The 1115645-nt window shown below is 39.2% G+C and overlaps 1 protein-coding gene and 2 pseudogenes across 4 annotated transcripts; all 3 read left to right on the forward strand.

Moving 5' to 3' along the window:
- The first annotated feature begins 672 nt into the window (after positions 1 to 672).
- On the forward strand, positions 673 to 54891 carry LOC122107903 (annotated as a pseudogene).
- Positions 54892 to 133117: 78226 nt separating this feature from the next.
- Erc2 (ELKS/RAB6-interacting/CAST family member 2) lies at positions 133118 to 922428 on the forward strand. 4 transcript variants are annotated; one of them, XM_042679900.1, is made up of 18 exons: positions 133118 to 133911; positions 288937 to 288960; positions 289607 to 290023; positions 405081 to 405155; positions 428716 to 428871; positions 447849 to 448016; positions 506008 to 506175; positions 574761 to 574898; positions 588799 to 588939; positions 590648 to 590788; positions 594925 to 594960; positions 604989 to 605182; positions 610542 to 610553; positions 651152 to 651287; positions 716456 to 716616; positions 869461 to 869608; positions 905950 to 906084; positions 922360 to 922428. In XM_042679900.1, exons 1-18 carry the CDS (start codon positions 133255 to 133257, stop codon positions 922384 to 922386), a joined length of 2934 nt encoding a protein of 977 aa, XP_042535834.1. In that variant the 5' UTR covers positions 133118 to 133254; the 3' UTR covers positions 922387 to 922428. The 4 variants fall into 4 exon arrangements, with proteins under 4 accessions (XP_042535834.1, XP_042535837.1, XP_042535835.1 ...); XM_042679901.1 differs by lacking the exon at positions 288937 to 288960 and having other exon boundaries at positions 133255 to 133911; positions 922360 to 922386; XM_042679902.1 differs by lacking the exons at positions 288937 to 288960; positions 594925 to 594960 and having other exon boundaries at positions 133255 to 133911; positions 922360 to 922386.
- Positions 734330 to 738031, forward strand: LOC122108240 (annotated as a pseudogene).
- Positions 922429 to 1115645: the final 193217 nt, after the last annotated feature.

Raw genomic sequence — 1115645 nt, forward strand, 5'->3', positions numbered from 1 at the left:
ATGCTTCTCAAATCTTGGCCACATAGATGCAGACTCCACAGACCCAACCACATGGACATAAGCCCTATAGTCACTGACCACATAGATATGGACTCCAGAAACTCTGACCACTTACTGAGGTCCCACAGAGGCTGACCATGTAGACAAGGACTCCACAGACACTGGCAAGATACTCACAAACTCCACATAACCCAGCCATGTAGGCAGAACCCACAGACTCCTGCAGAATCCTTAGACTCCTATGTGGTATCTCCAGTAAGCCAAACCAAGTAGACAGACTTGATAGACCAAGCCGCATGTACAAAAACACTATAGACCCAAATCACATATGTTCAGTCCCTACACATTCCAAATGCGTAGATTCAGGCCCTAGAGAACTGGCATAAATACAGACCATAAAGACCTGTAGGGTCATAAAAATGTGGTTTCCACATATCTCTGATATGTAAATATGGGCCCCACATACCTCACTGCTTAGCCTAGGCCAACAGAACTTGGCCATATGATGTAGGTCTCTCAGACCATGACTGTGTGTAGATATGGCCCCACAAACACAAAACCCATGGTCCTTTGTTGTGTAGATGAAGAGCCTATGACCCTACATATTTAGCCAGAGTTCCCACAGACCTTGTATACATAGACACAAATCCCACAGACCTCAATCACCTAGACATGGTCTCTATCATCTTCGGCCATGGAAACCCTGGCCATGAAGACGGCCTCCACATTCCTGGTCCCATAGACAGGAACTCTACAGAAGATGGCTGCATATACAGGGACTCATCAGACCAAGTTGTGTGGACATGGCTCTACAGATTCACCACAGCTGAACAGATACAGTTGTAAGACATTAGTTTCATATACCTGGCCCCACAAACTCTTTTTTTTTAATTTAATTTTTTTTTTTTTTTTTTTTGGGTCCGGTCGTGGGGCCTGAACTCTGGGCCTGGGAGCTGTCCCTCAGCTCTTCAGCTCAAGGCTCACGCTTGAGCCACAGCGCCACTTCTGGCTTTTTTCTTTTTGCTTATGTGGTGCCGAGGAATCGAACCCGGGGCCTCAGGAATGCAAGGCAAGCGCTTTACCACTGAGCCACCTTCCCAGCCCCCCCACAAACTCTTGTGTGACAAAGATGCATGTGCTATGGACCCTAGACTTGTAGACATGATTATACAGACTCTAAGCACATAGACATGTACCCACACGCCCCAGCTATGTAGACATGTAGACATGTAGACGCCCTGACCATGTAGATTGAGACAACTTGGGTGTATTTCCATTTGTGTAGACCCACACCATGTAGATGTGGCTCCACTGACTTTAATGGTCTAGATACAGCAAACCAGATCCTGGCTGTGGAAACAAGGCTCCCCATACTGGCTGTGGTCAATGTGGTTCCTTAGAAACTGGCCCCATAGACTTTGGCTCTAAAGACTTTGGCTATGTAGATAAGGACCCCACAGGTACCATCCATATAGTGGCAGTCCCACAGAACCCATTCATGAAGATTCAAACAGACACAGGCTGTGTAAATGCAGCTCCCAGACCATGGCTATTTACACAAGGCTCCATAGACCTAACCATGCAGCCCCAAAAACTTAGGTCAAATAGCTACTTAGACATGGGTCAACAAATCCCACTGCCAGTATAATGGCTCCACAGCCCTTGGTTGAGTAGATGCATGCCTCATATACACTAGCATGAAGATGTGGATCCACAGACACTGGCTGCTAGGTAGCCTCACAGGTGCTGCCACATAAACATGGATCCACAGGTCCCAGCCACTGACGTACAGCACCACAGGCTCAGTACCTATACATAGCACTCCATAGACTATGAGAAGGTAGCTCAACAGACTCCAGGGTGTAGACCTGACCTGCATCCATGTAGCTCTATAAGCCCTAGAATGGTGTGCTTGTTTCCAAAGACGCAAACTGTGTAGACATGGCTCCAGAGATCCTGTGCATGTAGATGTATTCCCTCAAACTTACACTGTGAAGATGAGGTTCCACAGACTCAGGCTACCAAGATGCTTCATCTCAGGTCCTGGCCACAAAGGCAAGGGTCACATTGTGAACTGTGGTATAGGGCTGGAGACCCCGACCACAGTGTTGTGGGTCCCACGGAAACTATCCACATAGATGTTGTTCCACAGAACCTATCTATTTAGACAAAGGCCCACAGACATAAGTATACTTGTAGCTCACAGACCATGGCCGTGAAGACATGACTTCATAGACCCTAGCCTATCATAGACAACAGCTCAACTGGCCTTGGCTGAGTAGATGCATGCCTTTTAAAACCTGGCCACTTAGACATGATGTCACAGACTGCCTGTGTGGATGCAGCCCTACGGATGCCAGCCACTAGGTGGATTCATAGAACCACCTTCACGGAGCATAGACACAGCTTCATAGAGAAATGCTGGCCAAATGGTAATGAGATCCTGTCTGCATGCCCCGAATAAGAGAATAACAGGTGAGTGAACAGCTGAGGATCTACGCACAATTTTTCATAACTCTATTATGGGACATCTGAAGCCTGTTCAGTGTATGTGGCTGCATTTTCTTTTAATAAAAAGTTCAAATTGTTATATCTTTTGCCTATGTAAGGCATATTGGAACACTATCTAATCTTTTTATATTTCACCTGTAATCTCTATTCCTAAGCATATCCTTATGTTTTTTTTAAATTTAATTTTAATTTTAATTTTTTGTGAACATACTGTACAGAGGGGTTACAATTACATGGGCAGGGTAATACGTACATTTCTTATCAAGCATTGCAGCCTCCTCCATATCCTTATGTTTTTGAAGACAAAATGTGTTTCATAATGAGTCATTATATGAATATATGCACAACCATTTATGTCTGTAACTAGAGCTATATGAAGTCCTCCCTGCCATTCTCTCCTAATTCCCCCTTAATTGTCTCTCAAAAACTACAGGTTCCAGCCTCTCCGTCAGTTACAACCAGGTGAAGTATGGTCACCCATAACCATTATATTTGTGATAATTCACTATATTATATAATGCATTAGAATTTTTTACTTATGGTTTATTTTAATGATTAGAGCTATGAAAATATGGGGAAAGATCTGTCAAAGCAAGTTTCTCAGGAATTCTTTTTTATTAATTTACTTTAGTGTTATTATAGAAGTGATACATATTTGTATACATCAGGCAATAGATAGATTTCCTTTTGTACAGTGTCATCTGTTCCCTTATTCTCTCCCATTCCCTCCCTCCCATCTTGACCCACGAGTTGCATAGTTCACTTTCGTTAATGTCCAGTGCGCTCCGCTGCTGCATGTTTCCATCTTTTCTGTGCCCTCCTCCCACCCTGAATATGAATATACTGTGTATAAGGTAAAGAATATACATGTGAATTACTTTATATAAGGTAAAGAATACAGAGTCATCAGCAAAAGAGAAAACAAATTAAGGACAGAGTCCTTTGTTTCCATACCTTTGGGGTTCATTGCAGCATGTATATTATTTTATATACATATGAAAGGAGTGGCCCTGTGGCTCAAGTGGTAGAGCACTAGCCTTGAGCTGAAGAGCTGAAGGACAGCACCCAGGCTCAGAGTTCAAGCTCCACAACTGACAAAAAAAAAATAAAACAACAAAAAACAAAACAACAACAAAAAAACCAGAGTGGTTATATATGAAGGGGAGCTTGAGTATTACATCTTTGTAATTCTCTCCTAAGATTGTCCTCTTTCGGTTTCACTGCATGTGAGTATGTAGATTCCTGTGTAATTTGTCATATCCCAGTGCATTTTAGATCTAACTTCTGAATATCAGAGAGAACATGTGTCATTTCTCTCTCTGGTCTTGCCTTACCTCATTTAACATGATTTGTTCTAGTTCTGTCCATTTCCCTGCAAATGACATTATGTTGTTCTTTCTGGTGACTGTGTAAAATTCCATTGTATATAGGTACTACATTTTGGGGATCCACATATCTACTGTGGGACATCTGGGTTGTTTCCATATCTTGGTTATTGTGAATAGTATGGCAGTGAACATGGATGTACAGGTGTCCCTATCATATCCTGGTTCATGATGTTCAGGGTAGTTGCCTGGGAATGGTATGGCTAGGCCATAGGGAAGGTTTATGTTTAGTTTTTTGAGGAACCTCTTGACTGCTTCCAGAGTGGCTGTACGAGTTTACATTCCCACCAGCTGTGCAGTAGGGTTTCTTTTTCTCCACATCCCCACCAGCACTTGTGTGAATTTAAAATGTTGGCCAATCTAATTGAGGTGTAATGGAATCCAGGGGTTGTTTTGATTTACATTTCCCTTATAGCCAGGGATGATGAGCATTTCCTCATGTGTTTCTTTGCCATTCTTACCTCTTCTTCTGAGAAGTCTCCTCTTAGCTCCCTTGCCCATTTAGTAATTGGTGTATTAGGTTTGGAAGGGGTTAGTTTCTTGAGCTCCTTGTATATTTTGGATATTAGGCCTTTGTCTGATGTATTGCAAGTAAAAAATGTTCCCAATTAGTTGGCTATCTTTCTAGTTTAGTAACTATGCCCTTAGCTGTGCAGAAACTTTTTATTTTAGTGTAGTCCCACTTGTCAAGTCTCCCTCCTATCTTTTGTGTCCCTGGGACTTCAACACCAGTTGTTGAACAGGCTATGCTTTTTTCCCATTGACAGTCTTTTGCTCCTTTGTCAAATATCAGATACTGTAAGCATGTGGTTTTATTTCTGGGTCTTCTAATCTCTTCCATTGGTTGTTGGGTCTATTTTTGCACCAATACCAAACTGTTTTTGTTATTATGGTTTTATAGTAGAGTTTGAAATCTGGTATTATGATATCGCCTGCATTGCTTCTTTTGCCTACAGTTGCTTTGGCTATTCTAGGTCTTTTGTTGCTCCATATGAATTTTTTAAATTGTTTCTTCCTCCTAGGTAAAGAACATCATTGGGATTTTGATAGACATTGTATTGAATTTGTATATAATTTTTGGCAGTATGGCCATTTCACAATATTGATTCTACTTATCCATGATCATGGAAGGTCTTTCCATTTCCCTTTGTCCTCTTTGATTTCTTTCTTTAGATTTTTATAGTTTTCACTAAATAGGTCCTTTACATCTTGGGTTAGGTTAATTACTAGATTTGTGTATGTGTGTGTGTGTGTGTGTGTGTGTGTGTGTGTGTGAGTTGCTATTGCAAATGGAGTTGTTTTCATGATTTCCTTTTCTGCTTGTACATTATTGGCATACAGAAAGGCTACTGATTTTTGTGGGTTAATTTTGTATCCTGCTGAAGTTGTTGATCAGCTCTAGGAGTTTGTGGGTGGAGTTTTTTGGGTCTTTTAGATACAAAGTTTGCAAATCAGGGTAGTTTAATTTCTTCTTTCCTTATGTGGATCCCTTTTATGTCATTTTCTTGCCTTACTATTCTGGCTAAGAATTCCAGAACTATATTGAAGAGGAGTGGAGAAAGTGGACATCCTTGCCTTGTTCCTGATTTTAGGGGAAATAGTTTTAGTTTTCCCCTATTTAATATGATGGTGGCTGTTGGTCTGTCATATATAGCCTTTATTATTTTAAGGAATGTTCCTTCTATTTTTTGTTTCACCAAAGCTTTTAATAGCTTTTGTATTTTGTCAAAACTTTTTTTCTGAATTGAGATGGTCATGTGATTCTTGACCTTGGCTCTGTTAACATGATGAGTTACATTTATTGATTGTGTATGCTGTGCATACACAATGCACCTGCCGTGCATCTGTGATGTACAGCCTACTTGCTCATAATGTTTGAGTTTTTTGTTTCTGGATTCTGTTTGTTAATATTTTATCGAGGAACTTTGTATCCATCAGAGAAATTTATGGTTCCCTTTTTTTGTTGTATACCTACTTGGTTTTGGGATGAGTGTTTTGGGATTGGCTTCATAGAATGCGTTTGGAATTGCTCCTTCTGTTGCTACGGAAAGGCTTGAGGATTATTCGTATTAGTTCATCTTCAAAAGTTCTAGAATTCAGTGGTGAATCCACCTGGGCCTGGGCTTTTCCTTATTGGAAGACTTCCTTTATCTCAAGTTATTGACTTGTTACCTGGTTTGTATCTTCTTGGTTCAGTTTAGGCAGTTTGTATGTTTCTGAAAATTCATCTACTTCTGCTATGTTTTCCTTCTTTTATGAGTTTAGGTTTTGAAACTAGTTCTTTTTAATCATTTGAATTTCCTGGATGTTTGTTGTAATGTTTTCTGTGGTATTTCTCATCTTATTGATTTGAGTCTTCTCTCTCTTTTTTTTTTGTTACACTTGTAAGTGTTCTACCAATTTTATTAATTTTTTCAAAAGACCAGCCTTTTGTTTTATTGATTTTATATATAATTTTTTTTTTTTTAGTTTTTATTTCACTGATTTCTGCCCTAATCTTTGCTTTCTCTCTCCATCTAGTCATTTTAGGTTTTATTTGTTCTTGTTTTTCTAGCAGTTTTAGTTGCATCACAACGTCATTTACTTGAGCTGTTTCGGTTTCTGTGCACTTAGAGCTATAAAATTTCCCCTCAGCACTGCTTTTGCTGTATTCCCGAGTTTCTATTGTGATGTGTTTTCATTTTCACAAATTGTAAGAACTTTCTAATTTCTTCTGTGATCCAGGTGTTATTCAGTAGTGTGTTATTAACTTTCCATGTGTTTGAGTGCTTTCTTTATACACACACACACACACACACACACATATAACTGTAAAAATACTGTACAGAGGGGTTACAGTTACATGAGTAAGGTAATGAGTACATTTCCTATCAAGCATTATTTCCTCCTCCTTTGTTTTTTCCCTACCATCCCTTCCGTCCCCACCTCCCCAACTCCTCCCTCCCCCCGCCAAGTTGTAAAGTTCATTTCAACATAATGTCTTGTACATCTTATTGCTACAATGGGTCAACCTCTATCCTTATTTCAGCATTTTGTTATTTCCCTTCCCTTCCCCAAATTAGAAAAAAATGTATATACAAGATGCAGGGCACCAAAATCAAATACAGTGGAAACAGGGGTTATATCACAGGGAAGGAACATACAAAAGAAACAAAAGTCCCCTCTGTATAATATTTTCACAGTAAAAAACTTATGTTAAAAAAAGAAACAAAGTAATCACATAGTACATTTTAAATACATTAAAAACAATAGCAAGAAAGAAAAAAACCACTTGTGTCCCTATCTTGGGGTTCATTTCATTTAGCATCATCTTATATGGTCAAATGTACATAGCTTTTGACCTTTTCTGCTTGTCCTAGACATATTGTTTGAGTGCTTTCTGCAGTATGTTTTGTTTTTGAGAACTAGTTTGATTCTACTGTTGTCAGGTAGGATGCAAGGAATTATGCCAATCTTCTTGTATTTGCTTAGGTTTTTTTGTGTGTCCTATGATATGGTCAGTTTTGGAGAATGTTCCATGGGCTGCTGAGAAGAATGTGGATTGGGTCGTTGTTGAGTAGAAAACTGTAGATGTCAGTTATGTCCATTTGGGATATGGTGTCATTTAGTTCAGAGGCTTCTTTATTTCTCTTTAGTTTGGCTGACCTGTCCTTTGGTGAGAGCAGGGTATTAAAATTTCCCATTATTATTGTGTTTGGGTCTATCCTGTCCTGTAAGTCCAAAAGTGTATGTTTAACATATTTTGGTGCTCCATTATTTAGTGCATAGATATTGACCACTGTGATTTCCTCTTCATGGATCATTCCCTTTATTAGTATGTAATGACCTCCCATGTGCTGATTTTAATGAAAGGTCTCTTGCTATTTAAGGCTAATGTTTTTACTATGATGTGTCTAGAAGTGTTTCTTCTTGGATCCTGTCTACTGGGAGTTCTATATGCTTCTGTTAGGTGATTGAGATTTTTTTCTTCTTAAGAGTGGGGAACTTCTCTTTTATTATTTTACTGAATAGGTTTTTCAGTGCCTTTTAATATTGAATTCTTCCTCCTTGTCAATCCCAATTTTTGTGTAAATCCAATTTCTTGGCTGAGTCTGCCAATTCTTGGATTTCCTTTTGGTAAGTTTTGAGTGTTCCATATCTTTGACTTTTTGTTCTAACTCCTGTTTTATCCTCAACTCCTGATATTCTTTTTTCCATTTCACTTATTCTGATACCTATGGATGCCACTGTGGATTGCACTGTGGAAAGTGAACCTTTTATGCTTCAGAGATCAGTTCTCATAGTGTTAATTTTGTCTTTTAATGAGGTATATAGCATTTCTATTTTTATCTCTGGAATCTTTCGGGAGCCCACTCTTCTCTCTCACTGGATTGTTGTTGGTGTTTTGATTTGGTTTGTTCGTGAGTTTTTTAATGTTTTGTTGTGATTTATACATTTGAGTTTAGGGATTGTTAGAGCATGGCCTGAACTTGGCTTGTTCATGACAGACAGGTGGCAGCTGGTGCTTGGCCTGGGACAGCTCACACTGGGTGGACTAGCCCATACTGTGTCCCTGGGCATGTGTTTGACCCTGGGCTAGCTGAGAGGAACTTGGTCCAGTCTACAGCGGTGGCTAGAAGGCTGGATTCGGGCTTCTGGAATGTCATGCACTTTGGAAGGTATGGGCTCTCACAGGTACACAGTAATTTGTCTGCACTTGGGCCCTGGGTTTGCCTCACAGGTGGTTGGCACTTGTCCATTGGCTTGTGAACATGCTTTTTGTTCACCCTGGGCCAGTGAGCTCTCTGTTGGCAGCCAGGCACTAGGTCCATTTGTGGGGTAGCTATGAAGGCTAACTTCAGGCCTACAAAATGAGTGAGTCTTCAGAGGGGGCAGGCGCCTGTTGTTATACAGGGTTTTGTCTGTTCTGTTTTCAGACAGGCCCAGTTTCCCTGCCCAATGCCAGGGGTGTGGAGGATTCAGGGTCCTAGTGCACACCCTGGAAGCCAACAGGTGGGGTGATTAAAAGAACAAAAAACAAACAAAAACTTCTCAATGTTTTTAATAAATTTTATCAGTTAGGAAGAGTTAGAAAGTTATAGAATCAGCAATGAAGTCAACAGTATCTCTATAAACCTCTCCTCCATTGTGATATAAAAGTGCAGAACTCTAAAAAGGGGAGGAAAGTGGATTCATGTGACCACATTGACAGATGGTTATGGATCCAAAGCTAGTCAGACAAGGTCTCATATACCTTGTTAGTAGAGGTGACTCTACTCTACATGAGGAATATCTTGCAGGAATATTTTCTACACACTAATAATGATCTACCTCAATATTTTTATCTCAGTATAAAATATAAGTAGGAAGTGGTGCTGTGGCTCAAGTGGTAGAGCACTAGCTTTGAGCTGAAGAGCTCAGGGATAGGTCCCAGGCCCAGAGTTCAAGCCCCATGACCAATAAAAAAGAAAGAAAGAAAAGAAAACTCCATGTATCAAAATACCTAACATGAAAATTCTCTAAATTTCATCCCAACTATAATCAGTAAGTTAAGTATTCTAAACACAGAGTATGTAATAATGATAACCCCTCATATATTATTAGCTGAGTTATAATCTTGTCCTACGATATATGGCTATTTTCAACTGTATATTACTTAATGGGTCAAAATAACATTTTTGTTTTATATATTAGCATGCTTTGAAATAAATAATAAACATATTTGTGTGAAGACAGGGAAGTTGAAATGATTCTTTTTACCTAAGTTAGAAGCTACTGTCAACTTACATAAATGTCAGCAGTAAATAAAACATAAAGAAGTTTCCTTGCCTTAAGTAAGTTATATCTAAAGAAATGTTAACTAGAGTGTAGTTATGGAGGTGGGAGGGAAGGAGTGGTAGAGGAAAAACAAAGGAGGAGATAACAATGCTTGATAGGAAATGTACTCATTACCTTGCTCATGTAACTGTAACCCCTCTGTACAGTATTTTTACAATACAAAAATGTATTAAAAATAAAAAAGAAAATGTTAACTGGACTACACTATCATTCACTAGTATACAGAGCAACCATAATGCATATGGAAATATCACTATTATGCACAGACAAATTCAATAACCTAGAAATAAATGTGTGAATTTATTTGATTCCATTGAAAATAGTTAAATGGTGAAGTTATTTGAGTAATTTTAAGTGCCACTTCCATTTCTGAAAAAAGTTGTGGTCATAATCATTAAAAAATTGAAAACCCAGGGGCTGGGAATGTGGCTCAATGGTAGAGTGATTGCCTAGAATTCATGAAGCCCTGAGTTCGATTCCTCAGTACCACATAAATAAAAAAGGTCAGAAGTGGTGCTGTGGCTCAAGTGGTAGATTACTAACCTTGAGCAAAAGAAGCTCAGGGACAGAGCCCCAGTCCTGAGTTCAAGCTCCAGGAATGGAAAAAAAAATTAAATCCCAAACTTCTGTAGAAAAATATTTGTTTTTTTAGAGGGTTGTTAATATACTTTCAACAGGAACTTCAGGTCTGCTACATGCATTGAAAAAAATGGGCTAGTCTCAGGTAACTTGGAAAATTAGATTCGACATCTTAAGTTGTTTATATTATCAGTATGATTTCTTAACACAATCACTGGGTTTGAGGTGCAGAGCAATATGAACCTCATGGCATATAACTAAGTTTGAGTTTTTAAAATTTATTTTCTCTCTCTTTTCTCTCTTTCTCTCTCTCTGTCTATCTCTGTCTCTGTCTCTCTCTGTCTCTCTCTCTCTCTTTTCTCTCTCTGATCCCTTGGAACTTAAGAGGCTGGGGTTCAGCTAACTGGGAAAATGAGCTTCTTATACCCTTGACTACTGATTTCAATGTGTCCAATGAAACCCCCAAACTCACTCAGTTTCAGATAAGGAGCAATGTGAAGTTCACAGTGTTTCACTGGGTTCAAGTATTTACAACAATTCTTTCAGAGAGTTTCCAACTCCAAGGGTCTATTGAAGCATTCAGGTAACAATAGCTTATAAATCCTAAATCATTGGTGTTCTCAAATGAACTCTTAAAATCACACTTGGTTTGAGGTGTTGAATTAATGACACTCACGCAGCTTATCTGGGTTGAAGTTTTCAGAATAGCTCTTTGGAGAGGCTTTGAATGCAGTGGCCCCTATGAAGCAAACAGACCATCAGGTTTTAAACCCTTACATGGTCATGTCAGCTGAATGAATTCTTGCTCAGTCACTTATTTTCAGGTGCTGAGCAGTGTGAACCTCACAGCTTTTCACTGGGTTGAAGTTTTCATAAGAGCTGTCTTGGAACATGTCCTCAAAGGGCTGGTTAAAGCTAGCTGGGACTATCAGCTTCTAAGGCCTCAACGGCCGTTTGGCGAATGCATTCTGTCCAAGTTACAATTTGAGGTGTTGAGCAATATGAACCTGACAGAGTTTCACTGGGTTGACATTTCAGAACAGCTCATTAGGACTGCCTTGATCTAAATGGGCCTGTTTCAGTGACCTCCCAGTGATCTCTCACCAATGGGGCTGGTTTTGGATAACTGGAAATATTAGCCTCAAAATCCTAAAGTCCTGATTTCAGCTCAGTGAAATCCAACAATTCAATCATAGGTGCAGAGCAATGCGAACTTCACAGTGTTTCACTGGACAGCTATTTTGCATGTACTGCTTTGTACTCAGTGGGCCAGTTTCAGGTAACTGGGAATAACATCTTCTATAGCCTAATAACCTGTTGCTATTAGGTGAAAGAATGCTCACTAACTCACAGTTTGAGGTGCTGAGCAATAGGAACCTGATAGGCTTTCAACAGGTTGAAATTTTTTTTTTTTTGGGTCAGTCATGGGGCTTGAACTCTGGGCCTGGGCACTGTCCCTCAGCTCTTAAGCTAAAGGTGAGCACACTACCACTTGAGCCACAGTGATACTTCCCATTTTCTGGTAGTTAATTGTAGGTAAGAGTCTCATGGACTTTGCTGCCTGGGCTGGCTTTGAAATGCGATCCTCAGATCTCAGCCTCCTGAATAGCTAGGGTTACAGGCATAAGCCACAGGCACCCGGCAAGCCTGATTGAAAATTTCAGAACAGCAGTTTAGGTTAAATGGGCTGATTTCAGTGAACATGGAATATCAGCTTAAATCTTGTAATCCTAGCTACTCAGGAGGTTGAGATCTGAGGATCGCGGTTCAAAGCCAGCCTGGGCAAGAAAGTCCATGAGACTCTTATCTCCAATAAACCACCAGAAAACCGGAAGTGGCACTGTAGCTCAAGTGGTAGAGCGCTAGCCTTGAGCTGAAGAGCTGAGGGACAGGGCCCAGGCCCAGAGTTCAAGCCCCACGACTGACAAAAAAAAAAAAAAGTTCAGAAAGGAAATACCTGTTTTACCACAAAATATTTTTCCTGGATAAAAAAAAAAGTACAGCTCTGTTATCAACTGTACCACCAGACTGTGCTTTCTTCTTCTTCTACCAGTAGAAGCAAGAGCCAGAGATAGCTCTTCAGTTTCTTATACTTACTGTTCCAAGTATGGAGAAGAAATCAGAATAGAAACTCTGCTGTATTAAATAAGAACAAACTTTTCTCTCTGAACACCTCAGCTGCTCATGCTGGGACACAACCACCTATTTATGTGAAGCAGGAACACAACATTACCCAGGCAAGGATGCCTGTACAAAAAAATAAAATAAGAGTCCGGGCGCTGGTGGCTCACGCCTGTAATCCTAGCTACCCAGGAGGCTGAGTCTGAGAATCACGGTTCAAAGCCAGCCCGGGCAGGAAAGTCCGTGAGACTCTTATCTCCAATTAACCACCAGAAAACAAAAAGTGGCACTGTGGCTCAAGTGGTAGACTGCTCAACTTAAGCTGAAGAGCTGAGGGACAGTGCCCATGCCCAGAGTTCAAACCCCCTGGCCTAAATAAATAAATAACGATCAAGCAGCCTCACTGCCATGAGTAAGAACAGTGAGCACTTTCCCTATTTTGCTGAAGCTGTCACACAGGAAGGCAGAAATATCTGGATACTTTAGGCACAGAGATGACTGCTCTCGTTTACTATCCAGTGAGGGTCATGGTTGGGCCGTAAACACATGTGAGGAGCCATTCCTACCAGCAGCATATGTCTTGGCCTCTTTTATGGAAATAAATAAATTCCAAAGGGACTCTGATCTTCCAAAGGGACTCTGATTTCCCTGACTGCCTCTGCAGGATTTCAAATAAATCCATGACTATCAGAGATGAAAGAAATTTCAGCTTACAAAATTGTCAGTATGAAATTTACTTTTAATAAGAGCTGGGTACATGGCTCAGACTGTAGTTTGTCTAGCAACTTCAAATTCCTGAGTTCAAACCCCAATACTTTCAAAAGTATTCATTTTTAAAATATTGTGAAAAAAGAAAAACTATGAGATGAATGTAAAGATTCAACTTCTCAAGAATGAAGGGAGAGCTGGAGGAACACCACATATGCAATGGAGCACATTATTCCATAACAGAAAAAATGTAAAATATCTCCTATATTTAAGAAATTTATCATGCAAGGGAACCATCTAACTTCAGGAAAAATACTGTCTTCCATGCAAATATAAGATGATGAATGCAACACAAGAGAGATTAAATGGATCCTGTCTAGTTATATTTCAATAAAAAAACAAGTATCAGCCATAACATTTCTGTGGAGGTATTCTAAGGTATTTAAAATTCTACCTCATATTTTATTCTTTATAGTCAGAAAAATCAAGCAAATGAAACAATAGACTTTCTATCAAGAAGATTATTTTCTGACATGGACACAAGATGTCTTTAGTAGGGGACAAAGCCTTTTCTAAGTTGAGTCCAGAGTCCTAGCAATTAATTAAGAAATCATTAACTCCCTGAGAGAGTTCATTCACAGTATCAATATTTTGGATCAATTTCAAGCTGATAGCCTTTCAGGATGTTCTATAAAGTTTTCATAGTAAAAGTTTAACACTGAAAAGAACTCATGTTAAAGAAATTAAAGTAATAAAGTGTGTCTGTAGCTGCAGATCAATTTTTTTTGTACAGGTATCCTTGCCTGGGTAATGTGTTTCTGCTTCACATAAATAGGTGGTTGTGTCCCAGCATGCGCAGCTGAGGTGTTCAGAGAGAAAAGTTTGTTCTTATTCAATACAGCAGAGTTTCTATTCTGATTTTTTCTCCATACTTGGAACAGTAAGTATAAGAAACTGAAGAGCTACCTCTGGCTCTTGCTTCTACTGGTAGAAGAAGAAGAAAGCACAGTCTGGTGGTACAGTTGATAACAGAGCTGTCGCCCTCCTGGACACACAGGAAAGATTGGATACTCCTATAGCTGCTCTCCTCTGCTCACACTTGTGCAAGAGGAAAAGTTGGATAAGGTCATCAGTCTTAGGCAGATTATGCATTTTTTTTTTTCTGGAATAGTTTCAGGCCATCTGGAATAGGCCAGTGTGTGCCTCAGATTTCTGGTGAATGTTACAGAATCCCTTTGTCCTAATTTAGAATTAAAATTATAGAATTTAATATATGCAATTTTATGTTTTTATAACACATTCATAGATTTGCATATATCAAACGTAGTCACATTTTTGTAATATAAAGTATTTTAGTATTACTCATTCCTCATATAATTTCCAATTCCTTTATCATCATATTTGCATTTCTCTTGCACTTGATTTCAGTCAACTTTTTCTTTTTTGGTATTTGGAATTTAGAGTGAAAGTTCTAATACAAATAAGTGATAGAGCTAGAACTCCAATCCAAGGAATTGGTGACAAGAATTTGGCCACACTGTTTCTCCTAAAGGAGATGTTGACAACCTTGAAAAATTCCAATCAGAGTTAAGCAAAAATACCAAGTAGTAGAGTTTTTGGTTACTAGTGGGAAGCACTTAATTCAGTCCACAGCACAACCACCACCAACAAAATTTAACCTACAAAGGGTAAGTTTCCTATCGTAGGTACTCAACCAGATTCATATGATGTGTAACATTTTGGAGACTGGAAGACACATTCTGCAATAATAGTCAAGATTATCCACAATTAAAACTAACAATATTCTTCTTGAGATATATTTTGCAATTTATATACCAGATTTGTTTTTAGTGGTAATGGAGTTTCAACTCAGGGCTGCACATTTATTAAGCAAGGCACTACCACTTAACCATATCTCTAGTCCTAATTCATGGTTAAATTTTTTTTTATTGCAAAGATACTGTATAGAGTGGTTATAGTTACATGAGTAAAGTAATGAGTACATTTCCTGTGGAGATTGTTACCCTCTCCTTTGCTTTCCCCTTAGTATCCCTTTCCTCCCCACCTCCCCAATACTCCCTGCCCCAAAGTTATAAAGTTCATTTTCAACATAGTGTCTTGTATGTCTCATTGTTACAATGGGTCAACCTGTATCCTTGTTTCAGCATTTTGTTATTTCCCTTCCCCTTCTCAAATTAGAAAAATGTATATACAAGATGTAGGGCACCAGAATCAAATACAGTGACAACAGGGATTATACCATGAGCAAAGGACATACAAAGAAACAAAAAATCACATAGTACATTAAAAAAACAGCAACAAAGAAAAAAACCTCTTGTATCCGTAGTTTTCTTGGGGTTCATTTTGCTTAGCATCATCTTATATGGTCATATGTACATAGCTTTTGACTTTTTCTGCTTGTCTGGTAAGATTATCCTAGACATATCCTAGACTAGTTATTGTAAATAAGGGAAACCATGGGACCTGTGTTTCTTTGGGCCTGGCTTACTTCACTGAATAAGATTTTTTCTAAGTCTTTCCATTTCCTAACAAATGGGGTGGTGTCATTTTTTTCTGATGGAAGCATACAGTTCATACAATTCATATAGGTATATGTGTATATATAAATATGTATGCGTATATCACATTTTCTTGATCCATTCATCTACTGAGGGACATCTGGGTTGGTTTGTATCTTAGCTATGGTGAATAATGCTGCGATAAACATAGTTTTTCTGGTAGCTTTAGTATGGCCTTGTTTGTGATCATTTGGGTAAATGCCCAGATTGCTGGGTTGTAGGGGAGCTCTGTGTAGTCATTTGAGGAACTTCCATACTGCTTTTCAGGGTGGTTGAACAAGTTTACAATCCCACCAACAGTGTAATAGGGTCCCTTTTGGCCATCATGGTTTTTATTTTTTTATTTTTTTACCCCCTCCATTGTTTTCCCCCTACCATCCCCTCCCTCCCTCCCTTCCCCGAGGTTCTTTTTTTTTTTTTTGATTGTGATTAAGTGATTACATAATTTCCAGAAATTCACAGTATTGTGGAATAATGATGCTCATTTAAAGTCACAAGTTCATTCTAACTTTCCTGGAGCAAATTGACTATCACAGTCTGTAATATATAATGGTGTTCACATGTTATATACCATATATGTGATCAGCAGCATGGGGATATTTAGTAGTGGTTTGACCAGATGAGTGGGAGTTCTTTGTTTCTTAAGTCCTGTTAGTTTTGTCATATCACCTAACATTTTGGATTTAGCATCCACTATGGTTTTTATTTTTAAAGATGGAGTCAGTTATTCTTTCTGCTTAGGCATATGACTGAATGCCAGTCTGCCTATATAAGTTATTATCACTAAAGAACTCCAAAAAGGACAAAATATTTCACTTGAACACTAGGTGGCAATACTTCAATTAAGAATTGTTTTCTATCTAGACTTAGAGGCTCTGCATCTCAAGGAAAGAAAACAGACAGTTTTCACAAGCTGGTGATATTTAATCACACATATTTAAAGTGAGGTCCTTCTCTGGCACAGCCAGAGAATCAGTGCAAAACATTGCATTTTTAATGTTTATGACTTCTTGGATATCATTTCTGAAGTGGCTAAGGAATTGTTCTTTTTATTGATGAATTATTTTTTTTATTTCACAAACTTCTTTATATATTCTGCTTTTCAGTCTTTTTTGTTTGTTTGTTTAGAAATATACATTACAGAGCCAGGTGGAAATATGGTTCCTGAAGTCTGAAAATCATTTGAGGCCAGAATTCAAGGATCAAGGATATAGCAATTCTCCATCTCTTAAAAGAAAGGAAATATACATCTGTACACACACACACACACACACACACACACACACACACACACACACACACACATTTCATGTAGATAAGTGATATTGGTGAATTTTCCACCTTCTAAAGAGAGATAAAATTTTCATTTTCTAGAGAGATTTTTCATAGTAGACTCTTGGTAAGTTATCCTTCCTGATGTCAGACTTACAAACTTTCCCCTCAGCCTTCCAAATAACTGGGACTACAGGCATGTACCCCTGGTGACTGCCTGGTTGAAGAGTAATTAACAGAGCCTACCTATCTGTTTGTCTGTCTGTCTGTCTATCTATCTATCTATCTCAAAGGAATTCAGTTTGGAGATTTTTTTCTTTAAACACTTTAAAATCACATTATTTATTGGCTTTGTTTCTAATGAGTAGTCAGACTTTAATTTTAAGGTTTTTCAAAAAAGAGCATATGCATGAACTTTGTTTGTTTGTTTGTTTGTTTATTTGTTTTGGGTCCGGTCGTGGGGCCTGATCTCTGGGCCTGGGCGCTGTCCCTCAGCTCTTCAGCTCAAGGCTAGCGCTCTACCACTTGAGCCACAGCGCCACTTCCGGCTTTTTTCTTTTTGCGTATGTGGTGCTGGGGAATCGAACCCAGGGCCTCAGGCATGCAAGGCAAGCGCTCTACCACTGAGCTACCTTCCCAGCCCTGCATGAACTTTCTTTGATGCTTGTGAAAATTTTGTTGATGGTGTTTTTCACTAAAACAAGTTCTCCAAATTTAGATTTTCCTGCCTTTTATACTGCCAAGATCAGAGTGGTAGATATACAGGATTGCTTATTTAATTTCATTGAATTCCATAATGCAGTTCTCCTAACTTGTTTTGTGGAAAATCAAATATATCAACAGGTAGAGGTACATTTTATGATCAAGAAGATTAGGATATAGGCCATAGAACAGATAATTACAAAAACTAGCTACTGAGAAAACTGAGATTGAAGGATCTCAATTAAAAGCCAACTTGTGTAGGAATGTACCTGAAACTTATCTCCAATTAAACAGTAAAAAAATCCAGAAGCAGAGCTGTGTCTCAAGGAGTAGAGCACCAGCCTTGAATAAAAAAGCTAGGATGTCAGTGCCAAAGTCCTGAGTTCAGGTCCCAGCACAGGCATTAAAAAACAAACAAACAAACAAACAACCTCCCCCCTCCAACAAAACAGCTAGCCAGGCACTGGTGGCTCATGCCTGTAGATAGTTAGGAAGCTGAGATCTGAGGATTGCAGTTCAAAGCCAGATCGTGGTTCAAAGCCAGCCTGGGCATAAAAGTCCCATGAGACTATCATCTCCAATTAACTGCTCAAAAACCAGAAGTGGCTCTCTGGCTCAAGTGGTAGAGCACTTACCTTGAGCAAGAAGAGCTCAAGGACAGTGCTCAGGGCCTGATTTCAAGCCTCACGACCAGCAAACAAAACAAAACAGAACAGAACTCAAACAGCTAAAGATAGTATAAAGGGCTTACAATTTACCATGTCCATGTTAAGTGTCCCTTGCTTCTAGATTAGAATCACCCCTTTTGTCACTACCCTCTAGCCTGTGGGTGCTCTCCCTCATACTTATTTCATTTCCTTTATCACATATGTACATTGAGTATTCTTGCTTAAACTTTTTGAACTATTAACAGATAGTATAATAAGATGACTATCAGGAAGCTTAAACATGAGTTGATGTTATACATCATTATATCCCAGTAAACTACAGGATTTCAATGGATAGTGTGAAACATCTAGAAGCGTCATGAACACATCCATTTGTTTGGAAAAGGAACTCGTCATCCTGTTTAGGGGAGAAGGTTAGAAAGTTAGTGCAAGAAGCATGTTTATATTAATGGCTTTCTTTGAATTTTGAGTGTGAACATCAGACAAGTTAACAAGCAGGTGTTGTAGTAGCTTTGAACTGTCTCTACCTATATTTCCTAGAACATGTTTTCCTGAGTTGTTCAGCTTAACCATAAAGGAAAGTGTACATGACTTAGAAGGTCAGTGTAATATAGTAATTAGGTCAAATATACTCTGTAAGATCCCTGTTCCACTAAGCAAAAGGAAAGAAATGTAAATATCATCTGAGGTAGAAGAAGTAATTGTATTGTCAAAGCTCATAGAATTCACAAACTTTTATAGACCATGATCACAAACTTTATAGATCATGATATTGACAATTTGTCTTGTGAAGGTTAAAATGTATGTGTGACTTTAAGTATCATTATTCCACAATACTGTAAAATATGTGAAATTTATGTAATCACCTAATCTCAATTTTAAAAAAAAGCAAAGAAAAGTGAGAGAAGGGATGGGTTAGGAGCGATGGGTGACAAAGTTGTCAGACACCTTGTATTCATATACTGTTTTGTAGAATGGGAACTTCTTTGTATGACTACTTAAAGATAATTTTTCTTAAAACGATCCCTGTTCGAGGCCTGGGCAGCTCCAAATTGTTGCTACTGATCTGCTAGCTGGTCTTGCATCCCAATTTCTTCACCTCCCACATCCCCTCCCCTTCACATTCATCTCAGTCTACATTACTCCATGTGGTTATGGTTTTCTCTTATTACCTGACAGAAAGCCTAAGGGGAAAGAATTAGGAAATGGTTTTCAATGCATGTCTAAATAAATGTACCCAGATACCCTGTGACCATCTTTCAGTAAAATTGACCCTTTAAATTATAGAGACTTTAGACAACTATCCATATGTTCTCTGTGATCTCCTTTTTACTAAAATAAGATAATGTTGTTCCTGATATCTGTGTCTAGATGTGGTGAAAGCAGCTTTTACTTAGAAATAAATCCTCTGATCTAGACCACAGATTAGGAAGCCACGACCAAGTCTATCTCCTCTGGATCTGTAGGTGGCCAGCTCAGCTGGCTCCTTCTGTGGGGAGTCATGCTAAGCCAGCTCCTGAGTTTTGTTCAGCTTTTCCTATCACCTCAAACACTGGATTCCTAAGAGCACAGAAGTACCTTACTGAATCTTCCAGCTGCAAGGCTGAGATGGTAAAGCCGATGGAGTTAGATAGTGATAGAGAAGTGACCACTGCTTGCATTCTAAATAGCAGACAGCTTACGAATAGGGAAGCTTATCTCTCCACTGGGAAGTTGCTTACACCAAAAAAGATAGTGTGAGCATCCATCAGTTTCACCCGAATAGTCTAGGAGGACTCCTTCCCCTTCTTTTTCTCCAAATAAAAAGAAAGATAAAACAAGCTGTCAAAGGTCTCTTTCAAAAGTAGTATGGAGGTTCCTCAAAAGATTCCACATAGAGCTCCCCTATGACCCAGCAATCCCACTTTTGGGCATTTACTCAAATGATCACAAACAAAACCACACTAAAGCTACCAGCACAACTATGTTTATTGCATCATTATTTACCATAGCTAAGATATGGAACCAACCCCAGATGCCCCTCAGTAGATGAATGGATCAAGAAAATGTGGTATATATACACAATGGAATTCTATGTCTCCATCAGAAAGAATGACATTTCCCCATTTGTTAGGAAATGGAAAGACTTGGAAAAAATTATATTAAGTGAAGTAAGCCAGGCCTAAAGAAACATAGGTCCCATGGTTTCTCTTATTTGCAATAACTAGTATATGTCTGAGACAAGCAGAAATGGTCAGATAAGTTGATGTTAAGTGAAATGAACTCCAAGATAAGGATTCAAATGTTTTTTCTTTCTTGCTATTGTTTCTAACATATTTATAAGATATTTCTTTGTTCCTTTGTATGTTCCTCCCTCATAGTATAACCCATTTTCACTGCATTTGATGTTGGTATAATTTGTTGAGGGGAAGGGAAAAAACATTGTTTAAATAGGGATATGGGTGGACCCATTGCAACAATGTGATGTACAAGATGTTATATCAGAAATGAACTTTACAACTTCGGTGTGGGGGAGGGGGAGGAGGAGGGGAAGTGGGGGGAGATGGGAAGGGATAGGAAGGGGAAACAAAGGAGGAGGCAACAATGCTTGATAAGAAATGCACTCATTACTTGCCCATGTAATTGTAACCCCTCTCTATGGTATTTTCACACACACACACGCACACACACACACACACACACGCGCACACACACACACACACACACACACACACACAAAGATGCCTTTCAATCCATGAGTGCATAGTTTAAATTTATTCTCAGCATTTGAAAATTTGTTTTGAGGTTCACAGATCTTTGAACAAGTCCAAAGTAATATCCACAAGGCTTCTCAACTACCAAAAGCTAACGAAGCTCCTCAAGGATAGCTCTGATGTGAAGACACCTGGCCCCTCTTGTCTTGCCACTACCTTTCCTGGGACCCCATCTGGAATAATAAATTCTGCTAGTATTTGGTCCCTGCATTCTCAATCTGCTTTTTTAAAGTTTGTTTCTTCTAGATTGGAGTCCCACAAACTACAAATAATCATAAAAACTGAGCCTCATGTAGACTGTCCTCTGGATTTTTACTCTGGTATTCTGTAACAGCATATAAACCACATCCTGTTCCTCTAATATCCTTGCAGGAGGATCTTCGATTTGCCACTCCCCCTCTTCCCCCAGCTTCTCCCTACCCCTAGTCCAGCAGGAACATCTGTGAACCTAAAGCTACCAATAAATAAAGCCTTTTTAAAAAAAAGTCTGTTTGTTTTTAAATCAATTGTCCTTGATATGAAATTCTATTGCCAGATTAGTGTGCAATGAGGTTCCAGGGAGAAGGTCTCTTGAAGGGAGGAGGCCTCTGCCTGCCCCCTTGATGTTGTCTTTAAAAAAAAAAAAGAAATTGAGGAAACATCAAGGTAGTTTATGAGGCTGGGCCCTGGTGGCTTATACCTGTAATCCTAGCTACTCAGGAGGCTGAAATTTGAAGATCCTGGTTTGAAGCCAGCCAGGCCATGAAAGTCTGTTAAGACTCTTATCTACAATTAACCATCAAAAAGACTACCAGAAGTGGAATTGTGGCTCAACGTGGTAGAGTGCTAGCCTTGAGCTAGAAAGCTCAGGGACAGTGCCCAGGCCTTAAGTTCAAGCCCCAAGATGGACCAAAAAGTAAAAAAAAGGAAAAGGAAAGAAAGAAAAGAAGGAAGGAAGGAAGGAAGGAAAAGAAGGAAGGAAGGAAAACACAAGGAAGAAAAAAGAAAAAAAAAAGCAAGTTTACGAGTAAAGCAAAGATAGAGAGGTAATACACACCTAGACTTGGGTATATGCATATCTGATCAGGTACAATGAGTGTTTAATATCTCTGGTATTTATGTTGAAAAAAAGTAGGTTGTAGTGTTGGTTCAACTTCACCCTAGGATAAATGTTTCCTTTTGTTCTCATACCTAGTACATTTATCAACTGAGATCAGAGACGTTAAGACTGAACAACTTGTTAAAACTTTGGTCATAGATGCCTGTACCTCTCTTAAAAAAAAAGTTATCTTCAAGACCAGTATCTGTCCTTGACATGAGTAAAACTTTTAAACAAATTTTGTGTCAAGAGGAGTCACTTCTCCAAGTGTTTGTCTTTCTAGAATGAGTATCTTCCTTTGTGATATCCTTGCTTATTTCAGACAAGCTGGCAAGGTCAGAGAGAGAGAGAGAGAGAGAGAGAGAGAGGAGAGAGCGAGCAGTTTTTTTTTTCTTTTTAGTTATACTGCAGCTTCTGAGGGAATTTTAAGACTAAAAGCAGTACTGGGAAGGTGGCTCAGTGGTAGAGTGCTTGCCTTGCATGCATAAGGCCCTGGGTTTGATTCCTCGGCACCACATAAGCAGAAAAAGGCTGAAGTGGTGCTGTGGCTCAAGTGGTAGAGCACTAGCCTTGAGCTGAAGAGCTGAGGGACAGTCCATGGCCAACAACAACAACAAAAAAGACTAAAAGCAAAGGAAATCGTGCTCTTGTGATTTTTCATAGCTCTACTAATACAATGTTGACCTCTGAATTCCTGGTTATTTCCCATGCTTCTTTTTTCCTGACCAACCCTGCCTCAGTTTGAAGGGCTTAACATGTTATGAAACCCATCCCAGACTTTTAAAGTTTACCTCCTACCTATACCCCCTTAATTATTTTATTTTATTTTTATTGTTTGATGGTTCTTGGGGGTAAACTCAGGGCCTTGTTCTTGCTTGCTAGGCATGTTGCTGAAGCTATGTATCTCTCCCTTTTAAACTTAATTTTAGGGATAGGGCCTTGTATTTTTGCCAGGGCTGTCCTGGATTGTAATACCCAGTCACTGAATGAGGGATAACTTTTTCAGGTTTTAACATAAAAATCACAGATATTTTAAATCTACACATGAAAATCAATTAAGATGTTCCTGTCCCCCTGCCCCCACACCCCCTCACCCCCAAAAAAAAAGAATCTCTCAAGTTTTAGCAAGGATTTATTTTAGTATAAAAAGAAATGGAAAAAGGGAGAATTATTCCTGCTCTCCACACAGGAAATAGAAGTCAAGATTCAAAATGGCTACTCTTATCTGTAGTTTTTACTATTTTCTTTTCTTTTTTTGTCGGTCGTGGGGCTTGAACTCTGGGACTGGCACTGTCCCTCAGCTCTTCAGCTCAAGGCGAGTGCTCTACCACTTGAGCCACGCCACAGTGCCACTTCTGGTTTTCTAGTGCTTTATTTGAGATGAGTCTCATGGACTTTCTTGCCTGGGCTGGCTTTGAACCAAGATCCTCAGATCTCAGCCTCCTGAGTAGCTAGGATTACAGGTGTGGGACACCGGCGCCGGGCAGTTTTTATTATATCTGAGGTGGGAAAACAAACATGATCAAGTCATCTAGCAGTCCCTAATCATTAGACAATCATTCTGGGTGGCTAAGATGGGTGCTGTTTGCTACCTGGGTGGCTAAGATGGTGCTGTTTGCTACCTGCTGCTTTGAAAGTCTGGTTTTTACTTCTTGGTTATGACCTTTAAGTCTGCCTGCCTGCCTGCCTGTCTGTCTGTCTGTCTGTCTGTCTGTCTCTCCCTCTTCCTCTCCCTCTCTCTCTTTCTCATCTCTTCCCAACTCCCCCGACTCCCCTTTGCCCTGCAATGGGTGTTATTAGGGATTGAACCTAGGGCCTCAAGCCCTCTCTTGCTCAGCTTTCTGCAGCTAGAATGCTATTGTTTGAGCCACACTCCAGTCTAACATTTGGCTAGTATATTGGAGTTGGCATCTCACAGCCTTTTCTGCTCAGGCTGGCTTAGAAGTTTCAGCCTCCAGGTTTCCACCTCCTGATAGCTAGAATGACAAGCATAAGCCTCTAGTGCCCAGCCCTTTTGATATTTAATTTTATTTTCCTTTCTCCTCATCTACCTATCCTACCTCACTCCTATTTAGTTTCCCACATAGGTGGGATGATAGGTGTGTACTTCCATGCTCAGCTATTGGATCTCCCAGAGTTTTTGCCAAGGCTGTCCTAGAACCATGATCCTCCCAATCTTTGTTCCCTGAATACCTGGGATTACAGGTGTGAGGCGCTGCTATCAGTTCTGATTTCTATTTCCTTTCATTCTTCCTCATGATGCTCCTTCACCTGAGTAACTTGTCCCCTGGGTCCTTGCTGAGATGTCACATTCTCCTGTGACTTCTCTTCTTCTGATGAGTTAGCAACCCTTTAGATTATATTCTCTACTGTACTTCCATCCAGAGAGTATTGCTTTGCAAATCCCCACAAAACCATGCTGTTCTTGTTCATTTCTTCTCAAAGACCTTGCCATTTCTTCAGACAAGTTAAAAGAAATATTTCTCCAGCCAAGCAGAGGCTCAAGTCTGTAACTCTAGCTACTTGGAAGGAAGGGATTATGGGATCAAGGTTTGAGGCCAGGAAAAGAGAAGAAAGTTCATGGCGTTCTACCTTAATCAGTGGCTGGGTATGGTGGCACACATCTGTTATCCCAGCTAGGAGAGAAGTGCAGTGTCTGGAGGCAGTGGCACCAGTCAAGCCCAGCAACATGGAGAAGCATAAGTAGGAGGATGGAAGTCCAATCCAGTCTAGGCATAAATAAAGATATTACCTTGAAAATAATCAATAGAAAAAGGGGCTGACAACATGGCTCAAAGCTCAAATAGTAGAGTGCCTTCACAGCAAGAGTGAGACTCAATCCCTAGTTTCAAATCCTTGAGTTTCAATCCCTAATGTCACCCCTCCCCACAAAAGAAGGCAAAGAGAGGAAAGAAGGAAGGAAAGGAGAAAGGAAGGAAGGAAGGAAAGGAGGGAGGGAGGGAGGGAGGGAGGGAGTAAGGAAGGAAGGAAGGAAGGAAGGAAGGAAGGAAGGAAGGAAGGAAGGAAGGAAGGAAGGGAGGGAGGGAGGGAGGGAGGGAGGGAGGGAGGGAGGGAGGAAGGAAGGAAGGAAGGAAAGAACTTACAAGCTGTTTTTTTCTAGGCTCATGAATTAACTAGTAACAGGATAAAGGCTAGGCATCCTAGAACTGCCCATTTTGTATGTACGTCCTTTGAGCCATACTCTCCTGGAAAGGACTTTCCTGCTAGTCTCAAAAGCACAAGGCCCTGAGTTCAAACTCTAGTACTTCAAAAAAAAGAAAAGAAAGAAAACAACAAAAATCCTTTCATAATGATATACACAAGCTTCAGAAAGGTAGCTTCCTTGAGCTGGGAGTAGAAGTGGTAAGAATGGGACAGGGGACAATCAGGAAGCATCAATGTCTTTTGTAATATTTTTCTCATAAAGGAAGTGAAGATATAAGTTTTGATATGTTATTCTCTATATGTTGTGCCCCTAAAATGTGTTAAGAAAAAAAATACCACACAACCAGGCACTGGTGGTTCACATCTATAGTCTTTTTTTTTTTTTTTTTTTTTTTTGGGTCCGGTCGTGGGGCCTGAACTCTGGGCCTGGACCCTGTCCTTCAGCTCTTCAGCTCAAGGCTAGTGCTCTACCACTTGAGCCACAGCGTCACTTCCAGCTTTTTTCTTTTTGCTTTATGTAGTGCTGAGGAATCGAACCCAGGGCCTTGAGCATGCAAGGCAAGCGCTTTACCACTGAGCCACCTTCCCAGCCCTCACATCTATAATCCTAATTTAGGAGGCTGACATTAAAAGATTGAGGATCTAAGGATTGAGGTTCAAATCTTATCTCTAAATATAACCACTAAAAGCCAGAGTGGAGGTGTGGCTCAAATGTTGCAATGATAGCCATAAGCAAAAAAGCCAAGCAAGCATGTGCCTATTATCCCAACAGTGGGGACACTAAGGTAAGGCTAGGGGACACTAAACCTTGAACTGCCTTGAGAAGTTTGAATGAAGTTAGCCAGGAATGTACATGTGTCTCAAACAAAAAACAAAGCTGTGTGCCAATGGTTCATGTCTATAATCCTAGTTACTCACAAGGCTGGGATCTGATCACAGTTCAAAGCCAGCTGGGGTAGAAAAGTCCATGAGATTCTTATCTCCAGTTAACTCGCAGAAAGCCAGGGGTGGAAGTATGGCTCAAATAGCAGAGCACCAATTCCGAGTAAAAAAGCTAAGGGACAGTGCATAGGCCTTGAGTTCAACCCCTAACACTGTTAAAACAAAACAATAAACCCCAAACACAATAACAAAAACAATAACATCAACAGAAGAAACAAATTCAGACACACACCATATTTCTTATACAAGTTGCAATATATAGCTGCAAGCATGTATTTTACCCAGCACTCATTTCCCACAAAGCAAAGCAAATAAATACATTTTGCATTCCACCAACCCAGTTAATGTGCTAATTTTGAACTTGATCTTGACACAGCAGGTGGCAGTGTCAGCCTAGTTTCCTGTGCAGAAATACTATATTGGACCAGTCACAGAAGAAGTTTATTTTAGCTGAAATATCATTACTGTATTTTAAATGGTTAACATAGAAAATAGATTATAGTAAATCTTGACTCTCTGGGGACATACTTTCTATTAAGCTAATTAAAAATGCTTCATTAAAAAAAACACACACTAATTCTTAAGCAGGGCTAAAAGTCACCATCTCTGAAGAGATAATGAGTGACTGTCATTTTCGTAAGACTTGAGTGTGTGAACTGACCTGTAACCCATACTTAAAAGATGGTTTTTCTGAAAAGCACTGACTCCTTATTTGGACCCATAAATTAACTGAAAACAAGAGAAAAACAACATTTTTGTCTGTCTCTATTCTGTATCTGTATCCTTGGCTATACGTCTCTCTGCTCTGCAATCATCTTGGAGTTCAGGAAGGACAAGACTGATAGACAACATCTTTACAAAGTAAACTACTTCCAAGAAAAGGAAAAACAGTCTCCTCAGGATAGACCGCCAGCAGAAAACAATAACTCTCTTAATATAAAAAGGCCAACCTGCCCCGTCCTAAGACAATGAGCAATCAGAAAATCCATGGGCTCCACATCTCACGGACAGCACACCTGGGACCTGGGTCCAACGCTAATAATAATATATATAGCTCTCTACTCCTACCCCTTGATTCTTACTCTATTTAGACCTGAAACTCTATAACATCAAAAGTGGGCTGGAGTGCTTACATTGCTTCTTCCCATGGTGTGTATCATTAATAAAGTCTCCTTTCTCTGCCTTTCACCATTACTTATCTCTTCATTTGGTGTTTTTATTTGGTTGCTGAACTCCACACATACCCCATCCCCAAGCTGGACTTTTGGCCTAAAACTCCAGTTTTCCATACTTGAAAATTTGACTTTGGCAAACAAAACCCTGTATATAAAATTACTTGAGCCAGGTGTCCGAGGCTCATGCCTGTAATCCTAGCTACTCAGGAGGCTGAGAGCTGAGGATTGTGGTTCAAAGCCAGCCCAGGCAGAAAAGTCCATGAGACTCTTATCTCCAATAAACCACCAGAAAACCGGAAATGGCGCTGTGGCTCAAGCGGTAGAGTGTTCATCTTAAGCTGAAGGGCTCAGAGACAGCACCCAAACCCAGAGTTCAAGCCCCATGACTGACAAAAACAAAAAACAAACAAACAAAAAAAGCCCCCCAAATTCCCACACAAGTAAAATTACTTGAGCTTCCTCATATTTGCTTACCGTGGCATACGATGCATTTTAGAAATAACTAGTTAATTTGTGTGTGTTCATATATATATATATATATATATATATATATACACATACATTTTATATATATATATACATATATATACATATATATATATATATATATATATATATATATATAAATTCATGATTATCACCCTACCAACACAGCTTTTTTTCTAAACTAGAAAGAAAATCTCTCAGGTTTTTCTGTCTAGCTGATTTCAAACTATGATCCTCAGACCTCAAGCCTCTTGAGTATATTGGATTACAGACATGAACTACTGATGCCCAGAGAAATAGTTAAATTTACATAGATTTGTACCTAAGAACTACAGGTATAAGAATTTTTTTTTTCTGGTTCTGAGGCTTGAACTCTGAGGCTTGAACAGCCTGGGTGCTGTCTCTGGGTCCTTTTGCTCAAGGCTAGCACTCTACCACTTGAGTCACAGCAAATTTCCAGCTTTTTCTGTGATTTAATTGGACCTAAGAGTGTCACAGACTTTGCTGTCCTGGCTGGCTTTGAACGATGATCCTCAGATTTCAGCCTCCTGAGTAGCTAGGATTACAGGCATGCACCACTGACACACAGCAGATATAAGATTTTGCCAGTATGTTTTTTTTCTCTTTTTTTTTTGCCAGGTACAGGGCCTGAACTCTGGGCCTGGGCGCTGTCCCTCAGCTCTTCAGCTCAAGGCTAGTGCTCTACCACTTGAGCCACAGCTCCACTTCCGGCTTTTTTCTTTTTGCTTATGTGGTGCTGAGGAATCGAACCCAGGGCCTCTGGCATGCAAGGCAAGTGCTCTACCACTGAGCCACCTTCCCAACCCCATTTAAAAATTTTTTTTGGGGGGGGCCCGGTCGTGGGGCCTGAACTCTAGGCCTGGGCACTGTCCTTCAGCTCTTCCGCTCAAGGCTGGCGCTCTACCACTTGAGCCCAAGCTCCACTTCCAGCCTTTTCTGCTTATGTGGTGTTGAGGAATTGAACCCAGGGCCTCATGCATGCAAGGCAAGCACTCTACCACCTTCCCAGCCCCTGCCAGTACATTTTTTTTTGTGTGTGTACCCCTGCCTCTGTTTCCCACACTTGCTTTCTTTTTGCTACCATGAGCTATAAAATGGAACTGTATGTAGACTCTGATTAAATACACTTAGATTTGAATTTCTTTTTGATCTTAACTTTGCTGGGTGATCTGGGGTACGTTAATTGGCCTCTCTTGAATCTGTTTCTTAGCCAGGTGCCAGTGGCTCACACCTGTAATCCTAGCTACTCAGGAGGCTGAGATCTGAGGATTGTAGTTCAAAGTCAGCCTAGGCAGGAAAGTCCAATTAACTACCAGAAAGCCAGAAGTGGTGTGGTGGCTCAAGTGGTAGAGCATTCAGGTTGAGCTGAAGAACTGAGGGACAGTGCCCAGGCCTAGAGTTCAAGCTCCATGACCTACCAAAAAAAAAAAAAAATCTGTTTTTTCCCCTCCAAAATGGAGAGATAATAGAAGTTAGCATTTAGACTTATTATTTCTTTGTTTTTGTCAGTGTTGGGAGCTGAATCCAGGGCCTGGCACATGGTAGACAGTGCTCTACCAGAAGTCATATCTCCAGATGGATGAAAAATTTTTAAGGATTAAATGTGAAATTGTATTTCCGTTGTTCCTGTTAACAGGTAATTTTGCTGAAAAGTACTGACTTTTTACTTGGTCCCACTAATTAATTAAAAGCCGAAGAAATCATTGGCACCCCAACTCTATTTTGTATTTGTCTTTTTCTAAGCCATTATTCTGCAGTCACTTAGCAAGCACCTTGGGTTCCAAGGACAGATAGATAACATCTGTATGACAAGGAACCAGAATTACCCCTAAGGAACATCAGAACCTCGCTGGGCAGGTCTCCCCCGACCCCCACTGATGCTCCACCTGGAACATAATCATTTCGTAGGGACCGAACTACTCCCCTCAAGTGATGACAGTAATAGCAGTGTCTCTGGAGGCTCAGAAAATCAGAACTACCTTAGAATTAAACACATTTGTACTTAGGACTGTTTATACATTCCTTTTGCCCATTGCCCATCCTTTTTTTTTTTTTTCCTATTTAAACATAAAGCATGTGCCTATGCTTCAAAAATGGCTGAAGATGAAATGAAGTATCATCTTCTCATGGCTTAATAATAAACCTCCTTTCTCTGTCCTTCACTATATCTATTTGGTGTATAGGAGTGAGTGGCTGTGCCTGACAAATGGAAACATAGGAATCTGGGATTAAAACTCCATTTTCAGCTTTGGCCACCTGGCCAGATGGAAATACATCTTTTAGCTGTTAGCATTCACAGCAAGTGTGGATCTGGACAGAGGTGAAAAGGTCAAGTAGTCCCACTCAACTGTTGGCATTATTTTTATTCCCGTGATTTTTTTCTCATCTTCATCCAGCACCAATTGCTTTTATGTACACTATTTGGGGAAGTGAAGAGATGATTGAATTTCTAGGATCCCTGGTAAATCCTGTCACATGGTGCACATGTGACCTTGGTTTACTCGTTGTTTGAACAGGCCATTTGTTTCAACAAGAAATTAGACATTCTGTGGCCATTGCTTTATTTCTCAGTCATTTGAGCTCTCTCTAGTTACTTGGGGCTCAGGCAATTTGTGTTTAGACAGAGAAACTTGAAATTCTGGGACCAAATAGGACCAAATAGTGAAAAGAAAATGCAGAGTATGGAACCAGAGTGTTTTTGGATATCTTGGTTGCAATTTGCTCAAGAATGAAAAGCATTAAGTTTATCCTGCCTCTTGGGGAGAATCTTAGGTGACTGACTAGTCTACTAAAAAAAAGAGAAAGAAGGAAAAAAGACAAAAGGATGATTTGTTTAAGAGTTTACTCTGGATTAATGTAACTGCATCATTTTGTGTGTCTATTAATCTATGTCTGTAAGAATTTAATTGATGGGAGCTAAAATTCTGGTGGCTGTGGCAACAGTTCTATTGGAGGTCAACTCAAAACTCTTCCTTAGTATTGACTTTTGCATCAGCTATCAAGCTTCACAAAATGAGTCTAAAGGAAAAGCATTTGGTCAGGCTTAATCTGCTCCTTAAATGGTTTTACTGAAATAGGAGATAGACCTTCCTCATTGGATACGCCATGATAATGGCATCACCTAAGAGCTTTCACATATTTTGTCTGAGCAAGTTTTGTGGGCCATCAAAAACAATCCTTGGATTGGTGAGTCTCTTTTTCTTTCCATATAGGGTCAAGGCACTATTAAAGGCAACTTAAAAGATGCTTTTTGCTGGGTCCTGTAGATTAACTAAAATCCCCAACTTTGTATCTGTGCCCCTGGATCTGAGCAATCAATCACCTATTTGCAGGAGGGAAGAGCAGATTCTGATGACAAACTGCTCCTCAAACAAATAGTCTTATTATTATTTTAATGAAAACAGCCCAAATTCAGGAGACTACTTATTCTGCTTCTGTTCCAGTAATAAAATAATAACTTCTATGGAACTCCTCCAAGGACAACAACTGAGCTAAAGGTCAACCAGGCCACACCTGTGACCTGAAACTGTTTTAACTATGCATACCTTTCTCACCTCCTACCTCCACTTCTCCCTATTTAACTTGAAGCCAAAGTTTGTACCTCTGTTAAGGATGTCTTCCCATGGCTACTATATAATAAATCTCCTTTCTCTAGGCTTCACCATATACTTACTTTGGCATATTGGGGCAAGTGATCAGATCTAACTTGAGATTCTTGGACTTTGGTCCTCAGTTTAAAAACGCAGTTTTAGCACCAAACCCTCTGGTGCCAGGTCTTCACTTCCTCACTCTATTGTCTTTGCTCAACATGCTTTTCTACCCTTCTGTGTCCTTTTAGCCCTGAGCTCCCATTTCATCACTCTGGAGTTTGGGGTTTATTATCTTAACTAGCCACCTGCAAGTTGTATAAGCTCAAATTCCCTGCCTGCCTATGCCTACACGCTAACTCCTGTCAGGACTGAAGAAAAAACTATTTTATACACAGAACTTTTGATGCCACTCTCTTGGATAATATAGTGAAAGGGTAAATTAGTTAAGACTTAGGAGCCCTGGACATCAACATGTCCTAGTAAGCAGAAACCAGATGCAAAAGCAACATGTTTTCCAAACATCCTCCTTCTGCCCCTCTCTAGCCTCTTTTAATTTCAGTTACCTTTCTGTGACCCTGGAAGAGAGGATTTGCAGAAGGGACCTGACGTGGTACTTGACCAATAGAGGGTCACCTTCCAGAACACCTAGTTATAATTGTATTTCTACAGTAAAAAAAAATATTAAAAAAAGAAACTTGTCATTAAACTGAATCAGTTTACATGTTATATGTGAGTCTTATAATTGTGGCAAAAACTGTTATATGGGAATTTGATCAGTGAGATACAAAGTCATACTTTAGGAGGTCAAATAAGCAGTCTTTATTATAATGCTGGCATCTGCAAGTAGACTCATGTCCCAAAAACCTTGCAGCCCCAAATGCAGCTAATATTACATGGAAATTCTGTTTTGAGATACAGAGAAACCACAGTCTGAAATGTCGAATCGGGATCTTTTTTTTTTTTTGTCGGTCGTGGGGCTTGAACTCTGGGCCTGGGTGCTGTCCCTGAGCTCTTCAGCTCAAGGCTAGTGTTTTACCACTTACACCACAGCACCACTTTGGGCTTTTTTTCTGCTTATGTGGTACTGAGGAATCGAACCCAGGGCCTCATGCATGCAAGGCAAGCGCTCTACCACTGAGCCACCTTCCCAGCCTCGGGAGTCTTTATTAGAAAATCAGCGACTGCAGGCAAGTACATGTTCCCCCAAAACTTGCAGCCTCAAATACACGTAAGAAACTGGGCCATGAGGATAGGAAAATAAAAAGAAGAGCAGAAAAATAATCTCAACAAACCAGATCAACTCTAATGGAGAGTTGAAGAGGGATGCCATGGCGAACTGAGGAGAGTCAGGAGACAGCAGGCAGGCGCAAAATGGCAGCTGAGCTGGCTGTGGCCAGGTCATGGTCAGGGCGCGAGGTCACAGGGAGCTTGACAGTCTCCTGAGTTCATGATACAGGTCTCTCAGGTCAAATAACCTATTGTCCAAGTATCTCCAATTAACCACTCAAAAAAGTGGAGCTGCTGTGGCTCAAAGCAGGAGAGCAGTAGCCTTGAGCAAAAGAGCTCAGGGACAGCACCCAGGCCCTGCATTCAAGCCCCACAACTGACCAAAAAATGAAAAAATAAGATACCCAGTGCAATTTATGTAATTGGTTGTCTTCTGACATTAACTCCTTCTCGTTTACTGCATTATAAAGTTTAGGCTTTTTAAGCCTGCCTGCTTGCTTGCTTGCTTTTCCTTCCTTCTTTCTTTCTTTCTTTCTTTCTTTCTTTCTTTCTTTCTTTCTTTCTTTCTTTCTTTCTTTCTTTCTTTCTTTCTTTCTTTCTTTCTTTCTTTCTTTCTTTCTTTCTTCCTCCTTTTCTTTCTTGTGGATTGTGGGGCTTGAACTCTGGGTCTGGGCACGGTCCCTGAGTTCTTCATCTCAAGGCAAGTGCTCTACCACTTGAGCCACAGCGTCACTTCTGGTTTTCTGGTGGTTAATTGGAGATAAGCATCTCACAGACTTTCTTGCCCTGGCTGGCTTTGAACCATGATCCTCAGATCTCAGCCTCCTTAGTAGCTAGGATTATAGGTGCGAGCCACCAGTGCCTATTAAGCCTGCTTTCTAAGGTATGCTTTTTAAGAAGTATTGTTTTTTTTGTTTTTTGGGTCCGGTTGTGGGGCCTGAACTCTGGGCCTGGGTGCTGTCCCTCAGCTCTTCAGCTCAGGGCTAGCGCTCTACCACTTGAGCCACAGCGCCACTTCCGGCTTTTTTCTTTTTGCTTATGTGGTGCTGAGGAATCGAACCCAGGGCCTCATGCATGCAAGGCAAGTGCTCTACCACTGAGCCACCTTCCCAGCCCTAGTTTAATATGTCTTATTTGACAGTTTATTTCTTCTCAGTGGGGGGAAATGTAACCATTAACTTTAGGCTTTCCAACTGAGGAGAAAAAGCAAAAAGGAAAAAAGTGCATAGCAAACGACCAGCAACGTAAGCTGGTTAAAATAAGTTCTTTCTTTTGTAGTCCTGATGATATGCCTTTCTTTCCATTCCCAAGGAAAAGGAGTTGTACTGATCTCGCTGTTTTTGGCCTTTAGTTAATTTGTGAGCTAGGGCAAAAAGCAGTGTGTAAGCATCTTTTACAAGGGTAGAGTCAAATTAGTCTAGATCTGAAATCTAAACCCAAGATACTCTTCTGTACAATATACTCATTATGAGGAAATATTCCTGATAAGATTAGACATAGATACTGACTCAAATTTACAGGATCTTTTAAAAGTATTATTTTATTTTTCTGTCATACTGGGGCTTGAACTCAGAGCCTCCCACTTGGGCTTGGGTATTTCAGTCCAGTTTGGAACTCTCATGGAAATGAATACTTCCAGAGGAATGCATAACAAAGAAGGATGGTATGAAAAGTTCTTCAGAAGAGATGTCTGAACTGAGCTTAGCAAATAAGACAAACTTTATGCGTAAAGGACCCGGACTAGAGTTAATCCAAAAAGCAGCTCATTCTCAAAGCAGGGTTTTTCTCCCACTTTCCTTACCTCCACCAACTCCCCTCCTACCCTCAAATGGTAAAATTCACTTCCAACATAGTGTCTGATGAGTATTGCTGTTCATTGGTTCACTCTTTGACTCACTGTTTCTCTGATTCTCCTTCCCTTCCCCAAATCAGATAAATTTAGATACAACACAAAGTATATGGAAATAAAAACAGTGACCACAGGGAATAAACTAAATGAGAAAGGGGGGTAACGAAAAGAAATGCACTCATTACCTTACTTATGTAACTGTAACCCTGCTGTACATCACCTTTACAAAAAAAAGCCCTGTTTTTTTTTAAAGATTACATTTAATTTAACTTTTTTTTATTGTAAAGGTGATATACAGAGGGGAGTAATTTCTTTTTGAACAGTGTCACCCCTCATTTTCTCCCAGTTTTTCCCCTTCCAACTCCCTCCCCCCTCAAGTTGTATAGTTCAGTTCCAACATAGTGCATAGTGAGTACCACTGTTAAATTGGTTCACCCTTTGTCCCACTGTTTTTGTGCTTTCCCTTCCCCTCCCCAAATCAGATAAACTTATATTTAAGACAAAGGGTACAGAAATATATAGCATCGACAAAAGGGAATAAACTGAAGGGGGAAAAGAACTGCAAACAGTATAATAAAAAAAACTTCCTGTTTCCATTTCTTGGAGTTCATTTCTATACACATCATTTTATATGATCATATGTACATAGCTATTGACCCCTTGTGATCCTCTCCTAAGAATATCCTCCTTTCGTCTCACCATATATGTTTAATCCTGTTTAATTAGTCAAGTCTAAGCGTAATTATTTGTCTTTTACTACCCATTGGATTTACCTGTAGATTTATAGGCACATTCTAATGACAACTGAGGGAAACCATGCAGCTTATGTTTCTTTGGGTCTGGCTTTCACTTAATATAAGTTTTTCCAAGTCTTTGCATGTGCTCACAAATGGGGTAATATCATTCTTTCTAATGGAAATATAGAATTCCTTTGTGTGTATATACCATATTTTCTTGATAGATTAGTCCACTGAGGGGCATCTGGGTTGATTCCATGTCTTAGCTATGGTAAACAATGCTGCAATAAATATGGTTGTGCTGGTGGCTTTAGTGAGGCCTGGCTTGTGGTCAATTGGATAAATGCCCAGGAGTGCGATTGCTGCTGGATCATAGAGAAGTTCTATGTTTAGTCTTTTGAGGAACCTCCATACTACTTTCCAGAGTGGTTGAACAAGTTCACATTCCCACCAACAGTGTAATAGCATTCCCTTTTGGCCACAATCCTGCCAGCATCAGTTATTGTTAGTTTTCTTGATAATGGCCATTCTGGGATGAGATGGAATTGAAATATTGTTTTGATTTGCATTTCTTTTATGACCAGAGATGTTGAACATTTCTTCATGTGTCTGTTGGCTGTTCTTACCTCTTCTGCTGAGTAGTCTCTTTAAGTCTTTAATCCATTCAGTAATAGGAGCTGTTGTTTCTTTGAGGATTAGTTTTTGGGGGTTTATTCCTCCAGCACTATTCTTCCTGATAAGGACTGTTTTTGCTATTTGGCGTCTTCTATTATTCCATATGAAATTTTAGATTGTTTCTTCTATATCATTAAAGAATGTTGTTGGGATTTTGATGGGTGTTGTATTGAATTTGTAGATAGCTTTGAGCAGTATTGCTATTTTCACAATGTTAATCCTTCCAATCTAGGAACATGGCACAATTTCCATTTCCTTAAATCTGCTTTAATTTCCTTTTTCAGGTTTTTAAACTTTTCATCATAGAGGTCCTTCACCTCTTTGGATAATTCTGAGTTGTTTTTTTTTTTTTTTTGAGGCTACAAATAGAGTTGCCTTCCTGATTTCAGCCTCACTCTTCTTATCACTGACGTACAGAAAAGCTACTGATTATTTTGCCCATTTCAGATCAGCTCAAGTAACCTGGGGAGGAGTTGATGGGGTTCTTTAAATACAGGATCATGTCATTTGTGAAGAGGGAGAGTTTTACTTCTTTCCTTATTTGGATCCCCTTTGTATTTGTCTCTTACCTCATTGCTCTTGGAATTCCAGTGCTATATTGAAGAGGAGAGGAGAGAGTGGATATCCTTGTTTGTCCCTCATTTTATAAGAAATAGGCTTTAACTTTTCACCATTAAGTATAATATTGACTCTAGGTTTGTCATATACAGCCTTTATTATATTGAGGAATGTTTCATGGATACCTAGTTCTACCAGAGATTTTATCATCAGGGGGTGTTGGATATTGTCAAGTGCTTTTTCTGCATCGTGTGGTTTTTGTCCTTGCTCCTGTTGATGTGTTGAATTATATTAATTGACTTGTGTATGTTGAACCAGCTTTGCAACTCTGGAATGAATTGTGTGTTATCATAATGTATGATTTTTTTTTTTGGTTCCTGAATTAGGTTGGCCAGAATTTTGTTGAGAAGTTTTGCATCAATATTCATCAAAGAGATGGGTCTATAGTTCTCTTTCTTTGATGAGTCCCTATCTGGTTTTGGGATGAAGGTTATGCTGGCCATAGAATGAATTTGGTAGTGATCTTTCCCCTTCAACTTCATTGGGATTTGAGGAGTATGGGAGTGAGTTCTCCTTTGAAGGACTTACAGCATTCGGCTGTGAATCCATCACTGCTGAGGGGCGGGGCTGCCTCCTCCTGGGTGGGCCTTCCTCCCCCTGGGCCAGTCTGTCTCCCCCTGTTCATGTCTTTTGTTTGCTGCCAGAGAGGGGTGGTGTGAGGGGATCAGAGTCCTTTGCCCTTTTCAAAAATGGCGCCGCTTCTCTAGCAAGTGTTTCAGGCCAGTTGCTCTGGCAGCCTCTTTGCCACTTTGACAAATGGTGGGGCAAGGTTCGCATCCAGATGCTGTTCTCTGGGCGGGACGGGAATGTCTTTTGTGAGTTTTTCGTTGATGCTTCAGACCATCCTCGATGTGATGAGTTGTCTGTCCCTGCCTGGGACTGGCTGGCTCAGCTGTGGCCTCAAGTTGTTTCCTGTTCTTTCAGCCATCTTCTTTCCACTGTCTATATATTTAATTCAAGATTTAGGCTGTTTTCCTGTTACATGTTCCTGGAACTGATTGTCTTCTAATTGGACAATACAAGATACATTTTTATCTAGTATTTTCTATGTTACCGAGGAGAAGCTATAAGTAGAAAATGGCAGCTGGGACTGCCTTCAACATGAAAGGAGAAATGACTCAGCAAGACACATGCACCCTTGGAATGATTCCCAAATAGGGCTTTTCTATCTCAGCATTCAGTTTACATAAGATAGGCTTATTGATGACTTCAGTCATTCCTATTTGTGACATCAGTACAATTCAATGAATGAAAGACAATTTAAAACTGTGTTAATGAAGTCACCAGTTCAAGGAAACAAACAGTAAGCTTTTTTTTGAATACAGTTGATACATACCTAGAGATTAAGTATAAATTCTGCAGCAAAAATTAAGTGAAATTTTATCCATCTGTAGCTTTCTTTAAAATAGTAAAGGGGCTGGGAAGGTGGCTCAGTGGTAGAGCGCTTGCCTTGCATGCTTGAGGCCCTGGGTTCGATTCCTCAGCACCACATAAGCAGAAAAGAAAAGCCGGAAGTGGCGCTGTGGCTCAAGTGGTAGAGCGCTAGCCTTGAGCTGAAGAGCTGAGGGACAGCGCCCAGGCCCAGAGTTCAGGCCCCACAACTGACTAAATAAATAAAATAGTAATAAACTTATGCAGGTTTTTTTTTCCTTCCAGTGTGTGTGTGTGTGTGTGTGTGTGTGTGTGTGTGTGTGTGTGTGTGTGTGTGTATTTGCTGGACCTGGGGCTTGAACTCAGGGCCTGGATGCTGACTCTAAGCTTTTTTGTTCAAGGCTAGTACTCTACCACTCAAACCATTCATCTACTTCTACCTTTTTGGTGGTTAATTGGAGATAAAATTCCTCCGGTAACTGGGATTACAGATGTGAGCCACTCACACCCTGCTACAAGTGTTTTTTTGTTGTTGTTTGTTGTGATGGTGGTGGTGCTGCTAAGGACTGAGGCTTTGCGTGTGTTAGGCAAGTGCTCTACCACTGAATCATGCTCCCAGCTCAATAAACTCAGGTTTGATGACTCACAGAAAGAAAAAAAATTCAAAGCAAATTTAAGAATTTTATTTTGAGTAAACTGTTCTCTGTGGAGAATAATTACATGGAATTACATGACTAAACTACAAGATCCAAGGCAGATGTTTTCATATCTCTGTGTGTAATCATTAATTAAATACAACACCTATGCCTTGTCTACTAAATAGAAAGATTTAAATATTTATCTTGTGCATGATAATTTGACTTGAGTTTCAAAAATTCTAGGAATATATGATTAACTATGAGATAAAATAATTACAGAAATACAGATTAATATTTGTAATTTGTTTTTGGGAAGTAGTTCTCACAAAAGTTGATACGATAAACATTTGTAATGTTAATACAAAGTTTAAATTTTTTTTTTTTTTGGTCCAGTCGTGGGGCCTGAACTCTGGGCCTGGGCGCTGTCCCTCAGCTCTTCAGCTCAAGGCTAGCGCTCTACCACTTGAGCCACAGTGCCACTTCCGGCTTTTTTCTTTTTGCTTATGTGGTGCTGAGGAATTGAACCCAGGGCCTCATGCATGCAAGGCAAGCGCTCTATCACTGAGCCACCTTCCCGCCCACAAAGTTTAAATATTATATTGGGTCTTACTCATAAATTCTTAAAATTTGAGGAAAATCCTTTAGAAAAATCCTTCATTACCACCGTCCAATTTTACAGCATTCCCATTATTCCAAAAAGTTCCCTTGAAAATCGATATGATTTGCTTTTAGAGAAACAACCATAATATGAATGGGAAAAAGTAATTATGTGAAAATGACTACCATATAAAATGTCAGATTATAACTAATCAAGCCAATTAACCTTAGAAGTCCAGTCTCAAAAGGAAGGAAATGGTTGAGCACGTGGCTCATGCCTGTAATCCTAGCAACTCAGGAGGCTGAGATCTGAAAATCACAGTTCAAAGCTAGCCCAGGTAGGAAAGTTTTCTTGGAACTGAGTGTTGGTACATCAAGGTGAACTGAAAAGACAGCCACTAGAAAGAAGACAGAGAAGTAAAAGGCTTCAATGGAGAAGATCATCTTTCTTCCTTTGTTCCTTAAGATGGCTAGCAAATGTGGTATCAGTCAGGTTTAAATGAGAAAACTCCTCCTACAATAGATAGAAACAAGTGTATTTAAATATTTGCTAAACCTTGCAACCTAACCTACTGTGGGATCCCAGGAGAGGATACTGAAGGCCCAGAGTTCAAACTCAGGGCCATTTGAACACAGGCAAAAGCCAGGTCTCAGAGTTCAGAGCCTCTCCATCCTCTCTGCCCCACCTTGCCCAGTGCTGGGATTGCAGGGTTAGCCAGACCACGTGAATGCCGAAGAACTCTGCCAATCCAAGCTAGAAATCAGTCAGGTTTGGGAGTCCAATCCAGTGCATGGAAGATGTGCGTGTGTGCAGAAGCTTAGCCCAATGGAATTTCATATGTCGATCTCCCCCAAATCTCTCCAGTGATCTGAGGCAAGCCACAACAGTGGGGACCTAGAGGAAAAGCCCCTGGTTTGCTCCCACCTCTCTCATCCACCTCCACAGCCCCACAACAAAAAGGGCTTCTAATCTCTCCTATCCCAGCTCCAAGCCGCCAATGCAACATTGTTACCACTGGGGGAAAAACATCTTTTTCTGTCAAACCAATACGAAGTCATCCCTTGCTATTTCATGGTTCACTTACTGAGGCTTCATAGAATCACAGGTTTAAAAAATATACATATCTAATTCTGTATGAAGTCTTTGCTATATCACCGGATTTTGCAGTATGTAGGTATTTATATAATATTTATGATGTTAATTATTTTTGCCTAAGAATTAAAACAATATAAAAATATTTAAAAAGTTAATTGAAACATATTAAAAGAATATTCAATTGAAATAGGATCATGCCAAGACTAAAGGTGGGACTCACCACATCTGGAAGCATTTGTGTAAGATTGGAATTATTCATTGAAAAATTTAAGATATATATGTTTTTCATACCTATAACCTTCAAAGATAGGTTTAGAGGTAGAGACATATGGAGCCTGACATTTCCAAAGTTGAATAATAAACTAGGATTAAAATAATTAGTGTTAACAATTCAGCCTTCCTACATGTATTCAGAACAAGTAACTAATGAGAGAAAAGAAAAAGCCATTATGAATTGTGAGAATCTTCTGTATCCCAAATGCTTCCTCGCTGAGCATTATACAGACAGGCATGACACAAATGAACTTCCATTGAAATGAGGAAAATCTTTATTTATAGAAGATAAGCTGGAGTTGATTGCTTCCTTTCTCAAGGAGGGTCTAGTGCACCCATAGCACAGCTTGAAGAGCTGTGATTCCTTGGAATCACAGAGTGACATTCTCAAGAGTCTCTAAGTCCCCTCCACTTCACACATTTTATTCACAAAGGCAGTGTTGATTGGCATCAAACAAATCCATGCAAAAAATTGTATACATTAAAAAGGAAAATAAATTTAGAATATCACTTTCTTCCCTTCTTAAACCCCCACCTCCAGATTCTTTTCTTAGGTAATAGAAGAGCAACTTGCAGCTCACTCCTCTTTCTAAACTGTCAGAAGAGCTTGAAATAAATTTAGCTGGGAAAGTAAAGTCTCCATAAAAAAATAATTAAGAAAAACTGGGTGCCAGTGGCTCATGCTTATAATTCTAGCTACTAAGAAGACTGAGATCAGAGGATTGAGATTGGAAGTCAGCCCAAGTAGAAAAACCCATGAGTCTCTTACTTCCAATCAACCAGCAAAAAGTCAGAAGTGGAGCTTTGGCTTAAGTGGTAGAGAACAAACCTTGAGCAAAAAAGCTAAGCGACAAAGCCTAGGCCCTGAATTCAAGCCCAGTACCTGCACACAGAAAAAATTAGTTGAGAAGCTTTCTGTTGTAGTTTTTTCTTTCTTTCTTTTTTTTTTTTTTTTTTTTAAGGGAGATGGCTCACTTTATTCTTTTGTGTGTGGGTGTGTGTGAGTCAAGAGGCTTGAACTCTGGGCCTGGGTGCTATCCCTGAGCTCTTCAGCTCAAGGTAAGCACTCGACCACAGCACCACTTTAATTTTTTTCTTATATAATTGTATCAATCTTTTTTTGTTGCACTGGATGGCATTATTAATCAACTTAATTTATATTAGGTTGAATTTATACTTAAATTTCATACTTTAATTTTATACTATTATTATACATTAGTTCTATGTCTTCCCAGTGGTCAAGGTAAATATCATTCCTATTTTACAAATGTCAGTTAAATTACCTCAGATCAATCACATATTTCTCAGTGGGAATCAGATTTAAGTCTTCTAATAGTGGTCTGGTTAAAATTACCATGCACCCTTATTTAAAAGAGTAGTAAGGGCTGGGAAGGTGGCTCAGTGGTAGAGCGCTTGCCTTGCATGCCTGAGGCCCTGGGTTCGATTCCTCAGCACCACATAAGCAAAAAAACAAAAAAACAAAAAAACAAACAAAAGAGTAGTAAGCAAGCTAAAAGCTGGTGGCTCACACCTGTAATCCTACCTCCTCAGAAGGCTGAGATCTCAGGATTGTAGTTTGAAGCCAGGCCTGGCAAGAAAGTCTGTGAGATCCCCTTTCTGATTAATCAGCAAAATGCTGAACTGGGGGCTTGATTCAACTGGTAGATCTCCAGCCAGGAGCAAAAAACTAGGTAGAGAGCATGAGGCCCTAAGTTATCCTGGTTTTAGAAAACACACACACACACACACACACACACACACACACACACACACACACACACACACACACTGAATAAAACAGGATGAAACGGCCTATCTTTCTTAATGGTGGATTAAATCTACTTTAATATTGTACTATTATTTGAAAAATTTGCAATATGTTGGATTTGCTTCATTTATTGTTTTGTTTTTTTTGATACTGGGGATTAAGCCCGAGGCTTCACACTTGCTAGAACTGTGCTTCACCATTTGAACTATATCTTCAGGCTCTAAATCAGTTTGTTTTTTTTTTTGGGTCCGGTTGTGGGGCCTGAACTCTGGGCCTGGGCGCTGTCCCTCAGCTCTTCAGCTCAAGGCTAGCGCTCTACCGTTTGAGCCACAGCGCCACTTCCGGCTTTTTCTGTTTATGTGGTGCTGAGGAATCGAACCCAGGGCCTCAGGCATGCAAGGCAAGCGCTCTACCACTGAGTCACCTTCCCAGCCCTCTAAATCAGTTTTAAATATTGGTTGTAGCTGAACTGTGTTCCCTCAATATACAATTGTTGAAACCCTGACCCTCATTTCCTCAGAAGGCACCCATATTTGTTGATAGGGCCTTCCCAGAGATGATCAAATTAACATGAGGCTCTGCTAGTGGGCTATAATCCAGCCTGAATGGTGTCCTTAGAGAAAGCAAAACTTTAAACACAAATGACATATGGGACAAACATTGTCAAAGAGAGTAGCTTCAGGAGAATCAACCCTGCCAACCCCTTGATCTTGCATTTCCAGATTCAAAAAGTGTGAGGAAATACATTCCTCTACTCAAGCTTCACAACCTGTGGCGTTTTGTTACAGCAGCTCTAACAAACTACTACAAGTCTTCACAAACATTGGATATGAGGAAGAGGAAGAGGAGGAGAAGCGGGGGAGAAAGGGAAGTGGGGAGGAGGAAGAGAAGCAGTTCCTTAATTATCAGAGAGAAGCATTCTCAGACTGTTTCCTAAGTCACTCCTTTGGGAAAGGAGTCTCCCTATAAACTAATATGCAATGATTGGCATTAAACTATAAATACTCAAAGAATCATTTCATGACTAGCTGTCACTGTTTTGGAGAAACAGTTCCCAACGAAGTTCTATTACCTACACTTGACAGATACACATGGTTCCGGAGACTGGCAGAGTCTGCAGAATTTGCAACTATCAATGAATTATAAACAGCTCTATATTCTTGTTCTGGGCTTCTTTTTCAGAAGGAATTATTTCATTTGGAATTGGTTTTTATATTGAAAGGAATGTTTAATAAGGTTATTTGAGGTGCTGTTTTCCTCTCCATAATTTATTGAGGTGAAACTCAGCACATAAAAATCAATGAGTTTAAGGTGAACAATTCAGAGGTATTAATTACATTCATGATGTTGCACAACCACTCCATCTAGTGAGAACACTTCTATTACTCCTGGGGAAAATTTGTTAATAATGAAGCCTTTTCTGCCACTAGCTATCTTTCCACAAGCCCTGACCACAATCAATCCTCATTCTGTGGCTATGGATCTATCTATCCTGAAAACTATATAGAAGTGGAATTATATAATGTTTTTCAATTTGTGTCTGATTTTTTTCCTTCTTCTTGAGTTTTCTAGGCACATGTGCTCTACCAGCGAGCTATGCCCTCAGCTCTGGCTTTTTTTTTTTAACCATAATGTTTTCGACCTCTGTTTGTATTACAGCATGTATCAGCATTTCAGTTCTTTCCATAGCTGTGTAATATTTCATTATATGTATATATTTTATTTTGCTTACCTATTCATTTGTTAATGGTATTTTTAGCTGTGTTCACCTTTTTTGGGTGTGTGTGTACCAGTTCTGGGCCTTGAACTCAGAGCCTGAGCACCATCCCTGAGCTTTTTTGCTCAAGGCTATAGTGCTCTACCACTTGATCCACAGTTCCACTTGCAGCTTTTTTGGTGTCTAATTGGTGATAAGAGTCTCATGGATGTTCCTTCCTGGGCTGGTGTCAAACTATGATTCTCAGATCTCAGCCTCATGAGTAGCTAAGATTATAGGTGTGAGCCCCCAGTTCCTAGGTATTATTCACATTTTGACTATTGTCAATAATGTGGTTTTGAATGTGTGTGGACATGTACTTGTCACAATCTTTATTTTCAGATTTTTTGGCATAAACCCAGGAATGGAATTGTGGCAAGGCTATTAACCAGATTTTCAGGTTCTTTTCCTACTCAATTGTTTGTAAACAACTAAACACCCCTGAGAGCAGGCAAAACACTTTGTTTAATGGCCAAAGAACAGAGAAAGCTCATGCTCATCCTCCAAAGTCATCTTCTCCTGATTCAATGTTTGCAAGGGTTTTCACTGCTTGTCAAAGTTTTGACCAAATTGGTACTGAGAGGATTCTTGTTTTTCTCTTCCTTCCTTCCTTCCTTCCTTCCTTCCTTCCTTCCTTCCTTCCTTCCTTCCTTCCTTCCTTCCTTCCTTCCTTCCTTCCTTCCTTCCTTCCTTCCTTCCTTCCCCTTCCCCTTCCCCTTCCCTTTCCCCTTCCCCTTCCCTTTTCCCTTCCCCTTCCCCTTCAGTTCCCACTTTCTTTTTTAGTATGTGTGCCAGAACTAGAGCTTGAACTCAAAGCTTTGACCCACACCTCCATTTCTGGCTTTTGCTTAGTCAGGAAAGCCCATGAGACTCATTCTCCAAGCACCAAGCCTCAAGCTAAAAGGCTAAAGGACAGCACCATCCCCTGAGTTCAAACCCCAGTAGTGGCACAAGAACAATGAATTGGTGAACATGAATTCTACAAGGTAATAGGCTTCGTTGTGCTATTTTCATATATATATATATATATACAATGTTTACCATATTTTCCCCATATTGTTTTCTCTTATTCCCTCATTCCTTCTGCTACCCCCCTCCTCTTCTCAATTAGTACCCTTCTACTTTTTCTAAAAAGACATTTAGATTCTGCATATGAGAGAAAGCATGCAATCTTTGTCTTTCTGAGCTTGGATTACTTTGCTTAACATTCCCAGATCCATCCATTTGCTCTCAAATGACACAATTTCATTTTTCTTTATAGTTAAAAAATACTTCATTGTGTATATGCACCGCATTTTCTTTGTTCATTAGTCAATGGGCACCTAGGCTTATTCCACAGCTTGGCTTCTGCGAACAGTGCTGCAGTAAGCATGAGAGTCTATTATATGCAGACTTCAATTCCTTGGGGTTAATACACTTAGGAGTAGTATATAGCTCAATCATATGGTAATTCTGCTTTTAGTAGGGTCTTATTTTTAAGAGTCTCAGGATTGATTTCCACAGTGGTTACACTGATAAGGGTGAGATGGTATCTCTATGTAGTTTTTGATTTGCATTTTCCTGATAGCTAAGGATGTTAAATGTTTTTTCATATATTTATTGGCTATTTGCATTTTTTTCATTAGAAATATACATTCAGTTCATTTTTCCACTTATTGTTTGGATTATCTAGGTTTTTTTGATGTTGAATATTTTGAATTTTCTATATATTCTGGACATTACTTGCTTGATGAATACCTGGCAAAGATTTTCTCCAATTCTGTAGGCTGGATTTTTCTCCCTTTTTTTAATGTGTGGAATTTATGCATGTCTCTGGGAAGCTCAATAATGCCCAAGGCAAATGCCTAGGATGCTACTTGCTATGTAATTTGATGTTCCTGTCAGTGCTTAGAGACCTAATGTCACCTAAGGAAACCTCCAATGCAGTCAAAAAGACACACAGAATAGCCTGCTGTTCGTGTTCTTGTCAAAGCCAACACTCATGTTGCTCTGTTGTTATGTGGCTGGGGCTGAGCTGCCTTCCAGAGTGGCTTTTGTTGCTGATATTTTTGCTACCCTCTCCCTCCCATGTCTCGATGGGAACATGCCTTTCCCATGGCATTATACGTTGCTTTGATCCTGGGGTATGGCTCATAGGTGCTCATAGTGCCAATTCCCATTGTCTGACATCCACCAATGGACCCTCAGGGAAGCTAATGGTTTGGGCTGCCATTGGGCTTGCTTTGCAGGTTTTTTCCAACTGACTTCTAGTGCAAAGTTCTGCACTTAAGACTTTTCCTATCTGCATAGTATCTCCTCCAGGATTCGCTCCGTTAGTCCCACCTTTATGGTTGATTTCAACCTTCCTTGAGATGGACTGGGCTACAAAAAGTAGAATGAAATTGGGTCTTGAAGAGAGAGATGTTTAGACTTAGTGTCAAAGGGACATTTTTTTCCTAACATTAATCAGCAATGTGGGAATCAGAGAGAAAATGTAGCGACTCACTGAGGCGCCCCTTTCTTGAAATGTTTGTATATATGTGCGTGTGTATATATACAGATATATATCACATTATCCTTGGTTGATGGACACCTAGGCTGGTTCCATATCTGTGAATAGTGCTGCTATAAACATGAGCATGCTGCTTTCTCTCTTGCGTGCTGACTGATGTTCCTTTGGATATATGCTTAGGAGAGACATAGGATCATGGGATACATTTATTTATTTAGTGTTTTTAGGTTTTTTATTATTATTATTGTAATGGTGATGTACAAAGAGGTTACAGTTACATAGGTCAGGTAATGATTACATTTCTTTTTGAACAGTGTTACCTCTTCTCTCATTTTCTCCCAGTTTTTCCATCTAGATCCCACCTCCTTCACAAGTTGTATAGTTCATTTTCAACATAGTGTCTACTATCACTGATCCAGTTATTCACCCTTTCTCCCTCCATTTCTTTGCTACCCTTTATACTCCCCGAACAGATAAACTTAACTACAAAATAAAAGGTACAGAAATAAAAAAAAAATAGTGATAAAGGAGAAAATAAAAGCAAAATTACAAAAACTCTCTTTTTTTGAGGATCTCTATTTTGATTTTCATGCACTAATTTACATCTCTACCAACAGTGCATACAGTTCTTTTTCCCCTGCAACCTTGCCAGCATCTGTCATCTGTTGTTGCGTGTTTTCTTGACGACAGCCAATCATGATGTTTTAATTACTACAGCAATTTGTTGTTTGATTTAAAATGAGGTAGTGTAATGACTCCTATTTTGTTCTTTCTGCCCTGAATTGCTTTGGCTTATTTGAGGATTTTATGGTTCTCTGAAAACATTGTTTTCTCTTTTTTTGTTTTGTCATCCTCAAACATTTGCCTTTCTGTTACCTGATTGCTCTGCCTAGAACTTCCAATACTATGTTGGCTATAAGGGGTAAAAATGGACACCCTCTTGTTCCATTTCTTAGGTTCTATTGTGCCTAAGATAAGTCTAATCATTCTCTAACCTTGAGCTACCAAAAACATGTCAGTAATTTTGAAGCTGAAAACAGTAGAGATTTTAGATTTAGTCTGAGGAGGATTTTCTAATTTTGAGCAATAACTACAGCTTATTCTGGCCAATCGCTGACCAAAATAGAAAACCAAAAAGAAAAGTAAGATTTACTTGAAAGAGATGAGGTAGCTCAAAGGATAATTGACATAGGTCCTGAAAGACTGTAGGCACTAATGGAGTGATCACATTTCAACATTTCTTTGACCTTGTATTTTATAGTTTAGGATTCAGACACTACAGGGAGAATGTCTGACTGATCTTGCTTGTTACACAAAAGCATTTTGGGATGTACCTGGGACTGACAGTCTACCAAGATACATGTTAAAGATACATTCATTTTATTTTGTTACTATTTATTTTTATTATCTTTAAGTAATTGTTCAAAGGGGGTTTCAATTAAAGAACTTTAAAAAAGGCTGTTTATAATAGGTCCTGCATATTTACAATAAAATCATGGTGCTTTTACCTACTAGAGCAAGAATGCTCAACAGGCAACAGATGTTCCACAGATGTCCATTTGTTGCCTGTCTTAGTTAGATTGGGCTGACAAAGTATAGAAGATTTGGTGGTAAAATTGGGAACTGATAAGCAACAGAAGTTTGTTTCTCACTGTTCTGGAAAGTCAGAGATCAAGATGCCAGCACCAGGAACTTCTGCAGAAGCCTTCTTCTAGATTGCAGACTCCCACTTTGCAGTGTATCTTTGCCTGATCTCTGATCTTTTCTTATAAAGACACTAATCACATTTATTAGGCCCCACTCTCATGACATAGCTAAGGGGTACTTCCACTCTATCACAACAAGGTTAGGATTTTGCTGTGTGAATTTGGGGGAGATACATTCAGTCCACCACAGGACCTGTGAAGCTATGAGTACAAATGGATGAGAAGGCAAAGGAGTTAACAAAATTATTTTATTAGCTGCTTTTTAGGTGTGTGTGTGTGTGTGTGTGTGTGTGTGTGCGTGTGTGTGTGTGTGTTCCTGGGGCTTGGATTCAGGGCCTGGGCACTATGCTTTAACTTTTTCACTCAAAGCTGGTACTACCAATTGAACCGCACCTCTACTTCTGGCTTTTTGTTGGTTTACTGGAGAGAACAGTGTCATGGATTTTCCTATCTTGGCCTGCATTGCCCTTTGATCATCAGCCTCCTGAGTAGCTAGTATTACAAGTGTGAGCCACTGTCACCTGGCTTGTTTTTAAATAATAAGGACAAAATGAGCACAATGACTGGACTCCATCTACCTTTAGATTAGAGTGTTGGATTTTATTTTAAAAATCTTGTTCTGTTATATTTTGACTACATTTTATAAACTTAACCTTTTATTTCATATTTTACTAAAATATAAACCAAAATGTAAAAATGTAGTTCTAGGTGACATTGTCCAAAAAAAATGTACTCACTACCTGACTTATGAAATGGTGCCCCTCTGTAATCAACTTTATTATAACAATTAAAAAACCAGATTAACAGTGTCTTTTGGCTGCTGATAAAGGTGAGTGGGTTGCACATGTCCTTCTTAATTTCCATCCACACTCCTCAAGCAAGGTCAGAAGTACCTCTTCTGAGACCAGAGACTAAATGCAGCCAAGATCACTAACATCCACCCATTTCCATTCTAAAGATTCTTCATTGGATGCCAAATGGCCTGGAATAAAATTGTTAAAGGAAAGATAATGATCTTAATCAACAGGATTTTTTTTAATTGTGAAAATATGTACAGAGGGGTTACAATTACATGGGCAAGGTAATGAGTACATTTCTTATCAAGCATTGTGGCCTCCTCCTTTGTTTCCCCTTCCCATCTCACCCCTCCTCCTTTCTCCCCGCTCCCCAGCCAAAGGTGTAAAGTTCGTTTTTCCACATAACGACTTGTACATCTCATTGTTGTAATGGGTCCACCTGTATCCCTATTTTTAAACAATTTGTTTTTTCCCTTTCCCTCCACAAATTATACCAACATCAAATACAGTGAAAACAGGGGTTATGCCATGGGGGAAGGATATACAAAGCAACAAAGAAATCATCTTATAAATATGTTAGAAACAATCAAAACATTTGAATCATTATCTTGGGGTTCATTTCGCCTAACATCAACTTATCTGACAGTTTCTGCTTGTCTCAGACATATACTAGTTATTGCAAATAAGGGAGACCATGGGACCTATATGTCTTTCTTTTTTTTTTTTTTTTTGGGTCCAGTCGTAGGGCCTGAACTCTGGGCCTGGGCGCTGTCCCTCAGCTCTTCAGCTCAAGGCTAGCGCTCTACCACTTGAGCCACAGCACCACTTCCGGCTTTTCTTTTCTGCTTATGTGGTGCTGAGGAATCGAACCCAGGGTCTCAGGCATGCAAGGCAAGTGCTCTACCACTGAGCCACCTTCCCAGCTCCTTATGTGTGTCTCTTTCTCTCTCTCTCTCTCTTTTTTTTTTTGTCAGTTGCACCACTTCCGGCTTTTTTCTTTTTGCTTACCTGGTGCTGAGGAATCGAACCCAGGGCCTCATGTATGCAAGGCAAGCGCTCTACCACTGAGCCACCTTCCCAGCCCCAAGGGACCTATGTTTCTTTGGGCCTGACTTACTTCACTTATTAGAATTTTTTCCAAGTCTTTCCATTTCCTAACAAATGGGGCAATGTCATTCTTTCTGGTGGAGGCATAGAATTCCATTGTGGTATATCCATTGATATATCACATTTTCTTGATCCATTCATCTACTGAGGGGCATCTGGGTTGGTTCCATATCTTAGCTATGGTAAATAATGCTGCAATAAGCATAGTTGTGCTGGTAGCTTTAGTATGGTCTTGTTTGTGAGCATTTGGGTAAATGCCCAAAAGTGGGATTGCTGGGTCATAGGGGAGCACTATGTGGAGTTTTTTGAGGAACCTCCATACTACTTTCCAAAGTGGTTGAACAAGTTTACACTCCCACCAACAATGCAGTAATGTTGCCTTCTGGCCATATCCCCTCCAGCATCTGTTGTTATTAGAGTCTTGATTATAGCCATTCTTACTGGGGTGAGGTGGTATCTCAATGTTGTTTTGATTTGCATTTCTTTTATGGCTAGGGAGGTTGCGCATTTCTTCATGTGTCTATTGGCCGTCCTTCTTTCCTCTTCAGAGAAGTTTCTCTTTAAATCTTTAGCCCACTCATTTATTGGGCAGTGTTTCTTTGAAGATTTGTTGTTGAGGGATTTAATTTTTTGAGTTCCAGGTATATTTTAGCTATGAGACCCTTGTCCATTGTATGGCTAGTGAAGAAGATCTTCTCCCAATCCCTTGGGTTTCTATTGATCTTGCTAGCTATGTCCTTTGCCATACAGAAGCTCTGCAATTTCATGCAATCCCTTTTGTCCAATCTTTCTTTGATTTGTTGTGTTTCTGGGTCTCTATTAAGAAAATTTCGGCCTGTGCCAAGGAGACCTAGGGTTTCTCCTATTCCATCCTGTAATGTTTTCAGAGTGTCTGCTTTGACTTCGAGGTCTTTGATCCATTTGGATCAACAGGAATTTTTTTAAGCCCATTTTCTCTGTCAATCCATATGAGAGGTAACCAGGAATTAAGGCAAATTACCAGTGGTTTCTGTTCATCTTTATCTTCAGACTTGAGAGAAGCCAATTATTGATGCTTGCTTGTATTGCCAGATTCAAATCACATTCACCACCTCTTGAGCTACCCTAGAGGAGGACAAACAAACAAAGGGAAATTCTATCAGAAGAACATTTGTCTAACACAGAAAACAGACAATCCTGGTTTCAGGCTCTTTGGTTTCAGGGAATGATGACATTTTCAGCATTCTCACACGTGAGTTTTGTAATTTTGACTGCTTGTAGAAACACATTTCTTTTCTTTTCTTTTTTTTGGGGGGTCCAGTCGTGGGGCCTGAACTCTGGGCTTGGGCACTGTCCCTCAGCTCTTCAGCTCAAGGCTAGCGCTCTATACTGGAGCCACAGTGCCACTTCCAGCTTTTTTTTTCTGCTTATGTGGTGCTGAGGAATCGAACCCAGGGCCTCATGCATGCAAGGCAAGTGCTCTCTCTCTCTCTCACACACACACACACCCACACACACAAATGCCTCATAACTCATAAAGGGGCTTGAGACATGGCTCAAGTGGAAGATTAGACATGATGGTTGGTAGGATCTTTTCCTGCAGTGTCCCCTATGGTGAAATGGGGCAAGGATACCTTTTTTTCTTTTTTTTTGGGTCCGGTCATGGGGCCTGAACTCTGGGCCTGGGCGCTGTCCCTCAGCTCTTCAGCTCAAGGCTAGCACTCTACCACTTGAGCCACAGCGCCACTTCCAGCTTTTTTCTTTTTGCTTATGTGGTGCTGAGGAATCAAACCCAGGGCCTCATGCATGCAAGGCAAGCGCTCTACCACTGAGCCATCTTCCCAGCCCAAGGATACCTTCTGTGGCTTCTTTTCTTTTCGTCAGTCATGGGGCTTGAACTCTGGGCCTGGGCCCTGTCCCTGAGCTCCTCAGCTCAAGGCGAGCTCTCTACCACTTGATCCAAGTGCTATTTCCAGTTTTCTGGTGGTAAATTGGAGATTAGAGTCTCATGGACTTTCCTGCCTGGACTGGCTTTGAACCATGATCCTTAGATCTCAGCCTCCTGGGTTGCTAGGATTACAGGTGTGAGCCACTGGCTCCTGGATCTGTGGCTTCTTTTCTAAGAGTACTAAAGCCACACACAGGTCTCTATCTAATGACCTAATCATTGTCCAAATACCCTGCTCCAAACTCTTCAACTTTGTGGGTTCGGATTTCAAATTCAAGTCCGAGGAAACATAAACATTCAATTCCAAGCACTACACAACACTCTAGCAGCTAATGTGTAATTTGCAGCAGTGAAAGCAATAGTTGTGAGTTACTGAAAACCTACACTTAGTCATTTCTTTCCTCTATGACTGTTATGATGCACAAACTTTTATTATCCCTACTTCACAGAAATGAGGCACACCAAGGCTAGTGATCTGCCTAAAATCAAATAAGTAGTGAAATCATAGCCAAGTCATTTTGATGTGCTATGCTCAGTGTCAGGCAGCCCTCTCTATAAGGTCATACAGAATAAGCAGGAAGTATGTGTACTGATATTTTAAGCGATCTCCTAAGGTCTAATGTATGCAATCCCAGCAATTGGGAGGCTGAGGTAAGAGAATTGTGAATTTGAGGCCCAGTCTGAGCTACATGGTAATATCCTGCCCAAATAATGCTCCCTAGGAATTTTATTAGCTGAAAATAAAAAGCAAAGAGAGCAAAGAAAGAATACATCACAAAAAAGATGTTGGAGAGTAGATACATGCCTTGTTGTGTTATAAGTATTGTCTATGAGGAGTGGATATGGTAATGAGAGCTTGTATATTTACTTTTTATGCTTTTCTTTTTTCTTTTTTTTATTGTGAAAATACTGTATAGAGGGGTTACAATTACATGGGCAAGATAATGAGTACATTTCTTATCAAGCATTGTAGCCTCCTTCTTTGTTTTCCCTTCCCATCCCTACCCATCTTCCCCCCATCCCCCCCAATCCTCAACCCCCGCCCCCCCCCCCCCCCCCCCCCCCCCCCCCCCCCCCCCCCCCCCGCCAAAGTTGTAAAGTTCGTTTTTTCCACATAACGACTTGTACATCTCATTGTTGCAATGGATCCACCTGTATCCCTATTTAAACTATTTGTTTTTTTCCCTTCCCCTCCACAAATTATACCAACCTCAAATACAGTGAAAGCAGGGGCTTTTATTTTTTCTAACAAGGTTTTCACAGGTAGTGTGAATGAGAGGGAGCTGTGGAACATTTAAAGCTACCACTAGAGGGCTCAATAAGTTGCTTGTTAAATTCTCCCTAGGCTATGCTAGGAGAGCTGTCCACGTGCTGAAATGTGTGACCTGGATAGCTAGTTCTCCGCAGTGCTTCTGTGAAACCTAGAAAGCCTCATGCAGCTTCCACTGGGAGCTCAGTGGCTGATTATCAGTTGGTGTTAAGTTCTGGAGTACAGGACTGCATGGAACTGTTTATTATCTCTGTCATTACATCACGAATCTGTTCTAGTATGTCAGGGAGGAGTAAGCAAATGCGTACAAGGTTTCTGTGTCTGGAAGTGGCGCTGTGGCTCAAGCAGTAGAGTGCTGGCCTTGAGCTGAAGAGCGCAGGGACAGTGCCCAGGCCCAGAGTTGAAGCCCCACAACTGAGAAAAAAAAAAGGCTTCTGTGTCATCAGATTTTGGAGATTATGGAAGCCAGGAAACTCAAGGTAGAAGAGCAAGCTAGCAACAGAGACTAGGAATATGACATGGTTCTCAAACATTGGGGAGATGATATGGCTTAGGAAAAGAAGGTTTTCATTTTTAAGAAAAGATTTTACTGCCTAAATTAACTTAAGAATCTAAATCCTGGATGTTGACAGGATCATAAGAAGGGACAAAGAAAGGAGACTATTGCCTCTTGGCCTAAATAAAAGTGATGCTGAGTCAGATTCTGAAGATGAAGCCATACCTGAGAACTCCAAAGTTAACTTACAAGAAGTGAAAGAGGATGGGACCAGTAAGAAATCAGATGCCTCAGATTTCCCAGAAGATGGACCAGAAACAGAGCCCAAGGTCCAGGCAAATGCCTATGAAGAGTGCCCTTCTTGAATTTCCATAGATATGTGGAACAAATGTGAAGAATTACATAAAAGAACATTCTGAGCAGAAAACTTGAACCTTGGGATTCAGAGGAAGAAAAAGAAAGTGCTCCAGCAAAGATAAATTGAAGAATGAAAAAGAATCTCATAGTGAACAGTCCTCAAATGAAGGCAAATGGAAGGAGCTTATTTAGTATTTTGGGGCCAGTGATAGATTTGAACTTCCTGTGAAAAAGAAAAAATGTTGAAAAGTCAGGTCTCGAAAAAAGGATAGACCAGGCTATGGAGGAGTAGGATGTTGAGAACAGCAAAGAACTCATCAACCAGCTAGCTATTTGAGAGCTTGGTGTAAAAATTGCCAAAGCAATTTACCTGCCCAAGTTTTCAGAAGCCCAAAAGGAAGCTGAAAATTCATAGGCTGCTCAAAAGAAGAAGAAGAAACGGACATGAGGGTTTGAAGCAAGGAAGAGATGGGAAACCAAAATGAACATGGGATTTTTATGTAACCCTGCAGAGCTTGGAACACTTAGAGACTCACATGCTCAAATTAACAAGACTCTGTTGCTTAAATATGTTAGAAATTGATAGAAGTAAGAAATTGATTGAAGTAGGAAACAAATGAGCCTACAACTTAGGAGCTGATTTCAATTCTTGAACTTTTTGTAAAAAGTTTAGTCTTGAAGTGATTTTTTTGTTATTTGTATAAGAAATATAAGCATACACAGAGGAAAAAAGAATGGATTTTTTTGTTACTTATTTATTTGCATAGACCTACAGCCTAAAATCCATATATTTGGTATAGGATATACCAAATATTTGGTATAGGATAGCCCATGAGGTTCTTGTACTTTCTTATCTGTTGTAGGCATGACTGCACTGTTTCTAGGATTGTGATTTTAAGATTGTGACAGTCTTTACAATAACTCAATGTCGCGAAAACAATTATTGATACTTGATTGGCAGTAGTAGAATTGATATTTTTATAGTCACATAGTAAAATAATTTTTGTATATCTTCAGATGAGATCATTATAAAATGGTGATAGAACGTAGTATGTCAAGGATGGTTTAGTTTTAGCTCTGCATAGAAATGTCCTTCTAACTACCTCAGCTGTGTTGTTCTTTTTTTTGGGGGGGGGAGGTCCGGTCATGGTGCCTGAACTCTGGGCCTGGACGCTGTCCCTCAGCTCTTCAGCTCAAGGCTAGCACTCTACCACTTGAGCCACAGCGCCACTTCTGGCCTTTTCTTTTTGTTTATGTGGTGCTGAGGAATCGAACCTAGGGCCTCATGTATGCAAGGCAAGCGCTCTACCACTGAGCCACCTTCCCAGCCCTCTGTTGTTCTTTAAATTATAAGATTGTATAGATATATTTGATGTGTATTTTATATTAGATGTATAGTTATATTAAACAGATAATTATAATTCCAATTTAAAGGAATGTAAACTCTTCCAGGTGCTGGTGGTTCATGCCTATAATCCTAGCTACTCAGGGAGCTGAGATCTTAGGATCGTAGATTGAAGCTAGCCCAGGCAGAAAAGTCTGTTAGACTCTTAACTCCAGTTTAGTGCTGGTGTGGCTCAAGTGGTAGAGGGCTAGCCTTGAACAAAAACAAAAGCCAAGTAAGAGTGCAAAGCCTTGAGTTCAAGCCCCAGTATCCATACAAACACACAAAAGAGAATCTAAACTCTAAAACCTGGTATTACATGGTTTGTAAACAATTCACATACCCTTTGTGTTTCTCTTTTATAGGAAATTTTAAGTGCCAGTGTGAAAATACAAAATCCAATAAATTCAATCTGAGTATATTGCTCAAAGAAGGCAGATTGGACAAGTTGTTATGGCTTTATGTTGTTCTTGAGAGGTTAAATTTTCCAAACTTTTAGAGGAATATTGATTAGAATCTATCAGATTATTAATAGATATTCTTTTGGAGCCAACAATTATTTTAGATACATGTTAGAAATTTAACCGTGAGAAATATTAGCCAGTATGCAGTGTCTTTATATTGACATCATGAATGCTATGGTGAAATACCAGAATAAACTGTAATATTACTTGTAGAAGATAAATTATGTTTCAGTAATTACTATGCAGTCACTAAAAAGGTTTATTTACATAAATAGACAAAGAGAAAAATATTGTTTTTGGATGATAAAATATAGGGTAGCGAACAGAATGCATAAATAAAGTATACTTGTATACTTGCATGGTAGATTTTATTTAGAAACTGAGATGCTAAGAGAAAAAGTAGGAACTTTTTGATCTTTTAGAAAGATGTCAAGCTGGGTGCCAGTGGTTCACACCTGTAATCCTAGCTACTTAGGAGGCTGAGATCTGAGAATTGTGATTCGAAGCTGGCCCATACAGGAAAGTCTGTGAGACTCTTATCTCCAATGCACTACAGAAGTGCCATTGTGGCTCACATGGTAGAGCACTCATCTAGAGATAAAAGAAGCTCAGGGATAGCGCCCAGGATCAGAGTTCAAGCCCCAGGACTGGTAAAAAGTCCTAGAGAGGGGCTGGGAAGATGGCTCAGTGGTAGAGCGCTTGTCTTGCATGCCTGAGGCCCTGGGTTCGATTCCTCAGTACCATATAAGCAAAAAAAGAAAAAAGCCGGAAGTGGCGCTGTGGCTCAAGTGGTAGAGCGCTAGCCTTGAGCTGAAGAGCTGAGGGACAGCGCCCAGGCCCAGAGTTCAGGCCCCAAGACCGGACCAAAAAAAAAAAAAAAAGTCCTAGAGACTAAACCTCCAATTAGCTAGCAAAAAGCTGGGCTAGATGCATGGTTCAACTGGTATAGCACAAGCCCAGCAAGCAAGCTGAATGAGCACAAGCCATCCTGGCACTGGCAAAAATAAATAAATTAATTATAAAAGAATTATAAGGTGGGTACCAGTGGCTTACCCCTGTGATCCTAGCTACTTAGAAGTCTTGAGATCTGAAGATCACAGTTCAAAGTCAGCCTGGGCAAGAAAGTCCATGCCACTCTTATCTCCAATAAACCACATAAGAAAGCTGGAAGTGGATCTGTGGCTCAAGTGGTAGAGCACTAGCCTTGAGTAGAAAACCTTAAGGACATCGCTTTGGCACTGAGTTCAAGCCCCAGGACTAGTACATATACAAAAAGGGAATTGTATAAACCAAAATATTAGATGTATATATTTATACTGTGTATTTAAAAATTATTGTTTTCAGTTTTGTAATCAATGCTACTAGGAAATTTAATTCTTTTTAGTTTTGTTTCTTTTGACCTTCAGACAAGGTCTTTACCTGAAGGATTTCTTTTAAAGTAAGACTAGAAGTAAGATCTAGAAATTTCTTATCCAGAATCAGATCACAGACAATTAAAATGCCTAAGCCACGTATCAAGAATTCTTGGTTCAGAGAAGTTTGCTTGGAGCAGACAGACAGTTTTCACTTAGAGAATCCAGATGGCTCCAGAGAGGAGGAATGTAGTTACAAGAGCAAGGATGAAGACAAGGGCTTATGGAACCTCTGATCCAGGACGGCTAGCCTTTAAGAGGGAACCTAGATGGCGTCCCTGGGACTCTGCCTGCGACTCACTGTCAAGGGGCGCCATCACTGTCGAAAGGCTGCCATCAGGAATGGAAGCGACTTAATGGACCCTCTGGAGAAGGCAAAACAAACAAAAACCCCAACAATCACGATGAAGTGGGTGGAGTTTCAGGACGCTAAGCAGATACTGCTTTCTGATTGGACACTAGGAATTGGTCAAGGGAGGGGCGAGTAGACAGTGGGAATAAAGCTTCAGAGGAGCCAGAGGAGAAGAGAATCCTTGTAAGTGGTGTCACTGCCTGTGCCTGCTGCCGTCAGAGAGCCCCGGGGTCCCAGTCCACATCTGGTCCATCCTGTTGACCACCATGCCTCCACGCATACCGCGACAACTGGCAATGCTGAGCCTGCCAGAGGATCAGGCCATCTCTGCTCTGGAGCTTCTTGCCTTGGATCTCTTCTCTACTCTGTTCATAGAGGTCGTTGTCAAGAGATGCATGGAGGTGCCAAAGACCATGGTGCAGGCCTGGCCCTTACCCGGCCTCCCTTTGGGGGCCCTGATGTTTCAAGTCACCCTGCAGGGACTTGATAGGCTGCTTGAGCAGAAAGTGCTGCCCAGTAGATGCAAACTGCAGGTGACAGATCTGTGGAATATATCCCTGAACATCTGGACCTTGAGGTACTTAGAAATGTCTCTAGCCTGGTCCGCAGTGGCCCTGACTGACAAGCCAGCAGCGAATCACTGTCCAGAGATGATGGAAGAACCACCTTTGAGAATATTCGTAGATATTGTTATCAGTGATGGCTGCCAGAATTTTGTCTAGCCTTACTTGCTTCACTGGGCTGAGACAAAAAAAGGCCAAGTTCAGCTCTGCTCTATGAAGCAGCAGATTCTGTCAGGCTCCACCTCTAAAATGCAAAGCATTCTGCTCTTGCTTCATCTAGACTCCATTTAGGGGCTGGAATCACAAAACAATGGAAAATATAGTTCTTTTATCTGGTCCAGATGAAGAACCTTTGCATCCTTTTTCTAAGATGAACATGAATGTACTTGGCTTTGAGAATTTTCACAAGTACTTGATCCAACTGCTGCAGCAGGAAAATCCCCAATATGTTTATGGGCATGAAGCTTTCTTCCTTTATGAAATGCCAGACAAGGTTCTCGGGATCCTGGAGCCCTTGAAGTCTGTCTTTGAGTTCACTTTCCTTTTGGACAGCAGACTTCAGGTATCTGTCCCAGTGTTCCTGCACCAGTCGGCTCAAGCACCTGCATCTCAGGAGTTTGTTCATGGGTAACTTCCGTCCTGAACCCTTCTGAGCTCTGCTGCAGAAAGTGGCGGGTACCCTGGAGACCCTGGCCTTAGAGCACTGTGAGATCATTGATGCCCTGCTTTCTGCCATCCTGCCCACATTGAGCCAGTGCTCCCAGCTCAGCTTGTTCAGATTCTATGGGAACCCCATCTCCATGTTCACCCTGCAGAACCTGCTGAGCCACACACCCAGGCTGAACCAGTTAAGCTGAGGGCTATATCCAGCCCCTGTGAAGACCTATGACCACCAATGTCTGTACAGGTGTGAAGTCAATAAGGAGAGATTTGCCCAGGTCTACGTGAGCTTGTTGCAGATCCTGAGGGACATAAAACCAGGACATAAGGTTCAGATCTGTACCTACTCCTGTATGAGCTGTAAAAAGTGCCAATTCTACAGCCTGGCACCCAGTGGCAACTGTCTAGTCACAGAGGAATATCCCTTTACAAGGAAGTTTAGTTACTGTGAGTTTTGTGCACTTCACTAGTTTATGCTGTTTTCTTGAGGTGTCTTGGAAATGAACATGAATGTCCCCTTTTGTACACTGGTACATCCTAGAGGGGACATAAGCCCATGCCATTTCCCAGAGGTAAAGAAAGGAGAGAACAGTTCCGTTACTTTCCAGTTTAAATGCCAGGAACATGATGTGGGGTGTTCTAGGCACTGTGGGTACGTGTGTCCTGTGGTTTCATCAACAGAATCTGGAATAGATTCACATTGGGAGGAATAAGAGGGAATTCCTGTTTCCTGAATGGTTCTATGGAAATGGCCACATCCTGATGAAGCTGCTTACTATGTTCATTTTACTTTATGACAATAAATAAATTATTGTTAAAAAAAGAATTCTTGTTTCAGCTGGTTGCCAATGGGTCACACCTGTAATCTTTACTACTTAGAAAGCTAAGATCAGATGATTGTAATTCAAAGCTAGTCCAGCCAGGAAAGTCTGTGACACTCTTATCTCCAATTAACCAGCAAAAAGTCAGAAGTAGCTCAATGGTAGAGTGCTAGCCTTAAGCAAAAAACAAACTGAGGACAGTGTCTAAGCTCAGAGTCCAAGCCCCAGTACCAGCACACACACACAACACACACACACACACACACACACACACACACACACACACATTCATGCGCCACCCATACAAGCATGCATGCTGAGTCCAAGCCCCAGTACCAGCACACACACACACACACACACACACACACACACACACACACACACACACACACACATTCATGCACCACCCATACAAGCATGCATGCTGAGTCCAAGCCCCAGTACCAGCACACACACACACACACACACACACACACACACACACACACACACATTCATGCACCACCCATACAAGCATGCATGCACACACAAAGAATTTTGGCTGGCCTTCTGAATCTAGGATTTGAGAAAACAATTTGGGGCTGTGATAATTTGCATGAGTCAAGTTTAAATTGTCTTTTACAAAATTCAATTAGCATTGATTACACTTTTGAGTTTGGAAGCAGTAGAGAGGTTTTGGGAAACCAAAAATGTGTTTTAACATGGGAAAGATTCCTGAACCAGCCACAAAAGGAATCCTTTGTGAAGATTCCAAATTAAATGCAATAGATTCTTAATAAACATAATCTATGTTTTACCAATGTTTGCAATGTTTACATGAAAATTCACCTGGCTTGTCAATCGGATAAAAGAATAAATCACCATAAAGGCTAAAATCCTAGAACAGATTACACCTCCATGTGCATGTGACAATTAGAAATTTTCTAAGATGTTAATATGGTTTTCTTTCTGTGCAATCTGTTCAGAATCATGTTTGGGATATTGGAATTTTTTAAAGTTAGAACAAAGCGGAAAAACAAGGCCTTTACTTCCTGGAATTGTTAAGTCCATCTTGGACATTTCTTCATTCTCACATTTAATATCTTTGGTTAAGAGAACATATTGTAGTTGAGATTTTGTATGCATCCAATTGCTGTTTATTCACAACAACTAACAGAACTAGAAAACATTTCTGAGGCAAAAAAATACATTCTGGAGTGACAGTGCAGAGAAAGGAGAACATTGGCTCCAACATTCATCTCTTCTAGCTGTAGAGATGTCTGGTTCATCTCAAAAGAAGACAAAGTGAAAGACAAAAGACATATACTTCTTTGTATACTGAAGAACTGAATTTAAGTGATTTTATGACTTCTAGGTGAAATATAGTTTTTCAAATGTGGCTTTAGAGCTGCGTAATGGTGATAATAGGTCTCTTTCAATGAATCCCTTACTATATGTCAGTTTGGTCTCATTCAATTCTCACTACAATCTCACCAGATAAATTGCTGAAAGATAAATTTCATGTTTACACATGTGAAAACTGAGGACTAATTTACTCAAGGTCACCGAACTGGAAACTACAGGAGTAGTTTAGTTACCACTTATTTCATTATTCAGGTTTATGGGTATGCCTAGAGTCTATACAGCTACCTTCTAGGAAGTTTCGAATAATAGGAGGCTTTAAAAAATGGTTTTTCTTATGAGACTTTAGTCAGCTTGCTGAAATAAACAGTTTAAAAGGTGAAAGGTTTCTTTTTGCTAAAACTTTTGGAGGTTTCAGTCCATGATCAGTTGAGGTATGCTCAGTCTGTGTTGAGGCAGTAATGGGACAGCAAAACTACTAATTTTGTGGACAGGAAGCAAAAATAAAAGGGAGGAAGGAGAATGAGCCAAGATTTTATTCTCCCAATTTTATTCACCTCCAATGACCTAAAGACCTCCCATTTGGCCCTGCCTCTTAAGGTTCAATCATTTCTAATAGTGACACCAGACCCAAGTTATAGCATTTGAGTTATTGATGAGCTTTAGGAAATAAGATATATTGACCAAACAATGTATGACCAAGGGTGTCTGACTAACAGGATAGAAAATAGACTAAATATGATATAAAGGCTAAAGTAGGATAGTATATAGGACCAAAGAAGCAGGCTTGATAGAAGGACTAAAAACTGTAGAAAATTATCTCAGTTAGCTTGGGCTGCCATAAAAACAATACCAAATATTGAGTGGCTTAAACAACAAGGAAGATTTCTCTCATAATTTTGGAGGCTAGAATTGGAAAATCAGCCTGTTGACTGTGTTAGCTTGATCTTACGAGTCCAGCTTTCAAAATTATGAGACAACTCTGTAAGCCACCCAATATTTCCAATATTTTGTGTTTCGTCAGGGCAGCTCAATCTGATCACACTCCTTTAACATTAAGTGAAGCTCAATGCACTTTTCAAGGATCTATTTTTAAATACAGTCACACTCGGGATTAGCATTTCAACATCTGAATGGGCAAGGGGCGCTGTTCCATCTAGAGTACAGACACTCATTGTGTACCTGTGGTTTCTGAAGAGAGTTAGGGGAGGTGGTGTAAGGTAGTGGCTGAATCTGCAAACTATCTCTCAGAATGTTGGAGAGAAAACCTTACACAGGGAAAGTATTGGAAAAGATAACCTTAAAAAAACCTACCTAAGGGCTGGGAAGGTGGCTCAGTGGTAGAGCACTTGCCTTGCATGCTTGAGGCCCTGGGTTCAATTCCTCAGCACCACATAAGAAAAAAGCCGGAAGTGGTGCTGTGGCTCAAGTGGTAGAGTGCTAGCCTTGAGCTGAAGAGCTGAAGAACAGCGCCCAGGCCCAGAGTTCAGGCCCCACGACTGGACCCCTCCCCCCCAAAAAAGGCAAAAAAAAAACCTGCCTAAGTGTAAGATTCTGTGAATTATGTAGGTCAGAGAATGCTCCATCTGGTAGAGACCTTTGGGGAAGAGTGCTTGATAAACACTCCTGACGATGTGCAATGAACTGATGATGCTAAATTGATCTTTAGTGTGCATAATAATCTCCTCTTCCCTGTTTATGTGCAGAGTAGAGTACACAAAGGATTTCCATAACACAAAAGATCAAGGGGTTTGTTTTCTTGGATTAGGAAGTTTATACCTTCTTTAGAGGGGCACCCGTTTTCAACTGTCTGACTTCAATTTCTTTTTTTTTTTTTTGGTCCAGTCATGGGGCCTGAACTCTGGGCCTGGGCACTGTCCCTCAGCTCTTCAGCTCAAGGCTAGTGCTCTACCACTTGAGCCACAGCGCCACTTCTGGCTTTTTTTCTTTTTGCTTATGTGGTGCTGGGGAATCGAACCCAGGGCCTCAGGCATGCAAGGCAAGCGCTCTACCACTGAGCCACCTTCCCAGCCCTCTGACTTCAATTTCTTGAAACTTTGAAACACAAGACACACTGGTAAGCTGGCATATAATTACTAACAATAATGAATTAACATGTCATCTTAACAAATATTTAATAATTTTTATTAAGTCAACTCTTATTTTTCCCCAATAAGCTTCTTATTTCATATAAAGAACAGCCAAGTGCTAGTGGTTCAAGCTTGTAAGCCCAGCTACTCAGGAAGCTGAGATCTGAGGAACATGGTTTCTCCAGGTAGGAGAAAGCTCATGAAACTCTTATCGCCAATAAACTACTCAGAAAAAACCAGAAGTGGTGCTGTGGCTCAAGTGGTAGGGTGCTAGCCTTGAGCAGAGGCTCAGGGACAGTACCTAGTTCCAGAGTTCAAGCCCCAGGACCAGCAAAAATAAATAAATAAGTAGAACAAGTATAGTGTGCCTTCTAGATGGCAAACATCAGATTGGTTTTTGTTGTGCTGTTCTGGGGCTTGAATTCAGGGCCTTGGTGTGGTCCTTGAGCTGGCACTCTACCAGGTGAGTTATAGCCCCAATTCTGACTTATTGTGGGGGCTGGGACTTGGGTGGGTAGTTTATTGAAGATCCTCAGATCTCAACCTCTTGAACGACTAGGATTATAGGCATGAGCTACTAGTGCCCAGCTCAAACATCAGATTAAATTTTCTTTTCAATATAAATATATTGTGACATGTTGGGTCTCCTCAAGATAAGTCCTACTATCCAAAAAAGACTAGGAACAAATATGGCTCTCATACAACCTCTTTCACATTCCATACTCTTTGCGGGATGTTATCCTTTGGTTGTGAATTTCTAAGGACAGTATACACTTCACTTCAACTGTAGTTCAAGGGCAAAAGAGACCATAAGGTCTGAATAAAAGAAAAAATTGGAGTCTTGCAACCTAAGAAAGCTGTTGTGTTGTACTAGCATATCATCAAGCCATAGCTGTGGAGGAAGCCAATTCCTGAGGTGAAAACCACAGGGAGTGAATTAAAGCAATTCCAAATTTCTTACTCAGCACATGCTGTTATTCATGCAGAAGCGGGGATATCACTAAGACTCAACATGCTGCCTCAGTGCCAGCCTGCAGTTCATATTATTGATAGAGAGATCCTTGAAAGGACTAACTGCTAAAAGATGAGACACCCAAATTGGGTTTGGCTGAGCATATCTACATGTGATTTTTGCTGTGGGCAATAGAAAGGGAATTTGTCCAACCAAAGGTGCAGCTGCAGTGGAGAGTAATACTTCCACTTGCAGGCTAGACAGAATCAGTGGAGCCCTTGAGGACAACACCTTCCAGCTGTGCCCTTGCGGAAAATGCTTACTAGCTCTTCTTCTCCTTCAGTTTATTTATCTGTGTAATGGGGAATAACTTGGAGGAATAAGCAATGCTTGCTTTGGGAGTGGCCTGCAGTTTTAAGGGTCCTAAGTAGGTAATGAGCTTGTCCTGATACCCCAACACTTCATGAGTCCTCAATAACTGTTAATAGTAATCCAGATGATAATTCAAGGTGTCTCGTTTCCATTGAGAACAGCACACATTACCAGTTGCTTGTAAGCATCTATGCATTAATTACCTTTGTATTGAAATGTATGACCGTAAAGATTGCTTTTAAAAAGAAGAAATGTAGAAAAAATACAAAGAGGGAATTCAGAACATTTATTGAAGCAACAGAATAGGAAGTTCCGCCCAGTATTCTGGAAAAAAAAGTACTACTTACTGTAGGATTGTAGAATTGAGGGAAATGATCTGTGTGTGTGTGTGTGTGTGTGTGTGTGTGTGTGTGTGTGTGTACTAGGGCTTGAACTCAGGGTTTGGTGCTCTTTCTTGTTTTTTATTTTTTTACCCTCAAGGCTAGCATTCTACCACACACCATAACCTCTTGTTTTTTGATGGTTAATTGAAGATTAGAGTCTTCAGATTTGTCTGCTCTAGCTGACTTCAAATTTTGATCCTCTGAGGAAGGTCTAAGATAGCAGAATAGTGATAGGGAATAAGCCTATCTCTCTGATCAGAGGGATAGGGCCTTACCACAAATCTTGAGCTTCAGATCTCAGCCTCCTGAGTAGCTAGGATTAGAAGTGCGTGACTTACTCTCAAATCTTAAAATTAATATCTAATTCTGAATCTATAGATGATAATAGTTGGTATACTTAATCGAAGCACCATAGGCAATCACTATGCTAAGGATTTTGCCTGAAATATTTCACTTAACCGTCCAAATAACATGTGAAACATGACATTATCCCCCTTTGAAGATTAGGAAACTAAAGATTTGAGAGATTAAACAAAGTTTTCTAAGGACCTATAGCTGGCACATTGATTATAGCAAGCAACTCTGAAACATGATGTCCTAAAACAGTAAAATGTTTCAGGACCAGAACTAGGGTAATGAATGATGCAGGCTCAACAAAGGCCTTGGATGATCCCACTGTAAGCTCTAAAATTGGCATTGCTTTGGCCAGGGGTCAGGCTGACACATACACATACAGATTTGTCAGCAGATATAAGCTTTCCCTACAGGGGTATTCTTTGGGCTGCATGCTCTCTTTAGACAGGAAATTCCCAGAGGAATCAGCTAAGTGCTGCTAGCCATCACCACTACTAGCAGGAGCCAAGGGACAGAATGTCTTAATCTTGCAGAGAGGTTGGTAACAGGTATTTGGATGACTTATTACAATACTCACCATACCCTCCCATCAATCCTCTCCTGGGCAGGTCTTCATTGAGTCATTGGAGAGCTGAGAGCTTCCCATCTGTGCAGCTTGGTCCATAATGTTCTCTTACTTTGCCCTTTACCTTTCCCACACCTTCAGTCTAAACCACCTTCCTCACAGTGCTATGATCCTGAATAGCTTTGCTTGCTTCATGTCAAAGCACATTCTAAAATGCAATGGCTTAAAACAAATATTTGTCAGCCTGTATCATTGTTTCAGCATTTTGTTATTTCCCTTCCCCTCCCCAAATTAGAAAAATGTATATACAAGATGCAGGATATTGGAATCAAATATAGTGAAAACAGGAGTTATACCAATAGGGAAGAACATACAAAAGAAACAAAAGAAATCACACAGTACATTGTAAGTACATTAAGAACAACAGCAACAAAGATAAACCCTCTTCTGTTGGGATGTACAAAACACGATGTTAAAAACAAACTACAACGTGGGGGCGGGTGGAAAAGGGAGGAGTTGGGTAGGTGAGGAGGGAAGGGAGAGCTGGGGAAAAACAAAGGAGGGGGCAACAATGCTCAAGAGGAAATGTACTCATTACCTTACTGATGTAACTGTAACCCTCTGTACAGCATCTTTACAATAAAAAAACCCAAACCCAAATATTTGTCATTTCTCACCATTCTGTTGATCTTTCTTGGGTCCACTTAAGTGTCTGCAGGCATCTGGAGAGTTGGCTGGGGGCTGGGTTGAGCTGGAGAAGAGAGTCTCTCTCCTTCCATGAGGGTCCTTCTTCCTAACTCATTTGTGAAGTGACACTATCATGTAAATAGGATCTGAAGGTGCCTATATTTTGCAACATGCATGACTTCTCACACACTCTTTCTCTTAATCTGTGAGAGGGTCTTATCTTGATTGGCTTTCAACTGGAATTTCTCCTGTTTCAGCCTTTCAAGTGCTAGAATTATAGGCAGGTGACACCATGCCTAGCTAACACAATCTATTGATCAAAGCCTGTCAGAAGGGCAGCCCTGATTCAGAAGACAGGAAAATGAACTGCCTCTTGATGGAGGAGCTATATTGAGTCGGTGACCATACTTAATCTATCAGACCAAGCTAAACTTAGTATCTATGGCAACTTCTGCTTAATTGTGCTTTACTTTTTCTTCTTAGTTCTTTTTACAATTTGCCATTATATTTATTTCTGTAGTCTGTTTCCCATTCTATGGGAGCTGAGAAGAAAGGTGTGATGCCAGCTTTTTCTCCACTTACCTCAACTGTCCACTGTAGCGTTTCACAAATAGAGGCCAATAAATATCAGCTGAATAAATGCAAAAGACAAATGAATGCAAGTTCCCTCTCACATCTAAAATTCCATGACTGCTCTGATACTTCTTAGCCCAGAGTTATCAAAATTAGTAGCAAAATTAGAGATGGTTTCATTCTCCATATCTCAAAGCAGGGGTTCTCCAAGCATGTTTCCTGCACATCATCATGAGCAGTAGCATCCCCTTGAAACTCATTTACAAATGTAAATTTCGGAGCTCCGTTCCAGACCTGCTGGACCAGAAACTCCAGGAGCAGGCCAAGAAATCTGTCATATCAAGTTTCCTAATAGATTCTGATGAACCATTGTCCCAAAGTGTGCACCTTGGTGGTGCTTAAGAGTTTAAGGGACCAATGACTGGGGAACTCAGTTAAACACAAGTAGGTTTCTGTACTACTGGGCTTCAATCACTTGGAAGCTATAATTTGCTAATAAAACTGTCATCTCTGAAAGGTTGATGGTGGCCAGCTGGTCTTCTAGAAGCAGCTCATGAGACTAGCAGTTCATAGAAAGCGTTTTGGCTCTTGGGGAAATCCAAATGGGGTTGAAGAATGCATACATTGTCAAAAAAGTTACAATAGAGTTTACAGATAATCCAGATTTCAAAGAGCTTTTAGATCCAAGTCAATACTCTGTATGACTTTGTGCAATTAGTTTGTTGACAAAACCATATATTGGTGATATTTTTAATGTTGTATTATTTTTTAAAAAGACCTTTGTTTTTTTCCTGTTATTTTTCTAATTTACAGATGAGGAAATCAAAGTTCAGAGGGAGCAAGAACTTGACTGAAATCATGAAGACTATGAATGCAAAAAAGGAATTTCAAATTATATGGCTGCAGAAAAGTGACTATTAGAAAAAAATAATAAAAATGATCGTGGTGTTAGTGGCTCACACCAGTAATACTAGCTACTCAAAAGGCTGAGGCTTGGAAGATAGCAGTTCAAAGACAGCTCAAGCAGAAAAGTCTGCAAGATCCCGTCTCCAATTAACCAGCAAAATGCCAGATTGAAAGCATGAATAGAGTAGTAATAGATCCAGCCTTGAGCATAAAGGCTGAATGAGCATGAAGCAACTGAGTTCAAGCCCCATACTGGTAAGAAAGAAGGGAGACAGTGAGGAAGGGAGGGAAAAAGAAGGAAAGAAAGTGGGAAAAAGAGGAATGAAGGAAGGAAACCTATGATGCAGGCAACACTTTTCTGTTTGGCTCTTTGGTGGGTATCAGCAAACCATGGAAAAGTTAGACATTTCAAATGACATTAAGTCCTCCTGACAGGCAGCTAGGCAGGTGCAGCTGATACTGTTTCTTCCTCCATAGTGATTATACTGAGAAATCAGAACGCTCCTGGAACTGTCTATTCCTCACCTTAAACATGGAACCCCTCTGTGTCAACATTTGGATGCCATTTAGTGAATGTTCCAATGTTATTTTCAGAAGTGCAGCAAAACTAGCATCCCTGCATTGTCCTCACCAAGTGCATCTGCATTCTCCAGGCTGGAAGAAAGCTAATGAACCACATCTTTCTACCCCACTGGTAGTGCTGCTCTGCTCTTCTGTTTATCGAGGAGAAACAACTATCCATGTATACATTCTCCAGAAAACTCTCCCTCAAATCATCACAAATCTTAAGTTTCTAGAAAAAGACAGCAACAAAAGGCTCATTGCTGGAGAGTGGCTATTAATGCAGGAGAGATGGAAAGTTATCATATGGACTCAAAGTATTTTGCTTATGACAGCATCTGTTCTATTAGTTCACATCTGTCCTGTTTATTATCAGCAAGATCATTATGTTAGTATGATGTGATAGTAGCCATCTCATCTGAGTGCCCATTATGTAACAAGCATTTAGCTGTGCTAAATGCTTTATGTATAATATCCCCATTTTACTGACGAGGAAACTGAGGCTTAGAAAGGCTCCTGTGCTTCAAAGCCAGCCAATATGTTTAACACTGAAGTACACCTTAGTAGCACTGGGAAATGTAGGAAACAATTTAAGTGTCCTTTAAAAACATTTGCATGATATTTACTTTTGGTTTTCCTAACCTTAAGATAATGGGTGATGGTGGCTGACGTCTGTAATCCTAGCTACTCAGGAAGCTGAGATCTGAAGATCACAGCTTGAAGCCAGCCTGGACAGGAAAGTCTGTAAGGCTGTTATCTCCACTACAACTACAAGAAAAGCCAGAAGTGGAGCTGTGTCTCAAATGATAGAGTGCTAGCCTTCAGCAAAAGAAGCTCAGGAACAGAGCTCGGGCTCTGAGTTTAAGCCCCAAGACCATTACACACACACACACACACACACACACACACACACACACACACACACACAAGATAATGTACTTTCTGGGTGTTGGGGATCAAACCCAGAGACTTGTGTAGGCTAAGCCATGCTTCCTGCTCAAGATCATATACTTTTAAGGTGCAGACTACTGAATTATTTTTAAGAAATTCTTTTCCTCACCCACATCCATTAATTACAAGAGTCAGCTGAGTGTTTTGGTGAACAATGTGGCTTTGATGTTAGGAATCCTCAGACATAATTTGTGGATGCAGTCTCATCTTGCAAATGGAGCATAGTATCTCTCAGAATGCCAGTGAGTGCAGAATGCACAGATGTATGTATATACAGTTCTTGGCTGTAAGTCGTGGTCATTTCTATTTTTATTATGGGAGGTCTTCAAGTTCAGCTCAAGAGTCCCTCCTGTGCTGAATTTTCCCCATCCTGGTTCTGGGTCTTCCATATATGCTTCCTGTTCTTTAAAGCTCAAATCACATCTACTTGCCAAGATGGTTCAAGACAAGTCCCCTAAGTCAACCTCTGTACACCCATTTGTTGACTATGATTTGTTGGAGAGCTCAGCAGTCACACTTCTGGTCCCAGCCAGGTCAACGAGGCAAGTTCTATGCCTCAGTTTCCTTGTTCGTCAAGTCAGGATACAGTGACACTCAGTTCCTCAAAGGGTTGTTAGGAGGATGAAATAAACAAATGGGAAGCTAACATGTGCTACCAGCAGTCATTAGGCTTGTAAATGCTGCAAAAGGGCACATTCTGTCAGAGAAAACAGCTTCAGACCACAACAAAACCCAGAAACAGTTTAAAGTCTTATCTGTTTGCTTTTCCCTCTTTCCCTATGGATGTCCAGTATGAGAAGGTCAGACAGCCTGTCTTCTATTCTCTTTAATGAACTCCCTGTGCTATAATTACTTGCCTATGGTCAAAAAGCAAGTCTTAAAGGCAAAGAACAACTAGAAATATCATTGCCTTCTCTTGTTTAATCATGACATGGAGCAACTTCAGCTCATGGAATGAAAGTACAGTGAATAGGGCTTTTTTTTTTTTTTTTCTGGAGGTGGGTGTTAGGGCTGGAACTCTTGTCTTGGGCATGCTAGGCAAGACCTCTCTAGTTCTGAGCTACAGCCTCAGCCCAAGGGCTATTTTAATGATGCACTTTCTCAAATTAATGTATCAAGGTAAGTTTAAAACATGGAGATACTCTAAAATATATTACATTTCAATTGTTGTTGACAACTTGTGAAAAGTTTCCATTAATAAGAAGCTAAGGTTCTTTGAAATTCCATGTTTTTAGAAGCTGGTCTTGTGGAAGAACTATGTTCTGGGTTGTGTGTGTGTGTGTGTGTGTGTGTGTGTGTGTGTGTGTGTGAGAGAGAGAGAGAGAGAGAGAGAGAGAGAGAGAGACAGACAGACAGACAGACAGACAGACAGACAGACAGACAGATGGAGACAGACAGAGTACTGGAAACTTGAACTCATAGCCTCTCTTTCTTGTTTGGTATTTTCTGCTCAAGGCTGATGCTCTACCACCTGAGCCACAGCTCCACTTCTGGCTTTTTCATGGTTAATCGGAGATAAGTGTCTCACAGACTTTTCTACTTGGACTAGCTTTGAACTTCAGTTCTCAGATCTCAGTCTCTTGAGTAGCTAAGACTATAGGTGTGAGCAACAGCATCTCACTAAGAAGTGTGCTCCTTTGTTACCAGCAGAGATCACTTCTGCTCCCGCCTAGTCCTATTCCCCTTCACAAGTTTTACATTGTTTTAATAGGCTGTTCGCTGTCTTTTCTCTGATAAAGTGGCTTGAATGGCCAAAACTTCTTGGGCACTGCTGTTGATGATTAAAATTGGAACACCCAACCACAGCCCACTCTGAGTAGGTTGGTACCAATTTATATCCTGTGGCTGTGTGGGCAGCACATTCTAAGGAGACAGCTGCTGGTTTGAAGACTGGGATGGGCATTCTGGAGTCTTGGGAACGTGTCAAATAGTGGGAGGCTCAGCTGTCTAGTAGCAAGTGAAGAACTTAGACAGGAAGTAGATGACCTAGTGAGAGCCTGGCTCCACTGTTGTCTAAGCTGTTTGTGTTTGGACAAGTCACTTCACTTCTCTGAGTTTCCTTCCTTCCTTCCCCCTTCCCTTCCCTTCCCTTCCCTTCCCTTCCCTTCCCTTCCCTTCCCTTCCCTTCCCTTCCCTTCCCTTCCCTTCCCTTCCCTTCCCTTCCCTTCATCCCTTCCCTTCCCTTCCCTTCTTCCCTTCCCTTCCCTTCCCTTCATCCCTCCCCTCCCCTCCCCTTCCCTCCCCTCCCCTCCCCTCCCTTCCCCTTCCCTTCCCTCCCCTTCCCTCCCCTCCCTTTCCCTCCCCTCCCCTCCCCTCCCCTCCCCTCCCTTCCCCTTCCCTTCCCTCCCCTTCCCTTCCCTTCCCTTCCTTCTGGTTCTAGGTCTTGAATTCAGGGCCTTGAACTTTCTTGTGGCTTTTTGTGCTCAAAACTGAAGTTCTACCAATGTGAGCTGTGCCTCCACTTTCAGTGTTTTACTAGTTAATTGGATATAAGAATCTCACCGTCTTTTCTGCCCAGGCTGGTTTTGAGCCTTGAGCCTTAGATTTCAGCCTCCTGACTTGCTAGGATGACAGGCCTTTACCCATCTCAATTTTAGCTTAATGCTAGTTAGTAAAACTCCTCTCATCTCTTGTTCAGCTCTCCCTCCCCCACCCCATGACATTCTCCAAACAGCTTCTACAAAATCTGAAGTTCCTTTGATGAAATTCATTCTTCTTTCTTTTATAGAGGATTCACCACTAGATTGACCCTTGATCAGCTAGAGTAGCTGGTGTCACAGCTGATGTAGAGATGGTCAAATCCTGGCTACACATTAGATTTGTTTAAGAAGGTGCTGCTAAGAAGTGGAGCTGTGCCTCAAGTGGTAGAGTACCAGCCAGCCTTGAGCAAAAAAGCCAAGCAAGAGTACCCTGCACCTTGTATATACATTTATCTAATTTGAGGAGGGGAAGGGCAATAACAAAATGCTGAAACAAGGACACAGGATGACCCATTGCAACAATGAGACTCACAAGACACTATACTAGAAATGAACTTTACAACTTGTAGGGGAGGAGGAGTTGGGAGAAGTAGGGAGGTGGGGAAGGGAAGGGATAGTAGGAGAAAAACAGAGGAGGTAACTGCTTGGCAAGAAATGTATTCTTTACCTTTCTCATGTAACTGTAACCCTTCTGTACAGCATCTTTACAAAAAAAATCCAAGCAAGAGCTTGAGTCCTTGAGTTCGAGCCCTGGTGTCAGAATAACAGGGCACTTCTAGAACATATAGATTCCCACTGTTGAATTAAATCTGTGGGGAGTAGTCCTGAATATCTGTGTAGCTAACATTACCAAATATTAGCTGTTTAAATATTGTATTAAGAGCTTGCTATAAATTAGCTCATGGGCCAGGAGCCAGCAACTTAGGCCTATAATCTTAGCTACTCAGGAATTGATACATTTTTTATTTCCAATAAGCCATCACAAGGTGAAGGTGAAGGTGTGACTCAAGAGGTAAAGTACCAGCCTTGAGCGATAAAGCCAACGAAGAATTTGAGGCCCTGAGTCAAGGCCCAGTACCAACACACACACACACACACACACACACACACACACACACACACACACACACACACACACAGTCACACTAATTAGTGCATTCATTACAAGCATAAAAGTATTCTTATACATATCCTACTTAGTAGATAACTGTGCTGCTCAGTATAATCAGAGGCTGAGAGGAGGGGCCTCTGTGAAACTTGGGTCTTTCTTAGACTCAACATTATAGTCTACTGATGTTCTATTTTCTCTCCAATTTGTTTCAAGAATGACTCAATGTCTGATCTTCCTTGATACTTTCACACACCCTGAAAAGAGCCTCTGGCTCACTGATGTTAGTGGATGTCTGATTTCAGTGTACAGTTAGAAGAGGAGGTGCTATTAAGGTGATACCCAATATTTTCACACCCTCACCCACACTTCTTCTGCAGTGACTGCAAGGTGAAGCAAGTGTTAGTCATGTGTGTGGAGATCCAGGATGCACTGGGCATTTACTCTGATTAGAAACAATTAGAGAATTACTCACCATTGCTGTATTTACTTGCCCAAAGAAGAAAGGTTTTGACAACATAAACAAAATATTTAACTCTCTCCTACATATGTCTTATATTAAAAATGAGTTGGGGCAGCTACTGGTGGCTCATGTCTGTAATCTTAGCAATTAAGGAGGCTGAGATCTGGGGATCATGGCTTGAAGCCAGCCTGGGCAGGAAAGTCTATGAGACTCTTAAACCCAGATAACACCAAAAGAGCCAGAAGTAGATCCTGTGGCTAATGTGGTAGAGTACTGAACTTGAGTATAAAAGCTCAGGAATAGCACCCAAGCCCTGCATTAAAGCCCCAGGTCAGGCACACAAACCAAACAAATAAAACCAAGGCAAAGATAGGCAACAGTGACTCACCTCTGTAATCCTAGCTACTCAGGAGACTGAGATTTGAGGACCAAAGTTTGAAGCCAGCCAGGGCAGGAAAATCTGTGAGACCCTTATCTCCAATTAGTCACTAAAGAGAGCTGGAAGTGGAACTCTGGCTCAAGTGGTAGAGTGTTAATCTTGAGCAAAGAAGCTTAGGGACAATTCCCAGGCTCTGAGTTCAAGCCCTAGGGTTAGCGCCCTCTGGAAAAAAGAAATAAATATAAAAAAAATAAATACCCAAGGCAAAAAGAATCTGGAGATGTGGTTTAAGTTATAAAGGGTCTCTATGGATCTGAGTTCAAGCCCCAGTACCATCATTATCTATCTATCTATCTATCTATCTATCTATCTATCTATCTATCTATCTATCTATCTATCTATCTATCTATCTATCATATATATCACATATGTGTGTGTGTGTGTGTGTGTGTGTGTGTGTGTCTATGAATATGAATATGGAATCAAGTCATGGCTCTTTAAACAAGTGTTCCAGAAAGTGTATCATATTATATTGGAAGCAAGTCTGTAATAAGAAATCATACGACTATTTTCTAAACCTTTTTATTTAAACAAATAGAAGAAATAAATTAAGTAGAGAAAGTCTGGGAGGTAGAGCAAAATCCACATTGAAACACCAGATAATTGGGCTATGTAATGGATAAAATTAAATCTAATAGATAAAATCTAATAATGAGTAATGTAGTCTCTGTATTTACTTTAACTCAGTCAGTTGCAGAGTAAGTAATAATAGCTTTGAAAGACATATGATCTTTTTTTGTAGGATTTATTTTTTTAATTATTTATTTTTTTGTTTATGGATTCTAAGGAATCAAACCCAGGGCCTTATGCATGTTAGGCAAGTACTCTACCACAAAACAACATTCCCAGACAATATACATATTCTTAAGTCCTCAGTCTTTTTTTTGGTGGGGGGGGGGGGGTGGGTCATGGCATTTGAACTCTGGATCTAGGTGCTGTTCCTGAGCAATTTTGCTCAAGTCTAGTGCTCTACCACTTTAGGCCACAGCACCACTTCCAGTTTTCTGGTGGCTAATTGAACATGAATCTTACAGACTTTCCTGCCTGGACTGGCTTTGAACTGTGATCCTCAGATCTCAGCCTCCTGAGTACCTAGTATTACAGGCATGAGCTACCAGCACCCTGCCTCAAACTTCATTTTTAAGAACATGGCCTAAAGAAATAATTATGGCCATTCTTATTTCCTCTTCAGAGAAGTTTTTCTTTAAGTCTTTAGCCCACTTATTTATCAGACAGTTGTTTCTTTGAGGATTTGTTGTTGGGGGATTTAATTTTTTGAGTTCTAAGTATATTTTATAGATGAGACCCTTGTCTGTTGTATGGCTAGTGAAGACCTTCTTCCAATCTGTGGGCTTTCTATTGCTCTTGCTAACTATGTTCTTTGCCATGCAGAAGCTCTGCAGCTTCATGCAATCCCACTTGTCCAACCTTTCTTTGATTTTTTGTGTTTCTGGGTCTCTATTAAGAAAATTTCAGCCTGTGCCAAGGAGACCTAGGGTTTCTCCTATTCCTTCCTGTAATGTTTTCAGGGTATCTGCTTTGACTCCAAGGTGTTTGATCCATTTGGAGTAGATTCTGGTGCAGGTTGATATATCAGGATCTAGCTTTAGTTTTCTACAGGTGTTTACCCACTTTTGCCAGCACCATTTATTGAAGAGGCTGTCTTTCTTCCATTCTATTTTTTTTAGCTCCCTCATTAAAGATTAGGTGGCTATAGATCTGTGGGTTCATTTCTGGGTTTTCAATTCTATTTCATTGGTCCTCAGGTCTGTTCTTGTGCCAGTACAAGCTGTTTTGATTACTATGGCTTTGTAGTAGAGTTTGAAATTTGGTATTGATATTCTTCCAGCACTGTTCTTTCTGTTAAGGATCATTTTTGCTATTCAGGTCTTTTATTGTTCCATATGAATTTTTGGATTGCTTCTTCTATTTCATTGAAGAATGAGGTTGGAATATTGATAGGTATCACATTGAATTTGTAGATAGCCTTTGGAAGTATTGCCATTTTCACGATGTTGATCCTTCCAATCCAGGAGCATGGGAGGTTTTTCCACTTCCTAAGTTCTGCTCTGATTTCCTTTTTCAGGTTTTTAAAGTTTTCATAAGAATGACCAATAGACACATGAAGAAATGCTCAACCTCTCTAGCCATAAAAGAAATGCAAATCAAAACAACATTGAGATTCCACCTCACCCAGTTAGAATTGCTATATTAAAGAAATCTAATAACAACAGATGCTGGAGGGGATGTGGACAGATGGGAACCCTACTGCATTGTTGGTGGGAGTGTAAACTTGTTCAACCACTTTGGAAAGTAGTATGGCGGTTCCTCATCCACATAGTGCTCCCCTTTGGCCCAGCCGTCCCACTTTTGGGCATTTATCCAAACAATTACAGACAAGGCCATACTAAGGCTACCAGCACACCTATATTTATTGCAGCATTATTTACTGTAGCTAAGATATGGAACCAACCCAGATGCCCCTCAGTAGATGAATGGATCAAGAAAATGTGGTATATATACACAATGGAATTCTATGCCTCCATCAGAAAGAATGGCATTGCCTCATTTGTTAGGAAATGGAAAGGCTTGGAAAAAAATTATATTAAGTAAAGTAAGCCAGGCCCAAAGAAACATAGGTCTCATGGTTTCCCTTATTTGTAATAGCTAGTACATGTGTAGGACAAGCAGAAAAGGCCAAAAGCTATGTACATATGACCATTTAAGATGATAGTAAGTGAAATGAATCCCAAGATAGAGACACAAATATCTTTTTTCTTTCTTGCTATTGTTTCTAACATATTTATAATGTACCATGTGATTTTTTGTTGCTTTGTAAGTTTCTCCCCCACAGTATAACCCCTCCCCCCCCCCTTTTTTTTTTTTTACTGTATTTGATGTCTTGTATATATACTTTCTAATTCGGGGATGGGAAGGGAAAAAACAAAATGCTTAAATAAGGATACAGGTTGGCCCATTGGAGCAATGAGATGTACTAAACACTATGGTGAAAACAAACTTTACAACCTTGTCGGGGGTGGGGGGGTGAGGGGAGCGTAGTTGTGGAGGTGGGAGGGAAGGGATGGTAGGGGGAAAACAAAGGAGGAGGCAACAATGCTCAATAGGAAATGTACTCATTACCTTGCTCATGTAACTGTAACCCCTCTTTACAGCATTTTTACAATAAAAAACATACAAAAAGAAGAAGAAAAAGAAACTTCTCTATGAGGTGTTCATCAAACCATTGTTATAATAGAGAAAAACTGGGAACAAATCAAATGTCAATCAAGAAGGGTACAGAAGACAGTGCAAGCTGTTCACACAATATCCATTCTCCCACACCCAGATAAAGGAAACTGTATTTTTTAGCTTTCCTTGCAGCTAGAGATGACATTGCTAAACAAAAATTGTTAGCAGTCAGAGGTCAACTTATATCTACATTATAGTATGATGGGACTGCTATCAGGGTTGAAATTCTTGGCTTTTGTATGAATAGAATTTTAGGGTCCTCAAATGGCAACGCCATGTCTTTTGTGAATGGGCTTAGAATGGGGTACTTTTCCTTCTGTAAACCAAGGTGTGGAGCTTGGTTCAGTTCTGGGGGTCCATTGTGACAGTGTCTAGCTGGCTATCACAGAGACATCACTGCTTCCTTAATGGTCAAATGTTTGCCATGTGGAAAAAAGAATAAGAGTTCACCTGTATCATTTTTTATGAGTAAGGCACTGGTTTAAGTGTTTCACATGCATGTGTCTTTTAATTTGGGTTACAGACTAAGTTTAAGTGACCAGAGTAAAGCAGTTTTCCCATGATCCCACAGCTGGTAAGGCTCAACCTTGAGTTTATTTTATTCTAGAGATGGTACTGTTAGCCTTAAGACATCAAGGAGTAGAATGTGTTTGAGGAGCGGAATGAGAGCTAAACACATTTTGGTCTTAATATGGGAAGAGGGCATATAATACTTTGAATCATTCAGTAGTGGACTGGACTGCTTTGTTGTATAAGAGAGCAATCTGTCACAGAAAGAATCCAATCAGAAGCTAGCTAGCCCTGGAAAGAGGAAGCTGTCTCAGAACATAGCAGTATCCTTAGTGACCCTCTGGTATACTCTTTCAGGTGACACTATGCAGATGGGCAAGGTATGGCTTTCAAGTCTCCTTTTATTTTAATCTCTTTCAAATCTTGTTCTCATCTAGCTAGTTACATTTCCAATTAGTGCTAATTGCTATCATTATCACTTTCTTTCCTAAAATTTAGATGATATGACATCAAATAGCTATAGTTTTTTGTTGTTGTTGCATGGAATTAAGACATTCTTTTGATCTTCATAAGGAAATCTCACTTAATAAATAAGTTACATGTTGACTTTCCAAAGCTTTTAGTCAAGATTTTTTTGACTCAAACAGATTTCTTCCCTCAAATTTGTAGATATTTATGTTCTCACTACAGTGGGTCTGGCATTGGGGTCAACATAATGAAGGTGACCTGGAACAGATAGGTATGTGGGTGAACACTGAGTCATGAGGCAGCTGTGCCAGTCTAATCCTGATAAGAGCCATGCTATAGAGGTACACTGTACTGTGGGATTTGATAGGATGGGCCTCTAGCAGAAGACTTGCAGAGAGCTTCTGGAGCCCAGGCCATCTGCATGATGGCTAAACAGAAGTTTTCTAGGCAGAGAAGTAGAAGAAGAGGACAGGAGACAATGTAAATGGCAAGAAGCAGCCTTATTCTTGGAAGATATGAATTCAGATCTCAGTTGAGCCTGCAACATTTCCTCTGGTGGATTTTCTATGAATAATTAGCCTGAATTTCTGAGGCCTCAGAAACACTGGGGGAAATGAATACTAGTAAATACTATTTACAAAGCTATTTGCTTTAAGGATTTGGTTGCTCTCTTTGCACCTTCTGAACTTTGCAGAGCATAATCCAAGGCAAGCCTGAGGTCTGTGCATGTGGTAGTCAAAGGTAGGAGCCCTTTCCTGTCTTCAGCCTCAAAATACCTGTTAGAAAAAAAAATCCCAGACACGCAGCGTATGTTCAGCATGTTCTGAGAAGGGCATCTGCCACTCGAAACAACATCTGACATGCATCATGCTCCAATAAACTTCACTTTGGAACAAGGTCACAGAAAGAATGAATTTCAATCTTTACTCACAGTATAATTTTGCTCTTAAAGAGAAACTCAACATTTAAAAAGTCATGCATCTTTTCCTTATTTTTAGGACTGCTTTTGCTTCCAAATGTTTCCTGGCTAGCACCCAGCTTTTTATGTGTGTTCCTGAAACTTTAGAAAGAACAGTTTCTGAAAGTCACATTGGCAGTTGAGAAATTTGGAAAGCTGAAACAGAATATAGTCTGACCACTGAATTTACTATGTATCCAGTAGATAATGGTAGCTTTCATTAATTGAGTATTTACTAGGGGTCAACCACAGTCATTGGAACTTTCAAGGCAAGTTCTTATTCAGTTGCTTCACATGTATGAGGTCAGCACTTGTAACCATTTCTCTTAAAATTTTTCTTCAAATGGGAAAATAGGTTTAAAAGCGCAAAGTGAATTGTCCACTGCCACACAGCTTGCAAATGGGAAAAACAGGACTTACTGTGTGACCATAAATTCCCAGTGTAACTTTTTATTACAGTTGTTCCCATAGCTTGAAAACTGCATGATGGAAACACTGGCCATAAGATCTTTAGACAGATTCATATTTGGTCCCCATTGTACTTATACTTCTAGGCTTCAACAATGCAGCCTCTTCTCAATTTCACTGTAAACATTCCATTAACAATTAGGTTTAAAGACTGTTGAATGAGCAAGATGAGTTCATAGTTACTAGGCTCTGTGTCCTGGGGAGCCTAGACTGCATAAAGCACAGTCTTTAGTCATTGAAAGAGGCAGCAGAGACCACCAGTTTTGTGGTATGAATACTGCCTGGGTGGTTGGGAAATTAGGACTACTTTAACTTCACCAGCGCTGGTCTCTAGTTTACATGACAATCATGCAGTATTTCTTTTTTTTTTTTTAATTTATTTTTTAATTTAATTTTATTTTTTTTTGTGAACATACTGTACAGAGGGGTTACAATTACATGGGCAGGATAATGCGGACATTGCCCCATTTGTTAGGAAATGGAAAAACTTGGAAAAAATTATATTAAGTGAAGTAAGCCAGGCCCAAAGAAACATAGGTCCCATGGTTTCCTTTATTTGCAATATCTAGTATATGTATGAGTCAAGCGGAAAAGGTCAGATAATCTGATGTTAGGAAAATGAACCCTTAGATATGTATTTTAATGCTTTTTTATTTCATGCATTTGTTTCTAATGCATTTATAAGATTATCTCTTTGTTACTTTGTATGTCCCTCCCCCACAGTATAACCCCTGCTTTCACTATATTTGAAACTTGTGGAGGAGATGGGGAAAAACAAGTCATTTAATCATTCAGTATTTCTGTAAGAATAGAGCCCTGGATGCTATCAACCATTTCCCCCTCCTCCCCAACCTGCTCCAGTCCTGGGGCTTGAATTCTGGGCCTGGGCACTGTCCCTGAGCCTCTTTGTGCTGAAGGCTAGATCTCTACCACTTGAACCACAGCATTACTTCTGGCTCTTTCTGAGTAGTTTAATTAGAGATAAGAGTATCATGGACTTTTCTGCCTGGGCTAGCTTTGAACCACAATCACTGGATCTCAGCCTCCTGAATAGCTAGGATTATAGGTGTGAGCCACCAATGCTTAGCTGTTTTTTTTTGTCATAGTGTTTGAACTGAGGGCCTAGGCACTGTCCCTGAGCTTTTTCACTCAAGGCTATCACTCTACCACTTTGAGCCACATCACCACTTTCACTATCAACCTTTTTAGTGAATTCTTACAGTTCCTTAACTGAAGAAGAACAGAGTCTTAGTAATTGAAAAACTCCTAGGGAGGATATTGATTGGCTTGGTATGCTTATATGTTTAATTCTTGGAGCAAATCACTGTGGCCAAAGATGAATTGTTTTCAAGGACTTCTGAAGCCAAGGGGTAATATCAGGATACACCAAGATAAAAGCTATAATTTGATATATATTTTTCCATAAAATAAATTCCACATATACATAAATATGTGTGTATATACGCTCTTGGAATATGTGTGTATGAGTACATGTGTGTATATACATGTTTGTGTGTGTGTGTCTATTTCAGTGGTAGAGGCCTGGTTTGCTCTCTCCACCAAGAAATTGAGAGGAAGTCATAGATCCAAAGGAATATACACTATGTCTTAATAAGAATTATCTCAGAGGGTAGATTTTCATTTTTTTTCTAGAAAAAGATTAGGTTTTATTTTATAAACATTCTTCCTGCTTTTGTAAGATGAAAAACACTTTAAAGATTTTTATTAAAAGGTTAAGTTAAAAAAAGTTCAAACTGGGGCTGAGAAGGTGGCTCAGTGGTAGAGCGCTTGCCTTGCATGCATGAGGCCCTGGGTTCGATTCCTCAGCACCACATAAGCAGAAAAAAAAAAGCCAGAAGTGGTACTATGGCTCAAGTGGTAGAGCGCTAGCCTTGAGCTGAAGAGCTGAGGGACAGCGCCCAGGCCCAGAGTTCAGGCCCCAAGACCCGACCCAAAAAAAAAAAAAAAAAATGTTCAAACTGATAAGCTCTTTGTTCATCTGATCGTGATTCTCACTTATCAAACCTGGGAGCAATCATTCTAAAGTTGTTGCCAATTGGGCACATATTTTTTTTATCATTTAAAATAATTTGTTTTCTTTCTTTAGTCTCCTTCAAGCAAATGAGTTCCCTTTCATTTAATTGTGTAGTTAAGGCTTTTGTTTAGAAAAGAACCATTTCTCAGAACTGATCCAAAACCTGTTTCAAGAAATGGATGAATTTTTGGCAACATAAGTTTTGAAGCTTTGTACTGTCTGTAACAATTGCTTAGTGCTAGAACATTCAGTAATCTGAGCCACTATTGTAGGTGGTAGGATATATGCTTAATGCTTGGAAGGAAAGCCAGTCCCATTTTCTGTCCTTGCCCAGTTCTGCCTTTATCTAGCATTGGCCCCTGTCCTAAGGCAGGTTGATTAATGGACCCATCACTTGTATCTTTGCAGTACAACTGCAGATTCCACTGTTCTAATTTCATTAATGATTCTCCTATTATTAAAAAATGGTTCATATTTATCCAGTACTCCTGGTATTTATGCAAACATCTATCTTACTGACTTTTTAAATGCATAGACCAAGGCAGGTATTTTGTAGATCTTGGGTTCTTGGTTAAAAGGAGTACAAAAAAATTAATAAATAAAAAATAAATAAAAAAAATCCATTTGGTTCCAAGAAACATTTGTAGGTGGTTTTTATCCTTTCTCTCACAAACAGAACCTATTCTTGGGCAAACATTTTTCTTCTACCCAGATGACTCCAAGATAATGGAAGCAGACATTCTGGGCAGCACAGGAAGTTAACACTAGGAAGTGAGCTATAAGTTAAAAGCCCAGTATAAAAAATTCTTCTGTAATCCTAGCTACTCCATAGGTTGAGATCTGAGGATCACTGTTCAAAACCAGTCTGGTCAGAAAAGTCCATGAGACTTTTATCTCCAATAAACCACTAGAAAACAGCACATGGTGTTGCAGTTCAAGTAGTAGAGCGCTCGCCTTGAGCTGAAGAGTGTAGGGACAGCGTTCAAACCCCAGGATTGACCCAAAATAAATAAATAAAAAAATAAAAATAAAATAAATTTTTCTTTGCAATCCCAGTGTACAAAATTCTTATCATTCAAGCCATAGCACTCTCTTTTTTTTCCTTGTTTACTCTGCTTCTCAAAACTTTTAACCAGGCGCTGGTGGCTCAGGCCTGCAATCCTAGCTACTCATGAGGCTGAGATCTGAGGATCGTGGTTCAAAGCCAGGTTGGGCCAGAAAGTCCGTGAGACTCTCATCTCTAATAAACCACCAGAAAACCATAAGTTGCACTGTGGCTTAAGTGGCAGAGCGCTCACCTTGAGCTGAAGAGCTGAGGGACAGTGCCCAGGACCAGAGTTCAAGCCCCATGACCGACAAAAACAAAACAAAAAACAAAACACAAGTTCCAGTAAAAGTTTAATAATAAAACAAGAAGCTAGTCACAGCTGTGATTTTCTAACTTGTTTTTCACAATTAAAATGTAATGCACCTAATCACTGAGATTTTGGTGCCCCCTTAAATTTTGCATGTAAGACCAGTGTTTTCTTGCCTTACCTCCTCATCTCTACTAATCCTGTTTTTTTTTTTTTTCTTTCTTGGTGCTGGTACTGGCCCTTGAACTCAGCACTCTGTCTCTCACTTGGGTTTTTTGGTCAAGGTTGGTTATCTGCCACTTGGGCCACACATTTGTCTCTGGATTGAGTAGCTAGCATTACAGGTATGAGTCAATGGTTCCCAGCAAAAGTTTTCTTCCTTCCTTCCGTATGAGTCAATGGTTCCCAGCAAAAGTTTTCTTCCTTCCTTCCTTCCTTCCTTCCTTTTCTCCTCTCTCTCTCCCCCCCTTCCTCTCCCCCCTCTCTCTTTAATACTAAGTATCATTTACTGAGCACTCTCATCATGAGCCAGGGACTGTGTTTAGCTTTGTCCAATACATGCTCCACAGTCTACTGCAATAGCCTTTATTATCAGTGCCATGTCTGTAAAATTATTGAGATTGTCTCACCCAATTTAGGCAATCATTCGTGGAAGAGCTTGGGTTAACATCTAGCTCTGGCAGTGCTATCTTTTCTTGCATACATGCATACATATGTGTACATGTGTGTGCCTCTGTGTGTGTGTGTGTGTGTGTGTGTGTGTGTGTGTGTGTGCTGGTCATGGGGCTTAAACTCAGATACTGGGTGCTTTCCTTGAAAGTAATGCCTCTAAAGACACAAAACTATTAAGTACAGAAATTTTGCCTTTTATAGAAGACAGAAAAAAGAGCTTTGTTATATAAATGATACTTGAAAGATGGTCATATTTTAATATCCTCCTTCCAGTTTTGTTATTTTGTTTTCTAATATGAAGAATTGTATTATTTTTGTTTGCTTAAAAGTTTTTTAAGGTTTTTTTTCAGCATCTGCGTGGATGGAAATGCAGTTAGGATTTAAGGTAAGAACCTTCATGGGTTTCTATCATAGCTCAGTTCTTCAGAAGGAAATAAATATGATGTTTGAACATAACTACTTTAGGAACAAAGTGGAGGAGTCAAGGAGCCAGGATTTGAGTAAGATCAATAAACGTGAGCACAAAGCATTAGGGAAAATTTAAAGCTTGTTTCTGTCTTTCCCCCCTCTTTTTGGAGTCTTCCAACAGGCCTGTTCTTGAAAAAAATGGCCACCTCCTAACTGTACAGCTTTTTATCATACTGTAAAATGTGCTAATGGACTACCTGTAAGAAGCCAAGAAAGGAAGAAGTCTAAGTGATTGGCAGCAGCTCACAGAAAAACACACACCATTTAGAATCAGCTACAGTAAGGATCAGAGTAGCTGGACCACCTGTGGCATCTTTCCAGAAGCAGAATGTAGAATCCCTAATGACTGTGATGACATGGACTTGTGAGGTTTTCCCCAGGCTTAAGGGCCATATTTGCTTATTGGATTATAGTGACCTGGGATGAAGTATTTGTGTAGGTATAAGGAAGCTGGCTTTTCACTTCAGACAACACTGTGGTTATATGGAAGAGCAACTTCCTCATGTTACCTGAGGAAGAAAAAAGAAAAGAAAAGATTTGGCAAATCAAGTATGAGGTGCTGGTGAGTTATCTACGTGGAGTAAGTTGTCAGGCAACTGTATTTGTTGATTCTAGAATCTCTTTTCAGTTCACATGACTATCGATTCTCTTCTCTAAGGACCAGTTATTTTCTGGGCAAGCTTGTTCTCTTCCCTCCCTTCCCTTTCCCTCCCCTCCCCCTTTTCCCTTCCCCTTTGCTCCCCTCCCTCCCCTCTCCTTCCCTCCTCTCTTCTCTCCTTTTCTTCTCTTCTCCTCTTCTCTTCCCTCTCCCCTCCCCTCCTTTCTCCCCTTCACTTCCCTTCTTTTCTCTTCCTTTCCCTTCTCTCCTCTCTCTATATCTACATATCTACACATCTGTATCTGAGAGAGAAACACACTGAGGGAGGGAGAAAGAGTGATTTTGCTATCTTTGCTCCATGGTTTGGGTGTCATAGTTCTGATCTGAGAACCATGATCTACAAGCTTACCATCTAGTGGCGGCAAACTGACTCATTTTAAACTCCATTTGAAGTACAGGGGAGAACGTCCATCATAGAGCATTCAGAGACTAGTGCCACCCCAGACCCCATCCATCAAGGCTGGGCTTCCAGCATTTGTGGGTGACCACTCCAGTCTGAGCACAGGTAGGGCAGCAAAGTGGATGAAACAGGCAAATTAACATTTTCATGGGAAGTCTTTTTTCCCCTGAACCCCTAGAAGGTGGCTGACAGATCTTTCTGCATGCTCTCACAGTTCTCTGAGCTTTGTGGTGTTGTAATTACTAGCTTCTCAGGTCTCTCCCTCAGTAAACTGTACAATTTTTAAGGCCTGGGGTGCTGTACCATAGGACCTAACAGGGAGAGCATGCTCAATAAATATTTGTTGAATGAATGAACTAGTGAGAAAAAAATCTGCCATAGAAGTGTGCTGGAGAAAGGTGTGCTACCATGAAGAAAGATGTGGAAACCCAACAAAATATAATGAAGCAAAACATAAAACAAAAAAAACCTGGGGCACATGGCCCCACGCCTGTAATCCTAGCTACTTAGGAGGCTGAGATCTGAAGATTGAAGTTCAAAGCCAGTTTGAGCAGACAAATCCCTGAGACTCTTATCTCTAATTAGTCAGCAAAAAGCTGGAGGAATAGTGGAAGTAGTGGAATGCCAGCCTTGAGCTGTAAAAAAGCTAAGCAAGGTCTTCAGGCCCTGAATTTAGACTCTGGTACCAGAAGACAAAATACAAATAAAAATAAACCTGGGGCAAAAGAGCAAGTTTTATAGAACACATTTTACAGTATTCACTGGGTGGAGGTGAATGAGATCTCAATACCTACTTAGGATTATTAGCATCTTGAGAAGGGTATTTGTGTATTTGTGTCTAGAGAAATATGTATATTTTAAAGTTTGGGAAAGTTAGCAGAGTGAGATTTTTTTTTTTGGTTGGTTGTGGGGCTTGAACTCTGGGCCTGGGTGCTGTCCTTGCGTTCTTCAGCTCAAGGCGAGCGCTCTACCACTTGAGCCACAGCGCCACTTCCAGTTTTCTAGTGGTTTATTGGAGATAAGAGTCTCACAGACTTTCCTGCCTGGGCTGGCTTTGAACCTCGATCCTCAGATCTCAGCCTCCTGAGTAGCTAGGATTACAGGCATGAGCCACTGGTGCCTGGCTCACTTCTGGTTTTCTAGTGGTTGACTGGAGAAAGGCATCTCATGGACTTTCCTGCCTGGGTTGGTTTTCAGCTATGATCCTCAGATCTCAGTCTCTGAGTAGTCAGCATTAGAGGTGTAAGCTACCAACACCTGGTGAGAGAGATTCTTTATCTTTTAAATTTTTTCAGGCTGGACACTAAGTTCCAGAGAAGGTAAATATGACTTGTTTAAGATCTCTTGATTTACTGCTGGAAGTTGCGCTTTTTTTTTTTTTTTTGTAATTTTTGTTGTAAAGGTGATATTTAGAGGGGTTATAGTTACATAAGTCAGGTAATGAGTACATCTCTTTTTGAACAGTGTCATCTCTTCCCTCTTCCCAGTTTTTTTCTCATAAACTCCTCCCTCACAAATGATAAAGGTCATTTTCAACATAGTATCAAGTGAGTATCACTGGTGCATTTGTTCACTTTTTTTTTTTTGGCTGGCTTTGTCTGTTTATGTGGTGCTGAGGAATCGAACCCAGGGCCTCAGGCATGCAAGGCATGCACTCTACTGCTGAGCCACCTTCCCAGCCCCCATTTGTTCACTTTTTGTTCCACCATTTCTATGCTCCCCCTAACCCTTCCCCAAACAGATAACTTATATACAAGACAAAAGGTACAGAAGCCAAAAAACATCAACAAAGGAGGGAAAAAAACACCTAAAAACAAAAAAGCAAACTCATAAAAAAACTCTCATTTCCATTTCTTGGAGTTCCTTTGAATAAACATCATTTTAATGCCTACAGTTATTGAGCCTTTGTGAGCCTCTCCTAAGAATATCCTCCGTTGGTCTCATTGTGTGAATGTCCAGAGTCCTGTTTAATGTATCATTTTTAAGTATAGGCTTTTGTCTTTTATCCTCTTTGTGTTTACTTGTAGATTTATAGGCACATTTTAATTACCACAAATGAGGGAAGCCAGGCAACCTATGTTTCTTTGGGTCTGACTTACTTCCCTTAACATAATTTTTTTCAAGTCTATTTACTTACAAATGAGGCAATGTCATTCTTTCTGATAGAAGCATAGAATTCCATTGTGTATATATACCGTATTTTCTCTATCCATTCATCCACTAAGGGGCATGTGGGTTGATTTGTATCTTGGCTATGGTAAACAATGCTGCAGTAAACATGGTTGTGCTTCTAGCTTTAGTGTGGCCTTGTTTATTGTGTATTGGCTAAATTGCTGGCTCATAGGGAAGCTCTATGTTTAGTCTTTTGAGGAACCTCCATACCACTTTCCAGAGTGGTTGAACAAGTTTACATTTCCTCCAACAGTATAGTAGTATCCCCTTTTGGCCACATCCATATATGTTATTCCATCTGTTATTATTAGTTCTTGATAATGGCCATTCTAACTGGGATGAGATGAAATGTCAATGTTGCTTTGATTCACATTTCTTTTATGGCCAGAGATATTGGACATTTCTTCACATGTCTATTGGCCATTCTTAATTCTTAGAAGTCTCTTTTTAAGCCTTTAACCCATTTATTAATTGTGTTGTTTCTTTGAGGGTTTATTAAGGGGGGTTAATTTTTGAGCTCTCAGTGTATTTTAGATATGAAGTCTTTGTCTGATGCATAGCTGATAAAAATCTTGTCCTATTCTGCGGGCTTTCTATTTACCTTGTTAGCTGTGTCCTTTGCCATGAAGAAGCTCTTCAGTTTTATGCAATCCCATTAATTCAGTCTTTCTTTGATTTGTTGTGATTCTGGATCTTAGGAAGTTTCAGTCTGTGCCTAGTCAATTTGTTGAAGAGGCTATCTTTCTTCCATACTGTGTTTTTGGCTCCCTTATCAAATAATAGATGGCGATAGGTCTGTGGATTAATTTCTATGTCTTCTATTCTATTCTGTTGGTCCTTAGGCCTATCCTTGTGCCAGTACCAAGCTGTTTTTTTTTTAATTACTGCTTTTTTACTTAAAGTAATTCTTCTTTTGTTTTGTTCCCCCCCCCAGCTGATCTGAGACTCATCATTAACCTGATGAGTGATTGAATTATAGCTGTTTGTTATCACATCCTGCTGAAGTGATTATTCTTAACTTTTTTACTAGGCCAAGGACTGAATTGGAAAGAAATCTGTTGCAAACCATAAACCCTGTGGGAAAAGAACATTTATGATATATAGTATATCTTTGATATTCATGTGTACATATTGTATGTAAATACATATATAACACACATATAATTCATATTTGTAGTATAATATATACTTATATAATTATATATGTGCATTTGTGTTATAACAACTCCAAAGCCTAAGTATTCCTTTTTTGAAACCATGGATCAAAAACAAAAGAGGCTAGGAGTAGTGGACATTGGACACTGTATTTAAATTTGTATCAGGGTCCCATTTAGGAATATTTGACTTTCCTGAAAGATAGTAAACATCTTACAGTTTTGGTTTTTTTTTTTTTTTTGTAAGAATAGTTGAGAAATGTAAGTGACTGCACATAGAAAGTACGCAAAAGTACATTTCAAATAGTATAGGATTTTAGGAATTGTCCAAAGATTCAGCAGGACTCACATAACAAGCTTTTTAAGCCCAGGCAGTCAAGGATATAGGACAAACTGAACTCAGTAGGTGTAGTTTGATTTGCCCCTGAAACATTAGGGTCAGGCGGAGTGCTGCTTGTTGGGTACAGACAGAAAGAAGAGGATGAGGGGCGGAGAAGGTTCAGAGGCCAGAGACTCTGTAAAACCTTAAATACCATTAGTGTAAGGAAGGCACCAGAACAGGTGTTTGGGCTGGAGAAGAAAGCCATCTTTGTCTCAGAATCCAATTCCCTAAGTAGAAATTGGTTACTATTTGAATTCTCTCCAAGGGAGGATGGAAGAAATCCCACAGATACCCGACTCATTCCACACCTCTACTCACCCAGACATCCCCTGGCTGAATCTACTTCATTTATCTGAGTTTCTGGCAGGAGACATTTAGGTCTGGCCACTCAAATTGCATGAAGCCGACTCATCAGGACAGAAAGGAAATCACTGCTTTCCGGATGTCAGCAAGAGACATCAAGTTTGTGTACACCTGTGTTTCCTGGTCCCCTTTCTAAAAGAAAATGGCAGTAGCAGGAGCTCGACTTGTTGAGTGGGCACTTTGTTTAATAAAAAAACTTCTCTAAATCCTCCTGTTCCTTACCTCAAAAAGGGGTGTGTGTGTGTGTGTGTGTGTGTGTAACTCAGGCACCATCTTTCTCTCTTAAATGTGACAAAGCATACACTAAGAGACACATATCAATAAAGAGTAGTTTTTGTTGTTGTTACTATGGTTATCTTCTTCATCCTGTCTCTCCTTGAGGTAACAAGAAGGTGACAACATTCTGGAATCTTTTCATCCTCCTAAGGATCATTAAGCTGGTGGGACAGCGCAGCGAATGGAAGCTCCTCCCCCTTCCCTAAAGCTTAACTTAAAAGGTAAGTGCTATCCTGGCTCCAGTCCCCAGCTGGAGCAAAACCACCTGACACGTCCCAGCTTTTCGAGACGGTCACCCGGGAAGGGGGCCGCCCGGGAAGAGGCCGGGCCTAGGACTGAAGATAGGAGTCAGGTGCTTCAGGACTGAGGCCTCCACGGAGCAGGCGCTTTGACGACCCCGCCGCCGCCACCCCCATTTCGCCCAGGCCTGGGCGCTCTCTGCTGCCCCCCGCGGAGGCGCTCCGCCCCCCTCCTCCTCTCGCCCCCTCCCCCTCCCCCCCAGCGGCTCCTCGGGAATGCTGGGAATGTGAGTCAGGGCCTCGGTGAGCTAGACAGCCCGAGAGCCAGAGAAGAGAGAGGGAGAGCGCGCGAGCGCGCGGCCGTGCGCGCGGGCCGGGCAGGCGGGGGCCTCCCGGAGCGCAGCGCCGGGCGGGCAGCGGCGCGAGCGCGCGGCTCGGGACTGCGGCGGGCGCCGCCCCCTCGGCTGCCGGCCCCGCCCGGCCCCACGCCTGGCCCGGCCCGGCCCTCGAGCCGCGTCCTCCTCCTCTCCTCTACCTCCTCCCTCCTGGCTCCGGAGCTCCCCGCCCCGCCGCGCTTCCACCACCCGCGCCGGGTTGCTCAGCTCGGGCGCCGGCTCCGGCTCCTCCCGGCTGCCCGGGGCCGAGGCGGCGAGAGGTTGTAAAAATCCATGTGGGACGGCCCCGGGGCGAGCATCGCAAAGGTGAGGCGCCGACGCCGGGCTGCCGGGGATCCGGCGCCCTCGGGGCTCCGCTGCCCGGCACTCCTCGCGCCGGGTCCCCTCGCTCGTGGGTAGCTGCAATGCGTTTATTAGGGGAAGCCGAGGGGCGAAGCAGCCACCAACACCGGCTTTCTTGCGCGGAGGAGGCGAGGGGCTGGGGCGGCCTAAGGGCGGATTTGCCTGGATGTATCCCCCCCCCCCCCAGCATTGGAACAAGTGCACGGCTTCTCCCTCGCCCCGGCGGCCGGGCCACCTCCCGCAGTCCCGCTTCCGCGGCCCCCTCACGGACATCGCCTGGCTTTTTCTCCAGATCCCCCCCCCCCTTTTGCCTGGCTTCCCCTCATGCCTGGAGGGGTGGGGTGCTAGCGAGGGCGGAGGTCTCTTTCTTGGAACCCCCAGCTGAATAAAGTGGAGCGAGGCAGAGTTCTAGCCCATGGGTGGGGTGCCTGGCTGTTTGGGTGGGCTCTGAGGGGAGCCGGTTTAAAAAAAAAAAGAAATCCCTGTCAGGGAGAATGAATCCGGATTTACGGGCGTGTGGTGACAAGAGGTGGTGGTGTATGGACAGAAAAACGATGTGAAATGTAACTGATCACCGTGGCCGCACTCCATCTCCTAAATGACCAGGGAAGCAGTCCTCATTAGGGTGTATCTTTTTTTTTTTTTCTTCTTAAAACACACACACACACACACACACACACACACACCCACCCACCCACACACACACACACCCCAATATTACTGTCCGAATCTTTGAAAGATCATTCTAGGACAGTGAAGATTAAGGGCTGCTTTAGTGCGGGATATGGCATTCGTAACTCTTTCGGCCCTGCCTTATTCATTTCGTCCTGGAGGGTCTCTCTCTTCTCGCCAGGGAGGAAGGGTCGGCTCTGTTAGGAGAAGATCGATTTTAGGCTGCTATCTGCCTTCGCTAGATCAAAGACAATTTACTCCCGGAGCGGGGAATTGTCAGGTTCCTCTGTGATTGACAGTCTCACCTGCCACTTATGTGGGTGGACCTGGGGCTGGGTGGAACCCCCAGAGCCAATCAATGCACGACAGAGGAGGGCTGCTCCCCCTTGTCATGGTTAGTTTCCTGGTTGGCTCTTTAAATCAGTGGTTTTACTTAACCATTGGTTTCCACCAGGTAAGGGGCTCCAGCTGTGGGAAGCAGACAAGGGAGAGAAGGCAACTCGAAAATGGACTCAGAAGCAAGTAGGTTTGACCTATGTTCCCTTGTCTTTTCCCCTTCCCATGTTTATTAGTTGTAGAAGTTGGGGATACTTGAGGGTATTGGCTTGGAAATGAATTTGAAATAAGTCTGTGTGAAAGAATGAGATGGGCACGGGGGGTGGGGTGGGGAGGGTGTTGTGGGTCATAGTTGCCCATGTTTTCCTCCAGAGTGGTAGGTCTTCTCCGTGAGGGACATCATTTACTGTTGAGATAGGTCGGAAAAGGGTGTGGCATAGTCTCCTATGGCCACTCTTGCCCTTGTAAAGTCACATTGCTTCTGAGGATCCATTACTTAGCTGTTGGCTCTCTTGGGTGGGTTTGTAAGGTATTTTGGAAGCAGGCAAATGAGTGCTTTCTTGGAATCATCATGAACAGAAGGGATTCTTTGTAGTTTTGACAGTGTAACTCAACTTGTGGAAGTTGTGGAAGGCCGCCTTGTTTCCTCTCAAGGTGCCAGTGGTGTGGGGTCAGTCGCTGCCAGTAGAAGAATTTGGCCTTTTCTTATGTGAACCATCTTGTCGCTTTGCTTCTGTGCTCCATCTGATAAAAGCCTTCCACACTCTTTTTTTTTTTCCTGTGGGAGAGGGAGGTAGGCTGGGTAGTGGCTTTCCTCAGGAAGACTTTCACTGGTAGATTAATCCAGGTGAAGGACTAGATTCTTTTCAACTCTCTAGGAGTGAAAGGCTGCTTTTTCAACACTCTTCTCTTTGAATTCATTAGAAAGATGACTAGTTTACCCAGAAAACTGTAGAAGCTGCACCTAGATGTAAGCATAGTGATGTGAATTTAGCATTTTATGGGTTGTGAGCCAGGACAAACTGATTAGGATGTTTTTCATGTAGAAATCAGTTTTTTAAAGGCATTATTATTATTATTATATTATTATTATTGCATTTACTAGTGTTTTACTGAGCTTATACATTATCATTTTCTAAACTCTGCATAGTAGATACTATTGTTATGCAATCTCAAACTATAGTTGCCACAGTTAAGTGTGAAAGCAAGAACATGAATCCATGACCCCATGATCTTGCCATTGCCTTGAATTCAAATTTTAATGTGTGGTCTGCCTGTGTCCTGTGGGCCCTCTCACCATATGTAGAGCCTGTGCTGTGAAAAGTCCACTGTCTGTTGATGGTCTTTACACCTGCTTGTTTGCTTTTCCATTTGAAGACAGTGCCTCCTGCCAGTTGGAAATTTTAACATTTTGATTTAGCATATGTCTTTCTAGTAGAGCATTTTTGGCCCAGTAGAAATTCAGTTCTAAACTTGATGATGACTTCAAAGAGGTAAAACAAAACAAAATCTACATTTATGTTTTTTTCTTGATGCCTTAAATTTTCAGTTGGAATTTAAATAGGTTGGCTCCCTTGACCAACCTCCCCCAAGGAATTAGAAATTCTAATCTTAACTTACAGAAAGATCCTTTTTCAGTAGTGATTAAGTATACTTACATTTAAAATAATTCTATGAAAATGATATGACTAATATTAGCAGTAGTTTTTTTTTTTTTTTGTCGGTCATGGGGCCTGTGCTCTCTCTGGGCCTGGGCACCGCTGTCCCTCAGCTCTTCAGCTGAAGGCTGGCACTCTACCACTTGAGCCACAGAGCCATTTCTGGCTTTTTCTGCTTATGTGGTGCTGAGGAATTGAATCCAGGGCCTCATGCATGCAAGGCAAGCATTCTTCCACCGAGCCATCTTCCCAGACCAAGCACTAGTATTTTTATTATATTGGAAAGGGCACAGAAGTAAGATTTACAATGGCATTCTCTTGGTGAAAAGTGGTGGAGGAGGTTTTCCAGAAGAGGCATCCTGGAAAATGAGGGAGGTAATAGTGTGGGAATATACAATTTCACCCTTCAACATATACTCTTGGTATGGTTTGGTGGAATTTTCTAGAATCCGCATTTTTGCCAGTTTTACTAGAATACACTTAAACTGTGTATATGTGTATAAGTGTACACCAGTACCAGTGCTGAGGCTTGAACTCAGGTCTTAGGTACTATCTCTTTCTCACTCCAGGCTAGTGCTCTACTGATTGAGCCATAGCTTCATTTTGGGCATTTTGCTTGTTAATTGGAGATAAGAGTCATATAGATTTTCCTGCCCAGGCTGACTTTGTACTGCAATTGTAAGATCTCATCTTCCTTAAGTAGTTGGGATTACAGGTGTGAGCCACTGCAACTTAACTACCCTTAACTTAAAAAAAAAAAAAAAGCTAACAAATTAACATTCTAGCTCTCATATGAGGGATCTACTTGCTAGCTAGTAGCTTGTGTTAGCAATGCTTGTACTATTCTTTGAGATTTTAATGCAATTTTCCTTATTTTAGAAGATACTAGAATACTAACATCAATGACAATGTAGGTATCATAAATTTAAAAGTTGATCCGTGTTGTCTAAGACTGGCCCTGGGTCACATCCAGGGTGATAATCTGTCCAAAAAAATTAACTAAAGCACAAAACAGTTAACCCAAAGATTGAAGTTGTTAGACATAGCAAAGGTGAAGATTTTCAGCTTGTACTTTCTTTTCTTTTTCTTTTTTTTCTTTTTTTTGTTGGTTGTGGAGCTTGAACTCTGGGCTTGGGTGTTGCCCCTCAGCTCTTCAGCTCAAGGTGAGTGCTCTATCACTTAAGCTACAGCACCACTTCCGGTTTTCTGGTGGTTTATTGGAGACAGGAGTCTCACGGTCTTTTCTGCCTGGGCTGGCTTTGAACCAAGATCCTCAGATCTTAGCCTCCTGAGTAGCTAGGATTACAGGCTTAAGCCACTGGTGCCCGGCTCAGCTTGTACTTTCTTAGGTGAAGAGAAGGAACAAAAATAAATGAACATGGGAGAAATGCTAAAATATTTCAAGTGATAAAGCTACATTAAGCAACTTTGGTTATAACAGAACTTTCCAATTTACAGCAACAGGTATTTGCTTCCATACTCAAGAGTATTCACATGTATTACTTAAATTATTAAGGCATTATTTATTAGAACCTACAGAATTTCCAGAGTTAATGTTTAATGAATGGTAAGCACAGAGGTTTAGCCTTATGAGAATCCTGTTGTCGTGGGATTTACCATTAGGAGTAGGAAGGAATTTTTGCATGAAATGGCATTTTCTTGGACTGTAATGTAGGGAGAGTGGTGGACATGCAGATGGCGAAGTGTACACATCATAAATATGAAGGGCATATGTGATACAAGGAGTTACTCCATTTAGCCAGAGAGTAAGAAGAAAGAAAATCAGCAACAGTAACAATTATAATAGCAGTGGTATTTATACCTTCACATTTTCTCTCTCTTTTTTGAAATACTGAGGTATTTGAAGTATTGAACCCAGGGCCTTGTGCATGGCAGGTAGGCAAGTACACTACTATTGAGCATTTCCATTTTCTTTTCCTACCCTCTTCTACCTTCTTATCTCCCATCCCCTGTTGTTCAACCTTATCTTTCTTCAACAAGATCTCTCTATATTGCCCAGGTTGGCCTTGGACTCCTAGTCCTTCAGCCTTCTGAGTTTGGGATTACAGGTGCATACCACCATGCTTAACTTTGTTGAGTAGTTAGCTGTGTGCTAGGCTCCGTGCTTAGTAGTTTTCCTAACACATCTTTCTTGATATTGGGTAGATATTGTTGATTGTCTACCCAATATTCTCTCATTTCTTAGTAGAACCTCAGTTGTCTGTGAGAAGAGAATATGCTTACCTTACCTTCCTAGAATCCATTGCAGCTTAGAATGACCATGACACTGAGGTCTGGCAGTGATCTCATGAAAGCTTAACAAGGAGAGTATGCTTCACTAGCTTTTGGCCCCTTCCTGCTTCTTGCTGCTTGGAACAAAGATGTAACACCTCAACTGACAGTAGCCAACTATGATAAAGAAGATAAAACCATGTGTTAAAAATGTGTCAAACTGGCTGGGTGCTGGTAGCTCACACTTGTAATCCTAGCTACTCAGGAGGCTGAGATCTGAGGATAATGGTCAGAAGCCACCTTGGGCAGGAAAGTCCATAAGACCCTTATCTCTAATAAACTTCTCAAAAGCTGGAAGTAGAGCTGTGTCTCAAATGGTATAATGCTAATCTTTAGCAAAAAAAGCTCAGGGACAGTGCCCAGGTCCTAATTTCAAGCCCCATTCCAGAAAAGGATAAAATGGAAAGTGGGGTTGTAGCTCAGTAGTAGCACATTAGAGGCCTTAACTTTACTTCCCAACACTACAAAAACATGACAAAACAAAATTAAACAAATGGTAAATCTGGGCCTGAAAAGACATGGTCTTAATGACATTTGTTTATTCAAAATACTAGCCTACATTGCTTTCCCTATACTTCTTTTTTTTTTTTTTGTCGGTCGTGGGGCTTGAACTCTGGGCCTGGGCGCTGTCCCTCAGCTCTTCAGCTCAAGGCGAGCGCTCTACCACTTGAGCTACAGTGCCACTTCCGGTTTTCTGGTGGTTTATTGGAGATAGGAGTCTCACAGTCTCTCCTGCCCGGGCTGGCTTTGAACCGCGATCCTCAGATCTCAGCCTCCTGAGTAGCTAGGATTACAGGCGTGAGCCACCAGCGCCCGTCTTGCTTTCCCTATACTTCTTATTGCATAAAACAAGCTTGTAAACCATAAGCCACTGTTTATTACTTTCAGCCAAAGGAAATTTTCACTGATAAATACTTTCTCAAGAGCTTTTCACAATAGATATTATCTATTTTGATAATATTAAAAGATGTTGGGCTGGGAAGGTGGCTCAGTGGTAGAGCACTTGCCTTGCATGCCTGAGGCCCTGGGTTCAATTCCTCAGCACCACATAAGCAAAAAAAAAAAAAAGAAAAGAAAAAAACCAGAAGTGGCGCTGTGGCTTAAGTGGTAGAGCGCTAGCCTTGAGCTGAAGAGCTGAGGACAGCGCCCAGGCCCAGAGTTCAGGCCCCATGACCGGACCAAAAAAAAAAAATATTGGGGCTTAAATACATGCCAGGTGGTATGAATGTGAATGAAGCAGAAGGGGAGCTGGGCACCAAGCAGACCTGGCAATGGAAGACTGAATGAAATTGGGTGAACACAAATCCAAATCATAGTTGGCTCTTAACCTGTAATCTGCTGAGAACAAGAGGTTAGTATTAGCTTCTACTGATGGCTTCACATTTTCCAGAAAATAGGGAGTGAGTAATGTACAGCATTGCTAACAGGATGTGAATCATTATTCAGAGCTCTTACATGAGGGTTTCTGTTCCTTGTCAGTTCAAATACTGAGCCCTTGTTGACCTTGGATGACCTGATTTTGGTCTGGGTCTGGCTCCACTGTGTCAGTTAAAGGTAGTGGAAGTAAAAGGAGGGCAAAGTCAAAGGATGCTTTGGTGGTCCACAGATTCTTTTTTTTTTTTTTTTTTTTTGGTCGGCCGTGGGGCTTGAACTCTGGGCCTGGGCGCTGTCCCTCAGCTCTTCAGCTCAAGGCGAGCGCCCTACCACTTGAGCTACAACGCCACTTCCTGTCCACAGATTCTTTTAATGGGCTCTTCCTCTTTTCTTTTCTTTCTTCTTCTTCCCCCTCCCCCCTCTTCCACTTCCTCCTCCTTTATTTTTGGGGAGGGGGGCTAGTCCTGGGGCTTGAACTCAGGGCCTGGGTGCTGTCCCTGAGCCTCTGTGCTCAAGGATAGTACTCTGTCAATTAAGCCACAGTGCCATTTCTGGCCTTTTCTGAATAGTTTATTGGAGATAAGTCTCATGGACTTTCTTACCCAGCTAGCTTCAAGCCTCCTGAGTAGGTAGGAGTACAGGTGTGAGCCACTGGCACCTGGCTGATTCTTGACGTTTTCATCTGCTAAACATTCTAGAGTGTTCATGGAGAGGGTGCATTTTAACTTCTGGGTTTCTCTCTGTCTCTGTGTCTGTGTCTCTGTGCCTCTCTCTCCTCTCCTGTCCTCTTTCCTTCCCTCCCCTCTGCTTTCAAAATCTATACAAGGATTTGCTTTACAGGTAGTGTTTTTTTCAAGTATTTTTTCATCTGTAGATTTGTGTGTGTATTTCCTAAATTAAAAAATTATCTGTTCCTTCAGTAGATTTGTAGAAAAAAAGCAAAGGTGCTCTGAAAATTTATAGTCAAGGTTTATGTTATGTGAGGTGTCTGTTATGTAAGGCCACTGCTCTAAAATGATCCTTATATATGCTCTCATGTGCAGGCTTACATGACCCTTATAGCTGTCCAGATGTTTTGAGCATCTTTTATTATTCCATAGCTTGTTGTGTCTTACTGTTATTGCTCCCCATAGCCACTTTCTTTGTCTTTCCAGGAATAGGCTGGAAGTGACTTGAATCATTTCTATGCTGGAACATTAATTTCTAGTATGAGGCCATCCAATGCTCTTTTTCACTGTTGTAACAATCATAGAAACACAGAGACTCCATCTGCCTAGGTCCTTGAGTCACTGAATGAACAAAGCTTCCAGTCAACTGGAATTGGATAATATAAAGTGATTGAGAAGCAAACCTTTGTTGTTTTAACCCAGGAAGATTTTATGATTGTTCCTACAGCACTTTTTTAGTGTATCTTTGCTGATACATCAAATTTTAGCATATCTGCTAAACTTTATTTAACTTTTTTGGTTGTCTTCTGGACTCATCTAATGCTTGACCAACTTGCCCTTACTTTGTGCTTAGGAAAGCAGTAGGCAGGCATTGGCATCTGCTATCCAGGCAGGTCTCTGTACCAATAGACTTTTGGAAGTGAGATATTAACATTTGTTTTCATGTTTAAAAAAAGTCTGAAGAAGCTGGGTGCAGTGGCCCATGCTTGTAATCATTGTTATTTGGGAGACTGATATCAGGAAGATCATGGTTCAAAGCTAGCCTGGGCAAAGAGTTCAAGCTTGGGCAATAGCACATACCTATCATCCTAGCTCTTCAGGTAGTATGAATAGGAGGATTATAGTCCAGACTGGCCCCTAGGCAGGAAACAAAACCCAATTTGAAAAGTTATGAAAATGAGGAGAGATGCAGGTGTGGCTCAAATGGTAGAGCATCTGCCTAGCAAGCACAAGATCTTCAGTTCAAATCCCAGTACTAGAAAAACACAGAAGATATATTGTGGAGTACACTTTTCCTTAAAAGAATCGGAAAGGTCTTAATGTCATATTGCTTCTGTAGGTTTTGGAAGCTCTGTGGCTTGGAGAGGACTAATGATTATCAGTTACCATAACAATGGTGCTCTTACTTCAGTGCATGCTTGTTGATCTGTGAAATATTTATTGAACACCTGCTTTGTGATAGGCGTTAGGGCACAAAAGTGAGCTATAGATACTTCTGCACTTGGAGTTTGTGCTATACTGGGTCATCATGGGTAAGTTTGCCCTCTTCAATGAACAGCATCAAATTTGAGCATTTATTATGCTTTCTAGTCACTTTATGTTACTTAGGTAGGTGTAATATCTCTATTTTACAGAAAAGAAAATTGAGGGTCAGAATGTATTAAGCTCCGTGAAAGCAAGAGCTTTTTCAATTATATTAAGTGAAGTAATCCAGGCCCAAAGAAACATAGGTCCCATGATTTCCCTTATTTGCAATAACTAGTATATGTTTGAGACAAGCAGAAAAGGTCAGATAAGTTGATGTTAGGCGAAATGAACCCCGAGATAAGGAAGGACTCAAGTGATTTTTCTTTCTTGCTATTGTTTCTAACATTTATAAGGTGATTTTTTTGTTGCTTTGTATGTTCCTCCTCTATGGTATAACCCCTGTTTTCACTATATTTAATGTTGGTATAATTTGGGGAAGGGAAGGGGAAAAACAAATTGTTTAAATAGGGATGCAGGTGGACCCATTGCAACAATGAAATGTACAAGATGGTATGTCCAAAACTGAACTTTTGTTGCAATCTCAGTATCTAGAAAAGTTTGTTTTGGACTCAAGTCTGGAGTCATATCTCCAGTTTACTAGAAGATTGTTTGATACATAGTAGATGTTCAATAAGGACTTGTTAACTAAAGGGACAGAAGAACTTGCCCAAGAAGCCATATTTGAATGCAATCTGCCTGCCTGTCAAAGCTGTTGAGGTGTAACAGGACTAAGAGCAGCATATGGTTCATGCAGCAACAGAAGCAACTGCCTATGGTGTCAATGCCAAGAGCACCAGGAGGAGCTAGGCTGTCTCACTTTCAAGCCAGAGCTGAGTCTTCTGTATGGTATTTTGCTTACTTGGTCTCAGGTGGGGAAGCCCAAGGTCATTTCTACCCCGACTTAATTAAAATGTAATTGTTACCCTTTTCCTGGACCAACTCAGTGTCTGCCCTAGTAGAATTTCCTCAGCACTTGGCTGGCGGACTCCTATTAACCTCTTGGGTGTTCCTTCTTCTTTTCTATCTCTGAGATTTGTTGTTTTCAAGTTCTTTCTGCTCTTGAACTTTTCTTGGCCAGGCAGAATTCGTTTTGGTCAGAGACCAGAAAATCTATGGTTGCTGGCACCTAGTGGGCACTCAACAAAATGAAAAAGAGTTGGAGAGCTGGCACTTCAGAAAGGAGTTAAGTAATTACTTTATTTTTCCTGGAAATTGCAGTTAGATTACAGTCCTGTTGCATGAGTTTGGTATGGGTTGAAAGGGCATCTCTGAGATACACCTGTAGAGTGAAGGCTAGTAGCAATTTAGAAAGGCCTTATACAAGTAGCCTTTCATTGCTATGTTTTGTTTTTCTGTATTTGGCTCATGTAATTATCTTTGATTCTGAGGTTTAAACTTGGAGCCTCAAGCTTGCTAGGCAGATTATTACTGAAGCCATATTTCCAATTCCTTTTTTCCTTTAGCTATTTGTTAGGATCTCCCATTGTTCAGGCTGATCTCAGACCCTGAACTTCTTACAGTCTACTGCAGAGGGATCCAAGTGGTATACTATTATACCTGGCTTTGTTTGCTGAAATGGGGTCCAGCCAGCTTTTTGCTGAGGCTAGCCTTGAACTAGTAGTCTCTGCTTCCCAAGTAGCTGGGCTCATTTAACTTTGGTAAATATTTGTGTGTGTGTGTGGGTGGGGGTGGGGAGGTTGTCTAGTGCCATTACTTTTGTTCCTGCCCTACTGCTCTCTGTCCTTAAAGGAAGTTGTCATTCTGTGATTTCAGGTATGAATGAGCTGCAGGCAGCTAAGTTCTTTCCCCCTAAAAGCATGAGAAACAAAGTTATTAATTCGAGACAACTTCTTAGTGGGTCAGAAGACAAGAGCTTGAATGGGAGCTGAGCAATGTGACTGTTCTGTAAGAATACTCTCAGCTTTTTATGCAAACTGTGAAAGACATTTCTGCTAAAATGGCATGACTAATTATAGCAAGGAAGAAGAATTTCAAAAGAAATTAAACCTTTCTGTGCACTGTAGTTACTAGTTATTAGGTAGTAGGTTTTTTTTTTTCTGTAGAAAGGTAAATGTGAGAGTCAACCTTTTGGAACCTACAGTAATCCAAGGTATTTTGGGGAATCTGGGAGCAGCTCTGCAGGCGAACTCTTATCTGAAGGTGGAGAGTTGAGTATCTCTTTGTAATGTGAGGCTGGGCTGTGATCCTCAGTTATTTTCCCAGTGATGCTGGTGGGCATCAAACTCTAAGATGGCTTTCTTGTATCTGGTTGAAGGGCACCTTAGCTAAGTTGCCTTCCTGACAGCTGGCTTCAGCTTCATCACTTTGAGGGTCAAGACCGTGGTTCAAGGGACAGGGTTCAAGTGAAGCAGAATTGTTAACTAATTTTCACATGTACCTCTCAGGAGACTATTTTTCACATCTTTCCTTCTGGCAATGTGTTTTTTTTTTTTTTTTCTTTCCTTCCTGGCTGTGAAGTTCTCTCAGATTCCTTCTTCATTTTCCACATGGGCTTGTTCTCAAAGCCTCTTCCTGGGGAGAAGCTAGAGGCGGGGTGGGGGGGTGGGGGAGTGAATGAAATGAGAGGTTGGTATAGTTGTGGATTTTGTGAAAATGGGTCCTGTTTGATGTTGAGTGGATACAAAGGTTAGTGGATTTCATTGGCTGCTATTCATCAGGCTTGCAAGCAGGGATCAGTTAGCAAGGGGAATTCTGTACTTTTTTTTGTTAAGGCTTAGAAAGAACTTTATTTTTATATATAGACTTCAAATATACTGACGGACCATCTTGACTTCACACCATGAATAGTTGTCAGAATAACTTTAGAGCCAGTTCTTTTAGATACAGAGAGATAGGGGTCAAGAGACCTGAGTTTTCCTCTTGGTGTTTGCCACTAGATTTCTCCTTATTTGGTATCTCTATTTCTCTAATATATAGGCCAACTTTACTCAAAAGCCGTTATGTATAGTGATATTTCTCACAGCAGTTTCTTCATGAAGAATTTCAACTTAGTAAGTGCCATTTGTTAGCTATTTTAACCTGGAAATTAAAAAGACTTTCATGGTGGACTTTATTAATAGGGAGTTAAACCATTTTTTAAAAATACAGATGCAGAAAAAAATTTTTCTACAGAAGTAAAGGACATGTTGGATTTGTCATTAATGACAATTGTTTTGGAGACTGAGAATTGAACCCGGGGCCTTGTACATGCTAAACACAAACTGAGCTACACCTCTTTAGTCCTCATTAGTGTTAGTTAAGAAAGCCCACCACTGCTAGTACAGTATTCCTTTAATTTGCTAATTGCCATAGGTAATTGTTTTGGTGAAAAATTCTCTGTGAGTACTGGCAAACAAGTAAAGAGAAACCAAACCAAATAAAATACTATTTGGAAAAGAATCTATCTCAATGGAATTTGTTATTCCATGATTTATTTGTTACCATGATGCACTGTGGAATTAGAAAAAGACTAAATGAATCCTAGTCTTTACCTTAGCCAAAAAGAGTAAAAATTTCAGTTTGTGTGTAGTAAACACAGCCTTCTAATGCTTTAGGTCAAGGTTTGTTGCTATTTAGGGAACTTAACTCACTTTTGTAGAGATCAGCTCCATTTAGGTAAAGGATTGAGTAGGTGGAAAATTCTAATTCTTTTTAGCAAGTTTCACATTATAGGACCATTAGAAATTTATTTCTTTCTAAGGCTAAATAATATCCCATTTAAGGTATATATCATGTTTTTTTTTTTACCTATTCAATGGCATTGGATATTTGGGTTGCCTATACCTTTTGAAATGTGAATCATGCTTCTGTAAACATCAGTGTCTATCAACTGCTTTTGAGTGTGGGTAATTCCATGACATTCCTGTCCTGTCCCCTATGAGAGAAAGTTAGCCTCCCAAAGTTCAAAAGAAGTCCTTAGGTAGAGATGCTGCTCTTGGCAAAAGACTAGAAATGTGACTGAAATAGTAGAATGCTTTCTTAGCAAGCTGGAGGCCTTGAATTCAATCTCCATTGCTGGCAAAGTTCTGTGGGGGCACTCTAACATGTTCAAGGACAATAGTAGGGCTCTTTTTTTGTGTGCTGGTTCTGGCGCTTGAACTCAGGGCCTGGGTGCTGTTCCTCAGCTTTCTTGCTCAGGGTGTTTGAATGTTTCATTCTGGCTTTTTGCTAGCTAATTGGAGGTAAAAGTCTCACAGACTTTCCTGTTTGGCTGGCTTTGAACCATAATCCTGACATCTCAGCCTCCTGAAGCATAAGCACCCAGCTAAGAGAGCTCTTACAGTGTATGCTCACAAGGTCCTACTCCAAGGATGATGAGAAATTGAGATTTTAATCTTTTATTCCTGGCTTCTGTAATGAGCTACCTACCTTTAATTACAACTATTCTGCTAAGATGTAAAGATGGGTGAGACCTGGTTCTTTCCTTCAAGGAACTGTCAGGGCTGAATAATATTATTAAAAGAATATAGTGGCATCATTTAGTACAACCAGAAATTCATGACCTTTATACCATGGGATTATAGATAGCAGGTGCCTTGGTCCTCTTTTTCTTGGCTTCTCATGGTGAGGAATGCAGAGCCAGGTACAGGTGATCTCTTCATGGGTCTGTGCTCCAGGACATGTACTTACACATGTGGTGACTATTAAGAGTCATGAACTTCAGCCTGTACTACATGCTATTTGCACTGTTTCACACCTTTTGTTACACCAAGCAAGGTGTATCCTCCTTTGAGCCTTTCAGTGATTGCATCAGGAGCAGTTATTTGTCAGGAAAGAAATAAGGTTTCAAAAATGATAAAGAAAAAATATATGGAACCAGTTGAAATGGCTGGTTCTATGTCTGTGTGTCTGGAATCAGATATCATTTACAAATGATTTGCATCTCTCTAGAGACTTAACAAGGGTTAATACTGTTCCTAAAAGGGTGACATTTTTTGATTGGTAATGCAGAATAAAGAAGGAAAAAGAGAGCAAAAGCAAGAGCAAGCTAGAGAGAGAGAGAGAGAGAGCAGTGAGAAAATGCTGTCCCACATTTTAACCCAAATGTTAAATATTCTGTTTTAGCAGTATATTTGTGGTAGCTGAATGTATTAGTCAGCTATTGCTAGGTTATGCTAAAATAATAAGTGACCTCCAAACCTCAGTGTCTTATTTCTCTCTTTTGGGTTGTTCCATGCTGTCTTTATTCTGGGACTTTGACTGGAGGAACCTTTCCTAGACAGGTCACCCTCATGGTGAAGATAAATATCCTGGTTTACCCACACAAGATAGCTTATAACTTTTTTCTTTTGGTAGTGCTAGGGGTTGAACTCAAGGCCTCTGGATTGCTAGGCAAGCATTCTATGACTTTAGTTACATCCTTGGTCTTGTTGATTTGTTTTTTGATAGTTGGGAAAATAGGCATGAGCCACAATGCCTGGCCTCTTCTATTTCCTTTTTGTCTGTTGCATGAATCATACCAGTTCATACTTCATTGACTAAAACAAATAATCTAGTCAAGCCAGATGTCAACATAGTTAGGAGTCTCTTCTTACAGGAGGGAGGCTGTAGGTGATGCCATTTACTGCATTAATTAAAATTTTAATTTCATGTACTAATTTTTTGCTAACTCCTAAATCGGCTAATCAGTTTTAGCCTATTAGAAGACATTTAGTACTGTAATTCCGATTTTATTCACAAGGAAGAAACATACTATAATAGTTTCTTTTAAGAAAGCAACTCAGTGTGTCTATGGTCAATGTTAATCATCACCATTGTACTGCCTGTTTATTAAACCTCAAGCGTTGTGTAAAGTGCTTATATATTCTCTGATTTAATCCTTACTTCAGTTTTGTAAAGAAGCCATTGTGACCACCTGAGGCTCAGAGAAGTTTATTAACTTGCTCAACATTAAACAGATAATGAATGTAAGATTCACCACTCAAATCCAATGTGTCCTCCATCACTCAACTGCGGTTTCTCAAAGTTGGGAACTTTTATTTTCACTGATCCCAGGGCTTGAAATCAGGCTTGGGCACTGTTGTGAGCTTTTTTGCTGAAGGCTAGTGCTGTACCACTTTACCCCCAGCACCACTTGCGGCTTTTTTGGTGCTTAATGGGAGATAAGAGTCTCACTGTCTGTCCTGCCTAGGCTGGCTTTGACTCTCCTTTCTCAGATCTCAGTATCTTGAGTAGCTAGGAGACTTATGCCTATGCATAAGTCACTGGCAACTGGTAAGAGATCCCTTTTAAAGAAAATTTCTCATAAACCCCAGGGTTGACTTAAATTATTGTTATTATAATGATACTTTGATTGTATAAACATTAAGCTGGTGAGTTTTTTTTAATAACTCTTATACCTTCATAAAGCCTAAATCAACTTAGAAACATACTGCTAATTCAAGTTAGCAACATTAATTTAACTGCATTAACTAAATTGCTGCTTGTAAATAGAATATGATGCTGATTATTCTGGGTGGGTTCTTTGGCAGTGAGCTGGTCTACCCTGCTGTGCACCAGCTGATGACTCAATTCTCCTACCACATCCAATATTCAACTTCTGTGAAACTTTCATTCATCCCTTATCCTTCACTCACTGGGAGCATATCATTTAGATTTCCAGCTCCACCTGCTTTTTCTTTCTCACTCCTCCACAATTTTGTGGGTATGAGGTGGTGCTCTAACTCAATGGACTTGTCTGTAGTGGTGACCAAGAAAATTCTTATTTTCAAATACTGGAAATAAAGAGATAGACCTTAAGTTTTCATGGGATTTGAAGCTGCTGCTGCTGCCTCCTCCTTCCTCCTCCTCCTCCTCCTCCTCCTTCTTCCTTTTTAATAAAACATGATTATGGATCTGTCCCATTTGCAATTCTTATGCAATTTACAAGGCTGAATTATTCTTTCAGTTTACTTTCTTTCCATTAGACTGTACTGTTATTGCTGTGGAACAGACCTCTACTTCCAGTGTTCAGAGTAGCTGGAAGCTGTGCCCAGCCACTAGAACTGTTAATAAAGGAGCTCTTTGGCCTCTGGTATGTCAGAAAGCATACTTCAGATTTTTTTTTTTCTGAAAAAGAAGTTTGTTGAATAGGTTTGAACAGGGTTCCTTAAATTCTCTTTTAACTTATTTTTCTGATAGATATGCTTGCTGCTGTCTATTCATGATGAGAGGTTTGCCTGTTACTTCATGACTTAAGACATTAACTCAGTCACTATTATTTCAGTCTTTAAAGAGATTTCTGAGTTCAGTTGAGCATTGTTGGTCTCCGATATGTCTCCTAAAAGTCTCAGCTATGCCTCCCCATGGTTATCAGTCATATTCTTGAGAGACCTCAGATAGGCAATGAAATTTATTTTGTCTCTTTCCATGATATATAGATGAATGCTTAGCTCTGAAATTTGCATATTTAAGCAATTTTCCTCCTCTTGCTGTTGATTGTGGTCTTTATTTTTTTAAATAGCTTATAATCATTGCTAAAATTTTACCTCGTATATGTGATTATGTGTATATTCTTTTCTAGTAAAAGGCTATTTACACCTAATCCTCATATGTTATTGTAAATGTAGAAAAATTGTGTGTGATTGGATTTTTTGGGGCAAAGGGATAGAGCTGTTTTTCTTTTACCTTTCTGTCATTTTCTCTGGAACATCTGTTAGTTGACAGATTGAGGATTTTTCAGTGTAAGACCCAATAATTCCTGAATATTCTTTTTTTCTGTAAGTATACTATAGCTAAAGCTTTACTAGTTGACATTTCATGTTTGCAGATTAAAGGAAGTGCACAGATGTTTTAAAAATGATTCTAAAAACCTTATCTGTGCAGTGCAACCAGTTTAATTTGTTCCGTTTATGAGACTTTATGAGACAATGAATAAATGTTATAATCAGCATATATTAACCATAACTGTTATTTTAATTTTTTTAGCATTAAACCTCAAGTTTTGTTTTGCTTTTGCTGTTTATTGTTTGGGTTTTGCTGTATTTTTAATTTGTGGAGTTAAATAATATTTTTCAGGCTTCTGATTTTGTGAAATGTAATACTTTGAAATAAATTGCTAGGATTTGAAATTTAAAAGCAATTGAACCTGCTAATGGAAAGAACAGTTAACAAATACTTGGGAGTACCTTGTAGCATGGAAGGTAGTCAGCCTCCTTAACCAACTTTGCTATAAAATATGAGCCAAGGCAACTGAACATGTAATCATGCTAAGTCTGTACATGGAAAACAGTAATTATAGAATGAATTTGAAAGAAATAAAGGAGAGAGTGGTACCGGTACATGTTTGAGCTATCTAGAACTTTTTGGAAATGATGGGATACCATTTTTGAAAATCTCTTCTATGTCAAATTGGATTTTTCCCCCTATTGCACATCTTGTGGCATTTAAACATTAAATAGTTCACCACTGGGACTATCATTATTTGCATGTACCTAAAATGTAGCCTAAAGATTGCTTTAGTCTCCACCCCCCCTTCAGTGCTAGGGTTTGAGCTCAGGGTGCCACACTTGCTAGGCAGGAACTCGTCACAGAGCCACTAACCATTTTTACAATAGTTTTGTTTATTTCATTTTATTTTTTTGCTGCAGGTAGTGGGGCTTGAACACAGGGTCTAGACACTATGCCTGATCTTTGTGCTCAAGGCTGACACTCTACCACTGGGCCAGCTTTGAATCAGATCCTAAGATTTCACCCTTCTGTACAGCTTAGATTATAGGTATGAGCTACTGGTGCTTGGCTGCACCAGTTATTTTTGAAGCAAGGTCTTGTTTCTTGCCTGGGCCTGTACCTATCTACCTATTGTATGCTTCTTATTGGTACTGGGATGATGGGCATATGTCACTATGTCCAGTTTCCTTTTATTGAGATGGGATCTCTTGGACTTTTTCTGCCTAAACTGATCTGGAATCATCATCATGCTCTCAATCTCATTTTCTCAAATTGTTAGACTTAACTGGTATGAGCCACTGGCATCTGGTCGATTTTTGTAGATTTATAAAAAATGGCTGATATCTTCAGCCATTTTGAGCAGCATGTTGTATCTGACTTAAGATAGCCTGACAAGGATAAGCTTATTAAACTGAAGGGATTTCAAGATAACTTGGAGGTTTTAAACCACTCCGTCATGTTGGGGTAGTCTTGAGCTTATCAAGGTTAGCATTTCTTGAGTATAGACTATATGCTGTGCATGTGCTAAGTGCTTTTCTTGTATAGTTTCATTTAATGTTTCTCAAATCTATGAAAAGTACTGCTGTTCCCCATTTTGCAGGTGAGGAAAGTGAAGTAATTTGTCTAAAGTTGTATGTCAGAAAGTTAGGTGGTTGGGGATAGGAGGTGTAAATTGGGAAAGAGCAAAGGAAAGGGTGACATTGTCCAAAATGAAATATGCTCTTTACCTGACTTACACAACTGTAACCCCTCTGTGCATCACCTTTATAATAATAATTTTAAAAATTAAAAACTTAGACATGTGACTCTAACAAGATTTGCTTTTTTTTTTTTTTTTTGAGGTCCTTTCTTTCCAAAAAGGCTGAATCTCTCCTCTCTTGGTATAATTAGAAAATTGTCACATAACTTCCAGAGTGATTTCAATGACATGAGGAAAATCATGGTACCAAAGTATCAGCTTCATTCTTTCAAATGTTCAAAAATTATTTTGCATTGCTTCTGTGTCCCTAAGCCTGTGCTAGAGGAACCAGAGAGGGTATGCTCTGGCCTTTCTGTGACTGGATCTTTCCTGTGAGGGAGGAATCCCTTGGGCCAAGTACAGATGGTTACCTGGGGCTTGTGGCCTGTCCCTCCTTGGCTAAATGACCCTAGTTATCTTCCAGAGTCTGTTTGAGAGTCTTTGCCAAGCCTGTTCTCCCAAGGGCAAACCCTGCTACCAGTGTGCATACCTCTGGGCCTAAGGCTACCAAAAAATATCCATTTGTGAGGTTAGAGACTAGATGTTATCAAATTGAAGTCTGTAGGTCAAATCTGACTATCCCTTGTTTATATCAAATCTTACGGGAACATGGCCATGTCCATTTGGTTATCTTCATCTGTGCTTGCTTTTCTGCTAAAATGACAGCTGTGACACACAACTGAATGGCTCACAAAGCCTGAAAGATAGTATCATTCAGCTTTTTACAGGAAAAGTTTGTTCAACTCTGGTAGAGCTGGAGATAGCCTAGAATAAACAACTAAATGCGTGTATGTGTCCCTTGGTTCTCTTCAGATGGGGTGCTGCCTGGAGGCAGGCCTTCCTCTACCCTTCAGAGTCTAAGAATTCTAGTTCAAAATTCAAACATCAACTTTCTCATTTTTACAGTTGCCAAGATAGGAAGATAGACTGACTCTAACTTTATTTACAAGTTTGTTAGCTCAATATATGTATTTAAAATATAGACATAATAGTCTTTGGGCCTATATTTGTACTCTTGCCTGAGATCCATGATGTTAAATACTGGGGTGCTCTGTAGGGGGTTTAGATAGGAGGGAAGAGAGAGCCTTCAACAAACAATCACACAATATTAAATCAGCAGGTATAGAAGAATTTTTGGATCACATACAGGTTACTGGATATGAGAGGTTTTTGAGTCATAGACAATATTTAAGTTCTGATTGTGGTGGTGGTAATACAGGTATGCTTTCAATAAAAATTCATCAAGCTATTAGTTCAGCTTTATATTTGTCATTGAAATGTTATATTTTAAAAGCTTATAAAATAAAATAAGAATATAATGATAAAAGAGGAAAAGCGATCAACCTCAAACTCTTGCTCTCAGCTTGTTTTCCAAATTAAAACCAAAATACTGGGACTCACCTGCCAATTTATCTAGAAGTTCCATATGTCTTCAGTATTCCCCTCTCTCTCATCGCAGCCCTTACATACACAGCCCTAAAGTGAGGGGGTTATAACAATAAAGTCCTACACCCAAAGCTGGGGATGGGTCTGTCTAATCAGCCCACCACAAGGCATTTCTGTTGAGGCTAATATTCCTTATATGTAAAGATGCTGCAGTTGCTGATATAGTCCTTCATGGAAAATGCCAATCCAACCTTTCAGTAGCCAGGCTTAGACACAAGTGTGACCTTATATGGTTGTAGAGGAGGCTAATGATGTCCCAATTACATCTTTGTGGCACTTATGGTCTTTGTTAATAGGTGTGCTTGTTGTAAAAACTGTGAACAGGAAGACATCTTCCCAGGTATAGCAGGTTGGAAGTGATAGAACAGCCCCAGCCAATGATGAATGAGTTCTTTGTCCTTCTGGAGGTGTGACCTTGAGGCAGATTTTACACTGTCTTTCAGAGCTCCTTCAACAAATCTGAATCCAGTTTCCAATAGTGGAAACTTTCTCAGAAAGGTATCTTCCTTTATTGGTTTTTGTTCATGTTAAATTATCATCTCAAAACTTCGTAAGACTGAGTGTCTGCTTATGGGGATTTCTACCCAGGATGAATGGATCCTCTCATGAGTTCCTGTCCATTGCCCAGCATTAGGCCCCACTGCCCAGGTTCCAGATAGCAAAATGGGTCTCCAAAAACTTCCAACCTGGTCCGCATGCTTTTTCTTATGGACCTCTCCATGGTTATATGGTCACTTGAGTCATGATCACCAGCTTTGATTCTTACCTTGAATAATTTTAATCTCTGGGAATCCTAGACTATATTTGTATCCATATTCATTCTTTCTCATAGATCTCACTCACTCTGAATCCTGGGCATTGGAGGCTGAATGTGAGTAACTTCTTTCTTCAGAGGGCTCCAAGATCATTATATGTATTGATTCTTTTCCTTTCTATTTTGCAAACTGGAGATCTGAATAGCTGAAGCTGTGAATGGATCAGAAAAGTGTTTTTTTTTTAACCTTCATTAGATGACTATGCTACCTAGCCAACCTGCTGTAGCCTAAACCAAGGCAAGAAGATAAAGTCAGTTTCTGTTATTAAAAAAAAAAAAAAATCTATACTATGGTACAAAACACTATGCTTCAGCCATGGGAAAGACATTGGATGGAGAACATAGGAAACTTGGAAGAGTTTTTAAGTGGGCAGGGAGATACTTTGTGATTACAATTCCATTTTAGCACAGTTTGGCTGATGTTTTGAAAATAGAGTAGGAAGTATTTAAATAAAGTGAAGTGTCAGGAGGTTTGGGGGTCGCTTAAGAGTCTCATGTTGCAAATAGAGTGAGATAAGTAAATGTTGAAGCAAAGACACAGACTCAAGAAAGGTTTTAGAGGTGTAATAGATAATTATTTTGTAATTTTTAATTGCTATTATAAAAACCTTAACCCTAACCTATGAAGGGTGATTACCGTTACATAAGTCAGATAAAGAGTACATTTTTTTAGTACAACTTTTTTTTTTGGGGGGGGGGGTCCTGACGGTCATGGGGCCTGAACTCTGGGCCTGGGCCCTGTCCCTCAGCTTTTCAGCTCAAGGCTAGTGCTCTGCCACTTGAGCCACAGCGCCACTTCTGGCTTTTTTCTTTTTGCTTATGTGGTGCTGAGGAATCGAACCCAGGGCCTCATGAATGCAAGGCAAGCACTCTACCACTGAGCCAACTTTCCAGCCCTAAGAGTACATTTGTTTTTAGACAATATCCCCCCTGCACTTGCACTCTTCCAGGTTTTCCTTCCCATCACCATGAATAGATAAAATTTGGTAATAAACTTGAACTGGGTGGAAGGGGAATGAGTTCTTTTTGTTTGTTTGTTTTTTTGGTCAGTCGTAGGGCTTGAACTTTGGGCCTGGGCACTGTCCCTCAGCTCTTCAGCTCAAGGCTAGGGCTCTACCAATTGAGCCACAGAGCCACTTCCAGTTTTCTGGTGGTTTATTGGAGATAAGAGTCTCACGGTCTTTCCTGCTGGGCTGGTTTTGAACCACAATCTTCAGATCTCAGCCTCCTGAGTAGTTAGGATTCTAGGCATGAGCCACTGATGCCTGGCTTGGAGAATGAGTTCTTATTTAATATTTTCTATGTGGGTAGAAGTGATAAAAAATTTAACTGCCTATGTGTACAAGCATGGAAAGAGTTTATCAGTCTGAATATAAGGTAATAGGGAGAGTAGTAGATTTGGACAGATTAGAGAGGGTGCATGCCCTGTCTTGAAATGGCTGTGCTGGTTGACTCCAACATGTCATTTTCCTTGGTGGAAAATGAATTTGATATGTTCAGATTTTTCAGGAGAAACTAGAATCTTTATTTGAATGTGACAAGCCTGTATTTTTTTATGTTGGCATCAAATCAGAATTCTAAATAACACTGTACTAGCCACACCAACACATCTGGAGGTAGTATCTGGCTCCTGAGCAGCCACTTCTTACTTGAGATCTATTCTACATCATATTTTCCTGTAGAAAGGTTTTTGGAATTAAGTATAATCTGAGACACAGTTTTTAAAAAGTTATGATGCTTGATCAGAAAAAAAGAGATATTTTAAGTTACCTAAATCTTGGAAGGTACTGATGCTCTCAGCTCACATGGTCTGTCACAGGGCTCAGGTGATGGGCTGAGGCTGAGATCTGTGGAATAAATTTAACCTAATTTAGAGCAGATAGCAGGAAATGCTTCCGTCTTAAAAATAGACCATTCCAGACCATGGCAGTCTGAGTTACTTGAGGTAGCTGGGAATCAAGGCTCTCCCCAGCCTTTTCCCCATGAGCTTCTATTTCAAGAGTCCTTAAAACCTTTTAAGAGAGTGAGTAGATGGTTATATTTTATTTATGAATCCATATGCCATTAGAGACAGCATCCTCATAGGTCCATAAAACCGCCTTTTATTTTATTGGAACCTTAAACAGAACATTCCCTTGGAATTCAAATTTTATTCATGGAGTGTTTTTAGAATGAAAGGTATTATGCAACCAGTTTTGTTGGTAGCATAATTTCTTTAATGTCAGCAACATTTTTTATGTGCATAGTTTGACTAATAATTTACCCTTCTTGGCATTGCACATCACACATACACACACAGCAAGTTTGTGTGTATGTATGTGTGTGTGTGTGTGTGTGTGTGTGTGTGTGTGTGTGTATGCTGGTATTTGGGCCTTGAACTCAGGGCCTTGCTTTCTACCTTAGCCTTTTCCACTCAACACTGGTACTCTACCATTTGAGCCACACCTCCACTTCCTACTTTTTGCTTGTTAATTGGAGATAAGAGTCTCAGGAAGTTTTCTACCTTGGTTGGCTTTGAACCTTGATCCTCAGGTCTCAGCCTCCTGAGTAGCTAAGATTACAAGTGTGACCCACTACTGCCCAGCTGTAATAGCAGGTATTTTAAAAGAGTTTATAAAAAAAAGTCCACTGTTGGAATTTTCTTGACTCCATAATAGCATTTAAGGCATTAAGGTCTTAACTGCTACCTTATTTCCTAAAATTCATTTATAGGTGGGTTGAAAAGCTCAAAAGTGATCTTGAAGTCAGTAATGGAAATATAGGCTATTATTCTATTATTGATTGTTGAATAAAGTTGATTATTTTGTCTTTTATCAGAAATTCATTTTAGAGAATTAAAAAAAATCAGAATAGATGAGAAATTAGGAAAAAACAATCCAAAAAAAGTACAAGTGTCAAAACAAGTTCCTTAAAATACATCAGGGAACTTAAACACAGCTGGAGGGAGGGGTGTTTGGGTGACTCAGAGGTGCAGGTAAGAATCATGTGGCTTAGGGGAACCTGACAGGCAAGGGAAATCTGCTCCTGGCTTACTTTGTACCTTACTTTGATTAATATATTTTAAATAAATTTGGTAGACTTATTCCCAAATAAAGTGGTTGGATTAGATTTGTAATTTAAATTATCGTTAAAAAGATATATGGCAATGAAGAAATTATTCTGTTATCATTTTTAGGCCCTTTTAATTTTCCTGTTTGATTTGATGAATTTTGTGGAATTGTATTTTCTCTTGTCCAGTGATCTTGATGATATAAAGATCAGCTTGTCAACTGGTTGTCATGGATTTCTGATGGCTGACTTGTGTTCCTTTTCATATTTATTGAGGTGTGCAAAATAGAGAATTATGTATTACTTTTTGGTTGTTTCATACATACATACACACATGCACACACATATACACATCCAGCATGTCAGTCCTGGGGCTTGAACTCTGGTCCCTGGGTGCTATCCCTTTTGTGCTCAAGGCTATTTATTGCTCTATCACTTGAGCCACAGCTCTACTTCTGGCTTTTCTGGTGGTTGATTGGCAATAACAGTCTCATGAACTTCCCTGTCCAGCTAGGATTTCAGGTGTGAGCCACTAAATGCCCAGCAAAATTTTTTTTTGTTCAGTCATGGGGCTTAAACTGAGGGTCTGGGCCTGTCCCTCAGCTCTTTTGCTCAAGGCTACCACCCTACCATTTTGAGCCACAGCTCCACTTCTGGTTTTTCAGTGGTTAGGAGACAAGAATCTCATAGGGGCTTTTCTGCCTGGGCTGGCTTCAAACTGAACTCCTCCGGTATCAGCCTCCTGAGTAGCTAGGATTATAGGTGTGAGCCACTGGTGCCGAGTGCAATTTTAATCTTTTTTATTTGAGTATATTACACACAACATGGGTTTTATTATTACATTCTCATACATGTAGATAATACACTTTAATATACTTTAATCTAGTCGTTATTTTTAACTTCTGTATTTCCCTGCTAGAGATCAATTTTGATATTTTTTAGGCAATTTAATTTCCCCATCTTAAAATAGTATTTAGTTCCTGTGACCACCTTCTCCCCAACCCCTGTTGGATATGAGGCAAAGAAAGCTCAGCTTGAGAAAGTCCACTGTTGGGAGTAAAGTTCTCACAGAAGGTATTCCTTGTCTCAATTACTGTTCTATCCTTAGTGTTCAGCACTGGGAATTGAGCTGATGCTTAAAAAATACTTATTGAATGAGTAACTCTAAATGGTTTGTGTAATTTTTTTTCCTGGTGTCCTGAAAGGAAATGTTTCTTGTCAAATAGAGTTAGGCAAAGGTACATCACATATTTGATTTTTGCACAGTTGCCAGAATACACTAGTGGCTATCTCTGATGTAAACATGTTGGTATCAAATCAAAATCCCATTACCATTATCAATCCAAACATTTGCCAAGCTGTTAAGGAAGTGTCAATGAAAGCAGAGATGGAAGGTACCATATTAGTACTTAATAATTATTTTTTAAAGATTTATTTACTAAACAGGCAGTGCTGAAATCCTGAGTTTGGTAATTGAGAGAGAATTTAGTAACTTTGAAAAGTGTTGGTGGCTTCTAGGATAGTTGAGAGTGAAAAGTATCAGCTATGGAGGACAAATAGTCAAGGGCAAAGATGTTTCATTTTGATGTTATCCAGCACAATCTTAATTAAATCTTTTTCAATGAAAATATTATAAAACATTATCAGTCACAATACTAATATTTCCACTTACAAAAAGGATAACCTTAAGCTGGGTGATGTTGGCTGATGCCTGTATTCCTAGGTACTCAGAGGCAGATCAGTTGGAGGTTACTCCATTTTAAACCAACAGCAGAAAACTTTCCCTTGAGGAAAAAAGTAAGGGACAGTGCCTAGGCCCCGAGTTCAAGCTCCAGTACAAACAACATGCCTTTTCCCCCCTCCCCTTTGTCTATTGTTGGTGCTAGCTGCTGGCTGGGATACTTTGGATCTTTTTCATGTGGTTTATCTCTTCTTCCAGAGCCTTTCTGTGTGGCTTCTCTTTGTATCAGGATAGCTTAGTTTTCTGTGTTAGTCACTTTGCATCACTGTGATTGAAATACCTAAAGAGCACACTGTGAGAGAGGTTTCAGTTATCATGGTGGGGTGAGCATGATGGAGCTGCCAACATCATGGTGGATAAGAAGAGAGAGTGTGTAACAAGAAGGGTCCAGAAATGATATATATGGCTCCTAAGGACTTGCTTTCAATAAAGTACTTCCTCTAACTAGCCCACTTTCCAGAGTTCCACCCCTTCAGAAAAATCTGTTCAGATTTTGAATCCATCAATGGATGAAACAATTCACTAAGTCAGAACCTCATGATCTAGTAGGGAAAACACCCTTATAGACATATTCAGAATTGTTCTGTGCCAATTTCATAGGCGTTTCTCAATCCAATCACATTGACAGTTATGATGAACCATCATAACATCAAGGCACCTGAATTTTAGGAAACAAAAGGGAAAGTCCCCAGCTTCTTTGGGCTAGAGGTGCCATATCTGCTCTATTTATTGGTCTGAGAAGCTCCCAAGTCTAGTCTTAATTTATAAAGAAAGGAAATAGAATCCATTTGTTGAGGCAAGGAAAGGAAGGAACTTTTGGTAGGCATTAAAAAATTCTTTTTTATAAAATATTTTATGGTGTTTAAGGTGCAAAAAGGAGAACATGTTAAGATAGAACATTGAGGCTAGTACCAGAGGATCTTGTTTTTGTGCTTCTCTCCCTCCCTTTCTCCTAATAAACGTGTGTGTGTGTGTGTGTGTGTGTGTGTGTGTGTGTGTGTGTGTGTGCTCACTAGGATTGAACTCAGGGGTTTTAACTCTTGTACCATTTGATCCACACCTCTACTTACAATATTTTTCTGGTTAATTGGAGAGGAGTCTCTCAGATTTGTCTGCCTGTACTGTTTTTGAGCTTGATCCTCAGATCTCAGCCTCCTGAGTAGCTAGGATTATAGGCATGAACTACCAGGCCTGGCTCTGATAACCTTAATTTTCCTACTTAGTTGTCTTAATGTTTTCCTTTAAAAATGAATGAAACATTGATTTTTGTCTAAAATTATGTATACATACTTAAAAGAAATTGGAAGCAGCATTAATTTGTTAATAGAGAATGTCTGTGAGTGACAAGACTGAATGTGTTCATTTACCTCTTTGATCTTATCTTTATTTTCCACAATGACCTATTAGTTGTTTAATAATTAAGGAAACCATTATGCCAATTAAAAAGTCTCTTGATAAATAAAAAAATAGAAAATGGATTATACTCTCTGATCTCAATGTCATTAAATTTGAACTATACAATGTTATTCCAAATTTCTGTCTGCTTTGACATGTTTTTATATTAATGTTGGTACTGGGACTTGAACTCATGGTTCAGATTTTTCACTCACAGCGGACATTCTACCACTTGAGCCATGCTTCCAGTTCTGGCTTTTGCTGGTTATGGAAATAAGAGTCTTTTGGATTTATCTGCCTGGGTTGGCTCTACACCTTGATCCTCAAGTCTTACTTCCTTGAGTAACTAAAATTATAGGTATGAGCCACAAGGCCTAGCTCCACTTTGATAATTTAAATATATTGTTTGAGATAACTACTGGGATAGAATAAAAGACTTCAAATGAAAAAACAGCAAACTATTTATAAGCTACAGTAAGAATTTTAGATACACAACCTTTGAATATGCAGAAGTGTATTTCCCTGTGTTTATTTATTTAAAATGTGACTGATGACAAATGATGATTTAATTTAAAAAGACAAAAATTAACACAAACATTAATTGTTGGGGACTTTAACACACCACTATCCCCACTAGATAGATCAACTCTGCAAAATCTCAACAGAGAAACTGCAGATCTAAACAACTGCATAGATCAAGTAGATTTAACAGACATCTACTGAATATTTTACCCAGCAGCATCAGAATACACATTCTTCTCAGCAGTACATGGAACATTTTCCAAAATAGATCACATTTTAGGTCACAAAGCAAACTTGTCCAAATTCAGAAACATTGAAGTTATACCTTGCATTCTCTCAGACCACAAGGGAATAAAATTAGAACTCAACACCAAAAGCCACCAAAGAAAGTCCTGTAACACATGGAGGCTGAACAACACACTGTTGAACCAACAGTGGGTCATGGAAGAGATTAGAGAGGAAATTCAAGTGTTCATGATATTCAACAAAAATGAATACACGAACTACCAGCTCCTCTGGGACACAGCAAAGGCAGTACTCAGAGGCAAGTTTATAGCTCTGAGTTCCTACATCAACAAATTGGAGAGATCTGAAACCAACAATTTAATGAGACAGCTGAGCCTCCTTGAAAAAGAGCAGCAAGATAAACCCCAATCCAGTAGATGGAAAGAAATAATCAAAATTAAATCAGAATTAAATGAATTAGAATCCAAAAAAACATAGAAAGAATCAACAAAACAAAGAGTTGGTTCTTTGAAAAAATTAACAAAATAGACAGACCCTTAGCAAATCTTACCAGAAAAAGAAGAGAACACACACAAATAAACTCAGAGATGAGAATGGAAACATCACCACAGAAACAACCAAGATTCAGAACATTATAAGGAATACTTCTCAAAAATTTATGCTAATAAGTTTGAGAACTTGGCAGAAATGGACCTTTTCCTAGCGAATATGGACATGCCGAAACTAAACCAAGATGAGTTAAACCATCTTAACAGGCCCATATCAAGCGTTGAAATAGAAACAGCAATAAGAGACCTCACATTTAAGAAAAGCCCAGGACCAGATGGCTTTACAGCAGAATTCTACAAGGTCTTCAAAGCAGAGCTCACACCAATACTCCTTCAACTCCTCAATGAAATTGAAAGAGAAAGTTCACTACTGAACTCATTCTATGAAGCCATAATAACCCTCATCCCAAAACCAGGCAGGGACTCATAAAGAAAGAGAACTATAGACCCATTTCTTTGATAAACATTGATGCAAAACTTCTCAACAAAATTCTGGCCAATTGACTTCAACAATTCATCCAAAAAAATCATACACCACGATCAAACAGGATTCATTTCAGGGATGCAAAGCTGGTTCAATATATGAAAATCAATTAACACTATTCATCACATCAACAAGAGCAAGGATAAGAACCACATGGTTATCTCAATAGATGCAGAAAAAGCATTTGACAAGATCCAACACTACTTTATGATGAAGGTTCTGGAAAAATCAGGAATCCATGGAGCATTCCTCAATACAATAAAGGCTGTGTATGACAAACCTACAGCCAGCATTATACTCAATGGTGAAAAACTAAAGCCATTTCCTCTAAACTCAGGAACGAGACAAGGATGTCCACTCTCTCCACTGCTCTTCAATCTAGTATTAGAATGCCTAGCTACAGCAATAAGACAAGATGCAAACATAAAGGGGATCCAAATAGGGAAAGAAATAGTAAAACTCTCCCTCTTTGCAAATGACATGATCTGATCTTGTATTTAAAGAATCCCATAGACTCCACTCCCAAATTACTCAAGCTGATTCAAAACTTTGGCAAAGTAGCAGGGTATAAAATTAACCCTCAAAAATCAATGGCTTTTCTGTATGCCAACAATGAGAAAAGTGTGGCTGAAATTAGGAAAGGAACTCCATTCATAATAGCCCCACAAAAAATAAAATACCTAGGAATTAACCAAAGAAGCGAAGGACCTCTATGATGAAAACTTTAAAAACTTGAAAAAGGAAATCAAAACAAAACTTAGAAAGTGGCAAAAACTCCCATGCTCCTGGATTAGAAAGATCAACATCATGAAAATGGCAATGCTTCCCAAGGCTATCTACAAATTCAATGTGATACCTATCAATATTCCAACCTCATTCTTCAAGGAAATAGAAGAGGCAATCTAAAAATTCATATGGAACAATAAAAGACCCCGAATAGCAAAAACGATCCTTAATGAACAGTGCTGGAGGAATATCAATACTAAATTTCAAACTCTACTATAAAGCCATAGTAATCAAAACAGCTTGGTACTGGCACAAGAACAGACCTTAGGGCAAATGGGATAGAATTGAAAACCCAGAAATGAACCTAAAGACCTATAGCCATCTAATCTTCAATAAGGGAGCTTAAAAAATAGAATGGAAGAAAGACAGCCTCTTCAGTAAATGGTGCTGGCAAAATTGGTTAACTACTTGTAGAAAACTAAAGCTAGATCCTTATATATCACCCTGCACTAGAATCAACTCCAAATGGATCAAAGACATCGGAGTCAAAGCAGACACTCTGAAAACCTTACAGGATGGAATAGGAGAAACCCTAGGTCTCCTTGGCACAGGCTGAAATTTTCTTAATAGAGACCCAGAAACACAACAAATCAAAGAAAGGTTGGACAAATGGGATTGCATGAAATTACAGAGCTTCTGCATGGCAAAGGACATAGCTCGCAAGATCAGTAGAAAGCCTACGGATTGGGAGAAGATCTTCAGTAGCCATACAATGGACAAGGGTCTCATATCTAAAATATAACTGGAACTCAAAAAATTAAATTCCCCCCCAAAACAAATCTTCAAAGAAACAACTGCCCAATGAATAAGTGGGCTAAAGACTTACAGAGAAACTTCTCTGAAGAGGAAAGTAGGATGGCCAATAGACACATGAAGAAATGTTCAACCTCCCTAGCCATAAAAGAAATGCAAATCAAAACAACATTGAGATGCCACCTCACCCCAGTTAGAATGGCTATAATCAAGAACCCTAATAACACAGATGCTGGAGGGGATGTGGACAGAAGGGAACCTTACTTCATTGTTGGTGGGAGTGTAAACTTGTTCAACCACTTTGGAAAGCAATATGGAGTTTCCTCAAAAGTCTCCACATAGGGGCTCCCCTATGACCCAGCAATCCCACTTTTGGGTATTTACCCAAATGATCACAAACAAGACCACACTAAAGCTACCAGCACAACTATGTTTATTGCAGCATTAGCTAAGATATGGAACCAACCCAGATGCCCCTCAGTAGATGAATGGATCAAGAAAATGTGGTATATATACACAATGGTATTCTATGCCTCCATCAGAAAGAATGACATTGCCCCATTTGTTAGGAAATGGAAAGACTTGGAAAAAATTATACTAAGTGAAGTAAGCCAGGCCCAAAGAAGCATAGGTCCCATGGTTTCCCTTATTTGCAACAACTAGTATATGTCTGAGTCAAGCAGAAATGGTCAGATAAGTTGATGTTAGGTGAAATGAACCCCAAGATAAGTATTCAAATTTTTTTTCTTTCATACAATTGTTTCTAACATATTTATAAGATTATTTCTTTGTTGCTTTGTGTGTCCCTCCCCCACGGTATAACCCCTGCTTTCACTGTATTTGATGTTGGTATAATTTATGGAGGGGAAGGGCAAAAACAAATTGTTTAACTAGGGATATAGGTGGACCCATTGCAACAATGAGATGTACAAGTCATTATGTCGAAAAACAAACTTTACAACTTTGGTGGAGGGAGGGAGGATTGCGTGCGGGGAGGTGGGGGAGTATGGGAAGGATGCGAAGGGGAAACAAAGAGGAGGCAACAATGCTTGATAAGAAATGTACTCGTTATCTTGCCCATGTAATTGTAACTCCTCTGTACAGTATTCTCACAATAAAAAAAGAAGAAAAAAATGAAAATAAAAAATTAACACAAATGAAGTAGAAATGAAGATAACCATATAGATAAGATGAAAAATAGGATATAATAAAATATATCAATGAACCTAAAAGCTGTGTACCTTTGAAACACAAAGAGGCAAACATTTGCCATTTTGTTTCCAGTAGAAAGGAAATGGGAATATAAGTGGAGGAGATGACTTATAAAAAACTAAGGGTAAGGTATATATGATGATATCAATAAGCTAGATAATTCTAGTTGGAACAGACTGAGTTTGAAGAAATATTGTTTTGATAATTGATATAAAATAAATAAGCAACCAAAGGTGTCAGTGAACATAGTAAAAAACAGAAAAGTGAATTTGCAACAGAGCCTTCTTAATTTTATGGGTTCTATTTTATCAAATGCTTCAGGAATAGTAAGAATTTATGTTGGTCATTCTAGAAAACATAAAAAATACATTCTATGTTACTATCATAATGCTAAATATAGACAAGGAAGGCAAACTGTGGCCCAATGCCAGTTGCTTATATTATATAATATTTTGAAACATGGTCTTGCTATGTAGTCCAGGCTAGCTTTGAACTTTAAAAAAAATAAATATAGGTGAACTAGAGATCTTTTACCTCTGCCTTGCAAGTGCTGGGGTTACAGGCTTGTAATAACATGTTTGGTTTTGCACATTTATTTAAACATTATCTCAAACAAGATAATATATCTATGCATTTTATATGTTATGTGTTTGTGTTCTGTATATTATTAAAAAAGGAACAAATTCACTTTTTGTTTGTTGGTTATGACCAGCTGATCTGGGAAAATCACTGAGGATTAAATATGTATATGTGAAAATTTGTGAGAGGGATCTCAAAACTTGCCCCCAAAATCAGAAATATCTGTTTCCATAAACAAGGGGATAAAATAATATAGGAAGGATTCAGATACCTGGATTCTAAGGATAGTAAAATAACAAATTTATTTTAGAAATTATATACCATCCCATTCTTACATATCTTTATTAGTAAAAACTTAGAACATGCAAAAAACAAAGGGAGAAAATGAAAACATCTTAGAGTCCTATCACTAATAATATTTTAATGTGTACCATTCCAGTCTCCAGAGCTAGTAATTGTGTGTGTGTATGTGTGTATCTACAGTAAATCACAATTTTTCTACTTTTATCCTTTCCTAATAGTATGTTATGAGCATCTTTCTATATAATCAAATACTTATGTTAAACTCTTACTATTCCATCATTTGGCTTTCTCATGATTTGTGCAATCAAATTCTTAAGATTGTTGATTCTTTTTTTTTTTTTTTTGGTGGAGGAAAGAAACACTCTATGCTTGGGACTTCTTTCTTTCTTTTTTTTTGCAATAGGGTTATTTTCTATTATAAGTTGGCTTGATGGCTTTTATGACATTCTTGATATTTTGTGCAAATGTCTGTATCTGGATTCTTTTATCTAAGATCAGAGATTGATATCATTTATTTATTTAATAAATGTGAAATAGAATATATCATAAGTAGTGAAAGTTTAATCCATTAAAAAATAACCCAAAACAGAATGCAAACTATGGATGGATCTTATTTATGATCCAATCTGCTATACTTCTTTTGATTGGAAAATTGAGCTCATTAATATTTAGGGTTGTTATAGAGAAATGTGTCATGATTCCTCTTTTAAAGACTAGATTATTTATGAAAAAATCTTAGATTATAAAATGATTTTCATTTTTTAAAGAGAAAACTGAGTTAATCTCATACTTTTTCCATATGGGTGTACTCAGAACTTCATCTTGATAGTAAATAAATCTAGCTGAAAAAGAGCTTATCTTTCCCAGTTGTTCTATCTAAAGTTATGATATGCAATCTTTTTAGATCAATATGAGTCTCATGCCTATCCCTGAACTAGCTGCTATGTCTGGTATGGAATAATATTGGACAGACTTGAATCTTGTTCTCCATCCAGGATGGAGTGAGGGAATTAGCCTTACTTAAATTTTATAAACTGTGAGTAAAGGTTTGGAGGCAATGCTTTTTTTTCTTTAGAAAATGAGGATTGTATTACTAGAAAGTTTTTGTGGAGGTAGGGAGAAGAGATGAATTTGATAGGCAAATAAATAAAAGATGCCCTGTATATTGTCTTTAATATATTGATCTCATGATGGCAATAACAATTTGAACTATTGAGTATTCTATGCTAGGAATCAAATTGAGTGTCTAGTTTAATCTTATTTCTAACCATGAGTTAGATGGTGTTACTTGGACTTTATCAATTGAAGAGTAGAAATTAAATAAACCTTTGCTCACTCAGCAAGTCCATGTAGAGTGGATATTTGAACTTCAGTTTGCCTTTCTTCAGGATATACTCTCATATTGTAAAGTTGAGGGAAAAAGTACATTAAAGACTCTTAAGAACAAGAGTAAAAGATGATAGTGCACTTCATTAAGGCTATTTGGGTGTTCATATTGAAAGGATAATTACAACTAGCTATATAAAATCAGTACTGATTATATGTGAGTCACCATGACAGGAAGCTTCTATATTTTTTCTTTAGAGGTTATGGGACCAAGAACTCTTACCACCTGTATTGGTGGGCAGAGGTTATTGTGAAAAGATTAACATGGAAGAGAATTCTCAAATGCTGAGTGCTGGTTGCTCATACCTGTAATGCTAGCTACTCAGGAGACTGAGATCTGAGGATCATAGTATGAAGCCAGCCTGGGCAGGCAAGTCCACAAAATAGCAAAACACCAGCAGTGGAACTGTGGCTGAAGTAGTAGAGTACTATTCCTGAGCAGAAAACAAACCGAAAACCCTTAAGAACAAAAATCTAAGGGACAGCTTTATGCTGAGTTGAGCATCATGACCTGCATACACAGCCTCCCCACCTACCAAAACAAAAACCAAAAACAAACAAAAAACAAATTAAAACAAAACAAAAAAAAACAAAGAAAAGAAATTCTCAATGACCAGCCTAGGAGATGCATGTGAAAGGGGAAAGGGTTGTTGTTTCCCCTGGTGATAGAGCATTACAAATCGGGTCAGATATGTAGATATCTTCAGTTGAACTACCTCTTTTTCTTCTAGCTCTAAGATTGACCAATAGGCTCCCAACTCAAGTGTCAGCGGTAGTGACTGGCAGGTAAGCCATCCAGAAGGCTGTGTTAAGAATTCCCAACCTATTAGAGAGAAGGATGGATAGGGATATCTGGAATAAATAGCATAGGGGAAAGTAACAATATGCTTATTAGATGTTTGAAATCCCAGGAAGCAGCAGCCACATGTGTATGATAGTCACACCCTTAAGTTTGGATTATGTTATTGCTAAAGTGTCTATGAAGGAGAAATTCCATGGTTAGAATTTCTCCAATTCTGATAGCACAAAAATGTTTTCTGAAGGATGAAACAGTTTCATTTTTGCTTTGAGAACTTTTTTTTTTTTTTTTTTTTTTTTTAATTTAATTTTATTTTATTTGAGAACATACTGTACAGAGGGGTTACAATTACATGGGCAGGATAATGCATACATTTCTTACCAAGCATTGCAGCCTCCTCCTTTGTTTACCCTTCACCTCCCTTCCCAGCCTCCCCCCTCCCTCCCACCCAATCATACCCCCCCTCCCCCCCCCCCCCCCCGACATTGTAAAGCTGGTTTTGACATGACATTTTGTACTTCTCATTGTTGCAACAGGTCCACCTGAATCCTTAAACAACTTGTTTGTCCCCATCTCCTCCACATGTTATACTGACATCAAATATAGTGAAAGCGGGGGTTACACTGTGGGGGAGGGACATACAAAGCAACAAAGAGATAATCTTATAAATGCGTTAGAAACACATGCATGAAAGAAACAAAAACATTAAAATACATATTTGAGGTTTCGTTTTCCTAACATCACATTATTTGACTTTTTCCGCTTGACTCATCCCTATACTAGATATTGCAAATAAGGGAAACCATGGGACCTATGTTTCTTTGGGCCTGGCTTACTTCACTTAATATAATTTTTTCCAAGCCTTTCCATTTCCTAACAAATGGGGAAATGTCATTCTTTCTGATGGAGGCATAGAATTCCATTGTGTATATATACCACATCTTCTTGATCCATTCATCTACTGATGGGCATCTGGGTTGGTTCCATGTCTTAGCTATGGTAAATAATGCTGCAATAAACATAGTTGTGCTGGTAGCTTTAGTGTGGCCTTGTTTGTGATCATTTGGGTAAATGCCCAAAAGTGGGATTGCTGGGTCATTGGGGAGCTCTATGTGGAGTCTTTTGAGGAACCTCCATACTGCTTTCCAAAGTGGTTGAACAAGTTTACATTCCCACCAACAATGAAGTAAGGTTCCTTTCTGTCCACATCCCCTCCAGCATCTGTTGTTGTTAGAGTTCTTGATTTTTGCTGTTCTAACTGGAGTGAGGTGATATCTCAATGTTGTTTTGATTTGCATTTCTTTTATGGCTAGGGATGTTGAACATTTCTTCATGTGTCTATTGGCCATCCTTCTTTCTTCTTCAGAGAAGCTTCTCTTTAAGTCTTTCGCCCACTTACTTATTGGGCAGTTGTTTCTTTGAGGATTTGTTGTTGGGTGGTTTAATTTTTTGAGTTCCAAGTATATTTTAGATATGAGACCCTTGTCCGTTGTATGGCTAGTAAAGATCTTCTCCCAGTCCGTGGGCTTTCTATTGATCTTGCTAGCTATGTCATTTGCCCTGCAGAAGCTCTGCAACCTTATACAATCCCATTTGTCCAGCCTTTCTTTGATTTGTTGTGTTTCCGGGTCTTTATTCAGAAAATTTCGGCCTGTGCCAAGGAGACCCAGGGTTTCTCCTATTCCATCCTGTAATGTTTTCAGAGTGTCTGCTTTGAGTTCAAGGTCTTTGATCCATTTGGAGTTGATTCTGGTGCAGGGTGATATATAAGGATCTAGCTTTAGTTTTCTACATGTAGTTAACCAGTTTTGCCAGCACCATTTACTGAAGAGGCTGTCTGTCTTCCATTCTATTGTTTTAGCTCCCTTATCGAAGATTAGATGGCTATAGGTCTGTAGGTTCATTTCTGGGTTTTCAATTCTATTCCATTGGTCCTGAGGTCTGTTCTTATGCCAATACCAAGCTGTTTTGATTACTATGGCTTTATAGTAGAGTTTGAAATTTGGTACTGATATTCCTCCAGCAGTGTTCTTTCCGTTGAGGAGCGTTTTTGCTATTCGGGGTCTTTTATTGTTCCATATGAATTTTTGGATTGCCTCTTCTATTTCCTTGAAGAATGAGGGTGGAATTTTGATAGGTATTGCGTTGAATTTGTAGATAGCCTTGGGAAGTATTGCCATTTTCACGATGTTAATCTTTCCAATCCAGGAGCATGGGAGGTTTTGCCATTTTTTAAGTTCTGTGTTGATTTCCTTTTTCAAGATTTTAAAGTTTTCATCATATAGGTCCTTCACTTCTTTAGTTAAGTTAATTCCTAGGTATTTTATTTTTTGTGGGGCTATTACAAATGGAGTTGCTTTCCTAATTTCAGCCACACTTTTCTCATTGTTGGCATACAGAAAAGCCATTGATTTTTGTGGGTTAATTTTATAACCTGCTACTTTGCCAAAGTTTTGAATCAGCTTGAGTAATTTGGGAGTGGAGTCTATGGGATTCTTTAAATACAAGATCATGTCATCTGCAAAGAGGGAGAGTTTTATTTCTTCTTTCCCTATTTGGATCCCCTTTATGTCTGCATCTTGTCTTATTGCTGTAGCTAGGCATTCTAATACTAGATTGAAGAGAAGTGGAGAGAGTGGGCATCCTTGTCTTGTTCCTGAGTTAAGAGGAAATGGCTTTAGTTTTTCACCATTGAGTATAATGCTGGCTGTAGGTTTGTCATATACAGCCTTTATTGTATTGAGGAATGTTCCATGGATTCCTAATTTTTTCAAAACCTTCATCATAAAGGGGTGTTGGATCTTGTCGAATGCTTTTTCTGCGTCTATTGAGATAACCATGTGGTTCTTATTCTTGCTCCTGTTGATGTGATGAATAATATTAATTGATTTGCGTATATTGAACCAGCTTTGCATCCCTGAAATGAATCCTGTTTGATCGTGGTGTATGATTTTTTGGATGAATTGTTGAAGTCGGTTGGCCAAAATTTTGTTGAGAAGTTTTGCATCAATGTTCATCAAAGAAATGGGTCTATAGTTCTCTTTCTTTGATGAGTCCCTGCCTGGTTTTGGGATGAGGGTTATGATGGCTTCATAGAATGTGTTCGGTAGTGAGCTTTCTCTTTCAATTTCATTGAAGAGTTGGAGGAGAATTGGTGTGAGCTCTGCTTTGAAGGCCTTGTAAAATTCCGCTGTAAAACCATCTGGTCCTGGACTTTTCTTAGCTGGGAGGTCTCTTATTGCTGTTTCTATTTCAATGCTTGATATGGGCCTGTTAAGATAGTTTGCCTCATCTTGGTTTAGTTTTGGCATGTCAATATTTGCTAGGAAGAGGTCCATTTCTGTCAAGTTCTCAAACTTATTAGCATAAAGTTTTGAGAAGTATTCCCTTATAATGTTCTGAATCTTGCTTGTTTCCGTGGTGATGTTTCCATTCTCATCTCTGAGTTTATTAATTTGGGTGTGTTCTCTTCTTTTTCTGATAAGATTTGCTAAGGGTCTGTCAATTTTGTTGAGTTTTTCGAAGAGCCAACTCTTTGTTTTGTTGATTCTTTCTATAGTTTTTTTGGATTCTAATTCATTTAATTCTGATTTAATTTTGATTATTTCTTTCCGTCTACTGGATTGGGGTTTATCTTGCTGCTCTTTTTCAAGGAGGTTTAGATGTGTCATTAAATTGTTAGTTTCAGATCTTTCCAATTTGTTGATGTAGGAGCTCAGAGCTATAAACTTGCCTCTGAGTACTGCCTTTGCTGTGTCCCAGAGGAGCTGGTATTTTGTGTGTTCATTTTTGTTGAATAGCATGAACATTTGAATTTCCTTTCTAATCTCTTCCATGACCCACTCATGATTCAGCAGTGTGTTGTTCAGCCTCCATGTGATACCGGACTTTCTTTGGTGGCTTTTGGTGTTGAGTTCTAACTTTATTCCCTTGTGGTCAGAGAGAATGCAAGGTATAACTTCAATGTTTCTGAATTTAGACAAGTTTGCTTTGTGGCCTAAAATGTGGTCTATTTTAGAAAACGTTCCATGTGCTGCTGAGAAAAACGTGTATTCTGATGCTGCTGGGTGAAATGTTCGGTAAATGTCTGTTAAGTCTAGTTGATCTATGCAGCTGTTTAGATCTGCGGTTTCTCTGTTGAGTTTTTGCCGAGTTGATCTATCTAGTGGGGAGAGTGGTGTGTTAAAATCCCCAACGATTAATGTCTTTGGATCTATATGGGATTTGAGGGAAAGTAGTGTTTCTTTGATAAATTTGGGTGCTCCATTGTTTGGTGAATAGATATTTAGAATTGTAATATCCTCCTGAAGGAGAGATCCTTTAATTAGTATGTAGCGACCTTCTTTATCTCTTTTCACGAATTTTAATTTGAAGTCTATTTTATCTGATATTAGGATTGCAACTCCCGCCTGTTTATGCGGTCCGTTTGCTTGGTAGATTTTGTTCCAGCCTTTAACATTGAAAATGTGTTTGTTTTTACGGGCAAGATGTGACTCCTGCAGGCAGCAGATAGAAGGGTCTTGTTTTTTAATCCAACTAGACAGTCTATGTCGCTTAATTGGAGAGTTCAGTCCGTTAACATTAAGAGATAGGACTGAGAGGTATTTGGGAGTTCCTGCCATGTTATCTACCTTCTTGGGGGCTCCGAAAACTGGGTTCTTCCTATGGTTCTTGGATTCTCAGTTTGGGTGCAGTTTCTTGGCCTTTATTGCGGTCTTGTTGGTTTTCTATGTGTAGGACATCTTTAAGAATCTTTTGTAGGGCTGGTTTGGTGGAGATGTATTGTTTCAATTTTTCTTTGCTATGGAAGGTTTTTATTTGGCCTTCAGTTATGAAGGAGAGTTTAGCTGGGTACAGTATTCTTGGTTGATAGTTGTTTGTTTTTAGGGCATGGCATACATCATTCCAGGCTCTTCTTGCTTTGATTGTCTCTGCTGAGAAATCTGAGGTGATTCTAATTGGTTTCCCTTTATAAGTGATTACCCTTTTCTCTCTGACAGCTTTAAGGATCTTTTCCTTGTTCTGAGTTGATCCTGTGTGGATTATTATGTGACGGTGGGATGTCCTATTCTGGTCTGGTCTATTTGGGGTTCTAAAGGCTTCTTGTATCTGGACAGGCCTATCTTTTTGCATGTTTGGGAAGTTCTCTGCTAGGATCCTGTTAAACAGATTTCCTAGACCATTAACTTCTGTTTCTAGGTGCTCCTCTACACCCATTATCCTTAGATTAGGCCTTCTGATGGTGTCTTCCAGGTGTTGGATAGATCTCTCATATTTCTTGGACTTGCCTTGGATGGTTGTATGTTCTTTCTCTATAATATCTAGGCTGTCTTCAATCCCTGAGATTCGATCTTCTGCATGGTCTAACCTGCTGTCAAGACTCTCTACTTTGTTTTTTATCTCTTTTCCTTCTAGTTGGTCAGCTTTGATGGCTTCAAGTTCTTTGTTGAAGCTCTGTTTTAGGTCTTGTATGAATTTCTTTACTTCCTTAATTTGGTGTTCAGTGTTTGTCCTCAAATCACTTAGTTGATTGGTTATGGTTTCTTTGGGCTCCCATTCCTTCTGTTGGGTTCCATTCAGCATTCCCTTTGTGGTCTCCCTGACTTCCTTCAGCTCTTTGTTAATGGATTCCATGAATGCCTTTAGTGATCTTTGTGTGTTCTCTACCTGGTCTCTCAATTCCTGTATTACTCTTTGATTAGCTTCCTCCCGTTCGCGGGATTCCTGCAGATCTCTTTGAGTGTTCTCAGCCTGCTCACGCCATTCCTCCCTTTCTCTTTGAGTATTCTCAAGTTGTTCACGCAAATCCTGTATCAGTTTTTGAGTAGCTTCCTCACGCTTATGATATTCCTGTATAAACTTCTGGGATGCCTCCTCTCTCTCCCTATCACGCTCATACAGAGTCCTTTGTACGTTGTCAAACTTTTCATTTATCATGTTTGCCACCAGTGTTTGTAGAGCTGTTTGGGAACTCTCCTCTGGATTATTCATTATCTGTTCTAACCCCTGATTATCAGGATTGGGAATTGAGATACCCGAATTTGCCATTTTTCTTGTGTTTTTCCGGCTTACTCTGCCCATTTGAGATGAAGATAGCACCAGTTTTGTGCTAGAACACTATCTTAAGGCAACCATCAACCAAAGTTTGCATTTGTACAGTCAATAGTCTACAGATACAATCTAGTTCAACAGATACATCTATTCGACATCAAACAACTATATGTTAAAGGACTTTGAACCGCAGAGAAGAATTTGGAAAACCAGAAATTATTAGGGTTAGGGAGAGATGTGGGTAAAAAATAGGAATAGATTGGTGTGGGAAGGCACAGGGAGAGTTAACTATGTCCTAACCACAATGCAGGAAATAGGTTGGGTAGGATGTAAGTAGAGAGAGAGAGAAAAGGGAAGAAAGGGAAAGGGGAATGAAAAGAGACCAGAAAAAAAATAGAGACGTAAAAATTAATGTTATTTTAGAGATTAAAAGACCTTCTATTTATAGAGGGATATGAATATGTTGAGAGAAAGGGAGGGACATAGAGGAGATGAGAAAAACTTTTAAAAAATGCTTAAAATATTATATAGGTATAAAGAGGTAGCACTGTTATTAGTGAATTTAAGTCTCAGAGGTTTTGAATTGAGTAATAAGTTTGTGGATTAAGTGTGTACAGAATGGGGGATAGGGTCTACTGGTTAACTACGGGTTTATCTGAGGATGTGCAGGACAAGAGTTAAGTCACATAAAGGTGAACAAAGAGGAAAAGTTGGAAAGGATAGGAAAGTGAGAAGAAAAGATCAGAAGTTCAGTAGAGCTAGAAAAAAAAACAAAAACAAAAAGATAATTAAGAATGAATGAAAAAGAGAAAGAAGACAAGAAAAGAAAAGAAAACACACATTCACGTATTCCTAAAATAAAAATTATAAGAGGAGAAAAAAAAATTAATGGAAAACAATTATTTTTTCAGAAGAGGCAAAAATTAAAGATTAATAAAAGTTTTAGAAAAGCAAAAAAAAAATGTTTTTATATATATATAAGGTAACAAAAAACGAAAAAAAAACAAAACAAGAAAAAGAAAAAAAGAAAAGAAGAAGAAGAAAAAAAAAAAAAAAAAAAAAAAGTTCTTTGATTTTTTTTTTTTTTTTTTGGGAGGGGTGGGAAGAGTCCTGTATCTCCCTTTTGTCTGTAACCAGAGTCTGGTTGGAGTCTCTGGTCAGCTTGAGGTCCTGTGGCTTGATTGGTTTCTAAAGTCAGTTTGTTGGAACAGGCAGAAAAATGCTCTGCTTTACCCAAGATTTTGAGATCCCCCTCCCAGGTTAGTTTACTGGGAGGGTGATCTGCTTTGAGAATCACAAAAGAGGGGGATGCAGTGATGAGGCTAGGTTCTGGGTAGAGTTGAGGTCTTTCAAGGAACAGTAGCTTTTCCCTGGGGCTATTTTGTGAAAAAAAAAAACTCACAGCACCCAGCCTGGAGCCATTCTCAGGGTTTCTGTTTTTCAATTGATTGTGGTGGCTGCTAGAGGGAGGGGCAGCCTCTGGCTCTGGCCACCCAGCGAGGAGAGCCACTCCAATGGCTGGTGCCTGAGTTGGGCGACCCCTCCCTGGATGGAACTGAGTCTGTTCCCCTGAACTGCCAAATGACTAGCTCTATTCCAAGGCCTGAGCTGGAGCTAGCCGCTCCTCCGAGCTTTGTCGGTATCCAAGATGGAGATCACCGGTGCTGGGGGGGGGAGGGGTGGCCTTCCCTCCTCTGCTCCCAGAGAAGGAGTGAGGAAGCGGGGCTTCTACTCACGGGGAGTCTTGGATCCCGGGTCGTCTCTGGTCTGCAAAGTGCAGGATGAAGTTGTCCGCTCCTTGTCGGTTCTTGCTGGTGTTGAGTAGAATCCGCTCGTCCGCTGCGTCTGGCTCCTTTGTCCCGGACTGTGTCTCAGGTATGCCTCCGCGGCGGTGGTCGCCGCTGCGACCCTGCCGCCGCAGCGGCAGCTGCTCAGATGTGTCTGCTTGGCTTCCCCTCTCTTGACTAACTCTCTGTTCTGTGATGGCACACTTGGTGTGATTCTCTGGCTTGGGACTGTTCACTGGAACTCTGAAACTGTTTTCTATGCAAGAGCTTGTTCAGATTCCAGCTTCTCCTCCGCCATCTTCCCGGAACTCCCCTGCTTTGAGAACTTTTGACCTGACTTGGGGCAAGAGAATTCATTTGAAAAGTTTACATGTTGTAAGTAGTGTTTGGGGTTACTTTCCTTATTAAATGAACATTATTGATGTCAATGACAATCTGGCTATTTATAGTCATTTATCATTTCTTCACTTATCTATCTTAAATATAATGCAGTTAGAGTTCTAAAGAAGTTTGTTTATAATTATCCTCCTTTTTTTCTTTCTCATTTTACAGATCTCTGATTGGAATCATCACCTGGTACAACCTAAAAAGAATGTAGTGACAGTTCTGGCCTAGAGTGAAATTAGTGGCTTAAACTCCAGCTTAAAATAGCATTCTTCTCTTCAGCAGCACTTCAAAAAAGAAGAAAAATGTATGGAAGTGCAAGAACAATCACTAATTTGGAGGGGAGCCCTTCCAGATCACCTCGTTTGCCAAGGTCTCCTCGTCTGGGCCATCGAAGAACGAGTAGTGGAGGTGGGGGAGGAACAGGCAAGACTCTGTCTATGGAAAATATCCAATCCCTTAATGCAGCCTATGCTACATCTGGCCCCATGTATCTGAGTGATCATGAAGGAGTAGCTTCAACAACTTACCCAAAGGGCACTATGACTCTGGGCAGGGCCACAAATCGAGCTGTTTATGGAGGTCGAGTCACAGCCATGGGAAGTAGTCCCAATATTGCCTCAGCTGGACTTTCCCACACAGATGTCCTTTCATATGCAGATCAACATGGTGGTCTGAGCAGCTCAGCCCATCATCACCATCACCAGGTCCCTTCTATGTTGAGGCAAGTAAGAGATAGCACCATGTTAGATCTTCAAGCCCAGCTCAAGGAACTCCAGAGAGAGAATGACCTCCTCCGGAAAGAGCTAGACATCAAGGACAGCAAGCTGGGATCCTCCATGAACAGCATAAAGACTTTCTGGAGTCCTGAGCTAAAGAAGGAGAGAGTCTTGAGGAAAGAAGAGGCAGCCCGGATGTCTGTGCTCAAGGAGCAGATGAGGGTTTCTCATGAAGAAAACCAGGTAGGTTATGACTCCCCACAGTGATTTTCAGCCTTGATGAGTAGTTGATGCTTTGCAGGTGCTTCCAGAACCTGTACAAAGGAAAGTTTGGCACCACCAAGAAGGCAGTAACTATATATATATATATATATATATATATATATATATATATATATATATATATATATAAATAACTTAGATGCTTGGGGAGAACACAAGGAATAGGATATCATACCTTGTGACCTCTTTATTTCCCAATAACTTTTTCACATAATTACAGAAGTGGGGGAGTACCTCTCCTTGCTAACTTTTATACTTGGTTAATTATGTTGTCTTTTTCAGCAGTTGCAGTAGCAATTCAGATGTTACTCCCACTGAATACAAGAAGAAAATGCTAACCACAAGAGTAAATACTTCACATTAAAGGGCCACATTTGACTGCAGAATTTGTTTCTCCTGAAGTACCCACAGTGTTATTTCTAAAATGAATGGAGTTACTTCTCGAAGTATCAAACTAAACAACAGGAGATGGGATTCACTAGAATGGGTTTGATACCTGGTACACAATCAACTTGAACTTAGTCTTTCTTTACCTATTCAATATTAAAGATCTGCCGTATGCAAGAGGCCTTCTTTCTCTTCTTTGATCCATCTTCTATGTTGCTGCAAGATTAGTAAGATTACTTTCCCAAAGTCTTCCTGTACTTAGCCTTCTCCCTTCTTTAAAGTCGTAAGTATTACTCATTTTCTCCAGAGTGAAGTCTATGGTCTTGACTTAGCTCACAGCATCTTCTACTGGAAGGCCTGGCCCAGCTTCGCCAGCCTAACATTGTATCCCCTCCTGCATCTGAACTATCTGTACCACAGGTTGGCAGTTCCTGAACAGGGTTTTCCACCCCAATGCCTTGGTTCATGCTGATCTATTTCACAATTAGCTACCTCAGCACCCCTTCTTCACTTCCCTTCCAGCTTAGCCTCCATTTTCAAGTTCTAGCTATTATGTAAGGCCTATCTTCTAGGTTGCTATTTTTATAAGGGCTTTCGAGTCTGACATGCCTGGTTTTAAGTCTCATCTTCACCTCTTACTAGTGGTGAGAGAAGGGCTAAAAGAAGGGGGAGCTACGTCATTTGGCTCAAGAATCCTCAGGTAGCATTTTATTTCCTCAGGTAGCATTTTATTTCCTATAGACATTTTAAGATGACTCCAGCATGACTTACCTAGCCATTGCCTAATGATGATCTCTGCTCTTTTTGGGGTTGTTATCCACTGGTTATCACTTCTTGGGAACCACATAGCTGTGGAAACATTGGCAACTTGTACAAAAATCTTCCCTTTGTGTGCACGAAGAGCAATCTCGATATCCTTTTGATGATCTGAAAATCAGTTTCTGGTTTTCACATGTGGAAATGTATTTTTTTTTAAGTTGGAACACAAAGTTTTGTTTTTTACTCATAAATAAAATTAACATTCTTTGCCACTATTTCTATAGTTTCCTGATATTTCTGGTTCATGTACTCTTTGTGACCCTGTCATTATGAGTTGCTTTCCCCTCTGTTCTATATTCTTTTCCTCTTGCTAGTTTCATGTTTGGAATAAAGCAGTTTAGCAAACATGAAAATAGTAACAAAAACGTTTGAGAGCTATTCTTTGAGCTATCAACTCCAAAATGACTTTTTTTTTGTTGGTTGTGTGGCTTGAACTCAGAGTTTGGGCAGTGTCCTTGGCTCAAGGCTCTACTACTTTGAGCCACAGCTCCACTTCAGGTTTTCTGGTGGTTAATTGGAGATAGCTGGCTTCAAACCACTATACTCAGATCTCAGCCTCCTGAATAGCTATGATTATAGGTGTGAGCCACCAGTGCTCAGCTTCCAAGACGACATTTTTTCTTATGCATTTATTATTGAATTTTTTTTTGTCAGTCATGGGGCCTGAACTCTGGACCTGGGTGCTGTTCTTTAGCTCTTCAGTTCAAGACTAATGCTCTGCCACTTGAGCCATATCACCACTTCTAGCTCTTTCTGCTTTTGTGGTGCTGAGGAATTGAACCCAGGGCCTCATGCATGCAAGGCAAACACTCTACTGCTGAGCCACTTTCCCAGCCCTATATGAATTTGTTTTTGAGCATAGAGCCCCAATTTTAAATGTATGTTTATTTAAAATATATATTATGTGCTGTAGTGTCTTCTATTGCAGTCACAAAAATATGGACACGATGAAGTAAGTATTACGTTGAAGTAAGTAAATTTTAATGATGTATATAACTTTTTTTTTTTTTACTTTTTTGCTTTTTTTTGTGATAGTAAGGGAATTTGAACTTGGGAACCTGTTTTTGCTGGGCAGGTACGCTGCCACTTGAGTTATGACCTTCATCCTTTTTGTTTGCTTTAGTTATGCTTTGGATGGGGTCTTGAATTGGTGTTTTGCCTGTGATTGTGTCTCTCTTACATGCTTCCCATGTAGCTGGGACCACAGGCATGTGCACCATCCTTGACTCCTTTTTGTTAACTCTTTGGCCTCAAACTGTAATCTTAATCTCTGCCTCTCAAGTAGCTAAGAGTACAAGTGTGAGCCACCACACCCAAACTCTTTTATGCCCTTAGTAATAATATTTCAAACCTCTGTTTTTATTTCATTCATGAGAATTGGGTAATAGCCACAGTTGCCCTAATAGTCTCATATGATCCGTTTGTTTGTTTTTTTTGGGGGGGGGTCTGGTCGTGGGGCCTGAAGTCTGGGCCTGGGCACCGTCCCTCAGCTCTTCAGCTCAAGGCTAGCGCTCTACCACTTGAGCCAAAATGCCACTTCCGGCTTTTTTCTTTTTGCTTATGTGGTGCTGAGGAATCGAACCCAGGGCCTCAGGCATGCAAGGCAAGCACTCTACCACTGAGCCACCTTCCCAGCCCCTCATATGATCCTTTTGTTCTCACCAGTACTGTGATCACAAAAAGCTTGGGTCTTGTGGGTGACAAGTGATTGTGACATTTAACAAGTGAAACCCTGCATTCTTTTTTTTTTTTAATTTCTTTTTTTTTATTGTGAAAATACTGTACAGAGGGGTTACAATTACATGGGCAAGATAATGAGTACATTTCTTTTTTTTTTAATAAAGATTTTTTTTTTATATTGTAAAGATACTATACAGAGGGTTACAGTTACATGAGTGAGGTAATGAGTACACTTCCTCTTGAACATTGTTACCCCCTCCATTGTTTTCCCCCTACCATCCCCTCCCAGCCTACCTTCCCCGAGGTTCCTTTTTTTTTTTTTGATTGTGATTAAGTGATTACATAATTTCTGGAATTTCACAGTATTGTGGAATAATGATGCTCATTTAAAGTCACAAGTTCATTCTAACTTTCCTGGAGCAAATTGTCTATCACAGTCTGTAACATGTAACGGTGTTCACATGTTATACACCATACATGTGATCAGCAGCATGGGGATATTTAGTAGTGGTTCGACCAGATGAGTGGGAAACCCTGCATTCTTAATCCGTGTACTGCATATAGGTAAAATATAATTATTTTCTTTTTTAGGTTAATATTAAAAAGAAAGCAGCATGGAGAGCTCAAAAAGTCAGTTTATTTGCAATATGATGTGATACCATATACAAAAAATAAAAGATCGATTAAAAGCAAGTATTTTTTTAAAATTGAAATGCTTTCCTTCTCAGTATTAAGGGTTCCTTTCAGAGAGGTGAGTGCATGCCTATTGTTCAGGATAGGATAGATTCTTCTGTGGTATACAACAAGCTTCAAATCTCAGTGGCTTACTCCATCAGATATTTTTTCTTTTAATTTATTTTACTACATATATTTTTACTACATATATTTTACATATATATTTTACTACATATATTTTACTACATATATTTTACTACATATATTTTTATTGACATCAATTAGTTGTACAATGGGATTACATTTAAAAATAAGAATGCAAGCAATTTGTTTGGGATATAACCATGTGCATCACTGATAAGAAGTTGGAGAAGTGAGTTTGGAAAGAGGAAAACTCCCCAAAATACACATTATTAAATAATATACAATTAGGGGAGAATAAATCACATTATGTGAAAAAAAGAGTTAATGTATGTACACAGTGCTTCTGGTTATGGCTACTCCTCTACAATTCTCATCTAAAGTATGGAGCTGGCCAAGTGATTTTCTTTTTTTTTTTTGGGTCCAGTCGTGGGGTCTGAACTCTGGGCCTGGGCGCTGTCCCTCCGCTCTTCAGCTCAAGGCTAGAGCTCTACCACTTGAGCCACAGTGCCACTTCCGACTTTTTTCTTTTTGCTTATGTGGTGCTGAGGAATCGAACCCAGGGCCTCAGGCATGCAAGGCAAGCGCTCTACCACTGAGCCACCTTCCCAGCCCGGCCAAGTGATTTTCTGTGCAGGGCTTTTCCATGCAGTGACACAGGATCCAGGGTTTGACACCTGTATGCCTGGCTTTCAAGGTGGCTACACCAAGAGAAGAGCATGCCTGGAGATGGCACATTGTTTCTTTTGTTCTTTGGATCAGAAGTGACATGTTAAAGGAACTAGGTTGTGTAGTATTCTGTGTTTGACAAATTGAGAAGAGACAGGAATGGGGGATAACTACCCCTATCTGTGCAGTTCTTAGGTTTGTCAAAAATGTGTAGTTGAAATAAAGTTAGAGAAACAATTTAGACTTCCTCTGTTATGGCTACTGCTACCAGCAGACATATGTTGAGGCTTTGTTATATGCTATATTACATTGTTTTGTGTTTGCAACAATCATCTGAGGTAAGTATTAGAAATGTCCTCAATTTATAGATAAAATGTAAATGTAGAGAAAAATAACTTATCCAAGTTTACACAACTTAGTCAATGATGGAGCTGGGTTTTTATGCTGACTGAACTGTCAACAGATTCTTGGCATTATTGGAAGATCATACTTCCTATATGTTAGATTAAAAGAATGACAAGTTTGGGGCTGGGACATGTTTCAAGTGGTAAAGCACATGCCTACTAAGCATGGGGCCCTGTGTTCAAACCCCAATACCACACAAAAAAAGTTTTGATTGAATGATTAAGAATGTCACTTAGTGTAACTAGAATTCTTATTCTTAATTAGGACCTATTTTTCTAAATATTAATAGTTTTTGTGCAATATAAGATTTCCACGTGTTTTAGCCAGCTTTCTATCACTAAAATAAAATGCCCAAGGTAATAGGTTTTGAAGAGAAAAGTTTTATTTTGGAGGGTCCAGTCCAAGATTGTATGGACCCATTGATTTCGGGCTTTGATGGGCATGCCAGATGGCAATAGTGGATAGTTAGTTGCATAAAGGAGAAAACTTCTTACCTGTGACCAGGAAGCAAAAGTAATGAGTCCAGGGTCCACAATCTCCTTTAAGGAAACACCTCCAGTGACCTCAGGACCTCCACTAAGGGCCCTCCTGCTAAGGCTTCCATTTTCTCCCAGAAGCATCACCCCATGGATGAAGTCTTTAACATGTGGATCTTTGGAGGGACACTTGCCTAAATTATAGTATAATTATTTTTCATGACTTTTTTTTTTTTTTTTTTGGTTGTGGGGCTTGAACTCTGGGCCTGAGGGCTGTCCCTGTGCTCTTCAGGTCAAGGCAAGCGCTCTACCACTTGAGCTACAGTGCCACTTCCGGTTTTCCAGTGGTTTATTGGAGATAAGAGTTTCACGGACTTTCCTGCCCGGGCTGGCTTTGAACCTTGATCCTCAGATCTCAGCCTCCAGAGTAGCTAGGATTACAGGTGTGAGCCACCGGCGACCGGCTTTTCATAACTTTTTAAAGACAAGAATATCGTAACCCCTTTTTCTATATGAAAGAAAAGAACATAAAATATTTAAAGAATATTTGATTGTGTGTGTGTGTGTTTGTGTGAGTGAGTGAGTGAGTGAGTGAGTGATTTGTGCTAATATTGGTGCTTGAACTCATGGCTTCAAGCTCTTGCTTGGCGTTTTTGCTCACAGCTGGTGCTGATACCTCTTGGGCCATGTCTTCAAGTTCCAAATTTTTGCTAGTTAATTGGAGGTTAGTGTCTTGAAGATTTGTCTTCTCGGGGCTGGGTTTGAAGCTCAGTCCTCAGCTCTCAGCTTCTTTAGTATCTAGGATTATAGACATGGACCATTGGTGACAGGCTTTAAAAAATTATCTTTTAATGCATAATAACCAGAGACTAGAACTACAAAGGTAATTCTTCTTGGTATAATTAAATAATTAGAATTTCACTAACATAAATTCAGATGATCTAAAACAATTTGAACTGTACTGGATGAGGTAAAATGGGGAGCAGGGTGGAGGCCAGGAAACACAATTCCTAGCTACTTTGGAGGCTGAAGTGTGAGAATTATTTTAACTCATGAGTTTGAGACCAGGCTGGGAAATCTACAAAGACTCTGCCTCAAAAAAACAAATAAACCAGGTGTGATGGCTCATGTCTCTAACTTTAGGTGTCTGGGAGACAGAAATCTAGAGGATCAGTTTGGTGCCAGCCCATGCAAAATGTTAATGAGACCTAATCTCAATAAAAACTTGGGCATGGTGGTCCATGCCTGTCATCACAGCTATACTAGAGGTGTATGTAGGTGACTGAGGCTCAAGCTGGCCTGAGGGACAAGGAAGACCCTGTCTGAAAAGGGGCTAGAAGTGTGGCTCAAGTGGTTGAGTACTGGCCTAAAAAGTAAAAGGCCCTGAGTTTAAAACCAATACTATAAAACTCTCCAAAATAAATAGAAAATTCTTAAGGATTTATATCGTGCAGTTTGGTTTATAGCAGTTACTGTGTTTTCATATTCCTGGACATTTTTTGCTATTATTATCTTTGTATTTCTAATGGCCTTTTTTCCAAGTTAGTTATACACAAAGCAATTTTTAGACATTTCCCCAGGTGTACGTATCTAGCCAAAGCTCTGCATGAATATAAATAGCATCACACACTAGGAGACTGTACTAGATCTAATATTTACTCATCTCGTGCAGAAGTGGGACAAGGTCATGGAGAAATGTAACCCAAGAAATGTAAGTAAACTTGTCTAGAGGAATGTTATAGCTTTTAAACAATGGTTATAGGATCATTTCTATTTCTGGCTTGACACAATAGGAAAAAATCTACTCTAATCAATATGATTCAACGTGCAATTTATTTTTTATAATGAGAAAATATTTTTATTTATTTTTTTATTATCGTTTAAGTAGTTGTACACAGGAGTTTCACATATCACTTTATGAGTACAATTCATCTGGATGCATTTCGCTCAACCCCATCCATCCCCCACTAAGTTGCGTAGTTTCTCTTTCACATATGTACATTAAATATTGTAGACAATGCCCAGCACAAAACGGACTCATCACCTTACTGATGTAACTGTAACCTCTCTGGATGGCATCTTTACAAGAAAATAAAATTTAAAAAATGCTGTAGTTGTATTTGCCCAGCCTCCTCTCCATTCATCTTGCCCCCTCTTCTCTTGATCTTCTCCCTTCTAACAAGACATGTTCCAGCTTCCTGGTATTCATTTTGTTAAACTTCGTTAGTTGTTCAAAAGAGTTAGACCACTGCGATCCTCCTGTGGGAATACCATACTTCAGACAGTATGTTTATGTATACATGCATATGATCCTGTATATGTTTTCATATCTCAACATATGATTTATTCTCCTTTTGAACACAGAACGTGAAAAAGTTGAGAAAGAGCTCACTTAGGTGTTACCTTTTCAAAAATTATTTATTTGTATACTTCAGGGCTTTTCTTTTTTACAAAAATTGACTAGCTGTACAAGGGGGTTTCATCATAAGAAGTGCATTTATATATACAGCGCTTCTTGGTCATAATAAACCATCTCTCACCCTTCCTTCTTGTTCCCAAACCATTCACATCAAGTCTGCAGGACCATTTTAGCAGGGTTGTTCAACTGTGTTCTGAAATAGTTATTTGGTGTTGAGTTGCGTTTGTACGATTTGCTGAGTTATACCAATTGGAGGTGAGTGTTAGGGTTTATTCCATCCCATTGAGGTGTCTGTGATGCCACTGTATCACAGTAGCTTGTCTGCTAACAGTGAGATGCATCTGCCTATCCCTTTGTGATGAGCCCAGGAGTTCTCAGTCTTATCATGTTTTTGGGTGGGCCTTGTTACATTTTAGACTGATTTCTTTTTCTTTCTTTCTTCTTTTTTTTTTTTTTACTCAGTAGATTGATTTCTTGTCTAAAGTTTTTTTCAAACTTTTTTTTTTTTTTTGCCAGTTGTGGGGGCTGAACTCTGGGCCTGGGCACTGTCCCTCAGCTCTTCAGCTCAAGGCTAGTGCCCTACCACTTGAGCCACAGCACTACTTCTGGCTTTTTTCTGCTTATGTGGTGCTGAGGAATCGAACACAGGGCCTCATGCATGCAAGGCAAGCACTCTACCACTGAGCCACTTTCCCAGCCCCTTGTCTAAAGTTTTATATGTTGGAAATTTTATCTGTAGTGCAACTGTGTTAGAGGTGGTGGAATCCTTAAGAGGTAATTAGGTAACGGGGGCTCTACCCTCATGAATGTATTCATATATTTAAAATATTTAATTTTATTATAAAGATACTCTACAGCATGGTACCAGTTACATGAGTAAAGTAATGAGTACATTTCTTGTCGAGCATTGTTACCCCCTTCTTTGTTGTTCTCCCACTATCCCCTCCCTCCCCCTCCTCTCACATTTGTATAGTTCATTTCCAACGTAGTGTCTTATGATATCATTGTTGCAATGGGACATCCCGTGTCCTTGTTTCAGCATTTTGTAATTCCCCTTCCCCTCTCAAAATTAGATAAATGTAAGTACAAGATGCAGGGTACCAAAATCAAATACAGTGACAACTGGGGATACATCATATGGGGAAGAATATACAAAAGAAACAAGTCATGTACATTAGAAACAACAAAAAGAAAAACCTCTTATGCCCATATCTTGGGGTTCATTTCATCTTATATTGTCATGTGTACAAAGCTTTTGAGCTTTTCTGCTCATCAGCTAAGGTAGCCTAGATGTATACTAATTATTGCAAATACGGGAAACCATGGGACCTATATTTCTTTGGTTCTGAATAACTTAATATGATTTTTTTCCAAGTCTTTCCATTTCCTAACAAATGGGGAGGTGTCATTCTTTCTGATGGAAGCCTAGATGGAAGCTGAATTGATCCATTCATCTACTGAGGGGCATCTTGATTGATTCCATATCTTAGCTATGACAAATAGTGCTGTGATAAACATAGTTGTGCTGGTAGCTTTGGTATGTCCTTGTTTTTGGTCATTTGGGTAAATGCCCAGAAGTGGGATTGCTGGATCATAGGGGAGCTCTATGTTTAGTGTTTTGAGGAACCTCCATACTGCTTTCCAGAGTGATTGAACAAGTTTACAATCCCACCAACAGTGCAATAGGGTTCCCTTTTGGCCACATCCCCTCCAGCATCTGTTATTAGATTTCTTGATTATAGCCATTCTAACTGGGGTGAGGTGGAATCTCCATGTTGTTTTGATTTACATTTCTTTTATGGCCAGAGAAGTTGAGCTTGTCTTCTTCATGTGTCTATTGGCCATTCTTATTTCCTCTTCAGGGAAGTCTATCTTTAAGTCTCTAGCCCACTTATTAATGGGGTGGTTGTTTCTTTGAGGATTTGTTTTTGGGGGATTTAATTTTTTGAGTTCTAAGTATCTTTTAGATATGAGGCTCTTGTCCATTGTATGGCTAATGAAGATCTCCCAATCCATGGGCTTTCTGTTGATCTTGCTAGTTATGTTCTTTACTGTGCAGAAGCTCTGCAGTTTCATGCAATCCCACTTGTCCTATCTTTCTTTGATTTGTTGTGTTTCTGGGTCTTTATTAAGAAATTTTTGGCCTGTGCCAAGGAGCCCTAGGGTTTCTCCAATTCTTTCCTATAATGTTTTCAGGGTGTCTGCTTTGACTTCGAGGTTATTGATCCATTTGGAGTTGATTCTGGTGCAGAGTGATATATAAGTATCTAACTTTAGTTTCTACAGGTGTTTACCCACTTTTGCCAGCACCATTTACTGAAAAGGCTGTCTTTCTTCCATTCTATTTTTTTTAAGCTCCCTTGTCGAAGATTAGGTGGCTATAAGTCTGCGGGTTCATTTCTGGGTTTTCAGTTCTGTTCCATTGGTCCTCAGGTCTGTTCTTGTGCCAGTACCAAGCTGTTTTGATTATTCTTTCTGCTAAGGATTGTTTTTGTTATTCGGGGTCTTTTATTGTTCTACCTGAATTTTTGGATTGTTTCTTCTATTTCATTGAAGAATGAGGTTGGGATGTTGAAGGATATTGCATTGAATTTGTAGATAGCCTTTGGCAGTATTGCCTATTTCCACGATGTTAATCCTCCCAATCCAGGAGCATGGGTGGTTTTTCCACTTCTTTAGTTCTGCTTTAATTTTCTTTTTCAGGTTTTTAAAGTTTTTGTCACACAGGTCCTTCATTTCTTTAGTTAATTCCTAAGTATTTTATTTTTTATGGGGCTATTTGCTTTACTGACTGGTTCTTCATCAATTTCTGCTGCTGCTGCCAGTTGGGCTTGTTGTGTGGTTGCTTGTGTGGAGTCTTGTTCCTCGAGCTCTGGTACTGATTCATCACTGTCAGATTCTGTTCTAGACCCCATCTCAGCCTGGGGCTGTGGCAATTCCTGCTCTGTAGCAGGGACGTTTTCTGTGGCTTCCCCGGGCATTTTGTGCAAAGGATGCGGAGCCAAGATGGCGGTAGAGGGAGAACTGGCGAGTAAATAAACAATTTTTTAAGGCACACCCAATTCCAGTATTTTATAATAGCAGCAGCAAATGGGCTAAGACAGCTATCCTCACTACTCAGATCCACCATCTACTAGGATCATTTCTTCCTATTACTACAGGTCAGAGAAACTATGGGTCCATTTTTCAAGGGCATTCAGGAAAATGAAACTTTCCAAAGGGGGTTTTCTGTTCAAGTAAATGGACACACATACTGGAAATGTGTATCCTGGAAATTCATGATGCATGTATTCTGGATTGAATTATCTCCCCTCCAGAAAACATGTCAGATTCCTAACTCCTAACATCTCAGAATGTGAACTTACATTGAGTTTTTTTTTTTTTTATAGGGATAAGCAAGTTAAAATGATTTCTTTAGCATGAGCCCTAATTGAGTTTGGTTTCTTTACAAAAAAGGGGAAATTTGGATGCAGATATAGACATACATTGGGAAGATGGAATGAAGCCACGAAAAGGTGACCTGTAATCAAACAGAGGAGAAAGTCCTGGGACACACCTTACCTGACAGCTTTTCAGACTTCTAGCCTCCCAAGTGTGAGGCTACAAGTCTATTGTTTAAACCAACAGTGGTAGTACTTTGCTATAGCAGACCTAACAAAGAATTATACCAGCCAGGCACAGGTGGCTCACACCTATAATCCTAGCTACTCAGGAGTCTGAGATCTGAGGATCCTGGTTCAAGGCCAGTGCAAGTAGGAAAGTCTGTGAGACTCATCTCCAATTAACCACCAGAAAGCCAGAAGTGGTTCTGTGGTGCAAAGTGGTAGAAAACTATCCTTCAGTGAGAAAGCTCAGGGACAGTGTCTAGGCCTCAAGTTCAAGCCCCACAACCACCATCACCAACAAAAGAATTCTACCATATCACCATGTGAAATGGTCAAACTCTTGTTATATGCTATTTGTTAAGTTTACTTAACTCAGCAATTTATCAATTTTATTTAGCCATGAAAAACTTTGTTTTAAGCCAAACATCAATGTATTAGGAAGCTATTGCTGCATTATTACCAAATCACTATTATTATAACTTCCCCTCTTCTTGTCTTGAATATTGATGTGAGTACTAGGGCTGTGCTAGCCATATTGTAGCCATGAAATTCACAGAGGCATCTGCCCTTCCATCTTTGAGCAGTTGGAACCAGTATTGGAAACAGCCTACCTCTAAACTTACAGATATATGAAAAAATAATTCACTAAGTTACTTTGGATCAGCATTCTTTTCAAAAAAATGTTGGACCTGTGTGTCAGTTTTTCATTTTAACTCTGAGTTGCAGTGTGATTGTGTGTGTTTCCCCTGATCTTACATAGGCATATGGATTTAGAAGTAGTTTAACACTAGGACATAACTTGGAATCTAAGTCTTACGAGGACAAAAATGTTCATTTTCTTTATCTGGAAGCAATCTTCCTTAACTCTTGAAATGTAGCTTGTGTGTGTGTGTGTGTGTGTATGTGTGTGTGTGCATGGCATGTGCATGCGCACGTGTGTGCTGCTTTGAACTCATGGCCTGGGTACTGTCTCTGAGCTTTTCTGCTAAAGGCTAGCACTCTACTACTTGAGCCAAAGTTCCACTCCTGGATTTTTTGGTGGTTAATTAAAGATAAGAGTCTCACAGACTTCCTTGCCCAGGCTGGCCTTGAACTGCAGTCCCCATATAGCAGCCTTCTGAGCAGCTAGGATTATAGACGTGAGCCACCTGCACCACCTGCACCTGGTGTTTTCTTTTTCCCTACCTTTTCAGAAAGATGGAAAAACTTTGGTCCAGATTTAGTTGATGACCTACTTAGAAGTACATTTTTAAATGTCTTCCATAGACAGGTGAGAACTTCTTTGGCTCTGAAGATCTATGAGATGGCACAGTGCCAATAGTTTTCTTTATTTGCTAGAATGGAGAATGATTTGAAATGAGCTATACATCTTTGTCACAGATGTCAGCGGGTTTTGCCTTAGTCTCTTGTAGTCAGTCCTAGAATCATCCATGTGTTCCATATTAGCAGTCTCACGTACTTTTTAAATTTAATTTTATTGTCAAGGTGATGTACAGAGGGGTCACAGTTACATACGTAAGGCAATGAGTACATTTCTTGTCGAACATTGTTCCTCCCTGCCTTGTTTTTCTCACATATTTTTGTTCTGAGTTTCTTCTGAAAGACCTGGCTCCTGGGAGAAGAGAAAACATTCTTATATGCTGGATCTTGGGAGATGTAAATGATTTCCTTCTTCCATTTTTCCTGGATCATGTTATTTGGACATTGGGATCACAACAGCACACAAGCAACCAGAGAAAACATTTAAAATCATTTATATCAAAAGATTAGTTTTACCTGTGCCAAAGATACCTATTGAGACCAAGTTTCAATAACAAGTTTCAAAACATGCCCTGCTTAATAAAATTCCTCATAGACAACATTTTCAGAATTTTGAGAGGCAAGTCTGTGTTGATTGGAGAAATGTAATGGTAATTTTTATCGGCCAACACAGATGGGGTGGGCTCTTCTCTGGCTAGAGTTCAAGTCCAGTTTCTATAATTAGTTTCAGGTGGAGCTCTTGTGCTGTTGTTGGGGTTCATTGACATCTGTGTGCAAACTCCTACCACTCCCACTTGGCATTTGGACTCAGTAAGTGGTGTGACTTTGCAGGAATATGGAAAATTATAAATCTCTCTCACACACATATCCCAGATAAAGCTGCAGCTCTAAAGGTCAGGTTTTGCAAGCTGTGGAAAGCATTTCAAAAGTTAGGGAAGTACATTTACAGCTGAATATGGGTGTACAGCCTGACAAACAATTCTGGCATGTGCACTTTTCTTCTGCGTCTCTTTGGAGCCAGCACTTGATTGTATTTTGGAAGTGACTGTAGCCATTTTTCTGTAGGTCTAGAGAAGAAGACTGAGGTAGCTTCTTCTCAATTTATAACCCATGCCTGGGCTCAAACTGCTGGGTTTATCTATATACAGTCATCAAGTTAATTGGATGGTTCTCAACTGGCAGTAGTTTGGAAATGCTTGGAGACAGTGTTAGCTGTTACATGTGTATGGGGGATGGAAGTTTGGCACTGGCATCCAGTGGGGTCAAGGCCAAGAATAATGTTAAACACCCTTCAGTGCATAGGGAAGGTGCCATCATTAACTGACCCATAATGTCAGTATATACAAGGTTGAGAAACTGAGCATACAAAATGGTTACTTCACCTGATGCCTTACTCAGTGCTTTTCCTTCACTTAGTGCAGTGATGATGGAGATACATAAAAGTAAAAAATGATTGATTCATTATTATGTGGGAAAGAATTGATTGCAATGTCTTTTTCTCACTCTCTTCCCTGATTTCCTATGTTGGTATGGATTGGTAATAAGGAATCTTCACATATCTTGAATTCTTTTTTTCTTTTGAATTCTTTTAAAAACTGGTATTTGTCAGATCGGTAGAACAGTTGTGAAGTTCATTAAGAAAATGAAGCTTCTTGAAAACTACAGTCTCTGCACATTTTGATGTTTTCTTACACTGATGTTGAGAGGGAGGTGGAACAAGAATTTTTGAGCACCAGGAATTTGCTGTTTTCTTACTGTGTGTGATGTGAACAGTTTTGCGAGAGGTGTATGGCCTGCATTTTATAGACAAGAAACAAAGCAAGGAGATTAAGTGGTCTGCTTGAGGCCTAACCATGAGATAGAGCTAGGAATTGATGATCTAAGATAGGTTTAACTGTAGAATTGTACTCTTCCCACTGTTATGACGAGGAATTCAACAGGTTTGCTTAACCACTTGAAGATTACTGTGCTGGAATGAGAGTTCTGATGAAGAGTAGGAGTAGCAGTGTGCACTATATAGAAAAGATGGGAAGCAAGAATGGGAAAGGGGAGTTAGTAGATGGAGGCTGCAGAAGAGACAGGGCAAGCAGAAGGTAAGTGGCCAATGATTTCCTGTCTAGTAAATGAGCACAGATTTCCTGTATTGGAAACCTGTCCAGAACGATGAGAGAAATCAACTCCAGGATGATGAAAAATGAAAAACACAGGGGTCAGAAGAAAGAGGTTATCTCTCTTGAGATTTACTTATGAACTGGAAGGTCCTTTTAGGTGTTTATCACTTTGATATCTCCCTATCCAATACTAGAGCTTCAGGGAAGAAGCAGTACTTCATTTTGGGCCACTGAAGATGATCTCATTAGTCTGGTTGGAACTCTTTTAGAGTTTGCCTCCATCTTCAGGAACTTGAATGTAACTTGTCTCTTGGCCTAGAAGATGTTTAGCCAACACTCTTCAGTTGGTAATTTATCTTATTGAGGTGATCACTCTACGCAGGCTTTGTCCTTTGGATGGTTCTGTATCTCTTGTACTCTTCCTCTCCCCTTTCTCCCCCACTTCCTTCCCCCACTGTGCTCTTTCCTCTTCCTGTTATTCCTTCGCCTCTCAATACTGTTTTTATATGTCCCTCTGAAAAATTATCATTCAAGAAAAGTATATATAGGTAGAGCGCTCTCCTTGAGCTGAAGAGCTGAGGGACAGTGCTCAGGCCCAGAGTTCAAGCCCCATGACTGACCAAAAGAAAAGCATATATGTCTTATCCAAACAAGTGCTCAACAGGAGCTGCCTGGAGTTGTTCTGTTGCAATTCCAGAGACCTTGTATCCAGCATCTATTCTGGGTCCAGTTAGCTGTGGCTAAGAGAGAAGATCTACAATACTTGGCAGAGCTTTGCAGTAGTCTCTGGTGGGGGCACAATAGGTAGATTGGGGAGTGTATGGGTAAGATGCTAGAGAGAAAATGACACCTGTTGTTGGGAAATAGGTTTGCAGAACACATTATTGAAAGATTTTTTTTTTTTTGATCCGGTCGTGGGGCCTGAACTCTGGGCCTGGGCGCTGTCCCTCAGCTCTTCAGCTCAAGGGTAGTGCTCTACCACTTGAACCACAGTGCCACTTCCGGCTTTTTTCTTTTTGCTTATGTGGTGCTGAGGAATCGAACCCAGGGCCTCATGCATGCAAGGCAAGCGCTCTACCACTGAGCTGCCTTCCCAGCCCATCATTGAAAGTTTTGGATATTAGGAAGATCAAGATCAATTAAGAGCTCAAGAGTCTGGAAATTCAATGTCTGTTGCTTCTGTTTATAACTAGTCATTCCAGCAACTTCACTGGCCTCCTGAAACCTCAAGACCTTTATACCTATCTTGTCATTCTCTACCTCTGATTGTACCTGTAAGGTACAATAAACAGGTAGGTTTCATTAGGTAGCTGGTGAAGAGAACACCACACTCTATTCAGGCAGGAAAAGAGGTTTATTTACCGAACTGCTGCCCCCACCATGCATGGTGGAGAGGCATGGCTGAAAAAGGAAGGGGCGACCCACCCCTGGGCCAGGACTTATCTAGGCCAGGGACAGGAAGAGGTGTGGCCAAGTGTGGGAAAGGTGTGGCCACACTGGATCTGGATGTGACCACAGGATCTGGGACCCTACTAAGGTCAGATGGGAGGCATGTGACCAGAGGTGGCCCAGGATGTGACCTAGCAAGAGGGGAAAGTGACTGCTTCCAGATGTGCCAGTTACCTAGGTAACAGATCAAATACTGGGTGGAAACTTAGCCAAGAAGTAGGGAAGTGCCCCTGTGCTGATCTTACAGTACTCACTGGAGAAATTCCAGATGGTGTATTGACTGACACCTGGATCAATTCCTGCCATCATATTTAGTGGACCCATATGGCTATTCTTATAATCTAATCTCAGATTCTATCCTTTATGATACATTCAGAAATTCTCTACTTCTGTAGGCTTATCTAGTTTGATGCAAAGTAATGTCCAAACTGGATGGGATTTTAGTGCTAGATACGATCTGCTAACTTTTAGAACTAGGTATATTCCAGTTGGGTGTTTTCTATTTTAAAGTTATAACAGCTTGAGTTCTCAAAGCTATCTTAAGAAATTGCTCTTGGAAAAGAGACAATGTATTACCTGAAAAAAGAATGGGAGGAAAAGAAAACTCACTGATTTGTTTGCTGGAAAACATTTCTGAAGTATCCATGTGAAGTAATATGTTCCCCAGGAATCCTGATATCAGTACAAATAAGCCCAGTGTATGGGATGGAAAGTTGGATACTGCAAAAGATGGCCTGATTTAGAAATTTCTCACATTTAGAAACATAGAAAATAATAAAACTGGCTTTGCTCATAAAGCTTAAATTTCTGCCTTTGCGTGTTTATTTTTGGTATTTTTGATGCAGGATCTTCCTATATAGTCCAGGGTAGACTTAACTTGTGATTCTCCTGTCTTTGCTTCCCAAGTACTGGGATTATTCATTCAGATCACCATATCTGACTCCCAGGATGTGTTTTTTAACTTTGGAAAGCTATGTATTTTTTGACCAAAAAAAGTCATAATTTTCCCTAGAAAAAATAAGCCTAACGTGAATTGTGCACAATAATTTGTTCTTTATCTCTCAATACCAGGGGTAGCTAAGGATATTTAGGTTAAAAACTTCTGTATAAGTATGAACATTTAATATTAAATATTGCAATATATCAGAAGTAAGTAGTTCCTTGTAATTAATTAAGTGAATGATAAGGAGGCAATGTAAGATAATCTTTTCAGCTCACAATTGTTCAATTTATCCTGAAAAGTAGAAAGGTATGATGTAGTATAATTTTCATGATAAAAAGAAAGGAGAGAAGAAAAAAGGAGATGGAGAAGACTCATGATTCACATTATTTTTCTGGTAGCCCATTACCATGCTTGCTGGAGGCAGGAGCCACAGCATTTTCCAGGAGAAATTGTTACAAGTAATTAGATTATAAGAGTAGCCATATGGGTCCACTAAATATGATGACAGGAATTGATCCAGGTATCAGTCAGTACACCATCTGGAATTTCTCCAGTGGGTACAATCAGAGGTAGAGAATGACAAGATGGGTATAAAGGTCTTGAGGTTCCAGGAGGCCAGTGAAGTTGCTGAAATGACTAGTTATAAACAGAAGCAACAGACATTAAATTTCCAGACTCTCGAGCTCTTAATTGATCTTGATCTTCCTAATATCCAAAATATTTCCATGGCAAAAGCTGGAAACTGCAAATGTCTCTGTTGTTATAGGGCATAATAAAGGTGACTTCTCAGTAGACACTACTGTCTGAATCCTCAGGAAAGGCAAACATTCAAGTTGTCCAAAGAAACATTACATGGCTTCCAGGTTTAATTAGCTGTACACATTAAACCAGTTGGCTGAAATTGTGATCATTCAGAGGTGGTGTTTGATGGGCTTTAGTAAAATTTGACCTGGTTTGCATATCATAGCCCAAATTCATCTTTTGTATATCTGATCGGCTAAATCTCTCACAGTGAGAATTTAGTGATTTACACCTAAGAAATGGTATCCAAATCACAATCTCCCCGGGAAGAGGTCAGAACAGGCCTAGATAAATACACATGAACAATTGTGAAATAGAAGTAACTTTTAACCTGAGGAGACTGATTAGTTTCACAAAAGGAGGAAGCCCAAATAAGGAGTTAATCTAAAGCAGGCTTTGATGCTTACCCAGATGTTAGGTTAACCAAATCATCTCTTTGGCCTGGGCCCCAGTCACCCCTGCTGCATCATCATACTGAATAAAATGATCTCAAAAGCCAATATTGGTTGGAATGTGCTATGATTCTAAGCAAAAAGTGTCAGAGAAGAGTTTTCTGGTAGCAAAAGGAAGTCAATGTTGTTATAATATGATTCATATGCAATTTGATGGGGGCCTAGGACTAGTGAGACAGGTGTGGTCAAAGCAGGTGAGGATGGACCTGTTGGCTCTCTTATCTGATTGCTTGTAGTTGTATTTACGAACTGCTGATGGAACAATCTGCTTGATATGGGGATGACTCAGCAAGCCCATTACCATGCTTGCTGGAGGCAGGAGCCACAGCATTTCCCCAGGAGAAATTGTTACAAGTAAAGGCTAATTTTACTTATGCTGTTGATGGCGTTTCTTAGCTATACTAATTACTGTCCTGATAGAAATGCTGCAGCAATATACTCAACGTTCCCAGAGTCTAGAAGTGAAAAGAGGTTATTCTTAAACAATCCAGGCAAGGGATTCACCCATGAATTCTAAAGCTGCTGCACTTCCTTAGTCATGACTTTCTGAAGTGTCAGACATTTTGGCTTAAATAGAATGTCTGTGTTTGCCTGTTGTTAACGTCTAGATTCCCTAATCCATTCTCTACCTCACTGAGTAGTGCATTCAGTTGCAAGTAAAATTATTTTAGAAAGGAAAATTATAAGTGTATGTTGTGCCTTGGGCTTTTAAAAAAGTATTCTTGGGCTTTTAAAAAAGTATTTTGTAAATCTGAGAATTATGTTTTGCTTTCTCCCTTAGGTCCTTAATCATATCTGACTATCTATCTGTTTTTTTTTTTTGGGGGGGGGGGGGAGGTCCAGTCATGGGGCCTAAACTCTGGGCCTGGGCACTGTCCCTCAGCTCTTCAGCTCAAGGCTAGCGCTCTACCACTTGAGCCACAGCGCCACTTCTGGCTTTTTTCTTTTTCGCTTATGTGGTGCTGAGGAATCGAACCCAGGGCCTCATGCATGCAAGGCAAGCGCTCTACCACTGAGCCACCTTCCCAGCCCCAAATCCAATTTTGCTTTTCTTTATTTTTTGTTTTTTTTTTGTCGGTCGTGGGGTTTGAACTCTGGGCTTGGGCGCTGTCCCTGCACTCTTCAGCTCAGCGAGCACTCTACCACTTGAGCCACAGCACCACTTCCTATCTATCTGTTGTCCATCCATTCATCTGTCCACCCATCCATCTGTTCATGTAACGTACTTGGTTAGTAAATAGTTTCTTTAAAAAAATGAAATGTACAAGTATATAGAGAGTCAAGGCATTGGTTAATTCTTAAAAGTCAAAGACAGATATTATGATGCCTCTACCATTGCTCTTTTTGCTCATGATTGCTCTATTTGAGGGCTTTTTATGTTCCCATATGAGATTTAAGATTTTTTTTTTTTTTTTACTTCTGTGAAGAATGGCAGTAGAATTTTGATGGGAATTGCATTAAATATATAGATTGCTTTTGGTTATATGGCCATTTCACAGAACTGATTCTGCTGATCCATGAGCATGGGAGGTCATTCTATCTTGATTTCTTTGAAGATTTCTTTCCTCAGAGCTTTATAATTTTCATTGAAGAGGTCTTTCACTTCCTTGTTTAAATTAATTCCTAGGTTTTTTTTTTTAAAGCTCTGGTGAATGGGATCATATGTTTGATTTATCTTCCAATCTGCTTATTGTTAGTATATAGAAAAACTAATTTTTGAATATTGATTTCATAGTTTGTCACTTTGCTGAAAGTGTTATCAGAATGAAGGTTTTTTTGGTGGCGTTTTTGGAGTCTTTTAGGTATAACATTTTATTTGTAAATAGTGATCATTTGAGTTCTTCTTTATTTGAATCTCTTATTTCTTCCTGTTGCATTATTGCTCTAGATAAGCATTTAAGCACTGTTTTGATTTCAGAGGAAATGGTTTTAGTTTTTCTCTGCACATGTGCAGCCTTTAGTATGTTGAGATATGTTTCTTTGATTCCTAGTTTTTTTCAGAGCTTTTATTATGAAAGGAAGTTGAATTTTGTCAAAAACTTTTCTGTGTCTATTGAAATGATAATATGATTTTTAGTCCCTGATTCTGTTTATATGCTATATTATGTAAATGATTTGTATATACCAAACCATCTTTGCATCCCTGAAATGAAAACCACTTGATTATGGTGTTGTATGATCTTTTTTACTGTGTTGTTGAATTTGTGTTGCAAGTATTTTATTGAGAATTTTTGCATCTGTGTTTATTTAGGAAATTGTCTTTACCTGCTTGGATGTTAGGATAATTAATACTGGCTTCGTAGAATTAGTTTGGCAGTATTCCTTCTGTGTTCATTTTCTGGAATAGTTGGAGGACAATTTGGCATGATTATGGATAAAGGAGGTAGTCTGGAGCCTGGCCTGGAGTGAAAGGGAACACATTTCCCAAATGAAAGGAACAATAGAAAAGGAGAACTATTTAAAGTTCCCTGTAATGAAGATATACTCTCTTATGCTAAGAGGGCAGATGCAGAAGCCCTTCTAGAGACTCCTTTGCAAAAGGTGTTGCCTTTGGTTGTTTTTCTGAAGACTTGGATTTCTAATAACTGCTCATGGTTCTTAAGCTTTCCCGGGGAAAAGTATAGGCAGATAAAATTGTGATGAGATCAACACCTCAGTCATGCCTTTCCCAATGACTATCAATTTCAAAAGGATTTAGCTTATTCCAATAGCTGCCTTCAGTTTTATATTGGGGTAGATGTGATTGAATAAGGATGTAATTTGTATTCAAGTGTGTTTATATGTGTGATATGTAGACCCAGTTACAGAAGAATAACCACTGCCCTGGATTGATGATTATTCAACTTGAGAGAGAAATTTCACCAAGTTTTGCATTTTCTTTGTACTCTCTGAAGTATCATTCCGATATCAGTAAGGAAAGTAAATGCGTCACAGGATACTTTAAACACTGTTCTTTGAAACAATATAGCTTATTATGTACCTTTTCCATCAGAAAGTAGTATGTTTGTTAGAACTTTATGTGGGGTATTTGAATGTTACAGGTCTTCACTGTCTCCCTAAGGTTTGACATTGGAAGCTATACATTTGAAGATCAAGAGTCAAAAGGGAGGCACATGGTTTTATTAATCCTGGATGATAGGCTCAGTATCTCTCCATGCAGGTATTCTTTGGTTAGGTAGGAGAGCTTTCTGTTTCCTCTGACCAACTTCCAATCTGGCCAAACTGAATCTGAATCCATGTAGTAAACACCACATCCAGAAATAATGTTAACAAGAAAAAGAGGCTTTGATATTTTACCACATGGATTTCCAGAAATGAAAGGTTAACAAAGAGGGCCAGTTTTAGGATGCAGGAGAATGGACTTGATGTATCTTTGAGTTTAGTGTTCAACAAACTACACTTTCTTTCTTCTTTTGCTGTGGCAATATATGATCATGGATCCTTGAGAAGAAAGGATTACAGTCAGGTAGTGGCTCAAGTCTTCTAGGCAGTTTGGCATAATGGTTAAGAAGATAGAATTGGAATTCTGAGTCCTGGTTTCAAGCTCTGACTGTTACTTACCCAGCCCCATGACTTTGTGAAAGTCAGTGAGTACTTCTGGGCCTCAGTTGCCTACATTTTAAAATGGGACTAATAGTAGTAACACCACTATGTAAATTGCTTAGAACAATGCTGTGTAGAGGTTAATACTATACTGCTATTATTTCCATTTAGAAATGAAGTTCATGTAGATGATTGTAATGGAGAAATGACTTCATTGAGGCACACATTTAAAACACAGCAATAAACAGCCCACAAGGATGCTATTTTTTCAACTATATTTTAAATTGGGATGTCCAAATGTGTCTGAAATGTGAGGATTTTACTTTCCGGGATGCTGAAATAATTTTTTGGCTCCATCTTTTTAAGCATGAGAATAAGCTGAATGTAGAGTGGATCTGCGCTCATGTTGGAGGAGGCAGACGAACAGATGGAAGGTGTTAGAGGGAGCATTTTGATGTGCTCATGGAGGAGGCGTTAATATTTCAACATCTTGTTATTTACAGATAATTTTTAGCAGAGATTTTCAGAGCTGCTCAGTTTTTTCCCCTTTCTTCTGAGTAGCACAGGATTGTCACAAATCAATGTGTTATTAAGAAGCTGAAAAACTTTAGAAATTGAGTTCAAGTTTGATAACAAAAGTAAGTTTTAGCTTTCTGGATTTTAATCTTTTTTTTTTTTTTTGAGGTAATTCACCAGCCTACAAAATTTACTCAACAGCCTAGACTCAGCAGAACTTGATTACTGACTTAGGTCTAGTGCTATAAATAGACCAGCTAGTTGATGTGTATTAATGTTGTATTCCTACTCTATCATGGGCAAGGAGGATAAAGAAGTGAACAGAAGAGACCATAAATTCTTTGAAAAAGGAAAAATAATGGAAGGTAGACCTTCAAATAAGCCATCATAAACATAGTGTGATTATTGCTTTTAAACAAGATACCTGGAGAGGTTAAGATTAAGAAACTCCTCCCTGTACAATGAATGTATGCTAATAAAAATATTTTTTAAGCATTTCTTCTGGAGGCAGACATAACTGCATTTAAAGTTTGCCTCTGGAACCAAAGCAAACAAAACAAATTATCTTTTACATCCTTTACAAATTATTGGCTTCTCAAGTTTCTGAACATACATCTGTAAACTGGGATTACTTTACTGTTTCCCCTGTAGTGGTGCTACAAGCACCAAACACATAGTAAGTGCTTATTAGCATAGAAATTAAGTACTATGAAATGAGTTCTTGGCAGAGTGATCTTGTTAAATTATTCTTGTAGGTTGGTATTTATGTACCACATTGTGTGAGATATTTAATCAGCGCATGCCTTATTCCTTATATTCAAATCTCTCACCAAAGTTCACTTAGTAGATTTATTTCCTATATTATAGCAGTGTACATTAAGATACATTTGTTCTATATATATTCTAAAACTTGACATTTTTGATAGAGCTTTGCATATAATTTTTAGAAAAAAGCTGGTCTCCATAATTTCAGGTGCTAATGCTTAAACACCAGAAACAAACTCACTCAAGCCAACTCCATTAGTGAAGCTAGGTTTTAAGAGAATAAGCAGCAAATAATTATAGTTAACCATACAGAACTTTATGGTTTCCTAGCTCGCTCACTGTAGCATTATGATGTCTTAGAGGTACTTCTTCAACTATAAAAAGGGGGATGATTCTTGTCCCAACACTTCAGTGAAGCAGATTTTTGAGATAACACAGAAAAAAACTCTCAGCACAAAAGCCCTAAGACAGTAAATGCTCAGTAGATGCCACTACCTGGTGTATCTGGGTGGAGGTCAGGAGTTGAGGATCCATGGCATCTCTAGCTGTTATACCTCTTAACTACAATTGCTTCTCTCCATTTTTCTCCTTGTCTTTGAAGTTTCTATTTTTTTTATATTGGGGTTTAAATTCCCGAAATTAGGCCTCTAACTAACAAGTACAGCCTTTTGTGAGCAGATTTCTTTTACCCCTGGCTTTAGTAAGGTAGTTTGCATCTAATTAATGAACACACTCTGCTGAGTTCGGATGAAGGAGTTACAGGGCAGTATAGGCAGGGGTCCTTATCCAAGGCGATGCCACAGGCTGAGGGGCAGGTTGATCCAAGGTCACGTGCCACCTCTGGGCCAATGGGTGAAGGGGAAGGGGTTTCACTGAGCAACAGAGGCCAAGCCACTTTTCTCTGATGGAGTAGAAGCAAGGATTCTTCTAGAGGTGGTAAGTATTTGTGTTCATGGAATTGGTGAAGCATGAGAACACCCCCCCTGGACATGGAGGTGTGGTTTTGAGGCAAGACACTCATTTGTGAGTGGATTCGAGCTCTGGGATCTTTGCACAGGCTGGCTTCTTAACGTGGCTACCTTCCAGGTGGACTGACAAGGCTTCGGGCCTTGGCTTGCTCTCCTGCCTCTGTCTGAACTTTCCAGCACTGACCTTCCAGCGCAGTTCTTTCCATGCCATTTCTGTGTATTGTGTTTGCTAAGCTTCTTAGACATGCAACTCTGATTCCTCCCCCTAACTTAGGGAATCAGAGCCTGCATTTTAACAAGATCCCCCCACATGTGCACATGTGCAGGGAAGTTCTAGTTTGAGCTTACTCATCGTAAGTCTCTAAAGAGAAGATTTCTGAGTTCTATCCTCAGAAATACTGATTTGGAAAGTTCAGCATGGTCCTAGAAATCAGTCTTCTGGGTCTAAAGTAGTTGGTCTGTGACCAGACTTAAGAGGATGTCTTTCAGAGTGTGGGGGTAGGAATTAGGGAGGTTGTGAAGAGGATGTGGACTTGGAAGTTAAACCTGGCCTATTGAGATCTGGACTTCTTTTCTGTGAATCCATCTGCAGAATTCCAATACTTCTTGATCCTTTCATCTTTAAATAAAACTTGGAGAAAGGACAGTGGCTACACTTGTAATACTATATACTTACAACTTTGAAATTTTGGAGTTGGTGAAAGTTGTAAGTAGCAAGTAAGTAGCAATCCACTGTTGTAGATTTCTCTGGACTAGTGTATCAGCCTCTGAGACCCAATTGTTTTATGTAGCAGAATAATAAAGAGACATCCTGTCTGTCTTAGTTCTCCAGATGGCCTCCAGGAAAATTTCCAAGCCGAAATTACATTTATTCGGTTCAAGAACCCACTGGGAAGATGATATAGTCATAGAAAAAGCCAAGTTTTTATTGACTTTGAACTTAGTGTTTTTCTAAATTATTAGCTCTCTAGGTTCTTACAACTTGGTTTACTTTTTTTCCTATGACTCCTCTATATCATTGTGACTTCCATTTGATTTATTTGTTCCTTTGGTCTGTGTAATGAAATTAAAAGGTAGTTTGATAATGGCTTTGGAAAAATGACATATCCTTTAAACATGCACTTAAGAAGTGCTTTGATTTTTCTCCTCCCTTTTTCCTATAAACACATCATATGTTTCTAGTCAGTGGAAGTTTTGAGTGACCCTAGTGTGCATCATAATCTTGTTAGCCACTTTGGAGTGTTAGCAGGCTTGGCTACCTAATTTTAGAGTTCATTGCAACATGGAAATGTAGAGCCTGTTAAAAATTACCAAGAATTTCAAGATGGTGATAGTAGGGCACAAGGCTCTTGTAATATCTGTGTGGCTCTATAGGTTATATTCTTGTAAACAGTCTGGGTGTAAGATTTCTGATGGTTAATGTAAGAGGGCAAAGTTTACTTTATCTTGGATGTCTTTCTGCATCTTCCTTGATCTATAACTCCTCTCTTTATAGTTCCTCACCCATTAGAAGAGGGGTGAAGTGTCTAGAAGCCCATATTCATTTGGGGAGATAGACCTAGCCATACAGGATCAACTCACATATACTTGTTGAAGGTTATAAAAGGGAACCTTCTTGTACTAAAATTGACAAATAGGTTTTAAGAGTCTTAAATATGTTCACTGGTTATTTCCTTCCTTTTCTTCTTTTTCTCCTTCCTTCCTTCATTTTTGTTTTTTGTGCTTGAGGACCTTGCACTCTTGTCTGGCTTTTTTGCTCATTGCTGTTTAATTGGAGATAAGCATCTCAGATTTGATTGTATAGATTGGCTTCAAACTGTAATCCTCAGATCCTAGGTAGCCAGGATTACAAGTGTGAGCCACTGGTGCTGGGCAATGTTTACTGTTTTATGAACCAGTTATTACTCTTTTAGGGGTTATATGTACATAAAGAAATATTTGCCAAAACATGAGAAATAACCTAAATATCTACTAATAAAACATGTTCACATTACATTATGAAATACTACCCAGGAATCTAGATTTTGAAGACTATTTAGTGACATTGGAATTCATCATCTATATTCTTATGAAAAATTAACCATTGATTCTTTTGGTCAACTCTCATAGAGGCTGAGATTGTGTGGACACTGACTTTGCTGTCTGGTGAGGTTCATCCATTCTCACCATCTTCAGATGTGTTCCCTCTTGTTTCCTAGCCATTTCTGTTTAGTTTCCCATCATATATTTTTACTTTGGCTGAACTAGACCCATTTGTATTTGTACCTCCCATGCTTTGAACTTTTACTGGTCTGCCAGGAGTAACCTTGTAATTTCCCTATACATATGTTGAAATTTGGTCAGTCTATTAAATGAGTACAAATGCTGACTCAACTGATATATTTTTCCCCATTCTGATTATCCCAAATTGTATACATTCTCCTTCAAAGATTTTATAGTACATTGATACTGTTATGTCATATTCTCCAGGTATACATAGAGTGGTGTGTGTGTCTGTGTGTGTGTGTGTGTGTATGTGCGCGCGCGCGCGTGTGTGGATGCATGCCAGTTGTGGGGCTTGAACTCAGAGCCTGGGTGCTGTCCCTGAGTTCTTTTTATGCAAGCTGGCACTCTACCACTGTGAGCTATAGTGCCACTTCTGGTTTTCTGGTGGTTAATTGGAGATACATGTTTCAATGGACCTTCCTGCCTGGGCTGACTTTGAACTGTGATCCTCACATCTCAGTCTCCAAATTGCTATGATTACAGATATGAGCCACCAGCACCTAGTGGGTGTGTGTTTTAATGTAGATATAAGTATTTTTAAAGTTATTTTTATTTATTTTTGTTTTTTTTATTGTGAAAATACTGTACAGAGGAGTTATAATTATATGAGCAAGACAATGAGTACATTTCTTATCAAGCGTTGGTAGCCTCCTCCTTTGTTTCCCCTTCCCATCCCCTCCCCCCATAAGTATCTTTTTTTTTTCTTTTTTCTTTTATTGTGAAAATACTATACAGAGGGGTTACATTTACATGGGCAAGGTAATGAGTACATTTCTTATCAAGCATTGCCTCCTCATTTGTTTCCCCTTACCATACCTTCCCATCTTCCCCTCCATCCCTCCCCCTCCACGCCAAAGTTGTAAAGTTCATTTTTCGACATAACATCTTGTACATTCATTGTTGCAATGAGTCCACCTGTATCCCTATTTAAACAATTTGTTTTTTTCCCTTCCCCTCCATAAATTATACCAACATCAAATACAGTGAAAACAGGGATATAAATATATATTACAGGTTTTTGCTGAAAACATTCTATTTCTGTAACAGTGCATTTAGGAGCAAGGAGATGTGTTATCATGTGGTTAATAACCAATTAGAACCACACTCTTGAATGTGAGTGGATTCATGTCAGGCAAAAGGAAGTGAACTCTGTGGGACTTTAGGTCTCTATCCTGGGCTTTCTTATGTTGAACATTTTTGTTTATTTGAAGGAAGACATTGGCATGGTTGTAAAAGTTATCAGTGTTGATTGGAAGAACCCAGATGCATTGAGAAGTTGTTGGATGAAAGTGAAACATAGAATCCAGCAACAGGTTAAATTTAATAAACTAGCTTCAGGTTAAATATTCCTTATCTAAAATGCACAAGACTGAAAGTGTTTCAGATTTCATATATTTTAGAATTTAAGATATTTGTGTTAGACTTTACCCAGTTGAGAACCCAAATCTGAAAATGCCAGATCTACAATGCTCCAAAGTCTGAATTTTTTTGAGTGCTGCCATGACACTTTAGAAGCTTTGAATTTGGAGTTTTAAGGATGCTCTACTGGTAATTGTACATTTCTGGAAGTCTGTTCAAATAATCACCCACAAGTCTATGGTACATGTGACTTAATTACAAAACTATGAAGAATGCTTAAGGAGCCTGCTGATCATAAGTTTATTATATGCCTCTAGTGTGATGTCACTGATAGGAAATTATAAAACAATTACAAAGCTAATTCACACAGAAATTATGTTGAAAGGGGTATGGGCAGTTAGCTCAAAGAAGATAATGGCCTCATATTTCAGACCTCATCTAAAGCTTCAATTTCCCATTCCCTTGTAAACTGGAGGACAGTGAAAGTCAGTGAGGAATTGATTAAGTGGACAGTCAGAAATCAGATCATGATGAAAGATTGAGGATATTAGTGTGGAGAAGAACAAACTTGTGGAGTGAGTGCAGTTTGACAACTGACATCAGTTATCTTCCTATTTTCAGTGCAGTGCTTTGCAAACTTCAAAGTATGTATGAATCACCTACGGTCTTAATAAAAAGGAATAGCCCAGTTTAGTGTGTTTGTCATGATTCTGTATTTCTAGCACTCTTTTAGGTGATGCTTCTGCTGGCCCATGGACCACACAGTAAATGGGAAGGCTCCAGAACAGCTCAGTCCACTTGGGTGATTTGTATGATGAGAACTTTCTATATGGAAAGATGTTGAAGATAGAGATAAGTGTTGATCAGGTTATTGAACAGTAACATGTTTAAAAAGATTGGTCCATTCCCATGCACTTACTTTTGGAGGAGAGGATAGGTGAATGTTGGAACTAGAACTTAAAGGATTTGGGTTTAGATTACCTATTTCTTGACTCAGTTTCACATTTGGCAAATCTGTTAATCTAGACAAAGGGCCTTCATTTGTAAAGTGAGTGTAACTCTTGCACAGTAGCTCATTTCACAAGATGCCTCGACCAAATCATAGTTTGCTGCTCAAAAGGCACTGTGCATTTTATATCGCCAGATTGTCATACTTCTAATTTAAAATTATTTGGGTATCTGTGATATATGGGGAACAGACTGTGAACTAATCTAGTTTCCCAAGGCACGATGTAGTTTCTATAACCTTTGGGCTTGGTTACTTCTCTCTTTCCATGTAGTTCCTAGAGGGAGAAAAGTCAAAGGAGGCTACAAGAGTGGAACAGCTTTTCTGTCAGATTATGGCTAATAACGATGTTAAAAATGGTTTTATAGTATGGTCTTAAGGTCTCTCAGTAGCAGCCATTTAGAAAAAGGCTTTGGAACATAATTTTCTTAGCTTCTATTAAAATGAGACTAAATTATTGTTTTCTTTTTACAGTTGATTGATGTTCCAGTTATATATCAGGCTAAAAGTTAGGCCACAGGATAATGAACATAGTAAAAACAGGTATTAGTAAAGTTATTCATTAACATTTTGTTTATAGTTTATTAGCAGGAAATAATAATTTGTTCTTAGAAGAGAGAATTCATAGAACTGGTTTATAGGAGAATAAATGTGTTTAGCATGTAGTAAGTAGTTCTCCTCATTTTAACTCATAGCAGGCAAGTCAGACCCCTTTCCTTTTGGAAAGTATTGAAGATCAGAGTTTTTATCTAAATTAGTGTATTATTCACAGTAGAATCTTCATTTGCTTGATTTTTTTTTAAATAATGAAATATTTCTGTACTTTAAATATTTATAACAATGCCATTTAGTTTAATTTTGGTAGGTGGTGTAAAAAATTTTATGGAGAATTTTGAACATGCATGAATGTAAATCAAAAAATAAAATGATTATCACGCTCCCATGTGTACCCATCACCTTTTCCATCCAGTCACCTGTGGTTACTCCTATCCCACATATCCTACCCATTTCTTCCTTTTCCTCTATTACTTTGAAGCAAATCCCAGGTATCCTAGCAATTTGTCCATAAATATTTTCTCTGTCTGAAAGATGAGGACCTTTAAGTTCTACATATCGTACAATTACCACATGTACTGAAAAGTTAGCAGAAATATATATGTGTATATATATATATTTAGCAGTAATATTTTCATAGCACCAAACATTCAGGTAGTGTTTAGACTTCCAAATATCTCCTAAGTGCCATGCTTTTTAAAAACAGTTTGGGTAAATGAGGATTCAAATAAGGACCACATGTTGTGATTGGTTTGTATTTTAAATTTCATTTGCATTTTTTAAAGTTATTGAAGTAGCCAGGTTGTTTGTCCTGAAGAGTTTTCTGAAGCCTGGATTTCATTGATTGCATCCCTGCAGAGAGCTTAGAATATTTGTGTTCTTTGTGTTTCTGGAAATTGGTAGTTGAATTGGCTGCTGGATAAGAATCACATTTTTTGTTTGTTTGTTTGTTTTGTCTTGTTTTTGGGGGGGAGGATGGATTGGGATAGAGAGTGTGCTAAATTTTGAAAAGTTCTTCAGATAGTTCTCTTTTAGAATAATGTACATTATTTAGAATGAAAGATTGGTTTATAGCTAAAGTTCTTGATTTCTTTGTTATGAATGTGAAATAATTTTATGTGAAACATCATATTCATAGTCAGGAAGAGGTTTATGAGAATGTGCTAATTTGTCAGTGAGGTTTACATTTTTTAAGCCATATGTAGAGAATATAATTATTGGTATAATTCAGATTTTCACTTTGGGTCCCCATCCCCAGACATTGCCACTCCTATGGAATGACTATGAATTTAAAATGTGTTCTGAAAGCTTTTGTTTTCTACTATATGTTCTATGCTTGCATTCTTCTCTACATATGTAATAAACCAGAATACTTGCAAGATTTGTCTACTTTAGTCCAGTGATCTTTCATTGTTTTAAAGCTAATGTTAATCTGAATATGAGTACATTTGCTCTACTGGCTCTAATGTTTTTGGATTGAAGCATTTACAGTAACCTCTGTGGAATGATTGTTTTGCCACTTGTATATCTATGACATAAACAGTTAAGCATCTGATATGAATACTATGATGTTTGAAACTTTGTAAATGTGAATCTGATGTGGGAAGGCATTTTGTTTTCCTATGGATTAATGATAAGCATTATGGCTCTACTTTGTATATTAATTGAAGGTCCACTTGACATGGCCGTATTGTACATTGTAAAAACTGGGATTAAAAGTTAAGAGCCACTGGGCACCAGTGGCTCATACCTGTAATCCTAGCTACTAGGAGGCTGAGATTTGATGAAAATGGCCTAGGCAGCAAAGTTCATGAGAGTCTTATCTCTAATTGACTACCAAAAGCAAGAAGTGGACTTGTGACTCAAGTGGTAGAGCACTAGCCTTGAGCAAAAAGCTCAGGGGATGGTGTCTGGTCTCTAAGTTCAGGCCCTAGGACTGGCACAAAAAACAAAAGTTAAAAGTTTTAACAGTGCTGGAGGAATATCAATACCAAATTTTAAACTCTACTACAAAGTCATAGTAATCAAAACAGCTTGGTACTGGCACAAGAACAGACCTCAGGACCAATGGAATAGAATTGAAAACCCAGAAATGAACCTAAAGACCTACAGCCATCTAATCTTCGATAAGGAAGCTAAAAAAATAGAATGGAAGAAAGACAGCCTCTTCAGTAAATGATGCTGGCAAAATTGGTTAACTACTTGTAGAAAACTAAAGCTAGATCCTTATATATCACCCTGCACCAGAATCAACTCCAAATGGATCAAAGACCTCAGAGTCAAAGCAGACACTCTGAAAACAGTACAGGATGGAATAGGAGAAACCCTAGGTTTCCTTGGCACAGGCTGAAATTTTCTTAATAGAGACCCAGAAACACAACAAATCAAAGAAAGGTTGGACAAATGGGATTGCATGAAATTACAGAGCTTCTTCATGGCAAACGACATAGCTAGCAAGATCAATAGAAAGCCCACGGATTGGGAGAAGATCTTCGCTAGCCATACAACGGACAAGGGTCTCATATCTAAAATATACCTGGAACTCAAAAAATTAAATCCCCCCCCAAAAAAATCTTCAAAGAAACAACTGCCCAATAAATAAGTGGGCCAAAGACTTAAAGAGAAACTTCTCTGAAGAGGAAAGAAGGATGGCCAATAGACACATGAAGAAATGTCCAGCTTCCCTAGGCATAAAAGAAATGCAAATCAAAAGAACATTGAGATACCACCTCACCCCAGTTAGAATGGCTATAATCAAGAACTCTAATAACAACAGATGCTGGAGGGGATGTGGACAGAAGGGAACTCTACTGCATTGTTGATGGGACTGTAAACTTGTTCAGCCACTTTGGAAAGTAGTATGGAGGCTCCTCAAAAGACTCTACATAGAGCTCCCCTATGACCCAGCAATCACACTTTTGGGCATTTACCCAAATGTTTACAAACAAGACCACACTAAAGCTACCAGCACAACTATGTTTAGTGCAGCATTGTTTACTGTAGCTAAGATATGGAACCAACCTAGATGCCTCTCAGTAGATGAGTGAATCAAGAAAATGTGGTATATATACACAATGTGGTATATATACACTATGCCTCCATCAGAAAGAATGACATTGCCCCATTTCTTAGGAAATGGAAAGACTTGGAAAAAATTATATTAAGTGAAGTAAGCCAGGCCCAAAGAAACATAGGTCCCATGGTTTCCCTTATTTTCAATAACTAGTATATGTCTGAGTCAAGCAGAAATGGTCAGATAAGTTGATGTTAGGGAAAAGAACCCTAAGATATGTATTCAAATGTTTTTTCTTTCATGAGATTGTTTCTAGCACATTTATAAGATGATTTCTTTGTTGCTTTGAATGTCCCTCCCCAACGGTATAACCCCTGCTTTCACTTTATTTGATGTTGTTATAATTTGTGGAGGGGAAGGGAAAAAACAAATAGTTAGGGATACAGGTGGACCCATTGCAACAATGAGATGTACAAGTCATTATGTCGAAAAACGAACTTTACAACTTTGGTGGGGGTGGGGAGGAGGGTTGGGTGGGGGGTTGGGTGGAGGATGGGATGGGAAGGGGAAACAAAAGAGGAGGCTACAATGCTTGATAAGAAATGTACTCATTATCTTGCTCATGTTATTGTAACTCCTCTGTACAGTATTTTCACAATTAAAAAAAAAGACAAAACAAAGTTTTAAATTCCAAACCTAGCTTTTCTGCGATACTGCTAGATTTAGAAAATCAAAGTATGGAAGTTTTAGTTGGATTTGAATTTCAGATAAATAAGGTATAGGCTTTCAGTATGTGCATGCTAGTCTTCCTAAACTGTGATTTCAGTTTCTACAGTTTCAGTTGTACTTGGTCAGCCATGGTACAAAAATATTTAACCAAAAATTGCAGAAATAAATAATTCATGTTTTAAAATTGTACGCCATTCTCAGTAACATGATAAAATATCTCCCTGCCCTGTCTTCTACTACCTGAGCTGTAAATCATCACTTTTTTCAACATGTCCACATGGTATATTCTGATGGTTTATGGTAATTACCTTGTAGCAATCTTGGTTATCAGTGTAACATACAAGGTTCAGACTATCCAGTTTAAGCCACCCACTGGGGATAGGATATGACACTAATAGTAATATATACATGCATTGAATTAAATTTTTATTTTTAACTTTATATTTTGAGACAGGATCTTGCTATATTACTCAGCCTAGCCTTGAACTCCTGAGTTCCAATGATCTTCCCTACTCTGCCTCTGGAGAAGCTGGAATTCCATTCATAATTCCATTCAAAATCCCATTCACCCCTTTATTTATTTATTTATTTATTTGTTTGTTTGATTGTTGTGGGGCTTGAACTCTAGGCCTGGGCACTGTCCCTGAGCCTCTTCCACTCTACCACTTGAGCCATAGTGCCCCTTCCAGTCTTTTCTGGAATCGAACCCAGGGCCTCTTGCATGCGAGGCAAGCACTCTACCACTGTGCCACCCTCCCAGCCCCCCATCACCCCTTTTTAAAGTATTGTTTATTTTGAACTGTTTGAACTATAAAATCAAAAATAAAATCTTTTTTAAAAAACTTGACCAGAGCTCTCCAGAGCACTTGTCCCATTTAGTCATTGTCCTTTATGTTGTAGAGATAACATAGCAGAATACCTTGCTCTGAGAAGAGAATAAAGACAGAATGAATCACCACTCACTAGTTTGCAGTAGGAAGTGGCCAAGTTAGATAAGAGAGAACGGAAACACTACAAGAGATGATGTGAGTTATGATTTCTACCTCTCTTTTTTTGTCTGCCTCCCTCCCCTTTCTTCAATGAGCCAAAGGGCAAATGTAAATCTTTTAAAAATCTTTATTAAGCGTTAGCCAGGCACTGGTGGCTCATGTCTGTAAATCCTAGCTACTCATACCTGTAAACCAATCTGAGGATTGTTCAAAGCCAGCCTGGGCAGAAACATCCATGGGACTCTTATCTCCAATTAACCACCAGAAAACTGGAAGTGGCGCTGTGGCTCAAGTGCTAGAGTACTTGCCTTGAGCTGAAGAGCTCAGGGACAGTGCCCAGGCCCAGAGTTCAAGACCCGCAACTGACACACACACACACACACACACACACACACACACACAAGTAATACTGTCTGTTTTAATAAATAAGCCTTCTATCCTAAAAAAAAAAGAATAATACTGTGTATAAGAACTTTAACATTGAAGGAAATATTTAATCTAGAAAATGGGAATCTTAATCCACTAACGTAACTATCATTAAATTTGGAATATATTCCTTCACTTTTTTCTGATGAATGTACTAAGAACATTGTAAATGTATGGCCATTTGCCTTTTTTGTTTAACAACATATTTTGAGCACTTTTCTATGGGACTACATGTCAAACCATCTTCTTTATTAACAAGTATTCTATTGAGTAGGCAGGTATATTTTAGTCCCTTACTGTGGACATATGGTTTGTTTCTAGTTTTTCAGTATTATAAATAATTACCCAGCTGAGCATGCATTCTGAAGAAGAAGCTAATAGGAGAGAATTTCTAGGTAAAAGGATATGAACTTGTAAAATTTTAATAGCTATTGACAAATTGCCCTTCAAATGACTATACAAGTTTCTAGTTCCAACAGAAGTGATGGTAAATTCTTCCTTAATGATGGATTTTCCAATCTTGGGCTTTTAATCAGTGTTATAAGAAAGCAAAATGAAATCTCACTTTAATTTTTGTTTAATTCTTGCAAGCTTCTTGTTTAGCATCTTTTTGAAGTGCTTCTTTGGTGAACTGTTTATATAAAATTTAACCCCACTGTTGCAGAGCACTTTTCTTAAGTACCTTATTCAAGGTAAAGCTGTTTTCAATTGAATAATTTTTTTCCGCCACAGAATTTTCAGTTTGTCTTTTAACAATTGAAAAGTGAATCCAAAGGCAATGCTAAAGGACTTCAGATTACAAATAAAATATTTAGATACATTTTTGTTTGTGTGTGTTTGGTTTCTTGTTGTTGAGATGGGGTTTTGCTATATATTCGAGGCTGCCTAGAACCTGCTATTATGTAGCCTAGGTTGGCCTTGAATTCATGATTTTTTTGCCACAGCTTCTCAAGCACTGGGATTACAGACATTTAATACAATGCCTGGCACTTTGATTTTTATAGCTTAAGAGTCTACAATTTGGTTAATAGTTTTATGAGAAATAATTCAATACCAAACAATGTACTAATTTATAGTGAATAAATCAATAATTTTTATTAAGATGATTGGTCTTTACCATAATTAATTTAAAAACATTTAATCACTTGAAAGAGAAACTCAGCTTGATTCTGGTTGTTGATGCCATAATCCAGCTACTCAGTTGGCTGAGATATAATGATTTTAGTTTGAAGCCAGCTAGAGCAGGAACGTTTGAGATTCTTGTCTTCAGTTACTATGTAAAAACTCTGGAAGTGGAGGTGTGGCTCAAGTGGAAGAGCACCAAACTTGAGTTTAAAAGCTAATAAGCGGGCTGGGAAGTTGGCTCAGTGGTAGAGCGCTTGCCTTGCATGCCTGAGGCCCTGGGTTCAATTCCTCAGCACCACATAAGTAAGAAGAAAAAAGCTGGAAGTGGCGCTGTGGCTCAAGTGGTAGAGCGCTAGCCTTGAGCTAAAGAGCTGAGGGACAGCGCTTAGGCCCAGAGTTCAGGCCCCACGACCGGAACCCTCCCCTCCAAAAAATAAAAAAATAAAAGCTAATAAGCAAGAGTGCAAGGCCCTGAGTTCAAGCCACAGAATTGGTGCTTATGCATGCACACATACACAAAACAAAGACTATTACTCATTAATAGACACTCTATTTGCCCTGAAATTTTCTGGCTCAGGCAACCACTACTTTCTGTATCTATAGACTTGTCTCATATAGACATTTCATATAGATTGGGGCATAAATAATGTAGTTTTTCGGTAAATCATTTCTTTCATTTAGCATGTTGTTTTCCTGTATACATACCTTATTCATTTCTTTTATTGCCTGATAGTCCATTTAAGAGATACACAAGGTTTTGTTTACTCATTTATCAATTGATTGATATTTGTATTATTTTTACTTTTTGTCTATTATAAATAATGCTTCCATAAATATTAGCATAGTGAAAATAGATCTGCTGCATTATGTGTTAAGATTATAGTTTACTGTTTTCCTTTCTGAGCTTCAACAGGTTGTGTAAGGTAATTACAATTTAACATGTCCATGTAAGTGTCCAGTGCTTCATTATCAAAGTTGCTTCTTCCATCATTCTCTCCATCCTATCTATTATCCCCGCTTAGACTCATTTCACATTTTCCACTTCATTTATCACATTTGTAAAGTCTTGTTGGTTAGAGAACTTTGTAGTTATTTAATTCAGTTTGTTTGTTCATTCTTGTACATTCATTCCATCCATTGTAATCTCCTACTATCTGCCAGAAACTTCCTTAATCAAAGGGGTCTGGAGTAAATATGACATATTTAATCCTTGCTTTTAAGAGTGAATAACTTGGCATTATAGTTCTAAATTAGTTACACAGAAGGAATTAAAAATTATTTTTCACAGAAGGAATTAAAAATTATTTTAAGTGCTGCGGAAAGAGATATTTGTGAAGGACTCAAATTCCCAAGGGGATAATATTTAGCTGTGATAAAAAAGGCTATCAAAAGTTGTAGGTTGGGAAGGTGGATGAGCATTGTAAGCTAAAGAAATAGTTGATATGAACTTTCTGAGGGTAGAAATATGAGTAGGCATTCTAAAAAAGAATTGTGGACCAGACAAAGCTGGGGAGAAGTAGTTTTGGTTCAGAACATGGAGGTGACCAAATCAAGTGGGACTTTCTATGTCATAGAGAGTTTGGATTTTATTCATTTGTCATAGTCTTTCAACAGCCAGTGAGGACAATGGAGAAAAGCATTGGAATTATGTGGCCCTTGTTTACTGACATCCTTTCACAGAACAGTATTGTATTTACTGGAAGCCATGTTTCACTGAATTTGTATAAAAGTCATGTTTCAAAATGGCACTTTAACTATTCAAGTATGTATTTATTTACCTGATACAGAGATAGCTATGTAACTATTCCCACTTCTGAAGATTGACTCTGAAAAAGGACTCATGTGGCAAATTCTATTACCGTGGATGAAGGAGGGTGTAGAATAAAGTTAGCGAGACCTAATACCTCAGTTTGGAAGTCAGTCTTAATCTTTTTTTTTTTTTTTAATCTCCCAATAGAAGCAGGAATATTTCAGTCACTGGGCATGAGCCTAGCACTTCCTCTGAAATGTCCTATAAAGTTTTCTCTGAAATGGGGCTGTTGGGTATAACTCAAGTGGTGGAGCTCTTGCCTTGAGTGTGTTAGGCCCTGGGTTCAGGCCCAGTACTACAAAACGTTAGAGAATACTTTTGTTGGGAGAAAATATAATACTAAAATAATTCTATGAAGCTGACTAAGATGGAGAGCCAGTGATATAAGTAAGATAATTTTATGGCTTAGGGCCAGAAAACATAGTAAAGGAAAAAAATTTCCAAGAGCATTCATATATGTACATACATATTTGCCTGAATAAAGCCACCTGTATCTCCCTAATTTTAATATTTCAGACATTTCATTAAAACTATTTCTTTACAATAACTATCTCTTTGAAGTACCTCTTCACCTCCACCTAGCAGAGAATAACATCTTTGCTATCATTTGTACTATAGGATTCTAATATGCTTACTTGAATACTCTGCACAATACTATACTATGCGCACGGTAAGCAGAAGGTATTTGAACTAACTTAAAGTTGAGTATCATATGTGGAGTGGCAAATTAATCTCCCATCAAATGGAATCTGGGATATAGAATACAGAAGGAGAATCCAGAAGGCAACATTTTAATTAATTTCTCAAATAAAAATTACCTTATTATAGGCACATATTCTCCTCCCTCCCCCAAGAGATGTCTTCATAATCTAATGAGTAACCTACTCTCATGTCTGGCTGCATTATTAGTATACTTCTCTTGTATGAAACCCTCCTTTCTATCCCTATAATTAATTGAAACACATTTTCTGTGATTCCTTCCTAAGTGATGACAGATCACTGGATCATCATGCAGTTGTTTGAGTTGTTAATAACTTCAGTGTAGATAGGACATGAAATTTGGAATCAAACTTCAGCCTCCTTCCTGTTTTCCAGTTTCTACTCTTATGACTGTTCTTCTCATTTTCCTAATTCCTCCAGTAGAAATGGTGGTACTACCTTATATGTAGTGGGAAGGTTTTCACTTGGTGAATGATTGATAAACTATAAAGTTGTAGACAAAATCAGTGCCATTACTTTTGTTTTGTCACTAATGTCTAATCAATGGTGCATACTGAAATTATGACCAGAGTGAGTGACATTGTAGCTTCAAGCCAAGGCACTTCAGGAAACCTATCCTCTGGCTCCTTATGGAAGTCTTTCAGTAGAGAATAGTTTGCAATGATAGTATAAGGAATCTCTCTCAGCATTTATTTTTGGAACACCTCCCATCTGTGAGATTGATATTGTTCAAGATATATTATACTCTGATGCTTTACCTGAGTTCTCATTTTAATCCTCCAAACATTCTTTTTGATGAATCCAAGAGCCATTATTCTCATTTGACTGATGAAGAAACTAAACTGTGTGGTCAGGCTGACATAGTATGAGTCACATTTGTAAATTGAAGCAGATGCTTGCTCTTCAGTGCATTTTCTGCACAGCATACTGCTCACAGCTCTCTTATGCTACTGTAGTCCAGCATTAAGTGGGTAATCTCCTTTAACCTTAAGTGGGTTTTTGTTAGTGCTGCGTGCTAGTAGACTTGGATATGACCTGGGCCTACACCATCAGTTTATTCCTTGGCATAATAATATGACACTCTCATTAGGCCAGGTGAGTTCTTGGTTATATGGCATAGGAATTACCTTATTCTTAGCAAAAAAAAAATTAAGAATTTTCATGTTACTGAAAAGGTCTCTCAATTCTATTGAAATTCTTACTCCCTTCTAGTTTGTTTATAGATCATTTCAATGACAAATAGCATAGATATTTTCTTTTTGGTTATGATGTTATTAGTCAGTTAAGACTTTCTTACTCAACCTAGTTTTACAATTCTTCATAGCTCAAGATGCCAAGAGTGTAGTCACAATCATTTGCTCTGCTTTATTCCCTGTCACTATTAATATAACTCATACATTCTTCTCACTAAGTCACTTAAGAGGAGGGTGGGGAAGAATGACCTAGAATTAGCATATTTAAGAAATAAGCTAAGAGGGCTGGAAAGGTGGCTCAGTGGTAGAGCACTTGCCTTGGATGCATGAGACCCTGGGTTCGATTCCTCAGTACCACATAAGCAAAAAGAAAAAAAGCCGGAAGTGGCGCTGTGGCTCAAGTGGTAGAGCGCTAGCCTTGAGCTGAAGAGCTGAAGGACAGTGCCCAGGCCCAGAGTTCAGGCCCCACAACAGGACCCTCCCCCCCAAAAAAAGAAATAAGCTAAGAGAAGAAAGTCATGAAGTTCTATCATGGGTATAGAAATAAGAACATTATTAGAAACCTGGTATTCAGTTGAGTGCAAACCCTCCCTCCCAAACTCAGTGGGAGGATTTCCACAAAGTTGAGTGATAGGTCTTTTGTGCAGTATAAAATATACTTGATGGAAAAGCAATTAAGAATGGTTACTCATCAGGGCATTTTATCCTGTTGAGAGAGCTTGTGAGAAAAGGATTATGTTTTCATTGTAAGAAGATAATATTATTCCATTCCTGAATTCACCATGGTTATTTATTTTGTTGTCTGTCGTAGGTTTAGAATTGAAAAAGAATTATTAACTGAAAATGATTTTTATTGTTAAAATTCAGCCCTATTTTGGGCTCTGTTTTAGAGTCAACTTTAGATTTAGCCACTAAAATTAAGCAATCATCATGAAGTTGGATTTATATAGTTGTCGCTAGTTGCTATTGTTAACTTTCTGTTCTTGGCCCCATCAAAATGGGCCTATCCTTCCTTGATTAAAGCAAGATAGGTTCCTGAAGGTTTCCGTGTTTTTCTTTTTTCAGCAAATGATACTTATACACCTACAGGTTTCAGCCTTAGTTTGTTGATTGTGGGGATTCTTTTCAAAGTACAAAGTGAAAGTACAGATGAAGTGAGATAATGGGATCAGACAATAAGGTGATTTTTTTTAATTGTAAAAATACCATACAGAGGGGTTACAATTACATGGGCAAGATAATGAGTACATTTCTTTTCTTTTTTTTTTTTTGGGTCTGGTCATGGGGCCTGAACTCTGGGCCTGGACACTGCCCCTCAGCTCTTCAGCTCAAGGCTAGCGCTCTACCCCTTGAGCCACAGGGCCACTTCCAGCTTTTTTTTTTTAATGTGGTGCTGAGGAATCGAACCCAGGGCCTCAGGCATGCAAGGCAAACACTCTACCACTGAGCCACCTTCCCAGCCCCAATAAGTACATTTCTTATCAAGCATTGTTGACTCCTCCTTTGTTTCTCCTTCTCATCTCCCCCCGCCCCCCCCCAGTAAAGTTGTAAAGTTCATTTTTCGACATAATGATTTGTACATCTCATTGTTGCAATGGGTCCACCTGTATCCCTATTTAAATGATTTGTTTTTCCCCTTCCCCTCCACAAATTATACCAACATCAAATACAGTGAAAGCAGGGGTTATACCATGGGGGAGGGACATACAAAGCAACATAGAAATCATCTTATGTTAGAAACAATTGCATGAAAGCAAAAACATTTGAATACTTATCTTGGGGTTCATTTCACCTAACATCAACTTATCTGACCATTTCTGCTTGTCTCAGACATATACTAGTAATTGCAAATAAGGGAAACCATGGGACCTATGTTTCTTTGGGCCTGGCTTACTTCACTTAATATAACTTTTTCCAAGTCTTTCCATTTCCTAGCAAATGGGGCAATGTCATTCTTTCTGATGGAGGCATAGAATTCCATTGTGCATATATACCACATTTTCTTGATTCATTAATCTACTGAGGGGCATCTGGGTTGGTTCCATATCTTAGCTCTGGTAAATAATGCTGCAATAAACATAGTTGTGCTGGTAGCTTTAGTGTGGTCTTGTTTGTGATCATTTGGGTAAATACCCAAAAGTGGGATTGCTGGGTCATAGGGGAGCTCTATGTGGAGTCTTTTGAGGAACCTCCATACTACTTTCCAAAGTGGTTGAACAAGTTTCCACTCCCACCAACAATACGGTAAGGTTCCCTTCTGTCCACCTCCCCTCCAGCATCTGTTGTTATTAGAGTTCTTGAGTGTAGCCATTCTAACTGGGGTGAGGTGGTATCTCAATGTTATTTTGATTTGCATTTCTTTTATGGCTAGAGAGGTTGAGCATTTCTTCATGTGTCTATTGGCCATCCTTCTTTCCTCTTCAGAGAAGTTTCTCCTTAAGTCTTTAGCCCACTTATTTATTGGGCAGTTGTTTCTTTGAGGATTTGTTTTTGGGGGATTTAATTTTTTGAGTTCCAGGTATTTTTTAGATATGAGACCCTTGTCTGTTGTATGGCTAGTGAAGATCTTCTCCCAATCCGTGGGCTTTCTATTGATCTTGCTAGCTAAGTCCTTTGCCATGCAGAAGCTCTGCAATTCAATGAGGTGACTTATTACCTCTGTCACCTCCAGCTGAAGTTAGTTGAAGAAGGAACAGATGAGTTCCCCCAAGAACACATGCTTGACCTAATGTCTGGGCTTCCTAGACAATATCTTTTCTGTGACAAGACACTTGACCACATGAGGACCTCACTGCTGTTTCATTTGTAGGTTGCTGCTTACATTCTTAGGCCATTACCATCAATTGGGATACCCTTGGCCTGATAATGATTATTATAGGTGTAGCTATGAAGATAGTGGGCTCTGTTCAGGTAGGTTTCTTCTATGCTCCTAAATCTTGTGTGTGAAAGATTGCAGATCATTCCACAGTAAGAACTGATTTGTTTCTGCATTTTTCTCTTTCTTTGTGAAGTCTAACTCTTGGTCTTTCTGATGGGCATAGTTTCCCCTAGATTTGTTATATTGTTCTCCCTTGTTATATTGCCTTCCTTTAATATATTGCCCTCTTCCCATCTAATAGATTCCTGCTGTCATTGATGCTTTCTACTTAAGCAATTCTTTCTATCTGTCCTTTTACTCATGGCTTTTTCCCATTTGGTCAGTCAGAAAGTGAGCTCTTCTTTGTTCATCTTTACAAGAATGAGTTCTTGCAAGATGAGTTCTCTTATATACATATATATGTTTTACTTATTTATTGAAACATGTATATGTTTCAATTGTATTAATTGCAACATATATACATACAATTAATACATTTCAATGTATTAATTGAAAACATGTATATGTTTTATTTATTTATTAATTGAAAAGGTGATGAGCTGGGGTTTCCTATAGGTAAGACAATAAGTACATTTGTTTTTGTTTGTTTTTTTTGGTGGTCGTGGGGCTTGAACTTTGGGCCTGAGTGCTGTCCCTCAGCTCTTCAGCTCAAGGTAAGCACTCTACCACTTGAGCTACAGTGCTACTTCCGGTTTTCTGGTGGTTTATTGGAGATAAGAGTTTCACAGACTTTCCTGCCTGGGCTGGCTTTGAACCGTGATCCTCAGATCCTAGCCTCCTGAGTAGCTAGGATTACAGGCATGAGCCACCAGCGCCCAGCTGTACATTTGTTTTTAATCACATTTCTCCATCCCTCTTTATCTCCTACTTATTCTTCCTATTCCCCCCATAACTTGTAATGTACATATATCCCACATAGTGTCAAGGGAGTGTCAGTGTTGTTGTGGTTCACCCATTTTTCTGCCAGTTCTGTGATTCCCTTTCACATATTGCATTGTCTGCAAAACACAAGGTTCAAAAAGCGAAGAGAAATGAAGAAACAACAATAGAGAATGATCTATATACAGGGTCTAATGAGAGTCTCTTGTTTCCGTAAGTTGGAGTTCATGTTAATATGCTTCATCATATCTAGTCCTTTGTACTAAGCATTTGGGTTGTTGAGATCTCCTGTTAAGATTATCTTCTACATATTCTAGTTCTTATAAATGAGGGAAATCATGCGACCTGTTTTTCTTTGGGTCTGGCTTACTTTACTTAATATAATTTTTTTCAAGTCTTTCCATTTCCTTATGAATAGAACGAAGTTACTCTTTCTGATGGAAGCATAGAATTCCATTTTGTATATATGCCACATGTTCTTGATCCATTCATCTACCGAGGGGTATTTGGATTGGTTCCATATCTTGGCTATGGTAAATAATACTGTGATGAACATCATTGTACTGGTGAGTTTAGTGTGGCCTTGTTTATGGACATTTGGGTAGATTCCCAGAAGTAGGATTGCTGGGTCATAGGAGAACTCTATGTGTAGTGTTTTGAGGAACCTCCACACTACTTTCCAGAGTGGTTGGACAAGTTTGCACTCCCACCAACGGTGTAGTAGTGTTCCCCTTTGGTCATATCCCCGCCAGCATCTGTTGTTGTTAGATTTCTTGATTATGGACATTCTAACTGGTATAAGGTGGAGTCTCAGTGTTGTTTGATTTGGATTTCTTTTATAGCCAGAAATGTTGAGCAGTTCTTCATGTGTCTCTTGGCTATTTGTATTTCCTCTTCAGAAAGGTCTCTCTTAGGTCTTTGGGTTATACCTTTTGTAATGTGTCTCCTAATACTCTGGATGCTCTAATGGTCTGTAAGTTTCATAAATTTATTTTCCTATTTGTATATTTCCTTTATAGATTCTGGAAATGTAATTAGTATTTGATTTTAGAGGTTGATATATTTCTGCTCCCCTTCGTATTTTATTCAGTTGGTAAATTTTTCAGAGGTGAGTTACCCACCAGTAGGCAAAGTATTGGTGAGGTGCTGTTTGAATTCTTGAGGACTTAAGTTTTTGGTGTGTGGATGCGAGATTAAATATGTATGTGATTGCCATACCAAGCAAGAAATGATATAGGAGAAAAGGACTTTGTGGGTAGAGTGCTGAGAGCTTGTGGAATAAGGAAGAAATTATAGAAGGTCTCCTGGAGGAGCAATTGGGAAGTCTAGGCTTTATGGCTTATGAACCTCCTTGGATACCACTATATGTACAATGTGGACACACTCCTTAACCCACATGGTACTCCATAAATATTCATAATAAAAAATGGGTTAGGATCTATACATGCAAAAAATAATACTAAGTAATAGAGTAATTATGGGGGAATATAGCTGAAGGTGAACATAGTAATCACCTATAAGAATTGAATCTCTTTACAAATGCATATGCATAAGTTAATTGCAAGTTTCCCTATTGATCAGATTATTCTAGTCACAGGCAATGACTCTTCATTGAAGGGTTTAGAGATGGTAATGTTGCACTTTTTCTGAACCTTTAGCCAATCATGTCTCTTTAGCATTGATGGGTGGGTCATGTACTTCTTGCAAGGACATTCTTGGAAAGAAAGAGGTAACAGAAGGGCAATGCTATTTTTCTTTGAGATGGAATTTGATTACCCTCACCACTGTTAAGGTGGCAAGGGAGCTCAACTAATGAGGATATAAAATCTCATCATTTCGAAGATAGTTTAAGGGCTTGGATGCATTACAAAAGGTGACAATGTTGTCATGGTGAAAAATATTGTCTTGCACCTGCCTGACCTCATCCCAGGTTTCACAGACAAAAACAGCAGAGACTCTGAATAGTCAAATAGATGAGGGAGGAGTAGTCTTTAGTCCCTTGGCTATATTCATGTTAGAGGATTTAAAAAAATCACTTTGCATAGCAAAGAAATAGAGACCACTCACAATATGATAGGAATTCTTGAGGATTATGCAGAATTAGACATGAGCCAAACAGCTGAATCTTTTAACAGAGGTTCTCTGTATATATATGGGGCTCTTTAATAGTAATATAAAAATTGGTTCAGCCCTTTCATAGTAATTATAAATGATTTCTGATCATGTTATTTTTTTGCATCTCAAAGTTATTCTAGCATTTCTAATGTCTCTATTTTACTACAGCTAAAATTTGAATATAACTTTGATTTTAATATATATTAACATTAGCTGGACACTGGTGACTCATACCTGTAATCCTAGCTACTGAGGAGGCTGAGATATGAAGATTGAGGTTTGAAGCCAGCCTGGGCAGGAAAGTCCGTGTGACTCTTATCTCTAATTAACCACTCCCAAACTGGAAGTGGTGGTGTGGCTCAAAGTGGTAGAGCACTAGCCTTGACCAAAAAAGCTTAGGGACAGTGCCCAAGACCCAAATTCAAGCCTCATGACTGAGTGTATATATATATATATATGTATATGCATAAGCATTTATGAATTAATGACTTTTCTGTGGTTTTGTTGTTGGTGGTGGTGGTTGTGAACTCTAGGCCTGGGCCCTACCCCTGAGTTCTTCAGCTCAAGGTGAGCACTCTACCACTTGAGCCATAGCACCACTTTTGATTTTCTGGTGGTTAATTGGAGATAAGAGTCTCACAGACCTTCTTGGCCAGGGTGGCTTTGAACCGTGATCCTCATATCTCAACCTCCTGAGTAGCTAGAATTACAGGAGTGAGCCACTGGTGCCTGGCTTTTCTGTGATTTCTATTTTACTCTGTCCTAGATTTGGTAACTTTGGATTGGTATATATTCATATATCTTAGTATGACTTAAATCTCATTATCTTTGGTCAAGACTTATCAAATTGTCTTGACCATGTAGAATCTCTCTCTACTCCTTCTCTAGTCCCTGATATGACTAGCATATTATGCTTGACTTATTTTAGTTCTTCAGAAACTTATGTAATTGAATAAAAAAGGAACATTATTTCTTTCGTCGTTGTGACATTTCTCAGGAAAGTTGTGGGAGACATTGTTTTCTGGGGGATAGTCTGTTACCCATCCTCTTTCTTGCTAATAGAACCTGATGTTATGAGGATCAGCAGTATCTGTAGCCACTGTAGGTATCTTTTGCTATTGAATCAAAATAGAGATGGTATAGGGAGGGGAAAATGTCTTTAGCAGATACTCTCATCATCTGAGAGAGCTCTGTGACGGGAGAACACCTGAAAAATTGTTTTAAGGTGACTACTAGAGAAAACCACACAAACACAAAATAAAGCCAAAAGGAAGTCTTTATTACCACCAGGGACTACACTGGGCAGTTGGGTGCCCAGAGTGCAGTGTCAAGCCTGTTCTTAGGGCTCCTTTTAAAGCAGAAAACTCATCTCCTTGTTTGCTCAGGGGTGGAAAGACCCTCTCAGTTCTTTCCTACAGGTGTAAACCAAACAGGAAGTTACAGAAGCCAAGCACATAACTGAGCAAGGGCAGCATGACTTGTTACTTAGTAACATAAACTAATCAATGGATACATATGTCTTTATATATTAAACCATAAGGGTCTCATGGGTGGGGATGTAGTCTTATCTTTAAGATGAAGTCCCAAAGGAAAATGGAGTTCTAGAAGCTAAGAGTAAACTCCAAGATGATGAAGTTTGATACACACGATCACAAAATCATGTGAGATACTTTCACAGGGTGTTTGCTATTTTCCAACCAAAGACTTCAGGTTTTGTTGGGACTGTTTTTATAGGCTTCTAATGTTGGAGAAAAGAACTTCTGTTGTAACATTGTTTTTGTAACATGGCTAAAATTTTACATCTAGTATTCTATTTGGCATTTGTGCTGTAATTGGTATTTTATTGTACACATTTCTCTATGCTGTTTGTATTCTAGCAGTGTAAAAGTAGAGCCTGACTTCCAGTGTCAGTGGTGTCCTTATTAATTTGCAGAGGCAACTCCAATATTTTTCCAGCATGGACAACCAATAGTGTAAGAATCTAGACCAGGAAATCTCAAGCTTAGTTAATCACTAGAATTGCCTGGAAAAAGTTAAAGGACAAAACACACACCAAATCAGAAAAATACTCAAAAATACTCAGAAAGCAAAACCCCACTACAGAGATAATGATTTACACTATCCAGAAGGAAGCCAGCCCATAGTTTCAGGCTTCTCTAGGGGATTTGATGAGTTATCAGCACTGGGAAGCTCCAGAGATAATTTCATAATCTTTCTATCAAAACAAACTGAGAAAAGTACAATTGGAGCCAAACTCTATCATCATTATGTTAAAATAATAATCTAATTTTAAATGTTTGGGTATTTCACTTTGGCTTAACTGTCACTAATATTTAATTTCATGTATAACATGATGAATTTGACATCTTTTTTTTTTTCTTTGTTGAATTTTGCCTCTTTTTTGACTTTGTCCTACCAAGTGATCTGGGGCTTCTCAGTGTAGCTATAAAACCTGTAAGTGTTTTTCTAATCATTTGTAGAGAGCTGAGTTGATTTTTGACAAGTATTTTGGGGTCATTTGTTTGTGTAAGCTAACCCTTTCCATCCTCTTTGCCAGTCTAGAACAGAGATAAATTAGCAGTTGTGTGTCATAAGTTCATGAGGTTTTCCCTTTGGAAAAAATACAAATTTATAGAAGGTCCTCCAGGAACCAGGCATGTCTCATATTCTTTCTTAATCTCATGGCCATTTAGCTGCAAATAGTTTTTATTTGATATACAGCTGTCTCATTCATAGTATTACACTGTCCCTGAAACTTTACTAAGTTTTCTTAGAGGAATCCAATGGTCTGGGCATTGGTAGCTCATGCCTGTAATCCTAACTATTCATGAGCATAAGATCTGAAGATCATGATTCAAATACCAGCCAGAACAGGAAAGTCTTTAAGACTGTTATCTCTAGTTAACCATCAAAAATCTAGAAGGAGAGCCATGGTTCAAGTGGTAGAGTCTTGTCTTTGTTCACAAAACCTTCAAGGACAATGTCTAGGTCTTAAATTCAAGCCTCATATATATTGAGTTCAAGCACAATATATGATCCAAATGTAATAAACCTAGTGAAGAAAGCATACCATTTAAAAAGCATGTATTTGTGTTTACAGGTCATTCTAATAAGCAAAGGTTTGAAAAAAATATAACGAGATTCTTCCCATCAGTGGAAGAAATGTTCACACATAGATCAAATGACCACATAAAGGTTTTTGGTAGCAATTGAAATTTCAATATTACAGAAACAGTTGGGCTGTATGATCTTTAAAGCTTTTTGAAAAGTCCACATGACATTTAGTTGGTACCTGCTGGTTGTTTGAATCTAGTGCATTTATGAGCTTGGGATGGAGAAATTATTCTTTGCTAATCATGACTTAAGGCCGTTTTTGTTGTTGCAGATAGGGCTACCTGAACTTCTTTGTTGAGGAGTCTGATAACATAACCATGCTTATTGGAAAGAGTGCTGTGATTGATTAGTGGAACATCTTGGGGGTTGTCAAATAGTTTTTTTTTTTTTTTTTTTTGCTGTGTCCTCATATGGTGAAGAGGTTTTGGCAGCTCTCTGGAATGTCTTTTCTAAGGGCACTAATCTCAATTATGAGAGCTCTCATCCTTTGATCTAATCACTTCTATTTTTTAAAAACTTTTGTTAAAAGTTTATTTTATTGTCAAGGTGAGGTACAGAGGGGTTACAGTTACATAAGTAAGGTAATAAGTTCATTTTTCTCCTACTTTCCCTCCCCCCAACTCTCCCCAAGTTGTACAGATTATTTCCTACATACTGTCTTATGAATATCGCTGTTGCCTTGGTTTCCCCCTTGTCCTTTGTCTCACCATTCTGTTGTTTCCCTTCCCTTCCCTAATTCAGATAACCATATACCAGGGTACCAGAATCAAATACAGTACAACAGGGGTTATACCATAGGTGGAAGTACATAGCAAGAAAACAAGAAATCATATAGAACATTAAAACAACAACAAAAAAGAAAAACCTCTTGTGTCCATGTCTTGGGGTTCATTTTGCTTAGCATCATCTTATATGGTCATATGTACATAGCTATTGAGCTATTCTGCTCGTTTGCTAAGATTATCCTAGAGGAATACTATTTATTGCAAATAGGGAAACCATGGGGCCTATGTTTCTTTAGGTCTGGCAAACTTCACTTAATATGATTTTTTTCCCCAAGTCTTTCCATTTCCTTACAAATGGGCCAATGTTATTCTTTCTGATAGAAAAGAATTCCATTACATATATCACTCTGTGTGTGTGTGTGTGTGTGTGTGTGTGTGTGTATCACATTTTCTTGGTCCATTCATCTACTGAGAGGCATCTGGGTTGGTTCCATATCTTAGCTATGGTGAATAATGCTACGATAAACATAGTTGTGCTGGTAGCTTTAGTATGGCTTTGTTGGTGGTCATTTGGGTAAATGCCCAGAAGTGGGATTGCTGGATCATAGGGGAGCTCTATGTTTAGTGTTTTGAGGAACCTCCACACTGCTTTCCAGAGTGGTTGGATAAGTTTACAGTTCCACCAACAGTGTAGTAGTGTTCCATTTTGGCCACATCCCTCCAGCATGTGTTGTTATTAGATTTCTTGATTATAGCCATTCTTCCTGGAGTGAGGTGGAATCTCTATGTTGTTTTGATTTACATTTCTTTTATGGTTAGAGAAGTTGAACATGTCTTCATGTGTCTATTGGCCATACTTATTTCCTCTTCAGGGAAGTCTGTCTTTAAGTCTCTAGCCCACTTATTAATGGGGTGGTTATTTCTTTGGGTATTTAACTTTATTTATTTCTTTATCATAAAGATACTGTAAGGAGGGGTTTCAGTTAAACAAGTAAGGTAATGAGTACATTTCCTATTGAGCATTATCACCCCTCCGTTGTTTTTCTCCTACTATCCCTTCCCTTCCCATCTCCACAACTCCTCTCTCCTCCCCGCCCAGATTTAATTTTTTGAATTCTAAGTATATTTTAGATGGCTGTGTAATTCTTCTCCCAATCTGTGGCCTTTCTATTGATCTTGCGAGTTATGTCCTTTGCCATGCAGAAGCTCTGCAGTTTCATGCAGTCCCATTTGTCCAACCTTTCTTTGATTTGTTGTGTTTCTGGGTCTTTATTAAAAAAATTTCGACCTGTGCCAAGGAGCCCTAGAGTTTCTCCTATTTCTTACTGTAATGTTTTCGTGGCTTTTACTTTGAGGTCTTTGATCCATTTGGAGTTGATTCTGGTGCAGGGTGATATATAAGGATCTAACTTCAGTTTTCTACAGGTGTTTAGCCAATTTTGCCAACACCATTTAATGAAAAGGCTGTCTTTCTTCCATTCTATTTTTTTTCTGCTCCCTTATTGAAGATTAGGTGGCTTTAGGTCTGTGGGTTCATTTCTGGGTCTTCAGTTCTATTCCATTGGTCCTCAGGTCTATTCTTGTGCCAATACCAACCTGTTTTGATTATTATGGCTTTGTAATAGAGTTTGAATTTTGGTATTGATATTCTTCTAGCATGGTTCTTTCTGCTCAGGATTGTTTTTTTACTATTCTTTTATTGTTCTATATGAATTTTTAGATTGCTGCTATCTCATTGAAGAATGAGATTAGGATATTAATGGGTATTGCATTGAATTTGTAGATAGCCTTTGACAGTATTGCCATTTTCACAATGTTAATCCTCCCAATCCAGGAGCATGGGACATTTTTCCACTTTCTTAGTTCTGCTTTAATTTCCATTTTCAGGTTTTTAAAGTTTTCATCATAGAGGTCTTTCACTTCTTTAGTTAATTCGTAGGTATTTTATTTTTTTGGGGGGGCTATTACAAAAGGAATTGCTTTCCTGATTTCAGCCACACTCTTCTCATTATTGGCATACAGAAAAGCCATTGATTTTTGAGGGTTAATTTTATACCTTGCTGCTTTGCCAAAGTTTGGTATCAGCTTGAGTAACTTGTGAGTGGAGTCCGTGGGATTCTTTAAATACAAGATCATGTCTTCTGCAAATAGGGAGAGTTTTACTTCATCTTTTCCTATTTATGTTTGCATCTTGCCTTACTGCTCTAGCTAGGCATTCTAATACTGTATTGAAGAGGAGTGGAGAGAGCGAACATCCTTGTCTCATTCCTGAATTTAGAGAAAATGGCTGTAGCTTTTTACCACTAAGTACAATGTTAGCTGTAGGTTTGTCATATACAGCCTTTACTTTTCATTTATTTATTTATTTATATTTGGTCAGTTGTGGGGCTTGAACTCTGGGCTTGGGTGCTGTCCCTCAGCTCTTCAGCTCAAGGCCAGTGCTCTACCACTTGAGCTACAACGCCACTTCCAGTTTTCTGGTGGTTTATTGGAGATAGGAGTCTCACGGTCTTTCCTGCCTCGGCTGGCTTTGAACCATGGTCCTCAGATATCAGCCTCCTGAGTAGCTCGGATTACAGGCATGAGTCAACGGCTCAGCCTTTTTTTATATTGAGGAATATTCCATGGATTCCTAGTTTCTCCAAAGCTTTCATCGTAAAGCGGTGTTGTATCTTGTCCAATGCTTTTTCTGCATCTATTGAGATAATCATCTGGTTCTTATCTTTCACTTATTAATGTGATGAATTATATTAATTGACTTAGGTATATTGAACGCTTAGCTTTGTGTCCCTGAAATGAATCCTGTTTGATCATAGTGTATGTTTTTTTTTTGATGAATTGTTGAAGTCGATTGGCCAGGATTTTGTTGAGAAATCTTGCACCAATGTTCATCAAAGAAATGGTTCTCTGGTTCTCTTTCTTTGATGAGACCCTGTCTGGTTCTGGGATGATGGTTATGCTGGTTTTATAGAATGAGTTTGGCAGTGAAGTTTCCCTTTCAATTAAATTGAAGAGTTTGAGGAGTATTAGTGTGAATTCTGCTTTGATGTTCTTGAAGAATTTAGCTGTGAATCCATCTGGTCCTGCTGTTTTCTTGGATGGGAGGTATCTTATTGCTGTTTCTATTTCAATGCTTGATATGGGTCTGTTTAGTTGGTTTAAATCTTCTTGGTTTAGTTTGGGCATATCAATATATGCTAGAAGTCCTTCCATTTCTTCCAGATTCTGAAATTTGTTAGCATAAAGGTTTGAGAAGTATTCCCTTATAATGTCTGAGTCTTGGTTGTTTCTGTGGTGATGTTTCCATTCTCTTCTGTATTGTCTAGCCTACTGTCAAGACTTTCTACTTTGTTTATTTCCTTCCTTCTAATGGGTCAGTTTTGATGGCTTCAATTTCTTTGTTGAACATTTTAGATCTTGTATGGACTTCTTTACCTCCTTGATTTTTCAGTTTTCACTCTGAAATCCCTTAGTTAGTGGACTAACTAAGGACTCACTGGACTCCCTTTCCTGTTGGAATTCATCCAGCTTTCTGTTGTGGATTCCATGAATTCCTCTATTAATCTTTGGTTAGCCTCATCATGCTCACACGTAGCCCTATCATGTTCAAACAGAGCCCTGCCCAGGTTTTCAATATTTTCATTCAGCATGTTTACCAATAGTGTTTGTAGAGCATTTTGAGAACTCTCCTTTGGATTTTTCATTAATTGCTCTGTTGCCTGTTTCTCTTGAGTGAGAATTGAGGTACAGAGGGGTTACAGTTACATGAGTAATGAGTACATTTCCTATCTAGCATTGTTACCTCCTCCTTTGTTTTTCCCCTACTATCCCTTCCCTCCCCACTTCCCCAACTCTTCCTTCCATGCCCCTCTCCCCCCCGCAGTTGTAAAGTTCATTTTCAATATAGTGTCTTGTACATCTCATTGTTACAATGGGTCAACCTGTATCCTTGTTTCATCATTTTGTTATTTCTCTTTCCCTCCCCAAATTAGAAAAATGTATATACAAGATGCAGGGCACCGGAATCAAATACAGTGTAAACAGAGGTTATACCATGTGGGAAGAACATACAAAAGAAACAAAAAAAACCCCTCACATAGTATATTTTTTTTTCTTTTTGTTGTTTGGGTTTTTTTTAACTGTATTTTTTTGTCTTTTCTTTTCTTTTTTTTTTTGGTACTGGGGATCGAACCCAGGACGTTGCACTTGCTAGGCAAGCGCTTTGCCACTGAGCTACATCCCAGCCCCCCTCACATAGTATATTATAAGTACATTAAAAACAACAGCAGTGAAGATAAAACCTCTTGTGTCCCTATCTTGCTGTTCATTTTGCCTAGCATCATCTTATATGGTCTTATATGTACATAGCTTTTGACCTTTTCTGCTTGTCCTAGACATATGATAGTTATTGCAAATAAGGGAAACCATGGGACCTATCTTTCTTTGGGCCTGGCTTATTTCACTTAATATAATTTTTGTCCATTTCCTAACCAATGGGGTGGTGTCATTCTGGGCGGTGCATGCCTGGAGGAGGAAGCCAGTGCCCTGAGCCTGGATGAGGACAGAGAGCATTCGTCTATGGTCCACTTCAGGGACTGAACTGGCCACAGTGCCTGCTGATGGCCACACACTGCTGCTATGAACCTGGGGCCAGGGAGAGGACGGCACAATCACACACTGGGACACACCCAAGCAGGGGCTCCTAACAATAGTCCACCTCCACTTTGGAGAAAACACGTTTCACCTCAGTGGCTTCTCATCCTGCTTATGGATTTTAGCTTTCCTATTATTCATTTTTTGCCAAAATGAATGGATTGATGAAGTCCCTGGAGTCTCCTGGCTTTGTGTGCATGCCTTGCCAAGCCAGTATGGAATGCTCCAGCCTCCCACTAGCTATTGCAGTGGTCAGCCTCAAGAGGCCATCCTTGGGAGGCCACAAAGGCAGGAGGAGAATGGGCCAGGGGCTTCCATGGGGACATGCAGGGGTCACCTGCTGGGGGCTGGCCTGGACGGTGGTCCTCTTGACCACCTGGACAATTTCTCTCTGCTGTATTTTGTTAATTAAATTCTTTTCAAGTTGAAAAAAGAAAGCTACCAGCACAACTATGTTTATCGCAGCATTATTCAGCGTAGCTAAGATATGGAACCGACCCAGATGCCTCTCAGTAGATGAATGGATCAAGAAAATGTGACACACACACACACACACACACACAATGGAATTCTATAACTTTATTGGAGCTTGAACTCAAGGTCTTAGTGCTCTCACTAAGCTTGACTGCTGCTGTAATTCTGCCACTTGCACCATGCCACTTCCAGCGTTTTGTTGGTTAATTGGAGATAATGAGTGTCTCAGATTTGTCTGGGATGGCTTTGAATCTTGGTTCACAGATCTTAGCCTTCTGAATAGCAAGGATTATAGGGGTTTGATCCTCCTGCCTCAGCCTACTGAAATCTGGGATTATAGGAGCAAAGATGGCCAACATCTAAAGGCTTATTTTAAGTGTGAGGCTCCTAGTACTTTCTTTCACGTACTCAAATCAAATGGTGCATAATATTCAGTGCTATTATTCGATATATAACATTCAATTGTGTTCATTTAAACTTATCTTCCCTGGTTTTGGCCTCAGAGACTAATGGGAAATGGAAGACAATGATTCAAATGGAAATGTTTTTCTTCTCTGGTTGTCCCAGTTCCTGGCTGGTTTCAGAGGAATTGTAGGTGTAAATTGGCCTAGTTTGATAGTCAATTATCATTTAAGATAATTTTGAATTGTTTAACAGGCAGATTATAAGTAATTTTCACATACTAAAATAGGACATAATAATTAGCTTCTGTTTCCCATGTGCTTAATATTTAAGAAACACATAAATTTAACTCCATTTGTAAAGTTTATATTTTAGCCACATTGATTTTGTATCAAAGGTTATGTTTTAATAACTTAATTTTCTTAAAAAATATGAACTTTACCTGGAATCACTTGGATGCTTATATTAAAGAGTGTGAGCACTCGTTCTCCAGATTCTGGCTTTGACCATACCATACCTATTTTCAAAGAGGTAACTAACCATGAAATGTGACTATCAAGCTAAAAGAGTATAAAGGCAGAAAGGCAAGATAAATGTAATGGTAGTGGGAGGGTCATTTAGCTGGGTACCACAGATAGATTGGGAAAACACAGAGATTCCTATATGAATTAAAATGAAGTAAGAACTTAGGTCGAGGACCAAGACATATAGTCTACAATCACAGAAACCTGGATTGCAGTTCTAACTCATTTATTTATTATCAGTGTGGCCTTGGGTTGTCTGCCCAACCAAACTTCAGGACTATTATACTGCTGCCTTGTGGTGCTGCCAAGAATGAATTAGAGGATGTAAGCGAATCATCTAGGATAGGGCTTCTCCAGTGGGACATTCATTTTTGACTGGGACATTTGATAATGGATTGAGACATTTTTGGTTGCTGTACTTCTTGAGGGGTGGTCATGACCATTATTTGAACACAAATGTCCATTGTGTTGAGTTTGAGAAACTTTGACTTTAGCACAATGTCTGGCTGGGAGCAAAGGCTCTGAAAATGTTAGTTATCATCATCATCATCATCATCATCATCATCATCATCATCAATTGTTGACATAAAACTGTTCAATTCATTACTCCCTTCTCTTCCTTACGTTGTAGGTGAGTTTTATCTATACACCTAAAGCCTAGACTTCTGTCCCTGCCTTTCAAATAGTTATCTGAATTTTCTCTTATATTCACACTCATGTGAAGCCAAGATTTCTTAACCATCTCTTTCCTGTTCTCTTCTTCCTCCTCCTCTATATGGTACTGGGGATTGAACTCAAGCCTTACATTTGCTAGGTAGACTACCACTTGAACCACATCTCCATCCCTCCTCTTTTTTTTTTTGCAAGGTGAGGTCTCACTTCATACCTGGACTCTTCTGAGCTTTGATCTTCCTACTTGTGCTTTCCGAGTCTACCATTACATTCAGCTACTGCACTTCCCCTGTGGCTAAGATAACAGGCCACACCACGATGCCTGGCCATTAGTTGAGATTGAATCTGATTTTTTTTTTCTTTTTTGCTTGAACTGGCCTTGAACTGATCTCCATGTCCCAATTAGCTAGGATTACAGGTTTGAGCCACCTCACTCAGCTCTTCTTTCATTTCTTTTATTGAATTAGAGTGCACTTTCTGGAGTCAAATTTCTTGGGTTGAAATACAAACACCATTATCTTCTTGCAGTATGATCTGATACATCTTAATTCATTTTCCACACCTTAGCTTTCTTATGTGTGAAATGGAGATTATACATGTACTCTGCTATAGAGTTGTGTACACTAAATGCAATTAGCTAGGCAAAGATCTTGACTCACTGGCTAGCACAACGGAGGTATTCAATAAGTACTATTTCATGTGTAAATAGAAGCTGTACCAGGTTATTTTCCTTTTATACCTCTAGTAATTGGGCTTTGACTTAAATCTATGAAAAATGAGCTATTTTGTTTCTTTTTTTTTTTTTTTGGGTCCGGTCATGGGGCCTGAACTCTGGGCCTGGGTGCTGTCCCTCAGCTCTTCAGCTCAAGGCTAGCGCTCTACCACTTGAGCCACAGCGCCACTTCCGGCTTTTTTTTTTTCTTTTTGCTTTATGTGGTGCTGAGGAATCGAACCCAGGGCCTCAGGCATGCAAGGCAAGCACTCTACCACTGAGCCAATTTCCCAGCCCAAAAATGAGCTATTTTGATATGTAATAACGCAAAAGTTCTTTCCTGAGCAAAAGTGAATTAACACTGCACTGTCAATAACTAGTCACAAGCCACAGATGGCTGTTAGACATCAGAGCTGTGGTCTGTGTGACTTGGTATGTGCTTTAATAAATAAGGATTAAAAACTGCCTTAGAATTGTTCGATATTTGTAATATTTGATGCCAGTCCTGAGGCCTGAACTCAGGGCTTGAGTGTTGTCATTGAGTTTTGTTTTTGTTTTTGTTTTGCTCAAGGCTAGCACTTCATTACTTGTGCTACAGCCCTATTTCTGGCTATTTTGGTGCTGAATTGGAGATAAGAGTATTGTGGACTTTCTTACCCAGGCTAGTTTTGTACTGTGATCCTCAGATCTCGGCCTCCTTGAGTTGGTAGAATTCCAGGCATGAGCTACTAGTGCCTAACTGAGATCATATTATTTTTATGTATTAAATAAATACATTGTTGAAATTAATTTTACCTATTTGTTTTAGTATATTTCAAATGTAGCTGCTATAACCTGTCATATTACACATATGCCTTGTGCTATATTTTATTGAACTGTGCAGGACTAACCTAAGATGCCCATCTGCTAGAATCAGTGTTCTTTAATTGTTTCTAACATACTGTGGATGCAGTCCTGACAAGGTAGGAATGGGAGTCTGTCTCAGAGCCCAACTTAATATGACTTTTTCTTGATGATATTCTAATAGGGCTCTTACTAATAAGGCCTAGATGCTCTGACATCAGTGACATTGATATTCTAGATGGAAACTTCCCCTCTCAAATGAGGCTTTACTGGTCCCCAAAGGATATCTTATTTATATCTAGAAAAAAATGAGGTAACAGAAGAAAGTCACTTTTTGGCAATGGGCTGAGTGGTGTAGATAAGGGAATTTTAGTAGAGTCAGAATGGCAAACAAAAAGGTACTCAATGCAGAAGTCAAAATCAACCTAAGAAAATAGAATTTGCAGCCAGGTGCCGGTGGCTCACGCCTGTAATCCTAGCTACTCAGGAAGCTGAGATCTGAGGATCGCAGTTCAAAGCCAGCCCAGGCAGGAAACTCCGTGAGACTCATCTCCAATAAACCACTAGAAAACTGGAAGTCACACTTTGCCTTGAACTGAAGAGCGCAGGGACAGTGTCCAGGCAAAGATTTCAAGCCCCATGACAAAAAAAAAAAAAAAAAGAATTTGCACCTATTTTTCCTTTCTGTATAGTTGAGTTTGAGTTTAAATCCAGGAGAGATGATCTTATGATGGCTTTGAGCTTTCTTGAGAACTTAGAATTCTATGGAAGGAACATCTGCATTATTCTAGTGTACCTCTGGAGAACTCATTTAGGTTGCTGCCTTTGTTCAAAATGGGAAGTATTGAGTTTCTGGCATAATTTTTCTTGTCTCTTACTTTTGTGATCTAGCCCAATGACTTAATGAAAATGTGATATTCTTACACAGGCATGCAAAATTACCTTCTAGTTAATTGACCATATTTTGGAGCAGACTTGTTTTCTTAGACAGATGCTCTGATGTATTTTGAAGACCAGGTAGAGGTAACTCTACTGCACACTCCAAAGACCTCATGTGGCTATTTTTAATATAATGTATTCTTCCCTTTGATACCTTTTGTGGGACCTGAGGTGTGAAGTGATGAATTCTATTTAAAGATAAAAATCAATAGTAACTGTTTGTATAATATTGCTCTGCAGGTGTTGATCTCTTACTTCATGTTACAGAGTTTTCCCATGGGTATATATTAGAATTCAGTTTCATTTTTACAAATTGACAGTTGAGAGGATAATCTATTTTGTAAGGAAGACTGAGCTTGGAAATTTAGGCCATCAAAGTCAAGATTATAAAGTTATAAAAATAAACTGTAGGAACCCCAATATTTGTTTTGTAGTGGTCTCTAGTATTTCTGTATATTAAAGATGTTGTGGAGACAAATCTATGTGTAGATATCAAAGAAAAATGAGTCATAACTCCAACTATTGGTCATTATTGTTTATATTACATTTATTCCTTTTTCTATGCATATTTCTTATAGAATTGAGATATATTAGTGATTTGTCTATGTATTGAGTTCTTACTGGGTGGCACCATTGTATTAGCAGCACAAAATATACTAGAAAAATTTCACTGATAACTGAAATTGACATTATATGCATATTACATCTGTAGATTATATCTCTGCTGTCTGTTTTATTTATTTATTTTATCTTTTTATTTTTTAATTTTAATTTTAATTTTTTGTGAACATACTGTACAGAGGGGTTACAATTACATAGGCAAGATAATGAGTACATTTCTTATCAAGCATTGCAGCCTCCTCCTTTGTTTACCCTTCACATCCCTTCCCAGACTCCCCCACCCCCCCCAATCTCCCCCCCCACGCCCTCCCCCCACACCAAAGTTGTAAAGTTCGTTTTTGACATGACAACTTGTACTTCTCATAGTTGCAACGGGTCCACCTGTATCCTTAAATGACTTGTTTTTCCCCATCTCCTCCACAAATTATACTGACATCAAATATAGTGAAAGCAGGGGTTATACTGTGGGGGAGGGACATACAAAGCAACAAAGAGATAATCTTATAAATGTGTTAGAAACACATGCATGAAAGAAAAAAAAACATTTAAATACATATCTAAGGGTTCAGTTTCCTAACATCACATTATCTGACCTTTTCTGCTTGACTCATACATATACTAGATATTGCAAATAAGGGAAACCATGGGAACCTATGTTTCTTTGGGCTTGGCTTACTTCACTTCATATAATTTTTTCCAAGCCTTTCCATTTCCTAACAAATGGGGAAATGTCATTCTTTTTGATGGAGGCATAGAATTCCATTGTGTATATATACCACATTTTCTTGATCCATTCATCTACTGAGGGGCATCTGGGTTGGTTCCATATCTTAGCAATGGTAAATAATGCTGCAATAAACATAGTCGTGCTGGTAGCTTTAGTGTGGTCTTGTTTGTAAACATTTGGGTAAATGCCCAAAAGTGGGATTGCTGGGTCATAGGGGAGCTCTATGTGAAGTCTTTTCAGGAACCTCCATACTGCTTTCCAAAGTGGTTAAACAAGTTTACACTCCCACCAACAATACAGTAAGGTTCCCTTCTGTCCACATCCCCTCCAGCATCTGTTGTTATTAGAGTTCTTGATTATAGCCATTCTAACTGGGGTGAGGTGGTATCTCAATGTTGTTTTGATTTGCATTTCTTTTATGGCTGGGGAGGTTGAGCATTTCTTCATGTGTCTATTGGCCATCCTTCTTTCTTCTTCAGAGAAGTTTCTCTTCAAATCTTTCACCCACTTATTTATTGGGCAGTTGTTTCTTTGAGGATTTGTTGTTGGGGGATTGTTTGTTTTATTTTATTTATTTATTTATTTTTTTGGGTCTGGTAGTGGGCCTGAACTCTGGGCCTGGGCGCTGTCCCTCAGCTCTTCAGCTCAAGGGTAGTGCTCTACCACCTGAGCCATAGTGCCACTTCTGGCTTTTTTCTTTTTGCTTATGTGGTGCTGAGGAATCGAACCCAGGGCCTCAGGCATGCAAAGCAAGCGCTCTACTACTGAGCCACCTTCCCAGCCCTGTCTGTTTGTTTTAAAGATTGGATGATGTCACAAAAAATTCCCTGTCTCTGCTTACCAAGTGCCAAGTTCTTTTTCTTGTTGTGTTTCTTGACTTAACCCAACAGAGAACCCTTGACTTTAGAATTTGTTCTACTTGTCCCAGACATATTTAGTTACTGCAAATAAGGGAAACCATGGGACCTATGTTTCTTTGGGCCTGGCTTACTTCACTTAATCTAATTTTTTCCAAGTCTTTCCATTTCCTAACAAATGGGGCAATGGTTTTTTCTTTCTTGCTATTGTTTCTAACATATTTATAAGGTGATTTTTTTTGTTGCTTTGTATGTCCCTTACCCACGTATATCCCCTGTTTTCACTGTATTTGATATTGGTATAATTTGGGTAGGGGAAGGGAAAAAAGAAATTGTTTAAATAGGGATATAAGTAGACCCATTGCGACAATGATATATACAAGATGCTATGTTGAAAAACGAACTTTACAGTCTAGATGGGAGTGGTAGGGGGGGTGTAGTTGTGGAGATGGGAGGGCAGGGATGGTAGGGGAAAAACAGAGGAGGAGGCAACAATGCTTGATAAGAAATGTACTCATTACCTTGCTCATGTTATTGTAACCCCTCTGTATGGTATTTTCACAATAAAAGACTTATTAAAGAAAGTATTTGTTCTGAACCTCTGTTCTTACCCGTGCTTTAAAGTCTAATATTTTGGGATCACCTTTGGCCCTAGAGCTTCCTGTATCAGGTTCCTGCGTATATTTTCCCGTTGCTCTACCTGCCCTTTCCTTAGCTTTATTTATACCTTGGTCTAAAGTCCTGGTCTCATTCCAGGAAGTGAAGGTTGAGGTCTCTTCTTAAATAAGAGACAACTATCTGAGTCTTGTCATTTTCTAAAGAAATGTGAAAATAGGAACTTTGCTTATTGTGTTAGTGTTGTGACTTCTGCTTTCTAATGTCACCTGTTGAATATTTGTCATATTAAGTTTCTTGGTTAATTTTACTCTTCTTTTTTGCCTCCTATCTTACAGAAGCCTTTTAAAGTAGGGATATAATAGAGGGTGTTAGTAGCAGAGATTGTGGTATTAGTATCAGACTGCTTAGAGTATTTTTTTCGTGATCTTGGGAAAGTTACTTAACTTCTCTAAGCTTCAGTTTTCTTAGACAGTGATGGAACCCATCTTTAGAGATGAGGGGAGAAAATGAACTGATACACGCAAACTACTTTCCATATGGCCAGTAAGCATCTAATATATGTTAGTTTGTGTATGTTATGTGGAAAGAAATACTGTATGTTCTTTCTACATGGGGGGTTGGGAGGGAGTGGAATGATCTTAAATGATCTTAACTGAGAATTTAAGTATAAAATCAAAAACAAAAATGGAGTGGCAACTTACAGATCAGGGGGGTGAGAAAACTAGAACCCAAAGATCAAATTAGAAGTTAGTTCCACCTCCTGTATTTTTAAAAATCTAAACTTCATTTTTTTAAATATACCAAAGAATTGAATCCAAGGCCTCATGCATGCTAGGTAAGCACTCTACCACTAAGCCAGATTCCCAGCCCCTCCTGTATTATTTTTATAACTCATAAGCAAAATGGATTTTACATTTTCATATGGTTGGAAGAACTCAGGTACTTCAGAGCAACTGAAATTTACATGAAATATAGATGTCTGTTTATAAATCAAGTTTTAAAAATAATCCAAAGTTAATGGATAAATAAAATGAAAAAGTTTATACTGTAGTCACATTTATTTTACTGTTTTTATGTCATAATGACAGAATTAAGTAATATTAACAGACTGAAGTATTCTGTTATATGAGCCTTTATTGAAAAATAGAAAAATATGCCAATTCTTGTATATTGTGATATTACATGTTTTAAGTATTAAGTTAGGAGTAGAGAGATTGGGAGAGTTGAAAAGCTCTCCAGCTAATCCCTATTGAGACTTAAATATGCTTTTATGATATAATAGTGTCTACATTATTCATATCCTATATTCAGATTTAAAAAGTTACATATCGTATGGTTGAGTAGAAGTGACTTTCAAATTTCTTTCTCATATAAGTTTATACAGATTGATTATATATGAAAGTTCAAGTTGGAAGTTGTGCTGTGGCTCAAGTAGTATAGCACTCACCTTGAGCTGACGAGATCAGAGACAGTGCCCAGGCCCACAACTGACCAAAAAAAAAAAAAGTTCAAGTTATTGAACCTACTTTGGAAAACACACATATATCAGGATAATTTCTAGCTATGTTGCTAATTTCATCTTTTGTGTAATTTTGTGAGATCATTATAACTAAAATATAGTAGTTAAAAATCCCCTTAATGTGCTGATGAAATGCTGGTTTGGTATGAAATGAGACTATTATAAAATATGAAAAAAAGCCGGAAGTGGCTCTGTGGCTCAAGTGGTAGAGTGCTAGCCTTGAGCTGAAGAGCTGAGGGACAGTGCCCAGGCCCAGAATTCAGGCCCCACGACCGGACCCCCCTACTCCCCCCCCAAAAAATGAAATTAGCTGGGTGCCGGTGGCTCACGCCTGTAATCCTAGCTACTGAGGAGGCTGAGGTCTGAGGATTGCAGTTCAAAGCCAGCCCGGGCAGGAAAGTCCGTGAAACTCTTTATCTCGAATAAACCACCAGAAAACTGGAAGTGGTGCTGTAGTTCAAGTGGTAGAGCACTCGCCTTGAGCTGAAGAGCGCAAAAACAGTGCCCAAGTCCAGAGTTCAAGCCCCACGATGGACAAAAAATAATAAAATAAAATAAAATATGAAATTGCTGCTTATTTTAAGTAATTTAGAAGACAATTGCTAATGCAAAGTTAATTTTAAACTCAGTAAACTGAAACACTAAGGACTCATTCTGTATCTGTCAAAGTGCAATTCAGATCTATTAAAGTGACAACAATATTAATAACTGAGTTTATATTAATAAAAATATAATTTTTAGTTCTTAAATAATGATGAATTTTAGCTCTTGTATATAATTGTTTGTCTTCAAATTAAGCTACTATGCTTGAATTATTAGCATGTGACCAGCTAAGTATAGGTTATATGTAGCACTGAATTTGAAATTACTAGCTTAGAGAATGAAATACTGGGCTCTAGTTTCTGATCTGGGTGTCCTTTATTAGCTTCAATTTCCTTATCTGTACAATAAGTTCATTAATAGAACTTGCATTGTAATGCTCTTATGAGGTTTAAGAGAAAACATGTGAAATACTTGCTTGGAATTGTTGCAAGCTCATCGAGTATTGGATGATATTTTATTACTATTATTCTAATTAGGCTTAGCAGTATTATTTCATGTTGTTAACATCAACACTAGATATACCATCACCCATGGGGATGTTTAATTATTCTGGATGTTATTTGTTAGGAGCTGTGGAGTACTCTGTAGATTTTACAGGTTCTAGAACTTGAAAGTGTAAAGTACATTGTATCACAGAGCACTCAAGCTCATTTCAATGGGACTCTTACCCATTGAACGCATCATATTCATGTGCCTCTCAATTGGATATCTTGTTTGAGACCCAAAGCCCAGACAACTTCCTTCTGAAGACAGAGGCTGCCATATGTCATAGAGAACCTAGCCTGGGACACATAGAGGCTTCTAGTACCCTCCCACCTTTTTAAGCCATGACATGCACAGAAAGTAGTAATACTTATATGTCAATCTAGGGTGGGCTGGAGATGCCTGGCTGGGGGTGATGGCGAGGGAATCATTGACTTCTCTGATGACTCATTGTGTTTCCGCCCTGGCATATGGTTGGGAACCTCTGAGTCTTGAGTAGAGTCTTAGTGAAGCAGTGTGATGATGGGCCATCCAAGGACAACAGATTGGTGTATGAGGGAAAGGGATATTTGTAGATGTGAGCCACCGAATCAGCCCTTAGAAGATGGGGCAGAGGTGAAAATGTGCTACCTCACTTGAGAGATGCCCTTCTTAATGTCTTGCACAGGGTGATGTAAGTTGCTATTCTTACTTCTACTTATTTATTTATTTATGTGTGTGTATTTATGAGTAGTGTGGAAATAAGTGAATATTATTAAATGAGAACTGTAGTCATTTATTCTGATCTTTATACAATAAGAGAGGCCGCAAGCATCACTTATGTTTGATAGAAACTCTCAGAGGTAGATGTTAGATTTAAAGAAGGGGACTTTTAGTTTAGTTTTGATCCTAGGAGGAAAATGCAGCTGTAAGTCTTTTAGGAACCTCTATACTGCTTTCCAGAGTGGTTGAACAAGTTTGCATTGCCACAAACAGTGTAATAAAGTTCCCTTTTGGCCACATCCCTACCTGCCTGTGTTATTGTTAGTTTTCCTGATACTGGCCATTTGAACTGGGCTGAGATGGACTCTCATGTTTTGATTTGCATGAAAGACATTTTTGTTTATACATTTCTTACCAATGGGAATTTTACTCTTGACTGTTTACATAAAGAGTGAGTCAGCAATTTCCACAGGTTTAGAACACCTGAATAAACAAGAATACCATTATTTTGGAACTCACATCCATTCTTGGTGATTTATAGAAATTGAGTATAGGTGCATGGACAATTCTTAAGATAATTATTAATAAAGCACATGAAGTATTAGTCTGAGGAACAGGGTCAGACATTTTGGTGACCGAAGAAGTTTATTTGTTTCAAGTCATTTGTTCACTAGGTCTAAGTAGAAATGCCATTGAGTAAAATTCCTTATGGCCTTGTTTCCTGAGACTATAATTGCCTAAAGAATTTTATTATGGTCATTTGGTGATTTTTTTACCCTGATTTTGTTTTTAAAACAACTTAAAAATATCCTAAATGAAGGTAATGAAGAGATTGTTTAAGAAGGTGGTGTGATAAGGGAGCTTCAACCTGTTAGTGATAGGACTAGGTTTGGTATGAGTTCTTTAAAATATTTTACCATATCTGGGTATAGTAGTAGAATGTAATTTTTGAAATGAAATACCATAAACACATGGGCCTTCCAGGTACACTTTCATAAGAAGACAGCCATAATGACTTGTGGAAATACAGTTGGCTAAGATGAAAGAGCCACTGTTAGGTCAATGCCTTTAGCTCCTGAATCTTGTTAAAAGTTATTTTCTAGTCTCTCCTTTAAAAAAAATGCCTCTTAGATGGGTATGACAGTAAAAAACTAGCATGGGAAAAAAATCTCTTCTTTCTTTTTTTTTTTTTCTGTTTGCATGATTGAATTATAGTCTGATTCACTTTTATTGAAAATGTTTGGGGTACAGATTTTAGAAGACGTTTTCCTACATAAGTATTTTCTCTTTCAACCCTCATACTTATTATGGAAAGAGAAATCTTGTAGATCTTTTTCTGGAATAGTACATAAATTTTGTTATTCAAGGTTCAATAGCTATGTGCATATGATCATATAAAATAATAATATGAAATAAACTCCAAGGAAAGGAAAGGAAATGAGACCTTTTAAAGTTGCTGTTGTTGCTGTTTTTGTTTTTCTTTTATCCTGTTTGTTAGTTTGTCTTTGGGAGGGTAAGGGGGACACAGAAAAGATAGGGCAAAAGGTGAACAAATATAGTAGTGGCACTCATTAGACACTATATAGAAAATAACTATATCTTGTGGGTGGGATCAGAGCGATAAACTGGGAGAGAGCGAGGGAAGGGAGACATGGTTCTGTAACATGTAACTGTAACCCCTCTGTATATTACCTCTACAATAACAATAAAATATTTTTAAAAAGCAAAAAAGACATACATGTCAGCTAACAAGCAGACTAATAGATTGTAGTAATCCTAGGTCATTTGCATTCAAAATAGTTGCACACTCTTCTATAAATAGTTACTGGTCTTGTCTGGTTTTGGAGAACCCTTAATTATGACTTTATGTTCTGCTTAAGTCTAACGTATATGCTATAGAATAGCTGTCTGAATATCTGGCTTGCCAGGAGCTGGTGGCTCACATGTGTAATCCTAGCTACTCGGGAGGCTGAGATCTGAGGATTGCAGTTCTAGGCCACCCTGGGGAGAAATGTTCCCATGAGACTCTTCTTTCCAATTAACCACTCAAAAACTGGTAGTGGAGCTGTGGCTCAAAGTGGTAGAGTGTAAGCCTTGAGCAAAAGAGCTCAGGGACAATGCCCAGGTCCTGAGTTCAAGCCCATGACTGACAAAAAAAGTCTGGCTTGTGGACAAATGCTTTGGAATTGTCAGTGTGCTGTTGGGTAAAGGAGGGGTTTAGACAGAGGGAAGAGGAGCTGATAGAGGTACAGAAGGAGGGAGATGAAAAGGCTAGGGAGGAAGAAGGAATGGTGGATGTAGGAGGCATCTTAGAGACAAGAGAAGGGTTTACTAGGAAAGTGAGTCTAGATTCTGTTACTTCAAACTGTCGCATCATTCTTCAGCATGGGCCAAATAACCTTTTAGCAGTTATAAAAACAGAATTTTGTTTGGAGGCCTCTGCATGCTAATAAAATTGATGACTACTGTGCCTAAGTAATTTTATTCATTTTTTTAAACCTAAGGCATCACAATTTTGTTTGTCATTTGTTCTCTAGAGTGTCCACTGAAGAAGGCCTTGGTGAAATTAGATGATACAATAATCAAGATTTCTGAGAGTACATATAAGTTACAAGAATGTTTTTCTAGTGAAGAGTAGAAATATCCTTAGAAGGCCCCCTGAGGGTTAGCAACAATTGGTTGAAAGTGATGTTTATGCATTTAGTGGCTTGACCTTCAAACTCCTGGTTGGTTGCCCTCATATACAGGAAATTGTAGTAGAATAAACCAGAATTGCTCTCAACCAGATATCTCAGGATAAAACACAGGGATAGAAAAAAATCTTACCCATTTCTCTTTGATGACCAACAAAACAGTTTGTCCATTTAGATGCTAATCTGAGAATTACAGAATCACTAGTTATGAAGTTTCATACCTCAAATAACAGGTATATATGTATATATATATATGTCTACATATATATATACATATATGTTGTGATTCTTTTGATTAGAAGCAACACTTTTAGGCAGTAGAACACAAAAATGGAGGGAAAAAAGAGAGCCAAGAGGGATAAAATAGGAAGCTTGCTTTCTTCAAACAAATGAAAACCAATAACAAAGCCCAGGGCCTAAGAAAGGGAGAATAAATACTCAAGGAACTCAATAGCAAAGGGAGTGGAATTAAGCTGAACAAAACACTACAGACTTGGCATCTTGTGAGTAACAAGGGACAAGAGGCCTTCCTGGGTACCACATGTGATTTCAAACTAGAATCCATGGCAGTCCTTGCAGACCATATCTCCATGTACCTCCAGGTTAACTGGAATCAACAACTGTTGTCTTAAACAAAGACCACCTGAAGGAAAACAAGCAGATGCTATTTATCCAGAGTGTGCTGAGGTGAGGGACCCCAGTACCATCCCTAGTGTTGGCAGAGACTCAAGGGCAGGGAGTGGAGTGGAAAAGCTTTACAGTTAGAAGAAGACTTCACATATACATGTTTTGATTGGAGGTCACTGTGAAGAGGAAGGCAGAGGCAGGCTTGCTAGAAATGAGGCATCTCAAATGATTGGCTTGGGTTGAAATATAAGCCTCTGATTTTTTCCCCCAGCCATTGAAAAATGTAAACAACATACTTGGCTTGTCAGCCATACAGAACTGGGGAGTGCATAGGATATGACCCTTGGGCCATAAATCTTTAGTAGGGGAATGTATGTCAGAGAATGCATTCTCACCAGAGAAGTATAGCAGATGCAACTATAAAAATAATAGCAGCAGATAGTTGACTAAATACTTTGGTCTAGGCACTGGATATTGGAGACTGGGTGTGTGCATGCGTGCATGTGCATATGAGCAGTGGAGCTTGAACTAGCGGTCTTGAGGTCTTGTTTGGCTTTTCCCCTTATGGCTGGCACTCTACCACTTGAGCTGTGCTTCTGGTCCTGGCTTTTTGCTAATTAACTGTAGATAAGAGTCTCTCAGATTTGTCTTCCTAGGCTTTGAACTTTGATCCTCAGATCTCAGCCTCCTGAGTAGCTAAGATTATAGGTGTAAGCTACCGGTACCTAGCCAGACATTGTTTTAAGTACTTCATATAAATTATTCCCTTTGTTCTCTTGATAACCTTATGAAGTAGGGGCCACTATTTTGCAGATTGCTTAGATGAGAGGTCTAAGCAGGCCCTGAGAGGTGTTTGGCAAATGTAGCAATCCTTCTCTGGAGTCCTTGGGTACATCATTAATTGGATCACCAAGACAGCACCATATGTACCCACAGTGAGTTAGCAGTGACTTACCTAGCGAGGAAGTCAGGGAGCACTTCTATCACATGTGTTCTGCCTCCAACAGCAGAGGATCAAAACTTACATCCTTACATTGCCTAAAGTTTAAGCAGTTAAAAATGAAGCTAGGCACTGGTGGCTCACACCTGTAATCTTCGCTATTCAGGAGGCTGAGATCTGAGGATCATGGTTTGAAGCCAGCTGGGATAAGTGAGACACTTATCTCCAATTAACTACCTGAAAACCACAAGTGGTGCTGTGGCTCAAAGTGGTAATAGTACTAGCCTTGAGCTCAGGGATAGCACCAGACCTTGAGTTAAACCCCATGATGACAAAACATATATATATATGTAAATAAATAAAATAGAAGTAAATAAATAAAAGAGAAGAAAGAAAGGAAGGAAGGAAGGAAGAAAATTCTACATAGAAAGCAGCATGACACCAGCTCATTATGAAAAATTGGGGCAATGTAGGGAAGCTCAGAAAAGAAAACAGGATCTCTTATGTCTTACCATGCAGAGTTAATCTTGGTTATCAGGTGAGAGCATATATTCCCTTCCTTTCTGCACACTGGTATTTTATGTACATATAGTACATAATTTTCACAGATGTGTTGAGATATAACTTATGTATAATATAATCTATTCATTAAAAATGTACAATCGATGTTATTTTGAATTTTCACAGGATTGCCATTTTAACCATCTTTTTTGTAGTGCTGGAGTTTGAACTCAGGGCCTGAGCTTGCTAAGTGCTGAGTTCAAACTCTAGTACCACTTGGGCCACATACCCTTATACTGCCCACCCCTAATAACTGCCTATGAGAAAAGCCATCTTTTCTATCAAATTAGATTGCTTCCTTTCTGTAAATCTTGTGAGAATTGTTTTTCTGAAAAACTCCTGTTTTGGCAAGGTGGGTTGGCCCTTGATTATATTTTAGTTAACATCCTTTTCCTGCTATACTTTAATGAAGATATCCTGTTACAAGCGAATTGGATTTTACTTGTATCCTGTTAATAAAGCAATATTCTTTTGCAGATTGTGAACCTGAGGGCAGCCAATTGGAGCAGAGGGGCAAGACCTGCTGGGTTAGAGATAAAAAGGGAGCAGCCTGCCTGCTGTGTACTTGCTTGCCAGATTTTTGGCTGATGGTGCACCTTTTTACAAAAGTAAACTTTGCATTGCTGAGTTCCTTTTGAGTTGGTGTTATTATTACATGACACCCCAACATTTCAAGCCATATCTAACACTGCCTATTGACTTTCTGTCTTTATGAATTTTTCATGTTCTGGGTATTTCATATAAGGTATTCGTGCAATATTTGTCCATTCATATCTGGCTTTTTCAAGTAGTATAAGATGTACGCACTGCTTTGTAACCTAATTTTTTATTTAGTAGTATTCTGTGAGAATGTTTCTGGTTGGGCAGTAGAGGGAAACTTGTAAGTTTTAGAATCCATACTGAAGAGCTTAGATTTTGTTTTATAGGCAATAAAAGAATAGTAAAGTTTTCTCCTTCTTTCCTTGTTTTTCACTACCTCTTTTCATCCCTTCCTTCCTCACTCCCTCTTTTCCTTCATTTCTTTCTTCTTTGTTCTGAGAAAAACATTATGAAATTTTCATATCAGGAAGAGTATTCTGGCATAGGTATGGAAGAAGCAGGTACAGTGGAGATTGGAAGCCCTGTCCTCAGACTTGAGTAAGCATTACATCTCCCTCAGTGCTCATAAAAATGCCAATTCCACATTGCATAGGTCTTCCCCTCCCCTCCCCCCCCCCCCCCCCCATGGATCATAGATTAGGTCAGGGGATTTTCAGTTTAAACTCTTGTCCCTGTTGGTTCTTATGAAATAGGTTCAGTATTATGAGAAATATTGTAGTAAAGGTTGGGGACCTTACTTTGTAGTTTTGCTCAATTTTATTTTTTGAAATAGGTACAATAAATAGTATATAATGCTACTTAAGCCAGGTGCTGGTGGATCATTTCTGTTATCCTAGTTACTCAAGAGGCTGAGATCTGGGATCATGGTTCAAAGCTAGCCAAACCAGAAAAGTCTGTAAGAATCTTCTCTCCAAAAGAGTAGCCAAAAGCTGGAACTGGAGGTGTGGATCAAAGTGCTTAAGCCTTGAGCAGAAAAAAGCCAAGTGAGAACATGAGACCCCAAGTTCAAGCCCCAGTTGCTGACACAGGAAGAAAAAAATGATGTTATTTAAAGCAGAAAAAAAAGTCCTTCTACAGTTGCATTTTTGTTCATCACAAAGAAAACTGACAGTTGGCATCTTATTTGGCTACAGGAGGAAACACGTAGTGGACCTATGTCACTGTCTAGTGATTTATCCTCACTGTGTAAATTCTCCTTTTCACTAATTCAGTCATGTTCCTTGCTTGTATTGAGCTGTATCTCAGGTGCTTTGGATAGGATTGCTGCTTTACTTTTCCCTCCTGTATCCAACAGTGTTTGGAGCCAGTATCCCAAGGCAGGAACACTTGATTAATTCATTTGAAAACAGGAGCTTTAATTCTAAGATTGGAATAGTGCATATTCATTTTTTATGTGGTTGGATGGTCTGTTCAAATGGAAATTCAGCAAATCTATTTTTGGCTTAAAATTATGGTCATTTTGATTCATCAAGAGCTTTTCCCAAAGGTTTGATTATACATTTAATCTATTTCTTATTATATTCATTTCTATTTTGATCCATTGTTTTTGTGTTCTTTCTTGTCTCCACTGATCAAGTTCTTTATTCCTCTTTTACTTTTCATAAAAGTATCACAAAAAATGGTCCTCATTATCCTTTAAGTAGCCTTATTATAGTTTGTTTTTGCATATGGTTGTCTTAAAAAGGACATCCTGTTCACCTCTTCTAAGGGATACCAGGCCACCCAGAAGTAAATATTTTAAGCTAGACGGGTCTATAAATTGCTAGGAAGATTTTTGAGATATCTAGAAAATTCAAGCTCAAAACTGCAAGAAAGGAGTTCTCCTGCCAGGTGTTGGGCAGAGCTCCCAGAACAAGGCTTTTCTCTGCTCTAAAGGGACCAGCATGTGAGAAAGATGGCACCTGTCAGGAAGAACCTACTGTCACCTCCTTGCAGCTGTAAATAGCAAATTTCTCTTTTCAATAAGCTTGTATGTAATCATCCTTGTATTTTCATCAAATTAAAAATGATTACAGTCAATCTATAGACGAAAAACAGGAATTAGCTCCCTGAGTCACATTGATAGGGGCTATCCATCCACCACCCAAATCAGTAACATGGCATTCCTGAACCAAAGTGTGACTTTCAGGTTAAATCTGAGTATACAGGTAGGGGAAGGGACCTGACTATCAAGAGGACTGGTGTACTGAATTTGGGGAAAGTAGCATCTTGGAGTGGATGAGCCCTGGTTCAGTTACCACCCTTTCTCTCTCCCTGACAAAATATTCTGTGCAAAGATGAGAATATTTTCCTTGTTTTAGTCTGTTTTTTTTTTTTCTAGTTTACAAAAAAGAACAGTGAATGAGATGGTCTCTGAGGAAACTTGAAATTCTTACACTCAAAATTCTCTGGTCAGACCTCCTTTCCTTTTTTTTCCCCATAGTCCCCTTCTTCCCTCCTTTCTAAGCTCTTTCCTTTCCTCCCTTCTTCCCCTTTCTCTCTCTGGCTTTATTTAATCAGCACCCTTTCTTCCCTTCAGCAGGAAATAAAGTGTTCAATCTTGATTTTATCTTACAGGGAACTTTCCTAAATCATCCAGACAGAAGATTAGCTGAGCTTTAAAGCTCTGCTTGCATTAGTGAGAAGATACCATCTTCCTTTCTGATATTCTGATTTTTTTTCTTCAGGAGCAGTGGGTTAAGCGCTCAGTGCCTTGTGCTTGCTCTACCACTTAAGCCACACTTCCAGTCTTCAGCTTCTATTCTGTACACGTGGCATGATGTGTAACAAATAGGGTTTTGGGTAGAACCTCTGATTGCAGAGTATGAGTCATAACTCATGGGCAACATCATGGAGAAATACAAGGATAACAAAGAATTGTGCTGTTATTGCGGTTAGCTTGGCTCTCATGCCTCTTTCCTACATGATTTATGATGCATCTTTATGGGAAAATGCAGAGAACCCACTCTGTTTGCATGGCTCCTATCCCTGTAGTGACAGACACCTTTTCTACTTGCTTGACTGCCATCATCTGCTCTTAGCAATGGTGCCTTTTACCTCATGATGTCCTGTGTATCCCATGGTCCAGTAACCTCAGCTGTCAGCCTGACTTACTGCATTTGTCTTTAATTTATAGTTGCTTTTCTCTTCTTGTCCTTTTTACTAAATTCCTATTGAAACAATATTAAGTCCTTAAAACATTTTGGGTTTGGATAGTTTTTATTGGAGATCTTCTGCTGATCACCAAGACTTTCATTTTTGAAACTATTCTCTCCCTTTTTTCTTACAGTTCAGATAGTATATCAGTTCTCAGTTCAGTGTCTTAAATATTGATGATGAGAAGCTGCTATTTCTCTTATGAGCTGTCTTTATCTCATTGGACCTCTTTTTAGCAGGTTTCATCTTTTCCACATGCTTCATGTCAACCTTTAATGTCCTTGTCTGCTCATCCTTCATTATCCCATTATACCTTGAGTTTACCCCTTTGTCCTCCTCCTCCTCATCTTCCTTTTCTCCTTTCCCTGTTTCTTCTTCCCCCTTTCCTCTTCCTTTTTCTCCTCTCCTCTATCCCCCATTCCCTCTGTCCTGGTGTAGCAGCTGCCTCCAGTTTCTGTCTGCAGTTTATTTACAGAACCACCCCATATTCCACAGGATGGTTGACTTTTCAAGACCAGTTCTTCAGTGTTGGCCTTGTTTCATCTTTCTCGCTCTCCCTCACTCTCTGTCAGTCATGGGGCTTGAACTCTGGGACTGGGAGTTGTCCCTGAGCTCTTCAGCTCAAGATGAGGGCTCTATCACTTGAGCCACAGAACCACTTCCGGTTTTCTGGTGGTTTCTTGGAGATGAGCCTCACAGACTTTCCTCCCCTGGCTGTCTTTGAACTGCAATCCTCAGATCTCAGCCTCCTAGGATTACAGGAGTGAGCCACTGGTGCCCGGCTTTGTTTCATTTCCCTTACATCTCAATCATAAACCTCCATCTTAACTATCTCTAATGTGAGAGAATCTTGCCTATCTTTGTGCTTCAGTTTGCATCATTTCCTCAAACCCTGAGGACCTGTTTTCCTCTTTCAGGATAGATAACCTCTTTTCTTTGCTCAGTACTCAACTCTTTTTTTTTTAATTTTAATTTTTATTTTTTGTGAACATACTGTACAGAGGGGTTACAATTACATGGGCAAGATAATGCGTACATTTCTTATTAAGCATTGCAGCCTCCTCCTTTGTTTACCCTTCACATCCCAGTACCCAACTCTTAACATTGCTTCTTCAGTGAAGTTTTCTCTCCCATATTCCTTTTCTCCTTGAAATTCTTGTAACATTTTGTTTTAGGCCTGGAAATAATTTCAAACTGTATCATAATTTCTTCTCTTTTCTTCATTAAATTAAGTGCTCCCTGAAAGTAGGAACGAACCTTAGTTTTTTTAGGTACAGAATCCCAGACTTGTCAGAGAGCTTAGGAAAGTGGCAGATATTACTTAGAAATATGTTTGTTTCTGGATTTAGATCCTAGGTCACTACTTACTAGCTACTTTTACTTGCACAAGTCACTTTGTAAAACTCTTGGTTTTCTAATCTGTGAAATGGAAGTATGAATATATACGTTGCATGTTTGTTACAGTTGAATATCTAATGCATAGAAGCATCTCACAGTCAGTGTATATTGTATGAGTAATTAAATGGTGCTGCTTTTTGATTACATTCCTTGAAATCTTGTTCTTCTAGGTCTTTTTTTTTTCAATTTTACTTTTTTCCTTATCTCATTTCTGAGCTGTATATCCTTGGCATGAGTAAGCAAGTTCATAGTGGGAGGGTGACAAGAAGTAGAAAAAGGAGAAAAAAATCACAAAACTGCTTGCATTGGACAGCAATATCTAATTTTAACTTGACAGTTGTTCTGTGATAGACTCTCCAGTCTGGCTTGATGCATGAGACATAGTCATGATGTGGTGGAGTTTTTAGCAAGAATGGCAGATTTTTGTGCATGTGCATGCCTTTGCAAATTCATGACACATGTTGAAATAAATTTCTACAAACTAAATTAGTCCCTTGTCACAGTGTCTTTAGACTATCCATGATTCCTAATTTTATTGCTTAGCATGCTCATTCAGTTCCTCTTTCAGAGGAACTTTTTTTTAGGATTTCCTCAAGGATAACAAGCCAACATTAAACTTAGCAGCACTAATAGCAGCCTACATTGAGTCCTTACAAAGAGTTGTGTAGCATATTATATTTTACATGCTGGGGGTGTACCTCAATAGTAGAGCTGTTACCTAGTGTATGTAAGGCCCTGGATGCTACCTCAAGTATACAAAACAATAAAAACAAATAAAGCAAAAACTTTCAAAAATAAACAGTATATATTTTACATGGATTATTTTATTTCATTCTCACAGTAAGCTCATAGAGCAAACATCATTCCATATTATAGATGAGAATATCAAGACTTGGAGAGGTTAGAGGTTTGCTCTTATTCATATTTACTAAGTAGCAACATTTTGATGCAAACCCGAGCATCTTACTCTAGGTCCCATAGCCTAAATCAAAAGCCTGAATTAGCATCTACTGCACAATTTTGGAAGTAGTTTCCTTTTGGAAACTAAACTTTGCATGGTCAATTCTGAGATCATTGTATTATGTTAACAACCCTTAGTATGCTAGTTAGATTGAAATATATTGTTGCTCAGCTAAGTATTTGATATGCTTGTTTGTAGAAATGAAAAAGATTCTAGAAAGGCCACTAGTGTAGATAATTCTAGTATACTCATGTGACATTCTAATAACTATTTGGAAGTTTAAAAGAAATGTATGAAAAGTAAAACAACAGTTATTTCATATGGTTTAAAAATAAAATACAAACTATATCAGAAGTAAAAGAAAAGTTTAAGGATTAGTGTTATTCTCAGTGGCTTTAGAAATCTTGTTTCATTTGATCAGGAACTTGTTTCATCATAAATTTTGTTGTCCTATTCTAGATTAGAAACTTGAAGATTCAGCTTCCCTCTACTAGTACAGAGGGGATTACAGTTACACAAGCAAGGTAATGAGTACATTTCCTATCAAGCATTGTTGCCTCCTCCTTGGTTTTTTCCCTGTCTTCCCTTCCCTCCCACCTCTACAACCCCCGCACGTCCCCCCGCCCCCCCGCCTAAATTATAAAGTTCATTTTTCAACATAGTGTATTGTACATCTCATTGTTACAATGGGTCAATCTGTATCCCCATATAAGCATTTTGTTTTTTTTTCCCCTTCCCTTCCTCAAATTAGAGAAGTATATATAGAAGATGCAGGGCACCAACATCAAATACAATGAAAACAGGGGTTATACTGTGGGGGAGAAATATGCAAAGAAACAAAAAAATCACATGGTACATTATAAATACATTAGAAACAATAGCAAGAAAGAAAAAAGCCACTTGTGTCCCTGTCTTGGGGTTCATTTCACTTAACATCATTTTTTTTTTTTTTTTGGGTCCAGTCGTGGGGCCTAAACTCTGGGCCTGGGCACTGTCCCTCAGCTCTTCAGCTCAAGGCTAGTGCTCTACCACTTGAGCCACAGCGCCACTTCCGGCTTTTTTCTTTTTGCTTATGTGGTGCTGAGGAATTGAACCCAGGGCCTCATGCATGCAAGGCAAGTGCTCTACCACTGAGCTACCTTCCCAGCCCTTAACATCATTTTTTTTTTTTTTTTTTTTTTTTTTTTTTTTTTTTTTTTTTTTTTTTTAATTTAATTTAATTTTATTTGTGAACATACTGTACAGAGGAGTTACAGTTACATGGGCAGGATAATGTGTACATTTCTTACCAAGCATTGCAGCCTCCTCCTTTGTTTATCCTTCACATCCCTTCCCAGCCTCCCCCCTCCCCCCCCTTAACATCATTTTTTAAAATACATTTTTTATTGTTAAAAATACTGTACAGAGGGATTACAGTTACGTGAGCAAGGTAATGAGTACATTTCCTATCAAGCATTGTTATCTCCACCTTACCAGTTAGAATAGGTATAATCAAGAACTCTAACAACAGCAGATGCTGGAGGGGATGTGGCCAGAAGGGAACCCTACTGTATTGTTGTTGGTGGGAGTATAAACTTGTTCAACCATTTGGAAAGTAGTATGGAGGTTCCTCAAAAGACTCCAAATAGAGCTCCCCTATGACCCAACAATCCCACTTTTGGGCATTTACCCGAATGATCACAAACCAGACCATACTAAAGCTACCAGCACCACTATTTTTATTGCAGAATTAGTTACCATAGCTAAGATATGGAACCAATCCAGATGCCCCTCAGTAGATGAATGGCTCAAGAAAATAAAATGTGGTATATATATATATAAAATGGAATTCTATGCCTCCATCAGAAAGAATGACATTGCTCCATTTGTTAGGAAATGGAAAGACTTGGAAAAAATTATATTAAGTGAAATAAGCCAGGCCCAAAGAAACATAAGTCCCAGGGTTTCCAGAACCTTTTGAGTATTGTCCTAGACCACAAGTTGACCTACAAAGAGAACAAGAATTTATTTTGTTATTATTAGGACCCACTTTTCCTTTTCTCTGCTTAGTTAGCACAGATCTTATCTTTATCCATCTATTTGCAAACTTACGGAGGAGGGAGAATTATATGGACTGTGTAGTTTGATATGGCAAGTTGGTGTCTTGAAAGTGAATCAGGCATACTTTGAGGAGAAATTATAAATGGAAAGAGGCTCTGGGAATTATTTCCCTGATGTTTGTAATATTTATTTAAATTAAAAATTACATTTAGGGTGTGATATGGCACATTTTTCATTCCCCCGAATATAATGGCTCATTAAAGTTTAACAATGGAATATGAAATCAGGCATTCACAAATGACTCTGAACTTGACTAGAGTGTTTTCTTCCTGCTTAAAGTGATGGGAGAAAGCACTCTGGAAATGCAAGTCAGGATATAAGACCTGCTTGGGCAGGATAGAAGCCTTTGTGGTGGCACAGAAATCTGTGGATATAGGTGCATAGCAGAGCAGCCAAACATCCAGGACTCCATTTTGGGTGTTCATCCTGAAGAGGGGCTGGTTGCCATTTTAGCATATACATGCTCTAGAGTGGAAGTTTTATGAGAGGTCTTTGGGAAACCATGCATGGGTTCTAATAGAACCCCAGGAAAAATTGCTGTTACCATGGGTGTCTAGAGCAGTGTGCACTGAAGTGGGAGAATATTTCTAGAGCCTTAGACCCCAGTCTGTGTAAGGGAATGTTACATGCAAAAAGCTTACAATTTTTTAAATGGGAATCATGGCTGTTTTTGTACCATAATAGTAGCAGAGTTGAGAGTTTTTAACAGCATGTGAGACCTGAATAAAATACATTTTCTATTTACTTATTTATAAGAGTTTTTGACCCCTGATTTAATGCCCAAACTCTACTATATTACAGTGTAGTTCTGGCTCTTCTATTGCATAGTTATGTACTGTGGCAAGTTACTTTTCATTTCTGAAGTTTACTTTTCTTGTCACTAAACTGGTGTAATGACATTTACCCAGCATAGAACAATTAAATCAGGTCATTTAAATATAATTTGGATATGGTTCCTGGAACATCAGAAGAGTTCAATGGACATCTTCTCTGATACCTGATATGCAAACAATTATCTGAGACCATGTTGACTAGAATTGGCCAGGGTTGGCTTCTTAGAGGATGTAGAGCTTGACTTAGACCACTATTAGTATTGAGGTCTGGGTTGAGAAGCTTAGGTGTAGATGAATAAATGAAGGTAATACACAGATGCTAACTATACACCAACTCAAACTCCAAGCCAAGTCTTAACCAGGGATTTGGCTACCCACATAAATTTATCAACCTCTCTATAGGACAAGGCAAGTGCTCAAATGAACTTTACCCCAGGCCCTGGTATATTCTTGTATGGCTGTTTCGGATTCTGTTTGGTATATGCTCAGGGAGCTCAAGGGGATTGTTCATATTAGCCTAAGAAAATTCTAACCTGCAGGAGTGAGATCTATTGTTTAAAAAAACAATCTTCAGTGAATTTTAAATGTGACTGTTAGTGCTTTTTGAGTTTCCCCACTGCTTTGAATCTCTCATGCCACCCTTAACAATAATCTGTGGCTGATTGTTCAAAGCAACCACTGTCTTTGATAACCAGTCTGGACTTGATTCTTTGAGAGGTGGGAAACAGCAGGAACTAATGGCCTTGGTAGGATTGTGAGGCTGATTCACTGTGTTTCCTTTTGTGGCCTCACTAATTGAGTATAATCAAGATGCTCCCAAGGAATTTCAGAGACCATGTGGTCCTGTCCAGTCTGATTCATCAACTCCCTGTGGAAAATGCAAATACAGTGCTAAGGCAGACAGAATAATTTTGGAGCCTTCGCAGCACTGTGTAGATTGTGGGTGGGGGCCCAGAGATTTTAAGTTATTTTTGAGATTCATTGGACTTGTTTTTTGTTAGTCTGAGAGGGGAAGAGGAGGCAGACTGTATCCTGAGATTGGGTGACAAAGGAATATACAACATGACATTTCCCTTCTTGGTAAAAAATTCTCTGGGATAGTAGTCTCATTTGACATCTCCTCTGAAGTATGAACTTAAATTTCTCTTGAAAAATAAAACAATAGCTTCTTCTTCTTCCTAGAATTATAACATGTACTTATCTTAATATACACACAACTCCTACTTATGCTAACAAATGATAGTGATTTATTTGTCATTCAGCAGATATCTGACCAGTTTTAGAGCAATGCTGTTTTTCTGTACAGTAGTTTATGATTTAGAAAAGAAAGATCAGTTTTCAAACCTTAACTATTTACATGTCCTTGCCTTTCACATATTCAAGGGTGACTAGTTAACAAAAGAATGTAAGCACTTTCTAGTCCTTGGCATTTATTTGATGATGCTTTTACATTTCTCTGTTTGTTCCCATTTTACCCACTGTTTCATTTGTCTGATTTTTCTAAACTACAGATTTATTTTCTAGTTCATATATTCAGTGCCACAGGCTGGGTGGGGCACTAATAATGCTGGAAGAAAATTAGCCTTGAGTAAAACTGAAAGAAGCTCTTAAGTTGGAAGGAAGGTATTAACCATGGAATGAGTAGATCTTATTGAAGGTAAGCCTACTGTATCTTTGCAATAAATTTTAATTCAAAAAGTATCTCTGAGGGGAGCAAAGGGATAGTAGGGGAAAAACAAAGGAGGAGGTAACAATGCTTGATAGGAAATGTACTCATTACCTTACTCATGTAACTGTAACCTCTCTGTACAATATTTTACAATAAAATATATTAAAGATATATTTTAGGCTGAGAAGTTTGGCTTAGTGGTAGAGTGTTTGCCTTGCGTGCATGAGACCCTGGGTTCGATTCCTCAGCACCACATAAGTAGAAAAAGGAAGTGGCGCTGTGGCTCAAGTGGTAGAGAGCTAGCCTTGAGCTGAAGAGCTGAGGGACAGCGCCCAGGCCCAGAGTTCAGGCCCCATGCTTGACAAAAAACAAAAACAAAAGAAACAGAAAAAAATATTAAAAAAAGAATTATCTCTGAGATGTTCCTAATGTTTGGAACTTAGGTGTGGCTCAGAAAAATGAGGTGCCAACAATACAGTGTGTTCTGTACATATGGGTTTACCTCGGAGAATGAGGACACACTTACTTGAAACAAGTAGAGAATTTACAGTGATATATATTAGGATTCCGTAAATTTGATACTACTAACCCTTTGGGCCAAACAGATGATCCTTTGTGGAGGGCTGTGTTCTGTGCATTAAGAGAGGTTTGCAGTTCCTAGCCTCTACCTATTAGATGGCAATAACACAGTACATCCAATTATGACAACCGAACTTGTCTTTAGGAATTGTCACATATACCCAAAGGAAGGAAAATTACTACTGGTTCAGCTGGGAGACTGCAAAAGGTTGCCAATCCTCATTGTCTGTGTATTCATGGTTTGCACATGTATATACTGCTTTCTGCAAATGTTTGACAATACTAGCATGATGAACAAGCTACAAATATGCTTGAAACTGTTCCTAGATTTAAAGTTGCTTTTGGCTATTTTATATTTTCTCACTCAGAATCCTAAAAATGTAACTAATGATGTCTGAGTGCCTGATCTAGCTTTGAGAGCCAGCTCTAACGTCCATCTGGCTAGTATCTGCCACTGACTGACTATCCAGTGTTGGGAACAGTTTTAACTTTCCTGTGCCTCAATTTTTTTCGTGTTAGTTTTTGGGGCTTGTTTCTAACCAAAAGAGTATAGCAAAGGGGATGGTATGTCCATGATTATGTTACCTAACATTGGAATGCCTGGCTTGTAAGAAGATTGTCTTCCTTGATGGTTTTGAAGAAGAAAGCTGCCATATTTAGCTGCCTATGGAAGAGGGCTACAGGTGCTTAGGTTTCCTTCTCATCAAAAGCAAGCGAGAAACTGAGGCTTGCAGTGTGGCAGCTTGCAATGCACTGAGTGGTGCTAGCAACCAAGTGAACTAGGAAATGAAGCCTTCTCCAACTGAGGTTAAGAACTCTGCCTTGCGACTTCTTAATTATAGTTTTGTAAAGTAACCAGCTATGGCGTACGTGTACTCCTAAGCACTGAAACTATGAGATTAAAAATATATTATATGTTTATATATACTAATAGAAACTGCTACATTTGTGGTAATTTCCTTATATAGATCAGTTATATAGATAACTGATGCAGTGAGTATTGACACATAGATGCCTAGAAGCTCTCGCCAGACGAAGACACTTTGTCTTTAAGTCTGAACTTGCCATCTTCCCTCCCATTCTGTCCTGTGTTCATTTCTTGGGGAATTCCAACCCTATCATAACGGATTTAATTTTTATCTTTGACTCCTTTCTCTCTACACACCTCTCCAGATTGGTCCCCAATTCCTATTCTCTCCAAGTGTCTTTTGAGTTGGTTCCCTCATTTTCATTCTTCTGACGCTTATGTAACTTCTGAATATTTCCAGCCTGAGCCATACTAGCAGTCTCTTGACTACCCTCTTGTCTCCAATCTAAGTTCCTTTCCAATATAGTTTCCATGTTATCTTCCAGATTTTTATTTTTTAACACCCCTGATAATGAACTCTGAATGACATTCCATTCCCAGCTTCCACTTCTTTCCTTGTGATTTCCCATTTGCAAGACTTAGGCTCACCTCCAATACCACCCCTCCTCCCCCAGCTCTGTTCATTTTGAGTACGTAATGTTAATTGATTTAGTACTTATCTGTAATTTCTCAACAGAATGTGAGCTTCTTGGGGTGAGGGACTCTCATTCCCCACAGTATCTCAGCTTCTGTTTAACAAGCCATGTAAGGGCTTGGTGAACTATATACACTATATGAATGCATAAGTATATGAATGAGTACATGCACCAGAGCTACATCTGCACACTAGTTCTCTAGGCGTCCTGCTACCTCCTTTAACCAATATCCCCAGAATAGTTCTGCCTGCCTTGGTGTGAACTTCCTTCCCACCCCCCCCCCCCCACATCTGTCACTTCAAGTGTGATTCTGCAGAATTTAGAACACATAAGGAGCTGCCTAGTTTTCTGAGTTTCTTGTTACTTTTTCCTCTATTTTCTTCTTTACTGTTTCTCTTCATTGTTCCTACATGCCCTCCCCCAATTTCTTTTCAGTAAGATCCTGTTCCATGCCATTGTCATGGTGAGCTTTTCAGGGTTGTTGTCTATAAATTTTGTTACAGAGAACTTTTCCCGTTGCTGATCTTATTGCAAGCTATGCCATTTCAAATATTAAAGAAAAAGGAATATTACAAATCATTAGTTTGTATCCTTTACTAGTTCTTCTTTATTTACCCCCCAATGTTCTGTTTTTTTTAATTTTTAATTTTTGTCACATTGAGATTTGAACAGTAGCCTTGCTCTTGCTATGCAAGTGCTCTGCCACTTGAGCTGCACTTTTAGTCCCTTTTAAATTTATTTTTTAGGGGTGTGTGTGTGTGTGTGTGTGTGTGTGTGTGTGTGTGTGTGTGTGTGTGTGTGTTTGTGTGTGTGTTTCTGGACTTGCCTCAACCATGATACTATTATCCATGTCTCCTATGTATCTGGGATTACAAGTGTATGCCACTGCACCTGGCCCTTGTTACTTGTTTTGACAAGAACAAAATCTTGTGAGAGACTCTTATCTACAATTAACCAGCAAAAAGTCAGAAGTGGGGGGTTGGGAAGGTGGCTCAGTGGTAGACCGCGTGCCTTGTATGCACGAGGCCCTGTGTTCGATTCCTCAGCACCACATAACCAGAAAAAAAAAACCGGAAGTGGCGCTATGGCTCAAGTGGTAGAGTGCTAGCCTTGAGCTGAAGAGCTGAGGGACAGTGCCCAGGCCCAGAGTTCAGGCCCATGACCGGACCTCCGCCTCCCCCTCCCCCCCCCCAAAAAAAGTCAGAAGTGGAGCTGTGGTCAAATAGTAGAGTGCTAGCCTTGAGCAAAAATAAAGAAAAAACTCAGGGATATCTCTGGCACCAGGAAAAAAAAGTGAACAATCATTTGGTCTGTCAAAATATCCCCTAGTTTTATCTTCTACTGGAGTAGTTATTTCCTTCTATTTAGGATGAATGTTTTAAAGACTTGCTTTGTTCCCTTATCTATTGAATGGGATAGAGTAGTTTGCTCAGACTGCTATAACAAAAACAACCAACTTCCCACATCTGGAGCTGGGAAATGTAACATCTGGATGCCAGCAGATTTGGCTTCTGATGAGATCCCTCTTCCTAACTTGTAGAAGACTACCTTCTCATGGTGTTCTCATGTGGCAAAGAGAGTCTGAGAGATAGATGGATGGGTGGATGGATGAAGGAATGGGTAGGGAAAAGAGAGAGAGGGAGTTTTCTAGTTTGTTTTAGTTCACCTCTGATCATTACAGTCAACATCTCTTCTTTCTATAAGGACACCAATCCTATCATTGTAACCCCACCCTCATAAGCTCATCTAACTCTAACTCCGAAAGGCACTACTGCATAATACCTCTGTTTTAGAACTTCAGCATATGAATTTGGTGGAGAGAGGAAAAAAACAGTTTCTAACATAGGGGTAACCATATCGACATTAAATTATGTGACAGGTGCTGCGCTGGAGAGACATGGTCCCCGTCCTCATAGAACAAGGATGGATTTAAAGGACAGAGAGCTAGGTAACATTGGCTATTCTGTATCATTCTTTTCTTTTTCAGGTGCTTCTCATTTGTCTTCATAATGAAATCTGGTCTATGGACTTCAAAATAAACCAGGCTAGATTTTTGTGTCAAGTAAGGGCCAACAGACTGAAGATATGTATGTCTCCACAAAGGCTTTAGGGACATGGCCTTTATGCCAACCATATGACTCTGTAGAGATTTTTTATGAGTTCTTTTCTGACTCTTGGAGAGTTAGGTTGTGTAGTTTAGATAGTCTAGTTCTCATTGTAGTCTATAATAAACTGTTGTTGTAGTAGAGCAAAAAAGCTCACTGTAGAAATTTTTATTTTTTTCTTTTTGTAGTCGTAGATGTTGTTACATGCCTACCTTCATATACTATTACTATGATATGGCTTTCTCCTCCAGCAGGTAAATTCCATATTGTTCAGGATGTTAGACATTCCAGGCAGCAGGCACTTTACTGCTTTGAAGTTTGTTCTGAGGCTGATAAAATATGTCTGGGAAACACAGTTAAGATTTAAAAAGGGCATAGTTTTTTGGTTCACATCTGTTAATTATAGAGCCAGTTGTCTTTTTCTTGAAGATTGGGTAATTGTACAAGGAGGGTTATAGGGGGGGTAAGTGAGTGTATGCCCTTATGTATACCAAGTGGTGGACTTATTCAAATGATACCATCTCTATTTCAAGCCTTAGGTGTTGCTGAGATGAGCAGAGGGTAATTTGCCACTGAATCAAGCCCTAATTTCATTGTCACTGTTTTGGTGTGTGCACACCAGGCCTACTCTATTTGTGTCATTTAGAACTCCAGAACAAACTGTTCTGTAAATATTACTTAAAAAATAATGTAGCACTACCACCTTCTTCTAAAATAAACTTTAAAGCTGTGCTTTAGGGAGCTATTTTCTTCAGTGAATTTTTACAAGTTGAATCCCAGATTTTCTTAGGGTTTAAATCAGATGGCATCTTCCCTTATTTTTCCTTTTCTTTCTGCCATTTTGGTGTTAACCTGGTGTCCTTATTTCTGGCTTTCTGTTATTGCTGAGAGCTCTGTAAGTAACGTGTGTGTGTGTGTGTGTGTGTGTGTGTGTGTGTGTACTGTCCCATAGCTTTTGCACTCAAGGCTGATGCTCTACCACTTGAGCCATAGCTTTACTTCTGGCTTTTTGATGGTGAATTGGAGATGAGAGTCTCATGGACTTCCCTGCGTGGGTTAGTTTCAAACTGCAATCCTCAGATCTCAGTCTCTCGAGTGGCTAGGATTTCAGGCATGAGCCACCGGTGCCTAGCTTGTAGGTAACTATTTAATAAATAGTTTTAATGATCAAATCTTTGCCAAGCAACTCATAAACTTAACAGACAGGATAAAAAACTTCCATAGTGTGAACAAATTAAAGTTTGATAATTTCCAACAGAAAATTTAGATATTTTTATTAATTTTTCTTAAGGGCATTATAAGTTATATATTTTAAAAATGAATTTTTTTATTGTGAAAATACCGTACAGAGGGGTTACAATTACATGGAAAAGGTATTGAGTACATTTCTTTAAAAAAAATTTTTTTATTGTGAAAATACCATACAGAGGAGTTACAATTACAGGGGCAAGATAATGAGTACATTTCTTATCAAGCATTGTAGCCTCCTCCTTTGTTTCCCCTTCCCATCCCTTCCCATCCCTTCTCTGCCGCCCCCCCCCCAAAAGTTGTAAAGTTCATTTTTTGACATAATGATTTGTACATTTCATTGTTGCAATGGGTCCAACTGTATTCCTATTTAACTGATTTGCATTTTCCCTTCCCCCCCAACATCAAATACAGTGAAAGCAGGGATTATACCGTGGGGGAGGGACATACAAAGCAACAAAAAAATCATCTTATAAATTTGTTAGAAACAATCACAAGAAAGAAAAAACATTTGAATCCTTATCTTGGGGTTGATGTTAGGTAAAAATGAATTTTTTTTGCAAGATCTTTTTAAACTCACAAGGTAAAGGTATTCTATATAAGAAGTATTATCAATTATAGTTAGATAAGATTAAGCAGTGCTGGCTGCTGTTGGATAGTAGGGTGACTAAAGATAATGATAATACTGCCTATTTCAAAAAGCTAGAAAAACTGGGCTGGGAAGGTAGCTCAGTGATAGAGCGCTTGCCTTGCATGCATGAGGCCCTGGGTTCGATTCCTCAGCACCACATAAGCAGAAAAAAAAATCCGGAAGTGGTGCTGTGGCTCAAGTGGTAGAGTGCTAGCCTTGAGCTGAAGAGCTGAGGGACAGCGCCCAGGCCCAGAGTTCAGGCCCCACGACTGGATCCAAAAAAAAACAGCTAGAAAAACTATTTGAGTGTTTTTACCATAAATATAGAGAAAGATATTTAATCTGATTGAAACATTATATATAATGTATAAATCATTGAAACATAGTACTCAATAGATATGTAGAGTTCTGTGCTTTTAATGTATTATTAAAAACAAATAAGATTAAAAAGTGTTTGCTTGGAAAATATTCTGTATTGAAGTATTTTCACTATTAGGGTGATATTGGCAGTGGTAATGTACAAGCATATAGGGCAGACACTGTGCTGTGCCTCTACCCCATCCCTCACTCTTTCTCTCTTGCCCTGAGGCTGAGTATACTTGTACTGGAATCCCACAGCCCTTCTCCTGGCTAGCTTTCCTACCATGTTTCCTGGGTGGACATTTCGGTTAATAACCTCTGGCCTGAGGATAAGAGCTCAAGCTCTCCTGAGGCTCATCTGTTTTGACAGGCTGCTTTGTGGGCTTTGTGTAGGAAGCTGAGGAAGCCCAAATGATCAGAGGAAAGGCTAAAGCGTGAATGGATGAGGAGGGGATAGGTATGTTGTCTTGAGGAGCCTTGGGAACAGCTACGGTACTTGAGAGCAGCAACTGGGTTTTAAGCAAAGAGATGAAGATTTGGCCTATTTTTTTTTTTTAATTGCTGGACAGTTGGGTAGGGTGGGATGATCAAGGGGATGACACAGGTCAAGACTCATTGATTTGTTGAGTGGTAACTTCTTTGTACAGCCACTTAAACATAATAAAAATATAGTGAAAAATTGCTGGAGTGTGTAACGAGGATTGAGTCAGGGGACAGAAATTGAAAGCAGCCATCCCAGAAGACCATAAGGACACAGTCACATACAGGAAAAGCAGTTTATTGACAGCGGAGGTTGAAAAGGCCACCTCCCCCATGGGAGAGGGAGAAATGGTATCTGTTCTTTGTTCAGGGTCAAATATATAGTCAGGGGCTAGGGGCTGGGAATGTGGCTTAGTGGTAGAGTGTTTACCTAGCATTCATGAAGCTCTGAGTTGGATTCCTCAGTACCATATAAACAGTTACAGTTAGGCAGCATTCCTTGAGGTAGCTAGGGGTAAAACATGGCTCTGGGGAGTGAAGTGGGAAGAAAGGCCAGGGCTCAAGGCCAGTACCAGTTAGGCCTGGCCAGATCAACTGGTTTTGAGGGAGGGGCTAAGGACCTGGGATGGAGGGCATGCTAACAGAGATCACAGCAATTATTTTGAGAACATTTAATACTAAAAATTGATAGTCAGAAGTGGAAGAACTGAGAAAGCAATAAGAGAATATCAAGGTAACATGGATGTAGTAAGTACTCCTGCAATAAGGGTCAAGTGAACTGATCTGTATTGAACTCAATGTTTCCAAAATGATAGAGATGTCATGGTCTCTTAAGCTCAGAGGGCTTGGTATCCAGACCTCTGAAGGGTGGAACTGCTCAGCTGGTATTCCATGTCTGAGTTCAGGTAAGGAGTGTGAGCTGGAATGTGAACCTGAGGAGAGGCAGGAAGGAGTTGGGCACTCAGGAAACCATTACACTGGTTCTAGATAGATGGAGAACTGGATTCAGCAGCTATTCCAGGAAGGAAGTGAGTTTGTCTGAGCCATACCCGCGGGGCAGGAAGCCAGTAAGAACCAGACAGGAAGGAATAGACCACACCTTTCTTCTCCACTCTTGCAGCTTCACTCCTGGGTTCCCTTCCAGGAAAAGCTTAACTGAGAGCTCCTGAGAACAAAACGCCATCCTCAGCATGACAAAGATAGTGTGGAAGATTGCGTTTGGGTCTGGAGACAGTAGTTTAATTACAGGCTCTCTGCCCTTTCATTCACTGTAGTGGTTTAAGACTGAACTTTGGAGGCCTTTACAAAGCACAAAACATTTGTGGTTCCAATTTTATAAATGTAATTCAAGGGAGAGTTTGTTCCTGTGGTCTCTAAATTTCCATCTTATGTAATACTAGTATCCAACTTGGGATTTAATTACTGATCTCTTTATAATGTACCTAAGATAGTATGCTATGAATCACTTTTGTTCATGGGTTGGTAAACTAGAGCCTATAGGCTGACAAAGGCCTGGCTGGCAGCCTGTTTTTGTAAATAAAGTTTTATTGGAATGTGGCCATATCCATTCATTTACTAGGAAAGGGTTGTAGATTCCTTGCCAATGTAACTTTCTGTTTTTTTTTTTCCTCTATACTTCCTTCTGCCTCTGCTTCTGCCTTCCTTCCTCTTCCTTTCTCTTCTTCTATATTCCCCAGATTGTTTTTGAACTCTCTCTGTAGCCCAGGTTCGCCCTCAGCCTCATAATACTCTCAATTTAGCATCCTTAGTGCTATGCTTACAGGAATAGGCCACTACACCTGCTTTTAGTTTTTCTTTAGCTCTGATTTAGATCTGTGGCTCGCAAATTTTGAAAAGTAACTCTTACAAGATCCAAATACATGGTAGGTCTTTATCTGAACAAAAAAGTAAGGAAAACTACAAAGACAATGTCCCTGACTTTCTTTCCAGTGTCACAAAAATTTACGTTAGTCTGGGTCTCCTTGGCTCAGGCCGAAATTTTCTGAATAGAGACCCGGAAACACAACAAATCAAAGAAAGGTTGGACAAATGGGATTGTATAAGGTTGCAGAGCTTCTGCAGGGCAAATGACATAGCTAGCAAGATCAATAGAAAGCCCACGGACTGGGAGAAGATCTTTATTAGCCATACAACGGACAAGGGTCTCATATCTAAAATATACTTGGAACTCAAAAAATTAAACCACCCAACAACAAATCCTCAAAGAAACAACTGCCCAATAAGTAAGTGGGCGAAAGACTTAAAGAGAAGCTTCTCTGAAGAAGAAAGAAGGATGGCCAATAGACACATGAAGAAATGTTCAACATCCCTAGCCATAAAAGAAATGCAAATCAAAACAACATTGAGATATCACCTCACTCCAGTTAGAACGGCAAAAATCAAGAACTCTAACAACAACAGATGCTGGAGGGGATGTGGACAGAAAGGAACCTTACTTCATTGTTGGTGGGAATGTAAACTTGTTCAACCACTTTGGAAAGCAGTATGGAGGTTCCTCAAAAGACTTCACATAGAGCTCCCCTATGACCCAGCAATCCCACTTTTGGGCATTTACCCTAATGTTCACAAACAAGACCACACTAAAGCTACCAGCACAACTATGTTTATTGCAGCATTATTTACCATAGCTAAGATATGGAACCAACCCAGATGCCCCTCAGTAGATGAATGGATCAAGAAAATGTGGTATATATACACAATGGAATTCTATGCCTCCATCAGAAAGAATGACATTGCCCCATTTGTTAGGAAATGGAAAAACTTGGAAAAAATTATATTAAGTGAAGTAAGCCAGGCCCAAAGAAACGTAGGTCCCATGGTTTCCCTTATTTGTAATATCTAGTATATGTATGAGTCAAGCGGAAAAGGTCAGATAATGTGATGTCAGGAAAATGAACCCTTAGATGTGTATTTTAATGTTTTTTTCTTTCATGCATGTGTTTCTAACACATTTATAAGATTATCTCTTTGTTGCTTTGTATGTCCCTCCTCCACAGTATAACCCCTGCTTTCACTATATTTGATGTCAGTATAACTTGTGGAGGAGATGGGGAAAAACCAGTTGTTTAAGGATACAGGTGGACCTGTTGCAACAATGAGAAGTACAAGTTGTCATGTCCAAAACGAGCTTTACAACGTTGGTGCGGCGAGGGGGGGGGGGGGGGAGGAGAAGGATTGGGATTAGGGGGGGAGGGGGGAGGCTGGGAAGGGATGTGAAGGGTAAACAAAGGAGGAGGCTGCAATGCTTGGTAAGAAATGTACGCATTATCCTGCCCATGTAACTGTAACTCCTCTGTACAGTATGTTCACAAATAAAATTAAATTAAATTAAAAAAAAATTTACCTTAGTTTTCCAAGAAAATAAGAAAGTAGGATGAGTTTTTAGACTTGCTAATAAGACCTAGAAAATGCTAGTTTCCTTGAACAAGTAGCTATCTAGACTGAATAGACTCTGTCCCCTGTACCAGAGACATCTTCATGGGGCAGCAGAACGGAAGGAAGCCTGCTACCCACTACTCAAGCTACTCTGTACTGGTCAAATCAGTGCATATCAGAGACACACTTTCCACACAGATGCACTGAGGACTAGAATTTTCACATTTGTAGCTCCCTAGTAGGTACTTACCACTTTAATACATTTCTTGAGCTCTATCCTGTATATAAATGGTGTTTTAGGTGGCATTGCTTTGGATGTCATATGGGTACTTTAGATTTATAGGTACTTAGGACTTTGATGAACAGTCCTGCAAGTACTTTGTTCTTTGATGAATGTAACTACCGAGTACCAATTTCCAGCACTTCTGGGCCATCCCCGGCTATTTCTAGAATTGAATATTCCAGCCCCCTTATTTACTTCTGGGTAGTGGATGATGTAGGTAAGTGGTATGTGCCATTTCTGGGTCAGAGTGTGTGACTCTTTAGCATTCCTTTCTTTTGCCTTTGCCTTCATAGCTTGGACTCCAGAGGGAGGACTTGTAAAGCACCAGAGTGTTGGAACTGCTCAGATTTCGGGTTGTTGGTTGTTGTAGTTTACTCTGGTCTAGCTTGACAATTGCCATGTCTGTATGAAGTTTATTATCTTCTTCTTTGTGTTTGCTATCCTTTGTTCCTTAGGCCATAGGGTATCACTACTATAAATTTACTTATCAGGAATCTGAGGGGTATCTTGACTTTTCTATCTCTTATTGTACCCAATATATACAGTCATTACCAGATTCTTTCACATTTATCACCCTAATACCACTTGTATTGTACTTATCTACAGTTTTATCATCTAAAGCTGTTAATTCTCACCCGAATTCTTATTATCTAACTTGTGTCTGCTCTTTTATAATCTTATCCCAGGCTACTTGATCGGCTTTAAATTTGGTTATGTCTCTTTATTTCTCAGAAGGCTTGAGTTGTGTGATCTTCCCAAGAGAGTCAAAAGTTCTCAAGATGGCTGGGCACCAGTGGCTCACGCCTGTAATCCTAGCTACTCAGGAGGCTGAGATCTGAGGATCGTGGTTCAAAGCCAGCCCAGGCAGGAAAAGTCCATGAGACTCTTATCTCCAATAAACTACCAGAAAACCGAAGTGGCACTGTGGTTCAAGTGGTAGAGTGCTTGCCTTGAGCTGAAGAGTTGAAGGACAGCTCCCAGGCCCAGAGTTCAAGCCCCATGACCAGAAAAAAGTCCTCAAGATGGCGAGAGAGCCTCTATAATCAGCTCACTCTCCCTAGCACACCCTAAGGGTGCTATCCACACGGAACTACCTATTGTATCCTCTGTCTTAGAAGAGCCTTTCTTTCTGTTGCCTTCTAGTTTCTCTTTATGCCTTCATGTTTTAGCTGAACAGCTTCTTTCGCTGTGAATCCTTCCTTTAAAAAGTGAAAAAAATTAAATCAACATAGGTCTTGTACATATGTATACACACATACACATATATACATGGGATACCACATAACAATTCGATTCACATAGATTGTTATGTTCCAATCAGTGTACACAGCTGGGTGCCAGTGGTTCACACTTATACTCCTAATACTCCTAGCTACTCAGGAGACTAAGACCTGGAGGATTGTTGCTTGATATGAGCCTGGGTAGAAAACTTCCAGATCTCTTTCCAATTTAGTACAATACTGGACTAGAAGTGTGACTCAAGTTATAGAGTGTCAGCTGTGAATAATAACACCAAATGAAAGCAGGGCCAAAGGCTCCGTGTTTAAGCCGTGGTACCAACACACACAGACACACACACTCACAGACACACAGATATACACACACACACACACACAAAATCAGAGTAAACGTATCTCTTTCCTCAAACAGATTTTTTTTGTGTGTGTGGTGAAAACACTCAAAATCTTTTGTCCTTTTTTGAAATTTGCAGTATATTATATGAGGCCCTTTGTAATTTTCCTGGATAAACTTTGATGTTCCCTTTCTTTACTCTTTATACAAACCACTTCACATACATTAATATAGTAAATATAATTGCTTGTGTGACTGGTTATCTTCTTAAGAGAATGTTCTGAATTTTGTTGTCCTTTGATCAATAAGCAGAAAGTATGGCATGTAGGTAATTATAATTGGTAGGTGACTGATTTTCTGTTACTTTACAAATAATGAATACATGTCCTTATAAAATAAAAATATGAAAATTGAAGTTTAACAAAAATTATTAACTGAGTTGTTACTTATTTTGACAGGAGGATGGCATATATATATATATATATATATATATATATATATTTTTTTTTTTTTTTTTTTTTTTTTTTTTTTTTTGGTCAGTCGTGGGCCTGAACTCTGGGCCTGGGCGCTGTCCCTCAGCTCTTCAGCTCAAGGCTAGCGCTCTACCACTTGAGCCACAGTGCCACTTCCGGCTTTTTCTGATTATGTGGTGCTGAGGAATTGAACCCAGGGCCTCATGCATGCAAGGCAAGCGCTCTACCACTGAGCCACCTTCCCAGCCCCATGGTATATATTTTAAGAATCAGAAGAACTTCAATTCCTAGTATTACCAAAAAAAAAGAATAAAAAATCCTTGTAGTTCCAAAAAGATGTAGGTGACTACAATATTCTTTAGTCAATAGTGAAAATTAATTATTGTTTTAAAGATTATGGTGTTATAAAAATGTGAAGTTTTAATTAATTAATTAATTATTTGTTTGTTTGTTTATATGCCAGTCTTGGGTTGAACTCAGGGCCTGGGTACTGTCACTGAGATTTTGTGTATAAGGCTAGAGCTATACCACTTGAGCTACAGCTCCACTTCTGGCTTTTTTTTTGTTGTTTAATTGGAAGTAACAATTTCATGAACTTTATTACCTGTGCTGGTTTCTAACCATGATCCTCATATCTCAGCCTTCTGAGTAGGATCACAGATATGTGACACTGGTGCCTAACAAGGGTTAATATTTTAATAATCAAATCGGTCAACATGTTAATCATGAAGAACAAATTTTGATCTGGAAATATGTGTTGGCAAATTCAGAAAGAACAGCTTTTTTAATATGTATAGTGTATTTTTTTTAATTCAAAGCATTGCATTGAATTCTGTTCCTTCGAAGAGATTTTTCATAAAATGTTTTAGCCAAAATGAAATGGACCAAATATATTCAATCCCTTAAAATATTGATATTCTATTACCCAGTAATAGATCTTGTAATCCTAGGTCCTTTGGGAGTGGTTTTGACCCCTCTGTGTGGGGCAAGGATAGTTTCCAAAACAAAAGCAATGAGACTTTCAGAGCTATATGAAGTTTTTTTTTGTTGATTTCTTGTCTTCCTTGCTGGCCATAGGCAATGTGTGTGTGTGTGTGTGTGTGTGTGTTAGTTATCAGAGTTTTGCAACTAATAAATCATCCACACTTGGTCATATATGAGTTCGTATCAGCCAGTGTTTGCTTAACTTTCCCATAGTACTCCCAAGAACTGTCTTGTGTATGGAACAAGTTATCCTAGACAGTACTTCTTAATGCCCTTTCCAGCATACTCATGCATAAGCTTAATGCAGAATCTTCTACTTGAGCTCTGTATCTAGATAGTTTTCATTTTTTCAACATTATCATGGTTTTATTTCATTCCTCACCTCCATGTTCTTCCTCTTTGTATAAGTATTTATTGTTTTGAACTTTTGTATTCAGACCTCATTGTTGTTCAGGTAGTGAAAGCCAGAGTCTCACTGTGTGGCTTAGTGCTATAAGTAGCCTTGAGAGAAAGCATATGCAAGTTGGTAAGTGCAGTGTTTATTTCTCATCAATACAGCTAACAAGGATTTTTGTACATTTTTACTTCTGATATAACAGAAGTGCTCAGAATTAGGGAAACAGGTTCTTGTCTTTGAGATATTTAATGGCTAAGTAGAAGAGACAGTGTTGTGGCCTCTGACACATAGTTGGCACTGTCATTGTTGGATGAATGACCCATTATCACCAGGGTACAATGGAATAAACTGATGTTCTGCTAGTGAAAAAATTCCTGTCCCTCTTTCCTTGTAAACTGGGAATTGAACTTAGGATTTGTGCTTGTGCTCTACAACTTAAACCATGCCCCTATTTCTCAATCTCTAATTTTCTTGAGGTTAATGGTATAAACGATGTCTTGCTAATTGAAAAAAAGCAGTATTTCAATAGAGAAGATACTTAAGCTAAAATGCACTATAGTAAATGCATTGTGTATTGGTGCTAGGGACCACTTTTTATTAAAGCATGATATGTTTTTCTTGAGGTTTTGGTGCTAGGAAGGGGTGAAGGGATGCTCTGGCTCTTCCTCTTGAGTGATGGGGCAGACAGTTATTGGAGACAGGTGTTAAGGACATTTGATTGCAGTAATTGTAGCACTGCAGACCAAATGAAGGTGTGTTGCTGTCAGGTTCACTCAGTGTACTAATCTGTGAAGGTGGAGGAGAAGGAAAAGGAGGTGGGTTGTGAGGAAGGGTGTTTGCTGGGGCTAAAAGGCTCAAGTTGCCAGTCTAAGCTCAGTTATTAGACATTTGGAGAGGCTTTGGGCCCTTTCCTCATATTTATTTTCTTTGCTTTCCTTTCTTGCCATTTTATCCAGGAGATATGAACAATGAAATCCTATTTATTTTACAAATGTGAAAAGATTTCTTATTTAATGTGGTATTTGGCAAGACCATCTGTGTCTCTCTGCCTGTTTACTTTGATAAGTCCTGGTAACACAGGCGTACCTGGGTGAGGAGCTAGGGATCATGCAGTGGATTTCCAAGGGAAAAAAGAATGTTAAATTTCAACAGAAAGGATTATTGAACTAAATAATCTTTTCTTTGTTGTTATTGAATTCTTTAGTTTGGCTTATATCATGGTTTCTGAATGCAAATAACAGATTTTGCAAAGCTAACTAGGACAGGAGACAACAAAGGAAGGAAATTTGTCATTACAAATGCCCGAGCTTTACAATTAGAAACAATAATTTAATTTAGACAACTCTTTGTAGGTTAAAGTTTGCTATTTATTTGTTCAGTGAACATTTCTGTTGTACCTAGTAGAAGTTAGTCACTTTGAGCCCTCTGATTCTTTTTGGAGGAGGCAGTCAAGTTATCTAAGAATGAATCTTCTGAAATTTGATAGGTATTAAGTGCTTATTGTATTATAGGCATTGAGGGCACAGTGCCTTGCAGGACAAAGTCCCTTCCCTTCTGAAGTTTCCATTCTAGTAGGGAAATTTTGACTGGGGACCTTTGAACAATATAAGAGGGAGAGTGAGGGATCTCAGCAGTTTACCTGTATTGGTTTGTTTTCTATTGCTACAACAAAATCCTGGAGACATGGTAATTTTTATAGTCAAGAAGTCTGTTTGATGTCTAGAAAGTTTATACAAGGTGATGCTGGTGGCATGGTGCATAGCATCACTATGGAATCGCATATGAGAAGGAGATATCAGCTTCATGGGAGACAGGGAACAATAGAAATTGAGAGCCCAGGCCAGGCCTACTATGTAAACAATTCAACTTTGTGGCAACTCATGTGGTCCAATACAAACTACTGTGGTTCTCTGAGAGCAGTGCTCCCCGTGGCCCAGTCACCTTCTATTAGGCCCCACCTTTGGGGCCTAACATCACCACACTGGGCACCACGCTTCTACGTCATGAATCTACAGTAGTGTTCAAAGGGGATGGTTGCTTGAGGGTAAGTTCTAGTGAACTGGATAGGGAGGAGGAGCACTCAGCATGAAGGCGAGAAGGCTTAGGATAGCCTGGTAAGTCCTTAGAAGTGGTGAAATTCAAAAGCAAGGGATTTGATCAGCCTGGCTAGAATAGTGGCAGAGGAAAGATCAGACAGACAGGTTGATGCTCTTCAACTTTGTCAGTATAAACACTTCTTTCCTGGAGAACTAATTTTTCCTCCGTAGCTAAAAGGCAGTTCTTAATGAAACGTGATTTCCTTATCCCACAGATCATTTACTATTTTTAATGATTTCTTTCTATTCCTCGCTTCAATTTTACATTCCTCTGTATTCCTTCTTACTTAAGTATAGTTCTGAAACAGGGAAAGAGCTAGAGTATATGCATGAGTGATTAATCTCTGCCCCCTGCTCACAGTACCTGAAGCTACCTCCCAGGAGCCATGATGGTTTTCTTCCCCAGATGAAGGGTCCTGAACTCCATGTAATCTGGTGATAAGTATATGTGGAATCTTCTAGGAGCCCTCAGGGACTTAGCACAGGTCCTTTGGAAGTCTATAGTGTGGAAATCAATGCTTAAGTGGAAATTGGTAAGTGTTTAGCATAGTAGCTGGCATATGACAAGCACCTAGTGAATTTTAGCCCCCTATGTTTTGTTTTTGTTTTTTATTGTAAAAATACTGTACAGAGGGGTTATAGTTACATGAGTAAGGTATGAGTACATTTCCTATCTAGCATTATTACCTCCTCCTGTTTTTCCCCTACCATCCCTTCTCTCCCCACCTCCCCAACTCTCCTGCCGAAATTGTAAAGTTCATTTTCAACATAGTGTCTTGTATATGTCATTGTTACAATGGGTCAACCTGTATCCTTGTTTCAGCATTTTGTTATTTCCCTTTCCCTCCCCAAATTAGAAAAATGCATATACAAGATGCAGGACACTAGAATCAAATACAGTGAAAACAGGGGTTATACCATGGGGGAAGAACATACCAAAGAAACAAAAAAAATCACATAGTACATTATAAATATGTTAAAAACAATAGCAAGCAAGAAAAAAAAACCACTTGTGTCCCTGTCTTGGGGTTCATTTTGATTATCATCATTTTATATGGCCATACATACATAGCTTTTGACCTTTTCTGCTTGTCCTAGGCATATACTAGTTATTGAAAATAAGGGAAACCATGGGACCTACGTTTCTTTGGGTCTGGCTTACTTCACTTAATATAATTTTTCCAAGTCTTTCCATTTCCTAACAAATGGGACAATGTCATCTTTCTCATGGAGTCATAGAATTCCAGTGTGTGTATGTGTGTGTGTGTGTGTGTGTGTGTGTGTATGAATGACATTTTCTTGATGCATTCATCTACTGAGGGACATCTGGGTTGGTTCCATATCTTAGCTATGGTGAATAATGCTGCAATAAATATAGTTGTGCCGATAGCTTTAATATGGCCTTGTTTGTGATCGTTTGGGTAAATGACCAAAAGTGGGATTGCTGGGTCATAGGGGAGCTCTATGTGGAGTCTTTTGATGAACCTCCATACCGCTTTCCAAAGTGGTTGAGCAAGTTTACACTCCCACCAAGAACGCAGTAGGGTTCCCTTTTGGCCACATCCCCTCCAGCATCAGTTATTATTATTAGGTTTCTTGATTATAGCCATTCTAACTGGGGTGAGGGGAGATCTTACTGTTGTTTTGATTTGCATTTCTTTTATGGCTAGAGAAGTTGGTAGCTCCCTGTGTTAATCAAAGCTTACATCATGCTATTCCTCTATTAAAATCTTAAAAGTTCTCACATGGCTTAGTAACTCAAGCGTTGCATGTTTGTTTTTTTAAAAAATCCATACGGTGAATTATTACATACATTGATTACATACATTCTATATTCATGATGGCAATAAGTAATACTGTTGAATTTATAACTAGGGTAAGAAAGGGCTTGAATAGCATTTCAAAAATGGTCTGGCACATTTGAGCTAAAATGTCTGCCAGATTGCTCTCAGACTGTTTGGAAGAGAGTTGTAACTAAGGAGCTCAATTCTATGCCCATGTGGAGGTAGAGACTGGGTCAGCACAGCAGGTTTGCACAATACAGAATGACAGATGAGGAGGTCCTTAGATCTTAATGGGAACACATTCATGCTTTCATGTGCCACTGGGCCTTTCCATCCAGTCTGCAGCACACAGTCTACACAAGCCTCCCAGCATGCCTTGTCCTTGAGATCTCAAGCTACCAGAGTGTGATGTAGGCTAGAAACAGTGAACTGCGTAGGAAACAGTGAACATGAAGTTTTCCCTGTGTCTTGGGGAATCACAAATAATGAGAAGTCAAAGGGGTCACAATTAAGGATGTTTCCTTGGTGTTACAATGTTCTGGAGGCTGCACAGATGACTCAGGAGTTGCTAACAGCACTAGAGAACTGTCCTGGGTGTAATGAGACATTGTTTGATGATAGTAGCTTGGTGATTGAAGAATGGGTATATCTGTTTTGGTCCTTTTAAAAAAAAAACTGTGAATTAATTGTACAGGGGCTTGATGTGTCCATGTGTGCCTGGATGTACCTTGTCAGATTCTCCCAGGGTCACGTGCCCTCAGCCTCCCTTTCCAAACAACCATAGCTGGCTTCATTGTTCCATTTTCCACAATATACGTGAAGTATTTTGACCATATTCACCTTCCTTTACCTTTTCTGTTGGCCTTCTCCTTCCCACTAGTACCCACACACTAAGCAGGATCTGTTTTACCTCTGCGAAGAGGTTGTCTCCCATTAAAAAAGAGCATGTTAATTGTTCAAAGAGGTTTCACTATGGTTTTTTACAAATGCATATAGTATACTTTAATCAGACTTACTCCTTTGCTCACTGTAATTCCCCCATCCACACTACTCCATATTATTCAACAGCTTTAAGTGAGTTTTGTTCCATGTTCATATACAGATGCAATGTATTTTGATCTTGTTCGCCCTCCCAACATTCCTATTTTGCTCTTTTCTAGCCTTTCCCCCCCACCCCCCAAAAAGGTTTGTGAGCCCATGACATAAATCCTTCACAGATGATCAGTCTTAGATGGTTGTAAATGAGGACAGATAAACCTCTCATCCTAACAGGTAGTTCTTTTCCTGCTAGCAAGTAGCAAGACCCTCTGGGGACTTGTATTATACTCTATAACCTCTGCTTTTTCAATACAGAAGGCTTGGCTCCCAGAGGCTTTGGCACAGTGAGCTCACCTTTTAATTGGCATAGATATCCTCAAAGCCAGCAGTGATACATGGTATCTGTTCCCAGAATGGCTTTTATTATGAGTTCCCAGAGTTCTAACCCAGCCTAGAATGGCTCACCTCAGAACAACCTTTGTAAGATGAAAAGGGTGAGTGGGTAGGAAGAAGATCTCCATGAATAGATCTTATCCTTTAAAAATAACTTCAGCTTGTTACATTAAGTATTAATTGCAAATCTGTTTCAATTTTTAAATAACATTCACTTCTTTTAAGATTTATATCAGCTCACCTAGGCTCAATCAAATAAAATTTAAAGCAAGGAAAGAATGATCATCCTCAGTACATACAGTGTGCTAAATTAGTCTCAGGATTGACCTGCTCCCCAACCCTAAGTGGAACATTAATTTTTAGGACTTTTACTTTTTTATTTCCTTCTTTCTCTCCCTCCCTCCTTCCTTCATTCCTCCTCTCTTCCTTCCCTCGCTTCTTTCCTACCTCCTTCCTTCCCTCCCTCCTGTCGAAAACATTTCAGAAGTAGCACAGATGTATTGTGGGAGAATTACTTTTAAAGCTCTTGTTCTTGGCAAAATATTTTAACCTTTTGCCACATAGAAGGAAATGCTTGCTTCTATCTATAAATCTCGGTCATTGCCGATAATAAACTGTAAAAGAAGCTGTTTAACATTTGAAACTTCAGCTTTGCAATTAAAAAATCAAGTCCCTTGGTTATCTGCTAGGTATGATTTTGGTGCCACCTTGTGGGCAATTGTCAGACTATTATGTATGCTATTAAAAGAAAACTTACCCCAAAGCAATTAATAATGCTAAAATTATACTTTGTAAATTATATTAGAAAAAAATTCAGTGCTTCTCCCACTAGATCTATGGAGCTTCATCTTGGAAGTAATATTGCTACCTATTTTCAGGAAGCAGTTTACTTTGCCCTAGGGATTTTGATACCTTGCTGAGGTACCAATGCTTTATCTCCTGTGGAATATTTTGTCTGAGTGTCTGCATTTCTTTTATGACTTTGTTATCAATGTAACATTTTCTTTATTTAACTGTATGCTAAATATTAGAAATTTATCAAGATCATTTTGATGGTAGTATTTAATGCTATTATTGTGAGAAAATGTAATAAAGAGATTAAAAAAAGATTATCCATTAAATATGTAAATAAGGCATGTCAAATCCTTATTATTTTCTTGTAAAGAAATAACAATTCTCTGAATAAAGGAGACTGATCAATCTAATAATGCTCAATTTCCCAAGGCAAAGATGGGGCTGGAGGTGAGTCTTGGGCTCAGGGTTTGGTAGCAGGATTAGAACCCAGCTTTCAGGGCAGCTGGTTACTGCTCTTGCCATTAGCTCATGTTATTCTGTTCATGTTTTTTTCACTAGAGGGTGACAAATGCAGGAATCTGGTGTTGCTGGGCTGGAGGAAGCTCTAGATGCCTGAGGTGCCAGAAGAAGGATAGAGGAGTAGGAGGGGAGAGGGAAAAAATCTGTTCTGCCACCAGACAATAGACTTAGAAAACATGTTGATTTTTTAAATAGGGTAGTTGGACTTCTAATAAGCCATTCACTTGATTTAAAAAAAACATTTTTTTGGTTGGTTGTGGGGCCTGAACTCTGGGCCTGGGTGCTGTCCTTCAGCTCTTCAGCTCAAGGCTAGTGCTCTACCAATTGAGCCAAAGCACCACATCCGGCTTTTTCTGCTTATGTGGTACTGAAGAATTGAACCCAGGGCCTCATGCATGCAAGGCAAGCGCTCTACCATGGAGCCACCTTCCCAGCCCCTTGATTGAAATTTTTCAAAGACTTCCTTTATACATAAGACAATGTTCATGCTCATTTATGTTCCTTTGTGACTTACTTCTATGGTGTCTGCTGTCAGGACACCTCATTCTAGTAATACCCACATGCTGTTGAGTATGGCTTCCCAATTCCTTTCCTGACTGCCTACCTTACAGTTCAAGCTGCCCTTGTTGCCTTTACAATTGTTTCTCCTCTTGATGAACTTAAGGCACTCTCTAGGGCCCAGGTCACAGACTTCTCCAAAATGCTTTCCCGAACCTTCTTTTTCATTTTCTAGTGTGGTAAGTTGTGCCCTCTGTATATGCCTGTAATACTGGATGATGATTGGTTGTTACTCTAGTTTCCTGAATAAGCTATGACAGAGGAAGCCTTGCATGTTTTTCACCTCTTCGTTATTAGAATTGAGTGCAAGAACTGACCCATATTGCCTGGCCACAGCTGGGAACAACTGAATTGATGAAGCTAAGCCTCAGAAAACAGGGTATCAAGAGTGGAACTGGAGATTGAAGGCCTTCAAATCCTCTCTCTGCCTTCATTGGCCTTTGCTCTTCTTGGTATGAGGCAGCAATCTTAGCCCTTTGTCTTTTCTCTCCAACTGTCAACCTTCCTACCCAATTCTGTCAGCCTTTCTATTATCCAGGGACAGCTTCTTCTAGATGGCTGGTGAGTGAAAGTGTCCTCTTAAGCTCTGAAGTCATGCTCACAGTTCACAGCCATAGGGAGGAAAGGCATCTTCCCCATGGATAGGCTTCAGGGAAGAGCTGTGGCCCTGCTTGGGTGTAGTGTACTTGCACTTGTGTGTATTGAATGATTGATTGGTTTGTGTGGCATTTTTCCTTGTGTCTTTCACTGCTTTGTTTTGTTAATTATAGGACTCTATTCACTTTCTTTGTTTTCCTGTTTCAGAAGTGACAGAATACAAGATAGAAGCTGATCCTGGGGGTAGTCCTGGGGAATGAATGGGTGGAAATGTCCGACCATTCTATGATACTTGTAGGTATCAAGTCTATTTCCTTAGCTCTTCTGTATCCTTTCTACCTCCCATCCCCACTAAGGTTTTGGCTGAGGCAGACAGATGAAGAAAGCAGAGCCAGTTGTATGGAACACAGTTCTCTGTATCTCATAAAAGGGCAAGTCTAATCTGGATTAGATAGAACAGGGAAAAACATCTCATTCTTAAACAGTTTTATAGTGACTTGGTTATAATCCAGGTCCAAATACACCCCTAGAGGCCCCTGTGTTCTTTTTGATCCCAAAGCTAACCATTCCTCTGGCTCTGTGGTAAACGTTCCTTGCTTTATCCTTTTCCACCTGTGTATGCATTCTTCCATACCACAGTTAATTTGCCTGAGTTTTACTTTATACAAATGGAGTCATCTTTTATTTAGCACTGACATTTTGAAATTCATCTTTTTGTTGAGACTACCATGATATGCATTTTTGGCAGAGTAGGTTTGGTATTCTATCATATAAACATATAATTGTCTCACAGTTTGGTCTTCCACTCTGTTTTTGGTGGATATTTGGCCTCTTGCCATTTTTTTCAGTTAACTGTGATGCTCTTCTGAGTTTTCCAGTTCTTGTCTGTAGTACATATAAGCACACTTCACTTGGGATGTAATTCAGAGTGTGTATGATAAGGATATTTTCATTATTAGTTACTATAGCATAAAAAACTTGCCACACCAGGTGACCAATTTCCCAGCAGTGTTTGTTTTTGCAATTCCCTCTAATTCCTACTTTTGGTGGCCTTTGGGAACCACAGGTGGATAATAATCATATCTACCATTTATGAAGTGCTTGTTCAGTAGGAGATACTATGCCAAGTGTTTTAGGGGTAGCATAAGAGATTAGCCTCAAAGCAATTTTCATACTCAGGTGAATTGCTCTACTTATTTTGAGAGCTTGTTTGGAGGTTCTAGCAGGGGAGCGTAGCTACTCATATACCCTTGACCAAAGACCGGTCCTCCTCTGTCTGGGATGGTGGTCCTCTTCGATCGAGCGCGCAGCTTCGGAAGGGACGCACATGGAGCGGTGAGAGAGGAAGGGGACACCCGCCTAGCCAGCCAGATCAGCCGAATCAACCCTGGCGATCAATGGGGTGACAGATGTCATAGCCAGATAGCCCTCACATCCTGCTCTACCTATTTTGTAGTTGAGGATCCTGAGAATTAGAGAGAGGCTAAGTAACATACGTACAATCATGTAACTTGTATGTGATAGAATCCAGACTTACATCTGGGCTTCCTTCTTTGACTCCCAAACCTCAGAGTTTGACCTGGTAGCCTAAATATGAGAAATTGTGGGTTTGGCACAGTGTTGAATGTATTACATCCTTTCCTGCATAATGGATGTGGGTTAAGCAGTGGTTTTTTTGTTTGTTTGTTTGTTTTTTTGGTTGCTCATGGGGCCTGAACTCTGGGCCTGGGCGCTGTTCCTCAGCTCTTCAGCTCCAGGCTAGCACTCTACCATTTGAGCCACAGTGCCGCTTCTGGCTTTTTTCTGCTTATGTGGTGCTGAGGAATTGAACCCAGGGCCTCATTCATGCAAGGCAAGCACTCTACCACTGAGCCCTCTCTACCACCTTCCCAGCCCTGTTTTTTGATGAAAAACAAAAGAAAAAATGATGGAAGAAAAAGAGGTATCTAAAGCATTCTTAGGTTTCCTTTGGCATGAAGGTGCTATGCTGAGGCTCAGCTGATGTTGGTGCTGAGACTGGGCTAATAGTATTCCTTTTGTTCAGAATGCTCTTCTGCATACTCATCCAGAGTTTCCGTCCCCTCAGAGCTCAACTGCCTACAATCTAGGCAAGATGCTATTGTTATTTATTTACTTTTTATTCTTTGCTAGAGCAATTACTTGTAGATTGTTTTACTTTCTCTTGTGAATTTTAAGTTCCCTGAGGACTGGAGCCCATCTACCCCATTTATCCCCCAACCCTCTATTCCTGGCACAAACTGCATACTTTGTGTGTTTGTTCATTCATTGGATGAGTGAATGGAAGGAATGAAAGGATGGCTCATAGCAGAATAAAGAGACAACATTGTCAGATTTTTTGTTTTGTCTTTTTTGTTTTTGGCCCATAGATACATTTTTCAAGTAAGCCTAACTGAAAGGAACTCGTTCTCTGATTATTGTTTATATGGCTCTTCTAGTACAGTGCCTGATTGATTAGGATTTTCAATTTGTATTTTTTTTGTTTTCAGTCTGCTTTGCTTCAGGCTTTGCCTTATAGTTTACAAGATTCCATTAACTTGAGGTGTTCTGTCAGTGGTATTGTATTTTCATTTTATGGGTTATGGGGTCTTTGATAGTGCTTAGGTAAAATGTTCTGATATGTGGATGGTGTACTCCAGTAAGCACTGGAGTTACTGCTTATTGGGGCAGTATCTCTATCTTCTTTAAAAAAAAAATCATAGCTTTCTCCTCAGATAGCTCAAAGTAACTCTTTTAGTCATATGTCTGTGAAAATCCTGACTTCTTGGTTTTTTTTGTCGGTCATTGGGCTTGAACTCTGGGCCTGGGCTCTATCCCTCAGCTCTTCAGCTCAAGGCGAGCGCTCTACCACTTGAGCTGCAGTGCCACTTCTGGTTTTCTACTGGTTTATTGGAGATAGGAGTCTTATGGTCTTTCCTGCCCGGGCTGGCTTTGAACCATGATCCTCAGATCTCAGCCTCCTGAGTAGCTAGGATTTCAGGCGTGAGTTACTGGCATCCAGCTCCTGACTTCTTTTTTTTTAATTTAAATTTTAATTTTTTGTGAACATGCTGTACAGAGGGGTTACAATTACATGGGCAAGATAATGATTACATTTCTTATCCAGCATTGCAGCCTCCTCCTTTGTTTACCCTTCACATCCCTTCCCAGCCTCCCCCCGCCCCCCTCCTAACTTCTTTTTAGTTAAATAGAAAAGTTTCACTAATGTCTATGTATCAGTTTGGGTCTTTCATACTCCAGTAAGAGAGAAGATGAGACTGACATTGGTTTCTGGTTGGTTCTTTAATTGTGAGGATGTTAAGTAGTTTTCTTACATTCTCTAACTGAATAGTCTATCAGGCTTTTTAGAAGTCACAGCTTAATGTGAGTAGTATGAATTTTATCCTTCAATAAATCTATAGATTTTTATATTTATTTCACTGCCATAAGCTTTGCCTCACCAATTTTTTTCATGAGCTATTTCTTCCATTAAATTTTTGCTAACGTATTATTATTTGTGACATTTTCATACTTACATACAATGCACTCTGTCCCACTATCCCTAATTTTTCTCACTCCCTTGTTAGAACAATTTCAAGCAGCTTCATTGTCCTATTTTCCTTCATACATATACATATGCATATACATATGTGAACAAATGTATGTACATATCTTGACCATATTCATCTTCATTCATCCTTTTGGTTCTTCCCACTGGTATTCCAAAACAGAACCTGTTTTAAATCTTTCCACTTATTCTTTTTAGGGGATATTATACATAGGAGTTTCACCATGATATTTCATACGTACACATATTTTAGTCAGATTAACCCCTTTCTATTGTTCTTTTATGAGAAATTCTATTATATATTTTATCATGTGTATTAATCACATAAGCAACTTACAATATTATTTTGTTTTTATTAACCTTAAATAATTGTACAAAGGGTTATCAATTCATGTGTACAATGCATATAGGCTCTTGTCATCCCTTCTATAATTCTCCCTGGCTTAGCAACTTTTCAATTTTTTTTCTCTTCTAGTAGGATCTTACCTTAACCTTACCTTACTTAATCTCTTAGAAACAGCAGCATTCCCTCTATGCAATATTTCTTTATGCGTCTAACTTAATATTATATGTTTAGATAACTGGAGACATGAAGGGAGTGTTTGTCGGGAAGGTTTTAGTTCCACATATAAACCCCTAAATCAATTCAATCTAAGCAAGTTAGGAATTTATTGTCTAATCATAGCCAAGAAGGATAGACTTGAGGCTAAGTTGCCAGACTCAGGCTGTCAGGGGTGGAACTAGGGCTCAAGGCTCCATATCCTCTCTCTGTTTTACCTCTTGGCCTTTGGGATCATGCACAGTCCTTGGCTTGTCTCTGTCTCATAGACTTCCTGCCTTCTGCTAGTCAGCCTCATTGTTTACTGGCCTTTTCCAGGTGGTGGGAGAAGACAGCCCTAAATACTGCCATCACTTTTGTACCCTAGCATCCAGGACACTGGTTCCTCCTGATGTTAAATAGGTATTAATGGAAGGATTCCTCTGGGACTACTTTTGAGGTAAAGGTAGGAACATCACAGACAATGAAGTTATGTACTAGCATGTACTATCATGGCTGGCTTGTTTTCATGGTAGGATTTGGATAACATTTTTCCCAGGCTGACCTGATTCCATGATCCTACTATCTCTAATAGCTGGAATTACAAGTGTGAACCACAGTACCTAGCCTGCTTTTTTTTTTTTTTTTTTTTAAATTTTATTTTATTTTATTTGAGAACATACTGTACAGAGGGGTTACAATTACATGGGCAGGATAATGCATACATTTCTTACCAAGCATTGCAGCCTCCTCCTTTGTTTACCCTTCACCTCCCTTCCCAGCCTCCCCCCTCCCCCCCACCCAATCATACCCTCCCTCCCCCCCCCCCCCCCACCGACATTGTAAAGCTGGTTTTGACATGACATTTTGTACTTCTCATTGTTGCAACAGGTCCACCTGAATCCTTAAACGACTTGTTTGTCCCCGTCTCCTCCACATGTTATACTGACATCAAATATAGTGAAAACAGGGGTTACACTGTGGGGGAGGGACATACAAAGCAACAAAGAAATAATCTTATAAATGCATTAGAAACACATGCATGAAAGAAACAGAAACATTAAAATACATATTTGAGGGTTCGTTTTCCTAACATCACATTCTCTGACTTTTTCCGCTTGACTCATACCTATACTAGATATTGCAAATAAGGGAAACCATGGGACCTATGTTTCTTTGGGCCTGGCTTACTTCACTTAATATAATTTTTTCCAAGCCTTTCCATTTCCTAACAAATGGGGAAATGTCATTCTTTCTGATGGAGGCATAGAATTCCATTGTGTATATATACCACATCTTCTTGATCCATTCATCTACTGAGGGGCATCTGGGTTGGTTCCATATCTTAGCTATGGTAAATAATCCTAGCCTGCTTTTTAAAAAAATGTTTACTGTGAACATTTTCCCTTACAGTGAAATACATGTTAGAGATAGGATTATTAGTATTCTTTGCTTCATTGTCTTTGAAATGGCTGAATTACATCCTAATTAGCCTTCCTTCTAGTGTAGCACATTGAGGTTGTTGGCAAAACTTTGTCAACATGAGAAATGCAGAGAATGTTCTGGCATCTGTTTCTTTGTCTGCCTTTTCAGATGGTTTCCTTGGGTTCCATTCCTAGGAGTGGGCTTTTGAGATCAAAGGAAAAGCATACATTTGAAGAATCTTGATCCAGATGGCCACTACCCTTCGAGTGGTTGTTTCATTTTACATTTTTACCAGCTGTAGGGGAGTGAGAAAGAGCATAGAATAAAAAGTTAATGGACTATTTCGGACAATTAGACTGTGTCCAGTTAACTGACTTTATCCTATCTGTGAAAGGGTACTACAAGAGAACCAAGTGTAACCTTATCTTTTAGACTAGGAAAGGCTCTGGTGGCATAAACTGAACAGTTGAATGCTTCAAGTGTGAAATGAATACATGTGTTTCTTCAGATGATTCATTTCTTGTTTCAAAATACCTTATTTTTTCTTTCAAGCTAAGTAAATACAAAGTCAGTGTCCATGTTGTTCTTGTTTTCTTTTCCTCCTTCATCTTTTTCTTACCCTTCTTTCCTTCCCCTCTCCCCAAATAAAAGCGCATTTTAGTTATCATCTTGGATCTGATTTCTAAGCATGTCATTAAAGAATCAAAGGAATACACCATTTTTACTTTTGTCATCAACAAAAACAGGAAAATCTGATTAGCATGGCCCTAAAGTAAGAGTTGTAGCCTTTAGCTAACTGAAAATCTGTCTTGAGAACTTGAATAAATCCACTTACATAACAGATATTCTTTGAAACCTACCATGTAGCTCTTTGTAGCATATGAAACTAATTGGCCCATGGAAGAATTTGGCTGTGAGACACCGAGTATTGTGTTCCACTGACATATTCGATGGAAATAATTTCTGACATGAAATTGGGAACGATGAGGTGGAAAGAACAGGCACTTGGAATTGGACAGACCTGGATAGAAATCTTGGCTCTAGTGGGTGCTATTGTACACATACTTTACCTCTATGAGTCTCAGTTTCCTTTCTGGTAAACATAGTCAATTTATAGGACTATTAGGTATAATCTCAATGATTTCATATGTATATATCTATCTATATCTATATCTATAGTGATGGCACCTGTAGCTGCTCAAAAATTGGTGTCTACTGGTATGTTTGTTATATTATTATCATTAATTCTGGGAGCTTGGATTTTTTTCCTCCTTTCACAGAGCAGCATCTTACCACAGAGCAAAAAACAACTCTGCATTTGTGTGCATGCATGCATACATGTGTGCTTGAAATATGATATGCAGATGTATGTGTATTGGAGCACTTTCCACAGATCTTGTATCAGCAGAATTTTTGTACATGGTTAGATTCCCTATCAACCATCTCTTTTTTTGGAACCTTGAAATGGTGGAGGGACATGGAGTGTGCTCTACAGTGAATCTTTAACGTGAACTTTTAACACGTACCTTCTGGTAATCTGGGCTTTGGGTTCAATGACAGAGAGTGGGCATTTAGTGCCCCCAAATCCAGAGCTAAGGCTTCTTCTATACAGGTTAGTTCAGTAGGCCAGTGTTGGTGAAGGGGAGTGATGAGACTGTGAGTTGAACTTTTGTAAGCACCTCACAACCCGTTTGGCTGGGCTTGGGTGAATGCTGGGTGAGACTGGGGTGAGCACTGGATTGGCACTGGGTGAGCACTGGGTGAATGCTGGGTAATCACCAGGGTGAGCACTGGGGTAAACACTGGGTGATCACTGGGGTGAGCACTGGGGTGAATGCTAGGGTGAGCTCTGGGGTGAGCACTGGGGTGAGCACTGGGGTGAATGCTAGGTGAACACTGGGATGAACTCTGGGGTAAGCACTTGTGAGCCCTGGGTGAGCTCTGGGGCGAGCACTGGGGTGAACTCTGGGGTGAATGCTGGGTGAACACTGGGGTGAACTCTGGGGTAAGCACTTGTAGCCCTGGGTGAGCTCTGGGGCGAGCACTGGAGTGAGCACTGGGTGAGTGCTAGGTGAATGTTGAAGTGAGCACTTTGAGTGCTGGGTGAGCACTGGGGTAAGCTAGTGCCTTCTAGTCATAGGTAGTCAGTGCTTGTGTGCTGTTTTGGTTCTTCCCTTATCAGTTCAAATGTAAGTTAATATGTTTGAACCTTCTGTTATGTACAAGGTTTGGAGTCTTTCAGATGGTAAAAACTTGGTCCCAAAAGTTCCTGAGCCTAAGAAGTGTTCAATTTTGGAGTATCATTCCAGTGTTGAAAAAAAAAAAATCTGGCACTTGTAAGATGGTAGATGTTAAGACTGCTCCAATGGGAATATTTCACATGGGAGAGAGGGTGGATTCAACTCTGAATAGCAAAGACAATTGAGGATCTATAGCCATTAAGTAGAGTGGGAGGGTTGGTCAGTGGATGAAAAATTACTTGGGGGAGACATCAAGATAGAGAGAGTTCTTGACCTAACGAATTCTCCTCCTCCTCCTCCTCCTTCTCCTCCTTCTTTCTTCTCCTTCTCCTTCTCCTCTTCCCCTTCTCTTCCTCCTCCTCCTTCTCCTCTTCCCTCCTCCTCCTCCTTCTTTCTCCTCCTCCCTCTTTCTCCTCCTCCCTCTTCCTCCTCCTCCCTCCTCCCCCTCCTCCTTCCTCTCCTCTTCCCCACCCACCTCCCCTTCCTCTCCCTCCTCCTCTCCCCTTCTCCTCCCTTCCTCTTCCCTTCCTCCTCCCCTCCTCCCCCTCCTCTTCCTCCCCCCTCTTCCTTCTTCTTCACCTCCTCCTTCTTCCCCTCCCCTCCTCTTTCCCCTCCCCTCCTCTTCCCCCTCCCTCCTCCTCCTCCTCTTCCCCCTCCTCCTTCGCCTTCTCCTTCTCCTCCTTTCCTCCTCCTCCTCCTTCTCTTCCTCCCCTTCCTTTTCCATCTCCTCCTCCTCCCCCTCCTCCACCTCCTTCCCCCCTCCTCCTCTTCCTCCCCACCTCCTCCTCCCCCTCCTTCTCCATCTCCTCCTCTTCCCCCTCCTCCTCCCCCTCCTCCTCTCTTCCCACCCCTCCTCTTCCCTCTCCCCTTCTCCTCTTCCCCCCTCCTCCTCCTCTTCCCCCTCTTCCTCCTCCCCCTCCTCCTCCTCCTCCTCCTCCTCCTTTTCGTCTTCCCCCCCCTCTTCCCCCCTCCTCCTCCCCCTCCCTCTCCTCCCGTCCCTTTCTTCCTCCTCCTTCATTTACTCCTCCTGCTCCTCCTCCTCCCCTCTCCTCCTTTTCCTCTTCCTGTTCCTCCTCCTTCCCTTCCTTCTCCTTCTCCCCCCTCCTCATCCTTCCCTTCCTCCTCCTCTTCCTCCTCCTCCTCCTCCTCCTCTTCCTTCGCCTTCTCCTCCTCCTTCTCCTCCTTTCCTCCTCCTCCTCCTCCTCCTCTTCCTCCTCCTCCTCCTCCTCCTCTTCCTCTTCCTCCTCCTTCTCCTCCTCTTCCTCCTTCTCCTTCTTCTTCTCCTTCTCCTTCTTCTTCTCCTTCTCCTCCTCCTTCTTCTTTTTGCCAGTCCTGGGGCTTGAACTCAGGGCCTGGTTTCTGTCTGTGAGCAGCAGCTGCTGCTTCTCCTCTTTCTTTCTCTTCCTTTTTCCCCCTCTTCCTTCTCCTTTTCCTCCTTCCTTAATAATTTTATTTTATTTTAAATTTATCATACAGGTGATGAACAAGGGATTACAGTTACATAAGTAAGATAATGAGTACATTTCTTTTGAAACACTGTTACACCCTACTTGCCACCCACCTCCCTCCAAAAAATTGTAGAGTTCATTTCCAACATGGTGCCTAGTAAGTATCATTGTTGCATTAGTTCATCCTTTGTCCTGTTGTTTCAGTGATTCCCTTTCTCTTCTACAAATCAGATAAGCTTATATATAAGACAAAGGGTACAGAAAACAAAAACAGAAAGAAAAACATAGAAGTAACTGATACAGGATATGATAAAAACCTCTTGTTTCCAATTCTTGGAGTTCATTTTGATATACTTCATTATATATGGCCTTATGGACTTAGCAGTTGGGCTATTGTGATCCTCAGCTAAGAATGTCATAGACATATTCTAGTTATTACAAATGAAGGAAACCATAAAACTTATATTTCTTTGGGCCTGGCTTGTTTTGCTTAATTGTTCAAGGCTAGCACTCTACCACTTGAGCCACAGGACGATTTCTGGCTTTTTCTGTGTATGAGGTACTGAGGAATCAGACCCAGGGCTTCATGCATGTTAGGTATGCTGCTCCACCACTAAGCCACATTCCTAGCTGATAATTTTTTTTTTGTCAGTCCTGGGGCTTGAACTCAGGGCCTAGCCACTGTACCTGGACATCTTTTTGCTCAAGGCTAGTGCACTACCACTTGAGTCACAGCGGCACTTCCTAGAATTCTTGCTAAAGGAAGACCAAGGCTTAGATATTATACGCCATGGATGAATAACTTGATCAGATATAAATGGCGAGGGATTGCTAAACTGTTGCTAACACTGACCTATGCAGGTCTAGTAATGACAGGATGCATAAATGGAAGGTCATGTTGGGAAGAGGCCTTAAAGGACCCTTACTAGAATTTGGTCCAGGATGTCTTTGCTGCCTCCATGAATGGAATGAAGCACAGACGGGAACTGGCCAAGAGTTCACTGTGGGAATTCCACTTATTTTGTGTGAGAACTGGAGCAAGTTACTTAGCTCATGTAGTCTTGATTGTTTTACTGGATGGACTGAATCGTACCTCTCTTGTAACTCACACAGTAAGCACTAAAGGAGTTGTGTTCTTGGAAGACTTGTCTGATGTAAAGGCTTCCTGAGTAATTCATTGCATCTAATGTATTGCATCTTTTCCAACTATGAGTAAAATAGAAGTATGGTTTAGTGAAAGTTGACCTGGATGATTGAGTCTGAACAGCTGGAATTAAAATCTGAAATCCCCAATGTTTACCATCTTTCTAGCAACTTAGTTTTCTTTCTCTCTTTTTTTCTTTTATTTGTGTTGTAAAGGTTATGTACAGAGGGGTTACAGTTACATAAGTCAAGTAATGAGTACCTTTTCTTTTCAATAGTGTCATCCCTCCCTCATTCTCTTCCAGTGTTTCCCCTTCTGACTTCCCTTCCCCCCCCAGTTGTACATTTCATTTCTAACATAGTGTCTAGTGGGTTTCACTGCTGAATTGGTTCACCCTTTGTCCCACCATTTCTGTGCTTACCCTTCCCCTCACCAAATCAGATAAAATTATATACAAGACAAAGGGAACAGAAATCAAAAACAGCAACAAAAGGGATAAAAGCAAAAAAAAAAGAATCACAAAAATACAGTAGAAAACCTCTATTTCCATTTCTTGGAGTTCATTTCAATGATCATCATTTTATATTATCATATGTACATGGCTATTGAGCCCTTGCAATCCTCTCCTAAGAATAACTTCCTTTGTTCGCATTGTGTGACCGTTTAGACTGCTGTTTAATTAATCATGTCCAGTTGTAATTATTTGTCTTATACTGTCCATTGGGTTTACATGTAGATTTATAGGCACATTCTACTGATTAAAGATGCACCCACTTTCATATCTGCAGATGGGACAATGACTTTTTTCCTTGTGGTTTCTATGACAAAATACCTGAGATAGCTAACTTAAAAGGAGGAAAGGTTTGTTTCTACCCATGATCTCAGAGGCTTTAGTTCATAGTTGTTTGTCTTCATTTGCCTTTAGGCTAGTGGAGAAGTAGCACATCATTAAGAAGAGTACCTGGTGAAGCTGCTTACCTCTTGGTGGCTAGAACCCAAGAGAGAAGAAGAGGAAGGGGGGCTAGGGTCCTTCCTTTAATGACCTGACTTCCTTCCACTTGGACTCACCTGCTGGGGGATTAAGTCTTTAACATATAGACCTGTGGGGGACATTCTAAACCCAAACTACAGTAACTGCCTGTTTTACAAGTTGTAACAGAGAGAAAATATACATGAGAATACTTGGGAAACTACAGAAGAAAGTATAATTAACACCGAATCAAAATGTGTCTAAAATCATTTCTTAATAGTTGTATGTCTTTTAGGAAACCTAACATCTGTCTGTGACCTTCACAAAGACTTCTCAGTTCTGTGGTTTCTCCTTAGGAGAAATGTAAAGGGTAAAGAAGTCTGTTAGTTTCTGGTGAAATAGTTTCCCTTGGGGGGAGATCCTTGTTAAGAACAATGGAATCCATTGGATACATTTAAATATGGCTATTTCTTTCAACTGACTGCAGATATAGAATGTGTGTGTGTGTGTGTGTGTGTGTGTGTGTGTGTGTGTGTGTGTGTGTGTGTGCGTTTTAGTAGGAAAAACCTGCTACTGCTCCTGGAGGTAAAATTCACAGAAGTGTGATGGTCTCTAAAACTGAGTTTCCCTCCAATTTTAACGGAATTTTTTAATCAATAGATAAAATGGTAATATATGTCTTTGATCTGTTCTTAACATCCTCTGGGTTGAGCACAGAAAGGAAGTTAGCAACAGTTTTAAGAATTTCTTAGAAAGAGGATAATAGAGCAGAAGTATAACTGTTTTGTGGTTACAAGCAGGGGCTCCTAACTAAGCATGTGGTGTGAAAAACAGAAGCAATGGATGAAAGGAACATGCCACCCTACTTTGGTTCCTAAGAAGGAAATCAGTTGGTAAGATGTCTGCTATTTTAACAAACAGAACAGTGTGAATTATATTCATCTGAGAATATGGTAAATCTTCATAATCTACTAAATGCTACCAAGTCATAGATATTGCTTTGGAAAACCAATAACCTTGTTTTCTTTTGACACTACTTGGGATTGAACTCAGGGCCTTGTACTTGCTGGTAAAATACTCTACCATTTGAGCTATGCTCTGAGCCCTTTTTGTCTTAGTTATTTTTACACAGGGTCTTTTATTTTGCCCAGGCAGCCCTTGGACTGAGTTACTCCTAACTCTACCTGTATGTGCCTGGGCTTACACCACAATGGGCTTGCTTTTGAGGTAGGCTTGCTTTTGCCCAGGCTAGTCACCAACCATGGTCCTGTCATCTTTGCTTCCATGTAGCACTTATAGGCATGTGATACCATTTCCCAGCTAGTTTTTGTGTGTGTGAAAAATAAAACACTTTGCTGAATGATTTAAATTGTTGGACTTTTTTTGGGAGGGGGGGTCCAGTCGTGGGGCCTGAACTCTGGGCCTGGGCTCTGTCCCTCAGCTCTTCAGCTCAAGGCTAGTGCTCTACCACTTGAGCCACACAGCCACTTCCGGCTTTTTTCTTTTTGCTTATGTGGTGCTGAGGAATCGAACCCAGGGCCTCATGCATGCAAGGCAAGCGCTCTACCACTGAGCCACCTTCCCAGCCACTTGTTGGACATTTGTATAAGTTGGTTTGTTTCTTATTTATATTCTAATTGAAGTTAGGTGGAAAGAGTAAAAAATAAGGTTGGAGGTATAACTCAGTGGTAGAGTGTTTGGCGAATGTGATGACCTCTACACTATGGAAACAGCTTAGAGTGTTTACTAGCATACAACAGGCACTATGCTGGTATGATCATCAGCACTGAAAAACAAACGAAAGTAAAAGTAGCAATAGTGTAGGTTCTAAGCCCTCTCCTGAAACAGAATTGATACTTTAGACAAAATCTTTTAAACACCAGATGTTTATATCCCATATTGTTACTAGCATAGAGATTTTGCTTTTAATAATTTCAGAATCCGTTAGTGACTTTTGTTGGAAAATCAAGGTGGTGACTAAGGAAGACTTCAGTGTCAGTGAATTTGTCTGTCTCCTGCTCTGTTCTACTCCCTTTACTGCTTTCCAGATGCCCATGGCTGGGGATGCATCTTTCAGGAAGCCAGAATCTGGAGGATATGCTCCTGTACTTTTCCAAGCAACAAATTAGGCTTGTTTCTCTTTTTTTCTCATAAAGACTGCTTGACCACTTTCAGTTTGGTGTCAGGTGGTGATGAACAGTTTGGCTTCTGAAATTGTCCTTGCTGGGTTCCAGTCTGGCACTTAGTCTCCCCTGAATGCTCTTGAGTGATTACTTGACTCTCGTTACTCCCATTTCATTGTCTGTAAAATATGAGTAATAATAATAATTAAAAACTCTCCCTCCTAGAGTGGTTGGGAGCATTAAAATGGGAGAATTCATATTGGTTTAGGCATAGTGATTTAGAAGCTTTACTGCTTTTCTGTTCCTTTCTTACTTCTGAGAAAGGAACATTATCACTTGTACTATTTCCTTCTCTGGTATAGGTATATGGGATACCAAACCAGCTCTGTTTTATTACACACCACACACACACACACACACACACACACACACACACACACACACACACACCTTCTTTGCTATCTGTAGTGTGCATGACAATCTGGTGCATACTAGGGATAAGATTCCTGATTTTATGGAGTTTGCCTTTAGTTGAAACACATAGGAGATAATCAGATATGAAAGTAGAAGAAGATGAGTGGTGGGAGTTGTACAACCAGGGCATAGACCCAGCCTGTGAGACCAAGGAAAATACCTTTGAGGGGATCCTATTCAAGCAGAGACTGGAAGAATGAGTAGAACCTTTAAAAATTAATCAAACTTGGCCAGGCGTGGTGGCTCACGCCTGTATTCCTAGCTACTTAGGAGGCTGAGATCAGAGGATCACGGTTCAAAGCCAGCTTGGGCAGGAAAGTCCATGAGACTTATCTCCAATAAGCTACTAGAAAACTGGAAGTGGCGCTATGGCTCAAGTGGTAGAGCGCTCATCTTGAGCTGAAGAGTGCAGGGACAGTGCCCAAGCCCAGAGTTCAAGCTCTGGGCTTGAAAAAAATTAATCAAACTCACATCTTTTCAATAGAATACTCTCTATTCCATGACTTATTTCTGCCATAGTAAAGCATGTACCTATATACAGATACAGCATGTTGCCTGTCTTGTTAAATGGCATTTTCTGTCATTTTTCCAGAGTTACAAATGACTTGAAGATGCAGACCTTACTCATCTTTGTATGATCACAAGTTCCTGAATCATACTAATTCAAAGTGGCTCTCAGTGTTTTCAGAGCAAGGCTCTATGTGAGTTGCAGGGAGTAAATCCTACGAAGGAATTCTCTGAGTAATGACTCAGTTTTGTCATAAACAAATTGGAGGGACTGAGTTAGATGCCTTCTGGTTAGGGTTTCTGAGATTTCCTTTCAGTCTGGAGGGAGATATGGGTTGTGTGTATAGCGGCATGAATGGATGCATGTAGTACGATATGGGACAGGTACTTCAGTTTTTAAAGTAGTCTTCTGAGGGTCTATGTTGGTAGGGACTGAGAGGAAACTGGTCAGCAGCACCTGCTTTTCATGGTTTTTGGCCTCTTAGATAGACATTTTAGAATATTAGTGGTAAAGGACTTGAGCACTATCCATACATATGAGGGACTGAAAGGAAAGCTATTTTCTGAGAGGAAGAGATCTTAGGACTTGAGGAATTATCACAAGTGAGGAGAGTTCACAGATCACAAAGGAATAGAAGAATGATAGAACAGATAACCAGCCATGGCCAAACACAACTTCCAGCCTACCATCTTCTGTAGTAGAGAGAGTAACAGGTCAGTAACAGCCCACCAGCCCGACTTAGGAAAGTTCACTCTGAAAGGTCTGGATAGCTGTGTACACAGTAGGAGCTTTCCCTTTGGAAAGTTGATTTTCTAGGAATGGCTAAGGCTAGCAGAAATTGTTGACCTTAAAGAAGCAATGATAGAGAAGAATCTAGAATCTCAACTTTTTTCAGATTCTATTCCTGTTTGTCTAGGATGAGAAAGTAATGCAACGTGGTTCTGGAGAACTGCTCCAGAGAGGGTTCTGTTGGATAAGAATGCCATTTTCTTTTTTATACTTAATTTATTTTAGTCTGATCACTTTGTGGCTATGTAATTGGGTGAGTTAAACAGTTCATTGGAGTTAAAACTAGAGCCTTGTTTGGATCTAAGTCTGCTACTGCTAAAGGCCTCTATTCTTTACCATCTGCTTTGCAGTTTTCCCTCATGTCCTGTATGCTACTTCAGAATGTGGACTTTTGTAAAGAAGCGCACATTTGCTTGTCAATGTTTTGGATCTTCCTGGGCTAATTTTTTTTGCAACTTCATCTCCTTCATTGACTAACCCAAGCACATGTTTTGCAGTTTCAATTTTCTGAATGAGGTATTCGATAGCATATCTGTGATGATTAGAGTCTCATCTCTTGGATCATTTGTCTAGTAGAATAGGGGGAAGGAGGAGCAGTGTCATGTGTCATGTAGCTTAGCAGAGCCAGTCAGGATGGATATCTGTGCTTCATTCATTAATTCATCCATTCATCATTTTGTTTCATGCCTGAAACAGAAGCTTTGGAGTTGAGAGCTTCAGTACCAGAGTCAGATTCGTCTTGGTTGTAACCTTGAGCATATGACTTCTTTTTTCATCTCACTTTTCTCATCTATAGGAAGGCAATGATAAATGAATACATTTCACAAAATTGTTGAGAAGACATGAAAAAATGCATAAAAGGAGTTAGTATGAGACAGAGTATGAGGCTAGCACTTTATAAATGTTAAACCAGTATTTTATGTGATCCATTTATAAACAAAATTATAGCATCTGCATTTGTAGAAAATAATTATTATGGACCCCTCACATAGGACATTGTTAGCACTAACATGCACATTGTATAAGAGATATCTTTCATTTTAATGAATTCATCAACTGACAGATATTTGTTGTCTATCTAGAAGGGATTTTATGTCATTATACACTAGATGTACAGTTTTTTAGCCAATAGTCAACTCTCGGGAAGACAAATATACATTACAGATAAGTACTTAGCTAAACAGGTAGATAGATCAGCAAGTCGGTGAATCCTATGTTCTATGAAGAAAAAAAGCAGGGAAAGGGACTAGACAATGACAGGGTAAGGTATATGTAGGGGCCTAATTGAATGAACTAGTCCAGAAAGTCCTCCCTAGGGAGATGGTCTTTGAGTAAAGATTGAATAAAGTAATGGAAGACCTATTTAACATTTAGGGAAAGAGCATTCCAGACAGAGGGATGGATGAAGGCAAATGAATCAAGGCAGGTGTGTGCCTGGTAAACTGGAGGTGGTTAATAAGTGATGTGAGAGCCTTGGAAATGAGGTCTTGGAAATATCTGGGGTTGAGGTGAATTTAATTTTGACCTTCCTGTGGTTCAGTTAGATTTTGTTTTTGTACTTCATCTGGGTTTTTCACTTTGCCCATGGTGTGTCAATTTCCACTATGACCAAGGGCAGCAAACAGGTGTCTGTTTTGAAGTAGCCTGATTTGGGGAAATGCAGGAAGACTTATTAGTGTTTTGAATTAGGTAGTGAGTACGTTTTGATTGAGAGTACATTTGTTATTTCTTTCACTAGAGTCAAGTGAGTCATGGGGATAAAGTGGTATGTGTGTGGTGGTCCTGATAAATTTAAAACCACCTTCTTCTTTCACCACTACATAGAGCTACTTCCTTAGTCATCCTTTAATTCTGTTTTCTGACCTCTTTCTCCAGCACTAAAATAGCTCAGCTTGCTTCTTTCGGTGCAATTATTGTTTAGGGAAGGAACTGGGCTGAGTGACTCAACACATATAGGGGCAAACTGCTTAGCTATGTCTGGAATGTATTGCTCCTGAGAAAAGGAAGCCTGCAGAATATACTGTCCGAGATAGCAGAGCAGGATTGTCAGTGCTTCATGGAAATAGGAGAAAGGGGTCATTTCCCTAAGCAGAATCTTGTGAGTACCACAATGGAGGTAACATAAAGGATTCCATGGCCCAAAAGATTTTTTCCCCACAGTTGTTTTAACTTCCTATAACAAAACATGCTGGGTCTCTTGCTGAGATAGGGGCGAGCTGCAGTTATATATCCCTTTAAGCAAATGGGAGACAACCATTAGACATTTATTACCTATCTTCTCTGTTAAGAACATTGTTTATGTATCATGCCAATTTTCTATTGCAGTGTAGTAAGTCATCCTCAGACTTGGTGGCTTAAAACAGTAGCTGTTTTATTCATTCATGATTCTAGTGGTCATGGTTTTGGCTGGTCTTCAGTGAGTCAAGTCCAGTTGCTATTTATTCTGTGTGGCTTGAGATATTCCATGAGTCGCAACCATCTGGTGATTTGACTAGGACTGTTAGGCTTGTGATTTTGGTCATATGTCTGGGTGTGGGCTTTTGGCTGGGCCTCTCTCCTCATGGTCTCTGGTTAAAGAGGGTTCCAAGAGAGCAGAGTATGAGCTCCAGGTATTTTTTCCTCTCTTCTTTCGGGTGGTCATTTTCCTGGTTTCTTCACACATACACAATGCATAATAGCTGACTAGTCAGTAAAGTCTTCTGCAGCAATCTACTCTGTGAACTCTACCTAACTTCATCTTTCCAGACTTCCAGCTTCATTCCTGGAATCAGGAGTTGCTTTGGCTGCAGCCTGGATGCTGTCACCAGGTAACAGGCTAGAGCCATGATAGCTACTCTCCTCTATAGGATCCCATCAGGAGTTAATGTATTGAAACCATCATTTAATATACATTGTTCAGGCTACTTTTTTGGTTGTTTTAGGGAAGGAGGTTATTTCATCTCTGTACCGCTTAGCTAGAAGAAGTCTTGAGTATGAAAGTAAAAGTGGCAAGGTCTCTTGAGGTCAAGGCTTAAAGCTACAAATATCATCTTTGAATTCTAGTAATCAAAGCTAGCCCAAGGTAAGCCCAGATTCAAGAGGTGACAAATAGCCTGGACCTCTTAATGTACTAGTGGCAAAGTCAGATTGCAAAGGGCCATGTGAGTAGGAATGGGAGGGATGCATATAGCTCTCTTTGCAAAAACCATATTCCATTTTCTATAGGTAAGTAGAGATAATTATAATATCAAAGCTATTATTTGAAACATAGGACCTGACTAATGCATTTGGTGCACAGCTGTTCTAGTCTTACCAACATTGTGAAGGAAGTATAATTGTTAGCTCATTTTATAGATGAGAAAACTGCCACTTGTTAGGGATCAAGTGATTTGCCTGAGGTTACTCCTGATATTTTATAATTCCCAGGCCTGTACCATTCTGTGCCTACTCTCTGACTTCATTTTTTACTTTCAACTTTTCTGTATTCTTAAGTCTTTTTTAATATAAACATATCAAAGCAACATTAGAAAATGAAAACACAATGGGTGGGAATGTTGAAAGGGATGACATTGATCAAGACTATTCATAAACTGCCTTGTTGAATTTTGTATAGCTAAACATATTAAAAGAAGAAATATGATTTTTCCCTTTTGAGTAGTTAATTTATTATATATATATCTTTGTATTTATACTGTACGTTTGTGTTTTTCAGAAATGCTTATTGCCTCATTTTTGGTTGTTTATTTTTACAATTTTCCTTCCCTGTGATTGTTTGTTTGTTTGTTTTTGGGTTCGGTCATGGGGCCTGAACTCTGGGCCTGGGCGCTGTCCCTCAGCTCTTCAGCTCAAGGCTAGCGCTCTACCACTTGAGCCACAGCACCACTTCCGGCTTTTTTCTTTCTGCTTATGTGGTGCTGGGGAATCGAACCCAGGGCCTCATGCATGCAAGGCAAGCACTCTACCACTGAGCCACCTTCCCAGCCCCCTTCCCTGTGATCTGAAAATTATAATTCTATTCTTTATTATTCAGTAATTATTCTTACATTTTGATATCCATACTTAAGACTGCAGTTAACCTATTTATTTTCTCTTTTCTAAAACCAAATCAAACCCAAACTATGAGAAGCTGAAATATTTTAATGCTGACCACCTGCGAAGACATGTATCCTGTATGTTTTTATTTTTATACTCCCTTGAGGACATGCTGAGATTTTATGTTTTCTTGTCCTTTTGGAAATTAGGCAAAGTCACCTGACTTGCTTTGGATAGTAAATTGTGAAGTGGTTTAAAGAAGTTGTACATGGTGACTCATACCTGTAATCTGAGCTACTTGGGAGAAAGAGATTGGGAGGATAATGATTTAAGGCCAGCATAGGCAAAAAGTAAGACTCCTATCTCTACCAATGAAGTTGGGTACAGTGTCTCTCTCATATCTTCCTATCTACACTGGAAATATATGTATATGTATATGTATATATTGTAGAATCATGGTACAGCATTGCCTGGGGAAAACCAAAAGATGAAAAATAAGAGACCTTATATGCAAAATAAACTAAAGGAAAAAGGGCTGATAGAATACTTGACTAGCATTCATATGACCCTGAGTTCCAACCCCATATCCAGTATCTCTTGCTGTTACATACACGCATTCTCTCTCTCTCTGTCTCTCTGTCTGTCTGTCTGTCTGTCTGTCTGTCTGTCTCTCTCTCTTTCTCACACACACACATTTAAAGAGCCCATGTATAGTTTACAGTATCTCTCTTGCTCTGTCTCTCTCTGTCTTTTTTGTATATATTTTTATTGTAAAAATACTGTACAGAGGGGTTACAGTTACATGAGTAAGATGAGTACATTTCCTATTGAGCATTATTACCTCCTCCTTTTTCTCTCTTTGTCTCTTTCTCTCTGTCTCATACACACGCGCACACACACACACACACACACACACACACACACACACACACACACACGTTTAAACAGCCCATGTATAATTTACCATATGACTTGTAGTAATAGTTGAAGGTTATGTGATGATTATCTAATAAGTCTGGATACTTGAGAGGCTACAATGGTCAGGGTCCTTTACCTAACCCTGATGATATTTAGCATGGTCAAAAAACAAAAGTAAATTTTAAATCTTTTGTGTTATCAATAAGGTTACCACCAGACTCATTCCCAAAACCTCCAAATTAATATGGTCATTATTTTTATATAGTTAGTACTTCAAATATTTAACTTATTTGTTGTTCTTTCCTTCATATCAATTTATTCTTTAAGATTTTTCTTTCTACTTTTGTGAAATATATACTCTTGAAGTACCTTTATGTTAATTGGTAATGGAAAATGTCTAGTAGCTAGTTTTCTAGAAGCAAAATTTTACTGTTTGCTGATTTTTTTTTATTAATTTTTTTTTATTGGGAAAATACCATACAGAGGGGTTACAATTAGGCAATGAGTACATTTCTTATCAGGCATTGTTGCCTCCTCCTTTGTTTCCCCTTACCATCCCTGCCCTCCCATCTCCAAGACTACACTCCCCCCACCCAAGTTGTAAAGTTCATTTTTCGACATAGCTTCTTGTACATTTCATTGTTGCAATCGGTCTACCTGTATCCCTTCCCTCCTCAAATTATACCAACATCAAATATAGTGAAAACAGGGCTTATACCGTGGGGGAGGGACATACAAAGCAACAACAACAACAAACCACCTTATAAATATGTTAGAAACAATAGCAAGAAAGCAAAAACATTTGAGTCCTTATCTTGGGGTTCATTTCGCCTAACATCAACTTATCTGACTTTTTCTACTTGTCTCAGACATATACTAGTTATTGAAAATAAGGGAAACCATGGACTGTTTGCTGATTTCTATAAATACCCCACCATAGCCCATTTCAAGTAACCAATATGTTGTCAGCTGACTTGCAGACTTCCTGAAAACTGAGCAATAGAAGTAGCTGGTGTTTCAGGAAGGGTGTGTTGTTAATAAACGGTTTTTGCCTGCAGGTATCTTAATTTTATCCTTGTTTTAAACGGCAGAGTAACTAGGAGTAAATTCTAGGTTTAGAATTTTCCTTTCAAACTGCTATCATTGAACTAATATTGTTGCCCTCTTAGGAATTCCCCTATCTTCTTGTTCTTTTGTAGTTAATCTGTCCTTCTTGTTGGTTGTTTAAAAAATCTCTTCTGTTTTTGGCTTTGTATAGTTTTACTTGTGTATGTGTAAGTGGGAATTTATATAGGCATATTTATTCTTCTGAATCTTTAATGAACTTAGTGTTTCAGTTATTATGATATCCTTTAGGTGTAGTTTGAACTGTGGAATTCCATGTTTTCTCCACATTACTTTTGTGTTTGGTCTTCTAGGTGTCATTATAGGATTATTTTGTATTGTAATGGGAACATTTAACCCAAATACTATCTTCTTCCATCATTATTTCTTCTTCTTCTTCTTCTTCTTCTTCCTCTTCTTCCTCGTCTTCCTCGTCTTCCTCGTCTTCCTCGTCTTCCTCGTCTTCCTCTTCTTCCTCTTCTTCCTCTTCTTCCTCTTCTTCCTCTTCTTCCTCTTCTTCCTCTTCTTCTTCTTCTTCTTCTTCTTCTTCTTCTTCTTCTTCTTCTTTTTTGGTGGCAGAGGAGGGTACAGGGGCTTGAACTCAGGGGCCTTTAGCCTTTTTTTTTTTTTTTAACTCATGAACTCTTTCTACCCAGTTGGCTTTGAACCATGATCCTTAGATCATAGCTTCTTGGGTAGCTAGGTTTACAGATGTGAGCCCAGTCAGTACTTGGAAAACTCTCTTAATTTTTTAAGATGCACAACACATTATTGTAAACTATGGGCACAGTGCTGTAAGAAGATCTGTAAAGCTCATTCATCTTGCATAATTGGCAATTCCCTGGTTTTCCTTTGTCTTAACGCCGGCAATACTATGGGTTTTACTATTTTAACTACTTCATATAAATGGATTTATATATTATATGTTCTGTGACTGGTTTATTTCATTTAGCACAATGACCTCAAGGGCAATCTATATTGTGGCATATGACAGAATATTCTTCTCTTTTATGGAAGGAAATAATATTCCATTGCGAGTATATACCATATTTTCTTTATCTGCATTTACAAATGGATAATTAGAGCAGTTTCCACATTTTGGCTATGGTAAATAATGGTGTAGTGAACATAGGAACATAAATATCTCTTCAAAATTCTGATTTCATTTCTTTTGGATTCTCAGTAGGCTTTCTTGATTCTATGATAGCTTTGACTTTAATGTTTAGGGAATTTTCCACATAGCTTTCTACATGACTATACTACTTTACATTCCCAGTAACAATGCATAAAAGTTCTACTTTTTCTATACCATTAATACTAATTATCTTTTCTTCTTTTGATAGCAGCTATGAAGTGGTATCACATTATGTTTGGTTTTCATTTTCTTTATAATTAGAGATGTCGAAATATTTTCAAAATTTGTTGGCTGTTTGTATGTCTTCTTTGGAGTAATATCTAGTGAAGCCCTTGCCCATTTCTTTAAAAAAATCTGGGTTATTTATTTGTTTACTTTTGCTATTAAGTAGTCATGTGATTTTTATTTTTCGTTCTGTTAATGTGGTGTATCACATGATTGACTTAGGTGTACTGGTTTGGAGCTTGAACTTAGGTCAAGCACAGTCCCTTAGCTTTTTTACTCAAGGCTGGCACTGTACCATCATACCATTTGATCCACAGCTTCACTTCTGGCTTTTTGGTAGTTAATTGGAAATAAGAATCCAAGAGACTTTTCTGCTCTGGCTGGCTCTCAACTGTGATCTCATATCTCGGTCTCCTGAGCAGCTACGATTACAGGTGTAAGCTATTGGCTGACTACTCATTATTGACTTTTTTTTTGTGGGGTGGGGGTCTGGTCATGGGGCCTGAATTCTGGGCCTGGGCACTGTCCCTCAGCTCTTCAGCTCAAGGCTAGCGCTCTACCACTTGAGCCACAGTGCCACTTCCGTTTTTTTTTTTTCTTTTGCTTGTGTGGTGCTGAGGAATTGAACCCAGGGCCTCATGCATGAAAGGTAAGGGCTCCTCCACTGAACCACCTTCCCAGCTCCTCATTATTGACTTACATGTTGCTCCATCTTTGTATTCTAGGGGTAAATCTCATTTGGCCATGATATATGATCTTTTTATGTATCATTAGCTTGTTAATAGTTTTGTGAGGGTTTTTGATCTATGTTTATTAGAGATATTGGCCTATGTTTTTCTGGTAGTGCCTTCTCTGGCTTTGAAATGGAGGTAGGGTTGATATCAGAATATGTTTCTTCTTTGTACATTCTTGGGAAGAGATAGAAATGGTGAAAGAGTGGTATTCTGTTATGTGTGTGTGTGTGTATGTGTGTTTGTGTATACATGTGCACACACGTGTGCCAGTCTTGGGGCTTGAATTCAGGGCCTGAAACGGTCCCTGAGAGTTGTTAAGCTTTTTTGCTTAAAGTTAGTGCTTTACCACTTGAGCTACAACTCTACTTCTGGCTTTTTGTTGGTTAATTGGAGATAACAGTCTTATGGACTTTTTTGCCTTGGCTGGCTTCAAACCATGATCCTCAGATCTCAGCCTCTTGAGTAGCTAGTAGTACAAGTGTGAGCAAATGGTCTTGGTTTAATTCTGTTTTAAATGTTTAATAAAATTCAAAACTGAAGCCAACAGATTATGAATATTTCCTTGTTGGGATTACTCATCCAATCTTTTGTTCTAATTTCCTGTTTCTTTGAGATTTAGTCTCAATAAGTTGTATGTTTACAGGGATTTATCAGTCAATTTCTTCCAGATTATAATTTTTGTTTTATTGTGTTTAACTGTTCATAATACTCTTTAATGAAGCTGTTTTTGGAGGTTCTCACTATGTAGTCAACTTGGCCTTGAACTCTTCTTCTGACTTTACAGGATTATAAATATGTACTAGCATGCCTGGCTCTCAAGATTTTTAAAAATTGTTTTGTAGTAACAGCTTTAATGTGTCTTTCATTTCTGGTCTTATTTAAAATTTCTCTTTCTCTTTCTTAGTCTAATTAACAGTCTTATGATTTATCTTTTCAAAATATGAACCATTAACGTTATTGATTTATTTCTTTTGCTGCCTTAGGATTTTGCTTGCTCTTTTTCTGAGGCATGAGGTTGGGTTACTTATTTGGGTTTCTTCTCCCTCCCTCCCTCCCCCCTCCCTCCCTCTCTCCCTTCCTTCCTTCCTTCCTTCCTTCCTTCTTATCCTTCCTTCCTTCCTTCCCTTCTTATCCTTACTTCTTTCCTTTCCTTCTTTTCCTTCCTTTCCTTTCTTTCTCCAGTACTAGGGCTTGAACTCAGGGCCTGTATCTGCCCTTAGCTTTTTTGCTCAAGGCTGGAACTCTACCACTTGAGTTACACATCCAGTTCCAGATATCTTTGTTTTTGTTTTTGTTTTGAATAGTTTTTATAGTGTTTATCACTGTAAACTTCCCTGATATTGTCACTCTTGCTGAACCCCATAAATTTGCATTTGTTGTGTTTTTATTTTCTAGTTTCACTTTGGATTTGTTTCTGTACCTCCTATTGATTGCTCAGGAGTACCTTGAAATCATTTTCCTTTTTGTTTTTAAAGTTTTCTTTACATAGTTGTACAAAGGAGTTGCCATTTCACAAGGCAGTTTATGAATTACAATCCACCTTGATCAGTGTCACTCCTTTCAAAATTCTCACCCATTTTTCTCAACTCACCCCTTCCCTCACTTTTCTTAATTTTGTAGGTTATACCTTGATTCCATGATTGCATTTTCCCTGCCTTCTCTTCTTCATGTGAGAAAAAAAGTCTCTTTGGGTCTGACTTCACTTAACATAATTTTTTCCAAGTCCTTTCATTTCTTTGCAAATACCACATTTTCTTGATCCACTGGATCATTGAAGGACATCTTGAGTGACACCATACCTTTGCTATAGAGCTACAGTGAACATGGCTGTACTAGATCCTGGTTTGTAATCTATGGGATAAATGTCCAGGAGTGGAATTGCTTGATCATAGGGTAGTTCTATGTTTAATTTTTTTATTTTAATTTTATTGCCAAGGTGGTCAACAGAGGGGTTACAGTTATATAAGTAAGGTAGTGATTACATTTCTTGTCTAACTTGTTACTCCCTCCCTCAATTTTCTCCCTTTTTCCCTCCTCCCAACCCCACACCACCAAGTTGTATAGATCACTTCCAATATATTGTCTTGTGAGTATCGCTATTGCATAGGTTCCCACTTTTTCATTTATCTCACAATTTTGTTGTTCCCTTTCCCTTCCCTAGTTCAGATAAACATATATACAGTACCCAGGGTACCAAAAAACACAAAAGAAAAAAATCACATAGTACAGTGAGAACAACAACAAAGGAAAAACCTCTTCTTGTGTGGGAGTGTAAACTTGTTCAACCACTCTGGAAAGCAGTATGGATGTTCCTCAAAAGACTACACATAGAGTTCCCATATATATATATGAATTCTATGCTTCCACCAGAAAGAATGACACTGCCCCATTTGTAAGGAAATGGAAGGACTTGGAAAAAAAATCATATTAAATGAAGTAAGCCAGACCCAAAGAAAGGGGTCTCATGGTTTCCCTTATTTGTAATAATTAGTATACATCTACAATAATCTTAGCAGATGAACTCAATAGCTATAAATAGGACCCTATAAGCTGGTGCTATGTTTAAAATTTTGAGGATGCTACATACGTCTTTCCAAAGGTTTTGAACAAATTTACATTCCCACCAATATTGTATTAAGGCTCCTTTTTGGCCAGATCCTTGCCAGCATCTGTTGTTGTTTTTATTCTTGATAATGGCCATTCTAAGTGGACTGAGGTAGAACTTCAGTGTTGTTTTGATTTGCATTTGTATTCTATACTCTTTACCTGACTTATGTAACTGTAACCGCACTACACATCAGCTTTAAAACAATAAAAAAAGAAATACGTAATATCTCTAGTCATAAAAGACTCAGAAATGAACTCACAGGCCTACAGCTATAATATTTGATAAGAGAGCTAAAACACAGGTTGGAAGAAACACAACTTCTTCAACAAATGGTGCTGGCAAAATTGTCTATTCATATACAGAAAACAGAAGCTAGATCCTTATATATATTACCCCACAACAGAATCAATTGGATGAAAAACCTCAATGTAAGGCTAGATACCATGAAAATATGACAGGAAAGGGTAAGGGAAACACCAGAGCTGTTAGTAAAGATACAGTATCAAAACAAATCAAAGAAAGACTAAATTAACGGGATCACATAAAACTGAAGTTCCTTCTTGGCAAACGACACAGCTAGTAAGATAAATAGAAAGCCCACAGAATAGGAGAAGATTTTATTTTATTTTTTACCAGGTATACATCAGACAAGGACTTCATATCTAAAATATACTGAGAGCTCAAAAAATTAACCTCCCCCAAATAAACCCTCAAAGAAACAACATAACTAATAAATGGGTTAAAAACTTAAAGAGAGACTTCTCAGAAGAAGTAAGAGTGGCCAATAGACACATGAAGAAATGTTCAACATCTCTGGCCATAAAAGAAATGCAAATCAAAACAACATTGACATTCTACCTCACTCCAGTTAGAATGGCTATTATCAGGAAAACTAACAATACCAAATGCTGATGGGGATGTGGCCAAAATGGAACTCTATTACACTGTTGGTGGCAATGTTAATTTGTTCAAACACTCTGGAAAGCAGTATGGAGGTTCCTTGGATGAGTACATTGCTTTTATTTAGGACAATGCCACCCCTTCCCTTCTCTCTCCCAATTTCTTCTTCCCATCTCTACCCACAAGTTGTATAGTTCATTTTCAACATAGTATCTAGTGAGTACCACTGCTGCATTTGTCCCTCCATTTCTGTGTCAACCTACCCTCCCAAAGATTGACAAATGAACCAACAAGACAAAAAGAAAAAAACAGCAACAAAGAAAAAACCTCTTTGTTCCATTTTCTGGAGTTCATTTAGATAAATATTATTGTATATGATCAGATACACATAAGCATTATGCTTTTGTGATGTTGAGCATTTCTGCATGTATCTGTTGACAGTTTCTACTTCGTCTGAGAAGTCTTTCTTTACCTTATTATCCTGTGAATTAGTTGGATTGTTGGTTCTTTGAGTGTTTTATAAGCTCTCTTTATATTCTGGTTATTAGGCCAATGCTTGATGTATAGCTGGCGAAAATCTTTTCTCATTGTGTAGGTTGTCTTTTTAGCTTGTTGTCTATGTCCTTTGCTGGGAAGAAAATTTTGAGTTTGATGCAATTCCATTTATCAGGTCTTTCTTTGATTTGCTGTGCTTCTGGATCTTTACTCAAAAAATTCCTACCTGTGCCAAGGACTTTTTATGTTTTGCCTACTTCTTTCTGAAGTAGGTTTAGGGTTTCAGGTGATGCATTGAAGTCTTTGATCAATTTTGAATTCATGCTGGTGCAAGGTGATAGATAACCAGTTTTAGTGTTTCGCATGAGCTTAATCAGTTTTCTCAGCACTACAGTATTTGTTGAGGAAACTGTCTTTCTTCCAGCTTTCTTATCAAATATTAAATGGTTGTAAATCCATGGGTTAATTTCTGGGTCTTCTTTTCTGTTCCACTGATCTTCAGATCTGTTTTTATGCCAGTACCAAGTTGTTTTTTTATTACTATATCTCTGTAGTAGAGTTTGAAGGTTGGTATTGTTATACCTCCAGCATTACTTTTTTTGGGTCAGGATTGCTTTTGTGATTCAGGGTTTTGTGTTTTTGTGGTTCCATATGAATTTTTAGATTGTTTTCTCTATCTCTTTGATGCATAATGTTGGGATTTTGATGGATAATTGCATTGAATTTGTAGATTGCTTTGGGCAGCATTGCCATTTTGCCAATTCAGGAGTATGGAAGGTCTTTCCACTTGCCTATGTCTTCTCACTTCCTTCTGTCTTTGATTTCTTTCTTCCAGTTTTTGTACTTGTCACCGGAAAGGTCCTTCACATCCTTATCTTCGTAAATTCTTAGATATTTTATTTTACTTTTTTGAGACTATTGCAAATGGAGTTGCTTTCCTGATTTCAGTCTTGGTCTTCTCATTGTTGGTGTACAAAAAAGGCTATTGGTTTTTGTGGGTTTATTTTCTGCCCTGCAACTTTACCAAACGTTTTAATATACTCTAGTAGCTTGGGGAGGAGTCTATAGGGTCCTTTCAATATAGGATCATGTCCATAGGATCATGAGGTGGAATCTCAATGTGGTTTTGTTTTGCATTTCTTTATGGCCAGTGATGTTGAACATTTCTTTATGTGTCTTGGCCATTTTTATTTCCTCTCCAGAGAAGTCCCTGTTTAATTCTTTTTGTCGATCTTGGGGCTTGAACTCTGGTCCTGGGCACTGTCTCTGAGCTCTTCAGCTCAAGGTAAGGGCTCTACCACTTGAGCCACAGCACCACTTCCTCTTTTTAATTTTCTAGCCCACTTATTAATGAGGTGAATGTTTCTCTGGAGATTTGTTATGGGAGGTTATTTTTTTGAGCTCTAGGCGTGTGTGTGTGTATGTGTGTGTGTGTGTATGTGTGTGTATCTATATATCTATATATATGTTGGATTTCTGGTGGTTTATTGGAGATAAGAGTCTCATGGTCTTTCCTGCCCGGGCTGGCTTTGAACCACGATCCTCAGATTTCAGCCTCCTGAGTAGCTAGGATTTCAGGAGAGAGCCACCAGTGCCCAGCTCTAGGTATATTTTTGATATGAGACACTTGTCTGTTGTATAGCTAGTGAAGATCTCCCAATTTGTGGGCTTTCTGTTTATCTTGCTATCTATGTCCTTTGCCGTGCAGAAGCTCTGCAGTTTAATGCGATCCCATTTATCCAACTTTTCTTTGATTTGTTGTGTTTCTGATCTTTATTTAGGAAGTTTCGACCTGTGCCAAGGAGCCCTAGCATATCCACTATGGCTATTATCAAGAAAACAAATCATAACAGATGCTGGTGGCAATGTGGCCAAAAGGGATGGCTACTACACTGTTGGTGGGAATGTAGCTGGTTCAACCACTCTGGAAGGCAGTATTGAGGTTCTTCAAAAGACTAAACATAGAAACTCCCCTGTGATCCACCAATCCTACTCCTGGGCATTTATCCAAATGATCACAAGCTAGGCCACACTAAAGCTACAAGCACAACTATGTTCACTGCAGCATTATTTACCATAACTAAGATATAGAACCAACCCAGATGCCCCTCAATAGATGAATGGATCAAGAAAATATGGTATGCATATACAATGGAATTTTATGCTTCTATCAGAAAGAATGACTTCGAAAAAAATCATATTAAGTGAAGTAAGCCAGACCCAAAGAAACATAGGCTCTATCTATGGTTTCCCTCATTTGTAATAATTAGTATATGCTTAGAATAGTCCTGGCTGAGAATCATAATAGCTTAATAGCTATGTACGTATATGGTCATACAAAATGATGCTAATTGAAATGAACTCCAAGACATGGAAACAACGGATCTTTTTTTTGTTGTTATTGACCTTGTTGTCACCAATGTACTGTATCAAGTTCTTTGTTCTTATTTCATTTTTCTTTTTCCACTGGTTTATCCCTGGCAATCACTGTCTTTGATTCTGGTACCCTGTGTCTTGTATATACATTTATCTGATTTGGAGAAGGGAAGGGAACCAAATGCTGAATGAAGAACAAAGGATGACCCATTGTAACAATGATGCTTACGAGAAACTGTATAGGAAATGAACTTTACAACTTTGGGGAGGGAGAGGGGGAGGAAAGGGTTAGTGGGAGGTCAACAAAGGAGTGGGTAAAAATGTTCGACAAGAAATGTACTCATTACCTTACTCATGTAACTGTAATCCTTCTGTACAGCATCTGTACAATAAAATAAAAATACAATACAATTAAAAAATTTAAAATATAGGATCATGTCATTTGCAAATAGGCATAGTTGTATTTCTTCCTTTCCTATCTGGACGCCCTATACATGTTTCTCTTGCCTTATTGCGCTTGCTAGGGATTTTAGTACGATATTGACAGAGTGGAGAAAATAGACATTCTTGCTTGTTCCTAATGATTTTAGCTTTTCACCACTAAGTACAATGTTGGCTGTAAGTTTGTCACAAACACCTTTAATTATGTTGAGAAATTTTCCATGTATTCCTAGCTTCTTCAGAGCTTTTATCACAAAAGGATGATAGACATCGTCAAAAGCCTTTTCTGTTTCTATTAAGATGATTGTGTGATTCTTGCCTTTATATCTGTCGGTGCATAGTATTACATTTATAAATTTATGTATATTAAATGAGGTTTGCATTCCTGGGGTGAATCCTGTTTAATCAGAATATATGATTTTTGTTGTTGTTGAATTAGGTTGGCCAGTATTTCATTGAGAAGTTTTGCATCTGTCTTCATCAAAAAGATAGGTCTATAGTTCTTTTTTTCAGTGAGTCCCTATCTAATTTTAGATGTGTTATGTTCCTCAGTTTGATTTCTTTGAATATTCCCAAATCTTTAGGGACTGGAAGGTAAACCCTAAATTCACATGAAAGCAGACCCATGGTATCTGCTGTTTTTTGGAAAAGTGTGTTTTTTTTTGCCTTGGGCTGAGAGTTCCAGGCTATACCCTCTCAGTGTTGGTATTCACCATTTCAACAGACCATTTCTCTGTCCCTTCGGGTCTCCTAAGTAACCAAAGATTTCTTTTACTTTCATGCAAATTGAGCTGTGTGTACAACATGGTATTTTTTCATTTCTCTACCTTTTCCAATTTCTGGTAGTAATATATTCTACCATATTACCCGATACCGAAGCATGGTTATGTTCAAGAACTTAACTAATCTTTTTTCTCTTAGATTGTTTGGGTACCTTCCTCACTGAATTCTTGTCTTTCATATCTCATCTTTTCCTGTTCTAAAACAGCAACCTCCATTACATAGCTGATTTGCAATTATAATTATATAATTTTTATATACTTATAAAATTATAATGCTAATTATTCAATTTTTTAACTTTCTGTTTCATATAATTTGTGTCACTTCTTTGGCCCTTTGAGTTTTTTGTAGATGAACATTGCTAACATGCAGCTACATTCTTCCACTCTTGAAGTTTCTTTTTGGCCATTATGCTGCAGGCTCTTTATTCACCCAACATATTATTCTTTTTTTTTTTTCTTGTGTCTAAGCCTTTTCTCATCCATTCACCTTGGCCTGAAATACCTGTCACTTTTCTTCTGGAAAAAGTTTTCTTTCTTCTAGGCACCACTCAAAGTTAATATTTTCTGTGGACTCTTCCTTTTACTTGAATCAGATTGAAACTTTTCTCCTCTGTGCTGCCTGGCACTTTGCACACACTTCTTTTTGGTCACATTTTGTTCTGTTGTGACTATTGGTCTTATCAGTTGTCACTTGCTCTGGACTAAGAGTGTCTCAAGGCTAAGGACAATGTCTTCTGTTTTCTTTGTTATATCTGTAGTGCTGCAACACAGTGCCTAGAACACTCAGTGTAAGTGAGCTTAGTGGCTGTTACCTGTGAGCAGTGTGACAAATGAATAGCCAGTGTTTGTGCTTTAACTCTGAGTGGATTTAAACAATGGTGGAATTCTTTGTAACATCGTAATTGCACCATTGGGGATATAATATGAAATTGTGTCACATCTTTAAAAATATTTTTCAGGCTGGGTAGTACATACCTGTAATCCTAGCTACCCAGGATGCTGAGATCTGAGGACTGTGGTTTGAAGCCAGCCCAGGCAGAAGTCCATAATATTCTTATCTCCAACTAACCAGCTTAAAAAATCTGCTAGATGTGGACCTATGGCTCCATTGGTAGAGCACTAGTCTTGAATAAAAGCAGCTCAGGGACAGTGGCTAGACCCTGACTTCAGGCCTCATGATGGGCAAGTGCACATGCTGGCATGCGCACACGCAGACACACACAGACACAGACACAGACACACACACAGACACACACACACACACACACACACACACACACACACACACACACACACACACAATTTCTCAGGAAAAAATCCTGTCATGCTGGTACATGCCTATAATTCAAATGCTTAGAAAACTGAGATGGTATGATCATCAGCATGCAGGAGGTTGAAATCAGCCTGGGAAACAAAATGGTGAGACCCAGTTTCAAAACAGAAAGGAAGAAAATAGCAAAAAGCCTTCTGACTAGAGTTGATTATATAAGTTTGTAAATGATCTTTAAAGGTATTTCCCAGTATAATGGTTGCTTTCTTTCATTAATACTAATAATGACATTAAGAAAGGCCACTTATTGAGTTGACATCTGTACGTGCATACAAACTTATTCGGTGCAACGGTTGTGTCATGCTTATTGTCTGGTGGGAGAGAGTGAGAACAAAGTTAAATACAGAATCAGATTCTCTCAAGGAATCAGGTCCTTACCTAGAATTTATTAAGTAAATGAGGATCTCTTTGTAGATGGTCTGATCTCACCTTCTCTTTATTTTTTCCCTAAAATCATAATGTTAGCCAGGTGCTGATGGCTCATGCCTGCAATCCTAGTTAGTCAGGAAACTGAGATCTGAGCATCACTGTTTGAAGCTAGCCCAAGCAGAAAGGTCATTGAGACTTTTATCTCCAATTAACCATCAAAACACTGAAAGTGGAGCTGTGACTCAAGTGGTAGAGCACCAGCCTTGAGCAAAAAAGCTTAGGGACATTACTGAGGCCTAGTTAAAGCCCCAGTACTGGCACACATATAAACCCCCTATAATGTCTGCAGTTATTTCCCTTTAGATTTTTTTTTAACAAAGAAGTATTCAAAGATTCAACAAAAATTCCCCCTTTGCAGGCCTTTATCTCCATGGGGTTTGCCGTTCTAGCTTCACTTATCGTACAGCTGAGGACATGAACAATGATGAGAGGTATAGTCATACCTTTTAAATAGGGTACAGATGTATTGATTCAAGAGGGCCTTTGGCCTCCCTGTAACTTTGGAAGGGCCCTGGTATATTGAAATTTATGTATCCCAGGACTAATAGTTCATCTTATTGGGAAGAATGCCAGTAAGACCTGGAGTAAGGGTTACTTTGGTTTAAATCCTTCTTCCATTGAATAATACTTTTGTTCCGGTACCAACAGTGTCTGCCCTGTTAGATACTTTCTTTATATCCCTGTTGGACTTGCCAGGTGAGCTCTGTTCCAGACATGAACTTGAAAGCTCTTTTTCCTCCTTTCTTACTTTAAAAGTCTCAAATGAATTGTAAAACAAAATAAATAGCCAGAGATGAAACGAAGCACTTTCAAGTCTTTGTTTAAAAATACTTTTTTTTTAAACTGTACTTTGGAGAAAATTCTATTCTCTTGCACTGGTTTATAGATTTGAAAAAGAATCTGAAAGCATATGAAACCTATCTATGCACTCACGAATGCATATATGGTTTTGGAGTCTTTGTTGTTAAGAATAAGTACAGAATTATACAGATAAAAATAACCTCAAACTAATATTCTTCAACTTTGGCATCAATATCTCAGTGATAAATATATTTTGTGGTGTTATCTGTGAAAGAGCCTTTCTTTCTTTTTTTCCTATCACCTCCTGCTTTGGCCTACTCATGATAACATAATCTACTGTATCTTATTGATATCTTTTCCATGTTCCAAAGTGGCCTCTTCATTCTTGACATTTATTCCATATATATACATTTTTTTCTTTTTTTGAAAAACTCCTGTAAGCCCTTTGTAAAGTCTTCAAGCTCCCAGGTGGGAGAATATTAAACCTGTAAAACTTCCCTAAAGGTGTTCTTTGAGAAGTCATTTTGGAGAGAATGGTTACTTCATTCTGGTTGGAATGAATCATCTGTTCCAGCTTCCTGAGCCTTGAATCCATGGGGGTACATAGTAGGGGTACATGGATGGTTATGGCAGCTGTACCATAGTGGCATGTGGTGGAGGGGATGCATCTGGACCCAAGATGTTTGACTCTAGTGTGGAAAACTAGCCAATGGCAGCTGTTGACATGCGCTGATGCTAATTACGCAGTAATAATATCCTTCTGCTCTTCAGTAAGCAAACAAGACTGGTGCACACAGCTAGGAAGAAAAGGGTGAGAAAGACAGTGCACTGTGAGTTTAGGGCTTCAGATTTATAACTAGCTGGGCTGCCATTTCTGCTGTGACTTGGGGTATACAGTGGTTGGCCTCTTTGGGCTTATTCTTCTGAGATTATTTGAGATTATTCTTCTGAGCTCACAACTGCATGTATCAGTTTCTAGTGAAATCCAGGGTCATTCTTTCAGGTAACAAAGCATTGCTTTATTTGCTTCAAGCTTACACTTAAAATGTCAAACTGAAAAGTTTCTCTGGTTCCTTTACTTTTCTGTGGTACAGATAAGCATTATTTCACATTTTTTCCAACTCTAGTTTCATCTTTTTCCTTTATGGGAAAGGTTTGTATATTAATAGTAATAGCAGCTTTAAAAATGATGTCTTTCTGTTGGCTGAGATACTAAGCACCGGACATGTGTGTTATCCATTTAAATCTTACTATAGTTCTGCAAGATGTTTGTATTATTAGCAACTTTTGAAAGAGGTGGAAATGAAGGTGTACAGAAAAGAATATTGGTGGAGTCCTTTCAGTCCCTCAAGGCTGTCTCTTTTCATGGCTAGTGGAACTTAATCCAAGGCCATCTGAATCAAAGTCAGACATCCTAATTTGGGATATGATTTCTAAAGAGCTTCCACTCTGAAATTATTTCTTTATACCTTCATGAAAGCCAGAAGATTGAGCTGCCATTGTTATGTGTTTATCATGTAGTTTACAGAGGTCTTGTACATTTTGCCCTTCAAGAATCTCCTTCCTCCAAAAATCATAATCAGTACACTTATTTATGGTACTTTTTAAAATCCTAAATTTTAACAGTAATTGTAAATCTATTATTCTTGGAGTGTTCACTCACATTTCAACAAATCTCTTTCCTCAGAGAGTCGCTTCTGATGGTTGTTTTCAGCTTCCACAACCAAGTGATCAGTGGTTGATTCCTGGCACAAGTCAACCTAATTCTTTCCTCTCTTGAGTGTTTTCAATTTGGAGCAGGCAGTCGTGGAAAACCAAGTTAAATGCTTCTTCTCTGGGCTTCTCACAGAGATTCTGCAATGTCCTATTTCCTTCTTTTCTTGTGTCTTGTTTCACAATGCTTTAATTAAGGAAGATGAGTTGGTATCTTTCCCCTGCATTTTCTTATTTATTTAAACATATAAACTTGTTTCTGTTGCTTACAACCCAAAGGATGTTAACTATAACTTAGCAGTGTTAAATATGTAAGTAATCCTTAGAAAAATATTCTTTGGAAATAGGAAGGCATTAATAGTACTCCCACTTTTCATTATATTAAAGAGCTTTTTTGAGAATAGTGTGTTTGCCATAGACTCACTCTTTTAAATTGTAGAATTCAGGAATTTTTAATATATCCATAGACTTATGAAGGCATCATGACTATCTGATTTTTAAAATTTCATCACCTCCTTCCCAAAGTCCTCCATACCCTTTAGTAGTTATTCCTTGTCCCTCTCATCCTTACCCTAATCATTTTAGTATATGTTCTTCTGATTTTTCTTTTGTTTTATTCATATTATTTCTTACTGACCTCATTTTATTTACTGAGTATAGGCTGTTTATAGATTCAGTTATGTCCTATCTTTCTATGCATACACACATGTACATATTCATTGAATGTTTAAACATTAATATCTAGACATTTTGTGAATGCAGTGGTAGGTGGTATTCAACCTTCACACTACAGAAAGAACAGAAAAGTATAGGCCTTCAATTCTACTATACTAATTAAATAGAAAAGCTTAGAGATATTGAACCACTAAATTTCTTAGGAACCAGGATATTTTTATTTTTCCTGTACATTGTTCATTGTAATTTGAAAAAGAAGTTTCCTCATACTCTTCATGGTTTGTTCAGTCACTTAAAATTCCACTGAGAGCACAGACATGAATATGGAAATGCTGTTTAAAATCAGAAATGAATAGAACAGTGATTATGAAACCTAGTATTGACATTGCAGATGGCTTTTTTAAAAAAAATTTGGTGCCAGTCCTGGGGCTTGAATTCAGGGCCTAGTGCTCTGCTGGCTAGTGCTCTACCACTTGAGCCAGAGCTCCACAGCCACAACTTCTAGATTTTTAGTTGGCAATTGGAGAACAGAGTCTCACAGATGTTTCTACCTAGGCTGGCTTCAACCTGTGATCCTCAGGTCTCAGCCTCCTAAGTAACTAGCATTATAGACGTGAGCCATTGATGCCCAGACTGCAGATGACTTCTTAAAGATTCTGTATGATTGCTTTTTAAATTAATGATAGCAGTACAGAATTAAATTTCAGATGCATGTACATCTCTTAAATAAATGAACAACATATATATTGTGTGTCTTAAATGATATTTCTATATTATAATTTTAAACTATATACATATATGTACATATGTAATTTAACCTGTGGGGATTTTTTTCTGGACTTGGAAAGGGATCTTGCTTGTTACATATATGTCTGTCAGATAGTCTGTAGCTTAATAATAACTGAATGAATGTTATGAATTGAATGAAAATTATGTTCAGGGCACTACTCAGCTTATTTAGTTTTGATTAATTGCGCAAACTGGCTTTCGGTCATGTGACTATACTACTGTACTGTGTTTACAGTGCTTTCCTTCTCTACATTTTTTTTATTACCCAATGATCTTTTCTTAAGCATAGTAACTGAAACTTTGTTTCTGAAACATCCCTGTGTATCCAGATTTACCTGGAGGGGAGTGGTGATCACAGTACAGATTCTGATCCATCATGTCTGTGGGACCTAAGAAGTTACCAAGTGCTGAGACTGCTGTTAGTCCAAGGACACTCACTAACATGGTGGCCTGTTGTTTCCTTCCCAGAGGTAAAATGACCCAGGAAGCAGAGAGAAGAAGCAGGTACTCAGCAAAAATCTTCTCTCCTTTATATCTCTGAGTAGTAAGAAAGATAATTCAGCTGAGCACCTATGTGGCAGGCATTGAAATGAACTACCAATATTCAATGCCCTCTACTCTGCTATTTGAAATTATGTTCATTCTTACCTGTTCTAAAAATACTTAGGTGGTTGGCAAATTTTGTTAAATGAATGTGTTGTGGGCGGTTGGGGGGAAAGGTGAGATGACAGGGAAGGAAATTACAATAAAGATTTAAAAATGTCACTTAAAAATTCACTGAGCAATTAAATGAAAGAGCTCTCCTATAGTAATTGTGTGATACGAATGATAATAGAACAGTTTCCATTTCAGCTCTAGTTTCAAAATTACCTATTCTGGGTTGCTTTTCAAACCTATTAAAAAACAGTGAACTTTTTTTTAATTGTGAAAATACTGTACAGAGGGGTTACAATTACATGGGCAAGATAATGAGTACATTTCTTATCAAGCATTGTCGCCTCCTCCTTCGTTTCCCCTTCCCATCCCTTCCCATCCTCTCCCCACAAAACAGTGAACTTCTTAAACTTTAGCTTTTTATAAACTTCTGTCAGCTTGGCAAGTGTTGACAGCAGGGGATGCTGTTGTCCTTTAGTTGCTTATGCATTGCTGACTAATAATAGGAAAGAAAAATAAGCATACTGACCTTCAAAACAGAAATAATTGTCATTCCTGAAAGCCTCTTGTTCAGGCCACTCAATGGGAAATCAATTATATTCCGCTTTGAGTTGGTCCTAAAACAACTGTTTCCTGTTTTCCCTTATTTAAAAACATGCCAATATGCATAGCATGTTGTTTCTCACTATTGCATTTATTTGATGATCAAAAGTATATGTTCTATATGCCCATCTTTATTCCTATTCAAATAGTAGGAGGAGGAGAGAAACTTAATTTCCAGGCCTCTAGCCCCTACCATCACTATCTCAAAAAGAATGATACTTACTATGTGCCAGGCCCAATGTTTTATGCTTTAGGGAAACTATTATGCTTACTTACTTAATGAGCGCTTCTGTGGTTTTTGTATGAACCCTGCAAATCAGTTGCATTAACTCTTAAGTTTCTGTTTATGGATGAATACACATACCTAAATTTTGAGGTGCTGAGGTTTGAACTGAGGTCCTAGTGCTTGCTAGGCAAGTACCCTACCACTTGAGCCAGATATTCCAAGCCATTTATTTATTTATTTATTTGATAGAATCATACACTTTTGCCTGGGCTACCCTGCAGTCCTCCTATCTTGAGAAGCTCGAATTATAGGCATGTTTAACTACAACTTGTCCTGTATAAATAATTTAATTCTTAGAGTACTTAAGTAATTTGTTAAAGGCAGCATATACTGACATAGATAGATTTAGGAGTCAAACTCAATTCTTTACCATTCTCAGAAGGCCAGCTAAGTTTAGTGTTTTCTCTCAGATCATGTAACAAGTTGGTTACAATGTTAGAATTAGAATGTGAGTCCTTAAATCCAAGCTCAATGTAATATTCCAGTACTGTGCCACCTTAGAGTATTGGCCTGTAATGAAAACCAGAATTCTTCATTGCTTACAAAAGCAAATGCCAAGAGAGTTTTCCTATGTATACTGTTCTTAGTATTATGGACCTTGGCAAAATGTCACATAATATCAACCTAAGTGAATTCTGCAGTTCTCAATGACAGTGTGTTTCTATGAGAACATAGGGTTCCATGGCTTAAAAGGACTACTAGTCAGTATTCTGTCCAGCTCTATGTCTTTTTCCTTAATGTATTCTATCTTAAGGGAGAGCCTAGGAGCACATGTCTGAATGATTTTTTTACACCTTTCTCAGAAGATCAACCCTTCTACCCGTCTATTGAAACACAAAAGCCACATGTTTGTAGCTGTTCTGCTGTTTGTCTTTTTCATATACATTGCAGAGCCCAAGGAAGATTGGGAGCCACAAAGGGTGTTTTACATCTTGTACAGAGAAAGGGATCAGAGAACCTGCCCTTAAAATTTGGTTAGAGACAAACTTAAAAATTATTAATAAGAAAAAGTCACAAGAGAAGTAGAGCAGGCCAAGTTGTCTGCAAAGAGATTCTGTTTTCTTTGAAAGAACTATGTTAAGCCCTTGCTTGAGAAGGAGTATGGATTTATTTAAAAAAACACACACACACAAATTGCAAGACTTTTGGGTATAAGCCAATTCATATTTTTATATATCTTGGAGACAGTTTTCATAGCAATGAAACTCTAAACTGCTTTACAGTGCAAAACTTTATCATTTTTGTTTTTTCCCCATAGTGTGGAAAAGAGCTTAAGGTCACAAATTTTTAGAAATCTGCCAAGAACTCATATTTTCCATGTTTGAGGATAAGACACAGTAGATTCTAAACATCTGGCTAGTCCCTGTTTAAATAATTATGTGTTCTATGCACACCATACATATATAATTATACTTTGATTCTATTTACCTTTTTGTGTTTTAGACATTTTTGAAATCTGGATTAGATTCTGACTCCAGTAGCCATTGAAAGTTGGTCTTCTAAATGTTGGCCAAGGGAAGGGGTATTTTCCCTCTTTTTCCATATTAAACTCAAGTATGGCTTAGTTTCTTATATTTTCATTGTTCTTTAAAAAATGAAGTGAACTGGGAGCTTATAGAGGTTGTGCAAGATGAAGTTCTGTAATATTTTTAGAGCTAGGAGACTTTAGAATTGGCTGGAGGAAACCTCAATTTTAGACGCTAGCCTGTATCTGCTAATGATGTGATTGCAGTGAAATCCCTTAAACCACCCCAATTTATCCTCTTGTGAAGTGGACATAGTGCTGGCAGCTTTGAAGTAGTATAGTCAGACAAATGAGCTGGTAAGCATGAAGCATTTGAGAGAACCGGACAGAGGAATGTGAGGTCAAGGACATCCCCACTTCCCAGCCCAACTGTCACTGCTCAAAGAGGACTGGAAACCTACTCTCTGTCAGACTGTTTCCTTGTGCCAACCATCTGGTGAGACAGTTTCCCTTCTGGTTCTCTTATCTTCTTTCTGTACCTCATTCACTATTAATTAAATATCTATTATGAGTTATATTTTGGGTTTAGTGAAAATTAGGACCTATCCTATGTATCTCACACACACACACACACACACACACACATACGAGTGTGTATAGATGACTGTTTGATAGAACACATTAACATTTTGCAGACAGTGAGCCTACTTTGAGAAACATGATTGAAAAGCAACTTGGTAAAAGCCATAAGGATATTTAATGTCTTGGTGGTTTTAAATTGCTAAAAGAAGCAGAATAGGTTACTGGTCTCTGTATTTTGGTCTTAATGCCAGCAGTATTTGAAGTTAGGGACTCACTTTTGCTGTCTAGAGGAAAATGCATCTCATGAATCTTTTGAATAACACTGTGAGGTCTACCTTATTATCCTCATTTTACAGCTGACCAAAGTACGGTGCAGGGGAGGTCCATGGCACTTGGGGAAACCATAGTAAGTGAGAGAATCTTAGCCAATTTACCTTGAAATCCTTACATTGTCTTTCTGTACTGTATGAGAAAGACAAATTGAGAAGAGAGGCAAGATTTTCCAGTTGAACATCATGATCATGAGACTATGTCTCACAACACTGCCCCCAGATAGGACAGCTTTCTGTATAGATGCTGGAGGAGAATATGATTACACCCCTGGGTCTGTGTGAGTCAGTGCTTTGGCCTTGGCCTTCAAGTCCACTGGGCAGAGTATGGGAGTACTGAATGGATGATCCTGTAGATACATGGAGGATAATGCCTAGTGTATTCTTAAGCCCACTTTGGTCATTGCAGGAATATTTTAACCTCTACCCTATGACAGATTTACCCTAAGGCAGATCTTTCATCTTTATTTTACTGATGAGGGATTTGAGACTAAGAATATAAGAAACCTGCTTAAGACAATAGAGCTAAGAAGTGATAGGGATGGGATTGGAACCAGACAGGAGGCTGCTCTAGAATCAGGACTATTACACAGCATATTACACTACTCCTCTGACCCCTCTAGGGAGATTACTATATATTGTTAGTCAGGTTTAGAAGAATATGTGTGTGAATTATAAAGTATAATACATGAACACCCAGGAAACCACTGCTCTTCCCCTGAGCCCAACAGCTTTATCAATTCTGTTAATGTTATCCATATGTTTCCTTCTTCTGATTATGCTCATCATTCCCTGAACCTTATCTAAATGGAATGGTGTCGCACATATTCTCTACTTTTACTTCTTTCATTCTATACTGTTTGAAGATGGATTCCTGTTCCATGTAGTTAACCTTTGTTCTTTTGCATAATAATATTCTATCACATGCATGTGCCATTATTTATTTGCTTTTCATTTTATAGTTTCCAGATTTGCTATAGAAAGTGTGGCATTGGATACTGTTTATGTGCTCCTGTACAGGTTCTTTTCTCCCCCTCCTTTCCTCTCCAACCTCCTCTTCTTCTCTCCTCCCCCTTTCTCTTCCCTCCCCTCCTCTCCCTTTCTCTCCCCTCCTCCTTCTTCCACTCTCCCTTCTGCTTATCTCCCATCTCTCTTCCCCTCCTCCCTTCCTTTCTCTCTTTCTGTCTGCATTTGTCTGACTTACTCTGTATCTTTTTGTTTCTTTGTCTCTCTCTTTCTCTCCCCCATTACAGTCTGTAGATTGTATCCGAAGACTTATACATGTTTGGAAAGTGCTCTACCAGTGAGCTTTACCTTAAGCCCTGAAAGTGATTTCTTTAAGGCATTGGTTGACAAGCTTATTCTGTAAAGTTTAAACTAACACATATTTTAGGTTTTGTAGATTGTATAGAACTTACTACACTATTCCATTTTGTAGTTGTAGTTAGAAGAAAACATGAACATCACATAAGTGAATGGGTGTGACTGATCAAATACAGTTTTATTTGGAAAACAGGCAGCAGCTAGATGTGGTGCATAAGGCAAAGTTTATCAAAATTTCTGGATGAGTATATGCATGATAAATTCTTGCCAAATTCTTTTGTTCTAAGTGGTAGCCCTATTTTAGTCCTGGAGCAATCATATTAATTCTTATTGATCCATGTCTTTATCATCACTTTCTGTTGTCAGAAATTAGTATTATATTATAATTAGAATTAGTATTATACTATTATAATTAGTATAATAACCAGTATTATAATACTATTATAATTAGTGTTATAATTAGTATTATAATTAGTATTATAAAGTAGGTATTAGTATTATAAAGCATGTTTGTCTAAGTGAACAAGGTATCATGTTCTTTTTCAGTGTTTTCTTGTGATTGAACTTTTTTTCATATACTTATTGACCAGTTATATTTTATCTTTTGTGAAATGCCTAATCATTTTTTTTTTGTCAGTTGTGGGCTTGAACTCTGGGCCTGGGCACTGTGGCTGAGCACTTCAGGTCAAGGCAAGCTCTCTGCAACTTGAGCCACAGGCCATTTTTATTTTCTTTCTGGTGGTTAATTGGAGATAAGAGTTTCACAGACTTTCCTTGCTCGGTCTGGCTTTGAAGTGTGATCCTCAGATCCCAGCCTCCTGAGTAGCTAAGATTACAGGTGTAAGCTACCAGCATCCAGTGCCTAATCACTTCGTTTGTGCATTTTTTTTTTTTTTTTTGGTTGGTCATGGGGCTTGAACTCTGGGCTTGGGCGCTGTCCCTGCACGCTTCAGCTCAAGGCGAGTGCTCTACTGCTTGAGCCACAGCTCCATTTCCGGTTTTCTAGTGGTTTATTGGAGATAAGAGTCTCACGGACTTTTCTTGCCTGAACTGGCTTTGAACTGCGATCCTCAGATCTCAGCCTCCTGAGTAACTAGGATTACGGGTGTGAGCCACTGGCACCAGTCTCATTTGTACATCTTTCTTTCTTTCTTTCTTTCTTTCTTTTCTTTCTTTCTTTCTTTCTTTCTTTCTTTCTTTCTTTCTTTCTTTCTTTCTTTCTTTCTTTCTTTCTTTCTTTCTTTCTTTCTTTCTTTCTTTTTCTTTCTTTCTTTCTTTCTTTCTTTCTTTCTTTCTTTCTTTCTTTCTTTCTCTCTCTCTCTTTCTGTCTTTCTTTCTTTTCTTTCTTTCTTAATTTCTTTTTTAATTCCTTCCTTCCTTCCTTCCTTGCTTGCTTTCCTTCTTTTTTGGGGTCCGGTTGTGGGGCCTGAACTCTGGGCCTGGGTGCTGTCCCTCAGCTCTTCAGCTCAAGGCTAGCACTCTACCACTTGAGCCACAGTGCAACTTCCAGCTTTTTTCTTTTTGTTTATGTGGTGCTGAGCAATCGAACCCAGGGCCTCATGCATGCAAGGCAAGCGCTCTACCACTGAGCCACCTTCCCAGCCCCTTGTTTGTGCATTTTTCTATTGGTGACTTTTTAAAAAAATTGATTTTTATGGACTCTATATCTTATAGATAATAATCTGTTATCATTAAAAAAAAATTCCCATTTATGGCTTATTTTTTCACTTTGGTGTCTTTTGTTGAACAGAAATCCCCAATTTTAATGTCAGAATTACCTATTGCTTTCTTTTTCTCTTTCTTTTTGCTTTTCTTTGACATAGGATCTACTTATGAAGCCTTGATAGGTCTTGATTTTTTTTCCTTAAAGCTATTATAAAGTTGTTATACAGAGGGACTATAGTTACATAAATCAGGTAGAGTACCTTTCTTTTTGGACAGTGGTACCCCTATTCTCTTACTCTCAGGCCTTGATCTTTATTTGTAGCTTAGGCTGGTCTCAAACTCTTCTTCTGCCTCAGTCTTTAGAATGCTGGGATTACACAGTGTGCCACCATGCTTGGCAGCACCTGTTTTCTTTTTATGGTTACATCTTTGTTTCCTGTTAATTAGAAAATTCTGTTCTTATATTTTAGTATGTTATTCTTTTGGTTTTCTCCATAGAGAGCTACTTAATACCATTGATAAACTAAAGTATTAATTTTCTCTCCTTCCTTCCTTCCTTCCTTCCTTCCTTCCTTCCTTCCTTCCTTCCCTCCCTCCCTCCCTCCCTTCTTTCCTTCTTTCCTTCCTTCTTTCTTTCCTTCTTTCCTTCCTTCCTTCTTTCCTTTCTTTTCTTTCTTTCTTTCTTTCTTTCTTTCTTTCTTTCTTTCTTTCTTTCTTTCTTTCTTTCTTTCTTTCTTTCTTTCTTTCCTTTCTTTCTTTCTTTTTCTTTCTTTCTGTCTGTCTGTCTTTCTGTCTTTCTATTAAAGTTTCTCCTTTTGTGCTTATTCTTCTGATTCAGGCCTCCAGGAGCGTGTTGACTAGGTATAGTGATGATAGCAGGCAGTTTATGTCTAATTTAAAGAAAGACGCTTCTAACACTTAACAATAAGAATGATTTTTACTGATCATTTGCAGTGGATTTAATTTGTATATTAAGGAACTTCTTTATTTCTAGGTTGCTGTTTTTTTTAAACCCTAAATGACTTTATATAACCTAAATGACTTTATATCTTAAGCTGATCATATAACTTTTCTTTTTTTTTTTAATCAATGTGTGCTTTTTGTGAAGTTTGTCAAAGACATCTAACTTGGTTGTGATGTGTTATCTTTTTTATATACTTCTGATCTCTTTTTGCTAGTGAAGTCAGCCTGTAAGTTTCCATCTTCCTGTAGTTTATGTCTAACTTTGGTGTCGAAATGTTAATTCTCAGAGGATGAGCTGTGGGAGAGTTTCTTCTTTGCTTCAAAAACTTTGTGCAAATTAGATCCTCTGGGCTTTCTTTGTGGAAAGAACTTTCATTGATTCAATTTGTTTAATAGCTATAGAATTCTTCAGGCCTCTCATTTCTTATACTATTAGAATGTGTAAAATACTTTTCTAGAAGTTCATCTGTTTCACTGATTATTTTCAAATTTATTGGCCTAAAATTAAAAGCACTTGCAAACCATACTTAAAACATCTCCCTCATGTTAGGATTTTCTTAAAGGTCTATTTTGTTGGATAATTAAAAAAATAACCATTTGCTCTGTGGATTATCTCTTTTGTGTTTTAATCATTAGTTCTCTCTTAACCCATCTATTAGATTTTTATTCCTAAAACTATTTTTATTGCTTTGTACTTTTATTCTTTTTCAATCTGCTTGCTCATTTTTCATAGTAAACATTCACATGCTGATTATTTAATTCTATGTTTTTTCTCCTTTAAAATACTTTTATTTAAACATTTGAAAACATACTCTACATAAACTTTCCTAATATCTCTGGTGATTTTCACTGTGTGTTCATATATGTTGAAACTGAAAGTGTTTGCATTTGCCTCTTTGAGGGACCAGGGTTTTATAAGCTATCAGAGGCTATTTCATCCCTCTTTCAACTCTGAGAGAAACTAAGCTTGCTTGCTTTGCTTCAGTGCATCCGAGTTACTCTCTCAAGCTCAGGGTGCAATTCATATTTGCTCCTTATGAGAGGAAGAGAGACAAAGGCACTCTTGAGTGTGCCTGAGTCTTTTCTATCTCTGACACTCTTTCCGTGTGTCCCTTTCTCTTCCCTCCAACTTGCTTCCCACTTCTCTTTTACTTGGAAATTCCACCTCCCTCCTTTATTTTTATAAGTACAGTTATACTACAAAAGGTGGATTTGCTTTTATTTAGCTGTAATGTAGTGGAAAGGCCTATCTGAAAATGTAGCCTGGTATAAACCCAGAAACAAAAATCTTTCATTGTTGTGGGGTTAGTATCACTGAGGTGGGTGTTTGAGACTGGAAATGCATCGGACATACCAAACTATTTAGCTCCCAGTACATTTACCTATGTTTAATGTACTGATGAGTCCTTTTTCTTTTTTTTTATTGTGAAAATACCATACAGATGGTTACAATTACATGAGCAAGGTAATGAGTACATTTCTTATCAAGCATTGTTGCTACCTCCTTTGTTTCCCCTTACCATCCTTGCCCTCCCACCCCCACTCTCACCCCCACTCCCCCCTACCCCGCCCCTGCCAAAGTTGTAAAGTTCGTTTTTCAAAGTAATGTCTTGTACTTCTCATTGTTGCAATGGGTCCACCTGTATCCCTATTTAAACAATTTCTTTTTTCCCTTCCCCTCCACAAATTATACCAACACCAAATACAATGAAAACAGGGGTTATACCGTGGGGGAGGGACATACAAAGCAACAAAAATTCATCTTATAAATATTTTAGAAACAATTGCAAGAAAGAAAAACCATTTGAGTCCTTATCTTGGGGTTCATTTAGTCTAACATCAACTTCTGACCTTTTTTGCTTGTCTCAGACATATACTAGTTATTGCAAATAAGGGAAACCATGGGACCTATGTTTCTTTGGGCGGCTTACTTCACTTAATATAATTTTTTCCAAGTCTTTCCATTTCCTAACAAATGGGGCAATGCCATTCTTTCTGATGGAGGCATAGGATTCCATTGTGTATATATACCACATTTTCTTGATCCATTCATCTACTGAGGGGCATTGGGTTGGTTCCATATCTTAGCTATGGTAAATAATGTTTCAGTAAACATAGTCGTGCTGGTAGCTTTAGTATGGTCTTGTTTGTGATCGTTTGGGTAAATGCCCAAAAGTGGGATTGCTGAGTCGTAGGGGAGCTCTATGTGGCGTCTTTTGAGGAACCTCCATACTATTTTTCAAAGTTAAACCATTTTTCTTTTTGTGAATTGGAGATGGGACTACTCTTCTCTATGCAGGGCAGAGTCAAAGTATATAACTACGTAAGCAGGAAGACGCAAAAGGACCTTGTTAAACATTTCAGGACAAACATGCTGACTTTACTTGTGTTCCTAGCATAGTGACTACAGAGAGCGCCCTGTTTTTCTTCCTTCCTTGTATCTTTCCAGTAGGAGGTTGCAGAGAAGTTCCATTGAGTGCCATTTGAGTTTTAATTCTTTTTTTTTTTTTTTTGTGGGTGGTGGGGTTTGAACACTAGGCCCGGGCACTATCCCTCAGCTCTTCAGCTCAAGGCTAGCACTCTACCATTTGAGCCACAGCACCACTTCCAGTTTTCTGGTGGTTTATTGGAGATAAGAGTCTCATGGATTTTGCTGCCCGGGCTGGCTTTGAAACGCAATCCTCAGATCTCAGCCTCCTGAGTAGTTAGGATTACAAGCGTGAGCCAATGGAGCCCGGCTGAGTTTTGTTTGATTCTTTATGGACAATTGGAAAATAATCCCAGAATCAGGAAGCAGATTAAGTTTTGGGGCCTTTGTTCAACAGTGCACTCACTTTCATACTTGAAGAGAAGTAGCTGTTTTACCACATGTTCTACCCGGGCCCCAAGTGCTAAGATGACAGTAGTTTGGGCAATGGGTAGGAACATATGGTGATGGCTTGTGCTGATGTGGGAGGGTATATCTTTCCTGGTGTGTAGTAAAATGGAAGCCTCAGCAGGAAAACTTGAGGCGTTGGGAAACTGAGATTCCTGGGAAATTCCAAAGAGATGGTCCTAGAGTGTAGCCTTGCAGATTGCTGCTGTCTGATACTTATCCATCCAGTGGCTTGCCTTAGAAGTGTGTTTTCATGGCTGATAAGAGGTAACTGATTTGATCTGAAGGAAGTAAGTAATGAAAGGAGGACGGCATTGGAAATGGAAATGTTTTCTTATTTTTGACTCTTGGAAAAGGTACTGTGGCTCTTCCAGGGATTTCACTTGTATCAAAATATTAGTCTTGTATAGACAGTTTATATCTTTACTTATCTACCCAGTCTAATTCCAGGGACTTAGAAAGGAGATGGTAAGTCAGTTGTCCTTGGGGTTTCCCATGCTATTATAATTGGGACTTGGTGATTTAGCTTGTCTTTCATTCTCCCTGTAGGACACACCAGGGCTAGTTCCTAGATTATCAAAGGATAGAACCATCCACTTTTTGTCTGTTCCAACCAGACAGAAGTCTAGGAGCACAGACAGCAAGATTTTTGTAAAATAAGGTCAAGAAGCTATTTCTTAAGTCCCTTTAAACTCTCATTCTTATTCTATGTAAACACATAGGTTATGTCTTTCAACAGTTACTGTTTTAATTGTGTTTGTTTATTGTTGTCTCTGCAGCAACTGTTGCCTATCCTGACTGATGGAGATATATACTCCGTGTCTGATACTTTCTAGAGCTTTATGCTCATGAACCCATTGCCATAGAAATGATTTAGCTTCACTAAGTTTGGTTATTCCTGGTAGTATGAGTTATTACTCTACCCCTCGTAAAAACAAAACAGAGAAACAGAAAGGCCATTATTTTGGGTGCTGTTATTATATTTTAAAATATATTTTAGTATTGAAATAGTATGTTAAGGGACTGGGAAGGTGGCTTGCATGCGTGAGGCCCTGAGTTTGATTCCTCAGCACCACATAAGCAGAAAAAGCTGGAAGTGGCACTGTGGCTCAAGTGGTAGAGCGCTAGCCTTGAGCTGAAGAGCTGAGGGACAGCACCCAGGCCCAGAGTTCAGGCCCCACGACTGACCAAAAAAAAAAGTCTGTTAAATATCTAATTAGAGATGGAAAATCTGGTAAATGATTTTTGAAACTGGGCTGATTGAATTTCTTAAAAGTAGAACAGCTTACAGATAGAGATAGGGAGAGAGGCAGAAGGAAAAGAGAGAGTGGGAGAAAGGGAGAGAATTAGCAAGAAGTAGAAAGAATGAGTGTGAGGAATAAATGAGATTATTTTACATTTCTTCCCATTCTCAAGAATATGAAGTGAAAAGATGACCTTTCTTCAATTTCTTAATTGTGAGAATTGCTTTGTCTGTTTGCTCTTACAACCTCATCTCTATTCTTTCCAAGCATCTTAAAGTATTTGTGCCTCTTCAGAAGTCATTTGGTAGAATGGTTCTGCAGCCTATTGGGACCAGACTTCCTAGATAAGGATCTGACTATGCTACTTACCTCACTGGGTGACCTGGAACTAGTTACTTTATTTCGTTTTTTCTCCCTATTCTCATCCATTAAATAGAGTTTATTTATAGAGTTGCTGCCTTCCTGTGCTGTTGCAAGGACAAACAGCTTAGAACCAGGGGGGTGTTAGAACATAGATGCTAGACAGACTTTTCTTTCTTCGATGGACAGATTCCCATTTGTTCTTTAAGACATCACTCAGTGGTGTCCATTGGCTTGGGATGTTTAGATAAACATGGCCGTTGCCTGGTTTACATCTCCTTTGTATTTCCAGCCACGTGGTTATGACTTCTATCATGACCTCCATTAAATATAATATTGCTTCTATTAGTTTACTTGTCCATGGGGACTTTGACCACAGACTTCCTCCTTTTGATATTTTGTAAGAATGAGGGAGATATGGAGTAAATATATAGAGAATGGATAAATAGACCATTTTCTCCTTTATTCCTCTTTACCTCTCTTTCTTCTTTCCTTCCTATCTCACTTTCTGCTTGCGTCCATCCCTACCAAACTTCTTCCCTGCTGTCACTCTCAGATCTAGCACTTGGTGCATTATCTTCATTGTCTGAATAAGATGGGCATTACAATAATTCCCATATACATAGAAGCAGGGGATCAGGGTGGGGGCAACCTGACCATCCAAGTGAAAGTTACTTTACAGAGTTGTCCCTCCATTGTTGCTGTTTCTGTTTAGAATATTTGGCAGTTTTTCCTTGAAATTCCTTTCTGGATCAGTGTATGAATAACATTGTGAAATAACTCTTTTGGTAATTTTTAGGAAAGACAATTTCTATTCACCAAGTCATTGCCAAAGAACAAAGATTTTTCTATCAACCAGCATATTTAGCTGGGCATTTTGGTACACACTTATAATCCTAGTACTTGGAAGGCTGTCAAGAGATCATGAATATATAGCCCAGGCTAGCCTAAGGCCATATACTAAAACTATCTAAAAAACCTAGAAACAAAACAGAATGTTTATTACAAATGAGGGAGACCATGGAGCCTATGTTTCTTTAGGTCTGGCTTACTTCACTTGATACAAGTTTTTTGAAGTCTTTCCATTTCCTTACAGATATGGCGATGTCATTCTTTCTGATGGAAGCATAGAATTCCTTAGTATACGTCTAGGATAGTTCTAGCAGAGGATCACAATAACTCAATAGCTCTGTACATATGACCTTATAAAATGATGCTAATCCATGAACTACAAGATATAGAAATGAGGGTTTTTTTCAAAGTGTAATATGTACAGTTATTTCTTTTTTCTTTCATTTTTGTTTTCTTTGGTTTACTCCTATTGTCACTGATTTTAATTTTGGTACCATTTGTCTTGTATGTAAGTTTATCTGATTTGGAGATAGGAAGGGGAATCACAGAAATGGTGAGACAAAGGATCAAAGGGGAACCAGTGCAACTCTGATATCAGAAGACAGTAAGTTGGAAATGACCTTTATAACTTGGCAAGGAGGGGAGTGAGGGAGAAGGGAAAGTGGGAGAAAACAAGGGAGGGGGTAACCATGTTCGACAAGAATTGCGTTCATTTCCTTATGTAACTGTAACCCCTTGGTCTATCACCTTTATAATAAAAATTTAAAAACAATGTTTACATAGAAGATAGTAGCTAAAGCATACTCCCAAGAAGCCTGCTACCTTCCATATCACTGTGCCATTTCTGTGGACATGTTTTGATTGGCTTAGAGCTGAGGCATAGGTGGAAAAAGATCCTATTCTGTGATTTCACCTGATTTTTTTTAGTTTAATTTTATTGTCAAGGTGATGTACAGAGGGGCTACAACTACATAAGCAAGGTAGCGAATACATTTCTTTTCAAGCTTGTTACCCCTCTCCCATTTCTCTCCCACGTACCCTTCCCCCATCCCCCTCCCCAAGTTGTACAGTTCATTTCCAACATAGTATTGCTGTTGCATTGGCTTCCCTCTCGTCCTTTCTCTCACCATTTTGTTGTTCCTCTTCTCTTCCCTAATTCAGATAAAGGTATATATAATACCCAGGGTACCAAAATCAAATACAGTGGATAACAGGTGATAAACCATAGAAAAAAAACACAAAAGAAAAAATTTGTATATTAAAAACAACAATGACAGAGCAAAACCTCTTGTGTTCATGCCTTGGAGTTCATTTTGCTTAGCATTATCTGATGTGGTCATATGTACATAGCTAGTGAGCTTTTCTGCTCATCTGCTAGTACTATCCTAGAAGTATACTAATTAGTATTGAGGGAAACCATAGGATCATTGTTTACCATAGCTAAGATATGGAACCAACCCAGATGCCCCTCAGTAGATGAATGGATCAAGAAATTGTGGTATATATACACAATAGAATTCTGTGCTTCCATTAGAAAGAATGATATCACCCCATTTATAAGAAAATGGAAAGACTTGGAAAAAATCATATTAAATGAAGTAAGCCAGGGTTTTTTGTTTCTTGTTTTTTTTTCAAAATTTGATGTATGTGAATGGAACAGCTTTATTTACCATGAAGTTCACAATACAATGCGTAGAATTAATAAATTTTAGTATTTTCACAAAGTTGTGCAAATAATACCTGTATTTCATTAGAAAACATTTCATCATCCTCAAAAGAATCTTCTACCGATTCCTCCTCCCAATTTCTGGCAATTTATTCTTGTCTATGGATATACTTAATCTGGACATTCCATGGATAGAATCATAATGGTTGACTTCTTTTACATTGGCATAATGTTTTCATGCTTCATCCTTTTAATTTATCAGTACTTCATTCCTCTAATGCTGATGGCACTCCATTGAATGCATATACCACATTTTATTTACCAACTCTTTAGTTGTTTGATCTTTAGTTGTTTGATCCATTTTTGGCTAATTTGAATAATGCTGCTATGGATATTCGTGCATTAATCAACATAAATAACATGTGGCATATTCCTAAAATAGAATTTTATTATTCAATTACAAAAAATACTTGTTATAGCACAGATAAACTTGAGCACATGATAATTGAAAGAAACCACTTATTTCCTGTACCCATTGATAATAAAATGTCCAGAAGAGGCAAACGTGTAGATATAGAAAGCATATTAGTGGTTTCCAGGGTCTGGTGCTATCAGAGGAATGCAGAATGTCTGCTAAAGAGGAGAGGGGTGGTTTCTTTCTAAGTGATAGGAATGTTCAAAAATTTATTTTGTTGGTGTTGTATAAATTTATGGATTTAGTAACAGCCACCGAATTTTATACTTTACAAAGGTGTATTGTATTACAAAAACAATTTGTGTCATCAAATACTAATTGTTTCCTTTAATCAGTGCTCTGTGATACACTATGGCACAAGGATCAGAATGAGAGCTCTATTTTCTATGTTTCAGGAATTTCTTAATGAAGATTCCTAAAGAGGATAGTCCACTATGCATGCTCATACAAAAATGTAATCCAAGGGGGTGTTACACAGTTCTTGTTTTTGTGTGTATGCCATACTCAGAAATACCTCAAAACCTTTTAAGTATCCACTATAAAATTTCAGAAAGATTTCAAAATGTTGATTTCTCTAATGCTTGTATAACTTAAACATAGCAATATCCATGCCTTTAATAATACTGTGAGCTTCAGCTGTGTTGCATATCTGTCTTGATTGCTTAGTGTTATGTCTAGTCCACCGACAGGATAAGTGTGTGAGTGAATGAATGACTGCTATTTATGAAGTCCCCTAGTTTGTCCCTGGACTACACCTTTGAGCTGTAGCAACCTCTTCTGGCCAGCCTGGAGGTTGCTCTGAGGGGAATGTGTTGCTGAATTCACCAGCAGCCAAGGGTCCCTTTCTCCCCTCATTGCTAACTCTTTAATTCTCTGGTGCTCTCGCTTATTTTGGTTGCAGTAGTGACTTGAAACAACATATAGATGATTCTGTAGTTTGGTGATTTCTTCTCTGGTAAGACATCCAAACTTTGGGTTTTTGGGTTAGTGAGATTTAGCAAAACAAAAGGTGCAATAAATAAATAAAGTGTAAAATTTATGAGTTTTCAGATTTTCACAAAGTTGAGCAAAATTGTACAACGTTGTACTTCCAAGATATTTTTTCATGCTTACCAAACATCAATGCTGTAGACTCTGTGTAGCTTTGGGTCTTTGGTCTAATAAGAAATGGATTTTTTTCTTATTTTTTTATTTTCTGTGAAAGTACTTTATGTGGATTAATTTCTTTTTCTGTTAAATATCCTTTGCTTGCCCTGGACTTTTCTTTGTGTTGATTTTTTGCTTCATTTTTTTCATTTCCCATGCTGTTCAGTTACTGGATGCCAGAAGAACCAAGGTTTGTCCACTCTTTGCAGCCTGTTTGTTTTGCTCTGTATAGCCTCACCTCTGTGTGTTTGGTGTGTTTTGTCTGTGTCTGCATTTGTTCCCTTCTGCTTGCAGAGGCAGTAATCCTGTTTACCAAACCTGCTCACAGCTTTACTTGTAAAAAAAAAAATAAGTCCTTGTTTGTGTCTACTGTAGTGGATACTATTATTTTCATTTTTAGATGGCTGTGTATTTATTATGGAAAACAATGAATAGTAGAATAAAGAACATCTTAGGAAACAAGGAATACTGAGTCTGGAGCATTGTGGGCATAATGAAGATGTGTTTTGTGAAAGTTTCCCTTAACCCTTTCCCTTCCTAATTTAAAACACAGTAGACATATATTTTCCCTTGTGATTGACACTAATAAACTGTATATGTGTATGTGTACATTTCTCTTCTCCTAAGACATTCAGATAACATCACTGAATTAATTTCCCCCTTTTCATGTGCTGTCCCATGCTTCTGAAATCACCCTGGAAGACTTCATGGCTGGCCCCCTGGACCTCATGATTAACATTCCATCTTCATGATGTGGTAACAGCAGACAGTGCTTGGCACTTACATTGACAATCTCCCTTTTTTTCCCCTTTCCCGCTCCCTCTTTCTCATTGTAGCACCTGCAACTGACAATCCAGGCCCTTCAAGATGAGCTGCGAACGCAGAGAGATCTCAACCACCTCCTGCAGCAAGAGAGTGGTAACCGTGGGGCGGAGCACTTTACCATTGAGCTGACTGAGGAAAACTTCCGGAGGCTCCAAGCTGAGCATGACAGGCAGGCCAAGGAGTTGTTCCTTCTGCGGAAGACACTGGAGGAAATGGAGCTGAGGATTGAAACGCAGAAACAGACCCTCAATGCCCGAGATGAGTCCATTAAAAAGCTCCTTGAAATGTTACAGAGTAAAGGTTTGCCATCCAAAAGCCTTGAGGATGACAATGAACGCACCCGCCGCATGGCAGAGGCTGAGTCTCAAGTCAGCCACTTGGAAGTGATCTTAGACCAGAAAGAGAAGGAAAACATCCATCTCAGAGAGGTAAGAGCATTCAGTGAATTGCCCATAAACCTTATTCTAGGAAGTGTGTTATCGAGCTATTTTCACAGGTTGGAAGATCCCATACATCTGCTTGAGAATACAGGTATGTTCCATTGTTACTCAAGGCATATTGAGGATTCCAAGCATGGATAGTATATGGCAACTCCAAGGTGGTTACGGTTGCTTTCCACATGTGACTATGGTTTGGGGGAATTTAATTACAGCTCTGCTTAAGTTTAGTTCTTTATCAAGCATTGTCTAAGGAGGAAAACAAATAGGTGCTTAGCAACACAATGAACTGAAGTATTTTTACATTAATCTACCTGAATTTATAGAGTAAAACATATGGCTGGTGGCTCTGGGAAGAAGGGTAAAATGTCCAGACCAATTTTGAACATTTAGGCTTAAGATAATCTTTGTCTGCACTTACATTTGTCTAGAACAGACTGTTGCAGGTTTTCTGAGTTTGTGTTTTGCCTGTAGTGAATTATATCATTTGGAGTCCTCCAGAGGCTATCTCTCTGGCCTGCTACCACCACTGAATGTTGGAATGCTCAGGTATCTGAGAATATGTGGCTTGTTAAAGCTTAGGAAAAATGTGAGTTACATCCAGCGTTTGAAATGGTTATAGCAATTCTTTGCCATTGTGGTAGATATGGATCTTAAAGGTGTCATAGTCAAGCGTGGTGGAGCATACCTGGAATCCCAGACTTAGAAGGCCCTGAGGGCAGGGGGATAACAGGTTTGAGCTCGGCCTGGGTCACACAGTGGGTCCTAGGCAAGTCTTAGCTACATAATGAGGCCCAGCTTTAGAAAAATGAAATCATATAGGAAAACTTTTAGGGGCGACATATATCACCCAGAAAATCACAAGCTATAAAATGGTATTGAATGTATTGTACTCAAAGTATTTACAGCACTAAATAAGAATTATAGAGTAGACTACATTTCATAGCATTGAATACCTGTTCAGATAGGCAGCCCTTCTTGCCTGGCTTTCATGATGAGATTGGAAAATGCAGATGCTCCTAGGAAATGTTTATTTGCTTAGGACATTTGCTTAAACTTTTGGATCTTCACACCAAATGCTCTCTATTCTTTTTACTTTTTTGAATTTAAATTTTATTGCAAAGGTGATGTACAGAGGGGTTATAGTTATGTAAGTAAGATAATAAGTACATTTCTTTTTGACTAGTGTTACCCTCTCTCTCATTTTCTCCCACTTTCCCCCACTCCTCTCCTCCCTCCCAAGCTGTAAAGTTCATTTCCATCATAATGTCTTGTGAGTATCATTGTAGAATTGGTTCATCCTTTATCCCACCCATACTGTGATTCCCCTTCACTTCCCCAAACCAATTAAATTTATTTTTTATTATTAGTAAGTTTTTTATTGTGAAAATATGGTACAGAGGGGTTACAATTGCACAAGCAAGGTAATAAGAGTACATTTTTTTTATCAAACAGCATTGTTGCCTCCTTTGTTTTTCCCTTACCATCCCTGCCCTTCCATCTCCACGACCACACTCCCCTCCCAAGTTGTAAAGTTCAGTTTTTGACATAGCATCTTGTATATTTCATTGTTGCAATGGGTCCACCTGTATCCCTATTTAAACCATTTGTTTTTTCCCTTCCACTCCCAAAATTATACCAACATCAAATACAGTAAAAACAGGGGTTATACTAGGGGGGAGGGACATACAAAGTAACAAAAAAATCACCTTATAAATATGTTAGAAACAATAGTAGCAAGAAAGAAAAACCACTTGAGTCCTTATCTTGGGGTTCATTTTGCCTAACATCAACTTATCTGACCTTTTCAATTAAATTTAAATACAATACAGAGTATACAGAAAAACAACAACAACAATGACACCAGGGAATAAACTGAAGGAGAAAAAAGAAAGAAAAAAGAAATAACTGCAAACAATAAAATAAAAAACCTCTTGTTTCCATTTCTTGGAGTTCATTTTGATAAACTCATTTCATATGGTCATATCCATATGGCTAGATATGCCACAGTACTGCCCACACCCTAATGTTCTCTACTTTTACTCTCCCTTGCTTGGTTTTAATGTGACCTTAGCCACATGCTAGGGAAAGCCATACGGCTTAGTTTCATATTGAGATGCTTAAAGAGGTGTTGGGTTGGGTCTTCCCATCTGTATTCTAGCATGTGGTGGGCAGACTTCTAAGATGGTCTCCAAAGATTCCTACCACAGAATCCATACCCTTGGCTGATTTCCATTTCTTGGCTGCAGGCTAATCTTAGAGACTTGTATTTAAATGGTAGAACATGGCAAAGATAGTGAGATGTCAAAGTTATTGATACTATGCCTTTTTTTCCCCCTCTGCTGTATTTGTGGTAAGCAGAGTCTATTCATTTCCTAGCTCTTCTGGCTCCATAACAGGCAATGACAGCTGGTATTGCAGCCCTGCATCAGGCAACACTTGCTGGTGTGGCAGCTGGGTAGCAGGCAATGCTAGTGTTACAGTTGTGTAGCAGATAACACCTACTAGTGTTGCAGCTTCACTACTGGCTGCTGCCACAGTCACCTTCTCAGGTTCTTGTCTCTCATGCTGGAAGAATGGAATCCACGGACAAAGAAAGGTGAGTGTGAAGAACTTTATTCAGGCAAGAAGGGTCCTTGTCAAAGGCTGTTGCTCCTCAGCCTGCAAGTGGCCGAGTTCAAAGATTTCTATACCTTAAGTTGTCCTCTGATTGGTCATACCCCATGTAAATGAGGCATAGGACAACCAACCAATCAGAAAAGACTTACTGAGTCACTATGGACCTACAACTGTCCTTTTCAGTTAGGTCTGTCTTGAGCTTTCCTACCTCTAAAGTTTTTGGGAACTAGAAGAGCCAGAAATACTACATTCTATTTTCTGTGGCTAGGATTTTGTGACAATTTTGCATTTTTGCTGTCAGGTCTGTCCTTACCAGGTTAGCAGTGTACTCCATTTTCCAGGGGCCCTGGGCCCTAACTAATCTATTGAACTAAATAACAACTAATTTTACCTTTTTGTTACTTCCATGATTATGTTTCATGAGACTTTGCTTTCATCTTACAAGCAGATTGATGCCTTCTTAGTTTGCATGTTTTAATGAAGCAAGCTACTATGTGGAGAAGCCCATGTAGTAAGGAGATGAGGGTAGCTACCAGCCAACATCCAATGAAGAATGGAGATATTCAGGCTAACAGCCACAAAACACTGAAAACTTCCATCAGCCACCTAGTGTACTTGGAGGTGAATCCTTCCCTACACAAGCCTTCGGATGCAATGACAGGCTCTGGGCTGATGTACCTTGATTGCAACCTTATGAAAGACCATGAAGCAGAGGACCCTGCTAAGCTGTGTCTGGATTTCTGACCTACAGAAACTGTGAGATAATTGGTGTGTGTTGTTTTAAGTGGCTTAATTTCTGAGGAACTTGTTATAGAGCAATATAATAGAGCAGAAACTCCCCTGCCTCACTGCAAAGACCTCCCATCTGATTTATAGAAGAGGAACAATAATTACTAGAAGTTATTATTCTATGTAGATTGTGAATTTTGAAATTCACATATGTTATCTTAAAACTGTGGTCTTAAAACTATAGTTGGAAAAAGCAGCTACTTTATTTTTGATACCCAGCAAGGGTGCTGAATGTTCAAGATGGCTGAGAAGCTTGAGAAACTTCTGAGTACAGCCCTTTTCTTGGCTGATCAGGAAGGGAGAATATCGGGAATAGATCTCTACAAAAATTTAATTTTAAACTTGAATTCAACAAATAAAACATAGAGGCTTGAAAGAATCCTTCCCAAGAGAACATTGTAAGAAGACAACTTGTGAGAGTCCTTTGTTGATTTTCTAGGACTTTTGTGAGCCTATTATTGTATCACTGATAGCCTAAAGTTGGTCATATTTGGAATATTTGTCCCAATGGATATTGGCAAATACTACTCCTGATCCTCACTTCTCTCATCTTGATCTATATAAAGCCTATTTACCAGCATATTGTTGAACAAATGTCATGAAATGTTTTACTAGTACTATTAGCAAGAAGAGGCACTGCAGAATTGAAAGTTAAAGATTTTATAGTTATGAGTATGTAACTTCTCAGTTGTTAAAGTTTTTAGAAGCATTTATATGGGTTTTTAAAAAGTGTGTCAGACACTATGAAGAGTATTTTTAGGAGTATTTTGTATTGATTCACATTGAATTCTCAAAGCCATTAATTAATCATCATTGGGTGAATTCTTAAAGAAGCTCTATTGATACATATAGCAAAGATAAACGCTAGTTTGGCTTAAAGGTATTCTATTGGGATGAAATCAATTTGTAGTTAAGTAGAGAAGTATCATGAATAAAAAAAGAGAGAAACAGTTGTAACCTGGTAGAGGCTAATATCATATTGTGTAGTCAGGGAAGGTCGTTTATTTTGAGGGGAGTCAGGCTGAACTGAGTGCTGAAGAGCAGGTGGGTAAGTTTGTCAGAAGTCTATTCTACTCAGATGGAAAAGGCTCATGCCTAAGAGGTAGGTGCTGTTATTTGGCCATCTTACTTGGTGGGAACTGAGGAACAAATGAAATCAAGAACCTTTTCTTGCTGGTGGCTCATACTTGTAATCCTAGCTTCTCAGGAAGCTGAGATCGGAGCATCATGGTTCCAAGCCAGTCAGTGCAGGAAAATCTGTGAGACTCTTCTTCAATAAACTACTCCAAAAGCCAGAAATGGAGCTGTAGCTCAAGTGGTATAGTGCATACCTGTAGTTCAACCCCAGGAAGGATATAAAACAAAAACAAAAACAAGAAAAAAAGAGAACCTTTTCCAGCCTAGCACCAGTGGCACACACTTGTTTTGTGTGTGGAGGCTGAGGAGGCTGAGGCCTAGAAGACCCTAGTTTGAATCTAGCAGAGAAGTCTGCAAGACTCTATCTCCAGTTAACCAGCAAAATGCTGGTAGAGGGTAGCGTGCTAGCCATGAGTAAGAAAGCTGAGGGAATATGAAGACCTTGAGTTTCAGCACCAATAATGTCCCCAAAATATAAAATAACCTTGTTACATAAAAATTGTATTTGAATCAGTCTTGCTCCAGGGTCTCAGCTCTTAAGCTATTTCAAGCTTACGCCATCTCAAGCTTTCTTGTTCATGGTTTGCAGTCTACCACTTGGGCGATGCATACAGTCCAACATCTTGCTAGATAATTTTATCCCTTTTCTATAAGAAACTTTCTTAGAATGTGCTGGGCAGAATAGCCATTTTGTAAGTATATTGATATGTGTTGAGAGAAAAAAGGACTGTCAGGGTTAAATGAACTTGGGGAAATACTGAATTTCAGGCATTTACTGTAGGACTCCTCACTGTGTAGCATCCAGATGGACATCTGTTAGATCCAGGATTGGGTAAGGCAGTGTTTCTCAAATATATTTGACTTATATTTTCTTGTGGTAGTGTTCTTTGTAAGATAATTTTGAAAAGTGCTATGCTAAGAAAAAAAATGTGCTTTTAATTCATGACCTACAAAATGTGAAACAATATACAATTACTGTTTCCCATTGCCAAAACCTGAGTAATTTTGTTGTTGTTGTTGTTGGTTGTGGGCCTGAACTCTGGGCCTGGGCGCTGTCCCTCAGCTCTTCAGCTCAAGGCTAACGCTCTACCACTTGAGCCAAAGCACCATTTCTGGCTTTTTCTGCTTAATGTGGTGCTGAGGAATCGAACCCAGGGCCTCAGGCATGCTGGGCAGGCACTCTGCCACTGAGCCACCTTCCCAGCCCCTGAGTAATGTTTATTGTGCTATTTCAATATTTTCACTGGGTTTTAGAATGTACTAAATAATTAAATATTTTGAGTAGAAAAATGTGTCTGATTATTGCTATTAAACTAGTAATAATAACTCAGCTTGAATATAGAAGCTGCCTGACCTCTGTTCACTTAAAAATGAATCTAAAACAGCTTTTAAAATGTACTTGAGGTTTGAAGTTTAGTGTCCTCCTGATTTCTTTTTCATTGTGCACTGTTTGACTAGGCTGGGCCTGGCTGGTATAAGGCTGGGGAATGGAGTGCTAGTGGTTTTGTGATTCATTCTCAGGCAGGGGTGTTGAACCTTGCATAAACTCCATCTCCTGGCTTTCTTCAGTGCATTCTTTTAAGAGACTTGGAACTGGCAGGAATTGCATATGAATAGGGTGGGTTGCTTTAGTGTATTCTTAACTATCTGTGGTCTGGAGAAGGCTAAAGGTGAAACTACTTTTGTATCTGGCAGGGAACAACAATAATAAAAAGATGGCAATCTCAACTTGTTTGGAAGGTATAAATCATTGCCCATTGAGCTAACTTGAACCCAAGGATTGGCTGACACTCATGTTCCTTACTAGTGTAGTCTGAAACAGTGTGATATAAATGGATTTGATAAGACAAGGCTTGATGTAATAAGGGTTTACTTTGTTCTTTAGCTTTTTCATACAAAGAACACATTATTTTCCCTCCCCACTCTATTCCCCTCAAATTGTAAAGTTCATTTCCAACATAGTGTCTAGTGAGTATCATTGTTGTTTTATTTCATCCTTTGTCCTGCTGTTTTTGTCCTGCTGTTTTTGTGATCCCTTTTCCATTCCACAGATCAGATAAACATACAGGACAAAAGGTACAGAAAACCAAAACAAAAAAATTTAGAAATAACTGCAAAGAGAACATAATAAAAACCCGTTTCCAATTCTTGGAGTTCAGTTTGATATTCTTCATTATATACAGCCATATGCACCTACTGATTGGGTTGTTGTGATCCTCTGCTAAGACTGTCATAGACATATTCTAGTTATTACAAATGAGGGAAACCATGCAACCTACATTTCTTTCTTTGGGTCTGGCTTGTTACACTTAATATAATTTTTGCCAGGTCTTTCCATTTTCTTACAAGTGGGGCAGTATCATTCTTTCGATGGAAGCATAGAACTCCATTGTGCATATATACCACATTTTCTTGATCCATTCATCTACTGAGAGGCATCTGGGTTGGTTCCATATCTTAGCTATGGTAAATAATACTGCAATAAACATGGTTGTGTTAGTAGCTTTAGTATGCCTTGTTTGTAGTCATTTGGATAAATGCCCAGGAGTGGGATTGCTGGATCATAGGGTAGATCTATGTTTAGTGTTTTGAGGAAACTCAAACTATGCTTTCCATAGTGGTTGAACAAGTTTACACTCCCACCAAAAGTGTAGTAGCATTCCCTTTTGGTCATATCCCTGGCAGCATCTGTTATTTATAGATTTCTTCATAATGGCCATTCTAACTGGGGTGAGATGGAATTTCAATGTTGTTTTGAGTTGCCTTGTTTTATAAAATCTCTTTCTCTTTAACACACTTGTCTTTTGTTCTGTTGACTGTGCCACAATTTTGTAGAAGTAAGCATTTCTGATTCTAACTCTATAAACTAATTGTATTCCTTCTCTACTAACAAAGCTTAGCTCAGAAAACAACATTGTATACATAGGATCATTTCCTATCCATATGAAAGAACTGAGCAATTGCTTCCTATCAGTTTTTTTTTTACCTGATCATAATACTACATCATTATTTACAGGCCTTATCCATTGAATTAGATGTTCAATAAATATTTTAAAGAGTGATAAAATGGTTTAACAATATCCAGAGAGTTGCACTGCGGCTTACTTAGTTACTATTGGGAAAGTTCTTAAACATTGTACAAGCTCCATTTAAAAAAAAATGTCTTCCTTATCAGTGCTTCATGTCTGGATTGGAGCTGGAGATTTGAAGATAATGTGTTAAACATGTTGAGCACATGTTAAACATGATATTGTGGAAATATCCATGCCTATTTTATGTTTAGAGATTCACCAATGGCTCTTGCCTGTAATTCTAGCTACTTAGGTGGCTGAGACCTGAGGATTACTGTTCCAAGCCATCCTGGGCAGGAAAGTTTGTGAGACTCCTATTAAATTAACCAGCAAAAAAAGCTGAGCAAATAAGCTCAGGAACAGTCACGAATTCAAGCCACAAGGCAGGAATGCATGTGCACATGCATGTGCACATGTACACACACATACATATACACACACACCAACTCATGGTTACTAAAGCTTAATCTTTTCCAGGTGCTACACTAAGAAATTATTTTTTGCTTTCACCTCATTGTATCGATAAGAAAACAAATACAAAGTGCTAAGTTGTCCCCTATCACATAGCATGTTTTGTAGCTGGGATTGGAACCCATGCAGTCTGTCTCTATAGAGTTTGTACTTGTCATTGTCACTGTTACTCTTTATTGTGGTAGTTAACAAAGAGGACATCAAGTGACATTTAAGTTCCAGGCAGCACAAAGGCAAGAAGCTGACAATGGACTTGATCCATATCATAGCTGGTCTCCAAAGACAGGAAGAATTTCAGAACACAAAGGAAGTGAGAGAAGAGATGTATGACACAAGCTACAGAAGTGGGTACTATGGTGGGTTTTGGAACTTCCAAATTAGAATAGTTGAAACTGCCTTTCAAAAGGGGAAATAAATAAATCTGAACAGATGCCTTAGGGTTAGGTTAATGAGAGCTCATGAATGCCAGATACGGAATTGGCTTTTATTCCCTAGGCTCTGTGGAGTTTTTGAGAATACTTGCTTTGGAGAGTGGAATGATTGGATGGGAAGAGACTAAACAAAGCAGAGAAGTTAGATCCTGAGGTGTGGTTCAGATGACCAAGGGTCTAAATCTGGATGGTGGCTTGGCAGTTGGAGACACAGGTCATTTCCACTTGCATCTAGGACCTTAACAACTCGGTTCAGGGAGCTTGAAGAGGAAGAGGTAGCCACTGTGAGTATATGGGCAATGACAGGTCAGTAGAGACAAATAGGAGTTATCAGCAGGAGGAACTGGAAGTGAGAAAAGACTTTGCGGGCTGGGAAGGTGGCTCAGTGGTAGAGCGCTTGCCTTGCATGCCAGAGGCCCTGGGTTCGATTCCTCAGCACCACATAAGCAAAAAGAAAAAAGCCGGAAGTGGTGCTGTGGCTCAAGTGGTAGAGCCCTAGCCTTGAGCTGAAGAGCTGAGGGACAGCGCCTAAGCCCAGAGTTCAGGCCCCATGACCGGACCCAAAAAAAAAAAAAAAAGAGAAGAGAAAAGACTTTGCATGTGTTGAGTTTGTTGATATCCTGAAGCCAATATTGTTCATTGGAGATGAGGAAATGATAGTGAAGAGCCTGTAGTCAGCTCTTGTGCTGTGGGGATATTAATATGTTTTACAAACTGTGGGATTAGAAGAGGAGACAAGTTTGGTTATATCAAGTTTGGCAATATGCTAGTTTTAAAGTGTGAGCAGTAATACTGTCAAGGTAGAGGAGGTGTGGTGGTTTATTTTCGTGGATGCATCTGGAACCCTTGAAGAAACTTGAGGCTCAGAAATATTAAGCTTTGGTGACCTGTGTCATTTACTAAGGACACACAAAGATTTCCTGTGCTAATCACATTTCAGGAATGCCATCATATCCTCCCAGTGGTAGTCTGAAGTAGGTGTTGTTTTCCTACCTCTAACAGGAAGGGGTTAAAGCCTAGAGAGGTCATCTGACTGATCCAGGTTCTCAGAACACGTAGTAATGGATCTGGGATTCAAATCTAGGCTTGTTTTGTCTTGGGTACCTTTTCCTAACCACCTCTTGAGACTGTCAGGGATTTCAGTCTGATGCAGAGTAGAATACAGACAAGGCTTCTGTTACTCTTGTTCAGAGTCATTTCCTTTGTTTAATGAAAGAAGGGGAAATGTAAAAGGCGGTCTCTTTTTTTTTTCTCTTACCATATCTTATCAGCTCCTGTTGAATCAGAGACCATAACACATCTGTAGTCACTGAGCAGTGGAAAGGGTAAACAGGGCTTGTAGAGAAAGCAGCCACAGGGCCAAGTCTCTCCAGTCCATGGTTAAGTTCTAAGAATGAAAGTGCCTGGCCTTACGTACATTCTTAGGAGAATAGATCAGTTTTTAGTTTCCTAAACAAAGAATAAGCACAAATAGGTGGTCCCAGTTGGACCTATTGCATTTGATCTGTTCCAAGTGACCTTTTCTTTGCAGTATTATATTTACTTTATGATTCCCATACTGCCAAAAAGAAGTGCTTTGCTTGCTTCCCAAGCCAGCTTTACTTTTTATGTAGTTTTCATTGGATATTTCAGATTTCTTTTTGTGTCAATCAGCTGAAATTTGGTAAAGAAAAATCAACTTTCCTACCCACTCTGGTTTGGACACGAAAGAGCTACTTTGTGTTTTTAGCTACCCATATAGACTGAAAGGTCTCTTTAGTGTTTTGGATGATGTGAAGCCAATGGAACTGCTACTGGATGATTTCTAGGAGTCATTAGGTTATTTTAGCTGTGACTTTTATAAGAATGACTTATGCCTTCCTCACTAAAGAGAAAATACAAGCATATATTGTAGTTTGTAGAAAAAAGAGAAGCAAAGGTGAGTTGAGATTTTCAAGCAAAACATTATATAAGACTTAACTCTCATTTAGATCAAGCTGGTAAATATAGCTTATGGACTAAGTGTGTAAATGTGGCTTGCTGCCTGTTTGTTTGTTTGTTTGTTTTCTTCTCCTGGCCTAGAAGCTAAGAATGGTTTTTACTTTTTAAAATGGTTTGAAATGATACGTATTATACTCTCTATTTTGCCTCTTGGTCCACAAAGCTTAAAATATTTACAACCCAACCCTTAAGAAAAAGTATGGGTCTGAGTTAGCAAATAGTTTTTGAATCAAGACAATTGGTAAAAAGCTTGTCCTCGGTTAGTTACATGCAGTATATCAGACCTTAGTTCTTTCTTGTGTAATTATATCGCCCAAAGGAGACATACTTGTTTTAATTATTAGATCTGTGATCTTAGTACATTGAATATTGCCAAATATCACAAAATTCTGAAACACTTTAGGATTGATGGATTTTGGAAATAAAAGGGACTGTATGTGAGGTACCCTCCTGTTTACAAAGTAATTGAGAAATGGGGAATGGTATTAACATTCCTTTCACTTAGTACTGGGACCCAAGCACTCTACTTTTTGTGTCATGTACTGAGTCCTCTTTTGAAGATAGGATCATGTGTTTTTGGAAATGATCCTCCTGCCATCATCTCCTGAGTAGGTGAGATTACAGTTGGGTGCCACCCATTCCCTCTCTGAACTAGGGGCTCTTAATTAAAAACATAAGCTTCTCCTCTTCCTTTTTTTTTTTCTCAAAAGTATGTGTGTTTGCTAATACTTTTTAGGGTTACATAGTGCTGTAGCTGCTTTGAAGGAACTGGTTTAGAAACAAAGGTCACATCATAAAACACACAGTGGTTGTTAATATGCTGCAGAGTTAATGTACTAGGTTTTCCTGTGGAAAGTGCTCATCAGGTAGGGCCAGGTGCTAGTCAGGATGGCAGGTCCCTCAGCACTCTGCACTGCTGTCTGCTTCTGTGCTCTTTGAGCATTTTGGGGAATACCCTGCTTTTTGCTGGGATTTTACTTCCTTGATGGAGCCCAGAGTGGTTTAATCTCAGTACCATTGACTTTTGGGGCAAAATAATTCTTTATTTCAAGGGCTGTTCTTAGCATTGTAGGGTTTTTAGCAGCATTCCAGGCCTCTGTTTATTAGATTCAAGTGACACCTGGACCTTTCCCCAAATTGTAATAATGACAATAACAAAAATATCTCTAGACATTGCAAAATACCCTGAGGGCCAAAGCCAGTTTGTGGACAGCTGGTGCAGAGGGAATGATACGTCCTTTTGGTAGCTAGCCTGGGGCCCTGGCAAGTGTAGACATTCCCAGCTCCACCTGCTTGAAACTTCCCTTCCTGAGGAAGAGCAACTCAGATCATCACACCACATGTGAACCACAGAGGATCCAACTATGAAACAGGTGTGTTGAGGGCACATGGGGTTAGGGTTTGAGCTGGGAAAGATATCTAAATGGTATATGTGTGAGAGATAGAGAGATTAGTTGATTGAAAGACGCTAACTAATTCCAAACACCCTCCTCCTCACCCTTCTACTCTCTCAGAAAATGTAGATCTGGGAATGAGGCTAGTCTTGGAAAAGAAATCTATGGGAAGGGGTGGGAATGGTGTTTTGATCTGAGATATTATAAGGGAAGGTTGAGACTTTGTGAAAATAAAAGTTATTTGATTCTCAGGAGTATTTATGGAGGCAATAATTTTGGATCTGTGAAGACACATAAAATTCACTTTCTGACTACTGGACTCTTCATATTAATTGGCAGTTTTATTTTGTTTGTTGTTTGTTTGTCCCTGTTTTCCTTTAAATGGCCGTTGAGTCTCCTTTTCTGCTTTTTAAATAAACACTTCTCTACATAAACTGCTCCCTACCCCCCAGCACCACCAAACCTCGGAATGATTTTGGAGTGTAGTGGTTTTATCATGTGGAAATGTAGTACAGATGTTCAGAATTACCTTTTCTTTTTCTTCTTTAAAGCATCATGACCACACATGCATGCTTTAAGTACTATTAAGTATTTTTATTATTGCTATTAAAACTCTTGCTTCAGACAGAGGCCTACTACATCTCAAAGCAAATTCTAAAATAGCAGCAAGTACTTATGCATATCACATTAAAGTATGAACTCATGGATGGCTATTTATGCAATTAAAACCTTTACTTTTTGACCCACTTGACCAAGCCCACTAGTTTTAGCCTCCTTTCCTCATTCTAAGTAGTACAGGATTTTGTTCACACTCCTCACTTCTATTTTTCTATGTTTAAGTTTTTCTCTTTCCCTGTATGAATTCAATCTAATCATTTAATGAAGCTAGATGGGAAGATTTGGACTCCCAGCATGAACTAGTTAGTGCATAATTTTAACAGTTACTAATGGAGCAGAGCTGTCTTTTTGCAGAGAATCTCACAGATTGGTGGCAGAATTTCTGTGTTCTTTGAGTGTCTCTCACTCAGGCTGGTAGTTATTTGCCAAGGAAATGCTTTATCAATACTTGACATATCTCCCACCTTGTCAAGAGAGTAGCTGTCACTCTAGCTTAATTTCCTTTAGTTTTCTTTTTTTTTGGTAGGTTGTAGGACTGGAACTTTTCTTAGTGTTGCTTTCTTTTTATACTTCTTAGTAAGCCATCTTTAAACATATCTCTATAAAAAGTGGCAGTACTTGGGCTGGGAAGGTGGCTCAGTGGTAGAGTGCTTACCTTGCATGCATGAGGCCCTGGGTTCGATTCCTCAGCACCACATAAGCAGAAAAAGCTGGAAGTGGCACTGTGCCTCAAGTGGTAGAGTGCTATCCTTGAGCTGAAGAGTTGAGGGACAGTGCCCAGGCCTACAATTGAGGCCCCACGACCCACCAAAATAAAAACAAAAACAATGTTGCAGTACCTATCCTCTACCTGTTTACTTTCAAGCATCCTGGAACTTAATTCCTTGTTTTTTCATCTGCATCCAAAAAGGAATCCAAATGGAGGGGCCTATATCATTCTGGCAGGGTCCTCAAAAAAGATGCAGAATCTGTGTTTATTATAGACAGCAGCAGTGACTCTTTTTTTTTAAATTTTAATTTGATTGTCAAGGTGATCTGCAGAGGGGTTATAGTTACATAAGTAAGGTAGTGTGTACATTTCTTGTTGAACTTGTTACCCCCTCCCTCATTTTTCTTCCTCTTTTGCTCCCCTTCATCCCCTTCCCAAGTTGTATATAGTGCCTTGTGAATATTGCTGTACAGCAATGACTCTTCCTGTAGGTATTCTACTACACCTTCCTGCCAGTGATCTCTGTTGCAATATTTTTATGATACATGCCAAAGCTTAGATGATTTTAAAAACTTAAGCTTTAATTGTTTCAAAAATCATAGTGCTGCACAAGGCCTGGTTTCTTGCCAGTTGCACATTGGAAACCTGAGACACTGTAAAAATCTTGCCCACCCAAACCCCAGCAGCTTAGTATGCCTTTTAAGCAACACTTACAGGTAGAGTGACACGGGGAGTTTAATGGGAACTAGAGGGTCATGTGCAGAGTGGCCACATCTGGCACATCATGACAGAAGACTTGAAACATTTTTGAAACTCATTATCTTTGCCCAGTTTTCTGTGCTGTGCTTATGCTCTTTGCTTTCTACCCTACAGTCATTTCCTCTTATATAGAGGACTCAAGGAAAATTGTCCATGGGGACTATAATTCCTAGACTCCAGCAGCCTTCAGAGGAATATTGTGGCACTGTGCATCTGAGAATCACTGGGCCTATGGTGGAGAGACAGGAAGGCTAATGGAATCGTATCTTGAATGTTTTCGTAAATGGTGTTCATCACATAAATGATCATCATGGTCTCTACCATTGCTATATTGGTACAGGTATGGGCTCAGTGCTGTACCTGGTACTCTTTAGAACAACTATGTGAAGTGTGGATGTGGACTGTGCTCAATCACAACAGTGAAATAACATGCCCAAGACCTCACAGGGAACTTGATCTCAGGAGTGAGGACTGGGGTACCATGTGCTGTTCAGTAGAAAGTCAAAATAACGTCTAGTAATTTCTTCCATTTCAGTTCTTCTCTTCCTGGTTTGTTTTCTTTGAAACTCTTTTCCTATTGAAACTTCTCATCTGGTTTCCATTATGACTTTATTTAAAATCTTACTCTTTCTCTTAGCTATTTATTTCTCTTATTTTAACCAATGCTGGTGTTTTGATCTGCATTGCTGTTTTATGAGGTTAATTGTCCTAGTGGCTGTTCTACACTTTTGTAAGAGATTTGAGAATGTTAGGGAAATTTACAGGACACTTTCAACCTACTAGAATTCTACTCAGCAGTGTTATCTGCCTCCTATAAAACCTTTGCACCCAGTTTGCGAGTTTTCTTTTTGGTCTAGGAGTTTCCTCTTTGGTCCCATGCAAGGCCATTTGCATAGGACTTGGCTCAACAAATATCATTTGTGTTTCCATGAGAAAAGTGAAGAATAAGCCAGAGTTGTCTTCACATCAGTTGACCTCCTTGTAAAGCAAGATACTTCTTCCCTTTCAAATCACTGAGTTCAGGAGTAAACACTGCTGGTGACATTTTATTGGTGATATATTGGGGTATAGGTGTTCTGAGCTATGAAAACTTAAGGGTGATCTCTGATGTCCTGTTTCACCTTATAATTGAGTGTTAAAAAGATGATCATATTGTGTAATAAATATATGAATCACAGTGGTTCATACATTAATTTGAATGTAACACATGTTAAATACATGTAAAGCTTGCTCACCAAGTGTTGGTTTACTATTATTTTAATTGCTCTCCTCTAGAGACTGTACATCCACTGAAAGAAGTAATCACATCTTATTCATTTGTAATAGCAGCACGTTGCACACTGTTCTTTATTATTACTGTTAATCCCTATTTGTCTCCTACCAACAATACAAATCATGAACAGAGATACATATTGACTATCATATAATAAGCACCATAATATTTTCTATATATAGCAAACTGGATGAGGAGACCACAAAAGTCAATAAATTTTTTTGGATGACAGATTCTTATGATTTAGCATTAGTATCTTTAATAGAGTGATGTTTCATTAGTTTTATGTAAACAGCGCTTATAATAGCTACACTTTGTGTTTGGGATTTTACCAGTCATTATAAAATTTAATCCTAGTTAGGAGGCCCCCCCCCTTTAACAAGTGAGGATTATTGAGGCAAGGAGAAGTTGTAATTTGGTTGGCCTAACATATTACAGTACTGTTAGAATTTGAAAATAATTTTTTTACAACCCCTCTGCTCATAGTATACATCACAACCATAACCATGTTAACAATAGTACTCTTGGATCTAACCCTTTGCTTTGAGTTGTTCTACTGTTTGAACTCAGGACCTTGTGCTTGCAAAGTAAACATTCTTCCACTTGAGTCATGCTCCTAACCCAAACCTAACTCTCCCTTTGTACTTCGTATAGTTCACCCTTCATGCTGCTATCTGAATCATCTTAGAAAAACACTTTTCTGTCCCTTTAGTTGCTTTCATTGCTTTGAGAACAAGCTAAAGACCCTTGACAAAGTGCTCAGTAGAACCCTGCCTACTTTTCTGATTTTATCTCCTGTTTCTCTCTCTTGTCTCTCACTGAGTGAAAACTCTTGTTTGGCTGAACAGTCAGCCTCTGGGCTCTATGTCTGTGTTTGTGTGGCTTCTCTACTGATCCAGGCTTGCTTCCTCTTTTATCTTTTCCTGACCAATCCTTGTTTCTCCTACAATAGTCTTTGCAGATTTACCCTCACCTTTATTGTCTTCTGTCCTAGCTGGATTGTGGTTCCTGACTATGCACATATTGCTCGTAGCAGTTATTAAATTAGCCTTTACTATTACTCTGTGGAATATTCTGAAGGTCTAGCACTGCCCTAGGAATGTGATAAGAACCCTGTAAATGATTGTGGAATGATTAAAACTGCTTTTTTTTTTTTTATTTTTTAAATCAGTCGTGGAGCTTTAAGTCAGGGCCTGGGCCCTGTCTGTGAGCTCTTTTGTTCAAGGCTAGCACTCTAGCACTTTGAGCTACAGTGCTACTTCCAGTTTTTGAGCGGAGATAAGAGTCTCATGAACTTTCTTGCCTGAGCTGGCTTTGAACCACGATCCTCATACCTCAGCCTCCTGAGTAGCTAGAATTACAGGTGTGAGCCACCAGCATCTGGCTTAAAACTGATTTTTAAGGAGGAATAGTACTAGAGTTTGGACTCAGAGCCTTGCTTTTACTTAGCTTGCTGGCTTTGTTGGTGCTCTACCACATGGGTCATGCCTCTGTCTATGCTTTCTGTTGGTTATGAAGTCTAATGGTCTTTTCTGCTCTTGTTGGCTTTGAACTCCACTCAGCCAGGTCTGATCTGAGCCTCTTGAGTAGTTAGGGTTACAGGCATGAGACTGGTACCTGTTCTCAAACTACTTTTAGACTTAGAGAGCAACTTCAAGAATAATGCAGAGAGCTTCTGTATATCCTTTTCCTAGTATTTCCTAATATTAACATTGTAAGTAACAAGTATAACTTTGACACCTAGAAAATTACCATTTTTGCTTTATATAATAAAATACCATTAACCACAATGAGTACCAGTCTCTTATGGTTTGCATCAGTTTCTTAACTATCCCTTATCTTTCATGATGTTGGCATCCTTGAAGAAATACATGCATTATTTGACTCTTCCAATATCTTCTCATAATTAGAATAAAGCCCTGCATGATTTGTATGAACTCAGAAGAAATGGCTCATTTGCTTCTCAGTACATTAGGTCAAGGAGTTCATGGTGATTCTGTTTTTGATTACTGGCATTCACACCACTGAGCTCTTCCTTGGAATTTTGGCCTGCTAAATTGAGTGTCGTCACCAACATGGCTAGCACAGATCTGTCTCAGTGTTCTGGCATGGTTTTAAACTCTCAATATTTAGCAACTCATCAGTTTAATCCTCACAGAAGTCCTAATGAAATGAACCTGTTAATCTCCTCTTACTAGTTGAGGAAATGGAATCATAGTACCCAGAAACTCACAGGGAGGTTCTGGATGGTCACAAGGTCTCTATTCCTAGCCATCAGAGGGGGGGGGGGGAGAGAGAGAGAGAGAGAGAGAGAGAGAGAGAGAGAGAGAGAGAGAGAGACAGACAGACACAGAGACAGACACAGACACAGAGACAGAGACAGAATGAATGAGAATGAGTGTAGACTTGGGCTCGGTGGGGTTAGTTCAGCTGTCTTTTAAGTCCAGGACTTCTCAGAGGAGTATAACAATCCATACCTTCTCCACAGCTGGATTCCATGCTGGTCCTTTGAATCCTGTACCCACCAATTAGGAATTCGTTTTGCAAGTTAGATGACTGTTTCTAAGGTTGAATTAAGGTGATGACAGTGGAACATAGAAGGGAATTGAAGAGGATTCCTTGAAATAGGAACCACAGCTAAAAATGTAAGGAATGAGTAGGGCCAAAGTATCAGAGAAAAACTGTGTTTAGGACACAGTGGGGAGAAGGAAAGCAATGAAAAAACATTGAGATGGAAATCTTTATAGAGGAAGGAGAAGCAGAAAGCTGAATTTCTGAAGACAAGAGAATTCATTCATTCATTTACATGTCTTTGGAAACTGGAATTTATTTACATGAGTTTGGACACTGGGTGAAGGCTGGCTGTAGACTGTAGCAATATCCCAGCATAATATGGATGGTGGGTAGCAATAGCTAATGCGGAATAATAAAAGATGGCTTCATATGATCCTTGCCACCCAGGAAAGTTTGAGATGTCTGAACAGGAAATTAGAAAATTGTATCTAAAAATAATCTTATCTTTTGCCTTTCAATGTGACTTCCATTGCTAAGAAACAAAGACTTTAGAGAAAACTCTGGCAGTTTCTGAAACTCTTGCTTGTAATCAGTGATTTGATTTTCTTCAGTACAATGAAGTATACTTGTGAGGAAATTAAACTTCATCATATTCTAGCCATGGGTTGTGTGGTGTTAACCTTTCTGCCTGTATTTATTTAGTTTTGAAATATGGGGGTTGCTTTTCACCTCAGTACAACTTTATAAAACAGTTTAGGAAAGTTTAAATGACTTGGGACCTTCGGAGCAGGATTTTTCATCTAAAGTACTGTTAGCATTCTGGGATGGATGCTTCTTTGTTAGTTATTAGTGCTATCCTGCACACTGTAGGATGCTTAGCAATTATCCTTGACCTTTGCTGCTGAGAGATGCTGGTAGCACTATTCCTACTCCAAGTTGTGTTGATCAAAAATATCTCCAGGCTGTGTGCCAGTGGCTCACACCTGTAATCATAGCTACACAGGAGGTTGAGAACTGAGGATCAGGAAAAGCGGCCTGGGCAGGAAAGTCCCTGAGACTCCTATCTCCAATAAACAACCAGAAAACTGGAAGTGGCGCGGTGGCTCAAGTGGTAGAGTGCTAGCCTTGAGCTGAAGAGCTGAGGGACAGCGCCCAGGCCCAGAGTTCAAGCTCAGCTTCTGGCCCCTAGGTGCATTGTTGCAGGATCTGCAGGAGAACAATGAACCCAGGAAGGTTTGAGATATGTTGACCTAAAGATCTGTTCAGGGCAACTGAGGTAGCAGAAGGGCAGGAGCTTCAGAGCCTGACAGGACTTGCAATTAATAGTGGTATGACATTGCACAAGTTAGTAAAGCTTTCTGAGATCCTGGTTTCTTCCCTACAAAATGAGACTGAAAAAAATCTCTGTCATAAGAATTAAATGAGCAAATAGACCTGAAGGGTGAGGGGGACACCCTGTTTTTATTAGAATTTTAGTTGGGCTGGTTTCCTTCCCTGTCTTTATAAACCTATTTTCCTTGGCTGCTTCCTTCACTGTTATTTGTAGTGATGGTAAAAGAGGGTGCAAAAGCCATATGTCTGAGTAAGTGCTCTACCAGTAGAGTAGGCCATAAAGAATCTGCTTGTTTACAGATTTTTATTTTTGAATGATCTACTTTCTTTAAGCTGTGGCTCTTGTGGTCTGGCTCTCTCATTGCTTGGGAAACTGATTCTGGAAAGCTCATTACCCTGAACTTTGTGAACTCTTAATGGTCTCATTTAAAGGTGGGAAAGGTAGAGTAGATGGCAGCTAAATGTAAAGCTATTTAGGGAAGAAGTAGCTCATAGGATAAACTTGATTCCTATGCTGTAGCAACTAGATTTTCGAAGCGGTATTATTTTTGTGACCATTAGTATAATTCTTGGTTGTCCAAGAATTGACTGTTTTGGAACTCCATATTTTTCCCTTTTTCCCTTTCTTTTATCATGCCATTGTCTTAATCTGGCATGTATTTTAAAATCTTCTGATTTGTTAAGATTAGCCATTCTCATGGTTTTGGATCCATCTAACTTGACATGGATATTCAGGCAATATTTATTAAAAAATAATATGTAATATAGGTGTATCCATGAAGTCAGATACTTATAAAAATGTATTAAACCTGACTTGTTGGGACAATTTTTATGCAAATTACAAGTACAATCCTGTGATGTTTGTCTAGTAACTGACTACATATATGATGGGGATCCAGATCCAGTAAGATTATAATGAAGGTGAAAAATTCGTGTTGCCTAGTGATGTCATAGTTGCCAAATGTTTATATATACAAATATTATTGTGTCTCAGTTGCTTCTAGTGTTCAGTACAGTAATGTGCTGTACAAGTTAGTAACCTAGGGGCAATAGACTCTTTAATATAACCTAGCTGTGTACTATGCGATATCACCAAGGTCTTTGCCAGTATGCTTTTTTCTGTTTACTTAGTAATGAAATACTTTGCCTAACAATGTGTTTCTGAGAACATATTCTTCCCCTTCACTGTAAATAGCTTATCTAAAGTCCCATACTGCTGAAATGTGAAGGACCATTGTATATAGAGCCATTGTCTATGATTGTACAGGACTTACATTAAAACTGAAAATTTCCTGCACAATCTAGATGGAGTTGGTCACTCTATGCTTGCATGTCCTGCTAGAGACTAGGTAAGGATAAAGTGAGAAACCCTGACTTGCTTCGTACCCCTTAGTCTTGTTCCTTGTATTCCGGACTGTTTGAATGGGAGTGCAGTTTTTGGATTAATTTTTTCAGAAGGTAAAATAATTGTGAGAAGGAAGTACAGCTTGCTCTTAGGCTATTTTTAGCCGTGGTCTTCCTCAAGAGTCTCTCTAGAAGAAGGGAAAGGAAATTACAAATAATAGATAACATGGATAAGTAGACTGCAATTTTGGTGGAAAATGTGGCAGCTCAGATTGGGCCACAGTAGTTACATTTCAGCCAGGATATGTCTTGGCCTTGGCTAACTTGAAGGATTTTAGTTATTTGGGGATATTTATCCTTCATAGGACCTCATCCTGAATGGGAGCTGTTCTCCCTCCATAATAGGACTTTAGAAAGTTAATGTTTAGCAATGATTTACTTCCCTGAACTACAAAGCATAGTGATAAACATGGTGGTTTTGAAATTGACAGGTACTGTTTTGAAGTGTCTGGTCCTGTGGGAAGAAGAGTCCTTCAGTTTTGATCGTCTCATGCTAGTGATCTGACAGAAGGCCTTGGCAGTTAGTTCCTTCTGTGTAAAACTTAAAATAATTTTCCCTTTTTTTTTTTTTAGAAATGCTCACTCCCTCCTTTCCCCTCTTTGTCTTCCCCTCTCCCTTTGCCTCCCTCCCCTGCTCCTCCCACCCCCCACAAGTACCCATTTCCTGGTGTTGATTTTGTTGGGCCTTGACCTAGTCTTTCTACAAGATTATACTAATAGGCTCTCCATAGAGTCTTTTTTCTTTTTTGGTCAGTTGTGGAGCTTGAACTTGGAGCCTGGGCAGTGTCCTTGAGCCTCTTTGAGCTCAAGGCTAGTGCTCTACCACTAGAGCCACAGTGCCACGTCTAGCTTTTTTTGAGTGGTTAATTGGAGATGAGTCTCATGGGGAGTTTTCTGCCTGGACTGGCTTCAATCTGGGATCCTCAGGTCTCAGCCTCCTGAGTAGCTAAGATTACAGGTGTGAGTCACTGGTACCCAGCTCATAGTCTTTTATACTTCAGTTATGGTTGCTCTTTTAAGCCTAGGCCTCACGGAGAACTCCAAAGGGGCAAAGAGGGAGAGTGGGGTGTTTTTGAGGGAAGGGCATTCCTGTTGGGGTGTCACACACGTGGCCTGGAGCACTATGCCAACACTTAGGAATGAGGTCGCTGCTGCTGCAGGGGGCTGTGTGGGCAGTCATCTCAAAACTGCAATGGTTCAGGAGTGGATTTTCATAACTCAACAAGCAGAGCAAAATGGTGACCCACAGAAGGCCCTTCCTTTTGCCTCTGGCCTGTGCTCATTTAAAGGAAGGGTCCTCATGGATATGACTGGGGAAGGACCAGGGGATGAGAGTGTCTTGTAACTATAAGATAGGCCAAATCAAACAAGCCATGGCCTTTTGAGGGAAGAGAAGGGGAAAGGCCACACAAGTCACACAGGGAGCCAGGCTATGTGGGACAATCAGGGACATGGTGACTGTTGCAGCCATACCCCAAGGGCTGCCTGGGACCCCTGCAAGCTGGAAGGGGAGGAAGGACAGTGTCCTAGGGACCCAGGGTGGGAGGTGGGGCCCCACCCAGCACATCTGGACTTTGGCCTTCTCCAGAAGAATGAATGTGCTTCTGTGACTGGAAGCCCCCAGTGGGTGGTTATTTAGAAGACAGTTACATTAAGGCACACTTACTCCCTGCCAGCCCTGCACTGTGTGTGTGTGTGTAAAACTTCATGAGTAAAAAAAACCAAAAAACAAAAACTTCATGAGGAGACTCCATTTTGCAGTCTGTGCTCTGTTAGGCAGCATCTTGCTCTATCCCAATCTGCCTGCAACCTTCAAAACCTTAGGCCAGGCCCCCCTTCTGCTCCCAACATGCTGGTGACCTAGCCTGCACTCCCATGCTGACCTGTAAGGCTACTGCCACAGGGCCATCACCACCACCTCCCACAACTCTCCCTGCCACACTGGCCCTGGGCAAGGGGTCTCAGGATGCCTGCACAGGCTGGCCTTTCTGGACCATTTCCCCTGAGATGCCCACCCCCCCCCCCCCAGGCTGTGTGATCGACAGTACCCTCCTTTCATGGTGCCCCAGGCAAGTATGTCTCACAAAGACACCAGAACTAAAGATGACATGCGTCAAGATGGCATCTTCTGGTCCTTGGTAGTCCTACCCACTCAGGGTACTCACCACCCACTCCACCCAAGGTCCCCTGCCTTCCCCTGCGCCCCACACAGAGCTGATTGAGCCCACAGTCTACCTGCCTCTGGCCACATGGGTCTGGAAGGTGTCCAGACCCCCTCTCCTCCCGGGGCTGCTAGGTAAGATGGAGACTGTCCAGATCTTCAGCTCTTTGGTACCTGGTCCCTCCCCACCCCAACTCTTCCACTTCCCCCAACCCTCACTCCTCCACTCCCCTTCACCCCTCCCCACTCCCTCCCCCCAAATTAAAAAAATAGAAAGAGGTGTTCTTATATTCTCATTGGATACTTAAAAATTCGTCTTTTAACTGTAATTTACCATTTTGCCTACCTAATTTTCCCCTCTTCTTAGATGGTTTTGTTGTGGAGGGAGAAAGCTTTCCCTCCTCAGGACATCTGCTGTTTTGTTATAGCTGACTTTGGAATGCAGTCACAAGATGGCTTCCACTGTGGAGTGTCCATACGCAATGCCTCATTAACTGATAGGGCTAGAGGAAGGAGCTTTCCTCCTAAGATTATTCCCCAAGTGACCAGAGCCTTGCTTTTAATGTGTTAGCACTTCCCCAAATGATGAAGACCTCTGAGGGAAAAATTTGTACATATTACAACTATTTGAACTCTTTTCTAGATTTCTTATAGAGTGGCCTAAGCAGATTGGAACCTTTCTTTATAGTGCAGTGTCAATATTAGCATTATCTGTTATTATTCTTCCCCATAAAGGAATGGTACCTTTACATAGTCTTGGGAATGTGGAGTTATTTTCCTCTTTCCTAAGTGTTCCCAGATGACTGCCTTTTAATGTCTACTTCTGTGTTATGATGTTTTTTACCCCCGTGGTTCCTCCTATATTGTTAGAGCTCATTCCTCATGGTTGACAGTATTTGTGTTGTTTCAACTTTTGGCTGATAATTTGCTGTGGACTGGAGGTTGTTACAGAGGTATAGAGTAACTAGAGTCTGAGATCTACAGTACCTAGGGTTATGGATTCACCTGTGAGCAAACCATGTGCCTCAGCATTTGGATTTGCTCATCTGAGACAGACTTCTAAGTAATTGTGGGACCATTGTGTGCAGACAGCGCCTGTGGGTTTTGATCCTGGTGACACATGGAACTGGAGGAAGAGCTTACTCTTCAGAACGTTGACTTGGGAAGCAGAGATAGGAAGTATGAGGTCTGAAGACAGCCCAAGTGAAAAAGGGAGACCCTGTCACAGAAATAAGCTAGGTTTGGCAGTACCACCACATCTTCCTTCTACCTTCTTCTATCCCCCTGTCTCTTTCCCTCTCTCCCTCCTACTCTTTTAATCCCTTGGCAGTACTCGGTTTGAACTCGGGGCTCTATTACATAAACCAGACCTCCAGCCCTTTTTGCTTTGGTTATTGTTGAGATAAGGTCTTTTTGTTGTTGTTATTGTTTTGGCCTGGGCTGGCCTGGACTATAATCTTCCTATTCTATAATTCCTGACATAGCTAGAATGACAAACATGCGGTATGCTACTACATCCAGCTGTTGGTTGAGGTGGGAGAGAGTTTTCCAAACTTTTTATTTGAGCTGGCCTTGAATCACCATTGTCCTGATCTCAGCTTCCTGAGTATCTGGAATTACTGGCACAAGTCATTGAGCCTGGCTTAGCTCTCTTTTTAAAGGCTGAATAGTATTACAGTGTGTGTGTCTGTGTATCTCATAATTTCTTTAAATAGTTGTTTTCAAATTATCTTTAAGTAGTTGTACAGAGAGTTTCCAATTCAGCATGACATTTTATAACATCAATTTATACTGCATCAATTTATTTATTTATTTTTGTTATCTTCAAGTAGTTGCAAAAGAGGTTTTAACTTGATATGTGATCATTCTCCCTCTCTTCTGACTCCCATCTATCCTTTCAGTTTATCTGGTCTTATGATTTCTTTCTTTCTTTATTTGTTGTGGGACACTAGCTGCTTCCATATGCTTGCTATAGTAAATAATGCTGCAATGAACTTGAAAGTACAGATATATTTATCAGCTGGCAATTTTATTTCTTTGAAATAAGGACTGATGGATCATATGGTAATTCTGTTTTAATTTCTTTAAGAACCTCCATATTATTTTCCATAGTGTACATTTCTATCAGTAGTGTACAAGAGTTCTTTGTTCCACACTCATTAACACTTCTTGTCTTTTGATAATCGAGTTACATTATTGTGATTTTTATTTAAATATACATAATGACTTGAGCACCTTTTTATATATCTGTAGGCCATTTTTATGTTATCTTTGGAGAAATGTCTATTTGGGTTCTTTACTTGCTTTTCAAGTGGATTGCTTGATTTTTGCTTTTAGTTGTGTGAATTCCTTATGTATTTTGGATATTTATCCTTCAGCAGATATATAATTTACAAATATCTTCTTCCAGCCCATTAGTTGTCTTTTTCATTTTATCGGTTGTTTCCTTTGTTGTACAGAGAAACCTGTTGTAATCCCACTTGTTTGTTTTGTTTATTCTTTTGGTGCCCTATTCAAGAAATATTTTCTAAGATTTCAACACCAAAGAGATATCTCCTTATCTTTTCTTGTAGATGTTTTACCATTTCCAGTTTTGTGTGGGCATTGTATGTGGAAGTTCAGACTCCAGGTAATTTCAGACCTTATGTTTGCCCAACCATTGCTTGCCCAACTGGAAGTGCAGTTTGTACAATCCTAGTGCTGAGTGATACTGGCATTAATGAAGAGCTAAAGGTATAACCCAGGGGGCTGCCTGGGTGTCCAGTGCTCCTCTGGGGAGGGGCTTCATCTGCCTTTTCTGTTGTATCTTGGACCATGTGGTAAAATGTACCAAGCTATATTTTGAATCTACCTTTTTGGATCCATCTGGAAATAGGGAGGGCATTTAACTTGTGTCAGTTTTCATCCTTGTTCATTAGGCTTGGCATGCTAGGAATGGCCACATGGGAAAAACATGGTTTTTGTGCAGTGCTTTCAGGATTCCTTAGTTAAGGAACTCTGTTGTTAAAATAGTGCATAGCATGATACAGTATGGTATGAAATACACCACCATTGTATACTATATATGCACATATATGTACATACATATATAACGGAATTGCATAAATATGTGTAGTAAATAGTTCAGAAGCATCTAGTGTTATAAGGTGAGAAAACAGAAAGCCACATTTTGAGAGGCTGGAAGACCTTCAGCCCCATGAATACACTCAACACAGTCAGAAAACAGAGCCATGAAAGCTGGAGAGGAAAGAAAGAGCAGAAAAGCAATACCAACAAACCAGATCAGCTCCAATGGGGAGCTGCAATAGGATGCCATGTTGACCGGGAGGAGCACCAGGAGACGTGGAGATACGATGTGGAGACAGGAGCCATGGTGTACCCTGCCTAAGCCAGTCTGGGCCTAAGTAAGAACAGGTCAGGGTCAGGGTCACCTGGAGCTTGAAAGTTCATGATCCAAGACTAGCAGGTCCAGTAACCTATTGTCCCAGTCCCCACCCCTCCCTCTAGAAATTCAGGCATGCCTATCACCTTAGAGATGGGACTTCCTTGCCTCCACCATGAAAACAAGATGCCTCCAGTTAAACCAAATTCCCTATCATCGACCACATGGCCAAGATGGTGCAGGTTAGATTCAGCATCCCTACTTCACTAGGACTTAGAATTATCCAGAATGGAGGACTTCCCTTATTTTACTGCATTCCATGCTACTCAAAAGAGGAAACTTTGGATTCCCCTTCTTTTCCCCCTACCCTTACTGTCAACTACTTACATATGACAGAAGAAGAGCAAATCTTATGTATGAGACCAGGCTTTTTTGAAGAGAGGATTATTGAGAATTTCAGTGAATACACATCTTCTAAGAATTAAAATTTATCATGTGTAAAAGATTATATTTTAGGTAATCATGACTTATTTATAGGGTAAAACATAGTTCGGGTTTCTTAACATCCACTTCGTGAATAAGATCTGATTTTCATAATTTAACTTCTTTAGTAAATATAATGGGTAAGTAAAAAATAAAATTCAAGTTATACAAGTGGAGTTCTAGGGCACTTTCTCTGACTTGTTCTGTTTCTTCATCTTGAATATCATGTAAAAGAAGAAATAATAATAATAATAATAATAGTGTGGGCTAGGTGCGGTCCCTGAGCTCTTTATGCTCAAGACTTGCACTCTGCCACTTTATGCCACACCACCACGTCTGGCTTCTTGGTGGTTTATTAGATAATAGTCTCATGGGACTTTCTTGCCCCAGCTGGCTTTGAACTGTGAACCTCAGATCCCAGCCTCCTGAGTAGTTAGGATTACTGGCTTGAGCCACCAGCACCTGGTAGAAATGAATTACTTGTTTATTTTTTCATTCAGTTTTTAAATTGTCATTATAAAGGTGATATACAGAGCAGTTACAATTCATAAGTCAGGTAATAATGAGTGCATTCCTTTTTGGACAATGTCACCTCTTCTCTTGTTCTCTCCCAGTTTTTCCCTCCCATCCCCACTCACAAATTGTTCTTTTCAACAGCGTCTAGTGAATATCACTGCTGCATTTGTTCATCCTTTGTCCCTCCATTTTCTGTGAAAAGAAATTATTTTTCAAAAGTTTGTCTCTCTTTTAGTATTGGCCAACTATGTCTTACAGGCCAAATCCAGCCAGTACTTATTTTAGTAGGTTAAGGACTGACTTGCCCATTTGTTTCTGGTCTGTCTCTGGCTGCCTCTGAGCTATAGTAGCAGGTTTGAATCTTTATAAGAGACCGTTCATCCTGTAAAGTTGGAAGTGTTTGTTATTTGGCCCTTTACACAGAAAGTTTTCCCACCCCTGGCTGAGATCATTTGAGGCAATATGTTTTAAAGAGCCTAGAATTCTGTGGAGGTTGTGGCTGGTCTCGCTAGGAGCTGCCTTGAGGATGAGACCTGGCACAGAAGCATTTGTGGGCTATATGTCCTGTTCCATCCAGAGTAGTTTGGCTCTCCTGTTTGCTCTATAACATTTCTGACAGGAATTAAAAAGAATCTTCCCACCTGAAAAGTAACATCAGAGCAAAGTATCTGAAAGAATAGAGCATTCCAAAGGCAGAGTGGCTGTGCTGAATTATTTTCATTTTAATTATAGATTGTGATTTCTTTTCAGTTTATTGTGAGGTAGTTGGTAGTTTGACATAAAATCATCAACTGAAGAAAAAAATGTCTCCCTGAGAATTTGAAACCTGGAGTTGTCCTATAATTAGTGACATGGTAGAAATTGTCTTTAAGTCTCTTATACTATTTCTCCCCATTTTATAAGTAAACATGGTAAACTTCTTCCTGTGCTACATACATATTAAAAAAGAAAAATTTTGTTTCTTTTGTATGTTCTTTCCCCTATGGTATCCCCTGCTGTCACTCTATTTGATTTTGGTACCCTGCATCTTGTATATACATTTATCTAATTTGTGGAGGGGAAGAAGAACTAACAAAATACTGAAACAAGGACACAGGATGACCCATTGCAACAATGATATTCATAAGACACTATGTTGGAAATGAACTTTACAACTTTGAGGTGGGGGGAGGGGAGAAGTGGGGGAGGAAGGAGGGGTAGGGAAGGGATAGTGGGAGAAAAAAAAGTGGGTAACAATGTTGGACAAGAAATGTACTCGTTACCTTAGCATCTTTACAATACAATAAAATTAAAAAAAAGAAAAGTATGACTAAACCTGATGTATGAGCAAGCCCCATACTCACAAGATGTCTTGTGTGTTTTCTATTGCTATGACAAAAATATCAGATGACTGATATTTGCCTGATAATTCTGGAGGCTGGGAAGTCCCAAGACCATGGTGCTGGCATCTGGTCAGGGCTTTTCATTGCTTCATACCACAAATAGGCCTTCCTAGACAGCAAGTATGTTAGTTTGGTCCCTCTTCATCTTTTTTATAAAAGTAAAAATACCATCAGAGTCTTCATTCTCATGACTTCATCAAATCTTAATTACCTTAACCTACCTAAGCTACTTACATCCTTAAGTATCCATTACAACTACTCTTTTTTTTTTTTTTACAACTACTCTTAATATATGACTTTAGGAATTGAATTTTCATCCAGTGGTTCAGGACTGGTAATTGTAGCTACTCAGAAAGATAAGATCTGAAGATCATGGTTTGAAGCCAGCCCAGGCAGAAAAGTTTGTGAGACCCTTATTTTAAATTAACCAGCAAAAAGCTGGAAATAAAGATGTGGCTCAAGTGGTAAGAGTAAGAAAGCCAACACAGAGCATGAGGTCCTGAGTTCAAATTCCTACACTGGCACGCACACACACACACACACACACACACACACACACACACACACACACACACACACACACACACACACACGAGAATTGAGTCTTCAATATACAAACTTTTGAGAGACGCATTCAAACTGTAGCACTGGGCAGTAGCTACAAAAAGTACCAAATCCTCTGTTTTTGTTCTAAGTCTTAAAACATCAATGTTAATTTGTCTTTGAGGCTGATTTTATGAGAATAGCCTTTTACTTGGGCATTTTTGTGAAATATTTCTATTTTTGTAACTGAAAGGAAGCTCTAAAAGTAAAAGTAAGTTTTAAGAATTATTCAGAGTGGACATGAGCCTTGGGGCTGGAAAAGAAAGGAATGAGGCTGTTAGATTTTGTTTGGGTTAAGTCACCTAAACTACCAGTGGTTCTTAGTCTTGCCACTCCTGATGAAAGCTTCAAACCATGATGGATTATGATATATGTTAAACAAATTGAGGGATGTTCCAGTTTTTACATGCAGAAACTTGAGATATAGTTTGGAAATGAATTTTCAGTGTTTTAGAGCAGTTTATACATATGGGCGAAGTATCCAGTAGGTCATCTGAAAGGTGCACAGGACCTGCTTCATTTCAGAAGTTTTATGTAATATCTCATTTAATCCTTAGAGAGCTGCTAAGATGAATATTATCACTCCTATTTTATAGCTAGCAACCTACCGACTTAAACACTTCTTAAGGCCACAAATACACAATTAAGTACACTGATGAACTCTTTTCTATCAGGCTGCCTCCCATTAATGAAGGATTAGTGAAAAATTAAGTCACTGCTATAACAACAAAAGATATTCATGATATATTTTTCTGGAAATCAAGAGAAAACTGCATATTAGTGAGAGGAAATGTGTTTTCATTACATAAATATTGAGTAAATTCCCAATCGGAGCTATTAACGTCAAAGCCACAGTCAGCTCATGTTAATTAAATTTTGTGTCTAATGTGCATTGAGTACTAAATTTATTTCAAATTGATTTTACTCCCCTGTTCGGAATAGGGATCTAGCACGATGGTTTTTCAACATTAACCAGCAAGCATGATTTTCATTTGTTGTGGGTGCTAGCTCCTAGCTGCTCTGTACTTCTCTCTTAGTTGTTCTTGTTCGAAGGCTTTTGTTTTCTCCATGAAAGGGGTCACTTTTGAGCTTCCAGAGTAAGGTGAAAGAATTTCAGTAGTCTACACATCAAACTATATGTGGAAAGAGGGAAGATTTTTCTTGTTCTTAAATGTGGAAATCCAGTTTGGACTCTGTCTTTAAGTTACCATTTCTCAAATTGTTACGAGGTTCCCACTACCTAGGGTCTTGTCGAATGCAGTTTCATATTAGGGCTGAGGTCGAGACTGAGATCCTGCATTTCTTGCTTTTTTAAAAATAATTTTTTATTGTGAAAATACTGTACAGAGGGGTTGCAATCACATGAGTGAGGTAATGAGTACATTTCTTATCAAGCATTGTTGCCTCCTCCTTTGTTGTCCCTTACCATCCCTTCCCTCGAGATCTTGCATTTCTAACAAGCACTAGATTCCAGAGTATACTTGGAGCAACAAGGGACTAAACCATACAGAATGTCTGATGGTAGCAGAGGAGCTTTCTCTCTCAATGGGAAGAGAATTTAACTCACTGGGAGAAAGAGGTGGATCAAAGTAGATGAGGTTAGACTTAGCAAGAAGAGATTTCCTGCACTTACTCATGGGAGGAAGGTCGGAAATAGATGTCTCCTCACAACTGGAAATCTCTCATGAGTATCTAGGATCTCTTCCTCCAGAGGAATACGTGTGTGTGTGTGTGTGTGTGTGTGTGTGTGTGTGTGTGTGTGTGTGTGTGTGTGTGTGTGTGTGTGTGTGTGTGTGTATACTTCCCAGGGTACCTTGAGGAAACTGGTTGATGCACACTCAATAGGCTTCTTGAGTGGATCTTGGTAGTCACTGAGGACAACTTTATAGGAACAAAGCTGTAGTACTATGGAAAAGCAACCAAGAGGTCCTGAGCCTGGAGAGGAGCTGAGTGGATGGGGATGGGCAAATGAAGGACTCAGAATACAAGGTCCTTGTTGGACTCTACTGCGTATACTAAGTCACCAACAGTTGATACCATAATGGCATCAAACTCCAAGCCACTAGCTAATGTGACATTATCTATAGAAGACAAACACTCCAAAAAGAGCTTTCCCAGTGTTGACAATGTAGAAGTGAAGCTAAAGAAAGGAGAGAAGATTGCAATGCTATCATTTAACAAGAGGTAATTAAGTTACTTTTTTTTTTTTTTTGCAGGGAAAGAGGCATGCTTTCTAAGTAAATGTTCTACCATGCTCCAAGCCCTTTTTGTGATAGTTTGTTTCTCAGATAGAGTTTTGGACTATAATCTTCCTACCACTGCCTCCTGAGTAGCTGAGACCATAGACATGAAACTTAAATATATGGCCATGATTGGATTCCTTCTAATTACCAAGTTTAAATTAATTGCATCTTTATCCTCTCCTCGTAGATATAATTAATAATTAGTTGCATTGAAATGGAAAGAAATACAAAATTGTATTTTTGTAAATAAAATGTGACTGTGTTTTCCACATTGCCCTTTAATGATTACTGTAATAATTCTTAATCAGAATCAGGTAAATTACTTTCCTTCTTCAAGTTAGTGCCTAACCTGTACTTTTTACGTATCTGTTGGGTATTGGTATATGTCCTTGATGTGTATTACTTTAGTTACGTTAAGAGGTAATTAAAATTAATATTTACAGACAGCTATTGTTACTACTTCACATTTTCCAGGCGAGGAAACTGAGGCTGGGGGAAGCTGACTTATTTGTCTCAGCTTATCTAGCTGCTGCTGATAAGGCATAAATGAAGAAGGCTAGACTTAATGATTCAGCATACAGTCTTAACACTGGGCCTGGCATATTAAAGATCACAGTCAATGTCTGAGTGAATAAGCGAATGATTGTGTAAATGTGTGGCAGTGTCAGCTGACCAGTCAGTAGGTGGGGAAATTCTGTCCTGTGCATGAGAAGGAAAGGTTCATTCTTCTCAATGAATTTGTTGTCCCCAGTGGACTACCCTAATTCAGAGCTGAGCCTTTGGCAATACTGCTGGTTCCTGTCAGAAAGTATGCACACAAAGTACAAGACAGCAGACTCTATAAACTGATGTTCTGGAAATGAGAAAGAAAAAAAAAAAGCTTTGTGGTTTAAGGAGTTTTAAAAAATGTTGTTTACTCTTGAACTGATTATAGTAGGGGGTTTTTGGAAGAGGGGCCAAGAAAATATCTCAGGTCACTTCATGCCTCTTAGAGTCACTTTACAACTCCCCATCATACTGTTGTAATCCATGGGCAGGATAAAAGGGGATAGTCTTCCAGGGCAGACGTAAAGAAATTACAGCCAGCACTAAGTTGTGCCAATTTCATACTTGGGCGCCAGCCCTCTCCCATCCAGTCCAGCCTAACTGACAATGCTTTTGTCTGTTTTCCACATTGCATTTGGATCCCTGTTAATCCGATTAAAACGCCAATCCCATACATAGTATTAAATCTCCTGCTAAGACTTTGAGGTTGAGTTCCTAATTAAGAGCTTTTCTTCACCTACCAGAAGCACAAGTCCTGTTGAAGACTTATGCTTTTAGAGCTTAGGGAAGTTTGAGAATTTGTATCTCACATACCAATTCTTTAAAGCCTGATTTGTATGCAAACAAGTGAGTATTTCCAGAGCTTTCCAGTTGCAGTGCATATTGAACATGGAATGAATTGTGAGTGGTGTGTTCACCTATAGTTACCTCTGAAGCCTCACACTTACAATTGAGGGCCACAAAGTCCCCATTTATGTATACATTAGAATAATCCTTTGGGGAAAAAAAAGCTTGCAAACTAAAATGAATCTTGCTGATTTGTGCTACTGTGACCCCTTTGTACATCATCTTCACAACAAAAATTTTAAAAATGAGCCTTGCCTTTGGATTCTATATTTCCATTCTAGAATGTATTTGAAGATTTGTTTTGTGTAGAAAAAAAATATTTTTTTTTGGTCCGGTCATGGGGCCTAAACTCTGGGCCTGGACGCTGTCCCTCAGCTCTTCAGCTCAAGGCTAGCACTCTACCACTTGAGCCACAGAGCCACTTCTGGCTTTTTTCTCTTTTGCTTATGTGGTGCTGAGGAATCGAACCCAGGGCCTCAGGCATGCAAGGCAAGCGCTCTACCACTGAGCCACCTTCCCAGCCCAGAAAAAAAAATTTTTTTAAAGAGAAAACTTTTTCCTGTTCTTTTTTCTGTTTGTTTTTTCAGTACTTGGGTTTGAATTCAGGTACACTACCACTTGGGCCACTCTTCAACCCTTTTTACTTTTTTTTTTTTGGTCAGTCGTGGGACTTGAACTCTGGGCCTGGGCACTGTCCCTCAGCTCTTCAGCTCAAGGCGAGCGTTCTACCACTTGAGCTACAGCGCCACTTCCGGTTTTCTGGTGGTTTATTGGAGATAGGAGTCTCACGGTCTCTCCTGCCCGGGCTGGCTTTGAACCGTGATCCTCAGATCTCAGCCTCCTGAGTAGCTAGGATTACAGGCGTGAGCCACCAGCGCCCGGCTTTACTTTTGTTGTATTAGAATAAGGTCTCCCTTTTTGCCCAAGCTAACCCTGGGCCCTAATAATCCTGTTTATGCATCTCATGTAGCTTGGATAACATCACCATGTCCAGCTTTTTATTGGTTTGGGTTGGGGTCTCATGAACATTTGCCTGACTAGGGTTGGCCTCTAATCATGATTTTCAGACTTTTACATAGCTAGGTTTATAGATGTGAGCCAATATGCTGGCTGAGAAAGTTGTATTGATCAAGAGCAAACAACTTTTTCCAAATGGAAATCTAGCGTTAGTAGAACATCATATACATCATGATCTAAAAATACTAAGTAAAGTGCTTTATTCCTTAGGCTCATTTTTAAATCTCCATTTTCTATCTTAAAGGAGTTGCTTGTGGAGTCAGTTTGTGAACACATAATTCCTTTAATATAACCACTTGTGAGGTGTAATGAAAATCACTGACACAGGTGTCAACTTTGGAAACCTGGCCATAGCTAACACTGTTCCTAACAGAAGTGGAGTCAGCCTCCTCAACAGCCCTAGCTGAATACAGTCTTTGGACATTATATGCATGGCTGATGGCTTCATAGACCCTGTGGGATGTGCATAAACACAGTATCCACAATTACTGTTTTAAATTGTAGTTTGTTCACATTTTCTTATATTTCTGGATATTTTATAGCAATAGCCTTGGATGCAATAGCCATTGTGATTACAATATTATCATCCCACAAAATATTTGCCTCGGGTAAACATAAAACATAACCCTCTTTAATTATATTATTTTAGGTTATATATCTTTGATTTTGATTTCCACAATTACTGTTCAGTATTATGCTTTTCCTACAGCCTTACAGGCTACCAAACAAGTGAGACAGATACATGTCTCATACATGCCCATATGGGCAGCATCAAAAGTGATGTTCACACATTCTTAGATCATGTTTCTTCAAATATGTATCAAGCATAACAAAGTACAAAGAAATGAATTGCTATGTGTGCTGACAGGTAACATTAAGACTTCTTTGTAGTCAAAGATCCAGTAACTATCAGAATTTAGAAGAAGAGTATTTGGAAATTAAAATCAGTGTTTGGTCTAGCTGCAATACAGTGTCCTTGTAGCGTAACAGATACTTGACCCAGGCCTTCTACAATAGAGTTACAGTGCTAGAGAGGAGGAGCAGGGGTAGTCATTTGCAGCCTCCTCTATTTCTACTCACCTGCTGAGTCTCTGATTGGCTACAAGACAGTCCTGAGAAACGTGGCAAGTTGCTTAAACTTGCTGGAGCCCTTATGTATAAAATGTGGAGGTAGGAGCTAGATTAAATAAGCATTTCCTCAATATTGTTTTAAGGAAATTCAGTATTCTTTGAGGAATTTAGGAATCAGGAATTTCCTGATCAATTTAAGTGAAAAACGCACTTCTCTCGAGATTCCTAGTGTGTGTTTGCATACACAAGGCTCGAAGGCATCCTGTAATATAGATGTCTTTTCCACACTGCTTCACCCAGCAGGTCTCAAATATATTTGATGACAGAATCGTGTTATCAAGGAACATATTTTGGGAAACACAGAACTAAATTTCTTCCAAGATTCTGGGGTTTTAAACACACCAAATGTTGCTTAGCAACATTGGTGCTTCCTAATTTCACCACTAGATGGCACCCTTGAATGAGATTTATTTTTCTTTTTGCCCGATATTTCTTTGGATATTTTTGGACATTGCTTTTCCTGTGTAAAAGGAAAGCACAGCTCACTTATAAAACTGATCCTAAGGCTATTCTAGTAACATTTTATAAATCATTTAAAATAAAATAGTTGCGTCAACTAGGGATAGATACCAGATAAGATTGACATGGTAGATGGATTTTTCTCACTATAGTTAACTTAAAAAACAAAACAGTTTAAACAATACCAGGTTAACTTAAAATTATACTTTGTCCAGACAATTTAATTGGGCATTTGGATTGTTCTATTTATCAACTTGGAATGTTGAGCCATGAATCTGATGGTGGTTGGGAGCACTCTTTAGTTGCTCCCATGAGTAAGAAGTAGTTTTAGCCAATCCCTGTGTGCAGGTTAAGGATCATGGAAACAGTATTACGCTTAGATGGCAGCACCCCTTTAGAAGGCCTCTCTCTAGGCAGCCTGTGTTAAGTGGTCTCTTAAAAATCTCCTTCAAGTTCTAGTAAATTTTCTATTGGCTCTTTATTAAAAATAATTTGTGATTAAGCATTAAGGCTTTGCTGGTCTGTGGGTTAGTCAGTCAGTCTTTCACTGAATCTCCTGTTGTAAGTTTAAGCATACTAGCAACCCTCCAACCCCCTTCTTGGAGTTCATGGAATTTCACACATCAGTTTAACTGTGCCCAGGAGTTTTAGAAAATGAAGGCAACTTTACTTAGGAATAGTCACGGTTCAGATTTGTTCAACTGGAGGATGTTTACCTATTAGAAATGTGTGCCTTTTTAATGATGGAAAGGGAGCTTTAAAAAAATATAATGAGGAGGCTTCCTGAGCTGCTCCCTGAATTACTTGAAATATATGTCTGTGGGGGGGTGGTGAGAAGACCTGTTCTGTGACAGCAGCTTCATCAGGCATTTTTTCTGCTACCCTTGGAAGGTAAAATCTTTGCCAGCCTTCTTAGATCCTATTCTAGTAAAAGTTTTTCTGAAGGCCAGTAGCACCCCAAGAACATTAAATTTTTCATACGTCCTAAGGTAAGCTATCTGAATTGCTATTTTTTTTTAAAAGCGTGAATGTCAGATGTATCTATCTTCTTCAGTTACATGTTTTCTCAAGCGTTTTCCTCCATTGTGTTCACCGTGGTACAGCATATAGCCTTTCCTTTGTCTTTGAGCTTTAGGTGGTGTGTTGCAAAACCACTTGCATGTTGCACTCTTATTTTGTAAGAATATCCATGTGAGTAACTGGATGCAGATTTTGTCTCTGTGGTATATAGTATAAATATCAGACACATGGACAGTGATCTTAGTGGATATGGGTTGAGCACTCACTGTCCCAGGCACTATGCCAAACATTTATGTATATTAGCTCATTTAATTTATAGCAACCTGTAGAAAATAGATGGTCTTTCAACAGAATTTTTCAAGGGAAGAATCAGGATTAGAAAGGGTAAGTCACAGTTTGTAGGGACTGAGCGAGGACTACAAATCATGTGTCTTATCCCTTGTGTTTTACCAGCATATACATGATATGGCATCTTTGTATCCTGTATGTTTTTGCAAGATGTCATCTGAGTCCTTGTTAGGTTGAAGCAGGCTAGATATTGCAGCTACAAGGTAGCATGGAATCTCCTGATAATGAGCAACCCTCTGCCAACTTTGCCCTCAGCCCTAGACACCAAGATTTTTGGCCTTATGGCTTCATATTCAAATATGTTTGGCCATGTTTCCCAAAACACTGAGTTACTATACTTTGTATTAACAGTGCTTGGCTTTGTCTTTTATGCAGAAAGCCCCTCCAGGCCTCTGTAATGTGCTAAAAAAAATCTCGTCTAAAACTCATGAAAATAAATAACATAAAACTGTTCTGAATAAATTTGAGTTAAGCGAACAGAACCCTTTTCTGTGTACGTGTATTTCATACATACACTTGTGTGCACCTATGAACATGTGTTCTGTCGCCAGACCTAGGATCAATATCCTCTGTAGCTAAGAACATCTCAGAATTTCCATTATAAATTATTTTAGGGGTTTCTAACTAATACTGTAAAAAGTTCAGCAATGCCTGGAACGACTTTATTGTATTTACAAGATTAGTCACTGGATTATAAGGAAGCACGTAAACCTTCAACGTATCTTTGCCTTCACCATTTGAGGTAGTGTAGATGTTGCATAATTTTGGATGATTAAGCATAATAATGTTGGTAAGGAGGAGAGGGCTGTCTGAAGTAGATTGTGGACCTCAGCAATTCAGGTGGCAAAAAGTAGCATGTCAGTTGGATTTGAATGTTGATGTAAATAGGAAGCAAATAGCATACCCTTGAGTCTTGTTCTTTTTTGTTTTGTCCTGGGACATGGCTTGAACTTACGGCCTCGTACTTGGTCAGTTTGCTCTGCTGGTGCTCTTCTATGAGTGACTCCTTCAGCCTGGGTTTTTGGTCCTTCCTTAGAGATGGAGCCTTTCAGACTTTTGTGCATGGGCTGGCTTTGAATTGTGACTCTCCGCCTCCCAGCCACTGGTGAGACCACACAAGCGCGAGGTCTCTGAGCCACTGGTGCCTAGCTGAATCTGATTCTTAAAAGAGCTTAGTTCTCAGGAATGGAAGATTATTAGACTTACTAGACAGAGGAACGTATTTACCATCATAACCAAGACCCAATTCAAAAGTCACCCCATCTGGAAAAGCTGCAGTAATGACTAACATATTGCGGATATGATGTTTCAGGCAAGATGCTAAGCTCTTTACATGCATTTTCTCATTTGTTCCACGGAATACTTCCATTTGAAGAATTTGGCAAAGAATTTGAATATGAGAGGCAGAGCTGCTGAGCTTCTCCAGGTAGAGCTGATTCAGGCAGAGTACAAAACCCTGTAAACGGTGCTGGTGTGTGTCCAGTCATAACTAATTGCTTACTGTGTGCACATTCCTTTAACCTATTTTCAGGCCTGGAGTTCACCAGAACTACCCATGAAGCTTACTATCTATCCTTCTCCCTACTTTAATCCCAGGCAGCCTCAGTAGTGAAATTAATACTTAATTGGTGAAAACTTCACTTTTTATTTACCCATTTGAAATTTGCACCCAATTGTCGGGACTACACAAAAGTTTTTTTTGCAATGACTTTACTATGCAAATTAATAGAATGTGTTGGCACACAAGAGAAATGTTCATCTTATTGAAGCAGTCAAACAGCTTTCAAACATAATAGAAAATTTTATTACAAATAAATTGGTGAATTTCTGGCTTTTTAAAACACATCTGCTAAATGAACTTAAATACTGTTAGTCTATAATATATTATTAGCTTGATTATTTGTTTTGAAAAGATGTTTCAAAAAAGTGTTCTGAAGACTAGTGCTCAAGTGATAGAGTGCTTGCCTAGCAAGAAAAGTTGTGTAATCCTGACCTTTGATGCAGTTAGCTTAGATTCTCCCTATCTGGTTGAAATTAATGTTTTCTCTGTGATGGACTAGAAGTGCTCTTGTCATTTTGTAGCTGGATGCTTTATTTATTCATGAAGTTTAAGATTTCTTAAGAGCAAGGATCTTAGCTTTTATGTTTTCAAGTTTCTTGTCTAGTTTCTTGTATTGTTGAATTGTTTGTGGAGGCTGGGTCATCATTAAATCTCAGCTAAGAAACATGCTGACTTAGACTCAGTCTATAGGCACCAGATGGTATGCATGTAACCATTCATCTATCCATGTCCACACCAATTATTAAATAATAGGATATTACCTCTGGGAAGATTCAAGAGTTTCTGCTGTACTAATGGTGTATCTTTAAATGAGTGCTGAGTCTCCTGGATGATTCCAGGGAACAGAATAGGAAATACAAGGAGAGCTGGTACCTAGACTATTGTTTGCCGTCAACTTTTTGCATTTCCAGAAAGGCAAAAAGCTAAATGCCTGACTGCAGTGGACTCAAGTTCAGTAATTTTCTCTACCTCTTAGTAGCAGTGTAGCTGTAGACAAGAAACTTACTTTCTCTTAAGTATCTTTTCATCTTTGAAATGGAGAATTATGAGGATTAAATGAGTTACTACGTGTACATTTGTGGATGACTACTTATATATTACAGTATGTATTAGCTTTTATTATTACTATTACTATTGTTATTATAAAATGAAGTCAATAAGTTTATTCTAACTTATTGTAAAGAGAGAAGAGTCCTGCCTTTAACAGATACTTGGCTGGAGGTACTTTTGATTGTTGCAAGGTAGGGTATGTGCATGTGGGGGCAGCTGTGCACTAAGTATCTTGACAGAAATGTTACCCATCATTCTTTAGTGCCCAGGAAAATCACTCACAATGGAATTACATGGCCTTCAGTGTCAGTGGTGACAAAGTTGACACAACCTTATTTAGAGCCTAACAAACGAGTCCAAGTACAGTCAGATATTCGTCAGAACACCTTTCAGCTTCAGAGGCTTGCTATGCTTAGATTACTTAAAATCTAAAAACAATCAAATATTATCTGCTCTTTATTTGGTGGGAAGTGCTACTGTGGGAGTAAGATCAGTATAATATGGCCTCTTTCCTCGATGGTCTCATGCTTTAGCGCATGACTTGAGAAACCTTTTGTTAAAGGCCAGGTAATTTGTGGGCCATTTAGTTTCTTGTACTCGTATCATTGGAGGCAGTGGTCATATACATTGCCTAAGTGAATGTGTGTCATTGTTTTAAATAAAGCTTTATTTAGAAACCTGGTAGTTGGGGTTTAGTCAGTATGTCATTGTTGACTGCTGGTTTGGGGTGTGGATGAATGTGAATGTATGTAGATATGCCTGTACCTACAAAACTAATGTTGGAGTGTTTTTTTTTTTTTTTTTCTGCCAACATTTGTAGGAACTGAGCTAGGAGAGATATCTGGGCCACTGTGGTAGTGGACTGGTTTGAGGAAGGTAGGCTGTCTTCTTGTTTAGGTGGTCATGTATATAAACATTTTCCTTTTTCCAGTTTTCTGTTAAGAATTCTGTTTGTGAAGCCACTATTTTTTTCACTTATTTAATAAGTATTTTCTAAGTGATCATTGCACACACATTTACATTCTGTCTTTTTCATATTCTTCAATGTTTTCCATATTTCCATGACTCATTTTATGTACTTACCATATCTGAAATTGGAGTGTATCCCTTGATTAATGATAATATTGCAGGATTTTCTTCTCCTTGTGATTATAAATTAAGGATTGCCTTATACATGTAGCAGAAATGTGGTTGGTCTTCTAGGACTTCATTAAAATGTTTTTTAGAATAGGGTCATTCACTTCAGATATTTCAGTTGTTTATGTTTACATATACTTTATAAGTTACAAGAGACAATTCTAAGAATATTTTAAATGAAGATTGGCAATACTTTTTTATTTTCATATCTAACAGAGATTAGTGATTTTACATGCTTCAAATAATGTTTTGTTAAATGAGCTCCTGATGTCAAACATTGCTTTTTGTTGTACTCTTTGGATGATTTTGGTGTGTTTCACAGATTTTCTTCAAAATGTGAAATATGGACTGAAATTTCAGAGATACAGTGTACGGCCCAGGGAAGAACCAGTTCCTTGTATCTACTACCTATAACTTTGCCTTTGTTACAAGCCCAGGACTTGAGAGCAGGTGTTGGAATATGGTGTGCGTTCCCCCAATTGATCTTAGTTTTATTTCATTGCTCTCAGGTTTTCTAAAACTATGAAGTTCTTTATGTAGGTCTGGCCTAATTAGGTGAGCCTGGGAAGGTCTTAAAATGTTTAATATTCTCCCTCTTTCCTGTCTGTATAAATCAATTAAAGTGAACTATGAAGAAACTCACCCTCTAGTAGTGTGTAACTAGATCTCAAGGCTATGCTTTTGTTTTCTATACTCAAGGAGGAGGTGCTGTTTAACTGTATTTATGATTTACAGTAGTCACAGACACATTTCAACCAGTTCTGTGATATATTGGAATAGGACATAGCATAGAAACATTATTTATGTTTCCCATCAGAAGGGGAAAGCTTTTTCTTATACTATACTTATGGTTTAAACAGCATGCATAGTAAGCACATCTGCCCTTGCAATTAGTATAAAAAAGAGAAAAAATTAAAACAGATTAATATTTCACAAATGACATCTCTAAATAGTAAATTAATGTCAATACATGCCTTAGTCATTCTAGTCTTTGGTTTCTTTTGGAATACTTTCATTTGTTTATTTCCATGAGAGTTATTATTTAGATGTTCAGTTTTGAAATGAACCCTCCATAATTTTCCCCATTGTATATGTTAGAAAAGGTCTTCAGTACAAGAAGGTGGTTAAATATTAATTGCCAATTGATCATTAGAGAGCAATAAACTGTGATTCTTATACCACATGGAGAATTTTATAGTGTAGCATTTATGGTATTTTATGTGTATGGATCCGTAAGCATTTCAAACCATAGTTTTACTTAATGACATTCTTTTTATAGGGCATGCAACCTGAGAGGTAGGAAGGGGCAAGCCAGAAGCTTCAATTCATTCAAAGGTTTTTTTTTTTTTCCCTTGAAATAACTCTGGAAAAATAATTTTCTCTCTGACATCTTGAATTGCAATTTTTATATTGCTTTATCTTAAGGTGCTTAAGTGAAAATGTAGTGACTTTTCAGGACAGGTTCAAACTTTGGAGCAACTTAATTGAGTCTTCTTATTTTTAGACAAGGAACTAGAGGTATGCTTCCTCTCACAAGGGTGGGGCCCAGACGAGTATTGTGGAGACCCACAGACCAAATATTTAAGCACACTGTCGAATCAAGCTATATTTGCCTTTTCTTCTGGCTGAGAGCTCTCAGCTTCTCCAGCACTAGTCTGTGGCTTATGAGCTTTTGTGGCATCATAGATCTGCTAGACCAGGCTGGGTAGGAGCTGGATGTAGGCCCAAGTCTGGTGGGCTCACCATACCCAGAATGGGACTGATCCACTAATGCTCCCCAGGGGAGGCAGATCAGTCAGATTCTTCAACTTCAGCTCTGCTTGTCTGACTCAGGCTTTCTGGGAGGGTCTAAATCCCTCTGCGACACCTCCTTTGAGCAAGGAGATGTGGGTAGAGGGGTGCAGAGTTAGTTGAGGGATCCTATCCAAAAGACAACACAAATTTTGTCTTTGGTTCACAAGGACAGAAGCTCTGCTTTATCCTCTCATGGGCTCTCAGCTCAGCATCCTCTGGTTTGAGGCCTAAGTTCAGTTAGAATCTTTTGCCTTGGATCAGTTTGTTCCCAAATTAGGAAAACAAAGAAGACTTTTTAAATATTAGATTGAAAAGAACAAAATTACATTTTGAGGTTTGTCACATGCACCAGATTATTAACATATATGGTCCAAGTCCCTTATGTTTGTCCTTCTGCCTTAGGTCTAGAAGCTTGGATGTTATCAGACCGCTCAGCAATGGTGTAGGCATGATAATATTTTCTTTGGAAACTCTGAATTTACTCCACATATGTTATAATTTACAAATGCTCTTGCTTCAATAAAGTATAAAAAGAAGGAAAATGGAAAGACAAAAATAATTTAAATAGGCTTCTTCACATTGTCATTTTCCTACCTTGGCTTTTCTTTTTCTGCTGGATTAGGAACTGTTAAAACTCACATGTGCATCATGACTTTCAAAGAAATAAAACTTATCAAAATGCCCTCTTCTGTGAAAATTTCCTTTCTTAGGGAATTCAGGTGTATGAATCACTTCCTTCTGTTCTGTCATGGAGGGGAGGAGGGGGGGAAGGGGATGGAGAGAGAGCCAACATGACTTCATAGTTCAGCTGAGAAGGTCTGGTTGGTGTTTTCCAAGCAAGACTGCTTATCATGGAGAAAAGCTATGGTCTTAAATGGATTTCTGCCTAGATATTACAGGAACAGTTTGCAGATGTGAACAGCATTCCCAAACCAAGATTTTTACAGTGACTGACATCCTTAAAACCTTCCCAGAAAAAGGAAAACATGTCCTTTCTCAATTTCATGTATGCTTTCCCCCTGATCAAAAGGTGCATTTATCTCTGTTGGCACCTGAAAAATAATTTTTTTTTAACAGTGTTGCTTCACAAGCAAGATGGAAGTGCAAACCAGTCTTTGATTGGCCAACTGGAAGGGCTTGAATAGGACTTTATGTTTCTTCTTGCACTAAACATATGTGCAGTCCAGAGAGTATTGATGCTGTCATCTGGTGGTGTGATGGAGATTCCCAGTGATGCTGGAAAAATACCAGGTTAATGAAGTAGAAAATGCAGCCTTAGATACAAGCAGATATTGTGTGCATTAGTGAGTCTGTTGACGGGTATCCATCCTTAAATCTTGTTGCTTTCAAGGATCTGAAAGAGGAAATTGTAAAGAACGGCTCAAGCTGGGAAATGAGAATTTTTTTTGTCATTTTGTTTTGTTTTGTTTTGTCTCAAATACACCTGGATGTCCAGGCTGAGCTCTGCAGAATTCTTAGTGAGAGATGGCCCCCTATGGACTTCATATGTTGACTGGCCATGATATTTTACCAGTGTGCATTAACAATGTTAAGTAGTATTCATTTTTTTACTTGTTACTTATATCTTTTACACATTGACTGGATGGACTATGGTTGTTTACATTGGCTTACCTCTTGGCTGTGAAGTTTTTAGGACAATGCTTAGTGTTCCTCCTTGTTCCTAATGTAACGAAGCTCTGAAGAGACTTGTCACTTAGTAGTAATTGGTTAGATAGAACCAGAGAAGCAAGGGATTTGTCAGTGGAAAGATCAAGCCTGCTTCCATAATGTTAACAAGGGGTTACAAAAATACTTAAACCCAGATGGGCACAGGTGGTTCATGCCTGTAACTGTAGATACTCAGGAGGTTGAGATTTGAGGATTGTGGTTGAAACCAGCACAGGCAGGAAAGTTCCTGAGACTCTTATCATCAATTAACCACCAAAAAACTGGTTTAGTGTCAGAGGGACAGAGTAGAATACTGAGGACTGTTGTAAACTAGAACCAAGTGCCCTACTAAAACAGCACAGCTGCTATTTAGCTCTAGCCAATTTTCAAAATGGTAGCAGGGAATCTTTATTTCATTTTTGGATTTTCTTATTTCAAAACATTCTGGGTGCCAGTGACTTACATGCTACTGAGGAGGCTGAATTCTGAGGATCATTTTTTTTTATTAATTTAATTTAATTTTATTTGTGAACATACTGTACAGAGGGGTTACAATTACATGGGCAGGATAATGTGTACATTTCTTACCAAGCATTGCAGCCTCCTCCTTTGTTTACCCTTCTCATCCCTTCGCAGCCTCCCCCCTCCCCCCCAATCCCAATCCTTCTCCTCCCCCCCCCACGTTGTAAAGCTCGTTTTGGACATGACAACTTGTACTTCTCATTGTTGCAACAGGTCCACCTGTATCCTTAAACAACTTGTTTTTCCCCATCTCCTCCACAAGTTATACTGACATCAAATATAGTGAAAGCAGGGGTTATACTGTGGAGGAGGGACATACAAAGCAACAAAGAAATAATCTTATAAATGTGTTAGAAACACATGCATGAAAGAAAAAAACATTAAAATACATATCTAAGGGTTCATTTTCCTAACATCACATTATCTGACCTTTTCCGCTTGACTCATACATATACTGGATATTGCAAATAAGGGAAACCATGGGGCCTATGTTTCTTTGGGCCTGGCTTACTTCACTTAATATAATTTTTTCCAAGTTTTTCCATTTCCTAACAAATGGGGCAATGTCATTCTTTCTGATGGAGGCATAGAATTCCAATGTGTATATATACCACATTTTCTTGATCCATTCATCTACTGAGGGGCATCTGGGTTGGTTCCATATCTTAGCTATGGTAAATAATGCTGCAATAAACATAGTTATGCTGGTAGCTTTAGTGTGGTCTTGTTTGTAAACATTTGGGTAAATGCCCAAAAGTGGGATTGCTGGGTCATAGGGGAGCTCTATGTGAAGTCTTTTGAGGAACCTCCATACTGCTTTCCAAAGTGGTTGAACAAGTTTACATTCCCACCAACAATGAAGTAAGGTTCCCTTCTGACCACATCCCCTCCAGCATCTGTTGTTGTTAGAGTTCTTGATTTTTGCTGTTCTAACTGGAGTGAGGTGGTATCTCAATGTTGTTTTGATTTGCATTTCTTTTATGGCTAGAGATGTTGAGCATTTCTTCATGTGTCTATTGGCCATCCTTCTTTCCTCTTCAGAGAAGTTTCTCTTTAAGTCTTTAGCCCACTTATTTATTGGGCAGTTGTTTCTTTGAGGATTTGTTGTTGGGGGATTTAATTTTTTGAGTTCCAAGTATATTTTAGATATGAGACCCTTGTCTGTTGTATGGCTAGTAAAGATCTTCTCCCAGTCCGTGGGCTTTCTATTGATCTTGCTAGCTATGTCCTTTGCCATGCAGAAGCACTGCAACTTTATGCAATCCCATTTGTCCAACCTTTCTTTGATTTGTTGTGTTTCCGGGTCTCTATTCAGAAAATTTCGGCCTGCGCCAAGGAGACCTAGGGTTTCTCCTATTCCATCCTGTAATGTTTTCAGAGTGTCTGCTTTGACTTCGAGGTCTTTGACTGAGGATCATTTTTTGAAGCCAACCCAGGCAAGAAAGCCCACAAAATTCTTTACTCCAGTTAGCTACCAAAATGCCAGAAGTGGAACTGTGGCTCAAGTGGGAGAGCACTAGCCTTGAGCAAAAAAAGCTAAGGTGCAGCACCCAAGGGCCTGAGTTAACACCCCACTATTGCCACAGACACATAATATTGGCAACTTTCTAAAATTCTAAGTTAGATTTTGTGAGTTCATGGCAAGTGTTAGTTTGTGTAATTGTGTTCTCAGTTTATTTCCCCAGAGAAGCCAAGTGATCACATCCATTTTATTTGCTATTACATGTTAGTGCTTGGTTTGGGATTGAGTAGGCAGCTAGTAATAATTTGTTGAATGATGGCTAGATGAATGAGGTGAAAATAAACTTACAGGGTAAGGGGAAGGTAAGTAGAAATAAGAGGTAAGAAATTTTGTCTTTGAATGAAACAACTTTCTTTTCAGTATGAATAAATAGGTGTCTAAATGGTTGGAAAAATGCTTCTGAATATGTTAGCACATGATTGTATGTCTAAAGAAGAGATGCAGCCTCAGATAGGTGCAGTAGGTAGCCCCGAGAAGAGGGAGGGTGATTACAGGCTCTGTGAAATCAATTATTGTGCTTTAAATCTGAGAGGAGATTAGGAAGAACGTTCTACAAAACTGGGAGAAATTGTTGTTGCTGTTATTTGTCATGGTGTGTGTATTCCAACTTAAAGCCATTCTATCTAGAAATTCCAGGGGTTGTGGTCAAAAACATGTTAAGACATGTGAGTCAAGACCTTGGAATTTAGTAATAATCTCTCCTATGGGATTCTACTTGAGGGATGTTGCTATAAAACCTATGTTTGCTGGACTTAAATTTTCTGTTCTCCATTTATTCCAGAAATGTCTCACTCAAAAAGAAAAGACATCCTCTTTGGCTCCTAAGACACTTGCCTTGAATTGAGCAGGTCATTCGAAAGGTATAGAGCATAGGCAATCACTTCAAGGAAAGAGTGAATTACGGAGAATTTTGCTGCTACTCTGGGTCTTGCCATTGGCTAAGTTTTTAAAAATTACTATTTAGTACTTGTACAAAGAAGTCACAGTTTCATAAGTCAGGCTAAGTGCTTCTTGATCAAAGTCACCTTTTCCACTGTTCTCCCCCACTTACCCCATTCCATTCCCCTAAAGTAATGTAGTTCATTATTTATATAATTGTGTAATGTACACTGAACATAATGGCTGCTTTTGCTTACTCTTCCTACCTGCATTCATGTTCTCCCTTTATCATCCTCCCAAAACATGTTTCACTTCCTTGTATTCATTAGTTCTTCAGAGGATTTACACTTTCAGATTCCTCCCCTAAGTATACCATTGTTTAGTATGTTTGCATGTATATGCATAGATTGAGCATCTATGCATAGAGCCCAGCATATGTTATCGTGCATGTTTGTATTTTAGATCTAGCATTCACATATGAGAGAAAATGTGAGAGCCATTTTTCTTTCTGAGTCTAACTTACTTCACTTGACATAATTTTTTCTTAGTTCTATCCATTTCCCCCTAAATGATATTATCCTCTGAATAAATATTATCTTCCTAATAGATAAGTAAAATTTCTTTAAAAAATTTTTTTATTGTGAAAATACTGTACAGAGGGGTTACAATTACATGGGCAAGATAATGAGTACCTTTCTTATCAAGCATTGTAGCCTCCTCCTTTGTTTCCCCTTCCCATCTGATAAGTAAAATTGTATTGTGTATATATATATATAAAACATTTTCTTGATCCACTCATTTGTTGTAGGGCATCTGTACTATTTCCATAGCTTGACTTTTGTGAATAGTGCAACAATGAACATGGGGGTGTAAGTATCTTTACTGTAGATAGCCAAGAGTGGTATTGCTGGATCACAGAATAATTGTATGTTTAGTTTTTTGAGGAATTTCCAAACCACACTGGCTATGTTTTCATAGAAATTTTCGAATCTTCAGAACTGTTATAAATTCCAATTCCTATTATTATTCCTATGATGGTTTTACTTTGTATGACCAATGAGTCTTGAAAGTATAATACAATTGGGGTCTTGAGATGGGCAGACTGCTGTAGATTATCAAGGTGAACTCAGTGCAATTTTGAGGATCTTCAGAGGTAAAAGAGGGACAGTCAGAGAGGAGGGAGATGATGATCATGATTCAGAGGTCAATGATGTGACTCCAGACTTTGAAGGGGAAAGGTGTCCACAAGCTAAGGAATGCTGACACCTATGTGTAACGCATCACTTTGGAATTCTTGCTTCCAGAGATTGACAGCAAATCTCTTCTCTCTTAAGCTATTATGTTTGTGCTACAGCACTAGAAGATTCATACACTGATGAACAAAATGAAAATCTGTTTATAAATGATGACTTATTACCACACCAAAAATGATGGTATCTGGTTTAATAAGAGATATCCACTTCTCTAGTAATATTATTTGAGCATGGGAAAGTTCTCTAGTCCTTGGAAGAAGTGTTGCATGAAGACAGACATCAAATAGCAAGATAAACATTTAGTTATACACAGTGTTATAGCACAATAGGAAGTCATAGGCATATTTTCGGCTTAGAAGTTATTGAAGTGAAAGATTGTTCAGCTGTGATTTGGGGAAAGGATTAAAGTGGAGAGACAATAAGTGGAATGTAGGGTGATGAGACAGCATACAAACTAGGATATTTCTGAGAGTAGCAGAGTGCTGTTAATAATGACAATGGAGTCAGTAGTAAGACTGTCCTTAACATGCTGGACTCTAGTCTTGAGGTGAGTAGGGCAATAGAAACCTGGGACTGTGTGGTGCCTTTAAGAATGCCTCTGAGAACTTTATTAGGACATTTCCTTTCGTGACTCTTTCTACTCATTTTGACGCTAGCAAAAAATTTGTGGGTAAATAATTTCAAACCAGTCCAGCTTTTTTGAACAGTGGCCCTTTATAAATAGGTTTTTGCTACCCGCTGTCTTCATTGTCCTGCTGCCACAGAATCTACTTTTCTTTACCTCTGAAGAGGAACCCTGCACCAGCAGCCTAACAATATTACAACACAGTGTCATGACATCAAGTTCAGCACCCACACTTGCCTGGGTTTGAGCTGTGGCTGCTTCAATTCCCTTTTAAGTTTCCATTGCTGTACTCACCCACACTGGAAAGCCACAGCAGTTTGCTATATTTGATTTCATGCAGAGGGCACAGTATCAGCATCACCTGGAAGGCAGCCCAGAGAACCTCCACTGGTTTTCTTCCCCACTCCGGCCCAGTGCCTGAGAATTGAGAAAGAGTAAAAATATTTGCAATCAAACATACCATCTCTATCTCTGCCTTTTTCTATCATTTTGTGTGAACCTCAAGAAACATTTTATGCTTGGCATCTGGTATTATTATTACTATATTTATATCCTGATTCTACATTATGCCTTAAATGTCATGGTTTGTATATATGGTAAAGCTGTGTGGGTTTCTTTTTAATTTTTGAAATGAACTTTATTGCATATATTTAACATTTACAACATGATATCATGGGCTATTCATAGATTATAAAATGGTTACTATGGTGAACCAAATTAACATGTCTATCATCTCACATAGTAACATTTTTGGTGTGTAAAGAGCACAGAAATTCCTTACATAGTACAGTTTTATTAACTTTAATTCTCAAGTTGTACATTAGACCTGTTATCCTACATATTTACCCTGTATCTTTTCACATATCTCCATTGACTACCTTCTCCTTAGTAACCACTGTTTCAGTTTCTATGTCTGTGTATTTGAAGCTGTCTTTTATTTATTTAATGTGAAGTCCAAAACCTGCTATGAGTTGCATGGGACAAGGAATGATCATGCCTCCTCCACTTTAACAGCCTTGGCCTACTCTGCCCTCTGAAACGCTTTTCTTTACCTGCACATTCCACAACCTTACCCACATATCCTGAGGCATTTCTTTCTCTGCTTGTTTACTGTGCTTGCTTCTGGGCTGCTCCTCTGTGCTTAGATCTCATCTAGGACTGGTTTTCCTAGAGCAGTATTTTCTTTCTGTGTCTAATACTGTTTCTCTGTCATGATACTCATTTACTTATACCTAAAAGATGTGGTTGGGTCCATCACAATATATCTATCCAGGGTCATCCATGATATGACAGGGAGGAGGGAAAATAGCAATGCCTTTCCAAGGGTATATTTTTAATCAATATTGACTAAATTGAATTATGAAGGCAAATGTTGTTGAGTAGGTAGCATAATATTGAATTTTTATTCATACTTTATAGTGGATTGATTTTAAGAGAAATTCCATTTTTCTTATTCATCCTTAATTGTAAAATAGTTATAAAGAGAAGTACTAACACACTGGGTATAGTGGTACAGTGGCACATGCCAGCTACTTACGAAGTGGTGAAGTGAGGATTGTGGTTTGAGGCCAGTTTGGGCAAAATGTTAGTGAGAGCCTGTCATTTCAACAAACAAATCAGGTATGATGGTGTGCATCTGCAATCCTACCTATACAAGAAGTGAAGGTAGAGACAGGTTTCAGTCCAAGCCAGCCCAGGCAGCAAGCAGATCTTATCTGGAAAATAACTAAAGCAAAAAAGGCTAGAGGCATGGTTCAAGTGGCAGACTTTTCCTTGCCATATGAGGCCCTGTGTTCAAACTCCAGTATAGCACAAACGAACAAAAAAAAAAAAAAAAAGGAAGTACTTAGATTTATATCTTAAAAAGTGGTTCCATAAATGTAAATCAAAACCACATTAAGATTCCACCTCACCCCAATTAGAATGGCCATTATCAAGGAAACAAATAATAGTAGGTGCTGGCAGGGATGTGGCCAAAAGAAATGCTACTACACTGTTGGTGGGAATGTAAACTTGTTCAATCACTATGGAAAGCAGTATGGAGGTCATCAAAAGACTAAACATAGAACTACCCTATAACCCAGCAATCCCACTCCTGGGCATTTACCCAAATGAACATAAACAAGGCCATAGCAAAGCTACCAGTACTACTATGTTCATTGCAGCATTATTTACCATAGCTAAGATATGGAACCAACCCAGATGCCCCCTTAGTGGATGAATGGATCAAGAAAATGTGGTATATATAGAATATAGAATTCTATGCTTCCATCACAAAGAATGCATTGTCCCATTTGTAAGGAAATGGAAAGACTTGGGAAAAAAAATCATATCAAGTGAGCCAGACCCAAAGATACATAGGCTGCCTGTTTTCCCTCATTTGTAATAATTAGTATATGTCTAGGTAGTCTTAGCAGAGGATCACAGTAGTTCAATACTAAATTTATGACCACATAACATGGTGCTAATCAAAATGAACTCGAAGATATGGAAACAAGTGGATTTTTGTTTTTGTTTTCACTGTGCTTTGTGAAGTTACTTCATTTTTCCTTCGTTCCCACCCCCTTTAGTTTATCCCCACTTGTCATTGTTTTTTATTTTGATAGTGAGTCTTGTACATATGTTTATCTGATCATTTATCTGGGAAGGTGAATAACAAAGTGGTCAGACAAAGGGTGAACCAATGCAACAGCAATACTCACAAGACACTGCTGGAGATGGACTTTACAACTTGGGGGGAGGGGAGTCAGAGAGGAGGGAAAGTGGATGAAAGAGAGGGAGGGGTTGACAATGTTCAACAAGAAATATACTCCTTACCTTACTTATGTAACTGTAATCCCTTTGTACATCACTCTTGCAATAAAATGAAAAAAAAATGTTCCACAGGTTGGCTGGGCCATCTAACTTTTTTGTGAGTTTTTAGGTCTTACCAAGCAATTTCCAATATATTTCGTTTTGACTTTAGTTTGGTCAAAGTTTGGCAGTGTTGCTATGAAGTAATAATTAAATTTGTCTTTGAGTGCCTTTTCTTCTCTGGGTTCCCCCTTAGCTTCCTTTTTAGAGAAGGTTTTTAGAAGTGTGTGGTTTGGTCTTCATGAATTCCTGGTCAGTCTCGAAAGTTTGTAAAATGATTCATCCAGAAAACATGTAAGGCTGGATTTGCAAATCTAAGGTAAAATCTTGCAGACATTGGCGCTCAGTCATTATATGGTATCAAGTAAGAGAGAGTGGAGTTCAGGCACCTCTTTCCTGCTTATCTTTGACATAAGGTATTCTTTAGAGTTATGGTTATCAGTGTGGTCTTTGGAAAGCCATATCAGCATCACTTTGGAATTTTGTAGAAACCCAAAGTCTCAGAGACTACCTAGGCCTACTGAATCAGAGACTCAGACTTGACCCAGGATGTATATTTCTTCAAGTTCTCAGAATCATGTTATATTTGACTATCACAGCTTAGGAATATGGAATACAAGAAGATCTCTGAGTAGCCATTGGCTTGTCTCCCACAAGTATTTGTTGTGAAAGACTTGTGATAGCCTTACTTTTCTCAGCTTGATCTACGAGAGTCAGCATCTTAGATTTTATTCATATTTAAATTGTTCATTTCTTGGATGCTGTGCGTTATTTTTTTATAGAATTGCAAGCCTCAAACCTGTACTCTGGTGACTCATGCCTGTAAATCTAGCTACTCAGAAGGCTGAAACCTGAGAGATCACAGTTCAAAGCCAGTTAGGGCAGGAAAGCCCATGAGACTTTTATCTCTAATAACTACCAAAAAGCTGAAAGTGGAGCTGTAGCACAAGTGGTAGAGTGCTAACTTTGAGCTTATAAAGCTCAGGAACAGTGCTGAAGCCTGAGGACTGGTACCAGAAAAAAAGTAATCATTGGTCCTATATCTGGTGGAAGTATTTTATTTTGTATTAAGAAGGTAGAGGAGGCACTTGAATAAATTATATTTGAATAAATTATAAATGGTTACTTATGAATGACTAGTCATCTCATATCTCCTTCTTTAATTGAAAGAGATTTGCCTGACAAAATATTTATTTTTCTGTCTTGGATTATATTGCACCACAATTCCCAGCTGACCATAAATTTTGAGCATGCTTCTGTGCTTTAAGGGTACATGGCCCAGTAAAAGAGGAGCCCATTTTCGCAAGAAGCAAGAAGAAATGCAGTGGGGAGGAAGGCACTCATTTAAAGTCCTGGAAAAGACCCTGAACAGGAAAAAACAATCCTTAGCAGGAAAAACAGTGCTGGAAGAATATCAATACCAAATTTCAAACTCTATTATAATGACATAGTAATAAAAACAGCTTGTTACTGGCACAAGAACAGGCCTGAAGACCAATGGGATAGAACTGAAGACCCAGAAATTAACCAGCAGAACTGTGGCCACCTAATCTGTGATAAGGGCCAAAAAACATGCTGAAAGAAACCCAGCTTCTTTAACAAATGGTGCTGGCAGAATTGGCTAAACATGTGTAGAAAACTGTTTAGATCCTTATATATCACCCTGCACCAGAATGAATTCCAAATGGAACAAAGACCTTGAGGTAAAAGCAGATACTTTGCAAATATTACAAGAAGGAATAGGAGAAACACTAGGCCTCCTTGTCACAGGTCAAAACTTTCTTAATAAAGATCTAGAAACACAATAAATCAAAGAAAGGTTGGATACATCGAGTTGCATTAAACTGCAGAACTTCTGCATGGCAAAGGATATAGCTAGCAAGTTAAATAGAAAGCCCACAGATTTAGAAAAGATCTTTACTAACCATACAACAGACAAGGGCATCATATCTAAAATATACTTAGATTTCAAAAAAATTAAAAAATCCCCCAAAACAAATCTTGAAGGAAACAACCACCCCATTAAAAAGACTTCTCTGAAGAGGAAACAAGAATGGCCAATAGACACATAAAAGAAATGTTCAACATCTCTGGCCATAAAAGAAATGCAAATTCAAATAAGGGAAACCATGGGACCTATGTTTCTTTGAGCCTGGATTATTTCACTTGGTATGATTTTTTTCCAAGTCTTTCCATTTCCTAACAAATTGGGCAATGTCATTCTTTCTGATGGAGACATAGAATTCCATTGTGTAGGGGCTGGGAAGGTAGCTCAGTGGTAGAGCACTTGCATGCATGAGGCCCTGGGTTCAATTCTTCAACACCACATAAGCAAAAAGAAAAAAGCTGGAAATGGCACTGTGGCTCAAGTGGTAGAGTGCTAGCCTTGAGCTGAAGAGCTAAGGGACAGCGCCCAGGCCCAGAGTTCAGGCCCCACGACAGATTCCCCCCACCCCCCAAAAATATTCCATTGTGTATATATACCACATTTTCCTGATCCATTCATCTACTGAGGGCATTTGGGTTGCTTCCATATCTTAGCTATGGTAAATAATGCTGCAGTAAACATAGTTGTGCTGGTAGCTTCAGTATGGTCTTGTTTGTGATCATCTGGGTAAATGCCCAAAAGTGGAATTGCTGGGTCATAGGGGAGCTCTATGCGGAGTCTTTTGAGGAACCTCCATACTACTTTCCAAAGTGGTTGAACAAGTTTACACTCCCACCAACAATGCAGTAAGGTTCCCTTCTGTCCAGTAGAAAAGGTCAGATAAGCTGATGTTAGGTGAAATGAACCCCAAGATAAGTATTCAAATGTTTTTTTCTTTCATGTGATTGTTTCTAACATATTTATAGGATGATTTCTTTGTTGCTTGTATGTCCCTCCCCCACAGTATAACCCCTGCTTTCACTGTATTTGATGTTGGTATAATTTGTGGAGGGGAAGGGAAAAAACAAATTGTTTAAATAGGGATACAGGTGGACCCATTGCAACAATGAGATGTACAAGTCATTATGTCGAAAAACAAACCTTGGAGGAACCTCCATACTACTTTCCAAAGTGGTTGAACAAGTTTACACTCCCACCAACAATGAAGTAAGGTTCCCTTCTGTCCACATCCCCTCCAGCATCTGTTGTTATTAGAGTTCTTGATTTTTGCCATTTTAACTGGGGTGAGGTGGTATCTCAATGTTGTTTTGATTTGCATTTCTTTTATGGCTAGGGAGGTTGAGCATTTCTTCATGTGTCTATTGGCCGTCCTTCTTTCTTCTTCAGAGAAGTTTCTCTTTAAGTCTCTAGCCCACTTATTTATTGGGCAGTTGTTTCTTTGAGTATTTGTTGTTGGGGGATTTAATTTTTTGAGTTCCAAGTATATTTTAGATCTGAGACCCTTGTCCGTTGTATGGCTAGTGAAGATCTTCTCCCAATCCGTAGGCTTCCTATTGATCTTGCTAGCTATGTCCTTTGCCATGCAGAAGCTCTGCAACTTTATGCAATCCCATTTGTCCAACCTTTCTTTGATTTGTTGTGTTTCCAGGTCTCTATTCAGAAAATTTCGGCCTGAGCCAAGGAGACCTAGGGTTTCTCCTATTCCATCCTGTAATGTTTTCAGAGTGTCTGCTTTGACTCCTAGGTCTTTGATCCATTTGGAGTTGATTCTGGTGCAGGGTGATATATAAGGATCTAGCTTTAGATTTCTTCAAGTAGTTAACCAATTTTGCCAGCACCATTTACTGAAGAGGCTGTCTTTCTTCCATTCTATTTTTTTAGCTCCTTTATCAAAGATTAGATGGCTATAGGTCTGTAGGTTCATTTCTGGGTTTTCAATTCTATTCCACATAGAGCTCCCCTATGACCCAGAAATCCCACTTTTGAGCATTTACCCAAATGTTTACAAACAAGAACACACTAAAGCTACCAGCACAACTATGTTTATTGCAGCAATATTTACCATAGCTAAGATATGGAACCAACCCAGATGCCCCTCAGTAGATGAATGGATCAAGAAAGTGTGGTATATATACACAATGGAATTCTATGCCTCCATCAGAAAGAATGACATTGCCCCATTTCTTAGGAAATGGAAAGACTTGGAAAAAATTATATTAAGTGAAGTAAGCCAAGCCCAAAGAAACATAGGTCCCATGGTTTCCCTTATTTGCAATCTCTAGTATATGTATGAGTCAAGTAGAAAAGGTCAGATAAGGTGATGTTAGGAAAATGAACCCTAAGATATGTATTTAAATTTTTTTTCTTTTATGCATTTGTTTCTAATGGATTTATAAGATAATTTCTTTGTTACTTTGTATGTCCCTCCCCCACAGTATAACCCCTGCTTTCACTGTATTTGATGTCGGTATAATTTGTGGAGGTATAATTTGTGGAGGGGAAGGGGAAAAACAAGTCGTTTAAATAAGGATACAGGTGGACCCGATGCAACAATGAGAAGTACAAGTTGTCATGTCGAAAACGAACTTTACAACTTTGGGGGTGGGGTGGGAGGAGGCTGGGAAGGGATGGGAAGGGTAAACAAAGGAGGAAGCTACAATGCTTGATAAGAAATGTACTCACTATCTTGCCCATGTAATTGTAACCCCTCTGTACAGTATTTTCACACACAAAAAAGAATATAATAAAGTTAATAATAAAAAAAAGAAAAACAAACTTTACAACTTTGGTGGGGAAGGAAGCAGGGGGGAATGGGAAAGAATGGGAAGGGGAAACAAAGTAGAAGGCAACAATGCTTGATAAGTAATGTACTCATTATCTTGCCTATGTAATTGTAACCCCTCTGTATGGTATTTTCACAATAATAAAAAAAGATGCAAATTCAAACAACATTGAGATTCCACCTTACTCCAGTTAAAATGGCCCTTATCAAGAAATTTAATAACAACAGATGCTGGTGGGAGAAGTGGCCAAAAGGGAATGCTACTACACTGTTGGTGGGAGTGTAAAGTTGTTCAGCCACTCTGGAAAGCAGTATGGAGCTTCCTAAAAGCCTAAACATAGAACCCTCAAAGACCCAGCAATCCCACTACTAGATATTTACCCAAATGACCACAAACAAGGGCATACTAAAGCTACCAACACAACCATGTTCATTGCAGTATTATTTACCATAGCTAATATATGGAATCAACTCAGATGTCCCCTCAGTAGATGAATGGATCAAGAAAATGTGATATATGTGTACAATGGAGTTCTATGCTTCCATCAGAAAGAATGACATTGCCTCATTTGTAAGGAAATGGAAAGACCTGGAAAAAATTATATTAAGCGAAGCAAGCCAGCCTAAAGAAATGTAGGTTACGTGGTTTCCCTCAGTTGTAATAACTAGAATATGTTCATGATATTCTTAGATGGGGATCACAATAGCCAAATCACGAAGTGCACAAAACCATATAAAATGAAGCGTATCAAAATGAGCTCCAAGAATTGGAAACAAGAGGTTCTTATTATGTCCTGTACGCAGTTATTTCTATTTTTTTTTGCTTTAGTTTTCTATACCCTTTGTCTTGTATATAAGTTTATCTGGTCTGTGGATGGGAAAGGGAATCACAGAAACAGCAGGGCAAAGGATGAATTAATGCAACAATGATACTAGACAAATGTTGGAAATGAACTTTACAACCTGTAGGGGGAGATCTGTGGGGAGAGGTAAGGGGGAGATAATGAGGGAAGGGGTAACAATGTTTAAAAAGAAATGTACTCATAACCTTACTGTAACCCCCCTGTTCATCATCTTTACAATAAATATTAAAACAAAAAGTCCTGTAGCTAACAGATGGCTGACCTGGATCACACATCTATGTCTCTTTCCAGAGCCTCTGCTCCTGTCTGTTACACTTACTATCTAAATAACTCTGTCTGATGATCTGTGGATACCATGTGCCCTCTAATATGATAAAATGACAAGGGCATTTTACCTCTGTGGTTTTTCCCCCACATCCCTGGTTAAACATAAGGACAACATCAGAGAAACCCAAAATGAGGGACAGTCTACAAAATATCTACGTAGTGCTTTTCAGAACAAAAAAGGAGGGACTGAGGAACTGAAGGAGGAAAAAAAAGTGACTGAATACAGTGTGGTATTCTGGAACTATGGGTCCTGGAACAGAAAATGACATTATTGGAAAATCTTGTAACCTGGAGAAAGCCTAGAGCTTAACTTACAATAATGTACTGATTTTGGTTTTTTTTTTTTAGTTTGGTAAATGTGTTACAGTAGTATAAGGTAGTTGATATTGGGTGGGTGCTGAATATACTTTTTGAGCTGTCATTGTACTTATTCTATAAATATAAAATTATTCTATTATTAAAAATAGGCTATTCATTCTAGTACATACTCTGACCTTGTCTCCTACCAGTAACCTGCGTCACCCATAGTAAACTTGCTTGTATATACAGCGTTTGCTTTTGTTTTTAGGCCTCTGTGCTTGCTATGAAGTTTAGTGCTTTGGAGTATCCTTCCTATAATGCATGGCTAGCTCATTAACCTCTTTCAAAGCTACAGTACAGAAAAGGTCTTCCTTAGCCTTTCAGCTTTCCCTGAGTAAAGACTCTCTATTAATTTATTATAAAATTTTTTCTTCACAGGTTTGTATGTATGTAAGTGTGTGTTTGCCAGTCTTTCTTCTTCCACTAGATGTAAGCTTCATGAAGCCAGGGTTTGTTTTATCTATTCTGTATTTCCAGGGCTTGAGCTTATGAAAGATAAGATATCTAGTGAATGAGTAACTAGGTTTCATAAAAACTTGAGAACATGCTGGGTGCCAGTAGCTCACACCTGTAATCCTAGCTACTCAGAAGGCTAAGATCTGAGGATTGCGGTTTGAGGCCAGCCCGGGCAGGAAAATCTGTGAGACTCCTATCTCCAATTAACCACCAGAAAACTGGAAGTGGCACTGTGGCTCAAGGGGTAGAGCGCTCGCCTTGAGCTGAAGAGCTGAGGGACAGAGTTCAAGCCCCACACGACTGATAAAAACAAAACAAAAGTCCTTGAGAGCATTCATTCACAGAAGTAGCAGTGGCCCTTTAAATGGAATATATTCATCTTGATGAACAATTCATAAAATTACAACTCTCTTTGTTCTGTTGTGGGCTGGTGGAAACTTGGAAGCTCAATTGGCTCATTCTTCCTCCATTCAAGGAAAGGGGTATTCTGCTTGTTCTAAACCCATGCTATGCCCTATGGTAGTTTCCAACACTGACATTAAGATGAAATAAAATTGAAGAATACCGTTCCTCCATTGAACTAGCCACATTTCAATGCTCAATAGTTATAGTGGCTGTGACTACTGTATTGGCAGCACACGTACTGAGTATTTCCATTTTTGTGAAATGTTCTGTTGGTGCTCAGATTTATTTATTTATTTTTGTACTGGGCATCAACTCGTGTTTTTGCTTGGCTTTTTCCCCTCACTGCTGGTGTTCTACCACTTGAACCATGCTTCCACTTCTTTTTTTGCTGGTTAATTGGAGTCCTGGATTTGTTTACATAGTCTGGCTTTGAACCCAGAACCTCAGATTCCAGTCTCTTGAGTAGCTAGGATTACAGTTATTATCCACTGGTGCCTTGCAGGGCTAAGATTTTTTAAGACAAATCTGTTTTAATGTCTTCAGGTCATTAAAATTTTAATGGCACTAGCAACAATAATCATCTGTTAACACTGTGTGGCAGACAATATGCTGTCAGCTTGTAAGATTTCTCTCAATTCCCTGATCCTTGAGAGAGAGAGACTATTTTTTGTTTTTCAGATGAGGAAATTGAAGATCAAAAGAGAAAATTAACTTTTCTAAGGCCATTCAGCTGGTAAGCCAGATTTTAAATCCAAGACTGCTGTCAGTGTTAAGCAAGCACTGTATTTTAGAGAGGCAAAATTCACAGCCAGGAGTGATTACCTTACTTTTGATATATCTTTGGACAGTTATCTGTTATGGCAGGCAGTAGGATTGCCAGAGTATGTTTGTGGTTTCCCTTTCTCTACAGGCTCATCAGTAAACTCTAGCTTTATATCCCTGAATGCCTCTTCTCTCTTCTGATTTGGCAAGTATCTGTGCAAATTGCTTTTTAAATTTCCCAGTGTAAAACGTAAAAGGGAAGGTTTCAGTCTCTGTTCACTCTTGATAGATAGGGATTTTTCTTGTGACATGCCATGAAAGATAGCAGAACTACCTCATGGCCTTGGGCATCTGACTTTGAGTCATTTTGGGGTTGCTGGATGAGCATATTATCCTGTTATAATATACCCTATTAAGATCATGACTCATAGCACAAGGATGAAATCCCAGGTTTTGATAGAATCATATAATTACAGATAATGGCTCTTCTGGATTGGATACCATGGAAGCAGAGGAACAGAGACAAGAGGAGAAAATTCTAGACTGTTAAAAAAAATCTTCTGAAAGACTTCCTGCTTGATTTGGGAGACTCTTAAAACTAGTCTTAAATGTATCTCATATATCCAGGTGAGAGAGAGGTAGGAAGAAGTTTTATGGATAGGTAATTTATATCTTATGGAAAATTATACATAATCTATCTTTTTTTTAAAGGTGCTGTATCTCATGATTTATTTAAATGAAATAATCCAACTCTAATAGCCATTTTATTAATTATGCATGATTCAAGGAATAATTTTGTTTGCATTCTTATATATATATATATATATATATATTTATTGTGAAAATACTGTACAGAGGGGTTACAATTACATGGGCAAGATAATGAGTACATTTCTTATCAAGCATTGTAGCCTCCTCCTTTGTTTCCCCTTCCCATCCCTTCCCAGCCTCCTCCTGCCCCCCTCAATCTTCCTTGCTCCCCCTCCACCACCACCCCACCCTGCACCAAAGTTGTAAAGTTCGTTTTCAACATAACAACTTGTACATCTCATTGTTGCAATGGGTCCACCTGTATTCCTATTTAAACGATTTGTTTTTCCCCTTCCCCTCCACAAATTATACCGACATCAAATACAGTGAAAGCAGGGGTTTTACTGTGGGGGAGGGACATACAAAGCAACAAAGAAATTATCTTATAAATCCATTAGAAACAAATGCATAAAAGAAAAAAACATTTAAATACATATCTTAGGGTTCATTTTCCTAACATCACCTTATCTGACCTTTTCTGCTTGACTCAGACATATACTAGATATTGCAAATAAGGGAAACCATGGGACCTATGTTTCTTTGGGCTTGGCTTACTTCACTTAATATAATTTTTTCCAAGTCTTTCCATTTCCTAAGAAATGGGGCAATGTCATTCTTTCTGATGGAGGCATAGAATTCCATTGTGTATATATACCACATTTTCTTGATCCATTCATCTACTGAGGGGCATCTGGGTTGGTTCCATATCTTAGCTATAGTAAATAATGCTGCAATAAACATAGTTGTGCTGGTAGCTTTAGTGTGGTCTTGTTTGCAAACATTTGGGAAAATGCCCAAAAGTGGGATTTCTGGGTCATAGGGGAGCTCTATGTATAGTCTTTTGAGGAACCTCCATACTACTTTCCAAAGTGGTTGAACAAGTTTACAGTCCCACCAACAATGCAGTAATGTTCCCTTCTGTCCGCATCCCCTCCAGCATCTGTTGTTATTAGAGTTCTTGATTATAGCTATTCTAACTGGGGTGAGGTGGTATCTCAATGTTGTTTTGATTTGCATTTCTTTTATGGCTAGTGAGGTTGAGCATTTCTTCATGTGTCTATTGGCCATCCTTCTTTCCTCTTCAGAGAAGTTTCTCTTTAAGTCTTTGGCCCACTTATTTATTGGGCAGTTGTTTCTTTGAAGATTTTTTTTGGGGGGGGGATTTAATTTTTTGAGTTCCAGGTATATTTTAGATATGAAACCCTTGTCTGTTGTATGGCTATTGAAGATCTTCTCCCAATCAGTGTGCTTTCTATTGATCTTGCTAGCTATGTTACATAATTTATCTTTATTAGAATACTTTAATTGTTATTTACTGTTAATAGTGGAAATATGTCCTATTTACAGAACAATAGTTCAAAGCAGAGTAGAGATCATCTTATTTGGGATATTAACTCAGTAAATTCAATGTTGGTGCCATTGCATGCGACACAGTTCTGGGAAATGCTGGTGTTGAGGCTGGCAGCTCACTACGACTGAAGTGGTGTAGTTGCAGCTGGAGTGCTGTGAGTTGGGACTGAGCAGTTGCCAGTGTGGTTATTGATTGACTGGGAGTTTCAACAGGAAGCCATCCTGATTTCTTTCAGAACATAGAACTTTCTTCCCCTTGACTGACGTTAAGTGTCATTTAACCACTGACCACGAAGATCATACCTGTTCTTGGGCATGCTGAATGTTAACTCCTTGTAGTGAAGAAGAATATTCACTATGGGGACTCATGGGCTGGCTCAGCGAGAGCATATTGGGAAAAAGCCTCTTTTAGGATTTGTGCTTGGGTTGAGTGATTCACATGAGGGTCTAAGTTAGCAGAATTTTGCTGAATTATTATGATTACTTTTAATCATAGAGTGAGTATAATGTTGTAATTGAGTGTCAGTAAATCTTAGTTATAGGAAGGGAAGACTATTACAAAGTTAAAATTGTCATTGATAGACAAATGATGATCACTCATGTAACCAAGTGAAGGTGGTGGTTATTATTTTGTCAGCAGCACAGTGACCTTACTGTTGTCTGTGCTTAGGGAAAATTATGGTGTGGACTTGTCTCACTTTGTCATGGAGGCAGTATAGCTTTGTCAGAAGTTAGTGTTCTGTGAGATTATTCATGTCTCACTCAAGAGTAACATGGCCTGATATGAGTCCAAAACCAGCTTCTAGATGTCGGACCATGCTCATTTTTCTTTTCTTCAGTAATATGTTGACAGCTCCAGGGTTCTGTGAAGCAGTTAAAAAAAGGGAGGGGGATGGAGGAGTATGTAAAAAACAAAGAAAAAGAAAGTAGATCAAATCTTAAGAAAGAAACTGAGTACATGGTAGAAGGTCAGAGTGAGGGCAGGAGACTGAAGAGATATCGGTGATCAATAGAAAAAGTTTGCTGAGGGGACACAGGATGAAGAGGAAAGGCAGGGAGAGTGGAAGGAGAGGGAATAGATTTCTGTCTGCCAAAGCCCAGAAAGGAAATGTTGATAGACAGTGATACAGAATGACAGGGTTAATTCTCTATGTGGCCTGCCATCCTTTGAGCTGCTGCCCTTAGCACATCCCTGGGTAATAGCAAGTGTTCAGTTCCAGTTTCTTATTTTGAACACCTGTGGGTCTCCAAGGAAGTAAAAAGGTAGGAGAGAATGTTGGGCAGTAGTTTCCCACAATTGTTTCTATGTAGAACACATGTGGTTTAGGAAAATAAGAACATGTCTGGACTTTTGGTATACTTGGTATTCCAACCTTCCATGCACATTCACATGGATGTTGCATGTATTTGTAGACAATTATGACCCACACAGACAAGTCTTTGTATGGTGTCTTTGTCTAACCAATAATTTCATAGAATCTCAAAGTTCTGTAGTTCAATCTCACAAATACTATGAAGAAGGGTAAATAGACTATGGCCATGGTTCCTAACAATAATAAGAATTATACTCTGCATCTGCTCTATTTCCTTATTCTGTTATCCTTATTCTCATTACCTTGTAAACCTTTTCTCAGCACCTAAGCTGTAGTTCTAAGAACTTTGTATCTATTTCCTGGATATGAAAACATGGCTGTTTCCTTTGGGTGGTGTTTGAACTTCAGGTCTCATGCTTGCTGGGCAAGCACTATATCACTTTTAAGCCATACCTCCAGCCCTTTTTCTTAAATTTATGTTTCATATTGGGGCTTGCCCTTTTGTCCTGTCCCAGGATCCAGCATCCTCCTACTTTTGTCTACAGAGTAGCTGTGATTATAGGCATGTATTACCATACCTGGTGTGGTCTTTGAGATAGAGTCTCATTAACTTTTTCCTGGGCTGGCCTCAAACTCTGACGTACCCATCTCTGTCTCCCAAGTAGCTGGGATTATAGGCATGTGCCATCATACCTGGTGTTTGGTTGCTTTTTTTATCTGTCATAAATAATGCAGCATAGTTATCACTTTACATAAGCACTAAGGCCCTTATATAAGTAAATTATTGGATAAGTTTTTCTCAGTTGGATTAGCTGACCAGACAATTCAAATTTTGTCACATTCACTTAATAATGAGTTGTGCCCAAACCATTGGAGGTGTCTTGTTTTCTAGCCAGCCTTGGCCATGGTAAATTTGAGCATTTTTCTGATCTGGATCTAAACACATAATCATATGAATTTTTGTGTATCTATGTGTACTATTTCATACATCTAATTGCCATGGTGAACATACATAACTTCAATTCTATAAATAACTCAATTCTTCCTATATTGTTTTAGGTATTTTTTCACATATTTTTGACTTATAACGATGTGATAATGTATCACAGAGCACGGATAAACACACATGTGTTTTGTCAGCTTTTAATCTGCAGAGATGGTACTTTACAGAATTTTTTAATTGTATTTGAGATCTGGAGCATACCTGTAAAGTGCCTGCCTAGTAAGTTGAAGATTTAAGTTCAAACTCCAGTATCCTCTAACACGTGTACTTGATAGAAAGGCAAATCTCTATTTTTTTTTGCATAGATGGTCATTCAAGGCATGTTTTGGTCCTCTAGTTGACTAGGACTAGGACATAATTAGTTATTGCAGAGAGATGTAAATATAGACTTAGTAGTTAAGATGCAGGTGCCGAGATAGCAATGTTTAGAACAAAAGGAAAGACTTAACTAAATTTCAAGGCTGAAGTAATATTGCAGAAATAATATTATTTCCCACTAGGGCAACTATTGCTTGTTTTTCTTTCCTAGTCTTTAAGTTTCTTGCCTTTTACCAAAGCTTTCTCCTTTACATATGACAAACTTGGCTGTCCCTTCTTAGCATATGTTGTACCATCATGGTTGTGTGGGAAATGTTTTTCCATCTAAATGGCTTCAGTTGTAATGTTGTGAAATAGAAACATCTTTCTGCCACAATGCCATCAGGCGTGGGCATTCTAACAAGAGAATTTCCTAACTGGGGATCATTTATCCTGACCTCATTGGATGCTGGGCCTTTCCAAATGTTTGTGGTAAACAAAAAGTTCCCTGGAAAAATTAAAGGTAAAGAAATGGGGACATTCCATCGAGTCATATTTGTCAAGAGTCTTGGTTGTCTGCCTTGGGTATGAGAGAGGATTGATTAAATTCTCCTTGAGCTTGGTCTGTGGTAGCACAGAACTTATCTTCATTCTTGGTGTGGCATGAGCCAGCTGAAGATGGCTGCTCATTTTAGAAAATATGAGACACAAAAGTATAGTAGCCTCATTCTGAAGCCAGAAGCTCTGGGAACTGATGGTTCTTAGGATGCAGTACAGATACAGATACTGATTAAAGCCCAGTAGGCTTAAGGGAGTTTGTCTAGACAACTCTTCTTTCCCATTTGACATGTCATAGCCAGGGGCTTTTGTATGGTTAGAGACAATATGGACTATAATATATTTTGCATTTATCTATAGTAACTATATTCATTCATCATTCATTTGTTCAGTGTTTGGCAGTTACCTTGGGAGAGTATAGAGAATTTTTGCTGATGGAGATCAACATGATTATTTGTCTTGACTTTCCATTTTAGGAGGAGCCCAAAACTGGAGAAATAAGAAGCATAATGAGACTTTTATGTAAGGGTGCTATTATGGTTTTGATGAACTCCCACTAGAGATCTACTGGAGTGGTGGAATTGGGAGATACTATAGACTTTTAAGAGGTGAGGTCTACTGGATTCATCTTAGGTCATTGGATCGGTACTCCAAAGGGGCTAACTTGGCTAAAGGCCCAAACCAATGGAGCTATACCCAGTCTTGGACTTGAACTTCTATAACTACGAAACAAAACTCATAAGCCTCTCTTTACTTCAGAAGTTGCTCCTATGTCAGATATTTCATCACAAGGATACAAAACCCACTTCTAAAGTTCCTAAGCTTATCTTAAATGGTTAAACAAGGATCACCAAACCTCGTGATTTGATTTTGCAGTTAAGAACTGAAGAAAGAGTGGCAGTTAGCCAGTTGGCCAAAGGATGATGAAGGGGATGATCTCTGTGTGTGTGTGTGTGTGTGTGTGTGTGTGTGTGTGTGTGTGTGTGTGTGTGTGTGTGTGTGTGTGTTCAGTGAAGTGGGGCAACCATCTGTGAAAAGTCAGGGAAAGGTAGAAATTACTTGCAAGGGAAAGTAAGAGGAATATAGTATGGCTGGAGCTGAGAAAAGTTGTTTGAGTTTAAACAGTCCATTGTGCACATTTCTCCCAAATATGCAAAAAGAGGATATGATTTGTTACTACTATTCCTGCTCTGTCCATTCAACTAGTATACCTTTTATACTACCTGCATTCTAAGAGAGGAAAATTTTCATTTGGATTCAGCACCCTCAGTAATTTTGGCATCTTGGATCTGGGAAGATGGGTTAGTAGTATCACCTTTGATACTATTTCAGTATACCCTTTACAGTAAATGACAGCAGAATAACATCTCTCCTTCCACCAGTAAATGAATTATATGTTTTATCAGCTTCTTGTGTCCTTGTTGTTTATTTCTATTTACAAGGTGGCAGAGCTTCTTGTTGGACTATTTGTTGCATAGACTGTTTCAGGAGTTTTCAGATGCTCCCTAGATTTGGTATAGAAGTGATAGGGTATTTACATGAAGTAGATAGAATGCTTTGGGATCAAGTGTGGCTTTGACCAGGTTTGTAGGGAGAATGACCTTTTTTTTTCTTGTCTGTTCGAACAGACACATGGCTATGTAGGACTTTAACACGTGGTTTCTTATATTTGTGTAGGATATGCTGTACAAATGAACACAACAGACTAGAATCAGTATGGTCTTTCTTTTCAATGAGCTGACCGTTTCTGTAGGCTCTGAAATAACATCCTGTGGCTTTTTAAAAAGAAGTTAAAATTTTTTGGATGGGCATGTGGCTTTGTGGTAAAGTCTTTGTTTAGTGTATCTGAGGCTCTGGGTTCAGTCCCAGTACTGTAAGAAAGGATATAAAATAGACATCCAGTGAAAGTGTCAGGTTTGGAGAACTATCCAGAAAATTCATGATGTCTTGAAAGCCAGTGAGGAAAGAGGCTTATTGCTCCCAAGTTTGGAAGACACCAATGCTTCATTGATCCTAGTGATCAAAGAATATAAACTACAGGTTCAAATCACAGCTTTCTTCCTGGTAATCTTGGGTAGTTTTGTCCTCAGGGTAGCCATGTGTGGACAATGTTATTCTTGTTTTTATACTTGTTCCAAATGAAGCTCAGCAAGATGAAATAAATGAATAACCAGAATTAAGAATAAATCTTACCTAGCTAGTGAGTGGATAAAGGGTTAATGTCCAAAATATTCAAAGAGATAAAAAGATTAAAGGTCAAAGAAGAATAATCCAATTAATAAATAAGCAAATGAGTTGATTGTTATTCTCAGAATAAATACAAATGGACAATAAATACATGAAGAAATATTTAGCTTCCTTAGCCATAAAAGCAAATGCAAATAAAAATGACAGTAAGATTTCTCAACCAAGTTCCCCTTGGTAGTGATATCATCTTTATTGAGAAGTTCTATAGAGTACACATGTCATTTGTAGAGTTGCCTTGAAGACTGAAGTGTCAAGTATTTGTAATGTTGTTGTCTTATGGTAAGTGCTCAAACATAAAGACAGGCTATCGTCTCTTAAATGTTAGTTAAATATTGGGTATGAACACAGTTGTTCAAATAATTTTCATGTTGATATAATTGGTTTTGTGACATGCAGATCTGAAAGATAAGACACAAAGTAACATTTACTGAAACATTTACTTGTCCAAGTTTCCTACATTTACTGGAGATTTTTGGTGTTGATAATTTACTTAGCTTAATTCAATTTTGAATGTTCATTTGTGGATTTTCTGAAGGAATGCCTGATGGTGTCACTTAAGCACACAGTAAAAGCCCACACCTACTGTGTGGATGCATTATTTATCTTAGATTGTAAAATATTTTGCCCAAAGCAAACCTGTACGGATTCCCTCAAGAACATCCATCAGCCAGTAATTACTATATATAAAAGATAGTTTATCCCTATTATTCATGAATTCTGCAGGCTACAAAACAGATTTCAAGTCATAAATATTAAAATGTGCCACTTTTGGCTTGTTCTCTTCTTTTCAATTAGCCTCAACAAATTGTTTTTTTCCAGGTTAATAATTTTTATTAAAGGAAACAACACAAGTGCACATCTCCATAGCAACTAACTAGAATCTCTTGCCAAGTTCACTTCTCATGTGTCTGATTTATCAGGTAGTTCACGCTCATACAAAGGGGAACTATTGTTAGTTAGCTGGGAGAAAGAAAAAAAGATCAAGAATTTTTGCTTGCCATTTAATTTAGTACAATATGTGTTTACATATGCACCACTGATGATATTAGGGAGATGTCTGTTGATGGTGAAAGTATGTTTAGAGTTTGTGCTTGGATTTGTGTCTGAAATCAATCTATCTATCTATCTATCTATCACAGTGTGTTACACCGGAGTGAAGTATTAAGGGAAATTTTGTATTTTTCATGGTCAAGTTGCTTGAAAATTTTCTGAAACTCAGAACTGGTGCTTGTTTATAGGTTAACAATGAGCAGAAATTGGGCTTGTGGATCTTGTTCCCTGAGGAATTAGAAGCCTAGAGTCCTGGTCTCCAGGAAGGCCCTTGTTTTACTTACTTTTGAGATGACTTTAGATAAAACCCAATCGATTCTCCTGTAAAAGAGGACAAAGATAGTTTATTTGTATCCTTATTTAGTATTTACTGAGTACTGACTGTTACACACTGCACTGGGACCTGGAAATAAAGACATGGTTAGAGCCTTATGGAACTTCAAGTTTAAAAGATAAAGTGGAAAACCACAGAGGAAATATCTGAAATAAGGAATATGATCAAGGAGAAGTTTAGTGAATGTTAGGAGACTGTATCATCATCTGGAAGGTCAAATAAAGAACCTTGGGGAGCTGAACTGAAACTGGAAGTGGGCCAGGAGGGGAAGATGTAAATAGATGGGAGGCAGAGTGTGGGTGATTTTTGGAGGCCTAAGAGAGTATAAATGAGTCTCTTCAGGAGCTGAAATCAGTGAAATGGTAATCTTGGGAGAAAAGAAAAGGAATTGTATGAAAGTAGGCCAAGGCAGATGGCCACAGGCTTTGATTGCGGCTTTGTGATGCTTGGACTTGATCCATTTGAGAGTGACAGCTTTTGAAGGGTTTCAAGCAGAGGCAGGGGGTGATCAAATTTAAGTACCTGCTATACCATGAACACTGAATAAAGGGAAAATCTGGATGCTGAGGCTCACTTCTACCCAGCCTCCTGTTAAGGGGAGTTACCAGGGTGCAACAGGTTTTACTTAAGCCCAAAAGGCTGTGGTGAGGAAGAGGGTATTGAAGTTGCAAGGGGAAATGCTGAGGGTCCCTTAGGAAATATGGATGGGAGTATGATGTTTGGCAATAGAAGGGTTGTGAGTGTTCCAAAATGAGGGGTCAACTTGGGAGGGTGGGAAAGGAAAACCTGAGGAGTCACCAGGTGGGTCCTTCAACAAAGAAAACATTGGGGAGGCTGAATCGTCCTATTCCAGCAATTGGGAGGAGCATAAAGTAATAGAAACACCAAATTTAGTCAGAAAGTCTCTGAGCAGTGGTGAGACAGGACAGTGGGGAATAACAAGAAGGAGTAACAAAAGGTCGCCATAGAAAGAAGAGAAATAACAGGGGAGGGGTTTGTCAGGCCTGTAAGATTTACCCTCCACGCGGACTATGGAGGTCTCAGTTAAGTAGTTTGGGCCCCAAAAGTCAATTAGCACAGAATATGTAGCATCTGTATCCACCAGAAATGAAATAGGCCTACCTGCAACTATGATTGTTACCCTAGGCTCCTGTGTGGTGATGCAAGAGGTTGGGGCTGGGAAGCCAGAGCCCCCTCAGCCTTCAGCAGCCAGTCCCTGAAGGTTGAAGGCAGTGAGGCCTTAGTGGATGCTGTTGTCCTTGAGAGGATGATGGACAGTCCATGGCCCGTGCTCTTACTCGTTGCCCCTGGGGCATTGCCCCGTTGGCTTCTGTGACTGTGGGCAGGCTGTACCTCTATGGCCATGTAGTCCACACTTGGTAGCATGACTTGGAGACCTCTCTCTTTTCATTTTGGGGGCAGGATCCCTTCCAGTGCCCCTCCTGACCACATCTGTAACATAACTTCCCATCAGGAAGGGGCTGGTTAAGAGGTTGGTGGATCTTTGCCAGCATCTGATACTTGAAGCTTTTGGCCATGCCCTTGCTGCCATGGTATATCTTAAAGGCAACCTCTAAGGCTTGAGCTGTGGGTGTCAGGGGCCCCTGGTTAGGGACGGCTGCAGTCCTAATAAGGAGAGCAGGAGTAACGTGATGGACCCCGTGCACACAAGGGAGGGAGGGGGCTGGGGCAGAATCCCAAGCTGGAGTGGAAAGGGAGCCAGGGTGGGCTCCTGAGCCTGCACCTGAGCAAGGGCAGCGCCAAGTGTCACCAAAAAGCACTTCAAGACAACCTCCAGGGCACCATGAAGCCTGCCATCTGCTGGCTGGCTTGCGGTGGTGGGCTCAAGTGCATTTCTGGCCTGAAGGCGAGCAAAGGGAATCTGGAGGGGACGAAGAGGAGCCAACAGAAAAGGGCCCTGCTATTGGAGAGAGGGAGAGCAAGTGACAGGCAGGCTGAAGGGAGCCGCGGGAGCAGAAGGCCCTGTTGGAGCAAAAGCAGGAGGCGGAAGTGGTACCTCTGCCAGAGCAGGAAGGGGGGGGGGGGGCGAACAGTATGGTGGCAGTTTATCTGCAGAGTCAAAGAAGAAGGACTTTGGCAGTTTGGTGGCAAGCAAAAGTTGGGCAAGTGAGGATGAAGAACAAAGTGATCGCTTAGCATGGAGCCCGTACATAGGGGATTTACTCCCACTTGCCGGAGTGCTCATAGAAATCAAGTTCCATAAAATATGGCCATCAAAAGTGCCATTTAGAGTCCATGTAGACTCATTGTCTAGTGAATGTCGGGGCCAAATTTAATTACATAAGATTATCATCCTATGAGGCTTGAGGTCAGGCAGAAACTTGAGGAGCAAAAGAAAACCTAGAGGGGGATCCTGAGGAATCTGAGACTGGACCCTCCTACAGTGAGTGTAGAGTCGATGCTAGAGATCCACGGGTGTCCCCAGAGTGCCTCTGGTCAACTAACATGGGGGGAACAAGCAGCAAGAGAGGCCTTCACCACACAGTTGCTGGGTCCCTTGGCTTATCTAGCCCGGTGGCCTAGACCAGGGAGGGGTGGGCTCGGAACTTGGTGCCAAGCTTTTTCCTTCACAGTGGCCTAAAATGGAGGGAACTCCAAGCCCCTGATAACAGGAAATGGTTACTCACTAAGGAAGAAGGCGAATTGGTAGCTGGTGGATGCAAAAAAGAATGCTTGGTCAAGGGAAATTGTCTGGGTGGTCTTCTGAGACCAGTACAAGGTCCCTGGAGCATCCCGAATTCTCGGCGGGAAGAACAAAATCACCGTGGAGCCTTGATCTGAATCACCACACCTCTGGCTCCAGCCCAGAAAACCATGTGGACACCAAGTCGCATACAGAAAATTTTATTCTTGGCAAGATGAAAAGGCATGCCTTTTGGACTGAGCATAATGCTTGTCCTTGTGCAAAGGGGGTATCTTTATACTAGGGGCAGAGCCTACTTTGCAGTTACTGCTGGGGCCAAAGATAGCATGTATCAGGATGGTATTAACTGATTGTAACAGTTGTGGTTAGGTCTGGGCAATAGGCATTCTGCTGCTGCAGCTGGAGGTATCAGGCATGGGGGTGAGAGTTAACAGGTGTGGCCAGGCCCCGTCTAGCTGCCTGATGTTTGGGAAAGGGCTGAGGACCTAAGATGGAAGTTGTTAAGTTAAAATAAGGAGGACATACTAACAGCCACTAGCCAGTCGCTTCTCCTACTGGAGAAGTTAAAATCTACCCTTTTGCCTGTTTCTAAGGTGTCCTTTGCCACTACTTCAACTTTTGAAGTTTTGATATCCCGGACAAGAAAGATTTTAAGTGTAGAGAGCAATCTAGCTGTCCCCCTTCTGGGTGTAGTTCTTTATTGTTAAATGCCCTGAAAATTGAGGACCTATGTAATGTAGTAATTTATAAGCTCATTCTTTGCCATTACATCTGTGAAATGGTAAAATAAAGTAAATCAGGGCTTTAAAACTAAAATTTAAAACAACTCAGGGTCCTTAAATCCCAACCTGTTGACTAAAGTAGAACTTAGAATAAAGCTAAAACAAAGGCGGGGTTAACATTGTTTAAATTGAGAGGTAAAAAGCTATGTTTCAAGTTTTCAAGAGGTGAAAAGCTTTGTTTTCATAATATCCGTGTGAATTTTGGATTTGCTTCTTTTTTAAGTCAGAAAAGAAATGAGTTTAATATTCCTGGCAACAATTAATGGGCCATTTGTGGCAGTCCTTTATGATTTGATTGGGTGAGTCATAGAACTTCTACCCTGCCCAAACTTATGTTCCAGAAGAGGTTGACTGGAAAATCTGTTTGAAGATGCATCAGTATAAGCCCCCATTGTCTGGATCTGATAAACCTTTCTTGCATTTTGGGGATCAAATTACCACAGTTCACTTTACTGTGTTGCCAGCTAGTTTGCATGTTCCAACAATGGAAGCAGTTTATGCTTAGTAAAAATGCCATCTATGAAACAGTAAAAGATAATTATCAGTTTGCTCCCTTTCCTTCTTGATCTCTGTTCAATCTAGCAACACTTCACAGTGATTTCATAACTTGTTAGATTCTTGAAGTATTCAGAAATATAACCCAGACTCAATGCTAACTTAATTAGCCTTTTGCCCTTTAAGTAAGTATTCTATTGCACCAAGGACATGCTTCTGTCCCAAGACATTTTTTAGGTGACAAAACAATTATATGCTACCTATACAGTGTGTTGAGGTCAGAATATAGCCTTTTATTTGACCTTTACCAAGTAATTTCTCTCCATAAAGGGTTTTTTCCCCCCTTTTTTTGCTTTCCTGTCTGCAGGCTGTTGCTGAGTGTTTTCCCCCCTCAAAGCTAGCACTCCATCACTTGAATCACATCTCTACTTCTAGCATTTTGGTGATTAATTGGAGATAAGAGTGTAATGGACTTTTCTGCCTGAGCTGGCTTTGAACCATCATCTAGCCAGGCGTTGGTGGCATATGCTTATAATCCTAGTGACTCAGGAGGCTGAGATCTGAGGATCATGGGTGCACCAAAATGTTGGAAGTAGAGCTGTGACTCAAGAGCCCTAAGTAAAGATTCAGAATCACAACAAGTCAAAGTTCATAGCAAGATAAACAGAAATCCCAGAGAATGGGAGATCTTGTCTGATCTTTATGGATCAGACAAGGGCCTCATATCTAAGATGTGTTCCTAAAGGAGTATACTAGGCAATAAATCCCATAGGTATGTCATAGGCCCTGGAGGCCATGAGTTGGAATAGTGTGTGTGTGTGTGTGTGTGTGTGTGTGTGTGTGTGTGTGTGTGTGTGTGTGTGTGTGTGTGTGTATGCTTCAGTACTGGGGCTTGAAGTCAGGGTTTTTTACTCTCACTTGGCTATTTTGCTCAAGGCTGGAATCCTCTACAATAGTAGAGGACTAACCTTGAACAACAAAGCCCCAGGACTACACACACACACACACACACACACACACACACACACACACACACACACACACACACACACACACACACACACAGAATAATCAATAAGAAATGCTTCAGTGTGGCTAGGAATGTGGCTTAGTGGTAGAGAACTTGCCTAACATGCATGGGGCCCTGAGTTCGATTCCTCAGTACCACATAAACAGAAAAAGCCAGAAGTGGTGCTGTGGCCCAAATGTTAGAGTGCTAGTCTTGTGCAAAAGAAGCTCAGAAACAGTGCCCAAGCCTTGAGTTCAAGCCCCAGGACCAGCCAAAGGAAAAAAAGGGAAATACTTCAGTACCAGATACAAACTACAAACTTTATATATGATACCGACTACAAACTACATATCATATAATTTGTGTTTCAGTTGATCAGAATTGTATAAATATAAATCTATAAATAGTTATAAAATGAGTAATTACATATGTCAGAGATGGTTGAAGAACATGAAAATGTTAGTAGGAGTTCAGATTTCAATTATTAGGTGGAAGAATTTATATTTTTCATTACTTTTTTATTTTCTAAATCATCCTGTGTTTTTTCTATTTGCAAACATCCGGTGTATTCCTTTTATTTGTTTTAGAGATAATATACAGTGGGGTTAGCTTTGCATACATCAAGTACTATATACATTTCCTTTCACATAGTGTCATCTATTCCCTCATTCTCCCCCATTCCCTCCCTCCCCTTTCCATCCAAGAGGGTGCATAGTTCACTTCCATCATGATTAGTGCGGCCAGTGTGCTCCACTGCTGTACTTTTTCCTCTGGTTTCCCTCTCATTCTGTACCTTCCCCCATCCTCCAGCAGATGTGCACATGAATGTACCATATATAAGGTAAAGAATCCAGAGTCATCAAAAAAGAATAAAAAACAAATTAAGACAAAATTGCTTTGTTTCCATATATTTGGGGTTCATTTTAGTATGTATATTATTTTATATACATATGAAGAGATGCTTGGGTATTTCATCTTTGAGATTCTCTATCCTATTTTTAGTCTCATCATATGTGTGTATCTAGAATTCTATGTAATGTGTCATATCCCAGTGTGTTTTAAGTGTAATATCTGCATATCAGGGAGAATGTGCTCCATTTTTCTCTCTCATCTTTGATTACCTCACTTAACATGATTTGTTCTAGTTCCATCCATTTCCCTGCAAATGACATTATTTTATTCTTTCTAACAGCAGTGTAAAATTCAATTGTGTATAGGTACCACAGTAATGGATTCACTCACCCATTGTAGGACATCTGGGTTGTTTCCATATCTTGGCTATTGTGAATAGTGTCACAGTGAGCATGGATGTTCAGGTGTCCTTGTTACCCTGGTTTGTGATGCTCAGGTTAGATGCCAAGGCATGGTATGGCTGGGTTGTAGGGAAAGTCTATGTTTCATTTCTTTGAGGAACCTACAGACTGCTTTCCAGAGTGGTTGTACTATATTACATTCCCACCAGAAGTGCAGTTGGCCCTATTTTTTTCCCTCATCCCCACCAGCATTTGTTGTTATTAGATTTCAAGATATTGCTAGTCTAACTGGGGTAAGATGGTATCTCAGGGGTGTTTTGATTTTTATTTCCTTTACAACCAGGGATGATGACCATTTTCTCATGTGTTTCTTTTTTTTTTTTTTTTTAAATTTTATTTTATTTTATTTGAGAACATACTGTACAGAGGGGTTACAATTACATGGGCAGGATAATGCATACATTTCTTACCAAGCATTGCAGCCTCCTCCTTTGTTTACCCTTCACCTCCCTTCCCAGCCAATCATACCCCCCCACCCTTGCCATTCCTACTTCTTCTGAGAAATCTCTCCTTAGTTCCCTTGCTCATTTAATGATTAGTGTATAGTTCAGGAGGAGTTAGTTTCTTGAGCTCCTTGTATATATTGGATATTAGGCCTTTGTCTGATATATTGCTGGTAAAGATTTTTCCCATTTGCTTAGCTGTCTTTCTAGTTTAGAAACTATGTCCTTAGCTGTGCAGAAACTTTCATTTTAATGTAGTTCCACTTGTTGAGTCTCTCTCCTATCTGTTGTGCCCCTGGGACTCTATTCTGATTACTTTCCCTATCTGGTTGTGTGTTATTGTTATGTCTTCTTGGTTCAGTTAGGCCGTTTTTATGTTTCTAAAAATTCTTCCCATTTTGCTAGGTTTTCCTTCTTTAGTGAGTAATGGTTTCAAAGTAGTTCTTTATAATCATTTGGAGTTCTTGGATGTTTGTTGTAATGTTTCCTGTGGTTTCTCTGATCTTGTTGATTTGAATTTTCTCTCTTCTTTTTTTTGTTGGGCTTGCAAGTGACCCATAACTTCTACTAATTTAAAAAAAACCACTTTTTGTTTCATTGATTTTATGTATAGTTTTTTTTTGGGGGGGGGGGGGTCCGGTCGTGGGGCCTGAACTCTGGGCCTGGGCGCTGTCCCTCAGCTCTTCAGTTCAAGGCTAGTGCTCTACCACTTGAGCCACAGTGCCACTTCTGGCTTTTTTCTTTTTGCTTATGTGATGCTGAGGAATCGAACCCAAGGCCTCTGGCATGCAAGACAAGCGCTCTACCACTGAGCCACCTTACCAGCCCCTAGTTTTTAGTTTTTAATTCATTAATTTCACCTTAATCTTTGTGATCTCTCTGTGTAATAGTTTTAGATTTGATTTTTTTTCTGTTTGTCTAGCAGTTTTAATTGCATCATGAGGTTGTTTACTTGAACTGTTTCTTTCTCTTTTTTGAAATAAGTTTTTTTTATTGTGAAAATACCATACAGAGGGGTTACAATTACAGGAGCAAGGTAATGAGTACATTTCTTATCAAGCATTGTTGCCTCCTCCTTTGTGTTTCTTTCTTTTTTATATGTGTGCTTAGGGCTATGAATTTTTCCATCAGCACTGCTTTTGCTGTATTCTAGAGGTTCCATTGTGATGTTTTTCATTTTCAATGAATTGTAAGAACTTTCTAAGTTCTTCATTAATTTCTTCTGTGACCCAGATGTTACTCAGTAGTGGGTGATCAGCCTCCATGTATGTGAGTGATTTCTGCAGATTGTTTTGTTGTTGAACTAGTTTCAAACTGTTGTGGTGGGATAGGATGCAAAGGATATGTCAATCCTCTTATATTTGCTTAGGTTTGTTTGTGTGTATGATCTATTTTGTTTAGGTTGTTTGTGTGTATGATCTATTTTGGAGAATGTTCATGGGCTGCTGAGAAGAATGTGTATTGGGTCGTAGTTGGGTGGAAAACTCTGTAGATGTCTGTTAAGTCCATTTGGGTTATGGTATTACTTAGTTCAGAGGCTTCTTTGCTTATGTTTAGTTTGGTTGACCTGTCCTTTGGTGAGAGCTGAGTATTAAAATCTCCCACTATTGTTGTGTTAGGGTCTATCTTGTTCTTTACATCTGAAAGCATTTGTTCATTGTATTTAGGTGTGCCACTGTTTGGTGCGTAGATATTGACCACTGTGATTTCCTCTTTATGGATCATTCCCTTTTTAATATGTAATGACCTTCCTTGTCTATTCATACTGATTTTTAGTGAAAAGTCTGTTTTATCAGACATCAATATGCCTACTCCTGCCTTCTTACAGAGTTCTTTGCGTGGGATACCTTTTTCTGTCCCTTCACTCAGAGTTTTATCTTTGACTGTGAGATGTGTCTCTTGGAGACAAATGGATGGATCTGCTGTTCTTTTTATTTTGATTGTGGATTTGAGTCTGTTACTCTTTAGGGTTATTTTAGATTGATATGTCATGTTTCTGGTAATTTTCTTGATTTCCCATGTTTAGTATCTTTCCTGTTCTGTGCTTACTTAGTTGGTCTTCTAGTGTTTTTGTCTGATGTGTTTCCTTGATTTTTATTGTTTTCTTCACATTGTTTCTCCATTTAGTATTATTTGTAATGCTGCCTTAATATTCATGATTTTCTTTAATTTTGTTTGTAATGGAAGGTTTTAGTTTCACAATCAAATGTAAATGATAGTTTTGTTGGGTATACCAGTTTGGGTTGTCAGCTGTTGATCTTCAGGACTTGGATTACACCCTTGCTGACTCTCCTTCTGTTGAGTATTTGTGTGGAGAGATCTGCAGGGATTCTGATTTTCTTTCCATTATAATAGAGCTCCTTCTTTGACTTTGCAGCATTTAAAATCAATTCCTTGCTATTCAAGTGTTATGTTTTTAGTATGATGTGTGTAGAAGTGTTTCTTCTTGCATCCTGGGTACTATTGGTTCTATATGCTTTTCTTAGACAGGAGAGATTTTCTCTCTTCAGAGTGTGGAAGTTCTCAGCTATTATTTTACTCAATACATTTCAAAGCCTTTACTATTAAATTCTTCCCCCTTGTCAATCACAATTATGTGTAAATTTGATTTCTTAGCTGAGACTTTCAGTTCATGGATTTTCTTTTAGTATGTTCTGAGTGTTTTTTCCATCTTTGAATTTCTCTTCTAGCTCCTGTTTTGTCCGTGACTCCTGATACTCTATTTTCCATTTTGCTTATTCTGTTACATATGGTTTCCACTGTGGAAACTGAACTTACAGTTTTAAATCAGTACTCAAAGTGTTAATTTCATCTTTCAATGAAAGATTTCCATTTTTTACTCCATCTTTTCTTTTCGAGTCTGGGATTTTCTTTTTCATTTCTTCTTTGTACTCTTGAAATTGTTTTTGCATCCCCCCTTTTATTTCATTGGCCATTTCTATCATTATTTCTTTAATGGTTCTTTTGTTTTCCACCTCTTCTTGACTCTTACTGGATTATTGTTGCTTTTAGATTAGGTTTGTTGTCTTGGTTCTTCATGAATCTTGTGATTTATGCTTTTGGGTTCAGGGATTCTCACGGCTGTGGTTTGAGCTTGCCCTGTTCATTCTTGTCTGACAGTTGGCAGCCCTTGCTTAGCCCAGGCTAGCCCTCTCTGTGTGGACCAGCCCACAATGGGTCCCTGGGAAAGCAAGTGACTTTGTGCACGCTCAGCCCCTAGATAGCTGAAAGTAGCTCAGTCTACTTTAATATGGGCATATGCTTTGGAAGTGGAGGGGCTCCCAAGTGTGCTTGGTTTTGTCTCCTCAGGTAGTTAGTGCTTGACTGCTAGCTGGTGCATGGGTATGCATGCACTTCATGGCTCACAACTGGGTATTGATCTGACAGCAGCTCCTGCTCAGACCTGTGTGCTCCAGATGGCTGGGGAGACAAGTTTTAAGCCTTTCGGATGGATGTTGTCTTGGAAAGGGATGAGCTCTCATGGTTGTGTGGGATTTCCCCTCTGGTGGTCGGCCACTAGCTTATGCGTGTGTGTGTGTGTGTGTGTGTGTGTGTGTGTGTGTGTGTATGTGTGTATGTGCTTTGTGGCTCCTGACCGGGGACTGATCTGCCAGCAGCTGCCTGCTCAGACCTGTCTCCTGCAAAGATGTGGGGAGGCCAATTTTGGTCTTTCAGGATGGGTGTGTGAGATTTCCTGCCCATTGGAGCATTATCTGCCAGTAGCTGCCCCTCAGACCTCATGTATTCTTTTTATAATCTGGGGAAGATGTTGTTAAAATTGAATTGATACTGAGATAGTCACATAAAGGTAGGTCCAACCTATTAGAGTTTTATAAATAAAGAGGGATGAAAATAATGATAAACCTTCTATTCCCTATTTTTTTTGTATTTTTAAAATTTAAATCTCCCCATTTCTTATAGTCTACATGCTTACCTTTTTAAGGCCCACTTTTGTTTTGATTATCAACGTGCAGTTATTCTAGTGCTTCAATTGAATTGGGTGAAATTATTATATTTCAGGAATTTACACATCTGTGTTGCATCTTCTAAACTATTAGGAAAAAACTTAAATGTGTAAAGTAAAATTAGGAAAAGATAGACATAATGTGAAAACCTAATTTGGGTGACTCCATGGGCAGAATACTGTCTGTTCACTAACTGGAGGAAATGAAAGTACTAAAATCTGCTAGATGTCAACATTCTGTACATCTCCAATACACCAGCTATGGATCTTCCTATACCCATGGGATTTACTGCCTAGTGTACTCTTTTGGGAACACAAGTGTCTTTATTATCATCTTCTTCTTTATACTTTTTCATTTGGTATACTGGAGTTTGAACTCAGAGTTCACACTTGCTCAGCAAGTGCTTCTCCCACTTGAGATACTACCCCAGCACGCATTTATCTAATCGATCATTCTTTCTGCCTTTTAGTTTTGCTCTGGTGTCTGTTGTATTTCATCTTGTGACCTGATTTTAGTTTTGGTGGCCATGTCCATATGTCTTTAACTTGTCTAAATAAACCTCAGCCCTTGGATAGAATCAACAGTATGAAACATAGTATATCCTAATGATGTCAATTGGTAGGTGGTTAGCTGTGTTACAGAAGGTCTTGTTATAAAGGAAGATTTTAGAAGACATTTATCTAATATTGGAGCAATTGGGATACTACTCAGAATTCAGTGTACTCCAGTGATCCATATTGTTTGAAAAATATTCCCATTCTTATGATAGCATGCTGGACTGGTGGACAAAAATTTGCAGACAAGCTTAATGAGGAAAATTCCATACTAATTTTAAGTATTGTCACATACAATAATGGAACATAGGCTCTTGCTTACTCTGATCAGGAATTTAGTTGTCTGTGGCCTGAAAAATAAAATCTGAGAACAGATGAAATTTGGTCACATTTCTTGCTAGTCTCCTTAGTGAAGGAGATGTTGATGCTTCCATGGCAGATAGTAAGCATTGGGTCTGCTTTTTACCCAAAGAAATGAAGATTCTACACAAAGTAAGTAGTTAATTACTGGTGAGGGAAGAGTTTTATTGAGTGTCAATAGAGTTTATGTGAACATAACTTTGAAGAAATAGAATACAAAGACAGCTTCACCACAGCTTTGTGTCACCATTGACACAACACACACACACACACACACACACACACACACACACACACATACACACACACACACACACACACACCATTCTTTCTTCTTTGTTGAGTCTAAGTATTTCTGTTAGAGGCAAAGTTTTATCTTTTTGATGTGACTGTGAATATTTTTCGTTGTTTTCTAAATATGCACCTAATTAAAAATAGGTGTTAGATCAAAAGTTTCAGAAGAACAAATTACATATGTTTGAGTGTGTCTTAATAAAAATTATACCTTACGTAAATAGAGCTAGCTGAGCAAAAGCAAAACAAAATCATTCGTCTAAGTCACCAGTACTTTTTGAATTGAACACTGGGAAGTACCATATTGGTGGGTGTTATGATTCTAGTATTAATAAGACATGCAACCCCTGTCCTGTGAAATTTAAAACAATCCATGTCAAAGTTGTATTGGACTTTCTTAAGATAAAACTAGGCCCTCTGTACTAGGTTATTCTTTGGGTCAGTCTGAGGTAGCATTCAGGTAGGTCTAACCAGATACCCTTCCTTCTTAGCTCATACGTCCCTGGTAAGTATTATAACTCCTCTTTTCAAAATTTCAATTTGCCTATGGTATTTTATGTTTTGCTTTGAGTAGTGTACAAAGGGATTTCAGTTCACATGTCAGTTCAGGAGTACATTGTTTCATCGTCAGTCTCATCCTTACCATTGTTCTCTTCTGTCATATCTCAACCCTACCCATCCCCTCCAGTTACCTGGTTGCATTCTTACACTTGGACATTGAATATTATGACCATATTATCCCACCATTCCTCTCTCCATGGAAAATAGTTATAAAATAATTATGAAATAGTTAAAAATGGTTATAAAATAATTGGGATGATTCAGGAGGCACTCAATCCATGATCTGTAATAAACATAATAAAAATAGGGAATATGCTTTTTCATCATATCTGGAATATTTCAACTTATTGTTTATTAAGTACTAAAAAGTTTTGATTTGGATCTTAATGAAGTTTCTGTAAACTTGTAAAGAATTGGAGAGTATATTAAGACTTGATAATTGGATTTTTCTTAAATAAGGAATAGTCCTTTTTAATATAATTAGGTTGGCTAAGAATGATTTGCAGCCCATTAAGCTGGAGGTAAAAAACAACAAAAGTGGCCATAAAAATTCAGCCTTCTCCAATATTACACAAATAGCTGTTAAGAGTTATTTTAAGGTTAGGCCACCTTCTATCTCTCAAGTACTTAATGATAGTTTACTCAAATCAGGACTGAGATACAGGGTGATCTTGATGAAAAGCTGATTAGGCAGAAATGTTTTCCTAAGAGAAACTAAGTTTCTACAAATACTCTTCCACACTGCCTTTCAAGAAATTTGAGCTTGTCAACAATACTAGCTTATCTTTACTCAAAAGCTTTCTTAGCTGAGGGCTCAAGATTTTTGTATCCTAGACAAGCAATTTCAGCATCAGTGATTAGGTAATTCAATTCATCTTACTTAAGTTGTTTCTCTCTTGAGACTTTGAAATTAACATATCCATCACCTTACATAATTACCATTAGTGTGTGTGTTTGGGGGGGGGGGGTGAGAAAACTTAAGATTTACTTTCTTAATAAATTTCAAGGGTGCATTATATGAATTCTGCTTACCATAGAGTATATGAAATCTCCAGAACTTTTTATCTTATTACTGATGGATTGTACTCAGTAACTGAAATCTCTGGAGCACTCATACCCACTGATACCACTGATATATCTTTTTCTGTTTGTCTTCTTTTTTTTTTTTTTTTTGTCGGTTGTTGGGCTTGAACTCTGGGCTTGAGCGCTGTCACTCAGCACTTCAGCTCAAGGTGAGTGCTCTATGCTTGAGCTACAGCATCACTTTCAGTTTTCTAGTGGTTTATTGGAGATAAGAGTCTCATGGACTTTCTTGCCCAGGCTGGCTTTGAACCATGATCCTCAGTTCTCAGCCTCCTGAGTAGCTAGGATTACAAGTGTGAGCCACCGGCACCTGGCTTGTCTTTTTTTATGTGCTGTATACAGTATAAGTGAAATCATGAAATATTTGTCTTTTTGTGTCTAGGTTATTTTATTCAGTATAGTGTCTAATAGGATCATATATGCTGTTGCTAATAATACGATTTCTTCAATTATGGTAATTATTTCAAAACATTTATGTTTACCAAGGCATCATATTATACACTTTAAATGTGTAAAAATTTGTATATGTAAATATACAATAAATACAAAGAAAAAAAAGCTTGAATTTAGGGAATCTCAGAAATTTTGCAAGGCATTTGCATATGAATTTCTCAATTTAGATATCTCTAAAGATATCTAAGAAAAAGTATCATAATTACATTTCAGAATTTTAATTTACTTTTTTAATATATTTTTTTTATTGTAAAGATACTGTACAGAGGGGGGTTACAGTTACATGAGTAAGGTAACTAGTACATTTCGTATCCAGCATTGTTACCCCCTCCTTTGTTTTTCCCCTACCATCTCTTCCCTCCCAACCTCCCCAACTCCTCCCTCCCCCCAAAGTTGTAAAGTTCATTTTATAGTATCCTGTACATCTCATTGTTACAATGGGTCAACCTGTATCCTTATTTCAGCATTTTGTTATTTCCTTCCCTGTCCCAAATTAGAAAAATGTACATAAAAGATGCAGGGCACTGGAATCAAATCCAGTGAAAAGAGGGGTTATATCATGAGGGGGAAGAACATACAAAAGAAACAACCCCCCGCCCCACAGTACATTATAAGTACATTAAAAACAACAGCAAGAAAGATAAAACATCTTGTGTTTCTATCTTGGGGTTCATTTTGCTCAGTATCACTTTACATGGTCATATGTACATAGCTTTTGACCTTTTCTGCTTGTCCTAGACATATACTAGTTATTGCAAATAAGGGAAATCATGAGACCTATGTTTCTTTGGGTCTGTCTAAGTTCACTTAATATAATTTTTTTCCAAGTCTTTCCATTTCCTAACAAATGGGGCAGTGTCATTCTTTCTGATGGAGGCATAGAATTCATATATATATATCTCACATTTTCTTGATGCATTCATCTACTGAGGAGCATCTGGGTTAGTTCCATATCTTAGCTATATATAATGAATAATGCTGCAAAAAACATAGTTGTGCTGGCAGCTTTAGTATGGACTTATTTGTGATCATTTGGGTAAATTCCCCAAAGTGGGATTACTGGGTCATAGGTGAGCTCTATGTGTAATCTTTAAAGGAACCTCCATACTGCTTTTCAAAGTGCTTGAACAAGTTTAAACTCCTACCAACAATGCAGTAGTGTTTCCTTTTGGGCACATCCCCTCCAGCATCTGTTGTTATTAGATTTCTTGATTATAGCCATTCTAATTGGGGTGAGGTGGAATCTCAATGTTGTTTTGATTTGCATTTCTTTCATCGCTTGAGCATTTCTTTATGTGTCTATTGGCCATTCATATTTCCTCTTCAGGGAAGTCTCTCTTTAATTCTTTAGCCCACTTATTAATGGGACAGTTGTTTTTTGACGATTTGTTGTTGGATTTAATTTTTTGAGTTCTAAGTATATTTTAGATATGAGACCCTTGTCTGTTGTATGGCTAGTGAAGATTTTCTCCCAATCCATGGGCTTTCTATTGATCTTACTTGCTATGTCCTTTGCCATGCAGAAGCTCTGCAATTTCATGCAATCCCATTTGTACAACTTTCATTTGTTGTGTTTCTGGGTCTTTATTAAGAAAATTTTGGCTTGTGCCAAGGAGCCCTAGAATTTCTCCTATTCATTCCTGTAATGTTTTCAATGTGTCTGTTTTGACTTTGAGGTCTTTGATCCATTTGGAGTTGATTCTGGTGCAAGGTGATATATAAGGATCTAGCTTTAGTTTTCCACAGGTGTTTAACCAGTTGGTATATTGATAGGTTCCCACTGAATTTGTGGATAACCTTTGGCAGTATTGCCATTTTCAAGATGTTAATCCTCCCAATCCAGGAGCATGGGAGGATTTTCTACTTCCTCGGTTCTGCCTTAATTTACTTTTTCAGGTTTTTAAATTTTTCATCATAGAGGTTCTTCACTTCTTTAGTTAACTCCTAGGTATTTTATGTTTTATGTGGCTATTACAAAAGGAGTTGCTTTCCTGATTTCAGCCATGCTTTTCTCGTAATTGGTATACAGAAAAGTCATTGGTTTGTGAGGGTTAATTTTATACCCTATTACTTTGCCAAATTTGAATCAGCTCAAGTAACTAGGGAGTAGTCCATGGGGTGCATTACATGCAACATCATGTCATCTGCAAAGCGGGAGAGTTTTACTTCATCTTTCCCTATTTGGATTCCTTTTATGTTTGCATCTTGTCTTTATTTTTTCCTTTTTTGTGGTACATTTTTTATTGTAAAAATACTGTACAGAGGGATTAAAGTTACATGAACAAGGTAATGAGTGAGTACATTTCCTATCAAGCATTATTGTCTCCTCCTTTGTTTTTCCCCTGCTGCATTTTGCCTTATTGCTGTAGCTAGGCATTCTAATACTAAATTGAAGAGGAATGGAGAGAGTGGACATCCTTCTCTTGTTCCTGAGTTTAGATGAAATGGCTTTAACTTTCACCATTAAGTATAATGCTGGCTATAGGTTTCTCATACATAGCCTCTATTATATTGAGGAATGTTCCATGGATTCCTAGTTTTTCCAGAGATTTCATCATAAAGGGGTGTTGGATCTTGTCAAATGCTTTTTCTGCATCTATGGAGACAATCACATGGTTCTTATCCTTGCTCTTGTTGATGTGATGAAATATGTTGATTGAATTGTGTATACTGAGCCAGTTTTGCATCCCTGAAATGAATCCTGTTTGATCTCGGTGTATATTTTCTTTTTTATGAGTTGTTGAAGTTGATTGGCCCAAATTTTGTTGAGAAGTTTCGCATCAATGTTTATCAAAGAAATGAGTTAATAGTTCTCTTTTTAAATGAGTCTCTGCCTTGTTTTGGGATGAAGGTTTGATGGCTTCATAGAAAGAGTTTTGTAGTGAATTTTCACTTTCAATTTCATTGAAAAGTTGGAGGAGTATTGATGTGAGTTCTGCTTTGAAGGCTTTGTAGAGTTCTGCTGTAAATCCATCTGGTCCTGGACTTTTCTTGGGTGGGAGTTTTCTTACTACTGTTTCTATTTTGATGCGTGATATGTGTCTGTTAAGTTGATTTAACTGGTCTTGGTTTAGTTTGGGCATGTCGATATTTGCTAGAAGTCCATCCATTTCTTCCAGATTCTCAAACTTATTAGCATAACTGTTTGAGAAGTATTCCTTTATAATGTTCTGAATCTTGGTTGTTTCTGTGGTTATGTTTCCATTCTCACTCTGAGTTTATTTATTTGGGTGTGTTCTCTTCTTTTTCTGATAAGATTTGCTATCAATGTTGTTAATTTTTTTGAAGAACCAACTCTTTGTTTTGTTGGTTCTTTCTATGGTTTTTGGGGACTCTAATTCACTTAATTTGGATTTAATTTTAATTATTTGTTTCCATCTACTGGATTGGGGTTTAGCTTGTTGCTCTTTTTCAAGGAGTTCAGGTGCCTTGTTAAATTGCTGCTTTCAGATCTCTCCCATTTGTTGATGTAGGAACTCAGAGCTATAAACTTGCCTCTGAGTACTGCCTTTGCTGTTACCAGAGGAGTACTGACTTTGCTGTTACTAAAGGAGTTTTGTGTGTTCATTTTTGTTGAATATCATGAATATTTGAATTTCCTTTCTAATCCCTTCCATGACCCACTGGTGGTTCAATAGTGCATTGTTCAGTCTCCATGTGTTACAGGATTTTCTTTGGTGGCTTTTGGTGTTGAATTCTAAGTTTATTCCCTTGTGGTCTGAGAGGATAATTTAAAGGTTTTTGAATTTGGACAAATTTGTTTTGTGACCTAAAATATGGAGAGTGTTCCATGTGCTGCTGAGAAGAACATGTATTCTTATCCTACTAGGTGAAATATTCAGTAGATGTCTGTTGTCTGTTAATCTTTGTTTATTCTCATCCCCCTCATGCAATTCCTCTATTCCTGTATTAATCTTTGGTTAGCCTCATCACGTTCATGCATTTCCCTATCATGTTCACACATTTCCCAATCACACAGATTCTTTTGCAGGCTTTCAATCTTTTCATTCATCACGTTTACCAGTAGTGTTTGTAGAGCATTTGGGGAGTCTCTCCTCTGGATTATCCATTAACTGCTTTGTTGCCTGATTATCATGAGTGGGAGTTGAGATATCTGGACTTGCCATTTTTCTTGTGTTTCTTTGGCTTATTCTGCCCATTTTGGTATGAAAGCAAAACCCAATTCTGCACTAGCTCACTATTTTAAGGCAAGCATTAACTAGAACTCTATAGTTGCACAGATTGTTTGATGCAAAAAAAATGAGTACATTATAATCTAGTTCAACAGATCTAATCTAGTTCAACACAACTAGGGATCAATGAACTAAGAAAATCAAAGGATCAGCAGACCATTAATTAATAGATTTAGGGATAATTGTGAGGAGCAGATAAGATTAGAAAAATGTAGGGAGGGAAAGGGAGAGAGGGAATATAACTAAGACCTGAATTCAGAGAGGAGAGGAATAGAAGGAAAGGAGAAGAGAGATAAAGAAAAATGAAAAATAAAAAGTTTTAAAAATGGAACACTTGAAAAATTATATAAGTATAAATAAAGAATTCTAGAATTAAAGGAGTTCAGGCTGAGAGTTTGTGAATTAATTGATATCTGATTTAATTTTGCACACAATGAAGGATAAGGTCTAAGATGGGGATATATCTGGGGATGAACAGAACAACAATTAAGTAAAACAAAAAAACCCCAAAAAGGACTAAAAAGGGAAATAGTTATAAAGACAATAATAAAAACAAAACACAAAACACAAAACTAACTAAAACAAAAATAATGAAGAAAAAGAAAACAATTTTTCAAAGAAAAATTTAAAAAATTAGGTAGAAGAAAGATTTCTTTTTTGGGGGGGGGGGGAGGAGGAGGATCTTGAGTCTCCCCTGTGTCTGTAACCAGTCTCTTGGTGGAGTCTCTGGTTTGCTTGGGGTGTTTGGTTTTCCCGTGGCTTGACTGGTTTCTTAAATCAGTTTGTTTAAACAGGCAGAATGAAGCTCTGCCTTAACAGAGACTTTATGACCCTCCTCCCAGGCTAGTTCAGTGGAAGCGTGATCTGCTTTGAGTATCACAAAAGAGAGAGATGGCTCTTCCCTCTAGCTTGGAGTTACTAAGAGGGAGCTAGGTTGTAAGTAGGGCTGTGGCCTGTCAACAATCAATAACTTTATCCTGGTATGCTAGTTCCTGAGAGACTCAAGCAGCCTAGCCTCTGGCTCTGTTTATCTACTAAGGACAGTCTCCCTGTCCTTAAGAGCTACCTCTGCTTGGGAACAGCAACTTTCCCCAGGGGTAGAACTGTGTCCCCCGCAAGTCAGGTTCCTTTCACCTGTAGAATGGTTCCTATTGTGTTCTTGCTAGGCCTGAATTACATGTTAGCTGATCTGGCCTGGTCTTTGTCAGCATCAAAGATGATGGGAGAGGGGCTACCTTCCCACCATTGCTGTGAGAAAGACGATGTCTTTGGGGTACTCACACCTTTTCCTTGGTTTCGGTCATCCATGGTCTGGGACTATCTGTGCTCAGCAGGATGAAGATTTCTGCTCCTTGTCAGTTCTTGCTGGTAGGGAATCTGCCAGGAATCTGCTTGCATACTGCCTCTGGTGCCTTTGTCTTGGGCTCTCTCTGTTGATATGGTGGCTGGGGTAGCAGCTACAGCATCCACCACTGGACACTGGTGAGTGCTTGAATCTGTTTCCTTAACTAAGCTGCCTGAATTTTTCCTCCCTGTACTACAATGGCACACTTGGTGTGACTCTCTAGCCTTAGATTTTCCACTGGAACACTAAAACTGATTTTTACGGGAGAGCTTGTTTAGCCCCCAGCTTTTTCTCTGCCATCCTCCTCCGAGACCTCTAATTTACTTTTATACTTACTATTTATAAGGGCATATAATGTGTTTTGGATAATTAAGAGAAACTATTTTTTTTAATCCTCAACATAAGTCATTATTATGTGCTGTTAAAATTTCCCATAACTCATGGATATTGTAACTTGAGGCTTTTAATATATGGAGCTTTCACCTTAGGATATTGTTGGTTGCAAGTGATTATTAGAGACAGTGACTGCAGACTTTGGTCTTTCTGGCAGGATAAAACATTGTTGTTCACTCAGTTGGATGGTGGTATTCTACCTGAGGATAAAATACATAGACGAAACTAAGTTTGATGACTGTTTTAATCCAGCCATTGGAAGAAGTTATGTTGTAATTTCTGAGTTAATGGAAGTTTTGCTTGTCATTGAAAAAGTGTGTTATTAAAGCAGGTTTTCTGAAAGAAATCCAGAAAACAGGCTTCCAGAAGTGAGGAGGCAGTCTGTAGAAAAATAGTAAGCTTTGTGTAACTCCTAGTGTTATGAAAATACATTATTCCTTGGATGCTAATTTAGTACGAATAAAATCATACTCATTCTTTGTTTTGATGGTAATCAGAATTTTTTTAACTCAGGGCTTTGTACTTGCTAATTAAATACTTGAGCCAAATCTCTAGCCTTTTTTGCTTTAGTTATTTTTCTGAACAGAGTCTCACTTGATGCTCTGGCTGGCCTTGTGTGAAATCTTCCTATTTTCCTTTTCCCCCTAGTGGAGATGACAGGTGCATACCAATACATCCAGCCTTTATTGGTTAAAGTGGAGTTTTTTCAGTTTGTTGCCCATGTAGTCCTTGACTACAGTCATCGTCATCCTGATCTCTGCCTCTCAGCTAGCTAAGATTGTAGTTATTAGCCACCATGCCCAACAATAAAAGTGTATTCTTAACGTCTTATTCTTTGCGCATAGCAAAATGTGAGTTTCAGATATTAAGATATGGTTTGTTATACACATTGAAGCAAATTCCTCCTACTCAGCCTTTTGCAGGAGCCTAATGAATATAAACAGAGGATTTTTGACTGTTAGAAATAGATATTTGCTATATATGTCTTTTAATGATATTCCTACAATTTCTTCAAGTCACCTTTTACTAATTCTACTTGCTATACCAGGAATAAAATTTCTGTTTTCTGTAATTTTTTTTCAGAAGAAGCAGACTTGCCACAAAATGTCTATATACTTTATCTTTTTTTTTGTGGGGGGGTGGGAAATGTCCTGGGGCTTGAACTCAGGGCCTGGATGTTCGGTCCCTGAGGGTTTCTTTTGCTGAGTGATAGCACTTTTTGAGCCATCTTTCCATTTCTGTTTTTTTTTTTTTTTGGAAGGTAAATTATAGAGAAGTGTCTCATGGACTTTCCTGTCCGGTCTAGCTTTGAACCATGATCCTCAGAGATCTCTGTCTCTTGAGTAGCTAGGATTATAGGCATGCCGCATGGTTTATTTAATGTTTTATGTTAAAATAAATTTGACTATGAGGCTAGATATATGGCTCAAGTAGTTTAGTGCTTGCTAAGTGTGCATGAGGCCCTGGATTCAAACTGTAGTTTCATATATACATATATAAAAGAATATGAGAATTTTATGTAATTTAACTGAGCAAGAAACTTCTGTGAAACAAATCAGTCGATGGCATAGAAATGACAGAAGAAGTAAGAATATTGTTTGTTTGGTACATGATGGATGGTTTGATGAATTAAATTCTTGGAAAATTGAGTCATAGCTTCATAAGGAAAGCAGGACAGATGTTTGGCAGAGCTAGTAAAAGTATGGTGAGGAGAGAAGGGAAAACTAAGAATAAGGACTAAGACTTCAGGTGAGAGAGTGATGAGGTAGGGTAGTGGGGCTTTGACAATTCAGCGTTCTTTTTGGAATTGCTGGACAGTGAGGTATGGGAGAAGGCATTTAGCATAGTGCTTGCTATAGAATAAGTACTTATTTTAAATGGTAGCTGAAGAAAGAGCTGCTTCTAATGATAAACTGGTATTCTCACAACTGACTCTTAGAAGGGATGAGAAGGGAAATACCTGCTTTATGGTATTTACAGATTTTTGTGGTGCAATTACTTCTGCCATGGTCAATTTCAAGCTAGCAAGATAATACATTGGAATTCAGAGTTGGGAAGATCTGTTCCTGAGCTTGTGTCTGAGAAACCACTGACTGATTCCTTCATAAGTAGTGCTTAAGGCCTTTGCAGTCTTGCTATTATATTTGTCTCCTTAAGTAACCTTGGCTGAAGTAGCAGAAAGTTAACTCAGTTACTAAGAGACAAATGGTGTTAATGTGAGGAATATTATTGGAAATAATTGTCAAGCTCTGGGATATGAATTTTGCTTGGGGGAATTTCTACACTCACATCTTTAGCCAAGAGCCACTTGGAATTGCAGACAGGAGGATAGAAACTTTTTTGATTCACAGTTGGATGGGGGTGGCCCTGGTGGGAGGAACTGACTAATGTGAGGAACTTGTTAAAGCTGAGAGAAAGATATTTTTGTTAGTAAAAAGGCACTAGGTAGTTTTTGGTCTTATTCTTTCTTTCTTTTTTTTTCTGGAAGTTTGAGTGGGCAATGTATGTGGGAAAGAAGTTAAGAACAGTCCTGGATTCCATGTAATAGAGGGAGGTAGAAATAAGGACAGAGCAACATTTATCCTGCTCTGTGTGGGGCTTTAGCATATAGCTGCTCTAGCAGCTAGCATATAGCTGTTCATTTATTGTGCTGGCCTCACAATTGTGTATACATACTAGGTTATGGATATACATTTTATCTTTTAAAAATATATTTTGTTATTGTTGTAGAGGTATTACACAGAGTGGTTACAGTTGCATAAGTCATGTAAGGAGCACATTTCTTTTTGAGCCACGCCACTCCTTCTGTTGCTCTCTTGTTATTTTTCCTTCCCATCCCCCCCCCAAGTTGTACAGTTCATTTTCCACATAGTGTCTAGTGAGTACCACTGCTGTATTTATTCATAGCGTGTCCCAACTTTCCTGTGTGCCCCCAGCCCACATTTCATTTTTGTCTCTCACAGTGACCTTTAGAGATAGACATTCAATCTGCTTGGCTACTGAAACTGAACACTTGGGAATTAACCCTTGGTTATTCTTTGTACATACTACATCTGTCTTATAACAGCCTCAACGATTATGTCTTTTAGCCAATCTTTTTCATTGCTGTGTCAAAATGCCTAACATAGATAAACTTAAAGAGGGAAAACTTTACATAAGATGAAAACATGGTTGCAGATATTTCAGTGAATCATCCTTGGCTCCATAGCTATGGGCCTGTGTTGAGGTGGAACAAGGGGGTGGGGAAGGTGTGGCAGAGCAAAGTTGCTCACTTCAAGGTGGCCAGAAAGCAGAGAAAGAGGGAAGCAGAAATGAAGAATGAGAAAACGAAAGGGGAAAGCACTGGTGAATAAAGTATAAGCACCCCAAAAGCATGCCCTGAATGACCCACTCCATTTAACTAGATCCTACCTCCTATGTTTTCATCAGTTTCCAATAGACAGTGAATTATGAGCCCATCAAATGGATAATGAACCCATGACCTAATCTGTTGATGAGATCAGAGTCTTCAGATTCAATCAGCTCTTCAAGGCCCTATTCCTAAACATTACTGCATTTTTGGCCAGACCCTCAATATGTGAGCCCTTGAGCGACAGTGAAGACCCAAACCACCTCAAGTTCCAATTATATTTCAAATCTGTTCGATTCTTCTTTGTCTCCTAACTCTTTCGTCTAGACCACCATTATTGTTCACTCTTTATCTACTTCACAGTCTTTTTTTCTAGTGCCAATTGCTACTTCATCCATTCTCAGAACTGCTGTGGGACTAATACTTTTAAAGGTATATGTCATATCATGTTATTGTTCTGCTTCAAACTGTCAATGGGTTTTCTGCAATCTTTAGAGTTAAATTCAGACTTCTCATGATCTCACATTTACCACCCACCTGAGCTTCTAAGATGTGAAACACGTATCTGCCAAGTTTTCAAATACCCAGTCTCTTTCCTTTGCTTTTTTTCTTGCTCTAACATCCAGTTCCTTCTGCCTCTACCCCATTGTATAAGGTCATTAAGGTCTTCATTTAAATGCCACCTGTTAAGAGAAGACTTCTTTGATCTTGTAATCCAGCTAGAACTTTCTTTTTCCCTGGTATTCTCTCCCTCAATGTCTATTTTCTTCTTTTCTTTTTGTTTTGCTGGTCGTGGGGCCTGGACTCTGGGCCTGGGCACTGTCCCTCAGCTCTTCAGCTCAAGGCTAGGGCTCTACCACTTGAGCCACAGCGCCACTTCCAGCTTTTTCTGCTTATGTGGTGCTGAGGAATGGAATCGAACCCAGGGCTTCATGCATGCAAGGCAAGCACTGAGCTACCTTCCTAGCCTTCAGTGTCTATTTTCTTCATAGCAGTTCTTAACTATTCAATTAAAAAAATTTGCTTCCTCATCTCCAGCTTCCTTGCCCAATAGAACATGGGTAAATGCTATATCTTTTTTTGTTTACCCTGGTTTCCTCAGTCCTTGGCAACAATACCTTAGAGTAGATGCTAAAAAATACTGAATGAATAAAGAAGGTGAACCTTAGTCCAAGATCACCTAGGCATTATATTCTTACTTTTTGTATCTAATGAACATTTAAGCTCATTCCCATTCTCTCTTACTATTTTCTTTGTTATTCAGGATCAGTGGCTGTGAGATGGAAGTGTGGTCATACCACTTAATGACTTTCTAGTTTGCATCTATCATTCATTTATTGCTGATTCCACATCTAGGTCTCCATACCATTCTGATCTCCTCTCCCATCTATATTTCCACCACCATCTGTTCACTCACATCAGATGCCTCAAACAGTAGCAGTATAAACATTGAATGTAGAGCCCCCTTTTTTTCTTTCTGTGTTTCTTATCCTAGTATAGCACTTTCTTGTACTCAGCTGTCTAAATAAGAAATCTGTACCTTCTTCTTGGGAGAGTATCTTCTCCACATCAGCTATCTAAACCTATCAGTTTGATTTTTGGGCCCTTTGAATCAGTGCTCTTTTTCCATCCAACGTCTTTGTCTTAGCTTAAGCCACAGATTTCTCTGACTGATTACTGTAGAACCTCCTCAGTGGAATCCCATTGCCTATGTGTATGTGCCCATGTGTGCATGTGAATGTGTATTCCTGTTGGTGTCTATAAAGTATTATTACAGCTTGCTGTAGTCCCAAAGGCACCCTAGTTTGTGAGAATTAGTCACTTTCTAGATTTATGTTGCCGATGCTGCTACCTGATGGAAGAATGTTTGTACTGTAAAGTCTTGCAATCAGATGTGAAACATTTTTGGAAACTTTGAAGTTAAACTAGTTTGTACACTACTGTTTATTTCCACCATTGACAGTAGCAACAAATAACAGTTGCTGAGCAAATACTGAATTACAAAATATTAATGTAATGTGAAATCAGCGAAGTAGTAATCACTAACCATTAGACTGGAATGGAGTAGAGTGGTATAGAAGCATTGAAGATTCTTGTATGTAGTCATTGAAGGATTTGCCACTTTTATTTTGTTAAATATAGTGTATATACTTCCATTGTTACTAGTATTTTGTTCCTTCTTCATGAGTGCACAAATGGACCACATTTCCCAGGTGCCTTTGGGAAGATTTCACTTCTAAGTCTGGTCTATAGAAACCTTGATTCAAGCTGTCAGTGACATAGTTGGTTGTTAGTAACTGGCTCTCTATTATAAAATATATTTTAGATAATTTCAATAAACCAGTTTAGAAGACTTTGTATTACTTTGTTTACTTCTAATGATCTTGTGAAAAAATACTATCACTATCCTCATTTTCTAGATATTGAAGTTGAGTCATGGACATTTTAGGTTACTCATTGAAGACTGCAGAGTGGAAATTAGTGGAGGCAGGATTTGAATCCAGGCATTGAAGCTGTAGAGCTTGGGCTTTCCATGATGAAATTTTGCTATCCTATGGATATCTTTGTCTCAAGAACGGTCTCAGCGGGGCTGGGAAGGTAGCTTAGCGGTAGAGTGCATGCCTTGCAAGCATGAGGCCCTGGGTTCGATTCCTCAGCACCACATAAACAGAAAAAGCCGGAAGTGGCGCTGTGGCTCCAGTGGTAGAGCACTAGCCTTGAGCTGAAGAGCTGAGGGACAGCGCCCAGACCCAGAGTTCAGGCCCCATGACCGGCAAAAAAAAAAAAAAGAACGGTCTCAGCTTTTGTTCATATCTGCAATGACTACAGATCAGCTTCCAGTTGACTTCTTATATGGTTTTGAATCTGTTTTTATAAATATGGTTTGTACAGACACTGACAACCTGTTGTGAAATATGAGTCTGAAGGCTTCAAAGTGTTATGTTGAGGATTAGCAGTGTTATTGTCAGTGATTCTAATGTGAGTCTGGCTGCCAAAAAGCCCATTTACTGTTTTGGAAAGAACAAAGGGGGATATAGTCCCATTTATAGGGGTGTGAGGGTAATTTCTAACATATGGCTCGTGATTTACTATCTTGAAGAAACATTTATCTGTACTTCAGTAGCTAGGCCTCATCAAGCCAGAGATGATGAAAGTGTTTATGAGGAAAGGACTTGCCATTTCAATTATTATTTCAAAGGCATAGCCAACAGGAAAATTACACCATTGTAGTTGTTAGAAGTTAAGCTCCAATAGTGTCTTCGTGGACAGCTTGATTTTTTAAAGCAATTTATTCAGTTGGCTTTACATCTTCTCAATAACTCATCGTAAGATGTTTTAGTCTATGATATATTTTTTAAGAGGAGGAGGAGGAAGAAGAGGAGTAACAGGAGGAGGAGGAGGAAATGTCTGTCTTTGTTCATCAGGAGTGAGTTGAGAGGGATCAGCCAGGCTATAGATATGGTTGTCATGATCTGATGACAGGACTATATTTGTAATGTACTTTAAATATGTCCCTTTCCCATGGTATAGCCCTTGTTTTCACTGTATTTGATGTTGGTATAATTTGGGGAGTGGAAGGGAAAAACCAAATTGTTTAAATAGGGATACAGGGGGACCCATTGCAACAATGAGATATACAAGAAGTTATGTCAAAAAATGAACTTTACAGCTTTGGCAGGGTAGGGGTGGTGGTGGGGGGAGATGGGAGGGCATGGATGGTAAGGGGAAACAAAGGAAGAGGCAACAATGCTTGATAAGAAATGTACTCACTACTTTGCTCATGGAATTGTAACCCCTCTGTATGGTATTTTCACAATAAAAAAACTTATTAATAATAATAAAAAATTGCCTGCTCTGGTACTTGTCTCATGATCACTAGGGACATAAGAGAACTGTCTTTTAAGAGTACTGTCATATGTCGGTGTTCTGCATCTTGTATATACACTTTTCTAATTTGGGGAGGGGAAGGGAAATAACAAAATGCTGAAACAAGGATACAGGTTGACCCATTGTAACAATGAGATATACAAGACACTATGTAGAAAACAAATTTTACAACTTTGGGGAGGGGGAGGGAGGAGTTGAGGAGTTGGGGAGGGAAGGGATGATAGGGGAAAAACAAAGGAGGAGGTAACAATGCTCATTACCTTACTCGTGTAATTGTAACCTTTCTGAACACTATTTTTACAATAAAAAACATAAAAAAGAGTACTGTCATAATATCTCTGTGAAGGAAGTAGGGATGGTTTTCTTTTATTGCCTGAGGAGAGCATGGCATGTGCCCCCTGCCATGTGGTCTTTCTTTCTTCTTCTTTTAGTATATATTTCTTATTGTAAAGATACTGTACAGAGTGGTTACTGATACATGAGAAAGGTAATGAGTACATTTCCTATTGAGCATTGTTACCCCCTCCTTTGTTTTTCCCCTACCATCTCTTGAGCAATCCCTTTTTTTGAGAACCCATTCTTCCTGTGCCCCCACCAGATTGCCGTATTCTTTGGAAGAGCAGATTCTAAGTGAGTGAGTGGATTTACTTCTAGAGGCATAACACAGTGTGGCTTGTGTACAGGGGATTTAGAAACAGCAATAAACTGACTAAAACTTGGTGTGCTTATGTTATAACATTGCTCTCAAGGATTCTAAATCATGCCAGTGATAAAAATATTCCTTCCCATGCCAGAGTGACCCAGTCCTGCTGCTCCCCTAGCTCTCTGGTCTACCACTGCCCATTGGCCAGGTTTCTGCAAAGGGCTAGGCTGTTCAATGTGAAGTACATAAAGTAGATTTTCTCATGGCGTATATGTCATTGTCTCATATATGGGACATGTATGTACACATACCTCCTTATGTACACATACATTTATGGAAAAAGACCTAGAAAACATGAGTGACAGTGGGATTATAGTGAGTTTTAGCTTTTTCTCCCGCAATCATTATTTTTTAAAAAACAAACCCACACAACACCCCACCACTTTTGATAATGAACATGTGTAGCTCTTATAATTAGCATTGCTTTTTTTTTTTTTTTTTTTTTTTGTCAGTTCTGGGCTGAACTCAGGACTTGAGCTCTGTCCCTGAGCTTCTTTTGCTCAAGGCTAGTGCTCTAGCACTTGAGCCACAGTACCAGGTTTTTCTTAGTGGTTTATTGGAAATTAGAGACTCATGGACTTTCCTGACTGGACTGGTTTTGGACCATGACCCTTTGAACTCAGCCTCCTGAGTAGGTAGGATTATAGGTGTGAGCCACCAGTGCCTTACTCAATATTGCTTCTATATGAGTGCAACTTCGCTCACAGACATTTCTGCAGAGCCACACCTTATAGTGGGACAAACATCTGCCACAGTCAGATGCTTGGTCTTACCTGCCTCCTCTCCTCCAGGCTGGGTGACATCAGATAAGCTCATTTATCTCCATAGTCACATCTGCACAGGGAAATAATGCTCATTACTGTGTGAAGTATAGAAACAAAGTGAGAGGAAAGGGGTAACATTGTCCCAGAGGAAATGTACTCCTTGCCTGACTGTTTTTAGCATTTTAAATGAAAAAAAAGAAATAGAGTAATGTCAGTCAGGACTTTTGGTGGAGGCCTGGCTTGTAGTCTAGGTTCAGTAATAGCAGCTGTTATTATTTTCAAGGCGTATAGTATGGGTTACTTGCCCCTCGTTATGGCCCTTTGCTTCCATGCTCACAGCCTCCCTTCTGTGCAGGTCTCATGTTATCAAACAGACCCAGTGATTCTCCATTCTTACATTTCCAAGCCCCAGGTTGCTGCTATAACAAATTACTACAAACCTGATGACTTAAACCCACTGGGATATTTATTCACTTAGAATGAATAAATTTCACTGAGTGGAACTCTGAAATTGAGATGTGATAGGAATATGTTCTCTCCTGAAGCAGTAGGGGGGAATTAACTGCTGGCATTCTTGGTGTTCTTGGCTTGTGGCCACACTCCCTACTATCTTTGCTTGCATTTGCATATAGCTCTCTCCTCTTTTTTTTTTTTTTTTTTTGGCTGTGGTTCTATCATTCTAGCCTCTACCTTCATCTCATCTGGCCTTGTCCTCATGTGTTCTTTTCCATCCATCACACATCTCCTCTGGCATTTCTAAGTACACTGGACACCACTGGAATTGTGCCTGGCTGAATAATGAGGTAATTTTTTCATTTTGAGATTATTTTTGAGAACAATCCTAGAACATTTATTGAAATTCTAGTTGGTGCTGGTGGTTCATGCCTGTCATACTAACTACTTAGGAAGCTGAGATCTGAGGATCATGGTTCAAAGCCAGTTCCTGAGATCTTTAAAAATACCTACAAACACTTTTTTTCAATGTCATATTCATAATTTCAGGATAGACATATCTTTGTGGTGGGTTGGTGGATGGATAGAGTGGTGTTGTTCAACCTAGTTGTATATACTTTTACCCCCTTGAATTGTATTCCTTAACTTTTCAAAAGGCTAAGTAAGTGCTTACTTTTTTGACCATTAATAGTGGTGAGTATTACCTGTATGACAATGAAAATATAGAGAGGTAGGATTCTTCCTGGTATTCTTAGGGTTCCTGTGGATATGAATTGATACGCACATAAAAATACTGGAAATATCTGGTGGTAATAGCCAAGAAAACAGCCCAGAGATTGAGTGTGGAGTATATTATCTTAGACTGGTTACTTTCTTTTCTTACCTGTAAAATGGAGGGAACTGTGAAGATTAAAGGACATAGCACAGATATACCTGAACTTGGGAAACTATCCTGCAATTTTGAGTATAGCTATTTATGTTCTAATAGGGAACAAGCAATGTGCATGATGGGAGAAAGAATTCACACTATGTGTATATATGCATGTGTGCAATATTGTGCTATAGATAGGGTTTGAACTGGGCCTTTGAGAGACTAGAGTGAATGAAGGTTGTGCAACACAAGATCATCCTGGTGAAGGGGGAATCTGGAGACTGTCAGGTGAGTGTGGATAGATGAGACTACTGTAGTAGAGTGCAATTATATTTACAATGTCTTTTAGAAAATGTTTTGCCTTCGGTTTGAGATGGCCTTGCCACTTTATTCTCTCTGTCCATCCATAAATCCATCTGTCCCTTATGTGAGCTTGTAGGCAAGTCACTTTACCTCTTTAGTCCTCTTACCTATATATTAGGACAGTCACAGCACCTCACAGGAAGCGTGGGTGTGGATTGTGCAATGGAGGGCCTGGTGAGGATAGGAAGTGTCACAGGCTTAGAGGAGAACTCTTGGCAATGAACTTTAGGTGTTGTTACCTCTGCTACAGAGTTCAGGGGATACTGCTTGCTGGGACCAGCAGTCCAATGAGCCTATACTCATATAGTCCTGAGGAGAGAGAGGTAAGATGGTAGATGATTTTGACAATATGTGTGTTAAGAGATAATGTTTCAATGACCAGAATTGCTTCCTAAAGTCAGACTGCTGTGATCTGAAATCTTTTAACCCTCGGCTTAGTGACTCATATCAGGTATATGAAGGAGCTGGACATGAATAAGAATTTGGATCAGCTTGTTCCTATCATGCTTTCTAGTTTTGACACTCCTCAGTTTCATATTGTTAAGTTTTTTTCTTTAATTGATATGTATAGAATTGTACCTGGGGGTTTCATCATGACATTTCCATACAGGCATATAATGTACATTGATTGTATTTACCTCCTCTATTATTTTTATAAGGTTTTGTTACAGATTAATGTTTCAAATATCAATCTAAGAAAAGATTGTGACCTTTTCTGTGTAAATGTTACTACCATTACCACCACCACCATTGTGTTCCCTCATGGTCTGAAGTATTGCATGTGTCTCTAGCCAGGGACATCTTCTGTGTGGGAGTCATCCTCTGCTCCTGTGATTTGCAGCCATCTGGACCATGGGGGTGTTTAGAGAACACGCTGTTGATTCATATGCCATCCTCTGCTGGCATCTCTAAAATGGAACCTCTGGCTAAAGTTGTGAAGCAGCCCAGCCCTCCTTCCCTCTCATGCCCTCTCCAACTACTCATTAGAGAGAGCCATGAGGGAAAATGTGTAAGGATCCAGGAAATGGAACACTGGTTGGGTGGCCCTTGACGACAACTGGCCAGAATGCCAATAATGGCTTTCTTCAATATAGTTATAGAATTCATTACTCAAGGTGCTGTGCCCTGGAAGATGTTCTCAAACAGTATTTGAGGAGTCTGGGAGCTCTAAAGGAGGTACTTGAGGGGTCCATGCAGTGGATGGGTGGGTGACCTCCAGGGCTTTTCCTCATCTTGCCATCTTATTTATTGAAGCAGATCCAATGTGTTTTGTTTTGTTGTTGCTTCTACCTGGGCCATGCTGCCCACAGGTCTTTGTGTACTGGCTCATTCATATTTGCATCAGGATGTTAGCTCATGGCCATATCTTTCCTGATTTCCAGATTAAGGTTAGAGAGAGACGATAACAGGAAAAAGTAAAACATGTTAAAACATTTTCTTTGACAGTGTACTGCAAAACGAGCATTTAACTGATATTAGTCTCCAAGTCCCTTTTTCCTTATTGGGTATCAGCCATGTGCTGCTACCCGCAACCTTCAGAGGACTCTTATGGTCCTTGCTATGATCTCTACGTTTCAGAATCAGTAATGTCACATCCAACTTTTCTCATACTTAAGGTCTTTCTAACTTCTCACTTGCTTCATCTTCCCCTGCCTTTAGTTAGAGAATAATCCCCAGCATTTAAATTATGGTCCCAGGTGCTAGTGGCGTATGCTTATAATCCTAGCTACTAGGAGAATGAGATCTGAGGATTGTTGTTCAAAGCCAGCCTAGGCAGGAAAGTCCCCTGTGAGACTCTTTATCTCCAGAAAACTTTTAAGTGGAACTGTGAAAATACTGTACAGGGGGGGTTACAATTACATAGGCAAGATAATGAGTACATTTCTTATCAAGCATTGTAGCCTCCTCCTTTGTTTCCCCTTCCCATCCCATCCTCACCCTGCCTCCCCAACCCTCCCCCCCCCCCCACCAAAGTTGTAAAGTTCGTTTTTGACATAACGACTTGTATGTCTCATTGTTGCAATGGGGATCTGTGGCTTAAAGTGGGAGAGAGCTAGCCTGAAGCAAAAAAGCACAGAGACAGTGCCTTGGCCCTGAGTTCAAGCCCCATTACTGACAAGAAGAATAAAAAGAAAAAGAAAAAAAGGAGAAAGAAAAAGGCATATGTGATTTTTATTGGAAATACCTATATTATTCAGTATAATCTCTTGATTTTAATATCTATAAACTTAATTATATATAATGTAACATATTCAGGCTTTGAAAATAGGATGTAGACATCATTGGTAAGGGGTTTATTCTGACTATTACAATCCAACTTCTAGCTCTGAAAGCTTCACATTTCTCTTAAATTTAAAAAAAAATATGTTTATTCCTATCCCAAGACTTCTCAAGGCCATCACATTACAGTATCAACTCAAAGTAAAAAGAAATCTACTTCCCATCAATTCAAAATCCATCATCTAAATGATTTATGTATGGAAGAGGCTCTGAGAATAATCTGTAACTAAATTCCTATAGGCACAATTCTCTTCATCAGTGGGATTGTAAAACTAATGTAAATTATCTATTCCCAACAGATAGTGGTGTGATAAACATTCAAGTTCAAATGAAGTTCTGAAATCCAGTTGAGAGTTTTTTGTGGACCTGCTTTGTGGTTCTTGGTTCCCTACTGAAAGACTGTGATACCCAGAATTCCTGATTCTGAGATCAGGGGCAAGAGCACGATACTGTGCACAGTGAGGAATGGTGTTGTGAATAATGTAGTGTTGAGAATAATGGCTTGTTTAGTAAGACATTGGACTGGAAAGCACTCATGGGTGGAGGAGTCCAATGTTTTGCTGATGTCTTCAAGTAAGTAGAACAAATCCAACGTACTTAATAAGGTTCAAGAAGGTATATTTCAGCTCAGAAAGAAAGAAGACCAGCTGAAGTCTCTGGTAGAGGACTAAGGTAGTTGAAAATTAACCACCCACCCTCTGTATTCTGTGAAGCTGTCCATAGCCTTCCTTTGTCATCAAACCTGGTAGACTTTCTGCGAATACTTTATAAATTGAGTTAGGCTTATTCTTTTCCATAGCATATTGTTCAAAACTTGTTGAGTCTTACCAGAAGAACAAAGAAATAAACCAGATGTCAGATATAGTTACCTCTTGAAATTCTAGGTGTTTTCAGAGCATTAAGAGACTACAAATAGCAAGATAAACCAAGTGTTATGTTAGTACTTAAAGCTGTGAGCTCAGGTGTCAGATAGGCCTTGGCCACAGTGTCAAGTGTTATTAGCTCTGTGATCCTGGGCATGTTATTTAGCTCTCTGAATTGCATTGTCCTGCATCTTTCCTTTAGGGGTGGTAGCTTGTTGTTGCTCAGCTTGACAATTCTGGCTAAACCCAGTTTCCATTTCATTTTCCAGGTAAAGTAATACACATTGAGTGAAAAAAAAATCTTGAATTGGATCATCAAACCCTGTCCTAGTCTTTAGACATCATGCCATAGAGATGAGCTATTCCCCATCTACACTTCATAAATTTCACACCTATAATGCATGAGCTTATAAATGGTTTAAATGGGGGTGATTTAATACACCCAACTTGTATTAGTATGTTATATAGGCATAACTTTCTAGAATAGTGGAGAATACTAGAGAAAAATAGTAATTACCTTTGGGGGATAATTATAGGGTATATGCAAATCATTATTTTGTCAGGCTTCTCTTGGAAGCTGGTGTCCATCTATATTAACCCAGTAGAATCTGGATTCTAGTACTAAGAAATGTCATTACTGTAACTCACTGGAGATTTCATGCTCAGAAAGTTAAGTTCTTGGTACAGCTCATGGTTGATTTCCTGAATGAGGCTGGCTGTTTTAGACCAGTGCTGCCAATTTCTTTCTTTTATTTTTTCTTCTGCTTTTAAAATTGAGAAGGGGTATGACTGGACAGATCAGCCAGAGATAAGCAATTTAGAGTGAGCTGTTTAATAAAAACATGCATATTCTCAGGCTGAAGGGCATTAGAAACCCTCACCTGGAGCTTCTTTTTCTTCATATCAGAGAAGGAGAAAGTGTATTCTCAAGATCTCAGGTCGAAACTGGGAACTCCTGACTCCCAATCTAGTATTCTTTTCTATCAATAAATGATTTGTAGCCCAAAGTCTACTTCAAAGGATGCTGAGCCAGCTCCTAGGAATAAACAAAAGTGGTGCAAGGCATTTTGTCGTATGTGTGCTTATGTTCCTATTTTTGACAGAACCCATACTTTGCATTTGATTCTTACAGAGATCTGTGACCTAGGAAAGTCTTAAGAACTACTAAAATTATGTTTTAAGGGGCTGGGAAGGTGGCTCAGTGGTCGAGCTCTTGCCTTGCATGCATGAGGCCCTGGGTTTCATTCCTCAGCACCACATAAGCAGAAAAAAAAAGGCTGGAAGTGGCGCTGTGGCTCAAGTGGTAGAGTGCTAGCCTTGAGCTGAAGAGCTGATGGACAGCGCCCAGGCCCAGAGTTCAGGCCCCATGACCGGACCCCTCAAATAAAATTATGTTTTAAGTTAAACTTTGTATGGCCATAACTATATGAGAGAACATGGAATATTCCTGAGCAAATATATTAGTTGTTTAAAATTTGTGCACATCTGTCAGATGGGTAGACATAGAGAATCTATCAACAATCTCATCTGGAAAACACCCGTATTCTTTAACATTTTTTTTTTTATTGTAAAGATACTATACAGAGGGATTAGAGTTACATGAGCAAGGTAATGAGTCCATTTCCTATCTAGCTTTGTTACCTCTTCCTTTGTTTTTCCCTTACTATCCCTTCCCTCCCTACCTCCCCAACTTCTCCCTCCCCCCTCAAAATTGTAAAGTTCATTTTCAACATAGTGTCATGTACATCTCGTTGTGACAGTGGGTCATCCTGTATCCTTATTTCAGCATTTAAACACCCACATTCTAAAATCTCTTTACCAACACAAAAGCGACAAGTAGTATAGAACTAACAAGGTATGTTTTTCTCCTGCAGCCATTGATTACCGTATGAAAACAGAGAGATAAGGGGTGACATTATCCAAAAAGAAATGTGCTCTTTACCTGACTTATGTAACTATAACCCTTCTGTACACTACCTATATAATAATTTTTTAAAATCAGAATATGGAGAGATCAGGGACTTCTATAGGTAAAACCTGGGAGTTTGGAGGCAAAGCAATATAAGAAGTTATTTCCCATCCACATTTCTTTCCAATATAGCAGTTCAGCAGCCTTTTAAGATGTTGTTTCATGGTTGCAGTCTCCTCTTATTTTATGATTCTGCCTTCTTGGCTCTTGGTCTCTTTCACTTGGTCAGCAGATAGTAAAAAGGGGGAGAAAATGCTATTTTTGACCTTTTCACAAAAGGTGAGGTCTTCAATCCTGTGTTCCACTAGCCAGAAATAAGTCCCTTCTAGATACAAGGTGGTAGTGGGGCTTCTTAGCAATACCTTTATAATATGAAAGAGGAACACAGATCTTTATTAGATATGTACAGAGGCAGAGTGAGCATTTTTTAGAATCTCAAATGTGTGTGAAATCTTTGAGATGGAACTTTCAAAGCATTTGTATAGTCTGGATGCAGGTTACAATCCTTTCTTACCTAGCACCTTAGAAATTAAGGTGACCCTCAGAGACTTTAGAGTTAGGAAAAATAGTATAGTTAAGAAAATTGTGATTCTTGAGATTTTATTCATTCAATTTTTTTTTAAGAAGTCACACACAGGGTACAAAGGCCCAATCTGGATTTGAACTGGTTTGTTGTATTGGTTTATTGTATTATGATAGAACTTGTATAAAACAAAACTCTGTTTCTGATTTTGGAAAACTATTGTCACAAGTTCAGCTTTTTTATTGCATGTCTGTCCTTAGCAACGTTCTGATGTTTGGCAGAAATTACCATTGTATATGCCTTTACCTTATGGTTTTTATTTTCACTGTGATACTTAGTTGTCTTTGGATTATTTTCACTTGTTTGATGCAGTCTTAACCTCTTTCCTGAAATTATATCATAATTTTTATTTAGGAATAGGATTGGCTATGGCATGAAATTATCATTAATATTATTTCTAGGATTTTTTTTCTTTTGGAGTAGAATCTTTCTGTGTAGTCCAGGCTGGCATCAAAAATTTCTGCCTCTGCCTCCTGAGTGTTGGTATTACAGTAATGTACCACATGTCTGGCAACCTTTTTTTCAAAGATGATTTTGATGCCACCTGATATCAGAAATGGTGATCTATAAAATGTATTTCTTCTACTATTTAATACACTACAACTCTGTAGAATGAGCTATTTTCCATTTTCTAGTATGGGAGACTTTTTTTTCCCAATGACTTCCAATAATGTTGGAAGTAATGTTGAATGTTAAGTAGCTTTTGTTGGAAGTTGAAATCCTCATGAGATTTATCCCATGGTTTACTGGAATTTGATTATTGTGGCACGTGTTGGCTGAATCTTAGAAATTTGTTATAACAGCTAATGCTATAAATTAAGTATATAAACTCAGAGTTTAATAAACTGTATTAAAACTGATCATGAGTTTATTACATTTGTGGTGTATATCATGGAAAATAACTACACAGTGAGTACCTTGAGATGCTATTATATTTCCTATATTAGTAAGTTGTCCATTGTTATAACAAAATGCTATGTGCATATGATAATATGAAATGATGATTATCAAAATGAACTCCAAGAAATGGAAGCAAGAGGTTTGTTATTGTACTGTTTGTGGTTCTTTTTTCTTTTATTTTCTTTGCTTTTTTTCTTTGCTGTTTTTGATTTCTGAACCCTTTGTAGTGTGTGTGTGTGTGTGTGTGTGTGTGTTTGTGTGTGTGTGTGTGTGTGTGTGTATGTTTATCTATTTTGGTTAGGGGAAGGGGAAGCACAGAAACAGTGAGACAAAGGGGGAAAAACAAAGAAAAATAGCTGCATGCAATACACTAAGAAAAAAAAAGAACAAATAACCCCCCAAAAGATTTCTTGTTTCCACATCTTGTAGTGCATGTTGATTAGCATCATTTTATCAGGTCATATGTACATAGCTATTAAGCTATTGTGACCCTCTGCTGGAACTATCCTAGACCTACACTAATTATTACAAATGAGGGTAACCATGGAGTCTATGTTTCTTCGGATCTGGCTTACTTCACTTCATATGATTTTTTCAATGTCTTTGCATTTCCTTACAAATACGGAGGTGTCATTCTTTCTGATGGAAGCACAGAATTTTATTATGTATTCATACCACATTTTCTTGATCTGTTTCATCTACTAAAGGGCATCTGGGTTGATTCCATGTCTTGGCTATGGTAAATAATGCTGTAATGAACATAGTTTTGCTGTTAGCTTTGTTTCTGGTCATTTGGATAAATGCTCAGAAGTAGAATTGCTGGGTCATAGGGAAGCTCTGTGTTTAGCCTTTTGAGGAAACTCCATTCTGCTTTCCAGAGTGGTTGAACAAGTTTACATTCCCACCAACAGTGTAATAGAGTTCCTTTTTAGCCACCTTCCCATCAGCATCTGTTATTATTAGTTTACTAAATGGGGTGAGGTGGAATCTCAATGTTGTTTGATTTGCATTTCTTTTATGGCCAAGATGTTGAACAATTTTTCATGTATCTATTGGTCATTCTTGTTTCCTCTTCAGAGAATTCTATCTTTAATTCTTAAGCCCACCTGTTAATGGAATGGTAGTTTCTTTGAGGATTTGTTTTTTTTTGGGGGGGGGGTAATATTTTGAGCACTAAGTATATTTTAGATATGAGGCCCTTGTCTGTTATATAGCTAGTGAAGATCTTTTCTCAATCTGTGGGCTTCTATTTATCTTGCTAGCTATACCCTTTTCCATGCAGAAGTTCTCCAGTTTAACGCAATCCCATTTTGCCAACTTTTCTTTGATTTGTTATGTTTCTGGATCTTGAGAAAGTTTCAACCTGTTCCAAGGAGCCCTAGTGTTTCCCCTATTCATTCATGTAATATTTTCAGCATATCTGATTTTACTTTTGAGTTCTTTGGCCCATTAGGAGTAGATTCTGGTGCAGGGTGATATATAAGGATTCAACTTCAATTTTCTACGCATACATACTCAATTCTGCCAGTGCCATTTGGTGCTGTCTTCCATCCTGTGCTTTTGGCTCCCTTATCAAAGATTAGGTGGCCATAGGTCTGTGGGTTCATTTCTGGGTTGTCAGTTCTTTTCTTTTTTCTTTTTTTTGTCAGTTGTGGGGCTTGAACACTGGGCTTGAGCTCTGTCCCTCAGCTCTTCAGCTCAAGGTGAGCGCTCTACCGCTTGAGCCATAGCGCCACTTCCAGTTTTCTGGTGGTTTATTGGAGATAAGAGTTTTACAGACTTTCCTACCCGGGCTGGCTTTGAACCATGACCCTCAGATCTCAGCCTCCTGAGTAGCTAGGATGACAGGCATGAGCCACCAGCGCCCGGCTTTGGGCTGTGAGTTCTATTTCATTGGTCTTCAGGCCTATTAATGTACCAGTACCAAGCTCTTTTTATAGCTATTGCTTTATAATATAGTTAGTAGTTTGGTATTGTTATTCTTCCTTCACTGTTCTTTTTGCTAAGTATCATTTTTGTTATTTGTGGTCTTCTGTTTTTCCATATGAGTTTTTGGATTCTTTTCCTATTTCATTAAGAATGTTGTTAGGATATTGCTGGGTATTGCATTGAATTTGTAGATAGCTTTTGGCAGTATTGCCATTTTCACAACATCAATCCTCCCAATCCAGGAGCATGGGAGATTTTTCCACTTCCTAAAATCTGCTTTAATTTCCTTTTTCAGTTTTTTAAAATTTTCATTATAGAGGTCCTTCACCCCTTTGGTTAAGTTGGTTTTCTGTGCGTCTTTGAGTATTTTCTGTAATGATGGTGGGGTAGAGATTGTTTCAGTTTTTCCTTGCTGTGGAAGGTTTTATTTTTTCCCTTAGTTATGAAGGAGACCATAGCTGGGTACACTATTCTTGGTAAGTAGTTGGGTATTTTGGGCATTGAATTCTAGGTTCTCCTTTCGTAGTCTCTGCTGAGAAATCTGAAGTTTTTCTGATTGGTTTTCTTTTCTAGGTGATTGTTGTCTTCTCCCTAGTGGCTTTAGGGATCCTTTCCTTGGTCTCTATTGATCCTATATGGATTACAATGTGGCATTAGGATATCCTGTTCTGGTCTGTTCTGTTCTTTTGGATGTTCTCTTTGTCATTCTAAAGACTTTTTGTATCTAGATAGGCCTATCCTTTTGGATATTTGGGACGTTCTCTGCTAGGATTCTGTTAAATATATTTGCTGTTCCACTAACTTCTTTCTCTAGGCCCTCCTCAATACCCATTAGTCTTAAATTAGGCCTTCTGATTTTATCTTGTAGCTCTTGTAACTTGTTTCTTGCATCTTGTTTTCTTGTAACTTGTTTCTGTGATTTGTTTTGAATAATTTTCTATGCTTTCTCTATAATAATTAAACTACCCTCAATTCCAGAGGTTCTATCTTCTGCATTGTCCAATATGCTGTCAAGACTTTCTACTTTGTTTTTATTTCCTTTCCTTCTAATTGATCAGTTTTGATGGCTTAAATTTCTTTGTTGAAATTTCTTTCTTTTAGGTTTTGTATGGACTTTCTCTCTCTCTCTCTCTCTCTCTCTCTCTCTCTCTCTATATATATATATGTGTGTATAGTAAAAATGTTGTACAGAGGGGTTACAGTTACATGAGTAGGGCAATAAGTACCCTCTTTACTTTCTTGATTTTCAGTGTTCTCTCTCAAGTCCTTTGGCTACACTTTCATTGGATTCCCTTTGCTTCTGTTGGAATCCATTCAGCTTTCTGTTGTGGATTCCATGAATTGCTCTATTAATCTTTGGTTAGACTCACGATGCTCCTGCATAGCCATGTGCAGGCTTTCAATCTTTTCATTCAGCATATATATCAGTAATGTTTGTAGAGCATTTTCAGAACTATCCTCTAGGTTTTTCATTGGCTGATTTGTTGCCTGTTTATTTTGAATAGGAGTCGAGGTTCTTTGACCTGCCATTTTTCCTGTTTCTATGGTTTGTTCTGCCCATTTGGAAATTAAAGGCACTCTAACACCCCAACAGAAAACAATTTTAAAGCAAAAGCTAACCCAACACTCTGTCATCGCACAGACTTTAGAGGTTAAAATCATAGATAGGTGTTCCCCTACGTACTCTACTTTTCTTTCTTTGGGGAGGAATATGTGATTCAGGCATGGGATTATATATAGTTGTGACCATTGAACAAATCTCTTGTGAGCAATAGAGAAATCTGTACCAAAGGGATAACACAATAAGCCACTTAGACATAGTCAAAATGGATACAAATACATTCTAGTTCAAAGACACACAACTATGGATCAATGGAATAATGAAAATGAAGAATGAGCGAAGGCTCAGAAATAAATGAAAATGGGTTAGGGTGAATTTAAAAGAAAGATTAGGAGATATAATGAAAATAGAGGAGCAAATAAGAGTATAGAAAGTGAAAGGAACAGGAGGAAGCAAACTAGGACCTAAATTTAGGGGAAAAAAAATCACGAACAATGCCATACTAAAGCTGCCAGCACAACTATGTTTTTCACAGCATTATTCACCATAGCTAAGGTATGGAACCAACCAGATGCCCCTCAGTAGATGAATGGATTATGTGTGTGTGTGTGTGTGTGTGTGTGTGTGTGTGTGTGTGTGTGTGTGCCTCCATCAGAAAGAATGACACTGCCCCATTTGTTAGGTAATGGAAAGACTTGGAAAAAATTATATTAAGTGAAGTAATCCAGGCCCAAAGAAACAGTTTCCAGGGTTTCCCTTATTTGCAATAACTAGTATATGTCTAGGACAAGCAGAAAAGGTCAAAAGCTATGTACATACAGCCATATAAGATGATGCTAAGTGAAATGAACCCCAAAATAGGGACAAAAGAGATTTTATCTTTCTTACTGTTGTTTTTAATGTACTTACAATGTACTGTGTGATTTTTTTTTTTTTGTTCTTCCCCCATGGTATAACCCCTGTTTTCCCTGTATTTGTTTCTGGTGTCCTGCATCTTGTTCATACATTTCTCCTAATCGGGGAAGGGAAGGGAAAAAACAAAATGCTAAAATAAGGATATAGGTTTATCCGTTGTAACAATGAGATGTACAAGACACTATGTTGAAAATGAGCTTTGCAGCTTGGGAGGTAGGGAGGAATTGTGTGGAGGGAAGGGATGGTAGGGGAAAAACAAAGGAGGGGGTAACAATGCACGATGGGAAATGTACTTATTACCTTACTCATGTAACTGTAACCCCTCTGTACAGTATCTTTACAATAAAAACATATTAATAAAGGAAAATGTGAATAATTACTTCAAAATTGAAAGTTTTTTTTTCAGTTCTTCTGACTCTCTGACTGTTTACATATTTGTTGTTGTTGATCATTTGGGTAGAGGTCCATGTTAGGAACCCAATTTTCTGTGTGGTTAGAGAGATCTGGAGCAAGTTCTTCCTGTTTGGCTGCCATCTTACTTCTTCTCCTCCTTAAAACTTCCAGTATTTATTAAAGCTTCCACTAATTATGATCTATGTCTTTTAACATATTACCTATATATTACATTCAGTGAATAAATAAAAGATACTAATCTCTGATCTTAATTAAAAGTATTCAGATGCACACATATGCACAAAATAGTTCTACTTTTAAGTATAAAGAACCATCAAGAACATCATAAAAGCAAGGTGGCTAATTTATAATAGAAAATAGCCCTACTGAAAAAAAAAAAAAACCACCAAGAAGCAGCAGTGCAATCTTTTTTTCCTCCAGCACTCCACAACTACAACAAAACACACACACAAAAAAATTTCAGGATATTAGCAATCAATAAAATCATATAACCTTCTTGGTGGGTTTATTTTAGAAAAAAGAACTGCGAAGGCATGTATTGTGAGGAATACAAACTAAGTAATGGTTCTCCTCAGAATGGAACCTAACTTTTGCTCTTGCTATAAAAATTATTCTGAAATTAAAAATACTAAGAGAAAAGTGAGTAATCAAAATTTTAGTCTGAATTAAGTATGCACACAATTAAGAAGGAAGCCTAGTAAGTACTGGGGGTTATATATTTAGGACTAAACAGAGCAGCAATGAAGGTAAAAAGGAAGGAGGTTGAGGAGGAGGGGGGAAATGAAAAACAGAAATTCTTCACTTTTGGAGGGGGATCTTGTGTCTCCCCGATTTTCACTGTCCAGTCTCGATGGCGCCTTTGATTTCCTCGTGGTAGTCAATTTTCCTTTAACCTAGTAAACCTAGTAGCTTGGTTGAATTCTCAAAGAAGTTTATTTGAGTAGGAAGAAAAAGTTAGGCCTTACAAGTTTAGAGTTTGTGCCTCTTCTCTTTGTTTTCTGTAGTGTCTTGAGTCTTGCTGTGTCTCCCCTCGGGATTGCTGTCCCTCCTGGGAGGAGCTTCCTTTCCCTGGGTGGAACTGACTCTCAGTGGTCAGGTTCCTTTGTCTTGTTGAAGAATGGCACCAGTGTTGCTGCTTCTCTAGCCCAAGTTATCTGCTAGCTGCTCTGGCAGATTCGATGCCACTATCGAAGATGGCATTCTTCTTGGGTGCAGGTGAGGGCTACTTTCCAGAAACTTTTCTGTGAGAAGGAGTGAGAATGTCTTTCGTGGGGTGCTTATACTTTCCCTTGATGTTTCGATCTGCCTCTGTGATTTGTATCTGTCTGAGGCCAGCAGGATGTGATTTTCTGCTCTCAGTCATCCTGTTAGCACTGGAGGCGAGTGAAGCCATGCACACTTTGTTTATGTCGCCCCTGCCCCTGCTCTTTTTGGCTGTAGCTGCGGCCGAGGCTGCCAGTGGCAGCGTGTGCTCAAATCTGTCTTCTTAAGCATGCTGACTGTTATTTTTCATTTCTGGCCAAAAATCTCCGTACAAGTATGGCTCACTTGGTGTGACTTTCTAGATCTAGACTTTTCACTGGGACCCGAAAACTCTGGTTTCTTGGAGAGAGCTCAGACAGTCACCAGCTCCACTTCCACTATCTTCCTGTCTTCTTCCTTTATCTCTTTTTAAAAAATGGGTTTGGTACTCTTCACTCCAACAGGAAAATATTTTATATAGGTAGTTTTGCAGAGGTTTGCCGATTTGTGTCACAAAAGACTTTGAAGATAAAATATGTTACTCTGACTCCTGAGCCTAGATGTAGAACAGTAATCCAGTTACCATTGCTGGTAACTGGACACATGCACCATAATGTATGACCAGATGTCTTAGGCCACTGCTATAAAGGACAATGGAATAGGATATGAATTAATAGCTACATGCTTATCTATCTTATCCTGAATAGGCTGCCTTTTACTGTGAGGCTTTATTTTTCTGAAAACTGTTACATCAGTATACCCTGTCTTTATGAAATAGAACTGATAGTAGAAGGTAGTGATAGAAGATACCATTGTGATACCTTTTCACAAATTTTAAATTTATTTTTTATATTAAGTCTTTGTAGTCTAGTGTTCCTAAAATTGTAGGGATACTCTGTGTTGACTCAAAATTGATTTTTACAGAAGCAGGAGTAGTTTATGAGATTCCTCTATAAACTACCTTGTATCTTGGACATGGTATGAGCTCTGTGTTTATTCCTGCTTGTAGTTCTGAAGAAAATGAAAACCTTTCCTTCATCTCTTGTCTCTGCCAAGACAACTCTCCAAAGTCTTCACAGTATTTTGTGGAGAGACAAGCAAAAAGTTAATCTTCAAATTATAGTTATGTTGTTTTTCTTTCTTTTGAAATGAGGTCTTACTTCGTATGTTGAAACCTTACAGTTTCAACAAACAGTTACAATGAACTTTACAACTTTTCAGAGGGGTGGTATGGGAGAAGGGAGGGAGCAGTTGGGGAGATGGGGAGGAAAGGCATGGTAGGGGAAAAATAAAGGAGGGTGCAACAATGCTCCATAGGAAATGGACTCATTATCTTGCTCATGTAACTGAAACCCCTCTGTACAGTATCTTTACAATAAAAAATATATATTAAGAAAAGAAAGAGGTCTTACTATGTAGCCAAGGCGTGTCTGGCACAACTCACTAAGTAGCCCAGGGCATCTGTCAACTCATGATTCTTTATTCTGGCCTTGGCCTCCTCTGGGTGTTTATATTACAGGTATATTCCACCATGCCCAGTGCGTGTTTTTCTCTTCATCTAAAAAAATATTAATGCCATATGTGGTGGTGGTATACCCTTGTAATACCAACTACTTAGGAGATGGAAGTAAGCAAGACCACTACAAAAGTGCAAGACTCTATAAAAACAAACAATAGGCATGGAGACATGGCTCAAGTGGGGGAGCCTAGCTCAAGATCTTATGTTTGAATCAAAGAAAGGTTAGACAAATGGGATTGCATGAAATTGCAGAGCTTCTGCATGGCAAAGGACATAGCTAGCAAGATCAATAGAAAGCCCACGGATTGGGAGAAGATCTTCACTAGCTATACAACCGACAAGGGTCTCATATCTAAAATATACCTGGAACTCAAAAAATTAAATCCCCCAACAACAAATCCTCAAAGAAACAACTGCCCAATAAATAAGTGGGCTAAAGACTTAAAGAGAAACTTCTCTGAAGAGGAAAGAAGGATGGCCAAGAAATGCTCAACCTCTCTAGCCATAAAAGAAATGCAAAACAACATTGAGATACCACCTCACTCCAGTTAAAACAGCTAAAATCAAGAACTCTAATAACAACAGATGCTGGAGGGGATGTGGACAGAAGGGAACCTTACTGCATTGTTGGTGGGAGTGTAAACTTGTTCAACCACTTTGGAAAGCAGTATACAGGTTCCTTATAAGACTCCACATAGAGCTCCGCTATGACCTAGCAATCCCACTTTTGGGCATTTACCCAAATGATCACAAACAAGGCCACACTAAAGCTACCAGCATGACTATGTTTATTGCAGCATTATAAACTATAGCTAAGATATGGAACCAACCCAGATGCCCCTCAGTAGATGAATGGATCAAGAAAATGTGGTATATATACACAATGGAATTCTCTGCCTCCATCAGGAAGAATGACATTGCCCCATTTGTTAGGAAATGGAAAGGCTTGGAAAAAATTCTATTAAGTGAAGTAAGCCAGGCCCAAAGAAACATATCCTATGGTTTCCCTTATTTGCAATATCTAGTATATGTCTGAGTCAAGCAAAAAAGGTCAGATAAGTTGATGTTAGGAAAATTAACCCTAAGATATGTATTCAAATGTCTTTTTCATTCATGCAGTTGTTTCTAACACATTTATAAGATTATTTCTTTGTAGCTTTATATGTCCCTCCCTCACGGTATAACCCCTGCTTTCACTGTATTTGAGGTTGGTATAATTTGTGGAGGGGAAGGGAAAAACAAATCGTTTAAATAGGGATACAGGTGGACCCATTGCAACAATGAGATTTACAAGTCATTATGTGGAAAAACTAACTTTACAACTTTGGTGGGGGGTGGAGGAGGGTTAGGTGGAGGGGCAGCAGCAGGATGGGATGGGAAGGGGAAACAAAGGAGGAGGCTACAATGCTTGATAAGAAATGTACTCATTATCTTGCCCATGTAATTGTAACTCCTCTATACAGTATTTTCACAATAAAAAAATCTTATGTTTGGACTCCAGTACAGACCTCAAAGTCCTCCAAACCAGACCAATAGAGAGGAGAGACAGGAGAAAAAGGAGAGAGAGAGAGTTAGGGAAAGAGAGAAGAAATATTCGTTATTATAGGGGAATTCTTGGGTCTACATGTGGCTTTGACCATTTTTGTCTCTCCTCTTGTATTATTGATATTAATGCCAATTTTAATTTCTTGGCATCATGATGAATAAACATATCACCTACAGATGTGATTTTGACAAGGACCCAAAATGTAAATTCAGAAGCAAGAGATACACGGGGTTTCATCAGATCACTCCAAAATATGTCACATTTATACTGAAATGGTTTTAAATTGCTCATTTGAAACCTAGCTGTGTAGCAAAATGCCATGCATGCAGTGGATTTGCAACCACATTAGTCATTTTCTTTCCTCTGTTTCCTTGCTGTGTTTGTGTTGGTAGCACAGAGTAATGTAATTTTGTAAATTATGATTTGATGGCTGGGCATCCGCCCCAGTGTTGAGCAGTATTTGGACTATGATTACTTGCTGGCTTTGTCACAGTTGACATTAATTATTGATGGGAGTTTCAGAAATAGCGCATGTGCCAGGAGTGTTTCACTGGAACGCAGGCTGCAGGCAGGAGGGATTCTAAAGAGTGTGGGGGAAGAGGCACCTGTGGCTTGTTTACGTCTGTGCACAGGGGACCTGGGCTGGGAAGTAGCGCGTAAAGGTCATGGTGTAAATAGAAGGATGAACCGTCAGGCTTATTTCTATCGTGTTCCTCCCCAGGAATTACACCGAAGAAGCCAACTCCAGCCCGAGCCAGCCAAGACGAAAGCTCTCCAGACTGTCATTGAAATGAAGGTAGGGGTTGAGAACATTTGTCAAAAACAGCTGTGTCTGCTACTTTACTCTTAACTTGAGGGTGCCTAAGAAACAGGTGAAATCAACCTTGTGCCTCTCTGTAAGCACCTTGGTGGGTATTTTTTGCTTCTGCATCTCTTTGCTTTCCTGGGTACATTTAATTTATTGGCCTTTTAATTACGATGCTTTTTCTAGGCAAAACACTAAAGGGCTCCAGTATCCCTTGTTTGAAAGAAGCTAGGACCATTTCCATAGTATGTCCAATTCCTTTAACCCTAAGATAGATGCTTTGTATGTACTGTTTTCTTTGGAAAGTAGAATTTCACTTTGAAATGAAAAGACACCTCTGAGAAACTAGGATTTGTCAAAGGGAAGTTATTTTAGATACATAAGATTCACTAAATAATGGCTGTCATCAATTTACTTTTCAAAGAATAATGCTTTTTTTTTAACTCCAGTATTTTCTCCTGAGCAAGTAGAGGTAATAATAATTTATTAAATACAAAGTATTGAAATAACATAGGCATAGAGAAAACCTACAGATGAGGATAAAAACATCTTTCTCAATAGACTTAGGGCAAATAAAAATAAAAACCAGTGGTAATGGCCAATCTCTCATGTATGATTTGTAGTAAATCTAAATGAAACGTACTTGCTTTGCTAATATTTAGAAGTCTGAAGTCTTTTTATGTTCAGAATTTTATTATTTTTGGTAGATGGAATCATGGTAAAATATTTAGTTTAAGAATAAATAATTTTTATTTAAATTGTTCTATTAAGAAACATTTTCCTAATGGAGATGGTTGCAGTCTGAAAATTGTACACTTACAATCAGCACTCACAGATACCTGGATACTGTCAGCCTAGGAGAGAATTCCCAGGCTCACTGTGAGATAATGATTTTTCTGTCTTTCTTGCTACACATGATTCTGAGTTGTCTGCCAAAATCCCCATATTCTAGAAAAAGAACAAGTAATAAGAACTATTGAATTCTTGGCATGTGCATTTCTGAGTAGGGATTTTTTTTCCCCCAGTCAATGACAGTATCTTCATCGAAGTGGACTTTTTTAGGGGGTAGGAGGAGAAAACTTAGAACATAGACTTTAAAGTTTATTGTCCAACTGAGATTTTAAGTGTCGAGACACTCACAATATATTTGTAGTAAATTGGTTAGAGAAATATCATTTGAAGAGACCAAATGCTAATAGTATTAAGTAATTTGTTAATTCTGGCTCGCTAATTATTTGGAGTTTATATAATTTTACCTTACTTTCATTAAAAAAAAACCCACCCTGCTCTATCCTTGGGGAACAGTGGTTTATAACTGAGATTTTTGTCCTCATTTCATACTGCAACTAAACCAGAAACTTAGTTTAGTCTTAAAATAAGAAAAAGAAAGTAAAGGAAGAAGAAAAAAAAACAGGAGGATAATTTTTTTTTCAAAGGATAGTTCAGTTCTACTTCCTCTCATCCACATACTGACCTTCCCAGGTCCTAACACAAGAAGTAATAAGGGATAAGAAGTATACAGAATGCATTTCGAAGTCATAACTTTCTTGAAAATAAAGGAAAATATATTCTAGAAGTCTTTGGAGAATTCAGAAGCATCTCTCCTATGTGTTATGTATTTTCTTGTTAAATGTACATTATAAAACAACTCCCAGGTGCCGGTGGCTCATGCATATAATCCTAGCTACTCAGGAGGCTGAGATCTGAGGATTGAAGTTCAATGTCAGCCAGGGCAGGAAAGTTTGTGAGACTCTTATCTCCAATTAACCACCAGAAAACCAGAAGTGGCACTGTGGCTTAAGTGGTAGAGTGCTTGCCTTGAGCTGAAGAGCTGAGGGACAGTGCCCAGGCCCAGAGTTCAAGCCCCATGACTGACAAAACAAAACAAAACAAAACAAAACATAAAACAACTACCTACCTACTTTTTTTGTGACTTTTTTTTTAAATTTTAATTTAATTTTTTTTTTTGTGAACATACTATACAGAGGGGTTACAATTACATGGGCAGGATAATGCATACATTTCTTATCAAGCATTGCAGCCTCCTCCTTTGTTTACCCTTCACATCCTTTTGTGACATTTTGCAGTAGAAAGTGTGTTTGATTCTACTTTCCTGTTTCCAGCATCATGTCTTTAACTTAAATAATAAATGTAAACACTCAAATAGGCATAAATACACAACTATTGTGACAAACTCACATATATACGTTCTTAGTAAATTGAGCTGTGAAGATGCTGATTTGTAGGCATACAAAGGTTTGAGGGGCGACAAGGGGAGATCAGTACTTTTATTAGGAATTTGAACCTGAGTTTATGTGTTGTTTTTATAGGATACCTACTAATTTGCTAAAGCACTGCTTATATTTTGTTCATGGGGCATTCTGAGTCCTATTAGGATCTGTACTCCAACACACCTAATTTGACGTATAGAGGCAAATTAGGTGGAGGGTCATCTTCTTGGCCATAGTACACTTGTGACAGAGGCTGCATTCTCATCCAATCTCTCTACTTGTTGCTTGTTTCTTAGAGAAACTGAGGGTGAACTTCTGAACCTCCATCAGCTTCATGTCCATTCTTTGCATCAATTTGAAGAAAGTGTTTGCTATGAAAGGCTATGAAATGACACCTAAATTCAAGCATATTTAGAACTTAAGGCTAGTAGCTCAGTTAGAGCTCTATGTGTTTGTATATTTCTGGAGTTTAGAATATGTCTGTGTGGGGTAAACATAAGGTTACCATTACTGCCTATATCAGGCACACATCAAATCTCTTACCAGCTAGGTGAGTCATGGGGCTGAAATTACCTGAATGAAAAAGAAAGGAAGCAAGTGAATAAAGCTATTTATAATTTATCTTCTTGCAGGACTCTCCAAGTTTTAAATTTGATCCCGATTTGATCTGGCAGGTATGTTTCAAGGTTGCATGTAGAACATGCTGTGTGTCTCTCAGAAAACTTAATTTCTTTTAGGTAGTTAAAAAAGTTAATTTCTTTTCTTGATTTTTGTGACTAAAGATCCTTTACTAAGCTCCTTGCTTTTACTAAGAGAACTGCTAATAAGAGTGGCATTGAAAAGCTTCCTTTTAAAATATTCTTTCTTTAGGCTAATTCCTTTAGAAGAGTGTATTTTCAAAATTATTTTTGTTATAAATTTGACATGACATGAATATGATGTCTAAAAGTTTAACTTTCTTCGGCTCATTCATTTTTAAAAGAAAATAAATTATACTAATGGCAGTACTTGTTATATAGTCTCAAGACTTTTACTTTGTTAGAACTTCTAAGTGAATGAAAATCTAGTTCAAAATGGCAAAGGCCAAAACAAAATTTATAGGCTTAACAAAAAAAAACCCTTCCGGATATTGCCTCAGACATAGCTTGATGTAAGACTCAAACATTATTAGCATGTCTCATTTTCTCTTATTCCACTTTTATCTTGACTTCCTTCATGTGAGTTTTATTTTCAGATATCCTCTACCTGTCTGCTTGAGCTAGGTGGCTGCAAAACAAACACAGAAGGAAGGGAAAGGAGAATATTGTTTTTTGAGAAATATAAAACGTCATCTAATACTAAAGTAATTGATAATTATTGAGCATCAGACATCACTACAAACTTAATAGTCTATGTTGTACAGAAAATGCATGGAGTTTCCCTAGTTCTTACTTCATTAGTGTATTGATTGAATCTCATTCATCAAGAAAAACAACTTTTCTCTAACCGAGCAGAAATTATCCAGTTTTCAACAGAATTTATCAAATGTACCATCCACTAGTTATGTAGGGTCCTAGTTAAAGTTGCAGGAAAACATATATAAATATATATACTTTATCTGGTGAACTTGTTAACTAAAATGAATTCAGAAACATCAGGTAGGATGTCAATAAGAGATAGTATTTCTGTTGGTAACTGACATGAGGATTATGGGCCAGCTCAGGCATCTGTATGGTATGAGGCATCTCTCTTAAATAATATTTGTTCCATCACGCTTTTTAAAAAAAAAAAAAACAGGAATTGAATTAGGAGCATTTTAAAGTGGAAGAGTGAACTGACTAAGTTGAAGTACAGTGCTGCTCATGTAAAAAATATGGCTTTGTATTTAGGTAAACTACAATTGGAGCTTGATATTTTTGTTAATTAAAACTAAACTATGCCTTGTCTTTGTGCCCAGGTAGATGAATGCTCTTTTTATGTTTTGTTTTGACAGCACAGTGCTTTGAACTTGGGACCTTGTGCTTGCCCTGCAGGTGCTCTACCACTTGGGATACTCCACTAGCCTTTTTCTTTGTATTGGTTATTTTCAAGCTAGAGTTTCACTTTATGCTAAGCCAACCTGGAATGTGATCCTCTTATTTTTGCTTTCTTTTTTGCTGGGATGACAGACACATTCCACTGCTGCACTCAGCCACTGTGCTTCCCCCATAGATTGAAGTCAGGTGTGTGCCATCATGCCCATGCATCAGTTGAGACAGTTTGTTTTACTTTAGTGCCCAGATGACTTTGAACTACAGTCCTCTGCTCTCTACCTCCCAAATAGGTTAGGTTTACAGGAATGACTGCTCTTTTGCATGTCATTAGCCTGAATTTGAATTAAATTTCCCCTTAGAGGGATCTTAGTGCTTGGTTACCTTTAGGCTTCCTTTCCATAGCGTATGGGAGTATTATAGTGGAACATTGTAAAGTCATGAGCTACTTGGCAACTTTCCCAAGGACATACAGCAAGGCAAGGAGAGAGCTGAAATCCAAGATTGACTAATGAGCCCAACCTAGTAATCCTCATGAACTTATTAGAATCCTTGAGTTTAGTCAGAGATAATATGTAGTAGCTGCCAAATTTCTTTGGGTTCTAGGTACTACTTGGTTTATTAATTCATCTCTGGGACTGTTTTATATCTTAATTATTTCTTTGTCCAAAATGGTATGTTCATACAAAATATGTGTTGAACCTAGTTCTATAGTGAAATCATATTATAGCTTTTAATCCTTAAGAACATGGTCCTCTGGAGATATTATTCAGTGACAGAACACTTGCTTAGCATGCATGAGGCCCTGCTTACATGCTTAACATACAAACAAACACATAGCAAACAAATAATGTGTCCTTGTACCTTATTGTGAATCACAGACAATAATAACTGTACTGAAAGGAAAATTTCTACCCACACTGCTAGTGACATACGTGGAGCTGGTTCTGTAAATGCAGACGTTTTCTTTCAATACTTACTTTGGAAATTGTGCACTGAAATTCACACCATAGAGTTGGCACAGAGTGCTAGAGATGCTTCTTAGATAAGTTGGTAAAGGTATAGAGCTATTACTTGTGATATAAGGCAAGAGTGATCTATTTCACACACATACATTATCAGGCCTGCAAACAGGGCTCTAAATACGTGCCATCTAGAGAACAGATGTTGCTGGGCACCAGTGGCTCAGGCCTGTAATCCTAGCTACTCAGGAAGTGGAGATCTGAGGATTGCAGTTCAAACCCGGCCCAGGCAAGAAAGTCCATGAGACACTTATCTCCAATAAACCACCTGAAAACCGGAAGTGACTCTGTAGCTCAAGTGGTAGAGTGCTAGCCTAGAGCTGAAGAGTTGAGGGACAGGGCTCAGGCCCAGAGTTCAAGCCCCATGACTGACAAAAAAAAAAGAGAGAGAGAGAGAGAAAGAAAGAGAGAGAGAGAACAGATGCATTTCTCCTATGTTTTATAATTTGATCTACATTATCCACTTATGATATCAGAAGTATTCTTTTTAGCTTATTTTTCTTCCTTTGAGACATTTCTTCATCTTTTCATCTTTAAACTTGAAAAAGAATTTTGCCATTTAACTATTTTCCTTAAATAAGGGAAAACAGGGGGTTGGAAGTGATGGCTAAAATATACAAAATGCCAAGTTAAATGTTAACTCTAGATAGATATAGTTGTCTTTTAGATACCAGAAAAAGTTTTTTAAGAGGTGAGCCTTCTTTTTTTTTTTTTTTTGGTCTGAATTCATATGTTGTCTCTAAATATTTGCCTCAGCTGGCAATTGATGATTACTGCTATTAACTGGTATGATTTCTGTGAATATCACTCCAAGTACCAGTATTTACTGGGAAGCTATTCTGTGCATATTACAATGGTGAAACTTTCAGAAAAGTTGAACTCTCAGGTTTTAATTTGTTAATGGAAGGTTATATGTAACCCAGATTGCAAAAGTGATCTAACAGCAGAAAACTTTGCCATGGAGACCCTCTAAAACATAGATTATTAAACAAATGCTGAAAAATAATTTGATAAATATAACATCCATTCATACATCTATTTCAAAAAGATTCAGAACCAGGCCTACTTGTTCATGGCTGTAATCGTAACTATCTAGGAGGCTGAAATCAGGAAGATCATGGTTTTAGACCAGCCTAAGCAAAATGTTCATTATACTCCTTCCTAACCAATTAAGACCTGGGCAGAGTTGCATGCACCTGTCATGCCAGGTATGGCCGGAAGAGTAAATAAAAGGATCATGGTCCAGGTTGGACCTGGGCAAAAATTGACATCCTATCTTAAAAATAGCCATAATAAAAAGGGCTGGACTTTAGGTCTCCTTGGCACAAGCTGAAATTTTCTCCATAGAGACCCAGAAACACAACAAATCAAAGAAAGGTTGAACAAATGGGATTGCATGAAATTGCAGCATGGCAAAGGACATAGCTAGCAAGATCAGTAGAAAGCCCACGGATTGGGAGATCTTCACTAGCCATACAACAGACAAGGGTCTCATATCTAAAATATACCTGGAACTCAAAAAATTAAATCCTCCAACAACAAATCTTCAAAGAAACAACTGCCCAATAAATAAGTGGGCTAAACACTTAAAGAGAAGCTTCTCTGAAGAGGAAAGAAGGATGGCCAATAGACACATGGAGAAATGCTCAACCTCTCTAGCCATAAAAGAAATGCAAATCAAAACAACATTGAGATACCACCTCACCCCAGTTAGAATGGCTATAGCAAGAACTCTAATAACAACAGATTCTGGAGGGAATGTGGACAGAAGGGAAGCTTACTGCATTGTTGGTGGGAGTGTAAACTTGTTCAACCACTTTGGAAACCAGTATACAGGTTCCTCAAAAGACTTCACATAGAGCTCCGCTATGACCCAGAAATCCCACTTTTGGGCATTTACCCAAAGGATCACAAACAAGGCCACACTAAAGCTACCAGCATGACTATGTTTATTGCAGCTTTATTTGCTGTAGCTAAGATATGGAACCAACCCAGATGCCCCTCAGTAGATGAATGGATCAAGAAAATGTGGTATATATTCACAATGGAATTCTATGCCTCCATCAGAAAGAATGACATTGTCCCATTTGTTAGGAAATGGAAAGGCTTGGAAAAAATTCTATTAAGTGAAGTAAGCCAGGCCCAAAGAAACATAGGTCCCATGGTTCCCCTTATTTGCAATAACTAGTATATGTCTGAGTCAAGCAGATAAGTTGATGTTAAGTCAAGTCAAGTTAAGTTGTGTCAAGGTCAGATAAGTTGATGTTAGGGAAATGAACCCTAAGATATGTATTCAAATGTTGTTTTTCTTTCATGCAATTGTTTCTAACACATTTATAAGATTATTTCTTTGTTGCTTTGTATGTCCCTCCCCCACGGTATAACCCATGCTTTCACTGTATTTGAGGTTGGTATAATTTGTGGAGGGGAAGGGAAAAAACAAATCGTTTAAATAGGGATACAGGTGGACCCATTGCAACAATGAGATGTACAAGTCGCTATGTTGAAAATGAACTTTACAACTTTCGTGGGGGTGGGAGGATTGGGTCGGGGGGTGGATGAGGATGGGATGGGAAGGGGAAACAAAGGAGGAGGCTACAATGCTTGATAAGAAATGTACTCATTATCTTGCCCATGTAATTGTAACCCCTCTGTACAGTATTTTCACAATAAAAAAAAGGGCTGAAGGCATGGCTGTAGTGGTAAAGCATCTGCATAGCAAGCACAAGGCCCTGAGTCAAAAAAAAGAGAGAGATAAAAAAGAAATTAAAATTAGAAGTTGAAGATCTTCTTAACCTAACAAGAGGTTGCTGCAAGCAATTATAGTAAATATTATAATGGTAAAATAATATTAGCTTGCCTCATAGCTAAGGAACAAGACCAGAATGCTTGGTGACATTACGTTTGTTCAACAGAGGTCTGGAAGCTCATGTGCATCATATTAGTGATTTTGAAGACAGGGATTGAGAGTAGAGCCAGGACTGTCATTCTAGAGCATTGTGGCCAAAACGCTTCCAAGACTTGCCTCTCTGCAAGTAATTACTTATTTGGGCACGGGGACAAGTACATTTTGTTGCACCTATATGGAAAGCATAGATAGAAGGATCATGACTCAGATCAGCCCAGGTCAAATGTGAAGCCTTATTTGAAAACAAAACAAAACAAAACAAAAATGCCTTGTGATCATGACTGTAATACTAGCTATTCAGGAGGCTGAGATGTGAGGATTGCAGTTTGATGCCAGCTGTGACAAGTAAGTCTGTGAGACTCTTATCTACAATTAACTGCCAAAAAGCTACAAGTGGAGCTGTGGCTCAAGTAGGAAAGCACCAGCCCTGAGAAAAAGCCCAGGAACAGCATCCAGGCCCTGAGTTCAAGCCTCAGGACCAGCACACAGATGAATAACAGAAGCAGAAAGTTCAAAGGTCATGGCTCAAGCAGTAGAGCACCTGCCTAGTAAGTGTAAAACTCTTGAGTTCAACTCCTATGTTGAACTAAATAATTGGGCAGTGGATTTGAATAGAGATTTCTCCAAAGAATAGATACAATTGAGCAATAAGGACATCAAAAGGTGTTCAGTTATTTGTCATTGATGGAAATGAAAATCAAAATCATAATTAGAATTTCTTCCTTATGAGGATTGCCAAAACAAAACAAATGATAATGAAGGTTGGGGAAGATGTGGAAGGAAACCCTTAAATGTTCATTTGCCAATGTAAAATTGTGCAGTCCAATTTGGAAAATAGTTTGTCAGTACCTCAAAATATATTCTAACATAGGACCACCTGACCCCCAAATCCCACACATATGCCCACACATAAATGGACATGTAACAATTATTTGTAATAGCTAAAAAATGTAAAACAACCAGGTGTCTTATCAAGTGATGAAACAAAATATGGTAGACATATATTGAGATACTATGTGGCAATAAAAAGCAATAAAATACTGATATATGCCATAACTCAGTTGAACCATGAAGACATTATTCTAAATGAAAGAAAGCAACCAAAAGGCTATATAATATATAATTTTTATTTATATGAAATTCCCAGCAGAGAAAAATTAATAACAGAAGGTAGTAGGGTAGATCAGTGATTGTTAAGAGCTATAGGAAAAAGATGTGGAGGAGCTACAACTAATTGGTTTAAAGGTTTTTGGGGTGATGAAAATATTCTGGAATTAATGTTGATGGTTACATAAATCACTGATTTGTACACTTTAAATAGGTAGGTTTTATAAAATGTGTATTATACTCAATAGAGTATAAATATAAAAAATACAAAGGAAATGATCAATAAATTAAAAGAGCTATAAACTAACCAGAAATATTACTAGCTAATGTGTTTCTCAGGTTAACAGTAAAGACAATACTGTTTTTTTCTTTTTTTTTAAATTGTGAAAATACTGTACAGAGGGGTTACAATTACATGGGCAAGATAATGAGTACATTTCTTATCAAGCATTGTAGTGTCCTCCTTTGTTTCCCCTTCCCATCCCTTCCCATCCTCCCCCCTGCCCCCCCACCTAATTCTCCTTCCCACCCAAAGTTGTAAAGTTCGTTTTTCCACATAACGACTTGTACATTTCATTGTTGCAATGGATCCACCTGTATCCATATTTAAACGATTTGTTTTTTCCCTTCCCCTCCACAAATTATACCAACCTCAAATACAGTGAAAACAGGGATTATACTGTGGGGGAGTGACATACAAAGCAACAAAGAAATAATGTTATAAATAAATGTGTTAGAAACAATCACCTGAAAGAAAAACAACATTTGAATACATATCTTAGGGTTCAGTTCCCTAACATCAACTTATCTGACCTTTTCTGCTTGACTCAGACATATACTAGATATTACAAATAAGGGGAACCATGGGACCTATGTTTCTTTGGGCCTGGCTTACTTCACTTAATAGAATTTTTTCCAAGCCTTTCCATTTCATAACAAATGAGGCAATGTCATTCTTTCTGATGGAGGCATAGAATTCCATTGTGTATATATACCACATTTTCTTGATCCATTCATCTACTGAGGGGCATCTGGGTTGGTTCCATATCTTAGCTACAGCAAATAATGCTGCAATAAACATAGTCATGCTGGTAGCTTTAGTGTGGTCTTATTTGTGATCATTTGGGTAAATGCCCAAAAGTGGGATTTCTGGGTCATAGGGGAGCTCTATGTGGAGTCTTTTGAGGAACCTGTATACTGTTTCCAAAGTGGTTGAACAAGTTTACACTCCCACCAACAATGTAGTAAGGTTCCCTTCTGTCCACATGCCCTCCAGCATCTGTTGTTGTTAGAGTTCTTGATTTTTTGCCATTCTAACTGGAGTGAGGTGGTATCTCAATGTTGCTTTGATTTGCATTTCTTTTATGGCTAGGGAGGTTGAGCATTTCTTCATGTGTCTATTGGCCATCCTTCTTTCCTCTTCAGAGAAGCTTCTCTTTAAGTCTTTAGCCCACTTATTTATTGGGCAGTTGTTTCTTTGAAGATTTGTTGTTGGGGGTTTTAATTTTTTGAGTTCCAGGTATATTTTAGATATGAGAACCTTGTCTGTTGTAAGGCTAGTGAAGATTTCTCCCAATCCGTGGCTTTCTATTAATCTTGCTAGCTATGTCCTTTGCCATGCAGAAGCTCTGCAATTTCATGCAATCCCATTTGTTCAACCTTTCTTTGATTTGTTGTGTTTCAGTGTCTCTATTAAGAAAATTTTGGCCTGTGCCAAGGAATCCTAGGGTTTCTCCTATTTCATCCTGTTGTTTTTTTCCTTTGGTACATGATCTGACCTATGTTTCCTAGCTAGCCTCAAATTTATGGTCTCATGTCATCCTCTTGACTCATCCTTTTGACAGGCATACCACCTTGCCCAGATTATTTTTAACATATTAAAGAGATTTAATCAATGTAGAGTAAACAGTTGAACAAAATGTACCAAAGTGTTCATATGTAATCTGAGTGGGGGGAAGTTATAAATGATTTTTGTCTTTTTTCCTATTTGATTTTTCATGTTTTCAATTACATGCTTTTATTATATAGGAATGATCAGAAATTGTCACGTAGGGGAAAATAATAAATTTGTTAGAAAAAAACTTAACAATGCAACAAAATGAAATCCAGAAACTGGCACTTGAAAGGTATGGGGCAATGTCATGAGGGGGTGGGTAGACAAATGAAGAGAGGAAGCAGGGAGCAAATGTCCTGTAAAACTAAAAAAGTTGAAGGGAAGGCTTAGATTGCAAGGACAGGGAAATATGATGAAAGGGGTGACCTTGATCAAGATACATTGTACTTAAAAACATTTGTTGAGGGGTGGGAAGGTGGCTCAGTGGTAGAGCACTTGCCTTGCATGCCTGAGGCCCTGAGTTCGATTCCTCAGCACCACATAAGCAAAAAGAAAAAAACCAGAAGTGGCGCTGTGGCTCAAGTGGTAGAGCGCTATCCTTGAGCTGAAGAGCTGAGGGACAGCTCCCCAGGCCCAGAGTTCAGGCCCCACGACCGGAACCCCCCCCCCCCAAAAAAAAAACATTTGTTGAATGGTAACTCCTTTCTGCAGTTACTTAAAGATAATAAAAATTCAATGTTTAAAAAGTGTCTTTTCTAGGAGAAACCAGTGTGTGTGGGGGGGGGGATAGTAGTGAGTTCCAGCAAAGTGGCATGATGGCCTGTGTCATAAATGACCCGGGAACTTTGCTCTCTAGTTCTTGGGCACTTGGCAAACCACTTGCCTCCCCTGGCTTTTGCTATTCTCATGTGCCAAGTGCAGGATTGGATTAAGTATCCTGCTTTAAAAAAATCATACCAACTTAGAGATTTGGTAACCGGTAATTTAGATTCTCAGAGGACCTCCTGGGGAATCTGACATGACATTCTTTCAGTGTTTAAATCTTAGCCTTGTTTGCTGTGTATTGACCAGCCCAGTCCAGGCCAACAGCCACTGCCCTTTTTCTTGATGTTGCTCAGTTCCCAACCTATTGTTTATTTAGGGATTGCAATTTCCTTGCTGGCATGCGCCCCTGCCAACAGGGTTGAGAAGTCAGCCACAGGCCTCATGTGAACTTCCCCTTTCAAGTTGCAGTAATGACAGTGTTTGGGCTGTCCCATGCCTCATCTCTTAGGTACGATTCAGTTTCCACATCCATCAGGCCACACTGATGACTTGGGGTGGCCTGAATTCCATTGCTGCCTGTTGCTTTTTCCATGAGACAAACTGGTTGAACATAGAGGGATTTGTGGTATGTTTTAGAGGTCCTTAGAAAGCCCCAACCTCAACCCAGGGATGGGTTTAAAGGAATGAAAAAATAAGTTCAGATTGCTAGATGACCAGGCAGCTTCTTTATCCACTTCTTGTCTTAAATTTTACTGTAAGAGAAACAGAAGTGTCAGAACACTATCTTTTCAAAAAAGCCTCCCTGTGTTCCTACTTCTTAGAAGATCAGCAGCTGAAATTCAAACATTTTTTTGTACTTGGATATAAAAGATGACATCCAGTTCGTATTTAGGGAGGGTGGGGCAGACTGTTCATCTGGAAGCAGTTTTCAAATGTTTTTCCTTCCTTTTCTCTCTCCATAACTTCTCCACTATTTTCTCTCAACCTTGCTCAGTGATTTTTAGAGGAAAAATACTATATGGAAGGAATAGCAAGAACAGCTCAATTTCAGGTACTATACCTTCTCTGATGCCAGTCTCTCCTGAGATTGGCCTGGAGACAGGAGAGTCCCAGTATGTGGCCTACTGTCTCCTAGCATTTCTGTCAGTGGAATCATTCCATAGGACCAAAGGAACCTTTGGGTAGGTTGTTTGACATTTGTAGGTCTCCTGACCTGTTAAATGAAGTAAGTAAGTTTTTAATTTATAAGATTATTATGTAAAACTTGAACTATGTAACTTGTAACTTGAGGGTAGGGATGGAAGGGGAAAATGGGGAAGAATGATGGAAAATATGACATTGATCAAGATGCATTGTACTCATAACCTGACTTGACTTAAGAGTTGTAACCTCTTTGAACAACTATTTAAAGATAAAATTGAAAAATAATAAAGTAAAATATATTATTATAAAAAGAAATCAAGCCAGGCACTGGCTGTAAGTCTAGCTACTCAGGAAGCTGAGATCTGAGAATGAAGGTTAGAAGCAAACCCGTGCTGAAACTCTAATTAATGTTCAAATAGCCAGACGTAGAGGCATAACTCAAGTACAGCAGCCTAGAATGAAAATCTAAGCAAAAGTATGAAGTCCAGAGTTCAATCCTTTGTACTGACAAAAAAAAAATGAAAAGAATCAACTAAAAAAATTCATTGGATTATTGGGGAAGGCTTAATGAGATTTTCTTAGCATTGTAGTTCTATAAATAACATAATCTCTGTCTCTGTTTCTGTCTGTCTGTCTGTCTTTCTCTCCTGGTCCTGGGGCTTGAACTGAGGGTCTTACTCTCTTGCTTGGGTATTTTTGCTCAAGGCTGGTGCTCTGCTAATTGAACCACACCTCCACTTAGGGCTTTTTGCTGGTTAATTAGATATACTTGTCTCACAGACTTTTCTGTCTAGACTATTTTTGAACCATAATTCTCAGACCTCAGCAGGATCAAAGCATGGGCTACTAGTGACCAGCTGTTTATATTTTGACAGATGCCTAGGTAAGGCATAAATGGGGACGATAGGTAGATATAAACAATAAATCTTTTGATATGATCTCTTTTCTGAGCTATGCAAATTACAAGTAAATGCAAACATTTTGTTTCCCTTTTTGAATGAGAAAAGAGTAAAAAATACCCAATGCCATCTGCATTTTTTCTCTATCTTTCTGGATGGTTCTGGTGTAGGTGGTACTCAGACTGGTACTGGAGAGCCTTTGTGTCAGGGTCTGTCACAGGAACATTGAAATGATTTGTAATTACCCAGTTCTCCTTTCCATGTAGAAACCACTCTATACTAAAGTAGATTTCTATGCAAGGCTAATATTTATCCCCAATGCAGAAAATTCCGTTGGTTGTTGACATGCTGAAAGGCTTTCTCAGTTACCCTCAATCCTAAAACTATACTCCCAACTCAAGCTTTTGCCTGGGTCTCCACATCCCCACACTGGCATATCCAACAGGGGCTTCCCAGGCCAGAGTTCAGTGTTCCTAGAGGTGTCTGGTTGGTTGACTTTTGTCTTGTTCCATACTGGTTGTTGAGTGAGTTGGCAATTAGCCCTGACCCGAGGGGATTTAATACTCTAGTGTTCAATTTCCAATTTTGGTTTTTTTGTTTTTGGTTGGTCGTGGGGCCTGAACTCTGGGCCTGGGCGCTGTCCCTCAGCTCTTCAGCAGCACAAAGCTAGCACTCTACCACTTGAGCCACAGCGCCACTTCCGGCTTTTTTCTTTTTCTTTTTTTTGCTTATGTGGTGCTGAGGAATCGAACCCAGGGCCTCAGACATGCAAGGCAAGTGCTCTACCACTGAGCCATCTTCCCAGCCCATCAATTTCCAATTTTGATAATACAACTTAATTGAAGCTGCTTTCATGTCCTGAAACTTTCTTTGATTCCTCTTCTTTTCAAAACTGCTCACTTTCTTATTTCCTGAGACTTTCCTATATCTCTCACTAGTTTTTTCAAACAAACTTTTCTATATTTTGATAATTCTTACAGTTGTTTTCTCTGCTGTATATTCTCAGTCATGCCATGACTGAAAGAGAATTTCTTCACCATTAGGCTGACTGATTGTATCGTTTTCACTGTCTCAGCTCACTGTTTTGATCATTAACTGCAAAGAGGCCATCTTATTTATACCATGTTTACCAGATTATATAAGGTGCCTAGTTACAACTGAAAAACGAAGTCCCAGGTTGGGTGTAAAGGTGTTTGTCATCCAACCTTACCTATATTTTAGTTACAGCTCCCCTGAAATGAGATGTGACCTTAAAGCTCTTTGATCTGTCTCTTTACCTGTCTTCGACAGAGACTCCAGCTTCCTCAGGTTTTATATGATGGACATTATACATACTGCTTCTGATTTTACCCATGTTATTACTTCTAGCTGGAAAGAATTTCATTGTCTCTATGATAATTTTATCTTTATCCAAACATCAGATTGGGTTCCTGTGATTTGGGGATATTTTTGGACTGTGGTATGGTAGTCTTTACCACTTCTTTCTTCTCTGTCTATATATTTATAGAATATTTTATTTATGCACATTTTTTTTTGGGTTCGGTCGTGGGGCCTGAACTCTGGGTCTGGGCGCTGTCCCTCAGCTCTTCAGCTCAAGGCTAGCGCTCTACCACTTGAGCCACAGCGCCACTTCCAGCTTTTTTCTTTTTGCTTATGTGGTGCTGAGGAATCGAACCCAGTGCCTCAGGCATGCAAGGCAAGCGCTCTACCACTGAGCCACCTTCCCAGCCCCTATTTATGCACATTTTAGTGTTAATCTTTCACACTGCCACTGAGGTGATATATTACTATTATAAGTGACAGAAACCTTGCCCTTATATTTTGATGTTTCATAGAGTGGATGGTTCAGTTGTCTGTTTAAATAATGTTGTAAGGATTCCATTATTCAGACCAGTTCTTAGTGCCTGGTGTCAAGGCCACAGCCCACCACAGGCTTTATTTAAAGAGTAAAGAAAGAGTCATCCTCTTCAAAAGAACCTCATTGACCTTACTAGAGTTATTAATTTATCATAAACAATCACTGTGTCCATAAGATCCATGATACATGCCCCTGGGCAAGGCCATGTAATCAAATGTTCACTACAATTAGAGGGAATTGGGAAGATTCATTTCATGAATGTAAAAGAAGCTGCGCATACAAAATGACAATAACAACAACCACATATGCTACCGCAAGACTCAGAGAGACAGTAATGCTTATTGAACACCTACTGTGTGTTCTCTATTATTCTGGGAGATTTACAGGTTATTAATTTAATTCTGATAGCAACTGCATAGGATCAGAAAAATTAGGAACATGCTCATAAATAAGCTAGGTTGATTGAAAATGGAAGCAACTGATTCATGTACCTTTAGAAGTAGGGAATTGTTAGGGATTGCTATAATAATGATTCTATGATAGGTTCTTTGATGCATTACATAGTATTTGTAATTTTCTAACATTGTCATGAACTTGACCTTATTTGAAACTAAATATCCTGTCTCACAATGTAAAAGCCTGAGCCAAGATTTGTGTCCAGGCTGTCACTCCCTGCGGGTCAGATTTACTTATTTCCTATCATCTCTGTCTGGATTATTTTGTCATGGGCTCCTTTTTTCATATTTAAGTCTATTATGAATCATAATAGATTCATACTGGGAGAGTAAAACTTCAAAGGTCACAGTATCTTACAAGAACCACTAGGTAATCAGTAATGGGCACTGTCAGGATGTCAAGAAGACAGGAAGTGTGCATTCCTAGGGCACCATTTCATGAAGAACGAGTCAGAAGTAGGCAAATGAGGCCATGAAAACAAACATAAAAGTGTCCTAATTGCTTTTAATTTGATCTGCTCTGACTTGATTCTGTGCTTGTATATTTGATCATAAAGAGTCACATATCTTTACAAATAGAAAAATAGAAACCTTACCAAAAATCTCCAGCATACCCCTGCCATCTTCTAAGCCAGGTCATTATCTTTCTATAGTTTGATAAAGCCCAAGAAGATGAGATCTTAGTTCCTCAAAATAGGTGTTAGGTCTAAGTTGACTTTTTTCCCCTAGATTGCTTATTTGGGACTCATGAGACCATAGTTATCCCACACAAAGTCCTTCTAAAGGCAGGACATTAATCAGATAGCCTAAAACTGAGGGCTGCTCACTTACTCTGGCAGCTACAAGTACATGAGTTCTAAAAGTCAGGCTTTCATGAACTCTGTGGTATGCAGTAATACTAGTTTAGAATTTTATTCTAAATAAAGTGTAATATAATTATATAGGGACGTTTCCTGAACATTAGATCACGTCTTCTTTAACCATATTGGCTTTAAGTTTGTTGATCAATGCCTGTAGTCTGATATGTGATCATGGTGAATTCTGTCCTCTTTAAAAACTGCTTATATGTTCTTTCTTGGCCTGATATTAAAATGAAACCAGTAATTCTTGCTATATTTGAAAGGAAAGCACATTGTGACACTGAGCAATAACATAATTGTTACTTTTTGTGACTAAATGATATTACTTTTTTGCTGTTCCACCCACTCACCATTTCAGTGCTTTGCAGTTCCTAGAGAGGAATTGAAATCTGTTTCTGGCTGCTTGAGGGGAACATGATGTTTGACAAACACAAAAAGAGTAATAAGGCATCCTAATAGGCACGGATGCTCCAGAAAGTTTATCCCAAGGATTGCTGTACCCTTGGGCCATGTTGGATAGCTCTTTCTTTTTTAAAGTACATATTTTATTGCTATTGTAAAAGTGATGTACAGAGGGATTACAGTTACATAAGTTAGGTAATGAGTATATTTCTTTTTAAACAGTGTTACCTCTTCTCTCCTTTTCTCTCAGTTTTTCCTTCCTGATCCCCTCCCCCCCACCCCGCAAGTTGTATAGTTCATTTTCAACATGTCTAGTGAGTTTGAATAGCTCTTGAAAATATGTTTGTGTTTTTCTAAACATATTTAGCCAATATAGTTTCCCTGGTGTTTTTTTTTTCTGCAGTCTATCTTGTGGACACTTGAAATCATTTAGAATACCTGAATCGCCCAACAGTCTTGGGAACATGCATATTCAACTTTACTTGTTTTGAATTGGGGCTTGAGAGTTTGTATGTCTAAAAAAAAATCCCCAGATGATGCTCATGCTGCTGGCGAATAGGCTACCTTATGAGTAGCAAGGAAAGACTATGCTTTATTTTAGAGTGAAGAAAATGTCTATAAATCATATTAAGTTCTACATGGTATTCCATGTATTTTGATACTCAGAGGCTGAGATAAAAGAATCCTTATCCAAAACCAGCAGGATAGAAGAGGCCATGAGACTTCATGTCCAATTAACCAGCACTAGACTGGAGGTCTGGCTTAAATGCTAAAGTACCAGCATGAACAAGAATGCTGAGTGACATGAGCCCCTGAGTTTGACATGAGCCCCTGAGTTTAAGCCCTGGTTAATACACACACACACACACACACACACACACACACACACACACACACACACACACACACACACAGAGTATTCCTACTCAACTTGCTTTTGCATTGCTATAATTACTATACTCAAGGTTTTGTGCTAAATTCATGCTTGCTTAAAAATTATCAATAGAGAAATGGCCACAGGATAAATGGCTGCTAGTAGTTCATTTCAGGTAGCTTATTATTGTCTATCAGATACTTATCTTGCATCTTTTGGATGGCAGAGATAAAATGGTCATTGGTATGTACCTTTAAGTAGACGTTGTCTCTGCTTTCTGTTTTAAAATTTTAATTATTTTATGTATATATAACCTGAAAGAGGTAGTTCATATATTTTTCTGAAATAAACATATTCTAGCAATTGTTCCACTGAAAGAATTTTTCCACCTTTTTCCATCAAAGTATGATTATAAGACAATGTCATGGGTGTTCTATCTATTGGAGACATGTTACCTGAGTTATGAGGTAGTAAGTTGAGAAGGATGGGAGACTTGATGTTACAATGCTATCTCTTCCTTCTATGTTGCTTTTCTGATTTTCCTTTTCTCTTTTAAAATTGAATTTCATTATATAGCCTCAGACTCTTGAATTTGCCATTCCCTTGCCTCAGCTTCTCAAGTGTTGGGATTACAAGTGTGTACCACCATCCCAGATTAAAAAATAATTTAAAAAGTGATAGAAGTCAATGTGAATATTTAAACCCCACTCATTTTATTTATTTTTAACTTCACTTGTTTTAAATTGGAATACTTGTGACAAGTTTCTTCTCCATCCAAATTCTTGTTTTGGTTCTTCAGTTTGCCACTTTGGAAAGCAGTATGGAGGTTCCTCAAAAGACTCCACATAGAGCTCCCCTATGACCCAGCAATCCCACTTTTGGGCATTTACCCAAATGATCACAAACAAGGCCATACTAAGGCTAACAGCACATCTATGGTTCTTCAGTTTAATAATGTAACTTCAAGCTTAATTCAATCACTGAAGTCCTAATTTAATTTTTGAGAGCTGACTTCTAGAGTTAATAATACTGACATAATAAACAGAATTCTTTGCTGCAAGCTTCTTAGAGCCCTTGATGTTGGTGTGTATTGAGAGTCTCTTAATAGACAGTTCTCAAAACTATTTGACCTTACAGTGTCACTTTCATGGAATATTTGAGTTCTGTGTACTTAGAAAAAAAATATTCTATATTGTATTTTAATTTCTAATCTCTAAGAAGCCCCCAAATTATGTTTCTAGAATTTACTTAATTGTAAATCAAAGATAAGCTTTAAAATCACAATGTAAATTTTTTAAAAGACTATCAGTTATTAATAACATAAAGTAAATTGTTAATTGGGAAATAAAATGTGTCTTTATCTTCCAAATTTATGTCTACGGGTGTTGAAGTCTTCACTGAAGTTCTTCACTGAGTTACTGAGCCTGTGTGTTTAGTATCTCTTCTGATATCACTTTCACTGTATCAAAATTAATATCACGGTCCTCTTATATAAGTTTGTAGTCATGCGTGTTAGTCTTAGAGATTCTTTTAAGAACATAAGATAAAATAACCAGTGTGGTAGCCATTATGTTTGCAGGTGTAATTTCCTCAGTCTTTCTTGGACTGGATGTTTTAACTATCTTCTTGCAACCCAAATCCACCTTGTGTGACTGTATTTGTTGTTGTTGTTGTTGTTGTTGTTTATTTGTTTGGTTGAACTCCAGGCCTGAGCCCTTGCTTGGCTTTTTCACTCAAGATAAAACTCTACCATTTGAGTCACACTTTAATTTCTCTGCCAGGCTCACTTCAAAACAACACCCTAAATCGCAGCCTCCTGAGTAGCTAGGATTACAGTCATGAGTCACTGAAGCCCAATTCTATGATTTTTGTATCTGTACTGTATCTGTACTCCTCTATTTATCCTAATTGTGACTTCTTACTTACTTTTTATCTATGCATATGGTTTTAGAATAAATTTTATTGCTCTTAAAGTTGACTTCTTAATTCAGAAAAAATTACATGAACATAACAAAATATACTCTTATTAAAGTCTTTCTCTCTGCATTCTATTCTCCTATTCTTTCTCCCTCCATTCCCCTTTATTCCTCCTTCCTTCCCTGTTTCCCTCCCCACTCCTTTCTCCCATCCTCCTTTCTTCTCCCTCTTTCTCTCCTTCCCTTTATCTTGTGAAGTTCCTTCAAACCCATTTAGAAGTCAGAGCTATGGTCATTGCTAACAAAGTTGATTGGCGCACATCTGAGAGTTTGTAAAGGAATCACATCTTTCTCCCCTGGCCTATACAATTGAGATTCAAAATTCTACCCAGTAGTATCTAAATTGTGAGGCCCCAAAAGTGTATTGCTGAATAATCACACAGATACTTATCTGTATATATATTTGGGCACCTGCAGACACATAAATATGGTCATTTTGGATAGGAGTCTGAAATCCCAATAAATAGCCAGGAATGATGACCCGTTTGCATCCTTTAACTTAGAGTTAAATCTTTTTTTTCCAGTACTGAGAAGTCAAGGCTTCCCGCTTGCTAGGCAAGAACTATACCACTTGAGCCTTTCTGACCCACGTCTATAGTCTAACTCTTGAAAAGATTGTATTTATCTGTAAACTTCACTGTTGGTCCATTTGTGTTTCAATAGAGAGAGCATTTTTACATATTGATTATAATTTTGATATTTCTGAATCTGTTTTAGAATGAAATGATAATCTTAACTTTCCCATAGGAATAACAAAAATGTTAACAGTGGGTTTATCTGAATAATCAGAGTACAGACAGTCATCATTACAGGACTCTTCAAGAAGTTTTTAATAATCTTGAGTCTGTCCCATTTTATAGTTAGGAAGAAGTTTTGACTTAACTGTCACTTGTATGAGAGGATTCTTATAAACTTTTAGAAAAATTTCCCCCTACCTTTTTTTTTTTTTATTATTGCTGCTGCTGCTTTTTGAATCTGTGGGGACCTCATAGCTCAGAACTTAAATGAGTCACCACAAGTGATTTCCTTTGTCTGTTTGAGCTGTCTTAGCAAGCTGTAGGCTGGGTGGCATAATCAATGGAATTTTGTTTTTTTTTCTCTCATAATTCTGGAGGCTGAGTCTGAGATAAAGATGTCAGCATGGATGGCTTCTGGTGTGGGCTGTTCTTGATTTGCAGTTAGCTACCTCCTAGCTGGGACCTTATATAGGAGAAAGAGAAATGGAGATAATTCTAGTGTGTTTTCTAGGAGCACTAATGCCATTATGAAGACCTTATCCCTATGACCTCATTTACTTTTAACTACTTCCCAGGCCCCATCTCCTAATAATACCACATAAATTTTGGGAAACAGTTGTTTCAGTTAGTAACAGTGTTCCTACTTAAACTGACAGTATAAAAAGATTTCTAGAAATTACATTTCCAGAAATTGCATCTATAATTGAAAACCACTAGGAAACTATGCATAATAACATGAATGGTGGTTAACTCTGACTAGTAGCATTAAAGACATTTTTACCTATTTTCTATAAAGTATTTTGCTTTTATAACTGGGAAGAACACAACAGGTATTTTTATCTTTTTTTCTTCTGTCCTGGGGCTTAAACTCAGGGACTGGGTACTCTCCCTGATGGCTTGGACACTATGCTTGAGCTTTTTTGCTTAAGGCTAATGCTCTATCTTTTGAGCTACAGATCTACTTCAGGACATACTGGCTTTGAACCACTATCTTCAGATTTCAGTTTTCTGAGTAGGCAAGTAGGTATTATTTTTGAAAGAAAATGAAACAGCCAAATGTAGCATTTCATAATCTTGAACATTTTCAATCCTTTAGTTTCACCTCCTTGTTCTTTTTTCCCTGAGAATTAATGAAATTGTCAAGTACATTTTGAATATGTGGTTGTAGGTACAAAATAGAGCACAGTAGATAGTTGTTACAATTCTTCTTCTTCTTTTAAGTATGGTATGATGTTCATAATAGTAACTGTCACATGAGATATGCCTATACGTGTAACAGAAAAATAAAACAATAGCAACAACGTAGGAACAGACATAACAGTCATTTTCTTAAGAGTTAATTATAGAGTAGCCTATTCATTGTATTTATTTTAGGAATTTTTAGTTTTTAGGTTCTTAATATCTCCTCACCCCCACATCCAGGACCCCATAAGAATTGGCTTATTTTCCTTAATATTCAGAAATAAATATAATGAAGTTTCCTTTAATCTTAGCAATGAAATCACAGGTACATGGCAACTGCGAGAAAACTTAGTCACTATTCATAGATATTGTTACAAAGATTGATTTGAATCTAATTCCTAAGGCTGGGAAATGTTGCATTTGTGTGTGTGTGTGTGTGTGTGTGTGTGTGTGTGTGTGTGTGTGTGTACATGTGTACGTGTGTGTGTTCCCTTCTCCTGTAAGAGCTTTTTCTTCTCTACTTTCTGAAGCTTTGTTTCGTATTATACACTCTCTTGTCTGTCATTGAATGTTTTTTCTCAATTAATCCCACATCTGAATGTAATATTTCTAGTTTTTTAGGCCTGTAAATCAATAGGTTAGAAATGTCCTGCAAGGTAATCATGTTTTTTGTCACGTAGGGACTTGACTGCTCACAAAATAAATCATGATGTTGTGATATATTACTTCCAGTTGCTATACATTTTCAATATTTAGTGTATCGGTCATACTAAGTCAAGATTCAGTGATTTAATTTCACGTTTGTCTGTGTTTTAGATGAGAATCCTTTTCTCCATTAGTAGGTTTGGATTTCTTTCTCTCTTAGAGTCAAATTCCAAGCATGCCTTATAAAACCAGCTATAGAATGTATACATGAACAAACTATTTTGTGTGAATAAGTGAACTCAAAAATATAACTTGGTTAGCTATAATCTAAGCTACAAATTTGCCCATTAAAATAATGTTTTGTTTTGTTTTTAACACTTTAAATCACTTGTGTCACTATTATTTGTTAGTTTGATTCTGGATATTAGTGAAACATATCTAGGTAACTGTAATGTATGGACACACAATTGACAGAGATTTCAAACAATTATCATTCAGATGGTCCCCAGAAGAGAAAACATAAGCCATTCTTAATTCAGGATTAGTCAGCACCAAAGTTAATCTATCTCTACCAAAGCTGCTTTCCTAAATATGATCTGAAAAGGCTGAAAAAAGTTTTCTTTTTCTTTGTTTTTTACCAACAGGACACAAAAATTGCTTCATTGGAGCGAAACATAAGGGACCTTGAGGATGAGATCCAGATGTTAAAAGCTAATGGTGTGTTGAATACTGAGGACCGTGAGGAAGAGATCAAACAAATAGAGGTTTACAAAAGTCACTCCAAGTTCATGAAGACAAAGGTATGCCCAGAGTTGCAGACTCTTATGTCCTTGGCATGACTAAAAAGTTATTATTTGCACACATACTTGTTTCCAATGCCTACATTATTTTTTAATGTAATATTATGAAATATATTGAAAAATAAAGGAGAATGTAGAAGATTAATTCAGAAATAAATATTTCAGAAAGGGGCCAGAGAAAACTTTTGGTGGAATTTCTGCTCACTGTGAGCTTCAGGCTCATCTGGTGAGTTTCTTTGATTTTTTGTTGTCATGGGAATAAACATATTTTAATACTTTTTTCATTTTCAGTTATTCTAAGTTTGCTGTTTTTTAAATTGCTGTGTTGCCAGATTTATTGCCCATCCCTAGAAAGTGTTTGTCTCAAAATGTCCTGGTCTTCTAAGTCAATGTAAATCATTTTAGTGGTATCAAGACACTGTAGTTTTAGCATAAGACATAAGTGACTTTAAGTCTCAATGTTCTTATTTACTCAAATTACCCAATCTTTATAAACCTTGCTTTCTTCATCTATAAATTGAGTTCCATCATAATTCTTCAGTGATTTGCTTTATTTAAAGCAGTTATGTGAGCTCTAAAATGCATTCAAGAAACATCAGGCATTGTTTATATTATTGTTATTAACATCAGTTGTTATGGAATAATTATAAAATATTATTTGAATAATTCGATTTATTGATTTATATTATAGTTGCTAGTTTTAAAGAATTAGCTTATATTTTCAAAATTCAAATTAGGTGCTTGAAATTGATTAAGTGGATGGAGCACCAAATATCTGTTATTCTTGTGTGTATTAACATATTTATTATCAAATTATTAATTATTATTAATTAATGTTAGGTAAACATTAATGATTACTAGATTGGTAAGAAATCTCTTTTGAGACTTTTAGGTGCTTTTGTTTACTTCTGTCTTAACTATTGCTCTTCTGAAAATAATCACCATATAAAGTTAATTTTTTTGCTTATTTTTCTTCCACATATTCTTTTTTTTTAATTTGAAAATGCTAAAAACAGGGGAATTACATTTATATGTCAGGCAAAGAGCACATTTCCTTGTAGATAATGCCACCTTTCCCAAGCTTTTTATCAAATTTTCTACCATTTATCCTTAAATATAATTTTTCTCTATTTTAGTAATGTTTCTGTATTATATGATACAGCAGAGTTAGAGAAAAATAGGAGAGAACCGTTTACATGTTTTATCTCAGTTATTAAATATATTTATGCTCTATGCAGAAGTATCAAATTATGGACAGGAAATAATATTTAGTATTATAATATAATAATATCTAGAGTATGCATATATATGTGTACTTATTCAAAGGGAGAATAACCAAATACTGGGCTTCTGTCAACTTTCATTCTTTAGGTAGGCAGTGCTACTATATAAAAAATGTATATCAAAGATAAGAGATACCAGAAGTAAGCTGTGGAGTGGATTTGGTGGTAACCATTTTCTTTCAGGGATTGCCACAGAATTTCAAATCAGTTTCGTGTACAATCTTCCATTATGGTTTCCTTTTGGTAGTTCTTTCTTCTTAGAGAGTTGAGCTGAGGTGCAGCAAGTATAGTCTTTGGATGCCCCAATCACTTTGTGAATGCAGACCAGCGATACAACAGTGAGTGAACGCAACAAATTTTGGGGGAAATTATTGTTCTAGCATCGGCTTCTCCTCCTCATGTTGTCATCCAACAACCAGAGGCCTGACAGATTGTCCAAGTTATTCTACAGCTGAAAGTACCATAAACATGGAAAACTCTACCTCCTTCATTTAGTTATCCAGGTGAAGAAAATGTCTTCAGCAAGCAAGTCATAACAATTATTGACTACATTTGTCTGAGAGGTCATCAATCTTTGAGTAGATTTATCTAACACAATGGCTAGTTACTTTTCAAAAGTTCCAAAGGAGGTCAGGTCTGAAGAATGTTCAAAGAAGCTCATGGTTCAGTGAGTGGAAACTGTGGCAGAAGACAAGCAGATTCTTGTATGCCTTTGTTTCTGCCCTTCATGGCCTTGGAAACTGACCTATGTCCCTCAGCCATACTTTCCTTCTGACATACTTAAAGGGTGGATCTGGGGATTAAAAGATGATTAAATAAAATATTGCAGTTAAAGTATTAGCAAATATAGAAATAATGATGCAATAATGCCATAGTTGATAAAATGATTATTATATTTCAACTAACTTATGTGAAGATGGGTTTTTAAGAAATAAAAATAAAAAATGAATTCTATTTCATAGATATCCCTTATAAGAAGATACACATTAGCTAAAAAGTGCTAGCAAGATTCAGTTTTTAAGTTTTCTCCCTTAAAAGAACATTCTTAATGGCTGAGCCCTAACATTTAGTTCTCATTCTTTAATGATTGAAAAATTCTCCTGCTTTGAGAGGCAATCAGGATTTCTTATTTAAGCCTAGGAATGCTAATTATTATTATTATTTTTTTTAATTTAATTTAATTTTATTTGAGAACATACTGTACAGAGGGGTTACAATTACATGGGCAGGATAATGCATACATTTCTTACCAAGCATTGCAGCCTCCTCCTTTGTTTACCCTTCACCTCCCTTCCCAGCCTCCCCCCTCCCTCCCACCCAATCATACCCCCCCTCCCCCCCCCCCGACATTGTAAAGCTGGTTTTGACATGACATTTTGTACTTCTCATTGTTGCAACAGGTCCACCTGAATCCTTAAACGACTTGTTTGTCCCCATCTCCTCCACATGTTATACTGACATCAAATATAGTGAAAGCGGGGGTTACACTGTGGGGGAGGGACATACAAAGCAACAAAGAGATAATATTATAAATGCGTTAGAAACACATGCATGAAAGAAACAAAAACATTAAAATACATATTTGAGGTTTCGTTTTCCTAACATCACATTATTTGACTTTTTCCGCTTGACTCATACCTATACTAGATATTGCAAATAAGGGAAACCATGGGACCTATGTTTCTTTGGGCCTGGCTTACTTCACTTAATATAATTTTTTCCAAGCCTTTCCATTTCCTAACAAATGGGGAAATGTCATTCTTTCTGATGGAGGCATAGAATTCCATTGTGTATATATACCACATCTTCTTGATCCATTCATCTACTGAGGGGCATCTGGGTTGGTTCCATGTCTTAGCTATGGTAAATAATGCTGCAATAACAAACAAGGCCACACTAAAGCTACCAGGAATGCTAATTATTACAATATATAAAGCATATAGATTAGAGGAGAAGAAAATATTTTTTTTTGTCTGTCATGGGGCCTGAACTCTGGGCCTGGGCACTGTCCCTCAGCTCTTCAGCTTAAGACTAGCACTCTATGCAATGCTTGGCAAGAAATGTATGCATTATCCTGCCCATGTAATTGTAACCCCTCTGTACAGTATGTTCTCAAATAAAATAAAATAAAATTAAAAAAAAAAAAAAGACTAGCACTCTACCACTTGAGCCACAGTGCCACTCTTCCAGCTTTTTCTGCTTATGTGGTGCTGAGGAATCAAACCCAGGGCCTCATGCATGCTAGGCAAGCACTCAACCACTGAGCCACCTTCCCAGCCCAGAAGAAAATATTTCAAGTAGCCATGGAGATGGTAATGCAGTCCCATTTTTATCTTGGACACCTGAAAAGTAGAGCCTCTTGAAAGTTGTATAAATTAAATAGAAGGGAAGATCTAAATTGTTCTTATAAATAGTATATCATTGTAACCAGGACATTACACTTTTGGGGAAGGTGGAAAATAGGTTGCAAAAACAAAAAGCAGATACTTAAAATCTCAGCTGTTGTTAAAGCAGCACAGTTGACGTGTTTGCAGGCAGAATTCTTAGCATTTAGGACATCTTTGGCCTATGGATATTGTCCCTGAGATATGAGACTCTGGAAGACATCCTGATCTGTACAACTCTTTCTTGTTGGAAAGTCCATTTTCTATCCCAACTCAAAGGTCTGAGAGGAATCAGACTGGAGAGCTGAGTCTAACAGGCTGTGGAAAGCATTTACTTTCAGGAACATTATTGAGCCTTTGAGAATGGAATGTACCATATAAATAATTGTTTTTCCAAGAATGATGGCATCCCTTTTCTGTACAAGGCTTTGTTCCTAGCCTAACACATTTTTCATCTACTGATCCCAGTATTTCTATATTAGCTGCTCCCTCTGTTTTTCATGTTTGCCAAAGACGCCACTCTGCTGTCTTAGATCTCTCTGTCTTTATTCTGAATTTGTAACACATTTTCTTATAAACCCTGATGGCTTACAAACCTCATACCCCAAACTGCATAATAATAAGCATATCACTTTCTAGACATGAGAGTTGTATCTGCAGTGAAAAAGAAGCTGTTTTCTTTGGCAGAGTGGTTTTGTCAGGGTGCTGGTAGTGTCCCAGACATCAGTGGGGGGAGAATTTTCAGACAGGATGAGGTGTGCCTGAAGTCCACATGGACTTCATACGAAGCATGTGATGTAATTCCTTGGGCTGTTCTTTTGGCCATTAAAGGTACAGAACTTTCCAGGCCTCTGCTTTTCATGGATGTTCAATTGCATCACTTTCCATTTTTTATTGAGTTTATTGCCATTAAAAAAAACCAAAAAATGCATATTTTAATGGAAGAATACAGCTTTATCCTCTGTAACTGTATTCTCCTCAGAGAAGCCTTTTCTGTGGTATGAGTAAATAAATATTTATTTATTTATTTTTATTTTTATTTTTTATTTATTTTTTATTGTGAAAATAATGTACAGAGGGGTTACAATTAGATGGGCAAAATAATGAGTACATTTCTTATCAAGCATTGTAGCCTCCTCCTTTGTTTCCCCTTCCCATCCCTTCCAAGCCTCCCTGCCCCCCCCACACCCCAAATCCTCCCCCACCCAATCCTCCCCCCTACCAAAGTTGTAAAGTTCGTTTTCGACATGACAACTTGTACTTTTCATTGTTGCAACTGGTCCACCTGTATCCTTTTTTTTTTTTTTTAATTGTGAAAATACTGTACAGAGGGGTTACAATTACATGGGCAAGATAGTGAGTACATTTCTTATCAAGCATTGTAGCCTCCTCCTTTGTTTACCCTTCCCATCCCTTCCCAGCCTCTCCCCACCTCCCCACCCAAACTCCCCCCCCCCCCCCAAAGTTGTAAAGTTCGTTTCGACATGACAACTTGTACTTCTCATTGTTGCAACGGGTCCACCTGTATCCTTATTTAAACGACTTGTTTTTCCCCTTCCCCTCCACAAATTATACCGACATCAAATACAGTGAAAGCAGGGGTTATACTGTGGGGGAGGGACATACAAAGCAACAAAGAAATAATCTTATAAATGCGTTGGAAACAAATGCATGAAAGAAAAAAAAACATTTAAATACATATCTTAGGGTTCATTTTCCTAACATCACCTTATCTGACCTTTTCTGCTTGACTCATACATATACTAGATATTGCACATAAGGAAACCATGGGACCTATGTTTCTTTGGGCCTGGCTTACTTCACTTAATATAATTTTTTCCAAGTCTTTCCATTTCCTAACAAATGGGGCAATGTCATTCTTTCTGATGGAGGCATAGAATTCCATTGTATATATATACCACATTTTCTTGATCCATTCATCTACTGAGGGGTATCTGGGTTGGTTCCATATTTATTTAAAAATTTACCTTGGATTGGTTGGAAAATGGTTGAATGAGAACAGGGAACAACCTAAGCTCTCTCCCAAGAAGTGTGGTTTTAAGGTCCCATCAGGCATTCCACATCTAGAGAGTCACATCAAGTAAGCTAAAATTATACAGAGATAGACAACAAAAAAGAAGATTATGGACTGATTGTATAAGAGGACAGAAAGCAGTGTGCCACTAACAGTGTCAGTGTCAGTGGTAGCAGTGGCTATGCCTCAGGATTTGCCCAAAGTTTCACTGTGGAATTTAAAGGGCCTGAACGGAAAAAAGTGGAAGCCCACAGCTGAGCCAGCCACCATCAGATGCAGAGGAAATTCATCACAATGGGGATGGTTCAGAACATCACCAGGGGAACTGTGAATACTCCACAAGAGACATCCCCTTCTACACCTGGATGGAAGCCTCTTACCATCCCCAATAAGAACACTATTTATGAAAGTGGAAAAGAAGCTGCCAAGGCACCTGGATGGAAACACTTGCAGAAGAAATGTCTCCATTTTTGGAAAGGGCAAAGAAATCTGATACTCTTGCACCGCCCTTCTTTGGTGGCAACTCAAAGCCCACTCATTAGGAGGCTTCTTCAGTGAGCAAGCAGTCATTGCAGTCAAGCCTTTGGCCAGAAGAGCACCTTGGAATTACAAAATCAAAAGTCTCTAAAATATCACTGACTCCCCCCCCCAAAAAAAAAAAACCAGACAGTTCTTAAAAGCTGAGTGTGTTTCTAGGCCATACTGAGCGTAGGAATCCAGGGGCTAGCCACCCTTCCATATCTCCAAATGCTACAGATTCTAGATATACCACAGCTCCACCCACACTCAAGCACTCCGCAGTTAAGAGCCTACCTGTGAACTAAAGTGCCACACCCCTCATTGCTGCCTCCTATACAGGGGGAGGAGAGTTATACTGACTCCAATTTTGTAAGGCAGAAAGTTCTTCTGACTACTCAAACTAATTAGAGAATTCATCTTTGCTCTTTGATTTATAAGTAAGCTACAGACAGGGTTCAAAAACCTAGTTATTTGTTACTGAGAATGGGAATCTAGGTAACAGTTACACCCACAGGTCAGGAAGGCTTCAGAATTCCACCACCACCAAGCCTCTGGATGCATCTCACCTGTGAAAAAGGAACTCCACTTCCTGGTGCTACTCATATATTGGCTACAAAGACAGTTGCAGATCTCAGTAACTAAAACAGAGTCTCCACTAAAATACTGCATACTAGACATGGGGAAATAAAAGATCCTCCAAATTGCAGGACTCATTTTTTTTGGTTGTTGTTTAGCCTCAGATATGCAGACTATGATAATTGCTAAGCCTGTTTTTAGTTGTGTGCTTAATTAATTCTGGCTATATTTTTAAATTTATTTTTAGTTTTTTCCCCTTCTTTTCCTTTTCTATTGTTTTTTACTTCCTTTATTTTTCTTTCTATTTCTTTTATTTTTATTTTTATTTCTTTACCTTCATTTCTGATCCTTTTCTCTTTCTTTTCTTTATTTTCTCATTCCCTTATTGTTTGCTTGACTGTATTTGTGTCCAGTTTGATTCTGTCTAGTTGGCACTTTCTGTTATGGTTTTGGTTAGTTTGGTTTACCTGACCCTTATAACAGATTTGCTCACTACCTAAAACTACATATAATCTCTTTTACTGCACCACAATACTCATCCCAAAACAAAAGTGTAAGAGTGTTTAGGTAAGGGAATACTTGTCTATAATTTAAAACCTCTGATTTATAGTCTATGCAATTGTAGGGCTATATGATATATATATATATATATATATATATATGTATATATAATGTTATATATATATTTATTTTTATTTATTTATTTATATATTTATATTGTGTTCTGTGTGGTTATGAATTTGAGTGCTTTTGTTTCCACGCTCAACTCCCACAAAAAATTACCAGGCAGTAGAGAAGACAATGAAGGACCTAGAAGATAGTTCTCAAAATGCTTTAAAACCACTGCTGATAGAAGATAGAAAGCCTACATAAGGTTATGTACTAACTGAAGCTTATTAGAGGATTTTATGGAGTCCACAAATGGAAAGTTAAATAAATACCAGGAGAAGGAAAGGGAGTCCAGTGAAAAAAGTCACTCAGCTAAAAGATATGGGAGAAGACACAGGTAACCAAAGTAAATAATTCCATTTAAGACCTAAAAGAAAGCTTCAATAAGGAGATAGACACTATCAAAATGATAAATTATAAGTCTGAAAATAAGAAAACAAAGAAGACAGATGTTATATAGAAAGAGAAGATAATTATCCAGAACAGTCCCAGAAACAAGCTTACAGAACTTCAGGATTCAATCAGAAGACCTAATTTAAGACTGATAGGTACAGAGCAAAGACAAGACAAGGCAATTAAAGGATAGGAAACATTTACCAGGACATCAGAACGTATTTAAAGATGTCCTATATATAGGAACCCCCCCAAACTGCATAGAAATGGCCCCTCACCCCAGAATACTATATTAATATAGCAAGAAATGATAGGCACAACCCCTAAGAAGGTGAATATCATGGCAGGAACTACCAAGCGTTTCTTAATTCTGTCAATATGAATGGACTTAACTCTCTAATTAAATTATGTAGAATGACTAGTTGGATCAAAAAGCAAGGCCATCCATCTACTGCCTTCAAGAGATACATCTTGTCCACAAAAACCAACATACTCTGAAAGTGAAAAGGTGGAATAAAATCTTTCAAGCAGTTGGCACCCATAAATAGACTGGAGTAGCAATTCTAATATCAGATAAAATAGATTTCAAAGTAAAATTAGTGAGAAGAGAAAAAGAAGGTTATTATATACTAATAAAGGGATCTCTCTTATCGGAGGATATAACAGTTCTCAATATCTATACACCAAAATTTGAACCATCAAACTTCATCAAAGAAATACTACTTAACCTAAAAACACATAGATCGAAACACATTGATTGTTGATGACTTCAATGCTTTGCTTTTGTCTCTGGATATATCAACCTAGGAAAAACTCTACAGACCTAAGTAGTTGCATTGATCAAGACATAACAGACAGCAACAGATTATTTCACCCAGTAACATCAGAATATACATTCAGAATATTCATGCAACATTCTCCAAAATAAGTTATATTTTAGGTCACAAAGCAAATCTGTGCCAATTCACATAAATGCATCTGTCTTACCACAGTGGAATAAAAGAGAGTTCAACACCAAAAATCATCACAGAAAATTCTCTAACTCATGGAGATTGAATAGCCATTGAGATCAGAACTGAAATTCATACATTTATACAACTTAAGAAAAATGAGCACACAAAATACCAGCTCTTCTGTGACACAGAAAAAGCAATACTCAGAGGAAAATTTATAGCTTTGAATGCCCATATCAACAAATTGAAGAAATCTCAAACCAGAATTTAATGATGCACCTTAACTACCTTGAAATAGAGCAAAAAGTCAAACCCCGATCCAGTAGATAGAAATAAATAATTAAAATTGAATCAGAATTAAATAAATTAGACTTGCAAAAAGCCATAGCAGGGATCAACAAAACGAAGAGTTGTTTCTTTAAAAAAGATTAACAAAATTGATGGACCCTTAGCAAATCTGATGGAAAAAGAAGAGAACACACCCAAATGAATAAAATTAGAAACAGAAATAGGAACATCACAACAGAAGCAACTAAGATTGAAAATATTATAAGGGAATATGTTGTAAACCTTTATGTTAACAAATTGGAGAATCTGGAATAAATTGCTAGTGAAGGTTCATATATGCAAAGTAAACCAAGAAAATTTATATCAACCAAATAAATGCCTATCAAGTAATGAAATGGAAATGACAATAAAACACTTCCCCTCCAAAGAAAGGCCAGGACCAGATGTATTCACAGACAAATTTTATAAGGCCTTCAAAGGAGAAGTAACTCCAATACTCCTCAAACTCTTCAAGAAAATTGAAAGTGAAAGATCTTCTTCTATGTACCTAGCATAACCCGCATCCCAAAACTAGATAGAGACTCATCAAAGAAAGAGAACTGTAGACCCATAGCTTTAATGAACATCAATGCAAAATTTCTCCATAAAATTCTGATGAAGTGAATTCAAGAACAAACAAAAGTCATATATCATGATCAAACAAAATTCATGCTAGGGTTGGAAAACTGGTTCAATATATGCAAATCTATGTAATTCAACACATCAACAGAAGGACAAGAACCACATGAACATCTCATAAGATGCAGAAAAAGCATTTGTCAAGATGCAACTCAACTTTATGATAAAATCTCTGGAGAAGCTAGCAATCCATGGAACATTCCTCAATATAAGGCTGTATAGGTCAAACCTAGAGCCAGCATTATACTTCCTGGTGAAAAGTTAAAGCCATTTCCTCTAAAATCAGGAATGAGATAAGGATGTCCACTCCCTCCAGTCCTCTTCAGTACAGTACTGGAATTCCTAGAAAGAGCAATCGGAAATAGAAAAACATAAAGGGGATCCAAATAGGGAAGGAAGAAGTAACATTCTCCCTCTTTGCAGATGGTATGATCCTGTATTTAAAAAACCTCTAGATACCTCCAGATAAAGTTACTTGAGCTGATATGAAACTTTGGCAAAGTAGCAGGGTATAGAATTAACCCACAAAAATCAGTAGCTTTTCTGTATGTCAACAATGAGAAGAGTGAGGCTGAAATCAGGAAAGTAATTCAATTTGTAATAACCTCAAAAACATACCTCAGAATTAACCAAAAATTTGAAGCATCTGTATGACAAAAACGTTAACAATCACAAACAAGAAATTAAAGTAGATTTAAGGAAATGGAAAACTTTCCTATTCCTAGATTGAAATGATTGACATTGTAAAAATGGTACTGCACAAACTGTTTACAAATTCAATGTAAGACCTATCAAAACCCCAACAACATTCTTGAGTGGTATAGAGAAAGCAATTGAAATATTCATATGGAATAATAGAAGACCCTGGATAGCAAAAACAATCCTTAGGAGGAGGAACAGTGCTGGTGGACTATAACAAACTTCAAACTATATTACAAAGCCATTGTAGTAAAACTGAAATGCAAATAAAAAATGCAAATCAAAAATTAGAAATGCAAATAAAAAAGAAATGCAATTCAAAACAACATTGAGATTCTACCTCATTCTAATTTGAATGGCCATTATCAAGAAAACTAACAATCTCACAGGGTCATTTGGGAATGCTACTTCAGTGTTGGTAGGAATGTTAAATTGTTCAATCACTCTCACAATCAGTATAGAGGTTCCTCACAAAAGTTACCATAGAGCTTCCCTATGCCAAATGATCAAACTCCCAGGCATTTATCCAATAGATCACAAACTGTGTTCACTGCAGCATTGTTTACCATAGCCAAGATATATGATCAGCCAAGATGCCCATCAGTGGATGAATGGATCAAGACATTTTGGCGTGCATACACAATGTAACTCTATGCTTCCATTAGAATCATATTGCTTCATTCTTAAAGAAATGGAAATAGTTGGAAAAAATTATATTAAACAAAATAGGCCACACCCAGTGAAACATAGGTTGCTTGATTTCCCTTATTCATAGTATTTAGAGTGTATGTAAGCACAATAGATAATAAAAATAAAATTTACAATTGAACGTGCCAAGCTAAACAGGACTCTTAAGCATTGATACAGTGAGACCAGAGAGGATATCTATAGGAGAGTACCACAAATGCTCAATAGCTATGTACATTTGATCATTTAAAATATTGCTTATTGAAATGAACTCTGAGAGTTTTTTAAAAATTTTACTTTTTATGTTTTTTTCTTATCCACCCCCCCCCCTTTTTTTGCTTTTTTTGATTTCTGTTCCTTTTTTCTTCTATGTAAGTTCATCTGATTTGGGGAGGGTAAAGTGAAGCATGGAAATTGTAGCACAAAGATTGAATTAATTCAGCAGTAAAATTCACTAGACATGGTTGAAAATGAACTATATAATTTCTGGGAGAGTGGGATTGTATGCGAAAAAAACTGGAAGAAAACAAGGGAAAAGGTGACACTTTAAAAAGAACTGCAACCCCTGTAGACATCATGTTTACAGTAAAAAAAAATATATATAAAATCCTCCTGAAAGTGATTCTCAGGGAGCTATTATAAGCTAGTCTCTACTTCATTATTTGTAAAATGAAATAGCTTCATCACTATTGGCCTATTTTATTGATGAAAGTAGGTCTATTTAAACCCTTCCAGTTCTTTCTTTCTATTAACACCATTCTGTGGACTAATGTGATTTCACTCAAATTTCTATCACTTTACACATACACCAGTAAACACTGATCAGTTTTTTTTTTTTTAACTATGTATGTCTTCTTAGTTAGGCATGCAGAGCTGAAAGTTTTCTGTGTTTTGTTTCAGATGTATTGTTTCATATATGATTTAGAGGACCATATCCTGAGAACAGTAATAATCACAACTCAGTTTCATTTGTGTTATTATTTTAAGTAACCCTAATTCTTCTTTCCCTTCTTTTATTTATATTCTTTTCTTGCTGTGTCTGTGAGAGAGAGAACTTACTTTTATTCCAGGTATTAGTGACTGTGGACTCATGCCTCGTGTGATAAGAAAGTGATGTTCATCACAAATTGCCTGCCCCTGAACAGTTCCCTGTCGTTTCAAAATGCATATCGAGAACAACTATATTTTTTTCCCAGAGAGCCTTTAAACACATTCACAATCCTTCTTAAGACCATTTTCTATTCAGCCTCTATCAATTCTTTGGAATTGGAGCTATGGATGAAACTTGTTTGTTCCCTGATTCAGTGTGACTTTTTGTGAACGTAACTTCCTTCCATACCTACTTTCTCATAAATTGTGGAACCTGTACCCTCTGAAGATGGAAGTTTTATTCTTTATTAAACATGCCATTCTGTTCCTACTCAGCTGTTACATCAGTATCTTGTTTAATGTTTATGTCAGTTTTTCTTACTGAAAACAATGAAAAGTCCTACATGAGCTATATTTTTGAAAACATGTACGTGTATGCGCTGTCAAGTTAGCATCTTAAGCCATGGGAGGAAGCTTTTGTTTTAAGTAGAGCACAAGTTATTTATTCAGGCTTGTGTTTGTTAGATGGATAGACTTGAGCTTTGGTTTCATAATCATAAGGACATTATAGAAAAGACACAGAAGATGAACAGTATCACCACACCCTGATAGATACCCTCTCTCTCCAAGAGTAAATGAATAATAACTTCTTTAAATTACTCTTTTCCCGCTTAGACTAAGGGATTCTGGGGTGAGGGGAATGATGTATTTTAAAAGCTTGAGTCAAGTGAAAGTGACTACACTAGTTTTGAGCTGGCTCTCACATTGATGTGCTTATGTCATGATTCAGAAATTTCAAGTAAGGAATGTAACTTGGAGGAGTTCATGATTATTTGTGCCCCTAGGAACACAGTGTTCTAACATACTATATATTCAATGTAGGCTTCAAGATTTCTCGAGAAAAAATTTCAAAAAATATGAAGACACAGTAAACACAAAATATGTCAAAAGCAAACTACTGTGCGCATTATACAGCAGTAGAAGCATTAAAAACTACTTCAGAAGCTAGAATAGTAAACAAAAGACCATGAAATAACTATGATTTAGTAATTAGAGACAGGATTAAAAATGTGAATAAAGATCAAGACACTATATAAAATACTAAGCAATGTTAAGATACCAAGTAAATGTAAAGATAACCAAATCGAATAGCTAGAGATTCAAAACAAAAGTGAATTTAAGAGCCATAGCAGACAAGAAATTTAACAGGTTAACAATCAGAATAGAAAAAATAACAATATGGAAGGTAGAATAAGATCTTACCTGAATATAATCATAGTTTCATAGTAGAAGAGGGATGAAGTGAGGGCAAAGTCACTATTCATAAACTATCTTTGAGGAGATGAAGGCTGAGATTTTTCCAAAATTAATGATATGTTGAAATCTGTAAATTCAGGAAGTCTTATATACCACAAGTAGGATAAATATAAAATAAATATATGTATTTTTATCAAAGAGATTTTGAAAAGCTATATGAATCTCAGGAGCAAAGAAAATGTTTTCTTTAACTTTAAGGTTTATTGGAACATTGGTTCAAAAATGATACGTGAATGATGAAGTACATGAAAAGATGTTTACTACTGGTAGCCACTGGAAACACACAAATCAAAACCACAGAGTTATCACTTGACCCTTACAATGATTGTAATGAAAACTGGCAAGTGTTGGTGAGTGTGAAGAAACTAGAGTTCTTTTTTTTTTTTTTTTTGGTGGGTCATGGGGCTTGAACTCTGGACCTGGGCTCTGTCCCTCAGTGATTCAGCTCAAATCTAGCATTCTACCACTTGAGGTACAGCACCACTTCCAGTTTTCTAGTGGCTAATTGGAGATAAGGGTCTCATGGACTTTCCTGCCTGGCTTTGAACTACAATCTTCAGATCTCAGCCTCCTGAGTAGGTAGGCTTTTAGGCATGAGCCAGCAGACCCCGGCTTGAAACTAGAGTTCTTAAACATTGATGGTGGGAATAAAAATTGGTACAGTAACCTTGGATAACAGGTTAAAAATTCCTCTAAATACTAAATGGTGAGTTACCTTAAATACATGAGTGGAGCTCACACACTGATTTCATTTAGTGTGGAAAAATCCCAATAGTGGGCTTTCTGGGCCATATTAAAATTTTTTCCCACTTACTTTTTTAAAAACACTTTTTATATTATTTTCTATGGCTATACCAATTTAGATTCCTATACTCAGTGTGATTCCTTTTTTTCATATCCTTGCTAGCAGTTGTTGTCATTTTTCATTTTGATAATACATATTGTCATTGCAGCCAGTTGATCCATCATAGTACTTGATTCCCCTTTTTTTATTTTGATTAGTGTTGTTGAGAACAACAACAACAACACTATTGTCTTTTTTTTTTCTGAGAAATACCTTTAGGTTTAGGACATTCTAAAAGCTGAATTAATTTTTGGTGTTGAGTTGAGTTCTTAACCTAGTTTAGATATTAACCCCTTGACAGAGTATAGTTTCTGCATTTACTGAAAAGTAGAGTCTTAATGGAATATCTGAGATGCAAGCAAAGTAACAAGCAAAGAAATAAACAATGTTACTGATGAATGTGTAGGTAAATCTAAAGAACTACAGACTGTAAAGAAGTAATAATGAAAACTGCATGCTGGTGGCTTATATTTGTAATTTTAGCTATTCTGGAGGCTGATATCATGATAGTAGTTTGAAGCCAGCCTGAGCAAGAAAGTATGTGAGATTCTTATCTGCAATTAACTACCAAAAAAGCCAGCAGTGGAGCTGTGGCTCAAGCAGTAGAGTGCTAGCTTTAAGCACAAAAGCTCAAAGACAATGTCCAGGCTCTCAATTCAAGCGCCAGGACTGGTACAAAACATGTAATAAATATATAACAAAAACAGGAGTGAATTGACATATGTGGCAATAGTATTTATGTCAAGAAACTGGTAACTAGGGAGCTGGGAAGGTGGCATGCCTTGCATGCATGAGGCCCTGGGTTTGATTCCTCAGCACCACATAAGCAGAAAAAGCCAGAAGTGGTGCTGTATCTCAATGGTAGAGTGCTAGCCTTGAGCTGAAGAGCTGAAGGATAGCGCCAAGGCCCAGAATTCAGACCCCACAACTGACAAAAAAAAAAAAAAAAAGAAGCTGGTACCTGGACCTACAGTGCCTCAAGAGCCTTATATTATTCTCAAGATAAACATAAGGACTTGACTTTAGACCTCAACAAGTTAAAAAAGGTAAATGTTATAATATCTAGAATAACAGCCCCATATTAGAAAGAAACAAAGAAAAAATATAAATGAAAATACAACTTTTAAGTGTTTGACAAAAGTATGTGCAAAAAGCTATTCAAATTAATATATATATATTTATATATGAGATAGCATATGGTTGAAGCACATTATAAGATGATTTAGTTAATGTTACATGTATCAGGTCATGAGTCAAATGGTAGAGTACCTTCGTAGGATGTTCAAAGCCTTCAGTACCTTAGTGCCACTAAGTCCCCACAAAATTACATATATCTGTAGTGAGTGCCCTGCTTAATTTTGTCAGATACAATACAAATATGTGTAATTCCATGAGATATCTAAAACAGGGTTAAAGATACATTGAAAATGAGAAAATACATTAATTTAATTCTAGGTATAAGAAAGTTGTTGGGCTTTAAGAATTAAGACACCATTTCTAAAGCTAAAATAATTGGCAGAACTTTAAGGAGAAGTCTATTATTTAAGCCAGATAGTAGATGATTTTAATGTATCTCTAAGTCATCAACAGATGATACAGATTTTGAAATATGGAAATACTAACCTACATAATTTAAATATTGTCTAATACTGTGCACATTGTAGGATATTGATCCCAACAGTTGCTGGGTACATATTATTTTCAGCCCACCATACTCAAAATTAATTCATGATAACTGATCATATTTTGTCATAAAATAAGATCTACCAAGCTTCAAATGGCTAGTCTTAATAAGCAAGAAGTTTAACACTCATGGGGTACCAGTGGTTCACACCTTTGATCCTAGCTACTTAGGAATCTGAATTCTACTTAGGAATATGAGTTCTGAGGGTTGCAGTTTGAAACTAGTCTGGGAAAGAAAGTCTTTGAGACATGTATTTCCAATTAACCAAAATGTGGAAATGGAGCTGTGGCTCTAATGGTAGCCATGAACACAAAAGCTTAGTGAAATCACCTAGGACCAAGTTCAAGCACCAGGAATGTCATCCCCCCCGACCTCCACAAAAAAAGAAAGAAAACATTGGCAATAAAGAAATTATGGAGGATGTGAAGGGTAAACAAAGGAGGAGGCTGCAATGCTTGATAAGAAATGTACTCATTATCTTGCCCATGTAATTGTAACCCCTCTGTACAGTATGTTAACAATAAAAAAGAAATTATGGATATATTTGGACATAAATATATTTATAAATGATTCATGTATCAAAGAGGAAATAATAGAAAATTAGAATATAGGCCAGAGCCAGGTGCTGGTGGCTCATGACTATAATCCTAGCTACTCCGAAGGCTGAGAGCTGAAGATTGTAGTTCAAAGCCAGCCCAGGCAGGAAAGTCCATGAGACTCTTATCTCCAATAAACCACTAGAAAACCAGAAGTAGTGCTGTCTCAAGTGGTAGAGCACTCGCCTTGAGCTGAAGAGTGCAGGGACAGTGCCCAAGCCTAGAGTTCAAGCCCCATGACTGACCAAAAAAAATAAATAAATAAAAATAAATAAATAAATAGAAAATAGTCCAAAACAATGTCAATGTTACAAATTGAGTTAGTAGGATCAAGCTACTGACAGGGAAATTTATTCTTTTAAATCTAACATAAGAAATGAGACATAGGCTGAAAATTAATTAAATAAGCATGTAACTTAAAAAGTTTGGAAAATGAATAATAATAATAATAAATAATCCCAAAGAAAGGAAACAGTATGGAAAAAATTTTAAATAAGAACTGAAAGAAATCTTTCATAGTAACACAAGTAAATATTCTTCATTACAATAACAGTAACGGTAAAAAATGTTCAAGGTATGCCTGTCATCAGAGCTGTGCAGGAAACATAAATAATAGGATCATGGTCCAAAATGGCCCAAGCAAATGTGAATATATGTTCCCAAAATAATCAAAACAAAAACAGTATGTGTATGTGTCTCAGGGGGTAGAGTGCCTGACTAGTAAGCATGAAGTTCTGAGTTCAATACCAGGTACCACCCCTTCCCTCCACCCAAAAAAGATGAATATGATAAATCATGAGTTACAAAAAGTTTGCTGCTGTATATCCACTAAATAGGCAATGGTGGCTCACACTTGTAATCCTAATTTCTCAGGAGCCTGACATCTAAGGATCAAGGTTTGAAGTCAGCCTCGATATAAAAGTCTGTGAAACTCTTATCTCTAATTAATTACTCCAAATCCAGAAGTGGAAGTCCAAGTGACGGCCTTAAGTGAAAAAGTAATGGAAAGTGACAGCGTATTCTCTAATGATTTAAAAACTTTGGCACAATTGTAATAAAGGAGAAATTTCTGAAACTTAAAAAATATTTATGAATATCTACTATCTTTATTAATGAAGAAACAAAACTATTTTATATGCAAAAAGGAAAGCTAAATCAAATATCAAATTGAATGTTGGAACATTGAAATTTTTTCCTTTAAATCCCGAACTTGACAGAGATGCCACTACAGTTCTATGTAGTTCTCTTGCAGGTTAGGCCAGAATAGGCATACTAGCATTTTGTTGCATTATTTGCTGAAAGCAAGACACATTCCAGCGTTCCTTCACCAGAGGATAAACAGATTCCATCTCTAGTTGTGATGAGGAATTGGTGGGAATGGTTTCTGAAGACCTTCTACCATAACTCATATAAGATTGGCATAGTAATTATAGGTACGTTAAAAACAATAGCAAGACAGAAAAAAACCACTTGTGTCCCTGTCTTAGGGTTCATTTCACTCAACATCTCATCTTATATAGCTTTTGACCTTTTCTGCTTGTCCTAGACATATACTAGTTATTGCAATAAGGGAAACCATGGGACCTATGTTTCCTCCCTCCCTCCCTCCCTCCCTCCCTCCCTCCCTCCCTTCCTCCCTCCCTCCCTTCCTTCCTTCCTTCCCTTTCTTTCTTCCTGTCTTTCTTTCTGTCTTCCTTTCTTTCTTTTTCTCGGTGCCGGTTCTTGGGCTTGAACTCAGGGCTTGGGCACTGCCCCATGGCTTTTACTCAAGAGTAGTGCTCTACTCGTGTTTAACATGGATTTTCCTGCCTGGGCTGTCCTCAAACCTTGATCCTCAGCTCTACCTACTTAGCTTCCTGAGTAGCTAGGATTATAGGTATGAGTAGCCAACATCCTGCTTTTTGATGATTCTCTTTAGACATGTAATTTTTGAAGCATGTGAAGATATATCTTGGATTAACTAATTACATTGTCATTTTTTGACATTCCTGAGAACTAAAGTGGTAATAGTTAAAGTTTTCCTGGATGAATAGGTTTAGCCAGAAAGCTAAAAGCAAAAAATGAGGCAAAGAACAATCATTGACTTTACTGTTCCTATATGGCTTCCTCTAGACTCTGTAGACTGTGATTTTCTGGGCAATTAATTTATTTTTGTACATTTCATGGCTTGTCCTGTTGGATTAATAATCAGTAGCTACTGAAAACTAAACAAAATTAGCTCTTATCAAATACAAAGTATAGTAGCTATGTTTTCTAATTTTGTACGATTTTATTGTTTTGCAGATTGATCAGCTGAAGCAGGAACTTTCAAAGAAAGAGTCAGAACTTCTTGCCTTACAAACAAAGCTTGAAACCCTTAGCAATCAAAACTCAGATTGCAAACAACACATTGAAGTGCTTAAAGAGTCGCTTACTGCCAAAGAACAGAGGGCTGCCATTCTTCAGACTGAGGTAAGGCATTGTTAGAGGATTCAGCAGATAAGAAATGCTGAAGTTTTAGAAAATGACCTTTCTTAATTGCTGTCTGTAGCAGATCACTTATCCAAACCCTTGGGGCCAGTTGTATTTGAAATTCTGATTTTTTTCCTGAGAAAGTTGAGCTCCATCTCATGCAATCATAGTTTGTAACTTCCAGTGATATGACAGAAACACCCTATCAGTGACCATATGAATCTTTCTGTAGAAAAATATTCTTGACCTGAAGTAGGGTAAATAAAGGCTTTATATGTCATGTCAGCTCATATTAGGTTGTGTCACCAAGAGAATTTTCTTCACCCTTAGAATTTTAATTTTAATTTTTCAGGTTTTTTCAGATAAGAGAATTAAAGATAATGAGTTTGATCTGAAATGATTTCATTTTTTAATCAAAATCCTAAAATAATTAATTTGCTCTCTGTGTAGGCAGGTCTGCTTCCTGGCGCTCATTCTCCATGGGTTTCTTTGGAAGGCCTACCTTAATTTTCAAAATTATTTTATGCATTGTTAGTGTTACCAGAGGATGCTGGTTTCCCAAATTTCATAGGAGAACAAAAACTGTCTGTTTACCTTTGGGTTATCCCTTTGGCATTGCTAAGAAATGCAGAACATAAACTAGTGGGCAATCTGGCAAAGAATGTGATGAATTGCCCATTGTATGCTAAGGTAGTATGTTTGTAGATTGCCTTGTCGGGAGAAGTCAGTCTAATTGATATGCATGCTCTCTCTGGGGAATTACTTTGTGTGTCTATATTTTAGGGTTTGTATGAAGGTTTAGATTTGCTGTGGATGTTAATGGGGCTGTTGAGCAGGACTATGTTTAGCACTGCATACGCAGGAGAAAGGAAACAGTTTTCAAATTGGATATGTTCAGGACTTAAGTCTATGTACTTGCTCACTGTGATTTTGTGGAAAGAGTTGAATGGGCATTATGAAACCAGTTTTTTCTCTGGCTTCCTACCCTGAATGGTGGCAAGTAGTTTTCTGACCCCTGTTCAAGAGCATGGAGGTTTTTCTTTCTTTCTTTTTTTTGGTTTGTTTCATGAAGCAGATGATTATACCTATATTATATCTTAAGTTATCATATACCATATCCCAGAATCATATATGTAATATCAGGATTGCTGATAAAATCAGGGGCTGGGTTGGATGGAGGAAATCTTTCAAGTAAGGCAGGCTGCCTACCAAAATAGGCAGTCAGCTCCAGAATTCAAGAATGATAAAGGTCAGCTCTGAGAAGCTTCTCTTCTTAGTCCCTTTTTTAAAAAAAATTATTTTATTTTTTTATTGGTCGTGAGCTTGAACTTAGGCCTTGGGTGCTATCCCTGAGGTTTTGTGCTCAAAGCTAATGGTCTACTACTTTGAGCCACAATTCTACTCCTGTTTTTTCTGGTGGTTTAGGAGATAAGAGTCTCACGGACTTTTCTGCCTGGGTTGGCTTTGAACTATAATCCTCAGATCTCAGCCTTCTGTGTAGCTAGCACCTAGCACCTGAGCCATCAGCACCTGGCTTTTCTTTTCTCTTTGTCCTTTTTTTTTATTCTGAAGATCTTACCCAGATGTTTCCCTTTTCTCATTCCCTCCCTTACTTTACTTCTTTCAAATTAATGAAGTCCAAGTTGGACCGGTAAGTATTTCATGGAAAAGATGGTGGTGACTTCATATGGATAGCATCTGTCCCACATTCAAGAGTTAAAATGACCTAATGAAGAGATGGTGCTTTGAAGTGAAAAAGAATATTCTCCTCATGCAAAGAAAGTGAAATGACATTTCTGAGTCTTCTACTTTGAAGTTGGGAGTATAAGATTAATGACTTTATCAGCTGGAAACATCTGAGGAAATTTTAGTGCCTTTTTTTCTTCTATTAAGGTTTGTATACAGAAACATAAGAGAAAGTTACCTAATGATGTCCATCTCTCAGAGAAAGCAATTTTGGTTGAAATTAGCTCTAATTATAGGATCACAGAAAATGGATTTCTGGAAGCAGGGTAGAATATTTTAGAATTTCTCTTCTCCGTGGAATAGAAAATGGATTTTTGGAAGCAGGGTAGAATATTTTAGGATTTCTCTTCTCCTTGGAATAGCTGAAGGAAATAATAGCATACTACCTCATAATAAGTGAGGTTGCTTAGAGGGTAGGTACTTAGTGGATAAGATATATTTTGTTTCATTATGTACTTCAGGGAATGGTCTTGAGTTGAAGGGCACATGGAGGAGCAATGCTCATCCTTAGAGCAGGGTATATGTGACAGCTTCTTGCAGTTTGATACTTGATTCATTCTGAAAGCCTTTGCATAATAGAAGAGGTTTTTCTCTAAAATAGGAAGAGCCTTATTGGTTACTTTGGAATATCTTTGTTGTCAACTGGCTTTGGCTACTCTTCTAGTATATGATGTACATGACAGATGTCATTGGCTACTTTTTTAGATATAGTATAAACAACAGATGAGCTGGCTGAATAGTTATCTCTATGAGGAAGGTTCGCCTACTAAGACATTAGTGCTTGGGAGGTGGTGGGCTGAAGGGTGGGATGAGGGTTGGGGGTAAGTTGTCTTGGTTTGTGGTTATGTGGCTTGGCTTCATGGTTTATTTTAACTTGTAAAAGTGCCCAGATGCTTTTTTGACATGTGTGCAATAAATCAATATAATAATAATTACACATATACAGAGATATACCACATAACTTTTAACATAGCATTTTACTTTCTAAAATAGCTTCAAAGGACCCCAAAACCAAGCCCCTTATTTTGTTTCTTCCCTTGCTGTTTCTCACATACCAAAACTTACCCATTCAGCAACTCACGAATTCCATAGCAGCAGGTAAAACAATGAATTGGATTTCTTTTGCAAGTTGATTTTTTTGGATTTTAGCATAGTCATATATGAAGAGGGACAAATGTTAATCCATGAACACAGCATTCAGAAATAGGGGCATGTGGGGCTGGGAAGGTGGCTCAGTGGTACAGCGCTTGCCTTGCATGCTCGAGGCCCTGGGTTCGATTCCTCAGCACCACATAAGCAAAAAGAAAAAAGCCGGAAGTGGTGCTGTGGCTCAAGTGGTAGAGCGCTAGCCTTGAGCTGAAGAGCTGAGGGACAGCGCCCAGGCCCAGAGTTCAGGCCCCACTACCAGACCCCCCAAAAAAAAAAAAAAAGAAATAGGGGCATGTAGTTGGGCCCCTATATCTCTGTTCAACAATTATAATCTGGATCAGACCTGAGCTTCTGTGAACTTTATGATCTCCATATATAAGATGTCAGTCATTGTGTCATCATGGTCCCTCTGGATATAAAGTGCCTGGCACATGGAAAAAGGTTCTAAATACAAATTGTGCTTCTAATGATACAGTTATTATTGCTGTTATTGTTGTTTATCAGAGATGTTTTGTCAAGTTGCATATAATTATAATTACTTATTGTCTTAATCATTCTGTGTTTTAGTTTTGAGAGTCCTTTTCCCGGATTTAAGAGTTCAATTGAGTCAATTTTTACAATGTATTAGAAAAATTCAGAGATATAAACATGTTGTTAGAGTAGCCATTTGTTTTATTTTCTATCTCAAAATTAAGATATTTGTTTTTTTTTCTCTGGCAAGTATACTTTTTTCTGACTCATCATAATTTCCAAAATTCTTGTCATGACAACTCTTACATGCATATGGTTTAGAAAATGTGTCATCTAAAATAGATACACAATGCTCACTTGTATAATAATTTCTTTTCAAGATAAGTAAGGAAGGGTCCTATTTGTCTAGGAATAAATACTTGAGAATTTAATACACAATAGAGAAAAACAACTGAGGAGAAGGTAAGGAGGATGTGGGAGGTGAAGCTACAATCTAACTGAGCTGTTTCCAAGAAATCAATATTCACATTCCAGCAAAGAGTCCAAGGCTAGAGAGTCACACTGAGTGAGCCATAATAGTACAGAGATTTGGGCCAGAGAGGAAAAAATCAGACAACCTGCTTTAGAAGGCAACTTTGAGCATACACCAATGCTGTGGTAGCAGCAGCAGGAGCAGCAGCAGCAGCAATGAACAGGTAGAGTCAAGACAAAGGTGCCAGAGACAGAATATACACAGCTTTTCACTCCCCTCCAGGATGAACTGGATGATTAGGAACAGAAATCTACATCCTGCTGGCCACAGATAGACACAGGTCATAGACTGAAAAACCAAGGGAAAGCAATAAGCTTATAGAAATACAAGAAAAATGGAAAAATCAAGGAACCTAAATTCCCACTCAAAATAAACAGGCAACATATCAGTCAATTAAAAACCTAAAGGATACTTCTGAACATGCTCTACAAACACTACTGGTAAACAAGATGAATGAAAACATTGGAAGCCTGTACATGGCCTTGTGTGAGTGTGATGAGGCTAACCAAAGATTAATAGAGGAATTCATGGAATCCACAAGTTGAAAGTATTCCAACATAAGTAAAGAGAGTCCAATGGAAGTATAGCCACTCAGCTAAAGGATTTGAAAGGGAACACTGAAAACCAAATCAAGGAAGAGTCCATTCAAGATCTGAAAAAAAGCTTTAGCAAAGAAATTTAAGCCATCAAAACTGATCAATTATAACGAAAGGAAATAAACAAAGGAGAATATCTTGACAGCAGATTAGCTGCAGAATTTAGAACTTTTGGAATTGAAGATAGTCTAGACTTTATAGAGAAAGAGCACACAATTTTTCAAAACAAATCCAGGAAACAAGAGATCCCCACAGGAGATACAAGACACAATTGGAAAACCTAATTTAAGGCAAATTATTATTAAGAAGGGTCTAGAGAAAGAAGCTAATGGAATAGGAAACATGTTTAGCAGAATTCTAGCTGGGACCTTCCAAAATATCCATAAGAATAGGCCCATCCAGAGACAAGAAGCCTTTAGAACCCCAAAGAGACCCAACCAGAACAGGATATCTCACTGCCACATTATAATCCACATAGCATCATTAGAGACCAAGAAAAAGATCCTTAGAGGGAGCAATCACCTAGAAAGGAAACCTAATCAGAATAACTAAGACTCCTCAGCAGAGACCATGAAAGCAAGGAGAGCCTGAAATGAGACATGACATACCCTAAAGACAAGCAACTAACAACCAAGAGTGGTATACTCAGCTAATCTCTCCTTCCTAATTGAAGGACAAATTAAAACTTTCCACAGTAGGGGAAAATGTTAATAAAGTATCTTTACCATACCAGCATTACAGAAAATACTCAAAGATACTCTATATACAGAAGATCAACAAGAACCTGATATTGGCAGAGAAATTGCTCCTAAACAGAGAACCAGATAGTTATAGTAAGAATTGACAAGTCACGGTCCCTAAGAAGGTAGATAACATGGCTAGAATTACCAAAGACCTCTCAATCCTAACTCAGTATAAATGAAGTTAACTCTCCAATTAAATGACATAGAATAATTACATCAAAAAACAAGACATATCTTTCTGCTGTCTTTGAGATACATCTTGCCCACAAAAACAAAGATATTCTGATAATGAAAGGCTGGAATAAAGTCTATCAAGCAACAGTCTCCCCAAACAGGCTAGAGTTGCAATCCTAATATCAGATAAAATAGACTTCAAGTTAAAATTAGTGACAACAGACAAAGAAGGTCATTACATACTGATAAAGGTATTTCTCCTACCCAAGGATGTAACAATTCTAAATACCTCTATACCAAATGCTGGAGCACCCAAATTCATGAAACAAACACTACTTACACTAAAATCACAAATAGATCTGAACACATTGATTGTTGGTGACTTTAATACACCACTGTTGCCTCTTGCTAAATCAACCCAGAAAAAACTCAACAGAGACATCTCAAAACGAAACAACTGCCCAGACCAACTCGATTTAACAAGCATCTACAGAATATTCCACTCAGCAACACCAGAATATAGAGATGTTGTTCTCAGCAGCAGCTGGATCATTCTCCAAAATAGGTTACATTTTAAGGCACAAAGCAAATTCTGTGCAAATTCAGAAATATTGAAATTATTTCCTGCATTCTCTTAGGCCACAATGGAATAAAATTAGAGCTCAACACCAAAAGCCATCATAGAAAATCCTGGAACTCATGTAGACTGAACAACACATTGTTGAATCACCAGTGGGTCATTGAAGAGATAGGAATAGAAGTTGAAAAGTTTATGATATTTAACAAAAACAAGTATACAAAATACCAGCCTTTCTGAGACATAGCAAAGGCAGTACTCAGAGGAAATTTTATAACGCTGAGTGAATACATCAACAAATTACAGAAATATAAGACCAACAATTTAATGGTGCACCTTAAGCTCCTTGAAAAGAGCAACAAACCAAACCCCAATCTAGTAGACAGAAACAAATAACTGAAATTAAATCAGAATTAAATTCGAGTCCAAAATAACTGTAGAATCAACAGAGTTGATTCTTCAAAAAAATTAACAAAATTGATAGACCCTTAGCAAAACTTACCAAAAAAAGAAGAGAACACACTCAAATAAACAAAATCAGAGAGGAAAATGGAAACATCATGACAGAAACCAAGATTCAGAGCATTATAAGGATATACTTTGCAAACCTTTTTGCTAACAAATTTGAGATCTTGAAGAAATAGAAGAATGTCTAGCAACTGTTAATATACCCAATCTTAAGATTTAAACCAGCTAAACAGGTCTATATCAAGTAATGAAATAGAAATGACAATAAGAGATCTTCCATTCATGAAAAGCTCAGGACCAGATGGATTCACAGCTGAATTCTATAAGGCCTTCAAAGGAGAATTCACACCAATGCTCCTTAAACTCTTCAATGAAATTGAAATCGAACGTTCCCTACCAAAAGCATTCCCTCACCCCAAAACCAGACACTCATCAAAGAAAGAGAACTATAGACCCATAACTTTGATGAACATTGATGCAAAACTTCTCAACAAAATTCTGGCCCAATCAACTTCAATAACTCATCAAAAAATTATACACCATGATCAAACAGGATTCATTCCAGGGATGCAAAGCTGATTAAATATACGTAAGTCAATGAATATAATTTATCACATCAATAGGAGCAAGGACAAGAACCACATGATTATCTGAATAGATGGAGAAAATACATTTGACAAGATATACCACCCCTTTATGATGAAAGCCCTGGAGAAATTAGGAATCCATGGAACATTCCTCAATATAATAAAGGCTATGTATGACAAACCTACATCTAGCATTATACTAAATGGTAAAAAGTTCAAGCCATTTCCTATAAAATCAGGAACAAGACAAGGATGTCCACACTCTTCACTCCTCTTCAGTATAGTGTTAGAATTCCTAGCCAGAGCAATAAGGCAAGAGTCAAACATAAAGTTGATCCAAATAGAGAAAGATGAAGTAAAACTCTCCCAACAATGAGAAGAGTGAGGCTGAAATCAAGAAAGCGACTACTTTTGTAATAGCCTCAAAAAATACCTAAGAGTTAACCAAAGAAATGAAGTATGTCTATGATGAAAACTTTGAAAACCTGAAAAAGAAAATAAAGCAGATCGGAACAAGTGGAAAACTTCTCATGCTCCTGAATTGGGAGGGTTAACATTGTGAAAATGGCAATACTTTGTCAGAACTATCTACAAATTCAGTGCAATGCCCCTCAGTATCCCAACATCATTCTTTAATGAAGTAGAAGAAGCAATAAAAAAATAGTTTGGAATAATAAAAGACCTGGAATAGGAAAAACAATCCTAGGCAGGAAGAACAGTGCTGGAGGACTATCAGTACCAAATTTCAAACTCTATTACAAACCCATAGTTATAAAAACATCTTGGTACTGGTAAAAGAACATGCCTAAGAATCAATGAAATGGAACTCAAGTCCCAGAAATGAACCTGCAGACCTATGGCAACCTAATTTTTGATAAAGGAGAAAAAAAAAACCAAAATAATAACAACAACAACAACAACAACAAAAACAGCTTGGAAGAAACACAGCCTCTTCAACAAATGGATCAGACAGAATTGGCTTAACATTGGAGAAACTAAAGTTAGATCCTTTTATATCACCCTGCAACAGAATCAATATCAAATGGGTCAAATACCTTGAGGTAAAAGCAGATACCCTGAAAATATTCAGAAAGGAATAGAGAAAACCCTAGGGCTCCTTGGCATAGGTAGAAACTTCCTTAATAAAGACCCAGCAATAACTAGTACATGTCTGGGACAAGTAGAAAAGGTCAAAAGCTATGTACATATGACCAGATAAGATGAAGTTAAGTGAAATGAACCCCAAGATAGGGACACAAGTGGTTTTTTTCTTTCTTGGGATTGTTTCTAATGTATTTATAAGGTACTATGTGATTTTTTTTGTTGCTTTGTATGTCCCTCCCCCACGGTATCACCCCTGTTTTCACTGTATTTGATGTTGATACAATTTGGGGAGAGGGAAGGGAGAAAACAAAATGTTTAAATAGGGATATAGGTTGACCCATTACAACAACGAGATGTTCAATACGCTCTGATGAAAAATGAACTTTACAATTTAGGCGGAGTGAGGGGAGTGGAATTAAGGAGGTGGGAGGGAAGGGATGGTAGGGGAAAAACAAAGGAGGAGGCAACAATGCTTGATAAGAAACGTACTCATTACCTTGCTCATGTAACTGTAATCCCTCTGTACAGTATTTTCACAATAAAAAACTGTTAAAAAAATCACAACAAACTCAAAGAGAGGTTGGATAAATGGAATTGCATTAAAGTTAAGAGTTTATTCACATCAAAGGACATAGCTAAGAAGATAAATAGAAAGCCCAGAGAGTAGAAGATGTTCACTAGCCATACAACAGACAAGGGCCTCATATCTAAAATATACTTAGAACTCAAAAAATTAAATTTCCCCAAAACAAATCCAGAAACAACCACCCCATTAACATATGGGCTTAAAGGCTTATGGAGACTTCTCTGAAGAGGAAATAAGAATGGCCAATAGACACATGAAGAAATATTCAACATCTCTGGTCATAAAAGAAATGCAAATCCAACAACATTGAGATTCCACCTTACCCTAGTTAGAATGGCCATTATCAACTGGTAATAACAACAGATGCTGGAGGGGATGTGGCCAAAGGGAACACTATTGCACTGCTGGTAGGAGTATGGAGGAAAGCAGTATGGAGGTTCCTCAAAAGACTATACATATAGCCCTATGACCCAGCAATCCCACTTTTGGACATTTATCATATGACCACAAACAAGGCAACACTAAAGCTGCCAGCAAAACCATGTTTATTGCAGTACATTTACCATGTCTAATATACAGAATCAACCCAGATACCCCTCAGTAGATGAATGGGTCAAGAAAATGTCATATATATATATATGTAATATGTAATGGAATTCTATGCTTCCATCAGAAAGAATGTCATTATTACATTTGTAAAGAAATATAAAGACTTGGAAAAAATCATGTGAAGTGAAGTAAGCAGACCCAAAGAAACATAGGTTGCTTGGTTTCCCTCATTTGTAATAATTAGTATATGTCTAAGATAGTCCTAGCAGAGAATCATAATAGCTCAGTAGCTATGACAATGTCTAATATGACAATGTTAGATGTTGCTAATTGAAATGAACTTCAAGATATGGAAACAAGAGGTTTTTCTTTGTGAAGTTATTTCTTTTTTCGTTTTTCTTTTTTTGCCATTGTTTTATCCCTTGTTGTCACTGTACTTGATTTGGTACCCTTTGTCTTGCATGTATGTTTGTTTTGGGGAGGGAAAGGGGAACAACAAAATGTTGAGACAAAGGACATAGTGTGAACCAAATGCAACAGGAATACTTAGAATATAATATGTTGGAAATGAACTTTATAACTTGGTGCTGCGGGGAGAGGGGGAAGCAAAAAGGGTAAGTGGGAGAAAAACAGAAAAATGAGGAAGGTAACAATGTTTGACAAGAAATGTACTCATTGCCTTACATATGTAACAGTAATCACTCTGTATATAACCTTGACAATAAAATTAAATTTAGAAAAAAGGAATAACAACTGACAACATATTAGGGTTAAAGTAGTGAAGCTTCATATCACAGATTCATAACATCTTTTTAATGCAACCAGTGCAGAGGAGATTCTTATAGGATGAACAGGTCCTCTCCCCAGGTAAATTTTCATGTACTTCATGGCAATTATCTTTGCCTTTTGAACTTTATACATTTTTTTCATTTACTTCATAATTTTTAAATGCCTGCTATGTGCCTACCCTCATCAAATAGAGCCTTGTGAGTATATGTGTGGACACATGATGCAAGCACCGAGTTACTTTTTTTTTTTTGTTGGTTGTGGGGCTTGAACTCTGGGCTTGGGCGCTATCCCTCAGTTCTTCAGCTCAAGGCTAGAGCTCTACCGCTTGAGCCACAGCACCACTTATGGTTTTCTAGTGGTTTATTGGATATACGAGTCTCACAGACTTTCCTGCCTGGTCTGACTTTGAACAGTGATCCTCAGATCTCAGCCTCCTGAGTAGCTAGTATTTCAGGCATGAGCCACTGGCACCCGGCTCCAAGTTAATTCATTGCCACTGGTTGCTAATAATTCTACCAAATCTTAGGTGGATTTCATCTACTTTTTGTTGCTTAAAAGCTGGCAAGTAAAGGAATGAAGGAAATAGAAAGAAACAATTGTTTAGCTTATTTGAAGATGAAGGTTTACAAACTGTTCAGAATGGCTATCTTGTGATTGAAGGCTAGTATTTTTCATTAAAGCTAATTCTCTCTATATACCTTCAATCCAGTTGCTTCCCCTTCTCCAGAAATGGAATGGTTTCTCTGGAGTGACGGGCTCTCTATTAGCTTCATTATCTCAGCAGTTTTTGAATATCCTTCAAAATGCTTCAGTTGGCTGTTTTTTTATAGACCTCCCTCAGATTATCTGGATCAGGGAAATGTCATTTGAGGATATTGTATTGAGTATCGATGATGTATGTGGTTTGGAAAAGAAAGGTGAACAATAACTTTAGGAGCTGATGGTCTTGACCTTTTAAATTTTATTACCCAAATGTCTTGACTAGTGTCTATGGCAGCTACAATAGATATTAGAAATAGCAATTATGACAGCAATTATTACAGGCTCATGCCTGTAATTGTAGCTGCTCAGGAGTCCTGAGATCTGAGGATCACAATTTGAACCAGCCTGTACAGGAAAGTCTGTGAAACACTCATGTCCAATTAATTCCAAAAACTGGAAGTTGAACTGTGGTTTAAGTGGAAGAGCACTAGCCTTGACCATAGAAGTTCAGGGACAGAGTCCAGGCCCTGAGTTCAAGCCTCAGGAGTGGCACAAAAACAAAGAAACAAAAAGCACAGAACAATGAAACCTTTGGTTAAATGTGGTACTTAAAGTTACTTATACATGAAATTGATAATGCTGCTCTTATTGCTTATAAGTAAGGAAATGGAGACTCAGAGAAGATGATGAATGACAGTGCTAGGTTTCTAGGTACTGTACTCGTTTAGCCAGGAATCTAGGATTTTTCCATGAGATTTCTCCTGGATTAACGACTCCTTTTCTGACAGGAAGTAGGTATTCATTATGTCATTCAATCTTAAAGATGAAGTTTGTTTCAACTTTTATAATTGCATTTTATTTAACACATGGGTTTATGGGGTTTTAAGCATATTTACTAGGTACAACCCTATAGTGTTTAATGAGGGGATGAATAAATAACTCTGAGGCATAAATAGAAATATTATGGCTATCATATTCATCATAGCTAAAGTTATGAAGGCTGGTCCTCAAACAGGGAGGTTATTTCTGAGACAGGTTGTAATCCTAATACATCAAGTATAATTCATTGTCTAATATTTAGTTTTTATTTCTTTAAATATATTTCTGATTATATATACTTATATATATATACATACATGCACATATTATGTATAGAAATCTAAGAGAATGAGTAATAATTTATTAGAGTTGTTTCTGAGTGATGGAAACTCACATACTCTTTTGATTTAACATGATCCACATTTTGAATGTGAAAAATGAATTTTTACAGAAATGATGGTGATTTCAAGAAGCCTGTGTGAGGTACTGGTAGAGGAGGAGGTGTTGTTTGGAGACCCTCCCAGCCTTTTTTTGGTCTCTGAGTCACAAATGACTCAGTTTGATATCCAGGAAGCAAACTGGGGCTGTCAATTTCAAACCATGCTTTTGGCAACGAAAATGTTGCTACATTGGGACAAGAACACATTTTGTGTATTCCTCAATCTATTTGCACTGAGATGGCCTCTTTGTCCAAATTCGTCTTTTACTTTATAACTTAATTTCTTTTTGAATTTACAAATCCTTTTACATATTCTTTAACATATCCTATATATATATATATCTAGTTATCTTAGTCAATCATCCCTTCAATCATTCCCTTTTACCTATTTATTTTTTTTCTCCAACAGACAGTGCAACTTTCCCACTTCCTTTTTTATATATGTACAATTGTATATTATTGCTGTTTGTATCCACTGTTCTCTTTTCCGTTCATCTGCCTCTCTCCTGTTATCCCTCATTCGGAAAGTGTTTCAGCTTCTTGATATTCACTTTGTATTCACTTTGCTCATTGTTTAGTGTCCAAAGAGTTTACAACATGCACTATCATTCCTGCAGATACCATCCTTTAGTCAGCCTGCTTGTGTATATAAGCAAATGCCCTTGTGTATGTCTACATGGGATATTGTATTTGGGGTCTAAGATCCACATAGGAGAGAAAACATGCACTCTTGTTTTTCTGAATCTGGCTTACTTCAGTCAGTTTATTTTTTTTCTCCAGATTCTCCTACAAATGACATATTTTCATTCTTCCTCATGGCTAAAATAATAAATGTCACTATGTATGTGCACACACACACGTGTTATGTCCATTTATTCATTGTAGGAGCTATGGTCTCTTTCCATAGCTTAGATATTATGAACTGTGCTGCAACTAACATGGGTATGCAGGGGCTTTTATTGTATCCTGTCATGCAGTATTTTGGATAAATGCCCACAAGTGGTATCATTAGATTATGTGTAGTTACATTTAGTTTTTTTGAGGAACTTCCCTACTTTCTCTACTTTCCATAGTGTTTGCCCTAATTTACATTTCTACTAACAGTGTATTAGCATCCCTTCTTCTGGGAATCATTTCCAGAATTTTTTGTTGTTCATATTCTGAGATATAATCTCAGTGAGGTTTTGATTTGTTTTTACTTTGTGGCAGGAGTGTTGAGCAGTTCTTCATGTATCTATTTATTTTAATTTCCTCTGAGAAGTATCTATTTTCTCTTTTGCTTATTTATTGATTGGGCTACTGATTCTTTCAGGTTAAAGTTTTATTTTTTGTCCTGGTTCTAAGGATTGAACTCAGGGCCTGGACACGGTCCTTGAGTTTTGTTTTGTTTTTTTTTTTTTTGCTGAAGGCTGATGCTTTACCACTTGAGCCACAGCTCCATTTCCAGCTTTTTTTTTATTTTATTTTATTTTATTTTATTTTATTTGAAAACATACTGTACAGAGGGGTTACAATTACATGGGCAGGAAAATGCATACATTTCTTACCAAGCATTGCAGCCTCCTCCTTTGTTTACCCTTCACCTCCCTTCCCAGCCTCCCCCCTCCCCCCCACCCAATCATACCCCCCCTCCCTCCCCCCTACCGACATTGTAAAGCTGGTTTTGACATGACATTTTGTACTTCTCATTGTTGCAACAGGTCCACCTGAATCCTTAAACGACTTGTTTGTCCCCGTCTCATTTCCAGCTTTTTGAGGTTAATTATAAATAACAGTCTCACCGACTTTCATACCCAGCCTAGCTTCAATCCTCAGATTTTATCCTCCTGAGTAGCTAAGATTACAGGTGTGAGCCACCAGGGCATGCTGGGATTGTAGATTTTTAAGCTATTAGACTGTTATTAGACTAATTATTAGACTGTTGTTAGATATATTTTATCAACTGTCTGTGCAGGTTAGTGACAATGTTCTTTGCTGTATGGAAGCTTTCTGGCTGATTCAATTCCATTTGTCAATTCTCTTTTCTCTTTGCTGAGACCCTGGGATTCTATTCAGGAAGTTCCAGCCTATGCCAATGAAGACTAGTGTTTTCCCTACTCTTTCTTGCAATATATTCAAAGTTTCAGATTTTATGTTAAGGTCTTTGATTCACTAAATTGATACTGGAACAGGGTGAGGGATAGGGGTTCAATTTCATTTTTTGCATGTGGAGATCCTGTTTTCCCAGCACCATTTACTGAACATGCTATCCTTTCTCCAATCTATGTTTTGGGCTCTTTTGTCAAAGATCTATAAACATGTGGGTTTATTTCTGGGTCTTCTAGTCTGTTCCATTGTTTTTAGGATCTGTTTTTGTGTCAACACCAAACTATTTTTGTTATTAAGGCTTTCTCTTATAATTTCAAGTCTGACATTCTGATACCACCAGCATATCTGGTGTAGAGCTTGTATACATAAAAGTCACCATGACAGGGAGTTGGGGATTCTCTGTGGCCACTAGGAACTGTATTACTTAGAGCCTTACAAACAACTGCATATGCTTATAAGGGGCTATGCATCCTTTTAGACCCACAGGTTTGAAATAAAAGTTTATTGTTGTTGTTTTTTTACATTGATGGAATCATATTTGATGCAGAATGTAATGTATGATCTTCAAGGAGGGATCTTTTCCTATTAATAATTTCAGTTTTTCTTTCTTGCTTTCTGCCATGGTTGATTGATAAACGTCTGCTGGGGTCTTTCATAACCACTGGCTCACCCTTCAAAGGATAATCTTTAAATGTCATTTTTGAGATAGACTTTTGTTTATTGACTTTTGTAATCAAAGGGTGTTTTTTTTTTTTTTTGTTTTAAACAAGTTGGTAGCATACAATTAAAGCAACTTGTAGGATTTGTATTTAGGATCTGTTTTCTTGCTTCAAAAACATGCAAGAAATTGCTTTAACTTAAAAAAATTTAAGGGACACAATAAAAAAGCATGCAAGAGTAGGTCTTTGTGACATTTGTATTTTTCCACTCTAAACTCCTTATTGGCTTCACATTTTAAAATGTTTTTATTTGACAGGGAAAGGCATCATTTGAAATTTTTATTGATAATACTTTTAACTGCAAGAAAAAGACATAAACCTGCAAAGCAGTAACTATCATGGTGGCCACAATTGGGAGGTCTGCAAAGTGGTTTATTACCAGTGAGGAAAATATAGGAAAGAAAAGGAAGACAGAGGTTGGGAACCACAGTCGTTACGGGGGTCACCGCCTCTGCTATGTGCATTTAATTTTCCTCCCTCCCCTTTTAGACTGTGGACAGTGGCAATGCCAAATGACACTTTGCCTCCAAGCATCTGTGGCCTATGTGAACCTCTGATGGCTGAAAATTCCTCTCCAGCCAGCCAGTGAAGGAACTTGCGAAGGGGCCACATTTAACCTCCTCAGCAGATTGTAACTATCCTGGAGAACTGAGCAAGGCCTCCTTCATACTTCTGCTTTCCTAAGCTCAAACATAAAAGACCTGTGATGAAGGAATTAAAATGTGATGCTGGCAAGTCTCTCAGTGTTTGTAATAAAAGCTTTCTGTGGTTCTTCCATGGCCATTTCTGCACTATTAAAAGACAGTGCCAAGTAGCTACCAACATCATTTTGCTCTTCAGGTCAAGAGTCCTTTACCCTTGTTATTGTTATTGTTGTTCAGACTCTTAGAGAACACCTTATTTAACACCTTGTTAGGATAAAATTGCTTGTGACTTTATAAACACAGGTGTTCAGTTTGAATCCTAATGAACTGTGAAATAGGTAGATGTCTAAAAGGAAATTCTATAAATTGTGAACACAGTTCTGTCAGCACACTAAATGGATTAGGAAAAATCATTGTCTGCCTTGAAACTGAACACTAGTGTGATGTATGCACATGAATTAGTCCTGAAAAGCCAATAAAACAGGGAAAGAAAGTAGAGCCCCGGTGAAGTTGATGGTGGGGGTTTCCCTACCACAAATGAATCTGGTACAGAAGGGCTTGGGAATGAGAATGGCTATTCAGAGGAAGGCCAGGAAGGAATCTGTATGAGCAGACAACACAGAATTTATGGAGTAAAACCACAAACACCTTATTTTCCATTGTACTAAAATAATGATATTTTACAGTACTCTTTTTGTATGTAATTCTGCTTTCAATTTTATATTGTTACTGCAACTCAAATATCATTATAAGTGTTCCAACAAAAATCCTTTTTTAATCAAAAACTTTCCAGGCTTTAGCCATTGTCGACATATTTTGAGCAACTTATTTTTCTACTGGAACAAAAGAATTTGGCCTCCTTTCTAAGCTGGCAATGTCATTCGACCTATGTGGCCAAGCATGTAATTAAGATAACTGAATCATTTCAGTTTCTACAGTAAGTCCCTTTGTCATCTGGACCAATTGTTTTGGGGAAAAGAGAAATAAAATCAGAGCTTTTTATTTTCATGAAAGAAAAGAAATGAATCATTAGCACTTTTGTTTGGCTATAGGTCTGTTTGCAAAAGGCCTTCTGTATAATAAACTGTGACTGGAAGTGACAATAATCCAATTAACCAATTGTCTAAGGAAAAAAAATACATGTTCACTGGTAAGTTTTGCTTGCTGGTAAATGGTTTGCCAGGGGGAAAAGTATATATTTCTGTCATGTCTGGGAAACTGAGTTCCCAGGTTAAAAAAGAGATGACAGAATTTAGGAGGAGGGAAATCTAGCAAAACTTAGGCTGACCTGCAAGCTTACATTCTTTCCTTTTTTAAAATGAATTTTATGGAAAACCAAATATATTAAGTACTTCCATCCACCTATTTTTTTCTTTCATGGGGTATTGTTTGGAAATAACATGTTTAAATTGTGATCATGTTCTCCTGACACATTTGTAGTGCTTGTTTGCATCACGCTGCAGAAAGGTGAACCTTTATATAGTTAGGTTTCTTTATGTTTTTGCACAGCAAACCAAAATGTGAAGAGTGAAATTAAATAGCAGAGCTTCTGCAAGAATTGCTTATCCTTTTTTACATGAACTTTCTTTTGTCTTTAAAATAGGTATATTTATTCTATACAGATGAATCCTTCACTTTCTCCTTTGTTTATTTTTTTAAAGGAGATGATATTTTTTGTTGTTGTTATTGGCCATGGGGCTTGAACTCAGCCTGGGTGCAGTCCTTCAGCTCTTCAGATCAAGGCAAGCACGCTACCACTTGAGCCACAGCACCAATTCCAGTTTTCTGTTTGTTTGTTTTTCTTAATGGGAGATTACAGTTTCACAGACTGACCAGGCTGGATTTGAACTGTGATCCTCAGATTTCAGCCTCCTGAGTACTAGGATTATAGGCATGAGCCACCAGCACCTGGCTAGGAGATATAATTTGATGAAGTAAGTTGTGTAGAGGAGATACATTTTAACCCCAGAGGTTTGGTTTTGTTCTATGTTTTTCTATCATGAGGTCTCTGAAGCTGATCTTATTGCATTTATTTATATTTGTAAATGTAGGTAATTTCTTAAATCCTTATGACAACAACAGAACAATGATTGGCAGATGCAGTGTTACTTGGCAGTTGTTAATTTGAAACTGTGTCTTTAAGATCTAGCCATATATGGGAGGCCTAGAGGGCCCAACTCCTCCTTTGCTCCATGTGATTGCTTAGCCCAGTACCAGCAATGGTGACTATCAGAAGGGAGAGTTCTATCCATAGAGATGAACATTTTTGACAGCTCTTCTGAGGGTGGTTCAGGAAAAAGGGAAAGGGGTGACTAAGAGAGCTACTTAGAGTTGCCAGAAAATCCCAACTGTTTTTAAGGAAGTCCTCAAAGACTCTTCAATCTCACTTCCATCTGATATAAAAAAAATACATTTGGTACAATGATACCTTCACTAAGTTCATTCATTTTAGATAATTTGGAAGACTCATTTGGACTTCATGCTTGTATGTATGTATGTTAATGCGCGTGAGAGATCTAGAGGACCTATGTACGGAAAGCGCATCAATAATAGCGTTTTGGTACTTCTGTGTTTGCTTGCCAGTGAGTTATTTGTAAATATTTGCTGGCATGCTGTTAGGTGTTGGTGATACAGAAGTAACCAAGAAATAAATGATATCATCATTATCACTCATAATCTCATTATTGAAAACATATTCTGGGAATGACTTTTATTCATGTATAGTCACCAGCATTAATTCATAAAAGATGAAGTATAGTGGACTTTTGGTTGTTTGACAGTTGGTCTCCCCAGGACCTCAGGCATGTAAATGATCCTCTGGGCTAGTCTCTGAAAGCTGCAGATGAAAGGTTTTTGGTACTTTAAGGACTTTTTCATGTACCAATTCTTGAAATTTCAAGGATAATGTCTTGGATAAGACTCCAGTGAAGTTTATGTAGGACACATAACCTTATTCCTTCCCGCAGGTAGTCTGACTGGGGATTTCATTATTTTCTCCACGAGTATTGATTTTTACCTTTTTACTGACCTACATTTACATAGAATCTCCTGCATTTTAAGTCTTAAGAAGGAATGGTGTGGGCTGTACATGTGGCTCAAGTGGGAGAGTATATTCATAGTAAACAGAGATCATGAGTTCAAATCCCAGTATTGCCAAAAGTAAAAAAAAAAAAAAGGAAGAAAGAAATATTCTTTTGTTTTTTTCAATGATGTGTGTGCACTCTGAGTTCAATACTTTCCACAGTATAGGAACTTTAAAAATATTTGTTATAGGGGCTGGGAAGGTGGCTTAGTGGTAGAGCGCTTGCCTTGCATGCCTGAGGCCCTGGGTTCGATTCCTCAGCACCACATAAGCAAAAAGAAAAAAAGCCGGAAGTGGCGCTGTGGCTCAAGCGGTAGAGCACTAGCCTTGAGCTGAAGAGCTGAGGGACAGCACCCAGGCCCAGAGTTCAGGCCCCACAACCAGACCAAAAAAAAAAAAAAATATATATATATATATTATATATATATATATGGTATATTTACTAATAGGTGGCTGTTCTTTAATGTCCCTAGAGATACATAATCTTAGGCAATGCTTTAATATCAATACCAGCAGAGAAAAATATATTAACTTCTCTATAAACTAGATGTGGGGAAAACTTCAGCTATGAATCAAAACATGGTAGCAATATAATATAAAATTGATAAATTTGAAGACATAAAGAATTTTTACATAACAAATTATCATAGAGTAGAAAACAGCTAGCAATTTGGAAAAAAGCCTTCCAAGTTTTGTTATGGATTCAAAAAAGGTTTAAAAAAATGGAGAACCAAGAAGCCCCAAATCCCACAGATATAGAGTCAGTACACAAAAAATAAATATAAATAATGCCTAATGTATAATGTTTTATCTGTTAAGAGAAATGCATATTAAAACACCCATGATAGAAGAAATGAAGCTACATTGAAAAATATATTTATTTTTACTTGATTGACAAATGTCTATCTTTAATATATTATCTATTAGCAATTACAGGCCTGTAATGATGATCATAGTAATGCAAGCTGTTTTATTGCCTCTTGGAGAAAAATTTTATAACATCTACCAAATTCCATATGTTTACCTTTGAATTGCAATCTCAGTTCAAAAATAGATCCCAAATATACCTGGCAGAAATACAAAAACCTAAATACTTTCTACTACATTTATAACAGCAAAAGACTGTACATACCAAGATATATACCAAGATTGGATTAATAGAATAAACCATCATGGTATATAAAATGGAGTACTATGTGTAAAAGATGAACCCTATCTCAATATACTATTATGGGAGGATCTTTTTGATATTGCATCAAATGAACAAAAGATCTGATTAGAAGAGCATAGAATATTCTTTTTTATCTGAGGAATTAGGGAATTATTAATACTTACATGCTAATATGTGTATTTGCTTATACTTTAAAACAATTGAAAAATGATAAAGTAATAAACACATGCTGAGGCCATATGATGGAGTTGACGGAGAGAACCTAAACTTTTTGAAGGTTCCTTTTTTTGTACAATTGTCTTTGGAACATAATGACAAAAAAAATTTAGATCCATGAAAAACTAAAATGAGACAAGCTTATCTTTGTTCTTTGAATGACAGTATAGTCACACAGAGTATCTCATCAAAGTGACTGTAAAGCAGGGTACCTACATCTCCCATGAGACATACTCCAGAGCAAAAGAAAATGTGAATAATCTTAAACATTTTTCAACAATCATATTATGATTTTGAGGATGAGTATTATTATTTTGAGCAGATGTGTGTAAAAGGTAGTAAAAGAATTATCTATTTCTATTGGTACTTTTAATAGCTTGAATTTTCAATATAGGACAAAGGAAATACATATACAAGTGAGTAAAATTAAGCAAAAACATTGCCCTCATCAATTTATATTAGAGCATTATTATGAACTCCCGTGTATCTAAAAATATTTAAAAATAAATATGTGTCTGACTGTTGTATGTCAGAGGATGTATACTATATATATTGCATCTGCAACTATGTATTTTAGCTGTATCTGAAATGTCCTAGAAACAAGGGACCAATCTAGCAACAATGAGTGTTTCTGCTGTGAAGTCATACTTTTTTCCCCACTTGAGGCATTTCTAGAAGTGCTTGAGTCTGTAACTGGGTTAAGAATGATATCTACAAAGCCTTGTTAAAGTACATGTTAAAAGGACTCAGGGCAAATAAAAAGATGGACCCACTTGAGGTTGATGTGGTGATTATAATCACAGCACTTGAGTGGTAAAGGCTAGAAGATCAAGGCCAGTTGGCCTAAATAGTGAATCTGAGGCCAGGTTGGACTATATGTGTCTCAACACTATAAACAATATATATATATATATATATATATGTATATATATATATACACACCATATAGTATATATAAAAATATAACATATTCATATTAATACATATTTATATATAAGTATATATATGTCTCAAACTAAAAACCTGAAAAACAAAACAAAACCCAAATCTTTTGGCCAATGAATGTAAGTATCAAACATGTAAGAAGCCATGATATTATATCAGAAAAACTACTTTAGAAAATACTTTTGTAAATTCTATGGGATGAGCCCATTATTCTTGAAACTGACAAATAAATGGAAAGAATTGAGAATTCATATAACTTCATATAATTTGAATCTTAGAGTAATCAAAGGATTGACAAGGTGAAGATTGTCTTTCTACAAGTATTCCAGCCAATGAAGGGGAAATGATAGACTGTCACCATTTTGTAACTGCCAATCACTCAAGTCTGGACTGAGCTGCATCAGAAACTGTATCAGGTATCACACGTTGTTGGTAGAAAGGTGCTCCATTGCTGATGAAGCAGTCTTGTCAGAAAGCAAACACAACTCTTACTTGAAATAAAGAAGATGGGGAGGAACTTAGTGAGCAATCCCAAGGGGACACAGTGAACTCATCAGGGGAAAGAAATTTTTAAAAGTTCAAAGAAAGGAAGGAGCCTTGATATAAAAAAAGACTTTGGGACATATCACTCAAATATGCTGTATGTCCTGATTATGATCCTGATTCAAATACACAAAGTTATAAAATTATGAACCACTTGGGGAAACTTAAAAGTTGAACTGGTCATACTAGATACTCTTGGTGAAAATTTTCTAAGGTATAAGGATGAAATTATTTTAACACAAATTCTTGTCTTTTGAAATTATATACTAAAATATTTAGATGAAATGATCTACCCTTTGGGATTTAATTTAAAATAATTAAAGGGAGTTAGAGAAAGAAAGTGGGGTTGTAGATCAAATGACGAGTCTAAGCAGGTACTTATGGAATTTTGGACAGAGGTTCTAATGTTCATTATATTGTATTTATTACTTTTATAGATATTTGATATTTATGTAATAAAACATCAAAAATGGAGTAAAGACAAGTGAGTTCGTTGCCTGCATGCACTGTGGGTTTCATTCTCAGTGGCCATGGACAGGCCTCATGGCCAGCCTCCCACCTACCTTGGACTTCCTGTCTTCATTTATACAGATGTTGTTATTGCTGAATTACTGTAAGGATGATAGTTACAAAAGGTGATTTCAAACCTTAAGCCTTAAACCTTAAACAGAGTATACTTACAGAGGGAAAGTCTTTTTAACTTTTTGTAGCCTTTCTTTTTAATGAGGGGGTAATTTGGATGTAAAAGATCTAAAAGAAATCATTGGGGTATCTGATAGTGAAGCATTTTTATGATGAAGTGTTTGGGAATCTTTTCCCCCAAACTTGCCAGTCCCTGTAAGACTTTGCTGATATTAGAGACCTATTGAAGATACACTCCATTTAGTCAAGGATGAATCTCCAGAATGTCTCCAGAAATTACTTGGGCTACAAGGCTTTGCTGTCAGGATGACTACCTGACATTGTTTAACATCATTGCTTTTTATCCAAATTGTCAGGTATCTGTCATCAGGGGATCTATTTTCTTTTGTGTTCTCAGTTCAGAAGTGGAGAAAACTTGAGTTTAAAAAAATTCTTCTCTTATTCATATGTTCTAGGTATTTTCCGATTAAACATGTTTAATTCAAGGAATCCTGAACATTTCTATCTTACATATTTTAGGAAGAAAGAATACACGTAAAAGATGATGCATAGGTAGTAAGACCTCACTACTTTTATTTTCTTTCACTCTTTTTCCACACTGAAGCACATTTGCTGTGGACTTAATGGAGTGTGCCAGGGTGCATTTTCTAAGTTGTGTTTATTTAAATCTCAGCCTAGAAGTAGTAAGCCAGTTTTCTCAATTCTTTCTCTACAAATTTCAAAGTAATACCAGCTGTTGGACAAAATACAGTGGTCCTAATGTCATGATCATGATATCTTAATGTAACATGAAATAGATTGGCAAATATTAAAACAGAGAAGATACTCACTAATTCATGTAAGATTTATAGAGAATTAAGACAGAAGTGTTTGGAAAACTGTTCTTGTTTTGTATATATTTTTAATCTTAAATTTAATAATTCTCCACAGTTTTTAGACTTTGGAAGACTTTCCTGGGATTACCTGGGCACTGCCACATTCTGATCTCTCCTTTAGCACAGTAATTAACATTGAGTTCCTAGAATTGTTCCATAACTTGACCCTTAAGATTTCTTGAGCCTGGAGCCCTCTTGTCTAGTTTTTCCCCTCTTGCAATGTGTAGTTTTGTTCAGTTTCCTTTCTTTAGCTGTTATAGGTATAGACTTAGATAAAAGAACTTTTGCAAGGGTTAGGAATTTTTCAGAGCCTCAGAAGGTCGTTTGCTATGGAAAAGTGAATGTAGCTGTACAATTATTTCCATCAGTATGATACATTGCTAAAACACCAGTCCTTTACAGGTAAATTTTACCTGTTTTGAGCACTGTAGAACCTACAACCTGGAATTTGTAACTCAATCTAGGAACATTTCAAAAATATATAGTTTTTAATTTTTATTGGCAAACTAATGCTTCATATTAGTGATTAAAGTATTAAAGTATTTACAACTTTAGGAAATCAGAAAAATGAATTTACTAATGACATTAATACAATTTAATACACTTGCTAATGAGAAGTCATATATTGTGAAGCCTAAAATTACAGAATTATATCACATTTATTACACATAGACATATTTGTAATGTCAAAAAAACCTTAAGTCAGTTCTTGGAAGTTGGTAGCGCTTACTCGATCCTGATGGATTTTCTTACTTTAAAAAACTATTGATCAGATGTGCTACATTTTTTTTTATCCCTAACACATTGGGCCCTACCCCTGTACTTGGATTGGCTGAGTTTAGGTTCACAATCTGCTTGTGATTGGCTAGTTTGAAGAAAGTCAAAACAATTTTTTGACGGGATGTGTCATAATGAACAAGGAATAGGACGTAACTAAAATTCAATGAGTTTATAACCAGAGTTCTTCATTAAAGTGTACCAAGAATAAGACGTAACTAAAACACAATCAACTGGGGCCAAGCCACATGGCCAAAATAGAAACGTTTCAGAAGAGTTTCCACAACATTGGCAGAAATGAAATGGCACACTTGGACAGAAAAGATGGGTTTTCTCACAACAGTAAGGACAGTTGCAGGTGATTGTGGTTGTTGCAGCCCCTAAGAAGAATGTAGGTCTGGAGGGGCAGTGTTGCTACTAGGATGACAGGCTTCGTTTCAGAGAACCCAGGTCTCAATCTAGTCTCTGTAATTTGACTTAAATGATCTTCGGCAATCTGTCCAACCTTTTAGAATATTTGTTTTCTCAACTATGCAATAAGCATATTAGGAATATCTGCCTCATAGGTTTAGTAGAAGTGTCTGTGAGAGGATATAGGTAAAACACTTCGCTTAGTGCCTGTCATATACTGAACACTCAATAAATTCTTCACTAGTAGTGACTGTTATCTAAAGATAACATTTGTCTGGTCCTTCTGATAGAAGTGTCCCAGAGAAGGGAAAGGAACCATTCTTTCAGACTTCATGGCTTATAGGAATACTCTACTACAGCAGCAAGCTGGGATTTGAACAATAATTCAATCCTGATAAACAAAAATGGCTAAAAGAGGAAATTGTGTTCCAGGCTGGAAGGAATAGTATGAGCAAAGATATGGCGACAAGAGTACATAGCATGTTTAGGGAATTCCTTATGACGTTTGTGGCTGGAAAGGGGAGGGAAGTGGGAAGAAGTATGGTGTCTGAGTTTATGAATATTGAATAGCACTTTGGGAACACAGGGCAGCAAGGATGTGAGGTTGTTCCAGGGAATGTACAAACCCCAAGATAAGGACACAAGTGTTTTTTTTTCTTTCTTGCTATTGTTCTAACATATTTATAAGGTGATTGTTATTTTGCTTTGTATGTCCCTACCCACGGTATAAGTCCTGTTTTCACTGTATTTCATGTTGGTATGATTTGGGGAGGGTAAGGGAAAAAACAAATTGTTTAAATAGGGATACAGGGGGACCCATTGCAACAATGAGATGTACAAGATGCTATGTTGAAAAACGAACTTTGCAACTTTGGCAGGGTTGGGGGGGGAGGGGGGAGAGTAGTTGTTTGTGAAGATGGGAGGGCAGGGATGGTAGGGGTAAAACAAAGGAGGAGGCAACAATGCTTGATAAAGAAATGTACTCATTACCTTGCTCATGTAATTGTAACCCCTCTGTACCATATTTTCACAATTAAAAAACTTATTAAAAAAAAGATAAATGTTTCTTCTGTGGATGTCTGCCATCCTGGCAGCTGCAAAGTGATCTCCTTCTCCTGCAAAAAGATACACAGGCTTGCTATTCTGCTCTTAAAGGGATTAATGCAGACAAGTTTGCCTCCCTTGGGTTCCATGCTAGAGGTGCATCTGCACTTACAACGTGGAATTCTATGGCAGAATACAGGCTCCTGATTTATACACATTCTTGAAGCTAGGCTTCTGGGCTACACTGATTAGGCTAGGGTGAAATAGAGCTCTTAAAATTCATGAGATCTATGCGCTATAAGGGAAAGAGGAGCATCTTATATTATTCAGAATAATCTCTTCTAGACCATATCTGAGTTTATGTTAATTAGGTAACTGTTAAAACAGGAGAACTGGTTCCAGGGAAAATGCATTGGGTTATTGGGTGTTTGGAACTTCGGCCTTTGCCCACTTATCTTCAGGAACTAGAAAGGAGCTATAGCTTAGCTATCAATGGCCAATGCTTGGATCAACTATGCTGACCTAAAAAACCTCTACAAAACCATTAAAGATGGAGTTCAGAAAGCTTCAGATGGGTGAACATCAGGTGTTGGAAGTTCCCTTCTCCTTTCTTCATACCTTACATGTTTATCTCTTCCATCTGTTTCTGAGTTGTATATAATATATAATATAATATTTATAATTTATAATATATAATTTATAATATATAATGAGTTGTTTATAATAAACCATTAAAAGTATAGAAATTATTTTCCTATGTTCTGTGGGCAGTTAACAAGTTTCTGAACCAGGAGAGGAGTTTATGCCTAGTTAATAGCCAAGTTGTGTAGAGGAAAGGGGCATGCTTGTTCAGCTTTTTCCTCCAGGGTGATACTCTATCATTTGAGGCATGCCTCCAATTTTAGGTTTTTGCTAGTCAATTGGAAGTAAGAATCTTAAAGATTTGTCTGCATGGGTTGGCTTTGAAACACAACCCTCAAATTTTAACCTTCTGAGTAGCTGTGTTATAGTTATGAGTCAAGCATTGTGAGGAATATGTACAGTAAGATTCTTAATTTTTCTCTGAAACAACTTAAAAAATCACTTGACCTATCTTTTCAGTACTTTTCAACTAGTTTCATAGAATCTTTTCAGAGTGAGGTTTCCAACTTTGTTGTTTATTATTGCCTTTCCCTTACTATACCTCTTCTTCCTATATTTAAGACTTTATGAAAGCAAAGTGATATTCAAGTGGGGTTGTAGTATAGCATCTGATGATTTCTTACATTAACACTGATATACTGTAATTTGTTTTTTTAATACTTAAGACAGATATTAATGTTCTCATTTAATAGATAGACATATATGTGGAGTCTTTCCACTAACTTGGCCAGGGCTTAGTACTGTAAGAGGCAGTTATGCTTGATATTCTGATTTTTCAAGTTGCCTTTTGGACACCATTTATATAAAAGACCAAATGATTTTGATCTATATTTTTCCTGTTTAAGTAGCTCTTATCTCTGCTGAAGGGCCTGTTTAGATACTGGTGTGTGTGTCAGGTCATGTTTGCAGGCATTTCAGGAGCCCAGCATTGACCTGCTCATAGGAATGGAAAATTGAGATTCTTTCTTCTCCTCTTCTCCAGAACTTAAACACATAGAATCCTTACAATGGTAAAGTACTCTGTAACAGCCCCTCCTGATTTTCTCATAATGTACAAAACTGACTAAATGTATCAACTCTGCTTTCTAGTTTATTCCTAAACTTACATATTTTACATAGTGATTTTTAAAAGTTCAGGATCTTCTATTAAAAATGACAACCAGCCCGTACTAAACTGGTTAATATGATACTCTCCTTAGAGACTGAAGAGGAATTGATACCCTCTCTGCAGCAATTTTGTGCCTTTTGTAAGTGTGTATTTGTGTGTGTGTGTGTGTGTGTTTCTCTCACTGAAGGTTTGTTACTCTATGAATGTGCTGTTGCCCAGGATTACTTAATTAAACATGACTTAAAAGTTTGCATTGTGCTTTAAAGTAGTGACAGAGATTGCTTAACATGATTTCTTGGTTATATGCTGCCTTTGGAATGGCAAGAAAGCAGAGTCAAGAAAATACAGTCACTCTGTTAAATCTTTATTTATTTTCTAAAGAGTGAGAGAGAATTTTTATCCAAGCGATGAGAACCTCCTGGAGTTGATTGACTTAAATTAGCTTGATTGCTTTTTATCAATCGCAGCTGCACTGTTTAGCATAAAAATGCAAAACATCTAAAAAGCATTTGCCTTGCAGCATACTGGAAAGATGTTTTTAGTTAGTTTTAAGATGTTTCAAATTTTTATTCTGCACAGATTCTCTGAGAATGTATCCAGAACATATCTAGTTACAGAGAATTAGTACAGATATTGTAAACTTTGAGAAAATGAATTAAAGAAAATATGCTGTTTTATGAATTACATATTTAGAATTTGGGCTTTTTCGCTTTCAAATGTCTCTCATAAGCTAAACAGTTCAGCAATATTTGTTGCAGCGGCTGAGCCAAGCAACTGCTGCTAAACATTATAAAACAGTCGTTGGAACTTTTCACATAATGAGCCATTTGGCCTTTCTTGTGGAGCTGTGACATGGTTCAGTGGAAACTGGTTGTTGTAAAGTTAGATAAACCAGCTTTGTCTTGAAATCCTGTGAATGAAGTTCAGACCGTCATCTTGGTTTTCTCCTCTGCTTAGCTGGTCTAATGATGAATATGACCATTTAACATCTCCTCTCCTGGCTGTTGCTGCTGAGAATAATCATCTGTGTAAGGTGCCTGCTGCTTTTTACTCTGCTTCCCTTATCTGGAAAATTTTTGCCCTTTAGTACTATGGGACAATATACAAACTAAAGTCAGAAGAAGGTGCCTTCTCAGAGCTAGAGAGAGCAAGTTGCCAAAATTATACATTGGACTTGGTTGATAGAGTGAACCTCTTGGAGACATTGACACTACAGTATATGATTTGAATTCATAAACTTCAGCTTCATGGATGTACTGGAAGCCCCAGGATTGCAGCACATATCTGAAAAATCAGTTTTGTACTTAAACATATTTTGCAAGGTGATCTCACCATGGCATCATAGATGCAATTGTAGATACCTTCACTCTGCTCATTATTTTCTTTTACATTAAATGATGTGAAAGGTTGTGTTCTTGGGTCTCTAATGGGCATATGGAGGCCATGGGTCTCACCTGGAGAGAGAGTCCCTGAGTCCCCTAGCCCTATCAAAGCATCTAGGGGGCAGTGCTCAGATGAGCATTCAAAAGACAAAGAAAGAAGTAGGGTCCCTAACAAGAGCAGATGTTTGTCCCGGAATTCAGCAATTGAAATTAATGAGTTCAGAGGGGTTTTTTCTCCATTAGTTTCTATTCTGGATAGGGCTGTGATGAACAGTTCTGTTTCTTTTCGATTTGTAAAATTAAACCAGTACTGATGCAAAAATTTTTGAAAAAATGCAGGCCACTTCCCTAAAAGAATCCTTTCCCCCAACTTTTAATGTACTGTTAAGCTGTTCTAATATTATTAATGCTTAAATCAATCATAATACAACTTTATGACAGAATTTAGAAAGTGTTTTCATTCTCTCTTTCAATCTCTGCTCTACTATGTCTCCATTACTTTTGATGTACTTGCTTCTATAATACACCTAAAATTAACGAGTTTGAATTTAGGAATTTAATTTTATTCAGTGTGTTCCCATGGAGTTAAAGTTTCCTGATTTTTCTTCTTAATCACATTGTGTGCTAAGATTTTCCTTGCTAGACTTGTACTTTTGGTCATTAAGTTTTTTTTTAAAAAGTAAAGTTTCTTAAGCTGCTTTTTTAATTAATACATTATACATATGAAGTACAGTGTGATGTTCTATTCATGGATACATTGGAATGGAGGTACTTATATATTTGGTATAATAATTCCGCCAAGGACTGGTACTAAATTCCCTATAATCTTGACAGTACTGTATCTTCTGAAGTTGAAATGCTCAGAGTAGCATTATTATTCTTTGGTTTTTTAAATTTTATTGTTATACATTAAGGAAAAATAATGTTTTTATTCCTTTGGTGTCTGGATTTACCTTTGAAATAATTCCTTATTAGGTCCTGATACTTTGTGATGTACAGTATATCTTTATGTTTTTCATTTAGCAATATGTGCAGGAGCTCACATCATGAGATAGTGGAGTTTTCTGTACTTCATTATATTCCACTATGCTTGTAGAGTATAATTTATGTGTATAAATTTATTTAAATTTAATTTTATTTGGCAAAAAGAAAAGTTGCTCTTTAGAACCTATCTAGTATCTGTTTTAGCATGTGGTGCAAGGTGTAAATTTAAGTTTATTTCTTTCTACTTTATGAATTCTTTTTAAAAACTTATTTTTTGTTTTTTTAATGTTTTTTATTGTAAAAATACTATACAGAGGGTTACAGTTACATGAGCAAGGTAATGAGTACATTTCCTATCAAGCTAAAAAATTTTATCTTATTGTAAAGATGCTGTGCAGTGGTGTTACAGTAACATGAGTAAGGTAATGAGTACATTTCTTGTGGAACATTGTTACCCCATCCTTTGCTTTTTTCCTACTATCCCTTCCCTCCCCCACCTTCCGCACTTTTAGTTAGTGGTCTTCCTTTATTGTTCTCTCTATTCTAGTCCAACTGGCCTCCTGGTTATGTTCTTCTTTCATTGTGCTATTCTATTCTAATCCAACTGATCTCCTAGCTATTATCTCAAAAGGTTCATCTTTGGTTTCTTGTCCTGCCTCTCCTCTCTACCTGGCAAACTTTTCTTCCAAGCCCCTTTCTTCAAATGTCAGCTATTCAGTGTGTCTAGTCTCATTATCCTGTTAACATTGTAGCTGTTTCCAAATTCAGGATTTCCTTTTCCTTCCTCCATGATATTTTCTAGTATTTTATCTTATGTCTTTCTCCTCTCATTTCATTTCTGATGCTCACACTGGTGGTAATTCAGGATTGAGGACTGACGGCTGTTTTTTTTCACTGATAATTGTAACACCAAGGAAAGTACCCTGAAGGCTGGGAATGTGGCTTAGGAGTAGAGTGCTCGCCTAACATGCACAAAGCCCTGGGTTTAATTTCTCAGCACCACATAAACAGAAAATAAAAGCTGGAAGTGGCTCAAGTGGTAGAGTGCTAGCCTTGAGCAAAAAGAAGCATTAGCAGGCTGGGAAGTTGGCTCAGTGGTAGAGCGCTTGCCTCACATGTATGAGGCCCTGGGTTTGATTCCTCAGCACCACATTCCTCAGCAAAAAAAAGCCAGAAGGGGCGCTGTGGCTCAAGTGGTAGGGCGCTAGCCTTGAGCTGAAGTGCTAAGGGACAGCGCCCAGGCCCAGAGTTCAAGCCCCAGGCACAGCTGGGTACTTAGCCTTGGTTTGAAATCCCAGGCAATTCTTAAAATGTTACACAAAAATTTCTAGGCTACCATGTGGCTTATTCTTGTTACATTCAAAGACATGTAGACAAATCACTGAAGTAATTAGAAAAAATTCCGTTTGATTGAGGTCCCAAAATACCACAAGCTAAGTTTATTGCAATTTATTCTAGTGAGCAAGCACACCAACTTTAAAAAGCCTTGTCATGTCTCAGAAGGTACAATCAGAGGTTGGATATTCATAGGGCTTTGAAGGTTGTTCTCTAGTGGTTAAGTGCTCTTTCTGACAGACACAATGGAAATTGGTCAGTGTTCATGAAACAGTAATTTAGAGCTAGTAGGCACAGCAAAGTAAGGATCTTGAAAAAAGATGTACTAAATAAACTGTAGTTAAGAAGAAAATGGTTTTCCTAAGGCTAACAGATTGCCATCTCCAACAAAATTTCCAGTGAAACAAATACTTGATCTTTTCTTGGCAGAGATTGTAGGAACAAGTAACTAAAGGTGTTGACAGAGCACTCTACAATCATATTAAAGGCATAGTGGCAAAAGTGGCTTTAATTCTCAGTTCTTTATTTTGATTTATTGAAAGAGATCCAACTCATTGGTTCTGTTTGTCTCTTCATTTAACTTGTACTTATTGTTTCCCACCTATCCTCAGCTTACCATCAACCGTTTCTTACTTTTACCTCAGATTCTTTTACACTCACTTCTTCTGAATCTTCTCATCTCATCTAAATCCATGAAAATTCTTCTACATTAATGTTATGTTGATTTTTTGAATCTCTTCCTTATTTTTCTTCCTTTAACTTTAGAAAATACACAAGTTTATTTACATTGATTTGTAGTTGTTCCTTAGATTATTTCAGAATATCTCAACCTTAAAGGCTTGAAATTTTAACCTAGGTAATTCTTTGTTGTGGGAATTCCCCGGGTTTTTCTCACTGGATGTTTGTTTTATTCCCCTTCCCCCAATTTTAACCATCACAATCTCCTGCCTGCCTGCTTGAACTCAGGACCTTGCACTCTTGCTTGGCTTTTTTGCTCAGCCTGGTTTTCAACTACTTGAGACACATTTCTACTTCCTGTTTATGTTTTTGCTAGTTAATGTCAGATAAGAGTTTCTCAAATTTGTTTGGGCTGGTTTTGAATTGTACTCCTAAAATCTCAGCCTCCTAAGTGTCTAGGATTACAGATGTGAGCCATTGGCACTTGCTAAAATGTGTGTGTGTGTGTGTGTGTGTGTGTGTGTGTGTGTGTGTGTGTGCGCACGCGTGCATACTTGGGTTCATATTCAGGTCCTCACTCTCTCACTTTGCTCTTTCACTCAAGGCCAGCATTCTATAATTTGAGCCACACCTCCATTTCATCTTTTGTTTCTGAGCTGTCCTTAGAAGTATTTGGAAGGCGTATTTCTGAATTTCACTACTTCAGTAGATCTTAATGTTCTGCTAATGAATGAAGATTTTTTTTCCAATTTGTTTTTTATCAGGAACCTACTCTAATACCTTCAACTCTTATTTCCATATTGAAGAGCACATCTACAAAAGGAAAAGTAATGTTGTCTTACCATACATCTGATGAGGATCTGGTAGAAGCTTCTGCTGGCTGCTCATGAAAGTTTTGATTTGTCTTAAATCAAAAGAAAACAACAGAAATTTAAAAATCATGACATCTCCCCTCATGATACAGATTTCTAATTTATCTTGGGCAGCGTGCAGTTCCACAGAAAGTCTGAGTTTCTTCTTGAAAACAGTAAGTGGGGACTGAGAGGAGATGGGATGGAGTAAGAGCTGTGTTCCCCAGCTCCCCAACCCCCATCCAATCTGAATCACCCATTAGCCCCATTCACCTGACTTTCTTAGCCATTTTATATTTGTAGCTACAGTGTTTAGTCTATGTAGAGACATAAAGGGAGGGAAAGGATAGCCAGTGCATGTATGAATAAAATATAAGTGTAAGAACATCCAGGTGACAAGGATCTGGTAACAACTGTTACTGAAAATGTTCTATTTTTCCTAGATTCAGAGTTTAATTCTGAAAGAAAGCCCTATCAGAATCCATGTTATTCACCAACAGCTTTATTAAATGGCAAGTCCTTTCTACAACTACTTAAAGATAATAATAAAAAGAAAAAAAAAGATGTGATTAAGTAAAAAATAAATCCATTATATGCTTCCAACCCTACCACAGTTGCAAAGGACCAGGAAATTGTGGTTTCTTAGCCACGATACCACATAGCCTGCCCTTATCTGCTCCACAGGTCTGAGCACAGACTCCTCCATGTATTCCTGTGAGAGCAACCCAATATCCTCTTGCTGAAGGGAACCTAGTTTCCTCAATAAAGTTTCAACTTGCTATAATTCCTTCTCTAGGGAACAATCTCTTTCCCTATATTCCTGGGGCATGAAAATAATGGCCTCTTCAGGCTCTGATTTGGGAGATAAGATGCTGAGCTATTGGAAGGAACCCTTTGTCTGTCACTATTGTTTTCCACTTCTCTAGATTTAAGATTATTCTGATGCACAATTGAGGCTGGCTTCTGATTTCTAATGGGTCAAGTCTGCTACTTCACTGTAGTTCACTTTTCTCCTATGAAAATAGAAAGAATTTACGCTTTTACTTCAGAATGCACTCAGCATGGCATAATATACACAAAGCATTCAATAAATAGCAGTTATTTATGGTATTCTGTTATTATTACATTTGCATTAGAAGAACAGTAGTTTTTAAAATCATTATTTTTCTGTTTTTCAGAAGATAGACCAGAATGAATTCTCTAATAAATTGGAATAGAGGAAGCAAACAGGTATATTATAAATACTTTGAAGAAGTCTCTCTCTCTCTTTCTTTCTCTCCCTTTTTCCCCAGATCTCTTACTGCATATTGTTATTGTACAGCTTATGAATTCTCTTATCATCAGTGGCAGAAATAGCACTGTAGTGTCTGTCTTCCAGGTGAGATAGTTCTGGAGGTCAGGCTGAATGCCTCATACCCACAGCAGATAGCAGGTACTGCGTACTCAGCTCCGATCACATTGGATTATTTCTGTTTCTCAGAAAGCATCATCCTGTCTCATAAAACACCTCTTCATTTTCATATTTGCAGTGATTAAAAAGAGCAGACTTTCATTCATCTTTGCCTGGAAAATAACTTTGCATTTAGAACTATAGCAAGAAGAGAAAAGCAGAGGAGGGAATCATTTCCCCTCCTCTATTTAATTTGATTATTTCCCAAATTTCTGAGTTGATGACATTTGAATAGGTTTTTAGGTCCCTTTCCTTGTAATTCCATCTTCTAGATAACTTTTATAGCATATGTAGTCTTGAAATAACTGAGACATGACTTTTTCAGCTTTTGCTGTACCACAGTACAAGTTGAACTGTACTGTAACTTAATAATGTTAACGACAGTAACTAGTGGGGACGAGAGATGTGAAGAAAGGGTTAGCATGCGAAGATCTAAAGCCCTGAGTTTTGAGGGAACGTATTTCATAAAATTCATTTTGGTTTTTTTTCTTTCATACATTTTTATTATTATTACAAAGGTGATGTACAGAGGGGTTACAGTTATATAAGGCAGAGAAAGAGCATATTTCTTTTTGAACAATGTCACCCTCTCCCTTGCGCTCTCTCAGGTTTTCCTTCCTGTACCCAGCCATAAGTTATATAGTTCATTTTCAATGTACTGTCTAATGAGTATCACTGCTGCATTGACCCTCCATTCCTGTACTCTCCTTACTTTCCCAAGGACAAATAAACAAACAAGAAATAAAGGAAAAGAAGACAAAAACAGCCACAAAGGAGAAAAATCTCCTGAATCCATTTCATGGAGTTCATTTCAATAAATACTATTTTATGTGATAAGATGCACATAGGCATTGTGCTTTTGCGATCCTCTCCTATGAATATCCTCGTTTGGTCTCACTCTATGGGAATGCCTAGAGACCTGTATAACTGATCTTGTCCCAGTATATATTTTTTCAACCAATGTTCATTTGTAGGTTTATAGCGCTTTCTCTAGCTACTGTAAATGAGGGAAACCATGCAACCTATATTTCTCTTGGTCTGGCTTGCTTTGCTTAATTTAATTTTTTTGCAAGTCTTTCCATTTCCTTGTGAATGGTACAATATGAAGAAGTAAGAATGGCCAATAGACAAATGAAGAAATGTTCAACATCTCTGGCCAAACAAGAAATACAAATCAAAACAACATTGAGATTCCACCTTACCCCACTTAGAATGGCCATTATCAAGAAAACTAATAATAACAGATGCTGGCAGAGATGTGGCCAAAAGGGAATGCTATTACACTGTTGATGGGAATGTAAACGTGTTCCATCACTCTGGAAAGCAGTATAGGGGTTCCTCAAAAGGCTAAACATAGAGCTCTTCTATGACCTAGCAATCCCACTCCTGGGCATTTACCCAATAGAACACAAACAAGGGCACACTACCGCTACCAGCACAATAATATTTATTGCAGCACGGTTAACCTAACCAAGATATGAAATTAACTCAGATACCCCTCTGTGGAGGAATAGCTTAAGAAAATGTGGTATATATGCATAATGGAATTCTAGTCATCCATTAGAAAGAAAATTCATTTTGTTTCAAATTCATAGAGATTCTTATGTAAATAGCACAAATCTTAAAAAATGAATTTTTGTAAACACTCCACAGAATTGTTAGCAGTCATGAAATATTCCTTTCAGAGTGGTTATTCTTTTTTTTTTTTTTGTCAGTTGTAGGAATTGAATTCAGGGCCGGGGTGCTCTTCCTGAGATCCTCTGCTCAAGGCTAGCACTCTACCACTTGAGCCACAGCTCTACTTTCAGCTTTTTGTGGTTAATTGGAGATAAGTGTCTCATGGAATTTATTGCCTAACTTGACTTCAAACCATGATCTTCAGATCTCAGCCCCTAGAGTAGCTAAGATTAATAGGTATGAGCTACCAGTGCCCAGCAGTGTGATTATTATTAATACACTTACAGTATGGTTATTCTAACACACTTTTGGTATAGTGAACATATCATTAGGCATTGAACTAACTCATTTTATGTAATGTGTCAACTAATGAGGACCAGTATATCATCTTCTTAATGTTGTGTTCCTTGGGCCTGCCAGTGTATTGTGTGCTTGGAGCCCTCCTATACTTACTGAGTGGTCACCAGAGGGCATTTTTTAAGTTCTGTGTTTTCTGATAAAGATGTTAGGTTTGGGGCAGGAAATGGAAAAACATTCAGATAATAAGCTTATCTAGGAACCACATGGAGAGCTTACTGAATATAGAATACAGTGTGCTGGTTTTACATTTGAAAAGTAATATTCTTGTGTAGCATTTTCTATAGTATCTTTGCTAGAATGTTAACAAGATGTTACAAAATAAAGACTATTAGAGTTAAAACTTGGGAAATGCTGATTAACTAAAAATCAAATTTATTTGTCAGTGTCTTACAAATTCCTGAAACACAATTTTCTTTTTAAATTATATTTTAATTTTTTGTGTAAAATATTTATCATTCAATAAATTAGTTTATGAATAAAATGCATTTTGACCAATGTTACCTTGGAAGAGGATTTTCTACATTTATTTTACTATGTGTATTTTAATAATCTCACTCATACTATAGTCTTTTACTTTAGGGAATGTTAAAATTACATATAGCAAAGAAGGAAACAAGTGGAAACATGACTTGTAAGGTGGAATATAGAATCATGATTGCGATCCTTTTGTTTTTATATGGAAAAGAATTTAGAACTTTGAGGGTTCTTTTTGCTTGTAGTACTCAGGTTGGAACTCAGGACATCACACTTTTTTTTTTTTAATCTTATTTTTTTATTGTGAAAATACTGTACAGAGGGGTTACAATTACATGGGCAAGATAATGAGTACATTTCTTATCAAGCATTGTAGCCTCCTCCTTTGTTTCCCCTTTCCATCCCTTCCCATCCTCCCCCTCCCTGACCCGCCAACAAATCCCCCTCCCTCTCCCCCCCACCAAAGTTGTAAAGTTCGTTTTTGACATAACGACTTGTACATCTCATTGTTGCAGTGGGTCCACCTGTATCCCTGTTTTAATGATTTGTTTTTTCCCTTCCCCTCCACAAATTATACCAACCTCAAATACAGTGAAAGCAGGGGTTATACTGTGGGGGAGGGACATACAAAGCAACAAAAAAAATCTTATAAATATGTTAGAAACAATCGCATGAAAGAAAAAAAAACATTTTAATACATATCTTAGGGTTCATTTCCCTAACATCAACTTATCTGACCTTTTCTGCTTGACTCAGACATATACTAGTTGTTGCAAATAAGGGAAACCATGGGCCCTATGTTTCTTTGGGCCTGGCTTACTTCACTTAATATAATGTTTTCCAAGTCTTTCCATTTCTAACAAATGGGGCAATGTCATTCTGATGGAGGCATAGAATTCCATTGTGTATATATACCACATTTTCTTGATCCATTCATCTACTGAGGAGCATCTGGGTTGGTTCCATATCTTAGCTATGGCAAATAATGCTGAAATAAACATAGTCATGCTGGTAGCTTTAGTGTGGTCTTGTTTGTGATCATTTGGGTAAATGCCCAAAAATGGGATTGTTGGGTCATAGGGGAACTCTATGTGTAGTCTTTTGAGGAACCTCCATACAAATTTCCAAAGTGGTTGAACAAGTTTACACTCCCACCAACAATGCAGTAAGGTTCCCTTCTGTCCACATCCCCTCCAGCATCTGTTGTTATTAGAGTTCTTGATTATAGCCATTCTAACTGGAGTGAGGTGGTATCTCAATGTTTTGATTTGCATTTCTTTTATGGCTAGAGAGGTTGAGCATTCTTTCTTTCCTCTTCAGAGAAGTTTCTCTTTAAGTCTTTAGCCCACTTATTTATTGGGCAGTTATTTCTTTGAAGATTTGTTGTTGGGGGATTTAATTTTTTGAGTTCCAAGTATATTTTAGATATGAGAACCCTGTCTGTTGTATGGCTAGTGAAGATTTCCCAATGCATGGGCTTTCTATTGAGCTTGCTAGCTAAGGACATCACACTTATTAAGCAATCACTTTACCATAATCTTTTTTACTTTTAAGTTATTTTTTGTGTCGAGTTTTGGGGTTTTTTCCCCAGGCTCTCCTGGACAGTGATCATTTTACTTAAGCTTCCTAGATAGTTGGATGTGACAGGCATAGACCACTACACCACTACTTCTCCATTTCCATGGAAAAGGCATCTTTCTAACCACATCCTCCCAATCTCAGCCTCCTGAGTAGCTGGGAATCCAGACATAAACTAAGTTCTTGACTGTGACTGAAGGAGGAAAAGAATTCATTACATGTTTTATTTCACCAGGAATGGTATTTTCTATAGAAAATAGATTCCTTGTCTAACAGGAAAAGAATGCCAGATAACCTTACTAAAGTATCCTATAGATTGTAGGGAAAGAATCCATCACATGTTTTATTTCCCCAGAAATGGTATGTTCTATAGATTCCTTGTCTAACAGGAAAAGAATGCCAAATAACCTTACTAAAGTATCCTATATAGTTTTAGATTCTGGCAGCTCACTTTATGGCACCATTCTTGGTGACTTCCTCTTTGTCCTGCTTTCCTACCTTTTAGGCATTCTGTTACCTACCCTACTGCCCTGAGAAGTTACCCTATTAATTCTGGTAAATGGCTACATCTTGTATGGAAGCTTCATCACTTTTTCAGTAGAGGTTTTGCACTTCACTCTCAAGTTATATGCTTTAACATTTTCTCTCTACAGCAAGTGGTCCTGGAGGACAAGGATGATATTTATCTCTGGATTCCTGTAAGAACAATAAACATTAATTGTTGGTGGCAAATAATTAGATAAAAGATAGATAATGTTTCATACTTTTAGAATTGCCATAGCAGATTACCACAAACTCAGTGTCTTTGAACAACAGAAATTATTATCTGATAGTTTGTAAAACTACAAGTGAGAAATCATAGTGTTGAGAAGGCTACATTCCTTCTAGAGGCTCCAAGGGAGATTTCTTGCTCTCTCTCCCATATTCTGATGTCTCCATGTGTTCTTTGACTTGAACTACATAACTCTATTCTTTTTTTATCTTCACATGACCTTCCTTCTTGCTTATGTGTCTATGTTGTGCTTTTTTTTTTTAAAAAAAAAAAAGAGAGATTTAGGCATTTAAAGATATTAAAGGCATTTTGGACCCACAGTATAATCCACAATGATCTCATCCTGAGATCTTTATTATATCCAAAATGACATTCTCCCTTCAACCCCCTCCCCATAAGGTCACGTTCACAGGTTCTAGAACATGGGTATGTCTTTTGCAGGAACACTGTTTAAGTTATTCATGATACTAAGCAGAACTTTTCAAGATTGGAGAATGCTTAAGAAAATCCTACTGTAAGAGAACCAGCTAGTAAGTGTGAAGATTTGGTTGAATGTTTTAGATCTGAGGGCCCAGTACAGGCCTACCACACTCTTCACACTTGTGAGTCTAGAGGGTATCATTGACTTATCTTTATCAAATTGGGTTCTGGCCTCAGGCTCACGTTAGGCTTCCTGAAGATGATTCTAGTTGGTTGGAATGGGCTTGTAAGGAAACAGTCCCTGAGATGTGAAACAGAGCAAACTTTCTGTGAGGTTGGAATAGTCTCTGAAATATTTCTGTAAGAAACAAGGAATTCAAGTTTAAGGTAAATGGAACTGTTATACAAACATATCCCATGCAGCAAAATGTATTCCTCATAAGGACTTTTTGGGAGAGGGAATGGAGGATAGTGTTCCCTACTTAGTTTTTCTTGTGCTTCCCATCTGGATCCAAAATATCTGTTAAGAAGCATCTCTGGAACAAAGAAAAGTCCTCCCTCGACTTGGAAAATGACAACTGACAATGGGACCACATTCAGTTAATGTGACTGCTTCTTAAAAGCCTCAGTCAACTTCTTAGATGGAGATAAAGGCATCTAGCAGTTATTGTTTGCCTTCCTCTTGTCTGTGTAAATGTGCTACATTTGCCAAGCAGACCAGTGGCAAGGTCAGCTTGTGGCATTTGGTTTATCCATCATCAGAAGGTTCTAGTTTCTAGACATATTTCCCTCCTTGGGCTCAGACAGTACTTCCTTTAGATTACAGTTCTCATTTCTAGGTATTTCTTGTGTTTTGGCTAGATAGGATGCTGTCAGCACATTTCCCAATTCACTGTAAAATTGGTCATTGTTAAAGGTACAGTCATGACTTCTAGTGGTTTTATATCCAAGACACTGTTTAGCTTCTAAATATGAGTCAAAGTACTGCCTGTATCTGCCCTTAGATTACACTGAAAATGCATGCTTTTTAAATGGATAAATGCCTAATGACCAAGTTTTCTGATAGGATATCAGGCTGCTCAGAACAATGATTCTTTAGTTTGTTGGTGGTTTAATGAGTTCTGGCATTGTATAACATGAACTCACACAATGGAATAATAAAATTACAGAATGTCAGAAAGTTGAAACTGGATCAGTGAATTTTAACTCCACATTATACCAATTGTTACTTTTTTTTTTTAGCATCTCAGTTGTGATTTCTTTCATAAAGTTGAGTCAGTTCCTTCACAGTGAATTGGATTAAATACATACATTCATATATGGAGAAGGACCGATAGAATGAGAATGAATTTGTAGGATGACAAAGATTTCCCATACTATTATGTTCATTGCCATAATTAAATGGATATGCTAAGTATTTTATATTTAGGAGGAATGATGGTAAACCCAAATTGGAATGTTATTGACTTCTCTGTAACAACAAAAAATGACCAAAGAATTTGCCTTTAATTTGTTAGATTGAAAATTGCTTGACTTAATTTTTTATGATGGCAGTTGTTCCAACTTTAATTTTTTTCATGTCGTTGCACTTTGTGCTCTGGTTTAATGACTGTTTTTACACTCTTGGTGCTTGTTTTTGTTCCCTAGCTCCCAATCACTTAGTAAGAAAATGCTTTCAAGTTGAAAGAGACTATATTCCCAATAGAGAAACAATCACTTACTTGGGCCAAGATAAATTTGTACAGGGTTGGTATTACCACCCATTTCAGACCCTTTATGTTCTTCCTAAAAGATGGTGATGAGAAGCTCCTACTTGGCTTAAATGTGAAAGCATATTCTTAAATACAACATTCACTTCAATGGGGAAGTTGCTATGTACTATCAAATGTGAACCTTGATTTCTTTCAAAGTATTTGGATGCAATTGAATCATTACTATATATCAGAATATCTATCTATCTATATATACACAAGGTAGGTATACATAAGTGACATATTATGGGATTTTTCTAGTTGATGACACTTTGAGGCATTGTAGACTGGACAAAATATAGAGCTACTATTTGTTATTCTATCACAGAAAATATTACTACCCTTCCGTATAATATATATAATAAATGTGTGACAACACATTACTATACAGCCTGGAGTTTCCCTTGGCACTTTGATGTTTTCCTTATAAATAATACTTACCTGGGTAATTATACTTACATGGATAGGTGTCTGTATCCATGTATCAATTAGAAAGTATAAGATGAAATTCATAATTTTAAGACCTTTTGGCTTTGTGTTACATTCCTCTTCACTCCTGTACTTATTATTCATGCTGTTCAAATGTTTATTGCTTTCCTTCTTCTGAATGTGATGCTTATGGGGTTCCTTTGAACTTAATCATATGAGGGCAGTTGAATATTAAAGTGTACAGTTGTAATAATAAATTATGTCAATGTCCACTCTTAAACAGAAGGTGCTGCTCATTGATGGTGTCACAGTCGGGTTTCAATTAATCTTTGTGTTATTGATATTACTATACTTGCTTTGTAGATGAGGAAACTAGAGTTTTAAGAGATTGTGTCTCTCTCTAAGTCCTGGTACATTAAGTAGTGTGGAGGTTTCAACTTGAGTCTAGCCCAGGAGCATGTACTCATAGCCATTGCTTTTGAGAAATAGATAAATATAGTAGAACAGCCATGTATAGCAGCTAAATGTAAATAATCCTTCCTAGGCAGACTGTCCTTGCCTTTTCCCCCATGTGTAGCTTACTGACAGAGAGTAAGCAGGACATGCAGATGGTCAGTTCATTTTTCTGGAATCTGGGTCTGGATTTTTAGACCTTGGAGTTCCCACAAAGCAATTGGTGGGTGGCATTCTTTAGTTTACAAGGAAAATTGACTAATGTGTTAATGAATTCCTCATTTTTATCACTTGTGTGACTGAACATGAAGTAGGCATTTTACAAACTTTCATTTATTTGCTTATGTGTCTGTCTATATACACATAAGCAAATGTTCTCTTATTCACAATTGGAAACATGTTATATGTACCAGAACAGAAACTGAATTTTACATTTGGCATTTGCAAAATGTTTCTGCAATTTGCTAGTTGCCTTTTTCCATGAAAATATTTAAATTTTATGTTTAACCTTATTAATTTTTTTCTCTATGGCATCTATGCCTTTTCTCTTTCTTTAAAAGGTCTCTTCTTCCCTTTTTTCCTCTTTCATTTTTAAATTAGAATATATTATTGCACAAAGGAGTTACATTGTGATATTTCCACATATGCATTGAATGTACTTTTGATTAAATTTACCCCCTCTATTACTCTTTTCTATTCATATTTTGTCTTGGAACCAACATGGTATAGTATTTTACTTCAAAGTACCTATTCCACTTGGAATTTGTTATAAAGGATTTGGGACAGTTTTACTTTCATTCCTGTTTTTCTAAATGATCCGTCAGTTTTCACCCATTATTACTAGAGTAAGCCATATTTTCCCTATTGAATCTTCATGCTACTTTTATCATACACTGAAATTCCATGTGTTTATGAATCTGTCTTGGAATATATCATTTTTATTTATGACATGATCTGTCATTTTCTTCCCATATCATTATCAAACCTTTAATTACCAAAGCATTAACGTATTGTTTGATATCTGGATTATTCACCTCTCAGCCTCATGGGAATTTAGGTTAAGTAGTGACCTTAAACACCATTGAGCAACATTTTGTCAGTTTATTGAGGATACAGCTAAATCCTTCAGAAACATTCACCTTCCTTCAGGATCCAGCAGAGCTAAATATAAACCTGGAATGGTGACTCGTGGGAAGAGATTTAAACCAGAAGATGGTTTAATCAGAGTTAAACCATTAACTCCAAAAGTTCTTCACAGGCTTAATTCTACTTATTCACAGTACTTACCTCACAGTGGCTTGAGGAATGCATGAGACATCACAGTGCATCAACAGTGCTGGTTGCAGAGATATATGGAGGTCTTTTAATTTCATCCCAGTAATACACTCACATTTCACACACCAAAATATTTTCCTATTCATCACATATCTTAAAATCTTTGTTGGTGAAAGACACTTTAAATAAATAGCCATTTTTAGAAAGAATATCCAGAAAGATATTAGTATATGTTTTTAGGAAAAGCAGTTTCAGCTGAAAAATAAATACATGTAGGAAAGGTCAGCTAAAGTTAACGATGATCCTTACTATGGGACCAAATGAGAGCCTTCACTATGTCAATGTCTTCTATAAATCACTAGAGCTCACCATATTTCCCAAGTCTGTTCCATCCTGAATCACATGCCCACTCCTACACCCTACTTAACATTCTGGAGAATTTCAAAGAGCAAATACTGTGAATTTTAGCACAGTACAGGGAAAGCCCACCTTTTGTACAGACTTATTATATGCTATTTTGACCAAGTGCAGTCAATAGATAAGCAAATCAAAATTTCAAAAACAAAAATTTTAATTCCTATATGTGCTTTAAAGGGTTCAGTTTGATGTGGAAAAGCTCTCAGTTCTACCTTATCATTGGTTCTGTTCAAATCATTCTGTGTTTTGCTCTTTTTTTTTCATCCCTTGATTTTATGAAAATATGCTTCTCAGAAAGCAAATGGTGTTCCATCCAAACAAGAAAAGTTATGGTAATCTTCTCAAGTCAAATATGGCATGTATTGTATTTAATTTAAATGATAGAGTGAAAGTTTTGATCTTTGAAAAGCAGCATATTTTTAGTGGAAGTTGGATAATGTTACAGGCAAAAATAATTCAAACATCTGCAATATTTTTTAATAAAACACATGAAATAAGAGCAAGTTTTTGGTGGGCACCATTAATTTATACAACAATAATTCTGTGACAGTAATCTAGCCTACTCCAGGGGTTTCAAGTTGTGGGTGCTCAGACCTACTGTAAATAGGAATAGATAAATTAGAGGAATTTGAATTATCAATCTTCAGCATTCATGGTCTTTCCTCAGTGGGTCTCACTGGGACCATATACTTATAGATCTCAATAAATCTATTATTTTTCTTATGTTTGAGAAGAAATTTCTTTTAAGAGAAACAAACATCCCCACCACCCTAAAAGAACCTTCTAGGCATTTTTTAATAATTAGTTCAGTTAACTTAGAAATAATGAGATGATTAGGTGAGTTTAAAATGTCTTACTGATCTATAACTCAAGTAAAATGAAAATCCAATGTGAGTTTTAATAAAATTTAAATTAATGATACTACTTTAACAAGAAGGACAATGCTTGACATAAATATATGCTTGATACATAGTTCTGATGCTCATTCTAGAGGCCTATAGAGGAGTATATTTGTGGTGACTCAGTTTCCTCTTGACTGCAATACTAATGGACCTGTAGTTTGTTTGCATGGTCAAAATTCTGTGTCAGACATTTGGAAGAAATATATCCAAGCAATCTTAAATGTAAACACAATGGCATGTACATTTGCTTCTTGGCTTATGATGAGTTACATTCATTAATAAGTAAAAAATTTTTCCCTTAAAACATTAAAAATAAACAGCCATATGATCCAACTATAGCATCTTCTGAGTATATTACAGAGATGCCTGCACATGCAGGTTTATTCTTGTACTATGGAGTTTTATTTAGTCATTAGGAGGAATGGAATTATGTCATTTACTAGAAAATGGATGAAACGAGATTATCATGTTGAGAGATATAAGTAATATAAGCCAGTCTCACAATCACCAGTATCATGTGTTTTCTCTCGTATGTGGAATTTAGGAGGAGGAAAAAAAACATGAAAGTCAAAGGAATTTTTAGGCATGTGGAAAGGGGATAGAAGTTAAGGGTAAAGGAAAAGAGAATATATTTACAATGCATTATAGTTTGGATGGAAATGTCATAATGATATATGCTAATAAAAATATTATAGGTGGAATATTTATTTAAAGTACCTAATCTGCCATTGTCAGAGCCTATCAACAGTGCATTGTAGAGTACTGGGTCATTTTCCTTTGTGATTGGCAGGCTGACTGGGGAATCTGTTTGCTGCTCCTGATCAGCCTTCTGAGAGCATTGTTAGCTCTGAATTGAAGAATTCAAAGAATGGGTTTCACTGAATGTGTACCACTTTCACCACTATGATAAAGCAAAATAATAATAATAATAATAAGAAGAAGAAGAAGAAGAAGAAGAAGGAGAAGAACAGGAAGAAGGAGGAGGAGGAGGACTGTTAAGTATAGGGCAGTTTAAAGTTTCAGCAGTCCTTGACTACAGAAAGGTATTTACATGACTTAGAATAAGTACTTTTTAACTTTTGAGGTAATAATAAAAAGACCACAGAGAAAGGAAAATATTAAGAAATTCTTAACAAATTTGTGGATACATGAACTCATGCCCATCTTCTAAGATTATTTGAGAAGCCCATCTGTGAAATAGTAGTTTTAAGCATTGGCAGAGTCTAATTTATAGTCATTTACAAATATTTCAAAGCATAAATGGATGAAGGTTATTTCATTGCATTTATTGAAAAAAAAAAACACTGACCTTGTGATCACAAGATTATAATTTACTTGTAGAACTAAATTATCAATGGCTTAAGTTCTTTGAATGTTGGTGATAGTTTAAAAATTTCATCTAAGAGTAGTCAATTAAAAATTTGTTATGCTGGGAACCGGTGGCTCATGCCTGTAATCCTAGCTATTCAGGAGGCTGAGATCTGAGGATTGTGGCTTGAAACCAGCCTGGGCATGAAAGTAGTCCGTGAGACACTTATCTCCAATTAACCACCAGAAAACCTGAAGTGGCGCTGTGACTCAAGTGGTAGAGCACTAGCTTTGAGTTGAAGGGCTCAGGGACAGAGCCCAGGCCCAGAGTTCACGACAGACAACCCCCCCCCAAAAAAACCCCAAATTATGTTAAATCACAATTGCATGCTTAAATTTAATGTGCATACTTGTAGGGAAAATACAATCTTATCTTCTTATACTTATTTTTCTCGTAATGGTAAATGTTTTTTGTGTGTGTGTGTGTGTGTGTGTGTGTGTGTGTGTGAATACCTTACAGAGGGGTTACAATTACATGGGCAAGATAACGAGTACATTTCTTATCAAGCATTGTTGCCTCCTCGTTGTTTCCCCTTCCCATACTCCCCCCACCCCCACCCGATCTTCCCCCCACCCTCCACCAAAGCTGTTATGTTTGTTTTCCGACATAACGACTTGTACATCTCATTGTTGCAATGAGTCCACCTGTATCCCTAGTTAAACGATTTGTTTTTTTTTCCCTTCCCCACCACAAATTATACCAACATCAAATTCAGTGAAAGTATGTTTATTGCAGCATTATTTGCCATAGCTAAGATATGGAACCAACCCAGATGCCCCTCAGTAGGTGAATGGATCAAGAAAATGTGGTATATAGACACAATGGAATTCTATCCCTCCATCAGAAAGAATGACATTGCCCCATTTGTTAGGAAATGGAAAGACTTTGAAAAAATTCTATTAAGTGAAGTAAGCCAGGCCCAAAGAAACATAGATCCATGGTTTCCCTTATTTGCAATAACTAGTATATGTCTGAGTCAAGCAGAAAAGGTCAGATAAGTTAATGTTAGTGGAATGAACCCCAAGATAAGTATTCAAGTTTTTTTTGTTTTTTTTCCCTTTCATGCAATTGTTTCTATCATATTTATAAGATGATTTCTTTGTTGCTTTATATGTCCCTCCCCCACAGTATAACCCATACTTTCACTGGTAAATGTTTTGAAGATGAACTTTTCAAATGTTAGGAAGTACTAAGATTGATAGCTTTGTAAATTGGTTTTAAGTATTTAAAATTTATAACTATCGTCATGTTGCAAAATAACATTGACTTTGGAATGGCTTACTTCCTTTTATAGTAATTCAAAAATATTATGACAGCTATAGTTTTATAGTGAGCATAAAAACCAGTGAGGTAAGTTCAGTGAGGAAAGGTTAGTGTTGGAAGTTTTATTAACAACAACTTTAAGTATTAACACATGAGTTACAATTCCCATGTGTTTTCAGAAATTTGCTGGAACTGAACCAAACATTAAATTTTGAACTTTGGACTAGTCATTTAAAACCACCTAATTTTAGTGTAAGAAGTAGCCAAAAAGTTAAGTATGAAAACAGGCTGAATCAAGTTGACTGGATTATTAACCTACACATGATATGAATTCTCTCATGTAGGTGATGCAAAGTCCTCTTAAGCCAGCATTCTTGTCTTCAAGTAGGTGGCATGTGGGAATATGGTGTAGTTTTTTTTTTTTTTTGAGAATTGGTAAGAAAAATGTATCTTTACAACCTGAAAATCTCACTCATGTTATTAACCAGCTAGTGATTGTAACTTAACTTTTATTATCATAGGATGTGGTTATATAATACCAAATACCCTGTATTCTGTTTTTTGGATTGAAATTATATATGCAAGCAGATATAATATGAGTGAAAACTATACTATGCATTCTGAGCCACTCTATAGCTATTGTTATTCTTTGTGCTTGCTAAATATTTTAAAATATGATGTAGCTTTCCCCTTCCTTGTCTTGTATATAACGTGGATTGCTAGCCGGAAACTATACATGTGAAATTATTTTCTCCCACCCAGTGCTCTGTCTACTGATTGCAGTGATCACAGGAGGATAAACTGACATTATCTAGCATCCTTGAAAGCCTGAAGGGCCTAACTAAGACAATCCAATCTTGTTACTCATGACTGTAAGAAACCTTATAGAAGAAGACTGAAAACTAAAGGCTCTTTACAAAAGAAAGTTCTTTTGGTTTTCAGTTGTAGAGATGCCCTGTCCTTAGATGTTTTTGTGAATTTGATCTCGAAAGCAGAATGTAAGTAGGAGTTAGTCTGTAAATGTGAGAAAGGCATCCTAATGAGTCTCCTGGAGACATTCAGATTTAATTCCAGTGCTCCTTATCCTTATGTAGGTTAGATTCCGGTCTAGGCTTTGTAATGTCAGGGGCTTGCAAGTCATGTAGGCCCTTGCTGTTAGGATGTTTTCCAGGCATCTCAAGCTGCTGGTGTCTAATCCTGAAGTCTTAATTTCCTTTCTTGATTCACCCCAGTCTTTCTGAGCACAGCATAGGCCAAAATTCTGCTGTTGTTTTAGTTGTTATAGTCAGTAACTGAGGAATTATCTTGGTTTTCTTCTTTCTTTTCTCCCTACATGCCCAAGCCCTTGGTTTGACAGCTGATTACATTTCCAAATATTTCTCAATTATAACCACTTTCTCCCTCCAGTTCTTACTTCCATCTGATTTGGGCAACCTTGTACCCCTTCTGGTCAGGGTCATACCTTCCTGCCTATCCCTAAACTTCATTCCCAACTCTACTCTCTATTTTCTGTAGAGTAGCCTGGAAGAATTTTTAAAGAAAAAGTGCATCAGATTGTCCAGCATGGCTTATTACAAGATGTTACCAATCTTTGAAGTTGTTTTTTTCACTTGTTCAAAGAAATATTCTATAATTGTTTTGAGCATGTCCTATTTCAGACTAAAAATGAATTGAGCTACAATGAAAATAAATTTATTTTGTGAAAAATTGTTTTAGAGACTATAATTTTGAATATTTGGGGTAAGAGCTCATTGTTGATGTGGTCAATTTTTTCTAATCCTTCAGAGTAGAAAAAGTTAGAGAATAAGTTTTGAAAAGAGAACATTTATGTTTGTACTGATGCTTCCAATTGAAATTCAGTTTAATGAGGTTCTTAGGTTGTCTATCTGTATTACGCTTCCTTATCTGGAACCACATTTTTATTAATTGTATAGACATAAGACTTATTTGCTCTACCCACATACCCAACTTCATAGATACATGGTTCAGTGAGTCTCAGATATGATTAGACATTGATCAGGATTCACTGTATTCTTATATTACTTGGTTGAATGGCAACTACTTGTATAACCACTTAAAATAAAAAGCGGTATCTCTAACATTTAGAAGAATGCCTGGCATAAAATCATTTATCCAAATTTGTTGAATAAAAATAAATAAGTGACCCTAGTTACTAGATATAACTAAGGCACCTACAGAGAAGCAACCTATAAAGTCAATTAATTGCAGAAAGCAAAGTAGAAGGGCATCACTGAGAAAAGGAAAGAGACAGACACACTCGTTAGGACAGCTAGTTTTTGATGGTGCAGCTGCTGAGGGATGTTTTCCTCTTGAAATTAACTGGTCTGAAATTTAACACAGTAATGATTATTTAAAACCACCTAACTTCTTGCATTAAGACTCCAGAAAGATTCATTCTGATCAGATCACCAACCCGATTAGATCAGTTAGTGGCAGTTATTGAGATTAGTAGCCTTGGTTGTTTAGAGAAGGGAAAGCTTTGTGTCTCCTGCCTCACTTCACTTCCAGGTGGTACACCTCAGTCTCCAGACTCTCTAAACAGCTAGTGAAGTTCTCAGGGTCTGTCCTGAGGCTATGAAGGCTTTAACCTCAACATTACGATGATAATCATGGTTAAGGAGAGACAACCTTGTATTTGCTAAATACCTAGAGATCTGTAATCCTAGATACTCAAAGAGGCTGAGACCTGAGGATCCTGATTGGAAGCCAGCCTGGACAAAAAAGTCCCAGTGAGACTTTTATCTCCAATTAACTACTCAGAAACTGGAAGTGGAGCTATGGCTTAAAGTGGTAGAGTGCTAGCCTTAAGCAAAAGAGATTAGGGACAGTACCCAGGCCATAAGTTCAAGCCCAATAACCAATAACAACAACAACAACAAAAAACCCCAAACAAAAATCTAAGTGTAGTTCTCAGTTCCAGGGCTTGAAACTTGAAACTTTGGGGCTTTCTAAAAGCAAAAGCCGGTATTGACAATATATGTCATGTGTTACTGAGTTTCTGACACATGGCTAGTCCTAACTGAGATGAATGCCAAATTTTGAAGGCAATCTAAAAGAAAAAAAGGCAGTAAAATATCCCATTAAAAAATTTCATATTGATTATATTTTGAGCAATAATATTCTAGATATAGTGAGTTAAATTATTATTAAAGCTATTCTCACCTGTTTCTCTTTATTTTATTAATATGGTTATTAGAAATTTTGACATTCCAGATGTGATGTGCATTATATTTATTTTGGACACATGGTTTTAAATCTTGTCCCTGTGGGAGTTAGCATGCCTATTCTAACCAATTATACATCTCAAGCACCAATCACTTCACTATACAATTATATTAATTGTGCATCAAATACAAAGGATATTAAGGTATGTGTGGTAGGTAACAATGGAAAGTTAGCTTAATTAAATTCTGTCATAAGCTAATTAACTACCCTGGAGAATTTATTCTCAGGATAATATACTTATCCACTCATCCACCCACCTACCTAGACACACCTCTGACATATATAACATACAGTGTGTGCTGAAATATTTTATTTTATTTTATTTATTTATTTATTTTTGGGTCCGGTCATGGGGCCTGAACTCTGGGCCTGGGCGCTGTCCCTCAGCTCTTCAGCTCAAGGCTAGCGCTCTACCACTTGAGCCACAGCGCCACATCCGGCTTTTTTCTTTTTGCTTATGTGGTGCTGAGGAATAGAACCCAGGGCCTCTGGCATGCAAGGCAAGCACTCTACCACTGAGCCACCTTCCCAGCCCATGCTGAAATATTTTAAAGTCAATGTCAGACAATGTAACATTATGGTAAATATTAGAGCACAAAACCTTACTTGCTGTTTCTTACTCTTCCTAAGGGCTGTTCATCAGCAGCCTTTAGCAGATAGATAATTGGATTAGAGGCTGTGGAAAGCAGAATAATAAAACACAATAAAAAGAGCCAAAATTTACTGGGTATTTCTAGATGCCAGGCACTAATGCTAACTGCATTATATATGTTATTGAATTTAATCCTTGAAATAAGTTAGTGAAGAGGTTCCTTTGTCCCTGTTTTGTGTAGAGCACCTTAGTTAATCTCCTGACATTTGTAAGGTCAGTTGGTGACTATTGCTATAAGTCAGTTAAACATATTTGCAATCCAGAGCATGTTGGTCACTTAAGCCACTTTTCTATCCACTGAATTTAACTGAATGACCTTAAAGGGATCCTTCTTTTTCAGTGTCTGTTTTTCTCTCCTCCCCAAGTCTTGATATTTAACACTTATATCTACTCCCCAACACTCTGCTTCATCTTCCTTTTAGCTCTGGCTACTAGCTTTTGTCAGTTTTTCTTTTCTTTTAATTTGGAATGAAAGGAGAAGGGAAATGGGGTTTGATGTCCTATATGTAGGAACCTATTTCTTCAGGGAAATGGGGTTTGATGTCCTATTTCTTCAGAGTTTATGGTAATCTGTAAGATGAATACTGTTTCTAGTTTTAACAAATACCCTTTCTGTTTTTTAGCAAAACTAAGGGGGGGAATTATTATGTTAATTTTTGAATAGTTTAACATACTATACCCTAAATCTAACTATGTTGGGTAGTAGGGATTTGTCAAGGAAGGTCCTACTTCCCATGGTCATGTAAAGATCCAGACTTACATAATCTAATGTCTCCAAGATCTCAAAGGAAGGAAGACAATGGAGGAGGCACCAACAGGAAGTGATGTGTCTCACCCCTGCTTATATTTTACAAATGATATTTGAGGCCTCGTTTTTCTCCCTAGGTATTGGCAATCATATTCTTCCCCAGATCAGAAAGGAGAAAGAGTTGGATATGAGTAAGATCTAGTGGTTACCATCACAACTTTTGGATTCTGGCTATTTTTCGTGTCTATGTTGTTGGAGGTTGTCTATATTATGCATACTTAGAACTTTGAGGCTTCTCATTCAAAAAAAATTCAAATATACTCATAATCAAGTCTACTATTAAGAAAAACAAATGAAACTTAGTGAAGTGGAACTACTGGCAGCCTTATGAGTGTTCTTTTTTCATTTTCTATTGAAGTTGTTCTTTGTGATAGCATGTTTATTCATTTTTGAGGTTTTATTAAGTAAGTAACATTGAATCTGTGAAAAAATTCAAGTGCTCCCTTTTCTTCCCTCAAGTGTTTTTCTCTGAAGTGTTGTAATCTCTTTAAGGTTGAACTGAACCATTTGATTAAAAAATTATTTATGGTGCATCAAGTAGCACTTACTGTTTTGTCACAATGTTGAAATGGTTTCTGAAGGCCTACAGAAAATATGGCAGAGAAAAGTCAAGAGACTTTTCATGTAACTTTTAGAAACATTCATCGCTTTTGGAACTGGTTATAATTCCTGGGTGCTGACATGAAGATTAATAATGCTAACTCTGATTTTGGCGATTTTTGCCAACTTCAGTGCCGCGGTCCTTTTCTATTACCTGGAACTGAAGTGATAACAAATGTTTTATACTGCCAGATAGAAAGTTATGCTTTCATACATTTTATACACACACACACACACACACACACACACACACACACACACACACACACACACACACACACACACACACACACACACACACACAGGATCAAAAGGAAGTGAGCAGTTCTCCCAACGTAGACAGGTGGTTCTAGTTTTATCATTAGGTGGCTAGTTCTCATGTGGTTAAATCAGATGTAAAAATTTGGGCATTCATCCTTGTGTATCTTTACACCCTGACTATATCATTCAGTTTTCCTTTTCATTTTTTTTCAGGGAAATGATAGTGCTCTTTGCTTTGCCAAGTATTATTACTGAGCCAACTAACAAACTTTAAGAGTATCAGGGGCCTTTAAAATTATTTCGTGTTGAGTGAAGAGGCAGAGAAAGGTATTCTATATTTTCAAGCATTTTATCTTATCTGTCTCTACCTGATAATGGACTAACAACTATACTTGAGACTTTTCTGATTCTTTAAAAATGCTATATGCTGTTGAGTGAAGTCTGAACATTCGTAAGAAGTACTTTAATTCCATTCACTGATACCCAGTTTGGAACTACATATTCAAGTTCTTAATAGAGTATCTTCTTTCTTTCCTGATACTCCCTGACTTTAAATTTCTATGCATCACAAAGCTCATGTGCTTGTTTGTGGTTTTGTGCCATCTGGAAGTTCAAACTTGACTTTAGAAATGATGTCATTCTTGCTTGCTTCAAACTCGGCTAATGTTGCTTGAGAATTGGATGCTGTTCAGGTCAAAGTTTTGTATTAAAAAGAAAAAAAAAAGAACCTCAAGTGTTGTTTCTTGATTCCAAGAGACTAGGTAAAATTCTAATGATAGAGTGAAGGTGATTGAAAGGCAGGATCCATATTCCTTTGAAGTTAAGTACTTGATTTCTGGCACATGGAAAATAAATTCCCATATAGGAGACCTCAGCTGGCACAAACTCCCTACTGCCATGTTGAGTTTGAGGACTGTGAGCTGTGTGTTGATCACAACCATCCTTACTCTTATTTTATTCCAGGAGAACTGTTCTCATGGTTAGGTTGCTTTTCTTCTCTTCTGAGCTCAGGAAGATGTGACAGGCACTGACAGATCACACATGGTGAGATAGTGTTACAAATGTTCAGTGTATTATTCATCATTATGGAATCTCTTTTTCTTTTTTAATGAGTTTTTTATTGTGAAAATACTGTACAGAGGGTTTACAATCACATGAGCAAGGTAATGAGTACATTTCTCATCAAGCATTGTTGACTCCTCCTTTGTTTTTCCCCTACCATCCCTTCCCTCCCACCTCCTTAACTATACTCCCCCTACTTACCTAAATTGTAAAAATCATTTTTCAACATAGCATCTTGTACATCTCATTATTGCAGTGGGTCAACCTGTATCCCTATTTAAACATTTTGTTTTTTCCCTTCCACTCCCCAATATCAAATACAGTGAAAACAGGGGTTTTACTGTGGGGGACGGACATGCAAAGCAACAGAAAAATCACATGGCACCTTATAAATATGTTAGAAACAATAGCAAGCAAGAAAAAACACTTGTGTCCTTATCCTGGGGTTCATTTCCCTTAACATCATCTTATCTGACCTTTTCTGCTTGTCTCAGATTTATACTAGTTATTGCAAATAAGGGAAACTATGGGACCTATGTTTCTCTTTTTCTAAATGCTCTCCAGCACCACTTTCTCCCTCCCGTATTGTGACTTATTTATATCACAGTTTGGATGTGGTTATTCCCTTTTGGATCACATATAAACCACTGAACTTTGAGAGGTAGAATGTAGACCTGGCTGTGCCACAATTACAGATTTCTTTTCTGAATCCCACTCAGTAGGACCATGTATAAATATCTATAATTGACTGTAATTGAACTGGTTCAAACCAATGGTATAGTTTGGAGTGCTTAGTATGTCCTGCCAATTTCTGAGGAACTCACCCAATGCTCGTGTCTTATGCATAAACTAAAACTTATATTTTGCTAGCAGATAGAAAAACCAAAATGGTATACTGGTGCTGTTCCAGATAGATAGATGAAGAAAGATAACTTCAGTTATTGATAAGCTACTTCAAAATCTGGCATGCTTAAGCTTCGGTGCACCTGTCATGGGTTTCACATAGGAAGATTCCCAGGACCTTAGTGTATCCCTTTTCCACCTTTGTATGTCTGTGGCTTTTTTATGAAGAGAAACATAGCTATTGAATGTTTGAAGAATCTGCAGTTCTCAATCTCTGACCACAGATACCTGCCCTCTCTCACAGTGCAGTCAGGGCCATTCTGCCTTGTGGGCTCCCTCCACCTGTCACCACCTATTTCCTCCTTGGGACCTCCCAACTCCATCCTCTTTACTGTTCCAGAAACTGGCAAAACTCTCGTTTACCCATGGTCTCATCACCTCCTACCTTAAAAAAAATAGAAGGAATCTCTTTCTTGGGAAGGGTAAGCAAAGGAGATTCTATTTCAATATGTTTTTCTTATCTTTAATATCATCACACTTCCCTCGCATAGTCTACCAAAGACTCACTACTGCCTTTAACATAATAAAATACTAGGGATTTAGAGACTATATCTTTCAACCTCTCTGTTTCACAGATGAAGAAGCAATGGCTAAAGGTTGGGAGGGAGACATTATCTGCCCCAATCTGCACAGGTAGAATGAGGCAGACCCAGCCCTAAAACTTCCTCCCATTCTTCCAGCTTGCTTTTTGGTTTTGTATCCTCATAATGTTTACAAATGTGTTTATTTGGGTTTATTATGATATACAATTGCAACTTTTAAATGTTTTTATCTTTGTCTTTCCTTTTCAATTTCCATTTTATTTACCTGTATTATAAATGAAGCAACAGTTTCATGAAATGAAAATACTGTCACTGCCGATGGTCCCACTTCTTCCCAAGACAATCTCTTTCCACTCTTTTTGGCTTGCTAATTTTTGATAGCTCTGCTTCTTGGCTTTTGGTGTTGATTTTCTGCTATGGAAGGTGAGAAACTCTCTATTACCTTGGCACTTATCACCCATATGAACCCTGTTGTCCTCTACCCCTTTATTCTCCCGGAAGGTTTATGTGGTAATCTGGTTGCTAGGCTTGGTTGCGTGGTTTCATTATTTTTTGGTCTTACTTATTCATGGAAGTGATCATTGCAAGATACTTCTTAACTGGTTATATTTTCAACTTGATTAAATTATGTTATAACATACTGAAGTGTAACTCATTAAACTTCACAATTTAATGGAGATGGGCAAATTGGTACACCATGTATAGAGTCTTCTATTCAAGCTAGAAAACAAAAGCTTTCCTTCTAGCGTATAGCAATTTGTCCTTCTTGCTTTAGGCAGCATAGCTCTCACTTCTATCACTGCAGATTACCTTTACCTATTTTAGAATTATTTTTAAGAAATGAATGTGGAATCAAGCAATAACTCCTCCTGATTCTTTTCACTTACCTTGCTTTTAAGATTCAGTATTGTGTTGTACATATCTGAAGTTTATTCCTTTTGGTGGTTCTACATTGTTCCATACAAAGTACCACAGTTTTGCTTATTCATTCGCCTGATAGTGGGCATATGGGCTGAGGCCAATTTGATTCACTGTAAATAATACTACCAGCATTTCTATAAGCATCATTTTGTAAGTGCATATTATATAGTCACTTAGGATCTTACTTAATTTTGATTTGTTGTAGTACACCCAGTGCATTACTTTGTTACATCAAGGAAGCTAAGCACAAGTTATTTCATACGCCCCTCCCCGAAGTGATCTAGTTAGATCATTGGGGAGGTGACTCTTACAACCTGTAGATTCTAGAACCCATAGGTTCTAACTTAGATCATCATACCTTTACATATAGTCATATATCAAGGTGTTACTAAGGTTCTAGAAATCTAAGACTCGTGTGCTAGTAGATTCAGTGTCTAGTGGAACATGAGACAGCACCTTCTTACTGTGTCCTTGTGAGTGAAAGGGCTAATGAGTGTCTTTGGGCCTTTTTTCTAAGGGAACCAATCCCATTCAGGGGGAATCTGACTCCACAATCTAATCCCCACCTCTTAATATTATCACACTGAAGACTAGATTTCAGCATAAGAATTTTACTGCATATACATGATTGCAGTGATGTCTGCTTAAATGGCAGCCCTGTTATTTTGGCAAAGGACTCTAGTCTTTAAAAAAATACATACAGCAAGGCATTGGTGGGTCATGCCTGTAATCCTAGCCACTCAGAAGGTTGAGATCAGAGGATCACCATTCAAAGCCAGCCCAGGCAGGAATGACCAGGAGACTCTTTAAAATGGTAGGGGCATACTCTGGTTTCTCTTCAGATCATATAAATCTTTCGCCTTTTACTAAAATGGTAGGGGCTAGGAAGGTGGCTCAGTGGCAGAGTGCTTGCTTTGCAGGCTTGAGGCCCTGGGTTTGATTCAGTACCACATAAGCACAAAAAGCCATAAGTGGTGCTGTGGTTCAAGTGGTAGAGCACCAGCCTTGAGCTGAAGAGCTGAGAGACAGGGCCCAGGCCCAGAGTTCAGGCCCCATGATTGACAAAAAATAAATCCAGATTGAGTAGTCTCAACATAAAAATTTCTTTTATAGGGGCTGGGAAGGTGGCTTAGTGGTAGAGCGCTTGCCTTGCATGCATGAGGCCCTGGGTTCAATTCCTCAGCACCACATAAGCAAAAAAAGAAAAAAGCCGAAAGTGGCGCTGTGGCTCAAGTGGTAGAGCACTAGCCTTGAGCTGAAGAGCTGAGCGACAGCGCCCAGGCCCAGAGTTCATGCCCCACCACCGGACCCCCCAAAAAATTTTCTTTTATATAAAATTTAGGATGTTGAATTAAAAATAAAGCTTAACTGGTTTTGATGGTTTATGCCTATAATGCTAGCTACTTAGGAGGCTGGGATATAAGGATTATGGCTTGAAGCCAGCCCATGAGACTCTTAACTATAACTAACTAGCAAATGAAGTGCAAGTATGGCTCAAGTGGTAGAGCACCAGCCTTGTGTGAAAAAGCCAAGTGAGCTCAAGTGGCCTTGATTGGGTTCAAGCTCCAAAACTGGCGTCAAAGCAAACTAACAAAGCAAGCAAACAGAATTAAAGCCTATATGACACTTAGAAGCAGAATTTATAATTTTATCATTAGAAATTAGAAATTTTATACTTATTTCTCAGGTAGAAATAGGAACTTGCTTTGGTATACTTTGTTTATAAAATGGGTATTTTGTTTTGACATCATTTCTTCTTTCAGCAGCATTACTTCCTCTTGGCAACACATACTTTGCAAATTTAGGAGTTGCTGCTCATGCCAGTCCTGTTCTCCAAGATGCTCATTGTGTTCTCTGTATTCCTGGAGGACTCTGTCAAACTTGAACATTGTTTTGCCCTCCCTGGGCTCATTACATAGTGTATTAGTGTGCTTTGTTTCTACCCAAATAAGCGAGAAAACGAACATGACAATGTATCCTAATTTACAATACCTTATTTCACAGAATCTTTATACTCTTGAAAGCATATTATTGTTGACAGATGGTCTCAACAGGACTTTCCACTAGAGCACAGGCTGTGAAAATTTGTAGCATTCAGGTGTTGCATTCAGGTATTTCTGAGTAGTTATTTGCTCATATTGTTCTCTAGAGACAAATGCTGCAAGCCCTCACAGTAGCACAGTAGTCAATTATTGATAAATTCTTTGTAAAACCAGAGCCTTTTCCCCCTGATTTCAGGTTGATGCACTGAGATTACGATTGGAAGAGAAAGAATCTTTCCTGAACAAAAAGACAAAACAACTGCAGGATCTCACAGAAGAAAAGGGGACCCTGGCTGGAGAGATTCGTGACATGAAAGATATGCTAGAAGTGAAGGAAAGAAAAATCAATGTTCTGCAGAAAAAGGTGAGTGATTGACACCAGCCCTTTAAGAATGGATGTCACACAACCATTTTACCATTTAAAATTTTTTTGCATACATCAAAAAATAAATGATCTCCTAAGAGTTTAGATTAGAAAATATATAACTTTTACCTACTGTTCTTTAACATGTTAATATTTGTATTATATAATTTTATCGTTATCTCATGGAATTATTTGATTACATAAAAACTAAATAAAAAACCAACAGCTTAAGGGCTGGGAAGGTGGCTCAGTGGTAAAGCACTTGCCTTGCAAGCCAGAGGCCCTGGGTTTGATTTCTCAGCACCACATAAGCAAAAAGAAAAAACCCAGAAGTGGCGCTGTGGCTCAAGTGGTAGAGTGCTAGCCTTGAGCTGAAGAGCTGAGGGACAGTGCCCAGGCCCAGAGTTCAGGCCTCACGACCGGACCCAAAAAAAAACCCACAAAAACACAAAAACCAACAGCTTAAATATAGAGGTAATTGTTTAAATTCAGATGTAAGTCTAAAGTAATACTGCTGGTCATGTAGCTGAGTGTTCTTGGCATGTGCTAGGCCCTTGATTCAATCCACAGCACCAAAAATTAATGAAGAATTTAAAAGCCCAAAAGGTTGTTTTAATTTTTCTTTTTTTCTTACTGTGAGTTGAATAATGTATTTTATTGGTATTTAGGTATATTTTAGACACATGAAATATTTTTTGTTTGTATGGTTATACAGGGAGATTTCATTGTTACTTCTTCATTCATGTCAATTCTATATTCCAATGAGTTTGATATTTGCTGTCCCACTAGACATATTCTATAGTTGCATAAACTTTGAATGGCCTTATCCTTCTCTCTTAGTCCAGTCCTGCTGCAATAACAAAGTATTCAAGACTGAGTAATTTATGAAAACCAAAAATTTACTTTCTCACAGTTCTTAGGGTTGGGAAATCCCAAGTCAAGGTGAAGGCAGGTTTGTTGTTAGGCCAGAGCCTTCTTTCTGCTTTCAAGATGGAGCCTTGACTCCTTGCTGGATGGATGGGAAAGACAGACAGAAAGGCCTACTTGGTTTCTGCAACCCTTTTATAAGGCTGCTAATCATATGCAGGAGGACTTGAATTTTATGACTTAATTACTTCCTAAAGATCCCATCTCTTAATTCTATCATGTTGACAGTTAAGTTTCGACATAATAATTTTGAGATTCACATTCAGAGCATACCAGTGGCCAAACATTTGTAGACTTCTATTTTTGTAGTGGAGAATAATGTTTTACTCACATTACTCAACTGAAATCAGTGGAGATAACGTATAAGATGCTCTAGTGGCCTAACAAGAAGATACTCAACCACATTAGGGTCCCTGTTTTTTCCCTTCTTTCAGTGCCTCATTTATCCATTATAATCTTGACAGCATCATCATTTTTCTACTGTGTTCAGTTTTGGTGAGACTGTAGATTGTCCTGCCTTTTTTTTTTTAATTGTGAAAATACTGTACAGAAGGGTTACAATTACATGGGCAAGATAATGAGTACATTTCTTATCAAGCATTGTAGCCTCCTCCTTTGTTTCCCTTTCCCATCCTCCCCCTGCCCCCCCACCCAATCTTCCTCCTCTCCCCCACCAAAGTTGTAAAGTTCGTTTGCTTTTCCTGCCTTTTCTTAGGAAAAAGAAATGATGAGCAAGAAATGTAGCAAATTCAGTGCTATCTTATGAAAAGACGAATATGGTAGAAAGACAAAGAGCTCTCAGATTAATAGAGAGTTATTATATAACCACAGTGGACACTAGCAGGGGGGTAGCAGAATTAGCTCTCCAGGACACTACTGTGGACAACATGTGGCCTGGTACTGTGTTATTGATGTAGCAACTGGAACTGTCTCCTCTTTCCTCACCTTCATCATTCACTTCACTTTTACCAAGAACATGCTAGCTGTCTTCTTACATTTATCTATATGTTTCCTCTAGTCCAGCCTCAACAGTGAAACTGGATCAATCCTTTTAAACCATAACATAATTTATGTTACTTTCTCACCAAAAAACTCTCCAGCTACAACCAGCTACATAATGTGTGGGAGACATAGTACACACGAAAATGTGAAACGTCTTGTTCAGAAATGGAGAAATTCAAAATAATATAACAGAGCATTAAAAGAGGCTTGAAGCTAGTATAGCTGCATGAGACACAGGCTATGAAGCTGCTGCATTTCAGTGGCTTCCATTTTCACCAGACTAATAGTGGAAGAGTCACATTATCCTGCATGGTTATCTCTTGACATCTGTCTTGTCTTCCCTTTACCCATGTTGCATTGGCCAGTGTGGTCTGTGAGCTCTTGCAGAAACATCAGGCATGTCTTCTTACAGTCTAATATTTGCTCATCTCTGTGGAGACACTCATCCTGGACTTATACTGACTAGTTTGTTAGCCAAGGGCTTTAAATTCTTTATTGTACTCAGTGTGAAATACATACCAGATTCTGAAGACATCATGAAAAGTAGAATGTGAATGATGGCACCAATAATTTTTATGTCAAAAATATTTAAATGAAACATTTTAGAACATATCAAGTAAATATATTTGAAGATTATATACTCAAGTATACTATGAATTATATATATAAACCTCTTTCTTTTTACCTTTTAAATGTCTTTACTATAGTTAAAAATGACCTATGTGACATTATGCTCCTGTTATGTCTCTATATTTATGCTTTAAATATCCACATGGCTAATGTCTTTCCATCTTTAGAATGTCTGCTCAAATGACCTTTGCAGTCATACATAAAATAGCATGACCACATTCATACATCATGTTTTCACGTGTAGTTTTATTTTCCTAAACAGACATAGTACTTTCTGGCAAATGTATGTATATTTAAATTTCTTCATTCATATTACTGGCACATACATTCCAAGATTACCAGCGTTATTATTACTATTTTCCATTTTTTTTAGTTCTTTGGTGCCTAGAAAGTATACCTGCTCAATAAATAGTTAGTGACTGAATCAATGAATGAACTTTCTCCAGAGTTAGAGTCTTGACTTAGTAGCATTTAATTTGTTAAAATTAGTTCACACACCTGCCTCCTATTCTGAGGAAAATGTCCCTGCTCTTTCAAGAGATACGTGTTTGTTATGGATGATTTCTAAGAAATTATCAATGAATTCCCAATATCTAGACCACTCCCCTCATCTACGTACCTAAATTTTCACAAATAAATTCACAAGTCTTTTGTGACTCAGAGGGATAGCATGTAACTTGCTAAGACATTTATAATTATTAATCCCAGGAATTAAGGAATATTTAGGCTTACGTTATTCTTGTCCAAGGTCATGAAACCTGCAAACGTTTTTTTTGTCTTTGAGAAAAGAGAAGAAACTGGTTAATGTAAATTAAATCAAAATGTTTGTTTTATCTTGGTTTTTTAGTGACAATGAAAGTAAGAGTGAAGTGTAAAAGTGAATTGGGGGAGAATATTCCAGTGGGTTTTTTGTTAATAGTTGAGATTAAATGCTCTAATTGTGTGTGTGTGTGTTTGGGGCTTGAATTCAGGGCCGGGGCGGTCTCCCTGACTTTCTTTTCCTCAGTGCTAATACTTAAACCACTTGAACTACACTCCACTTCCAGCTTTTTTGATAGTTAATTGAAAATAAGAGTCTCATGGACTTTCTTGCTTGAGCTGCCTTTAAACTTCAACCCTCAGATCCCAACTTCCTGGGTAGCTATAAGCTATAAGTAATATTATAAATGTGAGCCTCCAGTGCCTGCCTTAAATATTCTAATTCTTGAGAAATAGCCATAGTTGCTCAGTAAGATTTTGAGATGTCACTTTCAGTGAAAGGGGGGACAAATGATTTCTGCTGCTGTAAATACTTTGCACAATTTTAAACTTCCTTCTTCCACAGCTAGACCAAAAAGCATGGGAACTACTTTGAAAGTTCTAGAACAGAGCCAGTCATGTACTGTGGCTCCTTTTGGCAACATGATCATGGTCTTATGTGCTTAAATCAAATCGATAGGGGATTTGAAAATATTTCATGTCAATTTTGAGATGTTTCTTATGTGCAAGTTTTTTTTATATATGTGTTTATTGTTAAATTTGTCAATGTTTTGAAGGGGCAGGAGCTCTGTTATACCTGCAAAGTGTGTAAAAATAGATCTCCAAACAAGTGAGGCACAAAATTCAGAAAGTAATTCAGAATGTGGCAATAATGCAGAAAGCATGGGCTAATGAAATATTGTTTTTGGAGCTAGAGTTGCCTTGAAATTTTGACTGTATTCAGCATAATTGACTGTTGTAGGGCAGAAGTGGATTGGAATAGCATAAGCTTTGGGTTAGAATGTGTAATCCTGAACGAATAATAAACTTACATCAGTGTTACTGCTGTAGCATTACCTCTGTGTCAACTTACATTGTGTTTTGGTGCCAATCGAGCTGGGTATGCTCCTTTGCTAGTCTCACTTAACTTGGTAAAGCTAGTCTTACACATCAGACCTATCAAATTTGCCTTTGAAGTCTTAGATCTCTGAAGTCCTATGTGCTATGTGAGCCATGAAAACCTGCCTGGACACAATGCTCTAAATGTTTTGTCACATGGAGAGAGAGCTCCAGGTGTCAGAAAAGCTCTGTTCAACCTTTTGTCAGAAGAAAGAGATCATCCAAATGGACTTTTGTCCCTGATGTCATATTCTTGGGTATATTGCATAATGCCAAGGTATGGAATATTTTAGGTAAGGGTCAAAATCATGAATATATGATAAGTGTTTAGTGGACTTTCTTCTTCCAACTGTGATACCAAATTCTGGTGAATAGTAGTTATCATGTTTCAGTTGTAGCATTCTATTCCCACACTTGAATAAAACTTCAGCTGATGAAGTGCTACCTGACTATTGAGTTTTTGTAAGAAATATCATAAAACCTTGATGACATTGTACATTTGGAAAGTTTATAATGCCCAGGATTTTAGGGCATGGTAGCATTGTTTAAACCAGATCAAATTCAGACTTGTATGCAGCTCATAGATTCTTAGAACATAAGCTTGCTACCCATGTTTCTTTAAAAAAAAAACATTAAAAATTGGCAAAAATTCTATCTCCCTTTCAATTCTAGGTCACAGTCCCTTGTGCAATGCAAATTTATAGAGCAGAAGTACTTTATTGATTGGAGGCAGAAAAACAGATGGAAATCTCTCTGGAACCCATGTTCACTGGTTACTTATTGAACTTTGTGGATTGCGATTTACTGCATGGAAAAGGGAGGGAGCTGGCTTCTGGGAATGGTATATATAGACTTATCTACTTTAACATCTTTGTTCTGCCTATCTGGAGCTACAGGGGTGAAAATTCTGAATGATGATTAATTCAGGCAAGGGTGTTATGGAGGTATGGTTATTAGCATACTGACTTTTTCATGAAACTTATTTACAAAAGTAATATACCATGAGATAGCTTGCAGAATATTTGAGATTTCCACGTTAGCTTACAGTAGAAGTAAGTTTTAGAAAACTTCTTGCTCACGTTTTGTCTCAGTGTTTAAACATCTAGTTGAACTTTTATACTTATTAGCAAACTTCCTAATTCTGTGAACATATGCAAAATCATACTTTGCATTTATTGAGTGCTTCCTGGGAGTCTGACAGTTACTTCTCCAGGTTCTCAAAGTTCAAAGAAAAATAAGAAATTCTCTAGTTCTCAGCAAGTGAGCAATCTTGTTGTAGAAAAACACATAATCCTATACACAAGTGCAATGTAGAGCAACTTATGGCATGTTCCTAGAAGTAGACTGTGTGATGCGTGTGTGTAGCAGGAGCTCCAGACTACCTGAAGCAAACGGGAATTTATTGTAAAACGTATTATCCAGAGCTTCAATAACTGCTCTTTAGAACCAAATTGGGAATTCAGAAAGCTCAAAGAGGCCAGGAAAAGGCAAATGCCATCGGGAGTGTCTGGTTGTTGGCTGCCCTCTCTCTCACAGCCCTCTCCCCTTAGTAAGAATTCAAGGCCTTGCGATTGAGCTTCACATTTCACACAAGAAACGCATTGGCAGGATCTAACAGATCCTTCCTTCAAAGACCAGGGGACTTGTGTCTTCAAGCATTACACCTGACTTTTGTGTTCTGTTTTTGTGTCACTTGGGAAAGTCTTTACTGTTGATGCAATCTGAGAAGGGTTTTTATTTTTTGGCTCAGTTCAGAATTATGTATCCTTTTGTGAATAATGGCACAGGTCTCATACCTGTAACTGTCCCAACCACGATCATAAAGATACCTTCAGCTCCTTCCAAATCTTGGTATGTGCTGTGCTTAATCAAAATGAACTCAGCCAATTTTCAATGGATGAGAACTCTGGAGAGGAGAAATTGCTTTGAGATCTACTTGTAACCCAAAGATATAGTTAGTTACAAGGAGAGCCATTTGACCCAGTAGAATGTCAGTTTCACTCACTGTTTGCAATAATGTGTTCTGTATAGGTTATAAGTTGGAACCATCCCCTGAGTAATAAAACTTGGAGGAGGAAATGACTGTTGCTCTACTCATCCAACACTTCTAGCCTTTGTTCCATTAGTCTGGAAAAGTTTAACAGGATCAAGGCTTGAGTTAGGAAGTTTCTTCTTTTATTTCGCTTTTAAATAATAATTTTAAAAATAATATTGTCTTGAGAGCTTGTTTGGAGGTTCTAGCAGGGGAGCGCAGCTACTCGTATACCCTTGACCGAAGACCGGTCCTCCTCTATCGGGGATGGTCGTCCTTTTGAGGGAGCGCGCAGCTTCGGGAGGGACGCACATGGAGCGGTGAGGGAGGATCAGCCGGCTGGCTGATCAGCCAGATCAGCCGAATCAGCCCTGGCGATCAATGGGGTGACAGATGTCGCAGCCAGATCGCCCTCACATCCAATAATATTGTCTTATACAAAAACAATGCTTTGCCTTCTCCAGTCCTAACTTACTGGATTGTTATAAGTATGGTATTTTATGCATGATAGAACTAAATTGCTTATTATACATGAGCATTTCCAATAATGGCAATACACATGATATTACCCTAAAATTATTCTCTACTGTTGATAGAGCCCTATAGCAGCACTACATTAGTGTCTTTGCATTCTTTAAATTAGGACTTATCATAAATTCCATGGTCTTTAAGTGCTATTGTATTCTTCATTTTTAAAATGAGAGTCTATAGGCTGTGTGGATGTAGGTCAGAAGTAGAGGTTTTGCTTAGTATTCGTGAGGACCTGCATTTCGTCCTAATACTTGGAAAATAAAATAACCTCCCGGAGTGTCATGGTAGAGAAGCAATGGAATTATGCTCAGCTATCATACTGTTCTGATGATTTTGCAGAGGAAGCAGTTGGAGAATGTTTTCCTCTTGGTTTGTAGCTGTTCAGCTAAGATCTGACTCCTTCGTGCAGGCAAGCTTAATCTTAATCTGAAGCCAAGAATTAAGCTGATACCTTAGGTTTTGGATCCACAATTGAGGTGGCCTTTGGCTACAGACAATACTTTGCAACTGGTGCCATTTTACAGCTCTCCTTCTTGTGCTCTCGGAAAAGTTAGTTTTGTATTCCCATAGCTGCAAGATTAGCTACAAGTATCTAGAGAATATCATCCAGTCTAGGCATGCTGATAAAACCATACTATGCAGATAACACACTCCCAACAAGTCCACAGGAGTGCTTTCCTTTCATGTATAGACTATGCTATTCATCTTTGTTCTGTAGGCCCTTTATTCCTTAAAGTGTATTTTACTTGCATTTTTGTACATTTTTTATTGTAAAAGTGCTGTACAGAGGGGTTACAGTAACATGAGCAAGATCATGAGTCCATTTCCCCTCCCACCCCTTCCCTCCCACCTCCACAATCACTGTCTCACCACCCCTGCAAAGTTGTAAAGTTCACTTTTCAACATAGTGTCTTGTACACGTCATTGTTATAATGGGTCAACCTGTATCCCAATTTAAGCATTTTGTTTTTCCTTTCCCCTCCCCAAATTAGAGAAGTGTATGTACAAGATGCAGGGCACCGACATCATTAAACAGACACATTACTCCCTTTGACTACTACCTCACTTACTATGCTTTCTATCTTCTCTGGCATCTATTTAGACAGTTGACAAAGAAGATTGTGTCATGTGTGTATTGGGGAGCGTAGTCATATGTGAGTTTACAAGATGTATGCACTATTACTATTATTTTCTGTTTTATAATTTTTATATATTATGTCCCATACTTATAAATAGTGGATATACTATTCTCACAGTAAAACAATTATTAGATTTATTAAAAGTGATTTGACTGCACTGGTCTTTATACCAGCTAATTCATATGAGGAATAGCATAGAGAGCATAAAATAGGAGCAAATAATCTAATTTAGACAGAGCAGAATTGGAGCACCCAGAAGGCATCTATGAGTTTAAAATTTTATAGCTACCTGTTTTCACTGTATTTGATGTTGGTATAATTTGGGGAGCAGAAGGGAAAAAACAAATTGTTTAAATAGGGATACAGGTTGACCCATTGCAACAATAAGATGTACAGGATGCTATGTCAAAAAACGAACTTTACAATTTAGGTGAGGTGGCGGGGCGTGGGGTGGGGGGGAAGGTAGTTATGGAGATTTGAGGGAAGGGATGGTAGGGGAAAAACAAAGGAGGAGGCAACAATGCTTGAGAAGAAATGTACTCATTACCTTGCTCATGTAATTGTAACCCCTCTGTACAGTATTTTCACAATAAAAAACTTATTTTAAAAAAAGGAAAGAAAAAAATTATGATTAAATGCCAACATTCCAGTGACCTTTTAACACCAACTCTTATTTTCTTATTTTCTTCCCATCCATCTGTGGGTTCAAAATAATTTTGACATTCACATTAAATTTGTCTTTTTATATATCTTTTAGTTGCTGGTAGTGGTGATGGTCCTGGGGTTTGAACTCATGCTTGCTAGGAGCTCTACTGCTAAGCCACAACTCCAGCCTTTATTTGCACTGGTTAGTTGAGATAGGGTTTAATTTCCCTCATAGTTGCTTGCCTAGATACCCGATACTAGCTTTCTAGCTAGGAGTAAAGATATGAGCCACAAGCTGCCTACTCTTCTTTTCATAAAATTATTTTTTAAATGTAGACTGAATATAGATTTAGCTAATATGCTCTACTTTGAACTGGCAATTTAAAAAGTTTGTGTAGGCCACTGTGATTTGCCAAATTTTTTTTAGCAGTGTTTTCTTGGTCTAGAGAAATATATGTATTCTGTTCTAGTTTGGGTTTGTAATGTTTCCCAAAAGCTTATTTGTTGCCAGCTGGTAGTACCTAGTTGTAGAAAATGGGTGACTAAAGATGTGCCTTCAAAGAATGTATTTTTCCCCTGGCCTTGTCTGCTCTCTCTTTGTTTCCTGGCTTCTACAGAGCGAGGAGATCTGCTTCACCATATGCTCCCTGCCATGCTATTCTACCTTCCCTCCCAGAAACAATGGACCCAGCTGCCCACGGGTTGAAATCTCTGCAGCCATCAACCCATATAGCATGAGTCCTTTAAATCATTTCTTTCACATGTTTTGTCACATCAGAGGCCTTGGACACTATTGATTTATATAGGCTGGACTGCCTGTCTAGCTGCCTATTCCCTCCCTCCATCACTCCCTTCCTCTTTCCTTTTCTCTTTTCCTTTTATCTAGCCATCCAATGATACACACTCAACATCTGTAATAAGCTGGATGTTCTGCAGATGCAGATACTAAGAATCTATATGCTATTGAAGCTATTATGTCTGCCTTCTGGAAGCTCAGATTTATGGAAAAAAACCACTAACCAAGTTTTCAGTGCAGTGTATGATGTGCACACTTCTAAACAGGTACACAGGTACACATAGCAGGTATGAAGGACATCTCACTTTGCAGTGGAAGAAGGATGGACAAGAAAGACATCCTAAAGAAGGTAATGACTGACTATTGTCCAGTTAAGACATCAAGAATAACATTTGCTGAAGTGTGGCAGGAAAGGGCAGTGCAGTGTACATGGTAGAAATACAAGTAATTTAATATAGCTCGACCACATTTCTTGCTCTATTTAGGAAGAAGATTTCACAGAGAGAACCTTTCTCTCTCTCTCTCTCTCTCTCTCTCTCTCTCTCTCTCTCTCTCTCTCTCTCTCTCTCTCTGTATGTGTGTTCTAGCAACAAAATATATAATTAAAGTTGGAAAGACATTTTGACTTCCTTATTGCAAATGTCTCTCTCAGTCCCTTGTGATTTGCAAGTGGCAATAGTGATTATCGGTGTTATTTCAAAATGTAGTTCAGGGCCAGATCAGGCGGAGAACTGGTTCTCATTCAATGAGAGAGCTGATTCCATGTCAGAGGAGACAAATTCTCTTTTAAATAAATGTTTGATACACATATTCTTATACTCAACTTACTCTAATGGATTTTCTTCAAAGGTTTGTTTATAATCACCTATAAAATCATTGTGTCTCAATGCTGTTTTGATTTGCATTTCTTTTATGGCTGGGAAGGTTGAGCATTTCTTCATGTGTCTATTGGCCATCTTTCTTTCCTCTTCAGGGAAATTTCTCTGTAAGTCTTTAGCCCACTTATTTATTGGGCAGTTGTTTCTTTGAGGATTTGTTGTTGGGGAATGGCTATAATCAAGAACTCTAATAACAACAGATGCTGGAGTGGATGTTGCATTGTTGGTGGGAGTGTAAACTTGTTCAACCACTTTGGAAAGCAGTATGGAGGTTCCTTAAAAGACTCCACATTGAGCTCCCCTATGACCCAGCAATCCCATTTTTGGCCATCTACCCAAATGATCACAAACAAGACCATACTAAAGCCACCAGCACAACTATGTTTATTGCAGCATTATTTACCATAGTTAAGATATGGGACCAACCCAGATGCCCCTCAGTAGATGAATGGATCAAGAAAATGTGGTATATATACACAATGGAATTCTATGCCTCCATCAGAAAGAATGACGTTGCCCCATTTGTTGGGAAATGGAAAAACTTGGAAAAAAATATGTTAAGTGAAGTAAGCCAGGCCCAAAGAAACATAGGTCCCATGGTTTCCCTTATTTGCAGTATCTAGTATATGTCTGAGACAAGCAGAAATGGTCAGATAAGTTGATGTTAGGCGAAATGAATCCCAAGTTAAGGACTCAAATGGTTTTTCTTTCTTGCTATTGTTTCTAACATATGTATAAGATATTTCTTTGTTGCTTTGTATGTCCCTCCCCCACGGTATAATCCCTGTTTTCACTGTATTTGATGTTGGTATAATTTGGGGGAGTGGAAGGGAAAAAACAAATTGCTTAAATAGGGATACAGGTGGACCCATTGCAACAATGAGATGTACAAGACGTTATGTCAAAAAACAAATTTACAACTTTGGCGTGGGGGTGGTGCGGGAAGAGGGGAGCCGTAGGGGGGGGTGGTGGGATATGGGAAGGGATGGTAAGGGGAAACAAAGGCAACAATGCTTGATAAGAAATGTACTCATTACCTTGCTAATGTAATTGTAACCCCTCTGTATTGTATATTCAAAATAAAAAAAAATCATTGTAGACTTAAAATGAAAATACCTCCTATGGCTTGACCATAGCTGCTTCCCAAATGGGCACAGGCATCTTGATGCATCTGTCTATCTCAGCTGCCAGCTGTTGCCTGTAGTTTTGTGATACGGGATTAGACTTAGCTGAGTCTTTACATATTTCTATCTGGAGATGATTCCATGTCTTCCCACATGCTCCCCAGGCTATTTGATTTTAATCAGCTTTATTTATGTGTGAACAAATTTTTTTGTCTGTCTTTTTCATTTATCTATGTTTGGCAATAGATTCTATTTTGCTGTAGAGAGTTTATACACAGCTATGCTAGTATTTATCATGTTATTTTGAAAGGGAAGTGCACAATTCAAAGCTTTTTAAATATAGGTCTTAGAGTTCTATAAGAATACATGTGAAGTTGGGGTAATATATTTTGGGGGCATATAACTCCACAATGATTGTGGGTATTGGGTAACTTTCTACTGTTTTGATATTGGAATCTCATTATCAATATTTTTACCTTCATACTTTCCTGATTATACAACTTTGGCAAATCAAAATATAGAACTGCTTTAAACAGATAATTTTCATGGAAGATTAATTTCAAATTAGGACACAGTGTATAAAAGTTTGGGTCTTCTTCATAATGTTTTATTGCAGCTCTTTTTTAGATTGCTGAGTTTTAAGTAAAGCAGCAATAGTGTCCAAATACAATCAATCCTTGCCTAATATAATTATAACTGATAAAAATAATTTGCAATTCTAACAAAAGCCATGTTGTAGGTAAAATTCTGATTTGGGCTTTACTTCCCTGGTGTATAGACCTTAAATAATATCTAAGACTGTAAATACAATGGATTCTTTCAAACTGCTGATTAATTTATATGGCACAGTTGATTTTACGGAAAGGTGATTAAGTGGGTTTGATCTAATCACAGGAGCTCTTTAAATGTGTTCCCAAGGTCAAACACTGGGGAGTGAGATAGGAAAAGAATGAGGGAGATTCTAGCATTGACTTGAAGATAAGGGGTCATAGGACAAGGACTATGGAGAACCCCTTGGAAATGGCATGTGGATGACTACTAGCAAGTAGCAAGCATCTCAGTCATAAAACCACACTGAAAAAAATTTACCAATGAGTATGAGCCTGGCAGTAAGTTTTTCCTAGGGCCTTCAGACAAAAGTATTTACCCCAGCAGATATGCTGATCTCAGTCTTGTAATATCTTTATTAGAGACCCTAGTTTTACCATGCAGAACTTCTGAACTATGACTTCACAAATGGATGTTTTTCAAGTCATTAAAATTGGTTGTATTTTCTTATGTGATATAGAAAATGGATACAATATATACTGAAATCATTAGCTAATAGTTATCAAACCTTTCAGCAATTCAGAGGCAAGTTATTGATAAGAAATATTTTTTTGTTGAATGTAGCACTGTTTGTAATTATGACAAAGCCGTTTTCAAATGTCTTCCTGACCGTTCAAGTTGGAAATTATGGAAGTGCTGATGAGGTTTTATAATTTTAGAAAGATTTGCACTATTTAAAAATTTATAGATGTGAATAAGCTTTCTTATACTTTTAAGATTATACTATTGCAGATCAAAAAACTAAAATTTCCTAAAATGTGATATTATGTTTATGTCTGTATTTCCATTAAAACCTTGAGTATAGCCAAGGCAGTAACAAGGTCTTATTCATCTTTTTATTCCTAGTAACCAGCATGGTGCTTGGCATATTATAGGTGCTTAATAAATACTGGTTGGAAGGTTGAAATGGATTGGAATGAATAAACAAATCAATGCAAAGTTCTGGTTACACGCAGAGTGAGTAAACAAATAGGAATGGCTGTGTTCCAATAAAACTTTATTTATAAAAGCAGCCAGATTGGCCCATGGGCTGTAATTTGCTGAATTCTGGTACAGATCACAAGTTATTCTAGCCTGTAGGCAATTTTAACATATAGCCACGTTCATGGCAAGTAAGAAAGGTTTTTTTTTTTTATGTATTCTAAATATTGAGTAGAGGTGAACAAGGTGTGCCTCTTTTCCACACCATATTTACTGTTTACCTCAGACATTCCTTCTGGGTCAATGGGAAGTAAGTCATTCGTTCCCAAGGGTGAGGTCTTCCCTAGTTTCTATTGCATTCTGTACCTTTTTTTTTTTTTTGTGAGTAAAGCCTGAATGAAGCAAAGCTAAGCAAACAGGATGTACTCGAATGAATAGCACCCATTGACTTGAAATGGAGATAGTTCTTTCTTTAGTGTTAAAATATGAAGGTAAATTCTTTTGGCCACATATGATACCCTGACTTATAAAAGCTTATGAAGGGTAGCATACACACACTGGGGCTCTCTCTAAGTTATGAATGTTTATGGGCTTACGAACAGCTGGAGGCACAGTCAGGGGCAGCCAGGTGGAAAGGTAGGAACAGTGAGGCAAAGATTCACATTGGTAGCGTTTTCTTAGAGCTCACAGGGGAGCAGCCTGTGGGACCTGTTTGCTGTAGAGGCACAACATGTTTGGTAGTTGAGGAGAAACAAATGTGCAACGCTTTACCAAAGCTCCTTAGGCTACTCATTCTAAGTATAAGAAAAAAAAAAAAGATCTGGGCATTGATTTAACTACAGACATATTCATACACAGTTTTTTACAAAAAAAAACTGTTTGATTTTCTGATCAGTGAAAATATACCAGAGAAACATTATCTAAGTGATGGTAGATTCATTCATTGAAAGTCAATCAAGACAAATGATGTTTTGGAAGAATATTTAATGACGTAGGAAGATATTCAAATTATTTTTGTTAGCTGATGTAAACTGTTTACAATGTATGAATGTTTGAAAGAATGTTTTCATAACACATGTCATAGAACGCATGTACATACACACACACACAATGTATACTATAATTAGTTTTTTAAGAGCATGGATAGTCATAGAATGGCCTAGCTTTAAATCTCAGTGCTCCCACAGGCGTTTTACTCTTTTTTTATATATTAGTTAGCTTTCAGTTGCTGTGACAAAATACCTGAGAAAATAAAAAAAATTATTTTAGATCATAGTTTCAGAGGTTTCAGTTCAGGTTTTGGACCTATGCTGTGGTAGTACATCATGGTAATAGGAATGTGTGGTGGAGGAGGCTGCTCACCTCATGGCAGCTAGGAAGAAATGGGTGGAGAAAAGAGGGCTGAGGACAAAATAGACCCTTCCAGGGTGTACCCTCAGTAACCTATTTCTTCCACCTAGGCTCCACTTCTTCAAATTGGCCACCTCCCAGTAGCACTCAAGTTGGTAACCAATTCTTTAACAAATGGCCTTTTAAGTGACATTTCAGAACTGAACCTTAACTGATCAGTTAATGCCATATCCTATCTTTTTAAGATGTGGAGAGGCTCATATCTAACACTCAGTCTCAGCTTTTTCTCAAAATAGAGGTATTCAAGAAATACTTGTAGAGTGAAATACTCATGACTGTTTCCTAATTATTATTTTATATTAAAAATGAGAATTTAAATTCTGAGTCCAGAGCTCTTTCAAAGATCTTGGGAAAAAATTGGAATTACTTTATAAAAGTCATTGAAAATTGATTTTTAATGCTACATTTAGTAAAATTTACTGTATGTAGTGCACAGTTTTAATAAAAATCACAGGCCTTCCATCATCCCATAAAGCACAGCTGTGTCACCTCAGAAACCTTCCTGGGCTTTTCTGCCAATGATCAGCCTCTTTTTGTCCCCATCCCCCAGTCCCTGGAAACCACTGGTTTATTCCGCATTCCTATGTTTTTGCCTTTTTCAAAATTTCATAGAAACAGTCATCCAGTACATAGTCTTCTGTGTCCAGCCTCTTTCACTATGCCTAATGTATTTGAAATTCATCCAAGTTCAGTCTTAATCAATAGTTGATTCTGAGAACTAGACTTTTAAAGGTAGCTCTGAGCTATCTCTGCAACTGTCCATTACTACACAGGTCTTTCATCCCTGAAGTTGTCATGAAGCTAGAGTTGTGAAAGTGTAGAATGATGGCAATGAAACAGCCTTGAGCTCCAGCCTCTTCTTTATTAAGATCAATGAAAAGGTAAGGGGTCTGCGAGCCAGAAAGCAAATGTATGACCCCAGATGAGCTCCAGTCAGAGATGAAAACCCAGAATCTTTTATGCAAAACTTGAAGTTATTTTAGAAGTTAGCATATGGTAAACAATGCAGGCAATGGGTTAATGAAAAAAAATCCTTGGAGGAAAGGAAAAGGCATGCAGGACTTAGTGTGTGTGTTTGTATTTGTGTGTATGTGTGTATATGTATATAATACATGTACTCAACCACACTGTGTGGAAATGAGGCACAAAACTGAGAAAAGAAATTAGTACCTTTTTCACAGTAACTAGTGAGTAGTATGGATAGAGACCAGTTGCCCCATAGATACACTCACTTCCCACTCCTGGATCAGTGAATGAAAATTGGCCTAAATCTTTGGTATGATGAGCATCAGACAATGGAAAAGTTGTAGAGACGTAGGCAGATTTGGCCTGAAACATAAACTAGGAAGAGTTTTTTTTTTTTTTTTTTTTTTTTACTATTTGTTATTTATCCTGGTCTTTTTTTCTAAAGTAATAGTGCTTTAATAAATAGTTTGTCTCAATAAATATAATTTTATATGGTGAGATGCAAATAACATTTATCAAAATGACTCCCAGGAAGTGGAAACAGTGGTACTCAGTAGACACTTAAGTTGAAATTGAACGATACAACTTGTGGATGGGGCAGGAGGGAAAACTGGGAGAAAGAGAAGAGGTGACATTGTTCAAAAAGAAATGTACTCTATCTGACATGTAACTGTAACCCCTCTGTACATTACCTTTACTATAACAATAAATAAATTTTGAAAAATCATTATGGAGGAAGGAATGCCAAACCAATGCCCAACAATTTATATTTTTCATACTGCCAGATTACTTGTAATTATTGTATATGGGAAGGCAGCATTTTAACCTTAATTTTTGCATAAATAAATTACAGATACATTTCAACTGTCAAAAAATAAAATAAAGTGTGTATCTAAAGTTACTTGATTAGATAACTTGGAAAACAACATGGAGCTTACTTAATGAGCAAGCTTTCTATCAACTATATTATTTGGTTAAAGAAACATAAATTCTCATTTCTTTATATTTTTGTTAAATATGTATACTAGTGTTTTAAGGGTAAAAATAAAGAAATATAAATTTTAAAAAAAGTTGATTGGGGCTGGGAAGGTGGCTCAGTGGTAGAGTGCTTGCCTCACATGCATGAGGCCCTGGGTATGATTCCTCAGCACCATATAGCAGAAAAAAAAAATGCTGGAAGTGGCACTGAGGCTCAAGTGGTAGAGCACTATCCTTGAGCTGAAGAGCGCCCAGGCCCAGAGTTCAGGTCCCACAACCGACAAAAAAAAAAAAAAAGTTGATCTGCAAATGCATTTCTTTCTTTTTTTTAAGTAACAGTATTGGTTTTTATTCATAAAAATCAAATTCGGGCCAGGAACCAGTGACTCACACTTGTAATCCTAGTTACTCAGTAGGCTGACATCTGAGTATTAGGGTTCAAAGCCAGCTCAGGCCGGAAAATCCATGAGACTCATATACCTAATTAATCACCTATAAGCTGGAAGTGGGCCTGTGGTTCAAGTGGTAGAAAGCTTGCTTTGAATAAACAAGCTCACGGACAGTGACCAGGTTCTGAGTTTAAGCCCAGGATTGATACACACCCACACCCACACCCACACACTCCCCCACACACACTCCAGGTTTGGAGATCTCTTGAATTTATATGAAATATTTACCATTTTATTATGTAAAGTAATAAAAAATATTTAACCTTAAAGGAAATTCAGATTTATGGTTTATAATACAAAATATAGAAGAGAATCTTTATGTAACACGAAACACTTATAGTATTGTAATTTATGTTGGTTGCAGTAATGCTTGCTTATACTCATGTATATATTAACAAATTTTCTTCTGCATTACTTTAAACCTCTCCTTTAGTTTTTTTATAGAAGTTGACTTAATTTCACAGATACAGAACTTAAACACCCAGTGTAATTCATATATTTGTTCTGTTTACAGTAACTAACTTAAGCCTTTGGTAAACACAGAAATTGTCAGAAGGAAATATGTGTTATTTGCCATGTTCAAATCTAAACTTTTGGGAAGTGTTATTGAAGTGCTGTAATTGTGTCTTTGGTTTGGTATTCATTTCCATCCATAATTCAAACATTGGTTGTATATTTCTGTATGGCTTGTGTATTTTTTTCACTCTTCACTACAAAGCTTTATTTAGAATATTATGGTAAACTTTTTTTCTTTGAATACTTCATCTTTTAATTCATCCTTCCCTCCTTTTATAGACTTCCTACAATAAGGATATGGGAACTAAGCAGACTTGGCTCAATGTTACCGCAGTTGACAATCTAGTTTGTTTAGATAACTCTCCCTGTTACAGTGTCAAGAGCATATTAGATCACAGAAAGAAGGTAGAAAATCATGTCCACAATTCTTACAGAATCAATAATCTGTGATAGGGAAAGAGCCTACGACACCATCCCAGTGTTGCACTACAGGAAAATCATGAGCGTCAATTACAGCAATTGAAATTGTCTGATAGCTCATATGAGGTGCTAATTTGCTCTGACATCTTTTGGCAAACTTGTACATAATATCTGCTTGTTACTATTGTTATTTATGTGCAGTAGTGCTTGTAGCTAGAGAGCTATCTTTCCGTACTTGCCTTTTTCAAACTGAGAGTAAAGGTTGAGGATTATAAAAGATGTCAGTAGCAACAAGGAACTTGAATTCCTCAAGATAAAGACTTTGGCTGAGAAGAATTGGGCAGGCAAGTGAAGGTTACTGACTGTGCCTTAATAATAAATTTAGGAGAGTACAGAACAAATCATGCCAGGCCATCTTTATCATTTTCTAGGTGGACGTGCAAGATTAAAGAAAAGAATTCAATAGCAGTAATATCTGGAATTGAGTAAATCATCTAATTCAGTGTCTCCCCAAATGTTTTGGGGCAGTGAGGGCAGGGGGTCTGGAGGGGGAGAACCTCAATGAGAATTGGCTCTGATCACTGTCATGTGGATTCAATTTGGCTGTTGTAATAAATTACAATGGAACAAGGTCCATTGGGACTATGTTGGGATCAATAGAAGGTCAAGCTGTAACATCTCCTGTAGTGGTCTGAAAGAATGGATAACACAGTTTATTAAGCTTGTCAGACCAGAAGATTTTAGAACTGTTGTGGTCACCACCACTGTCATTAGCCTTCATGAAGCACCTGTTGGGTATATGGCGCTCTGGCAGCTACTAGGTGAGGGATAAAAATGTATACAATTGTCCAAATGCTCAACCTGCTTTAAAGTTATAATAACAGGCATAAATAATAGTTTCAAGACTGCCATGTATAGCACTAAGCAATTTTCTTGGGTTCTTTCTCCTAAACTCTTAAAAGAAGTTTTTCTTTCCATTTTGGAGATGGAAAAGTGATGTGCAGAGCATTACTCTAGATAATGCAGGTGGTCAGTAGCTGTAACAGAGGTTGATTTTGCTCTCTCTGTGTGTGTGTGTGTGTGTGTTTGTGTGTGTGCATGCTCATGGATAAAATCTATGTTAATTTATAGGTAGATCATTCCTTCAGTGGTTATTCATTTGTTAGATACATTAAGTGAGCTTAAGAGCTCCCCATGTGATAGAGGAGACAAGAACTCATTCAAAGATATCTTCTTAGGGGCTGGGAAGGTGGCTCAGTGGTAGAGCCCTTGCCTTGCATGCTCGAGGCCCTGGGTTCGATTCCTCAGCACCACATAAGAAAAAAGCTGGAAGTGGCGCTGTGGCTCAAGTGGTAGAGTGCTAGCCTTGAGATGAAGAGTTGAGGGACAGCACCCAGGCCCAGAGATCAGGCCCCACGACCGGACCCAAAAAAAAAAAAGATATCTTTTTAAAAAACTGACAAGTCATGACTATGGAGCAGAAGATGAACATGTTAAGGATTTTCTTTAACTAATTAATCAATGAGGGACTTGGGCAGATGTTAGAAGTGGACAGAGAATCTGGAGTGCATTTCTATATCAGCTAAACTGAAATAGATACATTTGCACAAGTGATTTCTCCTTACTGCAAAGGGAGGTGACCGTAACTACTACTAGTTAGGTCAGATTCTCCATATTTGTAAGATAAGAATTACATTAGCTCATGCCTGCAATCATAGCTACTCAGGATTTTGAAATATACAGATTGCAGTTCAAAGCCAGCCCATTCAGGAAAGCCCTGTAGACTATTATCTCCAATTAATTGTCAAAAAGCCACAAGTAGATCTGTGGCTCAAGTGGTAGAGTGGTAGACTTGAATGAAAAAGCCAAGAGACAGAGCCCAGGTCCTTAACTTAAGCCCCAGTACTATCACAAAAAATTGGTTCCTTTGCCATGAAGTATTTACAGTTTATTAAGGTATACAATAGCTCAAAGGTAATGAAAGACTGGAATCAGATAACCTGAAAGGATATGGTCTTAGCAATAATTTTTATTGAAGCACAGCTTTCCCCTACAACTCTATAAAGAATTATAATCAGAATAGGGTATAATTGAGAATTAAATACTTTTATTCTGAGAGTGTCTAATGCTCCTAAATTGTTTGGAGTGGACTTTGGGGCAGTTATGGAAATTCAGAGAGGAGTATTTGCTCCTAAATTCACCTCACTTTTAATTTAGGGAAATTTAGTCCCAAAAAGCTGAAGAAAGCTTCCCAAATCACTTATATCCTTATCTCAAGAAACTTGTATCTTCATGGCAATTTGAATGCTCGGACCAAAGTGTCTGTGGTGGCAAAGGAAAGACCAGATATATTAGTGTTTTCAAGAAAAGCATAGTCAATAGTTGTGAATATGTGTAACAAGATATTTGTTTTAATGAATTGGGATTGTAGAGGCAGGGTAAGTCCAAAATCTGATGGGGGATTCAGGCAGTTTGAAGACTAAGGAAAAAAGGTGTTATTTGAGTTAAGGGCAATCAGCGGGAGAACCTCGCTAGGCAAGTGTTGATCTACAACACTACAACACTGAAAGCTGTGTCTGCTGGAGAATTCTTTCTGGCTTGGGGTAAATCAGCCACTTATTCCTATTCAGACCTGATTTTATAAAACTCACTTACATTATGTAGAATAATCTTTTTAACTCCACTCCTCTAACAAAAATTATATTTCATCCAAAATACTACCACAGAAACATCTTTGCATTGTGGGCCAGACTAGTTGACATACAAAATAACCCATCATACCATGTCAGAGGACTGAAGCATTTTGCCTACTCAGAGATGTGATTAGATATAGTAGCACAGATGGTAGAGGAGACATCAGATGTTACCTGGAATATGGTATTGTGAATAGGAATGTTGCTAATCTGAAGATAAAATGTCTCCAACTTTATACTTCCCCTAAGTCTAGCTGTCATTAGAATAAGTTAATGGCTTGTAGCCCAAGTTAATGCTATGTAGCCCAAGCTGGCCTCCAACTCATGATTCTTTTGCCTCTGGCACTAAGGTGTTGACATTACAGCCATGTGCCATCATTCTCAGCTCCCTTACTAGGGCATGGCCATCCATTGCATGTCTGTGTCTCAGTGGATTCACTAGTATCTCTCAATGTCAGAAGCTCCCAGAATCTACCTCAGCCCTCACATGTAGATCTGTTGGCAAAGCAGACTGTTTTGGTGCTTTGCCAACAGATAACAAGATCCAGTAGGTCACAGTAGGTACATCAGAAAATTTTTTTTAGCATATTTATGTTCTATGAGTAGTATCTTCCTTTCTACAGTACTTTGTTCCAGTATTACCTCCTTGGTAAATGGCACCCCTACCCTCTTAGCAACTGTTTGTCTATTTGCTTTCATCCAAGCAATCCTCATTCTTACCTTGTTATACTTTTCCACCCATAATGTTTTACCTTTCAATACAGCCTGTTATTGAATTCCACAAAGAAACTGATCTGTGTCTGTCCAGATCAGCTTATGACATGTAGCAAGAACTCAACCTATGGAGAATATGCTAACGAATATTTCAATCCTCCCAGTTCCCTCATGTCAGTAAGGTGGATACTTTCCCATTTCAGCAGAAGAAAGCAGAGTTGGGGGAAAGTCATTTGGTGCTGCATTTTGGTGCATCTTGGAGGTGCTGAAGACTTATGCAGCTGCATCCAGAACTCTGCTCATCCATCTGGGATCTTGTCAGGAGTTTGTGTAAAAAGTTTAGAAGATTCCGAGGCCACGCCCACCTGCCTGTGGTCCGGGCGCGCGCGCGGCGCGGGGGCCTGGGGCCGGGGGGCGGCGCGGGGGCCGTGGGGCGGCGCGGGGGCCTGGGGCCGGGGGGCGGCGCGGGGGCCGGGGGGCGGCGCGGGGGCCGGGGGCCGGGGGGCGGCGCGGGGGCCGGGGGCCGGGGGGCGGCGCGGGGGCCGGGGGCCGGGGGGCGGCGCGGGGGCCGGGGGCCTGGGGCCGGGGGACAAGCCCGTGCCTTCCGATGAGCCTGTCCGGGAACGGCGCCCTCGCGCGCCCAGCAGGTCCCGGTCAGCTTCTGGGCAGTGGGCCCCGCTGACCCACCGTACTTCGCTTTGTCCGCAGAACTCTGGCCGACCCGGGGCCGGGGTGTCAGCGGAGCCCTTCAGTGTGCGCCTGGGAAGACGTCGACCCCATGTCTTCTCATTCACCTGGGGTGGACTCGACCTCCAGAGGGACCCTAGACCTGTGCGACCCCGAGTGCTGAGGCTGCAGGTCACGGGTCACCTCCTCAAAGAGTTCATCCTCGTCAAAGCGGCCCCTGGTCCCGCCCAACCTCCTCGCTGCTGGTCTCCGTGCCCTCGGCTCCTCTGGACCTGGGCATCATCCCTCCCCCCCACCTGCACCCCAGCCCACCCCTCCCTGCCTCATCCTCCATCTGCACATAGTAGGTGTTTTACGCACGTCGAATCAGTCACACACAAGACGTTGCAAAAGTTGGGGGTGGGGAGCCTGGTAATGGCCTGACCAGCAACACCACAACCCCCGCTCCCCACGACCGGTAACTCTCCCCTTGAGGGACAGACAGCAAGACGTCCACAGGCGTGTCTACACACACACACACACACACACACACACCTGTCCTGGTCAGGACAGAGGCAGACAATGGCTACAGGAATGTTCAGAACCTAAGAATCAGATGTTGAGATGCCAAGAGAGACTGCCGAGACAGAAGAGACAGAATTGATGACAATAGAGAGGAGACAGTAGTAGGCTCTCGGGAGGAATGATGGGGCCAGAGGGACATCAGTGGGTGTGCGGATGAGGCCTGGAGCTGCTGAGAACCCAAGACAACCAGCAGCTAGACCCTGGACATAGCTGAGAGACACCCTCCCTGTCCCCAACAGGGATGTCTGTCACCAGAGGCAGCTTCTCCATCTCTATGAATACCAGGGACCCTCAATAAAATACCTTGGTGCTAAAAAAAAAAAAAAAAAAAAAAAAAAAAAAAAAAAAAAAAAGTTTAGAAGATTCCACAGGCTCAAAGAAACACTGAGATGCTAAGCAGTGTGGGGTGTGATGCTGACAAAAGAAAAGTTAAAGTAGTAAAAATATGTTAAGATGAGGAATTATTCCATAATAGGTACAGGATTTTAGTTGTGCAAGATGCAGAGTCTGTGAATGTGTGGTGGTGATATTTTTTCAATGTATATGTACTTAATGTAAATGAGCTGAACACTTCAGGTGGTACATTTTAATTTATATGTTTTTTGTCAACATTTAAATTTAAATATAGGTGATAATTCAAAAATATATTAAGATTTAATTTAATTGTCATTACTTGTGTGGAGGAATGAAGACTAATAAATGGATTTTTATTAGGACAATGGGAAGAAGACAGTATTTGTGGCTAAATTTTGCCTTCACTTGTTTTACCTTTTGGCTTAGACCAGTTCTTTGCACCCACTAGCCTGTTTTTCTGCTTTGAAAAATATGATGGTAGCATTTTCCTTTGAGAGAATTTGAGTGAAAAGGGAATTCTAGGGAAATTCTTAAGAGAGAAGATACTTTTATTCTTGCCAAATCTTTAATATATTGCTTGTTTCATTTTATGGGGCAGTGAGGGTAGATTGAGAGCTCTTTAAGACCAAAATAGGATATAGTGTGTGCTATCTAGTCCCTTGTATCTTTTACTAAGACATGTTAAGTGATGTCTGATAATCACTAACACTTTGTTCTAAGCTCTTGAAGACCAACAGCCTCTTGCATTTTGTGTATCTGGATAGTGCTAAGAGAACCGAACTCTTACAAGGTCCAAACTAGAAATTGTTTTATTTCAACCAGCTTCAAGCCCGGGAACTGGTCAGTGTTGTTGAGTTGTATTTGTTTTCTATCTGAGTTCAATGGTAGTGAGACTGCCAGATTGTGACTCTTCCTTTCATATTTGGAACATTGAAAAATACAGTTCTGTTTTCCAAAAGAAGCATCACAAAGTTCTAGCAGGTATGCAGTTATCCTATGATCTAAACAAAACTATCAATGTCTCACATCCCTACCCTATGGTAACCTACCCCAGTTATCTCTTTGGATAAATGTTGGGCCCTCTGGGAACTGGCATTCAAAAGTGTTTGTCTCCACATGCAGGAAGGAGTATCACGTGGCAGAGGTTAAGGTCTTGGCCTGACAAACAGGAAAGTGCTAAGGGCCTTATGGACATTTTTGATAAATGTTCATATTATATATCAGAGATGAATTTTCTGGGAAGCAAATGATGCCCTGTTCTTGCTCTACCCCCATTTGCACAAACTTTTCCAAAATCCAGAATGGTATGATCTCCTGTTTATATGTCTTTGTACATTTTGTACAGGTAATATATTTCTATGCTTCTGTAAAGAGGCATTGCTACTTCACCCCAATTTGGTCTTCTGAAATCTGAATCTACCCTTGCTATTGTTGATACTGAACCAACTACAACATGGTAACCTTCAACACAAGGGAGTGAAAACAGAGGTGTATAGAGAGGAGACTCACACAGAATAGACCAATAAGTAGGGATGAATTCAGTGCAAATGAGAAAAGTCTCTATGCTGTGAGGCTGTGCTAATGATATGGTTGATGAGCCTCCAGCGTGTGGCAGATTTAGAAACTAGCCTTCATTACCTCTGCAGTTATATAGGACATTCTAGTAGAAAACGTACTGCTTTGATTCTTTGTGACAGACTTGATGACTAATGTTTTTAAAGTCAAATTTCCTTCGAACAATAGGAGTTACGGTTGTATATCAGAACCAGACGTAAGTATATTTGGCCATGGATTCCAATAAAGGTTACTGGTGCTAAAGATAATCAAACCATTTCATTTTTCATGCATTTTGTGATATGGGAAAAATAACTGATATCACTTCTTTTTGGAAGAAAAGAAGTGAGTTACTTCACTTGCTGCTATGTTGAGAGAAAAATCTCTGGAAGTCAAGGTAACAGAGAACTGTCTTGTCTCTTCTCCCCCAGTCTGCCTGGGGACCCTGCCATCTCCTGTAGGAGGCTCTGGCTCCGGTTATTCCTGGGCCTAAATTCCTAGTGTGAAGGCCATATTATGTTCCCTTTGCAGGCTGATGGAAAGAGATGCAAACTGTTGAGCAGATGTTGATTCGTGGGGCCCTGGCTGCTGTGGTTGGCTTTAAGTCTATATTTAGTGAGGTTCTAATAGCTTCTACACACAGTGCCTATGAATCCCCTAAGGTAATGGATCCTGCTACCCTATACTTACATTGTCTTTCAGAGCCTCTGTGTCGCAATATTGAATTACATCACACTGCCATTAAGGTTATAACCTTCTGAAGACCAATATTTGGCTCACAACAGGTCTTAGTTGCCTCTTGATATAAAAGCACATGCACGTAACATGAGGACAGTTCTCAATGAATAAAATTTGAAGCATTTTGAAAACAAGCTTAGGTTGTCACTAAAGCACTTTCCTACCTTGCTTGCTTGGATATTACAGAACTGTTTGATTTTTAACACTGTTATAGAGATGGCCCTCAGTGTGACAGAACTGTCTGTCTTAGCGAGTGTCTTATTGGTTGTGTGAACTAGGTTAAGGAAGTATCAGTTTCCTCATCAACAAAATGAGAATGGATGATTGAATAGATGTTAAAAATATTCAGGAGGAAGGAAAACAGCAGAGAACATGAGGCATAATAAATACTTAATAGATAACACATAGATACATTCTTATTTATTCATTTATTTACCAAGCACAGTCATTGAATACCCACTATGCTCCACATCTGGACTTTAACTCTGTCCATTGTCTCCATATAAAATTCAGTGTAGTAATTTGAAATAAATTGGCACTAGAAATTTTATTTTTAATCCCTCAAGCTATATTTTCTCTGTTAAGCAATGTTTGCTTTTGCAAAATTTGACTTCAAAGCAGATCTGTTATTCTGGTCCATGAGTGGCCATAGATCTGCTGTTTCTCTCTAAGCCTTAATGCTCTGCCTAGGATACAGTTGGTACATACAATTATTAAAAAGATGACTTTATATTATTCTCATCAGTTTTCCAATCTTAAAAATTCAATAAATATAATGATAGCCATATAAATAATATGTTAGCACAGTTAACTTGGCAGAAACTTGAAAACTTGAAGGAAGTGTGTGTATATGATTCAGAGGGTCTCAGCTCATCAGGGAGGGCAATATGAGTGACACCTATGATCATAGAGGCCCTTCACTTCTTTAGTTAAGTTAACTCCTAGGTATTTTATTGTTTGTGGAGCTATTACAAAAGGCGTTGTTTTCCTGATGTGAGCCGTGCTCTTCTCATTATTTGCATAAAGAAAAACCATTGAGTTTTGAGGGTTAATTTTATACCCTGTTACTTTGCCAAAGTTTCAGATCAGCTCAAGTAACTTGGCAGTAGAGTCCATGGGGTGCTTTAAATATGAGATTGTGTCATCTGCAAAGAGGGGTGAGTCTGTCATCTTTCCCTTGTAAATTTGGCTGTGTAATTAATAGTCCATGTGTCCCTTAACATGGCCAGCACTTCCCATAGCATGAAACTCAGGAGCTAGCTCTTACAATTTCATTAAGCCAGCTTTCTTTTCCATCTTATTTTACTATTATCATTAGGTAGTTGTAGAAAGGAGTTGCCATTTCACAGAGCAGTTTATGAATATAACGTATCTTGATCAATGTCATCCCTTTCATCATTTTCACCCATCCCTCCCCTACTAACCCATCCCTCACTATTCATAATTTTGTAAAACATACATTGGATTTTAACTTGTACATCGTATTCTTTTTAATTTTTACCTACTATAACTTCCCTTTGGGGTGAGTATTACTACTATCCCCTTTTACCGTTAATGAACTTGAGGCTTTAAAAGTTTAGTTACCCTTTCTAGGATCACACAGATCTCTTCACCTCTGAATGCAGTCTACTCACCAGATATCTTTGTAAAGGGCAATATGGCCTGAATTGCAAACACTCATTCCTGCTATATATGGCAGCAAAGCAGATATAGACATTGCATACATAATGGATGTAGCTGAATTTCAATAAATTTTGTTTACAAAAACAGGTGGTGAGCTGGAAACTGGTTTATAGGCCAGAGTTTGCTGACTTGAACATCACCATACTGCTGCCTTTTCCCACGATACTGCTTCTCTAGCTAATGTCTAATTTCAAAGCTGAAGCAGGTCAGGAACAGAGTCCATGTGGCCATATCATCCAACTTCCTTTTTTTTTTTGGCAGGTGGCAGTCTGTAGCTTTGCTCCAATGAGACAAGTCTATTGTGATTCACAAAGCAATCACAAGATATCCATGGTGGCACTACCCTCAACTTGATTAGAGACATGCTGAGATTAAACAAGCCATGCAGAAGAGGCATTGCTGTGATTGTATGAAGCTATTCGTACTTTCTCTGTAGCAAAAGGGCCACTATGTATATTGCCCACATCTCTCAAAGTCTGATTTTCGTCTCTGGGGCCTTATGAGGTCTTAGCAAGGATAATTTATGCTCAATTTATTATGTCTGAAGAACAGCAAGAATTGCTGTTTCCTACATCTTGGGACACTAACTCTGAAAAGTAAATGTGACCACCTTACCTTTGTGTATTTTTTTAATGGCTGCTCAGTGTATTGTGTTGATGGATGCCAATGTCCTATTTTTCCTTGGTCTCCTTTCCCATGGTCTGCTCTGTTTGTGGAAATGTTTCATCTGTGATCTCTACTTTTCCAAATTCATGTTGAAAACAAAGATATTTTCTCTCTACAATGATGGTTTAAAGAAAAACTGAAAACTATTTTTCATTGTTTCTTCCTTGGCAACTCAGTAACTGACAAATGCTGTTGTGTCTCTCTCTTGTCTATGTTTCTGTATCTCTCTCCATCTCTTCTTTTCCTCTTTTCTCCCCTCCCTACCTGTTCCTTCAACATACCTATAGACACAACCCATCATTATTTGCTAAGTTACAGTTTAGAATTAAATTTTACTGCTGGATTATCACATTGGTGTCTGAAAATAAAAGTTTATAATGAGAATACTGAAGCTTTTTTGGTAAATATTTTCACCTCCTCTGAGTTCCAAAAGGAGAAAATTATTCCTGAACCTCTTATTAATCTGTGAATCACCAGTTACATACCTCCTGGGACAAGAAGTGCAATGCTTTCCTGTTAAGCCTCTAGCTCAGAGAAATGCCTCATTCTGAGCTATGGCTCGGTCCCACAAGCTAGTCTTTCCTCTGGGCCAGGAAACCTATACAGTGTTCAGCTACCTATGCCAGAGAATGATTGGATTCCTTCTGTGTGTGAAAGCCTTACAAGGGTTTCTCACTTGTTTTATTTGCTACTTTTAAAAACTCAAGATGCTTCATATCATCTACAGACTCCATGATTCTGTAAAGCATCTTACTGAAATTCATTTGGCACATGTGTTTTATAAGCCTACTATGTACTTGGTGCTGTGAGGACATCTGCGTGCCAGAAAGATGGAATCCCTGCTTCCATAGAGCTTTGGCTCCTTGTACAATGACACCTAGTAAACATGAGTACAGCTAAGATTATGGGGAAGGTAGCATACCTGTAGTTTCAGATAGTGTCTTGAAGCAGTGCAGGTGCTGAGAACAAATGGGGAAGGAATGTTCCTCTCCCTGAGGACGTGGTCTTTTAAAGAAAGGAGTTCATGTGCTTAGCAGGACCGAGTGAAGATAGGCCTGGGGGGAGGGAATAGTAGGACAGCATAGGTTTCATAAGTGACCTTAATACCTGCTCACTGTGTTTTCATGTGAAGTTGAGACAGGTGGCCTCAAAAGCCCACCACCTGGTTCCTCCCCTACAGCCTTGCAGATCCTGAATCCACATAGAGAGTGTCTTGCATGAGTTGTTCCCGAAGGCCATGGATGTTGCCTTAACTTTTAAAAAAGCAATTAAATATGTATTTACCCCTCCCTTAAGATATATTAAAACTCACCCTTTTGAATTAAAATCTTTGCATTGAAAACGTGTACTGTCTTCTTATTATTGCTGTTGATTTTTGAGGGTTAATTTTATACCCTGCTACTTTGCCAAAGTTTCGGATCAGCTCAAGTAACTTGGGAGTGGAGTCCATGGGGTTCTTTAAATACAAGATCATGTTATCTGCAAAGAGGGAGAGTTTTACTTCATCTTTCCCTGTTTGAATCCCCTTTATGTTTGCATGTTGCCTTATTGCTGTAGATAGGCATTCTAATAATATATTGAAGAGGAGTGGAGAGAGCATACACCCTTGTCTTGTTACTGAATTTAGAGGAAATGGCTTTAGCCATCAAGTATAATGCTAGCTATAGGTTTGTCATTTATAGCTTTATTATGTTGAGGAATGTTACATGGATTCCTAGATTCTCCAGAACTTTTATCATAGAGGGGTGTTAGATCTTGTCAAATGCTTTTTCTGTGTCTATTGAGATGATCATATGGGTGGTATCTTTGCTCTTGTTGATGTGATGAATTACATTAATTGACTTGTGTATATTGAACCAGCTTTGCATCTCTGAAATGAATCCTGTTTTATCATAGTGTATGATATTTTTTGATGAATTATTCAAGTCAATTGGCCATAATTTTGTTGAGAAGTCTTGCATCCATGTGGGTCTATAGGTCTCTTTCTTTGATGAGTCCCTGTCTATTTTGGGGATGATGGTTATGCTGGTTTCATAGGATGAGTTTGGTAGTGAACTTTCACTTTCAATTTCATTGAAGAGTTTGAGGACTGCCCCATTAATAAGTGGGCTAAAGACTTAAAAAGAGACATTTCTAAAGAAGAAATAAGAATGGCCAATAGACACATGAAGAAATGTTCAACATCTCTGTCCATAAAAGAAATGCAAATCAAAACAACATGGAGATTCTACCTCACCCCAGTTAGAATGGCTAGAATCAAGAAATCTAATAACAATAGATGCTGGAGGGATGTGGCCAAAAGGGAACCCTACTGCATTGTTGGTGGGAGTGTAAACTTGTTCAATGACTCTGGAAAGTAGTATGGAGGTTCCTCAAAAGACTCCACATAGAGCTCCCCTTTGACCCAGCAATCCCACTTCTAGGTATTTACCCAAATGACCACAGACAAGACCATACTAAAGCTACCAGCACAACTATGTTTATCACAGCATTATTCACCATAGCTAAGATATGGGACCAACCCAGATACCCCTCAGTAGATGAATGGACCAAGAAAATGTGTGTGTGTGTATATATATATATATATATATACACACACACACACACACACACACACACACACACACATACGTATAATGGAATTCTATGCTCCCATTAGAAAGAATGACACCACCCCATTTGTAAGGAAATGGAAAGACGGGAAAAAGCATATTAAGTGAAGTCATACCCAAAGAAACGTAAGTCCCATGGTTTCCCTTATTTGAAATAAGTAGTATCCATCTAGGATAATCTTAGCAGATGAACAGAATAACTCAATAGCTATGTACATATGACCACATAAGATAATGCTAAGCGAAATGAGCTCCAAGACATGGACAAAAGAGGTTTTACTTCATTGCTGTTGTTTTTAAAGTACTATGTGATTTTTTTTTTGTTTCTATTGCATGTTCTTCTTCCGATGGTATACCCCCTGTTGTCACTGTATTTGATTGTGGTACCCTGGTATTTATCTGAACTAGGGAAGGGAAGAGGAACAACAGAATGGTGAGACAAAACGAGGGAAGAACCAATGCAACAGCGATATTCACAAGACAATATGTTGGTAATGATCTGTACAACTTGGGGGACTTGGGGGGGAAGTAGGAGAAAAATGAGGTAAGGGATAACAAGTTGGACAAGAAATATAGTTATTACCTTAATTGTATAACTGTAACCCCTCTGTACATCACCTTGACAAAAAAATTTGTACCATCATTTGGCTACCATTGCAATCAAGAGATACAGTTTTATACTGCATTCACTCATGTCCCATTGTCATAACCAAAGTCTTCTTTTTGTTGTTGTTGGTGGTGGTTATGGGGCCTGAACTCTGGGCCTAGGCAGCAATTCAGCTCAAGGCTAGCGCTCTATCACTTGAGCCATAGTGCCACTTCCAGCTTTTTATGCATATGTGGTGCTGAGGAATCAAACCTGGGGCCTCATGCATGTGAGGCAAGCACTTTACCACTGAGCCACCTTCCCAGCCCACCAAAGTCTTCTTGATCACTCCTGATACTTTCAAGTTTTATGAATGGAACTGTACACATGTGGTCTTTAGGTATAACTTGGTATAACACATGTTAAGTTCATTTGGATATTAGTAATTAATTCATTTTTATTCTAGAGTAATATTCAGTTGTTTGTCTACTCACTCATTTCTTAGTTCAGAGTCAGTCATTGTCACGTGAAGTGTCTGGAAGCTGTGGGGGCTTCCTACTAATGACTGCTTTTATTATGTTTCTCTCATTCATTTACACATCCACATTGCTTGCAAATAAAGGACATTATATGATCCTCATGCTCAAAAAGTAAAAGGCTCCCATTCCTCCAGAGAACATTCTCACACCCAGTACAATCTAGGCCATGCCTACCACTTACCTTCTTAGCCTCATAGGTTCCTCTCGCTCCTCTTGTCATTCCAGTCCCAGAGTAAGAGGTTGCCTTTTCTTTCCTATGAGCCTTCATATCCTTTCCTCCTTCAGAGCGTGGTCCTTTCCTGCTACCTTGTGTCCCACCTCACTAATTCCTATATGTTCCTTGGATCCAGCATCATTGCTCTTTGCTATAGGACATCCTTGCTAATTGTACAAGAATTAAATAGGTACTCCTTACTACCTGCCATCTTCTTGCTATTTCTGGGTCTTGTTTGACACGAAGTTTTTCCAACTCTGAAACTATGTTCTATTCTCCATCATGGTACTTTGTAGATGCCCAGAATGCAGCTACTATCTGCCAAATAAATAAAGATGGCCAGGGAAGCTCTATTTCCTGATTTTATAGTTTAGGGCATTGGGACTTGGAAGGTTTAAGTAAGTAGCTTCATGTTCTTGACTTTTTGGAGGAATTCCTACTTTTCCTGGACCAGCATACATTGTTATCTGCTTGTTTGTTTTGTGGGTTGTGGGGCTTGTATTTAGGGCCAGGGTGCTGTCCCTGAGCATTTTTTGCTCAAGGCTAACACTCTATCAATTTGAGCTACAGCTCCATGTCCTTTTTTGATAGTTAATTGGAGATAAGAGTTTTGTGAGACTTTTCTGCCCAGGCTGGCTTTGAACCATGATCCTCAGAGCTCAGCCTCCTGAGTAGCTAGGATTATAGGCATGAGCTACCAGCTCCTGGTGTTAAATGATTTGTTTTGTGTCAGTCCTGGGGCTCGAATTTAGGACCTGGGCACTGTCCCTGAGCTTTTATGTTCAAGGCTAGTGCTCTGCCACTTGAGCTACAGCTCCACTTCTCATGCATTGGTATGCAAGGCGCTCGCAGCAGACAGGGAGGGAGCCTCCCAGTTTTATGTATCACAAAATGTTTTGCTGCTGGGGCAATTCCCCTCTTGTTGTTTCATCCTGGACTGAGACCTTGTAGATCTTCTAGAAAGAGACAGAACTTCTCTGAAGTTCAAGCATGTGTTTGTTCACCCATCTTGCCCACAATATGTGAGCTTCACTAGCTACATCTTGGCTGTTGGGGTCTGTAGTTACATGTTTTGCTTCTCTTCTGTGTCTGTGGTGTCTTGTGATATGGTGGTGGTAAAGTGACCCCTAGGGTTAAGAGTCACATGGTGGGGAACATATTTCTCTTAGTACTTTCACTAAATAGCACTGGTTCAGTAGACCTTCCTCTGTTAAATGAACAAGTAAATCCATAAGGATGGAATGGGTAAAAGCCTCAGCTTTCACAGAGATTTCAGTCACACTCTTTTGGAGACTAAAAGCTTTGTGTTTAGGAGATTAAAGGCTTTGTGACCTGTGCTTGTGAAGCCTTTTGGCTATTCCTGAACTCTACCATGACCTTTTTAACCTCAAGGATTTTTGCCTTGCAAATCTCCCAGCTGTTCTTCATATCATCCATCCCTTTGTTCAGATATCACCTCCTCTAGGAAGTATTCTGAATACCCATTTCACATAAGGCAGCTCCACACCCATCACTTTCAATTTTGGTTTTTAGTATTTATAGTCCTTTGTACTTGTCACTGACTGAAATAATTATGTTTGGTATGCATATTAACTTGTTTATTGGCTGTATCTCTCAATTGTGCATGAGCTCCCCACAGATAGATACCTTGTCCATTTCTTTATTTTTTCTTTTGTTTATTTTTAATATATTTTTATTGTAAAGATACTGTACAGAGGGGTTACAGTTACATGAACAAGGTAATGAGTCCATTTCCTATTAAGGGTTGTTACCCCCTCCTTTGTTTTTCCCCTACCATCCCTTTCCTCCCCACCTCCCCAACTCCTCCCCCCATCCATTTCTTTACCAAATCTTAGGAGGTATCTAGCATGTATAGTAGGACTTAAATAAGTATTCAGCTCTGAACAGATTTTATATGTATATAATATTTATTTATATTGTCCTTAATATTTGGAGATTAAAAGCTTAACGTTTCCTATAGTTTTTTTTTTGTGAAGAAGTGTTTTAAATTGACAGATGTGGTTTCAAGTTCCATCTATATGACTATGATTGATAAATAGGGATTATTTTTACCATGAAGTTTCAATCTGTCAGCACACTGCTTAGCACTGGGAAGCTTCCCTCTGGAATTACAATCTTCACCTTTCTCCTGTTCTCTTAAGGAAAAGGAGTACTAAGATAGAATTTGGCAAAACACTGAAGGAACTTAAGGCTCAATATTTGGACCATCATAAGTATAGAGCAATGGATACCACCAGCTCACACCTGAAATCCTAGCTATTCAGGTGGCTGAGCTCTAAGGATTGTGGTTCAAAGCCAGCCTGAACAGAAAAGTCCATGAGACTCTTATCTCCAATTAATCACCAAAATAGCCAGAAGTGGAGCTGTGGCTCAAGTGATAGAGCAGTACTAGCTTTGAGCAAGAAACTCAGGGACAGTGCCCAGGTCCTGAGTTCAAGCCCGAGGCCTAGAAAAAAAAAAAAAAGAAGAAAGGTATGGAGAAACGATTTGACTTGCTCATTAAATATCCTTAAATTCAGTTTCTTTTTTTCTCTTTATACTCCTTCCTTCCCTTTTTCCTGTCCTTCTCTTTCCATCTTCCTCCTGCCCTCCTCTCTCTGTCTCTCTCCTGTCTCCTTCTTGTGTACACTCTTGTTTATTTTTTTTTAAAGAAAATTACCAAGGCAGTCCATTTAGGGCAGTAACTAGGCATGTACCCCATGAATTGTAGCACTATTATAATTGCTCTCAGAATTCACTGTATTAAGGCCCTGTGGTATAGAAGCTGCTTCTTTTTTGGTGGGTACAATTCTACATCTGCAACTGATTGAGTCTGCAGATGGGCTCCTACAGAAATAATTAGCCACTTGCCCTTTATTTTGAGGGTGCAAGTGGCCCCTCTTGCCAGCAATTACTGAGCCATGGGAAAAAAGAAGCCTAGGGGAGGGCCTGTGGAAACATAAGCACAAGACCAAGTTTCTTTATTTTTTCAGTTACAGCTGTCTTTTTCTTTTTAAAGTACTGTGCTTGAAAGTATAGACGCTGCCTTGGAACAGACCTACCAGCAACTCCATTCCATATACCTTTCCCATTTTTCCTCTTAATTTTATTCCAAGCATTCATTTAAATATGCTGTGAGCTATAAATGCTGCATTTGGTTTCACAGTTGGCTCATGCTACACATTAACCAATTATTGGCAAAGAATCTGGCATATGAACTCTGATCTATTTTCCTCTTGGAGGATACCTTTCTGCCTTCCAGCAGCCACTTGAATTGAAATATACGTTTGCAGGGAATTTTGTAGTGACCTCCAATGTGGCACCTTTGGGTACTTGTGGGTTTGACTTACTTTCTCAATGTGTCTTCTGATTAACTATAATATTCCAGTGGTATTAGAGCAGCAGAGGAGTTTGTTAATAACCTAAGTAGTCAATGGTCATCACATTCAGAAATGACATGTGGGGAAGTGCCATTGACAATGAAAGAACAAAACACATTCTGGCCCTTAATAGGAAACAAAAGGGTATAAACAAAAGCAGACTGCTTCTTTACATATCCAATTTCAGAACTTGTCTCCCAGGAAAGTTTAAGGAACCCTGAATTTAATTGGGAAAAGAAGCTGGGTTTATGTTTTTCTCAGTGTCAGGCTAGCAGATGAGATTGAATTTTTGACACTTTGCAGAAGACAGACTCCTTTCCATTAGCCAAATGAATCTAGGGCCTATGTCATTCTTTGACTTTGTAAATTCTGCCTCTGCTATAATCAGAGCTCTTAAACACAGATAGGTTCTGCTGGTAGCAATGAATGGAATTAAACTTTGAAAAGAAGAAAAAGAAAGGATTTCTAAACCATTTCAGCTCTTTTGTCCAGCTCCAGCTTTTAAATACAGGTCCATAGGATGAATTTTCATAATCTTTCTGTGTTTCCTATCTTCTGATATATTTAAGATTCATGAAGTTCTTTACCTAGAATTTTAAAGGCAGATAGTATACAGAATCAATTTCATTTATGCTAAAGTCCTGTTCCCTAGAATTTACTCAGTCTGATATGTTACTAGTATTTGTTCTGTTTTCAGTCTTTGCTTTATCTTCAGCCTCCAGTGGGCTCAAAGGGAAGACAGGCTTTGGATAGGATTGTCATAAGTAACTGGTGACTTCCCATTAAAGGAGCTTTTGAGAAAAATGAAATCTTTTAAGCCCTTCTAATAGACGATGCTCCTATCAAATGCAAACACCATTGATGTTTATGTTATTCTTGGGTAGGAAAGCATAAGGGATAAGAACCCACAAAGTCTGCCTGGGTTCATGTCTTAATGTCTTAATGTCAAGGAATGCTATCTGACTTCTCAAACCTTGAAAAGTCAGAGACTGAAGGAGAATATTACTTCTTTAATAATCTGACTAAGATGATTATTTAGAAATAAATTAGTAGTTGCTATTATTTTTTTACCTAATTTTATGTAAAACAAAAAAGATTTGGGCCTAGTGTTTCTATAACTCTGGTCCATGTATGTGTAGACTCAAATATTAAACTGATTAAACATGTATATTACATACACCTCTCTGAGCTTGCTGAATCAGTACCTCTGGATCTGTGACCCAGAAATCTCATTAGCTATTCAAATGATGTTTGTATGTCACCAACATGGATGCCACATTATTTTGGATAATTTTTATATTGTAGCAATTGAGTATATTTTTGTTTGCACGTATGTGACTGATCCCAACACAATAAGTCATATGTTTAGGTGACGCCTGTGAAATCTCCAGCTATTCAATTGGATGATGGTACATCCTAGAGTCTGATGCAGATTACTGTTGGGTGGTTCTTTGTTCTATTGTCCTTTTATTTCAATGAAGAACATGGCTTTTTGTGTTGCAAAAAAATCTTGAGAAGGAATTTGACTATAACTGCATGTGCAATTTTTATTGCTGGTAATCCTTTCATACTTACTTTCTAAAATATTTGAGATAAATGTGAAAGATGCTCAGAGTTACTGTAAACCATTGCAAAACATCAATACCATATTGTGGTATTGTCAGCATGACAGGTGAGATTATACATCTCTCAATAAATCAAACTGAATGGAAAGAAATTGGTGCCCAGATAGTATCCATCTTGGGGTTCTTCCAGGGTCATTCAGAACTGGGTTTTGAAGGGTAGGGCTGGAGTGAGTCTTGTGAAGAATAGATAAGACACATCATGTAAAGGATCAAATGTACAAAGAAAAACAGTACTAAGAGAATGGTCTCTAACAGGTTGTGCTGTTAGAGACCATGAGAGAAGAAATGTGACTTGATGTTTCTAAGATGAAAATTAAAAGAGAGTTTGCAAATATTGTTTTGAATTTTTTCATAATAAAAGAGCCTTCTGTTAAAGATGTCATGAAGATGGTGAAATGTACTCATGTCTGTCTTTTAAAATATCTATGCCAACTAATAAAGATTTCTAGAATACTATTGGATGATTTTGCAGATTGCACAGATAGTGAAATTCTTGCATTCCTAACTTTACTAACAATGTGCATTTTTCTACTCTACCATAGAATATATTCTGTTGCCACCAGAACTATTGCTTTAGTGGTGTCTATTTCTAGCATATGTTACTATGTTTTTGAAATGGAACATTTGCTGTAGGGGACAGAACATTTAGCATGAAGGATACTAACCAGTAATGAAATAAATTGTCTGCGAATAAGGATGTTGGGTGATTTGGCATAATATTTCTGTTTTTCAGTCTAGTAGTTCATCTCCTTGTCTTTCCTCTGGGCTTGCATTTGATTTGGGGAGACAGTCAGGATTTGCTTTTTTTAGGAAATAGATGCAGGAGTCCAAAAATGAATGTGTCCTAATCCTGCCACCAATGACGCCATAACAACACAGTGGAGGGACTTTTTGAAATGCTATCTGTTCTTAGGAGGAAACTTTCTGCCATGTGACTATTTTATCCTATTAAGTACTTCTTAAATTAAAGTGCAGAATACTTTTAAGTTGGGAAATAGTTTCTTAAATACTAAGTACTGCTATCTTCCCCAATCCCCCATATATACTTTCAATCTCATATTCAGTTTCTTCTACTTTATTTTTAAACTCAAAAGAAATAAATCTTTTCTTTTATTCCTTCATAGATTTTAAATGTTTAGCTCATAAAATTATATAACCTCTTAAAAAGCAGAAGACTATAGCCAAATTTGGAATTTTAAACAAGGGCTATAAATAAAATAATTCTTAAACAAAAAAGTCCGAATTCTTAAACCCATGAGAATACAATCAAAATTGTGAAAAGACATCAACTTGAAGTAATTTAAATGACACAGTTTTATGGCTGTCTTAGCATGACCTTGAAAAAACATTTCCTAAAAAGAATTCTCTCTTAAATAATTCTTTTAGACAGAGTCTTGAAGAATAATCTCTTGAAGTGAGTGAATTGTTTCCTTTGATGCTGCCATTTTTTCCTATAAATTCCAGAAGTTGGAATATTTGTTTTGAACTTAGATAATGAAAGTAATTTTCTTTTGAGAAAATAGGGTTTTTGCTGAATTGTAAAGTCTGTCTGCAGGTGAGATTTAATTTAATCCTTTGAGTACTTAAAAAGCATTCCTGAGACAGTGGCCCAAAAAGTGACAAGATTAGCACTTTGTTTATTGATTCTGTAGATAAGAAAAGACTTTTATCCAGAAGAGTTTAATGATTTTTTTTTAAAAGTGACCTCCATGGTAATTTTTATTTGCTAAAATATGTTACTTAAATATCCAAAGATTAGATTGCACTCTGAAAACTGAAAGTTAGTTGTAATTGAATTTTAGTCTAGGAATTAAAAGGCAATGAAAGGTAACATGAAAAACAGGTACTATCTTGCCAACTAAATTTCAAGATTAGAAAATCTGGAGAGTAGAAAATGAATGCATGAGCATTAAAAGAATGCATCAATGAGAACCTGCAGAAGACTAGTTGATGATCAGTTAGAGTCTATGTATGGTTTTCCTGAGATGATAAGGAGTTTTCCATCTGTCCATTTCCTGTTAATTCTTTTTTAAGACTTGTGAGTATTCTAATCAACAACCATTTTTTATGTCAGATACTATTTGAATAAAGAACTGTAGAACATAAAAGATATGTGCATGGTTGAAACTTGATTTCACAACCATATATAACTGTGACGTTCAGATAGAATTAGCCTCATTAAAAAAAAATCATTTCCTACTAAATGTGTATACAAATGTATCTTTGCTGTATGTGATGAGTCCCTTTATGTATTTTGCTTTAACTTTCATATGGGGACACATAAAATATGATTTTATATATTAAATTTGATGGATTTTCTAGGTTTTTGTGTAGAAAATGAAAAGTAACTCTAATGCTCAGGACCCCCAGCAGAAATGAGGTTACACGATATTAGTACTTGTGCATTTTCCAGAGGCTCTTAGCCTCTTATCCAATCTTGCCTTCCTCACAATAATGTTAGCCATGGTTGGCAAACCATGAAGCTCTTGTCTACAGCAATTACTTCTTTATGGTTTTGCGCTGTGAATAGATCTAGAAGCCGCTTTGGACTTCATCATTTTATCGTATTTTTCCAGGATGTTCTGTTTCAGAACAATTTGGGGATGTTTTAAATTTGCTGCCTATTCATTTTATGTCTAAAGGAAAAATTACACAAAATTCCATACTATTTGGGAACATGCTGTCTTGGTTAAGGGTTTGGATCACATTTTAAAAATTAGTTTTAAGAGAAAGGAAATCGTATAAATGCTCTGGAATTCAGATAAGCACCAAGCGTGGGAATCGGTGGCTTTTATTTTCAGGACCTTCTCTATTGAGGGTCATGCTGTTCATGATAAAAAGAGCATTGTAGCTCTTTAAATACTGATTATGAACTTTGAGGAACTGTTTTCTTTCCTTGAATGAATGTGGGCTTTGGTAGAGCTTGAATCATGCAGTATCTCAAATATGCCACAGGGTGTCATGATATGGTTGGTTGTTCTTAAGAAAACTGTATAGTAGGTGGTAATTTGAGCCAGGATTCACCCAATGCTTTAACAGCCTGGCTTATTTGGACTTTAGTCAAGGAGTTCATATTTATTGAGGGCCTACTATGTGGCAACCCATGACAGAAAATATAGATCTGAAGCAATATGATGTAGTTTGCTCCATGTTTGGCATTTAGGCCAGCTTTTATTTATGGACCAAGAAGCTTTGCTTAAGTTTGTCCCATGTAGCTTCATGTCATTTGGAAGTGAATCTCTAAGAGAGGATTATATTTTGCAAACTATTGTCTCACAGCTAGACTCTGACTTCCTTTCCTTCATTCTCTGGTAGGAATGGATCCTTACTTGCTGATGAGGGAAGGGAACTGAATTTTTGGTCTTGGCTACTTGGGGAAGTCAAGGGGAGGCTGAAGCAGGAGCCATTGTCCCATGAATCAGTGTGAGTGTGATTCCTCACTTTGCCACATTAAGTGAATTACTTCCTTGGTTTTTCACTTTAATAAAAGAAATACACATAAGCATATAGCATTTAGACAGTTTCAATTCTGGGGCAAGATGACATAAATTCACTTTTACTTGCTTCTTCAATTAAATTCAGTAATTATAAAAGGACCCCTATTGGTAGGAGGAGGAGAGCAGATCTGTCACAGAGACTTAGAGCCTCTCACTTGGTTCTACCTCCTAAAGATTCTAGTATCATTTTATTACAATAATGGCACTGTTTCAAAATTGAGCCTTTATCATAAAGGCTTTTGGGGGATTTTAAAATCCAAATTATGCTGGGTCCTGGTGGCTGAGGACTGTAATCCTAGCTACTCAGGACACTGAGATATGAGTACAAAGACAGCCCAGACAAAAAAATTTGTGAGACTCATATCTCCAATTAACCACTCAAAAACTTGAAGGGGTGCTGTGGCTCGAAGTAGTTGCCTTGAGCAAACGAGCTCAGAGACAGTGCCCTGGCCCTGAGTTCAAGCCCCAAACAGACAAATAAATAAATAAATAAATAAATAAATAATTTTTAACTCCAAATTTTAACAACCATATATAAATTATAATTAAATAAGCTGTCATTCTTGGATCACATTTAATGGTTGAAGTGAAAATTATAGCAACATCTATTGAGATGCCAATCTCTTCTCTGTGTAAAAGGTTTTTGATTTGAGGCTGTCACATTTGTCTATTTTTGCTTTTTCTATCAAAGCTTTTGAGATTATATCCAAAATGCATTTCCCAGGTCAAAATTAGAAAGCCTTTTCCTATGTTTATCTCAAATAGTTTTACAGTTTCAGGTTTTACACTTAAGTCTGTAATTCACCTATGTTGATTTTTGTTTGTTATACTAGATAAATGTTCAGTTTCATTCTTCTGCAAGTGATTGAACAATTTGCTCAATATCATTTTTTGAAGAGACTTTTTTTCTTTCTTTTGTGTGCTTCTGGCAATTTTGCAAAAGATCAATTGACTAAATTCCCAGATTATTTTGGAGGTTCTATTCCATTGGTCTCTATGTTTTTATGTCATTACCAAACTTTTTATTATTATAGCCTTGTAACATGGTTTGAAATCAGGTAATACGATACCTTTAATTTGGTTCAGAATTCTTTTGGCTACTCATAATTATTTGGTGCTTTCATATGTAGCTTAGAATTGTTTTCTCTAATTCTATAAAAACTGCCATTGGTATTTTGATAGCAGTTGTATTTGATCTGTAACAATGTTGGGTAAACATTTTAACAGTACTAATTTCCTCAATCTACTAACATAGACATTCTTTCCACTTCTTTGTATCTTCTTGTTTCTTTCATCAGTGCTTTCTTTTTTGAGTTTTTATTGTATAAGTCTGTTACTTACCATTGAATTTGAAGTCACCTTTGGGCTTGTTTATATGGTCTCTCTTTTACTGAAACATATTCAGCCTGTACAAAATTTGAGAGCTTTTAGCAACAAATTTGAAAACATGGTGAGTTGTGTTAAGAGCTTTTTCTGTATGTTTTGATATCATACCAATTTTATTCTTAGTTATATTAACATATTATATGATGTTCATAAATTTCACATGTTAAATATCCTTGTATCCCAGGAGTAAGTAAGTCCTTAGATCATGGGACTTAACAGCAAGGATACTGTGCTATTGATTTCTGCTTCTTATTATTTTGTTGAAGGTTTTGGCATCTCACTTCCACAGGGATATGGCCTGTGATTTCTTATTCTTGAAGTGTTGTCTAATCTTTATATAGGGTAATTATGGCTCTATAAAAAGAAGATTTTTAAGTGTCCGTCTTAGTCTGTTTGTATTGCTATAACAACATGTCTGAGACTTCAAAATTTATATAAAACAAATTTATTTCTTAAAATCCTTGTTGCTGGGGAATCTGAGATCTACTGTATTTCTTCCAATATAGTGCTTTGAATACTGCATGGTCTCAAGCACTATGCCCTCCTGTGGCAGAAGAAGAAGGGCAAAAAAGAACTTATTCCATCAAATGGTTTTATAAAGATTTGAATCTTTTCTTTAATACCCAAATACATACCAACAGTTCCCACCTGTCAACTCTCCTGCATTGGGCCTTAAATTTCCAATGCATGAATCGCGAGGAACTCATTCACACTGTACCTGTTCTCTCCAGTTATTTGGAAGAGTGTGACAGGATTGGCATTAAGTTAATTGTTTGCTACAATTCCCTGTGAAACAAATGGTTCTTGGTTTTTCTTTGGATCTTCTTGTTTATTGGTTCAATCTCCTTATAGGTCATTGGTCATTTCCTGTTTTACTATAGGTAGATTGTATGTTTCTAGGAATTCATCCATTTCTTTTACGTTTTCCAATTTGGAACAATATTATTTTTCCTGGTAATCTTTTATAATTCTTTGCATTTTTATGTCATCTTTTACTTATATATTTATGTATTTAATGCTTCTTTAACTTTTCTTGATCATACTAATGATTTGTCAGTTTGTTCAGATAGCAACTTTGCTTCATTGGTGTTTTTATTTTTCTCTAATCTTTACGTTATTTGTCTTTGCTCTACTCATAAATTCTTGCTTCTAACTAGGGGCTTAGTTTGCCATTTCCTGGATATGTATAGTTTAAATTTGTTTATTTGATATCTTTTTTGTTAAGGTAGGGTTTTATTATTATCAATTTCTCTTTTGAAGTGCTTTGCTTTGTTGAAGGAGCTTTAGTATGTTTCTTTTAAAAAATTACTGATTATTTTATTAGCGTACATTAATTATACAAAGGGTGTTTCATTATGACATTCTATACATTCTAATGTACCCCATCAATATCACCCCTCATCACTGCTTTATCTCTCCTTGATTTCTTCCTTTCTTTTTTCCTTTCTTCTCTTTTTCTTTTCTTTTCTTTCTGTCTCTTTCTGTCTTTCTTTCATTCTTTCCTTCCTTCCTTCCTTCCTTTTTCTTTACTTCCTTCCTTCCTTGCCTGCCTGCCTGCCTGCCTGCCTTCCTTCCTTCCTTCCTTCCTTCCTTCCTTCCTCCCTCCCTCCCTCCCTCCCTCCATCCCTCCCTCCCTCCCTCCCTCTCTCTTTCTCCTTCATTTTTCCTTCCTTCCTACTTTCCTTGTTTTCTTTTTTCTTTCTCTCTTTCTCTGTTTTCCTCTCTCTCACTTTCTCTTTCTTCCTCTCTTATTTTTCTTTTCTTTTGAGACTCATTGATTCTCTAAGTGTGTGGTTTATTTTCACATATTTGTAAATCTTTCAATTTCTCTTGTTGTTCTCTTATTGATTTCCAGTTTTATATCATTGTATCTATGAGAGATACTTGATATGATTCTAGTTTTACTAAATGTTCAAAAAGAAAATTGTATCTCGTGGTTTGTGACACAAGATATTACCTATTTTGGAAAATGTTCCATGTAACCTACACTTTTTGGTTAAATGTTCTACATATGGCTTTTAAGCCCTATTGGTCTGTATTATTCTTCTTCAAGTCTGCTGTTTCTTTTTTATTTATTTTGTCTGATTAACAATAGAACTCTAAAGTAGAAATCATAATTTTTTTCAAGTCTTTCTGTTTCCTTACTAATGGGGCAATGTCATTCTGATGGAAGTAGAGAATTCCATTATATATACATACCACATTTTCTTGAGCCATTTGTCTGCTGATGGGCATCTGGTTTGATTCCATATCTTGACTTTGTTAAAAAAAATGCTACACTGAGCCTTGTTGTGCTGGTGGCTTTAGTGTGGCCTGGTTTGTGACATTTGGATAAATGCCTAGGAGTGGGACTGCTTAGTTATAAAGAAACTTAGGTTTCGTCTTTTGGGGAACCTCCATACTTCTTTTCAGAGCAGTTAGACAAGTATATAATGCCACCAACAGTGTAGTAGCATTCCCTTTTAGCCACATCCCTACAAGTTTCTATTATTGGTAGTTTTCTTGAAAATGGCAATTCTAACGGGTGTGGTGGAATTCCAATGTTATTTTGATTTGCATTTCTTTCTTTTTTTTGGGGGGGGGGGGGTCCGGTCATGGGGCCTGAACTCTGGGCCTGGGCGCTGTCCCTCAGCTCTTCAGCTCAAGGATAGCTCTCTACCACTTGAGCCACAGAGCCACTTCCGGCTTTTTTCTTTTTGCTTATGTGGTGCTGAGGAATCGAACCCAGGGCCTCAGGCATGCAAGGCAAGCACTCTACCACTGAGCCAACTTCCCAGCCCCGATTTGCATTTCTTTTATGGCCAGAGATAGTGGACATCTCCTCATATGTTGAATTACATTTATTGATTTCAGTATATTGAACCAGCATTCCAACCTGGGAATGAATTCTGTTTGATCATAGTGTATGGGTATTTTCCTTCCTGTTCTTTTGGTTAGTTGTTGAATTTGGGTTGGCAAAATTTTATTTGAAAGTTTTGCATGGACATTAATTAAAGGGATGAGTCTATTGTTCTATTTCTTTGATGAGTCCTTATCTGGTTTTGGGATGAGGGTTATGTTGGCTTCATGGAATGAGTATGGTAGTGATCTTTTTTTTTTTTTTGGGTCCGGTCGTAGGGCCTGAACTCTGGGCCTGGGCGCTGTCCCTCAGCTCTTCAGCTCAAGGCTAGCGCTCTACTACTTGAGCCACAGCACCACTTGCTGCTTTTTTCTTTTTGCTTATGTGGTGCTGAGGAATCGAACCCAGGGCCTCGAGCATGCAAGGCAAGTGCTCTACCACTGAGCCACCTTCCCAGCCCATGGTAGTGATCTTTAGCTTTCAATTTCATTGAAGGGTTTGAGGAATATTGAAGTGAGTTCTGTGTTGAAGGCCTTATAGAATTCAGCTGTGAATCCATCTGGTCCTGGGCATTTCTTGGATGGGAGGTCTTTTATTGCTATTCCTATTTCATTACTTTAAACTAACCATTCAGTTGGTTTAAATCTCTTGGTTTATTTTGGCTACATCCATATTAAATAGGAATTCTTCCAATTCTTCCAGAATCTCCAATTTGTTGGCATAAAGCTTTGCACAGTATTGCCTTATAATGTGAGTTTTGCTTGTTTCTGTCATGATGTTCCAATTTTTGTCTCAAATTTTATTTATTTGGGTATGTTCTCTTTTTGGGGGTCAGAGTTGTTAAGGGTCTGTCAATTTTGTTAATTTTTTCAAAGAACCAACTCTAATTTTTCTTCTATTTTTTAAAGTCTCTAATTTATTCATTTCTGATTTAATTTTGATCATTTGTTTCTATCTCCAGGCTTGGGATTTGGCTTGTTCCCCTTTTTCAAACATTAAATTGTTGATATTATATAACATTAAATTGTTGATTTGTGATTTCTACATTTTGTTGATATACACTCAGAGCTATAAATTTTCCTCTGAGTACTGCCTTTTCTGTGTCCCAGAAGAGTTAGTATTTTCCTGTGGTGGTTTTCCTTAAATTACATAAACGTCTGAATTTCCATTCTGATCTCTTCAGTGGCCTACTGGTCATTCAACAACATGTTGCCCAGCTTCCATGAGTTAGAGAATTTTCTGTGATGACATGTGGTTTTGAACTCTAATTTTATTCTGTTATGGTCTATCTAACAGAATGCAGGGAATTTCATATTTCTAAATCTGCGCAGATTTGCTTTGTGTCCTAAAATATCATCTGTGTTGGAAAATGTTCCATTTGCTGCTGAGAGTAATTTATATTCTATTGCTGCTGGGTGAAATATTCTGTAGATGTCTATTAAGTCTAGTTGGTCAATGCAGTGATTTAGTTCTGAGGGGGGTTTTTTGTTGTTGAGTTTTTGCCAAGTTGATCTATCCAGAGGAGACATGAAGTGCTAAAATTACCAACACTATGTTGAGATCTATTTGTGTTTTTAGATTAAGTAGTATTTATTTTATGAACTTGTGTGCTCCACAACCTGAGAAAGCATGAAGAGATGAGAAGATAGAGATATAGTGGGGCACCAGTGGTTTCAGTGCTTTTTGGCTTCTGAAACCTGATTTCCACTAAGCATGTTTATTACGTTTAGTACAGAGTGTACCATGGGTGTGTGCAAAAACAAAGCAGCTATACTCCCATTACAATCAGAAACAAAACAGTGTTTGTGAGAACAATTGGCTCCCTTATTATTTTGAGAGTCAAGAATGTAACCTCTGCAAAATCCAAGCGTGTATTCCACTTTATCTACCTTTCTAGGTTTAGCTCTTAGGCATTCCAGTACTAAGAAAGGGAGTAGGATTACAGCCTCTCTCCAGAACTTCTGTTTTAACCTTTCATTCTCCGGTTCTCCATGTTTTAGGTACTGTCGAGGTGGAGTTCCAACCTCCCAAACCTTTTCCACATTTTACAGCTCAGCATCAGAGTTCACTACATCCCTTTATTGTTGTGTAATGTCCTTTGTCTCTCCTTAGAAATATTAATTTGAAGTCTATTTTATATGACACTGTTACTGCTACATCTGCCTATTTAGGAAGGTTGTTTTCTTGATATATTTTATTCCAGCCTTTCACTTTCAGAATATATTAGTTTTTATTTTTTTTAGCACAGTAGGTCTCCAGAAGATAGCAGATGAATGGATCTTGCTTTTTTGATCCAACTAATCAATCCATGCTTGAATTGGAGAGTTAAATACATTAATATTGAGATTAGGAGTGTTAGAAATGTTTGGTAATTTCTGTCATGTTAGTCCACCTTCTTAGGGGCTGTGCCTTAAAATTTCTTACTATATCTGCTTTTCTGGAAGGGATCTGTTTTGCTGCCAGTATCCTTTAACTATCTTCTGTAATGCTGATTTGATGGAGTTAAATTGTTTATATTTTTTCTTATTTTTTTTTTTTTTTAGTCATTTCTCGGTTATTAAAGAGAGATTTGCTGGGTACATTATTCTTGGTTGGCAGTTGTTTGACTTTATGCATTCATTATACCAGGCTCTCCTTGCTTTCATGGTCAGGGGTAAGAAATCAGTAGTTATTCTGATTGTTTTTCCTTTGTATGTAATTAATCTTTTACCCATGACAGTTTTAAGGATTCTTTCCTTGGTCTCTATTGATCCCGTGGAGATTGTAGTGTGTGTGTGTGTGTGTGTGTGTGTGTGTGTGTGTGTGTGTGTGTGTGTGTGTGTGTGTGTGTGTGTGTGTGTGTGTAGAGGGGTGGGATGTTCCTTCTGGTCTGGCCTGTTTGGGGTTTTAAAGGCTTCTTGTATCTGAATGGGTCTATTGTTTTAGATGTTCTGGAAGTTCTCTACTCCAATTCTGCTCATATATATCTCATATCCCTTATAGTTGCCTTTTCTTCTCCATCCTCAATGCCTATCAGTCCTAAGTTAGGTGTTCTTATTTAGTCTTGAAGTTTCTGCAAGATTTGGTTTCTTGGTTTTATATTGAATAGTTGTCTGTTTTTTCTTTATAAAATCTAGATTGTCTTTGATTCCAAAAACTGCCTTTTACATCATCTAATCTGCTGTCAAGACTTCCTTCTTTGTTTTTTATTTCCTGCCTTGTAATTCATCATTTTAATTGCTTCCTTATTGTAGGTTTGTTTAAGGTCTTGTATAGACTTCTACCTTGATTTGCCTATCTGTGTCTTCTCCCTTAACCTTTAGCTGAGTGACTATTTATTTAGTTCCTTTCCTTCTCTTGGAATTTAATTAGCTTTCTGTTTGTTGAGTCCATGAATTCCTTTAAAAAAAAAAAAAACTTGAGTCAGTCTTATCATGCTTACACATAGGCTTGTGTAGGTTTTCTTTCTTTTCATTAAACATACTTATTAACAGTGTCTGAACTATCTTCTAGATCCTATACTGTCTTGATTGATTTCTGTGGGAGTTGAGGTTCTTTGACTTGCCATTTTTCTTGTGTGTCTTTGGTTCATTCTGCCCATTTGGAAACAGAAGCAATTCCCAAACCACAACAGACCGCAATTTAAAGTAAAAAACCTACTCAGGGTCTGACACTTGCATAGACTTTAAATTAGAAATTTTAAATGATAGATAGCTATTCCGTTATCTAAATACACTTACACTTTTGTTTGGGCAAAGGTATTTTAGTGCAAAGGGGATTATATATAGTTATAGCCAGTGAGCAAATCTGTTTAGGTCAGGATAATTTTATAAGAATTGGAAAGATGAGCCAAAATCAGGGATCAACAGAATAAAGAAAAGAGAGAAGAAGCAATCCAAAAATTCATATGGAACAATAAAAGACCCCCAATATCAAAAAAAACTTTAACACAAAGAACCGTGCTGGAGGAATATTAATACCAAACTAAACTTTACTACAAAGCCATAGTAATCAAAACAGCTTGGTACTAGCACAAGAACAGACCTGAGCACCAATGGAATAAAGGTGAAGACCCAGAAATGAATCCACAGGCATATGGCCACCTAATCTTTAATGGGAACCAAAACCATAGAATGGCAGAAAGACAGCCTCTTCAGTAAATGACACTGGCAAAATTGGTTGAGCACCTGTATAAAATTAAAGTTAGATACTTATATATCACCCTGCACCAGAATCAAAATCCAAATGGATCAAAGACCTCGAGGTAAAAGTAGATATGCTGCACACCTTATAGGAAGGAATAGGAGAAACCCTAGGGCTCCTTAGCACATGCTAAAATTTTCTTCATAAAGACCCAAAAACATAATGCATGAAAGAAAAGTTGGACAAATGGGATTGCATGAAACTTCAATGCTTCTGCATGGCAAAGGACATAGCTAGCAAGAACAATAGAAAGCCCACATATTCACAGAAGATCTTTCCTAGCCATAAAACAGAGAAGAGCCTCATATCTAAAATATACTTAGAACTCAAAAAATTAAATCCCCCCAAAACAAATGCTCAAAGAAACAACTGCCTGGTTAATAAATGGGCTAAAAACTTAAAGAAGGAATTCTCTAAAGTGGAAATAAGAATGGCCAATAGACACATGAAAAAAATGCTCGACCTCGCTGGCCATAAAAAAAATCAAATCAAAACAAAATGGAGATTCCAGCTCACCCCAGTTAGAATGGCTAGAATCAAGAAAGCTAATAACAACAGATGCTAGGTAAGATGTAGCCAAAACAGAACATTACTGCACGTTGGTGGGAGTGTAAACTTGTTCATCCCCTTTGGAAAGCAGTATGGAGGTTTCTCAAAAGATACACATAGAGCTCCCCTTTGACCCAGCAATCAAAACTTGTAGGCATTTACCCCAAACAAAGCCATACCAGTACAACTATGCTTATCAGAGCATTATTCATCATAGCTAAGATGGGACCAACCCATTTGCTGCTCAGTAGATGAATGGATCAAGAAAATGTGAGATACATTACATATGTATATATATATGTATGTATATATATATATATATATGTATATATATATATTTATATACATATATATATATATATATATATATATATATATGAAATCTATGCTTCTGTCAGAAGAATGACATTGCCCCCTATGTAAGGAAATGGAAAGACTTGGAAAAAAATCATATTAAGTGAAGTAAGCTAGGCCCAAAGAAACATAGGTCCCATGGTTTCCCTTAGTTGCAATAATAGTATACATCTAGGATAATCTTAGCAGATGGGCAAAAAAGCTCAAAAGCTATGTACATATGACCATTCATGTAAGATGATGCTAAGTAAAACGAACCCCAAGACATAGACACAAGAGGCTTTTCTTTGGTGTTTTTTTTTTTTAATATACTATGATTTTTTCTTTTCTTTCTTTTTTTATGTTCTTCCCCCTATGGGATGTCTCATGATGTCACTGTATTTGATTTTGGTACCTGGTATCTTATATATACATTCATCTAATTTGTCAGGGGAGGGGAATGACCAAGTGTTGAAACAAGGACGCAATATGACTCGCTGTAACAATGATACTCACAAACGCTATGTTGGAAATGAACTTTACAACTGGGGGGAGAGGGTGGGAGAGGTGGGTAAGGGAAGTGATAGGAGAAAAACAAAGGAGGGGTAACAATGCTTGACTCATGACCTTACTCGCGTAACTCTAACCCCTGTGTACAGCATCTTTACAATAAAATAAAATTTAAAAAAAAGGAAGGAAAGAAGGAAGGAAAATAAAGGAACACAAGTTAAAGTGAAATTAAAAGAAATAGAAAAGGATAATGAAAAATAAAAAAAGGAGCAATTAAGAATAGAAGAATTAAGGAAAAAAAGAATTAAGGAAAGGAAAGGAGCAGAAGTTTAAAAAACAACTTAGACATTAATTCTAAAAATAAAAAAATAAAATCAAAATATATAACTAAATTAAAAAATAGAAAATTGAGAAATTAAAAAATATAGTCAGTATTAAATGTCGATACAACTAAGAAAGAGGCCTACCAATCATCGTGGACTATATATCTAAGACTACATAGAACAGGAGAAGAAAAAATAAAACCTGAGCGGACAGAAGAAAAGTAGATTCTCTAATTTGCTTGGGGGACCTTTTGTCTCTCTATGTCCAGTGTGCATTTTCTTGGTCTAGTCTCTGTTTTAGTTGCAGTGATCTGCAGCTGTCCTTGTGGGGGAGATCTTGGCAGCATCAGGGGGTGGAGTTCCTTATTTCACAGGTAGTTGGATTCTCTCTTGTTTGTAGGTCGGGATCTGCACTGCTTATCTGCACAGGGCTGGGGCACAGTTGGGTTCAGAAGCCTTCTTGCCGTGGGGGGTGTGGCTGTTACCTAGATTCCCATTCTCTTGCCTGATAGAACCTTACTTATAGATAAAAGTGGACAGAGTAATTCTCCAATCAGTTTGCTTCAAGGGCCAACATAAAGTTCTGCCTTAGAAACCTGAAGTCTTTACTAGCTTCATCCTAGTCTAGATGAGGCTGCCTGGGGAGGGGGAGTGGCTCTGTGTGCCAATTCCTGCAAGAGGTGGCTCTTACCTGCTGCCTGAAACCTGCTAGGTGCTGAGGTGGGTGGGGCTGCATTGTGTGGAATTGTCTGCAGTCAGCAGCCTGAATTCCTTCTGTGAGACCAGCCTGAACTTGCCTTCCACTTTTACCACCCGTCCAGTTTTGGGTTTCTTTATTTTTAATTTTTCAGTGAGAATTTAGAGATTTTCAAGTTTATAATCCCAAGGTGATCAGCGGGCCACAAGCCGTCTGAATTTGGCTGGAATGCCTGGTTCATCCTTGCTGGTCTGGTTCCGGCCTTTTGTCTGCTGCCCAAGAAGGTTTCTGCAAGGGTGCCAGCGTCCTTCACCCTCTTACAAAAGGGCGTGAATTCTCCAGCACGTGTTGCTGTCCAGGTGCTCTGGCAGCCTCGTTTCCATTTTCGGAATGGCATTCTTCTCGGGTAAGGGGAAAGGTTCCCCGGATGCTGTCCTCCGGGAGGGGGTGATGTCTTTCAAGGGGTATTCGCGCTGTGCATTGATGCTACTGACTGTGTGAGGGATGCTGAGTTGTGGCTGCATCTGATGGAGGCCAGCTCGGCTGTGGGCTTCGGTCGTGCTCTCCCCCTTGGGGCTCTTTATATCCGAGGTGACAGCACGTGCAGAGTCCGCGGGCTCCACGGCTGCTGCAGAAAGCCTCCGCCCTGCCAACAGAGGGTGCTGAATTCTGGGTTCCTATGCAGGCAGTTTACCAGCTTCTTGGATGGTGTGTGTCTCTGTATAATTACAGCTTACCTGATGTGGCTCTCTAGATGTAGAAATCGTTAAAACTCTGCTTCTGCGGAGAGAACTTAGGTTGTTCCCTGTGCGTCATTGTCCCAGCAACCAACCGCTTATATGGAAGGTAACTGTTTAGAGGTAAGAACTTAGTGCCATTTGTTTTCTGTTTTGTAGAATCTTTCATCTCCTTTTCTCTTGGTGTTTTCTTTTGAGATTTGATAATTTTTTTAAATTGTTATGATAATATTGATGTGCAGAAGGGTTGCAGTTACAGAAGTCAGGTAAAGAGTACATTCCTTTTTGGATAATGTGGCCCCTTATCTTGCTTTTTCTTTTTTTTTCCACCCCTGTCTCCAACGGATGATTTTTCTAAGTGACCTTTTTTCTTTCTTTTCAAATAAGTTTTTTATGGTGAAAATACTGTACAGAGGGGTTACAGTTACATGAGCAAGGTAATGAGTACATTTCTTAGCAAGCATTGTTGCCTCCTCCTTTGTTTTTCCCCTACCATCCCTTCCCTCCCACCTCCATAACTACACTCTCCCCCGCTAAACTGTAAAGTTCATTTTTTCAACAGTCTTGTATATCTCATTGTTACAATGGGTCAACCTGTATCCCTATTTAAACATGTTGGTTTTTCCCTTCCCTTCCCCAAATTAGACCAACATCAAATTCAATAAAACCAGGGGTTGTATTGTGGGGAAGGAACATATAAAGCAACAAAAAAAATCACATGGTACCTTATAAATCAGTTAGAAACAAAAGCAAGAAAGAAAAAAACCACTTTTGTGTCCCTATCTTGGGGTTCATTTCACTTAACTTCATCTTATCTGGCCATATGTACATAGCTGTTAACCTTTTTACTTGTCTCTGACATATACTAATTATTGCAAATAAGAGAAACCATGGGACCTATGTTTCTTTGGGCCTAGCTTACTTCACTTAATATAATTTTTTCCAAGTTTTTCCATTTCCTAACACATGGGGCGGTCATTCTTTCTGATGGAGGCATAGAATTCCATTTTGTAGATATACTACATTTTCTTGATCCATTTATATACTGAGGGGCATTTGGGTTGGTTACATATCTTAGCTATAGCAAATGCTCCACTTCTCTAGCCATAAAATAAATGCAAATCAAAATAACATTGAGATTCCACCTCACCCCAGTTAGAATGGCTATAATCAAGAACTCTAATAACAACAGATGCTGGAGGGGATGTGGACAGAAGGATATCCTACTGCATTGTTGGTGGGAGTGTAAATTTGTTTAACCACTTTGGAAAGCAGTATGGAGGTTCCTCAAAAGACTCTACATAGAGTTCTCCTATGACCCAGCAATCCCACTTTTGGGCATTTACCCAAATGATCACAAACAAAACCATTCTAAAGCTACCAGCACACTAGGTTTATTGCAGCATTGTTTACCATATCCTTTTTTTTTTTTTTCAGTCTGTCATCAGGTTGATGCTGTCCCTCAGATCTTCAGCTCAAGGGGAGTGCTCTACCACTTGAGCCACAGCACCACTTCTGATTTTCTGGTGGTTTATTGTAGATAAGAGTCTCACTGGACTTTCCTGCCCAGGCTGGCTTTGAACCACTATCCTCAGATCTCAGCCTCTTGAGTAGCTAGGATTACAGACATGAGCCACCAATGCCCTGCCTAAGTGACCTTTTTTCTCTGTGTGATGCCAAGTATTAGACCTAAGACTTTGGGAATGGTGACTAATGAGTCAGGGCTGCATTTTAATTCCTTTATTTTTGTGTACCAATTACAGATGTTTTCGGTAGTGGCTATTATTATTCCTATGAAAATCCAACCTAGGGTTGAGTATCATGACACAAAACTGTAATTTCACCTACTGGGAGTCTGGAGGAAGGAAGACTATAAATTCTGGGCCAGCATGCTTAGGCATAGGAAGACCCTGTTTCAAACAGAATAAAGAAAAGTGGGCCGGTAGTTAATTGGGAAAGCACCTGCCTACCATGTGCAAGGGCCTGAGTTTAATATTACTCCCATGACAAAATAAAAATCCCATAAATGATATTTTTTCTCTTGGCATTTCATTTTTTAAATATATATTTTTATTGTAAAGATGCTGTACAAAGGGGTTACATTTACATGAGTAAAGTAATGAATATAGTTCCTATCAGGCATTGTTACCCCCTCCTTTGTTTTTCCCTTACCATCCCTTCCCACCCCACCTCCCCAACTTCTCCCTGCCCCCCCACAGCCGTAAAGTTCTTTTTCAACATAGTGTCTTGTACATCTCATTGTTACAATGAGTCAACCTGTATCCTTATTTCAGCATTTTGTTATTTCCCTTCCCCTCCCCAAAATAGAAAAATGTATATATAAGATGCAGGGCACTGGAATCAAATACAGTGAAAACAGGGGTTATAACCATGGAGGAAGAACATACGAAAGAAACAAAAAAATCACACAGTATATTATAAGTACATTGAAAACAACAGCAACAAAGACAAAACCTCTTGTGTCCCTATCTTGGGGTTCATTTCACTTAGCTTTATCTTATATGGTCATATGTACATAGCTTTTGAGCTTTTCTGCTTGTCCAAGACATATACTAGTTATGGAAAATAAGGCAAACTATGCGACCTATGTTTCCTTTGGCCTGGCTTAGTTCACTTAATATAATTTTTTCCAAGTCTTTCCATTTCCTTACAAATGGAGTGATGTCATTCTTTCTGATAGAGGCATAGAATTACATTATATATATATATATGTATATATATAGTGTGTATATATATATATATATATATATATCACATTTTCTTGATCCATTCATCAACTGAGGGGCATCTGGGTTTGTTTCATATCTTAGCTATGGTGCATAATGCTGCGATAATCGTAGTTGTGCCGGTAGGTTTAGTATAGTCTTGTTTGTGATCGTTGGGGTAAATTCTCAAAAGTGGGATTACTTGTCATAGGGGAGCTCTATGTTGAATCTCCTCTTTTGAGGAACTTCCATACTTCTTTCCAGAGTTGTTGAACAAGTTTACACTCCCACCAACAATGCAGTAGGGTTCCCTTTTGGCCACATCCCCTCCAACATCTGTTGTTATTATATTTGTTGATTCCAGCCATTCTAACTGGGTTGAAGTTGAATCTCAATGTTGTTTTGAATTGCTTTCTTTTGTGGCCAGAGAAGTTAAGCATTTCTGCATGTGTCTATTGGCCATTCTTATTTCCTCTTCAGAGAAGTCTCTCTTTAAGTCTTTAGCCCACTTATTAATGGGGTGGTTGTTTCCTTGAGGAGTTGTTGTTGTGGGATATATATTTTTGAGTTCTAAGTATATTTTAGATATGAGACCCTTGTCCATTGTATGGCTAGTGAAGATCTTCTCCCAATCCGTGGGCTTTCTATTGATCTTGCTAGCTATGTCGTTTGCCATGCATAAGCTCTGAAGTTTCATGCAATCCCTTTTGTCCAACCTTTCTTTCATTTGTCATATTTCTGGGTCTTTATTAAGGATATTTTGGCCTGTGCTAAGGAGCCCTAAAATTTCTCCTATTCCTTCCTGTAAGATTTTCAGGGTGTCTGCTTTTACGTCAAGGTCTTTGATCTATTTGGAGTTGATTCTGGTGCAGTGTGATAAACGGGGTTCTAGCTTTAGTTTTCTACAGGTGTTTAACCAATTTTGCCAGCACCATTTACTGCAGAGGGTGTCTTTCTTCCATTCTACTTTTTAACTTCCTTATCGAAGATTAGGTGGCTATAGGTCTGTGAGTTCATTTCTAGGTCTTCAGTTCTATTCCATTGGTCTGTTCTTGTGCTAGTACCAAGCTGTTTTGATTATTATGTCTTTGTAGTAGAGTTTGAAGTTTGGTATTGATATTCCTCCAGCACTGTTCTTTCAGCTAAGGATCATTTTTGCTATTTGGGGATATTTTATTGTTGCTTCTAGTATTTCAGTGAAGAATGAGGTTGGGACATTGATAGGTATTGCATTGAATTTGTAGATAGCCTTGGGAAGTATTGCCATTTTCACGATGTTGATCCTTCTGATGCAGAAACATTGGAGATTTTTCCACTTCCTACGTTCTGCTTTGATTACCTTTGTCAGGTTTTTAAAGTTTTCATCATAGAAGTCCTTCACTTCTTTAGTTAATTCCTAGGTATTTTATGTTTTGTGGGGCTATTACAAAAGGAGTTGTTTTCCTGATTTCAGCTGTGCTCTTGGCATACAGAAAAGCCATTGATATTTGAGTGTTAATTGTATACCCTGCTACTTTGCCAAAGTTTCAGATCAGCTCAAGTAACTTGGGAGTGGAATCCATAGGGTTCTTTAAATACAAGCTTATGTCATCTGCAAAGAGGGAGAATTTTACTTCATCTTTCCCCATTTTGATCCCCTTTATGTTTACCTCTTGTCTTATTGCTCTAGCTAGACATTCTACTAGTATCTTGAAGAGAAGTGGAGAGAGTACACATCCTTGTCTTATTACTGAATTTAGAGATAATGGCTTTAGCTTTTTGCCATTAAGTATAATGCTGGCTGTAGGTTTCTCATACACAGCCTTTATTATATTGAAGAATGTTCCATGGATTCCTAGTTTTTCCAGAGATTTCATCATAAATGGGTATTGGATGTTGTGAGATGCTTTTCCTGAATCTATTGAGATAATCATGTTGTTCTTATCCTAGCTCTTGTTGATGTGATGAATTATATTGATTGATTTATGTATATTAAACCAGCTTTGCATCCCTGAAATAAATCCTGTTTGATGGTGGTGTATGATTTTTTTTTGATGAGTTGTTCAAGTCAATTGGCCAAAATTTTGTTGAGAAGTTTATCATTGATATTCATTTTAAAAATATGGGTTGCTAGTTCTCTTTCTTTCTTTTTAAAATTTTTTTTTGTCGGTCGTGGGGCTTGAACTCTGGGCTTGGGCACTACCCTTGCACTCTTCAGTTCAAGGCAAGCGCTCTACCACTTGAGCCTTAGTGCCACTTCCGGTTTTCTGTTGGTTTATTGGAGATAAGAATCTCATGGATTTTCCTGCTGGGGCTGGCTTTGAACCACGAAGCTCAGATCTCAGCCTATTGAGTAGCTAGGATCACAGGCATGAGCCCCCAGTACCCGGGTATAGTTCTCTTTCTTTGATGAGTCCCTGCCTGGTTTTGGGCTATGATGGCTTCATAAAAAGAGTTTGGTAGTGAACTTTCAGTTTCCATTTCACGGAAGAGTTGGAGGAGTATTGCTATGAGTTCTGCTTTGAAGCCCTTGTAGAATTCAACTGTAAATCCATCTAGTCTTGTACTTTTCTTGGATGGGAGGCCTCTTATTGCTGTTTCTATTTTGATTCTTGATAGGAGTCTGTGATGTTGGTTTAAATCATCTTGGTTTAGTTTGAGCATGTTAATATTTCCTAGAAATTCACCCATTTCTTTCAGATTCTAAAACTTATTAGCATAAAGGTTTGAGAAGTATTCCCTTATAATGTTCTGCATGTTGATTATTTCTGTGGTGATATTTCCATTTTCATCTCTGAGTTTGTTTCTTTGGGTGTGTTCTCTTCTGTTTCTGATATGATTTGCTACGGGTCTGTCAATTTTGTTAATTTTTTTGAAGAACCAACTATTTTTTTGTTGTTGTTTCTTTCTATGTTTTATTTTGGACTTTAATTCATTTAATTCTGATTTTATTTTAATTATTTGTTTCGGTCTATTGGATTGGGGATTAGCTTTTTGCTCCTTTTCAAGGAGGTTCAGGTTCCTCATTAAATTGTTGGTTTCAGATCTCTCCAATTTGATGATGTAGAATCTCAGAGGCATAAACTTGCCTCTGAGTACTGCCTTTGCATTCTCCCAGAGGAAATGGTTATTTGTGTGTTCATTTTTGTTGAATATCATGGACATTTGAATTTCCTTTCTAATCTCTTTCATGACCCAATGGTGGTTCAGTGGTGGTTTGTTCAGCCTCCGTATGTTACAGGACTTTCTTTGGTGGCTTTTGGTGTTGAGTTCTAATTTTATTCCCTTGTAGTCTGAGACTATGCATGGCATTAGTTTAGTGTTTCTGAATTTGGACACATTTGCCTTGTGACCTAAAATGTGGTCTATTTTGGAGAGTGTTGAGAAGCACATGTTTTCTGATGCTGCTGTGTGAAATATTCGGTAGATGTCTGTTAAGTCTAATTGATATACGCAGTTGTTAAGTTCTGAGGTTTCTCTGTTGAGTTTTTGCCAGGTTGATATATCCAGAGAGGATAGTGGTATGTTAAAGTCAGCAACATATGATGTCTTTGAATCTATATGAGATTTGAGGAAAAGCAGTGTCTTGGATAAATTTGGTTGCTCCGTTATTTGGTGATTAAATATTTAGAATTGTGATATCCTCCTGAAGGAAAGATCCCTTAATTAGTACCTAGTGACCTTCTTTATCTCTTCTCAATAATTTTAATTTTAAATCTATTTTATGTGATATTAGGATTGCAACTCCTGCCTGTTTATGGGTACCCTTTGCTTGGCAGATTTCATTCCAGCCTTTCAATTTCAGAATATATTTGTTTTTATGGGCAAGGTGTGGCTTTTGAAGGCAGCATAGAGAAGGGTCTTGCTTTTTGATCCAACTAGATAATTTCTGTCGCTTAATTGGAGAGTTAAGTCCATTAATATTGAGAGTTAGGACTGCGAGGTGTTTGGTAATTCCTGCCATGTTGTCCACTTTCTTGGGGCCTGTGCCAACTAGGTATTTCCTATGATTCTTGTATTCTCTGTTTGGGGGCTGTTTCTTGGCCTTTATTGTGTTCTTGTAGGTTTTCTATGTTTAGGACATCCTTAAGTATCTTTTGTAGGGCTGGTTTGGTGGACATACATTGTTTCAATTTTTCTTTGCTGTGGAAGGTTTTTATTTGTCCTTCCATTATAAAGGAGAGTTTAGCTGTGTACTGTATTCTTGGTTGATAGTTGTTTTTCTTTAGGGAATGTCATATATCCTTCCAGGGTCTTCTTGCTTTCATTGTCTCTGCTGAGAAATCTGAAGTTATTCTGATTGGTTTCCCTTTACAGGTGATTGATCTTTTTTCCCTGACAGCCTTAAGGATCCTTTTCTTGGTCTCGGTTGAATTACAATGTTATGGTGGGATGTCCTGTTCTGGTCTGGTCTATTTGGGGTTCTAAAGGCTTCTTGTATGTGAATGGACCTATCTTTTTGCATGTTTGGGAAGTTCTCTGCTAGGATCTCTTGTCTATAGGTCTTCGTCTATAGCAATTAGCCTTAAATTAGGCCTTCTGATGGTATTTTCTAAATGATGAATAGATCTATCATATTTCTTGGATTTGTCTTGAATACTTGTCTGTTCTTTCTTTATAATGTCTAGGCTGTCTTCAATCCCAGAGATTTGATCTTCTGAATTGTCTAACCTATTATCACGACTTTCTACTTTGTTTTTTTATTTCTTTCCTTCTAATTGGTTAGATTTAATGGCTTCAAATTATTTGTTGAAGTTTTGTTTTAGATCTTGTATTGACTGCTTTACCTCCTTTATTTGGTTTTTAGTGTTCATTCTCAAATGATTTAGTTTATTGGTTATAGTTTCATTGGACTCCTTTTCCTTTTGCTGGGCTTCATTCAGCATTCCTTTTGTGGCCTCCATGGATTCCTCCAGTTTTCTTTTTGTGGATTCCATGAATTCCTCTATTAATCTTTGTTTATTCTCATCCCACTCACAGAATTATTAATTATTATTAATCTTTGATTAACCTCCTCATGCTCATGAAATTCCTGCACTAATCTTTGGTTAGCCTCCTCATGCTCACAGATTTCCCTATCATGCTCACACAGATTCTTTTGCAGGCTTTCAATCTTTTCATTCAGGATATTTACCAGTAGTGTTTGAGAACTCTCCTCTGGATTATTCATTAACTGCTCTGTTGCTTGATTATCAGGTGTGTGTTTCTCTGGCTTGTTCTGCACATTTGGTTATGAAAGCAAAACCAATTCCATACTAGATCACTATTTTAAGGCAAACATCAACCAGAGCTCTGTAGTTGCACAGATTATTTGATGCAGTCAAAATGAGTACCTGTACTCATGTACTAGTTCAACAGATATAATCTAGTTCAACAACAAACAACTAGGGATGAATGGACTAAGAAAATTAAAGAAGGAGACAGAAGACCAGAAATTAATAGGTTTAGCAAGAATTGTGAGGAGAAAATAAGATTAGAGGAGGGGCTGGGAAGGTGGCTCAGTGGTAGAGTGGTTGCCTTGCATGCATGAGACCCTGGGATTGATTTGTCAGTACCACATAAGCAGAAAAAGCTGGAAGTGGTGCTATGGCTCAAATGTACTCCACTAACCTTAAGCTGAAGAGCTGAGGGACAATGCCCAGGCCAAGAGTTCAGACCTCATAACTGGCAAAAAAAAAAATAAAAATAAAAAAAAATAGAGGAATGTGGAGGGGAGAGAGAGAGAGGGAATATAACCAAAACCTAAATTCAGAGAGAGGAAAAGGATAGAAGGAAAGGACAAGAGAGAAACTAAAAATAAAAATGAAACACTTAAAAATTATATAAGTATAAAAAATTATACTACAGTTAAGGGAGTTAAGGCTGAGAGCTTGAGAACTGAGTAGTTGATATCTGAATTCAGTATGCACATGATAAAGGATAACATCTAGTAATCGAAGATGGGTGTATACCGTGGGATGAACAGAACAGCAATTAAGTAAAATTAAAAAAAATAATAAAAAGAAAGGACCAAAAGAGAAGAAGAATAAAACGAGAATTTAGAAAGCCCACGGATTGGGAGAAGATCTTTACTAGCCATACAACGGACAAGGGTCTCATATCTAAAATATACTTGGAACTCAAAAAATTAAACCCCCCAACAACAAATCCTCAAAGAAACAACTGCCCAATAAATAAGTGGGCGAAAGACTTAAAGAGAAACTTCTCTGAAGAAGAAAGAAGGATGGCCAATAGACACATGAAGAAATGTTCAATATCCCTAGCCATAAAAGAAATGCAAATCAAAACAACATTGAGATATCACCTCACCCCAGTTAGAACGGCAAAAATCAAGAACTCTCACAACAACAGATGCTGGAGGGGATGTGGACAGAAAGGAACCTTACTTCATTGTTGGTGGGAATGTAAACTTGTTCAACCACTTTGGAAAGCAGTATGGAGGTTCCTCAAAAGACTTCACATAGAACTCCCCTATGACCCAGCAATCCCACTTTTGGGCATTTACCCAAATGTTTACAAACAAGAACACACTAAAGCTACCAGCACAACTATGTTTATTGCAGCATTATTTACCATAGCTAAGATATGGAACCAACCCAGATGCCCCTCAGTAGATGAATGGATCAAGAAAATGTATAAATACACAATGGAATTCTATGCCTCCATCAGAAAGAATGACATTGCCCCATTAGTTAGGAAATGGAAAAACTTGGAAAAAATTATATTAAGTGAAGTAAGCCAGGCCCAAAGAAACATAGGTCCCACGGTTTCCCTTATTTGCAATATCTAGTATATGTATGAGTCAAGCGGAAAAGGTCAGATAATGTGATGTCAGGAAAATGAACCCTTAGATATGTATTTTAATGTTTTTTTCTTTCATGCATGTGTTTCTAACGCATTTATAAGATTACCTCTTTGTTGCTTTGTATGTCCCTCCCCCACAGTATAACCCCTGCTTTCACTATATTTGATGTCAGTATAACTTGTGGAGGAGATGGGGAAAAACCAGTTGTTTAAGGATACAGGTTGTCATGTCCAAAACGAGCTTTACAATGTTGGTGTGTGTGGGGGGCGGGGGGGGGGGGGGGGGGAAGGGGAGGGAAGGAGAAGGATTGGGATTGGGGGGGGAGGGGGGAGGCTGGGAAGGGATGTGAAGGGTAAACCAAAGGAGGAGGCTGCAATGCTTGGTAAGAAATGTACGCATTATCCTGCCCATGTAATTGTAACCCGTCTGTGCAGTATGTTCACAAATAAAATTAAATTATATTAAAAAAAAAACATAAAATAAAAATGATGAAAAAAAAAGAAAACAATTTTTTTTAATTAGGTAGAAAAAGAGAGTTCTTTGTTTTTGGCAGGGGGAGAGGGGGTGGGCGGGGTGGGGTGTGTGTGTGAATATGTATCCCCCCTGTGTCTGTAACCAGTCTCTTGGTGGAGTCTCTGGTTTGCTTGTGGTGTTTGATTTGCCTGTGGCTTGACTGATTTTTTAAATCAGTTTGTTTGAGCAGGCAGTAGGAAGCTCTGCCTTACCAGGGACTTTATGACCTTCCTCCTAGGCTAGTTCAGTGGGAAGATGATCTGCTTTGAGTATCACAAAAGAGGGAGATGACTGTTTCCTCTAGCTTGGAATCACTGTGATATGGGGCTAGGTTGAGACTTGTCTAGCTATCAGTAGCTTTTCTCTGAAGGGCTAGCTCCTGAGACACTCACAGAGCCTAGCCTGGAGCCAATCTCAGGATTTGTGTTTCCTGAGTTTCCAGTTGGTTTAACCCTAATTCACTTGAGTCCACTGCCTATGATACAGTGTTTACCTAATGAAGAATGTCAGTCCTCCATGGGTGGAGCCTAAACTGCCTGGGGAGGGCAACTTTCCCCTGGGGTGGAGCTGATCCCTGAAGGTCAGTTTCCTTTGACTTGTGGAATGGCTCCTATTGTCGTCTTCCAAGTCCTGACTTAAGGACTAACTGCCCTGGCCCGGTCCTTGTCAGTATCAAAGATAGAATTCTTCTCTGGTGGTGTGGGAGGGGCTACTTTCTCCTGCTGCTCTATGATAAGGAGTAAGGATGACTTGTGTGGTACTCACGCCTTTCTCTTTGTTTTGGGGCCATCCATGGTCTGTGTCTGTGGTTAGCAGAATGAAGATTTCCACTCCTTGTCAGTTCTTGCTAGTGGTGAGTAGAATCCACTTGCACACCGCCTCTGGCGCCTTTGTCTCAGGCTCTCTCTTGATATGGTGGCTGCAGTAGTAGCTGCCTCTGTCACTGTTGCTGCCACGGACACCAGTGAGTGCTCGAATCTGTCTCCTTAACCAATCTGCCTGAATTTTTCCTCTCTGGCCAAACTATGATGGCACACTTGGTATGACTCTCTAGCCTTGGACTAAAACTGGTTTCTGTGGGAGAGCTTCTTTAGCCCCCAGCTTTCCCTCTGCCATCTTCCTCCAGACTATTCCCATCAAAGATTTTTGTTAATGTAGACAAATCTTATCACCAAAGGTGGAAAGCCATAAGACCTAGAATAGCTAAAAGTCTTGAGAAAATATAATGTAGAAGAATCATTCTACTAATATTAAGCCTTACTACAGTAGACATAGTAACCATTGTTTGGAAGATAGAGTCACAAATCAATAGGATTGAATAGGGAACTCAGTAGTATACCCATATAAATCTTCCTAGCTGGGCTATAGTTTTTGGTCATGTAGATTCTGAACTTCCTATTTTATGAATGATATTACAGTGTTAATGGATGGTGAAAATCTTAATCTTTGGTTTCTCAGTTATGTGGCTTACCTTGGTCCTTTTTACTAGGTGTTCTCTCCCCCAGAATTGTTGGGATGATGGGAATATGAGGAGTTTCTGTTGCAGTAAGATTAAAGCTTGGAGCTGTATAACTGAAGGGGTACTGGTGGCATATGTAGCCATTTGCAGCTGGATCTGCTTTGTAAGTGTAGGTGTCAACTGTTCAGTAGCTGGGGCAAGATGTATTAGGCATCTGGTGCTAGTGCCACTGGAGCTTTGGGCATCATCCTCATCTATTTTCCATTACTCTGATTTGCCAGCCTTTCTGGCTTCATCAAATAACTTTAACTGATACCGTAAATATGAATAGTACAAATTCCAGAGTTAAGGCATTTGGAGAAAAGCAACTTTATTAGTAACTGAATTTCAGAAGTTTATAAAGTTAAGAAAAGACAGAGCTGAGCATTGTAATTTATACTCGTAATCCAAGCTACTCAGAAAGTGGAGGCAGGAGAATTGTAAATTCATAGCAACCCTATCTCAAAAATAAAATAGAAAAATGAAGTGCTGGGGTATTCCTTCAGTCAACACCATTTAGAAGGGCTTGATCACCATTACCACATAGACACACCAAAAAAGAAAGAAAGAAAGATAGATAGAAAGAAAGAAAGAAAGGAAGGAAGGAAGGAAGGAAGGAAGGAAGGAAGGAAGGAAGGAAAGAAGGAAGGAAGGAAAGAAGGAAGGAAGGAAGAAAGAAAGAAAGAAAGAAAGAAAGAAAGAAAGAAAGAAAGAAAGAAAGAAAGAAAGAAAGAAAGAGACAGACATAAATGAACCAAACACAACCAAGAAAGGTATCTTTGGGAGTTATTTGCTAAGGTTATTAATACCTTAGCATGTTTGCGGTGTTATGTGGATACATGTAACCTTTTCCATTGGCCTTTATTTCTTATTGGTGGTTTTCTTTTCATTTTTTTTTTCTTTTTTGACTCTCAGAATTGAAGGCACTGGGCCATCACCTGTTCCTTTTATCCAACAAATTTCTCATGGAGGACTTTGTCCTCCTCTTGCTTTGCAGGCTGGGAGTCAATGGCCTGAATAACTCTTGGACAAGCTTTCAGGCAAGAACTTCAGAGACAGTTTATAGCCATTAGGATTAGGGATGTTGGGTCACCCCTAGGTCTGGACTCCCCTCTGCTGTGCCTCCCCACTGCCTCATACTCTGTCTAGTGCTCTGCTCTGGAAGGCAGAGATATTGTTTAAAAGATACAGTCCAGCTCCTGAACTGGCTTCTTCTGAGTCTCCCCAGCTGGGATCAAAAGCAACTCTGTTCAGTGTTAAGTGCAGGGTGCGTCTGCAGATCCCATGTGCTAGACCCTTAAGAGTCCTAGTGACTATGAATTGTTAGTGTTAATAAGACGGATTGTATTTTGCAACATGTGCATTTTCTTAAAACAATTCTTACTTTCCATCTCTGAATTTCCCTATCTTATTTTTCAGTTTGCCTCATTTTTAATTCCTACTACTTGAATCTTGTACAACTTCACCCTTTAAAAAAAAAGGAAAGGTCACAAACATTCTTTTCTGAAATTGTTATGACAATTTGAGAACATGATAAAACTAAACAATAATTTTCTAAAAGATATAAAATTTCATATTCTACTAGTCTTCTAACTTTTAAATATATTCTTTAAGTTTACTTCTCTTTGGAACAGCAAAACAGAATTTCCTCTGACAGTGAATTCTTAAGAAGCAAATCTTAGTTTAAAAGTCACTTAATGAGTCATTTTGATATTTTGTAGTTGTCAGTAGTTGGCTGGAAAATCTTTTTATTGATTTTTAAAAAGGAAAACAAGATAGCAGATATAGAAAATCATGACAAGAAAATAAGCCAACTCATTGTCAAATAAATATTCTAAATGTGTACCATATATGTGTGTGTACTCTATATATGTATATATATAATATCTATGCAAGAATTGCTAAAAGTAAAATTAGAATCACTTTTTTTGTGTCTGTGTGCTGGTCCTAGGCCTTAAACTCAGGATGTTGGTGCTGTCTCTGAGCATTTTTGCTCAAGGTTATTGTTCTATCACTTGAGCCACAGCTCCACTTCCAGCTTTTTTTTCTGGGTTAACTGGACATAGGAATCTCACTGTCTTTCCTGCCAAGTTGAGATCCTCAGATCTCAACCTCCTGAGTAGCTACAATTACAGGTGTGACCCACAGCATTCAGCTTAATAACATTATTTTATATACTGCTTTCCCACTTCAAATCTTTAAATTTTCATTAGGCTAGCAATTGTATGTGAACATTATGTTATTTTTTATTTTTTTATTTTTTATTGTGAAAATACTGTACAGAGGAGTGTAAACATTATTTTAAGTACTTGTAAAAAAAAAAAGCCCAGGCTGTAAATGTGCAAACAATAGAATTGCTGATAACTTAAGATCATAAGACTGTTTTCTTTTTGCTATACAAAATCTCCAAGACTAAGCTCTTTCTGTAGGCTTTTTGCTTTCAGTCAGTGTTGCAGTTGCATGAACATGGTAACAATACCAGTTTCTGGTGGCAGCCCTCTAGCTATACCATAGCATGTCAGATGGCATCATATAGTAATAAAAATGTGGTCACTGAAAGGCCACAGGCCAGAGAAGAGATGAGATGCTGGGGAAGGACGATGCCTGCTCTTTTTAATAAGCACTCTGGGGAGAGCTATTCCAGTCCCCTGAGACCTGATCTACCTAAACAATCACTTTAATCCATTCATGATGACCTGATCACCTTCCAATGGACTCTTCTCTTCTGGGTTCCTTATTTGTCAACATCAACTCTGAGGACCTGGCTTCCAGCTCATGAACCATACTGAAATCATAACACTTAGGCAATTTAGTTTTTTTTGACATTTGTATTTTTTACTTAATTATTATTTACTCATGCATTTAATGTTTACTATGTTGTATACAGCTATAAGCTGAAAACAATCTAGAGTTTTACCAGCCAGATAACCATTTTAACAATAATAGATCCCATCTGGTTAGAAATGCAAGCAGAAAACTATTAAAATATAAAAATGATGAAAGCTAGAAGTTTCCTCTTACTTCTTTGATTCCTTAGCTCTTGCGATTTTTTCCCCCGATATATTATCTATTTATAGATTTAATTTATACAAGAGGCTCTTCCTCATACTGTTCTGTATATTGTTTTTCTCACTTGTTATTGATTTCTTAAAGTAGATGTCTCACACATCTATAAATGTGTCACAACCCAAATTTAGATATAATATCATTGGCTTTTTACTGCTGGGTCTTAAATACAATATGCTGTATCCCCAGATCTTGTCTCCCCACATTTCTCTAGCTCTCAGACTCTCCATACATGCCAGAGGATTCCCTATCTTTAGCATCCTTAGACTTGCTGGCTATTTGAGGGGTTTCCCGGCAGTCTCACATGAACTCCATTGGCTTCATTTGCACCACCCATCCATAATCCCTATTAACTACCATTTCTTACTACTGCCCAGGTTAATACCCTGAGAGAAACTGGTCCTTTTCTTGATCTGGGCATGTTGTCCATGAGTCTACTCAGTTTCTTGGAAGCTTAATGTATTTGTACATGTACTTCTCCAAAAGTGTGTCTGTATATGTAAGTGTATTCAGAATAACAATGAACACTGTCTGTACAAGCTAGTACTTTTAGTGACAGGTTCGTCTCTTTAAGTACTCTCATGGTGACACATCTCTGTTTATATTCTTGCTTGCATATATTTGCCTGTGTTATCCTGTGGCCACATAATCACTTACTTGGGGAGAAGAAAACCTTTGTTTTGACTGAAGATAATCATGTCCTTTGAATTCCTGTGTTATACAAAGGGATGCATTGGATTCTCATAGTGTAAGCTCAATGTTTGAAAGCACTATATTTTGATGGAGATAGTTAGCTATTTGACTTACAACCCAGGTTTCTAGGATAACTGTCTCAGTTCAGAAGAAGAAAGGATGTAACGAAAGAAGGAAGAAGGGAGGGAGAAAGAAAAAATGGAGGAAAAGTCCATCTTTGTTGGCCATGATCCTTACTAACTATTGGAAAAATCAGTTTATGTCCTTTTGATTGAAGGCCAGCTAAACATTCTCTTTGCCTTTAGCACTATTTTGATGCTGCTTTAATTCCTCATTGCTACTAGTGTTGCTATTCTAGATTCATGCAAAAGCAATCAAGTAATAACAAAAGTTGCTTGAGCCATACATTGTGAAACCTGAATTTGGAATGATTCCCTGAGAAAGCTGGGGCAGAATACAAATATTTTGAATGGACTTATCTTAGAGTTGTACTGCTTTTTTTCCCTGTCATTTTAAAACCCTTAATATGAATAAACTATTTGTATAGTGGGGCTTTTTTAAAACCCTTAGATAAGAAATACATGGTTTGAAAGCAGAGAATAAAACATGAATGATAATGGACGCAATCCCTGGGAGAAGGTCCTTCCTGTTGCCACTAGGCAGGCGTTATAATCGTCTGTTTGGTATGTTTATTTCAGGCTGCAGACACTGGATAAAAGGGGCTGGTTGGGTGCCAGCGCATGACTTAGTTGCCAAATGGAGTGTTTAGAACTTGTTATGTATCACTTATATCACAAGTTCTTCCCATTAACAGTCTGCTGGTGATAACCCACTTGGCTTTTCATGTGGTCACTTTCAAACAGCCACTTGACAACATTTAGGATATCGCAGATTCATGCTGAATGAAAGCGTGAGTAGATGACTCCATGGGCTCTTCTATATATGAATATGCTACTTGTTATACCACATTCAATGCTTGCATAGTGAATGATCTAATCCTGTGCAAACACTTCTCCGGTTCAGTGTACCAAGGTCAGATATATGAATGTGAGACCTAAGTCTGTTAAAATGGATAGAAATCATAGGGCTAGCTGACTAAAGTGCTGTTGGATCTTGCCTATGATTCTAGCTACTCAAAAGGCTGGCAGATGAGGATTGTGGTTCAAAGCCAGCCCATACAGGAATAAGACTTTCATGATTAATTACTCAACAAAAAGCCAGAAATGAAACTGTGGCGCAAATGGTAGAGTATCAGTCTTGAGCATGGAAGCTAAGGACAGTGCTTGGGCAACTGAGTTCAAGCCCCAGTACTGTCACAAAAAATTTAAAAAGAAAAAAAAATAGTACTTATGTCTGAATGGCTTGCATTTGTATGGTAGGTAATAGATTGCTTAAACATATTGCATTTGAATATAAAGTAGTATTAATGGAAAACTAAAGGTAACATCAACTGTCCTTGATTATAAGTCAAAAATGTAATTTTATAATACTGAAAATGTTTGTAATATCAGGTCTTTTTTTAATATGCTCCTAGAAATCTGACCCTAGATATGGAAAGCAATGTGCATTAAATATGATGTTCTTTGTTTTTTAGATTGAAAACTTGCAAGAACAACTTAGGGATAAAGACAAGCAACTGACCAACTTGAAAGACAGAGTGAAGTCCTTGCAGACGGATTCTAGCAACACGGACACTGCATTGGCCACACTAGAGGAGGCCCTGTCAGAGAAGGTGAGCTCCAACTCAAAAGCAGGGAATCAAGATTTAGGGAAACACCATTGGGAGGAGACAATCCAAATACGTTAAATTTTTCTACTTCTCCCATTCCTGTACTCCCTCTAGTCCTAGCTGATCCTACATCAGCCCTCTGGCTAGATTTGGCATACTGTAGCATCTTTTTGAAGTGCATTCTTGGCCCTCCTGAAAAACTGTCACCATCTTATCATTGTGCTTAGTATGGTATACATGAAAATCTTTCAACCTGGTTCTATAAGGTCCATCCATCTTATTCTGGCTCTTTTGTAGCCAGCACTACTTGACCCCCATGCTTCTGCTGCTGCCTTCTTTCCATTATTTCTAATACTTACCCCATTTCTCTTCCCTGGATCTCTGTGCTCTAGCTATGTGGCCTTCTCCATTTTCAAGTGCACTGTGCTTTCTCCTGCCTCAGATACTTTGAACTTGCTCCTATCTAGACTTGAATATGCCTTCCTGTCTGTGTATTTAATTCTTTCTTTACAAGTAGGTTGCACAGGAGTCCAGACTATGGCCTTTGCAGATAGATTGTCTTGAGTTTAGATCTCAGGTCTAGTACTTACTATTTTTGGAAAACCTCTCAGTTTGTCAGTATATTCATCTTTAAAAAGTGATAATAGTAGAGTGTGTTGAGGAGAAAATATATTAATATACAAAATATATTTAAAACTGGGCATTATAATCACACTTGCAATCCTACCTTCTCAAACTATGGTTTTAAGCTACCACAGGCATTAATGTTTCCCAGACTTCATGTTTACCAGACACAGCTGGGCTGTGTCTGTGGCTCAAGTGGGAGTTCCAGCCATGAGCAAGCAAGCTAAGCAAATTTGAGGCCCTGAGTTCAAGCACTAGTAATGCCAACACAAACAAATGAACAAACAAACAAGAACATATAAAATAGTAAGTTTACCAGGGATGAAGATATGGCTCAAGTGGTAGAATGCCTGCCTAGAAAACATGAGGCTCTGAATTCTGAGTTCAATCTCTAGTACCACAAAATTAAAATAGCAACAAAAAAACCACAGTAGGGCTGGGAGGGTGGCTCTTTGGTAGAGCGCTTGCCTTGCATGCATGAGGCCCTGGTTTGTTTCCTCAGCACCACATAAGCAAAAAGAAAAAAAGCCGGAAGTGGCACTGTGGCTCAAGTGGTAGAGCGCTAGCTTTGAGCTGAAGAGCTGAGGGACAGCGCCCATGCCCAGAGTTCAGGCCCCAAGACCTGACCCAAAAAGAAAAAAAAAAAAACAACACAGTAGATAAAAGTTATAGCTGTTGTCAATCATTTCCTTATTGATATCTCCTAGATATTCTCATTATGTTTTCTGAACATCATGAAATATTCAAGGGCTCCTATAATCACAATTGCTTATGCATCTGTTTTTGTATGATTAGTCTTCTCTACTAGACCCCAAATCTGATCCGATCCCTGTGTGTTTTAGCTTGTCATCTCCCACTCAAGGATAGCACAATTGCAACAAAACCTTTATGGAAGCTGCTGGTGATTGTTGGATATTGACTGAGTGATTTCCCACCTCCCACTCTCCAGCTATGTGACAGATGCTGTAATGGTCACTGGGATATAGCAGAGAAAAGAATGGGCAAAACTCCAGCTGTCATAGTTTATAGTTTAATAGAGAAGCAGACAATAAATAACTGCATATGTAGAATTTCAGAGAATAAACATTTAAAGGGGTCCAAGGGCTTTTGGGGTGTGATAACCAAGTGGAGACCAGGAGCATGACATTTAAAGAGAGATCAAAAGTATTAGGGGATTAACCATGAGCCCTTCAGCAGGGATAATGTCCTAGGACAAAGGAAGAGTCCTAGAGAAGAACATGTCCAGGGACTTGTGAGAAAAGATTCCCCCAAAATTGACTTTTAGTCTTTGGAGGATGGGTAGGTATTCTGAGGTCTTCCCTCTAACTTCCAATTAGAAGGATTACCTTGAAAAAAAAGAAAGAAGCATCATTTTGATGTTTACTGATATTTAAAATGGCTTATAATCTTATTTTATTCTGGATGAATTGTCTAATTCATTATATGGGCACCTATTATAGATATTATACCTGCCAGTTAATTTCATATGTTGAACACTCAGTGCCAAGGAATTGAGTGAAAACTTACTTTGATATTAGGTATGCAATGTATTTTTACAGTTTTTAATTCTGTTATTGCTATTCTAAAATCAAAGAAATGGACAAATTTAAAAATGTGTATAGCAATCTTGTTAGGTTCTTTGCCCTTCTCATCATATCTGATTTTTTTTTTACACTTTGCTGCATTAGTCTACAAATGCAACGGTTTTCCTTTAGGGTCTCATATAATAGTAATTTGCTTTCATATCTTGGCCCATCCTTGCCACTAAGTGGGAGATCCTGAGAAGTAATTTTCATTTTCAAGGCCTCACATTTTGTCTTGGTTGAATGAGGGATTCAGATTAAATGTTTCAAAGATCCCCCAAGTCACTTTATCTTACAGCTAATTTCTCTGCTGCTACTTCAGAATTACCAGGAAATACCTGTTGAAATCAAATTGTAGGCCACATCTGAATCTGTTGACTCAAGACATTGCTTAGTGTTTAGTATGAGTACATTAGGCAACTTCTCAGATCTTCGTGATATATGAAAAAATTAAAGTTGTGTACAGGGCCAGGGGTCATGATTATAGAGCAAGCTAGTCCTCTCAGTCCTGATTAAAAATGATAGGATTATGAATTTAAGATTTAATGATTAGAATTATAAGCTTTCTTGTGAGAATCTTATACAAATGTGTAAGTTGCTTTTACAGGGAAAGATATCTTCAGCTTTTTTGGTAATACTAGAGATTGAACTCAAGGTGTCATGCTTGCTAGGCAAGTGCTTTTGAGCCATACTTTCCGCCCGTTTTTGCTTCAGGTTCTTTTGTTTTTTGCTCTGGCTAGCCTCAGACCATGATCCCCCTACTTATATCTGACACACAGCTATGATTCCAGGTGTGAACCGTGGTCATTCTTTTTGTTGAGAGAGAGACCCTTTTGCTATCCTGGTCTTGAACTATAATCCTCTCAATCTCTGCCTCCAGCTACTTCAACCAGTCCTTCTTTGGACTTTCCAGAGTTTCCTATAGTGTTTTTGTGTGTGAAACTGGGATAGGGAGAAGTTGGCTTGAAAACTTAGAAATTTTCATTCCTTCTGCATTTAGGGGGTGACATCTTATCAGCCCATTCCTACCTCTTGATTTCTTTCTTAAAATTCACAGAAGCAAACCTCTGCTATATAATTTCCTATGTCATAGATTCTTGGCAGGATTTTGTCTTTTTCCTCTCTGATCACATTAAGATTTTGTTTATCCTAGTTTACTCTCCCAGCAGTCTGTCATAGTGCTCCTCTTGCTTTAAGTACTTGCTTTGAGGCTGAGATTGCATGGAGAATGGGACACTGAGGTCTATGGGAGACTGTCTGCCTGGGTTTGTCTTTACTGCTTGATGTCTGCATCTCCTGGGGCACATGTCCAGCCTGAGACTCCTCAAGGTCTCTCAGGATCACATCTTACAAATTCAGGTTTTATTTTGCTTTGTTGTTTTTGTTTTTGTTGGTCCTGGGGCCTGAACTCTGGGTCTGGGCATTGTCTCTCAGCTCTTCAGCTCAAGTCTAGCGCTCTACCAGTTGAGCCACAGCGCCACTTCTGGCTTTTTCTGCTTATGTGATGCTGAGGAATTGAACCCAGAGCCTCTTCATGCATGCAAGGCAAGCGCTCTACCACTGAGCCACCTTCCCATGTTTTAATGACTTGACCTCCCAGTTTTTTTTTAATATATATATTTTTATTGTAAAGATACTGTACAGAGGGGTTGCTGTTACATGAGTGAGGTAATGAGTACATTTACTATCAAGCATTGTTACCCCCTCCTTTGTTTTTCCCCTACTATCCCTTTCCTCCCAACCTCCCTAATGCCCTCCCTCGAAATTGTAAAGTTTGTTTTCAACATAGTGTCTTTTTTATTTCATTTTTCCCCCTCTTTTTTTTGTTATCTTTAAGTGGTTGTACAAAGAACTTCCCATTCTACAAAACAGGACCCATTGCAACAATGAGATATACAAGACGAACTTTACAACTTTGGCTGTGGTGGGGGGGTAGGGGTGGGGGGAGAGATGGGAGGGCAGTGACGGGAAGGGGAAACAAAGGAGGAGGCAACAATGCTTGATAAGAAATGTACTCATTACTTTGTTTATGTAATTGTAACCCCTCTGTACGGTATATTCACAATAAACAAACTTGTTAATAAAAAAACCAGTATATGAGTACAAAGTGTCTGACAACATTGTCAACCATCTCTCCTAACCCATCCCTTCTCTCACTTTTTTCTTTAATTGAGATTAGGTAATTATATAAATTTCACATATTTCACAGTATTGTGGAATAGTGATACTTAGAGTCACAAACACATTTTAACTTTCACAAGGCAAATTGTCATTATCATGGTCTATACAGTTTGTGAATTCTATGAGCTTTGACAATACAAGTTACTCTTTCCACATCAGGTGATAATTTACATTTCTTTCTTTTGCTTAGTGTGAGCTGTTCCCACTTATTATGTTCCTCCTCCTGGCCTCCCTCTGTTGTGTGCATATATCTACCATATATATGGTCAAGAACATGGAGTCATTTAGCAATGATATGACACAATGGATGGCTGTCCTTTGTTTCTTGAGTATTGTTACTTTGCCATATCGTCTTGTATTTTGGCTTTAGCATCCACATATCAGGGAGACCATGTGCTGTTTGTCTCTTTGTTCTAGGCTTACTTTGCTCAAAATAATCTGCTCTAATTCCATCTATTTCCCTAAAAATGCCATTATTTTGTCCTTTCTAATGGCTGCATAATATTCCATTGTATATAGGTATCACAATTTTTGGTAGTGGGGCAACTAGGTTGTTTCCAAATCTTGACTGTTGTGAACAGTGCTGCAGTAAACATGGAGGTGCATGTATCTTTGTGAATTGGTTCCTGTTGCTTGGAGTAGATGCCTAGGAGTGATATGGCTGGGTCATAGGGGAGGTCTATATTTAGCTTTCTGAGGTATCTCCAAACTGTTTTCCAAAGTGGTTATATTAGCATACAGTAGTATGCATTCCCACTAGCAATGCAGTAGGCTTTCTCTTTTTCCGCATTCCCTTCAGCATTTGTTGTTGGCTGACTTGAGGATGTGGGCCATTCTGACAGGGGTAAGGTGGTAATCTCAGTGTTGTTTTTATTTGCATTTCCCTTACACCAGGGATGATGAGCATTTCCTCATGTGATTCTTTGCCATTTTTATCTCTTCTTCTGAGAAGTCTCTCTTTATTTTCCTTGCCCATTTCATGACTGGTTTGTTAGATTGTGAGGGGTTAGTTTCTTGAGTTCCCTGTATATAATGGATATTAGACCCTTGTCTGATATTTTGATGGTAAATATTTTTTTCCAGTTAGTTGGCAGTCTTTCTAGTTTGGTTGCTATTTCTTTGTCTGTGCAGAAACTTTTTATTTTAAGGTAGTCCCATTTGTTCAGTCTCTTGTCAATTTGTTGTGACCCTGGAACTCTGTTCAGGAAGTTCCTGCCTGTGCCTATAAGTTCAAGTGTCTCTCCTACTCTGTCCTGCAGTAATTTCAGAGTATCAGATTTGATGTTAAGGTCTTTAATCCATTTTGAGTTGATGTTAGTGCATGGTGATAGGCTAGGATCCACTTTCAGTTTTCTGCATGTGAACACCCAGCAGTTTTCCCAGCACCAATAGTTGAAGAGGTTATGATTCTTCTACTGTACATCTTTGGCTCCTTTGTCAAATATCAACTGACTGTACTTATGTGGCTTTATTTCTGGGTCCTTTAGTCTGTTCCATTGGTCTTCAGGTTTCTTTTTATGCCAGTACCAAGCTGACTTTGTTATTATGGCTCTATAGTAGAGCTTGAAATCTGGTATCGTGATCCCTCCTGCATTGTTTCATTTGCCTAGAATTGCTTTGGCTATTCTAGGTCTTTTGTTGTTCCATATAAACTTTTGGACTGTTTTCTCTATTTCAGTAAAGTACGTCATTGGGATTTTAATGGGAATTGCATTGAATGTGCATATCAATTTTGGCAGTATAGTCATTTTCACTAGGTTAATTCTGCCTATCCAGGAACATGGGAGATCTTTCCATTTCCTGGTATCCTCTATGATTCCTTTTATAGGCTTTTATCATTTTCATGAAATAGACCCTTTACATCTTTGGTTAGGTTAATTCCTAGATACTTTATTTTTTTGAGGTTATTGTGAATGGGGTTGTGTCCTTGATTTCCCTTTCTGCTTGTACATTGTTGGTGTATAGAAAGCCGACTGATTTTTGTGGGTTAACTTTGTATCCTGCTACTTTGCCAAAATGGTTTATAAGCTCTAAGAATTTGGGAATTGAGCCTTTGGGATCGTTAAGGTATAAAATCATGTCATCTGCAAAAAGAGATAGTTTAACTTCTTCCTCCCCTATGTGGATCCCTTTAATGTCTTTTTCTTGCCTTATTGCTCTGGCTAAGGATTCCAGAACTATTGAATAGGAATGGAGAGAGTGGGCATCCTTGCCTTGTTCCTGTTTTTAGGGGAATTGATTATAGTTTTTCCACATTAAGTATAATATTGGCTGTTGGTCTGTCATATAAGGCTTTTGTTGTTTTAAGGAATGTTCCCTCTATTCCATTTTTTCCATAGCTTTTAGCATGAATGAATGTTGTTTTTTATCAAAAGCCTTTTCCGCATCAGTGGAGATAATCACGTGGTTCTTGACCTTGGCTCTGTTGATGTGATGATTACATTTAATTGACTTACGTATGATAAACCATCCCTGCATCTCTGGGGTGAAGCCTACTTGGTCAAAATGTATGATTTTTTTTATATGTTTCTGGATTCTGTGTTGACCTCCAAGTTTTATTCACTTCTGCAACTACCTTGACAGTGAATTATTCAATGTTTTGATCTGTAGTCTCAGGGATATGACATCCCATCTGGCCCAGGATGAGGACTTAACTGAATAGAAGGACCAGGTTTGGAACAAAAATGAGGGAAATGGTTTTGGTGAGATGCAGTTGGGAATGCTGGTGACAGTACAAGTTGAAAAGTAGATGATTTGCTTCAAAGTGTTTGAAAAATGGTGATGCTCATGACAAAATAACTCTGCGGGTCCATTTGGTCTCTGAGCACTTCAATTTCAGACCTATTGGCATCTATGCTTTAGCTTTTCACCATAGTGAAGAATATCAGCAAATACAAAGCACTTTAGAGAGATTCCTAAAATGGTGCCCAAATTAGAATGCTAGTATATTTGAGGGGCACAGATTAAACCACTGAACAGGAACTGTCAAGGCTGTCTATCATAGAGTAGTTAATAGAAGATTTTTAAGATTTTAATGTTTATTCTAATGGACATCAATCATTTATAATATCCAGGTAATCTTAACACTTAAGAAACCTCTTTATTCTGAATCTATTCCTTTGCTGTGAATTTTAGGAACCTTTGATATTTAACTATGCTAGAGGTTCTGATGTATTGGAATATCACACTCTGACAAAATAAATTCTAAATTCATTCTCCCCCCCCCCTTTTTTTTTGTTTGGTCGTGGGGCTTGAACTCTGGGCTTGGGCGCTGTCCCTGCACTCTTCAGCTCAATGCGAGCACTCTACTGCTTGAGCCACAGCACCACTTCCGGTTTTCGAGTGGTTTATTGGAGATAAGAGTCTCATGGACTTTCCTGCCTGGGCTGGCTTTGAACTGCGATCCTCAGATCTCAGCCTCCTGAGTAGCTAGGATTACAGGCATGAGCCACCGGTGCTCGGCCTCTTCCCCCCCTTTTAAATGTTATACATGTGTTTAACAACATGAAATTGCCCTCCCAGTAATGAAAACTTTGGATAAGTGCAGCATCACTCTGTATTTTTAGGCCTGGATGAGGTGAATGAATCAGTTGTGGCACATGCTGACTTCTCAAAGGAGCACTCATGGAAGCCGCCACCAGTATTCTAAGCTAGCCTTGGATGAGCTTTTGTGCTTCCCTTAGACTACCTATCTTTGGAGTAGAACATGGGACAAGAGACAGAATAGGACTAAAACCTCAATCCTGTGCCTACAACAGTATCACAATTACATTTAAATTTAAATGCCTTTGTCCCTCACAAATTCCACTTTATTTCACATTTAATTGAAAGCATTGTCTGGAAAAAAGCATAGCATGAGAAATGAAATGAGTAGTAAAATTTTGTGAATTCATAAGTCATTGTCCGCTGTCCTTTTATATCTGAACATAGTGGTTCCCTTCTTGGTGAATACAAAGCCTAAAACAAGCACACCCAAGAAGTAAAAGAATGAAGAACATTTTATTACCTGCAGCAGATAAAAAGAGCACTAGAGTTATTTGCAGAGCAATGCCATACTCCAGCAAAGAAAGTATGGAGATATCATTGGGGAGATTACACACATTTATATAGGATAGCACTTTATGATGGGTACATAACTGAGTATCTTCAGTGTAAGGGTTACAGTTCCATAAGTAAAAGGTGGCATACATATTTTGGGGCATATTTAAGACCACTCAAGATCTTGGAGCACATATTGAAAAAGTGAAAACTACATATAAGAACATTTTGGACCATGCCCAAGTTGCACGATGAACTTAGACAGGAATGCTTCTGGGCATACCCAGTTTTCCCTTTGAAGTTCTAGATGTAAAAAAGGAGCTCAGCATGGAAGGACATGCCAGTAATCCCATCCTGGTAGTCAGGAAACTAAACAGGAGGATCCTAAGTGTGAAACAGGCTATCCTGGACTATATCATAAAAAAAACAGGCCACTGAAATAAACAAATAAAACCCTCAAAATAACAACAAAATACCAAAAAACACCCCAAAATCCCAACCCTACTCCATCGCCCCAAGTCAGACACTAGAATCCTACTATTTGAAAGAATGAGATTGAGAGGAAGCATCATGGTTCTAGATCAGCTTAGACATGCATAGGATCCCTCCTCCCGACCAGTAGCTGGGCATGGTGGTACACACCTCTCATTCAGCTATGATGTGCACCATAAAGTAGTTAGTTCATGGTCCAGGTGTATGCTTGGGCCAGAAAGGGGAAATATCTAAAAAATAATCAGCACAAAAAAAGGGCTAAAGGTATAGCCCAATACCTGCCCTTGGTTCAAACTTGAGTACTGCCAAAAAGCCAAAAAGAAACAAAAATGGAAGACAAAAGAGAGGAGGACAATTTGAAGGTATATTAGCGTAGGAATTGGCCCCTAGTGTTGCTTGTGTCACTTTGTTGGCTAATGTTTTATGGGATAGATAAACATATCAGAATCTCTACCCTGTTACCCTGGGGTTAGGTATCCTAGGAAATGTTCTTCCTTTTAATTTCTAAGAGCATATAAAACATGATATTTCTTTTTTTTTTTAATTTAATTTAATTTTATTTGTGAACATACTGTACAGAGGGGTTACAATTACATGGGCAGGATAATGCGTACATTTCTTACCAAGCATTGCAGCCTCCTCCTTTGTTTACCCTTTACCTCCCTTCCCAGTCTCCCCGCTCCCCCCCCCCCAATCCCAATCCTCCCCCCCCAATCCCAATCCTTCCCCCCTTTTCCCTCCCCCCCCCCACCTCCTGCACCGACGTTGTAAAGCTCATTTTGGACATGACAACTTGTACTTCTCATTGTTGCAACAGGTCCACCTGTATCCTTAACAACTGGTTTTTCCCCATCTCCTCCACAAGTTATACTGACATCAAATATAGTGAAAGCAGGGGTTATACTGTGGGGGAGGGACATACAAAGCAACAAAGAGATAATCTTATAAATGCATGAAACACATGCATGAAAGAAAAAAAACATTAAAATACATATCTAAGGGTTCATTTTCCTGACATCACATTATCTGACCTTTTCCACTTGACTCATACATATACTAGATATTGCAAATAAGGGAAACCATGGGACCTATGTTTCTTTGGGCCTGGCTTACTTCACTTAATATAATTTTTTCTAAGTAAAACATGATATTTCTTACTGAGTTAAAATTGTGTATGGGAGCCAGGTGAGGTAACTCTGTGAGGGACTGCTTGCTTAACATGCAAGAAGCCTTGGGTTAAGCTCCACCATGGCCTAAAAGGAAGACTAAATATGACTTAGCTTTGAGGCTGACACAGAGGAGCTCAAAAGAGCCAGTACCCAGTATTTATAACATTGTTTTGCCTGGGCTTTTCTGTAGCCGCCTCACAGATAAGAAGTTGAGAGACCAGACAGTAGAGCCAGAGGCAACTGTAATGCAGTTCCCAACCAGTGATAGCGCACAAATTGATTAGACCTCTGTAGTGTCAGATGAACAAACAAGGAACACTTGCCAATGCAAGTAAGACTAAAATAAGAACACATTGCTGAAATTTCTGCAAATTAGCTTTTAAGCAAGTAGATCATGGCATATTAGGGACTTTTAATGCATGTTTTTGACATCTGGCCCTACATAAGTGCAGTTAAATTAGGTTTGTGATTGACAAGGAAATATTTTGTAGTACTTAATCACTAGTAACTTTAAAAAGAATTATAGGGCCGAATGCTGGTGACTCATGTCTGTACTCCTAGCTACTCAGGAGGTTGAGATCTGAGGATCATGGTTTGAAGCGATCCTAGTCTGGAAAGTCTGTGAGATTCTTGTCTCCAATTAACCACCAAAAAACCAGAAGTGGTGTTGTTGGTCAAGCCTTGAGCAAGAAGAGTTCAGGGATAGCACCCAGGCCCAGAGTTCAAACCCATAACCAACCAAAATAAATCACTATAGTACATGTTGATTTTTTTTTTTTTTTGGAGGACGTGGGGTGGGCTGAGTCAATAATGCCCAGTCAGTAGTGTCTAAAGCTTCAGCAAATGGGCATATTTTCCTAATGATTTACAACTTCTGGATGCTAGCATATGTGCTTAATTTTATCTCACTTGCTTTAAAGCCATAGTGATTCACAATTTAAGTTCTCCTTCTTCCATCAGCCTCTTTATATGCTTATTGTATGCCAGGTAATTTGTCAGGCTATGGGTTAAAAAGAATCATAGAGCTGGGCACCGGTGGCTCATGCCTATAATCCTAGCTACTCAGGTGGCTGAGATCTGATGATTGCAGTTCAAAGCCAGCCTGGACAGGAAAGTTCATGAGACTCTTATGTACAATAAGCCACCAGAAAACCAGAAGTGAAGTGACTGTGCCCAGGCCCAGAGTTTAAGCCCCATGACCAAAACAAAATAAAACAAAACAAAAAACAACATAGAATTCCAGGGCTGTTTTCTGGATGGCAGTCTTTGAGGAGATGTTTAGTGAAATCATATGAAGGAGGCCTAGTAGAAAAAATATCAGGTGATGTGGTCAGATAGGATTATGGAAAGTTTCTAAACAGTGAGATGACACGATCATTTGGGAGCTTTAGAAATATGACTCCAACATCTATGTGGTGTAAGAAACAGAATAGAGAGGGCCTGGTCGCCACCTGACCAGCTGTACTATAAGCAGAAGGTAACAGAAAGGACTGAAATGGTTAAAACCACAAGAGACCTCCTATGTACTGTGACTATTCTTTTATAGATCACCTAGCATCCACTCTTGATTGTCACAAACAGGGTAAAAGAAATCTGTACCTGGATTCAAATAGGAACAAATACACCCAATTAAGAGACTCATTTCTTCTATATCAACCCCTTGTTACAATACTCTACTTCTTTTAGAATGATTTTAAATAATTGCTTTTTTTTTTGCTCTTCAATAGCATTAGATACCTAAATTGTTATCATTGGAGTAGTATAATTCCTTCCTCAAGGGATCGTAAGTCACAAGCAAAGTGTTCAGAATAACTTCTTTCCTGATTAAACACTGTTTTATAGTTGTCTTATGTATCTGGCATTGTCTTGAACTGTGTATGTACACGAATATTGAAGTTAATATTAGGATCCTTAAGAAAGTTGTTGTAACAATTCTTTTTGTCTCTCTCTATTTTTTGTCTGGTGCTGAAGTTTGAACGCAGAACCTTAAGTATGTTAGTCATACACTTGAATACTAAGCTACACATCTCCAGCCCATGTACCAACACTTTTTCATGTGACCATGCAAAAAGAAGCTCACAAAAGTATTGAATCATTTGATATCAGTTTCAGGATCTTAACTCAAGTTTCACCAAGATGTTTCCCTTCCCCCAAAGGCTCTTACTTAGATTTCAGCCAGAAACCATAGTTTTAGAAAACATGTCTACCAGAGTAGTGTTTTTGTTAATGTTAACGACAGATAGATCCTCTTATCTCCTTGAATTGTTCCTGTCATATGCTTGTGACAATGTGGTCTTAGGAGCATAGCTAAGTGTCAGAGGCCCTGGGTCACCTTGTATTGAAACTGGAGTTTTAGACCCTAGACATGTCATGTCCAGCTACTTGCACCTATTCCAAGGTTAGAGAAAGGAGATTTATTAACATGAACGGATACATGATGACAGTACTTTAGTTCATCTTCAGTTATCTTTTGGGTGCAAACATGAGCTATCTATTTAAATAGGCTAGAAACTGGAAGTAGGGACAGAGATATATACTGCATAATTATTAAACATTTCTGGTCATGGGTGTGTTTCAGTGGTCAGAGGTGGCAGCAGGTGGTCTGATAGTACATTGTCTCAGAATTGATCCTTGTGGAGTATCATCTCAGTTACTGTTATTTGAGGTTCCAGAGAAGTTGTTGCTTTCATCACTTGAAAGGAGCAGTCAGGTCCCCATGAGATATCACTCCTGCTCCAGGCATAGTAGGATCAGAATAGGTAATTGCCCTCATTGCGGAGGATGTCTATTCTACCCTAAGGCTCTGTTGTTCCTTGTCCTAAAGATTTTTATCAATTCTCTCTTTCTGGAAGTGACTGTGAAATGAATGTCTTAGAACAAAGGACATAGATAAAAAATAGTGGCTGGGTTAACAAACTTTTCTTCTGGTTTTTTTTTTGTTTGTTTGTTAATTACTGGACCCAAGTAAGGGGTCAGTGCTTTTCAGCCATAGAAGCCTTTTGCATCTGCTACAGGATCAGTTAGCTGTCCTCTGAGCTCTGGGTGGGCTTACCTCTACACTGTCACCAGTCATTATGATTATGCGCTAGAGATTATGATGAAGACTGATTAAGAACATTATACAACCCAGCACAGAGTAAGCCCTCAATTCAAGAAAGCTTTGAATTTTTCTCAAACTAAACCAGAGTCCAGGAGTATCTGTTGATTGTCAAGAAGCTACTGATAAAAATACAAAAGGAAATATCACCAGATACATTGAGAAACAACACCAAAAGCAACACATACACATACATATACAGTAGACTTATTCTGTATATTGCCTTAAATTTTTATGAGTCTAGTCCTAAGTCCTGGAGAATTGGGTCTTACTTCTCACCCCTGTATAGTCTGAAGATTCTTCAGAAACTAAAGAATGCTTTTTGATGCCAAGTAAGGAGGCAAAACAAAGAGGGCTGAGTCAAAAATCAGTTCTATGTTTTTTCCTTGCATATGCAAGGCTTCAACAAGTGTGATGTCTTCCTGCCTGAACCTCCCTCCTCTAGAATGGCTCTAAGAGTTTCCCACTTTCCACCATAAATTAAGTATGGCCACAGAATTTTAATTCTGTAATGCTAAAATGTATAAGCAATTCAAAAGTTGTATTGATTGCCTTTCATATCTGCTCATATTGTAGATCTTTTTTCTATTCACCCAATTTTCCGTTTCTTGTATTGATTCCTATGTGAATTTTTAAGATATTTTTATCTCTTATTTTCTCTTATTTTGACTTACATGTACTGATGAATTCTCCCCACTTCTTTGATGGTTGCCTCACAGGAGAGAATAATCGAGCGCTTGAAAGAACAGCGGGAGAGAGATGATCGGGAAAGACTAGAAGAAATAGAATCCTTCCGAAAAGAGAACAAAGACCTGAAGGAGAAGGTCAATGCTCTACAAGCTGAACTGACAGAGAAAGAGGTGAGTTTGGAAAAACAAATGAACTGACTCGATAGTCTCACAAACCCATATTCCTTGTAGCTGGAAGAGAGTAGAGACTTAGTTGGAAAACTTAGGGAATTTAGGACTTTTGTGTGAATACTTAAGGAACTGAGTAACCTTTCTCGTGGAAAAATTGCTTTTGTTCAAAGGAAAATGTTCCTATAATGTCCTTCATTGATGATGCCTATGGATATCTTCTTTGTTCTGCTAGCTGTGTATACAGTCTGCTTCATGAAACTCTTCCTTGTGACTCACCATATTTGTGGTGTTAAAAGGAGACATAATTTTTTCAGAGTCCCATGATCCTTTGCTCGAGGAGCATAACAACTCCACTTGATTGGGAGTCTGTCAGGTGTTAATATTTGTGTTGGGTCCTTTCTCACAAATAGATCACCTAATATCCTTAGCTTGGATATTGTGACACCATGTTCAACACAAAAGATGTAGGTTAAATGTGTCACTTCTTGTGCAATATTTTTATATTACAGTAAATAATTTAAAAGTGTTCTCATGCAATAGCAAACAAATGTAGAAAGTAGATGCCACCTGTGTTTTTACAAGACAATATACCTATAAGACTTTAATTGATTAAAGATTTAGAAGGGGACGTTTTGACTCATAACACCCTTGTCCATTCTCCAAGTGATACCTATAACATTTTCACGAGGAAACATAGGTAGATCTGTGAGCCAATAGGCAAAAGGCAGTCATAAGCATTCTTTTATCCAGTCTCTACAACTTTGATACATGTACAACTGGTCCCTTCACACTTTGTCTAATAAAAGTGTCCATCTTCTTTAGCATTTTTCAGACCCTTTGCCTTGCTGGATTGTCCCAGTGCACTGTGTTCTCTTTCTCAGATCTATAGGATAAAAATGAAATGTACCCACTGACTTCAGGAGTAACTAGAACATTTTCATCACATGTTGTTAGCTATTTCATAATTGAGAATGAACATTACCTATTTAGAGTAATCCAAAGATATGTAAATATTTCTTAATTTTTAGAATTCTAACAATACAATCAACCTCTTAGTTTCTAGATATGGTTGATAACTGGACTGATAGAAGTAAGTCATATTTGAGTTAGGGAGATCCATTCTATTTGTCGAGCATGGATGGAACATAGGAGTACTTTACTCTAAAATACTTTTATCTTGATTCTCCATAAAATGTTTGTAAAACTGGTAATAATTTATCTGTCACAGAAATGGAATTAATGAAAATTTAATAAAATATTTCTTTTACTTTTATTTTTAAATTATTTTTATTATAAAGATACTGTTTCCCTTTATGGGTAAAGCATTCAATTTGGTATTTTCTTTCATATTTGTCTATATGAATTAGCAGCAATAAATATAAGCAGAAGGTTTCAGGTGTTGGTTTTGTCATGACATGTAAAGACTACTGCTGGACATAAATCAAGACTTTCAGAAGTGAAAAGTGCTTTGACTGACCATAGCATTTACTCACATTTGATTCTACAACAATTAGATCCTCTTCTGTTCTGTAAGCTGGCCAACTTTAATTTCCTGGCCAGAAATAACTATTGTTACCTTAGTAAGACTGTATTTACCTTTTCTGTGTAATAGATACCTTATTGCTATGTATGAAATTAATGTATTCAGATTGAAGACATTGCTAGAGAAATTGCAGTGTTTTACTTACCAGCATTATTTTTCTTTCAGTCTAGTTTAATTGACCTCAAAGAACATGCATCTTCATTAGCCTCTGCAGGGCTGAAAAGAGACTCCAAATTAAAGTCTCTAGAAATAGCCATTGAACAAAAGAAAGAGGAATGTAGTAAATTGGAAGCACAGTTAAAAAAGGTAAGTGAAGTCTTAGAAAAAAATCTACACTCATTTTAAGATGACTTTGTAAAATGGGAAAGGAAAAGACATTTTTTTCAAAGGAAAGAAATTCCTTATCTTTTTCTGTCTGCTGATAAAAGAATTAATTAAACACTCTTAACATTATTCCTAAGAAATCTGTACCAAATCTGTCTATGAACCTAAAAGATTATCTTAGGTTTCCTGTCTAAAGAAAACTTGAAAAATAAAAAATAGTAGCAGAGGTAAAAAATATAAAATCCAGCCATTATTCTCTGGGCAAATCTCAACTATCAAAAGAGATGATGAATGGAAATGTTTGTAATAAAGCAAAGAGTCCAGGTGGTCCCACTATACTTAGATAAAATTTTACTACTTTCAGGAAAAGATCACCTTTTATATTAGAAACATGCGAAAGTTTGTCTTCAGACATTAAATTTCTAGAAACTCACCAAAGTAGTCAAATCCCTGGCATATTTGTAATATGACTGTTTATAGAACCCAAAACAATCTTACTATCTAAGGAAGCTTATTATATAAAAGAAAGCTTTGGAAAAGAAACAAGACCTTTACATTGTGGCATTCACATGTTTTCTCTGATCAAAACATTTTGTGGAGTGCATTTTCAGTCATGCATTGTTCCTTTGACTTTTTCCCTATGTTGTTTGGTTCGTCTGCCCTCATTGTTCACATAAAACTCATAACATTATGAGTTTAAGCATTTTGTTCCCCTTTGATAACTTACAAATGTATTCAAAAGTGATAAGAATCTAAACATTCAAATTAAGATATAACTTGAATATGTATAACTCAAAACAACTTGAATGGGGATTTATTAGTCAGAATAATGAAAATAAATGACATGGAAAGTCAAGGATATGAAGAAATCACATCCTATAGAGAAATTATTCTGGATATTTAAATATTTAATATTCTACTTTGTATGATGTGCTATGTAACTGAACTATGACTACACGGGATGTTAGGAAATTATAATGAGAAATTTCACATGAAGAAAGTTTTACTATGGAAAAAGATAAACATATAGAATAAAGCTCTTTATAAAAATGGAAAAAAATGTATATTAAGTCCATTTCACAGCCCACTCACTATATTCTCTTATTTCAAGAAGGACTATTAGGGGCTGGGAAAGTGGCTCAGTGGTAGAGCACTTGCCTTGCATGCCTGAGGCCCTGGGTTCAATTCCTCAGCACCACATAAGCAAAAAGAAAAAAACAGGAAGTGGCGCTGTGGCTGAAGTGGTAGCGCGCTAGCCTTGAGCTGAAGAGCTGAGGGACAGCGCCCAGGCCCAGAGTTCAGGCCCCACGACCGGGCACCCCCCCCTCAAAAAAACAGAAGGATTATTAGCAGTATATGAAAGAGCTGTCCATTTGATGTTTAAATGGAGATTGACTTAGCCAAATATTCATTGGGGTATGAAATATATTTTTGACACATTTAAATGAGTTCTAAAATTTGATATACATGCATATGCATATCAAGAAATCAGCTTAAATACATTTTAAAATAAAACAACTTTGTGATTATAATACACAACTAAAGATGACTTTCTAAAAGAGATTCTGTGGCCCCCTGTGCTGGTCCTCTGCCTTATCCTTCCTCAACTTGAGTCTCAGGGAGGATCCAACATAGAGCTGAGCTTGAAAGATATGATAGCTCACATGAGCTATCATAGAGAGCAGAGCATTCAACTTTATGATTTCTGCAGATACATGCTCAGAATTCTCTCTTATAGTATAAGCCATCCATAGAATTTGAAATCCTTTAGTCACTAAAAGGAAGAGGTTCACATATAATGATTATAGCTCCCATGTACATGACTTGATTAGTTTAATAAATCAACCTCTATGCAATTCAATATAGTTTCCTTCAACATAGCTGTGGTTTGCCCAAGAGATCACTTACAGTGTGTGTTTTCCTTAGGTTCTTAGGTATACACCATTTGCTGGAATTCACAGACCAATCTTGTAAATATTTTAGTATTATTCTTGACAGCAGCTTAACATTCTACAATGTTACCAGAATTAAAGTGACAAATATGGTTGTCTTACTATAAAGGAATTATTTAATTTATGAAATAATACTTATTAATACTTATTTCTAAGTATTAATATAATCTTTGCTTATACTATCTTATAAATGCGTAGTACAGTTAATTAAAATAAAGTAATGATAATTTAAATATTTTTATGCCTAACCTCCGGACACTGTGTTGTTATTTTTGGCTTCCTAGCATTAACTAAATTCAAAAGTTAGAAAAAAATTCAGCAAGTCTTTAATTTCTGCTAATAAATAGTTGCATATAAACCTCAAGTACCCATCACCTTAAAAAGAATTGAGATCTACATGAAATATTTGAAAATATAAGCCAACAGTATGTGAATATACATATAAACACATCATTTACTCATGGAAAAATAAGCAACTATAAAAGCTTCTGGAGAGTTTGGACCTCCTTTTAAATAAAAGGGTATGTGACTTGTGAATTAAATATAAAGGTTTAGTAAATGAAAGTTGAAGACATAGTAGTTTTATTATGTCATAAATATACCATAAGTTTACAGTGGAATTTTGCTTAAGATATGAGTATCTAGATACTTTTGCCAATAAAATACACATAACATCATAGATGTGTTTCATTAACAGAAGTCTTGCCTGCCTGTGACAGTGAAATCCAAATAGTGATTTTAATGTGTTTTTGTCTAGTTGACAGTAGTTGACATTGATAAATAGTTTTTATAGAAAAGTTTGTGAAGAACACATAGGAAGTTTTTACCATTTCCTATTTTGTGTGAATTTAAAATGTCTTCAAATACTTTGTGATGAAAACTGGTTGCAGGCAAAAAAGGAACTCTACGTATTTCATCCCACCTCTTAAAAACGATGTACATGTTCACGTGTGAGAAAATCTTTCCTAGTATTAATGAGACTGATTAAACAATGCCAACCAAATAATGCCTTACTGCTCCTTACATATCACGCTTCATAATTCTATGCATTCATCTCAAATAGATATCTAGGGTTGTGAGGAATCTATTGACATGTGCATCACAAAAAACTTTTGAAAGGCTCAAAGTGTAGAAGGCAATTGATGTGCATGATTAAAAATCACTTAAGAAGCAACAGCAATCAAAACTGTTGTGCTTTATGCTCTTCAATAATTTTTCCAGTGATTGTTGTGTTTGAGGAGGGGTTTTCAACTAATGATATCATTATTTACTTAATTCAACTTGAAGAAATAGAAATTGCAACACATAAAGGGCACATCTCAGTTCAAAGCGATGTATTTAATAATTCTCCAGTATCTCACCTTCTATACCTGGATATGAACCCCAAGGTAATAGTGTAGGTATTCGAGAAATGCAACTTGAGGGTCCTATTTAAAATAATAATCACTACATTACCATCTCTATATGGAACTGACAGGTGTCAGACTTTCTAAAGCACTCAGAAAAGTGTATTTTTCTAAACTAATTCTGAGCTAACAGAATGGACTGTTAATGAAGAGTGAAGAGTGGACAATACCAAATGTAGTTCCTTTCAGTCTTCCTATTGACTGCATTTTCTTTTTCCTCTTTAAGTTAATATGATAATGTCCTGCTAACTAATATTTTGTTCTTGTTAGCATTCCATTAGCTAATCTATATTTTTTGAAGTTTGGCTAACTAGAAAAGTCAGGCTTACATTCATATGAAAGAAGAATTGATAAGAGTTAATTAATCTTTTATTATTACCATCTCTGAAGCTTAGGTAATAACATTGTTGGCTTGACCAAAAGTACTTGTGATTCATGGCTGGAGACCTCACTTCATGTATCATCAGAAGTGGACAGCTTTCTTTATTTCATGGGTTATTTAACTTGAGAAAGGGAAAGTAACACAAACCTTAAATTTCATATTCCAGCTATTCTTTTTTAGGAGCCAAAGTCAACATTTGTATTTCCCTAGAGCCTCTCACTTTCACTGTGGAATGTTTAGAAACTGAAATTTCTTCTTATTTTAACAACCAGCTCGTTTGTGCGAATGCACTGGATTTATTGAGCTAATGCTGTTTTTCTGGATCTTTCCTTCTTTCCCTGTCTGTGCTTCAAATGCCTCCCCACCTTTGCAATGTAGCAAGCTGAGCAGTTGTTCAATCAGATGTACAACCCAGTAAGTCATTTCTGAAAGTTCCCGCTGTAACATATCAAAGCATGAGGATCCATCGACCACATGTCATACTATGCCATAATCGGGAAGTTTTGAAAGTATTTATTAGGCTCTTCCCATTTCCGTTCTGTCAAAAGAAATGACCTATTCAGAGGCCATTGCTATTTCTTTTGAAAGTTAAAAGTTAAGAGCTCAAGGAAATATTGCCAGCTCTCATATTTCCTCCTTCCTAACTTCAGCTCTAAGGCTATAGAGAACCAAGAGTTAGATGAAGATCTAGGTTCATAGAATTCTTCCTAAAATCCTTCAAATACAGACCTACCTGTACTAACAGGAATAGTACTAATAAAATATCCAGCAATTCAATGTATATTATATCCATAAGCTAGATGTTAAAGTAGGTTTAAATGTAAAATTAGGGCTATGCTCTTTGAGATCATAAATGTCTAACAAAATTGTAAGTTTTTTAAGCATCAATTAGTTGAGGTCAAGTTATTATGGGGTATCCTGATAACAGAAAATAGGAATTCTGATTACAGCTTGTATACAAAACTAGGTAACTAATGAAAATATTTGTTAAATGGTCCATATGCACTACAGTAGAATGGTCCATAGTACTACAATAAACAAGCTTTTTTGTTTTGTTTGTGAGCTCAAGTGGCTTACCAGGAGCTTTACTATATAAAGATGGATAGAATTTCTCAATTGACAGATGTGATCTTTCTGTCCAACTTATAAATTCCCATAAAAGGAAAGGGCATGGGATAAAAGAAACAATTTAGCCAATACATTTTTCCTTGTTAAACCATTGTTTCAGAATACTTGCATGTAGTTAGAGTTGGCCCTTCATCATAATAAATTTTATATTTTCACACAAGATTCCCAAAGTCCTGACAGAGCATCTTTATAACCTTTTCTCTGGTGTGGATTTTGATGGAGCAGCAAAACTAATCAATCAGTTTACTCTTTTAGGATATGAAGGACAGATTGCTTATTCCTGCAAGAACAAAAAGTCAGTAGGATCTTAGCAGAAATTTACTATCTCTGTCCAGATAGGTAGGATCAAAGAAATAGCTCTGTTAACTTTTAGACCATTCCAGATACTGATGACATGGCCTCATCAACTTTTCCTTCACTTCAGCTCAGTGATGGGTCTCCAGCATGCCTAAAACTTTTCAGACTTGAGGTAACGAATTCAAAAGGCCTTGACTGACTTTCCTCCCCATTTTAATTAAGGAAAGCCATTGATTTGGCATCCTGGGAAAATGGCCAACTCTCATTATTTTAACTCCCTCTGTCTGCAGATATTCTCAGGGTCCAGTTCTTTTTTGACTCAGAGGGATGTAGCATGATGGATTTTTTTTCTTTGCTTAAGACTTTTAAAAAATACATATGTTTTCCCTAGTTTTAAAAGTAATAGATAACCAGTTGAAAATTTATGAAAATATAAATGGATATAAGCAAAAATAGGGGAAAACCAGAATGGCTTACTACAGAGATAATCCTAAGGAACACTGAGTTGCTCTCTTCTTTGGCACCTTTGTGTGGTTTTGCTGTCATCTTTTTTCTTTCTTTCTTGCCTGTCTTTCTTCTTATTCTTTGTTTTTCCTTCCTTCCTTTTCTTTTCTCATTTTTCCTTACCTAATACTCTATTTCTTTTTATCAAATTGTGTCATGCTATTTATTCAGTTTTCTATCACTTGTTTTTATACAACTTATTAGAATTTTCTCATATAATTATTGTTTCAGAATGCTCTTACTTATTCCACAAGTTTCAGTCACTATTTTCCCCCTTAATCTAATGGTATAAATAATGCTCTTCAAAGAGTCTTTCTAGATTAGATCCTCTCTCTTTCCCTCCTTCCCTTTCTTCTTTCCTCATAATGAATTTACTTCTGGGCTAGTGATTTTAAGAAGCTCCCAACAGCTCCTGCTGCATTGCATTTCATAGAAATTTTGTGAATGCACACGTGTCACAGCACTTATTAAATGAGGCCTTTGGCCCACACTGTGCCTCACATTAAACATGGCCATTTTAGATAACTTTAGCCATGCTTAGGGGGAATGTTTGTTTGTTTGTTTTTCCTTTTTAAGTTTTCCTCTATAATTAGTAATGAGGTTTAAGTTTTAAATACACTTACTAGCTTTTTAATATTAATACTTTTTTCTTCAGTAGATTGTTTATTTACATCTTTACAGCCCTTGACTAGCATTTACTGGTTTGTTCATTGGTTCACATGAGATATTCTGTGCTTTATTTAAAACTTTGTTCAGCTTTGTAGAAATTATTTTGAACTTTTTTTATACATAAAGGGAACTGTTTCAGAATTCTTGTCCTGTGATTCTCTTGAGGAGTTCCTCATTCCCTTTATTCTTTAAAGTCATTCTCTGATTTTACTCACCTATATCTAAAATTTTTTGAATATTGTTTTTTACTTCAATCCAAACCTTTTATCATCTTCAGTATATTTTAATTAATATTAACTGCATTTTTCTAAATTACCAACTAATTAGCACTGTTTATCAAATAACTCCTTCTTTATCCACTGATTGTGGTACTAATTTGTTGAATACTAAGCTCTTGTAGTCTGTCTCTAAACTGCTGTTCACTTTTGGTTCTTCCTTATTTGGTCAAAAATTTAATGACATACCATCATTTACTTGTTTTATTTTTAGGGCTGTTTGTTTGTTGTACAAAGGTGTTATAATTCCGTAAATTGGACTTTATGTACTTAAAAAGAACTTTTTTTTTGTTTGCTGGTAATGGGGCTTGAGTTTAAGGCCCTGTGCTCTGGCTCAGCTTTTGTGATTAAGGCTGGTGCTCTTCTACTTGAACCACACATCTACTTCTGGATTTTTATGGTTAATTGGAGAGAAGAATCTCTGGGATTTTCCTGATGGGCTGTTTTTGAGCCATAATCCTCAGATATCAGCCTCCTGAATAGCTAGGATTACAGGTGCCACAGATGCCCAGCATTTAATAATATTTTAAAAATTTATTTTAAGTTGTTGTAGAAAGGGTATAAGCATATAATAGAACAAATTTTACTGCAATTATTTTGGCTTTTGTTTCTCCATTTTATAATTTTATAACTTCCTCTCATCATTTCAATTTAATTTCAAGATTATTTTGTCAGTTAAAAACACAATTGTTGGTGATTTCATTTGAATTATGCTTATTTTTAACAGTGATTTGATCACGATTGATATATTTCTATAATTATTTCACCCTTTTCAAAACTTCTTTTGAGAACTTTTTAAAATTTTAAGGTTTCATGTTTTGTTTTGTTTATACAGTAAAGTTTTGTCATTTTCCTTCTGTGAGTCTTGGAATATTTCTACTTAAAGTATGTCTTTTTTTTCAGTTGCTATTGTAAATAATCTATTTCTCCTTTTTATTTGTAGCCAGTTATTAGTACATAGGAAGTTTTTTTTGGTCTAGTATGTTTGTTTTGAATATGGCCACCCTCACATTTTTGGTGAATTATACTATAGTTGTTTTTATTACATAGGAAAAATTTACAGTTAGTTCTGTGTCAGTGTGTACTCCATCAGAATAGTCAGGGATTAAGCTTTAAACCTTCCTGCAAGTATTTTCCTCTGGAGTACAAATAAACCGCTTGCTTTTCTCCTCCCTTTACTGTAGACTGTTCATTGTTTTCAGTGATGTTATTTCTTAGGAAACTAACCTTTTGCCTTTGAATCCTAATTACTTCTTATAATAACTACCTTTCTGCAGCTTAAGTAGCAGTCTGAGGGAGTTAACTGTACTGCTGGGGGAGTTCATCTTGTCATTGTACACTCTTTGCAGGTTATCTTCAGTGGAGTCCTTTTTCTTCCCTTTGTTCTTAGTTCTAGACAAATAATATGGTTTTATCATCAGTTTCAAATACCTTCTTTATTGTGCCCCTAGTGATTATTCTGTTCTGAGATGGTATCCAGAGTCTTTCATAAATTTTTAATAACTCTTTAGACCTTTTGTTTCCTCAATATAGTGCTTTGCATGGTATCTTCATTGCTGCAAGGCTCACTGAACAAGCAACCTTGCTACTAGCCAGTGTGCTTAGACTCCTCTGCACCCAAGATACCCCCTCCTACCTAGCCATTATCCATGTGAAATCTCATCCCCTGTGAACACACCTTTTGCAGGGCTCAAACTTTACTTAAACCTTGACAAGAACAAGACCAAGCATTTTCCATTCCAGAGAGAGGGGAAAAAATGTCTTGTTAATGTTCAGTGAGGTCTTCCTGATTTATATGTCATTATAGGACCGTAAAATTCCAGGAACAGAGTGGGCTGAATTATAAATGTTTCCACAGTCATTGTTTAGGCTTTGTGGTTTCTTTTTAAGATTTTTTTAATCCTATTTCTGAAAACTATTTGATCCACTCTTAAACTAGTAGCTCCTGACAAAGTTGCACATGACAGCTATTTAAGAAATAACTTAAGACACACACACAAGGCACATACAATGCATGGACATGCAAAATGCACAGTACAATTGATACAGGCTTTCAGTGTCTAAAGAACTCAAATAGTACTTACAATAGCATGTGAGATTTGAAATTTCATGCTTTATTTCAGAACCTCTGGGTAATTACCTCAGTCCTCTACATTGCTAATTTAGGAAATTGCACAGTTCAAAGGAATTACATTAATTGTTACATTTTTGTTTAAAGGGATCTTAAAATGGGCCAAACATAAAGTTGGATACTTTTTGTATAGTAGAAAATTTGTTTTGAGTATTTGTTTACTTTTATTTATACAATTCTTATTTATTCCACCTATAAACATTTTCTTTTATAGTTTTTTAAATGGGAATGTATAAGATTTCAAGACATAACGTTATTTATTCCCAAGTATGTTGTTTTCAGTTAATGTGCCTATCATCATTAGTTTCTATTATTTAAAGTGCATTTTAAATTTTATAATAGTTTGTAGTCATAATCACCCTTATTTTAGCAAGACTTATTTTTCCCCAAACATAAAATATTGTGGAAATTGGTACTTCTTTTGATAATTGAGATCAAATACATTATATAAAATAGAAGACTCCCATTTTCTGCTGCCAAGACATGAAAAGAATGTTAAGGTGCTATCAGAGGACACCCAGCCAGCAAAATGCTGCAATTGAGAATATTTTACAGCGCATAAACTTGGTAAATACTGCAAAAAATCCAGAAGGAGCAGGGATGAAAAAATCCACCAATTTATGGCTTAACTTTTTGCTTTTACTTTATGGTCATGGGTAATCATTTGATTATTTGAAGGAAAGAATTTTTAAAAATTAAAATTACTAGGGCCTATTTCAAAGAAACAGTGTTATATAATATTGAAACTGAATGTTCCCCCTCTTGTATCACAGAAGGTTTCTGGACTTATGGTCATGATTTTCCTTTCTAGATATCTGGAATGAAGAACTAGTATTTGACTAAAAATAATCTGTGACTTTACAAGATTAAGTACAAATAAACTTGAGATTTGTGATTTTGATAGGGATAAACTCCCAACTTGTTTTAAAATTTATTTATTTATTTTTATTTATTTATTTTTATTTATTTATTTTTTGGGGGGGTCCGGTCGTGGGGTCTGAACTCTGGGCCTGCGTGCTGTCCTTGAGCTCTTTAGCTCAAGGCTAGTGCTCTACCACTTGAGCCACAGTGCCACTTCCGGCTTTTTTTCTTTTAGCTTATGTGGTGCTGAGGAATCGAACCCAGGGCCTGGCATGCAAGGCAAGCGCTCTACCACTGAGCCACCTTCCCAGCCCCTTAAAATTTATTTTTTATTGAGTTGTATTCATGGTACAATATTCATGTGTACACCCAACATGTACAGATCAAATTCAACTCCCTACTTCAGACCCCCAAACCTTCAGTCTAAACTACTTCAACTTTATGTTTCCTCAATTTTCTGTTTTTCTAAAATATGCTTAAAGTTTTTCAAGAAATACTTAAGACAGAACAGATACTTGGATATTCTTTAAGTTGGCCTATTTAATCAGCAAGTTAAATCTCCTTTATCTTCTTTTTATTTCTTTACTTTGATTTAGACACAGTATTAATTTTATATTTTGCTTGGCTTCTTGTTATATTTTCTTCTATTAAGATAACTGCCAGGCATTGTAATATATATTACACATCCTCAGTCATTGCCAGTCTTTGAGAAGTTTCCTTACATATGCAAATATAAAAGAATTACAATGGAAGAACCACCCCCCACCCCAACTTAATACAAGCTTTTCTTTAATGTTCTTTTCCAGTTGTCTATTTTTCTAGAAGATGCTTAATTGTCTCAAAACATATTTTGAGATAAAGCCATATACCTGATTTTTGATATTTCTTTGGTTTTAATGAGTAGTCGAATGTTCCAGAAAGATAATCTTGACCATATTCCTGATCGATAAATTGTGGAAAGAAAAGACCTTCATTAATTTGCATCTTAAGGTTAGAGTCTTGACTAACAAAATGTAGTGATATACTTAATTACTTCAGAAGAAATAGAATGGGGAAGCATTTCTCATACGAGAGAGATAATTTGAAATCAACAGAATAGATACTTAAGAGGAAATAATTGCTACCCATTTCTACTTAAATCTTGAATATATCAGAATCTTGAATATATTAGGTAGGAATTTATTGTGATAATAATTTATTGAAATATTTTTCCACAATAGAGGATATATTGGACTAAATCCATTCCCTGGTTTGCTCCTCATCAGAGGCTGATAGTCTAGATAAAAACTGTTATAATTTGAGAAGGAAAGGGTATTACATAAATATAAATAAAATATTTACTTTCTTCTATTATTTGGCATTAGAAATTTAAAGGAAACATTGGATCCATTTATTTATTCAGTCACTTATTTACTTATTTAATCCATTTATAACATAGCATCACTACTAGGTCTGTAAATCTCATAATAGTACATTTATACTATAATGGTTATAACTTTAAGCTCATTGTTTGCAAAGTTGTGATTCACTCTAGGTAGAAGATCTTATTCATATCCTTGAAAGTTTGTAGAAACGTTTATCTCAAGGACTTACGATGGGTTGGGGCTCAGAATCCTTCCCAATCTTCCAAAAAAGCCACTGTTACTCTGGAATCTTTATGTGGATCCTGTCTCAAAGTTTTATTGATGTAAACAATTTAATAATGTTATCTAGTTGTACCTTTATATAAAAGCCCTTCCTCAAATTTGGCATCAATATTGAAAATAGTTTGACATAAATTATTCCCTAGAATCAGTAGGTGGTAATATGGAACTAGAGATAGACATATTTTAACTCATAGGTTGTCTATTTTAACTCACAGTATATCTTCATTAAAAAATATTTGGAATATTATCTAACAGATACAGCCATCTGTAAACTTGACAGTGGTCTTTAATAATATGACCTCACTTCAAGGTTACTTGAGTTCATCATTGATGTTGTCTAGATCTGTCATTTTTTTCCTAGATTCTCCATATATCCAAATAGCCCATGAATCTTTAATCATACTCAAACATTCTCACCTATTGAGTTGAAAAGACTATGAACCACTTAATTTTACCCAATGTAAAAAAACTGGTCTTGGGTTTTCATCTTCAAAGATCTAAAATAAGGAATGTGCTCACATGCCTACTATTAACAGACTATAAAGATTTTATGAGGCACCTTTAAAAAATATGTAGCATCACTGATAAAAATTAATAAAGCTCTTAACTTAGCTGCTTAACAAGCCTTATTTCTGGGATACATATTGCAAAATTATAACTAGTAAGAAGCACAAATGAATAATTTTTCCCATTTGTTGACTCGTTCTGTAGTTTTCATTGTTCCTAAAAAGGCTTCATCATTTCCTATGGACATAAGACACAGGGTTCAATTTAGAAGGAAGGTCTCACAGCTACTACTGCTATACTCAGTTTCTAAAAACAATGATAATAATCACAAGAATTAAAAACAACCAACATAAACTACAGAAGTGAACTGCTCTTTATGAACCTTTAAAAATCATCATTGGGAAAGAAATTTCAACTTTATCACAGTTTATTTTGAATGTTTCTATCTATCATTACTCAATGCATTATTTTTATATACTAATGTCACTGATTAGACAATTTGAGGCGTATAATCAGATGATATTTAGATGGTGTAGAATAATGGTAGTATTAGTAGAAAATGGAAGAGGAGTTAACATGAAGATTATTCTTTTTAGCTATTAAAACCTATATTTTAATACTCGTCACAAAAGAATTGAGTTGTTTGTTATTATCTCAAATAGAAGTGGATATGTGGAGTGGGTATTGTCCTGTCTTTTAAAAATAGCATATCTGCTCTACATTTTAAAGTAAAGACTAAGCTATTTCAGTATCTAATGCTTAAAAATTATTAGATTAGTAAGCTCCCCAAATCATAGTAGCTCGGATATTTCTTTCAGATTATTTAAATTATACTAAAAAGGTCAATAATTTATTAGAACAACACCCAGAGTGTATACTTAATAAAAATTAAGTGTTCTCTGTGTTAGAAGAACAACCTGGTACAGGATTAGGTAAGAGGAAGTAAACCAACTCCTGATAGTATTTTTAAATGGATCTATTTTTCCAAGTTCTTTTGCACAGTTGTCTTTATTTCTTAAGAGAGGAAATTTTAAAGAACATGAAAGCAAATTATCCCCCTTTCATCCTCATGCTTCAATAATATGTTACATGCAAAATATTTTCAAATGATTTTGTCATAAGAAACTTATTTTATTTTTTACTAATTTTTGAATTTTTTTCTACTAAATCATTGCAAAGACTGTGAACCTTCTAACAGTAGTATTAGTCTGAACTTTTCTAACCATGCATGATTCACTGGACCCCACAGTAGCTGGAGCTTGCTTGCCTTGGTTTTTCCCTGAAATTACAAAGAAAAAGTGTGTAAAAGCACATTGAACATCTGCTCTACATAACAGGACAGCAGAACAACTTCAAGTCCTAATAAATTGTTAACCTTTTCTTGTTGCACCTGCGAATTTTGGAGATACATACATTTGACTTCTCAGAACTTTTTCTGTTGAATGTGCACTGTTGTTAAACTACTTGTTTTTTCCCTGCTTGCTCTTTGAAGAAGTCAATTAGGAATAATGGGAAACAAGGGGTAGGCAAAACATTGCAGTGCAGTGTTCTTTCCACCTGTCTGGGAATATTTCAGCCAAAGTTTACTCTGAGGTATAGAAGACTGTAACACATTCATACACAGAAACCACAAATACTTTGGCTGCAAATTATTCTCCAGTGTTGTTGCTTACCGTTGCTTGTGTCTGTTCTCGTGTGTAAAGCTGCCATCTATCTATGCATGTGTTTGCAGATTCTTGTCTATGTGCTTGTTCATGAATTAGCTCATCCTCCTCATGGTTTAAAGATTAAACATATCCAAGAAAACAAGAATTTATGGGTATGACTGTTGGCCAGAAAGCCATTCGTTACTTAGGAGCCTTCCTTTTTAATTCTATCTGCTGCTGAAAGTTCTAAAAGATTAAGTACTCAACAGTCAGTCAGCCAGCTGCTTACATGTTACCTGGCTGCAAATATACCATGGCAGAACTTGGAAAACAGTTTTAATATTATGTAGTTTCAGTTCTTTGCACTGGAAATGGAAGGATTTGATCTGTTCAGGCCTTCATTGTAAGGAGTTGTCCTGTCTTAATACTCACTGCTTGCCAAATGTGCAAGAAGAAAGATTTTGTGAGCTAACCTCCCTTCCCATTAGTCCCCTTGCTATTGATGGAAAGAAAAGCCAAAAGTAACAATATTTTATGGAAGAAAATAATAATAAAAGGAGCTTACCACAAGAAATTGTAATATATACTTTCAAGTCCATTTTCTAAAGTAGTGAAAATGTATGATTTTTTTCTCAATTCTGCCTTCTTACTGACAGAACACCCATAATTTTTGTTGGTTATTTCTCTCCAAAGTTTATTTCTGGGCCATTGGTGACTGCACTAACTATTGTTCTAAATCATTGTCTTAACTGAATTCTTTAAAAATGTAATGTTGAAGGCTCATAATATTGAAGATGACTCCAGAATGAACCCTGAGTTTGCAGACCGACTAAAACAGCTTGATAAAGAAGCATCTTACTACCGTGATGAGTGTGGCAAGGCTCAGGCAGAAGTAGACCGGTTACTGGAGATCCTCAAGGAGGTGGAGAATGAAAAGAATGACAAGGACAAGAAGATCGCAGAACTTGAGAGGTAGGTTTTTCAGTGATGTGAATTGTCAGTGGTGAGTGAACCATGATGACTTGGTTGCACATTTCAAGTTGCTAAGATTTGGGATTCACAGTTGCACATTCATACTACAAGTTGGAAACAGGTTATGTATGAAAAATATAGCCTGGTAAGGGATGCTGTTACATTTTTGTGGGACACTAGGAGGGTAATGGGCTTATGCATTGAAGTATTATGTACTTCTTCAGTGTTTATGACATTGTGGCTGAGTTTCTTGAGTGATGTAGTTCTTGTGCAAACTAAGTATGCAAAGAAATGGCTCTCTGACTACCTGGAACCTCAGTTAGAGATGAACTTTTGTGGCTTAGGCTTGTCATAAGCAAAATAATATGGGAGAATATAGTTGGGGGTTCTTTAAGCTAAGGAAAGAGAGAGAAAATTCTTATCTTTTGGAGTCTTTTGGCTCACCATAATCAGTTTCTCCTTGGGATTTATTGTTTATGATGATCATATAGTGCTTGGAAAACAAATGGAAATAAAAATGCTTGAATAGGGCCTACATGATAGCTAATTCTGTCTAAAACAAGGAGGGTTGTATTGATGTTGCAGGATATTTAGATTTTCAAATAAACCCTTCTCATATTAATATTCATGTATATCACAGTCTCTAAAAATAAGCTTACTATCAATGCTTTTGCCTATACTTCATATAAAGGAAAATTTTCTGAATAATCTTACATAACTTTGTAACCTCTGAGGATTTCTCATTGGTTCAGCAATAAGGTAGAATTTGTCTGTCCTAGATTCAGTCCATATGGAAAACATCAGCAAATTCTGAATAAATCAGAGAGTGTTTGCCAGCTCTGATTGAGATACTGCGAGGCAAGATAAATGCAGAATAACTCTTGGTCTTACAGAAAGATAATAGAGTTTCGTGAAAGAAAGATTTGGGTTCAGATTTTAAATCTGCTTTATGCTAGCTCTGTGAGTTTTGTATACACCTTCACTTCTAGCTTTTTGCTGGATAATTAGAGATAAGAAACTCAGACTTTTCTGCCTGGGTGGGCTTTGAACAACAGTTCTCAGATCTCAGCCTCCTAAGCAGCTAGAGTTACATATGTTAGGGACAGGTGCTCAGATCATCTTAATTTTAAAATTTGAGAATGTTCTGCCAGTTCTAAAAGGGCTGGGATATCGTTGGTTTTAAATATCGCTGTATATTGGGCTGGCATGTAGCTCAGTGGCAAAGCGCTTGCCTAGCAAGTGCAACATCCTGGGTTCCATCTTCAGTACCAAAAAAGAAAAGACAAAAAAAAATACAGTTAAAAAAACCCAAACAAATAAATATAGCTGTATATATGGCTTTGTTTGAATTACATTAAGACCACAATATTTTGTTTTGTAAAAAGCTAACATGGGATCGCAGGGAAGATATGACCACATCTTGTTTATTAGTTAGAAAATTGACCTTGAAAAGTTGAAGGACTTTCTACAGATTGATCCTATGGTCAGACAAATGAAAAACTATAATGTGAATTTATTGACTCCTACTGTGCTCTGAGAAACAGGGCGTCCTATGACAGGTATTCTAGATAATAATACCAGTGATATTAATTATAACCAATTACTTATATAATTAATATACTATAATTATGATCACAGTAATAAATACTGTGTGCCAGATACTTTGTTAAGCACCTGCTCTGCAAAAATGAATACAATTTAATCTTCTACCCAACATAGAAATTGTCAGATTCTCATTTTATGTAGGAATTATACAAATTCTGTAGCTTTTTTAAGTTTCTAGAGCTCATATGAAACAAAGATGGACTTTAAACCTAGGACTGACAGAGAATCTATTGACAACAACCCCTTTGGCCAAAGGACCAGTAACAATGGATAATCATGCAGCCAGTTGAGAGTGGTCCCTGAGCAGACACAGCCACATGAGATGGGCTTCTGCTTTATTAGCTTTCATGAGGGAAAGTGATTACTCCATGTTTAGAAGGCATTTTTTCTGCACTAAAAGAGCTCACCAAAACTGTAATTGAAAATCAGGATCAACTACTATAAACATTTACATATGAATAGCTTAATTATCTAGTTGGACAAACAAGTCTTAGCTGGGCGCTGTTGCCATTAAATCATCAAGAATATTCACAGTTTTATTTCTTCAATATGGAATGCATTAAAGCAGCAGTGATTTTACAGGCATTTATCTTTATGTACTTTCTGCACATTTTCTTTATCTCTACGTTTGCCTCTCCTTAAAGCTGATGCCTCCCAGGCACTGTAATTCATAAAATGTGTGCTGAGATTTGACTCGCTCCCAGGTCTCTGCCTGCCTGTTTCTTGGGTCCAGCAGCAGAATGTAGTCTGGGAAATGTCTGAGTCCTGGGCCTTCGGAAGTGGGGGTGGAGTTCCAGAGGGGCAGTATCTTGGGAAAAGGAGGGCTTGGCCTTCGCCTAAAGCACTGTCTACTGGGCTACCTGTGTATTCTGACCAAAACATCTTCCTCCAGTTGCCAGGCAGCCTCTTTCACATTGGGAAGTATCTCCATTTGTTGACTTAAACTATACAATTCATACCTCATCATGTTGAAGATTTCTTAGCATTATGACATATATCTCCATTTTGGAGTCACAGAGAGTGCTTGCAATTAAGTTTGTGCTTTTCAAAACCAAAATATTGAACTTGAAATGAATTTGTGTTCTCTGGCTTGTAATGTGACCTACCAGAGTGAAAATGCCTCTTTTGAAGCGGCTTTTATTCAAAAATATGCCAGAACTTCAGGCTTATACAACAGGTCAAGTTAGGAATAACTTGGATGCCCCAAACACTGGCCTGCTTCTCTCTCAGAAGGCAATTTGTGTTTGTTTTTTGTCCTATTCGTCCTTACCCTTAAAAAATTCTTTCCTCAATGGATATATTCCAAATTGTATGTGGCTGGCATTCCAAAGGGGATGACTTTTTTTTTAATCAGCTATTAGAGAGTTTGCTTTTTAAGCTAGAGTAGTTTGCTCTAGAGTAGTTATCATGCACATGCTTGCCCAGGAACTATTGCATATGATGCTTAAGGCCCAGCTGACAGCATCTGCCTAGAATTATAGGCTGCTATGGAAGAATTGGCCACACAGATGGTGGTGGCTCTTGAGTGTGTCCCAGAGAGTTGATCAAAATCAGCCTGAAGTCTTTATTCTATCACTGATGCCACAAAGAGCTAACTAAACCTTTGAGACAGTAAACTATGTGGCACCTCTGGGTTGGTGCCCATTTCAGAAGTAACCTTTTGGTGGATAGGGAAAGAGAGAGTTAATTAGAGTGTCAAGCAAGACTTGCTGCTACTGGATATTCTGCATCACACCCATGGAAAGGACTCAATCCGGTGAACTTTTGAATAATTATCTTGATTTTGTTGGAGTTTTGCTGATTTTTTTTTTTTTTTGCTGGTCATGGGGCCTGAACTCTGGGCCTGGGTGCTGTCTCTCAGCTCTTCAGCTCAAGGCTAGTGCTCTACCACTTGAGCTACAGCGCCACTTCCAGCTTTTTCTGCTTATGTGGTGCTGAGGAATTGAACCTAGGACCTCATGCATGCACTATTTAATTATCTGAACCAAATATTAATGCTACCAAACACTGAACATTAAAAATTGATTTTAGGTGCCTAACAGAACCTGTCTAAGGTTGAAACAGAAATTATTTCTTCCCTTCTGATTTGCTTACCAATGTGCTGACATAATTTCCTTAATGCCTTTCAGAACTCTATTTTACAAGTAACTTAGGCTTTGTTATTATTTCTAAAATATGATAATATGTGCTAGAAGTTTCACTGCATAGAAGATAGTTGATAGAAATTTTGTTTTGTTTCGATATATACTCCTCTCTGAGTAATTTCCACTTATGTTTACAAATGTATTTGGAAAAAGCTTCTTTAAAATGAGTGGCTGATATGCCACTTGTAGCTACATTTTCTGAAAGGTCAGTGATCTCATGGATGTCTTTGATGAAACCTGAAAACCCTTGGAAAGGCAATTACACCTTAAATGTGTGCTTGCAACTTGAGTTTTTCAAGTTCCTAAAGCTTAGTCCCAGCATGCAACCTAAATACCTCTGATCTAAAGGGCTTTGACAGAGCAGCTGGGGCCAGTGTTGTTAAGGCCTCCATGATGACCAGGACCTGACTTGATTCTCATTTTTATTAGGTATACATTTATGATCACAAAATGCTCTTCAGGAAGTTAACAGTATAAAGGATTATCCAGACAGCACTGTTAACATGTTTTTAATCTTGAATTCATTTCTAGTTTTCTTTTAAAAAATTATTTTAGTCAACATTATTTTCATTTGAAATGACCTGACTTAGGCTTTATGCTAAAAGTTTATTTTTTGGCATTCCTTCCTCTGGGACATGCTTAAAAGGACTTCATGGTGTGATGCTGTGCGGTCCCAGTGACCAATGAGCTTCTGAGGTATTGGTATCTGCATTGCTTTTCCAATGGGTATTTTAGAACTTAAAATGAATGTGTACCTTGTGCCACTGTGGTGACCTGGAAGATAACCAGGATTTTTTATTTTTGCTTGTCACTGGAGACTACTGTTTTGACTTATTAAAAGAGCATGCTAGAACTACTTGTGCAAATAAGTTAACAAGCATCTGGACATTCTCAGTGATGAAGTTGGAAACGCATTATCACAATTGAAAAGAATTTTTGTCTATTTAGGACTACTCTTTACCTGCTTGGGAGGCTGAGAGGCAAGTGGCACCCTACCCCTGGGGTCTTTGATCACTGATAGGTACAGCTCTGGAAGAGTCTAAGATGGAAATCTTTGAACCAAAAGCCAAATCTCTGCTCCTTTTCGTTTTCATGGATGGATAAAAGAACAATATCTCATGGGATATAACAATCCAACTTACTGTTTCAAATAAAAATCTTTGTGACATCAATGCTTACTGCCAGGTCCAATGCCTCAGTAATTTCCATCTGAGTTTATTAAATAATAAAACTTTACATGCACACAGATAGGGACTTTCTCTATAAATATTACTTTGGAAAAGGGCAGCTGTTACCCTTGGACTGCTCTGTCTCTGGTTCACATCAGTGCTTGCTGTGATTGCATGAGAGCAGATACGGGTTTCCTTGTGTATGATATTTAATGTAACAGCTTACAGACGGTGCCCAGGACATTTTTTTTTTGGGGGGGGTGGGTAATATCAGATAAAAGTTGCTTTATTGTGCTTCATTTGGTTATAAAACCTGCTAAAACAACATCTGTTAGCTGTATGTTTAAAACTAATGCATTTCCTTCCTTTTATTCTCTTTTGCTATCCCTTTTCCTTTCTGCTTATCCTCCAAATTGCTGCTTTCACCCTTGCTACAATCAGCTTGACTCTCAGGTCAGTACTTTCAGTTTTTCTTCTAATGCCTCTTCCGCCTAAGCTCAATTTATTGCCTGCACTTGTTTAACAACACATTTCTGAAATGGTTTTCCTCTGGCCACCATTTTTTTCCTCCTCCATTTCATTCCATGCATAAGAAAAGTTTATTTTATGAGAAGCCTTGTGTAGGTGGGAAAACGCAAAGAAGACGAAGGAAATAAATCATCGTAGGATTATTTGATAAATTCTATTGCTGGGTTATAAAATCAAAGAAATCATCACAACCAATCCCAGCATTTCTGCTGAGCGGCTCAGAGAATTGACTGCATGTTGATACAATGTGGAGCTGTGGAAAAAAAAAACACACACACACAAGATGCTAAATTTAACCTAGCAGAACAAAAGATCTCCCTGTGACACTGCAACTTAAAAGCTAAATTTAATGGAGCAAACCATTCAGACTTTTCTCTTAATAAATCACTGTGCTTTTGAAAGATTTATAATACTTTTTTAAAGTCACTTTTGGAAAATTATCAGTGTGTTAGTAACATATTGTACACATATGTTATTTCCTGTCATTGTTTTGGTTTTTACTTTTTAGTTTCATTTTTTGTTAGCCAGACACATACTTTCATTACCTAGGGTATAGCATATGGGATGACTAAGTATAAAACTAGATTTCATGGTTGAAGTGTGCACCCTAATTTTAAGAAGAGAAATGGACATTTTGTTTGAAAATCCATCCTAGATCTGATTCTTCTAATATAGGAACTCAAAATCAGTCATTTCCTTTTCCTTGAGTCCAGCAAGATAGCTCTTCCAATAATATATAATAATAGATAATGATTTTTTATTGTTCAAATAGGTAATTTACTGAAAATACTAAATTCATAGTTAATATTAGTTATTGAGCTAAGACAAGAGATAAACCAAATTATTTACTATTATTTACTTCTCTTTATTCTCAGTCCTGTCCCCCATGCCACCAGCACAGTGCATTTACTCCAGCAGCAACTAATATCACAGCCAGGCCTCCTGTTCATATACCAATTTTGTCTCACCACTGGCTGCAAGCCAACCAAAGGAAGTCTCATTCTCAAAAGTTCCTCTCTCACCAGAAATCTACAGACTGCAAATGGACCAAATCAGGATGCCTCTGTGCAGAAATGTAGACTTCATAATGGGAGGTGGGCAGGAGGCTTGGGCACAAGGCATTCAAACCTGTCCTCCAAGGTTTGGATCCACTCACTAATGAAGCTTTAAGCTTTTCTCCCAGGCTGTCTTTTTGTTTTCTTTTTCCTTTTTCCTTTCTTTTGCTTCCCCTAATCTATACCTCTTGATATGGATACCTTTCCTACCGGGAATCCCTTTGGCTTGAGAACTTCAGCCTTCTGCTTACTTGTTCAGTTTTTTACCCTATTCTGCTATATTTTGTATATACCAGTAAGTGTCAATTGTCCTTAGTTTTTGCCTCATTCATGGTGAATGAACATGAACTCTTTATTTCCAAAAGACAGGGTGAAATGTTATGGCCAGTAAAGCTTTGGAGTAGCTAGTGGTCCTCTGGATAAAAGTTAGGGTATATTGATGTACTTGTAAGATGTACTTGCCAGTTGGACAAACTATAAGGGTTAAATCAAAGTTCAGATAATTCTACTATCATTTAACTTATTGCATCTGATGAATATCATGGAGAAATTGAAGAATCATTGTGAACAATCTCTAGTTGTGTCTTTAGTGTAGGAGGAACTGGGTAGCCCTACCCTCACGGAAACAAACGGTCTGTAGAATGTTGGAAGCTTTCTTGAGCTGTGACAGATTTCCAGAGTTAACAATGCTTTTGTCTTTTTGTCCCCAACTACTTCCAGGTTTACTAGTTAAAATATAATGAAATGTAATAATTGAATGAGAATCATTAGCAGCCTTTGTATGGTTATGTATGTATATGTGTGTGAGTAATCATATATATATGTTTATAATAACTGGGTATATATACATATACCATGGATTTTAGAAAAATCACGTCTAATCTTTCTTATCCTAGATGTTTGTGGTCTTCCCTGCCTATTCCTAACTCCCAGTCTGAAGTTTGACAACTTCACTAACTCCGGGCTTTTCTATGAGCTCTGCACTGCATGAGAATGTCTCTCCTCCAGCTGCCTTTTTTAGATGACCTCATTTCCTTTTCAGCCACTATGTAGATTCTTTTGCTTAAATTCAGGTGGAGAGGTATTAAAGATTAGGTTTGGCAAAATGTGGATGTCAAATTTTAAACCTGCTCAAGTCTTTACTCCAGTAAACTCCTTTTCTATCAAAAATCTCCTTTCCCACAAAGCAGCAGGAAGCTGGAGAAGTTTAAAGGGATCCCTGAATTGTACTGAGGAAGAGGGTTTATATGAAATTTGCTCATTTTTGGCATGTGACTTATGACAGATAAGGTTATCTCAATAAACACATGCAGCAGTTGACTTAAAAAAAAAAGGAGAAATATGTTTTTGGATTCAGTTCAAAATCCTGCCAAAGAATCAGTCAAGTAAAACCAGAAGGTGAAGTTTCTCACAGCTTCTAGCTTACTTTGAATCCCTTGTGTTAGCCATTTCTCTTTTGGGCCTTAGTTTTCTCTGTGGAGAGGAGGGAACCATCTTTGGAGTGAGTCATCTGGGATTTGCTGTGCAGGTGGGCATCACATGTCCAGTTAAGGGACTGTTAGTGATGGACCCTGTGTATCTCCTGCAAACAGGCTTCAGCTGATGACTGGTGCCCAGCAGCAGGCGTGAGCTCATTGTTACAGTCACTTCAAACACTCATACAAAAATAAACTCTTTGTGATGTTCCTCAAAGATGCATACTGTGCTCTCAACCCCTCATTCTTCTCACAGAAGATGACTTCATTGCTCTCAGAGTCAGAGGCTTGTTGCCCAAAGACATAATGAAAAGCACCTTGCCCCTTCAGCCTGACTGTCCTGCACTTGGCTGGGGCCAACTCTGCACCATTTCCTCTTTGTGTTTTTTAACTTAAAAAGTTACCTTTAAGTAGTTTTACAAAGGAGTTGTGATTTAACAAAGCTGTTTTTGAATACAACATATCTTGATCAGTGTCACCCCTTTCAACATTCTCACCCATCCCTTCCAACCTGTCCTTCCCCTACTTTTCTTAATTTTTTCTATTTATTTGTTTAATTTTACTGTCAAGGTGATATACAGATTTATTTATTTACTTTGTACATTTTTTATTATAAAAATGCGTACAGAAGGGTTACAGTTACATGAGCAAGGTAATGAGTACATTTCCTCTTGAGCATTGTTGCCTCCTCCTTTGTTTTTCCCTTACCATCCCTTCCCTCCCACCTCCACACCCCCACCCCCTCTACTCCCCCCACCCCCTGTTGAAGACGTAAAGTTCGTTTTCAACGTAGTGTCTTGTACATCTCATTGTTACAATGGGTCTACCTGTATCCTTATTTAAGCATTTTGTTTATTCCCTTCCCCTCCCCGAATTAGAGAAGTGTATATACAAGATGACAACTGCCCAATAAATAAGTGGGCCAAAGACTTAAAGAGAAACTTCTCTGAAGAGGAAATAAGAATGGCCAATAGACACATGAAGAAATGCTCAGCCTCTCTAGCCATAATAGAAATGCAAATCAAAACAACATTGAGATTCCACCTCAGCCCAGTTAGAATGGCTATAATCAAGAACCCTAACAACAACAGATGCTGGAGGGGATGTGGACAGAAGGGAACCTTACTGCATTGTTGGTGGGAGTGTAAACTTGTTCAACCACTTTGGAAAGCAGTATGGAGGTTCCTCAAAAGACTACTTTTTTTTTTTTAATTTTATTTTATTTTATTTTATTTGAGAACATACTGTACAGAGGGGTTACAATTACATGGGCAGGATAATGCATACATTTCTTACCAAGCATTGCAGCCTCCTCCTTTGTTTACCCTTCACCTCCCTTCCCAGCCTCCCCCCTCCCCCCCACCCAATCGTAACTCCCCCCTCCCCCCCCCCCCCAACATTGTAAAGCTGGTTTTGACATGACATTTTGTACTTCTCATTGTTGCAACAGGTCCACCTGAATCCTTAAACGACTTGTTTGTCCCCGTCTCCTCCACATGTTATACTGACATCAAATATAGTGAAAGCGGGGGTTACACTGTGGGGGAGGGACATACAAAGCAACAAAGAAATAATCTTATAAATGCGTTAGAAACACATGCATGAAAGAAACAAAAACATTAAAATACAAGAGACTACTTTTCTTAATTTTGTAGGTTATACACTGAATTCATGATACATTCATTCCCTGCCTTCTCCTCTTCATTTGTCTACTCCTCTCCCTGTGACCCCACCTCTTCCCACCCCTTTCAAGTATCTGATTCTTGGTGTTTATTTTGTTGAACTTTGCCTTTACTTTTTAGGAATAGGCAGGGAAGAGCATAAACTTCTAGGATAAGAAAGATCAGATGTGATTTTTCTACACTATTTGAGTTGTTCCTTGAATCTACCGTTTCTGTTAATACATTTGTATACACTCGCATACTACCTAATATATTTACTTACTTACACCTTTCTAAGCTAATTCTTACTTCTACATTTGAGGGAAGACATGCAACCTTTGTGTCTGTGGGCCTGACTCACTTCACTTCATTTTTTCCAGGTCTGTCCATATCTGTAGAAATGATACAGTATCATTCTAATGATGTGAAATTCCACATTTTCCATTTTTGCTTGATCCATTTGTCCATTAAGAAGTATCTAGGTGATTCTATACTTTGGCTATGGTGAATAGTGCTACAATAAAAATGGTTGTGTTGGTAGCTTTATTGAATCCTGATTTGTAATCTTTTGGATAAATGCCCAGAAGTGGAATTGCTAGATCATAGGGTAGTTCTATGTTTAGATTTTGAGGAATCTCCATACCATTTTCCAGAGTGTTTGCACAAGTTTACGTTCCTACTAGCAGTTTATTAGGGTTCCCTTTTGGCCATACCCTTGCCAGAATCTGTTATTGTTTGTTTTCTTGATAATGCCTATTCTAACTGTTATGAGATGAATCTCTGTTGTTTTGGCTTGTATTTTATTTATGGCTAGGTATGTATGAGCCTTTCTTCATGTATATATAGGCCATTTTTACATTTATCTTTAGGAAAGAACTGTCTTTAGCTTTGCTCAGCCCTCCTCTTTGATTGCCTAGCCACTTTTTTTTTTTTTCAGTCCCCAAGGTTAGCAACTGGCCATTTCTGAATTGACTACATTGGATACCATGCCTAGCCTTAAACTGGAATTTTTAAGAAAAAAATATGAGTTATTTTCTGTCAAGGTAGATGTTTGAAAGTTGAAGAAAAAATAAGATATGACCAGAAGCTGCTGGCACACGCCTGTGTTCCTACCTATTTATTTACTCTGAGATCTGAAATCATGCTTGGAAGCAAGCCTGGGCAGATAAGTCTGAGATATTCTTATCTCCAACTAACTAACAGAAAGCTGGAAGTGAAGATGTGGCTCAGGTGGTAGAGTACCAGCCTTGAGTGAAAGACAAGCAAGAACACAGGGCCCTAGTACTGGGGACAAAAAGAAAGAGAACGGAGGAGTGGGGAGAGAAGGAGTAAGGGGAGAAGGAAAGAAAGAAGGAAGGAGAAAAGGAGGGAGGTGGGAGGAAAGGAGAAAGGGAGGGAGGAATAAGGGAAGGAAGGAAAAAGATACAAATAAAAGGGGGAAAGATATCCTGACTTAGGCTCATTTTCTCCTCTCCTTTCCATGATTATTATCCCTCTTTCCCTCTCCCCATCCACATATCTTCTGACTTCTACTTTCTCCTCCTCTTCCTGGTCTGTTCCTTACAGTCTTTCTTTGTATATCGGTCTGCATTGAGTCTCAGAAGTATGGATGTGAAATTAACATGACCCCCACTCTCATAGCCTAGCAGTTTAATTTGGCTAGAATTTGAATTTAACCTAGAATTTGGCTACTAAGAAAAATAATTTGTTCCATATATACTAATAGCTGGAATAACTGGTGTGTGTGTGTGTGTGTGTGTGTGTGTGTGTGTGTGAGAGAGAGAGAGAGAGAGAGAGAGAGAGAGAGAGAAAGAGAGAGAGAGAGAGAGAGAGAGAGAGAGAGAGAGAGAGAGAGAGAGAGAGAGATTTCTTCCCCCATTTTGCTATTGGGTTAAAGGAGGTTATCTACAGGTCAGAAAATCATTTCCGTTTTTAAACTTGTCTTATACTTATGCTGACATTTCTGGTGAAGTGTCAGAAAATTTTATGCCCAAGCAAAACTGGTAGACAACCAGAAATTGGCTGCATTTGCTTTGGGTGCATATATTTTATTGGAGATGGAAAAAAAGTTGTTTTCCCTGATTTACAACTCCTGAAAAAATAAAGTGAATTCTATATTTAGAAATGGGTTTGAACCTTTGAGGTGTCGCCAAGTGTCCCACTCCTCCTGAGGGCTGTGTGCTTGTACTTTCCCGACTCTGCCTTTGGTGGGACTTGCTATAACTAATGGAAGCAGTACCAGCTTTGATTTACAGAACTAAGACTTTGTGTTCAATATTGGTTTTACATGAGTTTCTTACTTTGGTGCTGTCTCTCTAAAACAGTGAGAATGGAAGAAATACAATTGGTGTTATAGTTGAAATGTTTTCTGAGGTTTTTTGGAAATGACTAAAGCTGTTCTTAACTTGCAAATCTGTTAGAACAACAGCAGCAATATCCAGAGCCAGTCCAGTAGGCCTTGCAAGTCCAAGCGTGTAGTAAGAGATACCAAATTAGTCAAGTTCTCCCTTCATCTTTACTGTTTTCTTCTCTTCAAAACCTTTCCCCTATTCTTTCGCTCTTCTTGGCTTTTGGTTGGTAATACCATATGGATGAAAATCACCAGATAATAAATCTTTCAAGATATGTTGGACTTTTATGTAAATGTTGAAGAGAAGGAATTTTTAAAATAGTTTTTTGGTATTATTATAAATCACTTTATAGAAAAATATTTTATTTCCTTTATATGTCTTTTCTTATGAAATGTGAATTCTATCACTTCATTACCCACAATACTAGCCCAAGTTGCAGAGAAACCTAACTATCTGGTGACTAAGACCATTATTCGTGTTAGGTAAAGGTGTTTGAAATTTTCACATCGCATAAAGTCACATTATTGTGAAGCTAGTGTTTCAGGGGAACCAATTTAAAAGTCAGTGGGTATTTTGTGGCTGTCTCTGAAGAAAAGGCATTGTTACAGCTAACAAAAACTAGTGGCACTGTGGCTCAAGTGGTAGAGTACTAGTCTTGAGCTGAAGAGCTCAGGGACAGAGCCCAGGCTCAGAGTTCAAGACCCACAACCAACAAAAAACAAAACAAGGGGGCTGGGAAGGTGGCTCAGTGGTAGAGCGTTTGCCTTGCATACCTGAGGCCCTGGGTTCAATTCCTCAGCACCACATAAGCAAAAAAAAAAAAAAAAAAGCCGGACGTGGCGCTGGGCTCAAGTGGTAGAGTGCTAGCCTTGAGCTGAAGAGCTGAGGGACAGTGTCCAGGCCCAGAGTTCAAGACCCATGACCGGACCAAAAAAAAAAAAAAAAAACAAAACAAAACAGCTGACAAAAACTTTGAAAATTTTCTTTGTGTCCAATTCTAATGGTTGTAATATCTACTATATTTTCATTTTTGCTCTAAATTCACTGAATATGATGTAGGTCAAAATAAAGAACAATGTTTTAATGGAGTAACTTTGAAAAACAGTATAAAAATTAACCTGATAGTGCATTATTAGAGACAGAACTTTATTAGAGATAGTACTTTATTAGAGACAGAAAAAAGGCTAGTTTCTCTGCTCAATTTTTTTTTTATCAAGTTGATGAATTTTTTTATTGTGAAAATACTGTACAGAGGGGTTACAATTACATGGGCAAGATAATGAGTACATTTCTTATCAAGCATTGTAGCCTCCTCTTTTGTTTCCCCTTCCCATCCCTTCCCATTCCTCCCTCCTCCCCCCCCCCCCGCCCGCCTGCTCAGTGTTTTTAATAGTAGCGTCTATAAAATTATCTTTGTAGCAAAACTTGAATTCTAGAAACTGTACAGTAGATTTGGAAATAGAAATAAATATCCCCTTGGATAGTTTCTGTGACTATGTTTCAGTCCCAAACAGACTCATTTTAATGCTAGCTTCCAGTGTTTTTTAGGTTGGAAACATTGTTAATATAAGCACTGTACTTTTTGGTATACACAGGGTTGTGGGCACAGTGATTTATGCTTTACATTAATCTTTAAGTCAATGCAAGGTGAAAAGTGTGTGATTCTCACAGTGTTTTGAAGAAATGTGCTAGTTCGTGTGAGGCCCTGCCTATAAATGTGAAGGCCCAGTGACAAACACTTTAATGTGTAGTAGGGCCAGAATTTCATATAGAGAATTGCTTTGTGAAATTTTATTTCAGGTCCTGGGAAAAATCCCTTTTGGAGATTTTACATAAGTAAAGCAGCACCTTTTTCAGGTGGGAGCATTTAGTAGCAGTTATCTCTCACTGGCTTTTGGTGTGGGTCAACTGGAATATTCCCATGGCCAGACAGATCTTGATGTGGCGTGTGAGTTGAAGGGTAAGAGAGAGAGGTTTTAAATTTAACTTCAGAACCCTCTGCTATTTAATCGTATGTCAGTTTGATGGTTCCAAGGACAGCATGATATGTTGCTTACAGATAATTACTGTGGAGAGAAGGACTTGGTTATAATAATGAAGAGCTGGAGAATCTTCTGATAACCTGTCATGAATGTGCCGTGGTGAGAAACACTCACTGAGTAATTGGCAGATAGATGTCCTATCACTTTTTTGAGTGTGAGGGCTCTTGCACCACCTAAGCACTCCAAGTAAGGGCTCTTTAGGGATGCCTGAGCAGATAAAGAACGATGACTTTCAGACTTCATGTGTGTTGTTTCTCCCAGACATGTCATTACTTTGTGTTAATATTTTACTCATTGTCTATGTTGTTTGAGCTGTCATCTCATCTGTATGTAGAAATATAATTAAGTCACATTAAAAGAAACAACACCATTATTGTTATAATATTTGGGACAATGCATTCCATGCCTTTAAGTCTTTCCTGTATTTGGGAAATGGAAGCAACTCTACTGTAACTTATCCATCAGAAGCTTGGGAAAAGCTAAGGATGCACATAAGCATGGTGCATAGTCCTGGTGGATGGCAGATATGCAATAGTTGTTGACATAGTTATGCTTGTAATGGAGATTTTCATGCACAGTAACAGGTGAAAACAGAGAGTTTGTGCATGAGAGACGTGGGAGATGATTCTGGGAAGACAGCTTTCGTTATTTCTCTAGTTGTGGAAAATGGGATGGCTAGACTAAAAACTCCCCCACTCAGAAAAAGAAAAACAGTGAGAGATTTGTATAGCAGAAAAGTTAAAAACAATATCATTTTGCCAAATGCCTTGGGTTCTTAGGAATACAAATAAGAAAACAGAAAATTCAGCATATACTTACTGAAGAGCAATCTTTATGTATACATGTGCAAACTAATTAATTCGCTACTTGTTTGTCTTATATAAGGTACATTTTAGACTTTTTTGAAGCTAAGTGTACAGGATTCTGCTGTTGCTGTTCTGTGTTCATGTTACAGGAAAATCAGATATTGAGTTTAGATCATAGACTGGATGTCCATGTGTGCTCTTTTGTCCATTTACTTCCTATGTTCATTTTTGTATGCATGTTCATCAAGTTGTAATTTAATATCTGCTCTGGTACCAGCCTCTGAGATATAAGTAGGACTACCACCAAAAGCAGCATCCTGAGAAACTGAAGCAATTGCTAGTATTTGTAATTTAATGTTTATGCAAATGCTGTAATGTGCTATACATTGTTATGTACTTGGACAGTTATTTTTCTTAATAAATTATCTTTGATATCCCATATTTGTGTATAAAAGCATTCCATCCCTTGTTCCCTCTGAGTACTATTCTGTTGTACCAGACTCCTCTTGGAAGTTTTGTTTCCTTATCTAGATTGCTATCATTAATAACTGAATAGAGCTATTTTTTTCTGTACATGAATGGGCCTGTAGGTCATATGCCTGGATAGAATATCTAGGATACTAGCCTTCTTTTTTTATTTTTAATTTTTTATTGTGAAAATACCATACAGAGGGGTTACAATTACATGGGCAAGGTAATGAATATATTTCTTATCAAGCATTGTTGCCTCCTCCTTTGTTTCCCCTTCCCATCCCTTCCCATCGGGCCTTGTAAGCTGCCCTCTACAAGACTAAATGTTTATTTACCGTTCTCTTAGCATTATTAAGACCATGCCAGGACATTGTACTTTTCAAACATTTTGTCTTTGTCACCCTGGGAGATAAAAATTGGCATTTAACTTCAGTCTTGCTTTGCTTTTATTTTTTCAGATAAAGAGAGACATGCTTAAATATTTTTATATTTTGTCATATTACTTTATTATGTATTTATAGGGAAAATGGCCCATTTTCTTTGATTTAAATTTTAAATGCTCCTTCCTGCCAGTTTGTCACTTCTCTTTTGATTTTGCTAATGGTGGTTTTATTAGGCAGGAAATTAAATGAAAAATTATTTTATGCCAACATATGCAGTCTTTTTAAAATACCTTATCAATTTTTTATGTCACAGGAACCCCTCTGCACTATAAGATTAGAATTGTTCTGTGGTGTCTTATTTTATTTTTATGGTTTATATCTTAGTCAGTTCCAGCTGCTATAACAAAATATCATAAGCTGGGTAGCTGGTAAAGAAGAGAATTCACTTTATATGGTTCTGGAGAGTAGGAGATCCAAGGTCAACAAAGTAGTAGAATCTGTGTCCAGAGAAGGTCTGCTTTCTACCTCATTAATAGAATCTGCTTTCTATGTCCTCACAAGGTGAAAGGGGCAAACAAACTTCCTTAGGCCCCTTTTATAATTGCAAGGCACTAACCCCATTCCTAATATCTTCCCACAAAGCCTGGCTCATAATACCATCACCTTGAGGGTGATGTATTTTTGGGAGGACACATTCTTTCAGTACTTTTATGGTTTGATTTTCTGCATTTAAGTTTTGGAACCATCTGGAATTTATCTTAGTATAAGTATGGTGTATGACTATAACTTCATTTTTTTCCTAGGTCAAGTGAAGTTTAAATGTCACTTCCTCCTTTTGGAGGTAGGCCAGTGCAGGTTGGGTTTGGTATTATAAATTCATGTAGCTTCTTACCAGAACATGGAGCACACCCTTAAACACCTATTCAATGTCTCTCTTTCATGGAAAGTGCAACTTTTCTCTGGAAAGAACCTGCCTTATCCAACCAGTGCCTGCAAAATAGTAGGCTCTTAATAAATATTTATAGGATGGATGAAAATGTAAGTTGTAAAGAAATAAAATGGTGAGTTGATAGAAATTCTGAGTAGCTAGAGGCCAGGGAAATGTCCTGCAGAATGGAATGTGAGGTACTATGGCAGTGGTATAGGGAACCAAGCCAACAGATTGTTGGAGGATTGGCCAGCTCTTATTATAGGCAACCATATAACAACCCTATATCCACAGTAGCCTTGTATCCCAAATGGACTTTTTCCTCATCTTTTCTCAGTGAGATCCAGAAGAGAGATCATAGTTTTCTTCAATTCCTTGGGAAGCCTAGTTTCTCAGTTTTTCCTGGGTTCAGTGTGACCCATCTGCATGCTTGAGATACCTCCCCAACTGCTATAGGAAATAGAAACAGGAGTTGAAATTATGGTGAGCAGGAGCTAAAAATAGAAAAAGTTTTGACCGGGCTGTTTTACTTTGGGAGAGCTAAATAGCCCTGCCAAGTAGTCAGATTGGAATGGATGTCTGAAACTTGGCAAAGAGTTATTACGCATGGCAGAGAGGGTAGCAAATGCTGAGTGTGGTGGCTATCCAGAGGAAGGTGGGAATGGGGAAGTTTGCATGAACATGATGGTGTTTCCTCTGGAATGCAAATATAGAAAGGATTTTAGCAGCTGGAGAAGTAGGCAAGGAGCCTGTGTGAAGAGGTGAGATGGTATAAAGATGGTCTCAGGCAGGCTCAGAAGAAATGGTGGAGTGTGTTGCTGTGATCCTAGATTAGCCACAAGAATGGATAGAAAAGTATTGGCCAGCCCAGGAAAGCTTTGTGTGCTTACAAAGAGATTTTGAATTTGAGCCTAGGAAGAACATGATTTCAGAGTGGCTTTCAGGTGTTATTAGCTTGAGCACCTCTGTGCTAGAGAGGCAGGGAGCAAAAGATGAAGCTAGAGGAACAATGACACTGAAACAAGGCGGTGAGTGAGAAGAAATAAATGGAACACTGGTAATGATAATAAATGACCTTTTCTGATGATGGTACTGAGGTTTACAACTCAGTCTTGTGCTTGATAGACCAGTAACTCCATCATTTGAGCCGTGCTCCTAACTGTTTTGGCTTGGGTCTACTGTGGACCCTTCTATCCTTCTACTGTGGTCCTTCTACCTAAGGTTCCTATGAGGCTATGATTAGGAATGAATCACCCTGCCTGGCATAAATAAATATATTTTTAGGGCTGGGAAGGTGTCTCAGTGGTAGAGCACTTGCCTTGTATGCCTGAGGCCCTGGGTTCGATTCCTCAGCACCACATAAGCAAAAAGAAAAAAGCCGGAAGTGGCGCTGTGGCTCAAGTAGTAGAGCGCTAGCCTTGAGCTGAAGAGCTGACGGACAGTGCCCAGGCCCAGAGTTCAGGCGCCACGACTGGACCCCCCCCCCCCAAAAAAAATATATTTTTAAACAGGACAAAAACACTAATATCAGCATAATTTTAGTTTTTTTAAGTTATAGTTATAATTTATTGCTATGAAAATATAAAGAACCATAAAACACTATTGTAAACAATTATATTCCTAGAATCATCAAACTACAAAGACTGAATTAAGAAGATATATAAATGTAAACAGCAACTAGTAAGGGTATTGTAGCAGTAAGCAAAACCCTCTTCCCAAAGCAAAGTTTAGGACCAGAGTGTTTACCAAGTGATTTTTAACAAACATATCAAAAGTAATCAATACTAACTTCTCAAACTCTTCCAAAATTTTGGGGGGAAACTCAAATACATTTTATGAAACTAACATTACCCTGATACCAAGGTAGAAAAGAATGTATCAAGAAAAAAATATTATAGGACAATATTATTTATGGACACCAATGAATACTAAAGAATACTAAAAATCTATTAAACAGAATATTAAAAGGCTCATACACCATGATCAAATGGGTCTTATTCCTAGAATATAAAAGTGCTTCAAAGGATGCTAGCGAGTAAGTACAATGTTAGCAGAAAACATCTTACAATCATCTCAACAGAGAAAAAAATTGATAAAGTTCAATATCCTTTCAGGATTAAAAAGGTTTTGTCTTTGTGATTTTTGTTTTGTTTTGATTTGTTTTACATTCTCTTAGCAGTTTAGAGTCAGGTCTGCTCTTTAAAATTTCACTCTGCTACTACCTTCTTGTTACACTTTTAGAACTGAACCAAAAAATGTGTGTGAACCCAACATGTTTTTATTCCTAAATATTTTATCACTTTTATTCTATCATAAAGGGAATCAGCTTCATTTCTTTGTCACAGAGCCTACTTTTTGATTGAATTGCCACTGATTCTATATGCTGGTTTTTATATCTTGAACTTTACTGAGTTTATTCTAGTAATTTGGGTGTGATAGTTTTTTTAATACTCATAATAGCATGTCTTTTGTAGATGGAGGCAACTTTATTCATACTTTGTTATTAGGATGCATGTAACTTCTAGTCGTACTTGGAATAGGTGTAGCAAGAATGTGTTTCCTTGTCTTGTTCCTGATCATGATTGTAAAACTAGCTAAGTCAGGAGGTTGAGTCTAGAGGATTTCATTTGAAAGCCTTGGGCACAGAATTCCATGAGAGTCCATCTCTAATTAACCAGCAAAAAGGCTGGAGGCATTGCTAAAGTGGTAGAGTTTTAATTTTATCTTCCTTTATTTTCTGGAAGACCGAGATCATGTTTCAACAAGAACCAGCAGGACAGTGAATAAATGGACAAATAAACAAAAGCATAGCTACTTTAAGAAATAAAGGTATAGTAGCAGACATTGCACTAACTAGTCTCTTTAGCTGTTGTGGATGTTCTTAGAATCAAGGGCAGAGTTTTGCTGAGCATTTATTTAGTAGTAGGCAGAGTGCTGTGCATTCTGTAGGACTTATCTCATGTTTTCTTTAGACAACTTCAAGATAGTAGTACATGTGTTACCAAGCCAGGCACTGGTGTCTTATGCCTGTAATTCTAGCAACACAGGAGGCCGAGATCTGAGGACCCTGGTTTGAAGCCAGACAGAACAGTAAAGTCTGTGAGACTCTCATCTCCAGTTAACCAGCAAAAATGCTGGAAATGGAGCTGTTGCCTAAGTTGTAGAGTGCTAGCCTTGAACAAAAATTAAAAAATAAAAATAAAAAAGAACTCAGGAACAGTGCCCCAGCCCTGAGTTCAAGACTCAGAACTGGGGGAATGGGAGGGGAGAGTGGGGGAGAAAGGATGTTGTTATAAATTCCATTTTCACATGAAGGCTTTACACCAAGGCTTGTAATTGCAAGTAACCTTCCTCCTACATATAGCTACTGAATGTAGAGCCAGGGTTCAAACTCAGCCATTTCCACTACTGAGCCAGAATCTTAACTGCTGAGTCCTGTTATACAGCTTTTTTGTACTAGTATGAATTGGTTTGGCCCAAGCCCTCCTGGAACCATAGGGACCACTCTTTAATGTACGTATTTTGGGGTGGAAATCTGTTTCTTTAACACAAAGGATTCCAAGCATTGATGAAAGCCTCTTATAATGGAAGCTGAGAAGCTGTTTGTATTGGCAGTTCCACAGTCTTTTTTTGAGCTGCTGGTCCTAGTTCTTGCCCTCTCTTGTGCAGAAATGTGAAATTCCTCTTTCTGAAGTGAGTTTGAATGGGCCTAGCGAGTGGCCTCCATGGAGGCAGCAGCTTTGTAGACTGCAGACAGTCATCAGCTCTGGACCGACTTCAAGAGTCACTGACAGCAGAGAAGGGGGAAGACCCGGGGCCATCCATCCTCCTGCTGGCTTAGGATGGTTCCCGGCGGGGAATTCTGGGGAAGCAGCCAAGAGAAAAGATGTATTTCTAGGAGGGGTTTTCTGCATCTTCCAGGAATCGTTTTTTGGGACAGTTCTTTTTGGCCCCACACAGTGTGATCAGAGAATCCCAGCAGCATAAAAGCCAAAAAAGAAATGCAGGCCTTTGTTGTGATATATGATGATTTTCTTTTGGGAGAAAAAAAATAACAAAACAACTCTGAAGGAGAGCTGAGCTTCTTTGTAGCACAGTATCTACATCTGCCTTGATCTTGGCTGAGACAAGTGGGAGGGTTGGCGGCAAGTAACAAAGGCTGGAACTTCAAGCCACTGCAGTAGTGTACCCTGGTCCAGGCAGTAATCATACTGCGAAATCATTCCTTCTTCATCATTGTGTTAGGTCAAAGGGTAGGTATCATGCCATCAAAATGTATGGTCTTTCTCCTACAGAGCTTGAGGTTTTTGTTTTGTTTTGTTTTTAAACTTTTAAACTTTCAACTTTGAAGCTTTAATGACTTTGTCCGTTGCCTGATGGAAAGGGTCTGTGTTGGCTTTGCAGTCTCTGAGCTGCTGGGGAGAGTGGGGGGTCTCTGCTGTCTGCTGTTTGTCAGTTTGCTTGGTTTACCTTCTCATCTCCCACAGACATTTTGCTTTTGTCAGTCCTCTAAAATTAAGATGTTTTGGACAGAGTAAGTGACATTACTTTCTTCAACCTCTCTATATTTTAAATTCTGTTTATAGACTGTTTTTATCGGACGATCAACCAAGTTTTGTGGAGTCTAAAAGCACACAGACCTTTCTAAATAATCCTATATTTTTAACATAAATTTTGTTTAAGGTAATTCTAAGTGCCTTTCTTGGAAAGGTTTGTTGCCGTTCATTCCATGCTTCCTATTGGCCAAGGCTCCATGTGAAATAATGCTGTGGAAAATGTTTTTCTAATCCTGGCAACCCTGTTTTAAGTATTAATTGATAATGGATAAATGAATAGATAGGCTCAGTGAGATTTTTGGTAACATGCTAAATGAACTGAATGTAAACCCAGGTTTTCTCAAGGGCAAGTGACATGTGAGTTCAGGGATATGCAGATATTCCTTAACCCACCCCATGTGCTAGTTATTCTTGATAGCAAGTTTCATTGAATTGAGAGATCCATAGGCCATTAATAAGGATCCCTCTGGGCATGTTTGTGAGGGAGTTCCTGGAGAGGACTAAGTAGGAAGATCCTCACTAGATGTGGGTGGCAGCGTCCCATCAATTGTGTGACTAGATGGAATAAAAGTGAGAAAAAGAAGAAAGGCAATACATAGTCATGTCCCTTTCTATTTCCTGGCTGCCATATTATGGGTTGCTGTGGTCCACTATATCTTTCTCACCATAATGGACTAATATCTCCAAAACCATGAGTTAAATCTTTCTCCAACATGCCATAATAAAAATAACTCTGTGGCAACGGAGAGTAGAGTTTGTTGTTGAAAAAATATCTTCCTCATAGTTCTGATAAACTGAATAGAATCCACCTCCCTATTCTACTATATCCCATAGCTAGCATTTAATTTTAGAACTGGCACACGTCTATCTGCTTTTTCAAGATAGCAATCTCCAAGTGACCTGTGGAATATCTCTCATTGTATTTCACCCAGCACATTCCATTCCTCTGATTTCCTTTTTCCATTTTCAGCACTGCTGAAATACAGTGCTCATTGGTCATTTGAAATTTTGCAGTAGCCTCCAGAGAGTCAGTCTGCCCCAATCTTCCAGTCTAGATAAAGCTGGTGGCATAACAGCCTGTGTCTAGAAGCTCCTGTTGGCTACTTCTCTGAACTGGACGGAATGTAAAACTCTACCCCCTGGTTCCAGAAGTCTTCACCCTGACTTTGAGTCTCACTTTAAATCCCAATGTGTACACATAGCCCCTCTCTTTACCCATTTTCCATGTTGTATGTTGTCTTCATGGAATGTTAGGTGTTCCTGTCAGTCTGCATAGATAAGCATATTTTTCTCATTACCTGAATGTTCTTTTTCTCCTTTTTACCTACCAAATTCCTGCTTATCTTTGGAGTTTCAATCCACATGTTGCCTGATTCCTCTCAGAAGACAGGAGTTTTACCTTGCGTTCTAATTTAAGATTCTATGAAAAGCATTTTGTTATCATTTCCTAGTTCCATGCTTTTTTTTTGTCCGCCAACTTTTGAGCTGTCTAATAATAAAGACAGTATCATCTTTACCTTTGTATCTTTAATTTATGGCTATTGTTAGTCCTCCATAAATATTTGGTGGATAAATGAATAGAAAGATAGATGGAAAGACAAGTAAGCTAATTGGCATAAGAGAAGCCAGATGGGAGCTATTTCATTGTCTGGACAATGAAAACAAAGGCACAAGGTAACATGGCAGCCAAAAGAATAGAGAGGAGGTAACTGCTTTGATCACATTTTAAATTAAGTAAAAATGACAACATACAGTGATCCATTTTGTGACATAATAGAAAGAAAGATTTACTCCCCGCTACTCCTAATTTTGCATTACTTTGATGGAGATAAAATGCCAAATAGGGAAGATGATTTTGGCTCTGGAGATAGGATAATTGAGATTTTAATTTCAATGTATTTATATGCATGTGGGATATTCAGACAGACATTTGAAAATTCCAGAAATGTTCAGATATTTCCTCCTCCAGAGGGTGATTTCAGGGTGCTGCTTGACAGTTTCATTATCTTTCTCCAACACCTTCTCCACACCCCAGACTGCATGCTCCTGACACAGAAAAATCTTAATTGTAAAGGGGATATGTACTTATGCTTGCATTATGCCTAAACATTTTGGGAAGACTGACAAAAACCCTTAGTAGTGAGAATCATTATTGGGAGGAATTTCAGGGAGTATATAATTTTTTCTTTTGTAAATTCTTTTGTTTTCTTAATTCTTAACTGTTTTGAAAGCTATGGTAAATCTACTATAAAATTCACCCATTTAAATTGTAGAATTCAATGGTGGTTGGTATATGTACAATGAGGTCTAGCCATTACTATTAAAATTTTATTACTTAAAGAACTTCCATACTCATACTCATTAACAATCATTTTCTATTTCTCTGTTTATCCATTCCTTTTTCCAGTCCCTGGAAACTGTCTACCAAAGAATTTCAGTATTCAGGACTTTTCATATAACTAGAACCATTTATTATGTGATTGGCCTTTTACACTTAGTATAATGTGTTTCAGTCTCATATCAATCAAACCATGCACCAGTATTTCATTCCTTTTCATTGATGAATATCAATACATGGTACAGGTATGCCATATTTTATTTATTTTGATTTGATCAACTTTCGCATTGTTTCCTCTTTTTAGCTAGCATGAAAAACAGAAGCTGACATATTAGTATAGTGTATAGAGAGACAGCAAGTTGTTTTCTAAAGTGGTAATGCAATTTTGTGTTCCCACCAGCAAATGTCATTGATCTAAGCTGTCTACATTCTTACCAAAGTATTTTCCTATCTTTTTTTTTTTAATCATAACCATCCTAGTAATATGAAGTGGTTTAGATCTGTGTTTCCTTAGTGACCAGTTGTACTCTCAAATATTTCTCATGGGCTTGTTGGCCACTTGTATACATTATTTTGGGAGATTTTAAAATATACTCTGACATGTTTTGTATTATTTTTATTTTATGATACTAGAAAGATAATTCTTTTTAATTTAGGTGGGGGTGGGGTGGGGGTGATGGGGAGTGCAGTTGTGGAAGTGGGAGGGAAGGGATAGTAGGGGAAAACAAAGGAGGAGGTAAGAAATGTACTCATTAATTTGCTCATGTAACTGTAACCCCTCTGTGCGGTATTTTCACAACAAAAAAACTTACAAAAATTTCTTTATTGTTATTATAAAGTTGATGTACCGAAGGGTTATGGTTACATAAGTCAGATAAAGCTTATATTTCTTTTTGGACAATATTGCTGCCCCTTCCCTCGGTTTCTCCCAGTTTTCCTCCCCTGTCCCCACCCACAAGTTGTATAGTTCATTTTTGACATAGTGTCTAGTGAGTATCATTGCTGCATTTGCTCACCTTTTGTCCTACTATTCCTGTGCCTCCCCTTGACTTCCCAAAGATAACAGATAAACAAGAAAAAGGAAAATAAAAATAGCAACAAAGCAAAAAACACACCTCTTGTCTTGATATCCTGGAATTAATTTCAATAACTATTATTTTATATGATCAGATGTACATAGCTGTTGGGCCTTAGTGTTCCTCCCCTAAGAATATCTTCCTTGGGTCTCACACTGTATTTGTCTTTCTATTACTGAATTGTACTCTTTATATATTCTGTACACTAGACCCTTGTTAAATGTGTAACTTTTTTGTACATGTTAGTAATTTTAATTTAGTATTTGTTGGGTTCCATTCAAAACTAGGTCTAATACATAATAGTTAAAATTTCAAGTTGAAGGACAATGGGTTTTAAAAACTGTGCTGTTGGGTGTGGTGGCATGTTAAACATATCTATTATCCCAGCTACATGAGAGGCCATAGGTAGATGGAACACAGTCCAGGATGGTCTTGGCAAAAACACAAGACACTATCCAAAAAAATAACCAAAAAAGCTGAAGATGCTGCTAAAGTGGTATAACACTTGTCTAGCTAGTACAAGAGACTGAGCTCAAACCCCAGTATGCTCAAATAAAAATGTGCTCTTGGAGAAAATGAATAGATTTTTTATACCATTAAAATGAAATAGGTTGCTTATAAATAAATTACTGGCTTTGTGTTGACACTGCTTTTTGAGATGTCATTAGACATTGCTTTAGAAAGAGTTTACTGAGTATTAAGAACTTTTTCAGAGTATAATCTTGACCTCTGATATGGTTTGAATCTGAAATGTCCTCCTCCTCCCCCAAAAGGCTCATGTGATAAATGTTTGTCCCCAGCTGGTGGTGCATTTGGGGAAGGTCTAGAAACTAGGAAATGGAGCCTAGCTGGAGGAAGTAGGTCACTGGGGCATGTCTTCACAGCTGGTGCATGGTCTCCAGTCATATACTCTGATGCCTGTCCACCATGAAGTAAAGAAGTTCCTTCTTATCACAAGTTCTCACTGATGAGATGTTATGCCCAAGTGCATAGAGCCAAGAAACCATGGACTGAACTCTCTGAACCTGTGGAATAAAATGAATCCCCCTGCACTTAAGTTGTTCACATCAGGCATTTTGCACATAGATATGTAAAAGCAAAGAATACACCGAATATACATATATATGTATATATACACATACATGTAGTCACTTACATGAAATAGATGCTTACCATATTTCTAATGCCTTAGCTATCTTTAAAAATGGGCACTTACTCTAAATATTCAGTTAGCTTTTATTTCTACTGATGTGACACAGTTTCAAACTTAAAGCTATTTCCAGCCAAATAATTTGCCCATTTAAGTGCTCATGGTAGGGTCTCATTTTATAATGCCATAAAATGAAATTGAAAAAGCCTCTCTAGAGAGCTATGATTGCCATTTTTCTTTAGTTTTTAGCCAAACTAATAAATATCTTTAGCAGTTCTGTCATCAAATGCTATATAAACCTAGATCAAATAAGTGATCAAGACTAAGAGGATCCTCCTAAGCATTAGAGCTTTCTGTGTGGCTCCAAGAAGAAGAGGTCCACCAGATAATTAGACCTGTGGATTTTCAGAAGCAAGACTTAGAGCCCACTCCAAAAGGTCAAATAAAAGGACCTTAGAAAGCTCATCAGCAAGAGTAGTAGTTTTAAACCCTGTGCTATATGTTGTATATTTTCCATTCTGAAGAGACACTGGCTGTGCCTGGATATAGTGACACCATTCTCAGCCATTGCAGAGAGATCTATGTATCTCTAATTTCTAACCTGTGGCTTTTCAGTTTCTCCCAGTTTCTTTGGCTCCCACCATGCCATCTTGGGTTCTCTGGCACATGATCTTTCTTTTCCAAGGTTTCCATTAAAGCTTGGGACCTTTCTCAAAATTTTGACAGGCAGTAATTCATAAAGGAAAAATGAATTAACTCCATTTTACCATAGTTGTAGGGGAAGAGAGTTGTTTTGAAGTGATTGCTGCAGGCTGTTAAGACAGCTCCTTAGCTTTCAGTCCTGGCAAGAGAAAGATGAAAAAGAATGAGTTAACCTGCTAAGAATTTGGTCATTTTAATCATTTGAGTCTGGGTATACTTTGTCTCCATTTATACTGAGTGGGGAAACAGTTATCTTGATAAGCACGATTTATCTCACCCTCACCTCTCAGTGGCTGCCTGGATTCAGAGTAGAATAGACTTCTTTATGTAGCTAGGGCAATGGGCATGCATTGTATGAGTAAGAAAAGTGGGAGAAATCATTGCTATTTTTTCAAAGTTCTTATCGGCAAAGAGCATTACCAAGAAATCCAATAGGGTAGTGATGACATTCAGTTTTATTTGTAGCAGGAATGCACAGATGGCTGGAGTTAGCAGCTATTCCTTTTTAGCATATATCTCTCATTATTGTCCGTGGGAATGACACAGACTTATCAAAAGGGGAAATCAGGAGAGTCTATAGTAACAAAAAGGTGCATCATTTTGTGCAAAAGGCACATACTTTGAATAATTCCTTTCTGTAATGGTGACTTCTCAAACTTAGTTTGCTCTTTTTGCAGAATTTGCATACTGTCAAGGTATTTTTAATGGCCTGCAGAAAAGCATTTCAGCAAACTGTACAGGTCTGAAACTTAGAGTTAGTCATTGTAGCTTGTAGCTCATACATGAACAGCTCAATCAAGATGTGTTTTTACATAAAACTTCTCCTTGATTAATTGCCCAGGAAATGCTCCTAGCTCATAGAGATTTGTAACTTTGTATAATAAAATACTCTACTCCCAACAGTTCATTCAGTGAGAAACCTGATTCTCAGAGCTGGATTTTTAAAAATTTTTATTTATTTATTTTAGCTGTTAAGTTTTTAGGTGTTTCTAGGACTTTTCTTTTAATCAGTATTATGCAAACAATCATGTAGAAAATAACAACCAACTACTGGTATACTATAATTCATTATCATTTCAATTTTAAATTGAGAGTTTGAAAAAACTTTTGGGTTTCTAGAAGATCCATTTTAAAATACAGTGGTAAAATATAAAAACTCAAATGAAAAGAAACTTAAAACTATGAACAAAGGACGTTCCTGTGGTTTAAAAGGTATTAAGAATTAGACACAGTATTTTCAAATAGTGACTCAGTCCATTTTGTGCTGATATGATAGACTATCACAAACTAGGTAATTTATAATGACTAGAAATTTATTCCCATAAATCCAGAGACTGGGAAATCCAAAGTCACATCATCTAAAGTTCTTGCTGCATCATCTGTGGCAGAAACCAACAGGGCAAGAGAGGGTGTCAGGAGCAAGAGAAAGAACAAGAAAGACTGAACTCAGGATAGTTTTCCCCATGACCACACCACATGCCACTGTGCTCCATATTCCAATACTTCCACACTGTGGGTAGTCTCCAGCACATGAGCTTTGGGGATATATTAAGCCACTGCAAACAGAATGGTGTTTTCCTCATGAGCTGGACCCTGGCCACATTGCTTGGAGAGATGTTTTTAGCTTCTTCAGTTGGGAAATGGGAAGGTATAGTAAGGAAGAATTTAAGATTTGTATTTTCAGATAGGCTTAATAGTGAATAGCATACAGCATAGGTTGAGACCCCAAATGTCTACTTTTTGCAAGTGAATTTCTTTTTTCTACTTTTTCTTGAATTTTACCTAAGTGGTTTTATATCTATTTATAATTAATATCAATAGTTTTTTCTCATAAGTGAAAAAATAAATATGACTTGTTATCTACTGGTTTATAAAAATTAGTCTATATAATCTGATTTGAAATTCTTTCTCCTTTCTAAACTGTCACAGTTAAAGTTAATCAAGAATCATTCATTCATTTTTTTCATTATCCTATTGGACCTTTCTAAAACTTTTATGTATCAATCCTCATCTGAGTAATGGGTGAACAGTTTGCTTAGATGTTACATGAGTAATGTCAGTGCAGAATTAGGCCTGTGTCCACAAAGTCTCAGAAGGTTGTAAGTCCATGTGGAGCAGACTTTGCCTGAAATAGAGAGGCCATCCCAAGCACTGCTTAGGGATGTATGTGTGAAATAAATATAAAAGGAAATTCTGGGCACCGGTGGCACATGCCTGTAATCCTAGCTACTCAGAAGGCTGAGATTTGAGGATTGCCGTTCAAAGTCAGCTCAGGCAGGAAAGTCATAAGACTCTTCTCTCCAATAAACTACCAGAAAACCGGAAGTGGCGCTGTGGCTCAAGTGATAGAGCACTTGCCTTGAGCTGAAGAGCTGGAGGACAGTGCCCAGGCCCTGAGTTCAAGCCCCATGACTGACAAAAAAAGGAAATATAAAATATGTGTGTAGATATAAAATATGTATATGTGTCTAAAACATAAACATGTGCGTTCTGTAATGTGAGAAATATGTGTATGGTGAGTTTTCATGATGAAAAGCAAAAGACTCTTTTTGGGTGGCAGTACATAGTTTTGGAGACACAAATTATAACTAACCAATAGATTCTGTTGTTTTTAGTAGAAGGATTGTACTGCTTAGCTGTAATTAGGAAATTAACAAGAAATGCATATCTAAGGACAGCAGTGTAAGTTTAGGAAAGATATATGAATTTAAATGTTAGAGCTCTAGCCCTTTCTGGCTAGATGAGGCTTATGAACAAGTTGCTTACCTACACTGTCTACACAGTCATATGGCACACAATGGTCATTGATAGACAGAGTATAGGATGGCACATACCCTGTAGCCTAAAGGGCCACATTATAGCAGGCCATATTATCTGGGTTTTGTAAATGCACTTTATGAGGTTCTAGTAAGTGTAATGAGTAGACTCGTCAGGAGGCTGCAGGTGGAATTCTGGCACATCTCAGCAGTCTATCTTACCTGTTCTTCAGAATTTTCATGAAACGAACAGAAGCCTGGGCCAGCTATTGTGCTACTCTGGTTATACTATAGTCTGACTAATAACTAGTACCAAGTAGAAGCCATTTCCATGTAGTATCTAAGACTACAGGAATACATTGGTGAGGGGGAGATGGAATAAAATGTTTCCCTGATCTGTCGATGATTGAGAAGTGGCTGGAAGTAGTTATAGCTTATGTAGCAGTACAGAAACCTGTCTCACAAAATCAAGAGTAAAAGCAATGTTGTATCTTTATGTTATTATTGCTTTTAAAACAATTTACTTCAGACCAGAGACTTGGGGCCTTACAGTCTGTAAGAGCAGAGGCAGACACGTGACCCGCTGCAATTCTGCCCTCCCCCTGTTACAATGCTTTCCATGAGGTCTCAGCTACTAGGAATGGAGTGAAGATAACATGAGACTTCAAATAGGTGCCAATATCATGGAACATTGTGATTCCTGGGGTGTGAAATTAAGGGGATCAACATCTTTGTTCAGCCCTCTCCCCTAAAAGGTGTCATTGAGCACAGGGAGGCATCTATCCCTGAGTGAACCAGTCCAAATCCAAGGTGGGCAGATGCCATTATTACTATCATCATCATCATCATTATTCTTTACCTTATCATTAAAATTACTATAATGTGGTATGAAACCCTTACTATATGCCATACATTCTTTGTGCATTATCTCATTTATTTCTTCTTTCAGAAGATACACTACTGCTCATATTCTATCTCACAGATAAAGAAACTGATAAAATAGAAATTGATTTACTTATCACAGCCTCCCAGTGAACACCTGCAGTCAGGCTCTAAGTTATAGCTGTTAAATTTCATTCTGCCTCTATCCCTTTTGACCTGTGTGAGAGGCCTGTTTCTAGACTGAAGCTTTTGGAGCTGACCCGGAGCCCTCTTGGAGTTGCCTTTTAAGTGGTGACAAGTTCCTCTGTAGCAGAACAGGAGTGGTGAGGACTGTAAAGAAGAGAGGAAAAATTAACTGGCCCATCTTCCTGGAAAAACAACAAGTTTCTCAACTACAAAAGAAATGACTGCTTACTTGGGTACTGAACAGAAGAATTTTTAAACATTTTTATTTATATATCTTAAAAAACCTGTTTTATTAACATATATTACTTAAATGAAGGGAGGTGCTCATTGCAATATTTTCATACAGATATAACATATACCCTGAGCAAATTCACTTCATCTCTTCTCCCATTTCTCTTCCCCTTCTTAAAACAATTTTAACGAGTTTTATTGTTCTGTTTTTATACATGTATATAAAGTACTTTGGCCATATTTACCCTTCTAAAAGGAGAGTATTTTTAGTAGCTCAGATTGATGAAACCTGGAATTTCTTGAATGGCAACTTCATGAACTTGACAGCTTGCCAGGAAGGTTCCAGCTGAGTGTGTGGAAGTCAGTGGCAACTCTGAGCAATTGTCTCCTCATCCATCCTGGCAAGGTGTGGACTTGGTTCTTACTCATAAGTGCTATTTCTATCATTCCTAGCCATGGTTTTTGTTTGTCTTTGTTGTAAGTTGTATGCGTAAAAAATTAAGATGTTTTTAAGTGCAATTTGTGTACTAGCTGTTCCTTTTTTTGGTACTATAAGATACACAATTTGCATATTGAATCTGTAGTTTCACTGATGCTTGCTCAGAAAGAATATTAAGATTTAAATGTATAAGATATAGCATTTGAAGAAACTTATTACGTAGATACTACAAGTGATGGATGGATGGAGCAAAAGTCATTGAATAGCTACCCTACTTGATTAACAATATTGTTTCTTAGACTTGATACCTCAGGACAGCAAATCAGTGGGATAATTCTGAGAGTGAAAAAAAGATCTTGATTAAATATGACTAATAAAGTGACCTATTTCCTTTTGAGGAAAAAATTACAGTATATTTTATAATATTAAACACGGAAAGTCCTACAGCATGAGAAACTTGTTTATATTTTGTCAGTGCTTTCAGGACTTGATTTATCAGTCATAGTTATTCACACATCTCTGAGCTAGTGTTGCTCGAAGACTGTTTAAAAATCACTAGTTAGGACACATGTCACCAAGTGAAATTGAAATAGGACAGGCAGTGATGGGTTTGGAAATGGTTTATTGTGCTGAGGCAGTCATATGGGGATGTGGCTAATTCTGTCTTCCCATATGATTGGGGGGAAGTAGTTTATACCCTCCTTGCTTGTAATTCTGCCACTTGGTTATCCTTCATTGCTTTTTGGTTGATCCAGCACCCACCACTGATACTGTTTTACTCATTCAGAACAGGATAAGAGAAGAGGTTTGAATTATGTGAAGAAGACTGGAAAGAACAGGCACTTATTTCGCAGTATGTTGTCATGGGGATAAATACTTGGGAAAGTGTAAGGATGAATAAATTATCATAACCCCTTGTTGGCCATCAGTTAAGCTTTCCAGAGTCCTTAGGTTGCATTGGTGAAAATGGTTTGGAAGAAGTTAAGGACAATGGAAAAATTCAGTCTGTTAAGTATATACTAAGGCAAAGACTTCTTAAGGACTGTTTGAGATTGCCAGTAAAGTAAAAGATGATGAAATCTTTAGAAATAATATAACAATACACAAAGGTTTAAAACATTTAAAAAATAATTAACATAATTCGGGCATTGGTTAGTGTCCAAATCTTTGGGGTCCAATATGGTAGCCACTAAACCTATATGACAGTTTTAAATTTAAATTACTTAAAATTAAATAATCTTTCAAAAGCAATTCTACAGTTGTACTAGCCGCAGTTCAGATATTCAATAGTCACAGATAATAAATAGGACATCTCCCGACAATAGAAGTTTCTGTTGGGTAGTAAGTACATAAGGGAGGCAGAATTCTGATGTGGTCCCTATGTAAGATTATCCCATATCTCAGCATAATCTTCCCTACCTAATTGTGAGAAGTACCTGAGATTATATCTAGCTGATGGATTCCACTCCCTTACATTATGGGGCACAGATGTTAGAAAGGTACCCCCATGTTTACCTTATATTATAGAAGCCATACCAGTTTATCCATGTTAGGAAATGAGAGATTTTCCTGCCAACATCAAAAAAAAAATCAAACAACCATGTTGTAAATTGCAAAACTTGTATCAGACTTGAAAACCTAGCAGCATCTTCCAAATTCCAACAAAGAGCTGGGAAGCTCAATTGCACAGCTGCAAGGGAGGGAATTCTGCCAGCAACCAGAGTGAGCTTGGAAGTACACTTTTCCCCAGTAAAGCCCACAGATGAGAAATGCAGTTTGGCCTGGTGAGACTATGAGCAGAGGGGCCAACTAAATTGTGCCTGCACTTATGACCCACAGAAGCCATGAGATAACAGATGAGTGCCATTCTAGGCTTTAGAATTTGTGGTAATTCGCTGTGCATCAGTAAAATTGGATTCGGCACCAGTCCAAATTATGTTGGAGATAGCCTGATAAACCACACTGCAGCTGAACCAAGTTAAAAAAAAAAAGTATCTTGCTTTGCCATCTTCTTGGAAAAAAAAATACTGCCAACTTTCAGAAGTAAGTATCTAGGCCTGTTTAATATCCTACCTTCACCTTTGAGGCAAAGATCTAATAATATCTAGTATTATATAACTATTGTAACATAGTATAATACAGAATATTTAATTGTATCATGGAAGCAATAGTTCATATTCTCCATCCCTATTTATAAATTGGACATCATTGGGAAAACTACCTTCTTTTCAACTGTTTCCTCCCTGTACAATGGATATAAAATCTTTTCATGTATAGATGTTGCCTCATCTAGCTCAGATTATTCTTTTGCAGTGTTTAGCATAGCATAGCACCTGACAGAAATTCTGACATCCAAAAACAGAGTATTCATTATTGAACAATACTTTTAAATTGATTTTTCGTAGCTAATATAAACTTTAACACAGTTTCTGTATTCTCATTTAGAAATTCATCACATAAGATTTTTAACTCATTGCACTTCATTGTATTTTATGTCTGAGCTGCTGTAGCTCAAATTCAGTTTGGCCATAATAAAAACAGGTCTTGCATCCTCCAAGTATCCTTGTGCTCATAGGTTGCTTTGGCTGTATATTGTCTGGGCAAATCGCCCCAACCTCTGGCCAGACTGTGGAATGTTGGTTTCCTCCAACATTAGCCTCCTGGGGGTCAATTTTCACAGTTTCCATATGTTTTTATATTACCCCAAACTGTAAATACAGCTGATGCTTTACCAAATTGGCCCTAATGTGCCTTCTTCTAACAGCAGAATTGTGGGCTTTTAGAATGATACAATGCTCCATGGAATTGTGGCAATTATATGAATATTTTATTTTTCAAGTGTTCAGATTCCATTTTTATATGAAAAGAAGTAAATGGTGTGTAAAGAGAAGCTATGAAGTGGGAAGAGGGCAGGATTTTTCATCTTAGCTCTTGTTTTGTCTTGCTTTGCCCATAATCCTAGGAATTCTATTCCCAGATATGTTCAGTGGCATCCTTGTTACCCTTGTCCCCTTGCTTTTCTCTCACTTTTAATTTTTGGTGAGGTGGTATTTTTATCTGCACTTTTTATTGTCACGTATAAACAAATGACATCTCCGATTTGCTCTGCTTGTATGAGAAGAAGCAAATTCATTATGATACAGTAACATGTCAATAACATACAATAAACATTTCTGTTTGTGAGAGTAAATGTATTGATCAAACTTAATTCTTGTTCTAAAGGTGATGGCTTTGAATTTCATAACTGAAGGAAGGGAAATTGTATGGTGCACTTGTTGGTTTTTGTGTTTGGCTTCACAGCCTGGTGGTCAGTTCAGTTGTACCTGAAGCAGCCATTCTTTGAAATTCTTCTTTGCGCCTTGAAGCTCCTCTGGTAGAAAGCTTATGATCGCAGATCAGTAACTCATCTCTTCTATTTCTCTAACACTCAACCAAGTTTCTACTTAAAGTATTCCATAAAGTTTAGTGTTAATGCCTGGATTAAAGAACAGAGATTGCAGTATGAGTCTTCCATCCCTTCTCCTTATACCTTGCTGGGGCTGCTTGGGAGAAGAAAAATGAGTTAGGTTAGGAAGGAACACTGCATTATTTTCCACAGCTGGTCAGCATAAAACAAAGGGGAAGGAGCTGGGAGGGGGGTAGTCTATGAGCTAGGCTGAATGAAAGTCCCTTCCCTGAAACCTACTAGATTCACAATTTTCGGCAATCTTCTCTCCTATAAAAGGAATGAACAAACAGGACCTATTTAATAAGACCATTGTGAGGATTAAGTAAGTCAATATGTATCAAATAGCTAGAACACAACAAGTGATATATCAAGGCACTAGCATGAATGTATATGCCTATGATGATTATTTCTGCCTATTCTAGACCTGAATTGAGAAAACTCCAGCCGCTAGACCAAGTCTGGCTCTTACTGCCAGATGCATTGCAACATAGGCACACCCAATTGTGGTCCTCTTTTCTATGTCTACTTCAAGTCTACAGTGACAAAGGGAAGGCAGAGGGAGCAGTTTCCACATGGAGTTTTCTGGTCTGTGAGGAGGTCTACTTGGCCTTTATGGAAAGCATAGATAGTCATTTCAGGCTATAAAGAGCCTTTCTTAGCATCATAATGGGTACAGGCCATCAGTTCACTGTGAACTATGTAGAATTCTTTAAATTATCTATTGAATACAATTAAATTAGGAATGCCATATAACTAGGTTGCTAGGGGGCATACCCTTTTGGATTTTCAGTTTAATTTTGAGACCCCCCCCCCCAAGTTGTATTAGCATCAGATAATTCTTTTTTTTTCTTTATCAGTCTAGGTAGGCTTTTAATTTCTTTTATTTGATAAACTTTTATTGACAACAAACTGATATTCATTATGAGACCATTTTACAAATGGTCCCTTTTGAACAAATATAAGAGAATAATCTTTATGTAAATCCCTAGATACACAGCAATGTTTAAAAGTTCAAATAAAGTATCTGGAAAACTAGAGTAGGGGGTACTGTTTCATTTTCTGACCATAGGGAAAGTAAATTTCAGAATTCACATCAGTGAAGCAGAAATCTGTTGAGTAATAAGGCTTTGTGTTAGGCATGTAGACAGGTGTGAACGCTTCACAGAGATGCCTAGCGCAGAAGACACGAACAAATCAGAAATGAGACAGGTTCTTGTGGAGGTGGACACATCATGATTTGGGAATTTATAACAGGTGAGCCCAACTCACTTAGAACAAGAAGACTGCCCAGATGACATCCTGTTTACATTGAGATGAGAAGGGCAAATACAGTAATTGTTATCTGTGATGAGGGAAGGGGTTGGGGTATAATTGAGGAAGAGATTCTAGAATAGGAAACTGCTATGCAGAGTCCTCAAGAAGAGTAGGATGTAAATGGAGGGTTGTATTACTTGGAAGAGTAATAAGAGTACTAAGGAACAGGACTTAAATCTGGAGGAAACATGGAAAGAAGCCAGAAGTTTTTACAGAAAGTAGAAACCAGTGAGATGGTTTGAGTGGGAGGGAGATATTCCATTTTGTGTATTCCATAGACCAGTTGAAGCCAGCATTCTCACCCAACTTGGAGATGATGGCAGCTTGGGCTAGAGAGGATGTGGTATCCTTGTGAATTTCCCATAGATAGACTCTGTCCTAGCAGCAAGGCTTGGCTGGTGATGGAAAAGACCATAGACAATTTAAGATGCTAATACATTCATCTTTACAAATTGTGTTGAGTACTATGAAGCAAGGACACGGGATCAGAAATTTTTTTTTCACTAATAAGAAGGGACATCCAGATATCCTTGGCTTTGGTATGCAGAAAAGACACACCCAGGAGGTGATACTCCAGCTGAGATCTGGAGAATGAGTGTCACCCATGAGAGACATTCAACATAAAGACAACAGCTTGTGTCTGTGCCATTTAATGGGACAGAGCTGCATTTACAACCTTGGATCTACCCAGATAGGGCCCTCATCATATCTCTCATAGTCTGTTTGTACTTGGGTTGACAGTCCACCATTCTGCACTATCAGAAAAACGAAGGACATTTGAAGAAAGTCTCTTCCTCAGTGCTTACTTCAGAGTAAAATGCTACCAAAAACAAACCCTGCTCTTGCTAACAGTAAGTACCTTCTCCTGTGTAAACTACTAGAGTTGGTCCCAGGGTTTTCCTTGTTTGAGTGAGAAAAGACCAAAGGTGAAGGTTATGAGTAAAGAGATGATAATCAGGTTGACACTTAGAAAAGTATTAATTGTGTGCCAAGTACTGTTTCAAGAGACCAAGCCTTATGAAATTGTGTAATACATCCGGGCCAAGGTCACAGACTGTATGGAATGCTGCTGCTATGAGACTGCATCTAATATGGAGAAAAAAGGTCCTTGGTCTTGGCACCTTCCTATGCCACTCCTTGACCCCATTTGGATTTAAATGATTTGCCTATTTCATTATGCTAAGGAGTAGCCTAATAGAGCATATTCTCTGTGGAGAGTTTTCTAGTAGTATTTGATGCTAGAGAGGGGAAGCAGAAATGCTCTTAGCACCTGTAGGTTTCTACTTCTCAAGTTCTCAAATATGCACCTTGCTTTTTCGTAACACCTTTCTTTAGCTGTGTGTTCATGTTCTGGGCAAGTTCTGATGATCTACCAGCAGCTGTTAGCATTTTATGCATTATCTTGTTATTGTCTCTTAGTTCTTATATAACTGGAAGAACCACAGAGGAAGACAGTGGTCCTTGCCTCCAGGGAGCAAGTTCTGTAGGGAGGAAGAGAATACGAATTATATAAAGAGGAAGCAAAATCAGAAAGCCTGAAGAGCTGGGCTTGGGCATCCCATTGAAGGGTTTTGACCAGGATGTCAGTGGTGGACTCTCAAATCATAGTAAGGACAAACAGTGGCTCTTGAGAGGCTACCCTAAGATATGCACTCCAGACAATTTGGCTTATTATTTTTTAGCATCTTATTAATTTTATTTTATGTATTTTTCATTGTCAAGATGATGTAATAAAGGGGTTACAGTTACATATGTAAGGGAATTAGTACATTTCTTTAAAAAACACATTTTTTTATTGTGAAAATACCATACAGAGGGGTCACAATTACATGGGCAAGGTAATGAGTACATATTTTATCAAGCATTGTTGCCTCCTCTTTTGTTTTCCCTTATATCCCTTCCCATCTTCCCCACCCTCCCCCCCGGCCGAAAGAAACATAGCTCCCATGGTTTCCCTTATTTGCAATACTAGTATATGTCTGAGACAAGCAGAAACAGTCAGATAAGTTGATGTTAGGCGAACTGAACCCCAAGATAAGGACTCAAATGGTTTTTCTTTCTTGCTATTGTTTCTAACATATTTATAAGATATTTCTTTGTTGCTTTGTATGTCCCTCCCACACGGTATAGCCCTGTTTTCATGTATTTAATGTTGGTATAATTTGTGGAGGGAAAGGTGGACCCATTGCAACAATGAGATGTCGAAAAACGAACTTTACAACTTTGGTGTGGAGCGGGGAGGGGGAGCATTAGTACAGTTCTTGTCAAACTTGTTACCCCTCCCTCATTTTTCTTCTACTTTCCCTCCCCCAGCCTCCCCTCCTCAATTTGTACAGATCATTTCCAACAAATTATCTTGTATATGTTGTTGTTGTGTTGGTTCCCCCCTTGACTTGGTCAACAGAATGGTGAGACAAAAGACAACTTGTCTTGTTCTTGAACTCAATCTTAACTCCTGGCCTTGTTTATGGCTCTTTGCTGGAATGAGAACAGGATTCAAGAAGCCACAGTAGAACAAATCCTTTTTCTTCCAACAAGTGATGGGGGTGCTCAAGATATTTAGCACATTTGTAATTGCTATAAAAATATCTTTAGAATATTTATGATAGCTCTCTAAAATTTATAGCTATGCTAAAGTACTGAATGGTATTTATAAGCTTCAAAAATGGGATCTTCTCAGTGGTTAAAAGTAAAAGCTTTTATTATGGGAAATTCTTCAAGGAATATGCACTGTCAGCTTCCATTGTGTGCGCATGTGTGGCCATTTGTTTATACAGTCGCATCAGGATATCGACTCACTTATCACTGCTAGTCATGACCTTCCCAGTGAGCTGCTATCAGGATAACTGGCCAGGAATGTGACTCATTACCAAGGAAAGTGCAAGTGGAAATGAGCATATGACAAAAAGCTTCTAATGATACATTCCAAAGCCCATTGTTTAAGGTATTTGGAATGCTTGCTATTCTGGTGTGGAAAATGAGATGCTAAATATATGTGCACAATATTGCACAAGGCATGATTACATCCTTATTGTAAGCTAAGAGTAAAACTAAGAGCAAACATGCTGGAACCTGTTTTAAGCATTTTATCAGGACCAACTCATCAACCCTCTACAATATTACTCTGAGTTAGATAGAGTTATTGCCATTTGTATGTGAATAAACTGAGAGCCTGGGAGATTAAGGAACTTGCCCATGGTCACACAGCTGGAAAGTGACAAACATCTGATAGAGGTCTAGGTAGTCTGGATCTAAAGTTTATATCATTTGCAACTGCCCTGTACTTGCCCCTGGAAGATTCATATAGCTAAGAAATGGTCCTTTATGCAGTTATACAGTTTTTACACTTCCAGGTAAACATACATTATACTGTTACCCAAGAGAAATAAAAATGTATATCCAGGAGAAAAGTATCATATAAAAATATCTGCCATGCTGGGCACTGTGGGCCTATAATCTTAGCTACTAAGGAGGCTGAGAGCTGAGGATCTTTGTTTGAAACCAGGCTGGGCATGAGTCTGTGAGACTCTTATGTTCAATAAACTACTCAGAAAAACCAGAAGTAGAGATGTGGTTCAACTGGCAGATCACTAGCCTTGAGCAAAAGAAGCTCAAGAACAGTGCCCAGCCCCAGAGTTCAGTCCTCAGAACAAGCACAAAAAAAATATCTACCAGGTGCTACTCAAGATGCTGAGATTTGAGGCTTGCAGTTCAAATTGGCCTGGGTCTGTATGGCTGTTGTTTCCAGTTAACTAGCAAAAAGCAAGAGCTAGAGATGTGGTTCAAGTGATAGAGCATGAGCCAAATGAGAATTTGAGGCTCTGAGTTCAAGAGCCAGTACCAGCACTAATAAATAAATAAATAAGTTTATTTCCTATTTCTTTATAATGGTATAACCATGGTATAATTTATTTATAACAGCAAGGACAAGAACACATGATCATCTCAATTGATGCAGAAAATGCATGTTACAAGATCCAATGCCCCTTTATGATAAAAGCTCTGGAGAAACTAGAAATCCATGGAATATTTTTCAATATAAAACAGGCTGTATATGACATGCCTACAGCCAGTATTACACTTAATGGTGAAAATTTAAAGCCATTTCCTTTAAAATCAAGAAGGAGACAAGGATGTTCGTTCTCTCCACTCCTCTGCAACATAGTATTAGAATTCCTAGCTAGAGCAATAAGGAAAGAAGTAAACATATAGGGGATCCAAATAGGGAAAGAAGTAAAACTATCCATCTTTGCAGATGACATGATCCTGTATTTAGAGAACCCCCTAGACTCCACCACTCAGAAGTTAGTTGAGCTGATCTGAAATTTTAACAAAGTAGCAGAGTATAAAATTAATGCACAAAAATCAGTAGCTTTTCTATATGCCAACAATGAGAAATGTGAGATGGAAATCAGGAAAGCATCTTGTTTTCTAATAGCATCAAAAAATACCTAGGAATTCAACTTAGCCAAAGAAGTGAAGGACCTCTACAAAGAAAACTTCAAAAATCTGAAAAAGGAAATTAAAGCAGATCTAAGGAAGAAGAAAAACCTTCTATGCTCCTGGATTGGGAGGATTAATACTGTGACAATGGCAATACTGTCAAAGGCTATCTACAAATTCAGTACAATTCCCATCAATATACCAACCTCATTCTTAAATGAAATAAAAGAAGCAAGCCAAAAATTCTTATGGAACAATAAAAGACCCTGAATAGCAAAAACAATCTTTAGCAGGAAAAACAGTGCTGGAGGAATATCAATACCAAACTTCAAACTCTACTACAAAACTGTAGTAGTAAAAACAGCTTGGTACTGGCACAAGAACAGGCCTGAGGACCAATGGAATAGAACTGAAGACCCAGAAAGGAACCCACAGACTTATGACCACCTAATCTTTGTTAAGGGAGCCAAAAAATCAGCTTCTGGCAGAATCGGCTAAACATGTGTAGAAAACAAGTTAGGTACTTATATATCACCCTGCACCAGAATTAACTCCAAATGGATCAAAGACCTCAAGGTAAAAGCAGATGCACTGAAAATATTAGAGGAAGGAATAGAGCAAACACTAGAACTCCTCGGCACACGTTGAAACTTCCTTAATAAAGACACAGAATCACAACAAAATCAAAGAGAGGTTGGATAAATGGGATTAAAATTAAGAGCTTATTCACATCAAAGGACATAGCTAGCAAGATAAATAGAAAGCCCAGAGAGTAGAAGAGTTTCGCTAGCCATACAACAAACAAGGGCCTCATATCTAAAATATACTTATAGCTCAAATAATTAAATTTCCCCAAAACAAATCCTCAAAGAAACACCACCCCATTAACAAGTGGGCTAAAGACTTAAGAGAGAGGATTCTCTGAAGAGGAAATAAGAATGCCCAATAGATATATGAAGAAATGCTCAACATCTCTGGCCATAAAAGAAATGCAAATCAAAACAACATTGAGATTTTACCTCACCCCAGTTAGAATGGCCATTATCATGAAATCTAATAACAGATGCTGACAGGGATGTGGCCAAAGGGAATTCTACTACACTGCTGGTGGGAGTACCACCCTGGAAAGCAGTGTGGAGGTTCTTCAGAAACTAAACATAGAGCTCCCCTGTGACCTACCAATCCCACTCCTAGGCATTTACCCAAATGACCACAAACAAGGCCATACTAAAGCTACCAGCACAACCATGTTAATTGCAGCATTATTTACACTAGATAAGATGTGGAGCCAACCCAAATGCCCCTCAGTAGATGACTGGATCAAGAAGATGTGGTATATTTACACAATAGTGTTCTATTCTTCCATCAGCAAGAATGACATTGCCTCTTTTGTAAGGAAATGCATAGACCTGGAAAAAATTATATTAAATGAAGTAAGCCAGACCTAAAGAAAAGTAGGCTGCATGGTTTCCCTTACTTGTAATAACTAGAATATGTCTATGATATTCTTAACAGGGGGATCTCAATAACCCAATTTCTCAGTGCATAGGACCATATATAATGAAGCGTGTCAACATTAACTCCAAGAATTGGAAACAAGAGGTTCTTATTATGTCCTGTATGTAGTTATTTCTTTTTTTCTCTCTTAGTTTTCTGTACCTTGTGCCTTGTGTCTAAGTTTATTCAATCTGTAGAAGGGAAAGGGAATCACAGAAACAGCAGGAAAAAGGATGAACTAATGCAACATTGATATTCACCTGACACTAGGTTGGAAATGAACTTTACAATTTGGGGGGAGGTATGTAGGGAGGGGTAAGTGGGAGAAAATGAAGGATGGGGTCACAGTGTTTGAAAAGAAATGTACTCATTACCTTACTTATGTAACTGTAACCCCTTTTCAATAAAGTTTAAAAAGAAGCCAGTACCAGCACTAAAATTAAATAAATACATAAATGAAAGAATATTTCCTATTTATAACAATATAACTATTCAAGTAACCCAACTATCCATTAACAAGGGAATGACCAATCAAACTGTGATAGTATTTATAATGAATATGATTTCTCAATAAGAAAGAATGAACTGACACAATAGGAGTGAATCTCAGACACTTTATATTGTATATGAAGTTCAAGAATAAGCAAAACAAATCCACACAGACAAAAGAATAGTGATTGCTTCTGACACTAGGTGAAGGCAGTGCTCTGTATATTTATTGGTCAGAAATTAGTGGGCACTTAGTAGTAGTGTGTTTTGTTGTATATATTTTACCTTGATTAAACATACAGTTAAATTTGTCTCCTTTTTTCCTAATCTTATTCCCAAAAGTTTCCCAATGGTAAACATTGTTTATAGATGGTATGAAGTTTCCAGAATTTTCCAGTTACATCTGTGTATATTTAAAATTTTAACATTAATAAGGACAGTATGTGTTAGTCTGCTACCTGTTTTCTTTTTCAGTTAGCTACATGTCTTGAGGGCTTTACATTTTGCCTTAATCTTTTTAGCTAGCTTGATTCCTTATTCTAAAGAAACTTACTATCTATAGTCATTTCATTTCTGGTGGACAATTGAACAGTTTTCACATTTTCCCTCCTATAGTTATAATGAAAATGGTTTCATTATACATGTGTGCACATGTGTGTAGGCTTCTTTCCTGTATAACAAAGGTTGGTCTGGGAAAAGGTTATATACAATGTGGTGGCTACAGCCAAACTGACTTCCTGAACTCCTTTTGTGAATTACCCATCCTGACCACATAGGAGAGTATTGTCAGTCTTCTAAAATGTTTGAGAGTACCTAGTACAAAGAAGCATATCCTTTCTGCTGAGATTTTAAAAGAAGTTTTGATATTCTCCTGTATGTACAAATACACATATGCCTTACAGGGACATGGGTATTCAACTACTCCCCAGCTATGTCAATCTGGACGCTTGACTTGTTCTCACCAGCTAGTTAACAAACACCCGGATTCTATTTTGACAGTGTATTCTAATAAAAATAGCAGAATTCTATTCTCTTTAAATATAGTGGCCTTTGTGGGCCACCATTGCAAATTAATACCTTTTACAATTTTTTGTTTATTTTCCTTAACAGCTGCTGAATTTTGAAAAACAGTGTGACTTGCTTTATGAAATTGCTTTTTGAAACTGGTTAAGTTGAATATTGAAAACTGACCTTACCATTTTATTTTCTACCTACTTTCTCCCCATGATTAATTATATTACTTAATTTATACTTTGGAGGCATTTTATCTAATTGGCCCCATCCTAAGCAGTTTATCTCCAATGGCTGTTATTCTTAAGTAAGTTTGAAACATGCTGAACACAGGCCTCTGTTACAGCATCAGAACTTCAGTTCTCCATTTTTCAAAGCCTCATTTTAAACATAGGAAAGCTTTAAGGGACACGTGAACTTAGAACTCAACCTTTTCTTTTCAGACTGAAAGAATACTGTAGTATCCCTGAAAGTCAAGAATGTTGAGACTGCTCTGAGAACTTTGTGGGAGTTGTTTATGCAAATGATGTTTGTAATCATAATCTACTTTAGTTATCATCGGGGGTGAAAACATTTAGCATTTGGTTCTACTTAATGGTGTAGGCAATCTCACTACTTTCAGTGACCTCTCCATCACATACCCTATTTGAGAGTAATTGGAAAAATGTGCCCTGGGTCCATATGAGCTTTACATATACCGTCCTTGTTCTATTAGGAGTCGAGAGTCATTCCTGATACCTTTGGAGTAATGAAAAGTTACTTTTCTAAAAGTAAACCTGAATTTAGACTTTAGTTGGCAGTGTTTTTTTTTTTTCTGTTTTGTGTGTGTGTGTGAAAATACCATACAGAGGAGTTACAATTACATGGGCAAGATAGTGAGTACGTTTCTTATCAAGCATTGTTGCCTCCTCCTTTGTTTCCCCATACCATCCCTTCCCCTCTCCACCCCCCATCCCCCATCCCCCCCCTACCACCACCACCCCCCCCCCCACTCCACCAAAGTTGTAAAGTTCATTTTTCGACATAACGTCTTGTACATCTCATTGTTGTAATGGGTCCACCTGTAACCCTATTTAAACAGTTTGTTTTTTCCCTTCCCCTCCACAAATTATATCAGCATCAAATACAGTGAAAGCAGGGCTTATACCCTGGGGGAGGTACATACAAAGCAACAAAGAAATCATCTTATAAGTATGTTGGAAACAATCTCAAGAAAAAAATTTGAATCCTTATCTTGGGGTTCATTTCACCTTACATCAACTTGTCTGACAGTTTCTGTTTGTCTCAGACATATACTAGTTATGTAAGTATGTTACTGATAGATTAAAAACTGGAAAATAGACAAAATTGTCCAATCTAAACAATGATGATATGGTTGTTCAATTTTGCCCATAATTTTCTAAGTCCCAGAATACTTAAATGTTTTTATGACTGGAAACAGTCAGAAGGAACTCAAGTGTTGAGAGCCTTTTAATTATCAGGGTCCCAAATAGCAAATTATTCTGCTTATTCAATCATCACCTTGAACTTTATTTTGTTGGTTGGTAGAAATAGGAAAGCACATGATTCCATGAAAATGAGAAAATAGGAGTTCCTCATGGAAAGCTGTTTTATTTGCTTTTTGACTTTCAATTTGGCATGCTTGCTGTTTATCATTTAGTTCTCATATTGTTTATATTTCTCAGGGTGCTTATCCTGGGGGCTCAGTCACAGTGGCTGATGCAGCAGGGCTGCTCATAGGGGCCAAAAGAATTAGAATGGACCCTATTCTAATGGGGTGTGCTCCTCAGCCTCCTCTTTTTGGAGTTGCTGCTACCGAGCCCCTGCACTGCCCATGTGTTAGATTAGATTTATAACAGCTGCTGTGGACATGGTTGCCTAAGTCTGTGGAATGTTTTGCTAAACGCTGCTGTTAAATAGTCCACATTAAGCCTGTAACTCCTGTTTTTTATTTTAATCCGTCCTTTATCCTTAGTCTCTTACTTTCTGATCACTTTATGATTTTGCACTTTGACATCCTATAGATTCATTAAGAACTTTTACTCTAAATACTGGGGGCTTGATTTAACACTGTGATTTGCCAAACCGTTACTCTGTTTGAACTAAGTGTTGACAATATGTTTGATTGGAGCTTTGTAATTGTTATTTTTAAATCCAAGAACATGATCCAAAGGAATAATAATAACTAGTACAGCCACTACTTAGAAGAAAATAAATGTCCCTTTAGGAACCACAGGGCTCTATGTAGGTAGGCTCTTGGCCTACCTACATTTGTGGTTCTATCTCTTACCCCACTTGCATTAAACCTACGGCAGCCTTTTATTTTGCTGAAGTAGCAAGCACCTTCCCTGCCTTGGGAATTACATGTAGTTTTTGCTCTCTCTGGAACATTCCTCCACTTGCATTTCTTCTGATTAGTTCCTTTGGGTCTCAACCTAGGAAGGCCTTCCTTGGCCTCCGTGTCTAAAGCCATTTCCACCTATCATACCTCTTCTCCACACATGCATCTCTTCATCTTCCATGGAATGCTGTTAATTTCCTTCAACATTAATTGAGTTCCTTGGCACTTGTCTGTGTTCCCACTGGACTCTATGCTTCAAGACACGGAAGACTATACCTGTCTCATTCACAACTGAACCCTAGTACCGTCCTAACGCTTGACATTCGGTGGGCTCTTGATATATACTTGTTGGTGAGTGGAGTATTTTGAGGTCCCCATGTTTTCCTGAGCCCATGTCAAGATAGTCTATGCTTAGTACTTCTTAAATCAGTTGTGACAATATATGCTTTATCCTGTGGTGGAATGTAATCAAGCTATGCTGGCTTTCCTCAGGCATATGAAAGATCAGAATAAGAAGGTGGCCAACCTCAAGCACAATCAACAGCTGGAAAAGAAGAAGAATGCCCAGCTGTTGGAAGAAGTCCGCAGGCGAGAAGATAGCATGGCTGACAATTCACAGCATTTGCAGGTGAGCGAGGTTTACCTTCTTAATCCCTAAGTAATTGGACATTAACTCTCCAAAATTTGCCATTGCTGCAAGAAGGTATCCACAGAAATGGTGGATTTAACTTTTCCCTGAGTTTAACAAAGGAAAGTAAAGAGAGTAAGGGTTGGCCTTCTTGAGCATGAAAGCATTTTATTTTAAATGGTGCCAAAGAGAAGCTGGTTGTGGCAGTGCCTAGAAATGCCAAACAGTTTCTTGGTTCCTATACCTCACCTTAAAAGGTAAGAGTTGCAACTCCATAGTTGGCAAAAGCTTAACACACATAAATGTCATCCTTTTTAATTTATATTGAAATTGTTTGGGGGTGCATAGAAGAGAAATGCTTGTGTATTATCACAAAAGGTATTTGGAAAAGTATTTCTTCTGATTTCAGACAGTTTACAAAATTTTGTTCAAAATTCTGAGCCTCTGAGTCAGATCATTATTCTTTCTTTTCATGACCATAGTTATCTCTCAATGACATCTCCTGCTGTCTCTCAGAAACCAAATGAATGACTAAAACACCAGTTTTCCTCATTAAACATTTGTATTTTTGGCAAAGGCACTCTCCCCATTTGCTCAATAAAACATTCATGCTAAAGCAGGGCATTTGCTTTGAAGTTCCTTTATTTATTCCAGTGTGCCTTTAAACAGATAATTTTAAGTTCAACTTGGATGAAGTTCATATTAAATTTTGCTTATTAGCTAGTGTCTTTCTCTGGTTATATATTAGGTTTCCTCCTTGGAGATATAAGTAGTTAGATAATTTCAGTATGTACCCATAGTACATCTTTTTAATTGACCAAAAGAGAACAAAATAATTATTGCAGAGTAGGAAATACAAGGCAAGCACATTGCACAGAAGATCATGGATGGAAGCTACTCCATTCCTGTTGGTTTCTTTTTCTTCTGTACCTTCAACATGCCTTTTCATTCTGTCTGCAAACCTCCCTTTACATAGATGATTGATTTGGAGTTTTCAGTGAATAACACAATTGTAGAATCAGATCTTATACTGAGCCTGGACCTCCACAGCAAGTAGTAAAACTTTGTCCAGTTCCTTATTTCCCCAATGTGGTGGTCAAATCATGTCCAGGGTTTGGAGTCTTAATTCTCCATCCATCACAGACCTTAGATTTATGCTAACAATAGCAATAATAATGACAGATTTGCAGAACAGAGGGTTTTTTTCCAGAAATATATTTCTCTTTATTCTTTGTAATAGTGTTGGTGATTTTACATTTGATACAAGTAGGGTCTCAGAAAGATTATGGAGTGTGATCCTAATAAAGGTGGAGATAAAGATTATGGAGTGTGATCCTAATAAAGGTGGAGATAGACTTGACTACAGGCCTTATATTTAAGTAACAAGACATGCTTGATACCATTCATTGAATGTTTCAATATGGTGGGCACTGTACTATACCTACCATAGAATGGTTGTTATTCCCAGAGCTCTCCTGAGCTAGTTAGGACTACATGCACATGAAAGGACAGTAACTCAATCTGACCCAGGCAAAAAAGAAAGAAAAAAGGAAAGGAAAAAAAAAATCTGTAGATTAAAGTAGCTACTTTAATCTAACAGTGATACCAGGGATTCATTTCCTACCTGCAGGGATACTGTTTTCTTTGTTTCCTGGGTTTTCAGAAAAGCTGTTTACAAATGGTAGTTAGCAGGAGAAGACAGTGGCTTTACATGGTAGTTCTGACAAGTATTCAAGAATCAAATGTGTTCATTGGCCAGGCTATGTAATCATGAAGCCCCTGGGAAGGTATCAGCCTCACTTACATCTCATGGACTGAGTGTGAACAGATGATATCCCACAAGAAAGAAATCTGGAGGGGTTATGGAAAGATACAGCTATTGCGTGGGATAGATGCACTAATACACACTATTTGCTATAAAAGAAGGAGGCTTTGAGAGATTGTCCAACTTGCCCAATATTACTTAACTGGCAGGTAGCAGGACTTCAGCCTGGCTCTGTCTATCACTTAGGTGATGAGAATACTGAAGGATTAGAAGTGTGGGGAATCTGTGGATGGCAGAGACTTGTCACAGAGCAGGTAGATTCTGAGCTCATTTTACTAAAGGGCCATAGGGATGGTCCTTCAGGTGATAAAATTGTTAGAAAAGGAACAGAGGTTATTAGGGAAAGGTAAAGTCAGGGCAAAAAGCATAATAAAGCAAGTGATTATTGTAGCAGTCTTCAGTGAGGTAAATGCTGTTATCTTTGTTTAACTGACTCCAGACTCCAGTGCCTGGTTTTCATTACAAAAGCTTCAAATTTTACTAACCAAGCATCCTTGAGAAGATTACTTACCCTCCTTAAGCCTCAGTTTCCTTATCTGTTAAGCAGGAATGCTAATTGACATACTAGAGTTGTTGTGAGGCTAAAAAGTCAACATACATAAGGAATTTAGAATTTAGGCTATGCTCAGAATAAGTGTCAATGATTAACTATTGACATAACAAAAGAAAAACAGTAAAAGGAACATTTACTGTCTCTTACATGGAGGATATTTACATAGCTATACTCTGATAATTCATTGAGCATCAATGTTTTTCTCTATTCTATATATAGCAACTTGTTTCCTAAAGACATATCTAATTATAGAAATTGATGTCTTGTTTTTGCCCGATGAACTTTCATATAGCAATATTTTCTTAGAGCCTTAATAACTACTTCAGACTTATTCATAAAGATAGCATGATCTGGAATTGCTTAGCTGCATTCCTGACCACCCCAAATAAAGGATAACATTTGAAATGCAATAAAAAGTAGTCACAATTAATTTTGATGAAAATGTCTCTGATTAAGGTTAATCGAGTGTGAACCTCCTACTTGCCTGGACTTTTAAGCAGATGTTCTTGCTGCCTTCTGAAAGTAGAACTTTCAGAGACCTTCAGGTTTTAATATTATATTTATTTTTAAGCTATGTTCTGCTTATAAGTTAGTTGTTTAAATGCTGTAAGTATAGACCCTGACTTGATTTGGTTGTTTGAGTGGTAGCCATAGGTTTGGCACCTGCTAAATTTGATTTATTGTACACTTGTGTTTTGTGATGATTGGATACTCTAGAGTCATGATTTTGCCTAACTAAATAAATATTATATCCAGAAAAGTTATCAAGGACTGCAACAATAATAACTATTGAATCAGGCTACAAAGGAGAGCTCAGAGATGAAGCTAGTTGATATGGAAATTGGAAACTGGTTCCTGAAAGGTGTGGAGGAGAGGTCAAGGGGAAGGGGAGAGAGAACACAATCATAATATCCAATGAATCTCTTACACAACAAGGGGAGGGACTGGGTTAGGAGGGGTGAGGGAGAAAAATGAAAGGGGTGATTTCAATCGAGATGCATTGTAGTTATAAACTGATTTGCTGAATGGTAATCTTATTGTGCAACCACCTAAAATTATAAAACTGTAATTTTTAATCATTGAAGACAACATTGAATACAGAGTTATTTATTGTTTAAAAAGGCACACAATAGCAGTGGGGAAAAAAGTGGGTTGTCTTGGTCAAGACTAGACATTATACTAGGAAACATTTCACAAATCAGACTATATTTCCTAAATTAATGTTTTATTGCAAACCCTACTGCCTTCAAAGTCTAGGCAATTAAACATAAGAAATAGGTTTGTATGAATGGTTATGTTTAACTATTTAAAATTGTTGTTAGAGACGTATGCATTAGTAGTTGGCATGATATTGCCCTGTGACAACTACTGTAAAACATTCCCACTGTAAAACATTGTTCTTCCTGCTTTGCAGCTTGACTGAGTGGCTCAGCTTGCCCCAGGTGGGCTTGGCTTGGTCCTTTGTTACTCACTGTATAACTGTGGGTGGTTAAACCAGCTCTATTTCACACATGTTATCCTGAGGATAGAGGCATCACTAACCAGGGAAACTCTCTTCATGATAGTAGCAGAGGCAGGAGAAAATAAAGGAAATCATGCCAATTGTTGTAAAACCTGACCTTAAACTGACACTGTGATTTCCTCTCCAATTCATTGGTCAAAACACAACACATGTCTTTGTCAGGGAGTGCTCTCTACTCAACTGGAAAACATTTTAAAGGGGGCAGATACAAGGAAGGGTAATGGATTGAGCCTAATCATTAAAGAATTGAAGTTATCTATTAAAAGTAAGTTTGGAAAATATTTCTTTTTTACAGGAAAAACAACATGATTATCATGAAAAATTTTTGCTCTAGTTGGCTTTAGTGTGTTGGTATAACTGAAATGAAGAACTGTAGGGAACTCACGTCCAGGCCTTACCTAGGACCAACGGTCTTTAAGACTTAGGTGAACGTTGTTGTCAGTGGGTCCAGGTTTGTGGGATCTTCTGATTGTACAAAGTAAGTCATACATGGTAAATTTTTCTGTGATACCTGAGAGGTTTAGAAAGTTGGTTCAATTTCTTAAACACTGTATAGAAACAATGAAGCACATCTGTGTGCAAGTTGTGCATTGACTTATTTATGGTCTGTTGCACATTTGTTTCTGCTGAGTTCTCATGGTATTTTTAATGAAGACTCTTAGCTCAACCTGACACATTGAAGAGAGACATAGCTTAATATTAGTCTAGTCTTCATTTGTCTGAAAATACCTCGCATTACTGTTTTTCAAAGATCACCCATGAACTAAAGGAACATAGTATATTGTCAATTAAATAACATCCACCACTGCTGCCTCCTCCTCCTCCTCCTTCTCCTTCCCCTCTTCACCCTCTTCTCTCCTCCTCCTGCTTCTCTTCCTCCTCCTCTCCTTCTTCATCTTCTTCTCCCCTTCCTTCCTTTCTTCCTCCTCCTCCTCCTTCTTCTTCTCCCCTTCCTTTCTTCCTCCTCCTCCTTCTCCTCTTCTTCCTCTTTCTCCTCCTCCCTTTTCCTTCTTCTCCTTCTTTTACTTTTTTGGGAGGAGACAGTACTAGAGCTTGAACTCAGGACCTCATACTCTTGTTTCGCTTTTCAGATCAGGGATGGTGCTCTCCACTTGAGCTATACCTCTACTACAAGCTTTTGCTGGTTAATTGGAGATGAGTTTCATGGACTTTCCTGTTTGGGTTGGCTTTGAATTGAGATGCTCAGATCTAAGCCTCCTGAGCAGTTAGAATTGCAGGCGTGAGCCTCAGTACTTACCTTCATTTAACTTCTTTAATATTTTTTTCCCCTTTTTTCTTGGGTATAGGCAAGGAGAAAAGGAAGGGAATAATAAAGATCCATAGAGTTAGCTGTTGCTAGTGGCTTATACTGTGGTTCAAAGCCAGCCTGGGCAGTAAATTCCATGAGGGTTTTATCTCTAAGTAACCACCACAAAATCTGAAATGGAGTTGTGGCTCAAGTAGTAAAGCACCAATCTTCAACAAAACTCTGCTTAGGCACTGAGTTCAAGCCCCAGTATCAGCATTAAAAAAAAAAAAAAGATCCCCAGTACCAAAAAAGAAAAGACAAAAAAAATACAGTTAAAAAAAAAAAGATCTCCAGAATTAAATGATTTATAGCTCAAATACTAGTCCCTCTCATTAGTAAAGCACTTTGAGTAAGATAGAGAACCTCTGTGTCCCTTGCTTTTCTCATCTGTGAGTAGTATAATACCTGACTCCCTGCATGTGTTAAGTAGGACAAGCTTTGGGAAAGAGCCTAGTATCACCCCTGACTTATGTGGAATTCAGTTACTAGAGCTTTTGTTTTTCCTGGGGAGACTGTTAATGAGCTTTTAACGGTAGAAAATAGTGACCATTGGGAGTATCACACAACAAATCCTTTGCAACTATTTTACACTGATGAGCAATACAGATATAGAGCACATCTTAATAAATGGAACTTTTCAGAGGAGCATGACAAAAACATTTGGGGCAGTTAGGAAGAAAACTTAAAACATTTTTAAAGCTAATGTTGAGTTGTATGTGAAAGGACAATGTGAAAGCTTGTGATTTTCTCTTCTGATTCTATGGAACCTTTTTTCAGGACACAGTTTATGGAGCAGGGTATTTATGTCTAGCCTTGTGGCTTTGGACTTCTGTGTGTCCTGTCAGAGTCCACATGGAGATTTTTCAACAAGGTAACTTTGCAGAGGTTCACACTAAATCAGCATTACCAGAGTAGGATGCCTTCATTCTCTCTACCTCTCACTATTTCTTGGTGAGCAATATACCTCTTTTTAAATGTCAGTGGACATCTTTGTAAATTTTGACTGCATTTTCCATTGTGCAGCTTATTGAGTTAATGAACTAAAATTCTGAGAAATGCACAAGCCAGTATTTTATACTCCTTTTCTGTTGTATGTTTGCAGAATTCTCTTCAATTATTGCCTGAAAACTAAGGTCTGTTCTTGTGTGCTTCCGTTTCCAAATTATAGGTTCCCAGGGAACTGTAAAGTTTCTTCTCTGCCAGTGGTTAAACCTCAGTATGATCAGTTTAAAAAGAAAATGAATGTTCCTATTTATTCTTGTCCTTTTCATACGGTTCTAAAAAAAAAACTAAAGAAACAAATAGATTACAAATAAAATAAAAAAGAACTTTATTGTTTTCATTTGTGAAATCCTGTGCATATTATTATTTTTCAAGGGGACAGTTTTAACTTTGCTTTTCCAATAGAGTTGGAATCAGCTAATAGACGAAGTATAACAAACACCATAAAATTCCAAGATACATATCTTTCAGGAAAATATATATTTCATTATGAAGTTCCCAAGGATCATGAAGTTGTTGCTATATATATATATGTATATATATATATATATATACATATATATGTATATATACCTTAAGTAGCAATTTTTTAAGCCTCCTATCTATATGTTCATCTCTTTGTCACTGAGTTAAGCTCATTTCTCTTTCAATTCCCTGAGTTTAAAATCATTACTCTTAGTGTGATCTATGTTTATGTGTTATGGTACACTTACCTAAGTACTGCCATTAGATGAAATCTGACCAGCAGAGTTCAGAGATTCATCATTGTCAAAACACATTTATTTATTGAGTTCTTAGTTTTTCATGGCTGTTTGGTAGGTATGGTGTGAGGTGATTTAGGAAGATTCCATTTCAGCCATCATTTTCAAAATATGGAAGGATGAGGAAGGTCATCCTAACACAAAGAAAACCTACATCTGTTCCAACTTTCATTAGAATTTAACATCATAATTTTTTTCATGGTGAGGCATTTTATTGGTTTGCTTTGCAGTTTCTATATTGAGGCTTAGAATTTAGGAGGGTCCATTGTAGCTAAATCCCATCATGTTGCTGAATTATAAACTGAAATTCATCCAACATCTCCAGACTCCATTCATTGATTCAAGATGAAAAGAAATAGTTGAGTATTTGTGAGTCTGAAGAGGCCCTAGGGTGCTGATGAATAGGACTGAGGGTTAGTACAGAAGGCCTTTCTTTCCTTGGGGATTTATTTTGACATTTGTTTTGCTTTCACACTATAATCCCCCCCCACGTGCCCAAAATGGCTTTTGTTGTCATAGGTCCCTAGAGGTAGTCTCTGAAAACCTTATTGACAATCATTTTCTGGTAGCCTTGAGTTGAAATCGTTGTTCTGTAGTAATTCATAGACTGCCAGGGGTAAAGGACATCCTGTGCAGTATATTTGGGAGCTACCCATTTGCTAGAAACATTCCAAGGAATCTAGTGAAATCATGTAAATACAAGTGTTGTACTGGAGTTTTTCGGGTTTTCTTTCTTCCCAGTAAAGTATGACTTGTTTTTCCAAATGTTCAGTGACTTGCATATTTCTTCTAAGAAATGTCTTCTGCTTTTTCCTGTGGATTTGTGACCTAATCCTCCACTTCATACAGCCCCTCTGTACAAACACAGTATATTTCCATGGAAAAGAGAGGTTTACCCTTAATCAAGTGTGGCCTAATCTACCTACTAAATTACCCCATGGAGACAGGGGAGGCTCATTATTCTTTGCTGAAGGGTTTTCAGGTTTCACTCCATTAGTGGCTCCTCAGCAGTTCTCAGAAAAGTGAATGTTTGTTTGCCAAAGGCTGAAGATCCTGCAGAATGAAACGCAACATACTTCTCAAATGAAATCATTGTTATTGGGGTGAGGGAATCTGGAATGACAAGGAGTTGGGGGTTGGAAGATGGAATCTTGCTAAAATGATATGGTATTCTCTACTCATTCCAAAGGGGTTACTAAGGAAGATGGAACTGTCATTTATTTATTTTTATTTTTTAATGTAATTTCATTATCTTTAATTGTACAAAGAAGTTTCAATTCAACATGTTAGTTTATGTGTATAATACATCTTGATCCATGTCACCCTTTTGTCATTCTCTTCCATTTCAGCCCCACATATCCTCTTACATTACCTGATTGCATTTTCACATATGTGCATTGAATGTTACAGATGTCTAATTTTGCATTCTTTGATCCCTTAAATAAGGGAAGGGCAGTATCCCTCCACCAGCGGGCCCCATGATCACTGGACACAGACAACAATTTACAAAAGTAGACATAGTGTGATTAGTTTTGGGAAAAGACAAGGCCTGGCATTGTCTTAGCTTATCCCAAGTCATAACTTCTGTGGTTTGGACTATAAATTGGAGTCACCATTTTTATCCTTTTCTTAACATCACTATGATGCACAATTTAGTCAGTAATAAAACAACATGCTCTCAAGGAAGAATCTGCTGTGTTTGTTTTGCAAAGTGCTTTCATGGTTAATTGTCATGTTACATCATCCCTTTTACTTTAAGATTGGAGAGCAAGTTTGTCCATCTTCATAGAAGACCAAGCTGAGACCCAGGTACTCAGTGACTTCCCTGAAGTCATGGATCTCATCAAAGGAATAGCTTTGAGGAGGCACTTCCTGTATAAGTCAGAACAAGGCTCTGAAGGGATGCTAAAGAAAATGCTTCCTCAGGACAAAGATCCCGAGCAATGGCATTTTTAGCATGTGTAGTTGAGAACAGCTACAAGTTTTTCATTCTGTTTGGATCCATAAGCACCTGCAGTGTGATTTTCAAAGTAGACACAATAGAGGCAGTACTGAAAATTTGAAGGCAAGGGGATGTGAAGAAGAAATTCTGACAGCAGGCCTTATTTCCTCAAGGTAGTATTTATGTAATGATTCACACACATGAGGCCTATGTAATTTCTAGGGAGTAATTGAGTTCAACATGAATCAAAAGAACCAATCCAGTTAAACCTGTTCTTCCAGACCAGGATAATTACTGCAGGTTTGCCCTGAGATATGGCTACCAGAAGCTAGTCAGGGGGCACCTGCAAATCATAGGCATGCCACTCTGACATCACTAACCTCATTCTAATAGATGTTGGTACTTCAGCACATCGCTACCCAAGGCAGAGACCTGGGGCATGGTTAATTTTTTTAAACGTTCACTTTGACTTATGACTTGTTCAAGGCATTGCTAAGCTGTGTATTCAAACACTCCAGATTAAGGAAATGACAGTCAATGTCATAGGCAATGATTTAGATGGAAACCTTGCAGAAGGAAAATACAACTATAAAATCTGTTCCTATTCATTTAACAGTCTCTCCTGTAATACACATTTGGGAAGTTGGTAACTTGAATTTATGATATTTTAAATTTCTTCTCTGCTATTACAATTTACTTCTACATCTTACTTATTTATGTTGCCTGGAAAAATATCCTACAAGGTTAAGCAATCATAATTTTTTCTTGGTAGAAAGGACCTTAGATGTTAAAATACCAGCTCCTTGTTTTGCTGCAGAGGCAAGTAAAAGCAGTGACCTGCTCAAAGTCCTAGAGGGAATTATGGGCAGAGGAGAGACCAGATTCTATGTCTTTTGCTTCCTTGGCCAGTACCATTTGTATCATTTACGGGTTCCATAAAGTTGGTCTGTATTCAGTTGAGCTGAATGATTTAAATCCTGAAACCCACAGTTCGTTATCCCCTCCACATTTGATTTTACATCCAAGACAACATAAAATTACCCTGAACAACAAACGAAAATCTGTTTGTTTTGAAGCAGAATCATGCCATGTCACTCTGGCTGGCCTCAATCTGAATAGTCTTTCCTCAGCCTCTGAGTACTAGGATTACAAACATGCACCATTGCACCAGAAACTTTATCCATATTTTATAAACAGGATATACCATTATATCCTATACCTCTCTTATATCTTCAAAACTCAAGTAACTAAACAGTGGTAAACTGGTGGTGGAGAAAATTGCTGTGAAAACAGCCTACAGAACTTAGGATTTAGAGGCTAAATAAAATTTGACTCAACTTATTTTGATCTTTGCCACTCTTCCTCATCCATGAAGAGATGATACTCAAAAGACTCTCAGGAAGCCTTTTGTTCTGGAAAATAAATGTAGACTGCTTGGAAAATTGAGCAAAAAGAATACTAGCTTTTTGTTGAGAAATGAAAAGCAGGCCAAAGTTAATGCCTTTCCTTGTGTTTTCTGGACACCAAGACTCCTCCTACTGGAGAGGTTTAATGGGAAGGGAAGGAAGAGACCCTGGGCACAGGGAAAAGTTAATGGAAATATACCTGGAGCCATTAAATGCCAATCAGTTGACCAAGTTATTCTGTATAGAATTGATGTGTTTAATCTGATCAACAAACTAATGAGGTTGCTACTGTCTTTGAAAACATCTTACATCTCAGGTGTCCATGAGAAAATTGAGTCTCAATAATAATACTGGATGTGAGAAAGAACTGGTATCAGTCACAAAGTAGATACTTCTCTCTCTTCAGTGCATAACAGTTTCTTTACATCTTTTTATTGGTAATAGTAATTTGTAGCACAGTGGAGGTGATTGTCAGAATGCTCAATAGTGGACATGTTAGGTGCCATAAATTTAGATAAGGCAGATGTGCTTATATTTTACAGGAAATCAATAAGCTTGCCTTTAACCAATGAGGTTGCATTAAATGCTGTCATGTGTGTAAGGCTTTTAGTTCAGCATGCAGTCCTACTGAGATTTCTAGAGACTTTTCAGTGCTAGGCTCTGTATTATCTGAGGAATTTAACCATAGGTAGGAAAATGCTTCCCACTCAACTGTCTCTTAAGAGCTTCTAACTAAAGGTGTCTGTTCTCCCGCCGCAGAGAGAGAAGACCGTGCTTCACTGAGCCCAGTGTAGCTGGCCTGCTCTGGAATAAAAAAGACAGATGGAGCCTTGGATTGGAACTACTGCTCTGCAGAACATTACTGCAGCTGTGTAGGCCAGAGATGAGTGCCAAATAGGGAGTCGGGAGTCTGCTCAATCACTAATGAGCTGGGTGAACATGAGTCAGTAAGCTTGTCACTTAGAGCCTCTGTTTTGTTATCTACAGGTGAGACCTTGGCTCCACAGAGGTCTGAAATTCTGAGGCCTAGAACTGTTGAAGGATGCACACTGTAGTGATTTAAAAGCACTTTGGAGAGAGTGACTTGTGAGCACCCAGAGGTGCTGTAGCCAGCATACAGCTGGCCTCTAGCAGGAGCAGGACTTTCCTATATTAGGGAAGACAGGGACTTCACAGGAGAACGGAGACTTCTAGAGAAGTAAGAGAACGAGTCTCCCTGGTGCATCCTGATAAAACAATATCTGACCTGAGAGCTATGTTACTTTCAGAAGTATTCCTGTTTTCCATCTCAATGCAAGGTCTGCATTTTGCAATATGCACAAAACATCCTGTTTTCATTCCTTGGAGCAATTGAGTATAATCGTACACCCACTAATGGTGACTTTTTTCGTGTAAGACAGATTAGAACTGTGACAGTCTAGACACAAGATACAAATGCAGGACCTTCTCTGAATTGTGACACTGGGTTGCTGTCAAGTTGTCAAGGGCAGGAGCTATGTGACTTTTAAATGTAATTGTATGTGCAGTACATTATTATTTTAATAAGCTACTATGTCAATAGGGATTGTTTTCCTCTTAACCCTGTGGGTCATAGGGAGCTGTGGGAAAATAGAAAATAGACTAATTAGACAAATTCCAAATAGATACTATCTAGGTTTGCATATCTCAAAATATGTTTATCAAAGTGATAGTTCTGTGAAATGTAATACTATAAGAAAGAAAGGTTTCATTTGTCAAGTGACCCTGGAAAACAGTTCATATGTTAGTTTTCATTTGGACAAAACTATGTATATTAGCATATCCAAGGTTCTGAGAAGTCTTGTAGTCAAGAGAACTCTTTAATGATTTTTAATCTAAAATTTCTCCAAATTACTTGACAAAGATATTTGTCTTCTCCCTAGAGCACATATTCACAATTCAAAGAATTTATATTTTATGGAACTTGGGTAACTACTAATTTGACAATCACAGGGAAAAATTGAGATTTTCAATTAGTTTCTTTGTAGTTTGATAGATGGTGTGGTGATACTTTATGAAGAAGAATATTGTCTTTGTTTAATCAGAATTTACCTGGGTTACTCTGGTCACATGATTGAAAAAAATAGCTCTGTTGGAATTATTCGTCAAGAGAACTTCTGCTACACCTTTAAGAAATCATACCCCATTGATAAAACCCTTTGGCAGGCACATTTACTGGTAGTTACAGGCTCACATTACATTATGCCCGATCTAAACGTAATGAAAAAGATGCAAAAGCTATTGCTACCTTAAAATATAAGATGGAAATTTTAGAGAGACTCATTGTAAATTCTCATCTGGATGCAGTTTTAACTTCTTATGTGAGGCAGGTCATCAGTGGTGTGGAGCACAGGGCTTAGGCTCCTGTTAGACTGTCCGAGTAAATTACATGGGTGGGAAATGAAGCACAGAGTGTCCCTGTGTCATTACTGGCAAACTTGTTTTTATTTTGGTTGTACTTTCTTGGCTGTGAAAGAATCCTTATGAGAAATTAGAAAACCACAAATTTGAAAATGTTAACAGTTAAACAATACAACTTTGAATGCCTATCTCCTGGATGTGGAGTCTGCTTAGAAATGAGCCTGTTATTTGTGAATAAACTACATCTCTTAACCTGACTTAATGATGCCTTTGCCCTGTACTCGTCTTACAAGACCATTTACCCCTCACTCTAAATGGGATTAAGGTCATACTTGACTGTGGACCTGGCTGTCCAGACTCACGTTTCACTTCACAGAAATCACTTGTGCATTTTAGCTCAGTGTTGTAAATTAGACTAGAAGTTAGAATTGCATTTTTTTATTTTTTATTTTATTTATCTATTTTTATTGTAAAGATACAGAGGGGTTACAGTTACATGAGTAAGGTAATGAGTGTATTTCCTATCAAGCATTGTTGCCCCCGCCTTTGTTTTTCCCCTACCATCCCATCCTTCTCCCCCTTCCCAACTCCTCCCTCCCCTCCCCCCTAGAATTTCATCTTAAGGGTTCTAAAGTTTGGAGGATACATGGCAGAAGGGAGGATGGGTTTTTTAGTTTTTACAGCGTTTGTATTGTTTTTATTTTTCAATGCTTTTCTATTTTCCCACAGCTCCCTATGACCCACAGGGTTAAGAGGAAAACAATCCCTATTGACATAGTAGCTTATTAAAATAATAATGTACTGCACACACAATTACATTTAAAAGTCACATAGTCCTGCCCTTGACAACTTGACAGCAACCCAGTGTCACAATTCAGAGAAGGTCCTGCATTTGTATCTTGTGTCTAGACTGTCACAGTTCTAATCTGTCTTACACGAAAAAAGTCACCATTAGTGGGTGTACGATTATACTCAATTGCTCCAAGGAATGAAAACAGGATGTTTCGTGCATATTGCAAAAACCTCTTCAAAATGGCAGACCTTGCATTGAGATGGAAAACAGGAATACTTCTGAAAGTAACATAGCTCTCAGGTCAGATATTGTTTTGTCAGGATGCACCAGGGAGACACTGATTCCCTTACTTCTCTAGAAGTCTCTGATCTTCTATGAAGTTCCTGTTTTCCCCAGTACAGAACTAGCATAAGCCCAAATCCTGTGTATTGTACATGCTTAAGAAATGAGTTTCTTTCTATACTCACAGTGAATTCTGAGGCTCTGTACTAACTTCTTGGCTTCTGGGAACAGGTACTTGTTCCTCTCTTGCTCTGTGTAATGGGTGGACAGAACCATGAGATGAAATTGTAAGAAAGACATACTAGGGGATGAAAGACTAAAACTTATGGACTGGAGGCATGGCTTAAGTTGTAGAGTTCCTGCGGTGAACAAAAGAGCTGAGCTCTTCTGAGGCTCTGAGTACTGGCACATAACTGACAAACAAAACGCCAGAGGGAATTCCTTTTTGAACATTGGACAAAACAACAGTACAGGTTCAAAAAGTGAACATTCTAAGGATAGTCAGTGAGTTTTTCCACTCTTGGCAGTTCCTGCTGCTCTTCAGGATTGCCTGCAAATGTTTTCCCTTCCTCGTTTTCTGATGACACTTTCTTCTACCATTTATAAGCCAGTCAATAGAGTGTATGCCAAAACGTAGATAAAGACTGCTTACTGTTTCTCAAATTTTAATTTGCCGCCAAGTATGAATATATAAACTGATAAGGATTTAAATACAATCATCAGATGTCTACTTATGGTAATGTGTAAATGTGTTAATTTCTTAACATTGAAAATCACGTATTACACAACACATGCATCTTTTGATACTGCTGTACTTGATGGTACAATGTCCCTTGAAGTATCCCTTATTGGGGTCATGACCCCTGATAGCCCTTCTCCATCATCCAGTTCAATCATTCCTGCCTGCGTACTTCCCCTCTAGGAGGTGTGACCTGCCTGCTGGTTTGTCCGTGTCTTTCCCATGGTAACTGACAGTCACTCATAACCTAAGCAGGGCTGGCCTTATAGTTTTGAAGTAGGTATAGAGTTTGTCTCTGTGCCATGCAGAGCTGCAATTGTTCTTTCTAAGCTATGTTTATACCACCCTGGTTAAAAACGTGGGCCCCTTATGGCTATTTGTTTTGTGAGTGGCTGCTAAGTGTCAGGCCTCAGGTAGTGTGCAGTGGGGTCATTTAGCAAACAGAAGCAGTATTGGCTGGGGCCCTGATGTGGATGCTGATGATGTTGTATTACTGTTTCACAAGGCCCTACCTGTGATGCCCTGGGAAGCTGCCTCCAGGTGTCTTTGGGATCCCTCTACTGTGTGCTCTAGCATACCAGTGTCCATGCTTCCCCTGTCCTTGGGTCTTAGACCATGCTCTCCCGTAGAAGATTACTCTTTTAGATAAACATATGATTTCTCCTTTGTGAGTCTCTCTGCTTGTACATCCTACCCTCAGAGAATCTTTCCCTGGATGCTCTCCCTAATGAGTTGTTGTCATTCTTACGTTCTTACCTTGTCTTCCTTCACGATGGGTAGCACAGCCTATAATAATAATATGCATTTGCTTGTGCGTTGTTTATTAGCTGCCTTTACTGTGAGCATAAGTTATAGGGTGTCCATTGTCTCTTTCCCCCATGCACTCAGGGCTCTGTTATAATAAACATTAGGGAATACATAGTTATATACACACATACATTGTATTACTGGGATTTGAACTCGGCTTCATGCGTGCTAGGAAGGTACTCTATCACTGGAGCCATACCTTGAGCTCTAGGTTTTGCTTGTTATTTTTGAGATAGGATCTGTCCTCACCTATATTTGGGCCTATTTCATACTTACCTACTTTTAGGCTTCCAACCTCTGCTGAATTAACAGGAGTTAACATATGAGTAGTATATCATTTGGTAGTCTGAAGTACCATAACACCATGTCCAGATTCCTCAAGAGAGTCACAGGAACTTTTCTTCCTAGGCTGGGCTGGATCTGCTGTCCTCCCAATCTCAGCCTCCTGCTAGCTTAGGATGTCAGCCATGCCACTGAGCTCAACAATGGATTGAGAAGGGGTCTTGTGAACTTTTCTGCTCTGCCTGACATGAGCCACTGGCACCAAGCAGAAAATACATTTTGACTAAAATAATTAGTGAATTATAGCCGGTAAACAGAATGACTCATAAGCTCCATAGCAATTGTGTGTGTCAGCACTGGTGTACACTAGAGAAGAGCTAAGAGGCTATGTCCAAACTCTAGAGCAGAGTGCTAATGCTGAGAGGCCCAAGTGCTGGGAACCGTGGACAGGGACAGAGCGAGGGCATGTGTTCTGAGACTCTCAGTGAAAACGTTGCTGGAAATGAGGACTCTTTTTCAGCTGTGGCTTTTGGTGTCTCATAGGTAACAAGAAACATGAAGTAATAATTATTTTTGAATGTAGGGTTGTTAATGGCTGTTTGAAGCCATCTAGATTTTGTCCTGAAGCTGGCTTGAGCAGAGTTCAGTAGGAGACCATCTATGGAAACCTGAGCGTCTCTGAAGAGATCTGTTCTGGTTCTTTGTCCTCCTTGTTTGACCTGCAGAGGGTGCTGTTCCCGCGGAAGCCGCTCAGAATGGCTCTTTGGAAAGCTTGGACGTCAGCCAGAAAAGGGGCCCAGAGGAAACCCCATTCTCCCTCTCCCCCTGGTGTACCCATCTTGTGTGGCAGAGCCCCTGTTTTATACACTTAGGACACATGGCCTACAGAAATACTGAAGAAAGATGATGAAAATGAGCAGGTAGATCATTAGAGCAGATTTTTCTTTTTTTTAGTTTTCCAGTGAAGCTATACTTTTCCTAAGTGTTTAGCTGTCTAAGGAATAATTATTACATGAGCAAAAATATTTCTTACTAGTCACCAATTTATTGGTCTGAAGTCAGTGAGTCATTCAGCCTGCATGCAGTGGGTGCCCACTGTGTGCTGGTACAATGAAGCCAATGTTAGCATTACAACAAACTTCAGCAGCCTCAAGTTTCAGCAGCCTAATATTTGCCACCCACTTCCCAAGTAAATGTTTTGCCTCCTAGGCATACAGTGGACTTCATGTGCATTTTCTAGGATGGTGACCATTATCTCAAAGCCTCCTGAAACTACTCTGGTCACCTTGAAAGCTTCACAAGAGGCCTTCTCTTTTGTAATCCCTAAAGCTATCATTTCCTATTTTGATCAGCAGCTGTATTCCCCAGATGTGGCAATAAACTTACGCTGCTGGCATGAATGCTTTGTCACAAAAAAGGTGCCAGACTATCTAGGCGGCTCCAAAGACAGACTTCCCAAAATGTCAGGGAGTAAAGGAGTAAGTAATAATCTCCAAGGTTACTTCGTAGACTGGAGATGATGTGTATAGAGATAAGAATGTTCAGACATATTTTATAAACTTATCTTTTTTTCCCTCTCTGACCACATGATTTTATTTTGAAATGAAACGAGCTAGTTTTTAAGTATGTTATAAATAACACACTGATTGCATTTCCAACTTTTCAAATGGCTGTTTCTATACTGTGAAAAATTCTGTCATTTATAACTACACAAAAACCTTATGTTGCCAAAATTATGTCAACATCGTAGGTGATGTTGACTCCATGGAGGCCTAAATTATCCAGGAATTCCCTGCGTTCTTCCCAGTTTTCTTTCTTTGTCTGGATCTGGTTTTTGTTCCTTTCCCGTTTCCCATATCAGAGGAGAGGCCCCACTTTTCATTCTTTAATCTGGAGTTAAACAGATCCAGAATCCATTCTTTCTACCACTTCACAGCTGTGTGATGTGGAGACTTCTTAATCTTCCTGTTATTCAGAAGACCAAGCTGCTGCATTGGTTTGTATGAATCAATGACATCTCAATGCAAAGCCATTACCACAGATCTTTGTTCATGGGATATGCTCAGGAAATGACAGACATGATTACTTCTGCCATCATTATCACTACTATAGTTAGCATCGAGCATATATTCAGTTGCTATCTAAAACATTTTTATTAGAGTCACTGCTAATTTTAGGTCTCTGTTAAACCCTCAACTCTTATGGTTATTTTGTATTAAAATTTCATATGATTGTTCTGCTAGTTTGACATTGATTTGGAGAAAAATGTAATATTTATGTCTTCGTATACTTTTTCCCAGCATCATAAATTTTTTAAAACTTTTCTTAATGTTTGGCAGCAATCCATACCCTCATTGTTGGAAGCACACATGCACATATGGTATATATGTGTGTAGATATAGACACATGCATGGATATCTGCTTTCAAGTGATTTTATTTTCTTGCCTTGAAACATCACATTTTCCTTAATTTCACTTGTTAGCATTAGATGGCTGTTTTTCCCACCTCTAAGTTAAACACCCAAAGAATTTGACACTTAGGCACCAAAGTGGCAGCTTTTAAAAAGCCACTGAGCTCACACAGACAGATACTTGAGACAGAAAGCCCTTTCTTCTTTGTGTTTATTTGGTATCTGGCTTTACCTGGTCGGATAAAGTGAGCTATGAGTAAGTTGGGCTAAATACGGCCTTCATGCCCACGCACTGGAGGTGGGCAAAAGGTTCCTGTAAATTGAGAGGATGGACACAGTCAGAGGGCTGGAGGCCACAGGAGTGAGGAGACTGAGGAGGAAATGGCGTGGCTCCTGTGGCCATGCAGTTTGCCTGCACTTAGTTTGGGCCACAGAGGGCTCTCCAAATGGCTTGACAGCTACTTGGTTAATTGATTGATGCTATGGGGCCTGGGTAGGAGGCAGGACCTCTGGAGAATATTTATAATACTCTGAATATATACTGCAGAAGCACCCACACAATCAAGCCAAAGACAAATTTCAACTATGGAACAGATTTTAGAAATGTTCTATAGACTTCCCTTTTGAACTAAATGCATGCAACGAGTGCTATTTTCTCATACATGATTTATTTTTCCTATCTGTATTGTTGCTTCAAGTTTTCAACTAAAACTCACATACAGCTGTTTTACTGAGAAATTAAAATACCTATTTTGGCTGAATCTGTATGGAGGGCAAGTAGGCTTCTCCCTTTCTAGCCTGAAGGTTGGCATTTGGGATAGGACATCATTATTCTCTTTCTTCTTCATAATAATTAGTAGGAACAGTGTTGCTAGCTAGATCTGTGTATTAATTGTTATGTTTTGTTCAGAGTGCCATGTCAAGAGTGGTTTCATAATAGAACCTAGATTGAAGTTCAGTGGTAGAGTGCTTTAAAAAGTTATTGTTATTATAAAGTGGAGTTACAATTAGGTAAGTCAAGTAAAGGGTACATTTCTTAAAAAAAAAATTAACAGGGCTGGTAAGGTGGCTCAGTTGTAGAGGGCTTCCCTTCATGCATGAGGCCCTAGGTTCGATTCCTAAGTGCCACATAAGCAGAATAACCCGGAAGTGGCACTGTGACTCAAGTGGTAGAGTGCTAGCCTTGAGCTGAAGAACTGAGGGACAGAGTTCAGGCCCCACAACTTACCAAAACAAAAAAAAATTGACAGTCCAAAAATAAATCCTAATATTCATGGTCAAATGACTTTCAGCCCCCTCCCCTGCTCTCTCAGCTTTTCCCTTCTATCCCCATGGAGAATGTATTAACATGCCTAAGACCCTGGGTTTAATTCCCAGTACTATACTGTAAGAAAAAAAGTCAAAGAGAAAGTCCTCAAGATACATTGCTTCATTCCAGCTGGGTATTTACTGAAAAGAATTCCAGGATGGCTTAGTAAGTCATCAGGATCATCGGTTGCTTTTGGAAGATTTTACCATAGTTAGGAGCAGAAATTAAGGTTTACTGGCCAGTTGCTTTTCTGAGTGCTGAGTGTGTTGTGAGCATGTTTTAAAGGGTAACAGAAAAGCAGATGAGACAATTTGTGAGGAAAGAAAGGATGATGTTATATTACAGGTCAGATAGAAAGAACAGCAAAACCAGCCATGTAAATGGAACAGTAATAACACCGTAATTGCTGTTATCTAAAGCTCTTCTAAACACATAGTGACTTATATATACTTTCATAGACAAAAAAGAAAATGATTTTTTTTAGAGATTACTCAGACCTTTTATAATTTTTTGGCAGTACTACCATTTGAACTCAGGCCCTGGTGCTTATAATCTACCATTGATTAATACCTGCAATCCTCCTTGGGACTATTTGCTTCTATGTTGTCCACCATCAAAGTTGTCCCTGGCCTACCTTTCCATAGACATATTCTTGCTTCTCAAGAATATACTTTGATATACTTTGATTCATAAATAAGGAAAAGCAAACAGAAGTTAAATATGAAATATGTATGTCAGCGATGAGAATTTACAGAATCCTGTGAAGAGATTTGTTTATTTCTGTATTTATAGAACTGATCAAATAGAAACCAGGTCGATTCCCTAGTTGTATTGTAGAATCCAAGAGCATAATAATTTCTGAAGTGCAATTTTCTATTTAGTGTAATGGAAATGCAGAAAATAATGAAAACGAGGGGCTGGGAATGTGGCTCAGTGGTAGGGTGCTTGCCTAGCATGCATGAAGCCCTGGGTTCGATTCCTCCGTACCACATACACAGAAAAAGGCCAGAAGTGGCGCTGTGGCTCAAGTGGTAGGATACTAGCCTTGAGCACAAGAAGCTCAGGGACAATGCCCAGGCCCTGAGTTCAAGTCCCAGGACTGGCAAAAAAAAAAAGAAAATAATGAAAACGAATGAATTTATAAATGCTGCAACTTTGTCACAACAATCTTGTAAGGACATGGAAGTTCTAGTCATTCCAAATGCCTTCTACAACATCCTGCTGAAACCCACTCTCTTCCTTCCCTAAAAACAACCACTTTCCTAACAGTGATAACTTCCTTACTTTGCTTTGTAGATTTATTATCCAGCTATGATTCCCTCTATATAGCATAGCTTTGTTCACCTTTTTGTTTATCTGTTTAAAGAGCAATCTTAAAATTTATATGTTGGAAGTTTCACTGAATAAACAAAATGGCTATGCACAGACGATCAAAAGTCAATAGAAAAAAATGTATAAAACTTAAACTCAGCCAAAGTTAGTGCCAAAGGGATGTTTGTTGGAGAAAAATGAGAAGGGTAGGTATACCCTTGGATGCATGTGATGGGCTCAGAGCCTTTTCCATGAAAGGATCCTTGACCATGAAAAATCTCCCTTGGAGCCTAGGAGCTCTGAGCAGGGGTTTAGGGTGAAATGACCTCTTGGTGCCCGTCTGGAGCCTCAGCAATTTCCCCATGGCCTGAAGTTCAGAAGAACAAGATCAGCAGTCCAGAGGAACAAGATCAGCAGTCCAGAGGAGAGGTGATGAAGGAAAATGGAGTGGAGCCTCCTTGGGTGGAGCCCCTTGGAAGGGGCTTCTGGACAAGGAGATGAGAAGGATTCCTCACCAAAGAGGTCATCTTTCCAAGGTTGGAACCCAGTGATGGTGGGACTCCATGAGGTTGATTATAGCTGAGGGAGCCTTTAAGGAAGTGAAGGTAGGGGAAGGAACAGCCCGATTCTAAGACAGTATTTAGAAATTTTGTTTTATCATTTAAACTTTCCTACTCTATGTCATTTATAGAAGTCATATTCCTAGTTCTTTGAAATCTGAGACAAATCTAAATAGAAGAAAAAGCAGGAGGCTCTGGGAACCCTTTGGGAATATGGCCCATTGAGTTCTGATGGGACAGTTTTTAAGTGAGAAAACTCCTCAAGAAGGAAATCCCCAAGTGATCTCACAGCAAAGTAAGGGCATATGGATCTAGCTTGGAACGGAGTGGCACTTCATTCCTAAGGAGATATCTGCATTTTAACTAGGAAATACATAATTTTAAGAAAAAAAGAAAACGTTGGGAAGACCATTACTTGCAAAAACATATTTACTGAGCTTCTCTCAGGTAGTAGGGTCTATCCTCAGCATTGAATGTAAGAAAGCATACAAGATTCCATGGCTGCCATCCTCAGAGACTCTTTGTAACTAATGCATACTCCTTGTGCATTGAGAAGACCCCTCTGGGACACTCCCTAGAAGTTACCCTGCTGAAGGACATAGCCAGAAGGGACCATGATGATGTTCTAGTCCAACTTCCTCAAGATTTATATGTGAAGAGTGAAGGGGATAGAGTCAAAGAGGAAGCTGTATTCTGGAAAATACAGCTGGCTAGGGATAGAGCCAATATTCCAACAGACCTGAATCTTCCTTGGCTTCAACTGTCTTGTGGTCCATGGAATATAGGTATGTTTCACGATATCAAACAGGAAGATCAGGAGCCACTTTGAAGGTGACTTATTTGTAAAGTGAAATGCCTGATAAATGATGTAAAATCTTTGTGTTTCCTCCAGTTTGTAGGGCTCTCTCTTCTAGTTTTTATTAAGTGTTCTGTTGGGGCAGCAGCTGCAGTGGGAGAGCGAACATCCCAGTTCTTGCTTTGCATTCAGGCAGAACTTGCAGTTCTTGAGTTACCTTCGGGGAACAGAATTTGCTGAGTCCGGACCATTTGCTACCTATTTTTGTGTTCTCTTATCCTACATGCCTTTTTAAATTTAGTTGACCAAGATTTTTGGTGCTGTAAATGTCATTTTCCCATAATAATTTGGTATCTACTTAATGGTGAGTATGTGATTTAAGATAACTTGAAAATATCTAAAAAGCAAAGATTAAGTACAGGATACTTATTTTCTGCTTAGAATCCTAAATTATTGTCATTCCTATAAGTACTCGTGCACTCAATCTTTTCTTTTTTTCTGGGTGGGTAATTTGAAATGTATACTTGACTTAAATTTCCTCCATTGTTTAAAAATGCTGTGTCTGATGAAATACTACCAGACAGAAAGTGCTCATCTGAGACATGGCATGGTTGTAAAACACACAGACACATATGTGATATACATTTTATAGCTTTGTGTATTTTACAGGCAAAACACTGAAGCATGGTAGAAATACTACCGTGTACACTGAAACCCGCTTTAATAGTGACATCAGACAGCCGTTTGTGTCTGCTGGCCTTTTATTTATATGTGTGTAATTATGATTTCCAGTACTTGTTAACCAGGTTTTGTCTTTGTATTTTTTTCTGTTGGAACTTTTTCCAGAGGCCTCTTTGTTGGGTAAGTAGTTGTCTCTGTAGCTGGAAAGATCATAGTGGGGTATGGTGTCATCTGACCCCACAGGGATACTGTGCAGGCATCTGCCTAGCCACCCAGGCCAGAAATATGAGAGTCACCCTTCATTCTTCCTTCCTTTTCACATCCCCTTTCTGTCATACTAATTGTTCCCCAGCTCTTACTGATTTTAATCTCTAAGTGTGTCTTGAATCGGCATCTTCTTCCCCTGCTTCTGTTTCTGTTTTCCTCTCTGAGCATACAAAGGCTTTCTGATGGAGCTCTTAGCTCAAGCCCTGTTTCTGTTCTGAACCATTCCTCACTTTTCCTTATCACTATCCATCCTAATGCCATCAACTCTGCCATTACATGTAGATGTTCTCGAGATACTAGAGATATTCAAGGCCCTTTATTGTCTCAGCCTCATTTTGTACAGAACCTGCTTCCAGCTTCAGCATCTGGTAACACTCAGCAGATGTGTCCCCTGCATGTGCATCTTCGGTTTGTTCTGTCTCACCTGGCTCCTGCCGATTCAGAACTTGACTTTATATTATATTGAACTATGGTTGAGCAGAATTTGTTGGTACTGGCAATGGAAGAAATAGTTTTGTCATGGTTTCGACTTCTTTGAGAAGTTAAAAGTTTTACTTTTTAAAGTTTTAACCTTCAAAGTACTTATCCTCAGATATAGCTCTCTGCATTACGCTTGGCAAAGTTGTACATCCCACAACTAAGCTGGCCTCTGTCACACCTGACTCAAATGGAATCCAGAAGCTTATCACTGGCTTCACTTTGGATGGATTTGAATTCCATGCTCCGAAGTATCCAGGTTTTGTGTGAGGATAGCTCCTGTGTTCCACTGACCCATTGTTATTGGTATTGTTTTTTAAAATCTCTTTATGGTAAAGGTAATGAACATGGGGGTTATAGTTACATAAGTAATGAATCCATTTATTTTAAAACACTGCTACACCTCCCTCATTTTCTCCTGCCTTCCCCTCCCTACCCACCCCCTCCAACCAGTTCTATAGTTCATTTCCAACACTGTGTCTAGTGAGTATCATTGCTGTATTAGTTCATTCTTTGTCCTGTTGTTTCTGTGATTCCCTTTCCCTTTGCAGGATCTTAGATAAACTTATATACAAGAAAGACAAAGGTCACAGAAAACTAAAACAGAAAAAAATAGGAATAACTGTACATAGGACATAATAAGAACCTCTTGTTTCCAATTCTTGGACTTCATTATATATCACTGATCCATTGTTTAGCCTCCCACTGGGAGAAAGGCCTTAGTTCATAACGTTTAGTTCTCAACCGTACATCCTACCACTTTCTTCCTCCTGTTTCACTCCTCCTCACTACAAATATTTAACACAAGAAACCTGCCACCTTGAATCCTTTCTCTGCCTCCATCTTCCTCCCGCTTGCCTTCCTTGCCAGTTGTCCTTCATTCAGTAATATCCGGTTCTATGATACCTGATTTTTTGTGAAGTGGACTTCTCAGATGAGGATAGGAATCACTTTACAGTCTGAAAGTAGTTAAAGCAAAAGGAAAAGAGCCCTCAAAAAGATCTATCTAGAAGACAGAGTATCTAGCGTACTGGTTTGCCTGCTTGGACCCATGAACCAAATCCAACAAGCCACCTTACTTTCTGAACAGTTTCATTAGAATGTAGCTATGCCTATTCATTTGCTTATTATCTGTAACTGTTCATGTGCAGAATTGAATGGTTATAATAGAGACCATGTGGTCTCCAAAGGCTCAATATTTACTATCTGGCCCTTTGCAGGACCATATTTGCTCTCCTTACTCCAGAAGACAATAGTACCTTTCAGAGGACACATTACTAGCCTATCTCATTATTATTATGATGCTCCATGAATCTGGCTAGTGGTATTTGTTACTCCAGGTGATTTTGCTTGCCAGTGCCAGTTTCAAAGACATTGAACATATGTCCCTTACATTTGTAACTTGTGTCCTTAACTTAATCGTAACTTAATTATAGCTGGTGTTTAATTTGTAAGAGTTCAGTTTGGGGAAAAATCTAGATTAAGATCACTACAGCAACTATATTTCATTTTGGCAATTCTAATTAAATAGTGGTTGCCTAAGCCTTACATTGAGAAGGAGTGTGAAGTACTAAAATTGATTAGTGAATGTATGTCAGTGCCTGAACTTAGGAGAAATGCGATCCAAGTTCCTTAGCTAGTACCTGCTTAAGACAGAGAGAAATTTAGAGGTACCGCACCTAGCTCTGATCTGATGAACACTAAAAGAAGAGTCTCTGTAACTCTAGCCATTTTATTTTTACTTATCATGAAACTACAGTTTAATTAGCTGATTGCTAGTTTGTAAAAGTGTATTTGACATTTTTATTCTGAAGGTAGTTAAAGCAAAAGGCCAAGAGTCTCTCACAAAGTCTATATCAAAGATGGAATACCTAGAGTACTGTGTTTACAGTTATTTCCTCTAAGTCAACTTTCTTTGATTGGACTAAAACAGGTATAACATTTTTAAGTGGTATTGAGTATTTTCACATTGTCATGCAGATATGGCTATCATCCATGTCCAGAACTGTCCATCTGCCCAAATTGAAACTCTCTAGGAATAATAATCCACTATTTCTCCCCCTGACCCTGTTAGCCACAGCCAATCCCATTCTATTTTCCATCTCTGAGAATTTGAGTATTTCACTTCAAATGAGCAGAATCACATAATACAGATCTTCTTTATTATGGCTTTGTTTCACTTAGCACACTGTCTTCAGGGTTCATCCTTTTAAAGAATGAGTAATGGGCCAGGAAGGTAGCTCAGTGGTAGAGTGTTTGCCTTGCATGCATGAGGCCCTGGGTTCAATTCCTCAGCACCACATAAGCAGAAAATGCTGGGAGTGGTGCTGTGGCTCAAGTGGTAGAGCACTAGCCTTGAGCTGAAGAGCTCAGGGACAGCACCCAGGCCCAGAGTTCAGGCCCTATATGGTAAATAAATAAATAAATAAATGAAAAGAATGAGTAATGTCCCATTGCACATATATACTATATTAATAATCTATTTATCCTTCACTGGACACTCAAACTGATTCCATTGCCTGGCTGTTATGAATAATGCTGCCATACACACAGGTTTATAAGTCCCTGCTTCTAATTCTGTTGGGCATAAAGACAGAAGTGGAATCACTATGTCATATGGCTCAGTGTTTTGAAGAACTACCACAGTGTTTACTGTAGTAAGTATACTGTTGCACCTTCCCACCTGCAGTGCTAATTCCAGTGGTCATCCCAGTGTGTGTGTGTGTGTGTGTGTGTGTGTGTGTGTGTCTGTGTGTGTCTGTGTGTCTGTGTGTGTGTGTGTGTGTGTCTGTGTCTGTGTCTGTGTGTCTGTGTGTGTCTGTGTGTCTGTGTGTCTGTGTGTGTGTGAGAGAGAGAGAGAGGAGTTCGATGGCATCTTATGGTTTGGTTTGCATTCCCTACTGTCTAAGGGTATTGAACATCTTTCCATGTGTTTATTGTATATCTTTTTTTTTTGAGAAATGAGTTTTGAAATTGAGTCAAGGTTTATATCTCGTTTATTCATACTGCTGGTTTCTTTAGAGTGGGAGACAGACGGTTTCTGCTGGGAACTTCCCTACACAGCATTTGAAAGCCCCTGTAGACAGTCATGTGGGAGCTCCCTGTGATTATAATTACAAGCCAGGCAAGGAACATCTAAGAGGAGGGAAAGTCTAAGTAAAATACAGTGTTTGAAGTAACTGTAGAAATGAAGACACATGAAGGAAGGGCAGAAGTGAAGAACTGCCTGATTTTTTTTAATTGTCATCTTTTCTTTTTCCTTCCCTATGGGTGAAAGTGCGAAGGAGACAGGGAAGACCTTAGCAGCGTCCTGCTTCTACTCAACTTCTGTTTAAAATAGATCTCTCTCAAGGATCCAAAGCCTCAAATACCACAAGTGACATTTTTAGGGCATTAATTTTTTCTGTATGGAGGTCTTTGATTATCTCACCATAATTACTATGTTTATGGTGTTTTCCCCCCTTTTGGCTATATTTAAGTGAAGCAAAGTCTGAGTTGACTTTGTTAGAAATGTCCTCCTGGGAGCATTGAATTTACTTTGCTTCCAGTAGTAAAAAATAATTCAAATTAAGTTTTAATGTACTTAATGTAACCAGTTGGAAACTATCTAGATCAGAATAGTTGGCAGAAAATCCTCATTCACTTAGAAGGCTGTGACTTAAGGTGATAGTTTGGGAAGGCTTTTGAACACATTTTTGTATGGGCTAATATGTGGGGCAAGACAATACCTTTGGATTGGTACTATGCAATTCTTAGAATCTAGAAGTAACAAGGAAATAGAGATAGGGGTCTGATGTCAGGTTTGCTTAAGTGAGAAAAAGTATTTATTATGCTAACAATAATATATATATATATATATATATAAACAAAAGCAGTTAAGCACCAATAAATTTGTTTTCAGATGTGTTATTCAACCTCCTATTGCTTATAATTCCTAACAAATAATATTATACAGTAAATAGCCTGGCATGATTGGCTCAGGCTTGTAATCCTATCTATTCAGGAAGATTCTGGTTTGAAGTCACCCACAGTAGAAAAGTTCTTGGGACTATTATATCTAATTAACCAGCAAAAAGCTGGAATTGGAAGTGTAGCTCAAATGGTAAAGCACCAGCCTTGAGCAAAAAATAGCCAAATGAGACCTTGATATCGAGTTTAATCCCCTAAACCAGCACCAAGAAAAAAACAAAACAAAGCAAAAGATTATACAGTTAGGGTTTGTTATACCCATGCACAGATTAAATATATGTTTTATCTCCTGAAATGTACAAGCTAGTAGGATAACAATGCTGCTTTTACGTTTTTTGTGATTAAATGTAAAATGCCATGATCTGCATTTCTTTTATTTGGTTATACTGATTTTAAGGCACCTTTATGTCATATTTACCCTTCCTTTCTTCCTCCCTTCTTTTCTTTCCCTTAACTATGTTCAAGTTTGATCAGTTTGTGATGATAGAATTTTGGATTGTCATGTTAAGACAGCCCAAACTTGGCCTCATAGGATGCTGTAGGACTGATACACATGAGAATATCATCTTCAGGGGAATTAATTTGGATTTTAGTGAGAATCACTAGGTATTTCTGAAAGCTAAGTAGAACCTTGCCCTCCACCCATTCCCCAAACACCAACTGGCCATAAAGGTGATAGTGTTTGTAAGAGTTTAAAGGATTCCATCTATTTTGGATGGAATTTTATTGATTTGCTTTTATTTACAGGAGTCAGCAAGGTTTCAAATTCATGTTGGTGGGCAATTGATGTTTACATTGATTCAGCTGAAGCCTCTAATCCCATCTCTCAAAACCAATGTAAACCATATAGTTAATGATTTATTGCCTAGTCACAGAGACCCATTCACAGCTGATTTTAACCTTAGGAGGCAAGCAAGTTGTGGGAACAATTTTAGGTGTTGTAGAATTCCCATTGGAGCATAGTGGTTATATTATATCTTCTGCCATCAGACAGCTTGTTAACCTTGAAGTCCAACTTCATCACTTTCCAGCTGTGTGACTTTGGGTATGTCACTAACTTCTTTGTCCCTCTGATCTCCATTGGGTAAATGAAGATAACCTGATTGAGCTATAGAAAGACAAAACAAGCTAAATACAAGGTGAGAATTTGGGAAAGGAGCTGACACCGTGTTTAGTAAATGCCAGTGCTATTATTGTCTTTAACAACTATTATTGACTTCCTTCTTCCTATCCAGTTTTGAAAAAGCATTCCTTTAGTTGGGGTATAATTTCACATTCAAATATCACTTGAACCTATGTGAAAGGCAGACAGAGAGAACCCGTATTGGTCTTTGATATTGTCAACATAGAATTCCACTAACTGGACATGTATTGAATTGTATGCAGCAGGAATATGTGTGAGATGTGTAGGCTGTTCCCTGTAGCGACAGCTGATATTCTCATCAGAGAAGCACATCCCCAGATGGACAATTAGCAAGCACCTTCTCCAAGTGTGCCAATTACTGATGAAACACTACTTCCTTTTAGAATCAATTATGAAATATTTCAGACATATTGAGAATTAATGTCATGAAACTCCATTTTCCCAACCCTCATACTAAATAAATTTTACTTAATGAGTACATAAAAACATATAAATGAAGTATTGTTTCTTTGCTTGGTATTTGTAAAGAGAAAAATGATACTACAACCTGACGCTTTTTAAACATTTTTATGTTATTGTAAAGATGCTGTACAGAGGAGTTACAGTTACATGAGTAAGGCAATGAGAACATTACTTGTCGATCATTGTTACCCCTTCCCTTGTTGCTGTCCCACTATTCCTTCCCTCCCCCACCTCCCACATTCCTCCCCATTCCCCACCCCCACCCGCAACCCCCACCTGAAGTTGTAAATTTTGTTTCGAATATGCTGTCCTGTGAGTATCATTGTTGTAATGGGTCATCCTGTATTCTGTTTCACACTTTTGTCATTTCCCTTCCCCTCCTCAGATGAGACACATGTATATACAAGATCAAGTACAGTGACAACAGGGGACGTACCATAGGAGGAAGAACATACAAAGGAAACAAAAAAAATCATATAGTACATTTAAAACAACAACAACAGAGACAGACTTCTTGTGTCCATATCTTGGGGTTCATTTCACTTAGCACCATCGTATAGGATTATATGTACATAGCATTTGAGCTTTTTAGCTCATCTGATAAGATTATCCTATACATATACTAATTATTGCAAATAAGGGAAACCATGGGACCTAAAATTTTTTGGGACTGGCTTATTTCACTTCATATGATTTTCTCCAAGTCTTTCCATTTCCTAGCAAATGGGGTAGTGGCTTTCTTTCTGGTGGAAGCATAGAATTCCATTATATATATTATATATATGTAATATTATATATATATTCTATTCCATTATACATATTATATAATACATATGTAATACATACATATGTATTATATATTATATATTATATATGTATTGATACATATATTATATATGTATATATATATACACACACGCATACATTTTCTTGATCCGTTCATCTACTGAGGGGCATCTGGGTTGGTTCCATATCTTAGCTATGGTAAATAATGCTGCAATAAACATAATTGTGCTGGTAGCTTTAGTGTGGCCTTGTTGTTTTCATTTGGGCATATGCCCAAAAGTGGGAGCTCATAGGGAAGCTCTATGTGTAGTCTTTTGAGGAACCTCCATATTACTTTCCAGAGTGGTTGAACAAGTTTATACCCCCACCAACAATGCAGTAGGGTTCCCTTTTCAACCTGATCCTTTTTACATTTTCTCTCAAGGCAGTTATATGACTTTTCATGCTTAAACTTACACTTATTTGACAATGTGACTGTATTTTTATAATTTTACTAAGTATTCACGAATTCACAAATAATGTATAATACCATTTTGTGTATTGTTTAATACAATATGAATTGTTTAATACTCTTTACTTATCAGGCTACTTATTACTCACCAGCTTTCTGTCTATTCCTTCAAAACAAGGAGAGGGCCTTCCACTTTCAGGCCCTTGACCTTGAAGTGATCCTTGCCTAAAGTGTTTTTACTCTTAAAGCTTTCTAGGTAGGTTCCTGTCCCTCTCAAGTCTTTATGTAAATGACTTTGCCTTTTGGTCATCTTGGGTTATACTATCTAAAATTGTACATCACACCAACCCTTTTCTGCTCCATTATTTTCTTTAGTACTTTTTAACCCCTAGGTTACTAAACATTTTATGTATTTCCTTCCATTCTTGTTACTAGAATGCAAGTTTATTAAAGATAAAATTATAGGGCTGGGAAGGTGGCTCAGTGGTAGAGCGCTTGCCTTGCATGCCTGAGGCCCTGGGTTTGATTCCTCAGCACCACATAAGCAAAAAGAAAAAAGCCGGAAGTGGCGCTGTGGCTCAAGTGGCAGAGCACTAGCCTTGAGCTGAAGAGCTGAGGGACAGTGCCCAGGCCCAGAGTTCAGGCCCCACGACCGGACCAAAAAAAAAAAAAAAAAGAAAAAAAAAAGATAAAATTATAGGGTTTAAGGGTTTTTGTTTCACCCCAGATATGTACATTGTATTCAGCAAATATTTGCTGTTGGAATACATTAATATCATTGGGCATTTCATTTTCTTTTCTTAGTAGTGTATGTAAGAAGTTGTATAAACTGACATGTACAGTTGTGTTTAGTTTTTACTGCTGATATATAATTCCATCATCCTTTAAATATCTGTTTTTTTAAATGGTTGACATATTTTCCATTTAAAAACAATGCTGGGGAAAACATACTTGAGCATTTCTTTTAGTAAAAAGGTAAGAATTTATTTTTAGTATTTACCTTGAGATGGAATCCCTATTTTTATCCATTGTCTATTATGTAACTAAACACCTCAAATATATTGGCTTAAAATAATGATGTACACAATTATTTGTATTGGCACAGTAAGTCTTCCACTGCTCTTGATTATCTGTTGGAAACAAGTAGTCTAACGTGTTCTTGTATATGCATGCATCTGGTATTGGGTTGCCTGTAGGATCGGATGCTTCCGGTCTTAACCAGGCTCTTCATCCTTGAGCAGGGAGGAATTCTTCAGAGTATAGTGTTTTTGAAACCCTGTCTGAAGAAGTTGCTGCAAGAGATTTAAGTTCTCACTTCTATAATGCATATTTCATCACATTTTGTGGCTCAAAGCAAGTGCTAAGTAAGGACTAAGTAGGGAATGAGAGAGAGGTGACACTGATCAAAATAAATTATACACATAAATTGACATGTTGAATTGAAGCCCTCTATGTATAATAATTTTTTTTGTCAGTCGTGGGTCTTGAACTCTGGGCCTAGGCACTATCCCTCACGTCTTCAGCTCAAGATGAGTGCTCTACCACTCGAGCCACAACACCACTTCCAGTTTTCTGGTGGTTAATTGGAGATAAGAGTCTCACAGACTTTCTTGCCTAGGCTGGCTTTGAACTGTGATCCTAGATCTCAGCCTCCTGAGTAGCTAAGATTACAGGCATGAACCACCGGTGCCTGGCTTTAAAGATAATTTTTTAAAAATGATTTAAAATTAAAAAATAATTTAAAATAACTAAACAAAAAAAAGAGTGAGAGAAACTGGAAAACATCATGGTCATGCTTTGCTAAGCTGTTACATGGAGCCACAGGTCTCCCATGCCTTCAACTTTACTTAGTGTTGCCCAATTTTTCTCTCAAATAAGTTTGCTACAAAACAACTTGCTAAGAGACAACATCTTTGGAGCAATGGAGAAATGAAACAGGTGCTCATAACTCACCCTCCATCCTTTCCCCATTTGTCTCTCTAGGTAGTAAACTTGAAGGAAGTCTCAGAAAATCCTGCCTTGGCCAGGGATAACCAAGCAACTGTTTTTCATACCTGGTATATAATAGTCTGGTGTGACCTGCTCTCTTATCTTTGTCTGATGTCTAAATGTGGAAAATTACTCAGACTCTGAGGTCCAGACTGAAGTAGAGTGGAATCATTAGAATGAACCTCACTGCTGTTGATTGGATGTGAGCTAGAACTAAATGTAATAAACCACTGAGATTTCAAAACTTTCCACTAAAGCACTTAAGATTTTATTAAGCAATACAACTTTCAGAGAGCAAATAATGTTCTTATATATCCACTTTAAGCCTGGGTGAGAATTAGCCATCTAGCTTACTCTCTCTAAAGATGGAACTGGTATTCATAGTATATATTTAAGAGAGAGACAGAGACAGAGAGATCTACCTATCTACATCAGCTTTGTTGTGATATGATCCACACACTATTCAATTTGCTCATTGAAAGTGTACTATTCAGTGGTTTTTAGTATATCCTAGAGTTCTGAAAATATCACCACAATCAATTTTTGAGTATTTTCCTTATCCCCAAAGGATATCCTGTGCCCATCAAACAATTACCAAACATTCATCCTGTGCTCCTTTCTCTTCTCTGGCTTTCACTAAATACTAATATTTTTCTGTCTTTATAAATTTGCTTGTTCTAGATATTTCTAGAAATAGAATATACATATACATACATAGATATCTCCCTTTAGTTCTTTCTTCTATGTAGGATAGAGATTTCAAGGCTCATTTATGCTGCAGCATGTGTCAATACTTTATCTGTTTTTGTTTGCTTGTTTGGGAAGTACTGGTATTGAACTCAGGGCCTTGCCCATGCTAGGTGAGCCCTCTAACACTGCTAAATCCCCAGCCCTTGGTTTTGTAAGACAGCATATTGCTTTGTAGATGAGCCAGGCCTGGAACTTGCTATGTAACACAGGCTGGTCTGGAACTCATCCTACTCCTGTTTCAGGCTCCTGAATGCTAGCATTCTAGGTGTGCTACCATATTTGGCTATTTCATTTGTTATGTTTTCTTGATATGGCTGTATATAAATGCCCTGTGTGGATATGTGGTTTTTCCTTTGCAACATTTGAATTGCTTCTATTTTCTTGTTTTTATGAGTAATACTTCTATGAATAGTTACATACATTTTTCCATATGCCATTTTTTTTTAATCTTAGAAATTCTGATAGAAAGTATATAGTTTATGGGAAACTACTTAGTAGAAGCAGATTGACTTGAAAACCAAGGCATTGCAAAATATTAGGATCATGAAATAAAAATTCCAACACAATTTATTTATTTGTTTATTTATTTCTATTGTAAAGGTGTTGTACAGAGGGATTAGTTACATTAGTCAGGTATTGAGTACATTTCGTTTGAATAGTGTCACACCTTCCCTTATTTTCTGCCCGTTTTTTTCCCTTCTGACCCTCCTTCCCTGAAAGTTGTATAGTGCATTTCCAACATAGTGTCTAGTGGGTATCACTGCTGAATTAGTTCACCCCTTTTCCCACTATTTCTGTCAAATAGAGTTTTGGAAACTTGTGTGTCAATGGCACTCCCTACATTTCTGCAGTTCACAACCTGACCTTGATATCTATCCCCAATCTATCTTATCTTCATGATACCAGAATATTTAGATTGATATTTAATACAATATTGATAATACTTAATGCGGTATTAGTGCGAAAAATCCTAGTGTTTTGGATTAAACATTTTGCTCATTTATTTGGCATGAATTTATTTGGTGCCTTATTTGGATGTAATTCTGGCACAAGGGATGTGGCTAAGAACAAGAAAAATAAAGCCTTGTCCTTATGAGCAAGAAGTGCGTTGTTTTTAATGAACAAAAAAATGGAGCTTATAATATAGACTGCGGAGGAGGAAAACATTATTAACAGAGTGGCTTTGAGAGGCAGGAGGGCTCCTTTCCAAGCTAATGGTAGGCAGGAGCCAGATACCTAGCTCCAGGATGATAGACTTGATGTGGCAGAAACAGCAGATTCAGTGGGCTGGAACAATAAAGAAGATACCATCAGGCCAGGACATTACAGACTGAGGGCCAGGGAGATAGGGTAGGTCTAACTTGAATGATTCTGTAGTTACTCACAGATGGTTATTAATTATGATGTATTTTGACTTCCTTCATTGCATTCTCTAGGATCTGTCTGTTTTGGTACCAACTAGAACATCAGGAATGACTGTATAGCACACGTTCTACAACCATTTTCTAGATCCCTAGTTCTGTGAGAAATTACCTGGGATAGGTACCAGCTTAAAATTCTGTCAGTGGAACAATAACTGTTTGGAAACTCTAGTACTGCAAAATTTTTTTTAGGTAAAATGAGCCTTAAATCAGCTAGCATGGCAAGCATCTTATGGGAATAAATTGAGTGCTTTTTTGAAGTACACCTTATCAGGCTTCACCAGACCAAAATGCCCCTTACCATGCTGATGCCACATGGAGCCGTGTGTCGGCATAGTGCAAAAGGACCTCACACTGATCCCAGAACCACCTTTACCTCATCTGGGGCTGATGCTCTACAGCTTTGGGTCAGTGACAGTGCGGAAGTTTAGTTGGCCTCATACCAATACTATGCATATTTATGCCTTATTGAGAAGTTTATCACTAGGAAAGAATTTAGTGATTTTTTTTCCTACAATCAAAATGTCATGTTTTTTTTTTTAATATTCTAGTATATTTAGAGTAAGTATTTGGAGCTCCTAACTCCTTTAGCACTACTTTCTATATCATATTTCTATCCAGGTGGTTGTGTTATTTACCCCTCAGACAATAAGGTAAGAAGATATTGCTTGTTAGGAGCTGTGCTGATAGCAAAAATAATTGATAGTTGTTGGATCTTCTTGTGTATCCCTGTTGGTGCAAGAATGTATCTCTCTCATTAGTAGTCCAAGCCATCTTTGCTTACTATAACTTCTCACAACCAACATTATAGTTCTCAAGTGATAATTTTACCAAAAGTCCAGGTTTGAAGGCACGTGCCTATAATCCCAACTAGGCGTGAAGCAAAAACCCTGTCTGAAAAAATAACTAAAATGCAAAAGAGGGCCGGTATCATGGTTGGAAGATGAGGTGAGTTCAACCCCTAGTACTTTCCCAGACAAAAAAACACATAAAAGACCTCAAATATTAAAAACACGGCTATTTATTTCCAGAACCCAAAATGTGTTATAAATTAAGGGGTTCTTGTTTTTTCTGTTTAATTTTAAATCCTCCATACCTGCACAACAGCTTTTTGTGTACTGTACTGCATTTAGACTCTTTGAACCAGCTAAAATGACCCTTTTACTGTCTGTGCTTTGGTGATGTCTTGTGTAAGGCAGCAGCAGCATCATGATCTATGTTAATGGAGCAATGATTTTGTATTTATGAACTTTTAAATCTCATTTTATTTTTCTATATAGTGATAAAAATCATAGAAAAAGGACAAAGGGCCTTTATACTTTGGTATAGTTGATACAAATAGGGAATTTTAATATCCCTGAAAAATGCCCATTCTGATACTTCATTAGGAATAATATGAATGGGAACTTTTCAACTATGAGATACTAAATTATACAGCATGTATAGAATATGGGGATACTGTCTAGGCTTTATGAGATGTGATTAGATATTGTAAGAGTATTTTGTTATATGGTTACTATTTGACTTTTAAAATGTGTGTTCAAAAATGGATAATGTATCCAAATAGAAAACTGAAGTTCATCCTGTATGGTTTGTATTTTAAAGAAAGCACCCGCAGAGAGGAACTATATCTAGTGGTGGTGGTTAGTTTTGTGAGATAAAGTCAAGAGATATTCCACACCAAATAGCAGCTTCCTACACAAGTCTAGATACATGTGCTTGTGACACATATTTATGTGCTGTGCATGTGTGCTGATTGGCAAATATAATATTAAGGTCAGCCATTTTCCCTCCCCTGGAGTAAAGCTTTATAAACAAGACACTTAATCAGAAGTGTGTGTGAGTTTCTCAGACCTTCCACTTGAAGAGTATACAATCTGTAGGGTGATGGGTTTCTAGAATGGCCAAGAATAAGTCATATATAGTAGCAGAATTAGCATACAGGTAGGATTTTGGTAGAAGTATGTTCAAACCCAAGAGAAAAGCTAGCAGTATTCTCAGATGTTAAAGTTGAGCCCCAAATTAGCGAGATTCTTAGATTCTGATTCTCTAAGCCAATTGAGAATGTTATGTTTAAAGAGAAGAGACTAGGTCTCTAGCCTCCTGTTGATCAGATTTGATATTAGAGGGAGTGAGACTAAAAACAGTGTTTTCAAAGCCCATGGATCTGGTGAATGGGAGCTAGTATCAGGTGTCTTATTTCTGGCTGTGTCTTTAGATTTCTTTTCATGCCACGTCTTCTCTCCATTATAGACTTAACAGATTGCATATAAAAATAGGTTCAGTTAGGATACATATATATATATAATGTATACATACTATATATAGTGTATATATACATACTATATGGTGTGTATATAAAAGTAGGTTGTTATTGTATATATATAGTGTATATATAGTTGGTTCAGTTAGTGTATACACTAACCAGTTAGTGTATACACTAACTGAACCTATTTTAATATGTCATTAAATGTGTCACTTTTAGAGACTTTGCTCTATTTCCTTTGTTCTACTCCCCAGATTTAATAGGATGTGTTATCTTTAACCAGCAACAAAAATTCTTTATGGTAAGAGGAAAGGAGATAAGAAACATTTTGCTGGTTTCAGGATAAGAGGATGAAATTGGAAAGACTTGAATCAAACTAAAATGAATTACTTTGAACCTCTACATTAACGATAGATATGTCTGGGAAAAGAAGAAAAGGAAAGAGCAATTATTTGTTTTTTGGTACCTTACTGGGACGTGAACTCAAGACCTCCTTTCACTTGGCTTTTTCACTGGTAGCTGGTTCTCTGTCATTTGAGCCATGCTCAACTTGGCTTGAGCTTTTTGTTGTTAATAAAGGATAGGGTCTCAAACTCTTCTTCCCAGGCTGGCTTTGAGCAGCAATTCTTAGCTCTCAGTCTCCTAAGTAGCTAGGATTACTAATTGATCCACAGGTGACCAACTAAAGGCATAATATTTTGGTTCTGTGAGTGGATACTAGGGTTCTAACTCAGGCCTCATGGTTGCTAGGCAGGGACTCTACCACTTGAGCTACTCCCCAAGACCCCATTTCATTTTTAAAAAACATAGCATGGCCATTCACTGATATAGGCATGCCTATATCAGTAATAGTTCTTGCTATGTATATATGCATATATAATGTTGTTTTAGAAAAAAGTGGCTCATTATTTAAAATGATAGATGACTATCAAGACAATTGTGTTTGGCAGATGTGATAGTGTAAACTGGGATTATATGTTTGTGAATATCTATCTATCTATATATATATATGGTGCATATATATATTTTTTTCTGGCCTGGGTGCTGTCCCTGAGCTTTTCTGCTCAAGGCTAGTGCTCTACCACTTGAGCCATAGCTCTACTTCTGGTTTTTTGGTGGTTAATTGGAGATAAGAGTTTCACAGACTTTCCTGCTTTGAAGCAAGATCCTCAGATCTCAGCCTCTTAAGTAGCTAGTATTATAGGCGTAAGCCACCAAAGTCTGGTGCCTGCTGTGATTATAATCCCAGCACTCTCAGGAGGTGGAGGACACAGGAAGATTGCCAAATCTAGCTCTTCATGGGCTACATGAAACAAAATGAAATTGTGTTCTGTTATAAATAAATATATGTCCATGCATGGACACATGCACACAATATAGTAATAATAAAGTATCCGACCACTAAACTTAAAATGCCTTTTCTTTTTTTACTTCATAATTGCAATTTTATTGGTCATGTCAAGGATTAGTACACAGACATTTCAATTTATACGTAATTATTCATACACGTACCAAAAGTTGAAAGCCATGAAATGTTTGGAGAAGTTATTCCAGTGATATTGCAGCTTTAAACCTGGAAGCTAATTTTCCTTAAGAGGAAACCAAGTACTTACAGGTGTGAGCCACCAGAGCCTGGCTATGTGGAATCTTTTGAGGAACCTCCGTACTACTTTCCAAAGTGGTTGGACAAGTTTACACTCCCACCAACAATACATTAGGGTTTCCTTCTGGCCACATCCCCTCCAGCATCTGTTTTTATAGAATTCTTGATTATAACCATTCTAACTGGGGTGAGGTGGTATCTCAATGTTATTTTGATTTGCATTTCTTTTATGGATAGAGAGGTTGAACATTTCTTCATGTGTCTATTGGCCATTCTTATTTCCTCTTCAGAGAAATTTCTTTTTTAAGTCTTTAGCCCATTTATTTACCTGGCAGTTGTTTCTTTGAGGATTTATTGTTGTGGGATTTAATTTTTTGAGTTCCAAGTATATTTTAGATATGAGCCCCTTGTCCATTGTATGGCTAGTGAAGATCTTCTCCCAATACATGGGCTTTCTATTGATCTTGCTAGCTATGTCCTTTGCCATGCAGAAGCTCTGCAGCTTCATGCAATCCCATTTGTCCAACCTTTCTTTGATTTGTTGTATTTCTGAGTCTCTATTAGGAAAATTTCGGACTGTGCCAAGGAGACCTAGGGTTTCTCCTATTCTGTCCTGTAATGTTCTCAGGGTGTCTGCTTTGACTCCAAGGTCTTTTATCTATTTGGAGTTGACTCTGGTACAGGGTGATATATAAGGATCTAGCTTTAGTTTTCTACAGGTAATTAACCAATTTTGCCAGCACCATTTGCTGAAGAGGCTGTCTTTCTTCCATTCTATTTTTTTTAGCTCCCTTATCGAAGATTAGGTGGCTATAGGTCTATGGGTTCATTTCTGGGTTTTCAATTCTATTCCATTGGTCCTGAGGTCTGTTCTTGTGCCAGTACCAAGCTGTTTTGATTACTATGGCATTGTAGTAGAGTTTGAAATTTGGTATTGATATTCCTCCAGCAGGGACACAAGTGTTTTTTTCTTTCTTGCTATTGTTTCTAATGTATTTATAAGGTACCATGTGATTTTTTTGGTTGCTTTGTATGTACCTCCCCTGCAGTGTAACCCCTGTTTTCACTGTATTTGATGTTGGTATAATTTGGGGAGGGAAAGGGCAAAAACAAAATGTTTAAATAGCGATATAGGTTGACCCATTGAAACAATGAGATGTACAAGACGCTATGTTGAAAGACAAATTTTACAATTTAGGCAGGGGGCTGGGGGTGGGGAGTGTAGTTGTGGAGGTGGGAGGGAAGGGATGGGAGGGGAAAAGCAAAGGAGGAGGCAACAATGCTTGATAAGAAATGTACTCATTACCTTGCTTGTGTAACTGTAACCCCTCTGTACAGTATTTTCACAATTTTCAAGAGCTACTAAAAAACCTTACTTTTATGAAATAGTTACTGAAACTCTTCCTTGGGATTATACAAGGTGGCAGGCAGGAACTACTAGTAAGACATGGTGTGTGCTTAGTCAGACTTGGCTTTCTGCTCCTCTGCTTCATCAGAGATTGTACTCTTATTCTTAGTCTCCATTGTCGTCAGGCAAATCTTTACTTTCCTGGATGGTCATCTCAGCCTGTTTGCCCTTTGATCCCCTTTTTCCTTTGTTTGCACTTTCTTCCAAAGATATATCCCTTCCCTTGGGCTTGTTTTCCATTTTTGCCAGAGCAGGCTTTGCTGACAAGCTTGCCAACCTCCTCTTGGGCATCATGGCAGCTCAGGAGGCTCCTTTGATTGCTGTGGGCCCAAGTACATGAGAACCTTCCTAGGCCTAGGTTATCTTAAATGCCTTTTCATTATTCAGTTGTAAATGATTTTCACTGCACTAATATTAAGATGTAATTGATACGGTGCCCGCTGTAAAATTGTATTTTGAGTTAATATGTGCTGATGACTATTCTAATCGTTATTTTTTCTTAGTAGTACTAGCACACAAATAACGTTGTAGTGCGAAAGTATCATGCTCTGAAATTTCTTTTGTGAAATTTCTTCTTTCCTCACCTCAAGTTGTCTTCACTTTCTATAACATACTACATACTGCATCAACAGCTGTGATCTGGTTCCTGATTATGCCAGTTCTTCAGAAAATGATGTGTGATCAGCTCTTAACACTACCACTAAAGGGCATGGTACAAGCTTCCAGGTTAGTCTCAGGTAGATCATAGTCACAAATGGGGATCCATTTGGACTCCAGTGCTTTGGACATCTTAGTGCCCTTCTGAGCCTTGTATCATTGCTAGTAGAAGAGCCATTCTCCTTTCTTCCTGTGGCCCATGTAGAGTACTCACTGTCACACTGCTCTCTTTCAAAGGATACCATTCAGCTGAGGTTACCTGCAGTTTTGCCTGTAGCTACATGAATATGGCGTTATGACATATGGTATTTTCTATTTTCAATCCTTAGTGGTGATCTGTGTGTGTGTGTGTGTGTGTGTGTGTGTGTGTGTGTGTAAAGCATCAGCAAAGGAATTTACTTCATTGAAGAAAAGGAATTTTAGTGTCTTAAATTTTTTCACCACATATGAGTACTTAAAATCTCATTCATGCTCTGTGAAATTGAAGAAATTGGATATTTGGGAATGGAAATTGGTGGTCCTCCAAGCAATATGGGATCTAAAAGTGTTAAGTCCTTTTGTAAATAAACCTTGATTCAGACTGGAATGTCTTGGCTTGATTTTAAAGGTGATATTATAGGAGACATATAGCCGTTGACTGGCCTTAAAGATAATTATCTGCACATTCCAGTCTTAAGTCTGCCATCAGCAGAGCCCGGCTTTCGATAAAGTCGGTGTTCTTCCCCTTGCAAGAATATTACAGTTAGACAGGCCTCCAACCCTTAGATATTTATGAACCACACTGTCTATGGACTGTTTTTCTTGCTTCTCCACAATAGAAAATGATATCTTTCAAGCTTTTAAGATTTCCATATTTTATACATGTCAGCAGTTTGGTTGTGTTTCTAGTTGGGTTATGAATACAGAATAACCATGAATACGGAAACCAAGTTCCTCATATTTGTCTAATGCTGCAGTAAGTTTTGTTAAATGAGTGGATGAATTTCTAGGGAGATTGAATAATTCTACCTCTAATCCTCACAAGAGATACTACAAAGCAGAATTCTCTGGTGCTCATCAGACTCTGGAGCCTGGCATTCTGAGTTCAAATCCTAGCTCTTCCACTTACTAGCTCTACTGGCTGGCAGCAAATTGCTAATCTTTCTGGGTCTGGTTTTGTTTTTTCCATCTGTCAAATGAGAATAGCTCAAAAGGGTATTGTGAGGAAGACATGTTTATGAACAATTATTGTAGTCATAGGTTTATATCACTGTATAAGATAAATTCTATAGTATTATAAGATATAAGTATATATACTTATAATTATATACTTATATACTTATAAGTATAAGATAAATTCTATAGAATTGTTAATATGTGTTAAGTAGTTTTGGAGTGTTGCTCTTAGAATTTAGGACCAACTGTAGAATATCTGCTTTATCTTTCATTTCCAACACAGTTACAATCTAATATCTATGTATTTGTAAATAGACCTTTACACTAATTTTTTTTTTTTTTGTCGGTCATGGGGCTTGAACTCTGGGCCTGGGCGCTGTCCCTCAGCTCTTCAGCTCAAGGCGAGCGCTCTACCACTTGAGCTACAGCGCCACTTCCGGTTTTCTGGTGGTTTATTGGAGATAGGAGTCTCATGGTCTCTCCTGCCCGGGCTGGCTTTGAACCGTGATCCTCAGATCTCAGCCTCCTGAGTAGCTAGGATTACAGGCGTGAGCCACCAGCGCCCGGCTTTTACACTAATTTTTAAATTATGACTTTGCCTTTTGTCTTATAGATTAGCCATTGCGTCAACCTAAACATAGTGTATATAAAGACAGAACAATCAGAATCTAGTTTATATGTATGTAGGAGAGGGAAAGTTTCTTATATACAGATAGACAAAATTCCTTCAACACATCAAGCCTTTTTTAATATTGATATTTTCCATGTAAATACATTCTCATTGGCCACATTTATCCCATCTTATTTAGATTATATAGGTATATTTTGTGTTTTCTGAGTCAAGTTAAAGTTAACTCATTCCCTACTTCCTATCTTGCCAGGCTTGTTAGACAATCAAATCTCAGACATTATGATGACCCTTTTTTGTTCCTTAGGGTGAAAAAAGTCCAAAGGCTTCTTTACCCACAATAGGCTTGAGGCAAGCCCTGTGGTCTTGGTTCCAGATGGCTGACGCTGATAGGCCCAGTAGTATTGCTGAACATCGTTGCTGATAGACTTTTTCCCATGGGTCCCCCAATCTTTGCCTATAACATTTAGTCCCAGGCCCTTGTCTCCCCACTCAGGGGCACCATCTGAGATATTTACACACCTGGCATGAGTCATCCCAGGTAGATCTCAGTCTTGCAGGCTCACCTACTCCCCATATAAACAAGTGCATTTAGTTTGGCACTTTTTTTTGGGTGCTGGTCCTGGGGCTTTAACTCAGTGCCTGGGCACTGTCCCTGAGCTTCTTTTGCTCAAGGCTAGTGCTCTACCACTTGAGACACAGTGCCACTTCCAGCTTTTTATGAGTAGTTTATTGGAGGTAAGACTTTTCTATCCAGGCTGGCTTTGAACTATGATTCTCAGATCTCAGCCTCCTGAGAAGCTAGGATTACAGACATGATCCACTAGCACCCAGCTAGTTTGACATCTTTTGACTCTTCTCTAAGTCACGAGAATTGCTCTTTGAAGCAAGAGAGGGACCCTAGTTCCTGGTCCTTCTAAGGTTTGCATAGCCAAGGAATACTTCCAGCCACATAGCTTTAGGCACACTGTGAAAGTGACAAAGATTTGAAAATCTAGAAGACTAACAGCTTTGTAGAGCAGCTGAGACTGGGATCTGGCATTAAACAGACCATCTGCTTCACTGCTGGCCCTACCATTTTCTGGCTTTGATTTGGAACCTGTTTAACCATCTTGTGTTCTCACATGAAAATAATAGTAGTCCCTGCTTCATTCTATGAAGGAATTCTGTCCAGTGAATGAGCCAGTGTCCAGCCTATCCTGTCACATTGAAAAATAGTGTGTTACTGTTTGAGTTGCTGCCTCATTGAGGTTCTATTCTAAGTTCAAGACTTCTCATTTCTCTGCATTGCTACCATCAGCTTGTCCCTTATGGCTGTAAAGATGGTCCCAGGGGCTGGTAAAGAAGCCTTTTACCTCCTAATGGAAATCCTAGATCTCAGGGCATAGAAGCTGCATGTGGTACCCTAGGAGGGAGACAGAAGCAGTTCCTTGTATGAAACCACAGAGATAGGAGGAAAGCTTACAGCATTCCTATTGCATCAGCTTACTTTACAGAATGTAAACCTGAGGTCCACCAGGAGAAAAAGAGAGTGGCCAGCCAGCTTACTGTCCTTCCCACACTTTGAACTTCCTTTTCCACATAAGCATTCCCTGATTACCCTGCCAAGCCAGCTTGCACTACCCCCATCCCAGAAGCTTCTCTGACTCCTTGTTTCTTCTGGACCCTTTCATTGTTTATCTTCCCCATGTGGTACACTGGAGCAGGCCCCACTTTCTAGATCATGTCCTACCTTTCTTGCCTCCTGTACCAGTCCTTACTGTCTTGTATTTGGATGTGCTTCACATCATCTCTCTCTCTCTCTCAGAAAATTCTGTTCATCCTTTAAGAAGAGAGCTGGCTGATGATCTAGATGTAGCCCACAGATGTGTTTTGTTGAATATAAGCAGCAGAAATATTTTTTTTCCTCTTTAACTGAAGCACCAATAAAAAATAAGATATCACAGGAATATAAAAAGTTTAGCTCCTTTTGACAAATCATAGGCTCTGGTCATGTAGGAGCTACATTCTTGCTTGGGAGAAATTAGCAGCAGGGAGGGATCATTTCCCTGCCTGGCCAGCATCATCCCCGAAGACAAGAGCTTTGCCTGCCAGCACTTGCGTTTGCAACTCCTGCTTCAGAGCATCGTTTAAATGTTATATGGCTTCTGGGAAGCCCACTTTCCTTTGCTGAATAACATCCTTTCCTCACTTGTGCTTCTAATACTGCCTGCACCTCTTCTGTAGTGGAGATTGAATTCTTTGCTGCTTGTTAGTTCTAATAAACAATACTTACCATTTATCAAGTGCTGATTAAGGGCAGGGCACCCAGGCTGAGTGTTTCATGGATGTTTTAATCTCCAGGCCTCAATATGACCCTGAGTGAAGTGTATTAATAACTGCAGTCCACAAATGCAGAAGCCCAGAGAGTGTAAGTGGTTACTCAAGGTCACACAGCTGGTAAGTGACAGAGAAAGGCTTGGAGCCTTCACCACTCCAATCCCAGTGCCTGTGTTTCTTCATGTTTGGCCGCTGATGGATTTCACCAGCATGTTGAAAACTACAGAATGGGTGGGAATTTGATTCCCTAACTTGTTCATGTACATACTTACAGACTGCGGATGTCACCAACGGCACAGGCCTCTGGTACATTTTCTCAAGTCAATGATTATGCAAGAACACTAATGTGCACCATCGCAGCAACTCCGGTACTCACTGTATGCCTGATGCTGGACCCACACACTTTATCTTTGTGTGGGTCCTACAAGAATCCTGAGCTGCAGGGTATATTTTCTGCAGCAAACAAAGCCAGGTACTTGGCCCAGAGACACTGGGAGCAAGTGGCCAGGAATTAAGTTGAGGGTTTTCTTAACTCTAAGATCCAGACTTTTCCTCTACCCACCGCCAGCTCCTTTGTGCTTTATATCTAATTTTTATATGACAGTTATTAGTCCATTGATTAATCAAGCAAGCAGAACTCCCTTGTGCATTTTTTTTCCTTAGGATGCCTTAGCAGCTACTACGGCCATCGATTCTGTTGTAGAAATTTTGTGAGTAGCTACTCTGTAAGAAGTATCCAATCAGGCCAGGATGCAGCAATGATAAGGCAGTGTCAGAGTTGTTAAGGCATGCTACTGTAAGATGGGGAGGCAGGGAGGACGGAGGCACTATTATCTGGGTGGTGACTGTAGATCCAGCAAGGTCCCTGTGCAGATGATTGAACTGCAGCCACATCACCCATCTGGTGGAATAGAATTGAGCCAGGGGATCCTTCACAGGGATTCATTTCCCTCCACAACCTTTCCCCAAACACAGGTGCACTTAGAAGTCTTTTCTGGGCTGAATGGTCATAGTCCCTTTTCTTGCAAGAATGAATCCTGTGTGGAAAAAAGCCCACTCCTCCTTTTCCATACAGAGGCAGCTGTGTGCCATCCATGTGAGAGTGTCCTTTGGAAAGTGGACATGAGTATGGGCCATTAGTACCCCAAATTGAACAAGCACTGGAATCAGAATTGGTCTGAAGAGCTGTTTGAATTCAAATTACTGGGGTGTACCCCATAAGTTTCCCGAGAAGGGGAGACCCCTGGTTGCTAAGAATGTGCATTTATCCCAGATTCCAGATATATGCTTGGGCAACTCTACCTGGCAGAGCCTTGTGTGGGAAATAAAAGAATATATGTATGAAGAAATTCTTAAGTAATTTAAAATTGTGACACATACTATGATGAGGACAAACTTGGGGCTGAAGTGAAGAATTCCAGGATTAGGAGAGAGGTCAGCAGCCGCTTTACTCGGGGCTTGAGAAGTCCCTGGAGAAGGTGGTGACATTTACAACAAGACCTGACAGTTGAGATGATGCCTGATACTTGAAGAGTTGGGGGAGGAGGGGTTTGGAAAGAAGATATGGTAAGAAATAGCAGATTCCATGGGGCCCCTGGGGAGGGCCTTTCAGCAAGGGCCAAGGTGGTGCAGGATGACACTGGGTGCTTGATGCACAGTCAGCCACCATGAGAAGGAGCTGGAGTTTTATTTACAAGGCAATAGAAATCATACAATTTTGATTTTTGGAGTTGATACTTATAAGTGTAAAAGTGTCTTAGTCTGCTCAATTATAGGGTTTGGCTTCTACCTACAGAAACTTCTCCTCAGAATTATGATTGGGGAGGGGGAAGAGAGAAAAGCAGGGGAATGAGGAAGGAGAAGAGACTTAGAACACCTGATGGGAGGGAGAGGGGAAAGGGAGGTTATTGCTTAAACACATGCACACAGACGTGTTCACATCTCATCCCACACCAAACTGAAAATTAGAGACAGTGGGCAATACTTTAGAATATAGGCAATTGCCAGGTACAGTGACTCATGCTTTTACTTCTAGCTGCTCAGGAGACAGAGATCAGAACAATTACAATTTAAGGCCAGTCTGAGCAAAAAGCTAGTAAGATCCCCATCTCATCAATAAGCCAAGTGTGATAGTACATCCTAGTGCAGCTATGTGGGAAGTATAGGTAAGACTGATGTGTGAAGGTGGACCTGGGTAAAAATATGAGACCCTTACCAATAACTCAAGCAAAAATGGCTTGGTGGCATGGCTCAAGTGGTAGAGTATCTTCCCAGCAAGCACAAGGCCCAGTGTTGAAATCCCATAGAACAAGGTCTATAGTTTCCTTTTTCGTTTTCTATATTTGGAGAATGGAACTACTTTTGTTCCATCTGAGAGGTTTCACCTAGGGAGAAAAATGCTGTTTTCTGTTAACCTTTACCTTTGCAAAGGTTAGTTGTGTTGCCAACCATTGCAAGCTAAATCTTAACAGAAATTACTGTAACTACAGGATAAGGCATAAAATGGAATGGAGCATAGATAATTAGCTGTCATACTTGTCTTTCTCTAAATTGAATCAGAAGATGCCATTAGCTAGCTAAATGTATACCTATGCTGTCATGAGGCACTGAGGAGTTCAACAATGTGTTTCCCAAGATGCTCTTTCTTCATGGTAGAGTGGAATGGATTTTCTTTGTTAGACTCTAGATGAGAACATATTCATAACCCTCTCTTCAGCATGGGAATTCCTGATTTGTATGTGTGTGTGTTGGTGTGTGCACACGTGTACATACACACTCCGGACCATTAGAATTGTAAAAGGAAGCTTTTAATATTCACTTTGTAGCAAAAAGGGATAGAATGAAATTGGCAAGGGAAGAAACAATTTTGATGTAACAAAAATAGGGTTGTTCAGGGATAAGATGGGAGATGTCTTACTACTTGATACTCAGATGAAATTTAGTTTGGAAGTCCCATCCGTGAATAGTGTATTTCCTTAGAACCACACCTGTGTTTTCCATCAGGGACATCTTGATTCTGCCTAACTTGCGTACCCACCAGAAAACTATAAACTGTTTCAAACTGTGAGTGTGTATGTGTGTTTGTATGTATCTATTTTATATTTTTACCTGTAGGTACTCCAGCCATTAAGCTATGATTTCAGTATCTATTTTGGGACCTCAAGGTAATGACTTTGGCTAAGTATGAACGTTCCATGTTACCTCTGCACAGTTCCTCTCTCTCTGTGCTTCCTTGTGCTGGCACTTAGTTTGTTACTGTACATTAGAACATGTCCCCATCGCCTCGGAAGCAGTCTCATAGGCACGGCCTTTAGAACCTGCATTCCTTTAAACACAAAACAGGATTATGGATTAATCTCAGGCAGGGAAGTCCCAGAGGGCTGTGTAACCTAACAAGTCATACCGTGCTCTTGCCAAGCCCCTTCCCTGGCCGCCCTCTGTTCCTGCTGGTGACCCGGTAGACGAAAGAGTGGATGTGTGTGTGAGCCTAGGCATGACTTCTCTAAAGATCAACATTTGTACATACTGGAGTCACCTTTTATACATAGTGCTACTGACATTAACCAGAGGACTGGGCCTGACAGCCTGGCCCCAGCGCCAGCAGGAGGGAGAGTGGCCTGGCTGGGTGTGCACAGTTTATCTAAAGGATTGAATACAGAATCACACAGCCTAATTGTTCATCCAAAAGGAACTATGGCCCAGAGAGAGGCACCTTTAAGGTTACCAAGTGTGACCTGTCAAATGGAGTATTCATTTCAATATATGTATCATATTTATTATTTTGAATATCAAGGCTGTTTCGCCTCTTGAACTCTGGGTGTCATTGTTTTTCCAATAGCTAGTTATAATCGTGTACATTCTTGGAGAAGAGAGAAGAAATATAATTAGAAATATTTTTAAAATGAAATTTATTTGAGAAGCCTATTGTGAAAAAAAAAAAGTCCCAACTGACATGCAGATCTTTGAGTGAATATCTGGTAGTTAAGCAGGAAGTTCAATATTTTCACATAGGCTTGTCTTCATACTATTCTATGCTAGGGTTATGCTTAATCACTTCACATGGGACCAGACGGTTATCTCATACTGGTAATAAAAGCAGTGATTAAAAAGTATGAAAAGAGCTACTGGGAGAAAATCACTTATTTTGAAAATATAATCCAGAGGTCTAAATCCTAGAAAATGTCCTTTAGAGAAACATAGATGCCTAGTTCAAAAGTAGGATACAAGTATTTAGCAAAGCCTGGAGTTTAATATAGGACTATAAATTGTGGGACCTGACAGAGAGCTTTTCAACTCACTTGTGAATTTTTATAGAACAAAGTCTCTCACCTACTTGGATTTGAGGAGTTTCTGTTTCTGCCCAAATGAACAGAAAATGTTCTCCTATGTCAACATAAACAAGAAAAGAACCCACACACTGAAAATCATGGGCAGCAGGACATATACTTTGCTTGTTTTGCCCAACAACCCATTCCTGCCGCTGTCCATGAGGCTTCCTACAGGCAAATCCACAGCCTCATTTGGGTAGGAAACAGTCTTTGGTGGCACAGCCAGGTGAGGAGCAGAGTAGTCCTGGTCCTGGTGTCAAAACCTTTCTTATGACTTCAGCTCGATGGCCAAAAAGAAAAGCTCTGCTCCCTGAGGTATGGGGAAGATGTCGGGACAGACACTTGATGACTGTTAAGATGACATCAGAGGAAGGATTCCACATATCTGCCGCTGCTGAAAGTACTGACATGCTTTAAAAATGGAAGGAACGTGGTGAATTCTGTTCAGCTTCAGGACACAGCAAGGGAGGCTTGTTCTGTCTGCCTTGCTTTCTGGTGTCTCTCACAACAATTGCTGGTCACTGTGTGCATGAAGGATCTGTTTAGGTGGCTGTCTTTGTTTTGAGGCTTCTCTTTATGGAGTGATTTATATCAAAGATAGCCAGTTAAGATTTGCTCTTTTCCCCATGTAACAGTAATAGCTCTGAGAGGAGGGAGCCAAGTCACTGTGAGGGGTGTTGTGCTCCATGGGCACAGTTGGAAGGTTCCCTTCTCCTGAAGCAACAGGGCCCAAATAAAGCCCTGATAAAACAGTTTAAAGAAAAGGGAAATAGAAGCAAGCAGATTTCATCCTGGCACTTCATGTCTGGATCTTGCTTTCCTCCCACTGAGATACTAACCAAGCCAGTTAGTTCAAACACATCTGCAGGATGTGTTTAGTTTGAGGATAATGAAGCATTACTGTGATTTTTCGTTTCCTGGATTCTCATTATAAGGAAACAAATACCTGTGGGGCATTTAGCTGTTAGCATGCACGATGTACTCTTGAATGCAGCACTTAAATAGGTCTGTTTTCAAGTGATGGTTTGTTTTATAGAAACAGGGTATGGGACATTTAGTCATATAACTTTTTTTTTTTTGCTAGTCCTTGGGTTTGAACTGAGGGCCAGAATGTGATCTCTGATCTTTAGTGTTTAAGTCTGTCAGTATACCATTTGAGCCACAGATCCATTGCTGACCTTTTTTGCTGGTGAATTGGAGATAAGAATTTCATGGACTTTCCTGCGTGAGGTGGCTTCAAACCATGATCCTAAGACCTCAGACTCCTGAGTAGTTACGATTATAGGTGTGTGCTACTTGCATTCTACTTAATCATATAACTCATAAGAACATTGATGTCACATACTGTTTCAGTATGTGTCAAGCCAGTTAGTTTGAATTTTCTTTTACCTGGTTATATAAGTAGCAGTAGAAGGCATTGATAGATTCCATGACAGTTTTGCATAGTTTTGATATTGGGGAAGGGGTACTTTTGTAAGAGTATAGGAAAAGATAAAAGGAAAGGAAAGAAAAGAAGAAATGTATAGTACTTATAGCTGACTTCACTGTCTGGAGTCTGCAAAATAAAACGCATGGCATTCTGGGAGATGACAATAGCAGAAAACTGATGTTTGTCTCTACATGGTTACTACAAAAGTGTTCTTATCACTGGTTTTCATCAGCCATTATCATCACTGAAATCCTTCCACTCTATGACCTACCCTCTCCTTCAATGTATGAGGAGTACACAATGACTGATGAGGGTTGGCAGAGATCGGAAAGGCTTTGAGATTGAGATCCCATGAACAGGATTCAGAAACTTCCCATATGTCATGGGTAACACTACTGACCATGGGTGTCATCTCACCTCAGCACACATTAATAAAATGGATTCACTGTGATTCTTGTTCAGGTGATTTGGAGGGCTGCTTTGAACTATTGAAGTGGCTATGGAAATCAAACTATGGTTTGTGGTTCTTGCTGAGGCTTACACTAAAATATACAATTGTGACTAAAATGATTCAACATATAGTGCTTTTCTCTAAAAAGATAAAAGTCTTAAACCTCCCCAGCTGACATTTCTTCCCTCTCATTATGGTGACCCCCATCTTGACGAAAGAAGCATTGCTACTAGGATCCCAGCACTTGACATCAATGTCAAGTACCTTGTAGAACAGAGGCCACAAGGAAAAATGTATCCTATCTCACTATTTTTGCTTGAGCTAGTGCCCACTGCAAAAGAATTTGTGGATGAAAATGAAATGTTCCACCATTTACAAAGACCCATATGATCTGTGCCCATCTCTCCAGAATTACCATGCATGTCACTCCTGTTGCAGCCCACCACAACCAGGGACAAGGTAGTAACAAACACCAGACTGTGGAATTGAGGTTTGGGGCATCAGGGGCATGAAGCTTCCCACCAGGTTCAGGTGCCCAAGGTTTGTTTTACAAGGTATTTACTGAATAGAGTACAGTGGTATATGTGCAGAAAGTGAGGTCACAGTATCTTTAAAGTCACAAGTACCAATCCTGTGATACAGTTTTAATCAATATCCTTAAAGTCACAAGCACCAATCATGTGTTATAATCTTATTAAGGTGAAGAATAACTTCTTTAAGAAATAGAGGTAAACAGTAAATAATTTACAATTTATATAAGCTTTTGTCTATCCCCAAGCTCCCAGAAAGTTTAGCGTGGCATTGACGTATACTCAGGATAGAAATCCGAATTCCTTAACCCGGTACCAGTGGCTCATGCACATAATCCTAGCTACTCAGGAGGCTGAGATCTGAGGATCGCAGTTCAAAGCCAGCCTGGGCAGGAAAGTCTGTGAAACTCTTATCTCCAATAAAACCACCCGAAAACTGGAAGTAGCGCTGTGGCTCAAGTGTTAGAGCGCTCTCCTTGAGCTGAAGAGCTGAGGGACAGCACTCAGGCCCAGAGTTCAAGCCCCACGACTGACAAAATAAAAGAAAAAAGAAATCCAAATTCCTATCACACCAGGACTGACTGACCTTCTCAGGATACTCTCGGCATTCTAAGAGTTCATGTTGGGAGGAGGCATTCCAACCTCCCAATTCTTTTGGGTCTCACAGCTCAACTTTTGGGGACTCTTACAACTCTTTCTCACTCTGCTTCAAGTTCTTCTCATATCTGCCACTCTTTCCCTTATTCAGGTCATCATGCACTGGGGGAGAAAAAAGGATAGGTATAGCCTTATTGACCTTATATGAGCATCTCTCTTCTGCTTCAACATTTGCTCTGGTGGTTCATTTCTCTGTAGACTAGATCCCTAATATGTGGTATGTACCTTTACAGTACCCTTTTAAGGTAATTATAAATGAATGTAGTTTTAAGAAAAAATAGAGAAATCCCATGTACCTAGTGCTAACAGATGACGAAATTATAGTACAATATTGCAACCACAGTATCAACGTATATAGCCAGTCAAGAAACAGATATAGTCAGTCAAGAAACAGAGCATACCATCAAGCCTGTAATCCCAGCTACTCAGGAAGCAGAATTAAGAGGATCAAGTGTTTGAAGCCTGCCCAGGCAAAAGTTAGCAAGACCCCATCTCAAAAACAAATGGGACACGGTGATTGACACTTGCAATCTTAGTTACCTGGGGGAGTTAGGGTAGCCTGAGCAAAATGCAGGAGACCCTATCTAAAAGTCAAAAATTAAAATTAGAAAAAGAAAAAGGGTCAGGCACTGGTAGCTCATGCCTGTAATCCTAGCTACTTGGGAGGCTGAGATCTGAGGATATGGTTGGAAGCCAGCCTGGCAGGAAAATCTGAGACTCTTACTTTTAATTAGCCACCAAAAAAAGCCAGAAGTGAACTGTGGTTCAAGTGGTAACATGCTAGCCTTGAGCTTAGTATGGCTGTAGTGATGGTATTTGCTAAGTACAAGCCATCATTACAAAGGATTTCTTATGTTGCACTTTACAACTACACTAGTCTCTATGATCCCCACTTCTTATCATGACAATCACTAATCTGTTCTCCATTTTTTATAATTTTGTCATTTCAAGAACATTATACAAATGGAAACATGTAGTATGTGACTTTTTCAGATAGGTCTTTTCAATTAGCATAATTTTCTAACTACTCTTATACATCAGTACCTCATGTCTTTTTAAAAATTAAGTCATATTCCACGACCTGTTGGATCATAGTTGAACTGATTCCTTGTTGACAAATGAATAAGCTCTTTTCTATCTGGGGCTGTGACAAATAGTGCTGCGAGAGAATTCATTAATGTTTTAAAATGAAAAACATATGTTTTCATTTTTCTTATTCATCATTTTATATTCCAGTGGTACAAATTATCATAATCCTTACCCACGTTGGTTATTTCATCCTTTCTAGTCACTGTGTAGTGATATTTTATTGTGGTTTAAATCTGTGTTTTCCTAATTTGTAATTATTTGAAATATTCTTTTGCTTATTTACCTCTGTACATGTATTTCAGGGATATGCTTCTTGTCTAGTCTAGTTTTAGAAAAGTTACTGTTGTATTTAGAGTATTCTTTATATATTCTCTGTTGTTTTTCAGATATCTGGTTTGTAAATACTTTCTCCCAAATTCATAGCTTTCTTTTCATTTGTCCTCTCAAGAAGGTCCTCACAAAGAGGAGGTCTACTGTACCAATCTTGATTTTGATATCAACTCTAAGACCTAGATGCAGATTTTCTACAATCTTTAAAAAGGTTCCTAGTTTTGTATTTTTCACCTAAGTTCTTGATCCCTTTGAAGTAATGCTTATGGAACATATAAGGTTTAGGTTGATGGTTTTATTTCTTTTCTGCCTATATAATTGTTCAGTTTGTTTTCTGCCTATTTAATGGGCTACTTTCTCCAGCACAATTTGTTGAAAAGACATTTTTCCTTCAGTAAATTAACTGATTTGCCCTTTTGCCAAGCACCATTTTTGTTAGCCTGTTTGTTTTTTTTAAATTCTATTTCATAGATCTAGGCATCTCTCCCTCTGCCAGTACCACCCTACTTTGGTTACTGGAACTACACAGTGTTTTATTATTGGACAGAGTGTGATTTCTCCTATACTTTTTCTGGGATATTTTTGTTACTTTGGATTCTGTGCCTTTTCATAGAAGGTTTATGTTCAGCTTGCATTTTTATACATTTTTATACTTGCCAATATTTCATTAGGAATTTCATTAAATCTATGGTCAGCCTGAGAGTCTTATAATTCTCAACTATTCTATATTTCTTCATTTATTTAAGTCATCTGATTTTTTTCATCATAATTATATAACTTTTGGCACATAGATCCTGTACATGTTTCATTAAGCTTGGAAGTACATGTTTCATTTTTTGAAGTGATTATAAATAGTATTTGATTTTAAATTTTAGTTTCCATGTATTTATTGTCGATATATAAGAATGTATCTTTTCTGTGTTGATCTTATATCCTATGATTTTGCTGAACCTATTTATTCTACATTTTTTGAAGATGGTTTGGGATCTTCTACATAGATAATTGTATTGTCTACAGATAAGGATAGTTTTTTATTTTTACTTTTTATGCTTTTTAAACTTTGTTCTTGCTTTATTGATTATAGTGGCTAGAACTTGAAGTGATATGTTGACTAGGAGAAGTGAGAACAAATATCCTTGCCTTTCTCCTGCTCTTTGAGGGAAGTAAACAGTAGAAAATACTTTGATATCATGTGCATTTTATTTTATTTTGCCAACTGTGGCTGGCAAAATTAGAAAATGATCCTCGCAATATCATTTTCTTATGATTTATATCCTATATAATTTGTAGGACTATATAGCAAGTTGACTTTAAGAAATATCATCCTTGTTGGTCCTGAACTGATCAGGTAAGCTCAGAGGGCAGTCTGCTTGCTAGTTACCTCGTGCTTCCGGACAGAGGCTCATGCCAGTGAGTCCTGCAGCCATCCATGGGGAAAACAGTTTATTGCTGGAGTGGGCTAGGGTTTTCTGGGTCCTCCAGTGGGAAACGCACGTTTTTGCAATGAACAGGGCTAGGTTGAAGAGAAGAACTTCCTGTATACTCAGGTTATCTTCCATCACTTGCAGCCTAGGACTCTGCCCTCTACTGCCAGACCACCCAATTTACCAGGGAGAATCTCCTAGCAACATAGCCCTTGCCCCAGACTCTCAATCCATTGTCACAATCTCTGAAACAAGGAACACTGAAAAAGATGAAGGGCTGTAAGGAAGAGGGGTGGAGGTGATTAAGAGGGCATCTATATCCACATATCCTGGAAGAGACCACTCCCTTCTATACTCTGAAGCCAATACTAGAATGCTATATAGCCTGATGGAGTGTAGCCTGTCCTCAGTTCTGTTTGCTCGTGTGCTTTCTTTGAATATTAAATATGACTATTCATATTAAATATGAATATTAAATATTATATATATATATATACATATACATACAAATGTATCCTGAGCCATCCTGTGTGTGGTTTTACACTGGAGGTGGTCTTTTTGATCCAGGTGAAGTTGAGTGGAGTTTATTATTTTCTTCACTGTACAAATAGCTTAATTTTGTGTATTATGGTGGCTGATGTCAGGAGATTTTTGTCAAAGACTCTGCTACTTCGGAGTTGGAGAGTCAAAATATAAAACAGCTTTGATGTGAGGCTGATTCTCCATTTCTGACTTTAAAGACTTGGTGATGATACAAATGGCAAGGAATGCAGGTGACATCTAGGAGTTGGGGGTAGCAAAGAAACAGTGACCTCATAACTATTTCTGCAAGAAATTGAGTTCTATTTTACACATGTGAGCATAGAAGAGGACCCTGAGCTACAAGTATGAATGCAGATCAGCTGATAAGTTGATTTCAAATTTATAAGACCCTGCTTGAAGAACCAATAACAGCATGTCCAGACTTCTAACCTACAGAACCATGAGTTATTTATGGTAATTCATTGTATAGGAATAAAAGCTAAAGTCAACCAAGGTATTTTAAAACAGTGCTGAGGTGAAAGTACATAATGAATACTGTAGTCTTGAAACAAAAGGGACCTAAGATCTCTCCACTAATTTATGTTCATCTAGGCTGAATGATGGATGTTATATATAGATCTAAAGACACTGAGGAAAATGAATCAAACCTTATCCTTACTCTTAGGTGTCCATGGCCCAGTGTTTCCCCTTACACCTTCTCATTACAGATCTTGTTAATGAATCTCCCATTATATTGTACTCAGCAATCATATTCAATTTCTGATAAAGAACAGCCACCTGGGTCTGGGTAAATTCATGATCTTTTCTGAGCTTGAGTTACTTAACAGTTAAGAAGCCTGCTTCTTTGGGAATACATGAAACTCCAATAATCTCTCACACCATTGTCTATTGATAATAGGCTGTGCCAAGTGGAAGCATGCGTGCAAGGCATTAAACTTCATGTGTTCACAGCACAAGATGGCATAGAGGGAAGTCACTATTGTTCAAGGTAGATGTTAACAGAATATAAGGATCTTGAGGGATCATACTTGGCATACTCGGAATCAAGCTTGAGGGCATGCAGAGCCAAGCCAGCAGAAGAATTCAAAGTAATGGAGACCCATTTCATTCTTTCTTCTTAGAATGTGATCACATTGAGATTTCTATCACAAGAAATTAGATCTATTAGACTGCATTGTTCTGATTTATTGAATGAGAATGAACAGATCATGCTATAAATGACAGGAACAAAAGGTTCTGACTTTCTAGAGCCTGAGTGTTGCCAGAATGAAAAGATTTAAAAAATCAGACAAGGCTATATACACATAAGGCAAAATAAATAAATGAATGACCATAATGGTCACTGAGATTTTGTCAAGGACTCTGCTACTTCTGAGTTGGAGAGTCAAAACATAAAACAGCTTTAATGTGAGGGTGATTCTCCATTGCTGACTTTAAAGACTTGGTGGTGATGCAGAGGTACAAATGGCAAGGATTGCAGGTGGCATCTAGGAGTTAGGAATAGCAAAGAAACAGTGACCTCATAACTATTTCTTCAAGAAATAGAGGTCTATTCTGCACATGTGAGCATAGAAAAGCATAGAAGCTTATTAGGGAAAAGAGTTAAATGAACAATACATGTGGGAATTATAAGGCAGGGTGAAGGTGGCAGGAATAATTGGAATCATGAAAACATAGACAATCCCTGGCAAACATGTATTGCAATCAGCATAATTCTAAGAGATTGTCAGGGCTAAGAACCCATGCAGAGAAGTATAGCTGCCTAGGGGCATTTTTGACTAAGAATAAATACCATAGTAAGCGCTACCAGAAGGTCCTGTCCCACTCTACAGTTCTGCATTCTTCCCATCTGCAGACTGTGGTCCACAGGTAGCTAATTCTTCTATGGGATCTGAGATACTTTCTATACAGACTTTACTTGGTTGAATTTTTATTCTTGTTTACTTTAATAATGCACATTTATAGCAATAAGTGATAAATATGAAGAACAGTATAGATTACCTGAAATCCTTGAGCCTAGAAATGAACCCACATGAAAAGGAAATGCATTTCCTTTTAGTGCTTTTTCTATTCATGTACATTTAAACCTCTTAACCCAGAGGAGAATGGATTATATTTACTATTAATGCCTTTCTTTTACCACTTTCTTGTACATCTTTCTTTTACATTTAATCTTTCAACTTTGATGTCTGAGAGATATTTCCACAATTGGCCCTGTGATTATTACTGTTTCTGGGGCCTCATTAGGACCACAGCTATCTACTCTCAGAGCTCAGACTCCTTACTCCCTATACTGCTCCTATAGAGCATCCAAAATCCTGTTAGGGAAAGGCAGCATTTTGTCTTGCACCAGGACTGATACAGAGAATACAGAAAACCTCCCAACTGCTCAAAACGACCTACAGCAAAGCCATCTGGACTCACACCAGAGAGCCTCTCTCTGATGAGGTCACACGGAGCCAAACATCCTGTGGAGTCAAGCATACTTGAGGGTATGCTGGAGAAGGTTGCTCATGTATGCTTTAGCATTCTTTGATTGACTGCAATCTGTTCGGTCAGTTGCATTTTTTTTTATATTTTTTTTATTACTATATCTTTAAGTAGTTGTACAAAGAAGTTCCCATTCTACAATACAGTATATGAATACAAGGTGTCTGACAACTTTGTCACCCATCTCTCCTAACCTATCCCTTCTCTCACTTTTTCAAAAATTGAGATTAGGTGATTACATAAATTTCACATATTTCACAGTATTGTGGAAGAGTGATAGTTAAAATCGCAAGCACATTTTAACCTTCATTCTTGACCATATATTGGGTAGATGTATGCACACAACAGAAGGAAGCCAGAAGGAGGAGCAGAAGAAATGGAACAACATACAATAGAAGAAACGGAACAACATACAATAAAGGGGCCCATCAGCTGCACTAGACATAGAAGAAGAAGAACTAAGCAACCCAAAGACAGTGATAGGAAGGAAGGAATGAGAGGGAAAGAGGGAACAGCCTACACTAAGCAAAAGGAAAGAAATGTAATCATCACATGATATGGAAGAAATAATTTGTATCGTCAAAGCTCATAGAATTCACAAACTTTATAGACCAGGATAATGACGGTTGCATATGTTTTTTACATGCTTTCATCTTTTATAATGGAATGGAATTTTGTTAGTTAGCCTGGAAAGAGAAGGGGGAAAAGGAGATCTTAAAATGTATTCAAAAGCAATGAACTGGAGGCCAGACAAGCTTAGTTGAAGTGGGTATTGTTTGAAGTAGAATCATGGGAAGGTAACACAGTCAGGCAAAGCTTCTAGTACCTTAAATCACAGCACACCTAGAGGATGGCCAGGTCCAGGCCGAAAGCAGTCTGGGCATGTTCAGTTTCAACCTTTTCCAAAAGGTGTCACTGTAAGGCAGCAGTGGGGAAGGCAGGAAGGAGGAAGAGATAGAAACATAAGATAACCGAAATTGGCAAAATCAAGTCAGTCCTCAACAGGTCTTTGAGCTCAACATTATTGTCTGAGAAGTAGAGAAGTAGCTGCTATATGGGACAGAGAGGTTAAGCTTTTATCTTGGGTCAAGTTTTTATCTGAGTTAAGCTTTTTATTCTGATCTTAGGATGACCTTCTGAGCCCAGAGCAGAGCTAGTAGAGTAGAGCTGGTTCCATTCACGATCTGGATGGCTATAACCTGGGATGTGGAATTTCATTGTCTCAGTGTTCTGGTGCAAACTGAAAACTACTATTCTCTTGCACTTAAGGTGGTGTGAAGACAGGAAACCTGCATGGGTGGTGGAGTCTGACATATGTTTTTAAAATGGGGCTTTAAAACTTCCAAGTCATTAACATAAAGTACATATCAGATTAAAATGGATATATTACTTAAGGTGAGAAATTTTCAAGATATTTGAAGATCAGCTCATGCCAAGTAAGCTCTTAGAAAACTCAGGAAACACCCTATGTTAGGAAAAGAGCTGTGGATCTTAGAGCATGCTTTTGGCAGATACCTGAGGAGAAGTGATTTTTTTAAGTATCTAATACCACACATGCATGTGCAAGTTAAATGAACACATATTAACAATTTAAGGTCCTAACTCTTACTTTATTGTTCTAAAATTCCATTGTTCACTCTCAAAGATCTGATAGTTATTCAGATCTGTATACAAGGACTAGAGTTTAGAAGACCATTTGATAGTTTCATTATTTTAGTATGTGTGATGCAACAAGCCACTCAAATGTACACAAAAAGTCTTGGGAACTTAATCATTGCGTGATCTGAAACACAGAATGACTAAGAACACTAGAAATGGAACTCAGATATCAAGAGCTTCTTGGTTTTGTTTGTATGTGTGTTTTTAAATTTATGAGGCCAGATCAATCTGTAGCATTCCCTTAATGGACCACTAAACAACTGTTTTTCATTCTGGACTTACCTCCCACACTGACCACTTTTGAGACTACTGTGTGGCTAGTGTCCAGCAGAGTGCCTGGTGCATGGAATTTACCCAGTGGAGTATAGAGTAAAGCAAGGAAGGGATATACATCTCAAAGAGCAAGACTAAAGGTTACTTCTATTCAGTGCAGAACCTAGGCATTTTTATTATGCTTCTGTGAAATTCAGGGATCTTCTGTACTCTGGCAGCTACTGTGTGGCAGTAAACCCTGGTCTTCTATCTTCACAGCAGCTGAAACTGAGTCCCTCATTTCCATAGCAAATAAAAGGTGCTCAGGGAAAGAAAGCAAGAACTTGTAGGGCATTTGGTGAGGATGGTGAGGGGACCAATGATTCATGGGGTAAGAAAGTATCAAGTTTGGACTTACACTTCATCCATCATTGCACTAAGTGGGTCAGAGTGGGGTGTTTCAGAATCACCTCTTTGTGTTCCCCTTCCTCACATTGTGCAAGGATTTATTGAGTGTGGACACTGATACCAAGTCATTTGCAGAAGGGGTTTCCAAAGAAGATGGAGACATGGTCCCTGGCCTTTAGGGCACTACAGTTCAGTGGTAGCAGTTAAGTGTATGCATTGTGCAGAACAAGCAGACAGTGAAAACTGTAGGTCCTCCAGGTGAGTGGAGGCATTGTGGGCAGGAGCCACTGCAGGGTCTGACACAGAGTGTCAGAACTGTGTGACAGCTTCTTCACACTTGATAGCAGAAGATCAGAAAGTTTAGAAGGCAGTTCTCCAGCTGGGCTTGACTCTGGAATCACCTGACTCTTTAATAAAGTATGGGCATCGGGCTCCTATCCTCCCATGTTTTGAGTCAATTTGGAAGGATGTGGTTGGTCACAGCTTAAAATGTGAAGCGGCATGAAAACATTGACTTAAAACTGACACAAGGTCACAGATTATCTGTAGATAGAACCAAAACTTTGAACCATGTCTGACTGTCTTCAGAGTTCTAGCGTTTGATCACATCACAAGGTGAAAGAGGATAAGTATAGAGAGGTCCTTGAAGGATGGGCAGCTTCAGTAAGCAGAGAAGAACATGGAGGGCAATCCAGAAGAGAGAGAGAGAGAGAGAGAGACAGACAGACAGACAGACAGACAGACAAATGTCTAGACAGAGACAGAGAGAGACAGAGACAGAGCCGGAGACGGAGACGGAGATGGAGACGGAGAGGGAGAGTGTTGTGGTAGATGACACCAAGCACAACATCCTTGAATTCAGTCATAAGCCTACCTCAACTGGGTCAAATACCAGGTACTGCATAAATAAGAGCTGTCATTTCTATGATACCATGTACCAGATATTTTTCTTAGAATATCACACATAATAACTCATTTAATCTTGACAAAACTCTTTGAGCTCTGCTTCTCAAGTGAGGGACTCGAGGTGTGCAAAAATTTCATAATTCACCAAGAGCTACCCAGCTGGCAAGTGGCATGCTGGCTCCTGAATTATACCTGTAATCCCTATCCTGTGTTACCTCTCATGTGAAGAACGTACTAAGGGTTTTCATATTTGCCAGTTTCTGTCTTGAACATTTACATTCATTGCTTTGTGTAATACTTGCAATAACTTGCAAGAAATAACACTGTTACAGATAAGAAAACCCAGACTCTTTCTTAAGGTCCCACAACCTGTAAATGGTGAAGTGGGTATTATTAGGACAATCTAGCCTTTAACCATTCTTACTGTTTTAAGACTTTATGTTTTTAAATTTCAAGTTAATATGTTCATTGTAACATCATATATAAAATATATAAAAATTAAATAACTTTCGTGTTTGGAGTGATGAATTCAGAACTCAAATGAAGCACACTCCAATTTGGTAACCTATCAGCTTCCAAAAACCTTTTGGGAATTCCTGATACTCTAAGGATCACAGTTTATAAAGCACTACTGTGGAGAGTCAGAGTCTTCCAGATGTTAGGAAATACTATGCCAGTAATATTTTTGGCAAACATTGATGGTTTAGCCATATTTCCTAGCAGTGAGACGGAGGAGTAGTTGTAACCATGATGCTTACAGAATTTGAGTTCTAGTCCTGTGGATCTCAGATCATAGATATATTTGAAGCTCAGCATGGTGAGATACATGCTTATAATGTCAACTACTTACCAGGTAGAGATCAGGAGAATCAAGAGAGGCCAGGTGAGGTACAGTTAGGGAGACCCCTTTCTTAGAAGCAAAATACAAAAAGAAAGGACCAAAGGTATGGATCAAGAGGTAGAGTACTTACATCGCAGGCATGAGTCTCACATTTGAACTCTATTACTAAAAAAAAAGATAAATTACAAGACACATAGTCAAAACATCTCAAAAAAGTCAAAAGGGCAGCTTAATTCTTTTTTTAAATTATTCAAGTCATTGTGTAAGAGTTGCCACTTAACAAAGCAGTTTATGGATATATATCTTGATCAGTGTTGTCCCTTTCAACATTCTCACCCATCCCATGCCTACCTACCCCTATCCTCACTCTGAATTTTGTTGTGTATATACTGAATTCTTAACTGCCCTTTTTACCCCTCTTCTCCTCTTCACTCATCTACCCCTTTCAACTTGACCCTACCCTATCCCTTTAGAGTACCTGCTTCCTGGTATTTTATTTTGCTGAACTTTGATTTTGGCTTTCTATAGAATTATACTGTTTGAGATTTCCCTTGAATCTACTGTATTTCAGTAATTCATTCATGCATGATACTCAGCATATTTACTTATGAGTTTTAAGCTAATTCTAGCTTCTACATATAAGTGGAAACATGGATCCTTTGTTTCTCTGGGCCTGACTTAGTTCATTTAACATAATTTTTCCCATGTCTTTCCATTTCTTTACAAATGGTACAATATCATTTCTGATGGATGAATAAAATTCTATTGTGTATATATACCACATTTTCTTGATCCATTTGTCCATTGAGAGGCATCTGGGCTGATTCTATGCCTTGGCTGCTATGAATAGTGCTATAATAAACACGGTTGTGCTGGTGATTTTACTGTGGCCTAGTTTATAATCTTTTGGCTAAATGCCCAGGAGTGGAATTGCTGGATAATAGGATAGTTCTATGTTTAATTTTTTTTTGGGTTGGTTGTGGGGCTTGAACTCTTCAGCTCAAGGCTACTGCTCTATCACTTGAGCCACAGTGCCACTTCTGGTTTTCTGGTGGTTTATTGGAGATAAGAGTTTTTCGGACTTTCCTGCCCAGGCTGGCTTTGAACCACGATCCTCAGATCTCAGCCTTCTGAGTAGCTAGGATTACAGGTGTGAGCCACCTCCACACGGCTTTCCAGAGTGGTTGAACAAGTTTACATTGTCATCAACACTATATAAGGGCTCCCTTTTGGCCATATAATGGCCATTCTGTTTTGACAGTAACGGAAATTATTTTCAGAAGTATAGAACACTAACTTTAGGCAGAAACTCTAGACATTCCCTAGAAAACTGAGACTCTGATGGTGAATATGTGTGAATGGTTTATAGGGATCTGAGACCAGTATCCATATATTGTCTACCTCAGTAATTCTGTCCAGGGACACCGGAAGTGGGATAAGTAAGGAGCCTTCACCTATGGCACTGCTTCCAAAGTGACAAGAATCACATCAGTCTCACCTGACCCTAGGAGTTCACTGGTGTTAGGGGGACCAGTGGCATCTCTATCAGCTAAAAGACCAGGTTACATTCATCTGGGTTCTGAGGTTCCCCATGTCATATTTCTGAACAACAGTCAACACTCGAAAATATAACTGGATTCATATAAAAGTAACTTATGACTGCTGCTAGCAATCTGGTGGCAGGTGATCTAAGAACCTGTAGAAGTAGTTTAGTAATCCTGGGTTTATAGTTTTCTGACAATTCAGCTTCAATTAATGAAGAAGTAATCAGCCAATGAGAACTCCTGAGACTCTCTCTTCCTTGGAATCAGCAATATGTTAGAAATAAAGAATAATTTGTGACAAGAAGTGAGGCCTGAATACACTGGCCAGGGGGCTTAGGCAGGCTCTCTTAATGGGCCCTTCGAATGACCTTAACTGTGCTTTTCCTCGACACTGCTGTTGAGTCAATAAAAAGAAAAAAAATAGGAAAAAAAAAGAAGAAAACAATAGCCTGTACCCAAGCTACATCCTGTACTGCTTTTTAGAAGAGCTTCTGCTCATATTTGTGAAATTCTATGAACTTACAGGAGGAACTAAAAAGGTTTTGTTTTTTAAAATCTTATGTCTTTATAACATTAAAATAATTCTATTCTAAAGTTAAACAGGTGAGGTTCTGACTTGCAGAGATTATTCTTTATGTTCTTTGTCTTTTAAACTGTTCTTCGTTTTGGCTTTGATTTAAATTAGATGGCCATTAAGTTTCCTTTTTTAAAAAAAATCAGGAAAAAAAGTAGGGCTTACTGACTCTTAAAAGCAAGGTATTTACCTTGGGTATGCACCTTAATAATGACTCTGAATAAATTCCATGTAAACTGCAGAAATTTTGTAGAAAGTCTTTGTGAATTGGAACTTAATATGTCATTGACACATTTTGAAGAGTGACTTAGGTGATGGATGAATCCATGCTGCCAAGTTCAGCTGGAAGGGCTGGCTTAGGAACCCACACATCAGCTCTGGAATTGATATTCCTGGAACCATGAATCAGTAGGGTGGATGAAGCCTTCATGTGTGTGCAGAGATGGCATTTCACCAGCTTGCTGCATAGAAGTTGCTGTTAACATGACTATACACATGAACCCTCTTTATTGTGTTTGGGATTTAAAGGTCCTTGATGATCTGGGGAGGGTAACACCTTGCCTTAGGATTCCCTGGTCAATTTTTTTGGGACCTGACTGAAAACTCTGGATATCTGATCGTCTGGCTTGTTTCTACAACGTATTAGCACCCCATAAAAATTACATGTCATTTATTTCATGTTTAGAACCCTCTCAGACTTCAGGGGAAAACAAACTTGAACCTTTTGTGGCTAGAATTTTGTTTACCTTTGGCCAAACCTTGCTTCCTGAAGGTAAGGCAGGGAGGTGAGGTGAAGGGCTTATGAAGCTCCATGTACATCAAATAGATTTAGCCAAACAAGATGTTGATAGGTTAAAACGTGAATGAATCTGAAACACATCAGTTAACTTCCTGTCAAAGTACACTGAATGTGAAACACAGAAGTATATTGTGCCTGGCAAAATGCATTTTGAGTGTTGCCCTCCTCCAACTGTGAGGAACTCTTTGAGATGTTCAAACGCAGTTTGAAATTGGGTCAAGCTGCTCATCCCTCACCCAAACTTCTCATAAATGCATTAAATAATCTCTATGAAGAGACAACTTACATGAATGTAGCTGCTGAAGAATTTGTACATTTCTTGAGTCTGAAGCATTATTAATCAGTGGCAATGGAAGAATGGGCCCCATGACACAGTGTCTGATTTCAGAACATCTGTGGTTCTGGGATATGTTGTCAGAACACAGGGTAGCAGGGAATGCCTTGTACTTAAATGAAGGAGAAATCGCACACACAGCCCCATGTACCTTTCAGATAGAGGAGCTAATGAACGCATTGGAGAAGACCAGACAAGAGCTGGATGCCACCAAAGCCCGTCTTGCCTCTACACAGCAGTCTCTGGCAGAAAAGGAAGCACACTTGGCTAACCTTCGGATTGAGAGGCGGAAACAGTTGGAGGAGATCCTGGAGATGAAGTGAGTATCCATTTTTTGCATTTCTGGTCTTTCCTCATCTCTCTTTGAGGGTAGGAAAGGAGAAGGGTTAGAGAAGGCGGAGAAAGAGCTCAGAGATTGAATTATTTAGTTAATACTGCACTAGTCATTTCTGAGATATTTTCTTTATTTTTTTGTTACAACTTTGCTGTCTCAATTTGCACATTTTCTCACATATATATTTGTGAAAAAGTAAATATATAGGTATTCATCATTAGATTTTCTATGTTTGGTGGATAGTGCTGGTATTTCTAGATCTGTTGCGAAAGTCTGAGTCACCTAACAGATGTAGGCCTTATTAAGCACAATGGTAATTTGAATGCTGCCAGGAGTTATTAGGAAAATTTTCTCAGGATATATTTCCTAATTGTGACTATAAGTTTGCTAATTAGATCGTTTTCATTTGTGTACAGTAAGTTTGCTAATTAGATCATTTTCATTTGTGTACAGTGCTTAACTTGTACTGTTTTTTTTAAGTCTCAAAGTTGGCATCTCGTTTGGAAAACAGAACTCAGATTTGTTGGACTGTAAAAGCCTGTCTTTCTCTCCCTCTCCCTCTTCTTCTCTCTCCTTCCCTTCTTCCTTCTCTCTTTCTCTCTTACCTTCACCGTTACCACCATGGTGGGGAAAGTGGGGAGTTGAGAAAATAAAGGGGAAGATTGTATTGGAACTAAATTGCTTTTTAAATTTTTTTAAAATTTTTATTTATTTTTTATTGTGAAAATACTGTTCACAGGGCAAGATAATGAGTACATTTCTTATCAAGCATTGTAGCCTCCTCCTTTAAGAAGGCATCTGTGTTGGGAAATGGTCCTTTCTGTAGCCTTAATACACAGCCACCTATAACTATCTCTTACTTCACTTTCATAGTGAAATAATTGCATCATAGGTGAACATGGAAGAGAACATTACCCAGCAATTTTAATAATAAATTGCAATAGATTTATTCTAAAGAACTAGTCAAGAAATAACCATCTCTGCATTGTCAAATGAAATAATCAAGAAGATATAATTTAAATCCTACTTCCTTCCACAATAAAGGGGAGATGTATATAATTGTGGCATCTAAAGCCTGTAACAGACTTCAAAATTGGTGGTTAGGTATGGTAGAGTGACCTTATGGTGACCCACAAGTCTTACACATGGTTAACATTAAACCCAGAAAGCTTAGATCATGGAAAATATGGAATGAAATATTTTGAAGGATTTAATAATGAGGGCAAAACTTTTATGCCTCATCAACTACCTCAGTTTCTCCAAGACCAAAGGATAAATGAGTTTTTACTTCACATACAAACTAGCATTGTTTCTAATAAAGTATGATATAATAAAACTATATATGATTATAGGTAGTTTAGAGATGAGGGAACTCAGCCACAGAGAGATTCAAATAATTTGCTTAACGCCATCTGGCCAGGAATAAAACCAAGGTCTTCTACCTTAGGCATCCTTTCTGCTACCTCACTTTCTTTTGGAGCTTTTGTGAAATTCATCAGGCCTGGAACTTTTGTCTGTCTGTGACTCTGCAGGAATCTTACTACCATTACTAGTGCAAAGCATATGGTAACTTGATCCAGCAGATAGATGGAATGTAGTGATTGGAATCTTGAGTAGCTGACATTGCCACCTTGATCAAAGATTTATTGATAATAGCCAGGAACCCTACTAGTATTTTAAAAAATAGGGACAGTAGGATGCTGTTATGCTTTTCTGCTCATTCGTTCTACTTCTGCCTGTGTGGGATTTTGTGTTAGGTACAGTCCAATTGTTCTCATTGTTCCCCCAAAATTTCTAGGTTAATTCTATACTTCCTGAAATGATATGCCATTGCAAGGCAACTTTTGTTATTTCTTGTTTTAAAAGGAGCATGTATTTCCAAGGTTATAAGGGAATTAGTATCCTAGTTTGGGAGTCATCAGACCTAGGTTGGAATCCTGTGGCAGCTACATGGTTTGAGTGAAATGCCTTTCACCTTGCTGACCTTCTAGTCTCCTCTTGTAATGACTTGCATGGGGATAGATGTGAGGAGAGGTACTCGGCAGAGGGATTGGCACATGGAAATGTGTGTAAATATGTGTAAATGGCTCTATCGGCCAATGCAAATATGTCATTTGTTTAATATACTTGGTGAGGAGTATCATTTATCTAAAATCTGGATTTATTTTTCTAAAACATCTGAACCTTTTCCATGTGTATGTTTTCCCACTTAATTTCATGATTTCAGATAGCACCTAACTAAGACCTCTTTTGGTAAATTGCTACATTATTGCTGAAGTGCTTAATCTTCTGCCACTGCAAAATAAATACAAAATTCCTCTGTTAATTCTGTTGGTAAAAGTAACAAAGCCATGCTTCATTAAGTCCAGTATGAAACCATTCATTATTTAACAAGCCCAGAAACCCAACTTATATGTACCCTACTGGGGACTGAAGATTTTATTGATCATGATCTTTAAGCTAAAATGACTTTATACTAGACATTACCTGAGTCAATGTAACTTAGTGGGAACAACCAGATGTGTAGTGTTATTATTGATGTTTTTACCACTCTTCTCTAAAACTTGTGGGATTTTCATTCAACTATTGTCTGTCATGCTATTCTCTTTAGCTATGTCTACCCAGTCTCCAGACTTAATTGGAAAGGAGAGGCTAAGCTCTATAAGAGCCCAAATCAAAAAACAGGTGATAAGATCTGATCATAACTAGAGTTTTGTTTCATTCCATAGAGATTGTTTTTGGGTATCTCAACCTTCTGTTCAGAGAAATGGAATACTTGCTCTGCCTATACAACAGAATTGGAAGGGTCAGAATTTTTTTGTAAGTACAGGACTAAAATGATTATAAATCAGCATATGTGAAAGTAATTTGAAAGATAAAAGGGCCTTTTAAAATGAGATGCAGTGTCTGTTAAATTCATTGCAAAATCAAATGATGTGAGATTTAGAATTGGAAGGCAGTTGGGTCTACTCTCTGCTTGCATAAGATAGATTCTTATTCACATAACTACTAATAAGGCATCTGCCAATCCCTGGTGAGCAATACTCCCATTGGAGGCCATGGCTCATGCAGGTAGCTCTTTTTACCTTATATCATATGATCTTGGTTTTGTGTAGCTGCAAAGAACTTCATTGAGCCTCATTTATATGACAAATGCCTTTAATATATTTGTTAGGTAACTGTTCACTTTTGCAAAAAAGTAAATGTTTAAAGGCATTATATATTTTTTAAAAGTCACTCCTAAACTGGTCACTGGTGGCTCACACTTGTGATTCTACCTACTCAGGAAGCTGAGATCAAAAGGATTGCCATTCAGAGATAGTCTGAGCAGAAAACTCTGAAAAACTCTGTCTCCTTTGCTGACTATTTGCCAGGAAAATAAAGCTGTGCTATAGATGTGGCTTAAGTGGTAGAGCACTGTTTTAGCAAGCATGCAAGCCAAGCAAGCAAGAGATCCTGAGATCAAATCCCAATACCATCATTCTTCCATATCTCTTGTAACACTACTCATCCCTTCAATTTTCCCTAGCTTCATTTTTCACATACCTACATTGAATATTCTAATTGCATTTACCCACCCTGAAAGGGATGACATTGACCAAGATGTTGACATGTTGAACTAAAAATCTCTTTGTACAACTACTTAATGGATAATAATAATAATAATAAATAGCAACAACTACCTGGCAACACCAACAACAAAAATTACTCATAACCCTAACTTGTAATTGTAGACACTGATGTGAATATTTTTGTTATACATTTATAAATGCTCCTTTTTTAAAAGGAAAATTAGATCATACTTTTGTCTCATTTTTGCTTTCTGAATGTGAATACTTTCTCCATCACAAACATAAAATGTGTTTTAATTGTTCAATATGCTCTCATGTAGATTTATCCCATTGTAGAGCATCTGTGTTGGTTCCATTGTTCTAGTAATGAAAATAATGCTTTCAAAATGTCTGGCTGTTCTGTTTTGTTGTATTTTACTGATTTCGGTTCATGTAGTTGTAAATTGCCATGCAGTTGCAAGAAATAGTACGGAGAGGTTTCTCATAATCTCTACCAATCTGGAATTGGTAGCATCTTATGTAACTATAGGAAGTTGGCTCTGGTACAGTCTGCCTACCTTACCCAGATTTCTCCAGTTTTACCTGCATGGTATATATGTGTCTTGCCATATGTATAAATTTGTAAATCTTCCAGCACAATTAAGACACAGACCTGTTCCACTACTTGTTCCACTATCACAAAGATCTCTAGTCCTAGGTTTTGCAAGCTACACCTATTTGCAGCTATTTCATTTTTACCCTGACTTGTTTTATGTTATATCATTTTTTTTTGGTCGGTCATGGGGCTTGAACTTTGGGCTTGGGTGCTGTTCTTGCGCTCTTCAGTTCAAGGCTAGCGCTCTACCACTTGAGCCACAGTGCCACTTCCAGTTTTCTAGTGGTTTATTGGAGATAAGAGTCTCACGGACCTTCCTGCCCCCGCTGCCTTTGAACCATGATCCTCAGATCTCAGCCTCCTGAGTAGCTAGGATTACAAGTGTGAGCCCAGTGTTATATCATTTTGAGTTGTATACTACGGTGACATGAATTTTCCTTTGCCATTCTTTTTTAGTGGGCTAGGAACTGTCCTTTTATTTTAAAGTTAGACTAGATTTAGAAAGAGAGAATACAAATTTCTCATTATATGGTTTTTATCTTATTTACAGTGAAATTTCCTTTTAAGATTGCATATTCAGATTTGAGAAATGAAAGAATGAATTAACAAAGCTCATAGCTCATACTGAGTATCTACTACATGATAGGCTCTGCTGGTGAACTAACAGAACCTTGACCTTGTCAAGCTTTCATTTTTTAGTAAAATGAGTGAAGAAAATGAACAAATAAATAAAAGATAAGTAGATATATACATAATTTCAAAAATCAGGACACACTTGGTTATTTAAGATAAAGAGGGACATGGACAATGTTGTGTGTCTTCCTGTCCCCTGGGAACTCTGAAAAGAAGTGAAGTCAAGCTTACTCCGAAGAAAGGCCTCTGAACTGATTTCATGTTGGAGGTCTTTCCCCTTACAATCCTTTTCTCAGTTGTTGTACCCATAATGGAAAGAGCTAACAGTTCTCAACTACGTATTTTCATAAGAGACTTAATACTTACTTTTCCCTATGTATGGAATATCCCTTTACTTTAAAACTGCCCAAAACCTAAAACATTTGCTAAAACATTTCAGAATGGATCATCTTTGTCATATTTGCCTGCATTTAAAAGGAATTTTATTAAAAAACTATTAAGATCATCATTCTATATGTTTGATTTTATTAATACAGTTTAATAAGCTTGTTTTCAGTAACCAAAGTTCAATTATTTAATTTGTGGCAAGTGAATTTGATATCTGTGGCTAACAGGAATTGAAGACCATGAGATACAGTACTTAAAATCTATCTGTATACATTTTCTAAGATAATTTAAACTTTCATAGTTATTTAACAGACAAGCAGCCTAAGTGAAAATTTTCATTTAGTATGAAATGCTGAGTTGAATAAGGGTTTGGTAGCTCCTTTATAGTCACACAATTTGAGTTGTATCTTTCAGAGTTTTTGTGATGGCTTCCTACATCAAATTTTTAAATGGGCTCTTACATTTTTAACTCATCTGATGATGTGCAACCCATCTTACTTTACTGGGCTTTCTAATATTGTAGACATCTGCAGATAGCCTTGCAAACTTTTGTATACACTGGGTTATTTTCAAACACTTACAGTAAGGTAAGTCAGCAGCATTATCCTGTGGGCCCCTTTGATCTGGGATCCCTTCTAAGAGAGCCACTCATTAGAAAAGTACTCTTCAAAGGAGAGGCAGCATGCAGAAAATGATAAAAATCAATTTATTCTTTACTTCATGCCAACCTAGAAAAGACAAATCACATGTCCTTAGGAAAGAATCCTAAGTGCCTGGCAATTTGCACAGGATAAATGGAGCCTGGGAGAGGAGTTTTGAAGGCAACGATTACTTAAAATTGATAAACTCAGGTGCAAGGCTGTTGTATTATGTTACAGAGTCTTATGAGGGATTGAATGAAACTATGCATCTGTGAAAAAGTAATTTTTAAGCCACAAAAAGCTGTAATTATGTATTATGTTACTATTAATGGGCACATTCCTTACAAGTACCATATACTGATCTTCAAATTACAACTTAACTTTATGGATTCATTAATTTTCTTTCCTGCAACAACATAATTCTCTAACCAGTGATTATGTAGAAAAATGTGGATGAGTCCTGTTTTCAAAATATTAATTACCATGGTCAGGTATCCTGGAATATCCTAGTCTGCCTGTTTCATTTCTGAAAGGTATTGAGTTAGCTGGAACACAGATGAAACCAGTCCAGTTTCCTAAATTCTTGCAGATGGAGGCACAGAGGGAGAGAATGAATATCATGAAGAATGGCTCATTCAAAATTGATTTTGGTTTGGGTTGCAGCAGGGATTTAAGTGCACAGTTGCTTGCCACTCATGATTTGTTTCTCTCTCTTAATCCTGAAATTGGCAGGTTTGAATCCAAATCAGAACACAAAACATTTGGTGTATACACAATTTATAGAGGATAAGTGAAATGTAACTGTAAAAAAAAAAAAACAACTTTAGAAGTGTGGAATGTTCTAGTTAGCTCACATTGCAAGAATAGTAAACTCTAAATAGAAGCTCATACAAGAGCTTCTTCTGTCTTGATACATTGCCATTCTCGCATTTGGCTTCTACTTCATGACACAAGCCACTATTGGTAAATCTTGGGACTCATGTTACAAGCAAACAGTCTGAAGAATACCTGAAAAATCTCATCATGGTTAGGATAGCTGACAGGTAAACAAGGTTACTTCTAAAGAAAACAAGTATTTCTTTCAGCTATTATAGGGCGACTTGTAAAAACAGAAGTTGTCTTAATATATGCTACCTCAGAAAACTGTGAGGAGGCAAGCATGCGCACTTAAGGAAGAAACTCATCTCTCAGTAGAAAACAGCTTTGTGGAATTGGAATCCTCTTAGCTATTCGTCTCCCAAGTTGGGGGAGAGCATGGGGTGATCTCCCAAACTCCTTCCATTGTGGAGTACTATGCATAGTTCCAGTAGGTAAATGACCTGAAACATAGTTGAAACTTAGGAATAGCTAGGATCTTCTAGGAATACAATTAGTTGGAGACCTTTGAAGTCAGCTTCCTTATCTTGAACCGAAGTTGAAGGACACACTATCTTTTGGCTCAAAACATGCACTGCATGTATAGTTTTAATAGTGAAAAATGTCAGTCAAAAGAGCCCTTAGCTTGGTGGTTTTTAATGGAAATACAAACATTTTCTGAGCTAGAGAAGTATAGGCTTTCAGCTTAAATAATCATAATCATCAGTTAAATAATCTAAGTGCTTGTGAGTTATAGAGCTTAAGTAATTCCAAGCATCATACTTCATGTTATCTTTATCCTTACAGCAGCCCCATGGGGGCTAGGAAAGGTCACCTAGTAAGAAAAGGGAAGAGAAATCTGCAGGCCTTGCTACCTCCTGGAACATGGCAAGGCAAAAGGGGCATTGTGGCCCTTTCTCCCAATCCAAGAGCAACATTGTGTTGGAGGAAATCTGAGAAGTACTTGATGGAACATTACAGGAGGCACTGCCAGCTTTAACTCTGCAAGGCAAGGACTGGGAAGCCACATCACACAAAGGGACAGACAGTAAGAAGGTCTCATATCAAGTCTTGAAACAAGAATGTCCTTGTGCAGTGAGCAGGGCTCTCAGGATTTGAGTTCATGGCTTGAATCTGCCTGTTTGTAACATGGGAAGTACAGGCAAACCTGACCCCACCTCTCCATTTAGGAATAGGACTCTGGGCTCAGATGACCACTTTAATATTCTTGGATTTGCTGAAGCCAGAGTTCACAACCTGATGTGAATCCCCACTCCTCCCAGGGGATCAGTTGGAAAATTCTGGAGACATTTTTGCTGTTAGAGGAGAACTGGCACTGTAATCTAGTGGCTAGAGGCCACAGATGCTGTTAAATCTCCTACAATATACCTAGGAAAATCTCTGTTAATCAGATTTACTCAGTCCAAATTCCAATTATATTCAAGCTAAGAAAGCCTTATGTAGCCTTCCTTTTTAAGATTAGTGTTTCTTAAACTAGGGAAGAGAGATAAGGGTTATCTCTGATTTAACTTTACTTATTTTCTTTCTTAAAATTTTTTGTAATTAATTTTTATGTTTTTTATTGTCAAAATACTGTACATTTCCTATCAAGCACTGTTACCTCCTCCTTTGTTTTTCCCCTACCATCCCTTCCCTCTGACCTCTACAACTACACTCCCCTCCCCACGTCAATTGTAAAGTTCATTTTTCAACATAGTATCCTGTTCATCTCATTGTTACAATGGGTCAGCTTTTGGGGATTCATAGGATATGTTTTCTCCACTCAGGCTCATGATCAGGCCCAGTGGTTGTGGTGGCTTGGGGATGTTTTGTATATAGAGGATTTTAAACTGTTGATCCTCGCTCCCCTCTCCTTCCCCCTCCCCTGCCCTTCCCTAATTGGCACACTTATCAAATACAGAGACTTAGGAGACTGAGCTTCCTATGTGATAGAAACCCTGTCTGGGATCCTGAAGATTTATACCATTAATGCCTGACATTGGGAGATCACACAATCCTAGCTGGGCCCTGGTGGCTCAAGCCTGTAATCCTTAGCTACTCAGGAGGCTGAGAGCTAAGGATCTCAGTTTGAAACCAGGCTGGGCAAGCAAGTCTGTAAGACTCTTCTCTCTAATTAACTACCCCAAAAAGCCAGAGATGGTGTTCTCATAGTGTTAGAGCACTAGCCTTGAGCACAAAAAGCTAGGGCTAATATCCAGGCCCTGAGTTCAAGCCACCACCACATTCCCCACCCCCCCCCAAAGAAAGGAAGGGAGAGGGAGAGATGGAGAGAGGGAGAGAGAGAGAGAGAGAGAGCGCAATCCTTTTAAACAACTCTAGTATTCCATTATTCTTTAACCTATAGATCTCTGCAGGCCTCAGCTTCCCCAACTCTAGATGAACGGTATGAAATTGGACAGTTCTCAAGAACTAGGCAATCCTATAAATGTACACACGATTGCAGCAGCCCCTCTTACTTCAGCTCTCGCTTCCATTTGCTCTTTACTTTACGACATCCCTCTAGGTAGCCAGGTCTTTTGTGAGGAAAACATTTCTGGCCCACTGCTTCACCATCAGCAGGCTCCCTTGCTGGCTGAGTCTTGGTCAGGTCTTGAGCCAACAAAAAGCACTTCAGGAAATGCAAGGATGGGAGGGGAGAAAGCCTAAGTGAATTTTCTCCTGATCCCTCTGCTGCTTTGTACCATATCTATGGCAGAAAGTCCTTCCCACTCGGTAGTGCTGGCTCACAACTCCAGGTACACCAGGATTAGTTTATTCCTCCCCTCCTTCCTGTGTTGTCAAATGGTAATGTTCAAAGGAAAAGAGAGTTTTAAAATAATTGCCAGTTCCCTATAAAGTCATATATATTTTTTGTGCCAATCCTGATACTTGAACTCCTGGCCTGATACTTGAACTCACTGTCCCTAAGCTCGTTTTCTCAAGGATATCTATCTATCTATCTATCTATCTATCTATCTATCTATCTATCTATCTATCTATCTATCTATCTATGTATCTATGTATCTATCTATGTATCTATGTATCTATCTATGTATCTATCTATGTATCTATCTATGTATCTATGTATCTATGTATCTATGTATCTATCTATCTATCTATCTATCTATCTATCTATCTATCTATCTATCTATCTATCTATCTATCTATCTATCTATCTATCTACCTATCTACCTATCTAGAGGGCTGCCCCCTGTTACTAATTGCTGTATCCCTAAGCATCTATCCTTTGTTTCACTAACTCTGTCTATGCCTACTTCTGAAGCCCCTACATTGAAGCCTCCTCATTGGAACCATCTGTAGGGAATTCCATTTTCTTCATGACCCAGACTGGCATAGTGGCAAAGCCATGGTGCCTGGGTCAGATAGAGAAGATTTGTTTGAAGTACTTAAGAAAGTATTGTTAGAAAATGTTTATATTTCCCATACTAAATAATTTTGGGGAAGACAAATAGATGATTTGATGGTCAAGTCAAAATATCAAAACAAAATCACCATTCTGTGGTTTTCTAAAACCAAATGATTTTCAAATAATTCTTCTTGCTGAATGAGTGCTGCACCTCTACCTTACAAAGACCTGGGGCTGAGGCTCCCAGAGTAGGCTTCCATCCTGAGCTTGGGAAAACATCACCTTCCTCTGCCATAGCAAAGGAAAGAATAGGGAAGTTGGTTTGCTGAAAAACAGATTCTTGAGATGGAAGGAAGGAGGCTTCATCTTGCTCAAGACCTTGTTGGTTTCTATGAGTGTCCTCATGATTTTTTGTGGCCCCTGCTATAATACAGCATGATGTACTGAGGTACAGGCCATGGATCTTACTTGTTGTTTGGGTACCCACTTATTTATGAAGGAAGTCATGTTGGATGGATAGTCAGTTCTTCCTTGAGAAAATGGATACATGTTTATTGGGACCAACACAACAATGGAATGTCTAATAAAAGAGTTAGAAATCTGAATGAAGAATTATGGCTTGGATAAGCCTGTCAAAAAGGAGAGATGCATGGAGCTGTAAGAATACCTGAAGGCACCCAGAGGATATGGCTTTGAACCCTAATGTGTTGCACAAGTAGGAGAGCATCAAATGAAGGCATGGAGTTCGAGGAGGGAGTTGGATATATTTCAATAGGAAGGGACTTGTTTGTGCACAGACCCAGTAGCCAAGGATACTCACCTGAATTCAATTAGCTCACAAAAAACCAGCAAGGGAAAGTATATAGGTCCAAGGGAAACCAGGATTGGTTGAACCTAGATATATTGGCAGAGACCATGGCCTCACTGCCACAGTCAGATTCTTGATGTTTATCCTAAGAAGAACAGGAAGTTAAATGAATGGAAATGACTGGATTGGATTATGATTTGAAGATAATGAAAAGCAATTACAGTATACTCACCATGTGCCAGGTATTTTTTAAAAAGAGCTTTGTATACAACAACTTTTGTAATCATAACAATTCCCAGGATAGGTACTGTTACCCCAAATGTTTCCAAATATTGCGTATGGAAAAGAAGATGATCAGAGGTTAAGTAGCTTGCAGTAGCCATATGGCAAAGGCTGTACTTGCCACACTTGAACTTGGCCTATCATTCAGCCTGACTGTATGCATGATGATCACTATGCCTTGCTGTTCCTGGCCTCTGTGTTTATGTCATTTATACTGGTTAGAAAGCTGCTGCAGCCTTCCTGGTGGAGAGAACTTTTGGTCTGCAATGATAACAATGTGTGTGAAGAGAAATAGAAGGCTAAGAGATAACAATGTGTGTGAAGAGAAATAGAAGGCTAAGAGTTATGTAGGAAGCAACAATCTTAACACAAAGGTTAAGATTATCTATAGGAATGATAGAGATGGCCCTCCTTTCCCTTTCCCTTTCATTCCTTCCTGCCAGCTCTGCCTTCTGCAGCTCTGAGCACTTCTATCCCCTCATATCAGGGAAGAAGGAAGCTTTAAGGGAATTTATCTAGTCCAGGCCCTATGGACATAGAGCTGGATAATTCTTCACTGGGGTAGGGGCTGTCCTGAGTTTAGTAGTATCCCTGGCTTCTTTCTGCTCATTAGTATTGATGCTCCTCTCATAGCTCTGACAAACCAATGTTTCCAAATATTGCCAGAAGTTCCCCAGAAGGCAGAATAACCCTAGTTTTTGAGAACTGCTCCGTTAGTCTTCACCAGTACATTTGTAGGTTCACACTTGCCTTCACCAGTGTATAACTCTAGCAGAATTATAACGTGGTTCATGTCCAGTGCCTCCAGGGGTAGATGGGCTAAGACTACACAGATACAGAGGCTTAGAGGGGAGTCTTTTCCACTCTTCAGTCATATCCACCCAATAGTTTTGATGGATGGACACTTGCTATCATTTAGAGTTACTTTGTTTACTGCAAGGACATAAATTTTCATAGTATATTGTCATGCTTGGGCATTGCATGTACATTATATTTCCTGAATAACTCCAACAATATCCTTTGCAGACTTAGCATTTGCTTAGAAGGACTTTTTCTTGAAGTTGAGTAAATTGTCCATTTGGAAAGGGAGTGTTATCAAATGCTAATGTTCAAAGGAAAAGAGAGTTTTAAAATAGTTTTGGTCAATTGAAAGTTCCCTACAAAGTCATATACATTTTTATTCTTTAGTGGTGGTTCTGGGGCTTGACCTCATGGGCTGGATACTGTCCTTGAGCTTGTTTTCTCAAGGCTAGCATGCTACTACTTGAGCCACAGCTTTACTTTCAGCTTTTTGTTGATTAATTGGGGATAAGAGTCGTGTGGACTTTCTTGCTTGGGCTGCCTTTGGAACAGAATCCTCAGATCTCAGCCTCCTGAGTAGTTAGAATTTTAGGTGTGAGTCACTGGCACCTAGCCAAAGTGGTGTATCTTAAAAGCATCTGTAACTGGGTGTCGGTGGCTCATACCTGTAATCCTAGCTACTCAGGAGGCTGAGATCTGAGGATTGCAGTTCAAAGCCAGCCAGGGCAGGAAAGTCCGTGAGACTCTTATCTCCAATAAACCACTAGAAAGCCAGAAGTGCTGCTGTGGCTCAAGAGGTAAAGCACCCACCTTGAGCTGAAGAGTGCAGGGACAGTGCCAAGGCCCAGAGTTCAAGCCCCACGACCGACCAAAAAAAAAAAAAAAAAAGCATCTGTAAGACTGCCCTTCATATCTCTGTTGTCACTGTATTTGATTTTGGTGCCTTGCATCTTGTATATACATTTATCTAATTGGGGGGAGGGGAAGGGGAATAACAAAATGCTGAAACAAGGACACAGGATGACCTATTGCAACAATGATACTCACAAGACACTATGTTGGAAATGAACGTTACAACTTTGGGGAGGGGAGGAATGAGGGAAGTGGGTGAGGGAAGGGATAGTAGGAGAAAAACAAAGGAGAGGGTAACAATGCTTGAGAAGAAATGTACTCATTACCTTACTTATGTAACTGTAACTTCTCTGTACAGCATCTTTACAAGAAAATAAAATTTAAAAAAAGACTGCCCTTCAATGCAGTTTTCTGTAGGTATCTGGGGAGATTACACGGTCCCTGAAGGAGGTATGCTTGTCAGTCTGGTGTTGATGGGTGGTGGTCTCTTCTGCCTCTGTATAACAGAGTTGGATATTCCTATGAGAATCATCTCCTCCATAACTGATGGCCCCAAGTGTTTGGGTAAATTAATTTTTGTATGTGCCAATTCAAGGACTGGAACTCTTACTTAGCTTCCTTGCTCACAATTGGTGTTTTACTGTTTGAGCGCTGCCTCCAATTCAGCATTTTCCTGGTTAATTAGAGATGGAATCTCACAGACTTTCCAGACTTTTGGCTTCAAACCCAGATCCTTCACATCGTCTCAGCCTACTGAGTAGCTAGGATTACAAATGTGAGCCACTGGCACTTGGTTATATTTTAATATGAATTATATGAAAAAGTATAATGAACCCTTACGTGCCCTTCATCCAGCTTCAACAATTACTCATCTCATTGCCAATCCCCACCCCTGTCTCTGGATTATTTTGAAGCAAATCCCAGACATTATATCATTCATCTATAAATACTTAAGTATAAACATTATTTTTTCAGATAAACATTTGGACACTAAATTGCAAATACTTCAAGGTGGAAGGGAATTCTTTTTTTTTTTTAACAGAAAATGAAATTTATTTCTTTTTTATTGTCCACACAGAACTCCTTCTTGCCTCCATTACTAAAATATAGCTAAGATTCTAGCCCATAATTTCCTGGGAACTTAAAATTTTTATTAAGTTGTTGTACAAAGAGGCTACAATTGCATGTTTCAGGTTATGATTACATGCAACTTGATTATTGCCACTCTTTCCACCATTCTCAGTATAGGGGAATTCTAATGAAGGCCTTTCCTTATCATGTTGGGCCCCCTTGGGACCCAAATATGATTTTTTAATGTTGTTACAAAAAAGCAAAATGGATAATTTGATGATATTGTGTGGAGAAACCAGAAAGATTTGCATCAGTAGACTCAATCCTTAAGCAGATTTTTTTTTTGCTCTGTTTTCTGACTTATGTTTAAGTCTTTGTGTTCCCAGAGTTCATAGAATCTCATCTCTTCATTACCTATTAGTAATTATTCATGTTTCTACAAAAATCTTTGGAGGCAAGGCCAGACCTTGATACTGTCTCTTTTCAACTTTTTGGCTAAATGGTAACAAATAACTTTCAAAGTATGTGAATTTGAACTAGCTACATCCTTTGCACTCATAGTATCTTGGGTCTTGGTTGAAACATCTTTGATACAGAAAATGACACCCAATTAAACTCATTTTTTTTCCCGTGGGTTGTGGGGCTTGAACTCTGGGCCTTGGCGCTGTCCCTGCACTCTTCAGCTCAAGGTGAGCAATCTACCACTTCTGGTTTTCTGGTGGTTTTATTAGAGATAAGAGTCTCACAGAGTTTCTTGCCCAGGCTGGCTTTGAACTGTGATCCTTAGATCTCAGCCTCCTGAGTAGCTAGGATTACAGGCGTGAGCCACTGGCACGTGGCAAACTCATTTTATAATGAGGTTAAGTTTCAGAATCTCTAGGAAATATGAGTATAATCATTTAGTGTTTTCATTAATGATCATCTCAGCAACCCTCCATTGTTTGGAAACAAATTCACTTTTAAGGGTTGCTTTTCATCATTAACTAATTTAACTACCATTTATTTTTTAATGTATTTGAAAGATTTGATATATTTCTGCTGTATCTCATTTTTTTATTGTTGAGGTGATGTACAGAGGGGTTAGAGTTACGTAAGTAAGGTATTAAGTACATTTGTTGTCAAACTTGTTACTCCCTCCCTCATTTTTCTCCTACTTTCCCTCCCCCCTCAATAATCCCCAAGATGTGCAGATCATTTCCAACATATTATCTTGTGAATATCGCTGTTGCATTGGTTCCCCCACTTGTTCTTTGTCTCACCATTTTTTGTTCCCTTCCCTAATTCATAGAAACGTACAAACGAAACCAGGGTACCATAATCAAATACAGTTACAACAGGATATAAACCATGGGGGAAGAACACACAACTTCACCCCAGTTAGTATGCTACTATCAAGAAATCTAATAACAATAGATGCTGGAGGGGATGTGGCCAAAAGAAACACTACTGCATTATTGGTGGGAGTGTAAACTTGTTCAACCACTCTGGAAAGCAATATGGAGGTTCCTCAAAAGACTAAACATAGAGGTCCCCTAAGACCCAGCAATCCCACTTCTGGGCATTTACTTAAATGACCACAAACAAGGCCATACTAAAGCTACCAGCACAACTATGTTTATCACAGCATTATTCACCATAGCTAAGATATGGAACCAACCCAGATGCCCCTCAGTAGATGAATGGATCAAGAAAATGTGAGATATATATATATACATATATATGTATATGATTTATATGCTTCCATCAGAAAGAATGACATTGCCCTGGGGCTGGGAAGGTGGCTCAGTGGTAGAGTACTTGCCTTGCATGCTCAAGGCCCTGGGTTCCATTCCTCAGCACCACATAAGAAAAAAGCCAGAAGTTGCGCTGTGGCTCAAGTGGTAGAGCTCTAGCCTTGAGCTGAAGAGCTGAGGTACAACGCCCAGGCCCAGAGTTCAGGCCCCACGACCGGACCCAAAAAAGAAAAAAAAAAAAAAAAAAAGAATGATACTGCCCCATTTGTAAGGAAATGGAAAGACATGGAAAAAATCATATTAAGAAAGTAAGCCAGACCCAAAGAAACATAGATTCCATGGTTTCCCTTATTTGCAATAATTAGTATTCATCTAGGATAATTTTATCTGATGAGCAGAATAGCTCCATAGTTATGTACATATGACCATATAAGATGATGCTAGGCAAAATGAACTACAAGACATGGACACAAGAGGTCTTTCTTTGTTGTTGTTGTTATTAACTACAATTTATTGAGCAATAACTATAGATGCTCATAGTCTCTATTTTGTAGAACTCTAGTGTGAGTATTTGAGTATCAGTTGTACATCCACACTTGGCAGCATTTTGATGATTTAAGGCGAGGTTCTGGGATGGCTTTTCTACCTACATATCCCTTCATTAGGTTACTGTAGAATATCTTTGAATTGAGCCAGACATTTATCTTGGGGTTGGCTTTCAAATTTGGTTGCTATGGAGGAGCATGGCTTTAGAAGGTGTACAAGCTGGATAAAGGACTTGGGCAGCATTCTACCTGTGGTTGCATAAAATCTGGGGAATGAAGTTGTCCCCGGAGAAGTGGGAAACATGAATCCCAGAGCATTCCACCAAAACACACTTTGTGTCCATCATATCTCAGTTGCCAGTTGGCAAGCCTGGGCATTGACAAAAAGCATTTCCATAGCAACTCTGTGTTTCATAGCATCTAGCTTTAATCTTCAACAGCATCTCTGACAGTGATCTGTTAGCCTCCATCTACCCTGGGTTGATAAGGTATTTATTAATACAAGGGTAAAAGTTCTCAGGACTTAAGGAAGTGGAGGAAAGATGATCTGAGTTTGAATCTTGGCTCTATTTTTACTCTCCTGACTGAGAACTTGCGAAGTATGTAATTGGCATTATGCCCTGGGTGGAGTTCTGGGGATTCAATGCCTTAATACATATAAAGCAGCCCAAATCTGCTACTTAGTGTCATTGTTTCTCTCATTTGTAATAACTAGAATATGTCTAGGATGTTCTTTGCAGAGGATCACAATAACTCAATAGCTATGTGTATATGCCCATATAAAATGATGCTCATCAAAATGAATTCCAAGACATGGAAACAAGAGAGGTTTTTTTTTAGTGTAATGTTTGCAGTTATTTCGTCTTTTATTTTTTCCCCCTCTGGTTTATTCCCTGTTGTCACTCTTTTTCATTTCTGTACACTCTGTTTTGTATATAAGCTTATCTGATTTGGGGAAGGGAAGGAAAATCACAGAAATGGCGGGACAAAGGGTGAACCAATGCAACGGTGATACTCACTAGACACTAAGTTAGAAATAAACTTTGTAACTTGGGCAGAGGTGTGGAGTGTGGAGGGGGGATGGGAGAAAATGAGGGATGGGGTAACTATTCAAAAAGAAATGTACTCAGCTTACTAATGTAACTGTAACCCCTCTGTACATCACTCTTACAATAAAAAATAGAGAGAAAACACTCTACCTTTTAAAAATTAAGTTTTGTTGTACTCTAATTTTCTTTATCATTTACCCCCTTCATCTTTGGTTCTTTTCCCTTTTGCCACTGAAGGGTTCACTATCCTTGATTAGCCAAGGCAGGTCTCTTGTCTGCTCTTCTCCTCAGTACTCCCCATGGCTGCTGAGTTTACTCACCTCCATGTTTAAAGTGTTCATTTCCTCTTTCTTTCCTTATAACAGGTTTTAAGGACTCATCCTATTTGAGTGGTTCATCCATCCTTTCTCTGCACATTCCACAAGTAGCTATTGAGCATCTTTTAAGGGTTGGGCATTGTGTTTGGCCCTGGTGACGTGGTCTCTGCCTTGTGGAATCCACGCTATAATGAGCAAGTTTGTTATAGAAGCTGGTAATTTTTATGCCAGATGGACGGTAAGTGGTCTGATTTAGAAAGTTCTAGATGTTATGGGGTAACTGTAAAAATTGGAAGATAGCATAGCTATGTGGGAAGCTTCCAGGAAGGATGGAAATATCAACTAAGATCTGGGGACTGAAAGAAGTAAGTAAGGTAAAGGAGGGGAATAGAAGTAATATTTCTGAGTCCCACATCAAATATGATATTCAACTCACCAATAAAAAGAATTCAGGGATTGAACTGATATGATGTTACTAAAAATCCCAAAAGAGCTCTGGAAGTTTCTGTCAAGAGTGATCATTTATATAGTGGGGGGAAGTCATACCCATATGTTTGCAATAAAAATAGTTTACCACAGTATTTTTTACTCCTAACCAAATCTATGCCTTACTAAATAGACAGATTGCTGGGCACTGATAGCTTGACCTAGTAATCCTAGCTGCTTAGGAGGCTGAAGTCTGAGGATTGCAATTCAAAGCGAGTCTAAGCAGAAACATCCATGAGACTCTTATCTCCAGTTAACCAGAAAAAAGCTGGAAGTAAAGGTGTGGTTCAGATGGGAGAGCACCACCCTTTAGTGAAAAGCTAAGTCACAAATGAGACCCTGAGTTCATCCCCAGTACTGACAATAAAGAAATAAATTAATTAATAAAAGTCTCCCTTTTAAGCAGGGCTAGAGTCCCCCTTTTTCTTCCATCTCCACAATGTATTTGACATATGTGCAATCTATATGACTAATCCAAGTCATTTTCCCCAGGCTATCTTTGCAGATGCTCTCCCCACAGTGGACCATGGCACTGTTCATGTTCTCATTGGTCAGCTGTAACTAGATAGGAAAATGTAGACATTGCCTTTCCTTCATGTTAGTATTAGAAATAATTTACATTTTAATAATAAGGACAGATTTTTTAAAATAAAATACACTATGATTGAGGCTCCCAGAACTGGTCTGAACTTTTTCAGGGGAGATAATAAGCTTGGAAGATATTTAAAACTACAGCTTAGAGTTAAGCTTTTGTAATGCAATAAAAGTGTATGTTTCAAAATCTGTGGCAAGTTTGAACTACTTTCCATTGCATAATCTAATATTTTATTATTTTAATATTTGAAATCATACAATGATTTTTCTAAAGAATATAAAACCTAGGGAAAAAAACCAGTTGACTCCTGCCAAGGCTGACCTCAGTGAAAATGGGCCTCTGTTTCCTTAGCATCTCTGAAAACATGGGTTCTTTAACTTCTATTAACTGAAGAAATAATAATGCTGAGACTTAGAGGAGAGGGTTGCTGTTTCTATTGAGCAGCTGCTGGTGGCAGACAAGAAGAGCTGTAGCCTTTGCTGGCAAAGGACAGTCCACTGTGACCTGGACAGGAGGATTGCCAGGGATTTTTGTTCTCTTTGTCTATCCATCCCCCTACTTTCTTTTTAGACCATACTATTGTCTCCTGGAACTCTCTTGACACCATTCACTTTGGCATCAGTAGCACCCAAAGCAGAACTGATTAACTGCAGGCTCCCAGAATTTTAAATCTTGGCCCAAAGAAACATAGGTCCCATGGTTTCCCTTATTTGCAATTACTAGTATATGTCTGAGACAAGCAGAAAAGGTCAGATAAGTTGATGTTAGGGAAATGAACCCTAAGATATGTATTCAAATGTTTTTTTCTTTCATGCGATTGTTTCTAACACATTTATAAGATTATTTCTTTGTAGCTTTGTATGTCCCTCCCCCACGGTATAACCCCTGCTTTCACTGTATTTGATGTTGTTATAATTTGTGGAGGGGAAGGGAAAAAACAAATCGTTTAAATAGGGATACAGGTGGACCCATTGCAACAATGAGACATACAAGTCCTATGTCGAAAACAAACTTTACAACTTTGGTGGGGGGGGAGGGTTGGGTGGGGCAGAGGGAGGATGGGATGGGAAGGGGAAACAAAGGAGGAGGCTATAATGCTTGATAAGAAATGTACTCATTATCTTACCCATGTAATTGTAACCCCTCTGTATAGATTTTTACAATTAAAAAAAAAAAAAAGAATTTTAAATCTTGGAAAACAATCCAACACACATCCCTGGTCTCTGAGATACAGATTGCATTACAATCAGCTCACTGTGATTTAAGCACAGCCTTCCTGTTGAAGATTCAAGGTTTGATTGTGCATGTGTGTGTTTGTGTGAGCATGCATACACATACACACACAAACACACATACACACAAACACACACACACACACACCCCAAATACACTTCATTCAGGAACTTTCTGTTGAGGTTATTTCATTTTACACTTAATGGACCAAGCCAGGCATGGTGCACACCTGTAATCACAGAAATTGGGAAGTAGAAGCAGGGATTGTGAGTACTAGGCCAGACTGGGATGCAAAATTAGAACCTATTTGAAATGAAACTAAAGGTCAGTAATGCCGTAGAGAAGAAATGTACTACTATCATCATAGTAGGGTGAAATAACTATGTAGAACCAGCTGGGTAGGCCAATCTGAAATTCTGACAATGTCAGGTATTTCAACAGTACAGTATATTAGATAGAATTGATTCATTGTGTTTTCACTATTCAAGATGGGTTAAGGGGATCATGTTCATATAGGACTAGGTAATTATAAAAGGATTTCCTCTCAGATGATTTTAAAAATGACTAATAGTAGTGATGTTATATCTTTTTCTATATCTTAAAAAAATCAAGAATAAGTGATATGTGCTGTGCAAGTTTTATCTCTTAAACCATAGAAATTACACATGCATATTATGATAAATACTAACTAGAAAAAGAAAACATTTATCAGTGTGGGGCCGTTGGCTCCCAGCCTGCCGCAGAGCCGCCACCCACATGGAAGCCCAACCTGGGCTTCGGCATCTCGGAATGCCCATGTTTTGTTCAAAGATTTCTTCACTGGACAGAACTATTAGCTCCTTCAAATCTGCTCATTTCAATGGAAAGAATAGCAAAATCAAGGCAACTGTTGTTCCCCAATGAAGATGCAGCCAGACTCAACCTGAATGACCAAAGGATTCAAGAAGCCTGGAAGAGGAGTCTTTCCACCGTGCACCCTGACAGCAGCAGGCTGATCCCTGTGCTCTTCCGGCCAGCAGCTTTCCTGCCTTGGCGGCGCCCATGCTGTTTTTGTCAATGATGCCAGCAAAAGGAATGATATCCAAGCTTGTACCTCAGGTTTCCTTTTATGCCTACACAACAGCTTTCACCATCGTCAATGGCAACTCCAGCTATGGGCGTCATGGGGCAGAGCGAGTGGTATTAGCAATGGGAGCATTCTGTTCTTCATCCTTCCTTGGATTGTTCCCTTATTTGGTTCAAATAAAGTATCCCCTGATTAACCCTTTGACCAAAAGGCCTGAGAATTGAGGAAAAGGCTGTTAGGGAAACATCGATATCCAGGGCAGTGCTGTTTGAGATCTCAGCTTTGATCCCAGAAGTCTTCACCTACTTTTACAAAAGGACCCTGTTTTACTTGTAAAACCCTTGGTCATTGTGGACTGCCCAATTATCTTGTACTGTGCTGGTGATGGGACTGATGGTCCAGTATCGTTTAGCATGTTTCCTCAAGTCAGTCGGGTGTAGAGCAGAAAGCTTGAAGAATTTTCCACAGAAGAAACAGAACTATTCTTTAACAGAGGATTTAGGCTATTTTAGGTGAAGTTATCTGGTATCTGCCTGGAATCCTCCTTCCCTTCAAGGTCTCAGGAGACCCCTGCAAGACAGACTAGCTTCCGAGCTGGGTTCTGAGGCTGGAAGAAGAGGGACAAGAGGATCCTAGCTGGCACCAAAGAGCTGGCCTGTGAAGCGATACTGTGAAGTACTAATAAACATCTAAAACTGAAAAAACATTTATCCAAGAAAAAGGTTATCATTTTGAAGTTTTTTGCTTCTAACCTCTTTTATGCCCACATTTGACATGTAAGTGGTTGTACTTTGTTCATTTTTTCTGTATAAAAGTATTGCCTAGTTTTCTTTAGTTACTATAAATAAATGATTTTTCTCTACAAGGTACAGTATATGCCTTTTAATAAAAGGTATAGTACCTTTGAATAGTACCTTTGAATCAAAGGTATAGTACCTATACACCCAGTAGGGGAGAAGGAAGCCTTGCAGTCGATGATTGGAACTTAAAATCAGGATTTAACTGTCTACACCAAAGCTTGAAACACTTGTTGAACCAACCTCTATCTGGCCTGTTACCTGGCTCAGGTTGCTGCAAACATGGGCAATGCCTAGATATTCATTTCACTGGGGGAATAGAGAGCTAAGGAAGGAAATAAAAAGTAAATAAGGGGAGAAAACATAGCAGTGGAGAAAGGGGAAGGAGAGGAGTGAAGAGGGGGGAGAAGGTTGGAAAGGGGAGTAGAGGGGAGCAGAGAGGAGGGGAGGCAGGGAGAAGAGGATAACATTTCCAAAACAAGAAATAATAAGTACCATTGAGTGTTTAATATTCAAAATATAGAAAACATTCAATGCAATGAAAAAAGATATCATGAGACAATATAAGATCAATTTCTAAATAATTTTGCTAGTATTTACAGTGCCTTGTTGATAAAACCACCTTTTAGTGTTTGTTAGATTCTTCCTATATAATCCTCTGGAAATTTTGAATGTCAGGTTGCTACATAATATATTCAAGAGAAAGAATATTTAATTATTGTTTCCACTGAAGAAGAAACTAAGGGCTGAGTCATAACTCAAGTGGTAGAGTATGCCTACTAATAAGCATAAAGCCCTGAGTTCAAATACCATGTGGTTCTCTCCCCTTCAAAGAAAGAAAAAAGCAACCTATTGGTAATATTACATACACACACACACACACACACACACACACACACACACACACACACACGTATACACACACGTACATATATACACACAATGATGAAACTATTGGCTTCCAAACTATATGTATAGAGTTCTTTCATATCATCTACAAAAATCAACTGAAAAATGGATCATAGACCAAAATGTAAGAGGAAAAACTACAACATTGCTATAATAACTTACAGACATAAATCTTTTTTTAGCATATGTGCTGCTGAAGCGAGCATGACAGACATAAATCTTAATGAATGTGAGATAAACAAGTACTTTTAGATATAATCCCAAAGCACTAATGAAAAATAGATTATAATACAAAGGATAAATGTAATAATATTTGTAATCTTATTATATAAGATTATAGCAATGGGATAATGTAATATCAATAGGATAAATATAATACCATGGAAACTAAGGACAAATAGGATGAACTTCATCAAAATGTATTGTCCTTCAAAGAATATCAAGAATATCAAGAACAGATGACTCAAAACTGGGGAAAAATTGCAAATCAAGTACCTGTTAAGATTCTGTGTCTAAAGTATATGAAAATTTACAACTCAATAGTAACAATTCAAATAGCCAGTTTAAAAATGGGCAGAAGCTACTGGGTGCTGGGTTCAAGCTACTTGTGAGGCTTAGATCTGAGGATCATTGTTCAAAGCCAGACAGGGCAGGAAACTCTGAGAGACTCTTATCTCTAATTAACCACCTGAAAACCAGTAGTGGAGCTGTGGCTTAAGGTGGTAAAGTACTAGCCTGGAGCAAAAGAACTCAGGAACAGTGCCCAGGCCCTGAGTTCAAGCCTTACACCAAAAAAAAAAAAAAAAAAAAAAAAAGGCAGGAAATAAACACACTAAAAGATAGCTCAAAACCATTATTTAAAGAACTAGAAATAAAAAAAAAAAATCAAAGCCATTACATTGACTTGGATGAATTTTTATAAGGAAAAAAGAGAGTAACAAATGTTGGCAAAGACATGGAGGAAATATAACTTTCACACATTGCTGATGTGATTATAAAATGGTACAGCTACTTTGGAAATCAGTCCAGTGGTTCCATGTTAAACATGGGGTTCTCACAAATTGAAGCATTGCCACTCCTAGATATATGTACCTGAAAGAAATGGAGAACATACAGACCCACAAAGATTGCACATAGCAAGTTCATAGCAGCATTATGTATATCAGCTGAAAATTAAAAACAATGCAAATGATAAATTGGTGTCAACCAGATACAAAATATGATATATCCACATAATGAAATATTACTTGATAGAATAAAAGCATTGAAGTACTGATAGATGCTGTAACATGGAAAACTTGAAAATATGTTCAGTGAAAGAAGCCAATTACAAAAGACCACATATTGTATGATCCATTTTGAAGTGATGAAATTTACTAAGAAATCAAATGTGATAATGATTTCATAACTATGTAAAAGAAACTTAGTAAAAGAACTTAGTAAAAGAAACGAAGTAAGGGCTTATGAAACAAGAAGATGTGGTAATGATGATGGGAGTGGTCTGGTCTTGGTAGTGGTGATGATCAAGGATAATATGATGATGGCCATACCACTGACCAAGAAGGTGGTGGTGACAGTGATGCCACCAATGATGATGATGGGAGTAATGCCCGGCCATTGTGGTTGTGCTGCTCTTAGTGATGACAACAACGATGCTAATGGTGGTGATGGTTCTGTGGAGTCTGAATTTGAGGTTCTCTGAAGTTCTTTGTTTCCAGGAGCCTGAAAAACCATAGGCCTTCAGCTGCAAGTGGTGGTCTTTGCTCTCTGGTCAGTTATTACCTTTCAGGTTAATAGATTTGTTATAAAGTTTGTACTTACCTCTGCAGGTAGAGCCAAGCTTATTAGCAGTTAATGGGCTTTGAACCTCTGCCATCAGCAGCCACGTATGTCAGTGATGTTTTGGAAGACTTACTGTGTACTTGGGTTGTTATCCCACAGTGACTCAATCATGAAATTCTTCGATAAAAAGATTAAGAAGGACCATAAGATGGTCATTTTTGCAGGTCACAAATGGGTGACTATCAGCAGTTTTACCTGGATTAAGTTATAATATATCTGGTGCTAATTCAGTCATAGGAAAGCCAAGTGCACTATAGTACTACTCTCCCTTTACTAGGTGAGTGGAATGGGAAGGAGAAGTAAAAAAGATGCTATTCCCTACACTTTTGTGCCATTGACTCTGTGTGTATGTGCATGTGTGTATATGAGTACAAGTGTGTATGCATACATATGTGTACATGAGAGAGAGTATTAATGTGTTCCTAAAGAGCTTAGATACTATAGATCCATGCTATGTGGTACTGTAGCTACAAGCCATGTCTGGATGTTGAGCATTTGAAATATGGCTAATCTGTATTGAGCTATTCTATAAAATACATATCTAATTATAAAAACTTTGCATGAAGACAAATATAAATTATCTCAGTAATAACTTTATATTGATTACATATTTAAATAATATTTTGGGTACATTAGGTTAAATAAAATAATATTCATTTCAATTTTTTTCTTTTTACATTTTCAACAGGGCTACTTGGAAATGTTTTACTTTTTTCTGTTTGGTGGCACTCTATCAAAGTCTTTCTCAGTCTACTTTATGGGCCGAATCAGTAGGGAGATGGTTGAGTCAAAGTGGCTTTTAACTGGTCCTAAGTGTGCTAAGCTCAGATCTGCTTGCATTTTCTTGAAAGAGGACAGAAACCAAATCTGGCCTTTGCAGTCTATGTTTTGGAAATCACATTATGGAAATATAGGTTCTCTAATATGCAAGATAGATTCTGATTTTTCCATGTACTTAGAGTGTTTCCCTCACTTTTGCTGTTTATTCTCTTTGTTCATTCTGTCATCATGTTATCAAAATATTGAAACTCTGGCTTGGAGAAAGCAGAGCATTCAAGATACAGAATGCCTCTCCAATTCAGCATGAGTCTGTCCCAACCACTGGGGATTGGCTAAGTGTGTAAGTTCTTGAAAACCGAGACCATGCAGTGTCAGTCTTTCGGTGCTGACAGTTTGAATCACAGGGTCATGGCACCACAGGCTCCTTTAACTCCCCAAATCCCCAGTTAGAAGGGGGATCCTGGGTGCCACATTAGGAGGCTGTTGTGGGAAGATGAGAAGTGAGAGTTTCCAGGGTGCCCATTAATGCACTCACTTCAAGGTGCACTGGTGAGACTTCCCTGGTGGGCCTGTGCTCTTTGATGGTGAGGATGGCTCTTCTTGTTGGTACATGACCAAGAGCAAGTATGGAGCTTTCTAAGCACAATATTTTGTAACCCACACGAAGCAGAATATGGCAGACAGTGATAAAATCAAAGTTGCCTAATTGTACTGGGTGATCCCATAGCACAGAGGAGGCGGCTGCTGAAGGGGATGTGTGATGAGTTTGAAAAGTGAACAGCCTGTATCTTGAGCCATCGCCAAATCATTGTTTGAATAGGTCAAGTTAATTCTATCCTAAATCCCTCTTTCCTCTAGAGCCACATCCTCTGAGTCATAGAGAAATCAAGGCAAGGATATAGCTCAGTGCTACCCTTACAAGCACAAGACTGGATTAAAGCTTTAGCACTACTAGATAGATAGATAGATAGATAGATAGATAGATAGATAGATAGATAGATAGATAGATAGATAGATAGAGTTCAAAGTTGGCAGTCTAGGAAGTAGGGTATCTTATTATAGCCATCTTATTTTGTCCTCTATAATGGCCAGCTTTTGTTTTCATGTTGTAAAATTGCTGCCACAGTGCAGCCATTGCATCTATGTTCCCACAGAAGAATAGTAAATGATTTTACCACTGGGAAGTGAGGTCCCCTTCTAAGGACTGTTGCCTATCCATTGACCTACAGTGGGTCATATGGCTGGCTTCTCTTAAAAGCCAGCGACTGGAATGTGGATTTTGTCATGCTAAGTACTCTGACAAACAGAAATATATTCTACATAAATACCCCCTCGCTAGCTCCAGTTCTTGTATATAATAAAACAATCGTACCTTTATAGTTTAAAGAACAGACCAGGAAACACTACAGCTACCTCCAAAAACAGTAGCAGCTGCTTTGATGATACTCATGTATAATACTGGCTGAGCATGTCTCATAGACCTCTTCTGACCAGAGAACCCAACACAAGCTTAGTGCTTGACATCTTTCTTGCCCCTTTTAACAATTTGATGAAGAAGATACTGTTCTTCCCATGTTACACAGAAGGAAACTTTTGCAAGGGACATGGCTAATGTCTAGAATGCCTGGGAAGCTAACCCTTACCTTTGCTGTCAGTGTCTGGGCCTTTGTAATCCCCAAGCTCTCTAGCTACAAGGCTCCAGGTGTGTAGTTGGTTTACCTAGTTATTATCTAACCCCATTAAAGCTTAGAACCAAAGATCTAAGGATGGTTAGAAAAAAAGGAGGGGCTGGGAAGGTGGCTCAGTGGTAGAGTGCTTGCCTCGCATGAATGAGGCCTGGGGTTCAATTCCTCAGCACCACATAAAACAGAAAAAGCCAGAACTGGTGCTGTGGCTCAGTGGTTGAGTGCTAGCCTTGAGCTGAAAGCTGAGGGACAGCACCCAGGCCCAGAGTTCAAATCCCACAACTGGCAAAAAAAAGAAAGAAAGAAAATAAAAGAAAAAAAGTAAAAAAGAAGAGGGAGAAGGAGAAGGAGAAGAAAAGGCAAAGAGGGAAAAGGGGAAGGGAGGAAGCACTATCAGAATCACTGTGGAGCAACTGAAACAGGCCCCATGGCTATCAAACACCTAAAAGATGTGGTTCTAGACTCTCTCAAGCTTAGAGCATTTTCCAAAGATCCTCTATTTGGAAGGAGTTGTCATTTCCACATAGAATGGTTGGTTTAGTGTTGTCTGGGGCATTCTCAGCAGCAGCTGGGCCAAATGGTGCTCCAGCAGCCACAAGGTCTGCGATGTGGAAGGAGAGGTGGATCAGATTTGTGCCTAGAAGTGGAGGTTCCCCGAGAATGATGGATCAGCTTTTGATGCCTAGCAACTTCCAAACAGCACAGAAACCATACGGACACATGCCAAAAGGGGGAAACAACTTTTGATCTAATTAGAATAAATTAAACTTTTGGTGTACATGAAAGAAAGTTGAGTACTGGCCAGTAGTTTGCTATAGATGGATTTTGTCAGGGAGCACATTTGAAAATGACACTAAAGCGAACCTCTGCCTGGCTTTTACTTGGGAAGAATTGATTTAAGGGGGTGTGGTGAATCTAACATTTAAGGATCCTCGCTCCTTGCAGGCTGAAGTTACCTGCAGAAGTTTCTATCCCTACCTTGAGTTACCAAGTTGAGATCAGTATTTTTCTTTAATGTTTTCTCAGAAGCCTCTCCCATACTCTTTCCCTGTTGTGCTATGTTTAGTCTAATGGGTGCGTTTTTGTTAGTGTGTGGAACTAGAAAGGTAATCTAATTAACAAGGAACAGCTAAGAAACCCTGCAGGAGTTTGGCAAAGGAGGTTCTGGAATTCGATTAGTTCCTCCCGCGCTCAGGTCTGACTCACCTCTGCAAGAGCAGGGAGGGTTTTGAACTTGAGGAGCAGCTTCCTGACCCTGGGAGGCACATTTCTGACAGGACAACCGTCAGTTCTGTGAGTGGCTTTCAGAAATTTCAGCTGCCTTTATTCAGAACGACTGGCACGGTAAATGTTTAGAGGGCCCTAATTATGCTTGGGGGTGATTAAAACATTGTGGATTTATGCTGTTACACTAAGGAGAACAGCTTCCTCCACATATCCCAAAAGAAAAAAAAAAGAAAGAAAGAAAGGAATCGCTGAGAGGGAGGAAAGAAAAGGGGAGGTGGGTGTGGGGGAGCACACACTAGACTTGGAGAGGCGGCCTCCTGGTACAGCATATGAATCCACTTACATGTAAATTGCTTGTCGCTGTGAATTAAGGGCAGTCTATGAAAGAACTGCTTTGCCCTGTTTACTATAGGATTTTTGACAGACTCTTTCCTCTTTCAAGTAAATTTGGCTTAAGTCCATAGTCAGTCCAGTTTTAAGTAAACTCCTCTTTTGTTACATTAACAAGGTTATAACATCAGTGAGGCAGATTTCCAGCTGCAGGAACCTGGGGCCTAAGTACTGGGCTGAGGGTATAATTAAAACCTTCGGCTGGGAGAGTTAAACTCTCAAGTAAAATTGGATAAAAGGCTAATTGTCCATAGCAACATAATACATGCTTTAAATATCTGTGAAATGAAGATGAATAGTAAGAGGCTAAGGGGGAAGAAAAAAACTGTTCTATGCTGGCAATTGAGATTTGGTTTTTTAGTTCAGAACAAAGGATACATCCTCTTCCCCTCTCCCCCAACCCATCCCCTCTAGCTCCTGTGATCTGTCCTCTATTTGTTCTGGAGATCTTCTCCTGGCAAATGAGATGTGGTCATAGATGATCAGCAGGATGAGAAGCAGAGGGACCAGAACTTTGCACGCCCCTTGCCACATCTTCCTTTCAAGGAGGGATGGTGTTGGGTGTGGGGGGTTAGGAAAGGAAGGGTACACATACCTTTGGTGACCTACTGAAGGATGACATCAAGTCAAGCAAGATGATACATTATCACAGTGCTTTAAACTAAATACATACATACATACATACATACATAGCAGCAGGTAATGGCTGTTCTTCCTGAGCAAAGGTGCACCAAGCCCATTTGTTATTTATTAGGAGCAGCCTGCTGGCTGGCAGGGGAGGGAGCCCAGAGACGTTGGGTCATTCTACACTCCTGCCCCAGTGGTATGGAAAAGCTGAAGACAGCTTCAGAAGCCCTACACTGCCACACTGCCACACTGCTGTTTGGAGCCCCATGGGAAAAATGGCAACTAAACTAGTTTAGAGTTACTCCAAGGCGGGGAGGGGGGGGTGGGAGAAGGGGCCGGAAGGGAAGGGAGGAGAAAGGGAGGAAAAATTACAGGAAATGATTTTGTGGGCAGAACCCCAAGCACCACCATGGTAAGTCCCATGGCCTCTCCCCAACAGTCCAGGAAGTGTACCCCCAAAGACTCACAGTCTTATCTGACTGGAATAGGGATGATAAGGAAAAAGGGGACATGAGAGCTAAGGCTTGCTCTGTGTTGGAGCTTGCTGCACAAGTACATGACCGTGTCCAGAATGGCTGGGCATAAAGTGGCAAGGCCCTGCTAGTGCCAAGGGGGCTCTGGGCAGGGCAGGACAGTTCTGCAGTAGCTCAGTGGCTAGGGCTAGGAGGGGAACAGTGGCTGGGCACAGGAATTAAAAGGCTCCCTCTGATAAGACTGGCAGTCAGGAGCTTCCTCAAGTGGCTAGTTCAGGCCCAAACTGCCAGGATCCAGGCCTGCAGTTGAGAGTCGTTGATACTGGCCTCTACAGCTGAAAACAATGCTGCTGATTCAAACAGGCTCAACTAGGAACTGTGTTTTTGGCCTTGCCAGCCCAGTTGTATTATATGTCAGCATGTGTGGTTCTTGTTGTTGCTCTATTTTGTTTCTGTGTTACAGGGAATAGACTCAGGGTCCCAAATTCTCTACCACTCAAGCTCCACCCTTTCCAACCACCCCTCCACCCCCAGCACAATGTAGAGACTCCTGTTTTGAGTCAAAACGCATCTTCCCAGGTTTGTAAATCAGAGCCCATGGAGACAGGGCAGGCCTACCACCAGAGCACCCATGCTGCTCAGCTGGCTGTAGTCCCTTCTTCTGTCTCATGTGAGTAGCCCTGGACCATGTGGAAGGTTCTGGAGCTTCGTCTCAATGTGTTTGCTCAGTCATTTAGATCACATGTGTGCCTCACAGTAGCTTATTATCAGTAGTGTTTAAGTACATTCAAGTATGGTGAATAAGAGCTTATATGAGAGTTTATAAATCCATTTCTCCTGTCAGCATAGTAAATTTAAATTCCTTACATGCACCAAGACTTGTAAGATGTATACTGAAGCCCAGAGTAAAAGTGTCATGTGGAACAAATAAAGCTGAGAATGTTGTGTTTGTTAGAAACCAACTCTTATTAGTTCAAACTAATAAAAGGTGTGCTCTCATTCTGTTTCTTTTTAGTGTACATTTCCTTTTCAAAGTAGAAGTTAATCTGTGTGTGCCTACATACATAACATACTATAACTTTCAGATGAGACTGCTCCTCCTATGACTTTATTAAGGTTTGATGCAAACATATGTTAAAGGAATTATGTTGTATTTTTTAAGTTACATGGGGAGATAGAGAAGGAGAAATTGGGAACCGTTGGATGGCTGCCCATTCCATCGGATGTTATGTGGAATGTGGATGGAAAGAGATCTCTCATCTCAGAGATGAGAGATCATATTTGTGACTCATCAGGTCTTTGAGAATCTAGTGCTTCATGACAAGGGAAGAGCCTTTTCAGCAGAGATTCTTCTTGTGTGGCATGCCTTTCTCCACCACAGCAGGAGACAGGGTAAGCCATGTGATGCAGTCCTAGCTGTCTTCAACACCAATGAACACAAGAGAAACGAAAAGAGTGCTGCAGGTAATTTCCAGCTTACCTGCTCCTCTGTCAGCTTTTCTTTACTCTGTTTTCTGTATTAATAGTTTACCTGGAGCATTGAAAGAGAGATGGCAGTTTTCTGTTTGGGCTGGTGGAAAGGTTTTGGAGATAGATTGTTATGATGCTAACATAACACTGCAAATGTAATGAATGCTATTGAGTCACACACCTAAACCTATATTTCCAAACTTCAAAAGCTTGCACAATGGATTATAATTTAATATGTTCATCTAAGTGTGCAGTGTTTTTTGATTTTTCTGTCATTCTTCTTCATCCAGACAGGATGGAGGAGAACATATTTATTTTTAATTAGCATTTTAAAAATAAAAACATTAACACAAGTCCACCATTTTACTCAACTTAGAATATACATTCAGTAATTTCATTGATACTATTATAATAATGAACCACCCTCACTACTATCTAATTCCAGAACATTTTCACCATCCCCACCCCCCAAACCTCATACTCAACCTCACTATTAACCTTGTTCCCAGCCCTTGAAAACACTAATCCATCTGTGTCTCTATGGATTTGCCTTCTAGGTATTCTCATAAATGTAATCATACAATACATTGCCCTTTGTATTTGGCTTCTTTCATGTGGAAGACTGATTTTAAGGTTCCTGCATGTTGAGGAATGCATCAATATTCCATTTATTTTCAGTGCCAAATAATATTCTACCAAGCAGATGGATGTGCCACCTTTTGTTTGCCCATTTACCACTCGGTAAACATATGAGTTGTTTCCATTCCTTGGCTATTATGAATAATATTGCTATGGATATTTGTGTCCATGTTTTGACATGAATATATGCTTTCATTTTTCTTGGATAGAGATACTTATCAACACTCACTACCATTGTAATGAATTATATATGTATATTTAAACATGTATGTATACAAACATATGCATATGTGCATTATCTTAGTATGTATATACAGTCACACAATATGAATCTCTGCATATGTGTGTCTGTGCATACATATTTTGTTCATTCATTTATTATCTATTGTCCTCTTTTTAGAATGGAAGCTGTGGAAAGGCCTCGACTTTCTCTTACTCTGTGCTGTAGTTCCAAATACTTATCAAGTATTGACTGAATGAATTCATTCACAAAATCAGCATCGTACTCAGTATGAAGGGAATATGTCTTTCAGAGCCACTGTTAGGCATTTAGCCTTCTTTCACTCTTCTAAGCCACTCTTTGCTGGTGGGAATCACCAACAAGAGAGCAGTTACAATCACTAGGGCTTTGGTAGGCTCTGTAATGCTTGCTACCAGGCTGCGATGTATTAAGAAACCACAAGCCCACATTCTTGTTGTTCTGCAGTAAAAGAGCTTAAACTTTGGGCCTCGTACTTAATAATATTCTACCACTTGAACTACACCTCTGGTCCTGCCTTCTTGTTGTTTATTTTAGAGATGGAATTTAGCAAACTTTTCAGCCAAGGTTGGCATGAACCCATGGGTGCCTAGCTTCACATTTTTTTTTGTCAATAATTAATATCAAGAGATGAAGTTATGCCTTTGACAGCCATCCACCTGCATTTGTAATAAAGGCAGAGATGAAGTGGTTTTGAGAAGTGTCAAGAAGAGCTTGGCCTTCTTCTTTCTCAGAGATGTGATATAGTATCCTCTTTGCCAGACAAGTCAGAGAAAAAAGAACTGGATGGTACAGAATGAGAGTTGATGGCTAAGTGCACTATTATTGGACAGCTATAGAGTTAGCTTGCTACCTAAAGTCAATGTTAAATTTATATTACAAACAAACTTCTGTATTCTTCAACAAGGAAAATGTCAGTCCAAGACAAAGGGAAATCAGCCACTCTAGAATTGCTCTTCACATCTTAACAAAGCTCAGGATATATTGTTTGGCTTTTAGGACATCTACTAACTCTACTTATATCTTAGTTAATTATAAAATTTCTTTTAAAATATCTTTATGAATTCTATAGAACTTTATTCTATTTGAGTCTGTTTCTTTGTGGTTACTTTGCCATTACACATTTGGAGGAAATAGTTCCAGTTAAAAAAAATCCACAGGAAGTTATGTATATGGTTTAAATGATAAATCTTTCCCCTTAAAAAAATGTCATGGCACAAAAGCAGACATAGTTATCACACTGTTTATTGTTTGACTTGGACACAAGCCTAGCTTTAGGTTTTAATTTTAATATATCAGAATGTATTTTTCTAGAAGGTTTGCATATAAATACTGTATGTGAGGTAAGTGGGCAGCATATTAAGTCCAAACTGAACTTGATTGAATGATTTTCTCCGAGTTTATTAGTTATTTCTCTCATCATGGAGTGAGGAATTTCTTACCTTATGTCATAGCTGGGTACATTGTCATTAAAAAAGCTCTTGGGGTGACTCCGGATACAGTATTTGGTTTTATCGGATTTATGTCTCTGTGCTGTCTTTCTGTCATGGATGATTCTTTTGCTTTTGTGATCAAGGTGAAAGTGGAGCAGTTGTCTTCCTTTTGGGAGTATCCTGAGTTAAATCCTTTTTAAAAAATAACAAAAATCAGTAAGGGAGATCTTAAGGGAATTCAGGTTACTCAGCTGCCATGGACATGTGGGTTTGGCATCATGCTTCTGGGCCCGTGAGACTTGTAAGACAAATCAGACAGGGAGAGAAGACCCCACTATCAGCCGAGCTTCAGGGAGAAAAGATGTGTCATCCCACCCTCCTTATCAACCTCCCTGCACAGTTTATAGTACACCAGTCCAGAGGAATGTGAATCCCACTTCAGAGCCCATTGTGAGTATGTTTCTGAGTTGTATAACGTGTTTCTCACAAACAGGACATGACATGTATGGTTTAAATGAAAGTAATGGCCTCGCAGCTCAGTGCCAGACCATCTTTTGTCAAAAGTATCATGGCAATCGGAAGGGCTCTGAGCTTATGTGGTCCACAGGCCAGGCCCTTAGAAGATCCTAACTTGATAGGTTTCACACAAGAAGGCTCTTAAATCAGGGGGCCTCCCCAGGTCCTGCATTCTGGTGCCTGAAAGCTGTGCTCTCTAGCAGGCTTACAACCCTCGTGGTTGTTGCTGCTCCTGCTGCTGCTGGCTGTCCACAGACATTAGTGAAGAGGAAGAGGTTCTCAGTGTTCACATTCCTTAGCTGCAGCATTTATTATCAAAACAAAATAAATCAGAAAAACCAAAGTGACACCACCATTACCACAAAACAAAACAAACAAAAAATAGAGAGCAAACAAACAAATGTCTCACCAAGAATAAGACAGTTTTTTAAAGCATATGTAGTTGCTTTGTGTTTTGTGGGATTAGGCCTTTTTTAAGCATTCCTTCATTAAGTTACTGTGGTTTTTATTTTCAGAAGGTTTGGTCCTCAGAGTAGCGCTATTGGGAGGAAGAAATGCTACTGGCACCCACTGGCTGAAGGCCAGGGATACCGCTAAACATTCTATGTGCAATAACAAAGAATTATCTGGCCCAAATATCAGGGTGTCATGTTCAAGAAATCCCATCAAACAACAATTAGGCACTGATGGCTCACACCTGTAAGTATTCAGGAGAAAGAATGTGGGCAGAAAAGTCTGTGAGACTCCTATCTGCAATTAACCAGCAAAAAGCTGGAAGTGTGCTGGATTTTGGTTGCTCATGCCTCTAACCCTAGCTACCCAGGAGGTTGAGATCTGAGGATCATGGTTTGAAGACAGCCTAGGAACAAAAGCCTGTGAGATTCTTATCACCAATAAACTACTAATGAGTGGGAATTGCAACTGTGGCTTAAATGGTAGAGTGCTAACCTTGAGCATAAAAGCTTAGGGTCAGTGCCTAGGCCTTAAATTCAAGTTTTGTTTTTTGTTTTTTAACCCTGAACTGGGGAAAAAAAAAAAAAAAGCTTGAAGTAAAGGTCTGGCTCAAATGGTAGAACATCAGCAAAAAAAGCCAAGTGAGAACAAGAAGCCCTGAGTTCAAGCCCCTAGTACTGGCACCAAAAAATAAAAAATAAAAAAATATATATAAAGGTCATGAATATGCTATTTGTTTCTTGGGGACAAAAATGTGGTGGCAAATCAGGACACTTTTTATCAAGTACTTTTAAAATAAATTTCTATCCTGATCTCCATTGATTACTATTTGATTACTATTACAGAGGCCTTTGGGTCATATGGAGCATGGTCTTGTAGGATCCTGTCTCTTCTTACCCTTCTCTCTTTTTTTCCTGGCCATGCTGGGAGCCATTTTGCTCTGCCATGTTTTTTTTATTATTTTTTAATTTTTAATAAGTTTTTTAATGTGAAAATACTGTACAGAGGGGTTACAGTTACATGAGCAATGTAATGAGTACATTTCTTTTTTTTATTGTGAAAATGCCATACAGAGGGGTTACAATTACATGGGCAAGGTAATGAGTACATTTCTTATCAAGCATTGTTGCCTCCTTCTTTGTTTTACCCCTACCATCCCTTCCAATCTCTCCCCTCCCCATCCCCCTTTCTCCCATCAAAGTTGTAAAGTTCGTTTTTCGACCTAACATCTTGTACATCACATTGTTGTAATGGGTCGACCTGTATCACTATTAAAGCATTTTGTTTTTGCCCTTCCCCTCCCCAAATTATACCAACATCAAATACAGTGAAAACAGGGGTTGTACCATGGGGGAGGGACATACAAATATGCACCCTTGACACTCAGCTGTGGCCTGGAATTTCTAGAACCTTTTTTTTGTTTTTATACATTGCTTATTTCTGATATTTCGTTCAGTTTTATGCCATCATCACCACCATCCATCTCCTTAACTCTTTTTATCATCTAAACTAAAATTTTCTACCCTTCATATGACAGCTCTCCTTTCCTCTAAGACTTGAGACCAGGGTCTCACCATTCTAAAATCTTCATATAAGTTAAATTATAGGACATTTTGCCTTTTGTGTTTGGTCTGTTTCACTTAACATCATATCTTCAGGGGTAAGAATGTTGATCCAAGCATATTGAAACCTACATTTACATTTCATGAGTTCTGTCAGTGTATATTTTAAAATTAACTGGTTGGTCAATTGTCTCATGTGAATGGCTTGAGGAGGGATCTGTTTTCATCATAGATGACTAAGCTTCTGGCATCTAGTGGGAAGAGGACAGGGATATCACTAAACATCCCACAGTGCCCAGGGCATCTCCCAGCAATGAAGAATTATCTAACCCAAATATCAGTGTGTCAGGTGTAAAGAATCCTGTCAAGGTTTTATGAATATACCAGTTATTTGTAGGTGTGGGATCTGGAAAAACAACAGAACTTATTCTTATTGAACAGTTTTTAAATAAATTTCTCCACTACCATTATTTAATTACTAATTGAATGAAACACTGAATATTGGGAGTTTGATAACAAACAAATGCAGACTGAATTTTACCCTCATGTAATGATTTCGGCTGAAAATAATGGGAGGATCTGAAGAATTAATATACTTACACAGTAATTGATTATGCTGTGAATGTTTGAAAAATATTTTTTTGTTTCTATGCAGATAAGTTGGGTTTGTGTAGCTCCATGGAGGCTGAGGGTTGAAGGGCAGGAGCTAGAAGATCTTCTTGTCCTTATTTAATACTTCTTCAGATAATCTCTCTGGCCCTTACTATTCTCATGTATACTATTCTCATGTATAAAATGAGAGCATGGGGTTTCCCTTATTTGCAATAACTAGTATATGTCTGAGACAAGCAGAAAAGGTCAGATAAGATGATGTTAAGCGAAAAGAACCCCAAGATAAGGACACAAGTGTTTTTTTTTTTTTTCTTTCTTGCTGTTGTTTCTAACATATGTATAGGGTGATTGTATTGTTGCTTTGTATGTCCCTCCCCCATGGTATAACCCCTGTTTTCACTATATTTGATGTTAGTATAATTTGGGGAGCAGAAGGGAAAAACAAATTGTTTAAATAGGGATACAGATTGACCCATTGCAACAATGAGATGTACAAGATGCTATGTCAAAAAATGAACTATATAATTTAGGTTGGGGAGGGGAGTGTAGTTGTAGAGATGAGAGGGAAGGGATGGTAGGGGAAAAACAAAGGAGGAGCCAACAATGCTGGGTAAGAAATGTACTCATTACCTTGATCATGTAATTGTAACCCCTCTGTACAGTATTTTCACAATATAAAACTTACTTTTAAAAAATATGAGAGCATTCTATGTAAGAATTTATGTCGCTGGGTGCTGGTTGCTCACGCCTGGAATCCTAGCTACTCAGGAAGCTGAGATATGAGGATCATGGTTAAAAGCCAGCCCTGGCAGGAAAGCCTGTGAGACTCTTATCTCCAATGAACTACCAGAAAACCAGAAGTGGTGCTGTGGTTCAAGTCATAGAGCACTAGCCTTGAGCTACAGAGCTGAGAGACAGCACCTAGGCCCAGAGTTCAAGCCCTATAACTGACAAAAAAAAAAAAATTATGTCTCTGGTGTAAGTAAAGTTTAAAGACTATTCTTAGCAAGTAATTTTCTTCACTCACACACACACTGCATCAGTTTGCATTCATGTGAAGAATAAACATATTTAATAATAAAGGAATATTTTTATCCTAAAGTGAGTTGTCGTTAAAGGAGCTATGTTCTCTACAAAAGACAGGAGAGCCTAGGTTTTTCCTGCCATCATGATGTCTCCATTAGGACTGCCAACATACATATGATACCCATGTAATCCAGGGTGATTTTTTTTTTGCTATGCTGGAATTTGGGACTCAAGGCCTCCTGCTTGTTAAGCAGGTGCTGTACTATGTGAACCATGCCTCTTCCCCTTTTAACAAAATACAGTTGAATGTGCTATACTTTAATGAAAGCAGATTTCTTGTCTAGATTTTTTTCAATTAAGTGAGAAGGAAAAGGGAATATATATATATATATATATATATAGTAAACACTAATTTTTAACTTCTAGATGTGAGATTTGAAGAGTAAGAAACTGAAACCAAACGTCTGGAATCCAGTTATCAGCATCTGTCACATAATAAAAGTGTAGTCCAAACTAAAGAAAGCCCTGGTGATCTTCAAGTTTGTAGGTGGTATTCACAGCCCCAAAATATTTTATCTACTTGGAATGCATTGTGTGTTTTTTCTCAATATGTTCTTTCTAGTTTTGTGTGCATGTGTGTGTTTAAATAAAGATGAGGGCAAAAGAACTAATTGTTCAGAGTGGTAGAAAATGCCATTGCCTTTGGTGAGGTTTATATAAGAGCATCTGGATCCTAGAGAATGCTGAGAATGAAGCCTGGACTATGGGAAGCCACAGAAGAGCCATACCAGGCCAGTACCACCTGCTGTCCTGATACCACATGTGTCCCAGTCCATGCCAGCTCCTATCATTGGCTTATAAAAAATAAATAATCCAGTATTTTTTTTCTCAGCAGTTCAAGAGCATGCTTTCTTCTTTGTAAGTCCAGAGCTTTTCCAAGAATGTGCCAGCAGCCTGGGCAGTCTCTGAATTTCAAACAAAGTCTGATGGGGTCTGGATTTTGAGCCTGGACTTCTGTCTGGCTCCCCATTCTATTTGATGTGATCCAGTCTTATGCTGTCAGACCTCAAGGCGGATACACATCCTAAGGGGAAGGCAGGCTTGAAGACCAGCCACTGGCTGGCTTTCTATAGGAGACATAGAGGACCAAGTTTCACTCTTCTGTTCCCTCAGTACTTTCATATATTAAAAAATAAAGTTCTAGAATCAGTATTTTAAAGAATTGTTATCCTAAGTTCCACCTGGTACTGATTGCTAATGTGTGTTTGAAACACTTAAGGCTAATTTCAGGATCCACAGGATGTCTATGATGTCTAATGTGCTTAAGTAAAAACTGAAATGGTATATATATTTCCTGACCTGGTCTAGTTAACAATGTGGCCCTTGATTTCTAAGACTTAGATTCTGGTGAGTGCATCTGAGATAGATGAGCTCCTGAGTCAGGTTACCTGGGTTAGAATAAAAGCTCAGTCTTTCGCTACCCATAAACCCTTGGGAAAATTACTAGATATTTTTTTTTTAAATTTTATTTTATTTTATTTGAGAACATACTGTACAGAGGGGTTACAATTACATGGGCAGGATAATGCATACATTTCTTACCAAGCATTGCATCCTCCTCCTTTGTTTACCCTTCACCTCCCTTCCCAGCCTCCCCCCTCCCTCCCACCCAATCATACCCCCCTCCCCCCCCCCCACCGACATTGTAAAGCTGGTTTTGACATGACATTTTGTACTTCTCATTGTTGCAACAGGTCCACCTGAATCCTTAAACGACTTGTTTGTCCCCGTCTCCTCCACATGTTATACTGACATCAAATATAGTGAAAGCAGGGGTTACACTGTGGGGGAGGGACATACAAAGCAACAAAGAAATAATCTTATAAATGCATTAGAAACACATGCATGAAAGAAACAAAAACATTAAAATACATATTTGAGGTTTTGTTTTCCTAACATCACATTATCTGACTTTTTCCGCTTGACTCATACCTATACTAGATATTGCAAATAAGGGAAACCATGGGACCTATGTTTCTTTGGGCCTGGCTTACTTCACTTAATATAATTTTTTCCAAGCCTTTCCATTTCCTAACAAATGGGGAAATGTCATTCTTTCTGATGGAGGCATAGAATTCCATTGTGTATATATACCACATCTTCTTGATCCATTCATCTACTGAGGGGCATCTGGGTTGGTTCCATGTCTTAGCTATGGTAAATAATGCTGCAATAAACATAGTTGTGCTGGTAGCTTTAGTGTGGCCTTGTTTGTGATCATTTGGGTAAATGCCCAAAAGTGGGATTGCTGGGTCATAGGGGAGCTCTATGTGGAGTCTTTTGAGGAACCTCCATACTGCTTTCCAAAGTGGTTGAACAAGTTTACATTCCCACCAACAATGAAGTAAGGTTCCTTTCTGTCCACATCCCCTCCAGCATCTGTTGTTGTTAGAGTTCTTGATTTTTGCTGTTCTAACTGGAGTGAGGTGATATCTCAATGTTGTTTTGATTTGCATTTCTTTTATGGCTAGGGATGTTGAACATTTCTTCATGTGTCTATTGGCCATCCTTCTTTCTTCTTCAGAGAAGCTTCTCTTTAAGTCTTTCGCCCACTTACTTATTGGGCAGTTGTTTCTTTGAGGATTTGTTGTTGGGTGGTTTAATTTTTTGAGTTCCAAGTATATTTTAGATATGAGACCCTTGTCCGTTGTATGGCTAAATTACTAGATATTTTTATGTCTTTATTATCCTTATTATTTATAAAATGAGGAAATACTTATTCTTCCAGCTGTTGCCAGGATGAAATGAGTTAATACACATTATTTAGAATAGTGCCTGAGATGTAGTAAACTTTCAAATAGTGTCAGTTTGAGTTCAGTAGTGGATCCCCAATTATATGTCATCCACTTAGAACCTTAGCACTTGACCTTATAAGGATCTTTGCAAATATAGTTATAATATCTCAAGATAAGGTTGTTCTGGATTAGGCTAAAATACTAAACTCATTAACAGGTGTCCTTAGAGAAATTAAAGGGGAAAACAGTCACAGGAGGGAAGATCATGTGAGGATGGAGACAGAGGTTGGAGTGATACACAAATCAAGCAATGTTAAGGAATGCTAGCCATCTCATGGAAGCTAGGAGGGTTTCTCTTGTATATTTTCTAGCAGAAACCAACTCTACTATCACTTTAATTTTTGACTTCTGTCCTTCCTGAACTATGAGAGAATAACTTTTGTTATTTGCAGTCACTACACTGGTAATTTGTTATGGTGTAGTCCTAAGAACACATACAGTTGGCTATTAATGATAGTATTATTATTGTCTTTAAGATGAGGATCAAGCCCTTGGCTATCTCATGATTTTTGGCAGTCCCAGAATTTGTTGACTTTGATGAAGTCAGCCAGGATCTGAGGTGGTGAACAATTTGCTTAGTGGAATCCCTTTCTGCTAGTTCAGATGAGACGGAACTAGCAGGTAGGTCTTCATGTGAAACTTCCAGGGCATAAAGAATGAGAAAGGGAAGCATAGTTGTTAAGATGGAAACAAAATGATTGGCAGTATAGTAGGAAAGGCATCTTTGTGGTATTAGCAATTACATTAGAGTTTGAGGAAAGTTGAATTCTAGGAGAGATAAGTTCTCAGACAAAAATTTCAAACTATAGAAATATAAGCCAGGAGACCGGTCCCCAAACAGTAGCTTTCTGGGGTAGACAGAGGCTGAAAGAGACTATCTTGCAGCTGGTCCAAAGCAACACATTGACTATGTCTCAGGGGAGAACTTGATTTTTTGGAGCTAGCACTTTTTGAGTGTTGTGATAAGCCCAGCTTTGTACATGTTTTCAATGTGGGGCAGCAGGGGGACGTACTAAGCCTGGGGTCAGATAGAAGTCCAGGGAAATAAACTCAGATCTGCTGTTACCGCACTATTTCTGCTAAATTGCTTAATCTCCCAGCCTCAGCTGTAAACCCAGAAAATGAGATGGACTATGCCTACACACAGACTATGCTCTGAGAACAGCTGAATATGACTCACCTAGCCCAGAGCCTGTGGAGTAGCAAGGGCATATGAAAAATCCTGTGCTAGGCGCCTTAGGGGATAACAAGGTGAAGTTAAAAATTGCCTTGGTACAATGCTTGATAAGAAATGGACTCATTACCTTGCTCATGTAAGATCCTCTCTGTACAGTATTTTCACTTATATAAAAAAATGCCGTGATACAGTAGCTCAAGCCTGAAATCTTAGCTACTTGGGGTACAGAAATCAAGGTATCATGGTTTAAAGCCAGCCCAGGCAAAATGAAGTTCACAAAACTCCATCTCAGTCAATGACTGTACACAGTGGCATGTGCCTGATACTCCAGCTATGGGAATATAGGCGTAGTGGCATATACCTGTCATCCTCAGCAACCTGAGGAAGTACATAACGGAAGGTTACAGCCTGGCCTGGGAATAAAGCAGGCCCCTACCTCATGTAAAAACCAATGTAAAAAGTGGCTAGAAGTATGGCTTAAGTGGTAGAGCACCTGTGTAACCAAGGAAGCCCTGAGTTGTCATCCTGCCAAAATTAAAAAGTCCTTACTCACCAACCATCCACATTGTAATGAGTATTTAGAAGAATACAATATGGACCAAGACAGACAATCATTTGGGGTTTGTTTTTATAAACTGGAAATACAGAATCTCCAAGAACGTCATAGGAGTTATTCAATTTAATGTGAATCTTAGAAAATAAGTAGAGTTACCATAGTCAGGTAAATCAGGCACAACCTTCTTAGGAGACACTGTAATCAGTGGCACAGAGCTATGAACATAGGTGGTAAGCAACGAGAATGGTGAGGTGTCCTAGGAGATAGCATTTATTGGGAGTTCAGAATTGAGAAAGGGAATTGATAGACTGACCATCAAGTTGAAATTGCATAGTACAGAATTTGGAGCCAATAAGAGAGAGGGAATGTTGCTAAAAGCAAAATAGAGGGTGGCTCAGTGGTATTGAGCACAAATAGGAGCAGAAGTTTCTTGGGGACATGGGCTCAAGTTAAGAGGCTCACACAATGATCTTAGTGAGGGCTGATGGAGATGGAACCCAGTATGGGGGAAACAGTTGGAACAAAACAGAAATTCAGAAAGAGATGGAAGGATCATAAAATGTGAATTAAATGTTGAGTGAAAGTCAATTCAACAGAATATGGAAGCATTGTTTTATGGGGAAAAGTCAGAGGAAAGATTGAAAGACAGCTTGAGTTTTTTTAGGAGGGGCTAAATATGATGTCATGAAGATGAGCTCCAAGTGTGTTTCATATTTTTTCAATTATTATATTGTTATCTTTGGTTATGCTCTTATTTTTTCAAGGTGAATATATCCTTTTTAGTAGTTATAAAAACAAAGGATTTTTATGATCCTAACATCAATCATTTAGAAGTGTAAAAGCAATGAACTACCCTCACCACCATGTGGAGACAGACAACATTTTAGTGATTGAAACTTCATTTCTCCCTCCTCTCCCTCCTTTCTTCCCCTCCCCTCTTCTCTCCCCCCCCTCCTGTTACATAATTTTATATGAAAGTGATGAAATAGTACTGTTCCTGCCTAGTCAGCTAGCTTTGTTAACAACATGTTACTAGTCTCAGTGCTTAAAAAGTAAGCACAGATTTGAATCATCATTTTCAATAGCTGTGGCACATTCTACTTCATTTGTGGTATCATGATTTATTTAACTACTCCCTGTGAATGAAGGTTGAGTTTGTCTCTAGGACATCATATGTTTTTTGAGTCTTTGCAGATGAAGCAGTCCATATCTAAACACTTTGGCTAACAGCTACTTGTGACAATTTTTATCTATTTTTTTTTAATCTGGAAGTCCTTTCCCAAGGCAAAGAATGAATAAAATTCCATTTATTTATTTTGTTAGGTAGTGAGTGAGTGAGTTAGTTATAGTAAATAAAGAAAGCTTTTCAATTTTACTTCCATTAATACTGTTTTTTATTTTTTGTTTTTTGCCAAATTGCCTCTTAAACATTTTGTCTTTTTTTTGTGCCTTTGATAAATCTACTTATATAGTACAAATATATTCTCTTCATATATTTTCTTTGTTTTAAAAATTGAAAGCATGTATTTATATTAGTGTACTTGCTATATAGGCATCCTCTTTTCATTCCAGCCAGTCTTTTCTTCATGGCTTCTGGTTTTCACAACACACTTAAAAATACTTCCACAAGTAACAGGTAAATATCTGAATGAAACTTCCTCACTTGCGCTCTGCCATGGATCATACAGACTTTCTGTTGAGATTTCTGGTGGCAAGGCAGGAAAGCATATAATTAAGAGCTTTAGATTGTTGGGAGCTTGCCATCTCTCTAAAATCCCTGCTTCTGACAAAACATCAGACAAACATGACCCCAAATCAGAACCAATGCTGAGAGGGAGGGAGGCAATCAAGGAAGGAGATGAAAAAGGGAGGAGTGATGGAGGAAGTGGGAAGAAAAGGGAGGATGGAGTAAGAGGGAATGAAAAAGAGAAGGAGAAAGGATATGTTTGAATAGAAATTATTTAACTTCAGTCCTTTAAAGAATATGTCTCCAATTCAGAGGCTATCCTTCTCTGAGATTTCATTCACTGCTTTCTGTAGTTAGCTGATATTTTGAGTTTGACACTGAAGAGGCAATTTGAGCATCAAATGCTTGTTCTTCTCATACAATCTTTGGTATAGGCAACTGGCCATGTTGAACAACTAAACTGAACTCCTGTGAACTGAGTTAACTTTTATCCCCCTCCCCCACAATGATCTTTTTTAATCCATTGTTCTTGGAAGTCTAAGCCAATTATTCTCTATTTATCCTTGGATAATCTAGAAGGGAAAAATGATATGATCTTCCTTTGTGGCCTGTTACCAAAAGAAAATTAGTGGGGCATGTGTGAAAGTTACTACTTATAAATAAAATAATTTTGGGCTCCTCTATATTTTTTAGCCATATTTATAGCACTTTTTAAAAAATGCTGGCACTGGGGCTTGAGCTCAGGGCCTGGGTGCTATTTGTGACCTTTTTGCTTGCTAGCACCTTACCATTTGAGTCACACCTGTACTTGTGGCTTTTTGCTGGCTAATTGGAGATAAGAGTTTCATGGGCTTTCCTGCCCAGGCTGGCTTTGAACATCAGTCATCAGATCTTGGTTTCCTTAATAACTATGATTACAGTGTACTTTTTAATACTAATCTTTTGGATGGAGACTAGGTGGAGAGTGGGGACAACCTTTCTATTTTCCTTTGAGTTTAGGATTATGATGATTATATTGTGAATTCATGTTTTCACTTAAATTTTTTAAAGTGAGATATAGCACACATGTACAAAAATACACAAAGTATCTGAGTTCTACTTGGCACAGTTTTTCCAAAGTTAACACACATTTATAAATATAAAAAGGAAAAACCCTGCTCAAAAACTGGAATATCTTGAGCATTCTAGAAATCTTCCTTCCCATTCATTATTTCTCTGGAAGGTAATCACCATTATGATTTTTAACACAACATATTAATTTTGCCTGGTTTTGAACCATATGTTAGTGAAATTATACAGTATATATTCTTTTCTTTCTTCATTATTTTCTACAACATTATGTTTGACAGCATGACTGGGGGTACTTTCAGCCAATTTTTTTCTCCTTTTTGTATTCTGTTATTTTTATCCTGTTTTATGTGGATGTTTGGGCTATTTTCATTTAAGGACTATTATGAATAGTGTTCTACTGTTTGAAGAAACATTGACACACATGTCTTTGTAACTCCTGTTACGCATATACACTGGAGTAGAAAGGCATATGTAAAATGTATGTCTCTCACCTTCTCAAAGAGGTGGGATAGAATATATACCATATTTTGTGTGAAAATAAACCCTATTCCTGTGCATGTTTGTATTTTAGGGGAAAATACCAGTATTTGATATTTGAAAGGAATTGAAAAATATCCATTTATTTTGGCATGGTTTCCATTATTTGCTTTTATCTGAGAACTCACCAGTGAATCTATAGGTAATATAGTCTGAAGTAAATTGGGTGTAAATGCACAGTACTTGCCTCATTCCAATTTACAAAGCCCAGCAGAAAACATTGGTGACCCAATGTTTTTACAATACTTCATTGTGAAATGATGAGGCTCCAGGCTGTAAGAAGAGGAAATTGGGAGGGGAGGACTAACATGATCCAGTGTGATTGCAGTGTGGCAACCAAAGCCTTTGCAGAATAAAGAGCCAAGGGGTCTGACGAGAAGGATTGAGGCCACACAGCCTTGCAGGATTAAGGGAAAGGGGGAGACTTGTGCTTTTCATCAAAAAGTCCTTCCTGCAAACAATCCAAATTTTAAGGAAAGTGCTTTAAACCGTCAGAAAGAAGCTCCAAGGGAAAATTGAATTGGCTCAGCAACCTGACTGTATTTTTCTAGATCCTAAATCTATGACAATAAATCACACTTTGGATCTCTTCTTGTACTTATACCAAGTAGTTTGGAAGAGTATTTCAGACCTCTGTATGGTATTTTCACAATTTAAAAAAAATAAAGAAATATGCCATATTGCTGCCCTAATTTTCAGTGTTATAGAATCTGACATGTTAATTGGGAGGAACTTTAATTAATTTGCTTTAACAGACAGCCTCAGAGTCTTAAAGATTATACAAGATTGACGTTTATTTCTTTCTTATATAAAATTCTGTAGGCCACAAAGAACTGCCTGTATTTCAACAAAGACAGGGGACCAGGTTCTATCTTACTGCTGCTCTGCAATCCTCAGCCCAATCCAATTCCCGTCTTGTACTTTAACCAGTCTGTGTGTCAGCAGGGATGGCAGAATGGATCAGTCTTAAAGGAAGTCTGAATACACTGTGTTACTACTGTTTTCATCCCTTGCCAAACTTAGTCACAGAGCACATCTTTTAACCAATAGACTGGAAAGTGTGTCCCTTAGCCAAGCGCCATGTACCAGTACTTCTATAGTGACAGAAGGGAACAGCTAGGCCTACTCCTGTGTGGATGCTGAGATTCTAAATAATCATATGACTTACTTCTGTGGACAGACCCCAATCTCTCCAACTCTCCCTCATTCCTTGTCTTATGTTGTATGATTTCATTTGCTTCCTGCATATAGATCACCTCTTAAGACTCCTACATTCACTTTTGATCCCTGGAAATTCCCTATTAACCAGGAAACAAGACAGCAAAGGCTCTGCCATTCATTAAGACTTTTCCCAGGACTTACTTAATCTAGGAAAAAATATATATATTTTTTTCTGGTCTAAATATTAATTGTCCTAAGAATAATCAAGATGGTTCTGAAATCCTAAGTCCACACGTCCTTGATAAAGTTAAGCTTGTTAAAAAAAAAAAAACCACTTAATTCCTAGCAACCTATATTTAACTAGAGTACTTATCTGAATGTGTTAGACAGGGAAATAATACTTATCAGTCCCTAGTGTATTATAAAGGAAAATAATTACTTAACCTTGAGATAGCAGGGGTGCCGGACAGTTGAATAGCAGAGCCCCTTCACTTCTCAATGGAATTGGAAGCTTGGAATGCATTGTCTTCATAGACAAGGAGAGCTGGGCATTCATTGCTGTCCCTGGAACAGGACACCCACATTCCTTTATAAGCTTGTCTGTACTCATCTGCAGCCCTTCAACACTTCTGAGCTACTTGTGGATGTCTTAAAGGGTGTAATTTTTTGGCAGGCAGAATTTGAACCTCTTTTTTGGAAAGACAAGTCATTCAGCTCTGGATTTAGCCAACCTGTGTTTGACTTCCAGTCTGGCTAGTACTCATTATTCTGGCTTTCAACAAGTCTCTTAATCTCTTGGCTCCCACTGCAATTTTCTTTTTTCTTTTTCTTCTTCCTCTCTCTCTCTCTCTCTCTCCCCCTCCCTCCCTCCCCTGGCTGTCCCTCACCTCTTTAGCCAGTACAGGGGCTCCAACTCAGGGCATGTACACTGTTCAAGACCTGTTTTTGCTCAAGGCTTGTGCTCTACCACTCCAAATCTACTTCCGGCTTTTCTGGTGGTTAATTTGACATAAAAGTGTCCCAGATTCTCCTGCCCGGGCCGGCTTCAAACCACAATCCTCAGATCTCAGCCTCCTGAGGATTATATGTGTAAACCACCAGCGCCTCGCTCCCCTCCGCATTTTTTAACATGAGAAAATTTTTGCTATAACCTTGAGGTAATTCACGTGCTCATTATAGTTGTCAGTTATGTGAAAACTGACAAGGATAAACATGAGTCTCACATGATAATGAATATGGAAGTCAGAATATGTCATTTTTAATTAGTATGTATGTGTCAATCTTGGTTTACTATTGTATTTCTGGAAGGATGCTTCCAATGAGCATATAGTGCAGTGAAGCAACTAGGAGCTTGGCATCTGAAGTTAGAGCTGGGATTTATCCCCAACTCCACGTGGTTGCCTCTGAATTTGTCTTCTCATTATGCTATAGCCAGATTCATTAATTCTGAGACTCCTTGTTACCTCTTTTTTTTTTATTATTTGTCTTTTAGTGTTGTTTTCTGCGCTTGAAGGTATATGAGGGAATTATAATTCAATACAGCTGTCTAAGTGTCCACTGTGTCTTGATCAAGTTCACCCCCTCTCTCATTCTCTCCCATCCTACCTGTTCCTTGCTATATACTTGCTGTATTTCCCCCATTTCTGTTATCATTCATCCACCTCTCTCCTACTACCTATCCTTACAATCTTTTTTTTTTCATTTTTTTTATTGTGAAAATACCATACAGAGGAGTTACAATTACATGGGCAAGGTAATTAGTACATTTCTTATCAAGCATTGTTTCAGCTTTCTAATGCTCATTTTGTTTAACTGTCTGTTAATTGTTCAAAAAGTTTATTCCTTGGAGTTTCACTCCTATATAAACTAAACTTCAGTCAACTGCTTACCCCTTCTAACTATGTGACTCTGGGAAAATTAGCCTTTCTATCCTGAACTCTCCCTTGAAATGGAAACATAAGAATACTGGCATGTGGTTTTCAAAAGAATTATGTGGTGCAGTACATGAAGAGTGTTTAGTATAGTCCCTGAAACATAGCAAATGCCCAGTAGCGTATAGTAGCTACAATATTGTGTAGGTTGTTGTCAGATTTTTACTTTCTTTTATTAATGTTAAGAAATTTCTTTTTTATCGAAAATTAGTTTTTATTAACAAGCGTTATTGTTTAAATTTATTGTTACAGTTTAAGATTGAGAAGATATTACAGAGTTCTTGTATCTTTTCCTTCCGTATCCCTTCCCTTATTGCTGATATATTAATATGGTGCATTGGTTAACTAATATTGATATACTATGGTTAACTAAAGCCCATAACTTTTTCATATTTTCTCAAATTTTACCTAACAGTCCTTTTCTCTCTTAGGGTCATGTTTCCTTAGTACCTTTTTGTTTTGATAATTTCTAACATTTTCCTTATTTTTTAACTTAATTTTAATGTCAAGGTGATGTACAGTTGCATACATACTTAAGGTAGTGAATACATTTCTTGTCAACCTTGTTACCCCTCCCTCATTTTTCTCCCACTTTCCCTCCCGCCTGTTCCCCCACCACGTTGTAAAGTTCATTTACAACATATTGTCTTGTGAGTATGGCTGTTGTGCTGGCTCACCTTTGTCCTTTGTCTCTCCATTTTGTTCACTTCTCTAAATCAGATAAATGTATATACAACACCCAGGGTACCAAAATTAAATACAGTGACAATAGGGGAGAAACCAGGGAGAAAATTACAAATGAAAAAAGAAATCACATTTAAAAAGTACATTTTTTAAAAGTACATTAAAAACAACAACAAAAGAACATTCTTGTTTCCATATCTTGGAGTTCATTTCACTTAGCATCATCTTATATGGTCATATGTACATAGCTATTGAGCTATTCTGCTCATCTGCTAGGACTATCCTAGGCATATACTAATGAGAGAAACCATGGGATCTGTTTCTTTGAGTCTGAATTACTTCACGTAATGTGATTTTTTTCTGAGTCTATCTTTTTCCTTACAAATGGGACAATGCCATTCTTTCTAATGGCAGCATAGAATTGCATTGTGTACATATAAACATTTTCTTGATCTATCCATTTACTATCCATCAATATGGATTGATTCCATATCTTAGCTATGGTAAATAATACTGCAATAAACATAGTTGTGCTGATAGCTTTAATATGTCCTTATTTGTGATCATTTGAGTAAATGCCCAGAAGTGGGATTGCTGGGTCATAGGGGAGCTCTATGTTTTGTCTTTTGAGGAACTTCCACACTGCTTTCCAGAGTAGTTGAACAAGTTTACAATCCCACCAACAGTGTAGTAGCATTCCGTTTTGGCCACATCCTCTCTAGCATCTGTTTTTGGATTTCTTGATAATAGCCTTTCTAACTGGGTGAGGTGGAATCTCAATGTTGTTTTGATTTGCATTTCTTTTATGACCAGAGATGCTGAGCATTCTTTCATGTATCTATTGGCCATTCTTATTTCCTCTTCAGAGAAGTCTCTCTTTAAGTCTTTAGCCCACTTATTAATGGGGTGGTTATTTCTTTGAGGATTTGTTTTTGGATGATTTAAATTTTTTGAATTCTAATTTTAGATATGAGTCCCTTGTCTGTTATATGGCTAGTGAAGATCTTCTGTGAATCTGTGGGCTTTCTATTGATCTTGCTAGATATGTCCTTTGCCATGCAGAAGTTCTACAGTTTAACGCAATCCCATTTAACCAACCTTTCTTTCATTTGTTGTGTTTTTGGGTCCTTATTTGACCTGTGCCCTAGTGTTTGTCCTATTATTTCCTGTAATATTTTCAGAGTATCTGCTTTTACATCAAGGTTTTGGTACATTTGATATTGTAGGGTGATATATAAGAATCTAACTTTAGTTTTCTACACGTTTAGCCAGTTCTGCCAGTACCATTTTGTTGAAGAGGCTGTCTTTCTTCCATCCTATTTTTTTTGGCTCCTTTATTGAGGATTAGGTGACCAAAAGTCTGCGGTTCATTTCTGGGTCTTCAGTTCCATTCCATTGTTGGGTTTTGTAGTAGAAATGTCAACAATTTTAGATACAATTGACAGACAACAAACTACTCATATAATGCTTTTACCTTCATACATTTGACATATGAATGCACATGTAAAACAAGAAAGTAGATGTATCCATTTACTCCTCTCAATTTCCTAATTCCTCTGTAAACTGTAGATCTTGGCTTACTATCACCCTTTCACCATCAGGCAAATACTGATTTTCATGCTGTATATCACTATGTTATTTTGAAATTTCTAGAATTTTGAATAGACAAGGTCATAGACAAAGTCTTTTTAACTTGCTTGTTTCATCTCAACTCAATAGGCCCTTCTTTTAATTACTTCCTTATATGCCATCAATATTGGCATCTTTTTTTCCCCATTCATGGTGTTAGACATTGAAGTATTTCTAGTTTGAGGCTGTTGTAAATGAAATTACTAGGTCCATTCATAGATGAGTTCTTAATGCTCCTATTTTTTTCTCTTGCTTTTTTTCTAATGTAGAATGGCTAAGTGGTAGACTGGGTAGGTGGTAGAATATAAGATGCTTAGCTTTTGGATAAATGGTATATATTTTTCAAAGTATTTGTAATATTTTACTTTCCCAGCCTCAGTGTATGAGAATTCCAGTTTCTCTAGCACTCCCCAAGCACTTGTCATGGTCTGTCTTTTTTCTTTTCTAATTTTATTGTCAGGGTGATGTACAGAGAGGTTACAATTACATAAATAAGGTAGTGAGTACATTTCTTGTCAAACAATGTAACCTCCTCCCTCATTTTTCTCCAATTTTCCCTTCCCCACAATCTCTCCCCCCAAGTTGTAAAGTTCATTCCCAACATCTTGTTTTGTGAGTATCGCTGTTGCATTGGTTCTCCCCTTGTCCATCTTTTTAATTTATCCCTTCTAATAGATATATAGTAGGATACCACCGTGGTTTCATTTTGCTTGTTCCTAATGACTAGTGAACTTGAATACCTTTGCATGCTTATTTACCACCTGTGTAAATTTCTTAGTAAAGTGTTTATTTAGATACTTTGTTTACATTTATTAGGTTTTCTTATTTTTTGGTTTTGAAAGTTGTCTAAATATTTTATATTTGATGTCTTATATCTTAGATTTGTAAGTACTTCTGAAATGTATATTATTTCATGTTTTTGAAGTATTTCAATAGTACAGACGTTCATGATTGCTATGTCCTCTTACTTAATGGCTCTCTTTAATGTCCCTCTTTATCCCTGCTAATATACTTTGCTCTGAAATAAACTTTAATTTTCACTGGATTTGTATTAGCCTATTTTTCCCAGGTTTTACTTACTTGTTGTTTGTATCTTTGTACTTCCAGTGAATTAGTTACAAACAGCATATATTTGAGTCTTGCTTTCTTATCTAATATGAAATATTTGCCTTTTAATTGGAGTATCTAAACCAAATACATAAAAATAAGGATTTGTTATGATCAAATTTAAATGTATCATCTTTCCATTTGCTTTCCATTTGTCTTTTTTTTCTGTGACACTTTTTTTTGTCTTCTTTTGGATTAAATTGAGGATTTTTTTTCCAGTACTGGAGCTTGAAATACAGACCTTTGGCTGATACTGTTTTGCTCATGGCTGGCCTTCTGCTACTTAAGTCACATCTCCACTTCTGGCTTTTTACTGACTATTTGGAGTTAGGAGTCACAGAATTGTCTGCCTAGGCTGGCAGATTCCAGCCTCCCGAGTAGCTAATATTATAGGTGTGAGCCATTAGCACCCAGTGCAGAGCTAGGGGGTGGGATGCAGAAAAAGACAGAGAGAAACACACACACACAGACAGAGAGACAGAGAGAGACAGAGATTTTAAAGAGAGTCTCATTAAGTAGCACAGGCTGTCCCAGAACTTTCTTGGTAGCCCTGGCTAGCTGTGAACTCATGAGCAGACGGACTTAGCTTTCTGAGTACTGAGATTACCAGCATGTACCACAACCCCTGACTTCAGGACTTTTAAACCAACTTTTTGTTTAAATGAACATTTCACTGTAGCACTTTGCTTTGTTATCTTGATGGTTGTTTCAAGATTTACACTATACCTTTAAATTATCAAAATGTACTTACAAGTGATATTATACGATTGCATGTATAATGCAAGAATCATGCAATAATTCTATTTTCCTTTCTCTCTCCTGCTTTTTGTGCTTTTGCTATAATACATTAGTTCATTTTTTATTTGAGAATATTACAAAACATTTTTATTATACTTGCTTTGGTGATTATCTTTTAAAGAAATATAAATAATAAGAATGTTTTTGAATTTATCCATATAGTTAACATTTTTGCTTTTTTACCTATGTAGTTAATATTTTTGTTGTCCACTGATTTCTTTGCATTTACTGATTCTTTTTTGTAAAATACCCATCTAGCATCATATTCCTGTGTTTGAAGACCTTTATATTTTTTTCTGTAGCATAGATCTGGTGATAAATTCTATGAACTTTTATTTATCTGAAGAAATCTATTTCACTTTTATTTGGAAGTTATCTTTTTTTCCAGTTATGGAATCCTAAGTTGACTGATTTTTTATTACTTTAAAGACATTTTTCCTTTTTGTTCTAAGTTGTATTATTTCAGATGAGAAATCTATCCTATCCTTACTTTGTAAAGAATGGATATATTCTCTACTGCATGTCTTTGAGATTTCTCTTTATCTTTGTTTCAAGTAGTTTGATTTTGTTGTGATGATTTGTAGTAATTTGATGACTTTTTCATTCTGCATATACTTGCTACTTATTGCCGTTCTTGGACCTGTACATATATACTTTATAGTTTTTGTTGTTTCACTTTAATCTATCTTCATGAGTAAGAGAGTGCCATTTAATAGATTATTTGGGATGTTTTCTTTCAGAGTCAGCTTTCTGTCACAAATTGGCTATTCCATCAATATCCTCAGATTTATCGACCTAAAATTGTAGGTAATATTTCTCTATTCATGTTTAAGGGTTTCTATTAATGATGTTTTCCTTTCATTCTTGATGTAGGTAATTGCATCTTCTTTTGTATCTAGGTCAATATAACTGGAGCTTTATAAACTATAATGATCTATCAAAAAGTGATTCTGATTCAGGACTTTTGTGTTGTTTTGTGATTGTAATTTTAATATTTTGCAAACTTTCATTACTACTGAAATCTTTTTAGACAGTGTTTAACTTTTTCTTCTTAGCAGGCTAGAAAGATGAAGTTTCACTAGGAAGTTTCAATGCATATGTTGCTGCTGGCACATCAGAAATCCTCAGGGAGTTGCTTTTGTATCTTTTCCAGAGTATTTGCTATAATTGGTGAGAAGTTTGGCTACAGTGGCCTATTCCTTCATGACCAGCTATGGAAGTCTCAGGGCATCTTATTAAAGAGTTAATGTTGTCTCCCATTGTAGTGACTTCCCATGTTCTTTAAAAGTTCAGCTCAGAGTCCTTTCATGTCCCTTAGTGCTCAAGTGATTTTTCCAGACAGTCATATTGGTAGCTCAGCAGTGACCCTAGTTGAGTGTTTAAGATGGCTGACAACTCTCCAGCTGGTTTCAATCAGTTCAGCCACAGCAATGGATGTCCTGAACACAAGCCATGTCATATGGCTTCTCACATTGCCTCTGAGTGGAACCGATTTGTAAACACCCCATATGACAATCTCTAATTAGAAACTCTGCATTTATCATCGATTCTAGAATGTTCTGCATGTGAGAGTTCTTGTTCTTAGTACAAAAGTCAGATGGTTCAAATTCCTGGCATTTTAGGGCCTCAACCCAGGCTGTGTCAATGAAGGAGAATTCAAAGAGAGCCAACAACCCTGGGAGAGGTGGGATCATGTTTCCAGGAAGAATTTCTGTTCATTATATGAGAACTAAAAATATTATACATTATGCCCAGGTTTTCTCTGTGATAAATTGGTTTATTTATGTAGTGTTTTTCAATGATGCTTTTTACCTGTGTGTGCAGAGGTATTCATAAATAAATTAATTCATAAATAATTAGTTGTAGAAAGAAACAAGGTAGAGATTCTGACAATGTAACTATTTCTTCCTTTCTTCTTTCATTCCTTTCTTGCTCCTTCTCACTCCCCCTCCTGCCCCCACATTGAGGGAATGAATAAATATACTGGTACTGGAATAAGGCCAAGAATCACCTGCAACAAGAATACAGAGAGAATGTTCTTTTCTCAAGAGGGAATAGTTGCAGAGGAATCCAGAACAATTAGATCGTGTTGCTTTCTTTTGTTGAGGTAGTCATCTGGGATCATAGCTAATGTAAAGGGAGGCATTGTCAGTTACAAGTAAAGTGAGGCTGTTGTTAAAATGAAACAGGCTCTGCTCTGTGGTCTCTCACTCCAGCCTGCTCTCCAACGATAGCCATCAGCTCAATGGCAGAGGAGTTGGAACCCTTCCCAGACCACTATATGCCCAACCAGCTCTTCCATTTGAAAGCTATTTTAAATCTTTTTGGAACTATCCAGGAGGTTAGAAGGTTTAAAAAAACAACAGAGATTTGTCTACAGAATGGGCAAAAGAGAGTAAATTTAAAGTAGAAATTTAGGAATCTTGGGGGTAGACATAGTGGTACACACCTGTAATTCTATTTACTTGAGCCGTTAATATAGAAGGATAATAATCCAAGGCCAGCCTGGGAAAAACCATAAGACCTTACATGGGGAAAAAAAAAAAACCACTAAAAGTAAAAGGGCTGAGGCCTTGCCTAGCAAGCAACAAGGTTCTTAGTTTAAGTCCCAGTACTGAAGAAAGAAGGAGAGGGGGAGAGGGAGGCAAGGAAGAAAGAAAGTGAGGAAGGGAAAAAGGAAGGAAAGAAAGAATGAAGGAAGCGAAGGAGAGAAGGAAGGAAGGAAGGATGGAAAGAAGGAAGGAAGGAAGGAAGGAAGGAAGGAAGGAAGGAAGGAAGGAAGGAAGGAAGGAAGGAAGGAATTAGGAATTTTAGTTTTGTTAGGAATTTTTAGGTTTGCCATGATTTAAAATTTGAAAATGGGAAAGTAGTCTATCTGGTAGAGCAGACTAATGGAAAGTATTAAACTGTGAAGGTTGTCAGATGGTGTGTTTCATGCACTGTGGTGGACTATTTCAATCTTATAACAGCCTAAGACATACACATTATTACTGTTCCTTCCTGCTAGGTAGGAGATTAAGGCTCTAGAAAGTTACCTGATTTGTTAAAGTCAAGTTATTAGACCTTAAATTTAATATTCTGACTCTAGATTGTAGCAGATTCTGAGAACTGTAAGTACTTGGTGACACCAGTCAACTGGAGCCCTGACATTAATGATTTGGTAGTGGTTTCCCAGAGCACTGTACTTGCATTCATGTCAAGGCATATACTGGCTAAGGGCTCTAGAACAGCCCTGAATTAATTATTGTTGCACAGTACAAGGGCAAAGTGAAGGCATAGTGCCAGTATTTGTTGCCCAAAGCAGTTCGTGAGGATACCTCCACCATGTAGTTTGCCAGCATTGCTTCAGTGAAAATAGTTTTTATTGTGGTTGACAACCACCTTTGTGTCCATGAGATGCTGCGCATTCTGTGAAGGTCTGTAGTTTCTGTACCAGCTTTTTCTTTCTGTCTTTCTGTTTAGTTTGGTTTGATGTTACTACAACTCTCCTAGAAACGGAAATGCTCAGAAGTAAACACTGTAAAAGAGAGGTGGAGATAAGAATAGTGATGTAATATGTAATAATAATTTTTAAAACACATTGATATTAACCCTAGAAAATAGTTTCCATCACTGTATATCAGCTTTGGGACTTCATTGTATTGCCACTTTTTCAGATAGCAGTATAGCAGGAACTATGACAGTTAAAAAAATAGCATAATATGACTTGAAATAAGAATCATTAGTAGTGGCTGGGAGTATATCTCACTGGTAGAACACTTGTTTAATATAGGAGAGTCACTGGAATCAAACCCTAGCATGAAACTGAGGAAGGAGAGCTGGAGAGAGAGAGGGAAACAGGTCGGTTAGTGGTTTGAGAACTGGATTTTAGATGGCTACACATATACCACCTCAGGTACACATTTTGTTGCATGTCTGGAAAAATGTACTTTACATCCTAGAAGTTCAGAACATACTCATTTAGATAAAGAACTGTGTTAAATTTCATATTGTATTTTCTACTTATTTCAGCCATGGAACCATTTAAGTTGTTTAAAATAATTTAAACCATAAGAAACCATTGTCACACCTTAGGAGATGCCAACTGAAACTCCACATGCATGGGATAAAGTAGATTTGACAGGGTAGTTCCCATTTTCTCTGTCTCAGCAAACCTGAAACTGTGGGTCTGAGACCAAACAGCCTGCTCACAGCTTGATACGAAGACATAAGAACCCAGAACTCACACTCTTTGGTAATTCCTAGATGAAGTTCTTTGTCCACCATAAATCTTGTTTTTTAAAAAGCAAAAGTCACTAAAATAAGTCATGATTTTTCAATGGTAGTTGAATCTAAGACCTCAATCTAAGTGGTAAATCATAAAATAGTGATGGTTAAAGAATAGAAAGAATTATTTGGCATATCTAGAGCAGAACAGAAATAAAAATGAATGAAGATGTTAAAATAATTCTGGAGAGAAAAATCTAAGCACTGAACTCAATAGTAACCAGCTTTCAGCTAAAGCAGCTTCACTATCCTCATACAGTGCTCATTGAAAATTAGAATGAGGTCTACTGGGTAAGCCAATGCTTTTTAAGTATTAGTGTGTACATTTGAATGACATGTAGGCTTATTAAAAATAGAGTGCTCCCAAATGCATTGAGACTGTGATTAGCAATTGTGAGTTGAAGCCCAGAAATCCATACTTGTACATCGAGAAACTCTGATGTAAACCATGTGATAACACTAGAAGTGATAAAGCATTGTGGGAGCCCTCAGAATCCTCAATATAAATAATTCCACCCAAGCTGAATTTTGGCAAAATGTCATCAATTGCATTGCTCTTTATATTAGCTAGAGTCAACTTAACTGCTTTAACACAGAAACCCAAAACTGTATAAATCTTGAGACATATTGGAATTGGTTTTTGCCCATATAGAGGTTTACTTTTTGTTCACATAAAGGACCCAAGGGTCCTTTACTTAGAGTCTTTAAGTTAATGAGGCATCTCTATACTCTGTGACTATCCTGGGACTCCAGATGATCTTCAACTTAATGGCTTCTAACAGTATTTGTATATCAACACCCCAAAAGCAGAAAGAGAGAGCCTGGATAATCATGAATAGGATGATTTGTACCTTGGGATGTATTTGGAGATAAGACTTAAAGGGTTAATTGAATTCAAATGGGCTCCTTAGGTTGGAGCCACATTTTCTGACTGGTGTCCTTATGTAAGAGGGAATTTGGCTACATTGAGATGCCAGAAATAGATGTACCCAGAGAAAAGGTCACTGCAAGAAGGTGGACATTTACAAGGTGAGGTCTCTGACCAAACATACCGACACCTTGATATTGGATTTTTGTGGGAAAAAAAATGAACTTCTATTGTTTGAGCTGCCCAAACTCTGACACTATCCTATGCCAACCTGAGCAGACTAATACTAATACAAATGGGGATGTGATGGCAACACTGTGAGACACACATTCTTTTATCCATGCTTCAAAATAGAAATCAGTCCTTTCATTCTCTAAGTGCAATGTGGTCTGAAAAAAGAAACCTAACTACACAGGAACAACATAAAATGAGTACACCATAGTGTGCGCCACAGCCCTGCCCCTAGTTTGTACTTGGACTACTTACGTATGGTCTAGGGAACGCTGCTCATCTCCAGTATTATCAGTGGCTGGCTCTAGTCTCTAGCTCTCGCAGAGCTTATCCTTAGTTGAGAGGGAGATTATCAAAGGCAGAGGGGAGATGAAATGCAGAATGAGGGCATCTTCTGTTACCTATCTCTGAGACAATGTGTGGGTTTTGGTAGAAAGGAAAGACAGAAAAAATAAAGAATGACAGACATGTAAAGAAAGGGATAGCACATTGTCTATAATTTCAGCACTGACTGAGGCAGGAAGATCAAGAGTTTGAGGTCAGCCTGGGCTACATAGTAAGATACTGTCTCAAAAATTATAAAGAACTGAACTGAGAACCCTCCAAAAAATTAAATATTTATGTTGTGCAAGATGGAAGATTATCTCAAAGACAAGCTCATGATAAAATACAGGTGTTTTTTGTTTGTTTGTTTGGTTGTTTTTTTTTCCCCCCTGTCCTGGGGCTTGAACTCTGGGCCTGGGTGCTTTCCCTGAGTTTCTTTTGTGCAAGGTTAGCGCTCTACCACTTGAGCCACAGCACCACTTCCAGCTTTTTTAAGTAGTTTATTGGAGATAAGAGTCCCACAGAGTTTCCTGCCTGGACTGGCTTTGAACCATGATCCTCACATCCTCAGATCTCAGCCTGTAGTAGCTAGGATTACAGGTGTGAGCCACCAGCACCTGGTTTAGTACAGGTTTTTTAATTTATATTTTTAATTTAGGGCTAACATACATAAGGTGTACAAAATAAATATACAGCTTGAGACATGTTACACAAAATCTCTTGAAACATGTTACACTAAATCCAATGACTCATGAAACCAGCTGCATCCTGAAACAGAAAAAAAGTGCTGCCTTTCCTCAGTCTTAAAGCCCTTCAGTTAACACATCCCCCAAGGTAATTCCTAACCAGCTTAGATGTCATAGATTAGGTTGTCTATGAAGCTGTGCAAATGGATTATACAGTATACACTGCTTTGTTCCTTGTTTCTTTGGTTCCACATTATGTCTATAGACTTCCTCCATCTTGTATGTTTTCATATCTACAAGTTCTTGTCATCTTGTAGCATTCTGTTGCATAACTGTGCCATAGTTCACTTGTTCATTGTTGTCCTCTTGATGGGAAATCTAGGCTGTTAATAGTTTGAAGCAGCTTCCTTCTTTTCTCCTTTCTTGGGACGACTTTTCTCTTTGCAGCTGTGTAAGGGCCCTAAATTCCCTTCATCTCTAACTGGGCCCCAGTGGGCCCAAGTGACCTTTAAACCATTTGTTGTAGGATTGAGAAGGGGCGGGGTTTATGCTCTGAATTGTCTAGACAGCAGGGCAAATGCCTTCCCAGAGGCAGGGAAGAGTAGGACCCAAGCTCAAAGCGTTCACTGGGAGAACAAGGCATGATAGGAAAGCCCAAGTGTGAAGGGCACTGGTCCAAAAAAAACTAGGAGGTGTCTACCACAACTGTGGACAATATACTCCTTCTGGGAGAATATTGGGATTTTCAAAGGACATTGCATGTGGTTCAACTTTTGAATGATGGGAATTTAAGGCCCTGAGGCAGATGAACTCTCTGAGGTCACATCCAATCACTCAGATGGGTGACTGCCCATGACCAGCTTTCTCATGAGGCCAGCTCAATTACAATGGACATAAAATGTCTCATTAAAATGGACCTGGTTTTGGTCCACTAGCTCAGCACAAAGAGGCCAGATGACTCCTTCATGTCTTTTAAAATGGAAACAAAAGGCCCTGCACAGTACCTGACCGATTCAGTTTAACCAAGATGATACTGGCAAAACCATGTCTGGTTGGTAAATGAAGGGAGGGTAAGAGGGGTTTTGCATGGGAATTCCGGGGAATGTAATGAGTATTAAAAATTCCTCAAGTCAGGAACAGTATAGCTTTTGATATGACCAAGTGATGAGGATGAAAAAAAATAAAAAAGAACAATTACAGACACTCACTGTGAGGGGCACTGAACCATTACTTCCTTCAACCTCCACCATAATACAAGTGTGCAGTAGGTCTTGGCCTGAAGAGACTGACTTGAAGATTCTATATAGCAGCCTAAATTTCAGGGACAGGCCTCAAGTGTTGACTGATTTTAATTTAAGTGAGAATCTTAAAGGAAATTATTTGGATGACTATCAACATGACAAGGTCAAACCTTCTTATGATGACTAGAAACATGCCAAGTTCACAATCTATTGGATGAATTCATCATGTCAAGTTCAAATCTCAAAGCATTTCAACATTTCTCTTGTAAGACTTTCGTAAGGCATTTGAATATATGTTCAGCTATGTAATGAAATCTGTAAAGCAAAGGGAACTTTTAGAGTGGAAATATCATTAACACCCACTCAGGGAAAGAAAATATGTTTGAAGTTTTAAGTGAGGTCCTAGGAAACATCAAAGGAAGGATCATTTTCAAAACAACTCCATGTGCAAGCCAGCAGCATAGGGGTGACCACATCTACAAGCATATGTTTTCTGTCCTTCTTCTTGGCTGTGGCACCTTAGGCTAGGTATGGCACTTGTTTAAGCCCCAATTGTGGTGTCTACTGATACTGTGAGATATTTTCCATCATCAGATTTCTCTGTCAAAAACTTTTTACAGCATGGGGCCCACACAATCATTTAGCTCTTAATAAGTTGCTGGATTCACATACGTTCATTATGAGAAATGAATGCTGATTCCCTTGAAAATTTTAGCCAGCATGCTGGGTCATCTTTCCTTAGGTTTCTTTTGACATCAACGTTTGTACATCCTTTAGAGAATATTGCTATTTCAGTCTGAGACCCTTGTCCAACAACAGGTATGTTATAATTATACTACTGAAATATGCTGTTAAAGCAAGAAGTTAGGAATAAGAAGGTGCCTTAGGCTTCTCTCCAGCACCTCTTAGATTAATGCCACTGATTAGTTGCTGCAACATCCCCTCCCAAAGCATTCATTTTTTTGAAGACAAATTAATTCCCAGGGATTCCTTTCTTTCCTTTTTTTCACTCTCTATAGCTCTTGTATTTTTTCCCTTTCCCTCTTTATATTTTTTATATACTCAGTTTCCTTCTCTCTTCTATTTCTCTTTTCTTTTTTCTTCATCACATTAAGGAAGTAGTAAAGGAAGCTTCTAGGTGACCAAAAAAACCAAAAAACAAAAAACATTTATGTGACTCTTGTGCCAAGAAAACTGTCTCCCTCTTCTCTCTCATTTGGGGCCTAGCTGTGTGGCTGGACTACAGCACTTACTTAGTGTTATTTGGATGATTAAATGGACTAATATTTGAATAAATGGATCATCGGATCATCCAGTGTTAGGTTATATTGTAGAGAAAAGCTTTTAAGTTCTTGATTCCATCTTCTCATTTGCATTTGTTTCATGTTGTATGGCAAGCTAGTTAGTGCATTAAACCCAGACTGCCTGATTTTGATATCATACTTAAGGTCATATGGCTTACTGCAAAGTTAATATTTTTTTCTCAGAGTTATTTCTTTTTTTCTAGAAAAGGTAGTTCTAGAGTTCTGTCTCACTCCCATTTCAGAGCAAGTTTTTTTTTAATTCTTCAGTATCACTGGCCCAGAGTTTTTAACTTCTTTATGCCACCAAGAATCCTGTAGTACTTTTATTTGAAGCTGATTCTTGACTCCACCACTTTTTGTGTGTATTTGTGCGGTCCTAGGACTTGAACTCAGGGCCTAGGTACTATCCCTGAGCTTTTGTTTTTCTTTATCTTTTGTTCAAGGCTAGTGCTCTACCTCTTGAGCTACATCTCCACTTTGGATTTTTTTGGGGGGAGGGGGTTGGTGGTTAATTGAAGATAAGTGTTTCAGGGACTTTCCTACCCAAGTTGGCTTGAGCCATGATCCTCAGATCTCAGCCTCATGTATGGCTAGGATTATACACATGAGCCACCAGCTCCTGGAAGCTTTAGTGCTTCTTATGGATATTAAGACTAAGAAGGAATTGCTAACCTGATGTGAGGTTAGGTTAGGTCCACTTCTAGATCCCAGTTGTGCACCTGACATTTCCCAGCATCCTATTGTATGAAGCTTGGTAGCCACATAGAAGTCTGCAGTGGGCTAGACTTGCCAGGAATCATTACCACCTTATGGGCACAATTATCCACTTGCCCCCACAAAGTGATGTGGAAACTGCTAATTTCACCTGCAAGAGGCTAATTGGGAAAGCACTTCATTGCATGTAGCCAAAAGGCACCTGCAAATAATTAAGTTCAGACGCCCAAATTGTGCCCACAAGAAAGGAAAGAAATCCCAGGCCGAGACTCCAGCCCCTCTGAAAAGGTTCAAGTTTCTCAGGTTTGCACTTGCACCTTTGAATACCCAAAGGGGGTGGGGCAGGAGGTTTCTAAGCCAGCCAAGGAGTCTAGTGCAGTGTTCCAAAGCGGCACGTGTCCTTGCAGCGCTAATATTATCATTATCCAATAGATACTATCCCACAAGTGGGAAAAGAAAAACAGGCTCCAGAGCCTTTCCTTTCTCTTCTCTCTGTGTGGTAGAGAATTTCCTCACACCACATGTTCCTCTATTATATCTATATGGAATCTGTCAAAATAAATATTGTAGTCCCCTTTCTTTTTAGTTGGTATTGTACAGGTCTCTCTCAGATTAAACAGTCAGAGGTCAGGAAAGTTGAGATGAACCATAGTTTTAAAACCATTGTGCTGCATGTAGTTATTCACATAGAGGTTTTTCATATATAGACTTGATTAAAAGCTGAGGCTATTTGCTCAGTAGAGAGGAGAAAAACCATCATTATCTGATTTTACATGGAATTCAGTGGCTGCTAATCAAACCCGGGCCTGCATCTGGTTAAGACGCACTTGGCATGGGCTTGTCACAAGTAGAGGTTTTGCCATGTCAAGGGGATCTTTCACTCAAAGCGGCGACCCATATTGGTCTGAACAAACACATGAGTTTTTAATTGAGAACAATAGTTTAACAAACCACTTCCCAGGACCATTGAAAGAAAAGTATGTGCCCATGGCAGTTCTGGCACCAAAAGATGTTTATTTGAATGCATTTACTTCAAACCATAGTCCTGTATGAGCAGTAGAGAAGGATCATTAAAAGCTAATGTAAAAAAAGATGAATTTCCACAGGGTGACTCACATTAGTTGGCACCAGTGCCAGCCTTGAAGTGTGCTCTGTTCTCTGCAAAAATGGGTTCCCTTCTATCAGCCTGAGCAGACACAGGGACACTTAGGGGCTTGTGGACATACTCTATGCATGTTGACTTTGAGGTGTTTCCCACTAAAAAATATGTCAGTCCTGGGCTAGGAAGGTGGCTTAGTAGTAAAGTGCTTGCCTTAAATGCATGAGGCCCTGGGTTTGATTCCTCATCATCACATAAGCAGAAAAAACTGGAAATGGCACTGTGGCTCAAGTAGTAGAGCCCTAGCCTTCAGCTGAAGAGCTGAGGGACAGCACCCAGGCAAAAAAAGTCAGTCATCTTCTTTCTTTGAATCCATTAGAAACCTCTTTGCTGGCTTATTACTAGTAAATCTACATAGTGAAGTTTGAGGCACTTTAATAAAAAGGAAAACTTTATGAGACTTTTGTTTGTTTTGTCTGTGTATCCCAGTCATGAAATTGAGAACCCTTTTGTGCTGAAGGCTAGCACCCTACCACCTGAGGCATAGCTCCATTTCTGGCTTTTTAGTGGTTAATTGGAGCTAAGAGTTTGTCAGGTTTACCTGCCTGAGCTGGCTTCAAACCATGGTCCATAGATCTCAGCCTCCTAGTAGCTAGAATTACAGGTGTGAGCTACTCAACTTACTTTCTGAGAATTTTATATCTGAAATGTCTATACTAAGTGATTTAGCTGTCTTGTCCCAGCTAAATCACACAGCACTTAAGAGGAGCCTTCCTAGATGGATAGCATCAATGTCTCTGTCTTGCAGATAAAGAGAAGCCAGATTATTGAGTAAAGAGGTCAACTTACAAGTATCTAGACAGGGGTTGAACCCAAACCATTTGAGCCAAATATCAGTTTCTGATCTTGCTCATTCTTTGCAAGAAGAAAGATTATTCAATTTGTGGTTGTTGTTGTTGTTGTTGTTTTGTGCCAGTCCTGGGGCTTGGGTGCTATCCTGAGCTGTTTTTGCTCAAGGCTAGTGCTCTAGCACTTGAGCCATAACTCCACTTCAAGCTTTTTGATGGTTAATTGAAGATAAGAGTCCCATAGACTTTTCTGCCAGGGCTGGCTTTGAACCATGATCTTCAAAACTCATCCTCTTGAGTAGCTTGGATTATAGCTGTGAGGTACCAGTGCCCTGCAGATGATCAAATTTCTGTAATACATGTTTTAAAGACATCAGTGCCATAGCATTTCACAGTTGATGGATATTTTGTTCAAAACAAGTCTTATATTGCCCCTATTCTTATCAGCATGAAAGCTGATGGTAGTGGGGTTTTATATTCTGATTTTTTGGATTTATTTACTCTTGCCAAGTCTCCTGGTAAGGTGAAAGGTACTTTGCTACGCTTTCCCCCATAGATGGCACCTGGCTGATTGAGTAGTGAGGCTTATCCCTGAGCTTGTCACAGAGTATGTGTTTCACAAATACCACTGTAATGAATTGAAAAATTCAGGGTATAGTCTCTTTCCAGGTTCGTTCTAGAAGATCTTGGCAGTTTTGACAAAGGAAATGGGTCACATCATGACTAGGCAGTCACATCATGCAGAGTTTATATCTTACTTCTGGTCCCCTAGAAATATAGTGCCCTGGGAATAACGTGGTGACTGGTGATCAGAAGTCCGGCTCTACAGGTTAGTAGGAGAGGTCAAGTCTAGCACTATCCAGTTAAAGAAGCAGAAGGCAGTTCCTTTGACTTAGCTGGAACTATGATGTCCTTACCAGCTGGAGGTTTGTTACTAATAACAAAGAATTAGAAAATGTTAAGCAGGCAATGATGGTGATGAAACTTAATTTATTGAGGGCTTCTTGTGGTAAAGGCATGCTCCAAAGCTCTTTATGAGCATTATTCTACTTGATCCTCAAAATAGCCCATGAGCAGGTTCTCTGAATGGTCTATTTGTCAGACTGGGAAACTACCTATTTACTTCATCAGTCACTTGTGTAAGTCTTCTCTGTGCTGCTACAACACGATTCCACAGGTTGAGTGGTTTAGGAAGAATAGAGACTTCTTCCTTATACTTTAGAAGCTAGGAAGTTTGAGGTGCGACTTGTGGCATAATCTCAAAGGGAAGAGGATGACAGGGATGTGAGCTCAAGAGAGCCTTTATCAGGAAGCCATTCCCTGGATAGTAACATTAATTTATTCATGATGGATATTTGGGAATGCTTAACTTTGTTCTAAATAAATGAAATATTTTATCATAACACAAGTCTACTGGCTTGCAAACTGAAACCTTTTCTACAATGAACAGGATGAGCAGGTTACCCCTTGGGTGAACATGAAGGTGTCTAGATGTGGGCACTATGGTACAATTTATTGTTAAGAGGAGGCAAAGGGCTGCTCACCTCACTGCTGGAAAGGCTGAACCAAACACTGGATGTTGAATGGGAAATGGGAAAAGCCAGGAAATGTTCACAGCAGGTACCAAAGTAGCAAGTCAGACCCGGGCTTATGTGTTATGTCTATCTAGCCCTGGACAAGCAGTCTGACCTTTCATAGCCTCAGTTGGGTATAAGATGGGGATCGTAATAGCAAAAATGGTTGTACATACTAGATGATGGCTCATGGCCTAGAAAGTACTAAAATGTTATTGGGCATGAGTAGAAAGCTCTTGTATCCTGCATACCTAAAACTTTAAGGTTGGGAGCATTCCATGTTCAATGGCACATGAGACTAGCCTCTACATGAGTCTGATGAACATTGCCCCCCCCATGAAGGATGCATTGTTATTTCCTCTATCCTGCTACACACATCACACATCAGAAAATGCTTTTAATCTCTCTCTCAGTTTGAAATTCCAATTGGAAGTTCCACTTGCCTGCTCATGACAATCTTAGGCTTACTCTGTTTGCTTGGGGAACTGTTTTCAGATCCAATTCTTTTATGGAACAATTTATTCTTGTAAAAAATAACTACTTGTTTAGCAAGCACAGCCTTTTACCTGAGGAAAGGAAGTATTTGAATTGCCCTAAAAATAATGGCATTACCCATGGAATGAGTTTGCATCTGCCATTGGTGCAAAAACCAGTTCCTGGAGTCACACACATCCTTGGGATGTCCCCACACCAGGTATCATTTCAGTGCTTCAGATTTATACCCCTCCTACAGACCACTGCCTTGCACAGGGCTTTCTGCAGATTCTCTTATCAAGGTGGCCTTCCTCTTCTAGAGGAGACTATAAGGGAGAAGGAACCATCAAGAAGTCAGAAGTTCTGGAGAGTTACTATCTGTGGCTGGGCACCTGGTGAACCAGGATCCTAGCTCTCTCCTTCGAGGGGGTAAATGAAATGGGCTGTGTACATTGCTCAGAGCCCCCCATTGGGCCTGAGCCCCATCCTTGTCATGGAAACATGCTTCCTTATACATTTTGTGTAGGCCATCTTCCCTTTCTGGGCTTACTTATCTATTCCCTGATCATTTTTGGCTGAAAATGCTTGTCTACCTGAAGACTTTAATCAAACCCTGTGTTAGGGTCTGCCACATCTGGGAAACTCCCTGCCTTAGTATGCATTGCTATCATAGCAAATTATCACAAACTCAGCAGCTAAACACATCGCGCATTAGCTATCTTCATCTTTAGAATTCAGAGTTCTAGCTGGTTTCTATGCTCAGGGGCTCACAGGCTGAAATTAAATGATCATCTTCAACTGCAGTTTTCAACTAGAGTTTGGGCTCTTCTTCTGAGGTTGTTGGCAGGGCTAATTTCCACTCATGCTTTTCATATGGCCCCTCCATCTTTTTTTTTTTTTTTTTTTTGTGATTTTATTTATTTATTTATTTATGTTGTGAAAATACCATGCAGAGGGGTTACAGTTGCATGAGCAAAGTAATGAGTACATTTCTTTTTTTTTTTTTTTTTTTTCTTTTCTTTTTTTTTTTTTTTTAAATTTTATTTTATTTTATTTGAGAACATACTGTACAGAGGGGTTACAATTACATGGGCAGGATAATGCATACATTTCTTACCAAGCATTGCAGCCTCCTCCTTTGTTTACCCTTCACCTCCCTTCCCGGCCTCCCCCCTCCCTCCCAACCAATCATACCCCCCTCCTCCCCCCCACCGACATTGTAAAGCTGGTTTTGACATGACATTTTGTACTTCTCATTGTTGCAACAGGTCCACCTGAATCCTTAAACGACTTGTTTGTCCCCATCTCCTCCACATGTTATACTGACATCAAATATAGTGAAAGCGGGGGTTACACTGTGGGGGAGGGACATACAAAGCAACAAGGAAATAATCTTATAAATGCGTTAGAAACACATGCATGAAAGAAACAAAAACATTAAAATACATATTTGAGGTTTTGTTTTCCTAACATCACATTATCTGACTTTTTCCGCTTGACTCATACCTATACTAGATATTGCAAATAAGGGAAACCATGGGACCTATGTTTCTTTGAGCCTGGCTTACTTCACTTAATATAATTTTTTCCAAGCCTTTCCATTTCCTAACAAATGGGGAAATGTCATTCTTTCTGATGGAGGCATAGAATTCCATTGTGTATATATACCACATCTTCTTGATCCATTCATCTACTGATGGCCCCTCCATCTTTAAGACAGCCACAGCAGGTGGATTTCTTTCTTTGAAATCTCTCCAACTTCCCTCCTTAACACATTTCTTTGGCTTCTACTTTAAATTAAAGGCTCAGCTGATTGCATTGGGCCCACCAGAAAATTAAGGATCATTTTTCTGTTTTAAGATCAACTCACCAGTGACTTTAAATACATGGGTAAGATCCTCCTTGGCATATAATATAAAATATTCATGATAAAACACCAAGGAACAAGATAAGAGTAGCTGACATTCTGCCTACCACAGTTCACCAAGAAAGCGGATTTCTGTGCGGGTATCTTTACTGTATTTGAATTCATATCTGGACTCTTGGGACCATTTGTTAGGTTCTTTCTTTACATTTATTTTTATTGTAAAGGTGATGCACAGAGGAGTTACGGTTACTTGAGTAAGATAATGAGTACCTTTCTTTTTGAACAATGTCACCTCTTCTGTAGGGTTCTCCTAGTTTTTTCTCTTCTGACATCCCTAGGCCCAAGTTGTATAGTTCATTTTCAACATAGTATCTAAATGATACTTGTTCACCCTTTGTTCCCCATTTCTGTGCTCCGTCTTACTTTCCCCAAAATAAACCAAAAAGTTCTTGTTTGTAATGTTTTGACAAACATTACTAGGGACTGCTCTATGTTAGGTCTCTGGTTCCAGTGTTTAAAGACTTCCTTGTTGGAGTGCATAGTGTACTGGTAGAATAGACAAAGCAATGTGGTCTGTCCCAGGGAGATGGGCTGGGCAGCCACTACAGTTAAGGGAGAAGAGTGCTACAGAGTCAGCCGAGTTTTCTGGCTGGAAGGATGAGGAGGCAATCACCATACTTATGTGAGATGACTTTGCATGGGATCCATTGAGTTCTTGCATGCAATGTTATCTTTGTGAGACTTGTGGTGGAGAAAGGCAGGAACAGTGCTATCTTGGATAGGACATTGAGTTACCAGAGCCATATTTACCCAACAGTTATGCAGTTTTGTCAGTGAGTACCCAACATTTCCTAACTCACATATATCTTCCAACTGGTCACCTGCTAGACGACTACTTCTTAGTTTTTGTATATGTATACTAGTCCTGGGGCTTGAACTCAGGGCCTGGATGCTGACCCTGAGCTGTTTTTGTTCAAGGCTAGCTCTCTACCATTTGAGCCACAGCTTCATTTCCACTTTTTGGGAATTCATTGTAGATGAGTCCCACAAACTTTTCAGGCTGGCTTTGAACCATGATCCTCAGATTTCAGCTTCCTAAGTAGCTAGAATTATAGATGTGAGCTATTGGTATCTGGCTGTGCAACTACTTTTAAAAAGATGGACTACATCAGCCATGTTTCTTATTTTCTTAGCTATTTCATGCCCTACCTATAAATTTCAAAGGCTTTCTTTACATATGCCCTAACTGTGCTGATCTGAACAGTATAAAGTATGATTTATACTTTAAAGTGCAAAAGTAAAGTGAAATGCAGCTTAGTGTTAGAGCTAAAACCCTTCAGAGTAGGCAACAGAAAAATTTGGTTTGATTCTAGATCATATGTAGATTCTCTGACAATCTCATACTTAAATTGTTTTGATTTTTGTCCTTGTAAAGTGAATGTACCAGTACTAAATTAGTGTTTCTTACATGATTATCCTGATAACCAACAAGAGAAAATGTACATGAAATGAGGTTAGAGTTTGCTTATGTGTGTCTAGCCACCAGAGTACTTTTCCTGAATTTTAGAACATGCGAATAACCAGGTTTCTGGAAAGGACATTTGATTAAGAAGTACAGCTTCATTTCTGTAGCTCATTCTGTTTTCTGCAATTTGCTGGTGTTGATGCATTTGTGAAGATGTCCACAAATGCTTTTGTCTTCCTTCCTAAATTTCATGTCTTATTCCATCCCTGGATTCTTTTCTTCTTGGCCTTGTAGATCCTGTTCCCGCCGACTCCGTGCTTTGAAGTGGGTTTTGTAGCATTCACAGTAGCCAAGAGGGTTACATGAGAAGAAGTGGAAAAGCGTGTGCTGCCCAAGGCTAGGAGAGTGGTTGACTAAACGAGCAAATGTGGCTTTGATGGAAGGGCTCACATTTAATAGGAGGAATAATTTTGAAAGAATGATAAAAATTTGGTGTTTCTTTGAAGGTGTTGTGGCAAGCTTTTATTTTCTTTCATGTAACTATTTGCACATGCTGAGCATTTCTGTGTTCCATCCTTTTGGTTTCTCATTTGTTCAGAACAATAGCCAGCGTAGAGCAAAGAGCTAGCACTGAAAGCTGGCCCTCTGCTCAGCCAGTCCCAGGTTGCCCTGTGCCCTTTCAATGTAATACAGGGCACAGGAATGCAAAGAGTCTTCCCACGTAGATGTTCACTTGTTCCCTTGCAACATTTGGGATCTGTGTCTAGTAGACCAAGTGGAGCCAGGGAACAAGCACAGACCCAAGACCAGAGTTACATTAAGCTATGTCTCTGGTTGTTTGCCATCCAGTAGAACTTTGTACGGTGACAAGTCCTCCACAGGCCCTCTGCAGGATGGTGGCCTTTCTAGTACATGACTGCTTGGTGCTTCATATGTGGCGAGTGTGATGGTGAAACTTAATTTTAGACTGTATTTGTGTTCATTTATTTCACTTTAAATACCCCCACATGGTTGATAGAAACTATTGTAGAGAATGAAGCTTACCTCTATAGTCAGAGTACATAGTTTCCCTCTGTGGCAATGTAGTTGAGAGACTGTGGCTCTACTATTAACCTGCTTTGGTTCAGTTCCTAACACTCACTTGTCATAGGACCTTGACGGGGGACTTATTCTTCCTGTGCTTCATTTCTTAGCATGTAGAATGGGGATAATGACTGTGTTTACCTCACTGAATTGTTGCAAGATTTGGAATAAGAAGGTCTAGGATGCTTTACATGGTACCTGGTATTCATTTTTTAATGGACTTTTGGTTATAGAAATGGTTTAACCATGATACTTGTTTGAGACACACTATCACATTTGTCCACAAGGTTTATAAATGCACACACATGCATGCGTACACACACACACACACACACACACACACACACACACACACACACACACTAATACTTATGCCAAGAATCAGAACATTAATTATAATTTTATATATCAATGAATTTTCCCTCTCTCAACCTGTTATCTGGGTTTTCTGCTCTTATGACCACACATTGTATACAATAGTGAAAAAAATGCTGGAAATGCTTTCTTTACCCTGCAGTTCCAATTGCTCCACTGATGACCTTGTTCACTATACTCCCTAGCACTTGTAATTGGCTACCTTGTTTATTGTCACTTTCATCAAATTATAGCATTGTTTGTGTCTTTTTTTATTTCCTATTGAGCATCCAAGTGCTGGAATCTACAAGGCTTAGTATATCATGGACACACTACTGGTATTTGCCAGACAGATTAGATTATCCTACTAATTGGTTGTGTGTTATTCTGATAATCACATTAGAGGATTATTTGGAATTATTTTATCAACCTCAGAACATACACACCTTGCTGATAGACATGCTTTGGAATTCTTTCTTTTGTTAGGTATTTATTTACTTATGTATTTACTTACTCAAACAAGTGTTGCTTGAGGTCCATGGCCTGTGAGGATTGCCTGATTAGTTGCTAACGGGGTGAATGAGAGTGGCATAGTCCCAACTTCACAGAGCTTCCAGTTTCAGATACAGAAATAGGCAATTGTGATGCACAAAGTAAAGAAGGACTCCTGGGGTGAGAACATAAGGAGTTTGTAAGTGAGGTATACAACCCAGGCCCTGGTCAGGGAAAGATTGCTGGAGGAACTATGTAACATCTAAGTTGATTTCTGGAAGATGAAAGGTAGATAAAGGAACAGTAATTTACCCAGTGTCCTAGGCATAAGCAAAAGCTAGGAAGAAAGAAATCAATCTGTATTAAGGCACAGGCAGGAAATGCAAGCCAATTTTGTGAGCAAAAAAAACAATGAAATGAGAGTAGAAAACGTGGGCCAGGTGTCATTTGCTTCTTGTAAATAATTGTGGGTGAATTACTTTACCTCCATAAACTCCAGTTTTCATCATATATGAAATGGGAAAATATATTGCTTGCCCTTCTTTTCTCAGAAGATGTGGAGAACACTTGAGGGACCGGATATAAAACTTTGATTTAAAAAAAAATCATTGTTGTTTAATGTCAACCTTGTGTTTGGGATTTATTAAGAGACAATTTGGATATGGCACAGTCACTCTGAAAGTGTTAAGTGACATAAAGTTGATCTAGAGTCTTTAATTTTAGTATGGTAGTCTCTAACCAAGTTTGGTTATTTAAATTTAAATTAAATCACCCAGCAATTGTGGCTCATACCTATATAATCCTAGCTACTCAGGAGGCTGAAATCTGAAGATCAAGGTTTGAAATCAGCACAGGCAGGAAACCCCATGAGATTCTTATCTCCAATTAAGGACCAGAAAAGTGGCCTTATTGCTCAAGTAGTAGAGCTCTAGCCTTGAGCACAGAAGTTCAGGGACAGCACCCAGGCCAAAGATGAGCACAAAAACAAAACAAACAAACAAAAACCCCTATTATGTTTAGCATGCAGCTATGTGAAGTTGTGTTTGTCTGCATGTTGTATATAAGGAGGAGAGGGGAGGGGCTCAAGATTGAATGAGAGACACTGATGTTTACAGGTATTAGAAAATTATTTTTGGTCAGTAAGATTGTTTTCTTTTCCCTTGTCTTCTCAATCTTCTATTATATGAATTATATATGTAACCAAACAAGAAAAAGAAAAAAAAATCCTTAATACGAAATAGTAGTTTTTTTACAACATAGTAGTTGCCTGATTACTTGCAAACACATAAGATACGCTTATTTTGTGAGGAAAAAGATTTTATCCTTAAAAATCTTGTCAGTGAAGATTATTTGGTGTGAGCTACACCTTAGCTCTTTATGTGTAAACATACCCAGCTTCCTGCCACCAGGCTCAGAAAGGATCAGAACTGCTTTGGTCTACCCGAGATGGTCCTTATTGTAATGAATTTTGTGTATCAGAGAACATGTTGAAAAGATTGGATACATGCATTTCTACAGCAGTTTGATTGGGGGGTCAAAAATGTGGCCAACGGTTGTTCCTTACCACAAAGCTTCTGTGATTAGAGGCATGGGTGCCAACCAGCTGGTAGGAAAGCTAAGTAGGAATTTTACTACTTTGGTCAGATTGATAAACAAATGACTCCAGTGCGATCTCCTAGAGATTTCCTCAACCAGCTTATCTTTTTGGATATCAGACTAGAGAATTTATAAATACAAATGGTCTGCAACTTAGAATGGTTTTACTTAAGTGATTTTACCATCCTACAGAAGTATACAAAAGCATGTACATATAATCACTCTGGTTTTTGGTGCTTTCAGTATGCTATTTGGTAAATTGCATGAGACATTCAACTCTTGATTTTAGGTACGTATCATTCAAGGTGATTGCTCAATTACTAAGGTATGAGGCTAAGGTATAGGTTCTGAGCACATTTGGGGAGGCAAGTTACATATTAAATACAATTTTGACTTACTGTTATTTTCAACTTAGAATGTGTTTCAAGTAACATAACCCCATCCTAAGTCAGAAAGCATGAGCATCTGTGCTATTAAGTACTGTAAAATATGTGCATTAAGAGAAAGTCAACAACACAACACCTGTGTTCTCACTATGATGTTTAAGAAGGGGCGTGCTCAGTCTTTCTGAATCCTCCTGTATTATGTGTATATCTACCACTGGGCGGTATGGCTTTTAAGATATAACTCAGGAGTGGCAGCCTAGCCCAAGGGCCCTGCATGTTGGCATTTTTTTTTCACACTTAGGGTGTACCTGAAGACATGTGTAAGTCAGGTAAAAACCTACACAACAAGCAGAGAAATGAAAAACAGAAAAGTGGATTTTTCTAATGACAACTTTTAATCATTTAACCTTGAATGTTCCTACTGCTTCTTCTCTTCTCTGTCTAAAGTCTGAAGGCCATGGAATTCTGTAAGGAAAAAAGAAAAGCTGCATTGGAAGAGGCACAGCTGTCATTTGATAGCAACAAACATAAATAGGCCTTTTTTATTGTGAAAATACTGAACAGAGGGGTTACAATTACGTGGGCAAGGTAATGAGTACATTTCTTATCAAGCATTGTTGCCTCCTCCTTTGTTTCCCCTTACCATGATAGAAGGGAGAAATCAGTCAAAACTCCAGAGGTTTGGGGCTGGGAAGGTGGCTCAGTGGTAGAGTGCTTGCCTTGCATGTATGAGGCCTTGAGTTCGATTCCTCAGCACCACATAAGCAAAAAGAAAAGTGGCGCTGTGGCTCAAGTGGTAGAGCACTAGCCTTGAGCAAAACAGCTCAGGGACAGCACCCAAGCTCTGAGTTCAAGCCTCAGGACTGCTACCTCCCCACCCCTAAAGAAAGAGAGAGGGTGGAAAGGGAGGGAAGGGAAAAAGGAAGGAAGGAAGAAGGAAAGAAAGAAAGAAAGAAAGAAAAAAAGAAAGGACACACAAATACAGAAACTCATAACTCTTTGTCCAAACCACATGTGTAATTATTTCTACTTTAGTTTGTGATTTTACTTGGTTAATCCCTCTTGTCCTCAGTTTTCTCACCTGTGAGAGGATCAGACTACATGGGTTTTCTCCGTTCCTTCCTCCTCAGATGAGTCCTGGCACTGCTGCACCACTTTTCACTCCCAATGCTTCAGGTGGTTTCACTCCAGTTTGTCACGGTCGAAGGATTATTTAGAATTGGCAATGATTAATTTCTGATGGAGATTGGATTACCTAAAATAGAGCTGTAGATCCAAATGGATTATGAATGTAAAAAGGATTATGATTATTTTGTTTCAGACTCTTGGAGTAAGATATGCCTGCAGCAGCTAAAGCAGCTGGAGAGCAAACCAGAAATAATGAATACCTAGGAGATTGGTCCAGAGGCCCACAAGAAGTTCCCCTTTCATGATAATGTGAAGTTGCTGCTGAACTTGCAGGGCCAGTCCAAAAATGCATTGAGTTTCTCACCGTTGGCTCACCTTGTTGCTGACTGGAGACCCCAGCTGTTTGTTTACTTTTGGGGGTTCTAGAAAGATACTAATAGGTATCAGACAGCCAGAGTTAGATGATATGTTAGGTTTTGACTTTCTAAATGATATCTCCTGCTTGCACCCCTTAGCTCGATGGAGAGTTCAAAACCTACATCAACCACAGCTGCCTTGTTCCCCAAGGCCTGGTGCTCAGAAGTCATTTCTTCAGAAGACTCAGTGTTGTTTATCTGGTTACTTGGTTCCCAGGATAACCTAAATCAACACCAAGATGTCTAGGAAACACATGTGTTAGTTAGGGAAAGGCTGGGTGGGAAGGCTTAAACATTGTGTACATTCATTTAAGAACAGTGAAGAAAAGGGTCTAGTTAAATAGGGAAGTTCTGTTGCATGCTATCTGTCAGGTTCTTTCCATCCTTTTGTTCCTCCATGTCTTACATGGGGGATGGCAACCAGCCTTCTGCTTTTCTTTATTCATAAAGTTTTATGGACTCTGCCATGCCCATCTATTAGAATAGCTACTCTCGTGCTACAATGAAAGAATTGAGAAATTTCAACACAACCCATAATGTCCACAGATCTGGAGATATTGATCTAGTTCTTTATCAGAAATTTTTACTAACTTCTACCCTACCATGGCTGTTCTTGGTGTTTGAACTACTCTCTAGGTTACCATTTTGGAAGGAACAACTAAAGAAAGTCATTCAAAAATTAATGAGTAAAATATCTATATCCAGAAATTGACACTTTTTCTCACATTTTTCATTAGTGTTTATTAATTGGACAGCGTAATAAGATTCATCGTGACATTTTAATAATCATATAACATACTTTGATCATATTCATTCTCTTTCTTATACTCTCCTATCTCCTCTGCCTCTTCCTACTTTTCTCTTTCCATATTACTAATAGTAGCCCTTTTTCATTCATGTCATTTTCTTTGCTTTCTGAATTCCACATATGAGAGAAAACATACAACTGTCTCTCTGTTCTATACAGTTCCCTCCAAATGTATAATTTTGTTCTTTGTGTGTGTGTGTGTGTGTGAGAGAGAGAGACAGAGAGACAGAGAGAATGTGTATGTGCGTGTAAGTATGTATGTGTGTGCTGGTCGCTGGTCATGAAGATTGAACTCAGGGCCTGGGCCTGTCCCTGAGCTTTTGTGCTCAAAGCTAGCATTCTAACACTTAAACCACAGCTCCACTTCTGGTATTTCTGTTGCTTAATTGGAGATGACTCTCACAGACTTTCCTACCGTGACTGGCTTTAAACCTCGATCCTCAGATTTCAGCCTCCAGAGTAGCTGGGATTACAGGCATGAGCCACCAGCACCTGGCTAATTTGGTTCTTCTTTATGGCTGAAAAAAATTCCACTGGATATATACAACACATTTTCTTTATCCATTGATGAGCACCTAGACTGATTTCACTACCTGACTATTGTGAATAGTGCTATGATAATAAACATGGATGTGTAAGTAGTTCTGTAGGGGTCTGGCTTTAATTCTTTTAGGTATATACAAAGAAGTAGTAAAGTGGAGTCTAGTTCTAGTTCTTTTAATTTTTTGAGGATGTTTCTATTGAGATCCATAGTGGCCTTACTAATTTATAGTGTATAAGGTTTCTTTCTCCTACCATCTTAACCACCGTTTGTTGGTTTTAGTTTTCTTGATGCTAACCATTCTCATATTTTATTGAGAATTTAGTTCTGCAGCCATATCTAACTATAAAGGAGGTTAGGAAATATCTACCTGGGAGTCAAGGACCTCAGAAGGTGAGAAACCCTTCCTATAGTCAGGTACAATGTAAGCATTCTGCAATTGGAATCTTTTGCTTTCTTGTTTAATCTGCTCTTATTTATCTGGATAACTTCTCACCATCCTTTTCCTGTCCAATTAAGTACCCTTCTTCCAAGAACCCATTTTTTTTAATCTCTTTTGCCTAGAAGATGTTCCTTCTTGAAGCTTCCTTGGTTCCTGGCATGCATCTGCAGGAACACCTCAAACTCCTTTTTGTTATGAATCACTGTCATGCCTAATTTGCCCTATCTACACTTAAGAAAGCTTTTAGACATCTACTGAGTGAATGAATGACCACTGAGGAATTTTAACAAAGCAAACAATCATTTGCCCAGCATCATTTGGCTACTTACGGGTAGATCTGGGACTCCAGCTGTGAGTATTGAACTTCAAAGTCAAGCTTCCTCAAATTTGCCACTACTAGGCATTTTAGGTTATGTAGTACTCTATTGGAGGTGTGTTGCCTGTAGGGTGCTTGGTAGCATCCTTGGCCTCTATCCACTAGATGTCAGTAACACACCTCCCCAGTTGTGACAAATGTCTCCAGACATTTGGACCAGAATAATGCCTGGATGACAATCAGTAATCTTAGTTCTATTACTTCTCAGTTTTGCTTGAATCTCGAAATCTTACAATTTCTCTGCTTCACTTGGTAGTATACTTAGGATTCTTCCTGCCTGTTGACAGTAATTCTCAGCCTTGGTCCCCTTCCTTCCTGAAGTCTTCCTTACTGCGGCATCCAACTCACAGCCTTTCCTTCCACTTCTGCTACATTCACTATAGTGCTGCATGGTAAAGCTGTCTGTCATTGCAATCCTCCCCCGAGTACTCTCTGAGCTGCCTAACAACAGGGATTCATTTATCCTATTTACCACTGATAGATAACACAGGGTGGCCCACAGTAGGCCACTGTGGCAAGGATTGTTGAATTGAATGGCCTCCATCTGAACTAGCTAAGTTTGAGCAACCAGGAAGGAAGCATAGAGGAGGAATTTTGATTTGGGTCCCTTGCTGGTATAATCTCATAAAGATAATTCACTTCAGGTTTTCAAAAGTCTACAGATATATCTGCTTTTCCTGGATTCAGATTCTTTTATTAAAAAATTACATATGAGTAAGCAATAATGTCAGAATGTATTTTGTAAAAGACTTTATTTCCTATGAAATACATTGACAAGAGATGTGACATTAGTACTGACAATATTACTGCAATATAATATACTCTAGACTTTCAGATGATAACGGAGTTTTAATTATCCAAATAACTGAGGAGTCAGAGCTCAGGTGGTCAGTGAATGAAGATGACAAAGGGCTCTGTGACCTCAGAAACACTATTCTATCTCTCTGACTCCATGCAATTATTTAAACAATATTTACTGAGCATATACTATGTACCATGCACTATTAGGATATAGCAATAAATGAATGAAAATCAAAGATGGTTTTAATTTTGTGTTGTCCCAATGCCTCATGCTTGCTTTCTCTTTTACCTGACACCCTTCCACTTGAGGCATTCCTCCAACATGGTTTTTTTACTTGCAGTTTTGAGGATAGAGTTTCATGGACAGTTCTGCCTAGTCTTTTTGCACACCAGGAATCTCTGATCTCAACTTCCTGAGTAGTTAGGATTACAGGCATGAGCCGTACCTAGCCAAAAATCTGAATCTTAAGGAATGGACAGTCTAATGGGTTGGAGAAGACACAAATAATAAACTAATTAACTAAAAATATATAGTAAGTGATATAGTAATAAAAATAACCAGAGGGAATTAAAACTGGGTACATAGTGGTGGATATAAAGCTAGAGTAAGCCCCTGTGTATTGCGTATATGGAGAGTATTAGCATGTAGGTACCTGATAAAGATTAGGAAGTACTCTTGCCTCTTTCTTTGACTACTTCATCTGTAAAGTTAGAATAAACATATTGTTTCTGTTTGAAGGCAGGAAGATAAATTTAAGACATTTCAATACAAGATTACATTGTGTGAACTATGACATTTAATATTTACAAACCCCTAGCATCCCTTTATCCATGTAAGTTATCAGATTTCATGTGGATGACTGCGATTCTGAAAGACCCTCCAAAGGAAGTGGTAAGGAGCCATACCTTCACTGGTCCAATCTGGAAGTGAACTGGTTGCTTGCTCTCCATATAATCCACTCGGACTGAAGCAGTCTTGGAAAAATGATGATGGCTACTGAATTGCGAGGGGGAAGGTTGTGACTGTAATGTTTAAGATGCATTCCTACTGCAAGATTCTGTTAGTCACCAGAGGACAGTTAGACAGAGGTATTATCTACAAGCTGGCCCTGAAGTCACATCTACTGGTTAGTCATGTCTCCTGTCTCTCTTCTTTATGGTGGGGCTAATGTCTCTGAGTCTCCGTTCTCTCATAAGGATGCTGAAGCATTAAAGGAAATAAGGCAAATAAAAAAGGTAGGGAAATGTACTTACTTGTCCAACCCCCAGTAGGCTCTTATTCTTTCTCTCTACTTTGGTGATTATGCCACCATTCATCAGCTAAACTGTTTGTTCTAAAGGCTGAAAGCATTGCAACTGACAATCTTGACAGAGATTACCAGGTAGTCTACCAAGCTACTACCAGTAGTGCCGGACAGAGTGTGCCTTATATAAGGAAAATGATGTCTGGGGATGGGTCAAGGGCAGGGAGAACAGATGAATGAAAAGAAGAAAAGTAGGAGAATGCAGTCATAATATTCAATGTATATATAGGAAAATCAAGGAGATTGATTGATTGGCAATGATGGGGAAAACGATGAAAAGAGATGACATCGGTCAAAATACATTGTGCTTATAAACTGACATTGATTGAAACCCCTTTATACAACTACTTAAAAATCATGATGAGGGGCTGGGAAGGTGGCTCAGTGGTAGAGCTCTTGCCTTGCATGTCTGAGGCCCTGGGTTCAATTCCCCAGCACCACATAAGCAAAAAGAAAAAAGCCGGAAGTGGCGCTGTGGCTCAAGTGGTAGAGCGCTAGCCTTGAGCTGAAGAGCTGAGGGACAGCACCCAGGCCCAGAGTTCAGGCCCGAGGACTGGACCCAAAAAAAAAATCATGATGATGACAATGATGATGATGATGATGATATAATGATGATGATGATGATGATGATGATGATGATGATGATGATGGAAGTATGACTTGGTTACTAAGTCCAAGAGAACTGTACAAGTATATTTCAAGTGGAACAAATCTGTCAAGAATTGCCCTAAGGGCAAGCTGAACACAAAATGAACTGGACAGTGACTGTCATTGTCATTGTGCTAGATACCAAGATTACTGTTACAATTATAGTCTTTCTAGAACTCAGGGCCTTGCACATACTAAGCATACAGTTTTCCACTAATTTCTAACATAACTAATGGAAGTTTTTGTTGTTGTTGTTGATCATGGGGCTTGAACTGGGGGCCTGGGCATTGTTCCTGAGCTCTTTTGCTCAAGGCTAGTAAGTCTCTTTGAGAATGCTACAACTGTCTATCATTTGAGAATATGCTACATATTTGAATATAAGAATATTTTTCATATTTGAGATGTGAACAATCTTGAGCATTGCTTCAAGAAACAAAAGTTAAACTCAGAGAAAATAATTTCACTCTTTTTTTTTTTTTTTTTACCATTCCTAACCAGTAGGTAGAAACTGCATAGTACATTGAAGAAACTGTTTTACAGGCCAGTCTGAACGCTAGAAAAGTTCTAGGATTGATTAGTGGTGTCTGTCACTGTGGCAGGAATAGAGAGGACTAAAGTGCCAGATTATGCCTGCCTCAGATTTACCTGTGTGCTTTAAAAGTTATCAAGAGGAACCATATGATTACTATGTTACTAAACGCTGTGTGATTACTCAGTTTCCCGTAATCAGTACCATCATGGAAATGTCCCAATAGCTCTTCACAAAATAAACCAATATTCTATGACAATTTGACATGCCACTGTAGTTCACAGTTGTTAACTTTATACGTAAGTATTTATAAATTAAGCTCTGTGCAGTTTCATTTCAAAATAAGAAATATTGGCAGTTAAACTGATAATCCAACCATACAAACTATTGTTTGATCTCTGCTTGAAAAAATAGATGCTGAGTAAGGAAGAAAGGAATAAGAATGAGAGCAAGAGACAGATTAGCAAAGGTCGGAGGGAGAGAGAGAATGTTGTAGAGAATATTCATCTGTTAAAATACCTTTAATTTGACTATTTTTCTTGGAAACTTGAGTTTTCTTTTTTGTTGTTTTGGAAGTCTAATGTTAACTTTTCTTATCTTTCTCCCTTACTATTTACTATTCCTATCATCTTTATTACTACTACTACTTTCTGTTCTTCATTCTTTATTACTAGGAGGAACCCAGTAAACTTCTGTGGTATGCTACATGTAATTTTTGTTTTATTCATGTTCAAATGTGAGGTACAGAGGTCAATGGGGAGAGAATACAGCTTGTTTCATATTTAAATTTCAGTTAAAATTTTATAATTTTTTTTTTACTAAAATCATAATTATAAAACCTAGACTCTATGGGATTAGGCTTAGAGGAAAGAATGTACTAGAAATTGCAGGTCCTTATATAATTGCTTACTGGTTTGTCAAGACATGAGCTTACCAGATTTGTTTAATATTACCACAGTTCTCATATTTTCTCCACCACTACCTGATGATCTCTACTGTCAAGATTGTCAGTTGCAATGCTGTCAGCCTTTAGAAAGAACAGTTTAGCTGATGAATGGTGGCATAATAACCAAAGTAGAGAGAAAGAATAAGAGTCTACTGGGTGTTGGACAAGTAAGTGCATTTCCCTACCTTTTTTATTTGCCTTATTTCCTTTAATGCTTCAGACTCAGAGACATTAGCCCCATCATAAAGAAGAGAGACAGGAGACATGACTAACCAGTGGAGTTCAGAGGTCAAGCATACCTACATTCCACATGAGTGAACTTTTCATCTTTTAAAATCATGATGATGAATGCTTGACAGCCAGCCATGTTATATATCCTGGAAGAGAAATAAGAACACCAAAGCTGGCTTAAACTCTTGCAGGCAGTGATATGCAGAATATTTGCCACATATTCTCCATATCACAACATATTCAAAATAAGCAAAACACAGTACCTTGGAACATAGTACCATATATACAATTAATAAACGTCTATTGAAAAAAGGAATACTTCAACGTGGTAAAGTTAATACTTCTCGGTATTATATTTATATCGATAGATTTATAGAGGAATATATTTACCTTTACTTAAGTTGTAACTTGATACTCAGTATAAAACCCTTTCAGATAGTTTGACCTCTACAGAGATTGGTGAAATATTTATTCTGTGATTTCCCATTTTTTTCTATTTCTTAAGACAGTTATTCTCTAGCGGTAGACCCTGGACCTTCAGTATCAGTGTCACCAAGAAATATGCTAGGAATATGGATTCTTGGGCCTGCCCTTCCCTCCTGAACCAGCGGCCCTGCAGTCTATGCTGTAACAAACTCTCCTGCAGTATGGGCTTCAGGATTGGGTGCCTCAGGTTGCCACACAGGATGCTATTAGAATAGCTTTGTTTGGTTCAAAGGTTCTTCCAGGTCACCTAGAAACTGTTCTTATACCAACTTTTTCTGAGCCCATCAGGTGTTGCCAAACAGCCAGTTTCGTATTACCCAGATCACCAGGTGTGTAAGTATCTTAAGGAAAATCTCTCCCTATAGGTATTGATTCATAGATTGTATATTCAGAAACATGCAGTCACAGTGGGTAAGCCAGACAGGGTCCCAATAGAAACAGTTATTTCAACTTAGGATAATTAAAAGATGTTTACTTAGAAAGGGATTAATTCCAAAGGTATGGAAACTATTAGTGTGTAAGGAACCAGGGCTACAACAGCAGAGCTGTCACTATTTCTATCCTAAAGGACAAAGGGAAAGGAGTATAGATTGCAACCTAGAATTCATGAGTCACATAGAGCTTAGGGGAGACAGTGACTCTCTTGAGAAACAGCCAGTCTGAAGTGAAGTCCCAGGGAGGAACCAGGGGAATAAATGTGCTGACCTTACTATTCCCTGAACCCATCTGCTGCCTTTAGCCCAAAGGTCTACAAGTGTGCCCAACCAATGCCATGTATGAATGTCAAGTTGTAGGGAAAAAAGCCAGGAGACAAGAATCGAGATGGATCTAGAAAGACAAATAAGCAGTACCTGATATTATTTACTCCATTTATCACTCTATTCTTATTTTTCATGCAGATGAGAAGTTAGTCCCCAGTACAGAGACTCTGTGAAACTACCTTACGTCCTGTATGATCATGTGGAGATGAAAGTTTAGTCATCTAAAACATGAACTACTCTAATGATGTCTTTTGTTGTTGTGTGTTAGGTAGAGGTGGCCAGGGAAGTAAGAAAAAGATATAGTTACTTGTGTAACTGTTGTAGCCCTTGTCTTTATTGCTGAGTATACAACACTGTTGTCCAAGGTTTTGGGTTAAGGCAACCTCCATTGAATCCCTACATATCATGTGACAATACTGATGACCTCCTTTCTGACTGTTGGGCCATTGGAATGAGAAACTCAAATGGCCAAGCAATGGTCTCCATTTCATCATTCCCAAGTTATGATAAGCTTCTCATGTGGAAGCAATGAGTTATGAGGTCCTCTGATGAGAAGAACCCCTCTCACCTTCTCTGTTTTCTGATCATGCATTCATACTGTGGGGAGATGGCACCATATCCGGCCCTCTGATTTGAAGTATAGGCTGACTGTGTTTCATAGGACAGTAGCCTAACATCTTTGTGTGCTTTCATTCAGCACTTTATAAAGGAAGTGCTGGTTTAGTACTGCCTGGTAATGGTTCATTCATGTTGCTGTAAAATGTTGGTGGTGAAACTGCATAGGATTCAATGTGATAGATGAGGTACTTTGTATATGTCTCAGAATTGTGTTTCTGGCAAAAGTGTTGAAGAAAAGAAGGGGAATCCACAAGCAGAAAGTTTCTATCCTGAATAAGCCAAAGCCCTGGCTTCTTCAAGTTAAGGAAGTGTGGTATCACTAGCCTATCAGTAGTTAGCTTGTTATTCTATCCAGGGACTCAGTATTGTCCCTTCTGTGGAAAGAACTTCGTGACTGTGTTACTTGTGGCCCCTATTATCCTTCCTGATTTGCCAATGAATCCCTCCATTCAGACCATATAAAGATGATAAGATATACTGACTGTTCAGCACCCTCCTACTTACAGGTTTTTGTTACCTACTACTTTATTCCTTCTTTTTTTGACCAATATATTGGACATTGACATTATTGTTTAAATGTGTGAGAAATCAAAGCTTCTATATAATTTTTATAAAATAATACATAATAATATAAGTATAAAATATAAAATGATAATAAAATAATGCTCTTCATTCACCACTTACATTTCCAATTTTCCTCTGAATTTATAATCCTGTTTGTTTTAGTATAGTCTGTTGGCAACAAACTGAATTTTTGTTTCTCCAAGAATATCACCCTAATCTTGAGTTCACCCAATTTTAGCTTGATAATTATTTTCTCTAAGAATATATTATTCTACAAAATCCATCCTGGCTATACTGATGCTGTGGAAAGTTCTTTGTTAGAGTAATTATAATTATTTTCTTGTTTTAATATTCTAGTCTTATGTTCTCTGCCCCCCACCCCCCCTCTCTCTGGTAGGTTGCGGGGCTTGAACTCTGGGCCTGGGTGCTGTCCCTCAGCTCTTCAGCTCAAGGCGAGTGCTCTACCACTTGAGTCACAGCGCCACTTCCGGTTTTCTGGTGGTTTATTGGAGATAAGAGGATCATGGAATTTTCCTACCCAGGCTGGCTTTGAACCACGATCCTCAGCTCTCAGCCTCCTGAATAGCTAGGATTACAGGCGTGAACCACTGGTGCCCAGCTCATGAATGAGTTTTTAAGATTAAAAGTTAATCTTTTCATCCTCCTCCATTTAATTTGGAGTTTTCAAATCTTTCTAGTCTTTTTGGTAGTATTTCCATGCAGACTCTTTACTTAATTCTATCTCTCTTTTAGCATATGATACATATTTATTTCTAAAAGCAAATAATAGCCATTGTATAGTCTGTAATTAATGGTTTCAGTAGCATAAGTCCTGGGTTATATTATCTGAATTTGCTCTTCCTCTTGTTTCACTATATTTCTCTTACTAGAGATCTTTGAGGTTTTATAGTTAGCAAATCGTAGGTTCTTTGAGGGACGTAATGAAGATTCTTTCCTCCAGGAAGAATGTGCTCTGCTTCTTACAGAAGCCAGCACTGCTGTCACTCTAGGATTCCCCTGGAGAATCTTATTTCTTGAGACAACAAAGTGAAGCTTCTGTGCCACTGGCATTGCCTCTCAGTTGTACAGATGATCTTGAGGTTGGCTCTCTGAGTAAGTCCTGCTATTTGTGTGCACTTACAGCACACAGCTCTGGCTTCAGCTGTTTCCAAGTTTTGTTTTGTGTGTTTCCTAATTTCTATTGAGCATGGTAATGCAAAAACAATCATATTTTAGGAGAGCGCCTCTCAGTTTAGTCAGCCATCATGCCAGTAGCAGAGGTGTCTTGTATTGAACACAGGATATATATACACACTACTAATAAAAAGCAACTTCTGAAAAAAAATTAAAAATTTTTAGTTCATCCATCTCAGTTTTATAGTATTCATTCTTGACTTCCCCAGGATTTTCTAATTAAATCATTACTAAAAGATTTTATACCTAAAGCCTATGACTTACTAACCTTTGTGGATATAGGAAATGGCTTTTGTTAATGTAGAAACCTATTGAAGGTTATTTTGTTCCAGAGTTGTCAAATATTTTCTTAAATGGCCAGGTAGCAGGTAGCAAACATTTTAGGTTTGAGGGTCTGTTGCAGCTACTCAGGTCTTTTGTCTTAATAGGAAAGCAGGCAGATACCACTCATGAGCAAATGGTATGGCTGTGTCCCAGTAAAACTTTTATCACAGAAATAGACAGTGGACCCATGAGCTATAGCACGTACACCTCTGATCTTTTTTGAACCCTAAATTGAATTTTTTTTGTATGTGTTGAATCTGTGTCTTGGGATTTTCCAAAGTTTCTGCTTTCTCAAAAAAAAAAAAAAAACAACACAACAAAACAACAACAACAAAACATTTTCCCTTCTGAGGCCTTTGCCCATGCTGTATCCTTATTGTAAAAATACCTTTCTGTGTGTCCTTGGTTTTTGTGTCTTCTTCATGTATAGTCTTCTAAGTACAACTTAAATGTGTTCTACCTTTTTTATTATGCTGGTACATGGGTTAAATGCTTCTTATTTGAGACCTTCTTCCATTCCCCTCTATTCAGCCATTCTCTGACCTGTACTTGTCATTTTCACTTACCTAAGAATGTTGTCCATTTAACTTAGAGCACTTACACCACATTTTTAACCGTGTATTTGTCATTTATTTATTTGCTATCCAACTCCCCAGCTAACTGAAAGCAAGTTCCAGGAGGTTAGTTAGCATATATGTTCAGACTGTCTAAGCCCAGTTCCAGGCAAATAATAGTTGCTCTTAGTAATTATTTACCCTTAAGGCAGTTGTTACTTATTAGCTTTCACAGTTGACAATGGAGGAGACTGATACTGCAGAATTAAGTAACTATCCCTAGGTCTTACAGCTAGGAAGTGGCAGACTCCAGAGTCAGGATAAGGTGAGTCTGTCTGACTCCAGGTCCTGAGCTGATACCCAGACCCTCTGTAGCCCTTAGTTTCTTAGTTATGTGCAGGGTTGAAGAACAAAGCCACCCAGCTATTCTTGGAGCCCTGTCAAGTGAGCAAGAGGTAGGGGTTTAGAGGTGAAGTTACAGAAGCGGGGTGTTAGCATTGAAGGAGCTGGCTCAAGTCAAGGGAAAAGGATCAGTTTCCTAATTGCAAGAAATCCCACTGTTAAGGCTCAGCATTATGATTCAGGGTCAAAACAGTTCTCTGCCAGCAGGATCCCAGTGTTCTTAGGGTGACTAAGAGAAAGGAAGGAGGAAAGTTCCATTCTCAGTGGAGACCTGGGGCAGGGCAAAGTGCCCCAGCTCACCCAGGAGGTCTGGCAACCATTAAAGAGAAATGACTTCCTAAATTCTAACTGACAAGGGCACTGAATGAATAGTGCCATCCAGGATGTGGAGCCCCTGTGCTCAGGGAAATGAATATGGTTTTAAAAACTCATGAGATCTTCCGGTTAGTCCAAAGCCTGAGAATGTAATGTGGAACATTAAATACAGACACACACACACACACACACACACACACACACACACACACACACACACACACACACACACACCACACACACACACACACACACACACACACACACACACACACACACACACACACAATTTGAAAGTAATGAATATGGTTTTAAAAACTCATGAGATCTTCCGGTTAGTCCAAAGCCTGAGAATGTAATGTGGAACATTAAATACAGACACACACACACACACACACACACACACACACACACACACACACACACACACACAATTTGAAAGTAAGTTAATATACCTTTCATAGGATTTGGAAATCTGTGTTTTGCTTATTAGTTAGTGGAAAATCTGTAAGACTAAAATGTGTTTAAATACAAGCTGGATAATAGAGTAGGCTTGGGGCAGGAAAATAGAACAGTTGAAGTAAATTAACCATTAATCTCATATGTATTACTTAAGAAAATAATTGAGGAAAAATGATATGATGGTCCACTTCAGGCATTGGGCGGATATAATGTAAATGAGCTCTCTGCAGTGATTTTGTTCATTCAGCCAGAGGTCCTCAGAGCTTAACAAATCATAAGCTTAACAGAGCAAATGTTGCATAATTATGGTGTTAATTTTCTGGTAAACATCAACTATAAATACATATTCTTTTGTCCAAGAAATTATCCATAAGCAGAATAAAAGATGTCTGTATATTATGTAGAGTAACATATAACTTACATAGAGGGGTTATTCCCAAAGAGAAAGGCAAAATGTATGTACTAACTGGTACACTTAAAAGTCATTTGTACTACAGAAAGCCTACTTTTGACATCTTAGATTTCTTAACCTACATGTAGTAAGCACAACTCATTGTTTTCCAGGAAAAAAAAACAACCCTCAAAACCTTTAAGTTAAAACAAAACTCTGATTTTCAGACACATATCTAAAACATGATCAGTAAAACTAGAAATTGAAATTAAATGCCATGAAAACTTGGAGGAAAGAACTCCTTTAACCATGAAGTCCATTACAATCACTATGATTGATCATCAAATTTGGCCTGGGCAAAAGAAAAACAGGATAAATTGCATCAGGCTTGTTATTAAAAAGAAAAGAACAGACCAGTTTCTGGAGATAAAGGTTTTCTGGCACCAGATAACAAAAGAAGTTTCTTCAAGAATACAGGCTGACCCATTGTAACAGTGAGGGGGGATGGGGAAGGGAAGGGATGGCAGGGGAAAAACAAACAAGATGGGTAACAAAGCTCAAGAGGAAATGTACTCATCACCTTACCCGTGTAGCTGCAACCCCTCTGTAAAGTATCTTTACAATAAAAAGTTTCTTATGTGTGATTTGCTATAGGAATATTGAGCCACATAACAGATAATGTACTCAACAACCCTTTCTAGCAAATATAGATGTGGTTTTCATAGAGCCGTCTTCTATAACAGCTTCTAATAAATGTGCATGCCTAATATTAAAATGCAGTTCAGAGAAAGTACTTATGCAAAAGTACTAGTATTTATTTTCTTCTCATGAGAAGTTCTTGCTTTTGCTTTCAATGTTGTAAGATGAAATCATCCCAGAAGTCACATTTTAAAATATAGAATATTAGAGTCTTTATTATACAGTTAACAGGCTGGAGGCAGCCAGTTGTTACAAAGGCCTGCAGCATGCAAGTACATATAACACAGCTAGGAAACATGCTAAAGAGGAAAAGAAGAACAATACCAATTGGGACACCATGATGACCAGAGATGAGCCAGGAGACAGGACACAGAACATAGGACATGATTATGGAGACACACATGGCATGGCTTCCTGGCAGCAAGGCTGGTCTGGGCCTAAATAGGTCGGTGTAGGGGGCAGATCCTCAGGAAATTCCCAGTCCCAGGCACTAGACTGACAGATTCAGTAACCAATCAGCCAAGTGCCCACCCCTGTCTCCGGGGGATCTGGGCACACCCATTACTTGAGAGGCAGGTGATGGGCAGGGAGTTTTCTTCCACCAGCATGATGACAAGATACCAGACCCTACAATCCACTATGTGACCAATATGGTGCCAGCCAGACCTGACCTCCTTACTTATCAATACATACTTTACAGGTCCAGAAAGAAATCCTAATTGGTGTGTCTATACTACAGAAATGTGGCACCAGGGCTGTCATGCAATTCCCTAAGACGTTACTTGGACATATCTTCTTTTTATACTTTTTTCTCACATCATCTTCTAAATTTCATGAAAGTGTGAACTAGCACTTAAATGTTTCTCTTGGTCTCTCCATCTTCATTTATTAAGGATGTTTTAACACTTTAAATAGCTTGGTTAAGTGTGGAAAGAGAGACCCTAAATAAAAAGGGTTACCCCTTTTACCAGACATATCAAAGCAGAAACATTTCTGTCTTCATTTCCATTATTTTATGTGCCAGCCTTACAACTAGAATTCTAAGACCTCTCATTTTCACTTAGCCTTTTTTTTTTTTTTGCTTAGGCTGGTACTCTATCCCTTGAGCCACACCTCAACTTCTGGTATTTTGCTGGCTATTTACAGATAAGAGTTGCCCAGACATTTCTGCCCAGGCTGGCTTCAAACTACATTCCTCAAGTCATAAGCCTCCCAAGTAACTAGGATTACAGACATGAGCCATTGGCATCTAGCTTTTTAATAATTTCTTTAATTTTCTTATAAATTGGAATTTTAAATTTTGTATGAATAATATAATTCTGATATTATACGTATATCACCATTGTCAAACTAACATAAATTATACAATAGTCAAAACACAACTATTTGGGGGGCTCCCTTGGCCACTTAGAGGGGGGAAACCTTCCTTGTGGCACTGGACAGAACTTTTCTAGGCTCAATATCTTTTCTGCCCAGGCCCAGGTGAAGCTGTCCTGCAGGAACTGTGATTCACAGGTGTTGTGTGATATTTGTTTTGCCTCTTTCATTTTTTAGTTGCCCCAAATGACATAGTGTCCTAAAATTCCTCCAGCTTTCTAGTTTCTGGGAGACATGTTGGTCCTTAACAGTACAGAACCTTCCTTAAGACCATTGGTGAACTTCTAAGGATTTGATTTTTTCTGCTTAGCTTTGTGGAATCCATTTGCTAGCTCTTTTTTTGCATTTTGAGAAATACTAAATGAGAGCAGTTGTCAAAGACTCCAAGTTTCTTTAAGATGTCCACTTGTATTCAACTTTCCATTACTTTTTGGACACTGTATATTCATACATTTTATCACTACACCTATTAGAAAACAATGGAAAGTAAGAAGGAGGTTTCTTCAAGAAATATTTATTGAAGGCTTTCTATAATCTGGATAAAGAGGTATGAAGGAGTGTGAGGGAGGAGATGGGTCTGCTCCCTAATTGTAGCATCATAATAGTCTAAAGAGTACATAAATGTTTGTTATCAATAAGGTGAACTAGTAATAAGATAGTGGGTAGACTAGCACACCAAGATATTTTTGTTTTCAATATCTAGCTTCAAGAGCACCAGGATATTCTCTCAGCCCTCTGCCTTCTTGCTTACTCCCCTTATTAGAAAGTCTGGGGGTTCTCTTTTAATTGTCCAGGGTTTTGCTGAGATTGCAAAGGCAGTGCAGTTTACCCAGCTTTAACCTCAAGAGACTGAAAGGGGAGCCAGTGAAATATTGCACAGGCACAGTCTTGGTTTAGCCGTGAATTATGTATTGTGTATTTAGACTATTCTACTGTTATAGTCTGTTTATCTGTTGACTTCCACCAAGATTTAGGGTTTTGTTGTACTTAATAACTTACTTTATTTTGTTTGACATGTATTTTATGTCCTCCATGTGCAAAGATACATAAGATACACAGTCGTGGGTGAGGTCTGGAGAGAAAGCCCAGCCCTGGAAGCACTAACTTTGAGAACTCTAGAGGGGGAATTTTCACATCCTCTCCCTCTGACAAAGCACCCACCAGTGTGATGCTGGCCTTATAGAGTTTTCCCTGTTTTTTCTCTCTTAGACCACAAAGCAGTTCAATGAATCAAAAACAATGAATTTGGGCACCTCTTATGTCTGAATTCTGTCTATTAAAATAAAAGGCTGACAGAAGATGTTCAGTGTTAGCCACGAGTTAAAAATGTCACCTTTTAGGCCATGTTCTATTTTTTTCCAATATATTCCTTTTATTATTCAAAATGTTTATCTGGTGGGTTAGTGTTGGATTTTGTATGCTTTGAAAATAATGACTAAATTGAGATGTGACATGTGATTTTAGCCTGATCCGAAAACATCTCAAGCATTTTCCAGCATACATATATTTGTGTTTTAGAAGACTGGAACTGTTAAAGAAGAAAATGAATTTAAAAAGCTTACTGGCGTTATTCATATTTAATTTGATTCCTTACATGTTTGCTGTTGTATATGTGAATGATAGATACCAATGTGTCTTTTGTGTGTATGGCCTGACTGATCGCTGTAGCCCACCCTGGCCTGAAACTCACAATGTTCTCACCTCAGTCTCCTGAGTATTAGGATTATAGGCATGTACTACATGTCTGGCTCTTTCTGGTGTATTTATATTTAGCAAGCATTTATTATATTTAGCAATTCTTTTCTTGAAATGAAAGTTATTTTCTCATATTCATTCTGGGTTCTCAGAACTAATGTTCTTTACCAAAACAGAGATGTAAGCCTCTAAATATTCTCCTAATGTAACTATTGACTGTATTTTCATTAAGTTCTTCTTCCCACCTAGAAGTGCTTATGGTATGTAGAATGGAATCTCTCTCTCTCCAGGTTTTTGATGCCTCACAGTTTTGAACAGCTCTCTTTTAAGTCTTTTAAGTTGTAAAGAAGAGGACCTAAGGCTAAGTTGTTTTACCTGCACCCCTGCCTAAAGTCACAGCAATCAGTAGTGGAGGGTTCTGTGTTTTGAATTGAACCCAGGCCTCTTAACGCCATAGCCTGTCTTCCTTGATAGGCTCCATTGTCTTTCAACCAAAACCAGTGGTGAAATTTGTGTCCCTGGAGAAAGGTCATGCCTCATTCATCCAGTAGGCCTTGGATAATGGCCAGTGTTGTCCACACAGATGAGTCTCTCTCAGCCTCAAACTTTACCGGGCTCACAGTCCAGCTGGGAGATAGATCTGGATTAGGTCTCCCTAGAAATAGTCGTCAGAAAAGGATTTGAGTACTTAGTAGGTATCTGGAATAAAAAAAAATAAAGCAGAGATCCTCACCTTGGACCATTAGCAGAAGGACGCTCCCAGGAGTGGTAACTTCAGGTGTTCATGGCTAATATGTGTAGTGCCACCAAAGTGTCATATTGTGAACATCTGTAAAGTTCTCTACAAGTTCTGAGGGTAAGTGGACAAGGCACTGACTAGAGCTGCTACAACAGGTAACTAGGTTACCATCTGTGATGGGTGTGTGGTGGGAGCTACAGGAGTAGAGAGGGGGCCATCAGGGAGGTTTTTCCAAAATCTGGAAGCTTCCTGAGACCTGTGAAGTAGAAGTGACCAGTGAGGCCCTAGAGGTAGCACTCTAGGTAGAGAAAAGTATAGTAGTTGCCTATGTATGGAGCACAATGGGAGATGAGCAAGTCCAGGTAAGCAGAGGCCAGATCCCCAAAACCTTGAAGCCACAGTGGGGAATTTGGACTGGAGCCTGTGAGCAATGCAGAATCCTGGAAGGATTTTCTGTGGTGGCATTATTATGATCAGGTTTGCATTTGGGAAACATCTTTATGGCTCTGCTTCAGAGACTGAAGCGGGGAGGACTCCCAGCTGGGAATCAGGAAGGCCAGAGAAGAGTGTATTACAATAAACCAGATCAGTGAGGCTCAGTCGGTCATTGCCTTTCACCTGGCCAAGGGAGCAGCCCTGATCCAGGCCAACACTTTCCAACAGTGTCTATCTTGGCTGAAGTGGCATCATGTTAATGCAGACAGGTCTCCTGGCTTTGTCAAGAGATGCAGATAATGACTCCGAAACTACTCTTGCCTTCCAGAAATGCTAGGAGGCTTCTTAGCCTCTAAATTCCTCAAATACAAAGCATTTTATTTTCTAGAAAAATGTAGCTAAGCTGAGCTCTTTTTAAAACTGTGTGCCACTTATTAAAACAACAGTATTCTTTCTCAATGTTTCTAGCAAATTCTTCTCAGTATAATTGGGAAGACAATAGCAATTTCTCTGAATTAACTCCACAAACTGCTTCTATACCTCTTTTTGCTAACAAAGCATTTTTCTCTTACTTATATTTACTGTTTTGTGTTATTTAAATTGGATGATGTATTAGTTTCTTGTCTATGTCTCTGATCTCTCTGCTTCATGGTAGTATTTTTAGTTTTGTGACTGGTAATGAATTTGAGATCTTTACTGCAGAATTTTCAGGGGATGGTAGCAAGTACAAAAAGGTTCTGTTTCAACAAGTCTGATAGTGTTGGTATTTTGCTTATGTAAGTGTAGTGGTGTTCCTAAGTCCCAGAGGACTTAGAAAAGAATATGGCATCTACGGTCCCCTAAGCAAAGTCTCAGGCTGCTCTAGGTAGGTTTTCCTGCCTTTTTTTCCTTTTATCAAACAATTGTATTAAGTCATGGCTTATAGGATAAAATTGGAGCCATGAAAATGAATGCAGCATGACAGAGATGAACCTCGCCAGAATGCTGAGTGACAAAAGATAAGTAAGAGCAGCCAGAGGAGAAAAGGATATAATCCCATAAAGTCCAAATGGATTCAATTAATATTTGGTAGTAAAGATCAGTGTCTGAGAAGAGAGAAAAGAAATCTTCAGGGTGCTGATTTTTTTTTCTTATCTGGTTACATACATATGACCATTTTGTGACAATTCATGGAGACCTATACATTTATATGGTATGTGAAAGTTCATTTTAAAACAAAACCAAAATTAAAATAGAAGCTTCAGGCCATGTGAACAAAACAAAGGTGACCCTGCTGATCATCTGGTCTTGCCTGTTCATGTTTACATCCAGGTTATTCAAGGCCCAGAGGAGTGATGGAGAGTGTATTCAAGCTTTCCCCAGCTACTAGTCAACCAACTGCAGAATCATTATGATGTCCAAAGGCATTACTATGATGCTTCTGGGCCATTGCTTGTACCTCTATACCATCCTGGTTATGTCATAGACTTATCTATCAGGTGAGAACTGAGTTAGAAGTGTGAATCCTTAAGAAAAGGACCACAGGACACGATGACCAAGGTCCTTCTGTGTTGCCTTTTGTTGGTGTTTTCATTTGTCCTCTTATTTATTGATGATCATACCAGGAAGATTTCATAGCCCTTCCCCAGCAAATGGCCTAAATTCAGCACATTCTGTAGTGAACTTGTACCATGGCCAAGGACTGCCCAAGTTACCTAGTGTTAGAGGAAAAAATTAGATTATCAGGGAGATTCTAGACCATGTTTCAAGGCAAACATGTAGCTCTTCATTCCAGTTAGGACTCATTCAACCCCTGCTACATTCCCCATGGAATAATAATGATACAAGGAAAGTGGTAAAACTTGTCCTAAACAATAATTGAGGTTAATAAATTTACTGAGTGTATAAAGAATTAGATAAGAACCTTCTTCTGTCTTTTATTCTACTAAGTCCAATTTGGAAGCCCTGTATTGTTTTTGTGATCATTAATGAAAGAATTGAAAGGATGAATGTGGTTCTGGTTATTTAATCAATATAATAGTGATTGAGGGCTGAGCCTATGCCAGAAATATCCCAAGGTTAAAGAGATAGCTTCCAGGACATGTATTTCTTTTTCTTATAGAACTCAAAGATCCTAGGAATTGGAAGATGCCTGTCTTAGAAGCTTCCAGGAGACATAGTAGAGGTCTGGTTTGGATCCCTTCTAGAGAGTTTGACTTTGAAATTGTTTTTGAGCTTGTGGAAGTAGTATTATGAGATGCAGAGTAGCACTTTCTTCCAGTGAATTCTGATGGGTCAATGGTGATCTGTTTTGGATCCATGAGGATTTACTGAAGAATAAATGTTTTATATCTCCCTTGTTCTGACTTTTAACTTAAAATAAGATGAAATGTTAGTAACTAAAAAATCCTATATGAAGTAAAATGCATGAAAACTGACAGTGACATGTTTTTCCATGTAAGAAATAAATTAGATGCCAAGTCAATATTATATCTGAATAGAAATTACTAGATGGGACTAATAATAATAAAAAACAATGATCATTTTGTTTTTTAGCACTCAGGCACTGGGAATTTTCTAATATATTTCTTGTAACACACATATGCAACATTAGGTGATAGCATGCTTTGAAAAAAAATCTGGCACCTAGCTTGGCCTCCAGCCTCACACTCTCATTCACCTTTTTTGGTTCACATCTCTACCATTTGAGCCACACCTCCAGTCTAGAATTTTGCTAGTCAACTAGAGATAAAGGTCTCTTGGATTTTCCTGTCTGGTTTGGCTTTAGACTTCAATCTACAGATCGCAGCCTCCTGAGCTATGATTAGAGGTCTGAGCCAGTGCCCTGCTAAATACCATTCTTTTTATTCTCATTGTACAAATGAGGCATCTATCTTGCCTAAGACCACACAGTAATTGGGAGAGCAGGCAGACTTGGTTGTCTGTTCCTAAGTACATGTATCTATATGTATTCTAGTACGGGATCTCATTGCATTTTCCTAGGAATGACTTTCCTAAAGTCTGGAACATTAATCATAAAAATGGTTTTTGTTGTTATTTTTTTTGTGGTCATAGGATAAGGTTTTTTATTACCTTAAAGGAGCTGCTTCCATTGACCTTGGATGAAACTCATCTAACTTGGCCTCTATTCCAGCCACAGACAAATCAGGAGTCAATGAGGGCTGTGACCTAGCTCTACACACTCACAACAGCAATGTAGGTATTAGTTAAGGAGCTAAGCAAGCATTGGAGATCACAAATATTGGTTCATATGACAATTAACTTTCAAGGCTTCCACTCATTCATCTGTAAAAGGGGATAGTAATATTACTTATCCAATACAACAAGCTTATTAGGAAGACCAAAGGAGACACTTATATATTGTACTTGGCACAGGGTCCAGCTCATAGTATGCATCAGAACATTGCAGATGCTATTATACATGATCAGCAATGGCAACAAGAGAGCTTCTTGTACACACACCCACCCACAGTTGCACACATGGGATTAATGGTGACATCTGACTCCAGCACAGAGAGCCAGAGACTGAACTCTCTTGTCCCTCTGGAATGAACTCAATAGTCACAGACCTTGGCACCAAGTAGGCAATTGCATAGTTTTCATGGCATTAGCTTCAATGTGTATAGGGCTCTGAAATCTCTTCCAAAATATATGAATCAGCCAGGCTTTGGTTTTCTTTAAAAGAAAAATATAAAAATACTCTCTCATCTGCCCCATTACCATGCATACACATTGCACAGAAGGACAGGTCTTGACTCATGTTTTATTAGATTTGCAAAAGAAAAGGTAATTGTTCTACTGTAAATTGGCATATTGTAACCTACACATGACTCAGTATGGAGAGTTTAACCAAATGATGGATGAATTTTAGAAGTTTCCACATCTAAAACATATGTACAGGCAGAATCTATAATAAGTGGCAGTCAATTCACAAATTAAGAAATAAGTGAAAGGATAAATGCACATTTCCAAGATTGAAGTCTTTGTTCAATATTTTAAACATATGGCTGATTTCAAAGTAACTATTACCACTGAGTTGGAACACAACCCACTCAGAAGTAGCTGGCACCTTGCAGGAAAGGATTAGAATTCTCTGTGACCTTGATATGTTAAAGAAGCAATCTGAAGCAATCAGTGTGAACTCAGTAAGGCTGGAGAAAACAAGCTGTGGGAGCAGAAGGTGGTACAAAGTTAGCCTTATAGAGACCAGTCAAAAGAACCCACCAAAAAGCATATGCAGGCAGAAGGTAGGGAATGTGGACAGCATAGATCATGGGAAGCATCTCTCACTGACTTCACGTTATCATAAGATTGAGTGCTTTTCGTTGTACATGAGATTGCTAGTGGAGGGGGGGTGAGGTTGAAGGATGCAGGGCATTGAAGGCAAAGTGGAAAGATGCTCATTCTCATTATCAGGACGACAGTAAGCAGCTAATGCCCGTGGAGGCATTAATTTGTTAATTTGCTGAAGGGGTCATAAAAGAAGGAAAGGAGAAAAGTCATGACAGAAATCTTGAAAATTGCCAGGCGCTAGAGGATCACTTCTGTAACCTTAGCTACTCAAGAGGCTGGGGCCTGAGAAACATGGTTTGAAACCAACCAGGACAGAAAAGTCCATGAGACTCTGATCTCCAACTAACCACCAAAAAGCTGGAAGTGGAGCTGTGGCTCAAATGACAGAGTTTGAGCAAAAAAGCCAAGCAATAACATGAAGCCCTGAAGAATGAAAGAAGGAAAAGAAAGAAGAAAGATAGGAAGAAGGAAAAGAAGGGAAGGTAGAGAGGGAGAGAAAGAAGAAAGGAAAAGAAAAGAAAGCATGGAAATCTTGAAACTTTACAAGTTCAATGGCATCTTTAAAATAACTTCAAGTGAGATTTGATGAGAAACAAAGGATGATGCTAGACGATTCGAAATTCTATTTTGAGCTCCTCCAGTATATGATCGCCCCTTTAGGTATTCTTCCAGGATTCCCTGTGGGACAGTGCTTTTTTCTTCCTCTTCCCTAAGGTGTTCCTATAGGCACCCTGCTCAAAGGGACTTTCCCCTTACATCTCCCCTGATTCATACATTGTGCTGCTTTCTTTCATGAATTTCTTACTTATTCCTAGTTAAATGTCCATCTTAGCTTCCTTCCTCTGTTTAAGATCACAATTGTCCTTATGTATTCATTGCTAAATAATACACCATAAAAGTCGTACGTGAACAACTCTTGCCTTTGTTCAACAACTCTAACTTTGTCATCAACTACTTCCCAGCCATGACCAAAGAACTAGTTCCTGACAAATACCAAGAGACAAAGGGGCATTGAAGCACAATTTGATAATCAAGGAAGAGTTTAGCTATATTATTATGGTTTGGCTGATTTGCTTTATTGAGTAGATTTGGAAAACCTAGAAAAATGTGAGAAGAAAAGGCCATGGTAGATGGTAAAAAATGTGAAGCAGGAGGAAGGCTCTCTAAACCATTGACGTTGGAAGGGGACTCTAAACAATGAACAGATTTCTTGAGTCATTTGTACCCACAGTCATAATTTATGGGTTTGTAGGAAATAATTCAAGAGTCATGTTGTTGATAAACTGGTTCAGCTCCTGTGACCTCACTAGGTACTGTCCCATAAATTGATAGCCAAAAATGAAGAAACTTGAAAAGCTCTATAGAAACTCTGGTCTTTTTTTTTCTTTTAAGAAAAGATAGAAAACAATCAACTTTTGTGGCATATAAATCTTGTATAAAACAAAGCATATACCTTGCCAGACTTCATGCTATTACTCTATTGAGTCGGGGAAAATTCACCAGAGATGACAACTCCGAGTTTTGTTTTGCTTTAAATGAAAAAACATACATGTGCCCAAAGACAACGGATTTTTCCTCCCTTTACATAACCTAGGACAAATTTTGTTTAAAAGGCAGTGGCCCACCCATTTCTCCCTCCTCAAAGAGAATTTTATGACTGAGTGATGCTGGTTCATGCGTGTAATTCTACCTGCTCTGGAGTCTTAGAGCAGAAGGATCACTATTTGAGGCTAGCTCAGGCTGAAAAGTTCATGACACCCTATCACAAAAATCACAAATGGTGGCAGAGCTCAACTGGTAGACTGCCTAGCAAGCTCTAGGCCTTGAGTTCAAACACTAATATTGAAAAAAAAGGAAAGGAGGAAGGAAGGAAAGAAAGAGAGAATGGGAAGAGTTAAGGTACTATAGAACGTACCCTTTCCCCATTTAGAACAAAATATTATAATTAAATATAATATATTCTGGGTAAGGATAATGCTGGTTATCTCTTCTCCTACCTACTCAAGAGGCAGAGATCAAGGTTGAGGTCAGTCCAAACAAAAGTTATCAAGATCCTATCTCAAATGTAGTTATTTAAGCCTTTCATCTCAGCTATTTAGCAATATAGGTAGGAGTACCATAGTCTAGGCATCTCTAACAAAAATGTAAGACCCTACATTAAAAATTCTAAAGTATGCAAAAGTCTGGGAGTTATGGTTCAAGTGGTAGAATGCCTGCCTGAAAAGTGTTGAGGTACTGAGTTCAAAACTCAGTACTTCAAAAATACACAAAATAATATTTTAACCACATAGAATTAATTTTTAATTCAAGATGAATATGGTAACTGACAGAGGGTAAGGTAAAAGACATAAACCTGTCATGGAAGCTGGTATTGTCTTGGCTATTTGGTAGGTAAACCAAGTTTCTTAGTTATTGTCTGACAGTTACTATTTTTTCATTGGTTGTCTATGGTTTGCAGTGTTGGATGTCCACCATGTATCTGATGATTTTCACATAGTGTCATGTCATGATACCTGAAGTAAATTCCTGTTTGTGTGTTTTTTCTTAATTATCAAAGATGTCATTCTCTAACTCCAGTAAACCAGGGTGGTAGGCACATCCAGAGGATGCTAAAATTCTGCCTTTGAATTCAGTATTTTTAAATGGTATCAGCACAAAAAGTTTTCTCTAGGGCTCATCTGGAGGAAAGAGAAAAATTTCAAAAGGAAAATTCCATATGTCCTATTATATGAGATTGGGTCAACAGAATATCAGTTAATCTAACAAAATAGGCACTCTACCAGAATAAGAAGAAATGGTAATGTAATAGTTTTGAAAAACTAATAACTAACCTAAGTACTGTATTAAACACTGACATTAGATTATCTTATTCAGTCCTTATCTTAGTACCATGATCTTCTTTATATATATTCATGCCTTCCTTCTTATCCATGGGGAAACCAAGGCCCTGACTGTTTACTGGGCCAGTAGCAGCAACCGGCTGACATTAAAGTCCACATGGTTGTCCTGAAGTCTGCAGTACTATAGACTGTAGTCGTAGTGCTGAGAGCACACTTTCCATGTGAAGCATAAATTTGACATTGCAGACTTTGGGGAGTAGTCACTGCATCACTAAAGGTGACATTTTGTGTAGGACATTTCCGGATTCAACTATGGAGAAAGTGCCATGTTTTGAGGCCTCTGCTGTCGCTGCCCACTCCAGCTGTTTCTGACCTTGGAGTCTGGGCATGAATCTGGCTCTAAAATTTACTATCTGCTGACTCTCACTATTTCATTGTGCTATGGTGTTGATTAAATGAGAAAACATGGAGAAATCCATTAATCTAGTGCTCCAAAAGCACAGTATTTACTCTTAACATGACATAAATACTGATATTTTATGGGTTTTGGCAGCATCATCACATCAAGTTAACATAGATGATGTTAGAGTATTGTTAATTGGGTATCATGGAGAAGCTTTAAGAATGGTTGTGGCAAGAAAGCTTGTGGACTAGTTGTGAAAACAGAATTTGGTACAAATAATTGCTTAGTGATTGGATTATAATCCCCAGAGGTGAGGAAGTATATCTTAGAGATTGCTTTAGTATTTATACCAAATACCAGTTGGATACTAAACTGTGACAGGCACAGGGTAAAACCATGATGGTAAAACTTCTCATGCATTTGTATCTGTTTCTTGCTCAGCAGATGCCTCTTAGAATGATAGAAAAAAATGCTTTGAGTGATGGGTGTTATTCAGACTTCCAGTACTTTTTTCCAAGTTGGAAAGTGACTCTATTTGCCTTGTTCTTTGAGGAGGTGGTTATGGCTATAACTTGGGGAATGAGGGAGGGGCTTGTAGATGCAGGAGATCTCTGTCATCTGACCTGCCATCCAGCAACCTGTGTTCCTAGCATCTAGAACAGTTACTAAAATAGAATAGAATGCAATATGTGTTTACCAAATGAACAAAGTAGGATGGCCTGTAAGGAGCTTATTGGAGTTGTGACATTCTCAGTGGGATGAAGAGAATACTGATTCAGAGTGAATAAACTGGTCCTGACAAAGAAGAGGGAACAAGAGCTAGAGCAAGAGCAGAGAGACAGAGAGAGACAGAGAGACAGAGAGAGACAGAGAGACAGAGACAGAGAGAGACAGAGCAGGAGTGAAGGAAGGAGAAACAGAGACAGAGACAGAATGAGAAAGAGAAGTTAAACATTTTTGGTTTGGTTAAATTATCAGATGGTGATGACTTCTGAAATGTAAAAGGATGCAGGGAGAAGTATGGGAGATTTGGGGAATTGAGAATAAGCAGAAAAATCAATGAACTGGACAACCCACAGAGCCTATGAAAACACTGGCATCATCTGTAGGTAAGTCCCCTGTGAGCAAGCGTGTTGGCCTAGCTTATGCAGAACTCTTCACCAGCCTGCTTTCCTGGAGAGCTGGAAAAGAAACACATGCCAGTCATGGTGTGAAACAACCTTAGAATTACTAAAGAGTATTTCAGAACACACTGGAAACTAGTTTGGGATCTCACTAGCAGATGCCTGTGATATCTCCTGGAGGAAGAGGAGCAGTGAGCTTCCCCTCGTAGCCCCTTCTCTGTTCACTACAATCGTGATTCCTGTTTGTATAAAGATCTGTCAGACTTCTCACCCATTTTGTACCTCTTCCTTTTTGATTATGAGGGAAATTTTACCTTTGTAGACTTCTGGGAGAAGAAAAAGGAACAAAGACATGATTTTTTTTTAAAAAAAGGGAGGGATTCAAAAACTGCAACAAAGGCATTACATCAACTTGGACATTCACAGCCAACAAATGGTTCCTCCCCTGACCTGCATTAGGATTCTATAGAGAAGTCCAGGAGTGTTTTCTGAGCTCTTGGTTTTAGGGCTGGAGGTCTTGTTCCCTTCCCAGTGCCTCTCCTCCCAGCAGTTCATATTGTTTTCAGCTTCACATTCAGGACTCCAGAAGAGCTCCCAAGGGCAGTCTGAACTTAAAACACAGTGACAAATACAGAGTGTCCTCTGCAGGATATCCTGCCCCAAAACATCCCTTTCTGAATGGTGCTATGGCTGCCTCAGCGTTATTTTGAGTGTTGACAGAGTATTCAATATAGCAAAGACAGAATTCTTTGTCCAAAGTCTCAAAGTCTTGGGCAAGAGCCCAAATCAACAGCTATGACAGAATGTCCAAATGCATTTGGGTGACGTACCACAAGCTGAGGCCCTGGCCGTCAGCGACAGCTTCCTACAAAGCCCTTTATTGAAATTCCCTAGTAAGGATGATTTATTCAACATGAGGTAGAAAGGTCTTGACCTTGGAGTAGCAGAGCTCTTCTCAGCACATCACCTACTGTCACACCACAGACTGCAGAGCAAGATGCCTCGGTATCCCCCACAGCTGTGGTTTGGGTCATGGCATTATGGCTGGATCTGAGTCCAGGATTTGCCCACTACTCACTTTGTGGCAAAAAGTTTATCTCTAAAATGGGTCTGATGTTAGCATGTGCTACATAGATTTTTCTGAGTGGAAAATGAAATATACAAATAAAAGGCTCAGATGTGCATATATTTATACTCACAATAAATATAGCTGTTATCATTCAGGTATTCTACATTTTATTGTGGTATTTCTATGAATTTATTGCCTGGGTTTAAGTCTAAGGTACAATTATTTTCCATTTTGATAAAAACTCATAACTCATTACTTAATGTTTTGGGGTTTTTAATTGTTGTATAAAGGCAATGTACAGAGGGGTAACAGTTACATGAGTCAGGTAAAGAGTACATTTCTTTTTGGACACTGTCACCTCTTTCCTCATCCTCTCCCAGTTTTTCCCTCCCATCCCCACTCACAAGTTATATAGCTGATTTTCAACATAGTGTCTAGTGAGTACCATTGGTGCATTTGGTTACCCTTTGTCCCACCATTTCTTCCCCCCCCCCCCATACTCCCAAGGACATATAAGCAAGCAAACAAGACACAAAGAAAACTAAAACAAATTCATTTTGATAAATAGTATTTTGTATGATTAGATGCACATAGACATTGTGCCTTTGTGATCCTAACAGTATCTTCCTTTGGTCTCACTGTGTGTGAATGTCTACATGTCCCATTGTACTTATTGGTTGTTAATACATGCGTTACTTGTCACGAATGGAAACCTCTTATTATCTTTTTTGAACTAGCAATACAAGTTAAAGCCTAGCATATTCCTTATCCTATCATAATCATGAGTTATTTTTTAGTTCAAGTAGTTTATTCGGGTGACTATGGAGCATTGCAAATAATCACAGTTGGGCTGTTTTTAATTACAGCTGTTTTCATATTGCTTTCTTGTCTCATTGCTGAAGTTAGATGACTAAACTTAATGGTCCTAAATACTGGTGGTTATAGTATGTAGCCTTGTCTCATACTTGTGTTTCAGAGGATGATTGCCCATGGTCCACCACTGCTGTATGTAATGTCCAGGTAAGATAGTCCTTAAGGAAGAGAAACACACGTATTCTTAGTTTTTCTTGGGTTTACATCAGAAATATTAGATTTTAATAAAAGGCTTCATGAGCATTCTAATTAATCAGTAATTCTCAAAGTTAACCATTCCGTGAGATCTTTGAATGTGTTATGGCTTTTAACCTGTATATCATAGTCGAGACAGAATTGTCCCAAGGTTTCTTCTTTCATGTACCAGTGGAAACTTTGAACTCAAACACTGAAGCAGTATGTATTTCTAAAAGTCTTTAAGCAACCAAAAATTTGATCTGCCCTTAAAAGTGTGAGAGTACTCTCCTATTGAATGGCTCAGATGGGAAGTGGGCTGTGGCTCAAGGTGATAGAGGGCTTGCCTGGAGCAAAGGAATGGCTCAGACTGGGGCAATTTTAGAAATACTTGTTTAGTAACCGTTTCCATTTATTTCATAGAAACTGCATCATTTATCCACTTAGATTATTTGCCCCTTTTTGATGAATTTTATTATTGATATTCTCCAGCTCACTACTATTATATCTCTTCACATGCTGGAATCATTTTGCTTTTGACCATTTTGTAATTATTTGTTGGGATTCTACCTCCACCCTTTTACTCTTGGTCATACTTTCCAGGAAGTTGGCCTTAATCTTTGATGTTTCACTCTCTAGTTGTTGGTGTTTGAGCACATCTTATTGAATGACCATTTGTAACTCTTTCCTCAGTTATTTGTCTATTCATATCCTTTGTCCATATTTTGGCTGAGTTATTAGGTGTTCTGTTTTTATCAACATGATACATTTGGGCTTAGATTCCCTATCCAAAGTGTGCTTTACCTAATTGATATTTCTTTTACACGTCTGTTCTGTGGGGTCTTTGCTGCTGTTTGTTTTGGATTGTGGTTGATTATTGTTTTATTTTTGTCCCACAGAACTTTTAAGATTATAGGAATCCCAGTCTTGTTCACACTGCCTACATTTTATGTCTTTTGAAAAGTTTTCCCATCACTGAGGTTTTGAAAATATAATAAATGAATTGTCTAGTGATTATGGGCATTGTATGCAGCAAGTTCTGTGACATGCTGACATACCCAACACATTTTCCTCCACCTCTTCTTCCTCCTCATACCATTCTGCAGAAGGAGTAAAGGGGCCAATAGTAAAGTATCAGAAATAACTAGACTCAGTCAACCAACTGCCAGAAGAGTGATTTCTCTGCCTACAAACCTCTTCTCTGTGTCTATGTACATGCAAATACATGTGTGTTCATTTAGTTATGTAAGTAGTTATAAAACTACTTACACAGGCACTAGTTGAAAACAAATGCCTTTTAAGTGAGACACCACACCTGTAATCTTAGCTACTCAAGATGCTAAGGACCTAACATCACAATTCAAAGCCATCCTGGGCAGGAATGCCCATGAGACTATTATCTCCACTTAACTACCAAAAAAAGTGGTAAATGGAGCTGTGGCTCAAGTGGTAGAGTGCCAACATTGATTGAAAAAGCTCAGGGTCAGTGCTCTGGCCCTGGGTTCTAGCCCTAGTACAGGAACAATATATATCCTTCTGCAAAAGGAATTAATATATTGAAAAATATACAAATAGTTATTGGAATTTATCCACCATCCATAAGCCTTAATAATTTTACCTAATCTGGTGAAGCCTCATTAAAATTTCCTATACTTTGAAAGTTTTGTTTTTCTTTAAGAATAAAAATAAAGAAGCCTCACAAAACTGCATCCTTACAAGAATAGTCCATTGTCACATTTCACTATTATAAACTGTGCACCAAATAGCATTGTTATTCTGACATCATGTGGAAGAGTAAAATTCATATACCGGATTAAGGGTGAAAGTATATATTACAGCATGTTTGCCTCAGAGCATAATCGCTGAGCATTATTATGAGTTGGGAGAGCTTAGCTAAAGCTTGGTGTATAAAAATTCATACCAGTAGGAAACTTACTATAAACCAAAATTTAGATCTATAACATCATATATTGAGTTGTAAATTAACTCATTTGGCTTTCTGGGTAGTAGCAACATATTCAATAGAGCTGAAGCCTGGCATAGACAAAGTTAGGTTGTTCGAAGAGCCTGCTGTCCCTTCCTTTAGCCAGTCTGGTTGGAGACATAAGTGTTTACTTTCATGGCTGGATGGACATCCCATCTGGAGAAGCTGGAAGTACATCTGTGGGTTAGTCCTGTCTACAGACTACTAAGTAACACTTCATCTTTACTGTAGCACCATTGCTGTTGTTTTCTGGCTGGATACATCTCTCCTTCCAGCAGGATGCTGTCCCAGAACCTGTGCTCCATGGCCTTCAAGTCCCACACTTAAGCTTCATGTCCCTGGCACTGACTGGCTTAGTGACTTAGGCATCTTGGAACGTTGACCCCAGGTATAAAGCAAGAATTGCCAAGTGTTTCTGCTTGGCAAGGCTGTTCATCCCTAGGGAGGAATAATTTACTCCTCTTTGAGATGCTATTATGTTATTCTTTTGGTTTAATGTGTTTTTGTTAACCTGTCCTTTGAATGAAAGGGGGGAGAGAAAGGGGAAATACTTGGTTTCTCCTCTTTTTATTTTGCAAGACTTTTGAAAAGGTTGGAGGTCATGAAGTTGAAAAGGGGTCCCTCTAATTCCTTCAGGTTCTTCCGGCCAAATGGAGTCACATTCATAGCAAACTAATACTAACTCTAACTATAGTGCTAATGTCTAATATCTGTGAATTTACTCTGTGCCAGGTGCCATATTTTACTCTGCATGTAGTATCTCACTGGCTTCTACCATCAGCTAACTTATGGGATAAGTGCCATTTAGAGAGGTCTAGGCTAAAAGGCCAAAGTCACCAACTTTGCTTCATAGCTTCTGGAATATTCCAGCCATTATTAAAACCTGTTTGTGCTGGTCCCCAGCTTGTCCCGACATAGGCCCCTTCTGTTCCTCCAGGATTCACTGTAGTGATTTGTGCCTAGTTGCTCATAGGATTTTACTCTCTACCCCCAGCTTCTTCTGATTTCCAGAATCCCCGGTGAATCCCTAGCCCAGTTCTGGGGTCCTCAGTAGCTTCGCAGCTCCACACCTGAGACTGCTAACCTTACGCACCACACATCGCTTCTCAGGCTACATCATCTGTCTCCCCCACTGGTATCTCAGTGACAACCCCCTTCTCCATTTCTGCCTTTAGTTCTTTTCGCTGGTCTATGGAGACTGACATTTCTAGATCACTAGGAAAAATGGAAGCCTAGCTTAGTTTGTGTGTCTTTTGAGATTCCAGTTTACTTGGCCAGTAACTAAACTTAAAATATATTTTTTTGAAGAAGAAAAGAAGAGCTGCCCACGTTGGTGTGGTGATATACAGACCTTCTTACCTAGTCTTAGGGTGGGATTGAGCTCAGGCCCTGGTGGGGAGCCGTCACCAAGCTGACTTCCTTCCTGGTCTTTCTTCCCTGCCCTGCTCAGGATCACCTGCCTTCTTTCCTCTTGAGCTAAGAGGAAACGGGTTGTGCAGTTTACAGTGGCGCACAGCCTTCCAACGGGGCTGCCCCCGCCCAGCACCTAGTGCGTTATCTCTATACTACTAAGGAAAAGTTGGCACATGACTGCTGTGATATCAAAGGGTCCGGAGGAGAAGGAATTTCCCACTGGATATTTCTGGTCAAGTCTGAAGAAAGCGTTCTCAGTATCTTTTCTCTGTGATTTATTCCTATTATCGATCTCTCCTCCTCCAATATGCTTTGCTTTCTCTTCCTTCTCTTTCTCTTTTCTCTCTCCCCACCCATTACCATTTCTCTGGCCTTTACCATCAGTGAGCAAGAAAGGAAAGTGGAAACAGTAAATTAAAGACAGAAGAGGGCTTTTCCCTGAAGTTCAGTAGTTTGAAAGCTGAATGAGGGGATTAAAGGCTGGAGGATATATAGGTGCCGCCTTTGAAGAAAGCTGGGCTCCTGCTTCTGTAAGGCTGCTGGCTATCCTAAAATGTCCAGTGGATTCAAATGTGTTCTCTAATTGGACCTGGAAGCAGTATCGATGTTGGTGTAAGCAGTGACCTAGAGCAATTTAAAGTTTAATGAGGCAAGAATTAAAATGGACTTGTGTTTTATGTCTCTAAAACTTGTCAGCTGTGCCACTCTCTTAACCATGTTAAAATAAGTTTTAGTAATTAGTTGATATTCATGGTTTGTTATTTTGATGAAGGGTTTTCTTCAAAAGAAAACGAAGGGTAATGGATTGGAAAAGTATATTATGTCTCCCTGAGTGGCTAAGGCTGAGGAAAGGTTCCTGGGTCACCCACTGGACCAGACCTTGCTGTTTATTGGTGGCAGGCATCCAGGCTGCAGGCTGAAAATCAGAGGTCACCAGCTTCTGAAGGAGGCCCAGGCCTTGCAGATCCAGACTTGACAGTGAGCACATAAGTCACCACTTACAAAGCAAGGCAGGACCTGAGGATTGGACAATTACAGGAGAGCAGAAGGAAAGGGGCACATGGTATCATAGCATTGATAAAAGACTGCAGAGTCTACAAATGATTCTTTTTTTGTTTTTTTTTTTAACTTTTTGACACTACAGGAAGCCTCATTGCTAAGCAGCACTACCCTTGTGCCATACCTCTAGTCCTTTTTCGAGGTAGGGTCTTCTTGTCCACACCGACGCTTGAATAGAGATCTGCCAGTTGTAGGCTTATCATAGCTAGGAAGCCATGACTATGTTCAGCCTCTTTCTGTGGAGTCTCAGAGACTTCTGAGTTGCCTGGTCCAGAACCACCAATCTCAGCCTCCCACATAATAGCTGAAGATGACAAGCGTGCACCATCACACCTAGATATTGAAGTGAGTTTTGGAAACTTCTAGGCTTGCTTTAAACCACAATCCTCCCAATCTCAGCCTCCCAAGTAGCTAGGATTGCAGGCATAAACCACAGCTCCTTCAGTACTTTATATCCTATAACAGCCACACTGCTGGGAACTTCTCTTCCCTGGTGTCTGAATGCACACTGGTCCCAAACTTGAGCTTCAAGATTCTTTAAAACTTGCCAGCAGAGCAGAGGTTGAAATGACGGTATGAGATTCCATCGGCTTCTTTCCCAGCCCATCGGGGTGGTTTGTGGACCATTTGGAAATCTGAGTTTTGTCTTCTTTCCCTGAAGAATCTTGTTTCCCTCAGTGTGTTGGAATGTAGCATATTAAAAATGTGTGTTAAATGAGAATCTCCAAAGGTGGTAGGGTTAATTACCACTCTAAACTTAAGCAGGGCAACTAGAAGGATGTGTTTTTTTTTTAAGATTATGATTATGGGGCTTCTGGTTAGAATAGTTTGGGCATCAGGCAGGGGTAGCAGCCCAAATTTGGGGGGAGGAATATAAAATGACAAGAATCTCAAATTGGATAAGTATATACACAGAGGTTGCCTTCCTTCCCTCTATAATCTTTGTTCCTTTCTGTTTACCTCTGGTGCTCAGTGAACCCAAACACAAACTTCAAGTTTCTGTTTTTCCCTATGTACTCTGAAGAGGCCCAGGATATTTTTAACCAAACTCAACTTTACCAGGAGCACCTGTCAGCAAGGTCTTTCTGTTGTTACTGTTTTGTCATTTGGAAATTGAAAACCTGAGCCATTGGCTTGGTGGCTACTTTGTGACAATATTGCTTGGTGATGGAAATACAGAGAAAAAGCCAATGTTCCTGCCCTAACAGAGCTGATACTGTACACCTGGAAAAAACCAATAAGGTACATAAGGTGAATATGAAATTGATCATTTATAATAGATCAAAAAAAAACTTCTAATAGATCAAAAATATTTAAGTGACCAGTTAAAACGGTTCAACTTAGCTATGTGATATTTTGATACAGATAAATACTAAAAGGAGAAAGAATTAAAGGAAGGAAAGAACATGAAATGTTGAAGTTAGAAACACCTGATAGGGAAGGGGAGATTTGAATGAAGGTTCAAGGGAGGAAGGGAGCTAGATATGTGTCTACCTTGAAGAAAAGAACATTCTAGACAGATAGAACAAACAGCAAATGCACAGGCCCATGTAGGGCCCATGACTTTATTTTTCTAAACTGCCTCATCATTTTTACTATTATTCTTCCCCTGATGTGTCTGATGTGCTCTTCCTTATGATCTTCCCATGGTTGACTCATTGCCTGCATCCCTAGGCCTCAATTTAGCTGTCTCCAGCATGGCAGACGCCTGAACTGTCCCCCTATCCCTTGTAACTCGTCATCACATTGATCCTTTGGTCATCTTCCCCTGGACTTACGTTTGTTTCCTGTTTATTGTTCTTCTCATCCATAAGACCTTGAAGTTTAGGAAGGCAGAACCGGATCCACTATGTCTGCTACTGTGTCCCCAGTACTAAACACAGCACTCATACAAAGTCAGTGATCACTAAGTAGTCGTTGGATGAATGAATGAATAATTAATGAAGAGCGTGAAAGGCAGATGTAAAGATACACAGGAGGTGCATTACTCTAGGATTGTGTTCTCACTTGCCAGTCAACCCTCTTCTACTCCTACTACACGTGGGATATAGATGGTACTCTAAGAGTTGATCAATGAATATGGAGTATTTACAGTTTGAGCTGAACACAGGGAAGGCATGTCATTGTTTGGTGTCTGTAGCAGGCATTAGTAGTCACCCACAGAAATCTTTTCTCCTCCTCCTCTTCCTCTTCCTCCTTCTCTTCCACCTTCTCTTCCTTCTCCTCTTCCTCCTACTCTTCCTCCTCTTCCTCCTCTTCCTCCTCTTCTTCCTCCCGCCCCCCCTCCTCTTCTACTTCTTTTCACTCCTAGAGGGTATCATGCATGGATTAAAGAAGGCATCAGAGTCACTCTGCCAACTCTGGTTTTTGGGACTCTTGGTGGAACTGGACATGTTTTGTTGTAAATGGCTACCTCTCTCCTGGGTCTTAAAACATCTCAAGGGAAAAGCAATGTTGAGCACAAGGCATGACCATGCATGCTGTTTGTCATCTGTCACACAAGGGACTTTCCTGGTTTTCTTCACTGGCACATTGTGCCTAATTGCAAAGACCTACAGTTAGGACAGCTAGTGAAAAATCATATAGACCTCCTTACTTTCTTGTGGTTTCTGAGAGCCCCTCAACTACCTGTATCAGCCAACTAGCTAACAATGGGAGGTGGTAGTGACTTGGATTCTGGAACCCCTGGCAAAAAGATAAAGATCCCTGAGCAATTTTTTTTTGGGGGGGTCCAGTCATGGGGTCTGAACTCTGGGCTTGGGCGCTGTCCCTCAGCTCTTCAGCTCAAGGCTAGTGCTCTACCACTTGAGCCACAGCGCCACTTCTGGCTTTTTTCTTTTTGCTTATGTGGTGCTGAGGAATCGAACCCAGGGCCTCATGCATGCAAGGCAAGCGCTTTACAGCTGAGCCGCCTTCCCAGCCCCTCCCTGAGCAATTTTTATATTATAATTTATATATAACTATGCTACAAGAGTGGCACAGCTGATAGTTTTTTTTTTAATATGCATGATTGTTTAATTAGCACTGATCTTCTTGCTGGCATCTCATCCCCCATTCATCAGCCTGTAAGTGCTGCAGGACCCCTGCCTGGCTTTGCTCACCATATCACCCAGGGTCTGGGCATAGTAAGTACTCAATACTTGCTAGATGAATGAAAGAGCTAATAGATAAAGCCTGCTTAAAGTTTTAGCTGATACAACCAGGAAACACTGGTGATAGCCAGAATACAGGATGCATGGAGCTCTGGCAGGTCACTCATGCTGAGAACTGCTACTCAAACAGTGTAGGTGCCAAGGCACAGGGTTTTTGATGTAGTTTGTTTCTTCTGAGAGTGATAAGAATCAAACAGAAGACAGAGAAGTTACTTAATATTTTATTCAGCAAAATACACTATAGTCAAAACCATCTGAGCAGGCAGAAAATGCCGGTACACTGCTATAGAGGGAGGACAAGATTCCCCTGAGAGTTTAATCCAATCTGTAGCCTGTCTTTAAAGACACCTTGACAGTATTTTATATCCGTACAGTGTCTGCATGATGTAATTTCCCCCAGGGATACTGAGCTATTTCTCTATCTAGTAATGACTACTCCTCTAGTGGGTCCCCTCTGTGAGAGGCGGGTATCTCTGTCAACTGAGGAAGTCTAAAAAAGTTCATTTTGAGTCATGAAGGCAGAATGCCATAACAAGAGTTGCATGTGCTCTGTCATCAGATGGAATACAATAGCGTTCTTAGACCCTGGCAAAGATTGATTGCTGCACTTATCTCTATATTAAATATGAATTAGAGAACCCTTTAGGATCAGGCTTTGCACAAACATTACACCAGCTGGAATAAGTACCAATGGCTGGAGATGGATGGGCAACTTAATCTGCCAAGAAAAGTAGATTTCACATCACTCATGTCTTGGGAGACAAAAAGAAAACTCCTTTCATTCAAGTAGGTAATATGGGTAATTGCATGTATTTTGCATAATTTGATTTATGAGGATACTACAGTCATAGGTACCCTGGTTTCAGTTCTCTATCTTAGCAATTCCAGCTTCATTCAGTCAAAGGAGAAAAAGAGAGGCAGAGATCATGTGAACTTGTAGAAAGATTGGATAGTGACTTACTTTTCTGATCACTGACAGCTGTGGGGATGCATCTTGAGTCGGATTAAAACTGATCTAGAAATCATTGTAATAAGTAATGCTTGAAGTTCACCAAGTTTGGCACAGCATTGAGAACTTGGCAACTGTATTCTAACCCTATGTGTTGCCAAAAAGAAGAAAAGCCTCACTAAAATTGAGCCTTGTTGGCAAGTGTCCTGTTGTTTGTAGTCACATTCAGCTTCCCCCAAGCCCTAGTCTAAGGTGTACTCCCTTCATTTAAGACGCAGCAAAAAGGAAGCCATATCTCTATTCTTGGCTGCTTGATTTTCCTGGGTGTCAGCTGGTCTGTGGATGCATCATTGAGTGATATGTACGCAAATACAAGTAGGGACTGATTCCAACCTCCACGAACTGCATCTGCATTGCCTAAGAAACTCTGAGCAAGGTCTTCTTTCAGGTTTGGAATCTATTAGACTTTAAGATCATACTGTATAAATACAACATAGCTTTTGCTATCTAGCAAAGGAAAGTTTGATGAGAAAAATGACAGCATGTGCAAGGTCTGCAAGGTGGCAGACAGGCTCTGCCTTCATTCAGGAAGCCACTCAACCAGCATTCACTGAGAATCCTTCTTCTACTAGCTACATGATAGACGTTGTGTGCGGCCCAAAGGAAAAAAATCTGTGTTGAAGAAACACAAGAACAAATGTCACAGTAAATGTCTCTTTGGGGAAATGACACAAGGTAGTTCTCCAAAGAAAGGGAGTGGAGTCTGTGCTCACCTGGAGGAAAAATTGTTGAAGAAGAAACAGAAGTGGCTTGTAGATGGGACAAGTAATTACAAGTGTGCTCGTCATCTATTATGGCTATTGCAGAGACACAATTTAAGTTAAAATCATCTGCCTTTGAAGAGGTAAACAGTTTTTTTTTTTTCTAAATTTGGAGAAAGTTGCAGGGTTCTTGATGTTAAAATGGTGCGCCCCCATGCTTTAAATGCAAAGGTAAGAAATGAAAAACGTTATTCTGAATTTACTAGAGTAAGAGAACTAGGCAACTTAGAAAACTAACTTACTTAGAGAAAAATGTTAGTATTTGAGAACTTCTTTGAGAGACTTTAAAAGATTGAAAGGACTCAAGTCTGCCTGTGTGGTCAGTTGATGCACTAAAATAAAGTTAGTAAAACTGGGACATCTGAATCCAACATTTAAAAAGGAGGAATATATATATATATATATATATATATGTATATATATATATGCATATATATGTATATATATGCTATATTATATAAATACTATAATAGTCTTCATTACATGTAGAAAGGCATTCTTAATTTTAAAAACACAAACTGCAATATTTAGACATATGATATCTTGCTCTCTACCTTTAAATATCTCAGAAGTGAAAGTTGAGGAAACGTGGCACATTTGTGAAGTTTTGGAGATGGGCTTGTGGATGTGATAAACTAGTCTTGTCCCTTTTTCTATGTGTTTCAAAATTTCCATAATTTTTAATTAGAAAAGATCCCCACTACTTACTGAATACCTCTATGTTCTGGATGGTTATCCATGATACTCAATATCCATAATTTCTCAAATCACAAGATGATTGCCAAGGCAGTAAAAGTATTCCTATCAAAGAAGGCAGAACTGATGCCCAGGGTCACCCAGTTGGCAGCAGGCAGAATCTTTCTCTGAATCTAGTTTTGTTTAATGCTGTTTTACAGATGAAATCACATCTCTTTACTGGCCTTTGAGATGGCCAACACACTTTTGAGTATCCAGTGATACTGGATAATTCTTCCTTACGTTGTGCCGCATTCCACCTCACTAAAATCAACAGCTACCTATTCACAGGAACAATAATCTCAACTTACTTTGTCATCAGTGTCATTTTGGAATACATTTCCTCTCTAGCCACATTGCACTCATTGTTTCTTCTATATGGTCAAGCTCTCTGTACTTTGGACATTTACCAATCCTTTCCCACTGGCCTCCTACCCTTTTCTTCTGACCAAATTCTGCTTATTACTCAAATCCCAAGTAACAACATTTCCTTAGAATTCTCTTTCTTGATATTCAGCTTAATTATGCATTTACTTCTGTCTTCCCAGATTGATTGTAATCTATATGTACTCAGGTTCTGGTATATAGACCTACTTCATATGTATTCATTGGACCACGGTTTGGTTGAATTGAGATGAATTCTGGTTCTTTGTATCCTTTTCTTTCTCACTTAACTTCCCTAGTTCTGATTATATTTTTCTGCCTTGAATTTAAGGACTTACCGTTTTTATATTAATGACATTCACTATGTTTTACATAGTCCATTTCTCATTAAATCTCATTATTTCCCTCAATGTAGACTCAACTTTGAGCTTATGGGCCAATTCTTGCTATCATCTATTCTCTCTCCCTCTCTTTCTGTGTGTGTGTGTGTGTGTCTGTCTGTCTGTCTGTCTGTCTGTCTATCTATCTGTCTGTCTCTTTTCTCTTTCTCACTCTGTGTAAATAAAGCTTTAACATAAACCATACTATTTGTTAATGTTTTGTCATGGCTTCTTTACACAACAGCAAGTAGTTGCAACAGAACGCAGGGCCCTAAAAATGGTGTTTCCAAATAATATTCAGAAAGTCTAAGTTAAATGCAAAGTTCTGCTGAACATTGAATAAATGTTTATGTGTATGTGCCAGTACAGGGCCTAGGCACTGTCCCTTAGCTTTTCTTTTTTAATTATTATTGTAAAGGTGATGTACAGAGGGGTTACAGTTAAGTAAGTTGGGTAACGAGTGTATTTCTTTTTTTTAACAGTTACTTATCCCCTAGTTTTTCCCTCCTGACCCACCCCCAAGCTGTATAGTTCATTTTCAACATAGTGTTTAGTATCATTGCTGTGTTTGTTGACCCTTTGTCCTACCATTTCTGTGCCCCCCCCTTATCCTCCCTAAACAGATAAACTTACATATAAGACAAAAGGTACAGAAAATAAAACAGTGACAAAGGAGAAAAAAACAAAAATAGAAAAAAAAGAAACCTCTTCTTTCCTGTACTTGGAGTTTATTTCAGTAAATATTATTTTATATGATCATATGCACATAGCTATTGAGCCTTTGTGATCTTCTCCTAAAAAGGTCCTCCTTGGGCTCACTGTGTAAATTTCTAAAGTCTGTATAATCCATCATGTGCAAATATATGTTTTTGTCCTTTGCCATCTAATGTGTTCACTTGTAGTTTTATAGGCACATTTTAGTTACAATAAATGAGGGAAACTATGCAACCTATGTTCCTTTGGATCTGGCTTACTTCACTTAATATAATTTTTCTAAGTCTTTGCATTTCCTTATTAATGGGGCAATATCATTCTTTCTGATGGAAGCATAAAATTCTGTTGTGTATATATACTTCATTTTCTCCATTCATTTGTCCTTTAAGGGGCATCTGGGTTGATTCATTTCTTGGCTACAGTAAACAATGCTGCAATGAACATGGTTGTGCTGGTAGCTTTAGTGTGGCCTTGTTTGTGGTCTATTGGACAAATACCCAGGAATAAAATTGCTGGGTCACAGGAAAGTTCTATGTTTACAGTCTTTTCAGACATTTCCATACTGTTTTCCAGAATAGTTGAACAATTTTATGTTCACATCAACAGGGTAGTAGAATTCCATTTTGGCCACATCCCTGCCAGCATCTGTTATTTTTAGTTTTCTTGATAATGGCCATTCTTACAAGAGTGAGACGGAATCTTGGTATTGTTTTGGTTTGCATCTCTTTTATGGCCAGAGATGTTGAACATTTATTCATGTGTCTATTGGCCATTCTTCTTCATCTGAGAAGTTTCTAGTAGAGTCTTTAGCCCATTTATTAATGGAGTACTTGTTTCTTTGAGGGTTTATTTTAGGGAGAGTTAATTTTAGTTCTAAGTATATTTTAGATATGAGACCCTTGTCTGATTTATTGCCAAAAAGTTTTCTCCCATTCTGTGAGCTTTCTGTTTATCATCTAGCTACGTCCTTTGTCTTGCAGAAAGTCTTCAGTTTGAAGACTTTCATTAATCCAGTCTTTCTTTGATTTGTTGTGATTCTAGGTCTTTACTTAGGAAGTTCCAACCTGTGCCTAGGAGCCTTAGTGTTTCTTTTATCTAGTCCTGTAATATGTTCATGCTATCTAGCCTTACTTTGTTATCTTTGATTTATTTAGAATTGATTCTGGTGCAGGGTTTTATATATAAGGATCTAGCTTCAGTTTTCTGCATATATGTAGCCAATGCCTCCAGCACCATTTGTAGAAGAGGCTGTAATTCTTCCAACCTATGTTTTTGGCTCCCTTATTAAATATTAGGTGGCTATATGTCTGTGAATTGATTTCTGGGTCTTCTATTCCGTTGGCCCTCAGTCCTATTCTTGTGCTGGTACCAAACTTTTTTTTCCAAACATTTTTTTTATTGTGAAAATACTATACAGAGGGGTTACAATTACATGGGCAAGATAATGAGTACATTTCTTATCAAGCATTGTAGCCTCCTCCTTTGTTTCCCCTTCCCATCACTTCCCATCCTCCCCCCCACCCCCACCAAATCCTCCTCCCACCCCCACCAAAGTTGTAAAGTTTGTTTTTGAAATAACGACTTGTACATCTCATTGTTGCAATGGGTCCACCTGTATCCCTATTTAAATGATTTGGGTTTTTTTTCCCTTCCTCTCCACAAATTATATCATCATCAAATACAGTGAAAGCAGGGGTTATACCTTGGGAGAGGGACATACAAAGTAACAAAGAAATAATCTTATAAATGTGTTAGAAACAATCATATGAAAGACAAAAAAACATTTGAATACATATCTTAGGGTTCATTTTCCTAACATCAATTTATCTGGCCTTTTCTGCTTGACTCAGACATACACTAGATATTGCAAATAAGGGAAACCATGGGACCTATGTTTCTTTGGGCCTGGCTTACTTCACTTAATAGAATTTTTTCCAAGTCTTTCCATTTCCTAACAAATGGGGCAATGTCATTCTTTCTGATGGAGGCATAGAATTCCATTGTGTATATATACCACATTTTCTTGATCCATTCATCTACTGAGGGGCATCTGGGTTGGTTCCATATCTTAGCTATGGTAAATAATGCTGCAATAAACATAGTAGTGCTGGAATTTGGGAATATTCAAAGAATATTCAAAGAAATCAAACTGAGGAACATAACACTTATCTAAAATTAGATAAGGACTCACTGAAAAAGAGAACTATAGACCTATCTTTTTGATGAAGACAGATGCAAAATTTCTCAATGAAATACTGGCCAACCTAATTCAACAACAACAAAAATCGTATATTCTGATTAAACAGTTTGGTCTTGACCAAACTGTTTTTATTACTACAGCTTTGTAATAGGATTTGAAGTTTGGTATTGATATTACCACAGTACTGTTCTTCCTGATAAGGATTGTTTTTGCTATCTGAGGTCTATTATTATTCCATATGAATTTTTAGGTTGCTTTACATATATTATTGAAGGATGTTGTTGGGATTTTTTTTAATTTAATTTTTTTTGTGTGAACATACTGTACAGAGGGGTTACAATTACATGGACAGGATAATGCGTACATTTCTTATCAAGCACTGCAGCCTCCTCCTTTGTTTACACTTCACATCCCTTCCCAGCCTCCCCCCCCATCCTCCCCTCCCCCCCCCCCGCCACCCCCCTTCCCCCCCACCAACATTGTAAAGCTCATTTTCGACATGACAACTTGTACTTCTCATAGTTGCAACAGGTCCACCTGTATCCTTAAACGACTTGTTTTTCCCCATCTCCTCCACAAGTTATATTGACATCAAATATAGTGAAAGCAGGGGTTATACTGTGGGGGAGGGACATACAAAGCAACAAAGAGATAATCTTATAAATGCGTTAGAAACAAATGCGTGAAAGGAAAACAACATTTAAATACATATCTAAGGGTTCATTTTCCTAACATCACATTATCTGACCTTTTCCACTTGACTCATACATGTACTAGATATTGCAAATAAGGGAAACCATAGGATATGTTTCTTTGGGCCTGGCTTACTTCACTTAATAGAATTTTTTCCAAGCCTTTCCATTTCCTAACAAATGGGGCAATGTCATTCTTCCTGATGGAGGCAGAGAATTCCATTGTGTATATATACCACATTTTCTTGATCCATTCATCTACTGAGGGGCATCTGGGTTGGTTCCATATCTTAGCTATGGTAAATAATGCTGCAATAAACATAGTTGTGCTGGTAGCTTTAGTGTGATCTTGTTAGTAAACATTTGGGTAAATGCCCAAAAGTGGGATTGCTGGGTCATAGGGGAGCTCTATGTGAAGTCTTTTGAGGAACCTCCATACTGCTTTGCAAAGTGGTTGAACAAGTTTACACTCCCACCAACAATACATTAGGGTTTCCTTCTGGCCACATCCCCTCCAGCATCTGTTGTTGTTAGAGTTCTTGATTTTTGCCATTCTAACTGGAGTGAGGTGGTATCTCAATGTTGTTTTCATTTGCATTTCTTTTATGGCTAGGGATATTGAGCATTTCTTCATGTGTCTATTGGCCATCCTTCTTTCTTCTTCAGAGGAGTTTCTCTTTAAGTCTTTAGCCCACTTATTTATTGGGCAGTTGTTTCTTTGAGGATTTGTAGTTGGGGGATTTAATTTTTTGAGTTCCAAGTATATTTTAGGTATGAGACCCTTGTCCGTTGTATGGCTAGTGAAGATCTTCTCCCAATCCGTGGGCTTTCTATTGATCTTGCTAGCTATGTCATTTGCCATGCAGAAGCTCTACAATTTCATGCAATCCCATTTGTCCAACCTTTCTTTGATTTGTTGTGTTTCCAGGTCTCTATTCAGAAAATTTCCGCCTGAGCCAAGGAGACCTAGGGTTTCTCCTATTCCATCCTGTAATGTTTTCAGAGTGTCTGCTTTGACTTCGAGGTCTTTGATCCATTTGGAGTTGATTCTGGTGCAGGGTGATATATAAGGATCTAGCTTTAGTTTTCTACAAGTAGATAACAATTTTGCCAGCACCATTTACTGAAGAGGCTGTCTTTGTTCCATTCTGTTGTTTTAGCTCCCTTATCGAAGATTAGATGGCTATAGGTCTGTAGGTTCATTTCTGGGTTTTCAATTGTATTCCATTGGTCCTGAGGTCTGTTCTTGTGCCAGTACCAAGCTGTTTTGATTACTATGGCTTTATAATAGAGTTTGAAATTTCGTATTGATATTTCTCCAACAGTATTCTTTCCGTTGAGCGTTTTTGCTATTCGGGGTCTTTTATTGTTCCATATGAATTTTTGGATTGCCTCTTCTATTTCCTTGAAGAATGAGGTTGGAATTTTGATAGGTATCGCATTGAATTTGTAGATAGCCTTGGGAAGTATTGCCATTTTCAGGATGTTAATCTTTCCAATCCAGGAGCATGGGAGGTTTTGCCATTTTCTAAGTTCTGTTTTAATTTCCTTTTTCAAGATTTTAAAGTTTTCATCATAGAGGTCCTTCACTTCTTTGGTTAAGTTAATTCCTAGGTATTTTATTTTTTGTGGGGCTATTACAAATAGAGTTGCTTTCCTAATTTCAGCCACACTTTTCTCATTGTTGGCATACAGAAAAGCCATTGATTTTGGGGGGTTAATTTTATACCCTGCTACTTTGCCAAAGTTTTGAATCAGCTTGAGTAATTTGGGAGTAGAGTCTATGGGATTCTTTAAATACAAGATCATGTCATCTGCAAAGAGGGAGAGTTTTATTTCTTCTTTCTCTATTTGGATCCCCTTTATGTCTGCATCTTGTCTTATTACAGTAGCTAGGCATTCTAATACTAGATTGAAGAGAAGTGGAGAGAGTGGACATACTTGTCTTATTCCTGAGTTAAGAGGAAATGGTTTTAGTTTTTCACCATTAAGTATAATGCTGGCTGTAGGTTTGTCATATACAGCCTTTATTGTATTGAGGAATGTTCCATGGATTCCTAATTTTTCCAAAACCTTCATCATAAAGGGGTGTTGGATCTTGTCGAATGCTTTTTCTGCATCTATTGAGATAACCATGTGGTTCTTATTCTTGCTCCTGTTGATGTGATGAATAATATTAATTGATTTGCGTATATTGAACCAGCTTTGCATCCCTGAAATGAATGCTGTTTGATTGTGTTGTATGATTTTTTGGATGAGTTGTTGAAGTCGATTGGCCAAAATTTTTTTGAGAAGTTTTGCACCAATGTTCATCAAAGAAATGGGTCTATAGTTCTCTTTCTTTGATGAGTCCCTGCCTGGTTTTGGGATGAGGGTTATGATGGCTTCATAGAATGTGTTCGGTAGTGAGCTTTCTCTTTCAATTTCATTGAAGAGTTGGAGGAGTATTGGTGTGAGCTCTGCTTTGAAGGCCTTGTAAAATTCCGCTATAAAACCATGTGGTCCTGGACTTTTCTTGGCTGGGAGGTCTCTTATTGCTGTTTCTATTTCAATGCTTGATATGAGCCTGTTAAGATGGTTTAACTCATCTTGATTTAGTTTTGGCACGTCAATATTTGCTAGGAAAAGGTCCATTTCTGTCAAGTTCTCAAACTTATTAGCATAAAGTTTTGAGAAGTATTCCCTTATAATGTTCTGAATCTTGGTTGTTTCCGTGGTGATGTTTTCCATTCTTATCTCTGAGTTTATTCATTTGGGTGTGTTCTCTTCTTTTTCTGATAAGATTTGCTAAGGGTCTGTCAATTTTGTTAATTTTTTCGAAGAACCAACTCTTTGTTTTGTTGATTCTTTCTATAGGTTTTTTTGGATTCTAAGTCATTTAATTCTGATTTAATTTTAATTATTTCTTTCCGTCTACTGGATTGGGGTTTATCTTGCTGCTCTTTTTCAAGGAGGTTTAGATGTTGGTTTCAGATCTCTCCGATTTGTTGATGTAGGAGCTCAGAGCTATAAATTTGCCTCTGAGTACTGCCTTTGCTGTGTCCCAGAGGAGCTAGTAATTTGTGTGTTCATTTTTGTTGAATAGCATGAACATTTGAATTTACTTTCTAATCTCTTCCACGACCCACTCGTGTTCAGCCTCCATGTGATACCGGACTTTCTTTGGTGGCTTTTGGTGTTGGGTTCTAATTTTATTCCCTTGTGGTCAGAGAGAATGCAAGGTATAACTTCAATGTTTCTGAATTTAGACAAGTTTGCTTTGTGGCCTAAAATGTGGTCTATTTTAGAAAACGTTCCATGTGCTGCTGAGAAAAACGTGTATTCTGATGCTACTGGGTGAAATGTTCCATAGATGTCTGTTAAATCTAGTTGATCTATGCAGCTGTTTAGATCTGGGGTTTCTCTGCTGAGTTTTTGCCGAGTTGATGTATCTAGTGGGGAGAGTGGTGTGTTAAAATCCTCAACAATTAATGTCTTTGGATCTATATGGGATTTGAGGGAAAGTAGTGTTTCTTGGATAAATTTGGGTGCTCCATTGTTTGGCGAATAGATATTTAGAATTGTAATATCCTCCTGAAGGAGAGATCCCTTAATTAGTATGTAGCAACCTTCTTTATCTCTTCTCAGGAATTTTAATTTGAAGTCTATTTTATCTGATATTAGGATTGCAACTCCCGCCTGTTTATGGGGGCTGTTTGCTTGGTAGATTTTGTTCCAGCCTTTAACATTGAAAATGTGTTTGTTTTTACGGGCAAGATGTGACTCCTGAAGACAGCAGATAGAAGGGTCTTGTTTTTTAATCCAACTAGACAGTCTATGTCGCTTAATTGGAGAGTTCAGTCCGTTAACATTAAGAGATAGGACTGAGAGGTATTTGGGAGTTCCTGCCATGTTATCCACCTTCTTGGGGGCTGCAAAAACTGGGTTCTTCCTATGGCTCTTGGATTCGGAGTTTGGGTGCAGTTTCTTGGCCTTTATTGTGGTCTTGTTGGTTTTCTATGTGTAGGACATCTTTAAGAATCTTTTGTAGGGCTAGTTTGGTGGAGATGTATTGTTTCAATTTTTCTTTGCTATGGAAGGTTTTTATTTGGCCTTCAGTTATGAAGGAGAGTTTAGCTGGGTACAGTATTCTTGGTTGATAGTTGTTTGTTTTTAGAGCATGGCACACATCATTCCAGGCTCTTCTTGCTTTGATTGTGTCTGCTGAGAAATCTGAGGTGATTCTAATTGATTTCCCTTTATACGTGATTAATCTTTTCTCCTTGACAGCTTTAAGGATCTTTTCCTTGGTCTGAGTTGATCCTGTGTGGATTATAATGTGACGGTGGGATGTCCTATTCTGGTCTGGTCTATTTGAGGTTCTAAAAGCTTCTTGTATCTGAATAGGCCTATCTTTTTGCATGTTTGGGAAGTTTTCTGCTAGGATCCTGTTAAACAAATTTCCTAGACCATTAACTTCTGTTTCTAGGTGTTCCTCTACACCCATTATCCTTAGATTAGGCCTTCTGATGATTTCTTCCAAGTGTTGGATAAATCTATCATATTTCTTGGACTTGTCTTGGATGCTTGTATGTTCTTTCTCTATAATATCTAGGCTGTCTTCAATCCCTGAGATTCGATCTTCTGCATGGACTAACCTGCTGTCAAGACTTTCTACTTTGTTTTTTATCTCTTTTCCATCTAATTGGTCAGCTTTGATGGCTTCAAATTCTTTGTTGAAACTTTGTTTTAGATCTTCTATGAACTTCTTTACTTCCTTAATTTGGTGTTCAGTGTTTATTCTCAAATCACTTAGTTGATTGGTTATGGTTTCTTTGGACTCCCATTCCTTCTGTTGGGTTCCATTCAGCATTCCCTTTGTGGTCTTCCTGACTTCCTTCAGCTCTTTGTTAATGGATTCCATGAATGCCTTTAGTGATCTTTGTGTATTCTCTTACTGCTCTCTCAATTCCTGTATAACTCTTTGATTAGTTTCCTCCCATTTGTGAGATTCCTGTAGTTCTCTTTGAGTGTTCTCAGCCTGCTCACGCCATTCCTGCCTTTCTCTTTGAGTATTCTCAACCTGCTCACGCAAATCCTGTATCAGTTTTTGAGTAGCTTCCTCACGCTTATGATATTCCTGTATAAACTTTTGGATTGCCTCCTCTCTCTCCCTATCACGCTCATACAGAGTCCTTTGTATGTTTTCAATCTTTTCATTTATCATGTTTGCCAGCAGTGTTTGTAGAGCTATTTGGGAACTCTCTTCTGGATTATGCATTATCTGTTCTGTCCCCTGATTATCAAGATTGGGAATTGAGATACCCGGATTTGCCATTTTTCTTGTGTTTTTCCGGCTTACTCTGCCCATTTGAGATGAAAATAGCACCAGTTTTGTGCTAGAACACTATCTTAAGGCAAGCATCAACCAAAATCTGAATTTGCACAATCAATAGTCTACAGATACAATCTAGTTCAACAGATACATCTATTCAACATCAAACAAGTATATGTTAATGGGCTATGAACCGCAAAGAAGAATTTGGAAAACCAGAAATTATTAAGGTTAGGGAGAGATGTGGGTAAAAAATAGGAATAGATTGATGTGGGGAGGCACAGGGAGAGTTAACCAAGTCCTAATCTCAAAGCAGGAAATAGGTTGGGTAGGATGAAAGTAGAGAGAGAGAAAAAAAGAAGAAAGGGAAAGGGAAAAGAAAAGAGACCAGAAAAAATAGAAAAGTAAAAATTAATAATATTATGCAGAGTCGAATCTATTTAGAGAAGAATGTGAATATATTGAGAGAAGGGGCGGGATATAAAGGAGATGTGAAAAACTTAAAAATAAAGATGCTTAAAATATTATATAGGTATAAAAAGGTAGTACTGCTATTAAGGAATTTAAGTCTCAGAGGTTTAGAATTGAGTAATAAATTTGTGGATTAAGTGTGTACACAATGGGGGATAGGGTCTAATAGTCAACTACGGATTTATCTGAGGATGTGCAGGACAAGAATTAAGTCACATAAAGAAGAAGGAAAGACAGGAAAAGGTGAAGAGGATAAGAAAGGAAGAAAAAAAGATCAGAAGTTCAGTAGAGCTAAACAAAAAACAAAAAGATAATTAAAAAAGAAAAAAAGAGAATGAAAACAAAAAAAAAGAAAGAAAAATACACACTCACGTATCCCTAAAATAAAAATTATAAGAGGATTAAAAAAAGTTACTGGAAAACATTTTTTTTCAAAAAAGGCAAAAATTAAAGATTAAAAAAGTTTTAGAAAAGAAAAAAAGAATTTTTTTATATAAGGTACCAAAAAAAAAAAAAGAAGAAGAAGAAGAAGAAGAAAAAAGTTCTTTGATTTTTTTGGGAGGGGTGGGAAAAATCCTGTATCTCCCTTGTGTCCGTAACCAGCCTCTTGTTGGAGACTCTGGTCTGCTTGTGGTCCTGTGGCTTGGTTGGTTTCTTAAGTCAGTTTGTTGGAAAAGGCAGAAAAATGCTCTGCTTTACCCAGGATTTTGCGATCCTCCTCCCAGGCTAGTTCAATGGGAGGCAAATCTGCTTTGAGTATCGCAAAAGAGGGGGATGCAGTGATGAGGCTAGGTTCTGGGTAGAGTTGAGGCCTTTCAATAAACAGTAGCTTTTCCCTGGGGCTAGTTTGTGAAAAACTCACAGAGCCCAGCCTGGAGCCATTCTCAGGGTTTCTGTTTACTAATTTTCAATTGATTGTGGAGGCTGCTAGAGGGAGGGGCAGCCTCTGGCTCTGATTACCCAGTGAAGAAAGCCACTCCTAGGGCTGGCCACCCAAGTTGGGTGACTTTTCCCTGGGTGGAGCTGAGTCTGGCAGGTCACGCCGCAGTTAAGTTCTTGTGACCTGCTAAATGACTCGTTTTATTCCAAGGCTTGAGTTGGAGCTAGCAGCTCGGAGCTTTGTCGGTATCCAAGATGGAGATCTCCAGTACTGGGAGGGGGAGGGTGGCCTTCCCTCCTTTGCTCCCTGAGAGGAGTGAGGACGTCAGGCTTCTACTCATGTCGAGTCTTGGTTCCTGGGTTGTCTCTGGTCTGCGAACTGCAGGATGAAGATGTCTGCTCCTTGTCGGTTCTTGCTGGTGTTGAGTAGAATCCGTTCGCCCTCTGCATCTGGCTCCTTCGTCCTGGACTCTCTGTGGCTCAGTTATGGCGCCTGCGATCATCCACCGCCGCCACCGCTGCCGCCGCTGCAGCGGCTGCTGGCAAGAGCTCAGATGTATCTCCTTGTCTGGATTTTCCCTCTCTGGCCTAACTCTCTGTCCTGTGATGGCACACCTGGTGTGATTCTCTGGCTTAGGACTGTTCACTGGAACTCTAAAACTGCTTTCTATGCTAGAGCTTGTTTAGACTCCAGCTTCTCCTCCGCCATCTTCCCGGAACTCCTGTTATTGGGATTTTTATGGATATTACATTGAATTTGTAAATAGCTTTGGATAGTATTGCCATTTTCACAATGTTAATCCTTCCAATCTAGGAGCATTTTTTTTTTCATTTCTTCATATCTGCTTTAATTTTTTTTTTGAGATTTTTATAGGTTTCATAGTAGAAGTCCTTCGTGTCTGTGGTTAAGTTAACCCCTAGGAATTTTTTGAGGCTATTACAAACGGAGTTGCTTTCCTGATTTCAGTCTCGATCTTCTCATGGCATAGAGAAAAGGTACTGATTTTTGTGGGTTAATTTTATACTCTGCTACTTTGCCAAGTTTTGGATCAGCTCATGTAAGTTGGGGGAATAATCTATAAGGTTCTTTACATATAGGATCATGTCATCTGCAAAGAGGGATAGTTTTACTTCTTTTTCCCTGTTTGGACCCACTCCCTCACCCCCACCCCCACTTAATGTTTTTCTCTTGCCTTATTACTCTTGCTAGGAATTCCAGTACTACATTGAAGAGGAGTGGAGAAAATGGATATCCTTATCTCATTCTTGATTTTAAAGGAAATGATTTTAAAAATTTGCCATTAAGTATAGTACTTGCTGTAGTTTTGTCATATACAGTTTTTATTATATTCAGGAATGTTCCATGTATTCCTAGCTTCTCCAGAGATTTTATCATAAAGGGATATTGAATCTTGTCAAATGCTTGTATCTATGCTTCTGTTAATGTGTTGAATTATACTAACTTACTTGCATATATTGAACCAGCTTTGCATCCCTGGAATGAATCCAATTTGATCATAGTGTATGATGTTTTTGATTAGTTGTTGAATGTGGTTGGCCAGATTTGGGGGGGATAAATTTTACATCAATGTTCACAAAGAGATTGGTCTATAGTTCTCTTTCTTTGATGAGTCTGTATCTGATTTTGAGAGGAGGGTTATGCTGGCTGAATAGAATGACTTGGTAGTGATCTTTCCCTTTCAATCTCATTGAAGAGTTTGAGGAGTGTTGAAGTACATTCTTCTTTGAAGGCCTTATAGAATTCAGCTGTAAATCCATCAGGTCCTGGGCTTTTCTTGGATGGGAGGTCTTTTATTGCCATTTCAATTTCATTACTTGTTATGGGTCTATTTAGTTGGCTTAAATCTCCTTGGTTCAGGTTGTGTATAACAATGCTCTCTAGAAATTATTCAATTTTTTCCAGATTCTCCAATTTGTCGGCATAAAGGTGTGCAAAGTATAATGTTCTGAATCTTGCTTATTTCTGTCATGGTGTTCCCATTTTCATTTCTAAATTTATTTATTTAGATATGTTCTCTCTTTTGTTATTCTGATTCCTTCTATGGTTTTTTGGTCTCTAATTTATTTCAGACTTAATTTTGATTATTTGTTTCTGTCCACTGGTTTGGGATTTGGCTTATTCCTCTTTTTCAAGGAGCTTGAGGTGTATCATTAAAGTGTTGATTTGAGAGTTTTCCAGTTTGTAGACACTTGGAGCTATAAATTTTCCTCTGATTACTGCCTTTTCTGTATCCCAGAGGAGCTGGTATTTTGCATGCTCATTTTCATTAAATTCCATAAACATTTGAATTTCCCTTCTAATCTCTTCAAGACCCACTGGCCATTCAGCAATGTGTTATTCAGTCTCCATGAGTTAGTAAACTTTCTGTGATATCTTTTGGTGTTGAGATCTAATTTTTTTCTATTATGTTCTGACAGGATGCAGGGAATAATTTCAATTTTTTAAAAATTTACACAGCTTTGCCTTGTCACCTAAAATATTATCTATTTTGGAGAATGTTCCATGAGGTGCAGGGGAAAATGTGTATTCTGATGCTGCTGGATGAAATAATCTATTGATGTCTGTTAAGTGTAGTTGGTGAATGAAATCATTTAGACCTGAAGTTTCTTTGCTGAGTTTTTGCCTGGATGATCTATCCTCCCTTCACATTTATGCACAAGGCTGGTACACTAGCACCTAAGCCAGGGCTCTACTTCTGGCTTTTTGCTGGTTAATTGGAGGTAAGAATCTCAAGAACTTTTTACTCCTGCTGCCTTCAGAGCATGATCCTCAGATCTATCTTCTGAATAACTAGGATTACAGATGTGAGCCACTGACAAGCATCCCTGAATAAATTTTTCGAAAAAGCATATCTCCAGTATTGAGGTTGATATACTTGTAATATTAGAAATTGCACTCACTGTTCATCAGAAATTCAAATTTAACTATTCTTCCACTGGCTAAATCTCTCAGCTCTTTCTGTGGAACCTAACATATTCACAATCTAGACTTTTAGAGAATGTTAGCCAATTCTCAAGCTACGGCAGAAATAACAGTAATGGTAGTGGGGATGGCAGGAGTAAGAACAATAGTAATGCTAGTAGTAGGCATGATTATTTGTATTGTCACTGTCAGAGAGGTATCTCTTGTGATCCCAAAGCATTTATCTTAAAAATAGGTTCTGGGTCTGCATCACAGAGTGAGCCAGACTGATATCTCAGACTCTGATTCCGACTCCTCACTTGGCACATCCCCATTTAACTAGGAATACACCTCCTCTTTTTGAAGAGAAGTTTGTGTCTTACCATGATTCTTTTTTTCATAAATTTATATCACACATCAGGCTCTCCTATTCTAGAACAAATCAGGATATTCCAATCTCCTACTATTTGCTGTATTTTATTCCTCTGTTAACTCACTTCATGTGCTTATATATATCCAACAGTTGTATAGCAGCAATTGCGGATTATTTATCTGATGATTATTTTTACCCAGTATAGTCATGTGTCACTGAAACACATCTCTGTATTAGCCATTATAGACAGCCTGGAGGAAACTGAATTCCTTGGGGATGGAGCATTTAGAAGGAAAAGCTCAGGGCAGTCTTCTACCTGTCTGCTGTTATAATCCAGTCAGCTCATAGCACAGCAATATATTAATCACACAATGTAGTTTACCTACTTTCTCTCTGAAGAATATTTAAAAGTGGTTACATAATGCATTAATTATCTAGATTATATGACCTAAGTTTTGCCACTTCATCTATTTCAAGCACTTCCAAACTGAAGAAAAAGATTTTTTTCTGTCCCACACTGCAGCAAATATCAAAGATCTGATTAGTATGACAATTATTGAAAACACTGACTTGGAGTCTGCTAAGTGCCCTTCATCCATTTTTCACAGCCTCACTGAGATATTTGTTTCTTTACAGACAGTAGATTATTACCTTTCAGGAAGAAGGCGATTGGAAGATAAGACAGCTTCACAATGTGTTTCTGATGAGTCTAGTCTGCTCTTTGACTCAGGGCAGTGGGAGCACATTAATTTACCTGTGAGATTGTGGCTCTCATGGGTTAACGAGACTCTCTTCATGTAGTGACTTTGCCCTGTCTGGCCATTAAAAGAGGATGGGACTGAAACCACGGTCTGTTTTCCTGTGATAACCTTGACAGTGGACTACTGTTTGTTTGGTAGGGGTTATGTCAGGGATATGTGCTGACATTCTGCAGATAAAAAGTTAAGCCTTATAGCAAAGTTTGTATTATAAAAAGCCAGAATTGGAATCCACTAACTTTTAAAGTACCTTCAACCAAAATGTTAAAACTTCCAAAGTACAGAGACAAGCTTGATAAAGTAAAACACAATTTAATTACTATTTTTCTTTAGCATAAAAATAGACTTCATGGAAGTTTTAATACTCTGCTCTTCAGAATTAACCATAAAACTTAAAAGTGTCAGTCATTCAGATAATTAGAAACATATAAATTTAAGGAATGTGCAGCTGTAAAATTAATGATCAGACTCATGTTAAAGACTATATTTACTAAAGGTAAAAAAAATCCTGCTTTCCAAAACCCCTTTTCGCTCCCTGATAATGTTGCAAGAGAAGAAAGAAAAAAAAATCTTTGTCATATTGTAGTGAATTTTAATGATACATTTTTTAGTTGTTTAGTCTTTTGTCCTTGAATGTGTGGAATATAAACCACCATACTTGTCATAGTTATTTTGACCTTAACCTTTCTTTTTGTAATGAAAGAGACATAAAATGCCCCAGCTGGTCTGACTGTTTGTGAGAGTAAGGAGACAGTGAAAAGCCTTCATTCCTGGGTAGATGGGATGAGCAGTGAGATCTGTGTGGCTTGAATGAGCTGTAGCAATGCCCAGCCTTTTGTATTTCTGGAGAATTTAGAAAGCTGTTTTTAAAACCTGGAATGGGATTGTCATTTTTCACAACTGCACAGAGATTATCATTTCCTTTAGAGTTCTCTTTACAATGGGCTTTAATGTATGTGATGTTGGACTGGCATAAAAGAAGGAATTGTACAGATAGGTAAACTAAGGGAACCTTACATGTAATAAGATAGAGCTGCTTTGAGATTTAGCTTGTTAGACAGTTCAATTTGATTCCAAAATTGAAATTTCACTGCAGAGGACTAAAAATATTAAGAATTCGTCATTCTGTAATCTAAAAAGAAAAGAGAGGGAAATAACTTATCTGATGGAATTTGATAGTTAGCTCTTACCTTAGTGAACCAAGGGTTTCGAATTCCCCAGATGGACTCTCTTTTATACAGGTTTAGGCTTCACTTGCTGGTAGAGACCTTACTAAAGAATGCATTTGATCCATTCACCTTTGTTGTCATGGAATCACTGTAATCTTGGAAATATAGAATATAATTTCTTAGATTAAATGGCTGCTTTTCTTTTGACTATAGAATTGGCTCATTCTACCTTGTCTGAATATTTGCCTTCCGTGTATGAACTGACAATGTGTCCTATAAGTAAAGGAAATCTAGCTCAGAAGATTGTAAAATGTGGATCTTAAAAGTTTAAAGATTCCTGAGGAATGCATAGGATCACTAAGGGCTTTGAAGGACATCAGGATTCCTTGCCTATCCTTACCTTTCATGACACCAGCCAAAGAAAAAGTGACAACAAGCTTCTAAGAAATGTAAAGATTGCGGGGAGACAGAGGGATGGGCTGGGCGTGTGGCACAAATAGTAGACTACTTGCTTAACAAATACAAGGCCCTGAGTGCAAACCCCAGTACTTCCAGCAAAAAGGAAGGAAGGAAGGAAGGAAAGAAGGGAGGGAGGGAGGGAGAGAGGGAAAGGAAGGAAATTACAGTGAGAGCACAAAGTTACTAATAACTAAGGGTTGTGATTATATTTCTCACATTGCAAGCTGCTTGACAAGTTATTTGTTCATGAAAGTAGCAATAGCCTGAAGTATTAGAAGGTTCAACTTGATAATATTTACAAGAGTGTAGCTCCTTCTCTTCCTTCTCTTTTCACTTGCTGAATGCTTATCATATGCCAGGCACTGTAGAAAACCTAATATATGCACTATCTCAATGATCTTCTGAAGTTTTAGGCTCAGTTTACAAGTGAAGAAAATGAAATGTCGACATCAGAGTGAGCCTAAGGCAGTCTCATTTTTTTGAATATTTTTATTTAAGTAGTTGTACAAAGGAGTTGCCATTCAATAGAGCAGCTTATGAATACAGTGCTTCTTGATCACTGTTACCCCCTTTAACAATCTCACCCACCTCTCTCACCTCAACCCTTCCTCTCATTTCTTCATTTTTAAGTTATACATTGAATTCTTTATTGAATTTTGTGGTATATACAATGCCTTCTTGCCTGCATTTTTCTCATTTCCCCCATTCATACTTCTACCACTCTTTCCTCCCCACTCCCCGGGCAAATAACCATTTCCTGGTACTTACTTTGTTGGGCTCTGACTTGGTCTTTCTAACTAATTATTCTATTTATGATAGCTTTTGTTATACTTCAGACCATTCATAACCACTTGGGGTATTGTCATTTTTGTGAGTTTAGAATATTCAGACACTGATGATCCTGTGGGTTCACCTAGTATAGTATTAATATAATGATTTTTTTCATTGTGCTGATTCAAATAGACTTTTATTGAAAAATTTAAATTTGTTAGGTACAGGTCAAAGCATGTAGAAAACAAGGGTAAATTAATCACAATGAACATCATATAGAAAATAATTCCATACATGGATTAAATTTAAAATTAAGTATCAGTATATTAACCTAACAATATTAAATAAATATAGAATAATAGTATTTCTGAAGAATAGTTTGTCAATACTTTAAAAAAAGAATGTAAAAAGAATTTTTCTGAGTGGAGGCTGATAGAAGAGTCATCTATAAGGTAAAGCCAATCACAAGAATATTCAAGAAGAATGAATTATTTAATGTCAGTGTCATAGAGACTGGAAGACAGGGTAATAAGAGGTAAAACTAGAAAAAGAATGGTAAGAACTGTGAAGAGCATAAGAATGCACAAGCAAACACCTTGTGCCACAGATCCATGTACTCAAAGATACAGAATGCTAGGAAGACAAGTACAGTTTTCTCCCCCAGAAAACTGGTGCGAATGTTAAAATATTGTTCTAATTGCAACAGTATGCATATTCATATAACAATTTTTATTACATGAATTTGATTTAACATTGATTAAGTAAGTTGTATTGCCAGTGTGAACATCCTCACCCAAATTCTGAGATGGAGAGACCAGTCTAAAAGTCAGACCCCCCCCAAAAAAAATAAATAAATAAAATAAAAAATAAAAGTCAGAACCTCCATTACCTCATATCGTTCTAAAATCCAGTAGATAAAGTCACTAGTAATACATGGTCATCAGAATATACCATTTTACACATTAGAGAATTGCTAATTTAAGTTGGAGAATAATGCTATCTGGTATCCTCTTCTGATTCCCATGACACACTTGCATTTCAAAGACAGTAGGTTTAATTCAGTGTGGAACACTTTATTAGGAAGCATATTGAAATTGGTATTGAAGCCAATCAACAAAATGGGTTTTAATCTAAAACATGAGATAGGTATATATTTCAGTATATACTCAGGTGTGCATTTTTTTTCCTTCTTTGAATCCTATTTTTTTTCAATCAGAGTTGCAAGAGTGTACATTCCCTTTCTCCCTTTTAAAGGATGGAAACCTTACATGTCTTTTTTGCCTTGGTTAGGGAGACAGAGGATGGGGAGTGGATGTGAGGATAGTGTAAAGAGATAAAAAGGTCTGACCCACTTGCTAACAGGAGCTGTGCCTTCACAGCTTGGAAATAAACATTAAGTGATACCAGTTTATTTCCAAGTTGATTTGATTTTGCAAGGCTTGGGTCAGTGTTTGGAAATGATTCATCAGAAGATGTAAGAGTGGACATCAGACAGCCTTAGACATGCCATACCTCTGTTGCTCTGAGGGTTTTAATTTTGAAATTTTAGTAAGATAACTAACTGGGAAAACAATCTGCAGCTTCAACAATACTTACTGTCATATCCAATTTCCAGTGTCTTGTGTCCCATCAGGTGTATTTGGGGAAGATCACCTTCTTTAAAGTGAGACTAGCCTTGACTATTATGACAATAACAAACCAAATGCATCAGTACTGGAGTCACTTGAACTCATCTTAGCATCTGACAGTCTCTTGCTGGCCCAGTGCTAAGAATTATTAATGCTGTCTCCTATCACATGGGTTCAAGGCACTTGAAGATGATAAAAGTATCTTTAAGTCTCAGGTTAATGAAATCATGTCAGGGTGGTCCTATAGCTTAGTGTTTGTGTTTCAATTTGTACATGTTATAACTTTAAAAAAAACTTTATTCACAAGCAAACTGCAAACTTTTAAAGACATTAAGCCTGCCAAATTATAGCCACTTACTGCGCCTGACGTATTTTTCAGCTTAGAACCACAGAGGGACTGCCAAGCCTGTTTCTTCTCATTACCTGTTCTATGTCTGGCCTGGAGTTTAGATTTTCAAAAATGGAAAAAAGCTGTTTGCAAAAATCACAAGGCTCTTGAGCTCTTAGTTTCTTCTTAGTATCAACGTTTATTTATTTAGGTTTGGGCTGGGTTTCAAAAGATTGAAATTGGAAACAGAGAAGGTGACTCTGAACACCATTTATCTGTATATAGGCGAACTTTCGATGTACGTTTAATTTAAAAAATTGCCGTTTCCTACAAGAGGGAGCTATTTTTCACATTGTTACAACATTTTTAGAGGTCACTAGGTGGTCATGTCACCAGCAGGGAGTTTTTGTTTGGCAGGCCGCGTTGGCAGTTAGTTACGAATGCCTCCCATGATTCAGTGTTCAAAGCGGGCTGCTTTGCAAGTAACAAATACTTACAACCTGAGAACTGAAGTATAAAAAGTACTGACAGGGGAAAATGTATGGAAATGTAAAACAGCATCTTTAGTGGCCAAATTGGGGTGTTCAGGGAGTTGGAGATTACATGTCTACTTTATATTTGAATTTTAGCATTTACAGAAGCAATAATGTCTTAACTACCGTAGCTGGCTGTCACCTTGCTTTTAGTTAGCAAGGTGCCGTTATTTTGTGACTTGTTGGGTCCTGTGATTTGAAATATCATCAGAGTTCCTGTCAGTAATCTTTATTAACCTCATCCCCTGAATGTACCTTCTGCTGCTTACTTAGCCTGCATCTCTATATCACTCCTCACTATGAATGCTGGTAATTGAAGCAAGATTAAGTAGGCAGCTAAAAGCACCAATTACAGGGACTTTTTTTCCCCTAAATTTCCCTATTATTGACAGAAGAGTATTTCAAATTTGGGATAAGTCTTTATAGAGAAATAAATAAACAACATGTAGATGGATCATTGAAGAAATGGCTGAGATGAAAAGAAGTGATAAATAGCTATGGGTAGTTTATTTGTAATTAGTTTTTTAAAGCATCAGAATAGAGATTGCTTGTTGTCTTCATATCCAAACGATTACTGTTCTCCTACCTATGGATACATTTTGTTGATAAAATTTTAAAAAATCACCCCAAGAATGCAGCTTTCACTTAAGAACCTAGTGATTTTGCTGTATTATTACAACTTGTAGATTATAGATATTTGATTATTTTTAAGCCAGAAACTAAGTGAATTCAGTTTTTTCAAAGCGTTGTCATGGCTCCTGCTGAATTGTTTAGAATAGAAACGCTTCAGAATTTCAGATTTCTTTGATAAGACAGAGGAAGACATTTAGCTCCTGTGTCTTCTTGTGGTCTTAAGACAAATGACAAAGAAATTGATAGGATTTTCATTTATTTGGCCACTACAATCTGTTGATATTTTTCTTATTATAATTCTGAGAGAGTTAAACATTCCTTCTATAAATATGGGAAACTCTCACAGACACAGCTTTTTTTTCTCTTTCAAGCAAATAAATTCATGTTCTTAATGGCATTTCACTACTTCTTTAGGCCCTTGCAGAAAGCTTTTTGGCCATGAAGATCGGTTGAAATGTTAAAATATTCAAGATTTCTGCTAAGTAATTAAAAAGTGGAATGGAAGCTACAGTGAAAATTTTATTGTGGATATACTGTCAATTTTACAACCCAATTCTTTGTTCCATTTAAAAAAAAAAGAATTTCCCCTCTCCAGTTTACATTTGCTTAAACATATGGAAATGGAATTCTGGTACCATGGTAAATATTAGGAATGTACTAAATGTATAGATAAAATTATGGAAAATGAGAGGAAGCTCACACCTGTAATCCTAGCTGCTCAAGAGTCTGAGATCTGAGGATTGCAATTCGAATCCAGCCTGGCAGGAAAGTCTGTGAGACTTTTATTTCCAATTAAATCACAGAAGAATCAGAAATGGTGCTATGGCTCAAGTGGTATAGAACTTAGATTCTGTCCCCTTTTAAAATTAGTTTTCTCACCTGGTTTCTAAAAGACTGGTAACTTCTATACAGTTATCTTTTAACTAGTAGAAGGAAATTAATGAATTGCCATCATAATTACAATCATAACAACTATAATGTGCTGTTTGTTGTATATACAACTAAATGTGCTAAATGCATTAAACCATTTTATCATATATATTACTCTAAAAGAGTGATAATAGGTTTATCCTTTATAAAGTGAAATGCTTGAGACCTAGAAGTGATTTAGTTGTGGATTTTGTCAAATTTGGAGATATTTTCATATGTGTAATGGGTATCTTGAATCTGGTACTCAAGTGAAACAGGAACTTCATTTATGATTCCCATGTATTTTATATACATAATGTGAAGATAATTTTATGCCTTCAGATATTTAGTAATAAATTTAATAACATTGAGCCTGAAGCAAAATTTTATGGTATATGCAGTTTTCTGTATGTGGTATCATATTGTTGCAGAAAAACGTTTGAATTTTTGATTTGGTATTATTTTGAAGTTAGTGATGTTCAGTTTGGATTAGTATTCTTATTTTACAGATGAAGAACTTGAGATTTATAGAGTTAATTAACTTTCCCCAAATCATATAGATGATAATGGTACTAACCCAGGATTTGAACCTAGCCCTATAGAATCTAACTCGCTGAGTCAACAAATCATGATTGCGTGTTTGCTGAATTTTAAAAATCTCTAATTTTTCAAGTCTATTTGGAAACAGTCATTGCTCATTGCTCTTCCCACCAATGATTGTATTCCCAGGCCAGGGAAAAGAAAATCTATCTTGTGTTTCCTCTAGACAATCATTTTTCTTTCATAGATTTTCATTTTCCCAGTTGAACTTCCTATCAGTTGTTTGGACTGATAATCATCTTACATTGGCTTGATGAGTTTGGCTTAAATACTGCAAGCATTAGTGTGTTCAGACTAGTTTTGTTTGAGATAAATCACATAGCATCAGCCCTGTTTGGGTTTTAGAGCCCAAGCTTTGTGGGTAGGGATATTGACAAGCCAATCCTGTGGGATTTTGCAGTTTATCAGATACTTCCTGTAGGTCATCTAATGAACTTAGTGGTAACATTTGTATTTTACAACAGCTAAGATGTATAAAGTTAGGGTACATGTCTAAACTAAGATGACTGTTTTCCTATTATGTCTATCGTTCCCATATCCATGCTGATGTCTTAATGGCAGTCATAGGAATTGAAGGTTGAAGGTTCACACTCCTCTTTCCTTTTTCACTGGGGCTGAGACATCACAGCCCTGGTTCAGGAACACGTTTGTGATGGGCTGTGCCTACTAACCTTGAAATACTTCTGTCACTCATTTGAGTTCTGGAACTGTACTTTGTGAGTCCCTCTTTCCTGTGCATTTGTCTAGCAACTTTTAGTTTAGGAGTCAGTCCTTGGATATTGCAGGTAATAAAAGATACAAACAGCCAAGCACTAGATGTTGACTGACCTGAGCTTCTCTCACTACAGCCTCATTGTGAGCAAGGTATGGTCCTCATACCAAGATGCAGCCAAGCCCAGGTGAGATCTTTACCAAGTGAATATTTTGTGAGTTTTCTGTGTCAAGGGAAGGTAGACATTATCTACTCTATTTTGAGGGTCTGTGCAATTATATAGTCTGGGTTCTAATCTCCATTTTGCATGATAACTTGGGCAAGTTAATGTACCCTCTCTACTTTTACCTTTTACTTTTCCATCAAATGCGACATAATAATACCTGCCTTATTAGTTCTGATGTAGATTTAATGAGTTAATACATATAAAGCACTTAACATAGTATAGTGTTCAGCACAGAAAGAAGAATTCATTTGTGTCCACTGTGTGCTCCCTATCCTAGCATGTGTGTGTGTATGTGTGCATGTGTGTGTGTGTATGATGTCTATGGGTATTCAGAAGTCTTGTCAAGATTCCTTTATTATTAAATAAACCAGTAGGTTGCTAGTAAACCAGGTCAATCTGGAAAAATAGCTGATTGGTAAGGATGTAGCATTTCCATAATGGAAATATGCCTTGCATGGCCAAGGTTCAGGTAGAGCCCTGGAGATGGAAAGAGAGACATATAGTTGGTTGTCACTAATAGGTAGGAGCTAACAATAGAATGGCATAGAAATGCTGTGAAATGATTGCTAGAGTAATTGCCATTTAGGATGGCTCAGCTGATAGTCATTCCTTTTTCCTTGGTGTTACCTCATTATTTCAAGTATATTTCTGGTGCTAGGAACGCTAGGCTCTAGCTGATTGATCTGTATTGGGCCAATTGATTTTCTTTCCAGAAGCTCAAGCATCATTCTTTTTTCCTTTCATCAAACTTGGAGGTTGTAGCAGAGTGACGGTATAAATGGTCATGTTTTTCCTCTAAGAAAGGATGAGGATTTCCTGATACTGAGGTTGCTGGAGTAGCTTTCTGACTAACCTTTCTACAGCTCAGTCACTGGCCTTATTAGCTCTTCCCTTTTCCTTGATCTTTCCAACTGTTCCTCTAACACTTCCTTTATTTGCTGTGTAAGCCAGTATCAATTTCTTCTGCTTCAGTCCAGAGAAATACAATCTAAACCCATTGAGTGGCACCAAGGACTAGCATCCTTTGCTAGAATTTTTCTCGGGATTTTGCTCAAGCTGGCCTTCTGTTATTTGCACCAACACCCTTAGAGAATGTAGTGAGACAACCTGTGCAATTCTTGATGTCTGTGACTTAGCCACACTTTTTCCTGTAATTGAGTTGATGTCAGCCTTTCCTACCTGTGACTACCATTCTTGAGTGCTAGTTCAAATCTTAGGAGCACACTTCAGTTGAATACAGATAGGTAATGCGGATAGGTAAAGGTCCAGCTGACATGTTACCAGAGCTTCTCTGAGCCTGATAATCTTCACATTCCGAAATTCTTCCATATACACATTGCATTAAAAATCCAATGAAAGAGACAAAGAATCCAACAGAGCTAGATTATGTCTTTTTGTACTGGACCATTCCAGCCTACCTTCAGACAGAGTTTTCCTAAGGGTTGACATTTGACTAACTCTGTGTTTTCTTTGTTCTTTGCACACTGAGCATTACAGAAAGACATGGAGCTCATGCCAAAGGTGGAGAGGGCTATTTGTGAAATAAAGAGATTATTCTGTATCTGTCTGAAACAGACATTATCAAATGATCCCTTAGTAAAACCAACAATTTGGCTTCACCATGATATTTATATAGCATCTAGTATGACATGTCGCCTCAGCAATACTTAGGGAAATACCTCATGCTTTCACAGAGAAAGACAAGCCCCAATCTGTGCAATTTTTGAGGAACAGCAAACATGTCTTATAGGCACACCTTAATTCTAATAATATTCCATGAAGTAATGCATGCTTTCTAACATTTGGATGTTATTGACCAAATTTGAAAAATAAATAATAACCTAGCTATGCTATTAAATAAGATTTTTCAAATCACTTAAGAAAAGAGTATTTGCCAAATTTCAAACTCTACTACAAAACAGCTTGGTACTGGCACAACAACAGATCTCTGAGGACCAATGGAATAAAATGGAAGACCCAGAAATTAACCCACAGACCTATAGCCACCTAACCTTCAATAAGGGTGCAAAAAAAATAGAATGGAAGAAAGACAGCCTCTTCAGTAAATGGTTCTGGCATAATTGGGTTAAATACCTGTAGAAAACTAAAGATAGATCCTTCTATATCACCCTTCACCAGAATCAAATCCAAATGGATCAAAGACCTCAAAGTCAAAGCAGACACCCTGAAAACAGTACAGGAAGGAATAGGAGAAACTCGAGGGCTCCTTTGCACAGGCCGAAATTTCCTTAATAAAGACCCAGAAACACAACAAATCAAAGAAAGGTTGGACAAGTGGGATTGCATGAAACTGCAGAGCTTCTGCATGTCAAAGGACATAGCTAGCAAGATCAATAGAAAGCCCACAGATTGGGAGAAGATCTTCACTAGCCATACAACGAACAAGGATCTCATATCTAAAATATACCTGGAACTCAAAAAATTAAATCTCCCAACGACAAATCCTCAAAGAAACAACTGCCCAATAAATAAGTGGGCTAAAGACTTAGAGATTTCACTGAAGAGGAAATAAGAATGACCAATACACATGTGAAGAAATGCTTAACTTCTCTACCCATAAAATAAATGCAAATCAAAACAACATGGAGATTCCACCTCACCGCAGTTAGAATGGCTATAATCAAGAAATCTAATAACAACAGATGCTGGAAGGGATGTGGCCAAAAGGGAACCCTACTGCATTGTTGGTGGGAATGTAAACTTGTTCAACTACTCTGGAAAGCAGTATGGAGGTTCCTCAAAAGACTCCACATAGAGCTCCCCTACGACCCAGCAATCCCACTTTTGGGCATTTACCTAAATGTTCACAAACAAGGCCATACTAAAGCTACCAGCACAACTATTTTTATTGCAGCATTATTTACCATAGATAAGATATGGAACCAACCCAGTGCCCCTAGGATTACAAGCATGAAGTACCAGCACGTAGACTTTTCAAAGGCTATTTTGAGAGGACTATATGAAACAATGTGCTTTTCTTTTGCCTTACATGTTCATATGCCAATCAAAATGTTAGCAGTAAGCCAGATGTTCCCTACTAGTTCGTACCTGTAATCTTAGCTACTCAGGAGGCTGAGATCTGAGAATCACAGTACAAAGCCAGCCTAGGCAGGAAGGTTTCTGAGACATTTATTTCCAGTTAACCACCAAAAAAAACTCCACCAGATGTGTAACTCTGGCTAAAGTAGTAAAGCCCTAGCCTTCAGCAAAAACGCTCAGGGACAATGTCCAGGTTGAAGCCCGGGACTGTCACAAAAAATGGGTATTAATGATTAGCAATTGGATGATGATTAACAATGGAGTCACTAGTAACCATTATTTATCTTTTGCTTTATAAGTTTTTAAACACTTTAATTTTCTTTGCTATAATAATATACAAGCCGATCCACTGCTGATTCTGGTATTCTGTCCAAAGTAAACTTTCTCTGGACATAGGCAGATATTAAGGCACTGGGTTGATAATATTAGACTGCTCTTTTCAGATACCTATATGAATGTAGGCTTTTTAGGATGCTTTTTATTAGGACCCATTGGACGGGACCTTGAGTGCTCTCTTGAAAGCTCTGCACCCCATGCATCCTTGCCTTCTGCCTTATGTCCTGTGACTTGAAGTTCAAATCTAAACAGGGGTGCTACTCAGCTGGAGCTAGGCAGCCTCAAGGCTGTCCAGGGTGATGGATGAACTGATCTCAAAGCAATCAATCAACAGATTAGTATCATGGGGAGTAGTAATCATTGTCAGGCCAGAGTCTGGTCACTAGGATGCTTTCTTACTAAGTGGTTTTCCGGGTCTAGAGCTTCTAGTCTCTTTTATATACTCCCAATTTGTGTATCAGATTCCTGAATCCTAGGCTAATTGCCATTTGTAGTCAGTCTTGAATCCAAGGAGAATATTTGTTGGATTTGTGGATAGGGAATGGCCTCAGCCTTTTAAATCTTAAGAGTGTATGAAGTGGTTAAAAAATTTAAATCATCTATGGGAATATATTATAAACAAATAAATAAGTTGGGTACTGATGGTTTATGCCTATAATCTTAGCTACTCAGCTGGCTGAGATCCAGAGAATCATGGTTCAAAACCACTCTGGGCAGTTTGCAAGATTCTACTCCAAAATAACCAGCAAAAATTCAGGCTGGAGGTATGGCTAAATTGGTAGCAAGCTGAATGAGTAAAAGACCCTGAGTTGCAATTCTGGTACCGGCTAAAAAGGAAATGAAAAGCATGTAAATAGACAAAAAAATCCAAGAAAGCTACTTTTATTGATAGAAAACTGTTAGCCTGAATCATATGAAATTGCAAATATCTGACTATTTCTATCTTCCTATCATTTAGTATTCTAGTCATGAATATAAGGTTTCATTTTTCTGTTGGTTTTTGAGCCTTTGGTTTGCATTGGACAATCAGAATGAAAATGATGGGGTGAAAAGGAGCTTTTTAATGGGTTATCCTAACATTTGTTACACATGGGTAGAATGCTGTGTAAATTCTTATAATCAGCTTCTGGATTGGTACAGAATGTTGAGATATCTTTGCGTGGTTTTCCAGAAAATTATATATTTGTTCCTGATGGAAACAATGGGTGCTTTTCTCATATTTTGTGATCACCACAGGATCAGTCTATGTGAGGCTATTTGGAGTGATCAGCGGTGTCATAAGTTTCATGAAAGCAGAAACAATGTCTGTCTTGTTTGTACACTGATCTCTAGTACCTGGAGCACGTGGACATTCAAAGAATTGAAGGAATCAGACACTTGGCCTCTAAAAATTTGTCTTGTTTAGTCTTGCTTGTATAGCTAGTAAATGGCCACCTTAAAGAAGCATGTTCAATTCACTTACTTCACCTTGGATTTCATAATTTCATGTTAAAAATGTCCTGCCTTCCAATGATCACTTCTTCCAGGGTGGAAAATTTGTTTCTATGAGCCTCAAGGCCACCCATACTGTAAATCTAAGACTGTTTCCTATACCGTTGTGTCTCAGGCTGGTTCCCTGGCGATTCTTTCCAGATGTGGAATACTCAGGTAATTTACCAGGTTCTCTCATTCTGCATCAGCTCTCTGCTTTTGCGTTTACTTGCTGCCTCTCCAAGGAGAAACTTTCTTGTCACCGAATTGGAATGGCCAGATTACCAGTCATTGTATTCAAGAACCTCGAAATTTCAGATAACTAACAAATATAACTCATTATTTCTGGATTTCTTTGCTGAGTTTTGCAGCATTTTGTTATGGATATCTTTGAAATCAGTTGCTTAGCAATGCAGTATTTAAGGTATATGTGGTAGATGCATACTCTTTTTTTGTTGTTATTGTTGATCATGGGGCTTGATCTCTGGGCCTGGGTGCTGTCCCTGAGCACTTCAGCTCAAGGCTAATGCTCAACCACTTGAACCACAGCACCACTTCCACCTTTTTCTGCTTATACGGTGCTGAGGAATTAAACCCAGGACCTCATGCATTCAAGGCAAGCACTCTATCACTGAGCCACCTTCCCAGTCCTAGATGCATAATCTTTTACTTCTGTAACTTGGGCTCTGAAATTTATGAACACTGAATTTGTTTTTGCACTACCTTTTAGGCTACAATCATTGATGAAACTTCGCCATAAGAATGGCTATGTCCATTTATTTGCTTTTTCTCCCAGTGATAAGGCCAGCCAATGTGTATGATACATCCCCATTGTATTTTCATATGCTTTTTAGTAATTTTCCTCAATTCTATGAGAATAGTTATCCATATGGTTTTACCTCTTTACCTTAAAATGTTGAAGTTGATAATTTCTAATCTTAGTGAATTGGCTTTTAAGTAGTTTTCAAAAAAACATACATACATATAACCTTCAGTTTTCAACTATAAAGCCCCTTTAGATTAGTAACCTGTTTTATTCCGGGTGTTCTTTTAGCAAAAGCTATGGGAAGTACAGAAATGTTGAGAGTTTCATTCACTTAGAAGCAACTCTGTGACCATAAAATGACCCCCTTTTAAAACAACATCAATGACAAAAGCATACAGAAAGAGTCACCTAAAACAGGCCAACCCCTCAACAAGTCCAATCCTGTCATAATGATAAGTTGATAGTTTGATAAATGATCATGTGAGTCCAGACTTTCATACAAGGATGAACAATTTTAGCAGAAGGAGGTTAGACTTGGAATAGTTTTCCTCACTCCCTCTGCATCGTGGATGTCTCTCTTACTGATCTCTCTTACTCTCTTCCTGTCTCCCTCTCTCATTATCCTCTCTTCCCCCTAGTACTGGGGCATGAAATCAAGACTTGTAAATCTCCCTCAGCCTTTCTAACTTACTGGGGGTACTCTACCACTTGAGCCAAGTCTCTACCCAGTTTTCTGGTTAATTGGAGATGAGATTCATATTTGTCTGCTTGTCTGGCTTTGAACCACAATTCTCAGATCTATCCTCATGGGTAGCTAGTATTATAGGTATTAACCATTGATGCCTGGTTCTTTATGAAAATACATTTTTGGAACGTTTTAGAAATGGACTGAGAAAGGATAAACAAATGCAGCAGTGGTGCTCACTAGACACTATGTTGAAAATGAACTATAGAACTTGTGGGGGATGGGAGGGAAAAACTGGGAAAGAGGGAAGGTGGGCAGGAGTGACATTGTCCAAAAAGAAATGTACTCATTACTTGACTTATATAACTGTAACCCCTGTGAACATCACCTTTATAATAAAAAATTGAAAAAAAAATGAAGAATATATATATGGAATTTGTTTGCGGGGGAGGGGAGGGAAAAGAAAGAAAATGGCAGTATTTATTGTAGTGGCCACGAGGTGGCAGACCTAAAATCCAAACTTTCAAAGTAGCCGAGAAACATGAACAACTGTATCTTCTAAGACCCTTTTGAAGCCATTAGTGTTCCAGAGGAAACTTTTCTAGGTTATACTAACTTGTTATCCAGTTCTCTGTCAAGCGCAGCTTGAAAACACCTTTAGGTTTTGTAATAGGTTGGTGGGCATCTGTTTAAGTTTCTCTGTAGGCATCAGGTCTTTTTGCCCCTCCTACCTACCCCTGGCCACCACCATCACTGACAATGCACAAACATGATTGTGTTTCCTTCCCTCTACGCAGAACCCAACTACATTTTCTTCCTCATAAAAACAAATACCCTCCAAAGATCTGCCTCTAGTAAACTCAACATTCTTTATTTCTCTTCTGTAAGAGCCACTCTATAGAATCTTAATCATTTTCTTTAAAATGTTGCACTAACAAAATACTAAAGTATGTCCCCTTTTATACATGTCCCTCTCCTAACAATGGCATGCCAATCTGTTTTATTCTTCATTATGATATAGTCTATGGGAACTGCCTATTATTTTATGTAAACATATCAAAGGGATATTTGATTTAGCACAAGATATTCAAGGGAAGGAAATATCTCGTTCAAGAAAAGAAGGGGGTTATTTGCTACTATGTGCAAAGTTTATTAATAAATCTTAGTAGTCTTGAATGTATGTTTGACAAGAAAATGCCTTTAGTGAAATACAAATATGACATGTATGCATACACATACATACACCTTGTGTGCCAGTAAGAAAAAAAAAAAAGATCAAATACCCTGGGGGCTAAGCCTTGAAGTCAGTGACCTATTATTCTCTGGCAATTGCTCATTTCCAACCCCAAAGTTAATACAAATCTCTTGACAGTAACTAATCATCCATGAAAAATAGGTTTAGATTAGGTGGACATGGAGCAAAGTTCTGCCCCACAGTGAAGTCCAGATGTATATGGTTTTCTCATTATCAATCATCAATAGACTTCCAGGGACTCTGGTTGGGTGCATTCCACCTAGAAAGGTCTTAGTGAGGTTGAATGGTAACAGAGAAGCTTTCTCATCACTGAATGGGAATGGCAAGAATGACCAATCATTGTCATCTAGTAATATACACAAGAGCTTGTAGTAAGTCATGAAAGTCTATTTTACTCATTCTTTCTGCCTTCCAAATTTACCACTTACTTGTAAAGATTTTCTTAATGGAAGAATTTTGTGTTGTGAAACTGTTTGACATTGATTAGATGGTGTACTTGACCCTGGTTTTTAAAGGGTTACCTTTCAGAACATGTTTCCATTTCTCAGTTTCTTATACTGTGTGAAATCACATCCTCCCCACTTCTGTGTGGCCTTTTTTGGCTAAAGTGATACTGAACAGTTATTAACTGAGTCAGGCCTGGCTGTCTGGGATGCAACTCTTCTATGGTCCACAGACCCTTTTCCACACTCAAAATCTGTTTTCTCCTTCAAGTTTTGTTTGTGAAACAGATGTCAGCTCATGAAAGTCAAATGTGCAGCTAAACAGAAACCAATTTTAGAGGTTTCTTTGAAAGTCTATCTTGAAAGTAAGAGAGTCATTAGCATGTTTAGATATACTTAAATACAAAGAGGACCTCAGTATAAAACAATGTAAAACTTCCAAATTTTTTAATTTGGTGGTGTCTATGTTATATAATGAGTAATTGCTAACATGTATTGGGATGATCATGTCAGGCACTAAACAAAACCTTTACATGCATTTTTATACTTATTTCTTACAGGGTCTGAGAGGGAGTTACCATTATTATTATTAGTCCATTTACAAGGAAAAGTTTCAGAGATGAAAAATAACTTGTTCAGGGTCACAGAAACAAAAAGTGTTGCTGAGAGTCAACCTGACTATATTTGATTCCCAAGCTCAAATGCTAAAGGTTGGTCTCTTCTCACAGACAAGAGCAATATTTTATTTGTGAGGATACTTTTTATGTTTCATTTTTTAAATAAGTTTTTATTGTGAGAATACTGTATAGAGGAGGGGTTACAGTTAGGAAATGGAAAGACTTGGAAACAATTATATGAAGTGAAGTAAGCCAGGCCCAAAGAAACATAGGTACCATGGTTTCCCTTATTTACAATAACTTGTATTTGTCTGAGACAAGCAGAAAAGGTCAGATAAAATGATGTTAAGCAAAATGAACCCTAAGATAAGGACACTAGTGTGTTTTTTTTTTCTTTCTTGCTATTGCTTCTAACGTATTTATAAGGTACCATGTGATTTTTTTTGTTGCTTTGTATGTCCCTCCCCCACAGTATAACCCCTATTTTCACTGTATTTGATGTTAGTATAATTTGGGGAGGGGAAGAGAAAAAACAAATTGTTTCAACCGGGATACAGGTTGAACCATTGCAACAATGAGATGTACAAGATGCTATGTCAAAAAAACGAACTTTACAATTCAGCGGGGGAGGAGGGAGTGTAGCTGTGGAGATGGGAGGGCAGGGATGGTAGGGGAAAAACAAAGGAGGAGACAACAATGCTTGATAAGAAATGTACTCATTACCTTGCTCAAGGATACTTTAAAAAAAATCTATCATATTAAGATACGGTACTCTAAAAGAAGTCACTCTTCTTCCCTCCCTTCTTTTGAGATCTAGCACATGGCAATCAATCATACTTCACACATGTCTACTGCCAAGACATAAACTTTAGTATCCTCTGCCCTTCATTACCTTCTTATCAGTTCTGCAAAGGGCTGGGATTGAGAGAGCAATTTAGGATGGTACCAGTAGCTCTTCCTGGCATATCTCCTCCTCTTACCTTGAGCCTTTCCCATTTGAAAAATCTATTGACTTCACACTCACCCACTCAGTGGGAGCAGAATACTAAGTACTGATGGCATTTTCCATCTCTTAGTGCCACAGGGTATTGGCATTTGAGAACTAACTTCTGGCCTAGAGGCCACCTGCCTCCCTGGGTCATACGTTAAGGTGGTATTCTGGTAGACACTGGTGCACAAAGCACAGAACTTCCACAAGCCTCTATGGTTCCTGTGTTAAGAAATTCCAGTCAGGTCCTATTAGGTTTCAAAGGCTGAATTCTCGGTAATTGGAGTAACTTTTTTTTTTTTTTTTTTTTTTGAGGTCAGTTTTAGGTAGGTGACAGGAGAGTAAACCACATTAAGGAATCTGAGTTACCAAAGCCTGGCTTTTAGAAATCAGTTCTTTGTCCTTGCTGAAATCTGTGCTTGTTCACTCTGTATGCCCATCCTGCTATGCTTTTTGATGGGCCCTTCTGCCTGTGTTAGTAGATAGGTTTTGATAATAATTCATTATTATCAAAGCCTTCTTTTTCTTCTCAAGTTGGTATTTGAAAATACACTTTTAAAATGGAAGCAAAGGAGCATCTCAATCCAGGGGCAATCACAGTGAGCCTCCGCCCCAACCCTCACCCCGGGGTGAGACAGGCTGTTTTGAACAAGATCTTTCCTCACCAGCTGTCTTAAGTCACCTCCTACTGAACTTATGGTTGAAGATTCAGGGTCATGAGGGAAAGAAAACAGTAATTAACTGGGAAAAGTTGATTGAGCGGATTTTTTTTTTTCCCATAGTCTGATTGGAACATGACTGCCTGGGGCTGAGCACCATACATAATGTTAGCTCCACCCGCATATGTCATTATCCAAACATTTCTTAATGGAATGCATTTTTTTCAAACATCTGCTTTTGTAATCGAATGTGGTCTTAGAGATGGGTCAGCTCACTAAAACAAGAACCCACAAAGGGGGGCAAAAACAAAAAACAAAACAACAACAACAAAAAACAAAACATGTCCATGCTTCTGTCCCAATCCAACTTATAACAGTTCTTAATTGGCTCACTTCATTTGTAGCTCCTAAAATTAATTTTAGCCCCCCCCCCCATCAGATCATCATTAAAAGAAAGACAGCAACAGGGAGTGAAACAGAAATGTTTACAGAGCTCCCTTTTTAATTGACAGTGGTAAGTTGTCATGGCTATGTAATACTATCAGCAGTTCCTGGACCCCTCTTTCCGAGGGTTAGCCACAGGCAACATGCAAGAGGAGACATTTATCATGGCAGGAGATGCCCTTCAGGCCTCTTTTGTGTTAGTCCATGAAGGGTTTTTTTTCAGGGTGGCTAAAACCATTTTTTTTTTTGGTGTTTTATTAGCTGTGTCTTGACTACCTCCTACAAACTGAAGGACAGCTTAGGGTTATTAAATGTGTTCTTATGCGTATTTTTATCCATTGTTAACCCTAACTAAATGCATGGGAGGGCATAGAATCTCCCCCTTTTTTCCTCCATTGTTGCCCATATTCGTTAAAGAAATTATTCCCCTTGACATTTGTTTAGGCTGCACTTTGATAAAATGCTGTCTATGATCCACTCTCTTAGCTTGGCACGCAGCAGACTTCTATAGATTTATTTCTCTTTGCATTATCTTATCTTTCTTTCTAGCATATTTGGGCTTCCTTTTCATATTTTAAGCTATATTTTGGGGCTCAGACAGATCACCTTAGTAATTGTATACTGAAGTGTGATAGGATTCTAAAGATAATTTTGCAAGTCTTCAGTGTATACTTAACCCCACTAAATGACCAAGGATGCATTTATATACAAGTCTCCTGCTGTCTGTTAAGTGGCACAAAGGGTGGATTAAGTACTGAAAGTGATTTCAAACTTCTGGGAACTTTTCTCAGATTGATGAGGGAGTTACAATTTTTAAAGCAAGATGAATCTCACCTGAAATCTAATATATTTAATAAGGAAAATCCTAAGACTTTTTTGTATTTTCAAAGTCCAAGTATTTTGTTGCTAGTATATTCACTAACTTTTTTGAAAAGTGCATTACAACTGCAAATGTTCCATTTCTCTCAATTTTTGAATGGCTAAACCAAATTTCCCCAGCCCCTGGGGAACTGAAATTCTTATTTTAAGCCTCCTCATCTTTTTTAGTGCTGACCAATTTCTCAAAACAGGCCATTGTGTATTTCTAGTGATGTATTTTTCATTAAGTGCTCTATGTTCATATCTCAGTAAATTGACTCCCAAGAACTATTAAAGTATAATATAAGCTGGCAAGATAAAGTTACTCTGAAAAAAATTATGTTTACTATTGCTCACTCTCAAAAAAAAGACCCACCCTGAATCTGAAGGCAAAAATGGTGAAAACCCATAAGTATACAAAATTTATCTCATAGTCTTTAAATAATTAACAAAAATGTATCTGCTTTATAAGAAGTGAGTTACAACCTAGAACTAAAGGTTGGCCTAGTCTGGCATCTCTATAAAAATATATACAGCCAGATATGGACTAATCTTCACATACCTTTCCAAATATCCTAAAATGCAAAATATTCATAATCTTTTAGTTTATACCATTGTTTTCTTTGATTTTAAATAGATTACAATTATTAAATGTTGATCTTAGTCAAGATATTTTTTAATGAAATCATTAGTTTGGGGCAATGCTTAAATGAAGGTTTCAAGATGTGATCTAATTTTATTTAGAGTTCTCTAACTGTATAATGTTGTATATAAAACAGATTTGTTATCCTAAAGCAAAACTAAGAGATAAAGGCAGAACATGCAACATAAAAAAGTTATATAAAACAAAATAGATTATTGTGTTAATATTAATGTTAGTAAGTGGCTATTTTTTTTCTTTTTTATCAGACATGGTGCTTAAACTCAGGACTTGGGCGTTATTCCTGAACTCTTTTGCTCAAGGCTAGCATACTCTACCCCTTTGAGCCACAGCTCCACTTCCAGTTTTCTGGTGGTTAATTGAAAATAAGAGTCTCACTGACTTTCCTGCCATGGCTGGCTTTGATTTCAGCCTCCTGAGTAGCTAGAATTACAAGAATGAGCCACTAGGACCTGGGTTTAAGTACTTTTATAAATAGAACTTCATGTGTGTTTTGAGATATAATAATTGAAAATAATTTGATTTGGAGCTTATTTGTCAATAATATTTATAAAGAGTTGGAAATTGATCCTTTTTTCCTCTAATAGTGAAATAAAAAGTAAAAATTAGTTGATTGTTCCTGGGGATAAAGCTCAGTGATAGAACACTTGCTTAGCATACACAAGGTCCTAGTTTTGATCTCCAGCACTTCAAAGAATAATAATAATAATAAATTTGGATCTCCTATTATATCATAGAAGGAAAACTTAAGTCTTAAATTCATAGAAGCCCAAATTATAGTCTGATAGGGAAAAGGGAGCTGGTAATGATCATCCTTTGGGTTGATGATAATGATTAATAGTAAAGCTATGGGACACCAAATTTTTATCTAGAAGAGAAAAATGGATTAAAAGGGACAAAAGTAGGCACAAGAAGTCTTGTTAAGAGATTCATGAAGTTTATCAAATAGCAGTGGATATAGATTTTATCAGACATTATATACATGTGAAAATGTGTGTGCACCTAAGTATAAAGAATGAGAAAAGTACACAGAACATAAGTAACCTGGGTGAGCACATTCCACATCTGCTAAGGTTTTGAAGCATGAACCTACAGTTTACTTGATGACTGAAAAGCTTTGCTTATAATGTTTAATTGTTTATGCTTACTATGTTTTTGTGAGAAGAAATAAAAGAAAAATGTGAGTAGAAAAAGAATAAAGCTGATCCCATTCCTTCCACCACAGAGATAGGATGACATGTATCATTTTACTGTACTTCTTTCCAGTTTTCCCCAATGAAGAATGTTTTCTTTGGGATCTTTATTGAATATATACTTGCATGCTAAGCATTATGAAGGGTTTCAGACTTTTCCTATTGACATGTAATAAGTTAACTCACCTTAGTTATGGGTTCAGGAAAGTTACAGGAAACTTCCATTTTTATAGTTTATAGCAAGCACAGAATTGATGTGTTTGAATATATATGTATATACACACACATATATATATTCAAACACATCAATATATATGTGTGTGTGTGTGTGTGTGTGTGTGTGTGTGTATCTCAATTCCTCTTCCTGCAAATCTTGTGGAGACCAGAAGAACATGATTATGCAGTTGAGAGCATTACAAGAGAGCAAACTGACCTTAGGGAAATGGAGTATTTTTTGAAGAAGATTATACTACATAGGGCACTGAACAGCTCTGCCCTTTGATCTGAGGGGAGATACTGCCTGTTTTTTCAACATTGGTCACTATATACTACCCTGGAAGGATCTCAGGGAAGGAAATAATGTCTTTGATTATAAAAATGTATTTTCTTAGCAAACATAAATGTTTTCTTATGCTATTAAGATTTCTTTATCGCCATTTAAAATGGCTGTACACAGCTATAGAGGGCCAAGTGTAGAGATGTGACACGAATTCCCAGTTTTCCTCTGATTGCTCTTTTAAGGGTTTTCCATGAAATAAAGCATCATTTAGACATTTCAGCTTGGAGAAAAGAGAGTAAAATACCGCAGTAGCCTTGTGTGTTATAGTAAGTGTTCAGCAGGTCACAAATGGGCTTGCCCTGATTTGAAGTCTGTACAGCATCTTCTGTATGGCCTCCTCTACAAGTACATACTACATAGGAACAGCCAGCAGTCTGCCATCTCAAGATGTTATCCAGAAGGAGACAGTCCTGTGAAGCTGGATATTAATGCTGCTGGTGGTAGTCCAGACTGCCCTGTTTTTCTTTTGGAAAGTGGAGATATTTCCTGACACATTGTGCTGCTCACACATCTGCCTGCGCCTCAGACAGAAGCTCTTACTGCCAGGCATTAGTGGGGCCCAGAAAAGTCCATATAAATCCCTGCAGTGGAAAGGGGGAGTATTTGAGATTCAAATAATGACCACCTTGTCCAAACATCTGGAGGGAACCTGGTCTGGTGATGAGGATTAAAGAAAAAGCAACACAAGATCATGAGCAGGCTTTAGGGCAGGAAACTTGTATTCACAGAAAGTAACCAGTAGAGAGGCTGGAACTCTCAGGACATCTGAAGTACCTAGAATGCTTCCCCAGTGACTTGTTACCTTTGGTTGGAATAGAGGAAAACTTAAAGTAAGGCATGTCTACTTCAAAAAATATCCCCAGAAGATCCTAAGCTAAAATTTGTGGCAAATGTGTCCACAAGCTTAGATTCTCGAGGTAGAAGGAGGTAACCTTTGAATAGTCAGTGATAATTTTTAAAAAAAGGCAGAAAGCAAAGCATTCTCATTTTTTAAAAGTAAGAAGATATCTGGAACAGTGGCTCAAATCTGTAACTCTAGCAACTTGAGAGGCAGAGATCAGGAGCTTCAATTTGAAGCCAGCCCAGGAGAAGAAAAAAAAAATAATGCTGGGAAAAGTGGCACATGCCTGTTATCCAGGAATTCAGGGAAGCATGAGTAGGAGAGCAACAGTCTAGGCCAGCCCAGGCATAAAGTGAAGATAGCCAGTGTAAATAGAGGCTGGTGCAGTGGCTCAAGTGATCATAAAGTCCTTGCCTAATAGGTGTATGGCCCTGAATTCAAACCCCAGTGCTGCCAGAGAGAAAATGTGAGAGGAAGGCTAGTGCTGTTTTTAACATTTGGAAAAAGTAAAATATGAACTTAACTGTTAGTTGAACCCGCATTTTTTGAGCATCCACTATGTGCTCAGAGCTCTTTGAAAAGCTGGAAAATTGATGGTCAAAAGATAGTGCTGTGGAAAAAAATTAGTGTGATATACAGACCCTTGACTGGAATATAAGGTGGTAGATGGGGAACCATTCTAAGAGAGAGCTGCTAGAGAGAGCCTCTCTAGAGAGGAGAGAAGCACAAGTCTGGAGGATGAGGAGCTCTGCCAAAGTCCAAGCTTATGAGAAGAGAACAAGGTTAGCATTTACTAATTGAATTGAAAATGGACCTGTAAATAACTCTGCCTGCCCAGAGGGGGAAAATGGCTCTTGAAAAAAGTAATAATACTTGATATTGAAATTGCTGCCAGTTTTGTTGGGTTTCCTTGGAAACTTAGACTTTATTGGCAAATGGGTGGATGGGTACATGATAGAATAAAGTGTCTTAAAAATGAATGCTCAGATTTACCCTTCTTAAAATTTATAGCTGGATCTATGAAGCCATTGAAAGATCCTCTCTCACAGGACACAGTATTTAGATCTCAGTGATTCTGACTCAAACTAGTTTCTCTATTCTGAGAGTTAAATGGATAGTTTATGCTAAACATTTGTAGTTTCTTCCCATAGAGCTAATAATTTGTGGCAAATTCCCACTAAAAATCCCAATTATTTTTTGTTTTCACCAGACAGGAAGCACTGCTTGCCGCTATCAGTGAGAAGGATGCAAACATTGCTTTGCTGGAACTGTCTGCCTCTAAGAAGAAAAAGACTCAGGAAGAAGTTATGGCACTCAAGCGGGAGAAAGATCGACTAGTGCATCAGTTAAAGCAGCAGGTGGGATGTTCTGCACGAAAGCTGTGTCTTGCTGGGTTTGGGGCCTCGGTGCTTTCTCTGGGTTTAGCCACTCTTCATTTTCCCATGTCTATCCTGCAGGCTGAAGCATCTCCAAACAGGTAGGAGCATAAATGCCCGAGTTATTGCTGGAACACCATTTTATTGCTTCTCTGTGTTTATGCGCATGTTGGCCGGGCCTGGGTTTGCAACCAGCACTGTTTTCCTTTCTTTTATATTAGCATCATCTCCCCAGAAATAGCTCTCTTCTCTCTACCTTCCAGTGGACTTTGACTTCTGGTTAAACCCTCCAAGCTCCCAATTAAATTCTGGACACTTTCTTTCCTGTTGGACCTGTTATCTTCTATCTTGCTCACTTGTGTAAATGACTTCCCTCATCCAGTTCTTTAGGTTTCTTTCTATACTTCCAACTTTGTTCTTCAACTGGAAACTTTCGGCTGAGGAGCATCTCCCTGCCTCTAGTACTACCAAAGCAGGCTTAGAGACTTCCCAGCCCTTATTCAGCCTATATTTTTAATCAGCATTTTTTTTTTTTTTTTTTTTGCCCCATGATCTGGCATTGTTTCCTCCTTATTAGGTCATTGTACTTGTTTTAAGGGAAGTGGAAAGAGAGGTATAATCTTAACTCATATAGAAAGTTCTTTGCTTTTTGGAGGATTTTCTGGAAGTAGCTGAAATGCAACCTGCTAATAGTACTCATTACTTCATTACAAAAACACTTAGCGTCTGTGACTTCATACGGTGGCTGCCACATCTTAGCTAGGGCCATGTGTGGCTCCAAAAGTCTCTGAGTAACATAGTTACCCTGTAGAGTATCTACATTGATTTCAGCACCCAGGACTGGCTATGTGCCTGCTAAGGTGATCTGTGCTGAGTATATTTATATGGAGTTATGCCCCCTCCTTTTGCAAAGAAGCCAAGCCTTTCACTACTCAGGAAAGTAAAGGCATCTTTGACCTTGAACCAGAGTCCTTTTCTCATGGGGTCATCTTACTGAAAGACAGAGAGACCACAACCATGCCTGGGTACCCTCTCCGCACAGAGGGAGGGTCTCAGTCACTGCCAAACACTGGGGTCATTCCATAGAGTGCCATGCTTTGCTATCGCTGGCCCCTGGGGGCTGGGGACTGCTTACATCTGACCTCTTTGTTTGGAGCTGTGCACCTTCAACACTGGGTTTTCCACCCACTTGGCCACAGAAAGTGAAGATGAACCTCTTTCTTTGCTTTCCCCTAATTCCTTCCCTGTGCCCCCTGCACCCTCCGCTCCTACACCTAACCATTGTAGCTTTTTCCCACAGGTTTATAGACCTAGGAAACAGCCCCCGAGCTCGAATATACCATGCACTTGTGATGCTGGCTACAGCCCAGATATTACGACCAAGTACCACGGGTCCAGCTACGATGCATACATGATCCAAAGGTCTCAGGTCAGTCAGCTGTTAAGGAGCTACTCGCCCCCACCATAGGGGTAGGGTGGGGGTAAATAAGAACTACATCCTATCTTGGCCTTCACCTTTTTTGAAAGATTTCTAATGCCTGGTAGCCATAAAATCTGAGACCATAGACACCAACCTCATATCATGATTTGCCATGTAGATTTGTCAATGCTCCCAAGCCTGTTGGGCTGCAAAACTGAGCAGCCAGAGGCATTACTGCCAATCACCATGAATTATTTTTTCTCTTTCTCTCTTACATTTCTTCCCATATGTCTCTCTACTTTTCTCAGTAAGCAATTTTTTAAGAAGCTGCAATTTTTCTTTCTCTACATCAGGAAAATGCACTCCTAGATGCTGGTAAGGATTGAGTGAAGGCCTTTAGTTTGCTCCTGGGAAATTGCACAAAGGCCTCACTCTTTGTGACAAATGCAGTTTGCATATTATGGGGCACATTTAGGAAATGCCAGCTATGCAGAGTTATGTTCTCTCTTGGGCTGAGGCAGGTTCTGAAGGGTTGTTGTGGCAAAAGAGGAGCCAAAGGATTGAATGGACTCCTTAGTTAAGGTTTGAAAGTTTCCTCACAAGTTATCAGCAAAGAGCAAGAAATATCTCATGAATTTAAGTATCCTTATCACAGCTGATAATGATACTAAGAATAATGGGTAATTGCCCGTAAAAGCAATTCCCTATTGTCAAGTGTTTACTGTGGGCAAGACCTTGTCTCCAAGATCCCTCAGGGATTTTTGTCCTCCAGCTGCTGCCACAGCGGGCCTGCAGTGCAGGACCAAGATTATCTCTCTTTTGGTGGGAGCATAACTGAGGCTCAGTCCCACAACTTGTAAGTGGCCAGTTAAGAGCTTCAGACAATCTACCTCACTCCCAGGTTCCCTGGCAAGTTCAGGAAGTAATTCAGAGTTACAAGCAACACTGTTTCAAAACCTGAAGATGCTCAAAACCCCAACCATAAAGAGTGACCTCTGTCTCGAGTCCTTTAGCTAAGCAATTGTATCACATCAACGGTAATGAGAGTTCTCACCATGCACTAGGCATGGGTCTAAAGCCTTCGCATACATCAACTCATACCCAAACTCCTACAGAGAAGAAGCCATCAGAGACAACCAGACCTTGCTTAGGCTTCACAGTTTGTACATGCATACCATGATGTTTGAAGAGTCTTTCCCAAACAATCCTGAAGGGATTTTATAAACAACATCCAGAGTGGGAATACTTGGGTTGAATCTTGTTTCTAGCACTTGCTAGGTGATCACAGACACATTTCTTTCTCCATCTGTACCTTGGCTGATAACCTGATGCAAAGTAGGGTTGCTGTTTTGTTTTTTTGTTTTTTCCTGAAGTAAAAGGTTATGCAAAACGCTTTGGACATGCCTATCATGTAACAGGTATGCGCTCTGTGTGTGTGTGTGTGTGTGTGTGTGTGTGTGTGTGTGTGTGTATGCTCTTCTACTACCACTGCTAATTAATAGCACTCCTGGTCCTCAGAGATAGTTGTTGTTTTTTTAATTTCATAATTAGTTTCCCACATACCTAGGGTTACAGTTACAGCCCATTGAGCTTGACCTGTGGTGGGAAAAACAGACATATGCTGATTCGCAACCTTGCTAGTCTCCTCTCTTAAAGCTCAAGCGTTTGGGGAGCAGTGAATGTACATACACATCAGAAGTCCTAGATCCCAGCTCCTAGCTCATTCTGAAATGAGCCTGTAGAGCTGACTAAATTTGCTTGGTTTGTGTGTGAAGCCCATAGAGACCTGTTGTCATTACCTGCATGGCTGACTTGGCAGAGCAGAACTCTTTCAGGAAGGAGGCCAATGGGAATGGAAGATCTATGGGTCTATTCAGTTTCTTTACACAATGTAAGGGGAAGTGGCTCATGAAAGATACCATGTTCTTTGAGTTGCCTCCTAAACTGAACTTATACAGCAAGTCTCTCCATTTCTCATACCATCCCAGGTAGCTGAATGGGAATAGTTCAGCAGCCACCATGGTAATTGTACCTTGTCAGTCATGAGTGTCCACTCTCAATGCACATTGCTCAAAGAACATTTGTTATATGAAAGAGTAGTTACCACCTGCCAGACTTTATGCCAAGTGCTTTGTGTATATACATATATATACATTTGTAAACATTATCATAGCCAATTTCTTGTGTTTCTTCTACATGCCTGGATCTCTACTGGGTGCTGAGAATTCATCTGTGACAGATATTCTTCTTGGCACAATAAGAAAAGCATCATCATTATTTTTTAACTGATTAAACCAAAGCTCTAAGAGACAAGTGACTTCAGCACCATCATACCACTCATTCTTATAGTTCGGGGTACCTCCCAGAAGCAGTATTGCCCTTCAAGGATTATTCCCAATACCTCAGAGATGACATGAAAGAAACTCAGTCTCAGTGCCTAGTCTCTGCTTTGCAGTGGTATCAGGGAGAAAGGAATTGGGAGCTTGGTGAGACCAAATGCTTCCCTGGAATTTAACTCAACAAGTATTTACTATGTGACAGTGTTAGGCATTTTTGGAATGCCCAGATTAAATGAAGACCTTTTCCTCTTTTTAATGATGGAAGAAAAACAATAAACAATGAACAGAGTAAATTATAGGGTAGAGAAAAAGTAAAATAGAGCCCAGACTAAGGGAGAGCAGGGATGTCAGGGTGGTGTTGAGTTGCTAGTGACAATTCAAAATAGGCTGGACATGAAGAACCCCAGGGGAAAGGACGCATAGAACAAAGGCTTGAAGGAGGTGAGAGAAGAGGAAGCCAGGGAGCCATCTGGAAAGAATGTTCCAGCAGATAGGACAGCCAGTGCAAAGGCTCTGACAGGAGCATGGTTAGCGAGCAGCAGAGAGGTTAGTGTGGCTGGAGTGAGAGAAGGTGTCAAAGCTGTAAAGGAATGGAATGGGCTTTAAGGGACTTTCTTACAGGATCTGCTGAGAGTAGTGTGTTGTGAGATAGAAGTTTCCCGTAGTGAGGAAGCAGAATACACTAACCTCACAGTGTGGGAATGAAAAGGGCTTCCTCCTTTGCTACTCTGCCCTAGTAAGTCCACTCTGCCCCACAAAGGGCTGGCCTCCAGAACTCTTAGCAGCTTGGCTTCCATTTTGAAGATGCATTGCCACTTCTGTTAGAGATGCCAGAATTCACCCATCACATCTAATGCATTTGCAGGTAGTATGGGAGCAGGGCTCTTTGACACATGCTCTCCCTAACTTTCTGAGCATCTCAGCCACTCACTGGAGTCTCCCTGCTATACAACCTCCTGTCAGGAGGCTTTTAGGTAGACAGGAGTAGTCATTCCAACACCATTAGCCTGTGCATTGGTTGACTGGGCATACAAGAATATAAATGGCATCCAGGCCAGCCATTCTCCAATGTGAGTGAGCAGAAGTCAATTCTTTTCTAAAGATAAATCTCCCATTACACTCATACTCACAAGACACTGTTAGAAATGAACTTTACAATGTTGGGGGCGGGGATTCAGGGGGGAGGAAAAGGGGGAGAAAAAATGAGGAAGGAGGGTAACAACGTTGCACAAGAAATGTATTCATTATCTTTTATCACCTTGACAATAAAATTAAATGTTAAATAAAAAGAAAAAAAGAAAAGCCTTCCTTGACTCTCGTAGGCAGTAGGATAAAGGCATACTCAAACCAGTGCACTCTTGACCTTATGTTTTCTTCCTTCCATCTGCCTGGAACACTTTCTCCTCTCTTCTTCACCTAGTTAATGCCTGTTTATCCATTCAGTCTCAGCCCAAGATGTTTTCTTCAGAGAAGCCTTCTGGGACTTTCTCAATTAGATGAGATTCTCTAATTTGGCCCTTTGTAGTACATGTGTATCTACTTTATAGTAATTGTACCAGATGAAGTTTTGCATATGTTTTTGTGTTGATTTTGAATAATAATTATCTTCCCTGTTAGCTTATGAGCTCCATGAAGACTGAAAATGTGGTCACATAACTTTTCTAACTCACCTTTTATCCCCATTCCTAGCACAATTGCAAGCTGATAGTAAGCATTAAGATCAAAAGTAATTAATTACTGTCCTCTTCACTTTAGACAAGACTTAACTTGGTAATATTCACTTTAATATTCAAAGCACACTCTACCAATCATTAAGAGGGATATGGAAGTGAGATCTGTGTGGCCAGATAAAGGGCCTGTCCTTTCCTGCAAGGCCCTTTACAGGGATCCCTATTCCCATGCCTGAAGTTTCTGAGAGGGTGACCAATTTGACCCTTTTCTCCAAGTCTCTTTTACCTTATTCTACTTTAAATGCCCTCCCATGGCTTAGATTTTCTTGAATGAAATGTCACTTGGTTCCCAGTGTGACTGACAACTCCTCCAATTCAACCCTGAAATTTTGTATCTTATAAATCAGTTTGCCTAGAAATACCTCAACTAGCATCTATCAGAAAAGCCCGAGATAATATGAAGTAAGCTCAGAAATTCCAGCTATGCCTAACAATGAATGAATCTTTCTGACACACCTCAGGTGTTGACATTTTGGTTATTTCTAGTGGTAAGAGAATACAGATTGTCCTTCTGTTCCTTGTTGGATTAAAAAAAAAAGATTAAACATAGTTTGATAGACTAGGCATCTAAGTAGATCCAACTTATGTTTTCTTCCTGTTTCTATTTCTTTAAAACACACACTTCTTTTACTCTATCTCTTTAAAAATAAATCTGGAACCCAGATTCATGCAATTTGGGAAGGGGCTCTCAATTGGGAATGAATTAAATTTTGTTCTTTCTCAAGGGATCTAGCTCTAGAAATTATTATTAAAAATTACTGTCTTCTTTAGTGTCTTGGATTCAACTCCCGAACTCTCTTCCTCCTCCCTCAGAGAAAGAACTTACTTCAAAATAATTAATTCTGAAATCATTGGATTTGCCTGCTGCTAAAGTGTTTTTGAAGAAAGCTTAAAACTAAATCCTACCCCCGAAGCTTTATTCCCAAATGCTTCCCTGTTGCTGAAGCACTGATATGCACATCCTTGATGAAAATGCCTTTTTAAATGAGGGCCAGACACCATTGTTTAGTGAAAATTAGAACCAGCTTATTTCTCAGAACCAGTTAAAATACTTCTGAGATCAGAGATAAATTGTACTTGGTTTTCTTTTCCCTTTCCTACCAGTTCTAGGCATTACTTTCAGGCACCAGGAAATATGCAGGTCAGTCAGGATCAGAAAGGAGTTGGTTCTTTCTCTCTCGGAGTTGGCATAAGTCCTGGGCTATGTGTTTGGGAAGAGTCTTCCCTGACCTAGGTTGTCTAAAAGTACCAGGAGTGTCTTCAAGGATTAGCTAGACCGATGTGGCCAAGCATAGGATAAAGCAGAGACTGTTCGAATGTGCTCAGGAGAAACACTTAAGGATGACATCCTAGTCTCAATCTTGTGACACTAGAGATGGAGCCATGCTGTGAGGAAAGACAGAAACCCACCAGGGGGTGGCTAGCTACCCTCCACCTGAGACCAAGGTTTGTGCTGTCCCCTAACACATCCCTTGTATGGTATGTAGATGACTTTTAATTACCCTTTCCAGTTCAGAAGGTGAGCACAATTAAACAGCAGTGGAGGAACTCCGTGAAGTAGGGTTCCCATAGCCTCCTGTTGTGTTTGGATGAGTTCCAGAAAGGCTTGATTTGATCCCAGCATTTAAATGCATCGCAGACTTTCTCCAGCTCCAATTGCTGAAATGCAAATGCATTGGTTGTTACAACAGCCTCACTTTGGGCTAATCCGTTCCTGTCCCCCTGCTATAATCTAGTCACATCTCTATTTATCTTTTACTTCAGTGTAAAATGTCTTTGAAGTGTGCTCTGAAGAACACCCCTTTTAAAAAGGAAAACCTCAGATCCTCTCTCTTTCAGGCTAAGGGCAGGCGGTTTTCAAGGTGGTAAACCCTAAACTGCTTGGAGTCATTACAGTTCCTCTTAATGCACTGTATTAAGGCATGATGCTAATCTGCTCTCATTGCCTGGAAACATTTCTTCCCCTAGGCTTGTACCTCAACCCCAATATTCAAAGTCCATCCAGATCGCCAGTTGTGTTACAAAAGACAGAGGAGGTGAAACACATTCTCAGTGGTTACATTTACTTTTCAAATCCCTCTTAGAAAGAACCTTCCCAAATCATCAAGCTGACTCTAATGGACCAACTTCCGAGTCTGTCATCAGAAGGCCTTGTTTTGTGGAAGCCAAGTGTTTTAAAACATTATTTCAGAGCTGGGCCTTGGTGGCTCACACCTGTAATCCTAGCTACTCAGGAGGCTGAGATCTGAGGATCTCTGTTTAAAGCTAGCCCTGGGCAGCAAAGTCTGTGAGACTCTTATCTCCAATCACCCACTCAGAAAACCGGAAGTGGTATTGTGGCTCAAGTGGTAGAGCACTAGCCTTGAGCTCAAGCCCCATGACACACACACACACACACACACCACACACACACACACACACACACACACACACACACACACACACCACACACACACACACACACACACACACACACACACACACAAAAAAAGCAATACTTCAGTTCCTTTTTCTAATCATGAGTGGAGATTTGTTAGAGACTCTTTAGCTATAGATAACTTCGTCTTTGAACACTGGGACCTTATCTACCACCAATAAAAATGTACAAATGACTTTTTTTTTTTTGTACAACAATAATACTGAAATTTAAAAAAAAATCTTTCTTTACCCAAGGGTTCAAAGAACATTTCTTGTAGAACTAGACAATTCTGTGATTGGCAATTAATAACCTATCTTTTTTTGACAAATGCCTGTGCAAATCATGATGCTTTCTCTTCAGCTTTTAAGGATCCTAGAATAACTATTACTACTATGGTTTTGTATATGAGGTGCCCCCATCCTTCTACCCAAAGGCTCATGTGTTAAAGCCTTGATTCCACTTGGTGGTGCTATTGAGAGGTAATTGGATCATGAATTCTTAGTTAATGGATTAATCCCCTGATGGATTCATAATATGATGAATTGTTGGTAGGTGGTGGAAAGTAGGAGGTGGGGCCTAGGGAAAGGAGGTGGCTCAGTGAGGCAGTCCCTCCGAAGACAGACCGTGTCCCCAGTCCTTTCTAAAGCTTTATGACTGCCATGAGGTGAGCAAGTCTGCTCTACGATGCCCTTCCCCATAATTTACCTCATTCTGGGCCCAGAAACAATGGAGGTGGTAGGTATGGACTGAATTCAACCTCTGAAAACATGAACCAAAAGAACTCCTATTCCTTTTAATGGTTTCTCTTAGGTATTTGCCACAGCAGCAAAGAGTTTAATACACTAGTTAGTTACAGAAGAAAAAAAAGACATATTTACTCTGCTTTTTAAGATTACCCTTGACAAGATAAACTTTACATTGTGTTCTCCAGCTTTTAGAAATATAAGATATGGAGCCAGATGTGGCACATACCTGAAATCCTAGCAACAGGCAGGAGATTTGAGAATTCCAGGTCAAACCTGTACTATGTAGCCAAAGCTGGTCTTCAAACACAAGTAAAAGCCAAAACAGGAAACAAACAACAAAAAAGTGACAAGCAAAAGAAGAAATACATTTCAATGGGTCTGACTTTTAAGTTTCAGGGAGATTTATTAGATTTGTATTTAAGATCTGAATCACTCTGCAGTATCTAAGGTTGGTAGAGCGTAAAAGAACAGCAGGCTTAAACTGAAAGTGACCAAAACAGACTAGCATGTAAATGCCAAGAAAGTCTCTCCTAGGCTGTCTCTCTCCCTTCTTTTTATTCAAATTTCACATCTGTGCTCTATTTTTAAACATTTATTCTTTAAGTGATAACGCATGTTTTACCGAGCCTCTTATTGGATTAGACATGTTCAAAATCCCCTCAATTTTAACCAGTTCATTACCACCTCGGAGAACAGTCAGCCCACCACCAGGGCAGACATGTTGGCTGCTAGGGAGCCCTTATTCTCTGTGTAGGAGGAATCCAGCTGTTATACTGTGTGGTTTGGTGGGAATGGGGGTCTTTGAGTGGCATTACTTCAGGAAGGCTTTTGTTCAGGTGTAATGTGTGTGAGTTATTGCTCTTCATCAGAGTTTTTCTGCTCACATTTCAGAATAGAACAATAACATTTTAAAATATATTATCTTATTCAAGCCTAACCACAACGCTGAAAATGAAGTGTTAACAATCCTGTTTCAGAGATGCAGGAGCCAATGTCCAAGAACTGTGCCAAGCCCAATGCTGTGAGGGATAGAGCCAAGAGCCCACAGGGGTCTCAACCAAAAGACTTCCATGATCTTCCCATGAGGGGCCCTCAAGTTGCTTGTAAACTGGGACTAAAAAGAAGCATAAGAAGAAGGCCTTATTCTGTGATCCTGAGTACTCTTTGCTGGTCCTTCTTCCTTGGCCCCAACTGGCTCTGGATGACCTGAGGCCACAGTATGTGAGCTAGGTAGATTTATCTCTTCCTGCATCGCCAGGTATGCCTGCTACTGGAGGGAGGAGGGGCCCAACCTCCCTCAGGTGGCTCTGTTTCCTGAAAAGTATTGGCATCTTTGGGGTTTCATTCTCAAAGTATCTGTTTGCAGGGTTTGTTTCTTTAATTTTGTCCTGTCCTTTAGTTTTTCATTTTTCTTTTTTCATCATTTAACATATAAAAACAGGTTTCTCCCAGTTCCTTTCTCTCTGTCCTTCCCTCCCTCTTTTCCCTTCCTCCTATAATTAAAAGTCTTTTCAGGCTGTCTTCACCTTATCATTTCAAATGAACTGAAAAAAGACCCGACTTCCTGCCCTTGTGTCCTTCTGATGCTGAACTTCAGAATGGAAGAAAAGCCCTTTTCACTCCCTTTCTGCTTCCTACTCCCCGAATAACTGTGTTCACATCACATTGATGTTGTCAGGGACCAGCATTGTTGTGCAAACCAGTCTGTCCTTTGCTGGCTTTTGCAGATAAGAGTTAAGCAAGAAGAGGATTCTTCATCCTCCTGTGTTCTGATTAGACAGTCAGCAGACACAGAATTGAATGTGTCCTGCAGTTGTCTTTGCTCTTACTTGACTCCACATTCCTTTTTGGGAAGACACTTTCTTCTGTTTCATTCTTCTGTAGCAAGCTGATGGCAGATTAAAAATTCCAGACTCTCCCATGTTTATTGGTTTTTCTTCAGTTTTACTGCATAATTATAAACTGTATAAAAAGCCATCATGATTTAATTTTGTAAACTCCTTTATTATGGAGATGAACTTTTCCACAGTTAAAAGCATATAGACAAATCTTTTTATCATAAAATGATATATGCTCATCATAAAACCTCCAAAAATACAAAGAAGAAAAATTTAAAATACCCATAATCCTCCCACTCAGAAATAACTGGCATTAAGATGTACAGTTTCTTACATTCCATGGTCTTATAAATATTCAAACAAATATATGACATAGTACATTACAGGGAGTTTTTAGCCTTTTAATCATTTAATGTTGTATATATTTCCTCATGTCCTAGAAGCATAAGTCTTGGTTTATGATTTTTATCATGGCATAATTAATTTTATCATCCCCTATGCTTGAGATTTCAGTTTGTTCCTGGTTTTTTATTATTATAACCAAACTGTGATGAACATTAGTTTTTGTTTGGTTGTTTTGGCATTTGGGGGTTGTTTTTTTTTTAGCAGCTTTGGGGCTTAAACTCAGGGCCTCATATCCTCTCTTGGCGTTTTTACTCACAGTTGGTGCTCTGCCACTTAAAGCTATCCCTCCACTTCTGACTTGTTGTTGTTGTTGTTGTTTACTTTTTCAAATGCTGGTTCTGGAGCTTGAACTGAGGGCCTGGGCATGTACATGAGCTTTTTTGCTCGACTAAGTTAGTATTCTCCCACTCGACTCACAGATCCACTTCTGGGTTTTGGATGATTAATTGGAAATAAGACTCTCATGGACTTTCCTGCCTGGGCTGGCTTCAAACTGCCATTCTTTCAGCTTCTTGAACAGTTAGGATTGTAGGCATGAGCCAGCAGACCAGGATCTATCTCACCATTGTCCTGGTTAATTGGAAATGAGAGTCTCAAGAATTTTCTGCCCAGGAAGGCTTTGAACTCTCATCTTCAGGTCCCAGTCTCCAGTAGCTAGGACCATAAGCATGAGCCACCAGCATCTAACCTGTGATAAACATTTTAATTTTATTTTTTGTTTTTTTTTCTTAAGATTAATGTTTAGCAATTCGATTATTAGAGTTATGGATATTTGCTAAAATATTTGAGAGAATAGAAATAGTTCTTCCCTACCAATATATTTGACATTTATACATGTTTAAATAAATGTCCAACTGCTTGTTTTGATTCTGGTAGGTACATTCTAAAGACACAATCTAGGTAGTATAGCAGGTTAGTATGCTGAGAGAGCAAAAGGCTGAGGAAGATCTTCATGAAGGTAGTTCCTGAGAAATGTGGCACTTTTCAGCAGGCATTCATTGAGCATATACTATGTTCTACAAGATACTGTCCTGGACATTGAAGATACTATTTTGTCTAAACAACAACAAAAAAAGACACAAAATTTTGCTTTGAGGAATATTATTTTCTAGTGGAAGGGACAAGTTAAAAAAAATGAAGTCATCAACTAGATGACAATTAAAGGACAATAAATGCAATGGAGAAAAAAGAAGTAGTTGTAAAGGGAGATTTAAATAGAGTAACCATAAAGGAGAATAAAGAATAAAGAAGAATTTGGACACAGAACTACGGGAGCTGAGGGGTGAGCACTCTTTGGAAAGAGGTCGCATCTGCTGTTCTCAAATATACTTCTCCATGTGTAGTTGCTGAGTTGACAAGGTGGGGGAGCCAGAACCCCACAAGAGCAAAATATATACGTGTGTGTGTGTGTGTGTGTGTGTGTGTGTTCACAGTATACACATAGGTGTGTATACATGCACATGTATGTACATATACACATAAGTATGGATACATATGTGTGTATGTGTGTACATATGTATATATACAGTATATGCATACACACACACACACACACATATGTGTATCACACACAATAACCGAATGTACTGTCTTTGCTCTGCTCTGATATGGCTGTTGGGAAATGCCCATTGGACACAGAAAGCAAATCTTTATTCTGTTGCTCTTTGACATAGTCTGAGAATGCAATTGTACAAAAAAGGTTACAAGTTCAGATTGGAGAGAAGGTTATCATCCCAGAAAACAACAAAAATCCACAAGAATGGCAACTTTGAAGGCCAAAATACAGGGGTGTTCTTCTGCCCAGAAACCTCCGACTACCTATCATCTTGTGGCTACTTCATTTCCTCTTTCTCATAGGCCACCAACACAGCTCGGAAGCCAACCAGAAAGTCTGCTGCTCTGGAAGACCTAAGCATGCCAAAGCCATTTGGAAGCTAGAGTAGGAAGGAGGGATGAAGGTCACAAAGCAGACAAAGTTGCTGTTGTCAGGCAACTCTGAGGTTTAAAGACCAGTAACAGCCATTTAAAGTGTGATAGTTAGACAACAAGCAATCCACCTCGTCAGGGAAGTCCTGGCAGACAGTAGAAAGGCCAGGACCTGAGCGTGGGCCAGTGAGGTAAGAGTTCAAGTCCATCTTTCGCCACAGCACTCTGACAAACCTTGAGCACCTCATTTTGCTTCTCTGCCACAGGCTAGGTGTCCCATTTGTGAAACAGAGTGAACAATATACCCTTGGTGAAGCCTATTGGTGATTTGGTGGTGTGAGAGGATGCCAGTACAGGCACACCCACAACACATGGGACACTTGATTGACAGCAAGAAGAGCGAGAAGGCTCTGCTTTCCTGTCTGTAGTCGAATAGAGCAGATGCATTATTCAGTAGAATATTAACATAGCTAACATTTCTTGAATAAATGATGTGCCAGGCATCATGTTGTTGTTTGGTTAAAGAACAAGAGTCTTCACACACACACACACACACACACACACCACACACACACACAAATAAAATTTAGAGAGGTGATACCATCATCATATTTGCTTTGTATATGGGGAAACCAAGTCACAGAGTTGATGATCCAGGATGCAAAGTCAGCATCTGTGCCTAGGAGCAGTATTATCAGCTTCTTTCTTTCCCACAATGATGTAGTTGCATCTTCCTTCCCAAAGGAATATTTGGGGAATCTAGATTTCCAAGGCAACAAGGATAAAGGAAGTCCCTGAAGTTTATTCATTTGGTAGGTATAATCTTGATTCATTTCCACTTGCTAGTTGTATAATAATGAGCAGATCAACTGAGTGTATCAGTTTCTTACCTACCGCATGGAGAAGCATTATCATGAAGCATCTTTTCTGAGACAAGGTCTTTAAAAGCCCTGACAGTTACACTGCTGTGTAGGATCTATTGGTCTTAGATCTGCAATGCAAAGGTGGGGCCTTCTTAATCTTCCCCACCGGATAGCACTGTACTTGGAGGAATCATGGTCCCAAACCATTTCTGGTGACAATCTCTCAAAACAAATCCTGGTCTACTTGACTTGTTCTCTGACCGAGGAAGTAAGAACTTGAAGGGTATTGAAAATAGATTCTTTGTTCTCCTTTTTTAGTAGCCAGTTTCTGATTTATTCTTAAAAGAAAAATAGGCAGAATAAAAACACAAATGTTGATTTGGAAAGCCCCAGTTCATTAAAGACCCAGAGATATGGGTGTTCATAGCTTCCAGCCCTGGTCTTACATGTCCAGACTCCTAGGGGTCTGCTAGGGCTAGGACCTTCTGAGGCTTTTAAAGATAAGATTTGGCTTCCCGGAAGAGTTTATAAAGTTCCTGAGCTTTCCAGTGATGTAATCCTTAGTGAGGCAGGGGAACAAAAATTTGATATTTCAAAGAAGGAAGAGACAGCTCCAAGGGATTATTTTTTATGAAGCAAAGACACTTAAGTGTTGTTGATTTATCTTAATAGCAGATACTATGAGCAAATGTCCCTGTTGCCTCTTTGTGCTTTTGGCGAGTCAGGATGAGAAATGGAATAGAGCAGACTTAACCAGAGCCGGCTAGCCCAGGGTTTAGGAGTCGTAATCTCCCTCACTCCAAATATGTGATCCAAGATTGTTTCCAGAGTGTTCCAAGTTGCAGGTGGACACCTAGCTTTAGCCAGAAGTGAGATGAGTTCCTTGACCAAGCTTTCTGTTCTAGAACAATTTAGTTGAGTGTAAGAGGAGAAGTTCCAGCATCTCCTCTTGCTAGTTAGTTCTTTAGCATCAGTTACCAGCTTCTGGTTCTATAGGTGCTGATACTGCTTAAGGAAACCTTTTTTTTTTTTTTTGTCACAAGAAGAATCCTCTTGCATGACAGGCACATGATAAGGATTCTCAGAGGACTCAGCATAACTACTTTCCACATGCTCCTATGTCAGTGCTGGAATGTGACCATGCTAAACCCAGTGCCTTAGAAGTTGGAATATAAATTATGTTGAGGTCATGGTCAGTTTATAACATTTGCTAATCCTTATTAGATACAGATAAATTCTCATGGCTTAATTTGGCATATTGAATCAGTTCTTCAGATTGTCTTTGGGGACAGGACAGGAAATGCACAAATTCCCTATAATTTTTCTTTTGTTTCTTTAGGAAGGGACGTAATTTTTTATTGTTAGCTGGTAGAAACTTGGGTGAATCGTGGCCAACTGTGTCTCACCCCCACAGGAAGAATGTATCAACCTTAGTGAGAAACAGTATTCTTTGAAACAAACTAGAATATTTGATGTTTGAATTAACTTCTCACTTAAAAACATGTTGTTCAAGAAATATTAATGTTCTGGCCACGCCTAAGAAAATAGGGAAATAGGAAACTAAGATTTCTCTTGGAGGAAAAGTTTAAAGTGCTCTGTGATGCTAGAGTTAAACAATAAACTTCACTGAGTGTGCTAAGTGACTCTGAGATATAAGCAGATCATTCTTTGACCTTGGTCCTCACCTCCTCCAATAAGGGGAAGAGCTAGGTGTTGGCTTCAAGTCAAGCATTCCACATTCCTGTACTAGGCTGCTCACTTCTACCTCATTGTTGGGCATACCCAGTCTTCTTGCTTCCACTTCAGATACTATATCCAGAAAATACACTTGTGAATAAGTTCTGCTTTTTTTTTTTGCAGTTTCTTTAAAAAAAAAAAAAAGCTTTTTATTGTGAAAATACGGTACAAAGGGGTTACAGTTACATGAGCAAGGTAGTGAGTACATTTCTTTTTTTTTTTTAATTTAATTTAATTTTATTAGTGAACATACTGTACAGAGGGGTTACAATTACATGGGCAGGATAATGCGTACATTTCTTACCAAGCATTGCATTTCTTATCAAGCATTGGTTTTTTTTAACTCAGCCTGGGCACTGTCCCTGAGCCCTTCAGCTCAAGGCGAGAACACTCTACCACTTGATCCACAGCGCCATTTCAGGTTTTCTGGTGGTTAATTGGAGATAAGAGTCTCACGGACTTTTCTGCCCAGGCTGGCTTTGAACCACGATCCTCAGATCTCAGCCTCCTGAGTAGCTAGGATTACAGGCATAAGCCACTAGCACCTAGCTATGTTGAATATTTTAAATGGCTCTGGTTGGAAGCTTCTTCCTTTTCTCACATATTTTGTTGATCAGCCATGCACAGTAAGTAATCACCTTCCAGTGCACTCAAATTTCTTCACTATGTTGGTTCTGATTAGGTTTGGGAATTATTGAATTAGTTGCCAACTGATTATGAGTGCAAAATTATTTAAATGAGATTCTTGTTCTGTTCATAATTACAGGGTTATTTTAACAGATCTGTTTTTGCAGACTGTTATAAACAGGAATCCTCTTGAGCAAATCCATGTAAGTTCTCCATAAGGATAGGGCAGGTAATTTTTTTTTTAAATCTCTCAGATGCTTTATCAGAAGAAGGGTCACACTAAAACGTCTGACTCTGTCCTCTTAGGCACACCTGATCTTCACCTTCTGCCCAGATCAGCAACCACAATTGTTTCCTCATCTCCATATGAAATTCTGATGAGAAACATTATTCCTAGTGCTCTATGAACAAAGCCAAATTACTTTTGGAATATTCCCTGAAACTCTGGAATCCAGATAGGAATTGAGGAAACAGCACAACATCTCTTCCCTTCTCTCCACGATCTGTTAATTGATTTGTAGATTATTGTTCTTTACTTTGAGCCATCTGAAACAGAATGTTGGGCCTAATATCTTTTTGTTTACATATTTAAAATTATTATTATCTGTAAGTAGTTGTACAAAGAAGTTCCCATTCTACAATACAGTATATGAGTACAAGGTATGTGACAACATTGTCACCCATCGCTCCTAACCCATCCCTTCTCTCACTTTTTTTTAAAAATTGAGATTAGATGATTACATAAATTTCACATATTTCACAGTATTGTGGAATAATGATACAAGTTAAAGTCACAAACATTTTAACCTTCATAAGGCAAATTGTCATTGTCATGGTCTATAAAGTCTTTTTTTCTACTAATTTTTATGCTTTATTCTCAAACTCAGAGCATACAAAGAAAAGTTCTGCAAAAGGAGAAGTTTCAGCCTCAAATGGATGTAACATTCTCCAGACAATTTCCCAAGAAGTCAGGATATTTCTTAGATCTTTACATGGATAAAAATACTAAAACAGGGATGGGAAGGTAGGTCAGTGGTAGAGTGCCTATCTTGCATGCATGAGACCCTGGGTTTGCTTCTTCAGCACCACATAAGCAGAAAAAGCCAGAAGTGGTGCTATGGTTCAAGTGGTAGAGTGCTAGCCTTGAGCTGAAGAGATGAGGGACAGTGCCTAGGCCCAGAGTTCAGGCCTCACAACCAACCAAAAACAAACACACTAACTAACTAAAACAAGGAGGAAGTGGAAGAGCATAGAAGGAGGAAGAGGAAGACTTTTAGAATAAACAAAACAGAATGACTTATTCAGAAACAGCTCTGATATATGCTCCTTACAGTTTTCATACCCAACAATACCAAGGAACGTCTTTATGGGCATAACATTTTCTCCAAACCTCAAAGAGGTGACCCCAAGGAAGATGTATGAAAACCCAAAGGGTAGGAATAAGCTTCAACATTTAGAGTAGGTCAGCAGTTCCTAAACACCTGGATCTGTGTTGATGTCACCCAGTGAGCTTTTTCCCCTCCTTTACTATACCAATTCCAAGGCTAGCCTGCTGGCAAACCTATACACACTGAATCTCAGGAGAGGGACACCAATAAGCTGATGGACCTAATTGATGGAGCAGCATTTAGGAAGCATTGTTTTAATGAGATGGGTCAGCTACTCCTAGGCCTCCAAACTCTCCTTTCTCTCTACATGGAGAGGCTGGCACACTTCGGTGCTAGAAATATAAAGTAAACAGCAATTGGCTTTTCAGTGCAAGTGTTTCTAGAAAGGGTGTAATGGGTGATGGTTCAGGACCATGTCTCAGGAGTAAGGGTGTGAGAGGAGACAAACCTGTCGTTTGCACACAGGTTGGCACAAGATGATGGGTCAAAAAGACAGTCAACACAGAGAGGGAGTAAGCCTACTTCCAGATGTCCCAAGGCCATCAGAAGGGATCAGCAGCACAAACTGAACATGAGCATCTTGATATGCAGCAGCTGCTTATGACATTTGCATGGAACTGGAATGGTTCAATGATATGCTGGTTGTGGCCCAGCTGGTCAGTGGCTTAGCTTTAACTGTTTGACCCAGGTCTTCTGACCCCACTTTTAGTTTGCTTAACTCTCTAGGACACATGTACTTATGGAAATTTTCTTAATGGGACACATTTTGAGCCCAGCTGTGATGGAGGCTGACGAGTTGGCTTTTGTGCCCTGGGAAGGGTAGAGACGGATCTGTTACATGCTTGGAATTAAAGGTAGACCAACTTTAGAGGGTTTCTGCGGACAAACAAGACAGGGGTGGACTCTTTAAGGGATAAACGGGGTGATTGGCCCTGCCCAGTGACTCAACTGTCTCTAGCTGGGGCACAAGACAATAGGGAGTCACTGTGTTTTCCTAAGCAAGAGTGTGGTATGAAAACTGTCAGCACAAAGCAGGCATGGAACTCGTATTTTCAATTAATGATAGAATGTCTCCTGATATTAGATTGCTAGGTCATTTCTGCTCATAAGACCCTGTTTTGAGGTTGCTGAATTTTTGGCTACACCCTAAGACATGTTCTTGTTATTGCACACTTAACAGAAGTTAGTTGGTTTAAGTCTTTTATTAATGTATCTTCCACTTCCACTCCTGGAATAAAATAATAGTTTCCTTCAATTATCCAGCCTACAAGAAATGGAAATTTGAAGTTTTTCTCTGTACCAAAAACTTTCCCATAAAGTATATTATTAAAAATCTTCAAGAGATCCTTAGGCCGCTAATAGTAAAATTCCAGAACTAATAGTTCATTATCACTTTCTACTCAGGTCTATTTCTGAGCCATTAATGGTGTATTATTCTTTTAATGGGTCTCCTCCAGAAATGGTAGAAAGTAGGGGTGGGGGGTGGAACCTAGGATACTATTTGATGTTGGATGCTCTTTTTTTGTTGTTGTTGTCTAGTAGGTAATATCCCCAGGCACATGCTGCTTCTGAGTAGTAATTATGCTTTTTAACCCACTTCTTCATGTCTGGGTTCTTAATGTCCAAGCTCCTATATAATTACCAAGTTCAACGTTCGGGAATGAAACAAATATTTTTTGCATGACTTTACCCTATACATTACTTCAAAGCTGTATTATTACAAGATAGTTCCTGAACTTGGAGCTGTACTATTAACTCTTTCAACTTGAAAAGACTTAACAAAAAGATACTTCCAATCTTTGGCCAGTGACTTGATCCAGCTGGGGTCCTCTGAGCTCTTGGAGGAGGATTTGAATTTGGCACTAACATCTTGGTTCAGGTCCTGACAAGGACTGAGAAGTTTTCTTTTTCCATCCAGCTGTTTCTGCATAACAACAACTATGCTGCTTATTATAGTTGTGAAGTATGCACATTCTTCAGTTTTACAAAGGGGCCAAGTTTGCTAACTGAGCCTGTCCAGAGAAAGTCACTATATTTTGCTAAACTAGAGGGAGAGAGTATTATAAATTGCTAGCAGTGATCAGATATTTTAATCCCCCCCAGACTATCTTCACTAAAATAGAAGACAGAAGTTTAAGTCCCCCAAAAACAAACTTCTCAATCTCAAAAGCTGCTTTTCCAGAGATTCCAACAGCATTTCTTTCTAATTTGAGAAACAAGTGATATCTCAGCTTTTTAAAAAAATGATATTCTCACAGTTTTACAGGTTGGTTATCCCAGATCAAGGTGTCTGGATGGTGGCTCTCTCCCTAGGTTTTCTGTGTGACTTTTTTCTGTGCACACATCCCTGATTTCAATTCTTATAAGGATACCAGCCCTTGAATCAAGGGCCCACTCTTATGACCTCATTTATACTTTATTGCATTTCCCATATATTCACATTGGAGATTAGAATATCTCAGCATTTCTTGCATATGGCACAAAAATCTTTTTATCCTTTCATTTATTATTTCCTATCATTGGTTGAAGAGAATATAAACTCCCTGAAATCTAAGCACTCTGCAATAATCATCAATATATTATGCTCATTATTCTAAACCTTTTTCATATATGTAGGTGTTTATATGTTATTCTATTTTATAGTGTGAGTTTTTGCCATTAAACTATGTTGAAACATATTTTCTTTCTGATTAATATAACTGTACATTACTCTTGGGCAGCTTCTGAGTATCCTATTATAGGAACAATTGATTATTCAGTAATTTGTTAAACCAAATCCTGATCAATGAACATTTTGCTTACTTCTCATTAATTGATACTATGGTTCCATTCCAGTGATATCCTTTTATATTTATCTCTGTATACCTGTCCAACTTGCTTTTCATCAGAAGATTATTGGACTCTGTAATGCACACATCTTAAAACTTGCTGTATTATGCCAAATTGCCTTTGACCAAGTTTGTACTGATTTACAGCCCTGCTAACAGTGGATAAAAACATACCAAAGATTAGAGAAATTAACTTTACATTTTCTTAGTATTTCTTAATATAACTACCCTCCAAAAATTTACCTCTAAATTCCTAAAAGACAGATGTTGCTTTTGTGAAGTACTCTGGGTACAATATTGATCCTTGCTCAAGTTCCAACTCAAGTTATTAGATTGATGGTTTGTTGTGTGCTTTTATTCATCCTGAAAGGACCTCATCCAAGTTTCAAGGATGCTTATATGAAATCTTCACTCTTTTTTATTTAAATAATTGTTTTATTGAGATTAAATGATTACATAAATTTCACAATTTTCACAGTATTGTGGGATAGTAATACTCAGTTAAAGTTACAAATACATTTTAACCTTCACAAGGCAAATTGTCATTATCATGCTCTATAAAGTTTGTGAATTTATATGCTTTGACAATACAACTATTTCTTCCAAATCGGGTGATATGTACATTTCTTTCCTTTCGCTTAGTGTAAAATTGATGGTTTATGAAATTTGTGATAAAATCAACAACCACTAAGATGCATTCTTTTTAAAATAAGGTTACTATAAAGGCAGAGACATGGATAGCAGGATTCTAGCAATTGACATTTAACAGGATAAATTCATACACTCTTTCTACCTTTCCTTTAAAAAAAAAAAAAAAACCTTCATTGGGAAATAAAGACTGAACGTGTGGCTTTATAGTTGACTGAAAACTCTACCTTAGGCAGATTAGTTAAGGAAATCCTGTCACCTCTATAGAGAGATTGCCAGAGGGTCTAGGCTCTGACTTCTCAGCCACACATGGAACTAATTATTTGCAGCCTTTGAAAACATGCTTTTTGAAAGTAGAGTGCCTCAAACCTGGGGAGGTTAGTGAAACAATGGCAGATATAATCAGAATTGAGAAATGTCTCAGCAGGATGGAGCTATAGACCCAAATTTAGTTAGGATAAGTCTAAACAATACTCAATAAAAATGAACCTTATAGCAAGAATTAAAATTCTCAGTGTATGAGAGAAAAGGGGGGGGGGGGAGAGAAAGAGAGACAGAGAGAGAGAGAGAGAGAGAATATAAAAGATTGTCAGAGAAACTGGAAACCAGGATATGAGTTTAATCAATTGAAAATAAGAAATATTCAGTATTGTATAGCCAATGCTTAAAAAAAATAAAGATCAGTGGAACCGAAGAGCGTATTAACTATTTTTTAAACTACTTTTACCTAGTGTTTAGCACATGTAATGATGTGAGTGAAGACTGAAGTTCAGGCTGTATTTAGGGAATTGCTCTCCAAGAGGAGCCCTGACATGATGGTAGTGACCTCATGTGGTAAAGAGAATGAAGTAGGAAAAGTAGTATAGCTAGAATTCACTATATCTCCTACAAAAATGAAGAAAAGTGAGGGAAGGAATGGGATGGAAGAGATGGATGAGACCATGGAAAAGGGGGACATTGATCAAGACACATTATGCTCACTACTCTGTTGAATGTCAACTCCTTTGTACAACTACATAAAGAGAAGGAGGAGGAAGAGCAGGAGGAGGAGGAGGAGGAGGGCAACAACAACAACAACAACGCTATTGAGGCTAGAGCCATTAGAGATAAAGGATAAACCTTTGGTCATGTATGTGAAGAGGGAAGATTAGGACAAGGAACTAAAAATGCAGCTGCTAAGATCCAAAAAACATGAGTGTGATGACAAGAGTTGCCGCAGGCATGCTATAAAGATAATTCCTATTGAGGAATCTTTTTACCAGCATAAGCACAATGAATAGCATTTATATGCCAAACAACTCTCCAGTAGATAATCTAGACTTGAGAAAACCCAAATCTTTTGCAGAGAAGTAAAGTACCATATTAACTGTGAACACTATAACTCTGGTTAATTATCCACCAATTAGGACCATCTATCTGTAAAAACAGTACCAGAAACAAAAGGGGCCAACTCTTCATCCTGGCATACCACCCAGCTTAGACTTCCTTTTTTCTCTGGCTCAAGCAAATATAAGAGTTCCCTGTTATCCTCAAATCTCAACTGCATCTGCACAAGCTCCTCTACCATAGCCTTATCTTACATGCTTTCTTCCCACCTCCTTCTTTTCTCTTCCTGAAATCAGTCCTCCTGATTTCCTTAATATATTCAATTATTCTCACAACAAATAAAAAATAGTCCCCAAATGATCCAAAAGTAGAAAATGGATATTTTAAAAGAGGGTCACAGGTAATAAAATAGTAACAGCCTATAAATGAACAAAAAGATGCTCAGATCTTTTCACCCACCAGATTGTTGAAGATGAAAGGGTTTGAGGTAAGTTTATGGTAATACAGTAGGACAAAAGGTACAGACTGGAGGTTGAAGGGAATTTGGTTATATCTTTCAAAATTTCAAGTGCTTGTATTCTGTCTCAGTTGAACTTTCTTGAACCTGTTTTCCTACCATGTTATTGTATGTTAAACACTTATCATGGCTGAGAAAAAAACACATGATGACAAGCTAAACTGTGTTCTAATACAAGTATACAAGTTTGGGGGGGTGTGCTTGTGTGTGTGTGTGTGTGTGTGTGTGTGTGCTGGGACTGAGCTCCGGCTTGATGTTTTTGCTCAAGGCTGGTGTTCTATCACACCTCCACTTACTGCTTTAGCTGTAGAGTTCTAAATAGACTAGATGAATGAAGAGAGGATGTGTGAAGGGTATGGGGATGCAGTCATAAAATTCAATACATCTCTAGAAAATGAGGAGAGGGTTAGAGTGCGGAGGGATGGTGGAGAATGATGAAAAGTAACATTGATTAAGAGTCATTGTTTTTATATACAGCTTTGTAGAAGGGCACTCCTTCATATAATTATTTAAAGATAATATATAATTTTTTAAGGCAAAAGCTGACCACTGGGCACAGCTCATGACTGTACAGTAATCCTAGCAACTCAGGAGGATGAGATCTGAGGATTGAAGTTAAAAGCCAACCAGATTAGGAATGTCCGTGAGACTCGTCTCCAATTAACCACCAGAAAACCAGATGTGATGCAGTTTCCCAAAGTGGTAGGGCACTAGCCTTGAGCAAACAGAGCTCAGGGATAGCACACAGGCCCTGAGTTCAATCCCCATGACCCGCAAATAAAGGAAGGAATAACATTTTTAAAAATAAAATAAAATAACCAAAATAGGAAAAAAAGAGAAATTAAGAGTCTGTCAGATTTGTTTTTCCCCAGCCTGGCTTTGAACCTCAATCTCAGCCTCTTTATTAGCTAGGATTACAGGCATGAGTTGCCTGTATTCAGCTAAGTATTCTTTGAAGCATTGTTAGAAAAATGGAATCTGGGAATTACCCATAATCATTCATTCAAGAAATATTTGTGTATCCATGTGGTGATTAGACTTCAGATGTTTGGGCTATCTCTTTGATCAAAATACACAAAGATCCTGAGCCTCCTGGAGCCTCTGTTCAAAGATATCAGTATAGGATGGTGGACATGTTGTTTTCAAAGAGTGTTTGTGTTTGTACTGTCTGTTTTCATTATAGATAAAAATTTCTAAAGATATCAACCAAAAAAAACCCTCTCATAATAACACAAATGAATGAGATAGGAAAAAATACTATATTTCTTTTAAGCAACTCTTCTTTAATGTTTTTATACCAATACTGGGGCTTAGGTGATGTTCCTTAGCTTTTTTGCACAAGGCTGGTGCTCTACTATTTGAGCCACACCTCCACTTCAGGCTTTTTGCTGGCCAATTGAATATAAAAGTCTCACAGACTTTCTTACCCAGGCTGGCTTTGATAATGATCCTTAGCTGTCAGCCTCCAAGTAGCTAGGATTACATGGGTGTGCCACCAGTGCTCAGCTACTATTTATTATTTTATAACTAGCATGTAAGATTTATATACTAAAAAGATAAAAGAAGAAAATCATAAATCTAGGTCAGAGAATTAAGGCTCCTACCTCAAAGAAAGCAAAATTCCTTAACCTGTCTATAGCCAATGAAACTAAATTGATTAGGTGTTTGATGCCATTGTAAGAATAGAAAGGAATAACATAGTTCAGAACCAGTACCTGCATGAGGCAGGCCTATGTGGTAGGTCATGGGGTATCAGATTCAATTACAGGTGCAAATCAGTGGAAAGGCAGCCAGTGGCAGGAGCAGGAGCAGGGCTCCAGCCAGTGGTGGAAAATTCTGGGGCTTAGTCTTGTGTCTGTCAGTGACTAATCTTCCCCTTCTTGGAGCCTTAGCCTCCCTTCTGTATGTAGTAAATGAGGAGTCACAGGTGTGGACCAACACTAACATCTTATGAGTCTGTACTGCACTAGCGAATTTTCTTTATATGGGAGAGAATTCTCATTTTAGGAACTATATCAACTGGGAACTATCTCAACTGAGATAGTTTTTGAGAGGATCTTCCCAACTTTCCAGTCACCTTTCCCTAGCACTGTGAGAAAAATCACTGATATTTCTTTTCTTTTTTTGGTCCAGTCGTGGGGCCTGAACTCTGGGCCTGGGCACTGTCCCTCAGCTCTTCAGCTCAAGGCTAGTGCTCTACCACTTGAGCCACAGTGCCAGTTCTGGCTTTTTTCTTTTTGCTTATGTGGTGCTGAGGAATCAAACCCAGGGCCTCGAGCATGCAAGGCAAGCGCTCTACCACTGAGCCACCTTCCCAGCCCGAAAAATCACTGATATTTCTTAGTATCATTTTTTAAATTTGGGTTCAAGTTTAATTATGTTTGAGCCTCTTTTACTTGTGCTATCTCACCTGCAAAGTCAGAGAAAACCCAGACTTTCAGGATTCTGCCTTTAAAAGGTGATACATTCTATTTTAATACTGTACCCTATCCATTCAATGAATGTAATCTGATGTTTCAGGAAAAAGAATGCAGCAAAATGATCCAACACACTAGACATTTCCAGATAAAAGTAGAATATAATTTCATACTTTCTGGTCATTGAATTTCAGTCACAAACCTAGAAGTTCCACTCTGCCTCTTCTTCTGGCTAAGTTGTGGTAGTAGCTATAGATGACTTTCCATGGTTGTGTGCTGGAGGGATGTCAGCTTGGAGAGCCTGTGAGAAGACTGGTAAGCGATGAGCTGTTTTGTTTAAGTGACTCTGGTGGGTAGCGGGGCAGGGTGAGGAGAGGAATATGTGACTCAGACTCTCCTTGTATGCAGAACAAATTCAGACCTTGTTAGGGTAGGTTCAGAATATGCCATATAAAGCCAGTTAAAGGTATTACAATCCAAACAGAAAGGGAGGATGGGGCAGCAAAGACAGCTACTGTGAGAAAATAAATACAGGAGAGGAAATTTCAGAGAGTCGATATTTGGGATCCTGGCTTCCATTTCTCTCTTCCTATTTGTTTCTTGATTGATTGGAAAACTACTAATGAGTATGTTTACAACTTCCCTAGTTGTCTTAGCCATATGTGAGACCAGCTGGGGAGAATGATTTGTTCCTGTGTGGCACTCACTGTTTATCCCTGAGTCTCCTTCCCTCTCTTGGCTGCCAGACACCCTAGGCCATGCCAGACTCTCCCACTGTCTGTCTCCCAAGTCCTTTCCCAGGGCTCAGCCTGTGCTCCCCATTAGCTGATAGCTCCATCGCATTTTCTATTGCTCATATATCCCCTCTCTTCCCCTCTTGCTGTCATTTGTTGAGCTTTGAAGGTGAGTTGCAGGGAAGGTCTTCAGTACCCGCCATGCCCTCAGCCTCAGGAAAAAAAAAATGTGAAAAAATGCACTAGAATAAATCACAGTCCTAGGTCTTGAACTTGGCCAGGGCACTGTCCTTAAGCTTTTGCTCAAGGCTAGCACTCTACCACTTGAGCCACAGTTCAACTTCTGGCTTTTCTGGTAGTTAATTGGAATTAGAGTCTCATAGACTTTCCTGCCTAGGCTGGTTTCATACCTCTATCCTCTGATCTCAACTTCCTGAGTAGCTAGGATTACAGGTGTGAGCCATTCTAGAGCATTTAAAGGTTAAACATGTAGCTACTGGAGAATGCCTGATCTCCCTGCCAGTCATCTGACTTCTAAGGGTGCATGGACATCTCTCAGTATAGCCCTTTTCTGTCAAAGGCTCTCTTGGTCACTTTCTGCAACTGCTCCTTCCTACATAAAGGCTTCTTGGCTACTAGGCTGGGCCCTGAGGTGGTTTCTTTCTTCATTCATTAGTTAGGATGATGATTTGGTGACACAATGCTTCCTACATTTTTCCTAATTTATTGAACTATGAATGAACAAAGATTCTCATTTCTCTTGTCAGCACAGATTTGGCAGACTAAATTCCAATGCCTGCAAACACCATCCTTTTTTCTTTCCTCCCTTGCTCTTTCTTTTTCTTACCTTTGTTGCCTTCTTTCTCTGGCTTCTCTCTCTTTTACTTCCTTTCCTCCCTTCTTTCTTCCCTCTCTCCATCTCTGCCTTCCTCTTCCCCTTCCTCCCTCCTTTTCTTCTCTTCCTCCCTCCATTCTGTTCTTCGTTCCTCACCCCTTCCCTCCTTTGTTCCTCCCCCCTCCCTCCCCCTTCCCTCCCTCCCTCCCTCCCTCCCTCCCTCCCTCCCTCCCTCCCTCCCTCCCTTCCTTCCTTCCTTCCTTCCTTCCTTCCTTCCTTCCTTCCTTCCTTCCTTTTGTCTGTCCTCCTTTCTTCCCGGTTTTTCTTTTGGTCTTTTTTCTTTATTTAGGACATTGGCATTTGATTTTGAAATGTGCTTTGTGAAGAAGCTAATAACAGACCATGCACAGAATGCTTCCACAGTTTCGTAGAAGAGCCTGGTTGTGTGTTTCCACCCCCCCCCCCCCCCTTCAAGGCACTCTATTGACTCTCTGAGTTGAAACAATTTAGACTCCACATAAAATATGTGTTGTTTACTCAGGCTCTTCATGCTCTGCATACTGTTACAGTTCTTGAGGAGCTTGTCACTGACAAGTAAGATAAATGAATGAAGAAGACTTTACAAGTGTTTAAAGGCTAAGTATAGCATGTGCTGTCCACTACCTAATTAAACAGACCTAGGCTTAACTGAGTAACTTTGTGGTGGAAACTTCTAGGGCCTACCCTTCCCCCATCATCCACTGCCTACAATGATGTCAGAATGTTAGCAATTTCAGGGGAGTCTATAGTTGCTAGAATGGGGGTAGTTGAGCAGTAAGTCAAGGTGCATTGAGTTTACACTAGGTCTGGTCAATAACATAGTCTCTTTAGGGGCTCAGTGAGACTGTGACTTTCACCTTTTCACACACAGAGAAACTTTAAAATGAGCTGGAATCAGTGTTCAGAGACAGCCCATTTCCAGATCAATCTTGATTTTCTTAGGAAGGAGCCATTTTCCGTGGATCTGAGCACTAGTATACAATGATCCATGGGAGGTACTGCGCTCACAGTCCCAAATCTGCCAGCTGCTTGAACTTGGGTGAGAGTATCAATCTCTCTGTACCTCAGTTTCTTCATCCCTTAAGTGGGGCTAATGATCATCTCTGCCTGATACTCAGGCATATGCATTCGCATGGCTTTTTGTTATCCTGGGGCTCTGCCTTTGTCACAGCATGTATATGTCACAGGACTGATGTGACTGAATGACACAGGAGAGCACTATGCTTGGTACACAGAGAGGGCTAAGTAAGCTGATGTTAACAGGTGGTTCCGCCGCAAAGGGCCTATCTTCTTTCTGCCATAGTTATGGGACTTAAGCTCCATATTATAAACTGGGTGTGCACAACACTTTCTATATCAATAGCTCTCCCCCCAGGTACTGCAGTGGCTGTAGCAGGACAAGCAAGACGATGCCTGCAGCTATAATTACTGTCCAAGATCCTTGGGGCATCCTATTTCTTCTCAAAGTGGCAGACATGTTAATCATGTTTAAAAGTTAGGCACAAGCGTTTGTTGATCATTCTAAAAAACTTTTAGCTAGCATTTCTGAAAAGAAAGAAAAGAAAAGATTCCAACACAGAGATTTGATGCGTGTTGTCTGTTTGGGAGGTGACTGCGAAAATCATGGTCAGTGAATGAGGAAGTGAGAGAGAGACAGGGAAAGGGTGAGCAGGTAGTCATTACACACATAGATGGCAGGAGCCAGGCCTGTCTCCAGGACGGACACAATTTGATATGTATAGCATATAACTTAGGGCTCGCAAATTCTTTCCCAAATGACCCAAACTGATATGTTATAGTGAGAAATATGATGATGAATAGTCATTTCAAACACATATGTTTCTGTTCTCACATCAAAAAAATGACCCTATGCACATCCAACGTGCATAGTCTTCACACACAGGTACACAAACTCTGTGTATCCCCTGTCTACATTTTTTTATTTTTAAAATAAAACTTCATTTAGGGATAATGTACATTTTATAATACAATTGTAGTAAAATACTGACATTTGATAGTTAAAACAATGTATCATTCATGTAAAAATCATGTGTAGCATGTAAAATTTAATTAGAAAATTCATAGTTCATGAAAGTACATATATGTTGTTGATGACTTGAGAACATTATTATAATTTTACTGAGGATACAGAACAAAATTCACAATTAGGCCTGACACTTAGAACTATAAAATTTTACACTAGATTAACTGATACTTTTGTTAGTAAGGTGCACTTGAAACAACTGATTCTGATGAATTGCTATCAATTTTCATAATGCTTAATCATTGAGCCAATAATTTAAATGACAGAGATCTAGTTGAAAACACAGTATATAGAATTAAAATTAAGGAAGTCTTCAGTGGCCAGAGGAGACTGATGGGGAAAGGACCAGACCTGGTGCCGGGCACAGCAGCTCATGGGGAAAAGCAAAAAAACAAAACAAAACCAAAACAACTTTTATATGCTACCTCCTCCCCCTTTATTTTAAAAAAGTTTCCTCATTAGAACTTTTCTGTTGGGGAAACATACTTCAGGGCTTGACTTTTGTACAGATTGTAAGAGTAAGATACAGATATAACTTGTGTGTGTTTATAAAAATGTAAATAGAGGCTCCTAATTTTCTAGTCAAGAAATTTGTTGTAGAATTACCCCCAGGCTATTCAACCTTGCACTCACGTCAAAGACAACTTTCAAATCTGAGCTCAAGGGCATGAGACTGTAGAGCCTTCATTGATTTCCTGCCCCATTCCCCCCATTCACCATTCAAATGGTAGGAACTGCACTGGGAATCCATTTTATACCATTTCCTTCTTTCCTGTTTTTCTTCCCATATTGTATTATAATTATTCCTGTAATTTCTCATGTCTTATTCCTCTTCACTTCTCCAGATGCACCTGATCTGAGATCTGGAATCAGAATCCTAGTTTTCAGTCCTATTCCTTTGCTTGCTAGCTGAGCAATAATCAGCTCAGTTTTGTTTTGTTTTTTAATTTAAAAGAGGCCTTCTAACACATTTATAAGATTATCTCTTTGTTGCTTTGTATGTCCCTCCCCCACAGTATAACCCTTGCTTTCACTATATTTGATGTCAGTATAACTTGTGGAGGAGATGGGGAAAAACCAGTTGTTTAAGGATACAGGTGGACCTGTTGCAACAATGAGAAGTACAAGTTGTCATGTCCAAAACGAACTTTACAATGTTGGTGGGGGGGGGGGGGGGGGGCTGGGGGGAGGGAGGAAGGAGAAGGATTGGGATTAGGGGGGGAGGGGGGAGGCTGGGAAGGGATGTGAAGGATAAACAAAGGAGGAGGCTGCAATGCTTGGTAAGAAATGTACACATTATCCTGCCCATGTAACTGTAACTCCTCTGTACAGTATGTTCACAAATAAAATTAAATTAAATTAAAAAAAAAAAAAAAAAAAAAAACAAAAAAAAACAAAAACAAAAAAAAAAAAAAAAAAATAAAAGAGGCCTTCTAAAAAAACTTATCTTGCCATGTGTGATGGCTCACAATTGCAATCCTTGCTACTTAGGAGGCTGAGATCTGAGGATCACAATTTGAAGCCAGCAGAAAAGTTCTTGAGACTCTTATCTCCAATTAACCAGTAGAACACCAGAAGTGCAGCTATGGCTTAAGCAGTAGAACACCAGCCTTGAGTAAAAAAGCACTCAGGCCCTGAGTCCAAGCCCCAATAGCAACACACACACACACACACACACACACACACACACACACACACACACACACACACACACACACACACAAGCAGGAATGTAGGAACATACTGGGCAAACATATACCCCAGTACATAATTATTTTTGCTACTTCAGCTCAGCATTAAATGAATTTCTGTGCATTGTCCAGAGTAGAAGCCTTTATGTCATTCAGTCCTCGTTGTGGCACATTAATAACTCCTTCATTCTCTTGCTTCATTTTACCTTGCTTCATTTTATGACCTAAGCACTGGAATATAGGTTCTACCTAATTAGAGTTCTTCGGTCAGTAAGCCAAGTGATGTTCTGAACCAACTCTCCCCCTCCTGCTTTCCATTTGTTGTCTGGTTTCTCCATCTTTGATGTGCAGACAAGAACTGTTTGCCTCACTCTAATTTGGCAATAACAAAACAATGGAGTTCTGGGAAGTTTGGGATGTCTCTGGTGGGAAAAGGAGAGAAAAGAAACCTGATTGAAGAAAAGCATAAATGCCTTTGTATAATACTATCTCTATATCCCACGGCAATAAATCTTGTTCATGAAGTTTTTATTGTTAACTTGATTGAGATCAAACTGATCAAAGTATGGTTCTTTATTGCCACCTTGTTAAAAGTATTTGTAAAGACAGTTTGGATATTATACATTTATAGCTACATATTGCCATTAAGCTATTGACTATATTACTAGTTAATCAAGGATTTTCATTTTGTTTAAAGGGCACCTTGGATAAACTTAGGAATGGTCCAAAGAGATGCATTATCTGACACCTTTCCAGAGATGTTGTTCTTTGGAGATTTTAGTTAATGAATAAAGTTTTAGTTTTCCACAGTTGACTTTTGGTACTAACAAAAGCCTTCCAAAGTCCCTTGCTATTCCAAAGGCTAGAGAACAGAAAGAGCCCCAAGACCCCTTATTTTCAATGAGGTAAGTAGGCAGGTGACAGACTATTTGATTGGATCCAATTTACTGGAAACGAATATTTCTTGAAGAAAACCAACGTGACTTGACAAATAGCTCCAAAACAACACATTTCTCCTTCTCTCTCCACTTCTAAGAATAACCACAATAAGAAACAAAAACATATGCACAACAGGAAAAATTAAACTATCGCATGGAGAGTTGAATACTTAACTGATTACCACGGACTCTCACTGAGTGGTTCCAAAGCAACTCATGCTCTCTCTTCCCTTCACCCATATGTTCATACACTTAAATGCCACACAGTTAAGACCCTAGGTTAGGTGGTAACTATACTGCTTCCCTCAAGAGATTTTCAACTAGTGGTAGAGATAGCCAAGCAAACATTTCTCTTTGCCAGTCTTTGAAGTGATAGAGCAGGATAAGTTGATGTAGGATTCTGTGAAAGACTGTAACAGTGTCTTGTGAGGCAGGCTTAGGAAAGGTGTGTCTAAATAGTATTTAAGTTAACATGACATTGAAGGTAAGGTTATAGCTCAGATTTAAGTGATCTAGGATGAAAGACAAGACAGAAGCAGAGAGAGAGAGAGAGATCTCTTGAGGCTGGGGAGAGGGGTGAAGGCAGACGTGTGGCTGGAACGTACCTAGCACTCATCTAGAAAGAGACTGAGGAGCAGGATGGGTGATGAAGAACTTCTCAGGAACCTGAGTCCCAGGGGTAACAAGAGTCTGATGTCACTCTGGGCATGGAATGCACCCAGAGAAGTCAAGTGCAGCAGGCTAGCTGTTAGTAGCTGTGGCTCTAGAGAAGAAGGAAGGAAGGAAGGGAGGGAGGGAGGGAGGGAGGGAGGGAGGGAGGGAGGGAGGGGAGGAATACGAGGAGGAGAAAGAGGAAGGAGAAGAAGGAGGAGGAGGAGGAGGAGGAGGAAATGTGATCTGATTCAGTTTTTCTTAGCAGTCACAATATAGTGTATAATACAGCTAATCTGAGGTGGAAGTGTCAGGGCAGAGTTAGACGGTGTGAAGAAAATTGAAATTGGCTTCAGTGGACAGCTCATGGATTTTCCTATTTCCAAGTGTGCTGCAGAAAGGGGGCCTTAGCAACTTTGTGATTTTCCTGGGAGTCAGTTAATCAGTTCAGAAAATCTGAAGGCTTTGCAGTAGACACCCCATGCATCTTACTCAGATATGAACATCACACCTGGGGTCACCTGCTAAACCTGTGTGGAGTTATCTGGAAAAAAAAAAAAAGGTATCCTTGCTCTGATCCTTGTTACAACTTCCTGCTCTTTTTCTTCCACTTGACTATTACAGAGGGTTATTTGTGGCTTCCTATCCCTTCAGACCATAGTGTGCTAGGAAACGAATATAACTAGGCAGGAATCAGTTTGGGTAATGCAGATTGAATAAAAGGGGGGAGGGGTGCATTTTCTACTCGACATGATGGAGCTGGATCAGTCCACTGTTTTTATGGACACAAACACTAGCAACAGCCTGTAAGAAATTGGTCACAGTTTAGGGGATATGTTACATGCAAGATAAATAACAATGGTCTAGAATATCAGACCAAACTCTCATTCTTCATCTCTGGTTCACACTCTTCTCCCCCACCACAGACTAATCAAAAGAAGCCTCTTCCGCTCACAATTGCTCTGTGTACATTTCCCCCAGATCTGGTATTCATATGAACAACATGGTTTATTTATATTTCAGCACCAAATTGGAAAGATGACATCATTCATTTACAGTCTTTATCCCATGACATGCCTACTCTCCAGCACCTCATTTCAACAGACACATTTAGGACTGCATGCAGCATCTTGTTTGGCTTGTGCATTCTTTTATGGGATATAGTTCAAAGGTAGGGAACTTTAGACTTGTTGCTAGTAAGAAAATAAGCTCATAAAATCACAGGAGCTTCCCAAAAGGATAAGGATATTATGATGTTTACAAGAGCAGAGTTATTATTTGTTCATTTAGGCTCCATCATTTATTTCTGGGTAAGTCCTTTTGTCTTGACCATCACAGCTCCCTTCAGGCCCTCAGAATTCCATTTAGAAGAAGCAATTCCAGGTTTATTAGTTCATGGGTTCAAAAGTACAGTCTCCTGTGACAACACTGGAATTTTAGGTGTGAACACTGAACTTCAGAGCCTTCTGTACAAAGGCAAGAGGACTAAGGGGAATATCAGTACTTGGCCTGCAAGGACCCAACTGCCCTGCTCTTTCTCACAGGCCTAACTTGTCCATTCAGTCTTCTGACACATTAAGTGGACATGTGAAGAATGGAAATGCTATCAGCTGCCAAACGTTGCCTGGGATTTTGTGTTTAATTTTTTAAGTGGATCTTTCCCTGTATTTTTATTGTTTTTATCATATACATGCATCTTTTTACATTTGCTCTGGGACCTTCCAAATATTGTACACATTTTAAAAGACGGACTGAATAAATCATGAAACATCCTTTGGCAGGTAGAATTGAGATGTGAGGTGTTTCCAAAACTTAACAGAACTGAAGCCTTTATGGGAAAGCTGTTTCTACCTGTTGAGTTGTTTGCCTGTTTTGCTAGCAACAAGACAAGGCAGAAAAATGCTTAGTATTGAAATCCTCATGTCTTATATCAAAAAAAGACTCTAGAGGCTGAAATCTATGCCTCACTTTTCTGGCTGCCAAATGAGAATAGTAATAATTCCTCCCAGGAAAGTTTTAAGAATAAGTTTATACATGAAAAACACTATAAGAATGTACTATGTTAGGTCCAGAATTCTCTTTCTTATTACAGAATTATTTATATTACATAATAAAACTCTGACTTGTTGGAGGCCTTGCCAGCCCTTGACTTCTGGCTCTCTTGAAGTCCTGATGGCTCGTTGTCATCTTGAACCACCAATGGGACTGTTACGGCAACTCACTCAATGTCCTCAACTTTCAGTGACCTTCCCTGCTGAAAACAAACATGCAGCTCCTCTCGAGCAAGAAAATCATGACCTTTGTTCTTTCAGCCACTGACTAAAGCAACATGTATGTAGATCTACCTCTGTGAGATCCTGTGCTAGATTCTGGGAAGAGACAAATGAATGAGACAGCCTCAAGGTATAACCACACATGTATCCATGTCAGAAAATCACGATATGCAGGCAGCAACTGCCATCCAACTCCAAGAGTAGTGTTAGGAAAAGCTCCTAGAGGGGCTAGCATATACCAGGTAGAAGGAAGGAAGGAAGGAAGGAAGGAAGGAAGGAAGGAAGGAAGAAAGAAGGAAGGAAGGAAGGAAGGAAGGAAGGAAGGAAGGAAGGAAGGAAGGAAGGAAGGAAGGAAGGAAGGAAGGAGGGGGAGGGAGAGAGGTGAAAAAGGGAATATGAAAGGGGATGCAAAGGGAAGAAAAAGGAAGGAAAAAAATACTGTCAGTGAGACACCAAAGTGTACACCAGGTATAAGGAAGGAAAGAAGGAAGTAGATGGAAGGAAGGAAGGGAGGGAGGAAGGGAGGCAGGCAGGCAGGAAGGGAGGGGGAAGGAGAAAAAGAGAATGAGAAAGGGGGTGGGAAGAGAGTGAGAGACCAAAGCGAAGGTTCAGGATGGGAGCCAGAAGAGACATTATTGACAACGGTCAAAGCATGCATATAGAGAGATTTGTTTTATCTGGTGAACAAGAAGAGCCCAATAGCATTTATTGGACTGATACCTGAAGTCATTTATGGCATTTGTTCCTCAAAGCATCCTCAGGGAGGTAGGATTGATAATGACCATTTTGGAAGTGGCTGGCATTTTAGAGGTAGGGAAATTTAGGTTTATGAACCACTAGCTCTTTTTTTTTTTTTTGGTTGTGGGGCCTGAACTCTGGGCCTAGACTCTGTCCCTCAGCAATTCAGCTCAAGGCTAGCACTCTACCTCTTGAGCCACAGCGCCACTTCTGGCTTTTTCTGCTTATGTGGTGCTGAGGAATGGAACCCAGGGCCTCATGCATGCTAGGCAAGCATTCTACCACTGAGCCACCTTCCCAGTCCCAACCATTAGCTCTTTTAAGGTAACATAACCAACAAAGAGGAGGAGCAATATTCCATTCCAGGAAATCTTATCCTTAAACCCATACTTCCTGACTTTCTGGTTGTCTTAATTGATCTGCTTTTTCTAGTGATCTTTAGTAATTTTTTTTCTTGATACTGTAACCCTGTTAAGTCAGTTCATCTCTGGTTCATTTCTTTCCCTGGAGGGCAAGTTGGGAAGTACGGGGGGAGGGGGGTGATGGTTAACTACACACCTAATAGATTCAATGACAGACATCATGGGGTATAAATTAAAATGGTCAGTTCCTCTTCTGTCCACTTGTACCATCTGCTCAGTTCCCTCAAAAAGCACTGTCAACTGAATATTCATAGACATATCCCAATCAATCATCACAGCAATGAAGAGTCTCCCTCAGAATTTTTCATTTATTTTTGAGTGGATTTCCTGCCTTGTCTTGTGAGACAGTTGTTTGTCTGTAGTTCTGTGTTACCACCCAGACCTTTCCCAGCATCCCTTCCAGGGCCTCCTTCTCAGGCTTGCTCTGTGGTGTAGGATATGACTGTTGGCACTTTGTGATTGTAAGCTTACTCTGAATCTCTGTGATTGCTTGATAATATAAACCAAAACAGCTTAGGATATGTATTTTTGTTTCCCTTGTAAATCAGAAAGGGAAGTACATTGACATGTACAGATATAACAGAGTAGTCTCAAGAGTGTGACAAAGCCTCTTTCACTAAAGCTAACACTGTGATTCCATCTTTATTACATTTTTATTTGACTCAAAATGAGACTTCTGGATTAGGAATAAAGCAAGCCCTATAGATGCTGTCATTATTCCCGAGTCTCTTTGGCTTGTCCTCCAGCTGCTGATGGAATCTTCCCTGGCTTTTGTTCTGTGCAGACTCAGAACAGAATGAAGCTGATGGCAGACAGCTACGATGAAGACCATCACCATTACCACCACCACCACCATCACCACCACCACCGATCTCCTGGGAGGTCCCAACATTCCAACCACAGGCCCTCTCCAGACCAGGTGAGTTTCATCACTGCTTACCTCCAGAACTCCTTTTACCCTTTGGATATTTTAAGATAAAATAAATAATCCTTAAGAAATAATAAACAGCATAAAGTGATATGTTCTTTGAACTGAAACTAATAGCTTTGGTATTTATTTCCATCACTCAAAGAATCTAAATGTTTTCCTTTCTCCTTCCTCTTTAAGGTTTTGTCTTTTCTTGTTTATGTTATGTGTTTTCTTTCCTCCCCTCCTTTCTTCTTTCATAGATATGTAGTGTAGTGCTGGCTCAGTATCTAATGGTGGGTTACTTTGGAATGTCTCTTTCCCTGTTTGAAAAGAAAGCACTTTGTTTCCATGAGCTTGGCAACCAAAGAAGCCTCCAGTTTGCTGAGTTCTTTCCTAGGAAATTCCTTAGTGATGCAAATTAATGGTGGGGTAAAAACAAGAAGAAGAGAAATCCATTTTGCTGGCCTTGCAGCCAGTGAAGTCAAGGAGTTTGGTTTATTTGAGTTGGACCCTATCTTCCCCTTGACTAAATGAAGCAAGTGGAAAGATGGACTGACAAAAAACAAAATCTGCCTACAGTTTTCAACTACTTTCACATTCACTCACCAAGTGCAAAAACTGGTAGTGTTTCATGAAAAACTGTTGAAGGTAAATCATATGCAAGTTAGGAAATCAGGTGCAAACTATCAGAACAGTATTGGCAATATTAGCATGGTTTTCTTTTCTCTTTACCTTTTATCCGTGTGTGTGTGTGTGTGTGTGTGTGTGTGTGTGTGTGTGTGTGTGTGTGTGTGCAATGTAATTTATACAATATATTCTAGTAGGGGAGGGATATTAGGCAAAAGCAGGGGACGGTCCAGGTAAGTGTGGATGCCTTTAGACATGGAAAGAAGGGCTTGGTAGAATTACCTGTGCATGGAAGATTTTAATTGCTTGCAGGGGAAGAGGTGCTTATGATGCTCCTAAATTTTTTTTCCAGATGACTCTTTTCATTTCATGCCACTAATATCCCAGAGAAGTTAAGATTCAGTCTTAAAGATGTTTTGCCAGAAGTACAACTCCAGGGGGAGCTATTTATATAGAACATAGTATTAGAAGCTTGACCCTTGTGCTCTAAAGCATTTGCCCTCAGACTCCAACACTGTGTAAGTTGTCCTTGTAGGACATCTGGATTTCCGAAGCTACGTGTGGAAAGGTACCAGGTCATTATTTTTAGCTCTTAAAAATGGCTTTTAAGATCTGAAAGTGGAGAGAGAATGATTTTGTCTATCTGGTTTTTTTTGTTTTGCTTTGTTTTTGGTGTGTGTGTGTGTGTGTGTGTGTGTGTGTGTGTGTGTGTGTGTGTGTGCTGGTTTTGCTTTGTTTTTGGTGTGTGTGTGTGTGTGTGTGTGTGTGTGTGTGTGTGTGTGTGTGTGTGTGTGTGTGTGCTGGTCCTAGGGCTTGAACTCAAGGCCTGGGTGCTATCCCTGAGATATTATTTCTTAAGGTTAGCACTCTACCACTTGAATCAAAGCTCCACTTCCAGCTTTTTTGATAGTGACTTAGAAATAGGACTTTACTGCTGGGGCTTCAAACTGTGATGGTTAGTGAGCACCAGCCCCCAGTTTCATTTGTTTTTATGTATCCTGTGCTTACTAGCACTACTTCCCACTCACAGACCTCAGCAGACCTGATATCCTATAATGTTAACTGAATCTCTTGACTCTCATTTAGTCTCTGCCCTTTGGCATACTTTGCTTTTTGGCATTCTTCCATGAAGAGTCAGGATGAGGTTCTACTGGTGAGAAACCTGCAGACTTCCTTGGCTTTTCCTCTCAGCCACACATGCTAGTAGGCCACCCTGGGTTTCCCTTTTCCCCCAAACAGAGCAGAGAGCACTTACCAAGCAGAAAGAAGAATTGGAAGCAAAATGAGAGGAGTCAGTCAGAAGAGAACCTGCTGAGATAACAACACACTGGCTTAGTCCCAGCACAGAGGCATGGCCATACTCTAATATGTCCTGCTGGAAATGGTCACCAGATCAAATTTATCTGGCTCATGAATGATATTGCCAGAGATCTGTAATCACAGCTAGAATATCTCACCTGCTTAGTTGGTCTACAGACACTCGAGATTGCCCCAGACAGAAATGATTGCTCAAGGGTAGGGCCCTTCCTAGAAGAGTTAGCATTCCCTGAAGAGTGTCTAGCTGAGGCATGGCACTCAGACACTGATACAGCTTTCTTACAGCTAATATCAAGAAGATGGTGATAGTCTTCCACTTTCACGTCCTCCACTGATGTGGATACCAGAAACAAAGCATGAACGTGAAAGCAGGAAACCTCACCACTTCTCCAGTTTTGCCTTGAGAGGGGAAAACCTGGCTGGCATTCCTGCAGCTAGATTTTTACTCTGCAACTCAGATTCCATATGAGCCCAGATTTAGAGCCTGAAGGAGAACACAACTAGCAAGATACAACTCTTGTCTTTAGGGAGCTTGCCATCCAGTTGTAGCACAAGAATCCAGGTCTCCTCATGTCTAGTTCACTTCTTTCCTGCATCATATTGATCAGAACGAACAGATAAAATACAATTATAATTTAATTAGGGCCCATAGCTCAGGAACTTACCCAACAGAAATATATGGTACGAGTGAAATGCTCTTTGTCCTGAAGGATAATCTGTATAGTTTTAATCTGGAACCACCAAGGCTATCAGGCTCTATTGATACAGTAACCCTAATCCTAACCCTTTACATGGGAAAAGGGAAATCAAACAAGGAGCCCTACTATGACATTAAGTTGACTCTAGTTTTGGAAATAGCTGGATCTCCTGGGCCAGATGTCCTTGGTTTCCTAGCTATAGGAGATGTCTCCCTCCTCTGCACTGAAGACTTGAGGTTGAATAACCAGCAACCTAAGTATCAATATACTCAGTCCCAGAGTTCAATGGTTGTTAAAGGCTAGGAAGTTTTTTCCAATTGATTACAGACTCTGTAATCAGTGTACACTAATCAAGGTATAATTTATGCATAATAATACCTGTAAGAGAGCTACTTCCTAGGAGACAATGAAATTCTCTATCAGCATGAGATTGCACAAGGGTCTTTACAGTAGATTCTTTCAGATGGAATTTTACCAAATGACTGTAATGTCCCTAAGTTAGGTGAGCTGATGTAAAGGAGAAAAATCTCCTCAGGATTCCCAGCTCCCTTTCTGTGACTCTTCCAGCCCCAAGCCTTCCCTCAGGGTTGGCCAACATCCTCTGAAGGAAGGAAGGGAAGGAAGAAAGGCTGTAAAATATTCATGTTGCCTTTTGAGCTTTATTAAGAAATCAAACTCATGGAATGAGGAACTATGAAAAAAATCAGCCACTTTGCTATGTTTCCAGAGAAACTTTTTTTTCCTTAGGAAATTCAAATATTGCCAGGCACTTACAGAATTATGTTTTTTCCATTTCTTTTTCTGTCCTTTTTTTTTTTTTACTATGATTTTTATTTCTCCTCAAGAAAAGCTGTATCCAAGTATTATTAAGTCCACACTAGCATTTCCCAAAGTAACTGCAGGAACATTGGTCCCAGGAGGGAAATCTTGATACAAAGATTCAGGGAGCAAAGAATTTGGGGAAGAGTGCTGCATATTTTAACTCTATCTTCAAGCACCCTGCTGCAATTAGCAGATCAAAGGATCTGAAAAGCCATATAAGAAAGAAAGCTCTCCAATCTTATTTAATCCAGCATTTCCCAGGCTTATTTGATCATGGATTATTATTTTTCTTTTCTAGTAACATCTGTGCTTTGCAAACTGGTGTTCTCAGAGTATCAGGTGAAAACAGGGACTACCTAATTTAAAACAAGACTGAATCACAGTTTCCTGCAGTGTTTTTCATCAAGAGGTAGGGTTTTTAGGCAATCCTTCTGCCCAGTGCTTTGCATAACAGAAAATAGAAGTTCCTCTTTCATACGTATTATGGGATACGTTCATAAGGCTACAACAGCCGAGAGAAGGGAATCAAGCCATCCAGAACTTGGTAGATATCAAGTAAGGCCACTGATAAGGACGAGAACATGGGAAAATCAAGGGCAGTCATAAAGGATAGCCTATCAGGGATTACAAAAGCATATGAAGAAGGGATGGGGAGGATTTGGAAAAGTTGCCGGAGAAGCCAGTGCAGGGTTGTAGTCTGACACTCTGGCCCCCTCCCTGAGAAAGGAGCAGTTGCTAGCTAGAGGCCTCTAACACTAGCAGAACATCCAGACAAATCCTAGTAATGACTTAGCAAACCCTTCAAATTAGGTGTCACAAGGATAGACCACAATATTTCCCATGACACAATAAAGGCCAGCGTACATGGGAAACATATAGGCGATAATACTAGCCTATATGATTTTATTGAGGGTAACAGCATGGATTCTTTTGTTTTAAAGCAGGGCCTGATACATGCTGTGCCTAGTGCTCCAGCCCTATTTGCTTTTAGGTTTGTTTTGTTGCTTATTTGTCTGTCTGTTTCATATAGGACCTCATGCGTTTTACCCAGAGATGACCTCAGAGTGGGATTTTCCTACCTATGCCTCCTGCATGGTTGGGATTACAGGCATGACCATCATACCAGGCTTATTTGTTTGGAAAGGGTCTTGCTAACTTTTTTGGCCAGGCTGGCTTCAAACCATTATCCTCCCCTACCTCTGTCTCCCATGTAGCACTATGCCTAGCAGCTCAAGATTGACTTTTTACAAAGCCAAGTAGAAACTCAGCTTCTTCTAAATGCCCTCCCATCTGTCATTATCAGTATCATCTGTCTTTTCCTTTAGATTTTTATCCTTCTGATATCCACTGATATGCTATGAAGCATATCAGTGATAGCAAGCCTTTCTACTTTCCTTTGTGTAGGCACCATACACGTTTCATTGCTCTAGGAAAGGTCATATTTAGTAAATTCTTTCCACTGGTTCCAGGTGTGATCTAGTCCATCAAGAAGAAAGCTTAGTCTAAGAGTGAGCTCATGCTCCCTTGAAGCACCACCAGACCAGTCCAAACTGTTCCATATGCCTTTAGAAGTCAGATTTCTATTCTGGGTATTTGGCTGAGCTGTTAAGGGCCAAGATCTCCAGCCTCACCTGTTTTGCTGGCCCACCGGCCTCTGCACACACAATGGCCTGAGCAACTGAGGGACCTAGATCTAAATGTAGGATGCAGCACTTGCCCACGATCCACCATCCATTCAGCCAAGGTGTGTAGGAGTGCTTTCAGATAGTGACTGCCTCATGGCAGACGGTGAGTTTTCCACTTTGCATTCTTCACTTGAAGGAGTCTGCTCTGAAGATCTTAGCCCTAGAAAACTGATCTCACAAATATAGATATTGCTGATCTACTTTGCAGCTTCCAGAAACTCTGCAGATAGAAATAAGGATCACTGGCAACTTTCTCTGTTACTGTGTGGTCCCAGTGTGTCTTGGCTCTCAGCCAAGATGTGAGTTCTGTCACATTTCAGAATACTGAATTTCCACTTCTATTTTCTGCTGAAAATTCCATAATATTCTGCTCAGGGCCAGTGTAATTTTGCCATGAGCCATCAAATAACTTGATCACCAAAGAACTGAGACCTACATTTGGTCTTCTATTCAAAGTGAAGATCGGCAGACAGTTACACAGATGATATTTCAGTATACAATAAAGTGATCTCAGTGACCCGTCACAATGTTTATTTATTTCTGTGAATTGTTTTTACATGTAGGTTGATGGGTACACAGAAAAGCAAACCTATGATCTACTTCAAAGAGGCTGCTGCACTCTCAGCATGATTTTTGGGATTCCTGGTTCCAAAACATGCCTTCTTCCTCCTCTTTTTATTGAATAAAGAGCCTTAAGGTTTAGTAATCTCAGGAGCTGAAAACAGTGTTCCTGCCCCCACACCCTCCCACCTCTCCATACCACATACCCCTGAGGCTTCGGTACCTGATCCTAGATGATATCCTGTAGTTTATTTCCATGGGAGAGGGATTTCTAGCCATCCCTAAAAGTAATCCCTCACTGATCTCATGGTTGGGAGTAGTGGACATCTCCAAGCCCTTTGTTTTTTCTGGTTCCAGATCTGTCAGATAAAATCCACCTGCTTTTCTCCTGTATTTTGTAGTCAGTTGATAAGAATTTGGTAGAGTTCCTGAATCCATGTAGAGATAATATCCTCAGCTGCCCCTCTCAGGGACCTATGACTTCTCTGAAATAAATCAGGAAATTTCATTCATTCATTCAGTGTGTGTGTGTGTGTGTGTGTGTGTGTGTGTGTGTGTGTGTGCGCGTGTGTGTGTGTGTGTGCTAGTACTGGGGCTTAAACTGAGAACCTTGTGCCCTGGCTTGGTTTTTTCAATCAAGGCTGGTGCTCTACCACTTGAGCCACATACTTCCACTTCTGGCTTTTGCTGGTTAATTACAGATTAGTCACCCAGATTTGTCTTCCCAGGCTGGCTTCAAACCTTGATCCTCAGATCTTAGCCTCCTGAGTAGCTGCTGGTGCCAGCTCTATCAGGAGATTCTAGAGTTCTCCAGCCCTTCTACCACAGGCTGCATGGGGTCGGTGATTGGTTCTGAGCTTTCTTGCACTGTCGCCAGCAGATGAATCCTAGCAGAGGACGAGTTGACATGCTCCATTGCCCTCAGAAGATAGATTCTATATGTAGAATTGTTATTCCTAGCTTTTGCTTAGGGAAGAAAAAAAATTTATTTTAATGTTTTGAGGTTAAATGAATGTGGGACAAATGTATACAAGTGTCATGTGTGTATATATGTATGTATCACGATATGTCAGATGAGTTGAGCACTTTCCCACATATGGAAGAATTTCATAAGACCATGTTTAACTAGGAATTTCTCTCAACTTCCCTTGAGTACATGTTTGAATATATATTATATGTGTGTGCATGTACATATACATACATATGCATGTGAATGTAAATGTTTTTGTTTCCTATGTACTGTATGTCAGAACTTACCAAAGTATAATTTCAGAACAGTCAAAACAAAAAAGTAATTTCTAGTCTCCCACAACTATAAACTACGAAGCAAAGTTATATGTCTCCATCCAAGCTATTATGTCTAAAGATTTCCTAACTAAGAGTTGGTAGATTTTCCTTTCTTTTCTCCTTCCTGCCTACCTTCTTTTCCTGTTTGGGGATTGGAAATTTAATTTCAAGGCCCACTTCCTGAAAGAAGCCTTAAGTTTTGGCTTCCTGTAGGTATGAAGACTTTGAATTTAACAGCTCATAAAGAACATTCTTGTTGGTGCTGGTGTTTATTGGTTGGGGGAAGGGTTCAGAGATGATCCCCATTGCCCCTCCTGGGTCAAGTCTCCTCAGAACTGGCGTCAGTGCCATCCTGGCCAGCATTTGGCAGTAAATTCTGAGCCACCTGTCACCTTACCACATTTCTTTGGCCACAAATGTATTTAAACACTAGGTTTAAAACTCAGCAGGTGATGCAGAAATACCCCCCCAAAAAAACCCAAAGCCACTCAGATGTGAGCCAGATGGCCCATGTGATTTCTCACCATTGGGAAATAAAGATGGCAGTTTATTTGTGTACTTGTTTTTAAGTGCAGACACTCTTGAATGACCCTCTGTGAAGCGACAGGTAAAGAAGGAAATGAGGACAAATGTCTAAACTGCTGTTGTGGGAGGTGTTTAACTGCCTCCTTCCTCCCCCAGCAGTTACCTGCTTACCCAACCATCACAGGCTGCAGGAGAGGAAGGGAGGCCGGGAGCAGCAGTTGGGAAGCTGGCTTGGCAGATGAGCAGGTTATAGCCAAAGCTCTTTAATCTGGGTGTGATCTTAATTCCTTCCACGTAAGCACTTAGGGCATAAGGTGATAACACCCTACGGGGGAGGGTCTTCCTTTATAAGGGGGGGGGGGGAAGGGTGAGTCCAGAGCTGCTTAGTGCATTTAGCATCCTCTGGTTAGAAAGGAATTTCTACTTAAAGGAGACTTGAGACTCAAAGAATTCAGTCTTACCCTATTTAGGGTAAAGTGTTTTTTCCCCCCTCTTTCTCTGATTTGTCTTACGTGTTACACATTGTTTATAGTATTAGGGTTTCGTTAAGAGATTTGTGGCAGTGTCTTTGGAGTCAATAGGGGTTTGCAGACACAGCCTGTACTCCTCAGCTTGTAGGTGGAAGGCATCTTGGCAACATCTGAGGCTTGATTCCTTTTCAACTCCCTGTTAATCCAGTCACATTTGTCTGACAGGCAGCACTTGGGCTCTCCCATTGAAAAGGGGTGGCCAACCTTGAAATGTTAGGAAACAGTGAAATCCATTTTATATTACTAAACAGAATTGCTTCTCACTCCTTGCTCCCTGATTTCTTCCCCCCTCCCCTCTCCTCTCTCTCACACTCTCTGTCTTTCTCTCTCCCCCTCCCTACCTCCCTCTCTCAAACTGATCTTGCTTGACTTATACTCTCCAGGCAATTAGAGTGCTCCAGGATAAGGCAAGAACAGAGAAAAAGGAATTGAGAGCATCTGTCTGACATGCACTACATACACATACAAATTCTCTTATTTCAAAAGTCCATCCTGTTTGCAGAACAGTGGCACTTTAACAATTCTGGTTTGAAAAAATCTGTCTATGAATGATCTAGATAAATTCTAGTTTCCAACAGCCCAGAGATGCTAAACTGTTTAAGAATGGTTTTATTCATATCGGATTACCTTCATACATCTCTGGTTGCCTTTGACATTACAGTAATATCCAATAACTTGTAGCAATGACTATATCGTAAGAAACTCTTGAATGCTACCAAAGGAATGATGTTACTCTGTTATGTCTGTAAAAGTCCTTTAATTCTCACAGCAACTCTGTGAAATATCAAGGCTAGTAGAAAGGTTCCCTTTTTTTTCTTTTCTTTTCTTTTCTCCTCTCCCCTGCCCCCATTTTTGGGTGCTTGAACTCAAGGCCTGGGCACAGTCCTTTAGTTTTTTTCTTGAGGCTGGCATTCTACCACTTGATCCACAGCTAACTTGTGGCATTTTGGTGGCTAATTGAAGAGTCTCACAAGTCTGCTGTGGCTTGCTTTGAACTGCAGTCCTCAGGCCTCAGCCTCCTGAGTAGCTAGGATTATAGGTGTGAGCCACCAGCACCTAATTCCTTTTATTAAAGCAACTGAGGAAGTGAAGAATAGAATGGCTAGGAAATTTGGTTGCCTACCAATCAGGATATAGTAAAACCAGAATCATGTTAAAAACACAATTTTCACTGTGTTTAACAAAGCCAAGTGTTAATGACTGATGGATAAAGGAGTAAAAATAAGGCCTGTCTTCACTCCTACCTCTTTTTATGGTTATCTGGCAGTGGCTCAGCTTTTAGCAGATGTTGACTTAGAGCTTCCAAACAATAGTGTTGGCCAACATAGAGCCTTCCAGCAGTTTTATTGTCAGCTGGGTATCTTGTATCCTTCAGCTGAGATAACTAGCACTCTGTAGCGGAGACTGGTTTGTTGGGATTTCTTCTGCCTGATGGAAATGAAAAATTACTTTTTTTAAGCTACCCCATAATGATTATGCTTGATGAGCTAGAAATGAAGGAAAAGGTCTTCTATGACATTTTAAACAGCTTGGCAAAGGGGTTTCAGTTAGCTATGTGCTTCAATGTGTTCTTGCTGAGAAGAACTGACCCAGGCTGCATAGGTTATCCAGTGTTGGCCTCTCCCCTTCAAGACACCACAGTATGTTTCTTAGAGTATGGATAATACCATCATTTCCCACTCGGTCAGTGAAGTCTCAGTTTTGAATGGTTGGGTTAGAAGACTCAACCAGAGATGTGACTGGTGCAGTGGCAGGTGTAAGACATGGACAGACATGGGAGTGCCCACCTGGGAGGAGAGGGTAGGAGGATCATGGTCCATGGCTGACCTTGACAAAATAAAAACCACTAAAAGCACAGGAGACATGGCTCAAGTGGTAGAGAACCTGAGTCTAAGTGCCAGTATCTCAAAAAACAAAACAAAATAGAAAAAAAGAAAAGGAAAAGATCATTTTGAGGAAAGGACACAGGCCACATGATCTTGGCAATGCTAAACAGCTCTAGAATCCAGGAAACATTCTCTTTTGGAAGAGTTCAATCACTCATAAGAAGAACTTAGCCTTCCAGAGTTACTCATCTAGAAATATTTGTGAAGCTTCCATGTGGAATGGTATGCAAGAAGAATGGTGTGCTGCCTTTCCCCTTAACGTTTTGAGGGGGACTGCTGATATGCCCCCCCCCCTCCATGAACAGCTCTCAACCTGTGAGGACCTTCTTCTCCTAAAAGCCAGAGGGACCCAGCCCAGGTTGTAGATTATCTCCAACCAAGATCTTTACCAGCTGTGAAGAGGGCAGTACAGAATAGCCCAGAGCTGATCAAAGCAGAACCAATGAACACTGGGCAGAGCCTAAGTGAGCTGCTTTTATGATGTCAGCTCATATGACAGAATCAGAAGAATGTAATATTGTGGGCAGACAGACTAGGATTTGATCTGGGCTCCATATGCTTGGCCAAGTTTCCTATGGCAAACTATCTGACCTCCCTCCCTGCCCTGTTCTACACAAAGAGTCCATCAGCACTTGTGTTTTGAGGCCATATTGAGATTTAGTGGATATAGAATACTCTCTGTGGTTGCATATCCATGGCTCATACTTGCAATCCTAGCTACTCAGGAGGCTGAGATCTAAGGATTGTGGTTCAAAGCTGGCACAGTCAACAAAATCTATGAGACTCTTATCTTCAATTACCACCAAAAAGTCAGAAGTGGAGTTGTGGCCCAAGGGGCAGAGTACTAGCCTTGAGAAAAATAGCTCAGGTACAGCACCCAGGCCATCTGTTCAACCCCCAGTGCTGGCACCAAAAAAAAAAAAAAAAAAAAAAGGCATGGCTTATCAGCACTCTTTCTAACCTAGAATAGTTACTACTAAGTGTAGTGGCACTTTTGGCCTATGGTAGAAATAAGTTGATATTTTCAATTAAAGAGAGCAGAAAGCAGATGTCCAAATCTAACTAGTACTGTCCTGTTCTTTGGGGAGCATATTTGCTAATGGGTCCTCACAGGCTATAACAAATACAAATCACATAGGAGTATAGGAGCTCACAGTCATATCTGACCCATTACCTGAGCAGAGATATTCATGGCCTAAGCATTGCAAGAGGCAGAGGAGATGAAAGACACAAAGTGAGCAGCCTCTAGAGGGGACGTTTAGACTGGAACCTGGAAGAAGCTCAGTGCCCTGAAGAGAAACACCTTTTTTTTCTCTATTATTTCTTTTTAGTGTCCATGCCTGGCCTTTCCCAGCTCTGGCCAACCCTAAAGCTAGACATTTTAAGAGGGTTTGCTATGCTTAACCCAAGCTCAAGGAACAACATTTTTCCCACATTGTGGCCCTGCTATTGTGACTTGAACAGCCAAGATATGCAGTTGTAGAGCATGAAGTTTCAGAGAATCCATGAAATGAAGTAGGGATGGGTATGAGTCTGGAATTGTCTATACAGTAGACTATATCACTAGCAGGATTGTCCTGAGGGAAGCCAGGTTGAACTTCCTGGTACAGACAGTAGCTAAGTTTCTATCGAAGCAACGGGAAAAACTGAAACAACCCTTCCATGATTTCATATTCCTTTCTAGGTAGGATAAGTTGGAGTAAAGTTTAAACCAATAAGGCCTCCGTGGAGGACTTAGTCTTCCAGTTCCAAGGAAAATAAAGCGTTCTGTCAATTCAAAGAGAATTGCAGGTGCAACCAATGAAGGGCTCAAGTGCTGTACATAATATTTCAAATAGATAGCGGCTATGTGTTTCCCCTGGACTGCTTATCATGTCAGCCTACAAACTTCCCATTTAGAGCTTCTCTGCAGAGGCTAATAAATGGCCCACACAATAGCAAGTCCCTTGTCTAGTGACTTCATTCCTTTGCTTCTAGATCTTGTCATCAACCCAGCCACTATGAGCAGCCCATCCAGTGTGAACTATTGTTTTATCTCAGTATTTAGAGAATTCCATTACTAGGGAACTATGGAGGATCCCCGGAACTGCAGGGTTCAGCCTGAGGCTGTTGGAAGATTAAGCCCCCAATCCCCTCCCCGGCTTCTACTTTAGGCCTTGCTGTTTTGTGGTGTCTCTGCTCAGGGCTTCAGTTCACTCTGGATGTTCCCAGCCTCAGATGCTGGACAAAAGCACACAGATGACTGATGGACTAGAGGCTTCTTCCAATCCAGATATTTTGGCAACTTCTGGCAGAACAACCACTCATAAAGGAAACACAAGGGATCAAATACCAGGCAGCATCCAGAAAAACCCCTGCAGAGTAAATTTGGAAACAGAATAACAACGAAAAGAAACAGACTCTCCCAGGCTTCGTAGATGCATTTTAAAACTCCAAGTATTTCCAAATAACCTCTCATGAAGTGACATTTCTTGTTGTGTTTTGCTTTTTCTCCTTAGATTCACATTTCTCTGAGGTAAGGTGGCTGACCAAACTAAAATGTTCATACAGAAGAGTATAGCTACGAATGTTCAGGAGACTCAGAACAACCTCTGATCACCTCCTATACTTTTGCTTTTTTATTTACTTATTTATTTTTTGGTGCCAGTACTGGGGCTTGAACTCCGGGTCTTGCAGTCTTTCTTGACTTTTTTCCTTATGGCTGGCACTCTACTACTTAAACCACACTTCACTCTGGCATTTTGTTGGCTAATTGGAGAGTCTCATAGACTTTCCTGCTTGGGCTGGCTTTGAACCATGGTCCTCAGATATGAGCCTCCTGTGTAGCTAGGATTACAGGTGTGAGCCACCGGTGCTTGGCCACTTTTGTTTTTTATTCTCCAAGTAGACAACTCACTTTGACACAAATCACTTGGTGATGACGGTCGTTCATGTTATGCTTTGAAGACAAGAGAGACCACCACTTCCCTTTAGACTTTCTTTTAAAAACTTGTTAAACATTTTTTTTTAAAAACCAAACTTTTAAAACTGCATAATATTCTGAGTTCACGAAAGGAATTTATCCACATTTCTGCCATGTTAAATGTTAGCAAAGTTTATATTGGACTGTCATATTTCTTTACTTTATTCACCAGCATACAAGACGTCGATCTCAACATCTGGTTTTTAATAACCCTCGACATCTGGGAGCTCCTTTTTATTCCTATGGTGGATGAGGAACAGTAGTGATATTGGCAGTGTATATTTTCAAGCTACAACTCCTGTCTGTTTCAATCATAATTAATTACCACTTTTTAATATATTTAATTTGCTAAAAGTGATTTGTATTAGACCACATTTCACTGTTAAGAAATTATGGGTAAGGCTGTGGAGGTGGCTCAGTTGTAGGAAACTTACCTAGCATGTGTGAGTCCCTGGGTTCAATCCTCAGCACTCCTCAATAAGAATAAAGAGAAGGAATAAGGAAGAAAGTGAAAGAAATTTAGGATAGATGTATAGGAGAGCTATTTTGGTGGAAGTGATTTTGTTTGTTTTCCCTTTTTTGCTTTTCTTTCACTTTAAACTTTAGCCAGGTACTAACTCATGGAGCTATTCAGGAGGCTAAGATCCAGAAAATTGCAGTTCAAAGGGAGCCTTATTGCCAGAACATATGGCTCAGCCTGTAATCCTAGCTACTCAGGAGGCTGAGATTTGATGATAGCGGTTCAAAGCTAGCTAGGGCAGGAGAGTGTATGAGACTCTTACTTCCAATAAACTACTTAAAAAAAGTCTGAAGTAGCACTGTGGTTCAAGTGGTAGAATGCTAGCCTTGAGCAAAAGAAGCTCAGAGACAGCTCAGGCCCAGAGTTCAAGCCCCAGAACCAAATAAACAATCAAACAATCAAACAAAAAAGCACACGGGGCCTTATTCACAATCTGCAAGACTTCATCTCCAAAATAACCAACAAAGAGCCAGGTTGGTGGCATGGCTCAAGTGGTAGTGTATCAGCAGACCAAGCAAGTGTGTATGTGAGAAGCCCTGAGTTCAAATCCTGGAAGATAATCCTTAAATGAAGGGATTTGGAACAAACTACATATAAACATACTATTGGGTTTTAAATGCACAAGGAAATAAATTGCTTTGTAATGAAAGTTATTTTATAGCCATTGATGAGTGGTCAGCAGGAGCCATGAGCTGCAATTTACAGAAATTTTTATGTTTTGTTTTGTGACTTTGGAAAATCTTAGTGTCTTTCTGTGCCTGGAGTTTTCCTACAGCAGCAACTTTGGGGGTCAAGAACTTTATGATGAAAGCTAGGGCCTCTATCCAAAGAAATATATTTATACACGTACCCAACAGGTCTCTAGAACCCCTGAAAACCACTTATGGATGCCCTAGGGTGTCATGGCTGTAAACTTCCCTTCTTTATTAACATGAAAGGAACATCAACTTTACTTTTCTCCAGAGACAGTAAGAAAGTTCAACAAATGTAAAAATACATTTTTCCCTAAGTCATGTAAGGGAAAATGGATGTATATTGCTGGGAACAATCACTAGATTGTTCAGTAATAAATACACACTGGCAGTTTTATATAAGAAGACTCAGCTAAAATGATCAGCATATTTTAGTCTTTCCTAGTTAAATATTCTTCCTACTTAAACTATCAAGAAAAAATTCATACTGAGTTGTCCAATTCATATCTATGCAAATCAGTTGATTGACTCTGATCCACTGGGGATTTTTTTTTTTTTTTAATGGGTGCAGGTACTTTGGCTTGAGTTCAGGGCCTTGTGTTCTTGCTTGGCTTTTTTGCTTAAAGCTAACACTCTACCACTTGAGCCACAGCACCATTTCCAGATTGTTGCTAGTTAATTGGAGATACCAGTCTCATGGATTTGTCTACCTGGACTGGCTTTGAACTGTAATCCTCAGATCTCAGCTTCCTAAGAAGATAGGATTACAAGCATAAGCTACCAGTACCGAAGATTATTAATCTTATGGGCAATATATATATCCGTTTCATATCTAGTGAACACTCTGAACATCTTCTCAGATCAGTAACACATAAAATACATAGATTTGCCAATGAAAGAAATGATGTTGCAACTCATCTCAAAGATTAGACTTCGATATCCTTGAATAGATAAAAGCTATCTTGGCTTATTGAGCAAGACTTCATTGAACTACATGAAAGTACTATTTTCCTAAATGAAAGATGGTCAGGTATTTGCATTTTTATGAGTTAACCTAATATTATAGAAACTTAAGTAATAAGGACTCAAATAAGGACTCAAAAGTAATAAGGACTCAAAAGTAATAAGGACTCAAAAGTGTTCCAAGACTTTTTTTCTGATACTAATTTCGAAAACATGGAAATGAATCATGTGAAATTCCATTGGAGATCTATTAAATAACACTGCTCTTAAATTACGTTCAAGACCAGGACCTGGACCACTAAGTCTGACCCCTTTGTGTTGATCTATCCAGTGAATAGGGAAAGGTGTTCAAAATGGGATGATGAAATGGTGAATATACTCCAGCAATTTTCCTGCCTACTGATCACCTCATCAAGACAGAAAAGTTGCCAGAGCCATTGTGGAAACATTTTCAACAAGAATTCAGACCAAATTAGCCTCAGCTAATTTGGATAGCCTCAGCTATGCACAGTTAAATACAGTATTAAACATAACTTCTTCTCCATTTTACTGAATTGAACTCTCTTTCTTTTAAAGTTATTTGATTACAAATGTATAATTATTTATGCAAATGTATGATCATGTTTCTTTTATTCAGAGAGCCAAATAGACCCTGACAAAAAGAACACGTGTTTGAGCCTTTGTAAAATAGCCCATATGAATTAGCACATGGTAGAAAAGTTTATTCCACCCAAGTAGATGAAGTTTTGACTTTGTTCTTAAATTTTTCTTCAGCTTTTATTGATACTTTAAGCTTAAGAGAAATTAAGAATATTTGATTACTCTAATTACTTTTTCTACTTACTTTAAGGGTTTAATCTACTCCTTAGGCATATGTAATTCATATTGCATGCTTTCCAGAAAAATAATCATCTGCTAATGCAGACTAATTTTAATCTTCTAATCCAATCTTGACAGAGTCAGAGCTGGGTGGGTAGCTGTTTTGGTATGGGGTTGCCATAGATACAAAACTTGGTTTTACAATTGACAAGTTGGTGTGTGGAACTTAAGTTACTGTGGATTTAATTTTGTCTTCACTCTTTAAGATGAAAAAAAAAGTGAAGATTCATGTGCCTTTCAGTGCATGTTGGTGTGACTAACCTTCTCTTCTTTCATTCTGGTGCTCCCCTCCTCTCTGTGTATCTTCTTCCCACCTCGGGCCGGCTGCAGGATGACGAGGAGGGCATATGGGCATAGCCAGGCCTGTAAACCAAAGTTCCAGTTTTGTTTTGAGGGGTGAGAAACCATCTTTTATATCATTTTTTCTAAAGAAAATTATTGCATTTTAGTGTTGTATTGTGTGCGTGCTCCATTGTGCTGGCTGCTCTTTGTGGTTGTGGCCTGTGTTTGCTCCTGTGTTCTGTGAACCGCTCAGAATTGTGTGTGTGCCTTGTACCATTCCCAAGAATCCCACCATCCTACCTCACCCCCCCCATCCCACAATCACATTACTGCTCTGCCTTTTGGGGACTGGGTTTAGCACGATTCAGATGTGTCTGTGTTATTTAAGAGGACAATTCTGTCTTTACTAGGATTCATATACACTTTTTAAGGCATGATTGTTGCACTTCTCCAGTCATAGTTTTCAGCCAACTGCTTGCTTTCACCAGATAATGCCAGTGTGATGTGACTCTTGCGTCCTTCTGGTGGTGTCAAATGTGTTGCAAGGAATACAGAATAAAACTATATATCTTCATGGAGAGCTGAGACTGTCATCTCCAAGGAGCCCATTTAATGGATTGTGCTCTCTCTTCCATGGCAATTCTGAAGAAAACAAGCATCAAGGCTTAGTCATGATGAATGGGTAACTGTAATTCCCTCAATGAATGAGAAGAGCTGTTATTAATATTAGCAGATCCCGGGGCTGGGAAGGTGGCTCAGTGGTAGAGCGCTTGCCTTGCATGCATGAGGCCCTGGGTTCGATTCCTCAGCACCACATAAGCAAAAAGAAAAAAGCTGGAAGTGGCACTGTGGCTCAAGTGGTAGAGCGCTAGCCTTGAGCTGAAGAGCTGAGGGACAGCGCCCAGGCCCAGAGTTCAAGCCCCACAACTGGACCCAAAAAAAAAAAAATATTAACAGATCCCAGTAGTAGTATTTTATCTGTTGCTTTCTTTAAAACATGCTTCTGTAGAGCTTTGCATTATAAGTTATACACATTTCATGTTGCTCTTTGAAAAGCTAACCTTTAGTTATCAAGAACCCACCTTTGATTTTCATTCTTTCTGCATTAAGTAAGAGCGTGTGTATGGCTGCACGGTTATACATGAAATGTTCAACTCGAGCAGCTTTTGCTGCTGGGAAGCACACCTTTACTGCACACTGCTAGATGTTATAACACCAAGGCACAACTCTCTTAGAGATGAGTGTTCTTCGTATGGCAGCATGGATTATGCTGTTGGACTCAATGGCATGGCACATGGCATTTTATTCAGAACAAAGAATGTGGCAGATTGTGTGCCAGGGTAATGATTTTCTGGTCCAGAAAGTATTCCATATGTAGTTCTTAAATGCCACAGTGCTGGAGAGCCAACAGGTTTGGGACACTTTGTTGGGATAACTGAAAACACGTGTACCTGTAACGTGGCAATATGGTGAAATCTCACAAATTTTAACCAAGAGCTACTGGGGGCAGTTTCACTACTGAATTTCACTTCTTTGTAGAAACTGCTGTAGGTCTCACAAATGGGTCAGATTTCTGGCTTTGGCAGTACTGCAGGTAATACACAGCTAGAACATCTTTCAACATAGTTAAAATGTAATGCCTCTGGGCTATGTGCTGCAGATAAAGCCTGCTTCATGTTCACATTGGAATACTTGCCTGTCCTGCCTGTCCTGGGTAAAGAGGGAAAGTAGCAGCACTTTCTCCTTAATACTTCCGGTTGCAAAGTGATTCCAAGGGAAGCTTGTCAGTATGAGGTGGAGAAGCCAAACCCGACTAAGGAAAACTTCCCTGTCTAAGGAAAAACTTGAAGAGAAACACTGCATTTACTCATAGAGAAGCTAATGAAAGTGTGAATAGATCTAGGATAATATTATAGTAAAAGGCAAATACAAGAACTCTTCCCCAACCTTGAATAGAATAGATGGGCAAAGGAAAGCTCTATGTATTTGAGAGTTGTCTCAAGAAGTGGCTACTGGGCTGGGAAGGTGGCTCAGTGGTAGAGTGCTTGCCGTGCATGCCTGAGGCCCTGGGTTTGATTCCTCAGCACCACGTAAGCAAAAAGAAAAAAAAGCTGGAAGTGGCGCTGTGACTCAAGTGGTAGAGCGCTAGTCTTGAGCTGAAGAGCTGAGGGACAGCGCCCAGGCCCAGAGTTCAGGCCCCACGACCGGACCAAAAAAAAAAAGAAGAAGAAGAAGTGACTACTGCCAGGCAATGGTGGCTCATGCCTGCAATCCTAGTTTCTCTGGAGACTGAAAACTGAGGATCATGGTTCAAATCCATCCTGGGCAGAAAGCCTATGAGAATTTTATCTCCAATTAATAAGCAAAAAGCTGGAAGTAGAGGTGTGGCTCAAGTGGTAGAACCCTATCCTTGATGGAAAACACTCAAGGACAGCACAGAGGCCCTGAGTTCAAACTCTTTCTCTCTCTCTCTCTCTCTCTCTCTCTCTCTCTCTCTCTCTCTCACACACACACACACACACACACACACACAGAGTGGTGATCTTAGAAATCAGAATCACCTCTTTGTCATAGAAATGTATTAGGGTTCTAGGCTGCATTTGTCTCTCCAGAATAATAAAGAGTTTTATTACTCCTTGAAAAGTTTTGAGACATCCTCCCTGCCACTTCCCAAGATACGACTATGTTGTCACTCTCAGGGTGAAATCTGCTCTGAGACCCACAGTAAAAACTCAGATTTCTGTGCTTAAAGCAAGCATGGACAATGGTGTTAAGCCACCATCTTTTTTATTTCTATATGATTTTCCCCAAACACCATGCACCTCTGAAAGCAAGTATCTTCAGAAAATTAGTCAATATATAATCCTACTTTAATATGTCATAATAAGTTTTATGGGCTTCTAAAGAAAACTACTTATCTTTCTTTATGACTCCTTTAAACAACCTTGCTCAGATATCCTCAGGCTTTTAAAACCCTATCTTTAAGGTTTTAAATAATGAGATACTGGGCGACTTTCTAGTTTTGAACAGCCATTGCATGTTTGAGCTGCATTACAGTCTCTGAAGCCTAAGAAGACATTAAATTTATAACTAAAGATGGGTAATAGTCATACATTAAAAATTAACTGTTTGAATGTTTTGATTTATGGCCCTTATAAAAGAAACATTACAACATGTTCTTTTACTAGGCATCAGTTATATGTTCATAATAGCACCAGAAAGCTTCTCTTGAATCTGGAGTATTGGTGCTGAAATGAATCATCATTTAGAGGGGAAAAATCACTCTAACATTTACAACAAATTATAATTAGCATCACTATCCTGACAGCTCCTCCCTTTTTTGCCACTTCTAAATAGGAAGCCCAGGCATGATTTATTTGTCTCACTGTGATCCTTCAAGGGTTGTATTTTCTGAGAGCAAGGTGGACTGGGGAAAGGTTACTTTTCTAAGGACTTTTGGCAGCCACTAAAGTTAACCTTGCCTCTCTGATACACTAGGCTAAAGGTCTAGCCTTATCATATGACAGTCCAGGACCCTGTACTCTAAAGGGCTCTTCTGTCATTATCTTGAAACTCTTAATTGTTTTCCAACACTACCATTTTGTATTGAATCCACAAATGATATATAGTCTATGCTTCTTAGAATTGCCATCTCTCTGCTTTTCTGCCCTGATGGCTTATCAGTGTCTCATTTTCTTTTGCCTAGTATCTACCACTAGCCTGCTTTGTTGTTCTGATTTTCTTCTAGAGACCCAGGGGATTATATTTCCAGTAAGTTGTTCTCATGAGCATTTCTACAATATACCCACGCATTGTTCTCTTCCCACTGCCCCAACACTTAGTGATACATTGTAAAGATGTATACTTGAGTCTTCATTGTATTTCCCATCTTGCTTTGTAAAATACTGGAAAAACTGCTCCTTCATCCTCCATGACTTTTCTCAGGGAAAACCAAATAGATGTAGTAATCATTTATATCAACAAATAACTCTCCATCTCCAGTGACTGAAGGTGTTCACCTTGGATTTCCAGGGGGCACTTTGATCTGTGAACATTCAGAGGTGGAACAGTAGGGACCCAAATCAAGACCCCCTGCAAGACTTAGAGCCACATCTGTCTGCTTTATCATTTGGGTGTTTGAGATCTTCCTATGAACTCTGGTAATTGAGTAGACATAGAAAACAAGATCAGTTTTTTTGTTTCTTAAAACACTAGGAAGGAATAAACCTTTTTTTAATTGAAAACATATGCAAATCTTAAGACTTGATTACCAAAAATTCAGATGTGGTATTAAAAGTTTTGGCATGGGGCCACAATGCTAGTAATTGCATCCTGATAAAAACAAAGGATTGGAACTGTGAGGCACAATACAATCTGTATGTGAGTACATTGGTAGTGTTAAGAATCTCAGAACAATATAGACATAGGAAGAGGTTTTCCATATATAGAAATAATGCTGGAAAGGCTGGTGGAGCTCCCCAGTATGTCTGCTCTCAGGAAAGATGTAAGACTGGGGAAGGGAGAACTTCATCAAGACTGCAGAGTTTATACTGTCATTTTCTTCTCTCATTAGATAGGGTCTATATAGGAGCCCTGCTCTTATCCTGGGGCAATTGAAATCAGTGGCTGGGAAAGAAGTGATGGAAGGAGCCCTGGGCTTCCTCAAGAGATTTTCATTTGTACATCCTATACAGAGATACCTACCAATACTTTGATTTACTCTAGATCTCCTATGATTGAGGATCTGATATGCTTCTACCTTCTGCCATTGGTCACTAAGACATTCATTCATCCATTCACTCATTATTTACTCATTCTTTCATCAGCTGGGTAAGTTCTTGGTTACCTGCTTGGAAACTAAAAGAGTAAGATAGATGTGGTTGTCACATTATGAATCCTAATACATAGTTAAAAGAAGCAGAACCTAAGTAAGCGCATTAGTGTTGATCTTAGAAATTTCTACCATTACTTCGATGAAAGCCAAGAAGATATTAATATCAACAAGTGGAATGTACTTGAGAAAAGATAGCCTGTGAGCATCTCTCCAAGCAAGTAAGTTTAAAATCAGTTCTTGGAAGCAGGGAGTCATGAGGTTCCACAGTGTCAACATGTGTGGTCAGGACATGATGATGGAAACATGCCCTGGAGGTAGGAAGAACTTTATGGCTTAGAAAGTCTTGATAACTTAAGTCTGGATAAAGCACAAAACTGTGTGAAGAGGATGGAGAAGTCAGAAGGGGCCAAATTCCATAAGCCAAAAATGGGCTACAGTAGAGAGTTCAGACTTTAACCTAAGAAAAATGAATGTACATTGGAGAATCTTAAGCAGGGAAATGACATGACTCATTTTGTGTGATAGAACAATCCTATCTATCTACAGAAAGACTGAATTTTCATGGCAGGAAAAGCAGAAGTAAAGGGCTGTTCCATCATTTGAGAGGATTGATGGGCTGACCCAGGGCGGCTGCGGTGGAAATGCAGACAAGTGCATACACTGGAGATATTATCTAGGAAGTGAAGCCAGTAGAACTGGGTGGAGAGGTCACATAAAGGATGAAATTGAGAATGTGTCATATCTCTGATGTCCAAGAAGCAGCAGGCTGTTGTTGGAGAGCTGGGAGAAGAAGTGGGATTCAGGCTTCTCTTTTTCCCAGATGTCCAGTAGATCTGGCCAAGGCAAGGGCAGGGTTTTGACCTGTGTTCTTTCCCAGAATCCCTGGCCTTTTGTGGCCATGCTGTACAGGCCGACAAGTTTAAAGCAAGGCTGAAGTTCAGCTTCAAGGTTGGGTGGCTCCTCCAACTCTCAAAGGAAAGAAGCGAATTTCAATGCCAATAATTACAAAGGAAAAATATCACTAATCATGGGATAAGGAGATGTATATAGGAAAGGATTCTATAGCAAAGCTGGCGAAGTTGCAGGAGGTTGAAAAGGTCCCAGAGAGAGAACCAGAAAGAGAATAATGCCATTAGCTCCTGTAGTCCCTGCTCAGATTACCAGGCATGAAGCATTCTGTCATTAAGGGTACTTGATTAGATTTTAGTTGCTCATTATGATTGGACTCCCATCTCGAATTTCTTACTGTATTATTATTTTTTTTTTTTTTTGGTCTGGTCATGGGGCCTGGACTCTGGGCCTGGGCGCTGTCCCTCAGCTCTTCAGCTCAAGGCTAGCGCTCTACCACTTGAGCCACAGCACCACTTCCAGCTTTTTTCTTTTTGCTTATGTGGTGCTGAGGAATCGAACCCAGGGCCTCAGGCATGCAAGGCAAGCGCGCTACCACTGAGCCACCTTCCCAGCCCCCTGTATTATTTTTTGAAGAAACTTTTTACCATCCTTTTTCAGGAGTTAAGATGAGAAATAGCTATAAGTAGCCACAAGACATTTGAGAACCACCATGACGGTGACTCTTCCAGTTACAGAATAATTCCTCTACAAAATAAGATGTTTTTGTTTTTTTATTAATTTTTATTTATTTTTTATTGTGAAAATACTGTACAGAGGTGTTACAATTACATGGGCAAGATAATGAGTACATTTCTTATCAAGCATTGTAGCCTCCTCCTTTGTTTCCCCTTCCCATCCCTTCCCATCCTCCCCCACCCCCCACCCATCCTATCCTCCCCCCCCCCCAAAGTTGTAAAGTTCATTTTCGACATGACAACTTGTACTTCTCATTGTTGCAACGGGTCCACCTGTATCCTTATTTAAACAACTTGTTTTACCCCTTCCCCTCCACAAATTATACCGAGATCAAATACAGTGAAAGCAGGGGTTATACTGTGGGGGAGGGACATACAAAGCAACAAAGAAATAATCTTATAAATGTGTTAGAAACAATCACATGAAAGAAAAAAAAAACATTTGAATACATATCTTAGGGTTCATTTCCCTAACATCACCTTATCTGACCTTTTCTGCTTGACTCATACATATACTAGATATTGCAAATAAGGGAAACCATGGGACCTATGTTTCTTTGGGCTTGGCTTACTTGACTTAATATAATTTTAAGATGTTTTTGTTTAATCACCCCCCTCTCCTTCTCTTCCTCCTCCTGCTTCTCTGCTTTTCTTCATCCTTTGCTTCTCTGGAAGGTATCAGTATATTTTTATCTTCTGTCTAGGTTTGTAAAGCTGTTGCTCAGAGCTACAGCTTGAACATCCTATTGATGCTGTTAACAGATATTGATGTGGTTGTGTGCATGTCTTTGATCTTGTGCTCCTTGGAAGATACCCTGAGGAGTCAGGGTTTCAGCAAGGGTGAAGAGCCACTCACCTATGAGAGAACGAGAAATGTCATAGATGGCATTCAGATGGGTTGGAGTTGGATTCTGGTTCTAGCACTGCCTGGCTAAGTGGCCTCAGGCAAATGTCCTTCCCTCTCCGGCCTTCCATGTGGTGTGGACTAAATGAACCCAGCTGACTACATCGGGGACACAGTGAGGGCAGGGCAGAGCACACTATTCTTGTACCTCTGGGTTCAGGAGTGTATATGTTACCACAGGAAGGAAGAATTGATACTGTAGATTGGTGAATGTAGGAGATGAGGGAAAAGGCAGAAGATAGAAAAAAATCAAAAGGGAAAACCTATTTCTATAGCCACACCCAAACCAGCTAGACATTTCCTAGCAGGTATGTTTACCCTAAAAATACAGTCTTATCATTTCAGTTATTTTTACACTTGAAATCTGAAAAAGACATGATTAGTCATAGTTACAGCAGAGCATTTCTTTCCCTTAAAAGAAAAAAATAGACAATGAGTAATATGAAAAGCCAGTCAACATTTGATAAGCAATTCTGAGATGATGAATGGAAGGAAGAGAACAGTGATGTCTCCAGCCACCTCTTTCTGCTCTCCAGTGTGTATGGACTGAGGCAGGGTATGATGACATACACTCGTTTTTTTGGCACTCGCGAGGGTTACCTGGCAAAGCAATATGTGTTGGCTTGGATTTGACCACATTCTCAGGACCTGGAACCTGGCTGAGAAATCATAAACAAGCAGTCATGATAAATGAGCAGGGACCAGAGGCAGAGGAGTCTAGCGGAGTGTTGTTGCATGACATTACATCCTTCCTGTGCCAGGGCTGTGCATGGGGAGCATTCTGGCCCTCCCGCCCCTTGTCATTTTGCTCCACAGTGTGGTGCCGGTCTGGTCCTGTTTAACCTCTTTATTAATGATCTGTAAAGGAGAGAAAAGAGCAAATATAGAAAAGTTACAGATGACACTAATTTGGGAGGTGTTGGAAATATTAGTGAGGTCAAAGAAATCACACAAACGTCCAGAAGAAGGTTAGGAACATGGTGGCCGGGGTTTGGGGGGGTGGGAGGGGAAGTATAAAAATCATGGAGGAGTCCAGATTTTCACATCTGGTGAAAATTAATCAGAGACACAGATATTAATGGATAGGAAAGGAATGGAAAACTGAATGCTAAAAGAAAATTCTCAGTGGCCATTAGGAAATCTAACCCAAACGTCTGCCATAGGTCATATCAAGGAGAAGGGTGCCAGAGGCAGTGAGCATTGACTGGATGTTAGCAGGTGCCTGAGCAATAGCCACAACCATTTGTGGCTATCCAGTCCAGAAATTGTGGCTTATCCTTAAGACATCACATGTCGTGTATGCTCTTTCTCGGGAGCATATCCGGAAGTTGGAAAGTTAAAGACTGCAATCACTAGATGACAGCAGGGTTCTGTTTACTAAAAGATGTTGACCCAGAACTTCTCAAAATTATTTGCGTTGGAACACATGATAAAAATGGTATTTTTCAGAGAAAGCATAAGAGATTCTTCTTAGGATATGTAAGTGTAAACTTAAGAAGGCTCCTGGCCTCATTCCTGGTCTTACGCAATGAAAGGATACTTCTCAGACGGCCACCCTGCAGAGCCAAGTGATTGATGGGTGATATTACATACTGAACCAGAATTTTCTTATTGGTTCAGGGAGAACCCCATCTCTTTTCAAACATCCACAGCCCCAACAAGGTAGAAAAATCAGACAACATGTAAACCAGGAGTATAAATGTACGGCCAGCACTGAATCCATCAACCAGAATTGGCTATGTTACTTTTTTCCTTCAGGCCTTACCTGTCTGGAGGCCAGCAGCCACTAAGGGTGCCTCAACTCTACCATCAGACGCTCATGGGTGTCTCACCCAGTGTCACATGATCCTTACATGAAAATTGTTGGTCTGCCCGGCAGCCACCCATGGTACCATAGTCTCTGGTTTAGCTTTCCCCTTACATCTATTTGTCTGAAACTTTTGGGTGGAGGTGCATATTTTCTGGCTTTGTTTTCCAGATCCTATAATGCAAAGGCAAAGAGCAATAGCATACAGAAACCCAGCAGCACCTAGTTTCACTAGGCCTCGTATCCTAGGCTAAATACCCTAATAACAGCCTCTCCCCCGTTGTGTGTAAGGACATGGGCAGCTTCCAATTCAGCCTGCCACAAGCATTTGCTTCGCGCCTCTGTCAGAGTGGTGGAGTCTTGGAAGGATGTAGAAAAGTTGTTATAACCACTTTGAAAGATCATTTCTCGCAGTGAACCCTCTGGAATAAAAAGGCAGATTGCCATATGTAGTCAAAATGCTTCATCTGAGAGGAAAACATAGGATGAAGCCGTGGAATAAAAATTGCCAGGATCACTTGCTCTGAGAAACCTGAGCTTCCTGCAGCCACCACTTCATTTTCCCCATCCACTCTTCTTATGGCCACTGTACAACTTTAGAAAATTTGGTGATGAACCAAGAAGAAATATTCTTAAAATCCTCACTAGCCTTTCAGTATCTATCCTGCTATATTTTTCTCACAGCAGTTGATCTCAGAACTCTGTACCTGGTGCAGCCAGGATGACTTTACAGTCTCACGTGCCAGGTGGTTGTAAAACACCCCAGACTCTTGGATCTCAGACCAAATTCAAATCCTTCTACCACTCTTACATGCTAGCGTAAGCCTCTAGAGGCAGCTTCACCTGTCACTGTTCTTGATATTGATTCTGTATCATACCACTTGTCTTTCTATATGGATCAACTGGCATCTGTTTGGAATTGTGATATCTGCTCTGCATTGGGCAGTTGGGGAAGACAAGAGGCTGGAAAGGCACTTTTCTGTATATCCCTTTGGGCTTAGGTAGGCTGCGCAGGGCTGCTCAGTCACGCTGCCCACACAGGAGTCAGGAAAGAGGCCTGTGGCTACCCGAGCCTTGAGCAGGCATGGGGTAGAATTAACAGCCCTGTTGATTCCTCCAGCTTTAGTCTTTCAACACAACATGATCTCTGCTGTGGCTGTATTATTTGAAAAGAGTTCAATACAAATCCCTCTATCAAAAAAAAAATCAGTACCCTTCATGAGAAAAAGACAGCTTCTTTTTCCCCCATGACCCTGGGTTGTGAATACATTCTGCATGTGGAGCTCTGGATGGTAGTATTTGATGATTTAATTTATGTTTCCTTTTCCTTCCTCAGTACCAGGACATTTGTTAGGGGGCATGATATAAATCATACTACAGAAAATCCTTGTCCCTACCCTTGTCTGAAGGCAGGTGACACACTAGGAAACTGGAAACTAGCCTTTTTCTTCAGAGCAGGGAAGCGCTGAGGGCTTTTCTCACTGAGAGCTTTTCTACCGCGGGACCAGAAACACAATTCAGGTTCTGGGCATGCAGCAGCATAATTGGTCACAGAAAAGAATTGTCCTTCCCTCCCAGAGAATGTGAGACCCAGAAAGGGAGAATGAGGAAGTGCTCCAGAGCCAAAGAGCAACCTTTGTCCCCTTCCTTATACAAGGAGTTTGGGACTGCGAAATCTGATATATCAGATAAGGAGGCAATGTGTGTGTGTGCTGGCTACAAGCTGAGACGGGCCAGATGAGTTTTCTCTATGTTATTACTTTAAAAAAAAAAAACACAAAACAAAACATAAATGCACTACTATGTTGATGGCAGCCAGATTGTTAAGGAAGCTGAATGCTGGCTTCCTGATAGAAGCCCTGGTGGCTTTAAGTGACAGGTGTGGTTCCATGGTGGTCTAACCTGGTGGGAAGGGAAAGATGGGCTGTCCATTTCCCCCTCTTCATATCACTGCTGTCTCAGCAGACCCCAAGGAGGAGCTGTGCAGCCCACTCATCTTGGGGGAAGCTGGAAAGTTCCATGGCTGACTTCTATCTCTTGTGTCCATGTCCTGATCTCACCTGCTCTCCTATGAGCACCCTGAGCATAGCAAGCAGGTGATGTCATGATTGTCTCATAGAATAATAAAGTTGGGCCGTTTGAGAGTAGTCCAGGGCTACCGAAACAGGATTGTTGGTCATCTGTTTCTGCTACTGTAATTGTTGTTACTTTCGGAATACTAATGATGGTGGGTATTAAGAAACACTGTTTGGGGTTTTTTAAATAATAATAAAAAACACATTCTCTATTTAAATAAGTTTGAGCAAACCTGAATTAAATGGAATTAGATCGTTTCTTTACTGAAGGCTTTCTCAGAGCCTTTGATCGACTAGTGCACTCAGACCAGTTGTGACTCTCCAAGATAAAGAGAGCATGTGTGGCTCATTGCCCTGTTTTCTTTCACCAGACCCTCATGCAGAACTTGAATACACAAAATATATCTGGGGAAGCTACATTGTGTTTGATCTTTACAAATACCTGTTCATACAGAATAAATGATACACACAAAATGATACACACAGCTCTCTCGATACCACCATTTGTAGGCGGTGGAGTAGGGTGCCAGGCCATGAGAGGACCACACGTGGTTTCAGGAGCTTCCACTAGACCCTGCCATAACCATGCCAAAGCAGCCAGAGACCATAAGGAAGTGAAGGGCATGGCAGGATTCCAATATAAACTGTGGTTATGGACAATGAAATTAGAATTTCATATAAACGTCATGTGTCAGAAAGCATTCTTTTGATTTTTTTTCCCCAGCTCTCTGAAAAGATAACCCCATTGTTGTTTGTATGCTACAGAGAAGCTGGTGGCCTACTATACTTAACCCAATGGGCTGACCTCTGCTCTTCACACTAAGTGCATTTATGTCAGTCTTCCTGCTCAATCCTTCCATCTGTCCTGTGCAAATACTATGTGTTTCTATTTTGCAGGGAGGAAACCTAGGCAGAGAGAGGAGAAGTTCTTGGCCTAGAGTCACACCGTTCTGGAATCTTATCACTGGGATTCCAACCTAGGTGTGCCAGACCCAAAAGTTTTGCAGGACTCTTGTTCGTCTGCATTGGCTTCCATTGCATTCCCTGCCATGATGTTTCCCAACTCTGTTTCAGCCTCTAGTCTCCTCACTCAGCCCCCTCTAGTGGGGAAGAGAACGATGAGGCCATTGGCTAAGACTAAGAAAGGAACAAGGATTTTTTTCCATAGACAACTTCACTTCCTTTTCCTCACACCTTCTTTCACACCTCATCCTTTTTTATTGAATAAGATGCCTAGCCTATATGGAGGAACTTATGGGTGGTGGAATTTACGGGTGGGTGAGGACTGTGCATTCCAGAGCTGTCCCTTAATAGCACGGTATTTAATCTCTCTGTAAGTGTCCTCATCTGGGAAATGGTGAAAATTCTTTTCTTCCCTTGAGAAGATCAGATAAAGGATTATCAGGTCAAATGTTAGCACAGTGCTGGTGCTTAGTAACACAATAAGTACCTATGTTGCTATCCCTAGTTTCTTTCCCATTGTCCCCTCTTCTGATGCCTCCTATATTGACCACCCCTCCTAGTCGTTTAGTGCCAAAAGCTCCAGTTACTTGTTGAGTGTCTACTGACAGTTAAGTGATCTCCAAATGCCTCCTATACCACATTGAGGACTGAGCCATAACTGCACTGTCACATATTACCAGAGGGACAAGTGTAATCACTCTGGAGTTCTTTGTGCTTTGCAACAAAAACCCATGCCGGGCTGAGGAGAGGGTGAGGCAATAAGAACTGTATGCTTGCAAACTCAAAAGCCCTTTCCTATGCAGTTCCAATAAATTAGTGCAGTTCATCGCAAGTGGAATCAAGTGTGTGAAGGCACTTAAAACTTATCAGGCATTGAAAGAAACATCACTGTGTTTTGAACACAAGAAAATCTCTGACATTGGCGATAACACCAGTGAAATTCCGGAGAAAATTTGAAAGCTGCCTTTTTCCAGGAGGTTTGTACTCTTATCTTGGCCGATCCAGAGTAGATAAAAGAACTATTGGCAACAGCTTGTCGAGAAAGGCCATATTGCTTCTCCTTTGCCTAAAGGAAAGCATGTACACACTTGCAGCCAGTGGTGAATTCTTAGAGAGGTTTCAAGGAATTGTGCAAGCAGGGTCTGTTCCAGGAGATTATGAATCCTTTGTGCTTCATGTTTCATGGCTGCCAGCAGCTGGCATCTTTCAGAAATTCACATGCAAAGGGGGCAGAACTCCTTATGCAAACTTCTGAGCGGAGGGTTATGGAGACTTTGTGTGTAACTCCTAATCTCATTGGGAAATTTTAGGGTGAAAAAAATGTAATTATATCTGAAATGCCAACAACAAAAAAACCCAAAGGAATGTCTCTTCTTTGGAAGTTTCTTTGTTGATAAGATTAAAACTAAGCTCTTGTGCTCTTGCCTACAAATTATTCTGATTATTTGAAAAGAAATGAAAGATGACACTGAGTGGAAAAACATAGCATACCAATATGTGGTTCCAACTAATGTTGGCCTGTTAAATAATCAGTTCAACAAATATTTGTTGAGAACCTACTACGTGCAATTCAACAGAAATCAGACAGGTCTCTTGCTCTTTTGGTAGTATTTTGCCCAATTGAAGTATATTCTTAATTATTTGTAATATAAAGTATGCATTCTAAGAAGAATTTCAGGAGACTGTAGTTTAGCACAGCATAGCTTCACATTGCATAAGCTATACTGCCACTGGTTCTGTTTAGACATAGAGTAGCATGGACAATTCGAGTGGCTCACATAGACAGCTGTGTGGTGTGGCCTGAGCACCAGAGCTGGAGGTGGAGAGGAGAAAATCACAAAGGTAATAAAGGGAAGTCAAGAGAATAACAAACAGACCAGTGGAGCCTTCTAGCATGGAATACAAGTCCTGAGTTACAGAACAGCCATTATCAAAGACCTTCTTTGTCCATACATACCTGCACTTTGTCTTCTGTCCCAACATGTAAATCTTGTGTAAACCTGTTTTACAGAGGAGAGATTACATCACGCTTCTGAGGTCAGAGAGCTGAGAGGTGATAGAGCCCAACATGGAGCTCAAGACTGTCATTCACCACCATAGGATCTCTTGCTTCTTGTTCGGTATGGTACGGCCATCAGCTGCCATCATAGAGCAAAGAGTTTTGCAAACCCAGCTCCTTAAACCATATACTAAATCTGTCTCCAAACAGGTTCATTTCCAAGAATTTGTAAGTCTTGTGATTAGAAAACCGAATAGTGATAAATGGCATATTCAATATCTTATCTATGTTAGTGTGTAATACATATTGTGTGTTATATGTTATAATTAAGCACCTAGGTAACCCACAAATGCCTGTGTCATGTTATTGAAATTCTTGTTTCTGTAGAAGTATGGGGAAAATAATGGCAGATAATGGCTGTAACATAATAAGAATACAATAATGTTCAATAAAAACTTAATAAGGCCTTGATTGATCTTGGGACCAAATACTTCAGAAATGGCCTTGTTTAGAAAGAGCAAAGCTAGTAACCCATCTTATAAGGTTGTTTTGAGAATTATCCACTAAACCATGTAAAGTGTCTGGTGGTTTATAAAAGCAATGTGTTAGTCACATAAATAAATAGAAGTCTTTAAAAGGATTCCAAAGGTAATTTCTGAATACTTTAAGGGTTTTAGAGAGGGATCACATAAATTATTTATTCTGCTTGATTTTGGCTTGAAACCAGAGTTTCCCCTGTACTGGACTTTACTGTCTATGCACATACAAAGATGAGCATTCTGTGTGTGGGGAGGGGGGGTATGTTGGGCTGGGACTGGAACTGGAACTGGGGCTCCAACTGAGAGTCTTGATGCTGTTCTTGAGCTTTCTTACTCAATGCTAGCCCTCTGCCACTTGAGCCATAGTTCAACTAGCCTTTTGCTGGTTGATTGGATAGGAGAGTCTTAGAAAGTTTTCTGCTCAGGGTGACTTTGAACTGCCATCCTCAGATCTCAGCTTCCTGAATAGCTAGGATTACAGACAAGGACCACTGGTGCCAGGCAAGATAACCATTCTTAACCCTGAAACTCTCCATCACAGTCTGAGCTTACCTCCCAGCTTTGGGAACAATGAGGATGATTGTCCTCAGCTATTACACTGCCACATGCTTCACTTAGTGTCTTCCCATTTGCTAACTGTTCATTCCCTCAACAAATTCATCAGGTGAGGACTACAGTCAGTCTCCTTTTGAGGCTAAGAAAATAGAATTTCCCCAAGAAGTTATGGACATAGTAAATGATGATGCTGGGTTCTGTGAGTGAGCAGTTTACTCCTGAAAGATACCTTTTGTGCAGGATTTCTCAACCTCAGCACTACTGACAGCTAGACCTAAATACACTTGTTGGGCTTGCATTCTTGGTATTGAAAGCTATTTAGCAGTGATCCTGGCCTCTACTTACTGGATGCCAGTAGCAATTCCTTCCCCTACTCCAAGTATGACAATCAAAAATGATCCAAAGATTGCTAAATGTCTCTGGGGGAACAAAATTGCCTACTTAAGAACCAGTATTCTTCATGAAGACATGTTTACATGCGTGGCTGGGAAGAATTCTTAGAATAAATACAGGTATTAATAAAGGACCACAGACTTTACAGCCACACTGCTCAAGGAAGTGAACTTTCTGGTAAAGGGAGAGGAAGAGATGGGCTTGCTGACTACGTCTGTGTGCATACTAGGGCAAGGTAGAGGAGAACTGCACCCAAATTGTTTGTAATGAGTGATAGAGTAAAAGAAAGTGGCTTCCAGAAACTGGAAGCCGGATACATTCCAACTCCCTCAACACAGTGGCTTGGGCTCTTCCTGGAGTGCATGATCTCAGTCCAACCCTACTCTACCACTGAGAAGCACTGTGGCTTTGAACTGGATGTTTAAGTGCCTCTGTGTCCTCTTGTACAAAATATAAGCAGCGATAGTTTCTGCCTCGTCTTGATGACACCCCCTGGCATATTACATACAGGGCTTCATAGATACTATTCAGTTGTCCTGGCCAGTCTACCTGAAACTGGGATGTTAGTGACCACAAGAGCAAGATTTGGACTAAGACTGCCCAAGTGTACACCTAGCTCACCTGTGTGCCCCAGCTGCAACGTAGCCTGAGGAGTGCAACCTCAGTCTCTTCATCTCCAATCCACCTCACGGTGTTGATGTGTGGGGACTGTGAGCTGATGCTTATCCTTCCACACATGGCATGGTCCCAGGAAACCCTGTAAACATGAGCACCAAGGTGATGTTTCCTCTTAGGATTTAGATTGCCTCTCCCTGAGCCTGCCACAGCTAAGTTGTCAGGACAGTGAGAAGGTTCGTTCTGGGGCTAGAAGAGAATTCCTTCCATCCTCCTTGCTTCTGGTGGCTTGCTGGCTGGCTGTTGTTCCTCAGCATGTAGTTATATCACCCTATCTCTGCCTTCACCTTCACATGGAATCCCCATGTATATGTCTACTTCTATGTTTCCCCTTTTCATAAAGACATCAACCAGCCTCCTAGCTACTCAGGAGGCTGAGATCTGAGGATCATGGTTTAAAGCCAGCCCGGGCAGGAAAGTCCGTGAGACTCTTATCTTCAATAAACCACTAGAAAACCAGAAGTGGTGCTGTGGCTCAAGCGGTAGAGTGCTCACCTTGAGCTGAAGAGCTGAGGGATAGTGCCCAAGCCTAGGGTTCAAGCCCCATGACTGACAAAAAAAAAAAAAAGACATGAACCATATTGGATTAGGGTTCTGAGATGAATTCATCTTAATTGATTGCATCTGTAACAATCCTTTAAAAAAAAATAAGTTCATGTTCTGAGGTACTAGGGTATAGGATTTCAATATGCAGTTAATTTTGAGGGATCACAATTCAACCCATAACAAGATTCCATGAACCTTCTAAAGGTTTCTTCTAGTGTTGAAATTCCAGAAAGGATATGGAGGTCTGGACAGTATGATGATCATAGTGGAAAGAGTACTTTAGCAGGGAGAAACTGTGCCATTGAGAGCAGTGTCTTGAATCTTCAAGTTTTAAAATGTGTCACTTTCTCTGTCATATGGGGTTGTCCATGCTCAAATTTGTACACCTTCATCCAACACCAGAAAATTGTTCTGTATATTGCAGAAGAGTGCGAATACAATGTGAGCTTGACACTCTCAAGGCGCTCTGCCTAGGTGTGTTATTAGTATCTCTCCTGTTTGTAAGGAACAAAGTGGAATGTTGGCTGCCACATGGGGATTTGGCGTCTGCTCACAGGGCTTCATTTTTCCATCACTGCTTGCTTTTCCCCATCAAATGCAGACCTGCTGCCGAACTTCTCAAAAGCTCCCTGTGTTGCGAGATTTGAGCAAAACTTGATCTTCCAGGTTTAACTTAAATATTGTTTCCATTTTGAAGCCTGTCATGTGGGTGTACCACAAAGAGCATTTGGTTTCCCTCCCCCCCCACCCCCCCTTGAAACCCTGGGCGGCTGTATGTAGGCAGTAACAGAATACTAGGAAAAAAGAGAGAGCCTGAAATGGATCCCCGGCTCTAGGCCTGTGCAGAGACAAAGCAGGATGTAAGTAAAACCATTACTTCTCCCTTCTGATCAAAGGCAAGATGGTGGCCCCACCTCTCCTCCCCACCACCCAGCAAGCAATTAACACAGGCTGGTGGCCTCTCTTCAGTGATGACGATTCTTGGCTCAGAGCTGGTCTGCCTCATCAGTGACAAGGGTGACCTGTGTGCTCAGCTTGAGAAATACCCACATTTGCCAACAGAACTCCTGTGAAACTCTGAGATGGGGACATATACATGCACACAAACCATTCTTGATGACAGATACTTCTTTTCCTCTTTAAAGTGAGATCACCATTTGCTAGCAGAACCTAAAAGGTTAACATCACAGGCATCAAGTAGACAAGTAGATTGTACAACCACTCATAATCTTATTAAATGCAGATTCTGACTCCTACAGGTCTAGGTGAAGCCTGATATTCTGCATTTTTAACAGTCGCTCAGGTGGGGTTTGCCAGGTTTAGTGGGAAAGAAAAAGGAAAGGATTTTAAAAACTGTGTACCCAGTTCAAGATGAATGACCTGCATTTAATTTTACTTCCTCTTTTTTTGAGGGAGGGGATTTAGTTCCAGGCAATGCTAATCTGCTGGTGTGTGGACTACACTTTTTGAGTGGCAAGGGTATACATTAGAAAACCATAAAAGTTTGATTAAAACATGAAGCTGAGTTAGTAAATGAGCATCTGGTACAATTTAAGAACAAGCTCATGGTTTACAGGACAGTCACACTGCAAACTGTAACTCAGCTCAGATATAGACAGAACCAAGCCAACAGCAACCATGAGAGCATCTCTACATTTTCAGAAAGGAGTTTCTTGGATTTGTAGGCTTAGAGTCCTGGAAAGGGGGAGAGAGTACTTCAGTGTGGTATTCATGCTTGCTTTATTTATTTACTTAACCTCTTATTTAAAATCGGTAAGTCCAAAGCAAAGTTATGACTAAAAACTAGAACGATTTTTAAGAACTAAAAACAATACAAAGTTAAGTGCTGAGAGCAATGGGGTGGAGTGGTTTACCCTCTTCAGTCTCTTTTTCTAGCCAAAAAGAAGGGACCACCATAATACTTCTAGAGCCCAGCTACCCTGCAGGTGATCCACTGAGGAGGTGAGGAGGGGACTAGAACATAGATTGGAACTGACATTTGACATAGAAATGCAAGGCTCTTTTCCTTTGAAGCTGAAGAGACCCATTCCTGTTCCTTTGAGGATATTGGGCCACCAGAGCAGCCTAAACATTGATGCTGGAAGAGAGCTTAGTCACCATTTTTTTCCAGCCTCTGAGATCCCAGAGAACCAGTTCCTCCTCCTCTGAGCCCTTTTTTTTTTTTTTCCTTTACTGACTGCTCTGGCATGTGCAACATAAGAGGTTTATCCCAGGGGGCTGCATATGGTTAGGATCTGGTTTTAGGATCTGTTTTTCAGAGGCTTCTTTGTTTTGGTCTATTTAAAAATACAGCAAGATTGCCTACATTCCAAATCTTCCTGGCCTGTAGTCTGTAATGGAAAGCATTTCCCTCCTGTCCATCCATTCTTAAGATTGGGTTGAAGCTTGTATTTATGTTGACCATGATTTTAGTGGGCTTGATTTAATTAACTAAAGACAGAACCAACGGAAAACCATATTTTCTCACATTCAATAGTGCCATTTGTTTTAGTCTTCCAAATACGTATTGAGCACCTCCTGCATGCCAGGTCTTAGAAGACAAATATCCCCTCTCACCCAGCATATCTCATCGGCACTTGGCTTTACTGTAGCAATGAATTTTCAGTTGAGACTATTCATCTCAGTCTCTGGCAGCGTTAACTTCTAAGCCCTTTGAAATAACATCATTTTTCAAATCCTGTTTGTAGAAGTTCCGTATGCTCCCACCCTTCGTAAGATGGCCAACATGACACTTTTCACCTAATTTTTTTAGTCCAGTTAATTCATGATATAATCCTTATGATAAAAGATTTAAGCTTAATGACATAACTAGCTTAAAATCAGAATACTCATCTCACATTTTTACTCATTCTAACTTTTCCCCAGAGGCAACATGCTCTCATCATTTTGCAAATGTACCCTTTGTATGCATTTGCAAATATATATAGATTTATATTACATAACTTATTTAATAAGAACTGGATTGTATTATACAGATTCTCATGTGATTTGCATTTTTCTTTTAATAGTATGTCTTGCTAAACTTTCCATTTTAGTACACTTTTATCTACCACATTATTTTCTAATAGCTACAGTATGAAATTCCCCTAACAAGTGTTATTTACTCTCTCACAATTGATGGATATTTAAATTGTTTTTCAATTTTTTGTTATGATAAATAAAACTAGAGTAAATGATTTTGTATATGTGTCTCTGGATATATGTACAAGTCTTCCTGTAGAAATAGAGATCAAGAATTTTAATTTCCTATATGAAATGATCTGATAAGCTGATGAGAATGTAATCAGTTGCCAATTAACAGATGCTTTCTGAACTAAGTCTTGAGTTTCTCAGCCCATGCTGTCTAGCTCAGAACAAATACGGATTTCCCTAGCTCTTTCCTATTTATATCCTGCTGGCTGACTTTTTTTTTGAAACTTGCATTTCATTACACTATACATATAAATATCTATTTTTCACATGCATGCACATGTTTATAAAATCACAATTTCACCCAGTTTTTTCCATGAATTCCTACAGGGGGTAGATTTGGGGATGGTGGGTAAGGGAACTCTGTTTTTCTATTATTATTTTCTATTATTATTATTAATTCATCACTAGTCTCTTTAACTTTTTTGTTGTTGGTGGTGGTCATTGGGCTTGAACTCCTGGGCACCGTCCCCCAGCTCTTCAGCTCAAGGCATTCCACCACTTGAGCCACAGTGCCACTCCAGCTTTTCTGGTGGTTTATTGCAGATAAGAGTCTCACGGACTTTCCTGCCCGGGCTGGCTTTGAACCACGATCCTCGGATCTCAGCCTCCTGAGTAGCTAGGATTACTGGTGTGAGCCACTGGTGCCCAGCTCTGGTTAACATTTTGAAATCTGGAATCAAGCTTCATAGGTTAAAAATAAACCAAAAAACTATGTGTGTACAGTACTTAAATGCCTTAAAATGATAGGTACTTTAGCAGAAAGTTGAAAAAAGAATGTAAAGAATTTCCTGGCTCATCACTATAATCCTAGCTACTAAGGAGGCTGAGTTCTGAGAATCACGGTTCAAAGTCAGCCCAGTCAGGAGAAAGTTAGGGAGCCTCTTATCATTAGTTAAGCACTGAAAAATCTGGAAATGGAACTATGGTCCAAGTGATAGAGCTCTAGCCTTGACCAAAAATCTCAGGTACAGAGCCTAGGCCCTGAATTCAAAACCCAGGAATCACACACACACACACACACACACACACACACACACAAATGCACACACACATACACACACATATGCACACACACACAACACACATATTAATTAGAGCCTTAGTCTCCCAGAAAAAAAACCTTTCAAAAAATTTTTAGAACCGGTTAAGCCAACTCCAGAAATAATCAAAACCAAACATATAATGAGTATACTGCATTAAAATGGATTCAGGTTTAAAATGCAACAAAAGACATTCTTTTTTATTTGTTATGAGTTATATTAAGATACAATTCATATACCAAAGGAATTCCCACCTAAAATGTACATCTCAGTGATTTTTACTATATTTAAAATTGATGACCATCTCAAAATATAAAGTTGGAATATTGTAATCACTTCCCACTTAAAGAAATTCCATGCCTATTAGCTGTCATTTCATATTCCTCCTTATTCCCAAGCCCTAGCAAGAATTAATCTTTTTTCTTTTCCTATAGCTGAGCCTACTCTGGATGTGATATATACAGAGTCATATAATGTGGATATTCATGCCTGTTTTGTTTCTATTAAATATGTTTTTAAATTTTTTATTGTAAAGGTGATGTACAGAGGGGTTACAGTTACATAAGTCAGGTAATGAGTACATTTCTTTTTTAACAGTGTCACCCCTCCCTCTTTTTCTCCCATTTTTCCCCTCCTGGCTCCCTTCCCCCAAAGTTATATAGTTCATTTCCAAATAGTATCACTGCTGAATTAATTCAACCTTTGTTCCACCGTTTCTGTGATTACCCTTTCCCTCCCCAAATCAGATAAACATACATATAAGACAAGAGGTACAGAAATCAAAAACAGCAACAAAAGGGGAAAACAAAAACAAAAAAAGAATCACAAACAGCACAATAAAAAAGCTGTGTTTCTGTTTCTTGGAGATCATTTCAATAATCATCATTTTATATGATCATATACACATGACTATTGAGCCCTTGTGATCCTTTCTTAAGAATGTCCTCCTTTGGTCTCACTGTGTGAAACAACAAAAGATATTCCCAAAATGTACTTCTAAGACTCTTATCCTCTGGTTATGATGAAATTCAGATGGATCACCTGCTGACTTAGAATAGGAAGAGTATCCTGGATTATCTAGGTAGACATAGTATAATGACATTGGCCCCGAAAAGTGAGGCGAAAGATGGAGCTAGCAGTGTAGCCAGTGGCATAGCATGTGTTCAGCAGGTGTGAGGCCCTTGGCCCAATTTTCAACACTCAGGGGAAACCAAAAAAGAACAAAACAAAATATGGCAGGAGGAAGACAGAAAGCTCAGAGAGGTACAGTAGAAGAGCAAAAGAAGGGATGAGGCAGACAAAGATGTCAGAGAAATTCTGAGGAAGGAAGAGAAAATTAGGAGACGGAACCATAAGCCAGGAATTATGGGGTGGCTTCTAGAAGTTGAGCATGATTCCCAGTAACAGAAGTCCTGGAGAACTTTTTCAAAAATAATTATATGGAACCAAATCTGCCAATGACCTAATGTAAGAAATTCATTCCCAGAGCTCCAGAAAATATTGCAGTCTGGCTGGGCCTTGATTTTTGCCTTCTGAGACCCTTCAAAGCAGTGAACCAACTAAGCTATGAGATGATAATTTTTTTTAGCTACTGAATATGTGGTAGTTTGTTCCAACAGCATCAGCAAACTAATGCCCAGACATAGCAGACAGGGACCAGGCAGAGGTCGGTGCATTTACTCCTTTCTAGCACCTGAAGAGGGTGTGGTGGGGAGATGGTATGCCACAAAGAAGAGCAGCTTCCATTTTTAACCCTTAAAATGGGTTAGGTGCTGTGCTAAGTGCCTTATGTACTTTTCCCTACATTATTCTTCCCAGTAGTACTACTACAAGCACTAGTGCTTTCACTATTATTCCTATTTTGCAGAAGAAAGTGCTGAGCCCAGGCAGGGATCATGTGGCTTATTAATGGCAAGGCTGTAACTCAAATTCAGATCTATAGGCTATCACACCCAAGGCTATCCATTTGAATACTGTAGGCTTCAAAGTGTGCCATGCCAATTCAACATGAAGTGAAAATCTTTCTGTATGCAAACTCGCTGATATTGAAACTTGCGGAACACTCACAACTCGTAATGCCTTTCATCACATAAAGCCCTTGACCTTGCTTACTGCTCTTGGAATATTATACCATCAGATGCTGAGCAAGAAGGGGAGAAAAAAATGAAAATTTGTTGGTCAAAGAAACCGGAGACTTCCTTCCCACCCTCCTCCCCAGGCTTTCCCAGCCAAAGCACAGTGCACACTCTTAAATTTCTTAACTCCCTGGAGGTCCCACTGGCTGTAGATTGTGTCAAAGATTGTACCCTCTTCTCCACACCAAGCACTCAATTCCAAAGGTGAAAGTTGCAGTGGAGACATTTTTATGTTTTGGACATAAACATCAGGAGCCAAAAGGAATATTAAGCAGAACAAGAGCAGTGCCTGGCTGACATCTTATCTCAGGAGTGGGAGGTCTGATGTACTGATTCCCTCTCCGTTGTCTGTATAGAAAGTGTGACCTCAAATTCAGCCAATGGAAAGTCTGAGTGTAATATTTTCCTTGTGCTTATTCATTCACACACTCAAACATGTAACCAGCAGTGTGGCAGGGCTTGAGTTGGAAGCTAAGGATATAGCAACGAATAAGTTGAGCTCTCTGTTCTTAGGTCTTCCAAGCTGGTGAAGGAAGTCGATAAGCTAACTATTACAGATCATAAATAAGCGCTGTGCTGGAAGAAGCCTGGATGCCATAAGCCCCGATGGGAGAGAGGCCAAACCCAGACTCAGATGCCAGAAATAGGGGCCCCTAAGCTAGAGCCAAAGGAAAAGTAGGAGTGGGCCAGTCAAATATCTGAAGTATAGAAAGCAAAGAGGCAAAATGGCCAAGGCTCAAAATGGCTAGAGGGCTCAATGGAGACTGATTGAGATCACAAATACTTAATACCTCTTAGAGGCTATTGAACTTTATTCTAAAGGAACTTGGGAAACGACCGGGAGGAAAAACTGAACCGTGATATGAGTATACGTGGGTGCTTTGCAAAGATTCCTATGGGAGGAGTTGAGAATAGATGGAGGAAAGCCAAGTAGGGAACTATTGGAACACTAGAGAGGTGGTGATAGGTGAAGGAAGGGTAGAATCAGGGCTTAAGAAAGACAACTGGTCTCCAGAGGTATCTGGGAAGGAGGATCCATGGGTTTTGGTCATGGGGTAGGGTTAGTGGAAGAAGAGAGTATAGGATGACAGCCAGGCCTGACTTGGCCCAATCATCATGAAAATATCATTCTGGACTGAGAGATCCAAGTTGTGGTCAGCAGAGGTGAGAGATGATTATAATTTGCAGTTTTTTGACAGGCCCAAGGCGAGGGACATTGGCCAAGAAGCAAGTCTTCCCTTGCACAGGGCTGCTGAGAACAACTCTGTCTTCTCTATCTTGGGGATTTTAGAACAGGTAACTCAGCTGGGTTGTTTTGAATATGCTGACAGAAGAACAAAAGCTTTCAAGAAAGAAAAAGCCCAACCCCTTAAGGAAACAGGAAAGAATATATAGTTTCAAAGGCTTGTTTGCTTGCTTTCTGTGCCCTTGGTCCTGTGGAGAAGATGCCTTGCTTTTTGATGGTGGCAGGTGCAGGTTGCTCTGTGAGCCTGGAGAAGGGTCAGTGCAGCTGTAACCTGTCCGCCCAGGTGGCCTGGAGCCTAGTGATATCTTGACAGGTGTCCTGACTCTTGGCCTTGACATGTCATATCAGAGCTGCCAGTTAGCTGGAGCCAGTGGCCTAGGGACCTGGTAGCAGTTGTTTGGTTAAACACCTGTGGCTACTATGACCCCATGACTAAGCCACCATCACACACTGACAGGTCAAGGCTACTAAATCACTCACCGGGGTGAATAGCCTTAACTCTCTCATTTTTCCTTAGCAGGGAAGGAGATTTTCATGAGCAAATGTGCGTGATAGTGACTCACTCATTGTCTGTTTCTCCTTTGCTCTTCTAATAACGGCTGGCAGATTTTGTTTAAGGAGTTCTTTCCGCTTCTGCAGTTTTATTTAGAAGAGTTATCTTTTGGCCAGCATTGTGTCTGATATGAGCACACAATTTAAGCCAATCTGAGCCCACTTTCTCCAAAGGAAACTATTCTTCAAGTCACAGTGATTGGTTCAGGAATGAGCATGTGACAAAACTTGACTAATGAATCTCAGTTCTGAGACTCTGAGTTAGGATTAGTAGAAAAAGAAGTGACATTCTGTGGAATTGAAGGTGAAATGAAGAGAGTGTCAGGGGCCATAGGGCCACAGCATGAAGAGAGGTCTGCCTGAGAATGAAGTAAAAAAGAAGAAGAAAGTGGACACGAATAATAGAAAGACCGACAGAGATAGATTCCTGGGATTGTCCTTTGAGACCTGGATTTAATTATGCCAAAGCCAGCCTAGTCCTGAATAAGTTAGCTACAAGAACCAGTTAAATACTTTTTTCCATAAGTCAGTTTGAGTCTAGATAAATAGAAAGTGCCTGAAATCTATGGTAGAAGCTATACCTCAGAGCTACAAGGAGCATATGAGTTATGGTATAATCACAGCAATAATAGTAGTAGTAATAATATTTTTCATTTGTTGGCAATTTCCCTTACTTTAGGTGCTTTTTAGCACTTTACATACATTGTTTTATTTGACCCTTTAACCCAATCTTTGAGTAAAAAAAAATAACCTGAATTTTTTTCAGAGAAAACCTAGACTCAGTGAGATTAAGAAATATGTCTAGTACAACAACAACAATAATAATAATTAATTATAATTATTATCTACAGCTAGTGACAAGTAAGATAAGTGTCATGGTCTACAATGTCCCCAGAGACTTGGAACACACGATCCTGCTCTCCTACCTCCCTCTTTTGGGTGGCTCACATACTAGTTAAAAAGATATAAAGAAAACCGTGCATAGCAGGGCAGGTTACTCCCTCTCTCTCCAAAGACTTGGAAATAAGAGAAATAATATTGCGTACCACTGAAAGCAAAATGGAATGGAGTAAAACAGAGATTTGCTAAGTTTCTCTAAAGAAACAGAATTGCTTCCCTGTCTCCAAGCAAGATCAAGCTGTGTTGATACATTGACAACAAGGTGCCAGTAATGGAAGCAAAAAGCAGAAAGACTGGGAGAGGAGGGTGGGCAGAGTGTACTATCCAGGAGAAGGGAACCAGAACCATCGTCTAGACCTAATGACCAGACTATTCCCACAGGGAGATGAGTACAGAGGTGGGCACAGAACCTGCAGTCACTCAGTCACTTTTCCCATGAAAGCCACAGCCTCACTGTGCATTAGCTCAGCTCAATTTGCTTCAGCCAAACTGGGTAAGCCAATGCTTCATCATAACCCTTCCTACTCTCCTTTTAAGACTGCCTCATTAAACGGTGTGTCTGCAGAGAAAACCCCACGCACTGCATGCACACTTTCCAGATTTTTGTAGTGAAGGTGTAAAGTAATCAGAAATTAAACTGGTCTTTAGGGTTGAAACAAGTTAGTTTCTCTGTGAATTCCTACAAAGAGCCTGGGTTGATCAGAAACTAACAAGTCTTTGAGTCCATCTACTGTTAGAGTTCTCAAGAAAAATAACCACAAGGCTCCCCAGTTTGCAGTGTTGACTGTAGGGTCTAATATGATGGAAGCCACCTTGTAGAGATGGATTTTCTCTTTCCATTGACAAGGCGGGTTTCAGAACCTTCCAGACTCAAGGCCAGACCTGTATGATATTGGCATAGTAACTATCTAAAGTGTTTTCTCCAACACCTATGCCCTGGCTAGGGTCAAAGGCTGAGCAATTTTGCAAATAGCAAGAACAGCTTGTACTTTGGAGTTAAAGGAACTTGGGCTTGAATCCCAGCTTATCCATGACTTGCTATGTGGACAATTTTCCACTTCTTCAAGGCCCAGTTTCCTTATATAAAATGTGAACAGCAAGAACAGGCTCTCCCTTATGGAATTGCTATGGGGACTGAACAGAGAGGGGAAAAAGAATGCAGGGCTCAGCAGGGTGCCTGACTTAGTGGCACTCATTAGCTGTGAGAACATTTCCTGTTTCTGACATCCTGTCTTTCTGGCTGAGCACAATGTTGTCCACAAAGGTTTCCGTATTCCATATAGTGATGCAGGCCCTCAGGAAAGCAGGAACTCTCTGAGAAAGAGAACAACCTAGCTTGTAAATAAGTGCTCAAAGTCTAGACTGTAAATATTGAGCGAAATGGCCCTGGTGGGATGGATTGGTCACCATAAAGAGGTCCCAGCCTGGCTAAAGAAGCTTCTTCACAAGTACGCTCCAGATTCTTATGCCATAAAAGAATGCAGTCCCAGCCTAGCTAAAATCTGTGCATTTTTTTTCAACAAAAGCCAAGAACCTGCATTTATTTGTAAAATCTCCTAGGTTTTTTTTTTTTTTTATTCCCTTAGGAACAAATGATTGAATTCTTTTAAACACTGCGCACGCACATGTGTCTTTGTGCCAGAAACAATCAAGGGGCTTTAATTTATGTTTCTATCATAAAGGCTGGCCAGGATCAGGGTAGGAGGGTTCTAAGTTTTAGACCCTTCCAGATACAGATGCTATGACAAGGACACATCGCAAGCAATTAGGCTAAAGAGATGCAATCCTGGGAAGTATCCGCAGGGTGGTGAGGCAGTGGGACAGGAATGGGAAGGCAAACAATAAAGGGAGGCTATGAAGTCACAGATGACTGGTAACTGCAGTGCAGTGGCATTGAAGAATGCTGCATGCTAATCTGAACAGCACCCACCTCAGGGTGGGTGATGAGCTCTTGTTGATTGCTAGCTGAAAGCTGCTCCTAGATCAGTTTCTCTCTCTGTCTCTCTCTGTATCTCTGTCTCTCTCTGTATCTCTGTCTCTCCCTGTCTGTCTCTGTCTATCTCTCTTTGCCTCTGTCTGTCTGTCTGTCTGTCTGTCTGTCTGTCTGTCTGTCTGTCTCTCTCTCTCTCTCTCTCTCTCTCTCTCTCTCTCTCTCTCTCTCTCTCTCTCTCCCCCTCTACTCACCTGCCTTAAGACTTTGCAGTACAAGTTTCAGAGGCCAGAGATGCCCTCAAGCAAAGGCAGGTGAGAATGGACAGCTGGATTCTAGGCTATAAACAATGTCAGGTCACTAGACTGCAGGCAGAGCATCCCAGATCTCAAGAGAGAAGCAGAAGAAAGCAGAGTTAGCACTGCACTATAAGTGTTCGAAATATCTGTCAGCCCTGGACTTAGGGTGGATGGCAAAGAACCCCATTAGATGAGGCTTCCAGGACATGTCTCTGCTGTCTTTCTTGTGCCAAAGCAGGAGCTGAGGCAGAAAGAGATGGGAGCTCCTGGCAGGAATACCCACTCACTGCACTTGCTTCTCAAAGCTCTGCCTGTCAATTGTAGACAGATCTGTGTGATTCCATTGGCTCTCATTATCTTCCACCAGGGTCTCCAGTGGTAACCCTGCACCCGTTTTCTGCAGAATGGTTCAAATTGTTTTATATCTCTTTGGTTGCCAAGTGCAATGTCATAAGCAATAAATAAATAAATTGTTGGCCTGTATAGAATGCATATTTTGTCCAGATGTGTCCTTGAAACTTCAATGTGAAACATGAAAGTCAAAGTGAAAACTGAAATCTCAAACTTGCAGGGAAAGCCATTTGATTGGCAGATGTTACCACCTAGCACCTGATCTGTGCTCTGCTGATAGGCCAGAGCATCTGCTTCTAAGATATTGAGTGTATAAGGTGGCATGGCTCACCAGTGTGTGAGTTGAGTGACCCAGATGGACAGGCTAGGGCAAAAGGGGAATCGAGTTTGGAGCATTGCTTAGCTGAGGAGCTGAGGCCTGGGTTACTTTGACTGTCATCTGACCAGCTTGGGTAGAATGAGTCTTCCTCACCAAGAAGTCTCAGACAAGGAGACTTTTCTGGAGTACAGACTTTTCCCAGCTATCTTGGCTTTGCTAGAAGTAGAGAGTGAAGGCATAGGATATGGAACCAGGAATGATTAAGAAGTAGAGGAGTTCAGGATGGCTCAAAAGTAGCCTTCCGGGCTGATTCAGGAAGAAAGATACTGGGGTGTGTTTTAGCTGCTTCAGCCAGCCTAAGTTTGGGCTCTAAGACAGAACATGGACCAGCAGGTAGAGATCCAGGAGAGTCACCACAGGTGATTTGGGCTGTATATGTCAACTGGCAGGGAATATTTCTAGTGACCCTTTATTGCTTTTAAAATTAAAAAATGCATGTGTATTAAAAGTTAAATAGACTAGTGATGTGTGAATTAATTTAAAAAAAAGAAAGAAACAGAGTTCCCTTACCCACCATCCCCAAATCTACCTCCTACAGGAATTTCTGGAAAAAAACTGGATGAAATTGTGATTTTATAAACATTGCATGCATGTGAAATATAGATATGTATACATATAGTATAATGAAACTCAAGTTAGCTAATGGATTATCTGAATCAAACTAAGGATGTCACTTCTATACCCTGAGTTAGCATTCTTAAATGAATTCCTTCACCCACTGCCAATATTTAATTGTGTAGGTTCCCTACCTGGCAGCCCAGCTGGTATCTATGACTGTAAGTTACTCTGGATAGGGAAGAGTGAAGGCTGTAGGATCAGACATTACTTCTGATCCTTCCTAGTACAAGGTCTTCGTCATTGTGTTTAACTATCTTTGAGTCTCAATCTCCTCAGCTCTTGAAGCACAATGAGACAGCTACTTCCTAGAGTAGATAAAAGAACTACAAGAATGGATGTCTTAGAAGGTACTCAGTGCCTACCAGGAGATGCCGATATTAGAAGCAGGCTAGAACAGTGGAATCTCCAGCAGACAGCAGATATGCCATAAGGTATGTGTAAGGCAGGGCCCTGGTTCAGAAACATCCACTTTTATAGGTACTTCTCCTAACCAGATTGTAGGGGGGAAACTAATGGCAAATAAAATGTAAGAATAGTTTTTAAAAGTCAATAGTCAAGTAAATAGAACTCTTCCAAAATCTGTCCAAAGTTGTCACAAACCATCAGCTGCCCTAGACTAGAAACAGAACCTAATTTCCAGTTGTAGATGATAAATAAACATACTACACTGCCCTTTGCAATGAGTGGCTATTTTTTTAACCCATGCAGATGTGTCCTATTTACATTGAAGCTGTCATACAAATTAGCAAAGGCCCACAGGATCTGAAAGAAGGCAGGCCTTGGACCCACGATGTTTTCAGGAAGGAAAAATGGCTTCTTTCCTCCTCATCACTGTGGTGGTGTGGTTCTGGAAGAGGTTGGGAAGAGCTGAGTAGCTTTTCCAGGACCAGCAGAAATGTTTGCTGACCAAGTGGACTTTGAAGCTAATCTGCAAGGCTAGGTAGATGAAATAATGTAATAGATTTGGAACTGCTGTAATTTCTACTTTTTTACAATCTGCTAGAAGTCCTGAATCTTTCACAGATATAAAAATACCCTCATTTGGTACAAGCTTGTGCACGGCAGAATGAGTCTGAATTAAAACACCAGTTAGAGAGTAATGGAGGCTCTCCTGTTTGTTTGAATGTAAGGTTTCCTTGGCAAAATACTTGTTTGGCTATAATCATCAGACTCATTCCTTACCAACACATATGTATGGAAGAGGGGGGACATGGAGGACTGAGCCATGAAGAAAAAGCAAGTACTGGGGAGGATATTCAGTGTTCAGGTGAATAGACCAGCTCAAGACCCCCAGTCAAAACTCGAGACTCAAACCCAGGATGCAAGCCTTCCACTGCAGGCCATTCCCACTAGATCATGTCATATCCAGATGTTCCTTTCATGTCACTTTCTCATGTGGGGAATGCACGTGGATGGGAAGAAATAAACATATGAATGTAAGCTGTAAAAAAATCTTCTGGCCAGTCTGTCCTGGAGAAGAAGCAAATTATTGACTCTGCGATTACAAGGATATTTGGATTCTAGAAGTGCAGGCCATTCTCTAAGCACCACGGAAGACTGGCAGAAGCCCAGGACTTCTAGATGACACATGCCAGTCTCTGTTCTTAAGGCAGTAAAGACAGTTGCACATAGTAGCCTCTGAAGGGTGGGAAATAGAGGCCTACAACAAAGTTTTGCCTGGATGATTTATGGAAGGCTTTATATGCCCTATGTCCTCAAACAGCCGAGAGGACTTTCTCCTAGTAGAGATCATTTGTTCACTTCTTTGATTGAAATTTAGCCTGCACCTGCTGCTTACTACCCTTGGTAGCAGATAAACTAGTGATGCATACTAAGTTGCCCTGAGAGAGGCTTAAGGTTCTTCATGATGACTCAGGCATTGACTTTGGAAGTCAGAGACCAATTGGGCAAGTTTAGATGGTGGTAAGTACAAAAAAGGAAGTGAGGTGGTAGAGAGCAAGGCTGAGGATACTGTTGGAGATACACTGTTACAAGGTCACAAAGGAGACCAGAGTGAGGGCGATGCTGTGTGATGAGGGGAAAGGTGATGGGAAATGCCACTGGAGAGGCCCTTCACAGCCAGTGTGTACCCGGTCTAGAGGCTTGAAGAGCCAGATGGAGTATCTTTCCAGGAGACCTGGGGAGCCATGGGAAGGTCTGGGCCCATGATTGCTGTACTACACAAATAAGAGGCAAAGAGCTTTGCAGCCACCACAGTAGGAGCTGGCTTTGCTTTCCCAGAATGCCAGGTAGTAAACAAGTCTAGGTAAATCCTACCAGGCCTTCCTTCTTCAGGATCCTAAATAGACAGCCTATTCATTCCACAGTGAGGAAACAGAGGCCTGGAGTGGCAAACACAGGGACCAGCAAGGACAGTTAGAAGGCAAAGGGCAGGCCTGAGATGCTAGATATTGTGTTTCCTTGGCTGCCTTTCTACCTCTGTCCCCACCTGCACATCCTCCAGTGGCTCCAACTTAAAAATCTGTTCCCCATCTGACATTTCGGAGAAGGCTTTCAGAGTTTGTTTTCAGTAGTGTGTTAAGAGGTAGTCACCTTGAATGACTTGTGCTTGACAGAAGTGTCAGCATTGTCACCACCTATTCCAGGGAGCAGTGGCACATGACAGCACTGCCCTGTCTCCACAGGGAAGTGAGGAGGAAAGTGAAAAGCCGCCCATTGCTGAGAGTCAGCTCCGGCTTTGTTCCCAAGAGTCAGTCTGTATAGCTTTGAGTAGGCCTGTCTTCTCTACACTGGACCCACACATCTCTTTGTTTCTGTAGAAAACAGAAGACTTGGACAGAGTGTTTGTTCCAAGGTAAGATGACTTTGAGCTAAATGCATTAACCAGATTGTTGCAAGACTTTTCAGAATCCTGAGTATCCTAATGAGCACCATGAGACTCAGGAAACGCAATCTGATTCATGTCAGGGTCCTGGGGCACATTGCAGATGGGGTTGAGGGCATCTCATGCAACCTGTGTTCCTCTGGAGCTGCTCTGAGGTTCTAAGGTGGAAACCCAAACCACCACCAACAGCAGCAAACCCTTCTCCTTGTGTCTTTGTTCTACAGAGACACAGAACCATAGTCACCTGGTGTCTCCTTCCCAAGCTCTACCCCACCGTCAGCCTTCTCTCCAACCCACCTTCCCCCAAAGACAGTCTTGGAATAAACTACACCATAGAAACAGCCTCTGTCCCTCATGATGCTGGGAGCTCTTGAGGCGTTCTCTCCCTTATAGGATAGTTTTCCTGTTCCATGCTCAGGTCATGTAGCCACATCACTAAACACAGGAAATCTGCTGGGAACAGACTCTCAGGCATGTTTTTCCATGTATCGTTCTCTGGACCTTCCCTAAGGGCCAGAAAATGTCATTTCCATCTTTTGCATTGCATTTTGTTGCTTGGTAAAACTTACCTGCCTGGCAACAGCTATCTAAGTCTGTAAGTCTGTCAGGTGGCCCTGAGAGGCAACCATCTGTGTCACAGAGACACCCAGGGCCACCATCCTCACTCCAGGCCTGTTCGTCATGGGATGCTTACTCTGACCCAGGCTGCTTGTTAAGAGCTTTGTGTATAGTGAGCCTTGGTCTCCCAGCAGCAGTCCAGTGAGGGACCAGCATCACACGTTTTCCTACTTTACAAATGAGGATGCCAAAGTTCAAGTTGGCCCAGGATCTCCCTGAAAGTCTCACAGCTGGTGCATGGAGGATGGGGGTTGGAGATTCCATCCAAGTCTGTCCCCTAAGTGTGTACATGTAATTATTGTACTGCTTTGCTTCACTGCTGTTGGCATGAAGGGAGATGAATGAATGGGCGAGTGAAGGAATGGATGAGTGGGAAGGAAGTGAGTGGAGGCTAACCTTCCACATTTGCCAAGTTTCAGGACAACTTGCTAGCCCTGGGAGAAACTGAAGGTGCCTTCTATGAGCCACCACCTTCTAATGGCCTCAGGGACTCCTTATGTGACATGGCTCCCTCCTACCAGATTATAAGTGGAAAGTACCCAGCAGCCCCTGGGGCATGCTGTGCCTCCTTCACCCGCCAGTGTGCACCTTGCAGGGTGAGTTGCTTCTATAGGGTGAAGGGCATCCTGCTTTCAACCCACTAAATTCTATGCTGTGGGCTGGGGCTCTCCACAAGAGGAGAGCAGCTGTTCTGGGATTGAAACATGAAGAAAGATGGGCTGTGATCAGATAAGCACCCCTTCCCCAGCAGACGTACCTCCCAATTTGCAGGCCTTTGTGAGATGACTAGCAGTTAAGGAATGTTAAAATGAGCTCTAGCCTTGATCTAAATTATAATCTCTGAAGCTATATTTAAGTCTACCTAAAGATATTTCAATTTGCTATCTCTCCCTCTCTTTTTTTTCTCTTTAACTCTTCTTGGCTCAGAACACATTTGTAACCCTGAAGCACAGAGAGCTAGGACATATTTCTTAATGTTTTACATTACAGTGGTAAGTCCTTCTCATCCTTTGATAATCATATTTTAACTTTTAGTCAGCATACTTGTGGGTGTGCCAATGTGTTATATATAAGTTCACATCTATACCAACAGCCTTAGCTCCTTTCATCTTTTTCCCCCTAAAGCTGGACTTGTAAGACTACATTCAGCAGCGGATTAATCCCCAAATATCTTTGTTCAGCTTCCACAGCTGCTGCCAAACAGCCTTTCTCCCAGATTGCGGGGTATAGACCTTGTGGTGGCTGTAATTAACAGTCCACTAGGTCAGGGTGCAGCTCACCAAAGGGGACCAGGCAGGGAAATCACTAAATACTACTGAAAGCTGCCAACTGAGGTGGACAGGTAGAGAAAGAGAATGCATAACAGCAATCACTGCAAAGTAGAAATAAGAGAATGAATAGCTGGGACTATGTGTGTGTGCGCGCACACAAACTCACACCCATGTGTTGGATGGCAAAGGGTGCACATCTTTCTTAAAACTACAGATCTATTTTTCACCTATTACCTCTGTGGCATTAAGAAAACTACCTATAACTAAACATGTCTGTGCCTCAGTTTCTCCATCTTGAAAATTGAAATGCATCCATTGTTCAGAATGTTTCTTGGGCACCTAATCTATTCTAGATATTATCCTAGACACCAAACATGCAGCAGTAAACAAAAAGACAAAATCCTCTGTCCTAACGGACTTCACATTCTACTTGGAGGAAAACAGACTTTACAGGGAAAGTTGCCATATGGATTAAAATCAATGGAAAATGTCTAGCAGTGTGTGACATATAAGAAGGAGCAGCTATCAAAATGATTGTTCTTTAGGTTCTATTTACAAAGTGACAAACGCACATCTCCATGAGTCAAAATTCCACCATTTTATTTTACAAGCAAGTTTTTCTGTGGGAAGTAACACAAGAGTGCTTTGAGAAAGTTGTTCTGTAAATGTTTTGCTAGCTCAATCAAAACAGTGCATCTTCACCCCCAGACATCTTGAAGAGCAAAGATGCTACTTGAATGGATTTCCGTTGAGGAAGATCAGCTCTCAGGTGACAGCTCAGACATGACACACTGGAACAATGCAGAAAGGAATGCGTGAACGGGTAGGATTAAGAATTGCACGGCAATTACTTTCTGCAAACTGATATGCAACAAAGAAACATAGGCACACCTTGTTATCCAGAAGCACAATAAGCAAAAATTCACTATTACAGATTGAACAATAGCAACCTCTATGTAAAAATTGGTTGTTATTTAACAAGTGGTAGAGGGGACGTGGTAAGATGGCTTTGGAATGTGGGTCTCATTTTCTAGTACAGTAAAGTTCATGGACTGGTCCTCAAGAGTTTATTTAATCTACACTTGTCTAAAATGTATTATTTCTCCTTCCCCCATCTGATAGCAGTGTGTATTGACTGTACACATCTCCTCTTGGCTTCCCCTTGTCCAAAAAAATCATAATCTAGGGCATATGGGTAAAAGGCTCAGGAAATATAAAGCTGTCATAATATTAAAACATTCACAAATTAATTGACCACTTAGCCCAGGGCCCTCACCATCTTGAAAGTCAAGTCTTTGTACATCTATCTTTTCCTAGATCATCTGGATATTTTCAGCTTCCAGAAACATGATGAAAATCGATTGTATAATACTTGCAAATTAAGCAGCAAATTTTCCAAAAGATGAAAGGTTTTGTTGAGTGGACACAGAGGATTTGTTTGGGTCCAAGGAAGATTCATGAACAAGTAGAGATAACTTGTCAATTGAAAAGAAAAATAAATAAGCATGATGGCAATATGGAAGTAGAAGAGTGCATGACTGAATGCTAGAGGCCTATGACAGGTCCTTGGGAAAATTGTCTGTATAGCAAGTATTTCTGAAAAGCCACCCGTCCTCTTGATGACCACAACCATGGAAGGGAAAGATGTCATGCCCTTAACCTGACTGGGAGGAAGATGGATCAAAGGAAGTCAACACACAACTGAGCACCTGCTCACACCTGTAATCCTAGTTACTCCTCAGGAAACCTGTAAAATCAAAGTTTGAAGCTAGCCAAGGCAGAAAAGTCCATGGCACTCCATTTCCAATTAGGCAGTAAAAAGCAGGAGGCATAGCTCAAAGTGATAGAACAGCAAACAAAGTCCCTGAGTTCAAACACCATTACTAGTAGCAGTAATAATAATAATAATAGGAGGAGGAAGAAGAAAAGTAGGAGGAAAAGGAAGAAGAAGGAGGAGGAGGAGGAGGAGGAGAAGGGGAGGAGGAGGGGAAGGAGGAGTAGAAGGGGAGGAGGAGGGGGAGGAGGAGAAGGTGGTCAACACTACATCTATTTTATTCTTCTAGTTGCATTTTAAAGATGGAAGTCTCCATCTTTTTCATGATTTATCATGAAATTCGGGTTTCTGTCAAAATTGCAAGTGCCTTCTTCCAGGACTGTTTTCTTCCAGTAAGTAGAACTTTGTCTGTTGGGGGGCAGATCTCACTCTAGGTAGCCACAATTTAAAAGTGGCTGGTGTCTAACCATCTCACTGTCCCTACCGGTAATGCTTAATCTCTTCAAGATCATAGATTCCTAGGATGAAAATACCAATGACAGGTGCCAGTGGCTCATGCTTATAACCCAGCTACCCAGGAGGCTGTGATCTGAGGGCTGAGGTTTGAAGCCAGTCTAGGGAAGAAAGCCTGCAAAACTATTATCTTCAATTAATTTTCAAGAAGAAAAAAAAGCCACAAATGGAGCTATGGCTTAAGTAGTCCTTGAGCACAAAAGCTCTAAGTTCAAGCTTCAGAACTGGCAACAAAAACAAAACAACAACAAAAAGGTGAAAACTGATGTTCATTTCAGCCCTAGAAAATACATACGCACAAAATGAATATCAAAGGTTCACATTTTGTTAGTATCCAACCCTGGATTATATATAATATATCAGAAGTATAAATAACAGCTGCCTCCCATACTATATTCATACTATATACATATAACATATATATGCATATATGTGTGTTTATGTGTATCCATGTGCACGTGTTTCTCATTATATACATATACACACACTTGCACACAGATTGGACACTTAGAAAGTACTTTCTGTTTATGTTTATTTTTGTTGTTTCTGACAGTTACTTGATGGGATAGATATGTAATATTGTCCCGATTTTACAGATGGAAAAACTAGTAAGCACAGAGTTTGAGTCACTTGCTCAGTGATTTAGCAGTGATAAAGAATTTGCATGCAAATTCTTGCAAGTCCAGGGAAAAATGAACACAGTGATCTCATAGCAAGTCCTTTGAAACCAGAACCACACCCTGGAGGATTAGGAGCTCTTTTATCTAACAAGGTATAGTTGCCACAATCTGTACCCACATCAGGGTGATTGATGCTCCCTCCTAGTGATAACCTCAAAGCAGCCTAAGATTTTTGAAAAATCTCAAAAATCAAGGGGAAAATCGATATCTATCAAAGTATTTAAGGATACTGGCTTTTTATTTACTTTTTAAAGTGGCATCCTAAGCCTCTCCTGATTGCTAATCCCATTTTTTATCTTGCATTTTATCTCTTATAAAATCTGTCTTTGAACAAAGAGCCTTGATCCTGCTGAAACATAGTTTATTGCATAAATCTGCATCTAATTTTCACCTCTGTGTTAGCCTAACAAGAATTTCAGGAGAAATTGAAAATTCAACTTTATAAGACAATCATTTATAATGAAGTTCATGTTGGCAGAAAGTGCATTAGGATTAAATCAATGTGCATTTAGTACATTTACAGTAAAGCAATAACTAAGACACATAAATAAGAAGGGAAAGACAGAGAGCTTTGTTAGACTGGGCTTGTATCCTGTGAGAGACAAACTTGGTGCTTAACGTGCACACTCTGACCCATGGTATATCAGAGCACTGGTCCCAGAGCCTCATCATGAGCCAGGCCAACCAGCCCCAAGAAGTTTCTTGCAGCAGCCCTCCCTCCAAATTGTTAAAGCAAAAAATCCTATATCATATTTGCTCTGGGAAATCTCAACCCAGGTAAATAAAGTAGTAATGAGGTTCCATAGCCATTTCCTCTGTAGGCAAAGAGGTGTGTCTGTACCTATGTAGGTATGACCTGTAGTGTAAAAACACCACGTTGTTTCCAGTCTCCATCTATTTCTGAGCTGTTTGCTTTTGAGAGTAAAACACTGATAAATCCATATCAGACTGAAACGTAACAAGCCACTCTCTCCTCTTCCTTCTCCTCCCCTCCCCACCTGAAGGGAAATTTGGCATGTTGTCTGATGGACTGCAAATGGCACGGTATCATTTTCTGAAGAGAGCACATTGGTAGAGGCATAGAGTCAAAAACAGAATTTTGAGTGTTCGTGAGGAAAGAGCAATTTTGGAATTTCTCTTAAGAAGAAGGGAAGCATCACCCACGGATGACGTGTGGAGCTGGGGCAGCGACTCATATTCCATGTGTTTTTCCCCTTTGTGGGAAAATATAAGACGGAATCTGTGGATTACCAACCTCATTCTTATTGCTCCATCATTCAGCAACCACTGAGCATCTGCTATGGACCTTACGTGTGTGTATGTTAGTGTCCACTTGTTAGGGCTGCTTCTCATTTCTGGGGAAGAAAGTTGCATTGTCCCACCATGCAACTGGGTTCTGCTCCGTGGAATTTGAGAAGTCAGTCAGAGAAGCACTGTGTTCTTCACCATTAAATACCCATCATGGCCCTGTGATTGCCTTCCAGACACATTTGAGATTACTTGAATCAAACTGAGAAACTTGATGGGCTAGCAAGATGGGTAGAAAAGATGGCTAGTGACTATGCACTTACAGAAGTTATCAGCACAGTTGAAAGTAGACATTTCTGCTCTTCTAACCTTCATCATCACAAGCAAAACAGGGAAGGGCTTGAGAAGCAACGTGTGTGCTCTGCACAGAACAGACCCCGCTGGATCCAGAAGTGATATCAGAACTCTTGCATTGATTCAAAATATGCTTCAAAGGAAAGAAAGGAAATATATTGAGTCTTTGTATCTGAAAAGTGAAAGTATAATGGCTTGAAATGTCTGGATCCAGGGTCTTTAAACAAAATATCATTATGGGCTCTGTCTCTCACCATCTTTTGGCTTTGAATTTTCCCCAAGGAGACTTCATTCTGTACAGATTTACCATAAGATAGCAAAACAGCTGCTTATAGCACCAGATGTTTATATACTAGTGAGGATACCCAAGAAGTTTTTAAGAGCCCCTTTCCTGATAGTTCTGCCCAAAACCCCCTTCCACAAAGCACTCACTAATTACATAGGTAAGAAACAATATTTTGACCATCCCTTTATGTTCCCTTCCCAGAATCTGAAGATGGGGTCATAATGATTCCCCAAAATAAAAATTAATTTGCTGCTACAAAAAGATGTATGGCGAATGATGAACAGGCAGAAAGAATCTCCTTAGTGGGAGTGAGTGGGGTCTGTTGAAAGCCTTCTATAGAAAGACAGAGCTGGAGGGCAAGGCATGTAGCTGAGGTATAGAACTTGGGGCTTGGGAGTAGCAATCAGGATTTTGTTTTCTATTTGAAGTCTGTTCTTCTGTCTCATTGCACCTAACTTCTACCATTGTCACGTCTTTTCCACAACCTTCTCACATCTGGCTCAGTCTCTTGGATTCTTTCTTTCTCAATCCCTAGGGAGGAAGAAACCCCCAGGTCACTAGCCAGCTACAGGTTGCCAGTCAGCCTGACAGATATATTGCCTGAAGCACTCAGTACTCATCAACTCTACAAGTTAGGGCTGCCAGGATGATTGGGTAGATTTTCTTGCCAGGACTGTGGCTTGAGGGAAGGCCTATAGAAAGGCATGGCAGAAAAAGTGACAATTACGTCAAGAACAGATGGAAACTTCAGAAGAATCAGGCTACAAGACCAGTCCTATATTTTGAGTCTTGGTGGAAAACCTGAAATTCCTTGGTGATGCTTGAAAAATGAAAGATGGACCCTGAATGGGCTGCAGAATGAAGCAAGAAGTCCAAGGGAGCACACAGCGGGGAAGACAAATAAGGCAAAGGCTTAGCTGCATCAGCCTCACCCTAGGATCCTCCTCCTGGGAAGGTGGAATGCAGCCACAGGACCTGGAAACTGCAGGTTTGATCATCTTGATTATCACCCAGTATATGACTCACGGTAGCCTTGTAAAGTTGCTTCCTTGGGTTTGTCAGGCCTTCCTGGGTGCCGGTCCTGCTTAGCAGAAGTCGCCATGATACCTGGTACAAAAGGACACCCTATCTCTCTTGGCCTTCCTGTCTTTGATAAACTCACAAGTAGCCTGAGGATTTATTTTATTTTACTGGAAATAAGAATTAAACGTGTGTGAGCTCCCCTGAATGTATGTACAGCCTCTTATAGAAGTTAAACAAAACGTTCCATAACAAAATAAAAGTACCCTAGTTTATACAAGTGAATTGGATAAGGAAGAATCCAGGTGCTGGTGGCTCACACCTGTGTTCCTAACTACTTAAGAGGCTGAGCTCTGAGGATCAGTGTTTGAAGCCAACCCACGTAGAAAAGTCTGTGAGAGTCTTAAGTCCAATTAACCAGCAAAAACCCTGGAAGTGATGGTATGGCTCAAGTGGTTGAGCACAGCCTTGAGCAACAAAGCCAAGTGAGAGAATGAAGCCCTGTGTTCAAGCCCCAATACCACCACAAAAATGGATCAGAACTAACCTAGCCTATCTTTCTTAGTTGTGACAGATTTAGGCTACCAAAGCTTTCAGGCCAGGTAGGATGTTAGATCTCTCGCAATTGTTTTTCCTTAGTTTATTGACTCATCCAGTATTGGTGTGTCCCTTATGAACCAGATAGAGTGTCTGACATCTTCAGTTTTGACTCCAGTCTGTGCCCCATTTGGAGGCTCCCCAAGCTTCTCTTGGGCTTGTGTCCTTTGTGTCCTGATCCCTGGCCTCCTGATAAATACATTGTCTTTTCTGACCCTAAAGATTTCCCTCCCCTCTAAAATTCGATTCCCAGATCCCTAAGATTTATCCTCACACCCTTGACATCATTTTCCCCCTTAGTCCATTTGTTCTAGGGGCATACTAACACTCCTCCAATGTATGAAGGTCACATTCCTCTTCCAATCTCTGGATCTCAGCATCCTAGGTTGGCCCTGGCATCTGAGCATCCGATTCTGGCACAGCCAATTTCAGTGTACCTGTGGTTCTATTGTATTCTTCAAGAACTCTTATCAGCTCTGTGCACATATGCAGGGTCAAGATAGTGATCCTGAATCCAGAGAACAGAGCATATGGCTTCCATGGTACTCCCCAGTATTATAATCTCCTGCATGATTATAAGCAGTTATCCTTTGATAGGTGCTTCTGTGCCATTAACACTATTCTAGTATACATTGATGGATAAAAGTAGAGACAAATTTTTTTCATTTCTCTTCAGTGTTTTAGAACAAAGTGGTAGCAATTATCTGGTCCTATCCATTCTATTTTATATGTTTTTTTTTATTATAGAAATACTGTACAGAGGGGTTACAGTTACATGAGTAAGGTAATGAGTACATTTCCTGTCAAGCACTATTATCTCCTCCTTTGTTTTTCCCCTACCATTCCTTCCATCCCCACCTCCCCAACTCCTCCCCCCACCAAGCTGTAAAGTTCATTTTCAGCATAGTGTCTTGTACATCTCATTGTTACTATGAGTCAACCTCTATCCTTATTTCAGTTATTTCCCGCCCCCACCCCAAATTAGAAAATATATATACAAGATGCAGGGCACCAACATCAAATACAGTGAAAACAGGGGTTATACCATGGGGGAAGAACATACAAAAGAAACCAAAAAAATCACATAGTACATTTTAAATACGTTAAAAACAATAGCAAGAAAGAAAAAACCAGTTGCCATGGTTTCCCTTATTTGCAATAACATTGTATAAGTCTAGGACAAGCAGAAAAGGTCAAAATCTATGTATATATGACCATATAAGATGATGTTAAGTGAAATGAACCCCAAGATAGGGACACAACTGGTCCTATCCACTCATAAGGAAGTCAATTTTAAACCTGGCAACCAGCCAACATTATAGAAGTATTTAAATTCTATGTATTTGTTAATTAATTTATTTATTTGGGGGATGGGCAAGGGTTCTAGTTCTTTCTCTTAGGATACTCTTTGGCCAAAGGACTACAAAAGTCTAACGTGACTCTTTGGGGAATCTCTCTGAAGTAGCAAGCCATTTCTGGGCAACCTTTTAATTGAAGGTAATAACAATTCCAGTGATATTATTAAGAACCACCATTAGGGTAGGAAGGACTGAATTCACTGACGTAATGGCCAAGCTATGCCCAGTGATGACTGCCTTGCTGAGCCCCTGGGGTAATAACTTTCATAATCCATTGAAAAGTTATGAGCTCCTTCTGCTTACACCAAGAAAGAAGTCAGCCTTAAGCATTTGGAAAGCCATGTAAAAATGGAGAAAAAAAAGCTACTTGTACTTTTAACAACTTACTTAATGGCTGCAAATGTACAAAAATACCCATGGAGGAGGTGGGATGTGTGTTGACAATGGAAAATTACCCTGCTTTTATAGGTGAGGGCAATTTCCAGACACTAGGAACAAACATGGTTGGGGAGAAATAGAAAAGATGACTTTTTGTTACAGAAGGAATGGGGCCCTGGGTCAGTGGGCTCACTGTCTGGGTTGGGACAAGGGAAATCATTGTGTGGGGGGAACTGAATGGATAAGAGGACTCTAGGCAGGGAGCCTAACAGATGTTATTAGGTTCAGTTATTGCTTTTGCCATTTGTTAGCTTTCTGACCTTGGGCTAGAAGGGCTAACCTTTTAGAAACTTAGTTCTATCATCAATAAATTGGGGAAAAGGATAGTAATAACTTGTGGGTGGAAAACGTTAGTGAACGTATGTGAGGTTTACAGCCTAGTGCCTGTCACATACTAGCTACTGCACTCAGAAGTCCCCGCTGCTTATTCTCATTAGCTGACTCCACAGCTCCCTAACAAATACCTGAGGTGTGCCAGGACTAAGCTGAATGTAGAGATCAATTTCTTTTGTGTTCATAACTTATAGTAGGCAAGTTGGCAAAAAGCAAAACCTAGTAGATAAACCTAGTAGATAAAGTAGATAAACCTAGTAGATAAAGTGTTTCTAAGTTGTACTGAATTATTAGAGGTGCCATATGTACCAAGAGTCAAAGTGTGGTTTTTAATAACTTGACCATTAGTGTTGGTCATACTAGGTCATCCCAGTCTGGGTACCTGTCCTTGTTCCTGGCACTTACCTGTGGGTAAGTCCTCTATGCTTTGTGGGCTCTGCTTCTCACTCCATACAGAGGTGGCTCTTGCCACCTACAGAATAGGTAAAAGCTCAGCATGGAAAATCTGACCTCAACAGAGCTCAGTCCATGCTTTGTATAGCTCTACTTTTTGTCTTTGTCTTCCTGATGAAAAGGACTACATTTTCATTTCTTTGTCTAACATCAGGCAAGAAAGTTACTTTCTCTAGGGATTTGGACACAGGAAGAGAAGAGGACCAATCTAGAAGGTTCTTTGGCCCACCAGGGACTTAGCCACAAGCCTGGTGCCCAGGGAAGAAAGAAAAAAAAAAAACTAGGTCCAAAAAACTGGCAGCATGGGTTAAATCCCCAGAGAGTGACTTGGAGGCAATTGTGACTCAGCACAACTGTGGGAACAGAAGTGTAGCATAGCACCGTGAATGTTTGCAATGAGGCTGGGAGGGACTGACTTCATACTTCCTGGTTTTCCTTTGATCAGCTTAGCCTAACACTGGGCTTGTAAGTCACAAATGAGCACTAGTATTGAGAGTCAGGTCTGATTTGTCATTATTAAGCTAGACCTTTAGTTTGAAGGTCTGCAAACTGTGATCTGCAGGGCAAATCCAGTCCCTTGCATGTTTTTGTAAATAAAGTTTTATTAGAGCCCAGCCACGCCCATTCGTTTATTTTCTGTGGCTGACTTCATGCTACATGATAGAGTTAAGTAGTTGTGATAAAAACCATATGGCTAGCAAAGCTTAAAGTATTTACTTACTGGCCCATTACAGGAAAAGCTTGCCAACCTCTGATTTACAACATCACAGTTTTGGTAGAAATAGATGCATGTATAGATCCATTCATTCATTCATTCATTCATTGAACAGATAATTATTAATCATCTAAAATACTCTGTAACCTGACATTTAACTGAGGTGCTAGGCTAAATCTCTGTGTGAGGCATTGATGTTATTATCCCATTTTGCAGCTGGTAAAATGAAGGCTGTCTGGTCAAGTGGAGGCTGTGCTTTGCCCAAGGTGGTTAGCAAAGGCTAGAATCAGATTCCTTCACTCTACATCCTAGTTACCCTCTGACAAGGTAGCCACATTTATCCTCTTCTCCCCCATTACTATGGATAGCTGTGAGAACAGAAGAAAAAAATAAAAATTCTGTGAACGCTTTTTTGTTAATCTTGGAAACTTTGCTCTTTAAAGTGATAGGTACGTGATGGGTACATCTTTGGCAGAGCTCTATGGATGAGAGAAGATACTTTGTTGTGAATGGTCCTGACCTGGCACTCTAATTGCTGTAAACCATAAAAAAATCATCTGACAATGTTTTCCCTCATAATGATATGATTTCAGCACTAATGTTGATAAACATTAAAATGACATAAAGCATTTCCTGTTCCAACCTGACAGAGATCTTGGAGGATTTGTCTAAATATTAGCATACCTTTAAAATAATCAGTGGGCGATTATCTGGATAAGGGGCCAAAAAAAAATAAAGGATGTTTAGAGAAAAAAAAAAAAAGGAATAAAGCCAACCAGGTTTTTCCCTTGGAGAGTTCTCTGTACTTCCGTAAGAGTAGGATGATCTGCCCCACTTTCTAGTAGATTAAAAACAAACCATTATTAGAGAGCAAAAGTGAGGTTTCATTATGGTTTTAATGCTCATTCTAGATATGGCTTTTGCCAGTGTTTCCATGCAGTAAATATAAACCAGTGTTTCTAACTAGAAATAGGAGAAGACCATCTTAGCCCAATGGGGCCCTGCTTCCTTCTAAAGACAATTTATGAAGATGGTTTAATCTTGCTGTCTAAGTAGAAGTTCTACTGACAAGTTCTCATATGAGCTGATTAGCCTTTCCCTGTAGACGTTTTTATCAGACTGATTCATTCCTCTGGAAGAATGCAGGGCTGTACATTTTTCAGAAGAGATTCCAAGAGGCTTGTCAAGATTACATCTCACATGTGAATCTCAGCCAGGATTAGGTTACAGCCAGGACTGACAGTATTTAATAGGTAGAATTCAGACTGGATCCTAGGAACGGAGCAAGCTGGTCCCAATAAATAGTAGGAGGGGCCATGTAGAGTCCACACATATCCCATGTCGTGTCACGGCAGTTTTAATATGTTGGGGGAAATGTGTGGATATGTAAAAAATCTAATATTCAAAAAAATAAATTACTTCAACTTTTGTGTGTCACAACATGAACAGATTCTTATAAACTATCTTCATCTGAGTCTGTGCATTCTACAACTTGAATTCCTAACAACATACAGATCAACTGGGAAGCCACACTTGGGAAGAGGAGGGAATCCAACCCTTTTGTGCAAAGCTGGCCTAATGCAGAGGTCTTGGCTGCATTTGGTAAGTGCTGACAAACGCCCCACCTTGAAAGCATTCCTCAGTAGTGGCAAGTTCCCGGGTCTTAGAACAGAAATGGAGCCTCTAGCAGGCCACAGGGAAAGTGGGAGGAACACATGACCTTTCCCTTGCAGGCATGGTATGTGTAGTGAAGAGAAGGGTAAGGAAGATAGAGGGATACGCAGAGGAGTCATTTTAATATGCATTAAAGAAGTTCCAAGGACAAAATCTTTTTGTGCTTTTGTGCCAAGTATGAGAGGAGAAATGTACTCATTCTTTCTGGGATCTATAGAATTTAAGCTTGGTAAGGACAGACTGTTTCCTTCACTGCTGCACCACCAGGATTGACACCAGTGCCTGGCACATAATAGACACTCAGTAAGTATCTGTTGAGTGATGGAGATCCAGGATATCTAGCACTAGATATCTGACACAGAGATAGGAGGATATCTATTTTATCCCTAAATTTCCTGGACACAGAGATAGGATTGTGGTTCAAGGCTAGCCCAGGCCGAAAAAATATATTAGTGACAGTATTTCAAAATACATGCCAGGCATAGTTCATGCCGGTAATCTCAGCTACTTGGAAAGCAGAGATAGAAGGATCGTGAACTAAGAATGGCACAGGGCAAAAGCATGACCCTATCTGAAAAAAAAATAAAATAAAACACAAATTGCTAGAGGCTGAGGCTCAAGTAGTAGAATGCCTGCTTAGCAAGTTAAAGGTCATGAGTTCAAATCCCAGTACTGCCATGTAAATAAATAATATAAATAAAGGGGTAAATATTTGTTGAATTCATGAAAGGCTATTGAGGATTCATGCATGTATCTGTGCTATTAGTACATGTTATATTAAATACCTAGTTTCTGCCAGGCCCTAAAATAAGGAGCTGCTTCTACGAAGCCTATAGCTGAGTAGAGGAAGATAAATATGCTAACCAGTGGGGTCCCCGCTTTGAGATACATGGATTTAATTTTATATATCCCCAAATGTGCCTGCCTATCCACTAGACTGATAACTGAAAAACATAGCTGACTGTTTTCCAAATATATAGCTTTAGCATAGTTGATAAAATGTAAGAGAAATTAAAAAGGGACCATTGTGTTCCTGATTCTTTTTGTCATCACGCAATTTCTCACCCATAGTTCATGAAATTATTCTGGAGAGCAATGAACTTTGTCCTACAGAATAGACAGTCAAAATGGCTCCATGGAAAGAGCAGACTAGGTGTGGTCTAGCCTCCTAAGACTAGCTGGTTAGCTGCAGACAAGGCCAGGACATGCAGAAGATCCTGTGTTCCTTCTTAGTCATTGGCTTGTGTACATGCTCTTCCTATCACCCAGACCATTCCACTCAGTGTTATTCCCCATCCCTTTGGCTCAGTCAACTCCAAGTTAGTATATTGTTCCTCAGGAACCATCCCCCTATACCTGGCTGGGAAGGTCCCACTGACTACATGCTCTCTCATGGCTCCTTTGTGTGTGTGTGTGTGTGTGTGTGTGTGTGTGTGTGTGTGTGTGTGTGTGTGTGTGTGTGTGTGTGTTGGTAGGTACTGAAGCTTGAACTCAGGGTCTAGGCACTGTCCCCTAGCTTTTCACTCAAAGATGGCACGCTACTACTTGAGCCACATCTCTACTTCTAGATTTGGGGGGGGGGGTTAATTGGAGATCAGAATCTCACAGACTTTCCTACCAAGCCTGACTTTGAACCTTAGTCCTCACCTCTCAGCCTCCTGAAGACTAGGATTACAGGGGTGAGCCTGGCTCCAGCCTCTCCTTCTGACCCTGTACATTCTCTGTCCTGTTATCACTGTTTGTGAAATTCAGTTATTGCCATCACGGCCGGATGAGGCAGATGGCTGAGAAATGAAGGGAGCTCTATACTCCATTTAGTAACATGGAGTTTCTTATCATGGTACTGCTAAGTAAAGATATTATTACTATTGCTATCAATATGATCATGATAAAGAATTAGGGTGAATAGGACAGGGTTGAAAAGATGACACAGGAGACAAAATTCTTATGTAAGAAATGCTACCAGCGCAGCATAGACATCTTGTGCTTTCCCAGGAGTCTTTTTTCTCCCAGACTCACCCAGCTGTGTTGTGTCACAATCTGGTGGCCCAGCAGGAGTTGTGGTGGAAGGTATCCCATTTGCCTGGTGGAACCACAGGCCTTCTCCATCTTGCAAGGATGACCTGGACATACTGATGTGACTATTTTAACCAGCACATTTCTGTAAGTTATACTGCATCATGTTGTATCAGTTACTTTATCTGGACATTGAACTGTATTGGAATAGTGGCAAAAACATTTGTGTTTACAGCAGAAAGAAAGTAAACCTCTTTGCACTGTTTGCAAGGCAGCACAGAGGTTAAATACAGACACTGGAGCCAGTCTACCTGCATGACAACTGCAGAACAACCACTTTCTAGCTACGTGATTCTAACAAGCCAGTTAACTTCTTTGCTCCTTGTTTACCTTATCTGCAAAATGGGAGATAATAGTACCTGACTCATGAAGTTGTTATAAGCACACATGAGGTTTTTGTAGAGTGCTAAGGTAACCTCGGGTAAATAGGAAATACAGATGGGTAGAATAAAGAAGCTTTTACTTAGGAATTTCTTGTAGATTTGCTTGTATTTCTCGATCACTTTACTTTGCCAAATTCTACTCTCATCAGCAACCTAGTAAGTGGGGTGAGGGAGAGGATTCTATTCTTTTGTTATCTTAGAGAGGACAGGGAATGGATTTGCCCAAAGACTAGGTAGTAGAGTAGGACTTCAATGCAGGCCTTTCTGATTCTACAATCCTGAAATCCTAGTTCCTGAACGAAGGCAAGACATATATGAGGGAGTCTTTCCTTCCTAGACAATATGGCCTAGTGCTTCTAAGCTCAGCAGTGTGGATTTAGCTGGTTTCATTCTATTTACTAACCCATTCATTCATTCAGTTTTGGGGGGTTTTTGGTTTTGTTTTTGTTTGCTTTTTTTTGTCGATTGCGGGGCCTGAACTCTGGACCTAGGTGCTGTCCCTCAGCTCTTCAGCTCAAGGCTAGCACTCTACCACTTGAGCCACAGCACCACTTCTGGCTTTTTCTGTTTATGTGGTGCTGAAGAATCAAACCCAGGGCCTCATGCATTCAAGATAAGCACTCTACCACTGAGCCACCTTCCCAGCCCATTTAGTAAATATTAGGAAGAATCTTTCCTGAACCATGTGCTCTTCCAGTGTTGACATGCTCCTTGCTTACTACACTGTTCCTTGGACTTTATTTTCTGAGGACTTCCATGCATTTCTTTAGAAAACATTTATTGAGTGCTTCTGCTGGCCAGATATAGTATTAGACAATGGGTGCTTGTCCTAGAGCCCACAGGAAATGAAGCTATTCTTATCTGCATTTTCCAGTGTCTAGATAGTAGGCAACGAGGATTCACTTTTGACTGGTTGGAGAGATGGGAGAATGCATGACTAACAGATATGCAGAAAAAATAGTGACTGGATAATAAAATGGGAAGCATACACAAATATGGATCCCCTTATCTGGGACCCCTCATAAGCCATTTAACCTTTTGGAAATTCAAAGTAACCAATATCCCTTCTTTCTACCTTTCTTCCCTTCTTTCATCCACAGGATCATATTGAGTATCTTGTTTGCAAGTTACTTAGGAGGGAGATGATATTGGTCTAAATTATCCCAAAGAAGCCTACCCATTCTAAATTCAATGATGTAATGGTTGCTTAGATGAGTTACAACAAGTGCAGAGTAGTTTAAAAGTTTTAAGTTAGGACTGTAATCACCCCAAGCTTCTCAAAACCTAAAGGATAAGTTACAGATGAGGGGCAATTAACCCAAGCCACATGTCCCTGGGCTATCCTTTGAGCTTACACTGAACATCTTACTTCAGAGAACAGAGAGATTGGAGTTGTGGTAGATACCCTTGTCTTCTTATCTCCATCTTGTCTGATCTCTCAGAGCCTGATAGCCTTCCAACAGTGGATTAAGACCAGATTCCAGGGGAAAAAAAATTGGCTCATATACCGCATGCTCATCCATACTCTGGGAATTTTTCCTTCTCTTCTTCATTAATTCTCAGATCCAACATGACCAGGATGGGAAGCAGATGGTCTCTGGATTCATGGGCATTCTCATCACTTCTAAGTTCTACACGTGGGTATATAATGGGCACACAGCATGCACTTCCTTTTTGGCTGAAGGATCAAGCCTTCAGAGAGAGCCAGCTGTTTGGCAATCCCTCTAGCTCATCTACCCAATGGGAGTTCATTTAGAGAGTAACTCATCACAGGATCAGGTGCAAGCAAGAGTTAGTACAGACCCCAGGATTAAGCATCTTTGGTTGCAATTCCAGTTCCTGTGTTTACTAGCCATGAGACCTTTAGCAAAAGGCTTAATATCCTAAATCCTCAACTTCCATCTATGTTCCACGAAAGCTGATAAGATTGCTGACCTCAACATTGTTCTGTGGGCCAGAGGAGATCATATAAATACACTACCACACACAGGGCTGATGCATCTGATGTAGACACACAGTAAATGGAAGCACATTTTATTGTTGCCTTTGTGGAATTCTCTCAGGAGCCAATAGTGTGGATTCTGTAGTGATTGAGATCCCCACATAATTTTGTCCAGTTGCCTGACAGGTGATAGTTGAGGGTGGTCCATTTAGTTACAGCATTCTAGTGACTCTTCCTAGCTCCTAAAATTTCTCAACCTTCTTTTCATCACTGAGAGTTTATTACTCAAAAATAGGAAGAAACCAAGTGAAAGTTTAGTTGAGCATGCCCTGTAAAGATGGTCCATTTAGTTGGCAGAGTTAAGAGTTTTGAAGGGGGAATTTGAAAGTGGAGCTTGTAACTTTCAGTGCCAACACAGAGGCATGAGGCCATATTGTTTCTTTCCTCCTGGAAGGTCCATAGCTTCCTTCAAGAGCAATCTCTTGGGTTTCACTAAATTGGCTGTTACATTTGGAAACCAACTTGTGTATCTAAGCATTTTAGGGAAAGTTATTGACTAACCCGTGCTCTTTTTTTCAGCCTGTCTGTCTTTTCCCAATATTTAGGAGCCTTGGCAAGACAAAGGGCCCATTGTGTCTCTGGTACAAGCATTAAATTAAACCTTCATTGAATCTTAATTAATTGTATTAAGGTTGGGCAATTCCCATTGCTTGGGGGGAACAAAACCCAAATACTTAATTTACTCATGGTGTGGTGTGTCCCATAGCATTGAACTAAACCACCACAAGACAATCACTTACTTAACAGAAACTGGGGCCTCAGCCCAGGAACTAATTAGCCCCTCTTTCTCTCTATATATAGCTATCTTCACCACCAGGACCATCTGGAAGTTGTTACCTTCCAAATTCTTTCCATCTATTTGTTTTTTCCAAACCAATCATTACTGCCACGATTCTTTCTTTCTTACTTTTGTGTTACGTGACTTCCTTCTCTTAGATTCTCCTGTGTTATCTAGATTATAGTCAGCTGTTGTGGATATATACTCTGTTTCATTTTCAAGTGGCAGTTATTTTTACATACTTTTCCCAGAAAGAAAAACAATGTTTGTATTAATCCCAGAGGTGGAAGTAGGGATGATTTTCAAGACATTTGTGCCCACTGCGTTGACTACATACCTACCAGGGAGGCCCCGGTGCCCAGAGAAACACCAACAGTAGTGTCGTTGATAACTGGAAGTTAGTGGAAGAACTTAATGTCCCTCCAACTCATTGAATAAAAGACATTGAGGCAATATGCCTTTCTTTGAGGAAAACTTGTCTTGATCAGGATCTACTCCCCTCAGACAATCTGTGAGGAAGTTTGAAATTGTCTACTTTGACAATATACTTTCACATATTTCCTGAACCTTTCATTAATCCAGAGTCCTTATTCTGATTTGGTTCTATGTCCTTCTTTCCTCTCCTGTACTATCAAATGAACTTCTGCCCTTCCTGTCCATATGCCTTGTTCATGGCTACCTGAAGATCTCTAGGCTTCCTTACACTTGTTCCTAGAACCCACTCCTCCATCCCTGAAGGCAACTCCTTTCCATGATATGAACCTCAGTTTAGCTTTGACCTCATGAAGGGGCCCTTCAAGACCATGCTGTCCTGTGCCACTGCTATACTTCATGTCTTCTCCCTCTTCTTCCCTTGTCTTGTACTCTTGTTAGCACTTATCTCCACGGGAATTGTGTTATTTCTTTGTGAACATGTTTGTCTCTCTTCAGTAGAGTATCTGTCCATGAAAAATCCCTTATCTATATGGTTTACCATGTGAGCCCAACTCCTGAAAGAGTGGCTGATACTACAGTTGGTTTTTGAATGAAGTAAATGATCAGAGACTAGTCAGTGGCTTTCTGGGTATAAATCACCATAGTGCAGGTGTTTAAAATTCTTTGGTTACTTAGAATACAATCTAAAAACAGCAAGAAGCGAGAAATACTGTAAGAAATTTAATTAGTTTAGTAAAATCATGAGAAAAATGCAAAATTGTAGGTTAACAATAGAAAATGCTCTAAGTCCATGTGTTCAGGTTCATTCCTCTTATTTCTGGAGTTTTTACAAAATCCTTTCAGGATAAACCTCTCATCTCCTCCTAGTCCAGGCACAAAGCAGAAACAGTCTGGTTCTCTCAGAGGTTATCACCTAGGGCTTCTTATTGTCTCTGGGAGCCATGGCCTCCTGGCCTCTGTCTCCCTAGGGTCCTTGTACCCCTTCTGATAACAGGCTTCATTATCTATATTGCTTAGTGGCACACAGCAAGTAGTAAGGCCTGGAAGTGGAATGAATTCCTGTTTATGGAAGGTAGTTGCAATTTCCAGACTGAAGACTGACTCCAGGCAGAGATTTTCCTTTGCCCCCTTACAGTAGCCTCTTTATTCTTTTCCTGCTGTTTGCATCCCTATTTTTTAGTCCCTAGTGACAGAAATCCCTGGGTAGCTGACTAAGCTCCAAATTCGCTGCTCCATTTATATGAACCATTCTCCACATGGTGTCAAACTTGTATAGCAGGATGCTATACAAGTATCAGGTGTCAGAGCCTTGTGTCCCCAGGACGTATCATGGAAAAGAATTGCCTTCAGGGATGGAGGAGTGGGTTCCAGGAACAAGTGTAAGCAAGCCTAGTTTTGTAGAATAGTTCCCACGTAAGCACTGATCCCCTGGCCCTGTAGAAGTTGAGTAGATATTGGCTCCATTCTAAAGGCTAGATACTGAGACCCACAGATAATGTTACTTGCCCAAGGCCACGGGGCCCTTTTGTGTAACACAGCGTTCTACATACAAGAGACCCTACACTTTACACACAGATAAAAAATTATGAGTGCTTGTGCGTAGAGCTTCTCTGGTGGCTTTGGTATTAAGTAGTGACAATTCTTTTGTCCCATGGATCTTTGTGTGTGGTAACTTTTCTAATGCTACTTATCCAAAGGATCTGGGCTGTCTTCAATCAGAAATCATGGGTAGATAGTCAAAGCTAATATTCAGTGGTAGTATTTGCCCAGTGTTTAAATGAAGGATAATTGCTCAAGCGTTTGGGGAGTCTAGAGGCTAATGGGTCAAGGTGGCCTGGAGGCTCCTTTGGGGATATGCTTTAGCTGACTTAGAAAAGTTAGTTCACCATTTCTCTCCTGATGCTTTCTTGAGGCGTCTAAATTTCTCCTGACTGTAACTATAGGGCTGATCATTGGTGCTGGTCAGCAGTAAGGTCATTTGCCTGATCTCCTTTGGTTTTTGTGGCTTTTCTCAATATTGTTTCCAAATACCTTTGGCTTAATAAAGAGGTAAAAGCTTGGATGCTCAGGGTCATCAAGGTCAGTTTTCAAGGATTGTGCAGAAAGAATTTTCCTGTGTTACCCACTTCCTTAGCTGTTCATTCCAGACTTACTAGGTCAAACACAACTCATCATTGCTCACTCTGTAGGATAAGATGGAGTTAGGAAATGTAGGTAGCTAAAAAACATTTCTTAGGAAGTCAAACAGAAGTAGCTTCGATTTAGAGTCTGAATGTACATGCGGTTTAGATGGGAACACACCTATTTGAGATAATGACTTCTTTAAAAGTTTTCTGAACCTACCACGAACCTCCTGTGGAAATTCAGACATGCCTTTCAGTTCCCTTGAGTTAACCCGGGGGCTTAAAGGAATAATGCTTTCTGGATTTAGCATCAGTTGAAGTCTTTGTGTTGCTGACAGGGCTTAAGATAGGCAGGTAATCACTGGTACAATGTGTCATCTTTTTTCCTCCCTCTTATGAAATAAAGTACAAAGTACTTACCTTAAAAAAATCATCTTGTTATTTCCTGTAAAGGAAACAAACCTATCACCATTTTCCTTTGGTCCTATTTTTTGAGAACTGATTTGCTTGGCAACCTAGAAGCAGGTTAGATATGTAATACAAGGGATATTAATGAACAAATCTCTATTTGTACTAGTACCTCAATTTGTCTAACAGAACATCCAATAGCTGATCTTAAATGTTAATGAGGTCTCAAAAGAAGCATCCAGGGACTGTCCACAGACTGTCTGCTAGATACAGAATCTCAAATTTCTTGTGTCTCCTTTTTTACTTCCTCCTCCTTTGGGGGTGAGGGTCATGCAAACACCACATAAATGGCCACTATTTGGGGCCTACTTTGGGGTGAGCCAGGCTCTGTACCCAGTCCTTATTGTCTACACTCACTGTGCGAGTTCGCCCTGAATATAGCCAGTCCCTGAGCCATGACTGCTGAGCTGCAAAACCAGTGTCAGACCTGTCCCATCAAACTCAGAGCCAGGGCCGCTAGACCACACATTGGATCACTGACCAAACCCAGAGAGCTCTTTCCACAGAATGCCTCTCCCTTCCACCACTTCCTCTGTGTCCTCCCAGTGCCTGTCTGGGGTAGCCTCACCAGCTCCTGCCTCCTCCAGAAGCTCTGTGGGTTCCCTGACTCATGGCTCTTCAAGTCCATCCCACCTGGCTTCCTGAAATACTGCTTTCTCTCAGCCCTCCCCAAGGAGACAGTTTGCCAGTTCCTCCCTAATTCCAACTACATCAGGTTCAACTTCTTCTGACACGTCCTCAGATTTCTCCCACATGGGGTCCTCCATTCAGGTTTTATGAATTTTCCACCACTCCCAGATAATGGGGTCAGTTTTTTTTTTTCCTCTTCTAAAAATAGTATTCACGTCCTGGTGACTATGATTTGCTATTATCCATAATGCCCTATTATCTGGCTGAACCTACGACTCGGGTTCAGTTTAGAACTACTTCTCTAGGAAACTTCCTCCTTAATGTTTAAAATGACATTATCATCTCCTCTCTTGACCTCTCGAAGCTCTGATTTCTAGCCCAGACTCTCCTCAGACTCTTCTTCTCTCTCAAACCTGTGATATCCCCCTCTAACAGTTTTCTTTCTAATTAGACTGAATGTCCCTTATGACATGGCAATGGTCTTTATCCCTGTTCTGTTTGTGGTCATCTTAGCAAAAATTAATAATACAACATTTGGTAAACAAAAGAATGGTAGCAGCGTGGAAAATATGTTACACCATAACACCACTCTAAGGCTAAGGCTAAGGCCATTGTTAGATGTGTTTTTTTCCAAGGGGAGATAGGAGGATTGAAATCCTTGGCACCTTGCTCAGGTGGATAAGCAGGTAGAGGAGCCTGTGTCTCACTGCTCTGTGCACCTCCACCATCCTCAGTTCACTTATGCAGGAAACACACACACACCTGAGCAAAGAAACAAGTGAGAAGAGAGAAATTCTTCATCTGGAATTTGGCTGATAAAGCCCATGTTCTCAGGCCCCTCCAGAAGGGGGTTCTCAGCTCCTAGCTTGGTACTAGAGCAGCAGCTAGTTAGCTGTATGCAGAACTGGAATGTTGTCTTAGCCTTCTGGGTTTTCATGAGCACTGTCCAAATCCCATTCGCAACCACCTGACATTTGCCCAGGAATGCAATTCCTAGCCTCATACTGCTCCTCTATAACATGAACCTGTTCTGTTTGGTATTAGATGCTTTAATTGTTTGGAAATAGGAAGAGTATAAACAAACAAAACCAACACTATTACATGTTTAACAGCAGCCAACACTTCCATAAGACTCTTGAAAATGAGCTACACTTCAGTCATTTGTGGGAGCTTATGACTGCTGCCTGAGTCAACACAATTTCTGACAATGGGCCTCCATAGCATGTTCAACAGGCTAATTTGAACGAACTGGTGGTAGCTTGCTTTCCATACTGCAGACTTTCAAATGCTGTACTATATTTCCCAAACCACTGTCCTTTTTTTAACCGCTCAACTGAACCATATCACTTGTAGAAATGTCAAGAAAAAAATAACAAAAAAAAGAAACAACAACAAAAAGGAGATTACAGACCATTGAAGGTCCAGAGTGTGTCACTGTATACCTCAAAATCCCACTGCAAACTGAAGCCACATCTCCTCCCCCACCTTCGTGACTCATCCCCAGGATGGTGTCTTGTATGGAATCAGCACTCAAAACTATGTTTGCCAGGTAGACGTGTGGAGGCTTTGCCTAACTTCTACAAGTGTTATTTTCATAACCCAAATCAGTGCATTTTCCAACAAAGGAAATATAACTGCAGTTTCAAAAAGTGAAGTTTGTAAAGTCAGACTATAGGATTCATCAGTACCTGCTATGGATGGAGTTAGGGAGCAAACAGATTTGAATGGGCAGAGAAATGCTTCTTTTTTTTGTTGGGGGGTCCAGTCATGGGATCTGAACTCTGGACTTGGGGGCTGTCGCTCAGCTCTTCAGCTCAAAGCTAGCACTCTACCACTTGAGCCACAGCATCACTTCCGGCATTTTTTTTCCCTGCTTATGTGGTACTGAGGAATCGAGCCCAGGGCCTCATGCATGCAAGGCAAGCACTCTACCACTGAGCCACCTTCCCAGCCCCAAGAAATGGTTCTTATCCAGTGACTACCTATTGGCTTTTTGGAAAAGTGGAAGGCTTTGTGGAAGATGTCCTTTAAATACGAGGGGTAATAACTTGGAGCATATGAATACATGGCCCTACAGGACCTTTCTCTGGCTTCCTTTCTCCCCACTGCCTGTCAGAAATATGAACACTGACCCACTTGGCAGTCCCCACATAACCTAGGTCCTCCTTAAACCCATGTCTTTGCTTTTTCCTTTCCTAGAAATATTTTTCTTCCTTGATTGGCTTAGCTCTATCCTTGCATTTTGTAAGGCTCAGACTAAGAATGCTTTTCCTCAAGGAATCTTCTTCCTTCTAAAAATGGAAATGATACTGTTCAGTCTGTTCATCATTTGTGCGTACGAAGCCATCAACACTTGGCTTTGAAATTATTAATATGTCTGTGTCTCCAGTCAACTGGGAATCCCTTGATCCCCAGTCCAGCACAGTACCTGGAATGCAGTAGGTGCCCAATGACCCTGTTGAAAGAACACACAGCAGGAAACAATATTCCACCAGGAGAATTCCTTAGTATTCTTTCGTTACTATCACCCTTCTTTGGTTTTCATGAAGTAATGTTTGCTCCATAGGAAAAATAAACCCACTTGTCTAATGGATGAGTTATACATAGAAAAGCCTGCCATTTCCTAGCTGGATGTTTGACCAGCCTACTTCTTGGGATTTTTTAAAATTAGAGAGTATCTCCTTTTTAGGAGTCTGGGAGAGAAAGGAAGTGCATGATAACAACTCTATGGGAGTTTTGAGTAAAATTGTGTGTGTGTGTGTGCGTCTGTGTTATGTGTATGTACACACAAGCACTTTGTTGTTGTTGTTTTTCAATGAACAAAGAGGACAGAATGGAAATGGGCATGAATGGTAATAATATAGGAAAATGCTTCAAAGGGCTTCCTGGCAATTTTTGCAGGCAGCCATCTTTCATATCCCTGTAAGATAAAATCACCGTAAAGGGTCATAAAACACTGTCAGGGTATGTGACAAGCCCCACAGGTAGTTGTTCTGAGCCCTGTAAAAGCATCTTAATTGACTTAAATGACAACAGTTATGTTATAAATATCTAGAATTTATGACCTGAAAAGGCATAATCACATCTTCCATCAGTTAAGTCTGCATAGGAGAAGCCTGAGGATTTAAGATAGGGATTCAAGTTGGGGGAAAATCTGATTAGCCTTAACTTTATGACAGACAAAGAGCTAAGTGAATCGCTGGGCTTTCAAGTTCCTGATCCCTGGGAGTTATAGGCAATGGTATTTCAGAGTCGGTAAAAGCCACCCAGTCCCCTCTGGACAGCTGTCATTTTATTGGCCTTGTAAAGTCTCACATTCACCGTGACAAATCCAAGACCATATACCTGCGAAGAAGAGATGTTTTAGATTATGGGGTGAAGAGGAAGCAGACGGAGGGTTAGAGGGTGAAAGCCTATGTGTTTAGTCTCCTCTGGAATGTGCCGAGTCACCGTGAAAAGGAAGAAGATGCCTCCCAGAAGAACACTCCAGACTCTGAGCATACATCCCAGTCTCTCTGTCTTGGAGTTGGTAAAATTCAAGTCAGAGTTTAAAAATGAGTTCACAAATCTAAAATCTATAGACGTTTTTCAAAGTAGTTGAGACTTAAACTTGATTAAACCTCATTTCCTGAACTGTTTTATTAGAACAGAGGTGTTCTTAGCAAGCATTCAACTAAATTGAAAGTGAAAGTCATAGCAAAGCTAACTCATGAAAGGATGTGTATTTATTTATTTATTTTCCTTAAGTAGGTGTACAAAGGGATTTTAATTCAACATATCTATTTTCACATATACACACACACAAACACACACACACAGTATTATGACTGCACTGGGGAGAGGAAGGGGAGAGGAATGCAGGATGTTTGTTTTTAAAGGAGCACATCACAGAGATAAATTTCGTATCACTGATCAAACAGGTGACTATCCGGAGATTCACTGATCAGCGAATAGAGTCATCTTCAAGGTAAAAGGCAAACAGCCTCCTAATCCCAATCTGCAGAGCTTCAAAGAGGAACAGTGACTTCACAGCGCCGTGAAGAGCTCAGGTTATCCATTTAATGCCTGAGTTTGTGACATTTCTTTAATGAATTTGAGAGCAATCCTTTAAAGAAAACTCCAGTTGAAACCCAAAGAGAGGCCAGTTGTCTTTGAACTCAGGATATGAAGTTTATCCTAGATCAACCTGATCTTCTCATTTACTTTTTTTTTTTTTTTGAATTTAGGGACAGAGTTCTAAATTTAGAGAGAAGTGTTACAGTGCTTTGCTCAATGAACCTAATACATAGAGGTATAGGAATATTTTTTCCCCCTGGTACCTGTACTGGGGCTTGAACTCAGGGCCCAGAGGAACACTATCCCTTAGCTTTTTTACTCAAGGCTGCCACTCTACTACTTAAACCTCAGATCTGCCTCCAACTTATTGCTGGTTAATTGGAGGTAAAAGTCTCACAGCCATTCTTGCCCTACCTATCTTTGAACCATGGCCCTCAGTTTTCAGCCTTCAGAGTAGCTCGGATTATAGGCATAAACTACCCAGCTACAAATACTTTTAACTTCCTCTGCCTGCATTGATCAATAAGGGGACCTCTCAGCCAAAGTTCTAATTTTGCACATGAAATCTTCGCACGCATCTGTATTTTAACCATCTCTAAGGAACACATGAGTCACAGAGCTGTATGCTGCATTTGCTGTTTCTCAGTGGATGTGAACTAGAACTTCAGTTTGGGCTTTGCTCTTATCATACTTTCTCCTCTGCTTCCATACCTTTTAGCAGCACATCTCCCAAATCCAAAACTCCATGCCTTACCACTGTGAAAGAAATAGGAAATCTGGAACTGATTATGAAATTATGAAACAGAGAGATGCAGAAATGTGAGGGATCAGTGTACAAATGCATCAGTCCTGCTGTATACAAAGCCTGGTGTGAAGGCCGTATCAATTTGGGTTTGAACTCAGCTTTTAACATTTCAGCTTAATACAACCTAGCATTTGCTTTGTATAGTACTTGGGGAGCTTTTGGTGTTAACAGAACTCTTTTCTAAAGAAATTCCTTTGGATTCCTTCAGAATTTGTCCAGTTTCCAGGTTCCAATAGGAAAAACATGGATAAGATTTTAATAGAAAAATAGGGCTCCAGGTTTTCAGTTGGCAAGCACCATGCTCTGAAGTGACTCTTACTTTATAAATTGAAACAGGTCAGTTTGAGATGGAGGAGCCGGGGGTATTTGTACCCTAATATTAAGGAGGAAGAAACAGGAGCCAGAGAAACTCTGAGCTTACTTGTAACGTCTCCATTTTGTTCTCCTCTCACTGGAGAATATGTTGCACCCAAGTTATATGTCACCTAACTTTATTATCCCTTACCCAGGGTTCCCAAAGAAATAGAAGCTGGGTCTTCCCCTGACACTATTTCAGATGTGACTCTCTTCTTAATGACCAGTGTGGTAGTGGCAGTGGGATGCTTTTGCCTGCATGCCTTTCTCTCTCTTCTTTCTCCCTGTCTCTGTCTGTCTCTGTCTCTGTCTCTTACTCTGTCTCTCTGTCTCTGTCTCTCTCTGTCTCTCTGACAGTTCTAATGCTTGCACACAAGACCTCATACTCTTGCTTAGCTATTATTACTCAAGACTGACTACCATTTCTACCACAGCTCAATTTCTAGCTTTGTGCTATGCTGGTTAGTTGGAGATAAGAATCTCACAACCTTTTCTTGCACAGATTGGCTTCAAACTACAGTCCCCAGATCTTAGCCTCCTTAGTAGTTAAGATTACAAGCATGAGCCACCAGTGCACACCGCCCTTTTTTTTCCTTCCTTCTTTCCTTCCTACCTTCCTTCCTTCCTTCCTTCCTTCCTTCTTTCCTTCCTTTTTCTTCCTTTTCTTTCTTCCCTCCTTTCTTCCTTATTCCCTCCCCTTCCTCTCCCTCTCTTTCTTCCTCTCTTTCTTTCTCTCTCTCTCTTTCTTCCTTCCTTCCTCTCTTTCTTCCTTCCTTCCTTCCTTCCTTCTTTCCTTCCTTCCTTCCTTGCTTCCTTCCTTCTTTTCTTTCTTTCTTTCCTACTTCTTTCTTTGCTTCTTTCTTTCTTTTGTTTTGGTGTTTTAACTGATTTCTAAAGGTAATGCAAGAACATTGCTTGGTGGTACGCCATTTGCCTAACATGTATTAGTACCACACACCAAACAAACAAAAAAAGTCTTGATAAAAGAAAACAAAAGCCGGGTGCTGGTGGCTCACGCCTGTAATCCTGGCTTCTCAGAAGGCTGAGGTCTGAGGATCATGGTTCAAAGCCAGCCCAAGCAGGAAAGTTTGTGAAATTCTTATCTCTAAAAAACCACTCCAAAAACCAGAAGTAGCACTGTGGCTCAAGTGGTAGAGTCCTCGCCTTGAGCTGAAGAGCGCAGGGACAGCATCCAGGCCCAGAGTTCAAGCCCCACAACGGACAAAAAAGAAAGAAAGGAAGAAAACAAAAATCCACTGTAAGTCACCATCCGAAAATACTGCCATTTCAGTGAACTCATTATCTTTCTAGTGTGTGTGTGTGTGTGTGTGTATATATATATATATGCATATATATATACAAAGTTGTATTATGAAAGGATTTTTACCTCCTACTTTTAAACTTAACTTTCCATAGGCATCTATACTGACTACATCATTTGTATTATTTACCCTATCCTTAAGGATAGATGTTTAGTTATTTCTAAATGTTCCCTGTTAGAATCCTGAGGTTCCTAGTGCCTAACTTGTATCCATGTATCCAATCACTCCTTTTGAATGAAAGCCTGCGCTGGAAGTTGAGGTGGATATGGATGAATATTATGAAATGGCTCTCCGAGTGGCTGTGCCCTTCCTCCCACTTCACATCTGCTATGGCACCTCTCTGACCCACCTCCAAGTCCTTTAGTTTTGCTTTGCTTTGCCACATTAACTCCAACAAGTACAGGGCTCTCAATTTTTATTCTGGTGGTAGAGTTCAAGCCAACAGAAGAAGCCAACACATGAAATTTGAAAAGTCAGTGTGAGGAGAGATGAAAAATGTCCTTGTGGCAGTAAACAAAACGCTAGTGACCATCCATAATCAAACATTTCCCCGTCACCATGACTTAAATTTAGGAGATTTCAGGATGTAGGTGCTGTTCAGCTTCCTTGGGAGAAAGGTTTCCTTTCTTTGTAGGTGAGGATCGAAGGCCCTAGTCAATGAGGGAAATGCCATCTTGAAATGGGCAGGAGACCCCACTGTCCTCGCTGCAGCCCTTACAAACACCTAAAACAAAGCCTGCTTAATGGCTTAATTTTTGTCAGTCATACAGTTTGAATCTGGGGCTTCTTAGCCCTTGACGGGCCTGGGGTTTGGGGCCCTTTTATCCATTTATTGGTGAATTCACTGAAGGCAGACAGAAAAGGTTCAAGTGGCAGGCAGATAAACTTGTTAAATCTCTGGAAGCTTTTCCTTCCTTGCTCTGGGAGTTTATCATCTTGGTAGAGTTAAAAGGCAATTAGGCCTGTAGGTCTTTCCTGGCTTGTTTATTGGCATTTTACACATGGGTATTGAAGAGACAAGACCAGTATTAAACATTCCGATCCTGCTGGCCGGAGGGGAGTGAGACCTCAGCCCAAGTTCCTAAGTCTCCTTGAGAGACAGCCTTGCCAAAAAGCTGGAGGAAAATCGTTTAAATATAGTACCTGTGCCCCATGACGCTCATTGTTGGTGGAAAATTGCAGTCAGCTGACTCCATGCTGTGTTCCATTTCCTGGGAAATGGTTTTATGGCAGGGCATTTGATGAAAAGCTCATTCCTTTTGTAATTGTTAGCTGCCCCACAGTGTTAGTGAAGGTTGGGGCACCCTGGAAATGCTTCTTGCCTATCTTTCAGGAACACCCACTCATGAGAAGGGAAAGTCCTCAGTTTGAAGGTGGATGGGGGTAGTTTCCACTAAGAATCCTGGTCCCTTTGACATTGTGAAGGAGCTAGGTCTCAGCTTTCTGCAACAACTTATCTTTGCTCACACATTTATTCCATCTGCTCTGTTTCCTGCAGCTCACTCCCTGGTAAGGTACAGTGGACCCTTGTATTTACAGGTATATGGTTTTAAGGATACCACTATTGAGGAAAACCCAGTAATGATCAGGATGCCTCAAGTCCAGGATTGAGAATGCTTCATTCACTTTTCCCATAACACCACCCAACTTCCCCTACAGACACGCCACCTTTCAACACATCTTAATTTTTCGGAATATCACTCCAAGTACTCACATTCACTTTTACCCTATTTTGAGGGCACCATTTGCATTTGAGGAGGCAGGTTTTCCCCCAAATTAAGAGCAAGGAAACATTCCAAAGAACACACAATAATGTAAGTATGAGTAGCTGACAGCTTCTTTGCACCCACTGAGCTGTGAGAAACACACAGACAATGTTTAAATTTTTGCATTTGAAGTTTCTTTTGCTCTTTAAATTTCTTGTTTTCTTTTTTTTTTTTTTTTTTTACTGTCCTTGGTTGAAACTGCATGTAATAAATCCATGATTAAGGTAGGTTCACTGTCTAGGGTTAGATTCAAACCTGATCATTTCACACTCCGCTGTTGGTGCTTCTCATCCTATCTGGAAATTAGTATCTTCAGCACTGACTTTGTCACTCACCGATGAAACCAATGCAGGTGTCCACAGCTTGATGAACTTAGAATGGCTGAGGGAGGACTGGACCTTTCTGATTTTCACTATGCCTTTTCCCACAGTTATTAAAATGTGCTTTGTTTAGCTAACACATGTTGATGAGAGTGTGGGTGTGTGTATGCCCACATGATTTTGTGATAGATACATTTTTTTTTCTATAAAACTTGGATATTGGCTATTTGTGTTTTGTCCATCCAGAGTGCTACTGCAATATAAAATCTAATTGTAGAAAATAAGAAAATCCTTGCTCATGCCCAGAATACCTGGAATGTTAGGACTTCCATTTTTTCAAAACTGACCATTTCCTGAGTGGCTGCTTGTTTTCTTCAGAGTTAGGCACCCTGCCTTAATTCTCTCAACTAAAGAAAACACAACAGATAGCTACAGCTTTTATTCCCAATCTTACCTTCCACATTCTGTAACTAATTTGCCCTAGGATCTTGCCAGTGTCTGGGAGAGGACTGGACTTCCTCTGGCTGAGGTAATGTGGTTCTGATTAAGGACATCCTATAAGACCCAGGAGGAAGGCTTCAGAAGGGTCTCCATGCTGCAGTCAGATACACGATATTGAAGACCAGAAGGTATAGGGAGTTTATCCTTAGGAAGAGTCTGAAAGAGAATTAAAGCAAATGGCTGACAAATTGGCTGTCTTTTATGCAAAGTTGACAGGCAAGCCGGCCTCTAACCAGAAAGAGGATATGCAGAGCCCTGGGGCCAAATGGCTCGGCAGGCAGTCTGCCGGCTTTTTGAAGTCCCAGCCCTGCCTGCCACTTGTAATAGCAAGGTCTCTGCAGAATGGCCTCTCCATAAAGTCGTGAAAACTTACTTTTTACCCCAAATATCATAGTTCAGAAAAATGATCATTCATTTCTCTTTAGTGCCTTGCAGTGTCTGGACAAAACATTTCTGTAATGAAAAAACAGAATGTTTTTTCCTTCCTACTGTTTTACGAATTGGGTTGTAAATGCAAAAGCTAGCTTTCTTTCACAAAGGCTAAGACCTTTCCCTGGCAACCCCCTAGGTGCAGAGCTCACCCCGGCCATAACTAGGAGGTGACTAGAGGAACAGGGGAGGTCCCATTTGCTCTCCCTGGCTTCACTAAGGCTCCGCAGCCACCAGAGGGAGGGCAAGAGGGGTACATGGGCAATGTTTGGAGAGTTTGGAATTGACCAAATATCTCAGAATGTACTCAAGAGTTGTAAATCTAATATGATTTTCCTGTTAATCTCTGTCAAACCATGAAATCTGATATGTTAACCATGACTAAGCCGTGAAATTTGTCAACTTTGTCTGTGATTTACACAACCTCTGTAGTTTTTTTTTTTTCCTTAAGTCTTAACACAAAGTGTAGAACATTACTTCCCAGCATGCTCTTCCCAGCAGGCTGCTAGTACTGTATCCCCTGACAACAAGTAAGAACAGAGTGCTCCATTTCTCATGCTGTTTGAAGGACTAAGGACGGATAAGATAAAACCTGAAAACGAAGTCATTTATTTTTCTTTGAGGTGATAACCATGAGCATTGCAGATCTGCTTAGACATCAGCAAATACCAAATAAACATACAGAATAGTTTTATGGTTCATCTCATTGGACATGATAATAAACTTCCTTAAAATAGTGTATTGGTTCTGAGAGAAAATGAAGAAAGTATGCATGCATTCTTTTCTTACTTATAAGTAATCTCTTGTATGTTATATGAACATAGGCTCTGTGACTTGAAATCCCTCTTTGTCATTGCAACATAGGTAAATTTGTGTAAATCACAACCATATCACTTCTTTCCCCTTAGTTTCTCCTTCTGGAAAATGGAGAGGAAGACAATAGTGGAAGGTAATTTATAGGTGGATTGAAGGCACGAAAGAGACACTAGAACAGTTCAGAACTGGGCACCCTTATTCTTTCAAAAAAATAGAGGTTATTATTGTTGATATAACAGTATATAATGATACAAACTTTGTCACCCCCCTCAAAAAATTAAGTTCATAAAATTGAGGGGGCAAAGTGTGCTCTTTTGTTGGAAGGAAAGTGGGAACAGCTGTATCTATAGCTGTATCAATAGCATTCCATGTGAAGGGAGGGAAAACAGCACAGGGGAAGAAAGCTAGGCCAGAGAAAGGGGAAAGTGGTCAAGACTGGAATGTCTTTCTCTCCTGTCCCCTTGCCAAATGCACCCCTCCCCCCACCAATAATCAGATGACTTAGAACTCATAGTGCTTTATTAACTTCGGCCACCCTCTGGGGTGTGTGGCTCAAGTAGAAGATAGTCATCATAGGGGCCCCAATCCTACCCCTGTACCCCTACCAAAAAAAAAAAAAAAGACTTCAGTCAACTTCTTACAACTTCAAATGGTCCGTGACCAGTGCCACCAATTTTATGAAACCTCTCTCCACCTCTCCAGGAATTCTTCTCTTCTGTAGGGAATAAATGTATATACACACATGTACACATTTTTCAACTGAGAAGGTCTTTTGTTGTCCTGGTCCTAGGTCTTAAACTCAGGGTTTGAGCACTATCCTGTTGATTCCGCCACAGACAGACTGGTTCGCAAAAGGCCGTCAGAACTGTGGGTATTCCTCAGGGCAAAAAGGGAAAAACAAAAAAAAGAAAAAAGGGGGGGAAAAAAAAAACAGAGAAATCCCAGCTATCCTGACTTTAAGCCTTTATCCGAGTCACGGCACCATTTATGTTAGGTTTTTAAAAAGAGGTAGCCGAGTAAGAACAGTAGCACTCACGTGGTATTCAGGTAAGGGGTAGGTTTATTCAGTAGACCTGCTGGGACCAGGCAAGGTTGGCACTCCACGTGGCTGGGAAAGAGAGAGGAAAGAGCTAGAGCAGAGAGAGAGAGCTAGAAAAGAAGAGCAAGAGAGCGTCTGGGCCTGGGCTAGGCCTTATCTAGGGTCTGGGCGGGGAAAGGTGTGGCCACATCAAATTCAGATGTGACCTCAGCGGATGCAGATGTGACCTCTTCCAGGTGTCCCAGTTGCCTAGGTAACGCAGGTACTGGGTGGAGACTTTGCTGCGAGGAGGGTGGAGTCTGCTAGCCATCCAGGAGGGGACCTTACATTCCTTAGTTGTTTCGTTTTGTTGGGTTTTTTTTTTCTCTCTTTTTTTCCTCAAGGCCAGCACTCTACCACTTAAGCCACAGCTCTACGTCTAGCTTTTTGTTGATTATCAGAGAGCCTCATAGACATCCTTGCCCAGGCCAGCTTCAAATGACCATCCTTAGATCTCAGCCTCCTGAGTAGCTAAGATTACTGAATCACTGGCAACCAGATAAGGGTCCTTCATTCTTATCAAATTCTCTTAAAAGAGTTGGTGACTCCAAAAAGGGTTAAGAATGATTTCCCTATTATTTGTGGCCTGAAAAGTCACAGTTTCAGTTCTGTTGTGAATTACAGGGTTAACAATTACATCCACTTTAAACTTTTCAAGACAAAGGTTGCCTGAGGTCCCAGGCTTGCTTGTAAAACAGCAGTTGGGTCGTGAATTCTTAAAGATGGTTTCTACAGTTTAGTTCTCAGCTTCAATTCTAACTGGAACCATGGTCTGGCCATCTTAGAATTGGTTCAAATCTGAGTTAAGAAATAATGCATGCTTATGTATCATGTACCACACAAGTACATTTATTCCTAGGCGTGAATAATCATTTCTTAATTCTGTTTGGTCCTGGACTTGGAGTGCCAGGTTTAATGGAAGGAGTTGGGAGAAGAGAACTCTAGAGTTAGAGTATTTGCCTAGCATGTGACAGGTCTTGAATTTGATCCCCATCACCACAAATAATAATAATAGTAGTATAATAGTAGCAGCAACAGCAGCAATACCAATCAAACAAACAAAATATAAGATACCCAGTTTCACTTAAATTTCAGATAAATAATTTTTAGTAAAATGCTTGAGATGGAATGGCTTTGTAAATATAGAAAGATCTTTCAGCCCTACACCTCATTCTAGGTAAGATGAGTTTTCAGTAAACAATCATAGTATCTCTTGGGGGATTGTGGAAATGTTCTAAATTTTTTGGAGGTTCCTCAAAAGACTCCACATAGAGCTCCCCTATGACCCAGCAATCCCACTTTTGGGCATTTACCCAAATGTTTACAAACAAGACCACACTAAAGCTACCAGCATGACTATGTTTATTGCAACATTATTTACTATAGCTAAGATATGGAACCAACCCAGATGGCCCTCAGTAGATGAATGGATCAAGAAAATGTGGTATATATACACAATGGAATTCTATGCTTCCATCAGAAAGAATGACATTGCCCCATTTGTTAGGAAATGGAAAAACTTGGAAAAAATTCTATTAAGTGAAGTAAGCCAGGCCCAAAGAAACATAGGTCCATGGTTTCCCTTATTTGCAATATCTAGTATATGTCTGAGTCAAGCAGAAAAGGTCAGATAAGGTGATGTTAGGGAAATGAACCCTAAGATATGTATTCAAATGTTTTTTTTTCTTTCATGCGATTGTTTCTAACACATGTATAAGATTATTTCTTTGTTGCTTTGTATGTCCTTCCCCCATGGTGTAACCCCTGCTTTCACTGTATTTGATGTTGGTATAATTTGTGGAGGGGAAGGGGGAAAACAAATCGTTTAAATAGGGATGCAGGTGGACCCATTACAACAATGAGATGTACAAGTCATTATGTCGAAAATGAACTTTACAACTTTGGTGAGGGGCGGGGTGGGGGAGAGGATGGGAAGGGATGGGAAGGGGAAACAAAGGAGGAGGCTACAATGCTTGATAAGAAATGTACTCATTATCTTGCCCATGTAATTGTAACCCCTCTGTACAGTATTTTCACAATAAAAAAAAGAAAATGTGATTTAAACTACAAATCTTATTTCTCAGAATAAAGCACAGATGTAAGCACCTGTGCCAAGTTTTGCATAAAATTTCTGGATCTACTGAAGTTCATGTCTGGGTTTCAGGCCCTGTCTTTCCTGGGAAGCTGTACACTGTGACAGTCCACCTCTTGGCATTGAGGATAAGGCTTACCCCAGGCCAATGTGTTTTGGGATTCTTTACTTGTTGACTGTGATGATGACCTCTGAAGAACCTGTCACCCTAGCAAGCCTGCTGCTTCTCAACTTTATGCTGAAAGGCAGTATTTATGTTATGGTATACATAGAACCTCGGTTTGACTTGCGTTTCTTTAAGAAACAGTAACATATGCCTGTCCAAGCAGACCTTTGCTCCCACCTTGGCTAACTTCTTTGGTACAAACAAGGTGTTCACACCCCAGGGTTGTAGACTCAATGAGGAAGCACCCCCATCAAAACACACAAAACCCATTGTGTAGTTTTAGTGTCAGCTGAATCTGAGGCATGTACTACTCCTTTATCTCTGTTGACCTTCTGAGATATTGGGAGAAATGCACATAGATCGTAGACAGTAGGGTGGGGATGATGAGCAACAGGAAGAATATGCTCTAAGAAGTTCGTTATCAAGCTCTGAGGTCTGGCTTCTCCAGATTTAATCACTAACCTCAGGGGGGAAAATGGTTTATATAACTCCAAGGAGTCACTGTGGGACTCTACTAAAACCTCAGAACAAGTACTGCTGTTTTTTTTTTTCTTCTTACTGTTTGCTCTAAACATTAGCTGTTTGCCCAAAGCAAAACCAGTATGTCTGTAAGAACCATGGGAGGAGAGCCAAGGCCCCTTAGTGATCCCTTTATTCTGGTTCTTTCTACAGTTTAGACAAGTCAAATTTCACTAGTGCTTGGAAAGACTTGAGAACACTAGACTAATGTGGGAAAGCCGAACAAGGTATGAACTGTAGGAGGTGTGAACTGTGGAAACTGAGGTCCCACAGAATCACAAGTCTGGGACTCTGAACTTCTCTAAACCTCTCCACCTCAGAAGTATGAGAACTTCTACCTAGACAACCAATAGAATCCAAAAGTACCAAAGTATCAAAGAACCTTGGTCTTCCTGCACAAAGCATCATAATTCTTCTAACTGCCTTGATCAGAACACAGAACTTTGAGATACACAAGTCTTTGACTCAAAGTAAAGTCTCAATATTGTAGAATTCCTGGGCTGGCCTCAGCAAACCATGTGAAGATACAGTAAATTGCTTGTAGCCATTGAGAAGATAAACTCACCCTAAGCCCTGGCTCTCTTCCTACCTAACTCAGTAAATTCTTTCTTATCTTCTCATTCAGATCAGTCCTGAAGGCAGGACTTCTGCCAGTCTGCTCTTGGTAACTGCTGCCATGGTAAGACAAGTAAATCAATACCTTTCCTTGAAAAAAGATTCTCTAAAATCATCCATCTTGCTTCTTTTATGTCTTCTTGCTGGGCAGTTGTGGCTTGCCTGTAATCCTAGCTACTCAGGAAGTTAAGATGTAAGGATCCTGGTTCTAAGCCAATCAGGGCAGGAATGTCCATGAAACTGTTACCTCCAATTAACCAGCAAAAAGCCAGAACTGACTCAAGTGGCAGAGTACCAGCTTTGAGGAAAAAAAAAAAAAAGCCAAGGGGAAGTACAAGGTCCTAGGTTCAAACTCCAATACTGGCACAAAAACATTAAAAAGATAAATCTTTTTTTCTTATATTTGTTCAAAAGAGTGAGTGAGGCATTACCATTTGGGGCTTTTATTTTTTTCAATCTGAAAAGTTTTAGGTCTTTACTGGAGAGTTTTTTTTTTCCTGGTGAGCTCAATCTTTTTTCTTTTCTTTTTGCTGATCTGGAGCTTGAACTCAAGGCCTAGGTGTTTTTCATGAGCTTCTTTTTTTTTGGGTGGGGGGGGTGTGTCCAGTCATGGGGCCTGAACTCTGGGCCTGGGCACTGTCCCTCAGCTCAGCTTAAGGCTAGCGCTCTACCACTTGAGCCACAGCGCCACTTCGGGCTTTTTTCTTTTTGCTTATGTGGAGCTGAGGAATCGAACCCAGGGCCTCATGCATGCAAGGCAAGCACTCTACCACTGAGCCACCTTCCCAGCCCTGAGCTTCTTTTGCTTAAGGCTAGCTCTCTACCACTTGAGCTACAGCACCACTTCTGGCTTTTTCTGAGTAGTTTATTGGAGATAAGAGTCTTATGTACTTTTCTGCCCGAGCTAGCTGGCTTCGAATCGTGGTCCTTAGATCTCAGCCCCCTGAGTAACTGGGATTATAGGTGTGAGCCACCCAAGACCTGCTAAGCCCAGTCTCTTTCAAAAATTCAGCTGAGCCTTAAGTCTATATAACACAGCAGTCATCTTTAAGTTTCATTTTCTTTCCTGTAGAAGTGAGAAGCCAAACTACCTACTTTGTAGCTCATCCATTGAGGGCTGATCTTCATTTCCAACTTCCTGCTCTGCATCTCATTTCTCTTATTGGTGTTTAGGTAATATCATTTGCATTTGATACATGCTTTCTCCAACGTTATCCTTAATGGATCAGTAAATCTTAGTACCTTCATAGCTGTGATTGTAGCAGTATTGCTGGCTTTACTTTTGCTTTACACTCAGCTCTCCTTGCAGTATTTTACGTGACTCTTACAAAGTTATGAAGAGAATGGCAGTTCTCTCACCTTCACATTGTAGAAGAAACCACATCCTATAGGATTGTGTTCTCAAAGATGCTGTGAGGGGAGGCCCAACAATCCACCAATGTTCCATTGTAAAAGGGCTGATCCTGGCTCCCATCCTTGGATATTTGGTAATGACTTAAGAGACTTTCCATTGTTTCAAACTGATGAAATGTGTGCTACTGGTATCTAGTGGTCAGAGCCAGGAACGCTGCTGGCTTTCTTACCTACAGTGTCCAAGTCAGTCCAAACTACAGAGTGATCTGATCCCAAGCTTAGTAATATCAGGGTTGAAAACCTGCCAATAAAGGATTTTTTTTTTACTCTTTCTTGCTTTCCATCAATGCCAGGAGAAAAAGAAAACTTCCCATCTTGATGAGCATGAGAATCTTGAGTTCTTATATCCCATATGTATTCAGACATTGGTGAGCACAGGGTACCATGGAGCAGGGCAAAGTACAGGTCAAGGGAGGTGTTCTTAGCTGCAACAGCTGTGTTGGTTCCAAGGAGAGACAACTTTGACAAAAGCAGATGAACAAAAAGCTGCAAGGATGTTTAGTTTGTGATTTAAAAAATCATTTTGCAGCTTACAATGCTCAATAGGAAGTGTACTCATTACCTTACTCATGTAACTGTAACCCCTCTGTACAGTATCTTTACAATAAAAAATATATTTTAAAAAAGCGCTTCCTCCTGCCCATAAGATGTTCTTTAAATAACTCAAAAAATTGGAGCCATTTAACTGTGTTATGAAGGGGTGACAAGATTACTGCTCATGGCCATGTTCAATTAATTCCTTCCTTGGAATCATGTCACCCCAAGCTATAGGTGGTGTTACTCTTCATATTCTCCCCCACATGCTTTAGAACTAACTAACCCATGTTTTAAATGCCTAGATTTTACTGTGAAGTAACTTGTGGGGGTTGTTTCCTAGAAGCAGATTCTCTTTTCATAACCCTTGGCTCTGGCCTCCACTCCCTTGCAGGTGGCCAGATGACTAAACTGTCAGTGCTTACCTTTTCCCACGTGTAAGTACAGTTAGGAAAAGTGAACCGTTACCCAAGATCATCATAAAAGGCTCAGCACATCTCATTGGATTAGATGGGACCATGTGCTCATCCTTTAACCAATAAGGTAGTCAGGCAAGTGCTAGGAGCTGATGGGTGTACCCTAGGACACCTAATACGTCTGAGCTGAAGTGGAACTTTATGTAATATATTTGAACCCCAAAATGGGACAAATATGTTGCTCAAAGGGAATTTTGGAGGAAAATGATTATCACACATACACTATGAAGAAGCTTTGAATTCTGTAGAAGACTTTGGTTCTTACCCTAGCATTGTAGTTAATTAGTACTGACTAGCATTTAACTCAAGATAGCTGTATAACTATTCCTGCCTCTTCTTCTTTTTTGTCTACAATATGGACATTGCCATCAAGGTAGGTATAAAAAAATCAATTATCTATGGACAGTAGAAGTATTATACAAATACACAGTCATGATCCTGTTAGACCCGCATGAATTTGATTCTGCTTCTATTAGTCTGGAAGAATTTAGACCAGCTATTACCTACCCAGCTAGTCCATGCCAGCCTTCTGAAACGCAGTGTCTAAATTTATCCCAATCCTCATTGTTGCAGGTCAGTGTGGGAAATCTTCTGAGGTCAATGACTGAGGTAATTGGCTTGAAAAAGTCTCTGTTAAATGACATAATTGGTTTTAATTACGTAATTACGGCACTTAAAGTGTGGGGGTGAAAGGTTACTATTATATTTAGAAGTGAGATCCCCAAATGAAGCAAGGGTGTTTAGGGTACCCTTTTTTTCTTTGTCAGAAGGAAGCCAGAGTAGGCTGGCCTTGGCTCTGGTGAGTTGGGGATGATTGTCCCACAGGAGGTGGTACTAGGGCGGCTCTGTGTATCATAGGAACCTTTGTAATGAGACTGAAAGGGCTTCCGTAAAGACCTCATTGTGATCTGAAGTTACTGAGCAATGGGGACTTCAACTGTCAGCAATTGAATCTGATTGGGCAGGGTAATTATATGATTGCCGCTGGTGTTTGTACATGCATGAGGATATTTTTATAGGAAAAAACCTAATTGCTTACTTACTTAGTGGAAGGAGAAGCTAAGCAAATGTATGTTGTCATAGGTTAAGAGGACATCCTTGCTTTGTGCTTGAAATAACCACTACTCTGATTCTTAGAAGTGAGGGTTTTGTTTCTCTCTCTGTTCAGTCAGAGTTGTTTGTGGGAGTGACATTATATGATAATATTAAAACCTAAGAAAGCCACTTAACGATGTTTTTCATGAAAAACGACCAGGAGCACATTACCCTTTCTTAAACTCTCCACACAATGGTTTCTTTCACAAGCAGCTAGGACTAGGGGCCACACTTAAGCTACTGGGACTTTCATGGGCTTTTGTGGGCTTTGTTTTGTTTTTGTTTTTACCCCATGTGGAGGGCCCTGACAGTACTGACTTCATCAGCTATCTGGTTTCCCCGAATTGCGCAAGACAAGTAGGAGATATTCTGTCTGTGACAGTGTTTTACACGTGAAAAACACCAAAAGTAAGAGGCACAAAATGGACCCTCTGCAATTTCCCAGGGTCCTGGAGGGAAAAGGAAGGAGGTACCCTATAGTAGGAGAGCCAAAAGGAACCAAAGAACTCTTGGGGCTCCTGAGTGGATGTTGCCAAACTGTCCTCCTGCAGCTTGTCTGCAATGACAACCCAAAGTGTAGCTGGCATTTTCCCCCTGATGTAGCTGTGCAGAAAACAGATCATTGCAATTAAGACAGTTCCAGACCAGTTCAACGCCACATTGCTGTTGTTTTGGGAAGTGTATGTGTGTGTGCACACACACATGCACACTGGTACTAGGGCATGGACTTAGGTCCTGGGCATTGTCTCTTAGCTTATTTGCTCAAGGCTGGACCTCTACCACTTGAGCCACAGCTCTACTTCCAGCTTTTTGGTGGTAGGAGATAGGAGTCTCATGAACATTTCTGCTCAGGCAGGCTTCAATCCAAGATCCTTAGAGCACAGCTTCCTGAGTAGCTACGATTACAGGTGTGAGCCATTGACACACAGGTTACAGTTTTTGTTTGTTTCTTCTCACAAAGTCTACTTTTTTCTAAGTACTTTCCTGACATTCCACCAAAGTGGAAATGCTGTTGGATTGTGGGAATTAGAGGAATGCCTTGGATGTGAGTTTTTGGACTTTATGTCTGGGTGCTGTGGATGGGTGGAAGATTATAGGCTGGAGAATGGCTGAGAACAAAGGGCTTTCAGCATTCCAGACCAGTCCTGCTCCCGACTCTCAGAAACCTTTCACATGCTGATCCTCCCCACCCCCATCTTGTCTGGCTAACTTCTTAGGTCTTTGGGGGTCACTTCTCCTTAGCAGCTTTCCCTGACCACTCACCCTCAACCTGGACTGGCCACCTTTGCTTTCAACTCCATAGCATATTCTTGGTTCCTATACCCTACCCTCTTGTCATGGCCTATCTCATTGTTTTCCCAAGAGGCCTACCATCTCCATGAGGGCAGGGACTGTGTGTGTGCATTCTTCACTAGTCACCTCCATTCTGAGCCTGGCACAGTGCTTGATGAGCGTGTAGTGACAGTGACTAAATGTGGGAAAGGAATGCTTGCTGGGTGTCCTCGGGAACTGTGGGTGCTGTCTAGGTTTCCCTGCCCTTGCTGTTAATACTGCTTTCTTGTTGCTTACAATTTTCACCGCCCTAGATGATCCAGCTCTGTCGGAGGCACATAGGCACAGCCAAATCTCATGCTGTACATTGATCACCTGTCCAACCTTTGCCTAGAGTGGGAGCCCCCAGTTCCTTCAAGAGATCCAACTTTACCTGTCTGTAAAGAAGAAGAGGAGGAGGGAGACAGCAGGGAGGATCCAGTGGCAGTTTAACACCAGAGCAGGTCCAATGTTTACTTTTACCCTTTTGGAGGTGGGTAACTACAAATGCTTGGGGTGCTGGGTTTTAGAAAGACTCTGGATTTCAGAGCTTATGTGTATTTTTTTTTCTGAAATATAAAGTTTGCACCCTATTCTTATATTGAATTTAAAGCTAGTTGTGCCATGATTCTCACTAATGTGAACCCAAAATCCAGATTCATTCACTCACATGATACAAGTTGTTGTGTTTGTAAGGTTTTAGGTAAGGAAAGAACACGCAAGAGGAGGTAAAGGTGAATAAAAGTTTACTGGGGTATGCTCCTGGGCAAACTCCCTGGTCAGGATCAGAGAGGTGGCTCAGAATCTGGATGGAGCAGGGGTCAGCAGGAACTTTGAACAAGTAACTTGTTTTGCAAGTTTGAGCAGTTTCAGCCTAGTGCTCCTGAAGAACAATTGGGACAGCTGGTGTATAAGGAAGTGGCTTTTTCTCAGCTGCCTCTGCCCTCCAGCCGCCTGACATTATGGCATCTTTGGTGTGGTACTAGGGCGATGATAGTTGTCTGGCTCCTTCCTGCTGGACATGGACATCGTGGGGCTGTATGCTGATTGTCTAGAGGCAAGTGTATGGGTGGAGAAGAAGCAGATTAACTGTCCCTCTGGTCGTTTCTTGGCTGCTGCTCTGGATGAGCCTCAAGAGGCATGGGACAAAAAAAAAAAAAAAAGAAAAGACAAATTAAAATTAATGGGCCTACTAAGGGTAGTAATCATCCAGTGAGGGGGCTATGGAACCAGTCTAGACTGGGCCCCCTGGATTGTTGATGTTTGAGCTCCTCCTTTAGCTTATTTAGGGCCTCCATATTTTGTTCTACCAAACCTGACTCATTAATATAATAACAAAATTGTTCCCGCAAGAATAGGCAGGTTCCATCTTTTTTGGCTGTTAGGAGGTCCAAGACTCAGCAGTTTTGAAGAGCAACCTGTGCCAGGGAGGTAAGTTGGCGCTGGAGTGAGGCTAGAGATACTGAGGTGGATTCCATGGTCACCTGGAGTTGATCTGAAAATTCCTGAGCTGAGACCAGGCTGTGTCTTAGGGCCAAAGAAACCTGTTGTACTACTTAGGAAATAAAGGCCCAGCCATTATCAGATTGAAGGGAAGTAGAAAGGCCAATAGGAGGAATAATTTCTGAAAGCAAAAATGGGGTTACAACTCCTGCCATCTCTTTGGGAGTTGGAGAGGCCTCGACTCACCCTGTAAGGGTGTCTGCCAGGGCAAGAAGGTACCTCATTCTTTTGTGGGTGAAATCAACCTTCCAGTCTTGGCCAGGCAAATAGCTCCGCATAAGCTGGGTTATAAAGGCTGGCCTAAGACCCCTTTGAGGGGTGGTGGTGGTAAAGCATGTAAAACATGTCCAAGAGGCAGACTCAACTATGGTAAGGTGATCAAAGAGGGGCTTTAAAAACTGAAACAGTGCCTTTGGCCCAATATGAAGTGAGGCGTGAACCTGCTGTATGAGGGTACCCTAGGCCAGAAGCAAGGCCAACTTATTTCCCACAAAGATCCATTCCTGTTCTCCATCTATGCCACCCTTCTCATAGAGAAGAGTTTTATTTTTGGGACAGGGAATACTGAGGAGTCAAATCTGGAACCTGTAAAAGTAAAAGGGGAACTGCTTGAAAACCTTGGGGATGCACCATCCAGGTCAGCTGACTGGCATGAGAGGTGTTTGGATCCTCCCACGTAAAGGCAAAGAGATTCCAACATGCAGGGTCCAAGGGAATGGTAAAGAAAGCATCCTTAAGATCTAATACAGAAAAAATGGGTAGTAGAAGTGAGGATATGGAAAAGGAGGGTATATGGGTTGGGAACTACAGGGTGTATGGGCACCACAGTCTCATTAATGACAGGAAGGTCCTGTAGTAACCAGTAGGAGCTGTCTGGTTTGCAGACAGGCAAAATAGGGGTGTTATAAGGAGAGTTAGTTGGCACCAGGAGTCTCTTCCTTTTCAAATACTTTCTTATCCAAAGGAAACCATTTTTCCCAATTCCTTTCCCAAGACTTTCTTTACTAACCTCTTTACAATTCCTTGAATTCCTTTCCCAAGACTTTCTTTACTAACCTCTTTACAATTCCTTGAATTCCTCTCCCAAGACTTTCTTTACTACCCTCTTTACAATTTCTTGAGCTTCTTTGTGGCTAGAGTTTAAAATTGCCCATTTTTTCCTTTGGCATGTGGAGCTGGGTTATCTCAGAACTGCCTCAAGGCACCATCTGGGTGGAGAAGTTTGCTAGATTTTAAGGCTAAGAGCAGGACTGGGTCTCAGTCCTCTTACTACCTCCATTGCACATATCAGGCACATAAGAGGGCCCGTTGCTGGTAGCTGGGAGGGAAGCCTATCAATTCCCATAACCAAGACCTGGGAAAGAATTAAGGGGCGGAGTAGGAAGGGAGAACTGAATAGGTCGACTCTGTATCATCCAAAAAGGAAATGGCCTTACCTGTATCGTTACCTTAGGCTCAATGAGGGTGAGTGGGGTTGGTGAAGCAGGGCATCATCAGTCTTCAGTGGCCAGGTCCAGGACTGAAGGTAGCAAGTCAGGGGAAGGAAGGCTTCCAGGGTCCCTTTTATTTTTTTTATTTTTTTTTTCCAGTGTCCCTTCTGATTGCACAGCAGACATGGTGGTTGGGGAGGATAGGGTTTAGGGCATTGCCTTACCCAGTGCTCTTCCTGGCTGCACTTGAAGCAGGGTCCGGATGGTTAGTGCTTTTCTCCAGAGCCAAACATTGTAGAAGGCAGCCACCAGAGCTTGGGCTTGATAGACCACCTTTTGGTGAGAGCCAGTTTCTCTATCAGCCTTTTTCTGCTCCTCATGGGCATGGAAAACTTTAAAGGCCATATTCACCAGGTCACAGATAGGGGTTTGAGGGCCATCCTCAACATTTTTAAGTTTGTTCTTTATGTCAATGGCTCACTGAGAAATAAAATGGGAGGCCAAAAGGCTTGCCCCAGCCAGGGAGGTGGGATCCAAGTGGGTATACTTAGAAAGGACCTCCATAAGGCTAGCTAGAAAGGCAACAGGGTTCTCATCCCAAAGCTGAGTAATTTCCGGCAGTTTGTAATAACCATATGGAAGGCTGCCTGTAATCCAGCCAAAAGATACTGAATCATCTTATCTCTTCACTAGTGGCCATTGTGGCCCTCAGCTGTGTCTATCTGATATTGCCAATGAGGGTACTGTCTGGGGACTGACTTAGTTCCCGCAGGCATGGTTGTATCTGTAAGGTGGATCTCATCCCCGTAAGCCTGGGCAGCCTGATAAGACTTGCTCACACTCCTCCATGATAAGAGTGAAGGAGAGTATAACATGGAGGTCATGCCAGGTTAGCTGGTAGGCCTGGGTCAGGTAATGAAACTCCCTGATAAAGGTGAAGACAGGTCATTGGAGAAAGACTCCATGCAAGCCTCAGTCTGAGATAGCTCCCCTAATGAAAAGGAAATGTGGACTCGCACCAGGCCCTCTGCCCCAGCCACCTCATGCAGGCTAAGCAAATGTTTTGGTGGCCTAGTTTGGGTGCAAGTTTGGCCACCAACAGGGGAAGGGAGAGCTAAGGCAGGGGTTGGGACAGGGGCAGGTACGGGGATTTGTGGATAGGGAACAGGTCCCAACATAGGGTTAGGTGGCAGATAAGGCGGGGGACGTGCCATAGGTAGGGAAGATAACAGAGAGTGACACGGGTCAGGAGAGGAAGAGAGAGGGAGAGAGTTTTTGAGGGATCTTGCCACATGAGCAAGGTTTGAGATGGAGGCAGGAGAGACAGAGGGAGGTACAGGAGTGTAAGTAGAAGAATCCCTGGACTTAAGGAATTTCAGCCCACTTTACCATCCACTCACAGAAACTGCAGAGATGGGTTAGTATATTGAAATTGAAAGTCCCATTTTCAGGCCAGAGTGACTGGTTATCAAGGCCATTACATAGGCCATTCCCAGTTACATAGGAAGGGTTAAGGTCAGGTCTTAGGCCTAGTGGTTTAAGATTAGTCAATAAGCAACCCAGAGAAGTATGTGGGTCAGGTTTGGAATTTTGTTTTCCCATGGTGCCCAGGCAGCCCGGGGTAAAACTAAGGCTGAAGAAGGCATCCCTGACTTAGCCAAAGAGTCACCAAATAAAAATGGGGGTTACAGAGAAGACCAGGCATCCCTGATCATTCTCAGCACCAAGGCCAAAGGCCAGAGGGAGACTAATGCATGAATATTAGTGAATTTTACGGACAGAACTGAAAGAAACTGAGTTCCTGGAGAGCAAGCCAGGACACCCTGAGACAAAGGGTAGGGACTCACCCAATCCCAAGGTGGTAGATGTGCAGAAGGCTGGGCTAAGGTCCTGGTCCCATGGTGGTGGGGGCAGGGGGGGGGGAAGGGGAGGGGCAGGCAGCAGGCAGAGGCCTTGGCTGGATTTACACAGATAACCAATAAAGAAATCATCATAAATATGTTAGGAAAAAATCTCAAGAAAGAAAAAGCATTTGAATATTTATCTTGAGGTTCATTTTACCTAACATCAACTTATCTGACCTTTTCTGCTTGTCTCAGACATATACTAGTTATTGCAAATAAGGGAAACCATGGGACCTATGTTTCTTTGGGCCTGGCTTACTTCACTTAATAGAATTTTTTCCAAGTCTTTCCATTTCCTAACAAATGGGACAAAGTCATTTTTTCTGATGGAGGCATAGAATTCCATTGTGTATATATACCACATTTTCTTGATCCATTCATCTACTGAGGGCCATCTGGGTTGGTTCCATATCTTAGCTATAGTAAATAATGCTGCAATAAACATAGTTGTACTGGTAACTGTAGTATGGTCTTGTTTGTGATCATTTGGGTAGATGCCCAAAAATGGGTTGCTGGGTCATAGGGGAGCTCTATGTAGAGTCTTTTGAGGAATCTCCATACTGCTTTCCAAAGTGGTTGAACAAGTTTACATTCCCACCAACAATGCAGTAGGGTTCCCTTCTGTCCACATCCCCTCCAGCATCTGTTGTTTTTAGAGTTCTTGATTTTTGCCATTCTAACTGGGGTGAGGTGGTATCCCAATGTTGTTTTGATTTGCATTTCTTTTATGGCTAGAGAGGTTGAGCATTTCTTCATATGTCTATTGGCCATCCTTCTTTCCTCTTCAGAGAAGTTTCTCTTTAAGTCTTTAATATCCCAAGCCACAAGGTGGCCGTCCATGGGATATGTACCACTTATGGAGACAGAGGCCACAAGGTCTTTTCAGGTGGCTGTTTAGCCCAAAGTAAATTGGGCGGGCTCTGTGTTCCCAGTGGAGGAGGCCTTGGGAAAGGAGGAAGGAAGGAGAAAGGTCCAGAAGAGGCAATGCCCCTTGGTCACCCTAGAGTGAAGCGAAGCACTAGCATCTTCCCGGGTTCAGCTTCAGATGTTTTAGGTGAGGAAATAACACGCAGGAGGAGGTAAAGGTGAAGAAAGAAAAATTTATTGGGGTACGCTCCTTGGGCAAACTCCCTCGTCAGGATCAGAGAGGTGGCTCAGAGTCTAGTTGTAACAGGGTTTATATGGCTGGGGGTCAGCAGGAACTTTTAGCAAGTAACTTGTTTTGCAAGTTTGAGCAGTTTCATGCTAGTGTCCCAAAGAATAATCGGGACAGGTGGTGTAGAAGGAAGTAGCTTTTCTCGGTTGCCTCTGCCCTCCAGCGGCCTGACAGGGTTGGCCTCATGTCTTTTTAAATGAACCGAATGGAGAGTCATTTGCGTTGGCCACTGTTTAATGCTAATTATATTTGTTATTTGTTTGACCAAGGAATATGATTTTCCCCAGATTTTCTTGTTTGAATTGGGTGGTTCTTTTTGTTTTGAATACCACCCCGTCCCCCACTTCAGTTAACTTCTTAGACCATGAGATCCTGAATAACTGCTGAGTAGATGCACTTTTACTTGGACCCGGGTTTTTAAGTACAGCCCCACACAATCCTGGGGCATATCTAGCCAGCCTCTTCCCTAAGTGGAATATGAACCAATGACTTCTCAGTCCTTAGGCAAAAGGGCTTCTTGCTGATTCCCTAAGTCCCAAGCTCTGCCTGATTGAACTGCCCTTGGTTGAGAGAAACTTAACAGTTAACAACTTGTGGATGGGCAGACATTTGCATATGGAAACCACAGCCTCACATGGAGGGGGACTGAGTAAACCCTCAGAGGCCACAGCTTCTTGGGAAGCAATCTCTGCATCCAGCTTTTCCTGGTCTGAAATGTATTCTGCTTGTGGTGGTTCTGAGTCTCATTTACTTTGCATTCCAGAGTTGCATTTCTGCTTTGGCACAATCTGTACTTACACGCGGATTCTTAGGAGTTTCCTTCTAGGAAAGAGTTTGAATCCACTTTGTTTTATAAGTAGGTGTGTTCACAAACATTGTACATTTTGCATCAAACAGCCGTAGGCTATGGTGAGCTTTATTCTTGAGTTCTAAGAAAAAGTTTAATTTAACTTTCAGTTTTGGAATGGCACCAAGATCCTCTGGATTGAGGCAGGTAGTAACTGTTATACCAATAAATCACTTCTTCAAAAAACCTTTGAGTGACATTTGATTTATAATTCAACTTAGCAATACCATCTTCAAGTGTCCCATCTTGTCTAACCATTATGATCTAGCTCCTTTCAGAGGAAAAGAAATAGATTCATATTCTGCATGCGTTGGGCTAGTCCTTTCGTTTTTGTCATCACATAATATGATGATGAGGATAATATAAAAACAAAGAAGCAGAAAAATTTATGACTGTCATTTTTAGGGCACACCCAAAATAATCCAATTGTTTCTATTGTTTTGTTTTAGAAACCATGCTCCTATTCTTTTATTGATTGATTCATCCAAGGAACAGATTTAAACATAGCTCTCCCTAGTGAAATGCCTGGACCCGCAACCTGCATCCTGGTACCACCTATGAACTTCTTAGAAGTAGACATTCTCAGACCTCACCCAGATCTATTGAGTCAGAAACCATGGGTGAGGCCCAGCAAGCTGTCTGTGAATGTGCCTCTGGTGATGCCAGTACACACAACAGTCTGAGAGCCCTGCTTTTGCCACTGCATGATATGGGGTGTGACTAAGTCCTGCTATCCAGGAGCTTGTGATCCCATCCAGGGGCATAAGGCATAAATTCATCAGACACTTAAGCAGAATGATCTTCATAAAATATAAATTACATCATACACTTGCTTCCTAAACTCCTCCAGGCAGTTTCCTTTGTTCTTGTAATGAGTATGGAGGCTTGGCTAAGACTTGCAAGGCCTGGCTTGCTCTGCCCCTTGCCTGCCTTCCCAAGCTAGTCCAGTTCAACCCTTTCCTCCTAGTGCACTCACTGTATCGGCCTCCTTTCTGACACCCCCAATCTGCCCGGAGTGTGGTGTCTACAGGAACACAGAAGAAAGGGAAGAAGAGACAAGAGAATGGTGAAGGGTCAATGATAAACTTGGTCACTGAAGTAAAATACTTTGAAACTCCTGTTCCCGTAGATTAATATGTTGACACAGTACTATAGAAATAGATGTGATGGTTTTATTGATGTCATAGTGATTATTGGCCTCATCTTGTAAAAAAACAATGTCTGAGATGGTTTTCCAAACCGTAAGTAAATGTGAAGTACATCTTGGTGTCATCTATTTGTATTGACTTATCTCTCAGAGGCCTGGACTAGGCAGGCACAGATGCTCTGTCACAAAATAGGATATGAATAAACACTACTGGAGATAAGATGGTGACCTTGTCTTAGAGTGTTGAGGAAGCTGATGAATGACTTTTGCTGTCTTCATTTAGTTGGAGAAAGATGGTGACTGTATCTGTTGGGTTTGGTCTTTTTTATATTTTTATTTTAATCTTTAAGTAGTTATACATTAATATTAAATGTATATATGGGGCTGAGAAGGTGGCTCAGTGGTAGAGCGCTTGCCTTGCATGCCTGAGGCCCTGGGTTCGATTCCTCAGCACCACATAAGCAAAAAAGAAAAAAGCCAGAAGTGGTGCTGTGGCTGAAGTGGTAGAGCGCTAGCCTTGAGCTGAAGAGCTGAGGGACAGCGCCCAGGCCCAGAGTTCAGGCCCCACAACCGGACCCAAAATAAATAAATAAATAAAATAAATGTATATATGTAGAAATGGAACTAGAAAATCGAGGGGAATGAGTGGGGATTATGAGAGATGAGGGAGAATTAAGAATGCGGTGACATTATTATTATACACTGGCATGCTGAGCTGGGTTTAATCTCCTTAAGACTATAAATGCCGGGCTGGGAAGGTGGCTCAGTGGTAGAGCGCTTGCCTTGCATGCATGAAGCCCTGGGTTCAATTCCTCAGCACCCCATAAGCAAAAAGAAAAAAGCTGGAAGTGGTGCTGTGGCTCAAGAGGTAGAGCGCTAGCCTTGAGCTGAAGAGCTGAGGGACAGCGCCCAGGCCCAGAGTTCAGGCCCCACAACCGAATCCAAGAAAAAAAAAGACTATAAATGCCAATACGTACCTTTATGAATAGTAAATGTACAATATGCTTTGAGAATAAATCAGCTGGTTGGATTTCTATGGAATATGACAATATCATATTTCAGGATTCTCTTCCTAATGAGAAAGGAGAAATGTTTAGGTACATTTATTTTGTTTTGTTTTATATATTGAGGTTGAACTCAAGGCCTCATGTTCTCACTCAGCTTTCTTGCTCATGACTGGTATTCTACCACTCGAGCCATGCCTCCAGTCCAGCTTTTTTCTGATTAATTGGAGATGGAATCCCTTGGACTTTTCTGCCTGGGTTTGTTTAGAATACTATTCTCCTGATCTCAGCCTCCCGAGAAGCTAGGATTATAGGCATGAACCCCTGGCTCCCTACTAAATATGATTTATCTTTTAAAGTAAATTGAATTTGAAGAAAGTAAGTTCTTAGATTTAGGACTTCAGGAATAAGGACGATTTGTGTGTGTGGTTGTTGTTGTTGTTGTTGACAGTTTTGTTTCCATAGTAACAGTCTAAACACAGCATTTGCTATTGGGCATCATTTGTTCATTAGGAAGCCGGTGGTTCGGAGGAAAATGTTAACTTGGAGGCACCAAAGGGGGAAATGGAGTGTGTTCTTAGGGGAAGTTTCTCCTCTAGTCTCCCAGCTTCTTCCTATTGCTAAGGTGAAGCTAGTCTGCCCCCACCCCTAACCGCCCCCCGCAGAGATGGGTAGGGAGTGGGGGAGACAACAAACATGCTGTGTTCCCACCCTCTGGGACACAGAGCTGGGAAGGTTTATTTATCAAATAGTCTCATTTAGGCACTCTAAGCTACAGTGAGCTAGGTGCGCTGAGGATGGGGAAAGAAGCTCTCTGCGTTGGCAGGAAGGAACAGGAGACTGCAAACTAAAAGATGACCAGATGTTCATCCAGGTGTATGTCTAGGTTGACGAGTATAAAAGGGAGCAAGGAACAGTTTTCACAGGTTCCTCACCCTAGCCAGGATTCTGCTGCTGGCTACCACAGCAGAGAACCATCTGGGCACCCAACAAAATGTATGGAAACACAACTCTAGAGTAAACCCCGAGGTAATGTACTTTGTCTACACAGGCTGAGTTCCATGTGCTGATAGCAAATACAGTTGTCAAAAGTGACGCCAGCGGCAGTATAGGCACCAGCACCATCCTTTTCTGAATTTTCTAACTCTTCTAGGGCCTCTCTGGGACATACCTTTTAAAGTCAGCATCTGCTAGACCTTTCATTAAGGGCTGGTGATTGCCCACAAGGGCCATTCTCTGGAAGATGCTCCATGGTATTCAGGGAAGGATCGAGAATATCTCCCAAGAAGCTTTCCAGGTGGCCAGCTGTTCTAGGTGAAAGGACCTGCTCTCCCACTTTGCCTGCTCAACCCAGAGGCTCTCTCCACGCCCTATCTGTGTTCGTAGCTAGGACATAGTGGGGGGGAAAGTCTCTGTATTGTTTTGTGGTCTTTAGCAGGGACTTTTGCACAGATCTGGCACCCAGAAATCATGGACAGATGAGGGAACTTTCTGAAAATACCCTAAGGCTCAGCTTCAGGATTATGAAATAAAAGAAATCTAAGGACATTCATTTATCCATCCATCATCCAAATACATTTGCTGCAGACTTAACTCTTTAGCCATATAGCCAAACACATTGTCTGACTCATGCTACATCCACTGTTGATGCTGGCTATTATAGGGGATGCAGAAAACCATTTCTGGCTTCTGAATCCCTGAGAAGTCCCATTCTTGATGCTCTTTGTGGTTCTGGTGCAGTAATCAGAGTACCAGGATCTGTGCAAGTCTGCTGCCCTTCAGAGGGGTAGAACTCTCCCACCGGCACCTGTTTCTTGAACTTCTACCCTGTGCCTGACATTTTAGAATATGTCAAAGGACAGCTCCATAGCTGGCTATACACAACCAAGGCAAACAGGAAATGATAGGGAGGAGGTGAACTTCAAGGTGGTCCAAGTAGCTTGTTAAAAAACTAGCAAGTTAATGAAGACAGGCCTTTGAAGCACCTAAGTTCCTGTTTGCTGAAGAAGACCTAGCCTATTTCTGAGAACAAGGACTGTGATTACAAGGAAACGATGACTTCTATACATTGAAGAATTTGAGCCTGGAATCCAGAAATTGAGCCAACAACTCATTGCACTGAAACAGACAATCCTCTTTCCCTCCATAGATACACTAAGTGTCTAAGTGCAGAAACTATAACATACAATTGAAGCTTGCTGGATTCAGGGGGAAATCAGATAATCTAGATATACTGAGCCATATTCCCGAAAGATGCTTTAACCAGTCCCAGGTAGAACCACTGAAACTGGGACTGGGCAGATGGTGTGCAAGGTGGACTTAGATATTTGGTCATCTTCTTTGTGATGGTAGAAAATACTTCCATGCCAGCTGCTTTTCTGAGGCCTGTTGGATCTATGTTCCTTGAAGCCACCTGTTATTTTCTTACTGGTTCCTTGTGGGTTGTTTTCCTTTACATAGACAAGTCAGTAATTTTGCCAGACTATTTCTACTGCTTGCCTCCTTTACATTTTCCTGGTATTCACTAAGCCCTTTTAACCTGCTACATGTGTTTTCCATCTGCATAAATTTATCTCTGCTTTTTTTAGTTTAGACTTTTTCTTCTGGGGTTTCTATTATCTTCAGGTTCTCACTGTCTAATTCCTGTATGTATCATTTCGTCCCTCACAGATTGCATCTCTGTATTCTGGGATCAGCTCACAAATTTACAGTTTGTTTCGCTGACTATGTTTTCTATGATAGCAATTTAGTTCTTGGCTGCTTCTAATCTTGGCTATGATTCCAATACTACATTTTTAATGGCTGGTAGATGATTGGGAAAATCTCCCTCCATTTTCTATCCTGAATATACTTCTCTGCCTCAGAATCTCAGACAAGCTTTCTCGGTGATGGGAAAACTGAGACCCAGAGAGGGAGAGTATTTGCCAAAGGTTATGCTAATGGTTCCTGGTGAAGGTGAGGATAGAACTCATGTTTTCTGCTGGTCTAAGGCCCTGTTTTATTCCCAGGTCTCGTCATAGTAAAGATTATCCATAAGGTAAAAAAAAAAGATGATATCATCTAACTAATGAAAAAAATCTCATACCTATTAAGTATGAGTATTCCAACTGGGCATTTCCTTCTTCATATTTATTCTTCCTTTTCTAGAGTGTAACTTGATTCAATAAGCAGCTTTTATGAGAGATCTGTAACAACAAGAAAGTTTAAAATGGTTGTTTCCAATTGGGAACAGTTTTGTACCCAAGGACTCATTTAGTAGTACCCAGAAACACTTTTGGTTATCAACACTTAAGTGAGTATAGGAGCGAGGAGAGTTGCTGTTGATATCCAATGGAAAGAGGCTAAAGACATCACCAAACCTTCTGAAATGCAGAGGACCGCCCTATAACAAAGCGTTTCCCAGCCCCAAATATCATAGTTCTGATATTGAAAGCCCCTAGCTACAAGGGAACAGTCTCTATACTCTACATCTACCTGAGGACTGAAGACTCCTGGGAGTGTGCTTTCTCCTCTCCCTCTCCCTTTCCTTCTCCCCCTTTCTCTCCTTCTCCCTCTCCCTCTCTCTTTCTCTCTTACTCTCCTCTTCCTCTTTCTTTTTTTTTTTTTTTTGGTCGGTCATGGGGCTTGAACTCTGGGCCTGGGTGCTGTCCCTCAGCTCTTTAGCTCAAGGCGAGTGCTCTACCACTTGAGCTACAGCACCACTTCCGGATTTCTGGTGGTTTATTGGAGATAGGAGTCTCATGGTCTCTCCTGCCCGGGTTGGCTTTGAACTGCGATCCTCAGATCTCAGCCTCCTGAGTAGCTAGGATTACAGGCGTGAGCCACCAGCGCCTGGCCTCTTCCTTTCTTTCTCTGTCTCTCGCTCTGTGTCTCCTATTTAAAACATCACTTAAGTTAAAGTATTTGCATTTAAGAACAAATACTGAATACATAATTCCTCAACCAACAGATAAGAGAAATAAAGTTTTCTGAGTCAAAAGATTAGAGTAATAAAATTAAACATAGGTGGGGGAATCACCAGAATGTTTTCAGGTTATTTTATTTTTAATTGGCTTATATCAGCTATAAAGGAGGCTGGGGTTCATTGTTACATAGCTACACATGTTTACACTGTTTTCCAATCAATTTTATCCCTTCTATCACACTCCTTCTCCCCCCTCTAGAAAATAGTATCCCCAAAAGGTTTCCTTATCTCATTTGCATAGACAGAACGTTCCAATGTGTAATTGCTATCAAAATTCTGCTGCTTCTATGCTCCATGATAATTGGGAAGTTTGGCAGTGTTCTTCTTTAGGTAGTTGCCAATCCAAGAGAAAATCCTTAGGGCCCAATGGCTCTTACCAGTGCTCGCAGTGTTGGCACAGATCTGGTAAGCAGATGCTTTTGGTGGAAAATTTCTATTCTAGAATACTTCCTTCTGAGGAAGGGGGGAGTGTTTGGCCAGAGAAGAATGTACCCAGACAATCTGCCCCTTTGTTAATAAATGCTGTCATCTTGGCTGCCCCTCTCGCAGCCTCATCCTCCTGAAATCTTCAGTAAAAAGGCCATTGAACAAATACATCTGGCATCGGCCAGGATTTGTCTAGCTGTACTTTAACAAGGACTGGATTTAATCAGATTCAAAGGCACATTGAGCCTCATTCCAGTAGAGTGGTACATCTCTAGACAGGCTCTGGAAGACAGATTATCAAAAACAAAACAGAACAACTTTCTGAAGTAAAACTTGCACACAAATGTAAAGTCACTGAGGCAACTAAAATCTTCACATGTCTTAAGGTCATCAGGATACAGTATATTCAGTGTTCTGGTGGAGTAATCTCATTAGTCTTCATAGCAATCATCTTAATGAGCTCTAATATTATGAGCATTTTATAGATGTAGAAGCTAAGCTTAGGCCAATGAGCAACATGCTGAAAAAATACACAGTGATTCCATATTTCATCATTACTGCTGATTTTGAGTTCAAAAGCTACTATTTTTAAGGGTTTTTTTTCTCCTTTTTTGGCCATAGAGGGGGTTGAACTATGTAGCCTTGCCCTAGCCAGGCAGATACTCTACCACATGAGTCAATCTCCAGCACTTTTTGCTTTTGTTATTTTTTTCAAATAAGATCTTCCTGTTTATACCTGAGTCAACTGAGACTGATTTATGCTTCCTTTGTGGCTGGATAACAGGCATTTTACAGGTGGAAATGAGGGTCTTGTGGACTTTTTTTCCCCTGAGCTAGCCTTGAATTGTGATCCTCCTGATTTCTCCCTGTCCCCAATAGTGAGGATTGTACACATGGACCATTATACCTGGCCTTGTTTCTTTAATTGAACAATACCATCCTTGTACCAACATGCAGCTATTATAAGGAAGGACTGAATCAATTTCAAGAGACTTGGCAAAGGCTAGGAGGTATATAATAGTAGCCAAAACAGAGTTTAGTGTAAAAACAAAACAAAACAAAAAAAGCATTTGAGAATTATCTTCTCTGTCCTCATTTACAGTCTCCATGTGGTAGGATGCGATTCAGGAGATGTTGGAGCCACACGGAAGGGCACAGGTGTGCTGGCAGTGAGGAATCAGATGTGATTTTACACAGGTCATGTGGCTTCTCAAGGTGCCAGGTTTTTTATGGCACACAGGAAAAGTCATAGTTTAAGCATTTATCCAACAGTCATTTATTTGGCACCTATTATATACTACAGGGGTGACAAATTAGGTCATATTGAGGCTGTAACATAGATAATCCTACTGTGACATGAATTGCTCTGGGAGAGTCCCTATCTCTGTGAGGAGCAATGACCATTGTAGGCTGCCAAGTCAGGTTGATGTCTGCCAAATGCTCATTCATTTTCTACTGTGAGCCTGGATCCAAACCAGCAGCAAGGTATTGCAAAATACATTACATTTCCACAGAGGAAGATGTAGTAAGTCAGTAAACAAATCAATATGATGATTTCAAGGGCAATAAGTTGCATGAAGGAAATAGAATAGAATGATAGAAGGAATGTCCGGGAATAGGGAAGCTACTGGTCCTGAGGTAATCAGAGAAGGTTTTCTCAGGAGATGAAACACCAAGAAAATATTTGGGAAAACAATTTTCTAGGCTGAAAATGAAGTTTTGTTATTGTTTTAATACAGAAGTTTAGGTGTCATGCATAGGCTATTACTCCAAGGGTTTTGTTATTTTTTTAAATTATTTTTAAGTTAAATTTGTGCAATAGACATTCCAGTGTGAATTTTATTGTGAATTTCTTAGTAATTCTAAGTAAACTTCTGTCTATAGTATTCTATTGCTTCCTCTATAAAATTTATAATCTAACTTGTGTGACTTGTTCTTATCTTTAATAATCTCCCATTTTTCTTATTAGTACTTTTACATTTAAATTTTACCTGATGTTCCCAATGCAGCATCATTTTAGTTTTGTATGTGTACTTTTTTTCTTATCCTTTCTCCTTTATTTGTCACTAGTCATTTTTTTTCTGCTAATACTGGGACTTGAACTCGGGGCTTGGATGGTATCCCTTAGCTTTCTCACCTAATGATGGTGCTCTATCCACTTGAGCCACAGTTCTACTTCTCACTTTTTGGTGTTTGATTAAAGACAGAAGTCTCTTATAGATTTTTCTGCTGGGCTGGTTCGAACTACAGTCCTCAAATTTCAGTCTCTTAAGTACTTAGGATTACAGGCATGAGCCCCAGGCATATGGCTTAGTCCATTTTTATAAGCAACATAATACTAGATTTTCAAAAACTTGGATATCTTTTAGTTTTAATGAATGAATTCAAGCTATTTGTATTTATTGTTCCTGATCTCTGTTGATTTAACTGTCTTATTTTGCATGTTTTAGTATCATAATTTTTTTCTTCATTTTCTTTATTGTCCTATTTTAGTTAGCTATTGCTCCTTTCTATTTCCTCTCTGCTGGTTTGAGAGTTACACATTCTGTTTCTCTTCTTTTAGTATGTTAGATAGTATCTAGAGTAGAGTTTACAAAACACTTGGGCATCATACATACTTACATCACCTTAGGTTGGTTCAAGGGCTTACCCTAGTATTCTGGTTCCCCGGTGGCTGAGTCTTTAATGGGGTAAAGTGTAAATGAAAGTGAAAAGTGTGATCACTAGGATGGTTGTATCTGTGAGTATGGATTTCCAACTTGTCTTTGCCAAGACTTGTACCCTATTGCCTGTGGCTGCCCAGTAATCGACAACCTGGGTTATAGGTAATATGGCAGCTTCTGAGAAGAGAGTGATGTGATTTCTTGTTGCCCTTCCCTTTGTCTGCATTTGGGCTCTTGTAAGTGCCGATAAACGTTAAATAGCTCCAATAAAACTGTTGAAATGACAGTTTTTAAACTGCATAAAATACTGACATTTTCATTAGATCCTGGCTCCAAGGGATGTCCAGCTTTCATCATAACAGGTTTGTTTACTTCTGTGGAGAGTCTTAATGTGCTGCCTATGGGAGAAATCTTTCTGTCACCTGCTCTTAAATGGATAAGTCTTTGTTCGGTGAAAGGATTTTTGGGAAAGGATTTACAAGAAGGCTTTTTTTTTCACCTACGCTTCTCTTCCCTGCTGTCTCCCAAAGGGATAAGGGATGGGACGGCTTTGAAGAGTTTTGATGGGAGACAGGAAAAACTCAACCTAAAATGTTCCTGCAAAGTCCATCTAGAGACTGAATGTTGGAGAAGTGCTATTAAACCACTATTTGGTTTCATTGTATCTTGTTAAAGATAAGTAAATCATATCTCTGTGTCTCTGTCCTCAGTCTTTGAGTTAACATTTAAACAGATATCTAGACTTTTGGATTAATAAACTCCCTTGTGTATATTACTGGAGAAAACATTTTAAACTGCCAGGTTCTTCTAAGCAACTAGGAAAAGAGAGGACTTTTATCGTCTGATCATTACATTAGGTTTTCAACTTTTTTTTTCAGAAGATGACAAATTCTTCATGAGCAAATGTAGAGTCATCTCAGTTTAACAAGTTGGAAATTGTGTGTGCTGAAAGACAGACTTGTCTCCATATGACTAGAGCCAGGATGTGAACTTTCCAGACATGGACATGTTTATAATTTATGGCAAGGTTTCCTGCTTGTTTCTAAAAGGGTCTTCCTCTTTTGTGACAACTTGCTGAATGTGGCAATTTTGTCTGCTGGCATGTATCAAGAGAGGCAGCCTGGCATGATGGAGAGCAAATCTCTTGAATCTCACAGGTCAGCATTGGTATTGTGAGTCCAGGACATGCTTCCTATGCATTCAGGAATTGAGAGAAAGAGCCTTTAAAAAAAATTTATTTTATTGTAAAGATGCTCTACAGAGGGGTTACAGTTACATGAATGAAGTAGTGAGTACCTTGCTTGTCGAGCATTGTTACCCCCTCCTTTGTTTTTTCCCACTATCCACCCCCACCCCACTCCCACTCCCCCACCCCCCCCACCCCCCACTCCCACCAAAGTTGTAAAGTTCATTTCCAACATAGTATCTTGTGAGGATCATTGTTGCAATGGGTCCTCTTGTGTCCTTGTTTCAGCATTTTATTAGGAAAGGAGCCTTTCTGAGCAGTGGTTTTGTGTCTATAAAATTGAAACAACAGACAGATTTTTCTGAATTGATATAAGCATTAAGCAAGGTAACATATGTCAAGTAGATAGCGTCGAACTTGGGTCCCACAGCAGGATATTGTTCTAGAACATTTGATGGTGGTGGTGGTGATGATGATATTGTTGAAGATAATACTAGTGGGATAATGGTCATGAAGATAAAGAGGAGGAGGGGGACAGGTAGTGATAGAAATGTTGATGCTGGTGGTGGTAATGGTGATGAAGATGGTGGTGGTATTGGTGATGAAGATGATGGTGGTAATGGTGATGAAGATGGTGGTGGTAATGGTGATGAAGATGGTGGTGGTAGTGGTGATGAAGATGGTGGTGGTAGTGGTGATGGCTGTGTGTTTTAAAACGGCTAAGAAATTATCATGTAACCAAAGACCTTAGAAAATGTTAAATTGATTCTATAGTCCCCAAGCTTCTAGCTGGGTAATACTAGTCACTAGAAGAGTTATTCTTAGTGAAATTCTATTATAGAAAGTAAAATACAGATACACAAGGGAATTCTATGCCTCCATCAGAAAGAATGACATTGCCCCATTTGTTAGGAAATGGAAAGACTTGGGAAAAAATTATATTAAGTGAAGTAAGCCAAGCCCAAAGAAACATAGGTCCCATGGTTTCCCTTATTTGCAGTATCTAGTATATGTATGAGTCAAGCAGAAAAGGTCAGATAATGTAATGTTAGGAAAATGAACCCTTAGATATGTATTTAAATGTTTTTTTCTTTCATGCATTTGTTTCTAACGCATTTATAAGATTATTTCTTTGTTGCTTTGTATGTCCCTCCCCCATGGTATAACCCCTGCTTTCACTGTATTTGATGTCAGTATAATTTGTGGAGGGGAAGGGGAAAAACAAGTCGTTTAAATAAGGATACAGGTGGACCCGTTGCAGCAATGAGAAGTACAAGTTGTCATGTCGAAAACGAACTTTACAACTTTGGTGGGGGGTGGGGAAGGTTGGGAGGGGCAGGGGGAGGCTGGGAAGGGATGTGAAGGGTAAACAAAGGAGGAGGCTACAATGCTTGATAGGAAATGTACTCACTATCTTGCCCATGTAATTGTAACCCCTCTGTACAGTATGTTCACAATAAAAAAAAAAGAAAGTAAAATACAAAATATCTGTTTATTTATAGAATTATGTTTTCAAGCCTGAACTTGCTATAGAAAAACACTAAGCCGTATTAATTTGTGTGTGTGTGTGTGTGTGTGTGTGTGTGTGTGTCTGTGTGTGTGTGATAGAGAGAGTACTCATGTGTGTGCATGCACCATTCAGGGTTCAATGATTTTCTTGTGCTTCTTGAACTAGGCCTCTTGCCAAGCTTTTTGCTAGTTAATGTGAGATAGACTCTCATAGGCTTTTCTGCCTAGGCTGGCTTTGAACTATAACCCTCCAAATCTAGCCTCTTGAGTAGCTAGGATTTAAGCATGAGCCACCAGTGCCTAGCTTGAAGTATTAATTCTGTATCATTTTATCCTACGGATTCTATCTCCATTTTAATACATGCTTGTTCCATGGTTTATGTGATATTGAACACATTGAAGCTCTTTTTCCTGAATATGTCTCTCATCTCTTTGTGCCTTCATTTGTATACCTAATGGTAGAACTGAGCGAAGACAATGGAAGTAACATGGGCCAACATCAAGGTGGGGATAGAGTCTGAGTGTCATGTCACAAAATACTGAAATGAGAAGGAAGAGAAGGTGGTTTTGAAAGTAAGGGTGAAGAACTCTGGAAATCTGTCCATTATTTGGATACTGGCAGTTCAATGTTGTTGGTACCTGACACAAAATCACTTGAAGAGTAAGAAAAGGGGAGCTGAGAAGTACCTGGAATATTAAAGGGAGGGGGCCAGAGATATCATTGAAAGAGAAAAGAGGCTACAGAATAGAAATGCTTTGTGTGTAGATAGGGAAGAATCTTTTGAGACCAAGAGGAGTGAGATGTGTATGAAGATACAGAAGCAGGAAAATTCAGACAGTTGGTCCTGGAGGAACTGGAAGAGGTGGGCACTGAAGCTCCTCACCTGCCAGCGGCACCTCCCATGCCCCTGGCGGCAAAGTGAGGAGACAGGGGCATTATGGAGGCTCCTGCTGGATGACTTTGACTCAATTAAAAGAAGTATGGAGCTTGAAGAGAGATTAAGAAGAACCTCTGAATAGGAAAGGGAGACAACTAGTGATGAATAATACCTACCCAGGATCACTGTAAGGAGAAGGTCTGTGGGTCTTCCGTGTACCTTACATGACCTAAAATTTCACATCTGGCCCTTTAATGCTCCCCTCTCCATGAAACCCGCCCCCTTTCCATCTCCCCATGCCCCATGCTACTCAGATGCTTGTGATACAGAAATCCATCAGAAAGCAGATTCATAGCAAGGCACAATGTCTCATCCCACCCAGTCATTAATGTGCTGAAAGGACACCTAGGTTTAGGAGCAAGGGCATGGTCCTGGGCCTAGCTGATTAACCTGTCATTGTGCCCTCGGGTGGCACAGGATATCATGTCACACTTGCTTACCATCTTATCTAGAACTTGGTACATTAAGTGTTCATCAAATTTATGTGAATGAGTTAAAGGAGAACAGGAAAAATCTCCAAACACCTTGTCATCTTATGCAAATGTGAGAGGTTCATATCCCTGTGAACATTTTAGAAGGCACCGTTACCAGTGTGAGGAATGAGTCTCATGGTAGAAGTTCAGCTGCCAGTGATGGGCAAGTGAAGGGAGACACATTAGCAGAGCTGGGCAGGGCCTTGCCAGCGCTGCTCTGATTTAACCACCTAGGTGTCTACACCTACTGGTTTGGCTTTTAGATAAATGAGCTCCTATCCCTTCAGTAATCTGATCCAAGGTGATTTAATCATTTTTCATTCCAATGTTGAAAAAAAAAAGTGTACTTTGTCATCATAGACAAGAAGCTGAGGTCCTGCAAGGCACAGAGATGGAAACAGGTTCCAGATGGAGTTGCTGAGCTCACTTGTCCGCTCCACTCCTTCTCCTCCCCTCTCCTTCCCTAACCCCCATCCCCTCCTGATGATGTTACCAGCATGGAGAAAAATCAATTGCCACCCAAACCCCAGATAAGTGAAAGAAAAACATCTGCCTAGAAGGAGAGGCCCGTGGGGACACAGAAGTATCTATACAGGCTGTCAGAGTTGGTCCAGAAAGTGTGGGATCTAGCAATGTGTTTATTTTCAAAACCAAAGCATATTGATTGGGTGCATTTCAGCACATGAGAAAAATAGATGGAGCAAACCTGTGCTCAGGCATGGAGACATTCCCACAGTAGCGAGCCTACCAAGTCAGCCCTCACAGCTTTGGCTTTCTTTACTCTGATGGTGGCTCTGCCTAAGCAGGACTCATTTGAGGGAGGTTAGCACAGCTGCCTTTCTCATTTCAGCTGGGTCACCTGGAGTCTAGACTTCCTTCCCTCCCTTCTCAGTAGAACACTTCCAGGGCCCTCATCTGTCAGTCCTTGGCAGACAACCTGGCATGATTGAAGTGATGTGCTGCACAAATCTGGCACCTATCTGGACATGACTCTTTTCCATAGTTGTCCTTATGGAAAGGCCTTGGGGACAGAAAAGTAGCTTTTCTTTAAAGGCATGTGTGAGAGCATCAGAAATATCATGGAATTCAAAAGCTGTCATAGCCTGTTTGCTGTGTGGCCTTCTCCAAACAGGTTGTTCTGAGCCTCAGTTTTCTCATTGGCAAAGTAGGATAGATAGCTCCTAGGGTGAGGTACAAATGAGAATAATGAGGATGAGATACTTTATAGGGTTGATGAAAAATGGGGGTTCATGATTGGTAGTGAACCTGCCAACTAGGCAGAAAAGTCTGTGAGACTCTGATCTCTAGTTAACCAGCAAAAGGTAGGAGTGGAGTTATGGATCAAGTGATAGAGTGCCAACCTTGAGTGACAGAGCCAAGCAAGAGTGGGAGACCCTGAGATCAAATCCCAGTAACAACACTAAAAATTAATGTGTAAAAACACAGATTTTTAATCATGAAAATCAACCACACGCTTTACCCCCTAAAGTTGTGTACAGATACAAAAATAGGAAGTTAATATCTCATTCTCACCCTCTCTTACCTGTTTGGTCACAATGCCAGACACTCAGATGGTAGACCATTTGGAATGTATCAGTCATTCTAAGTTCAGAACATGTACCCACATGTTCACATGTACATATATATAACTCTGAACTTCACAGACTTATAGCCTGTGTGTGTGAGTGTGCGTCTTGGAGTCATTGCAGTTCACTTGGTGCTATGACATGTTCATAGCAGGTCTTCACAGAGAAATGGAGTTCAGTATTTAATGCCGCTGATTTATTGTCTCCTGCTATGAAAAAACCCCACCTTATGCAGTTTCCCCCTCCCACAGGAATTAGGTTTTGTCTAGGTTACTTGTTGGCACAATGGAAGCTGCAGTGACTATCAGTTATGCTTCACTATGAATTCTGATGCTTTTATTTTGGTGCAGTCAACCCCCGGAGGTATCAAGTCTGAGTCAGAGTCTGAGGCCTCTTTAAATTGTCATTAGAGACTTCCAAATTGGCTTCCCCAATGTTTAAAGTCTCCTCCCACCCCCCCCCACCCATCTGTACCCTATCAGGATAAGAGAGCTCATATTTCCCCTCCTGCTAACCTAGCAACTTTGCATAGCATTCATCTTCAATGTTTTCCAGGCTGATGAATGGAAAACTGTCTCATGCTATTTTAATATTGATTTCACTTCGATTGAATTTTTTTTTTGTTCACTGGGTCTTTCTGCCCTGCAAAAGACCCATTTGTATCTTTGGCTTATTGTGGGGAAGGAGGGTGAAATTGTCTTTTTTTTTTTAATGAAATCTTTTTAAATAAGATGTTTAACAAATTGTATTTTCTTTTCAAGAGCGTAAGACTTTTCAAAGGTCCTGGAGGACAGGTCTTTATGGAGCTGAGCTGGCGAGTGAGAAGTAGGGACAATCCTTCAGCAGGCTATGCAGCTCATGGGCATTCCCTTTCACATGTGTGATCACCCCCCTGTGTTCCTGCTGTAGTCCGATGAGGTAGGCCGAGCTCCCAGTGACCTTCTGAGTGTCAGACCTTCAACTTGCTCTTGACTGATGGGGTTTGCTTCTAGGGTTTCAACCGAGAATCCTGAACCCTCTACTGGCCTGACTCCTGCTGGGACTCTATTGCTAGACAGCTTCCTCTGCCCCATCCATGAGCTCTGCACACTCTTTGGAGGCCCAAGAACTCATTTATAAGCACTCCAGGAAATCAACACTGTCCCAAGGACTCCTCAGGGAGGTCTCTGTGAGGCAGATTTTCTTCTTATTAAAATAAATGTTAGTTACCAACCATTGAGCATTTACCACAGGCAAGGCCAGAGTTATGGGCAGTTCAGGTTGTCCAGCGCACAACCCCAGAGACATCTGTGACCTGATTTTTGGAAATTGGTGTATTTATCTCTGTCAGATGGAAATCAGGTATCTTGAAGAAAGGGATCTTTCTAAGTCTCACCAAATCACCATAATAGCGAACAGTGGAGTTAATTCTGTCCAAGCTACTGTGTTAACGGCTGTAATCACATTATTTTTTAAGTCATATGGATAATTGGAGTTAGTAATATTACCTCCCTCTTAATAGTCAAGGCTACTGAGTCTCAGAATGGCTAAGTTACTTACCCAAGGTACACAGTGCAGAAGTGTAACCAAACTCAGGTCCAGCTAACCCCAAAGCCCTTCCTTCCCTTGTATCGGAACCTCAAACAGTCCTCAAAAACACTCCAGCCATGATTACAGCATACACTCTAGGTCTCTCCTTCTATCACAGTCTAGAAGTATAATCAGGATGACCTTGAACTATAGCTGATATATTGTAGCAGAGGTTTCTTCCACCACCACCCTCCCCTCACCTCCAACCAATAGCCAGCTCATCAGAAGGTCAGCATCACGGTAGGAAAGATGAACTCCACTTTTTCTATATGCTCTCACTTCAAGTCAGAGTTTCCTGATCCCTGTCCCAGAATCACTTCTCTTCGACCACACTGGGAGTGTAGATAACCATAATGACGAGGTGTGGTGTACAAGCAAGAGCCAGTATTTCCCACCTCTCACTCTGCTGCTGATGGATGGAGAACGGGTGAGAGGGTTTTTCTGGAATTGATTCATCAGGCTGAAGGGATTTCCCTCTCCCTCTCTGCTTTCACTTCTGAAGCTCGTGTGTCTTTTTAACATTCCATTGGCTTACCAGGGCCTAAGTTGAAAGTTGTCTTTAGGATCCATTTGTTCTGATGCAATTGCCAAGGCTTTATGGTGTTGTTTCTTCTCTTGGGAAAATGTTGCAAATGGTTTGTATATCTGCTACCCTTCCCAATGGTAGGGAAGCCCCCAGCTGGAAGAACAAGGGAGAATAATGAGTACTCTTGCTGCTGCTAGGGCCCAGAAGCTGATGTCTGCCTGAGTACCACTTACCTTAGAGGCTTTGCCTGTTGCTTGGAGGAAACCATTGAGGAAAACCATTGATATTTGCACCAGCCTTCAGTGTGGAGGCAGAGCCCATTTATTAGGTCACTTAGGTAACTGTACTGTACCTGTAGCTAGACATCATGGGTATGGTCAATTAAAGGGGATGCTTTTGGAGTTTGGAAGGCAATGATACTTGCTTGGAAAGGTGCAAAAGCTAGACACAGCTGGTTATTAGGGCTGGCTATCAGGTGATTCCTTGTGAGTGGCTGTCTTTATCCAGTCCTATTATTCCTATCTATAACCTGAAATTGATCAAGTCATGCTCAATAAGGTCGCTGCTAGGATTAAATGGAATAGGAAGTATATATAGCTTAGCTCCAGCCTCGCACTGCTAAATAGTGCTACCATAAACTCCATAAATAAAGAAATAGTCAACACCACAGGCAATGTAACATTTTAACTGGCATGGATCTTGGGAACACTTTTGAGAACATTGTTACAATAACCAGTCCAGTTGAAGTCAGACATTCACTATAACAAGGCAATGTGACCTCAAACTGTATACTCCAGGAAAAATGTTTAGACCTGTGTACAAGAAGACATGTGCAGTTAGGAGCATTAAAGCTTTATAATGTCAAAAGAAAAATGGATGTGATACAAATATTTGTCAGTAGAAGTTTAGCATATTTAGGTAGTAAGACACTTCAGAACAGCATTAAATGCACTCCTCCTTAACACAGCTGCCTTACCAAGTTGCAAACACGGTGTTAAATGAAATAAGTTTATTGTGAGACATACAGTCTGACACTTGTTTGAAATTTAAATCAGATTTATACTAGGTCTATTAATGAATGAATTCATAGTGGACAACAATATTCAATATAATATAAACATACTTAATAAAACTGAAATCTGTTGTGCAGAAAAGGAATGATGGAAAAATAAATTTTTCTTTTAAAGAGTTTGTAGCTTTTCACAAAGGAGACAGTGTTAAGGAACTTTGTGGTATATCACAAATGTAGAACAATTTAGATCATTACAGACCAAAAAAGAAAGACAATATGAAAACTATTTAGTGGAAAAAATACAATCTTTTTTATAAAGGCCAGTTAGAAACTACATTTGTTTTGCATCAAATGAATTAAAGAAATTAATAATGTCCAAATAAATAACTAGTTATCACCAGCTTCGATTGTATTTGTGAAGTTAGAATTGAGACATTTCTCATAATATACTTTTAGTACTACTTTGCATTCCTGCTGTGATAGTCAAATACAGTACTATTAAGTTTAATTATAAAGTCTTCTCCCATAATTCTATGGGAGATTTAAAGAGAATTTAAAAGTCATGACAAGAATCTGCTTTTGTGCTGCTCTGTAGAAAATACAGGGACAGGGGGAGTTCTCAAGATGGCGACGGGGCAGTAGGGAAACGCCACAGCTCTCTCCAACCAAAAAGAGAGTTCGAATTCCAACCTTTAATCTCCCCAAGAGACCGACAACAACAAAAAGACGAACACTCAGAGAAAAACCAGAGGTGGAAAATAACAAAAAAAGAAAGAGAGGAAAAGAAGAATTTCAGAACAGAGAAGAGCGAAGACCCCTCCCCCAACCTTTACTGGCCGCGCGGCAGTGCGCCAAGCCGCCGGCCAGCCGGCCCGGCAGGGGCTGCCGGAGCCACAGAGACACAGGGGGCTGCTTGCAGATCACCAGGTACCGGATTGCAGAACAGCGGATCGCCAGGAACAGAGAAACCTACCAGCCGGGAGTCTCCAGGAGGATCCCACCCCACCCATCACTCTCCACCGGAGCGGAGAGGCTCCATCCCGCCAAAGCCGCCCGGCACCAGCAGCGCCACAAAGGGACCTGTCGCGATCGCAACGACCCGGCGGGGGGCCGCCCAACCCAGCCCGCAACCACCCCAACTGAACTCGGACTGCAACAACAACTGACAGACTGCAACAACAACTGACGACCTACAGGGTGAGTACCCATCAGGGGACAGGGAATCCATCAAGGGAGACCAGAGCTGGAGGGAATCCCCAGACCCTGACCTAGACTCCCTACCCCAACACCCGGACCACAGGACCCACTAAAACTGGGAACTGTTCGAGAGCCCCACCAGCCGGTGGAGCACACTCTGCTGGCCAGGCCAGAGCAAGAGCGCCCCGGGAAGGGAGCTTAAATGCTCAAGCCAGGAACAGTGCCCCTGGGTCAAGACTACCAACAGTAGAAGAAATTTGAACTGTGTCCTCCAGGCTGCATAACCAAGGTGGTATACACATTAGCACAGGCCTAACGAGCGCGCTCCAGGCTGGGGCCGGAACCAGGCCAGGGGACCGGCGCCTGAACAAAGCAAAAAGGGTCAGAAGTGGGGCTGTGGCTCAAATGGTAGGGTGCCAGCCCTGAGCTGAAGAGCTGAGGGACAGCACCCAAACCTAGAGTTCAAGCCCACAACCAGCCCAAAACAAACAAAAACACATCAGGAGCCCATAGCAGACTCCAGTATTTGGGAGAGTGCATCCAGAGCATCTGATCTTCCCAAGAGCACCCGCAGGAGCAAACACAAGCAGTCTAGGCTGCTCAACCCTTCCAAAGGCGGGAATTGCTACAGCAGAGAGCTGAGAATCCTAAGTGAATAGCAGCTGGAAATAGGCTCCCAACAGAATCCAGATCAGACACAGACTCTCTCTACCAATAGAGAATCAGCAACCAAGCAAAGACAGACACACCAAAACAAGATTGAAGAGCAGTCTCCTGAACCCCCATGCGAAAATCACAGAGAAAAATCACAAGGTTTACCACTACCCAGGACAGCAAGCTCACCTCAAAAGCCAGCAGCCACGCAGGGGAGAGCCCCAGTGGGAGCAAAGCAGGAATGGAAGACAAAAACTACATCCAAGGGTTGCTGGAGGCAATGACTCAAGAAATAAAGCGAGAAATGGATCAGAAATTGAAAGAGCACAAGGATGAACTATCAAAAGATATACAGGATATCAAACAAAAATTGGATGCAAAAATAGAAGCTGCACAAACCTCAGTAAGAAGTGAGATAAACGCCAAATTAGAGGTAATGCATACTGATATCACCTCATTGAGAGGTGAGATCAGTACTCTGAGAACCAACATTGAATCCATAAAGGGATCCATTTCCATCATGCAAACCACAATAGAAGCCACGGTCAACAGAGTGAATGAAATGGAAGGTAGAGTGTCAGATACAGAAGACAGAATACACCAACTGGACCAAAAAGTGACAGATATGGAAAAATCACTCAAATTAAACCAAAGGGAAATTCAAGAGCAAGCAGATAATGCTAAAAAATTTAACCTTCGCATAATCGGAGTGGACGAAGGTGAGGAATTCCAGAGCAAGGGAATGCAACACCTATTTAACAAGATAGTCAATGAAAATTTTCCCCACCTCAAAAACGACCATCTTAACTACATCACAAAAGCTTATCGAACACCCAACAAGCAAGATCCCAGGAGAAACACTTCTAGGCACATAATAGTAACAATGATGGATCTGAATAATAAGGAAACAATCCTGCATGCAGCAAAAATGAAGAAGGAGCTATACTACAACGGGAAAAAAATTAGAATCACTGCAGATCTCTCCACACAAACAATGAATGCAAGAAAAGCCTGGGAAAGCACCATACGAGCCCTGAGAGCCAATAACTGCCAACCCAGACTGATATACCCGGCAAAGCTAGCATTCACATTCGATGGAGAACTGAAAACTTTTAATAGCAAAGAAAAACTAAATGAATACATAAACATTAAGCCAGCATTACAAAGAATTCTAAGAGGGGGGACACAACCTGAAGAAAGCAACCAGGAACTGGGACCTGCCCCAAACAGGCATTACTCAAAGTCTAACTGAGCAAGCACAGGAGGAAAGGAAAGAAGAAAAACTTAGGAAAACGGAATGGCAGGGACAACAATGCATCTCTCTATACTTTCTCTTAATATAAATGGGCTGAATTCGCCAATTAAAAGAAAACGAACTGAGGACTGGATCAGAAAACAAGACCCATCCATCTGTTGCCTTCAGGAGACCCACCTCTCAGCCAAACATACAAACAAACTCAGAGTGAAGGGGTGGAAAAGGATCTACCAATCAAATTCCCCCAATAAGAAAGCAGGTGTAGCTATCCTGATATCTGACAAAATAAACTTTTCATTAAAATCAGTACAGAAAGACAAGGACGGACATTACATATTAATAAAGGGAACAATCCAAGAGGAGGATATAACCATCATCAACTTATATGCCCCAAATATCGGTGCACCCAGATATGTTAAACAAATGCTCTCAAACTTACAGAATAAAATAGATCCCAATACGATAATACTAGGAGACTTTAACACGCCACTCTCACCAAAGGACAGGTCTACCAACCAGAGGATTGGCAAAGAAGCTACCGAATTAAGTGAGGCCATACTTCAAGCGGAATTAACTGACATCTACCGAGTATTTCACCCTAAAACAACACAGTACACATTCTTCTCAGCAGCTCATGGAACTTTCTCCAAAATAGACCATATCATAGTTCATTCAAGGAACTTAAGCAAATACAAAGGGATCGACATAATCCCCTGTATCCTATCTGACCACAGTGGAATCAAGCTAGCTCTCAATAACAAAGCATACCGCAGAAATTTCTCTAATACATGGAAATTGAACAGCACACTCCTTAACAATGCCTGGGTAACAGAAGAGATCAGAGAAGAAATAAAGCATTTCCTAGAACTCAATGAAAATGAAAACACCTCACAAAGAAACTTGTGGGACACAGCAAAAGCAGTCCTGAGGGGCAAATTTATTGCCCTCAGTGCCCACATCAAGAGAATGGAGACAGACCAAGTAAATAATCTCATGTTGCAACTAAAACAGCTAGAAAAACAAGAAAAAATGGGACCTAAAGCTACTAGACGAAGCCAGATAACCAAATTGAGAGCAGAGATTAACCAATTAGAAAATCAGAAAACCATAACCAAAATAAACCAAACAAAAAGCTGGTTCTTTGAAAAAATAAACAAAATTGATGGCCCGTTGGCAAGATTAATTAAAAAAAGAAGAGAGGAAACCCATATTAATAGGATTAGGGATGCCACGGGAAACATCACAACACGTACCCAAGATATCCAAACAATTCTAACAGACTACTTTCAAAAGCTATACTCTCTAAAGGAAGAAAATCTGGCGGAAATGGATGCATTTTTAGAGAAATACAAGTTACCCAAACTGAGCAAAGAAGAAGTTAACCAATTAAATAAGCCAATATCCTATAATGAGATACAGGAAGCTATCAAAAGTCTTCCAACAAAAAAAAGCCCAGGACCAGATGGATTCACAGCAGAATTCTATAAGACCTTTAAAGAAGAACTAATACCCATACTCCTCAAGCTCTTCAGAGAAACAGAGAAGGAGGGAGCTATCCCAAACTCATTCTACGAAGCCAATATCACACTCATCCCCAAACCAGGCAAAGACCCAACCAAAAAGGAGAATTACAGGCCAATCTCCTTGATGAACACAGATGCAAAGATCCTTAACAAGATTCTAGCTAACAGAATCCAGAAACACATAAAAAAAATAATACACTATGATCAGGTAGGCTTCATCCCAGAGACACAGGGATGGTTTAACATACGTAAGTCAATAAATGTAATCCAGCATATCAACAGAGCCAAGGTCAAGAATCACATGATTATCGCCACAGATGCAGAAAAGGCCTTTGATAAAATTCAACATTCATTCATGCTAAAAGCTCTGGAGAAAATAGGAATAGAAGGAACATTTCTAAAAACAATAAAAGCCATTTATGACAGACCAATAGCCAATATTATACTTAATGGGGAAAAGCTACAACCAATCCTCCTAAAAACAGGAACAAGGCAAGGATGTCCACTGTCTCCACTCCTCTTCAACATAGTCCTAGAACCCTTAGCCAGGGCAATAAGGCAAGAAAAAGACATTAAAGGGATCCGCATAGGGAAAGAAGAAGTGAAACTATCCCTTTTTGCAGACGACATGATACTATACCTCCACGATCCCAAAAACTCCATCCCCAAACTTTTAGAAATCATAAGTCACTTCGGCAAAATAGCAGGATACAAAATAAACCCACAAAAATCAGTTGCCTTCCTATACACTGATAACGCACAGGAAGAGAGGGAAATAAAGGGAGCAACCCCATTCACAATAACCTCCCAAAAAATAAAATATTTAGGAATTAACCTAACCAAAGATGTAAAAGAACTATTTAATGAGAACTATAAAAAGTTAAAGAAAGAAATTGCAGAAGACACTAGGAAATGGAAAGACCTCCCATGCTCCTGGATAGGCCGACTTAATATAGTAAAGATGGTGATACTTCCAAAATTAATATACAAATTCAATGCAATTCCTATTAAAATCCCAATGACGTACATCACTGAAATACAGAAAACAGTCCAAAAATTTATATGGAACAACAAAAGACCTAGAATAGCCAAAACAATTCTAGGGGATAAAGACAATATGGGAGGGCTATCCATGCCGAACTTCAAACTCTACTACAGAGCTATAATCACAAAGACAGCATGGTACTGGCACAAAAACAGACCCGAAGACCAATGGAACAGAATAGAAGATCCAGATATAAATCCACAGGCCTACAGCCAGCTGATATTCGACAAAGGAGCCAAAGACATACAATGGAAGAAACACAGCCTCTTCAACCGCTGGTGCTGGGAAAACTGGGCAGCCACATGCAGAAAACTAAAAGTGGACCCCAGCCTATCACCATGCACCAACATCAACTCAAAATGGATTAAAGACCTTAACATTAAACCTGAATCTCTGAAACTACTGCAGGACAGAGTAGGAGAGACACTTGAACTAATAGGCACAGGAAGGAACTTCCTGAACAGAGTCCCAGGGTCACAACAAGTTGGAGAGAGACTCGACAAATGGGACTACCTTAAAATAAAAAGCTTCTGCACAGCTAAATCTATCGCAGCTAAGCTAGAAAGACAACCAACTAATTGGGAAAAAATATTTACCAGCAATAGATCAGACAAGGGGTTAACATCCTGTATATACAGGGAACTCAAGAAACTAATCCCTCCCAAACCTAACAAACCAATTACTAAATGGGCAAGGGAACTAAAGAGGGACTTCTCAAATGAAGAAATAAAAATGGCAAAGAAACACATGAGGAAATGTTCATCATCCCTGGTGGTGAAGGAAATGCAAATAAAGACAACCCTGAGATACCACCTTACCCCAGTCAGAATGTCCCACATCCACAAATCAGCCAACGACAAATGCTGGAGGGGATGTGGAGAAAGAGGAACCCTATTACACTGCTGGTGGGAATGTACACTTATACAACCACTTTGGAAAGCAGTCTGGAGGGTCCTTAGAAAGCTAAAGATTGACCTCCCTTACGACCCAGTCATACCACTTCTAGGCATCTACCCTGAACAACAGGAACCAATATACAAGGACACGTGCACCTCCATGTTTATTGCAGCACTGTTCGCAATAGCTAGGATATGGAAACAACCTAGGTGCCCCACCACAGATGAATGGATCCAAAAATTGTGGTATCTATACACAATGGAATATTATGCAGCCATTAGAAATGACAAAATAATGGCATTTGCAGGGAAATGGATGGAGCTAGAAGGAATCATGTTGAGCGAGGTAAGCCAAGAACAAAGAGACAAACGGTACATGGTCTCCCTCATAAGTGGATGCTAAATCCAAAAGGTTAGTGATACGACAAAACTAACAGGACTTAAGAAACAAAGAACTCCCGCTCATCTGGTTGAACCACTACTAAATATCCTCATACTGCTGATCACAAATATGGTATATAACATGTGAACACTGTTATATATTACAGACTGTGGTAGACAATTTGCTCCAGGGAAGTTAGAATGAACTTGTGACTTTGAAATTATGTAATCATTTAATCACAATCAAAAAAAAAAAAAAAAAAAAAAAAAAGAACCTCGGGGAAGGGAGGGAGGGAGGGGATGGTAGGGGGAAAACAATGGAGGGGGGTAACAATGTTCAAGAGGAAGTGTACTCATAACCTCACTCATGTAACTGTGACCCTCTGTATAGTAGCTTTACAATAAAAAAAAAAAAAAAAAAAAAAAAGAAAATACAGGGACAGATTCTTGGTCCAAAAGCTGCTCAAACATGACCTTTGGAACATTTACACCAGGGTCTGCCTCCTGCATCTAGGAAGAATTTGAGGTCTCTGCTTTCCCCTCTGTGAGTAAGCTACTCTGATTTGGACCCACCCACCCCATCCTCCTCTTTGGGGAAATAGCGACTGCCATATGATTTGTTCTTGGTTCTCCACTAAGTTCTCTATAAACCCTGCTCCTTTTCTGAACAGGTCACCTTGGGTCCAGGCAAGTACCTCAAAGTCAGGGACCTCCACATGAACCAGGACAGAGGCTATGACTCCCAGACTCCTCTCTAGGAAGCTATACTTATTGCCCTTTCCAAAGCTTCCTGGAGCCTGCACACACACACACACACACACACACACACACACACACACACACACACACACACACACACACACACACACACACACACACACACACACACACACACACACACACACACACACACACCATAGTTGCAGGCTGGGGGGAAAGGGAAGAAAGAATGATTTTTCTCCCAATCTGGTTTTTGAGTTTCATTCTGTGGTTCTGCTCTGCTTCGCTTTGTTTATCAGCATCAAAGCTGAAACCAGCTGTGTTTGTTTGTGGATCTTTTATTTCCATGAAACCTGCAGATTTTTCTAGGTCACTCTTTGTTCTTAATAATCAAGAAGGTGGCCAGTCACAGGGCCACAGAGGAAGGACTGAGGGGGTCAGAAAGACCTCAAAGCCACAGAGCACACTCGGTAGCCTTATCTTTGGGCTGGATAATTAGGAGCCAAAAACATATGGCTTTATTATCTTTCAAGGTGAAATCCCCCCAAAAACTGTCTCTAGCAAGGGAATTCAAATAGAAATCTTGCTCTGATTCCTGGGTAATACCCTATGCCAAAGATCTCAGAAATTATAGAGGGAAGAGAGAGAGGGAGGATTCATTTTATTCATAGCATAACTGGGTTCTTAGTTGGATTAATAGAACCTTTCAGCCACTTAAGTTCACAGTTATTAGAGGACCATTTGGCTGAATGAACCGGATCAACAGTAGTAAAGCTAGCCATTCTATAGGCCATTTGATGTCCAAGGGCATACAAAAAACAAAAAAACAAAACTTAAGCCAAAAAACAGGAGATATCCCTCCCCCACAGTATAACCCCTGCTTTCACTGTATTTGATGTTGGTATAATTTGTGGAGGGGAAGGGAAAAAACAAATTGTTTAAATAGGGATACAGGTGGACCCATTGCAACAATGAGATATACAAGTCTTTATGTCGAAAACGAACTTTACAACTTTGGTGGGGGGGGGGGGAGTGGGGAAGATTGAGTGGGGGGCAGGGGTAAGATGGGAAGGGATGGGAAGGGGAAACAAAGGAGGAGGCTACAATGCTTGATAAGAAATGTACTCATTATCTTGCCCATGTAATTGTAACCCCTCTGTACAGTATTTTCACAATAAAAAACAAAAAACAAAACAGGAGATATGAAGATGTAATAAAGGTCCCTTTTAGAGTCCTAATTGTTAGGTTTTTTTTTAATTGTACAGGGATTTAACTCAGGTATCACCTCAGGCTTGCTAGTACCATCCTGATTTTTAATTTTTTTCACTTAATTTTTTATTATTATATTTTGCCATTTAACAAAGCAGTTTATGAATATAATACATCTTGACCAATGTCACCCCTTTCAATAATCTCACCCATCCCTCCCCTACCCTTCCCTCACTCTTCTTAATTTTGTAGGCTATACATTGGATTCTTATCTGCATTTTTCCCTCTTTTTCTCTGTTAACTCATCTTGTTAAATCATCAGTTGACAGGAGACCAGCTGCCATGGAGACCATACTGTGTGCTTATAGAAGAGGTCAGAGAATCCGGACTAAATGGATAGCACTGTATGAATTTGATGGTAAACCAAGGATCCCAAATCACTAAATCTCAGAAACCACAGTAGCAGGAGCAAGTAGTCTGAAAGAGGCCAGTTTCTGTCTGAGCACCTCCCCACCAAACGGACTGACATGCATCAGGCTCCCGAAACAGCAAAGACAAGACCGTATTTGGATTTGTAACTCCCCGGGTATTTTGCAGGCAGGTCTGGTTCTCGTTGTCCATTGAATCTGCGATAAAATCTGAGCTTCTGCTTAGCTTGAGACAAGCTATTCATTTGGATACCCTCACTGTCAGGATGGGAGTGCCCAATGGCTACATGGGTGATTCCAATTTTGTGGGAGGGCTTCCCTGTCAATCTTCCCAGATCTGTGGGAAGTTGCTGCTGTCTGTCTTATGTTACACTTTCTGTCCGTGTGCCTCTCTCTCTCTCTCTCTCTCTCTCTCTCTCTCACTACCCTACTTTAGGGGAGGGAAGAGGTCTCCTGAAAAGAAGCAGCCTTAGCAGGGAGATGTGGGTCATGGCTGCTCACCCACAAAGTATGAATGGCAGAAGTGAGAGAAGGGAAGAGTTTCTGGCCACTCCAGACCAAGTTTGTCCCATGCTTCTAAGTCTCAGAATTCAGTGGAGCAATGCAAAGGTGGAAGAAGTGTGACTACCGAATCTCATCTAAATGAATAACTTTATCTCAGCCAGGCAAGGGTAGAGTCAGGCAGTGAGCTCAGAATTCCAGCTAGTCAGCACAAACAGCTGCTAGTCACAGCAGCTGTTGTTCAGTGGACCTTGACAAAAAGCAGGCGTGGCTTTGAGGGCTTCATCCTAATGAACTCAGTGAGTCCTCATCAAAGCTCCAGGAAATGGGCGCAGTTATTAATCTCATTTTGAAGATTGGGAAGCTCAGTCTGTAAGAGGATAAGTACCTTGTCCCAGATGTCCCAGAGCTAGGAAGTGACAGGTCCCAGCCTTACATATAGGTCATTTGGCTCCAGAGCCTCTTACGCACTAGGCCATGTGTGACATCTCTGAGGCTATAATCACTGCTAAAATAATGCCAGAAATACATTACTGGAGACTCACTTTCTATGTGTTATATTACCTTGTTCAATGCTTGCATCGAGTCTGCAGCATTATTGGCTTTTACATAACAAAACAAAAAACTTGGGTGACTTAGTTAGAGCTGTACAATTCATAAATAAAGTAGTCAGAAATCTATTCCAGGAAGTTTGGGGGTGTCTGGACTCCTGACCTCTGCTGTACCACCTGTATTGAGAGTGGGGCCAGTGAATGGGGTGTGGCTGGACTTGCTGGCAAGGGATCCTGCTGAGCTCTCCGGGGTCTTTGAAGCCACATCAGGAAAAGCAGTTAGTTGAACCTTTAGTTAGTTGGGAAGAGCTGAGATTTTTTCCATTAAGCATTTGGTTGGTTCTATCACTTGAGCTAAGCAGATCCCTCCGCTTCTCCCAGCCCATGTTGTCTGATACTCAGCCCAGCACGAAGCATAGCTTCTGGCCTAGGATTGTAGTCAATAAATTATTAGAGAAGCTGATACTGCCCAGCGCATTTTGGCATTCTCTGCAGAATGAATTAGTGTGCATGAATGAGTACTTCTACATTCAACACTAGCCATTAGCTAACAGATGTCTGTTACAAATCACTATACCCTGTGACTTCTCTGGATTTGTATCCACTAATGCAAAGAGACCAAAGACCATCTTTTGATGGGTAAGAATGTGACATTTTGCTTTGACTCTGAAGAATCTGGGTCTCTCTGAGTAAATTCTCCAAGTCTTCTCTTTGGGGCCTAGTCATAGGACTATCTGAACTCTTCATGTAGCACAGAAACATCTGTAAGGATAATAACATAATACTTGTACAATAATTAGTTGGTATTTACTATGTTCAGTCTTTGTGCTGAATAGTCCTATTTTTATAAATCCCATTTTATTAGTCCCATTTTGCCAAATTAAAAACTAGACCAACAAAGATTAAGAAACCTGCACAAATCTACTCTGCTAGCAATTGTTAAGTCATCATTCAAACCAGGATTCTCCTTCCAAAGCCTCACACTCAGCATGTAGTACCTTAAGCTGTTCATCTGTAAGTAAGCAGAGGCTCAGAGATGCTGGGTGGCTTTAAGATGCCCTTCAGCTATTTGTCAAAAAAAAGGGGGGAGGCTACTTCAGTCATTCTGCTTTAACAAACTCAAAGTTAAGCTCAGCACTCACTTCTTCAGGGAAAGGCAGGTTCTGCTTAGAGCCCTACATAAGTAATACTTGGAGTTTTGAAGATCGATATGGTGCACCCACCAGTAGTTTGAGCTTGCTTTAAAAATAATTGAAATGGGAACTAGTCAGCTATACAAAACACAGTCATTGAGATGGATCCATTTAGATGGATCAACTTAAAAGAGAAGATTCCATTTTTAAACATTGATAGCCAGCTGCTCATTGGACTCCAGATGAGTTTGCCTTGCTGAGAAAAAAACTGATGAGTACATCCTTCCAACTCTAGATGCTTTTTGAGGGCCTACTAAGCGTAGGGCTCTATTTCATGAAACAGAAGTTCCACTTGTGGTCCACACAGAACTTGATTATGGCAGGAAAATCTTCTATGATCAAGAGCTCACAGTAAACTCTGATGGGGTATTATAGAGAACAGGCAAGGTATGACTCGCTTATTACCCAGACTAGTCACCAGAAATGGTTTTCTATAGCATAGAATTGTTTTAGCTGAGGCTTGAGAGAAACATGAGAGTGAAAAGTAGAAAGAGCATTCCACACTAGGAATGTCATGCAGGATGGCTAATGGGACCTGTGTGCATTTGCAGGCAGGACTCAACCAGGCTCAAGCAAGTTCAAGTATAGGAAGGGACTCGCACGTACATACGTGAGGAAGTTCTTGTGTATTGGATTAATACCGTTGGGCCGTTGACTCATGATACTGACTCATGTGATATGATGATACTCATGATACTATCACTCTTGTGATAGTAGTTTTCTGGGATGTCATCTGCTGACTCCTACCCCCATATCCAGGAAAAGAAGTGAGGGCAGATGCTGTTTCATAGTCATGGAATTTTCTGAGGCTCTGGACCTTCTGCTTAAGAAAGCACACATAGCACATGAAATGTATATCCTTTCTGATGGAGCCCAAGTTCATGAACTTGGAAGCCAAGGACCCAAGTGATGAACCTATTTCTTTTATCCTCACCTTGATTCTACTTGGAAATAGTGCTGGTCACAAATATTAAATTCCTCTTTACAACCCTACCTCTTCCCTGCACACTCAGAATTCTTATGCATCTAAAGCGCCCTAGATAACTTCCCTTAGTTCATCAACTACCAGTCATTACTGTCTTAAAGAAGTTGAGTCTGTAACTTGTTTACCTTGATGGATATTCATAGACATTTTCCTTTTCTTCCCACAGAAGGATTTCCTGATTTTATTACATGTATGCTTTTTTTTTTTTTTTGGAAAGAATTCTTAGTAGCATCAATCAACTGAACAAAGGGGTTTCATTGTGATATTTCCACACATGCATATAATGCCTTTGATCAAACTCACTCAGTGGATATTACTTGTTCTCTCTCTATCCTCTCTCTCCTCTCCTTTTTGGAAATTTTAATGGTTTTCACTGTGGTATTTTTTTACATCCACATAAGGTACTTCCATTGCATTCACCTCTCTCCCAATTATCCTCTTATTCTCCTGTACATGTATCATTTTAGAAATATGGCTTTCTTTTCTACTCTTTGTGTGTGTGTGTGTGTGTCTATGCATGTGTGCACCTGTACTAGGGCTTGAACTCAGGGCCTTGTGCTCTCAACTAGCTTCTCTTTCAGAGCAGGGGCTCTACCACTTGAGCTATACCTCTGCCTGTCTTTTTGCTAGTTAATTGGAGATGAGCCTCTTAGATTTGTCTGTCCAAGCTGGCTTCTAACATCAATCCTCATATCTCACACCTCTTTAATAGCTGGAATTACAGATATAAGACACTGACATTTGGTTACTTTACTCTTTAAAGGAAGTAACAATAGAAGAAGTAGAACAGGAAAGATAGCTGCCTTTGTTTCTCCTCTGAGTCACTCATCCTAAAATTGATTCCTCCAAGGGCCAACCAATGATCATCACCTAGCATGGCCTCCTGGGTACAGTACATCATTAAAGCGGGTGTCACACAGGATCCTTATGCAGTGTGTCGCTTTTCTCTCCTGTCCTCAGCTCTCTACCACCACTGGCCTCCTTGAGGGTCCTCATGCTAACCAAGTATTTGCTGCCCAGGCCTTTTCACTGGTCTTTTTCGCTACTTGGAATTTTTTCATTCTAGATACCCACCAAGATCTTGATCTGTCCCCTCATCCAAACCCTTGTTCCTGTCACTTGCTCAGTGAGGCTTCTATCCACCATTCTATTTAAATATCCCCCACCCATTTCCTAGTTAGATGGCACCTGGCATTATTGGGCCTCCTATGTATTTCTCTATTGGTTTTTGTTTGTAATCGACCTGGTTTTGCTCAGAGGGGAGGAGACAGGCCATTTTGTTCCCTGTGTCTAGAATAGTATGTGGTTCATGTCCAAAGCATTCAATCTGTATGAAGTGAATTAGTGAACCAGTAACTTCCTTGGGTGAGTTTTGAAAAGGCAGGCGTCTCTGAAACCACCAATATCTTTGTAGCAGTCACAGAGTGTACCTTTGAAGACACAAGCATTGTTCAGGCCAAAGAAATTAGAACACCACACTTGCCAAGCCTTAGATTCTACTCTGGCCTGCACCAATATGAAAGCAATTAGCACCTTTGATTTGGAGAAGTGATTTGGAAGTTCTTATGGGAGTTGGTAGCAATGTAAGGACCTTGGTCCCAGGCAGTGATTTCCAAAGGAAATGAACAGCCTCTCCTGATCTCCAACCTCTGGCTTTTCTTCTAGAGTTCCCTACCATTGAAAAGCCATTGCTATTTTTTGTGTATATGTGGTTGAAAAAAGTTTCTTTCCCTCTGACTTTCAACAAAATAATAGCCTCTCACAACACTGCCCCCTCTCCAAGTGACACCCTGTAGAATACAAATTTTGGGGGGCAGGGGGAAGGGGAGCTATTGCTATTGCTATCCAAGGGCATTTGCATCCACTTTCTGTGACAGCAACCAAAGTCCTTCTTACTTTTCATTGGTTTTGCTTTGTCTCAAACATACTATCAGCCACCCTGGTAGCTCACATCTATAATCCTAGCTACTCAGGAGTCTGAGAGATGAGGATCTTACTTCAAAGTCATTCTAGGTAAGAAAGGCATGAGACTCATCTCCAATTAACAAGCAAAAAGCCAGAGTAGAAGTGTGGCTCAAGTGGTAGAGTACCAGCCTTGAACAACAACAAGAACAGCCAAACCAGAGCACAAGGTTCTGAATTCAAGCCTCAGTATCAACACACACACACACACACACACACACACACACACACACACACACACACACACACACACACACACACACATTTCAATGTACTATCATCCCCACACTATTTTATCACCTCAATTCTCTTTCTATATCCCTGAGACTATGGGCTGTCTTGTTTGAAACTCATAGTACTGCCATGAAGATATTAAATGAAGCATTGCAGCTTAGCAAGGAATGTGTAGATACTTGAAGCGGGATTTAGAAGACATTCTGATTTCCTAGAAATGTAGCCATATATTGCCGCAGAGCAGGGAGCCATGCAGAGGAGAGCATCCTTTTCCAGCCGGGAGTCTGCGACTCTTCAGTTCCAAGGAGGTTAAATTGTGAGCTGAGTGCAGAGCCCTGTGGAAGGTGGAGGATGCGCTTGTTTAGGAGACCTTGTAAACGGGCTTGTGTTCGCGGTGTGGAGGAATGAATCATTTCAGCCATGCGCGCCAGCTGCAGCCTGTGGAAGTAAACCCAGGGCTTTCCCACAGCATGTGCTGTATATTTCATTGTTAGAGCTTTGCATTTTGACAGGTAGTTCTTATCCTTCTGGAAAGAGAAGGCTGAAGCCAGCAGCTGGGGGAAGACCTGGCAGGGCCCGCTGTCTAAATTGAGAGCGAGCATGTGCAGGGAAACCTCATTATAACATGACCTGTTATTACATGGATTTTGATATCCCATGGGGCAAATACGTCTCCCAGCATAGAACAACTCTGTACAGCCAAGGCCTGTTTTATCTTATCTAACCCAGAACACAACCTTGTCCCTGAAGCCAGTGTACTGAAAAAGATTTTTTTCTCTCTCTCAAAAACCACAAAAGGATGGTGAAAAGCCTCTATGGTATGGAAAGTCTTCAGTAAGGGCCTTCTTCCTCTGGAACTTACATCATAGAAGGATCCTGATGTTCATGTTCTTCACAATGTGGTTTTTTTGTTTGTTTGTTTGTGATGCCAATCATGAGGTTTGAACTCAGGGTGCTGTCCCTGAGTTTTGTTTTATCTTGTTTTGTTTTTCTCAAGGCTAATGCTCTACCACTTGAGCCATAGCTCCACTTCCGGCTTTTTGTGTGCTAATTGGAGATAAGAAGCTCATAGACTTTCCTACCTGGGCTGGCTTTGAACCGTGATCTTCAGATCTCAACCTTCTGAGTAGCTAAGATTACAAACATGAGCTGAAATGTAGTTTTACAGCTATTTTCATAAAGAGGTGGAACTCTGTCTCCCCTCTGTTTGAATCTGGACTGGCCTTGACACTCGAGCCAATAGAATGAAGTGACAATGCCAGTGTGCCATCCTGAGTTTAGGCCCTGTACACTACTGTGTGAGTGTGTACATATGCCCCTACCCAGCCATGTGCAAACATGCTAGTCACATACAAGAGAGCCCAGTTTTCCCAGCCAATATCATCCTAGAGCAACCAGCCCACCTTCAAACATGTGTGAGAGAGAACAGGCTAAGGTTATCAGAGTCCATGTGGATATATTAGTGAGCCCAGTTACCATCCAAGAGCTACCTAACCAACATGTACAGAAACATGGATTTCTCTACATGCTAGAATCAAGCAATTCTCTCTACCTACCTGTAGACATAGGTGTCCTAATTATCAATTGCTCTTTTCAGCTACTGAATTATAAGTAATTCGTTACACAGCAATAGCTAACTGATACAAGGGCACTGGAAATATGTAAGGCAATTAATCTATACATGAGAAAAGTTGGGAAAGAGACAACTGCCTTGAAGGAGATGAAATTTAGACAAGATACTTTAGATAGGAAATTGAATGAATGAATCTTCTCTGACCTTTCTTCCTATCCCACAGCCCAAGGAAGTGATCCAGGGCAGTCTTTGTTATTAATGGAACATTTCTTAATGATCTGTGGTTACCCCCAAGGCCCCAGTGAGGTACACTGTGACTGTCTGGTCTATGCTTAGGGTTCAGACTGACTCATCTGATGACCACAGGGGAAGTCTTTAGGCTTCTTGGCTTCTCTTTTTCCTGCTATAAAATTCTTCTGGTTTGTGCTCATAATCAACCCACCTCAAAGCCCTGTGACAGCGGTGTCCAGTATTTGTTAAGCACTGGGGAGTGTTGGAGATGGCCATGGGGAATAGAAGGTGCATTTGAGCCCCTGCCCTGATGAGCTAATGTTCCCCCCAAGTGCTTTAAGAATCACAAATAAAGGAACTTGATGAGTATATAACCTAAAAGAGACCCCATCTCTCACTGCTCTTTCATCTATAAAATTATTTGGGGCTACCTTTCTGCTTTCAACTGGAAATTCTCCTTAACTCAGCTTAAATTCTTAAATTCTCTCTCTCTCTCTCTCTCTCTCTCTCTTTCTCTCTCTCTCTCTCTCTCTCTCTCTCTCTCTCTCTCTCTCTCTCTCTCTCTCTCTCTCTCTCTCTCTCTCTCTGCTAGGTAGGGTGGTTAGAAAATAGAATTAAAAGTAGCAATGCAGACCTGTCTTAAATTTCACAGTAGCTCTTGAACTTCAGGAAATCTGCACACCACTATGCAATTAAGAGCAGAAAGGATTTTTTTTAATCAATTGTGATCATCTGGAGAGCTCATAAGGCCTTTGGGGCTTGGAAGAAGTTTCTGGAGACAGGGTAGACAATCACCTGTTGGTCATACAGAAAGCTTGTCTTTTGATCTTCTGTCACCCCAACTTAGGTAGCAAAAAATGTGATACATCATTTCTCTGGATACAGAGGCCAGAGCCAAGGTCACAGGACATGACCTGGGCTCAGGAAAGTCCAAAGTATGTGACCTCCTCCTCACGAGAATCTTCCCTGAGCCTCATTGGATGCTGTGTGGCAAACTCTTGTCATCACTTCAAAAGTGTGTTTTGTGGCATGGTGTGGTAGGCAGGAAGCTTAGGGTTGAAAAGCAGGAAGACGCCATTTGCCAAAACCATAAAGTACAGGGGGGAGAGAGAGACAGAGAGAGACAGAGAGAGAGAGAGAGAGTAGGCAGAAGGCAGCCCTGCAACTGCTTCTCTGTCTCTTACCTTGGCTCAGAGCAGAAAAGCCAGCCTCTTCTTTATCATTGGTAAAACAGCATCGGGTTATTTGGGATATCGTGTGTGTGTGTGTGTGTGTGTGTGTGTGTGTGTGTGTGTGTGTGTGTGTGTGTGTGTGTGTGTGTATGTGTGTGTGTGTGTACTACAGATCATTCCCAGTGCACTGCAGGACCTCCATAAATGTTTTCATTTTGTAGATGCATGAATGTTTCAATTTTCAAGAGCTGGGTTTGAATCCTGGCTTAGTTATGCAATTGTGAGCCTTAAAATAAATTACCTGCAACTTCTAACCCACAATTCACTTTCCTGTCCAGGAGGGATAATAAAAAGTCCCCTTGTAGAAGTGAAGGTATGGCTTAAGTGGTACAGTGGCTACCCTTGAGCAAAAAAGCCAAGCGAGAGCATGAGGCCCTGAGTTCAAGTCCCAGTATCCCCCCACATCACCACCACCACACATACACATCCCTGGAGAGGATTAAAGCAGACCAATATTGAGTAGACCCAGCACACAGCCAGGTCCAGACAGCACTTGCTTTTGTGGCCATATTCTATGATTGGACTCTTTCATGCAGATGGTCAGTTCAGTACCCTGTTCCTATCTATCCCATAGTGCTGAACCCTGGTTTGGCTATAGAGGCCCCTGTGCTAAAGCAGCCTGAAGAGTTGAACTGTATTGATGGGGGAGGCCTGTAGGCCAGGCTTGCCTTGTTGATCAATGAACATCAGAACAATAATTAGCTTCTGTATCTTGCTTAGTGGATACATATGATGACTGAAGAACCCTCCTCATGGTCCTGCTGGAGGTTGTGGGGTAGTCTATCATTCCCATTTTGCAGAAGTGGTCACATGGGCTAGTCCCCGTGAGTAGCAAAGCCTTGAATCCAGCAGCCTAATAGAGTCCAGTTTATCCACTGTGCTCTGTTGGTCAGGAAAACCCTGGGGTGACCATCTAGGATAACGGAGAAGTACTCTTCCTATGAGCAAAGGTTCAGAAGAACCAAGAAACCACCATTCCCTGAGGGTGTGGGCTTGCCACTTTGGATGGGTGGGAACTTGAGGATTGAACCTCATTATTCAGATCTTCCTAAAACCAAGTTATTCCTAGACATGGAACTTCTTCCTCCTGTCTGATGTGCCCAGTGGCAGTGGGCTTACTCTTCCTGGGCAAGTCTGTCCTATGCATCTTCTTCTGAGGCTAAGTGATTCAGGAAAAAAAGAGCTGCTTTAAGTTTTTTCCAATAGACTTTGACAAAGGGAAATTCTATTAAAGATTTCATCAGGGATTTGAGAGATCAACAGCAGCTACAAAAAGATGAATGGATGAATCAGGAGGAGTTGGGCATCAGATGGGCCTGAATTTAGAACTAGGCCCCTGGTCTGGTAGCAGTGAAGCCTGAGGCCAGTCACTTCACTTCTGCAAACCTGTTTCCCCATTGGTCAAATGGAAATAATTGATGCTTACTCCTCAGAGCTCTTCTAAGGATTATAACAGCCTATGCAGAGTCGTTGGCCTCAGTAAGAATTCAGCACAGGGACTGAGAAGGTGGCTCAGTGGTAGAGTGCTTGACTTGCATGCATGAGGCCCTGGGTTCGATTCCTCAGCACCACATAAGCAGAAAAAAGCCAGAAGTGGTACTGTGGCTCACATGGTAGAGAGCTAGCCTTGAGCTGCAGAGCTGAGGGACAGCGCCCAGGCCCAGAGTTCAGACCTCACGACCAACCAAAAAAAAAAAAATAAAATTCAGCACAAAATAGCCTCTCTTCATAGCAATAATTACTATAATCAGTACAACTGACTAATGAGGCAGTATTTAATAATCACTGCACAAATAGAATGATAAATGAGTACATTCTGTCAATTCTAAAATGTCCCTTCCATTAATTAACAGCTTTGTAGTGACAAGAAGCACAACATTGAGCACACTTGTCAAATGTAAGCTGCATTCTCCTGCCAGAAAAGTGTAAAAGTGAAAATGTCACACAGTCTAGGACTATGGAAATACACAGATCATCCTACTCCTCCAAAAAGTTTTTTGAGTCAGGCACTGGTGGCTCATGCCTGAAATCCTAGCTATGCAGAAGGTAGGATCGGAGAATCACAGTTGAAAGCCAACCCCTAGGGGAAAAAGTCCATAAGACTCTTATTTCTAAATAACAAGCAAAAAGCCAGAAGACAACATGTGGCTCAAGTGGTAGAGCACCAGCCTGGAGTGGAAAATGCTAAGGAAGTATAGGAGGCCATAAGTGGGAAAAAAAAAGTTTGTTGACAGATGCACTGTTAACTTAATCTGGTGGCACGTGGCATATGTCATAGCTCCATAGACAGGGACATTCAGGTAGATGAACTAGAGACACACACAAAGCGCTTAGGGGAGTGCAGGCAGGTGACTCTGGAAAGCCAAGGACCAATGAAAAAGAAGTAATGAATGTAGGAGGGCCACATGAGGGGGAAGCCCCATGGGCAATCCAGTCATTCCTGTCTTCCCTTTAATGGCCTGTCTCCAGCCAGCCAACCATGACATTGCCGCTTGGCACTACTCTGCAGTCCTCCCACTGTGCCGACTCTGCTAGCATCTGTTGCTCTCCCCAGCATCATTCCAGACGCAGAGGCATGTGAGGAGTAGAGTCAATTGTAAAGTTCAATGATCATCTTAAAGGCTGACATTTATTGATGCCTGCTATCACCCAACTCCCTGCAGAGCGCCGCAGCTCAGACAGTTCTTGGATATCCCAAGCAATAGTTGCTTGTGCTAGTACCTATTTGACAGATGAGGGAACAGAGGCACAGGGGAAAATGAACTATTTCACTAGTAAGTCTGTCCATTCCTTACTTAGCTTCTGTATGTTATGTCCTGTGATTCCATAATAGATCAGACAAGAATGCTGGAGGGGAAGGAGGTAGGAACAGCTAGATAATTTTATGAAAAGAGCCTGGGGGATTTGGAGCCATGCTGCTTAGGGACCATTTTGTTTTCTTTGCTGAGGCTCAGAGAGCTGAGCAATGTGTTCAAGGTCATACAGCCTATTTATATGAAGAAATTTCTCAGGCCCTGTGGTTTCCTTAGCTAATGGGGGGAAACATGCAGTATTTAGAAGTATTGCCTGTCAACTTCAAATAATGAAACTAAGAAAGAACCCTCATGAGAATTAGCTGGGACAGTCATCTCACAGTAAAGAGAAGGAAACAGACCACGAGAACATGTTTGAACACTGCACAGAATTTGACCATTTGAAAAAGGCCATGTGTAGTAATGGACAAACTTTGAATCTTCACCGTGTGACCTTGAGCAAGTCACTTCACCCCAGACAGAATCCAGGAAAATGGAAACAGAACAGTACTACCCTCATGTAAGCTAGGCTTGAACTCTCATAGCTGACATTCTACCAGTTGAGCCATGCCTCCAGATAGCATGTTACAGATTAATTATTGATAGAATCTTGCAGAATTTTATGCTCAAGCTTGTAACTGCAATCCTCCAGCTCTCAGTATGCTAAGAAGGTGGGATTAGCGGCATGAGCCACTTGCATCCAGCTGGGACATTCATGCCCTCTTACAAAATCATTATGAGACTGCACTCTGACCCATCCAAACTGCTCAGTGTGGCATCTGGTGTGGAGTGATTGCTCAAAAATAATTATTATTTTCTAGAAGATTCCAGATATCCCCTGAAGGTCAAAAGGGGTGGACCGGTGTTATTTAAACATCGATTTGCATCAGCCCCTTCTTTGTGATGCTTGGGTGTACATGGGTGATAACGGGGGTTGGGTATGTGTGAAACCCATTGCCAGGAATGGTATCCCCTCAACCATCAAACCCTCACTTCTGACCTCTGGACCTCTTGTTAGTCTGAGCAAAAGCGTGTTGGTGGCTGCTGGCCCCAGGGCCAAGGTACACATAAATGGGTGACACGGTATGCCTGCCCTCCCACCCCCACCCCCACTCTCTGAGCTGTTCCTGAAGCCCTGCCAAGATGGAACCATAAAAGGCGAGGCTCCCTGTTGCCTTTGTTCTCTTTGTGAGCTGGAATGTTTCATCGTGACAGGCGGCCAGGAAAAGCCTGTCCACTGTCCTATTGCCACCTCCCATTAGCAGTCCCATCAGCCCCACCTCCTGAGCTGCACATACCCCCGGAGGTGGGCGGTGAGAAGAGCACTGCTCCCTGAGACTGGAAGGAGGGAGAGACCATCTAAGTCTCTACCCAGTGGGTGGCCCTCTGTTGACCTCATCTTGAGAGGCCTGAGAAAACAACTGTCAGGACTTTTGAGTCTCTCAAGCCCTACAAATGGTTCATCAAGCATCTCCCAGGTGCTTGCCAGCAGGATGCCAGTATTCTAGAATGTAAGTTTTATTATTATTAAGGTATTAGAAGGCCAACAAATCAAGAGACAACTGCTTCTTCCTCTAAGTCCTGAGAGGAGATGGCCAAGCCCACGGTATAAGGCCACACACAGGAAGCCCTGGCTGGTCCAAAGGAAGAGGGAGTTGAGAAAACATGGACGAGAGCCCATGTTTCTGTGGGACCTGCAACAAGGCAGGGTGTGCAGGCTTAGAGTTGGCTACTTTGAACGACTTTGGCAGGCTCTGGGACACAGGTGGTCTCCTAGCTAGCTGCCTGGCACTTGGCCCTGGGGGTGATTTGGGAGAGGAAATATTGGCCTGGGTATGAGAGCCTGTGAAAGCACCATGAGGAAGTGCTGCTGCTGGTGTGGGCTTCAGACTGCTTTGTTTATGAAAGGCAAGCTTGGGCGTTTTGCCATTTATCTCTAGGAACTGGCCAGTCTGTAAAGCTGGGATGCTGCACTCCCCTGGTTCAGTCAGATCTCAAATGGCAAATCATTAGAATAAGAAGGCATATGTCATATCATTCAGCCCTGAAAGTCCACTGCTATACAAAACAAACCTAATTCTTGTCCTCATTGTGCTTTTCATCTAGGAAGAAAGAGGATTTATGATCATGCTAAGGGATCAGATAGGGGAAAAGCAGACTCCTGGCATTTGTCCAAAGTAATTATCATTGCTGGCCTAAAAAAAAAAAAAAAGACCTTCTGCTCTGAGAATGAAGGTGTGTAAGAGAACATTCCCTCCTGTACTGCTATAGGTCAAAACCGAATAAACATTAAAAATTGAAGCATGAGCCATGTATCAGTTGCTCAACTTGTAATCCTAGTCTCTCAGGAGGCTGAGATCTGAAGATCATGGATTGAAGCCAGCCTGGGCAATAAAGTCTGTGAGACTCTTTTTTTTTTTTTTGTCAGTCATAGGTCCTGAACTCTGGGCTTGAGTGCCATCCCTGACCTCTTCAGCTCAAGGGTAGCACTCTACCACTTGAGCCACAGTGCCATTTCTGGCTTTTTTCTGCTTATGTGATGCTGAGGAATCGAACCCAGTGCCTCATGCATGCAAGGCAAGCACTCTACCACTGAGCCACCTTCCCAGCCCCTGTAAGACTCTTATCTCCACTAAAGTGTGGCTCCAGTGGTAGAGGAAGCTCCAAGGTTAGGGATTTCCCTTGAACTTCCTAATCATGTCCCAGGCCTGCTGACCAAAGGCCATCTGTTCTTCTCAGGCAGGTGGGTAGTGAGTTAAAGAATATGGGAAGAGCCCTTTGAACACCTGGAGACATGCCTTCCCAAATAGTTCTCTTCCCCATTGAGTATCATGGGATTGTTGGAATTCCTCTGTGCCCTGAGTTCCTGAGACAATCACCTTTCGATCCCAGACCTTTTAGAACCAATTTAGAAGACATTATCTCATCAAATTCCGTTGTTTCATATTAAGTGGGAAACCAATGTAGAGATAAGAGATGGACTTGGCTGTTCCTCAGGCCCTTTTCCCCTACTGGCCTAGATTTCTCCAGTCCCACCTTACCTGCCATCTGCCAGCAACCTGAAGTGCCAGAATGAGAACCATTTTAGAGCAATCAATTGAAATGGATGATGACTCAACGTGTCATTAATGCTTAAAAGGAAAGGAAAGTCAAAGCATTTAAGAAATGAAGCCTCTTTGGAAGACAGTCTATAAAAGTAAAAATATATTGACTATATGTCTTTGTATCCCTAAACTTTGGGTACCCACAAATGATAATTGAGCACCCATTAATTACTTATTATGTCATTTTTTAATGACATAACATTAAATACCAGTGGCTCACATCTGTAATCTTACCTACTTAGGCTGAGATCTGAGGATCATGGCTCCTAGTCAGCCCAGGCAGAAAAGTCTATGATCCTCTTATTTCTGATTAACTAGCAAAAAGCCAGAAGAGGAGCCATAGCTTAAGTGGTAGAGTGCCAGCCTTGAGTGAAAAAGCTAAGGGATAGTACCCTGGCCCTGAAGTTCAAGCCCCAGTACTAGCACTGAAAAAAGAAAAGGAAAGAAAAGAAAAAGATGAATAGTGAAATGTTTTCAAATTCTTGACCTAATTGAAATCAGTGTTTATATGACTTGCCAAAGTTTAAAAAAAATATATGTGTGGCGGGCTGAAAATGTTAGCTTAAGAAGAGGTTCAGGCACAGCAGATACAAAAACATTGAAAACCATTCGTCTAATTTAATTGTCAAGTTGTGCCAAAAATGCTAACGTGATATCTTTGAAGAGTAATTGGTACAAAGAATATCCTCAAAGAGAACTATTTCCACACGTCTGGCTCTTATCTTGCTCTCTTTACATTTTTTCCCTCTCTGGTTGGCAGAGCAGTGTGTGCTTGGTCCCTGCCGGGCTGAACGGGAACCCAGCTTGTTCGGCAAATTTTGCAGCCACTGAACTTGAGCATATTATGGAAATGAGTGCAGATTCTTTCTTGAGATTTATCCCAAGATACTCACAGAAGGATCGTTAATACTTCTTACTGCCTAATATGGTCTTTGCATGTGTTTCTTGAACCTGATAGGTTGGGCAGCTGTTGCAGGCTTCATTTCTTAGAGACAAGGATACCTGCTCACTGAATATGAGGAATTTGGGGTTTGGGTGGTATTTCTTGGAAGTGGACTCAAAGGCAACTTTTAGCCTCTCCATCACTTTACCTGGGAGTTCCTGGAAGACTCCCTGTGAAAGAGTTCTTACCCTGGCCAAGCTCTGATAGGATTCCTTTCCCATGTCCTGCCCAGCCTTTTCTCTACTTCTTCTCCCCTCCCCCCCCCCACACCCTATATGTAACTCTTTCTCAGACCAAAAGGACCAGGACAAGAACCATTTTGGAACAGGGAACAGAAACAGCAACCCATCTCATGTTTACTGCTGGAAAACAAAGATGATAAGAGGAAGCAGTGTTTTCTGAGGATCGTATCCATGGTGTCCACGGACAGCAGCTGTCCATCTGCTTCCTGGCCTGTTGTTGTCTTCCTGCATTACCGTCCTCACAGTGCTTCTTGCCAGCAGACCCACCTCCAGCCATATTCCAGAGCTCCTCCCTCAGCGCCCCTCTACTTTTCCCATGGCGCCTCACACCGTCCACCGCAACAGAGGCCTGTCTGGTTCACTGTCTGACATTCCCTGATAGAATTTGGTCTCCTTGAGGGCAAAGATCTTATTTTGTTTGTTCCTCCACACCTAGCACCAAGTATTCAGTACAAATTTGTCAAGATGATGAATAGAGATTCAAATATTCACAAAATTACTTATGTCATGTCCTTGTTAGGAAGAATAGTTAGAAAATTGAGTGCTTCTCCTAGCCAAATAGCGTGGCTAGCCATTATAGATTCCATACATTAGAAATATAGTCATCTAAAGAGAGATTTTTTTTTCTTCAAGATACACAATGCCAAAGGGTTGGGTCTTTCCCTGGTCATTTTGAGATCCTGGTATTGTTGACATGACAATCAGCAAAACACCATTTACCAGTGCCGCTTGGCATAACTGAATGATGTGAGCAATTGTAGCATTGGCCTTAGTCAATTGGCTGTTGAGCCAGCTGAGTCCACCCTGCTCACCATCACTACCCTGCCTCTCTGTGGAGTGGTCCTGCTGAGTGAGCTCCATGTCTAGCTTAAATGATGCAGACTCTGGAAGATTGTATAGTTGCAAGTTGTGGGAAGAGTTTGACTGAGAGACACTCTCTTAAAGAAACATCATTGTATTGGAGGAGCTTTGTGGGACAAGGAAATGGAAAGGCTACAGGGAATAAGAGAAGTCGATACAGATGAAAGTTACTTCTCCCCGCTGCATGGTGGGGGATTGGAGGGGAGTCATTTGGACCCTTTTCCGACATCACTCTGGGGCATATGGTGGATTTTGCTATGGCTAATGAATTACGAGCAGAAGTCTACGTGTCATTTCCAGGCAGAAGCTTTAAGAGCCACATGTGAGTCATCCTGCTCTCTTCTCTCTGCCTTTCTGACTGTTACATTACATGACAAGGCAAAGCCACAACAAGCAGCACCCCTCACAGAAGCAAAGCCAGAACAAGGAATGAACTATGATTGTGTAAAGTCTCTGAGATTTCAGGGATTTTTGTTACTGCAGCATAAGTTGGCATACCTGACTAATATTTGAATATTTCCCTTCATAATATCTAAAGATAATCAAACAGAAAGCTTGAATTTTTATTGTTGTTTCTTTATTTGTTTGAGTCAGGTCTCCCTGTGAAGTCCAGGCTGGCCTCAAACTTTTGATATGATTTTCCTAGCCTCTTAAATGCTGGGATTATATGTGTGTGCCATTATGAAGATGAACCTGGGGAATACTTGTTGGTTATGAATGTTTCTATTTAGAATTATTAAGAATAGAAGCCATGTGCTGGTGGCTCATGCCTATAATCCTAGCTTCTGAGGAGGCTGAGATCTAAGGATCAAGGTTTGAAATCATTCTGGGCAGACCAATCCAAGAAATTCTTATCTCCAGTTCACCAGTAAAAGACTGAAAATGGTTATGTGGCTTAAGTGATAGTATGCCAGGCTCAGAGTTCAAGTCCTATTACTGGTGAATTGGAGGGGGAGGGGGAGGTGGAAGAAGCAGAAGCAAAGGGGAGGGGAGAGGGGTAATAATCCCAGCTACTCAGGAATCAGAAATAGGAAGATTGTGGCTTGAAGCCAGCCTAGTCAAAAAGTTTGTGAGACCCTATCTTAAAAATAAACCCTAGCCGGGCACTGGTGGCTCACACTTGTAATCCTAGCTACTCAGGAGGCTGAGATATGAGGATAGTGGTTCAAAGCCAGCCCAGGTAGGAAAGGCCACGTGGTAGAGCACTAGCCTTAAGCTGAAGAGCTGAAGGACAGCACTCAGGCCCAGAGTGCAAGCCCCATGACGGCCAAAAATAAATAAATAAATAAAGCCCTATCTAGCCATGGTGCTATACATTTTTAATCCAAGCTACTTGGGAAACATGCGAGGATCACTGAGAAAGTACCAGGCCCTATCTGAAAATCAAACTAAAACAAAAACAAAAAGACTGGAGGCAAGTGGTAGAGTTCTTGTCTGAGTTAGTTCCCAGCACAGATGCTAGGGTAGGATTAAAAAGAGGAAAAGAGGAAGATTTAAGGGGGGGGGGGGGGGGGAGGTGGCAGTTTCAGATAAAGAGGCAGTGTGAGAATGTCATAATTGCTGGAGATACAAGGGAAGTGACTAATAGAGGCTTGCTGATATCTGGGGAAGGAGCATTACTGTCAGTGACATCAGTACATGCAAAGGCCCTGAAGTGGGAATGGGTCTGGCATGTGTTCATGATGCATGTACAGTGAAGAGAGTTCAAATGGCTTGGGATCAATCAGAGAGGGATCAGGGAATGGTGTGGGCCGATGTTTGTCATAACCTACTGACTTGAGACCAGTTGAAATGACGACATAATAATTTAATATGAAGGAATATATTCTAACTGAAAATAATTTTCTGTAAAAAAAATCTAGCAGACAGACATTGGAGGGCTCCAGCCAAGGGGTCAGCAGTGGATGTGGAAGGCAGTAGCTGGGATCCTGATGGGCTTCGTTGGGCAAGGTGGCAGTATTTACTGAACTTGTGGTATGTGTGAAGGGTTGGCCAGTGGGAAGAGAAGAGTTGCCTTCACCCACAGTAGAGAAGGTTCTAGAAAGTACTGAACTGTGACTATCAGGCTCAGGCGTAAGCAGTGGTCAGATGTGTGTTGATCGTTGGATGCGGGTGAGTTCTTCCTCCTAGGCACTCTGAGCCCTGGCACTACCCCCTGCTGCGGGCCTCTTGGGCCCATGTGTGATGCATCACCATTCAGGGGCAGCCTTCTGGGAGACGGGGAGAATATGAGCTTCCCTTCTCAGCAAGAGGTCACCAGAGTGAAATGGACTTGGCTAGTGAGGCTTGGACAGTTGTAATGAGCTGAATATAGATTCCACTGAGCTATAAAATAAAATAATAACTATTTTAATATCCAGCATCTCCCTGCCAAGGCGGCTGAAGAGAAGTCTATGAGCAATAAAATTAGTCCAGAAAAAGAAATGAAAAAAAAACCAAACCAAACAAACAAAAAAAAAAAAACTGAAAGCAGCCACCTTTTAAAAGGAAATAGATTAGAAGAGCCCAAACAAGGAAGCTATCACTTGGACTGAAACTCACCAGATAGTGGTAAAGCAGTTGCCAGCTAAAAGGCCGGAGGGAATTTTCCAGGCTGATGTCTGTTGAGCCACTAATCCCTGAGTGACCTCATCCTTCCCCTGGCTTCATCTTCTCTTAGGAGCAATGCTCTACAGGCTGAGCAGGATACAGGCCTTGAAGGGATTCCCCTTCTCTCACTTCTCACATTCTTCCAATCACCATCACCTCTTCCTTCTCCTCCACTCCCATCTGTCTATTGCTGTCCATTTCTCACCAGCCCCCACCAGCTCTAGCCACCACCATCCCACAGCAGTGTCCCGTGCTGTATACGCTGAGAAGGATCAGGTTTTAAAAAAAATTAAATCAAGCTCTCTTTTAACACCCTCCCAATAGAATCTCACTCCAGTTGAAGGAAATCCAAACTATTTATCAAGTCTTCTAAGTCCTGTATAATGAGAAATCTCTCCATCTCTCCATCTCATCTTACTCCAGGCCTTCTGACCTAGGGGTCTATGCAGAGACGAAGCCCACTGCCTGGAAGACTCTGTTCTAGACCTGTGGGTGATGGGTACAAGCCATCTCCTCCTCATCACCCCCTCACCACATCATCATTGATTACTTCTGATTACATGGCCCTAAGTAGTTGTTTTAACTATAGAGAAGGATCTGTTCTAGGTGCTTATATATTGCTTATCTTTACCTTCAAATGAAACTCGTAAGAGAATAGATAATTTTTAATTTCTCTTTGGATTTCTTAGAATATGGTATACACATACATGCATCTATAAGACTATATGTACATGTAAATAAGTGAACAAACATGAATGAATGATTATACTAGGCTTAGTAAACAAGACATATTTTCCTACTTGGTCCTCTCATGTATATACACATCAAACAGAACCTGGCACATAGAAGGTTCTCAAACTTTTTTCAGGGTGAAGGAATACACTTAACTCTCTGTATAACTAACTTTTTGGCTGAGAAAACATATTTCCCAAGCTCCCCCACACTTGATAAATGGTAAGATGGGGATTTGAACCCACATAGTCAGAACAAAGCAAGTGTTCTTGATAAAAAAAAAAAAAAGCTCAATAAGTAGACAGCATAGAGTGAAACCCAAGTCTGCCTAAATCCAGAGTGAAAGTCAAATCTACCCAAATCCAGAAAGCTCAGTAGCTAGGACATGTTCCCTCGGGTGTAGAGGCTTTTGTCTCCCGGCTGGATGTAATCATTTCATTTAAGACACAGGAATTTGGGAGAAGTGTCATTTGGGGTTTGAGATTAGATGGCAGCAGACCTTTGCCTGCCCCCCATGCACTTGCTACAAAAGGTGACAACACTATTTACATCCTGCATGGCAGGCCATGGCGCAGAGTCTGAAATTGAATGATTATTTTTGAGAGTATTTTATTTTAAAAGCCTCTGAGTGACAAATGATTTAGCAAGCTTTCAACACTGTGCTTCATGTGGTTTCAGTTGCCAGAGGGTGACTTACAGCCAGGCCTGGGAGCTCTAGCCCAAATGAGCCCAGAAGAATCTAGGCAGTCACATCTTCTTTATGATGTTTAATAAAGCTTAGCATGCTTTCTTTCCTGAGAAGTTTATTACAGTGCAGATGGCAGCATCGCTTGCAGGCTGGGAGGAATATCAGCCCATGTAACAGACAAGTGTGCAGGCAGAGAGTAGATGGAGACACAGACCCTGTCCAGATCAGAGGTACACAGAGCAGAGTGTGACAGCGTTGATTATGCACCCTGCCTGGGCCTCCACATACCTTTTGGCTATTAAATTCCCAACTTGGGAACTGGTAGGTTAAAATCCTTTGGAATACAGTTATCAGGTTTGTTTTTTGTGCTGGTTCTGGGGCTTGAACTCAGGACCTGGGCACTGTCCCTTAGCTTTTTTTGCTTAAGGCTGGCACTCTACCACTTGAGTCATAGCTCTACTTCAATCTGGTCATTATGAAGAAATACCTATTTTACTTAATATCTACTTAACACTGATATTTATTTTGAGTTATGAAATCAATACATATATATTATAAAGTTATATTATAAAAACAATTATTTTAGATAAAATTATGTTTTGCTTAGGATGACAGAAACTCTAAAATATTCTTAAAGCGTCTTGGTTCTTGTATGAAATTAGTGGTAAATATTCCATGTTGGGGACAACCTTATTACTAGGTACTGAGGTTTAACTCTTTGGTCCTAAGAAAGGGTTAGCAAACTTTAGACTGCAGCCCAGCACCTATTTTTGTAAGCTAAGTATTAGGGTAACATGACCAGGCTCATGGATTTATATATTATGCATGACCACTTTGGCTCTCCAGCAGCAATTGAGCCTTGGAAACATATCGCCAGAAAAGCCTAAGACACTTCATACCTGACTCTTTTCAGAAAGCATTGTCTGCCCCTGCCTGATGATGTGGCATTTACCTCCCACTCACTGAAAGTGGCTGTTCAAAAGCCTCACGCAGATGGTTCACGTCTGTAATCCTAGCTACTCAGGAGGTTGAGATATGAGGATTGAGGTTTGAAGCCAGCCCAGCAGAAAAATCTTGAGATTTTTATCTCTAATTAATTAGCAAAAAGCTGGGAGCAAAAGTGTGACTCAAGCAATAGAGCACCAGTCTTAAGTGAAAATACCAAGAGCATAAGGCTTGTGCACTGGTATACACACACACACACACACACACACACACACACACACACACACACACACACACACAAAGGGCTATGCAAGTTCTGTCCTTTGTGGCTCTGTTATAGAATGAATAGGGATGAAAGGATCAGAGTCCTTTAATAGATCTTTCCTGTGTGTGTGTGTGTGTGTGTATGTGTGTGCGCGCGTGCACGTGCACACGTGCACACACGGGCATGTACATGTACACAGGCTGGTCCTGGGACTTGAACTCAGTTGCCTGGGCAACGGTCCCTGAGCTTTTTTGCTCAAAGCTAGTGCTCTATCTCTTGAGCCACAACTCTACTTCTGGTTTTTTGGTGGTTAATTGGACTTTAGGGTCTCATGGACTTTTCTTGCCCAGGCTGGCTTCAATCATGACCCTCCAATCTCAGCCTCCTGAGTAGCTAGGATTACACATGTGAGCCACCAGGACTCAGCTAGTGTTTTTAATTCTTGTTCCTACATTTGCAAGGGAAGTTAAATTAAGCAATTATTATAAAATGACACCTCACATGCCTGTAATCCTAGCTACTAGGGAGGCTCAGATCTGAGGAATGCAAGTTGAAACTAGACTGGATTCCATGAAAATCTTACCTCCAATTAATCAGCAAAAAGCCAGAAGTAGAGCTGTGGCTCAAGTGGTAGAGCACCAGCCTTGAGCTAAAAAAAAGAAAAACTAAGCAAGAGCCCCAGGCACTGAGTTCAAGCCACAGTACCTGCACATACACAAAGAAACTCATTTCAGAAATGATTAAAATATTGGGGAGGGGGACATGTAAAGTTAGGGGATATCAAAAATCAGAAGATATCAAGGAAGTATGAACATTTTCAGTATTTTTTAACAATATTAAATGCCCTAAAACATGATGACTAGGCTTCTAAGTCCTATTTTTCTCTTCTCCAAAACAGCTTTCCTGTTTCCACATAGCCACAAATTTCCCCATCCCCATGGGGGGAGGGGAATATCCATCCCTCCTTGCCCAACAGGGAGACCCTGGAATCTCCAGCATGTTGATCAGCCTGGAACAGAAAAGAAGCTTAGCAAACCATTGCTGAATGGCACAGTGAGCTTGTAAGTTCCTTTGAAGTGAGAACCATGTCATCCTTCTCCCATGTCCAACTTGTTTTATGGTCTTGATCATGCTGCACATACTGTAGGTAACTGTATCAGTGAAAAGTCATTCCGTTCCAAGTGGCAGAAGCCCAGCGCAAACTGGCTGGAGCTGAAAAGAATAATTATTGGCAAATGTTATTGAGAAGTCCAGGCAGGGGTGGTTCTGTGCACAGACGCTGCTGGATTTCAGAGCTCGTCTTCTGTCTCTCTCTATCCCTATCTCTCCATCTCTTCCACTCCTGTTTCATTTATCTCTCTTTGCTTCTCTCTATACATTGGCTCCATTCCCTTCTTCTACACGGAGCTTCCTCTGCATAGCTGTGAGGAAAACAGGAATGTCTCCATAACCGTGGCTATTTCTGCTCAGGCTGCTAGAGAACAAGAGTCCCTATCTCTGTCACTCTCAATCTCCATTTCTCTAGCTCAGCATTTACATATCAGATCTTACAGTCACACATCTTTTAACCAATTGTTGAAACTGTAATCACATAATCTGATTGGCTAGCTCCCCTGCAGGAGATATCCTGGGCTGTGAAGGAGTGTGTGAACCCTTCAAAGCTCTGGCCTCAGAGCCAGAAAGCCCTCGTTAGCTTGCAAGAGCAAGTGATCCTTCTTTCTTTGCTCCTTTCTCGTGGTCATGGTTCCTTAAATGAAAATGTAAATCACTCAGAGGAGCAGAATTCAGATGGACATGCCAGAGCAAAAAGGTCCACGTTACTTTTTGCTAAGAGAGTGTTATTGTTCCTTTTTATATACCAAAGAAGTCTTCCAAGCTTCTCTTCACATGTGTGCACTCACATCCAGTGCTGATATTCAGGCCTTTTTTCTTATACATCAGTTACTGTTTGTTTGGGATTCATGTGTTTCTTTGACCTTCTGTGCAAAGTTGATGGATGGGTTTTTAAGCATCTTTAAATGAATTACAATATATGCCAAACTTATATTTTTGTAATATTTCTGCCAAACTGGACTGCAGTGGATGGCTTATGTCCACATTCCTTTTGGAATGTGCATGTTCATAAAATTTTACGCCTGTCAGTTGGTAATTTGCCAACATTCATTTGCTATCACATCATGATCATTTTTTTTTAAACAACAACAAAAAAAATTTAAACACAGGTATTAGCATGAACCGAAATGCCTTCCAATAGCCTGTCGTTTGGGATGTCTTAGCTGGAGAAAGATGAGTACCATAAAAAAGAAAATAAAAGAAAAAGGTGTAACTGGAAAGACATGGACAAAAGGGCCAGCTGGGCCATGGGGCTGGGTGAGCTCGGTGCTAAGTTGTGTTTCACAAACTTTCAGCCCACCAACTTGAGAGGTATACAGAACACTTAAGACTTTGGTCAATTAAGCTATATTAACTTATTCTGTTGGCTGAGATGCTTGGTTTCAAGTGACAAATTGACTTAATTACAAAAGTAGGAGAGGAAGGAGATCCTTTCGGCTTAAATAAGTTGGAGGTCCAAGGGCTTATTAATTTCAGGTATATCTGGATCCAGCGACTTCCCTGATGCCATCAATAATGATATCTTTCTCCATTTCTTTGATCTAATTTTTTCCTAGGAAGAATTTCCCTGCATCTTTCTGCTGGGGTTTTAACTCAAGGCCTCACATTTGCTCAGTTTCCTTGCTCATCTGGCACTCTACCACTTGAGCCATGTACCCGGCCTGGCTTTATGCTAGTTATTTTGGAGACAGAGTTTTATGAACTTTTCTGACCAAGTTAGCTTTGAATACGATCCTCCAAGTCTCAGCTTCTTGAGTAGCTAGAATTTCAGGCATGAGCTGCCCACGCCCAGTTAAAGATTCATTCTTACCCTAGTTTTCAGAGTGAGGTGACAAGAGGCTGCCCTGGCTCCAGGCCAGCATTCTGCAGCTCCATGGAAATGGCCACTTTCTTAGTAGTTCCAGTGAAAGTCCAGGGTAAACCTGAGGTCTTGGGCCATTCCTGAGGTATATATTCTCACCAAAGAACTGCTACATTTCAATTGACAGTCTAGCCATGTGCCCTATTATAGATGGAACATGGGCTGACAGACAGTCCCCAACTCAAATTAGTGGTAATATTATTAGAAAAAAAGAGAGATGGGTATAGTACAAGAAAAATGAAGATGGCACCATGCCTACCTTTCTGACAGAAGCAGTGGGGGGGGGGTGGGAGTGGGGACACAGATGTACAGAATGCCACACTAATCCCCCATCAAAATTAATAAGAGAGAAATTTAGAAATGAGCATTTTAGAAAGACCATTACAAATTGGGAAGCTTTTATTTTCAAATGAAGAATTGTGCCATTTACCATTCAGTGTCTCTGGTGGAAGAGAAGCTCAGAGACCCGATGTCGTTTACCAAGTTCTCCCTCTTATCATTCCTCTCACCCAGCCCCAGAGGACTTCTGTGGACTTCCAGGAACTCTAGGTGAAAACCTCTGAGCATGGGCAAACCATAAAAGACATAGGAGAAAGTGAAAACCCAAGAACCTAAAGCCTTTTTCTCCAGGTCATACAGTTTTTCACCTTCCAAGGTGGTAGAGCTGGTTATAAATCCCAGGATGCCTGCCTTTGACCCCCAACATTTTTCTTCTGTGTCTGTCTTTTGGAGAGAAGTGAGAGCTTGGCGAACTTCCTACCAGGAATGTCCCAACATCATCTAAGCATATTGCATGAGTGGATACAGCTAGTTTCACCTCTATCAATGGATGGACTAAGAAGCCAACTTCCCAAGGATCCTAAAGGTGTCATCTTCCACTACTCCCGTCTTATTAAACTTTCCTTACCATTTCTGCCCACTCACAACCTTTCAAGAGAGAGCACTGTCCCTACCTCACTGACAAGGAGTCTGAGATGACCACTTAAAGTTGAGGGTAGACTTGGAGAGGCCTGGAACTAATATAGATGGGTGAATGGAACCTACTTTGCAAAGAGGACGTTCTGAACAGTTGGCCATATCACCGCCCTCTTACAGCAAGCAGTGTGCTTCTGGTAAAGAGAGGTTCTTCCAAGTGAAGCTGTACCAATTTCATTCTTTAAAATTTTATTTTCATCATAAAGGTGATGTAGAGAGGTGTTACAGTGACCTAGGTCAGGTAATTAGTACATTTCTTTTTTTTTTTTTTTTTTTTTTTTGGTCGGTCATGAGGCTTGAACTCTGGGCCTGAGCGCTGTCCCTCAGCTCTTCAGCTCAAGGCGAGCGCTCTACCACTTGAACTACAGCGCCACTTCCGGTTTTCTGGTGGTTTATTGGAGATAGGAGTCTCACGGTCTCTCCTGCCCGGGCTGGCTTTGAACCGCGATCCTCAGATCTCAGCCTCCTGAGTAGCTAGGATTACAGGCGTGAGCCACCAGCGCCCGGCTTAATTAGTACATTTCTTTGTGAACAGTTTATTTTTTTTCCCAGTTTTTTTCCCTGGCAGCCTCACTCCTCCACATGTTGGATAATTCATTTTCAACATAGCGTCTAGTGAGCATCACTGTTGAATTAGTTCAGCCTTCATCCCACAGTTTCTGTGCTTCTTCTTTCTCTCCCCAAATCAGACAAACTTACATACAAGACAAAAAGTATAAAAATAAAAAACAGCAACAAAAGGAGAAAAACAAAAAAAGAACACAAAAAGTAAAATAAAAACCTCTTGTTTCCATTTCTTGGAGTTCATTCTGATCAGCATCTTTTTTTTGGGGGGGAGGGGTCTGGTCGTGGGGCCTGAATTCTGGGCCTGGGCGCTGTCCCTCAGCTCTTCAGCTCAAGGCTAGCATGCTACCACTTGAGCCATAGCACCACTTCTGGCTTTTTTGTTTTCTGCTTATGTGGTGCTGAGGAATCGACCCAGGGCCTCATGCATGCAAGGCAAGCGCTCTATCACTGAGCCACCTTCCCAGCCCCTGATAAGCATCATTTTATATGATCATATGTGCATAGCTATTGAACCTTTGTGATCCTCTCCTAAGGATAGCCTGCTTTGGTCTCACCGTGTGAATAGTTAGAGTCTTGTTTAACTTGTCATGTCCAAGTGTAATTTTTTGTCTTTCACTATTCATTGTGTTTACTTGTAGATTTATAGGCACATTGTAATTATTACAAATGAGGAAAAGCATGCAATCTATGTTTCTGGGTTACTTAGCATAATATAATTTTTTTCCAAGTCTTTCCATTTCCTTAAGAGGCAATATCATTCTTTCTGATGGAAATATAGAATTCCACTGTGTATATATAACACATTTCTTGATCTATCTGTCTACTGAAGGACATCTGGGCTGATTCCATATCTTGACTGTGATAAACAATGTTGCAATGAACATGGTGGTGCTGGTAGCTTTCCTATGCCTTATTGGATAAATGCCCAGGAGTGGAATTGCTGAGTCATAGGGAAGCTCTATGTTTAGTTTTTTGAGAAACCTCTGTACTGCTTTCCAGAGTGCTTGAACAAGTTTATATTCTTACCAACAGTATAGTGGCATTCCCTTTTGAGTTATGCCAATTTCTGCCTATAGATGTGCAAACCAAAGCCGTGTTGCCCCAGGCAGGGACATTATTAAGCTGCTCAAATATCAGGTTGTCTTTAAGTTCCCTCCACCTCTGTAGTTCTCAACTGTAGGTCATTTTGCTCCTTAGGGAATATTTGGCAATATCTAGAGGGATGATTGATTGTCATGGCTTGGGGGTGAGGATGCTGCTGCCAGCTGACAGGTAGATGCCAGGAAAGCTGCTAAACAGAGCATGGGATGGCTCCCTTCAGCAGTCTTCAACTCCAAGTGTCAATGGTGTCCACGATGAGAATCCCTGCTCCCACCTGGCATTCTGAGATGACCTCTGGGGCATATGACCTCTGGGCTTAGAGCTCAGTAAACTGTCTCATGTCAATAAAGTTTTATTAGAACTCAGCCACACCATTCCTGTATCTAAAGCCACTTTTAAGATGAAGTGACAAAACTAAGTAGTCCTGGGTTGCAGATTCCTTTGGTACCACGGTATCTTCCCATCCAGGGTGAAGAGGGGGGCTGCCAAGGATTTTCTTGGCACTACCAAGGGGTGTCTCCTGGTACTGACACGCCCCAGAGGAGCACCACACCCTGGGCTTAAGTTCCTCAAGCACAGCCCAGCTAATGCTCTACTGCTTGTCCAGCTTGCTTCCAGGGTGGGATAGTGCGATCGCATCTGAGCAACCCCCTGTGGGCTCTCCCTAGATACAATGGCCATCCCCATCGCAAGGCATGGGGCCAGGCTCCCCTAGAAACTGATGATTCAGCGTTAAATATGGCCTTGCCCTAGGAGAGGGTGAAACAGACCAAAGTCTGGGGTCAGGCCCTTGTTAGAAAGGAAGGATTAAAAAGAAATTAATCTCTCTTGTTCCCTCTTTGTTCACCACCAACACTGGAGAGAGGCCAAAGGCAGGAGGACATTGATGGATACACAGAGGGCGTGGTCCTGGGTGGCCTCTCTGGCCTCGGTTCTGCAGGATCTAAGCATGCCCAGTGCACCAGTCCATGAGCCTAGGACTTCCTCCAGTCTCTCCCAGGCACAGCCTCTTAGGAACGCATGTGTGATTTGTGGTGTGGATCGTTTGAGTGCTAGCACGTGAGAAACTAATGCTTCCAAATAGATACATATTGAGACCCAAAGGAAGGTCATGAGGTAAGGGCTCATGTTGGCTGTGAGAAAGGGTGGCTCCTGTGAAGAATCTAAATCTCAGAGCTCCTGTGTGTGTGTGTGTGTGTGTGTGTGTGTGTGTACCAATCCTAGGTCTTGAGTGTAAAGGACTGGGCAACTGTCACTATCATTTGAGCCACACACAGCTCTACTTCTGGCTTTTGGCTGGTTAATTGGAGATAACAGTCTGACTGACTTTTCTGCCCTGGCTGACTGTGAACCTCAGTCCTTAGATCTCAGCCTCTTAAGTATGTAGGATTATAGACATGAGCCACCAGAGTCTGGCTGCAGAAGCACTTCTTTATGGGAAGAAAGATGGAGAACAACAAACAACTTTTAGAAGGGCAATTCATCAGGGACTTGGACATCTGTGTTTCAGACCTTCAGTATCTCTATGCTGGGCTGGCTCTAGTGACCGGAATAAAGAAGAACTATTTCCCCTTGCTCCAGGGGAAATAGACCCCCTTCATGGCTACATGCCTTGCCTTGATAAATCCAAAAGCCAGAGGCTTCCATGGTCTCAGAGGACTCCTAACCCATTTGTACCCAGTCTGCCTGCCTGCCCCTGCAAACCTCTCTGTAGGACTAATTAGCCATGCTGTGCGGAGGGAAAAGTTTACAGTGTCGTTTTATACTGGTCATTCACAGCTGAGCTCTTTCTGGAGGATCACAGAGCCGATGGATCCGAAGTTTGGCATGGAAGCTGCCATTTACCCCAGGTCATAACATCCTCCGTGCTTCAGAGCTCAGCCTAGATCTCAGAGGAGAATTTAACCCATTAGCTGATATAAGGCACCTATTAAAAACATAATCCTCAACATGTAAACTCACAGACAATACTACTGCAAATGCAAAGCATAATAATATTTAAAATCTGGGCCAGAGCTTGCCAACACAGAACCTTCTGTGGAGCTGCTAGGGATTCTGGAAGAGGAATTCCAGTCATTTGACCCTGGCTGATTTCAGGGTTGCATCTGCTTGGCTGACCACGTGTACTCAGCCTTTTATCCATTGTTAAAGAGGAAATGAATTGCTAAAGGAGAATCCAGTGGTTGGAGCATCTTCTGGAACTGGTTTGCTTTGAAACCACAGATATTTGCCACTTTTGAGACCTTGCTCCTGACTTACTTGTAAGGATCATTTGAGGTCAAAGAGTTATGCAAAGTTTAAGAGTATTCAGAGCCTCAGTGATTCCTCTTCTGGCTTTTTTTTTACACCTATATTTTTTTTTTTTTTTTTTGTCGGTCGTGGGGCTTGAACTCTGGGCCTGGGCACTGTCCTTCAGCTCTTCAGCTCAAGGCGAGCACTCTACCACTTGAGCTACAGCGCCACTTCCGGTTTTCTGGTGGTTTATTGGAGATAGGAGTCCTACAGTCTTTCCTGCCCGGGCTGGCTTTGAACCGTGATCCTCAGATCTCAGCCTCCTGAGTAGCTAGGATTACAGGCGTGAGCCACCAGCGCCCAGCTTACACCTATATTCTTAAAATGTGTGTGGAGCACCTACTATGTACCAGACAGTACATTAGGTGCTGGATGAGCAATGCTGAGCAAAACCAGGCATTACCCTGCCTTTTGGGGCTTGGGTCAATTAGCAAAGACAGACATTAATGAAAAGACCACATAATGAAAAGACCTCCATAAGTGGAGGCTGTGATCAGGTGCAGATGAAGGATGAGCTGCCCTGAAGTTACATGCTGATGGCTCCCACTCTATTATCACTATTGGGCCCTCATTACAGGTGAAAAAAGAGACCCAGAAAGACCATAATTCCAATCATTGCTTCAATGGAGCCTTTTAGGAAAGTAGAGGGAAGGGATTCCATGATAAAATGGCACTCTGAGTTGTAATCTGAAGAATAAAGAAGGGTTAATTAAGCAAAGAGATGGCATACTAGAGAGAAGGAGTAGCATATACAAAGGCCCTGTGGCCAGAGTTCATCAGGAATACAGAGAGCAAAGAAGGCCATAGAATGGGAAGAGGTTCAGCAGCCCAAGATGGAAGAGCTCTAACCAGAAAGACTCTGCAGGGTGGAGATGAAAATATTGCAAGTGCACTGAGAGGGAGACAGAGAGCCCTTCTTGTTGTCTGGCCCTGGTTCTCTGGTACTTGTCTGGCAGCATAGCTCTTGCAAAGTAGGACTCTTGCCTCTGCTCACGCCATCTCCTCCCGTGGCATACCCTCTGCCACTTCCCAGAGGCTGCTCCTCCCTTCCAGCTCTCTTCAAGTGGTGGCACTTAAAACTCCAGGCATCAGCAACTTCAAAGGAAGAATGACTTTATTGTGTTCATGTTGATAGTGGTTTCATGAGGGTCAGCAGCCCTCTTCCTGGCCGCCAGGAATCAGAACAGACCCAAGAAAGGATGGAAGACCCCGAACAACACAACTCACTTCCTCCAACTTGGCCCCATTTTCCACCTCCAAACAGTCTGTTTGAGTTTGTGATCCATCCTTGATGAAGCCGTTCATTAGAGTCGACTTTCCTGACTCTGGAAACGTCCTCACAGACAGCACCAGAGAAGTATACTACAGATCTCTTGGACGCTTCCCACTCAATCATGTCCAGATTAACCATCCACATGATGCACTACCAGGCCACCTCCATATACCCATCTCCTACCTTTGCTAAGTGGGAGCAGAACTCAGTCTCCTCTCCCAGGAGGAGATGAATGTTTTGTCATGCCTTTCTTTATTTTATCATTTCTCCTAAAAGATTACCAAATGTAGCCCAGCACTAGGGGCCCATCTATGCCTCTAATCCTAGCCATATGGCTAACTGGGGATAAAAGTCTCACAGGCTTTTCTATCCAGGCTGGCTTTGAATTGTGATCCTCACATTTCAGCCTCCTGAGTAGCTAGAATTGTAGATGTGAGCCACTGGCATCAGACATTTTTAAAAAAAATTCTTTCCATTGCAAGTGAGGAAAAATACAATATTTTTAAAACTCAACATGATTAAAGTGGATGAAAGGACTTAATGACTTATGAAATTAGAAGATTGAGTTCCACCTTCAGGTACGGTGGGATCTAGGATCTCAGATAACAAAGCCAAGATCTCATTTCTGCCTATTCTGCACCTGTGCTTTTTTGTGTATCAACCTCAGACTCCACCTGGTAGCAAGATGACTGCCAGCCATCATTCTTTCAGATGTAGGCCCCTTCCAAAGAGATGGTCAACAGCACAGGGCAAGTTTCAGCCCAGCATCTTGGATCTGATTGTGTGATGCTGACTGGCTGGCATGAGTCATGTGGGGGTGGAGCTTGTAGCCAGAAGTGGAGAAGGAGGTGGAGTTGGGGCTACCTTCCTGGGAGTAAAGGGAACAGAGGCCTGGAGGCAGAAATCTGTTGCCCCCCTTTCTTGGCAGGCTGTGACTGTTGGGGGAAGAGGGAAGCTCATCAAGCCTGCTTCTGAAGAGTCACTGTCAGCATTGTCAGTGGGAACATCTAAGGAGCAAGCGAGTGATGAAGGTCCACCTCTGAGGCCTAGACCCTCCCCTCCCCGAAGGAAAAAATAAAACATCTTGAGTAATAGATAAAGTTAGGAAACACAGCCAAGCAAGCTCCAAGACTTTTGCCCTGTCAGCCAGAAGGAAATGCTCATCCCCAAGGGAGACAGCTGTCATTTGAGCAAAATGACTGTGATTTGAGCTCCCTCTTACTCTGAGAATTTTCCCAGCACACATGGGAATCAGTGTGGTGGTCTGAGGTGCTGTGGGCTCCGGTCAGAGACTTAGGGGGAGGCATCTGAAGTTCCTGCTCTAGTCCTTGGCTGTGGTCACAGAGCCAAGACTGCCACCAACACAGGCCTTCAGTGCCCTGCCTGGAGTGAGCAGTGGACAATTTTTAGCAGTTCTGAGGGTATTTTCTGGTGAGTGGACAGAGAGACATCAGAAGAGCTGCCCAGTACCTGATGAACTTACCTCTCTCCCCTTGACCTCAGCTTCATGAAGTAAGAGTTGAGATCCCTCACCCGCCCCCCACTGAGACTACATTTCCCCCTCAGTTGTTTTTCACTATTGCCTGGGGGGGGGCCAACACAGCTGAGTCAAATCTTCCCCCACAGACACCCATCTCTGGGGTGTCTGTGTCCCCTCCCCACAGCTGAAACCCTAGCTCTGGGAAGGCAGGTCTCTTTCTGGGTACATTTCTACCTTGTGCTGGGTCTCCTCGGAGGGCTGGTGAGTAAGAAGCCATCCCTTGCTTCACAGACCTTTCCCAGGCCTCTGCCTTGCTCAAGTGCAAGTTCAGATGTGTTCAAGCTGGCTCAGAGGGCTTCTCCTCCTGCCAGAGGAAGGAAAACACATTTCTGGCATGGTTTGAATTAAATGAGAATTTCCCGTTTTTCATAAACATTTACAGTAGTTGTGGATGCAGAGTTGAAAGGTTTAGGGTTTTGGTGTTTAATTAGAAACAAATGCCCTTTATGGTCCTGTTAGCAGGGGTAGCAGGCCTTCCATTATTAGGGCTATTCCTATTATTCATGCCTGAATGTGTAGTGTTTGCCTATGGTACCTGGTGAGCACTTCACCAAGGTGGCCAGGCCTAGCAGTAGGAAATAACAGTAGAATCACTGAGGATGCATCTGTGTGGGAGCTAGGGCTCTGGGCCATAGCCCATGGGTGAGCTAACTCCCTCCACTTTCTGTAAGTGATGGGAGCTGAAGGCCTGACAGACCTTTAGCTGTGCCCTGCTGTCTGTCATCCTTGCACACCTAGGCACTAGGTTTAAAGCCAGGGCATCCTGCAGCAAGGGGTGTATGCCTGGAACCCAGGCCCTGGCAAGCAGCAAGGAGCAGCCACAGTCCTAGCATGGCTTTAATTTGCTATTGGGTATGGCTGGCTTCAAGTCCATCCCCACACAGTGGGAGAGGAGAAGATGGATCCCAGCACAGCTTCTGAACTTATGCATTTGGTGTCTCCTAGAAACAGGCCTGGGTCTCTCGTCAGGGTTCTTAAGAGGCCAGCCAGGCTGCCAACTCCTTAACATCTCTTCTGTACCTTTTTGCCTTGAAGGCAGATGGACACAATAAAAGGAAGGGAAATGCCTGGAACGCCTATCTTCCCATAAAGTAGCATCTTTGAATATTTTGTGACAAAGAGGTTATCTTTGAAGCTTTTACATAAACACTTAGAAGGATCACGGTCGTGGAAGGTGATGGCTCTTGGCTGTTAGAAGTCATTATTTGAGACTGTTCGTGCAGTCAGGGTATCCAATCCAGTCCTTTTTTGCTTAGTGGATTTGAACTGAGAGTTTCACATCAGGTGGAGCCATACCCCCAGCCTTGGACCCATGATCCTCCTACCTAAGACCTCTTGCAGGTGGCTCATGCCATTTAGTTTGTTGGTTTAGATGGGTTCTGCTAACTTTTTCTTTATTTTTAACTTTTTCCTTAATTTTTTAAAAAAATTTTGAGGGGGATACCTAGGCTGTCTTCAAACTGCAATTCTCTTGATTTCCGAAGTAGTTGGGATTCCAAGCATAAGCCACCATACCTGGCCTTCAATCTTCTTTCTTAGAAAATTAGACTTTGGTGCAGAGGTTTGGCTATGAGGTCAGTGTCAATACCACCATTTCCTACTGTGACTTGGTGCTAGTTCCTTAACCCTGAAAGGCCTCAGGGACCTTATGGGCTCTTGTGACAATTAAACAACATTAATGAAAGGTGCTGGCACATTTTAATCATGTCGTTGTTATTGGCATAAGAAAAATAGAAAATTCAGGAAGGCTTGCAATAATAACAGCATAGAATTACTAAGTCATAGAAGCAAAGCAAAAAGGACACTAAACTGGAAGAATGATTTCAAAATATTCAACCACTCAAGAAAAAAAATTAATTTGGTCAGAATTCAACCTCATTTTCTAAATTTTTTTGAGTAGATTTTTTGCGTGGAGGAGGCTGTTTTCGGAGCTTGAACCCCAAGGCCTACCACTGTCACTTGATTTTTCTTCTCAAAGGTAGGGCTTTACCATTTGAGCTACAGCTCCATTCCCAGCTTTGTTGGTACTTAATTGGAGATAAGAGTCTCATGGATTTTCCTGCCTGGGCTGGCTTCAAACCTTGATCCTCAGATCTTAGCCTCCTGAGTAGTTAGGATTACAAGTGTGAGCCACCAATTGCTGGCTCAGAATTTTTGCTGTTGTTGTTTGTTGTTTTTTGAGGAGATTAAAGAAACATGAACTGGATCTTGAAGCTCCTCCCTAGAGGAAAACTGTCCAGGTGGGTTTAAACCACCAGAAATGACATGGATGTTCTTGTGGGATTTTGTGATATACATCATGTGCAGAAACACCTTTCCTTTTTTACCTATTATCTGAGTGGCGTTAGTTGCAATAGTCAGTATGAACAATCAAGATTGTGTGATGAGCTTTTCCATGTAAAGTGCTTATTTTCCATGATTCACCTACTGTACCTTGTTCATGAGGATCATAAATACAGTAGATTAAATAGGTCCTTTCCTCTGGTGTCTCAAAGGCAGCAAAGAATGAGGGGGATGCCGGGCGCCGGTGGCTCACGCCTGTAATCCTAGCTACTCAGGAAGCTGAGATCTGAGGATCGCAGTTCAAAGCCAGCCCAGGCAGGAAAGACCGTGAGACTCCTATCTCCAATAAACCACTAGAAAACCGGAAGTGGCGCTGTAGTTCAAGTGGTAGGGCGCTCACCTTGAGCTGAAGAGCTGAGGGACAGCGCCCAGGCCCAGAGTTCAAGCCCCACGACCGACAAAAAAAAAAAAAAAAAAGAATGAGGGGGACAAAAAGGGAGGAGAGAAATAGGAAGCAGATGGGCCAACTTACTGCCTGCCCCCACCAATACCCCGGTCAAGGTCAGATTAAAGCATTGTCTTCCCACAGTGTGGAGGAAATGGCTCCTGAGACTATGGAGCTGTCCTGCAAATCAGACCTCCTGTTCAGCTGGTACAGACTGGGCCCAAGCACCAGGGCACCTCCTCTCTGTGTGTGAAGGCTGGGTTACAGGGGCAGAGCTCTAGAGGGCATGGGAGGTCTCAGAATACTTGATTTAAGAAGTAGACTAGAGTCTGAAGATATGGGGTCTGGCTATGTTTCAAAACAGTTCAGCAGCAACAACAACAAATGAGATAAAGGTGTGGCTAAAGCAAATGTAGCAATGGTGATAGCAGTGATGGTTGAATTATGTGGTGGACTTGTGATGGACTTCTGGTGGACTTGTTACCATATTGGCAGAGCCATGATGCCTAGATTTTTTTTTTAAATTAATTTTTGTGTGTGTACTGGTTACTGGGGCTTGAACTCAAGGACTGGATGCTGTCCTTAGCTTTTTACTCAAGGCTGATATTCTACCCTCTGCCACTTGAGCCACAGCCTGACTTCTAGCTTTTGAGTGGTTAACTGGAGATAAGAATCTCATGGGCTTGCCCATGTAATTGTAACCCCTCTGTACAGTATTTTCACAATTAAAAAAAAAAATGTCATGGGCTTTCCTGCCTGGGATAGCTTTGAACTGAGAACCTCAAATCTCAGCCTCCTGAGTAGCTAAGATTACTGGCATGAGCCACCAGCACCTGGCTAAGTGCCTGGATATTTGGTCATGATTCTAGATGTTTATGTGAAGGCATGTGTTGAATAAAATTGACATCGGTAGATGTCAATTTTCAATAAAATTGAACATCGATGGATTTTCATGGATGTTCAGTGGATTTGCCCTCCATAATGTAAGGGCAATCAGTTGAAAGCCTTAGCAGAACCAAGAGGGCCTTACCTGAGCAAAAGGAATTCTGTCTGTACACTCTATCCACAGTCCCCTGCCTAGTGGGATTTGGAGATTGCCTCAAAACCTGAACCAATTCCTTAAAATAACCCTTTCTTTCTATAAATGCATTCTGCTGGTTCTCTTTCTCTGGAGAGCCCTGATGATTGATATAGAAGCTCACTACATAGTTTCTTAGATTATGCATGTTTGAAAATTTGGGAACAGATCTGTGGCTGAATCTGCATCCATCTAGCTGTGTGACCTTGAATAAGGAAATGATCCTCTGATTCTCAGTCTCTCTACTTGTAGCAAGGGACGGTTTGTAGGCTCAAACTCCTCATGTTTGGAAAGAATCATATGACATAGTAGGAGTGGCCTCATGAACATGTTTATGCATTGATTTAACAAGCAGTTATTACATATCATCTCTGGTGTTGGAGTTGGGACCTTGAACACAGAGAGGAGGTTCCTGTTTCAAGCAGCTTAGATGTCAATGGAAGAGATGAAGCTGAATGAGAAAGTCATGTTCTTAAATGTGTATTCATAAGCAAAGTTAGGGATTCAAAGGACAGGACCATGGTTCAGTGAGAGATAACCTTGACTAAGAATAGGGGTTTTGAGGAGACCTTCCAGAAGGCAGTGACACTTGAGTTTCAGAGTAATAGTTATGCAAGGGCACCGAATATGGAAGGAAGAAAGAAAGGTCTGGAGAAAAGGGGGGTGGGTGAGAATGAGGCCAGGACAGACTACAAAGGGCAAAGATGCTGGGACTAGGCTAGGCCAGTGGAAGTTGTAAGGTCCCCTCCTGGATGGCGAGCAGACTCCACCCTCCTCGCAGCAATGTCTCCGCCCAGTACCTGCGTTACTACGGCAACTGGCACACCTGGAAGAGGTCACATCTGCATCTGCTGAGGTCACTTCTGAATTGGATGTGGCCACACCTTTCTCCGCCCATACCTTAGATAAGGCCTAGCCCAGGCCCAGACGCTCTCTTTCCCAGGTCTTTCCCAGGCCTTTCCCAGCCGCATGGAGGGCCAAGATGGCCTGGTGCCAGCTGGAATGATGAATAAACCTACCCCTTACCTGAATACCACGTGCGTGGTGCGATTCTTACTTGGCAACCTCTTTTTAAAAGCCTAACAAAAGTCAAGTTGAAGAGCGGGAAGAATGAAAGAGAAACCAACCGGGGGGGAGGGGGGGGGCGGACACAGAGAGGTTTTAGTGCCTAGAATTAGCTGTAGTTTTCCCATGATTATTAATACCACTGTAGTAACGTGTACCAAGAATCTTCAGTGGTCCCAAACCCTGCAGTGGCCAGGGCCCTATGCATGCAGCCTGTATGTATAACATGGCGGTTTCCAGGCAAGGAGCCATTTACGGTGGATACCGTTCGCCAGGCCTTCCATTTCTCTGGCACCTTGGCTTCATCATTCTTATCTGTAGGCCTCAGTTTCCCCATCCAGAATGTAATAATACAAAATGGAACAGCCTTTCTGGGCAGCTGTGGGTTAGTGATATCAGAGCTCATGAATGTGGAATGGCTTTGAAAGTTACAAAATAGCAGGGAAAGAAGAAAAGAGAAGGGGGGTGTTGGGGAGAGGTAAGGTGGTGTGTACTGGCATCTGGCTTCCATATTGTCTCCGGCATGTTGCCTGGGAAGAGCGTCTCAGAGAAGCTGTGGGAGTTCCAGGTATGGGCTTCAAGAGCCTCTCCATGAAGACAAGAATCTATAGATAATGAGAATTAGCAGGGCACAGCTTTCTATCCTCAGTGGAGTCCCTTTGTCTGATGGACCTCATTTCATCTGCACCCCTGCTGGTGTGATCATGGGATAGGACATAAGAGGATACAGGTGGTAGCTTCTTAGAGTGTTGATGTAGGATTCCAGGTCTTTATATTTTTTTTTGGGGGGGGGGGGTGGGTTCCGGTCGTGGGGCCTGAACTCTGGGCCTGGGCGCTGTCCCTCAGCTCTTCAGCTCAAGGCGAACGCTCTACCACTTGAGCCACAGCGCCACTTCCCGCTTTTTTCTTTTTGCTTATGTGGTGCTGAGGAATCGAACCCAGGGCCTCATGCATGCAAGGCAAGCGCTCTACCACTGAGCCACCTTCCCAGCCCTCTATTTTTTTTAATGTGAATTTATTATTATTTTTTTATGTGGTACTGAGGAATCGAACCCAGGGCCTTATGTATGCTAGGCAAGCCCTCAGCCTCTGAGACACATTCCCAGCCCTCCAGGTCTTTCTTTTGTAGACAAATCCACTTCTCTATCTAATGTGGACTCTGCTTTTCTTTAGTAGGTACGGATCATGGAGTTCAGACATCGGCGGTATTTTATTTTCTATCCTAGGAATTGACATCAAGGCCTGATAAGAAGGTGCTCTACCAGTTGAGCTATGCTCCTATCTTTTTATTTATTTATTTTTGCAATGAATACTCTCAGGGTAAGCTTTCAGTTTATGTTGGCCTAGTCTATAATCTTCTAATCTGTATTTTCCTATATTGCTGGGGATGAGAGATGTCTGCTCTGGCTAGGCTTTAAACTGCTATCCCCTGATCTCTGCCTTCTAAGTAGGTAGGATCACAGACTGTCTTGCCTGGTCTGGTTTTGAACAGTGATCTCAGCCTCCTGAGAAGCTAGAATTACAGGCGTGAGGTGCATGGTTCTAGGTCTTTGCTTTACAACCAAATTCAAGCCTCTATCTAATACAGACTCTGCTTTTCTGTTATAACTAGTTATGGATTGTGAAGTTTGAAAACAGGTGGTATTTTGAGGAAAATAGAAACATGTTTGACCTGCATGCATGCTGTCTTCCACAACTAACTTTACTGCCAAAATTTAAGAATTTGGTAGTGCATATAAATACCCATGGATTTTTTCCAACTAGTGGAAAAATTAAAATTTCTAATATATGTTTTTTTACTATTATTTACCTTGAGAAATGGAGGGTGTGCCTGCTGGGAGTCTGTATACAGAAAGCTACAAGGAGAAGTAGCTGTCCCCTGTGGTCAGTGTGCCAGCTCTCCCAATGGCCACTGTCCCTTCCTTTCCATAGTGGGACTTCTACCTTCTTGCTGCCCAAGTAACAAGTGTATGTGTACACTTAAGATTTATTACCATCTTGTTTGGAAGCAGAAAAACTGAGTTCCAGACAGCGTAAGTTAAAGAATGCCAGACTGGGACAGAGATTTTATATGCCTTACATCACCTCACAGGTTGGATTCAGGAGACATCTGCTTAGTCATTTCCTTTCTGCTCTAGTTTTCTAGCCCCTAAGAAAAAGTGAGAGCAAGTGTAGCAGATAGAGTGACAGTCAAAATTAAGTCTAACTGTGATAGACACATTTAGCAGATGAGAGTCTATGTCTTGACTACAAAGAACTCAGATCAGCTGGGTGCCCATGGCTCACACGTGTAATCCCAGCTACTCAGGAGGATGCAATCTGAGGATAGCAGTATAAAGCCAGCCTTGGCAGGAAAGTCTGTAAGACTTTTATCTCCAAGAAATCACCAAAAAAGCTGGAGGTGGAGCTATGGTTCAAGTGGTAGAGTGCCAGTCTTGAGCAAAAAGACTAAGGCCTTGAAGTCCCAGTATTGGCACGTGCACACGCACGCATGCGCACGCGCGCGCGCGCACACACACACACACACACACACACACACACACTCTCACAAACTAGCACACCAGACCTGAGTTCAAGCCTCAATACTAGCACACACATACAAAAAGAACCCAAATCAGTCCACTGCTCTTAACTCTAAATCTCCTACAAGTCAAAGAGCAATCAGTTAGTTGGGTCATACTGGAATGCTTTGCTATCACAAATAATATATGAAAGGAAAGAAGTAACTGTCCATGGAGAAAGGCCCCACTTGGTTCAAATAACTGCACTAGGTAGAACATTTGGGGAGAGCCCATTCTGACTGCCAGCATTCACGTGGACTGATTCCCAGTTTGTTGGAGGTATGTCTGTGACCTCCTATTGTGTGGCATTCAGCCTGGACCTCCTGCTGTCTCTGTGCTGGGCCACCAGCTGCTTCCCAGCCTGGCTTTGGACCAATCAGATGAGTATCAGACATCTCCCACCCTGAGGTGCCTGATCAGCCTGAAGAAGATCCCAAGAGTGACCTGCAGAACAGCAGCTCTGCACAGGAACCCCACTGAACTACTTTTCTTCCTAGCTTACTCCAGGCCCCAGTCTCTACTATGCAGCTCCAGGTCTGCGCTTCGCTTCTCCTACCCTCAAGTGTTTGTTGACAGGCTTAACAAAATTGAGGTTTGAGTTTTCAGTTCCTCACTAGGGGACCAAGCAGCTAGTCGCCATTCCCTCTTCTGTGGTAGTGATGATGGTGGTGGCTTGGAGCTCCCCTCCTCCTCTCTAGTAGAGAAGCTGGCTTGCTTTTTTCTCCTCCTCAAATCTCTGACTTGTCTGAGGACTGAGCAGAGCATTCCTATGGCTGGAGCTTATGTGCTGCCCCACAGAGGAGGGCACGTTTATCTTCATTATCCCTAAAGAGTAGCTGAGGAGCAGCAATGAGACATTTTATGAGAAAGAAGACCTTATCCTGGTTTGCATTACATGAGGCTTGGTGGAGGCCAACCGGAAACATCCATTGAGCAATGGCAGCCTTTCAAAGCCCCCCTGCAGGAATGATAAGCTATAAAAACAAATGGCCCAGCAACAGAACAAAAAACAAGACTTCAGGAACATTTGCTAGGCTGCAAACACAGCGGCTGGGCTGGGTCCTACCAGGCCCCTGGGAGGCTGATCATCCCAGCCTGGCTGGGGCAGGGAATGAGGGGGCTGTGCCACTTCCACACCCAGGAGATACAGTGAACCCAGAGGACCCAGCAAAAGCTGAGCTCTCGGAGCTGGGATCCAGTGCAACTTGCAGTAGCCACCTATAACTCCACCTCCTGGGAGGAAATAAATGGATTCTGGGCCTGTTCTTGTCTCAGGAGAGCAAGCTGTGGAAGTCGAACCACTGAGCCTGGCTTTCCACGTCGGTTGGAGGTAGCAGCATGGGGTGGGGAGGGGAGGGGATGAGCACATTTTCCTCCCTCAGTCTTTACTGGCTGGGCTTCAGCAGCTCCCTATCCTGACTGAGCCTCAGTTTCCTCATCTATGAAATAGGAAGAGCTATGTTTGAGTAGGGTCGAAGTATACAAAGGACACTGAATGCCAGAAAGTAATAAGAATGCCGTGGGGAAATGAAGCTCAGAAAGGCTGTAGTAGGATATACAAGATCAGGAGCCAAGACTTGGCCGGACAGTGGCACAGTACTCCTGGAAGAAGCACAGGGAGAACTTGAGTAGGAGCAGGCCTGGGCTATGAAGGGACAATGGTGTGGCCTAGCCTATTCTTTGCAATGTTTTATGCTTTTTGTGCTCCATATAACACATATAGAACTCTCCTGTGGGGACAGAGATTTTTTTTCAATATCGTGTTCCCTAGAGCAGCCAGTTGTCATGGAAACAATTGCCTGGGAGTTCTCTTAAAAAGATGACCAGTCCTCAGATGCTCAGATGCCAAACATCCCTGGCTATGAGGACTGATGCCTTCATGTGACCCATCCACTTGAGAGCACTTACAATAACCCTGGCTGCCTGCCATGCTATAGGAACACAGTAGGACATCAGGGCTCACTGGCTCCCTATGTGTAACCATTCCATCCTTCTTATTTCGCCCAAGGAGTCACATGCCTCTTAGAAAGGGCTCTCTTGGTCTTGTTGGTAATGTGGATGGGTTGCATTCATCCATACTGTCTGGAGATGATGGCCAGGAATCCAAGAGGAGGATGCTGCCATTGTGGAAGTGGCAATGGAGAATGGGTATTTGCAGAGTTAGTTCCAAGACAAGATAGAGAATAGCCATAATGGCAGTGGAGATAGAGAACAGACATTTGCAGAGATAGTTCCAAGACAAAAGCAGCAGAATCTGATGACTGGTTCGTTTGAAAAGTAGAAAGCACTGACATGGCCAGGAAAACAGAACCCACCACACTGATGAAGCTACTACCCATGACATGGTGAGGTGACAGTGATAACCATCAGAGAATACAGCTTTAGTGACGAGAAACATGGATGTCCCAGCTCATGGCTAACACTGCTCACCACAAGGTCTTGGAGAAGTCATTGAAACTTTCTGAGATAGTTCTTCACCTGTTTAATTAAGATGATAGTGAATCCTAGCTCGTACGGTTGTGGAGGGTTCACTGAGGTACTGGCCTTGGCACAGAAACTAACCTATAGTGGGAAGCAGCTATTCATTCCCATGATGACTTGAATGTGTTGAACAATGGCAAGTTTGGTAGAATCCCTTCCCACTCCCTTCCCTCAGTACAGGTCTCAGCAGTGGTGCCTTCATTTAAGCTGTTCTCTATTATTTTTAATTCTGTAAGGAATCCAAGGGATTCCTTAAAAATCCCTACCAAATAGGGAGGCAGCATTTGGCATCCATTCAGAATTCATATTTATCTTAAATGACTCTGGGAAGTGGGAGGAAAACAAATAATGCCCCAGGGTACAACTCATAGATTCCCTTCCCTACCATTGATGTGGGAGGTCAGGGACAGAATAAAGGGGGAAGGATTGTCCTCCTCACAGGCAGAGATAAACATAGCTGTGATAGAATTAAGAATGGGCTCAGGGAAAGCAGGACAAATGGCCTACCAGACACTAATAAAAGGCTGTAGTTGAGACTTAAATGAACCCAGTGGACAGTCACTGAGCCACTTGCTTGAGTGAGAAGATAATGTTTCTTTCAAAAATCTCAGTTCTAAGCTGTGAGATTTTTGAAAGAGAGGACAAGGAGAATCCCAGACAGGCCTAGTGATACCTTAAGGGCCATACCATGTTCTAGCCAGTCCTCATCATCACCAGACGGCCATATAAGATCCTGTCTGCCTTGGCCTGACCAGCACCACTGGATAAGATTGGGCAGCTAGCCTCATCCCCTGGATAAGACCTGGGAACCAGCCTCTAGGAACAGATGAAACCACCAGCCAAGTTCTTGTTCTTGGGAATTTTAATTGAGAAACAGGAGGCAGGGTTGACATGACTTGCAAGCTATTGTTAGGAACAAGTGGAAAGCATGAAGATCCACAGAGAGAAGCCAATAGCATGCAGGGCCCAATGGCTGGCTGACAATTCTCTAGCTTTATAGGCTGACCCGTGCTTTTCCAACCCCCCATTTTCTGGATTCTGTTTAAGTACCTTCTTGATTTCTCAGAACCAAGAGGGACAAGAAGGATACTTGACAGCTCCTAATCATGTATATGAACCACCTCTGTGGTCTTCTCCAGGCAAGGGGGGACTGGAGAGAGGCCAGCCCCTGGCCTGCTGAGGCAGCCAGACCTTGTTTGTGCCGTGCTGGAGCCGAGCTGGGGAGCACACAGCAGTGACCTGACCACTCACTCATCTTTATGGGAACATCCCCCACGTGGGAGCTTTTTCTTTTCATCAGGATGTTTTTCTTGATGTCCAGCCGAAATATTCTCATTTTTTTTTTATTTCTTCCTAGGAGTCTAAGCTCTGGCCCTCAATATGACTGGCTGATATAAGCCTTGTCTCCCAGCAGCTCTCCCTCTGTGTTCAGACATCTGACTGCTTACGCACAGACAGCCTTTTGTCGCAGCTCCCATCCTGTACGACTCCTCCACAGCCCCTGTTGTTTGGGCCTCGCTCCATTCCTCCCAGGTGGAAGGACAGATTAAACACAGCTTGCAGGAAAGAGAAACGCAGGCCAAGAAGAAGAGGGCTTGGGTATGCAGAGGAACATCCAAGATTTGGAAACCTAGAGCAGATGTGGTATCTAGAAAACAAGTCCAGTGGCACTGCCCAGCAGGACTCCCTCCAGAAAATCCCCTTCCCTCAGGGGTAGAATTCAGAAGTGATTTTGTGTGATAGTATAGGAAGGCCAGAAGCCATGTTGGGTAGAAATGGGAAGCAGCAGGGAGGTGTTGGCTGCAGTGGAATCCATTAGGCTTGGAGGAAAAGACTTAAGAGCTCCTTCTTAGTGGCAGGTGGATATAGTTTGTCTGCTTTTAGACAGCTTTGTGGGCCAGCCTTGAAGTAGAGAACACTTCCTCCATTTTCCCAGGTTCATAAGTTTCAGTCCATCATGGCAGGGAGCTGTGGAAGATCAGAGCAGCTAACCTGATAGCTAGGAAGCAGAGATAGAGACAGAGTCAGAGACAGAGACAGAGACAGTTACAGAGAGAGCCTATGTCTCTTGCTGGCTCTCTACTGTTTTCCCTAGTCTTCTGTCTGGGCTCCCAGTCTGTAGGATGCAGAGCAGGTCTTCTCCACTTCAGAATCCTTTCTGAAAACCTCCAGAGAGACACACCAAGAGTTGTCTAGGTAGAATGTTCACTCAGTGTTCTGCTCCAGGAGTCCAGGGCAAGCTTACCACATTAGTTAGCACTCTTAATGAGATGGACTCACCCACCATCTTGGGCCATGTCCTAATTTAACCTGAGGTTAAATTGGCACATGGAGTGGTTACTTTAGCTCTAACTGTACTGAAAAGCACAATCAGCCAGCATCATTTACAGGACACAGAAAGAGCCTAAACTTTTGCAGAGTTGGGTTTGGATCTTAGCCTCATCATAGGATGGGGCCATAGGATCTTGGATTAACATTCTAGATTTTCTCATTCCAATTCCTCAACTCTAAAATACATTTTAAAATAATGACTAGGCACAATTACTTTTAAGAATTAAAGATTCATATGTTTCATAGGTTTTTTTTTCAGTGTCTAGAACATCGTAGATGCTTGGTAAAGGGAGTTTGGCAGAATTTGCAAAAAAACAAACACAAAAGAACCTGACAACTCCTTCAGTTCTGGTCACTTGACCCAATATGTTTTGTTCTGAATTTGTTCAAACAGCACTGACTTGGCATATTCGTGCATTGACTTATCTATTTTCAACATTTACAAAACTAACGCAGGTAAAAATATTTTGGTTTGGATTATTGTCTGGAATCTAATGACAGTACCCCTCTGGCTTTCTAGACAACTCATCTAGTATAGATATTTAGACTTACAACTTCTGGAAGCTGAGGGTGACAGAGTTGCTGAGAAGTGGCCAGTTTTCCCACTGGAGAAGGCAATAAAAGTTGTGAAAGCAGTGCTGTTGAAGCATTCAACTATACCATGAACTTTTTTGTGTGTTTTTACAAGAGATAATGAGATGTACAAACCAGGTAAGCGCAGACAATAGACGTGAATATTCTGAGCTCTTATTTACAAAGCAAAGTCAGTAGCTTTTCCTCTAGAGTCCCCATCAACCCAGTCTTGTCTCACAGAATGAAAGATCTAAACCTTAGCGGGCCCTAATGGTGAGACTTGACACTCTTAGGTCTCCCCTCAAAGCTGTGGTTTTACTGGGACCTAAGGAAAGAGATGGAATGTTTGGGGCTGGCTCAAGGTCTTTGTAAAAGTAAGTTGTTTGCCAGTCATCGACAATTGTAATCCTAGCTACCAGGAGACTGAGATCTGAGGATCCAGTTTTATAGCCCACAGGAAAGTCCATGAGTCTCTTATTTTCAGTTAACCACCATGAAGCTGCAAGTGGAGATGTAGCTCAAATATTAAAGTGCCAGCTTTGAATGAAAAAGCTAGGGGATAGTATCCTGTCCCTGAGTTCAAGCCCCAACACCAACACAAAGAAAAAGGAAGTTGTTTGCCTTCTTTTATCGTTATTATTAGTAGTAGTAGGAGGAGGAGGAGTAGTAGTGTATTGGTCATATGGCTTGAATTCAAGGCTGGGCACTATCTCTGAGCATTTTTGCTCACAGGTAAGTATTCTTTGCTTGAGCCAAAGCTCTACTTCTGGCTTTTTGGTGACTAATTAGAGATAAAAGTTTCATGGTCTTTCTTGCCAGGGTTGGACTTGGACTGGTGATCTCAGATCTCAGACTCCTAAATAGCTAAGATTACAAGGGTGAGCCACTGGGTGCCTGGCTTGCCGTCTTAATTTTAAAAGCATGGAATTATAAGATCTGACAAAATTGAAAAAAAAAAAATTAAAATTAAAAAAGCACTGGCAGCTATAGGTAGCCTTCATAATAGATGGTGGTCTGGGAAGGTAGTGACTTTCAGGCTTGATGTCCCAAATGAAATTGTTTTCTTTCAGAGAGTGTTTGGGAATGGGGACTTTTGTTAAGAAGAAAGACCTAAGCTGAACCCAAATGTTGTTCTTCACTTGGCTGCATTTCTAAAATTTCCTTCCAAAAAGCAAAACAAAACAAAACAAAAAAAAAAAAAAAAACAAGTATGTGTGTGCATGTGTGTATGTGTGTGTGTGCATGTGTGTATGTGTGTGTGTGCATGTGTGTATGTATGTGTGTGCATGTGTGTATGTGTGTGTGCATGTGTGTATGTATGTGTGTGCATGTGTGTATGTGTGTGTGCATGTGTGTATGTATGTGTGTGCATGTGTGTATGTATGTGTGTGCATGTGTTTATCTGTTGAATCCTGACATCTGTTGTATCCCTTGCTTTCTCTGGAGATTGCAGAAGCCAAACAATAACAGAGGAATCCCTGGGGAGTAAGGAACAGCCAGTATCCTAACAGGACTACCCTAGGTATCTCCCAGAGATGGCATAAGCTTTGCATAAGCATTTGGTCTGTGGGGTGCCAGTCTGAACTGAGTGACCTTGCTCTTTAAAAGAACAAAGACATTTCTTTCCCAGAGAAGAGGATTTTGACTTTAAAAGCCGCTATTCATGATACAGTCATTGTGTGGGGAAGCTTTGAGTGTCACTCTCAGGAGAGGGGGGGGATAAAGAATGTCAAAGCCAGGAGGGGCCTTGGGGATCCTCCTGTTCACCTCCCTCCTTTTACAGATGGGGGGGGGGAGGCGGCTGGTGATTGGAAGGCCCTGACTCAAAGGCTGGTCCCAAGCTCACACAGCTTGTCACACGCTGAGTTTTCCTTAGTATTTGGGAGCTTTGCTAAAGACAACTTGTTCTTCTACCCTCTTTGCCCTAACCATCTCAGGTTCCCTCAGCCTTAAATAGCAAACAATCTCATCTCCTACCTCTGAGTCTGTAATGTTCTTCCACACCATACTATCAGCCAGAACAGAAAGAATGAAGTATGACATGTTTCTCAGGCCCGGTGCCAGTGGCTCACAGCTGTAATCTTAGCTACTTAGGAGGCTGAGATATGAGGATTGAGGTTTGAAGCCAGCCTAGGCAGGAAAGTCCATGAGACTCTTATCTCTGATTAACCACCCAAAAACTGGAAGTGGAGCTATGGCTTAAAGTGGTAGAGTGCTAGCCTTGAGTGAAAAAGCTCAGGACAGTACCCAGGTCCTGATTTGAAGCCCCATGACCAACAAAATAAAGAAATGAAAGAAAAGAAAGAAGGGAAGAAAGAAAGAAAGAAAGAAAGAAGGAAGGAAGGAAGGAAGGAAGGAAGGAAGGAAGGAAGGAAGGAAGGAAGGAAAGGAAAGACACCACTGGAGTGTTTCTTTTTTCTCAACACAGAAATGTTTATTGGCCTATCCTGACTTTGTGTTTTTGGAGCTCCCAACCTTTGTCTTACCTGTATTCTGACCTCTCAGGTAGGATATGATCTCAGTTAGGGCATAGGTGAGGTCTAACCCAGTAGGCACTGGGCAAGATACAGACAACTGACAACCTCTAAGACATCCTGGAGACCATGGGTGCATCTTTGTCTCTGGGCCTCAATATGGTTATTTATAAGTCATGGGATCAGCATTTCTCAAGCTAGATGTGTTTCCTAAGAGACACATACCATAAAAAGTTTACCAAAAAAAAAAAAAAAGATCCCCCACAGGATGTATTAAATCAGTATTATTTATAGTAAGTAATCTTTAATTTATCATTTCAATAAACATACCTTAAGTAGGAATTCTTTCCCCTACCACCACCCACTATGGCTGGAGATCGAACTCAGGGCTTTGTGCATGCTAGGCAAGCACTCTATCACTGAGCTACACCCTCAAGAATTCTTTTCAAAAACTCTGTAACCACATACATTTGGCCAGTTCTGAACTAAACAAAATTAAATATGTTGTTTTATTGCAGAACTTAGCATAGCCCTCAGTAGGAAATTATGCCTTAGAAAAATCTCCAGGCATGAATGAAATATATACTGTTTTTCAAATGTTTTTGGCCACAGTGGTCTCCTTGAGTTTAGAGCCTTGCCTCAACTTGACAAATATGGGACAAATATCTCTCAAAGTGTGATTTTGTGCGTTTTAAAATTTCTTTGTCTGTGTGTTAGTATTATGCTTTGGTTCTATGTGTAATAGCAGCTCTCCTTGTCTGAAAGAATGAATGGACCTGCTTCCAGGTTTGTCTCTTCCATTATCAGTGCCATTCTGTTTTCATTTTCCCAGCTTATGTTTTTTCAGATGCAGAAAATTATGTAATTAGCTGTGAGGTCTCAGACCATAATTTGGAAGACATTTCTCACTTAAATTAAAGGCTCTGCACGCCCACCCAATCCGTAATTGTGTGGATTTTTCAAACCTCTCTGTTAGTTTCATTTAATTGTTAAACATTAATTTAGTGGTGGTGGGGGGATCTTCAAAGAAGGGGTAGAAGTAGAGAGGAAGTATGCTTGTAGGACAAAATATTAATAGGTAGTTAAAAGCAAAACAGTAATTCTCCTCATCTAAGCTTGCAGCCTTTGGTCGAGTAATCAGTTATTCAGGACTGATGTGGGTTTCATTGACTTAAAAGGGTCTAACAGCAGCCAGAGGTAGATTTACCTTGTCTTTACTTTTTGCCTGAAGAGAAAGAAAAGGTTTTGTGTTATGCTCTTTTCCAGGATGGTTTCCAAAAAGTTTTGTTAAAAGAAAAAAAAACAACAACAAAAAAAACCCAACTCAATGGTGTTCAATGAAGACCAAAAAATTAAAACGGAAAAACCCCACGTTGCCAGCAGTATTGTATACATACCTATTTAGAAGCTTAGCAAAAGCCAACCTGGTCCCCAGTGAGGAGCGGGACTCAGGACTGTCCTGGGCATCTGAGTTGGGGTTGGAGATATGTGGAGTTGTCGTGGCAATAGCTGTCAACAAAGGTTACCCCTGGTGGAACCTCTGTGGCCCAGTGACCCACACACAGAGTTGGAATAATGGACTCTGTAAGTGGCTTCTGCTCTGCAAATAGAGTCCAGGCTGGAAATCAATTATTAATGAGCTGGGTGACATTGACATTCATCCACATTTAATAAGCAAAGCCCAGCCCAGCAACCAGAGGAGAGTTGGGGTCTGCCTAGCAAAGAAAGTCTCAAGGGTTGATGGGGAATTCCAAGAAAGAAAAAAAAAGCTAGGGAGCAAAACTAAATAGGTAGAAATGATGGTCTATAAACGCTAAACAGATTTTAATTCTTTTGATTTCTCTGCTTAACATCCCTTTTGAAATCAGTTTTTAGCCTAAATGACCATAAAAATTTGACATGCTAGCCATTACAAAGCTTGCCCTCCTCCCTGCCTACCACATGCCCTCCCGCGCGCCTACCAGAGAGATGAACAGGGAGGGGCTCCTCTCAACTGGGAAGGGGATGACGTGTTCTGAAGGACTAATGGGCAGTACGTTTCTGGTTCCAGAGCCTTTCTGCTTATCTCTGGGCTTCTTTGCAGAAAAGTAAAATGCTACTAAAGCTTAGAAATATATTTTTTAACTAGTAAAACATTTATCCTAAGCTCGGCCCTGGTAGCTCACATTTGTAATTCTAGCTACTCAGGAGGCTGAGATCTGAGGATCACAGTTCAAAGCCAGCCTGGGCAGGAAAGTCTATGAGACTCTTGTCTTCAATTAATCACCAGAAAACTGGGAGTGGTACATTCTCCATACAGAATCAGTAGGACTAATTTGGTTTCTAAGGCATTCTGCAGGAACCATTTTGGTTTATCTGTGTGTGTGTGTGTGTGTGTGTAAGACTTGAACTCTGGGTTTGCATGCCTAACTTTTTTGCTCAAGGCTGGTAGTCTGCCACTTGAACCATACTTCCACTTCCAACTTTTTGTTGGAGATAAGAGTCTCATGGCCTTTGCTGCCTGGGCTGGCTTTGAACTTGGATTCTCAAGTTTCAGCCTTCTAAGTAGCTAGGATTACAGGTACATGACTAGTTAGTCTTTCTTAATTTCCTTTCAAGGCAGCCTATGATTTCTTTATCCCTCAAAGTGAGCTAAATTGTATTGGTACTGAAACAGGGGTTGCCCCAAACTCCATAGCCTTTGTAAAATAAGGGGTGGTTCTTCTCTGCTTTAACTTGGGAGTGGGGGCAGAATCCCCAATTGTTTTTTTAGAACCTCTTCATAGACTGGAAAGCTAGCACCTAAAGAAAGAAGCTGCCTGTGAAGTTGACTCAGATGACCATCATGGAGTTGAAACACCAGCTAGCCTAGACTTCGTCAAGAGTCGGTCCTGGCATGGCTTCTTTGGTATTCTAGATGCTTCGTAGAGTCTGTCCTTCCAGGGGGCTCTCCTCCACCTTTAGGCTCCAAACCCGTCCTTTCTCTAAGACTGTTTTTTTTCAGTAGCCTTGTGTCATTTCTAGATGATGATTGCTTGTGGCACTTGTGGTGGCAGTGGGGTGATTTCTTGGGGGAAATGTGACCTGCTGGCAACAGGGTCTGCAGCAAGTTATGACATCAGTGCAGTGGGCCTAGCTACCTCCCAGCACACTGACAAAGGGGCCAAGGTGCTGGGCAGAGACTGGAGTCAATTAAAGACTTCATCTTGGGGGAAAGCTCTTTTCGCATCTCCCTTTTTAATCTGGACCCTTTACCTTTTGATATTCTAGACGCTTTTCTTTTGCCCTCTGTCAGTGTAGAATTCTTGAAGGTGAGTGATGTCTCAGGTCAATAATTATATGTGGCAAAAGTTCTTAAGCTACAGGTTTAGATTCCTTTCATTTCAAGGCAAAAGCTTAAGGCTCGAAGTCCCTTCCTGCATGGAGCAGAACCATTTGGCAGAGAGGGTGGGGTGGGAGGAGGACTGCTCTTTAGTCAAGCTGTCTCCCCACTCCACATTATACTTGTGGTCTTCTCTGGTGAAGAAGGTTTTTCAGACAGGTGGAGGTGCTCTTTCCATTCTCAGCTGGTCTTTCTCAGCACTGACCCTGAGGTCATTAAGATATTTTGGAATAGAGGGGGAAAAAATGAATTGATTACCTGAGATGTAGCACAGGTGGGTAGAAGCCAGGTGAAATCCCAAGGCCCCCTTTATACCCTTTACATGGGTAGAGAGCTTACAAGAGCCCTGCAGACAGACTAGGTCGGATGCTGGCTGCATTACTTCACATTTTGTGAAGTCCAGAGACCTAGAGGGCCCATAAACCACTGTCATGACTCACCAGGTCCTTATTGTTCTTGTGTATTAAATGAAAATGAAGAGAATACCACATGGTAGAGACTTGGGAAGAACTGAGTAAATATATATATACACACACACACATTGTATATAAACAGCTTTATCAACTACAGTTGACACCTGGCTGCACTTGATATTGTCCTGGGGATTACACACTTGAAATAGATTGTGTGTGTGTGTGTGTGTGTGTGTGTGTGTGTGTGTGTGTGTCTCTGTGGCCAGTCCTGGGGCTTGAACTCAAGGCCTAGGCAGTATCCTTGAGCTTGTTTTGCACAAGGCGAGCACTCTGACACTTGAGCCACAGCTCGACTTCTGACTTTTTTTGGTAGTTAATTCAAGATAAGACTCTCATGAACTTTTTTGCCCAGGCTGGTTTTGAACCATGATCCTCAGATCTCACCCTCCTGAGTAGCTGGGATCATAGGTGTGAGCCACTGGTGCCTGACTCAGAAAAGATATTTTGTTTGAAAGCAAAGACAGGCTGTATTGGTTGTACTATACAATGCCTATGCCTGTCATCTAAGAGAAGGCCTTACTGCTAGTGATGTTAGCAGTGATCAAAAGAAAGTCCATCATGGTATTGTGTTGGCAAGTCACCAAGTTCAGAAGTAGAGATATGCCGAACCAGAGGCATCCCATCAAGACATTGCAAAATTGTGCGGCTTAACCCACGTCACTCTATGTGTTAATGTGAAAACTGGGACAAAGATGCAGATCTAGAGAGGACAGGAAGTCAGTCCTGTGTTCTCCCTTTCATGTGGAGATTCTCCTGGTCACTTACATTGAAATGACCCTCGTTATCCTTCAGCTATAAAAGAGATTTGGAAATCCCATGGAAAGGATAATGTAGCTCAAGCTAAAAGATCTTGTGCGGCCCTGGAGGTTTGGCATGAAGTTGCCCTGCATCTGGACTGTCAGCATCGAAAGACAAGGATAATTTTCTGTGTTTTCTGCGTCCAATCATTTTACAATCATGATTAACAACTGTGAAATTACCAAGCCTTTCATTCAAACAAGTGAGAAGAGCCCCCTCCCTGGGTTTGCTTTGTGCCTTAAAACTCTTCACGTATGTTGAAGCTGGGAGAGAGAAGAGAACAATTATGTGCTATCACTGCCAGTGGTGGTCCAAGGAAAGTCAAGGCAGTCAGGCAGGGCAAATCCATATCCATCACCAAGCGGGAGCCCTGGGCCTGGCCCAACATTCCTATCAACAGGTTGAAAGCAGAGAGAATCACCTCTTTCCCTGAAGAGATTGTGAGTGCCTATGATTTGTGTGTGTGGCTATACACCAGGCTGCGCTTTATCATCTCTTTAAAGGGAACTGGGGCTCTACAGGGACATTTTGCTAGCAGGAAGTCGGTTTTCATTAGTATGAAAAATGGCAGGAAGGACACAAATGTGTTTCAGGGGCAGACAGTGGGCTAAGAATACACATTCATGTTCAGGGGGCAAGGGAAGGGTGGCCTGTCATAGGGAGGGATCGGCTTTCTCTTTTCTAGAAGTGATTTCCAATTACTGCTTTACAAGATGGGAAATTGTGTGCTTGCTTTGGCAAATGTTCCTACTTGTGACTCAAGGCTTGCGTCCATTCATTCAGAATTGTGCTGGTAACCCATGGGAATCCTGACTTTTTATGACTACTACTCCTTAAAGAATCATTACCAGCAAGTCCTGCCCAAGGAGTAGCAGACCAAAACCCACAGAGCAGATTAATTGCTTAAATAATCAGGTCTTCCCTCCTGGTTCCCACCAGCGTTGCTCTCTCCCCTCAGCTTGTACATCTTGGTTGAGACAAAAATCTTACCATCAAAGAAATGCAGAGGCAGGAAGACTTGGAGAAATCAGAAGAGGGATTGACTAAAATATGCAGCATAATGAGGTTCCCTGAGCAGACTTTAAAAGGTCAGTTGGGCTCTGGAGCCCCATGTGATGACCTCATGATCAAACTATTCTTTTGCAGTTCTGTTGGAATCCAAACAGTACTCATGTGTGAGCTGGAAAGGTGTTCTGGTGGGAGAAAAGCCCACCCCTACCTCCAACTCCTGCCTGCAATAATTGGGCTTTGTAACTCTTAACACTTGGATTTGATTTTCCAAGGAACACAAGCCAAGCCCCTTTGCATAGTGTTCCATTCCCAGCCATCTCTTCCTTCAGATTTCCCTGCTCTTAGGGCCCCAACCTCGCACAGGGAGACAATGTGGCTTTTGAGGCTGATAATCTTGGAGCTCTTTGCTCATCACCTGCAAATAGGGTTCTTGCAGGAAGATTTTCCTGGCCTCTGACTACAGGAAGATGAGCCCAAAGAGTAATGGAGGCTGCTCATATTGCAGATCTCTTAGAAAGTATCCTTGTTTCTCTCCAGGCCCAGAGCATAGGGGCTGGATGTGATAAGGAGGACACACATCAAATGCTTCAAGCCACACCAGGGGACTACAGCTAGATCCAGCCTGCCACGTATTTTTTGTTACTGAATTGCTTACTGTCTGTGGTTGCCTTGGTGCCAACCTAGCAGAACTGAGATCAGACCAACAAACTAGAGTATTTCCTTTCTGTCCTTGTTTTCCCTTTCTGACCTCTGATCCACAGCTCGTGTGTGTGTGTGTGTGTGTGTGTGTGTGTGTGTGTGTGTGTGTGTGTGTGTGTGTGTGTTGGTACTGAACTCAGAGCCTTGTACTCTTCCTTGGCTTTTTCACTCACTGGCACTTTACCACTTGAGCCATACCTCCACTTCTAGCTTTTTTGTGGTTAATTGGAGATAAGTCTCTTAGATTTATCTGCCTGGGCTAGCTTCAAACTGAGATCCTGAGATACCAGCCCCCCAAGAAACAAGAATTACAGGTGTGAATCACTCTTGCCCAGCTTCACAGCTGGATTCTCATAAACATATAAATTGCTTACATTCAAAAGTTAAGTATTCCTGAATTTGGATTAAATAAGATGGAAGAGGCAGCTAAGTTGCTTTAGTTGCAGGAAATTCACCCTTGTTTGTTGATGCGTACATTTATGGAGCATCTGTTGTGAGCTAATATTGTTAAGTTCATTGTCATTGTCTCCATGGCCTCTTTATCTAGGGAACCCAAAAGTTTATGACACATCTTTGCAAGAGCTTGAAATGCTGCTGGAGAATTGTTGGTCTTTAATGCAAGAGGAATCTGGTTTGCTGTTTGTGTGTGTGTGTGTGTGTGTGTGTGTGTGTGTGTGTGTGTGTGTGTGTGTAACTCAGGGCCTGGGCACTATTCTGGAGCCTCTTTGTGCTCAAGACTAGCATTGTAACACTTCTGGCTTTTTCTGAGTAGCTTGTTGAAGATAAGAGTCTCTGACTCTTATCAAAGCCCAGGCTGGCTTTGAACCATGATCCTCAGATCTCAGCCCCATGAGTAGCTTGAATTACAAGCATGAGCCACCAGTCTCCAGCTTCAGGAATCCTTTTTGGATCTCACATAGTCTCGTGACCTGACCTTACAAATGAGGAAGCTGAGTCCTAGTGATAGGTCTTTTTCTAAGTCATGGCAATGAGTTAATGGCAATGCTGGGACCGGAACTTAGGTCTTCCAGGTCAGGATACTTAAATTGCCATAGGTACCATTGCTTCTCCTGGCACCATCTTGCTGCTTCTACTGTGGACCTGGCACTCTCTGAGCAACAATAGTTGACTGCATGACTCAGCAATTTCTCCCTCTGAAGAGCAGGTCCCTGGTTGGTTCTGATTGTGGTGATTATTCACATAAATTGCACCTGTCACTCCTCTGCACAATGCCAGACCAGAGGTAATATGAGCTCCTTGAAAAAGAAACCCTTTTTTTTCAGAGTGATTATAAATTAGATATGAATGTAGGCTTAGGAACCTGGCAGACATTCTCCCAGGGAATTCTTTATCTTGCATATATTTGCCAAGTAACCTTTGTAAAGGTTAGGCTACTCTTGGAATTGAAACACAACTTTGAAGTTTAAGAATTCCAGGATATTTAGGGAATATAATAATCCCAATTCTCTTTCCTCCCCGATCCCTGTACACCCCTACTGACTTACTGTTTAAGGAGTCAAAACATGAACTCCGCTCCAAAGGCAATCTAGCAGCTGCCTGGAGGATTGACTTCGATTCAGAGCAATACACAAAGATACCTGGAGTTCAGAGCATGGGTTAACTAGAGTTTCCTCCAACTTTTAAGAATTCAGTGTCTGCAACTGATATGATTTGGCAGAACTGGAGAGGTGAAAAAAATGGAAGAATACAAAGGCATAATTAAAAGTTGGACATGCATTGACTGTAAATGAGATCGGATCCTGCTGGCTGCAGCCCAGGAACTCCCATCTTAGGGATCTCAACCTGCAGACACAAAGGATTATTGACTTCAGAGATCAAGTCTGGCTTCTGCCTCCTTCAACTCCTTTACTACCATGCAGCCTTGGATATATTTTCTCTGAGATTCACTTTTTTTTTTTAAATATAATCCTTAAGACAGTAGTTCTCAACTAGGAGCAATTCCGTCTCCATTCCAACCCCCAGGGGACATTTGGAAGGATCTAGAGGCATTTTTTTTTAATTGTTGCAATAGACAGATGCCACTGACATCTATGTGGGTGAAGGATAGGGATGCTACTAAACATCCTCCCCTAATTTACCACAGCCCCACCCCCAAAAAGGAAAATTATTTTCTCCAAAAGTCAGAAATGCGGAGATTGAGAATCCTTGTCTTACACAAATGAAACATGCCCCATTCATCATTATCTGTACCCTCACAGTACTAAATCTGCATGTAATGGACAGGAATAAATCTGTGGGTACCAGGTGCTGGTGGCTCATGCCTATAATTCTAGCTACTCAGGAAGCTGAGATCTGAGGATCCCAGTTCAAAGCCAGCCCAGACAAACAAATCTGAGAGAGTCTTATCTCCACTTAACCAGCAAAAAGCTAAAGTAGAGGTATGGCTAACGTGGTAGAACATCAGCTTTGAGTAAAACAAAACAAGCAAGAATGCAAGGCCCTGAGTTCAAGCCCCAGCACTGACACCAAAAATAAATGAACCTATAAAGCTAATAAACCAATTTATGACTAGGTGAATGATTGAATATTATCCCTCTCTTGTAAGTGTGCTAAAGTGTTTTGACAGTTAAAGTAGCAGTGCATAGTTCCTAGCACATAGTAGGTACTCAGTAAATGATAGCTTACAATGCTGCACATAACATTCACCTGAGTTTGCTTCATGCTCATTTTCAATAAGAATTCACTTGTTTTCATCCTTTGCCAAGATAATAGGCAGTCTGTTCAGGCAAAAAGCCCAGTGGGGCTTTTACAAATATTGGTTTACAAAGAATCTGTTTCATCTTGTGTTTTTTAGATAGGTAAGCCAAGGGCCGCTTGGTTGGGCCTTCATTTCCGCTCCCTCTGGCAGCCTTTTCCTGGGCAGGGTTTGTTTCTCTAAAATAATTGTTTCACTGCTTTGTGTTCTAAAGAACCTGTTGTTGAATATTAATGCATTTTTATCTTGGGCCATTTCCTTCCGGTTTTCCTTTCCAGTCTGCCATCATAGCATGTTGCATCCTTTCAACATTGTTGCTGCTTGTTGAATCCTTTCATGTACACTGGGAAGCCTGGGGGCTTGCTACCGTGGCCACTTGACAGACAAGAAAATAGGGGCCAGAAAAATCAAACGATTGTGAGTCTGTAGCTTCTGGATTCACCTTATTCCCCCCTCCTTGGAGTTGGGAGCTGGAGAGATTTAGGGACAGAGTCAGAAGAAGGAGCTAACTTGCCAGAATCCATCAGGAAGTAGAGTCCAGGTCTCCCAGTGCTTCCATCCTGTCTTTTTTTTTTTTTTTTTTTTTTAGCTGTTATTTTCCCATCTATGCCTGAGATTCATTTGCAATTGAGCCTTGTCTTGGTTCATTCAGGAAAGAGTCCCCTAGGACCTCCATCCTGTCAGCATGTCAGGGAAAGGTCCTGAGTTGGGGTCTTGTTCTGGTCTTTATCATTGGAGACTGTGTGCCTGAGTTATATAATTGCTCTGAGCTTCAGATTCACTTATCACAAGTGGAGATAACAAGTCTGACCCTAAGTTTCAGAGTTGTCATGACAGCTAGTTGAGGTCAGGCAATATAAGAAGTTTGCCAATTGGCTTCCTAGCAGGAATCTCCCCTCCCCTCCCCTCCCTCCTTTCCCTCTCTTCCCCTCTCCCCTCCTCTCCCTCTTCTCCCTTCTTTTATCCTCTTCTCTCTCTTAAACCCAGGTCTAGAGCTGGCTAGTAAGAATACTTCTCTTAGGTTTGCACATGACTTCATGATGAAAATAATCACTGCATTGGCTAGTGTTTATTAAGCCTTTATTACTGTCTTCCAGTAAGGCCTCTAATTCTCTAATTCTCCCAACACATCTATATAATATCTGAATATATATAGAAGAAACAGTTCAGATCTGCAAGTAGAGGTGGCAGAGCTAAGTATGGTCCACAGCAGAAATGAATTCAAATTCAGTTGGAATCAACTGAAATCAGGGTCTTCTTTCCTTCATACATTCATTTATTAAAAGCCTCCTCATGCTAGGAACTGAACAGCCAGCATGCTACTTCCTGACCCCTGCACACCCCTGTCTAGGACAGACACAAGGTAACCAGGACAGCAATTTCTCCTGAAAGATGCATAGGGTGGCGTGTGCTCCTGTGGGCCAGTCTGTCAGCTGTGTCAGTGGGTGTCCCTGGGAAGAGGATGACTTTACTACTTCCAGCTGGGAACAGCTGATCGGCAAGAGGGAGGGGGAGGCTTCATCCAGCTGAGCCCCCCCAGCAACACAAATACCGCAATTGTATACTGAACCCCCCTGAAGACCCTGGCCCAGAGACCCATCCTCTGGAGATTGCCAGACTACTGCCTGCCAGAGTCAACTGTGTGAGACTTTTTTCCTCCTGTCCTATCTTCCAAGGTTTCCTTGGGACAGGGTTACTTCATGGCCTAAAGAGTACATGGATTGGAATCTCTGGGGAAAACAACAACAACAAACCTGTTGGGGCTTTCATAGTACAAACACAACTGCTGCCTGCAGACAAATATTGATTTTGGGTGCTTTCTCCCATGATGGCCATCCTTGGGAGAGCCCAACTCAGGAGCCAGGGGCAAGGGAAGAGGCTGACTGGCTTGCAGATGCTGGTATGCACATGGACCTCAGCATAGCGTCTCTTCACATACTCCCTGTGAGCCTTGATAAGACTACACCTTCCTCCTATATCGGTTCCTAGGAGCACTGTACCAGACCATGGCTTAACAACGCAGAACTGCGTTCACTCGTGGTCCTGGAGGCCAGAAGTCCAAGATCAGGTGCTAATCTTCTTTCTCTTTGAAGGCTCTGGAAGAAGATCCTTACTTGCCTCTTTCCTGGCCACCTTTGGTGTTCCTTAGTTGTGAATGCATCACTCCCGCCTCTGCCGTCATGTTCACATAGCCTCTCCTATATGAATCCTCCATGTTTCTCCATTGACAGTTTCTTCTTGGAAATATGCTAGTTGTTGAATTAAGACCTACTTTAAGCCAGGTGCTGGTGGCTCATGCCTGTAATCCTTGCTACTCAGGAGACTGCAATTGGAGGATCATGGTTAGAAGCTAGCATAGGCAGGAAAGTCCAAGAGACTTTCATCTCTAGTTAACCACCAAAAAGCCAGAGTGGAGCTATGGCTCAAGAGGGCCAGCCTTAAGCAGCAAGACATAAGAGACAGTGCCTAGGCCTTGAGTTCAAGCCCTAGTAATGGCTTGCATGCACACACACACACAAAAGTGCCAAAAGACTGCCCACAACATTATAATCTTGTCTTAATTTGAATACATCTATAACGATCATATTACCAAAGAAATTCAGAGTCATAGGCTCATGGCTGGCAAAAATAAGTATTTGTTGAACTGAATACATGAACAAATGAATGAGTGCATAAATGAATGAGTAGAAAATAAAAACAACAGCCTGGGCCCAACCACCTTTCTGATTTTGGGAAAATTAGGGTGTTTCCTATCTTTCTTCTGGTGGTTTCTTGCTACCCAATTCAGTCAAGGACACCTGCCCCAGAGATGATATTTCAAGACTGTCATATGCCAGTATTTAGTTGGGACTGAAGACAGGCCAGGCGTGAGCTTCCTGCAGAATCTTGATTTGTCATTAGGAATGTCCAGCCTTGGGCCAGGCTAGAGACCATGCTGTGTCACCTGAGGACTCCTTTTGAGTTTCCAATTCCATCTCTTTTCTCAATAAGGGCAGAAGGCAAGTGTGAAGGAGCACGGTACAGTAGTTTCCTCTGCTTTGGCACATGTGTGGTAGAGCTCTTTTGCATGATTGAACGCCTCAACCCACTGAAGAATAAAAACTGTAATTCCTCTCTCTCTTTTTTCATTGTGTTTAGCCAAAACAAGCTGTGAAAGAATGTAAAATATATCATTTTCTTGGCACCCATTCACAAGTGAGTCAGTGAGCTTGCTCACATTTACAGCTAAAATTGGGCTCTAACCCTCCAAAAAATTTATGACAACTGCTCCTTCTTGTGGCTTAAATGTTGACATCTAATTAATTTAGGATTTCTTCCCGAGGCTTCCTGTCCAGGTTTGTACCTGCCACAGAAATATCCTTGAAAGTTTATCTAACAGCTGGAGCCCAGAAAGAAAAATAAAACAAACAAAAAAAAAATCACTGAAGCATTGTGAAGCAGGGTGGGCTGTGCCAATCGGAAGAGCTCAAGAGCCAGTAGGAGGTTGCCAATGAAGCTAACTGTTGGAGGTGCCCCAGGATGGAGGTACCCCAGGTGGGAGGTACAGAATTTACTGCTTGATAAATCCTTAGGGTTGCTTTTGTCACTGTTCATCCTGGCTCCTCTGATGAGTTCCACCTTTTCTCTGCACCCTTCTATTTGTGAAAATAAATGGGCCCTGATCCAGCCCATGAATAACCTGGGCATAAAACCCCTGGGTTATGTTTTTTTGTACTCTGGATCAAGCTGGTCCTGATGTCCAGCTTTCTGTTCCATACACACTAGTACAGAAGGAAGGGTAATAGGACTACTGTTAACTAGACTCTTATGTTAGGTACTAGTCTAGGGTTTTATGTGCAGTGATCATTTCACATCTTCTCAGCCATCTGGAGTGGTTTGAGATACTACTTTTAATTGGAGATGAGAGACCTGAACTGAAGCTTAGAGAAGTCAAATGATATACCCAAGGTTGCCCAGGCTAGAAAGGGGAAGAAGTAATAGGTGGCTTTTCACTTTGGTGGAATCCTGTCTCACATTTTCAACATTTAATGTCTGTGGCAACACCAAATTTTCCACTTCAAAATGTCAGCAGTACAGAAGTTGAAAGTCACTGGAACACAGAAAGCATTTGATAAATGTCTGTTATCATCAATGGACTTGGCTCTCTTCTTAGCCCTATGAAATATTATGTGATCAACCATCTGTGGCAGCTATCGAAGAAATGCCATAGTGAGCCTGATATAGCAGCCTGGCCTTCTATAGGCAGCCTTGGGTGCAGCCAGGCAGTGACCACACACTAACTCACACTGCCAAGCAGCTGGGACCTTGGAGCACATCAAGGACAGGAAGTGTTTGGCAAGAGGACTTAACCAGGGATAATTGTCAAGGATGTGCCCTACCCCCAGGAAGGGGCATTGAAGTTCACATCTAAGGATAAGCAGGAGGTGAACAGCCAGGGGAAAGTACTCAGACATGTTCAATACTCTGGAGGGAAACCTGGCTGACTGTCTCCTGCAGGGGGGAACCCCTGCTTATAGACATAGCCAGGTAGGACTTTAGTCCACTTTGGTGGGGTTTGCAGCTCTGCTCAGAGGTTCCACAGAAGATCTCTGCAGAAAAATTGAAGCCAGAGACTAATGGCTCATGCCTGTGATCCTGGGTACTCAGGAAGCTGAGGTCTAAGGGTTGTAGTTCAAAGCCAGCCAGAGCAAGAAAGTCTGTAAAATTCTTCTCTCCAATTAATCACCAAAAAGCTGAAAGTGGAGCTATGTCTCAAGTGGTAGAGCTCTAGCTTTGAGTGAAAAGGCTCAGAAACAACATCCAGGACCTTAGTATCTGCACATACACATGAGAAATGGAGGAGGGGGGGAGGGAGGGGAGGGAGAGAGAGAGAGAGAGGAGGAAGGAAGAGGAGGAGGAGGAGGAAGAAAAAGGAGGAGAGGAGGGAAAGAGAGGGGAGGGAGGGAGGGATAATGAGAAGGGGAAGAGAGAGTATTGATATTGAGTTGAGACCTCTATTAAATCCCCATGTCATATGGGGGCTGCTAGAAAACTTTGGGGTGCTGTTGCATGGATTTTGGCAGGGACTTCAAGTGTGCTCCCAGAAGTTATTGCTATCCTGTTTTGGGTGCCTAGTTTTTCAAGCCTCTAGCCCCTCAGTCTGTGGCCCACTCTACTCAAAGGCATTCTCCAGCCCTCAGTCTTGGATGCCAAACCTATCATAGAAGAGCTAAGCCCAACTCCTGCCTGCCAGGACCTTGGGGTTTAATAAGGAAACTTCCAGCCAGTTTATGTATTATGAAAACACATTTTCCTCTCTTTAATCTTCAAAGTGACCAGCAACAAACACAGTGCAAAAATTCCCTCTCAGGGCACCTCCACTTCTAAGTTGGAAACAGTTGTGATAGCTAGAAGCCCCATAACGGATGGGAGAATGGGTCCATGGAGCCTATCAGTCTCCATGAGGATTACAGAGTTCACTTAGATTCCTGCCCCGGAGTGGAGACAGGAGGCTAAGGGCAGCAGCCCTGGGCTCTTGTACTTCATGTGCAGACCTACAAGGTCAGACTTTGTCATGGGACTTAAATGTAAATTCAAACCAGAAAGCATGTCTGCTTTTTGGCACTGTGAAAATGGAACTGGCCTTAGATTTTTCCCTGAAATAACCTCTGCTTTTATTAAACTCCTCATTCTTTGGAGGGAGATGTCATTGTTTCGCTTTAAGGTGGTCCATTGGGCAATGGACTTCCTGAGCTGTGTACGTGTGTGGACTTGCAGAGATGTCTGGAGACATCTGTTTTTTGTGTGTTTCTTAAAACACATACCACAAAAAACACAGAATAGGTATTCACTGAAGAGCTACCATGATAGAATTCATACTGGGACTTGAGTATGATAGTATTTGTTGCTTTAGCAACCCTGTTTCCATCCACACACCTAGCACAAGATCAGAGATACGATGGATGTTCCAAAACCTGGAACATCCTAATCAGTTCTTCTAATGAGCAAGCAACTCTACTCAACCCACAGAAAAGATAATAATTTCCTGTATGGGAATCTAAAAGGCAACTAGGATTCCAGGGTCCTAACCAGGATGTCCCAGGAAGGTGCCATTTTGTTTATGTTGTAAACAAAGCCCATTTTGAACAGAGAAGCTTTAGGTAAATAGACATCTCTAAGATGAGAAGTCAAGTCACCCCAGTGCAAGTACATTTCAGGGCACATCTCCACCCCCTGCATTTCAAAGACAGTTGCTAAAGGATAAGGGCAAGCAAGCAGAATTCCATGTAAGGGGTGGGCGTGGGAGTAACCCAGCAGCAGACATCCTGGCCATCACTGGGGGAGGCTCCAGCTTGGAGCAAGTCAGTCCTCCGAGTTCTACTTTGCCTTTAAAGCAGACCCTCCCTCGATAATCTTTTTAGCATCCCACTCCTTCAAAGACAACTTAGATCCTACAGTCCTGATGCAGCCAGAAAACATATGAATATCCCATCAGTTGTGTAGAATCCTCCGGGTAGTTCACTCAGTCTCACAATGGTGAATGATCAATCACTGCATTCTTCCTAAATGAAATTAAGATGTTAAGATATATTGCTTGGGACTTCTGAATGGGATTTCTGCAGTCTAATTTCCAACAGAAAATGTATTGCCTTGGAATCACTGGGAAAGGGAGACACTTCGGGTCTATGTAAAGGCAAAAATCATTTCATGGTAGGAAGAATGCTTCAGACATGTTAATTTTTTTTCATATTTAGAAGTGATTAATCATCCTGCAAACCATGAAGCTGAAAGGCTATAATGCAAAAACTTGGAAGAAAGGGGGTAGGGTGCCTTGATCGTCTTCCTTAAAGGAGACTGTAGGTGACATTATGGCCAAAAATTCACTTAAAAAATAGAGTCCAGACAAAACCTTAGAAATGCACAGAAATCCAGTTACCTTTCCATTAGAGCAGAGGAGTAGTTTTCTTTCTGTATCTACATATAACATCCCCTTAGGAAAGGCTTTCCACCTCTCCCATTAGATTAGTTCATGGACCCAGGTTGCTGGGTCAGCAGTAACAGGTTGTGTCAAGCAAAAGGGTGTTCAGGGAATGGTGGAGAGTCATTCTCCTCCTTGGTACTCAGCAGGACTTTAAGGAATGAAATGCATGTTCAGTTTAATCATTTGTTGAACATAATGTGTCTGGGATGCTTACTGGATGTGAATACTAGGAAGTCAGAGCTATTTGTGATCTCATTCAGCCATGGATCTGTAGTGTAGCTTTCCCCCCCCCCACCCACCCCATAGGTGCTTAAAGCAATGTGAGAAGTAGTAACAGATAGACAGAGGGGAGGGAGAAAGGAAGTGAGGAAGGAGGGAGAAAGGAAGGGAGGGAGGGAGAGAAAGAAGGAGGGAGGAGGAAGAGAGTTAAGAGGGGGAGGGAAAATAAAACTTAACACCATATAAAATCCAGACAGAATGTGCCTTTATAGCTCATTTAAGGACTCATTTCAACTCTACAGACTCAAAGAGATAGCTTTTGTCCTGTCCTTCTATTTGCTGGCAGGTGAGCATTGTCACTACACACAGAGACCTTAAATATCTTTAAAGGCTGGGCTTCTGGCTGATATCTACCTTCTGCTTTCACATTTCCCTGTTTCCTTCCCACTTACCAGAGAGTTTCCTCACCCCCACCCCCACCCCAGGGAAGGCTATTTCCTTTTGTTGCAGAAAACTGATTCAGTGGTTACCGAGAAAACACAAAGCAATTTGCAGCAAGTTGAAATTGAAGTACAATTAATCAAATGCAAAACTTCAACTTCTATCTGCCAAAACGAAATAGTTTTTAAAAATGCATTTCGGATGGCTGACAATGATGACAGTGTTCATGGCAGTGGGGTTGCTTGCTTCAGCCCGCCATCACTGGCCGTGTGCACCCAGCATTTAGAAATTAAACAAAAACAGATTGAACTTGCTGCACTAGCTGTTGCCACACGGGAATGCTAATGGGTTTAGTGACCACAACCTACCCAGGCCAGAGTAAGTCAACAGCCAAAGGACCAACCTCAGTCGCTGGCTGTTTATGCTTTGCCCAAGTTGTTACAAGCTTAATGCTTTGCAGCTTACTTTTCCTGCTTTTTTGGCCTCTCTACTACCCTGTCTTAAGGAGGGTAGCAGACAACCCAAGCTCATAGAATAAGGCTTGAGGGGCGCCCTCAATCTTCAGCTCTCATGACCAGCCAGGCTAGAGTTCTGCCTCCTCTATTCTTTACCTACTCACTTCTAGCCCAAAGCGCAGCAAATGCAAAAAAAACAAAAAACAAGCAAACAAAAAACTCTTGATTCTCTGGAAAAGTGGAGCCTTCCTGCCTCTCTTCCCCAGTGAGAAAGCATTCTGCATAGCATTTGCACCTTGAAGAGCTTTTACTGCCTCATAACCAAGCCTTCATCCCTGCTTGAGAAACAAGGTCAAACATCTTTAATTCCAGGCAGCTGAATCAAGCATTGGACTTCAGGACATTGGCAGTGAAGAGGTTAAATAGCTCAAAAGGCTGGATCTGTGGTTTCCTGCCCACACTTGCTCTGGCCCTAAGGCAATGCTTGCTGTTTGGGGAGGGGCAAAGGGAGGTCTCGCCTGGACCCAGGTGGCCAACAGGCAAACCATGTTATTAAGAAACAAGGATTGAAAAACCTTGATCTTCAAACAAGACCCCTAATTAGTTGCCAGCCCAAGAGTAAATGGCATTCCACCACAGTGAGACGTGGGAAGGGTGCCTCAAATCCTGCAGACTAATTGCCATTATTGGCTCAATGAAGATCCTGTTGTAAACACTTGTCATCCAAGCCATTTCTGGTCAATAAACCTGAGATATCAAATTGTTCCTTCATGTTTCAAATTTTCCAAAAATGCCCCTCTCTCCCATTATCTTGAAGGAAGTATCTTTTTGCACATTATAACAGTATTCTTAGCACCCCGTTTAGGGCAATACCTTTCTGTAGCTTATATGTGTTGTCTATGACAAGTTCATTCTCAAACAGAGTTCTCATCAATAGGGATTTGAAAAGATGTTTTCCTTTGGATTTGAAAATGCCATCTCAAAAATAAACCTTCCCTGCAAGCAGAAGGATTTTATTTTCAAGATAATGGGGCTTCAGTTTTAGAGTCCCTCAAGTACAGAGAGCTTTTCCCCAAGAGGGGGGCCCTCATGATGTATTCATGCAACTATATATTTTTGTCAGGCCTGAAACTCTCCACCGTTTGTGTATTCTTTTTCTTAACGAGGGGATCCCAGTTGATAGTAACTACAGGCCACACAAAACCCAAGGTTTGTGCTGCAATATGCCAGGTGTGTTTCTTCTGTTTGCATCATGCATTCTGGCAATAAAGTGTTTTCTGCCTGTTCTTGATCTTCTTACTTCTTGGCCCTGTTTGGCAATTGTGAAAGGAAGGGCAGAACTTCTCTGAGCCATGCACAGCATGCTAGATTTTGTATGAATTCACTGTTTTTGTGTGTGTGCAAGTGTTTCAGTTACTGGGGCTTGAAAGCAGGACCTTGAACTCTTACTTGGCTTTTTCTCTGCTCTACCACTGAAGCCATGCCTCCACTTCTAGCTTTTCACTGGCTAATTGGAGATAAGAGTCTCAGAGACTTTTCTGGCCAGGCTGGCTTCCAACCGTGATCCTTACATCTCAGCCTCCTCAGTAGCTAGGATTATAGGCATAAGCTACCACTGCCTTGCTTAAATTCATTTTTGAATTAGGGAGAATGTTTCAACAGCCTCGGACCAAGAGTTTCTGTATTTAATCTCTTCAAGGGTGGCCTAGATTATACTAAACTAAGATGACCAAAGAGGCCAACTCAAAGAAAGATTGGGAAAATATAAGGATTGGGGTGTGTTCCAGTGTCTCAGGGGAAATAGGATTTTGTTATCTGGACACTATTATGTCAACTCGCATTATTACTTGGTAATAACAATTCAGTAATAATGTCTAAATATTCCTTGGGGAAAATGTGACTTTTCTCTTCACCTTTGAGATGGATTTTTAGCAAGCCCTGAAGGGACATACTCCATATTAACATCCAACACATGCTATGTTGCACAGCCAAATGTTATAGAATGGTAAACATCCTCATGCTCCTGAAGCTAAGCTTTATAGCTATTTCTTCAGCCAAGGAACTCAGCAATAGTTCCTTTGTATAAACTGTTGCAGGGCAGGAGAGGAAGGTATGAGTTCTAAACACATTCTGAGGTCATTTTGTTCATAGGATTCCATTGTCTCCATTATGAAGGCAGACCGTTTTCTCCATATAGGTAACCTAATAATTCCAGTAGCTAAGAGGCCCAACCCCAGTGGCAATGTCCAGGATGGCTGGGACCATTCCCCTCTTTCTAGAGCATGGGTGTTCTGTTGTTTGTTGAATCAGTTCTTGCCTTCAATTGTCAGCACCCCCAAATATTCCCAAAGTATTATTTTAACCTCTATGTTTCACTGATTTGAGATGTTAGAAACTAGAAGCCAAACTTGGGGGTTATTTTGAACGAAAAGAAAGACTCACATCGGTTTTGACAACAAACAAAACCAGTTTTTGTTCTATCAGTTATGTTTAAAAGATTCCAATTTCAAACTAAACACAATGTGTGGTTATTCTGTCAGCGATTTATATAGCCACCAGGGCGCCGCAGTTACACACTGCATACATCATTGTATTTTTAAAATGTACTTAATGAACATTTTTTTTCTTCTCTAGTAACTACTTCATTGCCTTAAATGAATGCATTCCAATAGAATTTGTAACAAATGACCACTTTGTGTTTGCATTAATGCCAAACACGTTTAACAAATTTTTAACAAGGAACCCTGGCAACATGCCAAACTCCTAGAGGGACATTGAAGGAATGCTATAAATTTAAACTAGATTTTACCTTTTCACTTAGCTCAGCAAGTGTCTTAGGTGTCTTGCTATCTCAGGATTGTAGCAGTGCCATTTTATATCCAATGCGTTGTACATTTTCATTATTTTTATTACTCAGATTTTGCCTATTTCCACAAGACTTTTAAATTGATGCAGTCATATCTGAAAAACTACAAGGCAGTTTAGAAATAGATCCTTAAGTTCTGCAAAATTGTTCCTATCTTACTTACATGTGTTGGTAGATGGATGGATGTCTACAAGTATCTACCACAATATCACTGTGTTTAAAACAACACAGTCAGGGACCAGTGACTCACACCTGTAATTCTAGCTACTCAGGGGGGCTGAGATCTGAGGATCCCACTTCAAAGCCATCTGAGGCAGGAAAGTCTGGAAGACCTTATCTCCAGTTAACCACCAAAAAGTCAGAAGTGGAACTATGGCTCAAATGGTAGAGTGCCAACCTTGAGTGAAGTGGCCAATCAAGAACTCAAGTCCCTGAGTTCAAGACCTACTACCAGCACACACACACACAAATTTAAAAAATAACATTTTAAAACACAGTCAACCAGTTATATACAAAAACAACCCAACAATGGTCCTTACCTACAGTTGGTTTTGCCCCCCTATCCCAGAGACATTTAGCAATCTCATTGTCGTGACTGAGAAAAGGGAAGTGTTCCTGGCATCTACTGGAGATTAGCCCTGGATGTTGCTAAATGTCCTGCCCTGCCCAGATTAGCTTTCCCACAATAAAGAATTGTTCAGCCCAAACATCCATAGTGCAGAGTCTGCATTAGAGTAACAAAGGCCTTTGACTGTGGGCAGCCTGTTAAGGTTGCTCTTTTAAAAAGGTGTTCTTTAAAAAATTACAGCCATACACATTTGGGCTCACCCAGTGGTTTTAAGACTGTATAATGTAACTTAAATGTTGAGTGGGAGATTCCTGATTTTTGTTTGGGGATTTCTGCTGTTGAGAAGAACATAACACAGTCTCTCTACTATCTTATAAGACCAAAATGTAGATCAAGATGCTACTGGACTGGCTGGTGCCTGGAATGTATGCCATAGACGTGGCTGCCACATACCAAGCACTGCCACTGGCAGAAGGCTGGGTATTGGAGCTGGTCTCCTTAGGCAAGGCTGATGGAAGGCAATGTGTCACCAGATAATGATATAGTTCTAGCTGTGTCATGGAGAAACCCCTAAATTTCAATAGCTCTGTGATTACTATCATGTGTAGCAGACCATTATTGGGTCTATGGTGTTTTTAAATAAACTTTTCTTAAGAAGGAAATTGGTTTAGGTTTCTAAAGAATGCTGTTTAAAGAACAACACTAATTACATACTACAGGTGTTACAGATTACAAAAATTGAAAAGGTAACACACACACACAAAACAACTTTTAGGAACTCCTGGCCTTGTGGTGAAAGAAATGAACTCTGACAATGAAAAGATGAAAAGATACAGTTTTGAAGGAGGCCCTGAAAGATGGAGAATTTGACCCAAATTATTCAACCTCCCTTAAATTCAGTTTCCTCATCTGCATACCAGACTGTGAACTAAGCAGATTAAGCATCACAGTGCTGTCGGGCTTGTTTTGAGATAATTCATGCAAAAACCCAGAGTCCAGTGGCAGGTAGCATGCACCAAATACAGTGAGTAGTTAATAATCCTGAGCACAGTAATAATGGCAAAAATAAATCCTAAGGAGCCATAGCAGAATGTGCTGTCATTTCCAAGGACACATCACACGTCAAAACCTTTTCATGTAAAATTTTATGGGTAAATTACAGGCAGTGCAGGAAGTGAAGATGTAAAGCACAGTCCCTTAATTGCTTCTTCCCGCCTTGCTGCTCTGAATAGCCTGTTTGCAACTCTGAGCTCAGAGCTAGCCCCGCCCAGGCCCCGCCCCCTCCCACCCGGCTCCGCCCCCCCCGGCCCTTTGGGCTCTGAAGTGTTACATTTTATTGCCCTGTGGAGCTGTAGGAGGCCATTCTCAAGGTAAAATGTTGCTCTCTGCTCATATTTTTGAATTATGGCTTCAAGGTGGTTGCTCCTATCAAGAAAATTAAATGATTTAACATAATTTGTTGCCACTTTGATCACAACAATAATAAATAAATCTTCATGAGGAAAACGGGAAACCCATTCTGCTCCATTTTAAAAGATGTTAAGTAATAACACAGATGTAGTTATACTTTTTTTTTCCCCTTAAAGCAGGATGGACTCTGTCGAGCTTTCCTGTGAGTAGAGTTGCTCTTTGGAGCTGTTCTTCAGGATGTCCAGAGCCCCAGAAAAAGTCCTCCTCCTCCTCCTCCACAGTGGTTAATTAGTCTATCGGGAGCTGGTATTTAAGGCGGCACCATGTGCAATGTGTTAGGACATCCAAAGCCGTTGTGAATGGGTGTCTGTTTTTGTACCTGGGGGCACATTGCACACATTTGGGAAGCACATGGAGCAGAATGGACATTAACCCACATGTCAAAAATAGCCTGCGTTTTACTACTGTTATTAAACAGTTTCCCCTTTAACCCCTCCGTGTTTACCAAAGAACCCTTTCTCCCAGCCTGTTTCTGCAAATCACTACTAGATCGGCAGGAGAAGAAAGCCATAATCCGGCAGGTGTCTTTATTCCAAAGAAAAACAGTCTGAAGAGATATTTGTGAGACACTGCAAGTTTATACCCTGCTCTCTCAGGAGCCTTTGTCCTGGGGATAGAATCTCACCAGAACTCTGCCTGCCTCTCCACCTATTCTACACCCCAACTTGAGCCAAGCCAAGGGTGACCACACATTCCCTATGGATTTTTAAAAATTTCTTTTTATCCCACAAAGGCAATAACTTTGTATGATAGCATGATACTAGTTATACATTCTTTGATTTAAAAATATCAAAAAGGGGGTGGGGAGTGCTGGCAATGTGGCTTAGTGGAAGAGTGTTTGCCTAGCATGCATGAAGCCCTGGGTTTGATTCCTCAGTACCACATAAACAGAAAAAGGTGGAAGTAGCGCTGTGGCTCAAGTGGTACAGTGCTAGCCTTGAGCAAAAGAAGCTCAGAGATGCAGAAACTCAGGCCCTGAGTTCAAACCCTAGGACTGGCATAAATAAATAAATGGCTCAAATGTTAAAAATATTAAAATATCAAAAAGTACAAACATTTTAATGGAGGAAAAAATTTCAACTCCCCTCCCCAGATAAACAACAATATCATGATATATATATGTATATATTTATAAATGTCTATGCTTATGTGTGTGAATGCAAAAGTAAGATCAACTTATACATGTAAAATGGTTATCTGCTTTGGTTTTCAACCAAAAAGTTGTGAATATATTTCTCTACCAGAAAAGAAAAAGATCTACACTATTATTTTTCTTTTCTTTTTTTTGGGGTCTGGTCGTGGGGCCTGAACTCTGGACCTGGGTGCTGTCCCTCAGCTCTTCAGCTCAAGGTTAGTGCTCTACCACTTGAGCCACAGCGCCACTTCTGGCTTTTTTTCTTTTTGCTTATGTGGTGCTGAGGAATCGAACCCAGGGCCTCCGGCATGCAAGGCAAGCGCCTCTACCACTGAGCCACCTTCCCAGTCCCCCTACACTATTATTTTTCTGAGTCACTTAATAGAATGTATGCTTACTTCTTAGGGCAGTTCATTTTCTTTCATGGGCCAATATTGAAATCAGTGTTTGTAGCCAAGCGCCAGTGGCTTACACCTAGAACCCTAGCTACTTAGGAGACTGAAATCTGAGGGCTGAAGTTGGTAGCTAGCACAGACTGGAAAGTCCAGGAGACTCATCTCCAATTAACTCCAAAAAAGCTGAGATATGTCTCGATAGCACAAGCTTTGAGAGAAAAAACTAGGGGACAGTGCCTAAGCCCTGAGTTCAAGTAAATAAGTAAGTAAGTAAATAAATAAAGATCCTCATTGTGTTAGGTAGCTTAAGTCTTTGAGCAGAGATCAGAAGATTACAGTTCAAGGCCAGCCCTGGCATAAAAAATTCTTGAGATTTCATCCCAACCAATGGCTGGTTGCAGTGGCAAGTTCATGTCATTCCCAGTGACACAGGAAACACAAGTAGGAGGATTGCAACCTAGGCCAGTCCAAACATAAAGTGAGACCATACCTCAAAAGCAACTAAGATAAAGTGAGGCTGGAGGTGTGGTTCAGTGGTGGATGGCCTACCTAGCAAGCATGAGGACCTGAGTTCCATTCTCAGTAACACACACACACACACACACACACACACACACACACACACACAAACACACATCTTCATTCATGTACTGAGCTGTGTGTCTGAGGCTCTATCTTCTCTGAAGAATCTAGGCTCTATGAGGGGCTGGGAAGGTGGCTCAGTGGTAGAGCACTTGCATTGCATGCCTGAGGCCCTGGGTTCGATTCCTCAGCACCACATAAGCAAAAAGAAAAAAGCCGGGAGTGGCACTGTGGCTCAGGTGGTAGAGCGCTAGCCTTGAGCTGAAGAGCTGAGGGACAGTGCCCAGGCCCAGAGTTCAGGCCCCACGACTGGACCCCCCCTCCAAAAAAAACAATCTAGGCTCTATGAGAGCTATGTTAGTTTTCTATTGCCACATGTTGTATCACCACAGTTTATCTATGATTTATTATTCCACATTTCCCTACTGGCCAGAGACACAGATAGGCTCACAGAGTTCTCAAGGTAGACCTTACTGGATTTTAACATGAGGGAACTGGAAAGTGTCCACCTGGGAAGCTGTTCTGTAAGTTGGCAGATTTTGTTACCCTGTGCTAGGACTGAGATTCTTGATTCTTTGCTCTTGCCTGCCTAAAGGAAGCTTCCCATCTTGATAGTGTTGCAAATTTCACTGACTCTGCTAATCAAGGGGTCCTGTCATTAAAGGAAATCCACTTGGATATAATCTCCCTTTAGATTAATTTGAAGCCAATTGATTGGTAGCCTTCATTGTAAAATAGTCTAATCATGGTCTGATATGCTCTTAGTTCTAATGCCAGGAGTTAGGGTAGATTTGGCCAGGCCAAGGTAGGGCAGGTGTTAATTTGATTTTTGGCTTCTATAGTCATTCTGTAGTATCTATGGGATGAACGAGTAAATCACTCTATTCCAGAAGCTGTCCAAGACACAGGGATACTAAGCAAGCAGAATGGTCTGGCACTGTCCTTACATAGCTTACAGTATGGACTATGAAAATAATTACTAGCCACATCTGTAATACTGAGTTCACATGCAGTCACATTTTAAAAAGTGATTATGAGGGCTGGATATAGCTTAGTGGCAAAGTGCTTGCCTAGCATGCACAGTGCCCTGGGTTACACCTCCACTACCAGAAAAAGAATAGACAAACATGTATTTAAAAAAAAAACACCAAAACATCTCAGCCAGGCATTGGTGGCTTATACCTATAATTCTAGCTACTCAAGAAGCTGAGATCTAAGATCACAGTTTCAAGCCAGCCTGGGCAGAAAAATCTACGAGACTCTTATCTCCAACTAACCAGTCAAAAACCCAGAAGTGAACCTGCGGTTCAAGTGAAAGAGTATGAAGAAAAAAAGCCAAGCAAAAGTAGATGGAAGTCCTTGAGTTCAAGTCCTAGTACCAGCATCAAAAAAAGAAAGAAAGAAAGAAAGAAAGAAAGAAAGAAAGAAAGAAAGAAAGAAAGAAAGAAAGAAAGAAAGAAAGAAAGAAGAAAAGTGATAAGACAGGTGGAAGTAATGATATTATATTTTCTTGGATTCAGTACACCTAAAATATTTCAATATGAAGTCAATATAAAAAATAGTCATTGACATGTTTACATTCTTTATATTTAAATCTTGAAAATAGGATGCACATTTCACACTTTAATCACATATAGATTTGGATTAACTCCATTTCAAGTACATAGCAATTCAGGTCTAGACAATTCACAGAAGGGAAGAGCACAATGCAATGAGACTTTCTAGGAGACAACATCTAAGCTGAGAGGGAAGGATAAATAGGGATCCATCAGCCAGGTGCTGGTGGCTCACACCTGTCCTCCTAGCCACTCAGGAAGCTGAGATCTGAGGATCATGGTTCAAAGACAGCTTACATAGGAAAGCTTTTGAGACTCTTATCTCCAATTAACTACCAAAAAAGCCAGAAGTTGAGGTATAGCTCAACTAGTAGAGTACTAGCCTTGAGCAGAAAAGCTCAGGGACAGTACCCAGGCTGACTTCAAGCTCCAAGACTGGCACACACACACACACGTGTGTGTGTACACACACACACACTCAAGGATCAATCAGCTGAATGTTGTCATAAGGCACCTCTGACAGAAAGACACAAAAGCTTCAATGCTGTGAAGGCTACTCTGCATGGGTGGACAGAGGAGTCAAACATCAGGGCTAAGAATGCAGCTAGAGAGAAAGGCAAGAATGACCAAAAATCCGTGGGGGGAGGGGTTGTTTATAAAGGGGCTATAAACAGAGGCTGTAAAGTAAAGATGGGGAGGCGTGATGAAGTGAACATCACCATCGCAATAGCCCAATAGCCCTGTTGGCTGCCCCTGCAGTGTTGGGTCCTGGAGAAGGGATGATGGGGGATGGGGTGGGGCTAAGGCCTCTGGCTATGACCATCCAGGTGAAGGACTGGCCAGGGATCATCTCACAGTGGGTGGCAGCCCAGATTGCCTCATTGCTGGAAGCCAGGATTCCTCTTCTTATTTTGCCCCTCAACAAGGGATCATCTGCATTCCTCATTGCTGACAAGCTGATCTGAGCCCCCCACCCCCACCCCACCCCCTCATTTGGGCCTCCTGATGAATGTATTGTGTCACTGAAGGAATAGCCACCTTTTGTTTTTTAAGTGAAAGTCATTTTATTTGCTGAATATGCTTATATAGTAGACTATAAAAGATAAATCCTATGACCATTTATTCGCATGATAGTGGTGATATCTGTGGTTCTATTTGTCTTTAAAATGGGAGAACAAAATCAAAGAAAAAAAAACCGGTGTAGAAGAGGGGGCCTAGGTAAGGGGCATAAGTTGGTTTTTCCTGAAAATGCATCAGGTATGCCCCAAGATTATTTTATTTTGTTTGTACTTTTTTGTGTGCAGTTGGCTTTTTAAAATCAGCATTTCAACTGGCACCACTTTTGAGAGTTCTCTTATCTGCAATGTAAACCTTACCAGAAGGCAGCATGCTGCCACTGGGAGGCACAGTGTTCTGTCTTGTGACCTGCTACACCCAACTGGAGACCTTTCTCACAACTGAATAAATGATTGTCCTTTGTTACTTCATCTTGGAAAAACGTCAAGGACAGCAGACATTCAATGTGATTATTTCTCACTCACTTCCCCATCTGTAGAAAATGTCCTCTGTGCATTTTAATACTACCTGGGTCTCTCGTTACCTTTTAATCATGTGGCCTCGTAATATATTGGCTAGCCCTTTAAAAGGATGATTAAGAAATGCTTAGTGCACAAAAGAATTAGAGCTATGCACAGCTCATGAAACAGAAAGCGTGCTCTGACTTACAATTTTCATACAAAGTTTGCAGAGATTTTGTATGCCAGAATGAGTAATATGATCTGCCCTAGGAACTCCCTAACTTTTCTGGCTCTGCAAAAGTCATTCTCCTCCTACCCCACTACCCCCCATTCCCCACCCTGATTCAAGTTTCTTAACCAGAAGAGTTACACCAAACTCCTCAGAGTATGAATTAGCAGAGTTCATCCAAGCCACATATTTCCCTTGTACTACTAAATAATGGCTGGAAATAGCTGCCTACCTGTGCAAAGATGGGATTGTTGGCACTCTCCTTAGCCAGTGGGATCTGAGAAATATCTACCCTTTAACAAATCAGACAGCTCAGGCTAGATATAAAAAGTTGTGTGTGTGTGTGTGTGTGTGTGTGTGTGTGTGTGTGTGTGTATGTGGTGGGGGGGGGGAGAGGGAGGGATCGGTGATCTTCCCCTCCTACCATAGTCCATTCTGTGCTATGTGACCAGAAACTCTAGAAGCACTCAGAGGCCCTACTAAAACAAGGATGGCAGCACACAGCTGAGCATCAGTAGTGAAGAAAGTCACTATTTGCAACAACCATGTGGATGAATGACCCCCTTCTCTCAGCTCAGAGTTTCTTTCCCAGGCCCTGCACTGGGATAGTTAGAAATCTTGGGGGTGTTTTGGATACCTGTTCCTTAAGACATGAAGTAGGCAAATGGACCAGTGTTGTGTTTATGTTCAGTGTTAAGCATGTGAACAAGTCATTGGATGCCTTCCCATCTGCTCTATTCTAAGGATATGTAACCATTCCATTTAGTTTCTTTCTTACTATGGTAAAGTATACATAATGCAAAGTTCATCGTTTTAAGTACTGAAGAGTAAATTTTAGTGGCATAAATGCCATTACAATTTAGTTATGAACCATCACTCAGTATCCCAAGCAAAACTCTGTGCCTGGTGATAAATCATTCCTGGTTTTGTTCACTGCTGTAATCCTACCTACTCAAGAGGCTGAGATCTGATGATCAAGGTTTGAAGTTAGCCCAGGCAGAAAAGCCTATGAGACTTTTATCTCCAATTAACAACAACAACAAAAAGCTGCAAGTAGAGATGGGGCTCAAGTGGTAGAGTGCCAGCCTTAAGCAAAAAAGCCAAGCAAGAGCTCAAGGTCCTGAGTCCGTGCCCCAGGACTGACAAAAAAATAAAACCCAAACCAAACAACAAAAACACCTACCACCACCACCACCAAGAAAAACTTCCTTCCTTCTCCTGTACCCCTGGCCCATGGAAATTTATGGTATCTTTTCTGCATTTATGAATATCTACCTATTCTATTTACTTCATAGAAAGAAGTCATATAGTATTTGTCTTTCATTGGTCTAGTTTATTGCACTTAGGATGATGTTTTCAAGATCCATCTATGTTGTAAAATGTCTAACCTTTTCTTCTGGATGAATACTATTCCCTTGAGTGTGTACCTTTTGTTTATCCGTTCTTTTATAGACAACCACTTTGGGTTATTGTGGCCAATGACACATGTCCCTGTTTTCAGTTCTTTCAGATATCTATCTATCTGGGTCTCACCTTCTTTTAACTTGTTGTTGATACTTGGTTTATAAATGTATGTTAAGATTTTTGGCATCTTGATGATTATTAACTCTCCTAATCTCTATGAGTCAAATTAAAAAAAATTTAAAACCATAGTCACTATAGAAAAACCGTGGAGAGAATAAAAATATTGATACATAATTTGATCATATAGAAATAATCACTGGCACATTTTAGCATATGCCCCTTCAATTTTTCTTTGTATATCAAGAGGCCTATGGGCATGTGTGTAACACAGTGTATGAGGGGCCCCTTCTCAGAAGCATGCTCATGACATAATGTGGCTTTGTGTTTGCATTGTCCTTTCTCTGTGCAACCTTCCCATTGTTCCCTGCATACTCCTACCCTACCCCAACCAAAGAGGTTGGAGAGAGCTGGGGGCAGTGGGAAAGGCAGGAGAGTTTCTGCCAGTGCTAACTCCAATCTTGCTAGCAGTTTCTTTCCCTGCTAATTATGCCCTTTGTTGTTGCAGCTATCAGAAGGGCTGAATAAAGGGGAAACACAACTCTGCAGCAATATTCCGATCACCTATTGCAGTGCGGCCCACATCACTGGCCATCACCACCTGAAGCAACGGACTGAAGGGGAATTTTCACTTTCATTCCAGAGCATGAACCTTTTGTTCACCATGGTATTCCCTCCTTTCATCTCATGTCGTTTCCTGTGGATTCGAATATGACTGGAAAGGAAGAAAGCAGAGAGGAAGAGAAAAAAAATGACAGAGCCGCTGTTTTTCTGAAGGGATTTGGGCATTTAGAATATGATCAGCTCTTCTGAATGTCATGAGTCAATAATGTTTTTTTACTTCTCTTACTTAAACCTCATTGGCTACATTGGAACTCCATGGGATTCTATGGATTCAACTTCTGTTGGACAACTAGCTTCATCCAGTATTTTGCTGGTCAGAGTGGTCATTCCCAATGCACTAGGTTATTACATGGTGTAAATCTGCCATGAGTGAATGGTGTTGGCAGTGTATGTATACCACGATGCATGGTGTGTTTGATCAAGAAACCAAAACACCAAAATATGGCAAGCCTTTAGCCTCCTCTATTTCTTTAATCTGCTGTTTGAAGAACTACATTTTGATGGTTTCACTAGTTGTTACCTCTGGGCCAGGTTGGAAATGAAATCAATTTTTTAAACCACTAATACTTGCCAAGAAATCGCCTTATGAGAACATGGTGTGTGTCTCTGACAATGTATGGCACATCTAAATTGATCATTCATCATCTGATCATGTACATGCTCATGTACCAGGGAGTGGCAAAAGCCTGAGACACCCATCTACCCACCCCTTGCATTCCAGGCATCCCCTCTGCTGGGATGTGGTCTAGCATCAGGCTCTTACTATTCCTGTACATGAAGGTCTCCATGACAAAGCTGGGACTCACTCACATTTCAAGATCCAAATGCTTGCTGTACAAACAGTGTAAGCTTAGATCTTCTGTAAAATCAAAGGTCATATCTCACTTTTTAAAAAAATGTCTCCAACATGGATTGCAAACCATTTTCACATGAAAACATTGATGAATGAGGAATAATCACAAAATCTGTGTATCTGTATATATATATAGTTCTCTACATGACACGTATGTGGATCCAGTCATTACTTAAAGCACATGCCAGGGAAAGAGACCAAATTCCTAGGTCTTTTACATACAGTGACATGGTACTAAGGAGACTTAAGCTCCTACTGCTTCCTCTGAAGATTAAAACTAATTAAAGTCATTATAACTTCATAAAACTGATGACTAAGTCTGGCAAACATGTGCAACTGTTGTATTGATTTATTTTCTTGTCAATGGAAGAAATCCTTCCACGTGTATGCAAGTGGGAGACGAAAACTTTCATTTTTAAAGGACAAACAGTGAATTAAGCATGAGTGGCCTTAATAAAACTAGTTGTCTTTCTTTGCTGCTGTGGAAAGGATTCTAAACAGATGTTCCTGAAGTCTTGCATTGAATTTAGTCTTATTATTTTTTTTTAAATGTTGGTACAATTAACTCTGGATTTTTCTGGTGAACCATAGAGATATTTAAAAGACAACACTATTTATTGGAGGAGATGAAACTGTCTCTTGAGTTGCACCTTTTATCTGTTGGTGGATCAAGCAAGTTTCCTGCTTCTGGTTTTGTTCTTGTCAGTAAGTAGCAAACTATGTAAAGCTTACAGTGTTGCACAAACAATCCAAATACATTTATGTTTTAGAAGTTTGTCCTTTAATGATCTAGGATCTGGGTCTTGGTTGGAGAAGTGAGCAGAGTCTTTTGCAAACTCATTTAGTACTTTGAGACATGAAGTCACACTGAAAAACCCAAGCCATAGACTCATGGCTATGAACAGTTTAAGTGTCTGTCCTCAGAGAGGCAGCTCTCCCTGCCTCCTACCACCAGGTCCAGACCTGAACTCTGCAACCGAATGCTTGAAGTAGGAAATAGGAAATCCAGTAGGGAATGTAGGGTCCTTTGAAATTGGAAGTAAAGGAACCAAATGTGGATAGTTAGTTACTCCTACATATGTGTCAATTTTGTCACAGCTATCATTTGGGGAGTAATTTTTTTACCCCACTTTTGTTGGCTGAAAGTATTACTGATCTTACCTTTATGCAAGCATATCATTTGGTCCCTGAAAATTAAATTTGATCTAATATAGCATCTTCTCTCATTTCATATGCTATTGCCTGATGTTTTTTTTTGGGGGGGGGGGTTACAAAAAATAAAACCCTTTTTCACACATTAAAAATAATCTCTGGGTTTACAACAAACACTGTGATGTTTGAAAGCTATTTCCTTGGTGAAAATTTTAGTAAGTTCCCTTCTAATCAATGCAGTTGGAGAAAAAAAAAAGTTTGGACTAACATTTAGGATAAGTTGGTCTAAGTCTTACTTTGTGCAAAAATCAGGCTTGTACTTTATACCCCATTTTATTTCTATGTACAGTCTCAATTTTGTATTTAATGATTTTTGTGTATCTAGTATGCACGTTTAACCAGCGTGTCAGCTTTCATTTGAAAGTGGGTTTTACTTTTTCAACAGCATTATTTATGATGAGACCTCACATGTATTGACATCAGCTCAATCTGCAATGTTTTTGTGTAGAGTGCCGTTTGAATGCTGCCAGGGGTCCATGTATCTAATTCTCTGACACCTTCGTTTGATAGTGCTTCTTGTAATTTTTCTTCAAGTGAGTGGCATGTGGGTTGTGATATTGACTGTGTGATTATTGGACATCGCTATGAAAAAAAACACATAAATTAAACTAAACTAAGGAACCCTCAAAACTACCAGTGGGCATGTATTAGCCAGTCATTGTAACCTCGTGTCTAGTAGAAATGCAATGTACAAGGTATGTACAGTTCATAAATTTGTTATCATGTGTATGAGAAGTACTTTGTGCTGGTCGCCTTATTTATATTCATCAAATAAACCTTGATTCTTTCTGAAGCAAGTTCATTTTGTCTCTAATAAATGCTCTAATCATGGTGGTTTCTAGTCATGAATCTCCACTTGAAGAACTTTATGGACTTGAAGGAAAAAGAGAAAGAAAACACAGACACCATTGCTAACTTAACTGGAAGTCCATGATGTAAAAGTTACTGTGTGTTTGGATGGATCTAGAGGTTCAAATCAGGAAAATAATTTATTGAGGATTTTTTCCCTTTTTCTTTCCCTCTCTCCCTCTTTCTCCAGATCTCCTATTGTTTCTTTTTCCTGTTTCCCTTTATTCTCTCTTCTTTTCTCTCTACTTTTTCACCTTCTCTCTTTGTTTTTGTTTACATTTTTTCCATTAGTTGGATTGATTATTTTTAATAAGCTCTCTCCACTTGATGGCAAAGATGACCCCCCGAAAAGCTTTGCGTTCTTTGAGGATTTAGAGGAGAGATATTCTCCCTCTTCAAATCCACATTTGTTCCTTAATGGAACAGTTTGGGATTCTTCTTTTTTTGTGTGTGTGATACTGGGAATCAAACTCAAGTTCATGCTCTTGCTTGGCTTTTTAATCAAGGCTGCTGCTCTACCCCTTGTGCCACAGCTCCACTTCTGGCTTTTCTTTTCTGTCAGTCGTGGGTTTTGAACTCTGGGTCTGGGCACTGTCCTTCAGCTCTTCAGCTCAAGGCTAGCGCTCTACCACTTGAGCCACAGTGCCACTTCCCGTTTTCTGAGTGGTTTATTGGAGATAAGAGTCTCATGGCCTTTCCTGCCAAGCTGGCTTTGAACTGAGAGCCTCAGATCTCAGCCTCCTGAGTAGCTAGGATTACAGACATAAGCTACCATGGCTATACTTCTGGGTTTTTGCTGGTTAAATGGAGATAAGAATCTCATTGACTTTTCTGCCCAAGCTGACTTTTAACCTCGGTGATCAGATCTCAGCCTCCTGAGTAGTTAGGATTACATTCAGCACCCAGTTTGGATCATTCATCTTTTTGAAAGAGTATTCAGAAAGATGACTTTGTGCTAGACATCTTCATTGGTTGTAGAAGACAAAGTTTCTGATGGATTCCTTCCAGAAAAGAGGGACAAGGAAATGGAACAGGAGAGGTATTAACTAGACCAGCTGCCACTTTTAAAATTAGTTTCTCCTGCCACTGCTTGGAGGCACATACTCTATCATCCACACAAGACACACTAACTTTTGCAAATCACAGATGATGGGCCATCACAGTGATGACTCTTTGCTAGACATCTTTTTTAATCCTACAGAACCAGCTCCCAGTTCCTTTAAAGCTTTGAGTCATAGTCCAGGGAATAAATTTCTAATTTCTACCAGCACAGACTGAAATCAATGAGTGATTGCTAGATTGTCCTCTAGTCCAAGATCAGATGGGGAAACTGGACTATTCAGAAGTGACTGAGAAGAGAAGCTCATTGTGATTCAAAATAGTGCTCCTAGAGCTCTGGAAACATATGTAACCCTAAAAGGTATCTGGGAGGGAAAAGGGGAAATGCCCTTCAGTGCATGGGGGAAATATCATTTGGTGTCTGTGCTTTATGAGTCTAGGGGTTTAAATTCCTTCACAGTCAGGTACATACGGGGGAACCTGCAAAGTTGTTTGCCTTTTCACTCGGGTGCCTTTTTGTAGAAAGAGAACTTTTGTTCAACAAGAATTTCTTACCTCATAGAACTTCCTGAAGCAGCCAGCGTGCATTCAGGCCTGGTTATGTAAACCCAGCTGGCCAGATGAAGCCTCTGCTTCTTTACCCACAAACCAGCCCCTTCAGAGAAGGGAGCAGCCCCTACCCTGCTGGACTCTAACTGCAGGTGACTGTACCTCTAGTTCTCTTGAAGCACACGGACTAGATTTGGGTACACTTCTGATTTGGACCTTCAGATCGATGAGACTGCTAGTCACGGAAATCGTGTTACAGAAGACTAAAGAGATACTCAGATTCCTGCAATTGCTGATACATAATAGCAATCACACTAATGATAAATTGGCATGGATAATCAATTGTTGAACACTATTGTTTGCTAGGCATAAAGTTGTGATACATAGGATTTCCAGGCATCAACTCCCTTCATCCCTGACAATAATTCCAAAAGGTAAATACTGGCATGATTCACATTATACTTAAAGCGCAGGTACAGATTGATGACCAGAAAGGATATGCCATTATGGAGCATTTACTTGGTACCTGTGTTACACTATCTGACTGCATTTATCCTTATAATAATTCCAGAAAGCAGGTGCTATTGTTATTCCATTTACAGACAAGTAAAAGAAGGCCCAGAGAACTGGCCCAAGGTCTTCCAAGTTATGAACCCAGAGGCTAGCAAGAGCCTCTGCTAATGAAATACTTTGGACCTCAGGTCAGATGGCCTGACAGAGGGGGCTGGGGTTCAGATCTTGTTTGTACCCTTCCAGCAGTGTTTCCAAGTTGCGTTTGGTCCCTGATTTAACTACATGGCCCAGTGGAACTGGTTGTTTTGTCATGGACTGCCCACAACTGATTGATCATACAAAAGAATGGGCTGTAACACAGTAAGGCCCTGGTCCCAAGAGACGTCAAATCACACATGAAGAGAGACAGGGAAAGCTCAGTGCAAGTTGGACTTCCATTATCCAAAATGCTTGGTGCTAGAAGGGTTTTGGAGACTTGGGAGATTTTTTTAAAATCTAGAATGTTTGCATATATATAATGAGCTATCATAGCAATAAAATCCAAATCTAAGCACAAAATGCAATTATGTTTCATATACTAAGAGATCTTACAGACAAGAGATCCAGCATGGGATTTTCCACTGTTTATGCTCAAGCAGTTTCAGATTTTAGGTCATTTGGGTTTCTGATTAGGGATGTTTAACTTACCCATTGGGTTGAATCCTATTACTGGGTCTTGTGCTTTTCTGGGGTGTAGGTACTGAGATTTGAACTGAGGGCCTTAAGCACAGTAGGCAGATGCTCTACCATTTGACCCACACCTCTAGTCCCTCTTGGATATTTTTTTCCTAAACCCCCAGGCCCTGGGCACTACTAAGTTCCCAAAGATCCTTGGTCCTCCTTGAGGTTTTGTTTGGAGCATCTCATAAGCAAGGACGAACAGGCAACCTCAACCTCAGGTCGGAAGGTCTTGGGCACCATGCTAAGAGGCGTGAGCATATGGTATTGGCCATGGATTCTTCACATCAGTCACTTGAACATTATTCTCTTGATGTCTGCCAAATCTGAAAACAATATGTTGTCTTAAGTATATAAAATTAAACAGATAAACCTGTTTAATTTAAACAAAATGCCAGTGGCATAAATGAACAAGAAGATTCATTTGTTGTACATAAATAGCATCAAATATGAATAAGAAAAATAAGGAAAACAAAGTCTGAGGCCAAATCATTATCTTTCTTTGTTACCTACAAAGGGAGCCTGGCAAAGGTTCCCAAAGGGCTTGTAAGGCTGAACTCAGACTTCCTTTCTACTACTCAATCAGGTTTGAACATAGTCAACAAGGGACCATGGCTTTGATCCCATGGCTCAAAGTTATTTAAGGCTAAGCCCAATGGATTACCTATAATCATTTATAAGGCCCACTTTGCTTTCTGAGTTTTAGGTAACTCTCCCACAGTAACAGTAATAGATTCTAAAATGAATTTTAATTTTAATATATTAATTTTTTGAATATTCATATTTACAGAAAAAGTGAGAATTTACATATACCCTTTTTCCATATATGTATATAGTTCCTCATACTATTATTAATTAGCAGGGAACATTCATGACTCATTGAAGTAATAGCAATACATAATTACCTAGAGTACTTTGTCTTGGTTTTAATAAAGTTTTCTTTCTCTGCTCATCAGGAAGTGCTCAGAAGCCCATCCAGAATATCATACAGCATCTAATCATCACATTTCCTTAGGCTCCTTTTGCCTGTATGTCACTAAGACTGTCCTTGTTTTTGATGATCATGAGAGTTCAAATCTATTAGACTTGACTATTGGGTTTTTGTTTTTCCTCTCATACATAGAGTGGTCATGAAGAGAAATATCATGGAATTCCTAAAGTACTCTTATATCAAGGGCCATATATCCTAGCAACATGACTTCGCACTGTTGACACTGACCTTGGTGTTAAGTTTCTCCACCAAGGTTACTCCCTTTTGTGATGGACTTTTCAACTGCAGAGACAAATGATTCAACTTCTGTCTTAGAATGGAGGGTGCACTAGCTAGAAAAGAAGAAGAACAAAAAGGAAAGCCTTTGGACCAAAATATATTTCAATCAGAAGCTTCACAGCTGCTGTGTGGAAATGCCTGTGCTGAGTTCAGCCTCATCTTCTCCAGTTGGACTGTGTGAATATCTATGGCAACAACGGTCAGTTTAAGAACAGACTCCTTCCTAAGAGCAGAGGAAAGCCAGTATTTTTATAGCTTAAAGCCAGGTGTCACCTATGACAACACTGTGACTTCACATGGGAAAGATTCAGGAGAGAGACCTTGAAAAATCCAATACAAATCCTTATGGCAGGCATAGCTGCACCTCACAAGGGTGAGGCTGTTTCTGTTCGCTATTTAGGAGGAGAAATACAACCATTCCGTTGGTTCAATGTGTCTGTTGTAATTTTTGTTTTCTTTTTCAAGGATTGACTATATACACAGAAGAATAGCACAATCATCACGAGGTAACTTAAACAAAAACAAATACACGGCCAGGCACAGCAATGCTGTAACATTGGAAGTCTGAGACTCACGAGTTCAAGGCTAGCCCTTTGGCTACATAGCAAGACCCATCTTAAATAAACAGATAAACAAATAAACATGCATA

This window comes from Dipodomys spectabilis, unplaced genomic scaffold (assembly GCF_019054845.1).
Source record: "Dipodomys spectabilis isolate Male_0828 unplaced genomic scaffold, ASM1905484v1 ptg000054l, whole genome shotgun sequence".
In the NCBI taxonomy this organism is placed as follows: domain Eukaryota; kingdom Metazoa; phylum Chordata; class Mammalia; order Rodentia; family Heteromyidae; genus Dipodomys; species Dipodomys spectabilis.

Excerpts from the sequence above, each read along its gene's own strand:
- Erc2 (XM_042679900.1), top strand. The coding sequence starts at position 133,255 with ATGTATGGAAGTGCAAGAACAATCACTAATTTGGAGGGGAGCCCTTCC. Across the intron at positions 290,024-405,080 it reads AAAACATCCATCTCAGAGAG|GAATTACACCGAAGAAGCCA; the intron begins GTAAGAGCATTC and ends GTTCCTCCCCAG. Across the intron at positions 448,017-506,007 it reads CTGCCATTCTTCAGACTGAG|GTTGATGCACTGAGATTACG; the intron begins GTAAGGCATTGT and ends CCCTGATTTCAG.